At 39.2% G+C, this 1,112,563-nt stretch overlaps 5 protein-coding genes and 3 pseudogenes across 8 annotated transcripts in view; 6 read left to right on the plus strand and 2 right to left on the minus strand.

Moving 5' to 3' along the window:
- ELAVL4 (ELAV like RNA binding protein 4) overlaps positions 1–67,165 on the plus strand; it is an 87,154-nt gene extending 19,989 nt beyond the window's left edge. Inside the window, exons 2-7 of one of the 4 annotated variants that reach the window (XM_065893397.1) lie at positions 16,788–17,028; positions 40,779–40,882; positions 57,557–57,710; positions 59,643–59,868; positions 61,743–61,781; positions 64,797–65,124. In XM_065893397.1, the coding sequence (XP_065749469.1) occupies positions 16,788–17,028; positions 40,779–40,882; positions 57,557–57,710; positions 59,643–59,868; positions 61,743–61,781; positions 64,797–65,124 (1,092 nt within the window). Of the gene's footprint in view, positions 1–16,787; positions 17,029–40,778; positions 40,883–57,556; positions 57,711–59,642; positions 59,869–61,742; positions 61,782–64,754 lie in introns of those variants that run through there. The other 3 variants (XM_065893405.1, XM_065893413.1, XM_065893421.1) reach the window with 3 other exon arrangements.
- A 192,249-nt stretch (positions 67,166–259,414) lies between these two features.
- On the minus strand, positions 259,415–264,904 carry DMRTA2 (DMRT like family A2). Its single transcript, XM_065889312.1, has 3 exons — positions 264,576–264,904; positions 262,476–263,039; positions 259,415–260,975 (listed from the first exon to the last, which is right to left on the minus strand). Exons 2-3 carry the CDS (start codon positions 263,029–263,031, stop codon positions 259,924–259,926), a joined length of 1,608 nt encoding a protein of 535 aa, XP_065745384.1. The 5' UTR covers positions 263,032–263,039; positions 264,576–264,904; the 3' UTR covers positions 259,415–259,923.
- Positions 264,905–281,081: 16,177 nt separating this feature from the next.
- FAF1 (Fas associated factor 1) lies at positions 281,082–780,765 on the minus strand. Its single transcript, XM_065875930.1, has 19 exons — positions 780,304–780,765; positions 683,436–683,504; positions 607,311–607,357; positions 595,304–595,512; positions 552,168–552,259; positions 538,619–538,710; positions 514,452–514,557; positions 466,789–466,875; positions 418,424–418,519; positions 408,151–408,277; positions 407,146–407,209; positions 406,110–406,191; positions 392,151–392,305; positions 371,815–371,951; positions 367,057–367,145; positions 327,036–327,116; positions 325,891–325,968; positions 321,954–322,169; positions 281,082–281,332 (listed from the first exon to the last, which is right to left on the minus strand). The coding sequence occupies exons 1-19, from the start codon at positions 780,346–780,348 to the stop codon at positions 281,249–281,251; spliced, it is 1,956 nt and encodes a 651-aa protein (XP_065732002.1). The 5' UTR covers positions 780,349–780,765; the 3' UTR covers positions 281,082–281,248.
- Positions 683,733–684,653, plus strand: LOC136130556 (proline-rich protein 3 pseudogene; annotated as a pseudogene).
- Positions 780,766–788,138: 7,373 nt separating the features above from the next.
- On the plus strand, positions 788,139–793,316 carry CDKN2C (cyclin dependent kinase inhibitor 2C). The gene is made up of 3 exons (XM_065890133.1): positions 788,139–788,539; positions 788,996–789,135; positions 792,564–793,316. The coding sequence occupies exons 2-3, from the start codon at positions 789,007–789,009 to the stop codon at positions 792,939–792,941; spliced, it is 507 nt and encodes a 168-aa protein (XP_065746205.1). The 5' UTR covers positions 788,139–788,539; positions 788,996–789,006; the 3' UTR covers positions 792,942–793,316.
- A 207,086-nt stretch (positions 793,317–1,000,402) lies between these two features.
- Positions 1,000,403–1,032,278, plus strand: C1H1orf185 (chromosome 1 C1orf185 homolog). Its single transcript, XM_065894910.1, has 5 exons — positions 1,000,403–1,000,418; positions 1,009,318–1,009,423; positions 1,020,087–1,020,222; positions 1,030,556–1,030,592; positions 1,031,803–1,032,278. The coding sequence occupies exons 1-5, from the start codon at positions 1,000,403–1,000,405 to the stop codon at positions 1,032,195–1,032,197; spliced, it is 690 nt and encodes a 229-aa protein (XP_065750982.1). The 3' UTR covers positions 1,032,198–1,032,278.
- A 15,851-nt stretch (positions 1,032,279–1,048,129) lies between these two features.
- LOC136126847 (ras-related protein R-Ras2 pseudogene) lies at positions 1,048,130–1,048,697 on the plus strand (annotated as a pseudogene).
- A 52,895-nt stretch (positions 1,048,698–1,101,592) lies between these two features.
- Positions 1,101,593–1,103,822, plus strand: LOC136126945 (serine/threonine-protein phosphatase 1 regulatory subunit 10 pseudogene; annotated as a pseudogene).
- Positions 1,103,823–1,112,563: the final 8,741 nt, after the last annotated feature.

A 1,112,563-nucleotide genomic window follows, 5' to 3' on the forward strand; every position in this document is an offset into this window, starting at 1 on the left:
TATTTGACCCCCCTGGCCATTAGTTCACATTTGTTTTGAGTTTGATGCCTGCACTCATCTAAAATAAACAGAGCAGGAGGAGTGAAGAAAAGGCTTAAGAAAAGGATTTAAAAATATAGAACTACACGTTCCTCTTACGGTTTTCTCAGCACACTGCAGTCTGGTGAGTTGGGGAAGAGGAAGTCTCTTCTGACGTCCTTGTGCTGTCTCCCTCTAAACTCTCCTAACACCCTACCCCTGCTTCTGATGACCGATGCATTTAGTGGGCTTTGCTTGAATTCTTTCTCTGTGCTGTACGCTGGGAGCAGGAAGTCAAGCAAAATTCAGGCCCTGCTCTCAAGAAGCTCCTAGTCCTTGGAGAGACAGGCAGGTAGACTGTGACTGAATGCAGGGTGGTGAGTATCACAACAGAGGACAGAGAGGAGGTTCCCAAGATTGTGTGGGTCAGGGAGGCTGGCTTCAACTGAATTTTGCAAAATGGCAGGGTTATTTAGATGATGGTGGGAGAAGCATTTTAGTTGCGGGGAGAGAGAGCACACATGCAAAGACATGGAGGGGACATAACACGGAAGGGACATACAGCAGGAGGCATTCAGAGTAGGGCACTTGCCTTATTGCATTTTGGAACTTTGTTTACAGATCTATCTGCTAATCGCTCAAGACCTGAATTCCTAGAGGGCAGGTATCAAATGCCCTGGAACTCAATTATCTAATAATAATAAAATATTTAATCTTTGCCACATTCCTGTGAACTCTACCAATATTGAGAAAACTGAGACATAGGACTGTTAAGTAACATGCCCAAGGTCACACAGCACAACAGGGATTTGAACCTGGGCATTCAGGCTCTGGTGCCTGTGTTCTTAACCATTATGCTATGCAATAGGTAAGTATTTGAATTGATTTGATTTGAATGGATGTAGAAGTAATTACATGATAATGTAGTCTCTCATTTGTTTAAAAAAAAATAACGTGCCGGCATGCCAGCCTCTGACAGCTGTTGCAGCAAAATCTTAAGAAGCCCCCTTGGCTTTGGCTTTGGCTTGTGTGACATGTAGAAACTCTCACAGGTGGAAATGTTCTCTGGGCTCTTAATCGCCAGACTTTAGCCAGATTCAAACCCAAAGTGAAAATGAAATATGAGTTTAGGCCTGAAACAGAGGAAATCAGAGGTCAAAGGAATCTGGAGGTGAAGAAACAGAGGCTGTGAAGATGGCCTTACACAGAAAATGGAAGATCCCTGGCCTTAAAAATACAGTCTTTTGAGACAGTTTGAAAGAAGGTGAGGGAAACAATAATGATAAGTACATATAGCTTTAGAAGATGAAAGTGCTCCTACTTTTAAATTGATTTTGAAGAGGAGAGAAAGAGAGATGAGAGAAGTTTATGATAAGAGCTGAATGGTGGGGAACAGAGCAAGGAAAGCAGATTTCACTACGGAGAGCAGAGAGCCATCCATTCACTCGTTTATTCTACCAACAAAACCTGGAGCTGGTCCCTGGGGTTACAAATGAATCAAACACAGTCCCTGTCCTCAAGGAGCTCACAGTCCAGTGATAGAGAGAGATAGGAAGATGGAGAGTCCCAATGCTATGTGCTAAATGTCCGTGTTAGAAGTGTGTACAAGGGAGAGAGGAGGGAGCCGTGATGGGGTGCTGAGGAAGGTTGTGTTAGGCCTGTTGATGAGAGAGGAGGGCCTTCCGGGCCAGCAAGAGTGTTTTGCAGAGTGTGGCATGAGAGAGAACACAGTGTGCTCTGGTTTGTCATTGCTGGCCGCAGAGTGAGCTTTCTAAGGGCTTGTGGAGGTTATGGTGGGTAAGGGAGGAAGATGGGAGTCAGTAACAGGAAGACCCCAGTTCCAATCCCAGCTCTGAACATTGTGAGCAGGGGCTAGTCATTCTACCCTCCGTCTTCTCCTTGACTCTTAGTTTGCTCACCTATAAAATGCAAGTGGTGGGTGGAAGGAGGACATAACCCATCCATCTCTGAGGATCTTCATGAAGATTAAAAGGGGTGTTGGGTGTGACTGTGCTTACAAACTCCCCTGCATCTAGCATGTGATTTAATGAATTCTTTCCAGTGGCTTTGTAAGGGTTCGTCTCGTTTCTGCAGGGAGATGACACTTGCTGTGTTATCTCTGCACTTGCCACCACGCCTTTCCGACGGTGGCCTGGAAAATCCTCCTGAAGGGTATTTGGTCCATGTAGCTGCCCCTTGGGGTCCACAGGAGGGAGGAGCCATCCAAGTGGACCAAGAATACCCCCACTCTCTCACCCTGAGCAGGTCCATGTGGAAAGCCAGGAATGCCCTCCATATTCAGTATACAGAGCAGTGTGTCGATTTCCTGAAATATCCCGTGAAAACAAGAGGGTTTTCATTTTGAGAAATCAGAAACCCTAATGACTGCTTATTGCATTTGAAGTATCTAACTTTAACCCATTCACAGTAGAGAGTTTTTTAAAAGAGGAAAGTGTACCAGAAATTGTCTGTAAGTGTTAAAAATGGTGCTTTCATTATTCTTTTTTTTTCAAGTTCACTTAATCTCTCCTCCTTTGCTCTATATTTTCCTGACTGGTATTACTGTGAGAACTTATTAGTTAATGTTTGTGAAGCATTTTGAAAATGGAAGTAGCCATCGACATGGTGATGAGTAGTAACGTTTTTAAGTGTTCTTTTCTATTTCAGAAATTAAATTCCAGGGATAAATCGTACCAGCTCTCAGATTAGTCAACTTTGCCACCTGCAACACATTTTAATGGGCACATATTTTCAGTATGTTACGTTTTGGACCGGGAGAATGAACATGTATTAAGTGCTTACTGTGTGCTGAGCTCTGAGCCCAATGCCTTAAATTTGTTATTTTCAATCTTCACAGTAACCCTGCAAGGCAGACAGAAAATTGTTCGCATTTTTCAGATGAGTAAATTTGAATTGCACCTCAGAGAGTCTTAAGTGGCTGAGCCAAGGTCAAGGCTGGAGCTGGTTTTCAAACCCAGATCAGATAGACTCCAAACCTCATGCTCTTTCCATTATACCACGTAGAATTTTGAATTAAGATCTTTCCAGTAACAACAATTTATTTGGCAGTATTTACTGACTAATAGCAGACACATAGCCTAGAATGTTTTTAATCGGATTAGATCATTTACTTTCTCTGAGACTACTGGGTTGCATTTTATGCTGATAGGAATTGTTTCCTCAGACGTGGAGGTTTAGGGAAGGGCACAGAATTTGGTTTCAGACTTGAGTTCAAGTTGCGGTTCTGGCTGAGTGACAGTGGACACTGCCTGAAGCCTCATTTCTCCATCATGTGTAAAGTGACTTCACTTCTTCAAGCCTCAGTTTCCTCAGCTGTAAATGAGAGGAGTGACAATTACCTACTTTGCAAAGTTGTGGGAGAATTAAGTGAAGTAAAGTACGTGGAGATACCTATTACCATTTATTGTGTGCTAACTGTTGGCAGTATGGGACGGACTTCGTGGTAATTGCTTGCCTAGACATTTTCCTGTGTAAACCAAACAGGATCTCCGTTTATTGAGCCTTTGCCATATTCCAGGCAGGGACTTTGCTAGGCACTTTGTATGTGCTTCTCCATTACCATATTTATGACATTATATAATAATTACTTATTTACTTATTTATTTACTTCCTTGCAGGCAGGAACCTCTTTTATTTCCTTTATATCCCTGGCATTTAACATAATGGCTTTTGGCTCATGGAAGGAACTCATTAGTGTTAAGGAAGTTGGCTTGGCTTTTGTTTCTTTATACTGCTTTTCTTCTTTTAAAAGTTAACTTCAGTTGTGGGAGGGGCTATTCAAATGGAGCACTATATTATCATTAGTAAATTGTGACTTATAACTTGCTTTAAAATATGCCTGTAACTAAAGAAGTTTAGGTTGCACTGATTTGACAACAGCTGATTCTGAATATCTGTTAGTCTTTCACTCTTTTAAAAGGTAAATTTCTGGGATAAAAAGAATATATCAAGAGTTGGAAGAGTTTGTAAGCAAATTTACTTTGTGTCTGTGATTTCAAAGGAGATGGTTACCCTACTCAACTCTTTTCAGTAACCTTAGTGTATCATAATTTGGATGTGTCATATCTAAATTATTAGGGACATATTAAATTAGTCCTAAAAGGGTCTTATCTGAGAATTATATATTTTGCAGTTTGAATTTTATTATAAAGGTAATAATTTTGAACTTTACCGTGTGTTTTTAAAAGGCTTATTATTTCTCAATTTTTAAAATGCCAGTTTGACTCTTGCCCAATTAATATGAATTAGTGAGATTTCAAGAGCATGTTTTGATAAAGACAAAAGATTGTTTGTGAAGACAGAAATATTAACTTACTTATCCTCTGTTCTAATCCAAAATTTTCTGTTGTTATGAAGCAAATCATAATGCATACAGTAGGAGATTTTTAAAAATAGAACAATGAGGAGATTGAGATTAAGGAAAACTAAGAGAATTTTAAAAATCAGATAAACTCAGGGGTGAGGTTTGTGCTTAAAAAAAAAATCAAGTTTGCACTGAGGTCATATGCTCTTTCTTTACACATAGAAGACTACAGATTTGTCACCCATTTTCCTACAATATTACAAAGAGGGGACCCAAAGAATTACAGGATGCAGCATCCATAAAATAAAAGTAAACGCATCACACAGATAATAGAGAATATTAGTGGTTCATTGCCATAATAAAGTTATTTGCCTCAAAGCAGATAGAAATATTCTGATACTTGGTATTTGTGATTTTTTTTTTTTTTTTTTTTTTGCCTCCGCCTTGCTTCTCGTTCATGAGATTTTTATAAATATGTATTAGGAGGATCTCCGTATGCAGGAAAGAGAGAGAGAAAAACTCAAAAAGCATGGCGTGGAATGCTGCTTGACAGTGTCATACATTCACAAGATGTCCTTGAAGATGGAGCACAGAACAGAGATCAGGGAAATTTTGGCAGCTGCAGTTGGGAAAATAAATGGCTGTTGTGTGATTGGGCAGATCCTGAAAGCAGGCTCCTGCTCAAACCATGTAATTAAGAAAAGTGGGAGCTTTTGTCCAAGAGCAGAATGTTCATAATATCAGAGTTTGTCAGCAGGAGCTTTTAGAACAGATCAGTACTTTTCACTCCCTGATCCAGGGAACAGTTTTCTTATAAATCATCCACTCTCCTTGCTGTCTTCATGAAGGTTGCTGCCAGGAGATAAGGCAGTCTTAGATTGTAACCTCACTAATGTGCAGTGATGTAGGTGAAGGGGAGACCAAATCAGAGACTGTTTCAAGAAAGGCGATTTTTATTCATTTGGGCTCCTATGTAGAAACAAGCAGTGTGGCCAAGGAGAGATCCTGCAGGACAGCTCTGGGAAGGAGATGGAATCATTTTTTGTTTGTTTGTTTTTATTTTTGTTTTGCTTTGTTTTTTGAATTTTATTTTTTTATACAGCAGGTTCTTATTAGTCATCCATTTTATACACATCAGTGTATACATGTCAATCCCAATCGCCCAATTCATCACACCACCACTACCCCACCCCGCCACTTCCCCCCCTTGGTGTCCATACGTTTGTTCTCTACATCTGTGTCTCTATTTCTGCCCTGCAAACCGGTTCATCTGTACCATTTTTCTAGGTTCCACATCTATGCGTTAATATACGATATTTGTTTTTCTCTTTCTGACTTACTTCACTCTGTATGACAGTCTCTAGAGAGATGGAATCATTTTTAATACTGTGGCTCCGAACTGGTTTGAAGGATTTGACATTTTCTTTATTTTTTAAAAATAGCTTCCTTTCAGATTATAAAAGTGCTATATTTTCATTGTAAAACAAAAAACCAAAAAACTAGGAAGATAGAGATGGAGACAAGTATAACAATCACCTATAATCCTACTATTTATTATTAACATTTTAATTTTTCCCTCCTACTCTGTGCATGTTTATATAATTGACATAGTCAATTTCTTTCTTTTTTTTTTTTTTTTTTTTTGCGGTATGCGGGCCTCTCACTGTTGTGGCCTCTCCCGCTGGGAAGCACAGGCTCCAGACGCGCAGGCCCAGCGGCCACGGCCCACGGGCCCAGCCACCCCACGGCATGTGGGATCCTCCCGGACTGGGGCACAAACCCGCGCCCCCCGCCTCGGCAGGCATACCCTCAACCACTGCACCACCAGGGAAGCCCGACATAGTCAATTTTTTATTTCACCTTTTTTCTACATTGATTACAAACATTTTCTCATGTTATAAAAACCATTATAAACATAATTTTAACAGTTGTGGAATACCATGTCATAAAATAGGTGATAACTTACTTAGTCACCCCCTCTTTTGGGGCCTCAGGTTGTTTCTATTTTTTCACACTTCTGGGTACACTTTTCTTAATATACCTTGTTGTGCATACTTTTGGTCTACAGAATTCTGGATTCTTTTCTGAGCTTCAGAATGGATCATCGGTCCAAGAATATGAACATGAGGTTCAGAAAGGTTGTGCCAATTTATATTTATTTCCACCAATAATGATGAGAGAGAGACTATTTCACTGCCCTTCAAAGCTTGACACTTGCAAACTTTGAATTTCTATCTATGTTCTCTGTAAACATTTTGTCCACAAATAATTCACATCTACACTTCTCCCAGCCCAGGTCTGCATTCTCACCAACGCTGGTTTCCTAGAGTCCAATTTTACTTGCACCCACTTGCTTTCCCAGAGAGTGTCCCTTTTTCTAATGTTTCTTTCTTATACAAAAACAGAAAACGAAGTCAGTGAAGGAGGAAGTTATAAATAAAATTTCAAGTGTGATACAGGAATTTTCAAATTTAAAACTACCCTATCAGATTGTTGTTCAAGATCTTTTCACTAGTGAACATACAGATATAATATGAGGCTGTGTGAATCGTCCATGGGTCTAATTTATACATCGGCCACTTATACATGCACTGAGGTGCTGAGAACCTTTTTGTTTCTCTCAGTAACTTTGGCTTCAGAATGTCCCCAGATAATCTCTCTCCTTCGAATTAGAAGGGCTGTTGGCATTATACAATTCCTCTTAACAAAGAGAAGGTTGCTCTGTGCAGATTTTTCTAGATACTAACTCCCTCCACTCCCCTCTGCTCTCCTCCTTGTCTCTACCCCAGCTGTGTTAAGAAAACAAGGTTAATTTTCAAAATAAAAAATATTTTAAGTAGATATCTGAAGAATTCAATCTGAGTGTGCACAAAACTTAAATTCAGAGAAGTGACCCAATGCTTTAAATCATGATATAGATACAGAAGAACATGTGGCTTTTTACAGCTGAATCTTGGTGAGTTTGCTCATACTCTGAGCCACTAGCCAGGCATTTTATAAATATACAGTACTTATGTTTACATGAATTGTGCCACTGGCTACTGTTTATGCGTTTAATCAGAAGATAAGTCAGATTTAGTCTGTGGAAAGTTTTACAAGTGACTCATTAATGTTCTCTGTATGGAAGATGAAGATAACATATATTCCATCCCAACTGGTTCCCATCCCAACAGGAGCCCATAGCTTAATATTAGGCATTTTGGTTATTTTGTCTACATTAAACATTCAGAGTTTGGGGGCTTAGGGAGTAGAATGGGAAAGGAGTTGTTTTCCAGTTGATTTTTTTATTAGAGCTGATATTTTTGCAGGAAGCCTGAGCGCTTGCCCACGAAATTGCATTTATATTAAAATGAAAACATTTGTCTTTTTCAAATATGCCTTTAATGAAGAAATCCTATTGAAAGTTTGGGATTGTATTTACTTATTGGCCATTTTGGAAAAGAAGACTGAATAGGGCCGTGGGGGTGGGTGTCGTTTGAAGGTTTCCCTGTCTTTATAATGAACTGGATGATCAAGCCATCCCTCAGCTCTGGAGAGCTTTCTGTAAAAGTCTGTTAAAAACCAAATACTCAGGGGTTGTACCAGGACTGCCCCAGATGGGCACACCAGGAAATCATTTTAGGACCAAACTGAAGCCTTAAAGAAACACTATAAGATGTAAAGGAGGCCAGTATTTATTTAGGAGGAGAAATGTATGTGATGTGTCTGGGGAAGAAGATTAAAAACTTGGATTTCTGTGAATTTGAGAATAATGCCTAAAAGACATTAAATTTTGATTATGCTTTTCATTAAATGCTGGCCCTGCTATTTTAAGTATTAATGCCTCTTATTCTCTCCAGCGGCGGCTGATTCTTTTAAAAAGCCCTGACTGTCAGCACTGAGAATACTTTTGCCATGCCTGGTGTTCATCTCCGGTGAAGAAGCTGCTGTTTCAAAGGAGTAATGCCTCAAGTTTACCTCATTGTTACACATAGTCACTTGTTTAGGACGTACGCATTTAGACCAGAAGCAGGACTGTCAGTTCAGTGTCAGAATGGCGTATGACTAGGCTATGTGTAATTTCATTTGCGTGCTTTTGGTGAGGGGGTGGGGCATTGTTAGACAAAGTCTGAAGGGAATTGCTTAAAAGAAAGGGGTGTATATGATTGATTTTAATTATTTGTTTACCTCCCCTCCTTTCCCATCCTCTCACCTTGAACCCTCTAAGGGCAGGGATCAAATTATTTTTCTTTCCCCAATTCCTCAAACAATGCCTTGGTCTATAATAGCATTCAATAAACTTGTCTTGAATTGAAAACACTTGTTTTAAAGATATGCTGAGAATTTATTACCACATAACTTCCTAGAGTAAATAGGTCTTTCGGGTTATTTGTACATCTGCCCAAAGGCATTATTAAACTGTCAGCATGTTTTCCTCCGTTGGAATTAAATTTTTTTTTTCTAGAGTTTTCTAGTTCCCGTCTAGCAGAATCTACAGAAACTTGGTACAAATGGTTTTGGGGGACCTGAGTGCAGTGTTCAGCCAGATTCCCCTGGTCCAGGGGTCTTTGTGAGTCATCACATATAATTTGGTTGGGGGTGGGTATATATTCCCAAGTTCCCTTTTCCTAGAGTGATCCCATCATAGATCTCAGCCCCTCCTCATGGGCCCCATTAATAACGTATCTCCTTCCCAGTTGAATCATAACCAGGAAAATGTTACGTTAAAAAAAAAATTAATCTGAAGGGACTTGAGCAAATTAAAACCTCTTGAAAAGGAGGAGACAGCATGGAGTTTATGAGCTGATGGACAAAACTTTAAAGAAATATCAAATTGGGGGGGGGGCGTGTAAGGACATTTTTAGTATCTTTCAAGGAGCAAGAAGAGAAGTGAGATATTATTCCTAAAAATAATATCTGTCTTCAGGAACACAGAGCCTGCTGTGTAATTTTCTAACTTTGGGGATTTGTTTTTCAGGCTTTTGAAAAGTGGGTGAGATGCAGTAGTCTGGGCTGCTCTACCAGAGTCTAACATAGTGCATGTCAGAATTTTATAAGGGTCAAGTGGGAAATGCCTACAAAGAGAATTAGGACTTTTATTTTTGTTCTCATGAATAATTTAAATCTATTTCTTTAATGGTTCGATTCAGTGACTGCCCTTGGTAAACATTATTCTTCATGCTCTTGGGAGCACTTGTTCTATTACATAAGGCTTAGCCTTTATACATAAATTTTCAAAAGTCCTTCCAGCATGGTAAAAGGAAACACCTTTAAATACTCATTAAAATATTTAATAAAATACATATGTGGATCGCAGATGTACACACCTGAAGCAAGTTTGCAATTAGTACATTCCTTTAGCATCTTTCTAGTTTGACATTTAGAGGGTGCTGAAAGTAGAAGGGAGAGTATTTGTTAAAGAAACACCACATTCCTGTGACCTTCTTAGGTTCTTTTCTCTTGATCCTTTTGACTGATGATGGAGTATCGAGGTCACCGCCCCACCCCCCAAGAAAATCAAAAGTTGAGGACAGCTGAGAGTGGTGTGATGGGAGTACAAGGGCCCTGCACTGGGCTCTCAGATGATGAATGTCAGTAGTGAGTTCTACATTGACACAGGTTCCTCTAATATAAAGTTGTAACCTTCGATTTGCCTTGTGAAGTAAATACTGAAAGTGTCAACTAGGTTGAGGTACGTAAATGCAAGACCATACAATTTATTGTCAGAGTGCCATTTCTGTGGAAAATACTGGAGCAAAACCATGGTGGTGTGGCTGACAGGATTGGTGTGAGGGCTATGGTAGGACCCCTGCTGTGCCAACGTGGGGTCTGGAATAGTGATGTCCTCAGCTGTGAGGAACAGGACCAGCCCTATAACGCTTACCTGACCCCCCCGCAAGCCTGAGCACATGAAAGCCTTGTGAAGAGTGGGGGACAGAGGGAGCTGTAAGAGATTCATGAGCCGATGGAAGAAATATTAAAGGAGGCCTTACGTACTTTCTAGAATTTTAGAATGGGTCTCGCTTAATATACTTAAAGGACTTTCTGGCCACAGGATGTGCTTGCTCTCTCCTCTGACATGTGGACCCTTCAGCAATAAATATTTGTCTTAATGAACGAATGAATTCTGAGGGCAAGAAATTACATGAAAAGAGTGATAGGGGACGGAAGGCAAGTTTTTGCCCTTTGATTATATTGCTACTCTTAGAATCAATTGGGAGATTTCAGTCTGAGACAAAGGATTGGCTTTAGTGTACCTAAAATGTTATGTGCATATATATTTTTCTGAGGAGAAAGAGCAAAGGCATTCACCGGCTGCTCTACAGGGTCCATGTCAGCCAAAGCTTCAGCCCTACTGCTTGAATGAATGCCTCTTAGAATCTGCATTTGAAATAATATCTAAGTGTATGCCTGGCATATAATAGCAACTCAATAAGTATTCTGTCCTCTTGTTATATGTAAGATGGAGATGACATTAATAAAATTATTGGCTTGTACTTCACAGGGTTGTTAAGAGGGATCTAGCAAACTATTGGACTTTCAAGGACTTTCATTCATTCAGTAGTTCTTTATGCAGAACCTACCAATTCTCAGGCCCTGTCCTACATGCAGGAGATACTATTATAAACAAAACAGATGTGGTCTCTGTACGATGGAGCTCAGAGTTCAGGTCGCCATTCTTTGTGAACTGTTTAAAGTACTCTACTCAGAAAAGTAAGGAGGTAGACATGTCTCCACACCTATATTCAAGTGCATTTCTGTGATATGGCCACCTTCACACCCTCCCCGAAAAAAAAGTAGAAGTAAACTCTCATCTAAGCGGCCATGTCTGCATTGTCACAAGAACACTCAAGTGACGTAGCCTGCAGGCCTAGGCTTAAGTCCTAGCTCTGTCTCTAACTAGCACTGTGACCTGTGCAAGTCACTTCCCCTTTCTGGTCCTCAGTTTCCTCATTAAAGTTACAGGGTTGGGCTTGGTGGTCCCTAATGTTCTCTGATGTCTGTCCTGCATCCACACTGTGAACTCAGTGAGGGCCAGCTCCTTGTCTTTGTTGTCTGTGTATCCCCAGGACCTAGCACAGTGCCTGGCACTCCAGGGCTCCATCTCTGTTCATCTAACATTCCCAGATCTAGCCATTGTGGAAATGAACCCTTTTTTAATGCATATAACCGGGCATGTCCAGGAAGTAGTGTAACAGATACCTTGGGCGGACAATAACAAAAGATGTGATTGAACAGTTAATTTAGGACCATTGGGAAGGACCCAGAATTGTGGTGACAGAGATGCCGTGAAGGACAGAGAGGGTTGGCTCTTATTTTCAAGAATATCCTGAGAAAGAAAGAAGCCTGGCGCCCAGCCTCTGCTTCTTACCCCCACTGCCTCCGCAGAGATAAACGACCCAGAGTGATGATCCAGCAGCTGCATGCCTGAGGCCTTCCCTCTCGCTTTTGTTGTATATTTTGCAGAAAAAAAGGGGGGGGGGGGAGTGGGAGGGGTGAGGTTAATGCCTTGAGTGTGAGTAATTAGTCATTCAAACCATCAACATTTACAATGACAGGATTTGAGTGCCTACATTGTTGTGCACTGCTCTAATAGTTTACCCCTGAAATTTTCTGCCTGTATAATGTTTCTTAAAATATATCACGGGAACATAAAAGATTTAATGCAGTGCTTTGTACAACCATTAGAGTTTGAAGTCAACTGAACCTCCTCAATGCTCTATCCTGGATGCTGACTCTAATTCTGCTCTTAATTGCCATTCAGAGGAGGGAAGGAAGGCAAGTCAGGGGTTTGGAACCTGATCAGCTACGAAGTTGGCTGTGAGACCCACACAGAATACTTCATTAATGTCCATAGGCACACTTGAGTAACTGATATATTTATTTGCAATGACAGTTGTGCTGTTAGAATATCAAAGGCCGTAGAGTAGGGAAGCAAGCTTTCTGATTTTGCCGAGCCGGCCTCTGAATTTATTGAAAGATGTGCTTCCCACTAATAGACATGTTTACCTCTGGTCTGTTTCCCAAGTAGAGATTATAAGTGTCCTCTCTTTAAGATCTATCACGTAACCTTAAAGTGCCACAGTTTCATATTCTTGCATTCAATATATTTACATCTTGGCAACTTTCTTATTTTCCAAGTAATGTTTTAAAATGCTCTTGGTTCACTTGTGTATCAGATTTGATTCTGACATTTTACATTTCTGATTCTTTTTTTAAGCCTGTCTTGCATCCTGGGATGCGTCATTAAGACCAGCAAGGGGTCTTATTACATGATGTGTATTAACACATTTGCAAATGTTTCTCAGCTTTGAAGCTGTACGTTTTTATTGAGAAAACTCTGTGTGTGTGCATATGTGTATTTTCCTCAGTTCCTTCTGAGTCCACAAAAGGATAACTGTGTAGTGTGTGTGCAGAGCAAAGAGAGCTCCATCTCCACGAGACGAGAAATGACTTGACCTAATTTATAGGTTTGTTTGGTTGAGGTACCTCAGTACCGAACACTGTATCTCATGATTCCTTGTCAGAGGTTTGGGCCCAGTTCAGGTTGTCGGATGTCCAGATGGGGCTCAGCTCCAGGAGTCAACATAAATTAGGAAATCCACATAGGATGTAAGGAGATCCAGAAAGCTGATTGGGGAACTGAAATTTCTTTGCTGCAGACTTGATACTTCTTAGGCCTTTCTGGAGCAGGGAGACCCATGAGACGTTCACAGAGACAAGTGCTTTCGCCACGTGTGTCTGTGAGTCAAGCATCCAGTGAACAAACGCCGAACACGGCTGTCAGGTAACAGCCTGCTTAGGTATGACTTATATTCTTCTTATGCCATCATTAACACCCACAAAGCTGCCTCGCCGCAGAATATTTTCTAGGTGTTTGTGCAAGAGCCGAGCCATGAGCAGGGTAACCTAAGAAAGTGGAGCAGCGAAGGTGTTATGTAGATTGTGGGACTGGCTTTTTTGCCACTAAATCAAAATGTAGTAGTTGGGCAGCTCTGTGGTTCTGCCACCCGAGCCTCCTGAATTGGATAAATCCTGTTTTGATTTTTTTTTTTGCGGTACGCGGGCCTCTCACTGTTGTGGCCCCTCCCGTTGCGGAGCACAGGCTCCGGACGTGCAGGCTCAGCGGCCATGGCTCACGGACCCAGCCACTCCGCGGCATGTGGGATCTTCCCGGACCGGGGCACGAACCCGTGTGCGCCGCATCGGCAGGCGGACTCAACCACTGCGCCACCAGGGAAGCCCATAAATTCTGTTTTTTAAGTTCCTTATTGAGTTGGCAGTGCTTCTTGTGTTTGTTGCCTGGACACCTGACTCAGTGAAGCAGTGAGACGACACAGCAAACGGAGGCACTGCACAGACCCAGGAGGCCGACGGCTTGGCAGAGCAGAAACCTGCCTCACAGCCAGCAGTTTCAGTGATGCTCCGTAACAGCTTCTCCATTAGCGTGACCCCTCCCCTGGGCACGTCGACCTCATTCTTTCCTGGGCCCTTGCCTCAAGGGCAGAGCAGCTGAATAGGATTTACTGGGTGCATTTTCTATCAGTGTTGAGGAGAGCTTGATTTACGATTCCTCTCAGGAACCCTTTGCTTTCTCCTTGCGGTTTGGACCAGCCTAACGCAATCCCACAGCTGACCTGAAGCCAAGAAAGTTGTGATGATTTAAGTGGAGCCACTTAAGTTACCTACATGATGGCAAAGAATCTTAGAAGCTTCCCACCTTCCTCAATCTGCCTTATTTCCATGACTCCTCTTGAGACTTCTTTTTTTTTTCTTTTGGTTTCATATCCCATTTGTGATTATCAGAAGAAGAAATGATTACAGTAAGGCTCACCTATGTAGGGCATGATGAGGAATAATACTTATGATGCTTCTAGCCACATTATGTTCTAGGCAACTTATACATATAAATAACCTTGCACAGTAGGCTTTATTCCAGTTTACAAAGAGGAAACTGAGGCTTAAGAGTATTGAAATAACCTGCCTGAGATCACAGAGCTAATAAGTAATAGAACTAGAATTTTAAGTCAGCTCTTCCCTTGGCTAAAAACTCATTCCCTTTTTACTACCACTATGTTTCAGATGAGTAAATAAGCAAAAAACAGAACAAAACAAAAGCAAAAAATGGTCTCTGAAGGTTGGTGAGGATGAACAGAAACTAGAACTTTCAACTGGTACATCTACTTAGGAAAACTATTGACAGTATGTACTAAAGCAGAATACACCCTATGACCCAAAAAATAGACTTCCAGGAATATTCCCAACAGAAATGTGGTGTGTGTGTGTACACCAAAAGACATGTATATAATGCCCATATCAGCATTATCTACAATAGTTAAAAACTAGAAACAACCCAAATGTTCATCAAAGTAGAAGAGATAAATAAAACGTGATATTTTCATACAATGGAATTCTCTACAGCAAGTGGAGAAGAGCAGCCTACCACTACACCTCACAACATGGATGACACCCAGACATAATGTGTGAAAAGACATAAAAGAGTATGTATTGTGTGATTCCATGTATGTAAAATTCAAAAACAGATAAAACAAATCTATGGATTAGAAGTCAAGAGTAGTGGTTACCTTTGGGGGTGGTATGAATAACAGGGGTGAGGACACAAGAAAGGCTTCTGGAATGCTGGTCATGCTCTGTATTGTGATCTGAAAGGTGGTTACTTAGGTGTGAGTGGTGTTTACTTTGTAAACATTCTTTGAGTTGTACCCTTAAGATTTGTACATTTTGCTACATGTATATTAGATAAACATGCTTATCTCCCCCAAATTCTTTGAGCAGCCAAATGGTAGTAATGGAAGCTACTAGTAATCAGGTATCTGCTAAGCTTTGGTTTCCTTGTCTATAAAATGTAGGGGATATTAGAATATGGCTCACTGCTTTCTTGTGGGGAGTCAGTGAGAGAAATCACATCAGGTGACTGGCAGAATGACTTCAATAAATATCAATGATTGTGGTTATGTTCCCACAGCTATTCAGGCACTTTACATACATCCTGTCACCAGATCCTTCTTACCACCTTGCAAGGCAGGTGGCATTGTTCTCCTCTTTCAAATGAGGAAAACTAAGGCTCCCAGAATTTGAACCCCTAACCCAAGGTCACACAGCTAGGGAATGGCAGAGCATGATTCCATTTCCAAGGAGGTGATGGTCAATTTCACGTAAGACAGAAACCACACCATGAAGGATGAGTAAGGGATGGTGCTAGGATAGAATGGAAAAGTGGGACTGATGAGCTGCATTTGGGGCCAGGAAAACTGGGTGCAGGCCCAGACTCTGCCCCACTTTCCTGTGATGACAGAGAAGTCGCTGGATGTCTCTGGAATTCATCTCAAACATGAGAGTTTTGAACTGAATTTTATTCCCTGAAGTGCCTTCTGGCTCTGTAGTTTTGTGATTCTCCATGTTTGTCATCCTATATACAAGGCATCTTTAGGACCTGGCTCCATGAACTTAAACCCATTTTTCATGTGAAACCTTATTCTATCAGTATCTTCTTGGGACTTTCCTGAATGCCCCTATCCTTTAAGCAGGTTTAATTGCTCCTCTGTTACAGGCCCATTGTCCTACTGTAGCCATGTGCCTTCTGTGTCCTCTGTGGACTGTAAGCCCCTTGTGGGCAGAGACTTATCTCTTTTAGTTGCATGCATGCTGCCTCAAACAGTTCACACATTCGTGGGAATATTTGTTTTATTAACTGTTTAGATACAGTGAAAGGCCTTTTTAAGTAATGTGTGAGAGGACAGCCTGGAGCTGTGCTAGACTTAAAGTGGAGACCTAGAGAGAACTTTTCCTTCATGTTTTTAATTTTATTTGAGGTCCAGGAGAAATAGTAACAGAGGCACTGGGGAGAAAAATTATTAGATAACTTTGTAGCTCCCCAGCATGCCTTTATGAAATCTGGTTTGATCAGTATTAAGTATCAGTGAAAATCTAAACCCTTCCCATATGGAACAACCCCACTTAATTTAATGTCATTTTACTTTATGAGACAGTTAATAAACAGGTACTGTATTTAAACTTGTGAGCATAGCCCTCTATATTTAGCTTTTTCAGCTTTAATGGAACTATAATTTTAATCATGATTATTACTTTACATTTTAATTATAATTCGGTGTGGCTTAAGTATACATTTCTGAGAGTGATTGTATAATGAAAACAGGAATTAGCTTTTCATTAACAAAATAATGGGAGAGTTCCCACTGCATTCTAGACTGTGCTCAAAATCTACGGGTGCGGGTGGGGGGTGGGGCTGGCCTAAAAATAACAAGGGGAATTTAACATTTTGGTTAAAAACATGTTTCTAAATCGGCTGTGTTCACAACCCCATCTCTTTTGCTCCATCCTGCTTTATCTTGTTCTCTTTCTTTACAAAAAATAAAATAAAATCTTGAAAGAGACTCTGTGTCTTTGAGATATCAAAAGGCTTACTATTTTTATTTTTATTTAGATAATTAGCACCATGGAGCCTCAGGTGTCAAATGGCCCGACATCCAATACAAGCAATGGACCCTCCAGCAACAATAGAAACTGTCCTTCTCCCATGCAGACAGGGGCAGCCACAGATGACAGCAAAACCAACCTCATAGTCAACTATTTACCCCAGAATATGACCCAAGAGGAATTCAGGAGTCTCTTTGGGAGCATTGGTGAAATAGAATCCTGCAAACTCGTGAGAGACAAAATTACAGGTATGCTCTTCTTCGATATTCTAGGCTTGGGATTCACAGCTGCGTTGTTCCATTAGATGTGCAGATCTTAGCAGAAATGCATATGTGTGGTGATGCCTTTTGAGTGTCTGCAGCGTGTATCCTGCATTCAAGGTCAGCGTGGGTACACAGTCATAAACTCATATGCGTATGTATACTACATGAAACCATATTGCAAATTGGTAGGACTGGGAAGCAGATAAAGATTTTGGAGCCTCCTCAGCTTTGGTTTATGTGAAATAATCCTTTGGCTGTGTCCTCTTTTATTCTTAATCAGCCACCCCTACCCTTTGTTCTTTAGTTCTCAGTTCTGCCCTCTGCCCTCCCTATACTAGTTTTTATCTATTTATCCCTTTCCTCTCAAACATTTGGTTTGCGTGTGTCCAATGTATTTCCATGTATCTGAAACTGTCTTTTAAAGGGGGCCATTGTGGTCACAACTGCCCATTGTCCCTGGGAGAAATAGGCCCCAAGGATAGCAGATGATTCTGGAATAAAACTACCCTGTAGTAGGAGGGAGATGCTTGATGAAGGTATTTTATCTTATTTATTTGTTTGTTGTGAAGATACTCTCTGAGAAGTCAGAGACTTTTTACTTGAAATTGAAACAATATCCTATGCTTCAATACTTGAAAGTTTTAGGTTCTGATTTTTTTCTAACTGACAGCCATTTATTGAGGACTTAATGTTTGCCAGATACTGACGCTCTTATCCTTTGGGGCTGGGGATGAGGGTAGTTTCCTTGTAATCCTTCTGGAAGTGGGAATGTTTTCTTAGAAAAATACTGGACTACATAGTGACGGCAGTGAAGCTACTGCTCTCTGATGCTCCCGTCCTAAAATTGTTCACACTCAGCTTTGAGTATTTGTCATTTTGGAAGGTTGACTTTTGTTTCCCTCTCTCTGGACAGTTTAATTGAAGAGCAGCTGGCCTATATAGGAAAAAGGAAACTCTAAAATACAGAGATACATGATCTTGATTTTTAACTCAGAGAATCCAGTGTATTTATGTGCATGTAGCTATATATATTCTCCATTTCTTCTAATTCACTTGTTAATCTGTCCATTTATATTATTTTGCAAAATCATAAAACTAAAATAACTGTCGAAAATATAAGTCACGTAACCCTCTAAACATAATTTCCTCTTCTGTAAAATTGGAAAAGAATACTTATCTCAAAGGGCTTATTGTGAGGATTAAATGAGAGACTGGATATATACTGCCTAGCACAATACCTATTGCGTAGCAGTCTCTCAGTAATGGGGGAGCGTGTTATTATTATAGGTACAGTTAGTATGTTTCAAGGAGAATAGCTAGAACAGAGAAATTTTATCAAGGTCTCCAAATGGGCCAGGGCTTTGGTGTTCTTATCCCAGGGCCCTGGATCATCCATCCTTTGACAGAACTGCCTATGCTCTCAGAAAGCCAATGTTTAGATTCTTGAAGAATCTTTATATAATAGGATGATAATTCAAACCAAATTAAAACCAGTTAACCATATGATTCTTCCTCCCACTCCTGTATAGAAAATGTATTTTTGGTGTAGCCTTACCTTCTAAATAGGGACTCTGCCAGCTATATTAGTGAACGTTATTAATTACCTTTTCAAAAGAGTTCCTTTAGAACTATAGTAAGATTTTTGAGAAGTACTGATTCGTGGTGTTGTTCCTTGTTTTCTAAAGACACATGTTTAAACAAGCAGATTCCTTTACTGAAAGAATGCTAATTTGGTAGTTCACTGAGTGTATTTGAATAAGAGTGACAGCTTCGAAGACAGCCTTTAATTTGGTATACAAAACCAAAATTGTCAACTTTGGTTTGTTTAGCACCCTCTCCAGCACAAGCAGAGACATAAAGTAGCATCTGAGCTTAAAGAAGAAGCTTAACGGATTGAAAACAGAAATACAATGCAGGCATAAATTTATAATTATGCATTTTTTTTAATTCAGGGGGGAAAAGAATTTTATTTGCAGAGAACTTATGGGAATGAGGCAGGGAAATATAGAGAGACCAGAGATATTTGCCCTCATTTGGCAGCAGTGTTTAATAAAAGTAGAACTTGTGGTTGTAAAGAGTGCTTATTAAATTCTTCATTTACACTACCTAATTAATTCTAGCATTTTAAATTAACAGTGAAACTGGTCCCTGCTGTACCATTCCATAGATGCAGCATATTTCCTCTATCCACCCGTTGTTCAGGTTTAATTGGCTATGCTAAAAGTCAGAGAAGGAGGGAGAGATGGGCTGTAGGGAGGTGGAGAAGGAGTGGGGATCGCTCTGATGGAAGACGCTCTGAGGCCTACATTTGGGGTTAAGTGATAACGCAGGCTGGGAGAGGTGAGGTTTCACACCAGCCAAGTTAAAAGGCTGCTGCTAGTGGTTCAGAAGTCAGGGTAAATGACATCATAGGTATTTTTGTTGCCCTGATTTTTAACATCCCCAGTCCCCCTTTTCCTCCAACACCTCCTACAGATCTCAATGCATCTTGATCCTGTGAAGTTTACAAGGAGTTCTAAATATCCAGTGGGAGGATTTGGGGGGTGGGAAGTGGCAAAGAGATAAGAATTCAAGATTAAGATTTCCCAGCCTAAACCACTCCCTAAGAGAATGTAATAGATTCCCTTAGAAGGTTCTGGCTTCTAATATTGAGAGAGAGAGTAAGAGAGGGGGCGAGGTGGGGGGAGATAGGGAAAGAAGGAAGGGAGGGAGGGAGGGAGGGAAAGAGAAACTGTTAATGGTGTTGCCAGTAGGCTGGCTTCGCTCCTGGCTATGGGTTGTCAATGAATTCTCCGTTTGAATTTGGGCATGGACTTAAGTGTTGTGGTACTGAGGACATACTTGCTATTATTTATCAAGTACTTACTCTATGCCAGGTACTTGCTAGGCACTGAACATACCTTATTTCACTTAACATTAAAAACAGCCTCCATTTTCTTAGATGAAAACACGGAAACTTAGTGAGGTTAAGTAACTTCCCCAGACAGCACAGCTATTAGCAGGTGGTAGAACCGGGATTCACCCCCAATTTCCAAAAGCGTGATCTTATGTGGAAGCATGTGCAGGATGCCCCTGCCTGTGGTACCTGAAGATCCCTGCTAACCCTCAGCCCATAACCCAATGAAACACTGGGTTCCTCTGAGTAGCAGTTGCTGGCCGCACTCTGCATGTAATGTACCATGGCTTAAAACAATACTCCTGGGCTTCCCTGGTGGCGCAGTGGTTGAGAGTCCACCTGCCGATGCAGGGGACACGGGTTCGTGCCCCAGTCCAGGAAGATCCCACATACCGCGGAGCGGCTGGGCCCGTGAGCCATGGCCGCTGAGCCTGCGCGTCCATAGCCTGTGCTCCGCAACGGGAGAGGCCACAACAGTGAGAGGCCTGCACACCGCAAAAAAAAAAAAACCAAAAAACAAAAAACAATACTCCTGTGTATACCGGGAGGCAAAGATAACAATATTTATCATCCTCTGGGGATATAACTCCGTCTTCAGTGGAGACCCAAATTTATGGAAAGTGCCAGGTTTAAGATTCACAGTGCTTTGGACATCTCTGTTAATATCTTCTCAGAGATACTAGATTTTCTTTTTCCAATTGGGAAAGGCTGCTTATCAGGATAATCTAGGTACCAGGGAGAGAAGACGTGTGTCCCAAGTCGCTTTTGTGTACAGCTGTGAACACAAGGAGGCTCTGGAAGCTGTGTCCTTTATTTTTCTCCTCCATCCACCTGCAGCCTCTGCTGCTAGAGAGGAAGGAAAGTGGCATGTGGCCCACAAGGATTTATGCAACTGAGGAACTCAGGCAAAGAACACCAAACCCCTGGTAAAAATTCTATTATTCCTGTGGACTGCAGATAATTGAATTCGTTTCTTTTTTTTTTTTTTTTTTTTTTTTGTTGCCTTTTTGCTTTTCAAGCTTTGAGATTGCATTTCCGAATCCAGGTTCCTAGATGATCAGTATTTGAGAGGAGGAAACATATGGCTGAACCAGGATAGAGTTAGGTGGCTCAGGGTATGTCTTAAAGCCAGAACAGCTGGAATGCTAAACTGCATTTTTATAATTGTCCCTCTTGTTATCACTTCTCTCCAAAAGGAATAGAGAAAGCATGGGGGAAACTAGCAAAGAAAAATCGCCAGAAATAAATCCGTGTACAACAACAAATAGTTTTGATCTGCCGGTCTAGATTGTGTGATTATTTGCATCATAGAGATAAAAAAAGGATTTATACTTTTACTTCATGTCACTCTCCATGTGCCCATACAATGCAGTTTTTAAGAGGAGTTTTCTATCCATTTCAGGCAAGTGAGAGCTCTGAAGCAGGGGTTTTGAGGACAGCATGGTCCAAACTGAACACTATCGATTATAAAACTGAATATATGGAGTGACCACTATATGGAATAGATTATGTGGGCTGTGGATGTCTGAGAAAGGGTGAAGTCTGTGTTAGTTGGAGCGGGGCGGCGGTGGTTGAAAGATGGGGTTAGGATTTAGGTAGAGGGAAGAAAAGCAAAGGAATGGAGCTAAAATTCCAGTCTAAGAACAAAAGACTTTTTTATTCCTCTGTGCTTTGGACAAAGGAAGTAGAGCTGGGGCGTGCCTCTTTGGAAGCAGTAGTCTTATATGGAAGCAGCATTGCCAGGTGAAGCTAAGCATACAAAAACATCAAGACAGAGTTGCACCCCAACGGACAAAGACAACACTTCCTAAACCCCACCTCTAATCCATCGCTTCATTTCTTCCTTTATAACACATCTTTGGCTTAATTAATATTATCATTTAGTGGAAAGAGCAGAATAAGGCAAAAAAGATGCTTCGCTACTGGAGACACCAGGGTGAATTCTTTGCCACAGGCTTTGTATGTAGAATCACACCTCTAATTAAAGGAACCATCTCAGTTTTGATTCAGTGACATTGGGTAACTTCTCTTCTTTCTCGGATTTGTGAAAGTGCTAATATTCCTGTATGTCCCTCTCAGGAGGTAAGATGTGGAGTGTGGACTACAGCAGTGGGGGGCTGGGCAGGGGGCTGTGTCTGTTAGAGCATCAAGGCCAAGAGGCATTACATGGGATACAGTCTCTTGGGTTAAAGAGGGAGAGGAGAGTGAGGGTTTTGGGTTACCTCATGTTACCTCATATACAAGGAACGACTAATAGGGACACTTTGAGAACTTAATTGTTTTGCTTCTAAGATAACTTTGTAAACAATAAAAGGCGCTGAAAAAAATCCTAAAATATGAAAGTGCTTTGAATTCACTTCTGAAATGTGAATTCAGCCCTGGGGTAAGTTTTATTAGTATAATTTCTGACAGCACCCAGCAAAGATGAATAAAAATAATAGCAGCAGCTTTTGTATGTTTTTGTGTGCCTTCTGTGTGTTCTGGGCACTATATTAAAAGCTTTAAATATAGTTGCTCATCTAAATAGTAAATTGGGACTTCTTGGAGATTCATAATCATAGCCAATGTTTACTGAGTACTTACTATGTGCTAAGCATTGTGCTAAGATCAATAAATGGAGTTTCACGTAATCCACAAGACAGTCATTTTACAGTCGAAGAAACTTGGACTTAGGAGCAATTGAGTCATTTGCCCAAGGTGACTTAGCTCCCAAGTAGGGGAGCTGGGACTCGAACTCTTGGCTGTCTGACTAATTGTGAGTTATCCCATTATAGTTTATCTCTGGCAGTTTCCCTGAAGATACTAAACTGGCATCTCCCCTATACAAATCAATTCAGCTTATATTGCCTAGGGAATGAAAACTTTTAGTACAGGGAAAATATAATTAGAATTCAAAATCTTTTGTTTTGGAAAATAGCATGCTATGCATTGAATTAAATAAATGCCAGTGCTTTTCCCCTTTTTTCCTTTTTTTTTTTTCACACCTTTACTGGAGTATAATTGCTTTACAATGGTGTGTTAGTTTCTGCTTTATAACAAAGTGAATCAGCTGTACGTATACATATATCCCCATATCTCCTCCCTCTTGAGCCTCCCTCCCACTCTCCCTATCCCACCCCTCTAGGTGGTCACAAAGCACCGAGCTGATCTCCCTGTGCTATGCGGCTGCTTCCCACTAGCTATCTATTTTACATGTGGTAGTGTATATATGTCCATGCCACTCTCTCACTAATGCCAGTGTTTTTAAATTAAGCAGGTTGCTGCTTACCTGAACAAGGAAGCATAGACTTGGAGTGGTTTTTACCTTCAGATCCTCTCTTCACAAAATACCCCTCACTGTGTTCTCCTTTTCTTTATCTTGCAAGCACCGTATTGAAATGGATGCTGCCTTAAGTTTAAGCATACTTAAAACCCGGCCTCAATTATGCATATCCAAGAAAATCCCAAGATATTGATTAGCTAAATGAACTTTTCTACATGCATATCAGAGGGATATTCGTTAACGATGGGAAGAGTAGAGGAAATAGTAGCATTTATCAGCATATTTTGCTGCTGATTTTGAAAATGTACTTGGTACAGTACAATGTGCCTCTTGAATTCAGAGGAAAATCAGGCAGATTTGCATCTGCTATTTTATTTATCACCTCCCTGCAGTCATTTTGTACGTAGTCCACAAAGAAGAATAAAAGAATTTTGAATTGTTGACTTGGGGAGGGGGTTGATTATTACTGGAGGTGAATGGAAAATGTTTAGGTATGGAGAAGATTTGGGAAACTAATGCAGTTACAGAACAGGAGAATAGGGGTCTGCTTTATTAAGGGGAACTTAGAGAATGTCAGAACGTTAAGTGCAGACAGTAAGCCATATAATCACTGTGCCTCTTACACACCCATCAAGGGCAATCAGAGACCTCCCATCCTTTCTAATTAGGACAGGTTGGCAATTGAGTGTAGCTGTGAGGTTTAGAGTTTGTGCAGGCACAGTCTTTTTCTTTGGACACATTTCTTTCCCCAGGACGGCAATAGACAGGATTATAGACCAGGTATGGTTTCCTTTTGCCCCCTGGCTATCTTTCCCTTCATCTTCCCTTCCAAATCAGAGGGTTCTGCCCTGCTTCTGAACTCAGATAACCCGTAGGAAAATATTCTCACATCCCAAGAGAGATGTCTCAGAGGATTTTTACCTAGGATGTGAATCAGGACTGGGTATTTTAAGGATTTTCTATTTCTGTACTTTAGCTGACTGTTTGGTTCATAAGACCAATTCCTTGTTCACTAACCACCCCTCCTTCCCCCAACACATAAACACACCCGCCACACACACACTCACTCACTTTCCCCTTCTCTGTAAAATGACCTGCTTGATTGAGACTAGGAACTATGCAGGAAGGTAATGTCAAACTGAAATTTCCACACATTATCTAAAAATGTAATTCGTCAGCTTCAGGGTAGGAGGAAAGTGCTTTCTGAAATGTGTTAATGGGAAATTCATTTTTTTCTTGTCTTCTGTGAGCTGTGGTAGTGGTGATTTCTTTTTTCACTCTGCCTCCACCCTGCCCCCATTCCACATTTCCCTTACTGCTCTTAATTGATGAACTCTGTTATCTGTCTTTTATTCCTTGTTAGAACTAAAGATCTTTTTAAGTTGCCTTTTTGTTTTTTCTACGGCCCCAAATTGAACTTTGATGGGAGAAGATATTTCTAGTTTGGAAAGAAGATAAAATTCAGATGGAGGCTATATATTTGTATAAGGCTTTTACATTTGTAAAACATTTTCAATCGGCCAATTATATTTATTTAGTGTCTGCTCCCTCAGGCCAAATAAATGTTATTTACTTTCCTTCTCTTCTCTTAAATTCTGTATCAGGTTCTGTGAGGAAGCTAAAAAGGGTAAGACATTGTTTGTGCCCACATGTTGCTGCTAGCAGGGCCAATGAGTGGGGGAGGCCAGGACAAATCACAGGACCCTACAGAAGTCTGCAGGTCTGGGAGGGGCTGGGAGCCTGCTTATGATGCAGAAAAGTGGTGCCACCTTGCTGTTTTGTGTGGGGGTGGGGGGTGGGGGGGGGTTGTTTTGTTTTTCACCAAAGCCCAAACTCACCTTTCCTGACCCTAGCTGTTAATTTCACTGGAAAGATAGCACAAAAGGATTCATAACAGAACAATGAAGTTGGAGGTTTGCCCACTGTGTGTCAGCTACAGTGCTAGGCACGCCGTATATGTCATCTCATTGAAGCTTTGTACCAGTTATGCACGGTCAATGGTATTGTCCCCATTTTACAGATAAGAAAGCCAAGGCTTAGAGTCAGTTAGCTGGAGAGTGCAAAACCTATGGTCTTTCTATTCCCTTACCTGCCTCTGCTGAATGAAGAAGAAGAAAACATCAGCTATGGGTGTTCAGAGGATAAAAAGATCACTGTGGGCTGGGGTTCTCAGAGCAGGTGTCAAATAGGAGCAAGCCTTGAACTTGGTAGAGAGTACATTGTAGTCTGTGTACACAGACCAGTACACAGCTGAGCCAAGTTTCAGAGATATCTTCAAGGGATAATGAATAGAATAGTCAGGACTACTCTGGGGGGTAAAGTTAGTACCCCCTTTGTGTTTATGAAATAAGTTCAGAGAGTTTAAGTAATTTATCCAAGGCCATAGCTAATAAGTTCTGGAGCTATGGTTTGACTCCAAAGTGTGTTCCTTCTGCTTCGCTAATAAATAACCTGACCTAACACAGGAGGTGGACGACTTTCAGACTTACCACGGTGTCTGTGATTTGAGAATCATTGTTTTTCTTGCTGAGGTCAGGGCCATGTTCTCTGAGTGACTCTCTTTCCACCTACTTCAATTTCTTGCTGATTTATAAGTTTGGTTTTCTGCTTGGCCCTTGTTTTGTAGTTGGATGTCTGGTGAAACAAGGCGCCATTTACACTAAGTGGATGCAGCTAATTAGGGTAATTACCCTAACTCCTGTGGCTGCTAATAGAATTTCTCATCACAAACGTCTTAAATCAGATTAAATAGTTTTATTGGTAGTATGAGCATAAAATATATACTTAATAATCCCTGATATTTGCCTTTCATGTTTATTTTCAAAGATTTTTATATTCAGTACCTCCTCTGACCCTATTAAAGTAGCCAATATAGGCAATGTCTATACTTACTTTACAGATAAGGCCAGTGTACCCCAAAGAAGAAACATTTGGCTTCTTATTTTCCTTTCTTTTTCTTCCTCTCTTTTTTATTTTCTTGGCTTGTTTCCTGTCCTGCCTCCTTATTTATTTATATGCCAGTTGATCCAAAAAGGATTTGAATTGGCTTATGAGATGTAAAAGAGCTAAAATTAAAATAGCCATAGATTTTTTTAAAAAAACAAGGTAGAAGGGAAATGGGTATAGAATGGTAAAAGGAGACCAGAGAGAAAATTTGTAAATTATATGTCACTAGGTGACTTGTCTGAGAAGTAACAGACCACCTGGCCCCCTAGTCTGTGTTTTCTTTACGTCAAGGAAATACGGATGGTGACAACCTTGATCCCCTTCTCAAATGGTAACCAGGATCTCAGCCCTTCTCCCCTTCCCACCACACTCACTAGAGCCTCTGACCGTGGAGCCCACTGCCAGCTCTACTACAGGATAGGATATGAAGCCTGAAATCACATACATAGAGTTTTCCTTTTTTCAAATTAAATCCATGTTGGATTGATCGACTTGTTTTTTATGGCCAGAGCAAGCAGCCACACAGAGAAGCTGCCTGAGTGGAGTCCCTGTTTACATTAACATAGGGTGTAGACAGTGTGCCAAAGGAGGCGTCCTGAAGCGAGATTCTTTGCCTGCTGCCCTGGACTGAGGTATTGGTGGCTTCTGAGTCTCCGCACTCTTCCCCCTTCCCCTCACTCCCAAGGTTGGGCACACAGGAACGTCAGTCCTCTGCTTCCATCTCCCTGGTGAGGGTTCCTACACTGAATCCTGGCAGGTTCCCCATTGTCTGGGACCCTGAGCTGGACAAGAAAGAAAGAGGAAAAAATGAATGTCACTCTCACTTCCTGGCCCTGGCCCTGGAAACTGCAACTAGTTCTCAGCTGCCTTTTCTCTTTCCGGTGCCCCTCACCAGTCAGTGGAGCCTTCCCAATGAGACAGGCCAACCTTTAAGTACAAAAGAAATGAGCACTTACCCAAGAGCTCTACACTCCCCAACACACACAAACATACACACACACACACACACCAACTTCCTGGTCAAAAATACCAGATGCAGTGCATTGGACTAACCAGAAGTGAGACAGATGTCAGTCAAAGTCCTACACCACAACCCCCTTCCTCCACACACACACACTTAATAGATGCAGGCATGGCCTTGCATAACTCACTGTATTCCCCTGGACCTCCATTTTCTCAATATACAGTAAAAAGATAAATCCTTACCCTACCTTCTTTGGATAGTACTTGTGAGTTCAAACCAGGTGACAGATAAAGACACTTGTAAACTAAAACAACCTATAAATGTGAGGGACCCCTTCTATCCCATAACTCCTTCCCTCTTCTCTGTAAGTGTTCTACCACTGGGCCAACAAACAGACAAAAGGAGAGGAGTGGGAAAGTGGATTTCTGTCCTGGTTCAGTCCTCAGTATGTAATTCCAAGGACCAAGTAGGAGAAGGCAGGAGGATGGAATGGGAACTCAGACTTATTAAGTACTAGAAACCAGTCACTTTATGTGTGTTATCTCATTTAATCCTGACCTTGCCCCCAAGAGGTAATGGTGACCCCATTCTTCAGATGAGGAAACCAAGGCTCATGGAGTTTAAAATGACTGACCTGAAGTCACACAGTTGGCAGGTGGCCAAGCTGTCTGCATACCTGTGTCTCTCTGACCACATGCTGCTGCCAATTGGGATAGGAGTCCTTCACAGAGAGGGTTCCCTGCATTCTGCTGTTTCATCCTGAGTTGTGAACGTGGCTGTGTAGGATGTATCCCCGTAAGCCTCAGAAATAGCTACAGTAATAATGCACTTGACTAATGCAGTTTTAGTGGTTCTGGAAGATTATAAATTAAAGCCTTTAGTTCAATATTTGAAAATGTCAGGATGGTTTCTGAGATTGTTTTAAAAATCAGGCCACCTTTATGAGTGGCAACATGAAGAAATGGAAAGATCCACCAAGTTCTCGTTCTAGCGCTCGCTCTGGGGTTTGCAGTGGATCAAGCCGTTGGGTGCCTCAGGTTGTTGTGCATAAGATGGGGATAACACTGGCTCTTTCCACCGCACCGTGTGTTGTGACGTCAGGTGAGCTGCTAATGTGTCATTAAGTCGTTGAAGTGCTATACCAATCAGGATATTACTGTGGTCACCTGGAAGATAGGATCTTGTAAGCAGGGGATTTCTGAGGGTAAAGTAAATACTAAAACTCCTGTGATAAGCTAGCTTTGCCTTCTAGTCTGCCTTCCAAATGTTTTGTTCAGTTATCTACGTACATCTCAACAAAAGCTGATTACCTCTCTCAGACATCAGTGTGTAACTGTTATTAATGCTCACGCTGATCAAATTACAATGCCACAGATCCTACTTGCACTTTGATATTAGATTTTGGATTCCGGTCTATAATGAATGATTTTTCTCCATGCATTGGAAAAATTGGTTAGCAGAGTTCATAAGAAAGTTTAATTAGCAGGCTGTTTGTGAAAATAGCGGCTGTGAGTCATCGTTCAGAATGAACTAACATTTCTCAGGGTTGAATTTGTTCTTCTGTTCCTTGAGCAGCCACACAGGATCCTTGTGTTTGGGAAGCTGGTGTCTGCATGCTGCCCACTTGAACTGCATCGTGTAATAAACTAATGACAAAACCAGCAGATTTGAAAAGCCAGAGAGGAAGAGGAGGTGTAGGGTGTTTATATATTTGTGTATGTGTGTCTGTGTCTTCCAGGGGAATATCGTGGACCTACTATAATCCAGGATTGTGTGAGGCAGGAGGGCCTAGTGATTAAGAGCTAGCTGCTCTGTATGCATCCCAACCTCACCACTTACTAGCTGTATAGCAGGAAAATGTTTACTCTCTTTGTGCCTCGGTTTTCTCATTTGTAAGATAGGGCTATTGATAGGATTATTGTGAGCATCAGTATATGTAAAACACTCAGAACAGCACCTGACATATATAATTCTCACAGCAGTTCTGCAAGGTGTAGGTTTTATTTGCTCTATTTAACAGGTGAGGAAACAGAACTCAGAAAGGTTAAGTAACTTGTCCCAGGTCACACAGCTTCTAAGTGGCAGGGAAAAGTTGAACCCATGTTTGTTTGACTTCAAAATCTCTATTTTTACCTACAGTACTGTACTGCCTCCCAGGGTTGTATGCCTAGTTAGTTAAATATAGATAGTGTTCGTGTGTATGCCTGTATGTACGTACCTATAAGTGTGTGTTCCTGCTTGGGGTCCACATAGCCACGCACAATTTTGTTTTGTTTTTCCTCTGGATCTTTGGTTCTCCTAGTGAAACACCTTGAGCTCGTCGCATGCTGATTACTGATACATAGTGAGCTAGAACCAGACTTGTGCAATGTGTACTAACATGCGAATATATACACAGATGTCTGACCCCCTCCCCACTGTGCATTTCTGTCCTGTGTCTAGATTATCCCAGAAGCAAGTCTGTGTGATGTCTTCTGAGAAACAGAATCATGGACTATCACAGTGAAAAGAGACCTTAGAGGTATTCTCTGGCTTGGTCTCCTTGTTTTCTGCTGGTGCTTCTGGTATCTTAGGAACTATAGCTCAGAATCGGGGTCCACACCCACCCACCTTAGGGTAATTATATCTTGAGACAGTATTCAGTCCTGTTTGAAAGAGTAATGTTCATTTGGAAATCCCATCTAAAAGTCTTTCCCAAGGGTATTTAATAGGTAATATGTTTTTTTAAATAGGTTATGTGACTGCATGAGTTTGGGAAACTGAAGTAAACCAAGTTATAAAGGATTTCTTTTTATTACTACGTCTCTGAGTCTGTGCTAATGTGTGTTATAAATCTTAAAAAGAACGGTATATAATATGTAACATTACCCAAAGAAGCCTTTCTTCTCCAGCAGTTTGTGGACTGTACATTCTTAGCCAGGAGGGAGAAATGGAGCTCCATTAGGGATAAGTTTTCCGGGTAGAAGGAAAGAAGACAGTTTGAGCCAGTTACTACCTGATGACCTCATTTCTTTTGTTAAGAAAGAGGTGGGGTCATCTACTGCATGTGGATGGGCAAGTGGAGGCCTTGGTGTCCCAGGAAAGTGTTACCGACTCCCAAAAGGGACACAAGATGATGCCATATGGGTCCATATCTCTAGCACCAGCAAAGTCCCATCACATACTAGGCATTTTTGTTGAAAATTATTGAGTACTGGGTATGTTCTGGGAATTATTTAATTTATGGATTCGTTTGGTCTCCTGACTGTCAGGGTGATGTTTCATTTTCCATCACCTGAAAGAGCTGAGCCATTAGAAAGTGCTTACATTTGATGATTCTCACACAGATCTCAGGCACTCCTTCATTTTCACCTCTCCCAGGTATTTGACTCAGTGTAATGAAGCTGGTCACACTTGCTTGGTGCAGCCATTCCCCCAGAAGCCTTTAGCTTTTAAAAAAAATAACAAAAGAACATGGCTTCCCTCCTCCATTCTTACTCCACAGACCCATTTCTGTGTGAGTTCTTTTGTTCTTGGGTTTTGATTTCTTTATTTTGTCTTATTTCTTAACTGTAAGGTGAAGAAAAGGGAAAATATACTTTTGCTTCTTCTTTCTTTTCTTTTTTTCATGCATCTGGGGAATTTCTTTCTTTTTCAACATTTGTTGGAGCCAAACTGAGCTTTCAGACCACAGTCGTGAGCTTCCTGAGGGTACTTCACTATCATTGAACTCCTTGATGGGAGGGACGGGAAGTTCCACACAGCCGTTAGTGGTTAAGTCCCAAGGCCAGAGAACCCCATGCCCTTAGTTCAGAGAAGACACTGGCAAAGGTTTTCAGACAAAATTCTTCTGCAACTCATATTTGACATCCTGACTTAGCTTTGCACAGACCAGTTATTTATCTCACCTCCTTCGCTGAGAGCCGTGAATTTTCTTTTACTTCGAATAAAGGCAATTTTAATAGATTTATATTCAGTTAGTACTTATGAAACATCTCCCTTGTGCCAAGCCCTCTCACATAACTTATCTTAATTAATTTAAATCCCAATATGATATCAGGAGCCTCCACCTGCCCTTTATAAGAATAGTGTCTGATGGGAGTTTTAGAAGTAATTTTCTTTGTGCCTAAATACCGCAATTCCTTTCACCCACAGACGTTTCACCCATAGACAATCTCGTTTTGCCCAAAGGCTGATTACAGTGTATATAATTAGTATTAACCTGATAACTTTTTCTGCCTCTTCTTCCTTTGTTGCTAAACCCTTCTCTGACATCAGCGGCAGTCCTGGAATCACCTGTTGGTTCACATCCATTCTAGGGGGAAGGTCTTGTCTGTCTGACACCGAGAACTCTGTTTCACATGAGAGTAAGCCAACCAAGAGTTAAGAATTCTAGTTCATTTCTTTGGCAAGCTGGGTGTTTGCCAAATTCCTCCTCTTTTTGTTTTGACCCTTGTTAAAAATATTTAAATATGTGACTATTCTTTCCTGTCTGTAAGAGTATTCTGAACATAATTTAATTTAATGTTGCTCCTATTAAGAATCTCTTACTGCCCCAGGGTCATCAGTCTGAACATTTCTTTTTGTGTGATAAATGCTGAAGGTAAGCTAGTTGTCACTGAGGCTTCTATTTTCCCTGGTACTTTACCTAGAATACATTTTCCTTTGGGTTTTTTTTTAACTAAGTCTAAGTACTTGATACTAGCTTTTTATCCTATGAATCGCCTTTCTTTCCTGAACAGGCAGAAGAAAAATAAGGTTCAGATTAGTTCAGTTTTTTCATTTATTGAGGCTTATTATTGAAGTGTATGTTTGAATATCTGTCACTTGGAGCAACTTACTTTATAGAACAAACCAAAAGAGTAAGTTTTTTAAAAAGCACTCCTTTGAGAACTGATTGGTTGGCTTTCTTTATGAAATAGTGTAGCTTTGTAACTGGTCCTTCCTGCTTTCGGGACTCCTGGAAATCATCATATACACTCTGAATTTCCATGTACCTCACCCCAGTAACAGAGGTATTGTTTTACATCTACTTGAACAGTTTGGTTGATATCATCTCTGAAATCAAGAAACTGTTGAAAGCTTTATTTGTCAATTATACCTCAGTAAAGCTGGAAAAAAAGAAATAAAGCACTCAGTATACATAGTAAGCACTCAAAAAATGATAACTATATTTTTACTATTAATTTGATTATTGAATTCATACATTCATTCATTCAACATAGATTTACTGAAAGCCTACTATGTGCCAGACATTGGTTGTACCAAGATTAATAAGACCCATGTCCCTGCCCTAAGGAACTTAGGGTTCACTGAGAAATACATTTAGTTCGACAAGTTTATGTTGACTGCCCACTATGGACCAAGTGCTTTGCTTGTTATCATCTTGATGCCGCATGACGAGCTCTCAACTGGGAAGTTTCATCTGCTTAGGAAGCCAGAATGTAGCCTCTGGAAATAACCAAGTACTGATTCAATGTAATTTTAAATACTTTGGGAATTCAGAATAAGAAGGCTGGGTCCTGCTTTTTTTAATAGTGTTTGTTGTTGGCAGAGAGCAGAGGCACTCAAAATTTCAGATGTCTAAATGATTCCTAAATCAGTGCCAGAGGTATGGGGAGATCTCATGTATACATCTGAGCACTCAACTTAGAATCGATATTGACAGTTCAGGTTGACATCAGCTGCACTGGCCTCCTGGAAGTAATAGCTATAAACTGAATAGCAGTCTTCTCTCCTCAAGGGATAGATGCTTAAGCTGTCCCCTCCTCCTGGAACGCCCTTCTCTGTCTATGACCTGGCTATCTCCTATCAATCTTTTCAAATTAGTCTCAACTCAGTTATATCCTCCAGAAAGCCCTCTCTCCTTCTCACTGTCACAACACTTAGCCACACTCTACTATAGTTGTTGATTCACAGTTCTGATTTTCTTACTAGACCATGAACTGCTTGCTTCTTCCTTGGTCCTCAGTTGCCAAATCTGTAGAAGAGACTCAAAGATGATTGATAGTTAAGTCCTTTCCAAGACTGTCATTCTATGACCTACCAGATCAAGTTTGACAGACACAACCAATGTGGAAGATGGGAATGGGATACTTTGGGGTATATATTGAAATTAAATGGAAAGAATGAAGACTTGGAGATAGTACTAGAAAACCCAGTCTCTCTCAAAGTCTCAGGCACACCGTGCTGTGTCAGGGCAGGTGTTTAACACACAAATCAGCACATATTCAAGAAACCAGGGCACAGCAGAAAGTGCACAGGCTCTGAAGTCAGATGGGTCTGGCTACTATTCTCTAGCCAAATAACCCTGGTTGTGTTATTTCTCCTTTTGAAGCCTCAGTTTCCCCTTCTGTAAAACAGGGATGGAAATGCCTGCTTCAGAGGTTGTAAAGATTTAAATCATAATATATGTAAAGTGCTTCGCCCACAGTAGGTGCTTAATAAATATTCTCTATTATTTTTACTTTCTCAGTTAGAAATCAGGATAAACTGTGAGCATGGGGTCTCAAATAAATATAATTTAGAACCTTTGTGTCTTAGCATTAGAAGGTATCTTATGAATTGATCTTGTTAACTGCTGCAACATCTCCTGATAAAATGTAGATCTGTTTGCATAGTTCTAGTCAGGGGGCCCTTACCACCTCACAAGGCAGCCTGTATCCTTATAAAATCATTAGTAGAAAGTTCTTCCTCTTATCAAGGCAAAAATCTACTCCCTCACTTTCTTCTATTGCCTGATTCTCATTCTCTCCCTTGGGGCACCACATAGCAAGCCTACTCCTGACTTCCCATGCAGCCTTTCAAGTATTGAGCACCCCTAGAATCTTCCCTCCTTCAAGGTTAAAGCCCACAGGTCTTTCAGATGTGTCTCATGGGATCTGGTTCCATACCTCTTACCACCATCCTCTGGGAACATAGCAGAGAACAAAAAATACTTGGTTTCCGCCATCAGTGAATTGATATTCTGATTGGGGGGTTAGGGAGTGAGACAAGTCACCTGAAGGCAGGAACAATTTCTTGGTTATTGGAGGCACACTCATAGTATCTAGCATGTCGTAGGTGTCAGTTATTTGTGGAATTAGTGTGCCTATTGCATGCTATGTACTCCTATGTGAAAGAAAAGCATCAGAAACATTCTCTACCTTTGAGGAGGTTGGGCCTCATTCAGAAGATAGCATCCTCAGACGCAACGGTGTAAGGCAGTATCCACTGGGGCATGGGAGACGAAAGAAAAGAAACCAGCATCTATTGAGCCTCTGTTTATACACCAGGCACTCTACATGCATTATCACTTTCAGTACTCCTAACAACACCATGAAGAAAGTAATATTAAGTCCATTTTACAGATGAGATTACTCTAGCAAAAAGAGGCAAAGTAAGAACGCAAAATCTGCGGATGAAAAGAAAGAGCGTATACTAAGAAATCCTGAGAGCTTTCCTGTCAGAGCTTCCCTTCCCTGTGACTATGAGTTAGATGTGTAGTTTTCTCAGAAATCAGGGTGTGGAGAGGTTCATTCAACTTAGCCTCAGTCACAGAGCAATAAGCTGAAGCTGCATTTCTTACAAGTCCCCAGGGATGCCAGTGATGCTGGTACAGGGATCACACTTAGAGCAGCAAGACTTTAAACCATACTTAATTTGAGGGAATTGTGTGAACTACCAAAAGAAAATAAATCCTCTGATTAGTTGGCTCTACTAACACTTGAGTTTGCAGGAGAAAATCCAAGACTCAGACTGTCCAGCAAGTGTAAACACCCACAGAGGTGGGCTGGGAAGGAACAGAGCCATGGATGCTCTAGAATCTCAAAGCATCCCAGTCACTGTGAAGAAGGGGAAGAGTTCCCAACACAAGGGGTGTGCATCCGCTTGAGTTCTTGCCTGATGCCAGACATTGCTGTGTCTTTGCAGAGAGACCAAACCCTGTGGAGAAAAGGCATGAGCTGGGAAGTCCCACAGACCTGAGTTCATTCAAATCCTAGCCTGGAGGCCTACTTCCTGGTTGACTTGGGGCAGGTTATTTAACATTTCTTAGCCTCACTTTCCTTATCTTTACAATGGGCCTAATGGTACCCATTTCCACAGGATTAAATTAGGTAATTTTAGTAAGCCACTTAGCAGAGTGCCTGGCACAAAGTAGGCACTGAATAAATTGTAGCTTCTGTTCGTCCTCATGTTAATATAGTTAGTCCTCACGGTGATCCTGTGATTGTAAAGATAAGGGATTATCCGTGTTTTTTCCAGATAAGGGAACAGGCTGGTGAAGCTTAAATGAATTAACCAAGGATATACAGCAAGTACAGTCTTGGGCCACACATACATGAGTACATGCAGTAACAGCCTCAGAGCTCCTCTCTGACCCTCTTTAGGGTGTGTTGAAGTAGATTTCAAGGCAGTGGACAACAGGGAATGTCATCTCAGGACTGGCAGGGAGGGAGTCCTAGGATTTGAAGTTGGCTGAGGTTAACCCAGCATGTGGATTACTGCCCTGCAGGTGATCTTGAGGTGACTGGGGATTTTATCATGTGCTTTGAGAACAGAATTTCAGCCTGAGCTAAGGGTTCCAACATCCACAAAAATTCCTTACTCAACTCAGAAGGTTTCATCAACAGCAGGTACCCATCTGGCTGCCCCCTTGGGGGCTTTGCAGATGAGGGGGGTAGCTGTTCGGTTTCTGGAGAATGATGGTTTTTGAAGAAAGAAAGAGCAAAGTGTGCAGGTTGGCAGTGCAGAAATGCTGAGGCTCCTCCCGGTCAGCCCTGTGAGGGGACAGCTTCTCTGCTGCTGCCATCAGCCATAAGGATGTCATATTTAGGGTCCTGCTGTCATAACCCACAGGACCCCAAAGGCAAGGGAAAACAACTTCTCTCCAGGATGACTGGGAAATGAGGGGTTATAATCAGCTATGATGGTGACATTTCCTAGCATTTGAATACAATAAAAGTGCTTAACACAAACTATTGAAGGTAATTTACTTTTTTCTCAGGTGGTTCAAAACAACTTGAGGTATTTCAGGGCCTCAGTATAGTTGTCAACAACACTTTAGTTCCAGTGGAGTAACTGTGGATATGGCAAAGGGGACTAGATTTGGAGTCAAAAGATCTATACCAAGGGGTGAGCACACTATGGCCCAAAGGCCAAATTGAGCCCATTGCCTCTTTTTTTTCTAAATAAAGTTTTATTGGCACTCAGCCACGCTCATAAGTTTACATATTGTACATGGCTGCCTTCACGCTACAATGGCAGTGTCATCATGACAGACTGGAGGACCCACCGATCCTAAACTATTTACTGTCTCACCCTAAACATAAAACAGTTTGCCACCCCCTGATCTAGACTCAGTTTCAGCTATTCAGGTATAGTAGAGCAAATCGCTCTTCTCTCAGAACTTCAGTTTCCACATCTATAAATGATGACTCTCTCTCCCACGGGGTTGTTGGGAGACTCAAATGTGACATAATGGGTGGAAAGGCACTTTGGAAACTCAGGATTTCTTTGGAAACATGAGCCAGGATGGTTTTTATTTTTCACCTGATCTGTGCTGGAGGGGACCCACCAGGACATTTTTTGTTTGTGTTTTCCAGTCCCTGATGTCAGCTTGTTGTCCTGTTCTCCCTTTTTCACAAATACGAAATGAATTCCCCAGGTGCCCCTCTCATCCTCTTCTCCCTCCAAACATGAACACATCCTGGTCATGTGCTTACAGCAATGGCAAATTAGTACAAGTGTACGTATCCATCTGTTCCCTTATCAAATATTTGTTGAGTACCTACCATGTTCAAGTAGGCAGTCTTTATAAACTAGTTCTTGTAGGGAGAAGTGTTTGCTTTCTAAGGGGAGAAGTTAGGTATAGGAATTATTATAACAGAAGAGAAATATTGCCACATTGTAGTACGAGGACACGTCGTGTCTTTGTGTGTGTATGTGCATATGTGCACAGTTTAAAAAATAGAAATATTCAGGTGCAGATTTAAGCTTGTTAAAAACAAGAATCTGTTTAATCCAAAATACACTGAAGCGCCTTAAAAATGTAGCCATTGTGTATAACAGTTTTCCCTTGGAAACTACATTCTAATTTTAAGTTTCTATCCCAAACTGCCAAGAATGCCTTTCTTGCCCATTCATGGTCACTGGGCCTCTTACCCAAGCCTGCTGGTCAGGACTGCTAAGGACTGGTCACAAGTAAGGGTTGTAGGTCACCTGGGCATCAAGGAGCAGGCACTCACTATAGTTTCTGAATATTGGAGGTAGTCTTCATTTTATAACATTGTATCTTGTCTGTAATGATTTTGTTTTTTCTTTATTGGTGATTCAGTAAACATAACTTCAATGATTTAATTTGTATGCTTGGCTTGCTATCAAAATAAGCTCATAAACTGGGAGCAAAATAAAGTTTGTTTTAATTTTCCGTTCTGAAATTACTGTTGCCATACCTGTGTGGCCAAATCTCGCTGCTGCTGATAAAGGGAGAGAATGAAGCTGTTTGAGAAGAAGAAAGAAAAAAAAAAAAACCTCATCTATTTCTGGGATGCATATAGACACACTTAGTTCTAGGCTCCAGACTGGGTCCCCTGGGCCTTCCCAGCATGGGCGCTCTCTTGGTCCTCGTAGAAATAGTGTTGGTATTCTTTGTGAATAGGTTTCATTTGTATTTTTCTATGTTCTGTGTACAATTTAAATACAGAAATGCAAATCTAAAACCCATCACCAGTATAGGGCCACCAAAATTAAAACATAAAATTCTTCCTCATTTTACTCTCCCTCACTGCTAAAACAGTTTCTGAAAGAAATGAGGCTTGGGTTTTTATATTTTCTACCTAGGGATCTAATCCTCTCAAGAGTGTTTTAAAAGAATATGCTTCACTCCACTGAGTATTTTTTATGAGACTTAGCTGTATTCCTTCCGTGATGGCAAAGAAGCACGTCAAGAAGCCCGTTCATGAACCAGGCTAAGCACAGGTAGATCTATTGTGCTGCCAGTTTATCTCATATCTTTCAATTCACAGGCAAGCCTTTCCACCTCTCTCCTCCTCCTGTTCAGTGCAGTGTCCTGTTTTAGAGTTTGCAGTTCATTATTTCATATCAAGGAAATCCTCTGATCTTTTATCCCTTTTCTTTCTGAAACGGTGTTCATCTACTTTTTAGTTTTCCCCAAAGCACCCTCATTCGTGACATTAAATGCAGTCCCTCTCTAAAGCTAGAGCAGGTGAGCGTAACATGGTTGTGCTGATTGCAGTCAGGTACTAAGGTGATGGTGGGTTTGGGACTACACGGGCAGGTGGGTAGATGTGGCGTATCTTGCTGGGCAGGAGTCTTTCCTTCACTTGACCTTCAGAACCTTCCTAGAAGCTGAGTGTGTTTTCCTTCCTCCTGAAGCAATGTTCTAAAATAAAGATAAAATATAGAATATAAAAATCATAGCCACTATATATATTTAAGGTTTCCGTAAACATATGAATAACTGGAAAGAAAGATAGTATATCAGGGAACATGCACCACTGGTAGGCATGACAAATTCTTCCACATATATCCCATCAGTACAATGAGTCATTGTTAAGTGGTTAAGTGCAGTTAAGTGGTGAGTGTTTTGTCTGTATTTTTCGTATTTCATTTTAATTTTATACAAATTAAACTTAGTTGGATAGATTGACTCTGACCTGTTTCCTAGAACTCATACATAAGGTTTGTCATTGAGATTATTACTTTAAAAGTGCCCTCTAAAGCCCCTCAATTTGGTGCATGACTGTTTAAAAGAAATAACTGTAAGACTTTTACAGCAATTTTTAAGGCTTCTCTTATATACAAGGTAAATAAGGACTGATAAATTTGCATGATGAAAATAGATTTAATTAGGCGAATTTAGCCAGGCTTGATGAGGTGAAGCTGAACTTAGGACGAATGATACTTTTAAACCAATGAATTAGTCTCATGTATTTTTGGATTTGCAAAAAATTTTCTGAGAACATGTAGCAGGGTCTCGTATTCACACACACCTCTTTCTCTAACTGTTACTCTCCTGTGTGTGTGTGCATGCGTGTGTGTGCACACATGCACTCGCCACTCATACACACACACCTCTCACACACTACACGTAACCCAGTGAAATAGAAAGAGAAGGGCCCTGGTAGCTACAGCGTGCTCAACGTTTTCTCCCCCTTCTTCAGTTACTAATTCTGGCTGGTGAAGGGCATATCTGGCGAAGTTTGCGCCTGTCTTTCCTGTTCTAACCCTGTTATTCCAAAACAGAAGGAATACCCTAATGTATTGTCATTTGGGGTTTTCCATTTTGGGGACAAAAACGCAGCTCAGTTTCCTCATGATTCTCTTTACTTCCACCCTATAAAGGATAATAAAGTCATCCATCTTCTGATCCGGAACCCAACTTGTTTTCCCAGGTTCCCTCCTACGACCAACACAAACACAGACATTCACCAGCAAAACAGAAGCTGTTGGAAAGATTTTTTGGCTGCTGAAGTGGGCTCCTGTCACCAGGACATGGCAGACTTTTTGCTGTATTGTCTCCCAGCCCTGGTCTGAGTGTACTCCAAAGAGAGCTTTATGTAATCAGTCTTTCCTGACATGTGACGTCCTGTCATTTTCCTCCCCTTCGGCTCTGCTGCCGCCCACAAATCAATAACATTGCCTGGGAAGTTCAAGCTGGCTTTGCAGCCACCCCAAGCTCTGTATTTCTTAAAGAGTATGTCAGAAAATGTAAAGTTTCCTAATGATATTTTTGGCTGATGACACATGGCAGAGCTGATGGACTATTTATAATCAGTGGCACAATCGCAAGCACATTATTTTTATTTCACTTAGTGGGGGAGCCCTGTCACTTTTGCTACCTCTCTTTTCAGACAAGTTGATGCCATCTTCACCTAAAGTAGCTAAATCCTCTTTGCAGAGTGTATTTGTGCTCTGCAAAGTGTTAGGAGCTCCCCAGTTCTTTCCAGTAGAAGCCCCCCCATTTTTTATTGTTCTTAGGCTGGGGGAATGAGGAGGGCAATGAATGATTTGTTGCAACTGCTTTAAATTCTGGCCATGCCTTCACTTTAAATGTCTCCAGTCTTTGCTGCTCAGATCTTGCTACAGTCCTCTGAGTGTAGGCATGGATAGCATGACTGAGGCAGCAGACACAGCTACTGCATCCAGCACTTGTCCCAATTTTACAGGACTGAGCATAGCAGAGCTGTCTTTTGTTGAGCAGCTACTATGTTCTAGGTAGGCATTGCATGCTCAATATCTCGTTAACCCTCTCAAACCTGTCTGTGGCAAGTGCTGTTATCTGCAGAGAAGAAACCTCTGGAGAAAACAGGAGGTTAAGTGAATTCTCTTCAGAGTCACACAGCTGATAGGAAAAGGCCCAGGACTCCAGTTCAGAACTCTTCTAACAAACCACACCTGCTCTTTTCCACTACCCTGCCCTGCCTCTTCCCAATTAAGTGGACACTTGTGTGTATATGGTGTGGACGTGCACGGGCACTTACCTATTCCCAGCTGGGGCAGCTCCTGTGAGTTTAAAGGCTGACCAGAGTGAGAGATGGAAGAACTAGAAACTTCTCAACCTGGGAGCAAACCCTGGTATAAAAGGAACCATGTACTAGAGGGTTTTGACGCACTGCAATGGGAAGTGTTACCTTAATAAAGATAATGAGCTCTCTCTCTCTCTTTTTTAAAAAATGTTTCCACAGGACAGAGTTTAGGGTATGGATTCGTTAACTATATTGATCCAAAGGATGCAGAGAAAGCCATCAACACTTTAAATGGACTCAGACTCCAGACCAAAACCATAAAGGTAAGAGGTTACATGTTAGCTCCTTATTTGGGAGGCACTGGTTAAATTTCATTCCTTTGATCTAATAAATTCAGGCTATGAGGGAGCTGGCAGTGGCGTTCTTTATTTATTATTCAAAGGACACTTACCATCCACTGTACTAAGTGAGGGACACAGATCATTACAGAAGAAAGAGGTGAGGGTTGAGTAGAGGGAGGGGACCACAAGCTGTGGGACCTCCATTCCAGAGAGCAGGTAAGATGCCAGGAATGACTAACCCCATCAAGAGTGCCTGTGTGGGCTTCCCTGGTGGCACAGTGGTTGAGAGTCCGCCTGCCGATGCAGGGGACACGGGTTCGTGCCCCGGTCCGGGAAAATCCCACATGCCACGGAGCGGCTGGGCCCATGAGCCGTGGCCGCTGAGCCTGCGCGTCCGGAGCCTGTGCTCCGCAACGGGAGAGGCCACCACAGTGAGAGGCCCGCGTACCACAAAAAAAAAAAAAAAAAAAAAAAAAGAATGCCTGTGAGCTCAAGCCTGCAAAGATGGTCAGAGCAGAGCCAAGGGAAGAAGCTGTTCCAGGCAGAGGGAACAACACATGCAAAGCTGTGAAAATGTATATAAACATTGTGAGTGGGGAACAACATATAGAACACACTATGGCCTAAGGTTGAGCAGGGAGATGATGAAAAGATGAGGATAGGAGGTAGGCAGAGGGCTCACATGTGAGGCCAAGCATCTTGGTTTTACCTAAAGGTGAAGAGGACCCTCCTAAACAAGACTTGAAAAGGAAAAATCAGTTTAAAAGAAATGCACTGGTGTAATAGGGTCAGGTACTATAACATCTGGGGAGGAATGAAAAAGTAAACATTCTAGCAGTCCAAAAATAATCAGACTGGTAGATAATATCTCAGGAGGGGTTGTTTCAAGTCAGAAAAGAAAAACAGTCCCCCAGAGCCTGCTCCTCCAAATGGACATTTCTGTGGCTGGATAGTCACTCTCTCCGTTCAGACTTCACCTTGTGAGGATCCTTGAGGAGGTGGTGCTGTTTACTTTCGGCCCCTGACCCCTGACAGCCAGTGGTGGTCTCCTGGATGGAGCCTGCCTCTTCCTCAGCCTCCCTCTCCCTTCTTCCCCCACCTCCAGGCAGCATCCTGTTTGGGGGCAGCTGCCAGCCGATTAATGAGTCCCATCCTTCATAGCCTGTTAAACCATGGGGAGGTGTGTCCTGGGCGCTCTTATCCTCATGACAGCAGGTCTGACGCAAAGTAGGACAAAAGAGAAACCTCTCCCAGAATGGAAATCTATAGATGGCACCAGCTCTCAGCATTTGAAAACACAAAACCAGAACTTTATGGTTCAACAGAGCTACTTTTCCAACATCCAGACTGACAGGAGGCTACTGGTGTAAGAAAATCTTAGCTGGGAGGTAATCAAAACAAAACCAAAACAAAACAGAAACCTTCTCTTTTTGGAATATATTATGTGGTTATCTTTCTTTCTCTTTCTCTCTCTTTTCTTTTGTATCTTTCTTTCTTCTTTCCTTTCTTTCTTTCTTTCCCTTTCTTTCTTTCTCTCTCTTTCTTTCTTTCTTTCTTTTTCTTTCTTTCTTCCTCCACTCCCTCCCTCCTCCTTTCTTTCCTTCCTTCCTTCGTTGCCTCCTTCTTTCCTTTCTTTTAAGCCACTCTACTTTTGCAATTTAGTTTAGCTTATTTTCTAAAGATGATCGCTTTCCTGATCTCATACAGTCTGGGCTTCACAAAGACCCCAAAATGGGCTTGACACAGGTTGCCTCAGTCTCAGCTTAGAATCAGTCCCTGTGAGTTCTCTAAAGGAGAAATAATCGAGAGTTGTTTAATTATGGGGTAGTCCTCTGAGAGAGAGGAGCATTAATTTCTTTCAAAGGAAAAACATACCTATTTTCAATGTTTTGAGATGGGATGCTCTTGTCACCTGATTCTTTGATGAGGCCACACCAGGTTGAGAGGTGTATTTGTGGGTTTGATTGATTTTTTTGTGTTATCCAATTCAGCATTAGAATGTCAGACATTTGCTCTTCCCTTGATGCTCTTCCCTAATCTTAAACTGAGAAAGATGCTTTTCTTTCCTCTACAGTTTTCTTAAAACCCAAACCTCCCCAAGAGCTTAGGGTCAAATTCTTAGCCATCCATTCTGCTTTTTTAAAATAAAGTATTCCATGAAGCCATTGAAGATTCCCAAAAGGCTGAGTGGATCCGGCTTTTCTGATCTCAGAATGCAACCCCCCTGGCCCATGATGCCATCAGAAGAAGTGCTTTGTCTCAGTGGATCTTAGAAAAAAGGAACATTGATTATTTTCTTTCTGTGAAGAACCAGTCAGCCTCCTTCCCATCTCTATATCTCTTTCCCCGCTCCCTCACCCACCCTGTGCTCACCCTGAATCAAAATGCTGCCAACACATTTGCACCCAGCAGCAACGTGGGCTTCCGAGGCACTGTAGGATTCAAAATGCATGATGCCACGGCTGAATCAATAATTTCCATTCTCTACGATGAATGAAAATTTAATGTGCAAACCTGGGGATTTCAGCCCTTTCATTAAAGCGTTTATTTGCCATACTAAAAATTAAGTTTGAGTGATAGGTTCCTTTATTAACTTTTCTTCCCTTTCCTAAAGGGACACAGTGTTTCAGGTAAAAATCATATTAAAGGAAAGGAAAAAAGCAAACCCTTTTTGTGTGCTGTTAATAGTCTCATCATTTATTAATTTTTTTAAATTACTTTTCTGCCTTTCAGGCCACTATTTACTTCTTCTGCTTCAGTTTGCTTTGATAAGTGACATGAGATTTATCTCTTTGCTCTTATTCCCATGAAGGAATAAGATAACTTGCCTATCTGGAAAAAACAAGTATCATCTTTGGAAGCATGCATCATAGAAATCTCCTCAGAATCATGTAGTACGTGTTTGCAAACTTCGGTCAAGTCTGTCCCTCCTTTTGCTTCCTGCAAAACACACGACTTCAAATGTAATGTACAACATAGATGCAGGCAAACCAAGAGTTAATTCCTAAGCTTTGAAGGTTAGTGATGAACAGCTAGATTCAGGGATAGTTCTAGAAAGCCCTGAGGGAGTAGTGGAGACTATAGTGGGCTGGAGAGCACTAAAAGGGGCAGCTGTTCTTCCTCTACTACTGATTATTTAAACCCAGATCATTGTCAGATCTTCCACTTACTCAATAGAAACCAAAAGCTAGATATTTTATGCCAAATCTCCCAATTTTTAAAGGTTAAAAACCAACTCAAAGAATTTTAGAGCATTATGTAGGCAAGCCAAACAAAAAAAATTTTTTTAACATCTTTATTGGAGTGTAATTGCTTTACAATGGTGTGTTAGTTTCTGCTTTATAACAAAGTGAATCAGTTATACATATACATATGTTCCCATATCTCTTCCCTCTCGCGTCTCCCTCCCTCCCACCCTCCCTATCCCACCCCTCTAGGTGGTCACAAAGCACCGAGCTGATCTCCCTGTGCTATGCGGCTGCTTCCTACTAGCTATCTACCTTACGTTTGGTAGTGTATATATGTCCATGCCACTCTCTCACTTTGTCACAGTTTACCCTTCCCACGCCACATACCCTCAAGTCCATTTTCTAGTAGGTCTGTGTCTTTATTCCCGTCTTACCCCTAGGTTCTTCATGACATTTTTTTTCTTAGATTGCATATATATGTGTTAGCATGCGGTATTTGTTTTTCTCTTTCTGACTTACTTCACGCTGTATGACAGACTCTAGGTCCATCCACCTCACTACAAATAACTCAATTTCGTTTCTTTTATGGCTGAGTAATATTCCATTGTATATATGTGCCACATCTTCTTTATCCATTCATCTGTTGATGGACACTTAGGTTGCTTCCATGTCCTGGCTATTGTAAATAGAGCTGCAATGAACATTTTGGTACATGACTCTTTTTGAATTATGCTTTTCTCAGGGTATATGCCCAGTAGTGGGATTGCTGGGACAAACAAAACTTAAGAGATGACTTACGGAGAAGCAGTTTGCAGCCTCTGAACTCAAATTTAAATACACAAACACTATTTTGCATTTTGAAAGTGAATGATTCATTACTAGGCTGCTAGTAGAAGGTGCCCACAAATGATGGTTCCCTGTTAACAAATGTTCGTTTCCCCTTTATTAAGAGGGATGTAATGTGACTGTGTGTGAATACTGAGGGCACCTGGAGGGCAAGACCGGGCCCCTGTCCTCAAGGAGAATACAATCTTAGCATAGATACAGCATCAAAGCAGAGAAAGAGAATGCTTCTTTAAATAAGCCCCTCTAAGTAGTGTGGATGACTGCAGATAACTTGCCTATCTGGGGAAAAAAAACAAGTATCTTCAATGGAAACATGCATTACAGAGATCTCCTTGGAGCCATCTAGTACATGTTTGCAAACACATGACTGCAGAGGAATTGTTCTTTGGATTATAACTTCTTTAGTGGGAGAAAGTGGCCAGGTTCCCACGCCTCTTGGAGATTAGGCTCAGAGATGAATTGACTTGTCCGAAGGCACACAGGTGGCCAGCAGTTGAGCTGAGTTAGCATCCAAAGGTGCCGTGAAAGATTCTTCCAGAAGAGGAGCTACTTAATATGTGAGCATGAGCTGGAAAGGAAATAATAATAATAATGATAGTAATGATACCTTATATTGAGCATTTACTCTGTGTCCAACAGTATTCTAACCGCTACGCATATTTAATAACATTTAACCCTTGAAGCCTCCCTAGGGCTAGATGCTTTACACACATCAGCTCTGATTCTTAAAATAGTGATTCTCTCCTTTATACAATTGAGGAAACTGAGGCCCAAAGAGGTTAAGAGACTTATCCAGGATCACACAGTTAGTAAGAGAGATTTGGAATAAGAAAAAAATGTTTTAAAAATAACTCTGGCAATAGGTCGTCAGTGTGGGAATGTCTCACTGCCTGCTTGCTCAGCGGCACATGCATCTGTGAGTGTGTGGGTGTGTATTTGGTTCTGTACACACATGGGTTATACTCCCTGGTGAGGGAAGATATATAAAAAGCAAACAGATGAATTGCATGGCTCCTCCGGGTTCTTCAGTAAACAGACTTGTGGTTCGGGGCTTCTGCCATCAATCAGGAGACAGATCTGACTTCAGATCGTATCTTCTGAGACCCCTGCTTTGCAGGCCCTGAGCTAGGTCCTAGGACTTCGGTGACATAGGGATGGCAGTGCCCTGGAGATTCTTCCATCCGTGTGAGTCAGAGAGGCATGGGGGCCGCTTCCCTGGTGGTGCAGTGGTTGAGAGCCCGCCTGCCGATGCAGGGGACATGGGTTCGTGCCCCGGTCTGGGAGGATCCCACATGCCGCAGAGCGGCTGGGCCCGTGAGCCATGGCCGCTGAGCTTGCGCGTCCGGAGCCTGTGCTCCGCAACAGGAGAGGCCACAGCAGTGAGAGGCCTGCGTATCGCAAAAAAAAAAAAGAGAGGCATGGGGTATGGACCATGCATGGGCTTACACTGACTAGGCTGCCAAAGACCCAAAATTGGGTCTTTTCTCAGCATTTCAACCATAAACCCAGTGGGGATTATTTGCCCTGTTTAGGGCCTTGGAAGTGCTGTTTAGCTTCCAACCCCCTGTTTGTCTCCAACAGAGATCACTTTAGACGCTGAGAAGCACTGAGCAAAATGGCTGTGGGTTCTGGAAGATGATCCCCAGTACTCCTGGACCCCGCAGTGGATGCCTGTCGCAGTCCTGAACCTCTGCAGGGCATTTACAAGAGCAGCTTCTGAATTCCAGCCTCTTTCTAAGAAGCGCTCTGTTGAATGCAGTTGCAGTAGTCCAGCTCTGTGTTGCATTAATTAGGAACAAAGAAAAGTAGATGGTTCTGTAGTAGCTTCAAAAGAGGGATATGTTTACCAAAAGTTTGGATTGATATACAAGTTACACTGAGAGCCTTCAGTAAAAAGTGATCCAGAATGGGATTTGAGGATGTAGGATCCTAACCCTTTCCGTGCAGTGGGACACCTGTTTGGGTTTTAACCTGAGTTTGAGGACCAGGATTAGAGAAGCGTTCACTGCTCTGCCTCTGGAAACTCGTCTCTCACGGGAGCCACAAATATGTGAAGGAGCGCCTCTAATGCGGTGAGATGGGGACTGCCACAGGGCTGCAGGGGTTCCCACTTGATTGGGGTAGAGGAGCCGGAGTAGAGAGCTGTGCACAGTTTGAGCAGGAGAGGGATCTGATCAAAGTAAAGCTCCAAGTAGGTTCATCTGGCACTGGTGCGTCACTTAGGTTGTTTGACTGAACGAAACCAGAGGCTTGCAGGCTGCTGTGCTAGTTTTTTGTCAGCCTTAGACTTTGGTTTTCCTCAGCTCTGTTAGGAGCTTTTTTGACTCATTTTAAAAGCAAAACAGGCTTATTTATAAATAATTCGGAAAATTCATTATCATGTAATGAAGGCAATGTCAGACATTCCCAGCTCCATGCTATTAACGTTTTTATATTTTTCCTTCCTTTTCTCATTGCATTACATTTACAAATGATGTTGTGGCTTTTCTTTTCCTAATCATTGCATTAAACTATTACTCAAATTATAAAAATATGAATTTAAAGAAAGCATTCCCAGAGCACAGCTCTCGTGCAAACTGGAGGCGTGAGTGATTTCAGGATTAGGTCGGGAGGAGGGGACAAAAAAGCTGTTCCTGCCACTGTGACCGAACCCAGGAGGGTTGGCACTCAGTCAGGAGAGAAGGTGAGAGAGTAAAAGAGAAGCTTTATCACGAGGCAACAGCCCGGTTCCGGGGGGAGCAGAGCTAGAGGAGGGGAAGGTGCCTGAGTGAAGGCTTTTCGGAAGGGGAAAAAGCCTCGCTTCTCCGGAAAGGAGAGCAGCTCCTTTATTTCAGCCTCTTGCTCCGATGTTCCTTAGCCATTTCTCCATTTTCACGTTATTCTTCTAATAGCACTAACGGTGCCTCCGGGGGATCTTTCCACACTTGAGTTTTGCAGTTTCCAGTTTGCCCCTCCTGCTTCTTTCTCTTGCCAGGGGTCATCAGGGAGCCTCACCTCCCTCCCTCCGCGCGCCCGCAATCCACCTGCCTTGCTAAAGGCCTCCATTCCGCTGAGGCCTCTTTTCTTTGCTCTTGGCATAAGCAATTATTTCTCCTATCACTGCTCTTAATGCTTCCCGGAGAGTTAGCAGATCCTTTTCTGCTGGCAGATATCACCCCACCCAGAAATGATAGACTACCTCCCTCCGTCTCGTTAATAATAAAAAGGCATTTTCTCTCCTCCCCCATTATGGCTGTAGTCAGAGCCGGTGTGGGAATGCTTCCCTGCCAAGGTCAGCAGGGGCGACTGGATCACTGAATCCCCGAGGAGTGAAGGGAGGGGGTGGCAACACCAGTGGAAACGGGAGACCCGTCTACCCCAGTTGTACCAGGCACTTTCTCTCCTGTGACACATTCCGTTTGGCTGCTTTGCTTCCTAGAGCCCTGTTAACTTCCGCTGAGTGATTAATTTCAGTTACAGGTGTAGGAGTTTGAGAGATGGAAATACAGTTCCCTTACTCTGCCCAGCGAGGCTCTTATGTTCCCAGTATCTTAAAGGTCATCCACAGTGTCCTGTGTCTGGGTTACAAAAGAAATTGGTCAAGCGCAGGTTACAAGGACACTTAAGTTTTCAGAAGTGTGTGGAATGAGGCTTGGGGGCTTTAGCTGTCTACAAGTGTAAAAGATCCCACAGTGTGATGTGAGCTGCTTAAAAAAAAAACTCAGCACACCCCAGGTGTCTTAGGAGAACTGTGGACTCCAGATCCCAGGAAACAGTGGTCCTTTCTTGTCCACTCTGGTCAACCCATCCCTGGTGTCTTGTCTCCATTTCTCAGCTCCACGTTTTGAAAAGACCAGATGCTCTAAGGGTTGTCCAGAGGCAAATGAGGAAGATGGCCAAACGGTGCTGCACTCACATATTCACTCCACAATGGTTGCTTTTCCATTCTCTAGAGAGAAGAAAAAGTGACTCTGAAGCTCAATCCTATATGTCAAGAATCTAGAAAAAGAATCTATGTGTCTGTCATTTGCCTTGGGTGGTAGTGAGTCCCTGATTGTCAGACACATGCAAATGGAGTCATTAGGGGTGACTTAGAGGGATTCCTATACCAGACCGGAGTCTGACTATATGATTCTAAAGGTTCCTTCTAGCTCTGAGATGCTATAACTTTGTGTTGTTCCTGGGCCTCGAGCTGTTCTGTCTAGTAGCCACTAGCCATTTATGGCTCTTTACATCTGAGTTTAAAATAATTAAAATTAAATGAAAAGTTCAGTTCCTCAGTCACACTAGGCATGTTTGAAGTACTCAATAGCCACCTGTAGCTGGTGGCTACCATGTTGGACAGCACAGATCTAGAACGTTTTCTTGATCCCAGAAAGTTCTGTTGGACAATGCTGGCCTAGAACATCAGCGGCCCTGGGGAATAAAGGATCACTTCTCCATGGTTACCATGAAGCCCCAGAGCAGATCAGCTGGTCTGTCAAAGGTCATAGAGCCACATCCCTCTCCCCTTTCCCCTTGCTGTCCATTCAAAAGAGCTCTGAGTTCAGATGGTGAGTCCGGTCCAGCTCCGTTAGAAACTACTAGGATGACCTTGGACAACTTAGTTGATTTCTCTGGACTTACTTCCTCATCTACAGAATGATTCCTTCCAACTTTAAGTCTAACTAATAAAATATTATAGCACGATCTCTCCAGCTTGGTAACTTTCCAGGGAAAGTAGCAGTTTGTGCCAAGTACACGGCTTCTATTTCACTGTCCACGATAGCCTGGCATAGTGGAAAGATCCCAGAACTTAGTCATATCCAGCTTTGTCTTAGTTCAGCTGTGTGACCTTGGACAAGTACTTGAGCTCACTGAGCCAGAGTTTGTCGTCTGGAAAATGGAACTAATAATATCTCACTTGTAGGAAGTCCTGGCTTATAGTGGATTGCTTGAGTAATGCTCCCCAGCATGAAGACGGTAGCGAATAGGGTTACCCCTAAGGTAAAAATTACATGGGGAGAGGGGAAGACTTTTTCCCATCTACATGTTTCAGAGATACATAAAGAACGAATCTAAGTCTTACTTTGTGTAGTGGAAAGTATCATGGAGCTTCCAAGTGACCACAGCAGTCTTACCAGTATAGCAAGATTCAGGAGTTGAAGTTTAGTGAAGAGACTCGGTATCTTAAACCCTGAGTCTGAGACCAGCTCTTCTGCTAACCAGGCCATAAAACCTTTAGCACATCTCTCCCTTCTGGGGGTCACTAGACAGACAACAAGGTCCTGATACCAATAATCCCCCTTGATAATTAGATGGACTTTGTAAAAGAAGTTTTAAGGCACACGAATTTTATCACCACACCATTTTTTTAAAGAATTATTTATCCAGCGTACTCTGTGCCAGAAGTACTCTCATGATATTCTTGGATACGCTTCAAATCTGTGGTTCCCTCTAGCTCCTTCTCCACGTCAGAGTCAGTGCCTGGGAAAGGAGCTAAAATGCATTACATACAGTATATTACACATTTTGTTTCAATTCAGAGAATGTTATTGCGCTCCTGCCCTATGTAAGGCTTTGAGACTAGATGCCACAGCGGGTCTGCAGAGACCGCTAGAATGCTCAGACTATTTGGGCAGATGAGGTGTTAGCACAGATGGCTGTGATGGGAGGCAGGGTGTGATAGCTGCTGCCACTGAAATGTGTATCATCTGTAGAGTCCAAGGAGAGAGCAGTCATTTGTGCCTGGGCTTCATGGAGGAGGTGGCACTCAGGCTGGGCCTGGAAGGATGGGCAGGAGTTCATTTTGCCACGAGGATGAGCAGATAGTAAGAACCAGAGACATTTTGTTTGAATTGAGGCAGAGGGTACTTAGAGGGGTTAGCAGGAGATGAGAGGCTGGGCCAGATCCCAGAGGGCCTTGGATGCTCAGGTAAGGGATTTGAGCTTCCATCACAAGGTGCTGGAGGAACACTGAAGGTTTTGAGCAGCAACAAGTAGCACAATCAGAACTCATTAGAAACATTACCATCAGGTTGCCCATGATAAAAGAATATCATATCAATCATAGATCATATATCAGGTGGTGGGTAGGGGAAGTATGAGGAGTGGGGCCACATAAGCAGACACCTGTCTTGCCTGTGGGCAGGGCTGCAGCCACAGGCACAGGGGTGAGCTGATCCTCACAATGAAAACTCTTGTTTCTAGGAGCCAGCTGGCTTCTTTCTTCTTTCCCAGCTCCTGGTGGTGGGATCAGAAGTCCCAGGGAGGGTGTGCTCCTAGAAGGCCCTGGAAGCACCAGAGTCTGTTCTCTGCTGCCATCCTCCTGGTCTCTCTGGAATGTCTGTCCCCAGGGATCTGTTTGCTCTAGGGAGTTTCTGCTCACTCAGAGAGTACCGTGTTACAGCAGACAGGGGGAAATCTTCAGCCTGATCTTCTGAAAGGAGTGTGTCTCCTCTGCTAGACTAATAGTCCTACATGTCAGCGACTGTTGTATTCATCTTTGTACCCCCAGTGTCTGACATAAGGCCTAAGTATACAACAATTGTATCCAAGCCACTATTTATTGAGCACTTACTGTGTGCCGGGCATAGTGCCTAAGAATCGTATACGCATTAGCTTGTTTAACGCTCTAATAGCTCTATTAGAAAGCTTCTCAACTAGGTTATTCAAGTGATACAGCTCAGAAAGTGTAAGTGACTTACCTCAAGGCTTACCATTTATAGCTAGTAAGCGATTAGGATTTAAATCTACATCTCTTTAACCCCAAAACTCTTGCTCTTAACCCCTGGCTCCATTCCAGAATAGATGCTCCATTTCAGTTAAAGTAACATAAATGAGAAACTCCTTGGAGTGACCTGTCTCAAAATATAGTTGACTGATGCTCTATCACCTATCAGTGAGACCCACAAGATAAGGGGTGTTGAGGACAGGAAGGATGGTCCTAGTGTGTGGAGCCAGAATAGAAATAGGAGAAGGTTGGAAGCTACAGGGGAGGCAGGTTTGAACTCAGCAGAAGGAAGAACTTTCCAATAATCAGTGATGGCCAGTGATGGTGTAGCATGCCTCGTAAGGTAGTGAGCTTCCTGTCTTTGGAAATGTGTAAGGTGGTTGGCCAGCTGTCTTACATCCTGACCTGAACTTTCTTTTTTTTTTTTTTTTTTTTTTTTTTGCGGTACGTGGGCCTCTCACTGTTGTGGCCTCTCCCGTTGCGGAGCACAGGCTCCAGACGCACAGGCTCAGTGCCCATGTCTCACGGGCCTAGCCACTCCACGGCATGTGGGACCTTCCCAGACCGGGACACGAACCCGTGTCCCCTGCATTGGCAGGCGGACTCTCAACCACTGCGCCACCAGGGAAGCCCTGCCCTGAACTTTTGAGGTCACTTCCAACATCAAGTTTCTGTGAAACAGATTTCAAGGATAATGCTTTCTGCTGAGTTCACCAGCATCACCTGTCACCCTTATTTGTACATCCAAGTTTTACACCAATTGAGAGATAAGACAAAAAGAGAAAAACTTATGGAATCCTAAGTTCTTTATTAATGATTAAGGCCCAGATGGATTCCGTGGACTCAACAGGCTTCCTAACATGGAACCCCACACTTTGACAGATTGACATACTGTGTCACAGGTGCTCTGGACCCCATAGGCCTCCCCACAGGAAAGCATCGGCGGCTCCCATAGAACTTAGAGCCTGGAGTAGAAAGTGGGCTTCCGGCTGGCATCTGGCTCCCAGAAGGGAGAAAACAGACAGAGTCTGAGGCACACCTGCTCATTTCCCTTGTTGAAGCCTATTCAGAGCCACTGCTCCACCTCCCCAGAGAAGAGGGGCTGCAGGGGTACAAAGAGGCCTGGACTGTTACTCCAGGGGGCATATCCTCCGCATGGGAGGAAACGCCGGGCGTGGGAAACGAGTCTCCCCCTGTCAGGAGCAGCCCTCTGTATTACACTCTCCACTTGTTTGATTACTTCCCTCACCAGACTGTGGAACTCTCAAAGCAAAAACTCTCCCAGCACAGGGCCTGGCACACAGTAAGTGTTCAAGAAGGGGAGGAATGAATGAACTCTCATCTTCTAATACCAGTGTTTTCCTAAAGAAGCCCCTTTCCTCTCATCTTACCCTCCTCATAGCACCCAAGATCACGTCTTTATCATGCTTTCCAACTGCTCTCTTTTTCTGTACCATGGCGGGACAGACAAGGACCAAGGTGTTGCCTGGTGACTCAGGAAAGCTTTTCCCCAGGCCGTGCTGTTCCTCCCACCCTGCCAAGCCCTGGCTGTGAGCAGGTGAAGGAACCTGTGAGTGCTGTGTCGCAAGGGGCAGCCCCAGCCCTGGTCCTGCTGCCCCATCAGTGATGAATGACAATGCCTGCCTTACCGCAGAGAACAGCCTTGTAAAGTCATTTTGGAAAGTGGAAAGTACTTTGTGGATGTGAGGCAGCGGAATCTGTAGGAATGTGCTAAAGGAAATTCATGGCTGCGAAGTGATAAAGGATGATCCAGACCCCCACCAGTCTGATGGAGGAGGACAGTGCTTTATAGGCGCTTGCTGGTAGTGTTCCAGATGTTTGCTTGTGTGGTAAAATTGGAAGGTGTGCCCCAATGGGGGCTAGTCCCAGACTGACCCACAAAAGCCTATCTGAGTCATCACAGAATAATATTTACCAAGTTGATACTAAATTCTAGGTATGTGCTAGACACATTAAGTCTGTCGTCTTAATTCTTTACAATAACCCATCAAAGGAGAATTGTTCCCCTTTTTACCAGTAAAGAAACAGACTTATGGAGATCAAATTACTTGCCCAAGGTCACAAAGCTAGTGAGTACTGGAGCCAGCCCATGTCTCATAAGCCCCGTGCTGTACTGTCAGCCTTGCAGAGAGTAGGGGTTGCTGTGAGCCTGCAGGGATGGGGAGGGATAAGGAGTTTGGAGTGACTGCAAATCTTCCATCAAGATCATTTGTACAGTCACCTGCCTTTGGGCCACCCTTACCCAGAGAGAGGGGGGTCATCTCCCCACTCCAGCTCCTGAGCTCCAGAGCAAGATTGGTGCGGGCGTAGAAATACCAGTCTTGTGTTCAGAGGTGCTGGATGAAAGAAGTGAGCAGGATCCTGATGGTCTGAGGCACAGGGTTCTTTAGGGCACTTCTTCCAGCGTTGGAAGGCTCGGGTTCTAGTGGGGTTAATAAGCCAGCCATGGCGGACTCTCTGGAGGGGCTAAAAGTCAGCGATTTTTTTAGAAATGTTTCAGCCTAACAAAGGGCCTGACACCTGTAGTCAGTCAGTTAGGGGTTAATAAATGTATGAAGAAACTTGAAAAGTTTCAACACTGGGGCAAGCATTTGCATGTTGAATGTGGGAAGATCCTTTTCCTGTTGTTTTTCGCCCGCTCCCACTTCTGCAGGTTTCCTAGACAGGGAACTAAGAGAACAATAGACCTAAGTTTCCAAATAGAGGAGAAAAACTAAGCGGGATTTAGGCTTGGTGAATGGTTGAGGTGCTGTTCACCCTAGGGATGTGTCACTGCTCAGTGACTGGGGTCTGTCACAGTAATTCTCCCTCTCTGAGATTCTGCCTCTGTCAGAATCCTCTTTTGGGGAAATGGTTTTGACTTTCCAGTTCCAGCTCCTTTTCCCTAGCAGATCTGTCCCCAGCCTGCTCTCCCCTGTACCCCAGCTCTAGCTGCACAAAAATAAGGGGATCAAGGTCATTACTATGCATTGTGCATTTATTGGGTGCCAGGCAGGCACTGCGCTAAGCCCTTGACCTTCATCATCTCTTTTGTCCTCACAACAGAGGAGGGCTATCATCAGGCCCTCCCTGACCCCACCACACACTGTGATACGACCTGCCTCACCACCAGTCTCACCTCAGCTCTGTCTCCTTCCTGGCCCTTTTAACCCTTAATTAAAAGGGAGACTAGCCTCCCCTTCTCTATGTTCCAGCCCCAAACATACAGCCCTGGAATGGCACACATCTTATGGCATTAGGATAACGGGTCCATATATGCACCATTCTTCCATTCAACTTATTTATTGAGTACCTGCTGTGTGTTGTCTGTTGCCCCTGTTGGACTTGGAAGTCCTTTAGGGCAAGAGACCATGCCTGTTCTTGCTTGTTGTGTATCCCCAGCATACAGCACTACGCCTGGCTCATAGTAGATCCTCAGGAAATGCTTGCTAAGAGAGGCCTCTAAATCTAGTTCTCGAACAAGATTTAGTCCTTCCAACCCCAGATACTGGAGAATGGGAAACATGTCTCTTAGCTCTTAGCTTAGTAGGAAAACACAGCTATGACTTAGTAGGAAAACAGAATGCCTAACTCTCAGCGATCCCCTTAAGTGGAGGAATCCAAGCTGCAATTAACCCAAAGAGCCATTAATGCCCAAGTCATTCATTATGATCCGTGGGTGTTCATCCACTCTTTCAGTGGGTGTTAAGCACCCTGCGAGTATCGGGCTCTGTGTTGGGAGCTAGAACCACAGAGATGGATAAGACACACATACGCAAGCCATGACCTCAAGGAGATCGGCAGACTAGATAGAGAGATGGAAAATCAAGGTCAGATGGCTTAAGTGCCATGGGCGCGGCTCATCGAGAGCACTGCGAGGGGGATTTTTAGGAGGAGGCAAGATTAGGAAAAGCTGTCTAGAGAAGGTAGCATTTGGTCTGGGCCTTAGAAAGAGTAGGATTAGGACCTGAGGAAGTAGGTGGAAAAATGTTCCCTGTGAACAAAAGCATAGAGGTGGGAAGGTTTGTTTTGGGGGAGCATGAAGATCATTCAGACAATTAATTTGTCAGTAACTGGCAAGGGTGAGACAAGGGTGACCCTCATTACCATAGACATGTCACTGTGATGTTTTTATTTCCCTCTTCCTACTGCTCCCTCCTCATGCCTAAAAAATAGTTCTGCTAAGTTATAACCTGAAAGGACAGGGGGAGGAGAACCTTGTGTAGAGTGATGCCCTGTCCTGGCAGTCACATGGGATTCTTGGTCCTTCAGTCCCCACCCCCAGATACACACACAGGGACCCTCCATGAAATGGCCTCTGTGCATGTCATCCGTGTGCTGGGAAAGAGCCTACAGAGGCCACCCATGAGTTTCTAGAAGAGGTAAATGCTCAGACTGGCTGCCTTGCTCCATTGGCAGGAGGAGGCCAGCAAGGCACATTAGTCACTCACATCATTTTATCTGTTGAGTCAACATCTATTTTTAGGTGTGGAACCCAGAAAGGGACCTGGCATCTCTGCATGGAAAGGGAGAGAGTGCCATGGGTGAGGGGGTCTGCTCATCCTTCACGCCTCTGCGTGATCCGCTGCTAGACCCATTCTCAGATGCAAGGTCTCCTTCCCTGCTGGAGGTTTAGTTCCTAATGCCAAAAGTCCAGTTTAACATGCATAATTCCTTTTGCAAACATGCTTTTGTGTATGCAGAGCACACATACACACACACACATACTCACTCACTCACCCCTATAGTCTTAGCAGGTCCTGTGAATTGGTTATACAAATTAAATAAAACTAAAAAATGCTAATAAGGCATATAGGTCCCTCCCTGTCCAACATTGTCAGATGTGCTCTGAAATGACTGTTTTCATCATCTATTCTGAGCCATAACCGCCCCAGAAATAGCTTTAGCAGGAAAGTGCTTTTGTTAGACTAGCTGTAAATTATATTTCAAATGTCTGATGTTGTTTTCTTAAAAAATAAATAAATAAGTAAATGAAAGTCTAAAATTAATGACTGCTGGGGTTTGCTTTGCTTATGTGTACTGCTACAGATTTGGCTTCTTGCAGATGGAATTTCAGAACTGTTTACACTTCTGTGTTAGCTTTTTGGGGAAAAAAAAAAAGCAGTTGAGAGATCCGGGAGGACAGATTTACAAAGTCGAACTTATTATAACCATCGGTGAGGCTCACTTCTCTCTCCACTGCCCTCTCCCTCCCTCCTTTCCATCGTGCCCTCATTTTTTTTTTATTGTGGTTTCATCTGCTCCGCCTCAAAGTTAGAAGGCAACTCATTCTTGCAGATGTTATGACAAGGTCACATATCCAGTTTCGCAAGCAGATGTTCATTCAGCCCCATTTCACCAGCACTTTGTCATTCAGCGAGAGCAGACCTTGTGGGAACAGATTGGAACAACGCAAAGGATGGGACATAAAAAAATCTTGCAGAGAACCTGATCGCTTTTATGTGTTCAAGAAGGGGATGGGGGTGGGGTGGGGTTGGCAAGGAAAGAAATCTGCAGAGCAGAATTTCATGAGTTTTTTTTTTTTTTTTGGTTTTTTCAAAGATTATTATGTGTTGGATACAGTAAATCATCTATACACCCACATCCAGGAGGTACATCTTCAGAACTCCATGCGTGGGTAGTTCTGCATTTAAACAGCTGCCATACAGTAGCTATTTTGTTCTGCACTTAGAGACCCTTATCTGTGCATTTGTTTTAAGTTATCACCAACTCTCCTCTTGTTCCTCTATTGCTGTTCTCCTGGTTCTCATTACTATTACAAAAGTAGCTAAACATCTGAACTACAGAGTTATTTGAACTGACACTGTGAGTTAGAATGATAGACACGGGGCTGTCATCTCAGTTGTCGACTCAGTCTCTACTCAGAGGGTGTTGCCTGTAATGGATTTAGCACCTCTTGCCTTTTCCTAGGTCTCATATGCCCGTCCAAGCTCTGCCTCAATCAGGGATGCTAACCTCTACGTTAGCGGCCTTCCCAAAACCATGACCCAGAAGGAACTGGAACAGCTTTTCTCACAATATGGCCGTATCATCACCTCACGAATCCTGGTGGATCAAGTCACAGGTTAAGTATTTTTTTGCCGTTATTTTGTGTCTCAGTGTCACCAGCCAGTGCCTTGTGACCCATAGGAGCAGAGAGGTACTGGTTACTTGGGGAAAAGGATGTGGGTCATGAGTAAACAGATTTTTGACCTAAGAGAAAGACTTTTTATCCATCAACTGCTGAAATTTAAAATGGGCCATCTTGGGAAGTAGGAGATCTCCATCGTGGGAATTGTTCCAGCAGCAGCTAAACTACTTGGCAGAGTTGTAAAGAGGATTCAGCCATCAAGCTGGGAGTGGGGTTGAATGACCTTCAAAGTCTCTTTCAACCCTCAACCAAATAACATTACTTTTGTATGTGAAAAGAGCCTATATGTATAGCTCTGTCTCCAATGATAGCATTGTAAAGTTAGAGGCAACCTCCCACTGCCTCATTTCACGCATGAGAAAACAGAGGTCCAAAGTGGGGCATGTGACTTCTGTCCAGTTAGTTAGCAGCAGTACAGGGGTAACCCAGGATCTGGTGCTGTGATACTTTGGCCATCATAAAGAAAAGCAACCCCCGCCACCACCTGTCAGTAAGAAAGGCACCCAGGTTGCATTTTTTTTTTTAATTGGAGTATAATTGATTTACAATGTTGTGTTAGTTTCAGGTGTACAGCAAAGTGAATCTGTTATACAAATACATATATCCACCCTTTTTAAGATTCTCTTCCCATATAGGCCATTACAGAGTATTGAGTAGAGTTCCCTGTGCTATACAGTAGGTCCTTATTAGTTATCTGTATAACATATAGTAGTGTGTATGTGTCAATCCCAATCTTCCAATTTATCCCTCCCCCCACTTACCCCCAGGCTGCATTTTTGATGACAGAAGGTGTCCACCTACTCTAATTTAAAACACACCCTGGGAGCCATTTAGCATGTGTTTATCGTTTGACTATGCAACAAACCCTCACTGAAGGCAGCTCTGCCCCAGACGCTGCGCAGAGGGACACCAGCGACCAGGGATGAAGGTGGCACAGTCCTGCCCGTACAAGACTCCAGTGTGATGAGTACCTGCTAGGGCTGTCCGTTGCCCAACGAGAGCTCAGGAGAAGGCCTGCTGTGCCTGGTGGGCACTGATGGGAAGGAAGTTTCCATCAAGGAGGTGATGTTTGAACAGAATTTTGGAGGATGACTTGCAGTTATCTGGCAAGAAGGAGGGACAGAGCATGCTAGGTGGATAGGATGTATCCCGTAGAATAGGTGGATAGGACATACCCTAAGGCATGGAGTTGAGGCAGAACATAACCTGTTCAAGGAATATCTGGCAGTTCAGCATGGCTGACACGAGGTTCAACAGGGGGTTGGGGCCAGATCATCGGGGACATTAAATGCCACGCCAAGCAGTCTGGAATTCATCCGTATGCAGCATGGAGCTATGGAAGGGATTTTTGTGGGGTTTTTTTTCATTTGTTTTTCTGTGTTTGGAGTAGGGAGCAATGAGGAATGGGTACCATGCACAAGGTAAAAAATTGAAAAGGTACAGAAAAAGTATAAAAGATGTTTTTAAATGGTATAATATGGTCAGAGTTTGCTTTTCAAATAGATTATTTAGTTGCCAGGTGTGGTGGACACATTGGAGGACTAGAAACCGGACAGTGGGTGATCAGTTACAGCAACTAAAGGGAGACCTGAGGACTGAGCAGGGTGGGGCGGGGGAGCTGGAAGGGACAGATGAGAAAGATGCCTGTGTTCTGTGGGTAGGAGTCACAGTCCAGGGCCATGATGGCAGAAATGCAGGCAGGTGCATTTTGATGGGTGAGAAAGATTCAGGAAGCCAGGCTCAGCCCTGGCCCCGCAGGTGGGCTGACTCCCCAAGGAAATCCATGGGACCCAGCGCATCTCTTCCTGGAGATGTTTACCAGTTTGGTTTGTTCACTCTTTATCAAGGCTCTTTCTCTTTCCCCAGGAGTGTCCAGAGGGGTGGGATTTATCCGGTTTGATAAGAGGATTGAGGCAGAAGAAGCAATCAAAGGGCTGAATGGCCAGAAGCCCAGTGGTGCTACGGAACCAATTACTGTGAAGTTTGCCAACAACCCCAGCCAGAAGTCCAGCCAGGCCCTGCTCTCCCAGCTCTACCAGTCCCCCAACCGGCGCTACCCTGGCCCACTTCACCACCAGGCTCAGAGGTTCAGGTAGGCGTGCCCACAGGGGAAAGAGCCCTGCTACACGAGAGCTGGACAAGAGCCAGGGAAGCCCATGGCCCTGAAGCATGGGGCGGGGTGAGAACCTCTGCCTCTAGGAATCACTGTGGGAAATTGCCCCCAAATCTCAGTTTCCACCACTGTAAAATGTGATGATTGGACTTTTCTAAGCTTTTCTAAGCCCCCTTTCAAACTACCGCTGTGACCGTGATTAATCTTCAGATTCTTTGATCGAAACAAAATTTCTGCATTTAACCAAATGAGAAGGTTCCGTTTCAACGAGAGTTAATCACAGATAAGTGACCACATTCAGCAGTTTAGACTTAAAGCTAAGGCAGTGGCTTTTAATAAAGTCAAAGAAAAGAGTAGCCCAGAAGGCACATCCTTGCCAGAGGGAATGGTTTGGCCTCTGTCCTCCTCCTTCTTGTGCCGGTAACTCTGTTGGGTTGGTGGGGGTAGAGGGGATCCTCTCTTCTGTGTTACCTTTACTCTGACATTGTCAGCAGACTCTGGAAAGACGAGGAGGAAGACTTTGTCCAAGCCTTACTAGTGTTTCCTCTGGGTACCCAACCCCCAGGAAGCTCCAGGTACAACGGGGCATTCCCCTTCTCCTGGGACGTTTCTGAAAGGCAGATTTCTCTCCATGTAGACAGTCCAACCTTGACCATGTAGGCAGTCTGACCTCTGTTATGCAAGAGATAAGAATATTCTTGGGCTTCCCTGGTGGCGCAGTGGTTGAGAGTCCACCTGCCGATGCAGGGGACACGGGTTCGTGCCCCGGCCCGGGAAGATCCCACATGCTGTGGAGCGGCTGGGCCTGTGAGCCATGGCCGCTGAACCTGTGCGTCCGGAGCCTGTGCTCCGCGACGGGAGGGGCCACAACAGTGAGAGGCCCGCGTACTGCAAAAAAAAAAAAGAATATTCTTGACCTACCCATAATAATTCTAAATAGTTATTTTATTCCACCCATGTCCCAACTTCCCTTTAATGAAAAGGTCTTTCTCTTTTTCGAACATCACATGGGAAAATAGTAGGCCCTTCCATCTAGCCACAAGGAGGAGAAAAATCAGCCTCTGGAGTGTACTTCCATATGCCCCCTGAACATGAAATGGTTAGTGATTTCATGAAGAGTCCAAGTCATCTAATTTTTATTTTGTGTGAGAATACATGCAGTATTTGTGTAAAAAACCTTTCCAGCAGGCTTCTAATGGTGGAAACTATGGTTACTACTGCCCCATGATGTGAATAGCTTATCCCCAAGTAAGATACTGAAGGTGAAGGAGATTATAACAAAATGGCAGTTTGCTGGGAGGTGCTTTCAGGTTGTAAATAGTAAGCTAATTTTTTAAAAATCTGAACCCTCAAACCTCCCCCCGCATCAAAAAAAAAAAATGGGTGTGGTAAGAAGATTTAGTTAAAGTAGCCAGGCTAAGAGAAAAGATCCATTCTGATATGCATGTGTGTGCTTATATTGTTAATCTGGAGCAGAGACCTTTATTCATAAATTTCATTACAGTAAAAGGTGAACAACTTAAGATGCCACCCCTCTTTAAAAATTTTCACAGCACAACGTAAAATAAAATCCTCACAAATGTTCTGAAAGGTGGGGGGAGTGGGATTAATTGAGACCTTGAAAGAAAGGAAGGTTCATTAGACACTTGCTTTAAACTCCAGCATTGACCTGAACATGAATTACTTTAGTTGGAGGCAGGAAAAGGGGGAACTACCAGCGGATAGACTCCTAAGCACTGGGGAAAGTTTTTGAGCTTTTCTTCTTTGAAAATGGAGCATTCTTATTAATAGTTCCATTGAGCGATCTTGCCATCTGTGAGGCATTAACCCAGAGACCCTCCTTCTCTTTGCAGGCTGGACAATTTGCTTAATATGGCCTATGGCGTAAAGAGGTAATTAAAACTCCACAGATTGCCAGATGTCCGTGTTGGCACAGACTGGGGCTAGAATTTTTTTTTAATTCACTAACTTTACTTTTTTTTTAAATTCTTCCTTTTTCTTCCACCAGCATGTCAAATTCTCTTTTACTTTCAGACCTCAGTTGGTTTTGTTTCTTTTAGGGCACACAAAGTGTGTTTGTGTGTTTCACTTTTTCTTTTACTTGCAGGTGGGCTTCTCCCATGGTTCAGGTGCCACAGCTACCAAGCCTTTAATAATCTGGTCCTCTGAGCGGCTCCCCTAAGAGGGAAGACTGTGACTCTTTGCCAGATGATTTTGCAAACTTGCAAAGCAACTGTTTTACATTAGCAATGCCAAGATTCAGTTAAGAGGGCAGATTCCAGCAAATGAAAATTAGAACATTTTGCTAATCATCTTATGATTGTCAGTGGAAAAATTAGATTTCGGACTACCAGCCCTGGCCAAAGCATGAATAAGTGCGTGGATGACCTTATGACTCCCGCCCCCAGCTCTAAGTGCCTTTCAGGGCCCAGCCTGAGAATGAAGTGTATCTGTGTGCACCTCAACCAGGAGTTTCTTTCGTTACAGGTTTTAGCAGTTATTAGCAATCCTCCCTTGGTTATATATGTATATATGTTTTAAACTGGCTGTTTCTTTTATTTAAAACCTTTTTGTGGTGTTAAGGTTTGGGGGACTTTCTGAATGTAGTCACAAGGGTGTTCCAGACCTAGTCTGAAAACTGAATCTCGGGAGGTTGGGTGCTTTACGTCACTGTGTCCGTGAGATTCCCACGTGTACTTTTGATAAGCCCCACTGAGCTGCTAGGGAGATAGCATCTTCATCATCCTGCCCTGTAGAGCTGCACACTTTAATTCCCCTTCCTGCGGTCAAGGGAAAGAGATGTGGTCTTGAATAGTCCAAGTCACACTCCCTGTATGAGGCAGGCCTTTCACCACTTGCTGTGCATGGTAGGTACCCTGCTCTGGAAACTGGCATGCAGTGGAGAAAGTAACTCGACTGCAGACTTCACTGTCAAGGTGCCAGCCTCTTGAATCTCAATCCCAGCCCCCATGAGGGTAACTGTGAATTATCTCCACACGTCTAGCATACTGCTTGCCTGTTCCCACGCATTTTACACTTTTTCCCAGCTCTGTCCCATACCTTTGCTCCTCTTGAACTTCTGTGAAGTTGCACCAAATATTGTGAAAAGAGTGATGCTTATACATAGATGAGGTCAGGGAAGACACTGCAATGCAGCATGCACACTGCCATCTCCTCCAGTTCCCCACCCATAGTACACTTCACAAGTTGATAAGAGCATTCTCTTTTCCCGTTAAACCCAGATTTGGATCCAGAGTCCTTCCTACCAAAGTGCTCCAGGTACCATTACCATCTAGAGTTGAGGCTCTCCGTGAAACCTCTTTGCTGGCCCTGACTTTGGCCTTACAATATTTAGCCGTTCTCTACCTATAAACCGAAAGAGGTCAGTTGACTCAGTTGGAGGAGAGAAGGTTGAGAAGACAATGTTCAGAAATAGTGCAAATAACGATTAGACATGGGTTTGCCCTTCTGAGAATCTGTACCATGATGTTTTTGGTTTTGTCCTGTTATTTGTTTTTAAGTAAGAGGGAAGACTGACGTAGTGAACAATACCAAAAATGATATCTGTTGAGTCGTTACGTTTAGCATATCTTCAGCGGCCATTTGATTATCTAAATTTTAGTTAGATACACAACTATTCTTTCATAGGACTTTTGAATCTCTAATAATATACGCATATTTTAAAAACATTCCTAAATGACACTTTATCCATTCACTTCCCCAGTTTTTGCTTCCTCTCCTCCTATCCCCCACTTCAAAAAAAAAAAACTAACCAAATGAAAAGCAAGATACTAGTCAGTGTATAGAGTCAAAATACCTGTATGAGTTTGGTATAAAGTAAAATGTTAATAAATATTTTTTCTGCTGTAGGCACTGGTAACCTAATTGTTTCATCTGATGCATCCATCATGAATCACATACATATTTTATCAGACGGTGAATAGGATCTAAAGGATTGTTTTTCTTTTCAAGATTACGTGAAAACTAAGAAGATTTTGAAGCCTAATACAAAAGTAGTTGTAATAGGACAAAAAACAGTTTTTTGCTTTTCTGATGTACAGTGATTCAAGATATATAAGTGCACACACCACTTGAAATCTCACTCCTGTGACGCTTAGAAATGAATTCCAGATAATATAGCATCAAGGAGTGATACATCTTTATTATTATTGCTCAGGGTTTTTTTTGGAACTCTTTTGAATAAATGCTAAATGAAACATAAGCCACCCATTGGATTAATAACAATGGGTGTATCTCCATGCCCCCTAATATCTAGAGATCTCATGTATCTCCATTCCTGATAATACTGAGAGATCTTTGACAACGGTTAAGTCAAGGGACTGCAAAGATGGTAGACTTGAGCACTTCTGGGCCATCTCCTAAACTGCCTTAAAAAATAAATGAAATGTCCCGAGCATCAACATCCACAGTGTTATTCACCTGTTCAACCAATAAGCAGCTATTAAGTGTTTTCTACATGTTATGTCTGTGAGATTCCCATATGGGCTCCACTGAATAAATAAGTAGAGCAAAAGGATGAATGAAGTGGGGCCCCTTCTCTGAAGAGCTCACGATCTATTGTGGGGAGGGAGGGTGAGGGTCAGAGTGGGATACCCTATGAACATATACTTGACAGTATGACAGAGACTTGCTCTGGGAGTTCTTCGTGGTTTTTAGTAGTTGGCCTAGGCCTTTCTCTTGGCATATACGTGCCTTAGCCAGTCTAACTGTTCCCATTAGAAGAAATTCCACAGACATTAGTCTTTATATTTTGGTTTTCAAACCCTGAAGACTCTCCTGCAAACACTCACTCAGGCCTCTGCCCCGTGTCTGTGTCTGTGCATCTGTGTGTTATCCACGGTCAGACTGATGTCTGGACCAGTCCCCCCTTCTGCTTGTCCCCCCAGGTTCTCCCCAATCACCATTGACGGGATGACAAGCCTTGTGGGAATGAACATCCCTGGTCACACAGGAACAGGCTGGTGCATCTTTGTCTACAATCTGTCCCCTGATTCCGACGAGAGTGTCCTCTGGCAGCTCTTCGGCCCCTTTGGTGCAGTGAACAACGTCAAAGTCATCCGTGACTTCAACACCAACAAGTGCAAGGGATTCGGCTTTGTCACCATGACCAACTATGATGAGGCAGCCATGGCCATTGCCAGCCTCAACGGGTACCGCCTGGGAGACCGAGTGTTGCAAGTTTCCTTTAAAACCAACAAAGCCCACAAGTCCTGAATTTCCCATCCTTACTTATTAAAATATATATATAAATATATACGAACAAAACACACGCGCGCACACACACATACACACGCACACACACAAAAGAGAGAGAAACAAACTTTTCAAGGCTTATATTCAACCATGGACTTTATAAGCCAGTGTTGCCTAAGTATTAAAACATTGGATTATCCTGAGGTGTACCAGGAAAGGATTTTATAATGCTTAGAAAAAAAGAAAAAACCACAAAAAAATACCTTTGATGCATTGAATGTTCTTTCATAGCTGTCGTTGTTGACTATAATATACATAGATAGCGACGTGCAGGGATTTTTACCCAGCCAGCTAATTTTACTACCTTCCTTGAAGGTGGGTCTTTTTAAGATGACCATTCGCTCATTTGAAGAAGAAAAACAAAAAACAAAAAAAAATAATAAAAATAAAACAATTTTTACAAAGTAATGGGATTCAAAGAAAGAAAATAAAGATTTTTCTTTTTTGTCAAAATGTTGATCCAATCAGATTGGTTAAAAAAAAAAAACCCACACAAATTAAAGAGGAATAATAAAAATTGCAAAAATTAAAGAAACTTTTGCAAATTTTTTTATTTTTCCTTTTTTCTTTTATATCATGTGAACTAAAACAGTCTTCTGTTAGGGGATGGGGGCGAGGGGGATACCTGATGACATTAACAATTTAATAACATTAACGTTGCCAAAGAGGTGGTCTCTTTGCTGAAAATGGGTTTCAAGAAAAATCTATTTTTATAAAATATAAAGAATTTTTACAAGAGAATCTGGATTTGAGAAAAAAATATTTTGACTGGCTAATTTAGGGGAAATTGACAACTTTGTCGCGTTCATACTGCACTGGTAACTTTTTAGAGATCAAGATGTGTGTTTTAAACTGGATTCGTAGACTGTTTTTTGAAGGATGGGCTATAAACAGATGATCTTCATATCTTTTCATAGCATGTAATAATAATTAAAAAATTATTAATTACTAGGGGAAAGGAGTGTTCATTCTACCCAGGGTACCACAGTTCCCCACAGTCAAAACCCAAAAGCAAGGAGATGAGTTGAAAGACAGTTTTTCTTTAAGTCATCAGTATGGGATGTCAGCAGAACAAAAATTAAAAAGATTGATTTTTCCTTTTGATCTAAAACTTCCTTAGTTTGAGCAGTAGGTGCTACGAAATTATTTACATATCTTAGTATCATAGTTAAATGTAATGTGTTTAGGAGAGGAAAACAAAAACTACATTTGCTTTAAATTCATTAAGGAATTTTCAAATTCACTTTGTAGCCCATGCTGATAGAATTGGGCTGTGTTGGTACATTTGAAACACTGTTTATGTTGCTTGAAACACTTATTTATTTAATCGCAGATGTGATGATGCCTATGGCCGAGATCAAATATAGCTAGATTGGCTAGACTACTTATTTGTTTACTTAAACTATGGGAAGAAGCATATTATTGTGTCATTCTGTTGTGTGTGTATGTGTATATACAATATAAATATATATATATAAAGTTATTTTTTCTTTGGGTTAATTTATTATAAGTTGTAACACTTGGCTAGTTTTGTTTGTATATGTCTTAAAATGTTTTCTTATGATATTTAAGTGACAGTTAAAGAGGTATCAAGGTAACTTGTGTAGAACTATTGTTTGATATATTGTCATGTTTGTTGTGAATATTTTTTCTTACTGCACAGTAGAAAAATAAAAACAACTGGGTCTTTATTTTAACGTAATTCAGATTGGGGAAAACAAAACAGAGCTAAGGGAACAAAATGACTGAGGGAGCATTCTCCCACGTCCAGTGCACTGATCATTTTAGTATATTTGTGCTTTGTACGGTTATATATTTAAAACAAAAACAAAACAAAAAAATACAAGGGTTCATGCTCTTCCCTGGGTAATAGAAACAGTTACTCGCTATGCATAATCTAGTTGATAGTTAAATTTGCTATTGCTTTTCTTGTCTTGTTATATACAATCTTTTCAATACCAGTTTAGTCTTAATGGTAATAAAACGTTATGGTTATTTATAACTTGTGCTTATTTTGTGCGTTTTTTCTCATGCTGAACCCACTAAGTGCATGTAGACAGAACTGTTGTTTTCACACTAAAGAGGCAAACTTTGTAGTAGTAGCCGTAGTGGTAGAGAGGTAACGAAAACCACGGCTGCATCATAGACTCCTCCTTTAAATTTTTTTTCTGTTTTTTTTCCTCTTTTCGGTTTTGAGAAAAAAACACCAGATTTCAGTTCAGAGAACACTCGTTCAACATTCAGGGAAACCTTTTAACATCACCTGCTATGAATGAACTCAGTTTGCTGGCAAAGTCTGATGCATTTGCTAAGCATTAGTGGGAAAGGCATGCCAAAATCTCTTCTCTATAAAGTGTTCACTCTTGGGGGGGGAAAAAAAAGGAAAAAAAATCTTAGGACCAGGCAGTTGTATACTTTAGTTATAATGAATGACTTCATGTTAATCTTGCTAGTTTAGATGATTTCTGAGGGAAAGTGTTGTAAATGGTTTTTTTTTCATAATCTTGTTGTGTTTGAATTATTTGTACTTTGTCCAGACAATAAATGAAAGTGTGTAGAATGGATTTGAGCTTCCCAGATTTTTAAATGTGTTCACTCACACTTTTTTTTCTGTAGCATCTTCAGATTTCCCCAATATTTTTACCATTAAACAAACAAACAAAAAGAGGTAGAGTAAATTTCTGTTTTGCAACTTAGCCCAGTCTCTCAAAGTCAACTCAGTATTCAAAAGTCATTGCCCTAGTTCCACACTACTAAAGGTACGGTCTCCAGCCAGCAGTTTGTCATCTGGGAGCTTGTTAAAATGCAGAATCTCTGGCTGAATGCAAATCTATATTTAACCAGCTCCCCAGGTGAATCACTGGTACTTTAGAGTGTGAGGAGCACTGTCCTGGTTGATAATGAGCCGACACATTTGGCATTGTGTTTGGCATTATGATCCACTAGTGTCTGTTATTCATTTATAAGCACACTTGTGACTTGTGCAGAAGAAAGGGAGTCACTATTTGCAGAGCTTCTGCGTCAGACAGACTGTGTGGTGCCCTCTACGTTCTCTCTCTTGGTCCTGCAGCCATCTGGAAGAAGGAGATAGCACTATCCTCATTTCACAGATGACAAGACTGAGGCTCAGTGAGATTAACTTGAAACAGCTAGCAAATTTCCAGCTGGGATTTGAATCCAAGTCTGATACAACTGCACGGCACCTCAGCATTGAGGTGGCAAAGCTTGCGCAATAGTAAGGAAACAGACCATTTTGTACTGGAAGAGAAAAGAAAGGTCACCTCTTTATTTAAACTCATTTTTGCTTAGAAGTGTCAAGTATCTGACTTTCTTACCTTTGAATAGAAACCTTAAACAAGGACTTTTTCATACTGCGTATAAGAACGTGATTCAAGCTCAGCCTAGGGGGAAAAGACTGCCTAAGGTATCATGAAGTCATATTAAAATATGCCCTGAACTTTACAGATGAGCTTTTCAGTGATTTCCTGATATGATCATTCATTGATGATCTACTGTCTGTCTTTTTCATCTTCTCACTAATTGAAAATTCATAATACCCCATAAAACATCACATCACCATCCACAAACTGACACTTGAAGAAGAAATGCCCCCACTGATCCAGATGAAGGAATAGTCAGAGTCTCTTCCATTTCTCATTAGCTCCTTTTTTACTATTATATTAAATTACCTCAATGGTTGGGATAATTAAATTCAGGGCAAAGAATAGGATTTAATTAACCAAGCTAAATATTAAAACTCTAAGTCAGCCTGAACTTCACATACTTAAAGATTCTCCTTTTAGTTTTGTCTTAAAGACAAGCTGCTATGTTCCTTTTCTGAAGAGAAATGGGCATTCAAACGAATTACTACCCCCAGTAATAACAGAGCTTCGCAAATGTGTACATAGGGTCTAAAAATGTTGCTGCCAAACCTATGATAGTTATTACCAATCATCACCACCCCTGCTCGTTAAAGGGGTCATTTTAGTGCACTTTAAACAAATGGATACTTATTTTGGAATATTGGAAGTTGATGGAATCTCACCAGTTCATGTAGTTCATTCCCCAGCCTCCAACAGATCTGTCCTGAAAGTTTCACAATTAGCTGTAGGTGTTTCAATAGATCTTTAAAACATCCAACGAAGGACATTCTACATACACTCTCTGGGCAACACTTCCCATCATCAGCACAACTTGTCTGCCTAACATCTAATAAAAAATCCATCTTGCTGCAAATGTAAGCCTGTTACCTCAAATCTCCAGGCAAACATTGTATAGTTTCTGTAGGTGTTTGTAGGAAAGGTCTAACAAATCACAAGAACGCAGAGATTATTAAATTTCTTTCAGGTCCTAGGTACGTTATGTTTTGCTTGGATGAAGAATTGCATGCCAGAGAAGGCTGAAGGCATTTACTTAGTGTTATTTCTGTCAAAGTGATAGGAACAGAAGAGGGCCAAAAACACGTGCTAGTGTCTATAACCACCCCACATCATCACCACCAGCATCAAAACTACTTACAGCCACTACCAAAGATCAAGCACTGACCAAATGATGGTTGCAGCCAGCAGTTTTTATCAACTTGAGTCCTGTTTAAATTTCTTTCATCAAAATTAATCATTATTTATTGAATAAAACATTTAAACCCCAAAGAATAACATTTAAAAGTACATTTGACACTCACAAAGTCTCTCGGGGCCCCTACTCAGTCAGTATTTGGGTTTGGCTGCTTTATCCTTGTCAAAATTTGGCATTTAATTGCCTTTTACCATAGATGATTCAGGAAACTCCCAGTTCCTGAAATTGTTTTGTCCTGACTTTCCATAGGCACTATGCATTTGTTCCCTAACAGACATACACATGCAAACACACAGAGGCAAACATTTGTACAGTTGAATAGGAAATGGGGTTTTCTACTTTCACCTGCAAAGTCAAAAATCAGATCTAACAAGACAGCATTAAAAGCAAGAGTGTGATTTCTAAATGGAAGAGCCATTATAATCTTAATTTGAGGCCATCCTTCCTGGATCCATTCCACAGCCTTAACAGGAGTTCACAGAACACAGCTGTATAATATCCTTACACCCTTCACTGCCTTTGTTCTACCTGAAAAAGAGAATAATAAAAGGAAATTACATTTTATTTCCATGAGCTAAAATCAAGTTTTAATATTGTCCAAAAATGGTTCGTACTGTTCCTTTATCTTATTAATTTTTTGGCATATTAGGTAATAAGATAATTTCTCATGGTACAGTATTTATGTTAGAATCCTATTTCTCTCTGTGCAGATCACTTACAGAAGTGTCTGTTAACAGGAGAGAATGATGCATAACCGGCACTTAAGATTAAAATAGACCTGAGAACATAAAAGTGTTCCTTCAATTAAAGGAATAGCATTTCTCCAGTCTCATCTTTTTTTGTTTCTGCAGCAGAATGAAAACTGGCTTAAAATCACCCAACCCCGGGTTAATTACCAAAAAGCTTCCCTATGCAAGTCCAGCTTGATCTACTAGTAGTTCAAATACAAAGTGGACTCACCTGCCACTCCAAGATGCCATGTAATTATTTTAAAGAGTTTCCAGCAAAGTCCTCGAGGTTTAAGAAATGTTTTCTAGAAAGAGCACTAGCATTTATTATCTTTCCAATATGCCAGACACTATACATTTAGTATTTTGTCCTTCTGCCAACCCAGTGAAGGGTAACATCACCCGTTAACATTGAACACAAAGAGATTCAGAGAGATTTGATATCTTTTGCAAGTGAGTAGGTGGTGAAGACAGAATTCAAACCCAGGCCTATCTGGCCCCAAAGCCCCCCCCCCCCCCCCCCCCCCCCCCGTTATACCACCCTGGCTATGATCCAATTCTGTCATAATAAGAGCTTCATTTCAATTAAAGGTGGAGATGAGTCCTGTTATGTAACGAACAAGGGAAATAACATTAATGCCCTGTGCCTGGGGCTAACCTTCTCCCCAAATCTTTAATGGAAAAACAGATCCAATAATATTGGTTTACAAGCGAATTGACAAAGAAAAACTAAAAGTAATAGTTTTTAAACACAGTTTGCTCAGCAGTGCCAAAAAACAAGATTTTTGATCTATTTAAACCACCAAAAGTCATTGAGGTAGAAAAGAGTCAAGGATAGGATCAGAAGGTAAGAATGTTTACAAGCCACCTTAGCTGCCCTTGGAGCTGGCCCTATGAGTCTCCCTACAAATTAAAGCATTGTGTGAACCAGTATTACTGTGGTGGGAGCTCCTTCCTTACCTGTGTTGCCCCCAAATCCTCAAAACAATCCTGGGAGGCACACAACATAATCCCCACTTTACATCTGACAAAACAGACTCAGAGATGTTAAGTATCTTGCCCAAGGCTGTGAGGAGCTGGAATTTACACCCATGCCATCTGGCTCCAATCCAGTGTCTTTCCACTAAAGCACACTGACGGCCTTTTAATGTGACCACCACCATCAGTTGAACACCCACCTACCTGTGAGGTACTGCAGGGTGGTGGGGGGCAGGGAGAAACCCACCTAAGCCTCGTCTACACTAGAATCCTTACCCTGAACATCTGCCACATGCCAGGCACTGAGCTAGGGGCACACGATGAGTAAACATATGCAGCCTTTCTTTTTTCCTTCCACCTATTTCGTGCATGGCACTGTGCAGTAGGCTGTGACCGAAAACAAACAAACAAGAAACAGGAATGGAAGTTTGGGATTCTGTTACAAAGACAAGACATATGAAACAATTATTTAGCCATGCCAGATAGTTTCTGTGCTGAAAGGAGAATTACAGGAAATTTTATAAAATCTGTGGGGAGTGAAAGGAGTATTCCGGGGCCCAGAAAGGGAAGGGAATATGGCCTGGAGGTACGAGGAGAGTTCTGGTGAAAGAAAGTTCTGGGTTTGAATTCCCTGGCAAATTGTTTAATGTCTCTGAGATTCCTAATCAGAGAAGGAAGAATTAGAGATAAAATACATCAGGTCTCTAGCACTCAGTGAAGAATAGTAGGAATTAAACTGTAGCCAGAAAGATTCCCAGAGGAAAAGACCACCTTGGACAGGGCCCACTGGCCAGGTTGGTGGATGCCCCTGGATGTAAAGAACAGAGAAACCCTCAAGTAAAGGAGGGACAAAATAGTAGGGATGCGTGTGGAAATAAGCTCTTGGAAATCTCACTTGGTCTCATGGCACTTCAGCTGCTTTCGAAATACAGTAACTCCAGCCGCACACCAGCAGAGGCTCTGATTTTTCCTCAGCCAACAGAGAACAAATTGGTCCGTCCTCTGGAGCCCGGCCACTACAGTGACTCAGCCATTTCACTTCTTTACTCACTGTGGCTTTTCAATGATTTCTCTTTACCAGAGGTCCACTTCTCCCTGAATAAACAGTTCAAATTCCAGAGAGTGGGACCAGATTGGCCCTGGTTGGTTGGTGTTTACAAGTTGCTGGTACCATTAATTCGCCTTCTCACAGCCCAACCTGGTCCAAATAGCTGAAGCCAGGGCTGGGGTCATGTGCTATACAACACGGCCCACTGGTAAAGAATGGCTTGGGCAGGGCAGGCAGCTTGAGCAGCCTGTGCAGTACGGGGGGGAGTGGTTGGGCAAGGTGGAGCTAAGACAGGCCTTCCTGGGGCTGGTGAAGGGATGACGGCAGGTGCTGGGGAGCTTAGGTAAGCAGTGGTGGGTGGATGGCAGCGGAATAACAGAAAAAGAGTTGAATTCTCAGGCTGACGCAGGGGACTTCTTTAGAAAAGCAGGATGCCAGAAGGCTTTGGAGCAGAGAATGAGGCTCTTCCATTCATAAGCAAATACCTGGGAAAAGACTGTTATCCCCAAGCCCTACTCCTCTTGGCTGTAGTCACAAGAGTCATAAGTTCTGTCTCACCCAAGATGATCCAATCAGACTACCTGTAAAGGGAAGCCCTCCCCAGCTTGTCACACAATTGGTCTTGGCCTTGCCTGCTTTGTTAGCTATGGAAAGTCCTTGGAAGTCAGTTCAACCTCCTTATTTGAATCCTTCGGAGAAAGGGGGCTTTGGGTTGCCCCCCAACCCACCCACCATGTGAATATCTCATTATCCCAACTCACAAATATTAAGATTCCTCTCCTTAGAATGCCCTGCCCTCCACCACCAGGCCCCATTTCACTCAAAGCACACACATACACACATGTACCACCTACATGGCTAATCCAGCTTGTTCAGCTCATGGTTCACTGCCTCCAGAGAACTTTCCCTGACCCTCAGGCTGGGTTAGGGATTCCTGGACAATCCCACCTCTCTCTGCTTTCCCATATCACAGCACACTTCACACATCACATCTGTACAGAGGAATCAGACACAGTGCTTGCCTTGGAAGAGCTCAAATGTAAGCTGAGGGTTTCCCTGGTGGTGCAGTGGTTAAGAATCCACCTGCCAATGCAGGGGACACAGGTTCGAGCCCTGGTCCGGGAGGATCCCACGTGCCACGGAGCAACTAAGCCCATGAACCACAACTACTGAGCCTGTGCTCCAGAGCCTGCGAGACACAACTCCTGAAGCCAGGGCGCCTGGAGCCCATGCTCTGCAACAAGAGGGGCCACCTCAATGAGAAGCCTGCACACGGCAATGAAGAGTGGCCCCTGCTCACCACAGCTGGAGAGAGGCTGCACGCAGCAACAAAGACCCAACGCAGCCCACAAAAAAAAAAAAAAAAAGTGTAAGCTGAGCATCGCAGGGTGAGATCAAAGCCAGAGGGTGTTTGGGGAGCACAGAGAAAAGAGCAGTCAATTCTAACTTTGGCAGGGTGGGATGAAATTGAGGTGTAAAAAGAAAGGCATCCTAGAGATGTTTAGGAATCAGCTATATCTTGAAGGATGAATCATACTTGGACAGGCAGACATTGGGGCAAGGTCAGGTGCATCACACTGGGAACCATGGAAGTAACCCAGAACCAGGGGTCAGAATCTTCAGCTCTTCCTCTGACTTACTGTGTGATATTGGGCAAGTCACTGCACCTCTTTGGGCCTCAATTTCCCAAAGATTTAAGGAAAGTGTTGGACTAGGTGCTGTCTGACAGTCTTGCTCCTGCTTTTACTCCTAGACTCATCTTCCCCTATATTTTTTATTGATTCAGCAAATATTCATTGACCCCCTACTATATAGCACTGAGAATACAATGAGGGGGACAAAAGAGATGTTTGAATACAGTAGGGGGTAAGTGCTGTTAAGGTTAAGTGCAGGCTACTCTGACAGTGAGTAACAAGGACACCTGCCCCGCTGAGGACAGGAATGCCCTGATACTGTGGCATTTCAGCTGAGATCTGAAGGATAAGGTGAGTATGTCCCAGCCTAGGCAGAGGGTAATAGCCTGGGCAAAGGCCCAGAGGTCGAGAGGAATGAGGCTCAGCTGAAAGGAGCCCCCAATGACTCAGCATTGGAGGTGGCGATGGGTCTGGGATGGGAGTGGTAGAAGGGACCTGATCACCAAGGACCTCATGAGCCGTGGAAAGACATTGATATTTACCTGAAGAGTAGTGGGAAGGGGGACTTCCCTGGTGGTCCAGTGGGTAAGACTCCGTGTTCCCAATGGAGGGGGCCCAGGTTCGATCCCTGGTCACAGAACTAGATCCCGCTTGCATGCCACAACTAAGAGTTCGCGTACCTCAGCAAAGATCCCACATGACACAACTAAGACCCGGCACAGCCAAAATTAAAAAATAAATAAACAAATATTTTTTTAAAAAAAAGAGTCGTGGGAAGGACCTAAATTCCAGCTGATGGATCATCTTCTCAAAGCCTCAGTTTACTCATCTATAAAACAGGGATGATAAAGTACCCACCTTACATGGTATAGAGAGGATCAAATGCATTAATATGTGTTAAGTGCTTAAAACACAACCTGGCAGGTAGCAGTAACTAATAAATGTTTGCTTTTATTATTATTATTATCATTATTATTCATTTGGTTAATTCTTACACATTCCTCAAAATTCAGCATGGATACTGTCTCTTCTGGAGCTCCCTCCCGCCATCGACCACCCACACCAGGTTATGTACCAGTCCTCTGGCTTCCCAAAGTCCCTGTTCTTCCCTCTCTCACACTGCACAGTAATTTGCTATTGACTTCTCTGCCTTTGCCCCTGAACCATGAGTTCATCAAGGGCAAGGATTGTGCTCTATTTGCCAGGCACAAGGCTGAGCACAAAAAGAATGAAGGTGCTCAGCTGTGGTAGGCTGAATAACGGCCCCTCCAAAGATGTTCACATCCCAATCCCTGGACCTCAAGGGTATGTTACCTTACGTGGTCAAAAGTACTTGGCAAATGTGAGTCTGTTGAGATGGAGAGATTATTCTGGATTATTATATCTGGATTATCTAGATGAGCTTAATGTGATCACAGAGTCCTTATAAAAGGGAGGCAGGAGGATCAGTCAGTAGTAGGAGATGTGATGATGGAAGCAAAATGCGCTGGTGATGTGAAGAAGGGCCCACAAGCCAAGGAGCACAGGTGGCCTCCAAAAGCTGAAAAAGGTAAGGAAATGGATTCTCCCAAAAAGACTCCATAAAGAACACAGCCCTGTCCTCACCGTGATCTTTTTTTTTTTTAATATTTATTTATTTATTTATTTCTGGCTGCGTCGGGTCTTAGTTGCCGCATGCGGGATCTTTCGTTGAGGCATGCAGGCTCTTTGTTGCAGCGCATGGGCTTCTCTTGTTGTTGCTCGGGCTCCAGAGCACGTGGGCTCAGTAGTTGCAGCACGGGCTTAGTTGTCCCATGGCACATGGGTTCTTAGTTCCCCGACCAGGGATCGAACCCACGTCCCCTGTGTTGGAAGGTGGATTCTTAACCACTGGACCACCAGGGAAGTCCCTCACCTTAATCTTAGACTTCAGACCTCTAGAACTATAAGAGAATAAATTTGTGTTGTTTTAAGCCACAAAGTTTGTGGTAATTTGCTATAGCAGCAATGGGAAATTAACATACAAGCCAGCCATGAAGCAGGGATTAGAGAAAGAATAGTTGTGGGGAGAAGCTAATGCTCAGTTCAGGCCCTCCCTGGTCCCCAGCATCAGTGAGAGCAGGGCTGGGGTTTATGGTGGCCCCATCTGCCCACCCCCTTAGCACCTCCTCGTCAAACTGGGCCCTCCAGGAGCAAGGTGCCACCATCGTATTAACTTCACCTCTGGGCTCTCATGACTTGGTGAGTAGAGAAGGGGGAGAAGAATCAGTGGATCCAATGACATCAGTGGACTGTTTTTCCTGGCTCCAGAGGATAGAGGTTGGAGAATACAGTAATGGAAAGAGCACTGGCCCAGGAGAGCAGGACTCAGTTCCTAGCTCTGCCACCAACATCCTGTGAGATTTTGAACAAATTATACAGTTGACCCTTGAACAACTCGGGGATTAGGGGCGCCAACTCTCCTGGCAGTTGAAAATCTGAATATAACTTATAGTCAGCCCTCTGCATCCCGGATTCAACCAACCATGGGTTGTATAGTACTGTGGTATTTACTATTGAAAAAAATTCGTGTATAAGTGGACTCATGCAGTTCAAACCCTATATACTCCAGACCTACTTTTTCTCTTGTATTCCTTATCCCAATAAATGCGGGAAATCCAGGGGTATTTCTAAACTCCAACACCCTTCCCCTAACTATACAATCATTTACAAAACCCTGTCATTTTTACCCCTGAAAATTTCTCAGATTCTTCCCCTCCTCCCCCTCCTCATGGCTGATATCCTAGTTTAAGTCTTACCATCTCATTCAGAGATTAACTGGAGACCTTCTATGTATGTACGTGGATTATGGTACTAACCTCATAGGAGACCTCTCCTCCTCAACATCTGCACTCCTTTCATCCCCTCAGCCAGAATGATCTGCCAAAAACACTAATCTGACCAAATCACTTCCCTGCCTACATCCCATCAGTGGAGTCCCATCACCAAGGTGATATGGTCCAGAAGCCTGAGAATGACTTCCAAGGCCCTGCATCACCTAGGCTCTGATGGCTCAACTAGCCACATCCTTCTCCTCTTCCTGCCTCACAGTTTGTGGTCCAACTATGCAAAACTATGTACTGTTCCCTGAATACATGCAGCATTTGTCACAGGCCTACCCACATTTCTTCTCCCTTTCTAACAGAACTCTGATTTCATTGGGGCAACAAAATGCTTAGCTACAAAACACCTTTCAGTTTTCCTTACAGTTAGAGGTGGCCACATCACACAGCTCTGGCCAATGAGATGTAACAAGTCCTTGGTGAGGCTTTCAGGAAATCTCTTTAAAAGATGACACAGGGTTTCCCTGGTGGCGCAGTGGTTGAGAGTCTGCCTGCCGATGCAGGGGACATGGATTCGTGTCCCGGTCCGGGAAGATCTCACATGCCGCGGAGCGGCTAGGCCCGTGAGCCATGGCCACTGAGCCTGCGCGTCCGGAGCCTGTGCTCCGCAACAGGAGAGGCCACAGCAGTGAGAGGCCTCCATACCGCAAAAAAAAAAAGATGACACAGTGTTTTCCCTTTGCCATTGCCCTCCTTCCCCTCTTCCTTCCTCCCACTTGGAATGCTCATGTGATGTCTGGAGCTGCAAGTGTCTTGTTGCAACCATGAAGCAATAGTAAAAAACTATGAACAACAGATTAGAAGCACATGAGGTGCCTAGGTCCTCAGCGGTATCTCTAAGCTGTTACAGCAGCCCTGGATTATCTCCCCAAGACCTCTTCTTACTTGAGAAAAATACATTCCTTACTGCAGAGCTTCCCAACCAGTGAACACATTCTTATTGATGTGTTCAGTTTATTTCCTCAACCCTCTGAGCAGCCAGGGGGTTGGGCTTTTACAACCCAAGCCCTGGGCTCTTACAACCCCCAATCCATTCATCTCTGGCCCCAAACAGTCTGTCCCTCTACTCTACCGGGACAAATAAATATTTTTGTACATACACCACTATGTGACAAAGATCAGAAAACTTTGTCTCAGTGGTTTAAGTTTGCTTCTTACTCTGTCCCACTTGGCCGTTGCCTGCGTCTCTCAGTTTGACCACTTTGATGAAGCCTATATGGGACTTCAGGTTCACCCCAGAAGTCCACTGCCCCTACTGTCTCCACTGCTATGAGTTCCATCCCAACTCACCTCCAGATTGTCATTGCTGCATTGCTGCCTGCATCAGTCTGCCGTGCAGTCAGGGCTCCTCTTGGGCTACCCATTCAGTGGCACTGACCTACCTGTGACCTCTCCTGCTCCGTGTGAGCTCAATCCCTGCCACCCCACTAACTCAGCATCTTCGCTCACCTCCAGATCCCCAGGGCTATCTCTCTTTCTCACCTGCTCTCTCACTCTTGCCTATCATTAGGGGTGCACCCTTTATTTCTCTTATCCCACTTTGCTGGACCCCGAGTGTCTTACTGAAATAGTTTTTTGGCCAGACCAAAGTGGGCTAAGAAGAGCTTTACACTATGCCCACAACTAGTGCTTCTTATCTTCAAGCCACTTTACTAACCTGGTCCTCTGTGCCAGCCTCCCTCCACACTTATAGCGATGTTTTCTCTAGGGACCCCCTTGTCTCCATTGTGATCTGGCTTCCAATGCCTCCTGTCCCCACAACCTCAATATCCATCAGATATGCTTATATACATCTGAACCTCAAATATGAACAATCCAAGTTCTTACTTGTGGAGTCTATGCTACCCTGGGGATGCAGCTAGACACCGAAAGGGCCTAGAATACGTGCAGAGTCCTGAGCCTCCTGTGACAGAATGAATATTTAAATTCTCTAGGCCTCAGTTTCCCCATTTGTAGATGCAGGAGCAGGACTACCTGATCTTAGCTTCATCAGTCTGATAGCAGGAAGAACCCCGGGGGTAGGCTTGAGGCCCCAGAATACATTAGAACAAGTCTAGGAGCTGGGGGAGGGGGAAAAATGAGGGGGAGAGGAAGTTTTCAATCAGGTGCTGAGCTTTCACTGCCAAAAAATTTCCCACAAACAAACCCACCCCAGCAAAGGAAGCTACTGTCGGCTGGCATGCTGCAGAAAAGAAGGCGGGCACGAGGCCTCATTAATCCAGCGACTGTGGGATCAGCTGCAGATACCCCCAGCCCACCCACTTCTCACCATCTGCTGCTGCCGCCGCGGAGCTGAAGGCGTGCGGTTCTGGTGGGAGTCCAGCCTGAAGCCCGCAGAAAGGCCTGCACCCTAGACTATGGGGCAGCCTCGCAGCAGGGACCCATACATTCCCTTGAGGGCAGGATCGTACCCCAACCGTGTCTCCCAACCCCCACCCCAATCTGAAATGCAGTGTCACAACCCAACACGGAGCCCTCCCTTGGAAGCACCTGAGGGAGAAGCCCCAGCGCCCTGAATAAATATTAAGCAAATAAGTGATCAAATTGCATTGATTGAGAACCCACTGTGTGCCAGGCACACACCTTATCTCCCATAAATATTCCCCAAAACCACACTAAGACTCTCCAAAACTAATCTGTCATAATTCTTGATGATTTCAATATGCACATAGATGATCCTTTCAATATCCTAGCTTCTGAATTCCTCAACCTCTGCTTCTCCTTCCCCTTCGTTACTCCCTTCCTGCTCATACCTTAGGCCTTAAGACCTGAATTTCAATTTCAAGCGTCCTCTTGTCAATGCCTACTTCCTATCCCACTCCCTTTAGTATCCTGACTCAAAATAACCCTTCAGCCCACTGGGACCTTCAACTCACTTTTTACTGTCCGTCCCCCTCCCACCTGCCATGTCCCCAATTCCCTTCCTATTCAGTTTAAGTCCACGATCAAACATATAATCCCATCCTTGCAAACATTCTTTTTCTGGGCCCTCCCTCATTTCACTATACTCTAGTTCATTCGTACTCTCTCGCTCCTAGAGGATGTCTTCCTGCTTTCTCCTCTTTCTTTCAAACCTCCAATACCTCCTCCCTCATCTTCATTCTCAAGTGAAGACTCTGCTTCTTATTCCTACCCTTCTGGCCATCAATCAATTTCTTCCTCATCTCTTTGAACTCTAAATATTAGAGGCTCTTGGACCTTTTCTCTAACTACATTCACTTCTCAGAATCACTCATCCAGGATCATGGCTTTTAATATAATTAATGTTCAGAAGATTCCCAAATATATTTCCAGCCCATATCTCTCCCCTTGACTCTGGAGATATATACACTATTGCCAAGCTGACATCTCCACCTTACTGTCTAAAGGGCATCTTAAAATTAACATAGCCAAAAAGCCATTCCTTTTTACCTTCTCATCCACTCAACCTACTCTTGTCCCCATTTTAGCAAATGGCAGCACCATCCTTCTAGTCTTTCAAGCCAAAACCCTTGGAGTGACCCTTAACTCCATTTGTTTTTCTTCTCTTCCCTAGACATTTTCCCCATCGTGCAGAGACTTGTATCTTTGTTCACTATTGTAACCTCAGCTCCCGAAAGAGTGGCCCTTAGTAGGTGCTCAATAAATGTTAGCCTAATAAGTGAATAATTAAATTAATTGAATTGAATTACTTGGGTACCAAGTCATTAATCCATCTGTTCATTCAATAATTAAAATAATTACAGATTGTGATAAGTAAGGGCTGGGAAGGAAAATACTATGGAATAAATAGCAGAGGGGCTCTACCTAGGCAGGGTAAAAGTCTTTTCCCTGAGAAAAGGACTTCGAAACAAGACCTGAAGGATGAGAAGGAGTCACTGTGAAAGATACAGGGAAAGAACATCAGTGTGAAGTCCTGGAGGTAGTAAGAGTTGAATAGGTTCTAGGAAATAACAGATGGCCAGAGGGGCAGAAGAGCAGGGAGGGAAGCGACAAAGATGTCCGAAGACATTGGAGAGCTGGCCAGATCATGCAGGCTTTTGCAGACCCGAGTAAGGACTGTGGATTTTACTCTAAGGTCACTGACTTCATATGTCTTGTCAACTTTCTAAATTAAGAGTATGGAGTAATATTAAGACCTGAGGATTCGGATCCCTGTTCTGCCAGGCTTATACTATACGACCTCTACCAAGTATCTCTCCCTCAGGATAACCATTTCTGACCTGCTTACTTTGTAGCATTGTTTTCAGGTTCAAGTGAGATTAGCCAGGGATCTTCAGAGTTGTCATTGCCAGAGCTTGTAGGACATTTTAACCAGATTGTTAAAGACACAGACCAAGCAAAACAGAAAGCTAGAAATGGATTGCATTTAAAGAGGTTAAATATAGTTTAAATGAGCAAGGACTGTTCTGCTATGGTACAAGTTAAAAGGCATTATCTAGCAATGCCTGGGGATTTCCAGCCAAGATTCCAACTATGTTCCTGGCATTTGAGAAGGCAGGTTGAGAAGTGACCGACTGACAGGAAATTACCTGGAACCTGGAGTTCTGTCCTGTTAAGGCCACAAAGTTGGGGCTTGCTTTGCCTACCCCCAGCTCTGGCTTGGCCATAAACCCTCACCCCACAACCTTCTCCCTCTGCAAAGACTTGTTGGGCCCCATCTCTGTGCTCAGGGAGAGTTAAATATAAACCTAATTAAACTGCCTTGAAGTCAGGACAGCCCCCAGAAGAATTATAAAAGGATTAGGACATCTGAATCAGGCTGGACAGACCTATGTGCACTGGCGACCTAAGAGAGCCAGGCTGGAGTTCTAGCTCAACACCGGTTGGACAGGGTGGTGGCTAAAGGTAGCTACAGCTCCTCCCCTCCTCCTTCATACAGTTGCCCACAGGTGCCCAAAGGAAACTGAAGCAGTTCAGGGAAAAGGAGTAGACTTGCACACACTAACATGCCAGACCAAGCCCAGGCATGGGGTCTGGGAGCTCAGAGCAGACTTAATAACAATGATGCCTTTTCCTGAGCACAAACCAGGAGACAGGAGCTTTAATACACTCTCTGTCATCTTCTTACAACCCTTTGAAGTACACGGTATTTTTCCCACTTTACAGGTGAGGAATCTGAAATGCAGAGGAGTCATGTGACTCTCCCAGGATCTACAGGCTGTCCGTGGAGAAGCTGGGATTCTAGCCCAGTCTGGCTCCAAATTTTATGTACTTTTTCTGCTAAATCTCATTACCTCTCCCAGGATATTTGCTTCCTCCTCCTCTTACAGAGCCTGAGGGAGGGGACAGCTAAGGCACTTTTGCAACAGAAGCCTTTGCCCCTCAACGGTGGAAATTTAAGAATACTTACTTTATCATGTTGTCGGGAGGATTCAATGACTTCGAACACAGGCGAGCACACAGTGAGTGCCTAATGAATGTTGACCCTGGTCATCATCGTCATTGTTTTCATTATCATCATCATCTAACCAAGATCCCTTCCTTTACTCTGTGCCTTTACTCTCAGGAGACCTCAGGTTATTCCTCTCTCATTGAGGTGGAATCCTTGAACCTGGTATAAGAGTTAAGGCAGTGATTCTTAAAGTGTGGTCTCCATACAAGCAGCGTCAGCATCACCTGATAAATTGTATAAAAAATACAAGTTTTCAGGCCCCATCTCAGGATCTATTCGATTGGAAATTTGGGGTGGGGCCCATTAATCTGTGTTTGACAAGCTCTGCTAGTGATTTGGGTGTATGCTGAAGTTTGAGGATCACTGAGTAAAAGTATCTGCTAGCTGCTGTAACAGATAACCTCACCCACCCAGTAGCCTAACACAGGGAAGTTTATTTCTCATTCACACAAAGTCCTAATGGGTGTTCCCGATGGTAGTAGGAAGCTTTCCTTTAAGTGGAAATATGTAGACCCAAGCTCCTTCCGTCTTGTGGCCCTGGACTCCTCTGCATCTAGTCAGCCGACAGGGGAAGAGAGAGAGGATCACAAGTTGCAGGTTTCTGTGGAGCCACTCTAACTGCAGGAGAGGCTGGGAGTGCAGTCAAGCTCTGCGCTCTGGAAGAAGAGGAATCACGTAGAGATTTTGGTGACCCCAGCAATGACCGCACTTGGTATTTGAGGCCCTCCGTGACCTCACGCCTGCTTATCTCTCCAGATTCATCTCCTGTCTTGGCCCCTTTCACTCTGGAACCCCAAAGTCCTCAAAGTGTTATGATACCCCAGGAATTCTATGCCTTTGTACATACGGCTTCCCTGCCTGGGATGCTCCTTCCTCACTGGCCCTCTCCACCCACATTCCCACTCGCATCAGCAGTGAACCTGCTCAGGGTCTGGTCCTCCCTCACTCTAGGCCCTGTAAGAGGCCTCCACACCACCCAACACGTATGCCTTAGAGTCATTCTGTCTCCTCACTGCAATGTTAACTCCTGGAGGGAGCAACAAAGTCTAACACACTTGTGTGTCCACAGAGCCCAGCAAAGGCCTGTCACGGAACTGGCCTCAGTAAATGCTGAATGAATGGAGGAGGGAGGGAGTGCCTAAGAAGAAACTCTGGGCCAACAAGGGCCAGGCAATTTCAACAGCAGAATTACACCTGCAAACACTTGGTAAGAAAAGCATTTCCATTTGCAAGTGCCACTTTCTCTCCTGTCACTGGAAGGAACAGCTGAAACCTGCAGCTAAACTTGCCCACTATGAGGTATGTGGGAGATGTGTGCTGGAGTGGCACTGGTGACAGAAGCAGAACTGTCACTGGGGCCTCTCCCAGGGATCAAAGGGAATGGAAGTGGTAGATCAGAAGCAGAGAATCAGAAATGTGAGGTGTAACTAGCGAGAGGGGTCAGGAAGTCTGCCATGGTAGAACTTGGCCATATGGAAGGACCCCTGGAACTTGGTGATTTGCCCACCTCCATAGCAGACCAACACTTCTATCCCTTTCAATTTCCCATTCCCTGTACTAGCCAGTTTCCATCTCTTCCTTCATCTTTTCTAAGAACCCCTGACATGCTGCATAGCTGCCCTGCTCCCAGCTCCATCCCACATACATAAACCAACGCTCCTCTAAGGTAAGACACAGGCACTGTGGAAAGAGTATGGGTTTGGGGTCAGACCTAAGTTCAAATCCTGACTGGGTCACTTACTGACTTTGCCACGGTTGGTTTCCTTGTCTAATAAAATAGAGATAAAAGTATTAACTTTAATGAGTTGCTGTGAGAGTTAAATGAGAAAATGTATGTCAATCACACATAGTAGATAAGAAAGCTGTTTTTGTTATGTTGATCTTATGACCATGTGTTAAATCTTCCCTACTAGACTAAAAGATCCTCGATAGCAAGGACATGGCTTCTTGTGAACACTGAATCCCTGGCGCCAGCATCTAGGGCAGTGTCTGGAACCTAGTAGATGGTTAAGAAATACTTGTCAATATAAACTGTTTTGTTAATATAAAAAAATATGCTGATACATGACAAGTAGCACAGATACACAAATCCAAAGCTTGACCCATCCTCTGAAACTGGCATCCAGCTGTCATGATTCTTATACACAGCAAGAATTGGACTCGTCATTAAAATCTCTCAAAGTAACTTCCCTACCAGCTGTCCTTCAGGCTGCAATAAGATGACAAAGATCTGACATCTTCATCACACAATTACTAAAACATCCTTCCTGAGTTGCCATTTTAAAATGTTTGCCTAATTTAGCTGGAGTTTGGGTTTAACTACAGGAAGAATGTGGGCTTGAATTTGGGAAAGGGAGGAACAGATAACTAGGTCCCTTTCACTCGCTGAAAGACTTTTGTTAGAGAACTCCCAAGTAAGACTCACCTAGTCAAATAAAACAAGCAACACACAAAAAAGGAAAGAGGTCTTGGAACAGGAGTCTGAGAAGACCTCACTCCAGCAAAAAATCCTTCAGTGTCTCTCTAGAGCCTCAGAACACAGGTCAAGATGCTTGGTCTGGCATTCGAGCCTTCCAGGATCTGGCTACACCTCCAATCTCTGCAACTTTGTCCCATCCTCCCAACTGTCACCCCCATCACTACGCACCCAGTTGATTATGTAGAGCTTAGGGCTCTTCCAGCTTCTCTCCTGACCAAGGGCCAGTTTTATTTCTTCTGTGCAGTGGGGCTGGTCCAGTCCATCAGCCAACAAATATTTATTGGAGATTTGCTATGCACTTAACATGATTCTAGATGCTGGGGATAAAGCAGTTAATAAAACAGATAAAATTCTCTGGTCTCAAGAAGGAAACAGATGATTAAAATGACCACATAAATAAACAATACAGTCATTTAAATGGTGATAATTGCTTACGATATTAGTTCCTTTTTCCTGTTTGCTGGCACTGGTGAGTGAAAGTGGCAAAACAAAACTTGTGCTTGATCCAATGTATAGTTGGTTTGGGGGTTTTTTTATGGCCACACCACACAGCTTGTGGGATCCTAGTTCCCCAACCAGGGATCGAAACTGGGCGCACAGCAGTGAAAGCAACAAGTCTTAACCACTGGACTGCCAGGGAATTCCCTCAATGTATAGTGTTAAACATCTTTCTTTGATGTTCTAAAGACTAAAAGAAATGCTCTGTACCTTCTCCTAGCACTGCATTGAGGCCCGTTAACTGATATTTACAGCACATTATCTTGTCCTTCTGACTAGATCGGTAGCTGCTTGAGGGCAGGGACAGAGTTTGATTTTCATGAAAGCACCAGAGACTACCTGCTGAATGAATGAGAGAAGGACTGCGACAACCCTGAGCTGTCTTTCCACTGACCCCCTAGTCGTAAACTCTTCTCAATACTTTTCAATCCTTTAATTCTTTTCTGCCCTACAAAGTTTCTGCTATTCTTGCAGTGGGCCTGTCCTTGTTTCTAAAGGGGTCTACTGGGGATAAAATCCCTTGGAGCTGAGACCCCTGCAGACATTAAATAGCATCGTAGAAATAAGCATGGCTATTTTCTAACCCAACTCAATGAAAATAATGATTGCAAAAGTCATCACCTAGTGAGCATCTTCTATTGCCAGGCACCATGCTAGGCCCTCGACATAGAACGTCTTTCTAATAAGTAAAAAATTCTCCCTGGTAATCTTCACAGCGCCAATAACTGTGAGAAATACATGGAAATTACTAGCTGCTAGCAATATTACTGTGTCTAAAACTACCGTTTTCCCCTGCATTAGAACAATCTGAACATTGTTAGGCAAAGACATCTAAGCAATTTTAAAATTATTTGAGTCATGACAGAGAGACTCACAACTGAAATATTTACCTTTCAATTTCAGGTGAGGATGTTCCCAGAGATGGAAGATGTGACAAGTTCTCGCATCGTGTGAGCATCGGAGAAACGTTCCCCTGACAAGTCACGTGCAGAGATGGGAACTGCTGATTAAGAAGAGGATTAATTTTATCTTCCAAGTATTTCTGCCAGGGAAATACTCTTAGATTTGTAGAATGGTGAGGCTGGAAGGGTCTCTTGAGGTCTCCTGCTCAGCCCCTTTGCCTTATGGATGGGGGAACAAAGGCCCAGCAATCAGAAGGGCATCCTAATTGTTCAGACTGCCTCTTTACATGCCCCACTCCAACCCGTATCCCACACATATCCTAGAGTTCACTGCAGGAACAAATGGATAAAAATAAAGGGGGAGTTTGGACCTTGAGTTATCCATTAGTTTACTTAACAAATATTTATTGAGTATTTTCCAGGCACTTTTCTGTTCTGGGCACTGGAAATATAGCAGTAAACAAAGCAGACAAAAATCTCTGCCCTCATGGACCTCTGCAGAGGACACTAAAAATATATACATACAAACGTAAGTTGCAAAGACTGTTTGTTAAATGGTCATAAAAACTAGAGAGAAGAATAAAGCAGGAAGGAGATAGGAGGGCCAGTGGGGAGGGGGGTAGAAACTTAAGTAGAATAGTCAGAAAAACCCTCACTTAGAAAGTGATAGAAAAAGGAAGGGAGTCATGTGGATATCTAGTGGACAAAATACAGACAGAAGGAACAGCAAATGTAAAGGTCCGGTGTGTCCAAAGAACACTGAGGAGACCCATGTGGCTAGAGCACAGGGAGTGAATTGTAAGATTTTGGACATGAGTTCAAAGAGATAATAGGGGGCTGGAGAGGGGTGTACCATATCCTGAGCGTGTGTGCCATCAATGGCTGGTTTCCTCTCATATTCATCCTTCTCTGTACTTTTCCCTTGCTCTCTGGCTTCTGGCTAGGTTTGGCCAGTGGGAGGCACTGGCAGGAGGTTAGAGAGAGAGGGAAGAAAAGCCAAGTATATCTCCCACTCTTCTCTGTTTCAAGTGGTATATCTAGTAGGGGCCACAGCTTCCCATGGCTCCAGCTCCCACCAGACAGACCCACCTTGGTTCTGGCTCCAGTGGGGCAGCTCTAGCCCATGGGCTCCCTTTATTCCTGCATCCCTAGGGGAAGTTGCATTCCCCTGCAATTGCAAATCTCAGGGTTGCCTCACCTTCCCTTTGTTGCCCTTTTAGCTCTTCTAATGCCCTTGTAACTAACTCCCTGTATTAAACAATCTCTACTAAATTACCTGGTGTGGGCTGTTTTCCCAGCTGGACCCTGACTGATGTAGGCTCCATAGGCCCCTGTAAGACTTGAGCTTTTACTCTAAGTGAAATGGGCAGCCATTGGAGGGTTCAAGCAGAGGTTCATGAAGGGCCTGCAAAGCCCAGATGAAGCATTTGTGCTTCCATCAGTATTTCTTGAATTGAAGGCACCTGCCCAAAGTCACACAAAATTTGTGATTGAACAGGCCCCTGGTGTCTGCTTCTCTGCTCTCCACTCAGTGTTCAACAAGTGGCATTGAGGAGCCAGAGATTTCAAAGACAAGGAAACGTATTTGCATATTTTTAAGCAGTTTTGCCCAAGACTCCAAGTCTTTGAAGTCCTTTGGAGGTCAGGAGGGGAGATGACACTGTACAGAGGAAGGCTTTTCTCTATTTGATTTCCCAGGAATGCCAGCAGAGATGAAGAAAAGCTAACCCTTATAGGGAGTCTCTGCAATATCCTAGGCACCCTGCCATGCAATTTCACATCCAATGGCTCATTTAATCCTACAAGGACACTACTCAGTAGGTGTTATTATCTGTATTTTGCAAACACAGCTTTTGAGTATCAGAGAGGTTAGGTAAGTAGTCTAAGATCACACAGCCTCCTATTCCATTGACAAGTAGATGAAGGATTAATTCAAACCTTCAATGTGGCCATCAGGGCAGTGGAGTAGGGAAGTCTTTAGGGAAAGTCATCGGACAAGAGGCCAGATCTTTGGACTAAAAGTCATTTTGCCTCCCTGAGTCTCAAGTTTGTCATCTATAACGTAGGAATAATATCAATGATACCCATTTCAAAGGATAGTTTTGAAGGTTAAGATAGGCTACTGCATGATAGAGACTTTGTACATTTTAAAGCTCTATACCAGGGACTTCCCTGGTGGTGCAGTGTTTAAGAATCTGCCTGCCAATGCAGGGGACACGCGTTCGATCCCTGGTCTGGGAAGATCCAACATGCCATGGAGCAACTAAGCCCATGGGCCACAACTACTGAGCCTGTGCTCTAGAGCCCACAAGGCACAACTACTGAGCCCACATGCCCCAACTATTGAAGCCCACGTACCTGGAGCCTGTGTTCCACAACAAGAGAAGCCACCGCAATGAGAAGCCCGCGCACCACAATGAAGAGCAGCCCCTGCTCGCTACAGCTACAGAAAGTCCACGTGCAGCAACAAAGACCCAATGCAACCAAAAATAAATTTAAAAAATAAATGAATAAAAAATAAAGCTCTATACCAAAAGCTCTGAACTTGAGGTCCATGCCTGAGCTTTGAAATCCATGAACCCCTTGAAGTTGAGGCCAAAATTTGTAAGTACAGGCAGAGATCTGCTGATCCTGCAAAAAGAATCTGACTTTCTTCATGCCTCTTCTACAGATAAGCATCTTGCTATGTGGGTGGTGATTCTGTTATTTAAAGAAAGGCTTTGAGCTCCCTCTGCCTTCCCCAAATGATCATACAAGAAGTTGGAAGTTGAGGATTGGTTCAAGATGGCGGAGTAGAAGGATGTGCGCTCACTCCCTCTTACAAGAGCACCGGCATCACAACTAACTACTGAGCAGGAATCGACAGGAAGACACTGGAACTCACCAAAAAAGATACCTCACATCCAAAGACAAAGGAGAAGCCACAATGAGACAGTAGGAGGGGTGCAATCACAATAAAGTCAAATCCCATAACTGCTGGGTGGGTGACTCACAAACTGGAGAACACTTACACCACAGGAGTCCACCCACTGGCATGAAGGTTCTGAGCCCCATGACAGGCTTCCCAACCTGAGGGTCCAGCAACAGGAAGAGGAATTCCCAGAGAATCACACTTTGAAGGCTAGAAGGATTTGATTGCAGGACTTCGACAGGACTGAGGAAAACAGAGACTCCACTCTTGGAGGGCACACACAAAGTAGTGTGCACATCGGGACACAGGGGAAGGAGCAGTGATCTCACAGGAGACTGAATCAGACCTACCTGCTAGTGTTGGAGGGTCTCCTGCAGAGGCAGAGGGTGGCTGTAGCTCACCGTGGGGACAAGGACACTGGTAGCAGAAGTTCTGGGAAGTACTCCTTGGTGTGAGCCCTCCCAGAGTCTGCCATTAGTCCCACCAAAGAGCCAGGTAGGCTCCAGTGCTGGGTCACCTCAGGCCAAACAACCAACAGGGAGAGAACCCAGCCCCACCCATCAGCAGACAAGTAAATTAAAGTTTCACTGAGCTCTGCCCACCAGAGCAACACCCAGCTCAACCCACTACCAGTCCCTCCCATCAGAAAGCTTGCACAAGAGGGCAGACAGCAGAAGCAAGAAGAACTACAATCCTGCAGCCTGTGGAAAAAAGACACATTCACAGAAAGATAGATAAGATGAAAAGGCAGAGGGCTATGTACCAGATGAAGGAACAAGATAAAACCCCAGAAAAATAACTAAATGAAGTGGAGATAGAAAACCTTCCAGAAAAAGAATTCAGAATAATGATAGTGAAGATGATCCAGGACCTCGGAAAAGGAATGGAGGCAAAGATCGAGAAGATGCAAGAAATGTTTAACAAAGATCTAGAAGAATTAAAGAACAAAAAAATAGAGATGAACAATACAATAACTGAAATGAAAAATACACTAGAAGGAATCAATAGCAGAATAACTGAGGCAGAAGAACGGTTAAGTGACCTGGAAGACAGAATGGTGGAATTCACTGCTGCAGAACAGAATAAAGAAAAAAGAATGAAAAGAAATGAGGACAGACTAAGAGACCTCTAGGACAACATTAAATGCAACAACTTCACATTATAGGGGTCCCAGAAGGAGAAGAGAAAGAGAAAGGACCCGAGAAAATATTTGAAGAGATTATAGTCGAAAAGTTCCCTAACATGGTAAAGGAAATAGCCACCCAAGTCCAGGAAGAGCAGAGAATCCCATACAGGATAAACCCAAAAAGAAACATATTGAGACACATAGTAATCAAACTGGCAAAAATTAAAGACAGAGAAAAATTACTGAAAATTACAAGGGAACTCCTATAAGGTTAACAGCTGATTTCTAAGCAGAAACTCTAAAAGCCAGAAGGGAGTGGGATGATATACGTAAAGCGATGAAAGGGAAGAACCTACAACCAAGATTACTCTACCCAGCAAGTATCTCATTCAGATTCGATGGAGAAATCAAAAGCTTTATAGACAGGCAAAAGCTTTACAGACAAGCAAAAGCTAAGAGAATACAGCACCACCAAACCAGATGCTAAAGGAACTTCTCTAAGTGGGAAAAACAAGAGAAGAAAAGGACCTACATAAACAAACCCAAAACAATTAAGAAAATGGTAATAGGAACATACATATCAATAATTACCTTAAAAGTGAATGGATTAAATGCTCCAACCAAAAGACACAAGCTTGCTGGATGGATACAAAAACAAGACCCATATATATGCTGTCTACAAGAGACCCACTTCAGACCTAGGGACACACACAGACTGAGAGTGAGGGGATGGAAAAAGATATTCCATGCAAATGGAAATCAAAAGAGAGCTGGAGTAGCAATATTCATATCAGATAAAATAGACTTTAAAATAAAGAATGTTACGAGACAAGGAAGGACACTACATAATGATCAAGTGATCAATCCAAGAAGATATAACAATTATATATGCACCCAACATAGGAGCACCTCAATACATAAGGCAACTGCTAACAGCTATAAAAGAGGAAATCGACAGTAACACAATAATAGTGGGGGACTTTAACACCTCACTTACACCAATGGACAGATCATCCAAACAGAAGATTAATAAGGAAACACAAGCTTAAATGACACAAATACACCAGATAGATTTAATTGAAATTTATCGGACATTCCATCCAAAAACAGCAGATTACACTTTCTTCTCAAGTGCGCACAGAACATTCTCCAGGATAGATCACATCTTGGGTCACAAATCAAGCCTCAGTAAACTTAAGAAAATTGAAATCGTATCAGGCATCTTTTCTGACCACAATGCTATGAGATTAGAAATGAATCACAGGGGGAAAAAAACGTAAAAAACAAAAACACATGGAGGCTAAACAATACGTTATTAAATAACCAAGAGATCGCTGAAGAAATCAAAGGGGAAATCAAAAAATACCTAGAAACAAATGACAATGAAAGCACAATGATCCAAAACCTATGGGATGCAGCAAAAGCAGTTCTAAGAGGGACGTTTATAGCAATACAAGCCTACCTCAAGAAACAAGAAAAATCTCAAATAAATAATCTAATGTTACACCTAAAGGAACCAGAGAAAGAAGAACAAACAAAACCCAAAGTTACCAGAAGGAAAGAAATCATCAAGATCAGAGCAGAAATAAATGAAATAGAAACAAAGAAAACAATAGCAACGATCAATAAAACTAAAAGCTGGTTCTTTGAGAAGATAAACAAAATTGATAAACCATTATCCAGACTCATCAAGAAAAAGAGGGAGAGGACTCAAATCAATAAAATTAAAAATGAAAAAGGAGAAGTTATAACACACACTGCAGAAATACAAAGCATCCTAAGAGACTACTACAAGGAACTCTATGCCAATTAAATGGACAACCTGGAAGAATGGACAAATTCTTAGAAAGGTATAACCCTCCAAGACTGAACCAGGAAGAAGTAAAAAATATGAACAGACCAATCACAAGTAATGAAATTGAAACTGTGATTTAAAATCTTCCAACAAAAAAGTCCAGGACCAGAGGGCTTCACAGCTGAATTCTATCAAACATTTAGAGAAGAGCTAACACCCAACCTTCTCAAACTCTTCCAAAAAATTGCAGAGGAAGGAAAACTCCCAAACTCATTCTATGTGGCCACCATCACCCTGATACCAAAACCAGACAAAGATACTACAAAAGAAGAAAATTACAGAACAATATCACTGATGAATATAGATGCAAAAATCCTCAACAAAATACTAGCAAACAGAATCCAACAACACATTAAAAGGATCATACACCATAATCAAGTGGGATTTATCCCAGGGATGCAAGGATTCTTCAACATACGCAAATCGATCAATGTGATACACCATATTAAAAAATTGAAGAATAAAAACCATATGATCATCTCAATAGATGCAGAAAAAGCTTTTGACAAAATTCAACACCCATTTATGATAAAAACTCTCCAGAAAGGGGGCATAGAGGGAAACTACCTCAACATAATAAAGGCCATATACGACAAACCCACAGCAAACATCATTCTCAATGGTGAAAAACTGAAAGCATTTCCACTAAGATCAGGAACGAGACAAGGATGTCCACTCTCACCACTATTATTCAACATAGTTTTGGAAGTCCTAGCCACGGCAACCAGAGAAGAAAAAGAAATAAAAGGAATCCAAACTGGAAAAGAAGAAGTAAAACTGTCACTGCTTGCAGATGACATGATACTATACACAGAGAATCCTAAAGATGCCACCAGAAAACTACTAGAGCTAATCAATGAATTTGGTAAAGTTGCAGGATACAAAATTAATGCACAGAAATCTCTTGCATTCCTATACACTAATGATGAAAAATCTGAAAGAGAAATTAAGGAAACACTCCCATTTACCATTGCAAAATAAGAATAAAATACCTAGGAATAAACCTACCTAGGGAGACAAAAGACCTGTATGCAGAAAACTATAAGACACTGATGAAAGAAATTAAAGATGATACCAACAGATGGAGAGATACACCATGTTCTTGGATTGGAAGAATCGACATTGTGAAAATGACTATATTACCCAAAGCAATCTACAGATTCAATGCAATCCCTATCAAACTACCAATGGCATTTTTCACAGAACTAGAGCAAAAAATTTCACAATTTTTATGGAAACATAAAAGACCCCAACTAGCCAAAGCAGTCCTGAGGGAAAAAAACAGAGCTGGAGGAATCAGACTCCCTGACTTCAGGCTATACTACAAAGCTATAGTAATGAAGACAATATGGTACTGGCACAAAAACAGACATATAGATCAATGGAACCGGATAGAAAGTCCAGAAATAAACCCACACACCTATGGTCAACTAATCTATGACAAAGGAGGCAAGGATATACAATGGAGAAAAGACAGTCTCTTCAATAAGTGGTGCTGGGAAAACTGGACAGCTACATGTAAAAGAATGAAATTAGAACACTTCCTAACACAATACACAAAAATAAACTCAAAATGGATTAGAGATCTAAATGTAACACTGGGCACTATAAAACTCTTAGAGGAAAACATAGGAAGAACACCCTTTGACATAAATCACAGCAAGGTATTTTTTGATCCACTTCCTAGAGTAATGGAAATAAAAATAAACAAATGGGACCTAATGAAACTTAAAAGCTCTTGTACAGCAAAGGAAACCATAAACAAGACGAAAAGACAGCCCTCAGAATGGGAGAAAATATTTGCAAACAAATCAACGGACAAAGGATTAATCCCCAAAATATATAAACAGCTCATGCAGCTCACTATTAAAAAAACAAACAACCAAGTCCAAAAATGAGCAGAAGACCTAAATAGACATTTCTCCAAAGAAGACATACAGATGGCCAGGAAGCACATGAAAAGCTGCTCAACATCACTAATTATTAGAGAAATGCAAATCAAAACTACAATGAGGTATCATCTCACACCAGTTAGAATGGGCATCATCAGAAAATCTAAAAACAACAAATGCTGGAGAGGGTGTGGAGAAAAGGGAACTCTCTTGCACTGTTGGTGGGAATGTAAATTGGTACAGCCACTATGGAGAACAGTATGGAGGTTCCTTAAAAAACTAAAAATAGAATTACCATATGACCCAGCAATCCCATTACTGGGCATATACCCAGGGAAAACCATAATTCAAAAAGACACATGCACCCCAACGTTCATTGCAACACTATTTACAATAGCCAGGTCATGGAAGCAACCTAAATGCCCATCGACAGACAAATGGATAAAGAAGATGTGGCACATATGTACAATGGAATATTACTCAGCCATAAAAAGGAACGAAATTGACAGACAAATGGATAAAGAAGATGTGGCACATATGTACAATGGAATATTACTCAGCCATAAAAAGGAACGAAATTGGGTCATTTGTAGAGACGTGGATGGATCTAGAGACTGTCATACAGAGTGAAGTAAGTCAGAAAGAGAAAAACAAATATCATATATTAACGCATATATGTGGAACCTAAAAAATGGTACAGATGAACTGGTTTGCAGAGCTGAAATTGAGACACAAAAGTAAAGAAAAAATGTATGGACACCAAGGGGGGAAAGCAGTGGGGGTGGGGGTGGGGGGGTGATGAATTGGGAGTTTGGGATTGACATGTATACACTGATGTGTATAAAATGGATGACTAATGAGAAAAAAATTTTTTTAAAGAAAAAGAAAGGCTTTTTCATACAACATGGTTCCCAAATGTAAACTGACTATCTGCTGTATAGACTATGTACTCTGGACTTTAGAGGAAATTCAAAGGATTTGCAAGGGTAATTTCGATTACATATGATTTTTGCCTCACAGACTGTCTTTAGAATCCAACTCCTGCATAAGATGTGACGTCTCTGTGTGTTTGTGGCAGGAGGGTCTGTGACTCCCAGTAGCAGATTCTCAAGGGAGAAAGTGACCCTAAGTTGGCTGGGAAGAACCATTCTAGACAAATCTTACAAGTATTACAATGTTAATAATGATGAACATGCTATGGTGATTGTCACTATGTATACGTTTACTGAGCACCTACTGTGTGTGTGTCAGCCATAATTCAAGAATGAATTAGAGAGATCCATGACCCCACGTGGCTCATAGTGCTGTGGGGATAGCGAACCAAGTGTAGCTGGCAGGTTTCTTGGAGGAGGTAGAATATGAGCTGGATCCTAAAGGATGCTAGGGATCTTAACAGGTGAAGATGGTAGAAGGGCTTGCCAGGCAGGAGGCAAAGACATAGAGTAAAGAAGGTGGCAAGGCTTGCTTAGAGAATGCTTAGGTGTGACTGGAGTACAGGCTGATCTGTGGGATGAGCAGAAGTAGAGCCTGGCTATGGATACCTTCTGTGTCAGCCGGGATACAAACTCTCCTCTCTGTCCCTATTTCCCCTTTCTCTCTGCCAGCCCTTTCTCTCTGCCAGCACCCATTCCAGGGCTGAATACCTATGGATGCTTGGAAGAGGGAGACCCTTAACCTAGATAAAAGCAAGACAGACTTGGATTCCTGTCCTAGTTCATCTACTATCCATATATGTGACCTTGGGCAAGACCCTTCCTCTCTCTGAACCTCAGTCTCTTCATCTCTAAAATGGGAATAGTCATACTTCTCCTGCCAATAGTACCCGGTAGGGTGTTTGGCACTTAGTGGGAGCTCATTGCATGTTAGTTGAACTGGGCTTTTGGAGGGCATCAAATGAGGTGGTAGATGGTTGCGTGATTAGGAAGAAAGACCAAAGATGGCCTCAAAGCCCTGCGTTATTGCCATGGTCACTGACCTTGAGCTGCTCTCACTCCAACCAGAGGCAGCAAACTCTCAGCCCTCTCTCTTCATGCCAAGCTCCCACTGCTGCAGAGGAGACAGGAGGGAGATTCATCAATTGCCTGGACTGATGCCAGACTTTGGAAGTCTCCCAGTGCATGCTAATGCCATCGACCTCGCTAGGATGTGCTGGGTTTTCAAACAAGTTTATTTGACTCTGATTCACCTCTGAAGAAAAGAAAGGTTACATTATTGCTATGAAGAAATACCAAGAACAAAGTCATCCAAACAACAACAATTCTTCCCAGGCTTCAACTTTCCCAACTTCTGTTTACATTTAGGTGATGTGCCCTTCTTAGAGAGGGCACCATCCACTTACTTGATTAACAAATGCTTACTTTGAGCAGACCCTGAGCCAGGCACTGAGAACACCAAGAGAACACAGAGCAGACCCTGTGCTAAAGAAGCTCCTGGTCTAGGGGCAGGAAAAGGGCAGAGCTATGGACGCAGACAACTGGGTGTGATGGGTCGTAGGATGGGGTAGCCCAGAGTGCTGTGAGAGCCAGAGAAGGGAACACTCACTAGCCTGAGGTGGGCAAGGCCAAAGAGGTTTTAAAGGTACCAGACCAACCTAAGTGTCCATCATCGGATGAATGGATAAAGAAGATGTGGCACATATATACAATGGAATATTACTCAGCCATAAAAAGAAACGAAATTGAGTTATTTGTAGTGAGGTAGATGGACCTAGAGTCTGTCATACAGAGTGAAGTAAGTCAGAAAGAGAAAGACAAATACCGTATGCTAACACATATATATGGAATCTAAGGGGGAAAAAAATGTCATGAAGAACCTAGGGGTAAGATAGGAATAAAGACACAGACCTACTAGAGAATGGACTTGAGGATATGGGGAGCGGGAAGGGTAAGCTGTGACGAAGGGAGAGAGAGGCATGGACATATATACACTACCAAACGTAAGGTAGATAGCTAGTGGGAAGCAGCCGCATAGCACAGGGAGATCAGCTCGGTGGTTTGTGACCGCCTGGGAGGGTGGGATAGGGAGGGTGGGAGGGAGGGAGACGCAAGAGGGAGGAGATATGGGAACAAATGTACATGTATAACTGATTCACTTTGTTATAAAGCAAAAACTAACACACCATTGTAAAGCAATTATACTCCAATAAAGATGTAAAAAAAAAAAAAAAAGGTACCAGACCCTCTACAGGCTGGGCCCGACTGCGGCCACAGTGCTTCCTTCTCTGCACCTGCCCGCATCCTCTGCATCACCAGGCCAATGACCTTTAGCTTTTCATCTGCTCCAGGCCATTTCATGCAATCACACCGTGATAAAGTATGTAAAATGAGGCTTGGGAACCGATGAGTGAAGCCTCTTCCTGAAGAGGATTCAGACAAGGTGTCATAGGGAGATGCTTGAGTTGGCTCTTGGAATGAGTAGGAGTTCACCCAAGGAGTCGTCCAGGGGTTCCTCGTGGCATGTGGGTAGGAAAGAAAGCATGTACAGGGGATAGTACAGAGTTCATTGTAACTGGAGCATAAGAGGAGCGTGGGGGAATGTGGGAGTTGAGGCTGGGGGCAGGGAAAAGGTAGCCGAGGGCCTTGGTCGCCAAGCTAAAGAGTTAGGACTTTATCCTGTAGGTGATAGGAGCCCTTTGTGGGTTGTAAGCAGGGTAGTGACTTGATCAACCCTCAAAATGACCCCAGGGTCCTTGAAATAGGTCCAGAAGAGGCCAGATTTCTACAAACTGAAGGAGAAAACGCTGAAATTGGACTCAAATGCAAGAAAGTGCATTCCAGGCCCCAACAGAGGCTCAGCCAGTGCTGAGCTCCTCCTGCCATAGCCTGTAGGGGGCCAGGACCTCCCAAGGTCACCTTTCCTGATGGCCTTCAATGTCTCCAGCATTTCTCCCCCACTCTTCTAAACCATCGCCTTTCATCAGGTTCTGTGCCAAGGACAGATTTGATGGCGAGCAAATGGCCCGCTGGAGAAATAAAATGCTTGTGTTTCTTCAGCAGGGAAAGCTGTTGGGGTTTTTTATTATCATTATTACTATTTTTCTCTGAGCCACACAAGTGGCAGAACATAATAATATCATTTATTCTAACTCACTCTTGCAAATCAGAACTTTTTAATATTTTCCTTTCAAATGAAAATGCCATTTATCATTATCAAATGAAGTGCTAATGAAAACAACATGTGTAAGAAACACATTCACACAGCAGAGCGTGATGGAGCACCTTGTCAGCAGTCCATAGTCTCGCCGTTAATTTGATTTCTGCCAAAAATCACTTAAGTGAGACTTGGAGATTTTTTTCTTAATGCTCCAGGCCCTTCTACTGAGGCCTGCTTATTCCCCTCTCCTGAGAAGGCTCTGAAACCCCGAGCCTGTTTTAATCTGACTTTTAATGGAACTCCTATTGATTGCATGAGGGATGTGTACATGTTGGGGAGATGGGGTTACGCTCGCCTGTCTGTGTGTTATTGCTCATTTATTTCACCCAACACGTATTTGGCTGGTGGACTTTGGCTGCGTCCTTGTTTAGGTACGTGTGTGTTTGTGTACTTCAATCTGGGTGTGCCTCTGTAGGTGAGGCCTACAGAGGTGTGTCTGTGTCCTTAAATCACGAGGATGGTAATTATGTCTATTCATTCCCCATTCAGGCCCAGCATCCCGCCTATTGCCTGACACATGGTAGGCACTCAATAAATATTTGTTAAATGAACGTTAAGTGAATGTGCCCACATGTCTTCATGAGGCCTGTGTTTTTGTCTGTATGGGCTCATATCCGTGTGCCTTACTTGTGTGGGACCTTCAGGGTAGGAACTATCCCTAATCTATTGTGCTTCATACGGTGCCTGGCACACAGAAGGCACTCAGTAATTATTTGTTGAGTGAATATGTCTGTGGGTTTCCACATATTTCTTTTTAATCAAGGTAAAATTTGCATAATATAAAATTCATCAATTTCAGTAGTACTTCGTACCATCATCCCGAAAAGAAACCTTGTACTCATTGAGCAGTCACTCCACATTCCCCTCCCCCGAGCCCCAGGCAAACACTAGTCTGCTTTCTGTCTCTATGGATTTACCTATTCTTGATATTTCATCTAAGTACAATCACATAACTTTTTGTGTCTGGCTCCTTTCACTTAGCATAATATTTTCGAGGTTGTCCATGTATGTTTTTACATCTGTGTGTATTTAAGTCATAGATGTGTGTTTACGTGTGGGATATTTGGCACCACTGCTGTGTCCGTTGTATAGGGCGTGACAATGAACAGCTGGGCAATGAGGAAGGCTTCCTTTGCCATTCCTTTCCTGCCTGGTACCACCAAGCCTTTGCGTAGTCGGTTCCTCAGCCCAGATCACCTTTCCTCACTCCCACCTCTGCTATTGCCAGGCTACTCTGAATGATTCCTTGGTGATCTGTCCAAGTGTTATCTACTCCAGGCAGCATTTCCTGACACCAGGCTGGGTTGCAAGATCCTCCTCTGGTCTCCCACTGCCCCTGTGCTTTCTTTGGTCACTACCCTGCCCCACTGTGCAGTCACTGTCAGTCTCCTTGTCTCTCTCCCTCTACTGGATCATGGCCTCCTAAAGGACAGGGGCTGTATCTTCTTCACCTTTGCAGTGCCAGGGCTTAGCATGTTTAGCTTAGAGTGAGTAGCCCATAAGTATCGGTTAAAAGAATGAATGGCTTTTTAGTAAAAGACATTCCACGTAGAGAGAACAGCCTGTACGAAAGCCCTGAGGCATGAGAGGATGCGTTCATTTTCAAAAACTTCAGCAGTTTGGTATGACTTGAACCCTGCTGTGTGTGAATGAGGAGGAAAGTGAGAATTTTTATAAGAAGCAAGAAGTGGGAATGGGTCTATTATGAACCACTCTGAAGACAGTGGGAAGTCCCAGGAAGGTTTAAGCAAGGGCAATGGTCAGATTTATGCGCTAGAATAATCCATCTAGTTATTAGGGGGAGGACGGCTTGGGGAGGACCAGAATGCATGAGGGTGGACCATTTAGGAGACTGTTGCAGAAATAGGCAAGTAACAGTACTCACTTAGTCCAGAGTGGTGGTAGTGGAACTGGAAACAGGGACTTGAGCAGTGCTCGGCAAAGTGTGGTCTGTGAACTGGGGCTGGTCCGTGAGCTAAAACCAGTCCATAATGACAGAAGTACAAAAAGGGAAAGGTGAGAGTAGGGACTTAGAAACTTTAGAGCAATTTGATATTGCTGAGACGTTTTTATTATATTTTACAAGAGTGTTGGTCCAAAACATAGCAGAAATGGAAAAATAAAAGGTCCTTCACCACAGATAGTTTAGAGGACATGCTAATGAGTGGGGCATGTTAGGGAGTGGCAGAGAGGAAGCAGAGATGTCCCCTGAAAGACTCTCAATGACACAGGCCGTGTCTGAAGCACCTCTGTGTGCTCAGGACCCCTTGGGGAGGAAAGGAAGTCCCAGGGTTCATCGGGAATTGATGCTCCTGAACAATGCCAAGGCTCCCACAGAATGCCAGGAAAGGTATCTTAGTCTGTTTGTGCTGCTATAACAAAATACCAGACTGGGCAGCTTAAACAACAACAAAAAATTATTTCTCACAGTTCTGGAGGCTGACAAGTCTGAGATCAAGGCATTGGCAGATTTGGTGTCTGCTGAGAGCCTGCTTCCTGGTTCATAGAGAGTCATCTTGCTGTGTCCTCACATGGAGGAAGGGGCAAGGGAGCCCTCTGGGGTCTCTTTTATAAGGTCACTAAGCTCATTCATGAGGGCTCTACCTCATGATCTAATCCCTTCCCAAAGGCCCCACCTCCAAATATCATCACAGTGGGGGTTAGATTTCAAAGTATGAATCTTGGGGTGACACAAATATTCAATCTATATAAAAAGGGAGGACAAAAAAGCCGGGCCCAGAAAGAAAATGGGATCTGAGCCTAGGTGGTCAGGAGCCACAGAGGAGTCCAGCCGTGTTTCCTTCTCCATTTGCCCCCAGCTTTGGCCTTGCTCTGCTTAAAGGCACAGGACTGTATGAGCTTCTATAGAAACTGGGAGGCATGATGGACTCTCCCTTGTCCCACACTTAGTCAGCCACCAAGCACTGCGATCTCAAGAGGCAGTAGAGTGTGAAGTTGAGAGCATGAACTCTGGAGCCAGACTGCCTGACTTTGAATCCTGTCTCCACCACTTACTAGGCATATAACCTGGAATATGACATATACCCCTCTGGGCCTGTTTCTTTGGGTTATTGTGAGAACTAAATGAGTCATATGTCAAGTGCTTGGAACGGTGCTTGGCATATGGTGAGAATTCTGTGTGTTTGCTGTTATGGTTAATGTTATTATATTGGTTGCTTCTAATTCCTCAGTGTCACCCAGGCAACCCTGCCCCTCTTTCCATGCCTTGTTCTACTGCCCCAATCCAGGACACCACCATTTCTCCCCAGACACAGCAGCCTCCTCCTCCGTGGCCTCCATGTCTTCCACTGGATAGTCCTTTGCTCCACTCTGGCCCCAAAATGCTATTTCTGAACCATGAATCTGGCCAGGTCACTTCCCTGCTTAAAACCCATCAGTGGTGCTCCACTGTCCCCAGGAAGAAATCTAAGCTTGCAGACATAACTCACAAAGCCCTTCATGAGTCAGCTCTTTCCATCCTCTCACAGCCTCAGCATTTGCATCAATTGCCTCTGCTCTCTATGCATCAGCCACCTGAGCTCTTCTCAGCTCCCCAAATGGCTTTTGCATATTCTGATCTCTGTGCCTGGACACCATCCCCAACTCCTTTATCAAACCAGATGCTCTGTCTCCTTCAAGCCGCAGCTTCTGAGACGCTGTGCCTGACCTCCCAGGCAGAATTAGGAGCCCATGTTCTGTGTTCCCACAAGCCCTGTGCCTCCTTGACATAGAGCTGACCACACAGTGTTTTCTTCCTGTTTCATATCTGCCTCCCCAGACTTTGAGCTCCTCCAGGGTAGACTCTGGGCCTGACCCGTCTGTGTAGATGCTCGACAAACCCACATAAAACGGGATTGAATTGGAACCAGCCCAGTATTGCATCTGAAGAGCCAGAAAGCAGAATAAAGTGGCTGGATCCAACTTCTCCAGGAGACGCTCGTGCGTGGGCAAGGGGAGCATGAGATGTTCTTTTCTCACACCGTCCTCTTCCTGCTGCCAACCCCCTCCTAGCCGCGTGAGTCTCGTGAGTTGACTCCAGATGGGATGGGCTTGGCAGTGGCTGCCTGGCTGTGTGCCCTCCAGCCGTGGGCGCCCAGGAAACACTTGCTGAAAGGAGCTGAGCACCACCCAAGCAGTCCAGCCCTCCAACTCCTACCATAGGTCATCGGAGGCAGGAGTAGGTGGCAAGCAGAAGGTAGGTCACCTGAATCTACAATGTCTCTATGACATGGAGTCAATAATCCCTACTGTAATGGCCATCAGGGGCAGTCAAGGAGGTCACAGATGTGGACACATAATTGGCACTTTCTACTCTTGCTAAACCCCTGTTAACTTTCTTGGTATCACAGAGGGAAACTGAGGTGAAGAGAGTGAGGAAAAGCACAACTTTGGGTAGGATCCCACTTCATTGCAGCATAGATAGGAAGGTTCTCTGCAATGTACAATATCTTCCAAGGACCTGGCCTGTGTTTAAAAACCCCCGTGGGTGGTAAACTTGGGCACTGATTCGTAATGTTTAGGAAGCAGAGATAAGCAGTTCGGGAAACATAGGGTTGTATGTATATGGAAGGGAAGTGAACTGAAACACTCTTGCCGACAAGAGCTAACACTTATAGAGAGTACTTACTATGGACAGGGACTGTGTTAAGTGCTTTATGTGTATAATCTTATTTAAACCTCACACTAGCCCTAAAAGGATGGTATCATTATAATTATTATTATTATTATTCCCTTTTTTACAGATGAGAAAACTAAGTTAGAGGGAGTTAAGTAAGTTGCCCAAGGACCCATTAATGCAGAGCCAGGATCTGAACCCAAAGCTATCTGATTCCCAAACCCTTGCTCTTTCCATCCTGCATTGGATGTTGTCATTGGTCTTCAGTCCTACACCTGCTGTTCTATACTCTTCTGTGCACCATTAGGGCTGGAAACCTGAGAACTACATTTTTCAAGGCTCCATGCCAGCTGGGTTCCAGTCTGGTTCTGCAGTTGGAAGGCACACATGAGCCATAAGAAGACAGGAAGAAAATTGAAGCCATTTTCAGCTTCCATCACGGCGAGAGTATGAACTCTTGGACTCCAGGAGCTGTACTGACCGGTTCCATGAGTGTCTGCAGGGGTGCAGCCTCTACTCTCCCCGTTTTACTTCTCCAGACTGAGGAACAGTAATGGCTTCCTTTCAGTAACTGATTTCTGGGGAGCAACCCCTTTAATCCCCTTTTACTCTCCAGCCCATCCAATAGTTTTGTAACAAAGTCTCTCTGCTTAAAATATCTAGAGGGGTTTGCTTCTCGACTAGACACCTGCTGACACGGTATTGCTCTTAGTACTCCTTTAATCAGAATGAATAACCAGTTATATATAGAATCAAGGTATCAGCCGAGCAGGCTGAAGGCTAAGCTGAGGGCTCTGGCAGACAATGGAGGTCCATCAGGGAAACCGAGGCAAGCATCCACTGGGCCAACACCAGGAAAGGAGGTTGCAGGTCAGAGGGCTCCCAGCAGGTATCCAGCATGCTAGGCTCAGGCTGCGAGCCTAACTCCAGAACCCACCCACTACTGAGGTTGAGCCCCAAAGCATCCCACCAGAATCAGGATGGCTCAGGGCCTGAGTGCCTTGGGGCTGGCAGCTGAGCAGGGTAGGAGATGAAAAGCCAACAGAGTATCTTCTCCCAGCCTCCACTACCCCTAGACACTCACATAGTCTGGGTTGACTGTTCTCTTCCTTTGGGAACTTGACTGAGAACAAGCTTTGGAAATTTTACAAACCTGAGTCCACATTCCTGACCAGCTAGTTCTGTTAATCACTTACTTATAGCCCCTACACCACCCTAGCCAAGAACTCCTTGTTTATAAAATGGGGGCTGGCATGCTCACCGCACAAGTGTGAGGATTAAGGGAGATAACGTATGTGAAGTACGTAGCTCAGCTCCTGGCCAGTTTCGGATTCTACTGTGCATTCCCACTCCTTCTCACACTTCCTAATAAGCTCCCTTATTTCCTTACTTAACATACCCTGTATGTGTGTCTCTCAAGCTCCATTATAAGGTCTGAGAAAGTAAAGACCGAGTTGTATGTAGCCTTCCTTGCCTTACTCAGAGCACCTAGTTCATTTTAAAATAATCATATGTCTTTAATAATAAATAAACCTTCACATTCATAAAAAATAAAATGAAGACGGGGAAAGAGAAATGAGGTTCCTCCATTCAGCCTGAATATGGTACACTGAGAAAGACTGCAACTCTAGAATCTGCTCAGTTTATTTTAATACAATTATTGCTCTTTCCCCACCTTTCTCTTTCCTTCCCTCTCTTCCTTTCTCCCACAAATACTTATTTTCCAAGCTTGGAAACACAAAGATAAATAAGATATTGTCCTTACTCGGAGGGGTCCAGTTTCTAATGGGGGAGACATAGTGTAGACAGATGTCCACAACACATGGGTGTATATATGGTGCATTGAGGTACATGCCCACAGCAGAGACCAGCGCCATGACAGAGGGAAGCACAGTAGTGTGGAGGCCACAGAGGACACCTGAGCAGCCAGAGGAGGTTCTCTGGAAACTTACTCATGGGCTGGATCTTAACAGAAAAGTGGAAGAGAGCCACTTGCCAGGGGAGGAGTGAGAATATACAGTAAAAGGAGTATAGCCACCTGAGTCAAGCAGACTGCGGTTCAGAGTCTTCTCAGCTGTGTGGCCCAGGGTGACTCATGTACCCTCTATGGAACTCAGTTTCTTCTTCTGTAAAGTGGGGTAATAATAGCTGCAGAAAACTTTATCATGGGTTTAATGGCAATACGGAAAGGATCTGGCATAAAGTAGGTGTCAGTGGATATTAGGTCCGTCCCACCAAACACCACTGGGACAATGGCCTTTCCTAAAAGAGATGGGACCTCAAAGCTAGAAGTGTGTGTAGCCAAGGCACCTCTTGAATAAGCTTTGCTGTCGTTCTACACATGCAGAACCACTCCACACCTTCCCCAGTGGATCTCCTTCTGAACAGAGCTTATTGCTAATTATAAAACAAAAAACAGTGGATAATGAAGAATACAATCCCTGCCCCCAACTCCAACACACACAGCCCTGAGGTTAGAACCACTCAGAACACAGTCAGGCCAAGAGACTCCCCAGATTTCGGTGAGCCACTCTCAGCTCACACCTCCTCTGCTTTTTTAGATTTGGGACACACAGCTCAAGTAAAAAACATCCCTGACTTTTTTCCTCCCTTTTCAAACTGAACAAGTTCCTGAACTTGTCAAACATAAATGCAAAATTATGAAAAACAATCATAAGTGAAAACTCTAGTTATTAAAATGTATGGAGACTAATTATTGATCTGATGATATGCTGAATAAAAAGAAAGCGACACGCTTGGATAAAGAGGAATCTTTTAAAGTCATAAATATGTATGTGTTTATTTTCCTCATCTACACTGGAAGCTGCGGTAGGGCTGTATAGCCTGACAGATTAGAGGGGGTGACAATGCCATGTTAAGCCTGACATGTGGTGTCTCTCTGCTCAGACTTACTAATTTCTGCCAAATTAAAACAAGGGCACCCCCGCCACCATGACACACAGGGATGTGTAATGCAAATATGGAATGCCATCAGGAAGACTTTGCTGGGGGAGCCTGCACACTGGCCTCAAGTTGTTTCAAAGGAAACTGCTGGCATTCCCCACAGAAGGTGCTGCCGGGAGGGGTAGCACCTTTGTTCTATTCCTGGAAGGGTGGCCCTCTGCACCAGCCCTGGCTTTCCCCCACAGACAGTCCTTGAACCTACCCACCCACCCCCCCATGTCACACCACTGCCCTGCGACTCCCTTCCAAAAGGATTGCCACCTCTCTGAACCTTGGTCTTCCCATCTGCAAACTGGGTCTTCTGGTACCAGGAGACTTAGTATAATGGTGAGGGGCTGAGACTCCATCCAGAGTCAGGAAGACCCCACATTCTAACTGCATGATCCTGACCTCTCTGAGCCTCTGTTTCATCAGTTAAATGGGGAAACAACAGTCATGTTAACCCTATGGGATTGCCTGAGAATCAAAAAATACAATACACGAAAAGCACTTAGTCGGAGCTAGGCTACATAGTAGATCCTCAATAATTTGTCAGCTATTGTTGTTATTATTGCCTTCCTCACAGTTAAATTAAATCACGTAAAATATGTGAAAGCAATAAACATGATGCCTCAAATATTTTCTCAAATTTAAAAGAATGACTCTACCGTCACTCCCTCAAAAAGACCTCACAGTTCACAGATATATTGGCCAGGCTGGCTGACCTCTGATTGTCAGGTCTGGGTCCCAGGACTTAGCATAAGGTCCAGCCCAGGAAAATGAGCCGAATAGCTAAAATTTACCAGACATTTGCTCTCCGGAAGGCTCTGGGCTAACCAATTCACAAACACAATCTCACTGAATCTAATAGTACTTCATAAGGTAAGAAGAAGCACCACATAGTTTTATGTAGGCTCAGAGAAGTCAAGTCCCTTACCAGAATTCACACAGCTAGTGAGCAGTGGATCCTGATCAGACCCTGTGTCTTTCTTCCCCAGAGCTTTAATCACTTCAGAGCCTAACCTTAACCACTACTTCGTAGAGGGGAGGGAGGGAGGAAGGAGGAGAAACTGCTTCACTCACCCCTCTCAGCTTTGACTAGGGCAGGGACACTTGTAGGGAAGCTGTTTCCAGCGTCCAAAGGAAACGTGACCACAGCCTCAGCAGTTGCGGGTGAGGGGAGAGCAGGTAGTGGAATGGAGAGATTTTTCAGAAGGGGCACCTTCAGGACTTGTTCACTTGCCAAGTAAGGGAGTGCTGAGGGAGAGGGATGGATGGATGATGAGTAGACAGTAGTGCTGCTGTCAGAAACGTGGACTGTGAATCATCACCTTCATCACTGCTCATCACCACTGTCATCATCATTGATAGAGAGAAGTAATTTCATGCCAGGCACCGTACTAAGTGCTTTACATACATGATCTCATTTGGGTCTCACAGCAAGCAGCTCTATAAGAAGGTATTATTATCCTCATTTTATAGATGAGAATATGAAGGCTTCCAAGCAATAGCTTATTTGGGACACTTTACATTGAAAATGACTCGAACTTTATAAAATAAATATTTTACCAGCCCCTTTTAACCATGAAATATATTCCCTGGCTACTCAGGCCCTCCCCCTGACATAAAGAGGTTGGGATGTCCTATGCCCCTACTTTTGCCCCACAGTCACAATCCCCCAGCATCCTGGGACCTGACTGTCCCTCCTAAAGTGTTCCTCAGGCACCTCTCCCAGCAAGTTTAGCAAGCCCACCTACAAACAGAGCTTGAAGGCATCCAGGAGTTCTCAAAGGGGACAGGCAGTCAGCGTCTCCCCACTGATGTACCCAAATTTCTGATGTCCACCCAATGTCTACATTCCACTGTTCCTGAATCCCCAAATTTCCCACCCCACTGGATCAAGGACTCACTCTGCAGCCTGGGCGTCAGGCTCACAGCTACTTGGAGGCCTGGTCCCTGGAGAGCTATCACAATTGGGTAAATGCAGCAGTTCTTTTGAAGGAGTAAGTTGAGGGCACTTAGCAAATCAACTTCCTAATGAATCTTTTCAGGTCTGGATGGAAGCTGTTCCGTTACTATGGAACTTGGCTTGATTTGGAAATTAATGTGGTAATTTACAGCCACTCTGCCAGGCAAGAAGATTAAAGAAGAGGGAGAGAGAGAATGAGGGTAGAGAGATGTGCAGTGGCAGAGCCTCGAGAGACACCAGCCTGGGGCATGTCTGGAGAGCTGGGCCACACACACTGGTACACTAGGGTGGCTTCTACCAGGCTGGGCCCATGTGGGTCACAGGCAGAGAAAGACACTCCTCAAAGCATATCCGAAGATTGATGTCCTAACTCCTCTTTAGGGATGTGAGAGAGAGAGAGACAGAGAGAGAGAGAGAGAGAGAGAGAGGAGGGATGGGGATGGGGGAGGAAGGAAGATAGAGATAGATGATAGATAGATAGAGAGAGAGAGACAGATTTTTTTCATTGCTGTGTTTCTCTAACTTCCAGGATTTACTTCCCAGTATCGCTATTTTAGTCATGTCCATAAGTCACCAATACCATTATTTAATTTATATTTTCCTTTAAATTTATTCGCTTTGTATCTTAAATAAATTTTATATCATGTCATAAATGGAAAATCAATATTACATACCAGGAAGAGAAATGTAAAATTAATTACATTGAAAACAAAATTATTACATTTTAGACAGGCTCTTGCCTGCTAGAGGTTCTGAGTCTGAAGCCTGCCTTCTATTTGGGAAAAAGCAAGTCTTAGATGCTCAAGACATATTAGTGTGAAACCAAGGTGTATGTACCTCTTGATGTAATCAGACAGATTGGAAGAGAAGTTAAATGGAATCCACTTTCTCAACATATGAGTTCAGTGCTGTTTAATGCAATGACCTTTGCAGTTTACTTATTTAACAAATAAACAACAAATGTTATTTATAATATATATGTTATAACATATATTTGTTATAACAAATAACAAATTTAACAAATAGCAAATGTTTACATAGCACATACTATGTGTCAGAGGCTGTTCTAAAAGATTTTTTTAATTGACTTATTTAATCCATTTAATTCATCTAATAGTCCTATGTGGTTTAGCATTCTTCCCATTTTAGAGAGAAAAAATTGAGGCACACAGAGGTTCAGTAACTTGCAAAAGGTCACCTCAAACCATCTTACATGTCACCTAAAATCAAGCATGCTTTGGTGAGTTAGAGTGGCCCAGGCCACTGTCCAGGCCTGAGCTGCAGGCACGTGGCAAGAGATACTGCTCTGACTCAGAGTTCTGAATAGCTGCGGGCTGATTCCTGCAGGCGGCATCTGTGGGCCGCCCCCATCAGGCGGCTCCTCCAGGGCCCTCTGGGGCTCTCCGTCTGACCGTGAGTCTGAGTTCTATGGCCGGCGAGGGAGAGAGAGTTGGATGCTGATCCAGAGAAGAGTTTCCAGAAGGAAAGAAGGGAGTGGATTTTGGGGTGTTTGGGGTTTTTTTAAATAAAGAAATATAACACAAGTCTAAGAGCTGCTGCTTTTCTCTGTTAACTGTTGGATGTATCTGAACAGTGCTCTGAGGACCAGACCAGGGCTGCAGCTGGAGATCAGGTGGCTGGATCTGTGTTCCCTGCAGGAGTGGCAGCAGGGGGTGCAGATGGGGCCTGTGGAGAGACGAGTGGCCGTCTGCTGAGGGCTTCTGTGACCAGCTGCCTCTGCAAGTGCAGGCAGGTGTCCTCAAGGGGCCCCACTCCAGCAGTCCCGCCCAGGTTAGCCTGTGCCTGGTTCTGGCCTCGAGGTATAAGATGTGCTGCAACCTTAGCCACAGCCTAGAGTGGATGGTGTGAGCCCTGCATCTTTAATACAATAATAAAAGGGTAGCAGAGGCAACATTTTGGAAATTATTAATGCATTATTTTCTTTTGCTTCTCCAAGTACATGAGCCTTGCCCAGTCTAATGTAAAGTTGAGAATCTTCCAGAAAGAATTCCAAGAGAAAGATGAAGTAATATGTAGCCTCTGACATTTAAAAAATAGCCAGAATTTTATCTTGGCTGGAACTAAAAGCTATATCTTCCCCACAACTAGCAAGGGGAGAGAAGGGAGTCTCAGAAGGAAGGCCAGATCATCAATAGAAAAAATAATGCAATCTTTCTGCAGAGTTGGGCTGGAGTGTGAGTTAAATTTGAAACCTACTGTAATAGTTAACATTGGCTGAGCATTTCCTTTGCATCAGATCGTTCATTTGCCAAGTGTTTTGCCTACACAGTCTCATTTAATCTTCTGAATAATTCTGAGACTGGTGCTACTATTATCCTCGTTTTATGGCTAAGGAAAGGGAGGAAGGTTAAGTAATTTGGCCAAGGTCAGACATCCAGGAGGAGGTAGAGCAGAGATTTGAACGCTTGGTGCATTTCTCTAGACAGCAATTGTTCCCAAGAAGCTACCAGTCCCGTTGGCCACCGTGACTCAATTCGCAGGAGCAACCAGAATACATCTTAGGAGAGAGGCTATCTCCAAGACCAACATTCTTAGGCTCATATCAGTCAAGGGTTCACGTCGTGTCAGTCTTGGCTCAGGTCAGTCAAGAACTCACCCAGGGAACTTCCAGGTGAGAATCTCCGTCCAGCCCCTCACAGGTGCTAAAGCCCATAGAGGTTACAAAGGCAACTGGAGATGCACAGACCCTGCACAGGGCGATGTGGACTGTAGGGGCATCTGCCTCCTCTGGGCGCCTCCTGGGACCTTGAACAGACCAGCACCTGCTCCCACATTCAGGTTCCAGATCTATAAATAACGCCAGGGCTTGACCCGTTTGCTTGGCAGCCCAGTGAGCCCCTCAGCTGCCAGAGGCTCCAAGCATCAGTGCCCCCAGCCCACATGAGTTACCACTCCCTTCTTCCCAGGGGGCAGCTCAAAGGTCAAGCAGGACCTGGCTTTCCCTCTGACTCGTTGGACATTGAAGAAGGCCCATCTCGCCTCTCCACAATTGCCCTGCCCTCTGCCCTCCAGACACAGTCCAGCAGAGAGGGCTGAGGCTGGGTTTATGTGCAGGCTCTGACCCTGGGGTACCCAGAGCTCTTCTCTCCCCTCAGGCCTTGGGCCTGGAGGTCAGCCTGGCTCTGCTACCACCTACCGCATGACCTTCAACAGGGAAGTTAGCCTCTCTGCACCTCGGTGTCCTCATCCACTAAATAAAAGGTTGGAGCTCTGATGTTTAGTACCTCCTGTTCCCCCGTCTGGCAAATCCTCCCTCCACTTCTCGACTGGCTAACTCCTATATCTTCCTGGACTCGACCCATGTTATTAGATCCCTTCGGAGGTCTCTCCCCAACTTTCATCTTCTAACTCCTATCCCAAGTTGGATTGCATCCCTCCATGATAATAATCTTATAATCTTAATAATCTTATTAATCACTTACCACATGCCAAGCACTGCTCTAAACACACATATATTGATCTGTTTAGTTCTTGCAACACTACCACAAGGTGGGTACTATTAGTGTCCTTATTTTACAGAGAAGGACACTGAGAAATAGAGGCAAAAAGAATGACTCAAGTTCACTTAGCAAATACGTGGTAGAGCTGGAATTTGAACTCCTGCATGGTTCCCTTGAGTGATGAAAAACTTTGAGGAGGTAAAAGGAAGCCACCTTGCCTGGTCAGAGTCTCCGTTTTGATAGATGAGCCCATAGAGGGAGGCCCAAACAAAGTTTTTAGCCAAATTACATCTTTTTTCTGGGCACTCTTATTCCTCAGGGATAGCCTCAAATCCAACTTTCTGGCCAAACTCCCAACATCATAATCCTATCTGTCACCAGTGTCAAGCTGACCCTTGGTTCACTCAGAACAGAAGTCCTAGGTGTGTAGGCACAAGGGCACGGCAGAGCTGTCAGAAAACTTGGGGTCAGCATCTGACACTGTGTGATTTTAGACAAGGTCCTGCTCCTCTCTGAGCTCGTTCCTCATCTGAAGAATGGGCATACAATACCTACCTTAAAGATTGTGAAAGGATCAAAAGCTCGTTGAAGCCCTGGGCAAAAGAGAAATGATTCATTCCACAATTACTCAGCCAGCACCTACCTGTGCCTGTTGATGTTAGGACAGACACACAAGAAAAGACCTGCTCTCTCAGAGTTTACATTGAAGGTGACATTTGCAATGGAGTTATTTCCCAGACCAGCTCTTCCTGAAGGAGTCAGTCTCTATGAAACCACCACATTCCCTGACACATCAGAACCTCAGAATCCTCACTGACAGGGACCCACCACCTCACTGACTGCTGTCCCCTCTTCTCCCTCCCCTGCCCCCACCAGGTTCAGGAGTGGCCTCTGCCCATCCCTCCCCTACTCTGGGCCTGCTTCCTTCTCTCGAAAATAAGGAGCTGGGGTCAGATGGATTTCCAGGAACTTCTAAGTGGCCGTCAGTGATTGTGTGGTTTGTTACTCTTTCCTAGAGGGGATCTCTCCCTTGCATGAGGTGGGAGTGGGCAGGAAGATGAGCCCACACATCCAGGAGGACCTTTAGAGATTACCAGACATGACCTCATCGACAATGAGGCACTAAGTTTTACTCCCCGGCCACATCAAACATCTTCAAGCTCCCTTCACCTCCTGCTGAGATCACATGCTGCTTCCTTTGCCTAGGAGCTCCCCTCCGGTCCTTGCCTCCCTGGACAGGCCCTATATTACCTTTAAAACTCAGAGCAGAAATCACCTCCTCCCTAGTTCATCTATTTCTGCACTCATTGCACTGGAGTATAACTTATTGATTTCAACATCTGTTCTCCCACCACACTGAGAGCTACTCAAGGGCAGGGACAGTATTTTATAATGTTGTGTCCCCAGGTCCTAGGTCAGCGCACAGCTCATAGCGGGTGCTCAATTGGTATTGAATGGACTAAATTGAATGTAATTTAAAGTCACCTGCTGAAGTTCTTAGTTTCAGGAAAAGGCAAGACTGGGACTAGAATGCAGACCTGGAGATGCCATGTCCAGCACACGTCATCTCCCTGCAGCTGTCAAAAGCAGCACAGAGGAGACCCATCCGGAGAGGAGGGGTATCCAGACCAGCCACTCTCACTATTCTTCCACCAGGGCAGGGATGGTCTCCAGGATCCAAGCTGCCAGAGATGGTCCTCAGGATGCCCTGTGGCCCTCTGTCCATGCCGGCATTGCCTCCCATCCTGTTTCCTTCCCTGTTCCCCTCTCAGCCCCCACCAACTCAGCCCCTGGCCCTCTGCGGGCTGGAGCCAAACCGCCCTTTCCCCTTTCTGCTCCCTCTCCCTGAACCTCTATAAATATGGTGGGAACCGGGCTTTCAGAATGAGGTGGGAGGAGACAGAGAGAGTCACCCACCCCCATGCCGCATGTGGAGCGCCCAGTTCATATTCCTGCTGCGACTGTATCTAAATTTTCAAATCGTCACCCCATGCCCCACCATCATGTGTCATCTTTTATGCATGGCCACCTCTGCCTTGCTGCTCGGTCAGTTGCTACGCAACCGACGACAGCGCCGCAGGGGCCTGACATTAGTGAAAGCAAATTGACCAGAGGAGACCTCATCCCGCATGCAAAGCAGCCGGGGCCTCCCTGAGCCACGCTTTTTCTCTCCACGGCCAGACCCTTGGACCACAGCCTCCTCAGCCTAAGCTGTGGACCCAGGAAAACCCCCGCACTCCTACTCCTCCAGAAAAAGCTGAAATCTGGCCAGGGACAAGAGCTACCTCCAAAGGGAAAGGTGGAGCCAATGTAGCTTCAGGTTGTAAACTTCTGACCCTCCAGTGGGATGGACATTGGCTCCTGCAGGAAGGGAAAGAGCTACTATTCGCGGAGCGTGTACTATGTGCCAGGCATGGTGAGAACAGTGCAATGCAAAAAGCTCTAACTTCCTGGATTCCAGCCCAACTCCACCATTTCTCAGCTGTGTGTTGTGCATGCAAATCATTTATCAGGACTGAGACCCAGCCACGGAAATAGGCTGTCCCCAGACATCTCGGAGTGTGATAAAAGGCTAGTTAACAGGCTGGAGGGGAAGGGAAGCCAGTAGAACAGCAGGGGTGAGAAGATGAGAGAAAGGAAGGAGGGGAGAATACTGCCTTGCCCACCTGGTATTGCAGGCCTCTGAGCCTCCTGTTGGGAGGAACAGAGGAAATCAGGAGTTGGCAGTTCTGGTCTCTCCTTCTGCTCAATCCCTCCTGGTCCCCACCCGCAGGAACTTGACCTCACCAATTTCCCACTTGAGTATATACCGTTTTGCACTGGGAGGCAGCGAGCTGTGCTAGAAAGAGCAAGCGATTTGGAAATGATTAGAACTAGCCTCAAATCTTCAAATCCTGTCTCTCACCCTTCCAGACTGTGTGACTGTAGCAAGTTACTTCTGCCTTTTGAATTTCACTTTCTCAGTCTGTAAAATGGGCATGATGATACCTACCTCACAGGGTTAAATGGCTGACACATGCAAAGTGCCTATTGGGAAATCAGCAAATGCTACTCTTCTCCCCCAAACTTTAATGGCTCCCAATTGTCAGAAGAACAAGTCTGCTTCCTTAGCCCCACCTGGTCCCCACCCACTGCCCAGCCTCTCCCTCCCCTGCTCCCTGAACCACTGCACATTTGCTCAGGCTGCTGCATCTCCCTGGTAAACCCTTCCTCCAGCTGTTTGCTTTTTGAAATCTGGTCTACCTCTCAGGACCCAGAAAAAAATAAAATAAAATTCAGCTCCAACAGGCAAGCCTGTCCCCCAACCCCAAGGCCATACCCGAATCTACTGAAATTTCCCAGCAAAAGAAGGAGCAGGGAACCAAGAAGAAACCTTCCCCTCTTCAGGAGTGAGTTTGAGAAGTTTTCCCAAACTTTATGATGAGACCTCTCAAAGCTCAATCATTTATTGAGGAATGCCATTTCTGTGACTCCTGGAACCGAGGGGCTACATCGCACCTCAAGAACAGGCATGCCCTGAGGATGGGCACGGGGCAACCCCAGAAGGCACAGCTCACAACTTGCTGGGCACCAAGCATGGCTCTAAGCACTATAGCATCTTGGACTTGACCAGTGTCTAACACTTCACAAGCGCCAATTAACTAATTCACAACTATTTGTTAGCATATTAACAATGTCTTTAATTTTCATACAAATCGGTGAAGTAGATATTACCCCCATTTGCTGAGGAGGAAACTGAGGCTCAGAGAGGAAACGTGACATGCACAGGGTCACACAGTGGCTTGATAATGATAAAACTGGGGCAGGAACACAGTTCTATGTGAAAATAGACTATGAGGCTGTAACATACGGACTCTGTCTATATCACCATTCACAATTAACACTTTAGATTAATTTACCCATTTTTAAAACCCACAAGTTACCAGGGAAAGCCATTTACCTATTTCTTGTTGGGGCAAAGCCTTTACCAAACCCAGAAAGGGACAGCATGGAGGGTGCTGAGAGCACCAGCTCAGCTCTGTGCCCCTGGGCAGATGACCCCATCCTCTCAGTCTGAGTTTCCTTTCTCTGAAATGGAAGGTAAGGAGGCCTACCCACTTCTGTGTCTATTCTAAAGGGCAAAAATGATACAGACACCAAGAACTAAACTATGAAGCCTTGTTAGGTGTTAGTATCCCCTTAGAAGTGGCATCCACCCAAACCAGAAGTGTACCTGTTTCTGACATATGCATTTCTTTAATTATTCAATGTTGTAAACTGTATTGTCATTGTTGTTTAAAGGAAACATGCCAATTGTATTGCCTTCGTGTTGTATTGAAAAGCATTTCTTCATTATTTGGACTAATTTCCAAACAAATTAAAACTGTCGTAGCAGTCAAGCTCTGACTGCTCCATCTATTAGATTCAGAAGGTGGCAAATTCCTTAAACACAGATATAAACAATTCTGGTAACACAATCTGATTTTATAATCAGATTTTAATTTTCTGCCTGGGAGGGCGAAAGTTCTCCTTCCCACTTGCTTTGCCCTCAAGTTACTGACAGTTCCCACAGTTCTGGCAGACTTTTGGTTAAGGAAAAGCAGATTCTGTTACATGGGATTCTGTAGCATGTAAAAAGATAAATCTTCTCAAATGTCCTTTGATCACAGAGATGGACAGGGTAAAGGAAATCAGGAAGTTCCTTTATGATCTGACCTTATTGGTTCCTGTTTCTTGCCCAGTACAGCCACAGTAAACACACCTTCTCAGCAGCCTGCAGAGGCTCCACCCTGAGCTAGCCTGTGGGGCAGACATGCCCTGGGGGTGCTCAAGGGCTAATAGAGATGTGAGGCTGAAACAGGTGAAATAAGGGGAAAGCATATGCAAGGAAGAGTTTAAATAGCAAGAGAGTTGGTTGGACTGAGCCCCTTGTGAAATAATGGGCGTATTAGATGGATCCAGGGTCTAGTCTATGACCAAGATCAGGACTCAGTCTGGGGCCAGGTTTATGGCTCAATGTATGGCCAGGATCAGACTCAGGCTAGGACCAAAGTCAGGGCTCCGGTTGTGACCAAGATCAAGACTCAGGCTATGAACAGGGCTCCGTCTCTGGCCAAGATTTGAGACCTGGGACCCAGAATCAGTCTCAGGCCAGAGCCAGGTTAAATTGTGATCAGGATCATGGCTCAATTTGTGACATGACACTAGGATTCATAAACGACTTTTTTTTTTTTTGGCCGCACTACTCAGCAAGTGGGATCTTAGTTCCCCCACCAGGGATCGAACGCTCGCCCTTGGCAGCAAAAGTGCAGAGTCCTAACCACTGGACCACCAGGGAAGTCCCATAAATGATTGAGACCTAGTCCCTGCTCATGGATTTCATAGTCTAGTCAGGGAGACAGTAAACTGAAATTACCAGCTATTAAGAGTTTTGAAAGAGGATAACAGGAAACAATAAGAACACAAGAGAGGGCCAGACTGTCCAGTCTTGGAGGCCAGGCAATACCTTCCTGAGAAGGTGATGCTAGAACTGTGAGTCCATAAGAACCTGAGCAGCTTCATTTCAATGTCCTTTATTACATCATTGTTTTGAGCATGTGACCTCATTCACGTAGTACGTTCTTCCAGTGCCCCCAGTACACTGTGAATGCAGAGTTAGTTTAAGGGGTACTCGTGCTCTTCCTCTAGCCAGCGAGGTCCTGAAGAACACACAGTTTTCTTCAACCTCGGTACTTCCCAGTATTTTCTGTCCACCATTCAGGTGCTCTGTTTAACTCTCACGCTAACTCCCAGACACCTTTGTGTCTTTGGTTTGGTTGGATGCACTGGATTTCTATGCAGGAATCCATTTACTCCCTTGTACTACTCATCTTCATCTTGTAGCCCAAAGGTATAAACCTTTTCCCGAAGTTTAGATAGTGTCCCTCAGAGGAACAGAATGGTAGAGAAAATCAGACAGTGAAATCAAGGAAACCAGGTGAGTTCTGTGGCCTCCGGTAAGTCACCCAATCACTCTGAGCTTCAGTTTCCTCACCTGTTAAGAGGAGCTAAAGCAATCCTTGCCCGTATTGCAGGACGTTTTGGATGCCCTGTGAAAGAACTGATGTAAGAAGACAGAAGAAGTTCATTTCAGCTTTATGGGATTGGTCAATTCTCACTGGGGTCCTAGGAGGTAGGATCCATGGTCCCCTGTATCTATTCACACACCTGGTGTGTGGGGAGGGGGGAGTATGTGCTTCTGAGCCACTGCTTTGGGGCATGAGCACAGTTTGTATGCCCAATTGTATATCAATGTGTACACCCATGTATGTGTCTTACATTGGCTTCTTCAGAGCAGACTCTGAGATGGGGATTCATGTGCAAGTGATTTATTAAGGAAATGCTCCCAGGAGAAACCATAAGAAAGTAGGAAAAGCAGGACAGGAAGGGAAAGGAGCAAAATAAAGGTGTGATCTCAGGTAAAAGTCCTACAGAGAGTATATTTTAGCCTGATCCTGCAGGAGAACTCCAGAGTGTAAGTTGTCCCAACTCAAGAGTAGAGCTGGACTTTCACACTCTCCCTTCCAACAACCCAACAATCATCGGTCAACTCCCCGATACTTTTGGCTGTATGTGATAGTGGGCTAGTGCTAGCATCCAGTAGCCTGAGAGCCGTCCTCTGAAGAAAAGTCACAGGTGCAACTGAAGCACGTGAAGTGAGGGGTGGGTATATAAGGAGACCTGTGTAGAGGTTTTCATTTGTGTTGGTTTCCCCCGGCCTGTGTATTGGTTTCCCAGTCTCTCCATCAAACCCTTCTCATTTTCCTATAAGAACTCCACTTTATCACTTAAATGTTGGTATTTCAGCTGCTTAAAACCTTTCCCTGGCTCCTGACTGCCTACAGGATAAAGTCCAAGTCCCTTCACAGGATTAAGAAGCCCCTTCATGATCTGTCCTCTGCCGAACACCCCAAGCCTCATCATTCACATGGCCCCCTCACTCTAACCCAACAAAGAACTTGCTGGTATGGAGATCATATGGGGTTCTGGGGAGCCCTCAGACTCCTCATAGCCCAGTAGGGAAGACAGGGGTATGACAGGAAAATCTAAGATTTTCTAATCTTAGATCTAATCTTTGGGAATAGAGATAAGGTACATGACCCAACCTGGGTTCAATGAAGACTTCCCAGGGAGACTAATGTGAAGGATATAGAGGAAATAGGGCAGAAAAGAGTTATCTTGGCAGTATTTGCAGCATAGGGGAAAGGCGGGAGGAGGTATAGGAGCAGACCTGGCAGAGAGTGGCCACAAATTAAATATTAGTGGAATAAATAAATGAATGAATGACTGTGCATTACACAGCCTGGGCTCTGGAATTCAAAGGCCTTGATTCCCGACTCTTCTGCTCACTCACTGAGAAAACTCCAAGTCATTTAATTGCTCTGAGCCGCAGTTTCCTCATTTAGAAAATGGGGTTAATGAGACTATCTGAGACAATGGATAAAAATGCTTTGTATGCTGCAAAACCCTGCTCAAAGTTTAGTTTTCATTTATTCATTCATTCAAAGAATATTTTTGAGTTCCTACACTATGCCAAGCCATGTGCTGGAAATCCACCTGCAAACAGGAATTAGATGGGAACTCTACTTGTGTATGGAGGGGAGACAAGTTTAGGAGAGGAGAAAAGTTTAGCTCCTAATGGGACAAGATGCTGTAATCAAGATCTGGGAGCTCAGAGACAGTTTGACTTACGTCCTCTAATGAGGAAGTTTCCCAAAGACGGTAACATTGTATAATTGTGCCCTGAAGCATGAGTGGGGACTTGCCAGATGAAGACTAGGTCTGGGTAGAAGGAACATATATAGAGACACAGAGGCATGAAAGAGAGGTGTGTTTAGATCATCAAGACTGGTCTGGATGGCAATTGTGTATATGGGATGGTGTTGAGACCTGAGAGGGAACGGGTAAGTCTCTTGAGGTCAAATAAGATAGAGGAATTGTGAACACTTTTCTACAGGTAATGGGGACTTTCTCTGGCATGAGAGTTGCAGTGGCGTTGAAATAAGAGGAATAGGTGGACAAAGTCTGTTTGGGGCTAAGGAAGAAGTGTTGAGCCAACTTGTACTTTAAAAACTGGAGAAACGTCTGGACCTTCATAATCATTACCACCAACGTACAACCACAACACCACCACCACCACGCTTCAGCGCTCTCTCCCTTAGACAGCTATTCATTGTGGAAATACCTGCTCAATCTGGTTTTTCTTGAAAATTTTGCTCCCACACTAGGTAGTCATTACACACTCTCTCCCAATGAGCTTTGTTTGTGATTCTATTGGCAGGGTATAAGCTGAAACACTTTCTAATTAGTCCTGAATATCCCCCTGAAGAGGTCTTAACCAGTTATTGATTGCTGTGTAATAAACCATCCAAAACTTAGTGGCTTAGCACAACCCTGGCTCAGGACTCTGTAGGTTGGCAATTTGGGCTATCCTCAAGTGGATTCTCCTGCTGGTGTTGGCTGGGCTTATTCATCTGCCCGTGTATAGCTGTGGGTCAGCTAGGAAGCTTTGTTTCTGGGGGGTTCGCTGGCTATCAACTGAGGCTAAGGAGGTCAACAGAGCCACATATGTTTCATCAGCTAGCAGGCTAGCCTGGGCTTGGTCACATGGTGGTAGTCTCAGTGTTCCAAGAACACCAAGAGAGGAAGCTGTGAGGCCTCTTGAAGCCTAGACTTAAAACTCTCCCAATGCCATTTATTCTATTGGCCAAAGCAAGACATAAAACCAGCCTGAAATGCACTACACCTCTTGATGGAAGAATTTGAAAGCATTGTGGCCATTTTTGCAATCCACCCTAAGTTTTATGAACTTTTTTCTTAATCCTGGCATATGCAAGGAAAATGAATGGAGAACATTCCAAAGAAAGTTTTTATTATTTTTGTTAATTGAATTATTCCCTATAACCATAACATATACTAAGAGCGTGGTGAAATCCCTGTGGTTTAGTTATTATTATGTTATTATTATTTACTGAGCACCTCCTATGTGTCAGAGCCCAGTCAAATAACAATGGAAGAAGCATACACAATACTTTTTCCCATGGAATTTTCAGTGTAATATAGAAAACATCTTAAACAAGTCTCTATAATAATTTGATAAGTATTATGTCTTTATGGCTTTACTAATCTTTTCCTTTCTGATTTCTGTCTTTAGAGTCTTGACTTTTAAAGCCTTCCATAACCCCAAGATGAAATAAACATTTACTTGTCCAGATGGGTTTGTGAAAGAAAGAAGGTAGATCCCCGGCTGGAGGCCCTCTTAACTTGGGTCCCCAGTGAACAAACCCAGGCCCAGCCAGAAGGCCAAGACAAAGGGAGGGGAAACCCTAGTTCAGCACCAGACCCAGGTCTTGGCCCCTCCCGAAAAGACTGATGCTGCATTCCTTTCACATTACGTGGCCTTCCCAGGTGTACACTATTAGAGAGAGGTTAGAGACCCTACTTATATCAGCCCAGACTTGATATCGACCCAACTCTAGGCTGTTTTCTGTTACCAGATCTCCTGTTGGGCCCTTCTCAGAGATGTTTTAATGCACAACCTGATGGATAATTGGACCTCTCAGTAGCATTTGACTGGATTTCATTCAAATGTATACATTCCTATATACCTACATAGCTGTACATGATAGAAAGGCAGATAGATAGATGACAGATAGATAGACAGATGACAGATAGATGATAGATAGACATGATAGATAGATATAGATAAACAACAGATAGTTAAATAGTTTTGTATTTTTCTTTTTTCCATTTAACAATGTATTAGGAAAACTGCCACATACTGTTAAATAAATCTACCCTGAAGGATATAGAACGAATAAATGAATATTAAAGAACCATAAAAGAGAAGTTGTTTGGGGACTTCCCTGGCGGTCCAGTGGTTAAGACTTCGCCTTCCAATGCAGGGGGTGCGGGTTTGATCCCTGGTTGGGAAGCTAAGATCCTACATGTCCTGGGGCCAAAAAACCAAAGCATAAAACAGAAACAATACTGTAACAAATTCAATAAAAAGAATTTAAAAACGGTCCACATTAAAAAAAAAGTCTTAAAAAAAAAAGAGAAGTTGTTTATCCAAGCACCTCTGCTTGGAGGGTCTCTCCATCCCCAACCTCCCACTGCAACCAAGCATAGGGACAAGCACCCACCGTCACTCCCTCCCTCCACTTTTCCGGGCATTGGATTAGTATTTCCTTGAATCATAGTGATAAGATATGAGAGCTGGATTTTAGCATCAGCGGCCTGCTGCAGTCTTGGGAAATACAGCCCTGATGAGCTTAGGGAAAGAAATTTACCCTGTGGCCCAGCTCAGCTCCCTGGAGCTTGGAGTAAAAACCTTAGTTAACAGTAAAGCATGTCTGGGCCTTCCGGTGCAACCTTGGGAGAGTTCTGAACCCCATTAACAAAACGGAGTTAGGAACAGTACATACTTTGTAGGGCTGTTGTGAGGACTAAGGCAATCAACACAAAGAAAGACTTTAACAGGTCCCGACACACTAAGAGCTCACTCAGTGTTGACTCTACCCACCACGATTAACATTAATTTGTTTTATTGTTATTACTAAGTGGCCTTGAGTGAGTCACTGAGCCCCTTGGGCCTGGGTTTCATGTTTCACCCTGACACATTTCACGACTTCATGATGCTTTTGCACAGACTTCTTCCTCGGCTAGAATGCCCTTTGTCTGTGCCTACTGGGCACACTCCTACTTGTCCCCAAAGTACTCACTCAGTCGTCACGTCCCTGGGAAACCTTCCTTGACCTCCTCGGACAGGCTTAAGTGTTCTCTTCAGGGCTGCTGCATAACGTACCGCCCTCGCCATGGACTGCTTCCTTCCTCATTTCCACTGTTTATTTCCGTGTTGCCCCACACCCTCCCCTCCTTCACCTCCTCCAAGTCTTTGCTCAAATATCACTTTCTTCAGGAGACCATCTTTCACCACCCCATTGAAAACTACTTTGCACAAGATATTCCTCATACCCTCCTCAGCTTTACTTGTCTTCTTACATATTTCCTATTGTCTACCCCTCACCAGGATGTACATTCCCTGAGGGCATGGATTCAGGTCTGTTTGGGTCACTGCTGCAACCTCAGCATCTAGAAGAGGGCCTGGCACATAGGAGACAATATTTAATGAACAAATAAATGAGTCAAGTGGGCCTCCTTCTTACAGCATTTCATGCTGGGTGTTGGCAATATTGGTGAGACCAGCCCTCTAGTAGATGGTGCTGTGATCAAGGGACTCAGGACCAGCTGTACCCCACCATGCTGAAGTCTCCCTTCCCCCTTCCTCCCTCAGTATTTCCAGGGAAATACTTGCATAGGACAGGGATCAGCAAATCACAGTTTTAAGTGGTAGAGTTGAGCTTTGATGCCAGTGGTCTGGTTCCAGAAGCCACACCCTCTGCATTTGCAGCCCATTGTGGACTCAGAACTGCATCTTTCTACTTCACCAGCTGCTTCCCTGGCATCTAAAGGCCAAAAGTTCATTTGGTCCAGCCCTCTGCCTTTGGACTGGTAAGATATGAATGTTCTCATTTGAAAGACGAGGCCCCTGAGGTCCAGGGGAGATAAGAGCTCAGCCAAATTCACACGGGTAATAACAGAGACCACTTCTGTATCCAGGGCTTGTGGCCATCAGGCCACCTCACAGTGGGCTTTCTTTTCTTTACAGATGAAGAGCCTAGGGTTCATCCAGTCCACTATTTCTCAAACTTTTTTCCATTGTTTACTACCTAAGAAGTGTTTTTAAACAGCTTTTTCTCTTAAGCCCCTCTGCCCCATGAAATTCTAATACTACAGATGCACTGTGTATCTGTGTACTCTGTGTATCTGTGTTTTATACATTTTTGAAAGAGTGAGCTTTTTTCAACACCCAAGAACCACTTTTCACCCTCTTGGGGTGAAATATCACCACTTTCTTGGGGGCAATATTGCCCCCTTTGAGAATGCAGGATCTAATCTAAACTTCTCATTTTACAGTTGAGGAAACTGATACCACAGAGTGCAAGGCAGTGCCTCAAGGTCACTTAGCTCAGACCTATGGAGTCAAGAGCAGATCCAGGATTCCTGACTCCTCCACTCCACACTGCCTCAAATATAGCTGTGGAGGCCTTTATACCTCCCGTCTCACCGTCACCCCTGCCTTTCCTTCCCCATCTTGGGGCTCTATCCGAATTCAGGCCCCCAACTTTCTAAGAGCAAGATTATCTGCAACCTAGGATCCAGGTACCTTCTGGACTCAGTCATGGACCAGCCCATCAGGAGACCCAAAGGGTCATCCTGGGCTTCCTTCACAGGGGGCTGGCACGAAGGGACAAGAACTGCTCAGCTCAGGTCTTCACCATGGGGCCGACAGATCACATTACCGCCTCCTTGGAGGTTCAGCCCCATCACCTTTTCCAAATGCAAGACAAGCATAAAACTATTGCAGCAACGAAAAAAAAACTTGGAAATAATTAAACAGCAAGGCAGCCACCCATAATGATATTCTGTAGCACACTTTGGGGACAGTTTGCTGCAAAGGCACCCGAGCACTCCGGTTGTTTAATTAACATTGAAACAGCAGTTCCACAAGAACTAAAAACCCTGTTAATTTATGTGTCTTTTAATGATGCTCATTTAAATACTGTCGACTTTCCATCGGTTTAATATTCATGATTTGGAATCATTAAAACACCCTGATTGGGGGAGGGGGTGGTTGTTGGGGGGGGCGGGAGACATGACTTTCTTATACACCCAAAAACACAAACTGTCTGAAGACAACAATTTCCAAATTCCTACCTTTCCATCCCTCCCTCCGAAAGCTTAGCTCATTAAAGAAGCTGTAAAGCAGCTTGGGTGATTTGGGGGCTGCCGACAAGGCAGGGCCCTGAGCGTAGTTTCACCATTTACCGCCCACTCCCCTGCAGAACCAAGCCGGTCCACTCTCACTGCCGGTAGTCACAGAGCTGGGGAGCTCAGCCGGCAAACGCACTCTCTTGATAAAGCACCAAGAGGCCAGACTTCAAACCCCATGGTGTTCAGAACTATCCCAATCATGGCTAGGAGACAAAAGTTACCTTGAAATGTATTTCTAAAAAAGAGGGACATTTAGGATTGGTCAGGATATGATGCCAATGAGGTGAAGAGGCACAGGGTTCAGAAGGGGGCTGTGGGTGCCCTTACAGGAGCCATACAGATGCAAGACCCCTCACAGGAGCTATACGCCTGCAATGCAAACTATGAATGAGCCCACACAAAACCCACAGACTCAACACACACAAATGCTCACAGAGACACATGCAAACTCTGTAAGAGCGTGTGAAAATCAATAAGGAGAATTCAAATCAAGCCAGTTCAAGATTACCACATTCTGACAGCAGCCCACACACTATGCTGGGCTCTGAAGATTCCAAACTGATCAAGGAAGGAAGACAGACAAATGAATGGGCAAGGACCAAGAATTGTTCACCATGAGATAAGAACCATGGAGATGAAGGTGGGAGCGTGTTGGAAGCACAGAGGAAGGGGCACATGAGGGGTAAGTGGGACGGGCATCAGAACCCCAGGCTGTCAGTGGGCACTTCCTAAGTGCTAGCCCACATCCCCTCCTCAAGATCTCTCTCTGCAGGAGCATTCTACAACACTGGATCCTGCTCCCAATGAGTTAAAAACCAAGTACAGGGGTAAGTCAAGTCTATCAGCATCTCTATTTATACATCCTTCCCTCAAGGCAGACAGACCGTGATTAAGTGTCTTAGGAGCAGGGAGCAGAGCGCTGGCTTCAACACCACCCAGACCTGGGTTCCACTTACTGTCCTTATGAGCCTGGGCAAAGTCAGTTAATAAATAAATATGAGTCTGAGTTCCTCATCTGCAAAAAATGAGATAATAGCACCGATATTATATTTTTATCATTGAGGTATTTTTGATGTATAATATAAGTGCCAGGTATACAACACAGTGACTCAATTTTTAAAGGTTATATTCCATTTATAGCTATAAAATCTTGCCTATATTCCGTGTTGTATAATATATCCTTGTAGCTTATCTATTTTATACATAGTAGTCTGTACCTCTTAATCCCCTACACCTATCTTGCCCCTCCCCACTTCCCTCTCCCCACTGGTAACCACTGGTTTGTTCTGCATATCTGTGAGTCTATTTCTTTCATGTTATATTCACCAGTTTGTTTTATGTTTTAGATTCCACATATAAGTGATATCATACAATATTTGTCTTTCTCTGTCTGACTTATTTCACTCAGTAATACCCTTCAAGTCCATCCACGTTGTTGCAAATGGCAAAATTTCATTCCTTATTATGGCTGAGTAGTATTCTATTGTGTGTGTGTGTGTGTGTGTGTGTGTGTGTGTGTGTATCGCATCTTCTTTATTCATTCATCTGTTGATGGACACTTTGGTTGTTTCCATATCTTGACTTGTAAATAATGCTACTATGAACATTGGATCACCAATGTGATATTTATTGAAAATAATCTGTTGATAGGTGTATCTTTCCATTAGAATGTGAGCTACCTGGGGGCAAGAACAATGTATGATTTATCTCTATATTTTCAGAGCATGGCACATAGTGGGGACTAGGTAGATGTTGAACTGAACTTCCCAGTTCACCTCAGAGGGATGCCATAATGAATAAATGAAATTAAGTATGTAAAGAGCACTTAGTAGGTCCTCAAAATAGATTACTTGTGACCAGGGAAGGGGTCAAGAAAGGCTTCAAGAGAGAGTTTGAATCTAAAGTGGACCTTGAAGGCAGTGTGAGGTGGGCCAAAGAGAAAATCATCTCACGCTGAAAGAGCAGAGTGCACAAAGAACCAGGCCAGGAAAGCCCAGCCCCGCCTGTCCCTTACTCCAGTCTGGTTCCCCCCATAGACTCCCTGAACATACCATGTTCTCTCACAACCCCCTTTCTGTCCTCAGGATTGCCTGTTATTCCTCAATCACCCAGTTAACTACTACCCAGGTTTCAAGAACTGGTTCTAGAGTCACCTCTTCCAGGAAGCCTCTCTTTATTCCCAACCTCCCTCTGGTGCCCTCTCTGGACTCTTGCAAGTCCTCTGTCCCAGCCTTATCACACCATATGGTCATCACTATTTATATGTCTATTTTCTCACTTAGAGGTCAAGGCTCACTTCTGAATCACCACTGCGTGCCCAGTGCCTAGCACAGAGCCTGGCACAGAAAAGTTTTTGCCTAATAGATGGAAAGCAGTCTGAGTAAGAATGGTGATTAGAGAATGCAGCCCTCAAATCCACTGTACACAGACAAGTGTCAGAAGTGGACACCTGGGCCAAGTTGCCAAGGCCTGGGCCAAACTAGCTTCTTCCTCTCCCTCCCCCACCCACTACTCCATCATACTCTGTGCTGGGGGTATCCTCTTCTCCCAGATAAAATCTCTTCACATTTCAATCTCAGTTTCAATGTCACCCCCTCCAGGAAGCCTTTCCTGGTGCCCCTCAGGCTGGGCCAGGCCCCCTCCTGTCTTCTCTGGGTCCCTCTCTTTGGACATTGGGCATTTGTCAGATGAGAAGGTGCTCAGTTAGTCAGTGGTAACATTATGCGACAGGAGGGAGTCCTCCGTGGGGCCTGTTCTCTCCTGGCTTATTTCACTCTAAGGAGTAGCTCTCGGTAGACCCCCAAGCATGTCTGTGTGGGCTTTGGCAGGGGAGGGGAGCTGCCAGAGCAACAGCGCCTTCCTCCTGACCTTCTGCCTCTGTACTTTCCCGTGACTCACTGATGGAAAACATCCACCGCTTCTGGGCCTCTTCCTTATTTCATCACTTTAATAAATTAAGAACAGATTGAAAGGCAGGAAACATTGTCTCCTGGGCCCCAGCACCCACATTCCAACTCAATTACAGGATTTGTTTTTCTGGTCTGGCCAGAGGCAGTGGGATGTGGCAGAAAGTGCAAGAGAAAGAGTTTAAACCAAGAGGCCAGAGAAAGCAATTCAGATCTCAGCTCAGTCACTGACCAGGAGCCTCAGGGAAACTCATTCACCTCTCTGAGACCCTTCATCCACACCTAGAAAATGTGTGCTAACAATGACATGCCCTTCATAGGGTGGCGGGAGCATGTCAAATGAGCTACTAGAGAGTGTAAAAATGCTTTGTAGACTGTCGAGTTCTAGGCCACGTGAGAAAGAACACTGCCAATTCTCTTGATTAAAGTTAACATGGCATCAGGCCCGCTTTCCCTTCTAATAACTTAGCTCTGGGATTTTGAACCAAGACTTCTGAATTCCTTGAGGTAAAGTCTTCTTTCTCTCACTCCTTGCTGCAACTAACACCAGGAAGAGAGACTCTATGAATCTTTAGTCATATATTCAATTGTTGCTCTTGTTTTCAGTTGATAGCCAGAGTGCTGTATTGGAAAAAAGCTTAGGTCTGGGTGGGAGATGGGAGACAGAGCCTTGTTCCTGACTGTACTACTTGTTTTCTTGCCAATTGTATCACTTCTGTGGCTTGCAGTCTTAGTTTCTCTGTGTATAAAGTGAGGGCAGAGAGGGAATGAGTTAATAATCCTTGTCTTGATAATCTCAGAGGGTGGTGATTAAGATCAAATTAAACTTTTTACAAGCTGTAGAGCTGTATACAAATATACACTGCTGTTAAAAGGATATTAATAATTTAATTACTACAATAGCAACTAAGTAGTGATGAAGAAGAAGAACATTCCAGCTAGATGATAATGTCTCCTCTTCTTCAGGGAAGAGAACTGCATGGCTTCCTTTAATCACCCCTTCTGAGTTTTTTACAATCTATGATACTGGAAGTTCTCCCTTCTCTAACCCAATTATCCCATGCTTTAGGTTAGACCATTCTCATTTTCTGCTCTCACTTGGAAAGAAGAATAAGGTCACCATATCCTCTACGAAACTTTCATCCAATTTATGACCATTCGTAAGACACACTTCTTCCTTCTAACATGCCATCTGAGGAGAGCACATTGGAGGAAAGTGATAAATTCTGTTTTGGAAAGGTAGGTCAGAGGTACACATAGATCTTTCAACTGAGATGCACAATAGGCTAGCTGGAAATAAAGTCTGGAGGTTCAACAGAATGCTCTGTGCTGAAAATAGCGGTTCGGGAGGCCTCAGAATAAAAGTGGCAGCTGAATAGCTTCAATCTTATTAAATGATTCTCCATTTCCTGGCCAAGTCATCCACTCTCATGCCTCCCTGCCTTTGGTCCTGCTGTTTTCTCTGCCTAGAATGTCTTCTCCCTCTTATCCACCCATGAGATCCTATGTATCACCTCCAGAGAGGCCTTAACATTACCAGAGATTTCATTCACCTTTCAACAAAGTGTTGCAAGCTAGCTGTCCATTCCAGGCACTGCACAAGGTGCTTTGCTAGATCTATCTTACTCAGTCCTTACAACACCACTGTAAGCATCATAACCCTCAATTTACAGGTGAGAAACTAACTAACCTGTCCAAAGCCGTGCAGACAGTTTGTGGTAGAACTAGGATTCAAACCTTGGTCTTCAGAAGATAATTCCAGAGATTTTATTGCTACAAGATTCTGCCAACCACTCCGACAGCAAGAGATGTAAGGCAGAGGCGGACTAGCTTCCAATTCTCAGACTCAGACTCAGAATCTCAGATAGCAGCCCGACCTGAATTTAGAACAGTTACTCAAGGTTTAGGTTTGAGTTGGCCAGGCGAATCAGCTGATGGGGAACCAGGGCACTCCTTTGCTTCAGGCGCTCTCTTCAGAGGTTGGCCTCCCTTGGAGCTCTCCGTGGTACTGACAAGACTTCCATTTGCCTGTCCTAAAAGCCTCACACGTTCTCTCCATAGGCGTTAAGTAGGTTTGTTAGGAATGTCACTTCAGCCATTTCCCATTTATGATCTCTTCTCCACCACTAGAATATAAGGCACAGAAGGGAAAGGATTACTGTCTATCCACTAATTTATCCCCAGCAACTAGAAAGGTGTCTAGCACATAGTAGTTGGTCAATAAATAATTGTTGAATGATTGAGTTATCAAGTTATAGACAAACAGCATTATAACATAAAGAGAGCATTAGGATTTCATTTTATATATAAGAGCTTGGGCAAAATGACTTCTCACAGGTGTTTCTTGTCCTTTCTAGATCCAAATTCACAGTGGACTCTGAGAGAACTGAAATATCAGAGTCAGCCTGAAGAAAACAAGCAAGGTAGACTCTGCAATTGCCCCAACTTACTGCCTTGAGAGAGTTTCTAGGCCTCAGAACAAAGAGGGAGTACCCAAGGAGAACCTGGTAGACTCCCTGAGTTAAGAAGTCAGAGCTGACAGTCCAGAGAGAGCAAGGCAATGAGAGTTCACAAGATAGAATACTGGGGAGGGGAAGCACCACATGGAAATCCAGAGATCTATGGAGGTTTCTCCTTGAGAATTGACTGCATGTGTGTGAGAAAATTACACAAGGCCCAGGAAAGACCCATCAGTGCCCAGCTCTCACAAAGGGTCAGAAATAGTGTCTGTTTCCACCAGTCAATTTGAAAAAAAAAACACATAATTCACAGGGCATTGAGTAGAGCATTCAGAAGGGTCTGACCTTAATAATGGGAAATAGTTAGCTCTAGACTAGAAGCTGCTCTTGTCCTGACTTAAAAAAAAATCTTAAAATCAAGACCCAACAGGATCAAACTGTTGCCAAGTAACTTAACAATATTCCAGAACAAATCTCAAGAATATTTAAAGAAAGGCAAAAAATATGCAGCCCCCAACAAGGTGAAATTCACAGTGTCTGGAATCCAAGTAGAGATTACCAGGGATGCAGAGAGGCAGGAAAATATGAGCCATACTGAGGAGAAGCATAAATCAGTCAGAACAGACACAGATGTTAGAATTAGGAGACAAGGACATTGAATAGGTATCATGATTAAATTTCGTCTGTTCAAAAAGTTAAAGAGAGTCATGAAAGACATGAACAAAAGACCCAGATTAAACTTCTGGAGGTGAAAACTACAGGGTCTAGGATGAAAAATCCATTGGATTGGATTAAAGGCAGACTAGACCTTCCCCCCTACAAAAAAAAATCAGTGACCTTGAAGAAATAGAAACTATTTAAAAGGAAACACAGACAGAAAAAGAACTTTAAAATGAGAAGATCATCAGTGACCTGTGGGACAACTTCAAGCAGCCTAATATATGTATAATTAGAGTCTGTGAAGGTGGGGGAAGAAAAATTATCTGAAGAAATAATGGCTCAAACATTTTCCAAATTTGATAAAAACTATAAACTCATAGATCTAAGAAACTCAGTGAACCCCAAACACACACCAAAAAATGAAGAAGACTACATGAAGACACATGATAACCAGATTTCTCAAAACTAGTAATAAAAGAAAATCTTAAAAGCAACCATAGAAAAAAGAAACATTAAGTACAGAGGAAGAAAAGTAAGGTGAAAACAGATTTTAAATTAGAAACAATGTAAGACAAAGACAGTGGAGCAGCATCTTTGAAGTATAGAAAGAAGGCTGTCAGCCTAGAATTCTATACCTAGTGGAAATATCTTGCAAAGGGAAAAGCTAAATAAATCTTTTTCAGACATACAAAAGCTGAAATAATTCATCACTAACAGAACAGTACTACAAGAAATGTTAAAGGAAGTCCTTCAGTCAGAAGGAAAATGAAACCAGATGGAAAAATGGTTCCTCACATGGAGTGAAAAATACCAGAAATGGCAACTACTTAAATGTATAAGATTTTTAAATTGTTTAAATCTCTTTAAAAGATAATTGACTTTAATAGGTATAGAATTTCAGTCTTGCAAGATGAAAAAGTGCTATGGAGATGGATGGTAGTGATGGGTGCTCAGTATTATCAATGTATTTAATAACACTGAATTGTACTCTTAAAAATGGTTAGATAGCTAATTTTATGTGTATTTTACCACAATAAAAAAAAATTAAGATAACTGTTTAAACAAAAATAATAGCAATGTATTGTGGAATTTACAGGCACAATACATGACAAAGTTAGCATAAATATCAGAGGGGGAGAAATGGAAGTACACTATTGGAAGTGTCTTATACTCTATGTGAAGGGTTCCAATGTCACTTGAAGGTACACTGTGACGGTAAAGATGTTTACTATAAACCGTAAAGCCACCACTAAAACAGCACACCAAAGAGTTAATAAGCCAATAAAAGAGATAAAATGGAGTCATTAAAAAATACTGTCCATCCAAAAGATGACAGATATAAATCTACCGCACTCTACATCAGTAATTACATGAAATATAAATGGCTCCTTTCCTCCCCAGGACTGTTGAAATGACCATGTGATGAGCACTCATCTCTCCTATCTGGATTCAATCCTCAAAGCCATTTCTGAGGTAGATAGATCATGGTTATTGTCTCCTACCACAGATTAGGAAACCGAGACCTCCTGTGAGAAGATAACTTGCTCAGATCAACGGCAAGTTAGCAAATGAATCCCTGGCCTCCTTCCTCCCGATTTGGAGCTGCTTCGACCAAGCCCAAAACAGACTCCTCCCTTCAAAAACTCATTTATTCCCACCTACCCCCACTCTTCTCTCTCTCTCTCAAAAAAAAAAGAAATACAATTTGCCATGAATTAGTGATGAGCCTGCCTGGCCAATTACCAAGGCTAAGTGCTCTCCCGCTGGGAGCACCCACAGAAAGCACTAAATGATGTGGGTCTAGCCAAGGAGGCCCCGCCCAGCCAGGCTAGTGCCCTCCTGGGTCCAAGCTTAGAGGAAGCAGCTTTCCAATTAGCTCTTGCCAGACAGACTGGCTTCTCCGCACAGCAAATTGGGTTACAGAGCTCTCCTCCAGTTGGCCTCTTTGTCTGGTCTACCCACCCCAGCAAAGAGGGAGCTAATCAACTGTGAGGCCAAGCCCGCAGGCTTTAGGCCTCCATGGAGGGAGGTGGCACAGATCTCAGCCCTCTTCCACTAAGGTGGCACTCCAGAAGCTGGGAAATATGCCCTACACCAGGCAGACAACGGCCTCAGAGCCCTGGGGTCCAGGCTCCTGAGCTAATCAGAGAAAACAGTGCTCAAAGGAAAGAACCCAAGGTCTTACACTTTCACCCTGCCCATAGCCACCCCCGTTAATAAAGCAGAGAGTTCGGGCTGCCGCCTGTGTCTTCAGCCTGGGCTTTTCTATTTCTTTCTCTTCTAGCACTTCAGAGATAGCCCAGACGTCATCTGAATCTGGAGAGAAAGGTGAGCAGAGGGGAGACTGGGACCTCATGATGATATGTCTTGAACCCTGCATCCCCTCTTTCTGGGCCAGCCCAGCTTCTCAGCGCTGGCACCTCCTGCCCACAGGGCTCTAATGTGGAGGGCCTGGCCTGCTCTGCCACCCCCTCTAGTGGGCACTGCCGCATTCTCGAGCTGAGCTTCCCCTCAAAGAGAGGGAAAGTACGGGCACGCCACTTCACAGTTTACTGCAATTTCAGGGACACTGTTGCACCTGATCCTCACAAGAACTCTGTGAGGTAGGCTGAGCAGGGCCTGTGGTTCCACTTTTAGAGCTCAGGAAACAAGTTTGGACAGCTGAGGAGATTGCTCAGAGCCAGCGCGAAGCAGGGGTGGTACTGAAGCCCAGGTCTCTCTCCAATCTGCAGCTGCGCCTTCTCAGCTCCCCTAATGACAGTGTGTTTGATTTGCCCTGAGAGCCTGAGGGTTGGGTGTATCTTCTTACATGCTGTAACCCTCGGCCTCGTATCTCCTGCGCACTAAGGTTTGACTCAGAGCAACAGAGAAGGTCCTAGCGCAATGTTCCCACACAGCCAGACGGCCAGCACGGACCTGGGTGCCTGTCACGAGCCAGGAACTCGGACTCCAAAGTGAATTAGACCAAGTCCCTGCCCTCAGGGAGCCCACAGGCTTTTTGAGAAAATAGACAGACAATGACACCTGTGAACAGCACCATGATGGAGGTGCCACAGTAGTCAGGATATACAGAGGGCAGGCCTGTGGCTCCGAGGAAAGGTGACACCTGAACCAAGCAGAAGAGCCAGTAGGAATTCACTGGGCAAAGATGGGGGGATGGGCAGGTGGAGACAATTCCAGGCAGAAGGAACCATAAAGAAAAGAGAAATCACAAGGTGTCTTCAGGAAACGTTTCAGTCTGGCGGTAGCCTGGAGCGTGAGGGTGCCGAGAGGCAGGGCATGGGGCTGAGATGTGGCAGGGCCACACCAGGAGACTCCCTGTATCCCCGGCTGTCCAGGTAAGGCTTTCTCAGGGTGAGCTTCCTGTGAGGTGGTGGCTGTAATCCCACAGTAGGTAGGTTTATGGCCAAATATCCTTGTATTCATCGGGGAGCTCAGCAGACCCAGGGCCTCCGGAGAGTGAGCTGGTGACACTGAAGAGTGTCTGCCAGGAGGATTCAGCTGTGAACATTTCCCATCCCCAAGAAGTCAAGGGGCCCTTTTATTCCTCCCTGGTGAGGACCCTGAGATCACCCTGTCATCCATAATTCACTCAACAAACACTCACTGTGCTTCATGCCTGTGCCAAATTCTGAGCCAAGCTCCAGGGACATCAATATAGAAAGACGCGGTCCCTGCTTTTGAGGATGCGCTATCCTTGGGGTTGGGGGGAGCCATAGGGAACAGACTAGGAAGTTATTGCAGTGCAACGGGAGGTGGGCACAGAAGGGGAACAGCAAACCTTGTATGGGAGCCAAAGAGGCGAGGGAGGTTGAGCTATGTGCTAGAGGATGGGTAAGAATTTGCCATCTAAGAAGCAGGAAGAGTCTGTAAACCGTGAAGACAGAAAGGGGCATGGAGAGGCAGGGAGAAGCAGGAAGCAGCTGTGTGTCGAGGTGCACGGTGGGGGATCAGGCCACAGGAAACCAGTTGTGCCAGGTTGAAGATCTGGGGTGCTCTCCTCAGTTGGGTTTTGGTTTTTAAAGATATCTCCAGCAGGGCTTCCCTGGTGGCGCAGTGGTTGAGAGTCCGCCTGCCGATGCAGGGGACACGGGTTTGTGCCCCGGTTCGGGAAGATCCCACATCCCGTGGAGTGGCTGGGCCCGTGAGGCATGGCCGCTGAGCCTGCGCGTCCGGAGCCTGTGCTCTGCAACGGGAGAGGCCTCAATACTGAGAGGCCCGCGTACCGCAAAGAAAAAACAAAAAACAAACAAACAAAAGATATCTCCAGCAGAGAGTGGCTGAAGCGGAGGCCTGGAGCAAGAGGCTTAGATCTGAAAGGTACGAAGGAGGCAGAATTGGCAGGGCCAGGGACTGACTGACTGACAAACCATGGGAGGAGACATTCATTTATATCTTGTTTATTTTATATATATAAATTTATTTATCTATGGCTGTGTTGGGTCTTCGTTTCTGTGCGAGGGCTTTCTCTAGGTGCGGCGAGTGGGGGCCCCTCTTCATCACGGTGCGTGGGCCTCTCACCGTCGCGGCCTCTCTTGTTGCGGAGCACAGGCTCCAGACACGCAGGCTCAGTAGTTGTGGCTCACGGGCCCAGTTGCTCTGCGGCATGTGGGATCTTCCCGGACCGGGGCACGAACCCGTGTCCCCTGCATCGGCAGGTGGACACTCAACCACTGCGCCACCGGGGAAGCCCTATATCTTGCTTTTTAAAACTGCCAAGTTCTGCTAAGCAAACCTCTTCTGCAAGGCATATATGAGGATTCAATGAGCTAAGGTAAGTGAAAACCACTGATACAGACATCCTCACTCCCACGCCCAGTAAACATAAAGTCAACACTTAATAAAGATCTACTGTAGCTGACTCTGGACCTGACTCTGTGAGTGAATCAATGAGTGAATAATGAATGAACAAGTGGCTGAGGGACTTGATGACCTGTGGGCCCCTAGCAGGTAACATCAGAACTACACAAGTCTCTTTGCCCTGCCAGAAGTTCTGGAGAGATGCTACCCAGAAGCCTCGCCTAGAGGTTTGTGTTGCTGAGAGGACCTGGGTGAGACTAAATGTCAGGGGCTGTCCTAGAGCTTGGGGTCCAGCTGACCCTCCTTGGAGTGTCTAGCCTTCATTCTTTTGGCTAGTGTCAGGCAATGGAGGTGTGACATATCTACACCTGACTCTGAGGGGCCCCCTCTCTAGAATTCACGTTTGGGCCCTGCTGTCCCATCTTCACTGTGCAAACCTCAGTAAGTCAGAAGACAACATGTGAGAAATGGAAGAAACCTCAGGGGAGTCACTGACATCACTTAGTCCTACAATGCACAGGTACGGTGCTAGGTATATTATACATATTATCTAATGAAATACAGCACTCCTGAAAAGAAAGGGATTTTATCCACATTTTATCGATTAGGAAACTGAAGCATAGAAAGATGTAACCTTTCCCAGGTCATCCAGTGACATCCTGGACTAAGTCCACCAATTTATTTATACTTAAGCAGCTTATATAAAGTTGGAAAGGGAGACGAAAAGGGCTTGCAATTGCGTCACCCTAGCATAGCAGCTATTATTTTGTATAGCTCGTGTATGCTTGGTATATACTTGGGATTTTATTATTCATAAAATTTGATCTTACTTTTTTCTTTTTTAAACATTTTATCATAAGCATTTTTCCAGGTAACTGTGTTGCCTTCAAAAACCATTATTTTTCATGGCTGCAGACTGTCAAATCAGGTGTAAATACCAGACTTTACCTAACTATTTCCCATGGTTGGTTACTTAAGTTGCTTCCAATGATTTGATATTATAAATAATCACTCTTCTTTCTTTTATTTAGAATGGTCTTCTTTCAGCAGGATTATTTCCTTATGGCAGACTCCCAGAAACAGAAATAAGAGGTCAGAGGGTATGAATATTTTAAGGCTTTTGATACCTGCTGCAAATGCCTTTCTCACGGGGCCTTTGTACTTCGCTCCCCATGTCTGGATGCCTTCTTTACCTCTCCCTCTCTCTCTAGTCCCCTCTGCCCAGGCACAATACTTCCTTGACCCTCGGTCTCCTCATCTGTGAGATGGAACTAATGACCCTCCTCTGCCAGCCTCAGGGCCTGGAGATAAAAGTGATTCAGAGACCCTAGTAGGGAATAGAATGCTATACTCTGCCAGATAGTAGCTGTACAGCATGGCCTTTGGCACCAGACTACATAGATTTGAAGCCCAGATCTGTCGCTCAGAGCTGTGTGACTTTGGGCAACCTCTCCATACCTCAGTTTCCTCATCTGCAAAGCAAGAGTGAAGAAAGTAATGGCAACCCCTTAGGGTTGTAGATGAGGCTCTAAGGACTTATTCTACGCAGAAAGCATGAAGCAGGAGCTGTGGCTGTTATGAAAGCGATGTCTGATGTGGGAGGCAGCTCTAGCAGAAAGAGCTTCAGCACCCGGCATGCAGGGGCTGCCCCCACGGGAGGGGGCACCTGCCCCGTGCCCAGCAGACAGGCTCTTTGTGGAAACAGCTGACCTAGCTCTAGCGGCAGTGACCGTTACACCTTCCCCGCTGCCTGCCCAGCACGGGGTCTGCGTCTCTCTGCACCACCAGCCCCCCGCCACCGCCCCACCGCTCCACGCTGGCCTCTGGCTGCTGTGGCCTGATCTTAGCCCTCTTTCAACAGGCTACCTAACTGACCAGAAGATACAAACGCATCTCTAAACGCTTGCAACCTGCACTCCCATCCCCCAACCCTCTCCCCCTTCCGGGAAGCCGGGCCCCAGCGCCAGCCTGACGAGCAGCACTTAATTCTTTATTGAAAACCATTAACTAGAGTTCAGTTCTCTGAGCCCCAGTTTCAAATTACCCACAGGAAACGCCAGACTGAGAGAGCAGCTTTCAAGGGCAGAGCCATCTCCTCTAAGAGACTGGTTCCGGGACCCCGGCTGTGGGGACTTTTTAATTTTGAGAGGCAGTAACGACAACGACAACAGCAACAGCAGCAATCGTTTCAACTTCTGGATGCGTAAGAGCCGACAGAGCACTCTCCTCTTCCTGCTCTTCTTCTCTCTCTAACAATAACCCAAAGCGGTAGGTCTGGCAGGAAGTATTATCACCCATGACGGATGAGAAACTGACGGCCTTGGGGTCACACAGGCAGGCAGCGGTTCAACTGGGCTCCAGATCTCCCTGCCGCTGAGCCCCATGACCCTCCTGTCAGAGCACTTCATGGACCACCCACAGTGGCGCCTGACCTGTGACAAGCACTGCAAGGGAGAAGGGTGAGGGAGATGGGACCCTGGCCCTTGACCAGCGACCAGTACTGATTGGGAGAAGAGACAATGCAAATGACTAGGGCCTAAGAGATTCTGGTTCTATCCTGGGCCTGCCACTAACTTCCTGGCACATTGTGGCGTTAATTATTATTCATGGGACACGCAAGGAGAGGTAAGGTGAGGGGAATATGGACAGGATTGAGGGAACTGAAAAAAAAGTGTCCTCAGCCCTCTCTATCAAGATTTCTAGCCAAATGGAAAGTAACTTCATTCATTCATTCATTCATTCATTTTGAATTGCTTAAGGCCACCTGTGTTCCAGGCACTGAGCAAAGTACTTTACAAATAGTTCTCACTGACTCCTTCAAACAGCATTATTACTCTCCCCACTGACCAATGAGGAAAGTGAGGCTCAGGGAGTTTTGGTAACTCGCTCATGACTACACATCAGTGGCAGAATTGAACCCAGGTCACCCTGACTTCATGATTCCCATGGCTTTTTTGTCACCGTCACAGTTACGATTCTACAAACACCTGCATTGAGACCCAACAAGGGCACAAAGAGAACAAAGTCCTTTGTGGGTCTCCAGGAACTTTTCCCAGAGTTGAAAGATGGGACAGACTTGGCCAAATGAAAAAGGCAGGGGAGAAAATTCCATGAAGGGGCAATAGCACAGGCTAGGGTTGGGGAGTATCAAAGCATGTGGCATGTTAAGGCAAGTCAGGAATTGCTGAACCGTCTGAATTAAGCACAGAGGGTACAGAGGATCCCCCCCCTCTGAGAGTATGCAGCCCAGGAAAGAGACGGAAACATGTCCAATGACAGTATTTGAGGCAAAAATTGGGTAAGAATTTTTATCTAAGAACAAAGAGCTTTCTGCTTGTATATCTTTCCTTCTCCTCCAAGGAGCCTGAGAAGCAGCTGAACAAGAAGGCCTCCAGTTGGGGAAGGGAAAGAGTTTTGGCCTCAGAGACCAGTGGCCTGCTTCCAGGAGGTTGTGTGACTTACCGCCTCTCTGAATCTGGATTTCCTCTTCTCTACAAAGGAGCCACTAATGCCCCCTTCCCAGCACTGCATGTTACTATACCTGACAGTAGTTTGAAAAGAATGAAGAGATTGGGTTTTATTCTAATTTACTTCGTTATACAAATGTGAATGTTGAGGCTCACAGACATTAATAACTTGCCTATAGGCATACTCAGAAAACCCTTGATCTGAAATTTGATCTCAGATGTAATGGATTCCTCTGCCTCTTTGTCACCTCCACCCACAGATCCTAGTTTAGCCCTCTGGAGCCCAATGCAATAAGCCTGCTCCTCTGTCCACAATGCCCCTTTGGGTGGATGAAGACAACAGCTGTGTCCCCAAATCTCCTCTTTCCAGCTAAACACTCCCAGGTTTATCACCCTATATGATTTCCCAATTCTCTACAGGATTTAGCTGCCCTTGAGGAAGAAACAAGAAAGAACAGACAATAGAAGTAGCTCCCTAGTGCCCTGACCAGATGTGAAGCATCCCCGGCCTCAGGACCAGCAGCTAGAACTGCAGGAAAGTTCCTGCAGAAAACAACAGTCGCAGCCTGTTTGCCTTCCCCAGTCCATCAACTGCCATGGCCAAGCTGGACACCAGCTTTGAAACTCAAGGGATCTGTCTCCACCTAAACCTTGTCTCTTCCCTACCCCAGATGGCCCTTATTTGAGCTGGATCCATTTTCTTGGCCACATTGCTGAATGCGGTGCCCACTCATTCCAGAAAATGCCGACCTCTGCTCCAAGCCGCCTTGTCGGCAGCTTCCCAGACATAGCTGGACTGTTTATTTATTTTTGTGTTAGCAAAGAGGAGAAAATCACATCGGCCTAAAATGAATACTAATGAAATGGCTTCGTTAACCTCCTTTGTGATCAGAATGAAAAATCGGATTTCCGCAGAATTGCAAGCCATATATTTCTTTCCCCCAACGTTTTTTCTTTCTTTTTTTGCCCTTTCCTCTGATAGGAAGATTAGGGACAACCGAGAAGGAGAGTAAAGTCATTTCATAAAAAATATCTGCGTTTTTAAGTGTGTCTTTGTTGCAGAGGGATGTGGAGATGCAATTTCTCCAAACCCACTTTTCTCAGCCTGTAAAGCAAATGTACCTATTTGTCCTCTGCTGCAACAATGCCAGCTGCATTCAATCAACTGAGAAGCTGCAAGCCATAAACCTTCTTCCCCAGCTAGGGGGGTGGGGATGGGGGGAGGGAGCAAGCAAGAGAGGAGGCAGGCCATAAAAATTCATCAGAATAATGTAGGGATGAGACGTGCTCAGATCGCCAGCAAGCAGTCAACCAATCAGTCATCCTGTGGCATTTACAGCACGTCTCATTCCCCTGTTCCTTAAGGACAATTGATTTTTCCTGATTCCATTAGCATAACGGCGTGGAAAATGTCTGCAGTGCAATATTTCTGGAACGTTCCAACAAGTAGGCTGGGCACTGGAGTGTGACCATCTCCATAAAGCTTCCTCAGGCTCTGCGGCAGACGCCGCCACAGCCACTGCAAAAGGCCCAGAGAGAATGGCGTAGCCTCTAAAACTTGGGGGCCAAGAGCACCTCAGGGGTGTCAAACCAGGTAATTGGCATCACTATAAAACCCCTCATCTTCTCATCCCTGAACACAGAAGCATCTTTTCCTGCAAAACACGGTACTGTGGAGTGATAAGGGGCATGCAAAACCCACCCAGGCCGGGAAGAACGATGTATGTCTCCCATCCTGGATCCATTTGTGGCCTTCCGAAGCTCCTGGATTTGGGAGCTGAGGAAAGAATGCTTAATGTGATTATTCCTTCATGTGTGAACAGGAGGCTGCAGGAGTGGGTGCCCAGGAGTCATTATTCTGCTCCTCTGTCAGCTGGATCTCCACTGTGTTCTCCACTGAAACAGCATCTACATGAGGAGGGAATGTGTGGAGTTTGGGGCCATGAAGACCTAGGTTCAAATTCTGCTTTTTATTTTGTGTGTGGCCATGGGCTACAGTTAATCTCTCTGATCTTCAGTTTCTCTGTGAAAATTAGGGGCCTCATTAATTCACAGGTCATTGGGAGAATTAAACGAGAATGTGATAAACACCTAGCATGGTGCGGACGCATAGTGACTATTTCAACAGTCAAATTCTTGTCCCTTCCCCTTTCTCCAGACTTCAATTCCCTCCTCTTTGTCAGCAACTCAATTCTCTCACTGTGTCAATTTCAGCTGGTCAAGGTGAATCTTGACAGTGCCAAAAGGAAACATACAAAACCTAGAATGTTTCCATCTACTCTTACAAGCAAGATGAAGACCTGGCTATGCCTTTTAGAATGTGCTTGAGGAAACTCTACTCTTATTCAGTCTCCTGAGTCAGCCCCTCTCTTCTCTCACCCCCTTCTTTATTCTCACATGGCACCAGGGGGAATCTTTCTAAAACACACGTGTGACCTGGTCATGCCCCTGCTTAAAACCCCTCTATGGTTCCTCACTGCCATTTGCTCTCGTCAAGATTCATCTCAGGGGCTTCCCTGGTGGTGCAGTGGTTGGGAGTCCGCCTGCCGATGCAGGGGACACAGGTTCGTGCTCCAGTCCAGGAGGATCCCACATGCCGCGGAGCGGCTGGGCCCATGAGCCATGGCTGCTGAGCCTGCGCGTCCGGAACCTGTGCTCCGCAACGGGAGAGGCTATGGCAGTGAGAGGCCCGCATACCGCAAAAAAAAAAAAAAAAAAAAGATTCATCTCAGGCTGGGCCTCCTCCAGGAAGCCTTCTTTAATCCCACGACCTCTGTGCACACCTCACACTTTGTTATGGTTATCTGTGTCTTTGTCTTCTCCATCCTAGATGGTGGGCTCTGTCTAGGGCAGTTTTCCTTCCGTATCTCTGGCACCTCTCACAGCACCTGATAATCAGTAGATGTTCACTCCATGTTTGTTGAGAAAACCAACTTACAAAAGCAGTGCTGATCTCATTGGCTAAGGCTCTACACTTTGATTTCAGTGTTTGTAGAGGCTGTTTGGGTGCTGGCCATGGTCCTGGATCTTTAAGCGCTGAGGAGAGGAGAAGGAAGTAATAAAGAAACCTTGAGTGTGGTGAAAACAATACACATTCAGATAACCTCTAACAGCCAGCCTTTGGAGAGCAGAAGGAGGGCAGGGATTCTGGGCACTTCCAGTCCTGGATCTGCTGTGAATACTCTGCTCAAGACACAAAACCTTTCTGGATCTCAATTTTTCTCATCTGTCAAACGGAAACAAAACTTGACCTACCCATATCACAAGATTGTTCTAAGGGTTACAAAGATGATGTCTGTGGATACCTTAGTAATCTTTTTCGAAATTGCCTGCCATGACAGTCCTCTAAGTTTCCTTCCAGCCCTTTAAGTGCTCACTGCTCAAGAATTATCTACAACTGACCACCTCCACTTCCTTACCTCCAACTTGCTCCTCAGCCCACTCCTGTGTGGCTTCTACCATCACTCTGACAAAACAGCTGTTGGGAATGACCTCATGCTGTAAACTCATTGGCATTTTTCAGTCCTTATTATACTTGCTCTCCTAGGACCATGTTTCTTGCTCTCAAGCACTTACCTCAGGATATAATTATGCATTCATTTGTGTGACTGTTATATTAATACTTGCTCCCCAACTAGACTGTGAACTCCATGAGATTAGGAATGACATCTGCTTTTGCTCACCATTGTACTCCCAGGTCCTGGCACAATGTTCACAGGGAGAAGCCTCCACCGTGACTTAGCAGGAAGGAAGGCAATGTGCCCAAAGCAGGCCTGGCCATATCCGGCACTGACTGAGACACAAACAGAAGGCTTGAAACCTCTCTGGAAGTCCCAGAGTCAACTTCCCAATGCCAGCACTTCTGCCTAATGGGACTTGGAGCTCGGAGGAGGCCTCCACCCTCTTGAGGAACATGGATGGTAAGATGAAGATTGGCATGGTGCCTATCAGCAGGAGTGCAGTAAGTATCAAGAGGTAAGTATTGTGGGATAAGATCTGGGGAAACTACTGAGCCCAGATGCTTTGCTGTGTGAAAAATGAAAACACGGCCAGAGAGTAAATGTGATCTGTCTAAGATCTCATAGCGAGTTAATGTCCTCCATAGTACAGAGAGAAACAGAGGCAGGAAGTGTATCTCTCATATCCCTTGGGCTCCCTTCTCTGGGCCACCATGACTTCTGGGCTGCCCTCTTTCATAATCTATGTCTCCTTGGGTGTTCATTTTCTGTTCACATGTCTGCCTCCCCCCTGGAGGGCAAAGATAGCATCTGATTGATAGTACTGTATTTCCTGGGCCTAGCTCAATGTGTGATACATAGAAGGGGTCAACCAATGTTTCTTGAATAGACATTGGATGGTGAAGAGGTTGGAGGAGTGGGTGTTGAAGTATAAGAAGGCTGACTGTGAACCAGCTTCAGAGCCCCACCCAGCTCTAGAGCCCAATAATGAGAGATGGTCAGTCTCAATCCTGGATATGCCCAAGATCCAGCATTGGGCTCCATGGTGAAGCCCCATAGATAAGCTATTACATTCCTGCTGAATTTTCAGCCTTTTCATCCAAGAAAGCCCTAGCCATTTCATAACCTTCTGAGAATGACAGAACTTCAGAGTTTATGATTCATCTTTACAAGTAACACAAAGCAGAGAATATTATATCTGTCTGCATTTGAAAGCCAGGGAAACAGGTTCTTTCATCCATGCCATGGGGAGGCAAAAGCAGGGATTTTGCACTCAGAACCCCCAACTGTGAATTCCAGCTTCTTTACTTACAGCCATACAACCCAAGTCCCCAGTGTGGATTTATGAGGATATAGAAGATATTGGCTTTGCCTTCAAGGAGCTTGCACTCTATTAATAGGAAAAAAGGCATGTCTGCAAGAACTCTATTGCCAGGTAGAATGTGATTAAAAGCACCCAAACAGGATGGTAGGGGAGGCTCATAGCCAACTGGGAAGAAATCTTTATGGAGAAAACAGCCTCTCATCTGAGTCTTGAAAGATGCATGGGGTTTTAATGGCATAGAAAGGAAGAGCATCCTGGTGAAGGAGGAAGCAGGAGAGCATGGGACATGTTCCTGGAATGAGAAGTAAGTTTGTTTGACTGGAGGGCTTAGGGATACATGGAATATAAGTAGGAGCTGAGACTATAAAATAAGTTGGGCCAAAGTAAAGAGAGACTTGAATGCCGCTTAAATACTCAGAGAGGTTAAATAACTTATCCAAGAGCACACAGAGCGAGTGGAGGATCTAGGACTGGACTCCTGAAGGCTTCCCCTTTGCCTCTTTTCCTTCATCTTCAATATGAGTAATGGCACAACAATTGGCAGAGTCAGGGTCTGTCCCGTTTATAAAAACACTTGAAAAAGAAATAATCAGAATTAGTGTGGCTGATTGTGGGGGAGATGTTTAGAGACTCTAACAAAGAAAAGTGTGAATTACAGTATGAAAGCAAGGAAATATGTTTTGCCCTGCATTTCTCCAAGTGGCGTATTCTACTGCCCAACAAACTCATGCTTAGAATAACTCACTTCTAAGAACGGATATGAATCTCTGCCATGGGCACATCATGTTAATACATTTAGTATCAATTAAACATCGCCACTGCAATTTTTTCCTCAGAAATATTTACTTTTGCTAAGACTTTTCATGGAAAACGCAAAGGTAAATTTCAGGCCAGCTCACAAATTCTGAATTATCAGAAATTGTGAATTCGTTAGTGGAGAGAAGCTGAGATTGGAACCAGGTTGGTTGATTGAAATATTCAGTAGTTTTGGAATGCTCTATCAGAATGTTCTAGCATCCCCCAGGCTCTAACCAACTGACTTAGCAGAGTGGTAGCATGGGCTCAGCCAGAGCCATGTCCCAGGATCCACTCAGACACTGCCTGGCTATGTGATCAAGCACTCCACCTTCACTCCACCCCCCCTGGGCCCATCTCATATTGTGAGGACAAAATAAATCAGATAATGGATTTGGAGTCTGTCACCGATCTCACAATCTGGAGGGGAAAGACAGCAAAGAAACAAAACAGGTGAAATGGGGTGCCCCAGCTCTGTAGAAAGGGGTCCAGACCAGAGCAAGAGAGCTAGTTGTGTGTTGACAGCAGGCATGAGGTCACCTTTTCCTCCTGCCTCTCTGAGAGGCACTAAGCTTACCCTTTTATATAAGTCATTTATTATTGTTGTGAGGTAGGTTATTAAGTCTCCATTTCACACAAGAGGAGACTGAAGCTCAGAGATATTATTATCTTGCTTAAGGTCATATGGCAAAGAAACGGCAGGCTTAGATTCTAACCAACACCTCTCTAAGGGCAAAGCCTGCATGTGTTGTCTCTAAGTTATGCTGCCTTCCACTTGAAGCCTGGTGGGTATCACCATGGAGACCTACTCTGCATATCCACCTTGGAATCCTGGGATAGTAGAAATCTTTCTACAGTGGGGCTCCAAGAACCTTGGAAGAAATGGTAAAGGGAACTTTGGAACTGATACTCATATAAGAGTTACAAACTAGAGGAGGAAATAAAGGCTGTCTAAACTCAGGATAGAGGACTAGGGTGGAGGCTCCTTTTGAACTAAGAGACAGTTGGAATATGAGTGTCTCAACAGGGAAACTAAAGGAGCCCCAGGGTTCCCAAGGTTTGGAGGGGAGCTTCCAGCTCAGGGATTCAATAGCAAAGTGGGGGTGGGGGAGCAGCACTGGTCCCAGGTCCAGGCTCTCAGCTACTTCCTGCTCTCCACCAGGAAGAAGTAAGACTCCTGGTGTGGCTGAGGATAGAGGTAGAGCCTGAGTGTGTCTTGCTGTGGAGGGGTGTGAGCTAGGGGAAGAAGCTAAAAGTTTGGTAGAGACAGATGCTCCTCCTCATAGGAAGGCACACACCTAATCAGGAAAGTGCAGCACCCAACTCTTCAGCATCCTTAAAACCCTGCTTGAACTTCATTGGCTCTGAGCTGCTTTCCATGACCTATTCCCTAGATGTGATCAATCTCTCCCTCTGACTTTCTGTTGTGACATTTTCCTCACCATATAAGCCACTGTCAGTTTACATGTCCATCGCCTTGTCCAAACTGAGAGATTCCCTGGGGCAAAGACTTATATCGGAGGCATCACTGGGTCCCCAGGGCCTGGAATAGAGTCCTGCTCAAGTGCAAGCTCAGGGACTGTTTGATGAACTGAATAACAAAAAGAGTGCTCACCCAAAAATAACTGCATAAGCATGAAAAGATCAGTAGTGTGTGTGTGTGTGTGTGTGTGTGTGTGTGTATGTGTGTGTGTGTGTAAGGAGAGCTTCTTGGAGGAGAGACATGAGGAAAGGAAAGCTTTGTTCAGGGAAGGGAAGAGGTTAGACCCTGACCCTGCCTTCTGAGGGGGAGCAGAGGTCATTTCTAGGACTGCAATGACCTTCCTGCCCACACCAGTTCCAGACAACTTTCAGCTGCCTTCACAGCTTCTAGGTTGAACCTTTTGCAGTGGGGTTCATGAGCAAATACTGGTGTTTTCTAATGAACTTCAGCTACTTAAAACCAACCTCAAGATGATGAACACCTTCGGAGACTTCCAGAAGAAATGCAGATAGATACCCTACCCTTGGCAGAGAGGTCCTCAAATACTAAGTTGAGACTATTGTCTGGACAGAGTTTTCTGCATGGCCATCTGAGGGATCTTTCCTAAGCCTGTCCCCATCATGGCCGAACTGAAAGTCAAATTGTAAGGTTTGATAAGCCCTCTGCCCCAGCCATACTGCTCTCCTGGCCATTCACCAAGCACAGATTGTTCACGTGTCTGTGCCTTTGCAGATACTGTTCCCTCTGTCAGAAATTCACTTCCCATCTCCCAAACCTCACTTCATCTACCCCAATCCCAAGCAAAAAATCTGATACACATTAGGAACTGTCTTAGTTTGGGTTTCCCCAGAAGCAGATTCTAAAACAAGGATTCAAGTAGAGGTCGTGTATTTGGCAAAGGGTCCTAGGAAACACTAGAAGGAAACTTGGGAAGTGAGACAGTCACCAAAAAATGGTGCATGTTTAAGCAAGCCACCCCCATGAGTAAGTAGAACCTAACTGTGGGATCCAGTGTAGAACTCTTATCTCAGAGTTCTCCCACCTGGGGGTGAGGGAGCTGGAATATTTATCCACCAGTTCCCATCCTGAGAGCTGCTCTGGGGGAGGTGGGATGTTAACACCCCTGGTACTTCTGACCTGCCCCTTGTCCTCAGAAATGGTAAATGCTGGGGGCATGTGGGTGGGCACTGACCGCATCTGCTTCAGATACTTAGAAATTTTGCTGAATGAATGCTTGACACACAAACAACTCAATAATGATGATAATAATTACTATAATAATTAGTAATAGTTTGCTATGTGTCAGGCGCAGTCTAAGTACTTAATACTTTTCTAACCCTCCTAACAACCTTACAAGTTATTACTATGTCTGTTTTACAGATAAGGAAACAGAAGCACAAAGAGCCAGGTAACTTGCTCTAGGTCGTACAGCTAACAATTGACAGCAGCAGGATTGAACCATGGCAGTCTGGCAGGTAGGTGCCCCACTAACGCTACCTGTACAATCTGGAGATGCTCCACTTTGGAACCCTGTGGCTGCCATTTCATGGCCATGTAGTCTTGGACAAGTCACCAGTCTTCCAAGCCTTAGTTTCCTGATTTGTAAAATAGAGGGGCCACATCACTTGATTCCTGTACACACAGCAGAAGCTAATGTATTAGGACTGGGACAGAACTTGGTCTCCATCTGTACAAGGAACTCTAAAGCCTCTCCCATCTCTGACACTCTGCAGTCTTATAACTCAACTTCCTCCATCCTCCTGTAACCCCCTCACTCAGATGCACAGTCCCTCATGAGCCTCATTTGTCTCTTCCGTGAAGGAAAAGTGACCCCAGCATCATCAGGGGAGAGGAGCTTGTCTTCCTGCTACCCACTCCTCAAACCAAGCTAAGAATCCTGACATACTGGCTACAGGAAACTCCAACCCAAATCCTGGGCTAGGGGTCAGGTTCAAATGCCAACTCAACCACCACCAGCTGTGTGGCCTTCAGCAAGCCGTTCATGCAAGTCTCAGTTTCTCCATCTGAAACATGGAGATCACGGTCCCTACCCCCAAAGAATTGTGGTGAGCTTGACGGAAGCCCCAGCACATAGTAGGTGCTCAACACAGGCAGTTTCACATTCTTTTTTTTTTTTTTTTTGCGGTACACAGGCCTCTCACTGTTGTGGCCTCTCCCATTGCGGAGCACAGGCTCCGGACGCACAGGCTCAGCTGCCATGACTCACGGACCCAGCCACTCCGCGGCATGTGGGATCTTCCCGGACCAGGGCACGAACCCGTGTTCCCTGCATCGGCAGGCGGACTCTCAACCACTGCGCCACCAGGGAAGCCCAGTTTCACTTTCTTTGTTATGAAGAAGTACGCTGATATATTTCCAATAGGGAGAAAAAACTCTCAACGTTCACTTAAATTCTAAGCCCCCAGAGGCCTTTAGCAGGGCTGACAACTTCGTCTGGAGGATGGTAAATATTTGTCTATTTCAGAGGCAGCATTTATCTTCTAAGGCGCTCTTGCCAGTCCCGGTGCTGACAAGCAACTTGTTTATTTATTACCCTAATAGCAAATAGATTGTCAGGCCCGGAGGCTCTGCATGCGCCATTGTTGAGTTTGGCCCTGCTTCAAGCCCCAGCCGCCCAGGCTCTGGCCAGCTTTATGGGACCTGGGGATCTGGGGGAGGGGTGGCCAGCAGGGACCTAGCTCCCTCCATGTCCTGCCATTTATATTTTTATTTGTTCTATCCAAAAACTCCCGTTATAGAGCCCATATCATGAGCCTTGCCCTGAGCTGGCCCTGGACTGTGAGCAAGAACCACACACAGCCATTGTCCTTAAAGGGCTTGCAGTGTTGACAGGGGGAGATGGTGAGGATGAAAATAATAATAATGCTACTAATAGAGTAGCAGCAAACACTTAGTCTGTGCCAGGTCCGGAGCAAGGTACTTTGTATACACTAACTCATTTGATCCAACCAACAAGTAGATACTGTTATTATCCCCGTTTTACTGATGAGGAAACTGAGGCATGGAGAGGTTAAAGGACTCGCCCAAGATCACTTCTATAAAAATCATGGCAATAGAGAGCAGGGGTAGATACTAGAAATTATATAATAGTAACACTTATACACTGTTTGGTGACAGTCACATGTCCTTCTAGCTATCCCTCCCACGTGCCAGGCACACTCCTCCCTAAGAGCCTTTGCACTTGCTGTTTCCTCTCCTAAAACGGTCTTCGTCCAGACATCCACCTCACTCACCTCCTTCAAATATTCATTCAAATGCTTCCTTTTCAGTGAGACCTCCTCCATCTGCAGTTGCAGCCCCACCTGACCCTCCCTAAATCCTTTGCTTACTGAGCCTCCAGAGCACTTACCATCATCCGTCATACTACATATTTTACTTTGTGAATGTCCACCTCTCCACACTAGAAGGCACCTCCACTGGGCAGGTTTTTCTCCTGTCTTATTTTCTGCTGCATTCACAGCATAAAGGGCAGAGCCTGGCACACAGACAGGGCTCAGTTTGATGAATGAATGAATTACACCTGAAGAGAGCATCTCTGCAGCCCACCCCTGTACTGCTGGTCTCCCTTCAGGTCCAGTCTTTCATCACCCTTCCTGGTGTCACCAACATTCTCCCCGAGGAATTTCACCCCCTCCCATGCCTTCAGGTTCTTCCCTTCTCTGAGGACCCTTGGATCTTTATCTCTAGACCAGAGCCCACTCCTGAGCTCACCTGTATAGGCAACAACCCAAGGGACATCTTCACCCGGGTCCCCCCTGAGTCAGAGACCAAAACAGATCTCACTATCATCCACCCAAATGCACCCCCTCCTCCTGGAAACCCACCCCCCAGTCACCTAAGTCAGGAAGCTGAGGATCAGCCTCAACTCACCCCCTCCTTCACCCCACCGTCAACAGTTCTAAGTCCTCAAAAGCATTAACTGGCTGCCCCCTTCTCTGTCACCATCTTAATTCAGACCATTATTGTAGGCGGACTATGCCTACAGCTTCCCTCCTGGCTGCCCCACCAAAGGCCCCTCCCTCTGACCATGCTCCGTGGTCATTCTAAAACACTAATATGTCATGCAGCTCTACTGCTCCATATTCTTCCATGACTCCCCTTTGCCCACTGACTGAAGGCCAAGGTCATAGGCTTTTACCTTCCCAGCCTTATCACTGACCTTAGCCCTCCCCATTCCCCAGACACATGGTACTGTTTCACACGCTCACGCCTGTGCTTGGGCAGCGGCATCGACCTGAAATGTCTGCGCTCCTCTCCTCTGCGTAAAAACTCCTCCTCAGTCTTCACGATCCAGCTTAGACGTCACCTCCCCTTTACAGCCTTCTCTGAGAGGAGGAGACACTGTGAGGACGTGGGTATGAGGAAGAACGAGGCCAGGCTTTTGCAGCTTCAGGGACCCTCTGTCAGGGCTGGGCTCCTGTAGGTGGTGAGCTTACTCTTGTTTTGAGGGTATGGTGTGTGACTGACCACGGCTGGGGCCCTCAGAGTGACACATCCCTCCCCCTGCCACAGATACACAATGCCCCTGGGCCCTCAGGAGCTTGTGTCAGAAGGTGGCTGATGCCTGAGACTGTGGGACTGCTAACCACATGAAACATTCCAGAGGAAAAGCCCTTCCAGACGCTTGAGGCTTCTCTTCCTGCCGCTGATCGCAGAGGTGAGGCCCCAACAGTGAAACTGGAGCTGTGTGGCATGCTGGTTAAGCCCACAGAGACCCTAGAACTAGGCTGCCTGGCTGCTCTGCCACATACTACCTCTGAGACCTTGGACAAGTTTCAAAAATATTCTTTGCCTCAGTTTCCCCATCAATAAAATAGGCAGAGTGATTGCAACTACCTCAGAGGGTCATTGTGAGGATTTAATGGGTCATTATATGCAGCTCTGGGTCCAGCCTGATGCAGCTCTGGAGCCCAGGTGCATCACTTGGTGCCAGGTGTGCAGTATGGGTTCCATAACTGAGTGGAGCCACCAAGGCTGCCCCAACCTAGAGCCTGTGGCCTGAAACCTAAAGCTTTTAGTCCCTGCCTCCATGCTAGGCCCCCAGAGAAGCACCACACTTTCCTGTGTTCTCAGACTTGGGCATCTTGAAGGGAGGGCTTTTGCTACTTTCCACAGAGCAGGGCCTCCAAAGCCACTGAGACTGTTCATGTTAGAAGTCATGGGAAGAATAGAGGTGTTTATCTGGTAGAGAAGGACAGGACCCATTCCCTGTGAAAGACTGAAATGTCACACCAGCTTGACCAATCAGGAACTCCCTGCCATTCCCAGTATCAACTCTTTACGTGCTGGACTGTAGGAAGGCTAAGGGTCCTAGGTGAAAGGCCAGAACAGCTGCTGCCAACCGGTGTAAAAATATTTCAACATTTTGGCAGTCAGCAGGGCTCTGTTGGTATAGCCCAGCCATTAGCCCTGGCCACACCAATGAAGGGGACCTAAGGCTTTGTCCTGAAGGAGTTTACTCGCCAGTGGGGAACTAAGGGGCCGAGCAGAGAGGTGAACACCAGTTACCACCCAGTGAAACAAGTGCTATAAAAGGACCACATGCAAAGAGTGATGGGAGTCCAGTGAAGGAGAACCTGGGCCGTTGTGGCGGAGGGGCGGTGTGGTTGTTTTAGGTAGGCTTTGGAGCTCTGGCTGGGCAGATGAGGGGGAACCGGCACCACAGGCAGTGTGGGCAGCAAGGGCAGAGGCCTGGAATTGGGAATGTACGGGGCATGTGGAGGGAACGGGGCCAGCAGGGAATGTGGGAGATGATACTGGAGGGCAGGCAGGGCTCAGACTGAGAAGGGTGAGACACTTATGCCCAGCCAGCAAGTTTGGAGTTTTGTTCGGTTGGCAGAGAAAAACTAAAAGTGTTTTTTAGACAGGTGAGTGACGTGGCAAGAAAACCGATCTGGCTTCAGTGTGGACACTGAGTTGGAGGGGGCCAGATAAGAGGTAGGGAGGCCAAGCCGGGCCCTGGCCAGGGCAGATGAGGTTGAGAGCAGGGGGTGACCAGTGAGACAGAGAGAAGGGAAGCTGGGCAGGGTGAGTGAGCAGCACCATCTCAGAAGAACTTCATCCACGTTAGGCCAGACTCGGACAGCAGGGATTGTTCAGTTTCTGGACTGAGAGAACCTGGAAGGCATCTGAGAGCCAAGGGGAACTTGACAGGTGAGGATTTTAATCTTCATGCATTTAGCCAACAAAGAGGGGAAGATTATTGGTGGTGCCCACAGTACAGCTCCTAGGCATGGCTATCTATCTGAACGACTGTTGTAACCTCCAGGCCTTGAAAAGGAAAGGGAGAAGTAGCTCCAACTCATTACAGAAAATTAATCCCCATTTATCTTTCACTAAGGGACTCTGTGGGTCAGAGCAGTTCTAGAAGGCTCCTGGACTATCATGCAACCCATCAAAAAAGTGCTGCAAAGCATGGAATCAAAAGGCTGTTGTGGGCTTCCCTGGCGGCGCAGTGGTTGAGAGTCCGCCTGCCGATGCAGGGGACGTGGGTTCGTGCCCCGGTCCGGGAAGATCCCACATGCCGTGGAGCAGCTGGGCCCGTGAGCCATGGCCGCTAGGCCTGTGTGTCCGGAGCCTGTGCTCCGCAACGGGAGAGGCCACAACAGTGAGAGGCCCCCGTACCGGAAAAAAAAAAAAAAAAGAAATAAGACTCAGTGAGGTTCAGTCTTGTTCAAGATCAAGGGCAAATCTGGGATTTAAACATAGTTATGTTGGAGGCTAACATGCACAAGTTTTCTGCTAGCAATGCAGGCTCCTGGATACAAGAATGTAAATGGGACTCAGAACTCAAGATTCCTTGTCACAGCAAACTGGAGGACACTTCCACTCCCTCACTGCTTGCTCTCCTCTCTGAAATATACACAAACCACCTGAAATGATACACTTAACCACCCGCCCTCTCATCCTTAAAAATAAGTCCTTCAATTTCCCAGTGGAACATGAAAATACGATTATGATCCCCCGCTCCTTAGTATTCTTAGAGTCCAGCAGTTAAGAGTTTAGGCTTTGGTCTCATTCAGACCTGTCACTTACTACATGTGTGACCTTGGGCAGGTCAATTAACCCCTAGGAGCCTGGAGCTCCTCATACGTAAAATGACGAATGTGACAATTATCTCCTCATAGGCTTGTAGTTAATCCATGTGGAGTATTGAACTTTGAGTCTCACCCACAATAATACTGTCCACAGCACAGATTCTGCAGCCAGACTGGCTGGATTCCAATTCTGCCTCCACCACTGGGTGACCTCAGACAAGTTATTTAATCTCTCTGAGTTTCAGTTTTCTCATTTATAAGATGGGATTCTTATAGAACTTATCTTGTAAATGGTTGTGAAGATTAAATGAGTTAATATATGTAAAATGCTTGGAAATTTTCAGGCACATCATCAGCACTCGATAAGTGCTGTCTACTAGTACAGAATAACTTTCACCATCTACTATAAGATATATTACAGAAAACTCTTTACAGATGCAGCGAGTCTTATACAAATATCTGGTACCCTATCAGAAATAATGAGAACAAAGGAACTTAGAAGGGGGGAAGGAGGAAGAAAAGGGGGATCAGTTGAGATCATCAGGGTTAAAGGGACAGGTAGATATTGGAAGGTTGGAAAAGAATTCATAACAAGATGCTGGCTAAGACAGAAAGAGCAGCTTCTCTCTCTCTCTCTCTTGATTATTGTAAGAATAAAATAGAATGATGTGTAATAGAGACTGGCTAGCTCTTTACCAACCCCACATCCTCTTCTTCTGGGCACATGGCTACACCACACTTTCTAGTCTCCTGTCACTGGGAGAAGCCATATGACTCAATCCTGGCCAATGGAATGTGAGCAGAAGTGATGAGTGCCACTTCTTGACCTGGCACACAGAAACCCTCCATGCTCTTTCCCCTTCTGCTACTGGGTGTAGACAAGAGAGTGCTTCCACCACCTCATGTTGAACTTGACAGACGCACAATGTGTAAGGAGCCTGGGTCTTTGACTCACCACTTGGAGGAGAGCTTCCTCTCAATCAGGAACACCCATTCTGTGGGTAAAGAAGATATGGTATGTATACACAGTGGAATACTACTCAGCCATAAAAAAGGAACAAAAATAATACCATTTGCAGAAACATGGATGGACCTACAGATTATCATACCAGGTGAAGTAAGTCAGAAAGAGAAAGACAAATACCATATGACATCACTTATACGTGGAATCTAAAATATGACACAAATCAATGTATTTACCATAAAACAGAAACAGACTCACAGACATAGAAAACAAACTTATGATTACCAAGGGGAAAGGGGGTGAGGGAGGGATAAATTAGGAGTTTGGGGTTAGCAGGTACAAACTACTATATATAAAGTAGATAAACAACAAGTCCCCACTGTATAGCACAGGGAATTATATTCAGTAACCATAATGGAAAAGAGAAAAAAGGAACGCCATTCTGGACTTTACCAGAGGATAAAATAACCTTCTATAATATTTGAACCATTATGCTTTCATGGGTTTGCTTGTTACAGCAGCTATTGCTAGACACTAGCACTAACACTAGCTGAAGCTATTCCATACACTAACTGAAGCTAACTAATAGCTAAAGCTATTCTATACAGTAACTATTTGCAAAGAGTTTAATGTAGTACCTGGAACGTGGTGATCACTCAGTTTATGGTAGCTAAGAATTCAGGAGGCCAGAAAGCCCAACAACATTCCCAGGAGACCATAATAGATCAAAGCTTACCATGGTTCCAGGAAACAAGACTTTTGTTCTCTGTCTTTTCTAAACCCACAAAAGAACAGAGGGGTACATCTCTGGCTCTCTGTAAAATAGAATAAGTAATCTCCATCTGACAGGGTAGCCCTGAGGAATCAAGGGAATATTATAATGACTGCCATTTTGTCAAGATACTTACTGTGCATCAGGCATTTAACTAATGGTTTTACCTACATTATCCTATTTCTTTCTCCTAAATACACTAAGAATCCCCATTTTACAGATGAAGAAACTGAGGCTAGGAGGTTATGTAACTTGCTCAAGTCACACAGGTAGTAAGTAGGCAATGAAGCCAGGACTTGAACTCAGGTCTGATTGACTACAGAGCCAGAATCTTTAACCACTGGCCTTCCCTGGGTGAGGGGATGCCTTCCAGGGCCCATCCCAGGCTGATTGGCTCCACAGCAGGACCCTCAGCTAACAAGGAAGGACAGTTAGGTCTGGGGTCACAAGGCCTGATAAGTTGAATCTCAGTGTAAGATTTGGGAGTCTTACTGGCTCAATCCATCTCTCCAGGCTCAGCCCCATTCATATCTCCTGGGACCCAGCCAGCTACTGCCCGACCAGCATTGGCAAAGCATGTAAAACACTGAAAAGAAAATGGAGAAAAACAGCTCCACAGTAGGGAGCAGGGAACTTGTCACCCAACTCCCTTCCACCCCATTCCCAGACCCCCAGGAGGCAGCTGGAAGTTGGACCCTGGCTTTCTCCCAAGGTCACCTTCATGACAGTTCCACCAGGGCTCCGGCTGGCAGCACCTGCCAACGCCAGGCCATGATGGATTACTGCTCCTCTGACTACTGTTCACTGCACAATCCAATCTAGGAGACACACATATTTCTCAATTCAGGGACTTCTTTTATTTTATGAAAAATCAGCCAGCCGCTCAGGCATGAGCGGTTAGGCTTGGCAAACGCTTGGATTTTGTGAGCTTCCTCCAGCCTTGCTGCCTTCCCAAATTCCCTTCCCTCTGCCCTACTCTACCCATTACCCACTCTTGGCCCTGTAGAGTATAGAAGAAAGAGCACAGTCTGGGGAATCAGATAGCCCTGGGTTTAAGAAGCCCACCAACTTCTGCCACTTATTGTCTGAGAAATTTTGCATGCGTCTCTTGCCCTTCCTGATCATGATGACATTACCACCGTTGAGAGTTTGTTTGTTTGTTTGTTTTTTGCAGTACGCGGGCCCCTCACTGTTGTGGCCTCTCCCATTGCAGAGCACAGGCTCCGGACGTTCAGGCTCAGCGGCCATGGCTCATGGGCCCAGCCGCTCCGCGGCATGTGGGATCTTCCCGAACCGCGGCATGAACTCGTGTCCCCTGCAACGGCAGGCGGACTCTCAACCACTGTGCCACCAGGGAAACCTTTTTACAAGGCATAAATGAGTTGTGGGTGTGGAGTTCCTGGCACAGTAAATAGCTCACCTGTACCTACTGTGCGCAGGAACTTAGTGTCCTCTTCTCCATCTCTATTCTTAACCACTTGGTCTTCATTCTCTCTGTCCTCTGCTCTCCCTCCTTGTCCCTTCTCTCTTCTCTGCTTCACTGGACTTCATGTCAATCCAGAGGATGTCCCAGACTGCTCTGTTCTAAAAGTCAGACACTTACTACCCCAAGCCTCTCTGAACTAAGTTTGTTCTTTATTTTCTATTTTTATCTGTTTGTGTTGTCATTAGGACATAATCCTTATGACTCAGACAGTAGTGATTCTGAGACTGCGTGACTAACTTCCAAAAAGGCTAATTCCAATGCCCTTGAAAGATCTCTTGTCATTATCCTTTCTAATTCTGGTGAATCATTGTTCCCAGCTCTTCACCTGCTCTTTATACTTAACACCTCAGATTTGAATGGGATACCCCTACCAGCTCAAAGAGGGAGGAAATTATTCTCTTGTGGGAAATGACCAGGAGATGATCTTTATGGAGGTGGGTGAAAGCAAAAGAGCAGTTTGATCTGGACTATGAGCCCAAGTTCTCCCACACTTCAGGGATCATCTGAGTCATCTTAATGACGAACTTTCAAACGGGCAAAACATCAAAAAGATAGGTTATATACAAAATCAAAGCTGAATTAGTGCTATAAGAGAAGATAAAAATTGAGGACAGCCTTATAAGACATCCCTGGGTCTCCTTCTGCTGATGCCAGCTTAAGGGTTAGAGGAGGTTGGTCCTTCAAGTCAAGAGAAACCAGAGACCCTAAGTCCGGCACAGCCACGTCCTGAGCACTTGGCAACAGCAGTCAGCACAGAGCCAGAGGCGCTGAGTTGCCTGACTCATCTGTCACACATGTCGACACCAGAACACAGCATCTCCCCAAACATCCTTGACTTCTCAAGTGGACCTTCCCCACTCAGACACCCAGCCATTCTTCAAGCATCATCAGTTCTACCCTCCTCTCTCCCTTCATAGTGCTTCTGCCCCATTCCAGGCCCCATCGTTTCTCACCTGGGTCACCGCACCAGCCTCCTTCCTGGTCTTTCAGCCACCCGCACCCCCATCCTCTCTGCAGAGCATCTTTCCAAAATGCAAATCTGATCAAGGCCCTCTACTCCTTGGAACTCTTCCATGCTTGCCACTACTCTCAGGTTGATCTGACTGGTTAGAACAGCAAACGTCCTCTGTAAAGGGCCAGGTAGTAAATATTTCAGGCTTTGTTCACTATATGTACTCTGTTATAACTGCTCAACTGTGACATTGCAGCAAAAGTAGACATTGACAATAATGGAACAAATGGGTGTGGCATATTTCCATAACATTCTCGTTATAAAAACAGGCAAGGAGCCAGATTTGGCCAGAGACCCATAGTTTTCCAACCACTGTGGTATAAACCAACCTCCATGCCCTGAGTGACTTGGCCACTACCTCACAGAGGTTAGCCTTGTCACTCACCACGCAATGAGGTTTACTGGCCGGCCGTACACTATGACTCGGTTCCTCTGCACAGGCTCTGTTGTATCAAGTGCCACGCCTCTGCTCGTGTGCTCCTTATATGCCCATGACTTTACCTCACTAGATCCTACTCATCTTAAAAGACTCAGCTCAGTCTTTGAAGAGAAATTTGGTATCAGCCAAGTTTGGTATCATCCAACACACATTTCTCTTTGACTCAACAATTCAACTTCCAGGAATTTGTCCCTCAGACAAGCTCATCTACAAATGTTCAAAGGCATACCTATGAGGATGTCTGTTGCTTTATTGTTGCACTATTGTTTAGCGTGTGAAAATATTAAATGTTCATCAATGGGGGTGATTCAATTATGGTATACACATATAATGAATAGTATGCTGGTATTAAAAATAATGGAGCAGGGGTCTTCCCTGGTGGCGTAGTGGTTGAGAATCTGCCTGCCAATGCAGGGGACACGGGTTAGAGCCCTGGTCTGGGAAGATCCCACATGCCGCAGAGCAACTAGGCCCATGAGCCACAACTACTGAGCCTGCGCGTCTGGAGCCTGTGCTCCGCAACAAGAGAAGCCACGACAGTGAGAGGCCCGCGCACCACGATGAAGAGTGGCCCCCACTTGCCACAACTAGAGAAAGTCCTCGCACAGAAACAAAGACCCAACACAGCCATAAATAAATAAATAAATAATAATAATGGAGCAGATCCAGATGTTCTGACAGGAAATTAATTTCAAGATGTATTAAGAAGGCAAGATGCGGGCTTCCCTGGTGGCGCAGTGGTTGAGAGTCCACCTGCCGATGCAGGGGACACGGGTTTGTGCCCCGATCAGGGAAGATCCCACGTACCGCAGAGCGGCTGGGCCCATGAGCCATGGCCGCTGAGCCTGCACATCCAGAGCCTGTGTTCCGCAACGGGAGAGGCCACAACAGTGAGAGGCTCGCGTACCGCAAAAAAAAAGAAGGCAAGATGCGAAACACCATGTATGACATAATCCCATTTGTGTATAAAAGGATACACACACACACACGCATGTACACACAAATGCTTGATATGTATAGAGCATCTGAAAGAATACATAAGAAATGTAACAGTGGTTACCTCTGGGGAATGGAACTGTAGTTGAAGGATTGGAGCGGGGCTATCAGCAGAGAGCTTTTCCAGTTGAAGGATTGGAGAGGGGCTATCAGGTATGATTGTAAAGCCTGTGCACTGTGCAAGCCCAGATGGAGCCACACATCTAGACCACGATAGCAATGGTGTTCCCTGCAGTTGTGTAATACAGCAGCAGCCCTGATTCTGGAGAAAATAAATATTTTATTACCTACACTTTTATACCTTTTGAATTTTTACAACATCAAATCCTAGACCCTGAGAGCGGGCCCTGGATTTGAAGACTGCACTGTAGCTGTTTGCCGGCTTGCCAGGATGTACGTCTTTTGAGGAGAAAAAGCCTGCCTTATTCACAGCACAGTGTGAATCACACCATCGAAGACGAGTAAAAGATACAGAGACCACAGATTTACCTGACTTGGAGCTGAATCTTGCCAGAGAAAAAGTTGCGCACTCAGTAGGTGTTCAGAGTAATATAGAGAAATAGACTGCATGTGTGCAGATGGGTATTGCACTTAACAAACAGTTCCTCAGATCTACCATGGGCCAGAAAGCATGCTGGCCAAGTCATGGTCTTCTGAGCAAGCCACGTACAGTCAAGGCCAGCCATCCAGAGCTGGACACGTGATGGCCTTCTGCGCAGGAAACAAAGACGAGAACAAGCTCAGATCCCCTTAATATAAGGTAAAATGTTGCTGGCATCCCGGAGGTCGGAGGCAAGAGACAACTTCTGATAAGGGCTATCAAAGAAGGCTTCATGAAGAAGCCGGCATAGGTTGTGATGCGTGGAGGATGAGGAGGGTTTTGCCAGGCAGAGACTGAACAAAGTGGGACAGAAGGGAGTGACATTTTAAGCAAAGGAAGGGAAATAAATAAGAGAGCCCAGGACATGTTCAGGTCGCTGGAGCAGAGAGCTGCATGAGAGGAAGGCTGTAGATGAAGCAAGTGAGGTTGGTTGGCTAGATGAGGAGGGCTTTGAACATGAGGCCAAGGATACTGGCCTGTTTCCACACCATTGGTAGAGTCTGGGTTTCCAGCTGACATTCTCGGAAGCCGAGGGTCATTATCCAGGACATTAAGCAGCTAATGGGCCCATCCCAGTGCCCTGTGCAGCCTGGAGCACGAATGTTTTCCAAATGCTGTTTTTATCTCTTGGCAACGGTGAGGCCAAGCCCTCTGAGCTAAAAGTCGTGCACTTGCTGTGGTTCACTCTCGTCTCCACCGCCCAGGGCCTAAAGCCGTGAGAACTGTCTCCTCATCATTGCCATCCCACCCCACCCCAGCCCCAGCCCAGCCTAGCCCTTCCCCGGAAACAAAGCCAAGCCCACACCTGCTCTCTCTGACCTCATTTCTTCCTCACTAATTGATCAGAGCACAATAACAGCAGGCAGCAGGAGGGCTAGTCCCTGGTGGATGCAGGGCGCGCGAGAGAACCTCAATTATTAATCCTGCACCAGCTGCTGGAGCCAACAGGCCACCTGGGTGCCCAGAAGAGTGGCCTGGTCCCAGGTGGGTGTGGGATCAGTGCTGGGGGTAAGTGAGTAATACCCAGCAGCTCCTAGGCACATCTGGAGTAACTGTGGTAGCACGATCTGGTGCCCAGCCTGACTGAGTGGGGAGACCTGCTGGCTATCTTGGCGTTGCTGAGAGGCAGGCCATTTGAAAGGCACTGAGGACACCTTCCCACTTCCCTTCCACCCATCTGTAGCTGATGCCCTTCTTGCTGCTTCCCCTTCCCACAAAGGCCCTCTGGACAGAACCAGAGGAAAAAGAACAGCAGAGAGCTTTTCCAGTCATCTTGGCCAGGTCCAGGCCTAGTGCCTCCCAAGTTTTCTCTCCATGGTTCAGGTCTTCTCCCCATGGTTCAGATCAAGGTCTTCCTTGGGAGCTGGGGTAGGGACACAAATATTACTCCAACGCCTCTGCTTGCCCTAGCTGTACCCAACCTCCATGGCCAACCTAACCAGGCCTCACCTCCACCAGGAAGTCTTCCCTGACTGCTTCTGCCTCCCCTGGCTCTGTTCATCCCTGAATTCCTTTTACTCTCTGGCACTCCATGGAGTCCACAGGATTATAGCCTGTTTTTCTTTTATGGCTCTGAGTTAGCCATAGTACCCCTATAAATTTTCAAGTGCAAAGCTCCTCTGCCTTCTTCTTGCTTGTGAGAAAAAGGGAAGGGCATGGAACTGGGAGCCACAAGAACAGAGTTCAAGCCTGGCCTCTGCCACTAATAAGCTGCGTGACCTCAGAGAAGTTGCTCAGCCCCTGTTAGCCTCAGGGTGTCAGTCTGTAAATGAAGAAGACAGTAATCCTAGCCTCCCAGGTGAACTGTGACAGGTCAGTGGGGCTGTCCTTTCCATGTATCCTAATCAGAAACTCCACCTACACCACCTTCCCCACTGGGCCCACTCCCCCAAATACTGTGTGCTCCCAAAAGAACCTTTTTTCTACTCAAAAATCATATAAAGCAATACATGTATTAATGATTTACTGCACCCTCCAGGCTGCCAATGTCACTTTAGGGGCATGTTCTAACCAAGGTGGGTTTTGTGCTCAACAAAGGGATGGATAATTATAATACTTCATAAAATTAAAGTCCCTGGTAGAGAGGCCAGGAACCAGGCATGACCCTGTGATACCTTTTAGAACTCATTAGGCTGCAAGAAAGGTCTGAGGGATATGGGACTCAAGACAGCCATCCAGAAGTATCCCAGGTCCTAGAGTCGTCAGACCTGAGTTCAAATCCTACCTCTTCTTTGTCAGTTCCCATCTGAGCTTTGGTTTCCTTATCTAGAGGATAATCCCACCGTGAAGTGGTATTAAAAAGAAGGGAAACAAATTCTGTAAAATGCCTGGCACGTAGTGGATACTCAACAAACAGTAGCTAGGGGTGTTTGATTTTGTGAGGGGGAGTCATCAGCTTTCTTGAGGTATACCGACATACATACCATAAAATGCTCCAATTTTAAGTGTATAATTCAATGAGTTTGGACAAATGTATCCAGTTATGTAATCACCACCACAGTCATGACATAGAACATTTCCATCATCCCTTCATCACACTTTGCCCCTTCTCCCTTTCAGTCAATACCCTCCCCCTACTCATGGCCCCTAGAAACCACTGATCTGATGTCTGTCCTTATAGTTTTCCTTTTCTAGAATTTCATATAAATGGAATAACACGTTATGCCATCTTCCGTGTCTTCCTCTTTTCATTTAGCATAATACTTTTGAGATTCATCCATGTTGTTGAATGTATCAATAGTTCGTTCCTTTTTATTGATGAGCAGTTTTCCATTGTATGGGTATACCACAATTTGCTTATTCTTTCCCCAGTTTGATGAACATTTGAGTTGCTTCTATATTTTGGCTCTTATTAATAACTGCTATAAACATTGTCTACAAAAGCCATGGTTATTATTTATTACGGAATTGCAGAAAAACAGAGCTGGACACGTCCTCAGAGATCACCAAGTCTAGTGCCTCAAAGGTAAAGAAAATGAGGTTCAAAGGGGAAAGCTCATGCTTTAGCTCCTTACTACTGAAAGTGTGGTCCATGAATCAGAAGCATCAGTGTCACCTTAGAGCTCATTAGAAATGCAGAATCCCAGGCTCCATCCCAGACTTTCTGAATCAGAATCTGGATGTTAGCCAGATCTCCAGGTGCCTCCTAGGCACATTCAAGTTTGAGAGGCACAGGTCTAACCGGCAAGCGATCCATACAGGACTAGTACTAAGTCATCTGACCCCCAGGCCAGAGCTGTTTTCCCCAAGTTACAATGATTGGCAGTGGAGGTAGTGGGTCATGAGAGTCCAAGGCTTCAGGATCCAGAAACCCCTTTGAATCTGGGTCTGGCTGGTCTAGCTAAGGGCAGAACTGCAGCTGCCTCTGTAGCCTCATGGGGCCACAGGGCCTCTCGGTGTCTGGGTCAGCTTGGCTCCCAGAGGTCCTGGGCTCCTTAATTGAAAATCATAATTATTTATTTAGGTAACACTGCTGTTAGCTGTTAGCATGTAGAATTAATGACAGCCTATGTTGAGGGAGGCAGAAGGCAAGGGCAAAGGAGTCCTGGGTGGGGCTTTCAGAGCCCAGAAGTGCTCAGTAAACTCATCTCCCACAGACACCCCTTAACTGTGTTGTGTCTATTAAACAGATACATGTGAACATAAGCACACTTTCCCCAAACAGCTAAGGAAAATAATAATATTCATTATTATTATTAAATTATATAATAACATTTTATTTATTTATTTATTTTCGGTATGCGGGCCTCTCACTGTTGTGGCCTCTCCCGTTGCGGAGCACAGGCTCCGGACGCGCAGGCTCAGCGGCCATGGCTCACGGGCCCAGCCGCTCCGCGGCATGTGGGATCTTCCTGGACCGGGGCACGAACCCGTGTCCCCTGCATCGGCAGGCAGACTCTCAACCACTGTGCCACGAGGGAAGCCCCATTTTATAGTATTTTTAAATAATAACTATGAACTGTTTCCAGTTTTAACAAATTATAACAGCTCGTTCTCATTAATGGGTGATAATTTCAGGATGGTAAGTTTAGAAGTGAAAATAATATTGCTAATCATGGAATTTTCCTTTATGCTGTGATTGGCTATTACAGTATGTTTCCCAGCTAAGAAACAAGGAACAACCTGGTTCACCCCAAGATGGACAATCAGCTAGTAAACTCAGAGGCTTAGGGCCTCTCTAAGAGAGAGGGTACCACTGATCTTCAGACAACTGCTGAATGTCCATGATGCTCTGCTAACTGAAAGCAGCAGGTAGAGAGACGTGAAAGAATCCTCGCTCTTCAGGAGCTCACGGTCTAATGGGGGAGAGGGGAGGATAAATCTAAGACACAAGTAAATAACTATACAAGGCATTCTGCCCATGACCAGTGAGTAGTACAAAATGTCAGTGCCTCTGTGGCTCAGAGGAAAACAAAATCTCCGTGGTTGGAGCAGTTATACAATACTTCCAGGAAGAACTAAGACTGAGCAAGGTCTCAAAAGGAAAAAAAGGAGAGAACACACCAGAAAGGGAGAACAGCTTGAGCAGAGGGGTGGAGGTGGGAAACACACATGTTGCAGTCTTTGCATGGCTAGCATATGGCGTGGTCGAGGACACGATGTGAGATGGTCTCATGGTGTGAGATGAGTCCAGACACGGAACTGGGGGCCAGCACCCAGCCAGGCTAAGAAAGTACATCTTTATCCCCAAAACAATAGGAGTCACTGAAGAGTTTCACACAGGGGCCAATATGGTCAGATTTGTAACTTAATCTTAAGAAAATTATAGACCCACAATATATTAAATCTAGGAAGAACCAATTTGTTCACATGGAGTGTAGTCCACATGTCACAGTCACCTGGTTTCTTATTAGCAGTACAGAATCCTGGGCCCCACTGCATGGCCAATTAATTAAAGTTTCTCGGGTGAGGCCTGAGAATCTGCTTGAGTTTAAGAATGCTCACTTTGTTTGAGAATATTGATTTTTAAGTCCCTCATTTTCCAGAAGAGGAAACTGAGGTTTAAATGGCAGATTAATTTTCTAAAGGTCATACAACCAGTAAGTGGCAGGGGCCAAGACTCCAGACTCCAAAGTCCTGGAATGGCCTGCCTCACCAAATTGATTTAGGTTTTATTTTATTTTAGTTTAGTTTTATTTTATTTTATTCTATTCTATTCTAGTTTAGTTTAATTTAGTTTACAAACACTATACAGTACCGGACACTGTGTTCTGTAGACATATCTGGTAGCACTATCCAATCCATAACCTCCCCAAGAGGAAGCATTCTGGTACTTTCTGCTCATCCTTCTCCACTGGCTGCCCTCCAACCTCTCCTCCCACCCAGGCCTCTCAACACAGACCAGCCAAGGCCGGTTTGGATCAGCCTTCAGAAGGCCTTCCTATTGCTGTATAGAACGCTAATGCCTCTCAGCATCCTCTGGACGCAGGTGATGGGTGTCACATGATCAGATTAAGGGTAGAGAATGGAGTCAATCTAATTGCATTTCATGTCACATAACACAGAGACTTCATTAAGGGTCAAATTTTGCAAAACCAGTTATAAATTCTCCTATGCAATCTTCCTTGCCTGCTCTGCCCTCCAGCCCCAGACACTTGGAAGTCATTCTCACAGCTAAACCTGGGGGAAGGGAGAAATAGAATCATAGTTTCTAATGTAGGTAGACATGTTTTACATAATGCAAAGGCCCAAAGTACCCAAAATAATAACATCCAACCTTTATACAGCATTTACTCTGTGCTAGGCATTGTTTGAAATGCTTTACATTTTTAACACTTGTAACAACTTATGAGATAATTACCATTATTACTCCCACTTTACAGATGAAGAAATGAAGACCCAGAGACATTAAGTGACTGGCCCTGGGTCTTCAGGCTAGTGAGTGGTCAAGCTGGGAATCAAACACCAGGCAGGCTGGCTCCAGAGCCCACACTCCTGATCACAATGCCAAACCCACCATGTTCCAAGCCCTGTGCTGGGAGATGAATACAAAGATGAACCAGCACCAGCAGCAGAGGAGCTCACAGTGTCATGGAAGGAGAGAGTCACTAACTGTATAACCACACAGTGTGATAAGGGCTGGGACAGAGAGGAGCCCAGGGATCTGGGAGCCCGGAGAAGAACTGCCCCGATGCAGCCTGGAGATCAGAGATGAATCCTGAAAGAAGGGGTGCCTGGGTTGTCCTTGAAAAATAATCATCTGTCAATAATTGTTCCCCAGGAGGCAGGCATTAGTGTTTCCTGTGCCTGGACCAGCTCTGGTCCTGATAATCCCTTCCCCTCCTAATTGGATCTGTATGCTTCACACCCAGATCCTGCCCTTGATGAGAGAAGACTCAGTAAAACCCTACTTCCTGGATTCTCAATACTCAGGCCTCATAGAAGCCTCCAGCTTAAGTCTCCCAAAGTTCCATGGCCACAGTGTGAAAGAGATTTTTTGCAGTAAACCTTCTACCAAAACATAATTCAATTATGTCCCCAAAATCCCACAATAGAATAATTCTCCTCCTCTCCCTTCTTTAGGATCTTTATGGAGAAAGGAACACACATAGGGCCTGGCTTAATCCAGCCACTGGAAGGTTTCAGCAAAGGAGGAGCGTGAACAGAGATGTAGACAATAACCCTTAGGTTCCTGCCTACATAATGGAGAGGACAGTCCTCAACTGAGATCAGGGACAAAGGAGAGCATGTCTTGGCTAAAACAGCCTGAGAAACTGAAAGCATACTAAGGAGTGTGCCAGCTGTGTCATTCTCCCATCTGGAATCTTTGAACAAAGAAAAAGGTACAGGTGACTTCATTTATTAGTTTGCAAGGGCACCCCATGCAGGTGAGACCTCTAACCAATTTCTGGGAAAGAGATTTTATCAAGCACCCCTAGGGCTAAAAGCTGGATGGGGGCAAAGACCAGTATTTCTCCCCAAGGCAAGGGAGAAGTCCAAAAGGACAAGACTTTGGCCTGTCTTACAAACTGACTTGCATGAAAGCAGAGTTCTGGGCACTAGGAAACTGGGGGTGGGCTGGAAAGGCAGGAGGGGAGGTGATGCTGAGGCTATACTGAGATTCAGCCTCCGGGCTCATTACTTCTGCTGAGTCTCAGTTTTCTCATCTGTGAGATGAGGCTAATAATCTGTGATAGGCTCATCCCTATAGGCTCATCTCACAGAGCTGTTAAGGGAATTGGATGGGATAATGTCTGTGAATGTTCTTTGAAAATGGATTCAAGGTACAAATGTAAGTTTACAGTAGCAATGCCCAGTTTGCTTTCTATTCAGTCACTGATCCCCATCCAGGAATATGGTCATACTTTTTGTTTGTTTACACCTATCATTTTATCATGGGTATTTTTCACTTTATACCATTTCTTTAAGGTAGTTGGGACAGGTATCATCTCATTCCATAGACAAGAAAGCAGGAGACCAGAGAGGTGACTCAACTGTGAGAAGTAGAAGAATTTTTTCTTCTGCATCAAGCTCTATACAGGAGGAATAATAACAATTAACATATATATTACTTTATCATATATCAAATGATATCAAATATTATATATTTATAATTAACTAAGCACTTACACTTAGGTATTTTCTACGATCATCCCACGACCTTGAAAGGCACAAAGTAGTCCCTCCCTCGATTTTATATTGAAACAACTCACGGTTCTAGAAGTGGAAGTAGCAAGTTCAACGCCACACAGCCAGAAAGAAACAGAACGAAAACTGGAACTCAGCCCTTCAGATTCCAGATTCAGTGTCTGCTTCTCTCCACTGTTCCAGCTTAAGCTACTCCTAGGAAGAAATTCCTTCTAGCCAGTGGTTGCAGAAGTTGGGAGATGGATTTTGGCATTTGCTACCTAACCTTGATTGACCTTGACCAGTTCATGTGAATTCCTTTGAACTTTGAGTGTGCTATTCTATGAGCGTGCTACTCTATGAGTACCCCTTCTTTGCAACTGCACAGGCCCCACATAGACTCTATCCTTACCTCAGTGACACCTGAATGTGCCTACTTGTTTCCATGCCCCTCCTTCTATTAGCCTGGGAACCTTCTGAGAGCATGGACTCTGTCTTACATTCCCCGTGACCCCAGTGTCTACACATAAAAAGCCTGCCTTAAATGACTTCATAATACTGAACAACTCCCTCAACTCTCTCGATTTCAGTTTCCCTGTCTATAAATGAGGGAGCAGGAAATGATCACCTCTAAGTTTCTTCCAGCATTAAAATTCCCTGATTTCACGTGAATGATGTTCTCTCTACCTATCACAATCACATTCACCCTCCAGTGCCAGTTTGGCTCCCACCCGCTCTCTGAGGACTTCTCCAATCTCCCACAGGACTTTGGAGACACTTCCTCTCCTGAGATGCTGGAGCAGTCATTCTCTACGCTACTCACCAGCCCTTGGCTGTACCGCCTCATACATTACTTGTTTCTTGAGTACCTGTACCTTGTTTCCACACATCAGATGGTGTAGATGATCTCCACGATTGGATTGTTTAATAGTTTTCAAGGAGCATCCATGTACCACCCTTCAGTTTTTGCTCCCCGATGTGCTAAGTGCAGCCCTGGGTTCATGACTAGGAGTCAGGAGAGTTGGATCCAACTCCCAGCTTCTTCACTGACTCTCTGTGTGACCTTGAATAAGCCACTAGACCTATGAGCCTCAGTTTCCTTAGTTATAAAATAGAACTAATATTATTGCCTCCAGAATTATTGTGATAATCAAAGTAGATAACAGATAAAAAAGCACTTTGTTAGCCATAATAACCTTACAAATATAAAGAATTATGTTAGTGTAATTGGTATTATGGTATGGTTGCTATTGAATGTATTTGACTAGGGAGGAATAGAAATAACATGCATGTATTCATTTGTTCAAAAAGTTTTCCAGACACTAAGATCAGTGAATAGACATGGCCCCTGCCCTCAAAGGCCTCTCTGACTACAGGAACATCATAGTGGAGGAAGCACTGAGTTTAGTGTCAGAGGCTTGGGCTTGAATCTCAGTTCTGTCACTTAGAAGTTGTGTAACCTTGGGTCAAGTCATTTTAACTCTTTGAAGACCAATTTCCTTTATGTATAATGAGGAATTTGGGCCAGTCCATGCCTCCCAGATTTGAGAGTCTAAGATTCCATAAACATAAGAAAATTCACAACATCTTTTCAAACTCTGGAGGATCTGTGGGAGTGGGAAGAACACTGAGTGGCTGCTGTCAAGCATAAGAATAGGAAAATGCACCATGCCTAGAGTGGAAGATGCTGTCCTCAAAAAGCGCACCTCCTAAGCACTACTGGGCCCTGGCCTGCCTATGCTCTTTATCGAGGCCGTGAGGCAGCGGCTGTTTCAGCACCGTGGATAGCTCCATGGCGCTGCCCTCATGGCCTGGAGCCTAAACAGGCCTTTCCACCACCAACCAGATGTTCCTGCTTTCTCAGCCAGCTTAAGGCTAAAACAAACCTTTTCAACCAGGGTTTATCAGAGTTTCTAAATTACATACTGGGAAGAAATTTAATTGCTTTAATTAAGAAAGTTTATTTCATGGTAATTCAGTTTTGTTATGCTGCAAGACTTAATGTGTCCTCTGGTGGGAAAGTCTATTATAAATATTCATTGCCTCACTCAGATACCCTCTTCTGGCCCTAATCGCCCTCCCTTACCCCACAGAGTTTGAAAATGTGTCTGAAGAATATTGAGAAAAGTGAGGCCTTCCTGAGCAAGGACACCAGGCCAGGACAAGGTCAACTGAATTCAGTCAGGAAGACATAGAAGGTAAGACTTTTAGATTTTTTTTTTTTTTTTTTTTTTGCGGTACGCGGGCCTCTCACTGTTGTGGCCTCTCCCGTTGCTGAGCACAGGCTCCAGACGCGCAGGCTCAGCGGCCATGGCTCACGGGCCCAGCCGCTCCGCAGCATGTGGGATCTTCCCGGACCGGGGCACGAACCCATGTCCCCTGCATCGGCAGGCGGATTCTCAACCACTGCGCCACCAGGGAAGCCCAGGTAAGACTTTTATAGTGTGTTACTCCTACATTTTACAAATAAGGAAACTGAGGCCTGGAGGGGGAAGGGCAGGTCATATACTTAGCGAATGGCAGAGCTGAAAATATGGACCAAGTCTCCTGATTTCCAATCCATGGCTTTCATCTCCCAATTTCTAAATTCAGGCTATTTTCATACTAACTCTAGAGATCGTCTGATCAACTTTCTTACATACGAAGGGGGAATCCAAGTCCTAGACAGGGCTGACTTGCCCTAAGCCACAAACAGACCCATCTACCTCCCTCCCACTGCAGGATTCCATAAGTCCTGAGAATCATGCAACTTCTGCTGGATTACCTCCAGTGAAAAACAGCTCAGTGTTACATTTGCACACCTATGCTATTTGTAGTAAGGAGATAAAATTGAGATTTGACATTGCCTTTCCTTGAAGGAGCTGACAGTCCAGTTGGGCAAAGGAAACAAAAAGAAAATAAGAAGCAAAATGGTAATAATGAACACTTGTTATGCATTGCAACACACTCCTCACAGTTCCCCCTATGTGCCCCATTATTTCATGCTTTCGTGCCTTTGTCCACAGAGATCCTTCCCCAATGCAGCTGCCTAGTCAACTCCCGTACATTCTTCAAGACACCAGAAAATCGTCCCAACCCCTCCCCTCCCCTCTCTCCTCCATGCCCCACTGCACTCTACCATCCTATCTCATAGCATTTATCACACTGAACAGTTCCTTTTTTACTTGTCTGTCTCCTCACCTTGGAATCACAGTGCCAAGAGCACTGTCTGGCAAAGACTAGAAGCTCAGCAAATCGTAGCTAAATGGATGAGTATGAAACAGATTTACTGTGGAGTTTCACTTCATTGGGGTATAAACCTGGAATAGTTTTATTTTTTCCAATAACTGCTACCAACTGTGCTTGGATGAACCCTCCTTTTTCCCGCTGGGTAGCAGGCTGCCTTAACAAGCTCTCAGTCTGAGGCCACAACTTTTCAGTCACTTTCAGTTATGAGAACAGTCTCATCTGGGTTCTTTAGCACTCAATCCTATTTATTTATTTATTTTTATTCTTATGTTGGGTCAAATCCCTTCCTACCCAACCCCTGTCGTTCCCCGCCTGCCGCCCCTACCATCCCTAACCCAGATCAAGTATCTGACTCTAACTGGGGGTGGGAGGGGCAGGGTCTGCTCTCACTCACCTCCTCCTCCCTCTTCTACTGCTCTGATATTGGGGTGCAAGGAGGGCAGGAAGAGGTAGTGGACTCCTAGGGTGACAGCTCACAGTGAGGGAGTCCTCTCCTAACTATGCCTTAGCCACTGACCTGGTATGTTGCCTCTGGGATCCCTGTGGGTGGTGGGGAGGCTCTCATACACTCAGTGGTGCGGGTCCTCCCCGAGCAGCTTCCTTATGCACTGGTGATCCCCACTGAGATTCGCCTCATCACTGGTTAACACCCTCACATCCTGTCCCACAACTCAGTTCCCTGATACCCCTCACTGTATGAGACCCTCAATCTCATCTAGTCTATGTGGCTCCCACTCAGAGGCCTGTGAGCATATTTGAGAACTGAATGGGGCAGGGGGGCTGTCCTTGCCCCTTTTGTTAGACCAAACCACCACCTGTCTCTCCCTTGCTCTTCCACTGCTATACCAGAGCCAGGCCAGCTAGTTACATGGAGAAGCAACAAGTCAGTCTACCCTTTCCTTAGGGCCGTGTCTCAGGGAGGGAAAATCCTTTGTCTCCTCCAGGGCATCGGGATGGGAAAGTAACAGCTTTTCCCCCTCTCAATCCTCCCCTTCTAGAGAGAAGAGGTCAGAGTAGGACTGATTTTCTAAACCAGGAGACTCTCAGCCAGCAGTGGTCATCCTGACTCCTGGTCAGTCTCTTTAAAGTGTAGAGACTTGGTGTCTTTTTTCTAAGCTGTAAACTCTAGTTGTCAATTCCTGAGGAAGAAAGGATCCACTTCGCACCTCACTCTCTCCTACACACTATTTCCTGGAATTGAGGCTAGCACAAGAGAGGTTCAGAAAAGAGTGATTCCTGGGGGTAATCTGGGGAAACTTCCTGAAGGGAACAGTCTGAAGCTGAACCTTAAAAACTAGACAGCATTAGAATTTCTGGAGAAATAGTAGTCTAGCCATGTGGAAGAGGAAAAAGAGTGATTATGACATTTTACAGGAGATAGCACAGAGCTCAGCAGTGTGGGCACTCAATAAATAACACAATTAAACGGATCCACCTGCAGCTGGAAGTTCTCTCTAGAAAAAAGTAAAATTGCAGGGACTGTGCAGCCAGATAGACTGAATTCAGATCACCACCCTCCCATTACTTTGGCATCCTCAATAAGTCATTTGACTTCTCTGAGTCTCTATTTCCTCATCTGGAAAAAAAAAAGGATAATAAAACCATTTAGAGGATTGTTATAAGCATTAATAAGGTACATGGCACACTGTTGCTAAGAAAGTGCCATGGGTCCACCAAATAGGTTTATTTTCTTCTTGGACACACAGCTTCATTTCATTTCCCAGTTCCCACAAGGAACCATGGGACTGAATTCTGGCCAATGGAATGTGGACAAAAGTGAGGTATACCACCTCCAGGCTTGGCCCTAAATCCACCATGCACCTTCCGTGCTTCTCTCACCCTTGTCAGTGAGGCTAAAAGGGAAAGACTCCAGGAAAATAAAGTTAGAAAAGAGCTGCTCCCAAGAGCCATCTGGCCAACCTCTGACTCTGAAGGGCAAGAAATAAACCTTTATTGTTTAATCCACTGAGATTTGAAGGCTGTACGTTCCAGCAGCAAGCGTTAATACCTCAACTAACACACACATAGAAAGTGCTTGGTAAATATTGGCCATTGTTATTAATAATATTTTTATATCACTCTTTAGTTTATAAGTAGCTGATCCTCACAGCACCCTTGTGAATGGGGTATGGAGAAAGATTACTGCTCAATTTTATAAATGAGGAATCTGAGATCAAAGCGTGCTGGTGAATGGAGGTACCCACTAACCACATACAAGCAAGGAAGTCACACAACCAAGACCAGAAGCATTATATGTGACTCAAGCCCCTCTTACCCTGCATGCCCCTGAATGCTTGTTCTGCTAGGCCACATAAAGCACTAGCCCCCCCTAGTATCCATCCAGGCCAGAGGGGGAGAGTAATCTTTGGGTCAGTGGCAGGACACAAAGGGTTAGTAATTCCTGACAAGCCTTGTACAAGGGCAGGTAGACAGATACTAGAGTCAGGTGAGTTCAGAAGCCCACATGCCACCACAGAAGGAACAAGGAGATGCGGATTCTAGTTCTGGCTCTGCCACCATCTTTCTGAGTGACTCTGGGCAAGTCACTGTGATCTCAGGACCACAGTTCTGAGTCCAAGTGTATAGGGTAACATCAGGACAGAGGGTGTAGCCTTTCCCCGGAAGTCTGGGGCCCCCATGGTTATAGGGTGGGCGGAGAGCTCCCCACCTCCAGGAGAGCTTGAGAATCCCCATAGAGGCCCTCTGAGAGTGGGCCAGCTCCAGCCCCACCCCTACCCCACGCAGCTTCTCACGCTCCAAAATCCCAGTCAAAAGGCGTCTGTCACCAAAACAAGTGGCCCACCATTCCAGCAAGAGCTGGAAACAAAGGTGTTTTGTCTAAATAATTGTTTCTAACAGCAATTCCCTTTCCAGGATGACTTTTATTATTTATTATTATCATCATCATCATTATTATGCTTGTTCACTAAGTGGGTTGAGACACATAAATATTTCCAATGTACAGATAACAAATGCCTCCATCTGAGGGAATCAGCTGCCCTCAGACTGCCAACACTGGTGAATTACCACCTGCCAGGGGAGGGACCTGAGAACCAGAGACTGCAACGTGAGATCCCAAGAGGGGAGGGCCTTGCAAAAGGACACACATAGATCAGAGGCAGGGCCAAGATGAGAATGTAGGTTATCTTGACCCTGACAGCAGTGTCTAGCTGGTAACTGTTACTAATATTGATATTATCATATTGTCATTACCACTGTTATTATTTTAGAACAGATAGACCTAGGTTTAAATCCTGACTCTCCACTCACTAACCACGTGCCCCTCTTTAAGTCTTAGTTTTCTCATCTGCAAAATGGGTAAGTAATTTCCATCATCTCAGGAAGATCAAATAAAAAAAACATACTTAAAGTCCCTAGGCTGATCATTCTTTTTTTTTTTTTTTTTCTGTACGCTGGCCTCTCACTGCTGTGGCCTCTCCCGTTGCGGAGCACAGGCTCCGGACGCGCAGGCTCAGCGGCCATGGCTCACGGGCCCAGCCGCTCCACGGCACGTGGGATCTTCCCAGACCAGGGCACGAACCCGTGTCCCCTGCATCGGCAGGCGGACTCTCAACCACTGCGCCACCAGGGAAGCCCCTAGGCTGGTCATTCTTAACTAACATTTAAGCATAAGTGGGAAAGGTCCCAGAAGAAAACAATAGCATTGTGGTTAAGAGGACAGATGTAGAGCTGGATTGCCAGGGTTTGAGCCTAGCTCTACCATTTATTAGTGGTGTGCCCTCAGGCAAGCTACTTAACTCCTGGAGCCTTGGTTTCCTTCATCTTCCAAATGGGGATGATGATGGTGGTAGTGGTAGTATGTACAGTATAGAGTTACAGCTGCACACAGTAAGTACTATAAAAGTGCTACCAATTGCTATTTCCAATTTACCTCACTCCTGTTCAACTTTTAAAGAATTTTCACATTAACCTCTCTTTGTGGCCTGGAAGGTGGGAGGGCAAAAATTATTTTACCCATTTCCCAGAAGAGACAAGGAGACTCAGAGAAGCCTAGAGACTTGCCCAGGTCACACAGGAGGTGGCAGAGCTAGGACTTGAATTCAGTGCTCCAGCTATGAGTCCTGAGATCGTCCTGGCCTCTGACAACAGCTGGCCTAGGCCATAGAGCAGAGCGAGGAGAGAGAGGCTCCTGCTCCTTTCTACCAGCTCCAGCCCAGTTCTGTGCCAGGCACCCAGTGGTTGAAAGTGGACCTAGGGGACACATGAAGTGAGGAGATGAGTGAGAACAGATAATGCTGCATGGCTAACTCCTAAGGTGGGCGGGGGGAAGGAGAAGGCAATAATTCTAACTGGATTGATTTCACCTGTAGAGCCATTAACTTAATGCTTCCCACTTGGTTAGGAGCAAAGCCAGGTGTAGCTTCAGGTCCTTGCAGCCTGCTGTCCCTGCCCAGGTTAGCTAGAAGAAAGGGGTCACCACCAAGGAGGAGGCCAGACTGGGCTAGAACAAGGGTGAGACAAGAAAAGAGGCACTCACCCTCAGGATTTTTCAAGTGCCTCCCTAAATTTGGCACCCTAAGCACCTCACTTGCCTTACGCCACTCCTGACCCTGAGCAGAGAAAAGGCCCCACCCAGACTGGGGATGGGGACCCCTGATTCCAAGTCCTGACTCTGCTGCTCGCCAGACTATTAAACTAGGCAAATGGTTTCACCACTTCCCAGAAATGGGGGTGTGCATCCCTAAAATGAAGGACTGAAGAGTGGCATGAAGCCTAGATGGGAGAGCTCAGCTCTCACAGCGGATGACAGCCTTTAGTTACTACCTGCTCTACAAACAAAGAGAACTGCCCTTTGCTCCCTCCCAAGGTCAAGGCAGGTTGAGGTCACCATCCCCCTCCTTACCCACTCCCCTCCATTGCCCAGCATATTCACACTTAGTCCAGCCCCCACAACCTTGCCCAGGTCGCTCTCCCTCCTTGCCTTCACTCTAGGCCACTAAAACCCTACTCTTCTGGTCCCTGACCATCCCGGTCTTCCGTCTCTCCTCTAAACACCCCATCTTGCACCCTTTGGCTCCACAGGACACACAGGAGTGAGAAGGCCATGTGAGGGCACAGCAAGAACGTGGCCACCTACAAGCCAGGAAAAGAGGCCGCATCAGAAACCAACCTTGCCAGCACATTGACCTTGGGCTTGCAGCCTCCAGAACTGTGTGAAAATAAATATCTGTTGTTTAAGCCACCCAGTCTGTGTGTTCTGTGGCAGCCCTAGCAGACTGATATAGAGGGCCTGTGTCACAGTTCATTTGTGACCTTTGACGATCACTTCCCTTCTCCAGTGCTATCTCTACAGCTGATAAGAGGAGAAAGCTCTGCTGAGGGAAACTCAGGAATGTCTTCACAGAGAAGGTGATAGTCAAAATGGAGTATGTACTGGCAGGAAGGGTGAAAGCCAGCAGAGGGAGGGTGCCCAGCAAAGCCATGGAGTCTTGAAACAGCCCATCCTGAACCACCAGGTGAGGTTTGGTCTGAAAGCCTCATGCTCAATGAAGCTGGAGCTGGCAGGGCCAGGCATGGGGAGCCCTGCTGAACCATTACAAAGGGCCATGTTTTTCTGCTGAGGGCAAAAGAAACCCATTGAATCTTGAGCAGGGCAGTGGCATGGTTTATGGTTTTTTTTTGTTTGTTTGTTTATCTGTTCGTTTGTTTTGCGATACGCGGGCTTCTCATTGTTGTGGCCTCTTCCGTTGCGGAGCACAGGCTCCGGACGCGCAGGCTCAGCAGCCATGGCTCACGGGCCCAGCCGCTTCGCGGCATGTGGGATCCTCCCAGACCGGAGCACGAACCCGTGTCCCCTGCATCGGCAGACGGACTCTCAACCACTGCGCCACCAGGGAAGCCCTGGTTTATGGGGGTTTTTTAATATATATATAACATCTTTACTGGGGTATAATTGCTTTACAATGGTGTGTTAGTTTCTGCTTTATAACAAAGTGAATCAGTTATACATATACATATGTTTCCATATCTCTTCCCTCTTGCGTCTCCCTCCCTCCCCCCCTCCCTATCCCACCCCTCCAGGCGGTCACAAAGCACCGAGCCGATATCCCTGTGCCATGCGGCTGCTTCCCACTAGCTATCTACCTTACGTTTGTTAGTGTATATATGTCCATGCCTCTCTCTCGCCCTGTCACAGCTCACCCTTCCCCCTCCCCATATCCTCAAGTCCATTCTCCAGTAGGTCTGTGTCTTTATTCCTGTCTTACCCCTACGTTCTTCATGACATTTTTTTTCCTTACATTCCATATATATGTGTTAGCATATGGTATTTGTCTTTCTCTTTCTGACTTACTTCACTCTGTATGACAGACTCTAGGTCTATCCACCTCATTACAAATAGCTCAATTTCGTTTCTTTTTATGGCTGAGTAATATCCCATTGTATATATGTGCCACATCTTCTTTAGCCATTCATCCAATGATGGGCACTTAGGTTGTTTCCATCTCCGGGCTATTGTAAATAGAGCTGCAATGAACATTTTGGTACATGACTCTTTTTGAGTTATGGTTTCCTCAGGGTATATGCCCAGTAGTGGGATTACTGGGTCATATGATAGTTCTATTTGTAGTTTTTTAAGGAACCTCCATACTGTTCTCCACAGTGGCTGAACCAATTCACATTCCCACCAACAGTGCAAGAGAGTTCCCTTTTCTCCACACCCTCTCCAGCGTTTATTGTTTGTAGATGTTTTGATGATGGCCATTCTGACTGGTGTGAGATGATATCTCATTGTAGTTTTGATTTGCATTTCTCTAATGATTAATGATGTTGAGCATTCTTTCATGTGTTTGTTGGCAGTCTGTATATCTTCTTTGGAGAAATGTCTATTTAGGTCTTCTGCCCATTTTTGGATTGGGTTGTTTGTTTTTTTGTTATTGAGCTGCATGAGCTGCTTGTACATTTTGGAGATTAATCCTTTGTCAGTTGCTTCATTTGCAAATATTTTCTCCCATTCTGAGGGTTGTCTTTTGGTCTTGTTTATGGTTTCCTTTGCTGTGCAAAAGCTTTGAAGTTTCATTAGGTCCCATTTGTTTATTTTTGTTTTTATTTCCATTTCTCTAGGAGGTGGGTCAAAAAGGATCTTGCTGTGATTTATGTCATAGAGTGTTCTGCCTATGTTTTCCTCTAAGAGCTTTATAGTTTCTGGCATTACATTTAGGTCTTTAATCCATTTTGAGCTTATTTTTGTGCGTGGTGTTAGGGAGTGATCTAATCTCATACTTTTACATGTACCTGTCCAGTTTTCCCAGCACCACTTATTGAAGAGTCTGTCCTTTCTCCACTGTACATTCCTGCCTCCTTTAGCAAAGATAAGGTGACCATACGTGTGTGGGTTTATCTCTGGGCTTTCTATCCTGTTCCATTGATCTATCTTTCTGTTTTTGTGCCAGTACCATACTGTCTTGATTACTGTAGCTTTGTAGTATAGTCAGAAGTCAGGGAGCCTGATTCCTCCAGCTCCGTTTTTCATTCTCAAGATTGCTTTGGCTATTCGGGGTCTTTCGTGTTTCCATACAAATTGTGAAATTTTTTGTTCTAGTTCTGTGAAAAATGCCAGTGGTAGTTTGATAGGGATTGCATTGAATCTATTGATTGCTTTGGGTAGTAGAGTCATTTTCACAATGTTGATTCTTCCAATCCAAGAACATGGTATATCTCTCCATCTATTTGTATCATCTTTAATTTCTTTCATCAGTGTCTTATAATTTTCTGCAAACAGGTCTTTTGTCTCCTTAGGTAGATTTATTCCTAGATATTTTATTCTTTTTGTTGCAGTGGTAAATGGGAGTGTTTTCTTGATTTCACTTTCAGATTTTTCATCATTAGTGTATAGGAATGCCAGAGATTTCTGTGCATTAATTTTGTATCCTGCTACTTTACCAAATTCTGGTTTATGTTTTAAAAGGGTCACTCTGGTTGATATGTGGAACCTGGATTGCATCTGCAGGTAGGAGGCTAATATGGGCTCCCTGACATGGAGTGATGGTCTGGACTAGTGCAGCAGGAGAAGGAACAGGGTGAACGACAGCAGGAGAATGACTGGACCACATATGGTGTTTATCTGGATGCAGAGGGTGGAAGAGGGATGCTGCACCCACTTCTCCTCTGGGGCAGCTGCTGCATGGGACTGGCACAGGGTGGAGGGGAGCCTGTGGATGTGGAGGTGCTTTTACACATTGAGGGTGGGGCTGTTGTCCACCACAGCACCAGCAAAATGATAGGTACATGATGTGTGTTCAATAAATACTGGCTCAGGACTTCCCCGGTGGCGCAGTGGTTGAGAGTCCGCCTGCCAATGCAGGGGACATGGGTTCATGTCCCGGTCCGGGACTTATCTGCACTTCTCATTAATAATATTCATCCACTCATGGGGGAGAGGCCACAACGGTGAGAGGCCCACGTACCGCAAACAAAAATAAATAAAATAATAATACTCATTCATCATATCACATCCAGGGCCCACTTATCCTCCCCGAAACATATAATTAGAATAAAATTGGAATTTCAGAGTATCAGAACTTCCTCTGGCCTGACCCTTATGGTCAGATGGGGAAACTGAGGGGAAGGGACTGGCCCAGAGTCACACAGCCACTCAGAGGCAGAGCTGGGATTTGAACCCCAGTCTTCTGGCTCCACATTCAGCTTTCTTCCCACAGCCCTTGCATACTCTCAGTGAAGCCAGAAACCAGCAGGTCACTCTCGTGGGTCAGCTCACTGCCTCCTTTGAGACAGATTTTCTGTGGCTTGACTCCTGAGGTTCTGAGCTACCCACTGAACTCTCCCCTTACTCGCTTCTGAAAAGAACTATGCAGCAGAGCCACAAGCTGACACCATGGTATGAAGAGCCCAAGGAACAAGAAAAGGTGAGTGGAAAGGGAGTTGGGGCAGCTGGAAAAAAAGGTAGGATCCAAAGATCAAAGAAACAAATGAACCCACATTTTTGAACATCTGCTCTTGCCAGGCACTGTGCTAGACAAGGTGCATTCATTTCCTCATTTAATCCTCATGTCAACCCTATGGGGTGAAGATTATTAATATCCCCATCTTAAAAATGAGGCACAGAGAGATTAAAGTAACTTGTCCAAGGTCACTGTGCTGCCAGTGGTAGAAAGGATCCCAACCTGTCTGGCCCCAAGCCCAGTGCTCAGTCTACATACCTGGCTCTGCCGCAGGCACAGGATGAGTGGGTCCTCACCCTCTGTGGGCCTCGTGGCCCCATATGAAAATGAGACAGGTGTAGCGAGAGATCTAAGGGGAATAGAACAACAAGAGGAACAACCGCAAGGAAGCAAGGGAGCGCTGGGCCCCTCTGCCCACTGCTGCCATCAACAGAAAACTCTGCTACTCAGAGCACAGCAGGATTTTGCACATTTCCACCTCCAACCCCTCCCCAACCTCCACTTGAACCTGACTCAAGCCCTCCCAGATTGCTCTTTGGCTCTTTGGAATGTCCCTCCACCAAGAATGGGACCTCTGATGGGCTTCCCCTCCCCTGAACTTGGCCCCCAGAATTTTTAGGCCCTTGCTGCCAGGCCAGCAACAGACGCACAGCCTCTCTTCCTGCCAGGGAGGCCAGGAAAGGGAAGGAAAGGGGCTGGGAAGCCTGGGCCTCTCCCACACACCCTGTGAGCAGGGCCAAGTCACCACTATTCCAAGTACTACAATTTCACAGTCATTCACGTGTCTGCCCTGTGTGAGGCCCTGTGTATGGACAGAAATGCACAAAGCTGCAAACAAAGAAAGTTAATCTAGTTGAGCCTGTTTCTTCAACTGTATAAAATGGGGACAAACCTCCTCATTTAATCTACACACAACCCCATGAAGTAAATATAATTGTTTACCCCATGTAAGTTCTGCCCAGTTCATAGGAAATGCTCAGTAGACTAGAACTATTATAGTACACAAAAGCACAGTCCCTGCCCTCAAAGAGCTCCCAGCTTAGTGAGAGAGGCCCATATACCCAAGCAATAATATTTGCTACCATTCACTGAGCAACTTCTCTTTTCCAGGCACCATGTCTACAGTATCTCTAACCTTCACAGAATCCTACACGACAAGCCCTGGCATCCCCCCATTTGACACCCAAGGAAACTGAGCACCCCCAAAAAGAGAGACAACTTGCTAGGAATTTGACCCCAAGATTCCAAGTGTCTCCTCTCAGCTCACTCTCTTACAAAGCAGGCTTCAAGAAACTCTGGAGTTGAGATCCAAGCCAGAGGCTGTGTCATCCATCACTAGCCCTTTTGGAGGACTGAGATTAAAGACAGGAAGAATCCAAGAGGAAACCCCAGCTAGCCCCACTGAGGACTGACCCAGAACTCCTGAGCAATAGAGGCCCAGATGCAAGTGGTTGGCCCAGACAGAGTGCCTGGGCAATCGCGTGGAGTTTTTAGAAGGAGCCATTGGGAAGAACCAGGCTTCCTCCCTGCGTGAGCTCTGGGAAGGACAGGCAAAACCCAGAAGGAGGCTGGGCCACAGCCCAGGGGGCAGAGAATGAGGCCCCACCTGATGGCTCTGGAGATGGAGAGGAGGGGAGGGCCCGTCAGCAAGCATCCACAGGACACCATTTGCATCTTCATCCTTTGGGGGAACAAGGGAAATGTTTGAAGCCCTGCCCTCCTAGAGGCTTCACTCTCCTATGTGGGCAGAGGCCTAACCACTGGAGAAGGGAATAAATTCTTCATAACAACCCTATAGGCCGAAGTTATCATCAATCCTGATTGACAGATGAGGAAACAAAGCTAAAAGAGAGGAAGCAATTTGCCCCCAAGTCAATTTACCCCCAAGCTGAGCCCTTCTCTTGCCCCTGTGAATCTTATGCCTTGGTCCCTCATCCAGTTTCTCTTGTCTTTAGAAGAGGAGAGGAAGGAACACATGGGTCTCCACCACAGAGGCCTAGGGATTGACTGCATGAGATATACTTCTGAAGTTCTTGAAAGTACTGATCCCCAGGTCCTGCCCCTAAAGATTCTGATTTGAATGGTTTGAGCAGGGACCCAGGACTCTATTTTTAAATAAATGCTGAAACTGATTCCAATTTGCAGTGGTGGCTAAAAGCGAGAGGACCCCTTTGAAATATCCATTGACTCCCACCTCCATCCCAAATCCCAGTGAGGAGTGTGGAAGAGTCACCCCCATGGTATGAGTTGGGAGGGCTTTAGGGAAAACAAGTGTTTTCCCTAAAGTCTGTGAGAATTCAGGTTTAATTATTCTTTAGCTCTAAGAGACTAAGATTCTATGATTCTGTGATTTTGCCCAGAGGTCTGGCTAAGCAGGGGATGGAGGTGGACTCTGCAGTTTCCTGCTAAGGGGTAAAGAGAAGGCAGGCAGAACGGGCTTGGGGGTAGTGAAACGGCCTTACCAATCTTTTACACCATTTGACTAGCAACTAGCTCAGTGGCTAACATAGCATAGGTGTTTAATAAATACTTGTTCAGTGAAGAAAATATTTGTCAGGGTTACAAGTGTTGGAAACCCAGTTGAAATTTGCCAAGATAAAAGAGGGAAGGATACAGGGTATCCCTTATGACTGAGGTGTAGTTGGGCCTCAGGAACCACAGGAGTCAGGGCCTCAAACGCTGCCGTGTCTCTCTGTCACCCATCTCGTCCTCTCTCTGCATATCAGCTTCATTCCATCCAAGAAAGGCACGCTTTCCCCCATCTGGCATGAAATGTGACAACATACACCTCCCAAGCCTCACATCAAACAACTCCCACTCTCACAAAGAACCTAAGATTCCCCTCCTTTCATTCCAGTTTGAAAAATCCCAGAGAAGCCCTCCAACTGGCCCAACTGAGTTAGGGATGCACCTCTGACCAGGTGGGTGGGATTACATAGTACAGACACTATTCCTAGAAAAAGGAATTGCTATGAATCAGGCAGTTACTCCTACTGGTGACTATTACCAAAAAAAAAAAAAAAAAATTATATGAGTGCTTTCCATTGTATAGCACAGTATAGTCAATTTTCCATTTTCACATTATCCTATTTGGTCTTCAAAACAACCATGGGGACTTCCCTGGTGGCGCAGTGGTTAGGAATCTGCCTGCCAATGCAGGGGACACAGGTTCACATGCCGTGGAGCAACTAAGCCCGTGCACAACTACTAAGCGTGCACTCTAGAGCCTACGTGCCACAACTACTGAGCCTGCGTGCTGCAACTACTGAGCCTACTGAAGCCCATGTGCCTAGAGCCCATGCTCTGCAAGAAGAGAAGCCACTGCAATGAGAAGCCTGCGCACCGTAACGAAGAGTAGGCCCCGCTCACCGCAACTAGAGAAAAGCCCGCATGCAGCAACGAAGACCCAATACAGCCATAAATAAATAAATACATTTATTCAAAACAAACAACCATGATTGGATGATTGGGAGTGGTAAGAGGAAGCATCCTTTACTGTTTGACAGATAAAAACCCTGAGGCTCAAAGAGGTTAAGTGGGGCCCAAGGTCACACAGCTAGGTTCCAGGGCTGGGACTAGACATCATGTCTTCTGACTCCTAGCCACATATTGGATGAGCAAATGGATAAATAAAAAACAACAGTGATAGCTGCCATGTACTAAGTGCCAGGCCCTTTACATAAACTATTACATTTAACTCGAACTACCCTATAGGTATTATTTTCACTCCCATTTTATAGATGAGAAATTTGAAACTCAGAGTGATTATGTGACATGCTAAAAATTAGCTCAGGAAGGACAGAGCCAGGATTGGATCCATGCTGTCTCCAATGTGAAAACCTGAGCTCTTTCTCCTGCCACATGCTGCTAAAAGGTCATAATATCAGAACCATGTAATTTTGGAAATGCCAGAAATTTCCTCCTCTCCAAACCCTCTCCCCCATTTGCTAATTACAAATGTTCAGCGTTCCTACTACTGTAGAGCACAGGGAACTATATTCAGTATCCTATGATAAACCATAATGGAAAAGAATATTTTAAATAGAATGTATAAAAAATAAATAAATAAAAATAAATTGCCCTATTAAAAAAAAGAATGTATATACATGTATAACTGAAGCACTTTGTTGTATAGCAGAAATTAACACAACATTGTAAATCAACTATACTTCAATAAAATAAAATAATAAATTCAAATTGAAGAAAAAAAAAAAAAACAAATGTTCGGCATTCCCTCCAATTAATATTATAATTCTTTGAGCCCAAGTCTGCTCCTGTTCAGGTGCATATATACCAGAAAGAGGGGTAACCACTCCAAGCCAGTGGTTCTCCAAGTGTGGTCCCCGGACTGACATCACCTGGGAACTTGTTAGAAATGCACATTCTAGGGCCTCACCCCAGGCCTACTGTTATGGGTTGAATTGTGTCCCCCTCAATTTCACATGTTGAAGTCCTAACTCTTCAGTATTTAGAAAGTGACTATATTTGGAGATGGGTCTTTCAAGAGGTAATTGACGTTAAGTGAAGTCATTAGAGTGGACCCAGATCTGACATGCCTGGTGTCCTTATAAGAAGAGGAAATTAGGACACAGACACACACAGGGGGAGGACCACGTGAGGACACCAGAAGAAGATGGCCATCTATGAACAAAGGAGATAGCCCTTCAGAAGAAACCAACCCTGTCAACACCTTGATCTCACACTTCTAGCCTCCAGAAGTGTTAAATTTCTGTTGTTTAAGCTACCCCAGTCTGTGGTACTTTCTTATCGCAGCCCTAGTTAACTAATACACCTACTGAATCAGAAATTCTGGGACCTAGCAGTTTGTGTTTTAACAAGCCTTCTAGGTGATTCTGACGCACAGTAAGTGTGAGAACCACTGCTCTAAGCCGTAATCAGACATGTACCTCATTGTTGCTAGGATGTGTGAATATAAGCCTGCACCTGGCTTCAGCTGTGGTTCTAGCCTGGTGGGGACAACCTGTTTGAGAGAATGAAGTCAGAAGCAGAGGGAAGCAAAGATGAAAGATGGAAAGGGAGAGAGAGAGCAACAGTGAGCAGAGAAGGAAGAAGCAGATGACTGTTCAAGTCCATAGGAAGCCACTCTGGGATAAGCCTGCTTACACCAAAGTTTTGATGCTTAGAAGACATCTTTGTCAGTTTTGTGTCTGTAAATAGAGTATAGGTTCCCAACAGATAAGGCCTGGTTCATTTCCCTTATAGTCTCCATAGCTCTGAGCACTAGGATCATAGAATAACAGGTGTCTTCTAAGTAACAATTGCCTGGTGAACTCTTGCAAAGCCACCCCTCCTTCCCATCCCCTTGGCCACAGCTGAGTGCTGGCTTCATCGACTCCTGCCTAGATCCCTGCAACAGCCCCTAACTGGTCTTCTACATTGACCCTGTCCTCCTCAGCCTCCCACATCCTTCCACGTTGCAGTGGAGTGAGCCAAGTAATCCTCTGGCACTTTCTGACCACATTGCTGCCCTGATGACCTCCCTCCAATGGCTCCCCACTGTCTTCAACTCAAGATCCATCTCACTGGCTCCTCACCTAAGTCCTCACCATTGACCCCTGCTCATCTGGGTGGGGTCACCCCTTAACACCCAGAACCTGGGGCAGAGACCAGATAGCTAGTCACCAAATCCATTTTGCCTTCCTTCTGGGAACACATCTAGACTATATTACCCAAACTCCCTTGCAGCTAGATGTGTCCGTGTGTTAAGTTCTAGCCAATGAAATGTAAGAGGAAGTGATGTGTGCCACTTCCAAGCTTGGCCCATAAAAACTTCCTGTATGATCCTCTACACACTTTTCCCCCATCTGCCAGCTGCAGGTAAATGCCCAGGGTGACCTTGGAAGCCACAGGGAAGATTGTAGAGCCTCAGGGAAAGTTGTTAGCCTGGATTAATAATGGTGAGGCTCAGAGTACCCCTACTCCCCCACTGTCACTGACTGAACTTTATGTGAGAAAGAAATTAATACCTATTATGTTAAGCCATTTACTTTTTTTTTTTAGCATCTTTACTGGAGTATAATTGCTTTACAATGGTGTGTTAGTTTCTGCTGCATAACAAAGTGAATCAGCTATACGTATACATACATCCCCATATCTCCTCCCTCTTGCCATTGACTTTTTAGAGTTTTGTCTGTTACCGCAGCTGGTGTTAGGCAGAAACCATGGCCTCGATCATTCCAGACTTGTTTGGGGGCCTCAGAAGAGCCTTGCTGTGTCTTTCTGTTCCCTCTGCCTCATCCTCCTGTCCAATCCCATTCACCCTTCAAGTCTAGCTCCAGACTCCCCTCCTCCACAGCGACTTCCCTCACCCCCCGATGCCCCACACCCGGGTTCAGTGGACCCCCCACTCTCTGCACTATGAACTAGCTAACATTTATTGGGCACTCACTATGTGCGAGGCTCTGTGCTAAGGCTTCACAATCATTATCTCTTTGAATCCTCGTGACCACATGAAGTGGAAGCAACGATTCTCCCCATTTCAGAGATGAAGCACAGAGAACTAAGTGACTTGCCCAAGGTCACACAGCTCGTTAAGTGGCAAAGTTAGGATTTCAACTCACAAAGACTGGCTCCAGAGGCCCTACTCTTAATGGTGACATGACACTGCCTCTACATAGCCCCATCACTATTCTTACACCGGGTAAGAATGTCTCCTATGGTGAGATTTTTAAAATGCAAATTAAATATAACGTGATCCTTTAATTAGAGAGCACAATTTACACTGAGCAGATCACGGTTCGTTATAACACAGTGGAGAGGAAGAATCTGCTACAGGGGAACTAGTGGAGGAGGTGGGTGGGGGGATGGCAGTGCCCTGATGTCTCTAGGATGCTTCCTTAGAGGGGCTTGGCCCTTTGTTGCTCCAGCAGTGGATGGTCAAGGTAAAGGAAAGAGAGAGAAATTTGCCCTAGGACAGTGCTGGGGTGTCAGAAAAAGAAAGGCTGTTCCTCTTAAGCAAAAGCATGGGGAATTTCTAAGGCTGGATTTGCTTGGTGATGTTCAGGTTTAACAGCCATACACTTATAGCTGTAAAAGCACCTTTATTATTGACGTTTCTGAAGGAAAAATAACTTTGTTATGGCGAGTCTGAAACTACCTAGGCCTTAACCTCTTTCTCCCCATTGAAGCAATTGTCTCTGTAATTCCATTTTTTATAACACAAGATTTCTTTGGAATGCAACCTCTGCATCCTGATAGAACACAGTACACTACTGGTGTCTGTTGGGATGTATGTTCCCCCAGTTGAGCGCCCTGAGGGTGAGACCAAGTCAGCTCCATTGTTGGGACCTCAAAGGTTGTCCCAGAGCCTGGGATGAAGCAAGTGCCCAATGGCTATTGGCTGTGCATTGCCTCTGCCACCACCCAACATCCCTCTTGAGAACCCACTCTTCTTTACTCTTCTCTGTCATACCTTTTGGCAAATGAAACATCCCCAGCTGGTCTGACCCACCCTGGTCTGTCTCCTGTACACAGCCTGGCTCATTGCAAACCAGTATTGCCCAGAGCCCATATTCATGTGAAATCACACCCCACGTTATCACACGCTGCACCATTACTATTACGAAACTCACAGCAGCCCAAACAGACCTGGGTTCAAACCCCAGCTCCACTACTTCCTAGATCAAAGATTTTGGGCAAGTCATGCAGCCTCTCTAAGCCTCCGTTTCTTCATCTGTAAAATGGAGATAATAAAATACCTAGTGCTCAGGGTTGCTGTGAAGATTAAATGAGATAATGTATAGAGCCTGGCATAACACTTGACATATAGGCATCAAATGAATTGTTGTTTAGCACTGTTTCTTCCTCACAAAAGTCCTGAGAAAGCAGCAGAGTTGGTCCTGGTGTTAGTTTTGGAAGAGGAAACGGAGGCACAGGTGCCTAGGTGCTGAGCCCTGGATCACACAGGTCCTGCAGACTCTACTTCCTCCCTTCCTGCTTCAGTATCCAGTGGGCCCCAGAAGCCCACTCAAGGAAGCAGACAGGGGAGGGCAAGTAGTTTTGTGGTGGCTGAGGGTCTGGATGAGCCAACTAAATCTATAAACTTTGGCCCTGTAAGCTGGACCTGCCCTTTGCCTCAATATCTCTCAAAAAGCCCAGGACCACAGGCTTCCCTGGTGGCGCAGTGGTTGAAAGTCCACCTGCCAATGCTGGGGACACGGGTTCGTGCCCTGGTCCGGGAAGATCCCACATGCCACGGAGCGGCTGGGCCCATGAGCCATGGCCGCTAAGCCTGCGCGTCCGGAGCCTATGCTCCGCAACGGGAGAGGCCACAGCAGTGAGAGGCCCGCGTACCGCAAAAAAAAAAAAGCCCAGGACCACATGAGCCATGGGATAGTGACCCCCTGCTCTGGCCACTAACAGGCCTGCACCAAGAGGAGAGAGCACTAGCTTCTACCTTCTACTCCACAAGGCAGCAGGTGTGTGACTTTAGGAAAGTCACTTCCCCACTCTGAGCCTCCATTTCCTGACCTATCTCTCTCCAGGAGTAATAATATCTGCTCTGTAAAGTTATAGAAAAATCCAGTAAACTATGGCACATAAGGTACCTAACACAGGACACAAAGCCTGGTCCACACAGGTATGCTCTGTAAGCAGAAGCTGTTTGACGATGATGGTGGTGGTAATGGTGGTGTTGATGATGATGATACAAAATCTCTTCTCAGCAGAGTGGGACCAAGGCCTCAGAGAGATTTGGGGACCCCTGGATAAGCACCTGACATGTTTATCCTGCTGGGTCAGGGGACACTATTAGAAACCAGGGTGAATCCAAGTGCCATGGATATTACTGTGCCCAAACCCTGCCCTGCCTCCATCTATCTCCTACAAGTCCCTGAATGAAGAAAGAACCTAGACAATAACTAGAAAAGGAATGGCTTTGTTACACTGATTTTTAAATGCAGACTTGGCCCCAAACCCAGTGCTGAGAACGGGTCTGGGCTATGGGAAGTCTCCTTCATGTGACTGAGCTGGAACAGGACCTAGGCAGGCCCCTGACTAGTTATTCCAGCCCATGACCAAACCCAAGTCCCAGCAAACAGCCCCTCTGTACCTGGGTAAACATGGGAGGAGACCAAGGGCAGAGGAGAGAGGCTGCCTGATGCCCCGAGTAGTGTGGATACCCTGGGGGAGAAAGCGAGCTGCCAAGGAACCAGGGAGCGAAGGAACTCCAAGATCAAGAGATGGAGGAGGACTGCAGCAGGGAAGAAAGTGCAGCTATACCCATGGGTTGACCTTGATCACCTCTGAAAACTCCAAAACTCCCCAGACCCAGAAAGGACCCGCAGATCCGCTATCCTCTAAAGGCCGAGTTACCCCCATACTCCACCAGAGCCTCTGGGGATCCAGTCCTTTGCAGCTGGTGTGAGAGCTGCAATGCACCCTAGATGTTGAGCCCACATTTCATCTCCTGCTGTCCCCAGGTCTCGGCTCCATCCAGGCCATCCCCTTGCCAGACAGACAGCAGTGAGAACTGGTTCCAAGATGCACAGCTTCTGTGCATTGCAATCTGCCCCAAATCCTTTAGCCTTGTGCTTTAGGCCCACATCTCTCCTCCCCCCGGCCCCAGGCCCAGTGTGTCTCCACTTCACTCATCCACAGCCCCATCTTCCCAAGCCCACTCCAAGTCCTGCTGGCTCCAGGAAGCCCTCCCCATCCACCCTAGGCCCCTCCCTCTTCTGAGCTCCCACAGCCCTTTCTCTCTGCTTCCTCATTTAATAGATTGGCCATAAAAAAAACAAAAACAAAAAACAAAAAAAAACACCTTAACAGAAAGCACCTTGTATTGTCAGCAAACAGATTTTTAGCACCTATTTTATGTTAGAGGTGCGGGGAATACAAAGACAAAAGTACATGGTCTCTGACTTCAAGTCAGAGCGCGGGCAGCAAACACATTCACTCCTAACTAGAATCTGTGATGGCATAGTAAAAGGGTAAGAGACAGACAAGCCTGTGTGGCAGGGGTTCAGAAGAGAGAAGGATGTGGGCAGGCTTCTTGGGAGAAGCAGCATTTCAGCTATGTCATCAGAGATGATTGGATTCCAGCAAGCAGATGGAATAGAGAGAGCATTCGAGGCAGAAGGATATTGTGGGCAAAAACTTGGAGGGGGAAATTTCCTATTTGAGAACAGCAAGTATTTCCATTTGCCTGGAATGTATGGTACTAGTAACGATGTAGAAGATTCAGCTGATTGAGGCAGCCTTTGGTGAAAGAGCCTTGAATAGAGGAATGATAGACTTGTTCCTAGTTCTTCTGAGGAAAAGAACAAGAAAGGGAAGGAAAAGCCTTTGAAACATTTTGAGGAGGAACAAACATGACATGATCAAAATATCATCACAGAAATATTAATCCAGCAGTGTGAGGAGGATGGATTAAAATGAGAAGAAACCAGGCGCAGATAAACCACAATGAAATACCATTTCACATGCATTAGATGGGTAAAAATAGAATGCCTGATAACATCAAGTGTTGGGGAAAATATGAATCTACGCAAATTCTCAGATGCTAGTGGTGGAAGTGTTCATGGTCACAACCATTTTGGAAAACAATCTGGCATTAACTTATACAGCTGAACATTTGCATATGTTCATATGCAACCCTATGACTCAGCAATTTCACTCTTAGACCAATATTCCCTAGAGCAGCAATTCTCAAAGTGTAGTCCAGGGACCCTGAGACTTTTTCAGGGGAATCCATGAGGTCAAAACCATTTTCATAATATATTTGAAAGACATTATTTGACTTTTTCTCTATTGTCTCACAAATATACAGAGGAGTTTTTGAGAGGCTGCATGATGTATGATATCACAACAGACAGGACACGGAAGACCCCACACATGATGTATGATATCACAACAGACTGAACACGGAGAATTCAGCTGTCTTCTATTAAGCCAGACACTAAAGAGATTGGCAAAAATTTAAACAATGCTACTCCTCTTACTTAATTTGTCTTAGAAAATGTAGTGATTTTTCATTTAAAATATATGACCGGGCTTCCCTGGTGGTGCAGTGGTTGAGAGTCTGCCTGCCGATGCAGGAGACACGGGTTCGTGCCCCGGTCCAGGAAGATCCCACATGCCGCGGAGCGGCTGGGCCCGTGAGCCATGGCCGCTGAGCCTGCGCATCCGGAGCCTGTGCTCCGCAACGGGAGAGACCACAACAGTGAGAGGCCCATGTACCGCAAAAGAAATAAAATAAAATAAATAAAATAAAATAAAATATATGACCTATGCTAACATGTAATGAGTTTGTTATTGCCATTTTTAAATGAATTAATAAATAATACAGTTATATTTTTCTGTTTTAATTTCTAATATAGTAAAATCTATAGCTATAACTCACATAAACAAAAGTTCTTTGGGATACTGAAACTAAAATGTTTGATAACCACTGCCTTAGGCAAACTCTTGCCCACGTGTACCAGAGACATGAATAAGAATACCTGTAACAGCATTATCTTCACAAAATATTTGTAGTAGCAAAAACTGGAGACAACTGAAATGTCCACAAACAGGAGAATTGATAAAATTATTATGGTATAGTCACACAGTGGAATATTATACAACGATGAAAATAAATGAACTACAGCTAAAAAACCAACAGGATATTTCTCAGATTTATTCTGATTTACATTGAGTAAAATCAAGGCAGATCACAGAAGAACATACTTTGCAATATCATTCTTATAAAGGTCAAAAAAAACCCTATAAAATAAACACACATATTTAAGGACACGTACATATGTGATAAAACTTTTTTTAAGCAATAGAATGACAAATACACAATCCACCCTCTTAGAGGGAAACTGAAGTCTAAGATAAAGGAGGGGGAGCTACACAATGGAATGTTGTTAAGGTTCCATTTCCTAAAATGGGCAGTAGCTGATGAGTAGCCATTTTATTATGATGCTTCATAATTATATATATGGTATATATCCTTTTTGTAGGTATCAAATATAATATTAAAAAATAATGTAACCCCCTAGTACCCAGACTGTGGTCTCTAAATACCATTTCCCACTAAAAAGAAAGGGAGACAATAGATAAGTAGCATTTTAAACTAGGAGCCTACTGAAGCCCCTTTTCACCCCAAGCCCTTGGAGAAATGGCTGATTGTAGGTGTGAGGCAGGAAATGCACAAAATGGAACATCTTGTCATTCTAGAAAGCAGGGAAGCTAGCAGAGACTACTGAGATCAAAATCAAAAGGACCTGGGAGCCCAATTGAAGAGGTTCCCATTAACCAAAGATGGGACCATTTGAGCATCAATAAAGATAAAAACTGAAATGGAGGAAGACATATGGGAACATATGTATATGTATAACTGATTCACTCTGTTATAAAGCAGAAACTAACACACCATTTTAAAGCAATTATACCCCAATAAAGATGTTTAAAAAAAAAAACTGAAATGGATTGAAACACATCACATTTATTTAAATCCATGAGTTCATAATGATACAATATCATCTCATTAGTCACCTTTGGATAATGCTAGGGAACTAACTCATTATTTTTAAAATTGAAAATAAATGGAAAGAATCAAGCACTTATCCTGCCTTTCCTATACGAACTGTTACCTCAGGGTATCCAAATAGTTTGAGAGGATGTTACTCTTTAAACGAGTCCAGCTAAAGAGCAAAGGAAAAAAATGGCACTGTGGTGGTTATCATTCCCCTTGAGCCTATAAATACCTAGATGTCTAACATATCACTTGGCAATGCCTCTTAGGTTATCCACCTGTGCCCCCAAACTGCCCATAACCAAACTGAAACACCTCGTTGGTCAACTCCCCTGAATTTATATCATCGAGTTAGAAGGGTCCTACCAGAAGGCATTCATGACTCAGGATTCACTTCCTTGGGCAGGTCCCTACTTCCCTGCTTAGGAGAGAGTGGGAATGAGGCTATAATCAGGAAACTCTCCTCAACTCGTGAAGATATTGCAAAATCCACTGCTAAAGCAATAGCTGTCAAACAAAAATCTTAAGCCTCTTTGGCCAAAATTGTTCTTGATAACAGGATAGTCCTTGATTACCTTTCAGCTGAGCGAGGAGGTATCTGCTGTGGCCAGTACCACTTGCCACAACTAGGCTAATATTTCTGGGGAAGATGAAGCCCAGCTACTTAAGATTACTGAACAAGTCACTTGGCTTAAGAAAGTGACTCCTTCAACGGGGTCTTTCTTTGACTTATTTGATGTTGACTGGTTTGGGTCTTGGGGACTGTGGCTCTGAAGTGCACTCCAGATATTAGGAATTATCCTGTTTATAACAATCATGACAGTCTCCCTGGAGCACTATATTCTCTCAGAACCTTTAAATGCATGTTTGCAGCCACGAACCACCAAGCAAATGATTTTCCTAAGACTGGAACATCAGAAAAAGAATGAAGAAAATGACCAAAAATGTGAACTTGAAGTCATGAACTATGAATACCACAGAGATTCTGCAAAAAGACCTCATGACCTGTGAACCCCACACAAGATCAGCAAAAACAGCAAGAACTTCAGAGCAGTAGCAGGGAGTGGTGGTGCTAAGGCCCTAAATTTTGATCAGATCTCTGTTAGGCTCTCTCAGTTAAGACAACATCCCCAAATGGAGTCACTTACACTAAGCCCCACGTCACCAAACCAAGACTTAATACTTAATTACAGTTTCAGCCTCTCCCAAGAATAGAATCTTCAACCAGTCAGTCAGGAACTACCTGGTCAGAACTACTAAGCCAATCTGCCTGATAGACCCCTGCTGTCCCCTAAAGGAAGGTGACCTTGCCAGAGCCAGTTCGCTCCCTTCTGCCTGTAAACGCTTTCTGTTTTGTTCAGCTCCGCAGAGCTCCTTTCTATCTGCTAGATAAGATCCTGCCCAATTCATGAATTGTTGAATAATGCCAATAAGATCTTCAAAAAGCGATTTTATGATAGAATATCGTTATTGTGCAAACGCTGACAAAATAATGGATCGATGGCAGCAAATAACAAAAAGAAACATGACAATTAGACAATTCTGTGCCTCGTGATAAAAGTTCACCCCACCTCCTCTGAAGTATTCTTAAAATACTCAAAAATCAAATCTGATGAAGCCTCTAGATTTAACTAATAATATACAGGAAGCACAGGGGACAAATAAGCATATCAAATGATACCATGGGATGCAATCAGCAAAGTCCAGATGTGGGAAACAGGATGAACAACCCAGTTTCTTCAACAAATATAGACCTGGGGCAAAATAAGAGGAGGGGGTAACCTACAGATTAAAAAAGACTTAAAAGACACGATAACCCAATTGTAACATATAGAACTTATTTGGATTCTGAATCAAATAAAATTTAAAAGAAATAAAATTATGAATTAACTCAGGAAATGTGAACACTAACTGCATATTTGATGATATTAAGGATTTTTTTATTTTTAGGTATGGTAATGACTTTATATATTTTTTCCAATTTTTTATTGCGGTAAAATATACAAAATATAAAATTCACCATCTTAACTATTTTTAAAGTTCAGTGGTATTAAATATACTCATAACGTTGTGCTACCATCACCACCATCCATCTCCATAGCTCTCTTCATCTTGTAAAACTGAAACTCTGTACCCCCTAAACACTAACTCCCCATTCTCCCCTCCTGCCAGCCCCTGGCAACCACCATTCTACTTTCTGTCTCTATGATTCTGAGTACTCTAAGTACCTCCTATAAGTGGAATCATACAGTGTTTGTCTTTTTGTGACTGGTTAATGTCTACAGTTATGTATTTTAATGCATCCTTATATTTATAGGCATGATGATATGCTATCTAGTCTAGACTTTGCTTTAAAATAATCTGGGCGCATGGTAGGGTGGGGAGAGTGGGCAGGAGTAGATGAAGCAAGGCAGGCCATGGATTGAAAATTGTGAAGTTGGGTGACAGGTACACAGGGGTTCATTATTCTCCCTACTTTTGTATGAGTTTGGATTTTCCATAATAAATCGTTTTGTAAAGAGCAAAGGCAAAATAAAGATATTTCCAAGTGACAGCAGCAATAGAAGAAAGAATACAGAAGCATGAGGGGATTACAATCATGCAGATGTAAGACAGTGAAGCCATCGAGAGAGGGAGGGAGAGAGAGAGAGAGAGAGAAGTTTGGGAGGAGCAGTGACTAGTTGGGTTTTGCACATGTTGACTCTTGCATTCAAGCATCCGAGCAGAAATCAATGCATCTTGGAAAGATCGTTTCCAGGTCATTTAAGGAAAATTTCAAAGCCAAACAAGTTCCAACACCACCATGGAAGAAAGCTCAATCCTCTATGCTTCCTATCTGGGAAAGCAGTTGTTTATCTCTGCCCTGTGTTTCCTATCCATAAGCCAGTTCCGTATCCGTGACAAACAACTTCCGCAGTCCCATGGTGACTCAGATGTGATGCAGTAACATTCGGTACCTTGGAAACCATGAAAGAAGGGAGGAAACCTTGACAGGGGTCCAGGAGCGCTTCTCAGAGAAATGACTTCACCTCACCTGACAGGGAAACTGAGGCTCAGAGAGCTGAAGTAGCCCACCAAGCACAGAGCTCATCCCTGGCAGAGCCACCAGCAGAGCTCAGGGCTCAGGGTTCTCATTTGAGAGGGACTGGGACAAGGAGGCAAAAGAAAAGTGGCGGGCTTCCCTGGTGGCACAGTGATTGAGAGACCGCCTGCCGATGCAGGAGACACGGGTTCGTGCCCCAGTCCGGGAAGATCCCACATGCCGCGGAGCGGCTGGGCCCGTGAGCCATGGCCGCTGAGCCTGCGCGTCCGGAGCCTGTGCTCCGCAACGGGAGAGGCCACAACAGTGAGCGGCTCCCGTACCGCAAAAAAAAAAAGAAGAAGAAGAAAAGTGGCATTTTAAACTACAAATGGAGGACCCTTTTCATGCCAAGCCCTCTGGTCACCCTACAGACAACCCATCACTCCCAGCAACACTGAAAAATTCAAGTTTACAGGGACTGAGACACGCTGGACATCAGCAGTGGGGACTCCCCCCACCTCCTACGCCCTGCCCCTCAGCTCCTGCAAAATGGAGCCCCTCCTCCCAACCTCGTATCAGGGAGGCCCCACCATCCACCCAGGCACCCAGGCAGAAGCCAAAGGACCAAGCCTTATGTCACGTCCCAGTCCCTCATACCTCACAAGGATCCATCCATCCATCCTCCATCCATTATTATTTTCTGAGCACCTGCCATGTGCCAGATACGCTTTTATGGTTGACAATGTGTCAATGAACAAAACAGAGAAAAATCCCTGCCTCTGTGGAACTTACACTGCAGTGGAGGGAGACAGACAATAACCATAACAAGGAAGTTAATTATGCGGCATGTTTAAAAGTACGGAAAAGGAGCAGGGTAGTAGAGATTGGGGTTCGGGTGGACAGCGGTCAGTTACTGAGGACCCCCTCTGCACCCTCACTGCCCTGAACCAGGCCTCATCCTATCCATCTTGCAGTCAAGTTCATCTTGCTCAATCTCAGATCGGATCATGTCACTCCTTATGTAAAACCCTCTTATGACTCCCCACTGACTGTAAATCCCTCCAGGACCTGGACTCGTGTAGCACCTGCCTGCTCAGCTCATCGCCCACCATACACTCCACACACAGCCCTGCCCTCCAACCACACCAAGGAATGAGGCATCCCTGCCCCTCCTGCATGGACGTCAGCCCCTGTTGCATGGACGTCAGCCCCTCCTGCATGGACGTCAGCCCCTGTTGCATGGACGTCAGCCCCTCCTGCATGGACGTCAGCCCCTGCTGGATCCTGAGTTCTGCAACAACCACCCTCAGCCCAGCTTTCCTCACCCTGCTGATGAATCCTGCCCCAGTACAGCCTGGGAGCTCAGGATCTCCACTACCTGACAAGGCAGCAAAAAATCAAGGACCATGGCTTCTGCCTTACCTTGGGCTTCCTAGAAACAGACTCTCAAGTGAGGAGTCGTGTACAGAAAGGAGTCCTCTCTGGAGTCACACCTGTAACTGGGCAGAGGGACAGCTGACCCACAATGAATTGCAACTGATATCTCAGCAGATCCCACAAGAAGCCCTGGAGCTGCGATGGCCCCTCAGAATTATCCCAAATGAGGGAAGAGGGCTGGGCTCTTATACACCGACATGGGCCAGTTCCTGGCCACGGTGATCCCCTGAGGTGAGGCGCATGCAAGGGTGAGGCAGTTCCTACAGCCAAGGGCAATTTCCAGCAAGCCACCAGCAACCAATATCCCCAGCAGCTGGAGGATGGTGTGCTGACCCTGGAGAGGGGATCTAGCCAAAGCACCACAGTATCCACTACCGCCTCTGACAGATCTGAGTTTGAAACTTGCTTCTGTCACAGCTGTGTGACCTTTTGTGGAGGTAATAATAGTCTCTGCCACTCACTGGATGTTGGGAGTCTTAAATAAGAGAGAATTGTCTGGATAAAAATGGCAGCTTGAACTTCAATGCTTATCTTTTTTCCTTCTCTACACCCCCTCCCTTAAAATGACAATGAGGAAAAGAGAAGATATAAACCCAGAGGACAGGAAGAAAAGAAGAGGAGTCATAATGGATGAGAAAGTTCAACAAATTTCTATAAGATTGAAAGGGGCTGAAGGAGTGAGTGGTACTTATTTTGCAGCGTGATGGAACCTAAGCTCTCACGCTCCACCACCGCTGAATGAGTGCTCTCAGAATAGCCACACTTGCCTTCTCTCTACAAACTCTAGGGGCTGAAAACCCCTGTCTGGTAGGATGTTCCTTAGAATGCCTATATATATCTCTTCCAGTTAACTCATCTGCTTTCCCAGAAACAACTGCTTATTCCCAAACCTGTTTATGCCAGTTATACTTGCTTTTGTAATTATGTGATTCAATTTAATATTAATAAACCAATATGATTGTGAAAGGGAGTTGTTTTATGAAACTAAGTTGAATGCCTTGAAAAACTCAGTGAAGACAGATTGCTATTAAAAAAAAATGTTCAGATGAGTTACAGACAAGCCATTGTAACAGATTGGGAGGAAATTATATAAATCTAGAAGGAATCTGCATTCAGATTGTTCCTTAAGTTCCTTTATGTTTAGCTGCACTATAAAGAAACAGACCAGGATCTGGTAGACAATGCTTTTAGCTCTGGAGTTTGCTCAAGAAAGACCTTACAGAGTTCCTGCGAACAGACCCATACTCAAATAAAAGGGAATAGGCATTTATATGTTTCAGGTTAAAATAAAATGTTTACAATGTGTGTTTCATTTTTTTAATGATTTCTTGCTTGGAACAATTTTTTCATGAACTAAACGTGCACTAGTTTCTACTGAGTCAGATAAGACCTGCAGAAGGTATACCACTGAGAAGAAAGAAAGCCAACAGCTTTGCTGAGCCGGGAAGGGGGCAGGGAGTAGGAGATAAGATTTTGAGACCAGAAAGGTCAGAAAACAGGTGGATTAACTGAGAATCTGCCCAGGGGAACAGACCCCACAGCACTCTCCCCTACTCTGTAGAGAATGAGGCTGAGTGCAGTGACTCCAAAGACCCATCACTATGTACCAGGCTAATAGCTTTATGAACCCAACAACCCATGGGGTAATATTCTTATTAGGTCTAATTTACAGATAGGAAACTGAGGCACAGGGAGATTAAGTGACTTGTCCAAAGTCACACAGCTAGTAAGTGGCAGAGCTGGGACTCAAACCCAGGTATTCTGGCTCCAGAATCCATACTTTTAACCACATCCATCCTGCCTTACAGAGCTGTCCCAGAGAAAAGAAGTCCCCTTGTTGATATTTCTCTCTCTCCTAACCAAAAGGCCAGGCCCTGCCTCGTTCACCTAAAGGGAAAGTGGTACAACTGCCTTCACAGGACATCCAATGCCAGTCAACTTCTTGGACCCTCATACCAACTATGTACAAAAACCTAGGACCACTAAACATCTGAGCAACCTCCAACATGAGGAGGGACATGGAGCCAGAGAGAGACCACAATAAACCAAACAAACAAAACAGGTAAACTAGGGCAGAGAAAAGTCAGAGAATAGGAGGAGGAAATCGTTAAGTAATACCCTCAGAGAGATAAAGAGGTTATATCTATTGTTTTACTTGGGGGGGGGTCATGGCAGGGGGAGAACAGGGAACAAATAAGAACTCTTGGAAATTAAAAATATAATAGCTGAAATTTAAAATTCAATAGAAGGATTAGGACAAAAATTTAAGGAAATAATCTAGAGAGTAGAACAGAAAGACAAGGACAAGGGAAATAGGAGAAAAGAGACCTAGAAGATCAGGTCCAGGATCCAACTCATAGAAGTTCCAGAGAGGAAACAGGGAGAAGAAAATTATTAAAGAAAAAAATGTTTTAATTCCATGGAACTGAAGGACATGAGTCTCTAGATTGAAAAGGGTCACCCAAGGACCAGCACAATGAATGACAAAGTCACCAACATGTCACATGCATTGTGAAATTCCAGAATTCCAAGGATAAAGAGAAAATCCTGAAAAACGGAGAGGGGAAGGAAGAAAGAGAAAAGTTACACATAAAAAGGAATCGGAAAGCGTGAAGCTTCTGAACAGTAATGCTAGGTGCAGAAGACAATGGAGCAGAGTGTGGAAATTCTGAAGGAGAATAATTTCCAACCCAGAGTTCTATGTTTAGCTAAATTATCGATCAAGTACAAGGGTAGAATATAGATTAAGACCACATATATGAAAATTTCCCACCTCTGCCCAATTTCTTAGGAAGCAAATGGAGTTTCCAAAAGAAGGCAGTAAACCAACACAGACAGAGGACCAAGAAACAGGGACATGGGGAGAAAGCCTTGGGGAAGACAGCCCTTGCAGATGGCTGGACAGCGCAGTCTGGGAGGGAACACCCCTGAGAAAAGGAAGCCCAAGTCCGAATACGGAACGTGACAGAGCTTTTGTGAGGGAAGATATGCATTGATAGGTGGAAGGAATTTCTGATAGAGCTTTTGGGGAAATGAAAAGCCACATTTTCTTAACAGGAATGTTGATCACCTAGTTAGCTGAAAACAGTGTTCCAGATATACTGGGTAGATAGATGGGGTTGGAACACAGCTAATTCCTTATTTATTCCAACAGGAAGACAATAGATAATGTCTGAAGTTGCTAAATGGAGAAAGAGCAGTATAAGCATATTACTTCAAAATATATAGGTAAACAGTAGAAAACACAAGTTAAAAGGCCTCAAACAGCTGCTACCCCGGTGCGGAACTGGGTGAGCAGGGTATAGCTATTTTTCAATAAAAGCATCTGGCCCGGCCCTCAGATTTCCTAAAGCACTTTCACATACAATATCTCCTCGGCTTCTTAGAAACTCCCTGGCAGAGACAGGAAACCCAGGCTCAGACAGGGGCGGTGACCTCTCAAGGTCAAAGAGCGAGTGAAACCTGACCTCCCAGAGCTGGTTCCTTGCCCCCTGCCCGCACCCACACACCGAGCTCCAGAAACCGGCGGAGGGCCAGGGGGTGCGCCGGGTGGCTCGCCCCCAATCCCGACGCCCCGGACGGTGTCTCGGAACTACCGCAGCAGCAGTATGGGCGCGGCAGGATTCAGCCAGCCACTGCCCCTGCGCCGCCCGCCGCGTCCACACTGTCCTTGGGAAGACGCACGGGGAGCCGCGCACAGTGCGGCAGCGCCCCCTGCCGGACGCCGGGCGCTCCGCTCCCAACCAGCCCCGCGCTGTACTCCGGGAAAAGGGACGGGACCCCTACTCGTGTGGCTCTCACGGGTAGGCTCAGGCCCGGCTGGGCCGACTCTGGACCGTCCATGGCCAAGGGATGCGGTAATGACAGAGGGACCCTCGCTAGAATTACAGGACCCCTTCCTTGGACGGACACTGGACTGGAGAGGGTAACGACCTGCCCAAGGTCACACAGCATGTCCATGGTACAACTGGGACTAGGACCAAGACCTCCGGTGGAACCTTCCAGGGACCCAAACCTCCTGGTTTCCAGAGCCCCCTCGAACTGGCCTCTTGGGCTTTGGGGAAGAGCCAGGGATGAAGGGAGTTGAGGTCCCGCCCTGTTAGCACGGACTCCTGGGTGACCTTGGGCGGGACCTCCCCGCACCCGGGGGCCTCGGTGGGCGCATGACCTCTAAGGGTCTTTCCCGCGCCGAGCTGGGCTGTGTTCCGCACTTGGCAGCCGCTCACCACTCACCAGAGACGCCAACAGCGGCCGGGGCTGACCCCTGCTGGCTGAGGGAAGAGTCACTGCGCCGGGGACTGGCGGCGAGGCGACCCCCCCACTGACCGCGCCCGCTCAGAGTGGGTGGGACCCCTCCCGCCCAGCGTGAGCATCAGCAGGCAGGAGTACATCGGGCTGCGCTCACGGCGAGCAAACAGGCTCAGACACGGGGCTGGGCCGGCATAAGACGCCTTGACACCCTTCCCAACTGCAGGCTTTAGATGAGGAGAGACCTCCACAGTGTTCCCACGAGGGAGCCAAGTCTTCAAATTCGTCTTTAGTAAGAGCAACACAATAAGGTGGTTAAGAGCCTTGACTCTAGAGCCCAAACAACTGGGTTTGAGTCATACCTTTGTCCCTTCTCAGCTGTGTGACCTTGGGCAAGTTACCAAAACTCCGTGTCTCAATTTTTGCCACCACAAAGTGAGGATAATACCTAATATGTAACACTTTACGTATGTGAACTCATTTAACCACATTGCAACCCTGTTGTGAAGTAGGTACAGTTATTATCCCCGTTTAACAGTGAGGCACAGAAAGGTTAAGCAACTTAACTAAGGTCACACAGGAAATAAGTGGTAGAGTTAGAACAGAAACCCAGGTGATCCAGCTCCAGGATCACTGCTGGTAATTGTCATACTGGGATGATAACAGTACCCACATTATAGGATTGTTGTGAAGATTTTATGAACTGATAATATGTAAAGTGCTCAAAACAGTACGTGGCAGTAAGCATTGGGTCAGTGTTACTATGATTGTTCACTGAGCACCTACTGTGTGCCAGACACTGTACTAAACCTCGGAGTCACTGGCCTTGTGAAGCTGGCAGCCTAGAGAACAGACATTGAACAGGCCTGAGGAACATACAGGGTCCTCTGAGAGTCTGGATCCCAGACCAGAGAGAGGGTGGCCCAGACCTGTACATGGCCAGTGATCCAAGGGTGACTGAGAAAAGTGTAAAACAGATGCAGGAATCCAGTACAGAGAGGTCGCAGAGTAGGAAACAAATACCTCAAGCTAGGGCTGAGGAAGGCACTCGAACAGGGTAGCTTCTGGGCTGAGCCAGGGAGGTGAGGTATTTGCCAGGCAGAGATGAGACCAGGTAAGGGAGCCCTGTGGCAGCCATCCTCTCCATCCCCACCTGGAAGTGCTCAAGGCCCCCATCTAAAGCTGGGAATCACCTGCAGGTTGGTGTGGATGCACAAGTTATCTTGGTTTTAAAAACCACCCCCATAACCCAGAGGAAATACCCGGTTGGCCAAAAAGTTCGTTTTGGGTTTTTCTGTAAGCTGTTATGGGAAAATCAAAACGAACGTTTTGGCCAACCCGATATTTGTTGTGTGAGAGCTGGGGGCCCAGCTTGAGGCCTGAGGGAGGGAAGCTCTAAACGCCTCCCTCTGGAAGCAAACAACTCAACCCCATCACAGGTGAGCAAGAGGCTGGAAAGCCACCAGCGGGAGCTTGTGTGTGGAGAGTGTGATGGGACAGTCTGACTTTCCTGGTTCCTTCCACTGATAAAAAGTTGCTCTTTTAAAATGTCCTTGTTGATGCCTCCCAAAGGGCTAAAGGGACACCCATCCCTCTCCCCTAGTGCCAACCAGTTTAATCAGATTGCTTTCCTAGTGGCTCCTGATCGCAGCCGGAGCTTGTAGGAGGAGAGGCATGTTAACCAGGTAAGGAGTGGTTTTAGGACTTCAGGGCCCTCTTAGGGAGAAGAGACAGGAGAACTTTCGGAGGGAAGGAAAAGGAGCAAACATTTGTTGAGCCCTCTTTTGTGTCAGGCCCTTAGTAGTTGCTTTACCTCTACGGTTGTTTTATTTTTAATCCTCATAGCAGTCATATGGAGGTTAGAGGTAGCATTTGTTATTCCCCATTTTATATGTAGCAGAACCAAGACTCCGTTAGTGGCCTAACTTTCCCAAGGTCACAGAGCTGGAAAGCTGGAGGGGAAAGATTTGAACCCAAATCCAGGTGACGTTGGAATGGGAACCTTTCCCACCACATTCCATTGCTTTCTTAGAGAAGCCCAGTGGCAGGTAGGGACGATGCAGGACAGGAAGGAAGAAAGGATAGAAGAGGGGTTTTTGCCAGGTCAGCAAAGGCAGAGAAAGGCAGGTTAGAAGGAGTTAACATCTTCACCAAGGTCTTCGTTTCCTTCCCGGGCCACACGAAATCAGCAAGGCTGGGGCCTCCTGCCTCTGCAGGATATTTTCAAAACGATCCACCTCTAAAACTCCTCTGTTCCCATGCTTTAAAGTTCCTCTGAAAAGTTGGAATAAATTTGCCTGTCTTTTCTCCCAAACAAATGCAGAGGAGGAAAACAAAAAGAGTACATATTTTATGATGGCAAATTTGGGACAGTGACACCTCCAATCTTCATTTTACGGCACAATGATATACAGTAATTAGGTGTCAGGAGTAATCTATGGCCGTAAGAAGAGAGTCATCTCTGTGAGAAAAAAAACTTTTTTCTTCCCAGAAGGAAATCTGAGCATCAGGGAGAGGGAGAGGGTGGGAACCACAGGCTGCAGAAGACAGGGTACAGCTGTCCATGGGGCACAGGGTAGCTCGGGTGGCGCCCATGAAGTAGAGAGGAAAGGGGTCGCAAGGAGGACTGGATTTGAATCCAGCCTCCTGGCTGCGATCTTTTGCAGGTGGTGATCTGGGCAAAACTGTTTCCCTCTCTGGAAGGCGTTTCCTGGTTATGCCGGGGCCCGGAGCCCTCCTGGAGGGTTTCCTGAGGAGTGAAGGAGTGGAGCTAGAGACTGGCCCTGAGAGATGGGAGAATATGATTGTCCCAGTGAAGCAGGAAAGACGTTCCAGACTGAGAAGCTGGCCCAGACAAAGATGTGGAAGGGGGAAATCTGCCTTGAGGACCCTCTTAAGAGGAGAATTGTTTTTAAGCCTGCATCATTCACAAGCATTGCCAGTGTAATCCTTTATGAGATAAAATTCTGGGCTTTTGCCTTTATTTTCTTCACAAAAACACCACGCAAAGGGCATTTTGTCCCTGATAACTTGGGCTCAATTTGCCTCTACCACTTTCTCAAGTAAGTCGCCACTCAGCCTCAGTTTTCTGATCTATAACAGGGGGATATTGAATCTGAGGCTATTGTGAGGATTACATGAGATAATATTAACCCACGCATATAGTCATAATTTTCGAGAAAGGAGCTAAGAATAAACAATGGGCAAAGGACAGTCTCTTTAATAAAGGTGTTGGGAAAACTGGACAGCCACATACAAAAGAATGAAACCAGACCACTATCTTATACCATACACAAAATCAACTCAAAATGGATTAAAAACTTGAATGTAAGACCTGAAGCCATAAAATTCCTAGAAGGAAACAGCGGGAAAGCTCCTTGACATTGGCAATGAGTTTTTGGATCTGACACCAAAAGCAAAGGTAACAAAAGCAAAAATAAACAAGTGGGACTACATCAAACTAAAAAGCTTATGCATAGCAAAGGAAATGATCAACAAAATGAAAAGGAAACCTATAGAATAGGAGAAAATATCTGTAAACCACATATCTGATAAGGGGTTAATATCCAAAATATACAAGGAACTCATACAACTCAGTAGCAAAAAAAACAAAAAAACCCCAAAAAACCAAATAACCAATTTTAAAATGGGCAAAGGATCTGAATAGACATTTTTCCAAAGAAGACATACAGATGGCCAACAGGTACATGAAAAAGTGCTCAACATCACCAATCATCAGGGAAATGCAAGTCAAAACCACAATGAGGTATCACCTCACAACTATTAGAAAGACTATTATCAAAAAAGACAAGAAATAACAAGTATTGGCAAGGATGTGGAGAAAAGGAAACCCTTGTGCATTGTTGGTAGGAATGTAAATTGGTACAGCCACTATGGAAAACAACCAAGATTCCTCAAGTAATTAATAACAGAACTACCATATGATCCAGCAATCCCATTTCTCAGTATATATCCAAAGGATACAAATCATTATCTCAAAGAGATATCTGCACTCCCATGTTCACTGTAGCTTGGGCTTGTTATATATGACCTTTATTATGTTGAGGCCATTCCATCTATACCTAATTTGTTGATAGTTTTTATGAGATGATCATATGATTTTTGTTAATATGGTATATGACATTTATTGATTTGAGTATGTTGAACCATCCTTGCATTCCTGAAATAAATGCCATTTGATCATGGTGTATGATCCTTTTGATGTATTAATGAATTCAACCTGGCAATATTTTGTTGAGAATTTTTGCATCTATGCTCATTAAGGATATTGGCCTGTAATTGTCTTCTTGTCTGGTTTTGGTATCAGGGTTATGCTAGCCTTGTAAAATGAGTTTGGAAGTGTTCCCTCCTGTTCTATCTTCTGGAAGATTTTGAGAAGAATTGATACTAATTCTTCTTTAAATGTTTAGTAGTGAAGCCATCTAGTCCTGGCCCTTACTTTGTTGGGAAATATTTGATTATTGATTTAACCTCCTTATTGGTAATGTGTTGAGATTTTCTGTTTCTTCATGATTCAGTCATGAGAGGTTGTACAATTCTAGGAATTTATCCGTTTCTTCTAGATGATCTAATTTGTTGACATGTAGTTGTTCATAGTAGTTTCTTAAAATCCTTAGTATTTTTGTGTTTTCAGTTCTGATGTATCCTATTTCATTTCTGATTTTATTTATTTGACTCTTCTCTCCTTTTTTCTTAGTCTAGCTAAAGGTTTGCCAATTTTGTTTTTCTTTTTAAAAAACCAGTGTTGGTTTCATTGATCTTTTCTGTTATCTTTCTAGTCTCTATTTATTTCAACTCTAATCTTTGTTATTTCCTTCCTTCTATTAACTCTGGGTTTAATTTGTTCTTTTTCTAGTCCCTTGAGGTGTAAAGCTAAGTTGTTCATTTGAGATTTTCATTTTTTTAATATAGGAATTTGCTGCTATAAACGTCACTGTCAGAACTGCCTTTGCTGCATTCCAAAAGTTTTGGCATGTTGTGTTTCCATTTTCATTTGTCTCAAGATAATTCTTATTTCCCTTTTGATTTCTTCTTTGACTCATTGGTTGTTCAGAAGCATGTTGTTTAATCTACAAATATTTGTGAATTCTCCAATTTTTCTCTTGTAACTGATTTTTACTTTTATACTAATATGGTTGGAAAAGATGCTTAATATGATTTCAATCTTTTTAAATTTATTAAGACTCATTTTTGTGGCCTAACATATGATCTATCTTGGAGAATGTTCCATGTGCACTTGAGAAGAATGTGTATTCTGTTGCTTTTGGATGGAATGTTCTATATATGTTTGTAGGTCCATCTGGTCTAATATGTAGTTTAAATCCAATGTAACCTTATTGATTTTCTGTCTAGATGATCTATCCAATGTTGAAAGTGGGGCATATATGTATTGTTCCTTTTAGTGATCACAACAATTCGAAGAGGTAGGCATTATCTTCTTTTTTACAGTTGGGGGAAACTGAGGCTACAAGTCAGTAGAAAAACCTACACACAGAGCCTCACTTACTATCAGCATCCTGAGCCAGAGTGGTACATTTGTTACAATCAATGAACTTACATTGACACATCATTATTGTTCAAAGTCCATAGTTAACATTAGGGTTCACTCTTGGCGTTGTACTTTCTATGGATTTTGCTACTAAACCCTAGCAATCACTGGCCCTTTTACTCTCTATATATTTTTGCCTTTTCCAGAATGTCATATATTGAAATTTTGTGGTATGTAGCCTTTTCAGATAGGTTTCTTTCACTAGCAATATGCACTTAAGTTTTCTCCATGTCTTTTTACGGCTTGATAGCTCATCTCATTTTCTTTTTAGTGCAGAGTAATACTCCATTGTCTGAATGTCCCACAGTTTATCCATTCACCTACTGAAGGATAGCTTGGTTGCTTCCAGGTTTTGACAATTGTGAATAAAGCTTCTATAAACATCCATGTACAGGTTTTTGTGTGGACATAACTTTTAAGCTCATTTGGGTAAATAGCAAAGAGTGAAATTGCTGGATCATATGGTGAGAGTACGGTTAGTTTATTAAGAAACTGCCAAACTGTCTTCCACAGTGACTGTATCATTCTGCATTCCCACCAGCAATGAATGAGAGTTCCTGTTTATCCAAATCCTCACCAGCATTTGATGGTGTCAGTGTTCTGATTTAGGCCATTCTAATAGGTGTGCAGTGGTATCTAACCGTTGTTTTAATTTTCAATTCCCTAATAACAATATGATGTTTATTATCTTTGCAAGATATTTGTATATCTTCTTTGATGTGGTGTCTGTTTAGGCCTTTTGCCCATTTTCAATTAGGTTGTTTGTTCATTTTCTTATTTTTGAGTTTAAAGAGTTATTTGTATATTTTGGATAACAGTCCTTTGTCAGATGTGAATTCTGCAAATATTTTCTCCCAGACTTGTCTTCTCATTCTCTTCACAGCATTTTTCACTGGCAGAAATTTTTAATAAAGTCCAGCTTATCAATTATTTCTTTTGTGGATCATGCCTTTGATATTGTATCTAAAAAATCATCACCAGGCCTTCCCTGGTGGTGCAGTGGTTGAGAGTCCGCCTGGTAATGCGGGGGACACGGGTTCGGGCCCTGGTCCGGGAGGATCCCACGTGCCGTGGAGCAACTAAGCCCGTGCGCCACAACTACTGAGCCTGCGCTCTAGAGCCTGCGAGCCACAACTACTGAGCCCGCACGCCTAGAGCCTGTGCTCTGCAACGAGAGAAGCCACCGCAATGAGAACACAATGAGTAAGCCCGCACACCTCAATGAAGAGTAGCCCCTGCTCGCCGCAACTAGAGAAAGCCCGCGCGCAGCAACGAAGACCTGATGCAGCCAAAAATAAATAAATAAATAAATTAAAAAAAAAAAAAAAAAAAAAATCATCACCAAACCCAAGGTCATCTAGATTTTCTCCTTTGTTTCCTTCTAGGAGTTTTATAGTTTTGCACTTTGCATTTAGGTGTATTAGCCATTTTGAGTTAATTTTTGTGAGGGGTATAAAGTCTGCATCTAGATTCTTTTTTTTTTTTTTTTGGTATGTGGAAGTCCAGTTGTTCCAGCACCATTTGTTGAAGAGACTATCTTTTCTCCATTGTAATGCCTTGGCTCCTTTGTCAAAGATCAATTGACTATATTTAAGTGAGTCTATTTTTGAACTCTCTATGCTGTTTCATTTATCTATTTGTCTATTCTTTTGCCAATGCCATACTATTTGGATACTGTAACTTTATAATAAGTCATGAATTTGGGTAGTGTCATTCCTCCAACTATGTTCTTCTCCTTCAATATTTTGTTGGCTATTCAGGTTCTTTTTGCCTTTCCATATAAACTTTAGAATCAGTTTATTGGTATCTATAAAATAACTTGTTGGCATATTCATTGGGATTGCATTGAATCTATTTATCAAGTTAGGAAGAACTGACAATATTGAGTCTTCCTATTCCTGACTATGGAATATCTCTCCATTTATTAGGTTCCTCTTTGATTTCTTTTCAGAGGTTTATAGTTTTTCTCACATAGATCTTGTACATATTTTGTTATATTTATATCTGAATATTTCATTTTGGGGATTGCTAATGTAAATGATAATGTGTTTTTAATTTCAAATTCCACTTGTTAATTACTGGTATATAGGAAAGTGATTGACTTTTGTATACAAACCTTGTATCCTGCAACCTTGCTAAAACTGCTTAGTTCCAAAAGCTTTTTTGTAGATTCTTTCAGATTTTCTACATAGATGATCATGTCATCTGTGAACAAATACAGTTTTGTGTCTTCCTTCGAAAAATGTGTAACTTTTATTTCCTTTATTGTCTTATTGAATTAGTTAGGACTTCCACTGTGATGTTGAAGAGGAGTGGTGAGAGGGACATCATTGCCTTGTTCCTGATCTTAGCAAGAAACCTAATAGTTTCTAACCATTATGTATGTTAGCTGTAGGTTTCTTGTAGATGTTCTTTATTGAGTTGAGGAAGTTCCATCTATTCCTAGTTTGCTGAGATTTTTTAAAAATTTTATTGAAGTACAGTTGATTTACAATATATTAGTTTCAGGTGTCCAACATAGTGATTCAATATTTTTATAGATTATATGCTTAGAGTTTTTATCATGAATGGGTGTTGGATTTTGTCAAATGATCTTTCTTTCTTTCTTTCTCTCTCTCTCTCTTTATTTATTTATTTATTTATTTTGGCCACACCAGGTATTAGTTGTGGCACCAGGATCTTTGTTGCAGCATGCAGATTCCTTAGCTGCAGCATGCAGACCTCTCAGCCGTGGCATGTGGACTCTTAGCTGCAACATGCAGACTCCTAGTTTTGGCATGCATGCAGGATCTAGTTCCCCGACCAGGGATCGAACCTGGACCCCTTGCATTGGGAGCGTGGAGTCTCACCCACTGGACCACCAGGGAAGTCCCTGTCAAATGTTTTTTCTTCATCTATTGATATGATCATGTGATTTTTCTTCTTTGGTCTGTTGATGTGATGGATTACATTAATTAATTTTCAAGTGTTGAATCAGCCTTGTATGCCTGGGACAAATACCACTTCGTCACAGCGTATACAAACCTCTCAATATTATAAAAACATTTTTACTGCGGACATTTTTTTAAATATACAAAAGTAGGGAGTATAGTAAACCTGCATGAACCCATGTCCCAGCTTCATCAGCTATCAACCCCTGGCCTGTCTTGATTCATCTACATTTCTACCCACTCCCCCTCACCCCAGCCCCTCGTTGTTGGGATTTTTTTTTAATCAAATTCCATTCACTTCATCCCTAAACATTTCAACAGGTACCTAAAAAAATAAGAATTCTTTCTGTTTTAAAAAAATACCCTTAGCCTACCTTAAAATTTTAACAATTATTAGTATCATTAAAAATGCACAAATATTTTTAAGTAAACTGTTTTGTTGATGTATAAAATAGATACAGAAAGTGCACTAATCATAAGTATGCAGCTTGATGAATTTTCACAAAGCCCACTGCCTGTCTAACTGGCTGTGAGATCAAAATACAGAGCATGACAACACCCCAGAAGCCTCCCTTGCCACAGAGTAATTCCACTGTTCTTTAAACCCTAAGGTTTTCAGGGACACAGTCAAGCAAGAGTAGGCCCAGCCCTATGGCTTTACGACCCCAGCACTGAGAACAACGATTTCAGATAGAAGCAACACAACCGATATCTCAATTACTTCTCCTATCAGTCAGCTCTTTGAAGTTTTTAAAGATAGATTTTTTTTTTTTTTTTTTTTTTTTTTTTGCGGTATGCGGGCCTCTCACTGTTGTGGCCTCTCCCGTTGCAGAGCACAGGCTCCGGACGTGCAGGCTCAGCGGCCATGGCTCACGGGCCTAGCCGCTCCGCGGCATGTGGTATCCTCCCGGACCGGGGCACGAACCTGTGTCCCCTGCATCGGCAGGCGGACTCCCAACCACTGCACCACCAGGGAAGCCCAAAGATAGATTTTTAAGTACTCCTTACGTCATTTCATCCTTGCACTGACCTAGTGAGGAAGGCACAAGAGGTTGTCCTTTATTTCTCCCATTTTATCAAGAAATTGAAATTTGGAGAAGTGGCATGATATGCCCAGAGTCACACAAGTAGAGACAAAGGAAGGAACTCATATATGCCAGGTTATTTGTAAAATTTATGTCATGTAAACCTCACAACAGCCCTAAAGGAAGCTGAGGTCCAGAGAGGTTTGGAATCTTGCCCAGGCCACACAGCTGGTAAGTGGTAGAAGCTGGGATTTGAAAACAGGTTTACTAGAGTCTAAAACCCAGCGTCACCCACCCCACCCCAGGGCCATCCCTCCTCTGGATTCTGAGACTGAGCCTCATCCACAGTTGCTGACCACCACCCAGCCCCTTCCAGTGAATGCATCCATTCTGTTCACTTCAACACAGTCACTGAGCAGCTACAACTCTGCTCAGACCCACACAAGTTGCCTCCTTGTGTCCAACCAGGCCTTTCCCGGGGCACTGAGATTCATGGACGCAAAGGACAATTCCCACCTTCTGAACCCCAGAGGCAGGCAGAAAGGCAGGGAGAAGAGGATCCCCAGAGCACCACCCATCTTACAACCTCCCTCAGCCTCTTCCTGCCTCCTCCCCAGCCCCTCCCACCTCTTCCCTCCTCTTTCCCTTCTCCCTCCCCCATTCCCCCCTCTCCTGCCCCTCCCACCCCTTCCCTCCTCTTTCCCTTCTCCCTCCCCCACCATTGCCCCCTCCCCAGCCTCTCCCACCCCTTCCCTCCTCTTTCCCTTCTCCCCCCCACCATTCCCTCCTCCCTTCCCGCTCAGTTCCCTCCTCTTGGGCTCCCCCACCTATTTCTTTCCCCTCCCTCCCCCTCCATTCCACAGCCACCACCCCCACCCACCACCACCCCTCCTGACAAACTTCCTGACCCCCAGTGCCTTCAACAAGCAAGGGGAAATGTTTTCATTTAGAGCTGAGCCTGAGAAGGGAAAGACCAAGGAGGAGGGGAATTAAAGCGGCTCTTGCACCGGGGTTGGTGCTGCCTCCCGGAGCAGTGCTGGCAGGAGGCCACTCTGGACACTGCAATTCCCTCCGTTTCTCATCACCATCGACCTGTGACCAGCCCTTCTCAAAACCCAAGGGGGAAAAAAGGAAGAAAACCAGGTGTGGGAGTAGGTCTGTGGCATGTGAGTAATATCACTTAATTTTAGCCGCCTCTAATTTCCCATCTTGTCATCACATGCGATTTCTTCTTCCGTCCCCATTCCCAGCTGAACAATGACTTCCAAATTAGTGGCTCATTCTGGTCTTATCATAGAACAAATCTGTGGGCAGACTCCAAATAAGGCAGTGCACTGAAATGAAGGATGGGGAGAGAGGGGTGCTTATCACCCATAGCTACCTGACCTTCAGTAAGTTATTTAGCCCCCATGGCCATCAATTTCCTCATCTCTAAAGTGGGGATAGATAGCAGCTACCTCATAAACTTGATGGAGATTAAAGGAGTTAATATGTGTAAAGTACCTCCACTGCCAGGGACATACTAAGTGCTCAACAAATGCTAACAAATATCATGATGAGTAGCATCCCAAGCGGCAGCTCCATGGGGGAACTCTGTCCACCTCTGAAGCACCGGCCGCCCCTGGGGCTTGCAGAGCTGCCATCTCAACACTCCTGGGTTCCACTTAGGTAAGGACTACAGCTCACCTTTCATGCCTCTGGGTTTTTCATGTGCTGTTTGCCTGAGCAATCTTTACCTCTTTCTCTTTTTTATTTTTATTTTTTTGCATCTTTATTGGAGTATAATTGCTTTACATTGTTGTGTTAGTTGCTGCTGCATAACAAAGGGAATCAGCTACACATATACATATATCCCCATATCCCCTCCCTCTTACGTCTCCCTCCCACCCTCCCTATCCCACCCTTCTAGGTGGTCACAAAGCACTGAGCTGATCTCCCTGTGCTATGCAGCTGCTTCCCACTAGCTATCTATTTGACATTTGGTGGTGTATATATGTCAATGCCACTCTCTCACTTCGTCTCAGCTTACCCTTCCCCCTCCCTGTGTCCTCAAGTCCATTCTCTACGTCTATGTCTTTATTCTTCTCCTGCCCCTAGGTTCTTCAGAACCTTTTTTATTTTTTTAAGATTCCATATATATGTGTTAGCATACGATATCTGTTTTTCTCTTTCTGATTTACTTCACTCTGTATGACAGACTCTAGGTCCACACCTCACTACAAATAACTCAATTTCATTTCTTTTCATGGCTGAGTAATATTCCATTGTATATATGTGCCACATCTTCTTTGTTCATTCATCTGTTGATGGACACTTTGGTTGCTTCCATGTCCTGGCTATTGTAAATAGTGCTGCAATGAACATTGTGGTACATGACTCTTTTTGAATTATGGTTTTCTCAGTAGTGGGATTGCTGGGTCATATGGTAGTTCTATTTTTAGTTTTTTAAGGAACCTCCATACTGTTCTCCATAGTGGTTGTATAAATTTACATTCCCACCAACGGTACAAGAGGGTTCCCTTTTCTCCACACCCTCTCCAGCATTCACTGCTTGCAGATTGTTTGATGATGGCCATTCTGACCAGTGTGAGGTGATACCTCATTGTAGTTTTGATTTGCATTTCTCTAACGATTAGTGATGTTGAGCATGCTTTCATGTGTCTGTTGGCAGTCTGTACATCCTCTTTGGAGAGATGTTTATTTAGGTCTTCTGCCCATTTTTGGATTGGGTTGTGTGTTTTTTTTGATATTGAGCTGCATGAGCTGCTTGTATATTTTGGAGATTAATCCTTTGTCAGTTGCTTCATTTGCAAATATTTTCTCCCATTCTGAGGGTTGTCTTTTCATCTTGTTTATGGTTTCCTTTGCTGTGCAAAAGCTTTGAAGTTTCATTAGGTCCCGTTTTTGTTTTTATTTCCATTTCTCTAGGAGGTGGGTCAAAAAGGATCTTGCTGTGATTTATGTCATAGAGTGCTCTGCCTATGTTTTCCTCTAAGAGTTTTATAGTGTCTGGCCTTACATTAAGGTCTTTAATCCATTTTGAGTTTATTTTTGTATATGGTGTTAGGGAGTGCTCTAGTTTCATTCTTTTACATGTAGCTGTCCAGTTTTCCCAGCACCACTTATTGAAGAGGCTGTCTTTTCTCCATTGTATATTCTTGCCTCCTTTATCAAAGATAAGGTGACCATATGTGTGTGGGCTTATCTCTGGGCTTTCTATCCTGTTCCATTTATCTATATTTCTGTTTTTGTGCCAGTACCATACTGTCTTGATTACTGTAGCTTTGTAATATAGTCTGAAGTCAGGGAGCCTGATTCCTCCGTTTTTCTTTCTCAAGATTGCTTTGGCTATTCGGGGTCTTCTGTGTTTCCATACAAATTGTGAAACTTTTTGTTCTAGTTCTGTGAAAAATGCCATTGGTAGTTTGATAGGGATTGCATTGAATCTGTAGATTGCTTTGGGTAGTTTAGTCATTTTCACAATGTTGATTCTTCTGATCCAAGAACATGGTATATCTCTCCATCTGTTTGTATCATCTTTAATTTCTTTCATCAGTGTCTTATAGTTTTCTGCATACTACCTCTTTCTCTTTTTGGAGAACTCCTGTGCATCTTCAAGACCCAGCTCATGTCACCTCCTCTATGAAGTCTTCCTGACTCCCCAGACCATTAGTGCCTCTCTGCTCAGTGTATCCCTGACATGCTGTGCAGAACCTCAGTTAAGGAAACTAAAGACCAATCCAAGTCCAAAGTGTTTTATAATAGTATCTGCTTGGCCTCTTCCAGGGCCTTGTGGTCAATACGTGTTTCCTGTGTGATGTGACGTCCTGGAGGACAGGGCCTTGATTGTCAACATTCCACCCCAGATAGTTACTGAGGACCCGCTGTGAGCCAAGGACCACAGACTGAGTCTTTTTTTTTTTTTTTTTTTTTTTTTTTTTTTTTTTTTTTTTTTTGCAGTATGCGGGCCTCTCACTGCTGTGGCCTCTCTCGTCGCGGAGCACAGGCTCCGGACGCGCAGGCCCAGCGGCCATGGCCCACGGGCCCAGCCGCTCCGCGGCACGTGGGATCCTCCCAGACCGGGGCACGAACCCATGTCCCCTGCATCGGCAGGCGGACTCCCAACCACTGCGCCACCAGGGAAGCCCCAGACTGAGTCTTTTAAGTTTTAATCGACAGCTGAGGAATTACTTATGACAAGAAATAATCTGTACCACAACATCCCAAACTTCTAAAATGTAAGATGTTTGGTAGAAAACAGGAGTCACAATATCTTCACCCCCAGCGTCTTTGTTCTGCTCAGCTCAGCTTCTATGTCAGTAGTACACAGAGAGAGAAAGAAAATAGAGAAATACAGCAAACCCAAACTAGAGCAAACCCAGCTGTCACCGGAGGGAATGGAAACCAGCACTGTCACGCATCCATTGGTTGCTGGGACTTTACATTCCTTATTTCATGTCATTCCTGTAAGGCGGGAACTATTACCGGCTCCCTGATAAGAAAACTGAAGCTCAGAGGGGTGAAGTGACTTTCCCAGCCTCACGGGCAAAAGCGGCAGATCTGAGACCGCAGCCCAGTGTGTCTCAGGGGAAAACATGATTGGGGCCATCCCATAATCTCCCCTCCCTGGGTCGACTTGCCTTCCCCCTGACTTCCTTCCCTGTTCTCAGGACACATCCCTGTTCCGAGGTTATTTATGAGCTCCCCATTAATCAGACATCGATTTCCACATATCTTTGGACTTTGCAGCAACTACAAGGGAAACAAAAACAAACCGGGCCTTCCATACACTCAAAGCTCTGTGTCACTTAGGGCACCTCTCACACACAGGTGATCGAGCGGATTGCCAGACATACTAGTCAGGGATTCGGTGAGATTCCGGAGAGGACTCCTGTGAACAGGAGAATTAAGTGTCTGCTGCATATCACAGCAGCTGTGACTGGGCGCTGCCATAAGGTTAACAGCATCTAATGGAAGACAGATACTACATTTCATCCCTATAAAACTCAGGTTAAAAAGGTGACATAAATAGTTTAGCCTTTTATCTCTGGCTCAACCATTAGAGAATCACCACCTCTTTCAGCCTCTTTCCATTTTTTGAAATTATATCTAAACTGAAAAACTTCTCTCAAATCTCTAAGGCCTTCCCCTGTGTTCTAAAAATAACAGCTTGTAAAGTCCACCTCCGCCCAGCTCGCCGTCTGTCCCCTGCCACCCATCTGAAATGGGGAAGCTTTTATGCAGCTGCAAAGATGTTTGCTGTTTAGAAGGCAACTCAAGTAGAATCCATTAGTATCTAAGCATCTTTCAGTTGGAAGCCTCCTGCTCCAAGGGACAGCGAAATTGCCCAGGGACTGCAGAGCTGCACGATGCAGAGCCTGCCTTTTTATTTCATTATTTACACAGGACAAATGCTCAGTGTACGTGGCCCTTGCAAACAAGCGCTAATCTGTAGGGAGCAGACATCACATGTAATGTTGCTGACTTCTCGGCCATGCCAGCTGGAGGGGAAGGCCATCCTGGGGACAGGGAATGATGAGTCCAGGAGGCCTCAGCCTCCTTCTGTTGGTCCCTGGGGAGGCTCATGATTTCTGTTTGGTGGCATCCAGAGCTTTCCAGCTGCCTGTACCAGCACTGCCATCTTGGAGTTCTCCACCCCTGCATCTGCTGCCCTCCTCCATGTAGGCCCTGCACCAAACCAAGGGAAAGACCTGGAGACTGCTGTTCCAACCCCAGCTCTGCCAGTTAATGGCTGTGTGACTTTGGGGAGGTAACTTACCCTCTCTGAACTTCAGGTTCTTTAGGTATAAACTGTCTGGGCCCAGTTTATAAAACCAGATTGCCCCAGTTCTCATTTCTGGGTTTCCACTAAGCACCCTTGCCATTCCCTTTAGGAACCCAGGACTAGTGTTCGCTGGACGGCTGGCTTGGAAGCCACTTCAGGGTCCCTGCTCAGAAATGCTTCCCTCCACTGAAGAAAGATGGCTGACTGAGCCCAGCTGCTGCCTCTCCTGGACACCCTTCCCAGAGTCCCCTTTTCTTTGACTCAAGTCCTTAATATTAGTGTCTGGAAGCTAAAGTTTTCATTCCTGGTCTTTTTCCCAGAAAGTTAGTACGTCTCCATGAAGACTGGAATCCTAGTGAGCCACCCTAATACCAACACCAACACCCAACCCAAGAGCCACAGCTGATAGAATGGGATGCTCACTGAGATCAGGCCCAGGTCTGAGCATATTATGTGTAGCATCTCATTAATCCTTAGTGTGCCCCTTTTACAGATGAGGCAACTGAGGCATAGAGAAAGGAGTGGCTAACTCTGGAGGAATGAAGGAAGGCATGCTGGAGGAGGTGGCTTGGGAGTTCTAGTTGCCAGATAGAGAAGAAAAGGAGGGTCTTCCATGTAGAAAAGACAGGGTTCCACCTGCCCCTCTCCCCTGACCTCCACTACCTTTGTAGCCTAGTGGTGAAGTTCATACAGTTATTTTTAAAGTTCGGATCCCAGGGTGTGAGCCACACCCTGGCAGAAGCAAAGGTTCTTATCCACGTGCCCATTTACTTGTCCAGCTAGTGCAAGCTGAAAACACAATCTCTCCCAGAGCAGTTGAAGCATAAATTACAAAAAGTTTCCTTGCACAAGGAACAGACTGTATTCCTCATTCTGTTGAAGCGATTTCTGCCCTCTCCTGAGGGCTGCCCCGGGTCCTCAGGCCCCAGTTCCAGCTGAGCTGGAGGCGACTTTATCCAAGAGGAAGAAGCAGCCTGTTCCACCTGGCAGGCACACTCAGAGTAGAGGGGGAGGGTCGTGCAGGTGCAGGCAACAGGGGAGATATAGAGGAGCACACAGGCAGGCACCCCACTCCCCGCCAACCCCCCACCCCAAGAGAAAGAGCTGGGCCCAGCTCATTCCAACAGAGAAAGAGGAGTGGGGAGAGGCCTGGGCCCACCCTCAGGATGGGGTCCTCAGCCCCACAGTCAGAGCAGTGACAACATCAACTCCAGCCAAGGTTTTCCTATTTGTTACAGGGTACGAAGAGGCAGGGACTCAGCCACAGAGGTGTGACCATAGCAGACAGTCTTAAGCCCCTCCTGCCAAAAGCTGAGTTTGGGGCTCAGGATGGGGAGGGCCTGGACCTGCATGTTGGGGCCATCATGAGCCAGCTGCTGGGCTGTTGAAGGTGATGAGAGAGAAATGCCGAAGATGGGAGCTCATAGGGAAAGGATGGGAAGGAGGCTCTATTAGGAAAGTTTCCCATCTGCCTTCTCATCTGCCCCAAATTACCAGCTGCCAAATTAGATAAATCCTGAAATATCAGTGGCTTAACACAATAAAAGTTCAGTTCCTACTCACGTTCCTGGCTGGACAACCTTCCACATGCTCATCTAGGGACCCAGGCTCCTTCTATATTGCTGCTCTGCCCACTGATAGGTCCTTGGTATGCTCTCCATTCAGTCAAGAGATTGAAAAAAGCAAGGGCATACAGGAGTCATGGGAGGTTCCTGGGGCAGGCCTGGCAGTGGTCACATTGCTTCCACGCTCCTTTCTTGGCCAGAACTCAGCCCATGGTCACACCTAACTATGAGGGAGGCTGGAGAAAGAGTCTGTGTGCTCAGGAGGAGAGGGAAACAGGTTTGGTGAACAACAAGCCAGTGTTTGTCACTTCAGATCACCTCTCAGCACTTTAGAATCACAGAACCTTAGAATCATAGACCCATAGAATGTTAGGGCCATGAATTTAGAGAATCTTAAAAATATGAAATCCTAGAACTTCCAAGTCCCTTAATCAAAGAATTTTGAAATAATAAAATCCTGAACTCTGAAGAGTTGGTTATAGATACATCCACCTCCTCCATCAGATTATAAGTTATGTGAGGGACAAGGTGTATCTCCCACAAGTGCATATCTCCTCAGCACCCACCACACTAATCACAAAATAGGAATGCTCATAGAGGCGGCAGAAAGGGACACAGTGCCTCCTATGTGCCTGGCGCTATTCTAAGCACTTTGAATGTTTAAATTCATTTACTTCTCACAACCACCCAGGGCGGGGGAGGGGGGGGTGGGGGGGGCGGCGGTTATTATTATCCCAATTAACATATGAGAAAACTGAGGCAGAGAGGTTAAGGAATTACCCTGGAGTCACACAGCTAGTAAGCATTCAATAAATATTATTGATGTGTAAATGTTGAACTAATACGAATTGCTATCCAAATGTGGAACATTTTCCTTTCACTTTATCTCTCTATTGTAAAGGAGAAAGACAGTGACTTGTCAGGGAATAATTGAAATATAAAAGAGGCCCACCGATGGAGAACAACTCAAGTCGTTTGCTCCCCAAACTTCTGAAATGAATTCCCCATCACAATGGGAAAATTGGCAGGGCCTCATTAATTTCTGGGAGGGGGTTTGAAGCGGGAGCTATGGAAGGGCTTATCCACCCGCTTACTGAGGCTCCATCTAATTAACAATAAACCAGACGCCAACGCAATCCACTTCTACATCTGTAACACGCTGACAGTCTAAAAATGCCAGCCTCCTCCTTGTGTGTCAGCTAAATGTCACTGGCGACATTTGATGCAATTCAGAGATGAAAGTAAATCCAATATGATCACTGACTAAATAACCACAGGCCCAGTCGGGGGCCCCAGGCCCCAGAGCAGGAGGCAGTGCAGCAGGAACGAGGGGGAGATAGCTCCTTCCGAGATGAGCCAACCCCCAGTTGCCCACCCGCAGGAAACTCCAACTTGCTGGCCCACTCTGCTTAGGAAGATCAGGACTTCAAACGCCCAGAGCCACCTGGTTAGCCACCGGAGGTTGTTTCCCCTCTCCCAGCCTTAGTTTCTTCACCTGTTAAGGGAGCAGAGCAAAACACTGCCTCTAGGGAAGGGTTGATGCAGCTCTGATGTTTAACAATTCATTCAGTCAACCGCTGCTTACTAAGTGACAGGCACTGGTCTAGATGCTGGGGACGCAGCAGTCTTTTCATCAGTCATCCTCTCCGCTAGACTGTAAGCATCATGAGGGTAAGCACCAGCTCTCTCTTGCTCAGCCCCAGCCCACGTAGGTGCTCAGTAAATGTGTGTGGAATGAATGCATGAATAAATGAATGAATGAGTCTACTTGTTTCTCCACCCACTCGCCTGGGAGCTTCTTGGGAGGCTGTGTAGTCCTCAAGGGCAGGCATTAAGTTATCACTTGTCTCCTCATGCCCAGTTCCCAGCAAAGCGATGACCACCTTGATGCAAATTCCCGGTTCCCCACACATGGGCCCCTTCTCGGTGGCATCCAGCATCAAAAGTTAACATCACCAATGATGGACATCGAGTGCCTCCTGATGTTACCCTGAGAAGGACACAACATCACATATGTAGTGTTCCAGCCCCAGGGGTAGCACCTGAATCTAATCACAAGGAAACATCAGACAAACACAAAAGGAGAAACATTCAGTTGAAAAAGGAGCAGGGAGCGGGCAGACTGTATCTTCAAAAATGTCATTGTCATAAAACACAAAGAAGTGCTGAGGAACTGTTCCAAGTTAGAGAAGACTAAAGAGATATGGCAACTAAGCACAATGTGTGACCACAGACTACAGGAGGAAAATGCTATAAGGCAGCAGTCTCCAACCTCTTTGGCCCCAGGGACCAATTTCGTGGAAGACAATTTTTCCATGGACCCGGGGGTCGGGGAATGGTTTCGGGATGATTCAAGCGCATTACTTTTTTTTTTTTTTTTGCGGTACGCGGGCCTCTCACTGTTGTGGCCTCTCCCGCTGCGGAGCACAGGCTCCGGACGCGCAGGCTCAGCGGCCACGGCTCACGGGCCCAGCCGCTCCGCAGCATGTGGGATCCTCCCGGGCCGGAGCACGAACCCGTGTCCCCTGCATCGGCAGGTGGACTCTCAACCACTGCGCCACCAGGGAAGCCCAAGCGCATTACACTTATTGTGCACTTCATTTCTATTATTATTACATTGTAATATATAATGAAATAATTATACAGCTCACCATAATGCAGACAGGAGGTGGAGCTCAGGTGGTAATACGAGCGATGGGAAGCAGCTGTAAATACAGCTGAAGCTTCGCTCGCTTGCCTGCCACTCACTTCCTGTTGTACGGCCCATTCCTAACAGGCCACGGACCAGTACTAGTCCGCGGCCCGGGGGTTGGGGACCCCTGCTATCGGGGACATTACAGGGTCAACTGACAAAATTGGAATATAGTCAGAATTGATGAAAGCATTAATATTAGTTTCTTTGCTGCCATAACAAATTATCACAAATTTAGTGTCTTAAAACAACACAGGGGCTTCCCTGGTGGCGCAGTGGTTGAGAGTCTGCCTGCCGATGCAGGGGACACGGGTTCATGCCCCAGTCCGGGAAGATCCCACATGCCGCGGAGTGGCTGGGCCCGTGAGCCATGGCCGCTGAGCCTGCGCGTCCGGAGCCTGTGCTCCGCAACGGGAGAGGCCACAACAGTGAGAGGCCCGCGTACCGCAAAAAAAACAAAAACAAAAAAAACCACAAATTTATTTAGGACATGGACATCTTTGGGGGCCATTATTCTGCCAACTCAGTCAATAATTGATAAAAGGATGACATTGATGATAAATTTACTGAAGTTGATAACTTTTTATCAGTTATGTTTATGTAATAAGATATCCTTCTCCTTCAAAAATATACACTAAAATATTTAGAGGCAAAGGATCACGATGTATGCTACTGTCAAATGGTTCAGGAACAATAACTAACATACAGAGAGAGAGGGGGAATGGGAAATGACAAAGCAAATGTGACAATTTACAACAGGTGATTCAAGATGAAAAGGCTATGGTATTCTTTTGACTCTATTGAAACTTCTGTAAATTTGAAATAATTTCCAGATTAAGTGTGTGTGCGTGTGTGTGTGTGTGTGTGTGTGTGTGTGTGTGTGTATGTACTGGATTCTCAATGTGAGACTTCCAAAGAGCTGAGATAAGAGGTTTCCTGTGTCTTAGTTCCATCTCACCAAGTGATGGAGAGCTCCTCAGGGGCTCCTCATTGTAGAGAGAAGAAAACCCTGTGTCCTCAACATGACATTCAGGCTCATTCCCTGACAATCACATCTTCCATCTCCCATCTGTTCCTTTATCCACACCCAATTACTCATCATCCCTCAAAACTGCATCATAATAACTTCTCCCTTTATTAAGAAACTAGTATGCACTTCGTCCAACCCCATGTCATTTCATTTAATCCTCAAACAGCCCTTCAAGTTAGGTACCAGTATTTTTCTCTTACAGGTGGCAAATCAAAGACTCAGAGAGCCTAAGTAAGTTGCTTCAGGTCATATAGCTAGAGCCAGAGTTTAAATCATGTCTATCTGATTCTAAAGCCAGGCTCTTTCCCACATACTGCACTGTCCCAACCCTTCAAGTACTGATTCAATAAACATTTCCTAAGCACCCACTCAGTGCTGGGCTCTGTGACAGGCACTGGGAGTACAGATGCAATCCACTCCACCCCCAACCTCCAGGAATGTATGATTTAACCAGGCAGACAGGGCCAGGGCTGAGACTGGGGTTAGGTAGGGTCAGGGTCAGTCAGGTTTCCAGAGTTTGGCTCCCTGACCCTAGGAACAGAGCCTCAGCCAGAAGGCTGTGCCTGGAACCGTGGTAGTCGTGCAAGTAGAGGGGGAATCCTTCTGCCCCCCCTCAGGTCCCATGGTCAAGCCTGGCAGCAGGCTTCAGCCACTGGTCCCTGGGCGAAGGTTTTACTGACATTTTCCTTTTTAGTCAGGTCTCTGCTGCCCTCTAGTGGGAAATGTGGAGATGACAGGAGGAGAGGCTTCACCCAGAAGACAGGGAAAGTCCACAGTAACTGGGCCTCTGCTCAGCCTGGGGTCTGCTGGGTGGTTCCCAGGCTTGTAAATGGAGAGGCCTGGGGTTGAGACTCCAGTCGTGCAGGGGTCAGTCTGCTGCACCAGCAGAAATGCTCAACTTTTCTCAGGTCATATGTCGAGCCCCAAAATTAACCCCAGATGGAGCCCTGCAAAGACTGGGCCACGATGAAGGTCACAGCCTGAGCCTGGCCTTATCCACAGACTGAGTTCTGACCTTGATTAGAGACTACAGCCACCCTCAGAGCCCACCAGACCCTGGCCTCCTCCCCAGTTGTTAAATACACACGTTATTAAAAACTAAATTCTACATATTTACAATTAAATAAGCTGTATAGAAAAACAAAGGTGATACATATTCAAAATGTATTACTGCTGAATTATTTTATTATATTTTACTCTTCTCCATGCTCTTGAGGATATTTAAATCTACTGTATCTGTATGGCCCAAATACTGCAAAATGGTGAGCTGCCATGCTTCTCTCCCCATCTCTGTCTCCAGGGACATCACACTGGTAGCTTGAAATCACCATGATGAGAGTATTTACACCACAGAAATCAGTAAACACTACAAAGTCAGGCTTGAGTTATTGTTTTGTTGCTTGTCTAGACCAAACCACAGCCCACATGCTATTTTTGTATGGTGACCTGAGAATGATTTTTTACATTTTTAAAAATGCTAAAAGAACAATATCAAAAGGAGAATATGCAACAGAGACCATAGGAGACTCACAAAGCCCTAAAATATTTACTCTCGGGCCCTTTACAGAAAGAATTTGCTGACCTCTGGTCCAGACAAAGAAAGTGATGGAGAAAATGTTGATACTGCGGATTATTAACATGTTGGGTCTATAGCTGTTATATCGTAAATCACCCAAAATACTGAAGAACTATTTTTCCAGCATTTGAAAGCTATTATCTCATGCAGGAAAAAAAAAAGTCTTTCACAAACAGGTGAAATTCCAAAATATGTAGTACTGAAGCCAAAAGAGGTTTAAATTTAATGACTACAATTTGTATGAGGTTTAGGAAACGATTTCACAGAAGAACATAAATCTGACTTAATGACAATAAATTTATGTGGAAAAAGAGCAGATTGGAATGCGACTCTGTCAAATTATGGTTGAATCACAGCCATCAATTAGCTACAGGTGAAAGGATTTGGCAAAAATCAGTGAAAGTATCCTGTGAGAATCAATCAGCTAGATAGAATTTACAACAAAGACTATTGTATATTTTATTATTGTAAATTTTGTGTTACTCATATCAGTAAGATTTATAATAAACTTATGGATGCATACACATGCACACATTTTTGGAGAGCTGGCTGTTAAAAAAACTTTTCAGCACACCCCTACCCAACAACTCTCAAATACTGTACCTGAAAACTGCAGCTCTATCCCTCATCCGGTAAAAGACCAGGTTTGCCCATGTCTACCAACACACTGCCTCTCTTACCATGGACCTCAACACCATTTTCTCTCTTCTCTTTTTCTATAACTCCTACCTTTCAGAATTTGGACCTCTGTTTTATTTTTGCTCATATATTTTCCATCTCTGTCTTTTTGCTTCCATTTTCGGATATCTCCTCATCTTTATCTCATAGCCCCTCAATTGAAGTTTTCACTTATGCTTTCAAATATTTAACATCCAATAGTTGTTTCTCCACTAATCATTCTTTTTATAGCATCCTGTTTTTCTTTACTGGATGCAATGGCTTCTCTTGATTCCTTGAAAATATTCATGATAGTGTGTTGAATATTTTTTAAGTTTTTATCTCCCTACATAACCTCTGTTTCTGCCAAGTAGCTTTTATCTGTTTGTGTTTGATTGATTGATTGACTGATTGATTTTGTCTTGTCTCTATCTTTTCTACTAGACACTTTCCTTGGCTCTCTGGCAATCTTTTGTTGTCTTCATTTGAAACATTACTAAAAGAATTAAATCTCCTTGAAGAAACGTCTGATTCCTGAACTAGGGGAGAGAAAGTAGTGGATGAGGCCAGAATATGTTTGTGACAGATGTGCTCAAAGAATGACATAATGATGATATAAGAACCAGCTTGAAGGAGCTCTCACAGGATAAATCTGGAATAGAGTAGATATAGATGTAGACTGATAGACATCTCAATAGTAACAGACATAACTCATTGACTGAAATGAAATCCATGAGTCCACACTGATATAACTTTATAAATAAATATACAGGAAGAAGAGGAAGCTCTTCCTCATCCTAGAAAACCAACTAATAAATGTAAAAGGAATGGTGAAATTAGCAAATTATCACCAGATAACATCATGATAACAAGTGATTCAAACAAGAATCAGTGATGCTGAAACTACTGAGTGATCAATACTTATTAATTATAAAGGGAAAAACAATAACAACACTGGAGAAATCTGACATACACCTCCTTAAACAGGTGATTGAAGTTAACATCACTGACAATGGGATAAAGAGATGCCATGTGCCTCCTGAATGATATAACGAGAACACATTTCCGAGATGTTCATGCCAGCAGTGCGTAAATCAGGAGGAAACATCAGAGAAATCCAGTCTGAGGGACATTCTGATAAATACCTATCCTGAACTCTTGAAAAAAATGTCAGTGTCATGAAGGCAAAGAAATACTGAGGAACTGCTTCAGATGAAAAGACACTAAAGAGGCATGATAACTAAATGCAGCACACAATCTGGAATTTTCTGCTCTGAAGGATATTATTGGCACACTTGGTGAAATCTGAATAAGGTCTGTAGATAAGATGATAGTCCTGAATCAATGTTATTACCAATGGTAAAAAGAACAAAAGAACGTCCCTGATTTTGAGAAACACTCACTGAATTATTCAGGGATAAAGGGATAATGTTCAGTAAAAAAAAAAATAATAATAGTACATATTAGGGGAATTTGGTGAAGCGTAGACAGGAATTCTTGTGATTTTTCTCTGTCTGAAATTAGACAGAAGAAAAAGAAACAGTTAAGAGAAAAAATTAAAAAGCTGACTGGGAATTGTGTGCACATCGGTGGGGCTTGCTGACAGTGGGCAGCCCTGGGGTGGAAGCCGTGGGCTGGCCCTCTTCCTGGGATCAGATTCCAATCTCCTGTATCTATCAAGGTGTCTGCCTGGCTGCCAGGTGCCAGGAGCTGAGGCGAGCAGAGAAAGGGGCGTTATCGTGGGGACTCAACATTCAGCATGTAAACATTCACTGAATCTCCTGTTTTCCCACCTTCAAGTCTCCCCTCTCCCCGGGTCAGAAACCCTCTGTTTTACCTTTTCTAAAGAATAAACCTCTCATTTTCTGCCCACTTGGGGAGGGGCGTCATCTGGCCCCGGAGGAATGAATCAGGGAGGCTAACTGCTCTTTGTTTTCAGCCCACCTACTTCTAGAAGTGCCTGAGCCTTGGGAGGGTTCCCAGTGTAAATCCAGTTGCTTGTATAGACCCACTGGGGTGTAAGATGCAGCCTTCTGAAGTCTTGGGACTCAAATGTGCTCTCTCTGCTCCCAGCTTGCAAAATGCTGCTGCTGGCATCCCCTCTCCTGTTCTCTCTGTCCTTGTGGCTTTAAATATACTAATCAAATCTCCTTGCTGTCATTTTAGTGGAGTTTCAGGAAAGTGCTTAGGTCTCCAACCTGTCATCTTTAGTTAGCAGCCCTTTGCTGGGTTTTCTAATGTTACTGCAACGACCACACATTGCTCGTGCAATTTTAAAATATATCTAAGCACTTGAGTTAAATGTTGTGAAACCATATAAAACAATTTAAGAAGAGGGTGTTCATCGGGTTTCCGACGGGAGAATACCTCAGCTTTGCGAAGGGGCTGGTTAGTGTAAGAAAAGTATTTATTTCGAGATGCCAGCGCTCTGAGTCCGTGCGCTGTCGCTCATTGGCCCTGTGCCACGAAGGCGAATAAATTCCTCTGCGTACGCATGGTGACCACTGTGACCTTCAGTTACATCAGCAGCATTTAAAAGGGAGACCACTGGGTGTGGCGGGGAGAGCGGTCCTTGGGCGGAATGAGGCTAGCGAAAGACCATCGTAGTTCCTGAGTTCAAATTTCACCGAATTCTAGAGGCGGCAGCACGCTCGCGCACCCAGGCCGAAGCCTTCCTTCAGGCTGAGGCTCAGGAAGGAGCCGGGCAGCGACCACAGCTGCTCCGGGTGGGGGGAATGGGAGAGACGGGGTTCACACAGAACCCAGGTTCGAGCCCGGCCTCTGGCCCCCGACCCCAGACGAGGTCACATAGTTCCGCGAGTGAGCCAAGTCCAAGGCTGGGTTCCAAACCCACTCGCTCGTCCGAAGGGGGCAGACGGCGAGCTTCCAGCGCGGTTCCACATCTGGCTCCACCAGCGCTCGCCCCCAGCTGCGTCCTCCGGAGCGCAGCGCCCTAGACGGGTGGGGTCCGCGAGGAGCGACGTTTCCACCTTGGGCCACAAGAGGGCAGCAGAGGACCGGCGGAGAAAACTGAGAAGTTCTTGGGGATGGTGGTGGGAGAGGGTAGGAGACTGAGAAAGAAAAGACCTAGAGAGAGTTAGAAAATACACCAAAAAAAAAAAGAATGAAAGTGAAGGCAGTAAAATGAAAGGAGGGGTGACAGACAGACACTCAGTGAGGGCAAGCCGGGAAGCCCCAGGGGCATAGAGGGACCAAGCACTACTAAACGTAACAGTGATCCCTCAAGGTGCTGTTGGGGCATGTTATTGAGTATTGTGAACCCATTTCATAGACGAAGAAACAGGAAGAGAGGACGTGGTCGGCTGTAAAGACACGGAATTGGCACTAGATCGTTTACTGGCTAGGTTATTTAACTTCTCTGCCTCGCTTTCCTTGCCTACCTCACAGGGTTGTTACGAGGATTAAATGAAGTAACATATGTAACGTCCGAGACTAGCCCTCAGTACATAGTAAGCACTCCATAAACACCAGCTATTATTACTGTGGTTTTGTACGTTGTGCCAACAGGTTAGAACAGTAACTTATCCATTTAAAAACTTAATTATCTTTTCTTTTACTTTAAGTTTTTTCTGTGAAATAATTTATTTACGGACATCTTCCTCTTCCCTTACCCCTTCTAACACTTACACATATCACAGAATCAACCAGACTGTTTGCCTACTCTGAAATCTGAATCCTAATTCGTGATAAAAATGTTTACATTGTTGGCACATCACATCTTAAAAGTATTTGTATTATTTTATAACTTAATTTCTAAATATACCACATAAATTTATAATTTAATGTCTTAATTGTAATGCTTGAATAAAAAAACTAGAATGGTTCCTCTGAAAACTAAAAGTAGAACTACCGTATGACCCAGCAATCCCACTACTGGGCACATACCGAGAAAACCATAATTCAAAAAGAGTCATGTACCACAATGTTCATTGCAGCTCTATTTACAATAGCAGGACATGGAGGCAACCTAAGTGTCCATTGACAGATAAATTGATAAAGAAGATGTGGCAAAAAAAAAAAAAAAAAAAAGAAGATGTGGCACATATATACAATGGGATATTACTCAGCCCTAAAAAGAAACGAAATTGAGTTATTTGTAGTGAGGTGGATGGACCTAGAGTCTGTCATACAGAGTGAAGTAAGTCAGAAAGAGAAAAACAAATACCGTATGCTAACACATATATATGGAATCTAAGGGGGAAAAAATGGTTCTGAAGAACCTAGGGGCAGGACAGGAATAAAGACACAGACCTACTAGAGAATGGACTTGAGGATATAGGGAGGGGGAAGGGTAAGCTGGGACGAAGTGAGAGAGTGGCATGGACATATATACACTACCAAACGTAAAATAGATAGCTAGTGGGAAGCAGCCACACCACACAGGGAGATTAGCTCGGTGCTATGTGACCACCTAGAGGGGTGGGATAGGGAGGGTGGGAGGGAGAGGCAAGAGGGAGGAGATATGGGGATATATGTATATGTATAGCTGATTCACTTTGTTATACAGCAGAAACTAACACACCATTGTAAAGCAATTATACTCCAATAAAGATGTTAAAAAAAAAAACTAGGATGAATTATAACATGAAGGGATTTTCATCTTAGTGTTTTTGCTGTATGAAAGATAATTTTTATATCACATTTTGGGAGTAATAACAGCTTTTTTGCACCATGTAAATACTAGTAGAGATTCTTCTGTAACTAACAAAACGATTATTGAAAAATAATCATCTCAAAACATGGAGCTGGGGCCTTGGTTTTCAGGTTTGTGCAGTGCTGCTGAAAATATTCCCTCCATCCTATAGATGGGGAAACTGAGGCTCAGAGGAATTCAATGGCTTTAGCATGTGGATCTAGAGCCAGGACTTAAAATAAGGTCCTTTGACCGTTTCTTCCACAGCTGGCTGACTCAGCAGGGGACAGAAAGCGCCTGCTCAGCCCAAGTGGCTGAAATTTGGTTCCATTGTCTTGCTGAGCACAGCCTGACACCAGGCCCCAGCTGGGGCTCCGCGGCGGCCAGCACGGTATTTTGCTCTCAAGAGGCTTGCTGACAGGCTTGAAAGAACAGCGCTGGACAGCGGTGGGAAGTCTTTTGGACGTGCTCACCATCCCCGTCGGGGGGCGAACGTCTGGACAGTGAACACACCGAACGGGTAGCATGGGAGGGGCACACGCTGGAGCAGAAGGAGGGCTGTACCTGGTCTCCAAAAGCTGGGCCCTGGGTGCAGCTGGGCGCCCCGGGCTCAGGTACTTAAATTCCCTCCCCCGCCCTGCCCTCTTCATCTGCAACATGGGGTTCCTCCACAGGGCAGGCAGGAGGGTGGAATGAGGTGAGGTGACAAATGCAAAGGGCCAACCTGGTGTACAAGATGCTCCAAGCAAGGAGTTCCGTTATTATTCCTAAAAGAGGAATAGTAATACTCTCACAGGATTATTTCAAAGAGTAAAACAAATGAAGATGTTCCAGCGCCTCAGACACAGCAGGTGCTCAAAGGAGTCTTCAGCTGTACCTGCTGCCACGCCTTGGAGCGCTGGAGACCCCCAGGGGCATGCACGCCTCCACACAGGTCAGTCTTTTCAGCCGACAGCTGTAACTTGTGGACAGAGCCCCTGGCACCCCCAAACTAGGCACTTCAAGAAGAATGTGTGCACGGAACAGGGAGGCCTTTGTAGGAGAGTGAACTTTGGGGCTCCCTCAAGGAGGCCCTGGTCAGCCCCTGCTGTGCCCACTGGTGGTAAATGGTGCTCTCTCCTTGTGCATCACCCTCACCCCCCAGCCCTCACTCTCAGCAGGTGACCCCAGACCCTGCCTCACAGTCAGCTGTGGCCCCCAAACAGATGGCCCCTCCCCAGCTCTCCCCTTCACCGGTGGTCAGCATCCTCTGCCATCCTTGCCCCTGTCCTCCTGTCCCTCTGAAAATCAGGATCCTTCCTCCTGCCCAAAGCCACCCCGAAACCCCTGCGCCCCTTCCATCAGCTCCTCCTTCTCTGGGCACCTCCTCACCTGCATTTAAACCTGCCCCCCAACACCAGCAGGTGGCCCTCCCACACTCGTTGCTTCCTCTGCTGCAGCCCACGTGTGCCTCTTCCCACCACCCCCAGCTTCCATCCCCAGTCCACTCAACAAGAGTCCTTGTCCCCTCCTGTCTCTGACCCTCTCTGAAAAGCTCTGTGAGTTTTTCAAACAAGCAAATGAAAGAAAACCTTCTTTCTATTTGCTAAAGCAACCCCTTGGCAGCCTGTGGCAGTGTTGACCTCCCTCCTTCAAGAAGGTCCCATGCCCCCTTGATGTGGTCACTCCAGGTTTCCCTCCTACCTCTCTGGCCACAGTCCTTCCTTCCCTGCTGACAATTCCCAAAATCTCTGTCTACAGCCCAGAGACCTCTCCTAAGCACAGACCCACATGCCCAGATGCCTCATCCGTCTCCACTTGCGTGTCCCACAGAAACCTCCAACTCAAGAGGTTAAAACCTGAGCTGACTTCCACTCAAACTGCTTGTCCTCCCCACCTTGGACACTGCCGTCTCCACACCCTCTGTCAACCAAGCCCAAAACCTCAGCCTAACCCAGCACTTCCTTCTTTCACCCACCAGCAACCAATTCACCTTTGCCTCCTCAGTCAAGCGGGACACATTCCTCCAACCCACCGCCCCTGGGAAGCCTTCCCTGCTGCCCCAGGCACCACCAGCAGCTCCTCCTTAGCTCCCCTGCCCTCTGTCACAGCAGGTCCCAAAGCCAAGGGTGTAAACTGGCAACTCAGGGACCAGCCTCCAGAGGTGTTTTACCCCCCTACCATGGGGGCAGCACAAGGCATTTAAAAATGAGTCACTGCCAACTGTATTAGTGTCCTAGGGCTGCCATAACAGAGTACTGCAGACTGGTTGGCTTAAAACAATAGCCCGGAGATGGAAGCAACCTAAGTGCCCATCATCGGATGAATGGATAGAGAAGATGTGGCACATGTATACAATGGAATGTTACTCAGCCATAAAAAGAAATGAAATTGAGCTATTTGTAATGAGATGGATAGACCTAGAGTCTGTCATCCAGAGTGAAGTAAGTCAGAAAGAGAAAGACAAATACCGTATGCTAACACATATATATGGAATCTAAGAAAAAAAAAAAGGTCATGAAGAACCTAGGGGTAAGACGGGAATAAAGACACAGACCTACTAGAGAATGGACTTGAGGATATGGGGAGGGGGAAGGGTAAGCTGTGACAAAGTGAGAGAGTGGCATGGACATATATACACTCCCAAATGTAAAATAGATAGCTAGTGGGAAGCAGCCGCATAGCACAGGGAGATCAATCAGCTCGGTGGTTTGTGACCACCTAGAGGGGTGGGATAGGGAGGGTGGGAGGGAGGCTCAAGAGGGAGGGGATATGGGGATACATGTATACGTATAGCTGATTCACTTTGTTATAAAGCAGAAACTAACACAACATTGTAAAGCAATTATACTCCAGTAAAGGTGTTAAAAAAAAAAGACAGAAATTTATTCTCTTGCAGTTCTGGAGGCTAAAAGTTCAAAATCAAGGTGTCAGTGGGGCCTTCCCCTCCCCCAACCCCTGCCTAAGGCTCTAGGGAAGAATCCTGGCTTAATTCTTCTAGCTTCTGGTGGATGCTGGCAATCCTTGGCACTCCCTGGCTTGAGGCAGCGCAAGTTCAATCTCTGCCTCTGTCTTCGAATGGCCATCTTCCCTCTGCGTATCTAAGTCCCTGTTTTCTCTTCATATAAGGACACAGTCATTGGATTAGGGTCCACTCTAAACCATAGGACCCCACCTTACATCTGCAAAGACCCTATTTCCAAATAAGATCACGTTGCGAGGTTCCAGATGAACATGAATCTGGGGGGTGGGGGTGGTGAGGAGGACACTATTCAATCCAGTACATTTAAAATCAGGAGATTATACATAAATATCTAGATTACCACTTTTCTTTAAAAAAAAAGAATCTGACCCCACATCATCTTGCAACCCAGACTCCCACGTGGTGACGAGTGGCTGGAGCAGAAAAGCCTTCTCATTCCCACTTATACTGGGCACACACTGTCCACCCATCACAGTCCCTGCCCCAAGGGGTCTAACAACTCTGACAGCAGCCCAGGATCAAAGACAGCCTCCACCCACACGCATCCTCCTTAAAACTAGCAGTGACTTTCTGTCAGAGTAAGAGGGACTGGCAAAGCAGAGGGTAGGCAAATTTTAAGAGGCAACTGCTCTCCACCCAAGCGTTTCTCTCTTTTACATCACCTATCTGGTCCTTGGAATTTTCACCTGGAGGCTGGCCGTACAGTGACGACATGTATATGTGACTGTCACTGGCTGGATGTAGCAGTCACTCTCCACTCTCCACCCACAGCCCTTGTCCTTACCACTCCACAGCCAGCATCTGCACTGCTTTCCCTAAGGGTCTCCTCTGGCTACCAGAGCCCGTTTTCCCCACCCTCGTGACTGCCCTCAACCGCTGACTGTCAAGAGTCCCTGTATAAACAGCCCAGCTCCCTCACCCTCAGCGTGAGAGCTCTAAGGCATGTGTTCTGCACAGGGGTTCCCAGGGTTTCCCAGCGCGATGAAGCTCCAGTTGCTCACTGTGGAGACATGAGCTTCAATGACACAGCCTCAGGTGGCTCTCTGCCTGCCTGCCTCAGTTCCTCTCTGTCCTGGGAAAGTGCTTTCTGGGATCACCTCTCAGACAACCTATTCGCACAAGAGCCATTTTCTCAGGGTCAGCTGCCAGAGGAACCCAGATGTGAGGACAGAGACGTGGTATGTCTGCCTTGTTCATCTCCACAGCACACAGCACGTGAATGGGCACATCATGAAGAACACTTATTAGTTATTCATTTATTCAGCTGTGTGTGTCGAGCTCTGCCATCTCCTCTTGGGCCAGGCCTGGCTTAGGTGCTGGGAGACAGTGATGAGAAGTCTACTATGTTTCCTGCCCTCCAGGAGCTTCCAATCCAGGGAAGAGAGCAGAGATGGCTGCCTCCCTAGAAGCCTACAGCTTGGCCTTGGAAAAACTTAGGAATGTGAAAAAGTGGGGAAACAGCACAAGCTAGCAAAGAGTGAGAACTAAAATAAATGGGCTAATCCTTCATTCACCTCGCAAATATCCACTGAGTGTTCCTTCAGCCTCTCCTGGCAGGGGCACAAACACGTAAACAGGCAAACAGAACACCAAGGGGGCAGTGGTCTGATAGAGAGCCCAGAGACTGTGGCAGCACCAAGGAGGGGCTAACTCGGCCTGGCAGGGCAGGAGGACTCCCTGGAGGAGGTGTCACCTAAGCTGAGTCTTGAAGGACAGGAAGGCATTTGTAAGATATTGAAAGGAAAAAGCTTTTTAGACAAAGAAATCTGCACAGAGAAAAGTAGGAAGGTATGAAGATGGGTCTGTGTAGGGAACTGCAAGTGGCTTGGTATGGCTGAGACAAAGGAGAGGGCTCAGAGTGAGGAAGAGCAGGCAGGGACAGCATTATGAAGGGTGTCTCTGTGCCAGTCAGAGGCATTCAAACCTCTTTGGGACTCAGTTTTCTCCTCAGTGGAATGAACATGATGAGGCTCTTGTAAAGATAAAACGTACTTATGCAAGAGCAGACCTTTATACAACATCTGGCATTTCACTGGCCCTCAGGGAACCGCAGCTACTCCATCCTGAGAACCACAGGAAGTCATTGTAGGATTTGAAACAGCACAATGGCATGGTCAGCTTGGAGCCTTGGGACACACCAGGGAGGAGGTTGTGGGATCAGAAAGGAGATGTGGGTTGCCTGGAGCCCTACCCTACCCTGCAGAGTGCCAACAGCTTATGTCTTTGCCTGAGAACTTTCTCTAGTAGTGGAGTCTTCTCAGTCACATGCAGGGCCGGCCAGAAATGCTGAGGAGTTAATACCCCAGAAACAGCCTAACCCAAGAAGAGCCTAGAGTTTGGTGGGTAAGACCTCCCACCTCCTAGCCATTAGAGGGTCCCCAGTTGTACTGAGCTGCAGGTGATGTCAGAGGCAACCCACTCATTAGCATAACTTTTATTAGCTTTTCTCCATTTCCTACCTCATTTTTATATTCCCTCACTGTGCCTCCTAGAATCACCTTCCAAATAAACTACTCACACCCAAATTCTTGTCTCAAGATATACTTTCCGGGAAACCCAAACTGAGTAGCTGGTAACAGAAATGACCCTAGAAAGCAGATGTTAGGAGGAGATTCCAGAATTATATCACTAAACAGTAAGATGGCAAAAAGAATCCCATTTCTGGTGGGAAGTGGGATGATTTTGCAGCATTACAATTCATGACTCTCACCTGCGATGGACTGGGCAGATATGTAAGTGGAAAGGGAATCAAAGGCTATGTAAAGCTCCAGCACTTGAAAGGTATGGAGGCAGTGACAGCTACAAGGATCATGGAGCTGGTTAGCTTTTGTTATCTGCCTCAGAAGCCTTGAAGACAGAGAATCTGACTGGCTCAGTAAAGTCCACCAGCAACTCAGGGCGCACTGTGAAAACCAGAAGGTCTCCATGGCACAATTTAAAGAGACATTTATCCTTTGCAGCTGGAGGACAGACTGTGCCAAAAATCAGCCCAAGATTTTATTGTAAGCATGGCCAGGTTACCAAAGAGACTGAATCCACAGCCCCAGGAAGTTCTGGGCTAAAGTTAGGGTCCACGGGGCAGAAGAGACCCTGAGACTTGGGATCCAGTTTAAGAACTTCAGACCTCCACATTCTCCTGAACCCCGTATGTTGGCACAAATGCCTCCCTTCGTCCCCTCACAGAGAAGAGAAGCCTCCCATTGCCAAGAGACCATGCAAAGTCCTCACCTAAGACAAATGCCTCCCAAGACAATGATTCTCCTCCTGCCTCCCCCCGCCCCCCACCCCTGCCAACTCCACCCCACTGCCCATAACATGTAGACCAAAAACTATGGTCTGATCTCAGCATGACTTGATGGAGCAGTACCGGCCTTTATATGGAAGATAACAGATTCTTGGGGCTTCCCTGGTGGCGCAGTGGTTGAGAATCTGCCTGCCAATGTAGGGGACACGGGTTCGAGCCCTGGTCTGGGAAGATCCCACATGCCGCGGAGCAACTGGGCCCGTGAGCCACAACTACTGAGCCTGCGCATCTGGAGCCTGTGCTCCGCAACAAGAGAGGCCGCGACAGTGAGAGGCCCACATACAGCGATGAAGAGTGGCCCCCGCTCGCCGCAACTAGAGAAAGCCCTCGCACAGAAACGAAGACCCAACACAGCCAAATTAATTAATTAATTTTAAAAAAAGATAGATTCTTCACCATCAGAGCTACAGGGACTAACTAATAAATAGTTCCAGGAGGAACTGGAAGATTATACGTGAGGGTGTTCGACCGTGGTGGAAGAAAACTATAAGGGTAGACAGGAGACAGTTTATTGAAGTGGGGGCTCCTGTCACTCAGGACTTCACAACCTGACAAGGATGTTCAAAGTCAACCTTAACACGTTGCTAGGATGGTTCCTTGAAACTTGGAGATGACAATGGCCTACAGTAAATGAGGTGGAAATACCATAGCTGCCTCGGCAGGGTGCTGTGGAGGAGGTCAGAGGCTCAGAGCAGTCGGCATGCTAGCGTGGACTTATGATGTAAGACCAGACAGCCACCGACGGACTAAGTTCTGTAGAAGGGCTAGAAGACACTCACTTTACTAAGTGGATGTGTGGAATAACAAGGGAGGTTCTAGAAGAAACTCAGTGGTGGCTTCCTCTGTAAGCCAAGTCGACAGTAAAGACAGAGCTATGGAACTGGGCTACCTAGTGGCGGTAGGAATATAGAAACCTGAACTCTCAGAAGCCAGGTGGTAGCACTTAAAACATCAGAGGCAAGGTGGGTGTTATGGGCAACAAAACTGGAACGGTAACCAGAGATTCTGACCCATAAGTATGTGTGATGATGGCTAACAGACCAGTGTTTCCAGAGATGAGATAGATAGGCAGCCTTCTAGAGTGTAGACTTATAAACCAAAAAGTACCAAAGCATGGAAGCAGGAGACTGATAATTAGTTGCCACTGTGGAAAATGACGGTCCCTTGCCCAGTTTCTGGACTTGAGCCAGTTCTCAGATCCAGAGTCCATTAATTGAAGGAGAGGCCAGGTCCCCTTGAGGAAGGAGCTGGCAGTGTCATAGCAAATATATATAATACATATTACCCCCCTTTCCCCCAAAAGCCCTATAACCAGTTATAAGACTAATTCCATACTGGAGAAAGGGAAACACCCAAGTCCCTTGAGAGCTATTGAATAAAGTGCCTGAACTGGCACTCCTACCAAGAAACCCAATATGCCATCATGGCTCCCTTGCTGGACTGGGATTGTATGAAGGCCAGATGACACAGGGAGTCCTGGTCCAAGTCCATCTTACAGTAATATCCATCCTGTGAGAAAAGGTCAAGTGAGAACCCCTGAAACTGTCCCCTGCCCTGCCCAAGAGAAGGAATCAGAAGCAGTGCTACATCGTGGATAGAACGGCAGGAATTAGTTCTACCCTCAGTGATTTAAAGGATGCAGGGGTGGTGATTTTTACCATAACCCTCTCTAATTCACCATTATATCCCCTGCAAAAAATAGATCATGGTGGACAATAGTGGACTACCAGAAACTTAACCAACCGCAACCATTGTGCCAGATATGGTAACTCTGCTAGAATCAATCAGCACTTGGTATGGATCTACTGATTCACAAATGTATTCTTTGTAATCCCCATCAAAAAGGAAGATCAGCAGTTCACAGTTCTCATTTCACATTCACCTAGGACGAGCAGCAGTACACACTGACCTTCTTGCCCCAGGGCAACGATAATCCTCCTTTCTGTCTCAGTATAAGTCAAAGGAACATTGATCATCCTGACATTGCCACAGAATATCACCATAGAGATCCACCGAGCTGATGACATCCTGTTAATCAGATCTCATGAGCAGAAGTACTCTTGGAAAGAAACTTGTGTGCCAGAGAGCAGATTCACCCTACATAGATTACGGGCCTGCCACATTAACAACACTTTAGTAGCCTAATGGCATAGGGCATTGGAGGACATCCCACCACCCCGAAGTAAAGGCTGTTATTGCACTTTAATCTCCTACAACTAAGAGTCACAGCCCTTAGCAGTCCAGCCTACACTTAGGTATACTGCTCTAATCCATTTTCTGGGTGACTTAAAAGGTTACCTACTTTGAGAGCTGTCTACAGCTGGTTCAGGTTGCTGTAAAAGCTGCCCTGACCCTGGGCTATATGACCCAGTAGACCCAACGATGTTAGAGGTGTCCATGGTAGACAAAAAACCATGCGGAATCTCTGACTAGCCTCAAAATAAGGGTTTCAGTGTAGGCTTCTAGGATTCCGGAAGAATGGTATTCATATTTCTACAGCAGAGAAGTCTTCACTATTCAAAGACAAGCGCCTGGCATATTACTGGACCTCAGGATATAAACCAAGCACCTGACCTAGAGTACCAGATGACTATGAAATCAGAGATGCTTATCAAGAGATAGGTATTATCAGATACACCAGCAATTCTATGATATAATTTAAAGGGTACACTTGGTACCAGGCTTGAGAAGGTGCAAATAGGACCCAAATTCCATGTCTCCTACCTCTATTGCATTGAGGCCTCTCCATCAGCTTGACCTACGGCTTCAGAGGAGGTTTGCAACAAGCAGCTGATGGGAAGGAGAAAAACCCAGGCCTGGTTCATGGACGGGTAGACTCAATGCATTTGTGCAAGCTGAAAATGGACTTTTTACACCACAGCCCATTCAGGGGTGGCTCCAAGAGAAAGGAGGGAACAGAGTGGAGAATATGCGTATTTTCAAATTGTGAATTTATACTAATATTACTAATTCAAGTTAACATTATAGGAGGTTTACTTAACTCCTTTGATTTCTTAATACTAACTGTATGGACGCATACTTTACATGCAGTAAATCTCACTTGTTTTAGGTGTACAACTGTGTAACATCCAACACCCTAAAATACTCCCTCGTGCTCCTCTGCAACTGGTCCCACCTCTTGATCCTTAACCTCTGGCAACTACTGATCTGCTTTCTTTCACTTTAGTTTTGCCTTTTGTAGAATTTTATGTAAATGATATATGATATATAGTCTTTTTTGTTTGACCTCTTAGCATAATGTTTTCGAGATTCATCCATAATTTTGCGTATATTAATATTACATTCATTTTTACTGCTGAATTAGTATGGATATACCACAATTTGTTTATCCACTCACCAGTCGATAGACATTTGGATTGTTTTCAGTTTGGGGCTATTATGAATAAAGTGGCTATAAACATTCCAGTACAAGTCTCAATGCGGACACGTTTTTATTTCTCTTGAATAAATACTTAAGAGTAGGATTTGGGGGAAATATGATAAGTGTGTGTTTATTAAACACTGCCAAACTGTTTTTCAAAGTAGTTTAGCTATTTTATATTCCCACCAGCAATGTATGAAAGTTTTGATTGTTCCACAAACCTGTCAATGCTTGATATTCTCACTTTTTCACCTGAGTCATTCTAGTGGTTGGATAGTGGCATCTCATTGTAGTTCTCATTTGCATTTCCCTGGTGATAGTGATATTGAGCATCTTTGCATGTAGAGATTCTCTGATGGTATCATTTTTTATTGCACTGATAATCTTGGTTGCTAACAGCTATTTGTCTGCATTGATGGAATCGTTTCTATCTTTTCCGTTGCTCTCAGTGCTGGCTGTAAAATACAATAATTCATGGGAAGCAGAAGAGTGGGAAAGTGAGGGTTTTGGAGTCTGGCAGCCAAGTGGACCCTGAACCATCACTTTCAGGCTGAGTGATCTTGGGCAAGTCCATTAAACTCCCTGAGCTCCAGTCTTTTATTTTCAAAATGGGGATTGTCATCATCAACAACCAGTAATTATTATTATTAGCTACCATTTATCAGCGCCTTCTATGTGCCAGAGTGTATTATTTATATACTAAGTAAGTGTGCTTATATTAGGTAAAGTGCTTACAACAGTGCCTAGGACATAGTAAGCTCTACATTAGTATTATATATATATATATATATATATATATATTTTTTTTTTTTTTTTTTTGCGGTACGCGGGCCTCTCACTGCTGTGGCCTCTCCCGTTGCGGAGCACAGGCTCTGGACGCGCAGGCCCAGCGGCCATGGCTCACGGGCCCAGCCGCTCTGCGGCATGTGGGATCTTCCCGGACCGGGGCACGAACCCGCGTCCCCTGCATTGGCAGGTGGACTCTCAACCACTGCGCCACCAGGGAAGCCCCAGTATTATATATTTTTAATTTATTTTTATTGCAATAAAATATGCATAAATGTTACCATTTTAACTATTCTTTTTATAAATTTATTTATTTATTTATTGTCTGCGTTGGGTCTTCGTTGCTGCACATGGGCTTTTTCTAGTTGCAGTGAGCAGGGGCTACTCTTCATGGCTGTTACTCTTCATGGCAGTGCATGGGCTTCTCATTGCAGTGGCTTCTCTTGTTGCGGAGCACAGGCTCTGGGTGTGCGGGCTTCATTAGTTGTGGTTCACAGGCTCAGCAGTTGCGGCTCACGGGCTCTAGAGGGCAGGCTCAGTAGTTGTGGCACACGGGCTTAGTTGTTCTGCGGCATGTGGGATCCTCCCAGACCAGGGCTCAAACCCGTGTCCCCTGCATTGGCAGGCAGACTCTTAACCACTGCGCCACCAGGGAAGCCCCGTTTTAAATATTCTTAAGTGTACAACTCACTCACTCAGTGGCATTAATTACATTCGCATTGCAAACATCCCCATCATCCATCTCCAGGACTTTTTCATCATCCTAAACTGAAATTCTGTACCCATTAAACACTAACTCCCCCCATTCTCTTTTCCCCTCAGCCCCTGGTAACAACTGTTCTACTTTCTTTTGGTTGTTGTTGTTGTTATTTATTTATTTGGCCACGTTAGGTCTTAGTTGCAGCACACAGGATCTTCGTGGAAGCACATGGGACCTTTCGTTGCAGCACGCGGGCTTCTCTCTAGTTGTGACGTGCAGGTTTTCTCTCTTTAGTTGTGGCCCGCGGGCTCCAGGGCGTTTGGGCTCTGTAGTTTGCAGCACACAGGCTCTCTCATTTAGGCACATGGGCTCAGTAGTTGTGGCCTGCGGGCTTAGTTGCCCCGTGGCATGTGGGATCTTAGTTCCCTGACAGGGATCGAACACACGTCCCCTGCGTTGGAAGCCGGATTCTTTACCACTGGATCACCAGGGAAGTCCCTGTTCTACTTTCTGTTTCTATAAATTTGGCTATTCTAGGTACTTTATATCAGTGGAATCATACAATATGCGTCCTTTCAGGACTGGCTTACTTCACTAAGTACAGTGTCTTCAGGCTTCATCCATGTTGTAGCATGTATCAGAATTTCATTCTTAAGTCTGCTTCCCTTATTTTCTGTCTGGTTTTTCCATCCATTATTGAAAGGGAGATACTGTAGTCTCCAACTATTATTGTAGAACTGTTTCTCCCTTTGATTCTGTCAATTTTTCCTTCAGACATTTTGAGGATCTGTTATTAGGTGCATAAACTTATTATTATGTCCTTACAGCAAACTCTGCGTTAAGACCACCATCATCCCCATTTTGCAGATGAGGTAAAGAAGGCTTATAGAATTTATCTTGGCTGAGGTCAACACATATCATAATGATCCCCTTTAAAAATGCATTTATCACCATTGGAGATAGCTATTATACCCACTCCTAATTCTGAATTTTGGCAATTAATGGGAAAATATAAATCATTGAGCCTGCCTTTTCAACTCAAACTGCCTGTCAAATTGCATGTAACGAAATATCTTGGCTAATGAGGAAAGGTCTTTCCTTACAAAATAATTTCAACTAGAAAATATTGATGGAATGATGGAATTAGAAAAACACTTTTTTGCAAGACTTCATGGAATAATGTTCTAGGTAATGATGATCAATGGATGCAAAGCACATTCGATCAAAGTTTGGTGGATGTATTCATTTTCTATTGCTACTGTAACTACACATTTAGTGGCTTAAAGCAACATAAATTTATTATTTTACAGTTCTGGAGGTCAGGAGTCTGAAATGAGTCTCAATGGGCTAAAAATCAGGATGTCATGAGGGCTGTGTTCCTTACGAGGCCCTAGGAGAGAATCTGATTCCTGGCCTATCCTAGGTTCTAGAGGCCGCCTGCATTCCTTGCCTAGCTGCCTCTTTCTCCTTCTTCAAAGCCATCAGTGTAGCATCTTCAAATCTCTTTCTGACTTTGACCCCTCCCCCCATGCCTCCCTCTTTAAAGGACCCTCGTGCTTACACTGGGCTCACCTGGATAATCTAAAGTAATCTCTTTATCTTAACATCAGTTGATTATCATCCTTAATTCCACCTGCAATCTTTATTCTCTCTTTCTAGGTAACATAACATATTCACAAATTCTGGAGACTGGTATACGGACTTCTTTGGGGGAAAGGTGTTATTTTGCTTACCACAATAACGAACTAGAGGTTTGCAAGGTATCAGATTATCCATTTACAGATTACTAAGAGGTTATAAAGGGAGAAGATGCACCTTATCAATCAAGGAGTCAGACTGTCCCCAACTAAACCCATTGATCAATTTTAGCAACACTATTGGTGTGACAGCAGATGGACGAAGTATGCATTCTGATGTTGTGTAGTAATGAAATAAAAAGTATGACCTATGAAATACTCTTAACAAGGATGTTTTACCTGACTTTAAACGACCTTTTATAACTAACTTCCAGTTTACCAGAAATACAGGGGGTGAAGAAAAGAATTAAATGACACCATGAAGAAACAGGAAAATTGCCTCAGTTTCTTTAGTAAATCACTGACATTAAAAAAGAAAAAGCCCAATGGGTGTTCTAGATTAAATAGTAATGGTTCCCCCAGAAGAAGACTCTAATATACGGATTTGAGTGTATTTGGGAGGTACTAGAGTACCAGTAGGGAAGCAAGGAAGAGATGCAGGGAAGGAAAGGTGCTAATGCAGGGTTTACTGTTAAGCCAGCTACAACAGTGGGCAGCTGGATCTCAATCTCATGAGGAAACTCTTGGAAATGGCACAAAACATAAGACTCAGAATTACCCCCACCCAAAAAGCAAGGGAGCTGGAACAGTTATATACCAACTGGCAAAAATCTTTTGTAGAGGACTGATCCCTGGGAGTGTTAATTCCTTGGCATGTGGCAAGCAGGTAAAGCAATCCTGTACAGTGGTATACCTAATATATTTGATACTTGCAATGGGTCATGTTTAACCCCTTTCACTATATGAAAAAATTATTTTCAATAATTAGTATGAAATAAAATGAAAAATAATCAGATAGAAAAGAAATATAGTGAGAAGTTTCTTTTGTTGAACTTTCTATGTATAATCATGCCATTAAAATTTAAAATAATAAAAAATAAAACAAGTATTATAATACTAAAAAGTAAAAAGGAAAGATAAATGCTTTCTAAATACATCAATGTGGTTTTTAAAAAAGGGGGGAAACATACCCCCTATTGATCTATTGCAATAGTGAATAATAACAATAAAATTTATTTTCAAGCTTTAACTTTTACAAATTTGCAAGTGACTTCATCAAAATTATATTCTTCACGTATGCATGTTAAATAGACAGTATAACCTATCAATCCGTCTTTACTCCTTTCTATCAGTTTTAATTTTGAAAAATCTCTTTTACATGAAGCAACCCATAAATACTTTGATGGAGATTCTTAAAAACCCATTTCACAACAAATTCCAGAAATCATAACGCTGCATATTACTTTGTTTTTGGAGGATGCATGCTAGTGGATTTCAGTTTGTCTCCAGAGTCCAAAATTTCCACTAGAGTATCTTCACTGTTCTATTATGCCTGGTAAAAATCTCCATTTTTATTTGGCAAAATAAGATGAAATGGCTGAATGATAGCAGATATTGACGTTATTTGAGTCATTGCTTTAGAATGAGTGTCCAGTTCTTGGTAGAAATGATCAGAGTATTGAAACATTGCCTTTTTACTTCTTCTGGCACCTTTTGTCATTTCTCCTGGAATTCTTCTTCAAAATTTGATTCTTTTTTTCCTTGTAAATGTTCATTCCTTTCATTTTCTGTTATATAGCCAATATAGCTACGATTTTTATGTGCCAATCTTCAAGCGTGAATTTTACTAGACATTGTTCAAGGTTGATTCTGGCCCTCTGCAAACATTTGTGTCTTACTAACGTCATCTAAAATTTCACACCAAATAATAAAATATAATTCAGAAAACAAGTCATGTGGGGCAAAGAACAAATTATCAGTTGATCCCCTTATGTCTATGCTTTCTTTTAGATTGCACAATATTTCAAAAGCTAACATTAACTTTCGAACTTTGTTCGCATTGTGCACACAGTTTCATTTGCCTGGGATAGTCGTTTCACTAATATACCTACATTCAGCAGCATTTCTAGTAGACAAGGTGATATTGAAAAGAAAGGATAATTTTTTTCCCAAAGTTTAAAAAAAATCACACATTAAGAAGGACTTCCAAAAGTGTGAACTCCATAAAAGTTCGGAGAATATTGTAAAAGGCACAAATAAGGATTTGGAATTAATATCTTTGATTTTTACCTGAACTACAGCATGCTTACCAAACCAAAATATTGCACCTCAAATTTCACTTTGTTTTGCTGTTGTAAATTTCAAACACAAAAAAAAATCTCCAAGAGGTCACATACAGTGACAAAATTAACTCAAGTTCTCATTCTTCATCTTTACACTCACTATGCTATTATCATTTATTTCAAATCTGCTGTTTAAACACAGGAATATGTAGTTCCACACAGGTTGGAATAATGGCCTCCTAAGAAAGCTCCAATGATTGCAAACCTTTACTAACTTATTTTTTAAACAAATGCAAGTAGCTGAGTCTGCATATGTTGGGGGCCGACTGTATACCTTGGATTGTCCTGAATTAACTTCCATGTGCTTGTTAAGGTATAAGTAATTAAAAGGTGATCATTTGACTCTGGTTCCAGTTAAGAAGGAGTAAGCACATTCCACCCTATCTCTGCCATTGTATGCAACCAAAAAATCCCAGAAAGAACACATGGAACAGTTATCTGAGGACTCTGAAAAGTAAAGAATAGCAAGAGGGCTGAGGAAGGAAACCAGAACTTGAAGAACCACTAATCCAGTGGTGAGTCTTCTTGTTTTACTCCTCTAGTATCTCCCAGCCTGGACTCAAAGTTTGCCTGAAACCCAGAACTAATATCATATTTAAGGGTGAAAGACTAAACCTTTCCCCCCTAAGATTAAGACATGGCAAGAATCTCTACTCTCATAACTTCCAATCAGCATTGTAGTGGAAGTAAAACTATCCCTACTTAAAGATGACATGATTATTTATGTAGAAAATCCCAAGGAATATACAAAAAAAAGCTCCTATAACTAGTAAGTGAATTTAGAAAAGTTACAAGATACAATGTCTGCTTATAAATATCAAATGTTATATCTATATAATAGTACTGAACAATTGGAAACCAAATGTTTAAAAGAGCACTTTCAGTGGTTCCCCCCAAAATGAAATAGTTAGGTATAAATCTAACACAAGAAGTTCAGAATCTGTGTGCTGAAAACTATGAAATGCTGATGAAAGAAATGAAAGAAGATCTACATGGAAGGAGAGCCATATCATGTTCATGGGCTGGAATAGGCAATATAGTTAAAATTCAGTTCTTCCTTGAAACTGAAATTGAGCTATACATTCAACACAATTCTAATCAAAATGCCAGCAGGAATTTTTGCAGATACAGACAGACATATTTTAAAGTTTATTTAGGAGAGCTAAAAGGAACTAGAATAATCAAAGCAAATTTGGAAAAAAAAGAATAAAGTTTGAGGATTCGTGGCACACAATTTTAATATTTACTATAAAGCTACAGTGATGAAGACAGTGTGGTATTAACAAAGGGATAGATACATAAATCAGTGGAACAAAATAGAATCCAGAAATAGCACACAGACATGGCCAATTATTCCTTCAACACAGGTGCAAAGACAATTCGATAGACAAAGGATAGTCTTTTTAACAAATAATGTTAGAACATTTGGTCATTCTTTTGGTATGCAAAAGAATGAATTTCAACCTAAACTTCATGCCTTATACAAAAATTAACTCAAAATGGATCATAGGTCAAAATGTAAAATGTAAAGCTATTAAAATATTAAAAGACAGGAGAAAATCTTTATGACTCTGAGTTAAGCAAACAGTTTGTAGATATGATATTAAAAACATAATTCTTTAAAAATTGATAAATTGAACTTAATGAAAATTTAAAACTTTTGCTCTATGGAGGGTATTGTCAAGAGAGTGAGAAGATAAGCTATAGACTGAAAGAAAATGTTTGCAAATTACATATCCAACAAAGGACTTGTATCCAGAATATATAAAAACAAATGCTCAATATTCAATAATAAAAAGAATAAACCAGACCCAAGGAAAATAGAGGAAGGAAATAATAAAGATTGGAGTGGAAATTAATGAAATAGAGCATAGAAAAACAATATGCAAAATAAAAAATAAGGTTTTTTTCTTTAAAGATTAACAGAATTGACAAGTCTTTAGCTAGACTGACCAGGAAAAAAGACTAAAGACTGAGGAAAAAAGACTCAAATTACTAAAATCAGAAATGAAAGAGGGTAATGCCACTACTGGCCTTACAGAAAAATTTTTAAAGGATTATAAGGGAATATTGTAAACAACTATGTACCAACAAATTAGATAACTTCAATGAAATGGACAAATTACTAGAATGATGTAAACTACTGAAATTGACACAAGAAGTATCAGAAAATTTGAACAGATTTTGAATAGATCAATTACAAGTTAAGAGATCAAATTAGTAATCAAAAAACTGCCCACAAAGAAAAATCCAGGCCTATATTGTTTCACTAGTGAATTCTACCAAACATTTAAGGAAGAATAAATACCAGTTCTTCACAAACTCTTCCCCAAAATAGAAGAGGTGATAATATTTTCCAACTTATTCTAAGAAACTGGTATTACCTTGATACCAAAATCAGACAAAGACATCACAAGAAAACTACAAACCAATATTCCTTATGAATATAGATGCAAAATTTCTCAACAAAATGGACTAAATCCATCAACATACAAAAAGTATTATACACCATAACCAAGTGGGATTTACCCCAGGAATATAAGGTTGGTTTAAAATCCAAAAATTGAGTAATATAATACATCATGTCAACAGAATAAATGATAAAACCATATGATTATCTCGATGCATAAAAAGCATTTGACAAAATTCACACCCCTTCATGATAAAAACACCCAACAAACTAAGAATAGAAGGGAACTTTCTCAACCTAATTAAGGCATCTACAAAAAATGCACAGCTAACATCATACCTAATGGTGAAAGACAGAATGATGCCACCCTAAGATCAGGAACAAAATAAGGATGTCCAGTCTTGTGGCTCTAACCAACATTTTATTGGAGATTCTAACCAGGGAAATTAGGCAACAAAGTGAAATGAAAGGCATCTAGATTAGAAATGAAGAAGTAAAACTAATATCTCTGTTTACAGATGATATAACCTTGTATAGAATACCCTAAGGAACCAACTACTAAAACTATTAGAACTAATAAATGAGTCAACAAGGGTGCAGGTTAATATACAAAAATCGTATTTCTATACACTTGTAATGAACAATCCAAAAATAAAATTAAGACAGCAATTCCATTTACAATAACATCAAAAAGAATAAAATACTTAGGAATACATTTAACAAAATAAGTACAAACTTATTCCTTAGAAACTACAAAACATTGTTGCAAGAAATTTTAAAAGACCCAAATAAACAGGACATCCCATGTTCATCAATCAGAAGACTTAATATTTTTATGATGGGAATGCTCAAATTAATCTACAGATTCAATACAATCCACATCAATTTTCTGACTTCTTTGTAGAAATTGACAAGTTAATCCTAAAATTTATATGGAAATTCAAGGGACACAAAATAGCCAAAACAATCTAGAGAAAGACAAACAAAACTAAAGGACTCACACTTTACCATTTCAAAACTTAGTACGAAACTACAGTAATCAAGACAGTGTCGTACTGGCATAAAGATAGACATATATCAACAGAATAGAACTGAGAGTCCAAAGTAAGTCCTCACATTTCTGGTAAATTGAGTTTTGACAAGGGTGCCAAGATAATTCAATGGGGGAAAGAACAGTCTTTTCAACAAATGGTTCTGGGACAGTTAGATATCCACATGCAAAAGAAAGAATTAGGACCATTACCTCACACATATACAAAATTAACTCAAAATGGATCAAAGACTCAATTTAAGACTTAAAACTATAAAACTTTATTTTGAAGAAAATAGGGGTGTAAATCTTCGTGATCTTAGTTTAGGCACTATTTCTTAAATATAAAACCCGAAACACAAGCAACAAGGAAAAAACAAATGTATTGTTCCTTATCAAAATTTAAAACTTGTGCTGCAAAAGACACCACCAAGAGTGGTTAAGAATCCGCCTGCCAATGCAGGGGACACAGGTTCGAGCCCTGGTCCGGGAAGATCCCACATGCCACAGAGCAACTAAGTCCGTGTGCCACAACTACTGAGCTTGTGCTCTAGAGCCCGCGAGCGACAACTACTGAGCCTGTGTGCTGCAACTACTGAAGCCATGAGCCTAGAGTCCGTGCTCCACAACAAGAGAAGCCACCTCAATGAGAAGCCCGCGCACCGCAATGAAGAGTAGCCCCAGCTCGCCGCAACCAGAGAAAGCCTGTACACAGCAACGAAGACCAAGTGCAGCCAAAAATTAATTAATTAAATTTTTTTTAATTTTTAAAAATTAAAAAAAAAAGACACCACCAAGAAAGTGAAAAGATAACCCTAGAATGGGAGAAAATACTTGTAAATCATCTAGCTGATAAGGGGCTCTATCTGGGATATATAAAGAATTTTTACAACTCGGACAAATAACCAAATTTTAAAATGGGCAAAGGACTCAGCTTTGAGCAGGCTCTGGCCTCTGGGCCCCGCAGAGGGGAAGGGCTGGCCGATACATACCCAGGCTCTGAGGGCCCTGCAGAGCTGGTGGCCAGGCAGCGTGAGCTCTGGAGGAGACGGCTTCCACAGTCCCCAACAGTCTCCGCATGGTGCCCCATCCGGTGCCAAACACCTGGCACCCACAGCGAGAAGTCCCAACCGCTTAAAAGTCCAAAAGGGGTCGGGCTCTGGGGCCCTGCCCTTTGCCCTCGGGCCTGGTTTCTTCATGGGCTGGGCTGGCGTGCACCCCCTACCCCACCCTACCCCCCACACCGCCCGCACTTTCTCTGTGACATGTACAATGGACATGTCACAAATGCCAGCCTGAGCTGTCCAGCATCCAGTGTGTGCTAGACCTCGAGAGGAGTTAGAAGCTAGGGAGAAGCTCTCCCAGTTTCACACTCTATTCTGGGATTGCTTGACGCACAACCGGTTCTACACGGGCAATTTACTTTGTAAATTACGTACCTGGCTCCGCTGCTGCCGGCCCCGCCGTGGGGCCCCAGTGGGCTGTCACCCGCTGGTTTTTCCCTCCCAGGAGGCTGCCACATCTGACCGGGACCACCGCGCTGCTCCAGCGCCTGCCTTCTGCCCTGGTCGTAGGCTGTCCCACCGGGATCGAGTGTCTTTATCGCCTGGCTTTTACGTCGCCAAAAACGCAATAGCCCATCCAGCAGGCCAGGTACTCCCGTATGGGGATGCTTCCCTTGGTGAGCTGGAGGGACTCGCCAAAGAAGCCCCGTGCTGTCTGCTCGTAATTCCATGATGTTCGGCCACTCGAGAACCATCAAGGTTCCTCCACCGGGGCGCAAATTTACCCTCCTGCGTTCACCACCTGAGCAGGTAGTCAAGGTTAGGAAGCCGGTACATCCAGTCACCTCCCACTTCCTTGCCCAAAGGAGAGTGAGGTGAAGCTCCAAGAAGAGCCCCGAAGAGGCATAGCAAAGGAGGATCACACAGAGACGGAAGGAAGGAGAGGACGATCGGAAGAGGGACCACCATAGCAATGGGGATATACCATTGACATCTAGGCCCCAGGAGACCAGTGGAGTCCTCACTTCCCTCAAGTGCAATCCTGAGCCTCTGGACCTCCTTCCCCAGAACCCAGAAGACAACTTGAGTGAGAATGCCCAGATGTCTCCAGTGAGCTCCTCCTCAGAAAGCCATGTCATCCGCTCAGATGGAGATGCTGGAGATGTCCTGTCTCCTTGGAAGCCTGAATCCCACGCCATGGTGTTCTCTGCCCCAGCTGCACGCTGCTCCCTGCTGCTGGAGAGGCCAAGTGCTGGGTGAAGACCACCAGCCCAGCTCATCAGCTCACTGATGTCTGGGAAGGAGTTGCAGCGTGAAAAATGTTCGGACATCCCACCAAGAAGCTCCCCTTCCCTGGTATCTACCAGCAGTAGGCCCTGCAAGTGGAAGATTCCCCTGCCACTTTTTCTGCCGCTGCCGGGACTGAGGTCGCCCCTGCCACTGACATGGGATCGAGGTGAGTTGCCCCTCCTCCTAAGCTTCCGTGCTTAGCTCTTGCCAAAAACCCAGGCACCTTGGAGAAGAACACTGAGCGTCAGTGGATCAAGATCCTGAATAATATAAGGAAGGTCAGGGAAGACTGCAGTGCCCCTCAGCCTGCCCCTTCTCTCTCCCCACCTGCCTCACAGACTGCAAACTCCCTGCCCCTGACCACTCACCCCTTGGAGGTCCCTGCTACTACCACCGACTTGGCCGACCTATATTCCAGGTCCCCCAACCTGTCTGTCCCTCCACCTTCCCCGACACCTAATATTGATCAGGAAACAAGATACACAGTCGCTAAGTCCCCTCCTCATGCTATGCCTGCTGATTCTCTTCCTGCTTCAGCTTCCAATCCCATTTTGGGAATTCCACTTAAGAAGAATGAAGGCCCTTTTCATTCAGTCATGGCCACAAAACCTCTTATTTCTGACCTCCCCACACCTCCTAGCATCCCAGCTTTCTCCTTCCAGCCACCATCCTATGAAAAGGAACCCCCAACACCCATTTGTGCAGATTCTACCCATCCTTTATACTTACCTACCCCTCTTACAGTCCCTACCATCAATCCCCCTATTTTAACTGGGCAGCCCATGACTTCTATGGCAATCCCTTCCACTAGCATGGTCATGGTATCTGGAAGTTTGACCTTCCAGCCTACTGTAGATACTGATGTCACTGACATGGACACTACTGCCCCTTCCCAAGCTGTCATTTTTAGGTCTCCCCCAGGTTTCAGGATGGAGCAGAGGCACCCTGCAGGGGTACCAGTGTCCATCACACGACCTGTGCCGATGGTCCCCTGCGCCACCCCAATTTTTAACCATCCCTTTGGCCCCAAAACCAACCCTCAGCCCATATTTGGGACCTCTGATGGGCAGCAGAGGGCCTCTCTCCCTGGTGCTTCCCCAGCCCCCCATTAATGGCTTCGGCCGTCATCAGTGCTTCAGTAGGCAGCACCTCTGACACCAAAGCTATGGACACCATACCTCCTTCTTTGGCTGTCATTTTCCAGTCTGCCCCTGTCTCCAGGTAGAACCACTACCCATTTCACACGGCTGTTCCTAGTTCTGGGAACACACCATCCAGTGGTAGCAATGCCTCAGCCCATGCCTCAACTCATTTACCTGCAACATCGGCCAACAGATAGACTAACACTTCAAGCTCCTCTTGGACCCAGGTCTCCCGTCTCAGGCCACATTTGGGGCTAACGATGGGCAGAGGCCTAATGATTATTTTCTATCAGGAAACCCAGCAGCCTCAACACAAGATAAAGTCCTAGTCGCTCCTGCAGCCTAGCCACCGCGAGTCAGCATCATGCAGTCAGCTTCGCCAGCTCCCCTATTTGCCACCACCAGCAACACGCAGCCGGCCTTTGGCAACAACCCAGGCATTCTCCCCAGGACTGTGTCCATTGCTACTGGCTTTGGAGTTGCCACCAGGATGCCCAGTACTGGGGACAGTAGCTGGCTGTTTGCCGATACCACACCGGACCCACTGTTCATGGGACCTGCAGCCCCTATGGCTGGTGGGAGCCTTGGAGTCGGTGTGTCAGCCTCAGGCCTTGCTCATTCAGAGTCATCCAGACCACTTAACTTTGGGGCAGGACTAAGTGGGGCACCCAGCACCGCTTCCGTTCCTACTTTGGGCCAGACAACCTGCCATCAAGGCTGCTGCAGTAGGAGGGGGAGGCACCATCCCAGCATTTGGGAACATACCTGATTCCACCTAAATCCAAATACCTGGGGCCTACCTAGGCTGAATACAGGTGGTACGGTGATGGCAGGGGAAAACACCATCCCCACGATTGGAGGCCACTTTCCGTCACTGCACACAGGGCCCATCTGGACGTAAAAAATGTATGTTTGAAAGTTCCATCAGCAAGGAGAAGAAATCTGTGTCAAGGGACATGTCAGTTTCCACCTTCCATCAGAGCACCCCACATCTGTTGGAGTTGCAAGTGTGGGTACCACCCGTGGGTTTCAACACACTTCTAGTTCTACCTTATTTCCAAACACAAGGGGCCCACCTGCCCACAATCCAGGTGGTGGTCGTCTAGGAGGGCACAACATCATGCCCATGATTGGAGGACCTGGTATTCCCGCTTACAACCGGGACCCACCTGGCCAGTACACAGGTGGTGCGGATGGAGGGCACAACATCTCACCGGGGCTGGGAGGCCCTGTGTATTAACTGCCATCAGACTTGGAACCCATCTGTGCAGGGAACAGGGTGGGGGCCATGGGGAACAGCACCACACCTGCTGTGACTGGATACACTTCTGGTGCCTCATTCATACAAAGCACTGGGCCCCACCCTGGCCAAAACCCAGGTGGTGCCATGGGGGAATAGCCTGTGCTATGGATGTGCCTGTGCTCATAGGAGTCTGGCAGCCTCATAACCTGCCCAGGGCTTCATAGGAGCCATCAGCGAATTCCTTTCTTCTGTGAAGAAACTCAACAAATGAAGAGCAGATCTTATTCTGCAAACTGTGTAACCATGAATGGACTTTGCCTCACTGGAAAGTGGTTCAGCCCCTTTAAGTGAAACTTAACGTCCTCTCTTCCTACAGCAAGCCGGAGGACCACACCTCAGGGGTGTGCGTGTGTGTGTGTGTGTGTGTGTGTGTTGGAGGGTGTGGAGCATATGAGCCCACTTCAGAACTACACCAGACTTGAGAAGTTCCAGTTAGGAGAATGGAATAGAGCTGCATGTATCATCCACTGTGCCATCCCTGGCTTCACTGTTAACTTGGCCGACCAAAGCTCCTGGACAGTTTTCCCTAGACTTGGAACTGGCAGGATGCCCACTGCTGTTTTCAGATGCTTTCTCTCCCCCTATGCATTTGCCTCAATGGGTCCTTCTCTTTCCCAGCTTTATGTACATATATATATATATATATATATATATATATATATATATATATAAAACCTTGTTCATATTAAAATAAATAAATTAATTTAAAAAATAATAAAATTGGCAAAGGACTTGAAAAACATATCTACAAAGGTGATATACAAATGGCCAAAATGCACATGAAAAGGTGCTCAGTATCATTAGTCATCAGTGATATGAAAAACCACAATGACATACAACTTTCACACACACTAGGATGGCTAGAATAAAAAAGACAGATAATAACAAGTATTGTCAAGGATGCGGAGAAACTGGAACCCTACTGCACTGCTGGTAGGACTGTAAAATGGTGCAGTTGCTGTGGAAAACATTTTGGCAGCTCCTCAAAAGGTTAACTATAGAGTTATGATCCAGCAATGCCACTCCTAGGTATATAACCAAGAGAAATCAAAATGTATGTTCACAGAAAACCTTGTACAAAAAATGTTCATAGCAGCAGTATTCATAATAGCCACAAACTGGAAGCAACTCAAATGTCCATCAACAGATAAGTGGATAAACAAAATGTGGTATATCCATTTTATGGAATATTATTCAGCAATAAAAAGGAATGAAGTACTTATCCATGCTACAATGGATGAACCTCAAAAGCATTATGCTAACTGAAAGAAGCCAGACACAAAAGACTACATGTTTTATGATTCCATTTATGTGAATTTTCCAGAACAGACAAATTTATAGACCAAAAGTAAATTAGTGGCTATGTAGAGTTGGAGAGTCTGGGGCCAATGAGTAGTAACTGCTAATGGGCACAGTATTTCTTTTGGGGTGATGAAAATATTCTACAATTGATTATGGTGATGGTTTCACAACTATGGGAATATATTAGAAACCACTGAATTGTACACTTTAAAAAATGAATTGTACAGTATATGTATAATTTCTCAAAAAAGCTGTTATTTAAAAATATTCAACTGTAAGAAAACAAACAATTTAACTTTTTAAAAATTGGGCAAAATAGTTGAACAGACAATTCAGCAAAGAAGATATATGATAAAAAATAAATCCATGAAAAGGTGCTTAAGGTCACTAGTCATTAAGGAAATGCAAATCAAAACCACCATAAGATACCACTGCACTGCCATCAGAATGGCTTTAAAAAAATGCGCCAGACAAACCAAGAGTGGTGATGCAGCAACTCTCATATGTTGCTGGTGGGAGTGAGAAATGGTATAACCCCTCTGGACATATCTTATAAAGTTAAACATACACTTAACCCTATGAATTGGCAATCATAGTCCCAAGTACTTACTCTGGAAAAATAAAAACTTGTGATCACACAAAAGCCTGTTCAGGGTTTATAGCAGTTTCATTCATCTATTCACAATCACCCAAAATGAAAACAATCCAGATGCCTTTCAACAGTGAATGGACTAGCAAACTGTGGTATAGCCATACAATTGAATACTATGCAGCAATAAAGAGGAATGAATTAGTGACACATGCAACAGCTCGGTTGAATCTTAAAGGCGTTATTCTGAGTGAAAGAAGCCAATCTCAAGAGGCCACATGCTCTATGATTCTATCTGTATAACATTCTGGAAAAGAAAGAACTGTAAAGACAGAGAACAGATCACTGGTTGCCAAGGGTTAGAGGTTGGGGAGAAGGTTTGATTATAAAGAAGTAGCAGGGGGAAGTTTTCTGGGGTGATGGAGTCATTCTGAATTCTGATTTTGACGGTGGTTACGCACATCTATTTGTGTGTTCCAACATTTAGAAATGTACTACAAAACAAATATTTAAAAAATAAATAAAATTTTTAAAATTATAAATCAAATTTTAAAATACATAAATATATTTTACATATGTGTGTATCTATCTGTATACACACACAATCACTGCAGGGACTGTTCAGAACTTTGACCACCAACCATTTTTTTGAGGTGAGTAATATTTTCTTTCTGAAATTTTTCAGAATTGCGGGGCTATGGTGATAATTTAAAGAGCTGACCAACTTGTAGTCAGTTTTATTATTGTTTTAAATTCTCTACAAGGGACTTCCCTGGTGGCTCAGTGGATAAGACTCTGCGTTCCCAATGCAGGGGGCCTGGGTTCGATCCCTGGTCAGGCAACTAGATCCCACACGCATGCCGCAACTAAGAGTTCAGATGCCACAACTAGGGAGCCCACGTGCTGCAACTAAGGGGCCAGCGAGCCGCAATTAAGAAGCCCGCCTGCCGCAATTAAGACCCAGTGGAACCAAATAAATAAATATTTTTTAAAAAATTCTCTACGAACAATGCACCCTCTAATTGCCTACTCTGGGGAGATGGCTCCCACTACCCCAACTCTGGTGTGCCACCTGCTTCTGTGGTTCTGAACTAAAAGACCTTAGACATAGAGAAACTGTTTCTGGAAGCTGGAAATCAGTGAACTAAAAGGTCCAAGGGTATGAGTGGGACTCTGACAGCATCTGCTATAGCTGACCAAATCCTGGTTCGAACAATAAATCGATAAGTTATATGTTATATGTATGTATGTATGTATAAACAAACAAACAAATAAGTCCACCTTCAGTGAGGGCAATTGGGTAAATCTTAATATGTACTGAGTATTAGATAATATAAAGGAATTATTTTTCCTATTTACAGTGTATTAACGATACTGTGGTTCTGTAAGAAAATGTCTCATGTTTTAGAAATGCATACTGAAGCATTTCACAGTGGAATTTCACAATGTTGATAATTTATTTTTAAATACTTCAAAGAAAAATTTAGGCCAAACAAATATGGCAAATATTAGTAATTATTAAGGTTATGTGATGAATATGTAAAGGTTTATCATACTCTTCTCTCCACTTTCTTATATGCTTGAAATCGTTCATAATAAAAGGTGTTCAAAATTTTAAAAATGCATTAGAAAATGCCAGAAATTTTGAGTCTCTTAGTGCCTGAGCCAACGAAACCTCATTCCAGTAAGACCCCACAGTCCTATCATGATACATCCAAGATGAATTTGAATCAGAGAAAGTTTGGAGTATTTCACTGTCTCTTGAAAAAGAAAATGGAAAAGCGTGTAGCATGTTTTATAAAGCTTCCACCCTAAAATGCTAAAACAAAGACTAGTAGGGCTAAAATGGGCAAACATTCAGCTGTCCTGAAAGCTTGGTTTTCCAGAGGCCCTATATCTTGCAGAAGCCTTGGTAACTGAGGACTAGCTTCTGGGAGGACATCAATTACCTCTTTTTAAGTCGGTGTGACCTGGGTGTCAGTCACTTGCAAATAGAAGAGTCTTGTTACATTCCTTGACCTATAAGGCTAGGTCATAAAGGGCCATGTAGCTTTCAGTTTGTTCACTGAATATCTGCTCCTGGAACCCTGACGTGTAAGAGGTCAGATACCCCGAGGCTACCATGATGAGGGGCTACATGTAGGTGCTCCAATCAATGGTCCAGCTGAGCCCAGCCTTCCCGCCATCTATGCAAATGCACCAGACATATGACTGAAGCTGTTACCCTCCAGACTAACACATCCACCAGCTGAATACCACCCAGAGATCTCCATCAGCACTATATGGAACAGAAGAATGATCCAGCCATGCCCTGTCCAAATTCCTGACCCATGAAATTATGAGATTAAAAAAATGGTTATTGTGTTAAGTCACTAAATTGGGGGCCATTTGCTATGCAGCAATAGTTAACAGAAACAGGAAGCCAGAAGGGGTGACCTATGCTGTGTAGTGGCAGATGCAGTTTTTAATGGAGCCTGAAACTTTTAAGAAAAAGAAGCCACTTGACCATGTGCACAAAATGAAAAGAACCCGTACAGGTGGGGAGTCCTGAAGTTTAAGTTTTAAGTTACATTGGTGTCACAATAGATACATGACTGATTGCCCAGGTTCCTGCCCCAGGACAATGACCTTTAAAGGGTGCAAAGTTTTAGGAGAATGATTTTAATAGGCATGAGCAAAAATGATGAGAAGCAGAACTCCAATATCTGGGGTCTCAACACCCTTCCCTGGCCCATGGTCTCCACCAAGAGAGTCCTGTGTCCTATGAGGGGGGGGTAAGGGATGGGGCTGACCCATTTCATCCTCCCAAGGCCCTGCTGCCACCCACATGTTGACTCTTTCTACCATTTGGTGTCCATTCCTAGAGGCCCTGTGAGCCCTTCAAAATCTGTCTTTTCTTTTCTTTTCTTTTTTAAAATATTTATTTATTTATTTGCCTGCGCCAGGTCTTAGTTGTGGCACGCGGGATCTAGTTCCCAGACTAGGGATCAAATCCAGGCCCCCTGCACTGAGAGCGCAGAGTCTTAACCACTGGGCCATGAGGGAAGTCCCCAACGTCTGTATTTCGAATATTGAGAATTCTTTCCTCACCCTCCAATCTTGCCTCTGTTCCAGGAGCACACGACTCTGAGTGTCACCCTCAATGAGACACCCAGCCCAGACACCTGAAAATCAGCCATGAGTCCTCCCCCCAGCTTACTCCCCATATTGGATCAACGGTGGAGAGTCTGGCTCCCAGCAGTTCTTGAAGTCAACCTCTTCTCTCCCTGTCCCTACTCCCACTGGTCATTTTTTTGGTGCTGCCATCTCTCACGGCTCGCCCTCGGAGGGGTTCGGCCTTCCTCCTAACAATCTATCCAATCCAAACGCAAATCTCACCAGGCACTGCTATCAATGGCTCCCAGTACCCACACTCTGAAAGCCTTATTCTGGAGTTCAACAATCTCCATGATCTGACCTCTAACCTCTAACATCACAGCCTGCCCCCACCTCCTCCCTCTCCACCTGCTCCTTTAGAGGGACCCCTCACTCCCTCACCCATTTCCTGCCATGAATTGCAATGCTGCCCCTCATCAAGCCCCTCGGGACCCAGCTGCAGCCTCACCCCTTCTCAGAAGCATCTCCAGAACCCACACTCTCCAATTTGATGACCTTTCTCTATGGCCCCTTGCTCTGGGCAGGATGCCTCCCATAACTTGTGACACTTTAGAGGATTTATAAGCTGAACTTGCTCCGAGCTGTTCACTCCTCTGTGAAATGGGACAATATCCACACCAAAGAATCTGAGAATTATAATAATGGAAGCCTAGTGAGTAGGCACTGAGCTAAGAGCTCTTTGCACAATACCTCATTTAATCCTCACAACACTCAAAGTGGCATACACTACTATTAGCCCTATTTAACTGAGAAGGGAACTAAGGTGAAGCACCTTGCCTAACTTGCCTTTCCTTGGCAGACCTCCCTGACCTCCCTGGCAGACCTCCTTGGCCCTGATCAGTGCATCCTCCTTGCCTGTTTAGTTGCCTCCCCCCTCAACTCCCAACACATAGTTTTAATTGGGCAGGGGTGGCACCTGTCTTGTACTGGGTCTGGCATTCAGTAAGTACTTAGCAAATATTTGCTGACTTGAGTAATCTGTGAATGAATAAACCTAGCCAGCGACAGAGCCTGGATCCCAGCTCTTGCCTCGTTCTCACCCACTGAGCAGGATCCTGTGCAGGGAATGTACTTAGTACAGGACCTGGCACACAGCAGGCACACAGTGCTGCTGTTGGAGGAGGAGGAAGAGGAGCAGATAATTTTAAAAGCACTACTGTCTCGGTTGAGTGTGTCTCCCCCAAGGCACAGGACTGGGTTGGCTCCAGCCGGCTTAGGGGAGAGTTTGGAAATAAACACAGACAGTAGAGATCAGGAAGGGAACTCCTGTCCCATCTTCCCCTCCCAGGAGAAAAGAGGTGATGCTCCCACCTTTGTCCTTTCCATCAGGGGTGAGAGCAACGCCCCAAGCGAGAACCCCAAGCTCCTCCCCAATACGGATCCCAGGGGAGCTCAGGCCCCAGCCCCCTCCCGCCCACTACGGAAGCTCCCTGAACCAAAGGTGCCTACTCTTCCGCCCCTGCCACTCCCACCGCTGCAACCTAGCAACCCGGCTTGAGCGTCCTGGGCTCTGATTCTGGCTCCTCAGAGCCTGGATGTGCGACCCTGGGCCGGTCACTGTCAGCCTCTGAGCCTTAGTCTTCCTGGCTGCTCCGTGGGCAGCGGAATCCGGGGCTCCGAGGGTGCAGGACTTTGCCAGGCGCCAAGGCTGTGGCTGACCATCCTGGGTTTCTATCGTCGGGCCAGGGAGGGGAGGAACCTTGGAACCCCACTACTCCACCCCGTCTAACTTCCACCGCTGGAGAACCATTCTGAGTTCTACGGAAGACGACGCTTGAAGCCCAAAGCTGAGGCCGCGGCCTCTCTGGGCGCTAGGAGCAAGCCGCCTCTCCTCTCTGGGCCGCACGTGTACACAGGAGGTGGGTTACCGCAGAGGCCCCGCCGTCGGCCAGCCGAGACCGCTTCACGAGAGGAGAGGGAGGAACAAGCCCACTGGGAGAATGGAAAGGAAAAGAGATTCAGGGTCCCCGGATGGTTGGACAAGTCCCTGAACCACTCTGGACCTCAGTTTCCTCCTCTGTAAAATGGAGACGATAATAAACAACTCACTGGATTTTCCCGGGTTTGCCGTGAGGATAAACTAAAATAATGACCTTGAAAGCTATTAAGCTCCAGGTGTTCTGGAGAGTGGGTAACGCGGGCCCACAGGCCGCCTCTCTCCGTCTGGCTTGAGCACCAGCAGGAACCGAGAACTTCAGATGACCCAATATAGATCCCTCCTGAAACCAAGAGACCAAGACAGATCTTAAGCTCACCTAGAGCGGGGAAGAGGGCTGATCCCGAGGAGGGGGCAGCTGGAGCGCGGGTTGAGAGAGGATGCGAGGCCTCTGAAAACCTGGAGTGGGAGGAGGGAAAACCTGGAGTGGGAGGCTTGAGAGCGCGCAGCATTGAAGCGCAAGAAAGTTCACACTTCTAGAAGCTCCCGCGCACTTTCTTCCGCCTTCCTCTCTACTTCCTAGGTAACTCTTCCCTCTTTTCTTTCTCGTCTCTCTCTTCGTTCCTCCCTATCTTCATTGCCTGTCTCGCCCCATCTCTCTGCTCTCGCCCCTTCTCCCCCCACTTCCAGCTCCTCATCACCCTCGCACTTTATAACCAAACAGCCAAACCCCTTTCCAATTAAAGTGGAATTAGGCAACTCAATCAAATTAGTTCCCTATTAAAGCCCTTCTTTATTAAACCGTTTTCTTGTCCCTGCTATTAAGTTTCACCGCCTGGCGGAACTCGAGCCGGCCGCAGAAGTTTACCTTGGGAAGTCGCCGGCCCAGCCTAGGGGAGGGGACACCCTGTTTCTCGGAGAGGGGGAGTCACCCAGCCAGAAGCGGGAGGGACTTGGGAGGCCGGAGGCGGGTGTCGGCCCCGGAGCCGCCAATTTCTTCAGCTCCGCTTAAGGAGGGAAGGTCAAAAAGGGGCGCGGAGTGAGGTCGGGCTGGAAGGCGCGTCCTCACCGCCGCTCTCAGATTACACTGTCTAGGGCGAAGGCAGCGCCCCACCACCCCAAAAATAACTCCCAGGCCGCTGGCCTCTGTGAGAGAGCGGTCTTAGCCTTCCCTCCTCAGCCGCCGTCTCGGCTGCCGTTCCTTCCAAACCTGAAGAGGCAGGCGCGCGGCGGGCGCCCAAATCTGCGCCCCGGGGAGAACGGGAACCCGGCCGGCGGCCTCGCAGGACTCCGGGGACCGAGAGCACTGGCAAGGCGACCCCTCCGCAACCCGCGCGCCCGAGCGGGGAGTGGGAGGGACACCAGGTCCCACAAGCACGGCGGGCGCCGCTCCTCCCGGAGTGCTGAGCGCGCGCCTCTCCCAGGCGTTGCAGGAAGTTTCCTCGCCCCGCACCCCCGAGGGTCGTAAGCACCCTCCGGACCTCGGTCAAGCTTCTCCCTGATACCGCGGCTCCGGCGAGGAATTAAGATTATCAACCCGGCCGCCCGAGAAGCGGGACGGGATTCGTTGCTGTTTTCTTAGAAAATAACATTTATTTCTAGCTCATGTCTAGGCAAAGGAAAGCACAAAGTGAGCCATTCTCTGCAGCAGCGTTTCCCGCTGCCGGCCCTTCGGCCGAGGTGCCTGGCGAGTCCCGCGAGGCGGGGATGGGCCCTCCGGCGGGCGGTTCCGGCTCAGTCACGGGTCACTCTGTTCCTGCTTCAGTGCGCACCTAGACCGCTCCTTAGGGAGAGACAGGCCGCAGGCAAGAGGGGTGGGTGGGCAGGATTCATCTCGAGTTTACAATATATTTAATCTATAAACCTGATAAGTACAATGCACGCATAGTCTAATTTTTTTTCCGTTTTGTCCTTTTTTTTGCTTGTTTTTGAATATTTTTCACGTTAATACCGAGGTCACCTACAGATTAATAACTTAGAATTCCATTTTATAACATTATACACTGGCTTGTATATATATGTATAGTTTATATATAGATTTATACATATATAAAAACTCACACTGCACCAAGGAAACCCATGCTTATCGGCATAAGCAACAAAGAGAGCGACAAATACCGCAACGAGGAAAGTGCACCTTAGAACTTGTTTCCTTTTTTTTCTTTTTTTACAATTTGATATCGATATATATGTGTGTCCCAAAGACTCGACTCAGTGCCAAGAGATTTATACATCCTAAATTTATATTTGTTAGAGCGAATATTAAAAATTTTTTTAAGGGAGGGGGAGACACAGAAGACAGACTTTCGGACTATCCTGCCAACCATTTGGGAGCGCGGGCAGGTGTGACGAGCATAGCGACAGGAGAGGCAGGAGCTTGCGCAGCGACTGCAGCCTCTGAATTCTCAAGAATTCCCGGCCTTCTGAAGGGATGGGGAGCCTTGATAGGGTCGCGGGACGAGGATGGGGGTCTCACATCCCCTCCGAGAACATCTGCATCTGAAGCTGCTCCTCTTTGCTCAGCTCTCCCCACCCACTGTCCAAAACAAAACTGAAAACCACCTTGGAGCGAGAGGATCCCAGCCGGGGCGCAGAGAGCGCACCAGGCAAAGACGGGCCGGCAGCCCGCGGGGCAAGCCTGGGGTCCCTGTTTGGGGGCCGCCCGACTGCCGGGCCGCTCGCCCTACTGCTTCTCAGGGGCACCATTGACCATGGGCCCGTACAGGCCGCCGCCGTAGGTCGGCTCCTTGTGCACAGCAGCGGCGGCGGCCGAGCGGTCGCGCATGAGATCACTGAAGGCGTAGTCCATGGGCGGGCGGAAGCCGAGTGTGGGCACCAGGCCGGCGGTAGAGTAGGGAGCCATGAAGGCCAGGCCGCGACTGTGCGCCGCCGCCGCCGAGTAGGCCAGGCGCAGGGGGCTGAGGCCGAGCGGCGCGCCCAGCGGGTAGGCGCCCGCGTCGGCGCCGAAGTGACTGGCGTTGGGCTGCAGTGGCGAGAAGGCCGAGCGGCTGCTCAGCGAGCCCAGCGCCCCGGGCGCCATGGCGCCGGCCAGCAAAGGTCTGTGGTGCTGAGGTGCGGCTGGGCCCGCCTGCAGCGGCGCGGGCAGCCCCGGCCCCCCGGCGGCCGCGGCGTCGACGCGGCCAGGCCACGCGTCATCCGCTGCTACTACTGCCCCCACCGCGGCCTTATCGGGGGGCACGGCGGGGCCGAGGCCGGCCGCCAGGCCCCCGCGGTGGTGGTTCAGCACCTGCTCGATAGCCTGCACCACGTCGCCGCCGCAGCCCTGCAACACTAGCTCCAGGACACCCCGCCGGTGGCCCGGGAAGACACGCGTCAAGATGTCTAGCGGCGTCCGCTGCCGTGGACCCGGGCCCCCGCCCAGCCCGGGCGCGGGAGCGGCCTCTGCCTCTTCTTTGTCGACCTCGGAACCGGATTCTGAACCCAGAGGGCTGGCGGATCCCGGGCTGTCCTCCTCGGCGCCGCCTCCGGGGCCAGCGCTGCCTGGGCAGCTGCCACCTGCCTCTTTGGAGGCCCGGGCCAGGGGCGACCCAGAAAAGGACTCGCCGTCGCCGTTCTCCGAGCCCGAGCCCGCTCGCACCTCTGGGGACGATGTCCCGGGACCAGAGTCCGCGCCGTCGGGTGATAAGGGCTTTCCCGGCGGCGGCTGCGGGCTGCCTGCGCGGCCTGCCTGAAGCAGCGTCTTGGGGAATACGTCAAACTTCTGTAACTTGGCCTCTAGGAGGGGAGAAAGGGGTATGTAAAGGAGCGGTTAGCAGGGAAGTGACCACACCCCACAGCACCAGAGCCCTTTGGAGTCCAGCTTCCTTTCCCTCTGAGCCTCACAACCCTCATTCACTGGCTCCAAAACCCTTCTTTCTTTTTCTTCCAGCATTCCTTCCCCTCTGAGCCCCTACAGCCCTGGATCTTTCTCGGCTCCCAGAGCGCATTCTCTTTCTGTACCCAGAACCCCAACCACCTGTGCCCTGTAAACTCAGTGTCCAGTGACCCTCTTCCTACATCTGTGCCCAATACCTTCACCCTTCCTAGTCTTGGCCTGCTCTGCTCTGGAGAAGTGGCCTGACCCAGAGGTCAAACAGGAGCCAACACAACTTGCACCTGCACCGCACACTGTATAGAAGACCTCACTCCACCCCTGTGATTCCAAGAGCCCACCCAGCCCTGGGTGCTCTGTGGCCCTGGGCAGCACAGCCTGGAGGGGAATGCACCTTGGGCATTTACAAGATCCCAAGCCTCTCTACAGGCAAAAGTAGAGCCTCTATTTCTAATCCATCCTTTCCAAAATTAAGACCTAAGTGGGACTTCCCTGGCGGTCCAGTGGTTAAGACTTGATCCCTGGTTGGGACCTAAGATCTCACGTGCCTCCCGCCAAAAAACCAAAACATAAAACAGAAGCAATATTGTAACAAATTCAATAAAAAGACTTTAAAAGTGGTCCACATCAAAAAAAATCTTAAAAAATAATTAAGACCTAAGAAGTTCTTCCCTCCCAAGCTGGAAGCTGAGTGAGCCCTGGCCTAATTCCGCACCCCCTCCCCCAAAAGCCTAGGGAGTCTCAAAGAAGAGGGTGCGGCCAGAGCAGGACAGGGAGTGCACTGGGAAGAGGAAAGGGGATTGAGAGAAGGGAGAGAGCGCGTACTCTGAGAAAAGGGAGACAAGCAGGGAAGGAAGCTAGAAAGAAGGAGCAGGGCGGTCGACCAGGGAACATTAGGAACAGGAGAAAAGGAATCCTGCGGGGGAGGGGGGGAGTGGGGTTGGGAAGGAATTCGGTGGCCTCAGTACCTAGAGAAAGCGAAGCGGGGCGGGGGAGGGGACTTGGAGAAGGTCGGATTGCTGAAGAGAGTTGGGAAGGAGCGGAGGGATCTGCGGCGTGTGAAAAGCGCAGAACGAAAGAAAAGATAAGACGCGTGGGTTCTCGCGCCGGGGAGAAGACCCAGCGAAGTGAGCAAGAAAGCTGAGACGTGGCTGCCTTTGGGTAGAGGCGATAAGATTAAAGCGTTTACATTTGGGCCTGCGGTGAGAGAAAGGAATAAAGTGCAAATGCTTCAGAAAGGGGAGAAAGGAAAGTTTGTGTGTTTATGCCTCAAATCAGGGGCTTGGTGCGCGGGCAGCTCCACCAGGTGGGGCGTTTGGAGAACGCGATTCTACTCTTTCAGTACCGAGACAAGTCCCTGGGCTGCGCGCCCCTGAACCCCGTCCCTGCTCCCCTCTTCTCACCTGAGCTCCCCGCGCCCGCGGCGCCGCCTCCGGTGCCCGCGGGCGCTCCCGCTCCCGGCCCCCCGCCGTCGGCGGCGCACACAGAGCCGAAGACCTCGTAGGCGGGTCGCGGCGGGATGATGCCGTTGGCGGCGGCCAGCGCCAGGCCCTCGGCAGTGCCGTAGAGGAGCTGTAACTCGCGCGCCTCGTTCTCTTCCTGCGCCTGTTGCCTGCGCAGCGCCACCTGCGCCGCCATGACGCGCTGGCGCTCGGCGATGAGCGTGCACTTGGCGCACAGGCAGTCCTTCCAGCGGCAGTAGCGCTTGTGGCCCTTGAGCGCAGACACCACGCCGTGGTTGCGGCAGCGCGCGCACTTGGGGGTCCGCGGGTACTTCTCCGCAGCCCGCAACAACAGCGGCGGCGCTCGTAGCAAGCCGCCCGCCACGCTCACAGGTAGCGAAGCGGCCGCTGCCGCCGCCGCTGCCACCGACGCCACCGAAGCCACGGGCGGGCCCGTCGTTGTCGCAGCCGCCGTCGCCGCGCCGGGTACGCTGGGCAACTCGGAGCGCAGCTCCATGGCAGGACCTGGCGTGGAACACCGTGGGAAGAGGGGAGAAACTTGCGGTGAGGAGCGCATGGTGCGCTAAGCTAAAGCGCACCCTGGAGGAATCCAGGTTTAGAGAGGGGCATTTCGGCAGCGGGAGGTTTAGCTAGCAGTTACCGAATCGCTGGGAGGAGGTACCTTTGGAGTCCGCTTGTAAATGCCCAACTCCCCGACCCCACTCCCACCAGAGTTCTTATAACTGATTTATGCACTGGGTGTAAGATTTCATCTGAATCAGTGGTTCCACTGGAAAAAATTAAAAGACATATAAAGTTTGAAAGTCATTGGTTCAGATGAATGTAACAAGGGTTTAAAAAAAAAAAAAAGATCCCCCAAAGTTTAGCAGAACTGAGGTTAGACAGGCAGAGAGAAATGTTTGTTTGGTGGGACTCGAATTAGAAAATTTTGACCCAACAGTTAGACTGATGTCAAGAGCAAAACAGGAAAACCCGAGGCGAAACGTTCAGTTTTATAGAAGGGTGAAGAGGAGGGTAATATCAAGGCATAGAGTTCAGCTGGTTGGGCTGGAAGATTTTTTTCTGGTGGGAGCAGGAGAGTTGGAGAGAAAACTCAGGGACGAAAAAAAAAATCTCTAGGAAGTGGAGTGAAGGCTAGGAAACAACTCAGGGGCAAAGTTAGGCCCAGGGGCCCAGGGACCCGTGGAAATGTGGGGGTCCAAGTTCCAAGCGGCGGGCCTCCGGGGGGGAAGAGAAAATGGTGTGGAGCTGAGTTCAGGAGGCCTGGGGAGGTGGATTACAGAGGAAATGCAGTGGAAGGATCTTTCTTTCGATAGGCAAACCCAGCCCGAGGAGTAGCTTGAGGGGCGAGGAAAACAGCGAGAAACAGGTAATATGGGGGTCTGGGACCCAGGGTCCATGCGGGAGAGAGGGGTGTGCGTGAAAATAAAACCCTCAGGCATAGGCTGGGCTTGGAGATGGAGTAAACCTGTGGCACAGTTTTTAGCCTTGTAGTCTGGAGTAGTCGGGGAGGAAAAAGTATCTTGCAAAAGTTAAGCATTGCAGGAGGGAGAGCCTTTTAGTTGACCAACTCACCCGGCCTTCCCCTCCCCTCCCGGTTTAGGGATCCAGTCGTCAGACACGCCCTCTCCATTCTGGGGCACCGCGGGACCCCGCTCGGGAGCAGATTCCCAAATTCTGGTCTCGGAGTTGGGTTCCTGGGATTTGAATGGCCCAGCAGGCACCACCGAGGCGTGGGAGTCGCCTCTGGAACTGGGTCTGAGAGAACGCAGGAGTCCCCCCTGTGCCGTGGCCTCAGGAGGCCCAAGCGGGCCCAACTCTAAGCTTCCGCCGCGGCCTCCTCTGGGTCCCCGGTTCCCCTCCTGAGCCCGAATCCTGGTGTCTCCGCCCAAGAATTCTGGACCCCGTCCCTTTGCGCACTGCCTTCTTCCCTCAGGCCCCTCGAGCCGCTCAGTCCCTGAGGCCAGAGTGGCCCGGGCTTCATCAACAGGGGCGGAAGGCCGGGACGCCTCCCCTGCCCTCCCTGCGGCCCTCAACTACCTGCCTTAGGCTCGGGGATCCTCCTCCGCGGGCGCTGCACGCGCCTCCCAGCTCCGCTCGCGACGCTGGCGCTCTCAGCCTCTTCCCCTTGCCCCCGGCCCCTTATCTGACCACGTCACCCTCCTTCAGTCACCATGTCCGAACTTCCGGACCCCCTCAGAACGCTGCGCAGTCCAACCCTTCCGTCGGAAATCGGAGCCGGGCAACCGTTTAGGGATCGACTGGCTGGAACCCACGACCCGGCCCTTGCCGCGCCGCGTCCCCTCGCGGAGCGCGCCGGACGCTGCACACAGTCTGGCCCCAGCTGCCCGGCGCTGCCAGACTCTCAATGAGCAGCTTCCCCGCTCTATTGTTGCTCCTTAGGGCTCCATTAGACAGAATTGGCCAACAATGTGGCGCCTGCCATTGGCCAGGGGAGGCAGACGGCGCTCTGATTGGCCGGGCCCGCGCCCGGGGAGCCCCGCACTCTACAGTGTCCGAAAGATTCGAAACTGCAAAAGCTTCTCTGAGGGCCTCGGGGAGGGGAGGGGGCGCTCCAGGGAAGGAATGGAAAAAAAAGTGGGCAAGGAGGAGCGTTGAAAATACCGTGACAAGTAGTTTCCGTGTGCCCGAGAGCGTGTGAATTGCGCCTAATTACCGTGTCGGGTGCGCCTCTACGTAGACGTGTGTAACCCCTCGGTTTCTGGGGCGCGGGCTCCGCTGCGCCGCTCTCACTGGCCGGGGGCGCTTGGCAAGGCCGACCTCCCCAAGTAGCCCTGGCGGCCCAGGGCGGGATGGGGGCAGGTGACAATTCAATTACCGCGGTCGGGGTGGGGGTGGAATGGGAGCGCGGGGGTGGAGAAGGGAGGGTGTTCATGGCATAAATGCCAGGAAGAGTTTTCCTCCCTCCATCCGGCTCTGTTTCGGCATGCTCCCAAGTCCAACGCGTTTGGGGTAGTGGAGGCTGTTTTTTTTTTTTTCCGCCCCTGCCGCCTTTAAAAGGCAGATCCTTTATTTTAAAAGTCCTGGTACGATAGGCATCACGGAGGGTAAGTGTGGCTTGAGGATTTTCGTTTTTAAGGAGCCGGGAGAGGAGAAATGAGATAGCGCTTCCTGTCGGCGCCCGCCAGGGCAGTGCGCTCTGCGCCTTTCCTTTCCCAGCCCCTCTAACCCCGTCCTTCTGCCCATTTTTCTCTTTCCTTTCCTCACCTCTGCAGCATCTAGATATCTTTTCCGTGGTGGTGGGATTCTTTTCGTCGTTGTTTTAAGTTAACAGTTTGATTTTCTTTTTTAAACGAAAGTAAAAAGTGGCTTCCCTCTGTCTCCCCATATCCTCTTGGACGCAGGACGCACATCAGTCTGCCTGTTCTTCCGGTCCAGAGACAAGGTCGCCGCGGGCCCCAGTGAGTAGTTTTAACTTTCGCCTTACCCTCCCGTCCTGACGTCACGGCTCTGAGGAACAGCTCGGTGCGCAGAGGAGGTAACAGTTTCGGATTTTGTTTCCCTCTTGAATGGCAACATCTGGAATTAATGCCGCGGTCCTCGGGCGGGATCGCCTCAGGTTTCTCTCGCTGTGATTCTCTTTCCCTTTACTTTTTCTCTTTTCCTCGTTCTAATGTTCTCTCACTCATTTTTCTTTTCTACTTTTCTCTCTCTCCTTCAGAGTAAAGAAAATTCGTTTAATTTATGAGAAAAAATGAGTTTTCCAGTCGTTCTCCCTCCACTCCCGACCAAGGGTTGCCGCGTTGCCCTTTCGAACTTCCAGGGCCCCCAGGCTCTGGCCCGCGCTAGCCGGGGCTCGGACGTACTGGGCGTGCAGACTCGGCCGGGGGCCTCGGAACGCAGCCCCTTCCACTTGGCAGGTCTACTGCTGCCAGCCCGAACGCCTCTGACGCCGGGGGCTGGGGATTGTGGTAGGAGGGCGAGAGGAGCGAGGGCCCACCGCCCAGCGCGGGACCTCGCGCAGGTTCCTCGGCGAAGCCAAACCGAGGACCGGGGCGGGGGAGGGGGTGGTGCGCGCAAGAGCCAGGCAGATTCGGACAGATTGCTTCCAGAAAGTTGACCAGGGCCGCGCGCAGCGTGCTCAGACCTTGACAGTCTGCGATAAGGCTAGAAACCCGGCTGTTCGCTCCTAGCAAATTCCATTCGCTGGAGCCTGAGAATGTGTTTGGGAAAGAGAAAGGGGTCAGCTCCCCGCTGGGTCTCCCGCATGGACAGATGGTAAGGGAGTGAGTCTGGGATAAAAATCCTTTAGGAGCGAAGGACCCAGACCCCACCGTCCAACATCTTGAGGTTATGAGGTCAAGGAAATCTATGCGTTAACTGCACCCTGGCAGGGCGGTGGGTGGAGGAGAGACGACAGAATCCGGCGCCTCCTCCCAGAGCTACCTTGGATAAAGTTTTCGAGACATTATTTTAAACCCCAAACGAAATGAACAATAGAAATCTGCCTAGCTTCCGGGGAGGCGTTGGCCCAAACACCCCTCTTCGCACTTGAGGCCAGGCCACTGTGAGATTCCCCCAGTCCCGTCCCCGTGATCCTGCGGCAGCCAAGGGTCAAGCCACAGGATTTGGGATCCCCGCGTTTTCCCGCTGGCGTAGAAGGAATCTCATTTTCTTAAGTTGGGGAGAGGACACATTCTGGAACCCAGCCCAACCAGAGGGAACCTGCCCACCCCTAAAGCAGTCACCTCTCTCCTTGGGTTCACCGCCCAACAGGTCTGGGACCCACAGTCTTTCTTTTCATAGCCCCGAGGTTCTGATGTCCCCCCTGCTCATGGGAGTGAATGTGTCGTGGAAGGAGTCAGAGTAACCGTCCTTGGTCGAAGTCACTGCACTCACACCTCCATAGGCCACTCTGAGCTAGTCCTGATTTGGCCTGTGCTCTCAGAAGGGAGCAGACCAGAAGGGGGTGGCTGGACAGAGCTGCCAGAGGTGGGGAGAGCATGCCCAGACTGAGGCATTAGGGGCTACGCCCCTGACGCACACCAGAGTGTGGCTTCACAGCTGGACACACAGTCTGCACGTGTGGCCTCATTCTGCACAAGTCTTGGACACACCTCGTACCTGCACGGAGTGTCCGCCCAGAGGGTGCATGCGTCTCTGACACTGCTCTCCCACCTGAGAGGATCCCTTCGGAAAGTTTGATGGACTTCACAGCACTCTCATAAGCATGTCCTCATTCTGAGACATTCACTCGGTGGGTGACCTCTCACCCAGGTGCTCACAGATTCCCATCTCAGTGGCTGAACACCAGACCCGAGCATATGCTCGTGCACTTGTGCCATCGCTCGTCCACGGACCTAACCCTACCCGAGGGCCTTGCGGGCGGCTGGACCCTGAGCAGAGAAAGCCAGACCTCCGGGACAAATGAAGTGGCCCAGGGCAGAAAGCCCATCTTCACACAGTCACACACATACACACTCACTCATGCACGTCCTCCTGGCTCAAACTCATTTGCTTACGCCTCTGCCGTGCCAGGGTGTGAGGGCCCCGGGGGAGCGCTCTGAGCAACGAAAATCCACCTCCTTCATGTCTGAGACTGGTCCCCAACTCTCGTCCCTGCCCAGGCAGTGGTGGGGTACAAAGGGATATCCCTGGTGGAGACCCAGGGTGAGGCCGGGGCTGGGGACTGAGGGTGTGGAGGGGGCTGGGGGCGCGGCGCGGTGGCGCAAGAGTAGGCGCGGGGCCGGGGGCGCTGGTGGGGAACCCGGGGTGGCATTGACTTTTGCGCTGTTTGCCCGCGGCCTCGGAGCAAGCAGACGCCATCTGTTTGCCGGCTGCGGCGCGTCGCGTTTAATTACCCTCCCGGCAGCCTAATAGAGATGATATTAAACTAAATCTTTCTGACATTAAAAGTAATTATCCTCAAACCAGTGGCTCCAGGACGGAATCGCCCCTCCCATCCCTACCCCTCCCCTGGCCGCACCAGATTCCGTTAGTTTGGCTGAAACTCCTTACCCGGAGTGGGGCGTGGAGAAAAGAGGGAAGGTGCCTTTGGGAGAAGGATTCTACGCGGGCCGCCCCAAGCACGCTGTTTCCTGCACAACCACGGACGCTCTTATGCATACGACACGCGCGTAGATACTCACACACCTGTACACGCATAGACACACAACGACAACATTTTCCTCCGGATCAACTCTCGAGCCACGTTAAGACTGTCAGCCGCGTGCACCCCCAGATGGACGGTGAGAAGCGCAGCCTGGCTTGCAGTGCAGGTCCCCAGCCCGCTAAAACGGCTTTTGCGTGGTCAAGGCCACAGATCGGCCTAGGCCAGGACCAAGGACCCAGGTACAACTTTGCAGCCAGAAAGACCCTCTGCCATCCTGGCGCTTGACTTCTCAGGCGCTCTTCCTGGGAGGGACCCTGCGCCTCGCCCTTCCTTCACAGTGTCTTAAGTCACACCAAGCTCTGTCTCTGAGAGGCAATTCAATTCCAGCTACGCCACTTGACAGGTGAGAAAACAGACTCAGAGAAGTGAGGCGACTTGACCCACATCTTACAACTAGTACAGGACAGAGCAGAATTCGAACCCAGGCGTACCAGGGGACGCCCCTACCCAAAGGCCCAAGTTCTGTCGGGGTCTAGGCGAGGGCTCGGGCTGGATGCGGGGGACGGACGTCTGGCCTGAGGCCCCTCTCGGAACACTTACCTCGCGCCCGCAGGACCAGCCCCTTCCCGCCTCCCCAGGGAAGGAGTGGGCCGGGGCCCTAGCTGAGGGCGGGGGAGCCAGGGCATCCACGCGGGGAGCGCGGCCGGAGCCCCAACGCAGAGCCACAGCAGCAGCCCTCCTTTGGATCCAGCCCCGGTGTCTGCAGGTCACGCGCAGGGGAGGCGGCCGCCCAGTGTCGCCAGGCTTCCTGTCTCCACATCCTTCTCGTTGAGCGCATCTGAGCCTGGGACAAACGCGCAGAGTGGTGTTCATTGCTCAACTACTTGCTTCTAGTTTTGAGCGCCTACTGTGTACCACTACTCTGCTAAACGCTTGGTGTGTGCTGTCTTGCTTGGTAGGCAGTCCTTGGGGGAGGTGTGACTTTGCGCGTTTCAGGGTTGAGTCGGCGAGGTTCCAAGGTTCAGCGAGGCAACGTAACTTGCCGGGGTTGCAGTGCTGCTGAGCGTAGAGGAAGAGAGGCACCCAGATCCGACTCCCACTCTCAGGCATTTTTTCTTCTCACCTTCAGTTCTGGGCGGGTAGGAGCAGGCCTGGGGGCTTTCAGCCGATTCGATTCCATTCAACTTGCTGATTATTCATGAAAACGTGAATACTGGTCATTCATTCATTCATTTCACTAATATTGAGCACCTAGTATGTGCCTGGCCCTGAGGACTGGAGATAAATCAATCGTGATGGGCCCTTAAAGAGCTCTTGTTGGCCAGTTGTGGACACAGTCATCTGTCAATGACCTCACAGTGAGAAAAGGGCTGCGGTGGGAGTGGGCAAAGAAGGGTCAAGGGACGCTTCTGAAGAAAGGGACCCCTGATGCAAGACGTCAGGTTTCCCAAATGGAAACATTATTATTGCCTGTTCTGATAAGTAAAACATTATAAAACATTTTACACATTTCAGCAAAGAATATCTGGAATATATATATTTCTGTGTGCCTACATTTACAAAAATATACTTTTTGTTACTTGCTTTTTAATTTACAAATATAAGCATTTTTTCTTATCAGTCAATATATCTGCATAATCTTTTAAAAGAATTGCTATGAACTGTAGGTACATTGTATAAATGTACCCTAATTTATTTAGCCAATTCCCTATTAATAGGTATTTAAGTTTGTTTCCAACATTTGCTGTACTGAAAAAATGCTACAATTAACATCCCTTGTGAACTTGCCTAATTATTTTCTTAGGATAAATTCCTAGAAATAAGATTGATGGTCAGAGGGTCAGAGGCTTTTTTTTTTTTTTTTTTAAGGTTTTGAAAACTACCTGTCAGCCCTCAGGAAAAGTTGTATCAATGAACACACTCAACAGTAGTGCATCTGCTGATCTTTTTAATCTTTGCCAGTTCAAGCAGGAAAAATGTATCGTATTGTCACTGTAATTTTCATTTCCTTAGTGATTCCTTAGTTTTTCCTATATGTGTTGGTCACTCATGTTTTTAAAAAATCTATGTATATCTTTGCTTATTTTTCTAACGTATAGTTTCTCTTTTTCTTAATTTGTAATAGCTGTTTATATAGTAAAGGCAGCAGTATCCTCTTATCTGGACATATGCTGCATTTCTCCATTTTTGTTTTTGTTGATCCTGTTTTGTTATACCAAAATTAAATTTTTTCATGTAGTCAAATCTGTCATTTTTTCTTTATAGAATCTATTTACAGGTCATACTTAACAAGGGTTTTTCAAATCCAACTTTCTAAAAGCATTCTTATATTTTATATTACAGCTTTTAAAATTATTTACATTTATATCTTTATTTGAAATTAATTTTGGTGGAAGATGTGAAGTAAGTTTGTGATTTAATTCCGCCCCCCCCAGCAATGATTTGCCAGTTATTACAGCACTACTTAATAACCCACTCTGTCCCCACTGACCAGATACCTACACTGCATTCTCAGGTGAAATTAGGTCCTCTCAGTGCTTTCTCATTTAGGGAGCTACTTCCTTTTGTACTAGTATCACTCTTTTAATTATTGTAGTTCTGTAATACTTGGAAGGGTAAGTCACCTCCTGATTCCTGATTCTTTTTTTATTTTTTTCTCCAAAATTCTCATGGCTGTTTTGGAAAGACAGTCTTCTGAATAAATATTTTAGAATTTTTAAGGCTAGTTCCAGAAAGAAAGTGAAGTTTAAAAAGCCCTTTGGAAAGTTGGTTTAACTGCCTTTAGAAATTAATTTGAGGGAGATTATACATCTTCACAATATGGTATTTTTCCATCTAGGACCCAGAATGACTTTCACTTATTCACAACTTTTATATCTCTTTGTAAATTTTGTCGTTTTGTTCCTATAGCATCTGTTCCTTAAGCATTCTTTGGCATTTTATGTGGCTATTGTGAATGGAATCTTTTCACTCATTACAAAGTCTGTCTAACTGGTTATGACAGGAGCAGAAGAAAGTTATGGATTACAGTATACTTATCTTGAAACCGGCCTCCTTTCTGACCACTCCCCCTTTTAAATTAGTTCTCACAGTTTCCTGGAGCTGAGTTTGGAAGGACCTGGAATTGACCAGGCCGAGGAAGGGAGGGAGAGAGAGGCGATTCTGCCCAGACAAAACGGTGCAAAGGCCCAAGTGATTTGCAGGTCCTCCTGGGACTTTGGGGACGGTGTGTACACGCAGTGTGGTCTTCTTTGGACCTTCCTTCTCCTGGCCTCCATCTCCCAAGAGGGCCTTTGGAAACAGCGATTCCGGGGATTAGCCCTGGGTCCGACCCGCCAACCAGACTCCCCGCCATCCTGACTCGCGACTCGGGAGCCACCGCTGCTGTGACTCGCTCTGGGCTTGCCTCCCGGCCACACTGGAATCAGACTGCCTGGAGGATGGCAGTGGCCAGGCTACCGCATTTGGGGGGAAGAAAATGCGAAGAGGAAGGGCATTAGGGCTCGGCTCTCGGGCCGAATCAGCCGGGTTTGAGTCCTGACCCCGCTTCAGAAGTGGAGGGACCATCTGTCAGCAGCCTGTAATCCCCAGGTCACTGACCAAAATGAAGACATGAGAGAGGGGTGTGGCTTGGAGGGAGAGACCTAATCCATCCTCGCGGGCAGCCCCAGACTACCCATGCCCCCCCGGCCTATCTCCCTCAGATAAAAGAGCTCTCCTACTCTGACTTCCACCACCACTGCCCCACCTCCTATTCCCTCCACCCCTTCTTTTGCCCTGGGACTGCCCAGTCTTCTTCCATACTGTGTATGGTGGGTGAGTTCCAAGCTGCATGACTGGCTCAGGACCGGATACTGGTTGGCCTGGAGACCCACATGTTCACTCTCTTCCCTGGCCAGGGCAGTCGCAGTGTTGGGGTCGGGAAGCTGGCTCACAAGTAGACCCTTTTGCCCCAGTGGGTGGTTCAGACTCCAGGCTTGGGGTGGCAACGATGTACAGACGCCCCCTCCAGGTTCCCAGGCCCAGGCCAGTCAGTTACCTGGGAAACTTCTACTGGCTCTTTAGCACGCAGCCCCTTGGATGGCCCCTGTACTTGTCAGAGGTACCGTTCGCACAGGCTGACCCTGCAAGCTCTCCGAGTGCCTCTGCATTGCCCCCTCTCTCAAGCCATGCAGCCACCCATCTTCATCTCCAATTCATACTGGAGGAAACTGAGAGAGGAAGTCACTTTCCCAGGGTCACACAGCTGGGGCGGGGGCAAGGACGAGAACTGTTCTTTGCATCTACAGAAGAGACTGGTTGGAGACTTGGAGGTGGAGTTGAGGCCACTTCCTTCACCCCCATTTCTCTGAACTGATCCCCTGGGGATGGGTAGAGGAGGGGTGGAGGAAGGTGTTTGGAGCCTCTTTTCTTGGGGGTTTCTTCACTCCCTTCTGTGCACCTAGAACCCCCCTTCGCCCCTCAGGACTGACCACACTGTGCCCTCACTGCCGGGCAAGTCTGGCACCACCCTTCATGCATCCCCAGTACCTCTGGTCACAGGGCCTGGCTGAGCAGGGCTGCCAGTGTGGAAACAGACCTGGGCTGGAGTCCTGCATTTGTCACATTTCCTCCTACCTAAGATGGGAGTAAAAACAATGCTTTCATGGGATCATTGTGAGGCTTCAGTAACACAACTGATGTAAAGTCCTCAGTGTCTGACATGTAGCAAACACTCAGGTATATTGGGTATTATTATTTGTTAGCAGTTGTTGGATTAATGATTTCCTCTCTTTGCCTGCATTGAGGAAAACCGTTCCTTTCTCAGTACCTTTTTGCCTCCATTAGAAGGAAGACTGGGGTGCTGGGAGCTGGTGACAGGAAGTGCCTCTGCACTTGAACCATGATCTGAAAACTCCCTCCAGAATCAGAATTCTGATGGCTTTGCCTGGCTCAGAGATCTTCTGGCGGGCCCGGGGTATCTCCCTCCCTCCCCACTTCACCGAGCACCTTCTCCAGGGGCTCCATTAACCAGAACATGTTTGTCACAAAGCACAAAGTGGTACTGTGTCAGTAAGAAAGGAGCAGCCCAGCCCGGGGCCCACCCCCAGCCTCTGGAAGCATCCCCCACCCATCTCTTCTCTTCCACTATTTGAAGCACACCCTGGCAACTGCTGGTTCTTAGTGGGGCTCCCCAAAGGCAGGGGCTGGGCTCTGTGCCCCCGTGGCACAGTACCACTTTTATTCCAGAGAACCTGTTCTTCTCTCTGTGTTCATGGCCTCCTATAGCATATAAAAAACTCGTAAAATGCACCCCTTTTTTATATGAAGAAACTGAGGCATGTAGGCAACAGCTGTGCAAGCCAGCTCCCCACTGATGCTTGGTGTAGTTGAAGGCATGCCAGAAGGGAGGCCTTGGCCAAGTCACTTCACTGCTCTGGTCCTTCATTTCTTCATCTGTAGAATAAGAAAAGGTAGACCTGCTGGACTTGGAAATGCTCTGAAATGAGAAAAGGACTATGCAGACCCAGCTAGGAAGAAGACGGTTCCCATGTGGGATGCTCCATCCAGCTGAGGCCCTGGCATCCACCTCTGGAAATAGAGCAAAGTTCCTGGCCTCCACACCTGGTTTCCCCTGCATGTGCTTCCACCCAACTCCCAAAACACAGAAAAATTTCAGTAAGACTCTCTTTGTTGCCAACTCTTCAGGAAAGTCCTATGCAAATGTTACCAGTGTGTGCTCAAGTAAGGCAATAACATTTCCAGGGGCCCGGAGACCCGAGCCCAGAGGGGCAGGCTCCAGTCTGATCTTGTACGCTGCTTACCTTCTCTAACTCTGGGATCTGACTGTTGGGCTTGGGTGGCCCCATTCATTACAGAGCGGACTCTGGCCAGAGCTCCTAGATGGGCTTCACACCTCCCCAGAAGCCCTCTGACTGCCTGGACTAGGGGTCTCCTCTGGTTTCCCACAGCTCCTGGAACTCCTCTAGCATTGACCACACTGCCTTGAAGTTGGTGGTCCCACCCCAGCCTGGGAGTTCTGGGCCAAGGGTAGAGGCTGAGAATCAATTTTTAATGAAAAGCCTAAATGATGAATGGATGGATGAGTCAAAACTGACCCAATCTCCATATGGAAAAGGGAACTTAAAAGTACTTAAATTAAATGCTGGTCTGATGAAAATGCATGGTGGGAAAAAACATTTACCTTGGAGTTAGACAGGGTTATGTTATATAGTAGCTATGAGATTTGGGGCAAGTGATTTAACCTCTCTAAGCCTCAGTTTATTAATGTAAGAGACAGGGATCGTATGTTCCACCTCAGAGGGCAGTTCTGTAGTTCATTCACTCGTATAACATTTACTGTCTGTGCCCTGTGCCAGGCCCAGTGGGGACAGACCTGTCATGGTCTCCAGGGGAGACTTCTGTGCAGATAATCACAGTAATGTCATAAGTGTTCTACTAGGGGTAAACACGGGGATTAGAAGGGGCCCTAACTTGTCTTGGGGATTCCATGAGGCTTCCTGGAGGAGAAGTAGTGGAGTGGAGTGATAACTGCCTGAGTTCTGGAGCCAAACTGCCTGTGTTTGAATCTGACTTCTTGGTTTACTAGCTGTATGACCTTGGGCAAATTACCTACCTAATCTTTTGTGCCTCAGTTTGCTCACCAATAAAGTGGGGAGAGTACTAGTTCCTACTTCATGGGATTGTTGTGAGGGATAAATGAGTTCCGCAGACATGATATAAATGTTCACTCTCGTACCAACAGCCATTTATCAAGCACCTACACAGTGCCAGGCCCATGCTGAGGGATAAAACAACAAATCAGGTTGACATGGACTCTACCCTCATGGAGTTTATACTTTAGGTAAACTCTGAATTGAGTATCAAAGTACAAACTGCCTCTTATCTAAGGAAAGTTTGGAAGAGCAGAGAGCAGAGGAAGGAACTCAGAGGCTGCTGACATCCCACAGGCAAGCAGAACAGGAAAACTACAGAGGGGACAGAGGGGGAACTTTCAGAGAGGTGGGAGGAAAACTAGAGAAGTGTGGCATCCTGGAAGGCAGAGGGGAGCGTGTGGGAATGTTTATTATACTCTATCATCTGTGGGCTAGAAGTTACAGCTACTGAAGCAGCTCAGGGAGGGAGCCTCACTGATGAGGGGAGACAGAGCCGGCATGAGGGTTGGGCTCAGATCCAGACTGGAAGGTCAGCTTCTCTCCCTACCACTGCATGTCTCTGGGACGGTGACATAATTGCTCTGAGCCTCAGTTTTGCTAACTGTAAAATGAGGACATTAACAGTAGTGACCTCACAGTGATTCTGAGGCAGCTGTGGGAGGACAGGGCATAAACCCCCAGCACAGTGCAGGGCTTACCTGGGTGCTCAACACCAATTCCCTTACTCTTTGTCTCTCCTCACCAGCTCCAGCTCCAAGCAATTAACCGCTTCAGTAACTACTGGGTGCACGACTGCTACGTGCCAGGCCCTGGGCTGGCTAGGGGAATAAACAGACGACTACGACCTGGGTCTGCCCTCACGATGTTCCCGGATAAGCCGGATGTTAGAGATGGAAATGACCACCTTATTGGTACATGACCATCATTGTTTCTTTGTTTGAATTCAATTAATAAGCACAAATTTACTCTGTGTTTACTATGTACTAGTCATTTCACTAGGCCTTAAGGATATGAAGTGACTCAGACTCTTTGGGGAGCTCACAGCCTGGGGGTCGGGGAGGGAGGACATGAGAGCTAAGAGTTATAGATCAGAGCGATCCAGTGCTTCAAGAAGGTCAACACAGGGCTGAAGACTCACAGCACAGGCACCTAACCTGGAGAGTGTGCAGAGGGTGTGGCAATGGTCGGGGAAGCCATCTTGGAGGAAGTGAAGTCTGAACTGAAAGTGAAGGCAGGATGGATGGTGGTAGGAGTCTAATGGTGATGGAAGAGCACTCAGGGCAGAGGGAATAACGTGCAAGGACAGAGGTGATAGAAAGCTGATGCCTTCAGGAAACTGTAAGGTGGTTCAGTATGTGTGTTGAGGGCATGGCTGGAAATACAGATGGGGAGGGAGGTAGGGAACAGATGACAGGAGTTTTAAATCCAAGCTGAGTTTGGATTTTATTTGGAGGGCAATGGGAAGCCTTTGCGGGGATCGAAGCAGGGGTGTAGCATGGTGAGGCAGGTGTTTTAGAAAGCTGTTTCTGACAGCTAAGTGGAGAATCGTCTAGAAGAGAAGGGACTGGAAAAAGGGAGATCAGTTAGGATGTGGTTTTATAACCCAGGTGAGAAATGATAAAGGTCTGGAGGGAAGAAATGTCAGTGGGACAAAGGATGAAGGAGTAGGGAGTGGGGTTTGGAGATGTCAGAGGCAGAAGCTATGGGAACCTTCTTAAATCACTGCATGTACTTAAAAATAAAAGGCATTGCTTAAATTCTGGCTCTTGACACACTGGGGAATGAGTCATTTTTGGAAAGCTGAGTTTTCTATAAAACTGACTTTTTATCCCTTTTAGCATCCTCCAACATTTAAAAGATGTTGTTATTGTAATTACTATTTGAAATGCCTTAGTTATGTCATAATTTCCTTGAAGGTAGCACTGCATCGTCATAAACACAGCAGGAGCTTTGGAGTCAAAGGTCTGGGTCCCAGACTCTGCTCTGCTCGTTACTAGCTGTGGAACTTGGGCAAGTCACTTCACCTCTTTGGGCCTGTTGCCTCTTCAAAATGGGGTCAAGATCACCCACCCAGCAGGTTGTTGCGGGGTTACAGGAAGTAACATATGTAATGCTCCGAGCATGGTACAGGGCTTATCCTGAGTGCTCAGCAAGTTAGTCCTCTGGTCCCTTCCTCCTTCCCATGATGCCCCGGGGTGATCCTTATGGACACCAGTAATGCAGTGACACTTTGTGCAGGGCTCTTTGACCTTCCCTGAAGGGCCCTACAGCAGTGCTCCTGGACTTCTTGTAGCTCCTGGCTCGATGAGAAGAAGAATGGACAAATTCAACTTCCCAAATGGTCTGATGTTGTTTGCATAATGTAAGTGGTGGCTGTTAAGTTTTGGCGGGTCAATTGAACCCACTGAGAATCTGAGAAATACAGGCTCCCCTCCTAGAAAAGTACACATCTAACTTTTTGTATACAATTGTAGGGGATTCTAAGATCCATTCTTAGACATGAAACTTAGAGGTTCTTTATAGAATAGTTGTGGCCCTAAAAGTCACACTGGGGCTTGAGTTCTGATTCTTCTACTGACATTGTGTGACTTCAGGCAAGTACCTACCCTCTGAGCCTCATGTACAAATATGGAATGATCATGCCTGCCCTGCTTCTCTCACTGCAGTGGACTGTGATGATGGGTGTGGAAGGCGTGGTAAACTGCAAAGTGGTGTGTGAATGTTATCAGGGCACTGAGGTTCAGAGAAGTTACTCACCTTAACGTCACACAGCCATTAAGTGGCAGAACCAAGTTTCAAACTGAAAGACACTGAGGTCTCTGGAATGTGTGTGTGTGTGTGTGTGTGTGTGTGTGTGTGTGTGTAGATCTGCCTCCAAGAATTTTAAAAAGGATCAAATGGGCTAAGCATGTGGAAGGGTCACTTGGACTATAAAGTGCAGTGCCCATGTGAGTTACTCCTGGACTGAAATCAGGATTCCATGCTCCATCTGCCTGTGGGATCCAGGGCTGGTTGGATGAGGGGCTGAGAGGAATGGTGGAAGTGTGCCAATCAGAGATGCTTGCTTATGACAATTAAGACCCCTTCTCACAACCAAATGAACAACTTTCATGCTTTTGGGGAAATCTGCCAGAGCTCTGCAACCTCTTTAAAACCCATGTCATTGACCAGCACACTCAACTCAGCATGTCTAGCTTTGGGAGTAGCAATTTTAATGCAACCACAAACTTATTTTATGTTTTTAATGTCACCAATAAAATCCATAAAAGCCTGATTCCTATTCTCCTACATTGAAAAGGAAAGATTCCATAAAAGAACTCAGACTTCATTCAGATGCTTGCAATTCAAAGACGAACACCTGTATGTCCCATAAAACTAGTGGTGCCAGAGCATGACAACACAGCAGACCAGAAAACTCCCCCAAACGGCACCTTCTGAGAGGCAGTGGGAAATTGGCAATACTTCCTCAAACCTTCAAACTGATGCTCCAAACACACAAGTGATAATCCAAGAAACACAGAGGAGTGAACTGGAATGGGGCAGGGATGACAGCAGCCCTGGAACTTCATTCCAGACAGCTGGGCATAAGAAGAACACAGAGCGCATATTCTGATTGACACATTTCTGTGTCTGGAGGCTGGGATATAAAGCCCAAGGAAGTGTAAGGGTAGGAGGAAGAATTACAAAGGACTTTGCTATTTTTGTGGTAACAGAAAGGCACTTAATGCTTTTCTTGGATCCTAACTTTATATAAGTCATTTTAATGTTGTATTTGTAAGAAAGGGCATAAAATTGCTCTGGCCTTCTGTTCTGGAGCTCAGTAGAACAGAATGGTATGAGTGAACAGTGATAATTAGCTGAGGCCTTTCCTAGCAAAGGGGCCCATAGGATAGGATTTCATGGGACTGAGAAAGAACCTTCCAAGGCAGGGTTGAAAAAGGGTGTGTAAACTTCATGCACATTCAAGTAGCATTTAATAACTTTTATGAAATTGGTTTCAGAGTAAAGTCTGTATTATTGGAATGCAGAAGTGAAGATGATGGGGGAAACAATATGATGACGTCAAACCCAAATTAGATGGAACAGGTTAAACATGAAAGTGAATTCAGAGTCGTGTCTCTCCAATCCCCACCCACACATTGCTGCTGTTTCTGAGTATGGCCTGAGTTCGGGGTTGTGGCTTCTCCACAGCAGCTACAGAACACGGTCTCCCTGGAAAAAGAAAAGCTGGCGCCCTAGTGCATCTGTAGCATTGGAAATGACTGTCTCGTGGGGCCATTAGTTTAGGAAGGTGGGAGTGGAGCTGGACTGGAAGTGCTCAGGTTGAACTCCCCCACTTTGGGTCTCTTTTCCTTTCAGCCTCCCTGGAGAGACCCCTGGGGCCAGAGAAGGTCTGCATCCAGGCAGATGTAGCACTAGTCTGTTAGAAACACATTCTTTGAAGAGAGTGTTCAGGGGAGGTCCCTGGTTGTAGTGTCAGAGAAAAGACACAAGGTGGAATTTTCCTGGCCAATGCCCACTTCTGGGCAGATGGAAAATGACCAGGCATATCTCAGGCCATGGTTAGAGTCTTCTGAGAACCCCTTGGCTTGGGCCAGGGGGAAAAAGCCCAGCACTCAGACTCTTTTGGACAAGTACAAAATGTTAAATCAGGATCCCAAACCCTAGGATAGAGACCACAGGGGACACAAAAACAGATACGGAGAAACATTTCAAGACTGAAAAGAACTCATTGGCGGTGAAGGTATAAACAGTGCTTCCATGAACTAAACTCCGAAGCCCAAATCCATACATTAACAAGAATCCACATTTACTAAATCATCCCAAATTATTATATGCAAGTTCAGGCAACACGTGCCTTCTGAGCTAAGCCCCTAAGTTTGCTCTCTTAAATATATGAAGTCAGAATTTTCAGCCATAGAATGAGATCCCTTTCATTTGAGATGGGAGTCTACCATCTAATACTGAAACATTAAAAGGATGAAACAGTAGAACCAGTCCCTTATGACAGCTGGGCTGAGTCCATGGGGTGGCTGATCAGATTTTGGTGACAGTCAAGGTGCTTAAAGCACCAAGTGATAAGGTCCAAATGCGTGATGGGAGCAGAAAGCAGGAGAGAGCTGTGTTCAGTGTACACCGATGGACCAGCAACCTGGGAGCTGGTATCCATGAGGTTCTAACTGCCCAAATGCAAACCTAACAGCAGCTTCCTGCAGCTGGGCCAGATACTGAAGTCCTGGTACTGGTCCTCTTCACACTATCTCAACATTCACATCGCAAGCTTAAATAGTTTCTTACACTGTAATAGAACAGCATATACCTCTTGGATGGAACCTGGGGACCCAAGGCAGGAGCAGTAAATGAATATCTTGCATATATGTCAAATGCAGTCCTCAAACACAACCTTACGTCTTAGTAAAGAAGTCAGGAAGTACCAACAAAAATGATATCTTTTTTTTCCTACAACAATGTTTAATCTCCATGCCAAGAAGTCCCATTTGACCTTTTCCCCCTGCCTCTTAAAATTAGGTGACAAAGTAGAAATTCAGTCATGAAAAGAAAAAGGCAGAGGTATATGAGCCCTGGCTCAATGAGACACATCAAATACAGAGCAGCTTGGTGTCACAGGTCAGACAGAACTGTCCCAGACACTGTGGGGAAGATGAGCACTGGAGAGGTAAAAATCCTACTTCATGATCACTCACACTTCAACAGCGCATTAGTCACTGAACGAGGGCGAGGTGAAGGGGGTAAGAGAGGCAGAGCTATAGTTCTGTACAATGAGGGTTGGGAACATATACTCGTGGATGGGAAATGTTAAGTAGCTATGTTTATTATTACTTTTTTCCAGCAATCTTGCAAGAGGCAGAAGTGTGACACTGAATTGAGTGAGACGAGCGTGTAGGTGGCTTGGCGAGGTGCCCTTCTCCTGATGCAGGCCTCTGGCTTGTCAAGGAACGGCTGGTTCCACTGCTGGGCCATGTTTACTCTTTTGCTTCAAGGAAAAGGGTTTCTTGAGGGAACAACTTTACCTCCAATAATGATTTATTTGGGTCCAGCTGGGTTACCTAAAAAGAAAGAAAACACATATTCAAAAAGACTGGAAGAAGCACTATTTTCTCTCATGGCATTCAGATCCTATCCTGCACATTGATTTTGAGCCTACTTTGCACAGGCACGAGCATTTTCACATCTCTTATCTCATTTGATCCTCAAAATAACCTGTGAGGTAGGTGTTGTTACTCCCATTTTTTTAGAAAAATCTTAATTTATATTTTTTACTGTTTTTTAATAAGCTTTTAAAATTTTTATTTATTTATTTATTTATGGCCGCGTTGGGCCTTCGTTGCTGCACGCCGGCTTTCTCTAGTTGTGGCGAGCGGGGGCTACTCTTTGTTGTGGGGCGCGGGCTTCTCATTGTGGTGGCTTCTCTTGTTGTGGAGCACGGGCTCTAGGTGTGCGGGCTTCAGTAGTTGTGGCACTCAGGCTCAGTAGTTGTGGCTCACAGGCTCTAGAGCGCAGGCTCAGTAGTTGTGGTACACGGGCTTAGTTGCTCCGCGGCATGTGGGGTCTTCCCAGACCAGGGCTCGAACCCGTGTCCCTTGCATTGGCAGGCGGATTCTTAACCACTGCACCACCAAGTCCTGTTACTCTCATTTTATAACCGAGGAAACCAGGGCTCAGAGAGGTCAAGTCTCATAGTTTAGTGGAAGAACTAGCATTTGACCTCAGGGCAGGTGGAGGCCCACTGCTTCCTGTACAGCTCAGCTTGGCCAGCAGAACAGGAGGGTCTTAGGAAAGGGTACTGGTTACCAAACAACTCACTGGCATTGCTGAAGACCCGTGTTTGGTTAACTCCTGACAGCGGGGAGGGCCTTTTCTGCTTGGTAGGAAAGAGCTAAGCTTTGGGGGCTGATCTTCCGCTAAACATACCTGTAGTAAACTAGAGAGTGCCCATCCCGGCGTGCCCAAAGATGAGTATCTCCCCTGCTGAGGAGAGGCTCCCTAGGGAGGCATATCACAGTCTCCTTGTTGGTGGTGGTGAAGATATTTAGTTCCAAAAAATGAGTCAAGTTCATAATATGACTTTATATTTTAGAAATAAAAAAATGATTATTTTATAATATGAACTATAGAGAGAATAAAGCTACACAAAATCTTCGTGGCTCATTTGGGATATGTTAATCATATAGGAACCCTACATTAGGTTTATGGCCTCCTAGGTCAGGGGCAAGGATGTGATGTGGAGGTTTTCTAAATCTGAGAGTGAGAGAAAAAAACCCAAAAATTTCCTAAAGGGAACACAAATTTTAAAAAGCTGAGAAATACTAGGACAACGGGCTTTGGAACCAGAAAGATTCTGGTTTAAATCACAGCTGTGTTGGCTATTAGCTTTGTGGCTTTGGAGTTGGTATCAACCTTGTAGGACTGATGTGAGGATTAAGTGAGAAAAAATAAATAATTAGCACAGGGTCTGGCACAGAGTAGGTGTTCAATGAGGGCTGCCGTGTATGTGAGCAACTGTAAGGATGGACAACAGACACACAGATAAATGGACAGCTCCAAGTGTGCATGATGGGAGGCCGGGCAGTCTGCTCTGTCAGACATGTACAGGAGCTCAGGGCCCCTGGGAAGAGACTATAGCACCTGAGATGGACAATCTTGTCCTCTGCTCAACTCAAGCCACACCTAATGAGATGGCTCCACAGTCTTCTCCAGGCGGATGGGGAGGGGATGCCCTAGGGGCCTGAGTGTCACAGGCAGGCTGGCGAGCTGAAGGAGGAACACTATCTTTGACTGTATCCAGATGGAAACCTGGTATGCCCAGGAGGGTCATTAAGGAGATACATCTGCCTCCAGAAACCTCTGTGCTTATAAGGAACCCATAGCAAGGCTGCTCTACTGGTATCTCTTGGGCTCTGGGCAGATGGACAGGCAAGGTGGTGGGGAGGGCCTAGCCTGCTGTCTGTCTTCCAATGCACCCGGGGGCAAGCTGTTGGCAAATGTTTACCCACTTCCCCAATTAACATACAACACTCTGCTGGCTTCTGTCAACAAACAGAGCTACGCTGCCTCTGCTTCTGACTCATTGGCATTTTCTGCCCAGCTGCTTCTGCTATTGTTCTTAATTAACATGCCAGAGCTCTTCCGGCATCTTCTACTTTGTTATTTGTGGTTCGTAAATATGATGTTTGCTGGGAGAAACCAAAATCATACTGCCAGAGCTGTGCATACTGGCAAAAAGATATGCTAGGAAGCAAAAGAGGTTGGCAGGTTGGAGCCTTGTTGCCATGTTGTCAATATGCAAGGTTAGATGTTCAGAAAACACATCCAGTTTTCACTGTGTCTGAGAAAAGTTAAGTGATTTTCCCCAGTCACTTTAAGTGGGAGAGCTGGGACTTGAGAAGGAGAAAACTAGAATTTCTTGGACACCTATTACATGCCAGGTACTTTAAATATGTTATTTCATTTAATCCCTAAGCAACCATGCAAGGTTGACAAAATTGAGGCTCAGCATGGTTGCCACTTGTTTAAGGCCACATAGTTAGTGAGGGTCTGTCTATACGGTATAATATTGATAGTAAAAAAGAGTGAAGCAACTAAGATTTAAACTCTAGCTCTGTTACTTACTACCTATATGACCTTGATGACATAATACAACCTGAGAGCCTCAGTTTTCCCACCTGTAAGATGGGAATAATCAGTTTCTCTTTTATAGGTTGTGCTAGTTAAATGGAATAATGTTGATGAAGGCTCTGGTACAGAGACTGAACCAGTAAGTGCTCAGCTGGTAGCAGCCATTACTGGCTGGAGTGTTGCCTTGGGTAGGGCCCTAGTCTGTCTAACTTCAGCTGGAGCTCTTTCCCCAAAGTCTCCGGGAGCCCAGGCCTGCACTAGGCTGTCTCTCTTATTTCTATCTTGCTGCTCAGCAGAAGGGCTCCCTTTTCCCTGACAGGGTAATGTCTCAATATCTGGAGACCCCCTTCTACAGCTTCAGTGGGGCTGTGCCATCAATGGACTGCTTCACATTAAAGGTGGCTTTGTTGGGGCTGCTCCCTCTGGTGCCCTGTATCACAAGCAATTTTTTTCTTTGAAGGTCATTTCAGACAGAAATTTAAAGTGAACAAGGACAATTTTTGTTTCCATTCTCATCTGCCTGGAGTGAACAGAGAGACTGTAGGGAACCTAGGGAGATGCAGGACACTATATTGTGAGTGGCCATATTGTGAAACGATCCTGCAGTGTTCTGGGCCCCATTCAGGAAGGATGGGGAGTGTGCCAGGAGGGACTTCCTGTTAGGAGGTTAAAAACATGGTTAAAAACCAGGTTTTCTAAGACACATCTGAAAAATGGGATATGTCTTCCTGAGAGAGGGCACTGCTGCTATAGGGGCAGGGAGAGGGCTGTGTCAGTCCTCTCTGAATGTTTGAAGGGCTGGCAAGTAGGACAGGTAGACCGAGTCCTGCAGTCCTCCACCTACTGCAGTTCCAGTGGGTAGAGCTGAGACTGGTGAGGTAAAATTGTAGGGGAGCAGAACTCAGCTGGTCAGAAAAAACGTTTTCACAAAGCAGCAGCTGCTGGTGTGGCTACTACTTCTCTTTCTTTTACCTTTCTTCCTTCCCCTCCTGTCTTGTATTTTCTTTTTGTTCTTCTTCATCATCATCATCATGGTAGCAACCATCAATTACAGTTGACCCATGAACAACCTGGGGGTTAGGAGCACCACCCCTCCAAGCAATTGAAAATCACATATAACTTATAGTCAGCCCTCCATATATGCAGTTCCTCCATATTGGTGGTTCCTCTGTACGCGGGCTTCCACATCCAAGATTCAACCAACTACGAATGGTGTAGTACTGTAGTATTTATTACTGAAAAAAATCCACATGTAAGCGGACCTGCATAGATCAAATCCATGTTGTTCAAGGGCCAGTTGTATTTAGTGCCTCCGTGTAGCTGGAACCATGCTAAGTACTTTATATAAAATACCTTAACTAGTTCTCAAAACAGCCGAACGAAGTATGTATTATTGCCATTTTAAAGTTGAAGATACCATGGGTTATCTTGCTCAAGGTTGCAGATAGAATAAGGTTTAAAACTCAAGTCCATCTGATTCCAAAGCTCATGATAACCAGAATGTTTCTGGCCTACATGTTGACAGGCTACCTTGGGCAAATAAAGGGGTAGGGAGGGGAGAGGTGAGGGCACTCTCTGCTGTCCTTAGAAGCATTCAAATAGGGGCTTATTTGTGGAAGATCACGATGATAAAGCTAACATTTATTGAGAATTTAATTTGTACCAGGCATATTCCAAGCACTTAACATTTATAAAAGAATTTAATTTTCATAATAACCCTCTGATGTAGGTCTAAGTATTATTCCCATTTTATAGATGAGGAAACTGAACCATGGAACAAATTAAAAACTTGCTCAAGGTCTCAAAGTTGTTAAGTGTAGAGCCAGAATGTGAATCATAGCAATCTAGCTTTGGAATCCATATGTTTAACTACTGGACTATTTTGCCAGAGGTGCTGCTAAGAGTAGAGTCCACACAGAGAAAGAAGTTGGATGAGATGACCCTGAGGTTGTTTTCTAACCAAGCTTCTACGACATAAGAGCTTCACTTTAAGAATGGCAAAAGGTCAAGGGTCAAGGAAAAAATCCTGAAATGTTTATAAAATACGAATACAGAAACGCAATCTGAGCTTATGTTCTGCCATTTACTTGGGATTTTACTGAATTATTGACTTTCTAAATCAACAGAGAAACCCACCCTTTGGGACTCCCTGGTGGGGAGGAGGGGCATTCTCAGATAAGAGGTATGGCCTAACTTTGTCTATGTTAGAAAAGGAAAGTCAACCTTCTTGACATTTTATTCGTTATATGATACTTAGGAAACCTATGTGTTTTAGTAAATTGGCTTTGTGAAACTTGTCTGTGTTAACAAAAGTGGGACATGTTCTTTGCCAAAGAGAGTTATTCTTTTCTAGGTCCCTTTTCTCAGCAGTTCGAACTTTTCATGTACGTCGTACTTCTATTATTTCCCTGGGCTTCAGTTTTGTTTTCTTCCCTGAAAAAGTATAACACTGCTGCTGAGAAAAATGTTAATCAATGTGACAGATTCTCATTCTTAGGCCACTCACTCTGAGTGAGTCCCAGAATGTTAGGGTGGGAAAGCTCCTTGAATCCCATTTAGTCCAACCCCTTCATTTCACAAGTGGGCAACCTGAGGCTCAGAGAGGTCAAGTGACTTGGCCCTGATCACACAGTTGATAAGTTCAGTATATTCTACCCGTTTCTGACTTCTGTTTTGGGGTTCCTTCTAGTCACACTATTCTGCTTCTCACTTAAAAAAAAAAATACCTGAGCATAAATATAACACTACTACTAGGCTGGGAGCTACTTGAGGGCAGGAGCTGAGTAATACTAAAAATTACAGTAGCAGCAATATATGAATAGTACTTTATAGTTTGTAAGATATTTACACAAACATTAAATCAAAATCTTGTAGGGTCAGTATTATTATCAATCCTTTTCATTTTATTTAATTTTGCTAAGGTAAGCTTTTATTTTGAAATTGAATAAAGGAAAGCCTAGATCTAATATTTTCACATTTAGAAAAATGCTAGGTTCAACAATTGATTTTGGAATTGAACATCTGCATGCAAAAAAATGAATCTAGATGTGCAGACCTTACAGCCTTCACAAAAATTAACTCGAAATGGATTGTAGACTTAAATGTAAAACACAAATCTATAAAATTCCTAGAAGATAACATAGGAGAAAATATAGATGACCTTGGGTAAGGTGATGGCTTTTTGGATACAACACCAAAGGCACAATTCATGAAAGAAATAATTGATAAGCTAAACTTCGTTAAAATTAAAAACTTTGCCAAAGAAACTGTCAGGAGAATGAGAAGACAAGACACAGACCGGGGGAAAATATTTGCAAAAGACACACCTGATAAAGAGCTATTATCCAAAATATACAAAGGGACTTCCCTGGTGGCTCAGTGGTTAAGAATTCACCTGCCAATGCAGGGGACACGGGTTTGATCCCTGGTCTGGGAAGATCCCACATGCTGAGGAGCAACTAAGCCCGTACGACACAACTACTGAGCCTGCGCTCTAGAGCCTGTGAGCCACAACTACTGAAGGCCTTGTGCCACAACTACTGAAGCCTGCACACCTAGAGCCCATGCTCCGCCACAAGAGAAGCTACCAGAATGAGAAGCCTGCGCACCACAATGAAGAGTAGCCCCTGCTCGCCACAACTGGAGAAAGCCTGCACGCAGCAACGAAGACCCAACACAGCCAAAAATAAATAAATATTTAAAGAAGGAAAAAAATATATATATACACAAAGAACTCTAAAACTCAACAATAAGAAAATGAACAACCCAATTAAAAAATGGGCTGAAGACCTTAAAGCCACCTCATTAAAGAGGATCTAGAGATGGCAAATGAACATATGAAAAGATGCTCCTCCACATCATATGCCATCAGGGAAATGCAAATTGAAACAACAATGAGATACCACCACACACCTACTAGAATGGCCAAAATCCAGAACACTGACAACACCAAATGCTGACACTCATATATTGTTAGTGGCAATGCAAAATGGCATAGCCACTTTGGAAGACAGTTTGGTGGTTTCTTACCAAATTAACCATATTTTTACTACATAATTCGGTAATCGCACTCCTTGGTATTCACCCAAAGAAGCTGAAAATCTAAGGTCCACAACAAAACCTGCACACAGATGTTTAATAAGCACCTTTATTCACAACTGCCAAAACTTGGAAGCGACCAAGATGTCCTGCAGTAAGTGAATGGATAAGTAAACTGGAACATCCAGACAATGAAATATTATTCAGTGCTAACAAGCTTTCAAAGTACTCTCACATATATTATCTAAACCTTAGAGCTATCCTAAGAGATTGGACTAATTGATCCTCATTTCTGCAGATGAGAACACCAAAACTCAAATAGGGACATTAATTACACGTGGTCATACAGCTAGAAATTGGTGGAGCTCAGGTCTTCTCACTCAAATCCTGAGCTCCTTCTACTCTATGAGGCAGCACAAAGGCTGCATATGTAAATTCCCGTATTATAGTAAAGCTGAATATATCTGCCCTTGGTTTTGTTCAAAATTAGCATTTACTTTAAACTTGGGAGAACAACTAATCTTTTTGGTAAGCTATGAGTAACATATTTTGTTATAAAACATGCATATTAAATATTACAAGTTTAAAAAATAATTGTTAATGTCATCATTACCAAACAAGTTACCATTTGTTTGGCATTTTATAAGTACCAGGAACTACACTAGTTGTTCTATATATTACCTAATTAAATGGTCACAACAATCCTATGAGATAAGTACTCCTATTATTCTCATTTTATAGATGAATTTTCTGAGGTCAAAAATGGTTAAGGGACTTGCCCGAGTAGGTAGGTAGGAAAGATAATTCTGGAATTTGCACCCAGGTTTGTGAGCGTTTAGCCTGTATCTGATGCACTGCCCTTCACTGCCTCTTAACCTCTGATCCTACTTCTAAACGGGGGACAGTTAATGTGACTAAAAGGCTTTCCCTTGGCCATAAAGAAAGCAGGCATTCTGTGGCTGTCCTGGCTCATGTCCCTGTTGTGGCACAGGATTTGCTGTTCCCCACAGGAACATAGGCTAATTTTTGTTACTGTCAACTTGGTTCTAATAGCTAATTGTCCATTTTCTTTAAACACCTTTTGATGAGCTGGGAATCCTTAAAGAGGGCAGTTACACCCACAAAGTATCAGAGGGAGAACTTAAGAGCCAACCTGCTGGTCATGTGCTGATCAGGGTGTGAAAAGGCTTTGGTAACTGTAAAGTCTTTTGCGAACATAAGGGATTGATCATCATCATTATCCACAACACCAGTTGCAGCTCCTACCAACTTCTCCTCTACATTTGCTTCAGGTGGTAATGCAACCCCAAAAAGAACTTCCAATCTGGAAGGGTCCCATTATGGGACTACACTCTGGCTTATTTACATCCCAGCTTCTGGTGTAGTTTCTGGACCAATCTTCCTCATTGGATCACAGACAAGCAGTGGCACTGGGGTGAGGGTTTCCAGGAAACAGTGTCACATGCTATTCTTTCCATTATTAAAGTGTGGTAGAACAGCTAGGGTGCTAGAAAGTGAGGTTGGGTGGGTCTTCTGTGGCTGCAAAGCACAGGATGCCTCTATGACATTTTCTTTCCTTGACTTTTTAATTTTTTTTAATTTTAAAATTAAGTTTATTAATTTAATTAATTAATTAATTTATTGACTGTGTTTGGTCTTCATTGCTGCACATAGGCTCTCTCTAGTTTTGGTGAGCGGGGGCTACTCTTCTTTGCGGTGCGCGGGGTGCTTCTCATGGAGGTGGCTTCTTGTTGCGGAGCACAGGCTCTAGGTGTGCGGGCTTCAGTAGTTGTGGCTCGTAGGCTCTAGAGCGCAGGCTCAGTAGCTGTGGTGCATGGGCTTAGTTGCTCTGCAGCATGTGGGATCTTCCCGGACCAGGAATCGAACCCGTGTCCCCTGCATTGGCAGGAGGATTCTTAACCACTGCGCCACCAGGAAAATCCCTTTCCTTGACTTTTTTAGTTGGGGAGAAGGGAGAATGAAAGAAAAGTTAAAGGAAGAACAAAGGGAGAGAAAACTAAGGCATAGGCTGCCCTATCTGTTCTTTGTTTTATCATATTATAATAATGATAACAACAGTTAACATTTACTGGGGGGACTTCCTTGGTGGTCCAGTGGTAAAGAATCCGCCTTCCAATGCAGGGAATGTGGGTTTGATCCCTGGTCAGGGAAGTGAGATCCCACACGTCGCGGGGCAACTAAGCCCGTGCGCCACAACTACTGAGCTCGCATGCCTCAATGAAGATCCCGTGTGCCGCAACTAAGACCCTATGCAGCCAAAAAAGTAAAGAAAAAAAACTGTTACTTTAAAAAAAAACAAACTGACTTCCCTGGTGGTGCAGTGGTTAAGAATCTGCCTGCCAATGCAGGGGACACAGGTTCAAGCCCTGGTCCGGGAAGATCCCACATGCCACGGAGCAACTAAGCCTGTGTGCCAAAACTACTGAGCCTGTGCTCTAGAGCCCGTGAGCCACAACTACTGAGCCCACAGGCCACAACTACTGAAATGCGCATACCTAGAGCCTGTGCTCCACAACAAGAGAAGCCACAGCAATGAGAAGCCTGAGCACCACAAAGAAGAGTAGCCCCCGCTCCCACAACTAGAGAAAGACCACACGCAGCAACAAAGACCCAACACAGCCAAAAATAAATAATTTTTTTTAAAAAACCAAAACATTTATTAGGAGCTTACAAGGTGCTAACTGTTCCAAGTATTTTATAAGTACTACACAACCCTATGAGGGAGGTACTATTACCTCCACTTTAAAAATGAGGAATAGAAGCTCAGAGAGATTGTATAACCTGCCTAAGATTGCACAGGCAGGAAGTGACAGAGCAAGGATTTAAAACTAGGTCTGGCTCCAAAGTCTGTTTTCTTAACCACCACACTAGATACTTTTAGTACTGTAGTCATACACTAGACTATTTATTCTAAGTCTCTTGCTTGGAAAGACGATCCCTTCATGTAACTGAAGCATATACCTCCCCACAACAAAGTATATTACTACCTCAGGCATTTGGGGAAATTTCACTCATCTAGCTCCTCAATTATCAGAGACCTAGAGATTGTTAGAGCTGGAGGGGTCTTTAGAGGTCATCTCTGTAACAGATGGGGAAAGAAAAGCCCAGTGAGTGGAAAGAACTTACCCAATGTTTCTCAGCACTCATGGCAGATCTGGGACCAAATCTGGAGTCTTCATTCCCAGCCTGTGCCTTTAGATGGGCTGTTAAATGAGGATACCAATTCTAAAGTGTTGCTAATGTCACAATGGCCTCAAACTTGGCACATTGTCAGGGAGATCCTAGGCACCAAACAAAAAATGTGACGCTTTCCTTGCACTGGTATCCCTGATGGTGGTTTTGGTTACTATATGAGTTTTTTTTTAAAGTGAAAGCAGGTTTACTGAGAGAGACACATATTCCAACGGTAGAATACAGTCCATCTCATAAGGCGAGAGCAGCCTGGTCACTATACTATTAAACAATGTTAGTGGGGAAGGCCCAGAGGGAACAGAGGGACTTCTACCAAGAAGGGTAGGGTCAGGCGGAAAGCCTCTTTAGTCTAGAAACACAAGAAGATCGAAGTCCTGTCCCTCTTGGGCTCTGGAAGACACAATTTCAAGTAACTAAGAGGAAGTCCTGCTTTACAGAGTGGTTTGCAAGCTCACTGTTTCTGAAAGCTTAATAAACAGGGTATAGGCAAATCATGAGTGAGGATTCTGGAGTGCGGCAACAGAAATCTAGTGCAGATCAGCCCTAGTGGTGTGCCACTTACAGATGTACCACGATACTGGTCTCATCCCTCAAAGCAGCCAGAATCCTCAGGGCTGAGCTGCCTCTGACCCTGAGCAACCTGGGATGATTACTCCAATGACGCACACAAACATTTTCAGTGTGTGTGATGATCTGACACAGGCTGGGAAGCAATGATCGAGGGGACATGCCTCACTTTCAGAGGCTGGTATCATGGAAGGTAGCTGGGCTCTTGTATAAAAGGCTCTGAGGACACCTCTGTTAAAAGATTGGTCCACAACACTAACCATTGTGTTTGGAACAGGACACTAAGAGACAAATGAAAGGAGAGAAACCTGTTAACCGGTCAGCTTAGAACTGCTACTTCAGCTTAAAAAGCCTCTGAGAAACCCTGATTATTGTTTGCCCCAGATCACCAGTAGACATGGATTAAATGCTAATTAGGGAGGCAGTAAGACAAAGTTCTGGTGGATTTTGAATCTTGGCTCTGCATGAATACTCCTGAGCAAGTGATTCACCCTCCAGAAGACCCAAATTTCTCATCTGTAATGACAACATCATTCAACACCGAATAAGCTCTAATACATCATTTCTCTCTGGGTCTCTCCTGCTACTCGAGAGAGAGTTGAACAAAGTATCTGAGCCTGCCTCTTTCCTACTTAAAACTCTTACATGATTCCTTACTACAACAGGATAATTCCTTTTTGCTTTGACCTCATTTCCCCCAATTTGTAAATGGGTGGTGTTTCTGGCTAGGCTCATAACACATCCGTAGTGGAAGACATGGCCAGAAAGACAGTCTGGAGAGAGATTGTGAAGGGCTAAAATGCCTTATTACGTTTAGTTTAAACTTCTGGAAACAACCTTTCTCCCTGGCTTCAGAGAGATCTGGAATGCCATACTAGAGGTACTCTTCAGGCAGAGTAGCTGGGGAGAAAGTAAGCATTTTGAATGCATTTTAATACTCAAGCAGGGCCATGCGAGCTGGTGCGTGCGTAACTCTGAATGCAAACACCGCTCAAGAGTTGGAGCTTTGAACAGGAGTTAAAAGAGCTGAGTCCCTAACGACATACAAAAGACTTGCTGGTGTGATTTATTCTGATGTATTTACTTATCCAATTACCAAAACAGCAGGAGATCATTAAATTTTCTAGTTACCAGATGCAGCACGTTCAATATCTTAAATGTTACCAAGGCTCTCTCTGAGCTATTTTGATATTACATTTCACCCACCCAAAGCTTATGAAACTGGAAGGCAGGAATCATGAACAGAGCAGGTGTTTTCTTTGAAGGTTGGTCCAGTGGACGTCTATACTATGCCAAACTTATACCAGCTCCCAAACTCGTGGATTTAAGGAAAAGTACCGTGATAAGAAACAAAAGTATTTAGGAGAGAAGATGTTAAGAAAGTGGTACTTGAGGGTGGCTGGAGATATGCATTTTACCTGGCCAGAAATTTCTTCATGTTTGTTTCCTATCAGTTCAGTCCTGATGTCCACAGAAGGTCAAGCCTCAGAGTAGAGGAGGAGAGAAGGGAATAAGCACCCTCTGAGCGACCACACACCTAGCTCCTAACCCTAGCATACTATTTCTGACCAACTGTGTGATCATGAAAAAGTCACCTTTCCTCCTCTGAATTTCCTTGTCTGTTAAACAAGGATGTTGACATCTGATGCACCACCTTATGGGCCTGCAATGAGCATCATCACAGCCTGTCATCATGCAAACATCTCCTGGATAAGACTGAATAGCTTAAAGGCAGGACTGTTTCCTGTATCCCCAACATCCAGCAAAGAATCTGGTGCATTATATGCTCTCATAAGTGCTTGTTGAAAAAATGATCAGAGAATGTACATCATAGAACATCAAAAAATACAGAGCAAGCCTTTATTAACATTTTAGGAGTAAGTCACAAAATAGACATTTATTCTATTTTCTTTTGAAAAAAAATCAAATAAGTAAAATCTGGGCCTAAACTTGAAAGGGTGGTGGTGGCTTGGCCCCAACATTCTTTACTATTGTGATCTCTAAATACTATCCCCTCATAGACCTTATGCTCCAGTTGACCAGAACAGTTTGCTATTCCCCATTTATGTCTTGTGCTTCTCTTCTCTGAACCTTTGCTTATGTTGTTTCCACCACTGGACTGTCCTTTCTGCCCAGTTCTACCTGTTGAAAACCTACACATCCTTCAAAGCTCAGCTCAACTGCTACTTCTCCCGTCAAACCAGGCCTAAGTGACAGAGCATCTCCTCTGATTCACTGGGCCATGGCTCCTGTGACAAAGGGGCCGTACATGTTCACTGTGGTCTCTCTCCATCATATTCCTATTCCACTGCCCTGCATGTGGCCAATTCATATTTGCTTAACTAATACCTTTGCTTCCCCTTACGCTTCTCAGACAAGGTGGCTTAAAGGTCTGCTGGCAGACTCAAGGTCAGTGTTTAAACTGGAAAACAGGCACAGGCAATGCCAACTTTGTCCTTTGTTAAAATAATACTCCTATACTTTGACCAGGCAAGGCAACCCATTTCTGGGGACCTACCCCAAAGGATCAGCTACAGTCTCATACTGAGTTATTTGTCTGTTCTGTCTCTCATGTTATCTTGCAATTGTCTGAGTCTGTCTCTCCAGTTACACTGAATTCCGAGGGCATAAATGAGGTCTTAATTGCTATCTATCCCCAGGGCCTACTATACTGCTGGAAACAGTATGAATTCAACAAATGTTTGCTGAAAGACTGACCTACTGAATGACTGAGTGGAGGCTCCCCACTCCTCCCTAAAGCCTCCACCGACCCAAAGTCAAAAGAAGCCATATCCCCAGACCTCTTCCCGTAGCCTCACTCCTATGGCAGGCAGAGCCTGCCAGTGATACCATCAACACGTCACCCAGGCAAGTCTTCTAGCTCTGGACTCTCTCTGGCTCTTACCTTGGTCAGCCCTGCTGCACAGACATAGGGACTGAAAATAAGTTTGCATCAGTTGCCCTTTCAGAAGGGACAGATTTTTCCCTGTCTATTTAAACTGCTGTCGGAACTGGATAATTAGAAGGATTTAAAAAATCTTTAATACTCTAAACAGAGAAAACTGGTTCTGAATTATTAAGCAACATTTTCAATGCATTTGAATAACCTTAAGTGACTTAACTGCCACCTGATCCTAAGCTCTGGCTCAGATAAATAAATGTGAAATATTGTCAAAGCCCCAGCTTATAGGAGCTGCCAGCTACAGTAAATAAAAGCTTAAGTCCCCATAAACTGCCTGGGACAGAGACATTCTCATATAAAAGGAGTGAGAGAAGATGAACTTAAGTAAAGTCAGTAGGACGGGAAAGCCAATGGTTTTGTTTTAGTTTTCAGAAGAGAGTTGTCAATGGAGCAGGTATTATCTATATCCAGGTCATTTAATCATAGAATCACATAGTATCAGAGCTGACAGAAGATTAAGAAAGCACTTATCTTAATCTCTTCATATTTCAGATGAAAACAGGACCCAGAGAAGTATGTACCTTCCTTGAGATCACACAACAAATGGCTGGAAGAGTAAAAATTCTGTCCTAGGCTGCCTGGCTCCCAGCTTAGTCCCCTCTCCACTACATTCTTCAGAGAATGTCCTGCTGGAGATGTCAAAATAGGAGGCTGACAATTGGCTGTTAAGAAACACCTGAAATATCTTTTTCCATCCCCTCACTTTCAATCTATGTGCGTCCTTTGTCCTAAAGTGGGTCTCTTGTAGGCAGCATATTGTAGGCTCTTGTTGGAGGTTCCTTAAAAAGCTAAAAATAAAGTTACCATATGACCCAGCAATCCCACTCCTGAGCATATACCTGGAAAAGACAAAAACTCTAATTCGAAAAGATACATGCACCCCAATGTTCATATAGCAGCACTATTTACAATAGCAAGACATGGAAGCAACTTAAGTGTCCACTGACAGATGAATGGATAAAGAAGCTGTGGTATACATATACAACAGACTATTACTCAGCCATAAAAAAGAATGAAATATTGCCATTTGCAGCAACATAGATGGACCTAGAGATTATCACACTAGGTGAAGTAAGATAGAGAGACAGTCACATCTCATATGATATCACTTATTTGTGGAATCTAAAAAAATGATACAAATGAACTTATTTACAAAACAGAAATAGACTCACAGATGTAGAAAACAATCTTATTGTTACCAAAGGGGAAAGGGGGGCAGGAAGGATAAATCAGGAGTTTGGGACTAACAGATATACACTACTATATATAAAGTAGATAAACAAGAAGGACCTACTGTATAGCACAGGGAATTACATTCAATATCTTGTAATAATCTATAGTGGAAAAGAATCTGAAAAAGAATATATATACATATAGATATATGGTTGCCTTCCTCAACAATCAGGATACCATAAATTATATGAGTTTCTGCCTGGTGAGATGAGAAATACAAAAACAGTAGATGCATGAATGGGTAGGAATATTTTATTTCTTCTCATTTATTTACTAGACAAATATTTCCTGAGTGTTTACTACAATGTCAGAAACTGTGCTGGGCACTGGGATATAATAGTGAACATGTCACTATCTCTGCCCTCAAGGAGTGTAGAGTCTAGAGCAGGACGCACAAGAAATTGGCCCACTGCAATTCAGAACAGTAAAGGGCTACAATATGGAAAGAGGGCAGCAGGGGAGCACAAGGAAGGTAAACACCTAACTTGCCCTAGTGTGTCAGTCAACTACATGTTGCTCTTTCCTCCTTGTCTCATTCTAATATGCACAACTGTTTCCTACAATCTAATTAACCATTTTACTGACATACTTTCATATACAATAAACCAGTATTAGTCGCTTAGTTATGTGCCAGGCACTGTACTAGGGAACATTCAGATGAATTAGACATAATCCCAAATAACTTCAGACTTCATGTGTACAATTCTTTTTTTTGTTTAAAAAAATGTTTATCTTACCCTCATTCTGTGACTATGTAAACTTGGGTCAACCATTTCTGCTTTTGGTGTCTTTGCTTTTTCTAGGTCTTGATCAAGTTACTTTCTTTCTCTGCATCTTGGTTTTCTCATCTATAAAATAAGGGTCTTTTCTAGTTCTCACAGTCTAAAATGCGTGCATGGGGAAGGCCTGTTCACGCAAGGCTGTTATAACCAGACGACGGAAAGTAAAATAAGTTTGGAAATATCAAAAGAATCTTCAGGTTTGGGATTCAGCCAAAGACACTAAACCTGAGTCCTTGAGGTCCTGGTTCTGGGTGAAGAGCAGGGTGTGGTCTGGGTGAAGCAGGCAGGGGCTGGAGCTGGAGCTGGAACTGGCATTGCAGTGAGGCCCGGGGGATCTGGCATCATGGTGCACACGCTACTGCACTGGAACTCCAGCACTGGCTTTGAAAGTTACAAGGAGTGTCTAGAAAAGGTTAATCTGTGCATATACACATTTGCAGTTGTTTGTATTTAGAATGGGGTTATTATACAGACTTTAAGCGAGCAACAAGTGTCTGCAGAAGCACCTGGAATACTGAGCACAGAACTAATGATTTTTTATTTATGGCCAGATGGAGCCAGATTGGATTGTATGTAGAACCTTAAAAAGTTTATTTGATTTCGGATAGAGCAATTTCAAATGATACAGTGCTTTATAAGCCCCTTATAAAATTAAATTCTGGGGCAAAGTAAATGACTTTGGAAGGTTTAAATACATCAACATACCTATACACAATCCTAATAGTCACTCCATTTTATTTTCAGCATGGTGTAGGGAAAGAACCTGGGTTTTAGGAATCAAATACTGGTATTGATATTTATTGTGCAACCTTGAAAATTTAAGCTTTCTAAGTTTCCGCGTCCTCATCTGTAAAATGGGGGTGATATGCATCTTTCAGAAAACTCATATACTTGATTGTGCATGTAACAGGCATAAAATAAATGGCTTTAGTCATTGTTATAACCCCCCACTGTTCCAAGTACTTTGTAAATGAGTTAAAAAGGGGCAAAGGTAGATTTTATTAAGGCTCTGAATTCCACTCCGCTTCCATGAAATGCCTGCAATCACCTCAAACATATTTTAAAAACTCCTTTGTGTATTCCTCTGATCTGGTCAGGGGCATACAATGATGAGTTTTCTTATATAATATCACTGGTTCTCTCAATACCTTTGTGGGTTAGCAAGATCCTTTCCTCTCCTTACCATCAACTTCATCACGATGGCTTAGATATACCAAGCTTTTACTGTATACTAGTGCTTTACAAGTATCACTTAATTTTTCCAGCAGCCCTGTGAAGTAGGTACTATCATTATCCTTTTCTTATAGATGAGGAAATTGAGCTACATAGAGGCTAAGTAATTTGCCCAAGATTAAAAAGCTAGGAAATGCAGAGTTGAGATTCAGCCTGGGACTCCACAACTCTGTCTTTTAACTACTGCCCTGTACTGTCTCTCTGTCCCTCATCTCCTTCAAATCTACTCCAGTTACTTCCAGGGGCCTTTTTTTTTTGGTATTAAACTAGTCTCACAGTTTAAATCTCTTTATACTCTTTAGAAAGCACCACCTAGTCTTTCTCCTGGCACCTCAGACTTAAGAAATCCAAAAGTGAACCTGCGTCTTCATCTGTCTTCTTTGATTTCTGCACATGGTAACTAGCATGTTCCTAGTAATTCAGGCTGGGAACCTCTAAGCACCTTTGAAAACTCCTTCTTCCTACCCTACCCAGCACCCTGACATAGCTAGACAATCACCAGATCTCACTGATTCTTCTTCATGATTCTGTGCCTCCTCTTCATTCCCAATGCTGTCATCTCAGTTCTGACTCCCATAAGCCTGTTGTCTTGTCTACTTCAAGTCCTATCTGGTTTCCCTTTCCCAGGCTCTCACTACTCTAATCCTTTCTCATAAAAATAATCAACAGGTTTGAGAAAAAAACAGAAACGTGGCATCAAAAGACCTAGCTGGAGCTATTGCTCTGCAACTTATTAGCTACCCAATTTGTTAGACATTTGACAGCTCTAAGTCTAAATTCCTCATCTGTAATACAAGGCTCAACATCTACTTTAACTTAACTAGTTCAAATTTCCACTAGAATTGGTTTCATGAGGGCAAAAACTTTGTTTAGCCTATTCACTACTGTATCCCCAATGTCTTATGCATAAGTGGTACTCAAATATTTGTTGGATTAATGCAAAGAAAACTCTCCAGTATTTTTCATCTCCTGTCTCATTTTCCTCCATGCCCAACTGCATATCCTAAATTCAGTCATAGCAAACTGTGTGCAATCCCCAGTCAGTGGCCCCTACGCATAGTGCTGAAGTGCTACCTAGTGTTCCTAAGTGTAAGAAGCCTGTGATGTGCCTTATGGAGACTGTGTGTGTGTTAGATACGCTTCATTTAGGCATGAGTTGTAGTACTGTTGGCCATGAGTTCAATATTAATTAATCAACATTATATATTAAATAAAGCATCTTTAAATAGAAACACACATAAAATAAGGTTATGCATTGATTGATGAAAATGGAGGCTCATAGTGATTTAACGCTATGTTTCCCCTGAGGCAATGATTGAGTATTTACTAATTTAGTGTTTGTGACACTTTATACAACATAACTACAGCAAATCATAAAAACTGACTGTAACACTCAGTTCTAAAACTAATAGCTCCCACAGCCTTCAGAATAAAATTATAATTTCTTAGCTTCAGGTACATTGCTCACTACCATCTGCACCCCTGACACAGACCTTTTTGTTCAGCCAAATCTGTGTATGCTTCATGTTGTGCCTTGTTTGGTGATATGTGCCACTTGCCTGCTAGGGTGATCTCCTGCCTTATTTCCCCTACCAGACTTGGCCTTGTAGACCAAGGCCATGTTATAATTATCATCACATCCTCCACAGTGTGAGCCGTCCACCCATCCTCCATCCACCCACAATTCAGGGAGCCCCTACTCTGTGATAGGCCTGTGTGGTCCCTGTGTCAGAAACAGGGGGTGCAAAGGCAAATAAGACAGTATAGCTACTGCCCTAACTGAGTTTACAAAGAGCAAGTCCTAGAGGACCCTGACATAAATGAAGTAAGTCTCCATGAGGAAATAAGCCTGTCTTTGACCCTAGGAAAAATATCATAAACGAATTCAGGAATTTCTTTCCAACTATGAAAGAAATCTGCTGTCTTGGTAAAACAGAATGCAGATATTAAACTCTAGATATTTCTACCGGAACACCCCCTCAACCTTTTGTTATTGGGCATGTAAGGTAGACTGATATCCTTCCTGCAAAAGCTGGTAGTTTCCAAACAGTTAACAGTGGATAAAGATTCCTTGTCTTCTTGAAACCAAAACACAAAAGAAAAAATAAGGATAGGAAAGATGGAGTGGGAGTGAAGAGAGAAATAATCACCATTACCATCATACCAATTACCATTATTAGATTCTTACTCTGTGTTAAATGCTATATATATTAAACATTTTACATTTATTCTTTCAGTTAATGCTCACAACAACCCTTTAAAGTAGATACTGTTAACTCTCATCTTACCAAGAGATTAAGTAATCCCTCTAAGATCACTCAGTGAAAAGTTGATCTAGAATTCGAGGCCAGGTCCATTTGACTCCAGGCCCATGTATACTCTTGTTGCAGGCTACAATGCCTCTGAAATGTGATTGAAAAGAAGAGGTACTGTTAAATAAATCATCCTTACAGTGTTGATTTATATTTGCTTATAAGACAAGCAAGGAAAAATAAATACCAACAACTCCCCCTTTATTTTAAGTAGCCAGTTTGGATAAAGTATTATATCTCTGTGGTGAGGGAAAGTAGCTGCAGCTTCAAGAACAACTGCAGGAGCCCTGAGCAGACCACTACAGATTTGGGGGCAAGTTTACATTGAATATGTTGGTACCCTAGAAAGTAGGAGATGGCTGTCTCCAGGGACTGAGTTTCCCTCGGGTCCTCTTGAAAGTTTCCTTTGAAAATACAGGATTAACTGATGCCTGTTAGTATTCTGAAGCTACTTTTACCCTTCACTACAGTACTAAGTTCTGCTACAAGTGAAGATGAGAGGCAAAGTCAAATGCTTAGAAGCTTCCCAGTTTACAGAGTTCCACTTCCATATCCAGTAGTAAACCCCAGAAGTGAATCTGAGATGTGACTATCTTAAAAAATAAAACTATATGTGCATAGAAGAGGCCTGATGACTATTCTTTTGAAAGGCTTGCTTACAAGGTTGGCATCTGGGAACTTGGTTTTCAGGAGGATTCACACTATTCTGATAATAGTGGTTCACTGTGCCTAAACTGCTTGTGCAAACAACATAGTTTATGCTGAACACCTGCTTTTTTTCTGGGACTCTGAGATTTTGGTATATACCAGGCAGAGGGTACCTACATGATCAGCCCCCAGTGAAACCCCTGGGCACTGAAGTCCCTAATAAGCTTCCTTGCTTGGCAATATTTCACATGTTGTCTCAAATCATTGCTGGGGAATTAAGTTCATCCTGTGTAATTCAACTGGGAGAGGACCCTTCGAAGCTTTGCCTGGTTTCTCCTAGACAACCCATGTGCCTTTTCTCTTTGCTGATTTTGCTTTGTATCCTTTTGCTGTAATAAATCACAGCTGTGAGTATGACTACATGCTGAGTTTTGCTATGGAATCATGGAACTCTGGAGTGGTCTTGGGACCCCTGCCCAACAGATGGTGTCAGAAGTGGGATTCAAAAGCCTAACCTGGCTCATCAAAATATGGTGGAAGCACTGTTTTTTGGGGAAAAAAAAGGATGAAGAAGCAGGGAATGATGAACCTTTGGTGCCTGGGTGGATATAGAGTCATCTGTCCATGGTATGAAACAGCAGCTTAGCTGATGGTCTGTTTTAAGAGGTAAAATTTACCTCACGGAATTTTAAAATGATAGATCCAATTCCAGGAGAGTTGGTTTATTGGCTCCCCTGACTGCTTTTTGGCTGTACTGGCTAACGTGAGGGGAAAAAGGTACAGCCTTGTAATGCCTTTGGTTTTTGTTCTCTTTTCCAGGTGGCAAGAGATTGGATGGGTCAAAAATGTTAAAAGTTTGTACTGTTCTCTCCTTTAAGTGGAAGGGAAAAAAAAAGTTAAATCAGTTCCCTGGACTGAAATACAAGTTTAGATAAACCAGCAGGAAAATTAAGGGAGAAAAATATTTCAGCCATTTCTTCAGTTGGCTGTTGTTACCCTTGCTGCAGCAGCCTAGTATGGCTCCCTTCCTGACTTCCCTTGCATTCCAGGAGGGATCTTCCCCCAGCAACTTTAGTATCATTCTTCTAAATGTTAAATTTACTGCTGGAGGGTTAAGTAAATTTGCAATGAGGAAAAAAAGCGGGGATTAAAAAAATAATTGTTTTGTGGCTGCTACATTTGGGTATACGGTAAGAATTGATATAAAACATTATACAGTACTAATTAATTTCATAAATGCTAAAGGAATCAGCTCAATCAGGGAAAGCCGCAAAGAAAGTGTTAGTAGAACACGATTGCCTTGCTTTTTGCTGCTGGTGAATGGGTTAGAATTTAAACTCTTTGAATAACAGAACAAGTCTCCAGAACTAGTGATTTTTGCTTATTGGAAGCTCTGGAAAAAGGGAGACAACACAGACAAGAGAGGCAATCTCCAGATAGAGATACGTGTAGGGAGTTTTAAAAAGCAGTTTTTAGTTTGATAATGGTACTTATAAAATCAGATGTCTGATCTTTAGAGGCTAATGATCTTCCAGCATACTGTGCATATTTTTGAGTAGGTAAATTTGGACAAGACCAAAAGGGCTTAGGAAAGCCTGCTTGTCACTTGAACTTGTAACACAGCTGTCTGTCCCTATAGCATCTTGGCTTTGCTGCTGCTGAAGAAAAGTTGTTGACTTCTATTGGAATCCTAACTCCACAAATGCTAACTGTCCAGACCTGACTCTAAACTAAAACCTGATATTGACTGCTGTGAGTGGCTTCAGCAACAGAATGTACTGTGCTGAACTGCAAGCAAGCATAGGCTCAATGAACAGGACTTTGATTCTGGGACCACTGTAGATTTAGGATACCTCTGGGTGGGGCCTGAAATTGTGAACACATCATGGATGTTGTCTGTATCTTCTGGGTCACATACAAATGCCAACAGGAAAGAGCTTGTTTTTTGATGGGACCATCTAAAATCAAGCAGCTGGGCTTCCCTGTTGGGGCAGTGGTTAAGAATCTGCCTGCTGGGGCTTCCCTGGTGGCGCAGTGGTTGAGAGTCCACCTGCCGATGCAGAGAACACGGGTTCGTGCCCCGGTCCGGGAGGATCCCACATGCCGCAGAGCGGCTGGGCCCATGAGCCATGGCCGCTGAGCCTGTGCGTCCAGAGCCTGTGCTTTGCAACGGGAGAGGCCATAGCAGTGAGAGGCCCACGTACCGCAAAAGAAAAAGAAAAAAAAAAAAAAAGAATCTGCCTGCCAATGCAAGGGACATGGGTTTGAGCCCTGGTCCAGGAAGATCCCACTTGCCGTGGAGCAACAAAGCCCGTGAGCCACAACTACTGAGCCTGAGCTCTAGAGCCCGCAAGCCACAACTACTGAGCCCATGTGCCACAACTACTGAAGTCTGCGCGCCTAGAGCCCGTGCTCCACAACAAGAGAAGCCATGACAATGAGAAGCCCGCGCACCGCAACGAAGAGTAGCCCCCGCTCGCCGCAACTAGAGAAAGACCCCGCACAGCAACGAAGACCCAACACAGCCAAAAATAAATAAAGAAATTTATTTTTTAAAAAAATTAAATAAAATCAAGACGCTGACGGGTTTATATTTGATGCAGAGACTGAACGCATTCCTGCAAGTTGGGGGAGAGCATATCACAAGGAGTGTGACCTCCTTGCCCAGTCTTGACAGAATGGACTTTCAATTTCCTTTGGGAGATGTCTCACTGCTCATGACTTGTGTTCAACTTCCCAGAATAGTTGCAGTTTCCAACAGTGGACTAATAAATGGCTTGACTCTACTCCTTTCACCTTTCTCTGGGAGCACACACCTTAGAAAGACAGTCTGATTATTAAATGCAACTGTTCTCAAAAAGAGATTGATCTTTTCTAGGCTGCTCACTGGATAAATGAACAGGACAAAAAGGATGGGAGGTTATATAAAGTTGTTTTGAAAATTTTTCATAATTAAGGATTTTGTACTAACCAATTCCTAAACATGATGTGCCTTTCTGGTTAAGCCGTATAAAAATGATTTTCTATAAAACTCTTTGGCCCTGTTGCATATACAGTCCTTCCTGAGGAAAGGTCTGGATGAAAGTAGGGGATAATCATAAAAAAAAAAAAAAAGGTAAAATTATGACTGCAGAGACACAACGATTTTGTAAAGAAGAAAAAAACAAAACAAATCAAAACCCTGGCACCTGGCGGGGGAGCGGGGGTGCAAGGGAGGAAGAAAGTGTTAAAATCTTTGCTATTCGAAACTGTTCCTGGAAACGTTCCCCTCTTCCTGAAGGAAAACTCCCCATGCTGCCTTTCCAAGCTGCTGCAAGTGCTTTGAATTCAAACCGACTGCTGAGTCTACAATCACACATGACAGTGGTGACTATGAGACAGCAGGAGGTGGCCTCAGCTCCTTAACTTCCAAACAGAACACCTCCAGATGCCGTCTATATTCATGAGGTGAGTGAACTGGTGTCACGGATCAGCAAAACTGAGACTGCCTTAGGCAGTCCCTCTGAAACCAAGGGCTGAACTAAATTGCTGACTGAGAACCCAATGGTGGGAGGTGTCACAGTGGCCCCGACTAATGTATGTCCTGCTTGGGGTGCTCTAACACCTGTAAACTTTGTTTCCAGGGGTACCACGAATGCCCTCTGTGATTGTACTTCTGGTGTGTACCCTGATATCATGACACTGCCTCAGTATTGGAAGACGTTCAGGTCAGCTTCATCTTGGCTAGAATTGTGCTGTACCTGATCCGATGCCTTGGGCAAGGTGAGAAAAAGGGTTAATACAGAAACGCAAAGAGGAAGCCGTCTGGCTTTCTAAGACAGACTTTAATGGTTAATGGAATTTGTTTTAACTGGCTGAGTCCAGGATCCCTAAAAAGCATAAATAACTGAGATCAATACTATAGTGTGTAGCACTATAGTAGTATCAATACTACTCTGTGTGTAGCTTCCTACTGATCATAATTTTTCTGTAAAGATGCCTCGGTCAAGAGCAAAAGGCATGATCTCTGCAGAAAAGAGTTAACATATAGCAGGCCTGACTGCTATTCTTTGAAAGGCTTGCTTACAAGGTCAGCCTTTGGCTGGTGTCTGGGAACTTGGCTTTTAGGAGGCTTCCCACTATTCTCAGAACCGATAAGAGTAGCTCACTAACCTTAAAGCGTTTGTGCAAACAATATAGTTATGCTGAACACCTGCTTTCCTTCTCGGATTCTGGAATTTGGTATGTACCAGGCAGAGGGTACTTATATAATCAGCCCCCAACTAAGCCCCTGGGCATTAAGTCCCTAAAAAGCTTCCTTGCTTGACAACATTTCGCATATGTTGTCCCAAACCACTGCTAGGGGAATTAAGCTCATCCTGTGTGACTCCACTAGGAGAGGACCCTTGGAAGCTTTGCCTGGTTTTCCCTAGACTTGGCCCCGTGTGCCTTTTCTCTTTGCTGATTTTGCTTTGTATTCTTTTGCTGTAATAAATCACAGCTGTGAATATGACTGCTCAGTCCTTGAGTCCTCCTAGAATATCACGGAACCTGGAGGTGGGTCTTGGGGACCCCCCAACACATTATATGAAAAAGTATCCCGTTTAGGATAAACAGCATAGGCTCTGGAGGTTTAAATCACAATTATGTCAGTTACCATGTACGTGACCCTGGAAACGATACTTAATGTCTCTTAGCCTCAGTTATCTTATTTATAAAATGGGGCTACTATCTATGCTTTAGGGTTTGTATAAAGATTGAGAGAATACTTTCTAAAGTGTCTGGCACAGAGTGGCACATTAATAATTATTATTATCCTTGTCTGACTAAAAGCTGGAAAAGGCTGTGAGAAGCAAAGAGATCACCAAATCAGGCATAAAAATTTCAAAGAAAACTTTCACATCAGCAATCCACTCACTTTTGGAAGGCTTAGACCCAACTCGTCTTGAAACTAAGCAAAAAATTGTACCAACATATTTTACTGAAAACCTCTTTGGTGTTTAGTCACATTTCCATCCAATCCCAACTAAGAGGATTCTGCTTTATGGAAACAGTGATGTGGAAGGAGGAGGAGAGAATATACTTCCTCACAGGAAAGTCTGACTGAAAGTGAGATGGTGTGGTTTCATCCTACACACAGTGCCCTGCCCAGGGGCATGAGCATGGTGAGCTGTGTTATTCCTTCCCAGCACAAGGTCTACATGTCTTAAAGCCTCACATATCCTGGATACCTACTCCATGTCATATCCTCACTCTCAAATCACCTCACTTAATTCTTACAACCACCCCATATGTGGCTATTATTATCTGCCTTTTTACAGGTGAAGGAACCATTTTATAGAGATTATGTGACACATCCAAGGTCCACCGGATAACTCGTTCTTTATACTATAGCATCATGCTCTCTCCCCCATCGTGACTGCCAATGCTCAGAACACATTTTTCCTGCACTAAAGGAACTACAATAAATAGTGGACTTTCTTCCAAGGAAGGGTGTTTTATAATCCAAGTGACAAAGAACAGGTCACCTCACATTAAGAATGAGGAATGTGTCTAAAAACTTATTTTTTAAAGGCAAGAGACAGGTCAAAAGCAGTGACTTCCTGGAGATGGATCAAAGAAACTCAGCATTACCAAATCAAATGGCATGGCCCTCTGCCATTTACCAAGTGTTTTCATTATCACTTTTGATCTTATCATCACAATATATCTGTGAGGATGCTTGATATTATCCTCACTTGAAAGATGAAGTAACTGAAATATAGAAAATAGAAATCATTTACTCAGTGTAACTCAGAAAGTGAATAGAAGTGCCAGCATTAGAATGAAGATTCGTCTGCCTCCAAGTATAGGGAGGGCAGGAAAAGCTATGGAACCATTTATCACAATACTTAGTCCAGGTGTTAGAGTTTACATACAACCATCTCTCTAATCTTCCCCTGCTTGGCTGCATTTTTGTCAGTCTTATTTTAAGTACTGCAACATCCCCCGACTATTCTGGCTTCAGTCTTTTTCCATGTCAATTCATCTTTCCAAACTACCAGTGAGATAGAACAGAAAAAGAATCAGCACCTTCATATTTAATTTCCAGCTCTGCTACTTCCTGGCTAGGTGACCTTGCTCAAAACCCTTAGAGTTTCACTTTCTGTATCTGTAAAATGGAGATAATATTTGCTTGGTATAATAGATTCTTGACCTGGGTTTTAAATCTGTTTTTTTGTGCCTTTAATTTTTTCAATTATGGAATAAGGATAATACCAATCTCATAGGATTGTTGTAAGGATTCAATTAAACGATACCTGTCTAGTGCATAGCATAGCTGCCCAACACACAGTGGGAACTCACACAGTGGTAGGCAGCATTATTATTACTTCACACGTTGTCTGCTTCATTCATTCATTCAACAGATATTTACTGATCATCGGTTAAGTTCCAGGTTCAGTTCTAGGTGCCAGCTATATAGCAGTGAATAAGTAAAGTTCTCACCTTCAAAAAGCTTTTATTCTAGTAGGGTGTAGATAATAAACAAGTAAATATCTATTATTCCCTATGTCAGATGGTGATCAGTTCAGTGGAGGAAAATAAAGCAGGGTAAGAGGCATAGGGATTGCCAGTCTGGCAGGGTAGGGAAGGTGGCAACAGAGAAGAGGGAAGGAGGACTGCTTTTTTATATAGGTTGGTCAGAAAAGGCCTCAGTGGAAAGGCAATATTTGAGCAGAGACCTAAAGGAAGTAAGGGCATGAGCAATATGGATATCTAGAGGAAGACAGTACAAGTACAAGGAGTCAAAGTGGGAAAACGTTTCATGGTTTTTAATAAACAACAAGGATGCCAGGGTGACTGAAAAAGATCGAGCAGGGTCAGAGAAATGCCAGCGAGTCCACATCAAAAACTCAGAACTAGGTGGGGAGCCGTGACAGGGTTTTGAGAAGAGAAATGACACGATCTGCTTTATATTAAAAAACGACAGAACTATTTTTTTTGTTTTGTTTTGTTTTTTTAGAAAAAAAGACTGAAAGGGGGAGGGTACGCAGGTGGAGGGAGGACACCATTACAATAATCTAGACAAGAAACCATAGTGGCTTGGACTAGGGTTTAGTTGTGCAGGCAGTGAGAAGTAGATTCTGGATATACAGTTTGAAGGTAAAACCAACAGAATTTACTTATGAGTTGGATAGAAAAAGAGAGAAAGAGGAGTCAAGGATAAATCAAAGGTTTCTGGCCTGAACAAGAATGAAGCTGTCATTTAATGAGGTGAGGATGACTACAAGAGGAGCAGATTTGGGGGAGGGTAGAAATCAGGAGTTCTGTTTTGACTATGTTTAACTTGAGATGCCAATTAGACATAAAATGGAGATGTTGAGTAGGCAGTTGTATGTATAAATATCTGGAGTTCAGGAGAAAGCTTGGGCTGGAGATATACACTTCAGAGCTGCAACTGTATATATGGTAATTGAAGCCACAAGATGAATGAGATCCCCTAGATATTAAGGGTAGAAAGAGATCAGAGAATTAACATTTACTGAGCACCTACTATGTGCCAGGCAATGTGAATTTGTACATTATGGAGTAGTGTAGGGCTAACTGTTCTTATGTTGAAGATAACCATGATGACCATGCCATTCCCTTCCTCAACAAACTACATGGAATAAAGCCAAGCTCCCTTTCCTGATATTCTAGGTTTTATACAATCCCCATTCAGCCTTTTCTCAGAACTTTATGATACAAACTCCATATTTCAATCAATCTGGTCTATGCTCCATTGTCTAGCCATGCCTTGAAATTTCCAACATTAGATTCTTTCTTTAAGCTGGCCCAAGGGCTGGAGAATGTTCTCCCCTATCAGCCCACCAGAAATCCTACCATCTCAAAATTTTGTTCATCTGCTACCTCCTTTACAAAGCTTTTCTTGGTCACCCAGGCCAGCTCTGACTTCTTCTGCCCTTTTGGTCTGACTATTCTTAGGACCCACTGCGTGAACTGCACTATAAGGATTATTTATATGAGAGGCCAGAGCATTCTCAAAGGAAGGACTGTGCCTCATTCCTTAGTACTTAGCACAGTGCCTGGATAAACAGAGTATGAAATACAACTTTACCTACATCTGGCTGTGACTTAGGAATAAATATTACAAGGACAATATAAAGAAATCAGAGATAATGCAATCTTTCCAAATGTATAGAACTGAGCTTCATTTACACATTTAAAGTATTTTTCTAGATGATAAACTACCTCACTAATTTATTCCTTACCTGGCTCAGGAGCATAATGGCATAGGGATTAAGAGCACAGACTCCAGAATCACACACACACAGGTTTGTATCTGGTTCTGATATATACTATGACATTGGGCAAGTTTTGTGCCTGAGTTTCCCCCTCTCAGTGCATACAGTATGAATACTGACCTTTAGAATAGTTTTTAGGATTAAATGAGATAATGCATACAGGACATAGTAAGCCCTCAATAAATACTACAAAAAATTTCTTTTATCCTGCACACTTGGCTATTGGAGAATCATCATGATCATCTTTACTTTTCATATTTGGACAGTATCTCACAGTTTACAAAGCACTCATATACACTGCCTTATTTGAGCCATGCTATGGTCCTGGGAGAAGCAGAATTTATTGCTTCTGTTTTATAGAAAAGAAAACTGGGATACAGAGAGAGGGTGTACCTTGTTGAAGGTTGCACAGCTAATAATCATGTGATTCTCAGTCCAAAGTTCCTTCCTCTATACCATTGTTTTCTCTCTATTCCCCTCTCCTCAATCACTCCAACGATAAAGTAGAGGCCCCAAAAAGCTACGAATTTTCAGATTGATTCTGCATGTAAGGCATTATTAAGGCACAGGATGCTTCATCTCATTACTTTAAAAAATTGAAACTTACAATTTAGAAAATAATAGATTTCTTAAAAAAAAATGAATAACCTGAAGAAATATAAACCACCCTTGCTAGAAACAATATTTTTTCCCTTTAATTAGACTGCTGTTATGCCAGATTAGAGTTTCATGTATAGACTTATTTAAGAAGCAGCTATATTATTCTTTTAAATCCCTTGCTATTTTGTTTCTTTTGTAAATATTATGTAAACAGTTTACCAAATGACTTCAACCTATAAACTCAAGCGTCCCGTGGTCAAAATACTCCAGGACCATTTTTCCTTACAAAGTTGCTTTTGGAAATAAAGCAATTGAGAAGCCTGGGCTGCAGTCCTGAGTGGTCATTAACTGAATGTGCAGCTCTCAAGCAAGTCGTTTCACCTCAGGCCTGCATATCTGTTGAATGGCATGGACTACCACCTATCTTGCTACTTCCCAAAGCTGATAAGAAGAGGAGTGCGATAACTGTGAATGTATCAGCATCTTAGTAAGATCTCCTGGTTTCTTTCAGTCAAGAAGTTTATTGTGGCTAAATGGTGGGATGCATGTGGTAGAAAAGTAATGGAGGGAGTGAGAAGAACTGAGGGGTTGGGGATGGGGGGAGGAGATGGTATGAGATTATGAAGGCTTTTGTATGCTTTGGAAGGAGTTTACAGTTTTTTCCTGTAGGGCATTAGAACCACTAGAGGCTTTTAAGCAGGAGAGAGATGAGATATCACCAAACCTATGTTTCAGAAAAATAACTTGAGAGACAGTAGGAAGGATTGATAGGAGGTGGGGTAGGCAAGATTGGAATCAGCGAGATGAATTAGGATGCTGCAAGGTTTAATCTGGGCCATGAAGATTTGGGCAGTGGTGTGGGGGCAAGGAAAAGAAAAAAACAGATTTGAGAGAAGTTTAGAGTCAGAATTAATATTGTGACCAACTAGATACTAATTGCATTCCATCCCACAATCATAGTTCTTATTCTCTGAATCTCGATTATTTAGGAATACTGGAAAATCTCAAATAATTAGATATGGTGATATACAATATCTGTGGGGAATGGAACAAGCTCAGCAGCAGTAACTTTAACATGTATTTCATTGATTACATGCTTCATCTTGCTTTATCTTGAAATCAAAGCTTTTAAGGTGTAGGTAGTTCAATGGCATTCAAGTTTTTCCTTCTGGTTCTTCTTTTTTTTTTTTTTAAATCAAACTCAGTCTAACATAAATTGGAAATCAGTTCCACTGCAACATTAGAGACATTAACATATGAAAGTCACTGAAGTACCGAATATTTTAAGATATTGGTGCTTGGAGCTGCAATTTCTTGCATTTACTAGGTGATCTCTAATGTTGATTTTTTAAGTTCTATTGTTCTTTGGCTCTAATTTTAAGGTGAAACTCTATAATCTATTAACAGAGTTTTAAAAGGAGCCACTGATCTTAAACAGTAATGGCCATAAGAAAACTTGGGTTTTAGGGTCAGCTCTGCTATTGTAATTGACCATGTGACTTAAGGAAAGTGTATAATTTTACCATGCTTTGATTCTACCATCTGTAAAGTGACAGTTGGCTTTGATATCTCTGAGATTCTTTTCAAACATGAGATATTATGATTCCAAAGATACATTCTTTTGTCTGGTTTAGAGCATTTGGATATTTTAAATGGAAATATCCATCATTGCTCTAGTGGAAGAATTCACTGCTATCATGCTTTCTTTAGCTGTAAGCCTTTCCCACCTCTTCTGCCTCTCTCTCCACTTAGGACAATTATAGCAGATACTGTTTATTACATGGCAGGGACATAGTAGTTTACATTCACTTATTTAACTTTTATCACAACTCTCTGAGCTAGATATTATTCTCTTTTAAAGGTGAAGGACTAAAAGTTCAGCAGGGCCAAGTAAGTTGCCCAATGTCATAAAACAAGTATGTGATGAGGTGAGATTCAGATACAGGTCTAAGTACCACTGAAACTTTTACTTTTAACAAAGCTATTCTGTTTCTATTCACCCAACAGCTCTCTGTGAAAGGCTCAGGTCAAATTCATTTCCTTTATAATGTCTTATCACTGCAGGCTGAAATTACCTATCCTTCCAACTGTCAGTATGATATGTAATGCAATTTGCTTTACATGTGTGTTTTTACTAGAATGTGAACCCTTCAAGGTCAGTAACAATTCCTTTTATTTCTATATCATCAGTGTCTGGTATGGAGGTGGGCCATGTGGTTGCTCAGCAAATGTTTTACTCTATGAAAGAATGAATACCAGCATGACATGCAGATTAACCTATTTCTAATTCCTTATGGTGGCAAACAGGATATCCTTGTATTATCAATGAAGTCAAACGTCTTCCAGCAGCAGCTTCTGGATACAGACTGTAAGTTTGACAAGGGTAATAACTATGTCATTGTTTTTCAACACTGTGTTCCCAGTGCTGAGCATCGTGCTTAGCTTGGTGCTTAGTGTAGCAAAAGTGGATGGGTGACTGAGGAAGGAATCTGTGTACCCTAACTTTGTAAGGCTTTCCTCCCAGTTCATTCAAATACACCTTTACTGAAGGTGTACTTTGTAAAAATCCCGGCTAGGAGTTTGTTTATACTCACTCTCCTGTTCCTCTTTGTTCTAGAATATAAAATTTCTGATAATGCATTTCTGCATGCATGTTTGCCTGTTTTGGGGGTTCACAGCTATAGATCTGGAGGAAGAGATGTTCTTGGGGCAAGAATGGGGGCTGTGTGATTATGTAAGTGACAAGGCACACAGGCCACCAGTCCTGAAGCTCACTGCCATCACCATCCATGTTTCCCAGTAGGCTGCACTCCTTTGATAAATAGAAAGACCTCATGTTCCAGTTGCAGGTGGAGCTTCTCTGAATGAGGTGGATTTGAGTACAGAAAAGGAGGAAAAGACAGGAGGCAGGAAGGAGAAGAGTTGTAGAATTAAAAAAACAAAGAAAAAAAGGAGGGAAGAGTGGAAAGAAGGGGGAGAGAGTTAAAAGGGTGAAATAGAATTGGAAAGAAGATGGAGCGGTGGGAAAGAAAGGAGGAAAGAAAAGGGAAGAGGAAGGCTGGGAGATATTGACAACTTCACACTGAGTGGTGCCAGACAGTTGCAGGTCCAGAGGGAAATTTGGGGCTGGAGGGGCCCCTTACTCTGACTCCAAGAAAGGGTAGGTAGTAGGGGGGGGTCAGCTTTTAGACTCAATTACCTCACTGCCAGGGCAATGCCAGAGTAAGGCAAATGGGCCAATGATGTTCACATGGCTCTAACATACCCACCAGGTAGGGCTTAATGACAGTAGCTCTGAAATGAATATTACTTCCCCTCTTAGTAACTGTTATTAGCAAAATGGAAAACAACATAACAAAACTAACAAATAACACAGTGCTCTCAGTATCTTGACAATCAGCTTCTCCCAGGAAGGCCTGTGTCTGCTGCTATTTTGGTTATCCCACAGTGCTCAGTTCAGTGGTATACCCAGCAGACATTTAGTAAATAGTTGGACAGTTGGGAAATCTTAACATGAAGTACTGTTTTGATTTGGGGGTGGGGACACAGAAGAATGTTTAACAGGTCCTTTGGTGAGAAGCTAGTCTCTGCTTTGTGGAAAAAAGGCTAAAGACACAGTAAGACTCCTAGAGCTAAGTCTTATGTTATTTGTTATTAAAAAGGCAAGGTCTTAAGATGTGCTTTTTAACAGTCTTTAGTTTGGCTGTAATTTAAGATGACTTTTACAAATTAGATCCTAATCCCTGCAGACACAGATGGCTGTCACAGAATAGCCTTGCAAAAACACTAGTCATTAGACTTGGAAGAGCATTCAGAGAAGGATGAAGGGCCATTAACTCTCATCCCACCCCTAGGTCTAGGAGCTCTAATGAGTCCTGGGTGGGCTCTCTGGGTTTAGGCCTGGGTCTGGAATCTGGGTGGGCTTAGGGCACCGGTTCTCATTTGGAACAGCCTCTCTAGTTCACTCTGGAATCAGGGATTTAGGATCAGACCTGAGGTCATTAACACTTGACAACAGTAACTTGAATACTTATGTGTGAGGCACCATGCTGGGAACTTCAGGGGAGATAGACATGAACATGATATGGACAGTCTCTGTAAATGATTACAGAAAAATAGGACAAGTCCTATAAGAGAGGAATGTATAAACTGCAATGGGTACATAGGTGAGGAGCTTGGGAGATGGGGAGGGCTTCCCAGAGGAGATGACATTTGACTGGGCATTAAAAGACAAGCTCAGGAGATTGGTTCAAGATGGTGGTGTAGAAGGACATGCGCTCACTCCTTCCTGCGAGAGCAGTGGAATCACAACTAACTGCTGAACAATCATCAACAGGAAGACCCTGGAACTCACCAAAAAAGATACCCCACATCCAAAGACAAAGGAGAAGCCGCAATGACATGGTAGGAGGGGTGCAATCACAATAAAGTCAAATCCCATAACCGCTGTGTGTCTGACTCACAAACTGGAGAACAATTATACCACAGAAGTCCACCCACTGGTGTGAAGGTTCTGAGTCCCACGTCAGGCTTCCCAACCTGGGGGTCTGGCAACAGGAGGAGGAATTCCCAGAGAATCAGACTTTGAAGGCTAGTGGGATTTCATTGCAGAACTTTGACAGGACTGGGGGAAACAGAGACTCCACTCTTGGAGGGCACACACAAAGGAGTGTGTGCATCAGGACCCAGAGGAAGGAGTAGTGACCCCACAGGAGACTGAACCAGACCTACCTGTTAGTGTTGGAGGGTCTCCTGTAGAGGCGGGGGTTGGCTGTGGTTCACTGCAGGGACAAGGACACTGGCAGCAGAAGTTCTGGGAAGTACTCCTTGGCGTGAGCCCTCCTGGAGTCCACCATTAGCCCCACCAAAGAGCTGGTAGGCTCCAGTGTTGGGTCGCCTCAGGCCAAACAACCAACAGGGAGGGAACTCAGACCCACCCATCAGCAGACAAGTAGATTAAAGTTTTACTGAGCTCTGCCCAACAGAGCACCACCCAACTCTACCCACCACCAGTCCCTCCCATCAGGAAGTTTGCACAAGCCTCTTAGATCGCCTCATCCACCAGAGGGCAGACAGCAGAAGCAAGAACTACAATCCTCCAGCTTGTGGAATGAAAACCAAATTCACAGAAAGAAAGACAAAATGAAAAGGCAGAGGTCTATGTACCAAATGAAGAAACAAGACAAAACCCGAGAAAAACAACTAAATGAAGTGGAGATAGGCAACCTTCCAGAAAAAGAATTCAGAATAATGATATTGAGGATGAACCAGGACCTCAGAAAAAGAATAGAGCAAAGACTGAGAAGATGCAAGAAATGGGTAACAAAGACCTAGAAGAATTAAAGAAAAAACACCTAGAACAATTAAAGAACAAACAAACAGAGATGAACATTACAATAACTGAAATGAAAAATACACTAGAAGGACTCAATGGCAGAATAACTGAGGCAGAAGAACGGATAAGTGACCTGGAAGACAGAATGGTGGAATTCACTGCTGTGGAACAGAATAAGAAAAAAGAATGAAAAGAAATGAAGACAGCCTACGAGACTTCTGGGACAACATTAAATGCACCAACATTCACATTATAGGGGTCTCAGAAGGAGAAAAGAGAGAGAAAGGACCTGAGAAAATATGTGAAGAGATTATAGTCGAAAAGTTCCCTAACATGGTAAAGGAAATAGCCACCCAAGACCAGGAAGCACAGAGGGTGCCAGGCAGGATAAACTCAAGGAGAAACATGCTGAGACACATAGTAATCAAACTGACAAAAATTAAAGACAAAGAAAAATCATTAAAAGCAACAAGGGAAAAATGACAAATAACATACAAGGGAACTCCCATAAGGTTAACAGCTGATTTCTCAGCAGAAACTCTACAAGCCAGAAGGGAGAGGCACGATATATTTAAAGTGATGAAAGGGAAGAACCTACAACCAAGATTACTCTACCCGGCAAGGATCTCATTCAGATTCGATGAAGAAATCAAAAACTTTACAGACAAGCAAAAGTTAAGAGAATTCAGCACCACCAAACCAGCTCTACAACAAATGCTAAAGGAACTTCTCTAAGTGGGAAGCACAAGAGAAGAAAAGGACCTACAAAAACAAACCCAAAACAATTAAGAAAATGGTAATAGAAACATACATATCTATAATTACCTTAAATGTGAATGGATTAAATGCTCCAACCAAAAGACACAGGCTCGCTGAATGGATACAAAAACAAGACCCACATATATACTGTCTACAAGAGACCCACTTCAGACCTAGGGGCACATACAGACTGAAAGTGAGGGGATGGAAAAAGATATTCCATGTAAATGGAAATCAAAAGAAACGTGGAGTAGCAGTACTCATATCAGAGAAAATAGACTTTAAAATAAAGAATGTTACAAGAGACAAGGAAGGACACTACATAATGATCAAGGGATCAATCCAAGAAGAAGATTAAACAATTATAAATATATGTGCACCCAACACAGAAGCACCTCAAAACATAAGGCAAATGCTAATGGCTCTAAAAGAGGAAATCGACAGTAACACAACAATAGTCGGGGACTTAAACACCTCACTTACACCAATGGACAGATCATCCAGACAGAAAATTAACAAGGAAACACAAGCTTTAAATGACACAACAGACCAGATAGATTTAATTGATATTTATAGGACATTCCATCTGAAAACAGCAGATTACACTTTCTTCTCAAGTGCACATGGAACATTCTCCAGGATAGATCACATCTTGGGTCTAAAATCAAGCCTCGGTAAATTTAAGAAAATTGAAGTCATATCAAGCATCTTTTTTGACCACAACACTATGAGATTAGAAATAAATTACAAGGAAAAAAATGTAAAAAACACAAACACATGGAGGCTAAACATAACATTACTAAATAGCCAAGAGATCACTGAAGAAATCAAACAGGAAATCAAAAAATACCTAGAGACAAATCACAATGAAAACACGACGATCCAAAACCTATGGGATGCAGCAAAAGCAGTTTTAAGAGGGAAGTTTATAGAGATACAATCCTACCTCAGGAAACAAGAAAAACCTCAAATAAACAATTTAACCTTACACCTAAAGGAACTAGAGAAAGAAGAACAAACAAAACTCAAAGTTGGGAGAAGGAAAGAAATCATAAAGATCAGAGAAGAAATAAATGAAATAGAAACAAAGAAAACAATAGAAAAGATCAATCACCTAAAAGCTGGTTCCTTGAGAAGATAAACAAAACTGAAAAACCTTTAGCCAGACTTATCAGGAAAAAGAGGGAGAGGACTCAAATCAATAAAATTAGAAATGAAAAAGAAGAAGTTACAACGGACACCACAGAAATACAAAGCATCATAAGAGACTACTACAAGCAACTCTATGCCAATAAAATGGACAACCTGGAAGAAATGGACAAATTCTTAGAGAGGTATAACCTTCCAAGACTGAACCAGGAAGAAACAGAACATGTAAACTGACCAATCACAAGTAATGAAATTGAAACTGTGATTAAAAATCTTCCCACAAACAAAAGTCCAGGACCAGATGGCTTCACAGGTGAATTCTATCAAACATTCAGAGAAGAGCTAACACCCATCCTTTTCAAACTCTTCCAAAAAAATTGCAGAGGAAGGAACACTCCCAAAGTCATTCTATGAGGCCACTATCACCCTGATACCAAAACCAGACAAAGATACTACAAAAAAAAGAAAATTACAGGCCAATATCACTCATGAATATAGATGCAAAAATCCTCAGCAAAATACTAGCAAACAGAATCCAACAACACATTAAAAGGATCATACACCATAATCAAGTGGGATTCATCCCAGGGATGCAAGGATTCTTTAATATATGCAAATCAATCAATGTGATACACCATGTTAACAAACTGAAGAATAAAAACCATATGGTCATCTGAATAGATGCATAAAAAGCTTCTGACAAAATTCAAAACTATTTATGATAAAAACTCTCCAGAAAGTGGGCACAGAAGGAACCTACCTCAACATAATAAAGGCCATATACAACAAACCCACAGTAAACATCATTCTCAATGGTGAAAAACTGAAAGCATTTCCTCGAAGATCAGGAGCAAGACAAGGATGTCCACTCTTGCCAGTATTATTCAACATAGTCTTGGAAGTCCTAGCCACAGCAATCAGAAGAAAAATAAATAAAAGGAATACAAATTGGAAAAGAAGAAGTAAAACTGTTTGCAGATGACATGATACTATACATAGATAATCCTAAAGATGCCACCAGAAGACTACTAGAGCTAATCAATAAATTTGGTAAAGTTGCATGATACAAAATTAATGCACAGAAATCTCTTGCATTCCTATACACTAACAATGAAAAATCAGAAAGAGAAATTAAGGAAACACTCCCATTTACCACTGCAACAAAAAAGAATTAAATACCTAGGAATAAACCTACATAAGGAGGTAAAAGAACTCTACTCAGAAAAGTATAAGACAGTGATGAAAGAAATCAAAGATGACACAGACAGATGGAGAGATATACCATGTTCTTGGATTGGAAGAGTCAATACTGTGAAAATGACTATACTACCCAAAGCAATCTACAGATTCAGTGCAATCTGTATCAAATTACCAATGGTATTTTTTACAGAAATGATTTTTTATGAACCAAAAAATCTTAAAATTTGTATGGAGACACAAAAGACCCTGAATAGCTGAAGCAAACTTGAGGGAAAACAACGGAGCTGGAGAAATCAGACTCCCTGACTTCAGACTGTATTACAAAGCTACAGTCATCAAGACAATATGGTACTGGCACAAAAACAGAAATATAGATCAATGGAACAGGATAGAAAGACCAGAGATAAACCCGTGCATCTATGCTCAACTAATCTATGACAAAGGAGGCAAGGATATACAATGGAGAAAAGACAGTCTCTTCAATAAGTAGTGCTGGGAAAACTGGACAGCTACATGTAAAGGAATGAAATTAGAACACTCCCTAACACCATACCCAAAAATAAACTAAAAGTGGATTAAAGACCTAAATGTAAGACTGGACACTATAGAACTCTTAGAGGGGGGCTTCCCTGGTGGCACAGTGGTTAAGAATCCACCCGCCAATGCAGGAGTCATGGGTTGAGCCCTGATACGGGAAGATCCCACATGCCGTGGAGCAACTAAGCCTGTGCGCCATAACTACTGAAGCCCCCGTGCCTAGAGCCAGTGCTCCCAACAAGAGAAGCCACCACAATGAGAAGCCTGCACACCACAATGAAGAGTAGCCCCTGCTCACTGCAACCAGAGAAAAGTCCGCGTGCAGCAATGAAGACCCAATGCAGCCAAAAATAAAATAAGTTAAAAAAACAAAACAAAACAAAACTCTTAGAGGAAAACATAAGAACACTCTTTGACATAATTCACAGCAAGATAATTTTTGACCCACCTCTTAGAGTAATGAAAATAAAAACAAAAATAAACAAATGGGACCTAATGAAACTTAAAAGCTTCTGCACAGTAAAGAAAACCATAAACAAGATGAAAAGACAAGCCTCAGAATGGGCAAAAATATTTGCAAATGAAGCAATTGACAAGGGATTAATCACCAAAATATACAAACAGCTCATGAAGCTCAATATCAAAAAAACAAACAGCAGAATAAAAAAAATGGGCAGAAGACCTAAATAGACATTTCTCCAAAGAAGACATACAGATGGCCAAGAGGCACATGAAAAGATGCTCAGCATCACTAATTATTAGAGAAATGCAGATCAAAACTACAATGAAGTATCACCTCATACTGGTCAGAATGGCCATCATCAAAAAATCTACAAACAATAAATGCTGGAGAGGGTGGGGAGAAAGGGAACCCTCTTGCACTGTTGGTGGGGATGTAAATTGATACAGCCACTATGGAGAACAGTATGGAGGGTTCTTAAAAAACTAAAAATAGAACTACAATACGACCCAGCAATCCCACTACTGGGCATATACCCTGAGAAAACCATAATTCAAAAAGACACATGCACCCCAATGTTCACTGCAGCACTATTTACAATAGCCAGGACATGGAATCAACCTAAGTGTCCATCGACAGAGGAATGGATAAAGAAGATGTGGCACATATATACAATGGAATATTACTCAGCCATAAAAAGGAATGAAATTGAGTTATTTGTAGTGAGGTGGATGGACCTAGAGTCTGTCATACAGAGTGAAGTAAGTCAGAGAGAGAAAAACAAGTATCGTATATTAACGCATGTATGTGGAATCTAGAAAAACGCTATCGATGAACCTATTTGCACGGCAGGAATAAAGACAAAGACGTAGGGAGTGGATGTGTGGACACAGGGCGGGCGGGGGGGGATGAACTGGGAGATTGGGATTGACATATGTGCACTGCCCTGTGTAAAACAGGTAGCTAGTGGGAACCTGCTATACAACACAGGGAGCCTGCTCGGTGCTCTGTGGTGACCTAGATGGATGGGTTGGGGATGGGGGTGGGAGGGAGGGGATATGTGTACACATGTAGCCGATTCACTTCATTGTACAACAGAGACTAACAGAACATTGTAAAGCAACTATATACCACCCCCCCCAAAAAAAATGTATCTTAGAGATAAGCTAGTCTAAGCCCCTTTTCATATAAAGTAGGAACATATAAAGTAGGAACTCCAGGAGTGACTCCTTCTCCCTATTTATCCATTACTATAAAAAAAGTGATAATTCAGTAGTGCTTCGTAATCTCCAAAAATAGAAAAATCACTACCTCACAACACAAAATATTTTCTTAGAAAGTGGCTTTCTTACATTGGTCCAAATTTGTCTCCCAATAACTTTCAACTTACTGGTCCCACTTTATCATTGAAGCTGCACAAAATCAGATCCCTCTTTTTCACTGCAGGCTTTCAAGTAGCTGAAGACAAAAATCACATCTCCCATGGCCGTGCCTTCTCTAGAGGAAAATATTTCCCCAAATGATATGATTTCCACTTCCCTTCCCTTCCTACCAGCCCTGTTCTAGATAAGCTCCTGTTGCTTTTTATTTTTTTGGCCATGCTGTGCAGCATGTGGGATCTTAGTTCCCTGGCCAGGGATCGACCCTGTGCATCCTGAACTGGGAGCGTGGAGTCTTAACCACTGGACTGCCAGGGAACTCCCAATCTCCTGTTTCTTCAGGCGACAGCACAGAGTTTCAGCATGGAGTCTAAGGACTACTCAGGGGTCATTTATCTTTGTAAACAGTTGACTACAACTTGTTATTCTCTTGTTGGGATTATACCTCTAAAAATGCAGCTGGCTTTTTGTTGGGAGTCACAACAGATTATTAATGTATATTCAGCTTAATTCAACGACAATAACCTCTACTAAAGCAGGATTCTTTCATCCCAAACTTGAGCAATTGGTTTTCTAAGCCTATGCAGGCATCTCTTTCTATGTCTATATATTTCTGTAAAATTTTTCTAGGTTCATTTTTGCCTATTATTTCACTATTTTAAGGCTTTCTTGAATCTTATTTTTCATAATCCATAAACCTGATAACGTCTTCATTTAAGTTGCCAATAAGTGTGATGAGTAATAAAGAATTAAATATAGAGCCTCTTGTTTCCCTCCAGGGAGAGGGCAGTCTCTTAGTCAACAGTTTCTGGACACATCCATTTAATCAGCAATGAATCTACCTGTCGATTTACATCTCTCTATTTTTCCCCAGAATACTATGAGAGACTATCAAAAGCCTTGCTGAAATACAGATACACAGTGAATATGGTTCACCCTCCCTGACTTCCCAGGCTAGTAAGAACTGTCAAATCACAAAATACTCTTGGTTTAGCAATGACTTGTTCACGAACCTATGATCATTGACCCTGATCTGACTGTTAAGCTGTTAAGCACATAATTCTCAGATCTACCCTAAGGTATACAGAGATGAAATCTTGGGAAAGCCTGTATGAGTGCTGGAATAGGGGAAACAACCAGGAAGGAAGACCTAGTACCTAATTTCTTACCTAGGCTACTAGGCACATGTCTGCTGGCCTGGGAAGCCATACCTTCTCCAAAGGCTGAGGAGAGAAAGGCGTGCAGAACAAAGAAGGACTCCTGAGTGTGTGGTCTTGTGGTAAGTTGTGCCATGGCACTTTTCTTGGACTACTTTGTCCAGCCCTAATGATGGGCTATCTCCCATCTGGACACACTTCCCGAGATAGGTATGGGAACTTACATCTCTCCTAGGAAAGGTACTCAGTAACTTGAATTCATCCCATGGAAATCCTTTGGAAGCTACAAAATCAAAGACGATCTGGAGCTTATTGCTGGCCAGGAAACGCCGCTCGAGGAACTCGCCACTGGGTGTCCGGATCCGCAGTTTGCTCACAGGCTCAGCATTTTCTTCCTTTGGCTCTGGAGGCAGGGCCTGCTCTAAGGAGAGTCTGATGGCCTAAAGAGGGCAAAAATCAGGTGTTAAACTGTTGATGGATGGAATTGTGGGGGGTGGGGGAGGGAGAGACGAGAAAAAACCTGCTGCTTCCTAGAAACTCATCAAAAGCTATTGCCCATTTATTAACTAAGCCTAATGCTTGGACAACAGAATTATGTGTTTTTCATTTTCTTAATATTAGCCCAATAAGCAATTAATTAAAATAAATCCCACCTTGATGACACATTAAATTGATAGGTAACTACACAGAGAAGAAAGGTAATTTATTTTTTACTGAAGGGCTCAGGTATTTGTGATTCCTTTCTAGGGCATAAATTAAGGCTATTAGAAGCATTTGCAAAAGACGTGTGTGCACGCGAATACACACACACACAGATGGGGGTGGAGAAAGAGAGAGGGAGAGAGAGCGCGAGCGCACAAAAGAGAGAGAGAACATACATTTCCCAAGTAGAAATGACTGAAGATTTTGTAGAATTCTGGATAATATATTAACGACAAAATGGAGGAAAGACTCTGTTTGGGTTGATGAAAATGTTTGGAAATAATGGTCGTGGTTGCAAGACTGTGAATGTAATTCATGCCACTCAACTGTACTTAAGAAGGGTTAAAAAGGCAAATTTTTGTTATATATATTTTGCTACAATAAAAAAATGGAATGGAAAGAAATTAAAATATCAGGCTTATTGGGGGCAGGAGACTATGGTCCTAGTTCCAGCTTTGCCACTAAACTGCTGTGAGATTTGGCCAAGTCCACATTTCTGGACCTAGATGTGGCACAGACTCAAACAGGTGGGGTAAACTGTTGGGAGATCTCATGGCTAGAGTTGGGCTCTAGTTCTCAATCTAGCATTACGTTGTTTCACATTCAAGATATTCCAGTGGAAGGAGTTTAAAGATCTCTGATGTCCTGCCTGTAGCAGAAATTCACTAAAACCTTTTTGTTCCTAGAACTGTGGCAGGTTCCTTAGACATGTAAGCCTGGTATTAGCATGCTCAGCTTCACAGTTACATTGTGTTCCTGGTTACTTTCACATTTCCATGTTCCCAATTTTCATCAATAGGGAAAACAAAAATTTCCCCCAATTAACATGAGTGAGAGAAATTGGGATATATGTTCTCTAAAATCTCAACACAATTTTCAAAGTTGGTGTCACTCCTTTTGGAGAAAAAACAACAACAACAAAAACCCTATTAAACAACTCTCAGGTAAAAGGGGAAATATAATGAAAACTACAGAATATCTAGAAAACAATTGTTGAAATTTCATATTCATATTGGAATCTCTGGGATTCATTTAAAGCAGTGCTCAGAGGAAATTCATAGCCTTAAAATTCTTATATCATTCAAAAGGAAAATAAAAATAAGTTAACTGGGTCTTCCCTGGTGGCGCAGTGGTTAAGAATCCGCCTGCCAATGCAGGGGACATGGGTTTGAGCCCTGGTCCGGGAAGATCCCCCATGCTGCGGAGCAACTAAGCCCCTGCGCCACAACTAGTGAGCCTGCGCTTTAAAGCCCGAGCCACAACTACTGAAGCCCGTGCACCTAGAGCTTGTGCTCCACAACAAGAGAAGCCACAGCAATGAGAAACCTGCGCACTGCAACGAAGAGTAGCCCCTGCCTGCTGCAACTAGAGAAAGCCCGTGCACAGCAACGAAGACCCAACACAGCCAAAAATAAATAAATAAAAATAATTAAAAAAAAAAAAGAGAAATCTCTTCCCTTGTAGCTTGTTTTAATGGTCAATGAGTAAGCATAGGTAAAGCAGGTAGCAGAGTAGTTGATACACAGAAGATGTTCAACAAAATATTTTCTACCTTCCATTACTGAGAGTCCTCAGCATGGACAGATACTAGAGTTTGTCAGGCATAGTATTTCGTGCTTGTGTGATAGGCACTTGATAAGTGTTTGAACATGAATAAACTCTGATTTCCAAACAGTGAAATCTTACACATCTCTCAAGACCTGGCTCAAATATCAGTCCTTCTGTAGTGTTGACTGAATTCCAAAAACTGTGAAAGATTTTTACTTTGCCCCTGAACTCTAAGTATTTTGCTTTTATTTCTGTTATGTTATTTAGCACGTTTTCCCTTGATTTGCTGCTACTTGTAGACATGTTGTATCTTTCCTACAAGATATAATCTCTCTTTGCAGGCAGAAAATGTCTTACTGTCCTTTGTTTCTCTTTCAGTACCTAGCATAGTTCTTGCTCAAAAATCATTTACTGATACTGGAGAGGGTGTAGAGAAAAGGGAACTCTCCTACACTGGGAGAATGGGAATGTAAATTGGTGCAGCCATTATGGAGAACAGTATGGAGGTTTCTTAAAAAACTAAAACTAGAACTACCATATGATCTAGCAATCCTACTCCTGGGCATATATCTGGAAAAGACAAAAACTCTAATTTGAAAAGATACATGCACCCCAATGCTCATAGCAGCACTATTTACAACAGCCAAGTCATGGAAGCAACTTAAGTGTCCATCAACAGATGAATGGATAAAAAATATGTGCTACATATATACAATGGAATATTACTCAGCCATAAAAAAGAATGAAATATTGCCATTTGCAGCAACATGGATAGACCTAAAGATGATCATACTAAGTGAAGTAAGTCAGACCAAGAAAGACAAATATTATGGTTACCATAGGGGGTTAGAGGTGGGGAGGGATAAATTAGGAGTATGGCATTAACAGACATACCCTACTATGTATAAAATAAACAACAAGGATTTACTGTATAGCATATATATATATATATAATATATTATATATATTATATATATATATCTGAATAACTTTGCTGTACACCTGAAACTAGCACAACATTGTAAACCAACTATACTTTAATTAAAAAAATTTGTTGAATAAGTTACGAGGTGGCATCCTCTGACCAAGAGTGATGACTAACGGAGTTTTCATCAGCCCAAGTTAGGGCCCTCCAGGTCTTTCTATCACTTGTTAGATGGCTTCCTCTATTTATAAGTGAGTTTTGCCATTAATCCCATGTCTAGAAAAAAGTTTTAAAAGCCGTTTTTTGTGAGTCATCCTAGGAAGTCATTTGACACCCTTTCTCTTTTTTCCCATTGTACTTTAGGTAAATCTCTATAATAACTTTTATATATAGTATGTAATTCTATTTTTACAAGACTATGAACTCCTGGAGCAGAGGGCCCACATCTGTATCCCTACTTCCTAACAGATTTTGGACACACACTAAGTAGTCAAAAAAATATTTGCCAAATGAGTGAATGAAAAAATTCTCTATATTGTCACAGACATGACCTGAACTCAGGGTGGAAAAAAATCAGCCAAGCTAAATGGATTTCTCACATATAGGGGGGCCCAGTGAAAGATGTTGCAGAAGTAACTCCCAGTGTCTTTTGGTGGGTAAAGTCAAGCCTGGGAAAAGGGGAGAAAATACAGTCTTTGTGTTTTTTGGGTGAGACAATATTTAGGAAGGATGGGAATATTTGTCAGGCAAGAAAGGGGAGAGGAATTGGAAAGAATAGAAAACCATGAATCTAGTACAAGTTCAAGTTTTCTCAGAGTTCAACACAATAGATTGGGAATGATTCTTCTAAAGAAAATTAGTCTTCCATATCAAAATGAATCTGGGAAAAGTGGAAAGAAGTTGTAGGAAATATTAACATCCTTAGTATCAAATGCAATGGAAATAGACCTAGCATTTGAATAACTTTTCTAAAAATTATGCTCTACCTCACGTTCCTCTTCTTGTTCTTTGCGAATCTGTTCCAAACGAAACTGTTCTGCCATCTCTCTCTCATGAGCTTCCCTCTGTTGATAAAAGAGAAAGGAATCCAACACTTAATAAACACTGGCCTACTTTTTTTAAAAAAGAAAAGAAATAAAAGAGAAAGAAAAAGAAAAGAAAAAAAGTTCATTTTCAGCATGGCCCAGAGGTACACTGTGGTAATGAAAGTGTTTCTCTCTGGAACAAGGATGGAAATAAAAGCAACAACAAAGCATACCTCTATGATCATGGTGGGTTCCTATTCAAACATTTAGGTAGCTCTGGGTAGTGTAGCATTCAAGGTCCTTCAGACCTTTCTCTGGTCTTCCTTTCTGGCCTTTTCTGCCACCTCCCCTGTACCCAAATATCAAAACTCTATTCACATCAGCCTCTATCTTGAACCCATGCTTTCTGGCTCCTTGCTGCTAGCATACATTACTTCCTCTCCTGCCCCCCTTTCTCTATCCAGTTCAAATATACAGTCTCTTCTATGAAACCCTGCCTAGTACATTCCCATTTCTTGGCTCTCCAAAAAAGCTGGAAAAAACTTTCCACTGAAAATCCTGTACATTGAACTCTCACAGAACTCAGGGCTTCCCTTACAACATTTAGGATCCTTGCCTAAGTGTTCCAGCTATCTGTGCTCTTGACTGAATCTACTCTGCAGCACAATGTGAGCCTTCTTTTGAAGGCAGAAAGAGTGGCTTATTCATTTTCCTCTCCTTCAATGCCCAGTACAGAAGCATTTAATGCTCAAGAAGCATTAAATAAGTCAGTGGTTCTCAACCCTGACTGCACATTAAAATCACCTGAAGAGCTTTTTAAACATTGCTAGATTTTACCACAGACTGATTAAAAACAAATGAAGTAAACACTAGGCCCATTTTTGTTTTCACTTCTCATTATTCTTGAAAAAACTTATCTTGTCAAAATGAACCATGCTTTAAGAACCTGAGGTAGAATTATATTCTTTCTGTTAATTGAAACTAGCTTTCTCCACTGCAAACCCAACTCTCTTAGGTTTCAAAATGATTAAAGGGCTGGCATTTAAATAATGAAGGACTATTTAGGATTGAGTTCTTTATCCCAGAAGTCCCCTGACCAAACCTACCTTTGCTCTGTCAGCCTCAAGTGAAAGGCGATAGGCCTCGTCTTGTTCTCTCTTCACATTTTCTCTGGCTTCTCGTTCGTCCTTAAAAGAAAGGAAAATATTCAAATGCATTTTACCACATTACTGTTTTTAAAGAAAAAAACAATAATAATCCCCTTGTCTTACTCCTGTGTAAATTTATTATAATTAAACAAGACACTTTTAAAGTGTACAATATAAATAAGCTAACAAATAATAAGGTGAGTAGCACAGTAGATAGTGAAAATAATGTTTGAAGCCTAGTCTACCACTTACAAATTGTGTGACCTTGGGCAACTTATTTAATCTCTTTAGGTCTCAGTTTCCTCAACTGTAAAAAAGAAATAACATTTGTCTCATAGGGCTGTGAGAATTCAATGCAATGATATATAAACTGTCTAGCAAAGTACCTCACATTTAGTTCATTTTCACTGATTAGTTCCCTTCTCCTTTACTCCTGATTTTTCTAAGATAAACTTGGAGATTATCAGCATTGGGACTAAGGACTGGGAAAGGACTAGGAAGTAATCTGGTCAGCACAGAAAGAGGCTGAAAGCAAAATACCCTGCTTAACTTTAGTCCATATCACACCACTAAAGCTTGGTTATCAAATAAGTATATCCCGACAACATTCACACTCATGAAGTGTGGATAATGTAAGTTATCTAAGTTGAAGATCTTTTAGAATATTTTTAGTGTCTGAAGTGATTATGCCATCTGCGTACATTTAAATTGTGATTTCATATAAAATTAAAAGTTAATTCAACCACCAGAATTTCTTATTTGTTAAATTCTGGAGTATAGCCAATATACATGTCCTTAAATTTAATAAATACCCACACCTGCTGACATTAGAGTATAGGTTCCCTTTCTGGTCATTTTTTTTTTTTTTTGCGGTACGCGGGCCTCTCACTGCTGTGGCCTCTCCCGTTGCGGAGCACAGGCTCCGGACGCGCAGGCTCAGCGGCCATGGCTCACGGGCCCAGCCGCTCCATAGCATGTGGGATCCTCCCGGACCGGGGCACGAACCCGTGTCCCCTGCATCGGCAGGCGGACTCTCAACTACTGCACCACCAGGGAAGCCCCCTTTCTGGTCATTTTGCACAATAGGCTGAATCATACATAAGTTACCAACATCTGACTGGTTTTGACCTATAAAAATGTAAATTTCATATAGTTTAATGTAATTCTTTCTTTTTGTCTCCTCAGTTCAATATATGCTTGCTCAGGCTGAGTGTATGCTCAGCACTGTCTTAGGTACTCCCTCTGATATCTATTCAAGACTGGTCTTCTTGAAGCCTCATACTCCTTTTGGTTTCAATGATTCCATTAAGTCCACAATCTCTGGTATAAATAGTAGCATTTCATTGATTCCTAATCTTTCAAATAAAAAATTAGGAAAAATTAGATGTTGTTGGCCTGAAGCTAATTGCTATACCATCTGTGATAAAAGAGTATGCCAGAGAAATTATATGTTGGGGCAAAATATCAGGAACAATGTTTAACCTGAGAGACCACTTAGGCTGCAAAGTAGTCAAGATAATTTACGTGTCATGTAATATGACACATGAATAAAAACAGGTTTTAAAAACTCCTACTTGGAGACGTACTTAGCTATTAGTATTTTTATTTTAAAGCAACAGAAGCATCTTCCTTTAAAGATATTTTCACTGATTCCAACTGGGTATTTCCTACTTTGGTCTATATACTGAAGTTTTACTATGACCAGATACAATCAGCCTGATAGGACATATTCTGTATGTTTTTCTTTATATTTGCATTTGCATTTACTCTGTAAGCACCTCTGCCCACTCAATATACAAGCTTGTACAGACTGGACACTTAATAGTTCATTTGGCCATGGCTGATCTATAGTTGATGTATAATGTCTTCATTTTTTTATGTCACCAAGGAGAGGTAATGAGGAGATTAGAAGACCTGTGTTCAACTCCTAGCCCTGCTAGTAGTAAGCTGTGTGTTCTTGGGTAAACACTGTCTCCCTTTTCAGTCATTTATTAAATTAAAGAATTGAATTTTTAAGGAAACTGTGCCTCTCTGAACAACTCTATCTTTCCAAATTTAGATACTCCTAATATTATCAACAACCTATGGGAGTAATCTTATCTTTTTACATTTCAAGTAGGGAAATATTTAAGATGTTTAGGATTTTAATTGTAACATACTTTCATGACTCCACCTTTTCAAATTAGTTTAGATTTATCTTGTAGCATTCTGTCCTTTCCCTTTAAAACGTTTATCACAATTGTATCAATTATCGTATGATTATTTATTTAATGTGAGAGTCCCTGTAAGCACCATAAAGGCAGGGATCTTGTCTATATTACATACTTCTGTATTCCAAGTGTTTCCAAGCACCATAAAGGCAGGGATCTTGTCTATATTACATACCTCTGTATTCCAAGTGTTTCACATAATGCCTAGCTTTTGGGAGGTATTTAATAAGCATCTGTTGAATAAATGAACCATCTTTCCAGGCATAAAACGTTTACTGTCTAGAGTAAAAATTAAGGAGGAATATGATATAGCTCATTCATAAAGTGGCCCTATCTGAGTCAATGAAATTGACTGGCTGGGCAGACACGACCCGTTATGACACTATGTACACACACAAAGGGACCTTATAAAAGCTACCACAGCTGGAAGCCTTCTCTGAGCACAAATACAGTTTGTAATAAAAGCATTCTAAGTAAACAGCTCTGTTTTAAAACAGACTGTTGCAGATACGAAAGGCCATTAAATACAGGGATCCCTGCCACAAAATGTGGCACCTGTTGTGAGAGGACTTCTTGAACCAGCTAACTTCCTTCCCTCCCCACTTCTCTCTCTTCTGTTTCTCTTCCCTCCTTTCCTTCTCACAAATATTCATTAAGCACCAATTTTACTTTAGGCATCACACTAGTAGTGGGGTTATAGAGGCAGGCCACAGTTTGAGAGAGAGAGAGAGATGAGCTAATCTGAAAGAACAATATTGTGTAATCTGAGCTATTTGCTGTATTTTCTTTAACTTGTTTTTAAAAAGGCACTCATGCAAAAAATTGTAATGCAAATGTGAAATTATTCTTAAATGTAGCATTGTTAGTATTGCTAGGTGCTGGCTGCACAACACTGTGAATACACAGAATGTCACTGAATAATGCACATTATAATAATTAACTGTATGCTACATGAATTCTGCTTCTATTAAAAAATATTACTAGAATCAAAAAAAATTTATAAAATTGCTGTATGTCCACACAACAGAGTACTACTCAGCAATTAAAAGGAATGAATTACTGATACATGCCACAGCACGGATTAACCTCAAAATAATTATGTTGAGTGAAAGAAGTCAGACTAAAGAGTATATACTGTATGGTTCAATTTTTCATAAAACTTGAGAAAATGCAAATAAATCTATAGTGACAGAAAGATCAGTGGGTGCATGGGACTTGAATGGTTGGGAGGTAGAGGCAGAAGAAAGGGATTACAAGGTTCATGAGGAAACTTTTGAGAGTGATGGATATGTTCACTATTTTGATTGTGGTAAAGATTTTATTAGTGTATATGTATGTCAAAACTTTTAAAAATTGGACAGTTTATATAGGTACAGTTTATATAATTATACTTCAATATAGCTTTAGAAAATAAGTGATTAATAATACTGAAAAAATTAATGTATGGATTAAACAGCAGCTTGGACACAGATGAAGAGAGAATTAATAAAGTGGAAGTAATCTGAAGAAATTACCTAAATTGCAACATGGAGAGACACAGAGAAATAAGATATAATAGAGAAGTTAAGTGGACACGGAGGATATAATGAGTGCCTAACATGCATCTGCTAGGAACCCTAGAAGGGAATATAAAGAATGGAGCAATACTCAAAGAGATAATGTTTTCGAATTTTCCAGTATGGATGAAAGTAAGAATAAGCGGCCAAGGACCATCTCAAATGGTAACTTCTAGTTCTATAGAAACTACCAAACTGAATAAACAAACAAATTGACTGAAGTCATCATAGTCAAACACAGCTTTGAATGCCACCTCACCTGAAGAAGACCAGCTCTTGATTCTGTGGATCCAGTGGTAAGACCTTGGATGACTGGGTTGTAATAACAGAAAGAGTACTTAGAACCTTGCTAACAAAAGTGTGGTCCAAGAACAAGCAGCACTGAAGTCAACTGGAAGCTTGTCAGAAATGTAGAATCTTAGGCTCCACCCGAGACTGACTGAATCAGAATATGAATTTTAATAAATTCTCCAGGTGATTCCTATGCACAGTTAATTTAGCAAAGCACTGCTTAAGAAGCTTGCTTAAAAGTAATGTATACTGCTTAAGTGACAAGTGGTTGGGATGTTATTTTTGCCTGCAGGAAAGCCATAAATGGGGAAAGTTCATCCACTCTGGTGCAGAAAAATAGTTAAATACTAGGACCAGGACCTACCTTTTTACATGGAAAGTCAAGCTAAATGTTCTGGAGATGTTTTTGGGGCGTGTGTGTGTGTGTGTGTGTGTGTGTACACGCATGCAACAGAGATGATGTAATGGTGTTTGATAGAATCTAAATACTACATTCTGTGGCCACTTCTCCAGTCAGGATTCCTTCCTGAAGATAGATAAGACAGGAGGAAGAAGCTTACTTTCAATCACAGGTCAGCAAACTGTGGTCTTTGGGACAAAGCTGGCCTGTAGCCTATTTTTGTAAATAAAGTTTTACTGGAATATAGCCATGCCTATTTGTTCATGAATTATCTATGGCTACTTCTGTGCTACAATGACATAGTTGAATAGTTGTGACAGAGAGTATATGGCTTCCAAAGTAGAAAGTATTTACTATCTGACACTTCACAGAAAATGTCTGCTGACCCTTTAAAATCATTATAAATGTTGGTTTCAGCCTTTTTAATTTTTAACTTTTAGTAAGTAGAGAATAAAACCCTAATGAGATTTTAAAGTTCATAAGTCTAGGGAGAGCTTCAGTAAAAGGTCAGATGTAAAGAGTAACTGATTTGTTTATTACATGCAAAAAAATCAGAAGCCATAAACTAGCTCCAACATCAGTATGAAAGGTTTAAAGTCAAAGGTCTCGTGGCAGCATATTTCAAATTTTACATGGGCTAACAATAAGAGGTCTTGAAAGGGAGTTCATATCATAGATAAAAATAATTTGATTAAATGTAAGAATGCAAGAGAATTACATACTTGGACAGGTTTCCAGGTATCTAGGAAACGTGGAGGAATGATTTCTAACTCTAGACATATGTGAACTAATCATCTGTCTTAGAGGCTTAGGTATAGACCTTTTTGTTCTGCACCACTTGATACCTTGGCTTAGTTTTAGGCAATGACTGTTGAGTAATCACTGGGCCAGATATTGTAGGAAAGACATATGTTAAACTAGTCCTACTTTAAAGTGTTTTAAATTTCATCTAAAAGAAAGGGACAAATGATTTGGGTGGGGCTATTTTTATGGAGATTTTGTAGTTATATCCTGCTGTTATCAAATTTCTATTGTTAAAAGCATAGTGTCAGGGCTCCCTGGTGGCGCAGTGGTTGAGAGTCAGCCTGCCAACGCAGGGGACACGGGTTTGTGCCTGGGTCTGGGAAGATTCCACATGCCGTGGAGCGGCTGGGCCTGTGAGCCACGGCCGCTGAGACTGTGCGTCTGGAGCCTGTGCTCCGCAACGGAAGAGGCCACAACAGTGAGAGGGCCGTGTACCGCAAAAAAAAAGCATAGTGTCAGACTTATTACCTTTCTAAAATGAAAATCACATCATAACACTCCTCTTTCCTAACCTTCAATGATTTCCCCACACCTTCAGGATAAAGTCTAAATTTCCTAGCACAGGTGCCCTCAATTACTTTATCAGCTTCATTACCCACTTCCGCCTTCCATATACGCTATGCTCTAGCCATACAAGCCCTCTCACAGCTCCCTGAACAGACCAGGCTTTGCATGTTTTTATGCCTTTGCATATCCTTTATCCTTTGCCTGGAAAATTCTTCACCACTCCTCCTTCGGCAAAATCACACTCATCTTTCAGGTTCAACTTAAGTGTCTAGGCATTCACAGGTACCTCACCCTGGGTTGAATGGTTTCACTTCTGTGTTCAATTCACACTGTATTATTTAATCATATATTTACATATTTCTCTCTCAGAGTAGACTGAGCACTGAGGGCAGGAATACTGTTTTATTAATTTTTGAGTTTCCAGCATAAGTTAACACTACCAAGTTGGCACTTGATAGATAATAATAGCAGTTAACATTCAGTGAATGTTTCCTATATGCCAGGCATTCTTCTAACTACATTATTATCATATATAATCCTCAGATATATTGAGGGAAGGAGGAAAGAAAAGAGGTGACTATACATAAAAGAAGAAAGAAAGGGAAAGGGAGCTAAGGTATCTGCTCCAGGAACTGTCATGGACCTCAAAAAAGGCCAAAAGCCTTTGCAAGCTAAATGCTCTTGTTTTACTCCCCTCTTGCTACCATTACCCTAATTTGGGTTCTGAGATTTATAACATAGCTAGAAGCCTTGAGAGAAATAATAATAGGCAGGACGGGAATAAGAAAATAGCTCTACTGAGGAAAATTATCCTCTTGTATCTTCTTTCTGTAACATAATCTGCAAGGGTGACAAATTTCTTTTCAGGGGACTCTTCATGTGATGACTGGGCACAGTGCCTGGCACATAGTAGGTATTCTACAAATGTGGACTGAATTGAACTGGGAGGACAATTAACTGACTCTTCCTGAGTCACTAAAACAGATAAACCAATCCCTAGCAATTTTGTAGATTCAGTGATGTCAAAAAGAAAAAAGTAAAATAATTCAAATATTTGATCATTTAAAGCCAAGTTTTCAAAGCCTGCCTCTAAAGCTAAATTGATCATTTTATTTTCTAAGTAAATACCTGGTCAGTGTGAGAACAGAGGAAGCAGAGATTTTAGTTATTAAATTATTCTTAAGGGGCTAATTCATTAGGCACCAAAAAGATGTAAGACTGCCTCAATTTCTTCTTTAGTATTTGGGAGGTAAAAAACACCCCCCCCCTTTTTTTCAAATCTCCACATTATGATTGGGACAGAACTGGAGTTCAGATATTTAAGATCTTATTTTTGAAAATTCTCAGGCCACAGGATGTTCTGATAATCTTGTTTACAAAACATTTAAATAGTATCTCATATTTTAACGTATCAGAATTAGACATTTCTCCAAAGAAGATATACAAATGGCCAACAAGCACATGAAAAGATGCTCAACAACATTAGGCATTATTAGGGAAATGTAAATCAAAACACAAGGAAATACCACCTTATCCACTACGATGGCTATCATTTTTAAAAAGAGAAAAAATGAGTGTTGGCGAGGATGTGGAGAATCCTTGTAACCTGCAGATTGGAACGTAAATGGTACAGACGCTGTGAAAACTGTTCGGTGCTTCCTCAGAAAGTTAAACAGATGTGCCACATGACCCAGTGATTCACTTCTAGTTATATACCCAAAAGAACTGAAAACAGGGACTCAAATAGATACCTGTACACAAATGTTCATTCTATCGTTATTCACAACAGCCAAAAGGTGGAAACAGTCCAAATGCCCATTGACAAATGCATAAACAAAATGTGATATATCCATACAATAGAATATATTTCAGTCATAAAAAGAATGAAGTAATGATATATGCTACAATGTGGAGGAACCTAAGTGAAAAAACCAGACACAAAAGTCACATATTGTATGACTGCATTTGTATGAAATATCGAGAACAGGCAAATCCACAGAGACAGAAAGCACAGTGGTTGCTAGAGGCTGGTGGGGGGCAGAGGGGGTTGGGGGAGTGACTGCTTAATGGGTTTGGGGCTGATAAAAATATTTTGGAACTAGATAGAGGTAGTAGTTGCACAGCACTGTGAATGTACAAAACACCACGTAATTGTAAAATGGTTCATTTTATGTTACCTGGATTTCGCCTAAAAATAAACCAAGTATCAAATTACAGAGCTAAGAACTAAATAAAAACAAAGCACTCTACAGTGTAAAAAGGGAGAAGAATATTTATACTTGAAGTATAAATGATGAGGGAACTGCTTGAAAAAATGTGTTAAATTGGCCTTCAAAAGAAGTACTGCCTGGTAGCATCGCCTCCATGGTGTACTGTGTCCAGGACATTCATCTTCCAGCCAAACAGCTTGGATTCTAGTCCTTGTTCCATCCTGATGGCAAAACAGTACAGGGGAAAAGTACAGCCTCAAACACAAACAACTCAACTTGGTCTGAATTCTAGGTCTGCCTTAATTTCTGTGCCCTTGGGCAACTTCTTTGAACTCTTTCAACACTGAATAATTTTATCTCCAAAACAGGAAAACTACCCTCGTTGGATTACTGGAAGGATGAAATGAAATGATGAATACATATCACCTAGCACAATGGGCATTTGATAAACGTTACCCTAATAATCATCACCATCATCATCATCCTAGTAATGTTAATCCTCTTCCTTGTAATAACTAGATGTGTAACCTCAGGCCGAACAGTTTAACTTCTCTGAATTTCTTCCAAGGACTGCCTGGGGAGGCCCTGGGGCAAACCATCCCTCATTAACAGCATCATTTTTTGATAGGTAAATTGGCAGTGGTAGAGAAGGGTAAACAGGGGAAGGTTCATGAATAATTATATGGACACGAGTCTCAGGTCTCTGAAGCATCTTCCCATTGTTCCGTAGCTGACTGCTGTACCCTATCAAGTCTATGTACCAGGGTTCTGACAGATGTCCCAGGGCCCAAAAAGAACATTAGAGGTCCTAAGCAGAGATTATGCACCATATGTAGTTTAGAAGAAAAGCAATATTAAAGTGTATTCAGAAGTCTGACAAAATTCTAATTTTTTTTAAGACTACTTTGATTTTTCTGAAATATTAAATTTCATAAAGGTATCTCTCTGTCTACATATATTTTCCCTGTCTATTTATTTGGTGAACCTACTTTGCTTATTCTATAAATGTTTGGTCTGCCTTTACGTAATCACATTCTAAGTTGCAGAGGAGAGAGGCTTTTTAGTATGAGGGCCCAGGACAAACCCTTAAGTTTGCTCTATTTTCGAGTGACCTGGGCTGTGAGAATTAAATAGAACACATGGTGGGATAGTGCTCTGAAATGGACTAAGGTTCCAGACTGAAAGGAATGATCATTTTGTTAATAGAATCAGGAATGACTTAGAAGGCCTCATCTTCTCTGTGGTAAGAACGAATTCCTTGGCCCTAGGCTTAATTTATCACTGTGGTTTCCATAGTGTTAAAAGTGTTCTCACTTCCTTGTTAATCAAAGCTACCACTGGGCTTCCCTGGTGGTGCAGTGGTTAAGAATCTGCCTGCCAATGCAGGGGACATGGGTTCGAGCCCTGGTCTGGGAAGATCCCACATGCCGTGGAGCAACTAAGCCTGTGTGCCACAACTACTGAGCCTGCGCTCTAGAGCCCACAAGCCACAACTACTGAGCCTGCACACCTACAGCCTGTGCTCCACAACAAGAGAAGCCACCGCAATGAGAAGCCTGCTCGCCGCAACTAGAGAAAGCTCATGTTTAGCAACGAAGACCCAACGCAGCCAAAAATAAAGAAAGAAAAGAAAAATAAAAATTTTAGAAAGCTACCATTAACCAAGTATTTGCAAGAAAAATGTAGTAAGTATTAATGAATATCCTCCTGCCTATATCTTTATCTAAGACTTTTAATCCTTTAAAGTCTTATATTTCAAAGTTTACAAAGCACTTTCACATGTGATACTCACAATAATGAGGTTGGCCAGGAAGAGACTTTGATCCCCATTTAGAGATGAGGAAATTGTGACTGAGAAACTTCAAGCGATTTTTCCAGGGTCACTCAGCTTGTTAAAATGTAGGCCACCAGTTACCTCATTTAGAGCTCTTTCTGCCATTTCACCTTTCTTCAACCTATACACTTATTGTGTTTCTCCCTCTCTAAATTTTCTTCCTTCCAAACACGGCAAATATAGTCCTTAAATCAGTGTAGGGAATAGTTATGGAATGATTTTCTTGGGACTAAACTGTTTTCACTTGCTGAATAGAAAAACCAGATACAGGGTTAGTTTATTTCATTACCAACGGACTCTCCACCTAGAAGAGCAAGATGGTATAGAATGGATAGGTACCTCCAGCTTTGTATTATCCTGTAGAGTTGTCATCATCTATTTACATGTCTATTTCTCTCTTTAGACCCTAAGCAAATCGAAGAGACTTTTCCTTGTTTATCTCTGTATCCCTAGTTCCAATCCCAAGCAGTGCCTGGTACTTCCTAGATCCTTAAAAACAGAACAATGAATGAGCATTTTGGCTCCACCAGACATCTGCATTATAAGTTTATATTTGTTAAACTGATTTGCCTGTAAAATCATTAATGACCTGCTAGTGTTCAAAAATGGTGAAATAAGGATTATGGCAAACCTGACACTTGATATTCTTTCAGGTTATATACCTGAAAGAATAGGTTTGATACCTGTTATATCAAGGACAGAGCCTAAATGTTAGACAAACTGGTTATTTTTAAAAATCTAGTTATCAAAAGTTTTAAACAGAGAAATTTCAAGATATTTGTATCTTGTTATCTATCACAGTCCTACTGTAGGACTATGAAAACAGAGAGATGAATTCACATGTAGCAAGTAACTTCCAAGTCCTAACTAAGACTGTCTTGCTTCGCTAGAATGTTAAGTCTCTGGAATTTCCGGTGCAGATGTTTAGAAAAGATTATTTTTCATCTGGATAGAAGTGGTATGCGGGAGTGAGTTGAAAAGCTGGATTTAAGACTGGTTTGCTAATTTCTTTAGTGGCAGGGTTTCAAATGATGAACTGTCATCTCAGTGTCTGCTTTAGAGGGAGTGGGCCAACTTGTGAGAGAGAGTTTATGTTAAGCTAAACCTATCCAGAGAGAATCTACCTATCTGCCTGGTAACGTAGGATGAAATCTGAACGTTTTTCAAGCATGATGTCTCAGTTCAGACCCTGGTCATCTCTCGCTTAGACTAAGGCATTGGCCTCTTAGTAGGTCTCCTAACTTCCAGTCCCTTCCTATAAAATTCATTCATCCATTCATTCACTTACACATTTATAAGACATTTATGCTCACCTACTATATACATTAAGCTTTATGTTAGGGAATGGAAACAATGATTAAGAGGTTTGGATGATGGCCATTCTGACTGGTGTGAGGTGACACCTCACTGTGGTTTTGATTTGCATCTCTCTAATGATTAGTGATGTTGAGCATCCTTTCATGTGTTTGTTGGCAGTCTGTATATCTTCTTTGGAGAAATGTCAATTTAGGTCTTCTGCCCATTTTTGGATTGGTTTGTTTGTTTTTTTGATATAGAGCTGCGTGAGCTGTTTGTATATTTTGGAGATTAATCCTTTGTCAGTTGCTTCATCTGCAAATATTTTCTTCCATTCTGAGGGTTGTCTTTTTGTCTTATTTATGGTTTCCTTTGCTGTGCAAAAGCTTTTAAGTTTCATTTGGTCTCATTTGTTTATTTTTGTTTTTATTTCCATTTCTCTAGGAGGTGGGTCAAACAGGATCTTGCTGTGATTTGTCATAGAGTATTCTGCCTATGTTTTCCACAACAAATGCTGGAGAGGGTGTGGAGAAAAGGGAACCCTCTTGCACTGTTGGTGAGAATGTAAATTAATATAGCCACTATGGAGAACAGTATGGAGGTTCCTTAAAAAACTAAAATTAGAACTATCATATGACCCAGCAATCCCACTACTGAGCATATACCCTGAGAAAACCGTAATTCAAAAAAAAAATGGACTACAATGTTCACTGCAGCACTATTTACAATAGCTAGGACACGGAAGCAACCTAAGTGTCCATCAACAGGTGAATAAAGAAGATGTGGTACATATATACAATGCAATATTACTCAGCCATAAAAAGAAAAGAAATTGAGTTATTTGTAGTGAAGTGGATGGACCTAGAGTCTGTCATACAGAGTGAAGTAGGTCAGAAAGAGAAAAACAAATACTGTATGCTAACACATATATGTGGAATCTAAAAAAAAGGTTCTGATGAACCTAGGGGCAGGACAGGAATAAAGACGCAGATGTAGAGAATGGACTTGAGGACGCGGGGAGGGGGAAGGGTAAGCTGGGACGAAGTGAGAGAGTAGCAATGACACATATACACTACCAAATGTAAAATAGATAGCTAGTGGGAAGCAGCTGCATAGCACAGGGAGATCAGCTCAGTGCTTTGCGACCACCCTGGCGGGGGGATAGGGGAGGGTGGGAGGGAGGTGCAAGAGGGAAGGGATATGGGGATATATGTATACATATAGCTGATTCACTTTGTTATACAACAGAAACTAACACAACATTGTAAAACAATTATACTCCAATAAAGATGTTTAAAAAAAAAAGATAAGTAAGATGTGGTTTCCTTCTCTCACTAGTTGTAGGAGATAGATGTATAAAATTGGAAAGGAAGGCAATATGTATGAGGGCCTATTATGAGTTAGTTATTTTACAAGATGCTGTTTCTTCTTTTTTGTTTTTTTTTTTTCGGTACGCGGGCCTCTCACTGTTGTGGCCTCTCCCATTGCGGAGCACAGGCTCTGGATGGCTCACGGGCCCAGCCGCTCTGCGGCATGTGGGATCTTCCCGGACCGGGGCATGAACCCGTGTCCCCTGCGTCGGCAGGCGGACTCTCAACCACTGCGCCACCAGGGAAGCCCAAGATGCTGTTTCTTTTCATCCTCACAAACTGCAATTATTATTTCCACGTCACTAAGGGGAAACTGAGACTGGGACTGGCTACATAATTTGTCCATAGTGTGTAGCTTGTATGGGACTGAATCAGCTTTTATACTTAGGTCTATCTGTTTCTAAAGCCTGTGTTCTTTCCACTAAACTAGCGGTTCTCAGATTTTAAAATACAAACGAGTCACTTGTTAGATAGGAGACTTGTGAAGACACAGATCCTCTGGCCCAACTGCAGAGATTCTGATTCAGTAGGTCTAGCAATGGAAGCTCAAAAGTCTGTACTTTTAACAAATATGTGCTCAATGGACCACACTTTGAAAAGCACTGTACCTCAAAAAGAAAAAATAACAGATGATTATACCACCAAAATAAGTACTATCATAAAGATATGAACAAAGTGATGAGCAACTAGCATAACCATCATAATTAGTTTCCTAAATTACAAATCTAATTATGTCAACTTCTTACTTAAAAGATGTGATGAATACTCACTGCCCACAGTCTAAAGTTCAAATTCTATAGCATAGCATAAAAGTAGTGTGACCCTAGTGCACATTTTTAGCCTTTTCTCTCCTCCCTTTCTTCTACCAATACCTCTTTCTTGCCTTGCTGAATTACTTCTCATTTCCCACATGTCCCAAGCCATTTCACATCTCCAAGCTTATCACACTTCCACATTTTTTCAATGAACTTCTTCCTTAATCCAAATGATTATTTCCTACTCATTCTTCCAAATTCAGTTTATATGTTATTATTATAGAAAATATTTCTAAAGTACTTAATAGATGCCAAGTACCAATCTAAGCACTTTACATGTATCAACTGATTTAATCCTATCAAGTAACTACTAATTGAGGAAACTGAGGCACAAAGATATTAAGATAGTTTTCTCAAGGTTATAGAGCTGCTAAGTGGCAGAGGTAGGGTTTGAATTCAGGCTATATGGGACCTTGAGCTCTTAACCACTAACTTATAGTTGCCTCTTATGAGACAGTGAGCTATTCTCAAGCAAGGACTCTCTTCCAGACAACCAGGGCCTAACTCAAACTATATTTCTCTTCATGTTCCTCTAGCCCACTCTCATCTCTTAATCTTCTGAACTAACTTCCTTCCATTCCACTTGTGTGAACTATCTCTCCCTGGTTTGAACCTAATTATTCTCTAATTGCTTCATGTACTGAGGTTTCATTTTTAGAGAGTAAGTGGCAAGCTCTCTGAGGGCAGAAACTGTCACCCAGTGTAGCTTGGCACATGTCAGGCACTGAAAGAATAATTGTTGGACTGAAAAGCAGAGCAAGCATTTTACCAGCTAAACTATGGTCACTGGTTAAAGAGAAAGCACGTGAATGGGGAATGGGTAATTCCTCCAAAGTGGAATGAGGGAGTGAGTGGGCAGGTATTTCTTAGTTCCTTTCTTGACAGAAGGCTGTTATTTTGAGAAGCAAGTATAAAAGGGCTCTTAAGCATATAAGGGATTGTTATCCATGGCTGGCTGGTCCTGACTTTCAAAGTGAAATTCTGGAGTTCGGACTCCTAGTAAATAGTAGTTAGATAGCTATAGCTATGCATTTAAATTGTTATTTGGATTTAAAAGCCTTATAGAAGCTATCACTTCCTTCCCAGAGAAGAGATGTTCACAAATACTTTGGGTTGGTTGCAAAGCTGAATCTTTCTACTGCTTTGCGTGAATAAACTAGTTCAGGACTATAAAGTATATGTTCTTTGTCTTAGTCACACCTGCAATATATGCTGTGAACAGATTCCATAGGTTGTATTCTTTCCCTATACACACACACACACCAGAATATTATTTAGCCATTAAAAATAAGAAAATCCCATCATTTGCAGCAATATGAATGGAACTTGAGGGCATTATGCTAATGAAATAAGTCAGAAAGAGAAAGACAAATACTGTATGATCTCACTTATATGCAGAATCTAAAACAACAAACAAACAAACTCCAAGCTCATAGATACAGAGAACGGACTGTTGGTTGCTAGAGGCAGCGGGTGGGGAGTTGGCAAACTGAGTGAGGAGAGTCAAAAGACATAAACTTCCAGTTGTAAAATAAATAGGTTATGGAGATACAATGTACAGCATGGCAACTAATACTGTAGTACATCTGTGAAACTTGCTAAGAGAGTAAATCTTAAATGTTCTCATCAGAAGAAAAAAAATTCTTCAACTATATATAATGATGGACGTTAACCAGACTTATTGTGGGGATCATTTTGTAGTATATACAAATACTGAATCATTATATTGTATACCTGAAACGAATATAATGTTGTATGTCAATTACACCTCAATGAAAAAAACAAAAAGGAAAATGTTATTTAAAAACAAAAAGTGAGAATTCACAATCATTTGAAAATACTTCCTCCCAACCCCCTCCCACACCTACTGGAGGTGCCATTACAAGGGAAATACTTAGTTTCAATTAAGAGAAAATAACACTAAAAGGAGAAACAACAACAAAAGGTCTGACTCAATAAGTAATCTTGGGCAAATAACGTATATAGCTCTCAGTTTCCTCAACTGCAGAATGAAGTTAAGATTAAATGATCTCTAAAATTCCTTCCAGTTCAGCCTAGGGTAAAAGCAACAATAGATGATATTTATCTATATACTGCTTACTGAATCCTGGGCATTAGTGCATGCTTTATATGTATTATCTTATTTAACCTTCAAGACATGCATATCAAGGGAATTCCCTGGCGGTCCAGTGGTTAAGACTCCAAGCTTCCACTGCAGGGGACACGGGTTTGAAGCCCGGACAGGGAACTAAGATCCTGCAGGCCACGTGGCATGGCAAAAACAAACAAAACCACCACCAACAAAAACATGCATATCAAGTAGGTACTATTATTACCCCCATTTTATACAAGAGGAAACTGGAAACTGTCTCGATACATCAGAAGTCCTGGAACATGCATTTTAAACAAGTTACCCAGGTGATTGTGATGCAAATAGCCACTGCATCACATTTTTGAGTACTGATACTCCAAAGGTTGCATTCCATATTGGTAAAGTTAGTGCAATCCCAACTGCTATGTATAAAATAAGATTTTTTTTTCCCCAATTAGTATCTGACTTGGGAAAGTCATTTAATGCTCTGGGAAAGTCATTTAATGCTCTGCCCTCGCCCGTAAAATGGGTATAATTACACCTGTCTTGAAGAATTTATACTAGAAATGGAAATGGCCCAGTCCTATGCCTAACAGTAGGGATTCAATACATGGTAGCTACTATCACAGGCATCCAAAAAAAGTTAATACATCTAAAAGAGCAATAAAATTTCATTAAAGCCCATTTTATATTTTTTTAATTAAAAAAATTTTTTTAAATTGAAATATAGTTGAGTTACAATGTTGTGTTAATAAAGCCCATTTTAAAGTCAATTCTATGGACTGTTGATTTTCCTAGCTTTTAATCTTATTTTTTAATGTGAATATAAAGTAAAACGGATTATTTTTGATGTACATTTCTATATCTTTAACACATGTATAGATTCATGTAACCACCACCAAAATAGGATACAGAACAGTTTCATCATCTCCAAAATATCCCTGGTGCTATCACTTTGTTGTCATCCTCTCCTGAATCCTAACTCTCAGCAACAACTGATTGTTTCCCTGTCCCTAGTTTTATCTTTGCAAAAATATAAAATAGAACTGTATAGTACATAACCTTTAGAAACTGACTTTTTTTTAAACCAAGCATAATGCCTTTGTAATTTATCCAAGTTGCTGTACATATCAATAATGTCTTACTTTTTGATTTCTGAGGATACAATATAGTATATTTATTTATTCACCCACTGAAGGTGAATTGAAGAACAATGAAGGATATTTTTGTTCCAGCTTTGGCAATTATGAATAGAGCTTTTAGGAACGTTCATGTACACTTCTGGTGTTAACATAAATTTTCATTTTTCTAGATTTAATAAATACCTAGGAAAAAAATTGTGTTAAGTGTATGTTTAACTTCCTGAGGAACTGTCAAACTATTTTTCTGAATGGCTGAACCATTTTGTATTCCCAGGAGCAATGAATGAGAGTTATTCTTCATCAGACACCTTAGCGTTCTCCCTTCTAACTCATGGGTAATGAGCATCCCTCGTCCAAGTCCCCAAAGCTATGCAAAGCTGTGATGAGTATTTTAGCACACAAGCAGTAAATTGCTTCAATAGAACAATGCGCACAGGTGAGAATTCCAGAACCAAATCCTCTATTAAAATAGTTTTCGCATGACTTCCTTGGTGGCACAGTAGTTAAAATTGCACCTGCCAACGCAGGGGACATGGGTTCGAGCCCTGGTCCAGGAAGATCCCACATGCTGCGGAGCAACTAAACCTGCGAACCACAACTACTGAGCCGGAGTGTCACAACTACTGAAGGCCCCGTGCCTAGAGCCAATGCTCCGCAACAGAGAAGCCACCACAATGAGGGGCCCATGCACCACAATGAAGAGTAGCCCCCGCACAGCAACAAAGACCCAATGCAGCCAAAAATAAATAAATAAATATAGTAAAAAAATAATAAAAATAGTTTCTGGAATCTGCTGAAAATTTTTTTTAAGGATATTTTCCTGTATCTGACCAGACATTAAAACACACACACAGCTAGCCTCATCCACCAGAGGGCAGACAGCAGAAGCAAGAAGAACTACAATTCGGCAGCCTGTGAAACAAAAACCACATTCACAGAAAGATAGACAAGATGAAAAGGAAGAGGGCTATGTACCAGATGAAGGAACAAGATAAAACCCCAGAAAAACAACCAAATGAAGTGGAGACAGGCAACCTTCCAGAAAAATAATTCATAATAATGATAGTAAAGATGATCCAGTACACTGGAAAAGGAATGCAGGCAAAGGTTGAGAAGATGCAAGAAATGTTTAACAAAGACCTAGAAGAATTAAAGAAAAACAGAGATGAACATTACAATAACTGAAATGAAAATGACACTAGAAGGAATCAATAGCAGAATAACTGAGGCAGAAGAACAGATAACTGACCTGGAAGACAGAATGGTGGAATTTACTGCTGCGGAACACAGTAAAGAAAAAAGAATGAAAAGAAATGAAGACAGCCTAAGAGACCTCTGGGACAACATTAAATGTAACAACATTTGCATTATAGGGGTCCCGGAAGGAGAAGAGAGAGAGAAAAGACCTGAGAAAATATTTGAAGAGATTATAGTCAAAAACTTCCCAAACATGGGAAAGGAAAGAGCCACCCAAGTCGAGGAAGCGCAGAGAGTCCCATACAGGATAAATCCAAGGAGAAACACACAGAGACACATAGTAATCAAATTGGCAAAAATTAAAGACAAAGAAAAATTATTGAAGCAGCAAGGGAAAAACAACAAATAACATATAAGGGAACTCCCATAAGGTTAACAGCTGACTTCTCAGCAGAAACCCTATAAGCCAGAAGGGAGTGGCATGACATATTTAAAGTGATGAAAGGGAAGAACCTACAACCAAGATTACTCTACCCAGCAAGGATCTCATTCAGATTGGATGGAGAAATCAAAAGCTTTACAGACAAACAAAAGCTAAGAGAATTCAGCACCACCAAACCAGCTCTACAACAAATGCTAAAGCAACTTCTCTAAGTGGGAAACACAAGAGAAGAAAATGACCTACAAAAACAAACCCAAAACAATTAAGAAAATGGTAATAGGAGCATACATATCTATAATTACCTTAAATGTGAATGGATTAAATGCTCCAACCAAAAGACACAGGCTCGCTGAATGGATACAAAAACAAGACCATATATATGCCGTCTACAAGAGACCCACTTCAGACCTAGGGACACATACAGACTGAAAGTGAGGGGATGGAAAAAGATATTCCATGCAAAAGGAAATCAAAAGAGAGCTGGAGTAGCAATACTCATATCAGATAAAATAGACTTTAAAATAAAGAATGTTACAAGAGACAAGGAAGGACACTACATAATGATCAAGGAATCAATTCACGAAGAAGATATACCAATTTTAAATATATATGCTTGCAACATAGGAGCACCTCAATACATATGGCAACTGCTAACAGCTATAAAAGAGGAAATCAACAGTAACACAATAATAGTGGGGGACTTTAACACCTCACTTAGACCAATGGACAGATCATCCAAACAGAAAATTACTAAGGAAACACAAGCTTTAAATGACACAATAGACCAGACAAATTTAATTGATATTTATAGGACATTCCATCCAAAAACAGCAGATTACACTTTCTTCTCAAGTGCGCATGGAATATTCTCCAGGATAGATCGCACCTTGGGTCACAAATCAAGCCTCAGTAAATTTAAGAAAACTGAAAGCATATCAAGCATCTTTTCTGACCACAACACTATGAAATTAGAAATCAATTATAGGGAAAAAAATCACAAAAAAGGAGAACACACGAAGACTAAACAATATGTTACTAAATAACCAAGAGATCACTGAAGAAATCAAAGAGGAAATCAAAAAATACCTAGAGACAAATGACAATGAAGACACAACGATCCAAAACCTATGGGATGCAGCAAAAGCAGTTCTAAGAGGGAAGTTTATAGCAATACAAGCCTACCTCAAGAAACAAGAAAAATCTCAAATAAACAATCTAACCTTACACCTAAAGGAACTAGAGAAAGAAGAAGAAATAAAACCCAAAGTTAGTAGAAGCAAAGAAATCATAAAGATCAGAGCAGAAATAAACGAAATAGAAACAAAGAAAACAAGAGTAAAGATCAATAAAACTAAAAGCTGGCTCTTCGAGAAGATAAACAAAATTGATAAAACATTAGCCAGACTCATCAAGAAAAAGAGGAAGAGGACTCAAATCAATAAAATTAGAAATGAAAAAGGAGAAGTTACAACAGACAGTGCAGAAATACAGAGCATCCTAAGAGACTACTACAAGCAACTCTATGCCAATAAAATGGACAACCTGGAAGAAATGGACAAATTCTTAGAAAGGCATAACCTTCCAAGACTGAACCAGGAAGAAAAAGAAAATATGAACAGACCAATCACAAGTAATGAAATTGAAACTGTGATTAAAAATCTTCCAACAAACAAAAGTCCAGGACCAGATGGCTTCACAGGTGAATTCTATCAAACATTTAGAGAAGAGCTAACACCCATCCTTCTCAAACTCTTCCAAGAAATTACAGAGGAAGGAACACTCCCAAACCCATTCTATGAGGCCACCATCACCCTGATACCAAAACCAGACAAAGATACTACAAAAAAGGAAAATTACAGACCAATATCACTGATGAATATAGATGCAAACATCCTCAACAAAATACTAGCAAACAGAATCCAACAACACATTACAAGGATCATACACTATGATCAAGTGGGATTTATCCCAGGGATGCAAGGATTCTTCAATATACACAAATCAATCAAGATGATAAACCATATTAACAAACTGAAGAAAAAATACCGTATCACCATCTCAATAGATGCAGAAAAAGGTTTTGACAAAATTCAACACCTATTTTTGATAAAAGCTCTCCAGAAAGTGGGCATAGAGGGAACATACCTCAACATAATAAAGGACATATACGACAAACCCATAGCAAACATCATTCTCAATGGTGAAAAACTGAAAGCATTTCGTCTAAGATCAGGAACAAGACAAGGATGTCCACTCTCACCACTATTATTCAACATAGCTTTGGAAGTCCTAGCCCCGGCAATCAGAGAAGAAACAGAAATAAAAGGAATACAAATTGGAAAAGAAGAAGTAAAACTGTCACTGTTTGCAGATGACATGATACTATACATAGAGAATCCTAAAGATGCCACCAGAAGACTACTAGAGCTAATCAATGAATTTGGTAAATCTACAGATTCAATGCAATCCCTATCAAATTACCAATGGCATTTTTTACAGAACTAGAACAAAAAATCTTGAAATTTGTATGGAGACACAAAAGACCCAGACTAGCCAAAGCAGTCTTGAGGGAAAAAAAATGGAGCTGGAGGAATGAGATTCCCTAATTTCAAACTATACTACAAAGCTACAGTAATCAAGACAATATGGTACTGGCACAAAAACAGAGATATAGATCAACTGAACAGGATAGAAAGCCCAGAGATAAACCCACACACCTATAGTCAACTAATCTATGACAAAGGAGACAAGGATATACAATGGAGAAAAGACAGTCTCTTCAATAAGTGGTGCTGGGAAAACTGGACAGCTACATGTAAAAGAATGAAATTAGAATACTCCCTAACACCATCATACACAAAAATAAACTCAAAATGGATTAGAGACCTAAATGTAAGACTGGACACTATAAAACTCTTCGAGGAAAATATAGGAAGAACCTTCTTTGACATAAATCACAGCAAGATCTTTTTTGATCCACCTCCTAGAGTAACGGAAATAAAAACAAAAATAAACAAATGGGACCTAACGAAGCTATCTTTGGCAAAGCAAAGGAAATGACAAACAAGACGAAAAGACAACCCTCAGGATGGGAGAAAATATTTGCAAACAAATCAACGGACAAAGGATTAATCTCCAAAATATATAAACAGCTCATGAAGCTCAATATCAAAAAAGCAAAAAACCCAATCCCAAAATGGGCAGAAGACCTAAGCAGACATTTCTCCAAAGAAGATATACACATGGCCAAGAAGCACATGAGAAGTTGCTCAACATCACTAATTATTAGACAAATGCAAGTCAAAACTACAATGAGGTATCACCTCACACCAGTTAGAATGGGCATCATCAGAAAAATCTATAAACAACAAATGCTGCAGAGGATGTGGAGAAAAGGGAACCCTCTTGCACTATTGGTGGGAATGTAAATTGATACAGCCACTATGGAGAACAGTACGGAGCATCCTTAAAAATCAAAAAATAGAATTACCATATGACCCAGAAACCCCACTACTGGGCATATACCCAGAGAAAACCATATTTCAAAAAGACATATGCACCCCAATGTTCATTGCAGCACTATTTACAATAGCCAGGTCATGGAAGCAACCTAAATGCCCATCGACAAATGAATGGATAAAAAGATGTGGTACGTATATACGATGGAATATTACTCAGCCATAAAAAGGAATGAAATTGGGTCATTTGTAGAGATGTGGAGGAATCTAGAGTCTGTCATACAGAGTGAAGTAAGTCAGAAAGAGAAAAACAAATATTGTATATTAACAAATATACGTGGAACCTAGAAAAATGGTACAGATGAACTGGTTTGCAGGGCAGAAATTGAGACACAGATGTAGAGAACCAACGTATGGACACCAAGGGGGAAAGCGGCTGGGGGGTGGTGGTGGTGCTGTGGTGAATTGGGAGATTAGGATTGACATGTATACACTGATGTGTATAAAATGGATAACTAATAGGAACCTGTTGTATAAAACAATAAAATTCAAAACTCATACACACACACACAACCTCTAACAACAACAAAAATTTAGAAGTGTGGAGTGTGGAGAATCATTTCCTCTTCGCCTTGACTACCTTTAGTGTGCTTTATGGTAAAAATGGTCTGCAGAGAGATAGATGAGTATAATAGGATACGGGAGGTATATATGGCTATCATTGAAGTGAAATATCTAGTCTGAAATTAGAATATTTCTGCCCATTTAACCAAGTAGTCCTCATTTAATTATAATGTGTGTCTCTTCTGGCTGATGATGTAGTCTTCCAAACTAGCCATCTATTAGAAAGTACCTTTTTTTCTTCTGGAAGACACTTGCCTACAAGTCTACCTGCTACAATGTTGCTTTTTAGAAAAGTTTCAACTTAAAAGAAATTTCCCTGATAGGCAGATTTAACACCCTACATCTATCTCCATCTTGGAATTACATTATTATATTGAGATCCTTTTGTCTGCATGTCACTGAACATCTAAAGGACTGTGTCTTCCTTCTACCTACTAGTGCTTAGCAGAAATGAGGGCATATACCAGGTCCTTAATAAAAATGTGTTGATTTAGGGGCCAAAGAAATGAATTAATGGTGGTTTACTTGGTGAACATCTACATATCATGCTTTAATATTCAAATGTTTCCACCTCTAAGAATTCTTTGTGTCACCTCTGTACTTTGTACTTATTGCCATTGCTGTGTTTTCATACTATATTGCAATTACTGTTTGCTGGCATGATAAGTAACTGAATACGGTAACTGGAATTAAGGTAAATTTGTAGCTGTAAGAATGGTGCCAAGGGATTCTCACGATCCCCCATGAGAGGAACAAAAATAAGAGAAAAGTAACTTCGTAAGGCAAAGGTGACTTGTTAAAAATACTAATGATAGGCAATTTAATTTCGCTTCCTTCTATTCTTTCTATACAAACTCTCTGTTTTATCTAAACTGGACCAACATGACTTCAACTTTTTTACACTATTCCTTTGGTCATACTTTCTCCACATTGTAATGCTCTCTCCTCTTACCTCTGCACATGCAAACTCTTCTGTCCTTTCCAGTACCAGATCCAATCTTACCTCTTCAGAAAAGTCTCTTCTGACTATTCAAAATGCACTCCTGAATTCTTCTAGGTCATATAACAAACGTCTATTTTTGTAAGGATGTGCTTTAGCTTTCAAACTATAGATTAAGTTCCTTAAAAAAAAATACTGTCCCTCACACTTTTTTTTTTTAAAACCTCTCCGAAAACAACCAGAGGTAGGCCCTCAAACTGGTAGCATGAAAGTTCAAGGTAAAGGTAGAATGCACATGTACTTCCAGCTCCCAAATTCCTTCTCACTAAGATAGCCATATATTTCCCAGTGGGAAATAAAAGTTCATCAAGGACATGACTGTCTCCAAAGACAGGGATTTAGGTAGCATTTAAGACATGAACAGTTTGCTCTGAATCTTTTTAAAGGATTTGCCTTAAGAGAGTTTCATTTTCTTTAGGTGCCTTTCAGGTTTATGACATTGGGAAAGTCTCAATAGCCACTTAAGAAGATTTTAGAAGTAGTAGAAGGCTTTAAGTTTTTATTTGGAGAACACTAAGATAGCTACTTTTAAAACAATGGTACATAAAAGAAAATACAACTAGATATACTTCCCCCAAAGCTAGCTAAGATTGTATAACTAGAAAAATAAACATACTTTGTTAGACTCTACTGCTACTAAAAACAAAAAGTAGACAGGTTGGGCCAGCTGTTTAAAAATGAGTGCTTTTACAGTAATAAATGTTGACAGCCCAAATAAAAAAAGAATGCATTACTGAGATATCATCAACTGTGGGCTGTCAGTACAAGGCAGCTCCACCCAGTCTAAGCTTGTCAAAAAGTGTTACTGTAATCCATGAAGAAGTCTCCACCTCAGGCAAAGGAAGGAAAAATGGGAGGGCTGGCTCTGAACAGGTGTGTTGAATTGTAATGCCAATGTTGAGTCATAAATCTCTTTACATTAGCTTCACAAATGACAAATTATTAACTTCTACTCTGAGGTGTCAAGCATGAATGAACAGATCCATCAGCAGGCACTTTAAGAGCAACAAATGTAAATAAACAGGGTGTGGATATAATTTTTTAACAGTGAGCATTATTCCATGCTCAAGAGTAGACAGTTATGACAAACTTTTTTACTCTACTCAAGTGAATATGATATTTGGGAATCTGTGAGTGTCTGACCTACTCTTCAGGTCAGTCCACTGACTCTACCTAATCTTGATAAGAGTACTACTTCAGTTTATCCCATGAATCTTTTTTTTTTTTTTTTTTTTTTTGCGGTACGCGGGCCTCTCACCGCTGTGGCCTCTTCTGCTGCGGAGCACAGGCTCCAGACGCGCAGGCCCAGCGGCCATGGCCCACGGGCCCAGCCGCTCCACTGCACGTGGGATTCTCCCGGACCGGGGCATGAACCCGTGTCCCCCGCACCGGCAGGCGGACTCTCAACCACTGCGCCACCAGGGAAGCCCTATCCCATGAATCTTTAATGTAAATGTAACTCAGCTTTACAAGGGATGATGATGTATGAAAAGCACGTAAGTATGTATTCTGGTTTTGACACAGCTGTGTGACTCTGGGCAAATTATTTAACTTCTATAAGCCTCACTTTCCTCCTCAATAAAACGGGGATAATAAGTATCCCATAAGATTACCATGAAAGCTAAAAGACAGTATTTAGAGAAAGTAACTAGCATAATGCTTGGCACTAGCAGACACTCAAACACATGCCTGTTCCATTCTTTAAGGTACTTCAACTGACATCCTTGCTTCCCTAAGAGGTAGAAGTTTGGAATTTAATACAGAGTAATAAACTGCTCAGGATTAAAGCTCACGAAGGCAGAGCTGGAATCTTTTCCACTCTACGTCAGTCCCCAGTAGTGTCCAGCAAGTTCTGAGCTCAAGAATAAACAAGATTGCCAGCCCGCAGCAATCTCTCCATTCCCTGCACTCAAAAGTACCAAATATCCATGTGTATTGTGTTGTCCTTTAAAAAAAAATTATTATAGTAAGATATGTGTAGAATACAATTTACTATTTTAACTATACAACTTAGTGGCATTAATTACATTCACAATGTTGTGCAAACCATCACCACTATCTATTTCCATAACTTTCTCATCACCCTAAACAGAAACTCTATACCCATTAAGCAATAACTCCTCAACCCACCCCATACCTCCAGTTCCTGGGCTCTAATCTATGTTCTGTTCTTATGAATTTGCCTATTCAAACATATTAGTGGAATCATAAAATTTGGTCTTTTGTGTCTGGCAGTTTTCATTTCAAGGTTTACAAGGTTCATCCATGTTGCAGCATATATTAAATCTTTATTATGACTGAATAATAATCCATTGCATGCATATACCACCTTTTGTTTATCCATTCATCTGTTATTAGACATTTGGATTGTTTACACCTTTAGGCTATTGTGAATAATGCTGCAATGAACATTCGTGTACAAGTTCTGAGTCCCTGTTTTTGATTCCTAGAAATGGATTTCTGGGTAATGTGATAATTCTGTTTAACTTTCTGAAGAACTGCCAAACTGTTTTCCATATACCATTTTACATTCTAACCAGCAATGTACAAGGGTTCTAATTCTCCACATCCTTGTCAACACATGCTATTTTCCATTCTTTTAGATTAAAGCCATCCTAGTGGATGTGAGATGGTATCTTATTGTGGTTTTGATTTGCATTTCTCTAATGACTAATGATGTTGAGCATCTTTTCCTGTGCTTGTTGGCCATTTGTGTATCGTCTTTGGAGAAATGTCTATTCAAGTCCTTTGCCCATTTTGAATTGTGCTGTTTGGCTTTTTTGTTGTTACGTTGTGCGAATTCTTTATATGTTCTGGATATTAAATCCTATTATATATGATTTATAAGTATTTTCTTCTATTCTGTAGGTTGTCTTTTCACTCTCTTGATAGTGTTCTTTGATGCACGAAAGTTTTAAATTTTTATGAACTCCAAACTTATCTATTTTTTCTTTTGTTTTCTGTGCTTTTTCATGTCATATTCAAGAAACCATTACCAAATCCAAAGTCATGGTGACTTCCCCCTATGTTTTATTCTAAGAGTTTTATAGTTTTAGGTCTTAAATTTAGGTCTTTGATCCATTTTGAGCTAATTTTTGTATATGCTGTTAGGTAAGGGTTCAACTTCATTCTTTTGCATTTAGGTATCCAGCTTTCCCAGAACCATTTGTTGAAGAGACTGTTCCTTCCCTATTCAATGGTCTTGGTGCCCTTGGTAAAAAACATTTGACCATACATATGAGGGAATATTTCTGGGTTCTCTTTTCTGTTCTGTAGGTCCACATATCTATCCTGATGCTAGTGCCACACTGTTCTGATACTGTAGGTTTGTAGTGAGTTTTGAAATCAAGATTGTTTCAGTGATTTTGGGTTTCCTGAAATTCTGTATGAATTTTAGAATGGGTTTTTCTGTTTCTGCAAAAATCACCTTTGGGATTTTGATAAGGATTGCACTGTATCTGTAGATCACTTTGGAAAGTGTTGTTATCTAAACAACATTAAGTCTTCCAATTCCATGATCAGGGGAGGTATTTCCATTTATCTAGGCCTTCTTAATTTCTTCCAGCAATATTTTTAGTTTTCAGAATACAGGGCATGGGCCTCCTTGGTTAAGTTTATTTCTAAGTATTTCATTATTCTTAATGTTATTGTAAATGGAATTCTTTTCTAAATTTCCTTTTCAGATTCTTCATTGTTCGTATAAATACAATTGATTTTTAATTTTATACCCTGCAACTTTGTCAGATTTGTTTATTAGCTCTAACAGTGTGTGTGTGTAATCTTTAGGGTTTTCTATATATTAGATCATGTCATCTGTGAACAGAGATAATTTTACTTCTTTCCAATTTGAATGCCTCCTATTTATTTTTCTTGCCTAACTGCTCTATATAGAACTTCCACTACTGAATAGCAGCGGTGAAAGTAAACATAGTTGTTTTGTTCCTGATCTTAGGGGAAAAGCTTTCCAGTGTTTAACAATTGGGTATGAATGTCAGCTGTGGTTTCTCAAATATGGCCTTTATTATGTTGAGGAAGTTCCCTTCTGTAACTATTGTTTTGTTTGTTTTTATCATGAAATGGTGTTTGATTTTGTCAAATACTTTTTCCTCATCAAATGAGTCTCATTAATACCAGATTTACAGATTATGTTGTATAATAGTATGAACACACAATATTTGTGGGCATATTCCCAGTTCTGTCTTCATGTTAATTTGTGTACCTCATAACTCATTGGCAAAGAAACAGACTTTAATTCCTTTAAAATAGTGAACTTAATGATACTGGCCCATGTGTAAAACATCAATTTTAGGAAAATTTCTAAGATCTTAATTTTTAGATAACAAAAATAAGCCATAATATATATATATTTTTTTGTGGTACGCGGACCCCTCACCGCTGTGGCCCCTCCTGCTGTGGACCACAGGCTCCGGATGCGCAGGCCCAGTGCCCATGGCCCAAGGGCCCAGCTGCTCCGTGGCATGTGGGATCCTCCCGGACCGGGGCACGAACCCGCATCACCTGCATCGGCAGGCAGACTCCCAACCACTGCACCACCAGGGAAGCCCAGCCATAATATTTAATTAGTACTAGTAATAGTTTATTATCTTTACCTTTTAACTAAAAGGTAATTGATATTGTTTACAATATTTCACCAAAGTTATTTATATCCAGTTTGATGACTCCTAGTTTCAGCTGTAGGGTAGCTTTCATATCCCATTTTTTTCTTTATTTCTAATAACTTAGAAAATTCCAATTAGAGATTATTAAGAATATAATCTAAAGCTTGTTGGCTTTTTCAGTTGTATCTGAATATTTGGATCAAATAAGGACTCAAATTATAAAGACACTTCTCATACAGGGCTACTTTTTTTTTTTTGGCCACACAGAGAGACATGTGGGGTCTTAGTTCCTCAACCAGAGATCGAACCCACCCTCCCCTGCAGTGGAAGTGCGGAGTCTTAACCACTGGACCACCAGGAAAGTCCTCATACAGGGCTACTTTAAGCTATATCAGACTTAAGTCAATGAGTTTATCACACTCAAGAGACAAAGACTTGACCGTTTAACCTTGGGAGATAGTGGTAAGTAGATTCCTAATTCATTTTTTGGGTGCTCTTGCTCTAAAAAGTATTTCTTCTTGAAGCCTTAAGGGATTGGAAACATCCTCTATTATATATAATCAATTTCTTTTACTGAGGAATGAAGAAGATTATCAAGTTTTTGGAAAGAATCAAACTCTTGATAATTAAAGCCATGTGCACCACAGTTCATTTTTTCCTAAGAAATCTTGAAATTTTATTCTCAAAATTAAAAACTATGGTATTTTTAGCCCTGAAAAACAGGATTAGGATGCTCAAGAATATATTACTGAGATATAAAATTTGAACAAGGCCCTTGCACTTTTACCTTTATTATTAGAGTCATAAAAAGTTTTTATCACATGCCTCATTACAAAAACTTATGCTCATACCTTTCCCTTAGGGAAGAGGACTGCAAACTTTATTGTTCAGCAGAATCAACTGGGGGGGCTTGTTAAAACAGATTACTGGGTCCCACCCTCATAATTCTGATTCAGCAGGTCTGGGGCTGGGGCCTGAAAAATTGCATTTCTAACAAGTTCCCAGGTGACACTCTGAGATCTGACTTAGATAACCAGTATACTTGTCTGAGAAGGAACGTCTTAGACTCCTTTTGCATTATTTAAACGGTTTACCAGAAAGATGTCTACTTGAAGCTGCCGAAGATATTAGCAATTTTCATTATTTTCTTCAATACCATATCAAGATTTGAGGGGAATATTATTAATTACTAGCTATTCATTTCAGTAAAGCAGTGTTTAGATTGACTTTCAGGTGCAATCCTTTTCATCTGAATAGTCATAATCTTTCTTGCTGAACATAGAGTTTGTTTTCTTTTTTAAACCAGCTTGATTGAGATATAATGCATTCATAACACACAATTCACATGGTTAAGGTGTACAAGTCAATCAATGGTTTAAAGTGTACATGTCATAGATATATGCAACCATCACCATAGTCAAATTTAGAACATATTCATCACCTCTAAAAGGAACCACACAAACCTCTGGCTATCACCCTCCTATCTTCCAAAACCACTTACTCCCCACACCCAACTGTAAGCAAGCACAATTCTACTTTCTGTTTCTATAGAGTTTCCTATTCTGGACTTATTATATGAGTCCAGAACCATATAATATGTGGTCTTCTGTGATGAGCTCATTCACTTAGCATAATGTTTTCAAAATTTATCTGATATTGTAGCATGTATCAGAATTTCATTCCTTTTTATGGCTGAATAATATTCCATTGTATGTATATACCACATTTTGCTAACTCATTCATACCTTGATGAATATTTGGGTTGTTTCTATCTTTTGGCTACAGTAATGTTGCTATAAACATTCATGTACAAATTTTTGTATGGACATATCTTTTCACTGCTCTTAGGTACATAACTAGAAATGAAACTGCTGGATCATATGGTAACTATGTTTAATCAATTGAGAAAGTGCCAGACTATTTTCCAAAGCAGTTTCACCATCTTATATTCCCACCAGCAGTCTACAAGGGTTCAACTTTCTCCATATCCTCACCAACACTTGTTATCTAACTTTTTGATTCTAGCCACTGTAGTTGGTGTGAAGTGGTATCTCACTGTGGTTTTGATTTGCATTTGCCTGATTACCAATGATATGGAACATCTTTTCATGTGCTTATTGGTCATTTGCTTATTTTCCTTGGAGAAATGTCTATTCAGATCCTTTGCACAATTTTTAATGGGAGTAATTTCCCTTTTTATTATTGAGTTGTAAGTGGTCTTTATATATTCTAGATACAAGTCCCTTATCAAATATATGATTTGCAAAGATTTTCTCCCAATCTGTGGGTTGTTTTTGCACTTTCTGGATGGTGTTCTTTGAAGTAATTTTGTCATCAGTACTGATTCTACCTTATCTTTTAAAATCTAACTCAGAATTTGCAAAATCATCATTAAGTTAAAACTTCTCTGGTAATATACATTTCTCATTGATGAACAGAATGAAGAGATGATTCTACCTCATATATATATACGTATAACAATATGCCAAGAACCGATTCTCACTTCACACACAGTAGTGGTTTTATCTAACCGAAAAGCAAGATAGTGAGCACAGTGTGGTCACTACTCTTCCACAGACCATCCTATTGCCATTGCATGCCATCCAACAGTGCCATTTGATGAGGTACTTCCCTAGGAACTTATTCTCCTGTCTTGTTTGAGCATTTTTTTTTTCTATTGTTAACTTTGTAGTAGCTGGATTTACAAGTTTCTTGTCAGGAGTAATATTTGAATCCATTTTTACCTCAAAGAGTCCAATTTGTAAGCAATTTCTCCTGGTTTGGTTACTTCTCTGACTTAAGCAATAAAATGTAAAAAATTGTTTTAGTGGTAAGTATTCTTTTTTCTCTTGCTCTGAAAAAATCTATTGATTTAACAGAGAGGTAGGTCATTGGGCTTTACTTACAAATGAAACAAAAACTTTGAAGACCTCATGGTTTTATGAAAAATTTTATAACAGAAACAGTGGCACTAAGGGTAAATAGATTGCTTTTCCTATATAATCAATTTTCATATATTTACTTCTCAGTCAAAATTTTCTTTTATAGAAGCTAGTGTGAAATCATTAAAATCAGAGTCAGCTGCCTTGGCATTTCCTATACTAGCACTATAGTTCTCTGAATTATGTTTACACTGATGTTGAAGTAGTTCCAACTATCTGTACTGATTTACAGTATTTATTATAGTATTTTCATCACTGTTTTTATGCTTCAATGAACCACACGTAAGCCACGATCAATTCTGGTGAACTAAGAATATAATATAACTAATTTACCAAGGAAAAATGAATGTAAACTTAAGAATAACACATGAATGACATGAAAGTTCAGAAGCCAAATCAACTGCCCCAGTTAAATGAGTATTTGTCAAGACTAAGCAACCAATGCAATTCTTGTTGTACATGAGGAGTCTAATAAATTGTAAAAGATACAGTGAATGAAATAGGATTTGGAGGGATACCATAATTTATTTCACATTTCAAAATGTGAAATAAAAGTGAACAAAACTGATTATGTTGCTTGTTCACACCTAACTGCTTGGAATCCTTGATAGATAGCTGAGTACACCAATAGTCTAGGAAACACACTGAAAAACATTGCCTTAGAGATTAGAACTATACCTGATATATAGGAGGAACTTGAAGAATGACTACAATTATTATCTTATTTCTTACCTGTACTACCTGCCTCATAGCTTGCACTGGCAGAATGCAAGAGCCCTTCTGTGTTCCATGTCAAATTGCTTATATAGCATGTCTAGCTCACCCTAGCTGGGTGCTCCTGGGGCTTCATCAACTTGGAACTGCTGGGTTGTAAGTCCAAGGACCCTGTCTGTCTTGCTTACAACTGTGTTACTGGTGCCCTACATCTGGTACCTAGAAAAAGACCAATAAATATTTATGAAATGAATATATACAAGCAAGATGAGCGAAAACATCATCTTCTGTGATCTGGACCTAACTATGGAGAAAAATCATTGGATGAAGAACGCTTTTAAAACATTTAGGGACTTCCCTGATGGTCCAGTGGGTAAGACTCCACGCTCTCAATGCAGGGGGCCCAGGTTTGATCCCTGGTTGGGGAGCTAGATCCCACATGCATGCCGCAACTAAGAGTCTGCATGCCACAACTAAACGTGCCACAATGAAGAGCCCACGTGCTGCAAGTAAGACCCAGAGCAGCCAAAATGAATGAATGAATAAATATTTTTTTGAAATTGAAATTAAAAAAAATTTATGCACCCAACATAGGAGCATCTAAACATATAAAATGAATATTAACAGACCTAAAGGAAGAAATAGATAGCAACACAATAATAGTGAGGACTTTAATACACCCCTTTCATAATGGATGGATCATCCAGACAAGAAACCAATAAGGAAACACTGGAGTTAAACAACATGTTAGACAAGATGGAGTTAACAGACATATATAGAACACTCCATCCACAAGCAACAGAATACACATTCTTCCTAAGTGCACATGAAATGTTCTCCAGGATGGATTATATATTAGGTCACAAAACAAGTCTTAACAAATTTAAGAAGAGTTAAATCGTATCAAGCATCTTTTCCAATCAAAGTAATGAAACTAGAAATCAATTACAAGGAGAAAACTGGAAAATCCACAAATATATAAAGATTAAACAACATGCTAATGAACAACAAACGGGTCAAAGAAGAAATCAAGGAATCAAAAAAATACCTTGAGACAAATGAAAAGAAATACAACATAACAAAACTTATGGGATGCAGCAAAAGCAGTTCTAAGAGGGAATTTCATAGCGACAAATGCCTACATTAAGAAACAAGAAAGGTTGTTTGAATACAACCTAACTATATCTCAGGAAACTAGAAAAAGAAGAACAAAGTTGTTCTACTAACAAAGTTAGTAGAGGGAAGAAAAATAACAAAAATCAGAGTGGAAAGAAATGAAAGAGAATAAAAAGACCACAGAAAAGATCAATGAAATAAGAACTGGTTTTTTGGAAAGATAAACAAAATTGACAGACCTTCAGCTAGACTCACCAAGAAAAAAAGACAGGAGTCAAAATCAGAAAGAGTATACATTACAACTGATACCACTGAAATATAAAGGATCATAAGAGACTACTATGAACAAGTATACACCAACATATTAGATCACCTAGAAGAAATGGATAAATGTATAGACACATACATAATGTATAGACTGAATCATGAAGAAACAGGAAATCTGAAAAGATCGATTTAAGGAGATTAAATCAGTAATCAAAAAACCTCTCAACAAACAAAAGTCCAGGACCAGATGGCTTCACAGGTGAATTCTACCAACATTTAAAGAATTATTAATTCCAATCCTTCTCAAACTCCTCCAAAATATAGAAGAGTAGGAAACACTGCCAAATGCATTTTATAAGGCCAGCATCACTCTGATACCAAAACTGGACAAGGGCACCACAGGATTGGAAAATTACAGGCCAATATTCCTGATGAACATAGATGCAAAAATCCTCAACAAAATATTTCCAAACTGAATTCAATGACACATTAAAAGGATATTACATCATGATCAAGTGGGATTTATTCCAGGGATGCAAGAGTGGATTAATATACGCAAATAACTCAATGTGATATATACCACATTAACAAAACAAAGGATAAAAAACATATGATCATCTCAATAGATGCAGAAGAAGCACTTGACAAAACTCAACATCCATTTGTGATAAAAACTCTCAACAAAGTGGGTATTGAGGGAATGTACCTCAACAAACTAAAGGCCATTTATGACAAGCCCATAGCCAACATCATACTCAACTGTGAAAAGCTAAAAGCTTTTCTTCTAGGATAAGGAACAAGACAAGGATGTTCTTTTCTTTTCATTTTTATTCAATGTAGTATCAGAAGTCCTAGCTAGAGCAATCAGGCAAGAAAAAACAAATAAAAGCCATCAAAATTAGAAAGGAAGAAGTAAAACTGTCACTATTTGCAGATGTCATGATATTATATATAGAAAACCCTAAAGGTGCCACCAAAAAACCGTGTTAGAACTAATAAATAAATTCAGTAAAGTTGCAGGATACAAAATCAACATACAAAAACCTGTTGTTTCTACATGCTAACAACAAACTATCAGAAAGAGAAATTAAGAAAACAATCCAATGTACGACTGCATCAAAAAGAATAAAATACCTAGGAATAAAAATGTTCAAACTACCCAAAGTTATCTACAGATCCAATGCAATCTCTATCAAAATTCTGAGGACATTTTTCACAAAAATAGAACAAAGAATCCTAAAATTTGTATAAAACCATAAAAGATTCTGAATACCCAAGCAATCTTAAGAAGAAGAAGAAAAAAAAAAGCCAACAACAAAGATGGAGGCATCAGCCTTCCTTGATTTCAAACTATATTACAAGGCTATAGTAGTCAAAACAGTATGGTATTGGCATAAAAACAGACACATAGATCAATGGAACAGAATAGAAAGGCCAGAAATAAACCCATGTATAAATTGTCAATTATTTTATGACAAAGGAGCCAAGAATATACAAGTGGGAAAGAACAGTCTCTTCCAAAAATGGTGTTGGGAAAACTGTACAGCTACATGCAAAAGAAAGAAACTTGGCCACTATCTTACACCATACACAAAAATCAGCTAAAATTGAATTCAAGACTTGAATTAAGATCTGAAAGCATAAAACTCCTAGTAGAAAACATAGGTAGTAAGCTCCTTATCATCAGTCTTGGCAATGATTTTTTGGATCTGACACCAAAAGCAAAGGCAGTAAAAGCAAAAATATACACACAGAAGAGTACATCAAATTAAAAGGTTGTTGCACAGCAAAGGGAACCATCAACAAAATGAAAAGGCAAGCTACCGAATGGGAGAAAATATTTGCAAATCATGTATCTGATAAGGGATTAATATTCAATATATAAATAACTCATACAACTCAACAGCAAAACAAACGAACAATCTGATTAAAAAATGGGCAGGGATTCTGAATAGACATTTTCCCAAAGAACATATACAGGTGGCCAACAGGTACATGGAAAGGTACTCAACATTACTAATTATCAGGAAAATGCAAATTAAAACCATGAAATATCACCTCACACCTGTTAGAATGGCTATTATCAAGAAGACAAAAAATAACAAGTGTTGACGAGGATGTGGAGAAAAGGGAACCTTTCTGCACTGTTGGTAAAAATGTAAATTGGTGCAGCCACTATGGAAAACAGTGTAGAGCTTCCTCAGAAAAATTAAAAATGGAACTACCATATGATCCAGAGATTCCACTTCTGGGTACTTATCTGAAGGAAACAAAAACACTAACTTGAAAAGATATATGCACCTTCATGTTCACTGCAGTATGATTTATAACATCTCAGACATATAAGCAACCTAAATGTCCATCAGTGAATAAACGGATAAAGAAAATGTGGTGTGTGTGTGTGTGTGTGTGTGTAATGGAATCTTATTTATTCATAGAAAAGAAGAAAGTCTTGCCATTTCTGACAACATGATGGACCATTGAGAACATTATGCTAAGTGAAATAAGTCAGAGAAAAATACCACATAATCTTACTTATATGTGGAATCTAAAAAAAAAAGAAAATCAAGCTCATAGATACAGAGAAAAGATTGATGGTTGGCAGAGATCAGAGTGAGTGGGCTGGCGTGGCTGATTGAGAGGTGGGTAAAATGGATGAAGTTAGTTGAAAGGTACAGACTTCCTGTTATAAAATAATTAAGTCATGGGGGTGTAATTGACAGCATGGTGACTGCAGTTAATAATACTGTTTTGTATATCTGAAAGTTGCTAAGAGCAGATCTTAAAAATTCTCTTCACAAGAAAAAATTATAACTATGTGTGGTGATGGATGTTAACCAGACTTATTGTGGTGATCATTTTGTAATATATACAAATATCAGATCATTAACGTTGTACACCTGGAACTAATACAACGTTATATGTCAATGATATCTCAAAAAAAAAAAACAACCACCCTTTTGTGAGCAGAAAGCAACCAACTACAGAAAGCCGTCTATGGTATTCTCAACTATCCATTTAGTGCTCGAATCATTAACAGTTAACTCAATTAGCTCTTCTTCCTTAAAGTTACTTCTGGGTATTAGATCTTCTCTGACTTTTACACTTTCAGTGAAATTCTGATGTTTAAAAATACTGACTTTTGTTTTTGTTTTTAATCTCACATATAGATTTATACATAGCTATATCAGGGAAAACTCTCCTAACAAAACTATTGATACTATTCTTGCTAGCTTCAGGAAGTAGTCCAGATATATTTTTAAAGAAGCCTAATAGTGAAAGATCCTTTTAAAGGTTGGTCTGTTGTATATGTTTTGCTTTAGTTTTTGCACAAAGATACTGTTTTTATTCTCTATCTTGTGATGACTTACTCCTGTTTTAAAGAAAACATCAACAGAAGCCAGAATCTGTACCCTGTTTATCATTGTTAGTTCTGGAAAGAGAATGGGTATGACAATGGTGAGATTTTAAACAGATGAAAGGAAAAGGAGTTCAGTGCTTCAAACAGTAAGATAAAGACAAAACTTAGGACAAAAAAGTTACACATTCCATGGGGCAAACACAAAGCCAACAATTTCCTTTGGCAACACAAAAAGCTGCCTTGAGCCAATAAACCTACCCTCCCTGTGCTGTGGCAGTATTGTTTTTAAGTCTCAAATCAGAATCCTTAAAGGGTAAGCCTAAAAAGGCCCCTCTGGCATATGTTGCCCATGTTCCACTAGTATATTCTTACCATTACCAAAGAAATGAGAATGCTGTTCCTGACCTTGAAATCTGCCCTGATCTCCAACATTTGGGTTTTGACAATTACAGAGATATTGCTTAGATACAAATTAATCAGAGTGGTTAGGCTGGAAAGGGGTAATTCTTGCACCTACGATAGAGGATTCTAAGTAAATTAGTGTTGAATGGATGAACGAACAAATGAATGAAACCACAAATACATCAAGAGCTAAGTATAATAAACACTTGATAATCAGAGGTTTTGAGATTATTCACAGCTAAAAAAACTAGTACATATGAAAAAACTGACTCCATTTACATGTTAGAAAGCATCTATTGTTTGGAACCAAGCTGTAATCAAAAACAGATGCTAAAATGTGGCCACTGTCATATAGTGATATTTGCTTTTCTCCTCATCCCTTCTTTGCAAATAGCCCCTCACTAGAGCAAAGCACCTCTCTGTCCCCAGGACCTAGCCCAGTGCTATATTCTTCATAGATGCTCAGTAAACACTTATAAAACCAAACTAATACCATTAATAAAAATGTCTATGAATAAATCTATATGGAGATAGTTCTGTCAAAACAGAGGCTCATACATAATTTATACTTCCTGGTTAGAGACAGAACAATTAGCGATATAAAGGTTAGCCCATTCTGAGCCATTGAAGAATGACTCAGAGTATGAATATGCTTTGGGCTTGGTTTTATTTAATAAAAGCTTTATGTAATATAGGAATCTCTGGTTGCACTAATACAAAGGTATCATTGAAATGATGGACGTAACTGAATCAAAGATGAGTTTAAATAAATTCAGGCCGAGGAAGCCATCCTTCAAACGTGTTCACAATTTAATTTTAACTGTATGCTTAAGTTTTATTTGAAATTTTTTATAAAGTAAAGCCAAATTCACAATTACAAGGGACAGTGTTTCTTATCACTTACTCAGCAGATACCAAATCATGATCTGTGCATAGTCTAAAAGAAGTTTTTAAACTTAGAAAAGCTTTTCTTAGGAACTCTACTTATGACCTGAAAGATAACTTTCATAAGACACTCTAAAAACAAAAACAAAGAGAAATCTTTTATCTCTTGCAGTTAAATTTCAATAAAAAATTTCAATTATACGGAGTCTTAGATTTTTCCTGTAACCCTCATATTAAGTTTTGTGCTCAGTATTAAATGAATTAAAGTCAATTTCCTTACCAATGAATTATGAGGAACACAAATTAAAATGAAAATGAACTGGGAATATGCACGCAAATATTGTGCATTCATATTATTATACAGCATAATCTGTAAATCGAGTACTAATGAGAATCAAGGTTTAAATGGCTGAAGAATGTGTTTAGTGAATTATTGTCAATCAATGCCTCTATTCCAGGATAAATGTAATCTTGAATGGCAACACACCTATTATTACAAATTCCTAACTAAGTACAGTACTTCATTATTTCAAAATGTCAGTGTCAATTTATAAAGTAACAGATAAACACCATTCTACCATATACCCGATTACCTTTCCCTCAGAGTAAATGAAACACTACTAAGAAAAATTACAAACAACATTTTTATAGTAATAAAAGGAATCTACTGAGTATTAAAACTCTAGGTATAGTGCTCAGAATTTTCATATTTGTTAATGTGGATACATCATGTTTTATATCATTGTAATCAAGTATTATTTTTTCAAGTCACATTATTTCATGTAAATTCTTTCAACTATTCATTTATTCAATCACTTACAAACATTTTTTGAGTGCCTACGTTGTCCTAGGTACACTGTTAGAAGACAGAGTTACAAACATGAATACGATACAACCCTTGCTCTTTAACTCACAGTCTAGTAGAAGACAGAGACAAGTAAATAAAGTTAAATACAACAGTACAAGGTTAAATGGAAATTGTTTATGTTTTTCCCATTTGTAATAGCTAGAGTATTGTATTGAAAACACTCATTATACGCGGAAACTTTTCATCATTGCTCAGAAATCAAACTCTCCTTTATTTGTTCTATGTAAATCTTTCTTTAAAAATTAAAAACAAAGAGAAAATTAAAAAGAATAATTTGATGGATATACGAACTTAGCATCTCAAATTAATAAATGATAAGATTTGTTTCATATTTTATCTTGAGACTGTTTTCCAAATCCAGAAATTTCTTGACTGATAAAGCACTAATAATTACTTGAGATTATTATAGATCCTACTAGCTGTGTGACCCTTGGGTAAATTAACTTAAACTTTTTGATCCTCAGTTTTCTCATCTGAAAAGTAGAGATGACAATACCAATCTGTGTTGGATTATGTTCCATCTGCCCCTCAGTATCCATGCTCTACCTAGCTTTTTGCCCAGGGAGGTTTACTTGCCTGCCTTTCAGTTTCTAGTTGGGTTAGGTCAATAGGAGGTACTAGCAGGAGATCAGAGTATAAAAGGAAAGGGAAGCTATTCCTTAGTTTCTTCCTTACCAGTTCACCAAGGGTTGGCTATATCTCTCTAATAGAAGCGATCCTCTTCATATACCACCTTCTCCTAGGCCTTTAGGCCTAAGGGTAGTAATGGCTTCCTTTAGCCCTAGAGTGTACTATCCATTGTTGACTCCCATAAACTCTGCCCATATCTTCATAAATAGTTCCCTTATTAAACTCTTTTCAAACAACCCAGTTTGAAAGTGTCATCTGTTTCCAGCCAGAACTCTGACTCATATGCAGCCTCAAGGGATTGTTTTGAGGATCACATGAGATGATAAATGTAAAGTGCTTTGCATAGTGCCTAGTACATTACAGATATTCAGTAAGTGTTGACTACTATTGTCATTATGAATATTGCTGTTATTATTATTCTATTTGAGGTTCCATGCTCATCTCATCTATACCATCTAAATATGTTCGGGAGACTGCTAAATTCAGAATTCTGGTGATCTTTTTACTAATTCTCACAGTGCTTCAAAAATATGTTCAAGTGTAAAATGTGTTTATTGCTAATCAATCTCAATACTTAAAAAGAGTAAGAGGACCTTAAAAGTGAGTGAAAAACCCATATAATAGATTGGATTTCCTGAACTGTAGTTTCTTCTGTAAACATGCTTCAGAATTCGTTTCCTGTAAATCGACCTCCTGTCATCAAATCTAGCAAAGTATAAATGTCCATAAAGTTAAACAAATTGTTGGGTCTTGGGTCATGAAAAGAATGGACTGAAAGGTAAATTCAGTGGCATAAAAACCCTTCGTTCATGTGGAAACACATCTTCATCAATGCCTTATTTATCCATCATGACATAGGCAAGCATCACCATTTGACAAATTATCTCAACAAATCCTATTAAAGGTCTACTTAACATTTCACCTTACCTCATCCTTTATATCTTCCTGTTGCTGGGCCGTGAAGATCTCCATTGCAGCCATGAGTCTCATCATTAACTCATCCACTGTTGTGTTACCTAGCAACACATGGAGATAGCCAAACTTCACATTAAAGTCATTATAAAATGGAAAGTCATTCTAGAATTAATCAGTAAGGAATAACTACAGTCTAAAAAAATTACAGACTGGCATGCTAATAAAAACTTTCATGTTTTCACTGAAAAGTTTCATATTTTCAGAAAGAGAACAAAGCAGTATACTGGCAATTGAAATTTCAGAATACTTAGATTTGAGGGAACAGTCTCTTACTTAATAAGAAGGACTTTCAGCACTGCAAGAAGAATATCCAAGTCATGAGGATCAAAGTATCTTTCAAGTTAGGAAAACATATCTACTTAATAACGCTAGCAACAACTACCATTTGTTTATATGCCAAACAAATTACATTAAGTGATTAGGTTTATAGATATAAAATCTCATTTAATCTGTACAACAATTCTATGAAGGTGTTATTATGATTTTGATTGTAACAAGAAGGAAAATGAGGCTTAGAGAGCTCAAGTAACCTGACTAACCAACGTCAAGTTGGTTAAGTTATAGGGCCAGGATTTGAAACCATATGAGTCTGACTCAGAAGCCTGTCTCCTTTTCCATCTTAGCATACTGTTTACTTAGAATGATCTCCTATCACTAAAAATTCTTTGGTGAAACAAGCAGTAATTCAATTTCTGAAAAAAAAAAAAAATTTTTTTTTCCCAACTGATATTTTTCCCTTTCAGCTGCTTTCAAATGACTATGCTATAATCTTTATGGAGAAGGTATTGTAATATTTGATTTTCTTGAATGTTATTTTATTCCCTGTCCAAGTTTGTAACAAACATATAGCAAATATATGCCATTTCTTGCATGCATTAAGTTCTGTTATTCGCTTTGGATGCATCTACAAGAGAGAAGGAAACTCATGAAGATACATAAAGATATAGCAATTTTTCTCTTCTTTCAAACCTACAGGCAAAAGAGCCTGTCTTCTCCAGGGCCTGAGAAGGTGTCTTCTTGTCCCATTAATGGAATGGCCACCAACGAGACAACAAATAGTAAGCATCCTTGCTTGTATTCTTCCAGAGTAGGGTTTGACTAACATAATCTTTCAATGGTCCTTTCCCAGTTTCCCTTATGACCACTGGCAACATGCAGTTAGGGAGCAGCTGCGGTCCTTAGCCAAAGAAATAATCTAATTTGCTCACATCAGCACTACTCTCTCAATAAATGAGCTAGAGAACAAGTATTATCTTGGTGTGATATCATGTTACCAAGAAAGCAGAACTGGTTTTGTAGTCAGAGTTCTAACCCTAGTTCTGCTACTTATAACTACATGATCTGGTACCTAGAAATTGCCTAGCACATGATAAGGGCTTAATAAATATTCACTTAGTAAACAAATGAATAAGAGAAGAGGGAGTGACTCTAGCTCTCTAACGATCAATTTCCTTATCTGCAAAATGAAGATAACACTACCTCTGTAGGGTTCTTAGAAGGATCAGAGATAATGTAAAGTGCCTGGTACACAGCACACACACAATCACTGACAGTTATTATTAACAGGTATAACAAATGGCAAAAAGTTTAATAAGAGAACCTTCAACGTAGATTTTGTTACCAGGCAAATCTTTGGGTTTCCATTTCTTATTTGTAAACTGTAGTGACTAACAACGAGTATGGGCCATGAATACTTTGTGGAGGGTACTAGAATCATCAATGGGGAAATAGTATAATTTTACAGGTACTACACACTGGTCATTAATTTTCAGGCTTAAAGTCACTGCTTATCAACTATGCTTCAGCCCTAACTATACAGGCTCATTGCCAAACTGTACTTGAAGGTATTTTATACCTAAGCCCTTAATGATCCAAGATGGAGAAAGGTTCCAGTTAATGCAGTTCAGGGAAAATTTATTTTTTATAGCCTATTGCAACAGAACCTCTTTATACTCTTAAAAACTATTGAGATCCCTGAAGAATTTTTATGTGGGTTATGATTACCGACATTTACTGTGTTAGAAATTAAAACTGAAATTTCTAAAACATATTTATCAATTCATTTAAAAGTAACAATAATAAACCCATAATTTGGGGCTTCCCTGGTGGTGCAGTGGTTGAGAATCTGCCTGCTAATGCAGGGGACACGGGTTTGAGCCCTGGTCTGGGAGGATCCCATATGCCACGGAGTGGCTAGGCCTGTGAGCCACAACTACTGAGCCTGCGCATCTGGAGCCTGTGCTCTGCAACAAGAGAGGCCACGATAGTGAGAGGCCTGCGCACCGCGATGAAGAGTGGCCCCCGCTTGCCACAACTAGAGAAAGCCCTCGCACAGAAACGAAGACCCAACACAGCAAAAATAAATAAATAAATTACTAACATCAAAAAAAAATCAAAAAAAACCCAACATCAAAAAAAAACCACATCAAACAAAAAAAACACATCAACATCAAAAAAACCCCCATAATTTGTTAATATAAATATCACATTTATGAAAAATAACTATATGTTCCAAAAGAAAAAGTTCAGTGAGAAGAATGTAATTTCTTTTAACATTTTTGCAAATTTCTTTAATGTCTGGTTTAATAAAATGCAACTGGATTCTCATATCTATATTTACATTAAACCAGCTGTAATGTGTTGTCTTGGTTGAAATTTATGAAGCAATTATGGCCTCAAACAGATATATAGTTGGAAAAAGGAGGAGTATTTTAATAGATAATTGTAGATATTTTTCTTTAATACACCCAAACTGACAAGTGGAATTTTTTTCAAGGTTAGGTATGGGAGGAATTTGAAACCGTTATCAATGAACTTATTGTACTTTGTTATATTAAAATCCACTGGTCTATTTTGCCCTTTGAATGGATCTTTTACTCATGCATGAGTTTATAACATTATGCATTGGTCATTTGGAAAATGTTGGTTCACGGAGTCATGCATTTCTTCTGAATGTTGACACGTCTTATTTTATGATATCAAAAAAATCACATTTATTATCATCACCATTAACATCACCAGAAAAGTATTTAAACTGTCAATCTTAAATGGAGGATATAACTTTTTGCTTAAAAACTCAAATTTTATCATTGGCAACAAATGTTGTCAGTTCTTTTTCTTGAAGTAACAGACTTACTTTGTTCATCCTGGAGAAATGTCTGCCCATTGCATCACACAAACTATAAAGACGGTTAAAAATTAATAAAATAATAATTTAAAAAAATGCACATACATGGAGGTGAAAAATATGACTACCAGTACAGTTCTGTGTCATGGCCTTGATTTGTGCTAAGATGCCAGCAGTTTTACACAGCACTGATTTTGTGCCACTTAGTACAAATGTCAATACAGTAAAAAAGAAAGCAAAAAAAGAGTCTATCAAAAATAGACCTTGTAGATTCCCTGAAAGGATCTAGGGGACCTCTAAGGCCCATGGACCATGCTTTGAGAACCACTATTGACTGTAATATTGCTGGAAATATTACAGTAAACAGGAATGAAATATTAATTAATATGAAATTAATTAATATGATTAATTAATATGAAAACAGGAATGAAATATTATCTTCATTATCTATTTACTCTATGCATTTTGTTCCCGCAGCAGGTCTTCTTTAACACTGTTTGTGAAAGTGAATGCTCTAGCTATAGAGAAAACATAAAATACCAGAGGTTTTGTTTTGAGTTTTAAAGGCACTTGAATTTATACCCCTTCCTCCATTACATTACCTGCTACAGAACTTGTGACTTAAATAGGGGCAGAAATTAAGTATCTCAGACACAAGCTTTAGCTTGGAGCATCTGAAACATCCTTTTCCCTGTGGCATAGAAAAGATACTGTTTTCAATGCAAGCTTTGCCATGTATAAAGGAATTTTTTATACTAATACTTAGGATACATTAGTAACATAAAAAACATCACTCATTTTTTTGGTAAAGAATGTGTGCACTGTGATTAAATTGACAGGCATCCTATAGCTTCACACCTCAGGGTTGCATTCTAGACGTGGATTCACACAAATGAGGTGAAACGACTGCCACTGTGAACTATTCAATTCACAATATCCAGTCACTGGTTTTTCCAGATAACTAAAGATAAGGATTTCCTTCAACCAATCAACATTACAGCAAGAAATATGTGTGTGTGTGTGTGTGTGTGTGTGTGTGTGTGTATGAATGAAATATCATATTTGATGACTGATTATGGCTTAATTTCTAGTTTAGAAAATTTAGCAATTCTGAATATTTAACATGATTATCCTATGTCCCAAGGGCTGTGCAGTTTTATTAAGATGTTTATGTTGGATTTTCTTGAAGCATATTTCATAGCACCTATACTATTTTTTTTTTTTTTTTGAGGTACGCGGGCCTCTCACTGTCGCGGCCTCTCCCATTGAGGAGCACAGGCTCCGGACGCGCAGGTCCAGCGGCCACGGCCCACGGGCCCAGCCGCTCCGCGGCACGCGGGATCCTCCCAGACCGGGGCAGGAACGCACGCCCCCTGCATCGGCGGGCGGACTCCCAACCACTACACCACCAGGGAAGCCCGCACCTATACTTTTTGAAGATATTCTTTTTCCCGGTGTTCTATATTTTAAAATGCAAAGATATTCACCAATACAGAGAATTACTTTCAGCTTTGATGGTAAATATTACAAGGTTATCACATACATAAGGAGACACTCTACTTCCCTTGTGATATGTACTTTACCTTGTATCACATTTAACACTTCATTAGATGATCGCTTTCCCATAATAATCAGAAAAAGTGGAAACTGATCTGTTTTTTGAGTCCGAATGGTTTGTGCAACAACGCTGCCAAAGTGTCTATTGCACATCGTCAGAAATCTAAAATGAGACAAAATCCAAAGTTAGTTTCATTTCAGAGTTTAATAAATTTATCACTACGCTAAGAAAAAAGTCATTGTGTTTTATTAGCTATATTAAAATTAGACAGTCTGATATCAATATGTAAAATATTACTGTATTTAAGTTTTCAACTACATCATAAATGGTATAGAAATGATTATCCTACAGAAAAGCAGGCCACACACCCTATATTACCCTAAACTATGAGAAAAACAAACAAAATGAATTTTAAGAGGAAAAATTTCTTAAAGGGGACAAGTATCGGGTGGTAAAAGTTAAATTAACCGGCATCATCCTAGTCTAAACAGGATCTAGCAACATTTTCACAAGTCCTTAGAATCAAGAATTGTACTTGAGAATTGTGTTTTCTCCAGTAGTAGGAGGTCTTCTAGTTTCATACTTGGTATGGGATAAAAATAATAATTCTAAGCTTTTGACCAAAAAAAGCTCAGAGATATTAGCATACTGAAGTCTAGCATTAGTATTCTTAACACGATCTGGAATAAATGAAAAAACTGATAAAGCTTTTCTCTTCTATTAGAGGACTGTTTGAAATTAGCATTTCTTTCAAGAGAAAAGGGTAGCTTATGATATGTTTTCAGATCTGATGGTAAAAAGTAAATGTCATAATAATAATGAATTATGAAAGACCAAATGCAAATATAGAATGCTTTAATAAGATCCAATTTAATAAAGTCTGTAAAAATAATGGACTTTTAATAACACAGGTCACAAAAGGCAAAACAGTGGAAATTCTGGGGACTAGCCACTGGTACTGGCTTATTAATTCTTAATTATGTTCATGAAAGGCAACTTAAATCGTGTGTTTTCTTATGCCTTATGATAATATTTTAGGTAACAACTCCTCTGAAATGTATGTTCTAGCTGATGAGCAAAGTCTTGTCATCACATGCATTAGAAGGTAAATCTATTTGAAAAGACAAACGGCATTAAAATGTCATGTGCTCAGATTCATTTGATATCCATATTCAAAACAGAATCAAACCTCTTAATTTTTAAAGCCAGTATATTTCTTGTCCATAGAAATTCATCCCAGAAGTTTAGGCTGAATCCTCCACAAAACCTGTGCGGTGACTACACACAGGGCCACTAGAACTGTTGGCAAGAGTGTCAAGACAAGTTAGCACCACTGCAATAAGTTCATTGGGAGGCAGGTTCATATACACATTTACAGCAGCAATAACCGGACCCCATGGCAATCTGAAATGACAAGGCCTTTAAAAAACCAATTGTTGGCCATGAAATATCAGGGCCCCCATGAAAATTCAGATCTTCACATTCCACAACTATTATGGGATAAAAGGTGCTCAAGCAGCCTAAGTCTCCATACCAAATTTCACACCCATATAGCTTTAATTCATCAATGGAGATGTGTAGATCAGGAGACTAGAAAGTTAGGATCTCATTTTTCTTTCTGCTTCTTACTAAAATATTTGAAGTCAGTCTTGACCCTGATCTGATCATTGGCAACCTCTAAAATTAAAGATGTCAAAAAACAGTTGGAATGCCATTTCCTACAAAAGGGAGAAAATAAGTCCTTGTTGCTTTCACATCAATGGATTAAGTGGCTATCACACAGTAGATGGCCATCACAGCACTAGCCTCACAAGTGATATTAAATACTAGCCAAAGAGGAGACCCCCAAAAAAGGAAGGCAGGAAGGAAGGAAGAAAAGAAGGGAGGCAAGCAGGCAGGTTGGCTTAGTGGTTTTAAGAATTTGATTTCAAGACAATTTTGTCTGGCAACTGTGTACATCCCAAATCCTCTTTCTGTGAAAATGAGCTAGAAGAGAAAATAATTATGAAAATGTAGGTATCTTATTTGGTTTAAATTAATATATAACATAAATTTCAAAACTACACGAAACATATTCAAGGGAGGTACAGCTTTCAACATCACATTAACCATTAAGCCATTCAATTACTATAAAAAACACAGTGATCAGTTTTCTACCAGGTATTAGCAAATCATTCTAATATTTTAGAAGCAGTTGAGAAATATAAAGGGATCACACAGCTGGCTGATGTTTTCTAGTGGCCTTAACTAACAATCTGTTCTAATCGAAGAGAGACTTTGTTAAAAGTTTAATTAATTTGATTAATCTCCTATGATCATGTTTACTTTGAGATTTTCAAATTGCAATCATCGACAGCCTGTAGGGCCAATGGACAGCCCCAAATTAAAAAATTCCTACTTGTCAGTTCCTTCCATTATAATTTACAAGAACTTCACAACACAAATATCAAATCTTTCTCATGGCTGGGAGGTTCTGCTTCATCCTCTCAAGATCATTCACAACACAAAGTTACCATTCGCAGCACACTACCAGCAGCAAAAATCCAGTTCAAAACATTAGAGCAAAATCAAACACGGGAAAAACAAGTTGTTTTAAGAGAACAAATGTGGTTCTCATATTTGTGGTATTTCTTCCTTGTGAAGATATAAAAGTGTGCCAGTGCATCTAGTGGCAGCATCAAACTTGTCAATCGAACTGCATATGGTGTTCATCAGAGTCAGGTGTCATGAAGGGAGAAATGATTTCCACAGCAATTGCATTCCTGCAACTCACTGGTCCCTGGAGGGGTGGGTGGGTAGGTCGTGGTGGAGGTGGTGGGGAGTGGGAGCGGGAAGCCTCACACTCTGGCCTTGGTAAAGAAACAAGATATAGGGAATTCCCTGGAGGTACAATGGTTAGGACGCTGTGTTGCCACCGAAGGGGGTGTGGGTTCAATCCCTGGTAGGGGAGCTAAGACTGCATGCCGTGCGGCATGCCCAAAAGGAAAGAAAAGAAAAAACATAATTAGTAGCTTATATTCACCAATTCTTGCTATTAGAAGGCTAAAATTGGAAAGATAAGATAAAGTGGTTTTAATCTAAAGTTTGGGGAGAAAAATAAACAGAACATCTGATGGCTAGCATATATTAATCATTAGTAAAATTTTCAGTCTCTGAAGCAGAGATCATTTCTATCTTGCTAATGGAAACCAGGATTACTAATAAATCAGATATACGAAAAAGTAATCTCATTTTAATTCAAAACAGGATATAGTTTAGTTCTTTCAATCAAACTCATAATTACATAAGTCATTGACTTTTACTAAACTGTACTTCAACATAAAATACATACTAAAAGAAACACAGCAAGGGGCTTCCCTGGTGGCGCAGCGGTTGAGCCCTGGCCTGGGAGGATCCCACATGCCGCGGAGCAACTAGGCCCGTGAGCCACAACTACTGAGCCTGCGCGTCTGGAGCCTGTGCTCCGCAACAAGAGAGGCCATGATGGTGAGAGGCCCGCGCACCGCGATGAAGAGTGGCCCCCCGCTTGCCACAACTAGAGAAAGCCCTCACACAGAAACGAAGACGCAACACAACAAAAATAAATAAATTAAATAAATTAAATAATAAACTCCTACCCCCAACATCTTCTTTAAAAAAAAAAAAAGAAACACAGCAATTTAGGGGGAGGGTGATGAAATTCCACAAACACTTACTGCCTACCTACTGTATACCAGGTAATGTAAAGAGGCACGTTTGATAAAAAATGGAGGCTACAAAACTGCTAAGTCTCTGTGTGAGGCTTCCTGATTATGCATTTCAATGTGACTTCCATAAGTTTAAAGGAGCCTCATATATAAACTGGAAATAACACATCTTTAAAATACTTATATTCTTGTAAGTTACAGAAAGTACTCAGAATTGTGCTTAGAATATGGTAGGCCCTTAAAATTGGTAGCTATTTAATCATTATTAAATGCATCATGATATTTAACATTTTTATCATAATTATTTTCAGGATTAAAATGGTAACTTATACCTATGGGCCAACACTGAAAGATTTTTTGCATAGTTAAGACATAGCATGAAAGAATTGTTGACTAGACAAATACAGTCATTGGTTTTATTTTCATTCAGAGAATGAAAGGGTAGGTATTGATATTTGAGAAATAAGTACAATTATAAATGCTGCAATCTATGTTTAGTAATGTTAACTAATTTAAAACCAAGAATCAGTATCACAATTCCTGGCTGCTTACCCTTGAATCATTAAACACATTAAATGTCTTTCTGATAATGTGTGAACCATTTGTCCAAAATGAAAGGTCATTGAGCAGAAGAAATTCACATTCAACAGTACTATAGGACTTTTCCAATATGGGTCGCCAAGTGTTTTTTGGTTGTTGTTGTTTGTTTTTTATACTACTTCTTTTGAAGTCACTTTGATCTAAGGAGGCTCTTCTCTTTAAAGCAAACCAAGCTTGCAGTTTTTGCTATAGTAATAAGCCTCATTACTTATACATATTCATTCATGTGTTCAGGGCTGGTTAAAAAACATTTATGTACAACAGTAGAATAACCAGAACACAAAATAGAGAAAGGACCTTAGAGATCATACCTATCTAGCCAACACACAATTCTCCTTTCTTCTTCTTTTCCTTTTAATAGGGAAGTTAAAGCCAAGGTCCTTTAACGTGTGAAGTAAGACTTATCAAGGTGCTAGCATTGTCAAGCATACCAAAACCAGCCAAAGACTTTTGTCTCCTTCCACAACATCATTTCCACAAGTCTGCAGGCCTATCCGTTGTTCAGCTCATTCCCTGAGATGATCTTCAGCACCACTGGCATATGTGCCTTTGTCCTTTAAGGGTGGCTTTGATTTTTTGAAATAGTCCTAAGTCTTTGGTTCAAAATGAGTTAGGTAAACAAGCTGGAAGACACTGACTATAAAGGCAGTGATTTGCAAGCTTTAATGGCCTAGGAATCACCTATGAAGTTTATTCAAAAGGCAAGTTCCTCAGCCCCATCCCCGAGAGATTCTGATTCAACAGATGTGGGGTAAGGCCCAGGAAACTGCCTTTTTAATAAGCTCCCAACCCCATCCAAGGCGATTCTGATATAAGTGGTTAATGGAACACACTTTGAGAAATACCGCTTTTAGGACGCAGGACTGCTTTCCTTGAAAGGCTTTAAGCTCTCTCTGAAGGTAGCTTTTAAAGAAGTTGTCCCCTAAAAGTTTTGGGCAATGGCATATTCACTGGACCAAGTGTCTAGTCTCCTGAGGTGATGACCACATTGAAGATGATAATTCTCACTTGCTTCATTTGTATAGGTGAGCTGCAATTCGATGTGACACAAAATTACAGTCTGTGAGCTCCAGGTGATGGAGGAAAAACAAGGCCGGGTGGGGGGTGGTTTGCAATATTAAATAGAGAAGTCAGGTCTCACTGAGAAGTTGATATTTGATCAAGGATTCAAAAGAGGTGAAGGAGGAAGCGGAACACATATCTCTAGGAAGAGAATTCCAGGCAGAGAGAACAGCAGAAACAAAGACCTTAAAGTTGGAGAGTATCTAGCATATTTGAAAGGTGACAAGAAGGTTAGTATAGCTGAAGCAGAGTAAAGCATAAAAGACACAATTGATAATTTCGACTATTTTCACATGGTAACGAACACCATAACTCGGCCAAAAGATAAATTCTGAATTTCAAACTACAGAAAAAGGTCTAATTTCCTTAATATATAAAGAACTCTTAAACAATTAGGAAAAGATCCACAAATAATATATAAAGACAGCTTCAAGAAATGGAAACAGTAATGGCTCATAAACATGTGAAAAAATACTCAAAATAGCTCATAATGAGTAAGTCCTAATTAAAGGTACACTAAGAAACCATTTTTCATCTGTCAGATTAGTAAAGACAAAAAAATTTTGGTAACACCTTGCATTGGCAAGGTTACAGGGAAATAGGCACTACTGTACACTGTTAGTAGGAGTGAAATTGGTACCAACTCCTTTGTGGGCAATTTGCCAGTGTCTATTAAAATTAAATATGCACAAACTCTTAATCTAGCACTCCTATAACTGGGAATTTAATCTACAGATGTAGTTTCAGATGGAAACATATGTGCCTAGTTATTTACTGTAAGCTTGTAATAGCAGAATATTGGGCATAACCCAAATGTCAACCACTAGGATCTAGTTAAATAAATTATAGTACCTTATAGAATTCAAAGGAATACTATGTAGCCATAAAATAGAAAGGGTTCTTTATGAACTGATATGAACTATCTTTTAAGATATAATGTTAGTGGGAAAAGCAGGGTGTTAAATAGTGTTTACCATTTGTGTAAAACTGGGGAAAAATAATTATATATTTGTTTGCTTACATATAAAATAATCTCTGGATGGACAAATAAGAAACTTGAAACATTACCTCTATAAAAGGTAAACTTAGAAACAAGGATAAGTAGGAGACTTTTCATTACATACCTTTCTACAACTTTTGAGTTTTGATTAAAGTGAATGTATTGCCCAATCAATAAATAAACAATTTGAAAGTAAGATAGTAACTCTCTTATAAAAATAAAGAAAAATTGCATGAAATCCCAAACTTTTAACACAATGTTAATCACATCTGTCTATTTCTTATCAGTCTTTTTGCTCAAATATATCTTTTCCTTTTTGTGGTAATCAGTGTTTAGTTGGATACAGTTTTTTAGCCTTCTATACAATAGTAATGAACCAGCATGTTAAATGGTTGAATAATATTCCATTGTGTAGATGTATAAGCTGTTATATTCATAGCTATTCACCTACAGCTACATTTTTCTTTCTAGTTTTTTTAACATTATAAAAAATACTTAGATAAATTCTTAAAGTATTTCCTTAGGGAAAAAAGCCTGTCTGTGAAGTGGAATTATAGGGTAAAAAGGTATAGAATCATTTAATGATTAGTGGTTCATATTGCCAAATTGTTTTCTAAAAGGATAGTATAATGCCTCTCCGTGCAAATGCAAATATTGTATCTATGTTAGAGAACACAGCCAAACTAAAGGCAAATTTAAGAAAACAGAGGATGACACTTTGGGAAGATTTAATCTGAAAAGCATCTCTCACCTGTCTGTGGTTTAAGACTACCCAGTAACAGTAAACTGCTAAATTGTCTTAATAGACTAGTAGTCAGAGTTAAAAAGAAAACACAAATATCTCCTTGTTGTCATCTATAAATCACTCTAGTGGAAAGGCTTTGAGGCACTGACAGTTTAATGACAGGGCTGTAACTAATCTATAGGGACTGATTTATACTAATTTTTTTGGAGGGACAATAATCATAAATAAATAGATAATTGGCTGCCTTCTCACGAAGAGTAAGAACATAAACATGTAAGTACCCCATTTTATTTTAAGTTGGGAGAGATAACAGAGAACATTGAACCCAATGTCTTATCAAATGCAGAAATTCTTTCTCTAGCAATGTAAAGAGAAGATTCATTTTCCAGGGGCTATATAAGAGGGCAAATTTATGTTAAATGCCAGATAATATTTCTTCTGTGTTCTGCCTTTTACCAACTGATCGGTATTTATGAGGGCCTATGAAATATACAACAAGGTAAGACATGGTTTGTCCTAAAACACTAAGAATATTTAGGGTTATAGCCTCAAACAGGAAACATAATCTGATGTATAACTGGGGGCTAGATTTATTAGTTCAGATTAAGTGCTGGAAAAAAATCAGAGAACGGAATAGGAGTTTAGAAATCAGGGAGAACTTTCTGTTCCAAGATAGTGCTCCTGGACTGCTATTAGGAGAATTATCTCTTATTCACCTCTGCATTCCTAGCACCTACTGCCAAACAGTATGTATTTGTTACATGAAAGGGCCAGTTCATGCTTTAGTAACCTTTATCTCCACCATGACAATGTTGACCATACAACCTTCCTTTTCCTCTTCCAACTACTTTGCTGAAATCAGTTTAACTAGGACAGTTAGTTGGTATGAATTATCATGGTCTCCCAGGCCTCTTTCACTATGCTTCTACCTTGATAGGTCACTTGGTCCCATTTCAAAATAGCAGGTATTGTCCACAAGTTCATACTCTAAGCTCCCCTCCTGACTTTTAGCATACTGCAGTTTTTACATAATTTCATCTTGTCACCACCCACTGACTGAAAATGTGACTTAGAAGAGGTGTAAAGTATCCAAATATTAACATATTAGAGAAAGTAAGAATTACTGCAAGCAGCATAATATTGTGGGAAGAACAAAGACTTTGGAGTCAAATAAACCTGATTTTGTCACTTACTAGTTGTTTCTTTTTTTTGCGGTACGCGGGCCTCTCACTGTTGTGGCCTCCCCCGTTGCGGAGCACAGGCTCCAGACGCGCAGGCTCAGTGGCCGTGGCTCACGGGCCCAGCCGCTCCGTGGCATGTGGGATCTTCCCGGACCGGGGCACAACCCATGTCCCCTGCATCGGCAGGCAGACTCTCAACCACTGCGCCACCGGGGAAGCCCACTAGTTGTTTCTTTGGATAACTTAATCTTTCTGAGCCTTAGTTTTCTCACATATAAAGTGAAGGTAAATGATACCTACTTTTGGAATTGGTCTGTGGATTAATCAATACCTCTTCTTCCTTCCTTTTATATGCTTCAGAGTCAAAATTGGCTTTTCCTTTCTCTCCCCTTCCCCCCAAATTATGGATATGGCAAAATGTTTCCTAAAATAAGTTTTAACAGCAAATCTCAGACTCTTATCACTGAACAAATGTATTATATTGCTGTATAACTTCTACAGAATCATCATAAGATTATTCCCTACTCTAAGGTAGAGACTGAAGATATATACATATATTTTCATGCTATGTTCTCTGATTGTTTTCCTCCTGAAAAATTTGGAGACTGTGATTTTATTATTATATACAAATTGTTCAGCATTATTATATAAAAATTTTTCAGAGTTGGTTGGCTTCTCTTGAAACCCTGACATTTATACACAATTTCCTTATGTATTTGAAAAGAACTATTATTCTAATGGATAAAAGAAATGTGGGAGAGCATTAGTAGAAATCTTATACATAGGAGAAAAGTCTTTAAAACATAAATGACCAACAGCACAGAGTATTAGCACTTCAGTCACTTATCAAAGCTTTCAAGAAAGAATCGATTACAACCCAGCTCTTGACAAAGGCTCATTTGAGACAGCTGATGTCTGACAGAAAGAGCTGAATGAACAAGTTTACTAGGTAGGCTTTTTCTCTAAGCTCTATACCTGTTATGAGTTAGATCACGAAAAAAAGGAATATCTAAGGGCCATATCACCTAAAGAACTACCTTTACTGAAAAATGATTTAACATGGAGCTCTCTGTTTTTACAGGGGAGTGATATAAGAAACATCTAGTTAAAGTGATCTATTTTACACAAAACAACAGTAGAAAAATAACTGTTTATTATATTTCCTAATGCTTGTCAAATAAAAAATCATGCAATAAAATTCTTCCTTGAATTCAGTGCCAGGAAATTTTGAGATGAACTATTAGGCTTCCTTTTATCAGACAATGAGAATTTTAAATGGTAATCTGTAAACTCTAAGGCATAGTACCTGGTGCATAATAGAAACTCAATAAATGTACATTGTATGGATAGATGAATGAATGAGGAGATGCCTATCACATTTCCTTTTTCTCCTTTAGCTGCCAGAATTACAGAGTTGAATTCACTGTTTATATATAAAACTTAGCTTGTGTTTATTTTTTTTAAAAATCAGGTGGAGTGATCATCTCCAGCAATGTTCAACTGCCAGGCACAGGCAAAAGGAAGGTGGATAGTTGGGTTTAACAAATTGAATGCAATGGAGGAAGACAGAGATGAGGGAGTTTAAAGTATTACAAGGAAGTGATCATGATGGACCTTAAAATTTAATTAGGACAAGGAAGGAAATGAAGATTGGACACAGGAAAGGGTGGATGGAGTGAAGTGGTATGGGCCAATAGATTGAAGGGCATGATAAGACAAAAAAAGTTTTAGCACTGGTGACACTGAGCAAGTGAGTAGAAAAGGAAGCGCTGGTCAGAGCCAGATGTTTGAAATCCAAATATATAAGGTGATACAGTTTCTATTTATGACCACATCTAAGTGTGGTGAATAAAGAGAAGAAAAAAGTTTCTCTGGAGTTGGACAGGTCTGGGAACTGAGAGAAGTATCAAGAATGACAACAGGAGTAGAGATGATAAGAAGTTCAGTTATTGTTTATAAGTGATAAAATTTGGGAGAGTTAATAGGATCCAAACTTCAAAAAATCTTGTCAATCAACTGCATTAGTAGAGAATGGCAGAGATCTGGTTTAATAACAACTCAGACCCAGCCCATTCTGGACCACCCCATACCTGAAATACTGCTAGGGGATTTTAGTTGACTCCTTCAGTTCAATAAAATTACAGACTAGAATTGAGCATAGCATCAGACAAATTTCCTCTGAAGCATTATGCTCGATTCTGGGCCCCTTTAGAATGGACTAGGTCTAGACACCCTACCATACAAGGAACAATGGAAGAAATAAATATATCTTGGTTGGAAAGGTAAGAAAATTAAGACAGACAAGATAGCTGTGGTTAAACTGATAAAGGACTATAATGAAGAAGAGAAGTTAGGCTTATTCCAGGTAATTCCAAGGCCAAAACTAGAACCAAAAGGGAGAAAGTTGCAGAAACTCTCTATGGGAAGAAGCACTATAGCAACAACCTTTCCCGGCTTTTAGAGCAGCTCAAAAATACACTATCTTTTGAAGCTTTCATTTCTCTGTCCCTAGCAGTATTCAGGTAGAGACTGTAGTAATATCAGTTAGACATAATACAGGGGAAAATGCCTGCACAGTTGCAAACTGGATGTTAACTAAGAATGCTTCTAGCCCACAACTCTAAGATATGGTGAATTCCATGTTTATTTGTTACCTGAGCAAAAGATCCATGTCTTATACTTCTCTTATATCTCCCACAGGGCTACGCACAGTTATTTAGTACAACTTTGCTGGTAATAATCCAGCTTGACAAGGTCATGGGACAAGAAGCATTATGTAGCAGAAAAGCACAGGTAGATCTGGGATTTATATCTGGTACAATCACTTGCATGACCTTGGGTAAGTTACAGAATTTCTCTGAGCCAAAAATAGTTTCCTCACATGTGAAATTGGACTTTGTCATTTACCTTGCAGAATTGTGGTTAAATGGGGTAATGTATATAGAGTGAGGATTAAATGAGCTCATATATATATAGTGTCTGACACATAGCTGGGGCTTAATGATTGCAGTTATGTGTGTGTTTTTTTAAAGCAGTGGTGTTAATCTTGATCTTAGCTATTGACACTCTAGAAGCTCCCATCACAAATAGCAAGAGCTTGAAGGACAATTCTAAGGGTAAGGAAGATGCCTTTATTGGTGAAAGAGGTGGAAAATGACTGTGGCTTCCTTAGCTATAGCCCACTAAGGTCACTCTGACTAGATCACAAGCTGGTAAGGGCAGTATGCTACAATCTACTTACAAACTTTACTAACATTCATTTTTAATCTTGCTTATATTGAAAACTATATGTCCAAGTCATCAGAAAGTCACAGAATTTTAGAGATAAAAAGTTCAAATAGGGTCACCCCTCCCCCATTTTCATAGAAGAAAAAAAATCTAGATATGTTATACCACTTGCCTAATAACCCCTTGTTTTTCATAATCCTGGACTGACTCTTACCTCTTAACTGCCCTACATTTTATGACTGACATATGACTGTCCACATATAAACAGTGAAGAAACGGTTGTATTGAAAATCAGTCTTTTAAGAACAGCAACTGACATGTTTAAATGTGAATAGGTTTTGCTTTAGGAACTAATAAATAATACTTACATAGCTTTTGTAATGTCCAAATAATAAATTTTTGTTGCTGTTAATTAAGTAACTTATTTGGGAGCAGCTCAGAACCTCCAATACCTTATTTGAAAGTGGGACTGGGAAATATAATTTCTCATATTGAGATATAATAGTCATAGCATCTTTATTGTTCATATAAACTTGCCTCATCACTTCCTTAGTTGAGATCTGTAGAGAAGTATGTTAAAGAGGACCTTCTTGGTGCTGATCACATATTGAGGAAAGGAAAGATATGCAGAAGGCAACAATTTAGGAGGATTTAAAAAATTGTTGCTGTGGCTACAGACTGAGTCAGCCAACAGCAGATAAATTAACGGATGGCTGTTTAAAAATCCCTACAGTTAACTCTTTATTTGTAAATAATATAAAACTGTCACTTTATTACTAGAATGCAATCAAATACAAAGATACAAACATATGCTGAAGGAAAGGATACCAAACCTATTCCCTAACAAATTACCCAAACATGTAAGAAATAGGATTTCACCTCACTCTCCAATTCCAGACTAACAGTTATTTCCTCTTTCAATTTTTGGTGGTATATTTGGCAGATTTGATCATTAAGATTATTGGGCACTAAAACCTTTTTGCGCATCTATGTAGACTGACAGGCAAATACTGGAAAAATGTCAGAGGAACCAGTTTCCATAGGTGGTTTTACATGACTGAACTAACATGTTTCTTTTACAGCTTTCTCAGTTTTACTACCTGTATTTATGAAAGAGAGAAATGTGCTACCAGTTTAAATGGCATAGGTGACATGATGAGTAAAAATTCTTCAGAAACAATCATGAATATAAAAATTATCAACATTGACAAAGCAATTAAGAAAACAAATAAATCTCTTTAGATCTTATCAATTTCAGATAAGAAGAAAAGCAAAAGACATGATGGGGTATATTACTTTAAAAAATATTTTATTTTGGAAATGTCTTATTTTTAGAATTTGTTTCATTAGATAACTCATGTTTTGTAATCTATATATATAAACTGGATCGAGTATCTCTGGCAGTCATATTCATTTGAATCTGTATACCCTAAAATACGAGAATAACTAGCTACTGGAAGTGAATATTTGCACATAACTATACATGAGTACACTGCAGGGAGTCACAGAACAGGTAAGGGTTTGGCAACACAGCACAAAGGGGAGAAGTCTTGGTGTGAAGCTCAAACTTTATATATCTTGAAAAGGCAACGATTCTTTCAATTCTATCACTCTCAAAATCAAGGTCCCTAGAATACTCAAAGCACAGAGTGTTTAGGAGAAAGACCAAGAAGAACGCCAAGAGAGTAACAAGAAAAGTCTAGTGCATGAGGAAAATTGGATTTGATAAAAATTTAAATGTTCTTTTGGACTATCTTGTCAACAGTATCACCTTGTATTGTTCTTTACTAACAACAGTTTTCATGTAGACTGTGAAAACAGACAACTCTATCTGAGTTAAATATATATTTCCCGAATAGCATTAATTCGATTAATGTCAAGGAAATAAATTTTTTTTACACAAGTGCTTGATTCAGATACAATGCATGCACCACCAGGCAGTTATGATTGTAGTATTAGGTAATAGTGTGGGAAGTATCCAAATCAGAGTTTAAAAAGCTTGTAAACTGGTAATTTAAAGTTATCTCAGAGAACACTTTTAAAAGGATAATTGTCTATTTTAAAAAGAGTAAAGAATGTATTATAAACAGTTTAGCCATCATCTATATACAGACTGGCTTCTTCTCAATTGTAAGAGGCCATCACCTTTTATCCTTTCCCTCTTTTCCTTCCTTTCAGTACTATTAGGAAACTATTCACAAGTGCACCCTTGGACAATGCTGAGCAGTAATTATGACTTGCTGACAAAGAGATATGAACAATTACTGAGCCCATTTTGAAACCCTACACTAATAAAGTCATTAGATGCTGCCCTTGCCATGATCCTTCTAAAAGCTTCTGAAGTTACAAGAACACACGGCATTGTTTGCAGGGACAATTGCTGCTGGCAGAACGCAAACCTTGAGTTAAACCATGCTGCAAATTGATCTTGACATTCTGTTAAGACCGCCACTAAAAATCAAAAGCAGAGGAGAAAAGGAGAAAATGAGTGGGTAGGATGTAATCATGGAACAGGAGGGGTTCCTCCTCACCTTCTCTCCTCCCTCTTCACAAAACAAACCAGGGAGAAAATGACAAACTCTCCTAGTGTTTTAGAACCTTTATTTTAAAGCATTAATTAAGCCTTGACCTGGGATGTTTAGGATGGCAATACATTTCCTTTACAAGTATGGGAAGGAAAACGTGTCACAAAGGAAATAAAGAAGTTTGGGCAAAATTATATGGAAACCTGGCATGAAGGCTCTCTGTAGTACTCTGACCACAACATGTCCATCTGTTTTATCAGCTACTTTTGCAGAATCCATATCTCTCCTAGGGTAGCAGCTGGATATTAACACTCCTTGTGTCTCCCATGCAGACCCCACACCTGGGCTATATTTGCTGTATCAAATGGAAGTGTAGGGCTAGAGTAACATGGTCAGCTAGCTTCAGCCAGGCATGAACCAGTGAGTACTTTGGAATTAAGGGTAAGCCACTGTGATGGCAAGTGCAGGCAAAGACAACCTACTGATAAGAGATTTAAGCCAATTAACTCTTGCCAAAGATTAAGTAATGTGGAAAACTATCACTTGAATATTAAGGCTAACAAGTACCTGTCAGCATAGCAGCAGAAGTCTACAGTGACCTGATATACTGCACCCAAGTGCATTAAATTCAAAAGCTAATATTGATAGGCAACAGAATTCTGTCTTTGAACATTGGTACTAACTGTGTATGCAAAATTTAATACAAAGCTATGTATGTTACATGCAACCTGTGTAACTCAGGCACTGTCAGCAATTCCTAGGGAACACTGCTTAGAAATAGTGTGCAATGCCTGATTTAACACTGTGTAGCATGTACACTGATGTGCCACACACTTTCAACTCAGGAACTTACATATAAGCAACTTATTTTTCAGCACTCATAGCCGGCTAATTACCCAGTTGGCACTATCCTAGTCAAATTCAATGTTTAAGTTTTCTAGAATTAGATAATCTAAAACAATACCTATATTGGATGTACTAAGTAAGACATTTGCCATGTGGGCCTGTTCAGAACAAGTGATACCCATTAACCCACTTATTACTGGTTAATATTGGTGGTTTATTGTGCCACAGATGTTATATGGCTTTCCTTCGTGAAGCAACTTCAGTCAAGAACCTGCAGTTCAGCACCAAGGGCACTCATGTGCCAATGTTCTCATTACCCAGTCCCAAACAGCTCTAATAGAGGTAAGCAAATCAATACTTATTGTGCTAGTGTTTTATATAGTTCTCTCTATATTTAATTCTGAAGGTGCCCAAATGGACCTTTGCCTACCTTCTTGGCACAGCTCATCATGAAGTCAGTCCAGTACTCCTATATATCCTATGGGCATATTTACTTTAATCAATGTCACCACCAGTGCAGAAGGCTCAGAGTACCATCTCAAATGGCCCCATTTGAGAGGCCAGTTACTTTAGAGATATCATAGAGACTTGGTGAGTCTGGGGAAGAAACTTTGGAACCAATGGATAAACTTGTCTTGGTTGGAATTCAATCCTCTTTCCAGATGGTGGGTGCCTGGGGCACATGAGCATAGGCCACGATAGGCTGGGGTGCTATAGTGCCAGCAGAAGACGAGGTACCCAGTCTGGACATTTTTAGTTCTGCAAGGAGAAGGCTTTTGAAGGCTTTTGCTTTATTATTCCTATTAATGGCTGTGGGGGGAAAATCGCACAATTAGAGGGATATGGTAGCATTTCCAATGCTCTTTCTACTACCCAAACTGGTCTCTCTTATCCATTATGTTTCAATAAGCCTATGAGAGATTATTGGTTTATTTACCAATATAACACTTATTTTTTAAAAGGCACTTTAATGCATTGAGATTATAGACATAGCTCCCTTGGGGAGCTGACAACCTAGCAGGGAGATAGACAATAAACATTCAGTATGATGAGTGCCATCAATACAAGTTAGTACAGTGATATCATGGGAGCATACAGAATGTGCATTTTTACCCAGACTGAGGCAAGGGAAGAATGGGAAGATGCAAGGCTTCCTAGAAATGATATGTGTTCTGAATTTTAAGAAATTATTCTTTCATAGACCAAGCATTCATTCACTACATTGTGCTAAAAATACTTTTCTGCTCCACTGTCTGCCTATAAGCATATGCCAGTACCAGGATGAATCATTAATAAAACAACTTTTTGGAATCTGTCCATCCCGGTTGGTTGGCCTTAATCCTCAGTTTGGTTCAGACCACACAGGATTACATTTTTTCTCTATTTTTTTCTCTCTTCCACAATTCAGATAGCTAATTATGAGGTTTAAAATACCAATATCCTTTTATAAGAATAGCAAATACCTGCAACCCAACGAACAAGGAATGCTGCTAATATTAAAAATCTCTGAATAGAAAGAGTGAAATTCTATTATCACCTTCTTGTGTCATCTCTTTCAAGTCCTTCCCTGGCTCACTCAGGTAGAGTCACTCAGTATGAAGTTCATCTATACTCCCAAAGCACCTTGTACATATTTCATGTTACATATTAGCTCTTATGTCTGTCTTGCTTACTAGACCATGAGTGTTTTACGCATTAGCACTGTGTCTTTTGCAACTTTTCATCCTCAGTGCATAGCACCAATCCTGGTTCATATTAAACATCAGTAAATGTTTATTCAGTGAATAAACATGGAGGAATATATACCTTTCTTAAGATATTTTAGCCACTTCCAGAAGTGATATGCAAGATCTCTTTGTTTACCATTATCTATCTGTTTTTAGCTTTTTCTTTACCGGCATATCCTACTGTTTCTATCAGGATCGTTGTTCAACTGGATATTTGGGAAATTATACCCTCTAGCACCTCTCAAGACTAACAAGGGCTTTCTGCCTACTGCTTTAAGAAAGAACGGCTCTGAAATGCAACTACACATGGCAGCCAGTAAGACTATAGAGAGTTTTCCAAGGAAGAAATCTTATTTAGCTATACAATACTGAAATTATAAGCAACATTCTTAAGTGGAATTAGAAGAATACATTCATTTGCCAAATTTTTATTGTTTCTTTCTCCCAGAATTTTGTAAAGTTCCTTGTTTAATGAGACAAATAAAATAAGTCCTTCCAGAAGATCACGATTTAGTGAGGGAGAAAACAGGCAAGTAATCACTACTGCTAAAGTCTGATGTCTCAGTTCACATTTGGAATGTTCCAAGATCAATCTAGAAGTTATTCTAATCCATTATACAGCTATAGGTTGGTTAACTTAAGTATTCAACTTAGAAAGTTACTAGAATCATTTTGAAAGTGGGAAATCCAAATCATCAACACTACAGGGGTGTATACCAGTGACATTCTATAGTTCTTTTTTATTCTAGTTTGTTAGCGAAATCAGGTATTCTGGTTTGTTAGCAAAATCAGGAAATTTGACTTATAACAGCAATTCACATTCATATTCTGGTAACTTTACCAAAGCATTCACTTAGTTCAATATCCTTCACTTGTTTCTAGAAACAGGAGAGATTCACAGTAGATTATGGAGGACTAATGTTTCTGGAGGCTTAATACAAGTATTTCTTAAGCAAAAATAAATTTGCTTGGCAAGTCCCTTCCTGTCTTGGGCAACAATGTCTCCAGCTATCATACCAGAGGATAGTCTCAGAAAACCACTAAGGAAGCATCCAGGCTAAATAGCTTATAGGCTTAGGACTCTTGAAACTTATATGATTAGCCTGAACTAGGATAGCTAGATATGGGCCCAGACAAGAAATACACCAGGAATTTATTTCTAAACTTTAACATTTGTCATAAAGAAATCACAGTTGAAAGGAAACCCACAGCAACAATCTTATTTGTGATGTCTAGACATCTCTTCTGTATTTCCACATATTAATTTGTCCCATTTTAACTACCTGGTAATAGCAAATGATGGCACAAAAACTTTTGTTATATAGACCAGTGACCAATAAACATTAGTACAGCAGACTTCTATTGAATTGAGAGGGAAAGTTTTAGGTTTTGTTACTGTTAATCGCATCAAATGGATGATGCAATCAATTTTCATGACAAACACTTTTGAATAAATGTGATAAAGACCCAAGAAACATCACAGAGATGGAAACTCAAATAATTGTATTTAGATTAATCTATGGTAGATGGTAAGAAAATCGTGGCTAAAGCTAAACTCTTTTTGGGGGGCAAGAAATCAGCCTAACTTACAATTTTGTATATCAAAAGGTAATCGACTTTTACTCTTTCTTAGGAATATGCCATTCCAGTGAATTTTCATCTTGTGTTTGTAAAATGTGAATTTTACCATAGGCCTTAACTGTAATAATGAGGAGGTGTACATGAACAGTAGCTACATAATTTTATTTATTACTTTATAGAAAGAAATGTAATACCTTAACTTTAAATATCAATAGTTTTTAATTTCTAATATGAATAGAACTTGACTTTGAATAAGGACGTCAAGTATCTTAAATCCCAGAAATTATGTTCTCTTTCTCCCCACTGCCCTGTTTCTTGTTGCTATGTTTATTAAATTCCTAGATGTTTCTATTTAGTTTTCAATATCATTTCTTTTTGTTTTCATAACAGTAACCTAATAATGGGATGCCACATTTTTAAAAATGTAGATTAAAATATCCTATCATACTTCACAGTTGGTCTTGCAATTCACTGGGAAATAGCTCTAAAGCCTTAAACAAGGCCTTTATTTTGTGTTTTAAAAAAGTGTCATAAGGAGTTAATAGGACACAGCTGTACTGGTTCTTTCTAATACGAAGCTTCTGTCGCTTTGGTCACCACAGGTGTCTCTGTAACCTGCAAACTCTTATTACTAGTGTATCAAAGTTGTGCTACTTAACAGACTTCTTTAGTAAAACATAACAAAGCAATTACATGGCTGTTGATTGCCAGTTATAAAAAAAAAACCCTCAAACACTACTTTTCAAAAGAAACTACACTGCAATTTTTTGTCATTGTAAAATAAAAGGAACTAAGGAATTAAATGGAGGATAGAACAAAATAACAGCAGGTAGCCCGCTGAACTTAGCCACTACAGATGGTTTAGAAATAGTGTTTCCTTCTCCATCAAGTTGTGGATAAAAGGAAAGGAGGAGATTCCTTACTGCCAGTGAATGGCAAAAGATTTAGCCAAGTCTCCAGTCTATGTATTTTGACTCATGAAAGCCCTTCGATGCTGCATTTTTATCTGTTTTTGGCACTGCTTTTCATCACCTTTAACTGAGTGTGAATAATAACCTGATTTAATTTAAACAAATACAGGTGCTAAAGGTTCTTTATTTATGTATAACAGGGAACATTTCCAAGGCAGAATGAAGTCATCCTATGAAATTTCCTAACCATTTACTTAAAGAAATGAAGTATTAGATGAAGAAATTGCTTCAACATTCTTTTGCTTCACATTTAAGAGAAGAATCATCTTTCTTTTCAGATTCAGATTACATAAAACAAAGTCTGAATGATGAGCAAAAATTCAGTGAGCCATAAAATAATAAAAAGACAAATCAGATGATTTCTAATTGTTCTACAGTCATTTAAATTAGGTAACTACAATAGGATTGCCTTGAAATGAATGAATTTAATCTCCCTGTTCATAAACCAGCAGTCTGTGATGATGATTGTGTTAACACACCCAAAGTAGCATCACAGGATGTTACGGCCACATGTGTAATTAAACACGATGAAATAGATTTCAGATGGCAAACTCAAATAGGCAAAATATGAATAATTATTCATCACTTACAGATATTATGATTAACAAACTAAGTAAATTTATCCTGACAGCTAGGAAGGGAATTTTTTTTTTTTTTCCCATTGAGAATATGGATGTAATGCTGGCTGTGTGCAAAAGAATGTGTGCAATAAAGCGATTACATCAATTAGCATATGCTAGAGTTAAGCTGTTACCAACGCCAATGGACTGGTCCAGAATGTCCTGCCTTCATCACTGGAATTATTAAAAACTAAACTTACTAGTAGGATTATATATTAGATTTTCCTTGTCTTTTCTGAATATTATTAGAAACAGATTTTAATATTCAACAACATATTAGAACATAAGAACATACAGCACATAGGAAGGTACTATATTATTATTATTGCAAAAAGACAAGAACAATGTATTTTGGTTTTGGTTTTCAGGTTATTCTTGAATTTAAGAAATCTTTTATTAGTTAAGGTATTTTTTCACAATTGAAAAAAACTGCATGTTAACTACAACATATAGCTTTTATCTAATTAAATGTAATAATAGAAAATTCAATGCTGAGGATGAAAATGTTTATGATGATAAGAAACCAAATACAATGATGACTTTTAACAATAAAAAAGCCCAACTTATAACTTGTGAACAACAGTGTTACCTTGCTCTGTTGGCGTCCTTTGTCAGGTCCCAAGCCCAGGTTATAAAATTTTGACTCAGATAAGAGACGATAGATTCAGCACAAAGCATTTGTGAGCAGAACACGTTGGTTAATACACTTTCATCGTGGTGGAGGTAGACAGCAAGAAGCTTTCTCTGAAAAGAGGGGAAAAGACTGATGAATTAAAATATGCACTAATGTAAGATTTCTTGAATTCTGGAAAGGCACAGTCAGTCAATATAAACAACAGTAAAAATTAAATGCTATTCCCTAAAAGAGTAACTGACACCTGGACATCTACTAATGTGAATATATTTTGCTTCCTTATACTCTAAAAAGGCTAGGATGATTGTATTGTTTTACAGACTGCTGTCGCAGATTCCTGTTAACATGTGCAAGCCTATCTCAAGCACAAATTGCAACAGAATGGCATTTTCTTTAAATAAAATGGAATTACCATTCTTTGTATTTAACACATACTTTATATGTAAAGAGAAAATTAATTCTGAACTATTAAACTATACAGAGAAAAAAAATACTGATGAAGATTGGATGCCAAAATCTCTCTTACATATTTTTTGTTTTTAATCTGAGCACTAAATAGTCTCTTCCACTTGAAAGAAAAAGGTCTGAAATAAACTTGTTTTAGTTCCACAGGTAATTTCAAAGCCCTTAATGTGTTCCCATGTCAAAGTCCTTACTTAAGAGCATGTGACATCTAATTGCCATTTGAAAGGATGATAGAAAAATGTTCACTCCACATGAATTCTTTCTAGTTTATATTTCAGAAAATGTCCAGTGAAGTTTTTCATATGGAAAATTATTCTTTCCCTTTTGCCTGATAAAACTTACTTTCAAGAAATGACATCTGCTCTCTTAAAAGTATCCTCTGTAATAGTTGGATAATCAATAAAATAACTGAAACTAAAAACTGAAATTGAGCAACATAATTTGCGAATGTCAGCTTTAACCACAACAATGATGATTAAAGAACCTAAATTGTCCTTAACTTTTTGGTGCTACCTTGGAGAAGAGCTGAGTTAAAGAACAGTCAGTTACCAGGACATGGAAAGATAAAATTTTATGGTAAGGACAATATACACATTTAATCTGTGAAATTCTGGTGAAGGAAAATTTCAAGGAAGCTGTAAGAATGTGATGATGAAGAAATTTGCTGTGTGGGATTCTAAACAAAAGAAGGACATTTACAGAAAAAGGGCTCATGTAGATGAAAGTCTGATGCTTGGAATTATCCTGATAAATAATCCAAATAATAATCCTAATAATAAAAATGTTTTCTTCAAGGAGAAATTTTGTACTAGATGAGGGTAGCCAGAGGTACTTTAATCCCCAGAATAAACCTGTAAAATAGTATTCTTAACTTCATTAGCCTATGCGGAAATTGAGCTTTAGAAACCTGACTTACCCTAATTCTAAAGCTAGTAAGTAAGTGGTACATCTGGGATTGGAACCCAGACTGACTGACTCCAAGCCTAGTGTTCTCTATTTGGATACTGAAGCAGGGAACCTAACTGCACTATAGTCAAGACTTGGAGAGCTGGTAGAATATCAAGGCACCAGATGCTCATATATATCAGTGCTTCCGGGGCCTCAGAGATAGCATGTAATGGGAATAAGGACAAAATGCTTCCATGTGTCCATTCATTCATTCAAGAAGTATTGGTTAAAATATTCTTCGTGTCAGGCCCAGCAGGAAGCAGTGGTGATTAAATGCTGAACAAGAAAGATTTAGGGTTTTTTCATCTATGTTGATATATGCAGATACCAGTAGCTGGTATCTAGGAAGTTTGTAATCAGATACATTGTTGGAGAGATACTTATCTAGAAAATTCCTACTCATCCATTAAGGCTCAAAGCAAATGCCTCTGGGAAGCCTTCCCTGATTCCTTCAGGCAGCATTAAGAGCTTCCATTTCTGGGCCTCTATCTCTTCTATTTTAGTATTCCAATTGTTTACCAGTTTCCCCTCTAGACAAAGTTTCTCAAGGGTGAGGACCAGGTCTCTTTCAGTCTTCTTTGTATCCCTAAGTTAGCACAGGACTCAGCATGTTTGAGGAAAGAAACATGAATGCTAATATCAACCATAGCCCTCTGGCAAAAAAGACACCAAATGGTAGCTGCAATGCCAAATCACTCTTAGTAAACAAATCTAGAAATCTGCTGCTTTAGGGAAAGGAACGTGAACCTGGCAGCACTAACAAATTCAGAGCTCCTCTTCTTAGAAGCTCTCTGGCCCAACAGACAGGGGAATGTCAACCTCTAATTCTGCTTGATCGTAACTCAGCAACTACCTTTAATGAGACACTGGGAACAAGAGAGCTGTCCACTTTTGAATCAGCATATTTCTAACCAAACAATAGCAATGGCTAAATCTTTAAAATGCCTATTTCTCTCAAGAACACTGCAATGGAATATTTAGACTTTGGGAAAGAGATTAGCGATTTACATTGCTATCTTACTGATTTAATTTAAATGCTCTTCCAAACCAAACACACATGTGCTGAAGAGGCTACTAGGAAACCCAACATGGAGAGTTCCCTATACGTGCAGCTGACAGTGTTGACTGAAACTAAACTTGGAAATCCAGGGCACTAATGCACAATATCAAGCAATAAAACAGCATCTCTTTGGCGATATTTAATTTAAAAAAGAAGAAAGAGGTAGGCGAAGATCAGGCACTGTTTTGGAGGATCAACCATTCTGCATTTCAAAGCATTGGTCCCTGCAATATCCAGGTTACTGTGCTAGAATCTCCACTATTATATCGCAGTTGTGAGAGGGAGGGCAAAGATGTGTTTACTCAGTGATTAGGCCCTTAGAATAAGCCTCTAGCTCCTAGAGAGACAGCTCACCACTTATTCATTTGGGCCAATTCACAAAGCCTAGGAAGATTAAACATCCATGCTGAGAAGACAAGCGAATGCAGACGGTGAAAAAGAAATAAAAATTCTTTAAAAACTCTGAGATGACTTCATTATTTTTCCACAAGGAAACTTTAGGAAAGTGTTTAGTTAGAGAAAAACCCACATTGACCTCTCTCTAAACCCTTAATCTTTCCTTTGTGGTGGCATTGCTTTGTGGTAAGCGACTGGCTTGCCTCACCCCTCTTTTCACTAGAAGCTGAGAGAAAAAAGGCTCTGGAGAAACAGTTTTCGTTCTAGGGACACAAACCCCTGACACTGTTAAACATGAGATGCCAGGAAAACACACTTAAAAAAAAATTCTCACTTTAAGCTCTAAACTGTGAGAAAGGAGATGATACAAAGATATCAGAAAAGGATCTTCAGGTTGGGGGTACTCCCACAGTAGCTTTCAAAAGAGAAACTGAATAATCTTAAAATAATCTTTTCTCTCAAACACAGTAAGCTTTCAACAAAAAATTTTCTTCTGCTATTATGACAGTAAAAATAAGCAAAATATAAAGGCTCAATAATATGTAAATGCTACTAAATTTGGGCTACATAAATCTCTGATTAAACTATAGGCACACCTAAATGAACCCCAGACTCAGATTTCTGATTACTTTATTGAGCTCAACTAAACACAGTCCAAAACAGTGAGAACTGCATTCAGCATGTCAGAAAACTGCTTTTGTGAAGAAACAGCATCTAGTACATAGAAAAAGCATAGGAAAATGTTTTGTTTTCCATTACTATAACCATTTTCCCCTTTGGCCCATTAATAATTTAGTTCAATAACATTTACAGAGTGCCTATGTGTTAGGCATTGAGAATACAAAGATGAATAAAACAAAGTTCCCTTGCTCTCTAAGAGTTGGGGGTGGGGAGGGGTGGCGTATGGAGAAAGCAAAGAGTTAATTGCAGTATCATATGAGAAGCAATAAGATTGGGGCATTAAAAAACCCTACATTTTAGTTGTCCTTCCTAATTTGGCAGAGAGGTGTAAGTCTGGCTGACGACAAACGCAAGCAGCCCAGCTATACTCTCCTCAGACTCCCTCTTTGTGATCTAGGTTTTGGTTAACAGTTAAAGGAAAGTCTCCAAGCATTAAAGTAACAGAAAGCTCTGTGCTAAACCCAGTTTTGCCACTCACCAGCTGTGTGACTGTGGGGGTTAGATGGGTGTTGTAACAATTGTGGATAAAGTAGGTAAAGTGCCTATTTACAATGCCTGGCCCATAGTAGGTGCCAAGTAAAATGCAGCTGTTAGGATCAAGATTCCAGAACTATCCATGCAAAATAAAGGATTTGAAAGCCATTTCAAGAGAAATGATAGCCATGAAAATGTATGAAAGATTATACAGCTCCTTCATTTCTCCTACTGGCCATAGTGTTTGGGATTCTTCATTGTGTCTGTGCCTTCAGGGCCTCACTAATCTTCACATTCAAACCCAGGAGCTAAGGTACTAAGTTGATGCTTAGGAAGTGCCACGCTGACAGCAACCAGTGTGACCTGGCCTTGAGCTACAGTAGCTATTGTATTTAGACACTTAGCATCACAGAACCACAGAACATTAGAGCTGGAAGAAATGAGCTGGCTATGTCTCAAAATAAGCCAGGCACAGAGCAGACACTTAGAAAATATTTGCTGATGGACTGAAAAGGAAGTTGTCTAGTTTCATTTTAAGTACGAGAACATCCATAATCTGTGTGTTCAATGATTTTGAAGTTGATATGACAAACGATTTCTAGAAATGGTATTTCATAGTTTTTTCAGTATAAGAATTAAAATAAATTAAAAATAATTTCCTTCGTATAAATTGGGAGCTGATTTTATTTCTCCTCTTTCAGTTTCCCTTCTCCTTTTCTATCATCATTATCATCACCATAATAATCAGAATTATCGCTGTTCTTTTCTTTTAAGTTTGGGGGTGGTTTACTGACACAACCAACTGATACACTGATACAACAATAAACACTCTTTTATATTTTACCTAGATTTATCAATTATTAACGTTTTGCCATATTTGCTCTATCATTCTTTTTATGCTTCTTTCCCTGAAACATTTAAAGTTGCACATATCATGACACCTCCACCCTACTTTAGTGTCTGTCTCCTAAGAAATAAGGACATTCCCTTACATAACCATAATTTCTTTAATCACACCTAAGACATTTAATATTGTTTACAATATTTACAATTTAATATTGCTACAATCATCTAATACAGAGTCCATATTCAAATTTCCCCAGTACCTCAAAATGTCCTTTGTAGCTGTCTTATTTATTGTTTTAAATCCAGGCTCTAAATAGGATCATCCTAGTACACTGACCATTTCCACAATCCTGTTCCTGTATATGGATATTCATAGGTCCAGCCCAGCACCCAACCATGACTCAAGATAAGCACACTGTAAGAATAGAGGCAGGGCAGCATGAAGCTACATTGTCTGGATTCAAATTCCTGCTTTGCCACCACTCAGCTGTGCAACCTTGGGAAAGCTACTTCTCTTTTCTGTGCCTTGGGTGACACAGTTCTGGAAGTCCAACACTCTGTCTAGATGGGAGTGATGACATGACTGCTATAATAGAGGTGGTCCTAGGGTCTAGGCATGAACAACAGATTGGCTGCTTCTTTATGAAGGTGATACTTGAGCTGAATTCTAAATTTAGGTGATAGCGAGGAAAAGAAGAGTGAAAAAGAGGAAAAGCAAAGAGAAAAGGTTGGGAAAAGCCCTGTGCTGTCAATGGCCTGATGTGTTCAAAGAACTCCAAGCTAGTAATTTTTGAAGAGTGAAGAACCAGAGTGCAGACGGATTTTGGAAAGAATTGTGACACTTTGCCTTTTTTGTCTCCCAAAGCTGAGTTTAGGGACCAACAGGTAGCAACCAACTAGAGAGGTTCCTTGAGAGGTTCCAAAAGGAAACAGCCAGCTACTGAAGATGAGGAGATGCCAGGATGGTATCTTCTTCCTCTCACTTCCTGAAGCAGATGTTGGAATGGCACTCTTGAGGACACAGATGTACTTGAGTCTCACAAAGGGAGAACTCTCATATGAAAGTCACAGGTTAAACAAGCAAACAAACTGAAAAGCCTAAAGCAAAATCAAACTCTCTTCATAAAATAAGCTGACAAATGTTCATTGGGTACAGAGCTTTATCAGTTTTCATTGTTCAAATGGTAATACTCAGGTTATAAAATACCTTTGAGGAAGATAAACACGTCTAAAGTTTCTATGAATAAGGAAATTGGAAGCTCAAGTGATTGGCTGTTATAGCAAACTGTTTTTACTTTCCTTTTCTGTGAAATATTTACTTATATTGCTTGCCCGTATTGGGTTGTTGTCTTCTTTTTATTGATTTTTAGAGTTCTTCATAAATGTATATACTAGAGAAATTAAGTTTCCAATATCTCAATAAAGATACTAGGCACTACTTAACATCAGAAATACTTTGATTTTCTTAATACAGTTATTTATAAATGATTGTAAATGACAAAGCAAATATAAAACCAACAGATTCTACTGAAATGCTTCACAGAGGAAAGAAAGGTCAGAACACATTTCTGTAGGTCTATGACAAAAACAGTATTATTCTCTGTTTTGTTAGGTACTCCAAGAAGGGTGTGGGAGAAACAGGATACTAGAAGATACACATGTATAAAAAGGTATACAAAAGCTAACAGGCTGTGAAATGTAGGAGGCAAAAAGTTTGTAAACTACACTGTGCTATTATCATACTATGATTTTCTAATCATCGCCTGACACTTCACAATTACACATATACAAACGCACACAGTTGCTCAGTCTCTGCCACCAATTTCTCCCCTCCCAACCATCCTACAAACTGCCACCACATTACTTTTTTTTTTTGCTTTACGCGGGCCTCTCACTGTTGTGGACTCTCCCGTTGCGGAGCACAGGCTCTGGACGCGCAGGCTCAGCGGCCATGGCTCACAGGCCCAGCCGCTCCGCGGCATGTGGGATCTTCCCAGACCGGGGCACGAACCCGTGTCCTCTGCATCGGCAAGTGGACTCTCAACCACTGTGCCACCAGGGAAGCCCCCACATTACTTATTCCTCTGACAGTGTCACCCTCTTCTTCAGAACTTTCAAAAGCTAATCACTACCTAACAATAACAAAAGTCTTTAGCTGGCATTCAGGGATTTCCATGATGAAATCCCAATCTATTTCTCTATTTTAGCCCTATTTCCTGCTGCTCCTTTACATGTACCAATTATGCAGGCCCACTCATCTTCTCTAACACGTGCATCTGAATAACTTGGTTACTGTTAAGGTAAGGAGTCATTATTCCAAGGTGGGTTAATTGCCAAGATATTTTAATCTCCATTTCAGAGAAAATAAAATGGAGGCTTATATAGCTAGTCAGTATCAGGGTCCAGTTTCAAATCCAAATCTGCCTGATTTATTCAATGTCCATCTATTATAAGCAAACAATCTTAAAGCTGTTTCACATACATTTTGAAGACATTTTACTTATATTAATTGCTTGTTAATTCTGTGAGGTATGTACTACAATACAAATTTTTAAATTGATGCTCAGAGAGATTGAGTAACCTAGTTTTAATAGCACACAGCAAGTAAATGGGGACTCAGAATTCAAATATAAGAATTCTGATTATTTCTCTTTCTACCATACTTTTTATATTTAAGTGAAAATGTTTAAGATTAGATATGGAACAAACTTCTTGAATTTACAGATGGAATACTTAAGAGATCCAATTTAGCTTTTTATCCCTTCAAAATAGGTAATATGAATAACAAATACTTTCTAGGGACAGGGAGGGCTTTTTGAGAGAAATGATACAAATATGAATAAAGTCTACTAAAAAAATCAGCCTTACTTTTGATATTTTAATAAATTTTACCTATATTGCTTTTCAAATATGGTTATATGGTTCTCAAAAACATGGTGAATAGTAGTAAATTGAGAAGAATGTTTTACACAGCAGCATATCTTAAAACTAACTTAATTATTAACTAATTAAAAATAATTTTATTATAAACACTAAACATTTTTACAATTTTAATTGGGTAGATCTGATTACTCAGTTGGAGAATTAGAGGCAAATTCTAAATATGATGCTAACAATATACTGTTTAGTGGAAATATCTAACTACAGAACAGTATATTTGGTACGGTTGCACTTATATAAAACTTAGCAACTTTTTTACTGATATATATGTTTGGAGACTTTTTCAAAAAATCACATTTAAAGGTAAAAACATTTAATAGTGGTTATTTTCAGGTTTGGGATTATGAGGCAACGCATTTTTCTACTTTAAATGCATCTGTATTCTTTTCTTTTCAACAAACATTTTATTTGTATAATGAAAACACATTTCAAAACATTATATTAGCATCATAGTTCTTATCTCACACATGTGCAGGATGCTGTCCTAGCTGTCATAAAAAATTACTCTAAAGACACTGTCTGCCTTTAAGGAATTTAAATTGAAAAGACAACAAAGACAAGATGAACAGACTGGGCATATTTTCCAAAGCACAAATAGGTTTGTTTGCCTGATTTTTCTGGATGATGGAGTGCTAGAAACTCACCAACTGCAGTTGTGGCTTCCGATTTGTATAGAGCTTATTTTGCCTAACAAATATTGACCAGTGATGGTTATTTAGGTATCTTTTAACCTGAGGAAGTAGAAATAGCACTACTTTAAAATGGGCTGATTTTTAAAAATGAATGTAATAAAACTTGATAATGAACAAGCACTGTTAAAAGCAAAGCATTCATCTTAGTGCTATAAATGCTCAAATGGGTTCTCAAAATTCCTCTGTGGAACTGTTCTTAGAGCTAGTTCATGAACAATCAGTTTTGTTACTTTATAAACATTTCTCAAATTTGTCCAAAACTGTTTAAAAAGCACCTTAGCCATGATGCTGGGTGCATTTATGAATAGATCTCATTTAATCCTCAAAACAACCACATAAAGTAGATATGTATTATCATCTTTTTTTTCCCCTAGATTAGAAACAGGCTCATTACTTGTTTGGGAACAGAGTTACTAAGTGGGAAATCAAGACGTAAAGCACTGGTTTCCTTAATTTATGTATAATATTTGGAAACAGCACTGGGTGTGAAGTGAAGATCTAAGGAGGTGTAACAGGATTACTGATATCAAAGCCCATTCTTCCAAAGGGCTGCTGGGAAAGGAACAATCCTTCCCATGGGACATAAACCCTGGCACTGGGATTTTTATTGCTGTTGATTTTCAGTTACTACAAATGGCTAATCATTCTCTAGGGTACTTTTTGTTGTGAAGAGAACTCAGGGACAGCAGAACTGAGAGGTGGGGAGGCTCTAAGGAGAAAAAGAAACTTCTTTAAGAAAGTCCCAGGGAATCATGGTGTGGCCAGTGGTAACTCTTCTGCACATAATTAAGGAAGCTAACTACTGGCTCTTACTTATCTAAAGATAAAATATAAGCTTCATTCAACAAATATTTTTAAATGCCAGGTAATGCCAGGGCATCACAGGCCCCTCCATGCTCCTGTTGATGTTCCCAGCCTCATCATACCACGCAATCCAACTCTCTGTCTTGCACTTTTTTGCTCTCTGTCTTAATTTTTTTGGTTTTAATTCCCTCAATTGTAATCTTCTGGACTTTGCTTTTGACCTTCCTTCTGTTTAGAATTCTGTTATTTGCCTAAGTTTCATTTATCTTCTAAGATTCATGTCAGAGATACCTCCACAAGAAATCTCCCTGAATTCTAAGGCAGATGAAGTACCTCTCCTCTTTGCTTCCATAGCATGTTACACTATATGGATCTATTTATATTGTCTTATCTTCCCTACTAGACTGTGAACATGTCAAGGGCAGGAAACCTCTACATCCTAGGTCCTTAATAGGCATATGATACATATTCATGGCCTTCAACTCAATGAACATCCCTAATAGTTAAGGGCAAGGGAGAAGATCATAAAACTGATCAACCCACTGTCAAAAGTCGAAACTCTGTCACAATATACTTAAACACAAGAACTTAGAATACCTGTTTCACTGAAGTTGGAGCTCTGCTTTGAACAGTATTGTAAATTCCTCATGAAAAAGGCAGAAAAAACTATGAGTACTCTCACCAAGTGCTCTCAAATGAAATCAGTCTGAAGCAGTTTTCATTAAGATGGATTGAATGTGGCATCGTGAGAAACACTTTATCAAATGTAGTGTTTTACTTAGTGATTAACTATATACCAGTTGATGAAGCTCCCCAAATCCTTTGTAATCCCACCACTCCAATAAACATTTAATGAGTATATAAGTTCAAAAAGCCTAGCAGAGGATTTAAACCTTCAATCTTGTTTTTCTTTACTCATGGAACTCAATTTCTCACTTCAAGTGAAGAATGTTGGTGCTCAAGGCTCATCTGTTGCCCTGGTAAAATTAATGTGCCTCCCACAGTTTAAATTAAACATGCGATGTTTAAGATGAAAGAAATTTAGTAACAATGGCAGAGTATCGGTCATTCTTGCCTTAAAATATTTGAACATCAGCAAACTGTTTTCTTAAAAATGATTCATTCAGAAGTTTAAAAAATATATTGAAAACGATTTGTTTTCACTCTCAAATGTACAGTCTGAAAAGGAGAGATGAAGTTTGAGGATTGAATCCTGTAGTATAGCAGTTAGCACTGAAAAGCTTCTGGAAGTAAGGTGATATAGTGTAAAACACACTTACATGTGTTGGAACACCTGCACTCTCATTTGGCCTCCACTACTTACCCTTGATTTGTCTTTGGTTAAGTCATGTAGCTTTTCTGAGCTTCCTCATCTCTACAATGAGAATATTGATAATATATACCCCCATCTCACCAGTTTGCTGTGGAGTTCAAATGAGATATGCATAGGAAGAAGCTTCATAAACCACAGAGCACAATATAAATCTAAAGTAGCAGTGCTATTTCTATTCTTTCTATACAATCCTCTCTAATTTTGAAAGGAGATGTATATAATTTGGTTGATGACTATAATAAATGTCCCTGCTTAGATCTAATTTTGAATAATTTACCCATTCTGTGGATGAATTTTACTTCAGTTTAGGGCAATGTAATAAATGATACATAAACTGCTGTTGATCTTTAACTTGGGAAAGAGAAAAAAGGAAAGAAAAAAGCCCTGGACAAGGGGAAAAAGATAAAGACAGTTTAGGAGTCCAAAGAGGTCAGTGGATTTGGGTATCAATCTAATATGAAACAAAACACATGAACCAATGATTTCCAGTTGTTAAAATACCAACACACTCATCAAAAGCAAACAATCAATTGTTTCATTAGAAATACCCAGAAGTTAATAAGAGTTTACGCTCCTCTGGGAATCATCAGTCTGAATAAATCCAAAAGCCAATCTACTATACAAAGACACTCAATAAAAAGTTCTTTCGTCTATTATATACTGTATATTTAAACAATGTATCGTCACAAAGTTATAATGTTTACAGTAGCTTTTTAAATGGAATTTAAAAGATGTCTATGCTTATTTGGGAGCTATATTCAGGTTATAAAAGGCCCTCACATCTTCTGGTTACTTCAACTGCTTAGCAATCTTACTGGAAAAGCAGAGACAAATTAATCCCAAATACATTCTTATCCAGGAATGAACTGAAAAATAGATTATTTTAAAGCTATAATTACTCTTTCAAACATATTTATGCTCCACAATAAGTGATTGTTTAAATATAATAACATTGCTGTACAATGAGAGACTTAATAACCATTAGAAATCCTGTTATAATAAAGTATTCAGCATTACTTACAAAGCATTCTTGCAACAAAAAAAAAAAAAAAAAAAAAATTGACCTGAATCTAATAAAGCTTTTAGACTTAACAGCCATTTCTCAGGAAATAAAGAGATAAAGGAACAAGTTAAATCATATCACAAGGAAACAATCACACAAATCCAGAATCTGGAACAATCTGTAAGTCATCCAACATGATTTCTTCACAAAGCAAATGTCATAAAAAGGGGTGGATGGGGGAAAAAAGCAGGTGTCTGCTTAAAAGGGTTTAAGAAATCTAACAACCAAATGTAATTTGTGATCCTTGAGTGGATCACGGTTTCCAAAAAAAGAGTCAACTGGTGAACTTTGAATATCCACTGGATACTAGATGACATTAGGAAATTATTGTTAGTATGTTACATGTGACAATGGTATTGTGATTCTGTAGGGGGATGTCATTATTTTTGGAAAGTGCATGCAGATGTTTTTAGGGGTAAAATATGTCTGTGATTCACTTTGAAATGGCTTAGCAAAAAATAATGAATATATAAGAGTATCCTAAATGTTTTATGCAGTTTAAGTTTTAATAATTTCAAAAGTTTAATTGCTAAAGCTCCATTAAAACTTTGGGATGCCCTGCATATAGAAGAAGCAAATATGGCAAAATTTTAGTAATTGTTAAATCTAGGTATAGGGGATTTAAGTGTTTATTGTACTACTCCTTTACTTTTTCTGTATTAAAAATTGTTTTAATAAAAGTTAAAATATTATAAAATATAATTAAGTAAATGATCATATAATATTAAAATGTGAAGATAAGCTGTTTTAACAGGATTATAACATGACCAATTTTATATTAAATATGCATGTGTGCTGAACGAAATAAATATATGGAAAGAACATATAAAGTTAATCTGTGTTAGAATATATTCTTTTAGCTTTTCAGTATCTTCTATAAACCTGTACTTATGGAAACTATAAACCTGTATTACCATAAATATATATTTCTTCAAAAATAAAATTCATTTAATATAGATTTAATAGTAAAAAATAGATGTTTAAAATTGCCTTTACAATGGGCTATTCCACTATTCTTAGGGTAGAGAACAGTTTATGTTTCTTAATCTACTTCATTGAACTGTCAACGATAGATCTAAGCTTGATCACTAATTATTGTCTTGGAATTCAATTTTTAAAAACTGTTTAAAATGAATTTTTCTTTAGGTCAGAGTTTAACATAAGTAGAAACTAGAAATTTCAGAGGCATCCTTGCACTCTATTCTCAAAATTCTTTGTCCTCTTTAATTCCAATAACTTTCCCTCTAACTCCATCTACACCTTATTCCTTCCTTCCTCTCTCTTTTTTCCTTCATTCATTAAACATACAGAGTATTTACTATGTGTAGGGATGTAAGGTACATCGTCACTGCCAAAAAGAAAATCAAATCTCTTGAGAAGACATATATATAAAAGAGAGAGAATGGATAATTAAAAGCAATGTGTTATCATTGCAAAGTACTAAAGGGTGGGTGTGGAAGAGTAGGAGTCAACCAGGTAAAGAGCAGGATGAAAGGTATTCCTGACAGTGGGGCAGCATGAAAAAAGAGTTAGATTATAGGGAAGTACAAATGGTACACTGCTGCTAGATTTATTAAGTGTAAGGCAGGAAATGGGAAGAGCTGAAGTTGTACAGATAGGCAGGAGCCAGATAACTGGGGTCTCGACTACAGTGTCAACATATAAATAGAGCAACCACACAGAATCTTCGTGCTCAAAATGTAACTTCTGGTTTCTTGTTACATACTTGGATCTACTTGATTTCAAGATCACAAGATCCATTTCTATATTTAAGGAAAAATCTTTTTTTTGTCTAAAATGACTTTTAGGAAAAAATACTACAGTTATAAGATATATACTATTAGATGGAATAATCATTTGGGGAAAAGACTGAAGGACAAATCATTTAGCAAGAAACTGTCAATCACATAACTGAAAAGAATACGAGCACGTAGCCTGGTCCCTTCTAAGCATGTCCACCCCTTTCTCCCCCTAAAAAAAACCAAACCCCATTTCAGAGCTTGACAAAGACTTCTGCAAAAGCCAGCAGTACCCTATCATACTACTGCCCCTCTGAAATGGGCATCTTGGTGATGATTAGGTTGGTAGATGAACCAGAAACAAAATCAAGTCTTCAATCTGAAAAAAACAGAAAACATCAAGCATTGCCTCAGGCCTGGTGGTAAACCTATGGGATACACTTTTTAATCAGAAAAGGTAAGATTCCACTTACATCTCGGGCTTTCACATAGAAGGCCTCTTGAAAAGTTGCTTCTAATGAGCCAATAAAAAATACAGGATGGCAGTCACCATATCTATAGGAAAAATTGTGTCTATTAATTAAAATACATTTCAAATTTACTTCAAATTTCACAAGTCTAACCAATGAGTTTTAAGTAAATGTTGGGGCTAATGTCTCTTAAGTATAGATAAAACATTAAAACATTTCTTTAAAGGGTTAGGAATGGTCTTCATTAGTTTTTTGAACTCTTCTTGGCCTATACCGATACATCAGAATACTGGAATTTTAAGTACATCTAGCAAATGGACTTAATGAGTGCTATGAAACCATGCCATTTACAAGTAGCAATTCCTGGTTACCCACTTCCCTAAGATTTTCCTAGTTACAATAGCCTTAACTTTCCATTTTAGTTCATTTATTCTCTAACACAGAGGGGAAAAAATGGTTCCTTGCTAAGTTTCCAAATTACATTACATCAGAAAATAGAACTAAAGAGAAATACTGTTTACATGAAAATTTAGGTTTAAATAGTTAAATCTTTTTAAACACCTCTAGGTGAATCTCAAATGCATAGAAAATTTTATATTACACTATTAAAAGAAGAAATGCTAAATGATTCCAAAACAAAAATTAAAAGAAAAAATTCACTTATATCTAAAATTTTTAAATTATTTTTTTATTCAATATTACTTTTAAAAGATTTTGTTTGTCCTAGGATATACTAAAACTTAGTATCCTATGACCTAGTCCTTTTGGAAATATAGTCAAGATATTAAATTAGTAATCCATTTATTATGCTTCTATAAAGATATAGAGATAAGATAAATACATCTCTGAAGCGGCACAGTCTACTAGTTATCTGACTTGAATACTCTGTATTCACTATTAGGACTATATATATTGATAAATGTATCCTTTGAATACTTTAAGAAGAAAGTGAAAACAATCTATGATTAAAGTTGCTCCAGAAAAATCACAGTAGCATTAAAAGAACATCAATTTTATATAGTTAATGTCCTAACCCTACCTTGAAGAAAACTCTGCTGTAAATTGTAATAAGGCATCTCCTTCATTTTCTGCGTTTTCTGGCACTAAAAAACAAACAAAAGAAAAAACAAAAACAAAAAACCAAAACAAATAGACACAAAAAACAAACCACATAACATCTAATCCCACATATAAGAAATATATTTAATCAATAAAGAGGAATTAAATTTTAGTTTCTGTGATACATCTGAGGAGACATTTTAACTCGACATACATTAGAAGATTTCATCAAACCTTAAAAAAGAACCTCAAAAAAATTTCAAGCTCATAAATTTTTGAAAACCAACTGATACAATCCTGCTAGGTGTTGAAAATATGTGCCAGTCATCAATTATGCTTGAAATGACATCTTGTGATTAAATTATATAAAAAGTTCTCAAATTATTCGAAAGATCTTATTAATCAGGAAAATAGTCATTTTATGTAAATATCACATCTATTTCTGCCCATGAATGTCCCTAATTTCACAGAGTAAATGAGCCATTTCTGGACTTATTTTAATAGTCATTTTGTATATAGCACCACTTATGATCTTGTCAGGTGCAAGTGAGGGAGATGGCACATTTAGTTTACTTCTTTCCTTCCAAAGATGGGTACCAGTGAATGGAAAAGTAATATAACTACTGATAAAACTGATATCTCCAATAAGATGTGTGGTGACAAGTACAGTCACGAAAAGTACAGCTATTTTGTTTATCAATTTCTGGGTTTAAAGTAAAGAGACAAACTCATAACTAATTATACACGTGAAACAAAAGTTACATTCCCTTGAGTTTTTAATGAATTTTACTGAAGTATTGGGAATGGTTGGGCTTAAGATCAAAATTCAAGAGGCTCTAGTTCCTATGAATAATGTCTACTTCTTATATTTTCTCTCTCCAAACCTGAAAGTCAGTAAGAGATTTTTAAGTTCATTGTTCCTCATAAGTTTCTGCACTAGGAGGGAGAATTACAATGCTGGACCCAAAGAGCTATTAATACTCACTCATTGGAGATTTCCTCAAGGCAGATGAAGCCATGCCGAATACTTCTCCATCATCCACCCCAAATTCGGAGGCATCTTCAAAGTCATCTCCATCACTATCACTAACCATATGAACATCGGTGCTTTGCTATTTAAGGAAAGTCCTATGATTAGTTTCATACTGACTTTAGGAAATCAAATTCCAAAATATAAATTATGTAATTACAATAGGACATTAGCATTATAAAAGTTTTATTAAATAAGAAGCTATTTGCTAGAGTGAAGCTTAATATTTCTCATTTTAAGGCTTACATATATTTCTAATCTTGCTGTGATACTCCTAGACTAAAGGCTGGAGCCTGAGTGAAAAAGAAGAATGCTTACAAACTCAATTAAGACTGGGATTTTTATCTGTTTTACCCCCAGCCTATGGTATACAATTAGGTGCTCAAGAAATATTCACTCAATAAATGAAGAAATGGGTACAATCTAAGAGGTCAGAGATAAATAAGCTATACGAGTCTTTCAAAAAGCTCACGGTAGTCTAAACTTTTGGGCAGAAGTAATGGTAGCATTTAAAAATTTGCCTCTTCCCTACTGCAATGGTTCTCAAATTTCTCATTAGTGAAATATGGTACACTATCCCCATGTGTTATTGGAAGATAACATGAAATACACTATATACGAAAGCTCTTTGTAAGCTGAAGGCCATTAAATATGAGATGTAATAATGATGCTTCAATTCAATAAACATTTACTGAGAATTTACTACATGCTGGGCACTAATAAATATGCTCCGTTTATTTTGTTTTCAGCAACATCCGTTGAGATATAAAGTAGTACAATGAAAAACATCAGTTTCAAAATATGAACTTGGCTCCTGATCTCTAAGTTAGAATGGGATTTCAAAAACACTGAGATTTCAAACATTTGAACTGAGTTGTGAATACTGACCAATATTAATGTCTTGGATATGAAGGGGTCCCCAGAAAGGTAACTGGCTAAGTGCCTATCTGTACCACGTTTAATAAATAAAGTACAAAGACCACTGAATAAATGAAATTTCTATCTTTCAAAATATGTTGCTATGTACCTAAATTATGAAAATGCATTAAAAGAAACTCAGAATCAAAGACTCATGAAACTTGGCTTAGAGGGGATGTTAGAGTTGTCAGTCATAGAATCATAGATTTTAAAGCTGGAAGGGATTTTAAAGATCTCTCACTAACGGTTTTCAAATTTCTTTTCACAGAGTTGCCTCCCTCCCCTAGCACCAAGCAAAATATTATGTAAAATTATAGTGCATACAATAGATAAAAGTAAGGCCACTCTGGCTGATGTAGAGAGAGAGCAACAAGTAGCCTAATGCTCCTGGCCTTGGCCTTTTCTTCCTCACATCCTTTCGATAGCTGGGGTACCTCTGAAGGCTCTCAGGACACTACGGAACAATTTTTAAAACTACTAATCTAGTGAGTCTAACAGCTCCAAAGAAGGAAGGCAAGATATTTACTCCATATGACTCAGCAGGCTTAGCATTTCCTCCTTGGGCATAACCAAGCATTAATGCCCATAATTGTTAACATTTTCCCTCTTACCTTAAAGACAGTTTTCCCAATGGTTTGAATAGAGAAGGAAATGTACATATATTTACTGGATGAGTAAAAATGAATGGTCCTTGCCCTAAGCATCTATCTGCTATTCTGACTATACCACTATTTCTCACAGGAGCCTTGGTTCTACTTGTACTCCTAATGCTAGAGCATTGCTTTATAGAGCCAAGACCTCCTCTTGATTTCAGCAATTCAACAGCATAAAAATTCAAAACCCTTTCTCATTTCAAAACAGTGAAGGAGCCTCCCCTTCAAAATAACACATTTACTAGGACTATAACTGTACTTGAATTCCATCTGTTTCAGGTAGGCAAATATCTGGAGCATGAACTTCCCTTGAATTCTTAAATGGGTAAAGGCTCAGGATCTAAAAGGTACACTACACATTCCTTTAGGGTACTTAGCCAGGTTTGCAGGCAAGTGGAAAGAAACAAAAGTCCAGTATGACAAACTTTCTCGCATCTTCTGTCAGCTAGGCTATCATCTCAGCCTTCACTTAGTCTTGCCTAGTACTCACCCTCCCTTAAAGAGGCATTAGATTAAGAAGGAGGTTTGGAGGACACAGGGATGAAAAAGAAAGGAACTGTTCTATATATCATCTTTTTTTTCTCATTGCTTTTACCTTACTCGCCCACATCTATCCTCTTTCTTCTAATCCAGCTTTCAGTCAAATAATAGCCCCTTTCCATAACAAGAGGACTAGGACAGTGATTTTAATTTTGTGCCTATGTAATGCATTATTTTGTCTTCACAAAGTACAGAATTCCCAACTCTCTTAAGATCCCAGAAAACAAAATCCTACAACAACAACATCTTCAAAGGGAGGTATCTAAAAAGCCGATTTTGTTGAAAAAAGTATATTTTGAATATGAATTATTGAAGTATCTGCAAGAATGAGCTACTTAATTATGTATAAGGAACTCCCAATCTCTTTCTTATCAGCCATCTAACAGGTTAGGAAAATCTTTTTCTAAAAAATGAGATAAACAATCTTTTTTCATTAATGTTTGCTGATGAGAATAGACAATCTCTTGGTTCAGTCATGGTTGCTCTAAAATTCTTTGAAACCAGGGAAGCTATTTATTCAAAAATTTTTAGAAAGGTAAAAAAATTAGTGATTCCATTTTGGCTCTCTATTGCATTCATTTATTCCCTTTATCATTTACCATACATTCATAAACCCTACTAAATGCTACATTGCCTGGACTTGAGTGAAAGATATACAGTGTATGTTCTCTCAAGGAATACAATATAATATATATATAGATTATTATAATACCTAACAATAAGTGTTATGACAGGTAAGTTCAGAGGAGAGCACCTAAATTATTGGGAGTGGGAGGAATCAGGGCAAACTTCTTAGAAAAGGTGATAACCAAACTGCTTGAGATAAAAATTTAGAACTCATACATGCATAAGACAAGCTTATAATTGAAGCTGATATTTCTTTCACCAACTACTTACTATGTCAAAGAGCCAGGTTAAAAGCTTGGGATACAGAGAGAAAACATGGTTCCAAATTTCAAGAAATTCCCATTTTAAAGGAAGCTATATTTAGTTGCAAATATGTCTTTTCCAGTGTGTTAAGAGATACAATAAAAGTATAAGCAAAGACTATTGGAGAATAAAGGAAAGAGTGATTAATTACTTTAGAAGACTGTGCAAGGCCTGACGCAAGTGCTAATATTTAACCCATATCTTTAAAAAAGATATGTGTTGTGGAGTGTATGTAATAGAAGATTGGTGGGGAGGGAGTTGTACTCTAGGCAGAGAAAAAACACAAGCAAGAAACTGGATATTTAAAAAATCAATAAAGAATTCCAAAAAACAAACTGAAACATCAGCTCTATGTATGGAAGAGGAATGTGGACTGGCTATAAGGCTAGAAAGTTTTCATGAAACTAGATTGTAGTAGTCCTTAAATTGGTACACTAAGGTATTTGGACTTTACTCTGATGGCAATAGGGAAATCACTAAAGGTTTTTAGGCGGAGGACTGTTCAAGGGAACAATTCTGATGTGTGTGTGTGTGTGTGTGTGTGTGTGTGTGTGTATCTGCGTGTGCATGTGCACGCATGCGTGTGTGTTTGCAGTGGTTTGGCAGCATATGGCAGATTAGACTTGAAGACATGAGAAGGGATACTTATTTCAATGTTCCAAGTGAAAGAATTTGAGAGCCTATACTTTAGTAGTAGTGGGAATTCAATGAAGGGGACAGATTTAAAATATACTTCAGTAGAACTGATAGGGATTATTGACCAATTAGATTTGAGGATGAAAAAAATGAAAGAGGCATATGAAACAAAAATTTCTAGTTTGGGTGACTGAGTGGTAGGGAAGGTCAGGTTTGGTGAGGAAGAATACTGAGGCCAGTTCTCAGATAGAATACATTTGAGGAAGCTGTAGGGCATCCAGGTAAAAACATCTAGTAGGCAACTGGAAAAAAAAATTCTTTTTAGGAGCTCAAGAAAGAGACCCAGAAAAGATTTAGATTTTGAAATAATCAGCAGATAAATAATAGTAGAGGCTACAGAAATGAATAAGATCATTCAGTTAAAAATTAAAGGAAGAACAGTGATAAGGATAAAAGGGTGGAGAAACAGTAAAAGGGATGGAAAGATAACTGTCAAAGATTAGAAAGGCAATTAAGAGAAAGAATCTGAGAAGTAAGGTGTGAGAAAATCTCAGTGGAGACAAGCAATGTAAACAGATTCAGTAGGATGTGAATTAAGAAAGAGACAGTTATGGCACTGTGACAAAAAAAAAAAAACACAGCACAACAAAGAAACCTGGATTTATAATCAAAAGACCTAGTGTTGAATACTTTGCATTCTCTGTATGACTCTGGGCAAGCATCATTGCATCACCACTGTAGAAGGTGACATATTGACCCACAGAGTTGGCTGTGAAAGTGAAAAAAGGTGGCATAGCATGGTATTTTATAAAAACTATTTTCTCCTGTCCCACACTTCTTTTTACTGAAGTATAGTTGATGTACAATATTATATGTTACAGGTGTACAACATAGTGGTTCACAACTTTTAAAGGTTATATTCTATTTATAGTTATTATAAAATATTGCCTGTATTCCCTGTGTTGTATAATATATCCTTGTAGCTTATTTTATACATAGTAGTTTGTACCTCTTAATCCCCTACCTCTGTCTTGGCCCTCCCTTTCCTCTCCCCACTGGTAACCCCTAGCTTGTTCTCTATATTTGTGAGTCTGCTTCTTTTTTGTTATATTCAGTAGTTTGTTGTATTTTTTAGATTCCACACATAAGTGATATCATATAGTATTTGTCTTTCTCTGTGTTATTCCATTTAGCATAATACCTTCCAAGGCCATCCATGCTACTGCAAATGGTAAAATTCCATTCCTTTTTATGGCTGAGTAGTATTCTATTGTGTGTGTGTGTGTGTGTGTACACACACACACCAGGACCCCTGGGCTGGAGAGCTCATCGTGGGGCTCAGAACTTACTCCTGTGGGAGAACCTCTGCAATGTAATTATTCTCCAGTTTGTGAGTTGCCCACCTGGGACTATGGGACTTGGCTATATCATGAGTCTGCCCCTCCTACCCATCTCATTGTAGTTTCTTCTTTATGTCTTTAGTTGGAGGAGATTTTTTCTGATAGGTTCTAGTCTTCTTCATTGATGGTTATTCTGCAAATAGTTGTGATTCTGGTGTGCTTGTGAGAGAAGGTGAGCTCAGGGTCTTTCTACTCCGCCATCTTAGCCGATCTCCCCAAAACTATTATCTGTCTCTAAAAGTTAAATTCAATTTTAGTCACTCCGTAGAAAGAAGCCATGTTGTAGTGAGTTAAGTAAATAGACAATGAAGAAATAGAGTCAGCCGGTACAGATTACTCTAAGAAGCTTGGCTGTGAAAAAAAGAACAGATGAGCTAACGCTTGAAGGGGAGCTAAGTTTGAAGGAATATATATATATATATATATATTTAGGATGAGAAGATCTGAACATATTCTTAAGATGAAGAGAAGGAAACAATAGAGAGGGAGAGGATAAAAATGCAAGAGAGAGCCCTTAGCCCTCCCATGTTGTGGGAGAGGCTAGTGGGGGTAGGATCAAGATAATGGGCAGAACATAAACTCTAATAGCAAACACCTCAACTAACAAATTAGGTTAAAAAATCTGATGCTGACATAAAAATATTCTAATTTGAACAGTCAAAAAGGAAAGGACCATAAAAATCTTGATATATCAGATCAGTTGGGACAGTTTCAAACGATAGCAGGTCCCTCTATGACTGGAATAAACAGTTTTTGTCTTGGGTTGACAATGAGCATTAATAAGGGTGAGGAGATGGGTTTTGGGGGAGACATGGTAAGTTCAGTTTTATACAGAGTGAATCTGTAGTGGACATTCAGATGGAGATGCTCAGGAGGAAGTGGGTTATTATTTAGCTTGTCTGCCTGTGGTGAGTATGTGGCATTGTACCCATAGGCAAACAAGTTAAATACTTGTCTCAACAAGTTTTAAAAACTAAAACACAGATTATAGGCAACTATCTGCATTCAATTTCATTTTGATAGGTACAAGCTCCTTTACAGAAAGACTGTAAAGACTTTGCAGAAAGGCTTTTTCCACAGCCATATTCCCAGCACTTATGCCAGTGTCAGGTGTACAGTAGGTATGTAATCAGAATTTACTGAATGACTACTGATTGAATCTTTTCTGTCATTTAAGCCAAAACCTACGTATCCTTATCTCCTCCCTCTTACTTCTCCCACAGATCCTATCAGTCACCAATCCTACTGATTTTCCCTCCAAAATATATCCTGATCCACTTCCTTCTCTCTTTTTTTAACTAGTGATGTTCTAGTTGAGGGTCTCATTATCTTCTGCCTGTACTAGCACAATAGATTCATATCTGATTTCTCTGTCTCTAGTCTTGCTTCCTTTACATCTAGCCTCTGCATAGCAAAGTGCTTTTCTCTAAAATGTCCATTTGGGAAAATAAAAAAAAATCATTCCCCACTTAAAGGCCTTCTGTGCCTGCCCAGAGTTCAAGTTCCCAACTTGACATACAAGACCTACTCACCATTGTCTCATCTTTTATCTTTGTCTTGCACTTTATTTTTATTTTTTTTTACAAAGTTCTTTTTTTTTTTAAGTCTTTATTGAATTTGTTGCAATACTGCTTCTTTTTTTTTTTTTTAATGTTTTGGTTTTTTGGCTCAGGGCATGTGGGATCTTAACTCTCTGACCAGGGACTGAACCTGCACCCCCTGCATTGGAAGGCGAAGTCTTAACCACTGGACCGCCAGGGAAGTCCCCTCCCACTTTATTTTGCATGAACAAACTGCACTCATGTCGCCCCATATACTACATTATATCATGCTATTTCCTCTGAATGCAATACTATTTCCATGTTTCTTCATTTGTCTGACTGTGACTCATTCTTTTAATTCGATTTGGATGTCAACTGCTGTAGTTCCCTCCTCCCCCCGCTCCTTCTTCTTTTTAAAAAATATTCATTCACAGTTATTTATTCTATGGCTGGTATATACCAGGTACTTTATTTTATTTTGCTTTTTATAAATTTATTTATTTCATTTATTTTATTTTTGGCTACACTGGGTCTTCGTTGCTGCACGAGGACTTCCTCTAGTCGTGTTGAGCGGGGGCTACTCTTCTTTGCGGTGCATGGGCTTCTCATTGTGGTGGCTTCTTTTGCTGTAGAGCATGGGCTCTAGGCACGTGGGCTTCAGTAGTTGTGGCACGTGGGCCCAGTAGTTGTGGCTCGCAGGCTCTAGAGCGCAGGCTCAGTAGTTGTGGCAGACGGGCTTAGCTGCTCCGCGGCATGTGGGATCTTCCCAGGCCAGGGCTTGAACCCGTGTCCCCTGCATTGGCAGGTGTATTATTAAACACTGCGCCACCAGGGAAGCCCCTCAGGCACTTTACTAGGTGTTAGGGCTACAGAGGTAGATGAGGCAGACAAGCCTTTTGCCTAAAAACATTCTTGAAGGTTATAGAACCCTTCCCCCATACATGTGCTCCCCTAGTATCTTATGCTTATCTCACTTTTCTCATTAGTTATATAATACGAAATTTTCAGTTTATATTCATTTGACTAGCACATAGTAAGTATTCAATAGACATCTCTGTAACTGAAAATATAAATCAATAGTTTTAACATCAACTATATTTTAAATTCCTTTTTTTGTTATTCTTGGAATACCCCTCTTGCTCCTCCACTATCAACTGAGGATAGGACGACTCCTAAGGAACCTGGGTCCAGGGGGCCCCTATACTGTTCCACCCAAGCATCCGTGATGTGGAGAGATAGGTACCTAGCTATGTACCCAGAAATATGGGAAGGTCATTGAAAGGGGGCTTAGGAGCAAGGGGAGGATGGGAAGAAAAGAGAAAATATTAAATTGTCATAAGGAAAATGTATTTGCAGGGCCAGAAGGAAGATGTAAGAAACAAAATTCCCCCAGTTAAAGAACACATAACTACAATGCATAAAATTCAAAACCTGAATTTAACTGCTGGTCTCAAGTATCTTCTTCTTAACTCAAGGCTGAAGATAGTCAATGGCAAAATGGTAATTATCTTGAAATACACGAAGTCATATAAGAGAAGGGTTAAAACCAGAAGAAAGAAGCAGAACCACTGGGTGGAAGCTACAAGGTCACAGCTTCCAATTTAATATAAGGTTGATATCAACAGACAGAGATGCTCAACAATGGAACTGGTTGCCTCATGAGGACAGAACCCTGCCATTGGAGATAAAACACAGATACATTTTGAGTGAGCTTCTTTAGCATACAGACTGTGATCCTAATGTTTGGCATGTAGAAGACATTAGAAAAATGTTTAAATGAATGAGGGAGGAATGGATGGGAGATTGTAAATCAAATTTAAAAATCCCTTCCAGTTTTATAATTCTATGACAACATAAAAACCAAGTCACAGCTTCTTTCCCATTTCTCACCAGTCCCCTGGAGGAAGTGGTATTTACAGTTAGCCAGGGAAGGAAAAATAATGGATTCATCCCAGATAATCAGATTTAAAGATATTCCCAAGGGTGGCTGTTTTAGTTTTGCAAAGCTCCCTAACCCTATTCTACCTTCTTCCAAAATTAATCTAAAGTGTATGCCAGCCTCAAAAACGCTAGTCCTCAATATATGGCATTGACTTCTTTCCACTGAAGGGATTGCCCATATAACACATATAATGGTGAGGGTGAAAAAAGGAAATAAAATGAAGTGAAACAGTTAACTGTCATCTCTCAGAGCATAGAATAATTAAGAATTTTGGGTGGAGCTAGTTGGCTCCCTTTTAATGTTAGCAGATTTATCCATTAAAGAGTTGACGCATAACGTACTTTAGTCATTAAAAATATACTCAAGCACTAGAAGGAAATATTTCAATAAATTATTTCTGGCAACTTCTGCCAAGCAATGAAACCTTATCATTTTTCCTTTCATGAGGAATTAGTGAGATAAAATGCTGGAAAATACAGTGCCGGCTCTTTAAAGGAAATTATCATTTTTAGAGTCTCGAAGGAAACAGTACAGTAGTATTTGTAGTAGGGAGAAAACCTCCCTTCTTTGTGGATTTCCAAAAACCGAGTAGCAAATTATCATTTTCACAGGATGATCATAGACTAGAACTTCACTTATGCAGTCCCTTTTCTCTTTCACATATTTAAGCGATATAAGTACATATTCAGAGGATGGCTGCAGAAGTCCTGTGGCAGCTTCCATAATGAATGTCTAAAATATGTAAGTTTAAATAAATACTTTGCAACCATATTTTGCATAGAATGTAAGTGGGAAAAGGTTTTACTGGACAAGCTCAAGCTTTTGAATACTTGGATCAGGTACTAGCCTAAAAAACACTGGTATAAATAAAGTTTTTTGTACTATTTATTTATGACCTCTGTTGCATGCACTTTTTAAGTCATGATGATGATTTTTCCTAGTACAGAGTAGCAGCTTAATAAATACTTTTAAAACATTTAAACTGTATGCCCAGGCTCTCTTTCCCATTCCCTTATAACCAAAGTCATGGTTGGACACAGTGCTATTGTAGCCAAGGAAAAGATACTGTCTTTTAATATAGTTCAGACCCACAAAGACACATGCAGGCATATCACATACAGAAACATGTTCAATCTCCTTGCCCCTCTTTGTTTCTACAGCACCCTGTATGCACTGCCATCACTGCATTTATTACATTATGTCATTATTATTGGTTTACTAATTTATCACCTTTGACTGAGCACCTTGATATAGGTACATTGTTATTCATCTTTGTCACCTAGTATTGAGGACAATGCCTGGCTCATAGAAGGTGCTCCAACTCAATGAGTTAAAGGAACTCCAGGATGAATCCTAATAAATGTACTCAACTATATGGTCAGCAGCAAAGAAAATTCCTTTGTTAACCTGACAGTTTTAAGTAAAAATTATTTCAACCAATCCACCCAAATTCTGTCTGTTTGAAACATGAAACTTACAGAACAAGAAGGAGCACATTAGCAATAATCTCGCATGGAAAGTTTCTGCCTTTAAGAATTTACTGAGACTTTATTCACGCTACATTAACTTTACCTATTCACTGCTGTGGCAGATAAAAAAGAATAGGAAGTGGGCATGTGAGTGGAGGATAGGCCTTCTGTTCAATGAAAAGCAAGCAAACAGGCTTACCTCTTCGGATTGCTCCCGGGTCTGTGCAGGTGAAGATCTTCTTCCCACTGTAAGTCGATGGCACGGATATGAAAGCCCTGATTCAGCAAGACACATCTGCAAAAAGTAGAATCCATCATTTGTAAACAAAATGAAGTCATATTTCACAAAAAAGTTTTACTTTTCAGGTATTTTCTATTATTTCTGAAGCAAGATTAGAAAGTTCACTCTAGTAGCCTAGGCATTACATTCAAAGGAAGGCTTTGAAAATTTGAAAAATTTTCCATATACGGATGTTACAACAGCAAGGCTATTTTTCATTAGACAATAGACTGGAGCTCCGGGAAACTGTAACAAGCCTAAAGTAAAGCTAATCATATACACCTCCCCACCCCAGCATGTCTGTTACTTTTCTGATTAGTAGAATAACACCTCTATTTCCCAATTCCCAGGGCAGTACTTTATAAATCTATTTTGAAGGGTACTTGGAAGAGTGTTTGTCGAAGGCATTTAAAAAAAACAAACACATTTCTATACATGGTAACAATGTCATTTATGCTCTAATCAATATTAATCCACAATTTCAGATCATTATAGCTGATGAGTCTATAATATATGTAAAGCTCCTAGCACAGTCCCTGGCACACAGACATTCAGTTTTATTACCATTATGATCTAAAACGCTAACCAAATTTAGCCAAAACAATGAAAGTAATATATATTTATTTCTATTGAATTTTATTTTGGGTCTGATATTAAATAACTATTTTGAGATTTAAATTAAATTTAGGAAAATATGAATGCATGTCACTTTTGTCTGCATAAAAGAATTAAAACAATATTAAATAGCCAAAGGACGGTATTTTTCTTTGGTGTTAGTAAAATGACACACATTTAATGTACTGATGCTATACAGTGAAGTTCCTTTTATTCTTATTAGAAATAAAATAGGGTATCCACTAGCACACTGAAAGCATTCATTATAACTTTGGGGGAGGTGTGAATTAAACTGATATATGAGGAAACCCAAATATCTGTAAATTCATAGGGACCAGACACAATAATGGGTCAGTCCTAACTACAATTCAAACGTGTTATAATTAGGCTAATTATCTGAAGACAAATACTGGAATGGAAGATGCAAATGTCACCTAAATATCCACGTATTTTCAGTCGTGTATGGTATGTGCTGTCGTATAGATTATACAGATAAAAATCATGTGCTTTTTTATTGTTATCTTTCCTTTAGTCTCATTAGAGGTTTTTGTTTGTTTGCTTTTGCACCTAGATATTTTGGCATTGTATTTTACAAATGCTAGAAGGCCTGATTAATAAAATAAATAAATAAAAGCAAAACTGCAATGACTGTCATTTCTACTCAATTATATCCATCAAAATAATTGTCACAATTAGCTCAATTTATTTCATTTCAGTACAAATAAAAGCAAAGCTAAGCCGGATAAGAAGCACAGGCAAAATTTCAAGACATGCTGCCTTCATTTTTTCATTTGAAAAAAGTTCTCCTCCCTCACTCTGAAATCCTCTGGTAATGAAATAGTAATGATGGTAAATGTCACTGACAATCAGAAGCAGTGTAGTGTAATGGAAAGAGAACTGGAAGAGCCAGAAAAATCTCAATTTAAGTACCACCTAGCTTCCTGATCTTGGAAAAGTCATTTCTCTGTTCTAAGCTAGAGTTCCCTCTTCTATTAATAGAGGTGAGTAATCCCTGCCCTAACTACCTCAATGGACTTTTGAAAGGGTTAAAAAGAATAAAATAAGAAAAGATGGCTTTGAAACTATACTGAAATAGGCAGAAGAGCTGTTATCACTCCAATGGTCATTATTTTTAGGACCTGGCGAAGAGGAATGGTGATTAACTTCCACTGTCACTACCTTTGCATACAGAGCAATCGTAAATTAAAAGAGGACATATTTTAGGAGGAGCTGGAGGAAGGCGCTCACTAAAAGTACATGGTACTACAAATGGGCTGGCTCTTTAATGGGCTTGTCTCCACAGTTATCAATATTAACCTTCCCCATAGCTACTAAAATTCCTGAAGATAAGAGGACAGTGGCCAGCACTTTCTCCTTAGTCTATAGCTGAACAAGTAGGCCTCACTCTACACTGAGGAAATTAAAGGGTCAAGAATTTCTATGTGCCTGGCATTGATTAAATATAAGGCATAGTGTCTGTTTTAAGGGAACAGATATACCAGTCGGGGAGACAAGAGATACACATAGGAACAGAGACAGAAAAAGGAATACAAATGAGTCAAGCTGGGATTATATCACAGTCTCAGTAGAGCTGGGGACCCCTTGGAAGGGACAATAGTTACTTAGAGAGTGATTTCAAGAAGTTAGGGCTACAGTAAAGGTTTGCTGGGACTCATGACCAAAGCTGTAACAGATGTGAAGTCAGAAGGCGGAGGTTCCCGGCTGGCTAAAGCACTCAACGACAATGGGCAAAACCACTTAGAATTTCTGTACTCCAGTTTTCTTACTTAGAAAATGGTGTATTACAATTGTTCTATTTCTCTCACAGAGTTGGTATGAAGATCCAATAAGATAATGTATGTGAAATCAAATGGTTATGTAATTGTAAATAACCAATATTATTATCATTGGAGTATTTATTTTGCAAGAAATTATAAAAAGAAATTTCTAGGTTTGTTTGACTAGAAATTTGCAGGTTTGTTTGACTTTATAGTTGAAATTTTACATTTAGATTTACATACATCATATTAGTTAATTAACCTCTATATAATGGTAATCTTTCAATCACAAGATTGCTTTAAACTACTTTTTCACTAACCTCTCCCAATCCTTAAGTATCCAGAAGATTATACCCCTAGGTATGTGGTAAGTATGTAGAATTAAACAGTAAAATAAAGGAATCTTGACTTTATCCTATATTGAATTTTTGAACCCATTTTGAATCTCTGCATCTGCCATGATGGGAAGTCAAAGAATTAAGTCTAATATAGCCAGAAAAAAACTGAATAAAGAGTTGAAAATAGATTTTGAAATGAGTCACAGTCCTTCACTGTACTAGGTTAAAGCAGTTTTTCCCCAGAAAGTAACACTGTGAGTTATATTCTTTCATTAACTACTTGAACTTGCATACTTAAAACACATTGGTGGGGTGGAAAAATTTGTAAACTGGTAATCTCTAGGAACAGAAATACTCAAAAAAGGCTTTCTATATAAAGAACAATGATCCCTATTTGAGCGAATACCATAAATTTAAGCTTGAAATTATACTGGAAATAAACACAGATCTTGGCTATGTAACGAATAAGAATACAGATAATATTTGTAACTGAAAAGTGGAGAGGACAAAAAAACCTGTAAGTCTAGCTTAACACTGTAGAAGGTTCTATGAGGGCAAGAACGGGGCCTGTCTAGTTCTCTCCTAAGCTTATCATTAAGAAAATTGTTAACAATCCCTGTAGTTGAGTGAAAAAAGAAAAATATCTCTGAGATTAAAATAAATGGCTCTAATGTACATGAAAATTGGATATGAGTATTATAAAACCTAAAAAATATAAATTGTAGGAGAGACACAGAATCAAAGAAATTCCATAAGACACTTATATACCTAAAATACCAAAATATAAGATTAGGTCTTATCTAAAATTCTTTCTCCGAAAACGTTGCATTATATTTGTGTTTACAAAGGTTCTCGTATTACAGAGTGCCCCCTCAAATACTTTAATTTTAACTACAATAGACTGTTTGGGAAAAACAAATTAGCCTGAAATAACCCTTCCTCTCTCCTGTCAATGATGCTTCAGGTGCTTACAGAGCTCATCTGTCAGAACTGGTTAATAAAGGAGACAAGGATATTTAACACCAATTTCATGATTATTCTTAGAGGTATAATCTCACAACTGCAAGTGTTGGAAGTCCTTATAAATAAGCCTTTAAAAGATATTTTGGAAAATGTCTTGGGAAGATGATGAATATACACCTATAAGACAGATGAAACTAAACAAATAAAAAACAAAAAAACCATCGCTGCCCTAATGATACATAATAGAGATAGTATTAGACCAGTACTTTCTCACAGGGTTGGGATAAGCCTGAGCTAATATGTGTAAAGCATTAAGAACAATGCCTAGCCCACAGTAAATGCTCAACAAACGCTCTTTTTGTTATTCTGTGAATGAGTACTTGTGGCTTGGGATAAAATGACCAGTGAGAACATAACACTCATTCAAAATAATGCTAAATTAATGAATTAATTTGACAAGTATATATTCTACTACATTAACACAAAAAGCTTATATATTTTAAACTGTTCAACAAACTCCTCTTTACAAAAATAAGCGATTTTACAGTATTTACATTTTAAAAATAAGACCACATTTTTAAGCATGATAGCCACTGTAGGCAAGAATTCAAGCTGATTCTTCTTGTCAGCTGATGACTGAAAGTGTAACAGGGAAGAACAAATGTGACCCCATATTGGATCTGTTTCTTTTACTTTAACCTCTGTATTCTAACTGCTTTTTCTACAAGTTAGGAATGTTGCCTATAGCCTGAAAATATACATGATAGCCCATTCTCAAGGCTCTGACCTTCAAAGGTATAAAACTTTTCCATTCATATACAGATAAAAAGCTGCAGAACAGAAAATAACATTTGTCTTGTTGGAGGTTTACAGGAACACTGTGGCTGGACCTATCTATGTGGACAGCTGCAAGAACAAAGGATTCCAGCACTAAGAAGTTTGCAACAACCAACAACACCCTTCCCCTTTTAGTATAAAAGAAGCCTGAATTCTAACTCAGGTAAGATGGTTCTTTGGGACACTAGTACACCATCTTCTCGGTCTGCTGGCTTTCCAAATAAAGTCACTATTCCTTGCCTCAACAACTCGATTTATTGGCCTGTCATGCGGTGAGCAGTATGAGCTTGGACTCAGTACCATAAGGATGTCAAATTTGTTTTTAAATTAGACTTGAAGAGGGCTTCCCTGGTGGTGCAGTGGTTAAGAATCCGCCTGCCAATTCAGGGGACATGGGTTCGAGCCCTGGCCCGGGAAGATCCCACATGCCGCAGAGCAACTAAGCCTGTGCACCACAACTACTGAGCCTGAGCTCTAGAGCCCACAGCCACAACTACTGAGCCCACGTGCCACAACTACTGAAGCCTGCGTGCCTAGAGCCTGTGCTCCGCAACAAGAGAAGCCACCGCAGTGAGAAGCCCGCACACTGCAACAAAGAGTAGCCTCCACTCGCTGCAACTAGAGAAAGCCCACGTGCAGCAACAAAGACCCAACACAGCCAAAAATAAATAAATAAATAGATAAATTTATTTAAAAATAAATTAGACTTGAAGAAAAATGACCAAAATCAAGTAAATCTGCAGTGTTAATAAATAATCTGAGGAAAATGCAGGCACTTAAAAAATTCTTGTGGATTGTTAAAAGCAACTCTTTAATAACAGGAGACAGGTGAATGTAGCATGGACTTTTTGAATTAATAATACGTATTTAAAGTTCATCTATGTCTTTTCATGAATTGAGAGCTCATTTCTTTTTAGTGAGGAACAATATCCCATTGTCTGGATGTACCAGTTTATTTCTACATTCACCTATTGAAGGACACCTAGGTTGCTTCCAGGTTATGGCAATTATGAATAAAGCTTCTATAAACATCTGTGTATAGGTTTTTGTGTGGACATACGTTTTCGACTCCCTTGGGTGAATACCAAGGAGCACAATTGCTAGATCATATGGTAAGAGTATATTTATTTTTGTAAGAAACTGCCAAGCTGTCTTCTAAGTGGCTGTACCATTTTGCATTCCCACCAGCAACACCCACCAGCAACAAATGAGAGTTCCTGTTGCTCTACATCCTCACCAGCATTTGCTGTTGTCAGTGTGCTGGATTTTGGCCATTCTAATAAGTGTGTAATGGTATATCACTGTTATTTTAATTTGCATTTCCTGATGACATGTGCTTTAGCATCTTTTCCTATGTTTTTTTGTCATTTGTGGATATTCTCTGGTGAGGTGTCTCCTAAGGTCTTTGGCCCATATTTTAACTGAATTGTTTGTTTTTTTGTTGAGTTTTAAGATTCCTTTGTATATTTTGGATAACAGTCCCTTATCAAATGTATCTTTTGTAGATGTTTTCCCCCAGTTTGTGGCTTGTCTTCTAATTCTATTGAAAGCAAGAACTTTTAAAGTCAGAGTTCCTGAGTTCAAATTCACTTCTGCTAGTCACTGTTCTACTATTTACTCCAATCAATATTTTATATCTCAAAGCTCAGTTTCTTCACCTATAAAAATGGATAATATTACCTCTCCTAACAGGCTTTCTGTGAGAATGGCTTAAAGAAGAATACATTTGCCACAAAGTAGATATTCCAACAGTTAGTGAATACTCTTAAAATCTACTTGAAGTTCTTTCTTTTCTTCTTATAGAAAGTATTTAGTATTTTCTTAGGAAGACATTATGCCAATGATTCTCAAAGTGTGGTCTACAAACACAAGGTTCTTAAGAACCTTTTAGGGGTCCCACAAAGTCAAAATAATTTTCTAAATAAATACTTATATAGTATTTGACTTTTTCACTATGTTTTTTACACTGATGGTAAAAAAGCAATGGTGGGCAAAACTGCTGGTGCCTTAGCACAAACCAAAGTAGTGACACCATATTGTGTTAAAGTCTCCAGTGCCATGTACTCACTGTAAAAATGCCAATTTCACTTAAGAATGTCGCTGTTGAATGGGCAAAAATTATTACTTTTAATTAAAGTTGACTCTTGAGCACATGCCTTTTAATATTCTATGTGACAACTGGGAAGTATGCATAAAGCACTCACACAGCAGAGAATTAAGGTTGTGCTGAGGGAAAAGCACTTGTATAATTGAGCTGTGTTCTGAACCAGCTACTTTTTCCATGGAACACTATTATTACTTAATGACTGGCAGACGAACTATGGTTATTCAGATTTAGGTATTTGACAGGATTCTCCTCCAAAATGAATGAAGCAAGCTTGTTATTTCAAGGCACAAGTCTGGAAATATTAATTGCCAATGACAAAATTTGAGTTTTCAAAATTAAAAATTAAAATTTTGGAAAATCATCAGCCACCATGGACTCAATAGCTCCCTAATGCTTAAAGACTTTTCTAATGAGATCGGTGGTGATATTAGCAGAAGTGATTTTTTGATATTATATAATGAAATCTTTCAACATTAGAAAATCTGTATAACTCAGAGGACCAATACTCTCCAAATAACAATGAATTCATGACGTTGTAAAATCAGGTATGGATAAAGGATCTACTCAAAGTGCAAGACAGACCAAGGGATATTGCTGTAACAAAGTACAAAAAGTACATTGATATGGCTCCAGATTCCACATTGAAACCAGCCTTTAGAAAACTATCACTTGTCAGTTTAGTATCAAAGAAGAATATTCACAATTATCTGAAAAGACTATTAAAATACTCCTCCCTTTTCCAACTACAGATCAGTGTTAGGATAGAGTTTCTTCATATACGTCAACAAAAACAACATATCAGAACAGGCTGAATTCAGAAGATATGAGAATACAAATTGTCTTCAATTAAGCCTGACGTTAAGGAGATATGTAAAAGTGTAAAACATCACTCTACTCACTAATTTTATTTTTTGGAAAATACAATTACTTTCCATAAAAGAAATGCTATTTATATTAACATATAATCAATTTATTATTGTTATCTTAAACATTTAATTTTTCTCAATATTAATTCTGAATATGACAAATGTCAGTAGATATAATCTACATAAACCAAAGCTCTTTGGCATCTTGATGACTTTTTAAGAGTACAAAACGATCCTGAGACCAAAAAGTTGTGAACTGCTGGAGTATGCAATGTGCACAGATGAAACCAATTTTCATAAATAATAATGGCAATTATTTGAAACAATTGAGAAGCCTCCAAAGCACATTCTTCTATGAAGTTTGAGAATCTTCTCAATGTTTCCTCTTACATAATTTCCTTATAAACAAATTAAAATGAAATACCAAAACAATGTGCAAAATGTAAACCATCATAATTGATCACTGGCTATCTCTGACAAGTATTATTATTATTTTAGGCTTGGTCCTCAGGGTGTTTATTAGGCCCTTCTCAGTAATGCTTTCTTTAAACATATGGATTGGCTCCTAAAAGTATTTTTATTTTGTAGCGAAATTTTAGCCTTTCCCCAAATACACACTTGTAGCCTGTCTTTATTCCTCACTGTTAATGACACGTTAAGACATTTAAAAAGTATTGAACAAGAATTTAGGAGACCAGGTTATGGGACCTTGAGCCAGTCATCAGGAGAATTAACATTCTCTTTTGTAATATATGGGAGCAACCCACATGAATGACCTCTGAGATCCCTTCCAACTCTAATGGACTGTGATCTTAATAAGTCACTAAGAAAACTCAGTTCAGTCACCTGCAGGATCCTCACCCTGCATGTGACACACTTAGTAACACAAACTAACAGTTCTGAAAGTATAGCTTTACTATATGTATCTTTAAAAAATCCGTTTGTAAAATACAATTCCCTTGTGTTTCAAAAAGAACATTAATAAAAGAAAGTTTTTTTACAACCATGTTTTCAAGCTTGTCATCATCTTGACACCAGCATCATTAATTCCATCCAGGTTTGGGAATGCTACTGGGCACCAGCATTAAATACAATCAACACAGTATGAAGAATATATAGGGGCTTCCCTGGTGGCGCAGTGGTTAAGAATCTGCCTGCCAGTGCAGGGGACACGGGTTCGATCCCTGATCTGGGAAGATCCCACATGCTGCGGAGCAACTAAGCCTGCGTGCCACAACTACTGAAGCCCGTGCGCTTAGAGCCCGTGCTCCACAACAAGAGAAGACACTGCAATGAAAAGCTCCCGCACTGCAACGAAGAGCAGCCCCCGCTCGCCACAACTAGAGAAAGCCTGCGCACAGCAACAAAGACCCAACGCAGCCAATAAATAAATAAATAATTTAAAAAGAAATAGTGTTTTTAAAAAAAGAATATATACATACCACATATACACACAAACACTAAGTATTGCTTTATTGAGGTATAATTGATCTACAATAGCTACACATATTTTGAAGAGTATCATTTGATAAGTTTTGAAATACGTATATTTACCCATGAAACCACTCAGTAGTTTTAAAAATATTTTTTAACTAATTGCTATTATTGAGAGTTTAATGTGTATTGGTATTGTACAAATTGCTTTATATGCATTACTCCACTTAGTTCTCACAATAACCCTGCCAGATAGGTATTATTATAATCCCCTTTTTAAAGATGAGGATACTAAGCCTTACATAGATTAAGAAGTTTGGCCAAGGTCATACAGGTACTGAGTAGCAAACCAAAATTAAACTCAGGCAGTCTTATCTCAGAGCCATTTAAAAAGAATTCAATCAAACAACTATTAAGGCCCAACTATATGTTGTCTTACGGTCTGATAAACAATAATTACTTTCTTTGGCTTAATTAAAACAGCTACTCCTAGATACCATCAATTTGCCAGGTACTATATATTAAGTGCTTAACATATGTCTACCCTACATGATGATCCTACAAATTAAAGACAATCATGATTGTATAAATCATAAAACAGCCTTAGAGAGGTAGAATAATTTATGTAAGATCAATCAACCACTAAGTGACAAAGCAGATTTTACTCCAAAGGCCATGGAGTTTTCAACTACATCATGTTTCTGAGCAACACGAAGCCTTTTTACGAGCCCCGAAGATGACTGCTGGATCAACCCTTCAAAATTTTCAGAAGCTCACTGCTTAGCTAGACAGATTATTAAGGTAGTTTTAAGCAAAACTGAATCATGAGGCTGAAGTTTCATTTACTGCCAACCAGAGTGCAAATCAAAAAAGCTTATTTATTCACAATCCAAGCCTTTTTTTTTTTTTAAATCACTTATGTGCTAGAAAAGTCACAGAGCTTTTAATTTGTGGCAGGTTGAAGCAAGCATATTAAGAATGTTAGTTACCAAGTGCACCTCCACTTGTCTGGACTAGCCCACTGTCACATTCTTGTAGCAGGGTTAAATAGCAGTTTAGTCACCTCATAAAAAAACACACTGTTAAAAAGGAAGTGACTAATAATAATCTGGAACCAATAGAATATCATGAGATGTATAAGTCAAGATCAATTATCTACAAAACTCCTGTGTAAATAGCTAAAAAACTGTGTCCTCTGTCTGGCCTTGCTGTGTTATAGTGCCCAATTGATTTGGCAAGTTGGTAAGGTTTAATGAAATAAACCAACAATAACAAATTCTGAGGTTTTTTTGTTATGTACATAAACATGAATGTTATCATATAAGAAAGCAGAGCTGGAAGAAACAAGGATGGCTTCCTACAGATGGCTTCATTTTAGACTCATAAGATACTAGAATCAGAAGGGTCCTTAGAATTCATCAATTGTGGCATCCCAGGCAGGAGACCACAGATCTTGAAGCCTTAACTGAGTTAAGCATTGCTGCCATACCCTCCCTGTCAAGCATCCCCAGCTCCATTCCAAGGTAGCATTGAGAATCTCCAGAGGGAAAGGTATCAGCAGCCTATTCTTAAACTTATTCTATCAGGAGTCCCATCATCCTCAACAGATTCCAAATGAAAGGCAGTTTCTTCTCACAAGATGTAGTCTAATCCTCACATTTAACAGGGAGAGAAACTGAAATGTAGAGAGGTAAAATTGTTTTCCCCAAGTCACATATCTGCTTAATGATAGCAAAAACATATTCTCTTGACTCGTATCCTACGTCTTTCTACTAACTAATGTTAATGGTGTTCTTCAGATGTTATAGTTAGTTGTAAAATAATAACTATCTTGATTTAATTACCTCAAATTTCTAAAAAATTTTAGAAAATATATATGAAAATAATCAGAAATGCTTCTGCCTTGTTCTTTGCTTCTTTTAATCTGCCTGGGAGCTTCAGAACAAGGAGAATCACCTGATGCTACTTTTCCACATTATGATTGCCTACCTTCATGCTTCTCTGCACTTGGTCCAACATTACCTTGAGTTCTTTCTATCAAGAAAGAAGGATGCTCAACACAGAAGTTTCTAAAAAAAATCTTCTATTGCATCCTAGCCCCTAAAACCAGATTACACCATAGGGAGATAAAAAGTTGCCCACTGCAACAGAATTAGATGTATTTTTATAAACTAAATATATAGATAATAACAGCATCCTTGAATCCTACTATTTATTGATTCTAATGAGTATACTTAGAAGAGCATCTGAAATACTTCAGAATACTAGAATACTACTGAAGAGCATTAAATTATGCAAGAAATACTGCCCTATTAGACCATTCTGATGCTGCCTAGTGGCATAGTCTTTCCCACACCTATTTAGCAAAAACGATCAGGTTTACTTGCATAAAGATAGTAGTACAGGCAAGCAGACAAGTTGTTATTTGCAAGGCAACTTTAAACCGAAGAAGCTATTTCAACTGAATCAAGAGTTCTGTTTTAAAGTCAACTATTTTGCACAGAGGCCAATTATCCATGTTGCGAATTAAAATGGTACTGGTTTCTCAGTTTCTGTCTCTACTGCTTTATGTTATTTGCTTATGAGCACCCTCTGGTGGAGGGCAGAAGAGAGAAAATAAGATTAAATATATTGCTTCTAACCCACAAGACTGGTGAGGGGGAGAAAGTAATCTGAAACATGTGCAGATTTCTCTTGACTTTGCCCTTCTTCTTCCCTATAATTACTTCATAATTTAGAGCTATTTGCTGAATAAGCTATACTAACCATATCGTTACTCAGAGTCTATAACTTAGTCATTCAATAAACATTTATTAAGTTCCTATTATATGCCAGGTACTTGGATGCAGATAACCTGGCTTAGCATCCTAGTTTTGATATTTAATGTCATTTCCCAGGTAAGTCGCTTAACCTCGTAAGACTTCAGTTTCGCCATATGAGAAATAAGAATAATATCTTGGTTGACAACATTAAAGGATGATAAATAAAAAGGTGCCTAGAATAGTGGACTTAGTTAATTTTGCAATTTGAAACACACACACACACAACTTAATCTTTGGCTCTTTGACAGAAGGAAGGAATATCATATAGGTGTTTCCAGATGCAATGCAAAATTATTTGTCTTTTAAGAAATTTAAGCCTACTCACAGATATAGGAAACAAACTAGTGGTTACCAATGGGGAGGGGGAGGGGTGATTTAGGGGTGGGGGAGTGAGAGATACAAACTATTGGGTGTAAGATAGGCTCAAGGATGTACTGTACAATGCATGGAATATAGCCACTATTTTGTTTTGTAATAATTGTGAATGGAAAGTAACCTTTAAAATTGTATAAAAATTTAAAAAAATATATTTTTTTAAAGAATTTAAGCCTAGATGCCAATACTGGTATTGGTTAAGTGTTTATTGGTATAAGTTAAGTGTTTTATACCTTATTGGTATAATTTAAGTGTTTTACACCTTACGTCAACTACATTTAACTTAGTTAATATGTATTCTGAAACACACACAGAGCAACCAAATACATTACTTAACCTTTTCCACACCAAAGACATCCAGATGCTGACCAATACCTAGTAAAATATTATTTTCCTAGGTCAACAAAGTTTATTGAGATGTTTCTCATCTCTTCTCAAGAGCTTATATGACATTCTTATAAGTGTCACCCAGTGGAGAGTATGTTTATTTAGATATATTTTGGCTCTCAGTTTGTCTAAGAGCTCATCTGACATTCACTCTCTGCTTACGACTGGGATTTTTAAAAGTATATCTTATAAGTGATGTCCAAAAGTGGAACTTTCTACAAGTTTGCCATTTAACTCCTATGAGGTGAACTTAACTGGGACTGAGAGATAGGAAAACAGATTGTTGGGGATACATAAAAGTCACTGCTGCAGTGATTTCAGGAGACCAGTTAAGCCTGCTGAGAACTTTCAGCTTAAATACACTTAACGAGCCTATAAGCTACTTCTCTTCTGTCACCACCATCAGAGCAAAGCAAGTATTGTTCTTTTATGTCTTAAGGCTGCATGGTGCCTTTTTATGACTTTCTCCCATCAATGCTGCCTGTGATATTATTCCACGTGTTTAAAAATATTTGTGGCTAATATATGGAAAGAGCACTGTACATAGATAAAAGGACCTGGGTAAAAATCCTAAATCTGCCTCTTACTAAAGTGATTTCTGGACTTCCCTGGTGACACAGTGGTTAAGAATCCACCTGCCAATGCAGGGGACATGGGTTCGATTCCGGTCTGGGAAGATCCCACATGCGGCGGAGCAACTAAGCCCGTGCACCACAACTACTGAGACTGCACTCTAGAGCCCACAAGCCACAACTACTGAGCCCGCACGCCAAAACTACTGAAGCCTGCGCGCCTAGATCCTGTGATCCGCGACAAGAGAAGCCACTGCAGTGAGAAGCCTGTGCACCACAATGAAAAGTAGCCCCTGCTCACCACAACTAGAGAAAACCCGCGCACAGCAACGAAGACCCAATGTAGCCAAAAATAAGTAAATTAAAAAAAATAAAGTGATCTCCAAATTCTTTTCTCTCACTCTGAACCAACTTTTCAAGGCTGTAACATGGCCTACCTTTCCAGCTGTTATCCTTCACTAATTTTTATACTGTATACAGGTTTGTTTGCTCATTGATCCAAAAATATGCCTTGCACTTGTCTACTCCTAGGCTTTTGCTCATGCCACTACTCTCTCCTGGGTTCCTCTCCCCATTCTTCTCCACCCGTCCACATCATAGGTTTGTTAGGATTATTTGAGAAAAGTAAGTAAAAGCACTTCTTTAAAACTCAGCTCAATCTCCTCATGAAAACCTTCTATAACCTCCCCAACCTCAAAATAGTTTCTGTTCTCTAAAACACCTGGTGTCTTTCGGCAATCAGTCATACCTAGTGACACTTTGACAAATCTTCCACAAACAAACATCTTTCAGTCATCTTGTTACTTGAGGGGCGTACCAGAATCACAGTGGGAGCTGGGTAAGAGGAGACAGTGGAGATTTTAGAGACAGAGGTCTTACATGGGTAGGTCAGGGCCTGGGTTGAAGGCGCTGAAGCCTGGTTCAGGAATTGGACTCAACAGAGTGGAAAAGCCCAATATCTAGGGATCAAAACTCTGCCACTCTACATTGGTGGAAGTCTGCCCAGAGCATAGCCCTGTGTGATATTTCTGTCACTGGGGAAGAGGCGGTCCCAAGAAAGGCAGTGACACTACTTCAGTGGGTATAATAGATCAGGGAACCTGCTGTTCTAGAAGGTGAGGGAGTAAGGGAATATCCTACTGAATGAGGGAGGAATCTCATCCCCAAAACATACCCTACGTCTCCTGAATCATTTGTACAGGTGACAAGGAAATTTCTAGAAAAACGTGTGTCACTGTAAGGCGAATTCTTTGGTAATCAGGTGTCACTATACTTGCTTGGAGAGGTATATAAGCAGAGTGATTATGAACTTGACTCCAAAGCTACACTGCCAGTGTCTGAAATCCTAGCTCTGTATGACTCTGGATAACTCTCCTATCTTCTCAGTGCCTCAATTCCCTCCTCTGTAAAGTTTCTAAGTCAAAATACTGTTGTGAGACAGTGAGACAAACTAGTGAATATAACAAAAAAAGAAGCAGACTCACAGATACAGAGAACCAGTGGTCACTCGTTGTGGGGGGCAGGGGGAGGAACAAACTATCAGCTGTAAGATGGGCTCAAGAATGTACTGTACAACATGGGGAATATAACCAATATTTTGTAATAACTGTAAATGGAAAGCAACCATAACAAATTATAAAAATTTAAAAACATTTAAAAAAAATTGTGAGGATTATCATTTATATGTATATATTATATATATGTAGATAGGTATAGGTAAAGATATATATCGATATATGGTCGATGGTAAGGATTTTGCTATATAATTCTGAGGAAAAGACAAACAGATGGTACTAAATTTGTTTTAAGTAAAGTGCAAAATATACTATTCATTCACTTAAATAATCGTTTCTGAGCATCTACTATGTGTCAAGAACTCAGCTGAGCGCCAAGGACACTGCCAATAGTGAACAGAGTTTCTACTTTAATGAAGTTAATAGCTTTCTAGGCTACAGGTTTGTGAATGAATTGAAGACCATGTTAGCTCTATTTTATTCTGCTATACCTAATCCTTGTTATCCCCTAAATGAGAATGCACCTGGCCTAGTTTGCTACAGTCCCATTCTACAGGAAAGAAAAATGAAGCTCATATTTTCACACAAGATCTCAGAGCTAATAAACACAGCAGTCAGGACTAACATATGTTGAGTCCTAGCTTTTTAAAAAAATGACATCACCTCCACTTTAAATGTGAGCCAACCTGGTGATCTTGTTAAGCCTCTGATACATTGGGTGGAGGATAATGGTAAAGGTGAATTATGAAAAAAATCTAAAAGTCTCTAGGTGGGGCTTCCCTGGTGGCGCAGTAGTTGGGAGTCCGCCTGCCGATGCAGGGGACACGGGTTCGTGCCCCAGTCCGGGAAGATCCCACATGCCGCGGAGCGGCTGGGCCCGTGAGCCATGGCCGCTGAACCTGCGCGTCCGGAGCCTGTGCTCCGCAACGGGAGAGGCCACAACGGTGAGAGGCCCGCGTACCACAAAAAAAAAAAAAAAAAAAAAAGTCTCTAGATGTCATTAGATCACCTGAAATCATAACTCTAGAAAGGCAATGAAAGAAAGATAGCAACTTATGCTGCAAAATCTCATCTGTTTCTTTGCACAGTTAGCGTCTATAGACTGGAAACTTATAAAGAAAAATCATACTATAACTTTTCTATACTTCTTAGGTTAGGTAAACACAGTCATGATGTCATTTGAATTATTTTTTAAGTAAACTAAAGTCTACTCTAAAAATACCACTGTCAAAAGAAAATGACAATGGATGGTGCTTGAAGAAAAGATTGAAAAAGATTTATCAAATCTTCCCTGGGTCCTACTCCACTCAAGAAGTATAGTGCTGTTATACCTCTCCAAGGAAGCATATGCAGCAGTGTTGATATGATGAGTTGCATTTCATTCAGCTCATTCATATATATATATTATTCTGTTTTATATGGGCAAGTCCAATATACTGAACATCTCTCAAAGTATCTGAAAACCAAGCTTTCAAGCTTTTTTTGTGCTAATTGTGAAAGTATCCTTTCCCAGAAGATAATTTTCTATAGACAATTTGAGATTTCACACCATAATGGCTTACCAATACAAGAAGTATGAAAAAAAAAGGTTGTTACCAAAACTACCACTAAAAAAAAAAAAAAGCAAAAAGAAACCATGTGTTAACCTAAAAAACAAATGCATGTCTTCCAGAAATTTATATTTCATGATAATAATTACTGTTATTGTTTAATTAGGCTCCATGAAAATACCTCTTGAAAGGTATTCAGCAGTTTATGTTAAATGGGTGAAAAATCTATCTTGGGTCCAGTGTGTTCAGGTTATAAAAGCACCAGTGCTTATTTTATCTCCCCACAAAGTGTTGCTGAGATAATTACTGCTGACAGCTTTATTCAAGGTTCATTTCACTTTTTCTGCTATTTTTCTCTGGTTAGAAGTTCAACAGAGCCCATGGGAAGCCACACCCCTCACACCTGTTAGGCTTCTTCATGTTACGGAGGGCCAGTATGGACATGTCACTTCAAATTAGCATTGTACCAGGGCGCTAACTGTGACAATTACTTATCACAGGTTTAACTAAAAAAAAAAAAAAGTTTCTAATTCAACCACAAAAACAGTGTCACAGAATGTAATTTAAACCTGTAAAAGCAGGTTGCATAAAAAACGCTCAGAGAGCAGCAGCAAAGGTTCCCAGGGTCGAGCTTTGGGCTATATCTGAATTATGCAGGAATGCTCTGCAACTGAACACTTCCTTTAAAACAAAACCAAACCAAAAAGGTAAACAATTATACTTCAACAGCAAGCAATGGTGATGAGTGGGCCTCTCTAAGTTTTCTTCATGTTTCTCTCCCAAGCTTGAATATTTTATTCATTTTGCTAATTCTTTTGTGTCATGTAACTAAATCAATAATGAAATTTCCAGCTAAAGCAAAGCAGCTACTTCTAGGTTTACCAAAGGAAAGACAAACCTCTAGAACTTGGCAGGAAAGAACACTCTCTCCAAATATTTGTGTTTTATTTCTACTTGCAAACTAGAAAATTATCATTAGAGAGGGCAGACTTTAACTCAAAAGGAAAAAGGAAAAACCTCACACTTCTTAAATGTGTTTCAAGCTGGTTATTACAAGTCTCTCTGTTCCGAGTGCAAAATAATCTCAGAATTAGGCCACCTCTGAAAGACCTGGGATGGCTGGAGGTGGTTAACACAGACTGCTGTGAGGCTAATTGTGGATCCTGAGTTAATTACTCTCTCCTGACAGGGGATTTTAAAAATAAATAAAATGGTCATTTACTCAGTTTTTACTTCAATTTGGACTTAAGGAAACACCACATGATGATGGCTAAGCTCTGGACACTTCATTATTTGTTGCTGTTATTTAGATGAAGCAAGTCTGGGAAATAAGTATGTCCACATCATAATCAATGCTAACGTGTGCTAACAAAACAACAGCGAATGGCTCTGTACTTGCCACAGCGCGTGCACGATTTGATTCACAAATGCCCAGTGTCTGTTACCTGGGCAGAGTTAAAAGGGATTCAGTGTTGCTTCGCACACACATACACACACCCACACACGCATGCACACACGCATATAAACATCAACAACCTGGCTGGAGAAAGCAAGTCAAAGCTTGTGGAGACTTCTTTGAAAAAGAATCTGGAAACATTCATGAAAAGCAAAGGACAAAATAATGATGCTGAGCAGGAATTCAACAGAAGAAATCAGTTGCTAATTTTTAGCAAATCACATCTATTGGTGAATCCATAGTAATTTTGGTTTGGCAACATAATTTCAATATCTTAACAGTTCCAGAAATTTTAAAACCATCATATACATGAATGATGCAGTAGAAATACAGAATTTTTCTCAATCCAAAATACAGAAGAGGTATCTTATGCAGAAAAAAAAAAAAAAACTCCTCATATTTTTCTTCATTTTTCTAACATTTGGAAAGTCATTTATTAACAAAAGCATATGAAGTCAACACAGGAAACATTGATCATAAGAACCCAAGATCTTATCAAAACAAGCCCTTTGCCTTATTCTATAATCACAACATATTCACAGAGAATCAAGACAAAACCTTTGGTTAGAAAGGTGTTTTTTACCTCAAGCTGGGTCCTCATTTTAAGTCTGATGAAGAGGTACTGTTAGTGGAAAAACCTCATTATTTCAGAGAGCTACTGTATTAATCAATGGTGGCTTCAGCTCATCATAATCACAGAACCTTCAAATCTACAAGGATACATCTCAAGCCTGTTTTGTATGTGTAAAGAGTACCAACCAGCCATTTGGCACATATCTAGTCAAAACTGGGATGCCATTTACCCCACAACACCGTGGAACTCTTTGGACAGCAAACATAGGAGCTCTGAATATTTTTCCAGCAGCATCTAATTCCTTGGCAAACTCAGGCAGTTATGCTAACAGCTTTGGTCTCGGCACATGGACATAATGCTGCTGGGCATCTTGGCATGGGTTTTACTCCTGGGAAAAATAGAGTCTGAATTAACTACACAAAGTTAGGCACAGCAGCATATGTGGGTGCTATCTAGAAACTAGAAAGAACTTCACCTTTCTAGTTAATCCATGCCTGGCCCATCCAAGCCAAGTGATTTTTCTTCTTCTGTTCAACTCCTATACCCTTACTGTGAACCTCTAGAATTCCTGGTTTGTGGTCCTTTTAACTTTGCTTGTGTCTGTGTTTAGGTCCTAAAGTCCTTGAGGACACAGCGTGGATCTTATATTCTCATTTTCTGCCCCCATAGGGCTTAGTAGGTTGCTTTGATGGGCCAGCCACATAATAAATGTTACTGCTTTAATTTAAATGGGTACTTTCCCAGACAAAATAAAATACAAAAGATACTTGTAATTTCTAGAGGAATACATATCTACCTAGGGAGGGGGTTGTGCCTGGAAATTATTCCAAAGTGAGGTAAGAAATACTAAAAACTATCATCAGAGTACTATTTTATTGACCTCTGGGTTTGAGTGAAAAGTATAAGGCTCAAAAGGATTCTGACATAAGATAGGTTAAATTTAATTCAGTAGTCACTGATGACTTGAAACTAGTCAAAATAAGTAAAATACAGACCACTCAAATTCAACATCAATATAATTTGAACTTATACATTTTCATTTTTTGAAAGGCACGTTAGTTTCATTTCATATTTAATGTTTCTCTATAATTATCTTTCCATTCTAATATATTTCATCTCTGTGTGCTACACAAGAATTAGGGTAATTCAAATGTCATTTAAACTCTACTTTGTAAGACATGATGGCCCTCAAATTTATGAGGATGCATAATATAGCTAATAAAAATGTTTTCAGATTGGTAGAGAAACTATCCAGCAATGTACACTATACATCAAAATACTCTAACACATTTTAAATAATGTCTCATATAAAAATAATAGTATACCAGCATTATTTTACTATTATATTTTTTAGGAGGCACACTCAGATATATACAAGAACCAATAAGTAATCCGTCTATTATACATGTGTATATGTTTACTTACTGGTTCACTGGTTAAAGATGATACAAATAGATGGAGAGATATACCATGTTCTTGGATTGGAAGAATCAACATTGTGAAAATGACTCTTACTACCCAAAGCAATCTACAGATTCAATGCAATTCCTATTAAACTACCACTGGCATTTTTCACAGAACTAGAACAAAAAATTTCACAATTTGTATGGAAACACAAAAGACCCCGAATAGCCAATGCAATCTTGAGAATGAAAAACGGAGGTGGAGGAATGATGCTCCCTAACTTCAGACTATACTACGAAGCTACAGTAATCAAGACAGTATGGTACTGGCACAAAAACAGAAAGATAGATCAATGGAACAGGATAGAAAAACAGAAAGATAGAACAATGGAACAGGATAGAAAGTCCAGAGATAAACCCATGCACATATGGTCACCTTATCTTTGATAAAGGAGGCAGGAATGTACAGTGGAGAAAGGACAGCCTCTTCAATAAGTGGTGCTGGGAAAACTGGACAGCTACATGTGAAAGTATGAGATTAGATCACTCCCTAACACCATACACAAAAATAAGCTCAAAATGGATTAAAGGCCTAAATGTAAGGCCAGAAACTATCAAACTCTTAGAGGAAAACATAGGCAGAACACTCTATGACATAAATCACAGCAAGATCCTTTTTGACCCACCTCCTAGAGAAATGGAAATAAAAATAAACAAATGGGACCTAATGAAACTTCAAAGCTTTTGCACAGCAAAGGAAACCATAAACAACACCAAAAGACAACCCTCAGAATGGGAGAAAATATTTGCAAACGAAGTAACTGACAAAAGATAAATCTCCAAAATTTATAAGCAGCTCATGCAGCTCAATAACAAAAAAAAAACAACCCAATCCAAAAATGGGCAGAAAACCTAAATAGAAGATATACAGACTGCCAACAAACACATGAAAGAATGCTCAACATCATTAATCATTAGAGAAATGCAAATCAAAACTACAATGAGATATCATCTCACACCAGTCAGAATGGCCATCATCAAAAAATCTACAAATAATAAATGCTGGAGAGGGTGTGGAGAAAAGGGAACACTCTTGCAGTGCTGGTGGGAATGTGAACTGGTACAGCCATTATGGAGAACAGTATGGAGGTTCCTTAAAAAACTACAAATAGAACTACCATATGACCCAGCAATCCCTCTACTGGGCATATACCCTGAGAAAACCATAATTCAAAAAGAGTCATGTACCAAAATGTTCATTGCAGCTCTATTTACAATAGCCAGGAGATGGAAACAACCTAAGCGTCCATCATTGGATGAATGGATAAAGAAGATGTGGCACATATATACAATGGAATATTACTCAGCCATAAAAAGAAACGAAATTGAGCTATTTGTAATGAGGTAGCTGGACCTAGATTCTGTCATACAGAGTGAAGTAAGTCAGAAAGAGAAAGACAAATACCGTATGCTAACACATATATATGGAACTTAACAAAAAAAAATGTCATGAAGAACCTAGGGGTAAGACAGGAATAAAGACACAGACCTACTAGAGAATGGACTTGAGGATATGGGGAGGGGGAAGCGTTAAGCTATGACAAAGCGAGAGAGTGGCATGGACATACATACACTACCAAACGTAAACTAGATAGCTAGTGTGAAGCAGCCACATAGCACAGGGAGATCAGCTTGGTGCTTTGTTGCCACCTAGAGGGGTGGGATTGGGAGGGTGGGAGGGAGGGAGACGCAGGAGGGAAGCGATATGGGAACATATGTATATGTATAACTGATTCACTTTGTTATAAAGCAGAAACTAACACACCATTGTAAAGCAATTATACTCCAATAAAGATGTAAAAAAAAAAAAAGGACCAATAAGTAATCCCTCTATTGTACATGTGTATATGTGTACCTACTGGTTCACTGGTTATTGTACACAAACAAGCTCACACACACACACACACCAAGAATAATATTTTATGTTAAAAAAATAGGAAAATCCTGAAATTCAATAATCTTTTTTTTTTTTTTGCGGTACACAGGCCTCTCACTGCTGTGGCCTCTCCTGTTGCGGAGCACAGGTTCTGTGGCCATGGCTCACGGGCCCAGCCGCTCTGCGGCATGTGGGATCTTCCCAGACCGGGGCACGAACCCGTGTCCCCCTGCATCGGCAGGCAGACTCTCAACCACTGCACCACCAGGGAAGCCCTCAATAATCTTTAAAAAATATATTTGACACATGATAAAATAACGCTCCTTTCCTGAGTCAAGCATGTCTTCTGTGTACAGATTCATACCTGTAGCACTTATTTATATGAATGCCAAAAATATTGTAAAATGAAACTGTGCTAAAGTGTTAATTCTCCAAAACAGGCAGTAATCATTTTTGTGTGCTAATCATAAGTCCTAATTTTCAAAAAAACTAATCAACATGTAACTTTGAGCTAAATAAATTTACTGAAAAGCACTATAGTTTAAAAAAAAAAAAAGAACCTTTAATGTGAGTATAACAAAACTAAAAAGTAAAAATTTTTCTCCAGAGGCTAGGAATAAATCTTTTTTTTTTTCTTTTGCGGTACGCGGGCCTCTCACCACTGTGGCCTCTCCTGCTGCAGCCTCTCCCGCTGGACCGGGGCACGAACCCATGTCCACCGGCAGGCGGACTCTCAACCACTGCGCCACCAGGGAAGCCCAGGAATAAATCATTTTATACAAAATTATTTTGAGCAACATATAGTGAAAATGTTAGAAATACTCCCTGAAAAACCAAACAAAACAAAATCTCTAGAGATTGCTCAGCAAAATGAAAGCAAGAAATGATCTGAGAATTAAGGAAAGTTTTATTTTTTAAAGAACACTAGTAAGGTTGTCCTTCAGGAGTTTTTTATTATTTGAAATTTACCTACTTTTAGTTGATCCATTTCATTTGATGAAGATTTATGTATTAGAATTGTATACAGTATTGGAAAAGTTTAGAATTAAGGGAAACCTTTGAGTCAAGGGTAGGGAAGATGATGGAAAGAGAAAGGATTCCAATATTTATTGAGCAACTACTATGCACTAGACACTTTAAATTCATCTCCCCTCTCCCCATTAACATAAGGGCTCTATGAAGTAGGTATTATTAGCCCTGTTTCAGGAAACAGAAGTCCTAAGAGGCTATATGCTCCTGATAGGGTTGAGATTTAATTTTAATTAAAGATGTTCTGATTCTAGAATCTATATCTGTTCACTCATATGAAAGGAATTAACTTTTATTCAGCAAAGCAATCCATATTCATGCACTCATTTAATCCTAAAACTGTTAATATTGCCACATGACAGATGAGGAAAACACAGGCTTAGCAAAATTAGTAAATATGTCTAAAGCTACTTTAAGATCTATTATACATGGTCATATGCATATTTTCTAATATAACTCCTTTGTCTGCTAAGAAAACCAACATTCAGAGGACTTATATGACTTTTCCAAAGTCAAAAAGGTGGCAAGTTACAGAGGGAAGACTATGAGGGAGGTCTACCGGTTTCTATACACCACACTTTTACCATACACATTTCACCAAAAGATACACATTTCACCAAAACTTAATCCAAGAGCCTCCTAAATGATGTCATATAAACTCTTCTCCAGCAAAAAAGACATTCAAAGCTATGTGACAAGACCAAAATAATGTTACCCAAACTTGACCTTCTCCAATTTCCTAACACTAAAACCTTTACCCAGCTATGGCCTGGGAGAAAATAATACCATGCTGTAGCCAGTCTTTGGTAAAGTCTGCTAGGAAAGAAGGATAATGAAAGTATCTCCTTGCTTTGCTAACTCAGGAGGCATTCACCAAGGTTGGTTTCTTGGAGCTTAATAACGAGTAGGCTGCCACTTTGGACACATACAGGAAGCTAAGGAACAAGTGGCAGTGATCAACTCTCTACTAGAGTTGGATATCTTTGGGGATACCAATGAGGAGAGGGGAATTTGGCTCCCCTGGGGAGCCTTTGATAGTATCGCTGTGTATGTCTGGGAGCAGCGGTAGTCACAATTGGGCAAAACTGGGAGGTAGCCTAGAGCTTCTTCTACACTCTATCCCTGTTCCCCAAATCCTTTTCTAGGATCTGGTTCTCTCCTTCATCATCCTCGACTTGGTAACTCCATACTGTACCTTAGGCTCATTAATATTATCTTCTCCTATACCATGGCCCTGCTGCTCTTACCATCTCCCAACTGTACTGAATCTTATCTGTGTTGAGTTTCATCTCCTCAGTGCCTCAAGTACCAACTAACTCAATAGAGGCACCAAGCCTGAACCAGCCCATATCAAGTAAAGGGCACTTGAAGACTTGGCTAGATTTATATTCATTCATTTTAACTGTGTCATTTGAGGGACAATGTTCCACTTTGAATGTAATTTGGAATCTTTCAGAATTTTTGGCTCAGGTTAAAAAATTTCTTACAGATCAAAGCACAAATGGCATTGCACTGGTATAGCCAACCAGAAAGGCCAGGTGGCTCCATGGCAGGCATTCTGGTAGACAAGTCAGTCTAGTCCAGACTCCGTGACTTTCTAACTTTCTAGTGTTCTTGCCAAAGTCTTTTACCTCTCTGACCCTCAGTTTCTTTACTTGTAAGAGAAAACAATAACCCTTCTGCCTGATTAAAAAGGTTATGAAAGAACAATGAGTTAGTTCATGTGAAATGACTTTAAAAACTGAAAAACAGATGATTGATTTTATTCCTTCAAAATTTGCTAGGCTCATCCTATGTACTATATAACATGAGCATTAGCATATCTTTAAGTTTTTGTATATGTTCACCTTGGTTACCTTATAAGACCTCAAAGTAAAACTCAAATGTCATATAGTAAGCAGATGTGCAATAAAAACATCGAACTGTTAAGTTGAACCTGATGACACAATAAGAATCCTAACGAGCTAAAGTCAAATGCATTGTAACTCCCCCTCCAGATAGCACCAGGATCCTGCAGCTGACCTCAGTCTTAATAACAATAATAGACGGAATCCACTATACAACATGAATTTGACCCTACGCATCTTCCCATACTTTAAAATCTGACCATTCCTCATTTCTCTTGGTCACTCTTCTCCTCTAATCACCCTGTCAGTAAATCTCAAGTATCTGCTGTATGTCTATGGATAGAGAGATTAAAAAGAATAGTAGCCCTGCCTTTGAAGGGTTCACAATAAGTAGTGAAATGTACTTGTACATAAGAAGTGTAAATAACTAATTTTACCAATGTGGTTAAGTCTCTTAATACGTGCTTTGGGAAGAAATGTCTAACTTTGCCTGAGGACTTCAAGAGAAAATGTCACAAAGGAGTACTGAATCTAAAAAGGATGATATGATTAAGGAGTAGACCAAGAGGAGTACAAGCACCTTAGAAGAGAAGGAATATGATATCAGCAACGGCAAATGGCAAGAAAGAAGGTAACACATCTAATAAACAAGTGGTTTAGTGTTGCTGGAGGGCAGTAAGGTGGAAAAGGGTGAGGGAGACAGGTAGAAGGGAAAGCATAGGTCAGATCATGCAGAGTCATATATGCCCCATTAACGACCCTAGATATCATCCTATAAGCAATGGGAAACCATAGAGTGATTTGAACTAAGGGAGTAATATGATGCAAATGCATTTAATAAAGATAACTACACTGAAAAAGGGAGGATGGACTAAGGGAAGCAAGAGAGGAAGATCAGGAACAGGGAAACCAAGAGAAAAGATGAGAGTCTGAACTACGGCAGGAATGATGGAATGACTGGAACCAGATCAACAAACCAAAAGAATGAGAACTGAAACCACAATAATTTTTGCCATTTGTTTGCATAAGCTTAGTATCAGAGCAAAATTTAATAATTTTAATCTTCAGTAGCAAGAATCTATCTGCTTGCGTATAATAATACCAGTTCCTTACATTTCTTTAGTGCACTGTATTTTAGGTTGTATTTCCACATATATTATCTTATTTGAACCTTACAACAATGTTGAATAGCTGTAAGAATTGGAAAACAACGCCCAGAAAGGTTTATTCATTCAACGAATATTTACTGAGCACCTTCTATCAGAAAGCATTAGTTATGCAAAGGTGAACAAAAATAGACATCTGCCCTTATGGAACTTAAGTTTATATGGTAAATAATTACTTAAATAAAATACAAAATCACAACTGTGTTAAACACAATGAAAAAACGGCTTCCATGGAGAAGTGACTGAGTTGGAAGAATGAGTAAGAAATATACAGAAGAGACTGGAGGGAAGATGACTGTTCCAGGTAGCGACAACAGCATTTGCAAAGGTCCAATGATGGTAATTAGGAGAACTGACAGAAGACCAGTGTAGCTAAAGAAAAACAGGCAGTGTAATATAAACAAACACTAAAGAAGTAAGCAGGGATCAGACTATACAGTGCCTGGTAGGTTATGTTAAGAATCTTGGTCCTTATTTGGGAAGATTTAAACAGGGACATTACTTGAGTAAATATATATCTTTTTAAAAAAGGAGTATCCTGATGTAGTATGAAGAGTGGATTGAAGGGGAGTGAGAGTGGATATGGGAGCCCAGTTTGGAGTCTCTTGCAACAGTCCAGATTCAAAAAGTTGGTAGCTTATATTAGGGTGATGGCAGTGGGGATGGATAGCAGAGAATGAATGAGAGATACATAAGAGCTAACATTGACAAGAATTGATGATTTGGATACAGTCAGCAAGGGAGACAGAGGTATCAAGAGTAGCTCCTATCTTGGCTTGTGGACTGGATAGATGATGATGCCACTCATGGAATTAGGGAACTTCAGAAGCAAAGGTATGGCCAGGGAAGAACATGAATTCAACTTTGGATATGTTGAATTTAAGGTCCTTTGGGACCTCTAAGTGGAGAAGATAAGGCTCTTCTGGAGCTGACATGTCATGACTGGGCTAGAAATACAAATTTGTTAGTCACCATCACATGGGTGATCATTTAAACTACAGGTGTGATGAGAATGCCAAGGAAGAATATATGAAGTAAGACAAAATGAGTAAATGGGGTTGAGCCCTAAGGAACTCCAATATTTAGTGACGGGGTAGAGAAGGATGAGCTTCCAAAGGAGACAGAAAAGGAAGGAGCACCACAAGGGAAGGGGAAAAACCAGGACAGTGTGGTATCCTGGGAGCCAAGGGAAGAGCATTTCAGGGAGGAGTTTTCAACAGGGTCAAATGCTGCTGAAACGTATTTAAAATAGCCCAGCAGTAGAAACTACCCAAAGGCCCCATCAACAGTAGAAGAGATGAATAATGTGGAATACCCACATAAAGAAATGAGAATGAATGAACTATAACTACATATAAGAATATGGATCAATCACATAAACATAAGGTTGAAAAAAAAGGAAGGAAGGAGGGAAGAAAGGAAATAAGGAAAGAACTAGACAAAGAATATATACTATATGGTTCCATTTATGTTTGCAACATACTATATGTTCCATTTATGGTTCCATATGTTTAAAACAAGGCAAAACTAATCTTTGGTCTTATCTCCTAGATAAAGGGGACATGAGAGGGTTTCTGGATGCTGGAAATGTTCTCTTTCTTAGTCTGGATGCTGGTTACCTAAGGGTATTTACTTTATGAGAATTCATCAAGTTGTACGTCTATGATTTGTACACTTTTATGAATAAATGTATTTCGATAGAAAGTTTTTTTTTTTTAATGTTGCTAAGAGGCCAAGTACAATGAGGTTTAGCAGTCATTGGTAACTGAAGAAAAGCTATTCTGGTGGAGAAATGGATTGAAGGCCAGAGTGGTGTGAGCTGAGGAGCTAGTGGAAGAGAAAAAATATAGTAACTATAGATAACTCTTTTTAAATTTTGGCTGCAAAGAGGAAGAGAAAGTAGCAGCTAAAGTCAGAGAAGATTTTTGTCTTTGTTTTTATTGCATGTATGTGTGTGTTTCTTTTAAGGTAAGAGGCTTTTCATGTTTAAATGTGGATAGAATATCTAGTTACTTTGAGGTTAGTAAAAATACTAAAGAAGAGATTATTGATAATGATAATTGATAATTATTAATAGTTCTGAGAATACAGAAGGGGATGGGGTACAGAGCACAGGTAGAGGAATGATCTTACTCAGCTTAGACTAGAAACAAGGTTTTCTGACCCTCAAATCCAGTGCTCTTTTTCTACACACAGTTATCTGATTTGAAAGTGTGGGTTTGGGCTAGTGGCAATATCCTAATGTTCAGTGTAAAGGAGTTTCTAATTTTTAATCCTGTCTCTGTGGCCTTGGACAAGGTTTTAAATAATTAGCCACAGTATTTTCCACGTTTAAAATGAGGATAACATTTAATATCACTTCTGGAGTTTTACGATCAATTAGTAAACTGTCAGCTAGTATTGCTTTAGAGATGAAAAAGGCTGGAATGATGATACCTTCTTCCTCATGGATGTTAAAAGCTTATGAGTAATTAAACAACTGTCTCCAGACCAATGAAACTAAAAGAAAAATAAAGAGAATTGGCAGACATGGTGCCTACTGTGGTTATGCTTCACAGCAAATTGTAGAAAGATCCAGTTTCCATTTCATGTTTCATGAAAGTAGAATTATGGCCACAATGAATGTGGCATGTTCATCCTTGAGTTGCTCCACAGTGAACATTACAGCATGGTGAGGAACAAAGATGATGGATAGGCTTTCACAGATGTCCTGTCACTGATCTTCCTCTGCTATTATGAGAGGCACAGGGTAAGGCCATGAACTCTATTCTACTTGGGTTCAAATACCATTGCCACTGATTATGAGGTCATATAAATATGCCTCAGGTTGCTCATGTGTAAAATGAGCAAACAAAAACCTTTACCTCATGGGGTTGTTAGGCAGATTGAGTTATACTATTAAACATATATTGCTAAGACTAGTGCCTTGTATATGATAAGTATTTTTTAAGCACTATCTAATTTTATCATTATTTGCAGAGACACAGGTCTAAGTTGAGCTTAAGGCAAAGGGACCAATCTTATGGGGATAAAACAGATTAAGGAAAATATCTGAATGTTCATAATAGGTAAAACTGGGGAACTATGCTAGGGAAGAAAAAATAAGAACCTGGAGTTTAAGGTCCATAAGGAAATCCCTATGGTACAGTGCAAAGAGGTAGCCTTTAAAGTAAAAGCTGGGACAGGATCCCCTTCCCACACTTCTTATCTGCGTGTTGTTGGGCAAGTTACTAAACCACCCTAAGCTTGAGTTCCTTCACGTGCAAATATGGGGATAATAACATCTACCTTTCAGGATTGATTAATGGGAAGACTAGAGATAAAACATATAAAGGTCCAGCAGAGTGCCTAAAAGAAAGTAGATAAACAGATATTATTCCTGTTATTCCTGTTGTTATTAAAACAACCAAAATAATAATTATAGAAGTAAAGAGAAATGGTTAAATTTCATCTAGACTTTTTTTTTTTACTTCACAGGGTCAAGTCACAGAAGTATTTCATATTGTGATGTCACATTGCAAAAGGCTAATTTTCATTAAATTATTTTGACTTTACAGTTATCTGAAAATAGATAAACATCAAAGGCAAAAGCTATGATGAAATTTTTGAGTTTCTGAATTCAGGGGATAGGTTGTCGTGTTAGTAAAAAGGAACAATCCCCTTAATATAATAACCATTTTATAGCATGGCGTCGCCACAGTTTTTGAGAGACTACATGCCCTTTTCCTCTATCCTATAGGTTTCATTACTTTGGTTTGTTTGCTCACTTGTTTTGTGTTTTGTTTTAGTAAAATTTATAAACTGATATTTATGAGTTCTAAAATACTGTGGGAATGATATGGTCTTAAAGACCTTTTCAGTGGATGACTAAATTTTGAGACAGACTCCTAAGCGTATAACCACAGCACAGAAAAGCACACGATATAAAAATACAACTCTTACAAATTTCTCTATATCAAAACAAATGATTGATGATTAAGTTAAACCATAAGAAGGAATGCAATGAACATCACAGGGTAACACAGTGTTAATAAAGGTTTACTAAATATCATTTGAAAATGTCATATTTGTTTGTCACTAGTCTGAAGGTTTGTCTGACTACAAATATTTGAATTTTATGAGAGTGAGTTTACGTCTGCTTGAAATGAGCCTTAAAAGGTTAGAAAGTAACAAAAAGTAGAACTCCCGCTTTTCAATTGCACAGCTAATCCAAGACAACTAATTAGATTTTTTAGGCCAAATTTCTCTTCTGAGCCCTCATTCATGTGCTATCTGTATGCTTGTTCATCTAGCATGGGTTCACCAGCAATTTTGAAACAAGGGAAACATCTATTCTTTTTCATCTCTTCAGATTCTCAAGTTACTTCTCTATTCAGCTAGTTCTACTTGCTTCCTGTTTAACTGCAAATTACATTTAAATTTTAGGGGTAAGATATTTAAGTGCTTCATAAATCCCTTCAGATTTGCATGGTTTAATTTGGGTTAGTGTTCCTTTTCTTCGTGGTGTTCTTTTTTTGGTGTCTTTTCAATAACATCAACTACGCAGACAGTGGTTTCTTGCTCTCAAAGTTTCCTATAATTACCCATTGTCATTAGAGTTCTCCTTCTTGCAGAATAACGACTATTAACTCTCCTAGCTTTAAGAGTCTATGGGAAAAACATGGCTTCTTAAGACATCTATATTTTTTCCAGGTAAGATTCCATTTTCTCCAGTTGTTTCTTGAAATGTACCCCCCCAATCCACCATGCTCCATCACAGTGTTTTCTTCAGAATTGGAGGTACTTTATACAAGCTATTTATAAAATACTCATTTTTAATTATTCCACTGCTGAGAATATGAAAAAGAAATTGTAATAACCCTGACTAAGAATGCTTCCTAATAAAGCTACCTGCCTCTAAAAAACAAAATGTTAAAGCAATAGTTTCAAATGAGAAAATAATATATAGAAATGAAAGATAACTTCTCAACTTTGAGATGGAACAGCTAGCATGGTTCACCAAGCAATTTAGAAGTCAGGTGCATTTACTTACTGAGCAAGTGACTAACTACATCATCACAATAGCTTAAAATGTCCAAATTAATTTGTTACGTATGGTTATGAAACATGCATTGTCTCTTTAAAGTTTTATTTGTAGTATCAGTCCTGTATTTTCTAACCCGTCATAATTAATTCACTCCCCTTGCACTTTGGAATCTCCACAATAATAAGAACTTTATCAGGCTGGTGTTGGTATGAAGTGGCACAGCAAACCGAAATCCCACCGGGAGCAGTCCACAGACTTCTCTTCTAAGCAGCAAAAAGCTGTTATCATTTTCTGAATTACAGGAACTATAAAAGGACACTCTACTCAAGCTGCCGCTGAATGTCACCTGAAAAGCAATCACAAAAGGGCTCTGTCTTGGCTTATCTCTGAGCTCTGTCACTACGGCAACCAGCAGGGAATAAGTATCTGTGGGTCTATGAATTTCAGAATCCCATAAAAGCCAGGGCTAAAAAGGCATGTGCAGCCTCTCAGAGATTGACTGCATTAATACATTAGCAAATACTGTGAAACACTGGATAAATGTCAGCAATTATGGAAAAAGCATCTAATAACGATATTCGTTGCCTGTCAAACCCCCATGAGGTTTGATATGTAACTGCCACTCAAAGTTGTCTGTAATTTTATCTCTTTTATACATCTGAATCCACAGCATTCAAATTTGTACTTTGAAAGTAATAAACTGTAAAGCAGTTCATTCCATGTTGATCACAACTGTCAACAAACATACAATGAAAGAACAAAAAAGACTTTCTTTGGCTGTGGGAACAATCAGTACCAACCATCTCTTGCGGATGTTTATCAAAAAACACCCTTATATATTCTACATGTAGAATATTAAACAAAGTCATGATGTGGGGGCAGCAATTGATTTGACTATTGATTAAGTCACCTGCAGCTCAAAAGGCTACTTATCATGCATACGTTTTCATTTTAAGCCTTTTCTTTGGGTTAGAAAATTCATAAGAATTTAGCCAATGAGACACAGCTGCAAACAACCCTTTTATTTGCACATCAAAAAAATGCCATGGAATTTCTGTTAGCCAAAACAGGCTATCATGCTATCTTTACTACCTTTCTCAAATACAGAATTATGGGCAATTGATTATATCAAAACCCAAGGATCTAAAACACAACTTAACAAGCTGGGAATACTACTCTTCATATTCATATTTCAGTTGCTCAAGAAAATGACTTATTAAGAAATCTTATCACATATGTTACAGCTGTTCAAATGCAACAGACAGCATGTTAACTTGAAAACACAAATGCCAGAGGTTAAGCACTGTACATATGTATTATAAACAACCTTCCATTTCTCAGTTATAGAATAGGGTTGGGTACAAGAGTTCCAATAAGACCTTTCTCAGCTAACAGAGGAAAAGAGCTTGGTTTCTTGAAAAAGAGCAGGGGTGTCTCTGAAGAAAGCAATGATAGGTATTGGAATACTAGGCCAGCAGTTATTTATAGCAATTTAGTGCCAATCAGTTGACGTTTCAGTGTTAAGTTTAATATAAATGCAAGAAACATATACTGAGTGTTTATTGTGTGCCAGGGCTATGCTAGGCACTTGAGACACAAAAATGAGTAAGACATGCTTACTGCCCTCAAGGAGCTCATAGTCTCATAGAGGAAAGTGTATGTAAACAAGTTACCACAAGTACTCTTTCTAAGAGGTAGCTATTAGAAAAATGTGGTTTGAAGAAACTCTGAGGAAAATTTACCATAACAGATAGTAACTGTATTCCACTGTATACTATTTCTATCAAAAATTATTTATTTATAATCTACTACTTGGCTCAAATGAGATCATGTATATGAAATATGCTTTGTAAACTACAAATCACTATATAAATGTCTCTTAATAGACTCACCTACCACTATGTTAAGTGACTATGGGTACCAAAATAGAGTATTGCTGTCCATTCCCTGCCAGCTTCATAATATCGCTACTATTCAAAACACACACGCATATAAGCAAAAGTGCTCCAGTGAAAATTTTAAATTCATTTATATTCAAAGACTCCTAAGTGACAACTTAATAAAGGAAAATAAAGGCAAGGTTTGTTTCTCTGTTTCTGCCTCTTACTGAACAACTGTAAAACTTCAAACCAGTCTGAGTACCATTCTGGAAAAAATTAGACTGGATTTTTTACAATTGGAACTACTTTAAGCAACATGGAATACATAAAGACTAGCATGGCACGAGAGAAAGACACTGGCATCAGGGATGGGGGCAGATTGAGAGTTGAATACTGGTTCTGCATTTCACCTTCTCATTTACCAGTTATGGTTTCAGATCAACATATTCATCCTAAACCGCTAGTTAAAATTAATTGAGGTCCAGTTACCTATAATAAAATGCACCCATTTTACATGTGTGCAGTTCAAGGAGTTTTGGCATACACACACACACACACACACACACACACACACACACACACACTCTTTTAACTACCACCACCACAATCAAAATTTCAAAAAGTTCTATCACTCCCCCAACTTCCCTTGTGTTATTATTTAGTTGTAAGACTTCTTTATATAACCTGGATAGAGGCCCTTTGTCAAATATGTTTCGCAGATATTTTCTCCTAGTCTATGGCTTGCTCCCTCCCTTTTTTTCTAAATGGAGTCTTCTGAAGAGCAGAAGTTGCAAATTGTGATGAAGTCCAATTTATCAGGTTTTTTTTTTTTTCCTTTTATGGCGAGGGCTTTTAGTATCCTCTCTAAGAAATTTTTCATACTCTAAGGTTGTAGAAGATTTTCTCCTGTATTTTCTTCTACCAGTTTTACAGCTGTAGCTTTTGCATTTAGGTTTATGATTCATTTTGAGGTAATTTTTGTGTGTGGCATAAGGTAAAGGTTCAAGTTGTCCTTCTTGGTATCCAGTTGATTCATCACCATTTGTTAAAAAAAAAAAAAAAAAAGACCATTCTCTCTCTCTGTTGCATTACTTTGGTATCTTTGCAAAAAATCAATTGACAACATGCATATAAATCTATATTTGAACACTTTGTTTTATCCATTGATCTATATGTCTTATCTTTGCACAAATACCACACTACCATGAATAATGCATTATATTTTGAAATCAGGCAGTGTAAGTCTTCCAACTTCGTTCTTTTTCAAAATTGTTTTGGGAATTCTAGGTCCCTTACACTTCCATATAAATTTTAGAATTAACCTGTCAATTTCTACCCCAAAAGAGCTTACTAATTTTTTATTGGGATTGCAGTGTGAGAAGAACTACCACCTTAAAAATATTGTGTTCCAATCCATGACCATGATCTGTTTCTCCATGTTTAAGGACTTTATTTTTTCATCAATTATTAGCAGTTTTTCAAAACGAAAAGCCAACCCACAGAATGGGAGAAAATACTTGCAAACGAAGCGACCAACAAGAGATTAATTTCCAAAATATACAAACAGCTCATGCAGCTCAATATCAAAAAACAAACAACCCAATCAAGCAATCCAATGGGTGGAAGATCTAAATAGACATTTCTCCAAAGAAGACATATGGATGTCCAAAAAGCACATGCAAAGATGTTCAACATCACTAATTATTAGAGAAATGCAAATCAAAACTACAATGCGGTTATCACCTCACATTGGTCAGAATGGCCACCATCAAAAAATCTACAACAATAAATGCTGGAGAGGGTATGGAGAAAAGGGAACCCTCCTACACTGTTGGTAGGAATGTAAATCGGTATGGTCACTATGGAGAATTGTACAGAGGATCCTTAAAAAGCTAAAAATAGAGCTCCCATATGATCCTGCAATCCCACTCCTAGGCATATATCCAGAGAAAACCATAATTCAAAATTGAAACATGCACCCCAATGTTCATTGCAGCACTATTTACAATAGCCAGGATGCGGAAGCAACCTAACTGTCCATCGACAGAGGAATGGATAAAGATGTGGTACATATATACAACTCAGCCGTAAAAAAGAACGAAATAATGCCATTTGCAGCAACATGGACGGACCTAGAGATTGTCATATTGAGTGAAGTAAGCCAGACAGAAAAAGACAAATATCATATGCTATCACTTATATGTGGAATCTAAAAAAAAATGATACAAATGAACTTATTTACAGAACAGAAATAGAGGCAGATGTAGAAAACAAACTTACGGTTACCAAGGGGGAAAAGAAGTGGGGAGAGATAAACTGGGAAATGGGGATTGACATATACACACTACTATATATAAAATAGATAACTAATAAGGACCTACTGTATAGCACAGGTAACTCTTCTCAATACTCTGTAATGACCTATATGGGAAAATAATCTAAAGAAGAGTAGATATATGTATACCTGCTGCACTTTGCTGTACAGCAGAAACTAACACAACATTGGAAATCAACTATATTCCAATAAAAATTTTAAAAATAAAATAAAATCACTTTCCATAAAAAAAGTAGTTTTCAGTGTACAGATCTTACACATATTTTGTTAAGATTTATCCTTAAATATATCATGTTTTTGGATGGAATCATGAATGGTACACTTTTTAAACATTCCATTTTCAAATGTTCTTTGGTGCTATATAGTAACACCCCCCCTTTTTTTCTGTATGACAATCTTGTAACCTGTGACCGTGGTAACTTCACTTGTCACTTTTAGGAGCTTTTTGTTGATTACATTGGATATCCAAAGAAACAAACTACTAAACATTTTTTATAAAAATAAAGGTAACTTATGTAAATTACAAAAATTATAAAATATGTAATTTAATTTTGTTTTGGTCAGAGAGAATACCCTTCATTTCAATCCTCCAAAATTTACTGAGACTTTATGGTCCAGGCTATGGTCTACCTTGGGGAATGTACCATATGCACTTGAAAAGAATGTGTATTCTGCCATTATTGAATGAAGTGTCTATAAACTTCAAACAGGTCAAGTTGGTTAAGAGTGTTGCTCACATCTATAGACTTATCTGTCATTTTCCTGTAAATTGCTGAGACAGGAATGTGAAACCTCTATAATTGTGGATCTGTTTATTCTTTTGGTCCTGTCAGGTTTACTTCACATATTTTGAAACTGTTGTTAGGTATATACACATTTAAGATCGTTATGTCTTCTTGACGAGCTATCCTAAAATTCTTTTCTTTATAATTTTATTTATTTATTTATTATTTTTGGCTGCGTTGGGTCTTCATTGCTGTGCATGGGCTTTCTCTAGTCGTAGCGAGCCGGGGCTACTCTTCCTTGTGGTGCATGGGCTTCTCATCGCGGTGGCTTCTCTTGTTGTGGTGCATGGGCTCTAGGTGCGCGGGCTTCAGGAGTTGCAGCATGTGGACTCAGTAGTTGTGGCTTGCGGGCTCTAGAGCACAGGCTCAGTAGTTGTGGCACAAGGGCTTAGTTGCTTCGTGGCATGTGGGATCTTCCTGGACCAGGGCTTGAACCCGTGTCTGCTGCATTGGCAGGTGGATTCTTAACCACTGAGCCACCAGGGAAGCCCCTGTCCTAAATTTAATTGTCATGAAATGTTTCTCTTTAGTCCTGGTAATATTCCTTGTTCTGTATTTTGTCTGATGTTAATATAGTTGTTAACAGCTTTCTTACATTTAGTGTTTGCCTGGTAAATTTTTCCCACTCATTATTCTAACTTACATTGTCATTATATTCAAAGTATATTTCTTATAGGCAGCATATAGTTGAGTCCTGCTGTTTAAAATTCATTTTGATAGTCTCTGCCCTTTAATGTGTAGACCATTTATATTTACTGTAATTATCAAAATGGTTGGATTTAAACCTACCACCTTGCTATTTGTTTTGTACATATTTCACCTTTTCATTGCTCCTTTTTTCTTTTTTCCATGCCTGATTTTTGAATATTTTTTTAGTATTCTATTACATCTCTTTTAATGGCTTATTATCTATACATCTTTGCGTTTTTTTCTTTTTTTTTTTTTTTTGCGGTACACAGGCCTCTCACAGCTGCGGCCTCTCCCGCCGTGGAACACAGGCTCTGGACGCGCAGGCCCAGCGGCCACTGCCCACGGGCCCAGCTGTTCTGCGGCATGTGGGACCCCCCCAGACTGGGGCACGGACCCGCGTCCCCTGCATCAGCAGGCGGACTCCCAACCACTGCGCCACCGGGGAAGCCACCGGGGAAGCCCACATGTCTTTTTTTTTTTAGTAATTTCTCTAAGGTTTACAGTTTGCATTTTTAATATAATAGACTACCTTATTAATATTATACCATTTCATGTATAGGATAATAACCCTACAACAGTAAAATTCCATTTTGTCTTTTGTGCTATTGTCATGTATTTTACTTCTATATATGTTCAAAACTCCAGATTACTTGTTATTTTATGTTTAAACAGCTATCTTGTAAAGAAATGAAAAACATAAGGAAAAGTGCCTTTTATATTTAACCACATTTTTACCATAACTAGCACTCTTCATTCTTTTGTATAGAGCCAAGTTTATTCTGATATCATTTTCCCTTTGCCTAAAGAACTTCAGTATTTCTTGTAGTGCATATTTGCTGGGCCCAAATTCTCTCAGTTTTTGTTTGTCTGGAAAAGTCTTTATTTTTCCTTCAATCTTGAAAGATTATTTTCACCTGATATAGAAGTCTAAGCTGTTATTTTTAAAAACCTTTCAGTAGTTTTAAAATGTCATTCCACTGTTTTTTGGCTTGCATTATTTCTGATGAGAAATATGAAGAGTTTATATTACTTCCCTTGTGTAATGTATATTTTTTTACTCTCTCTGCTTTGAAATTTTTTTTTTATCACTTGTTATTCAGCAATTATGATAATCCTTAGTGTGGAATTTTTCTTTGTGCTTCCCCTTCATGGAATTCATTGAGCTTCCTGGATCTATAAGTTTTATAGTTTTCATTATATATGGACAAATTTCAGAAATTATTTCTTCAGTTTTTTTGGTCTTTGACCTCCCTCCCCCCATCCTTTCTCTCCTTCTAAGACTCCAATTGCATGTTAGACTGCTTGATTTTGTACCAGAGGTCATTGATATTTTGTTAATTTGTTCTTTTTTTTCCCTCTGTGCTTCAGTTTTGATAGTTTCTATTGCTATATCTTCAAGCTCACCTTTCTTTTTTTTTTTGAAGTTTCTAATCTGCTGTTAAGCTCATCAGTAAAATTATCATTTCAGATATTATATTGTTTATCTATCTTCTTTTATACATTCTATTCTCTCCTCATTAAGTTCATGTTTTCCTTTAAATTCTTGAGTCTATTCATAACATAATAGATGAAGTCCTTATCTGTCAATTTCATTATTTATGTAACTCCTATGTCTATTTCTTTTGACTGATTTCTCTCCTGGTTAGGGGTTAGATTTCCCTGCTTGTTTGTATATATAAAGTAACTTTTACCTGGATGCTGGACTCTGTTCTTAGAGGCGGTTACCTATTAATCAGCTTATTCCTTTTGAAAGTTGTTTTTAAGCTTGTGGAAGGGCAGTCCTAGAGTAGCCTTCACTCTAAGTCTTGTTTATCCACTCCACTAAGGTGTGACTCTCCTGTGGGTATCTCCTGAATGCTCCATGTATTCACTGAGGTGTCTCTACTATGGCTTGTGGGAACTCAAACTATTCCCAGTTCTGTGTGAGCTCTGAGAATTGCTTGCCTTACAGCTCCCAATTAATTGTTCTTTTTCCTGGCAGTAGTTCTTTGCCCAATCTCCTGGAATTTCACTCTATGAATGCACAGACTGGTATTCAGCTAAAGACCAGGAGAACCCTACATAGACTTCTGGAGCTTTTTCTCTGCTAGTACTCTGCCTTGCAAAGTCTAGCTGCCTCGACCTCCCTAAACTCTACTCTCTGTCTCTTCAAACACAATAAAATCACCAGATTCTGTTTTGGTTTCCTCTCCCTATGCTGGGACCCAGAAACTGCCTCCAGGCAGGGCTCATTTGCTTCCTTCTTCACAGTCCTGAATTACCTGTTGTCTAATATCTGAAAACAGTTGTTTCACGTATTTTATCCAGTCTTCTAGTTGTTTACAGAGGGAAGAAAATTCCCATAGCAGTTACCCCTTCATGGGCAGAAGCAGTAGTCTTCATGTTTCGGATTTTAATAAACTGAAGTCAAGATTAACATCATCAGATCTTAATGCTTGCAAATTTCCTGTTGAGGGCTCACTTTCATGTGTTCTCCCTTATATTTACCAAGTAAATATGTCCCTTCACTGCTTCATCCACCCTCTCGAACTTCTCATTCTCACTGTTCAGGGTATAGCCCACTTCAAAACTTTCCATTCCTTTTAAACTTAAACTTTCTTCTACTGCATTCAAAGCTGTTCTTTCTGTCTGTTTAGTCTTTGCCTGTGTTATTTGTAAAAGATTCTATATGCTGACAAGGGCAGTGAACCCTCTGAAGCTACTGAGTCTCACCACCGTTAGAAGCAACATTATCCATGACCTTGCCAAATAAAGAAAAAGCCAGTGAAAATGTCCAAAGATTGCCTGAATCTGTCTGACCTAGGACAGGCTAAGAAAGTAATTTAAATAGCATAAGATGACCCTGAAGCTACTCAAAGAATGCTTCTGATTCTGCATGCGTAGGTGATATAAAGAAGGTGCTTACACACGGGAAAAGGAGCCAATGTTTGTTGAATGCCTACTAAATGCCAGATATTACACCAGGGGTTAGCGAATTTTTTCTGTTAAGGGCCAAATAGTAGATATTTTAGGCTTTGGGGGCCATGTGGTTTTGTTGCAACTAAACATCCCTGCTGTTATAGTTATAGTGTAAAAGCAGCTGTATACAATACATAAGCAAATGGTGTGACTGTGCTCCAATAAAACATTATTTACAACCGTCTTGGTGTTGAATTTTTGGATCTGACTCTAAAAGTAAAAATAAACATGTGGGACTATATCAAACTAAAAAGCTTCTGCATAACAAAGGAAACCATCAACAAAATGAAAAGGCAACCTACCGAATGAGAGAAAGTATCTGCAAATCATATATCCTATAAGGACTTAACATCAAAAATATAGTAAGAACTCAAACAACTCAACAGCAAAAAAACAATCTGACTAAAAAATGGGCAGAGGATCCAAATAGACATTTTTCTAAAGAAGACCTACAGATGGCCAACAGTCACATGAAAAGCTGTTCAACATCATTAATCATCAGGGAAATGCAATTCAAAACCACAATGAGATATCACCTTAGATCCTGTTACAATGGAGATTATCAAAAAGGCAAGAAATAACAAGTGTTGGTAAGGATGTGGAGAAAAGGGAACCCTTGTGCACTGTTGATGGGGATGTACATTGGTACAGCCACTACAGAAAACAGTATGGAGGTTCTGCAAAAAATTAAAAACAGAACTACCGTATGATCCAGGTATTCCACTTCTGGGTATTTATCCAAAGAAAACAAAAACAGTATTCAAAAAAGATATAAGCACCCCTACATTCATTGCGGCATTATTTACAATAGCCAAAATATGGAAACAACCTAACTGCCCATAGATGGATGACTGGATAAAGAATATGTGGGGTGTGTGTGTGTGTGTGTGTGTGTGTGTGTGTGTGTGTGTCTAATACTACTAAGCCATAAAAAAGAAGGAAATCTTGCCATTTGTGACAATAGGAATGGACCTTAAGGGTAACACGCTAAGTGAAATAAATCAGATAGAGAAAGACAAATACTGTATGATTTCAGTTATATGCGGAATCTAAAAAAACAAGTGAACAAGCAAAACAAAATGCATAGTTACAGAGAACAGAGTGGGGGTTACCTGAGGGGAAGGAGTTTGGAGGGTGGGTGAAATGGATGAAGGGGATCAATTGTATGATAATGGATGGTAACTAGACTTATTGTGGTGATCACTTTGCAGTGTATACAAATATCAAATCATTATGTTGTACACCTGAACTAATATAATGTTATATTCCATTTTTACCTCTATTAAAAAAATCTTTACAGGACTTCCCTGATGGTCCAAAGGTTAAGAATCTGCCTTCCAATGCAGGGGATGTGAGTTCAAGCTCTGCTCGGGGAACTAAGATCCCACATGCCATGGGGCAACTAAGCCTGCACACTCTAGAGCCCGCGCACCACAACTAGAGAGCCCGCACACCACAACTACTGAGCCCGCACACTCTGGAGTCCAAGCGCCACAACTAGAGAGCCTGAGTGCTGCATCTACTGAGCCTGCGCACCACAACTAGAGAGAAGCCCACATGCTGCAATGAAGAGCCTGCGTACTGCAACTAAAGACCCGATGTGGCCAAATAAATAATACAAAAATATATTTAAAAAAATATTTACAAAAACAGATGGAGAGTAGGGTTTGGGATGAATTAAACCCTGCACTATGTTATGTGCTTTACATATTAGGTAAAACCATGTGGAAATGCTAATATTCAACCATTTTATCCTTTAAAAATAGAAATTTCATATGGTTAAAACTATTATGTTAATTCATTTAATCTTCAAAATAGACTTTCAAGGGTATTAACATCATCTTCATTTTGCAGATGAGGAAAATGAAATTCATATGATAAGTAACTTATCCAAATGACAGCAATACTGGGATTTGATGAACTTGGATTGTCTGCTTGTTTGTTTCTCTCTCACACACACACAATTAAACATATGCTGATAAAATTTGCTCAGTGTAGTGGCTCCCCCACTCCTAAATTTGTTATTCTACTTACCAATAAAGAAATATCGAGTTTTGATAATTTTTATTAGAAAGAAAATAAACCTGATTCTCAAACGAGTCACTCTCTTCTTTATCAAGTCACTATAATCATAGCAATTCATCACTTAGTTGTTTACTGTCATAGATGTCAACTTAATGGAGCTCTGAACAGCTGAGTGAATGTATAAAACACTATGTTTAAAAAAAAAAAAAAACTACATTTGATCCTGCAGAGCATACAAAAATGAGGAAGAGACTTCTTACTCCCAAGTTTTAGAATTTACAAAAGGGAGGAACACAAGTATACAAATTAAAATATAATTAGGTTTGTTTAATTTGTTTAACCTAAGGGACATTTGGTTCCTTTCTCTGGGAAGCCATTTTTTCTCCACCCCATCTGTTAGAGAAATTGGTTGTTTCCTCTTCTATGATCCCACTGCATTTACATGAACTTCAATTGCCACTGTTTATATATCTGTCTCACACTATACTTTGCAAAGGAATAGGACCCTATGTTTGCAACTTTAAGGGCCAGTGTGGTTACTGGCCTATAAGAGTTGTTACACAAATGTCAAGTGAATGAATAGACGGATGAAAGAAACAGTAATAGCCAAAGGTCAGCCATATATTAGACATTATCTAGTACAAACTACCTCAATCTTCAAAATAAATGTAGGAGTAACTATATTTGTAACTACTGACTCTTAGTTTTCACGAAACTCTGGGAGTATTATTTGTGTTTTATGGTTACAGAGACTGAGACCCAAAGGGTTTAATCAAGTTATTTGTGGTTAGTCAGGTAAGTAATGGAGCCAGGTGAGAGGAATAAGGAAGGAAAGAACAAAAATAAGGAAAAATAAAAATAATTTAAATAGAAAAACAAATAGAAACTAATTTCTAAGATGGCTGAAGAAGGTGGCATGGGAAGAGGGATATAGGGAAAGTTTCTTAAGGAAAGGTCTTGAAGAAAGGAGATAATTGCTATAGGTATTCTAGGTAGAAGGAACAGTATGATTAAATAACAGATTGGAGCATGAAGTATGTCTGAAGAACAGCAAAAGGAATATTTAGCTAAAGTGGAGATACATGTGGTATCATACTCAATCATTTATTCAAGAAATATTTATTGAGCAATTACTCCAGGTCTGTATGGGAAAATAAACCTAGAAGGGAAGTTTCAGACTAAAGAATGAAGGTTTTAAATGACAGCATAAAAATCTGTACAGACATAAGCACGTATTGGGTTGCCATTGAAGATAAGTAAGGCTGAACGTGACTTGTTCTGCACTTCAGAAATATTAACCTTTCAGCAATGGATAGAATGACTATAGTAGAGGTTATGAGTTTACTTAGTAGGTAGGTAACTATAGCTTGGTAGGTATGTGGTAGCAGGGAGAGTCCGTACTGGGACAGCAGCTCCTATAAAGTGGAGGGTGGGGATTTAGTATCAGGGGAATGTTTATAATTTGATACCTGCCAAACACAAATCATCAGGGAGAAGTTACAGGGGAAAATGGTCTCCATCAGAAGGATCAAAGTAGATGACATTCCCTCATTCATGAATTCTTTTAAATTAAAAAACAAAGGAATAAGTCATGTGTATGATTTTTTATTTTATTTCATAGAAAAGCCACTGTATAATGATTCTGTTTATAAATGATCTCATTTTCAATGTGAAAATATTTAATATTTAGTAAGTAGCTTTGTGACTCCTAACACATGTCTAAAGACCTTTGGTCCTAAAATTCCTAATTTCTCAAATTCTGAATGAAGATTCCTTAGCCAATGATGGAACCACAGAAGACCATTAGTAATCTCAAAAGAAAAAAGGGGGTGGGGCACAACAAAAAAGTATTAAAAACTGAAGGATTTTTCTTCCATTGTATAAGTATTATTAAAACCTGGAGTTTTAAAAGCTACATATATTCAAATTGTCTGCATTATAATAAGGTGCCTTGACATAACTCACAGTGTTAAAATTATTTCCACTCCCTGGAAACCAAGAGTGTCCTTGTTAAAGTGTAAAAAGATTTTGTCTGCTCGCAACTACTCGTTCTCACAGCGGAACTGTCACAGCATGAAAACATTCCCCCACTGGTGAAGCTTTAGATACCTATTTCCCTGGTGAAAGAGTGCAAAAGGAACTGAAAGAGTTATTGACAATTCATACAGTACCCCATATCCCATTAGAGTACAACTACAAGCAAAGAAAATATTTTAACTCTGAAGACAGATGGGGCAACAATGTTTTAAATGATTGTTAACTTCACTGAGTAGTACTGAAAATGTCAAGATTGTAGTCTATCAGGTCTGAAGGAGACTCAAGATTATACCAGAATCTACTTATAAGAAGTCTATTTCTTTGTCCTGTTTGCTAAGTCAAAGGTTAATGAGAAGTACATTGAAGAAAACACCTTCTGTGTTACTGCAGTTATTTCTCATGCAACATAAAAATGTAAATGAAAAAGTATTTTAATCTAGTTCTTCACTAACTTCCTTTAAAAAACAGCTTTATTTATGTATAATTTACATGCCATAAAATTTACTCTTTTTTGGGTGTATTACAATTCAATGATTTTTAGCAAATTTACAGAGTTGTGCAACCATCACCACAATCTAATTTTAGAACATTTCCACCATCCCAAACTATTAACTTTTTTTTTTTGCTTGCTCTTATTTTTTTAACATCTTTATTGGAATATAATTGCTTTACAATGTTGTGTTAGTTTCTGCTGTATAACAAAGTGAATCAGCTGTATGTATACCTATATCCCCATATCCCCTCCCTCTTGTGTCTCCCTCTCACCCTCCCTATACCACCCCTCTAGGTGGTCACAGAGCACCGAGCTGATCTCCTTGGGCTATGGTTGCTTCCCACTAGCTATCTACTTTACATTTGGTAGTGTATATATGTCCATGCCACTCTTTCACTTCGTCCCAGCTTACCTTTCCCCCCACCCCCGTGTCCTCAAGTCTATTCTCTACATCTGCATCTTTATTCCTATCCTGCCCCTAGGTTCTTCAGAACCTTTTTTTTAAAAATTAGATTGCATATATATGTGTTAGCATACGGTATTTGTTTTTCTCTTTCTGACTTACTTCACTCTGTATGACAGACTCTAGGTCCAGCCACCTCATTACAAATAGCTCAATTCGTTTATTTTCATGGCTGAGTAATAGTCCATTGTATATATGTGCCACATCTTCTTTATCCATTCATCCGATGATGGACACTTAGGTTATTTCCATCTCCTGGTTACTGTAAATAGAGCTGCAATGAACATTTTGGTACATGACTCTTTTTGAATTATGGTTTTCTCAGGGTATATGCCCAGTAGTGGGATTGCTGGGTCAAATGGTAGTTCTAGTTTTAGTCTTTCAAGGAACCTGCATACTGTTCTCCACAGTGGCTGTATCAAGTTACATTCCACCAACAGTGCAAGAGGGTTCCCTTTTCTCCACACCCTCTCCAGCATTCACTGCTTGCAGATTTTTTGATGATGGCAATTCTGACCGGTGTGAGGTGACACCTCATTGTAGTTTTGATTTGCATTTCTCTAATGATTAGTGATGCTGAGCATCCTTTCATGTGTCTGTTGGCAATCTGTACATCCTCTTTGGAGAAATGTCTATTTAGGTCTTCTGCCCATTTTTGGATTAGGTTGTTTGTTTTTTTGATATTGAGCTGCTTGTATATTTTGGAGATTAATCCTTCGTCAGTTGCTTCGTTTGCAAATATTTTCTTCCATTCTGAGGGCTGTCTTTTCGTCTTGTTTATGGTTTCCTTTGCTGTGCAAAAGCTTTTAAGTTTCATTAGGTCCCATCTGTTTATTTTTGTTTTTATTTCCATTTCTCTAGGAGGTGGGTCAAAAAGGATTTTGCTATGATTTATGTCAGAGTGTTCTGCCTATGTTTTCCTCTAAGAGTTTTATAGTGTCTGGTCTTACATTTTAGGCCTTTAATCCAACTTGAGTTTATTTTTGTGTATGGTGTTAGGGAATGTTCTAATTTCATTCTTTTACATGTAGCTGTCCAGTTTTCCCAGCACCACTTATAGTAACTTCTTGATCTAAGATATTTCTATCAATTCATGGAAGCCACTGGTATCTAAAGCTACTATATATTCAAAGCCACACAAATTTCTGCAACTGAGCAGGAAAAGTACAAACTAACCTCACTTTTAATGACCTTTATAACCAATCCTCTATGCTGGCACTGGGAAGAAAATGTTCAGGTGCTTTCTCTGAAAGTTAAACCATCCTAAATATTCAGTTATGGCACATAGTCTTGGAAAGAAATTAATTATATTTTTGTTGGTAACACATTTCAGGCTGTTTACACAGCTGACATTTCTCAGCTGTACCCAATTCATACCCTAAGCTGTGAGGACGATCTTATTTTGTAGCAGATGCCTCCACTTGAGTGATTTAAATAAGTATAAAAACACCATCATTGCCTGCAACAATATAGATTACAAGCACCAGCTTTATCAGTTTTTATAGTCCTAATGAAAGAAAGGTTTCATGACATTTCTTTGGCTAGAAACTCCTTAAAAGACTACAGTTATAAGCAATTTTTGCCAAAACTCAAGCACTGGAGTTAGTGGATCTGCTATGGCACCGATTAAAAGCAGCTTGGCCCTAAACATCTTTGTTGTATCAATCATGAAGCTCAAGGCAACATCCTGCCAATGTGGCAACATATGCTCTGGGGAGGTATAGGCAGGCATCACTTGACAGGTTCTGGGACAAGGTGGAAATATGAAAAATGAGGCAGTAAGAATCAAGCTTCTTAATGGAGATTCCCTCTTGTGTCTGCTATGACTTATAGTACCAGGTAGCATCACAGACTTCCATATGGTAAGTTTCAGATGCTTTCCATATTTTCCCATAGTAATGAAATTGCATAGAACTCTTTGGTAAAAAATTAAATAAAGATCATTAAAATGTGAGATCATTAAAATGTGAGACAGTGCCAACTCAAGTCAATGCTTTAACAACTAAAATGTATAAGGTACTATGTTATAGAAGAATTTATTGTATTTCACTGATTTTGCCTATCACTCTTGGAACTTGCTTCTGATAAGCCTATTTCAGCCTGGTTTCTACAGGTGTGGAGCCCAAGAGCAGCTGGCATTTCCAACCCTATTAAGACCCACATCTCTGGACCTTATTACCTTAAACCAGACAATTATTTTTGCTTCAAACTTTTTATTATAGAAATTTTCAAACATACATAAAACTTGAGAGAATAGTACAAAAAAATCAAATATACACATTACCCACCTTCAACAATGATCAATAGACAGCTAATTTGGATTTATCTATATCCCCACTCACTTCCCCAACCCCAGAGGTTATTTTGAAGCAAATCTCAGGTACCATTTCATTTACGTAAACCAGTCAATTCCTGCCTGTGATCTCTTTCTGAGTTATGTTAATATTAATTATAATACTGACTCTCATTTACTGAGTGTTTACTATGAGGCAAATACTGTATATATATATATTATCGCTAATCCTCATTACAGTTCTTCAGATCAGTGAGGTAACTGAAACTCAGAGAATTTAAGTGACATGCTCAATCTTAATTATTTTCTTCTATTAAAGTTATTATTTATTGTAGCAGGTTATTAGACAATGCTAAGAACATTTCTGGTTTCCTCACGTCTTCTCAGGTAAACAGAAAGCTATCATTTATGTATGTTACTCTCTTAATTTTATAAAAATAAATGTATCACATTTTCTATCAGTCTAATGGGGAAACAACAAAATAAAAACAACAACCACATCCTTACTACTTAGCCATGGACAACCAACCAATAACTCTAATGATATACTATAATGTCAATATTAAAATCAGTTGTTTATAAATAAATATAACTGCCTATACACAAATAATTTTTTTCTGAAGGGTTCACTTAAAAAACAAATTTTGCTATCTTCTGATTATTTTTAAAGTTTCATAATCCATAAAACATTTTTCAAAGGCACAGTGTTTAGATTGTGGAATAATTAGACTCAAGTGACATCTACATAAACAGATTGTTCAAAAATGTTTCTGTCTTCCACAAAGAATTCCTTTAGATTAAAGTATATGATGGTAGTGCTGAGAGAGGAGTAGTAATTATTATCTTGATAGAAATGTAATATTTACTAGAAAATAAGAAAAAGGTAATTAGACTCTTGGCCATAATCATTACTTGGGTATTTATTGTTAGAAGATGTTTACAAAGTCTTAATATCGTTTTAGCCCTATTTACTTTAAAAATAAGACTTACTTCAAAATTCTTGAAACATTCTAATTTTTTACTTTAAAAGAAAAATGGGTATCTGGTTAGAACCACCAAGATTATGATCAAAGTAGCCAAAATGGCCTCCTCAGATGATAAAATTTACTCTCTTGGAAAATAATAATCGCTGGAAACAGGACAGAGATAGGAAACATTTCAACATTTACAACAGGAAAATTATTATGAGTAGACGTAATAATAGTTAAAAATTACAGACTAGGTCTTTTCTCCCAGTTTTTTATGGTAGTGAAAATTATGAGTGTGTTTAAGAATAGAGTGCTATTAATATTAACTATAAAAAGTAACTTTTTAAAGTACAGGTCTAACTACGGGAGATGCAGTTTTAAAATTAAATAAAACGATTAGGTTGATTTTGAAGTACCTGTAATTTAGGGAAAAAATTTTTGTGTTTGGGACATTTCATTAGTAATATCTGAATATCTGTATTTTTTTAATCAAGGAAAAATTTAAGTCAAATTAAGCAGCATCAAGTTCCTGATATTGATGTTGTAACATTCCAAGAGAATGCTGATATACTTGGCTTATGACACCAGTTCTGCAAGTGAACTCAAATTATTACAATTCGTCTTATCCTCAACGTTATTTGATTTATAAAATTCTTCCAATGGATTCAAAACATTTGATTCTGCTTAATATCACTGCCAATTAGACTGAAAGTGGCAAAAGAGAGAGGAGGATATAAAAGTGCCAACTCAACTGTCACTTACAGAGTCATCTGTGGCAGAAGTTGGCCAGCCCTCCCATAACTGATGGCGAACAGGGATACTCGTAAGGTCATACACATTTCTCTTTACCTATAAAAAGAAAGAGAACAATTAAAATAGGGTTTCCATATGACTTATGTTAGTTGCCAGTCAATTTATGTGATACACTGTGTTTCCTCTGTTTTCGAGATTCAAAACAAGAATCTGAAACTAGAAAAACACAAATCATAAAAATTTTATTAAAAAATCTAAACCAAATTTAGACCAAGGTTAGATGAAATAATAGTTCAAGAAACAACCCCCCACCCCACCCCGCTGATTATTTTTATGTTCTTGGACAGCTTCAAGTTTCTTTTCAGTCAAGAAACCTCAGGTACACAGTTCATGTAGGACAGACTACATGACCTAATTTATAATTATACATTTTTATAATCTATTTAATTTTAACAATGACTCAAGATATGCAATGGTTCAAATAAAAGATACGTTTCTAGTTTCTAAGTGGGACAGAAAAGAGTGTTCGTTTTTTTTCCAAGGGGGTGGAAGGAAAAACCTGAAGCTTCCTTCATTGTTTTATGTACGTTTCAAAGATATAACAACTTATTAATAAAGCAGCAAAGGGTTATTTCTTTGAAATCATTCCAAATTAGAAACTATTTCAATAGAATATTTATTAGCTGAGAGCCATCCATTAATATGCTATTTAGGCCCTTCCCCAAAAGAATATATAGTAATGATAGTTTTTATTTTAAATACTGGTAAAGTTAAAAAACTGTTTCTCTCAAAAGTAACATTATACCTTTTAACTTTATTTGTTTGTTTATTTTTGGCCACGCCCACGTGGCTGGTGGGATCTTAGTTCCCCAACCAGGGATGAGCCTGCGCCCACAGCAATGAAAGTGCAGAGTCTTAACCACTGGACTGCCAGGGAATTCCCAATACCTTTTAACTTTAAAAGGAGAAGAGGTAAGTAATTTTTCAGAATAAAGTGTTGGAAGGTTAAACTCTTTTACCCAGTAATTATCATATCTTTCTTTAGATTTCTTTTCTAAATAGTTACAAAAATTCTCTTTCATTCCATATTTACAAATAAAATAAATGATCAAATCGTAAGAATGAAGAGATCATCCACCTTAGCTAACTCTTCAGGCTAGTTTTGGGGCTACCCTGCTGGAACAATGAAGCTAATTTTGAAATGCTGCACATAATAAGTTCTATAATGACTTCAATGTGGAAAACAAGCAGCATTCATTCATGTTTTTAAAATGCAGAAGTCTGAAGTATCATGTTGTCCAATTACAACATTTTGTATCACATTACTGTTTACTATACATAAACACATCTAAGTTACCCTTCCAGTGAAAGAGAGAAATATAGTCACTGGGGAAAGAAAGAAACAAAACAAAACCCAGAACTTAATCTATTTTTATCTCTAATGTACACCTGTGAAAAAAGACTTGGTAAATGAGAACTGAGGCACTTGGGGGCATGGCTTGATCCCCACTCAATTCAAACACACAGCTTTTTTTCACAGATTCTTAGCAATGGCCAGTCTACCATGCAGTATTTTGTTTATGGTCAGTCACATCAAGTTTGGAAATTTTCATTAGTCATTATCAACCCAACAATTTAACCAAATGCAATCTAACCTCTTACCACTTCCACTAGCTAGGACTATTCTGTCACGCTTAAACATTGGTGCTCTAGGGGGAAAGGTGTTCCATACACACAAAATATTATTATTATTGTTTATTAATAAAAAAGTGAGAGGACAGAAGGAGTATGAGGAAATTTTAGGTCTCAAGGCAAAAAATTCCTTTCTTAAAGTTAGTTTTAATTATGTTGTCTAGATAAGCCAAGGGTCAGCAGCTATTTTGAAGGTAGAGGGGAAGGCAGGACAAATATTTACATCTGTTGGAAAGGTGGCAAGGCTACCCTTGCATTGGAGAATATACACAAATACTATGAGTTGAGTATATAAACAAATAACTCTGGAGTGAGATTCTTTAAATTCCACCTTAATTCCAAAACACAACAACACGGTATTATGAAATAAACAGTATTTTTCTTCTTTCATTAACTCATCTGTAACTGCGCTGAATGAATAACATTCCTTTGCTATTCTAAGCCTGAAAAGCATGTTCTGGCTATAGTGTTATGTTGGTATAAAGCACAACGCCAGACTGATGTGCTGAACAAAAGTGATCAAAGTTAGAGTAATGTTAGCCATTGCACAAGTATTTGGCTTCATTGTTCTCCCCAGAATGACATCTGTTAAGCAACTTGTCATAGAATAAACTGGTTAATGCAGAAAGAACTTGGCTGAGAGGGTACAACGTAAACCATATTTGGCTAATGTTTGATTGTTCCGATGGAAAAGCTAAATTCACAGCGTTTCTGAAAGTAAGCCAAAAGAACCTCGTGTTAAACCATAATCACTAAACAACAACATAAGTGAAAACAAATTAGTTTTTCAAAAATAATTCCATGTTTATCAGTGCTGAAACCATAGGCAGATTTTACCATTATATGGAAGAAAGACAAGTGATAAGACAGCAAAAGTACATAATGAATGATGGTCTTATTAACAGAGATTAAAAAATTCTACTGTCTTTATTGATGGTCTAATTTAATTAAAATTTTAAGTGACAATTCTGTAGGGAAGAAAAAAAATCAGAAATGTACACAAAGCAAAAGTAAAAATGATTCTTTTAAAAAATTAGTATTCTAGGAAAGCTGAATGACAAAATATAGCTAAGTATAAAATGATGCAGATGAATTTATGGTCATCATGAATCAAATGAAGGACACAGTTTTCTCAGAGAGAGAAGGATGGAGGAACAGAGGAGGGAGAGAGGAAGGACTAAAGGGAAGGGGAGAAAAGGGGGGCCAGGCGAGGGGGAAGGTTGAGAGACTGAGTGATTTGAGAGATTTAAGAGCACTTGAGAGAGGCAGAAAGAACACACATACAGGCTAGGATGCTGTAGCTGGCATGCCCAGCTGCAATTACTGTGCTACTTCTGATGGAGTTTCATCTTTAGAGATTTGTGTTAAATTCCAGTTAAGGACAAGTGGCACTTCACAGGGTAACATTTCCTAAGGGCCTTTTTGTCTTACATACTTTCTTTGATCAGCATTGGCTCAAGATTATGCTGAATCTTCATAATCTTTTCAATTCTTGTTATGCATTAAGCTCTAAATCTATGAGATTTTAGGCTGCTAAACTATGCAAATGTTTCAATTAGTTCTGAAAAAATTTAATAAATGCTTTGATTACCAGCTGAACATTAAAATTATGTTACAAACTATACTGTATTTGGATTAAGTGTTCTGGATTGACAATAGATTTTCCAGAGCTTATTTTCCAGATTTTCTAAAAGGACAGTTTCACTTCTCCCCCATTGCTTCATATAAGACAGTTGTTTGTGACTAAGAAAAAAACATTTGAATCAGATTACCTTGAAATAGTACAGAATTAATGCAGTATTGATTTATTTCCTTATATTTGTTTTCATTGTTAATAAAACAATGTAAGCAATGATCTCCACTTCAAACTTCATATTTCCTCATTGTGGAAATTTCAATGATAAACACAGCACTGGGAAAAAGATCATTTTTTTATGACCTGCTCGAAATAAAATTATATAAGACATTCATCTCCCACAAAATTTTGAGTTCCATAAATTTTCAAACAGTTTTATATTTCAGTTAAATTTTATCAGAATTTTTTAGAAAAAAAATTCTTAGGAAGTTACTCTGCTAAAGGCCGAATTTTGAGGCTCAGATTAGCCTTAAGTGAGCTGTCTGTAGCTATTCAAACTGAAAAATATAAAACTTGGTAGATAACTTTGTCAGCTATATTTTATAGCTAAATGTTGTGAGCTAAACGTTGGTCACACTATTGAAAAACATTTTAGGGAATTTTAAATTTCATTCAGGTATTATCCAAGTGAAAGCAGATTCTGATTATAGAAAAGCAACAAAGTTTGAGGTATTGTGGCATAATGAGAGGCAGAGAACTAGATTTCTAGTCCTAATTCTGCTGTTACTGTGGTGCAAGTTGGTGGAACCTGAGACCTAGTTTATTCAATATTCGAAAAGAATAAAAGAAGATCACTACTGATTTTCAAAGCTCTAAAATTCTATGATTTTTTGAAAATATTGGAGTTAATCCCAGATACAGGAAAAGAAGAGCTAAATATATTTAACATAAACAAGTAAAGAGGGAAAGTTTAAAACCATAAGACTAGAAAAATAAAGAAAAATAGTAAAGAGTGACTAATACAACATATCAAAAAGGAAAACTGCCAATAATTTCAGTTAAGAAATACAGATATAATAAACATTTTAAGTGAATTTTTTTTCTTGGATAAAGAAAAGTTTTAGTTTTTGCTTTTAATTACACTGAAAAGTCTAGATTTTTTTTTTTTTTTAAAGAAAAGACTAAATAATACTCTTCTCCCAGGAGATCTCATTTAAAAATAAAACCTGTCATACTGGTTTTCCAAATAACTATTTCATCAACCAAACAGGCTATGGTTTTGCCAGAATACTACAAGCTAAGTGATACAGTTGTAAAGTTCTATTAATTTATTTCAACATCTTTAAAATTTTGAAATCTGGCCTATGACTTTTCACATATCAAATATTTTAATATGGCAAAAAATAGAAACCAAATATTTAATTGCTTAGAACAGTTATCAATTTGTTAGCACTCTAGTTTCTAGATTTTCTGAATTAAGAATACTATGACAGATTACAACCCTTACGAAAAAGCACCCTGAAACTACATGTATGTATCTCATTCTCTTATCAGTCTTAGAAGAAAGAGGCCTTTGGTCATATTAAAACCCGAGCTTATCCAAATTTTAGAGTAGCAAAATTTGAACTCCAAGTAATTCACACCATCAAATGATGCTCCAGTTAAGAGTTTGCTAAATAATAACTGCACTGAATAAATAAGTATTTGTGTGTGTGTGTGCGTTTTAAACAAGACATACAGACTAGGCTTAGTTCCAGTTTCTTAGCAATCACTGGTGCTCTGAAAGGCTTATAATAGTTAAGAAACCAATCACTTCTGATACAGACTGGGTTTTGAACACATACTTCATATCTAAGGACTTTTCTTTTTCTTCTTTTTTAACATATTGTATACTCGTTGCAATTGCACATGGATTTGTTTTACTAAGATGCAAGTTAAAACCCTCCTAAAAATCCTTCTTGAACAAAAACACTTGAAACCGGATGGTGCAAGGGGAATGAGAAGGTGGCATCAGTAATCAAATGTTAATTAGCAAGCTTTTTTTCCCCCCTTCCCTCAGGGCTGGCCTGTGTTGCAGAATTCAAATCAGAAATCAATGCTTCAAGTGTTTAACTATTACTTCTTCTCATTAACCATTTAAGAGACTCAGCAATTCTCTCCTCATAAAAACAGTAACTCGAGACATTTCTTTTTCTCAAATACCATCTTTCCAGAAAACAATGAGGATGTTGTTTGAAGAAAACTGTAAAATTGAAGTTGCTTTCAACCAGGCTTTAGGCTGCGTTCTGTTCTATTAAAACATTTTTTGGCTCTAACTGAATTCTTCATTCCAACAACTGTAACTAAGTTTTGCTTTGTACCATACTTTAAAAACTTATTTCACCTCTTACTTGTCTGCAAAGAAATCTGACAACCGGCATCTTAAGAGATTACTGGGAATGATGACAATAAAGCTAAGCAAATACGGAAACTAGTTTGAATGCATATAGTTAGAAATGGATTTTAGCCATCCTGAAAAACTATCAAGGAAAAGATTTAACACTTTCATTAGAAACATGGTTATATTCAGAATTTCCTATCCTAAAAGTTTGGTGTGGGTGAAAATGATATAAAAATTGCAATGTTAGATCATAAAGTAACTGAACTAATGGCCGTGTATTAAAATTAATTCATATCTTTAGTTAAAGGTTAAGCCTGGATTTTAAAAGAGAACTCTTAAAGAGTGAAGAAAACGTTTATAAATGAGCAAGGTTGAGTATGTTTCACAAATGGGAACAATTATTTTTCTGCATCTGTGGTTCTCAAAGTGTGGTACCTGGACAAGCAGTATTAGTATCACCTGGAAACTATTAGAAATGAAAATTCAGGGGACCTGTCCCAGGCCTAGTGCACTGGAAACGCTGGGACCCCACAATATGTGAACTAACAAGCTCTCTAGGTAATTCTTACCAAGCCAAAGTTTAAGAAGCATTGTGTGAGTTATAGGCTCTCCCAGATAGCCATGTCTTTCTAACTTACTGATTCAAAAGTTCTTTGAACTCTTGCCTAAGGTAGCTAGCCCTTTTGAGAATGAACATGATTCATAATGATTTGTTAGGGAAATTCTAGAAGTGCTGTAATTTTTTCGATGATAAAGTGATTATTTTTAGTCTAAGAAAGTAATGAAAGATAGCACTACTTCACTACAGACTCCATAGCACTGAAATAATTGATAAATAATAATCTTCATCATTGAAAATCTGTGTTAATCTTCAGTTTTTCTGCCTTAAGTTTAAGTGTGATTGCTTTCTGGCTATAATATATATTTGGTATTACAGTAAAACTGCAAATCCACAATAAATGATCTATTGTCACACTAAATAAACTTGGAAGACACCTGTACCTATCAGCTGAATTGAGGACATGTCCCTAAAGACCAGAGAACTGTTTGAAGCAAAGGAAAGACTAAACAGTTTTTGGTTTGTTTTTTTGGTCTCTCTCATAGGCTACCTGAAACAAGACCCAAAGGAAAAACAGTGGGAGGTTAACCTCATATCAATCAGTCAAGACCTTATCCTAGAAGGCAATATTTCCTCTCTATACTTTATGGAAACAGTGTAAGAGCAAAGTTTTTCCAACAATAGCCTAATAGATACCATAGAGGCGAATGTTTTTTATTGTCCACAATGAATCAAACATCAGTCACTCAGTCACTCATTAAATGCTCTTAAAACTTCCCCTTTTAGAATCAGGTAAATTAATTTATAAGTCCTTCCACAAAGTAAAACACTAATTAAGTCAAAAGTCGATCCTAGGGACTTCCCTGGTTGGTACAGTGGTTAGGACTCTGTGCTCCCAATGCAGGGGCCCTGGGTTCAATCCCTGGTCAGGGAACCAGATCCTACAGGCATGTCACAACTAAGAGTTTGCATGCCACAACTAAGGAGCCCGTGAGCCACAACTAAGAAGCCCATGTGCCGCAACTAAGGAGCCCGCCTGCCACAACTAAGACCCGGAGCAACCAAATAAATAAATAAATATTTTTTTAAAAAGTAAAAAAAGTAAATCCTAGAAATAACTGGAACAATTATAAGAACATTTTTAAGGTGTTTTACTTTAACCTTAAACCATTTTATAAAGTTCAATTTTATGTACAACTTTAAAAACTGGTCACATAAACCAAGAAATACTTGTATACCAGAAGTACTTTGATTTTTAAGTCTGAATTTTAGTAGACAAACCATTTGTTATAATGTCAGAAGCGGTATACAAGTTAATCTTAAGGACATAATAGTACATGTAAGCCAAATATTTAGCTACAAAGATATTCACTGCAGTCTTATTATATCACACACACACACACACACACACACACACACACACACACACACACAATTGGCACAAATTTAATATCCAGTAATAGGCTAAATCCAGTCTGCTGTCTGTTTCTGTAAATGAATTTGTATTGGAACACCACTACCTCCATTTGTTTACATACTGTCTGTGGATGCTTTTGTACTACCATGAGGGCACACCTGAGGAGATGCAACAGAGATCACATGCCCTGCAATACCTAAAATATTTATTATCTAGCCCTTTGCAGAAAAAGTTTGCTGACTCCAATGGAGAAGAATATTTAATAACGTAAAAAGTTGTTAAATATTAAAGAAAAACCAAGTTACAAAATTATGCCCATTTCTGTTTATTAAGTTATACATATATGTACATATGTATGTACACTATATATATGCACAGAAAAAAAGATATAGAACAAATGTTAAAATTTGTTCCCTCTGCATCATGGGATTATGACTATTATTTTCTGTGTATCTATCTTTTCTAAGTGTCCATTACTTCTGCAATAAGAAAATTTTCTTAAAAATTTTGTTTTCATTCAAAGTAAAGATATGTACTTGGAGTCAGAACAACCTGGTGTTCACTTCAGCTGTGCCACTAACTATCTGAGTGACCCTGAGTAGAGGAAAGGGAAAGGAAAGAGAAAGGCAACTGAACATTTATTGAGCATCTTCTATAGACCAGGAACTAGATTTTATGTTAACATATCCTCACAATAAACTTTTACATGTATTATTATCTTCGTTTTACAAATAAGGAAACTGAGGCTCAGAGACAATAAATAATTTGCCTAAGGTTACTCCAGGTAGTAAATGGTGAGATTTGGATTTAATTGAGTTCTACAAGACTCTAAAGTCTAGATTCTTTTATGACTATGACATATCTTCTCTGAGCCTGAATTTCCTCTTCTATAAAATAAACGGTTATTATCTTAAAATTTTTTTTTCACCTGACACTTTTATAATTGTAACGGGTAAGAATTATCCATAAGACTCATTACCCTTACTCTGAACGGTGAGCATTAACTGGTAACAAGTAAGAGTACGAGTGACCAACTATGGGTGGACACTCTGTCAAGAGAGTAACTGAGCCTCTTCATACCTGTTGTGCTGTAACAGGCAATGAAGAGCAGTTACAGGCTGTCAGTTTTGTACTTTAAGTGCTGTTAGAGGAAGGACAACTGCAAGAATAAATAGCACCTTGTTATTGTTTCAATGACTGAATGCTGCCTTCACAGTAAGAGGGTTCCTGGTGTCACACACAGCTGGGAAAGAAATAGCAAGATAAAAATTTTTCAAGTAAAATAAATCAAGGTAAAAGGAGAAGAACAGTTAAAACAGTAAATAAACTTTATCGTGTGAGGGTTAGCAAAGGCTCTTCCTTGTATATACTTTTGCTCAATGCCGTCTGAGTCTCTACCCAACACTAATGATAAGAGTTTTGTCTGGAATAAAAATATAGGAAGACATTCACACTACGGGCCTGCTGCTTCTACTTTGCCAATATACAGTAAATCAATTTGCCCCATCTTGTTATTCCAGTTTTCCCTCTCTCAACGGTTGGGCACTGATCAGATATCTGTCTTATTTGCAACCTCTTTAAGTTCTAAAATAAAATTACATCTATAAGGAAGACGATGTAGGGCAATGCCATTAATCTACTCTGCTAATTTGTTTTTCACATAACTGTATTTTCTTTTAAATTTTACACACACACACATAGACAAATTAAACTACTTGCCTTGCAAATGTCATTCACTTAGTTAATGCCTAAGTCAGGATGATAATGCAGATTTTAAAAAATTCTTAATCCATTTCTTCTTTCCTTGTAAGAATTTTTTTCTTTCCCTTAAAGGACCATTGCTTCTACAGAAACTTCAAAATTTTTCAGATGCTGGCAGTCTTACTGTTTTTGGTGAAGACCCATCTTTATATTTTGACGAAGACTGTGTGTATCCTTCCCCACTCTGGTAGCACCACAATGATGCTCAGACATAATGTTTATGTTTGCTTTGCTGCTGTCTGTTGCCCATCCAGGCTTTTGCCTTTCTCTGAGATGTTGAAAAAAGTGGTGGGAACCATCAGCAATGGAACCTCAGTCTATAATCAGGTCTCTAATAATTTTATCTTTTCTTGTTAACAAAAAAATGCAAAAAACAAAGACAACAAAGGGACTTAGTGTGGGGGTCTGCCATGAATACTAAAGTGCCTGGGGGTGTGGCTCATCAAGTGAAAATAAACCATTCAAGTCACCCACATCAAGGAGAAAGTTTGGGAACAACTAGGCCAGTGTTTGCATTTGGGGCCCTGGAGTCAGGAGAGTTACATTTCCCTTCCCTCTGCTTAACCAAGGCACCAAAGACAACCTGCTTAACCTCTCCTTTTGGAAATATTAAGTAGTCTCCAAAGAAGAGCCCTGAGAGATATTTAAAAGTGTGTCTGGTCAGGTTTTCTGCTTTTAACTTGCTACTTTCCAAGATCAGCTTAATTTTAGCATTACTCTCTCTGAGATAAATGTGGGTGGAAGGGCAGGAAGGATATCTTAAGAAAAGTAGCTGCCTTGGCCAAGAGCAAAGTTATAATAAGAGGATAACCACCAAAATTACGTACCTAGTTAATTTTAGGTGAATGAGGTAGAGTTGGAGACTGGTTCCAAATGACAATTTAATTAAACCTTTCAAAGTGCATTGACACCATGAACGAAAGTCTAATACTGTACACTAAACCCTAACTAAGGACTGATGATGCCAATGCTCAGAAGCTCCACACAACTGGCTTTTAATTGAGGCAGTTAAATCACACCCCAAAGGTTTTACTGTTAGGACTGGCTCTGAAATGAAAATACAGCTGATTTATAAAGAAAATAACAGGAATACCTTAGTATCACCTCTTAATGTATTATTAAGATCAGAAAAAGTATTAATCACATGATTTATCAAATAAGCAGGCATTCTAAATAAACAGCCTGAAGTCTCCTGTTAAAAAAAATTACTCCTATTTATTCATTAACAAAGCTATTCCTTAGCTCATCCCTGCCATAACCTACTCTATTCAAAACCATATGGGAAAGGACATTAAAAAACCGCCACAAACCATGGACTTCTGGTATTAGTGCTACACACTGCATACCCCTATTCATTATTCTACCTCCCTTGTTTAATCTATCATTAAGATTCAGTGACCCTACACTAAATTTAAAGCAGATCCTTCCTTCCTCCCATGCCTAAATTCACATACTTTTCTAGTTGGGGATGCCCTCAAGTATTAACAACTCTACGGGGTTTCTCTAATCTCAGCTCTGAACTATGTCATGCTATAGAACCAAGAAATTGCTGTTTTACATCTCTAACTATGAAGGCTTCCATAAAAAAGGTCCATATAATTTACTTAATAAGATAAAGGGGGGGAAAATCACCATTTAATAAGTATTTTTTTCATTGTACATGGTAAAAAAGGCACATGGAGACATTATCATATGCTGTGTTGTCTTAAAAGTGAATAATACCTAAAGGCATTACTTCAACTGTATTCATCACAGAAATTAGAGTCTTAAATAATGATGAAAATGGCAGGTGTTGACTATCTTAATATATGGAAAATAGAAACATTGTTTTAAATATATAGTTGATAAAACAACCATTTTGGGGAAAAGAGATTTCAAGAAGTTAAGCAAAGTAGTATTTCTAAGACATATTAAACTTCATTTTCAAATTACAAACAAAAAAATCTAATGTAAATGTGGCAAAATAAGGGATAAGGAATTGTGTATATGATGGCCTACCAGCTGCTAAAAGAACTTTCTGTGATGACAGAAATGTTTTATATCTGTGCTGTCCAATAGGGTGGCCACTAGTCCCATGTGGCTACTGAGTAATTAAAACACAGCTAGTGTAACTAAGAGAAATGATTTCAAACTTTATTTCACTTTAATTAATTTAAATTGCCACATGTGGCTAGTAGCTACCCTACTGGATAGTGGATTAAAATGAAGAAAGTAGAGAATATAGAGCAACACAAAAATATACCACTGCTGTTTACTATACTATATATACACGCTATATATACTATGGATACTATATATACATACTATATACTTAAACATGCTTCAACTCATTCTTATTTCTTTATAGTCCTTGAGACACAAAGAAGAAATATTGTACTAAATTAATTTTTCATACTTATTCTTTCATTGTTTTTAATAGGAACTATATGCACTAATTCCACATAATTAAAGGAATAATAATAGAATACACGTAATGATACCTTACTTGAAAAAAAAGAACAATAATGAACTATAACATATTATAATAATTAAATATCCAAGACAGTAGAATATTCTTTAGTTAAAAATGTAAGCTTATAACTTACATAGCTGCCACATTATATGGGTCTAATTATTCATCAATTCATGCATTCATATATAAAATGGTTACCTGGGAATGACTACAATAATTTAGATGTTACTATAATAAATCATGTTTCCTGTACACCTGGCAGTTTTTTTTTTATTTAAGTGTGTGATGATTCAAAATTAATTCCTTCGTTGGGGCCAAGGTCCCTAAAACAGTCATAGAAGCAGAGCTGGAAAGACAGGTATAAGGGATGCTACAGCCACTACCAGTCTCATACGCAGTCCCTTATTGATTCAATAAGTTCTTACTGAGCATCTATTACTTAAGTGACTAAAATACAGCAAAGAAAGTGGGGAGTAGACAAGATACAGATTTCTACACTCCCTTAAGGAACCAATCTAGTTGGGAAGAAAATGAATAAATTGTTATTTACAACACACATACACTTGTTATAGGACTTTTATTTTAAAGGTAACGTAAAATTTTTATTTTAAAGGTAAAATGACTGAATAAATGAATGAAAAAATTACAGATAGGACTGAGTTAAGAATTAAATATAGGGCTTCCCTGGTGGCGCAGTGGTTGAGAGTCCGCCTGCCGATGCAGGGGACACGGGTTCGTGCCCCGGTCCGGGAAGATCCCACATGCCGCGGAGCGGCTGGGCCCGTGAGCCATGGCCATTGGGCCTGCGCGTCTGGAGCCTGTGCTCCGCAATGGGAGAGGCCGCAACAGTGAGAGGCCCGCGTACCGCAACAAAAAAAAAAGAATTAAATATAAAACTTTTGCCTCCTTACAAAAGTCATTTCATCTATTAGTGCTAAAAATTAGGGTGACAGTAAAATATATTTTAAAAGAAATACATAATGTACTGTTAACAAAGTGCTAGGAGAATTTCTCACTGGACTTATCAATATAAGCAACTAATAAATCTGATGTAAGTTTAACAAGTACATTCACTGAATGCTAATAATTCATGAGCATTCATTCAGCTGTCCAGCCAGTCAACAAACATTTATTGAGTGTGTCTACTAGAGGAAGGCACTATATTGTAGTAGTGACTAAAAAGACATGACTAAAAAGACAAAGTCTCTGTCTTCATGGAGCTTACGTTCATTCTACATAGTAGGTGTATGGTGGGGGGAAGGGTGCGAAAAGAGACAAAAAAGAAATATGAATATATAAACAAGATAATTTCAGAATTAGGTTAAGTTCTACTCCTCCCAGTCATTCTCTACTTTGGATGTGTTGAATCCTGAATGAGAAGGTACAAATCCCAGAAAGAGTGTTCCAGGCAAAGAAAACATGAAATGCAAAGGTTCTGTCAGATGCTTTACATACATATATATATTTTCTAATTCTTATTATCAACTTCAATGCAGTTTTTATTCTTTATAGAAAATGCAAATGAAGGTCCAAATTCTCCAAGTACGTAGCAGAAGCAGGATTCAAAAAGAAACCTATGGGACCCTGAGGCACTTTCTCTTTTTTACTGTTTATGATACTTCCCCCCAAAACTAAAACTAGTTTTCCAGTAGACCATTACCCCCGCAATCCTTACCAAAGAACTGTCACCCATACTTTTCACTTACTTGGCTAACCCCTCCTTCACAGACATGCATCAGTTCAACTAGACTAAATAATCATAAATACCAAATTACTGTCAGGTACAAATTAATAAAGTTTATTATACTAAGAGCTAACTCAAAGGAATATTTCAGAGTTCTGATCAAAGATACCTTGTCTTCAAACACAGTTGGGTGTTGTTTGTATGTTTTGCTTAAGTGAAAAGATATTGTCATGCATTCCAAAATAAATGGCAAGTGCATTTGATCATATTTTATTTTTTTAAAATAAATTTATTTATCTTTTTATTTTTGGCTGTGTTGGGTCTTCATTGCTGCACACGGGCTTTCTCTAGGTGCGGTGAGCAGGGGCTGCTCTTTGTTGCGGTGCGCGGGCTTCTCACTGCAGTGGCTTCTCTTGTTGCAGAGCACGGGCTCTAGGCGCATGGGCTTCAGTAGCTGTGGCACGTGGGCTCAGTAGTGTGGCTCACGGGCTCTAGAGCGCAGGCTCAGTAGTTGTGGTGCACGGGCTTAGTTGCACTGCAGCATGTGGGATCTTCCTGGACCTGGGCTCGAACCCGTGTCTCCTGCATTGGCAGGCGGATTCTTACCCACTGTGACAACAGGGAAGTCCCCATATTTTATTTTTTGTCATGTTTCATTGCATTACACTAGTGAATAAATTTGAGGGTGTCTATTCTTGAAAATGTGGTAGCCTAGTAATCACATCCAATGAAAGCCAGTTATTTCAGAGTATCATTCTCTGACTGCCCCCCAACATAACCATTCCTTCCTCATGCTGTATATTGAAAAAGATGATGGGAATAGCTGTTGCTAAAGTACAGCTAGACCCATATCTCCTTCGACACTTTAAAGTAAATCTGGTAAACCTTCTATACGTGCATGTTTATGGTTCTTTCATTCATTCATTCATTCAACAAACATTCGTTGAGCACTTCCTAAGTTCCAAACCCTGTCACTAGAGCAAGTTTTCTCATATGCAAGTGTCTAGAGTAGCCAGAGAGGAAATATAAACGAGTGAAATGTGATGGGCAAACGGCATTCAGCCTTAGTTGTTTTTTTCCTTGTTGTTGTTGTTGTTGTTTTTTGCGGTAAGCGGGCCTCTCACTGTCGTGGCCTCTCCCATTGCGGTGCATAGGCTCCGGACGCGCAGGCTCAGCGGCCATGGCTCGTGGGCCCAGCCGCTCCGCGGCATGTGGGATCCTACCGGACCGAGGAACGAACCCATGTCCCCTGCATTGGCAGGCGGACTCTCAACCACTGAGCCACCAGGGAAGCCCCTCAGCCTTAGTTTTAAGGAGGTAATATTGGGGTGTTGGGGACTGTGGCAAACCAGACAGCATGCCTCTGGAAGGAGGGAGCTGCTACTCCAGAACAGCTGATTGCTGCTATGGAAAATCTGGGGTTCAGTATTGCTAGAATTTTCTGATTCTTTGAGAAAAGCCAGAAGCCAGGAATCCTGCATTGTTTTGTTTTGTCTTGAAATGTGAAGCTTTTAAACCTTTAAATGTTGGCAACCAGTTCAAATTTAAAACACTCTGGGACAAAAACTCGTAGCCAGACAAAACGGTCTTGTAGTTGTCAGTGTGCAACCTCTGCAGGAGAGATACAAAGATAGACAGAGATAATATTCTTGCCTTCAATAAAGTCACAGCCCAGTGAGGGTCACACCCAGAAACAAATATTCACGGTACAGTGTGATAATTATAAGGATAAAGATATCAATAAAGTATTAGGAGGGTAGAGAAGAGACAATTATAACAGCTGCAACTACCATTTATTGAATGCCGGGGCACTGATCTACCCACTTTACATGTGTTACTACATTTCATGCTCACATCAACCCTGTGTATACAGAAATGACTTTATTAAAGTGGCAAACCTGGATTTGAACTCTATCCTTTCCAACTTTAACAATCTGTGTTTTTTCTACCGTATCACACCAGTAACCATTGCACTAAACAGAAGTCTTAGTTTCTAAAGATCAACCATATGAACATTTGAAAATGAAACAAATTACTTTTTACCCATTCCATCTCATTCCAGAAAAAAAGAAAAATTTTTTCTTTTCAATTTAATAATCACACTGGAAGATACTTATAAAACACATATTTAAGATGTGATTTTTAGACATTGACACTTGAGTTGTAATATATCTTTGCATCAGGAAGTTTTATTGAAAATATTGGGATCCTAGTGGTTAAAGAATTATATGTACTCAATGTGCAGTAAAATTTATGAATTTAATTAATTTATTTAGCAGACATTCAAATAGCACTTACAGGTACTAATCTAAGCACTTTGTAGATATTAACTATTTTCAGAATTTTTCTTTTTTTAAAGATTTATCGATTACTTATTTATTTTATTCATTTTTGGCTGCATCAGGTCCTAGTTGCAGCATGTGGGATCTTCACTGAGGCATGCAGGATCTTTCGTTGTGGCACACAGGCTCTTCTCTAGTTGTGGCATGTGGGTTTTCTCTTCTCTAGTTGTGGCATGCAGGCTGGGCGGGTGGGCTCTGTAGTGTGGTGCACGGACACGTGGGCTCTGTAGTTCACGGCACCCAGGCTCTCTGGCTGAGGTGCATGGGCTCGGTAGTTGTGACACGTAGGCTTTAGATTCCCCGCGGCATGTGGAATCTCAGTTCCCTGACCAGGGATCGAACCCGCATCCCCTATATTGCAAGGTGGACTCTTTACCACTGGACCACCAGGGAAGTCCCCACAATTTTTCTTTTTTACACTACTTTATTGAGGTATGATTAAAATACAAAAAGCTATACATACTTAATGTGTACAATTTGATGAGTTGAACCCACGAAATTATCATCCCAATTTATGCCATAAATCCATCCCTCACCTCCAAAAGATTCCTCCTATCCTCTTCATTTATTATCATTACTATTACTTTTATTTTGTGATAAGGACACTTAACATAAGATCCACCCTCTTAGCAAATTTTTAAGTATAAAATACAGTACTGTTAACTATAGACACTGTGTTTTACTGTAGATCTCTAGGAATTATTCATCTTGTGTAACTAAAACTTTGTGCCCTTTCACTATTCACTTCCCATTTCCTTCTTCCCCCAACATCTGGCAACCACCATCCTACTTTCTGCTTCTATAAATTTGATTATCTTAGATTCCTCATATAAGTGGTATCATGGAGTATTGTCCTTCTGGTCTGTCTATTTCACTTAGCACAATGTCTTCCAGGTTCATCCATGTTGCTGCAAATGGCAGGATCTCCTTCTTTTTTAAGGATGAATAATATTCCATTATATTTATAAATCATATTTTCTTTATCCATTCATCCAGAGATAAGGTCTGAGGCATAGAGAGGATATGTAACTTAACCATCATCAAATAACAATAAGTTCTGGAAGCAGTATTCTGATCCAGGCATTCTGGCTCAGTAGTCCATACTTTTAACCACTATGTTATTCTGCCTCTCTATATTTTATTCCAATTATGATATACTAAAAAGAGCGATAAATTACACACTACAACATATAGTTGGTCTACAGTAAAATTAACAATGTGAATCAAGTGTGTCGGTGTCATTATAATTTAACTGTTACTATATGCATGTTAACTAATCACTTTTTAATTCAATAAATGCTAAAATAATCTGGTTTGGAAACTACTATAATATCACTAAGTTAATGATACAGAAAGAAAAGTGTTTAATTTCGAGTAATTAAGGAAATGCATATTAAAACAAAATACCATTTATACCTTTCAATTAGGGAACAACTAAAAATATTGACATAATCCATTGTTTGGTAAGAATACAATGTAACATGCATGCTTAATACTGCTGGTGGGTGAAGAAGTAGGTAAAGATATTTGAGGGGGGAATTTGGCAATATCTATCAAAATAAAGTGAATGTAACCTTTAACCCAGACATTTCATTTCTAAGTAGCTATCTCAAAGAAACCACCCAATTCACAAAGTAGGACGGTCATGTTTTATTTTTTAGACTCCTGAGTTCCTGAGTCATTTACCATGAAAGTATTATTCATGTACTTTTCTGAGTAATTAAAAAAAAAACTATGATGGAAAAATTGTTGTTATACTTTTCAATGTCAACCTGAGCGTATGGGATATTTTCTTCACTTTATTTTACATTAATAAATTTTTAAAAGTATGAATTGTGAAGCAAATCTAGGCCACATATGTAAACTACAAAAGAAAAATAATTAATTTGTATATTTTGGATAACTTAAGACTATTGGAGATAGCCACTATCCATTCAAAAATTAACACTTGGCATCAGGCCCTTCCCCTGCTATATGCAGCTTTAACCAACCCCTAACCCCCCACCTCACCCTTTAAGATATCTCAAAATACAGAATCTAAAAACTGCACAAAAATGGAATTTCTCCAATCTCTCATAAATCCAAATAGCATTAGCCTCATAGACAAGTGTATAGGGACTGAGTAACCAGGCCACTGTATACTATTAAAACCGCAATGTCATTTTTATTTAACTCATGGGTCAGGCAACGTCAAGCATATATCTAAGGGCAAGTTCATTAGTGTTTGACCAGGGTACTAAAGGGAAACTTTTTTTTTTTTTTTTTTTTTTTTCTTGGCAGTACGCGGGCCTCTCACTGTTGTGCCCTCTCCCGTTGCAGAGCACAGGCTCCGGACTCACAGGCTCAGCGGCCATGACTCACGGGCCCAGCCGCTCCGCGTCATGTGGGATCTTCCTGGACTGGGGCACGAACCGTGTCCCCTGCATCGGCAGGCGGACTCTCAACCACTGCGCCACCAGGGAAGCCCTAAAGGGAAACCTTTTTAACTCTAGCCTACACATTTCACAAAACTGACCGATTTTTATGAGTAAAACGGAAGAGGGCAAGAACTAGACAACCTGATAAAGTAAAATTAGTTGCTCTTTAAAAAATATCTTCCTATGACAGAATCTTTATCTATCAAATATGATAAATGAACACAGGGTACATTGTTTTGTAGTTGCTAAATGTGGCAACATAATTACATAGGGAAAGTAAGCCAGTTCCAATTTTTTAAAGGGTGTAGTTATTAGGTTTTTAAATATCAACATCATTCATTTACTCCTTTATTCATTCAACTAACTATTAAATGCCACATGCTTTATACATTACCACATCCCTCAGTATCCCTATTAAATATATGGCATTATTTCCACTTTAAAGATGAGAAAAGGACTTGCCCAACTGATACACCTGCTTCTCCACACAGACATTTAATAGACAATGCAAATGTTAACAGCCAAAACTAAATTATCATCACATTCAGTCCTCCCTATTTCAATAAATCACACTACCATTCACTCACTCAAGTCAAGATTTCAGGAATCATTTTTCATTTTCCCCTTAATCTCACCATCCATTCCCTTTTAATCCATAACCAAAACAAGACTATCATAATCTCTCAGCTGGACTATAATAAGAACCACCTTACTAGTCTAGGTGCTTTCACTTTGGCCTTCTGCAACCCATTCTACACACAGAGCAAAAAGAGCATTTTTAAAAATCAAAAACTAGGTCATATAATTTCTCTATTTAAAACCTCTAAAAGCATCCCACTGTTCTTAGAATGATTTGGCTCCCACCTACTTCTCCAAATTAATAATTTATTATTATCCTATTACCCACCAAGTTATTTGTTTAAAGATGAGTATGTGACCCAAGCTGAATCACTTAAATCAGCAGCAACAATTCTGCTGTAACCATAAGAAAGGCAAATTTCACTAAGGTTACTAAACTGGCAGAATAAACTCAAGAGATTTATGTAGTAGCCACTATCTCACTACTTGGGAAGTTACTGACGAAGAATAAAGATACTTCAGAAGAAAGTAGAAGCAAGAGATGGACATAGAGAACAGTTTATGCTGACTTTTACTAGACTCGTATCACTTATTATTCAAACATTAACAACTTTCTATATGTCAAGCACTATGCTGGGTAGACCCTGACAGGATGTGAAGATAAAAGAAACCTTTTTTTCTACGTATAACAAAAAAATAACACTTCCTTAAAACGCTGTTACTTTCATGCCTCCATGCTTTTTCCTCTTGTCCCTTGGAAAATTCTTACTCATTTTTTCTTTTAACATCTTTATTGGAGTATAATTGCTTTACAATGGTGTGCTAGTTTCTGCTTTATAACAAAATGAATCAGTTATACATATACATATGTCCCCATATCGCTTCGCTCTTCTGTCTCCCTCCCTCTCACCCTGCCCATCCCAACCCTCTAGGTGGTAACATTGCACCGAGCTGATCTCCCTGTGCTATGTAGCTGCTTCCCACTAGCTATCTGTCTTACATTTGGTAGTGTATATATGTCCATGCCACTCTCTCACTTCTTCCCAGCTTACCCTTCACCCTCCCCATATCCTCAGGTACATTCTCTACATCTGCATCTTTATTCGTGTCCTGCCCCTAGATTCATCAGAACCATTTTTTCTTTTTAGATTCCATATATATGTTTTAGCATACGGCATTTGTCTTTCTCTATCTGACTTACTTCACTCTGTATGACAGTCTCTAGGTCCATCCACTTCACTACAAATAACGCAATTTCATTTCTTTTTATGGATGAGTAATATTCCATTGTATGTATGTGCCACATCTTCTCTATCCATTCATCTGTCGACGGACACTGAGATTGCTTCCATGTCCTGGCTACTGTAAATAGAGCTGCAATGAACATTGTGGTACATGACTCGTTTTGAATTATGGTTCTCTCAAGGTATATGCCCAGTAGTGGGATTGCTGGGTCGTATGGTAGTTCTATTTTTAGTTTTCTAACGAACCTCCCTAATGTTCTCCATAGTGGCTGTATCAATTTATATTCCCACCAACAGTGCAAAAGGGTTTCCTTTTCTCCACACCCTCTCCAGCATTTATTGTTTGTAGATTTTTTGATGATGGCCATTCTGACTGGTGTGAGATGATATCTCATTGTAGTTTTGATTTGCATTTCTCTAATGATTAGTGACGCTGAGCACCCTTTCATGTGTTTGTTCGGAATCTGTGTATGTTCTTTGGAGAAATGTCTATTTAGGTCTTCTGCCCATTTTTGGATTGGATTTTTTTTTTTTTTTTTTTTTTTTTCAGTATGTGGGCCTCTCACTGTTGTGGCCTCTCCCGCCATGGAGCACAGGCTCCGGACGCACAGGCCCACCGGCCACGGCCCACGGGCCCAGCCGCTCCGCAGCACGCGGGGTCCTCCCGGACCGAGGCACAAACCCGCGCCCCTGCATCAGCAGGCGGACTCCCAACCACTGCGCCACCAGGGAAGCCCCTGTTTGTTTTTTTGATATTGAGCTGCCTGTAAATCTTGGGAGATTAATCCTTTGTCAGTTGCTTCATTTGCAAATATTTTCTCCCATTCTAAGGGTTGTCTTTTTGTCTTGTTTATGTTTCCTTTGCTGTGCAAAAGCTTTTAAGTTTCATTAGGTCTCACTTGTTTATTTTTATTTTTATTTCCATTTCTCTAGGAGATGGGTCAAAAAGGATCTTGCTGTGATTTCTGTCATAGAGTGTTCTGCCTATGTTTTCCTCTAAGAGTTTTAGTCTCTGGCCTTCCATTTAGGTCTTTAATCCATTTTTAAGTTTATTTTTGTGTATGGTGTTAGGGAGTGTTCTAATTTCGTTCTTTTACATGTAGCTGTCCAGTTTTCCCAGCACCACTTATTGAAGAGGCTGTCTTTTCTCCACTGTATATTCTTGCCTCCTTTATCAAAGGTAAGGTGATCATATGTGCATGCATTTATCTCTGGGCTTTCTATCCTGTTCCATTGATCTACATTTTCGTTTTTGTGCCAGTACCATACTGTCTGATTACTGTAGCTTTGCAGTATAGTTTGAAGTCAGGGAGTCTGATTCCTCCAGCTCCATTTTTCTTTCTCAAGATTGCTTTGGGTATTCGGGGTCTTTTGTGTTTCTATACAAATTGTGAATTTTTTTGTTCTAGTTCTGTGGATAATGCCGGTGGTAGTTTGATAGGGATTGTACTGAATCTGTAGATAGCTTTGGGTAGTATAGTCATTTTCACAATGTTGATTCTTCCAATCCAAGAACATGGTATATCTCTCCATCTGTTTGTATCATCTTTAATTTCCTTCACCAGTGTCTTATAATTTTCTGCATACAGGTCTTTTGTCTCCTTAGGTAGGTTTATTCCTAGATGTTTTATTCTTTTTGTTGCAATGGTAAATGAGAGTGTTTTCTTAATTTCACTTTCAGATTTTTCATCATTAGTGGATAGGAATGCAAGAGATTTCTGTGCATTAATTTTGTATCCTGCTACTCTACCAAATTCATTGATTAGCTCTAGTAGTTTTCTGGTAGCATCTTTAGGATTCTCTTTGTATAGTATAATGTCATCTGCACACGGTGACAGCTTTACTTCTTCTTTTCCGATTTGGATTCCTTTTTCTTCTCTGACTGTTGTGGCTAAAACTTCCAAAACTATGTTGAATAATAGTGGTGAGAGTGGGCAACCTTGTCTTCTTCCTGATCTTAGTGGAAATGCTTTCAGTTTTTCACCGTTGAGGACGATGTTGGCTGTGGGTTTGTCATATATGGTCTTTATTATGTTGAGGTAATTTCCCTCTATGCCTACTTTCTGCAGGGTTTTTATCATAAATCGGTGTTGAATTTTGTCAAAAGCTTTCTCTGCATCTATTGAGATGATCATATGGTTTTTCTCCTTCAGTTTGTTAATATGGTGTATCACACTGATTGATTTGCATATATTGAAGAATCCTTGCATTCCTGGGATAAACCCCACTTGGTCATGGCGTATGATCCTTTTAATGTGCTGTTGGATTCTGCTTGCTAGTATTTTGTTGAGGATTTTTGCATCTATGTTCATCAGTGATACTGGCCTGTAGTTTTCTTTGTGACATCTTTGTCTGGTTTTCGTATCAGGGTGATGGTGGCCTCGTAGAATGAGCTTGGGAGTGTTCCTCCCTCTGCTATATTTTGGAAGAGTTTGAGAAGAAAAGGTGTTAGCTCTTCTCTAAATGTTTGATAGAATTTGCCTGTGAAGCCATCTGGTCCTGGGCTTTTGTTTGTTGGAAGATTTTTAATCACAGTTTCAATTTCAGTGCTTGTGATTGGTCTGTTCATATTTTCTATTTCTTCCTGATTCAGTCTTGGCAGGTTGTGCATTTCTAAGAATTTGTCCATTTCTTCCAGGTTGTCCATTTTATTGGCTTAGAGTTGCTTGTAGTAATCTCTCATGATCCTTTGTATTTCTGCAGCATCAGTTGTTACTTCTCTTTTTTCATTTCTAATTCTATTGATTTGAGTCTTCTCCCTTTTTTTCTTGATGAGTCTGGCTAATGGTTTATCAATTTTGTTTATCTTCTCAAAGAACCAGCTTTTAGTTTTATTGATTTTTTGCTATTGTTTCCTTCATTCCTTTTTCATTTATTTCTGATCTGATCTTTATGATTTCTTTCCTTCTGCTAGCTTTGGGGTTTTTTTCTTCTTCTCTCTCTAATTGCTTTAGGTGTAAGGTTAGGTTGTTTATTTGAGATGTTTCTTGTTTCTTAAGGTAGGATTGTACTGCTATAAACCTACCTCTTAGAACTGCTTTTGTTGCATCCCATAGGTTTTGGGTCGCCGTGTTTTCATTGTCATTTGTCTCTAGGTATTTTTTGATTTCCTCTTTGATTTCCTCAGTGATGTCTTTGTTATTAAGTAGTGTATTGTTTAGCCTCCATGTGTTTGTTTTTTTTACAGATTTCTTCCTGTAATTGATATCTAGTCTCATAGTGTTGTGGTCAGAAAAGATACTTGATAGGATTTCAATTTTCTTAGATTTACCAAGGCTTGATTTGTGACCCAAGATATGATCTATCCTGAAGAATGTTCCATGAGCACTTGAGAAGAAAGTGTATTCTGTTATTTTAGGATGGAATGTCCTATAAATATCAATTAAGTCCATCTTGTTTAATGTATCATTTAAAGCTTGTGTTTCCTTATTTATTTTCATTTTGGATAATCTGTCCATTGGTGAAAGTGGGGTGTTAAAGTCCCCTACTATGATTGTGTTACTGTCGATTTCCCCTTTAATGGCTGTTAGTATTTGCCTTATGTATTGAGGTGCTCCTATATTGGGTGCATAAATTTTATAATTGTTATATCTTACTCCTTTTTATAAGTCCACCTCAGATACTGCTACCTGAGAAGGCTTTCTTCAACCCTGTAGGTAAAGCTAATCCCAGTCTCTACAATCCTTCAACAGACTTCTGTTACAGCACTTATTAAATCATCCTTAATATGTATGGGTTTACCTTAGATAGAAAGTCCACATGGAAATTATCCTTGTGTTATAGGCTGTTAGAATTGTGCTTAGCACGTGCTTGGAGCACCAGGAATATTTGTTCAATATAAGAGTATATATAGGGACTTCCCTGGTGGTCCAGTGGGTAAGACTCCATGCTCCCAATGCAGGGTGCCTGGGTTCGATCCCTGGTCAGGGAACTAGATCCCACATGCATGCCACAACTAAGAATCTGCATGCCACAAGTAAGAGTCCACATGCCACAACTAAGAAGCTTACGTGCCACAAGTAAAAAGATCTCGTGTGCCGCAATTAAGACCTGGCGTAACCTAAATAAATACATTAATTAATTTTAAAAAGTGTTTAAAAAATAAAATCAATGGCTATTAAAAGAGTACATATATATACACATACATATGTGTATGTGTGTGTGTGTGTGTGTGTGTATATATACACATATTTATTTTACACAGGCAGATCTTTATACAAATATCCCAAACTCAAGATACTACATTATTAAGTATCAAAAGAAAGTCATTCTATCCCTATGAAAGATTAGCAAAAGTTTTATGGAGGTGGCACTTTTGAGCATGGACCTTAAAAACTTTCTGGATATGGGCATGGAATGTAAAAGCAGTCAGAGCCGAAATAGTAGGAATAAACAAAGGTACAAGAAGTTGCAGGAGTGTGTGTCTAAAGAATGCAGAGCAGCCCTGAGTGGTTAGAGCTTCTGGTGAACAAGGGAGAATAAAGGTGAAATTGTTTTTAGCTCACATGAACACTCAGACATGAAGAGAGCAATTATTATTACACTGTAGACATTTAGGGGATAGAATCAAGCATCAAATTGGTGTTGAATTAGACTTCAACTTGCTACAGAACATTGTACTAAATAACAGTAGTATAGACTTATAAATAAGTAAGAAACACTCACTATCCTCCTGAAGCTTACAATGAAAAGAGAGTAATGGACACAACAATAAAATAATTTCATACAATCTAGGCAATAATACACCTTAAAATAATGTAAAAGCATATATTGAGGCTTACTATGTTTTAGTATTGTTAAGAGATTTAGATACACTATTATCTTTGTAACAACCCCCCAAGATATATCATCATCTCAGAGATGAGGAAACTGAGGCAGGAAGAGGTTAAATAACTCTCAAGGTCAGAGAGCTTGTAAGTGGAGGATCTAATACAATGTTCTATATCAGTATAGGAGAGGAAGAGAGTGACTTTGACTGGGAATGTTTCTTAAAGGCAGTAAAATTGTGTTGTAGATATTGAACTAGGTGCTTGGGTTATGCCAGGGAATGGAACGACATGGTTTTACTCCCATGAAGCCTACAGTCTAAGAGAAAAGACAAGTAAGCAAATATATAAGTACAACTTATGATCAGTCCTATGAGAGAAGTAAACTAGGTTTAATAATGGAAACTAACAAAGGAGTGGAGACCTACTTAAATTGGGGGGACGGTGGCAGAGAAGGCCAGACGATATTTAAACCAAGACCTGAAGAATGAAGAGCCAGTCATGCAAAGAGACAGAAAGGTAAGAGGCAGGCAAGAGCCTTATGTGTTTAAGTAAAGGAGACAATGTGATAATTCTCAGTAACTAATATTTTATTTCTATCAGTTGTATTTCAATTTAGTATTGCTGAAAACATTTTTACTGATTAATAAAATCATAACTCTATGCAATTAAAGTGTAAAGCACACAGTAGGTAAACAGAAAATAAAAATATCTTTCCACGTGCATTTGCATGTCACAGATATTCTAAATGCAAACAGTAAAAAATAGTTTTTGTCTATGCATTTATGTAGAGTCTGAACCACACATCTCGGCAGTTAATACATCTAATAACAATATCACACAGACCAACAAATATATTCAATTTTTGATAAATGACCTAAACAGGAATAAGTTCTAGAGCCTGGAACTTATACCTTTGCTTCAAAATAAGTAATATTTTCCCTTGAGATAATATCTAGCTAAAAAAAGGAAAATCATTTTCACTGTGATATATCTTAGCACTTAGTAGGTGCTCAAGAAATCAGTTTTGTTTCATACTGAATTAATTATGTTACAGAATTAGGGGGTCTTAAAAGATTAAAATAATGTTTTCCAAGTTGAAGAAATATTAAGCTCTGATAGTGTATGACAGACTGGTAATAGGAATATCTAATTAATGCTTTGTAGAACTAGTGTTCAAGTGTTACTGACAGTTAGCTTTACCATTTTAATTATAATTTTTTAGTTTGTTCCCTGCTATACATTATTTAGATAAGATGCATTTTATCAAAAGGATACCTTTGAAACAGAAGTTATAATGCTCTATCATATTATTAAGAAAACACTTTGAAAATCCAACAAAGATCCTAAGAACTTTAAAGCTAAAAGTGACCTATGGGATCATCTAGCGAAGACAACTACTCAGTGTGGTGGTCTCCATAACAAAATTCTCTCACAAGTGATCAGAATTTTGAGAGAATTTCTATCCCTCTCCAAGATACTCAGATCAACTTAAAATACTTCTAATTTTCCCTATTTGCAAATGAAGCAACTGACAAAGGATTAATATCCAAAATATACAGGCAGCTCATGCAGCTCAATATCAAAAAAACAAACAATCCAATCCAAAAATGGGCAGAAGACCTAAATAGACATTTCTCCAAAGAACATATACAGATTCCCAACAAACACATGAAACGATGCTCAACATCACTAATCATTAGAGGAATGCAAATCAAAACTACAATGAGATATCATCTCACACCAGTCAGAATGGCCATCATCAAAAAATCTACAAACAATAAATGCTGGAGAGGGTGTGGAGAAAAGGAAACCCTTTTGCACTGTTGGTGGGAATGTAAATTGATACAGCCACTATGGAGAACATTAGGGAGGTTCCTTAAAAAACTAAAAATAGAACTACCATATGACCCAGCAATCCCACTACTGGGCATATATCCTGAGAGAACCATAATTCAAAAAGAGTCATGTACCACAATGTTCATTGCAGCTCTATTTACAATAGCCAGGACATGGAAGCAATCTCAGTGTCCATCGACAGATGAATGGATAGAGAAGATGTGGCACATATATACAATGGAATATTACTCATCCATAAAAAGAAATGAAATTGCGTTATTTGTAGTGAAGTGGATGGACCTAGAGACTGTCATACAGAGTGAAGTAAGTCAGATAGAGAAAAACAAATACTGTATGCTAACACATATATATGGAATCTAAAAAAAAAAAAAAAAGGTTCTGATGAACCTAGGGGCAGGACATGAATAAAGACGCAGACACAGAGAATGGACCTGAGGACATGGGGAGGGGGAAGGGTAAGCTGGGACGAAGTGAGAGAGTGGCATGGACATATATACACCACCAAATGTAAAATAGCTAGTGGGAAGCAGCCACATAGCACAGGGAGATCAGCTCAGTGCTTTGTGTCCACCTAGAGGGGTGGGATAGGGAGGGTGGGAGGGAGATGCAAGAGGGAGGAGATATGGGGATATATGTTTATGTATAGCTGATTCACTTTGTTATACAGCAGAAACTAACACACCACTGTAAACAATTATATCCCAATAAAGATGTTGAAAAAAATTAAATACTTCTAATTTTCCCATTCTTATAGTTAGAACACTTAAGCACAGAATTTAAGCAAACTAATTATATGCAGAGTCTACAGAAAGCTATTCTGTAATCTGAACAGTTGCTTCTACAGATATAAATTGACCATATATTACAGATCACAGACACATTAAGAATTCTAATTATTTTAACAAAATGCCTTTAAAAAGAAAACTCTTAGTCATATGGTTAATTTGTGATGATCTTGACTTTGTCAGAAAGAAAGTAGTTAATTTTTTATGTTTTGATTTATTATAAATTTTAAATGTTTATTAGTCTCTGGATGTTTCAATAATATCCTCATATTCTCTCACTTGAAAAGAAATTCTAACACACTATAAATTTTTAACCCAAACAAGAATCTCCTGCTTTTCTGAATAGCTTAACTATTCCATAAAAATAGGTAAGGTTTTATTAAAATGTCATCACTCCATTATTATTATCCTTGAATCAAACATCTTTAATATTTGTGGTACATTAATTCCATACAGCACAAAATTTCAATGTGCAACTGAGTAGCTGATGCTGAAAGATGTACCTCCAGAGATTGAGTGCACGTGCACCTAATTAGAACTGTTTGAAATTTTTCGCACTTTCAATAAAACCAACAAATATGCATGTTGTCTAATGTCATTTTCTGTCTGACTCGATTTTAACCAACAAAATATTTAACCTATTGCGTAACGTGAGAGCAGAACTTGAAAAATAAAAAATTAGGTTGGTAAGTGATTAGCCTATTTACCTCCTTGATTACAAGTGAATCTGCTACATATTTACTACATACTGCTATTCTCATCAGCCCTTTTAAAAGCAAATTAAAGTATAAGTCACATAAAATATGGTGTATGGAACATCAAACTTACTGAGATCTTCAGAGAGTAAGTTGGTATATTTCTATTCTTTTAATAATTAGTGGTGAGATCTGAACATAGTGTTTTCTTCAAATTTTAAAATAAATTAAAAATGGTTTCAAGTTTAGATCGTAATAGCACATGGAATGGTCAGAAAGCTAGCATTATTTAAAAAAAACTTATATGCATCATCATTATGGAGGATGTTTTAGAAAAAATTAAAAAGTCAAATGACTGTTAACATCTTTAAATTTCATTTTATATGTTACGTTGATAAAATCAACAGGAAAATTAATAGAAAGAACAGTACAAGTTGTTTTAATATAGTAATTTTTAAAGTAATATTTTAAAGTCCTAAGACATTATATTTTCATTTGTTGGTATTTTTAACATCCATGACAAGAGAGAATTAATTGGTTAGTTACCTCTTATAATGTGAAAGAAAATCTTTCAGCTAATTTGAGATGGTTCACACTATTGGCTTCCAACTTGAAAATTAAAAGGTAAGTCAGTCAGTTAAGCAATAGATGCCAAAAACTTAGTAGGCAGCAAAGTCATAGCAGGAGTAGCTTAACAAGGTGATAATGGACAGAAATGCCATCCTTACTGTGCTATTGAAACATGTGTGTTTAATAGCCTTATTTTCCAACAGACACTTTTTTTGGTTCAAACTATGAAGCAGAAAGAAAACTGCAGTCCATGACAATGGGTCATTTCAGAACTTGGTCTCAAAAAATACATTAGATTCTAAAATTTAGTTTCTGCCAGCGGAAGTCAGACAGTGGAGGAATAAGACAGTTGATATATTCAATCATTTATTTATTCATTAATTCAGCAAAGAGCTTTCCTATCACATCCAGGCACTGAGGCAAAGATGAATCTGAAGTGTTCACCATCTACTGGGGGTAGAGACACACAACCAGTAGTGTGCTAATAAATCGGCTCTCCACACAAAAAGCTGTGATTTGAAAAGTTTGCTGATTTCCATGGTGTAAATACTCTCACTGTGGCCGATTTCAAGCTAGCAACAGTTTATCAGGTTCACAAAATTCCTGAATATCTCAGTTAATTTCAACAACTGCCTTTTCTTCTTCTATTCTAAAAGCATTCTGTTCGGTTCTATACAGAGAGAATATAAAGATCAGAAGATGTAGTATAATCCCTCTCTTCTCAAAGAGCATATAGGCTGGACAATGGGCTAAGACAACTACACGTAGAGCGTATGAGGCACATATAACATTTTCTGGCATATGAGGACAAAATCAAGAGATAAGGATAGGTTACATTTATAATAGGACAGAGGATTTTAGGTTTTCTGGAGGATGTATCAGCTAAGTATGGTCTTCCTGAAACATATAGGGGGTCTTTGAACGGTGTGAAGAGAAAGGGTCAAGCAGAAGGAAGAGAGTTAAAGGGACCTTTTTAAAAATGGTGGGGTGTATTCAGAGACAAGTAAGTAATATCATTTAGTAAAATCAAAGGTATGTGGAAAGAAGTGAGAATAATTCCTATAAAAATATTTTAGAGCTAATAAAGTTATACTCACCTATTTGTATCACTTACATTCTCACAATTAAATACCTGTCAGGCAAGTAATATTACCACTATGCTAACTTTAAAGATGAGGAAAGAGTCTATGTGGAGACAAAAGGAGGGTGAAGTAGGTTACTCCTCAATATAGACCTCATTAATGGATTAAAGATTTAGGAAATGGAATCACTGAAGGCAATACAAATCATATAATGGGAAAAAGCAGTGATTTTAGTGGGGACTCTTGGAGACCACTTACCTACAATCTGCATCAGTATCTCTATTTATATAGCAGGAAGAGTTACCATCAAGTCCCACATTCACATGCTCATCAAGACCAAAGCTTTCAGGAGGTGCCATTTTCAACCTGCACAGCCATATGCAGCAGGCCTGACTCTAGTAGAGCCTATAAGAATCAAATGAACTAAGGCAGGGGGAGGGGAACTGAAAAGTATAAAACACTAACCCAATGTGAAGCTTCCTCCTCTTTCTCCTCAATGAAGCTATCAACAACTTTAAGGTTAACAGCCAGAATATCACTGACTAGAAAAGTCTCCATAGAAATTCATCCAAGAATTTGAAAAAGAACAGATACATGAATATGTATAACTGAATCACTTTGCTGTACACCTGAAACGAACAGAACATTGTTAATCAATTCTACTAAGAGTTAATCAACTCTCCAATATAAAATAAAAATTAGAACTAATTACACTACTGAAAAAAAGAAACGAAACACACAAATAAGTCCAAATAAAACTGGGGAAATCTGAATTGAAAAAAAAAAAAAAAGAAATTCATCCAAATTACTGTGAAATAAAAACCATTCCAGTTTTTTGGGTTTTTTTTTTGGTACGCGGGCCTCTCACTGTTGTGGCCTCTCCCGTTGCGGAGCACGGGCTCCGGACACGCAGGCTCAGCGGCCATGACTCACAGGCCCAGCCGCTCCGCAGCATGTGGGATCTTCCCGGACCAGGGCACGAACCCGTGTCCCCTGCAACGGCAGGCGGACTCTCAACCACTGTGCCACCAGGGAAGCCCCCATTCCAGTTTTTAATGAGCCTCTACTAGATTATAGATAATAACTTCCCACAGAGAATATGTTTTTTAACAGACTAATAATTAATATCTTTATTCTTCATACAAAGTATTCATTCCATGCTCAAATATGCTTCAACAACAATACTGATGAAGAAGCACTATTTTTCTATTTGTAGGTGTAGCACTCATTAGCTCTCAGTTCTCCACATCCATTTGTTTGTTTGTTTGTTTAGCTTACATTTTTACTACTTTTAAGTGTACAATTCAGTGATTTTCAATATGTTCACAAACTTGTACAACCATCATCACTAATGAATTCCAGAATATTTTCATCATTGCAAAGGAAACTCCCCTCAAATGGATAAAGGATTTACATGGGTATTTCTCCAAAAAAGATACACAATGGCTGATAAGCACATGAAATGATGCCTGCTCAATATCACTAGCCATCAGGAAAATGAAAACCAAAACCAAAATAAAATACCATTTCACATTTACTAGGATGGCTATTATTAAAAAGACAGGAAATAACAAGTGTTGGTGAGAATCCTGGAATAACCTTGTGCATTGCTGGTAGGAATGTAAAATAGTGCAGCCACTGTGGAAAACAGTATGATAGTTCCTCAAAAAGTTAACATAGAATTACCATATGATTCAAAAATTTCACTTGTGGGTAAATATCCAAGAGAACTGAAAGCCGGGGCTTGAATATTTGTTCACCCATTTTACAGCAGCATTATTCATTATAGCTAAAAGGTGGAAACAACCCAAATGTCTCATCAGTGGATGAATGGATAAAACAAAATGTGGTACAAAAAATATAATGGAAGATTATTCAACCTTAAAATACTCTGACACATGCTATAACATAAATGAACCTTGAACACATTATGCTAAGTGAAATAAGCCAGTCACAAAAGGGCAAAGAGTATATAATTCCATTTATATGAGGTACCTAGAGTAGACAAATTCATAGAAACAGAAAGTAAATGGCGGCTGCCAGGGGCTACAGGGGAGAGAGGTACAGAGGGTTATTTTTAATGGGTATGGGATTTCAATTTGGGAAGATGAAAAAATTTCTGGAGATGGATAGTGGTGATGGTTGCACAACAATGTGAATGTACTTGATTCCACTGAATTATTTGCTCAAAAATGGTTAAAATAATAAATTTTATGTTTTGTAAATTCTACTAAAACCATGGAAAAATCATATATATGGCAAATTCAGGTATTTTTTAGAAAGCCAAAAATATTTTAGAACTTTGAAAATTTGCTTAGGTAGTGAGAGATATGCACACAAAAACAAATGTGTACACAAATAAACATGAAGATTTAAACTGACTTTCCTAATTTATTAAACATTCTATGGGTACCCATATGAAAACCACTGTGCTGCATTTAAATTACATTATATTTCTCATTATGAAAACTGCTGCATGTAAATAAATACACAATTATTTAAATATATCTAGTATTTTTAATGCATTGTGTTGCATACCTAGTGGCTTATTATTAATGAAATGTAAAAAACGAAAACAAACAATAAGACAAAGGAAAACAACAACTAAAAAAACTATATTCATTAGCAGCCATGACCCATCCCCTTTACTACTCATCCAGGTGTCCCTGGCAACCATGAATCTACTTAAAAAAAATTTTTTTAATAGGCTTTATTTTTTAGACAAGCTTTAGGTTCACAACAAAATTGAGCAGAAGGTACAGAGTTCCCATATACCCCTTGCCTCCACATAGCCTTCCCCATTATCAACATACCCTACCAGAGTAGTATATTTATTACAACTGATGAGCCTACACTGACATGTCATTATCACTGACATGTCATTATCACCCAAAGACCATATTTTACATTAGGGTTCTCTATGTATCTCTATGTATCTATGGGGTCTGGACCAATTTATAATGACATGTATCCATCATTATAGTATTATACAGAGTAGTTTCAGCCCTACTAATCTACTTTTTGCCTCTATACATTTTCCTATTTGGGCATTTCATATAAATGTAATCACACAATACAAGGCCTTCCTTGTGTCTGTCTCTTTCACTTAGCGAAATTTTCTCAAGATTCTTCTATTTTTTTAGCATGTGTTGGTACTTCATTCCTTTTTATGACTGAATAATATTCCATTTACGATGTACCACATTTTGTGTATTCATTCAACAGTTGATGGATATTTGGATTGTTACCATGTTTTGACTATTAAGAATAATACTGCTAGACACAGGGAGATCAACTCAGTGCTCTGTGACAACCTAGAGGGGTGGAATAGGGAGGGTGGGAGGGAGACGTAAGAGGGAGGGGATATGGGGATATATGTATACATATAGCTGATTCACTTTATTATACAGCAGAAACTAACTCAACATGGTAAAGCAATTATACTCCAATAAAGATATTAAAAAAAAGAATAATACTGCTATTAATATTCATGTGTACATTTTTGTGTGGACATATGTTTTCAATTCTCTTGCTGTGTGTGTGTATGGTGTGTGTATGTGTATCTATCTATCTATCTAGGAGTGGAATTGCTAGGTCATATAGTATACTCAATGTTTAACTTTTTGAGGAACTGCCAAACTGTTTTCCAAAGCTACAGTATCATTTTACATACCCGCTTGTCTGAGGCTTTCAATTTCTCAACATCCGTGCCAACACTGTTATTGCCATCTTTTTTACTCTAGCCATCCTAGTGGTATGAAGTGGTATCTCATTTTGGTGTGGGTTTACAATTCCCTAATGACTAAAGATGTTGAGCAGCTTTTCATGTGTTTACTGACTGCATATCTTCTCTTGAGAACTGTCTATTCAAATCTTTTCCTCATTTTAATATTAGTTTATTTTTCTTTTTGAGTTGTAAGAATTCTTTATATATTCCAAATACAAGTCTCTTACCAATATATGACTTGGAAATATTTTCTTCCATTCTGTGAGTTGTCTTTTCACTTTATTGATGTTGCTCCTTGAGGCACAGAAGTTTTTAATTTTGATGAAGTCCAATTTACCTACTTTTCCTTTTGTTACTTATGTTTTGGTGTCATATCTAAGCAACCACTGCCTAACCCAAGGTCACAAATTTATTCCTATGTTTTCTTCTGAAAGTTTTATAGTTCTAGCTTTTACATTGAGGTCTTTGATCCAACTGAGTTAATTTTTATATATGATTTAAAGGAATAAGCCAATTTCCTTCTTCTGCATGTAGATATCCAGTTGTCCCAGAACCATATTTTTATTTTTTATTTGTATTTTTTTTTTGTGGTACACGGGCCTCTCACTGTTGTGGCCTCTCCCGTTGCGGAGCACAGGCTCCGGACGCACAGGCTCAGCGGCCATGGTTCACGGGACCAGCCGCTCCGCGGCATGTGGGATCTTCCCGGACCAGGGCATGAACCCGTGTCCCCTGCATCGGCAGGCAGACTCTCAACCACTGCGCCACCAGGGAAGCTCCCAGAACCATATATATATATTTTTTTTTCGGTACGCAGGCCTCTCATTGTTGTGGCCTCTCCCGTTGCGGAGCACAGGCTCCGGACGCGCAGGCTCAGCGGCCATGGCTCATGGGCCCAGCCGCTCCGCGGCATGTGGGATCTTCCCAGACCGGGGCACGAACCCATGTCCCCTCCATCGGCAGGCGGACTCTCAACCACTGCGCCGCCAGGGAAGCCCCCAGAACCATATTTTTAAAAGACTATTCTTTCCATGTTGCGTTGTCTTGGCAATCCTGCTGAAAGTCAATTGACCTTGAGGGTAAGGAGTTTATTTCTGGACTTCTAATTCTATTCTACTGATCTATATGTCTATCCTTATGGCAGTACCATAGCCTTGATATTCACATAGAATTTTAATTCACTTATACAAGTGAAGTTAATGACATCAAATTAATAACACTTTTATTGTATCTCAATATTTTAAAACTCTTCTTATATATTAGAAAGACTTGCTATGTTTGCACAATTCACTTTTAAAGTCTTGTTGCATCATATGTATTTAAAAAGGTAAAAGTCTAAGATAAAAATAAAACTATTCAGAAAAAAATCTTAAGTATAGAAGTTCAAACGTCATGGCAACAGAGGCCTCTATTTTAACCTTAAATCTCTTAAATAACACCTTAATGAATAAAGGGATATTTACATTCCACAGTGACAAATATGCATATTTACATACACAGTTATTGCCTACTGACCAGTTTTCTCCTTTGCTCCCTCCCCCTCCCACACACAGGTTGACTTGAAGCACGTATGAAATTTTTAAATTCACATGTAATCACCAAATTTTAGAACCAGAAACATTTTTGGAAATCATTTCCTATTTTTCTTGGATGACCCAGACCCAGAGTAGTTAAATGAACTGCCCAAACTCATATAGGTAGAGAGCACAATATCAGATATTAGAATCTAGGTTTCCAAACTTCCTTTCAACCACTGGATGCTGACTCATGTAAATACTTGCTCATTCAACAATCATTTAAAAGGTGCTAGCCACTAGGCTTAGTGCTGTAAATATGAAGATTAAATGACTGAGATCCTGCCCTCAAGGAGCCTACCATGATAAGGTAAAGAAACACAAATTTAAAAAAGCAAATAAAAGGACAGAAGTGCTGCAACAGAAGTGCTGCAACAGATGTGCCTAATAGGTTCAATGGGACACAGGGACTTTATGCATATTTTAAGGTTCTACGACACTTTATATTTTCTCTAGCAAAAACTGAGCTTCTGCAGTTCTACACTATGAAAAAGCCAAACAAATGAAAAAGAAGTATGAGGCCACTCAAGGCTAGACAATCATATAGCTTGTTAGTGGCAAGGGCTTAGAACTCAGATTCCCTATACCATAGTGCAATAATCTTTCCACTACCATAAGCTAACTAATTGCCAATTGAGAAGTACTGTTAGTTTGATTAAAATCTGTAACACTGCATCCCTAGATTCAGAAAACATTTTTTAAAAATCAGTTTTTATTGACTTAAAAATTTTTTTAAATCAATTTTTACAATCTCATTTAGAAGGGAAACTACAAAGAAGTTACCTGGCAGACACTACAAATTAAGGATAACATAAATCTACCTTAAAGTAGGAGTTTTATTTTTTACTGTTGTGCAAACTACCTATTCTCAGCCTCATTTTTAACATATGAGAATTTATGAAGCCAAATCAGAGAGATCCTCTCATAATAATCCCCTTGAGAAAGTACATATTCATGTCAACATTAATACTTGAAATGCTTGAAATATTCAGACATACTTGGATAACTTCACTTTTACAAATGCCTCTAAGTTACAAATAATCTCACTGATTTATAGATTCTTCTTTTTTAGTTCAGTCATTCATTAAGCACACACGTACTCTGTGACAAATTCAGTGAAAGGCCTAGAAACAAAGAGATAAATTCAATACTTTTCCTATTCTTAAGGTGCTCTTAGTCTAACAGGAGAAATAACTCAGTTAACAGATAATTGCAAATGAGTGTGGTAAATGCTTTGACAGATACATGTTCACAGGGAGAGGAGCTCAGCAAAGAGACACCTAACCTGAATAACCACAAATTTGACCACTGAGATTAAATAACCACCTGGCTCACAACTTTTGGCTTCAAATTACTTATGGCAGTTTCAACAAATCAGTTTCCCCTCTTCACAGGACAAAGACAGGCCATAAGTGAGGTTATTCCACAAAACAAAACAGAACAAAAAAACCCCACATCATAGTCTCTAGAGCCAGTTCCTGGAAATTCAGAGTAACTGTTGAGCAGAGGGTATGTATATCAACAACAGAAATGACTGATTTGAAGGAGCAACATTCATTTAAATTTATGACATATATGCATGTCAATATATCAATCACATTTACTTTAGAGTGATACTTCATACATTGCTCCATTCATTACATACAAAAATGGGTTACGATATTTGAAATTACAATTACCAGTAGAAACTGGGACTCCTAAGACATTTTACTGTATTTCTGAAATTTCTAATTCCAAGCAAATTGATCCATGTGTATACCTGTTATCATCACAAAACTTTTTACCTGTAAGAAAACAGCAGCCTTTAAAAGCACCTTATTAAGATTCTCTTGTTTACAAGGCAAAGTATAAGGGAAACATCTCCTAATTCAACAGAAATGAACTGATACTTCACTGATATTCTATAATTATTAGATATTACAAGTATACCTCTTAGGTAAAAATATTTCACATTTTCATCAGGCAAAGGCAGGGGTGTAAATGTAAAGTGCTTTTGATAACAGAACACCAAAAGGACTAGAAACAAATGGCAACCTGCATATTTTGAATTTTACATACATAATCTATAACTCTAATATTTATTTTTGAAATGGAATTTTTATAAAATTATTAACAAGAGAATTAGGAATCTTACTAATTATCTCACAATTTATTTAAATATAATGATTTTTTTTTCCCTTCATAATGATTACTGGATCTCTTCTATATTTACTTCAGTAACTATCATGTGATAACAATACAACCTACAACAAAATTATGACAAGTATTAAATAAAATAGAAAAAGTCAGCAAGACAAAGGGAAAGAGGCTAAGAAAGTCGTGTAAAACAAGATTTCAACTCATCTGAAATAAGCTTGACATACAGAACTTTAACTTTCCTAAATACTTTAAGAGTTTCCATCACTGTACTAACACTTAGAACAGACTTATCTCTATCAGAGAACAAAAAGAGATTTACATAAATGGATACAGACTGGAAATGTGGCATATTCAGGAGTTACAGCATGTATGTAAAAATTCAAGAGCTGCTTATCTTTAAAATCTACATAATGGAAGGTTCAGTCCCCTTTATAATATGGTTTCTCTCTCTTTATTAAGCTTTTCTTTATTAAGCTGCTTTTCTCTTTTTTAAACTCCCTACTCATAAAGCAAGAAAAATTTTATCAGTATCATTAAAAATTCTCCTCATAGACAACCTGAAAGCAATTCAGATTATTTCAGTCAAATAGGAAGTCATGGTTCCTTGATCTCTAACAATGAAAGAGAAATTACACGTACAAGAGTCTTATTTAGAACATTTTCTTGTCCTCTCACTCCATAATTTAATCTTGGACTTCATGTGGAGTATAACTTATGCTGCCCTCCCAAGATACATAAATAAAGTTTGTACTTTCTCAAATAGAGGTTATTTAATCCTAAATATCCCGTCACAAATATAAGTAAGCTTCATCTCCCTTTGTATGGTCTTTGTCTTGGAGAGAGAAAATATTCTCTTGGATGCCTACAGTCATTTCTATTCATTCCTAGGAGTTAACTAGGAGGTTCCTCTCTCACCTTCTTCTGAAATTGTTCCAATCACATTTATTTCTTCACTGTTTTTTCTCCCCCAAAGTCTCTATATCAACCCCAACAAACATCTGGCTTTTATTCTTATGCCTTCAGTTACTTCTAATTTGTGGGCATCTGACTTTTCTAGCATAAATTTCTAGCAAATTACTCCATAATCAATGTGTGTAAAAGCTGTAGCTAAAAAGGAAAAGATTTCTTCCTTGTGTTCATCCTCATGGATACCATACCTCTAGACACTGAAGACTACAACTCTGCTGGCATTTAAAAATTCTATTTTGCACTCTATGTGCAAATCTAATTTGTTTTCCACTGTCACTCATAGGACTTTTCCGGCATTATTCTTTTCCAAAGTATCTTCTTCCCTCTTGTTTCCTTCATCCTTTTCCATCTAGTGTCCATGTTCAGTATTATTTCTCCCCCTGCTCTCCCTCTACCCCCATGCATTAGCTGTAAAATAGATGTAAAGCTTGGTGTAAGTCCAAAAATTTTATGATCAAAATACATACTTAGCAAATTGTTTGGCTAAATCTTTCATGTATGATGAAAGATTATTACCACAATTCATTAGCAAATTATAGACTTTGAAATGTAGGCAGACAAATATTTGGCCCTGTATCAATCAATTTGGACCAGCTGGGTAGAAATTCACACAATCCTAGGAAACCCAGGAAGTGAGGTGCTCTTTCATTTTTCATTCACTTGAAACATTAAAGAAAAATTACCATTCTACAAAAATGTCCACTTTTCGAGATTTTAGCAGCAGCATTTTAGATTGAGTTTTATTTTCAGTCAATTACTACTTTAGTGACCAATAAACTGATCCTTTTTCTTGCAATTGACTGCAGAAGAATAGTGCCTAATGCACACATAGGCACCTTGCTATCTGACCATTATATTCCAGTTTAAAAGCTAAATATTTAATAATGGTTTTAATGCCCTAAAAAGCAGGCAGGGGGCTACTTCTACATACACTAAATCAGCCTGGAAACTAATTTTGCAGTTATTCATGATAAATAATATCATTAACATTCTTCCTCTGAGCCTCTCTTGCCCAGTGAGGTGACCCTGTACAAAGATTCTGATTGATCCTATGTCTGTCTGTTTTGGTTAAGCTACCAGGCTGTATATGGGAACAGCTGCACTTTGGGAGCAACTTAAAACAAATTTCATCTTAGTGGCATCTAATCCAGTCCTTGGTACAAGACACATGGAAAAGTCAGTGTCAAAATTAAACAATGCCGTCTTTGCAATGAGCAGATGCTTTTGCCTTGCAGCTGTAAAAACCTTAAAACAATCCAGTACTCTACTGTCTGGTCACGCAATGACCACAAAGCAAGGAATACATTTTGTCATTTAGAGAAAATGTTTACTATGAGCTTTTAAAGTCTTTTTTCTTTAAAAAAAAATGTTTAAGAAAATAATAAAAAGGAATACATTGAGTGTAATAATAAGGTAATACAGCCCTAAATTGAGCAATAAAAAAATTTTAAGCATATTCGCCAAAATAAATATGTTTGAAAAAGAATAACTACTTGACTAAATAGTATTAGGCCATACACAAAACACATCTGACAAAAGAAAAATTACCATACACGTGTTTTAACAGGTTATAGACAAATAATCTTTGGTATATAAGGATAAACATGTAAATATTTTCTATATGCAGGCCTTATCTTAATATACCTAGTCTTAGTCTAGCTTATGTTTATGAGCATTTTATATTCATTTACCTACCCATCCTTTGATTTACTTCCTTCTTTGTTTTTGCTTATGTTTTTGCTGGGGGAGGGTGGGGTGGGGGGAAAAATGGGGAGGTTATATAATTCTTATTTTATGGCTAGAGGATAGTTAAATGCTAAAACGTTTCTCAGCTTAAGTAATGTGGTACTTATCAAAGTCTATAAAGAAACGGCAGCCTTTTCCAAACTTTACCCTATAGAAGAGAACCTTGCCTCTAACATTCAGGAATCTAGGGGTTAATATTTTAATACTGAAATAAACTCTTCTTCATGAGGAGAAACACTCCAACTACTGTGTGTGGGAAACCAAAGAACTAGCCCCACCTAAATAAATGACTGCATGGTCATGATCAATCCACTTCTGCTAATTGAGATTCTGGCTTTAAAGGTAGTTTTTCATGGTACCTACAAGAAAGAGAATCTAGTAGTCTTACCTTTATTTTAAATACTCTACTGCAAAAAATTTTTTTCAGTAAGTTTTTCCTAATCAGATTTTTTTCTTGAAATCCCTTTTTCCCAGAGGATATCAATTCATTAACACCTCATTGCTTATAAATTTCATTGGATATTTTGTTAGTTGAAGGTCTGGGGATTCCCCTTATGTTCCTCCCCACCCCACAACGAATATTTCAATGAACAAGTCCCAAAGTAATGACCACATTAATAGGAAGTTAATTAAATTTAATTTAAATATCAAAGAAGGCATGTTATCCTATCCTCTTCATTAAAATCTTTGAGAAGTAAAACTAAATATTTTTGTGGTTGTCTTTGTATTTCTATATTTTATTTTCTAAAAATGTAATTAAAACATGTTGATGTATAAATCATATTGATGCATTATGCCAAAAATACAAATTCTAGACATTCATTTTTTGTAAAATGTTTACAATTATCCTTAAGTCATATAATACTATTGGTATGATTTTGTTGTATTCTTTGTTAATGGTTATAATTGAAATAAAGTTGAATTACAGTGTCAATAAAACATGTCATCAAACAAAAGTAAACCATGGAACAAAAATATATCACAAGAGAATTATACTTGAAAGTATAAAAACATACAAATACAAAATAACTGACATGTATTCCTAGATATGATCCCTTGTATTTTAACCCACATAAACTTGGAATAAGAATTAATCATTTTACATAAGCTAAGAATAAGAATTAATCATTTTACAGTATCAGTGTTCCAAATTATATACAAACGGCTTTACGGATAAGAAATAATTATAAATTTACACAAACTGGATTTGCTTATACTTTCTTGTTATTTTTATAATAACTCTGGTTAATAATCAGAATTATGCTAACAAGAACTGTGCAAAAACATTTTGTTTGGAAGTGCATTTGAACTTGTTATTAATTACGCAATTCCAATTTACATTTAATGGACTTTAATACATTACATATTTTTATGGGAACATGTGGAGATCTGGAAAAATGGTTGGCTCGAATAAGTGGTTCTCTTTTAAGTTCATTTTATCCCTTTGGGTTTACTCAATAACAGCAATATATTTTTAAAGTATATATTTTACTGAAAAAATACATAAGTCACAAACCAAAAGCTAACAGATGTGTGACTTCTAATTAGTTATAATAATCTCTGCTTCGATGCCATTAGAATGAGCCTTTCTTTTCTTTTGAAAACTAAAAAAGCTTTCCTTTGAATTTTAAACTGTCAGGGTGCTTCAAAGTCAGTGTACAAAATCTGCTTTGATTAAAATTTTAGACATCTACAGTGATAACTTTATGAAAGGAAAATATTAAATTATAATTATCCTAAACAGACACAGTCTTGTGAAACTAACCCTACATTCATGTTAAAACACAAAGAGTTGAATATAATGAATTTGATTCATCCTCGAACACAAAGCTTCACCACAGTAAACTCAGTCAACTGTTGCTCTTGCGCCTATATTCATGGTGCTTAAATAGCTCACTTTAAAACAAAAAAAACTCCAATTGGCTTTTCATATATCCACCCTCCCCAAAAATAACGCACTTGAAAAACTCAAATGATATGAAAGGCTTCAAGGCCTCTTTTCTCCCTTTCATACCCCTTTTTTTTATTTCTGTTTGCAGTAATCTGCCTTTCTCTTTCTCTTTCTCATTGCTACAGAGCAAGCGAGGAGGCTCAGAGCTTTGAAAAGGGGGCTCAATGTGTAATGGGTCCACTAGAATTAATTTACTTGCACCAAATCCATTGAGCACAGAGGGTTTTTTTTTCCCCCTCTCTCTCTCTCCCTCTCACTCCTCAAATCATTTGGAGTCGAACGCAGCCCCCAGCCTTTGTAATTCTAGTAAAGCACTTAAAGTGCACAGTAGGTGTTCATGAGGACCATCTGGTCAAAAGCAAAACAAGCTGCTGATTTTGCCTTTGAATAGAATGAAGCAAGTGTGAATTAGTCTCTTCAATTAGCACTATTACAACCTGTCAAGTGCATATTGTAAAACAGGATTATTACAGTATTGGTCACCAGTGCAATTATTTACTCTCTGCCTTTTCTTGCATATAAAAATGTCTTATGTTTATTAGTTTCTGATAACTGAACATAATATCTCTTAACCCAGGCATTTTAAAACTACCAACACACAAATCACAGATTATGAAATACAGTCGGCCAAGAAGCTGTTAGGATACACATATCTTAAGTAACAAAGGTCTAAAGCACCATCGACTCTTAACAAAATTTCATTGTTTCTAACCTTCTTGAATGTAGGCGAAGAAATACTTACATGGCTAAAAAAAAAATGTCCAATAGAGATTATTCTAAAATACTTTCAGAGGGAAAGAAAGACTTGTCAGTTCCAAATAGCTGCATTGTAAATATCAAATTTATTTCCTAAGGGGATAATTTATTAAGCATCACAGAAAACCCCAAAGTTTATAAAATGATCATTACTGATTTATTCATTTGAAGTGGTATAACTTCAACAGATCTCAGTAACAAAGTGCAACTTGAAACTTATATACAGGCAAAAGAAACTCAGTCTCCTTTTCTGAAAGCTGAAAAAAGGCTCAAATTCATTGCCCAGTTGCTTAAGAAATTATCTCTCTTTCATTCTTCCTAAGATGTCATTTTGATTTCAAATTTTTAAAAATCAAACTATGATACACGCTAATTAAAATGGGTTCATTCTAATTGAGCTTATATATGCCGTTCATCTTACAGTAAAAATAAACCCCGTAAACTTTTAATTAAATAAGCACACAATTTAATTTACCCTATTGCATATGCACATTCTTATCTCTCTACTCTTCAGTTCTGTGCCAGCAGCCCCCACCCTCTCCATACTGGAAAACAAACAAACCAAAAAATAAACAAACAAACTATACGTAAAACATATACAGAAAGGGCATGTTAGTTAAGAAGTTTTAGTCAACCCACTACTAGAAAATTGCTCTTTAGTATAATCTGTAAAAGACTACAAATGTACTGTTAACAACGTCCAGCATTAAAGGAGAATAGTTTGAAATGTGTATTAGTCAAGCAAGTTGAGTAAGTAGCAAGTGAAAAATAGACACAAAAACCCAACAGGAGTTTCAAATTTGCAGAATCAGAATTAGTCTCATGATTTCACAATTATTTAGCCAACATTATTTTTAAGGACCGGTATGATTTATTTAGTTCACTTCTTGTTGCTAATTCAAAAGTAGTGGCTTCCCACTTAACAATTGCTAGTATTAGTAGTGAAATGTTTTACTATTCCATGCAGGATATATCTTTATAAGTTGTCGATTTTTCCCTTTAATTCCCATTGAGAACTAAATAAACACTAATAAGAACAGTGAGAATTCTAGGGTAAAGTGAAACTCAGAAAAGGATTTAAATAATTCCAATAGCTCTTCATAGTGCTTCTCGCTGTAAGAGATAAGGAATACTCCATGATTCCGTACCAAAAATACTTTGGTTTTTTATCAGTGTTATTCTGGGTCACGTGTGTATTCCTTAAGTTTGTATGACATCTAAAAGAAAAGTGATATTTTGTCTAATAGGAGCTTTTGCAATAGTAAGATGGACAACAAAGAATTAGTTTCCAAGAAAAGTTGGCTTGATTTCAGGGACTTTATTTCCTTTTCCACACCTGGGTTTAGGATCTGAAGTAGGCAAATCAATCTTTTTTCCCCCTAATTTAACCAATCCCAAGTGCATTTGTAGCCACAGATCTTTAAAAATCAGAATTACTGAAATCTGTACAATTAACTGTTTAAAAATCTAAATTCTCAGTGTAGAAAATTCATTAAAATAAGGTAAGCTTGTTTAAATTTTCAGGGAAATTCACTAAAGTGTGTCAACTAGGTAATGAAGGATCCAAGAAGGTAGAAAGACAGATTGTCACAAAGTTATTGTTACATTATTTGATAATTTTTATAAACTATTTTGTCATAATGGAAAAAGGGAAAGGATTTTTATTCTTATGACTACTTGCAACCTTCCATTCTGACCTTTTTATACTGTCATTGCCTTTTCCACAAGTAGGAGGATAGTGTAAGTGGAAGGATTTGTAAAGAGCTTAAAAAAAATAACCTCAATATCTAACTAGCTTAAATTAAAGTCTAGAGCACCCAAAGGATATAAGTCATGCATTGTGAGGCAAGAGATCACAGAGACAGAATGAACAAACACTTGTACAACTATCGGTTTATCACCACTAACCTGCATGAACATATGGTCACTGAAGAGTTATTTAAAATTCAAACTGCAGCTAAGTTCTATTTTCTAAGTCAGTATTTTAAAAAATGTATTTTGTTAATTAAAAATTGAAATTATAGTACCTTTGTCAATCCTATTTCATTTAATAGAACTTTCCCTCTGGAGGGAAAATATTACAAGAGATTTCTTTTAGAAATGCAAGGCTTTCAAAAATTAAAAATAGCAGAAAATGGTATTTTTTCCCCCATCTACAACAAAAATAATATACAACTACACTGGAAAATAAAATCAGTTGTTTTTTTTTCTTCCTTTTATATGTTGGTTGGAATTCATTCTTGAACCTATCAAACAACACTGAAAAAAGATTTCTGAAACTGGTGACAAAAATTAATTTACAAGTTAGGATATATGGTATCATTAAGCTTCCAAATTAATAGCAAAAATTCTAGCATTTATAAAGTAACACTGCAAAATCATTTCAAGATTATATTTTTATTGTGTTGCAACCTGACTTTCAATCATGCAACAACAAAAATACATGTACTTAAGTGTCACTGTGGGTTGCGTGGCTGTAGCATAAGAGCATCTTGTCCTCCTTGAACCCCATTCCAGATATTCCACAAGTTGAAGGAGAAAAGTCTTAGGATTAGGCCTACAGAGTGTGACCCTAGGCCTAGAGAGTATAATCCACATTCCTTTTCTAAACTGTACAGAATAAAAGAGTTTATGTGTACCTGTCTACCCACAGAAAAGCAACAGATATTAGAAACAACTGCATTTATTTTTTTCCTGGCAACTAGCATTTCAAATATTATTTTAAATCAACTTTTAAAAGATAAAAAAAGGGAAAAAGAAAAAAAAAGAAGAAACCAAACTCTTGTTGAGAAATACATAAGAATATTTGTCTGCAAAAATATTTTCAGGACACTTTTCATTTAGAAAATGGTATACTGTTTTCAAGTCCTTGAAGCTTAAAATATATTTGGTAATCTAAATAGCAGGACGCAGAGAACAGTTTCAGCCAACTGTGGCACACAATGGCACATTTACAGAATTTTAAGTATTTCTTTTAATAATTGATGTAGTCATTTTGAATCATTCTGCATAGGATATCAGGTGTGAACAGATTGCATTAACGCTGCTTAAACATTTCAACTTGTCAGTATGGCCAACTCGATTTCGGAAATATTTGCAGTATTTTCCCATCGAAACAGTAATAAAGGCAAAATAAATATATGCCACTACTTTATAATCACCGAACATTAATGAATATTTTATGTCTTTTTAAATCTCCCTGTTTAATTTAAAAGGGTGAAATTAAGTCTCCTCCCTGCAATATGCCAATTATCTGTAAATCAAACAATAACTTGGCTATTATGCTCCTTTTTGTTAATATAAGAGAAGCTAATTTGAAAACACTGAACGGCATTTTTAGACTATCAGTTTAATAGTCCTCTCTGCCCCCTTGTGGGAGAAAGTTGAAACACACTCAAACTATAGAAACTGGAAATGTTAAAACAAAAATGCAAAAAAACAAAAAAATGTAAAATTCTGGCTGTAAATATTGCAATCAGAAAAAAAAAAAAATAAGGCAGTCTATATGTACCCTTCATGCGATATACTAGTCTTCAACTTAAAAAAGGAAATCAACAACAGAATGAAATTTACCTCTTATTATCTTTGCTGTTCTTGATTAAACTGGGGTTATTTATTTTGAAACTGAATTCCCTATTTAATTTTATCCAATATATAATTTAAATTTCATAATCATGAGGCTCCCAGAATAACTCTGCGATAGGGCCAGAGTTAAACATTATTTTTAATATAAAAACGACAATGATTCTTCAATGAATTAAAATTTTAAATTTAGAGAACAGAACATCCATTATAGAGATTAAAAATGAAATGGCAATTAATATATTTAAAATCCTGAAAAAAATCAAATAATTTAAACCTATGATTCAAATTAGGGGCCAAGAAAAATCTTAAAGATCTTAGTTACTAGTCAACAAACTATTCAAGTGATAAACAGAGAAAATAAACTTCAAGTAATGAGTTATTTACGCCAAATTCAGAAGTTGAAATTTATCGATAAAACATGAAAAAAGTAAAACCATTAACAGTCATTACTGAAATAATTCATATACTTCCGAAAAATGATTAGGGTGAAAACAACTTGTTCTTTCAATATGACATTAATAATTAGTTGAAGCAATGTAGTCCAAGAAAAAATTTATGAAATAATCTAAGATTAAACAAGATTAATTTTCTTTATAAAAACATGAGTGGACAATGACTGTTGTCTTCATAATTTACAAGGGGTAATGTGACATAATCATCATTTCACTGTCTCTAAACACAAGTCTTGTCACATAGCCTTACACATTTTCCCCCCCAAAGCAGATAAATTACTAGTTTTTAGGTAGGTGGGGTCACAGACAAGAAGTTACCTCTTCTCTCTTGGGGGAGGTTCTTTTTGAAACAGTGGCCCTGGTTGGTCACATTGATGAAAATATTTACACTATAAATAGATTCTTCTTAGATACTCTGAGCTAAATGACTGGGTTCCCTACAGCATCTCACGAATACTGCCCAAGGCTGGAATTCAACTGCTTAAGAAAAGCCTCCTCAATTCCTTTTGGAAATAGGCAGGATACACACTATAAATAATATGTTTGAGAGCAACCTTTCAAATAAAGTATACGCATGTTCGAAAATGCATGCTGTCGATAATCTCCAAATTAATATTCTAAATAATTACTATAAAACTATGAAATATATAACAATGTGTTTTTTTTAAGCAGGGTTTTAAAAGTTGACTATTTTAAGAATTATCAAGAGCTTTCATTTACAACATCTATCTTTCTAGGTCAAGTCATTTAATGTATCTACAGTAATCACTGATGCTCAAGTTAATTAAAATTAAAAACCCAATAATGAAACATAAAGAGAGTTTCCAACCAGAACACATAAGCCCTCTTTAACAGGGTCAACATTAGCTATAATGAGCTACCTTTATTCCTTAGCTGTGAGACATAACTCACCTCTTGAATGGTACTGCTTCCTGAGAAGTTCAGGTTGTACTCCCGCTGGACTTCTCGGTGGGTGATGATCAGCATGAAGTTTTGATTTAATGACTCCTGCAGGGCACTGAAAGGGCTGAAAGAGAAACAAGGAACTCTGAGATGAACAAGTTCTAGCTTGCTTTACGGTTAGCGAAAAAACCCCAGGAGTACCATAACCTCCACACAGGCATGTCCGGGCCCAATGTTATCATCTTTTCAGCTCCTAAAGGCAAGAGAGCAAGCCGAGAACAACCAAGGGGAGTTAACCTGTTAACTCCTTCTCTACCAAGGTGTTTTTTAACTTCAGTTATAAATACTTTGCATACATAAGAATTTCGACAAGTCATGTGCTGCTGTCTGCATATGTATTTTCTCCAAGAGAAGCAAATTTGTCAATTATATTAAATTCCAAATATGCTACTAAAATGTATACTCAAAAACTCTGGTTCAATTCCAAATGAAACAGCAGTTCTGGAAGAACAGAAATTTGAAACTATTGCTTATACTCATGAGTGTCATATAGGTATACAAATACAGTTTCAGTAAAAATTGAGAAAGTATGGAAATCTACAGAACTTTAATTGCTATACCGAAATTCCTTCAAAATAATTGTGCTTTCACTTACAAGTCAGAAATACCGAGAATTCAGAAACTGGAGAATTCAGAGCAATATTAAACTCTGTGCCAAAGTTCCAAAATGTAAGAAATGTGTCAGAAACATGAAGAATAAATGAATTTAGCCACATTAATTAAGAAAAATAGGCCATGGTTCTATTTGTTTATAACAATACTAAAAAGCACCATCGGCAATGAAAATAAAAATGTGTCACCATTATGTATGAACAATCTGTATTGCTAGTCTCAAGTGTAGTGCTAGTCTCTCTTCCATGCTATGCTTTAGAAGCAAAAAATATATACGGTTCTGGCCTTCATCACTCCTCCTTTGCCAATATGTAACTATGTGATAAATATAAATGCAACATAAGATTAGAATTAGGCAGTTAATCTGTGTGTCCCAGTGTCACCCATCGAGTTCACAGGTAAATTACAGATTCAAAATACCTAGGAAACACCTATATACAGCATGAAATATTATTGATCAAAGTCAAGGGAAATAATACCCCACTAAAATAGAGTTTCTTCAGGCAGGAACCTTTGTCTTTGATCCTTACCACTTAAGCATAATGCCTGGCACACTGCAGATAAATATTTATTTAATAATGAATAAACTGTAAATTTTCAGAAGGCAAGAGTCTTACTCATATCTGTATTTTACACAGCAATGCTGCCTTCTGGAAAACTACCATGGGAATTAAGATTTTGATTTTGATTCACTTATTTATCTACATTAACTGAATGCCTCGCATTATTCCAGATGCTAAGGAAACCAACCCAAATAATACACAGTTCCTGTCCATGAAAACCTTCACAATCTAATGAGGGTAGACAGACACGTAGACAGCCATAGTATTAAGTGATAGATACAACTAAGAAATTGAAAAAACATACAATGAAAACCAAGAAGGAAGTGCTTAACTTTGCCTCAGTGAGAGGGGGAAAGGGTTAAGGGAAAGCTTCAGAGGAGAATAAAAATATAAATTGAAATATAAAGGATAAGTAGGACCTTAGAGTTTATTAATTGGAAGGAACTAAACTTTCGTTTTATTTGGGGAAAGGAGATGGGTGGCACTTTTTAGACTAGGAAATAATAAATGGAAGAACGCAGCATGTTCATTCACTCAGTTAACATATATTTATTGAGCGCATACCTATGTTTATGACACTGTTCCAGTTGCTAGGGACACAGTTATGACAAAAAAAAATGGCCCCTGCTTTCATGAAACTTATATTCTAGTAAAGGAAACAATACTCAAGTAAATAAGTAACTTTAGAGAATGCTAAGTGCTATGAAGAAAATAAACAATATTATAAAAGGTATCAGAGGGGTGGGGGGAAGGAAATTATTTTCAACATAATAGTTGGGGAAGACATCTCTGAGGAAATGACATTTAAGTTGAGGCTAGTATAAGAAAGAGAGAGCAGGAATCTGATCATGTAGGTCCTTGTAGACCACGGTAAAGGACTTGGTGTTTATAGTAATTGCAAAGGAAAGCCATTGGAAGGGTTTACACTGGGAAATGGTTAAGATCTGACTTACATGTACATTTATACAACATTATTCTGGTTGCTCTGGCTACAGTGCGAAAAGAGTCAAGGCAGGGCTAGTCCCAGCAAGAAGTGATGGTGGCTTACGCTAACTATAGAGGCAGAGAGTGAAGAGTTGTCAGGTTCAGATGTATTTTAGAGGTAGAAGCCAGACAACTTACTGATGGAATGTGAGAGAAAAACATAACTCTAAGGTGGTCGGAGCAAGTGGAGAGATGGAATTGCATTTAACAAGGAAAACTGGGTTAAGAACAGGTTAGGTAGAAGGTTTGAGAGTGAAGTTATGTATATATCAAAGTTTAAGGTGCCTATTAGAGATCCAAAAAGAGATATCATGTATAGCTGTGTATAAGAGTTGAGGGTTAAGTAAGAGAGCTCGGAGCAGGAGAATCGACAGCACATACAGGAACCTGGCCCCCCACCCCGCCCCCCTTATCTTCAGTTTCCATTTCTGCAATTTCAGTTACCTGCAGTTAACCAAAGTCTGAAAACATTAAATGGAAAATTACAAAAATAAACAATTCATAAATTTTACATTGCAAGCTGTTCTGAGTAGAGTGATGAAATCTCACGCCCTCCTGATCCATCCTACCTGGGCCATGAATCATCCCTATGTCCAGAATACCCTGCCCCTTAGTCACTTAGCAGTTATCCTGGTTATCAGATAGACTATCATAGTGCTTGTATTCAAGCAACCCTTATTTTACTTAATAATAGCCCCAAAGCACAAGAGTAGTGATTCTGGCAATTTGGATATGCCAAAGAGGAGCCATAAATTGCTTCCTTTAAGTGAAAAGGTGAAAGTTAAAAAAAAATTGTACGCTGAGGTTAAGATCAACAGTAAGAATGAATCTTCTACCAATGAAATTGTGAAGAAGGAAAAAGAAGTCTGTGCTAGTTTTGCTGTCTCACCTCTACATGCAAAAGTTATGGCTACAGTGCATGGTAAGTGCTTAATTAAGATGGAAAAGGCATCATATTTGTACAATAAGATATTTTCAGAGAGAGAAAGTCTGCATTCACATAATTTTTACATTGTTATAAATTTTCTATTATTAGTTATTGTTGTTCATCTTCTACTGTGCCTAAGTTATAAATTAAACTTTATCATAGGTATGTATGTATAGGCATACCTCATTATATTGCACTCTGCTTTATTTTGTTTCACAGACTGTGTTTTTTACAAGTTGAAGGTTTGTGGCAACCCTGCACTGAGCAAGACTATTGGCATCATTTTTCCAACAGCATTATTTTTTAATTAAGGTATGTACATTGTTTTTTTTAGACATAATGCTGTTGAACACTTAATAGGCTACAGTATAGTGCAAACATAAGTTTACATGCACTGGGAAACCAAAAATTCATGTGACTAACTTTATTACAATATTTGCTTTATCGCAGTGGTCTGGAATTGAATCCACAATATCTCTGGGGTGTATGCCTGTATAGGGAAAAATATACCATACGTAGAATATGGTACTCTCTGTGGTTTCAGGCTTCCACTGGGGGTCTTGAAATGTATTCCCCATGGATAGGGGGACTACTACAGATAGTATGTAGATTTTGTAGCCAAAAGAAATCACCTAGGCAAACAGGGCTCTCCTCCCAAATACTGCACAGCTTTCAGACTACCTCATGTCCTACCATTAGTATTACTATAGACTGCCTCTTCTCTGAATTCATGTATCATATCCCTTATTTAATATTTATTTATAGTGTGTTTTGTATGGTTTGCTTTGTTTCACGTGTGGAAGTCCTGAATTCAAGACTACAAGCCTTTTGAGAGTAAGTATCTTTATTATTCACCTGTATTTCCCTTGACACTTAGCATACTAAAAGGTGATTCAAGGCAATCCTATAAACACTTAAGGAATAGTTCTGCATATTTGGAACTCCACATAAAGAATGACTAATTCTCATTTTTTAAGCCTACCTTTGAAGTGCCATTTTACTCACAAAATTGTAGTTCAGAAAGGTTAAGTAATTTCCCAAGGTTATGCAGCTATAAAAAGATGGAAGCCAGTTTTTAAACTATATTTGATTCTATGTTCTTCAGCATCCTATCTCCCAAATGGCTAGGCTGCTTTAGGGATACAAAGATGAGTAAGACCCTGCTTACTAGGAGTTCACAATTCATTCATTCTTTCTATAATTATTTGATTCTTATTTGTAATAATACAGGAATCAAAGATATAATCACTGACCTCAAGACAGACTATTCTGAGAGTTAAAACAGATATGAGGATTGTAGAGAAGAAAAAGAGTACTTTGAAGTACTATGAAGAAGAATGGATAGTAAGGGAGGGTGGGAGGGAGGGAGACGCAAGAGGGAAGAGATATGGGAACATATGTGTATGTATAACTGATTCACTTTGTTAAAAAGCAGAAACTAACACACCATTGTTAAAGCAATTATACTCCAATAAAGATGTTAAAAAAAAAGAATGGATTGTAATTTGACAAGTATATAATAGAGGTGATTTCAGACACAGACTAGTTTGAGCAGAGATGAGATTGGAGAATACAGGGAAGGGTGGAGAAAGCAATGAGGAAGAAGTATAAGGGGATGTAAAGAAGGGTTTCTGAAAGAGGAAACTTGAAAAACGTTAAAGACCAACATTATGGAGGCTTCAAATGCTGGGCTAAGGAGCTCAGAATTCCAGAAGTCTTGATTATTACATACATAGATCCTCCTTTATCTTTACATATGAATCTACACAAATGTTTAATACCTTTAGTGCTTTCCTTTATGCAGTTCCCTTAGATATGTTTCTTGATGTTGACTGGTAGGCTTGTGCAATAACTTTGTAGAAAGGTTTGCCAGGACCAGCACTGACTGCCAAACTACGTTAGAAGAACACCAATTTAGTCTAGTTCCGTAATTTCCCAGGAGCCCTGGGGAAGGGTAAGTTTGGCAAGAAAAAATATTTATGGCTTTAAATTCCTTGGGAGTCACAGAGTCAGATTTGAATTCCTGCTCCACTCCCTACTAGTTGTTTGACCTTTGTCTCCCACCCCCACAATAATTATTCTTTCAATACTATTTATTTTGTGTCTACCATATACAGGCCCTTATTTTAGGCACTTAACTACTCTGTAAATTGTTTCCTCTTCAGAAAAAAGAAAATAACCTTTACCTGATAAAACTCTGAATATTAAATTTTACAAAGCCAAGCGGGAATTTTTATTACATGTAAGTTTTAAGGTGGTCTATTATTAAAAATAGAATACTTTTGAGGGGTACCCATACTATAAAATCTTACAATGACAGTAAAACATTAACTGAAGTGTCTATGGTGGTTTTGTGCCAGTTATTTTTCATGTTTTAGTTTCATTTCTCTGTAGGAGTTGATAAAGGGTAAAATCTTTTTTTTAATTTATTTTTTATTTTTTATTGGAGTATATTGATTAGCAATGTTCTGTTAGTTTCAGGTGTACAGAAAAGTGATTCAGTTATACATAGACATGTATCTATTCTTTTTCAAATTTTCCCATTTAGGTTGTTACAGTAGGTCCTCCTTGTTGGTTATCTATTTTAAATATAGCGGTGTGTACATGTCAATCCCAAACTCCCAATCTATCCCCCCTCACCCTCCTGGTAACCAAAAGTTTGTTCTTTAAGTCTGTGAGTCAGTTTCTGTTTTGTAAATAAGTTCACTTGTATCATTCTTTTTTAGCTCCACATATAAGCGATATCATATGATATTTGTCTTTCTCTGACTTATTTCACTTAGTATGATAATCTCCAGGTAAAACCATTTCTGATGCATGGAACATAACTGTACATTAGGCCTAATGTTATCCAAGCTCACAGGGTTCTTTTTAACACAGATCTTTTTGGAGGTTGATATACCACATTCATGTTCCTTGTGAGAATGTTTTTTATTATCTGCAACCTCAGACTCCAGCCTGATTCATTCACTTAGCCATTAATAATAATGGCTAGCCTTTAATGAGTGCTACTATGCATCAGGCATTAAGTAAGGGCTTTGGGTCAACTTTATGAAGTTTATTATTATCATTTTCTTGTTACAGATGAGGAAACTGATGTTAAGTTACTTGCTTAATGTCACACACAAAATAAGTAGTAGTAACTCTTCTAAGGTCTAACTCTTATGATTTGTCCTCCAGATACTGGGGAAGAGGACCCAGTAAGATCTTATTTCTGCCTTCATTGAGTTTATTGAGGAATGCACAGACAAGCAAACCTACAACCCGCATATGGTACCATTTGCTAAGAGCTCTAATACCACTTTTGCTAAGATGGTATGGAAATACAGAGGAAAAATACCTAAATTAGACCAAAGAGGAGGCAAAGGCTGTAAAGGAATTTACTATGGTGATTTGCATAATTTTCAAAGACTTCATTGCTAAAATATTATCTATAGAAATTGATTCTAGCTGCTGCTTAGCAGAATATGTTGAGCCCTTAGTTGCTGCATCTATGAGCAATTTTCTCCACAATAGTGTCTTCTAATAGTTGGTTAGGATAGTTAGCCACAGTTAATCCACCTTCAAGCAGTCTCTCTTTTACCTTCAAAATGCAAAGTCATTCATGCTCCTTCAACTTTGACCTTCAGAATAGCTGAGGGTAATTACCAAAGTAGGTGGATGAGAAATAATACAAAACAGTTTTTTGTTTCCCTTAATGGCATGTTTTCTCTTCAATAAGAGGGAGAAGGAAAGGTGTAAGCAAATGTAGAAATTTTTTAAAAGCAGTTGCATTTTAACTCAATGCAAGAAATGGTTTTAATAGAACATCTATTCTCTCCTTACCGGTTTTTAATTTTTCATTCTCTATTATGATTTTACTTTCAGTTTGAATATTGGTATTTACCAACAACGAGATGGTTGTTTCCACAAATAGACAACAGTCATTAAAACTTACCGTTGCTGTACCCTCAAATACAAATTGAAATTAATGTTTGAAATGTAATGAAAATCATATACATTGTCCCCAAGCTTTGAACTGGTGGTTATTTGCAAAAAACACAACACAGTGAATGTTAACATTTAAAAGCAATTAGTGGCAAAGTGCTAGACATTTTCACATATACCATCTCATAATTCTCCTAGCCAGTTTCTTAATTTTCAAGGTGGGGGAGGGACAGTGGGAGGCATGTGAGAGGGAACTACAAAAAGATAGATAGATAGATAATCTACCTCCTTAAAATTTTCAGTAGTATAACTAAGCATTAATATCTAAGCCACCAACAAAATTCTAGAAATAGTTTTGGCAGAACATCCCTTCTCTACTTTCTTTTCTGTCCACAAGTCTTGGACATTCATTCTGCCAATGAATGTCCACCTATGCCTGAGGGGATCCCATTCCAATTTAACTATGAGCATTTATCAGGAACAGAGAAGTCATCTGTAAAATATCTGTCTTCTAGTGAGTAACAACTTCATTTTAATTCACTGACTTAGTTTAACACATTTTATATCGCCATCCAGTTTTTTTTTTGGGGGGGGAAGGACAGTATGGGGAAAATTAGTGTACAGCAAATTTTAACACAGGCTCCAATAAATAAACTTGAAGTTACAGACATTTTTTTATACCTGAGAACATAAAAAGCCATAAATTATTGGCCTCCATGTGTCAAGTATTGATGAAAGCAACAACATTAAGAAAATATATATAACAGCCTTTACTGTCTTGACTGCTTATTTCACATTGAGAGAGCACTTTAGTGATCCACTTATGCAGAAAGCACATGGATATTTTAATATGTATGACACAGTGATTTTTCAAGGTTAACTTAAGATTGCATTATGGTAGTGAAATGATCATTTGATCATCATGTACCTATATACCTGTCATTAATTCCTGATTAAGAAGAGGAATGGCTTCCTCCTGACAAATAGCAGCAGGCCCATAGGGTAGAACAGTAAAAGGCAGGGTGTCTTGCATCAAGGATAATAAGAGTAATTTTAAGGATTTCTTCTTCAGCAATTCCTTGAATCAAGAATTCCCTCTTAAATCTTCAGTGGGCAGAAGATTTGGCCAGGCTAAATCAGAGCCTTCCTATGAAAACAGTAACAGTTCTAGGGGAAGCATTCATTGTTATAAAGTATAAATCCATCAAGATTAAGCAACTAGACTAGGAAAAACAACACATTCAGACTTGGGTTTCAGGGCTGTTATGGATTGAATGTTTGTGAATCCCCTCAAATTCACATGCTGAAAGCCTAACCCTCAATGTGATGGTATTTGGAGGTAGGGCCTTTGGAAGATGATTATGTTTATATGAAGTCATGAGGATGGGACTCCCATGATGGGATTACTGTTCTTATAAGAAGAAGAGAGAACAGAGCTTGGGCTCTCACCAGGAACCACATCTGTCAGCATCTTGATCTTGGACTTTATAGCCTCAAGAACTATGAGAAATAAATGTCTGTTGTTTAAGCCACCCAGTCTAGGGTATTTTGTTATAGCAGCCTGAGCTGATTAACATAAGGGCTTTTAAGAGTTCTGAATTCACAGCACTCAAGTAAACAGATACCATCAATTCTGCACAGGCTTCTACTAAATGGCTATCTGTTTGTTAAATGGTATATACACATCCAAATTAAAATTCCACTCATTAAAATCCATTGTAGAAAACAATAAGTATTTGTCAAAACTCATATAACTGGGGAATACTTAAGAACCCATTTATTATATGTAAATTATATCTCCACAAAAAAATTATAAGCCATAAAAAGTACCTGAACAATTGGATAACCACTATTTTGGCAATTAAATGGGTCCCATATTTTTAACTTCAAAAATACAACACGCTTTTTATCAACGTAAATGGAAACCATAGATTTTTTGCCATTGCTACTTAATAATACTATACGACCACTGACATATACGGCTGTTGCCCGTGAAATTAAATTTCTCAAATCAATGTTGTATATGTAGTTAAGATGAGTAAAATATTAACATCAATACAGAGATCAAAAAATCTCCTGTTTCATTCCTGCTGTGTGTGTATGCTATTTCTTTTCTTGCACTGGATATTTTAAACAAATATCAATGTAAAATAACATGTTTAGAAGGTTCATTTCCAATAATTTTATTTTTTAAATATGACCTGATATTGAAGCCAAAAAAGTAATTTTTTCAAATTATTGTGACTTTTTCTTATAAAAATATAAATAATAATCTTAGAATGTGCTATTGAATTTTTCATTAATAATTTACAATTTATATCTTTCTAAAAGGCCCTACAAAATTTTCTCTCCTTTGTCTCTTTGGGAATATTTTATTATCTACAATGATCTTTTTATCCTTTCAGATATATCAAGCTTTTAAATTAAAAAGCATGACACATGGCAATTTAAATTTCCATTCTAAACTTACAGAGTCATATGAGCTCTTGTCAACAAAAGACCAAATTTACTATAATTATGGATTATTTACACTAAAACAAAATAAGAAATCAATATGTAAATGTAATGTTTGTAGTAGCTAATGCAGCCAGCAATGACAGATTAGGTTCAAACAGCAATCAGTTTGAAAATCTGGCACATATGTAAATGAGCTAGGGACTTGATGTTTACATTTGACTGTATTTCATTCAGGATTTTTAAATTGTCTCAGGAACAGCACAAAAATAAAATGTTAATCTTTCCACTACAAATATAACTTGAGCCCTCATCGTAACTGAAATTAGGTTTTGCTCCTGTCCAGCTAAACTAACATATGATACTAATAATTCTGAGCTGCAGATTACATCATTCTTAATTAACACTCTGCTACAGTTGTTAACATCCTCCAAGACACCATGCTATCATCACCACAAGTTCTGTAACAATCTTAAAACCACGTTTAACAAAGGTTGGCCTCTTACTCTGCAGCTACTTTTAATTGCTTTCTTTGCTAGCAATTAAATATGTCTAGATAAACAAACATTCGGTTTCACATAATTCTTAACAACATTTTCATGAAGATTTCAAAGTTCAGGTGTCCTTATGTCTATAATTACTGTTTATCAATATAGAGATATACTGGATTCAGCTAAATGTACTAACCAAAGTATATAAAATTAATCAAAATTTGGTAATTAGCGGTGATAGTGATATATTGTGATCCATCGAGTAGTTCATAGCAAAACTGTCAAAACATAATTCTATTCATCTAGACAAACCACGAAGAAAGAAAAAAAAACTTACAGATACAATGGTTTTTGTTTCATGAATTAGTGACCAAGTTTCCGACTGTCCATGAAATCAACCATAGAGAATACCTGCAGTTCTTTTTCAAAGTGTGATGTTAACAAGCTAATCTCAGTACTCACTGACCTATCAATAGGCAGTAAACTATATAAATGGGTTTGCTACATCAATCCAATTAGATGTCTTGTGATCTCCACCAATGCTTTAATTGGGGACAAGTTTCTTTCATCCAGAATGCATAACTATAGGGAAATGTCCTCTTCTTAAAATAAGCCACTTTTCAAGTAGCCCCTTATTAAGAAACACTTACCAATCCAATACTTCCTAATTTCACTTTTACAAAATCTAATAATAATGCTCACAAGAATTAAAGTTGAACAGTAATCACCATAATGTACTTGAAACACTGATTATATTAATTTATTCTTAAGAAATTAAGAGTTACTTTAAGAATGATACAGCGAATTGTTATCAACTACTTACAACACTGGTTAAACATTTTCACAGATGAATATCCTTAGTGAAAACAAACAAAAAAGAAGTTGTTTTGTAAAGCATTTTGGAAGAAAAAATTAACCAATCCTTTCAGAACATTTACTTGCATATGTAAAGTTTCCCCTTTCTGTACCTCAGTTCCCCTAGTCATAAAATGGGACTAGATTAGATGATTGCTTTAAATCCTTCCAAAGATGATACTCTAGAGCCTTCTTCTAAGTCAGAGCTCTGATGGATATGACTCTTGCATTAAAGGAGAACACCAAAAATTGAAATAGCAGGATATAGACTAATAAAAAGTTAAAAATATTATAAGGATTAACATCTGTGCAGAGATTCTGAGGTGCTGAGGAAATAGAAGTAGGATGAGAGCTATCTGAAAGCATCCTTAGAATGTCCTTGTAGTAAGTGAACCCCACAATAGTTCCATGATACTGTTCAGTTATCTTTTTAGTTGGGATAATGGGGGGTGGACAAGTATCCTGAATGGCCTCACTACAGGGTGGGAGAGATGGGAAAAAGAAAACAAAAAAGAAAAAAATAAACTGTTTGTATGAGTATCAGTACACATACCACCCAGAGGGTGTCACCTCTTAGCTAAGACCGAGGCTAGAAGCACAGCTGGATACCTATTACCACAGCTAGTTATAAGAAGGAGAGATAGAAGAGGAATAGTTCAGTTTTTCCCTTAATTATACCAGGCTTAATGGATTCAGTGAAGTGCATATCCTACGTAGAAGGTTAGAAGAGACCTCAAGGATCATGAGAACAATGTTTCATTTGCTTTTCTTCAAGCTTTTGCCTCTGCTTACAGGGTGAATACTATTTCTGCCCATGCTGCTTCTCCTCACAAAGGAAGTGTTTTAACACTTGTAGTATTTTCTCCCCATTCTAAACCTGCCTCCTCCAGAGAAAAGAAGAGACTATTATAATTATTCACAAGGTCACCTTGTACTAGGTTAGGCTTCACAGAAGGCAGGGGATGAGACCAGCAGCTTCCTCTTCCATTTCCTATGCCCTAGTGCACTAAATTCCTTTCCACTTTTTATCCTCTGTGGTAAACACCCCTGGATAAGATTTGCCATGAGCTCTCTAAGCTATGTTTCCTGCTGTGACCAGGTTGGTGAGGCAGGTCTATTGCATCAGTCCTTAAGGCTCTGAAGACCCAGTCATAACTCTTTTTATAGGTCACTTGAGCATGTGGGTCCTAAGATTTAGATCTGGAGTGAAAGGTAAAAGACCTCACTTAGGACTCAAGTCTAAGCCACATGATCCATTTGGTGCTTGTCTGGCTACTAAAGCAGTTTCTTTTTCCAGTCATGGAGCCTCTTTATTTTCTGGTAACATCTGAGGCCCGGAGCAGAGGAGTGACCTGCCCAAAGTTAAACAGTGATTCTGTAGGAGAGCTGGAGCTAGAACTCAGATGGGGCTAGGACTCGGATATCTTGACTCACTACTCCTCAATTTCCTTCCACAGTATCCATCAGAAAATATAATATCCTACTCTCACCTAACTCAAGGCTACTGTCACCTGCTTTCCCACCAACGGTTTTCCAAGGACAAAAAAAGGCCACATATTTTAACACCAGTGGTTTACTTAACTATCACAGGAGTCCCAATTAGAATTTACTAATTGAATTTACTGAATTTACTAATGCTTGCACAAATAGCAACTAATTCAAAATCAGAATTAAAAGCAACTTCACAACTCAGAAGCCATACAAGGGGACCATATGCTAGACTACATGACCAGAGCTCAACAATACCTTCATAGAACTCAACAAAATATTAATGGGAACCATCCTCCCAGTATAAAAAGGTCAAAGTTCAAAAGCAAGACTCAATTACTACTTGTAAAAGGGACAGCTACACATAAGGGATACCTTATTTTCTGTCAGCCTGCCATAAAAATGAAGACAATCTATATAATTAAAATGGAGCTGGACATTTTTAGCACTTATTAGAATAAGACCAAAGCAAGTTGAAAAGACTGTCTTTTATTACCAAGACACCCATTCAGTCCTTTTCTAGCAAGGTGATCATTAGTAATACCAAATCCAGAAATACTAAACCTTCTCCATTTATATTTATACATGGCCTGAGGGCTTTGGCGCTAGTTATTTCCCTTGCCTAGAATACTATTCATTCTGCTTTTCACTTTAATGGTTCCTCAATCATTCATGTCTCAGTTGAAACAGTACCTCTTATGAGAGGGCTTTCCTGACCTTACAACTTACAGTAGTCACCCAATTACTTCTTATCATATCACTCTATTTCAGTTTTCTGCAAAGCTCTTGTTATCATCTGATAATTTTTCTGGTTTATCTTATTTGTAGTTTGTTGTCTGTCCCTCCACCCTACCATGTCTACACATATTATATTGTAAACTCCATGAAAGCAGGTACCTTGTTGTCTCGTTTCTCATTGTATCCCTAACACCTAGAACAAGGACCTAACACATTTTAAGATGGTACTCAATCTATATCTAGTAAATGAGTGAATAACTGACATCCTGCATGAATAAATGAGATGGACTCTCCATTTATCTGAAAAACACTTTATGATGAGTCTGACAAATAGCAAAACAGCCAATGGAGAGACTACACATGCATGGATAAAAAATTAAATGCCTCCATTTGTCATGAAACTTTTCATATTCATTACAACAAATGTTTATTAAGGGCCTCTATATAGATGGCACTCTCGTGAACTGAGGGAGATGCTCAGTAAGAATGCTCTTGCTCTTTACAGCTTGGGATCTGGTTGGAGAGAGGACAGCCATATAAGAAATAATACTAGGGAAACTAAGACTCAGAGAAGAAAGATGTTGCCTGAGGCCACAAAACCCGTGTAGGACAGTTCTAGGATAAACAGTGTCTCACTATAAAGCCAGAGCTCCTTCCATTACTCCATACTTTGATGAGAAAAATGAAAAGGAACACTGGACAAAAAGGCTAAACTCAGGTCAAGAAGTGGAGATTGCCTAGTTCATTACATTTATGGGACACTTGTAAGACCTTCGGCTCCCCAAGCATCTTATATCTGTTCCGCATGATGCTTGATATCCCTCCATTAGAACTTTACTTCTTACCTTTGGTCTCTCTTAGGAGGCAAACATCCTTAGGCATGTAGCACTTCACAGTATTCATTCCAAAAATAGTTCTAAGTACCTACTATATTTCAGGCCCTCTTTTAGCTGTTGAGGATACAACAGTGAACAAAAAAGAAAGTCGCTGATTTCTTACAGCTTTACATTGTGATGAGGGACACAGACAACAAATATGAATATATTACTAATATTACTAATATAATGCATTGTTGTCATAATGTAAGATAAAGGGAGAATGTATAACAGAGGGGCTTTTTTAGCCAGGGGAATCAAGAAAAGCCTATCTGAAGATGTAACATTTGAGTAGAGGCGTGAATAAAGTAAAGGAGTAAGCCAAGTTGATAAGTGGTAGATCATTTCAGGCAGGGGAATAGCAAAGTGCAAATGTCCTGAAGTTGAAGCACACTTAGAATGTTTAGAGAAGAGCAGGGAGGCCAGTGTGGCTGGCAAGATACAAGCCAGAGATGAGAATGATAAAAGATAAAGTTAGAGAGAGAGTCAGGAACAAGATTATATAAGTCCTTTATATACCTTAGTAAGGAACCTGGATTTTATTCTAAATGCAAAAACGCAAATGGAGGGGTTTGAGCAGGGGAGAGATCAAGTTATGGTTTTTGGTTCATTTACATCTTAGACCATTTGAATGCTGGGAGAGGTGCCATTTGAAGTAGTGGAATAAGGACAGGGGAAAGAAGAGGTCATCAAATGGTAAGGCTGAGAGAAGGCAAAGAAAAGTTTACCTACTCATTTTTATTATCTATGGTTATAAGTGAGATTTACACACAATTTTTTCTTACATTATCTTTTTCTAATTTTGGTAACAAGATTACATGAACATTAACTTTTTTTTTTTAATTTATTAATTTATTTATTTTTGGCTGCATTGAGTCTTCGTTTCTGTGCGAGGGCTTTCTCTAGTTGTGGCAAGCGGGGGCCACTCTTCATTGTGGCATGCGGGCCTCTCACTATCACGGCCTCTCTTGTTGCGGAGCACAGGCTCCAGACGTGCAGGCTCAGTAGTTGTGGCTCACGGGCCTAGATGCTCCGCGGCATGTGGGATCTTCCCAGACCAGGGCTCAAACCCGTGTCCCCTACATTAGCAGGCAGATTCTCAACCACTGTGCCACCAGGGAAGCCCTACATGAACATTATAAAATAAGATCGGTAGCAGTCTCACTGGGAAGAGTTTGTGTAAAATTTCTTTATGGAAATCCTCTGGGGTGGGGGAGGGTGAAGAAGTGGCATGTGAAATTTTTGACTATAAATTCAATTTCTTTGATGGCTATCATTTTTTCAGGTTACCTATTTCTTGTATTCATTTTAGTACTTGATAGTTTATGCAAAATTTTCCATTTCAACTAAATTTCAGATTTTAATAAGCCATAAAGATATGCTTATTTTATTACTATTCACACACATTTTTGTTTTAAAACAATTTATTAATTTCTTATTTGTTTTGTATTAACTTATTTAATGATTATTTTATTAATCAAATAATCTCTTCTGAATCTGTAGTTAAGTCCCCTTTTTCACACCTAATATTTTTGTGCTTACCCTCGTTTTTTCTTGGCTTGGTTTTTCAAGCAGTTATTACTTGTTGATTACTTCTATCATTAATTTCTATCATTAATTACTGCTTTTAAATCTTTCTTTCCTTCTATTTTCTTCAGACTTACTCTATTGTTATTTCTCTATTTTCTTAAGTTGAACATATAATGCAATTGTTTTCTATCTTTCTTATCTTCTAATTAGTGGACTTAATATTACAAATTTCCCTCTAAGTACTACTTTTGCTATATTCAAAGTTTTAACATATAGCACTCTTATTTATGTTCACTTCTGAACAGCTAGTAGTTACTATCATGATCTCATTTTTACCCATAAATTATTGTGAAGTAAATTATTTGTAGTATCCAAATGTATGGAGAATCTCAGAGATACCTTTTTATTATTACTTCACTTCTAATTTTATTGCATAATGGCCAGAGAATGGGTCAGCATGATAGTGATTCTATGATACTGGCTTTGTGTTCTAATACGTGGTCAATTTTCCTAAGTATTCTATATGTGCTTAATTTGGTTATTCAAATAATAAATAGCCTACAAAGATTTATTGCTTAATTCATTAGTTTCCATAAGACATTTGTATATAATTGTGGTTGAACTATTTCCCCTTGTAATTTTGTCAATTTTTGCTGATTTGTGCACACAAGTTTACAATTGTCATATCTTCTTAGTAAACTGTCCCTCAATATTATTTGCCTTAAATTCAATTTTATGTGATATTAATATTGCCACACTACATTATAAAAATTAATATTTGGCTTAAATACCATTTCTTATACCCTTTATTTTCTCTTTTCTGTGTCATTTCTTTAAGAGATATTTCTCTGATAAACAACATACAGCTGACTATTCTTTTTTCTTCTAGAAGCATGCAGGTTATTTTTCTTTAGTGTTTATCCCCTTAAGTTATAACATTTATACCTAGGTTTATACTTTTCTAATACAGACTGATTTAATCAGTAGCTGTAGCTTTCTTCAAACAAGAACCTAAACAAGCTTTCAATAACTACCCTCTCTCTGCCATCACCTAACCACTACCTCTAATTCAGTTTACCCATCTGCAAAATGTGACAAAGAACACCTATCTATGATTTATTGTGAGGATTTAATCAGATAATATATATATATATATAAAGGGCTTGGCAAAAAGCCTGTCTTCATAAATGATAACTGTTGTGTCACTATCACTTACCAAATACTTTTAACTTCATATCCTTATTCTTGTAACTATTACCTATCTTCTACTGCAGTATTCTCTATAATTTACACTTTTCAACAACGATTACTTAACAGCACTGAAATCCAGAATCCAGAAATGTTCTTCATTTGCTCCAATCTTCTATTCTTCTGCCTTTTCTACTATCTCTAAACCTGCCAGGTAACTTCAACACTTAACCCCTGGACTCTACCCTGCCTCCCTGCTATAGACTGAACTGCATCCCCCAACCCTAGAAATCTTATATTGAAGCCCTAACCCCCAATATGGCTGTATCTGTAAACAGCCTTCAGGAAGTAATTAAGATTAAATGAAGTCATAAGGGTGGGGCCCTAATCCAATAGGATTGGTGTCTTTATAAGAAGAGGAAGAGAGACAAGAGGACTCCAGTATTTGCTTGCTCCCTGCCTCCTCTACTTCCCTTCCCCTACTTCCTTTCCCTCCCTCCTTCCCCCCTATCCCCATCCCCCCATATGAGGACACAGTAAGAAGGCAGCTGTCTGCAAGCCAGGAAGAGAGCTCTCACTAGAAACTAAATCTCACAGGAAACCTGATTGGGCCTTTCAGCCTCAAGAACTGTGAGAAATAAATATCTATTGTTTGTCACCCAGTCTATGGTATTTTATCATTGCAGCTTAAGTTTAGATACTCCCATACCCTTTTTGGTTTCACTTTTTCAAATTTTTCCTATTTGCTGTCTCTTCCTCCTCATAATTCTAATAATTCTTCAGTCTCTTGACCCTACTCCTCCCTCAACTTCTCTCTCCCTTCAGAGTTGAATTTTCTGAAAATAACAGTAACTCTAATCCCTCATTTCTCACTTATCCATTAGAATCTACTACAACCTGGTTCTTATTCTCATCTTCCTACCAAAAATAATCTTAATAAACTCATTAATTACTTATAAACCAAACTGATGACCTTTTAAATAATTATCATCCTACTTGGAATACACTGCAACATTTTGTAGCATTGTACATTTGAGACAAAAAATATAGGCAGTAAGTAGTACATATTTTTCAGGATTGTCTCAGTTCTAGACATGTGACTGAATTACATATGGGACACACACCAGTGAAAAGCTCCACTGGCAAGTAGGAAACAGGTGTTTATAAATAGAGACTTGTCATCTATATATGTTTTTGGAAACTGAAGTATTGAGAGGAGACATCAGGGAGAATGTACAGTAAGAGGGATTGCTGAAAACAGAATTCTGGGGAACACCAACTTTTAGAGCAGATGAAGAAAAGAGGTGATTACTGGATGAATCAACCTGAGTGGCACACAGGACACCAAAACAGTGTTGGAAATTTTCTTTAAAGAGATGAATTAAGGGGACTTCCCTGGTGGCACAGTGGGTAAGAATCCGCCTGCCAATGCAGGGGACATGGGTTCAAACCCTGGCCCAGGAAGATCCCACATGCCATGGAGCAACTAAGCCCATGAGCCACAACTACTGAGCCTGCGTGCTTAGAGCCTGTGCTCCACAACAAGAGAAGCCACCGCAATGAGAAGCCTGCGCACCGCAACGAAGAGTAGCCCCTGCTCACTGCAACTAGAGAAAGGAACGAAGACCCAACACAGCCAAAAATAAATAAATAAATAAATAAATAAATATATATATATATATATATATATATATATATATATATATATATAAAAGCTTATATATACCTTAATGAATAGGTTATAAGCTCCCACAGGACAGAGCTTGTTTTCATCTAGTAGGTAATCAATAAATATTGGACAGACTGAATTTTTCCTATAATAATATGAAACAGGTATAATTAACAGTCCCCATCCCTTCTGATTTTACCATGATTTACAGTATAACCTTAAGTTGTGCCATAGGGGTACTGCATCACCTTTGAATTAATTAGTGAAATCTGATTTTAAAAGTTTTTAAATGCATTTCAACTGTTATAAAAATTACGATTAAAGAGTTTGCTCTTAAATTCTCAAAAAGCCTGAAATTCTGTTTGCTGAAAAACATTACTTACTTTAAAATAATTCTAAATATAATTCAGTTACAAACACTTATATGGTAATTTTACTGCTCTTAGCTTTAAAAAAAAATGTAAATACAAAATAAGACTCAATTAACAGGCACCCCCTAGTGGCAGTAAAATCAAGTTAAGAAAAAAAAATTTTATAAGACGTGGTTTAAGATATAGCCCTCACCAAACCTTGAGAATAATATTGTTTGTCAGTAAACAATTTAAAAGCATGTTATTTTATATCTACATTTTACTAAATGATTAATAGTGTACGGTAACTAAAAGTTCATTCACACACCAAAATTTCATTAATATTCTTGAGAACTACAGTAAGTGAAATAATGTATATAAATACCCTTCAACAAGTATATAATGACAATTACAAGATATTTTTTAAAAAATCTCATTATAGAGAACAGCTTCCAAAAAAGAAGGCATCTTTGGAATAAAGCTTTATATATTTGTGTCAAGAAACTGGAAGTTATAGTAGATGGAGGGTCAGATGGAGATTTCAGTATCAGAAGTATTCACTGATGACCTTGAACAATCCACAAAACTCTTCTAAACACCTCAATTTCCTAATTTATAAATTAGAGATATCAGAATCAGCCTGTAATCTTGTAGAGTTGTTATAAAAATCAAGTGAGATTTGAATGAAATAGATTACTATTGGTATTTACTAGCATAAATAATTGTAATAATCATGCTTTGTAATTTCAAATATAATGTACCTCTCCTGCTTAATGAATTTTTACAACCACCCTGGCAACTAAAATCAATGCTTCCTATTTTATATATGAAAACTCTAAGACCCTAACCAAGCTGGGAGTGTAATCCAGGATTTTTCTCTCCAGGTCTTGTTATCTTTTATATGACGAGATAGATTATAATCATATTACTTTTCTGATTTGGTCATAATAAATTTTGTTTAGGAGTGATACTATAATACCAGTGTTGTCTAGTCCATTGAGAGAAGACTGATACTCTATAAAGAAAGAACCTAATATTTGCCATTGCATTGGAATTGGAATGATGGAATCCAGCGACAGGACCTCGCCATAGTTTTGCACTGCAATTAACAGGCAGGTTATTATGCAGTTCCCCTCAGTCTTCCAACATCCACTGACTGACTTGTGTCGGAGAAATAAAAAGAATAAAACCAATTAAATATCAAACCAACCACCTAAATAAAATACACCTTTAAAAAACATCCCAAATCTGAGGTGAAGAGAAGACAATTCAGGGAACAGGTCTAGGGTAGAAATATAAATTAGAGATATAAAATTGACAGTGCACACAGACGACACGTAAAAGCCATGACACTGAATTTAGTAATGTGGTCATGAGTGACATTAGCAAGTCCACTAGCAGGTCCCTACTTAGACTGGGTTCAAGAGAAACGGGAGGAAAGGAATTAGAGACAACAAATGTAGACGACTCTTTGGGGGAAGTTTTGTTATCAAAGGGACTAGAGAAATGGAGTGATTGCTGGAAGGGGAGGTGGGATCAAGAGAAAAATGGAAGAACTAACATCACGTTTGAATGTTAATGGTAACACTCTACTAGAGGGAAAAACTGATGATGCAGGGAAGAATTAAAGTGAAGGAAGTCCTTGATTTAGGCCAGAGGGAATATAGAATGTAACCTGAAGCAAACATGGAGGTTTGGTGTTAGATAGGAGATTGGTCATGCCATCTAGAGTAACAGGAGAAAAAGAAGAGTATGTGTGTAAGATGCAGGTAAGTAAACAGAGACCAAGTTGGAAGCTTGTGGAAATTCTCTTGTGATTGCCTTCATTTAATCAGTGAAACAAAATAAGAAATGAAGTCATCAGCTGAGGTTGAGAATACGGGAGAGGTGTTTTAAAGGTCTGAGGAAAAGATAAGTGTAAAATGGCCATTTAGGAGAGTGTGGATAAACCAGGTAAATATGCTATCACTGCCTAGCAACATTAGGGGGCTCTCTAAAGATTATGGTCGTGAATTTAAAGATACACCAATCAGCATGATTTTGTTTGTCTCTAGTCACATTTAGCTCTGAGGCACAGAATAGACAGAGTTGTATTTATCCAAGGTACGGATTTTTGTCAAGCAAGATCCATGAAGCAAGAATTGAGGCTACATGCAAGAAAATGATTACAATGAATGACCATGGGATATTGCCCACTCTAAGGAAGAAAGAGAGGACATGAAAGAGGTAATGATCATGAAAAGATGGTAGAAACAATGGATTGGAGGCCTGAATAAGGCTGAAGGATTGTCAGGGTTAGGATACTAACCTAGGAAGTGGGCTAGAAAGACGAGAGATGATTAGCAGAAAATGGAAGCTTGAAATTAGTATTTAAGAATTGTTTTAATTAAATGACAAGACCACAGGAAGATATGGCTGACGTAGGATGGGAAAAAAGATCATTGTAGAAAAGAAGTTCAAGGAACTAAGAGGCCAAGGTGTTAGAAGAATCTTTCCTATTTTTCTCTACCAATTTCAGATCTCTTCTATTCATTTGCCAATTCTCAAATATAACACGAATAATCAGAATTACCTTTTATTTTCTCTTTTTTAGATTATAAATTAGGTTGCAAATTACAATAAGATTTGTATGAATCCACCAATTATAACAAAATTTTGCAAAAACAAATCAATTTGATTCATTATGGAGTTTAGTGCAGAGAAATTTTATGTCTCCCATATTTGATAATATGATGTACTTTATAACTTAATACTAAATTACTTTTGGACTCTATTATATAGTTGTCAAAAATTATTTTTATTTGAATAACACAAAATGAAAATCGGAAGTTAAAAATAATTATTACCATTAGCTTATAAAATTCTGTATGGATTTTGTTTTTTTAAATTGTCTCTCATGAAATCAGAATTTAAGATATACATCACACACAAAAAAAGAAAAATAATCTCATTTTATAGAAAGATATATTAACAGGTACCTAAAAGAAACACACCTTGACTTTTTAGTTAGATTTTAATAAAATGTGCCCTAATATAACTTTTTCATCAAATGTGCCCTTTATAACTTTTTCCAGCTTTCAAGCAGGAAAGCTCTAATACCCCTCCTCTCACTAGCCAGATAGACTGTGTTTTGTGTCTTTTATTTGGCTTTGAATTTTTATGTCTTTCTTGTTGTTCCAACACAGGAAAAAGCATTACTGTAACTTGCTAAATATCCATAAAGCCAACTAGGGAAGATTACTTTAGTGCTATATAAAGTACTCATCCTCCAATAAACACTGTATTTCAGAAGCACTGTAGGCCCCTGCCTGCCTAGGGACTGAGGAAGTGGCAATCAAACTAAGGTCAGCCACACGGCAATGAAGAACATTTCCATTAGCCCAGGAAGACATTTTGATAAATCCATTTAATCATGTTACTGGAAAGCAATAGATTATAACAAATGATGTCTCTTACCTACTTGTAATTATGTGGATTATATATTGGATGACAGTGATTACACTCTGTTAACTAACTTAAAAAATAATATCCTCCATGACTAGATACAGAACCCATACCTATAATCTCATCTGGTATTTATATCAACATTACTATAAACACGAGGACTACAAGTACTGTTGGCTGTTTGTAGTAGCATGCAAATACAACTTCCCATTAATATATGATATGAACATAGAAGATAAAGAGCAACCCAAGAAATCTTTAAATTCTTAGCCTAAAACAAACCTTTAACAGACTATCAGATACAATTATATTAGATTTAACTTTTTTCAGTTCAGTGATTTCTACTTTGGTAAAGTGAAATTTAATTTTCTTTTTGCTACTATCTACCTGTGATGGTATGATATATAAGAAATATACATTTGGTTTTCTTCCCCACTTAGAGCTCCTAAAATCTTTGGAATTTTTTAAGTGATAAGAGTGATAAAGGTGAAAAAAGAGAGGTCTCTTTTGTTATTCATAATGAGCCACTTACAACCACACCTGGGTTTGCTAAACAGATGATGTTTGGAAAACCCCTCTAGAGAGAAGCTGGTTGCCAGGGAAGCCAAGCTCATGATTAGAGGACTGGACCTTTTAGCCTGCACCTCCGCCTCCAGGAAGGAGAGAGGAGCTGGAGGTTGGGTTAATTACTAATAGCCAATGACTCAATTAATCATACCTCTGTGGTGAGCCTCCATAAAAAATCCTAGCTGAAGAGCTTTGGAGAGCTTCCAAGTTGGTAAACAAGAATGCATTCGTGTCCTGGGAGGGGGGCACACCCCAAACATTACAGGCACTCCTGTGCTCAAGACCCTTCCAGATCTTATCCTATGTATCTCTTCAGCTGGCTGTTCATTTATATCCTTTAAAATATGCTTTATAATAAATTGGTAATAGCAAGTAGAGCATTTTTCTGAGTTCTGTGAGCCATTCTCTCACAAATTACCGAACTCAGAAGGGAGTAGTGGGAACCTCCAGTCTATAGCCACTTGGTCAGAAGCACAGGTGACAACACAGACTTGCAACTGGGTCTGATATGGGGGCAGTCTTGTGGGACTGAGCCCTGGACCTGTGAGATCTAATGCTATCTCCAGGTAGGTGGTATCAGAATTTAGTTAATTGTAGAACATCCAGCTGGGAATGAAGAACTGTCTCATGGTGGTGGTGGTGGTGGGGACCCACACATCTGGTGGCCAGAGGTGTTCTATGGGTAGGGTACCAAAGAAAAACAGGACGTTTTTCCTTCTACTACATTAATAATAAAGGCATTTGGTAGGCGGTGGGGAAAAATTGGACAATATTCAAAGTTTAGGAACACCAAGTTGCATTAAATAAAAAATGTGCAAAAAATGGTGAAAATCTAAGAACTTAAACATAGTTCTAGAAGGATACTGTACTCATAAAAATTATTACTCTATCACTACCTTAATCATTCACTTTAGATCAGGTTGCTTCATCAGGCAATAATGTAACATACAATTAAACATTAAAATCATCTGATCATTCTATAAATGTACTGAGTTTCACTGTGAATACTGAAAAAAGAATGACACCCTCTATTCCAAATAGAGAGAAAATCTTAATAAAAATTTTATATCAGTGTTTCTCAAGCTGTATTCTGCAGAGCCCAAGAACCTTCCTCAAAGCTTTGCTTCTTTAGCCATGGGAGACACTGGAGTTCCAGTTACTCAATCTCTTCCCTCCAACTCCAGTTCTTCCCCTTCAGAGAAGTGCCATTTTTGACTTTTTTACATAATAGGGTTTTGCTAAAGCTTTTCTTTGTAAAAAGATTCCATCACTAAAATCAAACAAATAAACTACCCAAACCAAATAGTTTGAAACTTTATATAGTTAATAGCTGTTGGTAAGTTAAAGCTTCAACAAGATTTTGATTTGATTTGATTTTGATAGTTATATACAGTAAAGCAACTTAACAATCAAACTTTTTGTTTCAGATTCCCAGGAAAAGTAAACACCTTACCCAGCATGACTAGATGATGAAGGTGGTGGCAAATCTGGTGTAAGAACATAAAGACTGTTGTTTTTTGGCAAGTGTAGTGATTTTAAGACCGTCTGAAAAACAAAAAATAAAAACAAATATAAAATAACTATTGATTGTGCATTTTTAATCTTTTCCTATAATTCTTAGAAAATTATCACTATTATAGTTTGACTTTGCATCTTTTGACAATTTCCTAAATAGGATAATACAGAAGAACTACTGAATCGCAAAAAATCTCTCTCTCATAAATATCATAAGTTAACATAAATATGAATATTAAAATAAAATACAAATTCTTTAGCTCATGAAACGATACAAACATATAAGAACACAGTTGAGAATCATTAATTTCTTCATTGAAGAAGCATATCCTTGCAACTAATATCCACTTCATTCAGGATCCTTATAGCAAAAATTAGCGATGTAGGTGTTCAGAGATCATTAGACCTAGAAAAGATCATAGAGAGTACCTCAACCTAAAGACTTTATAGATGAGGAGCTGCAGCCTAATAGGTGAAATGACTTGGATGAGGTCTCTTGTAAGTGTTACCTAGGTCACTTAACTGTTAGGCCAGATAATTTTTTTTGTTAAAGCACTTTGTCTGGGGTGAATAAACTACTCTTGGGCTACCTCTGACCTACTATCTTGATAACCACACAAAATTTCACCAAATTTATTTGCCAGAGAACTCCTACATACCTTTCAAACTCCCAACTTGATGGTAAATACCCGCTAATTCAAAATTTTTTGGACAGCAAGAAACATTAAGAAACACATTTTACATCTTTACATCATAACCCAGGACAAAAATACTTACTCAACAGATATTTACTGAGCCACCAATTCTATGCCAGGAGTATTCTAAACACTGAAGATATAGCAGTGAACATGATAGTCTAAAACCCCTGATCCTCAGGAGCTTACATTTTAGTAGGAATAAACAAAGTAACCTATATAGTTGACTACTAGAAGTGATAGTTTTCGTGACTAAACATAAAGCAGAAAAGGGAGGGTGAAGAATATGAGGTTGGGGAATTACATAATTTTAAACTTGGTTATCAGGGTGGTTCTCACTTGGCGAATGTGACATTTGAGCAAAAAGTTGAAAGTGGTGAGGAAAGAAACCATGAACTTATATAGAAAAAGAATACGGCTGGCAAAGGCAATAGCCAGTGCAAAATGCTTACTGAACAACAAGGAGTCCAATGCAGCTGAAGCCGAACGAGTTCTGATAGGAAACAGGTCAGAGAGGTTAACAGTGATGCCAGGAGATAGGTGAGAGGAAATGTGTTGAGACATTTAAGCTAATGTAAGGGCTTTGACTTTTTCTCTGAATGAGATCAGAAGCTATTGGAGTGACATTATCGGATTCAATATTTTAAAAGGATCTCTTTCTCAGCTGTGTTGGAAATGGATGGGAAAAGGTTGACAAAGGAGGGCAGAAGCACAGAGGAGAGTAATAAAATATACTAAAACAAGGATGATAATGGCTTATGTCAGTGTGATGGTAATAGAAGTGATGCAAAATAGGTGAATTCTGGATATATTCTGAAGATCACACCAAAAGGATTTCATGACAGACTGGATATGAGTCAATAATGATCCTAAAGCTTTTAGACAAGAAATGGAAGGATAAAGTTGCCGTCAACTGAAATGGAAAGACTGCAAATGAAGACCTCCACTCTAGGCATGTAAGTTTGAAATGTGTATTAAACATTCAAGTGGAGAAGACAAGAAAGCAGTCAGATATATCCATCTGGAATTCAGGGAACAGGTCTAGGGTAGAAATATAAATTAGAGATATAAAATTGACAGTGCACACAGACGACACGTAAAAGCCATGACATTGAATTTAGTAATGTGGTCATGAGTGACATTAGCAAGTCCACTAGCAGGTCCCTACTTAGACTGGGTTCAAGAGAAACGGGAGGAAAGGAATTAGAGACAACAAATGTAGACGACTCTTTGGGGGAAGTTTTGTTATCAAAGGGACTAGAGAAATGGAGTGATTGCTGGAAGGGGAGGTGGGATCAAGAGAAAAATGGAAGAACTAACATCACGTTTGAATGTTAATGGTAACACTCTACTAGAGGGAAAAACTGATGATGCAGGGAAGAATTAAAGTGAAGGAAGTCCTTGATTTAGGCCAGAGGGAATATAGAATGTAACCTGAAGCAAACATGGAGGTTTGGTGTTAGATAGGAGATTGGTCATGCCATCTAGAGTAACAGGAGAAAAAGAAGAGTATGTGTGTAAGATGCAGGTAAGTAAACAGAGACCAAGTTGGAAGCTTGTGGAAATTCTCTTGTGATTGCCTTCATTTAATCAGTGAAACAAAATAAGAAATGAAGTCATCAGCTGAGGTTGAGAATACGGGAGAGGTGTTTTAAAGGTCTGAGGAAAAGATAAGTGTAAAATGGCCATTTAGGAGAGTGTGGATAAACCAGGTAAATATGCTATCACTGCCTAGCAACATTAGGGGGCTCTCTAAAGATTATGGTCGTGAATTTAAAGATACACCAATCAGCATGATTTTGTTTGTCTCTAGTCACATTTAGCTCTGAGGCACAGAATAGACAGAGTTGTATTTATCCAAGGTACGGATTTTTGTCAAGCAAGATCCATGAAGCAAGAATTGAGGCTACATGCAAGAAAGTGATTACAATGAATGACCATGGGATATTGCCCACTCTAAGGAAGAAAGAGAGGACATGAAAGAGGTAATGATCATGAAAAGATGGTAGTAACAATGGATTGGAGGCCTGAATAAGGCTGAAGGATTGTTAGGGTTAGGATACTAACCTAGGAAGTGGGCTAGAAAGACGAGAGACTATTAATAGAAAATGGAAGCTTGAAATTAGTATTTAAGAATTGTTTTAATTAAATGACAAGACCACAGGAAGGTATGGCTGACATAGGATGGGAAAAAAAGATCACTGTAGAAAATAAGTTCAAGAAACTAAGAGGCCAAGATGTTAGAAGAATCATTTACAAGGCTATATTAATAAGAATTAACACAGAGAGCAATTATAAACCAGGAACTAAAAATCATCAGAAAATGAGGAAAGATGACCTCAGTAAGTAGGTGATACAATTTTTTTTTACATGAAAGTCAAAGCTGAAGGTTTTTTAGAGAGGAAGGACTGGAAATGGAAATGAGGAACAATGAGAACACACGTCTAACGTTAGTCCAGTGGTATGATGGCTACTGCAGAAAAGAAATTAACACTGAGAAGCGTACAGAAAAACAATGTGATCAGAAAGGCAGATTTCAGTCAGAGGATAGATAGTGAAGAGAATGTGCAGGGAAGAGGTTAACAATAAGAGGAATTTGAATTTGGTTAATGATGAATAGTTCCACAGGGCATAGCAAAAAGGTTTCAAGCACTGTAAAGGAAAAAGAATAGAGACAGATATGGGCTGTGCAAAGGCTATGGAGGTTTGAGTGCGGGGTGAAGTGGGAATCTGAGACTCCTTGCAGTGACTTGCATAAACAGGAGGAAAAGGCATAATGAAATTGGTTCTGGTTGAATCAAAGCAAATAATAATGTCAGGGCTGAAAGTGTTGGAAAGAAAGGTGGAGTAGATATCTAGGAACCCCTTTTAACCCTGCAGATGGAAGTAGGGACACCTAGGAAGGGCTGATCTTACCCAAGCACAGAACATAATGAACTTATTCTTGACCCCTCCATGAGAGGGCCCATCTTACTAAGGGCACGGTCTTCCTTCACAGGCTTTGGGACTTACTCTTGACTCATATTAGTTATTTCTTAAATAAAAAGAAATACTTACTCATTATTTGCAATACACTCTGACATCTTTTATCCTATTTCTTTTTCCTTTTAATACTGGCTATAACCCACTCAGTTAACTTCAAAACTCACTAATGGCTTGTGACCCATGGTTTGAAAATAAGACACTGTAGTAGGTAATTAATCATAACTTCACAATCATCCAGGAAGCCCTGAAGTTCTGAATCTTTTTGTCAAATATATGAAAGTCCTTTTGAAATTCATCTATTTTACCTTTCAAGAGTTCACGTGCAAACAAACAAAAAAAACCACATGCATATATACACAGGAAAGTTATTTTTACCATTTTTCATCTTCCATTATTTTACTTTGAGGATTATTGATAACTGCTTGGTCTTACCATTTGATCATTATTGTCAGTTTGCCATGCCATCATCCAAAGATTTTCCACTAAACCTTCCTTCTCAAACCACATATGATATGGTGAAATAAATGGATGCTTTCTTTAAGTCATTCAGTCATTCCACAAACATTTATTTGATGCCTGTTATATCAGGCATTGGATATCTAATGGTGAAAGAAACAGACATGGTCCCTCTACTTATGGTGTTGTGATGGGAAACGCTGGGATGGGAGCCTTTTATACAGAGGTCTGTTACAGAAAGTAACATTTTAAGCTGAGACTTGATTGAAAGATGAAAAAGAGCCACCCATGTGAAGAATTGGGTGTAAAGCATTCCAGGCAGTTAAACAGCATCTGTCAGGTAAAGTTATAGAGAGCTTGAGCCTATTAGAAGAATTAAAAAGAGGTTTCTATGGCTGCAGCTTGGAAAGAGAGGGTATGAAAGGCTTAAGATGAGGCTGTAGATGTGAACAGAGGGTAAATAATACAATACCTTTTAAACCATGGTGAGTAGCTTGAATTTTATTCAAAGTGCAATAAAAAGTTATGTTTTACCAGGAGAGTGATATAATTTGATTTATATTTTTAAAAGCTCATTCTGGCTCCTGTGTTGAGAATGCATTGGGAGAACCCAAGAAAAAAAGCTGGAAAAACAATAATGAAGCTATTACATTGTTCCAGGCAAGATATGCTAACAGCCTGGATTAGGCAGTGCAATAAAAATACTGAAAAGTGGCCATGGTTGAGATATATTTTGGAGATAGATGCTATAGGACTTACCAAAGGATTAGGTGCTTTTGAAATTTTTAAAAAATTTATTTTATTAGGGAATTCCCTGGCAGTCCAGTGGTTAGGACTCAGCTCTTTCACTGCCATGGCCCGGGTTCAATCCCTGGTCAGGGAACTAAGATCCCGCAAACTGCACAGGATGGCCAATAAATTAATAAATTAATTAATATTTATTTTATTGAAGTATAATTGATTTACAATGTTGTGTTAGTTTCTGAGGATTAGGTGTTTTTCAAATGGGAAAAGATTAATGCCCACATTTTTGGATTTAGCACTGGTGATATAGTTCTGCCATTTATAGGGGAAGACTGGTGAAGAAATGGCATGGGAAGGAAAATCAAGAGTTCCATTTTAAACATGTTAAGTTAAAGATGCCAATAAGGTATGCAAGCATAAAAGTGAACTACCAATTTGGATATGTGAATTCATAGAAGTATAGCCTGGAAATATAAATTTGGAAGCAATCAGAAAATTAATGGCATGGAAATTTCACCTACAGAAAAGAGTACATAGAAATAAGTAACTGAAAATATTATTGATAACAAAGACTAAGTTCAAATACAGTCAGCCCTCCATATCCATGGGTTCCACACACAAGGATGGAAAGTACTCAGAAAAATTCCAAAAGTTCCAAAAAGCAAAACTTGAATTTGATGCACATCAGCAACTATTTACATAGCACTTACATTGTATTAGGTATTATAAGTAATTTAGAGATGACTTAAAGTATACAGAGGATGTGTAGGTTATATGCAAATAAAATGCCATTTTAGGTAAGAGACTTGAGCATCCACGGATTTTGGTATGGGGTGCAGTCCTGGAACCAATCCCCTATGGTTACTGAGAGACAGCTATATTAGAACACATAGCTTTAAGAACATTTTCAACATGATTGCCTTTCTCTTCACAAACTAACGAAAATGCCATGTAAGGCTGATTCACATCCACAGGTCTCTCAATAAATGAAGGAATAAATGATATAGCTATGTAAACTAATACATTTTGGTGTTTTACTTCTGCCAAAGTTGTTGATTTACTCAGTCAAGACTTATTTTTATTTTTTAATCCACATTTCAATTAGAGCAGCCATAAAGCAGCAGGGATCAGTCAGCTACGGCCTGTGTGACAAATTCAGCCTAGTGCCTGCTTTTGGATGGCCTGTGAGTTGAGCATGGTTTTTACTTTTTTTTTTGCGGTACGCGGGCCTCTCACTGCGTTGCAGAGCACAGGCTCTGGACGTGCAGGCTCAGCGGCCATGGCTCATGAGCCCAGCCACTCCGCGGCATGTGGGATCTTCCCGGACTGGGGCACGAACCTGTGTCCCCTGCATCGGCAGGCGGACTCTCAACCACTGCGCCACCAGGAAAGCCCTACATTTTTAAATGTTTGAAAACAAATCAAAAGAAGAGTATTTCATGATATGTGAAATTATATAAAATGCAAATTTCTGTGTCCACAAATATTGATTTATTGGAACAGTCATGCTCACTCTTACACAAATGGTCTGTAATTATTTTCAAGCTATGACAGGAGAATTGAGTAGTTGCAACAGAGACTATATGGCCCAAAAAGCTTAAAACATTAACTACCTGGCTCTGTACAGAAAAAGTTTGCTGATCCCTAATATAGCACATCACTAATTTGTACCTAATTTATAAATATCTTGCCAACCTGAAATTTCTATAAATAACTTACTGAAGTACTCAGAACATCTCTAAATATCAAATGAACTCACATATAAGTATTTATAAGCATAATGTCTACCAGAAGCAATTGACAAAGAATTGAACCAAAAGATGAAGATTCTAAGTTTCTGCCTGGTACTGAAGTACCAACTCAGTAACTACTCTGAAAAGATTTGATAATTATTTCTACCTCAAACACCTAAAACTCCTGAGTTAACTCATTTCTTTCCATCACTCCCTACTCTCTCTGTCAGAAAAAGAGTAAGTGTGTGAAATATTTTATGCCTAAGGCTGCTACTGGGTCCTTGAGAATAGCAACTACTACCTTAAAATTGCAACACTTTGTACAAATTCTTAAAATATAACTCATTCTATGCACCTGACCCTATCCAAGTAAACAATGAAATATTCTTACCATTTAAATTTTCCGAGTTAAAAAGATTTCCTATTATCTTCCTTGTTCCATAAACACTACTGGACATAAATGTATATACTGTGTATGACTTCTTTCAGGCCAATAAGTAATTGTTCAATAAATTATTATTCTAGGCTTTCCCGCTTAAGGCGGGAAATGAGCTGCTGACCGGAGTGGTGAGCAGCCTTGCTGACCGTCAGAAGAGTGACCTAGTAGAGCCAATCTGCAAGGAAAGGAAGGGCCAAATACAGCAACTTTTTCATGGCTATAAAAGGGAGAGCTTGACATGCCCACACCACGGGACCTCTAGAAACTTTCCTGAGCCGTGTGGCTGACAAGGTCTTGGTGCTCCGGCCAGGTGTAAGGCCAGAGCCACTGAGGTGGGAGAGCCGGGTTCAGAACACTGTATCACCAGAGACCTCCCTGACCCACGTAATATAAACCAGTGAGAGCTCTCCCAGAGATCCCATTCTCAACGATAAGACCTGGCTCCATTCAATGGCCAGAAAGCTCCAGCACTGGACACCCCATGCCATACAAGTAGCAAGACAGAAACATAACCCCACCCATTAGCAGAGAGCCTGCCTAAAAACAGTAATAAGTTCACAGACACCCAAAAACATACCACCGGACATGGTCCTGCCCACCATAAAGACAAGACCCACCTCATCCATCAAACACAGGCACCAGTCCCCTCACCCAGGAAACCTACACAAGTCACTGAACAAACTTACCCACTGGCGACAGGCACCAAAAACAATGGGAACTACGAACCTGCAGCCTGTGAAAAGGAGACCCCAAAAACAGTCAGTTAAGCAAAAGGAGAAGACAGAGAAATATGCAGTAGATGAAGGAGCAAGGTAAAAACCCACCAGTCCAAACAAATGAAGAGGAAATAGGCAGTCTACCTGAAATAGAAGTCAGAGTAATGATAGTCAAGATGATCCTAAGTCTTGGAAATAGAATAGAGAAAACACAAGAAACGTTTAACATGGACCTAGAAGAACTAAAGAGCAAACAAACAATGATGAACAACAAAAGAAATGAAATTAAAAATTCTCTAGAAGGAATCAATAGCAGAATAACTGAGGCAGAAGAACAGATAAGTGACCTGGAAGATAAAATAGCGAAAATAACTACAACAGAGCAGAATAAAGAAAAAAGAATGAAAAGAATTGAAGACGGTCTCAGAGACATCTGGGAAAACATTAAATGCACCAACATTCAAATTATAGGGGTCCCATAAAAAGAAGATAAAAAGAAAGGGGCTGAGAAAATATCTGAAGAGATTATAGTTGAAAACTTCGCTAATATGGGAAAGGAAATAGTCAATCAACTGCAGGAAGCACAGAGACTCCCACACAGGATAAATTCAAGGAGAAACACTCCAAGACATATATTAATAAAACTATCAAAAATTAAATACAAAGAAAAAATATTAAAAGCAGCAGGGGAAAAGCAACAAATAACATACAAGGCAATCCCCATAAGGTCAACAGCTGATCTTTCAGCAAAAACTCTGCAAGCCAGAAAGGAGTGGCAGGACAAATTTAAAGTGATGAAAGGGAAAAACCTGCAACCAAGATTGCTCCACCCAGCAAGGATCTCATTCAGATTTGATGGAGAAATTAAAACATTTACAGACAAGCAAAAGCTAAGAGAATTCTACACCACCAAACCAGCTTTACAACGAATGCTAAAGGAACTTCTCTAGGCAGGAAACACAAGAGAAGGGAAAGACCTACAATAACAAACCCAAAACAATTAAGAAAGTGGTGACAGGAACATGCATACTGATAATTACCTTAAATGTAAATGGACTAAATGCTCCAACCAAAAGACACAGACTGGTTGAATGGATCCAAAAACAAGACCGTATATATGTTGTCTACAAGAGACCCACTTCAGACCTAGGGACACATACAGACAGAAAGTGAGGGGATAGAAAAAGATATTCCATGCAACTGCAAATCAAAAGAAAGCTGGAGTAGCAATCCTAATATCAGATAAAATAGACTTTAAAATAAAGACTCTCACAAGAGACAAATAAGAACACTACATAATGATAAAGGGCTCAAACCAAGAAAAAGATATAACAATTGTAAATACTTATGCACCCAACATAGGAGCACTTCAATACATAAGGCAAATGCTGACAGCCATAAAAGGGGAAATCAACAGTAACACAATCATAGTAGGGGACTTTAACCACCAACTTTCATCAATGAACAGATAATCCAAAATGAAAATAAATAAGGAAACACAAGCTTTAAACAAAAAGGACTTAATTAATATTTATAGGACATTCCATCCAGAAACAACAGAATACACTTTCTTCTCAAGTGCTCATGGAATATTTTCCAGGATAGATCATATCTTGGGTCACAAACCAAGCCTTGGTAAATTTAAGAAAACTGAAATCATGTCAAGTATCTTATCCAACCACAATGCTATAAGACTAGATATCAATTACAGGAAAAAAAACTGTAAAATATAAACACATGGAGGCTAAACAATATACTACTATTAAATAACCAAGAGATCACTGAAAAAATCAAAGAGGAAATCAAAAAATACCTAGAAACAAATGACAATGAAAACATGATGACCCAAAACCTATGGGATGCAGCAAATGCAGTTCTAAGAGGGAAGTCTATAGCAATACAATCCTACCTGAAAAACAAGAAACATCTCAAAATAAACAACCTAACCTTACACCTAAAGCAATTACACAGAGAAGAACAAAAAACCCCCCAAAGTTAGCAAAATGAAAGAAATCATAAAGATCAGATCAGAAATAAATGAAAAAGAAACGAAGGAAACTACAGCAATGATCAATAAAACTAAGAGCTGGTTCTTTGAGAAGATATACAAAATTGATGAACCATTAGGCAGACTCATCAAGAAAAAAAGGGAAAATGACTCAAATCAATAGAATTAGAAATGAAAAAGGAGAAGAAACAACTGACACTGCAGAAATACAAAGGATCATGAGAGATTACTACAAGCAACTCTAAGCCAATAAAATGGACAACCTGGAAGAAATGGACAAATTCTTAGAAAAGCACAACCTTCCAAGACTGAACCAGGAAGAAATAGAAAATATAAACAGACCAGTCAATAGCACTGAAATTGAAATTGTGATTAAAAACTTTCCAACAAACAAAAGCCCAGGACCAGATGGCTTCACAGGCGAATTCTATCAAACATTTACAAAAGAGCTAACACCTATCTTTCTCAAACTCTTCCAAAATATAGCAGAGGGAGGAACACTCCCAAACTCATTCTACAAGGCCCCTACCACCCTGATAAAAAAAACCAGACAAAGATGTCACACGAAAAGAAAACTACAGACCAATATCACTGATGAACATAGATGCAAAAATCCTCAACAAAATACTAGTAAACAGAATCGAACAGCATATTAAAAGGATCATATACCATGATCAAGTGGGGTTTATCCCAGGGATGTAAAGTATTCTTCGATATATGTAAAACAATCAGTGTGACACTCCATATTAACAAGTTGAAGGAGAAAAACCATATGATCATCTCAATAGATGCAGAAAAAGCTTTTGACAAAATTCAACACCCAGTTATGGTAAAAAACCTCCAGAAAGCAGGCATAGAGAGAACTTAGGTCAACATAATAAAGGCCATATATGACAAACCCACAGCCAACATCGTCCTCAATGGTGAAAAACTGAAACCATTTCCACTAATACCAGGAAAAAGACAAGGTTGCCCACTCTTACCACTATTATTCAACATAGTTTTGGAAGTTTAAGCCACAGCAATCAGAGAAGATAAAAAAATAAAAGGAATCCAAATCGGAAAAGAAGAAGTAAAACTGTCACTGTTTGCAGAGGACGTGATACTATACATAGAGAATCCTAATGATGCTACCAGAAACTACTAAAGCTAATCAATGAATTTGGTAAAGCAGCAGGATACAAAATTAATGCACAGAAATCCCTTGTATTCTTATACACTAATGATGAAAATTCTGAAAGAGAAATTAAGGAAACACTCCCATTTACCATTGCAACAAAAAGAATAAAATACCTAGGAATAAACCTACCTAAGGAGACAAAAGACCTGTATTCAGAAAACTATAAGACACTGATGAAAGAAATTAAAGGTGATACAAGCAGATGGAGAGATATACCATGTTCTTGGATTGGAAGAATCAACAGTGTGAAAATGACTCTACTACCCAAAGCAATCTACAGATTCAATGCAATCCCTATCAAGCTACCAATGGCATTTTTCACAGAATCAGAACAAAAAATTTCACAATTTGTATGGAGACACAGAAGACCCCGAATAGCCAAAGCAATCTTGAGAAAGAAAAATGGAGCTGGAGGAATCAGGCTCCTTTCCTTCAGACCAACTACAAAGCTACAGTCATCAACGTAGTATGGTACTGGCACAAAAACAGAAATACGGATCAATGGAACAGGATAGAAAGCCCAGAGATAGATAGACCCACGCACATATGGTCACCTTATCTTTGATAAAGGAGGCAAGAATATACAATGGAGAAAAGACAGCCTCTTCAATAAGTGGTGTTGGGAAAACTGGACAGCTACATGTAGAAGAATGAAATTAGAACACTCCCTAACACCGTATACAAAAATAAACTCAAAATGGATTAAAGACCTAAATGGAAGGCCAGACACTATAAAACTCTTAGAGGAAAACATAGGCAGAACACTCTATGACATAAATAACAGCAAGATCCTTTTTGACCCACCTCATAGAGAAATGGAAATAAAAAGCAAAAATAAATAAATGGACCTAATCAAACTTAAAAGCTTTTGCACAGCAAAGGAAACCATAAGCAAGGCAAAAACATAACCCTCAGAATGGGAGAAAATATTTGCAAATGAAGCAACTGACAAAGGATTAATCTCCAAAATTTACAAGCAGCTCAAGCAGCTCCATATCAAAAAAACAAAAAACCCAATCCAAAAATGGGCATAAGACTTAAACAGGCATTTCTCCAAAGAAGATATACAGGTTGCCAACAAACCCATGAAAGGATGCTCAACATCACTAATCATTAGAGAAATGCAAATCAAAACTACAATGAGGTATCACCTCACACCACTCAGAATGGTCATCATTAAAAAATCTACAAACAATAAATGCTGGAGAGGGTGTGGAGAATAAGGAAACCCTCTTGCACTGTTGGTGGGAATGTAAATTGATACAGCCACTATGGAGAACAGTATGGAGGTTCCTTAAAAAACTAAAAATAGAACTACCATTTGACCCAGCAATCCCACTACTGGGCATATACCCTGAGAAAACCATAATTCAAAAAGAGTCATGTAGGGTTTCCCTGGTGGCGCAGTAGTTGAGAGTCCGCCTGCCGATGCAGGGGACACGGGTTCATGCCCCGGTTCGGGAAGATCCCACATGCCGCAGAGCGGCTGGGCCTGTGAGCCACGGCCGCTGAGCCTGCGCGTCTGCTCCGCAACGGGAGAGGCCACAGCAGTGAGAGGCCCGTGTACCGCAAGGAAAAAAAAAAAAAAACCGAGTCATGTACCACAATATTCATTGCAGGTCTATTTACAACAGCCTGGACATGGAAGCAAGCTAAGTGTCCATCAACAGATGAATGGATAAAGAATATGTGACACATATATACAATGGAATATTAGCCATAAAAAGAAATGAAATTGAGTTAGCTGGATGGACCTAGAGTCTGTCATACAGAGTGAAGTAAGTAAGTCAAAAAGAGAAAAACAAATACTGTATGCTAACACATATAAACGGAATCTTAAAAAAAAAGGTTCTAAAGAACCTAGGGGCAGGATGGGAATAAAGACGCAGACATAGAGAATGGACTTGAGAATACAGGGAGGGGGAAGGTAAGCTGGGACAAAGTGAGAGAGTGGCATAGACATATATACATTACCAAATGTAAAACAGATAGCTAGTGGGAAGTAGCTGCATAGCACAGGGAGATCAGCCTGGTGCTCTGTGAACACCTGAAGGGGTGGGATAGGGAGGGTGGGAGGGAGACTCAAGACAGAGTAGACATGGGGATCTATGTATATGTATAGCTGACTCACTTTGTTATACAGCAGATACTAACACACCATTGTAAAGCAATTATACTCTAATAAAGATGTTAAGAAAAAAATTATTATTCCAAGGCACTTACTGACATCATATGAGGTTTGAGAAAAATGTAAAAGCTCTCAAAAAAGAATGTCAAATTAACTCCTATAAAATAGTTACAAGTAGGAAAAACATGCCACTTACATATCTAACTCACTTAAAACTGTTGTTAGTTTACTATGAAAATGTTTTAGCTTGAAAAACATTGTTTGCTGATTCCTTAAACTCAGCTACTATTACCAAACCTACAACTGACATATGTAACAACATTAATAAAAAACAATTTTATACATCATTTAGTCAATAGCATAACTTAATTTTCTTTTATTTTTATGCAGTTACTAAACTCACACTGTCTTCCACATCTCCAGTCTTCCAGCCTTTTAACAGCATTTTAGACACAGGTATCTGAAGTTCATTTTCTAGAATCTGTTTAATTTCTCCTGTACGAAAAAGAGGAGACCAGATATTACTAACAAAATAATGCAATAAATATTTGTTCATATCCAGAGCTAGCATTAATATTAGGCATACGGTCCACAGTCAATGACATCTGTCTGATGAATGCATATGAAAAATTTCAGTAGTCAAAATTTCAAATCTTGATCATACAACATGTTGTGCCATTGAAGAACTAAGGCTCCACCATTATGATAAAAGACTCCACAATTACTTAAGTACCTTTTTAAAAAGAAACAGATATCAGTGACTGGGGGTTTGAAAGGAAATAATCTATTTTAAACCAACTGATAATATCTATATGTGCTCAGCATATGGTAGGAGTAGTTGGTAAAGTACAAAACTTGAGGCATTATAGTATAGGGAAAGCAAATTGTGGAATGAAGACTTGGGCTGAAGTCTTATCTTGAAGAAATCAAATAACTTGCCTTTTTTTTTTGCATCTATAAAATGGGGAATAATATTGTTTATCTCATCTACCTCTAAGATAAGATTTTTTGCATCTATAAAATGGGAAATAATATTGCCTATCTTATCTACCTCTAGGGTTCAAGGGTGAAAGGAGATAACATCCATGAATGTAGCTGGAAAAAAATAATAAAGTCAATGTATATAATCTAGAAGACAATTTAAACTGTGCTGAAGAGAAAAGCAGCAAAATTTCAGAAAAGAAAAAAATTATGGTGGATCAAATAGAGAAAGTTTTGTGAGACAGATGAGACTTAAACCCAGCTTGAAATACAGCTGCATTTAAACCAAACGTGAAGTATAGCCGGGTTGTGAAGGAGAGCCAAATCAAAGGCCAGGATATTCTATTCAGTGAAGACAAAGACCAAAAGGTAAAAAGGAAAAAATGAAAATGATGCTAATGAGAAACAGTGAGGAATCACAATTTTCCCAGTACTCCATAAATTACTTTTCAGGAATCGAGTCTACTTATAAATTAACCAGCTAATTTCTGGTACTACAGTATAATAAACAGATCATTAAATCAGAATGTACAAATATTTCATATATATGCTTTTATTAGGTTGGTTAGTCTATAATTATAGATTAACACATAATTCAATTTCATTTATATTAAGTGATTGAACACTGCAGAAAATGATTATACTATACATTAAAAGAAAAGTAATTCCATGCTGATAAAGGAAAAGATGGCGGGTGAAGCTTACACTATACAAGTTCTATGGAAGCACAGCTGCCTAAGCAAGCAATGCTACAATCAAACCCTTCATGGCCTTAGTGACATATTTTTACTTTCCTAAAGAAAATTCCTATCTAGGCACTTTGGATAGCGATTAAACATCATAAAAAGAATTGTGATTCAACATTTTATTTTAGAAGCACAAAATTTATCAACTTTGACCTTCAAAAATATCACTGCTGACAAAGGATTGTTCTGTTCATGGAAATGAGAGAAAGGTGAGCTATACTTCTTTTACCAAATACATATAAACACTGCCTTTTCATTTGTGACTAAGGTTGCTATTTCTAAAGCTGTACCTATCTGGAACTGGGCTTATGCGCTTACAAGCCTGCCCAGTGCTTTCCTCTTAGAAACTTATCTTCACCTGACACTTCCTGCTTAAACTCTTGGAGACACCCTTAGCATTCATAACCTAAAGGAAAGGAAAAACAAAAAGAGACTTTAAGTTAAAGTCCCAGTTACAAGCTTGGGTAACATATAATACAAAAAGTCTTTTGTTCCACAGGTAGAAAAGAATAGAAAACAAACCCAGAGCCGTGACAGCAACCTGAGTTCCTCATATTCAAAAAATTCTTCTCTGTTGGTCTCAACTTCTTCTTCTCTAAAGTAGGAATAATAACTATAGTACCAATACTTCATTGGGTTGCTGTATTAAATGACATACGGAATGGAAAATACTTTGTGTTACTATGTGTCCAATACATAAAATGGACTCAAAAAAGGTTGTTAGCTTTAAGTCATATTAATTAAGGTAATACACACATAAGTGTCTAGCATAGTATCTAGCCAGTATAGGTTCTCAATAAATAGTTGTTGTTTTAAGAATATCCAAAATATTTTAGGGCAGTGAAGCGCTAGAATGCAGCAAGTTTCAGAGCCAGTTTTTATATCCAGGTCTGCCTGACTCCAAAGATCTTAACACAAGATGGCACTCCTGTATGTTACTTCGAAAACCGAGAAGATATGCAGATGTCATCAAGGAACAGTCCACTGACTGCAAACCATATATCTGATAAGGGTTTAATACCCAAAATATATAAAGAACTCATATAATTCAATAGCCAAAAAACCCCCAAATACTCCAATTAAAAATGGGCAAAGGACTTGATTAGACATCTTTCCAAAGAAGATATAAAAATGGCCAATAGGGGGCTTCCCTGGTGGCGCAGCGGTTGAGAGTCCGCCTGCCGAGGCAGGGGACACAGGTTTGTGCCCCGGTCCGGGAGGATCCCACATGTCGCAGAGCGGCTGGACCCGTGAGTCATGGTTGCTGAGCCTGCTCGTCTGGAGCCTGTGCTCCGCAACGGGAGAGGCCACAACAGTGAGAGGCCCGCGTACCGCAAAAAAAAAAAAAAAAAATGTCCAATAGGTACATGAAAAGATGCTCAACATCACTAGTCACTAGGGAAATGCAAACCAAAAACCATAATGAGGTATCATCTCATACGTGTTAGAATGGCTACCGTCAAAAAGTAAGAGATAAATGGCGGAAAGGATATGGAGAAAAGAGAACTCTCATGGGATTGTTTCCTTCTATTCTTACTTTGCTGCGAGTTTAATTATTAAAAAACACGAAAATTTAAATATTGTTAAGTACTGTCAAATGCTTTTTCCTCCATCTATTGAAATGATCAAATGAATTTTTTCATTCATTGTACTAATATATGGTGAACTACAATAATGGATTATATACAAATTGTTAAACAAGCCTTATAGTCCTGGGTAAAGCCCACTTGACCGTGAGTTATATTATATACATATGTATATATTTTTATTATATTTAATGAATTCAATTTACAAATATTTGTAAAAGATTTCTGCCTCTATGGTTGTAAGAAATAGTCTGTAATAAGTTTCCTTTTCCTGTAATGTCTTTGTCTGGTTTTAGTATCAGGGTTAATGCTGGTTTCATAAAATGAATTAGGCAACATTTCATCTTTCTCTATTTGTGAATGACTGCTAACATTTTTTCCTTAAATATTAGACAAACTTTACCAGTGAAGCCATCTGGGCTTGGGTTTTCTCGGGGAAAGGTTTTGATTGTTAACTATCAATAACTTTATATATTAAATGTAGAGTTACTCAGATTTAAAATTTTTGCTTCTGTCAGCTGTAATAACTTACACCTTTAAAAAGAGTTTTTCTACCTTTTTAATGTTTCATGTAACCTTTAAATTTACTGGCCTAAATTTGCTCTTAATGTTGTCTTATAATCCATTCAATGTCTTTAGGTACCTTTCATTTTCAATATGATAATTCCTTGTTAATTCCTTGTTAATTCCTCCACACTTCCCCTACCACATCTCCAGGGAACCAGTGATTTGATTTGTGAATTAGCTTGAATTATACAGAATTTTAGATAGAAGGAATTTCAGAATATTCTTTTAAAATCTGGCTTCTTGCACTCAAAATACATTGTCTGAGATTCTTCCACATTGTTACACGTAATGATAATCCCTTTCTTATTACTAAGTAGTATTCCATTGTATGGATATACAACAATTTGTTTATCTATCCACTGGTTATGGACATGTTGTGTTTTCCACAGTTTGAGGCTATTACAAATAAGTTGCAATGAACAGCAACATACACGTCTTTGATGGACATATGATTTCATTTCTCTTGGGTAAATACCTAAGAGAGGGATGGCCAGTGTATTTTTAACTTTGTAGGAAACAGTCAAACTCTTTTCCAAACTGGTTTCTACTGTGATGTCTTCAAGTTCACTAATCTGTTCTTCTTGAATATCTAATCTTCTGTTAATCCCATCTCAAGACATCATGGTCTTAACCTCTAGACATTTGATTTGGGTTATTTTTACTTTTTCAATTACTTATGATTTTAAATCCTTCCTCTCTCTTTTTGAACATAAGTAATATAGCTATAATAACTGTTTTAATGTGCTTAATCTGCGAATTCCAACATCTATGTCAATTCTGGGTTGTTTTTGGTTAATTGATTTCTCTTCTCAGAATGGGCCAGCTTTTCTCCTTCTTTGTATGCTTGGCAATTTTTTACTGGATATGAGACATTGTGAATTTTACCTTGATGGGTGCTCAATGTTTTTTATTCCTATAAATATACTGAGCTTTGTTCTGGGAGGCAGTTAAGTTCCCTGGAAACAGTTCAGTGCTTTGGGGTCTTTGCTTTTAAGATGTTGGTACCACCTGTGCGGTATTTAATCTACGGCTAATCTTGACACTACTGAGGCAAGAGCCTTCTGAGTACAGCTGACCCTTGAACAACACAGGTTTGAACTGTGGGGGTCCACTTATACATGGATTTTTTTCAACAGTAAATACTACAGTACTATACAATTCACAGTTGGTTGAATCAGTGAGTGAGGAAATGCAGGTACAGAGGAATGAAGTACATGGAGGCCTGACTATAAGTTATATGTGGATTTTAAGCTGTGCAAAAGGTTGGTGTCCCAACCCCAGTGTTGTTCAATGGTCAACTGTATTCTATCCAAGGAATGAGGGCATTGGTCAACTGTACTCTATCCTCTATGAATTATGAGGTTTTCCAATCTAGCTGGTGAAGGTAAATCTGGTTCCTGCAAGCAGAAGGGTGGGCTGGGGTGGGGTAGGGACACTTTTCCTATTTCTTAGCTGGAAGCTTTAATCATTGCCTTTGGAACTACCTTCTTTTGTAATTAAGCATGTGAACCATAAACTTCCATCTCAATACCACTTTGTTAGCATCAAACAAACATTGATATGCCACGTTTCCATCACAATTCAGTTCAAAATATTTTCTAATTTCCTTTGTGATTTCTTCTTTGACCTATGCTTTACTTAGAAATATGTTGTTTAATTTCCAAATATATCAGGATTTTCCAGATTCCTTTGATTTCTATTTTAATTCCACTGTTGTTAGAGAACATACCTCACATGATTTTTAAGTCACTTTAAGTCACCGTGACTTGTTTAATGGCTGAGCATATTTTCTACCTCAATGAATGTTGCAAATGCATGAGAAAAGAATATGTATTTTCCTATGGTTATGAGAAGCATTTTATACATTTCAAGTAGGTCGAACTGGTTGATATTCTGTTCATATTTTCTGTCTGTTGTTCTGCACATTACTATAAGAAAGGAATGTTATCTCCAATTATAATTGTGGATTTGTTCTTTTCTCCCTGCAGTTCTATTGATTAGTTTTGTTTCACATACTTCCAAGCTTTTGTTATTATATACACACATATTTAGGATACTTACGTCTTTGTGATTAATTGACATTTTCATCATTATGAAATGTCCCCATTTATCCCTCATAATATTCTTTGTCCAGAAGTCTACATCACTTAATATTAGCATGATACCATAATGTTGTTAATATAACATACATATTGATTACTATTTTCTAATATGTATATTTCAATCTTATGCTTTATACGTAAAGTGGGTTTCTTGTACATATATCACTGGTTTTCCTTTGTTATCCAGTCTCACAATCTCTACCTTTCTCATAAGGATGTGAGATCATTTATATTTATTGTAATTATCTATAGTCTTATTTGTTTTCTATTTGTCCTGATTTTTTTTCTTTTATCATCTTTTTCTACCTTCATTTGCATTTATCGAACAGTTTTAGATATTCCATTTCATTTCAAACCTTGACTTAATAACCATTATGTGTGATTTATTTTTAGTGATTATTCTAGGGTTTAGAATATGCATATTTAACTTCACAGAGTCCACCTTCAAGTAACACAGGACTTGTCTTACAACAGCATACTTCCTTTCCCCTTTCCTATTCTTTGCATTGTTTTCATACATTTATCTCTACATAATTTACAAAACACACAATACATTGCTCTTACTTTTACTTTATAATGTCATTTATCTCTTAAAGAAATTAAAAAGAAAGAAAATATTTTGTATATACCCAAATCGTTACCATTTCTGGTGCTTCTCATTTCTTTGTGTTAATCTAATTTCCCATCTGGTATCATTTTCTTTCGGCCTGAGGAACTTCCTTTACTATTTCTTGTAGTTTTTGTTTGTGTGAAAAAAATATCTTTATTTAGTCTTCATTTCTGAAAGATATTTTTGTTGGAGATAGCATTCCAGGTTGACATTTTATTCCTCTGGCACTTAGAAATATCACCAAATTGTTTCCTGGCTTGCATTGCTTCTGATAAGAAGTCTGTAGTCATTATTTTAAAATCTTCTTTTTTTCCCTATATGGAATGTGTCCTTGTCTCTTCACCTCTGGCTACTTTAAATTTTCTTCTACTACTGATTTTCAGCAGTTTTAATATGATGTGGTTTCCTTTGAGTTACTCCTACTTGGAGTTACTAAGCTTCTTAGATCTGTAAGTTTACAGTTTTCATCAAATTGGGATTGTTTTCTGTTATTATTTCTCTAAAATTTCCCCCTTTCTATTAGCCCCTCTGTTTGGAGGAATCTAATCACGTATATATTAGGCCACTTTTTATTGCATGACAGGTCACTTAAGCTCCATCCTTTGCCCTCTCCCCTGTATTTTTGCTGTGTGTACTTCACTGTACGCTGTTTTTATTGCCATGTCTTCAAATTCATTGATCTTTTCTTTAATAGCATCTATCTGTTAAATCCTTCAGGGTAAATATTTTATTGCAGATCTTAAATTTTAGTCCTAGAATTTTCCTTTGGTTTTTTCCAATTCTTTATTCAAGTTCTTGATTTCTTTTAAATCCTTAAACATATTTATAACAGCTGTTTTAAAATTCTCCCAATTCCATTATTTTTGCCATTTATGAATATGTTTTTATTTTCTAATTTTTATTCAGGCTATGGGTCACATTTTGCTACTTCTCATGTCTCCTAGTTTTTGACTGAACGCAAGACATTATGAAAATTACATTAATGAGGGTCTGCATTTAATGGTTTGCCCCTAAGGAGTGTAGAAGTTTATTTTGACAGGTCCTTACATTTCATGCATATAGGCTGATCCTTTTGAGACATCTTTATGACATTATTTTGGCGCATCTAAAGCAGTGATTCTCAAAAGTATAGTTCAGAAATTTGGGGGATTCCTTGAGACTGACTGTACAAAAGTAATGATCACTAGGTTCAAAAGCATTACCCCAATTCTATCAAGTAACTATTAATTACTGAGCCAATTTATAGGCCCTCTCTGGGCCTCAAATTCCACATTAATTTTTTTAAAAAAGCTAAGAATACATTTCATATTAATGACGCCTTGTTCCATTTTTTTGAATTAAAAAATATCAACACAACATGGCACCAAAAAGTAAGAACCAACCCCAAAGAAAAATGAGACTTAGTCTACCAGTAGACACAAGAAAATCAAACCTGTCACCTAGAAAAAACAAAATGAGAAATAATATATCATGTGGATTTTTCTCAAGCACAGTTCTCAAAAGCGAATTTCTTCCTCCTTTGTTCAAATCACATTTTTTGTAATGTCAGAAATCTTCTACTGCCTCCATTCATTTCCTTATTTTAAACATTATAAACCACCAACCCCTACAAACACTTGTTTCAACTGTGAAACTATTCTTTTGAGAAAAATCAGATTAAGATTCTATAGCAGAAGCAACAACATTAGACTTTCAGGGCTAGAAAGGACCCAGCTCAGAGGCTGTTTAAAATCATTCTGGGATATGACTTACCCAAGAACAAGTAGTAAGTTAATGGCAAAGACTACAAGGCAATGTTCCATTGTTTTTCCCTCTATACCTTCCCATCTCAGATGGTCAAAGATGCAGCCCTTGTATATCTTGCTGCTCAAACATATAAATTTAAACAAAAAGATCATTTCTGTAACACCTGTAATTATCAACAAGAATCATAAATATGTGCATATGTAGGCAGTCTGAAACAAAAGGATTCCAGAAAACGCTACTCATTTTTAGGTTATTTACAGTGTGTCAATGGGTCCTACAGGATTTGAGATTATACCCAACAATGCATACAAAACACTCTATAAGATTGCTATAAAGGCTGATGTTTAATTGTGTCTGTAAGATTAAAAGACAGAAGTCTTTTTTTCCTAAATATTAATGTTCCCCTTAGTACAGAAAGAAACCTAATGATTATAACTAACATGTAAGGGAAGTATTTAAAATAATTTTACAGGGAGAAAAAGTTCCAGTCATTTATGAGGCATAATGATCAGTAAAGATTATCAAACACTTTTCATTAGAAACTTTGTTTTCTGTTTACCTCTTTGCTTCTTGTATTGTAGAACCTTTACCCAAATAAAGACACTCTGTGCTCACTATCCATACAGCAGAATTGTTTTAGTTCAGTGGGTAACAGACTGGGCTAAAAGTCAAAAGACAGTGACTGGCTGTTCTGGAGTCTGCTACTAACTATCATGGCAGGGCAGCCTCCCTGAGTTTTAAGTTTACATACCTGTAAAATAAAGCATTTAGACTAAATGTCCTCTAAGGGCTCTTCCAGTTCTAAAACCTCACGTTCACATTCTACCCAATATGTGTACGGCACTAAGTTAAGCACTTTGGAAAATACAGAAACTGAGTAATATGTCAGAATGGGAAGGGTTTCCTAAGCACAAACAGAAAGAAAAACTGTGAAGGAAAAGTCCAATACTGTAAAAATAAAAAACTTCTGTATCTTGAAAAGCACAATAAAATGAAAATATAAATGGGGAAAATATTTGCTAAACAAGTAATGGATGAAAGGATAAACTCATTTATAAAAAATTCTTATAAATTTTTTAAAAATTTAAAAGAAAGTCACAATAGAAACATAAACTTACATACAAAAGAGCCAATAAACCTAGTGTATTAACTGAGGAGTAAAAGAAAACTAAACTGAAAACATAAGATACCATTTATTTCTAAACTGACAAAGCTTTTTTTCTTTTCCTTTTTATTGTAATAAAAGATACATACCATAAAAATGTGCCACTTTAAAGTGTACAGTTCAGTGACATTAAGTACATTCCACATTGTGCAACCACCATCACTATCCATCTACAAAACTTTTCATCAGCCCACAGTGCAACTCTGTATCCATTAAATAACTCCCCATTTCCACCTCCCCCCAGCCCCTGGTAACCACTATCTACTTGCTGGAATCTGACTATTATAGGTATCTCTTGTAAGTGGTATAACACATATTTGTCCTTGTTGCATCTGGCTTATGAAACATTTAGCATAGTGTCTTCGACATTCATCCATGTTGTAGTATATGGCAGAATTCCATTCCTCTTTAAAGCTGAACAATATTCTACTGTATGTACATACCACATTTTGCTTATCCATTCAGCAGTCGATGGTCACTTGGGTTGCTTCTACTTTTTGTTCTGTTTTTCTGTAAAAGTTCCTACTTTCATTTATTTGGGGTATATACTCAAAAGTGAAATTGATGGATCATATGGTAATTCTATGTTTAATTTTTTTAAAGAACTGCCATACTCTTTCTCCAGCAGCTGCACCATTTTACATTCCTACCAGCAATGCACAAGGGTTCGAATTTCTTCATATCCTTGCCAACGCTTGCTACTTTTTGTTTGTTTGGTTGTTTTTTAGAACAGTCATTCTAAGGGGTATGAAGTAGTATCTCACTGTGGTTTTGATTTGCATTTTGCTGATGATTCATGTTGTTCAGCAACTTTCCATGTGTTTACTGGTCACCTGTATATCTTCTCTGGAGAAACAACTATTCAAGTCCTTTGCCCATTTAAAAAAATTTTTTTATTAAGATATCATGGACATATAACCATTGTGTAAGTTTAATGTATACATGGGTTGATTTGATACATTGAAATATGATTACCACTGTAGCATTAGCTAACACCTCTATCATATCACATTATTATCATTTCTTTTTTGTAGTGGGAACAATTTTAATTGGGTTGTTTTTTGTTGCTGTTGAATTGTATGAGTTCTTTATATATTCTGGATATTAGTCCCTTATCAGATATATGGTTCAAAAATATCTTCTACCATTCTGTAGGTTGCTTTTTCATTCTATGGATAGCATCCTGTGATGCACAACTTCTAAATTCTGATGAGATCTGATTCACTTACTTTTTCTTTTGTTCCTGTATTTTGGTATCATATACAATAAATCACTGCCAAACCCAATGTCATGAAGCTTTCCCTTATATTTTCTTCTAAGAGTTTTATACTCTGATCTCTTGAGGTCTTTGTTGGTTTTGTTTTTTTAATATCACAAACTACTGGCAAGACTATAAATTAGTATACTGTTGATGGCAATTTAAAATAAGACTTCTCTAAAGAGTAATTTGGTAGAATATATCTAAAACTTTTAAAATGTGCATCCCCTCTCATGCAGAATTGCACCTCTAGGCATCTCTATGTAGAAAAATAATCACTGAGGTTCAACAAACTTCACTGCATTATGTTATAGTGAGAGATCAGGAATGGAGGGGAGCTCAAAATAACCAGCAAAAGGAAAATGCTACGATAAATCATAGCACAGGCTTTAAAAACTGTGTGCTTCAAGAGTATTTTAAAATATGGAAAATGATGATGATATAATACTACAAGTAAAAAAAAAGCAGTTTCTAAAGCATCAAATATAGTATATCTCAAATTTGTAAAACATAGATTTATACAACAGACATAGAATGAAACTGGAAGTAAATGCAGCAAAATGCTAACTGTAGTTAAAAGTAGAATTACTGGTAATTTTTACTTTTTCCACACTTTTGTCCATTTCATAAATTTTCTACAACAAACAATGGAGCAGGAATGCGGTTGGAAATGAATTATTCAAAAACAGAGGAAGGCAATTTCTATCCTAGGACTCAAGAAAGAAAGAGTGAACAAAGCAACTAATACCTGTTGAAAGTCTTTCTTCTAAGTGCCAGATTGCAACCATGTATATTGAGGAACTTGTTATTCATTCATTTTAAGCAAGAAAATCTAGCAGTAGAGCAAAGAATTGAATGGGAAACAGAAAAGAGGAAACCTATTAGCAGAGGGTATTAAAACAGCAAGATAAGAAAAAGTGAAGGAAAGTATAAACTGCTTATGTTGAAAATGGAAAAGGTGATGCACAAGACAGTAATCTGTGAAAGACTCTTTAGCAATGTTTCTTAAGACATAGTTCTTCAATTTCATCAGAATCACCTGTACTATTTGTTTTCAAAAATGCAGATTTGTGGGCTCTACCCCATTATAGAATTAGAATCTAAATCTATAGTATTTGGCCCAGGACTTATACATTTAATCAATCCCCCATTCCCTTCCCAAGGTGATTTTTATGCATATAAAATTAGAAACACTCCTATGGAGCTTAATAAATGGTAGAATCTGAAGATGAGAGGGATGGAGGAATAGAAGAAATGGCTTAGCTATCAAGCATGTTGGTACCAGCTAGATGTTGCTGTGGACTGTCCATAATCCACAGCTTTGCCACAGAACTACTGCTTCATACTAGATTACCTTAATAATCACTTCTGTCTAAAGGTGGTGGCTTTCTGTCATACTACCCAACTGCTTAATTTGTCCTTTGGGGACTGTATTTTTTTAACCCCTGAAGCTGCTTACCGTAAAAGCTTAACAAACATTTTAATGTCAAGCCTATCCTTAAACGACTAGAAGAGCACCTGGCACATAGTAGGCATACAATGAAATCAGAACTAGGTACTTACAAGGGAAGGAAAGCAGTAGGGCTAGAAAGGTAGGATAAGACCAGATAAGAAAGGGTATATGTGCCACGGTAATGCACTTGAACTTATCCAAGAGGCAGTTTGATGAGATGGTATCTGACAAATGTATACTCCTGTAAAACCACCACAACGAAAATAAAGAACACTGCCAACATGGGCTCTTCGGTGGGGCTAATGAAAGACTCTGGGAGGGCTCACATCAAGGAGTACGTCCCAGAACTTCTGCTGCCAGTGTCCTTGTCCCCACGGTGAAACAGAGCCACTCCCAGCCTCTGCAGGAGACCCTCCAACACTAGCAGCCATTTCAGGGGAAATGTAAGCAATCTGTCCTGTTCCTCTGATCTTAGCCTGGAGTTCTGGTGTCTGGAAGCACTTCTCATCGCTCAGAAAATACATCAGATATACAACTACACGTGGAACAACTCCTACAGAACACCCACTGAACGCTGGCAAAAGACCTCAGACCTCCCAAAAGGCAAGAAACTCCCCACGTACCTGGGTAGGGCAAAAGAAAAATTAAACAGAGACAAAAGAATAGGGACGGGACATGCACCACTGGGAGGCAGCTGTGAAGGAGGAAAGGTTTCCACACACTAGGAAGCCCCTTCGCGGGTGGAGACTACAGGTGGCGGAGGGGGGAAGCTTTGGAGCCGCGGAGGAGAGCACAGCAACAGGGGTGCTGACGGCAAAGCGGAGAGATTCCCGCACAGTGGATCGGTGCCGAACAGCACTCACCAGCCCGAGAGGCTTGTCTGCTCACCTGCGGGGCCGGCGGGAGCTGAGGCTCGGGCTTCGGTCGGAGCGCAGGGAGAGGACTGGGGTTGGCGGCATGAATACAGCCTGCAGGGGGTTAGTGCACCACGGCTAGCCGGGAGGGAGTCCAGGGAAAAGTCTGGACCTGCCAAAGAGGCAAGAGAATTTTTCTTCCCTTTGTTTCCTGGTTAGTGAGGAGAGGGGATTAAAAACGCTACTTAAAGGAGCTCCAGAGACGGGCGCGAGCCATGGCTAACAGCGCGGACCACAGAGACGGGCATGAGACGCTAAGGCTGCTGCTGCTGCCGCCACCAAGAAGCCTGTGTGCGAGCACAGGTCACTATCCACACCTCCCTTCCGGGGAGCCTGTGCAGCCCGCCACTGCCAGGGTCCCGGGATCCAGGGACAACTTCCGCAGGAGAACGCACGGCGTGCCTCAGGCTGGAACAACGTCCTGCCAGCCTCTGCCGCCGCAGGCTCATCCCACACCATGCCCCTACCTCCCCCTGGCCTGAGTGAGCCAGAGCCCCCGAATCAGCTGCTCCTTTAACCCTGTCCTGTCTGAGCGAAAAACAGATGCCCTCCAGCGACCTATACGCAGAGGCGGGGCCAAAATCAAGTGAGCCCCGGGACCTGTGCGAACAAAGAAGAAAAAGGGAAACCTCCCTGCAGCCTCAGAAGCAGCGTATTAAAGCTCCACAATCAACTTGATGTACCCTGCATCCCTGGAATACCTGAACAGACAACGAATCATCCCAAATTGAGGAGGTGGACTTTGAGAGCAAGATTTATTATTTTTTCCCCTTTTCCTCTTTTTGTGAATGTGTATGTGTATGCTTCTGTGTGAGATTTTGTCTGTATAGCTTTGCTTTCACCATTTGTCCTAGGGCTCTATCCGTCCGTTTTTTTTTGTTTTTTTTTTTTTTTTTATTTATTTCTTTAACCATCTTTATTGGGGTATAATTGCTCTACAATGGTATGTTAGTTTCTGCTTTATAACAAAGTGAATCAGCTAGACATATACATATGTTCCCATACGTCTTCCCTCTTGCGTCTCCCTCCCTCCCACTCTCCCCATCCCACCCCTCCAGGCTGTCCCAAAGCCCCGAGCTAATATCCCTGTGCCTTGCGGCTGCTTCCCCCTAGCTATCTACCTGTCCGGTTTTTTTGTTTTGTTTGTTTGTTTGCTTTTACTTTTCTAAAAAAATTTTTTTCCTAATAATTATTTTTTATTATAATTACTTTATTTTACTTTATCTTACTTTAATTTATTTTATTTCTTCCTTCCTTCCTTCCTTTCTTTCTTTCTTTCTACTTTTTCTCCCTTTTATTCTGAGCCCTGTGGATGAAAGGCTCTTCGCGCTGCAGCCAGGAGTCAGTGCTGTGCCTCTGACGTGGGAGAGCCAACTTCAGGACACTGGTCCACAAGAGACCTCCCAGCTCCACATATCAAACGGCGAAAATCTCCCAGAGATCTCCATCTCAACACCAACACCCAGCTTTACTCAACAACCAGCAAGCTACAGTGCTGGACACCCAATGCCAAACAACTAGCAAGACAGGAACACATCCCCACCCATTAGCAGAGAGGCTGCCAAAAATCATAACAAGTACACAGACACCCCAAAACACACCACCAGATGTGGGCCTGCCCACCAGAAAGACAAGATCCAGCCTAATCCACCAGAACACAGGCACTAGTCCCCTCCACCAGGAAGCCTACACAACCCACTGAACCAACTTTAGCCACTGGGGACAGGCACTAAAAACAACAGGAACTACGAACCTGCAGCCTGCAAAAAGGAGACCCCAAACACAGTAAGATAAGCAAAATGAGAAGACAGAAAAACACACAGCAGATGAAGGAGCAAGATAAAAACCCACCAGAACTAACAAATGAAGAGGAAATAGGCAGTCTACCTGAAAAAGAATTCAGAATAATGATAGTAAAGATGATCCAAAATCTTGGAAACAGAATACAGAAAATGCAATAAACATTTAACAAGAACCTAGAAGAACTAAAGATGAAACAAGCAACGATGAACAACATAATAAATGAAATTTAAAAATACTCTAGATGGGATCAGTAGCAGAATAATTGAGGCAGAAGAACAGATAAGTGACCTGGAAGATAAAACAGTGGAAATACCTGCTGCAGAGCAGAATAAAGAAAAAGGATTAAAAGAACTCAGGACAGTCTCAGAGACCTCTGTAACAACATTAAACGCACCAATATTCGAAGTATAAGGGTCCCAGAAGAAGAAGAGAAAAAGAAAGGGACTGAGAAAATATTTGAAGAGATTATAGTTGAAAACTTCCCTAATATGGGAAAGGACATAGTTAATCAAGTCCAGAAAGCACAGAGAGTCACATACAGAATAAATCCAAGGAGAAACAGGTCAAGACATGTATTAATCGAACTGTCAAAAGTTAAATACAGGGCTTCCCTGGTGGCACAGTGGTTGAGAGTCCGCCTGCCGATGCACGGGACACAGGTACGTGCCCCGGACTGGGAAGATACCACATGCCGCGGAGCGGCTGGACCCGTGAGCCATGGCCGCTGAGCCTACGCGTCCAGAGCTTGTGCTCCGCAGTGGGAGAGGCCACAACAGTGAGAGGCCCGCGTACCACAAAAAAAATAAAAATAAATACAAAGAAAACATATTAAAAGCAGCAAGGGAAAAATAACACACAAGGGAATCCCCATAAGGTTAACAACTGATCTTTCAGCAGAAACTCTGCAAGCCAGAAGGGCCTGGCAGGACATATTTAAAGTGATGAAGGAGAAAAACCTACAACCAAGATTACTCTACCCAGCAAGGACATCATTCAGATTTGATGGAGAAATTAAAACCTTTACAGACAAGCAAAAGCTGAGGGAGTTCAGCACCACCAAACCAGCATTACAACAACTGCTAAAGAAACTTCTCTAGGCAAGAAACGCAAGAGAAGGAAAAGACCTACAATAACAAACCCAAAACAATTAAGAAAATGGAAATAGGAACATAAATATCGATAATTACCTTAAATGTAAATGGATTAAATGCTCCCACCGAAAGACACAGACTGGCTGAATGGATACAAAAACAAGACCCATATATATGCTGTCTACAAGAGGCCCACTTCAGACCTAGAGACACAGACAGACTGAAAGTGAGGGGATGGAAAAAGATATTCCACGCAAATGGAAACCAAAAGAAAGCTGGAGTAACAATTGTCATATCAGACAAAATAGACTTTAAAATAAAGACTATTAGAAGAGACAAAGAAGGACACTACATAATGATCAAGGGACTGATCCCAGAAGAAGATATAACAGTTGTAAATATTTATGCACCCAATATAGGAGCACCTCAATACATAAGGCAAACACTAAAAGCCATAAACGGGGAAACCGACAGTAACACATTCAGAGCAGGGGACTTTAACAACCCACTTTCACCAATGGACACATCATCCAAAAGGAAAATAAATAAGGAAACACAAGCTTTATGTGATATATTAAACAACATTGACTTAATTGATATTTATAGGACATTCCATCCCAAAACAACAGAATACACATTTTTCTCAAGTGCTCATGGAACATTCTCCAGGATAGATCATACCTTGGGTCACGAATGAAGCCTTCGTAAATTTAAGAAAATTGAAATTGTATCAAATATCTTTTCTGACCACAACGCTATGACACTAGATATCAATTACAGGAAAAGATCTGTAAAAAAATACAAACACATGGAGGCTATACAATACACTACTTAATAACGAAGTGATCACTGATGAAATCAAAGAGGAAATCAAAAAATACCTAGGAATAAATGACAATGGAGACACGACTACCCAAAACCTATGGGATGTAGCAAAAGCAGTTGTAAGACGGAAGTTTATAGCAATACAATCCTACCTTAAGAAAGAGGAAACATCTCGAATAAACAACCTAACCTTGCACCTAAAGCAATTAGAGAAACATGAACAAAAAAACCCCAAAGTTAGCAGAAGAAAAGAAATCATAAAGATCAGATCAGAAATAAATGAAAAAGAAATGAAGGAAACGATAGTAAGGATCAATAAAATTAAAAGCTGGTTCTTTGAGAAGATAAACAAAACTGATAAACCATTAGCCAGACTCATCAAGGAAAAAAGGGAGAAGACTCAAATCAACAGAATTAGAAATGAAAAAGGAGAAGTAACAACTGACACTGCAGAAATACAAAAGATCATGAGAGATTACTACAAGCAACTCTATGCCAATGAAATGGACAACCTGGAAGAAATGGACAAATTCTTAGAAATGCACAACCTGCCAAGACTTAATCAGGAAGAAATAGAAAATATAAACAGACCAATCAATAGCACTGAAATTGAAACTGTGATTAAAAATCTTCCAACAAACAAAAGCGCAGGACCAGATGGCTTCACAGGCGAATTCTATCAAACATTTACAAAAGAGCTAACACCTATCCTTCTCAAACTCTTCCAAAATACAGCAGAGGGATGAAACTCCCAAATTATTTCTACGAGGCCACCATCACCTTGATACCAAAACCAGACAAAGATGTCACAAAGAAAGAAAACTACAGGCCAATATCACTGATGAACACAGATGCAAATATCCTCAACAAAATACTAGCGAACAGAATCCAACAGCACATTAAAAGGATCATACACCATGAACAAGTGGGGTTTATTCCAGGAAAGCAAGGATTCTTCAGTATATGCAAATCAATAAATCTGATAAACCATATTAACAAATTGAAGAAGAAAAACCATATGATCATCTCAATAAATGCAGAGAAAGCTTTCGACAAAATTCAACACCCATTTATGATAAAAACCCTCCAGAAAGTAGGCATGGAGGGAAATTTCCTCAACATAATAAAGGCCATATATGACAAACCCACAGCCAACATCGTCCTCAATGGTGAAAAACTGAAAGCATTTCCACTAAGATCAGGAACAAGACAAGGTTGCCCACTCTCACCACTCATATTCAACATAGTTTTGGAAGTTTTAGCCACAACAATCAGAGAAGAAAAGGAAATAAAAGGAATCCAAATCGGAAAAGAAGAAGTAAAGCTGTCACTGTTTGCACATGACATGATACTATACACAGAGAATCTTAAAGATGCTACCAGAAAACTACTAGAGCTAATCAATGAATTTGGTAAAGTAGGATACAAAATTAATGCACAGAAATCTCTTGCATTCCTATACACTAATGATGAAAAATCTGAAAGTGAAATCAAGAAAACACTCCCATTTACCATTGCAACAAAAAGAATAAAATATCTAGGAATAAACCTACCTAAGGAGACAAAAGACCTGTATGCAGAAAATTATAAGACACTGATGAAAGAAATTAAAGATGATACAAATAGATGGAGAGATATACCATGTTCTTGGATTGGAAGAATCAACATTGTGAAAATGACTCTACTACCCAAAGCAATCTACAGATTCACTGCAATCCCTATCAAACTACCACTGGCATTTTTCACAGAACTAGAACAGAAATTTTCACAACTTGAATGGAAACACAAAAGACCCTGAATAGCCAAAGCAATCTTGCGAACGAAAAACGGAGCTGGAAGAATCAGGCTCCCTGACTTCTGACTATACTACAAAGCTACAGTAATCAAGACAGTATGGTACTGGCACAAAAACAGAAAGATAGATCAATGGAACAGGATAGAAAGCACAGAGATAAACCCACGCACATATGGTCACCTTATCTTTGATAAAGGAGGCAAGAATGTACAGTGGAGGAAGGACAGCCTCTTCAATAAGTGGTGCTGGGAAAACTGGACAGGTACATATAAAAGTATAAGATTAGATCACTCCCCAACACCATACACAAAAATAAGCTCAAAATGGATTAAAGACCTAAATGTAAGGCCAGAAACTATAAAACTCTTAGAGGAAAACACAGGCAGAACACTCTACGACATAAATCACAGCAAGATCCTTTTTGACCCACCTCCTAGAGAAATGGAAACAAAAATAAACAAATGGGACCTAATGAAACTTCAAAGCTTTTGCACAGCAAAGGAAACCATAAACAACACCAAAAGACAACCCTCAGAATGGGAGAAAATATTTGCAAACAAAGCAACTGACAAAGGATTAATCTCCAAAATTTATAAGCAGCTCATGCAGCTCAATGACAAAAAAACAAACAACCCAATCCGAAAATGGGCAGAAGACCTAAATAGACATTTCTCCAAAGAAGATATACAGACTGCCAACAAACACATGAAAGAATGCTCAACATCATTAATCATTAGAGAAATGCAAATCAAAACTACAATGAGATATCATCTCACACCAGTCAGAATGGCCATCATCAAAAAATCTACAAATAATAAATGCTGGAGAGGGTGTGGAGAAAAGGGAACACTCTTGCACTGGTGGTGGGAATGCGAATTGGTACAGCCATTATGGAGAACAGTATGGAGGTTCCTTAAAAAACTACAAATAGAACTACCATATGACCCAGCAATCCCTCTACTGGGCATATACCCTGAGAAAACCATAATTCAAAAAGAGTCATGTACCAAAATGTTCATTGCAGCTCTATTTACAATAGCCAGGAGATAGAAATAACCTAAATGTCCATCATTGGATGAATGGATAAAGAAGATGTGGCACATATATACAATGGAATATTATTCAGCCATAAAAAGAAATGAAATTGAGCTATTTGTAATGAGGTGGATAGACCTAGATTCTGTCATACAGAGTGAAGTAAGTCAGAAAGAGAAAGACAAATACCGTATGCTAACACGTATATCTGGAATTTAAGAAAAAAAAATGTCATGAAGAACCTAGGGGTAAGACAGGAATAAAGACACAGACCTAGTAGAGAATGGACTTGAGGATATGGGGAAGGGGAAGCTGTGACAATGCGAGAGAGACGCATGGACATATATACACTACCAAACGTAAGGCAGATAGCTAGTGGGAAGCAGCCGCGTAGCACAGGAAGATCAGCTCGGTGCTTTGTGACCGCCTGGAGGGGTGGGACAGGGAGAGTGGGAGGGAGGGAGACGCAAGAGGGAAGAGATATGGGAACATATGTATATGTATAACTGATTCACTTTGTTATAAAGCAGAAACTAACACACCATTGTAAAGCAATTATACTCCAATAAAGATTAAAAATAAATAAATAAAAATTTTTAAAAATTAATACATTTAATGATACCTCTGTTTTGCATGTGGTTGAGGTACAGCGTTTTTATTTATAAAATTTTTGTCAGAGTCGCTGAACAATGGAATTATTGCCTTAAAATTAATGAGCATCCCACTGCTAAAAGAATTTAAGCACAAACTAGATAACCCTAAGACAAAAAAAGACTGCTTACTTCGTGGTCAGCTCGACTAGTTTTTACAGCTCCCTCCATATCGATTAATCTCCATGAACCAATGAACTCACTTACTTATTCTCTTATGTCAGTTCTCACGTCTATAATATGGGGATACAGGTTCTGGCTATGTCAAGGTAATGTGAAAAGAAGTAAGTCAATGAGTATAAAGGAGCAGAGGCAGGGACTGCGGTAGGCTCAGGAGAGGGAACTGTAGCATGAAACTGTCACTGATAGAAAAGGAGAGGTTCTATTTAAGTGGACTTTTCAGCTAACTGAAGACCACAACCCCAACTTTATGCTCCTGACTGCATATTCCTCCAGACACACCATTATGATTCCTGCCTCTGTGTTTTTCCTTGCCTAGAATAAACTTCCCCACACTTTGCCCACATGACATACTTTAACTCGTATTTCATAGCCTGGTCCCTCTCTGAAATCTTTCCTCACCAATCTTACAACTGAATTTATTCCCTTCCCGTACTCCCACGTCACCAACTAAAATTGAATTGCTTCCTTTTCAATATTCTCATAGCATTCTGCATGTATTTTCATAATAGACATTATTTTATTGGAAAGATCATGAATTCTTGATTCATTTAAGACTGAATTTGTGGTTCAGGAATTCTCTGAGCCTCTGTTTATTCATCTTCGAAAGGCGGATAATAACATCTGCCTCACAGTGTTGTGATAAGCGTCGTACGGAACTAAGGAGAGTGAGCATAGTGGCTGGTGTATGGGAGGTAATGTGTGTTATATGTATGTGTGTGTGTGAATGAATGAATGAATGAATGAGTGTCCGCTATTTCCATGTCTTCTTCCTCCCTCTATCTAGATAGACCATGGAGTCTTCTGGGATAAGGAATGTCTTATTTACACAGAGCCTAAGAACTTAGCATAATATTAAGCCCAAAGTAATCAAAAATCATCTATAATAAAATGACCTATTCTGATCGCACAAAAGTCTTTTGGAATTTACTTCCTAATTTTCAGCAGTAATTGCTAAATATGTGAACTTGGGAAAGCACAGTGTTATTTACTATTACAGGCCTACCTCATTTTATTGCACTTTGCAGATATTGCATTTCTTACAAATTGAAGATCTGTGGCAACCAGAAAGTCTATTGGAGCCATTTTTCCAATAACATTTCCTAATTTCATTCCTCTGTGCCACATTTTGGTAAGTCTCACAAAACTTCAATCTCCATTATTATTATAGCTGTTATGGTGATCCGTGATCAAGTGATCTTTGATGTTACTATTGCAATTGTTTGGGGGCACCATGAACATTGCCCATATAAGACAAGAAACTTGATGTTGTGTTTCTTGTTGTGCTCCACCATCTGGCCATTCCACTGTCTCTCCATTTCCTTGGGCCTCCCTAATCCCTGAGACACAACAGTATGGAAATTAGGACAATTAATAACCTTACAATGGCCTCTAAGTGTTCAAGTGAAAGGAAGAGTCATGTCTCTCACTTTAAAATCAAAAGCTGAAAATGATTAAGCATAGTGAGGAAAGCATGTCAAAAGCCAAGATAGGCCAAAAGCTAGGCCTCTCGCACCAAACATTATCCAAGTTGTGAATGCAAAGGAAAAGTTCTCGAAGAAAATTAAAAGTGCTACTCCAGTGAATACCCAAATGATAAGACAGTGGCCATGTTGGTGACATGTAGTAAGTTCTAGAGCTCTGCAGAGATCAAACTAACCACAACATTCCCTTATGCCAAAGCCTAATTCAGAGCAAGGTCCTACCTCAATTCTATGAAGGCTGAGAGAAGTGAGGAAGCTACAGAAGTATGCAGCTAAGGAAAGAAGCCGTCGCCATGACAAGAAAATGCAAGGTGAAGCAGCAAGTGTTGAGGTAGAAGCTATGGGAAGTCAGCCAGAAGATCTAGTTAAGATAATTAATGAAGGTAAATACAGTATACAACAGATTCTCATATAGATAAAATAGCCTTATATTAGAAGAAGATGCCATCTAGGGTTTTCATAGCTAGAGAGAAGTCAATGCCTGACTACAAAGCTTCAAAGGACAGGCTGACTCTCTTGTTAGGGGCTAATGCAGCTAGTGAGTTTAAGCTGAAGCCAATATTCATTTACCATTCTGAAAATCCTAGGGCCCTTAAGAATTACAGTAAATCTCCTCTGCCTGTGCTCTATAAATGGAAAAACAAAGCCTGGACGACAGCACATCTGACAACAACATGATTTGCTGAATATTTTAAGCCCACTGTTGAAACCTACTGCTCAGAAAAAAAAGACTCCTTCCAAACTACTACTGCTCACTGACACTGCAGCTGATCATCCAAGAGCTCTGACGGAGATGTACAAAGAGATTCATGTTGTTTTTTTTTTTGTTTGTTTGTTTTTTTGTAGTGGTACGTGGGCCTCTCACCGTTGTGGCCTCTCCCGTTGAGGAGCACAGGCTCCGGACGCATAGGCTCAGTGGCCATGGCTCACGGGCCCAGCCGCTCTGCGGCATGTGGGATCTTCCCGAACCGTCGCATGAACCCGCGTCCCCTGCATCGGCAGGCGGACTCTCAACCACTGCGCCACCAGGGAAGCCCTCGTGTTGTTTTAATGCCTGCTAACACAACATCTATCTGCAGCCCATGGATCAAGGAGTCATTTCAACTTTCAAGTCTTATTACTTAAGAAATACATTTCATTTGGCTATAGCTGCCATAGATAGTGATTCCTCTGATGGATCTGAGCAAAGTAAATTGAAAGCTTCTGGAAAGGATTCACTATTCTATATGCCATTAAGAAAAGTCATGATTCATGGGAAGAGGTCAAAATACCAACATAAACAGAAGTTTGAAGTGGATTCCAACCCTCATGGATGACTTTGAGGAGTTCAAGACTTCAGTGGAGGAAGTAACTGCCGATGTGGTGCAAACAGCAAGAGAACTAGAATCAGAAGTAGAGCCTGAAGATGTGACTGAATTGCTGTGATCTCGCAATTAAACTTGAACAGATGAGGAGTTGCTTCTAATGGATGAGCAAAGAGAATGGTTTCTTGGGATAAAATCTGCTACTAGCAAAGATGCTGTGAAGATTGCTGAAATGACAACAAAGGATTTAGAATATTATATAAACTTAGTTGATAAAGCAGTGGCAGGGTTTGAGAGGATTGACTCCAATTTTGAAAGAAGCTCACTGTGGGTAAAATGCTAACAAACAGCATCACCCACTACAGAGAGCTCATTTGTGAAAGGAAGAGTCAACTGATGTGACAAACCATTGTCTTATTTTAAGAAACTGCCGCAGGCACCCCAGCCCTCAGCAACCACCACCCTCCTTATCAGTCAAGCAGTCATCAACTTGAGGCAAGATCCTCAACCAGCAAAAAGATTCTGACTCGCTGAAGGCTCAGATGATGGTTAGCATTTTTTAGCAATAAAATATTTTTTAATTAAGGCATTTGCATTATTTTCTTAGACATAATGCCACTGCACATTTAATATAGTTGCACATTTAATAAGTTGTATAGTGTAAACAACTTTTTTACACACCGGGAAACCGAAAAATTCATGTAACTTGCTTTACTGTAATAGTCACTTTATCGCAGTGGACTTGGAACCGAACACACAGTATCTCCAAGGTATGCTTGTGTATGTATGTCCGAGCCATTACTATGTATGTTTATTCCTTTAAAAAGGAGAAAAGCTATTTTATAATCTTTCAAAGGAAGATGATAGGGAATTATCAGAGGAAGAGGAGACTGAAAGATGAATGGAAGAAACTAAAGGTGTTAAAAAACGTAAGTCTATGCTTCTGATAGTCACTGCCTTGCTTTGCAGACAACAAAAGTGACATAAGGAATAAAAGTAATCGAGTGAACATTACTTTTAAATAAAGTAAAGACATTTTATAAAATGGCAACCTTAAACCACAAACCAGACTGACAATAGCAGGGAGTTAAGAATCAGAGAAAGGGAAGGTACTCATTTTGTTCCTTATACACGTCTCCATTTGAAAAATGTTTACTGAAAGTGAAGTACTTAAAAATGTGAAACTAAATAAAAAAAATATTGCTAATGCATATATAAAAATAAACTATGCACAGTAAGACCAAACAGTCTGAGATGCTGCTTATTTATATTTTAAAATGACTTTATATGATGTACGTAAGTCAAATCATTATACTGCACACTTAAACTTATACAGTGCTCTGTCAATTATATCTCAACAAAACTTGAAAAAATGACTTTATAAATAATTTGGGGAGTACATAATTGTTGGCATGGTGACAATAGACATTAGTTTGCAGACGGACCAAAGAATAATGCTACTAATGCACAACATTTGCTACCTTTTCTCCCCAAAGAACAAGCTATGATCAGTTCTCCCCAAAGAACAAGCTATGATCAGTTCTCTTGTTATTTCATGCTAACACCATCTATGTGAGACAAATAAGATTGCTACTCTTTTTTTCTTTAACACGCCCTAACAGCCAAAAACAGAAAACACTTACATAATGCTTATTATTCATAAAGGGTGGCTAAGGCATAGAGGAGTTAAGGCCTGTGCTAAAAATTACATACTTTATCTGAGTTGCAAAGTCCAGAATCCAAGTTTATATATTCAAGACAAAAACTGGTTGTAAATACCCCAAATTATTTTTTCAGCCTCAAAATGCACTTGCTAAATGTTTTCACTCTTTTGATACTCAATCTGATTCTTTTAAACTAAAATGGTATCCAACATAATAAAAGTAGTTTTAAGAAAGTAGATTAAAAACAACAATATATACAATGGAATATTACTCAGCCATAAAAAGGAATGAAATTGGGCCATTTGTAGAGATGTGGATGGTCTAGAGACTGTCATACAGAGTGAAGTAAGTCAGAAAGAGAAAAACAAATATCGTATATTAACGCATATATGTGGAACCTAGAAAAGTGGCACAGATGAACCAGTTTGCAGGGCTGAAACAGAGACATAGATGTAGAGAACAAACGTATGGACACCAAGAGGGGAAAGTGGTGGGGGTGGGGGTGGGGGTGGGGGTGGTGTGATGAACTGGGAGATTGGGATTGACATGTATACACTGATGTGTATAAAATGGATGACTAATAAGAACCTACTGTATAAAAAAATAAAAATAAAAACAACAACAGAAAAAGGCAAATGGGGCTTCCCTGGTGGCGCAGTGGTTGGGAGTCCGCCTGCCAATACAAGGGACACGGGTTCGTGCCCCGGTCCGAGAAGGTCCCACATGCCGCGGAGCACCTGGGCCCGTGAGCCAGGGCCGCTGAGCCTGCGCGTCCGGAGCCTGTGCTCCACAACGGGAGAGGCTGCAGCAGTGGGAGGCCCGTGTACCGCAGGAAAGAAAAGAAAAAGGCAAACGGTTTAACTAACAACGGACCTATTTTTCTGCTACATGCTAGAAACGGAACTAAGGCTATGCTGAACAGGCTCAGCAAAAGTAGGTTTGCTGACAGCATTGATTCAACAAACTTTATTGAACAAATACCTGTATGTTAGGTTAAATCCATTGCTAGATCTTAAACATAATAATACACAATAATTCTTACCCTAACGATGACACTACTTCACACTAGATAGTATTTTATAGAAGAACTTATGCTTTAAAATAATTCTCTAGGGGCTTGCCTGGTGGTGCAGTGGTTAAGAATCCACCTGCTAATGCAGGGAACACGGGTTCAAGCCCTGGTCCGGGAAGGTCCCACATGCCGCAGAACAACTAAGCTCGTGTGCCACAGCTACTGAGCCTGTGCTCTAGAGACCACGAGCCACAACTACTGAGCCCATGCGCCACATCTACTGAAGCCCGCGTGCCCTACAGCCCATGCTCCACAATAAGAGAAGCCACCACAAAGAGAAGCCCGTGCACGGCAACGAAGAGTAGCCCCCGCTCACCACAACTAGAGAAAGCCAGTGCGCAGCAATGAAGACCCAATGCAACCAAAAATAAATAAATAAAAGAAATAAATTTATTTTAAAAATAAATAAATGAATAATAAAATAATTCTCTAAATTTATTTAAGATAAGAAAATCCAGAAAGATTTTGTAATAAAATGAAACTGCAGTAATAAACAGGACACTAAAAACATTAACAGACCAATACAATTACTACTACGTGTCACTCTGACATAAACTTCTTGGCTGCCCCTAGGCTTACTTTTATACTATGTTGAGTCTCCCTGGTAATAGCATGGGAAGTGGCATTATCTTATTTAGCATCTCTTTGCCTTTTAATATTTATATACATACAGAAAAATTAGTATTTATCCAATTCCTTAATAAGTAACAGAATATAAAAAATAAGGAACCAATGAAGGATATGAGGAAATTTATATTCTAGAAAGATCACTATAGGGAAACTATGTAAAATACAGGCTAGAGGAAGAAAGAAACTGAAAGAATGGAAATAGAGGGAGGAATTATTTTAATAACTTATGAAAGAAATTCACTCTTAAACTGTAATGGAGGGAATCCAAATAAAGGAGGAATTCAAATGATACTGTGATAAAACTAACAGAACTTAATCAAAAGCAGTGAAAGAAATGAAAGAAGAAAAAACTTCTAACAATCCCAAATATCCCTGAGTATACCTTCCACAGTGATGCATATCAACAAACCAACAATGAACAAAGAAAAGGTGCATGACGTGATGTGTGACTGGCACATAATTTATAATAAGAGAACAACTATAATCCAGAACAAATAAAAAATTGGAAGAGTTTAGAGAAGCAGGAGAAAGATACATATCATACAATAATAATATTTGGTTTACAATTCATTTGGAATCAAATTTTATTTACAAAACATATGTAACTATTTAAATTGTATTTGTTTTCAAACAGAATAACACAAATGCTTCTAGTCTACCATACTTAGGCACAAGTCTGCTTTTACAGTGAATTAAAAGGCCAAGAGTTTACAAAATGTGATCCCTAGAAATTCTATCATATATTTCTATAACAAAGCTTTAAAACAGTTCATATTCTCCAAACTACAATAGACTTAAAGCGTAATATTAAGATGTATAATCCAGAAGCCAGCATTTTGATCACCATCTTTGAAATGAGCAGCGGATGTCACTCCAACTGAGTGAACCAATGAAAATGTGGTTCAAGTGATTAAAATATCCATGAACTTTCACTATATGCCAAATATTCCAGCAACAAAAAGAATCAGGTCAATTTGAAAGAGACACTGTTATCTACTCAGTCACATGCCATACAATAGCAGTTAAAATTTATTTAATATAGGACTGCCTTCTAGTTTTCTTAAAACAGATAAAAATCTGAAATAATACTATATAGCACAGGGAATTATACCTAATATCTTGTAATAACCTATAATGGAATATAATCTGCAAAAATACTGAATCACTATGCTGTACACCTGAAATTAACATAATACTATAAATCAACTATAATTCAATTTTTTTAAAAACTCAGAAAAAAGAGCTACAAGAGAGAGAAAGATATTATATAATGACATGAGTCAACTCACCAGGAAGATGTACCAATTATAAGCATATATGTACCCCAAAGCAAAGAACCCAATATATAAAGCAAACAATGGAAGAACAGAGGGGAGAAATATACAACACAATAATAGTAGGGGATTTCAATACCGGATAAAACTTCCACAAAGAATATCAATAAGGACTTGAACAACACTGTAGACGAAATGGAACTAACAGACATGTACAAAACGTAACACCCAACAGCACCAGAATACACATTCTTCTCAAGCACACATGGAACATGCTCCAGGATAGATAATAAATTTAAGAAGAAAAGGGTAAAGGAAAAGTGCTATTGATTTTTAGTTTCAGTATATTGTGGCTGGAAAACATACTTGGTATGATTTCAATCTTCTTAAATCTGTTGTTTGTAACCTAACATGTCATCTATCCTGGAAAATTCACAAATATATAGAAATTAAACAACTTTTGCTTGAACAACCAATGGGCCAAAGAAGAAATCTAAAGAGAATTAGAAAATATCATGAGACAAATGAAAATAAAATACAAAATACCAAAACTTATGGGATGCAGGGAAAGCAGTACTAAGAGGAAAGTTCATAGTACTAGAGGCCTACATTAAAAAATAAACAACCTAACTTTACACTTCAAGTAACTAGAAAAAGAGGAACAAACTAAGCCCAAAGTTAGTAGAAGTGAGGAAGTTAGTCCTCAATAAAGACTAGAAATAAATGAAAAGAGAAGAGGAAAACAACAGACAAAATAAATCTAACTAAGAGCTGATGTTTGAAATAATCAACAAAACTGATGAATTTTCAGCCTAAGCCAAGAAAAAATGAGAGAAGACTCAAATAAAATCAGAAATGAAAAAGGAGATATTACAACTGATGCCACAAAGATAAAAAGAATCACAGAGACTACTATAAACAATTATATACCAACAAATGGGATTACTTAGAAGAAATGGGCAAATTCCTAGAAACATATAATCTACCAAGACTGAATCATAAAGAAAAAGAAAATCTGAACACACTTGTAAGTAAGTAAGGAGACTGAATCAATAATCAAAACCCTCCCAATAAAAAAAGACCAGCACCAGATGGCTTCACTGGAGAATTCTACCAAACATTTAAAGAAAAGTTAACATCAATCTTTCTCGAAATCTTCCCAAATTTGAAGAGGTAGAACACTTCCATACTCATTTTATGAGGCCAACATTACCCTGTTGCCAAAGCCAGGAAAAAAACACTATAAGAAGAAGAACAACAACAACAAAAACCAACGGGCTAATATTCCTGATGAATATAGATGCAAAAATCCTCAGCAAAACACTTAAAAACTGAATTTGACAACACATTAAAAGGATCATATACCAAGTAGAATTTATCCATGGGATGCAAGCATGGTTCAACATATGAAAATCAATCAATGTGATATACCATATTAACAGAATGAAGGGGAAAATATCACATGGTCATCTCAATAGATACAGAAAAAACATCTGACAAAATACCATTTCACGACAAAAACACTCAACGAACTAGGAACAAAAGGAAATTACCTTAATACAATAAAGGCCATATATGAAAAGATCACAGCTAACATCTTACTCTAAAGATCATGAACAATACAAGGATGCCCACTCTTGCCACTTCTTTTCAGCATAGTATTGGAAATCCTAGCCAGAGTAATTAGGCAACAAAAAGAAATGAAAGGCATCCAAATCAGGAAAAAAGAAGTAACATTATCTCTTTGTAGATAATATGTCTTATATGTAAAGAACCCTGAAGATTACACTTACACACACACACACACACACACACACACACACACCGTATTAGCACTAATAAATGAATTCAGCAAAGTTGCAGGATACAAAATAGCTATGTTTCTATATAGTAACAACAAATAATCCAAAAGGGAAACTAAGAAACAATCCCATTTATAACAGCATCAGAAGAATAAAATACATAGGAATAAACTTAACCAAGAAGGCAAAAGACCTGTTCAATGAAAACTATAAAACACTGCTGATGACACAGATAAATGGAAAGACATCACATGTTCATGGATTGAGAGACTTAATATTGTTAAAATGTCCATACTACCCAAAGGGACATACAGATTCAATGTGATCCCTATCAAAATCCCAATGGCATTTTTTGTAGAAATAGAAAAAACAATACCAAAATTCATATGGAACCACAAAGGACCCTGAATAGCTAAAACAATCTTGAGAAAGAATGAAGCTCGAGGCCTCACACTTACTTAAAAACATTTTACAAAGTAATCAAAACAGTATGGTACTGGTGTAAAGATGGAAATATAGACCAATGGAACAGAACAGAGAGCCCGGAAATAAACCCACACATATAGGTCAAATGATCTTTGACAAGGGTGCCAAGTCTACATGATGGAGAAAGGACAGTCCCTTTAACAAATGGTACGGGCATAACTGGATATCCACATGCAAAAGAATGAAATTAGACCTTTATCTTACATCATACCCAAAAATTAACTCAAAAGGATTACAGGTCTCAAAGTATAAAACTACTAGAAAAAACACACAGAAAAACCTCCATAACATTTATCTTGGCGTGATTTCTTGGATATGACACCAGAAGCATAGACAACAAATGTAAAAATAGACTAATGGGACTACATTAAACTAAAAAGCTTTTGTGCAGCAAAAGAAACAATCAACAGAGTAAAAAGGCAACCTACAGAATGGGAGGAAATATTTGCAAACCACATATCTGTTAAGGGGTCATATTCAAAACAAATAAATTCACAATTCAATAGCAAAAAGTTAAACAACCCAATTTTAAAATGGGCAAAGGACTTGATTAGACATTTCTCCAAAGAAGACATATAAATGACCAAAAGGTATATGAAAAGATGCTCAGTATCACCAATCATCATGAAATGCAAACCAAAACCACGAGATATCAACTCATACATGTTAAGATGGCCATTATAAAAACAAAAACAAAGTAACAGAAAATAACAAGTGTTGGTAAGGATGTGAAAAAATTGGAACCCTTGTGCACTATTGCTGAAAATGTAAAATGTGCAGCTACTATGATAAAGAGTATGGAAGCTCCTCAAAAATTAAAAATAGAGCTAACATATGATCCAGAAATCTCACTTCTGGGTATTAATCCAAAAGAACTGACCTAAATGTCCATCAACAGAGGAATGGGTAAAGCTGTGGTGGTACCTATATACAAGGGAATATTACTCAGCCATAAAAAAGAACGAAATAATGCCATTTGCAGCAACATGGTTGGACCTAGGGATTATTATACTAAGTGAAGTAAGTCAGAGAAAGAAAAGCAAATATCATATGGTATCATTCATATGTGGAATCTAATTTAAAAAAAGAAAGAAAAGAAACAAATGAACTTATTTACAAAACAGAAATGGACTTACAGATAGCAAAAACAAACTTATGGGGGGGAGACCTTGAAGATGGCGGAAGAGTAAGACGCGGAGATCGCCTTCCTCCCCACGGATACACCAGAAATACATCCACACGTGGAACAACTCCTACAGAACTCCTACTGAAGGCTGGCAGAAGACCTCAGACCTCCCAAAAGGCAAGAAACTCCCCACGTAACTGGGTAGGGCAAAAGAAAAAACAGAGACAAAAGAATAAGGACGGCACCTGCACCAGTGGGAGGGAGCTGTGAAGGAGGAAAAGTTTCCACACACTAGGAAGCCCCTCCGCGGGCGGAGACTGCGGGAGGCAGAGGGGGGAGTTTCGGGACCGCGGAGTAGTGCACAGCGACGGGTGCGGAGGGCAAAGCGGGGAGATTCCTGCACAGACGATCGGTGCCGACCAGCACTCACCAACCCGAGAGGCTTGCTGCTCACCCACCGGGGCGGGCGGGGCTGCGAGCTGAGGCTCGGGTTTTGGTTTTGGACGGAGCTCAGGGAGAGGACTGGGGTTGGCGGCTTGAACATAGCCTGAAGGGGTTAGTGCACCACGACTAGCCGGGAGGGAGTTCGGGGAAAAGCCTGCACCGGCCGAAGAGGCAAGAGACTTTTTCTTCCCTCTTTGTTTCCTGGTGCGCGAGGAGAGGGGTTTAAGAGCGCTGCTTAAAGGAACTCCAGAGACGGGCGCGAGCCGCGGCTAAAAGCGCGAACCCCAGAGACGGGCGCGAGCCGCGGCTGAGGGCGCGAGCCCCCGAGACGGGCGCGAGCCGCGGCTGAAAGCGCAAACCCCAGAGACGGGCGCGAGCCGCGGCTAAAACCGCGGACCCCAGAGACGGGCGGGAGACGCTAAGGCTGCTGCTGCCGCCACCAAGGGGCCTATGTGCGAGCACAGGTCACTCTCCACACCCCTCTTCCGCGGAGCCTGTGCAGCCCGCCACTGCCAGGTTCCCGGGATCCAGGGACAACTTCCCCGGGACAGCGCACGGCGGGCCTCAGGCTGGTGCAACGTCACGCTGCCTCTGCCGCCGCAGGCCGGCCCCGCACGCAGTGCCCCTCCTTCCCCCATCCCCCAACCCCCGGCCTGAGTGAGCCGGAGGCCCCGAATCAGCGGCTCCTTTAACCCCGTCCTGTCTGAGCGAAAAAACAGACGCCCTCCAGCGACCTACACGCAGAGGCAGGGCCAAATCCAAAGCTGAGCTCCTGTGAGCTGTGAAAACAAAGAAGAGAAAGGGAAATCTCTCCCAGCAGCCACAGAAGCAGCGGATTAAAGCTCCACAATCAACTTGATATACCCTGCATCTGTGGAATACCTGAATAGACAAGGAATGATCCCAAATTGAAGAGGTGGAATTTAGGAGCGAAATCTATGATTTTTTTCCCTTTTCCTCTTTTTGTGAAGGTGTACGTGTATGCTCCTGTGTGACATCTAGTCTGTATACTCTAGCTTCCACCATTTGTCCTAGGGCTCTATCCGTCCATGACTTTTTTTTAAAAATTCTTTTTCTTAATAATTAAGTTTAATTGTAATAACTTTATTATACTTTACCTTCGTTCTTTCTTTCTTTCCTTCCTTCCCTCCCTCCTTTAGACAACGAATCACCCCAAATTGAGGAGGTGGTCTCAGGGAGCAGGATTTATGATTTTTCCCCCTTTACCTCTTTTTGTGAAGGTGTATGTGTATGCTTCTGTGTAAGATTTTCTCTGTATAGCTTTGCTTCCAACATTTGTCCTAAGGTTCTATCCGTCCCTTTTTTTTTTCTAAATATTTTTTAATTCAATAACTATATTATACTTTATTTTATTTTTACTGTATCATCTTTCTTTCTGTCTTTTTTTCCTTCTTTCCCTCCTTCCTTCCTTCCTCCCTCCCTCCCTCCTTTCTTTCCTTCTTTGCTTCTTTCTTCCTTCCTTCCTTTCCTCCTTTCCTTCTTTCTTTCCTCATACTTCTACTAATTCTCTCTACTTTTTCTCCCTTTTATTCTGAGCCGTGTGGATGAAAGGCTCTTGGTGCTCCAGCCAGGAGTCAGGGCTCTGCCTCTGAGGTAGGAGAGCCAACTTCAGGTCGCTGGTCAACAAGAGACCTCCCAGCTCCACATAATATTAAACAGCGGAAATCTCCCAGAGACCTCCATCTTAACACCAGCACCCAGCTTCAATCAACGACCAGCAAGCCACAGTGCTAGACAACCTATGCCAAACAACTAGCAAAACAGGAACACAACCCCACCCATTAGCAGAGAGGCTGCCTAAAATCATAATAAGGCCACAGACACCCCAAAACACACCACCAGACGTGAACCTGCCCACTAGAGAGACAAGATCCAGCCTCATCCAGCACAACACAGGCACTAGTCCCCTCCACCAGGAAGCCTACACAACCCACTGAAACAACCTTAGCCACTGGAGACAGACATCAAAAACAACGGGAACTACGAACCTGCAGCCTGCAAAAAGGAGACCCCAAACACAGTAAGATAAGCAAAATGAGAAGACAGAAAAACACACAGCAGATGAAGGAGCAAGATAAAAACCCACCAGACCTAACAAATGAAGAGGAAATAGGCAATCTACCTGAAAAAGAATTCAGAATAATGATAGTAAGGATGATCCGAAATCTTGGAAGTAGAATGGACAAAATGCAAGAAACAGTTAACAAGGACCTACAAGAACTAAAGATGAAACAAGCAACGATGAACAATGCAATAAATGAAATTAAAATCACTCTAGATGGGATCAATAGCAGAATAACTGAGGCAGAAGAACGGATAAGTGACCTGGAAGATAAAGTAGTGGAAATAACTACTGCAGAGCAGAATAAAGAAAAAAGAATGAAAAGAACTGAGGACAGTCTCAGAGACCTCTGGGACAACATGAAACGCACCAACATTCGAATTATAGGGGTTCCAGAAGAAGAAGAAAGAAAGAAAGGGACTGAGAAAATATTTGAAGAGATTATAGTTAAAAACTTCCCTAATATGGGAAAGGAAATAGTTAATCAAGTCCAGGAAGCACAGAGGGTCCCATACAGGATAAATACAAGGAGAAACACGCCAAGACACATATTAATCAAACTGTCAAAAATTAAATAAAAAGAAAGCATATTAAAAGCAGCAAGGGAAAAACAACAAATAACACACAAGGGAATCCCCATAAGGTTAACAGCTGATCTCTCAGCAGAAACCCTACAAGCCAGAAGGGAGTGGCAGGACATACTGAAAGTGATGAAGGAGAATAGCCTGAAACCAAGACTACTCTACCCAGCAAGGATCTCATTCACATTTGATGGAGAAATTAAAACCTTTACAGACAAGCAAAAGCTGAGAGAGTTCAGCACCACCAAACCAGCTTTACAACAAATGCTAAAGGAACTTCTCTAGACACGAAACACAAGAGAAGGAAATGACCTATAGTAGCGAACCCAAAACAATATAGAAAATGGAAATAGGAACATACATATCAATAATTACCTTAAATGTAAATGAACTAAATGCTCCCACCAAAAGACACAGATTGGCTGAATGGATACAAAAACAAGACCCTTATATATGCTGTCTACAAGAGACCCACTTCAGAACTAGAGACACATACAGACTGAAAGTAAGGGGATGGAAAAAGATATTCCATGCAAATGGAAACCAAAAGAAAGCTGGAGTAGCAATTCTCATATCAGACAAAATAGACTTTAAAATAAGGACTATTAAAAGGGACAAAGAAGGACACTACATAATGATCAAGGGATCGATCCAAGAAGAAGATATAACAATTGTAAATATTTATGCACCCAACATAGGAGCACCTCAATACATAAGGCAAATACTAACAACCATAAAAGGGGAGATCAACAGTAACACATTCATAGTAGGGGACTTTAACACCCCACTTTCACCCATGGACAGATCATCCAAAATGAAAATAAATAAGGAAACACAAGCTTTAAATGATACATTAAACAAGATGGACTTAATTGATATTTATAGGACACTCCATCCAAAAACAACAGAATACACATTTTTCTCAAGTGCTCATGGAACATTCTCCAGGATAGATCATATCTTGGGTCACAAATCAAGCCTTGGTAAATTTAAGAAAACTGAAATTGTATCAAGTATCTTTTCCGACCACAACGCCATGAGACTAGATATCAATTACAGGAAAAGATCTGTAAAAAATACAAACACATGGAGGCTAAACAATACACTACTTAATAATGAAGTGATCACTGAAGAAATCAAAGAGGAAATAAAAAAATACCTAGAAACAAATGACAATGGAGACACAACGACCCAAAACCTATGGGATGCAGCAAAAGCAGTTCTAAGGGGGAAGTTTATAGCAATACAAGCCCACCTTAAGAAACAGGAAACATCTCGAATAAACAACCTAACCTTGCACCTCAAGCAATTAGAGAAAGAAGAACAAAAAAACCCCAAAGCTAGCAGAAGGAAAGAAATCATAAAAATCAGATCAGAAATAAATGAAAAAGAAATGAAGGAAACGATAGCAAAGATCAATAAAACTAAAAGCTGGTTCTTTGAGAAGATAAACAAAATAGATAAACCACTAGCCAGACTCATCAAGAAAAAAAGGGAGAAGACTCAAATCAATAGAATTAGAAATGAAAAAGGAGAAGTAACAACTGACACTGCAGAAATAAAAAAAATCATGAGAGATTACTACAAGCAACTCTATGCCAATAAAATGGACAATCTGGAAGAAATGGACAAATTCTTAGAAATGCACAACCTGCCAAGACTGAATCAGGAAGAAATAGAAAATATGAACAGACCAATCACAAGCACTGAAATTGAAACTGTGATTAAAAACCTTCCAACAAACAAAAGCCCAGGACCAGATGGCTTCACAGGTGAATTCTATCAAACGTTTAGAGAAGAGCTAACACCTATCCTTCTCAAACTCTTCCAAAATATAGCAGAGGGAGGAACACTCCAAAATTCCTTCTACGAAGCCACCATCACCTTGATACCAAACCCAGACAAGGATGTCACAAAGAAAGAAAACTACAGGCCAATATCACTGATGAACATAGATGCAAAAATCCTCAACAAAATACTAGCAAACAGAATCCAACAGCACATTAAAAGGATCATACACCATGATCAAGTGGGGTTTATTCCAGGAATGCAAGGATTCTTCAATATACGCAAATCTATCAATGTGATAAACCATATTAACAAATTGAAGGAGAAAAACCATATGATCATCTCAATAGATGCAGAGAAAGCTTTCGACAAAATTCAACACCCATTTATGATAAAAACCCTCCAGAAAGTAGGCATAGAGGGAACTTTCCTAAACATAATAAAAGCCATATATGACAAGCCCACAGCAAACATCATCCTCAATGGTGAAAAACTGAAAGCATTTCCACTAAGATCAGGAACAAGACAAGGTTGCCCACTCTCACCACTCTTATTCAACATAGTTTTGGAAGTTTTAGCCACAGCAATCAGAGAAGAAAAGGAAATAAAAGGAATCCAAATCGGAAAAGAAGAAGTAAAGCTGTCACTGTTTGCAGATGACATGATACTATACATAGAGAATCCTAAAGATGCTACCAGAAAACTACTAGAGCTAATCAATGAATTTGGTAAAGTAGCAGGATACAAAATTAATGCACAGAAATCTCTGGCATTCCTATATACTAATGATGAAAAATCTGAAAGTGAAATCAAGAAAACACTCCCATTTACCATTGCAACAAAAAGAATAAAATATCTAGGAATAAACCTACCTAAGGATACGAAAGACCTGTATGCAGAAAATTATAAGACACTGATGAAAGAAATTAAAGATGATACAAATAGATGGAGAGATATACCATGTTCTTGGATGGGAAGAATCAACATTGTGAAAATGACTCTACTACCCAAAGCAATCTACAGATTCAATGCAATCCCTATCAAACTACCACTGGCATTTTTCACAGAACTAGAACAAAAAATTTCGCAATTTGTATGGAAACACAAAAGACCCCGAATAGCCAAAGCAATCTTGAGAATGAAAAAAGGAGCTGGAGGAATAAGGCTCCCTGACTTCAGACTATATTACAAAGCAACAGTAATCAAGACAGTATGGTACTGGCACAAAAACAGAAAGATAGATCAGTGGAACAGGATAGAAAGCCCAGAGATAAACCCACGCACATATGGACACCTTATCTTTGATAAAGGAGGCAGGAATGTACAGTGGAGAAAGGACAGCCTCTTCAATAAATGGTGCTGGGAAAACTGGACAGGTACATGTAAAAGTATGAGATTAGATCACTCCCTAACACCATACACAAAAATAAGCTCAAAATGGATTAAAGACCTAAATGTAAGGCCAGAAACTATCAAACTCTTAGAAGAAAACATAGGAAGAACACTCTATGACATAATTCACAGCAAGATCCTTTCTGACCCACCTCCTAGAGTAATGGAAATAAAAATAAAAATAAACAAATGGGACCTAATGAAACTTCAAAGCTTTTGCACAGCAAAGGAAACCATAACCAAGACCAAAAGACAACCCTCAGAATGGGAGAAAACATTTGCAAATGAAGGAACTGACAAAGGATTAATCTCCAAAATTTACAAGCAGCTCATGCAGCTCAATAACAAAAAAACAAACAACCCCATCCAAAAATGGGCAGAAGACCTAAATAGACATTTCTCCAAAGAAGATATACAGAATGCCAACAAACACATGAAAGAATGCTCAACATCATTAATCATTAGAGAAATGTAAATCAAAACTACAATGAGATATCATCTCACCCCAGTCAGAATGGCCATCATCAAAAAATCAAGAAACAATAAATGCTGGAGAGGGTGTGGAGAAAAGGGGACACTCTTGCACTGCTGGTGGGAATGTGAATTGGTTCAGCCACTGTGGAGAACAGTATGGAGGTTCCTTAAAAAACTACAAATAGAATTACCATATGACCCAGCAATCCCACTACTTGGCATATACCCTGCGAAAACCAAAATTCAAAGAGAGTCATGTACCAAAATGTTCATTGCAGCTCTATTTACAATAGCCAGGACATGGAAACAACCTAAGCGCCCATCATCGGATGAATGGATAAAGAAGATGTGGCACATATACACAATGGAATATTACTCAGCCTTAAAAAGAAATGAAATTGAGCTATTTGTAATGAGATGGATAGACCTAGAATCTGTCATACAGAGTGAAGTAAGTCAGAAAGAAAAAGACAAATACCGTATGCTAACACATATATATGGAATTTAAGGGAAAAAAATGTCATGAAGAACCTAGGGGTAAGATAGGAATAAAGACGCAGACCTACTGGAGAACGGACTTAAGGATATGGGGAGGGGGAAGGGTGAGTTTTGACAGGGCGAGAGAGAGTCATGGACATATACACACTAACAAACGTAGTAAGGTAGATAGCTGGGGGGAAGCAGCCGCAAGGCACAGGGATATTAGCTCGGTGCTTTGTGACAGCCTGGAAGGGTGGGATGGGGAGAGTGGGAGGGAGGGAGATGCAAGAGGGAAGACATATGGGAACATATGTATATGTATAGCTGATTCACTTTGTTGTAAAGCAGAAACTAACACACCATTGTAAAGCAATTATACCCCAATAAAGATGTTTAAAAAAAAAAAAAAAAAAAAAACAAAAAAAAAACAAACTTATGGTTACCAAAGGGGAAACATAGGGGGTTGGGAAGGATAAATCAGAAGCCTGGGATGAACACACACATACACTACTACATATAAGATAGATAACCAACAAGGACCTACTGTATAGCACAGGGAATTCTATTCAATATTCTGTGATAACCTATATGAGAAAAGGATCTAAAAAAGCATGAATATATGTACATGTATAACTGAATCAATATTCTGCGATAACCTATATGAGAAAAGAATCTAAAAAAGCATGAATATATGTACATGTATAACTGAATCACTTTGCTGTACACCTGAAACTTACACAACATTGTAAATCAACTATACTGCAATAAAATAAAACAACACACACACACCAAAAATAAGAATTGAAAGCAGTGTCTCAAGAGATACTTGCAATCCCACGTTCACTGTAGCATTATTCACAATAGCCAAGAGGTGGAAACAACCTAAATGTCCATCAACAGATGAACGGATAAAGAAAACGTGGTGTATACATACAATGGAATATTATTCAGCTTTTAAAAAGAAAGGAAATCCTGTAATATGCTACAGCATGGATGAGCCTTTCACTTATCATATGAAGTGAAATAAGCCAGAAAGACAAATGTTGCATGATTCCACTTATATAAGGTATTTAAAGTAGTCAAACTCATAGATGCAGAAAGCAGAATGATGACTGCCAGGGGGCTTGCAGGAGGGGAAAATGGGAAGTTGCTGTTCAGTGGATATAGAGTTTCACTTACTCAAGATGAAACAGTTCTAGAGATCCACTGTACAACAATGTACCCATAGTTAATAAAACTATACTGTATATATCTCATTTTTAAAATAAAAAGGAATGTATAGGGGAATATTTGGGGGCATGGGGATGGGCACAGGGAGAAGGGACTAGACTAGGGGAGGAATCCAGGCAAAAAAAGAAACAAGTACAAAGGCCCTGAGCTAATAACCTATTCAAGGAACTGAAAGAGGTCCGTTACAACTCAGGCATGGTGAGTAAGAAGGAGAGTGATAATGGATGAAAACTAGAAATGCAGCAGGGTCTGGTCGAGCAGTACTTACAGGTCATGTTAAAAGATTTGAATTTTATCCCCAAAACAATGGAAAGTTTCTAAATGGTTTTAAGTAAGGGAATAACAATCTGATTCATGTTTGGGAATGATCACTCTTTTAACAGACTTGCTTTTCTCTGTAATGCAGCGGTCCCCAACCTTTTTGGCACTAGGGACTGGTTTCGTGGAAGACAGTTTTTCCACAGATGGGGTGGGGGGATGGTTTCAGGATGATTCAAGCACATTACATTTATTGTGCACTTTATTTCTATTATTATTACATTGTAATATATAATGAAGTAATTATACAACTCACCATAATGCAGAATCAGTGGGAGCCCTGAGCTTGTTTTCCTGCAACTAGATGGTCCCATCTGGGGGTGACGGGAGACAGTGACACCCAAAGTGTGCTGCTTATGTCCAGTCTACTCCATAATCTCGTTTTGGCTGCTGTCACTGCAGAAAACCCTGCTTCACAAAGATAGGGTGTTGGAAATGGAAGCAGCCTTTTCAGTGCTTTTTGTGGCAATCTCAGGATATTCCGCCTTAGCTTTCATCCAGAACATATGGAGATTTGAAGTTGTCTCAAACATACTTTTAAGGCTACCGTCATTTGTGATCTCAACCAGTTGATCCTCTTCTAGCACGGACAAAGTCGACTCACCTGGCTTATTCACAAATGGGTCACAGATCCATTCCTTCCCAGTTCAGTCTTCTGTGGTTGGGAAGTAATGCTCAAACTCTTTTGAAAGCTGAGATAGGTGATCACGCACCAGCTGGGAGAAAGAAGGCCCTGGCTCAGTCTCTTTCAAAATCTCTGCTAATGTTTGAAACATGTCAAAAATCCCAATGTTCACTTGTTGCCCCCATAATTCCAGTTGGGCTTTGAATGCAGCCACTTTATCTGCCGACTTGAACACAGTTGTCGTTCTCCCCTGAAGTGACAGACTGAGTTCGTTGAGCAGGTTAAATATGTCACACAAGTAAGCAAGTTTTGCGACCCATTCTGTGACACTGAAATGTGCTGCCAGTGGTGACCATTTTTCTAAAAGAAATCTCTGGAGTGGTTCTCATAACTCAAAAACTCTGGCCAGTGATCTACCTTTAGAAAGCCATCTCACTTCTGTGTGTAAGAGAAGACGTGTGTGCTCTGCATCCTCCTCCTCACAGAGCTGCGTGAACAGATGTGAGTTAAGGGCATGTACTTTAAATATGGCTGATAATTTTAATCACATCCTGCAAAACGCTCTTAAGTTCAGGTGACATTTTTCAGCTAGCCTGCATTTCTCTACGGATGATACAGGGCGTAGACTTACATCTGAGAAACGACCTCTTTGACCCGAGTTGAGAAACCAGAAAGCCGTCCAGTCATGGCAGCTGCTCCGTCCATGCATATACCAACACAAAATGACCCATTCAGTTTTCTTGATATGTAATAATTCAAAGACTTGAATAGTTCTGCAGCTGTAGTGTTGGCTGGCAACAAAAGTGCACATAACATACCCTCATGCACATCCTCCTGAAAAATATATCGCACAAAAACAAGCACTGTTGCCTTGTTGTCAACATCAGTAGACTCGTCAACCAGGGCTGCGTACCACGGTGACTCATTAATCCTCTAACAATTATGCCTCAATATCCTCTGCTATTTCATCAATTCATCTAGATATGGTGCTAGCTGAAAGAGGAACACGTGCCACCTTCTGAACTGCAGCCTCTCCTAAAAGTTCACACCAAATGTCCTGAGCAGCAGGCAGGATCAACTCTTCACCAATAGCAAAAGGCTTCTTAGCTTTAGCAATGCAGTTAGCCACTAAGAATGATGCTCTCAGTGCAGACACATTCGATGAAGTGGTGGCCTTCAATAATTACTTCTATTCTTGTGTTCACATTTTTTTCTTTTGAAAAACTCCAAAGGCTTGTCTTTAATGTAGGGTGCTTGGTCTCCATGTGGCAAAGCAGTTTTGAAGGCTTCACAGCTGCATTGGATAACCGGTTGCCACATATTATACAAAGCGGGGTTGGAGAATGTCAATCACCTGTTGCAATGAACCTGTAATTTAAGTAGGACTCTTGGTATTTTCTTTTAAATGCAGCTTTCTTTTGTTGGCAGCCTTAGACTCTTCTGCTGTCTCATCATTGGGTCTCTCCCCCTTTTCAAAGAAGCTCTCCAGTGACGTTTGTTTTTTACTCATTTTGGCTAGGGTTAGCTTGTGGGCTTACCAAAACTTTTGAGACAAGTGCACAGAGTGGGAAAGAGGCGCGGATAGAAGTGGTAAATAAAATAATGGGCGGGCCACTCATGGACTAAAATAAGTGTCGGATTCTGACTTAAAGCCTGCCACCGGATGCAGCTAACAATGAAGTACATCAACTCACTTGCCACTATAAAGCCTTGCTTAATTTTCACTTGCCACTCACTGACAGGGTTTTGATATGAGTCTGGAAGCAACTGATTTATTACGGTCTCTGTGCAGTCAAACCTCTCTTCTAATGATAATCTGTATTTGGAGCTGCTCCCCAGTGCTAGCATCACTGCCTCAGCTCCACCTCAGATCATCAGGCATTAGATTCTCATAAGGAGTGCGCAACCTAGATCCCTCGCATGCGCCGTTCACAGTATGGTCTGTGCTCCTATGAGAATCTAATGCCACTGGTGATCTCACAGGAGGTGGAGCTCAGGAGGTAATGCAAGCGATGGGGAGCGGCTATAAATACAGGTGAAGCTTTGCTCGCTTGCCCGCCGCTCACCTCCTGCTGTGCATCTCAGTTCCTAACAGGCCACAGACTGGTACCTCAATTAATAAAATTAAATAAAATTAGGAAAGGATCTCCCCAAAAAGGAACAAAGGCAAAATTTCAGAAACATCTAAAATTTAGATATAAGGCAAAACCGTATTAAAATAGAAATTAATACAATTTCTAGTTCTGCAACAAACATGGATCAAATAATCTGAATCAAACATGAATTCAACATAGTTTCTCTACAGAATTTTGGTAAAGTTTGTCTGAAAATGGCAGGCATACACTATGAGTCTCCTTTGAGAGAACAGTACTACACCATTTATTTAGCTGGCAGGGAGAAGAAGTGATGGAAATGTCTTATTTCTGATTTCTCATTAATCATAGTATTAAAAATGAAGGAGCTCCAGCTATAAAGTCTGATATCAATATACTTAATAATTCTGGTATTTTTTTAAGCTCTGAGATGTTTGATTTGTATCTGCCCTAAAACAGCTTCATATATCATTCTGCATATGTGGAACAAAAAAAAAATTACTCTCAAACTTACCTCAATCTGAAGACAGTATTTAAAATTAGAACACAATAATCTGTATGAAACAATATCAATTTGTTTTTATTTCCTTCTTGTCAGCAGTCAACTCAAAACAAAAGAATATAAACTGAATGTTTACCTAATGAATTATTTGTGGAGGCTATATGGTAGGAAAAACCTTACCAACGGTACAGCTGTCTTCAAGTACCACATCAACATTTCTGTCTCTGTACTCAACCCTGAAGTCCAGCATCCGAGGTTGCCTTTCTACAATTTGCCTAGATGGCATTACAGGTCGAAATGCTGAAGAAGAGGGAGCAGGAGCAGGAGCTGGAGCTGGGTGACTTGCTGGATCAAATGCAGGTCCTGATATAGGCTCACCCCCATAGTCACTGAAATATTGACATAAAAGAAGGATTATCATCAACCAAATAACTACAGATTACCACTAAGGACCCACTCCATACAGTAAGTCCCATACATACAAACCTTCAAGTTGCGAACTTTCAAAGATGCGAAAGTATTATAAACCTATTACAGCACAATACTATATGGCCGATTGTGTTAGCTGGGTACCTAGGCTAACTTTGTTGAACTTACGAACAAACTGGACTTACGAAAGCACTCTCGAAACAGAACTCATTTGTATAGAGGGGACTTAACTGTACTTGGCTTGTGTTGTTCTTCATATCAAATTTACCTACCTGTGCATCATGGACTAAGTAAGTTCTAATTCTTCCATAAAATCTCTCCCAATGACTGAAAGCCACATTACTCTCCCTCCCATCCTTGCCTTTCTATGTCTGTTAGCAGTATCACACATATCTCATTTAACTAGACTTTTGCCTTATGCTGTTATGATGCTGATAAAACATCATTTTAAACTCTGTGAATTACCAACAGTATCTTCTTAATCCACTCGCATTTACTTACCGAATCATTAATTGATTCATTAACTCTACTTTCCACAAAAACTATTCTGAAACTTAACCATCCTTAAACCTCCATTCTCCCTCTCACTCCTCAGTCTTAAAATATTTTTCCTACTTTGCAGAGAAAACAGATGCCATCAAGAAGAAATTCCCTTATCCTTCTAACATCAAATCCACAAACTAACCTGCATATGCACTCTCTTTCTCTAAATAGAGAAGACATCGTTCTATCTACGCATCTACTCATTAGCTTTACATTATGGATTATCCCTTTCCCTTCCATTATCTTCAACATCTCCTTCTCTTCTGGATTCTTCTCAGAAACATTTAAACATGGTTGAATCTCTCCCTTCTTAAAGAATAAAAATGAAATTGTGGCTCTGTCCACTTAATAGCTGTCTCATTTGTAAAACAGGAAAATTAAGTATATTTGTAAGGATTAGATCAAATAATATGTATGAAAAGCTTAGCACAATGCCTAGTACTTAGTAAGATCCCAAACCTCAAACCCAGTATAGCCAAAGTTTAAATCATTAATGTTTCCCCAAGCCTGATTTTCCCATTTATTCCACATATTAGCTACCCAAGCTAGAAACCTCTGGCATTATCCTTGCCCTCTTTTTCTCTCTCAACTCCCACATCTAACTAGTCCTTTCAGTTTTACCTCCTAAATATCTTTTAGATAAGTCATCTACCTTTCCCCTCCGAAGCTGCCACCCTAGTCCAAGCCAGTCACCTCTTACACAGATTAATGCAATAGCCTAACTAATCTCTCCATACATACCCTTACCCCCCTGCATTTCATCCCATACCACCGCTAGAGTGAAATTAAAGACAAATGTCTTCATATCATTTTCTTCTATACTCCCCTTTGCTCTTCATATAAATGGTCAAAGCGGCGTACAAGGCCCTATATGATCTGAATCCTATCTACCTTCCCATCTTCATCTTGTGCTATGCTATCTCCATCTCTCTATGCTAATAGCCAGAACAGCTTTTTGTTTTTTGTCTTACCTTGATCCTTCCTAGTTCATGAGGTAACATAAAAATTATTCCTTCTGAGAATATTCTTTCCTTCCCATCCCATCCCCAAATTCCATCTTTCTTCTAGCTAATTATATTTATCTTTCATATCTCAGATTAAGTATTTTTCAACTCAGAGCATGTTTTACTACCTCAGACTAGTTCTAACATCTCACTACTATCAATAATTATGAAGTTCACATTTGTGTTTTTAATGGCTGTATCATTTGCTGAGTTCAAGATTTTATACATAGAAGATATACAAATATTTGACAAACTAATGAGTAGAGAAATAATTATGAAGAATTTGGATTTTTTTTTCTCTGACTTAAGTTATCATATATATATTGTCACTGTTTTTCCCCCCTCAGTAGGAAAAGTAGGGAGGGAGGAAACATAAGAAATGCTCCCATTAAATATCATTATTGTGTAATTTTTCTCTACCACCAGAACTACAAGCTCAGTTCTAAAATATCTTTCTTCTCACCCTGAATTTAAAGAAAAATAATGTGTTGGGGGCCCGAATAGGAACAACAACAAAAATGACCAAAAACTTGCCAAGTTAAGCATTGCTTATACAATTAAGAAGGAGAGAAGGAGAGGAGAGAATATTTATATTTACTTCACACTGTTGCTTTGATCAGTGTTTATCAAATTATAGATTACATAATTGACTGAGTTGTGGTAAGTCTTTTAAAGAACACAATCAGAATAAGATTAAGAATAGAAAAGGATAGGATAGAATAGGATAGAAATTATTAGTATATTTCACTAAATAGTTAGGACCAAGTATTATTTCATAAAACTTTTGATTCTGGGACATATTTGTAATATGTGTATTTTGGAATGCAAATATTTCTCATTGTAGGTCTTGTCAAAAAAGTTTGAAAGTGACTAGCTTAGATCTCACCAGAGTTCAGACACTCTAATCACTGATCCAAAGACAAAAACCTATCCATTCTCCCAGTTGTCAGAGTCAAGGAAAGTAATGTGGGAAGGAAAACATGAGAACAGAGAAAATGTCCAAAGCAGGAAGAATGTCACTGTTTGGAAGCCAAAGTGAGCTTCTAGGCATCTATGAACAGAATCTGTGCAATAATACTTCACATATCTAAATGTTGTCACAACTTCTCAGAACCTAAGAAAAACAGCTAATTAGCAGTTTGGTCACTGACATTGTTTTCTTAACTCCAAATTCATCCTTCTATAGTCTATTCTGTAATGCAGGGGCTAGGATTCTGCAAAATTATATTTTTCCTTTGGCATATGGTTTCCTGATAGACCTTTGTCAAATAGAGGATACTAGGTAGAGATTAGTAGTTAGGAGGAGGGGAGGAAAGACTTCCTTCTTCCTGTTTGCATGCATTTCAATCAGCATCACCCTACAGCTTTCAGTCTCCTGCTTTTTTCAGCACTCTTATAACCAGCTTCTTGTCATTCCCTCTGAGATATCACTAATGGCTGGACAGTATACATTCCACAGAGGTCTGATCTTCAGCTTCAAAGAGCTCCTCTGAGTTTCAAAGTTCTGTTAATCCCTTTGTTCCCTAGACCTTCAAGCAGTAACTTCCTGAAGCAGTTATTGTATCTAGGTTACTTCAGTTTTACATTTTTGCTCTTTTAGTCTTCCACACCTGTGTAACCAATCCTACATTAAATTCCCTCTGTTAAAAATACCCTAGTGTGGTTTCATTTTCTTGATAATGGAGGTGCCCCAGGAAACAAAGGATTCAGGAACTGGCTTGCTTATGGCCTTGACCTTCAATGCACTGCTGAACTCCTTGCCAATGGAAAATGGGATACTAGTGATCCAAGCCATGCACTGGCATAATGATTAATTATCATTATTGAAACAAGTGCCGAAGGGAACCAAATGACTATCTGACCTGACCATTATGGTGGTAATAATCACAAGGACTATGAGCAGGCTGCTTCTGACTCTAAAGGAGAGCTTACAGAATAAAATGACACACTTGGGGTTTTTAAATTTCAGTTCAATTCATAATAAGAAAGTTACAGAGTTTCTGAAGTGGCACTTTAAAAAGAGCTTCTTATTTCTTGTAACCACAGGTATGATCTTCCTAAGAATTGGACTCAAAATTTAATTTTGCAGCTTGCATATTTACAGTGAAAGTTGAATATACATACTTTCTAAGTCACTTTTGTGAAAGTTAAGGCACTGTTGTGGAAGGAGTGAGAACCTAAGATGTGAAATGGGGATACCCGAGCGGATTCAGGTGAATGTCGGAATCCTGAACCCCTGGAGTCTCTCTGAGCCTCTTCTGTAAGCAGAAACAGCTCCTCCTCCCATGACTGAGATTAGCTTCTTGCTTAAAAACTATGAATACTCTTATCTGAGACAGTTGCCTTGAAGGGGGATGTCTATTCTCAAAACCTACCTCCACCATTCCTTATTACCTATAAAATCAGATGTAGGCATGTTCCAAGAAAATAAGTACAATGTCTTAACTGAGAAAAGACAACTTATATCCAAAAGTAATTATAATATTTTGATAAATTATATCAGCAAAAACCTAGGGAATAGTTATAGAAATGAATTTTAAGTGAGTTTGACCAAAAGAGTTTGAATAGGGCCAAATATAATATATTTGCTTAAGCAGTTGTAAGTACTTCTAATAGTTTCCTTGTCAACTGAATGAAACTTGAATCCCAAAGGAGTCTACATTTAATGAGGAGGAAATGCCCAAACTTTCCTGGCAAAATGTAGAAGAAATCCGGATGCTTAGAAAAATATGAATGCTAAAGTGGATTAACCATGTACAACCTGAATATACTATACACATCCTCCTACTACATAATCCATGAGGTCCCAGAGAACACTGCACTAAAGCACTGAAAAATACATTAGTGAGGGAATCTACATCCTTGAAAAACTCTGTAGTGGCTGTCTTCTGTGGGTTGGGAATAACATGGGGAGATGACATCACTGAAAAAGACTCCCTAATAGGCATGATGAGATCCCAGAGTGCATAGGTCAAATGGCAGAGTTTAACAAGAAAAAGGAGGGAGCAATGATGTTACGGACAGCATGGACAAAATGTGGCAACCAGAAGATTTCAACCTGCAGAGACCTTTAGTAGTGCTTTATTGAACGTGGCACTTCTAAGAAACAAAATGAAAAGTCAGTTGACTAAAATATTACTTGATCTATAAACAACAGAAACCTAGATCTGGCAGCCTAGATCCTAACTTCCATAACTATAATGGAGGGTCACAGTCACTCCCAGTTGCCAAACACAAAGTTCTTGGTCCCCCAAAGACAATGCAACAGAGCCACATGTGTATTGTAAATTTTCCTCTAAGAATTCCCCTAAGAGACCTGTAGCCATTTACTAGGGGTTTGTGTACTGAAAAAAGGAAAATATCTAGATCTTTAGAGGATTACTAGATGCTAACTCCAATACTAATTCCTGGGGATACAAAAATGGAAGTTATGGTGGTAAATGAGGCTTTGGCCTAAATCCAATCATACAGTGTTCATTCAATCTATTCAACCTACCCTGTAGTTTTTTCCCCAGATCCCGATAGCTCATATTGACTTCCTAATTCATGGAATTAGGGTTATTATGTAGGAGGAGACAACAGGAAGCAACTAAACTTGCACAGACTTTTTCTTTCCTCTATTTTAATTTTCAAGCACCATGACAAGCATTTTGCTTCCTCTCAGCAGGGTAAACAATATACCTTCACTATATTTTCCTGAAGATTATAACAACTCTCTTGCTCTTTGACATAATAATCTAGCCTGGATAGATCTTGATAACCCAGGTATTCCACAAAACATTATAGTGATGACAATGTAGATTGGTCCTGAAGAGCAAAAGCAGCAAGTACTTGGATGCTTTGCTAAGATACATACATGCTAGAGATTAGGAGATGCACACCACAAAAATGCAGAGGGCTTCACCTTGGTGAAGTTTTGGGGTCCAGGGGTCAGAAGCATATTATGGTACATGGCTGGCTGCTGCACCTTGTACTTCTCATCAGTGCATAAGAGATATCTAAGCTAACTGAGAAAGAAAAAAATTTGCACTGGGAAAGGAAAAAATGGTTATATATAATATGCTGGTACCAACCAAAAACAGACTGCTGAAACATTACAATCCCAATCAAAGATATCCCTGAAAGACAGTAGTGGAAGAAAAGCCTCCCAGTGGGGAGAACTTAAGGTTGTACCACAGGGTGACCACTTCATTTAGAAGGAGAAATAACCTGAGATACAAATCTACACTGAATCACGGGCAATAGTTAATGGGTTGCCCAGCTGATCAGAACTTGGAAAGAATAAAAAGAAAACTGGCTGACACAGAAGTCTGGGGAAGAGGACTGGAAATGGATCGTTTAGAATGAACACAAAATGTGAATATATGTCATGGGGCGACTGCTATCTACAAGCTATCCACTTAAAAAAAAAAAGGCTCTCAATATGGATAAGATGACATTGTTCTGTTGATGTCAGTTAGCTTATTCCCTTACTACCCCAGGACCGCTCAATGCATTAATGTACAATGTGGCCATGTCAGTAGGGACAGAGGTTAGGCATAGGCACAACAGCATCAACTTACCCTCACCAAGTCTGAATCTGGCTAAGGAAACTACTGAGTGCCTAAACTGCAAACAACAGAGACCAATATGGAGCCCTCAATACGGCCCCATTCCTCAGGGGTCTGGTAATGGATCATTTCTATAATGGAGGGGGCAGTGATCTGTTCTTACCTAAAAAGACAATTTTCTGAATATGAAATTGACTCACCTGACAGCAATGCTTCTGCCAGCACCACCATTCATGGATTTAGGGAATGCCTTATTGGTCTATGGCTTCCCACACAGCACTGGTTCTAACCAAGGAACTCATTTCACAGTAAGAGAAGTGCAGCACTGGTATCACTGGTGTACACCATTACCCAGAAGCAGCTAGCTTGACTGAATAGTGTAATGGTGAAGATAGTTATGCCACAGGTTGGGAGAGAATATCCTCAAAGCTTGGGACTCCACCTTAAAGGATGTGGTATATTCTTTATATCAATGACCAAAACACAGTGATATATCTCACATTGCCAGGAAAAAAAATGAGTATGGGAATTAAGTCGTGGTAAGAGTTCCCCTTATTATGCCTAATAACTTACCAAATTTTTGCTTCCTGCAACTTTGGGCTCTGATGGTTCAGAAATCACAGGATGTAATGTTTCCACAGTACTTCCACTGTATTAGAATTTGAGAATGCCACTTGGCCATTTTATACTCCTCATGCTACTGAATCAACTAGCAAAGGAGGAGGTACTAGCTGGTCTCAATTACCAAGGAAAAAAACCAGGTTGCTGCTATGCAATGGACTATTTTCTAGGGTATGTCCAAAATTAAGAGTTAATGGGGGGCTTCCCTGGTGGCGCAGTGGTTGAGAGTCCGCCTGCCGATGCAGGGGACATGGGTTTGTGCCCCGGTCCGGGAAGATCCCACATGCCGAGAAGATCCCACATGCCGCGGAGCGGCTGGGCCCGTGAACCATGGCCGCTGAGCCTGCGCGTCCGGAGCCCATGCTCCGCAATGGGAGAGGCCACAGCGGTGAGAGGCCCGCGTACCGCAAAAAAAAAAAAAAAGAGTTAATGGGAAACTACAACCAATTTTTTAAAAAGGATAAGTCCACTGAGGATTCTAACTCTTCAAGAATGAATGTTTGAGATGTCCCACGAAGTAGAGAACCTTGACTATCTGAGGCACTGGCAGAGGGAATATAGAATAAATAGTGGAAGAAACTGGTAAATATCAACCATGGCTTTATGATCAGTAACAGAAACAAGGACAGTAACAGCACACGTGTACGCACACAGACACAGACAAGATTCTATTCTTACAGTTTACACACTGATCCTATCAACATTACCCTAGAAGTAACAACACCGTAACAATGACACCCACTTTGTTTCAGCATCAACCACTGAAGTTAGCTTCTATTTTCTTTCAATACTTCGAAAAAAGCCTCTGCATCCTGTCAGAAATACCAGTATCAGCTGAGCAGGACTTCTTTCTCATGTGTCTGGGGCCAAGTTCCTAAGGCCCTTCCTCTGAGCTCCAAAGTTCTGCTAACTTCAACCTCTCCCAAGCTCTTTCCTTTTTTCCTCCAGTACCAGGAGTAACCTTGTTCCCTTTGATGGTCAATAGAGGCCTCTTCTGGGCAGGTCTGCCCTAGAGCAGGCTTCCTGGAGTGGGTACCATGGATCTGCCCCATACAGTCCCGGCTCTGCCCACCCTTCTCAGCTTTAAGTCTCCTCCTGCCCTAGGCTCCCTTCCTCATCGACCAGCAGAACCCACCCCCATGCGGGCCTGATGGTCCAGTTGTTTCCTGCAGTCATTATTGCTCTTTCAACCTACTATATATCTGTGTAACTCATTCCCTATATGAAATCCCATCTTTTGTGAAAGAGGTGCTAGTGTGGTGCTTTTTTTCCCTTTACCAAACCCTAACTCTAGAGGATAGTTTAATATTTCTAATCAGAGCACACTCTTTGGTATGTTTCTTAGCCAGAAAGAGGATTTTTTTTAAAGCTATCTCTTGAAATTTTTCTTATTAGCTATAATTACTCTATTTCGAGATCAGCAAAAATAATGAATTTACATTAGTTTTTTTTACTAGCAATCAAAAAAAAAAAAGAGAGAGAGAGAAAAGAGATTACCAGTTAATGAATGATCTTGTCAGTTGTGACTAATGTTCAGTGATATCCAAAGAGTGCAAAGGCATCCAAAACTATTAACTCAAAAAAAACTTTTTAAGATTTTTCATCTATGAAGACTACCATCCTATAATTTGACCTTCTCACTATTCTTTTTAAGTTAATAATTTAAAGGAAAGAAAAAAAAAAGACACTGGGTGGTAAGGCAAACTCTATGGAGAAATGTATTTTAGATCTAAACTTCAACTAAAGGAGCGTTTTTATCCTTGCTCAACTTTCCTCTACAAACCACACAGATTCTTGGAAGACAGTGAACAAAGCAAAGTAAACAGAAACCCTGCACTTGTTTATTTCAATTTTTAAAAGTCCATCCCATGGTAAAACCTCTAGGTGCAAAAAACATGTGTCTTAAAGATAAATTTGTCTCTAGAAAAAGATCAGATTTTTTAAACGGGTATCTGAAAAGACAATAAATAAAGACTAACTGGCCAAAATGGACATTTTCTAAATCAGAAAACCTCAGCACTTATATATTCTGAAAGCTATTATAATAATGCTCAAGATTTGAAAACAAACCTGTCTTCGCTAGGTTTCCTCAATGAATTAAACAATAGACAAATATACAGTATATCTGTCTGGATCACAAAATAAATGAGTTGATAAATACCACCCACTTAGTCAATGAGTAAAATTACACTATTAATTCATAAAATTTTTATAAAACATAGCATCTACTCTCTACTAATACAAGTAATTCATTAGTGCTCCTTTCTAACAACAGCTTTCTCCAAAAATAATTTTTTAAAAGGCTCTGGACAATATCCTGAATAAATAAAATATTACAACAAGATGTAGTAAATATACATGTACATACTTGATGTTTGTTTATGACTAAATGAATGGTTTAGATTATGACTGCATATTTTTACACTTTATAAATATGCTATATTAGCAATGTATTGTCTAGTGAAATAAGCCTTCGAAGATGAGACGGAAGACTTGCTTACTGACTCATCAACATCATGCTGTATCATCTGAGCCAAGTCACTTCATGCCTTGTTCTCTCTACCTGTAAAATGCCTTTACTTGCTTATTACAAATAATAACTGTTAAAACAAAGCTGTGGAAGAGATGTTACATACGCATATTAAATTTCAACTTCTTTACCCAAAGGAAAAAATCTTAAAAGTTGTGACATGCCTGGGTTACTGACCTTGAAGAGGACAGAGTGATATAAAAGAAAGAGCATGGTTTTTAAAATGAGAAAATCCAGACTTCACCAACTACTATATTTGTGGCCTTCAGTGAATCTATAAATTCTCTAATCTTGAATTTCCTCATCTATGAAATATGAGCATTTATTTCTTAAGGGTTTTAATGGGCATTAATAAAGAAAACTATATCAAATACCTAGCACAGTGCCTTAAGTATTTTAAAAAGTTAGTTTCTTTGCCTTGAACTTATGGGCATGTTAAAAAAACAAATTCCCACTTTTGAATTCACATAAACATCTGATTTCAAGAAAAGCTATAAAGTGCAGAGATTAGGTTCTTCTCCCTCCAAAAATAATTCATATTAAAAAAAAAAACACCTCTTTTTGGTAGCTCTTTTCTCTGCTAAGGTATAAACTGACAAATTAAGAGTTAGCTGTTTTCACATACTATAATCAACTTACCACAAATATCAAACACACAAAACAAAGATCCTTTTAAACTGCCTACATATACCATTCCTAGCATTGTGTCTTCCACTTTCAGTGTTAAATCTATGAGAAAGTACAAAGAGCCCTCTTTCCTTTCCTCTGGTCAGTAGACATACAAGAGTAATTTTCAGTTCTGTCAAATCCACAGTGATTTCAAAACTAAAGAACAAAGTTAGGAAGGAAAAAGTTGAAAACTATTACTTTCTTTTGTGGACATATGATTCATTCCTTTAACAAGCAAACAAAACAAACAAAAACCCACTCTGATGAAAGTTAAACCCCAAATATCATAGTAACCTTATTAGAAATCAATTCCGTACTGCATCTCTAGCTATAAAATATATTAACCAGAAAGTATCTTCTGTGACAGGAGAAATGGGATGTTTCCAGGGATGAGGGAATTTCTACAGTTCACCCATAGCAAATACTATTAATTGTAAGATATATCCAATTATGTACTCAGAACGTAGCAGCTGAATCCACAAGGGTTTAGCAAGCAAAAATTTTGGCACAAAAAGTGGAATAACATTTACTCAAGAATAAAACTGGAGCCATATTTAGCAGTCTAAAACCTTCTAAACCAAGGAAAAAAATAATCTTGAAGGAAGTTTCTGTAATCATCTGGTTTGCTTTCTAGACAAGGGCTTCAATAGGATTGAATGTTTCTGAACCAAAAAAAAAAAAGAAACCCGAACAAACCAACACAGAAAAATTACTTGGTACAGACTGGAAATCAGCCACATTTACTCTGGATGAAATTCTGGCAGTTTTCAAAAAAGAAAAAGTGGAGAACAGGTCTGTTTATCATTGCTTTCACCTAAAAACCATTAATCACTAAGGGTGGTATAGGTACCAAAGAGAATTTTTCTTCCTTTCTAAATATACACTGTTTCCTATACAGTACAGCACATTTTGCAGTTCATGGTAAATTTTTTGATGTTTTTGCAACAGCACTTTTCGTCCTTTCCAAAACAACCTCATTCGTAGTCTGCTGTTTCTGTTTGCCTCATCTGCACTTAGCAGATCATGCTTCAGTGACTTAGAAATCCCAGCCACCAAAATTCAAGCCAAAGGGGGGGACGGCAGGGGGGGGCATATCAAGTAATTAAACCACACTTGTAAGGGAGAATGGTTTTTACCTCCTATGACTTTATAATGTGCTCTTTTAATCCAGAACCAGTCTCCAATTTTAAGAAAAGTTATGAATTTATTTTTAATTTAAGGAATTATTTTGTAACTACTATAGTTCTCTTGGCATCATCTTCCAATTTTACCTTCTGGCAATGACACAAAACCAGGAAGACTATTCCACATGTTAACACTGTATACTTCAGGTAAAACAGCTCAGTGCTCTGGGAAGTTTCATTATTAAGGACTTACTCAAATTGTTGCAAATTAACATAAATTTAATTTAGAAACCAAAGGGAGAAAAAAAAAGAATTAGTAAGGTTGGAGATAAAAGCCTGTATAGTTAGATGATAACCATGCTCTGGAGTTACTGAGGCATGTCTCATTTTCTCACTACTAACAGTTTAAAGGATTCAGTTCCTTCCATCTTATGGATTAGAAGATGACCTTGAAAAGTTTCCTTAAAAATAAAATAAAATCACATTTAAAAGTGATATCACCCAATCTGAAATAACATTATACAGTTAGACACTGGAGACTTTAGGAAATTAATATGACTAATAAAAATGTCTGAAAGAAGAATAACTGTATTAATGAACTTATACATCAAATATCATCACAAAGTGCTCTATCAAAAAGTAAAACCAAAAAAATTAACAACTGTCTTTTTTGCTTTGCTAAATTCTCATTTTACTACTAAGTACCTTACAACATACCTTCTCAGAATGCCATTTTCCTGGGGTATTACACCATTGATAGCTGCCTGCAAACAAAAAACAGAGAAGACATTTAAAGAAACAGAAAAATGCTCAGGGGTGGAGTGGAGTGGGGTGGAAAACACTGTAAAGGAAAATAAGTATACTCTGAAAATTTAAACAAAATAATAAGTGTTTCCTTAGTGATAAAAAATATTCTCCATTAAATGTTTTTCTCCCTCTCTATAATAAAACTGTGTTTTAGATAATTTAAAAAACATACATTTGGCATCTAATATCCCCAAACCTTGAGTCATAAAAATCTTAATTCCACAGTCCTCATTCAAGCAAAACACCCACAAAACCAATGTTTAAGGGTGTTAAAACAAGTAAAATCAGTACCTTAAAGTAATCTTTTAACATTATTTCCTTCCTCAGATTGAGAGGAGCAAGATATAAAATCACAAATGAAAAATGCCAATAAGAATTTTTAAATTAGCTCAGGAATTAAATTCATTGTGTTGTGTTACAATCATTCTTAAAGAAAAGAATACTTAGAAGGAAAAAAAATGTATCAAAAGGTCTTTGATAAACACAGGACAATTACATCAGGTTACAAAAGGAGCAGGAGCATCCCTGGGGGAGTCTCCTTATATAAAACATTCCTGAAATTGGTCACTAAGCTAACAAGTCACCAATTACCTAGAACATAGGTAAACACATTTGCCATGATTTGGACATTTTTGAAGGCTACTAAGCAAACAGGCTGTTACATCCTGGATTGTGGGTATGTCATTACAGGGTAATAGAGAAGATTCTCTGGAGGAAAAAAATGACTCTTCCAACTTTGCCTTTGCATCATAACAACTTCTTCCCTCCCCCTTCCCATCCACATCAAAATGGGAGGAGGGGGGAAGCTAACACTTGGATGTTTTATCAGCTGTGTGGAGATCAACTGCAAAAAGGAGTTTGTGTATTTCGTGAAACATTAACTTAAATATATGCCAGAGGTAGGTCAAGTTTACAAAGTTATACTGTTGAATGGAAACAACATAGAGTGTAAGACACTTGCTATGAATTTTGAAAGTTTTAACGCTCCACTGGCAAAAATCAAAGAAATCCACAGATTATTAAAGACAGTGGATACCATAGAACCCTGACAACTCTGGAGGCTCATAAATCCTTAGAGTCAAGGAAATGCTAAAATCAGTTTTCAAAGCCACAAATTCAATAGAAGCATCCCTGCCTGGTGCCAGGTCAATTATCCCTTTTCTGTTGACAGCAATGGTTCCACATACAAATATCTTCTTTGTTAAAAAATAGAAAATGGTCAGAGAATATTCTATGATGTTGGAAAAGAAACAAAACACCAGCGTTTGGAAAAATTTTGTTCAAATTTTCACTAGGGAATGCCAAGGTATAATGGAAAGAACACTAAGAATTTATAAAGTCCAAAATTTGAATCTAGATTCTCCCATTTATTACTTTGATGACCTTAGTATATATTCTATACTCATTGAACCTCCCTGAGCCTCAGTTTTCTCATCTGTATGAGTAAATACTACATTTTCAGCCAAAATGGCCCTGCCTTTTTGTTCCTTAAAGGCATCAAGTTTTTTGTTTATTTCTTAGGGCCTTTTAAGATACTATATCTACATGGAATGCCCTTTTCCCTATTCTTTGTCTGGCTGAATCTCAATCATCATAATTGATGTTTTTGTTAGATACACTTTTTCCAAAAATTCTTCTCCGATCAACACCCCCCCCAATAGGTTTACTCTCACAAAGAACCCTGTACTTTTTCTTCATAGCAATTGATAATTACTTATTTGGTGATTATTTGTTTTATGTCTGTCTTTCTCACTAGACTGTAGGCTCCATGATGGAAGAGATGATAACAATTTTGTTCACCACTTTATTCCCGCTGCCTGGCACAATGCCAGCACATAAAAGGCACTCAATAATCATTTGCTAAATGAGTGATGCTAGAGGAGTACAAAGAAAAGCAGCACAGTGAAGACTCGCTTAAGGCTCACAGAAAGCTTCCTGGATGAAATAATGTCTCAACTAAGACTGAAGGGTAAATGAAAAGTAGCAAGATGGGGAAGGGCACAATACTATTCAGAAGGTACCATGACACACCTCCACTTTCTTTTTTAAATATTTATTTATTTATTTAGGCTGTGCCATGTCTTAGTTGCGGCATGCAGACTCTTAGTTCTGGACTCCTTAGTTGCAGCACGTGCACTCTTAGTTGTGGCATGCATGCAGGATCTAGTTCCCCGACCAGGGCTCGAACCCGGGCCCCCCCGCATTGGGAGCACATAGTCTTACCCACTGGACCACCAGGGAAGTCCCCACGCCTTCACTTTCAACCCTTTTCCTCTTCTAAGATCTTATATTATTTTAAATAATGTATTTGCTTTTGGATAGAATGTTAATCCCTGACCTCAACCTTATGTACATAATAAACTCTGTACATAAATAAGTAAAATGTAATTCAGAATGAAGATACAATAAAAGTATGATTTGCTAAAGAAATATAGGATAGGGAGAGTGCTTTTTGACTGTGAGGATTAAAGAAAGTTTCAGAAAAGGGACAGCATTTGATATGGACACTGAATAATGGGTAGATGTAGAAGCAAAGGAAAATTTCAGATGAATTCAACTTTGAACAATGTTAACTTTGAGGTAATAGTAGGATATCATTTGTTCACTTCACAAATATGTACTGCAGTTGACCCTTTTGACCCTTGAACTACACAGGTTTGAACCGCACACAGGTCCACTAATACTCGGTTTGTTGTTGTTGTTTTCAATAAATACATTTGACAGTACTACACAATCCACAGTTAGCTAAATCCGAAGATGCAGAACCACTCGGAGACTTGAGCTTGAGCATCTGTGGATTTTGGTTTCCCCAGGGGCACCTGGAAGAGATCCCTCATGGATACCGAGGAATGACTGTAATCGCCAACTATGTACCAGATATACTAGCGGACATAACATAGCATGTCTTCTAGCATGGAAAAAAATCCATTCAACAATTAATTTTACTATGAGAAGTTCAGGTAATATCCAAAAGGAGACAAAAAAGTAATTTTAAAAATCAGAGCTAGATTAAGTAAAACACCTGCTTATTTGAAGCCCTAGGAATACTTTAATTCCCTCCCTCCTTTACTCTCTGGTGAAGAAAAGTGAGACAAAGAATCTTGGGGAATTCATATATGTAAAAAAAAGAGAAGAGAAAGCTAAAAGCAAAACAAAACAACAAAAATGGAAGGGTTAGGGCTTCCCTGGTGGCACAGTGGTTGAGAATCTGCCTGCCAATGCAGGGGACACGGGTTTGAGCCCTGGTCTGGGAAGATCCCACATGCCGCGGAGCAACTGGGCCCGTGAGCCACAATTACTGAGCCTGCGCGTGCGATGAAGAGTGGCCTCCGCTTGTCACAACTAGAGAAAGTCCTTGCACAGAAATGAAGACCCAACACAGCCATAAATAAATAAATTAATTAATTTTAAAAAAAAAATTAAAAAAAAAAAAAAATGGAAGGGTTAGATAGGAGGGGAAGGACCAGGAATATGTCACAGAGAGGCAATGAAAGTACTATAAGGAGGGATTAGACAAAATAAAAAATGTGAAAATAGTCTAATATAATGAGGCCTAAGAAGAGACTGTTAGACATATTTGAAAACAGTTTTAGCAAAAACTGTATCATAAAAGGCTAAGAAATACAAGGGAAATAAGAAAGTAAGTAAAACTGATCCTTGAAACAATATGAAAAGTATAAAGATAGGACCTGCAAGAAGAATGGCTACGATAAGTTTTTGTTTGCCTTTTTTTTTTTTTTTTAAAGAATAGTGATTTCTTGAGTTCAAAGAGAATTCATGGAAAGGGAAACAATAAAGACTCAAGAAATAAAGGGTAAAATTAAAAGTTTGGTTCAACAAACTTACCAAAGGCCTATTCATTGCCAGGCACCATGCTAGACTTTGGGTATGCCTGGTACCTGATCTAGGGCTCAGGAGAGCACAGATAGAGGGGATACCTTTAGAAAAGAGATTAGATTTAGAAAAACCTAGATTATAGACTAGAAATGATACTGATCACATAAGAACCACGTATCATTTGCTAAATGTAAATAATCCCATTGCTAATTTGTTTTTGTTTTCTTGTTTTTCTTTTTTGGCTAGGAAGATATTATATCTCTCATTCTATAAACAGGAATATAATAATAGGGCATGATTAAACATTTGGCCAAAGAACCAGAGAATAAACACAATATTTCTATTTCTGGGACCGACTCAAACACACTACCGTGGATCTTCAGCAGACTGCAACATAGTTAAAAAACAGTATCTTGCCTTGACCTAGTTTATGGTAGTATGAAAATCCATTTTGGTATAACTATTATTGCTTTTATGCTAATTATGTCCATGACATTTTTAATCAGTTAATTTACCACAATTAGAATCCCAGCCTCTAAGTTCTCTTTAGCAAAACTTGACAACACCCTCTGAATCGTCATTTCTCAGAGTCCACTGGAAGACATGTGAGGTATGTTTAAAGTGTAGAGGAAGTCAAGGTCAGAGGTGGCTGTAAGAAATATTCTTATCTTCAGCCTTAACAGAAGGAGAAAACCATGACACTCATGGTGGGCTTCAGACCTTTTGGGGGAAGGGAAATGGCAAACTGGTAGATTATAAAACTACAGCATCCTAAATAAATAAATAAAATTTGAAAACTACAGCATCTAATATAAATCATCCCCTACGCATATAGAAAATCTTGGCTTTGGTCTTTTTATATTTTTAAACAAATGACCCCTGAAGAAAATGCCAATGAGATTTCTTGAGAGGGGAGGGAGATGAGACAGGGATGTACAGACAGCATCCAAAAATATCAATGATAACTTCTGAGTAAAGGAGCTGTAGTAACAATAAAGGTAGCTAACATTATATAGTTTTTACTAGGTGCTATGATTCTCTAGGTGCTTTACTCATATTAGATCATTTAACTCTCATATTACCCCCTCATTTTACAAATGAGGACACCAAGAAAACACAGGGGGAAATCGTGACAACAATGGGTAGGCAAAAGATGAAAGAAAAAAATGATGAATTTCAAAATTTGCTCTTTGAAAGACACCTCTAAGAAAATGAAAAGGTAAGTCACGGACTGGGAAAAGTATTTGCTATGTATAAATGTCCAAGAAGGGATTTATATTCAGAATATAAAAAGAATTCTTATAACTCAATAAGATGACAAACAAGTCAGTAAGAAAATGGGCAAAAGATTTGAACAGAAACTTCTCAAAAAAAGATATATGAATAGCCAATAAGCATACAAAAAGCTGTTCACATTAAATAGTCATCATAGAAATGCAAATTAAAACCATGATAAGAGACCACCACATACCTATTAAAATGGCTAAAATTAAATAGGATGATACAAGTTTTGGCAATAACATTGAACAACAGGAAGTCTCATATATTGTACAATCACTTTCAAAACTGTTTTATATATAAAGGTAAACATATAACCTAGCAATATTACTTTTAAGTATTTATCTAAAAGAAATAACAACGTATTTCCCAAAGACTCGTATACTAATATTCATGGCAGCTTTAATCACAATACTCAATAGCTAGAAGCAGCCCAAATGCCCAACAACAGGTAAATGTTGTTTTGGGTGTACCACAGTGTCTGGGTGCAATGGAACTCTACTCAGCAATAAAAAGGAACATACTACAGATACATTCAACTACATGGGTACATCTCAAAAACATTATGCTAAATGAATGAAGTCAGACACGAGAAAATACTATATGATTTCGGGTATGTGAAACTCTAGGAAAGACCATTTTAATCTCTAGTTAAAGAAGGCAGATAGAGGATTCCTTAGGATTAGTGGGGAATGATATGGAAGGGACAATAGGGAAATTTAGGGATAATGACTGTGGTGGTGGTAGTAATGTAGGTACTTACATCTGTCGAAACTCATCAAATTGTACACTTAAAATGGGTTCATTTTATTATCAATAAAGTTAATTTTTAAAAAGAGAACCACAAAGAGATCTGCTTCAAACACACTAAAATGGCTGAAATTAAAAAGACTAGCACCACCAAATGATGGTGAGGATTTGGAGGACTAGAACTCTCACACATTGCTGATGGGAATGTAAAATGGCACCACTACTTTGGAAACAGTTTGACAGTTTTATATAAAGTTAAACAAACACTTAACATATAGTACCACAATCCCACTCTGAGGAATTTACCCAAGAGAAATAAAAACGTATGTCCACCAAAGACTAGTATACAAATATTCATAGCCACTTTATTCATAATACCAAAACACTAGATACAACCAAAATATCCATCAACCAATGAATAAACAAGACTGTGGCATATTCACACAAAGGACTGTTATTCAATAATAAAAATGAACTTCTGATACAGGCAACAATATGGATGAACCTCAAATATTATGTTGAGTAAACAATGCCAGACACAAAAGATTGCATAGTATATGATTCCATTTACATGAAGTTTTAGAACAGACAAAACTACCAAAATGTGGCAATATAAATCAGATCAATGATTGCCTGCAGCAGCACTGAGGGTTACTGACAGGAAAAGAGAACAAATTTTCTAATATGATGGAAATCTTGAAGGGAGGGGGACTGGATACACAATGTATACATACACAATGTGTACACTTACCAGAACTCATAGAGTTGTATACAATTAAAATCTGTATACGTATATAAATTAGTCATTGACAAAGTTGATTTAACAAAATAACATTAAAACTCCAGTTTAATTCAGTTTCATGAAACACTAGAAAAATGCAATATCAGATGCATATATTGTCCCATTAGCTATTATTGTGCCCCATCTGTGGTTTGTACTAGCCCATCATCACTTCCCTCTTTCCTTTTGATACAGATCATGTGTTTCTTTTGGAGAACTACTACTCCTGCCTCATCCCATGTGATACTGAAAATATATTAATCACGGTGACTCAATCTAGACCAATCAGGCTCCCCTGGGAATGTGGCTCTTGAACAAGTGACTAGCTAGTTGAAGATGTGTCCTGACAACGGTGCTCAATGATAAGTTTCTGACAGAGCAACTCGGTTTACTGGTTTTCCTAAGACTTGGTTTGGTTGTTCAAGCTCTTTCAAATGTGTGGGCTTCTCAGCAACATTCCAATAAACCCTGCTTCCTATCCTCCCTCCCAAATTCTACTTTGTATTCAAAGACTGATAAACCGAGATTAGATGAGGTTACATGACAAACTCAATACGATACACGTTAAGTTACTAACAGACCACCATTTTTCCAGTCTTCAACAATTATGTCATAGCATTATCATTAGCTTAATTCTTATAGCAGTCTCCTCAGCTGGTCAATCTCTAAATTAATTACTGATTGCAAATCAGTGAAACTAAACACTTAATACATTTCAAATATAAGAATTTATAAACAAGTAGAAAAAGAAAACCTGTTAAATTTATGAAAATAGAAATGACAAATACATTTTCATTATATATAATCATATATATTTATATATATATATATTATTACCAGATAGAACAGTATAGGCAACTCCGCATGTTCCACATGTTTAGAAAGCCTGTGAACCAGAATAATTATGATTATAATATTAGCATTGTTTCTATCTCTTGAAAATATTTAAAGTATAGAAAAATGCTTTCTAAATTAGTGCACTTTTGTTTAATTTGAAATCATTACTCTATGGTATGTCAGATTTCAAGTATTTTCAAAGTATCTAAATAATAGGTGTCAAACCCACAAAGTACTAGTATTTTAGCATTTACAACTCTGATCTTGCCATCAAGTGAATTCTTCCAACAAAACCCAGGCTTTCTCTTCTCCATAATCAAGGCAGTGTTTTAGACACTGGAGGAAATACAAGGATGACAAGACACATTCCTCTCAGGCTGAGCAGTTACAGAAACAATTTCAATCCAGCATGAGAAACAGTATGGGATCACAAAGGAAGGAATGCCTACTGTGGACTAGTAGAGCTCAAGACCCAGACTTGAATCATTTTCTCCAAGAAAATGTAACTGACTCACACCACCTTTTTCTCAATGACTTTTCATTGTGTTGTACTGACACAGCAATCATTCATCTTATTCATGCATTCGAATACTGCATTCATTCATTCATTCTACCATTATAATCCATTCAACAAATATTTAATTACTAACCTGGAACTATTCTAAGTACTGAGGAAAAAACAGTTGTGAATAAGACAGAATCATCCTCCTCTCATGTTTTTGCCATAAATTGGGTCAATGAGAAATTCTGAAAGAGACCATCATCTTACAGCTGTGAATTGTGGAATTTTCACCTTTGACCTTGTATGGGGAAAGAACGCTCCACAGTCTACTACAACTCTACTTCATTTCTGACACCATATGTGTGGGTTTTCCACACATCAAGCAATTCTGTAACACCAGGTAGGTGTCCTTGTAACTTAACTCAATTCTGACACTATCTTCCTAGAGACAGAATCAGATCCCACAAGTTAAGGGCTCAGTCCCACAAGACAGTTCCTACTTCAGATGCTAATTGCAAGTTCAGGCTGTCACCTGTGCTTCTGACCAATCAGCTATAAATTGGAGATTTCCACAACCCTCTCCTCAATTCGATTAATTTGCTAGACTGGCTCACAGAACTCAGGAAAACATTTTACTTACTAGATTACCAGCTTATTATAAAAGGATATAACTCAAGAGCAGCCAGATGGAAGAGATGAATAGGGCGAGGTATGTGGGAAGGGGCACGGAGCTTCATGCTCTCTCCAGGCATGCCACCCTCCTATGTGTTCACCAGCCCAGAAGCTCCCCCAACCTGTACTACTGGTATTTTTACAAATGCTTCAACATGTAGGCATGATCGATCATTAACTCAATCTCCAGCCCCCTCCCCTTCCTAGAGGATAGGAGGTGGAACTGAAATTTCCAAGCTTCTAATCATGGCTTGGTCTTTCTGGTGGCCCTTTTCTGACTGGCCCCTTTCCTGAAGTTATTCACAAGCCCAAGAGTCTCCTCATTAAAACAAAAGACACAGCTATCACCCAGGAAGTTCCAAGGGATCTGGGAGCTCTTTGTCAGGAACCAGGGTCAAAGACCAAATATTAAAACAAAAAAATGCTACTCTTATCACTTAGGAAATTACAAGGGTTTTAGAAGCTCTGTGCCAGGAACCAGGACAGACCAATATAAATCTCTATTATTTCACAAACCTCATTAACATGATGTTAATGAAGTGAGCTATGAGAAAGAGATCTATTTTGGGATGAAAATTTCCCCAGCTACAGATGTGACGGGGCAAAGAAACAATAGATTTAAGTGTCCACACTAAAGAAAGACCATGAGATTATGGCTGGAAGCCAATGAGGCCCCCCAAAAGATGCTTAATACCATTTCCCCCTCTTTCTTTCTGGGCAGAAAGGAAAATCATGTTTCATAAATAGTTATTTAATTTTTCATATCTGTAACAGACCATTTCTAACAATCTACTATATTTAAATTCTTCTAAATGTACCTTCAAATTCCTATTTTCCAAATACATTAATCACTATGATACTCTTCTCTAAAATTTTCTCAAGTACTCCACTGTGTGACTCCAAAACTGATGACTCTTTCCTCCATTTATTATGGACTTCAATAGAGAAATATATAGGATACTCTAAAGGCAAAAAAGTGGAAGTAATGTGAATGTTCGGAGAAAAGCTGGGAAGAATGGATGATATTTGAATCAAGCATTAAAACAAGGCTCGGGGGCTTCCCTGGTGGCGCAGTGGTTGAGGGTCCGCCTGCCAATGCAGGGGACACGGGTTCGTGCCCCGGTCCGGGAAGATCCCACATGCCACGGAGCGGCTGGGCCCGTGAGCCATGGCTGCTGAGCCTGCGTGTCCGGAGCCTGTGCTCCGCAATGGGAGAGGCCACAGCAGTGAGAGGCCCGCGTACCACAAACAAAACAAAACAAAACAAAAACAAGGCTCTTCTACGGAAAAGAAATTTGACTGAGAGCATTCAGGAAGAGATTTTTTTTTTTAACTGCACTGTATGAATCTACTTAGTCTACCCAGGAAGCTAAAAGTAGTTCTGTGTGGCTTCAGCAATGGTTTGCATCAGGAAGCAGTGAGAGGCCAGCTGGAAAATTAAGTAAGAGTTAGATTATGTGAGGCAGGATAAAGGCATTAAAAGTTTTACTTAATCTGAAGATAAAGGGGAGGCAACTGCTGCAACTCAAATTTGCCTTTTAGGAAAATCATTTGGGTAGCACTGCGAGGTGTGAGTTGAAAAGGGAAAAACTGCTGGAAATGATGTCCAGGCTTCTGACTTGGGTGACTGCTCCTGCCCCAGTCCTCTCAATCATTAAAAATGGCATGCAATTCTAATGATTCCATTGCTCAAGTCAAAAATCATGTAGTCATCCTCAATTCTTTTCTTGCTCACATACTCCACATCCAGTCTATGAGGAATTCTTTATTCTATGTCCAAAATGTAGAATCTCACCAACCTTCTCTGCTTCCACCCTGGTCTAAATCATCATCTTTCCTCTGGAGTAGTATTCCAATAGTCTCCAAACATCCTTGCCCCACACACTTGCTGCCTATTCACATAGCAGCCAGCATGATGCTTATAAATGTCAAGCCAAATAAAACCCTTTTCCTACTCAAAATACTCTTATGCCTTCCCATATCATCAGAATCGAAGTCAAAGTCCTTATTCTGACCTTATAAGACTACATATTCTGGCTCCAGCTCTCTCTCTCTCTCTCTCTCTCTCTCTCTCTCTCTCTCTCTCTCTCTCTGACATCATCTTCTACTAACCCCGCTGAGTTGTTCTGGTTTCCTTACAATTTCCTGCACAAGCCAAGCATGCTCCCACATTAAACTCCTTAACTTATTCTTCCCTTTGTCTGGAATGCTATTACTTTAGATATCCACATACCTCACTCCCTCACTTCAGTCAGGTTTCTACTCAACGGTCATCTCAGAAAGGCTTTCCTTAACCCTACTGTCTCCTTGTTTGTTATCTGTCTTCCCTGACCAGAATATAAGTTTCAAATAACTTTATTTTGTTCACTGATGTGCCCTCATCATAAACAAAAGGGCCTAGTACCTAGGTGGTGTGAGTTAATATACACTGAATACACAAGTGAATAAATGAAAATGCCATAGAACATGAGCAAAGGAACAGGCTGGGGAGGATAGGGAGGTTTGAGCCTTCCAGTTCTAGGCATGTTGATTTTAAAGTACACATGGGACATTCACACAGAGATGTGCAATAGATTGTTAAGAATCTTAAAATGTGTGAGTTCGAGATACAGAGTTTGGAGTCATGAGTCATTCACTTTAAACATATTTGGGGAAAAACAGAACTACCAAATGATCCAGCAATCTCACTTCTAGTTATATATCTAAAATAATTGAAATCAGGGTCTCAAAAAAGATATTTGTATACTCATGTTCACAGCAACATTATTCACAATAACTAAGAGGTAGAAGCAACCCAAATGTCCAGCAATGGTAATGGATTAAAAAAAAGTGGTACATACAAACAATGGAATATTACGCAGCCTTAAAAAGGAAGGAACTATTGTCACGGGCTACTGTATGGATAAATTGTGAGAACACTGTGCTAAGTGAAATAAGCCAGCCAAAAAATAACAAATACTGTATGATTCCACTTATATAAGGTACCTAGAGTAATCAAATTCATGGAAACTGAAAGTACATAGAATGGTGGTTACCAAGAGCTGGGGGGCAGAGGGGGGCTTATAGTTTAATGGGTACAGAGTTTCAGTTTTGCACAATGAAAAAGTTCTAGAGATCTGTTTTCTCAACAATGTGTACATATTTAACGTTATTGAACTGCATACTTAAAAGTGGTTAAGATGGTATATATTATGTGTCTTATATCTCAATAGTGTTTAAAAAGTATTTGCAAAAGTCTTAGGTGTGGATTGAGTTTACCCAAAATGAGAAGTAGCATGAACAAAGAAAAGCCTTCACTGATGGAACCTTTGGAATGCCAACATTTACGTAGCATGTAGGAAAAATTAGAGAAAATATTAAACAGAAGTATCAGAGAAGTAGAAGGAGATATATATGGGCACCTGAGCTTCAATACAAACCTCAGTTACAGTTACATATATGCATCAACCAAGTTGTTAATACTGAATGTTGGCCTTAGAGAATCCACCAGGTATGATAATTTATTGCCATTAATAGAAAATGGATAAAAGGCAGATGGCATGCAAATGCTAATTTTTATATATTCATTTTATTTTATTTTTATTTTATTTAGTTATTTATTTTTTGGCCATGTGGCATGTGGGATCTTAGTTCCCAGACCAAGGATCGAAACTGGGCCCCCTGCATTGGAAGCATGAAGTCCTAACCATTGGACCACCAGGGAAGTCCCTATATATTAATTTTATATCTTTGTTTTTAAGCAAAGAAAAAAACTACAGCAACAATTCATATTCAGTATTTAGTTCTCTATGACCTATGATCTACTATAATTTAACTAGGTCAATTAAGGGAATTTCTATGTTCTGTAGTTTAAGTCTGTTTTCAAATCCTGGTTCTATTATATATTTATTACCTGTGTGACTTTTGTCATGTTAACTTGACTACTCTAAGATTTAGTTTCCCATCTACAAAGTGAAGGTAATAATACCAACTTATTTCATATGGCTGTTATAAGGATTAAATGAGATAATACAAGAAAAATACTCTGCAAATGTTAGCCACCATAATTATCCATCCCCATTACATGGTGTTTTTGTTTTAATCAGTTTTGTTATGTGCTGTACATTAGTGGTGCATAAATATCTGCCTCACGCTGGGCTAGAAATCCAGATATATAAAGTCCTGCTCCCAATGATCCAAATTCAGATGGTCTGAAATGAGGCCCAGAAATCTTCCCCCACAACACACAAACTTCTCAAGTGATTCTGATGTACAACGAAGTTTGAGAACAACTATAGAGAGTTTATAGCACACATTTTAGAGATCCATATAAAGTCTGTTAGTCTGCCATTACATACAGAATCCATTATTTCCCCCTGAACCCTTTATTATTTTGGAAGTTACTTAATGTCTAAAGGCATAGATTCTTCATAAACTCACTCACATGTTGTTAAATATGCTAAGTGAGGGCTCTTGAGCCAGAAAGCCGTATATCCCAGCCCCATCATTTACTAGTTGCATAATCTTTAGAAAGTCACTTAACATCTCTCTGTCTCAGTTCTCTCATCAGTAAAATGCAGGGTGATAACAGTACTTGCACATTGGGTTTTTATGAAACTTGTTAACATATATAAAATGCTTAAATGGTGTTCGATACATAGTAACATACCCAATAAAGGTGAGCTGCTTTTATTGTAACTGTTATACTGAGATCTACCCTTGTTTGAAATCACAAATAGTTTTTAATCACAAAATTTTGAAGGCAAGGAAAGGACACTACTTAAAAATAGAAAATTTTCCACTCGTAACACTTACCAATTGTAGACAACTTATTTCTGGAGATGTTTCCTCTCTCTCTTCACTATTTAAATAATGGTCTACCATCATCAACATACTCTAACAGTTAGAGATAAGACGATCAGACTAAAGTAGAAGCGAGTAGTTTAATATCCCCTACAACTAACCCTAAACTCAAATTTCTTTTTATTAATCTTGCTGTTTACTTTTACAATACAAAAGAATTCCAATTGGTAATCCTGTAACAGGTCCTAATAGCAAATATTTGGTTTTAATAAGTGCTAATTTGATTTTTTTTTCCAGGGGAAGAAAACAGAAAGCAAAACAATTTAAGAAATATAACCATTCCACAATTTGTTTTTAGTCTAGTGCAAAAAAAAGTTCACTGAATCTTTCCAAGCATATATCACTATCAAAATAGCCCAACATGCAGAATCAATACTGGTGCAAACCAAATTAAAGACAAAGGAGTACGAGACAGATCCTAAGACTACTAATGGTACCTGAGAGCCTCACCCTTGTCAAATAAATATCTACAGATGAAAAAACAAATAGCAAACTGGGAGAACCACATAGCTAAGATCAAAACGAACTGACAACCAAGAGATCTCATTTACTAAAACCAAAATGCAAGAAAGGTAGCTTCTGGTACAGTCACTTACTTTCTTTCCCTGGATTCTTTACTCTTCGTTAGGCAAGTACTTCCTTAGGATGGTACTTAAGACTCTGGTCAGCATCACATAAAGGCCTACACAACCTCTCTCTCTTCCACCTATTACAAAAAACTATTACAAAATAACTGTCTTCTGCTCTATCCAATAGCTGTGGGAAGAGGAAGGGAGAAATCCACTAATCTGCCTTTTCTAGATTCAACTGGCAAGCTAAAACACAAAAGAAACAGAAATGTTTGAAGGTTAGCCATTTGAAGGCTTTATGGAGGTAGACATCCTGCAGCATTCAAGGGAAGACTTTTAGTTGGTTGAGCAAAGCCAACAAACCAGATATGCTTTATACTATAAGCAGCAACATATGGAAAACACTCTTCCTGGTTACCAGCAGTCCTGAATACAGTTACCTCTATTTTGAGACTGATGTTCATCTAAAAATCAGTTTAATTCATTTAAGTAGATTGCAGTTACTCTGTGCAAAGAATTGTGCTAGATATTGCAGATAACAAATGGGCAAGACAGCCCAAACCTTGGGAAACCAGGAGGAGAAATAAGAATATAGCACTAAGAAGAATATAAAAAGTGTCACTAGCTTAATAAATGGCAACTCCATTCTTCCAGTTGGTCCAACCAAAAACCTCACAGTTAATCCTTGACTGTCTCTTTCTCTCACTATTCCCTCTTTCCCCACTCATTAACTAATTCTGATTGCTGAAATGTTAAAACACATTCAGATTCTGATCACATTTCACTGCTATCACTCTGGTCCAAGTCTCCATCTTCTCTCTCCTCCATTATTATAACAGCCTCCTAGTTGATTTCCTGGCTTTGCCCTTGCTCACCTTCAGTGTATTCTTATTTAATAGTGAAGTTATTAGATCATGTCAATGCTCTACTCAAAATCTTCCACTGATATTTTCTCTAGTATAAAAAGACAACATCCTTAAGATTCCTTATTCCCTCCCTCACTCCCCTAATCTTTCTAACTTCTCCTCCTCCTCCTTTCCTGAGCCATACTTGTCTCCCTGATGTTCCTGGAAAAATGTCAGGCCCGATTTCTCACGTAAGGATTTTTGTGGTCACTATTCCCCCTGCCTGAAACGTTCTTGCCCCCAGATACATGGCTCACTTGCTAATTCCCTTCCTCCAAGTCTTTATCTGTCACCTGTCCCCCTTTTCTAAAAAATTGCAGACCACCACCCAACATACTTCATATCCTTCTTCCCTGTTTTATTTTTTTTCCTTAGCATTATCATTTTCTGATACATTATATAATGTTACTTACTTATATTATTTACTGTCTGTCCCCCATTATGAAAATATAAGCTCCGTCATGGCAGGGAGTCTTACCTGTTTTGGTTAACTGTTCTTTTCCTAGCACTGAGAAGAGAACTTTGTATATAGTAAACGCTCAATAAATATTTTCTGGTGAATTTCTGAGTGAAAGTGTTAAGTGAATAAATCTGCATTATTAGATGTCTTTTGGGACATTAAGAGGAATGAAGAGGAAAGGGAGCATCTGACATGTGCAAGGCATTATGTAAGGTAATTACATATCATTACCTATCTCATTTAATCCTCACTCTATGAAGCAAGCATGTTAACAGATGAGGAAAATGACATTCTGGAAAATTAAGAGATTGATCCAAAATCACACACAGTAGCATTCAAACTCAGGCCTCTCTGAGTCCAAAAAGTCCTGCTCTTTTCATCATAAAGCAAGTTGGGGTCTATATCTTGACAACAAAATAGAGGAAAGGGTGTACTTTGAGTATCAGATCAACACAATACAAATCTCTATAATACACTAGCAATACTAATATTTACTATAGTTCTTTGGGTCACTAAGTCTATTTTAGGAACTGAGAAATCAACCCACATCTGATCTGTGTCTATGTGGAGGAAGGGAAGGTGACAGCTGAGTTGGAGGGCGAGGTGGGGGGGAGGGGGGCGGGAGGGGGCTGACTACTACCACCAATATGATTATTCCTAGAAATCTCTGAATTCCTGAGGCTATAGAACATCTTCTAGACTAGTGCTACCCAACAGAACTTTCTGCAGTGATGGAAATATTCTGTATCAGCACTGTATGATATTGCAGCCATGATCTAGCCCTACAGAGCTACTGATCACTTGAAGCATGGCCAGTGTGACCAAGGATTGAATTATAATTTAATAATTAACATAATTATTAAATTATTCTTTTAAACTTAAATACCTTCATGGGGTTAGTAGCTTCTGTATTGAACAGCATGGTACTAGACTCTCCATTCCACTTCAACCACTTCCTTCACCTTACTCACTAGCTCACTTGTAATACTTTGATCAATTTTAGATGATGACACTGAATATAGGGCAAAATTCTTTTCCCAAAACTATCCCAAAGAAAAGAGGAAACTGCCCTATAGTTGAGTCTTTACAGTATTTTATTTTTGAAGAACAAAAAACTGTTTAGAAAAGACACAGAACCTAAAACAACTTCAGACAATACTAGTTTTGGACACTGAAAACAGGTTACCAAATGGAGTCAGTTAAAAAGAATGGCAGAAATTCAACAGATTTCATATTTATTTAGCAGGGGGGGCAGGTATTAGCTCACAATTAAAACTTTAGATGTCATTATAAATAAGCCCATTAAAGATTACCTGAAAGGGTTTCATTGTAAAGATCATGAATAGCAAATAAGTTCTTGTGGCTTGAGATTAAAATTCCCAGAAAAAGTACCATATCCAGATTGTTTAAGCACTCTATCTCAAATCACTTAAGCAAAAATTAAGATCACATACTCTGGAAAACTGAGAGACTATTTCCAGTAATGAGGAAGACACGAACATTTAAAATGCATGTGAAAGGTTTGAATAACGTTTCACTAAATGAGTATTTTTAAAAAGCAATATTTCTAAAGTAATAGTTTATATTATCTAACTTAAAATATGTATGTATAACTTAACAAGCTAAACTTAATGACTTTCATATACAAGCTTTAAAAAGTTTATATATTCAGGCTAACCAAAATATTTTTATTGGGACTTCCCTGGTGGCACAGTGGTTAAGAATCTGCCTGCCAATGCAGGGGACACGGGTTCAAGCGCTGGTCCCGAAAATCCCACATACCGCAGAGCAACTAAGCCCATGAGCCACAACTACTGAGCCCGTGTGCTGCAACTACTGAAGCCCATGCACCTGGAGCCCATGCTCTGCAACAAGAGAAGCCACCGCAATGAGAAGCCCACACAACACGATGAAGAGTAGCCCCTGCCTGCTACAACTAGAGAAAGCCCACGTGCAGCAATGAAGACCCAACGCAGCCATAAATAAATAAATAAATTTTAAAATATTTTTATTATCTTATCATAGGGAATATGAGAATCATCTCATACTCAGACATATACAATAAACCCTCATGATTTTTTTTTTTTTTTTGCGGTACGCGGGCCTCTCACTGTAGTGGCCTCTCACGTTGCGGAGCACAGGCTCTGGACGCGCAGGCTCAGCGGCCATGGCTCACGGGCCCAGCCGCTCCGCGGCATGTGGGATCTTCCCGGACCGGGGCACGAACCCGTGTCCCCTGCATCGGCAGGCGGACTCACAACCACTGCGCCACCAGGGAAGCCCCCATGATTTATTTTAAAAGAAGCTAAGCTCATCCACTTCAGTCAATAGCCATGAGGCCCAATGCAAGTCTCTATCCCATACCCTGGGCATTCTCAATCATTCTCACACTCTCTCAATTTTTATTGCCAAAATCTTTTTGAAGACAGTTATTTTATGGGCGTTCACTTAGCACATATTATATTTTGCCTTATAATGTTAATCCTTTTTCTCCCAGCTATGTGTTTCGTATCCTCAATTAGAGTCTAAGCTCCCATAGGCAAGAACAATGTATTACTTCTTTGCATTCATCATAGCACTTAGAGCTGATTGATTTTCTAGAAGATAGGAAAGCTGTGTATCCAGTGCTCCAAATACACTAAAGAATGACCAAACAAAATTGTCTTCAATCTATTATACAACAGATCTGCAAGACAATTACCTCAAGCTCAGTAAATCTGACCAATTTGTACAAGGAAAGCACTACTAAAATCCAGGGTCTTTCCAATCCCAATTCCTAATTATTGATCCTCTACTGACTGATTACCATCTTATTTGCACACTTTAAATATTAGTACTCAGAAATCAAAGTGCTAAAGGAGTACAAATCATTGAGTTGGTTATATTTTTTCCTTTTTTAGTCCTATAAACTAACAAGTAAGCTCCCTTCGTAACTTTATGTAACTGAAAGTAATATGCAACTTAATGCTCTGCTTACTTCCGCCTAGATGAAAAACTCTTCTCCACACCACTACCGTCTCCCCCTAGCCCCTTTCCACTGGTACTACAGGAAGGGACAGAAGGCAAGAGAAACAGGAAGGTGGAGGAGGGATAATAATAGTTAGTGGCAGCAGAGAATGTACATGTGACCACGGCACATAATTTCATGGTAATGTGTCCACTCTGGGAATGTCTTAGGTAGCAATGGTCAGACAACAGCCCAGACATTTTCATTCAGGAAATAATCAGTATTAACAAAAGATAAGGGCTTATAAATAACCAATGAAGGGAAAAGGCTCCAGGCTGATGAGAATCAAAAGTTCACTAAATCTAAATCTCTTCTTCATTGCTTAATATCAATAAGGGACAGGAATAAAAGAAATTTATACAGAGAATGCAGCATAGTAATTAATCCCAATTCCAGATTTAGAGACCTAAATTCAGATAACAGGTCTATTGTTGACTGTATGTGTCATCTTAGGCAAGTCATTTGCCCTCCAAATATGCAAAATGAAAGACATTCTAATAATAATACTTATTTCCTAGGGCTGTTGTGAAAATTAATGAGAAAGAAGGATACAAACTACTTAGGACAGGACCTGATATATGGAAAGTACTCAATATGCTTATTTTTTATTTGAAGTAGGAGAGGGTGAGCTTTTCCATTTGGTTTTATAGCTCTGTGCAAGGTATTATGTCAGGTTAATAAGAGTGTTGAATTGGAAATCAAGAGATGGGTTCATGTCATGGCTTTCTCAATAACTTGATCTTTGACCTTGGCCAATTTCTTTCTCTCTACGAGCCTTTATGTTACCAAATCTGTAAAAACAAAGGGGTTGGGCTAAATGATCTTGTGTTACTCAGAGTTCTCCAGAGAAAGAGAATTAATAGGAGAGAGAGAGAGAGAGAGAGAGAGAGATAGGAAGAAAGAAATTAATTTTAAGGAACTGGCTCATGCAATTATGGAGGCTGGCAAGTCTAAAATCTGCAGGGTGGACCAGCAGGCTGGAGACCTAGGGAAAAGCCAGTGTTGCAGTTCAAGTATGAAGGCCATCTACTACAGACCTCCCCTTGCTCAGGAGAGGCCTTCAACTGATTGGATGAAGCCTATCAACATTATAGAGAGCAATCTGCTTTACTATGTTCACCAATTTAAATATAAATCTCAACCAAAAACATTCTCACAGAAACATCCAGAGTAATGTTTGATCAAATATCTAGGCACTGTGGCCCAGCCAAGCTGACACATAATATTAACAATCACAGATCTCTAGGGTGTTTTCCAGACCTAAGATTCCATAACCTTTGACCTTTGCACCTGTGAAGGTGCTTACTTCATAAAGTCTACTGATATATCCCTATGGGATTCTTCAGGGAAATTAACCACAACAACAATAAACAAACATATATATATATATATATATATATATATATATATCAATAAAGTTAAATCCACTTAAATTAACAGGATAACAGGACAGGAACTGAAGCTGGACTAGATGTAAAATCTCCAATGACTCTTTGTAAGTTTTTAAAACTAGCCACAAATTCTTGGATAATACTCCCATCAAAAAGTGGGCTCTTAAATCTACATAGGCTTGTGACTGCTTTGACCAACAAAGTACAGCAGTAGTACACTACGTGACTTCTCAGACTAGGTAATAAAAGGCTATAGAGCTTCTATGGTTTCCTTAAAAGCTCACTCTTGGGAAACTCCCTTTCAGAACGTAGCCCCAGGCTGTGAGAAAAGTGCAAACCACGTGGAGAGGTCATGTAGAGACGATTCAGTTTACTGTCCTAGCTGAGCTCAGCCTTGTAGTCATCCCAGCACAGGTTCCAGACACATGAGTGATGAAACCATCTTGGAAGCAGTCTAGCCTCAGATATTCCAGCTCCCAACCATATGAGTCACACTAAACCATTTGACTCATCCCAGCTGAAGCTCTGGACATCATGGAGCAGACATGCTATTCCTAACATAATCTTTTTAAATTTCTGATCCATGGAATCTGTGAACATAATATGGTGCTTATTTTATGCCACTAAGTTTTGGAGCAGTTTATTATACAGCAACAGTAACTGGAATGCTTTTTCATATCCAGGACTCAATATCAAATTGGATTCAATTTGACAAGCACATTGCTAGGAACTTTCCATATGTAATTTTGTTTAATCTTAATAACCTTGTGAAATAATTATGATTACCTGAGGATTAAAGCAGTTAATTTAACCAATTAGCCATGCTCTTACAGTAAATATTAGAATGGAGCTGTAAATCAGGTCTTTAGGCACCATGTCTAATATTATAGTGCCACCATGTTCTCACAGTCATCTCTAAAAGCCACTATTTTAACAAGTCCTTTCCTTAAAGCCATTTTTTCATAGGGATCTGTAGTAAGTATCAAGAGGGGATCATTTTGATAAGTTTGACACTGAGAGAGGAAGTAGGGGTAAGGTACTGAGATGGATATGTGAATAAGAGAAACAGAACCTCAAAAAGTAGGGATTTGGACTACGGCAACTGCAGACTGAATGACACAATGAACCAACACCCTTCATCTCCGGGGTATTCTCTTTAGTGTTCTAACCAGATGTTGAGAGAAGCTCATAAAAACTGCAAACTTGGCTGGAGGTGAGGCAGGTCTCTGTATCAAGCTCCCCAGGTGATTTTTAGTTCACTGAAGTTTAAGAATCACTGATTCCCAAACTAATTTGACGAATGCCAAGAATCAGTGATATTCTCTTGGTTTCAAATTTTAACAGGGAAATCTACACTCTCCCTGATGTGATTTAATGGCTTACCTAAGAAGTCCTCAAAACAAAATAATACCAAGTATTGGAGCTTAAGGGGTAAAAGTGATGTTTATTTGACTTTCACAAATTAATCATATGGTATATTTTTGCAAGGTTGGAACTATTACACTTGGTTGGGATGGGGTTGCAGTGGTTTAAAAATATTTTTTAAATAAATTCTAATAATTAGAACTCTGAAAATCAATATATCTAGCCCAATAGACTGAGCTAAGGCAAATGCTGTCTCTTCCCAACTAAATACATAAAATATAGCAAAATTATTCAACATCTGAAAACATACTGGCCATACAGAATAAGTAGCTGCAATTAATAATCCTGAATTGATTTAACTGTAATAACCCAAGATTTTTCTTAATCAATAAGAGTGTAGAGTACAATTCTCTACAGGAATGTGGAATTGCTATAAATGATTCCATGAAACATTCAAATACACGTGTACAGGCCTTAAGAATTTCTGTGATGTTTGTTGAACTACAATCCATATAAAACACCAAAACAAATAATTTTGTTTCATGCACAATCTATCCTTTTAACAATACAAAAAGATGACAAAATATATAAACACACCTTATCTGCCAACTGGTACACAGATGTTAGTCACAACAGCAATACAGCATACCTGAAAACAGCATACCTGAACATTTAACCACAGTCTGAAAATACAAATAACATAAACTGCAAAATGACCAATTATGCTCCTTAAGCATGCTGAAAAAAGTAGCCACCATCTCCCCTATTTTTGCCACATATTAAAAGATAAAAAATTCAGTCATCTTTTCCTCTAGTTCTTTTTTTTAATTACGCTAACAATTTTATGACTTCTCAAGTCTCACATTAAAGCACTGAGATAGCAAAAATCACTTGATTAACATTTGCTCTCAAACCCTCTCTAAAGGACCTCCTGCCACATTTTCTGTCTACTTTCCCACATGGTGCCATCTTAACACTGGGCATGACGAGACATAGAAAGCAAATTAATAGATAACCAAAAAGGACCTACTGTAGCACAGAGGACTCTGCTCAATATTCTGAAATAACCTAAATGGGAAAAGACTTTGAAAAAGAATAGACACATGAATATGTATAACTGAATCGCTTTGCTGTACACCTGAAACTAACACAACACTGTAAATCAATTATACTCCAACATAAAATGTAAACAATTTTTAAATGTTAATAGTAGAATCTAGGTGGCAGGTATATAGGTGTTCACTGTAAAATTCTCTTAAATTTTCTGTATGTTCAAACATTTTCATAATAAAATGTTGAAAAATTAAAAAAACAGAAAGCAAATTAAGGTTTAGCAAAAGACACTCCCTTGATTATCTACTGCTGTACACAAGAAGAAAAAAAGAGAAGGGATAATTGGAGCACCTCCCGTATACTCTCTTACTATCTGAAAATTGGTTTTCTACCCACAGCACTATTTTCTCTTACATTTGCAGCCATCTTCATTTCTTTTTATATACTTCTATCATTCTCCTACCTCTCAGATCCTTAATAACGCCCTTAATGGCACCACATACATCTTATAACTGCCCCTTTTCCTGTTTCAGGACAACTCTCTTCCTGCAATAAACATACAGTTACATATATAAAAGACTCATTTCTAAGAATTAGCACATTACTCTACTGCCCCAATCATTTCCGGGATTGTAAATTTGTAGAGTTTCTAGCAATAGTGAAAGAAAAAAGTGTATTAGCAACTATGAAAACTAGAAGATTGTCAAACTTCTCTAATGAAACATGTTTCCTTCAGCCACTGGCAACAAAAATAGATTCCAGAAAGGTGGAGTGGTTTGCTCCAAGCCTATTATTAGTGACTAAACTCATATCACATCTACCACAGTAAACTTATTTATCAGATATCCAAATATAAAGACAGAAAAAAGACACAGACAACAAAGGGTATTGCTGTAGACCGTTTTTGTATAGATATTTAAGAACTGTGTAACTCTTTCATATGAAAAGTTCTTTTTAAATTTTTTTTGGTTAAAAAGAACTTCAGATAATAAAGCACTTTACCAATAATGCCTGAAGACACAGTTTTAATGAACACTCGTCTCAATCACAGCATGTAAAAGAAAAGATATGAGAGGAAATGAGAGACAAAGAATTGAAAGTAGAGTCTTAAAAAAGATATCTGTACACCCATGTTTATAGCAGCATTCTTCACAATAGCCAAGAGGTGGAAGCAACCCAAATGACTATTGATGAATAAATAAAGAAAATTTGTTATAAACCTACAATGAATGGAATATTATTCAGCCTTAACAAGAAAGGAAATCCTGTCACAGGCTGCAACGGGGAGGCCATTATGCTAACTGAAATAAGCCAGTCACAAAAAGACAAATACTGTATGATGCCACTATGTGAGGTATCTAAAGTAGTCAAATTCACAGAAACCAGAAAGTGGAGTGGTAGTTACCAAGGGTTGGGTGCAGGGGTGAATAGAGAACTTATTGTTTAAACAATATAAAGTTTCAGTTTTGCAAGGCAAAAAAGTTCTGGAGATCTGTTTCACAACAATGTGAATATGTTTAACACTATTGAAACTGTACACTTTTAAATGGTTAGGATGGTAAATTTCATATTGTGTCTTTTTTTAACCACAATTTAAAAATACACACACACACAAAAAGATTCCTGTAAAGGAAAGAAACGATAAAGAAATAGAAGGGAGGAAAGATTAAAATAAACATTCTCCGAGAGTAGTTTACTTTTTGAAATGCCAGTAATATATAAACTTAAAAATTACTTATATTGGCAGATTCTTATGTTGGTTAATTGATAGTCTACTGTTTTTAGTAGAGGCTTCTTATCAAAAGCAGGTTAAAACAATTAGTAATTACTCATTATAGACCAATTTACTATAAAGGTTAATAGCTCCTCATTTTGATAAGATTGCTAATAATCCTGTAATTTGTGATGTTCCTCAGCACTGTATTAAAATTTCTCTCATACCAAAAAAACAGTACAACAGTAATGGTCTCTGTCCTCATGAAGCTTGAATTCCTAAAAACTTATAAATAATAAACAAGAAAATAAACATATAAATAAATATTTCATCAGTCAGTGTCCAGTACAGAAAAGGAGCCAATACCGATAGATCAATAGAGGGACTTCAATAAGGAAAACTTCTTTCAAGAGTGTTGGAAAAATTAAAAAGGTTGAAAACACTACATTAAGTGAAAGAAGCCAGACACAAAAGGCTACATGTTATATAATTCTTTTTGTATGATATATCTACAACAGGCAAATTCACAAAGACAGAAAGCAGGTTAAAGGCTACTAGAGGATAAAGGAAGGTGGACTAAGAAATGGGGAGGAATTGCTTAATGGATACAGGGTGTTTTATGGGGTGATGAAAAAGTTTTGAAACTAAAGAGAGCTGACAGTTGCACAACACTGGCAATACACTAAAGGCCACTGAACTGCACTTTTAAATAGTTAATCGTATGTTATGTGAATTTCACTTCAATTTTTTTTAAAGCTTATGGGAGGCAACCTAGCAATTAGCAAGGACTTCAAGAGCACGAAGTCCCTATTACCCCAACTAGGGTGGCGATACCAAGCAAAGGAATATGTTAACAAAGTCCATTAAGCCAAGGCTACCTAACAGGAATGGGGATCATGAAGGAGAGACTGTCCAGCATGAGATGGCACTCTGAAAAGAGCTGGAGGCACAAAAGAAATGGAATCACTGGAGACTCTACAGAAATAGGGAGAAAAGGGGAGAATAGCTTAGCTTCTCACTCTCCAATCTCTTGACACTGCCTGTCGTTGGATGATAGCTGAGAGCCAGACAGCAAGAGAGCTTGGGGAATGGAGCTTATGTGAGTCAGCCCTGTAACTTAGAATGGAGAAGGAGACAGTTAGAAAACTGGCGAATGATGAGCACAACCATACACTGAACTAACCACTACAGAGGAGAAGTACTGTCAGGCAGCAAAAGAAGGTTGAATGAGACATCCTTCTCCAAGCAATATTTCTCTACCTTCGGGATAAAGTGGTGGAAAAGCCAGTTCTGGAAAATGGCCTATGTAACCCAGGCTTTGGAGTTACTCTTCCACACAACAGCAAGAGAGCCCTTGGCTATGTTTTTAAAGGCTCTTGGGTTCTCTGAATGATAAACTAAGAAAGGCTTCAGCTTCATATCACCGGAAGCACTGCAACCAAACAACAGAGTTAGCCTATCCTTTGTTGCTTTATATCCTGGCATCAACTCTTCCTCCTTACTGATGTAACTTCGATCTGGCATCCTCTTCCAGTACAGTCCTGTCTCATCCACATTAAAAACCTGCTCAGGTAAATACACGCTTTCATCAATAATTTCTGGAAGTGTTTCAGGAAATTCCCGGGCAGCTACCGTATCTGTATTTTTACATTGTGAAGGTTAGCTCTAGCCTTGAACCGCTGAAACCAGCCATGGCTTGCATTAAAAGATACGCCCTCTGATTCTTTGCCATGTTTCTTCTTCAAGTCTTCATAAAGGCTTTTGGCTTTCTCTAGAGTCAGCATTAAGCTGAGTGGGACCCGATGCTGATGCTGATCCTGCATCCACACACTGAGAAGTTTCTCCATCTCCCCCATCACTTTTCCACGCTTCTTCGATATTATTGTTGACATCACAGGCACAGCAGACTTCACATGTTCTATGATTCTGTTCTCGTTCTTTAGAATCATGCCGATGGTTGAATGAGTCATGTTATAAGAACAAGCGACATGTACCATCTTTTCGTCTTGCTCCACTGTCTCAATTATTTTCACTTTTGTTTCCATCGTTATCGCTTGTCACTTCTTAGTAGTACCAGCTACATCACCACTGCTTTTACACTTGCTTCCAGACGTCCTGGGCTTGAAATAAAGATACTGTACTACTGTACTCTAGATAGTACTGTACAGTAAAGTACACAAAAGCACAACCACTTGTAGAGGATGCAAGCATGTGACAATGTACGCCAGACACATGAACTAATAACTTAAGTGACTAGACATGCGAACAGACGTTCACATCTTTGAAAGTTCACAACTTGAAGGTTCCTATGTAGGGGACTTAGTGTAACTGAAATTAAGAACTTTGTAGATGGGTTTAAAATCAGGATAGACACAACTAAAGAGATAATTAGTGAATAAAAGGTAAATCAGAAGAAAATACCCAAATGAAGCATGGAGAGACAAAAGAATGGAATAATAGAGTAATGAGTAAAAGACATATATGGGACACAACGAAAGGTATAACACATATGTAATTGGATTTCAGACCTAGAAGAGAAAGAGAATGAGACAGAACCTTTATTTAAAGGGACAGTACTAATATTTCCTAAAATTGATGGACATCAAGACACATATTAAAGAAACCCTATGAACTCTAGGCAAGATAAATAATAAGAAAGCCACACCTAGGCATATTAGTTAAATTGCTAAAAACCAAAGACAAAAAACTCTTAAAAGATACTAAAAAGAAAAGAGTATTTACCTTCCAGGAACAAAACTAAATCTAACAGTTGCTTTTTTTCCAGAAACAATGGAAGCCAAAAGAATACAAAATGTTTTCAAAGTAATGAAAAATAGATAAACTTTCCAATCCAGAATTCTATATCCAGCAAAAAATACTCTTCAAAAATGAAGTTAGAGGGCTTCCCTGGTGGTGCAGTGGTTGAGAGTCCGCCTGCCGATGCAGGGGACATGGGTTCGTGCCCCGGTCCGGGAAGATCCCACATGCCGCGGAGCGGCTGGGCCCGTGAGCCATGGCTGCTGAGCCTGCGCGTCCGGAGCCTGTGCTCCGCAACGGGAGAGGCCACAACAGTGAGAAGCCCGCGTACCAAAAAAAAAAAAAAAAAATGAAGTTAGAAAAAAATAAGACAATAAATACATTTCTGAAAACATTTAATTTTTTGTTAATAGACCCATAATAAAGCAAAAACTAAAAGATGTTCTTCAAGTAGAAGAAAATGGTACCAGATAGAAGGAAGGAAATGCATAAAGAAATAAAAAGCAACAGAAAGAGTAATTAGAATGTAAATCTAAATGCATATTACAGGATAAAACAATAATAATAATGTCTTATAAGACTTTAAATGTACATAGAATTAAAGTATATAATGAAATACATAAAACATAAGAAGCAATAAATGGATGCTGTGTTGTTCTAATGCCCTTGCTTTTTCTGGAAAGAGGTAAAACTCTTCATTTATATTAGGTTTTAAAAAATCAGGGGTACAATGCTTAACCTCTATCATAATCAGGTTAAAAAGAATAGAATATATAATAAACAAGAATTTAGTATCTTTATAGGATACAAGGTCAATATATAAAAATTAATCTCTTTCCTATATACCAGCAATGAACAATTCAAATTTGAAATTAAAAACATAATATCAGTTATATTAGCACCCTCAAAATGAAATATTTAGGTCTAAATCTAACAAAATTCCAAGCATAGATAGTAGCTTCACTGATAAATTCTACCAAACATTTAAGGAAAAAAACACCAATCTTACACAAATTCTTCCAGAAAAAGAGAGGCAACATTTCTGAACTTACTTGTGAGTAGTGTTGCCTGATAAAATATAGTACATGAAATTAAATTTGAATTTCAGATAAAAAAATAAATATTTTTAGTAATAAGTATTCATGGGATTTTTATTTGCTATATCTGGCAGGCTTTTACGAAGCCAGATAATGTTAATGTGTTTTGATATCAAAACACATTAACATTACAAGAAAAAAAATCATACGCGTTTTCCTCTTGAGCACAGACATAAAATTCCTAAAACATTAGCACAGTACATCCAGAAGTAAACGAAAAGGAACAATATATAGCATTCAAATATTAATCAACGTAATGCACAACATTAACAGAATAAAGAAGACAATTTCTATGGCTATTTCAACCTATGAAGAAGAAGTAGTTAATAAACCTCAATATCAATTATAATTACTAAAAGATAATTTCTTTAAAAGAACAGGAAAAAATTTCCTTAGCCTCATAAAGCATAGCTACAGAAAATCTATAATAACATCACTTTTGTTTTAAACACTGACCTCTACCTGTAAGAATGGGAATGATTCACGGATGCCCACTAGCATCACACCTTTCAACAGTGTGCAAGAGATCTGAACCAGAACAATACACAAGAAAACGAAATTCAGAATATTGAAAAACAATGAATAAAAATTTTAAAACATAGCATTTACACCACAATCACGGAGGTTTAAGTACCTAGAGACTATATAATGAAAAATGTAAAAGACAACAACAAAAAGAACTAGAAAAAAGTACTGAGACATTAAAGACAAGTTCAATAAATAGAGTGATATTCTATGTTCATAGATTTGAAGACTTCATGCTGTAGAAACGTTCATTCTCTCCAGTTTAATCTTTAAATTCAACATAATCTCAATTATAATCGTGGCACAATTCTTTGTGGAAACTGATAACCTGATTGTAAATATATATCCAAGAATAGCCACAATAACCTTGAAAACAACGAAGTTCGAGAACCTACACTACCAGATTATCAAGATTTTTTTTTAATTTACAGTAAATAAAGGAGTAGTAATGAAGCAAGGAGAGACAAATAGACCAGTGGAACAGAATAGAGAGTTCAGAAACAGATCTACACATACATATAGGAGTACTTGATTTATGACAAAAATGGCACTGCTGGGGCTTCCCTGGTGGCGCAGTGGTTGAGAATCTGCCTGCTAATGCAGGGGACACGGGTTCGAGCCCTGGTCTGGGAGGATTCCACATGCCGCGGAGCAACTAGGCCCGTGAGCCACAACTACTGAGCCTGCGCATCTGGAGCCTGTGCTCTGCAACAAGAGAGGCCACGATAGTTAGAGGCCCGTGCACCGCGATGAAGAGTGGCCCCTGCTTGCTACAACTAGAGAAAGCCCTCGCACAGAAACGAAGACCCAACACAGCAAAAATAAATTAATTAATAAACTCCTACCCCCAACATCTTAAAAAAAAAAAAGTAAGATTGATTTAAAAGTAAGATTTTTTTTAAAAATGGCACTGCTGAGAAGTAGGGAAAGAATGGTATTTTTAATAAATGATTGAAAGTCAAATGGATAACCATGAGAAAAATAAAACAAAACAAACAAAAAACTTGACCCTATCTCATACCACACATAAAAATCAACTCCAGATGAATTACAAGTCTAAATGTAAAAGGCAAAAATAAGCTTCTAAAAGAAAACATCTATAAGAACATTTTCATTAATTTAGGATAGGCAGAGATTTCTTTTAAAAAACAGGACCCAAAAAGCAAATTCAGTAAAGGAAAAGATTAATAAACAGAACTATATTAAAATTAGTCATTCCTGCTCATTAAGGACCCCATTAAAAGAGCAAAAAGGCAAGCCACAGAATGGAAGAAGACCTCTACAACACATATAACAAAGAACTTCTAACCAAAAAATATGCACAACTCTTGCAAACCAAGAGGAAAAAGACACAATCCAATAAAAAAATAAATAGGTTTGAATGGGTACTCAGAAGAGAACATACCCAAATGGCCATCAGTAATCAGGGAAGTATAAATTAAAACCACAACCAAATGCCCTTATATGCCTAAGAGAATGGATAAAAATAAAAACACTGGTAAGACCACATACTGGCAAGTATGTAGAACAACTGGAACTTTCATACTCTGCCAACTGTAACAAAATTGGTACAAACACTTAAGAGGTAATGTGATACAATCATAATGTGGAGGGGAGTGGGATATGGAGGGGCATTCCTTCAAGGAGCTATATTCTAACATGAAGGTGAAAAATGGAACCAGGCCAGTCACAAGGTGGGGCAGAATATACAAAAGAAGGTCTTATCCTTAACCACCTGTTCAATAAAGTCTCACAACTTGACTTCCACAGTGTTACCTACTATGAAATGCTAACATCGTGTGCTGTACACCAAGGGTCCCCAACCCCCGGGCCGTGGACCGATACCGGGCTGTGGCCTGTTAGGAACCGAGCCGCACAACAGGAGGTGAGTGGAGGGTTAACAAGGGAAGCTTCATCTGCCACTCCCCATCGCTTGCATTACTGACTGAACCATCCCCCGCCATCCCCAGCAGGGTCCGAGGAAAAACTGTCTTCCACAAAACCGGTCCCTGGTGCCAAAAAGGTTAGGGACCGCTGCTATACACCACACCATAAACTGATTCACCCTCAGCTAAGCAGCCTCTCATTAGAGCCTAACCTCAACAGTGTTGACACTCATCTGTTGCCTTCCTCAACACATTCCAAAAGTGGAAAATAGGCATGTGTGCCAGGGTAGGCAGGAAACTGAGACTGCTGCTCAGGATTAAAGGCAGTCAAAGGAAACGATCCTTCCCAAAAGTCCATGCCACTTTCAGAGCATTTTATACTACTTAGTGGAAACATCAGGAAACCAAGAAACTACCCACACACCCTTCTCTTTTTTCCTATTCCACTTGTTTCTTCTAAACCTGGGCAGCTATACTGCATTCTGTAACTGAGCTGCCAATAACTGACAAACCAAGGGCCAGCATTTCAGTTGTTTAAAACCTCATGAACCAAACTGCTTTTGCAAGTGACTAAAATAAGAAAAAAAAATCATTCTAAATAAAAAAGCATTATTAGTAGCTTGAAAGGAATTGTGAGGTTACAAAAGTAATGATAGTTTGGTCATTAGAATCTGGCATGCACACACCACCCAAATCTTGGTGCTTCACTATGTCCCTTTTGGGGTCAAGTAGAATGACAGATGATACCTGCATCCACATCACAGAGATCTAGATTAAACACAACCTGTTTACCCTCCCCTCATGATCCCAAGGGTGTCATTTAAAACCCAGAGACACTTTTTTGAAAAAAGGGTGTTCTTATAAATTTGATTAGATCAATTCAGAACTGCCACTTCAGCAACCATTTTTTATAAAAACATTTCCAATTTTTACCATCCTACATTTTATAATCTGAATAGAATTTGTTACTAGTTTATCACAAGCTATTCTATATTGTGACTTCCTCCAGGGCTCAAAGTCTTGTTTAACCAACTCCAATGGCAACTCCAAGGGCTTCTCATCTCACTTTAAAATAAAAAATAAATACAACTAAAACGTTACTGAAGAAAATAAAAAGAAAATTTGAAGAAGTGGGAAGCTACCCCTGAATGGAAAGACTACTTGCAGTGATGCCAATTCCTCCCAAGTTACCTTACAGGAATAAAGAAATTCCAACAATAATACCAGTATTTTCTTTTTGTAACCTAAACAAAATAATTCTAAAACCAATCTAAAAGAAAAAATCTGTTGAAAACAAGCAAAACATTTTTATAAGAGAACTGTAATGAAAATACATTTGTCCATCATATGTAGGTATATATTATAAAGCTACCATAAGGAAAACCACTTGAAGCTAGTTCAAGAATAGATTTTAAAAATTAAAGGGACCACTATATGATCCAGCAATCCCACTCCTGGGCATATATCTGGAGAAAACCATAATTTGAAGATGCATGCACCCCAGGGTTCACTGCAGCACTATTTACAATAGCCAAGACATGGAAGCAACCTAAATGTCCATCGACAGATGAGTGGATAAAGATGTGGTACATATACACAATGGAATATTATTCAGCCATGGAAAATAATGCAATAATGCCATTTGCAGCAACATGAATGGACCTTGAGATTATCATGCTAAGTGAGTTAGTAAGAGAAAGATAAATATCATATGACATCACTTATATGTGGAATCTAAAAAAAAAATGATACAAATGAACTTCTTTATAAAACAGAAAGAGACTCACAGATGTAAAAATCAAATTTAGGATTACCAAAGGGGAAACATGGTGGGGAGGGATAAATTATGAGTTTGGGATTAACATATACACACTACTATATATAAAATAGATAATCAACAAGGACCTACTGTATAGCACAGGGAACTCTACTCAATATTCTGTAATAAACTATACGGGAAAAGAATCTGAAAAAGAATGGATATATGTATATGTATAACTGAATCACTTAGCTGTACACCTGAAACTAACACAACACTAAATCAACTATACTCCAATATAAAATTAAATTTAAAAAATAAATAAAGGAACTTCCCTTCATTAGAGGAAGCATGCCATTGCCAAGAAGAGTTCACACGGAGAGGACAGAGCAAGCTCAGATCTGGCCCCGCCTCTGAACAGAGGGAGGACGGCCACTGCTGGTGCACATGGAGGCAGTGGTTTAGCAGCAACCTGGGGCTCTGATAAGCATGCCAGGACCATCCCAGCACCTGCTCCAGTCAATGCGGGGTACTCACTCTGGCCCCTCTTGCTCTGGCACTGCTCCCCAATATGGCAAAGGTGTTGTTGCTAAAGGAGGTATGTGCACTTAGAAGAAGCAGAGGCTGGTGGTAGCTGCCAGCAAACCCGAAGGGAAGACATGACCATGCTCACTTCAGATCCAGTTCTCCTACCAAAGCCACTGAGCACACACAGATGCATAGGGACACCCCCACACAAGGACATACTTTCAAGACTGGGATAGGTAACTGTGTCATTTAATTTCACAGAGACAGAGAAAGTTAAATAAAATGAGAAGACACGAGTTTGTTTCAAATCAAAGAACAAGAAAAAACCCTGAGAAAACCTGTAAAGAAACAAAATAAATAAAGTACCAGACAAACAGTTCAGTGCGTAGGTGAAAAGAATGCCAACTGAACTTGGGAAAAGAATAGATGAACACAGTTAGAATTTTAACAAGGAACTAGAAAATATAAAAAAGAACCAATCAGAGCTGAAGAATACAATAACTGAAATAAAAAACACACTAGAAGGAAATAACAGCAGGCTAGGTGATACAGAACACATAAGCAATCTGGAAGACAGAATAATGGAAATCACCCAATCAGAACAGCAAAAAGAAAAACAATTTTTAAAAAATGAGGATAGTTTAAGGAGCCACTGGGACAACATCAAGTGTTCTAACATTTGCATTACAGAGGTCCCAGAAGGATAAGGGAGAGAAAAAGGAGTAGAAAATATATTTGATGAAATTGTGGCTGAAAATCTCCTGAAGCTGAAGAGGGAAACAGATTTCCAAGTACATGAATCACAGAGAGTTCCAAACAAAATGAATGCAAAGAGATCCACACCAAGACATTTCATAATTAAAATGGCAGAAGTTAGAGACAGAGAATTTTAAAGGCAGCAAGAGAAAAACAAAGAATCACATACAAGGGAACCCCATAAGGCTGATTTTTCTGCACAAAATGTATACACCAGAAGGGAGTGGCATGACATATTTAAAGGGCTGATGGGGGAAAACCTAGAACCTAGGATATTCTACCCAGCAAGATTATCACTCAGAATTGTAGAGATAAAGAACTTCTCAGACAAGCAAAAACTAAAAGAATTAATCAACAGTAAACTGAACCTACATGAAGTATTAAAGGGTTTTCTCTAAGTGGAAAAGAAGGCTACAACAAGAAGTAAGACATTATAGGAATGTAAAAATCCCACTAGTAAAGGCAAATATATAGTAAAGGCTGTGTCTCAACCACTTAAATAACCTAGCATGAAGATGAAAACACAAAAATTATTTTAAAAAAACAAAAACCACTGTAACTACAATAAACAGTTAAAGGAAAAACATGAAGATGTAAAAATCACAAAACATGGAAGGGGAGTAAAAAATGTAGATCTTTCACAACGTGTTTAAACTCAAATGACTATCAGTTTCACTTTAAACGTTAATAGACAATGCTCCAATCAAGAGACGCAGGGTGAAAAACTGGATTAAAAAAAACAATATACTGTTTACAAGAGACTTCAGAACTAAGGACACATACACACTGAAAGTAAGGGGATGGAAAAAGATATTTCATACAAATGGAAACAATAAGAAAGCTGGGGTAGCAATATTCATATCAGACAAAGTAGACTATAAAACACTATAACAAAATACAAAGAAAGGTATTATATAATGATAAAAAGGTCAATACAAGAATAGAATAGAATATTCATTAACATATATGCACCTATTATACAAGTACCTAACTATATAAAACAAATACTAAGAAAAAAGGGGAGAAACTGACATTAACGCAATAATGGTACAGGACTTTAAAACCCCACTTACATCAATGGACAGATCGCCCACATAGAAAATCAATAACAGTGGTCTTAAATGACAGATTAAACCAGTTGAACTTAATATCCAAAATCAGCAGAATACACATTCTTTTGAAATGCACATGGAATGCTCTCCAGGATAGATGACATGCACAAACCAAGTCTCAACAAATTTAAGAGGACAGAAATTATATAAAGCATTGTTTTCCAACCACAACAGTATGAAACTAGAAATCAATTACAGGAGGAAAAAATGGGAAAAACACTAACACGTGGAAACTAAACATGCTACTAAGAAACCAATGAGTCAATGAAGAAATCAAAAAGGAAATTAGAAAATACCTCGCGACAAATGAAAATAAAAACAAAACTTTATAAAACTTAATGGGACGCAGCAAAAGCAGTTCTCAGATGTAAGTTTATAGCAATAAAGGCCTACCTCAAGAAAACAGAAAAGTCTCAAATAAACAACCCTACCTACCATTTAAAGGAATTTTAAAAAGAACAAAGCCAAAAGTCAATAGAAGGAAGGAAATAATAAAGATCAGAGAAGAGTTAAATAAAATAGAGACAAATAAATGGAAAAGATCCATGAAACCAAGAGCTATTTTTTTTTTTTGAAAAGATAAAACTTCTGAGCTTTTAGTCAGGTTCATTGAGAAAAAGACAGACAGGACCCAAATAAAATAAGAAATGAAAGAGGACAAATTAAAACCGCTATCCCAGAGATACAAAATATCGTAAGAGAATACAGAAACAGTTATATGCCACCAAATTAGACAACTAGAAGAAATGGATAAATTTCTAGAAACATATAATCTTCCAACACTGAATCAGGAAGAAAAAGACATTCTGAACAGACTGATCACTAGTAGTGTAATTGAATTAGTAATCAAAAAACTCAGAGCAAACAGAAGTCCAAGACTGATGGCTTCACAAGGGAAATCTAACAAACATATAAAGAAGAACTGTCTATCCTTCTCAAACTATTCAAAAAAACGGAAGAGAAAGGAACACTCCTAAATTCATTCTATGAGGCCACCAGCAGCCTGATACCAAAACCAGACAAAGACACTACAAAAAAAAGAAAAATTACAGGCCAATAATCTCTGATTAATATAGGTGCAAAAATCCTCAACAAAATATTAGCAACCAAATTCAACAATATATAAAGAGAATCATACACCATGATCAAGTACGATTTACTCTAGGGATGCAAGGATGGTTCTATATCCATAAATGAATCAACATGATACACCACATTAGTAAGAGGGAGGATGAAAATCACATGATAATCTCAATTGATGCAGAAAAGGCATTTGACAAAATTCAACATCCATTCATGGTAAAAACTCTCATCAAAGTTGGTATAGAGGGAGCATATCTCAACATAATAAAGGCCATACATGACAAACACACCGCTAACATTACATTTTCACAACAGTGAAAAGCTGAAAGCATTTCCTCTAAGATCAAGAATAAGATAAGCGTGTCCACTCTCTCTACTTCTATTTAGCATAGTATTGGGAGCCCTAGCCACAGCAATCAGATAAGATAAAGAAATAAAACATATCAAAATCAAAAGAGAAGTGAAAGTGCCACTATTTGCAAATGACATGATACTACACATACAAAATCTAAAGACTCCACCAAAAAAAGTTTTAGAACTAATAAATGAATTAAGTAAAGCTGCAGGATACAAGAATAATGTACAGAAATCTGTTGCTTTTCTAAACACTACTAACAAACTATCACAAAGAGAAATCAAGAAAACAATCCCATTTAAAACCCCTTCAAAAATAATACCTAGGAATAAACTTTAACCAAGGAGGTAAAAAACCCATACTCTGAAAACAATAAAACACTGATGAAGGAAAGTGAAGATGATACAAAGAAGTGGAAAGATATCCCACGTTCATGGATTAGATAAATTAATATTTTTTAAAAGTCCATACTACCCAAAGCAATCTACAAATTTAATGCAATCCCTATCAAAATACTCATGACATTTTTCACAACCAGAAAAAATAATCCTAAAATTTATATGGAACCACAAAAGACCCCAAATAACCTAAGCAATCTTAAGAAAAAAGAACAAAGCTGGAGGTATTATGCTCCCTGACTTCAGGCTATACTACAAAGCTATAGTCATCAAAACAGTATGGTATTGGTATGAAAACAGACACATAGATCAATGGAACAGAACAGAGAGCCCAGAAATATACCCATAAACATACAGTCAATTAATCTATGACAAAAAAGGCAAGAATATACCATGGGGAAAAGACAGTCTCTTCAATAAGTGGTGCTGGGAAAACTGGACAGCTGCAAGTAAAATAATCAAATTAGAACATTTTCCCACATCAAATATATAAAAATAAATTCAAAATGGATTAAAGACCTAAATGTAGACTAAAAAATCGTAAAACCTCCTAGAAGAAAACAGAGGCAGATACTCTCTGACATAAGCCATATCAATATTTTTTTGCGTTAGTCCTCAGGCAAAGAAAAAAAAAGCAAAAATAAACAAATGGTACCTAATTAAACTTAAAAGCTTTTGCACAGCAAAGGAAATCATCAACAAAACAAAGAGACAACCCACTGAATGGGAGAAAATATTTGCAAATGATATGACCCATAAGGGGTTAATATCCAAAATATATAAACAGCTCATACAAATCTACATCATGAAAAACAAATAATCTGATTAGAAAATGTGCAGAAGACCTGAATAGACAATTTTTCCAAAGAAGACATATATACATGGCCAAAATGCACATGAAAAGATACTCAATGTCACTAATCATCAGGGAAATGCAAATCAAAATTCCAATGAGATATCACCTCACTCTTGTCAGAATGGCTATCATCAAAAATACCACAAATAACAAGTGTTGGCAAGGGTGTGGAGTAAAGGGAACCCTAGTATACTGTTGGTGGGAATGTAAACTGGTACGGCCATTACAGAAAACAATATGGAGACTCCTCAAAAAACTAAAATAGAACTACCATATACCTAGCAATTCTACTCCTGAATACATATCTGAAGAAAATGAAATCACTAATTCAAAAAGATACATGCACCCCAATGTTCACAGCAGCATTATTTACAATAGCCAAGATATGGATGCAAACTAAGTGTCCATCAACAAATGAATGGATAAAGAAGATGTGGATATATAATATATACAATGGAACATTACTCAGACATAAAAAATAATGAAATTTTGCCATTTGCAATAATGTGGATGAACCTGCAGGGTATTATGCTTAGTGAAATAAGTCAAACAGAGAAAGACAAATACTGTATATGTTATCACTTATATGTGGAATCTAAAACAATAAAACAAACGAATATATATGACAAAACAGAAACAGACTGGCGGATATAGAGAACAAACTAGTGGTTACCAGTGGGAAGAGGAATGGGGGAAGGGGAGGGACAAGTTAGGATTAAAGAATAAAGAGGTACAAACTGCCATGTATAAAATGTATAAGATACAAGGATATACTGTACAGCACAGGAAATATAGCCAATATTTTATAATAATTTTAAATGGAATATAATCTATAAAAATATTAAGTCACTATGTTGTACACTTGAAACCAATACAATATTGTAAATGAACTATACTTTAATAAAAAAGAGATAACACACAGGCTCATCAGACTGGCAAATATCTATCAATATATTTACATACATATATATTTTAAATATGTATCTACTTACACACACAAACACACATGAAAATATGGTGTTGTTAAAGACATAATGAAAAGAATTTCTTTTATATTATTGGTGGAATTGTAAATAGTGCAGCTTCTCTGGAGATAAATTTGATATAGTATCAAAACCATTAAAAGGGGTTGGGGGAGCAGAGTCGAGATGGCAGAGTGGGAGGAGGCAGAGTTCGCATCTCCCCAAAACTAGGGCACCTAGCAGACACTGGTGGGGGACCTCGACACCCAAGGAGACGGGAGGAACCCCCAAGCGACCGGGTAGGACATGGGGGGAAAGAGCGGGGAAGAGAAGTAGAGGCTGGATGGAACCGGCACCGCTGAGGGGTGGCTGTGTGAAGGGAGGGATACCCATGCCTGGAGGGACCCTCGGGGGCTTGGAGGTTTGGGGGGAGCGCAGCTAGTGTTTCCCCTGCCCATTCAGGCTCCAGGAATTCTGACAGGGTCCCAGACCGGGTCCTCCGCTTTCTGGGGTCCCCTCTGGCTGCGCTGGTCCGAAGGGCATGTTGGGGGAGAAGAAGGAGGCGGACAGGGAGGGCCCCTCCATGATCAGAGGATGGGGGGTTACGAGCCTAGTGTTTCCCCTGCCCAACTGGGCCCCAGGGAGCCTGCTGGGCTCTTGGACCTGGTCCTCCACCCTCCAAGGCCCCCTCCGGCCACGTGGGTCTTAGGGGCATAGGAGGGAGGAAGGAGGGGGAAAGAGAAGGAGAGGTGGATGGGAGGGGGACACACTGGGACTAGACGATCAGGGAAAGCATGGCAGGTATTTCCCCTGCCCACTTGAGCCCCAGGGAGCCTACTGGGCTCCTGGGCCTGGTCTTCTGCCCTCAGGAGCCCCTTTAAGCCACATGGGTCCTAGGAGCATGGGGTGGAGGGGAGGAAGAGAGGAAAATGGGGAGGGCCCTACAGGAAAGGAGAATTGGGGGGAACACACCTAGCGTTTCCCCCACCCACTTGGGCCCAGGGAGCCTGCTGGGTCTGGTCCCAGCCTGGTCATCTGCCCTCTGAGGCCAGAGGCACTCCTGGGCCCCTCCAGCTACACTGAGCCTAAGCCTTGCCCCCGATGCCCCAGGGACTTCTCGGGTTGCATGGGTCCTAAACCTAAACCCCACCCCTGCCTAAGCCTCTTCCCACCACCAACAAGGCCTTTTCTAGCTTGTTTTATTTCTACTTTTTGCTATTACGGTTCTGATTTACCTTCCGGTTGTTGTTCATCTATATTTCCTTTTTTCTAACAAATCTGTTAGTTTTCTAACCTCATTTTATTTTTTACTCTTTGTTATGGTTCTGGTCTTTTTTTTCTTTTTTTTTTTTTTTGGGTGCCCCGTTCGGCTTGCGGGATCCCAGACCCCAGAGAATATTAATCGGAGTGAGGTCTCCTGGAGGTCCTCATCTCAGCACCAAGACCTGGCTCTACCGAACAGCTTACAACTCCAGTACTAGAAGCCTCAGGCGAAACAAACAGTAAGAAAGGAACACAATCCCACCCATCAAAAAACAAAAAATGAGACGACAAAAAAATATATACAGGTGAAGGAGCAAGGTAAATACCTACAAGACCAAATAAATGAAGAGGAAATAGGCAAACTACCTGAAAAAGAATTCACAGTAATGATACTAAACATGATACAGAATACTGGAAATAAAATGGAGGCACAGACCAAGAAAATACAAGAACTGTATTACAAAGATCTAGAAGAACTGCAAAAAACAAAGATGAACAACACAATAACTGAAATGAAAAATATACTAGATGGAATCAATAATAGAATAACTGAGGCAGAAGAACAAGTAAGTGACCTGGAAGACAGATGGGGGAAATAACTGTTGAGGAGCAGAATAAAGAAAAAAGAATGAAAAGAACTGAAGAAAATCTCAGAGACACTGGGACAACTCTAAATGCACCAACATTCAAATTATAGGGGTCCCAGAAGAAGAAAAGAAAAAGAAAGGGTCTGAGAAAATATTCAAAAAGATTATAGTCAAAAACGTCCGGGCTTCCCTGGTGGCGCAGTGGTTGAGAGTCCGCCTGCTGATGCAGGGGACACAGGTTCGTGCCCCGGTCTGGGAAGATCCCACATGCCGCGGAGCGGCTGGGCCCGTGAGCCATGGCCGCTGAGCCTGCGCATCCGGAGCCTGTGCTCCGCAATGGGAGAGGCCACAACAGTGAGAGGCCCGCGTACAGCAAAAAAAAAAAAAAAAAAAAAAAAAAAGTCCTAGGGGAGGGAAACGCAACATGGAAGAGCTATGGGGATATATGTATACGTATAGCTGATTCACTTGGTTATGAAGCAGAAACTAACAAACCATTGAAAAGCAATTAGACTACAATAAAGATGTTAAAACAAACAAACAAACAAAAAACTTCCCTAACATGGGAAAGGAAATAGCCACCAAAGTCCAAGAAGCAAATAGAGTCCCATACAGGATAAACCCTAGGAGAAAAACACCAAGGCAGATATTAATCAAAGTAACAAAAATTAAATTCAAAGAAAAAATATTAAATGCAGCAAGGGAAAACCAAAAAATAACATACAAGGGAATCCTCATAAGGTTATCACCTGATTTTCAGCAGAAACTCTGCAGACCAGAAGGGATTGCAGGATATACTTAAAGTGATGAAAGAGAAAAACCTACAACCAAGGTTACTCTACCTGGCAAGGATTTCATTCAATTCGAAGGAGAAATCAAAAGCTTTACAAACAAGCAAAAGCTAAGAGAACTCAGCATCACCAAACAAGCTTTACAACAAATGCTGAAGGAACTTCTCTAGGCAGGAAACACAAGAGAAGAGAAATACCCACAAAAACAAATCCAAATCAATTAAGAAAATGGTAATAGCAACATACATATAAACAATTACCTTAAATGTAAATGGATTAAATGCCCCAACCAAAAGACACAGGCTCACTGAATGGATACAAAAACAAGACCCACATATATGCTGTGTACAAGAGTCCCATTTCAGACCTAGGGACACATACAAAATGAACGTGAAGGCATGAAAAAAGATATTCCAAGTAAATAGAAATCAAAAGAAAGCTGCAGTAGCAATACTCGTATCAGATAAAATAGACTTTAAAATAAAGAATGTTACAAGAGACAAGGAAGGACACTACATAATGATCAAGGGATCAATCCAAGAAGACGATATAACGATTATAAATATTTATGCACCCAACACAGGAGCACCTCAATATATAAGGCAACTGCTAACAGCTCTAAAAGAGGAAATGGAGAGTAACACAATAATAGTAGGGGACTTTAACACCTCACTTACACCAATGGACAGATCATCCAGACAGAAAATTAATAAGGAAACACAAGCTTTAAATGACATAATAGACCAGATAGATTTGATTGATATTTACAGGACATTCCATCCGAAAACAGCAGATTACACTTTCTTCTCAAGTGCACATGGAACACTCTCCAGGATATATCACATCTTGGGTCACAAATCAAGGCTTGGAAAATTTTACAAAACTGAAATCATATCAAGCATCTTTTCCGACCACAACACTATGAGATTAGAAATAAATTACAGGAAAAAAACTGTAAAAAACACAAACATATGGAGGCTAAACAGTGCGATATTAAAAAACTGAGAGATCACTGAAGAAATCAAAGATGAAATAAAAAAATACAGAGGAATAAATGACAAAAAATACATGATGACCCAAAACCTATGGGACACAGCAAAAGTAGTTCTAAGAGGGCAGTTTATAACAATTCAATCTCACTTCAAGAAACAAGAAAACTCTCAAATGAACAATCTAACCTTACACCTAAAGCAACTACAGAAAGAACTAAGAAAACCCAAAGTCACTAGAAAGAAAGAAAGCATAAAGATCAGAGCAGAAATGAATGAAATAGAAATGAAGAAAACAATAGCAAAGATCAATAAAACTAAAAGCTGGTTCCTTGAGAAGATAAACAAAACTGATAAACCTTTAGCCAGACTCATCAAGAAAAAAGGGAGAGGATGAAAATCAATAAAATCAGAAATGAAAAGGGACAAATCACAACTGACACTGCAGAAACACAAAGGATTAGAAGAGACTACTACAAACAACTATATGCCAATAAAATGAACAACCTGAAAGAAACGGACAAATTCTTAGAAATGCACAGCCTTCTGAGACTGAACCAGGAAGAAATAGAAAATATGCACAGACCAATCACAAGCACTGAAATTGAAACTGTGATTAAAAATCTTCCAACAAACAAAAGCCCAGGACCAGATGGCTTCACAGGCGAAATCTATCAAACATTTAGAAAGGAGCTAACACCTACCCTTCTCAAACTCTTCCAAAATATAGCAGAGGGAGGAACACTCCCAAACTCATTCAATGAGGCCACCATCACTCTGATACCAAAACCAGATAAAGATGTCACAAAGAAAGAAAACTACAGGCCAATATCACTGATGAACATAGATGCAAAAATCCTCAACAAAATACTAGTAAACAGAATCCAACAGCACATTAAAAGGATCATACACTATGATCAAGTGGTGTTTATCCTAGGAATGCAAGGATTCTTCAATATATGCAAATCAATCAATGTGATACACCACATTAACATAGTGAAGGAGAAAAACCATATGATCATCTCAATAGATGCAGAGAAAGCTTTCAACAAAATTCAACACCCATTTATGATAAAAACCCTCCAGAAAGTAAGTATAGAGGGAACTTTCCTCAACATCATAAAGGCCATATATGAAAAACCCACAGCCAACATCGTCCTCAATAGTGAAAAACAAACCATTTCCACTAAGATCAGGAACAAGACAAGGTTGCCCACTCTCACCACTCTTATTCAACATAGTTTTGGAAGTTTTAGCCACAACAATCAGAGAAGAAAAAGAAATAAAAGGAATCCAAATCGGAAAAGAAAAAGTAAAGCTGTCACTGTTTGCAGATGATATGATACTATTCATAGAGAATCCTAAAGATGTTACCAGAAAATTACTAGAGCTAATCAATGAATTTGGTAAAGTTGCAGGATACAAAATTAATGCACAGAAATCTCTTACATTCCTATACACTAATGATGAAAAATCAGAAAGAGAAATTAAGGAAACACTGCCATTTACCATTGCAACAAAAAGAATAAAATACCTAGGAATAAACCTACCTAGGGAGACAAAAGACCTGTAAGCAGAAAACTGTAACAAACTGCTGTAAGAAATTAAAGATGATACCAACAAATGGAGAGATATACCATGTCCTTGGATTGGAAGAATCAACATTGTGAAAATGACTCTACTACCCAAAGCAATCTACAGATTCAATGCAATCCCTATCAAATTACCAATGGCATTTTTTACGGAGCTGGAACAAAAAATCTTAAAATTTGTATGGAGACACAGAAGACCCGGAATAGCCAAAGCAGTCTTGAGGGAAAAAAATGGAGCTGGAGGAATCAGACTCCCTAACTTCAGACTATACTACAAAGCTACAGTAATCAAGACAATATGGTACTGGCACAAAAACAGAAACATATATCAATGGAACAAGATAGAAAGCCCAGAGATAAACCCACCTTATCTTTGGTCACCTTATCTTTGATAAAGGGAGGCGAGAATATACAATGGAGAAAACACAGCCTCTTCAATAAGTGGTGCTGGGAAAACTGGACAGCTACATGTAAAAGAATGAAATTAGAACACTCTTTTACACCATACACAAAAATAAACTCAAAATGGATTGAAGACCTAAATGTAAAGCCAGACACCATCAAACTCTCAGAGGAAAATATAAGCAGAACACTCTGTGACATAAAACACAGCAAGATCCTTTTTGACCCACCTCCAAGAGAAATGGAAATAAAAACAAAAATAAACAAATGAGACCTAATGAAACTTAAAAGCTTTTGCAAAGCAAAGGAAACCATAAACTAGACGAAAAGACAACCCTCAGAATGGGAGAAAATATTTGCAAATGAAGCAACTGACAAAGGATTAATCTCCAAAATTTACAAGCAGCTCATGCAGCTCAATATTTAATAAAAACAAGCAACCCAATCCAAAAATGGGCAGAAGACCTAAACAGACATTTCTCTGAAGAAGATATACAGACTGCCAATAGACACATGAAAGAAAACTCAACATCATTAATCATTAGAGAAACACAAATCAAAACTACAATGAGATATCATCTCACACTGGTCAGAATGGCCATCAGCAAAAAATCTACAAACAATAAGTGCTGGAGAGGGTGTGGAGAAAAGGGAACCTTCTTGCACTGTTGGTGGGAATGTAAATTGATACAGCCACGATGGAGAACAGTATGCACATTTCTTAAAAAACTAAAAATAGAACTACCATATGACACAGCAAGTCCACTTCTGGGCATATATCCTGAGAAAATCATAATTCAAAAAGAGTCATACACCAAAATGTTCATTGCAGCTCTATTTACAATAGCCAGGAAATGGAAGCAACCTAAGTATCCATCAACAGATGAATGGACAAAGAAGATGTGGCACATATATACAATGGAATATTACTCAGCCATAAAAAGGAACAAAACTGAGTTATTTGTAGTAAGGTGGATGTACCTAGAGACTGTCATACAGAGTGAAGTAAGTCAGAAAGAGAAAAGCAAATACCGCATGCTAACATATATATATATATGGAACCTAAAAAAAAAAAAAAAAGTCATGAAGAACCTAGGGGAAAGATGGGAATAAAGATGCACTCCTACTAGAAAATGGACTTGAAGATACGGGGAGGGGGAAGGGTAAGCTGGGACAAAATGAGAGTGTGGCATGGACATACATATACTACTACCAAACGTAAAACAGATAGCTAGTGGGAACCAGCTGCATAGCATAGGGAGCTCAGCTCAGTGCTTTGTGACCACCTAGAAGGGTGAGATAGGGAGGGTGGGAGGGAGGGAGATGCAAGAGGGAAGAGATATGGGGACATATGTATATGTATAACTGATTCACATTGTTATAAAGCAGAAACTAACACACCATTGTAAAGCAATTACACTCCAATAAAGATGTTAAAAAAAAAAGAAAAGAATTGGCAAAAAAACAGAAATGTAGATCAAGGGAACAGGATAGAAAGCCCAGAGATAGACCCATGAACATATGGTCACCATAATTTATGACAAAGGAGATAAGAATATACAATGGAGAAAAGACAGCCTCTTCAATAACTGGTGCTGAGAAAACTGGACAGCTACATGTAAAAGAATGAAATTAGAACACTCCCTAACACCATACACAAAAATAAACTCCAAATGGATTAAAGACCTAAATGTAAGACTGGACACTATAAAACTCTTAGAGGAAAACATAGGAAAAACACTCTTTAACATAAACCACAGCAAGATCTTTTTGACCCACCTCCTAGAGTAATGAAAATAAAAACAAAAATAAACAAATGGGACCTAATGAAACTTAAAAGCTTTTGCACAGCAAATGAAACCACAAATAAGATGAAAAGACAACCCTCAGAACGGGAGAAAATATTTGGAAATGAAGCAACGGACAAAGGATTAATCTCCAAAATATACAAACAGCTCACAGCACGCAATATTAAAAAAACAACCCAATCAAAAAACGCGCAGAAGATCTAAATAGATACTTCAGCAAAGAAGACATATAGGGCTTCCCTGGTGGCGCAGTGGTTGGGAGTCCGCCTGCCGATGCAGGGGACACGGGTTCGTGCCCCGTTCCGGGAGGATCCCACGTGCTGCGGAGCGGCTGGGCCCGTGGGCCGTGGCCGCCGGGCCTGTGTGTCCGGAGCCTGTGCTCCGCAGCGGGAGAGGCTGCAGCAGTGAGAGGCCCGCGTACCGCAAAAAAAAAAGAAGACATATAGATGGTCAAGAGGCACATGAAAAGATGCTCAACATCACTAATTATTAGAGAAATGCAAATCAAAACTACAGTGAGGTATCACCTCACACTGGTCAGAATGGCCATCATCAAAAAATCTCCAAACAGTAAATGCTGGAGAGGGTGTGGAGAAAAGGGAATCCTCTTGCACTTTGGTGGGAATGTACATTGATGCAGCCACTGTGGAGAACAGTACGACAGTTCCTTAAAAAACTAAAAATAGAACTACCATATGATCCAGCAATCCTACTACTGGGCATATACCCTGAGAAAACCATAATTCAAAAGGACACATGTACCCCAATGTTCACTGGAGCACTATTTACAGTAGCCAGGACATGGAAGCAACTTAAATGCCCATCAACAGACAAATGGATAAAGAAGATGTTGTACATATATACAATGGAATATTACTCAGCCATAAAACGGAATGAAATTGAGTCATTTGTAGAGACGTGGATGGATCTAGAGACTGTCATACTTAGTGAAGTACACCAGAAATAGAAAAACAAATATCATATATTAACGCATACATGTGGAACCTAGAAAAATGGTACAGATGAACTGGTTTGCAGGGCAGAAACTGAGACACAGATGTACAGAACAAACGTATGGACAGCAAGGGTGGAAAGTGGCAGGGAGGTGGTGGTGGTGTGATGACTGGGAGATCGTGACTGACATATATACACTAATATGTTTAAAATGGATAACTACTAAGAACCTGCTGTATAGAAAAATAAATAAAAGAAAATTCAAAAAAAGAAAAGGGAATCCTCTTGCACTTTTGGTGGGAATGTAGATTGATACAGCCACTGTGGAGAACAGTACAACGGTTCCTTAAAAAACTAAAAATAGAACTACCATATGGCCCAGCAATCCCACTACTGGGCATACACCCTGAGAAAACCATACTTCAAAAGGACACATGTACCCCAATGTTCATCAGAGCACTATTTACAGTAACCAGGACATGGAAACAACCTAAATGTCCAACGACAGATGAATGCATAAAGAAGATGTGGTACATATATACAATGGACTATTACTCAGCCATAAAAAGGAATGAAATTGGGTCATTTGTAGAGATGTGGATGGACCAAGAGTCTGTCATACAGAGTGAAGTAAGCCAGAAAGACAAAAGCAAATATTGTATATTAACACATATACGTGTGATCTAGAAAAATGGTACAGATGAATCTATTTGCTGGGCAGGAATAGAGACACAGATGCAGGGAACAGACATGTGGACACAGTGGGGGAAGTGGGGCGGGACGAATTGGGAGATAAGGATTGACATATATACACTACCATGCTTAAAACAGATAGCTAGTGGGAACATGCTATAAAGCATAGGAAGCTCAGCTTAGTTCTCTGTCATGACTTAGATGGGTAGGATGGGGGGTCGGGTGAGAGGGAGGTCCAAGAGGTAGGGGATATAGGTATACATACAGCTGATTCACTTCATTGTACAGCAGAAACTAACACAGCATTGTAAAGCAATTATACTCCAATAAAATAAATAAATAAATATAAAAATAAATAAAAAGCGTTAGGGAGGATCGATCCCTTTAAACCAACAAATCTATCATTAGGTATTCAGTATAAGGAAATAATTAGGAATTTTTTACATGATTTTTCTACATAGATATTCTCTTTGGTGTTTATATTGTAAAAAATTAGAACAAACCAAGTGAACAATAACTGGATGCTGGTTAAAATCTATGTTTCATGATAGGATGTGGTGGGGCCATTGAAAATCACGCTTTATGAAAAATATTTCATGACATCTAAAAAGAAATATTAAAAATAATTTATAAAAGAATCATTTGGGGGAGAGACTTATTTGAGCCAAATTATTTGCAGTATTTATTTATAACTGGGTAGAGAGAAAGCTACTCTATATTTTCTAAATTTCATAAAATGAATCCATATGACTTTTATAATTATAAAAGGGGTTAAGTTTGAAATACATAATTACATTTGAAATATATTTTCAGCCTAAAATGTAAAAGTAGCAACCAGTTTCCTCTGCCATTTTTAATTTGGGGAGATATCTAAAGGAAATTTTTAAACATTATGCCAGGATAGTATCTGCTGCAATAATAAACAATACCCCATTTCGGTGGTTTAACAAATAAAAGTTTATTTCTCACCCATGCAAAATCTGCTGAAAGTATGGGCAACTCTCCAGTATATCTGTCTTCCATACAGTAACTCAGTCATTCAGGCTGCTCCAGAATTGCTGCACCACCATGTGAAAAGACTTTCCATTGGCCTTCCCTGGTGGTGCAGTGGTTGAGAGTCCGCCTGCCGATGCAGGGGACACAGGTTCGTGCCCCGGTCCAGGAAGATCCCACATGCCGCGGAGCGGCTAGGCCTGTGAGCCATGGCCGCTGAGCCTGCGCGTCCGGAGCCTGTGCTCCGCAACGGTAGAGGCCACAACAATGAGAGGCCCGAGTACCGGAAAAAAAAAAAAAAAAAAAGAGTTTCCATCAATGGCCACAGCTTAGAAGGAAGCAAAAAAGAAGGGAAGAAGAGTAGAAAAAAGCAGGGGTGGGGGGTGGGGGAATGTCCCCATGTAACTTCAAAAGGGCTAGAAAAATCTTTTCTGTTTTCCCAGGAAGGAGTCAAATGAAAAGAGATTTGGAGAAACTTATTATAATAATATCTTTGCCACAATGTTCATAGGATTACTGCAATCCAGGATCAGGAAGTCAGTGTTGTTAGAAAACAGAAGTTTTATTATTTGTTTTTATTCCTCCATATGCATTCTATGATTCAATGACACCTTAGAACCTATGGTTTCCTAAGCCGCTCTCTTTCAACCTACAGTGGCCTTGTTTACACCTGATATTACCTCTATCTCAGCAACCTCCTTGTTTTCCTTCAAGATTCAAATGTCACCTCTTTTGTTAAATCTTTCCTGACTCTCCTCTTACCTCCTCCCTCCTAGGTCCCTCCACAGCAAATACAGAATGAATACAAAGATGTATTCGGCATCTGGTATAAGCCTCTATTACCCAGCTTCTCATATTGCACTGCAGATACTGGGGTCTGTAAATGCCTTCCAACTACATGGGAGCTCTTTAAGAGCAAAGAATCTAACTAGTTCCTCTTTCTCTGAACCTATTCCTGGTACAGTGTTAGGGTTCATTAAATGTTTGGTAAGCAAATAAATCAATACGGTCAAAAGGAAACACCGTCTCTACCAAAAAGTCCTCAAATTGCCAGCACTTTACTGTAGTGGGTTAAATAGTGTGCTAAAAAAATTCATTTCTACGTATAACCTAAAAATGTGACCTTATTTGGAAATAGGGTATTGGCAAATGCAATTCGGTTAAGGATTAAAATAATCCTGGAATAGGGTGAGCCCCAATCCAATGAGAGTATTTTTATCAGAGACAAAAAAGAACACAGATAAGAAGGTCATGTGAAAATGGAGGCAGAGATTGGAGTTATGCTGCCACAAGCCAAAGAACACCAGGAGCCATTAGAAGCTAGAATAGGCAAGAAAGGATTCCCCCCTAGATCCTTCAGAGGGAGTGTGGCCCTGACAACACCTTGACTTTGGGTTTCAGCCCTCCAGAACTGTAAGTGAGTAAATTCCTCTTGCGTTAAGACACGAAGTTTGTGGTAATTTGTTAAGGCAGCCCTAGGAAACTAATTATACTTGCTATCAGAAACATGAATGTGCAGTGTGAAAGGAAAAATATGAAGGATGAAACTGGGAAAAACAACACATTTCCTCTCAAGATATTTGCAAATCCAGTAGAACCATTTTACAGCTTTTAGAGTAGTAGAGACATTAGCAACAGCTACCTCAACAGTTGTTACCATGATCCTATACTGCCACAGAACCCAGCAGTAGTGATAGGTACAGAGTGATCAGTCACTCATGGCACTTCTCAGAGTTAGTATCAATTTTGACACCAGAGAGTTTTCTGGATTTCTTGACTGGAGTAATAAGAGCCAGCAGCATCCTTACAGTATAGTAGAGATGTTTTCTAAAGCTTTCTGCTGAACAAGTATGAGAGCTCAACAAATACTAAATTTAAGTGTGCAACTGCAATAATACTAACAAGGAGACCTTCTCCACAGCATATGTTCCATTAGGAAAATCTCAAATCCAAAACTTCATAGCCTTTGAACTCAATGAGCATGTTCAGAGAGTTGTTTCTTTCTGTTGTTTTTTTTTTTTAATTAGTTTTCCCTTTTTTTCCCATCTTTATGCTGCCTCTGACTAATAACCCTCTCTCTGTGTTCTTAAGGAACTAATTCTTCAGGTGGGAAAAAAATATATTTTCTGTATAAATCTGGAAATGACTATGTCTCTGGTTATGAAGTTCCATTTCTTATTCTCTTTTGAAGCTAAGGCTGAAATTAGAAAGAAATTTAAGCTATTTACTCCCCTAGTTATATTTCCCTCAAAATAGAAAATCTAGTTTCCTATGGAAGTCAACACAGGCTTTGAATCTTGGAATCCATTTGGGGCTGGGGTGGGGGGTGGGGGGTGGAAGACAACTCACCTTAAAAAACTAAAAATAGAACTACCATATGACCCAGCAATCCCACTCCTGGGCATATACCCAGAGAAAACCATAACTCAAAAAGACACATGCACACCAATGTTCATTGCAGCAGTATTTACAATAGCCAGGTCATGGAAGCAACCTAAATGTCCATCAACAGAGGAATGGATAAAGAAGATGTGGTACATATATACAATGGAATATTACTCAGCCATAAAAAGGAACAAAACTGGGTCGTTTGTAGAGACATGGATGGACCAAGAGACTGTCATAGAGAGTGAAGTAAGTCAGAAAGAGAAAAACAAATATCATATATTAACGCTTTTATGTGGAATCTGAAAAAATTGGTATAGACGATCTTATTTACAAAGCAGAAATAGAGACACGGATGTAGAGAACAAATGTATGGATACCAAGGGGGAAAGGGAGAAGTGTGGTGAATGGGGAGATTGGGACTGACATATATACACTATCGATACTATGCATAAAACAGGTAACTAATGAGAACCTACTGTATAGCAAAGGGAACTCTACTCATGTTCTGTGGCAACCTAAATGAGAAGGAAATCCAAAAAGATGGGATTATGTATACGTATAGCTGATTCACTGTGCTGCACAGTATAAACTAACACAATATTGTAAAGCAACTATACTCCAATACAAACTATTAAAAAAAAAGTGGAGGAAAAAAAGTCAACACAGGCTTCGAATCTTGGAACCTATTTGGGAGTAGGGGGGACGGAAGACAACACTTTACTCTGCGCTTACCATTTCAAATTGTAACACTTCCCTCATAATTATTTCTCTTTTGCCCAGTACTGATCCTATCCCAAATGCTCACCAAACCTCATAACTGGTCTCTAAGAATCTATGCAGTCTATCTCCTTCTAATTCACCCTACACATTCTGTCAAAGTGGAACTCTTACAACACTACTGTCAATGTGTCACATCTCTGCTCAAAAACCTCCCAGATGAAATTATAAAATAAATCAGAGTCACTGGGAAAGATGGATGGGGGTGGGGGGGAGGGAAGGGCAGAGAACATTTAATTCAACCTGTCATTAACTAGATGAGGTAACTGAGGCCTAGAAAATGAACAGGGACTTGCCTAAGAGAGTGCATCAAATACCAGAAGTCAGGTTCCCCAATATACCATTCCAATACCAGGGATGAATAAAATAAATATAAAAGTCACAACAACTCTGTGAAAATCCAATTTATGCCAGCTTCCCTAAGGAAAGGTACTTTTACAGTGTTACTATTAGATGGCAATCCATTAACATTTACTGACCCTAAAGAGTTCAGAGCTGTATAGCAAAAGGCATGAAAACAAATAGTTAAAACGAAGTTCTATAACAGAAATATGCATAGGGCAAAGAAAAAGCACCTAATTTAGCTAGTGAAGCTTTTGTGAAGACTTCCAGTAGGAACTTACACTTTAGAATCTTGAGTAGTTAACTGTAACAGACAATGTGGCAGAGAGTGAAAGAACTAGGGTAATAAATATGAGGGCATGCAGACATAATAGACTATAGCAGTTGCAATTCAGTTTTTCATTGTGGCTGGAGAGTAGGGTAGATGTGAGGAAGCACAGATGAGGAAAGAGAAGCAGGTAGGGACTAGGTCATATGAAGTGCTTTGTTTGCTGTTTTCATGCTATCAATGAAAAGAAGCAATATGACTAGATTTGCTTTTGAAAAAGATCACTCAACAGCTTGGAGGCTTAACTAAAGGAAATGTGGTTGATAGCAGAAATACTTATTAAGTAGGCTCTTTCAGCAATCCAAACTGAGACAAACAATGGTAGTATCATTGAGAGTAAGAGAAAAGTTAAGAAAAATGTGCTCAGGAACACTGGAGAGAATGAAGACTTTAGAAACTGGAAGACCTAAGTTCAAATCTCAGTCACTCCTTACAATTTAAGTCCAATCACTTAACTTCTTTGAGCCTATTTCCTAATTTCTACTATAGAACTGCAAAACTGGAGACACTGTCTAACCACAGGGGTTGCTGAGAGGATTTAATAAGATTTATGAAAATCAGCAAATAGGGTATTGAATAGGTATGTGAAAAATACTAGCTCTCTTTCCCCATTTCTTCTCCCCCTGAAGCCAATTAGATAAAAGGACAGGAATTGTAGGATAATACCCAGGTGCCTGGCAGATTCATCTGGGCAGATCAAAGCACCACTAATTACAGAATACAAAGAGAAAGGAATAAGTTGGTGGCACTTTGCATTAAGATATCTGTGGGACATCCAGGTGGCTAATGATTGATTAGAAAGAGAAAGGACCCCAAAGGCTTAGGAGAGAAGTCTGGGCATGAAGGTAGTTTGCCTATGACCTTAGGCATGGTTCTCTAAACCTCACAGTATTCATATGTAAAATGAAGAAAACATCATCTATCTTACCTATTCCACAAAGTGGGAATAGAGTGTATATAGTCCTTTACCCATGTTCTTTATAGAGTTACCATGTGATCCAGCAATCCCACTCCTGGGCATATATCCAGAGAAAACTCTAATTCGAAAAGATACATGCATCCCAATGTTCATAGCAGCATTATTTACAATAGCCAAGACATGGAAGCAACCTAAATGTCCATCAACAAAGGAATGGATAAAGAAGATGTGCTATATATACAACAGAATATTACTCAGCCATAAAACAGAATGAAATAATGCCATTTGCAACAACATGGATGAACCTAGAGATTATCATACTAAGTGAAGTAAGTCAGACAGAAAAAGACAAATATATATCACTTATATGTGGAATCTAAAGAAGTGATACCAATGAATTTATTTACAAAACAGAAATAGACTCACAGACATAGAAACAAACATGGTTACCAAAGGGAATAATGGGGTGAGGGGGATAAATTAAGATTTGGGGATTAACATACACACATCACTATATATAAAACAGGTAAACAACAAGGACCTATATACACAAAGAATATATAAAGAATTCCTATAATTAATAAGAAAAATGATGCAAATATAATGCACAAAAGATCTGAATAGACACTTCACCAAAAATATAAATGACCTATAAACAATGGAATTTTTCCTGTGTAATCTTTCTGTGACAATGGAAATGTTTTATATATTGACTCAAGGTATCAGTTACACAGGTGTACAGAATTGTCAAAATTCATCTTACTACATACTTAAGATCTATGCATTTCACTTATAAAAATTGTCACTACTAAAAATATTCCATAATGCCTAGTGTTAGCAAAGATAAACTTTGTTATCTGTAAATTGATACATCTCTCAAGTGCAATCAGGGAATTCATAACAAATTTGAGCAATTTCACTTCTAGGAATATAACACAAGGAAATTGTCAGACAAGTAAATAGGAAGGTATTTAGTGCACAAATGTTTTGTTTATAATAAATAGAGAAAACTTAGGAAAAGCCTAAATGTATGTCAATAGAGGATTAATTATATGAATTATGGTACATCCTACAATGGAATACTACTCAGTTGATAGAAAATTATAACATGGGTTATTAAGGTAAGACTGGTCCTGGCACTACATATAACTGAAACTGAAAGTCTCTCAGGACCCAGTCACTGGGTACATGGGTGTCATACTTTGTCAAAAATATTTAGCTAACAGTGGACATGAACTATGAGAATGGTACATCCTAACTATAGCATTACCATGGCCAAAAGGTATGGAGCAGCAATGGCTCTGCTGCAGAAGAACAAGATCTAAAGGAATAAGGTTCAGCAACAACACATGCCGGTAAGTGAAAAAGACCAGTGCTGATATGTTAAATCCTGAATTCTCCTGAAGATATATATAAAATTTTGTCTTTTACTTTTAAGTACTTTTCTGTCAACCATAAGTTACAAAATATTTTAAGATATTTGTGACCCAAAACAGTTTAAGAACTGATACATAGATATGCATGCTTACACATAAACATAGGAGGGAAAAAAAGACTAGAAAAAATATACCAAAATATCAAACAAAATTGTAGTGTAAGATCATTAGTGACTTTCTCCTTTGTTACTCTTACATAGTTTTCAATTTTTTCAATAATATCTATGTACTGTTCATGTATTTAAACACAAATATTTATATTATAAAAATATAATTAGCAGTAAACTCAAAAGAAACAGACTAAACCTAGCTATGTTTTTCATTTGTTTCTTTGCCTTTAAGGTTTTATTAAAAAGGAAGATAAGGGTAAGAACTCTAGGCTTTGGCTAGCAAAGGGGAAAAAAAGAGAAAAGGATATGAAGTTACTTGAAAAGCAACATTTTGAATTAGCCAATCAATTAATATGAGACGGAAATACATGGAGGGAATGAAAGGCCAGATAGTAAAAGATTTTTAAAAATAAGTAATTAAGGCAAAAAGAAAAACCCAGATATGAGGCATAAAGTTTTAAAGAGATCAATCAAAAGCATGGCTTAAATAAATTAATGATTCCAAAACTTCACTTTGACCATTTATTTCTGTTTCCTTTCCATCAAACCTTCATACCAGTTGCTAAGCAATATCTGGCTAAGTGCTGGACTAGTATACTTTCTGACTAACTAGGAATGCTGGATCATTACATTTCCAGACTAAGTAAGAGATTTGGACTCTATTACATTTCCTGACTGACTAGGAATGCAAGGGCCTCATTATACTTTCTAACTTCCTTGGAATTCTGGACTACAGTTCACTTATTGACCAAAAATATAAGACCCTGCTATACTTTGTCTAAGTATATTGAGTTTTGTTACCCTAAAACAAAGTATTGTTATGTTGTTACACTAACATACTATAAGCCTCATTACACTAAGAGTACTTACTTAACCATTTCACACTGACTGACCAGAACCAATACTTTCTTTCTGTTGTGGATTTTTTTTTTTTTTTCTGTTGTGGATTTTGAACCCTTAGATCAATGCAGTCTAAAAGGTGAAAGACAGGTAGGTACAAAAAGAGCTGAGGGTCTGAGTAGTGATTTCTTCAGAAAAGTAATGAGTTCTTTCATTGTTTCTTCATTGACAGGTATTATAAAACTTGTCATTTGAAGTCTACTGTAAGAGAACACTACTTTGTAATCCAAACCAATATTATTTTCTATCATTCTTAAGCATGTGTTTAAATGTTTAATGTATTAATGAGAAAATCATTTTTGGATTATGAATTATCAAACTGACATATTCTTGATACACATAAAATTCTCATCTATAGAGTCCTACAAAATCGGGTCCCTATCTCTTGTTCTGAGTTCTCTTAGCATTCTCTCCCTTTTGCTCACTATAGGCACATTAGGTTTCCATCTCTTCCTCAAACACTTGTTGGCTCTCACCTCAAGGTGTTTACATTTGCTCTTCCCTCTGTCACTGCAATGCTTTTCCTCAGATCTTTACATGGCTAGCTCCTCATTCCCAGGTGTCAACTAACATGCTACCCCATAAAATAACCTTACCTGAATCCACAATATAAAATAACCCTCTCTATGTCTTCAGTCCTGTTTGGTTTTCTTCATATAATTTCTAAAATTATATTGTGTGTTTATAAATTTATTTGCAGATAATATGGCTCCCACCCAAGACTGTAAGTTCCAATAAGAGTATGGACCTTGCTGGTCTTGTTCACTGCTATATTCCCATTGCCTAGGAAAGTGCTGGCACATAATAAGGACTCAATATATTTAAATTAATCAATTAATAAGTGAAGGAGATAAACTCATTTTGGAATTATATATTAGCTTCCTAGAACACATCATGGCAGGTGGTGGGAGTAGAGATGCAAGGTCAGTTATCTTTGTCTCAAACCAAAACCTAAAATTGCTTTTTGAACTTCAATGCTAGTGAACACACTTGATTTTTAAGACACTTTGAAACAAACTTGGTTGCAAGGAAAAATATATGTCCATGGTAGGTATTCAGAAGCAATTATGTCACTTTTTCCTACTAAATCAGGACATGACCTCATAAACCTTAATGCACTTCTTCAGACAGACACTATCAACTGCCTTTGCACACAGTGAAAATAAAGAACAATCAATAGAACTGGCTTACATGTTAAAACCATTTGCCAACTCTAGTATAGTGGAATCTGAATCTACAGTCAGAAGACCTGGACAAAGTTTTGGCCCTCCAGCATTGTTAATATAATGATAGAAGCTAAAATTTTGGTCAAAAAAGGCAGATACACAAGATCGGAAAAATAGTGTAAAGGTGGCAGAATCAATGAATTGATGATTGATCATCAATCAATGATCCTAGTGTGCTTGAAGGATTTTCTAAGTCTGGTTATTAAAGGGTATGAGATGGGGGTGGGAAAGAGGGATGTTTGAAATTAAGATTACAAAGGATGGGGCAGTGATTGGTAATGAAAAGGTTAAGAAAAAGACTATAACGAGAAGGTGCCTAAGGCAGGATAAAAGTTTGACAGGCTGGGAGGAAGGAAAGGTTTGAAGTACCAAGGAATGGCACTGCAAACAAAGAATTTAATAAGAAAAAAGGTACAGATATATAAAATTTGGTGGGACTTGCAGGTAACAAGTCAACAATGGCTGCCTATCTATCATGCAAAATTTCTTTCTGTGTCATTTATCAATTTATTGACTCAGGTCTGAATGCACATTTCAATTATGTTCTGGGACAGGGAAGGAAAGGGAAGGGAACAATTCCTTTAGACACTTCTTTTAAAATGAGCACAATCATGGGACTTTCCTGGTGGCTCAGTGGTTAAGAATCCACCTGCCAGTGCAGGGGACACGGGTTCGAACCCTGGTCTGGGAAGATCCCACATATCGCGGAGCAACTAAGCCCGTGCACCACAACTACTGAAGCCCATGCACCTAGAGCCCGTGCTCCTCAACCAGAGAAGCCACCGCAATGAGAAGCCCGCGCACCACAACGAAGAGTAGCCCCCGCTCGCCACAACTAGAGAAAGCCCGCGTGCAGCAACGAAGACCCAACGCAGCCATAAATAAATAAATAAATAAATAAAATAAAATGAGCACAATCTTAAATTTTCTCAGTAGAGGGCACTAGAAGGATACTGCAGAGGGAACAGGCTCTCCTGCAGTTTCTGGCTGCAGCATAGGAGCTAGCAGTGTGGGAGTGAGGACACCCAATGGAGCTCTGTCCCTGTCGTGGGCCCAGAACATGGTCTTGCTGCAACCCTGCAGCCTTGGCCTAGTGAGAATCTTTTCACGGCCCTTTCAACACAGAAACCAGTGGTCAAAGGTTTCCTGCCCACCCACCAGTACCTTGACTCCCTCTACAAGCCCCTGTGCACAGCCTGCCTGTGGTTAGAGGGTTCACACCATGCTGCCACTCCTTCTGCAAGTCTCCCACCCCCCATATGCAGCCTGCCTGTGCCCAGAGGATCCCCAACTCCATACAAGCCCACTGCACACCCACACTACTGATTGCTGATTTGCACCTCCATCTGCACACCAGAAGATGCCAATTACTTGCCCAGTGATTCAAACCATTTCTGGCTTGGCCATACAGTGAACTTTTCTTCTACTGAGTGAGCTGAACCACTTCTCCAACAAGGTCTGAATCCCTTCAAAGTATATCCTTCCTTGGGTACTCTCCCTTAGCCCTACAAGTACAATACACAGTTTCCTCATATCTTATCCTTACTCGTTTATCATAGCTAATAACTCGTTATATTAAACTTCACCTGTTTAACCAACTTTGTGATTTTATATATCCTGATTGGACTCAGACTGTTACACTATCCATAACAATACTATTCAACAACAAGGGAAAAAATAAAGCTAAACAAAGAGAATATTGAAACTTGAAAATAACTGTGAATAAAAAGAGAAAAATTACCAAATCCTAGTGCATGATCTCTCATATTCCTGGTCCCACCCCTACCCCACAAAGACAGACACAGAAAAAATGAGGGTAAGACAGAAGAGGGAAGCTAGAGGAGATTAAAATTGCTCTAAAACTACTGCCTACGAGCCTAAGTCCAATCTGTCTGAAAACACTAAAAAGTGTATAAACAGATCAGAGCAAAGATTATAAGGAAAGGACTTCAAATAAAGCACAACTTAAAGGGGTAGATATAACCTAAAGGGCAGGTTAAGAAACACATAGCTTCTGCAAGGAGAAAAAAAAGCAAAAAGAAAGTGAAAAGCTCCCTATGGCAATGGAGTGGTAAAAGGGAAAAGAGGCAAAAGAGAATCATAAAACCAAAGCACTTGTTACTCCTCCCCACCCCTCCCCACCAGCCCCCCACACACCAAAATAAACCAACCAAAAAACTGACTAAAGTGTCTGAATTTTGCTAAACTGACAGAAGAGGGCGCCATTAAATAAAAACCTTGTAAATCACACTATTATCTTAAAAATGTGTGCACACACACACACACAAACCAACAGATATATGAGGTATTGCAAAAAAAAAAATCAGGAAATGAAATTTCACACATACCTACTAAGGAAAATTCCCTCTCACAAAACAACTATGAAGCAGGAAAAACCTGTCAATCAATGCTTCAAACAGTATATTTAAATATACTTAAATAAGCATCTGAGAATATGAAAAATCACCTCGAATCAGAAAATTCAAAAATTATGAACAACAAAAAAAAGGCAGGGAAAAATGAAAGAAAGTTGATGTTACCTAGGAAAGAAAGAAAGAGAAAATTCTCAGAAATGAAGAGTAAATCACAAGATACCCAAGGGAAAACAGATGCCGACAAAATTTAATGCGAGGCACTGAAGAAAGGCAAGAAACCAACCAAGAGAATGAAAATAACATAATGATAAAAGTAAAAAGAATCAGAGAGGAAGTAGTGGAAGTGGAAGAGATATAAAGTAATAATATTCACACTGTCAAGTCCCTGAAAAAGAAAAACAAAGCAATGGAACAGACCTAAAATTTAAAACTATAAGAAAACTTTCCAGAAATACAAAAAGACAAGAATCTATATATCGAACAGCTCACTGGATGCCTCAGAAAAATTAACCCAGAATGACTCTGAGACATATTCTACTAAAACTAAGTTTCAAAAATAAACTCCTCAAGGCCTCCAGGCAAAGATCAATAACTTACAAAGGCAAAAGAATAAGAGTAGCATCAGAGTTTCCAAACCAATACATATAACAAAGCAATAATGAAGCAGTATTTCTTTAAAAACACAATTAAAGAAAGTATAAACCAAAGATTTTTATATGCAGTAGAGCTGTCCTTCAAATATCAGGGTGACAGAAAAACAGTTGTCAGTATACAAGAACTTAAGGAACTGTGCATCAATCAGCCCTTCTTGATAAATCTACTAGAGAAAGAGCTTTATCCAACTGATGACTAAGAAAACTTAAGTAAAAGGATCGATGATGAGTATTTTTTAAATATATAAATATACATCACTAAAACAAAGGTGGGATGCAGGGTGAAAGATAAATTTTAATGTTCTGAAAAAGTATAAGTAATGCAATTTTTAAGTAAAAGAAGAAGGAGGGAAAGGAAAATAGAATAAGCACATTGATTGCTATATACCCAAAAGGTAGGCTTAGAGAGTACAGTACTTGAAAATTGATAAATCATGTAGTATTTCATAGCACAGCAAGTACAACAAAGTATGCATAACTCCAATATATTATGACAGCATTGACCGAACACATCAATCATATTAGTGAATATGAATGGACTTAACTATTAAAAGAAAAACATTTTCAATTTGGCTCATGAAACAAGACTCAACTTATGCTACATACAAGATACATACCTAAAACAAAGTAATGACTAAAAATAAAATTAAAATATCAGGCTATTGGAAACAAAGAGTAGGAGTAGCCTACTGATATTAGACAAAACAGAATTGAAGCCCGAAGAACTAAATGTGATAAAGGGGTCATTTTTACTGCTTAGATCCACACTTTACAATAAAGGTATAACTCTTATGAATATGTATGCATGAAATAACACAGCAATCAACTTCATGAAGGAAAAACTATAGGAGATTTAAAAAGAAAAAAATATACTAAATAATGAGACTAAATACACTATTCTCAATACAAGACATATCAAACAGACAAAAGATAAGAAAGAAGGTAAAAGATCTTAGGGACATACGTATTGAACTCTACATATGATAACAGAGAACACACCTTTTCTCAAAAGCCAAAGACACATACACAAAAATCAATCATATGTGAGGTCATAAAGAAACATAACTGCCACAAAATTGAAACATTATAAACAATACTCTCTAAATGCAACACAAAGGAACTAGAAGTTACTAACAAAACAAGAAAATAGAAGGGACCCTGCATCTGAAAATTTTAAAACCATCTTTTATACCTTTGTTGGGAAAGAAGTACAAAGTGAAATTACAGTAGGTTTTTCAAGATAATGACAATGAATTATTAGAGAACTGGAAAGCATATTGCTTCCAACCTTATAATGAAAGAGCAAGAGCGCAAGTACATGATTTTTCTGAAACCCATTAAAATGCTAAGATCACAGGGCAAACAACTGTCCCAAAATCTAAGACAGGTATACGCAGAGAGAGGCAAAATGTGAGCACTGGCTTACTAAAGTGAAAGTTACACTAGGGTGGCTGACAAATTGGTAGAGGCTAACAATGCACTGGTGAGAAAGCTAAGGCAAGTACAGGGAAGGGATCTGCAAGTTCTTGCAGGCTTTTACTCCATGAACACCACAAAGTGCTCACAGAAAAAACAAAACTGGCAAAGTCCCAAGAAAGTCCCTACTAGGGTATAGAACAAAGAGAATCAGCAGATACTGTGGGAGGGGCACAAAACTGCCAGGACCCTTGCATCTCCCTCACAAAACAAAAGCATTAATCTGAAGGGAGAAGGGCAACAAACATTATCACCTTGGGGCACATGTGATATCCACTGCAACCAGAAGGAGGAAAGGGGGGAAAATCCTCTGCGCCAGGAAGAGGTGCAGGAAAACATGCTGGGCTGAGAATTATAGCTGGAGAGAGACATGAGCTTTGTGAAGGCCACAAACCCAAGGCCCAGGGATTCAATGCCTGCAGAAAACTGAAGTATTATCAGAAACAGAGAATGCCCCCACCTCAGTCCCCATGGCCAGAATAGCAAGCAGAGTAACATGCAAGAGATACACCCTCTCTGAAGCACAGCTCGGAGAGAAAACCAAAAGCTAAGGAGTGAGCATTAAAAAAAAAAAAAAAAAAAAAAGAAAGAAATCTCGGAATTCCCTGGTGGTCCAGTGGTTAGGACTCTGCACTCTCACTGCCAAGAACCCGGGTTCAATCCCTGGTTGGGAAACTAAGTTTCCACAAGCCATGCGCCCAAAAAAAATCTACCAAACCACTCGACACCCTAAACACCATGTATCAGGAGAGGAATTTGAAGGCTTTGGTATATTGAACAAGGCCATAGGACAAATAAGTCTCAAGCATGACCCAACTCAAAATTAGATCAACTCAAACACCTGCACTGAAGTCTTAGCATTCACAAAGGCATGCATGTCAATTTCCACACATAAAAATATTTACCTTAGTCTCTACTATTCTACATGAAATGTCCAGCTTTCAACAAAAATTGCAAAGCCTACCAATAGGCCAGGTAAAGTACATTTGCAAGTGACAAGCAATCATCAGAAACAGACTTAGGTAGGATACTAAAAACTGACAGGTAATTTTATTTTTTATTTTTTTTTAAACATCTTTATTGGGGTATAATTGCTTTACAATGGTGTGTTAGTTTCTCCTTTATAACAAAGTGAATCAGCTATACATATACATATGTTCCCATATGTCTTCCCTCTTGCGTCTCCCTCCCTCCCACTCTCCCCATCCCACCCCTCCAGGCTGTCACAAAGCACCGAGCTAATATCCCTGTGCCTTGCGGCTGCTTCCCCCTAGCTATCTACCTTACTACGTTTGTTAGTGTGTATATGTCCATGACTCTCTCTCGCCCTGTCAAAACTCACCCTTCCCCCTCCCCATATCCTTAAGTCCGTTCTCCAGTAGGTCTGCGTCTTTATTCCTGTCTTACCCCTAGGTTCTTCATGACATTTTTTTCCCTTAAATTCCATATATATGTGTTAGCATACGGTATTTGTCTTTTTCTTTCTGACTTACTTCACTCTGTATGACAGACTCTAGGTCTATCCATCTCATTACAAATAGCTCAATTTCATTTCTTTTTAAGGCTGAGTAATATTCCATTGTGTATATGTGCCACATCTTCTTTATCCATTCATCCGATGATGGGCGCTTAGGTTGTTTCCATCTCCGGGCTATTGTAAATAGAGCTGCAATGAATATTTTGGTACATGACTCTTTTTGAATTTTGGTTTTCTCAGGGTATATGCCCAGTAGTGGGATTGCTGGGTCATATGGTAATTCTATTTGTAGTTTTTTAAGGAACCTCCATACTGCTCTCCATAGTGGCTGAACCCATTCACATTCCCACCAGCAGTGCAAGAGTGTCCCCTTTTCTCCACACCCTCTCCAGCATTTATTGTTTCTAGATTTTTTGATGATGGACATTCTGACCAGTGTGAGACGATATCTCATTGTAGTTTTGATTTGCATTTCTCTAATGATTAATGATGTTGAGCATTCTTTCATGTGTTTGTTGGCATTCTGTATATCTTCTTTGGAGAAATGTCTGTTTAGGTCTTCTGCCCATTTTTGGATGGGGTTGTTTGTTTTTTTGTTATTGAGCTGCATGAGCTGCTTGTAAATTTTGGAGATTAATCCTTTGTCAGTTGCTTCATTTGCAAATGTTTTCTCCCATTCTGAGGGTTGTCTTTTGGTCTTGATTATGGTTTCCTTTGCTGTGCAAAAGCTTTGAAGTTTCATTAGGTCCCATTTGTTTATTTTTGTTTTTATTTCCATTACTCTAGGAGGTGGGTCAGAAAGGATCTTGCTGTGATTTATGTCATAGAGTGTTCTGCCTATGTTTTCCTCTAAGAGTTTTATAGTTTCTGGCCTTACATTTAGGTCTTTAATCCATTTTGAGCTTATTTTTGTGTATGGTGTCAGGGAATGATCTAATCTCATACTTTTACATGTACCTGTCCAGTTTTCCCAGCACCATTTATTGAAGAGGCTGTCCTTTCTCCACTGTACATTCCTGCCTCCTTTATCAAAGATAAGGTGTCCATATGTGCGTGGGTTTATCTCTGACAGGTAATTTTAAATGACTGTGATTAAAATATTAAATGCTCTAATGGGAAAAATGGCCAACAGATAAGGCCAGATGGGTAATTTCAGCAGAGAGAGAAAGAGAGAGAGAGAGACTACGTTAGAAAAAAAAAAAAAGAACTACAGTAACAGAGATGAAGAATGTCTTCAATAAGCTTATCAGTAAAACTGACATAGGGAAAGAATCAGTGAACTTGAAGACAGGTCTATAGAAACTACTCAAACTGAAACACATTTTTAAAAAAAAAAGTGGGGAAAAAACAGAACAGAGCATTCAAGAGCTGTAGACAAAATCAAACTTTTTAATATATGAAACACAGAAGGAGAAGAGAGAAAAAGCAGGAAAAAATAATAACCAACAATTTTCAAAACCAACTAAAGAGAGCTGGTGGTTGCACAACATTGTGAATACACAATGGTATTTATATGTAATGGAATAAAATTCCATGGAATACACAGTGGTATTTATACCACTGAACTATATACTTTAAAATGGTTAGCTATATGTACATGAATTTAGTCCCAATTAAAAAGAAAAAAGAATCTTCAAAGTCACAGATCTAAGAACATCTAAGCTACACATACACATACACATACACATACACACACCTGGGTAGATCACAGCCAAACCGCTGAAAAACAAACACAAAGAGAAAATCTTGAAGACAGCCAGAGGAGAGGAAAAAGACATTACATACAGAAGAATAACTATGAAAATAGCAGCAGACTTCTCTCCAGAGACCATGCAAGCTAGAAAATAACAGCATGACATCTTTAAAGTGCTGGAGGAAAAAAAAAACAAAAACAATGTCAATCCGGAATTCCATATCCATTGAAAGCATCTTTCAAAAATGAAGACACAATAAAAACTTTCTCAGACAAACAAAAACTTGTGAGAATATATTGCCAGAAAACCTACTCTACAAGAAATATTAAAGGAAGTAGTTAAGGCAGGAGGAATATGATACCAGAAAAAACTTAAACCTACACAAAGAAATAAAACAAAGTAAAATAAAATGAATATAATGATTTCATCTTATATTTTATTGCTTTAAAAGATAACTATCTGAAGAAAAACAGTAGCAACATATTGTGTTTTACAGCATATGGGAAACTAAAATACATGACAATAGTACAAAACATGGGTGAGAAGAATTGGAAATACAATGCTGTAGGGCCATCACACTACATATGAAGCAGTATATTATTATTTAAATGTAGATTTGGATGGTTGAAAAAATATATTTTAAAACCTAGGACAGGGCTTCCCTGGTGGCGCAGTGGTTGAGAGTCCGCCTGCCGATGCAGGGGACGCGGGTTCGTGCCCCGGTCTGGGAGGATCCCACATGCCGCGGAGCGGCTGGGCCCGTGAGCCATGGCCGCTGAGCCTGCGCGTCCGGAGCCTGTCCTCCGCAACGGGAGAGGCCACGACAGTGAGAGGCCCGCGTAACGCATAAAAAAAAAAAAAAAAAAAAACCTAGGACAACTACTAAAAACAAAATTTCAAAAGAGGTATAATGATAAATCAATAGAGGACAAAAAATTAGTGAGCAAAAGTTTAATGAAAAACAGGATATTTGGGGACTTCCCTGGTGGCGCAGTGACTAAGAATCTGCCAGTCAATGCAGGGGACACAGGTTCGAGCCCTGGTCCGGGAAGGTCCCACATGCCACAGAGCAGCTAAGCCCATGCACCACAACTACTAAGCCTGCACTCCAGAGCCTACAAGCCACAACTACTGAGCCCGTGTGTCACAATTACTGAAGCCCACATGCCTAGAGCCCGTGCTCTGCAACAAGAAAAGCCACCACAATGAGCAGCCCGTGCACCGCAACAAAGAGCAGCCCCTGCTCGCCACAACTAGAGAAAGCCTGCACGCAGCAACGAAGACCCAACACTGCCAAAAATTAATTAATTAAAAAAAAAACAAACGGATATTTGTGTTGTCTCAATGTATCTCCTCACAAGATATTTACTAATTACAAAGAGGGAGAAACCAGGGAGACATCATCTTAACCAAGTGTCAAAATTAACATCACCAATAATAAGACATTCATTCATTCATATATTTATGGCTGCGTTGGGTCTTCATTGCTGCACACAGGCTTTCTCTAGTTGCAGTGAGCAGGGGCTACTCTTCCAGGTGGTGCACGGGCTTCTCATTGCAGTGGCTTCTCTTGTTGCGGAGCACAGGCTCTAGGCGTGTGGGCTTCAGCAGTTGTGGCTCACGGGCTCTACAGCACAGGCTCAGTAGTTGTGGTACACGGGCTTAGCTGCTCCGTGGCATGTGGGACCTTCCCGGACCAGTACTCAAACCTGTGTCCCCTGCATTGGCAGGCAGATTCTTAACCACTGCACCACCAGGGAAGCCCAAGACATATTAACATCATGTACCTCTTGTTATACTGAGAAAGGCACAAAATTACATCTGTGGTAGTCTTGCCAAGAATGTATAAGCTCAGTCTATCATGAGAAAACATCATACAAATCTAAACTCAGGAATGTGCTACACAATACCTGAAGTGTTGTGGTCTCCAAAAGTGTCATGGTCATGAAGCAAAGAACAGCTGAGGAATAAAATCACAGTGGCGCAGTGGTTAAGAATCCGCCTGACAATGCAGGGGCCACGGGTTTGATCCCTGGTCTGGGAAGATCCCACATGCCACGGAGCAACTAAGCCTATGTACCACAACTACTGAGCCTGTGTTCCAGAACTACTGAAACTCGCGCGCCTAGAGCCCGTGCTCCGCAACAAGAGAAGCCACCACAATGAGAAGCAAGTGCACTGCAGCAAAGAGTAGCCCCCACTCACAGCAACTAGAGAAAGCCCGTACACAACAATGAAGACCCAATGCAGCCAAAAATAAATAAATAAAATATAAATTTTTAAAAAAAATTTTTTTAAATCACAGATTGGAGGAGGCTAGGGAGACATGAAAACTAAATGCATTGTGGATCTGAGATCAGATTTTGAACCAAAAAAAGTACATTAATAGAATATCTAGTGATGTTCAAATAAGGTCTGTTGTTTAGTTAATAGTATTGTACCAATAGTACAACAGTACTGTTGTAATAGTATTATACCAAAATTACCAATAGTACTATATCAATTATACTGTAATTATGCAAGTTGTTAACATTAGAAGTTTGATGAAGTGTATCAAGAACCCTGCATTATTTTGCAACTCTTCTGTAAATGCCTAGCATTTTTAGACATTCTCATATTTTACACACACTGTTATCAGTCATTATACATTTTTAAATTCATCCTCTATATATTAAATCAATTACTAAGAAAAAAAATCCCAGAATTCAAGCCTAGAATTTGTGAGAGTGCTATTAGATTTGTGGTGTACCTAAAATACAGGCTATATCTCAATTTTGACATTAAGAAAAAAATAATAAACTTCCTGGTTTAAAAATAACAAAGTCAAAATGCTAACACGTAGGTAATAATGTGGCAATAAATAAGGACTAGGATATTCTCAAAGACCTCTTCTACACAGCTACTAGCCAAGGATTTATTAAAGGTATCATGTAATACATTTTCCCAGCTACATCTATAAAAGTGTATGCTTATCCATATAACTTCCTTACACATCCTAACTGGATGTGTAAATTTTAATTCTTTAAACAATTATTTCACATTCTCTTTCAGTGTGTGTGTGTGCACGCGCCACACGTGAAGCATGTGTTGGGGTGAAGGGAAGGGGAATAATACAGTAAAAGCTAAGTGTTATAAGAGTAGTACCACAACAAGGATACGAAGCTTCAGAGACAGGTGCCCCTGCTGAGAGAAGAGGCTGTTAGGGAATAGAGGGGATTAGGCTTCAGGTGAGCCTTAAAGGAAGGATAACATCTAGATGGTCAGCAAGGAAGAGGGGAAAAAATTCATGGGAGATCTAGAAGCAAAAGCTTGGCAGTAGGAATACATATGGCACGTTATAGGCTAGTTTGGCTGTATTAATTCATACAGGCTCCAGAGTTATGGAAACTCACTCAAAGTGAAGAGGCAGTGTTAAATGGTAGAGGGCTTTCAACATTAAGCTAAGAAAGATGGCCCAAATTCTGTAACAGCGGCATTCAAAGAACAACTCCACTGTTCAGTTTCCTGTAACTAAAATGGATATAGACAGAGCATAGTTAATCTTAGAGTGCCTTGGTATGTGAAGAACTATGAAACTATGTTTATCACTATTTACCATGGAGAGAGATTTTAAACTTGGCTATGATTTTTTTAAAGACATAGAGCAAGTCTGTGTTTGAGAGAAATCCATCCACAAGAAAGAAAGAAGTATTAGATGAGGACCCCAAAATATATAATTAAAATATTACTAAAACATCAAGTTAAAAAAAACCTAAACCAAACAACAAAACACAAAAATAGATTATTAGAATGAAGTTAAGAGTAGATCTTAAGCATACTCACCTAGAAAAAAAAATTTTTAATAAGAAAAATAAATAAGAGGGGATGAAGAAAACGAGAACCTCGGGATATACAGGAAGGAAATATAAATGTTCTCATGTGAACATTTTAAGTACCATTTTACTTAAAGATAGAAATACAACTAAATTTTTGAAAAAATTATATTATCATTAAGTAGCAAATTATTAAAAATTAACAGTATAAAGTTGTAAAAGTAGGAATTTTAAATGCCATATTATTTTTTCTTTTCCAAGCACACACTGGTTTATTGTCAGCTGATCCTTGAAACCAGCAGGAAGAACTGCAAGTCATCACATTTACAGGTGTAACCACTAAACCACTGATTTTGCTGCAATGGTATTTTGTTTAAACCACTTCCAGGAATAGAAATAAATTAGTTAAATATCATATCGAGGCAACTTGTTGAAAAAAAAACCCATTTTTAAAATCAAGTTGACTAGTAGGTTAGCAAGTTTTATAAAATATCAAGATCAAACTAAATCTACTTAAACTGAACAATTTTAAAAACAAAACCACTGAAATTTTTATTTTCTTTTAAATGTTCAAATCATAAGTAGCATATACTACTTCTTTCAGAATTAGCATAAAGCCTTAAGTTTAGTTTCATAGCAGTAAGGGACTCCTAACTTACTACATATTTCATTTAAAAAGTTTAACTGTGCTCTGAAGCACAGGTCAGATAAGCAGTACTAGAAATCAATAAACATTAGCCACATTTCCAAATTCCATTTAACAATGGGCATATCACTTCCTGGTAGGGGATTAACACACCACATTCCTACTAGGTCTTAAAGCCTCTGAACTATTATCTACCATAGGTTTTATAAAAGAGGAGATGTTTGGTTCATGCAATAAAGTAATTCTAGAACTAGATTATATTCAAAGGAAAAGTAACAACATATGAAGAAAAAAACCAATGAAAAAATAAGCAGAAAGTCAAGTTGCAGTCTGGGGAAAAATGTGGACCTCAAAGAGTTTTGATTTGATAATGTGAACCACCAACTGTAAGTTTAGTAAACTGAGAACTTCATGTTTGTAAAAACTTAAGTTTTCCTTTGAAAGGGAGAAAACAATTCTTTCATACCCACTTAATTATACATTAAGCAATAGCATTCTTTCTTTTTTTTTTTTTTTTGTGGTATGCGGGCCTCTCACTGTTGTGGCCTCTCCCGTTGCGGAGCACAGGCTCCAGACGCGCAGGCTCAGCGGCCATTGCTCACGGGCCTAGCCACTCTGCGGCATGTGGGATATTCCCAGACCGGGGCACGAACCCACATCTCCTGCATCGGCAGGTGGACTCCCAACCACTGCGCCACCAGGGAAGCCCAACAGCATTCTTTTATCACACTTAGTTTTCTCCTGAGAGGCAGAACTGATGAAAAATTTCAAATAGGTTGGATATGATGAGCTTTCTTTAGAGTAGAATGGTACAACCAGAAATAAACAGGAGAGGAAAAAAAATTTTTTTTGAGATGCCAAGAAAAAAATTGCAAAGAAAAGGATTTATTTGTGAATAATATTTCTCAAAAAGCTACAACAGGAAGAAACCATCTAAATTCTATCCATGAGATAATGAAATCAGCCCAATCCTATTCCTTGTGTATCTGGGCCTCCCTCTTTCCTCAAATCTTATGTTTGCCAGATAAGGAAGACTGACAGCAGTAAGAGTCATGAGTCTTAATAGCAAAGACTTTTCAAATATCCAAATAATGGAAATGGAAAATAGATTTAAAAGTAAGTATGCTAATAATAAAATCAGTCAGATGTTTTATTAAGCAACTACCATGTGCCAAGACAAAATTAATAAGAAACATAATTCCTTTCCTCTAGAATCTTAGAATCTATTTGAAAGCAAAGAATAAATATATTTAAAGTACCATTATGTAACTATAGCAAAAGCTCTTTCACTTGACAATGTGAAATTAGTTGTGAGTGGTAGAAAGAGAAGTATAGGAATTCAGAAAAGAATAACACACTGGGTATGGAAAATTTAATAACCTTAAACTACAATTTTAAAGCTATTAAAATTTTTATGGAAAGACCTGGGTTCAAAATCACAGTTTTACCCCTTATCAGCTAAGTGAGCATGAACAATTTACTTAAATCACCAGGCCTCAGTTTCTCATCTGTAAAATAAGGATAATATCTACCTAACCACCTTTGGGGACTGCTGTGAAGATTCAATGAAATAATGTAGGTAAATCATTTGACATGATACCTAGCACAAAGTAGACCCTCAATAAAAGGAGAGATGGTAGAGGAGGACGGATGATGGCCAAACTACAAACTGAGAAACTGAAAACTTCTGTAGCATTTTAAGGGGCTTACAGTCCTTTGAAAACAAGGGAAACAAAGAAGACTATAGCAAAAGAGGAGAAATTGATACGATGAGATACTCCTTCACAGTAACATCTCTTTTGTCACAGCAAAGATCTGTGCAAATATAAGCCAGTGTCTAATGGCCATTGATGAAGGGCAGCACTCAATGTCTGGCTGCTTTCTGACGACAGAGACTCATTATGTCACTGGTTAGACTAGTTCATTCATAAAACTGCAGGTGTTCCTAACACTATATAAAGTATTGATAGCAAAGCAATGCACATTCGAGGAACTCTATAGCCACATCCTGAGTAGAGTAGTAGAAGAAATTGTTCTAAGGCATTTTAGGGTAAGTATTAAAACACATTTCTTCAAAAGTGAAAACTGGTGGAATGGAAATGTCTCAGAGCACCTCAATGAATCTCAAAATGAGACAGATTATGTGCATAATTTTCCTTGGGTTTGACTCTTCAGAGTTACTGACTTTATTATAAGCTTCTATTAATACAAAACTATCTTTGAAGACTAGAAATTCAGTAACAATACAAAATTGGATAGGCTTATTTGTTTCATTTTTGCCCTAAGTTGGGACATGCAGTTAAAGATAAATACAAGCATTCTGAACAGAGTCTTTCTTCAGCAAAGCAGCTATGTCACCTCAGGCAGCAAATCAGAGCAGAAATTGAGTGCAAAGTTCAAAAATCATTTCCCAAGAGCACAGAGTACTTAAAATGTAGTATGGCTAGGTTAATGTTTACTTGTACTTTATTTCACTTAGCACTGGGTTATCAAGTGTACATCAAATAGCCTTCCCTGGATCTCCTAGAGCTTACTGGAAATTTTAATTTATTGAAGGAGTTTCATATATACAGACCTTCCATGAAACAAATAGCACAGCATCTTGTCTGGCCATTATCTACGTCATAAAGTTGTTCAAAGAATTAATCAAAATGGTATACATACAAGTGTTTCAAAGTTATAAAATTCCATTAAAATGTTTACTTGTATTACTATTCATAATTGACTGCTTTTGTAGAATATTAAAAGAAATAAGGACATAAATAGATTCTTCATAAATATTTCATGTATCAGGGATCTTGAATATAAACTAGCCCAAACCCCTTATTTTATATGACGTTCAGTGAGAAGTAACTTAGGCTAGGCCATACTCAATAAAATAATGACAAGGGCTTTGATAAGCCAGGGCTCCTGATTCAAGATGAATGCAATGGGTTCACCACTAGAGTTAGCTGCCTCACACTTTGATTATTCAAAATTAACACGAGCTGAACAGATTTCTATTCTCCACTGGCCCAACTTCTTCTATACTGAAAACAGAAAATGAGCAGTGAGTCAATTCTGGAGCCCAGATTTATAATTTATAATATACAGTGATGATGTAGCATGCTTCCATGTAAGAAGGCAATCCTCCGGTAAAAGATTCTGACTGTTAATAATTCTCCCTCAGGTACATCTTTCTGGATGTATATTGAAAATACTTGCCTGCAATGAAGTAATCAACTGCAATGACATTAATCTCCTAACTAAAAGTGCAGGACAATGTGAAAAATGAAAGTCTGAAAAAGATGGGGGTATGGGGAGGATTCATGTCAAGTAAATCAGTATCCCAAGATGCTTACCAATAGTATTAAAGTTCATGTTATTTTGTTTTCAGAATTTAGCATTTATAACCCGAACTGCAGTTGCCCCAAAATAAGTAGTCAATTGTAGGGTACTTAAAACATAGGGTTTGGAAGCACTGCTCTGTGGATAGTTATATAATGAAAATAATGTACAGTATCACGGAAAGACTAACGACTAAAGTTGCTGGGACTGGGCTATATTTTCATATAGAACACTTTTTTATCTGTGTGTCTAAATCTATAAAACAGCAAAAATATTTGCAATCATTACTTTTTCAGGAAGTTATTCCCATTTCTGAGTATAATATACATGTATAAGAGACCACCTGTCTTATCAATTTTTCAGTACACTTCTCAAAGTCAGACACCATATAGTGTTAACATGTTTTTAAGCTTTCACTGTATCTAGCATAAATCTGGGTATACTGTAAGCATTCAGTACAGACAGAATGAGTTTTCTGTTATTGGACTTTGTTTAATTCATCACAATCTGGAATTGTGATGCCTAACTCACATTCCTCTACACATCTGTAGCAAAATATGCACAAAAACACTGCAGAAGTCTAACTGATATGTACAGAAAATTTTAAATACAGACATGTCCTAAGTTAAAAACTCAAACTATGCAAACTGCTCCACAAGGCCCATAAAATACAAAGCAGTGATAATTATAATTTACAAACACAAAATATAATGCACAGGCAAAATATAAAAAACACCATATAAAAAGTTCCATGATCCTAAGGAAAGTTTGAATTAGTAATGGGTTATTCAAAATACTTGCTTTATTTTTTAAAACCCACAATGTAAAATGAGTGCTGTATAAGAACAAGGGAAGTGAGAAATTTTATAAAGCAAGATACTTACACCACACAGCAAATGTTCACTGTGGATAAAAGTGCATTCTTTACAAGAAAAGCCAGCTAGGACATATATTTCAAAAGAAAGTTGAAGTTTAAGACTGTGAAAAATAGCCTGATGATTTTACTTGGGCCCAACACAGGATAAGATTGCATTTCTGCAAAAATATAGCACCAGTGTTTTTAGCTCAAGTGCTATTTTAATATTTTTCCAAAATCAAATAACTCAGAAACAGTTGGAGAATACCTGTACCATTCAATTATTTAACACTATCTGGGAAAAATTATCTTCTTGCAATACTGTAGATAGGTTATTGTACTGAGAAAATATCCAGAACCAATAAATGTTTAACCTTCAAAACTAATGAACATGGACCAATAGAAAGCAGATAAGGAAAGAACTTATATGCATCCCCCCAAAATGGTAATTCTCACTTCAGATACTTGTAGTCCATTACTCCTAGTCTACAACCTCCCTTTACTCCAGCCCATATATCTCTCATCAGCACCATGTAAGAGTGGCTTGGTGGGATTTTTAACCTCAACCAATAATCTGCATCAGCCTCTCCAAGAGATAGCCTAAGAATATACATACTACATAAAGCAATGTTCTTGCTATTGCAAAAGAAGTTTCAAGACAAGAAACCTTGTGATATCATTCCAAATAAGTTGCTACCCCTTCCCCCACACAGAAATCAGGAATATGTCACTATACTGTGCTTTGTTAAGAGAATAACACAGTGATAAAAGGATGGATTTGAAGTCAGGCCATACAAATATATGTAAATTTTGACAAGTGCCACAACACAAAAAAATAAGATAGCACTGGTTTAATGAAACAGGCAATCTTAAAAATTTATATAGTTGGTAGAAATTTAAATTAGTGCAACCATCCTGGAAGGCAATATAAGTATCCAAAAACCTAAAAATATGTATACAGTTTGACCCAGAAACTCAATTATTAATTGAATTTATTCAATGTCTTCTAGGAAAACAATAGGTTAAGTAAGCAAGGATGAATGTACAAGAATGTCCTCTAATGTGTATAACTCCAAAATACCACAAAAACTCTAAATGTCTAACAGCATAGGACTGAATGGTAAAATTATTATGCCACAACCATACCATGAAGTACCATCCAAACATTAAACATTAAAAAGAATGATGGGGCTTCCCTGGTGGCGCAGTGGTTGAGAGTCCGCCTGCCGATGCAGGGGACACGGGTTCGTGCCCCAGTCTGGGAAGATCCCACATGCCGCGGAGCGGCTGGGCCCGTGAGCCATGGCCACCGAGCCTGCGCATCCGGAGCCTGTGCTCCGCAACGGGAGAGGCCACAACAGTGAGAGGCCCGCGTACCGCAAAAAAAAAAAAAAGAATGATATATGCCACATTTACTTGGATAGAAAGACATTCATGATAGGTTGTTAAGTGAAAAGGGCAGATTACAAAAGGACAGGAATAGAACAATCTAATTTGTATTTTTTAAATTTTAATCATATAATTAAGAGAAAACATTCTGAAATAATATACCCAAAAATGTTACACAATAACTATCTCTAAGTGATGGAATTAAAGGTGATTACTATTTATTCTTTGTAAATTTATACATTTTCTCATTTTTCTATAATGAGTTATTACTTTTACAAGCTGTAAATAGTTTTTTTATATTTTGAATTTAAAAATTAATAGTGGTAAATCTACACAAAACAAATAGCTTATTAACAGTTGATTATGTAAATCCATGTATGGACTTGAATATACCTACAGGACTAATCTCAGCTCTATAATTATACACCTTGAGTTGTGACTTTCAAAAATTAGCACTTCTTCAAAATTCTAATTTAGACGTTTTTCGGATTTCAAAGGTATGGAGAGACCTCTGTGTCATCCTAACACAACCAATACTGTTCCTGTACTGTTGTACAATTTATTTTTAGTTTGCTTTGCAACTGTAAATAAATTACAGTTTTATCAATGTGCAGTGCTGTGCTGTGCTGGGCCTTGCCTTTTGAGTTACTGCCCACCCCCCCTTAAAAAAACTAAACCACTTCTATAATAAACTGCCTGAAGTTCATAAGGAAAGCCACAGCAGAATGCCACTTCCGGTACGCGGGCCTCTCACTGTTGTGCCCTCTCCTGTTGCGGAGCACAGGCTCCAGACCCACAGGCTCAGCGGCCATGGCTCACGGGCCCAGCCGCTCCACGGCATGTGGGATCTTCCAGACCAGGGCACGAACCCATGTCCCCTGCATCGGCAGGCGGACTCTCAACCACTGCGCCACCAGGGAAGCCCAGAATGCCACTTCTTTAACAGCTTTAGAAAGGAGTAATCATCAGTGAGACTCCCCACCCCCACCCCAAGAAATGAAGGAGAAACATCAAGTAGAGTTATGCAGACATTCAAACAAGTCTGATTTTTCTCTCCTTCCAATCTCCACCACAATACTACACGGGAAGACAAACCTTAATATACATTCAGAGAAGAGAAGTTTAAAAATAAATTACCTAAGATTTCATAATAATTTATTAATCTAATACTAAACTAAATAGGAACTTCATATTAAAAATACGACATTTAGATTTTAGTCTTTCAGATTAGAATTATAGACAGACTATGTATGGTATACTGAACTAACTATAAGGAATGTTAAAGACATTCAAGAATACATAGAATTTCATTACTTGTCATATAAAGAAAAAAGTACTTGAAATAAGTCATACAGCGAAAGACAAATACTGCATGATCTGACTTATATGAGTAATCTAAAAAGAAAACCAAATCATAAGAATCATAAGTTTACCAGAGTAAACTGGTAGTTGGCAGGTGTGGGTGGAGAATGAGTAAAGGTGGTCAAAAGGTACAAAACTTCCAGTTATAAGATGAATAAGTTCTGGGGATCCAATGTACAGCATAGTAACTATAGTTAAACAATACCTCATTATATACTTGAAAGGTGCTAAAAGAGTAATCTTAAAAGTTCCCACCAAAAAAAAAAAAAAAGAACTACGTGAGGTGATGAATGTGCTAACTAACCTTTCTGTGGCTATCAGTTTGCAATACATATGTATATCAAATCATCACGATGTACACCTTAAACTTACACAATCTTATATGTCAAGCACATCTCAATAAAGCTGAAAAAAGAAAAAAGAAAGTACTTACCACTAAGTCCCAATTATTTTGTTCAAGCAACGTAATAGCTTCATCAATGTTTTCAATGCCAGTACATGCCTAAAAACAAAGCAAGAATTTTAGATAGGATTTTGGGAGTGGAGAGGTTAATTAGTGTTAAAAAAAATAAACAGCATAAGTGTAATTTAAGTTTGAATAGGTATATGAATAAAGCCAATACACTAAATGCCTAAAACTTCTAAGCATTTTACACAGACGGTTTGAAAATTGTTAATTACAATGTAAATTTACACTACACTGAAATAAAAGACAATAAAGTAATATAATATGTTTAAATGTTGAGCTCTGGAGCCCAGGATGATCTCTATATCTCTAACTGCCCAGAACAACTTTATTAAGAGCTTCTGATGGACAGCCATGTGTTAAAAATGAACTTCAATCCGTACTTTGTACTTTATACAAAAATTAACTCAAAATAATAACAGACGAAAACCCCGCTGCAGCCATTGCCACAACCACAATGCTGAAGTGCAAGAAGCAGAGTCAGCAGCAGCCCCCACTACCAGAACAGGAAGACACTGGAGAGGGATGAAAGTCCCATCGGACCACCCAGCCTCCTGGGCCCTCCCACCATGACCAATGGAAACCCTGGTGACGCCAAATCAGCTCTTCACAGAGGTCCTCCAGGGTCAAGAGGACCAATGATTCTACCACTGCTGAGTCTCCCACCTCTTCCCTGGAGCAGAGGCCGAATTTGGGGAGGGCTGAGCTCCAAATCTGGCTCATATGGTCACAGTTGGTGGAGGGGCTAATGCTAAACTTCCTTTTCCTGGACCAGGCCATGGAGATCCCTCCAGGGAGGCTTACACAAAGAGCGGAGAAATCCTCAAAGCCTCAAGAGCTGGTCTCTTATCAAGAATACCTGCCCAGCGCTTCCCCGGTGGCACAGGTGTTAGGAGTCCACCTGCCGATGCAGGGGACATGGTTTCGTGCCCCAGTCCAGGAGGACCCCAAATGCCGCAGAGCGGCTGGGCCCGTGGGCCATGGTCGCTGGGCCTGCACGTCCGGAGCCTGTGCTCTGCAGTGGGAAAGGCCGCGATGGTGAGAGGCCCGCACACCGCAAAAAAAAAAAAAAAAAAAAATTATACCTGCCCATCCAAGGATGGACCCCAGGTTATGGAAGTCAGATTCAACCACCCTGTCTGCCGGCATTTTGCCAAAAAGGTCCACTGTCCATATGAGGACTGAGCTCTGTGCCTTCTACCACGCAGAGTCCATGGACCTCCTCTGTGAGACTGTGCCTTCCCATCCAGGCTTGAAGGAGCCTTCTGTGACCTAGTGGCCATATACTTCCCTGTGGCCCTGTGATGTCTACTGTGGGGATGTTCCAACTACCACCCTCAGTCAGTGACACCTATCCCCATGGCCACCTCCCCCATGTGGGGTCTAAAGTTGTGTTTCATCACTGGTGCACAGTGTACACTCTTTCTTCTGATCCAGCCTCCAGAGCCTCATCTTCAGAACCCCATCTTTATTCCATTCAACTGCCTCCTGGATCCTCTTCCCCCTCGCCAATGGACGGCTGAACAGGAAACCTCTCTAGTGCTGTTTCTTGTTCATCTGTCCACCGAGCCCCCAGTGTTGCCCTTGATTCCTGAGAGCCGGAGAGCAGTTTCCTACCATTCCCTTCTTCTAGCTGCTTGCTTTAAGTCCATTATATGTCACAACCCCTACCCCCAATGTTGTCACTTGCTCTGTGAAACTCATCAGGTTGTCTGACCTGGGGTCAATTTTAAATGACTGGTACAGAGTTACTCCCTAAAAGGCTATACACTTCCTGTTTTGGGGTTTTGTAATTTGTGTGTCAATAGCATGATCACCACTGCTATGGTCTGTGGTCAGTGCACTTTGTGAAACTGTACGTCCCCTTGTAGCCTTTCTCAGTGTCCACAGCATTTTTGTGACTTCCAACAGTTGAGTACATTCTTCTGCCAAATTGAGTGAGGTCACTGGTACCCTCTAGACTTTCCCCACCTCCCAACATGGGAGAATTATGAAACTTTCCACAAGACTGCCTCCCTGGCCCTCCCCATTCTTCTTCTAGTGTCAGTTTCTCTGGGTTTGACACAGGCCCAAGAGATGTCCTCTAAAGCCTCTGATGGGCCTACCCTATCTCCTCTGCAGCCCGTTTTACTTAGACTACATCACTCTGAGGCCACCAGCCCTTTTGTTTGAACTCTGTGTATCTCCACTTGGCCTACCTTTGGATAGAACCTGGGCAGTACTCTTGCCCACTTCCAACCTTCTTCTCCTACATCCCTGGCACTGGTTGTTTTCTATGAAAATGGCAGTGAACAGGTGCATACTTGAACTGGCCCTGAGGAAACAGGTCAGGAGTTGTGCGGGCAAGAGGGAGGGATGAGAGCCATTGGAGAAACGAGAATGAATTATTTTCTTAAATTGTTTTATATTAGTTACAAACGCAGTGGAAAATAAATACATACATACCTAAATAAATAAATAAATAACCTAAAGTAAAACTACAAAGCCTCTAGATCTGTGCTGTCAGATATGGTAGCTACTAGACAGATATGGCTAATGAGCCCTTGAAATGTGGCTCAACTGAGTTAACATGTGTTGCATTAAATACATACCAGTGTAGGCCTTAGTACAAAAATAAAAATGTAAAGTATCTCAATAATTTTTCTAGTGAATAAATGTTGAAACGATCATTTAAAATATATTAGTTTAAATACAACATAAATGTTTAAATTAATTTCACCTGTTTCTTTTACATTTTACGTGTCTTAATGTGGATACTAAAAAATTTTTAATTACATATATGACATTCAATTTCTAATGCCATTCTAGAAAAAAACATAGAAGGAAATCTTTGTGACATTTAGATTCAACAGCAAAAGTACAATCCAAAAAATTGATAAAGTGGACTTTATTAAGAACTACTACTCAGGGTTTCCCTGGTGCGCAGTGGTTGAGAGTCTGCCTGCCGATGAAGAGGACACGGGTTCATGCCCCAGTCCGGGAAGATCCCACATGCCACGGAGCGCCTAGGCCCGTGAGCCATGGCCACTGGGCCTGCGCGTCCGGAGCCTGTGCTCCACGATGGGAGAGGCCACAACAGTGAGAGGCCCGCGTACTGAAAAAAAAAAAAGATACCGAAAAAAAAAGAACTACTACTCAGAAATTTCCTGGCAGTCCAGTGGTTAGGACTCCGCACTTTCACTGCCAAGGGCCCAGGTTCGATCCCTGGTCGGGAAACTAGGATCCCACAAGCTGCGTGGTGAGGCCAAAAAAGAATTAATAAAGAGAAACTTTTAAAAAAAAGAACTACTGCTCTTCGAAAGACACTGTTAAGAGAATGAAAAGGCAAGCCACATGCTTGGGAGAAAATATCTGCAAAACACATGTAACAGAGGACTAATAACCAGAATATAAGAATTTTAAATTCTCAAAACTCAGTTTAGATAAATTGTAAGTAGCAAAAGATTTTAACAGAAACTTGACCAAAGACGATATACATACGAGAATAAGGACATGAAAAACACTCAACATCATTAGTCATTAGGGAAATGCAAAACAAACAGAGAGATACCATTTCCATATGTTAGAGTGACAAAAGCCCAAAATACAAACAATATCAAGTGATGGTAAGGATGCAGAAAAACTGGAACTCTCATATACTGTTGAGGAGGAAGCAAAATGATATAGCCACTCTGGAAAACAGTGCTAACAGATTAGCAGTTTCTTAGAAAGTTATGACACAGTAATCCCACTCCTAGGTACTTATCTAAAAGAAATAAAAACTTATGTTCACATGAAAATTATACATGAATGTTTTTAACAGCTTTATTTATAATGGCTGAAAACAGACCACACCCCAAATGGCCTTCAACTGTACATTCATACAATAGAAAACTAGTCAGCGACAAAAACGAACAAATTACTAACAACACAAAACAATGTGGATAAACCTCAAATGCTAAGTTAAAGCGAGACTCAAAAGGCTACACACTGTATGATTCCATTTATATGACATTCTAGAAAGGCAAAGTGAAAAGAACAGGAGACATATTAATGATTACTAGGGTTATCAGGTGGGAATAGGGGTTGACTACAAACACCAAGAGGGAATTTTGCAGGGTAAAGGAACAGTTTGAACCCTGAATAACATAAAAAAGCAACAAAAGGCAACCAAGTAAGACATTTTTTTTTTTTTTAAATGAGTGATCTTTGGAGAGCTTTCCTGTACAGGTTTGTAGTGGCTTTTTTTTTTTTTTTTTAAGAAGATGTTGAGGGTAGGAGTTTATTAATTAATTTATTTATTTTTGCTGTGTTGGGTCTTCGTTGCTGTGCGAGGGGTTTCTCTAGTTGTGGCAAGCGGGGGCCACTCTTCATCGCGGTGCGTGGGCCTCTCACTGTCGCAGCCTCTCTTGTTGCGGAGCACAGGCTCCAGACGCGCAGGCTCAGTAGTTGTGGCTCAGAGGCCCAGTTGCTCCTCAGCATGTGGGATCTTCCCAGACCAGGGCTCGAACCCATGTCCCCTGCATTAGCAGGCAGACTCTCAACCACTGTGCCACCAGGGAAGCCCCCAAGTAAGACATTTAAAAATGCAATCTTCATCTTAAGCTACATGAAAAGACAAGGATAAACCAAAGGCTCGAAAGTACTAATTAAAGCTACTGAGAACAGTTAAGGTAGGGGCAGAAGTTACACAGAAGGAAGCAGAAAGAAAAGCTACAGGGAGTGCAGAGCAAGCCTAACAGCAGCAATTATCAGAAAGCACAAGCAAAAGTACGCCTCCTTCAATGACATCACCATTTGTCTTCAAAAAAAACCAAAACACAGTGGAGGACATAGTTCCAAGAGCCCACCCCTCCATAGAAACATGAAAAAATTGAGCAAAAACTGTCAGAATCAAATTTGCCAAAACTCTGGAAAACAGCCAAAGCTATAGGTCAACCAAGCAAATGCTGAAACAAGAAAAGGGTGACTTATTGTAAAAACAGTATGAAAACCCTGAGGCATTTTTATTTCCCCTTCCTCACTCTTGGCTCAAGAGCAGTCTTGAATGCACTAGCCTACATTCCAATGGTTGGACCCTGGACCCTGGTTCTAGAGGTAGCCAAGAAGACTTTGTTCTCAAAGAATGTTTGTCTCTTGTGACCTACCAGGCTACCTGAAGGACTGACTGAAGGCACTCTCCTTTGTTTCATCGACTTGGATCTCACTTAAGACAGAAAAGTAGCTAGCAGGGGACAATTCTTCAAAACTACTTTAAGGCCGGGGCTTCCCTGTTGGCACAATGGTTAAGAATCTGCCTGTCAATGCACGGGACATGGGTTCCATCCCTGGTCTGAGAAGATGCCACATGCCACGGAGCAACTAAGCCCATGCCCCACAACTACTGAGCCTGGGTTATAGAGCCCGGAAACCACAACCACTGAGCCCACACGCCACATCTACTGGAGCCTGAGCGCCCTACAGCCCACGTGTCTCAACTACTGAGCCCACGCGCTGCAACTACTGAAGCCTGTACACTCTAGGGCCTGCGTGCCACAACTACTGAACACACATGCCACAACTACTGAGCCCATGTGCTGCAACTACTGAAGTCCGTGTGCCTAGAGCCCATGCTCCGCAACAAAAGAAACCACTGCAATGAGAAGCCCATGCACCACGATGAAGAGTAGCCCCCACTCACCACAACTAGAGAAAGCCCAAACACAGCAACAAAGACCCAAAGCAGCCAAAAATAAATAAACTTAAAAAAAAAACTTTAAGGCAAATGAAAACTCCACTGCCACCTGGGACAAAATATTACAGTTGAGTCAAACAACAGAAATGTCCAAAACCTGGAAGAAAAGCTGCAAAGTGAGTTTCTTTGGGAAATTAGGGCACTGAAAAACATTTGGGCAATTTAGAAGGGCATGCATATGTCCAAGGCAGGACACTTACAGAAAACTACTGGCTCATCTCTACGCTCAGCAAAAGCAGGAAGTGAAGGCTAACATAGAGTTTTAAACAGCCTAGCTGAGTGTTAGAGTGCCCCAACACAGAGCCAGTCTACAAGGGCTAGGAAAGGATTTTCTTCCTTCCTTTCTTTTTCTTTCTTATTTTCTTTTTTACTCTACATGTTCAGGAAATCTCTCTCACAACACTAGCAGACCACAACTAAAGAAAAAGAGATTTCAGACACTGTTACATACTAAATGTTTATGTTCCCCCACTCCCCTCAAATTTATATGTTGAAGCCCTAAGGCCCAGCGTGATGATACATTGAGATGAGCCTTTGGGAGGTAATTAGGTTTAGATGAGGTCATAAAGGTGTGTAACAGCGAAGAGCCAATTTTGACTCCATGTTGTATCTGTTTCTTTGACTTTAACTTTTGCTTTTCATTGATTTTGTTATTATGATCATACATGATGGCCTGCCTCAGGGAACCCTGAGCCTCTGCCTGAATGTTAAACTAAAGTGCCTTTGTTCTGCTCAAAGGGAGACAATCTGACCCTGCCCACCTGTGAACAGCAGCAGAAAAGAAGAAATTAACACATCCCCTCCTATTCTGCAAGATAAATGGCCTTTTTACTTTACTTCCTCACCTCCTCTCCCTCTCTCCTTCTTCTATAAAAGAAACTGGCATCTAGACCCCAATAAGATGGTTATTTTGAGACATTATTCTGCCACCTTCTCAGTCTGTCGGCTTTCCGAATAAAGTTGCTATTCCTTGTCTCAACACCTCGTCTCCCAATTTACTGGCCTGTCATGTGGCGAGCAGAGTGAACTTGGACTCAGTGGAGCCCTCAGGATGGGATTAGTGCCCCTTATAAAAAGAGACAAAGAGAGGCTGCTCTTGCTCTCTCATCTCTTTCTCAATGCCATGTGAGAACAAAGAGATAAGTGGCCATCTGCAAGTCAGGAAGAGAGTTCTCACCAGAATCCAACCATGCTTGCACCCTGATCTCAGACTTCCAGCCTTCAGAACTGTGAACAAATAGATTTATGTTCTTTGGTATTTTGTTATGGTAGCCTGAGCAGATTAAGACAGAAACCACTCATGACGAAAAAAATTTACAAAAATAGTTTAGAAAAGTCACTAAACAAACAGAAAATAAAAACCCGTAGAGAGAACCAAAAACAAACCATGAGTAATGGAGAAAAATCTGATTTCCAGAGTTATCACACTGCAATATTTTAAATGTCCATTTTTCAAAACCAAATTGTGAGGCATTCAGGGAAACAAAATGTATGGTCCATTCAAAGGAGAAATTAGTAGAAATTGTCTGTGATGGAAGAACAGACAACAGACTTACTAGACAAAGACTTTCAATCACTATCTTAAATATGCTCAAAGAGCTCAAAGAAACCATGGAAAAAGAACTAATGAAAACCAGAAGGATGACATGTCAACAAATAGAGAATATCAATAAAGAGATAAAGATTTTACAAAACAACAGAAAAAATCTAGAACTGAATAGTACAATAACTGAAATGAAAAATTAGCTACAGGATTTAAGAGCAACTTTAGGCAGGCAGAAGAAAGATAAGAGAACTTGAGGATAGGTCAACTAAAATTATCCAGTCTCAGAAGCATGAAGGAAAATGAACAGAGCCTAAGAGATATATGGGACCCCACCAAGTGTACCAACATATGCATAACAGGGAGTCTCAGAAGGAGCAGAAAAAATATTTGAAGAAATAATAGCTGAAAACTTCCCAAATTTGATAAAAGACAAGAAACTACATATTCAAGAAGCTCAATAGGTTCCAAGAAGGATAAATACAGACACCCATACCAAAACACATTATGATAAGCTAACAAAAGCCAAAGAGAATCTTGAAAATAACAAAAGAAAAGTAGTTCATGTACAAGGAATCCTCAATAAGATTAAAAGCTAATTTCTCATAAGAAACTATAAAGGCCATAAGGCAGTGGGATAACATATTTTAAATGAAAAACAAAAACTGTGAACAACAAAAAAAGAACTGAAGGAGAAATAAAGACACTCCTAGATAAACAAAAGCTGAAGTAGTCTGTCACTACTAGACCTATGCTACAAGAAGTGCTAAATGAGAAATGAAAAGATACTAGACAGTCACTGGAAGCTACACAAAGAAATAAATAACACTGGTAAACGTAAGTACACAGGTAAATATATTGGGTGGGCCGAAAAGTGCCTTTGGTTTTTTAAGTAAAAATAAAAGACACATTTTTCATTTTCACCAAGAACTTTATTGAACAACATATTCATCCTTTTGTTCCACTACCTTCTGCCATTTTTCAGGTAACTCCATAATTCGATCTTCCCAAAACTTTTTATCTTTCTGAGCAAAGAACCATTCCAGGTACTTTTACAGTCTTCCAGGGGATTGAAATTTTTTGCATTAAGAGAATTTTGGAAAGACCGAAATAAATGGAAATCTGAAGGTGCAATGTCTTGTGAATATGGCGGATGAATCAGAACTTCCCAGCCAAGCTGTTACAGTTTTTGCCTGGTCATCAAAGAAACATGCAGTCTTGCATTATCTCGTTGGAAGATTAGGTGTTTTTTGTTGACTAATTCTGGATGCTTTTAATAGAGTGCCACTTTCAGTTGGTCTAATTGGGAGTAGTACTTGTTGGAATTAATCGTTTGGTTTTCCAGAAGCAGCTCATAATAGAGGACTCCCTTCCAATCCCACCATATTCACAGCATCACATTCTTTGGATGAAGACCAGCTTTTGATGTGGTTGGCAGTGGTTCATTTTGCTTGCCCCATGATCTGTTCCATTCCACATTGTTGTACAGTACCCACTTTTCATCGCCTGTCACAATTTGTTATAAAAACAGAACACTTTCATTACGTTTCAGTAGAGGATCACATGCACAAATATGGTCAAGAAGGATTTTTTCACTTAACTTATGTGGAACCCAAACATCAAAGTGATTCACACAACCAAGCTGGTGCAAATGATTTTCAACATTTGACTTGGATATTTTGAGTATGTTGGCTATGTCCTGCATGGTATATATAACATTGATTGTTCTCAATTATTGTTTTCATTTGATTGTTATCAACTTCAACTAGTCTACCCAACCATGGAGCATCAACCAGCGAGAAATCTCCATCATGTAACTTCGCAAACCACTTTTTACATATTCGATCAGTTGCAGCACCTTCTCCATATACTGCATAAATCTTTTTGTGCATTTCAGTTGTGTTTTTACCTTTCCTGAAATAATAAAGCATAATATGCCGAAAATGTTGCTTTTTTCCCTCCATCTTCAATATTAAAATGGCTACACAAAAATTCACCAATTTTGAAGTCTTTTTTTAAATACACACTGATATGACAGCTGTCACATACAATCTAACAAAATTGTTTCAAATGAAATTAAGCCAACTAAGTGCTACTAGAGCCATCTTACAGAACAAAAACTCACGAAACTTTTGGCCCATCCAATAAAAGCCAGTATTATTGGGGCTTCCCCGGTGGCGCAGTGGTTGAGAATCCGCCTGCCAATGCAGGGGACACGGGTTCGAGCCCTGGTCTGGGAAGATCCCACATACCACGGAGCAACTGGGCCCGTGAGCCACAACTACTGAGCCTTGCGCGTCTGGAGCCTGTGCTCCGCAACAAGAGAGGCCACGATAGTGAGAGGCCCGCGCACCGCGATGAAGAGTGGCCCCCGCTCACCGCAACTAGAGAAAGCCCTCGCACAGAAACAAAGACCCAACACAGCCAAAAATAAATAAATAAATTTATAAAAAAAAAAAAAAAGCCAGTATTATTGTGCTTTCGGTTTGTAACTCCTCCTTTTTTCTGTATGATTTAACAGAAAAATGCATAAAATAGTAATTACAAAATGATGTTAATGGGCATATAATGTATAAAGATGCAAGATGCGATTACAACATAAAGGAAAAAAAGAGAGGAGCATAGTTGTATACTCTTGAAGTTGGTATCAATTCAAATTAGATTGTTATAAATAGAAGGGGTTACTTGTAATTCGTAGAGCAACCACTAAAAAAAACCAAAAAATATACATAAAAAGAAATGAGAAAGGAATCAAAACAGTACAATACAAAAAAGTCAAACACAAATGGCGGAAATGAAGGAACTGAGCAGGGAAGAAAGATACAACACATAAAAAACAACCTTTTTGGGCTTCCCTGGTGGCACAGTGGTTAAGAGTCTGCCTGCAGATGGAGGGGACATGGGTTCGTGCCCTGGTCTGGGAAGATCCCATATGCCATGGAGTGGCTAGGCCCGTGAGCCATGGGAGCTGAGCCTGCGCGTCCAGAGCCTGTGCTCCGCAACAGGAGAGGCCAGAACAGTGAGAGGCCTGCTTACCGCAAAAAAAAAAAAAAAAAAAAAAAAAAAACCTTTTATGATGAAAACACTTAACTATGAATAAAAGGGAACTTCTTTAACATGATAAAACACATTTATGAAAAATCCAGAACATCATACTCAATCATGAAAGAATAAAAGCCTTTATTTACCGTATGATCAGGAACAAGATAAGAATGCCCACTTTTGCCACTTCTATGCAACATTATATTGGGAATTCTAGCCAGATCAATTAGGCAAGAAAAAGGAAATTAAAAACATAGAAACTGGAATAGAAGTAAAATATCCCTATTCCCAGATGACACGATCTTATACAAAATCCTAAGGAATTCACACACACACACACACACACACACACACACAAAACAAACAAAAACTATGAGAAATAATAACAAATTCAGCAAAGTTGCAGGATAAAAGATCAACACACAAAATTCAGTAATATTTCTATATACTAGCAAGGAACAATCTGAAAAGGATGTTAATAATTCTGGGGGTTCCCTGGTGGTGCAGTGGTTCAGAATCCGCCTACCAATACAGGGAAGACAGTTTCGAGCCCTGGTCCGGGAAGATCCCACATGCCACGAAGCAACTAAGCCTGTGCTCCACAACTACTGAGCCTGCACTCTAGCCTGCAAGCCACATGTACTGAATCCCACATGCCTAGAGCCCATGCTCTGCAACAAGAGAAGCCACCACAATGAGATGCCCACACACTGCAACGAAGAGTAGCTCCTGCTCCATACAACTAGAGAAGGCCCGCATGCAGCAATGAAGACCCAACACAGCCAAAAAGAAAGAAAGAAAGAAAATAATTCTGTTTATGATATGGTACAAAAGAATAAAATATCAAGGAATAAATTTAACCAAGGAAGTGAAAGATTTGTACAGTGAAAACTTCAAAACGTGGCTGAAAGAAATTTTAAAAGAACTAAAATAAGTGAAAAGACATCAAATATTCACAAATTCTAAGACTTACTATCATTAAGAAAACACAGACTTCCCTGGTGATGCAGTGATTAAGAATCCACCTGCCAATGCAGGGGACACAGGTTTGATCTGTGGTCTGGGAAGATCCCACATGCCGCGGAGCAACTAAGCCCGTGCGCCACAACCACTGAGCCTGTGCTCTAGAGCCCGCAAGCCACAACAACTGAGCCCGCGTGCCACAACTACTGAAGCCCGTGTGCCTAGGCTCTATGCTACGCAACAAGAGAAGCCACTGCAGTGAGAAGCCCATGCACCACAACGAAGAGTAGCCCCCGCTTGCTGCAACTAGAGAAAGCCCGCATGCAGCAACAAAGATCAAACGCAGCCATAAATAAATAAATAAATAAAGTTTTAAAAAATAGAGAGAGAACAATACTACCCAAAGTAATCTACAGATTCAATGCAATCCCTATCAAAATTCTAACAGCATTTTTTGTAGAAATGGAAAAAGCTGACCCTCAAATTCATATAGAACTGCAAGGGATCCATAATAGTGAAAACAATCTTTGAAAAAAATATCAAAGTTGAAATACGGAGGGCTTCCCTGGTGGCACACTGGTTAAGAATCTGCCTGCCAATGCAGGGGACAAGGGTTCAAGCCCTGTTCCAGGAAGATCTCACATGCCGTGGAGCAACAAAGCCTATGCACCACAACTACTGAAGTCCACGTGCCTAGAGCCTGTGCTTCGCAACAACAGAAGCCCCTGCAATGAGAAGCCCGCGCACTGCAATGAAGAGTAGCCCCCACTTACTGCAACTAGAGAAAACCCGTGTTCAGCAAAGAAGACCCAATGCAGCCCAAAATAAAATTAATTAATTAAAAGAAAAAAAAGTTGAAAGACTCACCCTTCCTGATTTCAAAATGTACTACAAAGCTACAGTAATCCAAACAGTGTAAAAACAATGTACAACAGATATTAAGACATATAATAGAATTGAAAGTCCATAAGTAAACCCATACATCTATGGACAACTGACTGTTCAAAACTGTGCCGAAACAATTCAATAAGGAAAGAATAGTCTATTCAACAAATGCTGCTGAGACAACTGGATATCCACATGCAAAATAATGAAGTTGGACACCTACCTCACACCATATACAACAATTAACTCAAAATGGATTAACAGATAGGAGGGGAAGATGGCAGAAGAGTAAGACGCGGAGATCACCTTCCTCCCCACAGATACACCAGAAATACATCTACACGTGAAACAACTCCTACAGAACACCTACTGAACGCTGGCAGAAGACCTCAGACCTCTCAGAAGGCAAGAAAGTCCCCACGTGCCTGGGTAGGGCAAAAGAAAAAAGAATAAACAGAGACAAAAGGATAGGGATGTGACCTGAACCAGTGGGAGGGAGCTGTGAAGGACGAAAGGTTTCCACACACTAGGAAGCCTCTTCGCGGGCGGAGACTGAGGGTGTCGAAAGGGGAAAGCTTCGGAGCCGTGGAGGAGAGCACAGCAACAGGGATGCGGGGGGCAAAGCGGAGAGATTCCCACACAGAGGATCGGTGCCGAACGGCACTCACCAGCCCCAGAGACTTGTCTACTCACCCACCGGGGTGGGCGGGGCTGGGAGCTGAGGCTCGGGCTTCGATCGGAGCGCAGGGAGAGGACAGGGGGTGTCAGGGTGAACACAGCCTTTAGGGGGTTAGTGTACCACGGCTAGCCGGGAGGGAGTCCGGGGAAAAGTCTGGACCTGCCAAAGAGGCAAGAGAATTTTTCTTCCCTCTTTGTCCCCTGGTGCGTGAGGAGAGGGGATTAAGAGCACCTCCTAAAGGAGCTCCAGAGACGGGCAGGAGCCGCGGCTAACAGCGTGAACCCCAGAGACGTGCATGAGACGCTAAGGCTGCTGCCACCACCAAGAAGCCTGTGTGCGAGCACAGGTCACTATCCACACCCCGCTTCCAGGAAGCCTGTGCAGCCCGCCACTGCCAGGGTCCTGGGATCCAGGGACAACTTCCCTGGGAGAAGGCACGGCGCGCCTCAGGCTGCTGCAACATCACGCTGGCGTCTGCCGCCGCAGACTCGCCCCTTACTCCGTACCCCTCCCTCCCCCCAGGCCTAAGTGAGCCAGAGTCCTCGAAGCAGCTGCTCCTTTAACCCCATCCTGTCTGAGCGAAGAACAGACGCCCTCCAACGACCTACACAGAGAGGCGGGGCCAAATCCGAAGCTGAGCCCCGGGAGCTGTGAGAACAAAGAAGAGAAAGGGATATCTCTCCCAGCAGTATCAGAAGAAGCGGATTAAAGCTCCACAATCAATTTGACGTACCCTGCATCCGTGGAATACATGAATAGACAACGCATCATCCCAAATTGAGGAGGTGGACTTTGAGAGCAAGATTTAAGATCTTTTCCCCTTTTCCTCTTTTTGTGAGTGTGTATGTGTATGCTTCTGTGTGAGATTTTCTCTGTATAGCTTTGCTTCCACCATTTGTCCTAGGGGGTCTATCCATCTGTTTTCTTGTTGGCTTTTTTTTCCCCATTTAAAAAAAACATTTTTTCTTAATAATTATTTTTTATTTTAATAACTTTATTTTATCTTTATTTTATTTTATCTTTCTTTCTTTCCTTCCTTCCCTCCTTCCTTCCTCCCTCCCTCCCTTCTTCCTTTCCTTCCTTCCTTCCTTCCTCCCTTCCTCCCTCCCTCCCTTCCTTCCTTCCTTCTACTTTTTCTCCCTTTTATTCTGAGCCGTGTGGATGAAAGTCTCTTGGTGCTACAGCCAGGAGTCAGTGCTGTGCCTCTGACGTGGGAGAGCCAACTTCAGGACACTGGTCCACAAGAGACCTCCCAGCTCCATGTACTATCAAACGGCAAAAATCTCCCAGAGATCTCCATCTCAACACCAACACCCAGTTTTACTCAACGACCAGCAAGCTACAGTGCTGGACACCCTATGCCAAACAACTAGCAAGACAGGAACACAACCCCACCCATTAGCAGAGAGGCTGCCTAAAATCATAATAAGTACACAGACACCCCAAAACACACCACCAGATGTGGGCCTGCCCACCAGAAAGACAAGATCCAGCCTAATCCACCAGAACACAGGCACTAGCCCCCTCCACCAGGAAGCCTACACAACCCACTGAACCAACTTTAGCCACTGGGGACAGACACCAAAACCAACGGGAACTAAGAACCTGCAGCCTGCAAAAAGAAGACCCCATACACAGTAAGATAAGCAAAATGAGAAGACAGAAAAACACACAGCAGATGAAGGAGCAAGGTAAAAACCCACCAGACCTAACAAATGAAGAGGAAATAGGCAGTCTACCTCAAAAAGAAATCAGAATAATGATAGTAAAGATGATCCAAAATCTTGGAAATAGAATAGAGAAAATGCGAGAAACATTTAACAAGGACCTAGAAGAACTAAAGATGAAACAAGCAACGATGAACAACACAATAAATAAAATTAAAAATACTCTAGATGGGATCAATAGCAGAATAACTGAAGCAGAAGAACGGATAAGTGACCTGGAAGATAAAATAGTGGAAATAACTACTGCAGAGCAGAATAAAGGAAAAAGAATGAAAAGAACTGAAGGCAGTCTCAGAGACCTCTGGGACAACATTAAACACACCAACATTCGAATTATAGGGGTCCCAGAAGAAGAAGAGAAAAAGAAAGGGACTGAGAAAATATTTGAAGAGATTATAGTTGAAAACTTCCCTAATATGGGAAAGGAAGTAGTTAATCAAGTCCAGGAAGCACAGAGAGTCCCATACAGGATAAATCCAAGGAGAAATACGCCAAGACACATATTAATCAAACTGTCAAAAATTAAATACAAAGAAAACATATTAAAAGCAGCAAGGGAAAAACAACAAATAACAAACAAGGGAATCCCCATAAGGTTAACAACTGATCTTTCAGGAGAAACTCTGCAAGCCAGGAGGGACTGGCAGGACATATTGAAAGTGATGAAGGAGAAAAACCTGCAACCAAGATGACTCTACCCAGCAAGGATCTCATTCAGATTTGATGGAGAAAGTAAAACCTTTACAGACAAGTAAAAGCTGAGGGAGTTCAGCACCACCAAACCAGCTTTACAACAAATGCTAAAGGAACTTCTCTAGGCAAGAAACACAAGAGGATGAAAAGACCTACAATAACGAACCCAAAACAATTAAGAAAATGGGAATAGGAACATACATATTGATAATTACCTAAAATGTAAATGGACTAAATGCTCCCACCAAAGGACACACATTGGCTGAATGGATACAAAAACAAGACCCATATATATGCTGTCTACAAGCTAACCACTTCAGAGCTAGAGACACATACAGACTGAAAGTAAGGGGATGGAAAAAGATATTCCATGCAAATGGAAACCAGAAGAAAGCTGGAGTAGCAATTCTCATATCGGACAAAATAGACTTTAAAATAAAGACTATTAGAAGATACAATGAAGGACACTACATAATGATCAAGGGATGGATCCAAGAAGAAGATATAACAATTGTAAATATTTATGAACCCAACATAGGAGCACCTCAATACATAAGGCAAATACTAACAGTCATAAAAGGGGAAATCCACAGTAACACATTCATATTAGGGGACTTTAACACCCCACTTTCGCCAATGGACAGGTCATCCAAAATGAAAATAAATAAGGAAACACAAGCTTTACATGATACATTAAACAAGATGGACTTAGCTGATATTTATAGGACGTTCCATCCAAAAATAACAGAATACACATTTTTCTCAAGTGCTCATGGAACATTCTCCAGGATAGATCATATCTTGGGTCACAACTCAAGCCTTGGTAAATATAAGAAAATTGAAATTGTATCAAGTATCTTTTCCGACCACAACGCTATGAGATTAGATATCAATTACAGGAAAAGATCTGTAAAATATACAAACACATGGAGGCCATACAATACACTACTTAATAACGAAGTGATCACTGAAGAAATCAAAGAGGAAATTTTAAAATACCTAGAAACAAAGGACAATGGAGACACGACAACCCAAAACCTATGGGATGCAGCAAAAGCAGTTCTAAGAGGGAAGTTTATAGCAATACAATCCTACCTTAAGAAACAAGAAACATCTCGAATAAACAACCTAACCTTGCACCTAAAGCAATTAGAGAAAGAAGAGCAAAACAAGCCCATGGGCTTCCCTGGTGGCGCAGTGGTTGAGAGTCCGCCTGCCGATGCTGGGGACATGGGTTCGAGCCCTGGTCCCAGAAGATCTCACACGCCACGGAGCAACTAAGCCCGTGTGCCACAACTACTGAGCCCGCACACCACAACTACTGAGTCTGCATGCCACAACTACCAAAGCCCACGCGCCTAGAGCCCATACTCCACAACAAGAGAAGCCACCGCAATGAGAAGCCCGCGCACCACAATGAAGAGTAGCCCCCACTCGTCGCAACTAGAGAAAGCCCACAGCGCTGCAGCAAAAACCCAATGCAGCCAAAAATAAATTTATTTTTTTAAAAAAGAATTATACAAAGGAAATATATTTAAGGAACTGATTGTCTTTGTGTCAGAGAAAGAAATAAACTTTAGTTTGTAGTGCCTAGAGGGATATTCTAGGTCTTTCTCACCACAGAAATCTCAGGGGCAGGGAGGATGGGGGAAGGGCAGGGAGGGCAGACTGATCCAGAAAAACCCAACACATGCAACGATAAGTAATTTTTTTAAAAAGGGATGCTGCATCAATACAAAGATACTAACAGAACAAAAAGGATAACGGGGGCAGAAAAGGGCAGCAAAATACAGCAAGAGAAAAATAATGCTACGAAGCAGATAAAAAGTTGTAACCAAACATCCTGCCATAAATGTAGCATATTTAATAAAGCAATGAACTCTATGAAGACCATAAGGAAAGACACCAAAATTCAAGGAAGAGAGGATTTAAAAACAGAAAGAGATAAAGCACAAGGTAGCAAAATTGAGGAAAGAAATTGAGGGGAAATAAAAAAGACTAAATGGGAGAAACAAAGGGGAGAATAAACCTTGCAAAACACTGGAGGCACTCTGGAAGAATGAACAAAATGAAATTTAAATTAAAAGATAAAGTAAAAACGCTTGAAACAAAATGATACATTGGCAAAATTCTGCAGGTGTAATGGACACTCTACTGGTGGGGATTTGTAGCAACAGCCAGAACTCTCCATTTATAAGAGAAGTGTAAATTGATATAGCCCTGAAAAAAAAAACCTATCTGAAAATATCTATCAAAATTACAAATGTAAATAATCATTTCACCCAGCAGTCCCACTTCTGGGAACTTATGCATTTGTACACTTGCAAAATGATAAATGTACAGAATTATTCATTGTAGCATTATTTATAATAAGAAAAAATGAAAATGATCTACCAGTGAGGCTTGCAGTTCCTCCAGCTCCCACCAGCTCTCATCCTTTAGCCTCGCTGAATCTCCAGCCATGGAAATGGCAAACAGTACCAGCTTCTTCTATTTATCACCCACATCATCAGGGTTAGAGGTGGTGTCAGACATAGACCTGGCTCCAATTTGCCCTCTTGAATTTAAGCTTTTCTTCCTAGCTTCCTGTTCTACCGACCTATAATGACTTCAGGCTCACCACCATACGCAGAGGTGGCAGCCTTCCTTAAACTTCTTCACCAGCTTCCCTTTGTGATACCTGGTGACTTTTCCCTCTTCTTCTGACTTTCCCTATTTGGACCTTTACTTCTCCCCACCTTTTCCACAACTCTTTAAAGGCTAATCCCTGTAATAAATCCTTTATTCCACACTCATAGTGATCCACCTTCCCTAATCTCTTAACTGATGCAATGAACCAAAAGTGAAAAGACAGAAGAGTTTTATAGGTCTGTTTGCAGATCCTGCTTATGCCTCATTCAAAGTGTCTTTCCCTGGCTGTTGAACCCATTTCACTTGCTACAGGTATCAGCTGTCAAAGGCTCAAACTTGAACTCCTCCCTGGAGGAATATCCTTTGCTGATAGGAGCCACTGAGCAGAGATGCCTGAGAGGTTACATGCTCCTCCCCGGGAGTGGTCCCTGGCCAATTAATTACTGACGCAGAGGTAAAACAGTGCTGGCTCCTTGACCCTGGGTGATTCCATTCTGTAGTACAATTTTAGGTTCCAGAGCTCCCTATGTAAACAGACTGAAGACATACTTCTGAAACCGTATGTCTCCACCTAGTTTCTTCCTCTGCTCTTACTCCAACTGGTTTTTCTGAAGTCACTTCCTCAATAAATTACTTGTGCAAGAAGCCCTGTCTCAGACTTTGATTCTAAGAAATCTAAGCTGAGACAGTTCTCCACACTTGAACATATAAGAAAGACTGAATCAATCCATTGTGAATGCTATCAACTATCTGTAACTATTCCTGTTTCCCAAAACTTTGACAATATTGAAATTTTATTACAATTACCAATTTTTGTTAGTTACAGTGGTTTCTGATACATTAAAATTGTTTTAACTAGCAATTAATCGAGTATCAGAATTCCTGATTATTATTTCACAATAGAAATATTTACTCCCAGTGAAATATTCCAAATTGTGGTATATACATACAATGGAATATGATTCAGCCCTAAAAAGGAATGAAATTCTAATACATGTTACAACACAGATGAGTGTGGAAACCATTATGCAAAGTAAAATAAGCCAAACACAAAAGGACAAATACTGTCTGACTCCACTTATATGAGGTACCCAGAATAGGCAAATTCACAGAGCCAAAAAATAGACTAGAGATTACCAGGAGCTAGGCATAAAGGTACAGGAAAAGTTTTTTTTGTTTGTTTTTTTGCGGTACGCAGGCCTCTCACCGTTGTGGCCTCTCCCGTTGCCGAGCACAGGCTCCGGACGCGCAGGCTCAACGACCATGGCTCACGGGCCCAGCCGCTCCACGGCATGTGGGATCTTCCCGGACCGGGGCACGAACCCATGTCCCCTGCATCGGCAGGTGGACTCTCAACCACTGCGCCACCAGGGAAACCCGAGGAAAAGTTATTTTTTAATGGGTACAGCACTTCTGTTTGGGATAATGAAAAGTTCTGGAATGAAAGAGTGGTGACGGTTGACACTGTGAATGTACCAAATGCCCCGTAATTGTACACTCAAAATTGGTTTAAATGGTAAATTTTACGTTATGTATATTATACCACAATTTTTTAAAAAAGAAAAAGAAGTCCTTTCCCCACTGAATCACCTTGGCACCTTTATAACAAGTCAATTAATTACATATGTGTGAACCTATTTATGGCCTCTACTCTGTTCCATTAATGTATATGTCTAACCTTCCGCCAATATACTATATAAGAATACTATATTAAATCTTGAAAAGAAACAGTGTAAGTAATTGAACTTTGTTGTTTTCCAAAACTGTTTTGACTAATTTAAGTCTTTTCTTCTCCATAAAAATTTAGGATCATTATGTCAATTTACACTTTAAAAAGCCAGCTAGGATTTGAATTGGGATTGCAGTAACCCTATAAACAATTTGGGAAGAACTGATATCTTAACAATATTGAGACTTCTGATGAATAAAAACCTGTCCCATTTAATTTATGTTTTATTTTTTCAGAAATGTTTTTCTTGCACGTTTTATTGAATTTATCCATAAATGCTGCTTCTCTTTTTTAAATTCTTCTGTAAATGGTAGTTCTAAATTTCTATTCTAAATGGCTGGTATACAGAAATACAACTCATTCTTGTATAGTGCCTTTGTATATTGATTTGTTACTTCAAGCAGGTTTTATGTAGATTCTTTATGTTTTTAGTACCCTGTCATATAAGAATCAAGATACTTTTTTCTTCCTCATTTTCAATTTTCAAATTGAAGTCTTTCATTTCTTTGTGTTATCGCATTGGTGATTTCTGATACATTGAAACTGTTTTAACTAGCAATTATTTAATCATGTGTCAGAATTCCTACTGATTATTATTTCACCATAGAAATATTCACTCCCAGTGAAATATCCCAAAAAGTGTATATACATACAATGGAATATGATTCAGCCCTAAAAAAGAGTAATATTTCTAATACATGCTACAACATGTATATGAATTCAGATATAATTAGCAATATTGTTCTGTGTTTTTAAAGCCCTATATAAATCTTCTCAATCTGAATCCATTCTTTCATTACAACGGTACTTTTTCAGATATGGATACATTTTGAATATGTAGATCTAGTTCATTTAAACTATAGTAGAGTATTATATTGTATGAGTATCCCACAGTTTATTTTAGTTTTCATAGTAAAGATTGCTTGCAGTAGCAAAAACGGAGACCAGCTGCAGTAAACATCCTTGTTTATGTCCTCTTGTGCACAAGTATAGGAGTTTTTCTTGAGCTGACATCTAAAAGTGAATTTAATGGGTTGTAAAATATATACACCTTCAATTTTCCCTGGTTTACCAGATTTTTCTTCCAAATCCTCATATTAATATATATGTGTACCAAATTTCAATGAGAAAGTATCTTTATTTGCTCAGCATGGTGCCTAGCACATAGATGTTTACTAACTTCTTACTAAATAAATGAAGAGAAAAAATTTTGACTACTTTATGGCTGCATGTGATTTCACCTTGTTGGTTCCATGTATCTTTTCATTACATGTACTGTATTGTCATTATATCTATACCATTACATTAGGTCTGATTTGACACAATGAGGTCTATTTCAGAAGATATATGTATAGCCTCCTAGAATGGAAATAAAAATAGACAAATGGAACCTAGTTAAACTTAAAAGCTTTTGCACAGCAAAGGGAACCATACACAATATGAAAAGGCAACCTACAGACTGAGAGAAAACATTTGCAAATGATGCTACCAAGAAGGGATTAATTTCCAAAATACACAGCTCATACACTTGATATCAAAAAAACAAACCACCCAATCAACAAATGGGTAGAAGACCTAAATAGACATTTCTCCAAAGAAGGCATAAAGGTGGCCAACAGGCACAGGAAAAGATGCTCAATATCACTACTTATTAGAGAAACGTGAATCAAAACTACAATGAGGTATTAACTCACACTGGTCAGAATGGCCATCATTAAAAAGTCTACAAATAATAAATGCTGGAGAGGGTGTGGAGAACAAGGAACCCTCCTACACTGTTGGTGGGAATGTAAATTGGTGAAGCCACTATGGAAAACATCATGGAGATTCCTTAAAAAACTAAAAGTAGAGTTACCATATATAATCCTGCAATCCCACTCCTGGATATATATCCAGAAAAGACAAAAACTCTAATTCAAAAAAATACATGCACCCCTGGTGGCACAGTGGTTCAGAATCCGCCGGCCAATGCAGAGGACATGGGTTTGAGCCCTGGTCCGGGACGATCCCACGTGCCACAGAGCAACTAAGCCCGTGCTCCACAACTACTGAGCCTGCGCCCTAGAGCCTGTGAGCCACAACTACTGAGCCCACGCGCCGCAACTACTGAAGCCCATGTGCCTAGAGCCCATGCTCCGCAACAAGAGAAACCACTGCAATGAGAAGCCTGCGCACCACAATGAAGAGTAGCCCCGCTCGCCACAACCAGAGAAAGCCCGCACGCAGCAACAAAGACAGAACACAGCCAAAAATAAATAATTTTTTTTAAAAGACACTTTAAAAAAAAATACATGCACCCCAATGTTCATAGCGGCCAAAAAGTTCCTTCAGTTTTTAAGTAAAAACAAAATACACACTTTTCATTTTCACCAAGAACTTTACTGAACAACGTATTCACCCTTTTGTTCCACTACCTTCTGTCATTTTTCAGACAACTTCATAATTCCATCTTCCCAAAACTTTTTATCTTTCTGAGCAAAGAACTGTTCCAGGTGCCTTTTACAGTCCTCCAGGGAACTGAAATTTTTTCCATTAAGAGAATTTTGTAAACACCAAAATCATTGGAAATCCGAAGGTGCAATGTCTTGTGAATACAGTGTATGAGTCACAATTTCCCAGCCAAGTTGTAATCGTATTTTCCTGGTCATCAAAGAAACATGCGGTCTTGCGTTATCCTGATGGAAGAATGCTTCTGTTGACTAATTCTGGATGCTTTTCGCCCAGCACTGCCTTCAGTTGGTCTAATTGTGAGCAGTACTTGTTGGAATGAATCATTTGGTTTTCCAGAGGGAGCTCGTAATAGAGGACTCCCTTCCAATCCCACCATATACACAGCATCACCTTCTCTGGATGAAGATCGGCTTTTATTGTGGTTCCTGGTGGTTCATTTCGCTTGCCCCACGGTCTCTTCCATTCCACATAATTGTACAATATCCATTTTTCATTGCCTGTCACAATTTGTTTTAAAAACGGAATGTTTTCATTACGTTTAAACAGAGAATCGCATGAGGAAATATGGTCAAGAAGGTTTTTTCGCTTAACTTATGTGGAACCCAAACAATAAAGCGATTAATATAACCAAGCTGGTGCAAATGATTTTCAGTGCTTGATGTGGATATTTTGAATATGTCAGTTATCTCCCACATGGTGTAACACTGATTGTTCTCAATTATTGTTTTCATTTGATCGCTATCAACTTCAACTGGTCTACCTGACCGTGGAGTGTCATCCAGCGATAAATCTCCAGCACGAAACTTTGCAAACCACTTTTGACACATTCGATTAGTCACAGCATCTTCTCCATACACTGCATAAATCTTATTTTACGTTTCAGTTGCGTTTTTACCTTTCTTGAAATAATAAAGCGTAATATGCCGAAAATGTTGCTTTTTTCTTCCATCTTCAGTATTAAAATGGCTACACAAAAATTCACCAATTTTGATGTTTGTTCTTTTTTAAGGCACACTGATATGACAGCTGTCACAGTACAATCTAACAAAATTGTTTCGAATGAAGTTAAACAACTAAGCGCTACTAGAGCCATCTTACAGAAAATATGAACGAACTTTTTGGCCAACCCTTCCTTGCAGCAAAAGATAAAACCTTGAACAGACTGAAGACATAAAATTTGTCATGGCCTCCAAGTGAGCTCTTACAAGTCACTGGCTTCAGAACTGCAAATAGCTGAGATCACAGGCAGTAGTTTCCAGCTAGCCCTACAATCACTTATTTCCTGAAAGCAAAGACCTTTCTTCTCTAACCCAGCCAAAGGTTTCATTAGCATCTAATTCCCTTCCTGATTAAAATGCCTAGAGGTCTACTATTTTTGTTTTTTTACCGAACTCTGACTGATACAAAATGGTCTTCCTTTTCATATGGCCTCTATTGACCTATAATTATATTAAAAACAAAACAGGTTAGGCATAGTAGTAATATGCAGTCTTTCAGACTCCAGTTTTGATAAAACCATGTCCCCCCTTTAAGTATCACTACCACTACCTCTTTTCCTCTCAAAGATGAGTGTTTTCATTTTGTTTGATTTTATTTTTTAACAAAAAAGAATGCCCCAATCACTGCCCTGAAAAAGCTCCATGTCTAGAAGGGTAAATAAACATGTAAACAAACAATACTATATGAGGATATGTGCTATAACAGCATGTAAAATGTACAAAAGGATTAAAAGGAAAAACGAAATGACTCAGAGAAAATTAAGGAATGCATTCCAGCAAAAGAAGTGCTTGAGCAGGCTTCTGAAAGATGAAATGGGAGTTTAACAGGCAGACAAAAGGTGGAGAACATTCCATACAGAGAAAACATCATGGCCAAAGACATGGATGCATGAAATTATGGTTATGTTTTAGAAGAAAATTAGGTCAAAATCAAGAACACCTAGCAACCAGATCTTGATTTCTAATACCTTTCTCCAATGGGGGTTCCTTGGAGAAATGGCTGATTCTAGGACTGGGCAGACAATATACAAGATGAACCTGGAACACCTTGTAGTGCCAGAAAGGAAGTAAGTGCTCGAATACAAAACACACACACACACACAAACACACACACACACAACAAGAATATATCAAAGGGATACAACAGCTAACTGAAAGAGCCCCCAGAGTCAAAGCTGGAACAGCTGAGCAACAAAATACATAAAGCAGTACTGGATTATAACCGAAAGTATACATGTATATATGTATAAAGTACAATATGTGTGTATATATACACACACACAGAAATAAACAAGAGACAAATCTCCCATGTAGAATTGCAAATAATTCATGTAAATAGATAGCCTTCACGAAAGTGGAATATAATTCCCCACTCACTAAGTGTGAGATGCACACAGTGACTTCCTTTCAAACAGTACAACATATGGAGTGGGGGAATAACTTTACAGTGGAGAAACTTAATAAACATTATCTCAACCAGGGGATGCAGGTCAATATCAACAATGCTAAGCCATATAATGATATGATGTGATGTGATGAAAATGGTAATTTACCTCCATGGTCCGCCTCCCAAAAAATCATAACGCCAGTCTAATCATGAGAAAAACATCAGACATACCCCAACTGAAGAACATTCTACAAAATATCTGACAATGACTCTTGCAAAGTGTCAAAGGAATGTCTGAGAAACTACCACAGCAAGCAGAAGCTCAGGAGACACGACAACAGCTAAATGTGGTATGCTGGATAGAGTCCTGGAACAGAAAAGAATATCAGGTAAAAGCATTATATATTACATATAATGCAAAATATCCAGGTACTAAATGTTCCACTAGTTACACTGTTCCCTCTTTATACTGACATGTAACAATTTGGCTTTAAAAGTACCCTCCTGGCCTGGAAAAAAATGCTTCCTCATTCCAATTAGCTGTTTTCTCCCTTCAGTTTACTGCTGACTAACAAAAATGGCTGTGTTCTTTAAGACAAAATGAATTTTATCAAGTATGAAAGCTATTTTGATGAGTTACAGGTATTGTTTATTAATAGGCAAAGCTATCTGCTTCCCTAAGAAGTACTCAGGGAACTAAATTAAGCTGTTACCCAAAAGCCCATTAAACCAATAAAAGCCTAGGATTCTAGCAAGAGAACTCATAGCGTTTTGAAGCAAATATAGAGGTGTCTGCTCTAGTTGGTTTCTTCTCATTTCATCCTAAGATCTAGAGATAAGATATAAAAGTTAACTATCAGAACTCAGCAATCAACACTCAAGTAACAATAATTCTCAAATGAGGGAAATGAGGATAATGGAGAACACTCAAAATTGATTTGTTACTCACAGCATAAAATTCTTACTCATTAGGAGCTAACTAACAATAAGTTATTTATTATAAGCCAAGTAATTTACATTATTGCTTAATCCCCTCAATAACCCTAACATGCTAAATATTCTGTCCACTAATATCCTTAATGATAAAAACCTAACTTATTTATTATGAGCCACGCAATTTACATTATCTCATTTAATACTCTCAACAACCCTATGAGGTAGATACTACTACTCGGCCCATTTAAGCAATGAGAAACAAAAGTTTCAAGGACGCTAAGTAACTTGTCCAGCATCACACTGCTAATAAATGAAGTTAGAATTCAAAAGCCAGTACTCAGTACTCTTTCCACGCTACAACACAGCCCCTCTCAAGTAGTTTTTGCTAAATGAAAACATAAAGAGATTAATGTAATTCACCTGTGACTAAGGTTGACCCTTAAACAATACAGGTTTGAACTGCACAAGTCTACTTACACATGGATTTTTTTTCAATAGTAAATACTACACTTTCCAAGAAGGTGGAGAAGTAGGAGGATGTGGAGTTCATCTCTCCCCACAAACACATCAAGAATAGATCTAAAGGATTGGTTCAAGATGGCAGAGTAGAAGGACATGCTCTCACTCCCTCTTGTGAGAGCACCGGAATCACAACTAAATGCTGAACAATCATCGACATGAAGACACTGGAACTCACCTAAAAAGATACCCCACATCCAAAGACAAAGGAGAAGCCACAGTGAGATGGTAAGAGGGGCGTAACCACAATAAAATCAAATCCCATAACTGCTGGGTGGGTGACTCACAAACTGAAGAAGACTTATACCACAGAAGCCCACCCACTGGAATGAAGGTTCTGAGCCCCACGTCAGGCTTCCCAACCTGCGGGTCCAGCAACGAGAGGAGGTATTCCTAGAGAATCAGACTTTGAAGACTAGCGGCATTTGATTACAGGACTTGGACAGGACTGGAAGAAACAGAGACTCCACTCGAGGAGGGCACACAGAAAGTACTGTGCACATAGGGACCCAGGTGAAGGAACAGTGACCCCAGGGGAGACTGAACTAGACCTACCTGCTAGTATTGGAGGGTCTCCTACAGAGGTGGGGGGGTGGCTCTGTCTCACCATGAGGACAAAGACACTGTCAGCACAAGTTCTGGAAAGTACTCCTTGGCATGAGCCCTCCAAGAGTCCACCATCAGTCCCAACAAAGAGCCCGGGGAAGCTCCAGTGCTGGGTCACCTCAGGCCAAACAACCAACAAGGAGGGAACCCAGACCCACGCATCAGCAAACAAGTGGATTGAAGTTCTACTGAGCTCTGCCCATCAGACCAACAGCCACCTCTACCCACCCACTACTACCCACCCACCAGTCCCTCCCATCAGAAAAGTTGCACAACCCCCTTAGATAGCCTGATCCACCAGAGGGCAGACAGCAGAAGCAAGAATAACTACAATCCTGCAGCCTGTGGAAGAAAAAACACATTCGCAGAAAGACAGACAAGATGAAAACGCAGAGAGCTATGTACCAGATGAAGGAACAAGATAAAACACTAGAAAAACAACTAAATGGAGATAGGCAAACTTCCAGAAAAAGATTTCAGTATGATGATAGTGAAAATGATTCAGGACCTCAGAAACAGAATGGAGGCAAAGATCGAGAAGCCGCAAAAATTTTTAACAAAGACCTAGAAGAATTAAAGAAAAAACACCTAGAAGAATTAAAGAACAAACAAACAGAGATGAACATTACAATAACTGAAATGAAAAATACACTTGAAGGAATCAATGGCAGAATAACTGAGGCAGAAGAACGGATAACTGACCTGGAAGACAGAATGGTGGAATTCACTGCCATGGAACAGAATAAAGAAAAAAGAATGAAAAGAAATGAAGACAGCCTACGAGACTTCTGGGAGAACATTAAACGCACCAACATTCACATTATAGGGGTCCCAGAAGAAGAAGAGAGAGAGAAAGGACCCAAGAAAATAAGTGAAGAGATTATAGTCAAAAAGTTCCCTAACATGGTACAGGAAATAGCCACCTAAGACCAGGAAGCACAGATAGTCCCATACAGGATAAACTCAAGGAGAAACATGCTGAAACACATAGTAATCAAACTGACAAAAATTAAAGACAAAGAAAAATCATTAAAGGGAACAAGGGAAAAATGACAAATAACATACAAGGGAACTCCCATAAGGTTAACAGCTGATTTCTCAGCAGAAACTCAACAAGCCAGAAGGGAGAGGCACGATATATTTAAAGTGATGAAAGGGAAGAACCTACAACCAAGATTACTCTACCCAGGAAGGATCTCATTCAGATTCGATGGAGAAATCAAAAACTTTACAGACAAACAAAAGCTAAGAGAATTCAGCACCACCAAACCAGCTCTACAACAAATGCTAAAGGAACTTCCCTAAGTGGGAAACACAAGAGAAGAAAAGGACCTACAAAAACAAACCCAGGGCTTCCCTGGTGGCGCAGTGGTTGAGAGTCCGCCTGCCGATGCAGGGGACACGGGTTCATGCCCCGGTCCGGGAGGATCCCACACGTCGCAGAGCGGCTGGGCCCGTGAGTCATGGCCGCTGGGCCTGTGCGTCCGGGGCCTGTGCTCCGCAACGGGAGAGGCCGCAACAGTGAGAGGCCCGCATACCGCAAAATAAAAAAAAAAAATTAAAACAAAATTAAGAAAATGGTAAAAGGAACATACATATCTATAATTACCTTAAATGTGAATGGATTAAATGCTCCAACCAAAAGACACAGGCTCGCTGAATGGATACAAAAACAAGACCCACATATATGCTCTCTCTACAAGAGACCCACTTCAGACCTAGGGGCACATACAGACTGAAAGTGAGGGGATGGAAAAAGATATTCCATGTAAATGGAAATCAAAAGAAAGGTGGAGTAGCAATACTCATATCAGATAAAATAGACTTTAAAATAAAGAATGTTACAAGAGACAAGGAAGGACACTACATAATGATCAAGGGATCAATCCAAGAAGAAGATAAAACAATTATAAATATATATGCACCCAACACAGAAGCACCTCAGTACATAAGGCAAATGCTAAGGGCTCTAAAAGAGGAAATCGACAGTGACACAATAGTTGGGGACTTAAACACCTCACTTACACCAATGGACAGACCACCCAGACAGAAAATTAACAAGGAAACACAAGCTTTAAATGACACAACAGACCAGATACATTTAATTGATATTTATAGGATATTCCATCTGAAAACAGCAGATTACACTTTCTTCTCAGGTGCACACGGAACATTCTCCAGGATAGATCACATCTTGGGTCACAAATCAAGCCTTGGTAAATTTAAGAAAATTGAAGTCATATCAAGCATCTTTTTCAACCACAATGCTAAGAGATTAGAAATAAATTACAAGGAAAAGTAAAAAACACAAACACATGGAGGCTAAACATAACATTACTAAATAACCAAGAGATTGCTGAACAAATCAAACAGGAAATCAAAAGATACCTAGAGACAAATCACAATGAAAACACGACGACCCAAAACCTATGGGATGCAGCAAAAGCAGTTCTAAGAGGGAAGTTTATAGAGATACAATCCTACCTCAGGAAACAAGATAAACCTCAAATAAACAATTTAACCTTACACCTAAAGGAACTAGAGAAAGAACAAACAAAACCCAAAGTTGGTAGAAGGAAAGAAATCATAAAGATCAGAGAAGAAATAAATGAAATAGAAACAAAGAAAGCAATAGAAAAGATCAATCACCTAAAAGCTGGTTCCTTGAGAAGATAAACAAAACTGGAAAACCTTTAGCCAGACTCATCAGGAAAAATAGGGAGAGGACTCAAATCAATAAAATTAGAAATGAAAAAGAAGTTACAACGGACACCACAGAAATACAAAGCATCATAAGAGACTACTACAAGCAACTCTATGCCAATAAAATGGACAACCTGGAAGAAATGGACAAATTCTTAGAAAGGCATAACCTTCCAAGACTGAACCAGGAAGAAACAGAATATGTAAACTGACCAATGACAAGTAATGAAATTGACACTGTGATTAAAAATCTTCCCACAAACAAAAGTCCAGGACCAGATGGCTTCACAGGTGAATTCTATCAAACATTTAGAGAAGAGTTAACACCCATCCTTCTCAAGCTCTTGCAAAAAAACTGCAGAGGAAGGAACACTCCCAAACTCATTCTATGAGGCCACTATCACCCTGACACCAAAACCAGACAAAGATACTCTAGAAAAAGAAAATTACAGACCAATATCACTCATGAATATAGATGCAAAAATCCTCAACAAAATACTAGCAGAATCCAACAAGACATTAAAAGGATCATACACCATGATCAAGTGGGATTCATCCCAGGGATGCAATGATTATTTAATATATGCAAATCAATCAATGTGATACACCATATTAACAGACTGAAGAATAAAAAACATATGGTCATCTGAATAGATGCATACAAAGCTTCTGACAAAATTCAAAACCATTTATGATAAAAACTCTCCAGAAAGTGGGCACAGAAGGAACCTACCTCAACATAATAAAGGCCATATACAACAAATCCACAGCAATCATTCTCAATGGTGAAAAACTGAAAGCATTTCCACTAAGATCAGGAACAAGACAAGGATATCCACTCTCATCACTATTATTCAACATAGTTTTGGAAGTCCTAGCCACGGCAATCAGAGAAGAAAAAGAAATAAGAGGAATACAAATTTGAAAAGAAGTAAAACTGCCACTGTTTGCAGATGACATCATACTATCCATAGAGAATTCTAAAGATGCCACCAGAAAACTACTAATCAATGAATTTGGTAAAGTTGCAGGATACCAAATTAATGCACAGAAATCTCTTGCATTCCTATACACTAATGATGAAAAGTCTGAAAGAGAAATTAAGGAAACACTCCCATTTACCACTGCAACAAAAGGATAAAATACCTAGGAATAAACCTACCTAAAGAGACAAAAGACCTGTACTCAGAAAACTATAAAACACCGATGAAAGAAATCAAAGATGACATAAACAGACAGAGAAATATACCATTTTCTTGGATTGGAAGAATCAATATTTTGAAAATGACTATACTACCCAAAGCCATCTACATATTCAATGCAATCCCTATCAAATTACCAATGGCATTTTTTACAGAACTAGAACAAAAAACCTTAAAAATTGTATGGAGACACAAAAGACCCCAAATAGCCAAAGTTGTCTTGAGGGAAAAAAAAGGAGCTGGAGGAATCAGGTTCCCAGACTTCAGACTACACTACAAAGCTACAGTAATCAAGACAATATGGTACTGGCACAAAAACAGAAATACAGATCAATGGAAAAGGATAGAAAGCCCAGAGTTAAACCCACACACCTATGGTCAACTAATCTATGACAAAGGAGGCAAGGATATACAATGGAGAAAAGACAGTCTCTTCAATAAGTGGTGCTGGGAAAAGTGGACAGCTACATGTAAAAGAATGAAATTAGAACACTCCCTAACACCATACACAAAAATAAACTAAAAATGGATTACAGACATAAATGTAAGACCGGACACTATAAAAGTCTTAGAGGAAAAACACTCTTTGACATAAATCACAGCAAGATCTTTTTTGATCCATCTCCTAGAGTAACGGAAATAAAAACAAAAATAAACAAATGGGACCTAATGAAACTTCAAAGCTTTTGCACAGCACAAGAAACCATAAACAAGACAAAAAGACAACCCTCAGAGTAGGAGAAAATATTTGCAAACGAATCATCGGACAAAGGATTAATCTCCAAAATATATAAACAGGTCATGCAGCTCAATGTTAAAAAAACAAACAAGCCAATCCAAAAATGGGCAGAAAACCTAAATAGACATTTCTCCAAAGAAGACATGCACATGGCCAAGAAGCACATGAAAAGCTGCTCAACATCACTAATTATTAGAGAAATGCAAATCAAAAGTACAATGAGGTATCACCTCACACCAGTTAGAATGGACATCATCAGAAAACCTACAAACAACAAATGCTGGAGAGGGTGTGGAGAAAAGGGCACCCTATAGTACTGTTGGTGGGAATATAAATTGATACAGCCACCATTGAGAACAGTATGAAGGTTCCTTAAAAAACCAGAAATAGAATTACCATATGATCCAGCGATCCCACTACTGGGCATATACCCAGAGAAAACCATAATTCAAAAAGACACATGCACCCCAATGTTCATTGCAGCACTATTTACAATAGCCAGATCATGGAAGCAACCTAAATGCCCACTGCTAGATGAATGGATAAATAAGATGTGGTACATATATACAGTGGAATATTAGTCAGCCATAAAAAGGAACGAAACTGGGTCATTTGTAGAGACGTGGATAGATCTAGAGACTCTCATACAGAGTAAAGTAAGTCAGAAAGAGAAAAACAAATATTGTATATTAACACATATATGTGGAACCTAGAAAAATGGTACAGATGAACCAGTCTGCAGGGCAGACATTGAGACCCAGATGCAGAGAACAAACGTATGGACACCAAGGGAGAAAGTGGCAGGGGGGTGGTGTGATGTTATGAACTGGGAGATAGGGATTGACATTTATACACTAATATGTATAAAATGGATAATTAATAAGAACCTGCTGTATAAAAAATAAATAAAATTTAAAAAGAAAAGAATACATCTACAAATGGGAAACTTCTCACTGCGCACCTGCTGAACATTAGCAGAGGACCTCAGACACCTAAAACAACAAGCAAGATCCCCATGTAACCAGGTAGGATGAAAGAAAGAATTAGGGAAAAAGAAGAGGAGAGAAAGCAGGATGGAACCTGCGCCCCTGTAGGAAAGCTAAAGGTGAGGAGAGGTTCCCGCATCTGGGAATGCCCACTCACCAGCAGGGAGATCAGCTGGGACAGAAGGGTAGCTTCGGGGGTTGGCAGGAGAGCCCAGCAACCAGTCTGTGGCAGGCAGGCAGGACAGAGTGAGACGAACAAAGATGGTGCATGCCACAGTCCTGTGTTCCCCAGCCTAAGACAGGTGTCTGCTGGTGTGCACAGCACTGGGTGCTGGAACACGGGGTTTGGAGAGTAGAGTGGGGGAGGGGACTGCTGTTGGCTGCGAGGAGACAGCCTGAGAGGACAAAAGTCAGGAGCTCCACAACCAGGAATGCTTGTGGAGGAAGCCTGGACTGCCACAGAGGCAAAGTGACACACTGAGTGATGTGCAAAGGGCAGGGCCGCCGTTGCAGCCTCTCCCGTCACAGACCGGCCGCTACCTCCATGGGTACTAGGGAGGGCTCCCGCCAGAGCCGGCTCTCACACCCCTGCCACTGCCTCCTCCGCCCCCTCCCCCCACCTAGGCAATCCACTCGCCCCAATAGCTGTCTGACAGGCTCACGTGTTCCAAATATTTGAAGAGATTATAGTTGAAACCTTCCTTAATATGGGAAAGGAAACAGTCACCCCAGTCTAGGAAGTGCAGAGAGTCCCATACAGGATAAACCCAAGGAAGAACACACAAGACACATATTAATCAAACAAACATTAAATACAAAGAAAAAACATTAAAAGCAGCAAGGGAAAAGCAACAAATAACATACAAGGGAATCCCCATAAGGTTATCAGCTGATTTTTCAGCAGATACTCTGCAGGCCAGAAGGGAGTGGCATGAAATATTTAAAGTGATGAAAGGGAAAAAACTACAACCAAGAATACTCTACCCAGCAAGGCTCTCATTCAGATTCGATGGAGAAATCAAAAGGTTTACAGACAAGCAAAAGCTAAGAGAATTCAGCACCACCAAAAACAACTTTACAACAAATGCTAAATGAACTTCTTTAGGTGGAGCGGCAGTTGGGGGGTGGGGGAGGCACAACTATAAACAAGAAAAATCACAAATGGGAAAGCTCACTGGTAAAGCCAAACATACACTAAAACCAGGAAATCATACATACACAAATATGACATCAAATCCAGCAACTGTGAGGAGAGTATAAATGCAGGAAAAGGGAATTGCATTTGAAATTAAGAGACCAGCAATTTAAAACAACCCTGTATATATACAGGTTGCTTTATCAAAGCCTCATGGGAAATGCGAACCAAAAAACTACAATGGATACATACACAAAAAAGAAAAAGCAACCCCAAAACAACACTAAAGATGGTCATCATACCACAAGAGAACAGAACAAAAGAGGAAGGGAAGAAAAAAGACCTACAAAAACAACCCAAAACAATTAAGAAAATGGCAATAAGAACATACACATCAATAATTACCTTAAATGCAAATGGATTAACTGCTCCAACCAAAAGACAAAGGCTGGCTGAATGGATACAAAAACAAGGCCCATATATATGCTGTCTATAAGAGACCCATTTCAGACCTAGGGACACATACAGAATGAAAGTAAGGGAATAGAAAAATATATTCCATTTAAACAGAAGTCAAAAGGAAGATGGAGTAGCAATACTCTATATATGCAGCCAACATAGGAGCATCTCAAAATATAAGGCAAATCCTAAGAGCCATAGAAGGGGAAATCGAAGGTAACACAGTAATAGTGGGGGACTTTAACACCCCACTTACACCAATGGACAGATCATCCAGACAGAAAATAAATAAGGAAACACAAGCCTTAAATGGCACAATAGACCAGATATATTTAATTGATATTTATAGGACATTCCACCCAAAAGCAGAATACGCTTTCTTCTGAAGAGCACACAGAACATTCTCCAGGATAGATCACATCTTGGGTCACAAATCAAGCCTCAGAAAATTAAGAAAATTGAAATCACATCAAGCTTCTTTTCTGACCATGCTATGAGTTAGAAATCAATCACAGGAAAGAAACTGTAAAGAACACAAACACATGGAGGCTAAATAATATGTTACTAAATAACCAATGGATCACTGAAGAAATCAAAAAATGCCTAGAGACAAATGACAATGAAAACACAATGATCCAAACCCTATGGGATGCAGCAAAAGCGGTTCTAAGACGGAACTTTATAGCAATACAGTCTTACCTCAAAACACAAGAAAATTCTCAAATAAACAACTTAACCTTACACCTAAAGCAACTAGAGAAAGAAGAACAAACAAAACCCAAAGTTAGTAGGAAAAAAGAAATCATAAAGATCAGAGCAGAAATAAATGAAATAGAGATGAAGAAAACAATAGCAAAGATCAATGAAACTAAAAGCTGGTTCTTTGAGAAGATAAACAAAATTGATAACCTTTAGCCAGACTCATCAAGAAAAAGAGGGAGAGGACTCAATAAAATTAGAAATGAAAAAGGAGAAGTTACAATGGACACCATAGAAATACAAAGCATCATAGGAGACTGCTACAAGGAACTATATGCCAATAAAATGGACAAGCTGGAAGCAATGGACAAATTCTTAGAAAGGTACAACGTTCCATGATTGAACCAGGAAGAAATAGAAAATATGAACAGACCAATCACAAGTAATGAAACTGAAACTGCAATTTAAAATTTTCCAACAAACAGAAGTCCAGGGCCAAATGGCTTCAAAGGTGAATTCTATCAAACATTTAGAGAAGAGTTAACACTTACACTTCTCAAAGTCTTCCAAAAAATTGCAGAGGAAGGAACATTCCAAAGCTTATTTTATGAGGCCACCATCACCCTGATACCAAAACCAGACAAAGATATCACAAAAGTAAAAAAAAGAAAATTACAGGCCAATATCACTGATGAACACAGAGACAAGAATCCTCAACAACATACTAGCAAACAGAATCCAACAACACATTCAAAGAATCATACACCATGATCAAGTGAGATTTATCCAAGAGAAGCAAGGATTTTTCAACATCCATCAATCAATCAGTGTGATACACCACATCTTGAAGAATAAAAACCATATGATCATCTCAATAGATGTAGAAAAACCTTTGGACAGAATTCAACACTCATTTATGATAAAAACTCTCCAGAAAGTGGGCATAGAGGAGATCTACCTCAACATAATAAAGGCCATATACAACAAACCCACAGCAAACATCATTCTCAATGGTGAAAAACTGAAAGCATTTTCTCGAAGTTCAGGAACAAGACCAGGATGTCCACTCTTGCCACTATTATTTAACACAGTTTTGGAAGTCCCAGCCATGGCAATTACAGAAGAAGAAATAAAAGGAATCCAAATGGAAAAGAAGTAAAACTGTCACTGTTTACAGATGACATGATACTATGCGTAGAAAATCCTAAAGATGCTACCAGAAAACTACTACAGCTCATCAATGAATTTGGTAAATTTGCAGGATACAAAATGAGTACACAAAAATCTCTTGCATTCCTATATACTATCAACGAAAGATCAGAAAGAGAAATCAAGGAAACAATCCCATTTACCACTGCAATAAAAAGAATAAAATACCTAGGAATAAACCTACCTAAGGAGACAAAAGACCTATACTCAGGAAACTATAAAACACTGATGAAAGAAATCAAAATGACATAAACGGATGGAGAAATATACCATGTTCTTGGACTGGAAGAATCAATGTTTTGAAAATGACTATACTACCCAAAGCAATCTACAGATCAATGCAATCCCTATCAAATTACCAATGGCATTCTTCACAGAATTAGAACAAAAATTTTTATTATTTGTATGGCAACACAAAAGACCCCAAATAGCCAAAGCCATCTTGAGAAAGAAAAAGGGAGTTGGAGGAATCAGGCTTGCCAACTTCAGACTACACTACAAATGTACAGTCATCAAAACAGTATGGTACTGGCACAAAAACAGAAATATAAATCAATGGAACAGGAAAGAAAGCCCAGAGATAAACCCATGCACCTATAGTTACCTAATCTATGACGAAGGAGGCAAGAATATATGATGGAGAAAAGACAGTCTCTTCAGTAAGTGGTGCTGGGAAAAATAGACAGCTACATGTAAAAGAATGAAATTAGAACACTCCCTAACACCATACACAAAAATAAACCCAAAATGTACTAAAGACCTAAATGTAAGGCCTGATACTATAAAAGTCTTGGAGGAAAACATAGGCAGAACACTCTGACATAAATCACAGCAATTTCTTTTTTGATCCACCTACTAGAGTAATGAAAATAAAAACAAAAATCAACCAATGGGACCTAATTAAATTTAAAAGCTTTTGCTCAGTAAAGGAAACCATAAACAAAACGAAAAGACATAATGAGAGAAAATATTTGCAAACAAAGCAACCAACAAGGGATTAATCTCCAAAATTTACAAACAGCTCATGTAGCTCAATATCAAAAAATAAACAAGCCAATCAAAAAATGGGCAGAAGATCTAAATAGACATTTCTCCAAAGAAGGCATATGGATGGCTAAAAAGCACATGCAAAGATGCTCAACATCACTAATCATTAGAGAAATGCAGTTGAAAACTACAATGATGTATCACTTCACACTGGTCAGAATGGCCATCATCAAAAAGTCTATAAACAATAAACGCTGGAAAGAGTGTGGAGAAAAGGGAACCCTCCTACAATGTTGGCAGGAAAGTCAATTGGTACAGCCACTATTGAGAACAGTATGGAGGCTCTGTAAAAAAAACTGAAAATAGAGCTAACATATGATCCAGCAATCCCACTCCTGGAAATATATCCAGAGAAAACCATAATTCAAAAAGATACATGCACCCCAATGTTCACTGCAGCACTATTTACAATAGCCAAGACATGGAAGCAACCTAAATGTCCATGGATGGAGGAACAGATAAAGAAGATGTGGTACATATATACAATGGAATATTAGCCATAAAAAAAAGAACAAAATAATGCCATTTGCAGTAACATGGATGGACCTAGAGACTGCCATACTGAGTGAAGTAGTCAGGGATAGACAGACATATATCATATGATATCACTTATGTGTAGAATCTAAAAAAAAGGTACAAATGAACTTAGCTACAAAACAAAAGTAGAGTTACAGATGTAGAAAACAAATTTATGGTTACCAGGGGTTAAAGGGGAGGAGGGATAAATTGGTAGATTGGGATTGACATAATCACACCATTATATATAAAACAGATAACTAATAAGAACCTACTGTATAGCACAGTAAACTCTACTCAATACTCTGTAATGGCCTATATGGGAAAAGAATCTAAAAAAGAGCGGATATATTATATGTATAACTGATTCACTTTGCTGTACACCTAAAACTAACACAACATTGTAAATCAACTATACTCCAATAAAATTTTTTTAAAAATAAAAAAACTAAAAAACTTTTTTTAAAGTAAATACTACAGTACAACATGATCCTGCGGTTGATTGAATGTGTGGATGGGGAACCGCGGATGTGGAGGAAACTCGGATAAGGAGAAACGATGTTAATGGAGGGTCAACTATAAATCATACGTGGCTTTTTGACTGCTTAGAGGATGTGCACTTCTAACCCCTTCTTGTTCAAGGGTTAACTATAGTGACCTCAATTCAGGAGAAGCCTACTGGACTTGGTGAGTGCTCTGTAATGAAGAGGGAAGGGATTCAAAGACGACTATGATATAGTCCCTATACTGAGGAATTCACAATCGATTACACACGTGAACCATTAGCTCTACAAACCAGAATGAAATGATTGCTATAATATAGGTTAAAAACTATACCTGATGGAAGAGGAAAGAAAAATTCACTCTAATTGGATGATGGGGAGGCTCCAAAGGGCAGAAAACATTTAAGCTTGATTATGAAGGATGACCAACGTTTCAACGATGGAAAAGGGGGAAACAGGTGGTTCAAAATACTACAAGTGTATTTACATTGGGATGACAATCTTAAATGTCCTTGAGGCTAGATTAAATTTGTGGTTCTCAAAGGGCTATTCATAGACTAGAAGCATCACCTGAGAACTTGTTTGAAATCTAATTTCTCAGGCCCAACCCCATACTCCAGAATCATAAACTCTGGGGCTAGGGCCCAGCAATCTGTTTTAACAAACCCACAAATGATTCTGATTCATGCTCAAGTTTGAGAACTGCCTCAAATGCCTGAGGCAGCCAGGTATAGTTAGTTAATAAGAAGTGGAAGGGATTATATGGAGAAACCTGCTTAGGAAATTCAAATTTCTAAAAACACTACACCAATAACAACAACAAAAATATGGGTCCTGACACAGTTGAGAAAAACACACATCATTTTGTCTTCTCTATTATTCACGATAAAGTGAACATAAAATATAGTCTGGGTTAAACTTCAATTTTGGCCAAGAGACAACTGCTGAAAACACACTCCTTTGTAGGTTGCTAACAGTAAGGGATGTTGCTGATTTCCACACAGTGGCCTCTAAGCAGAATGCTTTTACGAAGAATAAAATGGACGTCAAGCAACAAACAGACCAACCAAGGAGGTGATATTCATGTCATGGATAATGAAGCAATTTTCTTTTCTGTCCAAAAAAAAAGGAAAGGACTGTGTAAGAATGCCATGTTTCAACATACGAAGTGTTATAGACTGAATGTTTGCATACACCCAAAATTTGTATGTTAAAGCCCAAACTCTCATTATGGCTTTATTTTGAGTATGGTATTTCAAGTATGGAAGTAATCAGGGTTAAATGAGGTCTTAAGGGAGGAGGCCCTGATCCCATCAGATCAGTGTCCTTATAAAAGGAGACACTAAAGAGTTCACTGGCTCATTCTCTGCACACATGCATGAAAGAAAGGCCATGTGAGCAAACAGCAAGATGGCAGCTGTCTGCAATCCAGGAAGAGAATCCTCATCAGAAACCCAACCAGCCAAACCTCAATCTTGGATTTCCAGCCTCCAGAATTGCAAGAAAATTAATTTCTGTTGTTTAAGCCACCCAAACGATGGTATTTTGTTATGGAAGCCCAGGCTGACTAATACATACTTAGGTACCAAGAAATAAATACCTAAAAATGTGGATGTGGCTTTGGAATTGGGTGATGGATGGAAGCTGAAAGAGTTTTGAGGTGCATGCTACAAAAAAGCTAGATTGCTGAGAAGGGGCTGTTGGTAGAAATATGGATGTTAATGGTGATTCTGGTGAGAATTCAGTAAGCAAAAAGGAGAGATGGAAAGAAAACCTCCATCTTCTTAGAGAATACATAAATAATTATGAACAGAATGTTGGTAATGGATGTTAAAGGCCATTCTGGTGAAGTCTCAGACAGAACTTAGGAATAGGTTATTAAAACTGGTGGAAAGGTAATCCTTATTACAAGTGGCAGAGAACTTGGCAGAACTGTGTTCTAGTGTTTTTTGGAAGACAGAACTTAGGAACAATGAAAATGGGTATTTAGCCAAGAAGATTTCTAACCAGAGTACTAAAGGTGCAGCTTGGGTCCTCCTCAATACTTATAATAAAATGTGAGAAGAGAGAAATAAATTGAAGAAGGAATTATTAAGCAAAATGGAACCAAAACTTGAAGATTTGGAAAATTCTCCACCTATATATGTTGCAAAAAATGAGAAAGCTTGCTCTAAAGAGAACAGTGAGGGTGTGGATGAACCAGCATTTGATAAGGAGATTAGTATGGGTGTGAACCACTAATTTAATCAAGAATTTAATCTGCCATTTCAGCAGAAGCCTGAATAGAAATGGGATTATACTGCTAGCTGGAACTAAAGAGGAACTAAAGACAGACACAGAGCTATCTGTCTGCAAAAACTTGATGTCCTTTAACAAAAAGGAAGCATGACCCCCAGAAAGCAATTTAGAAATTTTCAGGGATGCAACTCCCATCACAGGTTCTGGAAGCAAGGCAGCCTCCACTTTCATCTACAAGCCAAGAAAAGAGAGCTCTTACTAGAAACCCTGTGGGCCAAACCTTGAGCTTGGACATCTAGCCTCCAAAACTGTGATAAAATTAATTTCTGTTGTTTAAGACACCCAGTCTAGGGTATTTTGTTATGGCAGCCCAAATTGACTAACATATGAGGCAAGCTAAAATATGGCATAACTTAAGAACAACTAATGTAGCAGGGAACAAAAAGAGAATAAATTTGATTTGTAAAAATATGATAACTTTCATATGAGTGGTCCAGTTATGAAATTACCATCTTAGAGAAGAACAAAAAGGAAATTCTAACACACTAATTGGCTCTGCAATCTCAATAAGGGAAATTATATTTATTAGTTTTCAGCTTCAGAATCACCTGGCCCAGTGGTTCTCCATCTGGCTACCTAAGAGAATTATCTAAATACCTTTCAAAAAATATCAGTGTCACTATCCCACATACTCAATTGTTTTGATTTAATTAATCTGAGAGTTAACCTTGTTTAAAAAGGTCCCCAGGTGACTCTAAAGTGAAGCCAGAGTGAGAACCACTGCTCTAGACAACATGCAGGTATAATTTTCCTAAAAATTAAAAATGAAAGAAAAATGAAAATTCCTAGACACCACTCCTAGAGAGTCTTTCAGGTAATTTATAGAGGGGCCCAAGAATCTGCATTTTGAAAAGTCCCCTAGGTGACTCTAATGCAGGTGATCCCATCATATAAGAAGTGTTTTGTTCTTGCGCACATGCTGTTTCCTGTTTGGAAATTGCTTCCAAACTTCTCCAGCTGGTGAAATCATCTTGGAAGCCTGAGAACTTAAATACTGTCCCAACTTAAGTTTGACAGTAATGCCTGAATTAATTACTCCAAAAATCTGCCTGTCTTCTCTTCCTTCCACTCCCCCACATTTGCCAAACAAAACACTGGAGTTTTGAGTGAATACTACTAGGGCAAATCAAGAAGTTGAAAGCAATACTCTGGAAAATTCTTGGCCACACATGCAGGTACTTGTCCAGACCTGGAGTTGCTCTCCATAAAATAAGTAACAAGCTCATCACTGTTATCGTCTTTTCCAGCTATACAAGTAGTTTTTAGAAAACTGAATAATTTCATCTACCACAGAGGAAAATATTCAATATCTTAAGAGATTTCAACTTTGAACTGAGGAATTCTTTCATGACTATGGAAAAAGTACATTTATGAAAAGGCAATATTAATATACATGTTGAAAACATATACAAATGAAGCATACCTTTTAAAGCTATAAACATTGATATTGGTAAAGTTTTTGCTATTCCATTGATCTATTTGGAGACTATGATTGTTTTTGTTTTTGTTTTTTTGCAGTACGTGGGCCTCTCACTGTTGTGGCCTCTCCTGTTGCGGAGCACAGGCTCCAGATGTGCAGGCTCACTGGCCATGGCTCACAGGCCTAGCTGCTCTGTGGCATGTGGGATCTTCCCAGACTGGGGCACAAACCCATGTCCCCTGCGTCGGCAGGCAGACTCTCAACCACTGCGCCACCAGGGAAGCCCGAGACTATGATTTTAAGTGTATTTTAATGGTGACTTCCCACAAAAGACATTGTTTCAAGAACCATTAGAGATGATAATGCATAAGAAATGGCCTATAAAATTTGTAAGTCATTATACTGAGCAATGATTAATGGACAGAAATAACACACATATTTTTTAAAAGAAATCAAGTCCTATATAATTACACCTGAGTCCTAAATTAAGCCCAAAAAGAATAATATACTGGAAAAAATGTATTTGGCCAACAAAAGAAGAGTGGCTAATTTATATTGTAAAAAGATCTAAAATATAAGATTGAATTCTTGCAACAAAAAAGGAAAGACTAAAATGCTAGACTGACTTTGAAATGCAGTTAGGGGATCTAGAATCAGAATTCATGTAGACCTTAAGTATAAACCTTAGTCTGGTTCCTGGACCAGAGACAGCTTACAACAATTTTAAAAAGTAAACAAAAAGAATTAACAAACAAAACATCAAACCCTAAAGATGAGGGGGAATTTGATTTCAAGGGTTAGTTACCACATTATTGGATTCAAACGTCCAGTTTTCAACAAAAAAATCACAAGGCATATAGAGAAATAGGAAAGCAGAGACCCATTCAAAAGGAAAAAATAATCCAGCAGAAACCATACCTGAGCAAGATGAGATGTCAAACCTACTGGACAAAGACTTTAAAACAGCTATCTTAAAGATGCTCAAAGAACTCAAGGAAAATATGGAGAAAGTCAAGAAGATAATGTATTAACAAAATGGAAATTTTTTATCTCAACGAAGAGATAAAGAAAAATTCTAGAGAAAACATTATGCTATTAAAAATGAAAAATTCACTAGACAGATTCAAAGGCATATTTGAGTAAGGAGAAGAAAGAATCAGAGAACTTGAAGATAGGACAATGGACATTATCAAGTATGAGAAACAGGAAGAAAAAAGACTGAAGAAAAGTGAACAGAGCCTATGTGACACTACAAACAGACTAATATATGCATGGTATTCAAGTCCCAGAATGATGAGAGAAAGAGAAGGAGGGCAGAGAAATTCTTTGAAGAACTAATGGCCAAAAAGTTTCAAATTTCATGAAATACATATATATAAAACATCCAGGAAGCTCAATGAACTCCATGTCAGATGAACTTGAATAGACCCAAGAAAGACACATTATCATCAAACTGCCTAAACACAAAGACAGAATCTTGAAAGCAAGAAGAAAGAAGCACCTCATCACCTATAAGTGTTCCTCAATAAGATTTTCAGCAGATTTCTCATCAGAAACTTTGGAGGCCAGAGGCAGTGGGCTGGTATACTCAAGGTGCTGAAAGAAGAAACCAGTCAACCAAGCATCCTATATCCATCAAAACTGTCCTTCAAAATGGAGGGGAAAATCAAGACATTCTCAGGAAAACAAAACTGACAGAGTCAATTACCACTAGACCTGCCCTGCAAGAAATGCTAAACGGTGTCCTGCAGATTAAAATGAAAGAACACTAGGCAGTAACATGAAGACACAGGATGAAATAAAGATGACAGTAAATGTTAATACATGGAGAATTACAAAGACTACTATTATTGTAAGAAAGATGTGCAACTCCACTTTTTATTTTCTACATGATTTCAAAAACTCATTTTTAAATCATTATTAGTGTAAAACCTAGAATTACTGTAAATTTGGTTTGTAACTCTAGTTTTCTACATAATTTAAGAGATTAATACATTAAAAACATTATTAGTTTATGGCTTTGGACATACAATGAATTAAGATGTAATTTTGTAATATCAACACCTGAAATGAGCAGGGTTAGAGTTATTAAAGGAGCAGAATTTTGTATGATACTGAAGTTAACCTGGTATAAATCCAAATTAAGAATATTATAACTTTAGGATGTTAAATTTAATCCCCTTGATAACCACAAAGAAAACAGCTAAAGAATACACATAAAAGGAAATGAAAAAGACATTTTAACATTTCAATACAAAAATTAACTGAACACAAAAAAAGGTAACATGAATAAACACTGAGGACATTATACTGAGTAAAATAAGCCAGACACAAATAAGACAAACACTGTATGGTTCCACTTATATGACAAAATAGTCAAAAATCAAAGAGACAGAAAGTAGAATGGTGATTACCAGGGCCTAGGGTAATGGGGAGTTGTTGCTTAATGCATACAGAGTTTCAGTCGTATATGATGAAAAGAGGTATGAAGTTGGTGGTGAAGTTTGCACAGAAATATGAGTGCACATAATGCCACCAAACTGTGCACTTGAAAATGGTTAAGACAATTTTATGTGTTCTTTACCATGGTTAAAAAAAATTAGGAAAAAAGGATGGTGCCAATGGTGCACAGGTCAGATTTGAGAGAAACTTTTTAGCTATAACTGATACATATTGAATCCAACACTTTCGAGGCATCTGTAGGATTTTCAGAATGAATTGGAAATCCAGATCTGGAACTTTATTTTGGTCAGTGTATGGCTCATAGTTGAAGCCACTGGTATGGATGATATTACCCAGAGAACAGAACTGTATTAGTTTCTATTACTGCTGAAACAAATTACCACAAAACTTAGTGGCTTATAGCAACCCAAATTTATTATCTTACAGTACTGGAGGTCAGATGTCCTAAAATGGGTGTCAACAAGGCTGCTTTACTTCTGGAAGCTCTAGGAGAAAATGTTTACTTGCTTCTAAAAGCTTCAGCTTCGGGAAGTTTTCTTCAATATTTGGCTCCTGCCTCACATTACATAACCTTTTGTCTCTCGGGTTTTGATGTCAAATCACCTTCTCTCTAAATTCGACCCTATTGCCAGACTCTTATAAGGACCCTTGTGATTACACTGAGCCCATCTTGATAATCCAGCATAATCTCTCCATCTAAATATGCTTAACTTAAATTAATCATTTTCAAAGTATTTCTTGTCATGTTGGAAACATATTCATAGGTTCTTGAGATTAGGACGTGAACATCTTTAGGGTCCCATTATTCTTCGTATCACAAGAACCTCGAGGAAAACTTAAGGTGAAAGACGCTTCAAAGGCTTCTTTGTTTATATTAATGAAACTATCATTTTCCCAGTCATTCAGATATAAATTTTATTATCTTTGAATCACTCCTTACCTAACTTCTACTCCTATTCCCATTTGGCCACCTAATTTTGCTCACCCTTTCTTAGTGATGTATTAGAAATCCACTCCTATTCCACTCCACATATCACTACATTTCCTTAATTCTCAGTACCAAAAACCTGAAATATTATGGTAGTGTCACTTCTCTCTGTGTGTTTTCTATTTTTCCTCTTTTGGTCCATTCTGTCTACCAATTTTAGATTAATTTCAGATTAATCTTTGTCAATTACTGCTTTGGCCATTTCACATCTTCTATTTTAAAATATTCTATGGTATTCAAAGCCCTCTATAGTCTGTCCTCTACAAATTGGTCTCCCAACACATGATACTCACTTGCACACTATGATTCCCATCTTGAATTTCCTATCTGTTCTCTCGTCTACCTCTTCCTTATTAACCTTTCCTTTAAGACTGAGTTATCACTTGTCCATCATTATGCAGCTCTCTTCTTAACTTCTACAGCATTTAGAATATACGTGTCACTACTTGACAATTAGTATACAGAACATTATACACTTTGTTTCTATGTAAATATAGTGTGGTGGTTTCAGGTGCTGTTTACCTGAATTGTTTTCGTACCCAGTTCTCTTTCCCCTTTAAATTGCCAGCTGAGATTATCTTGTTTGAATATTACTAAGCCACCCAAGACATTATACTTGATTAACCCCCAGGTGTGGTGCAGCTAAAGAATGGAGAAAGGAGGAAAAAAAAAAAAAAAAACATAGTGGAGCTGAAAAAGAACATGGGGATAGCCTGAATCCACATTCTTTAGCATGGCAACAAAATGCAATTTTTCATGTATATTGAAAGACCATCTCTGTAGATAGCTGAGGTTTTAGCCGCCATACTGGAACCCCCTAACTAGAGGACAGCCCGCTGAACAGGAGTACACTAGGTGAACTGCTGGTAATGGGACCTGGGCTATAAAAAAACATGGATAATATATAAGGTAACTATAATAATATATATATATTATATATATAAGGAAACATATATATAATATATGTTATATATATATAATATATATAATATATAAGGTAATATATAAGGAAACTGTCCTAGTTCCAAAGAAAATCCCAAAAGATGAAATTATAGTCACAGTAGCTATCCAGAGAAGAAAGTTGGCCACATCTTAGGTCCTGTGACACAAAAGAAAGGGAGCACCTAGGAAGTTAATTTGGTTTTTTTAATTATTTATTTATTTATTTATGGCTACGTTGGGTCTCCATTGCTGCATGCGGGCTTCCTCTAGTTGCAACGAGCAGGGGCTACTCTTCATTGTGGTGCATGGGCTTCTCATTGCAGTGGCTTCTCTCATTGCGGAGCACTGGCTCTAGGCGCACGGGCTTCAGCAGTTGTGGCTCACAGGCTCTAGAGCACAGGTTCAGTAGTTGTGGTGCATGGGCCCAGCTGCCCTGCGGCATGTGGGATCTTCTCAGACCAGGGCTTGAACCCACATCCCCTGCACCGGCAGGCAGATTCTTAACCACTGCGCCACCAGGGAAGCCCAGTTAATTTGATTTTGACAAGAAGACTGGATTAAAAGGACTATTCAAGTGTAATCACATGTTGGCTATCCTTTTTCTTTTTCATATATTGTTTCTCTGTTGTTATTGTTGTAGAGGTGTTGATAATTATACTAAACCAATGATTATCAAAAGAATCTTAGTTCTTTTCAGTCACAGAGAAATGAAGCTATCATATTTGCCACATGATATGGGTCTTGTGGGAAGAATCTGACAGGGTGAGGAAACTATAAAGTTAGTCTCCATGTACCTAGTGATTTAGGATTAAGAGATAATGGTGCCACTTGTCAATGAGCTCTTTTTGGTTTTCCCATACTACTCTGATGTGTATCAGAAGGGAAAAAATAATCACTACACATATGTAACCAAGTAATCGAACCTGAAGAATGTTCCATGTCTACTTGAGAAGAATTATATTCTGTTGCTTTTGGATAAAATGTTCTGTATATGTCTGTTAAATTCATCTGTTCTAAGGTGTTGTTTAAGGCCAACACATTTCCTAATTGGTTTTCTGTCTGGATAATCTATCCATTGATGAAGTGGGATATTAAAGTGCCCTACTATTATTGTATCACTATCTATTTCTCCTTTTACGTCTGTTAATATTTGCTTTACATATTTAGGTGCGCCTATGTTGGATACATAAATACCTACAAATGTATCTTCTTGGATTAGTGCCTTTATCATTACATAATGACATTCTTTGTGTCTGACTGAAGTCTTTGTCTCAGACTCTTTGTTTTGTCTTATATAAGCATAGCTACCCTAGCTTTCTTTTGGTTTCCATTTGCACAGAATACCTTTTTCCATCCCTCCACTTTCAGTCTGTGTGTTTCTACTTAAAGGTGAAGTGAGTCCCTCATAGGCAGCACATAGTTGGGTCTTGTTTTTATATCAATTCAGCCACTTTAGGTCTTTTGATTGGTGAATTTAGTCCATTTACATTAAACGTAATTATTCATTGGAATGGACTTATTACCACTTTGTTAATTATTTTCTGGGTTTTTTGTAATTCCTTTGTTCCTTTTTTTCTTTTCTTGCTCTCTTCCTTTGTGATTTGATGATTTTCTGTAGTGGTATGCTTTGATTCCTTTCTCTTTATCTTTTGTTATCTACTATAGATTTTTGTTTCCAATTACCCTGAGGCTTATCATAAAAACAGACTGCTGCAAATAAAAGATGTTTTAAGTCGGTAACAACTTATGTTTGAAGGCATCCTAAAGCTCTACATTTTTACTGTTCCCACACACACACATTCTGGTTTTGATGTCACAATTTACATCTTTTTATCTTGTGTACCCATTAGCAAACTACTCTAATTACAGTTATTTTTACTGCTTTTGTCTTTTAATCCTCATACTAGATTTATAAACAATTAACCAACCACAATAACATTAGATTATCCTGAATTTAACTATAAATTTCTTTTAACAGTGAGATTTATACTTTCATATGTTTTCCTGTTACTAATTAGCACTATATCATTTCAGCTTAAGGAAGTTCCTTTAATATTTATTAAAAGTAGATCTATTGGTAACAAACTCCTTAAGTTTTTGTTGTCTGGGAAACTCTTTTGCTCCTTCAATTGTGAAGGACAACTTTGCCAAGTAGAGTATTCCTGGTTGGCAATTTTTTTCTTCCAGCATCTTGAATATATCATGCCACTCCCTTCTGGCCAGCAAAGTGTGTGCTGACAGATCTTCTTAACAGTTCTATGGGGGTTCTCTTATACACAACAATTTGTTTTTCTCTTGCTGCTTTTAAGATTTTCTTCTTTTCTTTGACAATTTAATTATAATATGGCTTGGCTGCATCTCTGGATTATCTTATTTGGAACTCTCTGGGATTGCTGGATCTGGATGTCTCTTTCCTTTCCCACATTAGGGAAGCCTTCAGCCATTATTTATTCAAATAAGTTTTCTGCCCCTTTCTCTCTCTGTTCTTCTTCTGGGAAGCCTATAATATGAATATTAATTCATTTGATGTTATCCCCTAAATTACTCAAGCTATCTTCACTCATTTTCATTCTTTGATTGGATGAATCCACTCCCCTGTCTACAAGTTCACCGCTCCTTTCTTCTGCTTCATCTGGTCTGCTTCTGAACCCCTCTATTGAATTTTTCAGTTTGATTATTGTACTCTTTAGCTCTTTGATTTCTCTTTGGTACTTTCTTATATTTTCTATCTCTTTGTTGAAATCTCCACTTTGTTCAATTATTGTTCTCCTGACCTCGGTAAGCATATTCATGACCATGATTTTGAATGCTTTATCAGGTAAATCATTTATCTCTGTTTCATTAAGATCTTTTCCTGAGGTTATACTGTGTTCTTTCATTTGGAATATATTCCTCTGTTTCTTTACTTTCCTTGACTCTCTGTGTTGGTTTCTGTGCATCAGATAAAACAGCCACCTCTCCCAGTCTGGAATGAGTGGTCTCATGTAGGAGATGAACCTTATCATTCAACCCTACCCTAGCTCTTGGCTCTCTCAAACCTTTGTGATTATCCAAGCAGCCTTCATTGTTCTTACTGGCTCCCAGTAGTTGAGGGTGTACCAAGACCTGTCAGTGTCCCAGAGGTGAGGACCTCAGTGAGCACCTAGGTGCAGGCTGATTGGAAACTGAATCCTTAGGCAACAGGTATAATTAAAGTATGCAAATATACCTCTTCCAGGTGAAGACTAGGAGATTGGCCTGTCTGTCTGCTCCCTCTATAATGAGCCCTGGGGTGACAGCCAGTTACGAACAGTTTGTTTGCTAACATCCCATTGAACCTATGAACAAACTCCACTGGCCACCAGAACCACACTATCAGGGTATGTGTCTTCTGGGCAGCAGTCACAAAAGCCAGGGTGGCAGATGTGTGCACAAGCTCCTTTCTCAGAGAAAGGAGACCTGAAACAAGGCAGAGGGAGAGTGAGAAAATGGTGCCTACCAGCCTCCTCAGTCTCTGAAGACCATTACAGTTGGCCCCTAAATGGGTTTAAAATTAGAAGCCTGTCCCTCAGGCTTTTAAGATAAGCAAATAGGCCTCTTTCATGTAAAGACTAGGCAGGCTTCAGTTTGCTGCCTGTGCACTGGCCCCTACGGGGTTAGCCACAATAAATCTGTATAAGCTATTTAACACATTACTGACTGGTGGATTTTTGCAGAAACTAACACCCGTGGCCCTAATATGTCTCTGGTCAAAAATGTGTTAAGAACAGTCTCTGGGTTCTCTATAGCTTTGAGTGTCTCATAGAAGCAAATCCCATTGGCTTCCAAAGCTAGATGTTTTGAGGTTCCATCTCTCAGGTGGAAGTCTTAAATGGTTGGGCACCAAATATGGGATCCAAAACCCTTCACGTGCCAAGGAGAAGCAGGGAATTGTTCATTCCCTCCTGGCTGTGTGTTGCTATGACAGAGGTGGGTTTTATGACAAGATTGTGTCTCAGCCTCTCTTCACCTTTTTGATGTGGATTTTATTTCATTTCCCAATGTGTAGGAGTCACTCAACTAGTTTCTGGATTTCTTTCAGAGGCAACTGCTCTGTATGTAGCTGTAAATTTGGTGTGCCCACAGGCAGAGGCGAGTTCAGGACCCTTCCACATCACCATCTAGAACCAGCAGTCTACATACCAATTCTAGTCTTCATAAAGTAGGTAAATATTGCACAAAGGTAAAAACTCCATCTACAGTTCTGTCTTAGTATTGAGGCCTCTGTCCTAGGTATCCCCCCCTAGTTTGGAGCTTGGTTCTCAGAGAGCAAGACTCTTTTAATATTTTTTAAGGGATTTTTGGGGTTTTTTTAATTGAAGTATAGTTGATTTACAATATCATGTTAGTTTCAGGTGTACAGCACAGTGATTCAGATAGATAGATAGATAGATAGATAGATAGATAGATAGATTCCTTTTCAGATTCTTATAGGTTATTACAAAATATTGAGTATAGCTCCCTATGCTATACACTAGGTCCTTGTTGGTTACCTACTTTATATATATTAGTGTGCATACGTTAATGCCAACCTCCTAATTTATTCCTCCCCCAACCCCATTTCCCCTTTAGTAACCATAAGTTTGTTTTCTATGTCTATGAAGACTGCTTAAATATTTAAAACATTTTCCCAACCTTGGAGCATTTCCAGAGAGCTTATTCTTTCTCCCTACCACAATGCCTCTTACTAAGAACACTTATAAGCTAACTTTCAAAACAAAAGAGCCCTTAACTGGTAAGTTTCATACATTGCTGGTGGAATTCTAAAACAGTAAACCACTTTGAATAACTGTTGGACACTTTCTTAAACAGTTAATATATTACCTTGTGACCCAGCAATTCCACTCCTACATATTTATTCAAAAGAAATAAAAATCTTCCTAGAATGAAATGTGCACAGAGATTTGTATAAGAATGCTTAAATCGGCTTTATCCATGATAGTCAAAAAGTAACCAACAACCCAAATATCCATTAACAAATGAATAGATAAATGAATTGTGAGGTATTTGTACAATATAATACTACTCAGGAATGAATTTCTGATACATGTATCAACACAGATAAATCTCAAAACTATTGAGTGCAAGTAGTAAATACAAAAAAGTATATGCTACATGATTCCATATACATGATATTCAAAACAGGAAACACTAATCTATTGTGACAGAAATAAGGACAATAATTGCTTCTGGAGGTGAAGAACTAATGGGAGAGAGACATGAAGAAACTTTTTAGATTGATAGGTGTGTTCTATATCTTAACTAGAGTTACGGCTTCATGAGTATACTTTTGTTGAAGTTTATCAAACTGTACTCTTAAGATCTATGTATTTTGTTTGCCAAAGGTATAACTCAACAATAACATAAAAAGATATTGGGGAAAAAACTTAATGAGTGATAGGTCTCCCCAACCCCATCTCCCTCCATGCCTTCATTTATTCACTCAACAAATATTTATTGAGCATCAACTACGTTCTAGGCACTGTTTTAGGGCTGGGGATACAGTGAATAAATATAGAAAATCCTGCTTTCATTACACATACATTGTTATGGGGGGATACAGACAATAAACAAGATAAATAGATTAAATACATACATATATTTAAGACTGTATTAAATTGAGCATTAAAGCAAAGGCGATAGGCAACATTGGGAAAGGAATGAAATTTCTGATAGGTTGGCCAGTGAAAACCGACACTAGGAAGATAACTTTGGGGCTTATATCTATGACTTGATTCTGTAAATGTAGTATAACTGGATATGGCATTATAGTTTTGAGCCTAAGCCTTTAGAGGTATCTTAAGTTTCTGCTTGTCCTCTTACATCTGTGTCATCACCACAGATGTTAACCCAGACAATCACTGGGTTATCTGCAGTCCCTTAAGAGGATATTAGAATGAATATATATAGAACAAATCTGAGCCCAACTAGCTCAGGAGCCAAGTTCAACTAGATCTGTAACTTGAAGCAGAGCCACCCTGACAAAAAGCCTAGATCAGTCAACTCATAGCAAGTGCCTGAATGAAAATAAATAATTGTTGTTTTAAATTACTGGGCTATAGTGTGGTTTGCTGCTCAGCAGTAGCATTAGTGTGGAGTAAAATACTATGTCTGAGATTTACATTTAAAAAAATACTCTAGCAGTACTATACAATCACAAAAATTGTTCTATATATTACAAAGAAGAGACCTCCAGAATATATCCTTGATTGGAAAAAAAAAAGTTATAGAAAAGTTTGTGTAATATGCTATCATTTAAGATTAATAAGAATATGAAAATATAACACATTCAATTCTACTTTTTTACAATGAGAAAATAAAGACAATGTTTTTAATGTTAAAAAGTGGGGGAATGGGCAAAAGGAAAAATAAAGCTAGACTGCTTTGAATATACATTGATTTACAGATTTCACTATTATCATGTAAATATTTTACATTATTATTCAACAACAAAAAAGGATTCTCAAAGATAGAATAACTAGATTTACTCTCCTGTCTGAAACAAATTTAAAAATCAAAATATGGACAAAAGAATTCAAGTCAACTCAGTGATCCAAATAAATTAAACTTTGGCAGTTATTTCTGATAATCTAGGTCCTTCTCCTTACTACTTTCCAATGAAACTTGGGCATTTATCAGACTGTATTATAATTATTTGTTTAAAAATCTCTCTTTTATCTTCCCTACTAGATTCTGATATCCTGAAATGTGGGAACCATGTCTTAGTAATCTTTTTATCCTAAGTGCACAGCCAAATAATATTTGTTCATATCTAATGCATTTTCAAACTAGCCCACCATTTGCTCAAGCTATTTCCTATGTTTAAAGTGTCATTAATGTCTTTTCTACCACTCAAGACACCTCATTCTGTAAAGTCTTCCTTTCCCTAAGCAGCTCTAGCCTCTATAACCTGAAAGAATTACTTACCTGTGTTTTCTTAGGACTTTGTGTACCTCAAAGTCCCTGAGATATATATACACCCATATATATTATAATAAATAGCACACTACATCCTAATCATTTACTTATTGTCCCCTCAAAGATTTGAACAGTGTCTTACTCATTTTTGTAGCTTCGTCATCTATAACTATGTCTAGTATAATTGGTGATAATAAATGCCTTTCAAAGGAATTAAATAATGCATTTTTAGTATATGCATGAATTAAATCACTGTGCATGCACGAACAAAAATTCTAGTTTCTAAACAAAAAAGGTGGAATATTTGGAGGTCTAATACAAATTGCAATAAATAGAGAAGTCTAGATATAACAGGGGATTTAAAGGGAGGAGGGGAACAGAATAGGAAGGACTCCATTTGCTAACCAACCATGTTATTTATATGGTAATATACCCCTGGAGACAAACCCAGTATCAGCAATAGATTCTATGAGAGTTTAATTCTCCCTGGCTTCCTAGAACAGGGACTGACTACGGAATAGTCTCTACTACATTCTTTGTTTGTCTCTTACTGCCTTTGTTTCCAGTTTGCTCTCTCAAAAGAGTGTAGATATAGGTTACTTCCTCTAAGTTCCTCTTCTGGCATCTCAAAGAACTAGCTGTATAAATAAAACCTACATAAAAACTCTGTGTACTCTGGTGCGCCATGTCAGTATACTAGAATCATTCTGTAGACCCTGGTAGACACTGTATTCTACACTATCACACACTTGCAGGGAAAAAAGATGATGCGGTAAAAGTGATCTCTGAAGTAAGACACAAACTCCCTGGTTTCCCACCTTTCCAGCCAATGGTCCTTTGTGGGACCAAGTCCTGAAACCAATTTCAATAGGATCCTTGAAGAAATCAAATATTCTCTGTCAACCAACTCCATTTCCACATTTGGTCTTTTCTATTCTTCCTTAGTTACCTTTCCTCCTGAGATAAGTCTTTTAAATTGTCATTGCCTTAGTATAGGAAACTATAAAACTGTGAGAATAATTTTTCAGATTCTTAATTTTAGCACTTTCAATCTACTTAATTTCTTTTCAATATATATAATTCTATTGCAGGCTCAGCTTTTGTTGCCATTGTATGAAACTGAGTTCTATATTATTGCATGCAATTATTTATGTAGTTAGTTTTTAAACATCTAGTTTGCATTAATTTAAATCAGGCACTGGTATCATGTTTCTGTACATATTTTCCTTACTTGAGCACTTCCCACCCCCCATTTTGAGAAAATTAATATCATTGCACATTTTCTTTTAAAAAAAAATTCTGTTTAAGTATGGCAGTCCTACGGGGAGTGAAGGGGAAGCTGGGACAAAGTAAGAGAGAGTAGCACTGACATACATACACTACCCAATGTAAAATGGATGGCTAGTGGGAAGTTGCTGCGTAACACAGGGAGATCAGCTCGATACTGTGACGACCTAGAGGGGTGGGATAGGGAGGGTGGGAGGGAGGCTCAAGAGGGAGGGGATATGAGGATATATGTATACATATAGCTGATTCACTTTGTTGTACAGCAGAAACTAACACAACATTGTAAAGCAATTATACTCCAATAAAGATATTTTTAAAAAGCATGGCAGTTCTCAAAAAATTAAACACACAAGTACCATTTGATCCAGCAATTCTAATTCTGGGCATATACCAAAGAATTGAAAGCAGGGACCTGAATAGATCTTCGTACACTCATGTCCAAATCAGCATTATTCACAACAGCCAAAAGCAACCTAAGTGTCCACTGATGAATGAATGGATAAACAAAATGGGGTACATACATATGACAGAATATTATTCAGCCTTAAATAGGAAGAAGATTCTAACACATGCTACAACATGGATGAACTCTGAAGACATTATACTAAGTAAAATAAGCCAGACACAAAAGGACAAATATTCTATGATTCCACTTATAAGAGATAACTAGAGTAGTCAAATTCATAAATACAGAAAGTAAAATGGTTGTGGCCACATGCTGGGGAGATGAGGGAATGGGGAGTTATTGTTTAACGGGTACAGAGTTTCAGTTTGGGAAGATGAAAAAGTTCTGGGGATGGATGGTAGTGATGGTTACACAGCAATATGAATGTACTTTTTGCACAGAACTGTAAACTTAAAAATGATTAAAATGATAAATTTTATGTTATGTATATTTTATTACAATTTTTAAAATCCTGTTTAATTAAGACAAGCCCTTAGCAATGCTTAGTTGTGCTTAGAGTTTCCTACCAACCTCATCGAAGCCAAGTGTTCAAACATCTCCTAGTGGTTTTCATTTTGGGGTTTACCATACCAAGTACAGAAACCTTCCCACTTACATTATAAATGGTCCTAATAATAGTCAGTTTATATTTCAGTTTTCCCTATTTTGAGCAAAGATAAACAACCAGTTTCCAAATACCTACTGATACTAATATACTTGCCACCCAACTTAAAAATTACATCATTTTCAGCATCTCTGAAGCCTTCCCAGTGCTACTTCCTAATCGCCTTCCTTTCTCCACTAGTTTAACTACTATCCTGAGTTTTACCTTTATTTTGTCTTGTTTTTCTTAAAGAAAAATCTCCTTCCATGAATGGGTAAAACAACTATGAAACTTATACTTGACTTATAATATTGAGAAAATTCAAAGCATATTATTCACTTATTCATTTTATGTATTAAGTACCTACTCTATTCCAGGCTTAAGAAGCTCATAGTTTGCTCAGAGAAACATAAACAGTAGTGATGAGAGGAAGGAAGAGGTAGAGAAGACAGGAAGTCAAACGAGGAGATAAAGGAAGGGAAAGAGCATTCATGTTAGGAAACTGAAAATAATTTACTTTTATTAAAGCATAAATTTACATCAGAGAAAATTTTTTAAGTTAAGAATTTTGGGGAAAAAATGAAAGAAAAGAGTGATAGCTAACATTCCCCATATTTTGAGAAAATTCAGATATATCCAAGGATAATACTCAAAAGCAGAGCACTTAGACAACCAAAGCATAACAGAGCAGACAATTAATGTCAGTGCTGCAATGGTAAGAACAATATGATTTCAAGAAGGCCACCAACTTCAGAAAGATAGACAGAAGGGCTTGAGCAGCACCAACACAAGTCACTGTCACAGACAACAGAAGAGGCAGCATTGTGGACTAGAGTATAGTCCTCGTCCTTCCTGTATCAGGTTTACCTGGTATGCTTATTAAAAATACAGAGTTTTAGACTATGCCTCAGACCACTGAATCAGACTTCTTGGAAGTAGGGCTCTAGAACATATGTTTTACTAAGCAACCCAGGTGATTCTTTCATAGACTAAAGTTTGAGAACCACCAGTACAGTGGGAAGAGAGCCTTGCCTACCTCTTAACCCCCAGCTAGATATTTTCAAGTAAACCATTTTGTTTAACTCAGTACAGAAGCTTTGTTGGTTGTTTAAAAGAACTACTGAATTACACTATTTTAATTTTTACCAAGCATGGTTGTGCTGTTACTGTTCTTTCTTAACATCATTAGTATGGTTTTAACAACCTACATAGTTGCTTCCATTGGCAATGTGACTAGGAAAAGTAAATTATGTCTCTACAATTTCCCAAAATAAGCTGCCATATGATTCTACACTGCTGCAATCTACTCACAAGTTTGTGAATGCTTATAAATGCCAAATAGTGCCACAATGCAGGTGCACACACATTCTGTCAAACGGCAGTTTGATATCAGAAAATACTATGAGTTACTGACGCAAGTTTCAGTTTCTTAAACAACTTGTCTTTAAAAGTTTTTCACAAAACTTTTTCTTTAAAAAAAAGAAAAAAAAAACTTGAAATGTAGAAGCCACACCAGAATTTAATTCTGATTAACTATGCTTCATGCAAGTCCTGCATGTATTCAATTCACAGAAATGAACCAGGCACTGTTACTAAGTTGGGGGACTTAAGCCTTGAAAAGTGTTAAAGATTTTGACACTGCATTTGTTAAGGCACATCTAAAAACACTTATGAATATGCTTTTATCACCTACTATAGCACTTAGCACACAGTATTATAATTGCCTGTTTATGTGCCTCTATCATCCACTAAACTGTAAATGCTGTAAGTGAAGAGATCACTATCATGGTCAGTGTTGTAACCCCATTCATAGCAAATTGCCTGGCACATGAGTAAATCACTCAATTAATACTTATTGAAAGGATAAAGAGATGGGTGATTTTTATACAAATACATTTCTTACACACTTTTCAAGTGTTTTAGTCACATTAATTCATAACTGTCTCATTATCCTTACAAGATAAAGTATCACTGATGAGAAAACTTAAGCTTAAAGAGATCAAGCCGCATACCCGAGTTGCTCATCTACTTGGTGGCCAAACTAGAATCTGAATCTAGAGCCAGAAAACCAAAGCACCCAATCTTTCCACTACAACCCTGCAAATTTCATCAAGGTGTTTACATCAAAAAAGGAAGAGTATCTGTAGCACAGTCTTAGGAAGTCTTGCGTTGTTCCCCAGTTTCATCAAGAGCAAATTGTCGCTTCTTTTTCCTCTTCCGGGGACAGTATCTAGAGGCATTCAGGATGGTCCAGTGTTTGACATACCATTGTAGGCTGTCCTATAATACAGGCTCTAACAAAACCAAGCAGTCCCAAACCCCTGGTAATAGAATTGTTTACTTTATACCAAGGTTGGAAAAGCACCAAAATCTGCATGTGGCGTGTGCCCAGGCTGACTTCAAGGAGTTCTTACTATGAGACCTAAAGTTCTTAAAGGCTGTCTAAAACGAAAAAACATGTCAGCCGGGACTAACACAACATTGTATAACTATACCCCAATAAAATAAAATTAAATTAAATTAAATTTTAAAAAGTGAAACTTTTTGAGTAATAAAAAAAATCAAAGGGGGGAAAACTGCAGTGGGGTGGAGATGGTGGTGTGCTGAATTGGGCGATTGGGATTGACATGTATGCACTGATGTGTATAAAATTGATGACTAATAAGAACGTGCAGTATAAAAAACAAAAAAAAAACAACTAATACTAAACTTTCTTTGGGTTATTTATATGGAAATATGTTAATATAAATGTTTTAGACATTACATGAAATTTCTAAAAATCTTATATGTTCTGGTATAATGTTATAAGTCATAATTCTAGTTATTACTTTAAAACGTATATCTCAGAAGTAACTAAATTTCCTTGTCAATTGCATTATTATGAACTTTCATCAAATCTTTAACCGTGGTCATTTTTAAGTCTTTTGTCATTTACAGACAGTTCTGGGTGTACTCTGATGCTTTTGCAAAAATGTTCCTATAAAAGGGTCTTATCTTCAAGGAATTCATGGAAAAGACTCTGACAAGTACAGGTTTCTGGTAACTGACTATACTGCTGAACTGAATGAATAAGCATTTTCAGAACTCTAATGGAAAACTGATGAATTCATAAAAGTGTTAACAAAAGATCAAGATGAAAAAATAATTAATTACATGGGACTGAGTGAATTGATGAGGATGATTATAATTTTTGTGACTTTCTGTTTGAATAATAATAAAAAAATCCCACAAGGACTCAGAGGCAAAAAATATACAAATCAATTTTCACTGCAAAGTAAAGGAGCTGTTACAGTGGAGGATTACTGGACTGAATGTCAATATTACGTCATAGTAAGTAAGAGTGCGTTTCGTGTTTGGTAATTGCAATCACTGTTGCTTTTGTTGTGGTCATCCATTTACAATGCTTGGTGTCAGTTTATTTATCTCTTGTGAAAATAAAATAGAGTGTATGTGTGTGTGTGTGGAAAAAAAAAAGAACCATCAAAAAAAAAGCAAAAAGCAAAAAATAAGAAGAGCAAACTGTCAGTGACAGGAGATAAGTATCAATCAAACTAATCATATTAATATATGCCTTAAGTAAATTTCTAACAGAAGGGTACCAATAATGTAGGAAAAGAAGAACCAGGAAGTAAGAATTTGTCCATTACTGACCAAAAAAGCTACTATAAAGATATCTTAAAGATAGTAATCATGGAACTGATGGTCTGAATATCCAAACACTAGAAATGGAACAGGAATAATTCCCTAGACTTAACCATGGCCTGGGTAAACCATCCCCCAAAACAATCCAATTATTCTGTTCTGCTTCATGCTTACCAATCTATGCTCTGATGACCACACTGGTTTCTCAGGCATCCTAATACCAGGAAGAGGATGTTCTGAATAATAGCTAAAGGTACTGTGGTGAATGTATAGCACTGGCCAAAAAGTTTATTTGTTTTTTTCCGTAAGATGGCTCCAGCAGCGCTTAGTTGCCTTTAACTTCATTTGAAACAATTTTGTTAAACTGTATTGTGACAAATGTCATATCAGCATGCAATTAAAAAAAAACTTATCAAGAGACTTCCCTGGTGGTCCAGTGGTTGAGACTCTGCACTTCCAATGGAGCAGGCGGGTGCAGGTTAGATCCCTGGATGGGGAACTAAGATCCCTAATGCCGCGTGGTGTGGCCAAAAACAACAAACAACAACAACAACAACAAAAACCTCTCAGAGTCTTGCTTTAAAAAAAATAATTGGGACTTCCCTTGTGGCACAGCGGTTCAGAATCCGCCTGCCAATACAGGGGACACAGATTCGAGCGCTGGTCCAGGAAGACCCCACATGCCACAGAGCAACTAAGCCTGTGCACCACAACTGCTGAGCCTGTGGGCCACAACTACTGAAGTCCGTGCGCCTAGAGCCCATGCTCCAGAACAAGAGAAGCCATCGCAATGAGAAGCCCACGCACAGCGACGAAGACCCAAAGCAACCAAAAATTTTTTTAAATCTAGTTTAAAAAAAATGATCAAAATTGGTGAATTTCTGTGTAGCCATTTTAATACTGAAGATGAAGGAGAAAAAGCAACATTTTCGGCATATTATGCTTTATTATTTCAAGAAAGGTACAAATGCAACTGAAATGCAAAAAAAAGATTTGTGCAGTGTATGGAGAAGGTGCTATGACTGATTTAACGTGTCAAAAGTGGTTTGCGAAGTTTCACGCTGGAGTTTTCTCGCTGGACAACACTCCACGGTCGGGTAGACCAGTTGAAGTTGACAGTGATTAAATCGAAACAATAATCGAAAACAATCAATGTTGTACCACGCGGGAGATAGCCAACATACTCTAAATATCCAAATCAAGAACTGAAAATCGGTTGCACCACCTTGGTTACATTAATCGCTTTGATGTTTGGGTTCCACGTAAGTTAAGTGAAAAAAACCTTCTTGACCATATTTCCGCATGCGATTCTCCACTGAAACGTAATGAAAACGTTCCATTCTTAAATTGTGATGGGCGATGGAAAGTAGATACTGTATAATAATGTGGAATGGAAGAGATTGTGGGGCAAGCAAAATGAACCACCAACAACCACACTGATGTTGATGCGTATATATGGTAGGATTGGAAGGGAGTCCTCTATGGTGAGCTCCTTCCGGAAAACCAAACAATTAATTCCAATAAGTACTGCTCCCAATTAGACCAACTGAAAGCTGCACTCAACCAAAAGCGTCCGGAATTAGTTAACAGAAAATGCGTAATCTTCCATCAGGATAATGCAAGACTGCATGTTTCTTTGATGACCAGGTGAAAACTGTTATAGCTTGGCTGGGAAGTTCTGATTCATCCGCAGTATTCATCAGATATCGCACCTTCGGATTTCCATTGATTTCGGTCTTTAATGGAAAAAATTTCAATTCCCTGGAAGACTGTAAAAGGCTCCTGGAACAATTCTTTGTTCAAAAAGACAAAACGTTTTGGTAAGATGGAATTATGAAGCTGCCTGAAAAAATGGCAGAAGGTAGTGGAACAAAACGGTGAATAGTTGTTCAATAAAGTTCTTGGCGAAAATGAAAAATGTGTCTTTTATTTTTACTTTAAAAACCAAAGGAACTGGGGCTTCCCTGGTGGCGCAGTGGTTGAGGGTCCGCCTGCCGATGCAGGGGACGCGGGTTCGTGCCCCGGTCCGGGATGATCCCACGTGCCGCGGAGCGGCTGGGCCCGTGAGCCATGGCCGCTGAGCCTGCGGGTCGGAGCCTGTGCTCTGCAAAGGGAGAGGCCACGGCAGTGAGAGGCCCGCGTACGGCCAAAAAAAAAAAAAAAAAAAAACCAAAGGAACATTTTGGCCAACCCAACGAAAGTGTCTATCCTGTTGTAAATTAATATTCTAGTTAACAAATCAGTCTCCTGTGAATTTGTTATTCTGAATCAATTTTCTAGAGCATTATCACTGATGGATAATAAATAAAAATTAAATATATAAATCTGCAAAACATAGAACCAGACCATGGATTCCTTATAAGTCAGCCAACTTCTCTCATTATTTGAGCTACATTTCACAGAAATTCAGAACCTAGCATAAACAACTATGATTCGATCTTAGCTGTCTTTTTCTCCATTCACTTTCAACTACACCAAACAGGGAATTTTGCTTATGATGCCACAGGCATATAAATAAGTGTACAAAATTATACAGGCCAGGGGCTTCCCTGGTGGTGCAGTGGTTGAGAGTCCCACGGGTTCGTGCCCCGGTCCGGGAAGATCCCACATGCCGTGGAGTGGCTGGGCCCGTGAGCCATGGCCGCTGAGCCTGCGCGTCCAGAGCCTGTGCTCCGCAACGGGAGAGGCCACAACAGTGAGAGGCCCGCGTACAGCAAAAAAAGAAAAAAAAAAAATTATACAGGCCAATAAAAACCATTTTTTAATGTAAGCTAAATTTCCCCCTAAATAAGTATATGATAACAAACAGGGTGAATCAATGCTACTCTCTAGTGTCCAGCATCAATTCTTCTTCAGACTCAGCCCACTGGGAAACTGCTTTTCCAAAACTACTGTAATTAGAGCATCAAAACAAAAAAATCTGAGTGATTTACTTAGCATTTAATCACATTCCATTGTGAAATGTGAAAGAGAAAAAACCAAAAGATGACTTGGATTCTAAGCCTTAATCCCTCATATAAGAAGCCCTTGAAAAACACGGTTCTTTCTATTCTATTCTCTTATGATTCTCTGTAACAATCAGTCTGCATTTAATTCTACTCTGCCTTATACTATTATTTGCCTCATAATGTTATTAATGAAATTTGGGAGTCCTCAAACATAATGCCAGTTTTCTGGCAAGTAACATTTACTAAATTCTAGGCATCTACAGGTGAGAAAGCTAAAAACCTAAGTTAAAAAAAAACTCTAAAGAAAAGAGCATAATTTTGGGCGGTCTTACCAGACAAAAATTATACTTCAGAAACAGCAGGGGAGCAAGATCTCAGACAACACACCAGGCTCTAAGGTAAAATAAAAAGGCAATACACAGACTGGGATAAAATATTCATAATATATGTATCTGATGACCCTCAAAAGCATTAGGTTGAAAACAAAAGTCAGACTTAAAAGACTGCATGCTATGTGATTTTGTTTATATGAAGTCCAATAATAGGCAAAACTAATCTATGGTGATAGAAACCTGTGGTTTCCTATGAGGCATAGGGATTGACTGGAAGAGGCCTTGGGGGAACCTTTCTAGAGCAAGGAAAATATTCTATATCTTTATTAGGATAATGGTACACTACTCAGCAAAAAAAACTACATATACTCATACATGGATGAAACGCAAAAGCATTATGTGGAGGGAAAGAAGCAAGATGCAAAAGACTGTGTGATTTCATTTATATGAAGAACAAAAAAGGGCAAAACTAATTTACCATGATAGAAAGAGAACAGTGGTTTCCTATGAGGCATGGGGACTAACTAGAATAGAACATGAGGAAAACTTTCTGGAACAATGGAATATTATGTATCTTTATTAGGGTGATGGTTAGAGGGGTATATACAGTTATTAAAACTCATCAAATTGTTGACGTGAAACGAGTGCATTTCACTGAATATGCATTTCACATAAATTAAAATTTTTTTAGTTATAAACAGCAAAATAAATTTTACTTACCAAAAGAAAAAAGCAGAGTAATAAAATTATCAAGTAGCAGAGACTTAATTTCCCTAACGGTTTTCTTTAATATAATACTCTTTGCCAGAATGTTTTACACACCCAACACAGTTAAGTTTACCACTGCATCTAACTCCTTAATAAAAAATTAATATATAAATAATTAAAAGGCAAACTAAAGAAATTTTCAGATAAACAAAGGCTGAGAGAATTTCTCACCAACAAATCTTTCTTGGTACAAGAAATAGTTAAATTTTTTATGCTGAAGGGAAATGATACCAGATGGAACTTTACGCAGAGTGCCAAAAATGGTAAATATAAAAAATTTTTTCTCATTTCTGTATTCTTTAAAAGACAATTAACTCTTTAAAGCAAAAATAATAGCAATGAATTGTGATGTTTATAACACATATAGAAGTAAAAATATAAGAATAAAACAAAGGCTGGGAAGGGATAAATTGAAGCGTATTCCTATTATAAAGTTCTTTCATTATACATGAAGTGGTATAATATAATTCAAGTCTGACTGTGCTAAGAAAGCTATGTATGCTGTAACAACAAGGGGAAAAACAGAGAGATGTAGAAGGTATAGCCAAGATGATATCAGCTGACCTCAGACTTACCTAAGTTGAAACTACATTTCTGAAAATTTCTTTCCTCAGTGGTTTCAGGTCAGGAATAGCCATAAGAAAAATGTGTGCAAGATTTAGAAGGCAGAAGAGAAGCAGCAAACAAACTACCCTCAAAAAGTCTAGCTATGGCCCAAGGTGCTATTTTAACTCATACACATTGTTACTGACCCACTGGCTCACCTCACTAACATGGAGCAGAGAGACGGTCTACAATTTCTCCAGATCTGGACTAATTTTCTTCATGGATATAGATGCAAAAACCCTTAACAAAACCAAATCCAGGAACATATAAAAAGGATAACACATCATGACTAAGTGGGGTTTCTTCCATCAATGCAAATGTGGTTTAACATGAAAGAAACAAAGATATATTTTATCACAAATAACTATACATAGAAAATCCTCTGCATTCTTTAAAAAGAAAAAGCTTCCAGGGTGACAGGTAAATTTTTAAGGTCACAGGATACAAAATATATGACAAAAACCTACCATATCCTCAAAAAATTAAACACAGAACTACCAATTCACCCAGCAATTCCACTTCTGGGTATGTACCAAAAAGAATTTAAAGCAGGGACTTAAACAGATATTTGTAGATTCATGTTCATAGCAGCATTGTTCACAATAGTCAAAAGGTGGAATCAACTCAAATGCCCATTGACCAATGAATGGATAAACAAAATGTGGTATATACATACAACAGAATATTATTCAGTCTTAAAAAGGAAGGAAATTCTGACACATGCTATAACAGGGATGAACCATGAGGTCATTATGTCAGAATAAGCCAGACACAAAAGGACAAATGTTGTATGATTCTACTTATATGAGGTACCTAGAAAAGTCAAATCCACAGAGACAGAAAGTAGAATGGTGGTTGCTGGGGGCTGGAGGAAGAGGGGAATGTAGAGTTAATATTTAATCGGTATGGCATTTAGTTTGGGAAGATGAAAAAATTCTGGATAGATGGTAGTGATGGTGCACAACAATGAGAGTGTACTTAATGCCACTGATTGTACATTTAAAAATGGTTAAAAAGGTAAATTTTATATTATGCATATTTTACCACACAAAAAGAAAGCCTACATATGGTTTCACCCAATATAGAGTTTTTTTCAGGCAAAACTAATATATATAATGTTAGATTCAAAGTATTGGGTTTTCTTAGAGCATGGGTGGGGCAGGGTACTGACTAGAAGGAGGCTTCTGTAGTTCTACTTATATAGTTTTCTTAACCTGAATGTCTTTTTCATGGATGCATTCATTTTGTACAAGTTCATGAAACTATATTCTTATGATCTGTGCTCTTTACTGTATGAATATTATACCACAACAAAGTTTTGGTTTTCTGTTTGCTTTAGTTAATGACAGATAAATCGTGATTTTGCTGAGTTGAAGACTGGATCATGCTTCACAGCTAGACAGGTTTCAGGAGCACACACCTGTCTAGTAAGTGAGCACGATTAAGAGTTCAACATCTACACTAAAGTGAACATTTATGGCACGCTACTTGTCTTTGGCACATAGAGTACAATTCTTCTCAAGTGGTGAAAATATTGTTTCCATTCCAAAAAATAGTCTAAAATGAAAGTCAACTTCTATTAATGACAGAGGTAAATAGAAAATGAAGAGGTCTAACAAAGTAATATGAAAGTCTCTAATTATATAGAGAAAAGAATGTCAAGGATACATACACGTGTTAAAAAGATTTTTCTACATGTCAAAGCATTCCCAAGGCTCAGTTGCTTATAGTCTCAGTTGGATTAAGTCTTTAGAATAAAAATATTATGCACTGGGCTTCCCTGGTGGTGCAGTGATTAAGAATCTGCCTGCCAAGGCAGGGGACACGGGTTTGAGCCCTGGTCCGGGAAGATCCCACATGCCGCGGGGCGACTAAGCCAGTGCGCCACAGCTACTGAGTCTGCGCTCTAGAGCCCGTGAGCCACAGCTACTGAGCCCGCATGCCACAACTACTGAAGCCCGCGTGCCTAGAGCCCGTGCTCCGCAACAGGAGAAGCCACGCAATGAGAAGCCCATGCACCACAACAAAGAGTAGTCCCCGCTCGCTGCAACTAAAAAAAGCCCGTGCGCAGCAAACACACAACACAGCCAGAAATAAAATTAATTAATTTTTAAATATATATATATATTATGCATCAGAAAAAACCCATTTGGACAGGTGTTCTAATATTAAAAGCTGTGGAAGGCAAGCAAATTGATTAAGCTTTTATTTTTACTTTGATCAAGTAATGCTTAACACAATTAGGAAATTATACTCTCAATAATACTCTCACATACATACAAAAATATCTAATGTGATTCTGGAATTAAAACAAATTAAGTTATTTCACAATTCATGTAATTTATATGCAGAATATTAGAAAGGGTGTGCTCAAAAAGTGCTACTAAGTTCTGGCTTGAATAATAATATACAAATTTTATCTTGGACATTACACAATGATACTTGAGCATGAATTCTATGTGTTTTAGGAGTGTATGTGGACTAAACATTTTACTGAGTTGATAAAGCTGTATGGATTAATATCCTTCTAAAAAGGGAAAAAATATGGTTCACCTTTTAGAAAAAGAAACAAGAGAATAGACTTATTATAAGAGCTTACATTCTCCTTCATATCCACAAGAGGGAGCAAACACTTAATATATCTTTATGGGAACTGCATTACACCACTAATTTTTACATAAGACTTTTAGGAACAATAATCAGAAAAAATAATAATAAAACTACCAAAAAGTATTTAATTGAGTGTCTACCATGTGCCAGCAGTGTCTGGAAATACAGTGGGTAAAAGATATAGTCCTACTCTCAGGCTTCATAGCATTTCAGGCAACAAAGTACATCTGGAGGTTTGTAAAATTCTTTAATAAACACAAACAAATCATACTTAGCTTTTTATAGCATTACTGTAAACTAAAGTTTATAAGTATTCAGTCTGACCAGAAACTACAAACGTGATGAAAAAGATTAAACAAGTATCAGTAATGCACAGTCTACAACTTTAAGAGGCAAATAATATACATTATGCAATTTATCATATGAAGAATTCACAGTAGGCAACAAAATGCCAATATCTTTCCCACATGGACTTCAATGATCTAAACTACTTTGTCTTTTCATTTAGCTTAATCAAAATGAAAGCAAATCGACACTGACCTAAGGGAATTGGGGGCTGCATTTAAAGTATTTCAGGAGACGGCATCTTTGAAATGTACTGATAAGTAGTAAAATCATAATGCCAATACTGAAAAGTCTCAATCACAACCTATTAATAACATTTGAATACAACTATTTTTTTTTGACTTAAAGAAGAATGGGTTCCAAAAGGGCATGATTAAATAGGTAGGTAATCCAGGAGAGATCTTCCAATTAGGTGTGTCTATACAGAAGCAAAATATATGGATACAGTCCTTTTCAGGAGGGTATATTGGCAAGAAACAATGTATAGTGAAAAAAAATCAAGTCTGAATCAAAGCAGAACTGGCTTTAAATCCACATTTTGCCACTTACTAGCCCTGTGACTTTAGGAAAGTTACTTACCTCTCTGAACCTCAGTACTCTCACCCATTCAATGGGAATAACAATCATCTTGCAAGGCTACTACAAGGACTGATGATAATGCAGGTAAAGTACCTAACATAAAAACTCAAATATTAATTGCAATTTATAGATGAGAAATCAAAAGAAGGCCATATGATTTACCCAGGATTAAAAAGCAGAAAAACAGTAGGCCAGAACTTCCTTATTTCTAGTAATATTCCTTACCTTAAAGTCTACTTGGACTGACAGTAACACATTATTGACCAAGGGGTTTTTGCAGAAACTAATGCCTGTGGCCGTAATACGTCTCTGGTCAAAAATGTGTTAATTAATCACACCAACTTTGGTATGATTAGTGTCTACATAACACAGCTTTTTTCATCCTTTTATTTCCAACCTAACTGGGTCTTTATATTTCAAATGCCCCTCTTGTAAACAATACAGATCAGTTTTTCTTTTTTATCCAATATGACAGTCTCTACCTTCTAATCACTGTTTAGTCTATTTATATTTAATGTAATTATTAATATGGCTGAGTTTAAGTCTAACATCTTTTTTGTTTGTAATCTGTCCCAATTCTCTTGTTTAGTTATTCTTCTTTATCAGCATTCTATAAGGTTGAGCCTATTTTTAGTATTCCATTTTATCTCCTCTATTGACTTTTTAACTATATATAGTTCTTCTATTTATTATTCTATTTGGTTGTTCTAAAAATTATGATATATATCCATAACTTATCAGTCTACCTTCAGTTAATATTATTACTACATCCCATATAATGTAAGAATCTTACAGGAGAGTTCAGTTACTTCTTTTCTTTCAGCTTCTTGTCATAGAGTTGACCCTTGAACAACATGAGGGTCAGGGTGCCAACCCTCCATGCAGTTGAAAATCTGTGTATAACTTCACAGTGGATTCAACCAACTATGGATCACACAGTACTGTAGGACACATTTATTGAAAAAAAAATCCATGTATAAGTGGACTAAGTGGACCCATGCAGTTCAAACAGACGTTGTTCAAGGGTCAACTGTATTTTTTTTTTTATTTATTTATTTTGGCTGCATCGGGTGTTAGTTGCAGGCACACGGAAGTTCGCTGAGGCATGCGGGATCTTTTCGTTGTGGCATGTGGGCTCTTCACTGCGGCACTTGGGCTTCTCTCCAGCTGAGGCGTGGGAGCTCAGTAGTTGTGGCACACGGGCGTAGTTGCCCCATGGCATGTGGGATCTTAGTTCCCCAACCAGGGATCAAATCCGTATCCCCTGCATTGGAAGGCAGATTCTTTACCACTGGACCACCAGGGAAGTCCTGAGCCAACTGTATTTTAACTTCTACATAAAATATGAAACTCACAAGGTAATGTTTTTGTTTTCTGTATTACTTGTTTTTTAAAGAAAATATGCAAAGAGAAATACAATTTTTTTATATTTAGCCACATACAGGAATACTTCATTTTACTGTGCTTCACAGATATTGTACTTTTTTTTTTTACAAATTAAGCAAGTCTATTGGTGCCATTTTTCCAACAGCATTTGCTCACTTTGTATCTCTGTGTCACATTTTGGCAATCCTTGCAATATTTCAAACCCTCCAACAGCAAAAAGATTACAACTTACTGAAGGCTCAGATGATGGTTAGCATTTTTTAGCAATAAGGTATTTTTTAATTAAGGTATGTACATTGCTTTTGTAGGCATAATGCTATTTCACACTTAACGGACTACAGCATAGTATTACATAACTTTATATGCACTGGGAAACCCAGAAATTCATGTGACTCACTTTACTGTGATATTCACTTCACTGTGGTGGTCTGGAACAAACTCATAATATCTCCAAAATATGCCTGTATATGCCATTTTCAGTTCTCTTCACTCTTCCATAGATCCACACCCACCTGGTATTGTTTCTCTTCAGCCTAAAGAACTTCCATGAGCACTTCTTATAAAGTGCAGGTCTGTTGGCAACAAATTCTCTCAGGTTTTATTTTCTGAAAATGTATTCACTTTCACTTTTGAAAGATAATTTTGCTAGATATAAAATTCTATTTTGATAATTTTTTTCAGTACTTAAAGATATCATTCCACTGTCCCCTGTATTTCATTGTTTCTGATGAGAAGTTAACTAACATTCTTGTCACTGTTCTCTTCATGGAATGTCTTTTTTTCCTCTGAATATTTTTAAGACTTTTCTCTTTATCTTTGGTTTTCAGGAGTTTGACTTTTATGTACCTATGTGTCTTTGTATTAATCCTTCTCGGTGTTGTTCTGTTCCTCAAGCTTCTTGAATCTGTAAATTTATGTCTTGCACCAAGAACCATCAAAGATACTAAGGGATTTTTTTTTCAATACAAGGAATGCTAGAAGCACTTCAAAAGAGGAGAAAAATAGAAAAATTAAGACAACTATTACTTTGCTATCAATTCATAACAAATTTTAGAATTCTTGAAGAGATGCTGGCCAATAGATCTTTAGAAGGAGAACTGATACCATTATGAATAAATGATGCCCATTTTTTAACATACGATTTGACTTGCATGTCAGGAATATAACATATATTTCCTACATCTGGATTTCAGTAAGGCAAGTGACAAAATTTCTGACTTATTCTTAAAGATTAAATACAGAAATAAAGATGAATGTTACCAGTCATACAGAATCATCGCAGCATGAATGCCTTCATCTAATTTCAACTTGACTTGCTTCAGTTCAAAAAACACTGGTAGCCTGACATTTGGCAGGCATTGTGTTAGGTACTAGCAATACAGAAGTGAATATGATACAATTCCAAATCTCAGGACACTGAGAGTGTTAACTAACAGACTGATGTTCATTTACATGTATGAACGACACAAAGATAAAGTAGCTAATATTCTGATGATAAAACCAGGATCCAAAAACTCAAATCATATCCTTCTCATCATACTTCATCTTATTTCAATAAGCTCAAAACTAGTTAAGTTCAATTTAATACTCAGTGAGAATACACTATGTGCCAGAAAGTGTGCTGAGCATTAGGAATACTAAAATGAATAAGATCTAGTTCCTGGCTGTAAAGAACTCACAAATTAGTAAGAAAGACAAACAGATATGTATAAAGTAATGTGACAGCTGCAATAGCAGATGTATGTATAAGAACGAGAAATACAGAGGAGGGAGGAGTAAGTAACTGTCAGGGAAGACTTCACAGGAGATAACGCCTATGCAGAACTCTAAGGGACAAACAGACGACTAAGAGGCAAGCAACTGAGAGAACTGGCAAAGGCAAAGAGACAGGAAATGATGAAGTTCACAAAAATTACAAGCATCAAAGTATCATTATAGTACAAGGTATTGGGAAAGGTATAGGCTACCTTGGGCCAAATCACAGTGGGCTCTATTAACCAAGCCAATTAACCTGACTTTCATCCTTTATAAGCAATCAAATATAGATTCAACAGAAGTTACGAATGAGGCTGCTGCTTTGAAAGTCAATAGCACATATAAAATGGAAAGTTAAAACCAAAGAAAAGGTGATTATCCAAAGAGACCATATGTAACAGGGTAGGGTGGAATGGAAAAGAGAACAAGGATAGACCCTTATGGTACATTGATACTTAAGAGAAATATGGGGGGAATAGAGAGAGAAATATGGAAGCATTCAGAATAGGACATAGAATCAATAAAGGGTATTTCTAAACTGAGAGAAACTTGGCAAGTCTTTAAACTGGAAATAGGTTGAGAAACAGGAACCAGTAGAAAGGGAGATTCAGAAGCCAAAGGAAATGTAAGGAAAAATTGATGTGGAGCAGATTCCTAGACAGATGATTAAGAGCACGTAGAGGGATGGAAGTTAACAAACATAAAGTTCTCCACTTAGTTTGAAAAATTCAAATGTTTAAATTTAAAATGAAGGAGATACACCTTATCTACTCATACAGAATTTTAAGTTACTACCCATTGAACATGTGTCAAAAATTTAAGGTAACGGCATTAACAGTAATATAATGTGCAAAATTAGGGGAGAGGCATTCTACTCTACTCCAAGTCTCTCTTGGAATATTGTGTTAACTCCAAAGCTCCTCCTCTGAAGCGTGCCATTAATAAGTAAACACATCCAGAGGAAAGCAACCAAGTGATAAGTGGTAGAAAGAACTGGAAAATTAGGGATCAGATGATAAGCGTTAACAGTAACATAGCTGCCTTCACGTGGTGGGAAAATAAATTCTGTACAGCTCTAGAGGAAATCAGTAAATTATGAACAATGAAACTTTTATTAGCTATCTTAGCTGCCTTATAAACGTAGTGATCTCCCAATTACCTAGTATAATGCCTGGCACAGAGCAGGTATTCGATTTTGTCAAGTGAGTGAAAATATTCATGAAGACAGTCTCAGATAATATATATTTCTCGGTATTCTTCATACCCTCACATCATAGCCTCACATAACAATATGTGACATGTAATATTAAACACTCTATTTATTAATCAAGCACTGTCACTAATACTACCAAAACTCCATAATATTTCCATCTCTTTCATCTCACTTATCTGACCACAATAACAACCAGAAGAGAGGTATTTCTGAGGAAATGCCTTGTTGGGCAAGTTCAGAGCATCCTATCTGGGATAAGTGAGAAGAGCAACCTAAATACATGACTCTACAGTTTCATAGTTTCCTCATGGGTAACAAACAGCAGCTGCAACTGTGAGATGTGCCCTGGCCAGCAGGGAATTCCTTGCAGCTATCTTCACGAAGTCTCCTAAAAGTTCAGGAGGACTGCATATGGAGCTGAGTCCTAGGACCAGCTATGTATGTTACCACTGCCCTTTAATCAAAGGATGACTCTATATCCATGTTAAGTCAGCATACCTTCAGGATCTATCCCCTGGAAATGCCAAGGCTCTGCTATAATCAATCAGTCGCTCTCTCTCTCTCTCTCTCTCTCTCTCTCTCTCTCACACACACACACACACACACACACACACACACGCACCCATACACAATGCATACACTGAAAAAAGAGTAAAGAAATAAAAATCCTCCAGTAGACATGCCAGGAAAGTATGTGGTTGTTTCTTGGCATATTAATATTTTTATCTTGGCAAATTAAATTACTCCTGGATTAAGGGTAAGGTTTATGATCCAACAAAATCTTTAATCTTAACAATAAAACATACTTCATTTTGTCATAATCTACATTTTAACTTTACATACTCTTCATGCCTGTTTAAGTGGGAAGACTAATAGCTTATGCAGTATTTCTTTTTTCTTAAAACAAAGCCATATTAAACATGTTTTATGAGGCCAGTCAAATGTCCATACTACCCTGATAGCAAAACTGGGCAAGGACACCACATACACACACAAAAAAAATTACAGGCCAATATCACTGATGAACATAGATGCAGAAATCCTTAACAAAATATTAGCAAACCAAATTCAACAATATATAAAAAGGATTATACACCATGACGAAGTGGGATTTATTCCAGAGATGCAAGGATGGTTCGATATCTGCCAATTAATCAATGTACACACCACATTAATATAACAAAGGGGAAAAAAATCATATGATCACCTCAACAGATGCAAAAAAAGAATGTGATAAAATTCAACTTCCATTTATGATAAAAACTCTCAACAAAGTGGGTATAAAGGGAATGTACCTCAAGTGAAAAGCTGTCAGGAACAAGACAAAGATGCCCACTATTGCCACTTTTATTTAACACAGTATTGGAAGTCCTAGCCACACAGCAATTTGGCAAGAAAAAGAAATAAAAGGAATCCAAACTGGAAAGGAAGAAGTAAGACTGTCATTATTTGCAGGTGACATGATATTACACAGAGGAAACCCTAAGGGCGCCACCAAAAAACTGCTAGAACTAATAAATGAATTCAGTAGCCACAGATACAAAATTAATATATAGAAATCTGTTGCATTTCTATATACTAACAATGAACTATCGTAAAGAGAAATTAAGAAAACAATTCCATTTACAACTTCCTCCAGAATAACAAAATGCCTAAGAAAAAATGTAACCAAGGGAGGTGAAAGACCTGTATACTGAAAACTATAAGATAATGATGAAAGAAATTAAAGAGAACACAAATAAACGAAATGATATTCCATGCTCATGGATTGGAAGAATATTGTTAAAATGTCCATACTACCCAAAACAATCTACAGATTCAATGTAATACTTGTCAAAATTACAATGGCATGTTTTACAGAACTAGAACAAATAATTCTAAAATGTGTACAGAACACAAAAGGTCCTGAATAGCCAAAACTTGAGAAAGAAGAACGAAGCTGGAGGTATCATGCTCCTCGATTTCAAACTATATTACAAGCTATATAGTATGGTACTGGCACAAAACAGATACAGAGATCAATGGAACAGAACTGAGAACCCAGAAATAAACCCACACATATACGGTCAATTAATTTATAACAAAGAAGCCAAGAACAAACAATGGAGAATGGATAGTCCCTTCAATAAATGGTGCTGGGAAAACTGGACAGCCACATGCAAAAGAATGAAACTAGACCACTATCTACACTATACATAAAAATTAACTCAAAATGAGTAAACACTTGGATGTAAGACCTGAAACCACAAAATTCCTAGGAGAAAACATAGGTGATAATGTCATTGACCTTAGCCTTAGCGATGTCTTTGTGGATCTGAGTCCAAAGACAAAGGAAACAAAAGCAAAAATAAACAAATGGGACTACAGCAAGCTAAAAAGCTTCTGCACAGCAAAGGAAACCATCAAAAAGAAATGGCAACCTGAATGGGAGAAGATATTTGCGAATTATATCTGATAAGAGGTTAATGTCCAAAACATATAAAGAACTCATACAACTCAACAACAAAAAAACCCAAACAACCCAATTAAGAACTGGAGGGACTTCCCTGGTGGTCCAGTGGTTAAGAACCCACCTCCCAGTGCAGGGGACGTGGGTTCGATCCCTGGTCAGGGAACTAAGATTCCACATGCCTCAGGGCAACTAAGCCCACGCGCTCTATAGCCCGCGTGCCTCAACTACTGAGCACACACACCCTGGAGCCCGTGTGCCACAAGTAGAGAGAAGCCCACACACTGCAACGAAGAGCTCGTGGGTTGCAACAAAGATCCCACGTGCCACAACTAAGACCCGATGCAGCCAAATAACTAAATATTTAAGAACTGGGCAGAGGATCTAAAAAGATATTTTTCTAAAGAAGACATAGAGATGGCCAAACCACACATGAAAAGGTGCTCAACATCTCTAATTACCAGGGAAATACAAATCAAAACTACAATGAGATATCACCCCACAACTGTTAAAATGGCTTTTATCAAAAAGATAAGAAATAAGAAGTGTTGGACAGGCTGTGTAGAAAAGGGAACCCTCATACACTGTTGGTGGTATTATAACTGGTGCAGCCACAGTGTAAAACAGTATGGAGATTCCTCAGAAAATTAAGACTAGATCTACCATACAATCCAGCTATCCCACTTCTGGGTATTTATCCAAAGAACACAAAAACACTAATTTGAAAAGATTTATGCACTTTGTAGTGCATAAAGATGCCAAATTATAATGTTGTACACCTGAAGCTTATATAATAATAAAAATAAAGCCATATTTAAACATTATCATCACGTGCTGTTCTACTGGGACAATAAAGGCAGAATGAAGAGTAAAAAGTCATTGCAAAAAACAGATTGCATCAATACACACAGAAAATGACACATCATCTAACTGGCCTTTTCTTTTTGCTCAATACATTTTTGGTACATTTTTGGGTTTCTGATTTTGTTTAAATATTGCTTAAAGAAAAGAAAGAAGCTGTTAGCACCTCTTTGCCAAAATGACACTTGTCTTCACTTACTCAAACTTAGCACACGAAGTTAATTCCTTACAAGTTTATTTTATCTTAGTTAGAAAATTGATTATTTTTAGGAAACCATTATTCCAAGACTTCAGCTAAGGCTTTTAACGAAGAAAACTTAACTAGTAAACTACTTTAAGTTTTAAAATGTAGACAAAAATATAGACAAAAATTTACCAATTACATTGTAATCCAATTATATTGCATTACATAACATTACAGTGATTGCTGTTACAACTTCCTTGTAATAGTCTCATTCCCACTCCTCTAATCCTATAGTCCATTAGAACATGAAGATATTATCCTAAAGCTTACAATCCCTCCAAGTCACTTTTCTTTTGGCAGAACGTCTTTTTTACTTTATGAAAAAGTTCAAGCATATACAAGAGTAGAGATAACAGTAAAATGAACAGCCATAAACACAATACCCTCTTCAACAATTACCAAGTGGTAGCCATTTTTGTTTCACCCCCCATTAACCCACCCCCAAAACACTCCCACACTGTTCTGAAGTAAACTCCAGATATCAAATCATTTCATCCATAAGTATTTCAGGATATATCTCTAAAGGATAAGGACATTTTTTAACACGTTTATTGGAGTGTAATTGCTTTACGATGGTGTGTTAGTTTCTGCTTTATAACAAAGTGAATCAGTTATACATATGTTTCCATATCTCTTCCCTCTTGCATCTCCCTCCCTCCCACCCTCCCTATCCCACCCCTCTAGGTGGTCACAAACCACCTAGCTGATCTCCCTGTGCTATGCAGCTGCTTCCCACTAGCTATCTATTTTAAGTTTGGTAGTGTATATATGTCCATGCCACTCTCTCACGTTGTCACAGCTTACGCAACCCCTACCCATATCCTCAAGTCCATTCTCTAGTAGGTCTGTGTCTTTATTCCCGTCTTACCCCTAGGTGCTAACTTCATGACCTTTTTTCTTTTTCTTCCTTAGATTCCATATATATGTGCTGGCATACGGTATTTCTTTTTTCTCTTTCTGACATATTTCACTGTGTATGACAGACTCTAGGTCCATCGACCTCACTACAAATAACTCAATTTCGTTTCTTTTTATGGCTGAGTAATATTCCATTGTATATATGTGCAGCATCTTCTTTATCCATTCATCTGTTGATGGACACTTAGGTTGCTTCCATGTCCTGGCTATTGTAAATAGACCTGCAATAAACATTTTGGTACATGACTCTATTTAAATTATGGTTTTCTCAGGGTATATGCCCAGTAGTGGGATTGCTGGGTCGTATGGTAGTTCTATTTGTAGCTTTTCAAGGAACCTCCACACTGTTCTCCATAGTGGCTGTATCCATTTACATTCCCACCAACAGTGCAAGAGTGTTCCCTTTTCTCCACACCCTCTAGAGCATTTATTGTTTCTAGATATTTTGATGATGTCCATTCTTACCGGTGTGAGATGATATCTCACTGTAGTTTTCATTTGCATTTCTCTAATGATTAATGATGTTGAGCATACTTTCATGTGTTTGTTGGCAACCTGTATATGTTCTTTGGAGAAATGTCTATTTAGGTCTTCTGCCCATTTTTGGATTGGGTTTTTTTTTGCTACTGAGCTGCATGAGCTGCTTGTAAATTTTGGAGATTAATCCTTTGTCAGTTGCTTCGTTTCCAAATATTTTCTCCCATCCTGAGGGTTGTCTTTTGGTCTTGTTTATGGCTTCCTTTGCTGTGCAAAACCTTTTAAGTTTCATTAGGTCCCACTTGTTTATTTTTGTTTTTATTTCCATTTCTCTAGGAGGTGGGTAAAAAAGGATCTTGCTGTGATTTATGTCACAGAGCGTTCTGCCTATGTCTTCCTCTAAGAGTTTGATAGTCTGTGGCCTTACATTTACGTCTTTCATCCATTTTGAGTTTATTTTTTGTGTATGGTATTAGGGAGTGTTCTAATTTCATACTTTTACATGTACCTGTCCAGTTTCCAAGCACCACCACTTAATGAAGAGGCTGTCTTTTCTCCACTGTATATTCTTGCCTCCTTTATCAAAGATAAGGTGAACGTATGTGCGTGGGTTTATACTTGGTCTTTCTATCCTGTTCTATTGATCTATATGTCTGTTTTTGTGCCAGTACCATACCGGCTTGATTACTGTAGCTTTGTAGTATAGTCTGAAGTCAGGGAACCTGATTCCTCCAGCTGCAATTTTCGTTCTCAAGATTGCTTTGGCTATTCGGGGTCTTTTGTGTTTCCATACAAATTGTGAAATTTTTTGTTCTAGTTCTGTGAAAAATACCAGTGGTAGTTTGATAGGGATTGCATTGAATCTGTAGATTGCATTGGGTAGTAGAATCATTTTCACAATATTGATTCTTCCAATCCAAGAACATGGTATATCTCTCCATCTATTTGTATCATCTTTAATTTCTTTCATCAGTGTCTTATAATTTTCGGTATACAGGTCCTTTGTCTCCTTAGGTAGGTTTATTCCTAGATATTTTATTCTTTTTGTTGCAATGATAAATGGGAGTGTTTTCTTGATTTCACTTTCAGATTTTTCATCATTAGTGTATAAGAATGCCGGAGATTTCTGTGCATTAATTTTGTATCCTGCTACTTTACCAAATTCATTGATGAGCTGTAGTAGTTTCCTGGTAGTATCTTTAGGATTCTCTATGTATAGTATCATGTCATCTGCAAACAGTGACAGCTTTACTTCTTCTTTTCTGACTTGGATTCCTTTTATTTCTTTTTCTTCTCTGACTGCTGTGGCTAAAACTTCCAAAACTATGTTGAATAAGAGTGGTGAGAGTGGGCAACCTTGTCTTGTTCCTGATCTTAGTGGAAATGGTTTCAGTTTTTCACCATTGAGGATGATGTTGGCTGTGGGTTTGTCATACATGGCCTTTCTTATGTTGAGGCAAGTTCCCTCTATGCCTACTTTCTGCAGCATTTTTATCATAAATCGGTGTTGAATTTTGTCGAAAGCTTTCTCTGCATCTATTGAGATGATCATATGGTTTTTCTCCTTCAATTTGTTAATATGGTGTATCACACTGATTGATTTGCGTATATTGAAGAATCCTTTTACACAGATTTTTACACAGATTTTTACATCTATGTTCATAAGTGATATTGGCCTGTAGTTTTCTTTCATTGTGACATCTTTGTCTGGTTTTGGTATCACGGTGATGGTGGCTTTGTGGAATGAGTTTGCGAGTGTTTCTCCCTCTGCTATATTTTGGAAGAGTTTGAGAAGGATAGGTGTTAGCTCTTCTCTAAGTATTTGATAGGATTCGCCTGCGAAGCCATCTGGTCCTGGGCTTTTGTTTGTTGGAAGATTTTTAATCACAGTTTCAATTTCAGTGCTTGTGATTGGTCTGTTCATATTTTCTATTACTTCCTGGTTCAGTCTCAGCAGGTTGTGCATTTCTAAGAATTTGTCCATATGTTCCAGGTTGTTCATTTTATTGACATAGAGTTGCTTGTAGTAATCTCTCATGATCCTTTGTATTTCTGCAGTGTCAGTTGTTACTTCTTTTTCATTTCTAATGCTATTGACTTGAGTCTTCTCCCTCCTTTTCTTGATGAGTCTGGCTAATGGTTTATCAATTTTATCTTCTCAAAGAACCAGCTTTCAGTTTTATTGATCCTTGCTATCATTTCCTTCATTTCTTTTTCATTTATTTCTTATCTGATCTTTATGATTTCTTTCCTTCTGCTAACTTTGGGGTTTTTTTGTTCTTTCTCGAATTGCTTTACGTGCACGGTTAGGTTGTTTATTTGAGATGTTTCCTGTTTCTTAAGGTAGCATTGTATTGCTATAAACTTCCCTCTTAGAACTGCTTTTGCTGCATCCCATAGGTTTTGGGTCATCGTGTCTCCCTTGTCATTTGTTTCTAGGTATTTTTTGAGTTCCTCTTTCATTTGTTCAGTGATCACTTCGTTATTAAGTAGTGTATAGTTTAGCCTCCATGTGTTTGTATTTTTTACAGATCTTTTCCTGTAACTGATATCTAGTCTCATAGTGTTGTGGTCGGAAAAGATACTTGATACGATTTCAATTTTCTTAAATTTACCAAGGCTTGATTTGTGACCCAAGATATGATCTATCCTGGAGAATGTTCCATGAGCACTTGAGAAAAATGTGTATTCTGTTGTTTTTGGATGGAGTGTCCTATAAATATCAATTAAGTCCATCTTGTTTAATGTATCATTTAAAGCTTGTGTTTCCTTATTTATTTTCATTTTGGATGACCTGTCCATGGGTGAAAGTGGGGTGTTAAAGTCCCCTACTATGAATGTGTTACTGTCGATTTCCCCTTTTATGGCTGTTAGTATTTGCCTTATGTATAGAGGTGCTCCTATCATGGGGGCATAAATATTTACAATTGTTATATCTTCTTGTATCCATCCCTTGATCATCATGTAGTATCCTTCCTTGTCTCTTGTAATAGTCTTTATTTTAAAGTCTATTTTGTCTGATATGAGAATTGCTACTCCTGCTTTCTTTTTCTTTCCATTTGCATGGAATATCTTTTTCCATCCCCTCACTTTCAGTCCGTATGTGTCCCTAGATCTGAAGTGGGTCACTTGTAGACAGCATATCTATGGGTCTTATTTTTGTATCCATTAAGCCAGTCTGTGTCTTTTGGTGGGAACATTTAATCCATTTACATTTAAGGTAATTATCGATATGTATTTTCCTGTTCCCATTTTCTTAACTGTTCTGGGTTTGTTATTGTAGGTCTTTTCCTTCCCCTGTGTTTCCTGCCTAGAGAAGTTCCTTTAGCATTTGTTTTAAAGTCGGATTGGTGGTGCTGAACTCTCTCAGCTTTTGCTTGTCTGTAAAGGTTTTAATTTCTCCATCAAATCTGAATGAGATCCTTGCTGGGTAGAGTAATCTTGGTTGTAGATTTTTCTCCTTCATCACTTTAATATGTCCTGCCAGTCCCTTCTGGCTTGCAGAGTTTCTCCTGAAAGATCAGCTGTTAACCTTATGGGGATTCCCTTGTGTGTTATTTGTTGTTTTTCTCTTGCTGCTTTTAATGTTTTCTTTGTATTTAACTTTTGATAGTTTGATTAGTATGTGCCTTGGCGTGCTTCTCCTTGGATTTATCCTGTATGGGACTCTCTGTGCTTCCTGGACTTGATTAACTATTTCCTTTCCCATATTAGGGACGTTTTCAACTATAATCTCTTCAAATATTTTCTCAGTCCCTTTCTTTTTCTCTTCTTCTTCTGGAACCCCTATAATTCTAATGTTGGTGCATTTAATGTTGTCCCAGGTCTCTGAGACTGTCCTCCGTTTTTTTCATTCTTTTTCCTTTATTCTGCTCTGCAGTAGTTATTTCCACTATTTTATCTTCCAGGTCACTTATCCGTTCTTCTGCCTCAGTTATTCTGCTATTGATCCCATCTAGAGTATTTTTAATTTTATTTATTGTGTTGTTCATCATAGCTTGCTTCCTCTTTAGTTCTTCCAGGTCCTTGTTAAATGTTTCTTGCATTTTGTCTGTTCTATTTCCAAGATTTTGGATCATCTTTACTATCATTATTCTGAATTCTTTTTCAGGTAGACTTCCTATTTCCTCTTCATTTGTTAGGTCTGGTGAGCTTCTATCTTGCTCCTTCATCTGCTGTGTGTTTTTCTGTCTTCTCATTTTGCTTATCTTACTGTGTTTGGGGTCTCCTTTTTGCAGTCTGCAGTTTCATAGTTCCCGTTGTTTTTGGTGTGTGTCCCCAGTGGCTAAGGTTGGTTCAATGGGTTGTGTAGGCTTCCTGGTGGAAGGGACTAGTGCCTGTGTTCCGGTGGGTGAGGTTGGATCTTGTCTTTCTGGTGGGAAGGCCCACGTCTGGTGGTGTGCTTTGGGATGTCTGTGGCCTTATTATGATTTTAGGCAGCCTCTCTGCTAATGGGTGGGGTTGTGTTCCTGTCTTGCTAGTTGTTTGGCATAGGGTGTCCAGCACTGTAGCTTGCTGGTTGTTGAGTGAAGCTGGGTCTTGGTGTTGAGATGGAGATCTCTGGGAGATTTTCGCCATTTGATATGTGGAGCTGGGCGGTCTCTTGTGGACCAGTGTCCTGAAGTTGGCTCTCCCACCCCAGAGGCACAGCACTGACTCCTGTCTGCGGCACCAAGAGCCTTTCATCCACACGGCTCAGAATAAAAGGGAGAAAAAGTAGAAAAAAAAGAAAAGAAAAGAAAGATGATAAAATAAAATAAAGTAAAATAAAATAAAGTTATTAAAATCAAAAATAAGTATTAAAAAAAAATTTAAGTTAAAAAAAAAAAAAAAAAGACAGGACCCTAGGACAAATGGTGAAAGCAAAGCTTTACAGACAAAATCTCACACAGAAGCATACACACTCACAAAAAGAGGAAAAGGGGATAATATATCTTGCTCTCCAAGTCCACCTCCTCAATTTGGGATGATTCGTTGTCTATTCAGGTATTCCACACATGCAGGGTACATCAAGTTGATTGTGGAGATTTAATCCGCTGCTCCTGAGGCTGCTGGGAGAAATTTCCCTTTCTCTTCTTTGTTCACACAGCTCCCAGGGTTCAGCTTTGGATTTGGCCCCGCCTCTGCGTGTAGGTCGCCTAAGGGTGTCTGTTTTTCGCTCAGACAGGACGGGGTTAAAGGAGCAGCTGATTCAGGGGCTCTGGCTCACTCAGGCCGGGTGGGAGGGAGGGGCACAGAGTGCAGGGGGAGCCTGCGGCGGCAGAGGCCGGCAGGACATTGCACCAGTCTAAGGCGCCCCATGCGTTCTCCTGGGTAAATTGTCCCTGGATCACGGGACCCTGGCAGCGGCAGGCTGCACAGGCTCCAGGTAGGGGAGGTGTGGATAGTGACCTGTGCTCGCACACAGGCTTCTTGGTGGCGGCACCAGCAGCCTTAGCATCTCATGCCCGTATCTCAGGTCCACGCTGTTAGCCGCGGCTCGCACCCACCTCTGGAGCTCCTTTAAGCGGCATTTTTAATCCCCAATCCTCGCGCACCAGGAAGCAAAGAGGGAAGAAAGTTTCTTGCCTCTTTGGCTGGTTCAGACTTTTTCCCAGACTCCTTCCCGGCTAGCCGTGGTGCACTAACCCCTTCAGGGTGTGTTCACGCTGCCAACCCCAGTCATCTCCCTGCAATCCGACCGAAGCCCAAGCCTGAGCTCCCAGCCCCTGCCCGCCCCAGCGGGTGAGCAGACAAGCCTCTCGGGCTGGTGAGTGCTGGTTGGCACCGATCCTCTGTGCGGGAATCTCTCCGCTTTATCGTCTGCACCTCTGTTGCTGAGCTGTCCTTCGCGGCTCCAAAGCTTCCCCCCTCTGCCACCCGCAGTCTCCGCCCGCAAAGGGGCTTCCTAGTGTGTGGAAACCTTTCCTCCTTCACAGCTCCCTCCCACTGGTGCAGGTCCCGTCCCTATTCTTTAGTCTCTGTTTTTTTTCTTTTTTCTTTTGCCCTACCCAGGTACGTGGGGAGTTTCTTGCCTTTTGGGAGGTCTGAGGTCTTCTGCCAACGTTCTGTGGGTGTTCTATAGGAGCAGTTCCACATGCAGATGTATTTCTGATGTATCTGTGGGGAGGAAGGTGATCTCCACGTCTTACTCTTCTGCCACCTTCCTCAACCCCTGCAGCACATTTTTTTAACATAACCCAATGCATTATCACACTTAAAAACCCTAAGTATTTAATTTCATCAAATATACAGTGAGCCCTGGCAAAATATCTACTACATTATCCCATAATAATCATTAAGTAATGTTTTCCTTTTCTTAAATACAATGCAGTGTAAAATGAAGTTCGTGTGTATCAACTTGGGATCAGCTTGCCTTAACTGGAATCAATTCTATTACTTTTGCCACTATGTCATTACAGTATCCAAGGATGTGAAACCTGCAGATAACAAGAGCCCACTGTATTCATTGTACTACGCCATTTTACATAAGGGACTTGAGCATCCTCAGATTTTGGTATCTTCAGAGACTTCTGGAACCAACCCCCCATGGATACTGAGGGACAACTATACTTTAGTTTCAAGTCCCACTACTTAGGACCTCAGGAAAATATCAAAACTGACAGCACTCCCCAAAATAATGCAAATTTACTTAGCATAAATATAGATACACAATACTTTATAGATACTGATAAATGTAAAAGTGAAGTAAAAAAATACCAGTGACAGGATAATCTCTTGCTGAAGTACTAAGTAATCCCAATAGAAACCACTGCCACATACAACTTCAAGATAAGAAGTCAATGAATTCCAGTTTTTTCTTCTTTGATCCCTCTATTAGCCTCAGTAAATCCAGGGACACCAGAAAAACTTTGTTCTACTTTTTTGTGTTTCACAAAGTTAGAACAGTATGAAGAAATCAAAAAATAACCGGATGTGTCTTTGATTTGTTTTTTTAAAAGGCAACCTTGTAAAGTGCACTACTTATTAATTTTTTACACTACTGTAGTCAGAATGATACAGGAAGGAAGCATGTTCCCTCATGGGAGGAGGGGAGGAGATGACCCAAAAAGCAGGTTACATACATGTTTACAATTTCTTTGAAATTTCATTTTCTATTTAAAATTCATGCAAATTTTATATTTACTTCATGATAATTGTTTTTAAAAAGCATATTTCTTTTTAAGTTATTCTAGTAAATTGGTGCTACAAGAAGATGTGCATATTTATTCTGTAGCTTTGATTACTCCTTAGCACACCCATTTGAGAAATGTGGATATATAAGATCATGGACTTGACTTTGGAGTAAAGCAGACCTGAGTTCCAAACCCAGCCTTGTTATGACTACTTGTCATTAGATAATTACTTAACCTCTTTACACCTCTACTTTTTCATCTTTAAAATGGGAATACAACAAGAGCTATCACAGATTAGGTCCAAATTCAATCTGTAAAATGGGGGATCATCAACCTTTCACAGTGGTAAGAACTGTGAAAGAGCAAATATTCCACCATACTTACTTGCAAGCTAACAATGCAGCTTGTTACAATTTCATGGATGCTGGACGAAGACTCAAGACATCTAGGTCAAGGACAAAGTACATTATTAATCGGGGCAAGAGCAGCAGCCAGAGTGTCAGCATTTTCTAGCACTGGTTCCCAAGTCCCATTTCCCACAGGGTGACAGAGTGTTCCAGGTGACACCTGCACATGCAGTAGATCTGCGTTACAAGAGAGAAACCCTGAGCTTAAGGAACATGAATCTTTTATAATGGACAGTAAGCACGAGGACTCTTTGCTTTGGAGGATCAAAGTATCTTTATCTTCCAGGCTGTAAGCAAACTTGCCCTTTGGTCTGGAAGGAGATATTATCTAGGCTGGTAACAGTCCAACACCCTTGAAAAGATAATCTGGAACAATCAATGTCTCTGTTCATAAGATGTGCAGAAATAGAAGAGACACACAGGGAACTATCTCCCAAAAATATCTACCCATTACTCCTAACCGTCTTCACCACTGAACACTCTGGCTTCTCATAAGCATGCCACTCCAACAGCCACTCTGATTAATCTGACAGAGACTATGACTAAATCCATTTAATTTGTCTCGTACAGCATTTAATTAAGGCGACTATCAACAGCCAACAGGATGAGGCCAACCTTCAGAATTTATTTCATCCATGTTTCTCAGGGTTCCACACCCAAGTAAGATGAAGAAATCTGATAAGTCATGAGGGTTTACCTCAGAAAAGAGAGTCTGACAGCATTGTCCCTAAGTTTCTGTATTAACCTTTCCACTTGGCCAAAAGCATTAATCCAGGAACAACAGAATGAATTAACAATTATACAAACTCTGCCCTGGCCCAGAAGGAAGAAGTGTAGGGCAATTTTATCAACCATAACAACTCTGGTCAGTGACTTGAGGCTGACCTGAATGCTTTCCAGGGCCACTTCAGCTAAAAAGTTAGGAACAAATTTTGAAATACCTATTCTAATTGAATGACTTCCCTCAGAGAGATAACTGTCCACAGGGTGCACATAAATAACAAATCAGAAATCACTCTGGGAAGCTTCCCCAAGGAACCAAGGATAGGCTCTCATTTTGGAGAGATCTCCGCAGTCATATGAGGGCTACAAGACCTACTGGTGGTGTTTACTTAACCATTCAAAAGGTGCAAGAGTCCATATTTTTAGGAGGGAGGCAAATTAATGCCTGGTTTCCACGTACGAAATACAGTCCTCAGGGCAGACATAGTGCACCTAGATAGAGTGGGTTGTTTACAATTGTTGGGTCCTTCCAAGTGGGATCTATATCAGTCTGGGAGGCACTGTCAACTTGTGTCCTAACATGGCCTCCCATCCAAGTGGTGGTCCTTAGGGTTCCCAGTTCAATTCCAGCAACTGAGCCTAGTCCTTGTTTTTGAAAGGACTTAATGAAGTTAATCTAAACTGTCCCATTTGTGCAGGCCACCACTAATCTGCCCTACAGAATCTCTGAGTGAAGGCTATGGTATGGGGGTGGGGTAGGCATCAGGAGGTGTTGACAGGTGTTTTGCATGAAGGTAAAAAAGCTGGGGGCCAACCCCTGGTATTTCCAATAGACCTGTCAGTAAGGTTAAGAAGAATGACAATCAAATAGCTATCAGAGCCCTCTAATGGGGTTTGGCAGACCCAGCAGTCGACTGAATTTAATGTGCCTGCAACAGTTTAGAAGAGCTGTACCAGGCATTTTCCTTCATAAGGAAGGCTTCAAGTTCGGTTCAGAAAAACAAAGAACATTAATGTCTTTCCTTTCCCCGAACTTTCTGGGGTCTAAGGTGATCCCTCCCCAGGCGTCAAGATTGTTGCTTTACCTCCACTGCCACAAAATCATATGTCCCCTTCCAGTAGCTATAATTTCATCTTCTTTCAATCATCTCCTACTTACACGCAGGCCTTTTATCTGGAAATGTCAGGTGCAAGATGGTCAAGGGAATTTTCATAAAATGTACAGAAACCCATTTATGGTCCCTACTGATCCACATAAGCCACCATAGGGAGGCTCAGCAAGCAGTGTACTCAACCAAGTGGTCATTATCCTTATGATCTAGGACCATGTCAACCCAACAAGAAAACCCAGGTAGCTGAACCAGAATTCAGTTTGAATCCCCTACACCACCTTTTGGCAAGCTGCCACACAGAAGGTATATCAACAGGCTGGCATTGAGTTGCTGCTAGGAGAAATAAAGAAGCATCATGCCCAGAAATGGTCAGGGTGGAATCCTGAATTTTCAAAATAGAGCTACATAACCTCCCACCCCTTCCATTCTGATCGTTACCCAGGAAGTAGCCAAGATGAAATGATCCCTTTCTGGAGATAGCTGCATTCAGTGACCAAACTGGCTTACTGAGGAAGAAGTTATTCCAGCAGTCAACATTTGTCCACATATCAAATGCCTGTGAATGGCAGAGGGCATGAAAGGCCCCTCAAATATCTTGACTATCAGCTCACTAATACAATAAAAATGGTGCAATAAAAAGTGCACCACTGCCAGACTGCAAATGGTCCAGAAAGCTGGAAAGCATAACACAATTAGTTTCAAGGGTCAAAATGGTGTAGCCAGTCAGCTAACTGGACTAAAAACAACAACAACAACACAACCAGAAAAAGTGTCAACAGCAGTGAGGCACCACTGATACCTCAAAGAGGGAGGTCAAAGGTCCAATTTATTTAATCTGCCAAAACAGGCAGGGGCCACATCCCATGTAATGTAGCTTCTCTCATTATATGGCAAACAGGTCAACTTTTGGCAGGAGTCACAAGTCTGGCATGCAATGGTACCCCCTGCATCAGAAATATGGTCTTTTACTTTACACACTTTATGACAGTTGATATGCTGTCACATCTGATACAATGATGGATCCTGGCAACAATGATGGCTCTGGGCAGTGCAGGCTCAATCAGAAGCTTGATTCCAGGGGGCTTCATCAGAGAAAAGGCCCTTATCGTGGGCATCTACATGAGTGATCCAGACAGTCTGATCAGCAGCTATAATTTGTTTCCATAGTTCACAGCTTCAAAGAAAGCAGTCTTTAATCTGCCAGTCTATAGTTTCCAAGTGGCAGACCAAATAGCTAGGCCATTGGCAACATGCCAAGGGTCAGCAAAAATACAAGTTCATGAAGGAGAGTACAGGCCAGACCTATAAGAACAGCCTTGAGTTCTGTCCACTGAACACAGCAATTACAGTCATTACCAGTCTGCATAGCTGGTGCAAAGGCTGAACAGCCACAAAAGATGAGCAGACACAATCAGTTTCAGCTTGGCTGGACCACTGGTGAACCAGGACAAGGTTTAGGGAAACCTCAATAAATTGAGGACCTTATTGAGTCAGTGGCTTTGCTTCAGACAGTGAAGTTGGGAAGGAGGGGCCCCAAAGGAGGGGCTGAGCCACAAGACATTCTGTACCCCCATCCTCTTATCTCTCAGACAAACTAGTGAAAGTTCTAACAACTTTGCTTTCTGCCCACAGCAACTGCAAATTACACACATCTGTAAATGTCTGAAAGGAGGCAGAGCCTTCTGCCCAGCCAGGACAAATCTTAGTGCTAGTTGTTACATTGTGAGGAGTCTGAACCTGAGTCTGACTGACAGACTGGTGAAAAAAATTCCCTCTATCAGAGAGGATATTTGAGGGTTGTTGAGAGTTAGCCTCAACCAGAGGAATGTTCAGGCAGCTGTCTTTGAACCTACTTCCTGGTACTCAGTCTGCAACCATCTCCTTAATTCCTCCTCATTAACAGGCAAGAAAGTAGAGAACCACTTAACAATTTTGTCAACATGTTCACTACTAATTCCCATGGACTTCCCTCAAATTATTAACCAGCCCATAAGGCCCTCACCCTTCCTCTTCCAGAAACCTATGTTTCTGTCAACATCCCATCCTTGTTGCCAGAACTATTAAGAGCAGAGAAGGATCTGAGATTTTTACCCTACTTGCAAACTAAGTTAGAGCCTGTCAGTTTCATAGATGCTGGCAGAAGAGCTAGACTCCTGGGTTGGAGACAATGAACTTTATGACTCATGGCAATATCTGTAGTCAGAATATCAGAATTTCCTTGCACAGTTTCCCAGTCCCATTTCCCACAGGGTGACACAAAGTAGGCCAAGTGATACCTGCACACACAGTGGACTGTGTTACAGAAGAGGAGCCTAGAGAACCCAAATCTTTTAAAATAGATACTATGCATGCCTGCCCTTTGCTCCAGAGAGAGACATTACCTCTGTCTTCCAAGGCTGCTCACTATACAAATATCCTTGAAAACATAGTCAGGAGCAAAAAGTCAGTGCCTGTGCTCACAAGACATTACAGAAGCCACGGAGAACTGTATCTCTGGATCCTAAGACAGGGTCACTGCAGAATTTAGATGTTAAGAACCTAGCACAGGGACTTCCCTGGCGGTCCAGTGGTTAAGTCTCCCGTGCTTCCACTGTAGGGGGCACAGGTTCGATCCCTAGTCGGGGAACTAAGATCCTGAATGCCTTGTGGCCAAAAAAAAAGAAAATTTCTTGAACTGAATAAAATTGAGAATACAACATATCAACTTAAAAAAAAAAAAAGAACCTAGCACAATATCTGGCACATACAAATCAATCAAAAGCTATATGCTAATATTATTATTCCTTCCTCATTAAACCTAAAATAAAAATGCTCAATTGTGTCTCCATCTCACTTTAACTAGATGCCAAAGAATATCACTAAAATTGGCTTAAAAAAAAAAAGTTCAACCACTACTTTTCCCTTGGGAGAAAGAGAATGGGGAGCCAGAAGGGCACAAGAGACAAAACTTTCCTCTCACTAACACTTTTCAACTTCAGTCATTAAACCAGGTGAACTGCAGAGGGAAAAAAAACAGGTGACTGGAACCTAACTCTAATGCCATTAAGGTACACATAACCTGCAAACTTTTCCACTTTTCTTTACCACAACTTGACATCTCATTCTTTCTATCTCAATTATTCCTCTATAACCACAAATAAGTATAAAGACAGGTACAATTATTCTGTTAATTTTGCTTCTTGCAATTATCTCAAACTTACCTAGAAGTCAATGACTAATGATTTAACATGGTAAGCAATTTTTATTTGAAATTAGAATTTCTGCCTTAAAAAACAGTTTGACAGTGAAAACATAATCAGGAAGAATGGCTAACATGTAGCAATTCAGTAACAGCATTCAAATTTTACAAATATGGCCTCAGGCCGTATATTTTGTCACATTAACTTACTGAGCCCTCTATCAAAGCTAAAGCAGAGTGTGGGTGTTTTGTACTTCTCTATAAATGGGTCACCTTGAAGTTATAACCCTCAATTTAATAAACTAGTCTAATTTTTATTCTCTCAATGACAGATCTTCTTATTCAAAACCATATGTCAGAAAATGGTAGATGCTTAAAAATACATAATTTACAATTCTACTCCATTTACTTGTACCATAACAGCCAATATTCATAATATTTCTTCAAAAAATATTCATGGAGCACCTCTTAATATATACTATAGGAACAGTGGTTAAGACCCAAGCAGCTGTTCACTCAAAGAGCTGATAGTAGGGAAAAGAAACATGTTAAGTGATTACTGACAATCTGATATAAGACTCAAAAGAGAAATTTTTGAGAATTTCAGAAATTTTTCAGAATTTTTTGAGAAATTCTCTTATTTCTGATATAAAAGAAATATGTACAAGATATGTAAGAAGAAATGATTAACACTAACTGGGCACAGAGTACTGATGTTTTATAAACAAAAGGTAGGCAATAATTTTGAACAATAAATAGAAGTTTTCCAAAGGGACACGAAAACTACGGGTTCAAACATATGGAGTCATGAAACAGCATGTTTTATTATGAGCATCAAGTATATACTGAAAAACTCAAATTTTCCTAAGTCAAAAAATGGAAGAGTACTTAAGATCACAAAATCAAACAATCACAGGAATGGATGTAACCTCAAAAATCATCTAGATCAGTTTTTCTCAAGTGTGGTCCTTGGATCCGGCAACATCAGCATAACCTGGGAACCTGGCAGAAATGCAAATTTGCAGGCCCCACCCAAGATCCACTGAATTAAAAATTCTGGGCTCCAGTAATCTGTGATTTAACAAGCCCCCCCACTTATTCTTATGCAAGCTAAAGTCTGAGAACCACTGATTTAGATCAAGGGTTTTCAGAATTACTGAAATTCTTGGGCAGATAATTCTTCATTGTCACAAGATGTCTACTGCATTATACAACATTTAGCAGAACCCCTGGCCTCTACCCACTAAATGCTATTAGCACCCCGCAGTTGTGATAGCCAAAAATGTCTCTAGAAATTGTCTAATGTTCTCTGGGGAACAGAAATCATCCAAAGTTGAAAACCACTTATCTAGACCAGGAATCAGTAAACTTTCCTATATGGGGCAGGGTAAATATACTGGGCTTTGCAGGTCATGCAATCAACTATTCAACTCTGCTAATGAGGGCAAAAGTGGCCAGAGACAGTATGTAAATGAACATGAAAGACTGCCTTCCAGTAAGACTTGCTGACAAAAAATTTGGTGATTTGGCCCTCAGGATGTAGTTTGCTGACCCCTAAGCTAGATAAATTACCTAAATTATAACTGAATGTCCTCAACCCCACTGCTGCCAAGTGATTATCCAGACTCTATTTGAACACCTAATCTAGTCTAATCTTCTGTGTTCAAGTAGATATGGGTCTAAGCAGATCTACATTTTATAGACTGAATAACTGACACCCAGAAAGGATAAATGACTTGCTCAGAAAACCACAGCCAAAACAAAAAAACAAAGCACAAAAACAAGTGCTCTAGTCTGCCTAAGTGCAATGTTCTAACTGCCTCCTATAGAGAAGTAACCATGTGTACCTGTGAGGCATTCAAATGTTCTAACACTTTGCAGTTACTAAAACCTAGAAAGAAAAGTATTGATTTCAAAAGAAAGTATTGATTTCAGGTGGGCGGGGGACGTAGATAACTTTATCTTAAAAGCTCAAATAGTAAATATTTTAAGCTTGTGGGCCATGAAGTCTCTGTCTCAACTACTCACCTCTGTCACTGCAGCAAGAGAGCAGTCATAGACAATAGGTAAATGAGTGTGCCAATAAATCTTTATGTATAAAAACAGGCAACCGGCTAACAGGCTACAGTTTCCTGACCCCTGAACTACAGAGTCCATAAAACCTGTCTGGCAAACAACAGGCATCAACCGAACCATGCTCAACAAATCTGAAGTCTCTCCATTCCATGTCTTCTGATCACCTGTGAGCTTAGAAGCATGGCACTGAACTGGAATGGCAGTTTAGGAACGATCACTCCCTCCCTTCCTCCTTCCCACCTTCCCTCCCTCCTTCCCTTCCTGCTGCATGTCTGCTATATGACAGGCACTGTTAATTTATTTTCTATGTAAGTTTTAACAATTTCGACAAATTTCTAAGTGGTGGGTCACATTTTCCTCTAGATGTCCAAGCTATTTGACAAATTAAGCTAGAAAATGAACACTCTTATGTAAACACCTGGATAAAATCTTTGTTTCAAACCAGTTCATGACCATGGACAAGTCACTTCCTTTTTCAGGGTCTCAACGCCCACGAAAGAAAAAATGAGAAGCTAGAAATAGATGATCTCTGAAGTCCCCTGCAGAGAACAAGTGCATACTTTAAAATTGTCAACAATAGGGCTTCCCTGGTGGCACAGTGGTTCAGAGTCTGCCTGCCGATGCAGGGGACGCGGGTTCGTGCCCCGGTCCAGGAGGATCCCACGTGCCGTGGAGCAGCTGGGCCCGCACGTCCGGAGCCTGTGCTCCGCAACGGGAGAGGCCACAGCAGTGAGAGGCCCACATAACGCAAAAAAAAAAAAAAAAAAAAAAAAAAAAACTGTCAACAATGAAAATAACAGCTAAAATTTATTAAAACACTTTCTATGTCAGATACCTGTTCTAATCACTTTACAATAACCCTTTTTTCATATGGGAAAACTGAAGCAAAGTGGTGTGAAGTAACTGGTCAAAAATCACAAGATGAGTGAATGGCAGAGCTGTGATTTAAATCTAAGTAATCTGACATCAAAGGCCATGCTCTTAACCACTAACTACTAAACTTTAATCTACATGCCAAAACCTTATTTTCCCAATGACCAACAATCCAAACACAAAACAATATGCTTTGTCCCTCTAAAAACGAAGGGGACAGTGAAGAAAGGAAAGAAAGAATACTAACAAGACTACTTTCTGCCATAGTACTCAATCTCCTACCCAAGGTAACCTCCCAGGAAATAAAGATGATGTTCCATGAATACTTAGTTTGGTCCCTCATCCACAACATCACCAAGGATACCTATCTGTCTGGATCGATACCATTTCTACTCGCAGTCTGGTATCCTCTCTTGTAGAAAATATCTCTTTGTGTCAAACTAAAAAAGAAAGAAGAGTGATTCACAGCTTCATTTAGAAGGAAAAAATGTAATGTAATGAAAGGGCAGAAATTACCTACAAGTAACTTACCAGTAGGGTCATGGAAGAGTCCATGCTTCAAAGAGGAGTTGATAGGCAAATGAAAACTCACTACATCCCATAGTGATAGTCCAATGTATGTAAATGTACAAAGCAATTTAGGCAGCAAAGGTATTACTAGCTGGAAAGACCAGGAGTAGAAAACAAAGCCACAATTGTGTCATCCAGGATATACAACTGAAAGTAACATCAAAATCAGTGCCAAACTAGAGAAGAAATAAAGGTACTCTTAATATGTGACCAATGGAACTAGATTCAGAACGAATACTTTTTTAGAAAGGTAGATAAGTTTTGTTTATGAAAAAGTCTGATAGAAAATATTACTACTAGTGAAAGTTATTTTTTCTTCACTTGAGTAGAGCTATGATCTATGTATCTATATTATCAGCAACAAAGAAACATAAATAGAAAAACATGAGACCCACATGTGACACTAATCTAAATGGGTACACCACTCATTTTGTTCTCAAAGGAAAATTATAAGTTAAAAAAAGTATCTTAGAGGAAAAAGAATTTACCATGGCATTAACTGAAACGTTAAAGGGGTGGGGGAGTGAGAAGACTCATTTTTTTGTTCATCTAGACCCAAAGTAAGAGGTAACTAATTACTGAAATTATTAAATAGCAACCGCAATTTTGTTTGGATAACTGTTTTCACATCTGTAAGCAAATCGAATACAGTCTCAAAAGTTTGTTTGATCAAATGATTTTTGCTCTATACCTCAACCTTAATGAATTATACAATTACAAAAAGAAAAAGATTTGGAACTTGCACCTGAATGCATCTGTCATAAAAAAAACTTTAAGGAAGAAGAAAAAAAAAAACCTCTCTTGATTCATCAGTGCCTGCCTGTTTTTTAAACCCAGGAAATTCCTTTACACCCCCTCCTGGTTCTGGTCAGCCAAAACTGTATGTGTACTAGTCTAGTCATTCCTTTACCAGTAATATACTATGCTAACACTATTTACATTTATAGCTGATTTTTGTTGGACTATTCCAAGTTCTAAACTCATTTGTTCAGAGTGGAATTTACAAATTAATTAAACACTACACTGTCATTCTCTCCATTCAAACTTTTGGTGGTGCAGCCACTATGGAAAACAGTATGGCGGTTCCTAAAAAAATTAAAAATAGAAATCTTATGATTCAACAATTCTACTTCTAGGTATATACCCCAAAGAACTGAAAACAGGGACTTAAAGAGATATTTGTACATCCATGTACAGCATTAATGATTCATGATAGCCAAAACGTAGGGAAAAAGTGTCCATTGTCAGATGAACAGATCAACAAAATATGGTAAATACATAAAATGAAATATTATTCAGCCTTAAAAAGGAAGGAAATTCTGACACATGCTACAAAATTGGGGCCATTATTCTAACTGAAATAAGCCAGTCACAAAAGAACACATACTGTATGACTCCACTTATTAGAGGTACCTAGAGCATTCACATTCACAGAGAAAGAATGGTGGTTGCCAGGGGCTGCGGAGAAGGAAGAATGGGAAGTTACTGTTTAATGGGTAGAGAGTTAGTTTTGCAAGATAAAAAGAGTTCTGAAGATGGTTGGTGGTGATGACTGCACAACAATGTGAATGTACTTAATGTCACTGAATTGGACGCGTATTGATAAAAATGGTTAAGATGGCACATTTTATGTTATTGTGTATTTCACCACAATTTAAATTCTTTTCCTACTGGCAGCTGTTCTTACTTGGGGGAAAAAATCTTTTAGAGGACAATTTGGAATATATTTGCTTTGTAATTAGTTCACTCACCTACAAAGTCTCAAATCTATCCCATTAAGTCTGAGCTGAAATCTTCCATCCACTACTTACCTCATTACAAGAAACCAGGCAATTTAGCTTTTAAATTATAGCTCAAGACTTGGAATGTAGATGCTTGGATGATACTGACTTCTTCTATAACTGGTCAAATCAATTTCCCTACCCAAAAGTGAAAATAGTAAAATTATGTTCTATTTACCTCATATGATTGTTAGCCACTCCGCCACTGATTTCAACAGAAGTCCTTTGTTTATTGAGTTGAAATAGTTAGAGAATACAAAATCCTTCTCAAAAACTTTCCCATATTTAGACATTGTATTTTCCAGCAATAATCAAAATCTTAAACTTATTTATTTTTAAAATCTAGTCACATTTAAAAATCATGTCGCTTTCTACAAGAGCAGCACTGAGCTCTCAAAACTATTATTAATTTTCACAATCATATGAAATAAACAGAACATAATTTTACTATGCTCACTTTTGGCTGGGGAAATTGATTTGCCCAGTTATAGAAGAAGCCAGTATCATCCAAGCATCTACATTCCAAGTCTTGAGCTATAATTTTCAAAATAAATTGCCTGGTTTCTGATAACTGGATAAATGCCAATTTTTTAAAGTCAATTCTACAAAACTTTTACATAATATTTTTTAAAAGTAAGAAAAATCCTTTTTTTAAATTTTTATTTCATATTGGAGTATAGTTGAGTTACAATGTTGTGCTAGTTTCAGGTGTACAGCAAAGTGAAGAATAATCCATTTTAAAACCAAGTCCACAAGAATAAACTCATCTGGAATCATCATTTGTAAGAGGAATACAAGGTTCCTAAAATACACAAAAGGCTAATGTGCTTGTGCATAGTTTTCTAAATAACTTTTATTCTACCAGTAATGTTCTCCTGCCTATTTGACAATATGCAATTAACTCTCACCATTTGGAAAACAATTGTTCACTGCAGATGCCATAAGCTTTTTCCAATTTGTAAACAATTGTTCACAGCATTGCCATTGGTTTGAAAAAAAAAACTTATTAGAATGTTTTCATGCAATCAAAATAAAATCCCAAATGCTTGTCAGAAAATCTCACTTTGCCTCTGAATGCAGGAATTCTAAATTTCCAGACTGGCCGATAAAGCTAAGCATAATAATTGTCACAAACAGGAACTTCCCCAGCAGTCCAGTGGTTAAGACTCCGCGCTTCCACTGCAGGGGGCACGGGTTGGATCCCAGATCGGGGATCTAAGATCCCACATGACACGCAGCATGGCCAAAAAATAATAATAATAATAATTGTCACAAATACTAAGAGAGCAAACAGCTACAAGTTATTAGAGGAAGTCAAAAGTTTGGTAAATCAAAACAAAGTTACAGTTACCTTAAAGCTTTTAATGAGGTAAACTATACTTTTTGTTGCTTAAAGCCATTCCTACTAGAGCAGAACAATTTTACAAAAGGATAAAATCATTCCTAGACATACAGAGTCCTTTATCACACAACTACATTCCACATTAGATAAAAGACTAACTTGGAGAATGAAAAAAAAGGTGAAAGAATTAGGCAGAAAATCTCAGGCCAATCCTAATCCTACAAAGCACCAAAATCTTGTGGTCAACTTTTATTTTCAGAACTTCCTTCTGTTTGAGTTTGAAAGTTACAGTATAATCAAATGCAGATATATGCATATTCCTAATGTAGCAGATATGACTTGGATAATTAAATGAGCAAACTCTGGAAATGGCCATCAGAATATTTAGTTGTAAAAATAAGTAACTTTAAAAATTAGAGAAAGACAAAAGCCCAACAAAATATCAGTAAGGAAAAATATTGCCTACTATGCTAGCGTTAGACCATGTGCAATGATGGCAGTGTTAAAGGAGGGAAACGTCTGCCTATACAGAACTATAGCTTCTAAGTTAATGCCAAAATAAATGGTTAAAAATATCTCACTACAATATTTTCTTCCAACATCAAAAGGCAAAAGTGGTGTTTACAGGGTATTAGTTCTAACTCCAACTCTTTCATGAAGCATACAGCTCTACTTTCAAAGGTCCTCCCTAAAATACTTATATGCCAGTGTCACTACAGTTGAGTCAGTAAGAAAAATCTTTGCTCATCCTTAAAATTTCTCTTGGAGAAAGGACACCAACCAAGTAGTTCAAATCTGTACAGGAAGGGAATCCACAAATATGAATTGGTAATTTATTAAGCTTGTGAACTCACTGCAAAGATACATTGATATATACAGTCTATTTGCCTCCTCCTCTTCCTACACCCCAAAGACTCCAATAAGGCACCAGTCTCAAATGTTTATTTCTCCCTCAAAACCAGCACAATGTCCCGCTACCCTCACCACCTCCTCACCATCATTCTTTTTTACTCTCCCCTTAATACACCACACCCACACTTCATACAGCACACTCTCCTCACAAATCCAAAACTCCTCACCTAAAGCACCTCATACTTAAAAGCCCCACACTTATCCTCGAATTCTACACATTACCTATAATACAGGAAACAATACAATCCACACACAAAACAACCCGACAGAACACCCCACTCACTCGACAAATACCATTCAAGCCGTACATAAGCCATTCTACACACCCCCAACATAACATAGTCCCCCACAGTTCACAACACACACACACACACACCACACACTCACACACACCTCAAGTCAGGTACCGTATAAAAACTCAAACCACACAGCACAGCAGTGCTCAAACAAACGCTGGGAAGAGGCCACCCTTTGGGCACCAGGAACCCACGAGGCTGGAGGTGAGAGGGTAAGTGGGCCCAATACTTCACCTGAAAATCTGCCAGGATCATCTCTCGGTCCATGTTGGACGCCATGGCGGCCGCCGAGTTCCGCGGCTCCGGGAGCGAAGCGTGCACCCGGGAGGGAGACTGCGCCTCCTGCGGCCGTCTCCGCCGCCGCCGCCGTCGCCGCCGGGCGCCGAGGGGCTGGCGGGCGAGCCGGCGGGCGGGCCGGCGGGCCGGCGGGCGGGGCAGCGCGGGAGGCTAGGCGCTCATGCACTCGGTAACCTTCAGGCGCCTGGGCCGCTTGCCTGCGCCCCGCGGAGCCCGAGCCGCAGCCGCCTCAACAGGGAGGTTGGTAGTGATGTGGGTTCGGTCTTACTGTCGCCGGCCAGGATGAGGGCTGGTTGCGACAGCACGCACCCGGCTCCCTTCAGCGGCGACAAGACCGGCGGGGGCGGGGAAAGCGAGCGAAAAAGCAGGCGGGCGAACGCCACGGCCGCCTCCGCCTCCTCCGCTTCCTCCCTGGCCGCCGCCTCCGCCCCTGGTTGGCCAGCGCCGAGGCTGTCGCACATTTTGCCTGTCATCGAGGTCGCAAAGCGCCGCTTTGCGGCTACCACGTGACTGCCCTCCTGTCAGGCGCTGGGCGCGCGACTACCGGGCGGAGGTCCGCGCGCCGCCGGCGGGGACGCCAACCTGCTACTGCGGCAGCTTGGAGTCCCGCAACAGGTTATTCCGGTTTGAATTAAGCAAAGGCCTCGGGGTACCGCCTCCCCGTGGCTGGGGCGGGGATTAGATTCTGCTCCTTACGTGGTTATATAGTAACACACATACACGTCAAGCCTCACAAACCAACTCAGCATACCGTCACATCCCGTCTAATAAACATTTCATAAATGTACATTTTCTCTGTTTCACCAAAATACAACTTCACATAGCCTTTTATGCTCAACCTGTCAAAGCCCACTTGCACACTGTCACACTCGATCCCAAGCCCTGACGCTTGCATCCTCAGACATTCAGTAACAAGGAATGGCAAGCAACCAGATTCCCACGGTAGTCATGGGGCAGACATGGAAGCTGAGAAAGGTGAGAATATCGATCCCGAGAAAAAGATGATCAGGCTTTGAGCCAAGAATAGTCGAAGACTATGTACAGTGAAGTGTGATAGTTTGTCATTCCCGCTGGAGGAAGAGTGACAGAATATGTACAACTTTGACTTGGGAAAATATCATCTTCTGGACTGAAATAGAGCATGAACTTGCGGTGGAAAGTATGTAAAATCCTGAAAGTGTGAAGTAAGTTTGCTGATTTTGTGCTGTAGAGTTAAAACAGAAACTAGTGAAATCACCATATAGAATCTTTGTATTCCCTGAACAAAAAGAGCACTATGGTGTTCTAAAGATCTAGGTTTATTCTGCTTTTTTTTCTTTAGACGAAAATATTCTGGCCTACAACTCTCATGTAATAGTCTGTATTTAGACCAGAATGAGGTAGTTAAGGAACAGAACCATCCATAGTCACATGAATTGAAGGGTTTCTTGGTTAATTGCCACCCCCAAGGAAGTAATTCCAAAATATAGCACGAATATGAATTAAGAGGTAAAACAGAGTACCAGCAATTTAAGTGTGGCAATTCACTTGCCCCATTCATATATGTCATTCTCAGCACAAGGCAGGTGGATGATTGTCTCTAGTTACATGGCCAGGATTAATGCAGCCCTGCAAAGTTGAGATTTTTCTCTGTGATGACATGTGTGTATATCTCGGAGCCCATCCAAATCCAGTACTGCTCCCCTTCTCCCTCCCTCCTCTCCATCTGGAAATTAAAAGAATGTGGTAATACAGAAATAGGGGAAGAATACACTAGACATTCAGGCATATGGTTTCTAGTACTGCTTTCCCAACTAATTAGCTGGGGGAACTTGGATGGGTCACTTAGACTCTCTTGACTTCAGCTTCTGACATGACTATTTCAGGTGATGAGAAAACAATTATGAAAATGCATGGAAGCATAAAATATTTTTACAAAACAAGCATAGATTTCATAGTCAGCATTACTAGGCTTGAGTTCTAGTTCTGCCGCTTGACAAAAACAGACAAAAAACTTCTCTGACTCTAGATTTCTTTACTTCTAAAGTGGGGCTTATAAAACTTATTTCACAGAGTGATTGTGATTATTGAGTGATACAATGCTTGTGAAAACTTTTGAAAACCTTAAACCATATTAGGTGCTATTACTTTGTATACCAGTTCCTAAATGCTTTTCTCAGGATCACCTCTTTCATAATATTTAAGCCAACAAGGATTCTTCTCCTTTCTAATCACTGCTGTACTATCTTTACAACACAGTTTAATACTCTGATAAATTCTGTAATTTTTTTCTCTAATTGTTTCATCTCTGCATGTTTTAATCTCTCCTCAAAGGTTGTAAGTTCTTTGAGATTATCAGCCATTTCATTCCATGTGTTTTTATATTCACAATAGTTCATAAATAGCAAACTCTTGAGTACATAACAACCAATGCCTTTGAATTTATTTTTATTGGATGTCTAGTAGGTACAGGTACTTCACACACCTTATCTCATTTAATTTTTACAACAACCATTTTACAGAATAAAAAACTGCTCTGATAGGCTACGAATGTGCCCAAAGTCATGCTATACAGGGACAGACCTAGTATTCAAGGCTAGGTCAAAACTAGTGCTCTTTCCACTCACCCTGTTGCCTCCCTGCATTTTACCCTCCATAGTGTATAATTCCTGAAGAGACTGATTCTTCCCTATGATGTAACTATTCATGGTTGGATACCCAGAATCCAGAGTAACTTTCCACTACAGAGAAAGGAATGAAAGAAAAATAAATACTGAATTAAGAGAAAATTCGGGACTTCCCTGGCTGTCCAGTGATTAAGAATCTGCCTTCCAACGCAGGACGCAGGTTTGATCCCTGGTTGGGGAGCTAAGATCCCACATGCCTTGTGGCCAAAAAACCAAAACATAAAACAGAAGCAGTATTTTAAGAAATTCAATAACGACTTTAAAAGTGGTCCACATCAAAAACATCTTTAAAAAAAAAAGAGAAAATTCATTTCCCCAGAATTCCTTCCTTAAAGGAAACAATTTCATTCCAGTGTCAAAAACTGAGAAAATAAAAATATAGAGATTCTCTGTCCATAAGCATGGGCAAAGAAAAATAATTTTAATCTATCCATTCTCATAGTTGTTTTACTGCATTAACTCATGGAGCTCAGTCTAATTCAAATATAGATCTTTTTCTAGAATCTCCATGTTCTTTGATCTTACCATTCTTCTTTTAAAAGGAATTTTATTTCATATTTTTTCAAATATATATAATAAAGTTTACTTGTAGTTATTTTGCTAAATTTTTATTTGAAATAATTTTAGATTTATATAATAGTTGTAAACATAGTACAGAATGCTCCTATTTACCTTTTTCCAGCTTCCTCTGTTACCATCTTGCATGACCATGGTACTGATATCAAAACTAAGAAATTAACACTGGCATTAATACTATTAATTATGTTCTAGAGACTTATTTGGATTTTTATATTAATGTTTTTCTGTTCCAGGGTCCAAACCAGCATACCACATTACATTTAGTGGTCATGTTTCCTTAGCCTCTTCCAATCTGTGACAGTTGCTCGGTCTTGACTTTTTAAGACTAATGGTCAGGAACTTTATAGAATATCTCTCAGTTTGGGTTTGTCTAATGTTTTCTCAGAATTATGCTGAGTTTATGGATTCAGGGGAAGGATTCCACAAAGGTGATGTGTCCTCATCACATCATATCAGGGACACATGATATCAACATAACTCATTATTGGGGGTGTTAACCTTGATCCCTTAAGTGAATCAAGCTTTTTAACAATGCTACTCAATTACAATCTAATTCCTGAGAAGATTAATGCTACTACAGTTAGATCCACACTTAAGTAACCCAAAATATATTTCATATAATGATTTAATGTTTGTTAGGACACTAGTGCCTGATCCTAGACTCTTTTTTTTTTAGCTTATGGTTACAATTTATTACAGGAAAAGGGGAAAGGATACAGGCCAAAACAAGCCAATGGAAGAAGCACATAGGGAAAAGTCTGGGAGAGTTCCAAACCCAAAGCTTCCAGTGAACTGGACTCTCAAGTAATGGAAAAGGCCTAACATTTGGGGATGAATTCTGAGTTCAAATCCTATATCCACTACTTATTGGCCTTAGTCACATTCTCTATAAGCCTCAATTCCTTCACCTGAAAAATGGGGATAGTTATCATATTTACCTCCCAGAGTTGTAAAGATTAAATAATGTGTGCATGATGTTATAACCAGGAAAAACTATAAGTATTAATTGTTGCTATTATGTTTAAACTTTTGAGTTGCTTACTGGGCATTTTTTTTCTTACTTTACAAAAAGACTTGTTATAAGTGGTGTGAGAACCCATATGAAAAAGCCTGCTGAATTTCAGAAATAAAATGCCAAAGCCACAATAATGAAATGATAAAAAGGCCCCTTGAGGGTACCAGTCTGTTTTCTATGTCTCTTGGATCTATAAATATAACAAAAGGAAGATTTTGGGACTATGTAAAGAAATTGTAAATACCATATACACATATCCATAAGTTAATCATTCTGAAACTATGCATACTTAAGTCAATGAGGGAAAAAGCACAAAATAATTTGACTGTAGTATTTCTATAAAGCCTTTAAAATGAGTATAAACTGCTGAAAAAATTTCCATGACTGTTAGTATTTTATATCCAACTAAAAGGCTCTATTTCAGTGTTTGAGAGATATATCATTACTGTGTTAAAAGACAAACTACTACTTTCAAAATAACAGATGCTTAACTGTCAATCTTTTTTGTACACCATGTTAGAATGTAAGCTTATTGAGGGCAAAGATACTCACCTTTGACTTCAGTGAACTAGCCCTCAATATGAGATTTTCATTGCAGGTCTTTTGTAGTGCTTACTTACGCTTTCTGAACTAAGACTGTAATCTCTGTGCTGTCAGTTCTGGGTTATACAATAAGCAAACGAAGTATATGCTTCAGGACACCAGCTAAGCCAGAGTAAAAAACAAACAAACTTTCTTAAAGAATTTAATATTTCAGCAAAAGCATTGAAGTAGTCAACATGGGAAAAATCAGAACTTTGTTGGACTCCTTTACACTTATTTTTTGGTTTTGTATTATTTTTATTTACATATGAGGTGAGTTGCTGGGACATCAAAATCTTTTCAATGCTTAAGAGCTCCAAAACTATTAATCCAGCTCTGTATGCATCTTAAATTACCATAAGTTTTATTTATCATTATTCAGCAAAAAGAATTTTATTTCATGAAAATTATAACACATGTATACCTATACTTTACATGAGTACAATATTCTTCCTTATTACAATGTCTTCTCTTAGCAAGAAACCATAATAAATGCTAGAAAGCAACTCTCATAAGTTGGACTAATGCCAGTTATCTCTTAACAGCCAACAGTGCTACTATATCATCACACCCTCCAGCTGTACTGAAAGATTACATACTAATTTCCCAGAATAATCAAAAGTAAATTATATTATTTATGGTATTTACTGGTATATATGGAATCCTAAATGTTCTATTTGAAATGTCTAAATATATGTAAGAAACGAGAGGAGTTAATTTCTTCTGTTGTAGTTCATGTTTGATTCACATTTCAAGTTTAGTTACCTAAGAAAAGAGCTCTGGTTATTTTCCTCTCAACAATTCAGTTAAAGGAAACACTGCAGGATTCTTTGCAGTTTCAACTCTCTCTCTACCTACCAGGCAATCTGATGCTAGATGATTATCCCAATGTTGTTGGTGTGTTTCGTTGCTAATACTCCCAGTGTACTTCAAGGAGCTGGGTATAGATGTTGCTTGAGGACCTGCTTGCTAGAGGTCGGTAATAATTAGACCACCTGTCATTTTTTGCTTGGTTTCATTTTGACCACTGGGTGCATCCTGCAACTGTGTTGGATATTTTTAAGTGCAAAAAATATAGAAAACAGTAATTAATTAATCTTACATAGCTAAAAGAGGAAGTTAAAAGTACAGAGAACTGGTGTCTCAGATGATTGAAATAAACGATTAGGAAGATACTATTCCTTTACATTTAGACACACCCTCCCCCCCAAAACAAGTCCCATCTAAGTAGTCAGAGAGAACTTTGACAAGAAAGAAATGGCCTTGTTAGAAAATCCTTCCCAAGACTTTTTTTTTTTTGCTTTAAAGTTAATTGCTTTTCTCCCTTTCCCCAAAGAAATGGAATATTTCAGTTTCAAGTCCCTGTAACATTAAGGCTTCAGAGTTCGTCGTAATTTCTTACCTATACCATGCCTTTAGTTTTCGTAAAAATCAGTCTATAAAAAACTTTTGCTTTTCCTGAGCACTGGTTTTGCTGTCAGTCAGGTCTCTCCCTCCACTCCCGCGGCCACCTCTGCCCACCGCGGCCCTGGGCGTTGAGCTAGCAGGTGCGAGGCCGAAGCTCTGCACTGAGAAAAGGAGGCCGAGTTTACACAGCGCGCGCCCCAGAGGAAGAGGCGGCAGCCGTAGGCCTGGCCGCCCGAACTTCGAGAGCCTAGCGGGGGAGCGCGGAGGCGGGCCGGGCTGCCCGGCCAGGGCCGGGGAAAGACTCGCTTCGCGCCAGCCTCCTCTCCGCCTTCCAGCAGTCTGCGCCGCCGAGCCTCCAAGGCCCTGCGGCTCTCCGCAGCCTTAATTAACAAGCCTCTTTCCTCCACCTCCGCCCCCGCCGGCCTCGGGGCAGCCCGGGGTTTCACATCTCAGACTCCATTCCGCCCGCCAGCCGGAGGGGGCCGAACCCGGCTCCCCGGGTCCGAAAAAGCCTCTCCGGCTGGGGCCTGGCCGCTGGGCTGGCGGGTGGGAGCCAGCGCAGGAGACTGAGGGAGGAAAGTGGAGAGCGAGGAGGCGGGAGAAAGGGCGCGGGGCGGGGGGCGGGGCGAGCCCGGCAGAGTGCTTGAGCGCCACCAGGGCGGAGGGCGGGGCGTGGGCGGTGCCCAACCTTCCCGCTCCCGCGGCGCTGCAACTCAGCCGAGCCTCCTTAAAACTCTGCCGTTAAAATGGGGGCGGGTTTTTCAACTCAAAAAGCGCTCAATTTTTTTCTTTTCAAAAAAAGCTGATGAGGTCGGAAAAAAGGGAGAAGAAACCGGCACCGTCTCTGCAGCGGCAACAGAAGCAGCAATTGTTTGAGCGAAAAAAGAAGCGAGGGAGGGAGGGAAGGAAAAGACCAGAAAGGGGCACGACGCACAAGTGTCTGTAGGGGTGAAGGGAGCAGGGACCGGCGATTTGGGGGGGACCAGCTACAAAAGAAACTGTCACTGGGAGCGCTGCGGCTCGGGAGGAAGCGGTGCTACCCAGCTCGGCTCCAGGGCACAGCTGGCTGGCGGCCGCTGCCCTATCGGCTGCACAGGCTGGGGGCACAGGCCAGGGGACCGCGAGAAGTTGGCGAAGTGGCACCCGGCGCCGAAGCCGCTGGGCTCTCGCCAAGAGCGGCGGGACTGGCTGCGCCTAGGAATTGTGGCGACTCCCGATACTCAGAGCTTGGCCTGTGACTTCCCAGGACCCTCCCGATCTCCGGAGGCCCTCAGAAAACCGGGAAAGGAAGGAAAAGAGGCGGCGGCAGCTCAATGAGCTTCTACATTAGGAAGTCTGAACTGGCTCGGTCGTAGGCGGGAAGTTACCGGTGGGCTGCCCTGTGCAGCCGCGATGCTGCAGCGCGCTGCTTCAGCAGCCCGGGCCCCATAGACACTTCCCGCATCGTACTGCCCCTTCCTCACGCTGCTGGGAGTCCCAGGACCCGGTGGGGCCGGCATGACCGGCTTGCCGGGGGCCCGCCGCGCGCCCGGCAGTCTCCGGAGACGCGCGCCGAGCCTGGCTCCCACGGCCTCTGAGGCTCGGTGGGGCTGCGGTAGCCCGGCTGGCGGGCTCCGGAGCCCTCCCGCGCGGCGTTAGCCCGCAGCTCGGCCTAAACGCGAATTAAGGCTCCTCCGGAGAATCCAAGGCCACCGAGGAGTCGTTACGACCTGTAACTTGAGGGCCACGGAACTGCTACTCTCGTTTGCTTTTGGCGATCATCTTTAACCCCCGGAGCACCTCAGCATCCAGCCACCGCGGCGCTCTCCCTGCCGCGGAGGACTCAGGACTACCCCTTCGGCGAGACGGATGGAGACCGAGCCCCTTCGAGGACCTGCCCCTGCGGTACTGGCTCGCGCGGCTCAAGTCACCACCGTGAACAAGGGTGGGTTGATGCCTTTTCTTCCCCCCCAAATGTCTCTTTTTTCGCGGTATTTTCTGCCCTGATCTAGTGCCTTAAATCTCCGCACACATTCCTCACGGAGATCTGTAGTGTAGGTACGTGCCAGCTCTGCCTATATTTTACGTCCAGAGTAATTTACCAGAAATATATGTGTGCCTGTATATCTCTCAGTTTAATCACCAGAATTCTTCATAGGGGTTAAGCTAAAAAGCGAGGAGCGGAGCCCCTCTCCAATGGCTCAGTTTTGCTGAATAATCACGTGTGAATCGAGGGGCGGGCTTTTGGCAGGCAGATCTTACTAGTATTTACTACCAAGCTCTACTCCAGATTAACCATCCCAGTCCTTCTGTCAGTCTCCGATGCCATCATGCAGCCTGGTTAGGAGCGAAGGAAAGGGGAAAAAGAAAAACAACTAATTCATCTTTTCCCGATCGTCAGGACCCTAAAGAATGGCCGAGCCTTGGGGGAACGAGTTGGCGTCCGCAGCTGCCAGGGGGGACCTAGAGCAACTTACTAGTTTGTTGCAAAATAATGTAAACGTCAATGCACAAAATGGATTTGGAAGGACTGCGCTGCAGGTTGGTATCCAGAGAGGTGGGGAAAACAGGTCAACAATGTTGCCTACGTGACCCGGGTTTCTAGAATAATAGCTTTTAAGCTTTCAGGGGTACAAAATTTAACTGTTTTAAAAACTAGTTGGTTGCCATATTTTATATCTTTAAGTGGATCCAACTCCCCAAAATGACGTACTTTGAACAAACTCGTCAAATCCAATAACATCCTCGATATCAAGTGGGTTCCAGGTTTGGTATTAATTTTTGGAATGTTTTTGTGACGGTGGGGATTCTGTAGCAGTCGTAGCAGCGCTGAGTTTTTTGGTTTTTCTTTTTTTTAGACAGCTCTGTAAACACGTTATTATGATTATTATTTGAAGTAAATACACTGCTATTAGTGGTTTCCGTACTTTGCTCCAATAATTGACTTTAACGTTAATTTTCTTGACTACTGGCAAGGGTGTTTTTTCTTCAAATGCTTCAGGTTTTGACCAACGACCTTTCCTCGTTTGGAATGGGTGGCCTGGGCACGGGCACAGGATGTACATTTCACAGTTAATGTAATACCATCCACCCATTCAGGATCGAGGAGGAATAAAAAGTTGAATTTTCTAATCAGAGCTCAGTTTATAGTGTTTTTGTCTCTGCGGTCATACCCTGGTATGTTCTAATTTTTAGTAATTAGATTTACAAGCAACAAATGAAACACGTCCAGCTGCCAAGTATTGTACCTGATAATTTTTTTTCCTCCTCTGAACGTTATCATGTAACTTAGTTGAAAGGCTCAGAAACAGAAAAATGGCAAAGTAGTCTCAAACAGTTGCTTTATCTGAGTTCTGATGATATTCTTATAAGCTATGCGTATTCGAAATGCAACACTTAAAGCTGTTTTTGAAAATCCACTGGGGAGAGGGTTTTTAGAGTGCTTTGTTTTAATTGCAAGAATTAGAAATTTAAGTGGCAGGAGATGTACTATTGACAGATGAAGTCCATACAGCCTGTATATTTTAAATCAGAATACACTGACCTTGCAAAAATTTCAGTATTAAGGAAGCTTATAGATACTAAATTATCTTGTTATTTCAGGTAGATTAAGTGGGGAAAGGATTTTTTTTCTTTTTCCACCTAGTAGTTTTTAACAGGTTTTGTGATGATAGCAATGCCACAAATTTAATATATTGAAAAGTTTCCTATTGAACATTCAAAATATTATATAAATATCACAAAGAATGAGCCACTTAACCCTGTAAGAATAGGATCTTGCAGGACTTTTGACGAGCAGGAAGACTGGGAGATTAATACCGCAAAAAAAAAAGTTTTGACAAACATTTTTAAAACAACTCTGCAGTCTCGTTTATATTAAACATACTTATCAAGATATTAACACCCATTTATTGTGGCTTAGTCCTAGTACATATAATGAAACACACACAAACAGGAGTCTCAAGGCTTATTTTCAGTATGTATAATCCTGACTCTGAAGTTGTGTCATAACTCAAGAAAGAACTTTCTTTCAAAACAATTTCCAGCATTACTATTATTTTTGGTGAAATATGGCAAATTTTCTCCTACAGTTATGTTTATTAACCCAATTACAAAAGATTTTTCCCCCTTCCTAGTGTAAGCCTCTCAATCAGGATATCAAAGGCCTTAATCGTACATTTGCTTTACAAAGATCCAAGGTGTCTCTCTCTTATTTTTCCCAGTTCAGGTCCTTAGATGTGACTAAATATTTAGAGGCAGTTGTGGTAAAAATTAGATTGTGTTAATTTTTCATAACCAAAAAGTATTTCATTGAAGTTCTTGAAAAATAAATTATGTATCACTTTTAACCACTGCCCCAAAGGAAGGGCTAAAAGTCAACAGGGTTTTATCAACAGGGAAGCTTAACATCTTGGCCATCTATAGAGTTTGCATTTATAAAATATTATTCATTCTAAATATATTTCATCATGCTACTTAATTTGTGATTTTTTAAAAAACATTCTAAAGAGATAGATAAGCTTTGTATGTATTTTACAGTGTATATTTAATTTCACAAACATTTGAGTGCCTACTGTGTAATGTATTATAAATTTAGGTTATTATGAATATACCTAAATATAAATTAAAACAATTAAAATGCTGAAATATTCTTGCATGTTAATGAAACTATATTTTTCACGATTAAATTATATGTATTGTACAACTGATTGCTGCTCCACAAAATATTTTATAACTATGAGAGCCTAATAGTGATTTCTTATTAGCGTGAAATATATTTAAACACCAGTAGATAAGTCTTTGTCATGTGAATTATTTGTATGTTGACAGCAAATTTTAATAGCAAATTCTGGCTTTTAAAATACTGGCAGTTTACAAATAGCTATTCCTAAATGCCTGATAATAACTGCAAAAGGAAATAAGATGGATCACCAGTTGATTAATAAATGGGCTGAAACCACAAGACAAAGCTGTCTGTGTCCCAAAATACACATTTAATATCTTATTTTCTCTTCTTTTGCTCACTTGAAAATTAGGAGACTAGTTAGAACTTTAGGAAACAGTAAGTAATATAGTAGGATGACTGTTTCATTCTTTTCAAGAACAGTTTCCATACAGTCATTTCCTATCTAATACAAGACATATCATGAACTTAGTTTTAGATAAATACATTGACAATGTAGAACACTGTTGCTTTTTTTTTCACTTTAATAATCAGTAACATTTTTAAATTTCAAGTGAAGGATTCTAAGCACTAAACACACCTAATATCCCATATGAAATAATTGCAAAGAAAAAAAACTATTTAAAAAATACTTGGAAACTTGGGGCTGTATCTATTTGGAGAGAACTTGTGAAAATTAATAATTTAAGAAAATACCAGGTTTGGATTTTTAGGAGATCATTTTCACACTTATAAAATCAGACTAGATGGAGTCTGATGTGTGGAAACACTTCTTCGAGGATTTAAAGAAACTCACTCTCCTTATTTCTTTTCAGCTGTTTAGAAAATAAAATTTACCCACATTTTATTTTACAGAATTAACACCCTAGGCATATCTCATGAGAATGAACAAGCAAACAGAAGGAGACTTACTTAAATCTCAAGTTCCACTTCTTTTATTTTAATAAATTCATGAAATTACACAACTCTTTATGGGAGATAGAGAACCAAGTTGTCAGTGAATTTTATATAAGTCGGACTCATTCTATTTTATTAATCAATTTATCCTACTTTTGGGCCCCTTTAAGATATTCCATCATAGAGGCTCAATTTTTAGAAGTTTTCTTCTACTTTTACCTAATAGTACTCATTTCCTGAAACTGAGTCCTTCAAACCCGATCATATGGGTCTTCCCCAAGCACTCCTTCATCAAAAATAGTTACATACATTAAAAGAGATGGATATTTTAAAATATTCTTGTAGTAGGAGCACTTGAAGGATTCTACCGTTTTTTCTTCTTTTCTAGGTTATGAAACTTGGAAATCCCGAGATTGCCAGGAGACTACTACTTAGAGGTGCTAATCCCGATTTGAAAGACCGAACTGGTTTCGCTGTCATTCACGATGCAGCCAGAGCAGGTTTCCTGGACACTTTACAGACTTTGCTGGAGTTTCAAGCTGATGTTAACATCGAGGATAATGAAGGGAACCTGCCCTTGCACTTGGCTGCCAAAGAAGGCCACCTCCCCGTGGTGGAGTTCCTTGTGAAGCACACGGCCTGCAAAGTGGGGCATCGGAACCATCAGGGGGACACCGCCTGCGACTTGGCCAGGCTCTACCGGAGAAACGAGGTCGTTAGCCTGATGGAGGGAAACCGGGCGGAGGGAGCTGCGAATCTGCAATGAATGTGGGGAGGGCTCTCCCACACTGCCTTCTATTTTGTCAGTTAATTGATTGGCTGTCCTATTTTAATATCATTTGTTAAAATTCAGTTCTGTCATATTTTAAGCAGCTAGTTAAATCTTCTGAAACTGCTAAGTGGAAATCTTACTACAGGTTTATGAATATATTTAAGCAACATCTTTTTCACCTGCAAAACCCTGAGTTCTAACATGTAATTGCAAATAGCTTTGGCTTTCATCCGAATATTTTATCTTTCCCTGACTTTTCTCCTTGCTTCTCCCTTTGCCAGTCTCAATACCCAACTTGAAGACTTTGTTTTAAAAATGGTTTGTCCTGATGCTTCTTTTGCCTGATTAAAACACTTTTTCAAAACAGGACAGTGTTTTCTGTGGTTTCCACTCCTCTTATAATCCCCACATAATTTGCCTCTTGCTAAGGAGAACTACACTAAAAGATCATGGTGTTTTAAGTCTTGACGTTAGAAAAAGTAGACTAATTGAAAAACTAGACATATTCTATTGATGATTCAGTTATTCTTTTCTTTCTCTCCTCATGCTTCCCCTCAAAGATTTTACTTGGTGCCTAGTATGTCTGCTTTAAAACAGAATAAGGACAACATGTTTGGGAAATAAACCTGAAATTATTTCAGTGTGAATTTATCCTTATATATTCGATCTTCCCTTTCTTTCAAAGTTAAATAGTTGAAAAACAGGTTTCAGAAGTAGCGATCTGAAAGCAAATATATGTTAGCTCTAAAAGGCACTTTAAAAAGAAAATGCCATCTAAAAGTGCTTCCCATTAGTTGATTTTTTAAAAATCACAAAATGAAACAATTGGTTAAATAATACGTTTCCCAAAGTTATACCATAAGTATGCTAAGTGTAACACTGACTTTTTCTCCCTGAAATATCAGAAGTGTAAAATTACAAAATGTTTAAATATTAAAATATGCTGCAAATACCAATATTTAGGGGATAAAAAGCTTAGCAAGAACATACATATATTACATATAAGGGTCATAACTTATTTAGGGGCTACAGGATAATAAATACAGAAACTTTTACAATAAATAAATAGGCCACTCCTACATATAGCACTTGATTCCCACGAAGCTTTTTGGTAAAGGCATATAAAATCTTAAGAATATGTTTAGCTAAAAATAAAAAAAAATTGAATGAAATGGAAATATCAAATTTCCAAGAGAATTTTCCATCATCTACTACTTACTCTGTTATTTTAAAGATTTCACCAAAGGATTTCAATGCAGTTTCCATTTATAAATTTATAAATACTTTATTCATCATCTCCCACAAGAACAAAGATGTTTTATGTAAAAGTTCCCTCCTTCTGCTTTATAAGCTCCCTGCCCTCACTCCAAAAAGAACAAAATACCTCAAGGTTTATTGAAGGACATGGTTGTGATGCCTGCCCTAACAAGGATTGGAAGGTGGCAGGCAAGTGGTTTTCAATAATTTATTTTCCATGATAGTATAAAAGAATATAGAAGAAAAAAATCCGAGGAAAAAAATCCTTTTCATTTGGCATTTTAAGTTCACCTTCCCTATGTCAAGTGCAACAAGACTTCAACTTCTGCCACCTCAAACCACAAGTTACTGAGTAAATTTATGTTTGATAGCAACATGAAATTAAATGTAAAACGTTTATTTTAAAGTTTAGGAAAAAGTAGAAATTGAGATGATTTTGAAGGAAAAAGCTGTAATTTGCGTTTAAAAACTAGAATCAACACACAAAATACACTGCTTGAGTAAGCTGAATATTTTCTAAACACAAGACTATTACTAAGAAAAATAAACACTTCTTCAATTTGCAACTGTAAAGATGGATGTTTCTTAATTTAAAGTCGAGTTTAATGGACTTTTCAGTATCCATCAAGTATAAGCATTAAAATTGCTCTTTAGATATTTCAAATATAGGATGTTTATTAAAGTTAAAGAGAGGTACTTCTGCAGTTGCTTTATTCTCAGGTGGTCGGAGCACGAAAAGAGGAGAGGCAGCTCTGTCCCTCTTCACCAGCCTAAAACTTGCCTAGGCATTAGAACATCGCCACATTTCTTGGGCTCTTCGCAGGAAATAGCTTAGCTAATCTAAGTATTTTAGAAATGAGTTGTGTGGTCTCCTCTAGGAAATATGAAAAGCCATTATTCAATCTCTCAAAAACCTCGACAATATTCAGTAAGACAAATATACCGAAATGTATAGAATGGAAGAAACAGTACTGCAGAGTCTAACGGGGTCTAGTTTACAGCGAGCTGAGACGGGGAAGGATCTGAACTTTTTCAGATGCAGAGTAGAAAGGCAAGTGCTAATTAATGGAATGGCCAGAGCCCCAGGGGACGACGCCATAGAAAGAATGGAGGATAGTAAGCAGAGATGCGCTCTCAAATTCAGTTATTCACTGCGCCCGCATCCACGTCGGGAAACTCAAGGCTTAGCCTTTGCCCAGTAAGCTGAACCCCCCGGCTTACACCTGGGGAAAAGTAGGGCCGGGAGTGGGTGCGGGAGGGAAACACCAACAGGACCTCAGTCCACGTTCTGGTCTCCAAGCCACTAAGCAACAGCATTTTACCATATTTCGGTAGTGAATCAATAGTTTTCTGATAAACAGTGTGCATCTCCTAATGGTGTGATGAGCTCCTACACACACACCACGCTGGGTGACTAATAAATGGATAAAATAATTCTGTCCCAGGAAAGGCACTTCAATTGGTAATATTATAAATGTCCTTGATCGCGTTGATCAAACAAACGTTGTGGAATCCGTGGCCCCGGATTGGTTTCGAAATCTCAGTTCCCAAAAAGGTGCTTTCGGCTTTTGCCGGGGGTTAGAAGTAATAGTCCAGAAGCGCTGGAAGAGTACAGTGCTGGAGCGAAAAAGGGTCGTGCTCGCAGCCTTCCTGACTACCCTAAGCTACCTTCATCAAAAGGCCGGGGTGGGGGGGGAGGGTTGGAGGGGGAAAGTCCGTCTCTTCGTCCCTCGAGACTGCTTTGATTTTACACCACAATTCCAATTCCAAAAAAACAGATCCACGTAGGGAGCTAATGAGAGGCTGGAGACAATCTTCCAGCCTGAGACCCGGGGTAAAGCTTTGCGCACAGTCAACCCAAGCCCTCTATGGAGGGGCTGCGAAGTCATCCTTTCTGTCCCTTCGAAATTCTCCAGACTCCAACCGCAGCTCCCGGCTCCCTAGTGAGGAAGCTGGAGCCCAGAGCTCCCTCAGGGCGCGCAGAAAAGCCCGGGGTGGGGGTGGGGGAGTTTCAAAACCGTTAGCTCGCGTTGTGTGTTTTTTTTTTTCCCCTCCCTCGCTAAGGTTTCTTTTCTTTTCTCTTCCTGTCCAAATATTTCAAATTTCCGCGCCTTAAATAACAGTCTCCTTTTATTTAGTTAGTTTCCTCGGCAGGTTTGGCCGCCCGCTTGTCTCTGCCCCCCAGCGGGCCCGGGGCGCCTCGGACGCCTCGGTGCTGCCTGCAGCCCCTGCGCGCTGCCCCCGGCCCAGCCAGCGCGGCCCAGAGCGCGCCCGCCGGAGCCACAGCCCCCTCTTGCCGCGACCTCGCTTGACCCGACTCTCCCGGCACCCAGAGCCAACTAAGGCCGCCCCCCGCCCGGACGCTTGTCTGCTCCCAGCTCGACTTCCCTCCCCGGACTTTGGAGTCTCTTCTACTTTGGGGTTTGGAACCCGGTCACCCTGGAGCGGCGGAAAGGCCGCGGCGATAGGAAAGCAGCAGAGGAGGCCAGTGGCCGGAGCCTGCCCCAGCCCCCACCCCGCGGGTAACCTTGGAGGCGCCCTCGGAGTGAGTGTGTGCGCTGCTGCGCCAGCCGGCTGGGGCAAGCGGGCGCACGGCGCAGCAGGCAGGAGGCGGGAGCGGGGGCGGGGAGGGGAGCGGGCCCCGGTGCCTCACTGCAGCCGCCGCGGCACCCTGGGTGCTACGGGCTGCCGGGGCGGCCAGGGTTCCCCGGCCCTGGCCCTCAGGCAGCGGTCCCCGAGGAGGCGGCGGCCATCCCACTGGATGGTTCCGGCGACCTGTGCCTGAGGACTGGGGCCCGAGGGCGACGTGGGAGCAGGGGCAAGCGGGCCGGTGAGTGCCTAGCTCTCTGCAGAGGTGAGCTGGCGGCGGGACCGGGCGCGGCGGCTGGAGCAACTCCATGCCCAAAGCCAATGCCAGCACTCCCCCTCCCCCCGTGACAGCTGAGGACAGCCGGGCTCCGAGCCTCGCGTCCAACAGCGAGGAGGCAAATGCCTCTCAGGCTTCTCACCCGCTTCGACTGCTCGTAAAGTCCTATGGTGTTGCCTTTCCCCCACAAATTACTAGACGTCCAGAACTGAAAATGCACGTTCATTCGGAAAGACCCTTAGCTTGAAACACTCAGAATTGCAGGCCCGTCGGGACTTTGGGTGGGGCTGGGACGCGCAAAACACCTAGAAGTGGTCGTGTTTTTTGAACCCGGAATAGATCCGACAATCGAGTATGGCTCTTCAGCAGTGCCTGAAAAGAATAAAAACTCCCCAGATCTGAATATTCACTTGGTAAATCAAGGTTCCAGTGAAATGTTTTGCCATCTGCTATAGAAACATTGTGCGAGCTTCAGGTGTTAGGATGTGGGTTTGGAATTTTCTGTGCTGTCTTTAATCCTGAAAGACATTAAATAACAGCATGGTAACACACCCGGCAAGTGAGCAGAGGTTATCCTTGCCACCACAGCACCTGCAAAAGCACAAGTGGAACTCCTTCCTGAGTTCTAAAATGGCTTCTGGACCGTCCAGAGGTACCAGCACATACGAGGAGGGGGACGGGGGACTGAAGGAGTTTGTACATTTTTTAAAACTACACAGATATTATTAGACTTAGAGTGTTCCACCTCACCTCTCCTTTCTCCCAGTCCCCATTGGTCAAGGAAGAATTTTAGTGTAGGCCTATTCAATAATTCTACATTCAGCCTTTTTCTCTTCCCTCCTCCCTCCCCTCCCCCCCAAAAAACCAGTCAGCCAAAAACATCAGCTCTTTTGGGGAGGAAGTAAAAAAACCACCAATCCTTATCCAAACCACCCGTCATTTCTTTTGAGCATAAAGAAGAAATCCTACAGATAACCTATACTATGAAAGAAGAAATAATTTACCAGGACCTCAAATGCATTCAGTTGGTATAATTAAAGTGATATTAATTAGCTTTTAACATTAAAATAATGGGACAGTTTCTGGAACTGATAGGTGAAAAGCTAAAAAAAAACTCCATTGAAATGTTTGGAGACGGAAGCTTCTGCTCTTCTTTATATTTCATCAGTACAGTAGTTACTTGGAAAAAAACCTCATACTTTATCTTGACCATATAAAGCAGTATCATGCTGACTAATTTTATTTTAGTTATATGCGTTAGTTTTTCAGATTAGTTACAAGAATAGTGAAGGTTCACATATAAAGCAAAACTGACATCTTTTAATGTTAAAATTTTAATTTAGAAATGCAACTAAATTATCACAATTATATTAAAGTACAGTCCACTCCCTTGTTTCTTCTAAGTGTACAGTTTGCACAACTTGCTGGTAAAGAAATCTATCCTGAGTTTAAAATGTATGCCTTGGAAACATGACTTCCTAAAGTAAAAAATAACTCACTGTTCTTTAGGAATAATTATTCTATAATTTGGCTGTTCTTTGTATAGCTAATGTAACAGTATCTCCTTTTACATTTTGGATCTATTGTAAAAGCCATTTGGGCCCAAATTGTTCTTGCTCCAAAATTTTCTCCTTCAGATATTTTTACTAAGAAGTGACTGTCCTCAGTGATGCAGCAGCATTCTGCTGCCCATTCTGCTAATTCAAGAACTTGAGACCAGACTTATACACGCCATTTAAAAGGAAACATTCATTTCTTCTTTTGTCCAAGTTCAGAACAGATGTGAATGAACGTTAACATTTGAAAGGCCTAGAATAATTAATTTGCAAATCAGTTATTATGGTTGATGATTCAAGATGAAATTTTTAAAGCCTTATGTATCAGAAGAAAAAGTGGGATCAAATTATTAAGTTAAGCAGCATTTGATGATGATTAATAGTACAATATTCCCTACCTCAATATTCAAATAAGCAATAGTGTGTATTGTGGTATGATTTTTAACTGTGAAACATAACACTCATCATATATAAAAGGAACTGAAGTCCAGAATATCTTTTTTCAGTATTAAGTAAAATATAATTAAAACACATTAGCTAAAAAAAAACAAAAAACAAAAAAAACCCCACTACACTATCACCTATATTTTTGGCTGTTCCCATCTTTCTTTCTTTTTTTTCTACTTCTTTTACTTTTTTGCCTCTACATTATAGGTGATGAACAAAAATAGCATGTAGAAAAAGGTTTCCAATCCTCCTTTATTCCTGCTGCCTCAGCCATCTACTTCTCCATTCACAAACATTACTTCAACTTTAAAAACCATGTTTTGTGATGCTAAAAAGTAATTATTCCCATTAATTAAAATGTATCATAGGCCTATAAGCGAAAAAGCATTGTCTGTATTTTATTTAAAATAAAGTGAAAAAAGTGTGGACGTTAGGTTGTAGCAAGTGTGTATTTATGTTTTGAATATTAATTGTCAGAATCTTAAAACACATTTAATATTTTGACATAACATATGCTAAGATTAACAGTTTAGAATCAAGATCTAGAAAATATTAAATTTAATTTCTGGTCTTTCTTTGCAAAATAATTTAATATATTTTAATTTGCCATAGTAAGATAAGGCTAATTGTTTTAAGTAATAAAAAGTTAAAATGTTGATACTTGTAGGAAAATATGAAGAGAGGACTATGATATCAAATCCAAAGCAATGTTTTTTTAAAAATAAATTACTCCTACTGGTAAATTATATACTCTAATTGTAGTGATTATTATTTTATAATTAAATTTTGCACTTGTCACATAGACCAAAGTTCTCTATGTTTATCTATAAGCATATAGTTGGTTATGCAGGTAATCCAAAAAGTACTTTGTGGTCCTGCTCTATATGAGTATTTTATGTATATATATGTATATTTAGATATTTCTTACTAACGTTCAGTACTGAATAAATAGATATTTTGAAGAAATACTACCAGTTCACTTCATATTGCTATTTTTAAGATGTTAAATTATTATCTGCTACAGAAATATAGGCTGATAATTTTTTAGATATAGGTAAGATCCAGGGAGGGATAGAAATTAAAATCTTAGAACTGAAAACATTGATGCAGGTCCTAGTTCCACCTAGGTTATTGTTTCAAATTTTTATCATGAGGCAAATATACATGAAACCACTTAACATCCACAATTAATGTAATCAAATTTGAAATATTAGAAACAGAACTGTGATAGTGCTAAGAAGAAGAACGGACATTTCAAGTTTTAGATAGCCATGCCTGTGGGTTAATTTAATATCAATTACATGATGGGCAGTTTGCTAAATAATCCAAAAGCAAGGACAAAACAAGACCAGTAAAAGATATTTGCCCAATAGTTCAAAAGCAGGGCAAACAAGACCAAAAACAATTTTTTTTCCCCATTATACCACCATAGGAAATATAAACAAATTAATGTGCTTGGTATGGATAATTTTACAGTTTCCAGTGAAGTGTGCTACTTTTTCACTTGGATAATGCTTTAAAAACACAGCTAGAAAATAACCACGTATTATTTATGGTCATATTTTAAAATTACATATATGTTTTACTTAAATACAAAAATATATATTCTGTCCAAATGTAGCAAGTTCAACACCATTCTGAAAGGGTGAGTGGATACAGCTGGACATCTGGACTAGACTGAGGGGCTGTTTAATGTGCAGCCCGAGTAGGGCCACTAGGGAGAGAGTACCGAACTGTCTGAATGCTGGCTAATTTGCTTAAGAGTAGTCAAAATGGCTCTGAGGTAGTATAAATTGCCTACAGTTGTTTAAATACACCATGTACCTAATGGAAAAGCAAATAACTTTATATAAAGACAGTTAAAAGAAGGAATATATATATTTTTGCATCCAGAGGGACATCACAAACGTCATGGAGAAATATTAATGTAGCAATATAAAAGAGAACTGTACATAATAACATCAGCTGAAGATAAATGATTGCTTTCATTTCTTTAAAAAGGCTTATTTATTATGTTTTAAATATTTAAAATGCACAGTTCTTCAAACATATGACTAATATCTGTAAAATATACAACACATACTAATTTATTAATATTCTAATTTTAAAATTTTTCTTAAAAAAGTAATCCAAAGAACCTATTGAAAGATCATGCACCATACCCTAAAATCAGCAAATAAAGTTTGAGGCTTAGCAATATAAAAGAATTGTAAAGATCAGTGCTTTCTAAGGAAAATGTTCTGTCTTGAATTATCAAGATAAAGATCTGGAAATTTTCAGCAGCACATTTTGTCTTCTATGAACTAAATATGATTATATTTAGAATCAACATAAGATTTATTTAACATTTCTACAGTAAAGTAATATTTTATATCATCATTTTGAGTTTAAATATATAGGATTTAAACAACAGAACTCTGTATAGACATTGTGAGGTTTCTCCTTACTTAGTAGTAGGACAGACTAAAGAGAAATCAGATCAAAACACAAAATTCAGATGTAAGATTCAAGTTAAAGAACAACAATGATATTAAATCAACCAACAGAAGAATTGTCTCACATGAAAATCTTCCATTACTTTGGGGAAAAGGAGTGATAGGAAAAAATATTTAAATCCTTTTCCATTAGATTAAAAGATTACTGGTTTCTTATTCAATATTGTTGGAAATAAAATCCTAAATATTTAGGAAAGGGATATGAACATGCTAAAAAGCAAGTGAGTCTCTTGCTTTAGGAAGAGTTTAGGAAGTGTGATAGTAATTGATCTGAGAGGATTCTCCGAAGATATTTTAATATAGGTGTGAACATGTCAGCATATAAAAAGTACTAAATACATTGAATTTTGTTATCATCTAGTAGGCTGTTAAATCATGTGTACACAAAGAAAATAGGAGATACTTTAGTAATTGTCTCTTCTTTTGTACTAAGAAGTAATTGTACTTCTTAATTTATACATATATTAATTCAACTTACATTTCAGTAAGAGGAGAGAGAAAAGAAACACAAAATCAAGCAAGTTAATAAATCAATATCTATTATTTAGTCTCTATATTACCTAACTTAATATTCATAACCCCCTCAGGCATTGGGCTTTATTCTCCCATTTTTACAAATACGAAACTCAGATTTAATGATGTTGAGTAAATTGCCCATGTCACAGGCTGGTAATTTATAGCATAAGGATACAAACTCATTTCTTTTATTACTTCATTATAGCCAGATGGAAAGATCTTTCAGAGAAATTACCACAAATCAGTCAACTCAATAATCACATATTAAGGACCCATCATTATAGTTGCTTAATAGGTTTACAATTTGGGGGCTAATTATATCCAAAGCTTTCCACATCTGCAAAATGGGGGTAATAATACCTAATTTGTCATGTTATTGTAAAAAATAAATGAAGTATGTGTAAATTTCCTTCTACTCAGCAAGCCTTTAATAAATGGGAACTATTATTATGGGGACTCTAAAGTAACAGAAAATCCATTCTTGACCCCAAGGAACTTAAAAACTATTTGGGTAGATAAAGTTCACATGTGGCATACATATAACAACTGGAAAGCAAGCAAGGTATAAGCAAGTACATGGTAGTAGGTGATATAGATTGCACCAAAGAGCAAACTTATTACCAAACATCTTATTAGACTTATGATATTGATTTGAATATCCTATAGTGGAAAATTTCCTTTATTGAGAAGAAAAAGGAAAAGCCACCTCAAAATAATTGACTTCTTCTAGCATGTACTCTCTGAAGGTGTTTATCCAACAAATATAGCAGGTGAACAATGGAAAGTGACTGCATGGACAGAAAATATAAAAAACATACATACATAGGTATTTTGAAAGGTATCTTTCATTATTTTCAAATAAGTGACTATGATATTCTGACTCAAATGGGAATAGAAAAATACCTAGGAGTTTCATAATCATTACATAATGGGATCCATAATAAGTAGTAGAGGATAGTGAGTGAATGGCTTCAGGGCCAAATAAACTCTAACTCTGGTACTTACTATGTACCTCACCTTGGAACAGGGACTTAACCTTTCTAATCCTCATTTCCTCATTTGTAAAATGGGTATAATAATAATTACTTCACATGATTGTAATAATTAGGAATAATATTTATTAATAAGTCATTTAATACTTTAACATAGAAAACTTGGAAGGCTATAAAACAACAGGTTTCCTGAGATTTGGATTTAGTTATATTAATAAGAAAGAAAAGAAAATCCCTCTTAGGTGAACATAACCTTGAGTAACACAGACATTTGTGGATTAAGAATAAAAACTTTGAATTTAGACTTAAAGTCATCACTCCAAGCACCTATGCATGTGACCAATATACAAGTACATTCAGTTTTAATAACCACACTTATTAAAAACCCATTATATGTGAGGTATTTTTCCATATGCTGAGTATATGAAGGTAAGACATCATCTCAGCCCTCAAGGAACTAGTGAGAGAAACAATATACCTTATATGGAGTATAATAGGATATTAGGCATAATGAAGGTACAAAATAAATAATAAAGTAGATTTGGAAAGTAGTAAGTACCTTTGAGAAACCAAACTCCATTTTCAGAAAGCTAACTCTAGAAGAGTCAAGTAGACTTTCATTTCCAACAAAATGAAGACTAGATTTCCTTTAAAATCTTACCAAAACAAACAGATAAACTGATGGATAAAAAGTTTTTTAAACATATTTTGGAATTCAGAGTTGCACTGGTAAGAAGGTATGGGAAATTTACAGAGACCAAAAATGAGGGAAAGTGAGTCCTGATGCCAGGTGCTCTGGGGGGCATCCACTGATCTCTAGGGTGTTACTTTGCTGGGGCTGCTATAACAGAGTATCAAAAACTGAGAAGCTTAAACAGAAATTTATTGTCTCACACTTTAAAGCCTAGAAGTCTAAGATCAGGTTTGTTTATTCTGAGGGCTGAGGGAAAATCTATTCCATTCCTTTCTCCTAACTTCTTGTAGTCTGAGGCATAACTTGGATAGTAGATGCTGTTCTCCCTGTGTTTTTGCATTGTCTTCCCTCTTTGTGTGTCTGCCTCTGTGTCCAAATTTCCCCTTTTTATAAGAATACCAGCCATAATGAATTAGGGCCCACCCTAATAATCTCATCTTAATCTGATCATCTGGTAAGACTCTATTTCCAAACCAGAACACATTCACAGGTACTGGAGGTTAGGACTTCGACATCTTTTAGGGGGGCAAAATTCAACAAGTAACACCTGGTAACCTCAAGTTTTAGTTTTAAGGAGACTCAAGGAGAAGATAAAAGACAATGCTTAGGGCAATTGTGAGGTGGAAAGACTGACAGAAGCCCCCATTATAAAGCTAGAAGCCCCAAAGGGTAATACACTCAAGGAAAACTCAAAGTAAATGTCAAAATATTTTGCCCATTTTTATTGTTTGTTTTTACTTTCTTATTATTGAGTTTTGAGAGTCCTTTGTATATTCTGGATACAAGTCTTTTATCAGATATGTGCTTTGTAAATATTGTCTGCTAATCCGTGGCCTGTCTTTTCATTTAACCATGTCTTTTGAAGAGAAGTTCATTTAACCATGTCTTTTGAAGAGAAGTTTTTAATTTAATGTAGCACAATTTATCAATTTTTTTCTTTTCTGGTTCATGCTTTGTGCGATCCAAGAAATCTTTGCCTAAACCAGGGAAATAAAGTTTTTCTCTTAGAAGTTTCATAGTTTCAGAATTTACATTTAGATCTGTGATCTATTTTAAGTAAGTTGTTGTATATGGTATGAGGAAAGGGTTAAAGTTTTTTCTTAAAAAAACCTTTTAAGACTGGATATACATATACAAACTGCATATGTATATCCAGTTATTCCAGGATCATTTGTTGAAAATACTATCCATAACCACTGAATTATCTTGACGTCTTTGTGGAAAAATCAATTGACCATCTATATGTAGGTCCAATTCTGACTTTCTATTCTGTACCATTGATCTATATGTCTATCATTCTACAAATATTATAGTCTTGATTATTATAGCTTTATAATAAGTCTCAAAATCAAGTAGTGTGAGTTCTGCAACTGTTCTTTTTCAAAGTTAATTTTGATATTCCAGGTCTTTTGATTTCTATATACATTTTCAAATTTTAGATTTAACATGTCAAATTCTCAAAAAATGATTAGGATTATATTGAATCTATAAATCAATTTGGGGAAAATTGATATCTCCACAATTTTGAGTCTTTTGACCATGAATATCTCACTACTTATTTAACATTTCTTTCATTAATATTTTGCCACTTTTAGTATACAGTTTTTATACATTTTACCAGACTTGCTCCTAAGTATTTCACATTTTTTATGCTATTTACATTTCAATTTGCAGTTTTTCATTGCTACATATAGAAATACGACTTTTGTATACTAACATTATATCCTGTAATCTTGCTAAACTCACTAATTATTCTAGTTTCTTTTTTTTTGTAGATACTTTTTAATTTTCAACATAGATAATCATGTGTCTGTAAATAAAGACAGGTTAATTTTTTTTTCCTGTCCAATCTGAATCTCTTTTATTTCTTTTTCTTGCCTTGCTGCAAGGCTATGACCTCCAAAGCAATGTTAAATAGGAGTGGAAAGAGTGCACATTCTGGCTTTATTCCTGATCTTAGAGGGAAAGCACTCAGTCTTTCACTATGATGCTAGCTCTAGATTTTTCACAGATGCTTTTTTATCAGTTTAAGGAAGTTTCCTTCTATTCTTAGTTTGCTTTCAGTTTAAAAAAATCATAAATGAATGTGGAATTTGCCAAATTTTTCCTGCTTTTATTGAGATGATTGTGGTTTTTTTAGCCTGTTTAAAATGTGAATTACACTGATTTTCAAATATTGAATCAACCTTGCATTCCTAGGAGAAATCTCATTTGGTCTTGACGTATTTTACTTCTTACATATTGCTGGTTTTGATTTACAAATATTTTGTTAAATATTTTTATGTTTCTGTTCATGAATGTTATTGGCTTATAGCTTTGGTTCCTCTTGACATCTTGAAATAGATAGAATATTTGTGTCCCCCACTTCCATAAATTCTTATGTTGAAACCTGATGCTCAATGTGATGGTAGTAGGAGATGGAGCCTGTGGGAAGTGTTTAGATCGTGAGGGTAGACCCCTCATGAACAGGATTAGTGTTCTTTTAAAAGAGACACCCCCAGAGCTCCCTAGTCTCTTTCACCTATGAACTAGAAAGCAGGCCTTCACCAGACATTGAATCTGCTAGAACCATGGTCTTGGACTTCTCAGCCTCCAGAACTCTGAGAAGTTTCTGTTGTTGGGAATTCCCCAGCGGTCCAGTGGTTAGGGGACTTTCACTCCTAAGCCAGGTTCAATCCCTGGTCAGGGAACTAAGACCCCACAAGCAGTGCCACACAGCCAAAAGACAAACAAAAACCAACAATAGCAACAACAAATTTCTGTTGTTAATAAACCACCCAGTTTATGGTATTTTGTTATAGCAGCCTGAAGAGATAAGACATATCTTTCTCTGGTTTTGGTGCTACAGTAATGCTGACCTCATAAAATGAGTTGGGAAGCGCTCCCTCTTTTCTATATTATGAAAGAATTTATATAGAATTGGTATTATAACTTCCTTAAATATCTGGTAGAATTCACTGAGGAAGCCCTCTGGGCTTGGAGTCCTCTTCATGACAAAGTTTTTATCTACAAATTCAAAATTTAAAATAGATACAGGGCTATTCAGGTAATCTGTTATTTAGTAAGCTTTGTTACTTTGTGTTTTTCAAGGAATTTGTCCATTTTATTTTTGTTGTTAAATTTGTTGAAAATACGTTGGTCATAATATTGCCTTATTTTTTATGTCTGTAGTATAGGCAGTTACATCCTCTCACATCCCTAATGTTGGCAATTAATATCTTCTCTCTCTTTCATTCATTTATTTTGATCAATTGAAGATATCATCGTACTGAACTTTTCAAAGAACCAGCTTTTGACTTCATTGATTTTCTTTATTGTTTTTCTGCTTTCGGTTTCAGATTTCTGCTCTTACTTTTATTATTTTCTTCTTTTTGCTTGCTTTCAGTTTAATTTGCTCTTATTTTCTTTTTTTATTTGAAGTTTAGTTGACTTACAGTATTGTGTTAGTTTCAGGTGACAGCACAGTGATTTAGTATTTTTACAGATTATACTACATGATAGGTTATATTAAGAAAATGGGTATAATTCCCTACACTATACAGTATAGCCTTGTTGCTTACCTATTTTATGTATAGTAGTTTGTATCTGTTAGTCCCATACTCCTAATCTGTCCCTTCCCTGTTCCCTCTCCCATTTTGGTAACCAGAAGTTTGTTTTCTATATCTGTGAGTCTGTTTCTGTTTTGCATATACATTCATTTGTATTATTTTTTTAGATTCCACATATAAGTGATATCATACAATATTTGTCTTTGTCTAATTTACTTCACTAAACATAATATTCTCTAGGTCCACCCACATTGCTGCAAATGGCAGTATTTAATTCTTTTTTATGGCTGAGTAATATTCCATTTTATGTATATACTGAATCTTCTTAATCCAATCATCTGTTGATGAGCACTTGGGTTGCTTCCATGTCTTGGGTATTGTAAATAGTGCTGCTATGAACATAGGGGTGTATGTATTTTTTCAAATTTGCATTTTTATTTTTTCCTGATATATACCCAGGAGTGGAATTGCTGGGTCATATGGTAGTTCTATTTTTAGTTTTTTAAGGAACCTCCATACTGTTTTCCATAGTGGTTGCACCAACTGACATTTCTACCAACCGTATACAAGCATTCCCTTTTCTCCACATCCTCTCCAACATTTGTTATTTGTAGACTTATTGATGATAGACATTCTGACCAGTGTGATGTGACACCTCACTATAGTTTTGATTTGCATTTCTCTAATAATTAGCAATGTTAAGCATCTTTTCATGTGCCTGCTAGCCATCTGTATGTCTTCTTTCCAAAAATGTCTATTCAGGTCTTCTGCCCATTTTTTGATTGGGTTGTTTGTTTTCTTGATAATGAGTTATATGAGCTGTTTGTATATTTTGGATATTAACCCCTTGTTGGTCACATCATTTGCATTATTGCTCTTGTTTTCTTAAAGTGGAAGCTTAGATTATTGATTTGAGATATTTCTTATTTTCTAAAAGAAACAGTTGTTTCTCAAATTACCCTGCATCCAAGAAATTCTGATATGCTCTGTTTTCATTTTCAGTCAATTAAAAATGTTCCTAATTTCCCCTGTGACTTTCTCTTTGATCCATGGGCTATTCCCACTATGGCCAGAAAATATACTTTGTATTATTTAAATTGAGATCAAATACGTAGGTCATATCAACAAATGTAAATGGGCTTGATTCACCTATTAAAAGAAAACGATTTTCTGATTTCAGGACAAAAGTCAATCTATGCTTTATTTAAGATACATACCTAAAATTAAGTGAACCAGAAAGCCTAAACATAAAGGGATGGGCAAATATACACCAGGAAAATACAAATAATAAGAAAGTTTATGGTCCTAACATCAGACAAATTAGAATTCATGCCAAAAATTATTAAATGAGACAAAGAAGAAAACTTTAATAATGACTAAAGACTACAATGCACAATGAAGTTATAAAAGTTATGAATTATATGAACCAAATAAGACAGCAACTTCATAAATAACTTACCACCAGCTGCAAGGGGGTGTGGGTGTCTGCAGTTCTGGCAGTGGTTTCACTAGCCCCGTGCTCTACCAGCCCCACCTACTGTGTGTGTGAGAGAGCGTTTTAAATGTAAAACCCCTTCCAGCATTGTAGAGGCCATGTCTGTGCTGGTCTTACTGACATACAATTATCACAAATAAATATTTTCATAGTAAAAAAAAAGAACTTACCATTACAAATAAGTACCTATACAAGGTGCAAGGAGAAATAGACAAAAATGCACTAACATACGATTCTTAATCAAACACATGTCAATTTTAATAAAGATGTAAAAATTTAAAAGTCCTAAACAACCTAAAAAATATGGTAGCCCTAATGTATATATCAAACTTTACACTCTGATAATAGAAAATATACTTGCTTCTCAAGTGAACATGAAACATTTATGAAAATTAGTCACATAGTGAACAAAAAAAAAAACAACCCTCAACAAATACTATAAAGTAGATATATTACAAATAAGATTCTCTTATTTCAATTTAAGAAAACTAAAAATCAATAGTAAAATATTTTCTCAGAAAACTTCTTCCAACTACATATATTATAACTCTCTAGCAAACAACTCTTGGCTGAAAAGGAAAATACAAATGAAAATCTCAGAATTTCTCAAAAAATAACAATAATGTCTAGATGTCAGAATCTCAGTCACATAATTAAAGTAGTGGTCAGAGGAAAACATCCTTAAACACTTAAATCAATAAAAATGAATATATTTACATGAATTAATTTTTCAACTCAAGTACCTAGAAAAAGAAAATAAATCAAATGAAATCAGAGGGAGGACATAATAAATGTAAAAGCAAATATTACTGAGGTAGAACACAGAGAAACTATATAATAAATAAATTAAAATTTCTGTTTCTTTGGAGAAAGTCAATAAAATAGAAAAACCACTAGCTTAACCTAATCATGTGGGAGAAAGCACAAATATACAAGGTAAGAAATGACAAATGGTACATAAACATTGATATAGAGAGTATCAAAACAAAAAATGAAAAACTATTTTGCACAATTCTATGCAAACATATTTGAGTGAGTGTAGTTAAAAATACATAATTGCTAGTAAAATAAAATTTACTCACATTGACCTCAATGTAGACAAAAAGCTTAAATAGGCCAATTTCCATAGAAAAAAACAGAGAAAATTACCAAAGAAGTATCTCTCAAAAAAGTATCAAGTCATATGTCTGACAGGCAAATTCTTCCAACCTCTCAAACACAAATAGTGACAAGCTTACTTAAATTATTCCAGAACATAATAAAAGAAGGAAAAAATTTTAAATGTTAAACTTGGTAAAGATAGGAGCAAAGAAAAATACTGTGGTAGGTTGAGTTGTAAGACCAATTACTCACTGCTCCCTGTATCTATATCCTTTGCCAGGTAAATTTGTTATTCTTCTCACAAGAGGCCAACTGTACTTTCCAGCCCCTTGTATTTAGGCTCTCATAAGATTTGTGACTAATAGGCTAATAGGATTATATGAGTTAGCTTTTGCTAGTTAACTAACCACCCAAAAACTTAGTGGCTTAAAACAATTAGATTTATTATTGAACATGGTTCTGTGGATTGACTACAGGGTTCTTCTCATCTGGGCCAGTCACATAAGGCTGGAGAGACTAGGATGGTCTTTAAACATCTGAAAAAATATTCAACTTCATTCAAAATTAGATAAATGCAAAGTAAAAGTATAATTCTCACTGATAACTTTGGTAGAAAAAATTTTAATTTGGTAAAAAATGTACAGTGCATTCTGTTGGTGAGGCTATGGGGAAACAGGCACTCTACTCATTGCTGGTGGGAAAAAAATAATGGTACAAATTCTATGAAGTGAATTTGGCAACACGTAACAAAAGTACATATGCGTTTGGGTTTTAACCCTAGAATCTTAATTGTAGGAATTTAACCTGAAACTACACCTTCAAAATAGGAAGAATATATGTAACGTATTTCATTATGTGTAAGTGTTTGTAACAGCATTACAAACAAACATTATTTGTAATAGCAAAATATTGTTACTATCCTAAATGTTCATCCACAAGAGACTAGTTAGAATAAACTGTAGCACATTTACACAATAGAGAATTATGCAGCCATTTAAAAGTTAGGAAGAGTTGTATAAACTTATTTGGAGTGATGAATGGATAAACAAAATATGATATATTCATAAAATGGAATATTTTCAGACATAAAAAGGAATGAAGTACTGATACATGGTACAACATGGATGAACCTTGAAAACATTATGCTAAGTGAAAGGACCCAGACATAAAAGACTACGTATTGTATGATTCCATTCATATAAAATGTCCAGAATAGGCTATATACACAGAAAGTAGACTAATTCTTGTCAGGGGCTATTGGAGGGGGAAATAGGGAATGACTACCACAGGGTACAAAGTTCCTTTTAGGAGTGATAAAAATGTTCTTGAACTAAATAGTGGTGATTGCTACACAACTTGCAAATATGCCAAAATCACTGAATTGTTCACTTTATTAAAAGGGTGAATTTTATGATATATGAATTATATATAAAATCTTTTTAAAAAAGAGAAAGAGGGAGGCAAAACAAAAATCAAACAACAAAATACACCAAAACCCAGACATGTGTCTACTGCCCTTTACTTGATATAAAGATGATGATGAGTCCAAGTAGGACATGTTCTTTAGTTAACTCCTTCTTGGAGTGCTAAGAAGAGGCCATTTCCTTATTTATTTCTCTCCATGAGAATGGGGAAATGTGTTTCTTTTTGTCACCTCACTATCCCCAGTTCCTACCATGGTGCCTAGCACATGGTAAACACCCAGTAAATATGTGTTGAATGAAAAAGGAAAGTAGAATGAAGGAGAGAATTAAGAAATGCTATTTTGTAACCACCAGTGTAATAGTACTTAGTTAGAAACCATTGTATGAAAGTTGGCAGGGTAACAAGATATTTATGAAACCGAGCAGGACCCTGTGCGGCTCCTGGGCACAGAAGACTTTCCATGTCCCTTGTTTCTTATAGGGAATAGACTCCAGCCTTCATGACCTTCCTTGAGTTCCAAAGGGCATATTTGAACAGTTGCTAATCAGGGAAGGGAGGGGATGCAGAGACAAGGGAGGAGTAGTCAAGAAATAATGGTACAGACTTGGGGCAGGGTCCTGGTTCCACCTGAAGGGATACCTATAACAATATCTTTGAGCTCTTTACAGAACTAAAACCCCCAACAAATGGAAGATGCTAGCATTCTTCATTCCAGAGAAGACCATGTGAGGTCAGATTAAAGGAACCAGAGAAGCTCATCAGGAGACTACCTGAGACCAGATTAAAGGAGTGCAGGCCCTGCACACACCCTAATCCTTATCAGCAACCCTACCCTTGAACCATTGCTATAAAACTCCTCATCAAATCCTCCTGGGTGTGGGACACACAGTTTTTCAGGGCAGGAGTCTGCTGTGTCCCCCTTTGCCTAGCAAAGCAATAAAGCTATTCTTCTCTACTTCACGAAAAACTCTGTCTCCAAGGTTCGATTCAGCACTGGTGCACAGAGGCAGACTTTTCAGCATCATTTACATTAACTCAAAGTATCACCCTTAAGATTACTTATTAATCCTAAAGGGGAAAACGTATTATTACAATGGAGAGACATTTTGGACATCACTTTAATCAAGTGATCAAACTTAGCGTGAGTGTAATGGAATGAATTGACATTAAGTACCTCCTGATATGATACAGTGGGAAGAACACAATTTTACTCATGAAATTTCTTGCCAAGAATGTTTAGCCTGAGTCTAATTTTGAAAGCAATCAGACAAAAACAGATTGTGAGATATTCTATGAGACAATTGGCTAGACCCTTTAAAAATATCAATGTTATCAAAGAAAAAAGCAGACAGGACTATTACAGATTAAAAGTGATTAAAGAGATGACACATGCAGCAATAATCATGGCCTTATCTTGGATCCTTGATTGAATGAAAGACAACTTTAAAGGACATTTTTAGACAACTAGGGAAATTTTAATGTGGACTGTATAATGGACAAGATTAACATATCAATGTTAAATTTCCTGGGTGAGATAATGGCATTGTGATTAGGAGAATATCTTTGTTAGAGGATACCAAAAGCTGGTTCTTTGAAAAGTTTAAAAATATTTATAAACCTTTTAGCTATGTTGATCAAGAAATAGCAAATACAAAAATTAATCATTACAGATTTTTAAAGGATAAAAGGAAAATTATGAACGAATTTATCTTAATAAATTCAACAACCTGAAAGAAAAGGACACATTTCTTCTTGAAGAAAACAGATAAATAAATTAACAAAATTGAATCAAGAAGAAATAAAAATTTGATGAGTTGAATAGCCTTTTAGCTATTAAAGAAATTGAAATCTTAGTTTAAAACACTTATTCAGGGACTTCCCTGGTGGTCCAGTAGTTAGGAATCCATCTTGCAATGCAGGGGATGCTGGTTCGATCCCCAGTCGGGGAACTAAGATCCCACATGCTGTGGGGCAACTAAGCCCGTGCGCCACACAACTAGAGAGCCCGTGTGCTGCAACTACAGAGCCCACATGCTCTGGAGCCTGCAGGCCACAACTAGAGAGAGAGAAGCCTATGCACCACAACTAGAGAGAAGCCTATGTACTGCAGCGAAAGATCCCATGCGCTGCAACTAAGACTCAACAAAGCCAAAAGAAATTTTTAAAAAATTTATGCAAAGGAAACTCCTGGCACAAATGACCTCACTGCTTTGACTTCATCAAGCTATTAAGGAAGAACCAAGGCTAACCTTACACAAACTCTTTCAGAAAATAGAGGGAGTAGAAATACTTTTATGTAGAAAAAGTAGAAATACTTTTCATTTTATGACATCAGCATTACCCTGATACCAAAACTGGGTATCAGAAGAAAATAAAACTATAGAATATCTCTCATAAACATGGATAAAACACTTCTTAACAAAATATTAGGTAGAATTCAGCAATATATAATATAGCTTGAGGAAGTAAAGTTTAGCCCAGAAATACAAGGTTGGTTTAACATTCAAAGGTCAATCAATTTAATTCACTGTTAGCAGAATTCAGGAGAAAACTCATATAATCATCTCAATAGATGTAGAAAAAGCATTTGAGGAACTCAATATCCATACATGATAAAAAGTAAAAAATAGTAATAAAATGGGGCTTCTTTAACCTCAACAGGTCATCTACGCAAAAATTACAACTAACCTCATATTTAATTATTAGTCTGAATACTTTCCCCCATCAGATCAAGAACACAGCAAGGATGCGCTCTCTCACTGCTTGTATTCAATGTTGTATTGGTTATCCTAACAAGTGAAATAGTTAAGAAAAAGAAATAAAAGGCACAGACATTAGAAAAGAAGTTACATATTAATAACACAAATTACTTACTGATAAACTTAACAAAATGTGTGCACAACCTATACATTTAAAACCACAAATATTGCCAATAAAATTTAAAAATAAATGGAGATATATAATAGGCTCATGGATTGGAAAACTCAATACCACTAAGATGTTAATCTTCTCAAATTGATTAATGGATTCAACAGAATCACATTCAAATGCCTAGAGGATACTTTTTGTTAGAAATTGACAACCTGATTCTACAATTTGTATGAAAATGCAAAGTTCCTAGAAGAGTCAAAATAATTTTGAAGAGAAAAATAAAGTTGGAGGACTAACTACCTGATTTCAGGATGTACTATAAAACTTCACAAATATTTTACACAGCACAGGAAACCATAAACAAAACAAAAAGATAACATACAGACTAGGAGAAAATATTTGCAAATGATGCAACCAACAAGGGCTTAATTTCCAAAATATTCAAACAGCTCATACAACTCAATAACAAAAAAACATACAATCCAATCAAAAAAATGAGCAGAAGACTTAAATACACATTTCTTCAAAGAAGGTATACAGATGGCCAATAGGCACATGAAAAGATGCTCAACATCACTAATTATTAGAGAGATACAAATCAAAACTACAATGAGGTACCACCTCACACTGGTCAGAATGACCATCATCAAAAAGTCTACAAATAACAAAGGCTGGAGAGGGTGTGGAGAAAAGGAAATCCTCATTTACTGTTGGTGGGAATGTAAATTGGTGCAGCCACTATGGAGAACAGTTGGAGGTTACCCAAAAAACTAAAAATAGGTGCTTGGTTAAGTCTCCATGCTTCCATGGCAGGGATACGGGTTCGATCCCTGGTTGGGGAACTAAGATCCCACATGCCACGTGGCATGGCCCAAAAAAAAAAAAAAAAAAGAAACAACTAAAAATAAAGTTGCCATATGATCCAGTGATCCCACTCTTCAGCATATATCTGGACAAAACTATAATCTGAAAACATACATGCACCCCTATGTTCATAGCAGCACTATTTACAATAGCCAAGACATGGAAACAACCTAAATGTCCATCGACAGATGAATGGATAAAGAGGATGTGATATATGTATAATGGAATATTATTCAACCATAAAAAAGAATGAAATAATGCCATTTGCAGCTACATAGATGGACCTAGAGATTATAATACTAAGGGAAGTTAGTCAGAAAGAGAAAAACAAATATATCACTTATATGTGGAATCTAAAATATGACACAAATGAACATATCTATGAAACTGAAACAAGACTCACAGACATAGAGAACAGATTTATGGTTGCCAAGGGGAAGGGGGGGGTTGGATTGAGAGCTTGGAACTAGCAGATGCAAACTATTATATATAGAATAGATAAAAAACAAAGTCCTATTGTATAGCAAAGGGAACTATATTCAACATCCTGTAATAAGCCATAATGGAATAGAATATGAAAAGGAATATATGTATATATGTATAACTGAATCACTTTTCTGTACACCAAAAACTAACACAATGTTGTAAATCAACTATACTTCAATTAAAAAACAACCATAATGGAAAATAATTTTTAAAAAAACTTCAGAAATAAAAGATATACAAATGGAAAAGGAAGAAGTAAAATTATCTCTGTCTGAAGATGATATATGTAGATAACACTAAAAATTCTACACACACACACACTTTAGAGCTAATCAGTTTACCAGAGTAGCAAAGTTGCAGGATACAAAATTAACACACAAAAACCAGTTGCATTTTTATACACTATCAATGAACAATTCAGAAAGGAAATCAAAATAATAATTCCACTTACAATAGCATCAAAAAAGAATAAGATACTTAGGAATAAATTTAACTGGTCTTATACACTGAACAGCAGAAAACACCACTGAAAGGAATTTAAAAAGAAAGGATTAAAGAAGGCATAAATAGATGGAAAGACACCCTATATTCATGGGTTGGAAGACTTAATATTGTTAAAATGACAATACTACCCAGAGTAATCTACCAATTCGATGCAATCTCTATAAAAATCCCAACTACATTTTTTTTTCAGAAATAGAAAAACTCATTCTAAAATCCATATGGAATCTCAGGAGACTCCAAATAGCCCAAACAACCTTGAAAAATAAGAATGAAGCTGGAAGACTCACACTTCCTTATTTTAAAACTTACTACAAAGCTACTGTAATCAAAACAGTGTGGTACTGGCATGAGGATGGACATAAAAACCAATGGAATAGAATAAAGAGTGCCCCCAGCAGCAAAAACACACACACACACACAAAAGAGCCCAGAACCCTATTCTCACATATATGGTCAAATGATTTCAATAATGCTGCCAAGATTGTTAAATGAAAGAATAGTTTTTTCAACAAATTTTACTAGGAAAACTGTATATCCACATGCAAAAGAATTAATTTGGAGCATTACCCTACACCACATACAAAAATTAACTCAAAATGAATCAAAGACCCAAATGTAAGAGCTAAAACCATAAAACTCCTAAAATAAAACATAGAGCGAAAGCTTCATGACATTGGTTTTGGCAGTGATTTATTTGATACAACATCAAAAGCACAGGCAATAAAAGGAAAAATAAATTGAACTTCATCAAAATTAAAAACTTTTGTGAACCAAAGGACTCTATCGAGAGAATGAAAACACAACCCACAGAGGAGAAAATATTTCCAAATCATATATCCAGAATTAATTGATAAGGGATTAATATCCAGAATATATAAAGAACTCCTACAACTCAACAACAACAAAAAATCCAGTTTAAAAATGAGCATAAGGGACCTACCTGGTGGTCTAATGGTTAAGAATCTACCTTCCAGTGCAGGGGACGTGGGTTCAATCCCTGGTTGGGGAACTAAGATCCTACATGCTGCGGGACAACTAAGCCCGCGCACTTTAGAGCCCCCATGCCACAACTACTGAGCATGCATACTCTGGAGCCTGCGCACCACAACAAGAGAGCCCACACGCCATAACAAAAGATCCTACATGCTGCAACAAAGATCCCATGTGCTGCAACTAAGACCCGATGTAGCCAAATAAATAAATAAATAATTTTAAAAATAAAAAATAAAAACGGGCATAGGACTCAAATAGACATTTCTCCAAAGAAGAAATACAAATGGCCAATAAGCACATGAAATGATGCTCAACATCACTGATCATTAGGGAAATGCAAATCAAAACCATGATGAAATGTCACTTTGCACCCATTAGGATGGCTATTATTTTTTTTAAAAAAAGGAAAATGACAAGTGTTGGTGAGGACATGGACAAATTGAAACTTTCATGCATTGTTGGTGGGAATGTAAAATAGTGCAGGTGCTGTGGAAAACAGTTTTCATGGTTCCTCAAAAAGTTAAACAGAGAATTACCAGATGACCCAGCAATTCTACTACCAAGTATACACCCAAAAGAATTAAAAGCAGAGACTCAAACAGATACTTGTACCATGTTCACGGTAGCATTGTTTACAATAGCCAGAAGCCACAACCCTTGTCCATCAACAGTTAAATGGATAAGCAGAATGTGGTATATACATACAACAGAATATTATTCAGCCTTAAAAAGGAAAGAAATTCTAATACATGCTACAACAAGAATGAACCTCAGAAACAATATAAGTGAAGTCACCCAGGCACAAAATGATAAATATTGTGTGATTCCACTTATATGAGGTACTTAGCATAGGCAAATTCATAGAGACATAAAGTGGAATAGTGGTTACCAGGGGCTGGAGGGAGAAGGGGATGGGGAATTATTGTTTAATAGGTACAGAGTTACTGGAAATAGTGGTGATAGCTGCAGAACATTGTGAATGTAACTTAATTCCACTAAATTGTACTTATAAAAATATTTAAATGGTAATTTTTGTTGTATATATTTTACAATAAAAGAACAATCAAAAAATTCACTAATCAAAAAATAGTGATCTTGGTGTAAGGACAGATACATAAATCAATGAATCAGAATCAAATCTGCAGAAATACTCCTATGCAATTATGGCCAAATGATTTTCAACATACCAAGATAATTCAAAGGAGTAAGTTTAATATTTTTAACAAATGATATTTAAATGGGAAAAGTTAATCTTGACCCTTATAGCATACACAAAAGCTCAAAATGGATTTTAGGGAAATATATGCAAATCATATATTTGATAATGGATTGTATCCAGAATATACAAAGAATTTTTACAACTCAATAATAAAAAGACAAATGACCTAATTTAAAAATGGGCATAAGTATTTTAATAGATATTTCTCTAAAGAAGATATGCTACTGGTTAGTAAGCACATGAAAAGATGCTCAATATCATTAGCAAATCAAAGTCACAGGGAGATACCACTTCACATACAGTAGGATGCTACAATCTAAAAGACTATGGTAAGTGTTGACAAGGATGTGGAGAAATTGAAATCCTCGTTCACTGCTGGTAAGAATGTTAAATAGCAGAGCCACTTCAGAAAACAGTTTGGCAGTTCGTCAAATTGTTAAACATAGAGTTACCATATGATCCAGAAACTCTGCTTGCAGTGTGTGTGTGTGTGTGTGTGTGTGTGTGTGTGTGTGTGTGTATATATATATATATATATAAAAGAAAAGTGAAAACATATGTTCACAAAAATTATGTACACAAACATTCACAGTAGCATTATTCATAATAACCGAAATAGTGGATACAACTCACATGTTCATTAACCAACGAGTGAATAAACAAAATATGGTATATCCTTACAATAAGCAGAAGTTTTAAATTTTGATGAAGCCCTTTTATTATTTTTTTCTGTCATGGTTTTCAGGGTCCTCTCTGCAAAAACTTTGCTTAATTCATGATCATGAAGACATTCTCTTTTTTCTTCTTCTAATAGATTAGGCTCTTATATTTAAATCTGTTATCCAATATATCAGTGGTTGACAGATGGGTATTGAAGTCTCCAGCTGTAATTGTGGATTTGTCCTTTCAGTTCTATCAGTTTTTACTTCACATGTTTTTCAGATCTGTTGTTTGGTGCATATGTATTTAGGATTACTGTGTCTTCTTGGCGGATTGATCATTATATAATGCATTTATCTGTCTCTGGTAATTGTCTTTGCTCTAAACTGTACTTTATCGATATTAATATAGCCATTGCTACTCTCTTTTAATTAATGTTTGTATGATGTCTCTTTCTCTATTCTTTTACTGTCAACCTGCCTAGATCATTATATTTGAAGTTTCTTTTAGACAGCAATATAGTTGGGTTGTGTTTTTAAATTCACTCTGCCAAGCTCTGTCTACTAATTGGGTTTTTAAAAATATATAAACCTAGTTATTTATTTTTGGCTGCATTGGGTCTTTTCTGCTGCATGCGGGCTTTCTCTAGTTGCAGTGAGCAGGGGCTACTCTTTGCTGCAGTGTGCGGGCTTCTCATTGCGGTAGCTTCTCTTATTGCAGAGCATGGGCTCTAGGCATGTAAGCTTTAGTAGTTGTGGCTCATGGGCTTAGTTGCTCCAAGGCATGTGGGATCTTCCTGGACCAGGGCTCGAAACCATGTCCCCTGCATTGGCAGGCAGACCCTTAACCACTGCACAACCAGGGAAGTCCCTACTAACTGGTATTTAGGCCATTTACATTTAAGGTAATTGTTGATCTGTTAAGTTGCCATTTTATTTTTTATCTTCTGTTTGTTCTCTCTGTTTTTCATTTTTCTTTCCTGCCTTCCTTTGTGTTATTTGAAATTTTTAGAATTCCATTTTGATTTATCTATAGTAGTTTTTTTTTTGACAGATGTGAAAAGTTTTTATTTTCAGCATAGAACATTATTTGTGGATTCTATCAAGCAATCTCTATACTATACCCTACTAGGAGAGCAAGTCTCTTTTAGAGGATACATACCCTCATGCAGCACGCCTGGGAAAAAGCCAATCTTTGGTTCTCACTTCCCTTTCCTTTTCTCTCTTCCTCTTCCCCCTCATGCACTCAGAAGAGCCCCTTCCTTAAACCCTAACTCCTTTTGTAAGTAGTCTTTGAAACCAACGACTTCAAGCGTGTTTTGTCCTCTTTATAAAATTGTTAGCATTTGCTGGGACTTCTCTGTTTCTTCATAGAGAGTTCTCCAGTTTTTTCCCAGATGGCTCTTTTTATTAATTGTTTTGTGTTAGGGGCAAGTCAGTTCGCTGGGGATAGGAAAATGCTGAAAAACACAGCAAATAAGACACAAGCTAAATAAGCTGCAATTGCTATCCAAAACCTTGGATCTTTCAGCAGTGCCTTATCAAAGCAGCTGAACACGGTATAACCAATGGACATTCCAGCAAATCCACCTGCAATGTGAGCTGCAAAAGACACCAGGGACCCATTTGCAGGGACAAAGAACCTTCCGTAGAGAGCAAATCCCATGTCCGACACAATTATAAGGACGATGATGAGTAGGTCTGATAATTCCAAAGGCAGGAATCATTTCTTGAAAATTCACTAGAACATTCATAAAATAGCCTCCCATCAGAACATAGACTCCTCCTGAGCACCCACAAGAGATTTGAGTGGGTCAAAGATGAAGCTGGCAAGAGATCCTCAGCGATGCTGATGGAGATGATGAACACAGGGGTGGGAGGCAGTTAGCTCTTTCCAGGTACGTTCTTTGCAACGGTTCAGGAAGCATCCATTTTGAGACAATCCTGTGGACCATTTTAGGCTTAAAGGGATCTTTACCTGCCCTGTCCTCTCTCATTTTCTCCTCTTCCAGCTTGTCTTTCATCTCTCTATCCCTATTCAGATTCACATCCTCCTCCGTCTCCAAATTATGAGCAGCAGCCATTGTCTGGGTCCACCCTCCACACTGCCTTAGAAGGAGCCCATGCAAGTAAAAGTTTGAAGCTTAAGCTTTATTAGTTTCACATGTAATCCAGCCAAAACAATCCTGCTAGTGTCGGAGGGTCTCCTGCAGAAGCGGGGGTGCAGCTGTGTCTCATCGCGAGGACAAGGACACCGGCAGCAGAAGTTCTGAGAAGCACTCCCCGGTGTGAGCCCTCCCAGAATCCGCCACCAGCCCCACCAAAGAGCCCGGGCAGGCTCCAGTGCCGGATCGCCTCAGCTATCTGTAATAGTTTTGAGTGCGTCTCTTTGTACAGTATTTTTAGGGATTGCTCTAGGTATACCTCATACATATGAAACTTACCATGGTCTACTTGATGTCGTCTTATCAGTCGAGGGGAGTACCTTCCTTTGTGTTTCTTTACACTCCCCCTTTTTATAATTGTTTTAAATATTTCCTCTACAGATGTTTATAACCACATCAGTGTAACAATTTTTGTTTCAGCTGTCAAACATGTTTTAGAAACCTCAAAAAAGAAGGAAAATCTATTCTATTAAACCATATATTGCTTACTATATTGTTTCATCCTTTCTGATGCTCTGAGGTTGTTTCTTTTAGTTTCTTCCATTCTGTTTAGAGAATTTCCTTTAACCATTCTTTTAGTGTAGATCTGCTGATAGTAATTTTTTAGCTTTCCTTCATCTGAGAATGTCTTGATTTTCCCTGCATTTCTTAAGGCCATTTTTGCTGGATGTAGGATTCTGGATTCAGAGTTCTTATCTTTGGCATTTGAAAAGTGTTGTACCACTTCTTTCTGGCCTCTGTGGCTTTTCATGAGAAATCCATTGTCATTTGAATTGTTTTTCTCTGATAGGCAAGGTGTTGTTTCTCTCTTTCCTTGCTTTGAAGATTTTTAATGTCTTTAGTTTTCAAAATTTTAACTATGATGTGTTCTGGTTTGGATTTCTTTAGGTTTACTCTGATACTTGAATACGTAGGTTTATGTTATTTGCCACATTTGGTAAGTTTTAAGCAATTATTTCTTCAAGTATTTTTTCAGCCATGTCTTCTTTCTCTTTTATTTCTGGGACTCTAATGGAATAAATATTAGATCTTTTGTTATAGTCCCACATATTCCTGAGGCTCTGTTCATTTTTTTAAGGCTATTTTCTCATTGTTGTTCAGACTGAGTAATTTCTATTGTTCTATCTTGCACTTCACTGATTCTTTCCTCTGATCCCTCTCTTCTGCCGTTGAACACATCCATTGAGCTTTTTTTTTTTAACATCTTTATTGGAGTATAATTGCTTTACAATGGTGTGTTACTTTCTGCTTTATAACAAAGTGAATCAGTTATACATATACATATATCCCCATATCCCCTCTATTTTGTGTCTCCCTCCCACCCTCCCTATCCCACCCCTCTAGGTGGTCACAAAGCACAGAGCTGATCTCCCTGTGCTATACGTCTGCTTCCCACTAGCTATCTGTTTTACATTTGGTAGTGTATGTATGTCAATGCCACTCTCTTACTTCGTCCCAGCTTACTCTTCCCCCCTCCCCATGTCCTCAAGTCCATTCTCTATGTCTGCATCTTTATTCCTTCCCTTCCCCTAGGTTCTTCAGAACCATTTTTTAAAATTCCATATATATGTGTTAGCATATGGTATTTGTTTTTCTCTTTCTGACTTACTTCACTCTGTATGACAGACTCTAGGTCCATCCACCTCACTACAAATAACTCAATTTTGTTTCTTTTTATGGCTAATATTCCATTGTATATATGTGCCACATGTTCTTTATCCATTCATCTGTTGATGGACGCTTAAGATGCTTTCATGTCCTGGCTATTGTAAATAGAACTGCAATGAACATTGTGGTACATGACTCTTTTTGAATTATAGTTTTCTCAGTAGTGGGATTGCTGGGTCATATGGTAGTTCTATTTTTGGTTTTTTAAGGAACCTCCATACTGTTCTCCATGGTGGCAATTTAAGTCCTTTTGAGCATGCCATCCATTTAGTGCAAGGACTTTGATTAATATCAATGATTTCAACATGGATTCTGAATGAAGGTTGATGTTAGAAATATTCAGATTCCGGTTAACTGTTGACTTGTTTGCGTAAATGCTTTGAAGGGCTAGCTGCTTATCTTCTAGAGTACCATTCCTGTCTCCTCCTTTATTCTCCATCTCAACATTGTTATTATTTCCATAATAACTTTCATCTAAAATTTAATTCTTTTTACTTGCTTATTTACAATCTTCTCTGGTAAACTGTAAGTTACATAGGGCAGAAACCATGTTTATTTTTCCACCATTGTATTGCTTCTGACTGGCATATAGCAGATGCTTAATAAACATTTGCTCATCCACTTATTTAACAAACATTAATTGAGGACCTATTATGTGCCAGGCCCTATTTTGAATTCTGAAAACAGAAAAAATAAAGAAGGTTCTTTCTCTTATGAAATGAATAAATAATTGTGTTCCAAATATCGATCTATGGGATATTAATAGCCCTTACATGAAAAAAGCAGTTTATGGACAAATAAATTTAGGAAGCAGTTACTCAAAAGTTGAAGTAATTTTTTTATTGCAGGCTTTATCACTTACTTTAGTAAGGAAACATGAATTTGCACAAGGGGATTGATATATATTCACTGGTTCTTAAGCTCTTCTATCACAGAGATTCCTTTTCAATAAGCAGTCAAAGATAAAGATTTTAAAGTAAGCCATAATTTGTGGGGGGGGGGCATGGTTGTCGTTTTAAGTTTTTAAGTGGGGCAGGAAAATTTGACTAGAGGTGAAATTACCCTATCTAATCCACTCCTATTTATTATCCTTTAATCAACTGATTTAAAATGTATAACACAAAATGATCTTTATAATTTAAGAGCAAATCATGCCTCTTTTAGAAGATATAAAATTTAAATAGTCTTTCAGGTGATTCATGGAGTGGCATATAATTAATAACAAATTTTCAGTATAATAGTTTGCTCCTGAAAGAGGTACACACAACATTGAAACAATCCATGTTTAATTCAGGGCCATGCCAACAGAGCCTTAATCCACTTTACCAATTCATAGGATCGCGTACTAAAAAACCAAGTACCTTCTCATTTACATCTCTTAAATGTTCTTTTTCTTCCAGAAGAAGTCCTAGTTCCACCTCTTAATCCCTGTGTCTTTGAAAAAAAATGTATCATCTCTGAACCTCAGTTTCCTCAACTATAAAATGACATAATAATTGCTATTCTCACAGGAATAAATAAGATCAAATATATATACATTTCCTCTTATTACTGGGAGGTTACAGAAAAGAAGAGCCAAGGAAATAGACTAGAATTATGAATGTGGTAATGGATTCAAGTTGAAGACATCAGTAAGAATGCATGTTTGATTAATATAGATACGGATGGGTAAATATAGCCTGGATCATCTTGTGGCACCAGAAAGTAAGGAATTATTCAAAACACACACACACACACACACACACACACACACACACATATTAGTGGGACATGTCAATAGGCCACAGGAGCCAACCGAAAGAACTCCCAATGGCCAGAGCTGGAACAATTTGAGCATTGTTCAAATTAAAGCAGCATCTGATTATAACCAAAAGTATAATATAAATATTCATGATCCATATTGATACAAATAAATGACTGAGTAAATTCATAAATGGGGGCGAACAGATAAATCTCCCATGCGGAAGAATTCCAAACAAATTATGTAGCTACTCCAACTTAAAGGAGGGGAGATAAGTTCCCACTTCCTGAGTGTGGGCTGTACACAGAAAATTTCTTCCAAAGAGTACAATATGGAAAGTGGAGAAGAAAGAAGAGCCTTACAGTGGAGAAGCCTGACGAATACTCCTTCAGTCAGGGGAGCAAAGTCAACAGCAACAGTCATAAGTCATGTTGGTGGTATGTAACCTTGATATGATATAATAAAAATGGCACTTTATATTTGTAATCTTCCTCCAAAAACCCTGTAACTCATACCATTACACACCTATGAGAGTGGCCAAAATCCAGAACTCAGACAACATCAAATTCTGGCGAGGATATGGATCAACAGGGACTCTCATTCATTGCTGGTGTGAATGCAAAATGGTACAACCACCTTGGAAGTTTGGCAGTTTCTTACAAAACTAATATACTCTCACTATGTGGGTTTTTTTTTTCTTTCTTTTGGCTACTTTTGTTTTCTTTCTTTTTAGCTGCACCGCGGGGCATGTGGAATCTTAATTTCCTGACCAGCGATCGAACCCACACCCCCTGCAGTGGAAGAGCAGAATCTTAACCACTGGACTGCCAGGGAAGTCCTACTCTTACTATTTGATCCAGCAACTGTATTGCTTGGTATTTACCCCAAAAGTTGAAAACTTATGTTCACACAAAAAGCTGAACACGGATGTTTACAGCACCTTTATTCATAAACGCCAAAACTTGAAAGCAACCAAGATATCCTTTACTAGGTGAATGGATAAATAAAGTGTGGTACACCCAGACAAGGGAATATTATTCACTGCTAAAAAGAAATGTGCTATCAAGCCACGAAAAGACATGGAGGAATCTTAAATACATGTTACTAAGTGAAAGAAGCTGATCTGAAAATGCTACATATTGTATGATTCCAACTGTGTGACATGCTGGAAAAACCAAAACTATGGAAACAGTAAAAAGATCAGTGGTTTCTGGGGGTTGGGTGTTTGGAGAGATGAATAGGCAGAGCACAGAGGATTTTTAGAGCAGTGAAAATACTCTGTATGACACTAAAATGATGGATGTATATTATTATATATTTGTCCAAACCCACAGAATGTGCAACATCAAGAGTTAACCATAAGGTAAACTATGGGTTTTGGGTGGTTGTGACGTGTTGGTGTAGGTTTATCAATTGCAACAAATGTACCACTCAAGTAAGGGATGTTGACAACGGGGAAGACTATGCATGTATAAGGGGCAAGGAGTATGTGAGGAATCTCTGTCCCTCCCTCTCAGCTTTTCTGTGAATCTAAAACTGCTCTAAAGAAATAAAGATTTTTCTAAAAATTAACAAAATAAACCATAACTAATCTAATCATGTGAAAACCATTACACAAATTCCAATAAGGGAACAACCTTACAATATACCTGACCAGTACTCCTCAACATTGTCAAGGCTTTCAAAGAAAGCAAAGAAAGTCTGAGAAAATGTCACAGCCAAGAGGAGCCTAAAGAGATAAGACAAGTAACTTGGGATCCTGGGTGGGATCCCGGAACAGAATAAGGATATTAGGTAAAAACTAAGAAAATATGCATAAACTATGGACTTTAGTTAAAAATAATACAACTATTGGTTCATTAATTATAACAATGTACCATACTAATAACAAAAGATGTTTATAATAGGGGAAACTGTGTGGATAAGGGGGTAAATGGGAACTCTCTATACTATTTGTTCAATTTTTCTGTAAATCTAAAACTGTTCTAAATGATAAAGTCTATTACTAAAACAGAAAAGGCCTCTCATGATGCTTGGTATGTGAAAGGTGTCCAATAAGTGCTCTGTGTAATCACTGTTATCATCATTGTAATTAATGATAATGTAGCTGATGCTGCCAGTTTGCACTAGTTTATGGTCACAAATACAATCTTATTTATGATAATCATCCTTGTTTTGATAGAAGCCGTTTATAGCATAGAGGGGAAGCATTTGAGCTTTAGAGAAAAGTAGACTGAGATTAAAAACCTGGCTCTGAAATTTTATATTCTTTACATTCTTTATTATTTACTTTGCTTCTCTAATATATTTGTTCCTTACTTTGCCTTCCTCATTTTTAAGATGGGGCTGAAAATAGCACCTACAATAATTGTCAGAATGAAATGAGGCAATGTAAATATTCATTCATTCATTCATTCATTCATTCTACTAATTTATACTGAGTGTCTACTATGAGGAAAACCAAGAAAGAACAGGGTTTTGGGGGAAGGAGAGTCAGGGAATAGCAGAAGTTCAGTTTTAGATCTGTTCAACTTGAGATGCTTATTTGAGATATACAATGGAAAAATCAAATAAATGGTTATATATGAGTGTCTTAAACACAGAAAAGAGGTCAAAGCTGGGTATGAAATTTAGCCTTACAGTTTTGGGACTGAATAAATTAACTTGAGGAACACTCCAACACTTCGTGCTCAAGTACAAGAAGAATCTGAAAAAAAAAAAAAAAAAAAAAGCCTGAGCAGGAAGAACCAGAGAGGTAGGGGGAAGAATCAGGATACAGTGATGTCAAAAGATTAAAAAAAAAAAGTTCAAGAAGAAAAGTGTTGAATACTGCAGAGAGGTCAAGTAAAATGAGGAAAGGGAACTATTCATTGCAGTTGGTAATACTAAGGTTGTCGATAACATTGACAAGAGTAGTTTCAGTGAAGTGATAAGGGCAGAAGCTGGAATGAATTGGGAAGAAGAATAAACAGGAGATGAGGAAGAATGGACAGTAGGTTTGACAACTTAAGAGAATTTTGCTGTGAAACGGAGGAAAGAAATGAGGTGGTGACTGAAGGTGAATTTAGTGTCAAGGGAGGGTTTTTAAAGATGGAACACTAGAGCATGTTTGTAGCATTGGAATGATCCCGTGAAAAGAAAGAAATTTTGCATATACCTAGGTACTCGAAATGGCTTTTTGTTGTTTTATTTATTATTATTATTATTATAGGATACCTAATCTCTCACCTCCAAAATCTCACCCAGTTATGTCTGGAAGTCTGAGAGTATCTCATGTAAGATCATGAATAGTCCTTCTGCTACCACCTGTCATGTCATACTCTGCTGCCAAACTCCCTTCAGTGAAATCTCCTGACCTCCAACTGCCCATGAAATTATTTAATGATGCCTCTTCACTGACACTAGTCCTGAGGCTCATCTTGAATATTTTGATGTCTATTTCAAAGGCACTGCTTCCTGATGCTCCGAAGGCTGCTAGTACCAATATGCTAAAATCCTTTAGCTGCTAAAATCCTTTAGCTGCCAAAATACTGTTGGATTTCTTAGAGTTTCAATAGGCAATATTTAGGGCAGAAGAGAAGAGAATGCTCCTCTTCCACACTTTATAAACCTGGGAATGAAGCAGTGCTGATTGTGACCCAAATTCTCCCAGAGTATTTTCTAAAAATAGCCTGTTCCATATCTTGTTAGAGTACCCAAGGGCTTCAAACCTAAGTCCATTAGTTGGACCCATTCTCTAAGACAAACTCCATGTTGTATTCCCAATTTTTCTTTTCACCCTACTGATTTTATGACTTCTTTCCCCAACTTTTTTTTTTTTTTTTTTTTTTTTTTTTTGTGGTACGCGGGCCTCTCACTGCTGTGGCCTCTCCCGTTGCGGAGCACAGGATCCGGACGTGCAGGCTCAGCGGCCATGGCTCACGGACCCAGCCGCTCTGCGGCACGTGGGATCTCCCCGGACGGGGGCACGAACCCGCATCCCCTGCAACGGCAGGCGGACTCTCAACCACTGCGCCACCAGGGAAGCCCCTCCCCAACTTTTATGCAAAACAATTCATACAAATTCCTAGTTGGCATAATACACTGGTCTTTTAAGTCTAAATCTCAGAAATAAGGATATAGTTTAGGATAAAGTTTAAAACCTATCTAGAGTTAGTGGTATACCAAGGATGGGACAGTGGGAGTAGTTTGCTCTGAATGAAGGCAATAAGGAGGTGAACTAAGTGTAGAGAATTAAAAACAATAATTAAAAACGGACTAAAGGTAGATCTGTCTTTTATTATCATCACATATCAGCACTTCTAAACCATATCAATGATAAAATATCCTGTCCCCCAAATCTTTTGTTAGTCTAAGTTCTAAATAATTGTGTTTGAATAATATATACATAAGCTTCCAATTAGCACATTTTTTGTATTCTTCTTTTTTTTTTTCGTTGTTTCTATTTATTTATTTATTTTTACAGTAGGTCCTTGTTGGTTATCTATTTTAAATACAGCAGTGTGTACATGTCAATCCCAAGCCCCCAAACTACCCCTCCCCTCAATTAGCACATTTTAAAATCATTTAAACATTGTATTCTACATGGAAGTTAACTTGGAATCAGCTTCAAACACACTCAGACTCAGCTACACATTTATTTTTAGAGTAGGTTCATAATGGTTCAGAATTACTTGAGTTCACTACATATGTTGTTCTTGTCGCCAACCCCTGTGCTACTACATATTTCTGCATTTAGACAGTAAATTTGATATAAATAATAAGACAGAGATTGTAAAGATGAAGAAAGGAAATTGATTTCTTCAATTCTGTCATTTTACATCATTATATGGAGTTTTTATTTGTGTTTACTATTTCAAATTTAAATGCAGAAACATTTGAAAGCTGCTAAAATCAATCCTGAAGAAACAAAGATGTATAATTTCAAAAAATTATTGTAAAATGGGATTTCTTAAAATCTCTGTCAAGCTTATCCTTTTTGTTTAACCTTTTTCCTAACTTTTTGTAGATATGTTGCTTCACTTGAAAGAAACTTTTCTAAATTAAAGTCAATAAAAAGATTTCTTCAATCAGTGAGTAAAAATAGATTGACAAATCTTTATACATTCTCTACTGAATATGAGTATGTGAAGAAGATCAATTTTGATGAAGTCATGGGCAAATATGCAAACATGAAGGCTTAAAAACAAAATGTTATTCATTATTGCAAAATGTATTACAAAACATGATGTAAGTATAAGTTTCTTTCCCCTTTAAAACTAAATTAATTAGGGACTTCCCTGGTGGCTCAGTGGTTAAGAACCAGCCTGTCAATGCAGGGGACATGGGTTTGAGCCCTGGTCCAGGAAGATCCCACATGCCACGGAGCAACTAAGCCTGTGCGCCACAACTAATGAGACTGTGTGCCACAACTACTGAAGCCTGTGCACCTAGAGCCCGTGCTCTGCAACAAGAGAAGACACTGCAATGAGAAACCCGCGCACCACAACAAAGAGTAGCCCCCGTTCACCGCAACTAGAGAAAGACCGCGTGCAGCAATAAAGACCCAACGCAGCCAAAAATAAATAAGTAAATTAATAAATTAAAAAAATAAAAAGTATTAATCTTTTATTTTTCTTTTTCTGTGCTATAATATTTACTTTTTTATTTTCAATAAAAGAAGATTTTCAATCCATGCATATATGGTCAATTAATTTACAAAAAAAAGGATCCAAGGATATACAATAAATGGTGTTGAGAAAACTGGACAGCCACATGCAAAAGAATGAAACTAGACCACTGCTTTATATCATACCAAAAATCAACTAAAATGGATTAAAGACTTGAACATAATACCTGAAACCATAAAACTCCTAGAAGAAAACATAGGCAGTGAACTCCTTGACATCTGTCTTGGCAATGATTTTTTTGGATCTGATACCAAAAGCAAAGGCAACAAAAGCAAAAATAAACAAGTGGGACTACATCAAACAAAAAAGCTTCTACACAGCAAATGAAACCATCAGCAAAAAGAAAAGGCAACCTATGGAATGGGAGAAAATATTTGCAAATCTTATATCTGATAAGGAGTTAACATCCAAAACATATAAAGAACCCACACAACTCAACAGCAAAAAATCAACAATCCAAATAAAATATGGACAGAGGATTTGAATAGACATTTTTCTAAAGAAGACATACAGATGGCCAACAGGTACATGAAAATGTGCTCAACATCTCTAATCATCAGGGAAATGCAAATCAAAACCACAATGAGATATCACCTCACTCCTGTTAGAATGGCTACTATCAAAAAGACAAGAAATGACAAGTACTGGTGAGGATGTGGAGAAAAGGGAATCCTGTGCACTTCTGTTGGGAATGTAAACTGGTGCAGCCACTATGGAAAACAGTATGGAGATTCCTCAAAATATTAAAAATAGAACTACCATATGATTCAGCAATTCCACTTCTGGGTATTTATCTGCAGGAAACAAAAAATACTAACTCAAAAAGACTATATGCACCCTACGTTTATTGCAGCATTATTTACAATAGCCATAATATTGAAACAACCCTAGTGTCCACTGATGGATGACTGAATAAAGAAAATGCGATATATATACACAATGGAATATTATTCAGCCATAAAAAGGAAATCTTGCCAATTGCAACAACATATATAGACCTTGAGGGCATTATGCTGACTGAAGTCAGACAGAGAAAGACAAATACCATATGGTCTCACTTATATGTGGAATCTAAACAAACAAACAAATCCACAAAAAAATGAACTCATAGATACAGAGAACAGATTGGTGATTGCCATAAGTAGGGGATGGGGGGTATGAAAAAATAGGTGAAAGTGGTCAAAATGTAACCTTAAACTTCCAGTTATAAAATAAATAAGTCATGGGGACGTAGTGTACAGCATGGTGACTATAGTTAATACTGCATTGTATATTAGAAAGTTGCTAAGAGAGTAGATCTTAAAAGTTCTCATCACAAGAAAAATTTTTTTTTTTTGCCGTACACGGGTCTCTCACTGTTACGGTCTCTCCCGTTGCGGAGCACAGGCTCCGGACGCGGACCGGGGCACGAACCGTGTGCCCTGCATCAGCAGGCGGACTCTCAACCACTGCGCCACCAGGGAATCCCGAAAAAAAAATTTTTAACTATATGTGGTGATGGATGTTAATGAGACTTATTGCAGTAATCATTTCACAATATATACAAATATTGAATCATGTTATATACCTGATACTAATATAATGTTAGATGTCAATTATATCTCAACAAAAAAGAAGATTTTCACTGTCTGTCTTTTTTTTTCTGGCCATTATGATTATTCATTTTATTTTCTGATTTTCACTAAAAATAATTTTGTCATCTAGAGGAGGAATATGTTAGCAAAATGATCCATTTCTGCTGTCAAATACACAAAGTACCCCACTTCCTATAGTAATAACAATTTAATATTTTAAGAATGAGGTTAGGAATATTTTACCTTCTTGAACACTCCATGTCTCTAAATTTGAGGCACTTTATTTTTTATATTTTATTCTGAGTCATTCACCAATTTGTACATTTTACAAAATTGTCTTATCTCCCCAAATAAACTATAAATTCCATGAGGGCAGTTCATGTAATAGGAAGTCAACAAATATAAATGTAATGAATATTCTCACTGCATCCTAACTAGACCAAAAACTGAATTTGATTTTGAGAAGGAAAGAAGTTAAGCACTGAAATACAATGATTCCAAATTTAGCTGTTCTTGTTCTGAGGCAACTCCATTCTTAATTTAAAATAGTAATTATTATAGCAATGACACTCTCCCCTTTTGTAGCAGATATCTCTGGTACCACCCATATCACATATTCAGAACGTATCTCTGATTTTAGCTATATCTGTGTTACATCGTTCCAGTTCACTTCATATTGCCAGTGTCCTACTCAAATAAGTCTGCATTCTATCCTCAGGCCTTCTCCAGACACCATGGAAGCTTGCTCAGCGCATTTGGCAAGCACAGTACAGATGAGTGGGGGATTTAACCTCTATCTGGAGCAACTCTCAATTGATAAGGTGTGGGGTTTGTGGATAAATGCTCAAGTCTCTAAAGTGGATTACAAAAAAACTCAATAACACATCCTTATATTTGATTTCCTCTTTCGCTATTTCACTCTACTCACTCCTTCCTTTCTGGTTCCTGGGATTACCTCCGAAATAAACTACCTGCCTCCCAAATAAACTACCTGCATCCAAGACTGTGTCTCTGACTCTGCTTTCAGAGAAACACAAATTGAAAATACTCTCAACCACTATATTCCAGTAACAGGGATTTTGTAGTTCTGTGAAGAAGGCAAGCTGTTTCTTCCTTCGGGGCTTTTGTATATGCTATTCCTTCTATTTGTTATTGCTTTGTTATCTCATCAGTCAGGTATCAACTTAAATATCATTTCATAAGGGAAAACCTTCCTAACTCCTTAGAGCAGGTTTGATGGCCCCTTGTTTAATGACCTTATATCAACCAGTACTTTTGTTTAATGGTACTTATGTAGTTGAATATTTATTTGGATAATTTTGTGTTTAAAGTTGGTTTCCTGAATTAGGCCATAAGTTCCTCGAGGATAGGAATGATGGTCTGTTCACAGTAATATGCTCAACAACCAGTAAAAGTCTGGCATCCCGTGGGTAGTCAACAAATATGTACTTGGTGCCTATCATTTTTTCAGCACTTTTCTAGACTCTAGGGATACAGTAAAGAACAAATCAGACAAAACTTCTACCCTAATAGATCTTACATTCTAGTAGAGAGAATGAAGACAAAACACAAAATATACAAATAAAATATGTGGTATGCTATAATATGGCAAGTGCTATGAGGAAAATAAAATAGCAAAGGGAAAAAGAGTGTTGAAGGAGTTGCAAATTTAAATAGGGTGATTATGGAAGGTCTCAATGAGGTGAAATTTAAGAAAACACCTAAAAATATGAACAAATATTAATATATGGGTTAAGGCAAAGGGAAAAATAAGTGCAAAGACCCTCAGGCAGGAGGATGCCTGTCACGGGCATATTCAAAGAAAAGCAATGGGACTTCCCTGGTGGCACAGTGGTTAAGAATCTGCCTGCCAATGCAGGGGACACAGGTTAGAGCCCTCATCCGGGAAGATGTCACATGCCGTGGATGCAACTAAGCCCATGTGCCCCAACTACTGATCCTGCACTCTAGAGCCCGTGAGCCACAACTACTGAGCCCACGTGCCACAACTACTGAAGTCCACGCGCCGAGAGCCTGTGCTCTGCAACAAGAGAAACCACCACAATGAGAAGCCCGCACACCACAACGAAGAGTAGCCGCCGCTTGCCACAACTAGAGAAAGCCTGCATGCAGCAATGAAGACCCAATGCAGCCAAAAATAAATAAATTAATTTAAAAAAAGAAAAGAAAAGCAATGAAGCTAATATGGTAGGATTAGTAGAGTGAGTGAGGAGAAAATAGGAAGAGATGACATCAGAAGGGAGATAGTAAAACAGATAATGGATAGCCTTGGAGAGTATTGTTAGGACTCTTACTTTTACCCTAACTGAGACAGGAAGAAGCCATTGGAGTTTTGAGGAGAAAAGTAATATGATCTGACTTCTATTTTAACACTATGACTGTGGCTGCTATGCTGACAAGGATGACAAAGACAAGGACAGAAACAGAGAGACCAGTTAGGATGCCATTGCAATAATCTGGGCAGGAGATTAAGGTAACTTGGACCAGGATGGTAGCAGTGGAAGTAGTGATAAATAATCAGATTCTAGATATGTTTTATAGAGAGAGCCAGTAGGATTTGCCTCCAAGGTTTTAGGTTTGAACAAATAGAACTGAGATTGGAAAGACTATAGTAGAAGCAGGTTTGGGGGTAAGATATAAAATATGAGATGCCTATCATATATCCAGATGGAGATGATGGGTAGGCAGTTGGATATACATGAGTCTGGAGCTCAGGGGAGAAAGCCTGGCTGGAGATATAAATTTGGAGGTTGTCATCATATACATGATATTTAAAAGATATTAGATTGGGGCTTCCCTGGTGGCGCAGTGGTTGAGAGTCCACCTGCCAATTCAGGGGACACGGGTTCGTGCCCCCGTCCGGGAAGATCCCACATGCCGTGGGGTGGCTGAGCCCGTGAGCCATGGCCGCTGAGCCTGCGCATCTGGAGCCTGTGCTCCGCAACGGGAGAGGCCACAACAGTGAGAGGCCCGCATACCGAAAAATAAATAAATAAAAATAATAAATAAATAAAAGATATTAGATTGGATGAGTTGCCTGAAAGTATAAGGTTAGAGAGTAAAATAGAGGAAGTAAAATGTTTCTGCACTGAGAGCTTCCAATATTTGAGGTCAGGGAAATGAAGAGGAATCAGCAAGAGAGAAGGAGAAGGAATAGTCAGAGAGAAACGAGGAGAGTGTGCTGGGAGTTGTGGAAGGTCTGTTCTGATTGCTTTAAATTTTTCAGTAAAATAGGAAGTAGAATTATTACATGAAAAGTGCAAAAGGGGGAGGAGTAGTTGGAGGTCTGAGGAAACAGAAGGTGTGAATAGTTTTCTAGGAGAGTAGAAGAGCAAAAACTTTTCTACTACCCATACTAGAATAATATAGTATGATTTCTGAATAGCATTGAGGGTCCCTTGAGATTAGTGATTATGTATTTAAAGTGAAAGCAGTCAGTATAAGTTATGTGTTTTTCTCGAGTCACATTTAGTGATGTGAGTGTAGTCAAAGGGTAAAAAGAAAGTTGAATTTAACCAGTTTTACCAAGGGAATATGAGTGAGAGAGAAGCAATTGGGTTGAAGAAAATAATTATAATCATTGGCTATGGAGTTTAAATTAGGTAAGAATGGTTTGTCCATAATGAAGGACAATTAAAAGGTCATAGGAACAATAGGTTATAATTATCAGGGGGCTTTGAGAATTACCGGAGTTAGGATCCCAGAAGGAGTGAGTAGAAAGACAGATGATGGTTGGAGAGTAGAATGCTTGAAACCAGCATTATAGGAAGTTTATAGTTATAGGTAAGACAAAGTCTAGGGTGTCATTATGGTAGTCAGTGACAGAGCTAGGTTGGAAAGAAGTCAGGTAATGACATGTACATAGTCCAATGGAGATTATACTCAGAGGTAAGAGGGATGACATAAGAGACCTGGGCTCTTTGTAGTGATTGATATAAACAGGGACAAATGGCATCACAAGATTACTTCTGATGGTCCCAAAGAAGATGTTTGTGGTAAAATAGTATTGCAAGAGAGAGGAACTCTTCCCAAAAGCTGAGAGTTTTGTGTCACACCTTGAATTCTGCTGGAGGCACTGAGGAATTCAGAAGGTCCCTGAATAACAAAATTTAACATTTATTGAATGTCAAGGCACTAAACTCAGAATCACTGTAAGAAAATCTTGTGGCCAACTTACTGAAGTCTGGCTTCAATCCTTACCACTGTACTAGAAGGGTGCCAGTGAGCCTGATTAGGTCTTCTTTAGAGGGACTCCATACAAAAGGACTGCTTTGAGGGTGAGGTGGCCTCAGCAGATGGGTGGACTGCCAGAAACTAAGGTTCAGGGAAGTTGTAATCAATAAAATGAAAGAGACATTGAGTATTATAGAGAGATTCCCCAGGAATTGGAAAGAAGTGTCCATGAAAAAGCCCACAAAAGCACTCTGTGAAAGAGAGCCAATGATTGTGTAACTGCCATAAAGAAGACCCTGAAGGAAGATTATAACTATATTAGTTTAGTGAGAATTTTCTGCCTCTTACCTGTCCTCTCTCTCCCTTGTTCCAGTCTAGATATAGTCTAGTGAATGGGGGAGAAGGAGTAAAAGTGCAAAATGGTAAAGTAGAAGTCAATTATGTTACTCTTTCCATCATAGGATTTTACATCTGATAGAGGTCAAGCTGGGTAAAGGAGTTTAAATTGTATGAGAGTTTGAAGTAGGAGAGTTTGGACATTTTTAGTTTCAAAAAAGAGACTTCATCTATTTGACTGGGGAATTTTTTAAAAAATTACTGCAAAGTGACCTGCAAAGCCACGGGACCTCCTGAGGTATCATCCAGGGATGGGGAAGAAAAAGTTGAGAGAGCAGTCTTGAAGGAATCAGTGGGAAAGAAAAAAGTTACTTTCTGTTAGCACTGTACCAGGTTCAGTTTGTTTAGTAAGAAGGTTACCATTATATTACAAGGTAGAAGATGGTATGTATCATAGTAAAGGAAGGGGAAAAGTTCTTTGAGAGTTGAGTGAAAAAATAAATAAATAAAAAGAATCCAGGAAGTAAAATAGAAGAGGCAGCATTTTAACAGGATCTGAAAATAACATTGGATACTTCAGAGTAGATAGAATTTACAGGTGAGAAGGAAAGGCTGCTAACTAACAGGCTGTATTAACCTGGGTTCCCTAGAAAACAAATTGTGAGGCAAAGCTGAAGTGCTTGTGTAAGAGTGAGGAAAAGGGCAGTGAGGTAGGGGAAAGTTGGTAGCAAATATAATGTGGTATATTACTAAACTGGCCATTACTTCTCAAAGTTACACAAACAGAAACTTACCAAACAGGACATCTCCAGGCAGGTATTACAGAAACACTATGCCTTAGAAAAATCTATTGAAAAAGAATGAAGAGAGAATTTACTGGCTGGCCACTCCTGTGTCCTCTCCCCTATTGTCAAAGTTTCCCCCTCACAGAGTTAATTACCCTATACTTTCCAGTCCCTTGGCCTCTCCTGTACTTCTTGTATAAGCAAGATATCATACTCTGTGCCATAATCCTTCATCTGAGTCTGGAATTTGTGGCAGGAGTCAGAGACTTCAAGATTCAGTTGTGAGACCACTTGGATCATTGGAGTCTGTAGAACTGGTCATGGAGGCAGTAGCTGGGGCTGAGCAAGCAGCTGAGGGCCAGGAAGACTAGTGGAAAATCTGATGCAATGCATAAAAACCATCAAATATACTCCCCAATCCATAACCATGGCCTAGACAGTCCCACTTTTATGGTCCACAGGAATCTTAATTTCAACATTTCCAAAATGTTTTCAAACCTTTTTTATTATGATATATTACATATCCACAGAAAAGGAAAAAAAAGTCACAGACGAAGGGAATATATTTGCAACACATAAAACTCACAAAGTACTCATTATAGAAAAAAATATATAAAAATCTCCTTCAAACCATCAAAATGTAGACAACCTAATAGAAAAAACAGGTAAAAGGCTTATATACTTCACAAAAAAGGAAAATCCAATGCCCATAAATACATGAAAACAGCTCAATTTAATTAGTAAGCAGGAAAATTCACTTTAAATGAAAAAGATAATTCCACTTGTAGGTAGGATATAGTGGGAAGGATAGACCAATGTTCTGCTGCAACAACTAGAAAAAAATGGATAAATTACAAAAAATCATATTTTAAAATACATCGATGTTCATTTAGATGAATTAAAATTTCAGAAGGCAGAGCCCTCTCCAGGTAAGCTGACAATAGGCAACTGTTTTCTTTCCTCATTGTACTTGCTAATTCCAGGCACAGACTGAGGAATTGGGCTTGGCCTAGTCAGAGGGACTCCCTTGGGAGAAAAAGAAACAGAAAGCCATTTGACAGCTGGCATAACGGATTGGAATTTAGAGGTACCCCAAATGTGCAACCAGTTTATCACATGGGATTTTTTGAAAGAGTGAATCAGGAAGCTGGTGGGCCTGGGCCAGGGAGGCAGAGTAAAATTTCATGGTATTTAGGAGACAAAGAGCCTTGCTAAAGTGAATGGGCCTGAAACAAACACAACGGATATCCCTCTCAAGAAATTTGCTAGATTTAAAACATGCATGTGAAGAGAAACAAAAGAATTAAGTTCAAAACTACAAAGTTTTCAAAGAAATTTCCAAAGAAATTTCCAAAGAAATTTCAGGACTGAGGAGACAGAAACTCACTTTGCTTTCAATCAACAACCTGGGAAGGTCACACTTGAGGATGGGGTTAAATTGAAAAGGTAGAGTAAAATCTTTTGTGGTTTCATGATATCCAAACTTCTGGATGAATCTCCAATGGTGTTTAAGGCTTTTCCCACAGTAGGTGAGTACTGAAGACCTACCTAGCTTTCAACTGAAAGCTCAAAAGGGCCACCTCAGAGGTGGATTGAGTTTCATTAAAACTGAAACTCAGCTCCAACCTAGATCAATCCAGATTGTACTGAGGTAATCTTCACCTTACTCCTTTATTTAGCAGAGAAAAGAGTGAACTATCTCTGGAAAATAACATCACCAGTATTCTCTATGGTCTATTAAGACAATGTCTGCATATAATTAAAAATTATAATACATATAAAGAGAAAAAAAGAGACACCAGTAATCAAGATAACAAATAGAGTCAGAACCAGAAATGATCCACATGTTGAAATTAGCAGACAAGGAGTTTAAAATCACTATTACAAATATGTTTTTAAAACTTAAAGACAAGGTTTTTAAAAAGTGGGTGAAAATGTGGAGAACTTCGAGTGAGTTAAAATTCATAAAAAAGATCATCAAATGGATAATCCAGAAATGAAAAATACAATAACTGAAATAATGAACTCATTAAATGCATTTAAAAGCAAACTAGAAAGACTAGTGAATTCAAAAACAGGTCCAATGAAAATATCTATACTGAAGCACAGAAAGAAAAAAGAGTGAGAAAAACAAAAGAGTAACAAAAGATGTGTATATACAGTCAAGTAGTCTAACACACATATAATTGGAGTCATGAATGGAGAAGAGAAAAAAATGGGGCTGAAGCAATATTTGAAGAGATAAGGATCAGGACTTTCCAAAATTGATTAAAAGATAGCAATACACAGATTCAAGAGCTTCAGGGTAGATGCAAAGATAATCATTCCCAGATACAATTTAGTAAAATTGCTGAAATCAGAGGAAGGAAACTTAAAATCTTAAAAGCATCCAGAGAAAAGGAGGCATTCCCTTTAAAAGAGCAACAATAAGATTTCTAATTGACTTTCAGCAGAAGGTGAAAATATCATGGAATGGCAATAATTAAATTGCTAAAAGAAAATAACTCCCAACCTAGAATTCTGTACCCAACAAAAATATTCTTCAAAATGAAGTAAAATAAAGACAGAAAGCAAGCTAAATGAATTTGTTGCCAGGAGACCCACACAACAATAAATCCTAAAAGATCTTCAGGCTGAAGGAAAATTATCCCAGAAGAAATACAGAGCTGCAGAATGGAGTGAAGTGTAAATATATGGGTTAGTGCAAAAGCATACAGATTTTTTTCAAAAGACAACACTAACAATATATTGTCTTGTGGTGTTTATTACATATATAGAAATAAAATACATGATAACAATGCCACATGGGGAAGATGGGAGATAGATGGAGTTAAACTATTGTAAGATTCTTCTATTGTGCTAGAAGTTTTGATTTACTTTTGACTGTATTTATTGACTTACTACTAAATGATTATAAGTCAAGGATAAATACAGAGGTCTCTAGAGTATTGTCCATTTGGTAGCTACTAGCCATATGTTGCTATTAAGTACTTGATGTGGCCAGTTCAAGTTGAGATGTATTGTAAGAGTAAAACACAGATTTGGAAGACATAGTATGAAAAAAGAATGTAGCATATCTCTAACAATTTTTATATTGATTATTATGAAATGATAATACCTTGGATATATTTTGTTAAATAAAAACATTCTTTAAAGTAATTTCACTTCTCTCTGTTTGCTTTGTTAATGTGGCTACTAGAAAATTTTAAGTTACATCTGTGGCTTGTATTATATTTCTATTGGACAGCACTAATCTAGAACAGTGGTTCTCAACCAGGGTTGATTTGGCTACCCCAGGGAACATTTGGTAATGTCTTGAACTTTTTTGGATGTCACAACTTGTGGGGAGAAAAGTGCTGCCACTGGGTACAGGTTAGAGATGTTGCTGAATATCATTTAATGCACAAGACAGCCTCCATAAGAAAGAATTATCTGGTCCAAAATGTCAATAGTGCTGAGATTGGGGAAACCCTGTTCCAAAGTGATCCTTAATATAATAGTATCATAAAATGTGTAAGTAAAAATTCACTGGTCCAAAAGAAGAAGAAGATGATGATGACTACCATAGGAAAGGAGAAGTAAGAAAACAAAGACTGGATGAGACAAATAGGCAACAAAAAATATGATAGCTTTAAATCTAAATATATCAGTATTTAAATGTACAGGGACATTCTGATTAAAAGACAAATATTGTCAGAATGACTGAAAAAACAGCACCCCAATATTTACTGTTTATAGGAGACATGCTGTAAAGATAAGAACAGATAAAGGTTGAAAATAAACCCTAGCCAAAAGAAAACTATCACAGCTATATTAATGTGAGAAAAAGTAAACTTTAAGGCAAGATGTATTGCTAGATATAAAGGGAGACATTTGATAATGTTCAAAGTATTGATTCAAAGGAACACACAACAATCCTAAATATAAGCACCTAAAAACATAACTTCAAAATATATAAAGGAAAGAAAAAAGAAGGAAGGAAGAAAGGGAACAAAATCGGAATGGTCTTATATCTGTTAAAGAAATTGTGCTCAAAATTAAAACTCTTTCCACAAAGAAAGTTCTAGGCATATATGGCTTCATTGGTAAATTATTCCTAACATTTAATGAAAGAAGTAATACCAATATTAACAAACTCTTTCAGACTATAGTGGAAGAGTAAATACTCACCAACTTGTTTTATGTTGCCAGCTTGAAGGTAACCCTGCCTTGTCAGATGATTGTTAGTATTTTTTAAACAATAAAGTTTTTTTTTTTTTCTTTTTATTTTGAGGTTCGCAGGCCTCTCACCGTTGTGGCCTCTCCCACTGCGGAGCACAGGCTCCGGACACGCAGGCTCCGAGGCCATGGCTCACGGGCCCAGCCGCTCCATGGCATGTGGGATCTTCCCGGACCGGGGCACGAACCCGCGTCCCCTGCATCGGCAGGCGGACTCTCAACCGCTGCGCCACCAGGGAAGCCCAATAAAGTATTTTTAAATTAAGGTATCCATATAGGTTTTTTTTTAGACATAATGCTTTTTCACACATAATGACTACACTATAGTGTAAACATAACTTTTATATGTACTGGGAAACCAAAATATTTATGTGACTTGCTTTATTGAGATATTTGCTTTATTGTGGTAGTTTGAAACCAAACCTGCAATATTTCCAATGTATGTCTGTATTATACTAGAGGTTCTAGCCAGTACTAAAAAAAATTTAATGTATGAAATTGGAAAGGAAATAAAAGTTGCATTATTTGCAGATAATATGATTATATATATAGAAAACCCAAGAAAATCTACAAAAATAACTGAATTTAGCAAGGTAGTTAGATACAAGGTTAATATATAAAAATTAATTGTATTTCTATATGCTAGCTACAAATAATGGAAAGTGAAATTTATGAAGTTATACCATTGACAATAATGTGAAAAAACTCAATTCCTAGGAATAAATCTAACAAAAGTTGTGAAAGACCTCTACACTGAAAAGTCCAAGACACTGCCTACAGAAATTAAAAAAAGACCTTCACAAAAAGAGAGATAATCCATGTTCATGAAGAAAAAAACCTTACTATTATTAAGATGTCAATTCCCCACAGTTTTATCTATATATTAAATTCAGCCCCGATCAAAATCCCAGAAGGCCTCAATTTTGTAGTAATTGACAAACTGATTCTAAAATTTATATGGAAAAGCAAAGGACTTGGGATAGCCAAGATAATGCTGAGTAAGAACAACAAGATTTGAAGACTTACTATGAAGGTAAAGTAATTACTATACTTTGGTATTGGCAAAAGAATAGATATTTGTGTCCCCCCAAAATTTATATGTTGAAATCTAAACTCCCAATGTGATATTATTAGGAGGTAGGGCCCTTGGGGTAGTTAGATCTTGAGGATGGAGCCTTCAGGGATGGGATTAGTGCCCTTATTAAAAGAGACAGAAGAGCTTGCTCTCTCTCTCTCTGCTCTCCACCATGTGAAGATACAATGAGAAGACAGCCAACTGCAAACTAGGAAGTGGGCTCTCACCAGACACTGGATCTGTAGGCATGTTGATCTTGAACTTCCCAGCCTCCAGAACTGTGAGAAATAAATATTTGTCTTTTAAGCCATGCATCAATGGTAATTTGTTTTGGCAGTCTGAACTAAAACAATAGACATACAGACCAATATTGGTACAGAGTAGAGAGTTCAGAAATAGAGTCATATATATACAGTCACCTGATTTACAATGAAGGTATAACTGCAGTTAAGTGGGGGGAGATTTTTTAAACAATGATGCTAGATAAAGTGGATATCTGAGAAACAATGAAACTTTAACCCCTAATTCCTACCATCCATAAGAATTATTGAGATGAATTGTGAATCTAAATGTGAAGGCTAAAACAATTAAGTTTATAGAGGAAAACATAGGATAATATCTTTATGACTTTGTGATAGGCAAAGATTTAAATAGGACACAAAGAAACACTAACTCTAAAATCTCTAAAATAAAAATTAATAAATTGAACTTTGTTAAAAACTTCAGTTCATCAAAAACACTGAAAAAGAAGGTTACAGTCCAGAGAAGATGTTCACAAGAAATACATCTAACAAAGTACTTGTATCCTGAGTTTACAAAAAGCTCCTACAAATAAGATAGAGGGAAAAAATAATTTTAACTTAAAAATTGACAAAAGAATTTAACAAGTATTTCTAAAAGAAGATATCCAAATAGCCAATAAGGATCAATATCATTGTTGTCAGGGAAATGCAATTTAAAACTACAATGAAATATCACTTTGCATCCACCAGAATAGCTAGTAATGAAAAAAGATTAGGGAATTCCCTTGTGGTCTTGTGATTAGGGGCCCGCGCTTCCTTTGCAAGGGACATGGGTTTGATCCCTGGTTCGGATTTCCCACAAGCTGTGTGGGTAGAGCCAAAAAAAAAAAAAAAAAAAGAAAGAGAAAGAAGAAAAGAGAGAAAACGACTAAAAATAATCAGGTACTGGGGCTTCCCTGGTGGCACAGTGCTTAAGAATCCTCCTGCCAATGCAGGGCACATGGGTTCGATCACTGGTCTGGGAAGATCCCACATGCCATGGAGCAACTTATCCCGTGTGCCCCAACTACTGAAGCCCACACACCTAGAGCCCGTGCTCCACAACAAGAGAAGCCACCACAATGAGAAGCTCGTGCACCGCAACAAAGGCCCAACGCAGCCAAAAAAATAATAATAATCAGGTACTGACGAAGATGTGGATCAACTTACTCATACATTGCTAGTGAGCATGTACATTTACACCACTTTAGAAAAGCTTCTTGGCATTATCTACTAAACCTAAACATTCAATTTCACTCCAAGAGAATTCTCACAAAAGAATAGAATGCGTACATCTATCAAAGAATGCAAGCAGCATATCAACATATGCAAAGAATGTTTATAGTACTTCCATTTTATTGTAGCAAAAAATTGGAAACAATGTAAATGTTAGTGAGCAGTAGAATGGATAAGCAACTGTGATAAAATCGTACAAGAGACTACACAGCAATGAGAAAATATACAGTACTACATGCATTAACATGGGTGAATCTCACAAATGTTATGTGGAGTGAAAGAAGAGAGTCTAAAAAGAGTACAAGAACAGGCAAAACTAATTCATGATAATATAAATTAGGATACTCATTACCTGGGTGAGGGGTGGTTATAGAAAGAGAAGGGGTGTGAGAGAACCTGGAATGCTGGAAATGATTTATATCTTAATCTGGGTGATAGTTAAAAAGGGATTTATATATTAAAATTTTGTAGAGTTGTACACAATGCATTTTGCTATATGTATGTTACAGCTTAATGAAAATGGTAGTATGGCTACCATTAAACAGCCTGACCATGTGTCATATTCAGAATAAAATTTTAAGTTATAGGATTTTATTGAAGACCCTTCTTGACCTAGACCTTGCCTTTCCAGAAATATTTCTTCATTCTATCAATAGGCTCCTGTTTACTTGCCATGCCTAAATATTCAGTTTTTAAAAATTATTATACCACACACTCTTGAAACTCCTTTGCAAATGCTGTTTTCTGCCTGAAATATCCTTTTTATCTTCTTGTCCTGCCCCAAGTTTTCCCTAATAATTTACACAAAATTTTAAGTCTTAATTCAATCAGTATCTTATCCAAAAAGCCTTCCCAAGCCATCTCAGGCACAATTAGGTACCTCTTTGCTATGTTCTTTTGGTACTCTACCATAGCATTTTCAAACAAACTGTATGTCAAATCTCACTAAACTGTAAAGTCCTTGAAAACAAACTTTTTGTTTTTTAAAAAAAATTATTAATACATAGTATAGAGTCTGACATAAATTAGGCACAATAAAAGTTTTTGTAGTGATTGAACAATAGAACAATGAAGGAAAATGCTTGTAGGCTACAGTATTGAGTTTATTCTACATGTTTAGTAATAGAGTTTGGGGCTTATTTATGGTCTACAGGCTCAAATGACACAACTCTATAATTTCTGACTTGAACACTACAAGGATGGTACTAAATTTACTTCCTTCAAGGAGACATTAAAATATAGAAAGTTGTTCATATTCCGAGAAACAATTTTAGTAGCTAAGTGATTTGAGTAGTGGACAGATGATTTTCCCCAAGACAGGCCCAGTAATCAGTAGATCTACAATCCTTCCTTAAGAGTAACCATGAGAGGAGGACTTCCCTGGCGGTCCAGTGGGTAAGACTCCATGCTCCCAATGCACGGGGCCTGTTTCAATCCCTGATTGGGGAACTAGATCCCACATGCATGCTGAAACTAAGAAGTCTGCATGCAACTAAGTCTGCATGCTGCAAGGAAGACCCGGTGCAGCCTAAACAAATAAATAAATATTTTTTTAAAAAAGAGTAACCATGAGAGAAATAAAAATGGGCAAATCAGGCTACCATAGCTCATTCTTATGCTCATTCATCGGGAATACAATGACATTAAACATTAGAAAGTATAGAAACGACTGTCTTCATAGCATTTTTAAAGTTATCGTATTTAAAATTTTGAAAATAACCATCTTCATTTAATCGTTAACAAACAGTATATTCCTAAAATATCACAGAGTTATACAGGATTAATTGTCTTGTACCAAAATGATGGGCTTTCAGTTGACAATCTGTGCAGGTATACCTAAAATTCAGCTTAGCAGTATTAATGCAGTACAAAACACTCTTTATCTTTAAATCAACAAAAGATGTTTTCAGTATCACACCAAAGCTTACTGGAAACCATGTTTTTGGTCTCTGTATTCATTTTTAAAGTAACTTCTAAATTGTAAAACATTAATTTAGCAAAAGTATAGTCAAATGCATTTTCAAGACATGGTATTGTATTTATTTCATTGTAAACCTTTTCTTTTTAAATTAGAAATTGAAGCTAAAATTCTCAAAAGATATAAATTGGCTGCCACCCTCTTAAATAACAATGTAACATCACATATCAAAATCTATAAAGTTGTATATTTTAATTTATATTTGAGATTGCCTCATCCATTACATTCATATTGGTTTTGATAGTGATCTGATGTACATTTTTTACCAGACAATTCCTAGAACATGTTGTAAAATATGGTACGGTTTAGTCTAAATAACTTATGATTTAATAGCAGGAAATCCTGTTGCTAAATTTGTTAATATTCATCTACTTCTACAAGGATTTTTATGGTAATTTGCTCTTATAAACATAAGGTCAAAAGTATTATTTGGGAATGTGTATGCAAAACCAAGTTTGGAAGAAAATGTACCACAGTAAACTTTTAACAGAAATGCAGTTTAAGGATTTAGAAATTCATCATTTTAATGACACTAGAAATAAGCATTTCTCTTAAGAAGCCACCTGTAACACATTAAGTATAAATCATAGTTTTTCAAGTGCTGTTTTGGGACCTTTATGTTGCAATTCCAGATGCATAAGTTAAGTTGATTAAGCAAGGGTATTGCTGTATTTGGGATGAGCAAAAAGAAAGTGATGAAAGGCAGGCCTTAAATTAAGTTAGGCGAGAAACACTTTGGAATTTAAACTTGATATAGAGTAAATGTGAGGGAAAATAATATAGCATAAAGTAAGTAAGCTTTTAATGTAAATATAAACATCTACATAGCAGAGGACCATTGGTTTACTGATCTTATTCGACTTATTTTTAAATTGTAGCTTGAAAAGATTCCCTCTTATTTAACAATATAACAAAACAGGACCGAAAGGTCTAAATCAGAAGAAAAACTGTATTTAAGATGTAAATGGGGCTTCCCTGGTGGTGCAGTGGTTGAGAGTCCGCCTGCTGATGCAGGGGACACGGGTTCGTGCCCCGGTCCGGGAGGATCCCACATGCCGTGGAGCGGCTGGGCCCGGGAGCCATGGCCGCTGGGTCTGCGCATCTGGAGCCTGTGCTCCGCGGCGGGAGAGGCCACAACAGTGAAAGGCCCGCGTACCGCAAAAAAAAAAAAAAAAAAAAAGATGAAAATGTACCATATAAAATACAGAGTTCAGTCTTAACCCTAGAGCCTCTTAAAACTTTCACTAAAAATCCTCATTATTTTTGAACACTTTTATAATACTTACAAAGTACCAGTTATTTTTCTAAACACTTTATAAATATGAAATAATTAAATCCTTATAATAATCTCATAAGTACTACTATTCTCATCTTACAAACGAGGAAACACATTGCTTTTGGCTGGGTAAAACCTCCAACACATTGAAGTTAAGCAACTTGCTCAAGGTCACAAAGCTTGGTGGAACCAGACCTAAACTCAGACAATTGCTCCGAAGATTATGTATAATATTATCCACTATATGCTATGCTGCTTCCTCAGTGCCTAATATGAAGTCTTTAGAAGAGTAACTGGCATCAGAAAATAATAGTGTATTTTGAAATTTTTTAATTGAATGAAATGTCAAAAAATATAAAGCCTAAGTGTGTATTAACTACTTTCTACTGAAACTCCAAATAAATACTTGAATTCCTGATGAAGTTCTTCAACAAATCTCTATTATCATAGAGATTTTACCTAAGTACCTCCAGTGACAGGGAACCCATATTAAGATAGACAATTTTATTTTCAGAAATTAAATTTTTCTTGAAATGTTTCTCCTTCAAGCTTTTATCCTATATATATCTTATCTTCTGAAGTCATATAAAATTAATCTTTAGTACTGCTGCTCTTCAAATATGTGAAAAAACTGATTATATTCTAATTTCCCCTGACCCAAGCTAAACATTCCATTTCCTTCAAAATTTCTTCACATGTAAAGTGGAGTTTCCTCACACTTCTACTTTTTCTCCTTTGGACATGCTCCAATCTGTCTTGTATCATTTAAAGTGCAGCATTCCCAAACCAAATTCCATATTAAAGAAGTATTTGGGGGCTTCCCTGGTGGAAGAGTGGTTAAGAATCCGCCTGCCAATGCAGGGGACATGGGTTTGAGCCCCGGTCTGGGAAGATCCCACATGTCGCAGAGCAACTAAGCCCGTAAACCACAACAACTGAGCCTGTGCTCTAGAACCCATGAGTCACAACTGCTGAGCCTGTGTGCCACAACTACTGAAGCCTGCGTGCCTAGAGCCCGTGCTCCGCAACAAGAGAAGCAACCACAATGAGAAGCCCGCACACTGCAACGAAGAGTAGCCCCTGCTCGCCACAACTAGAGAAAGCCCACAAGCAGAAATGCACAGCCAAAAATAAATAAATAAATTTATTAAAAAAATAAAAATTAAAAAAAAAGCATCCACCTGCCAATGCAGGGGACACGGGTTAGAGCCCTGGTCCAGGAAGATCCCACATGCTGTGGAGCAACTAAGCCCGTGTGCCACAGCTACTGAGCCTGTACTCTAGAACCCGTGAGCCACAACTACTGAGCCCACGTGCTACAACTACTGAAGCCCACGCACCTAGAGCCCGTGCTCCACAACAAGAGGAGCCACAGCAATGAGAAGCCCACGCACCGCAACGAAGAGCAGTCTTGGCTTGCCGCAACTAGAGAAAGCCCGCGCAGCAATGAAGACCCAATGCTGCCAAAAAAAAAAAAAGTAGTATTTTGGCCATAACAGAGTAGCAACATTACCTTTCATTGTAAATACTGTTTATGTAGATGAATATTGACTTTTTTAGACAGCAAAAATTTATAGACTTTACACCAAGTTCATCATAAAATAAAGCCTCTAAGATTTTTTTTGCACATATGCTGCAGGTGACAAACATAATTTACTCACGCAATTGATTTTTGGACATAAATTCAAAATAATTTAACTTTATGAAATGTATCCTATTGGAGATCAGTCTGTCATTCCAGTCTGTTGAGATTTTTTAAAATCTCAATTACCTTTTTAAACTAATGAGCTATCTCTTCTCATTTTTCTTTATCAAACTTGATTGGGACACTATCAGTGTTTATTCAACATCGTCATTTATATACCAAACTTGAAAGAAACAAGCCCTACTACCAGCTTTTTAGAAACTTATTTATTAAATAAACTGTTCATTTTATAACAGTTTTAGATATACTGAATTATGACGATGATAGTACAGAGAGATATATCCCACCCCCAGTTTCCTCTATTATTAACAACTTAAATTGTTAGTATGGTACATTTGTCACAATTAATGAGACAATATTGATACATTATTATTAAGTAAAGGCCATAGTTTACTCAGATTTCCTGCATTTTCCCCTAATGTCCTCTTTCTGATCCAGGATCTCATTCAGGATACCACATTATATTTAGTTGTCATGTCTCCTTAGGCTCCTCTTGGTTGTGATAGTTTCTCAGAATTTGCTTGTTTTTTATGACCTTGACCATTTTGAAAAGTACTGCCAGGTATTTTGTGGAATTTGTCTGATATTTTTCTCATGAATAGACTGAGGTTATGGGTTTTGGGGAGGAAGACCACACAGGTAAAGTGCCATGCTCATCATATCATATCCAATATGACTCCTATCAATATGACTTATCACTGTTGATGCCAGCATTGGTCACTTGGCTTGAGATGTTTGTCAGGATTCTCCACTGTAAAATCACTCTCTCTCCTTTAAAAAAAATCTATTTCCATAATTTATTCTTTGGAAGAAAGTCACTATGTGCAGCCTACACTTATGAAGTGGGGATTTATGCTTCATCTCTTTAAAGGTGAATTATCTATGTAAATTATTTGGAATTCTTCATGAGATAATTGTCTATTCTCCCCCCATGTATTCATTTATTCAAACATTTATTTATATCAGTATGGGCTTATATATATTTATTTTAGGCTTTGGGTTATAATCCAATGCTACTTCATTAATTTTGTTATTCAAATTGTTTCAGCTATTGGGAACTCTTTCAGGTAGCTACTGCGTCCTTTTGATATACCCCCATTATTCTGGTTGTTTGAGTACTTTCTTACTTTGCAGCGCTATTTTCTTACTTTCTGGTTCATGTTGTAAATTTCTTGCCTCAGTAATAGAATTAGCCATTTCTCTAGGGCCTACCACTAATTTTTTAAAAAATTAATTAATTTAATTTATTTATTTTTGGCTGTGTTGGGTCTTCATTGCTGTGCGCGGGCTTTCTCTAGTTGTGGCCAGCAGGGGCTACTCCTCGCTGCTGTGCACATGCTTCTCTTTGTGGTGGCTTCTCTTGTTGCGGAGCATGGGCTCTAGACATGCAGGCTTCAGTAGTTATGGCATGTGGGCTCAGTAGTTGTGGTACGCAGGCTCTAGAGCACAGGCTCAGTAGTTGTGGTGCACAGGCTTAGTGGCTCTGTGGCATGTGAGATCTTCCCGGACCAGGGTTTGAACCCGTGTCCCCTGCATTGGCAGGCGGATTCTTAACCACTGCACCACCAGGGAAGACCACTACCACTAACTTTTAATGACCAAAGACTGCCTCTAGTTTAAAACACACCTATGATTCTTATTATTGTCTTTAATAAATATTCATTTTTAATAAACACACATTTTATTGCTTAATTATCAAGTCAACATGTCTATGTTATCCACTATCTATTGTCAAAAGAGATTAGGTGCAGAGAGTGTTAGCTGAATTCCAGACACAACGTATAATGGTTTCCTTCTTCTAATAAAGGTCAATTAATTCTTTCTAATGACATTGTCCAAAGAAAAGAACAGGTTCTTCTTATTGAACACAGCCTATGTGCAAGTATGACTGAAAAAGATTAAAGAACAAAGTATCACAACATGAAAATGAGTAACTAATTAAAGCTGTTAAAAATGCAAATAAAATCTCAGCATCCAGAGGGTAGGATAATATGTGGCAAACAATCTATAATTATTCCTCTTTACACTGGATAGATACTTATTAGACCATTGTGAGCTAACAATACATTCTATAACCTCAGAAAAATAGGGCTTTTAGAGATAGTAATGAAAATGATAAAAGGGTTGAGAAATAGGAATTACTAATAAAGGTTAAAGAACACTATATTACTCTGGAGAAAAGAAACATACAGGGTTATTTAATAGTGCTCTTGAAAATTAAGACAATCCTCTTTCTCTAGTTGTTTTAGGTGTAATGATAGGTTGTTTATTTGTGATTTTTCTTGTTTCTTAAGGAAAGATTGTATTGCTATAAAATTCCCTCTTAGAGATGCTATTGCCATGTCCCATAGGTTTTGGATCTTCATGCTTTAATTTTCATTTGACTCTAGGTAGTTTTTTGATTTCTTCTTTGATTTATTCAGTGATCCATTGGTTGTTTATTAGTCTATTGTTTAGTCTCCACGTGTTTGTGTTTTTTTACAGTTTTTTTCTTGTAGTTGATTTCTAATCTCATAGAGTTGTGACCAGAAAAGATGCTCGATATGATTTCTATTTTCTTAAATTTACCAAGACTTGATTTGTGGCCCAAGATGTGATCTATCCTGGAGAATGTTCCACGTGCACTTGGAAGAAGAAAGTATATTCTGCTGTTTTATGGGTGGAATGCTCTATAAATATCAATTAAGTCTCTCTGGTCTAATGTGTCATTTAAGGCCCATGTTTGCATATTTTTCTGTCCGGATGAACTGTCCATTGATAAAAGTGGGGTGTTAAAGTCCCCCACTATTATTGTATTACTGTCAATTTCTCCTTTTATGGTTGTTGGTATATGACTTATTGAGGTGCTCCTATGTGGGGGTGCATATATATTTACAACTGTTACATCTTCCTGGATTGATCCCTTGATCATTATGTAGTGTTCTTCTTTGTCTCTTGTAACAGTCTTTATTTTAAAGTCTATTTTGTCTGATATGAGTATTGCTACTGCAGCTTTCTTGTGATTTCCATTTGCATGGAATACCTTTTTCCATCCCCCCACTTTCAGTCTGTGTGTGTCCCTAGGTCTGAAGTGGGTCTTTTGTTGACAGCATATATATGGGTCATATTTTTGTATCCATTCAGCCAGTCTATGTCTTTTGGTTGGAGCATTTAATCCATTTACATTTAAAGTAATTATTGATATGTATTTTCTTAATTATCTTGGATTTGCTTTTGTAGATCTTTTTTCTTCCCTTTGTCTTTTGTTCTCTTCTCTTGTCATTTGATGACTAATTTAAGTGTTGTGTTTGGATTCCTTTTTCTTTTTTGTGTGTGTATCTATTGTAGATTTTCAGTTTGCAGTCACCATGAGGATTTCATATAGTAGTCTATATAAAAACAAGATTTTTTTAAGTTGCTAGCCTTTTTTTCGGTAGGCGGGCCTCTCACTGCTGTGGTCTCTCCCGTTGTGGAGCATAGGCTCTGGACGCGCAGACTTAGTGACTATGGCTCACAGGCCCAGCTGCTCCGCGGCACATGGTATCTTCCTGGACCGAGGCACGAACCTGTGTCCCCCGCATTGGCAAGTGGACTCTCAACCACTGTGCCACCAGGGAAGCCGTTAAGTTGCTAGTCTTTTAATTTCAAATGTATTTCCAGTATCCTGCATTTGTGCTCTCTTCTCACAGTTGCTGGTTTTGATGTCATATTTGTGTGCAGATGATTTCCTACCTTTATTTTATGTTTGCCTATACTGGTGAGCTTTTCCATTCATAATTTTCTTGTTTCTAGCCTTTCCTTTTCCACCTAGAGAAGTTCCTTTATCATTTGTTGAAAGCTGGTCTGGTGGAGCGGAATTTTCTTAGTTTTTGCTTATCTGTAAAGATTTTGATTTCTCTGTCAAATCTGAATGAGAGCCTTGCTGGGTAGAGTATTCTTGGTTGTATGCTTTCCCCTTTCATCACTTTAAATATATCATGCCACTCCCTTCTGGCCTGCAGAGTTTCTGCTGAGAAGTCAGCTGATAACTTTATGGGAGTTCCCTTGTATGTTATTTGTTGCATTTCTCTTATTGCTTTTAATATTTTTTCTTTGTCTTTAATTTTTGTCAGTTTGATTACTATGTGTCTCAGCATGTTCCTCCTTGGGTTTATCCTGCCTGGGACTCTCTATGCTTCCTGGAGTTGGGTGACTGTTTCCTTTCCCATGTTAAGGAAATTTTCAGCTAGTATCTCTTCAAATAGTTCCTCCGGTTCTTTCTCTCTCTCTTCTCCTTCTGGGACCCATATAATTTGAATATTTGTGTATTTCACATTGTCCCAGAGTTCTCTTAGACTGTCTTCATTACTTTTCATTCTTTTTTCTTTATTCTGTTTCATGGCAGTGATTTCCACCATTCTGTCTTCCAGGTCACTTATCCATTCTTCTGCCTCAGTTATTCTGCTATTGATTCCTTCCAGTGTAGATTTCATTTCAGTTATTGTATTGTTCATCTCTGTTTGTTTGTTCTTTAATTCTTCTAGTCTTTGTTAAACATTTCTTGCATCTTCTTGATCTTTGCCTCCATTGTTTTTCTGAGGTCCTGGATTATCTTCACTATCATTACTCTGAATTCTTCTTCTGGTAGATTTCCTATCTCCACATCACTTAGTTGTTCTTCTGGGGTTTTATTTTGTTCTTTCTTCTGGGATATATTCCTCTGCTATATCATCTTGTCAAACTTTCTGTGATTGCAGTTTCCATTCCACAGGCTGCAGGGTTGTAGTTCTTCTTGCTTCTGTTGTCTGCCCTCTGGTGGGTCAGGCTGTCTAAGAGGCTTGTGCAGGCTTCCTGATGGGAGGGCCTGGTTCCTGCCTGCTGGTGGGTGGAGCTGGGTCTTGTGCCTCTGGTGGGCAGGGCTGTGCTCAGGAAGAGTTTAAGTAGCCTGTCTGACATTGGGTGGGGCTCTGTTTGTTGTTTGGCCTGAGGCATCCCAGCACTGGAGCCTACAGGCTGTTGGGTGGGGCCAGGTCTTGGGAGGGCGATGGTGGCCTCTAGGAGGGCTTCTGCCAAAGAGTATTCACAAAAGCTGCCACTGCCAGTGTCTTCACCACCCCCCTCCACCGCCCCGAGCCACAGCCATCCCCCACCTCCCCAGGAGACCCTTCAATACTAGGAGGTAGGTCTGGCCCAATCTCTAATGAGGTCACTGTTTTTTTTCCCTCAGTCCTTGTGCATACCAGATCTGTGTGCACCCTCCAAGAGTGGAGATTCTGTTTCTCCCAGTCCTGTGGAATTCCTGTGATTGAACCCCTCTGGCCTTCAAAGCCAGATTTTCTGAGGGCTTCTCCTCCCATTGCCAGACCCCCATGCTGGGAAGCCTCACATGAGGCTCAGGACTTTCACTCCTGTGGGAGAACTTCTGTGGTATAATTATTTTACAGTTTGTGGGTTGTCCACCTGGCGGTATGGGATTTGATTTTATCGTGATTGCACCCCTCCTACCATCTCGCTGTCTCATTGTGGCTTCTTCTTTGTCTTTGGTTGTAGGCTATCTTTTTTGGTAGGTTCCAGTGGTTTTTTGTTTGTTTTTTGTAAATCGTTGCTCAGAAGTTAATTGTGATTTCAGTGTTTTTGTAAGAAGGGGTGAGCTCATTTCCTTCTACTTTGCCATCTTGCCAGCAAGTCCTCTAAGATATTCCTTTTGGTGCCTGAAAGCAATTTAGACATTACTGAAAACATTAAAATCATTTGATATAGTGCATTTAAAAAATTTTTATTTTATATTGAAGTATAGTTGATTTACAATGTTGTGTTAGTTTCAGGCATACAGCAAAGTGATTTAGTTATACATATTAATATATCTACAGCAAAGTGATTTAGTTATACATATTCATATATCTATTCTTTTTCAGATTCTTTTCCCATATAGATTATTACAGAGTATTGTTCCCTGTGCTACACAGTAGGCCCTTGTTGATTACCTATGTTATATATAATAGTGCATGTATGTTAGTCCCAACCTCCTAATTTATCCCTCCCCACCACCTTTGCCCTTTGGTAACCATAAGTTTGTTTTCTAACTCTGTGAGTCTGTTTTGGTTTTGTAAATAAGTTCATTTGTATCATTTTTTTAGATTCCACATATAAATGATATCATATTTGTCTTTCTCTGTCTGACTTACTTCACTTAGTATGGTAATCTCTAGGTCCATCCATGTTGCTGCAAATGGCATTATTTCATTCTTTGTTTATGGCTGAATAATATTCCTTTGTATATATGTACCATATCTTCTTTGTCCATTCTTCTGTCAATGGACGTTTAGGTGGCTTTTGTGTCTTGGCTATTGTAAATAGTGCTGCAACGAACTTTGGGGTGCATGTATCTTTTCAAATTATGGTTTTCTACAGATATACACCCAGGAGTGGGATTGATGGATCAAATGATAGATTTATTTTTAGTTTTTAAAGGAACATTTATACCATTCTCTATAGTGACTGTACCAATATACATTCCCACCAATGGTGTAGGAGGGTTATCTTTTCTCCACACAATATGGTACATTTTTTTTTTTTGCGGTACGCGGGCCTTTCACTGTTGTGGCCTCTCCCGTTGCAGAGCACAGGCTCCGGACGCACAGGCTCAGCGGCCATGGCTCACAGGCCCAGCCACTCCGCGGCATGTGGGATCTTCCCGGACCGGGGCACGAACCCGTGTCCCCTGCATCGGCAGGCGGACTCTCAACCACTGCGCCACCAGGGAAGCCCTATATGGTACATTTTTGAGGAGAGCAGATTCCAACCCATGAGTCTCTCTAGAGATCAAATTCAGGATGCAATTAATTTAATCACTTGGATGCTGGGGCCAAAAATAAAACAAACGTAAAAACAACTTATTGTTGGTATAACATGCCCCTTTAATAGTATGTAAAGGACTAAAACATCCACTTATAGATAATTTTAGTCAATTGTTTTATTCCAAGTTTAAATATATACTACAAAGATATCATAGCTTTGAAAGTTTGGTGCAAGAACATGAAGGTTTGTGATAGTCATAGCTAAAGCATAGAGACAAAAGTACAAAATAAAAGGTACTAATTTGGAAAGGAAGAGGCAAAAGTATTACTATTTGCAGATGATATGATAAAAAATCTAAAGAATGTAAGAGAATAGACTGAAGATTTTTAGAAACATGAACAACTTTACTAAGTTAGTTGGTTACAAAATAAATATGCAAAATTACAAAGTTTTACCATATATGATAATAAAACCATTATGATGACAACCATCACAAAAAATATATATTTTAAACAAACAAACCTGAAGAATTTCTAGTTATGAACTTGATAAGAAACGTAAGAATTATGTTGAAAAGCATAAGCCTGATGGATATAAAAGACACTAATTCAATGGAAAATATATCTTACCTAAGCATAGAAAAATGCTATTTATCCTTTTATTAATTTGTACATTTAATATACTCACAATAAAAATTAATTTTTTGGAGTGAAATACATCATTCAATTCTTCTGAAAAAATTAATATATGAAAGGTCTGTTTCCAGAAAAATGTTGGATTATACACTCTAAAGGGTTTTCCTATTACATTATAATGGCATCCTGGATAAAATACAAGTTTTTTTTAAAAAAGCTTTGCTGGGCATTCAATAAAGTGAAAGAAATTTCCAAGAGCCAAAATAAAGACACAGTAGTATGAAATGTGAATTGTGAGAGGTTAGGAGTTTCCTTCGGAGTTAAATGCCAATGACAACACTAATATTGGGAGGCAAAATATGGACCCTGCCCCAAAGTAAAAGAGCTGAACTTGAGACTCCAATAATTAACTAGAGTTCATGAATAGGGTAAAGTGGTCCTATATTTATAGCATCCCTGGTTATTATTAGAAGCAAGCATAATAACATGCTTTCCTCTTTGGAAATTCTAATTTAGACTTTCATGATTCTATGTATTGAATTCAATAAATTATATGAACTCAAAATACCAAACACACAAGGAAAAAGTTACCGTGAGTAAGAGTCAGCAAAATAACAACAAATTTAGACCTTCAGCAACTTTATATATTAGAAGATCTGGTAAAGAATATAAAATAAGGAAATTATTGATATGATATTTCTAAAATGTCAATAAACAAGAGACAATCAAAATGATTGGGCAAATTTGAAAGTAAATAAAACTTCTAGAAATGAAAAATAAAAGAAATTTAAAAAATTAGTTGATGAGTTAAGTGACAGACTAGCTACAGAAAAATGTAGATAATAGACATGAAATAGAAAGGAAGATGTATATAAGGCAATTTCCAAGAATGAGTCACAAAGACAAAGAGTAAAAAGGAAAATAGGAAGAAGAATTTAAGAACTAAAATATGTCTAAGGAGATTCCAAAAAAGACTGGAGGAGATGTAACATTTAAAGAGATTACAGCTTGGAATTTTCCAGAATTAATAAAATACATGATTATCCAGATATAAGAACAATAACATGTACCACACAGGATAAGCAAAAACAAAAACAATCCACTCCTAGATATATTACTGAGAAACTTGGAAAAAAACAACATAGATAAAAAATATAAATCTTAAAAGTAGCCAGAAATAAAAGCGGACAGGTCAGTTATAAAGCAGTAATACATAGGGCCAGAAAGAAAACCTCTCAGAAGCAATCATGGAAGAGAAGAAATGGAATAATATCTTCAAAGTGCTTAGAAAAAAATAACCTTCTAAAGTTGTATAGCAAAATTTTATTTCAAGAATAATGGTTTTCTTTAAAACATGCTTTTAAATTGGCAACATTTATAAGAGTTATCTACCAAGAAACCTAAACGAAAAATCTTCTAGAGGGTTCATTTTAGAAATAGGAAAAATGACCCCAGCAGGGTAGTCTACAATACATAAAGAAATAGTGAATATATATAAACCTGTAGAGAAATCTAAACGAAAATTGCCTGATAGCAACAGTAACAACAACGTTTATTTCGTGGTGTGTAGTAGAATTCAGAGGGAAAGACTTCTAGCTATAGCAGAATGAAAAGTTTGACAAAAGTTTTCACCACAAAACAACTTAAAACTGGACAAAATTGCAAAAAAAAAACAGAAACAAAAACAATCTTCACAGACCAGAGGGAATCAACAAAGTGAGAAATGTTTGTGAAAACCTGCTGAATAGTAGGGAGAATGTGGAATTCCTGCATGGGGCTGCTTGCATTCTCACACAAACAGGAAAATATGACCCATTCTCAGGAAAAATGCAGCCTACAAAAACTGATTTTAGGTGTGTTATAATGTTGCATTAAGCACGAAATGATTTCAAAGTAGTTATGAGTTCAAAGAATTAAAGGGACCCCCATTTAAAGATTAAAGGAAAATAGAATGACAATTACTGAACAAATAGGGAATATCAATATAAGCAGGAATTATTTAAAAGAAGCAAATGGTAATTTTAGAATTGAAAAGTAAAATAATCAAATGAAAAATTCATTTTGTTCAGTTGCATATTTAAGTGCCGAAAAAATAAAATCAGTGAACATCAGCTAGATCCATAGAAATAATACAAATTTAAGAACACAGTAAAACATTGAATAAAGATCAACAGGGCCTCAGAGACCTGTGGAACAATATCAAGTGTACCAACATACATATAGTGGAAGTCTCAGAGGAGAAGAGAGGGAGAAAGGGGCAGAACAATTATTTGAAAAATAATGGCTGAAACCTTCGCAAATTTGATTAAAAGAAGAAAACATTGATTTAGACTTTCAAGAAGCTCGAAAAGCTAGAGGTACTAAGAGAAAATCTTGAAAGTAGCAAGAGAAAAAAGATTCATCAAGTATGGGTACACTTAAGCAATATTGTGGGTTCAGTTCCAGACCACTACAATAAAGCAAATATTGCAATAAAGCAAGTCACACAATTTTTTTGGTTCCCATTCCACATAAAAGTTATGTTTATACTATGCCGTAGTTTATTAAGTGTGCAACAGCATTACATTTAAAACAACAATGCACCTACCTTAATTTAAAAATAGGTTATCACTAAAAAATGCCAACCATCATCTGAGCCTTCAGCGAGTTGTAATCTTTTTGCTGGCAGAGGGTCTTGCTTTGATGCTGATGGCCGCTGACTGATCAAGGAGATGGCTGCTGAAAGTTGGGATGCCTGTGGCAATTTCTTAAAGTAAGACAACAGTGAAGTTTCCTGTATATATTGACTCTTGTTTTCACAGACAATTTCTCTGTAGAATGCAATGCAATTTGACAACGTTTTATCCACAGTAGAACTTCTTACAAAATTGGGGTCAGTCCTCTCAAACCCTGCTGCTGCTTTATCAACTAAGTTTATGCAATATCCTAAATCGATTGTTGAAATTACAACTCCTTGGCCACAAGCCAAGGAGTGAGGGAAGCTTGGAGAAGACAGAAAAGGCAAGGGACAGATTCTCCCTTGGAACCTGCAGAAGGAATGCAGCTCTGCCCATACATTGACTTTGACCCATTTCAGACTTCTGACCAGGACTGTAAGATAACAAATTTCTGTTGTCTTAAACCACTAAGTTGGTGGCAATTTGTTAGGAAATTGCCTAACAAATTGGTGAGAGGAAACTCACACAGGCAGAGCACCCTTCTCTCTTGGGGGTTAATTCCAGGCAGCTTTGCTAAATTAGTGTTGAGAGAACAGTAAGTGCTACAAGCTCAAGGAAGAGGGATCCCTGAGGGCCAGGGTGTAAGGGCCTGAAGAACTTGGCTGGAAAGATGAATGGATGCAAACAGAGATGAAGCTCACAAGGGAAGGGAAGGTGTGACAGTTGGAGGCACTTGTGGCAGGGTTAGCCAGAGGTGGGGGATGGATGAGTTGACCTCTGCCTGCCTGGGGAGTAAGTTCTTCAGGGTGGAGCTAGCACAAATGCAAAAGAACTTCAAGGGAGGAGAGATTTCTTAGCAGGGTTCATCTTTGTCTTTTCTTTGTATCTTTGTAGCATCTCTTCTCCTATGTCAACTCCACAGGAAAGAGAACTTTCTTGGCAATTTATGCTAAATAAACAAACACACCAGATTTCTCAAGCCAGGCTACCAGCTCTCAGCATATACAGCCAGCAGCTCAGCTAAAGGGAAGCCGTCCTCATCCACTTCTCATCCAGGGATATCTGTGGGTGAAATAGTATCTTCACCTCCTGCCTTCATGATGACCATCAGAGTAATGAAGTGCCAATTATCAAAATGATGCACAACTTCAGACTAATCTTCTCATGTTCTCAGTAGCTATGATACCCCATTATTATTGCCACAAAGTTAGGGAGGGCTTAAACCACTACATCTCATGGAGTTTGGGTCCTAGTAGCCCAGTAGGATTCCTGAACCACTACCTCAGGAGCTGGGGTTCTAATTTTATAGATAGAAAGTTAAGATTCTATTTTTTTATTGCAGTATAATTGATCCACAATGCTGTGTTAGTTTCTGCCGCACAATGAAGTGAATCGGCCATATGTACACGTATATCCCCCCTTCTTGGACATTCCCCGCCCCCCATCCCACCCATATAGGTCAACATAGAGCACCGAGCTGAGCTCCTTGTGCTATAGAGGAGGTTCCCACTAGCTACCTATTTTACACATGATAGTGTATTTATGTCAAAACTAATCTTCCAATTCATCCCACCCTCTCCTCTCGCTGTTTCCACCTGTCCATTCTCTATGTCTGCATCTCTATTCCTGCCCTGCAAATAGGTTCATCTATACCATTTTTCTAGATTCCATGCATATGTGTTAATATACGATATTTGTTTTTCTCTTTCTGACCCACTTCACTTTGTATGATAGACTCTTGGTCCATTCACATTTCTACAAATGACCCAATTTCATTCCTTTTTATGGCTGGGTAATATTCCATTGTATATATGTACCACATTTTCTTTATCCATTCAGCTGTTGATGGACATTTAGGTTGTTTCCATGTCCTGGCTATTGTAAATAGTGCTCCAATGAACACTGGGGTACATGTGTCCTTTTGAATTATGGTTTTCTCAGGGTATATGCCCAGTAATGGGATTGCTGGGTCATATGGTAGTTCTATTTTTAGTTTTTAAAGGAACATCCATACTGTTCTCCATAGTGGCTGTATCAGTTTACATTCCCATCAACAGTGCAAGAGAGTTCCCTTTCTCCACACCCTCTCCAGCATTTACTGTATGTAGATTTTTTTTGATGATAGTCATTCTGACCGGTGTGAGGTGATACCTCATTGTAGTTTTGATTTGCATTTCTCTAAAGATTAGTGATGTTGAGCATCTTTTCATGTGCCTCTTGGCATCTGTATACCTTCTTTGGAGAAATGTCTATTTAGGTCTTCTGCCCATTTTTGGATTGGGTTTTTGTTTTTTTGTTATTGAGCTGCATGAGCTGCTTGTAAATTTGGGAGATTAATCCTTTGTCAGTTGCTTCATTTGCAAATATTTTCTTCTATTCTGAGGGTTGTCTTTTGGCCTTGTTTATGCTTTCCTTTGCTGTGCAAAAGCTTTGAAGTTTCATTAGGTCCCATTTGTTTATTTTTGTTTTTATTTCCATTACTCTAGGAGGTGGGTCAGAAAGGATCTTGCTGTGATTTATGTCATAGAGTGTTCTGTTTTCCTCTAAGATTTTGATAGTTTCTGGCCTTATATTTAGGTCTTTAATCCATTTTGAGCTTATTTTTGTGTATGGTGTTAGGGAGTGATCTAATCTCATACTTTTACATGTATCGGTCCAGTTTTCCCACCACCACTTATTGAAGAGGCTGTGCTTTCTCCACTGTACATTCCTGCCACCTTTATCAAAGATAAGTTTACTTCATTCTTTTTAATGGCTGAGTAATAGTCCATTGTATATATGTACCACATCTTCTTTATCCATTCCTCTGTCAATGGACATTTAGGTTGCTTCCATGTCTTGGCTATTGTAAACTGTACTGCAATGAACATTGGGGTTGCATGTATCCTTTTGGACCAGGTTTTTCTCCGGATATATGCCCAGGAGTGGTATTGCAGGATCATATGGTAGCTCTATTTTTTGCTTTTTAAGGAACCTCCATACTGTTCTTCATAGTGGCTGTACCAATTTACATTCCCACCAAAAGTGTAGGACAGTTCCCTTTTACCCACACCCTCTCCAGCATTCACTGTTTGTGGATTTTTTGATGATAGTCATTTTGACTGGCATGAGGTAATATCTCATTGTAGTTTTGATTTGCATTTCTCTAATAATTAGCAGTGTCGAACATCTTTTCATGTGCCTCTTAGCCATCTGTATGTCTTTGGAGAAATGTCTATTTAGGTCTTCTGCCCATTTTTTGATTGGGTTGTTTGTTTTGATGATATTAAGCCAGAAATGCCACAGATTTTTGTATATTATACTTGTATATTTCTACCTTGCTGAGTTCATTTATTAGTTGTAATAGTTTTTGTGAGGAGAATTTAGGGTTCTCTCTATAGAGTATCATTTCATCTGTAAACAGTGACAGTTTTACCTCTTCCTTTTCAATTTGGATACATTTTATTTCTTTTTCTTGTCTGATTGCTGTGGGTAGGACTTTCAATACTGTATTGAATAGAAGTGATGAGAGTGGGCATTCTTGTCTTGTTCTTGAATTTAGTGGGAAGGTTTTCACTTTTTCACTTTTGAGCATTATGTTGGCTGTGGGTTTGTCATAAATGGCTTTTATTATGTTGAGATATGTTTTCTCTATACCCACTTTGGTGAAAGTTTTTATCATGAGTGGATGGTGAATTTTGTCAAATGTTTTTTCTTCATGTATTGAGATGGTCATGTGGTTTTGTCTTTCCTTTTGTTAATTTGGTGTATCACACTGATTGATTTTTATATGTTGAACCATCCCTGAGACCCTGGAATGAGTTTAACTTGATCATGGTGTATGATCCTTTTTATGTATTGTTGGATTCGGTTTGATAATATTTTTTGAGGATTTTTGCATCTATATTCATCAAAGATATTGACCTGTAATTTCCTTTTTTTGTAGTATCTTTGTATGGTTTTGGTATCAGGGTGATGGTGGCTTCATAAAATGAATTTGGAAGTGAACTGTCTTCTTCAACCTTCTAGAATAGTTTGAGAAAGACAGGTATAAGTTCTTCTTTGTATGTTTGGTAGAATTACTCAGTGAAGCTGTTCAGTCCTGGACTTTTGTTTGCAGGGAGGTTTTTTTTTTTCTTATTACAGGTTCTATTTCACTTCTAGTGATTTGTCTGTTCAAATTATCTGTTTCTTCTTGATTCAACTTTGATTGGCTGTATATTTCTAGAAACTTGTCCATTTTTTCCTATGTTGTCCAATTTGTTGGCATATAACTGTTCATAGTATTCTGTTATGACTTTCTGTATTTCTGTGGTGTTGGTTGTATACTTCCCTTCCCAACCTTTCATCTAACCTCCCTTCCCTATCTCCCATCTCCAAATGCCTGTGTCAAAGAGTAGAAGTTTTTGAAAGTATCAGAGAATAGAATATAGAAAGAGAACATGAATTATTTTTATGAGGCAAGGATAACCTTGACAGAGCATCCAAAAAGGATAGTACAAGAAACTTGCAAGCAGATTTCATTTATGAAAAAAATGCCTGTAAAAATCTTAAATATTAGCTAACTGAATTCAACAGTGTATTTTTAAAATGTGATATGATATAATGGAACTTAGTAATGTAAAAAAAATTATTGAAATTAGTCACGTTAATGGACTATGGTAGATATTTTGGATAGTTCGCTCAACCTCAATTTCTGTCTTTATGTATTTGTAGAGGTTGGAAAGCTGTAAAAACTACATTTCTCAGACTCCTTTGCAGCTAGGTTTCTGGTTATGAGTCGGGTTCTACCAATAGAATATACTCAAAAGAGATTTACAAGATGAAAGTGAGATAGATGCCATTTAGCTGTAGTTCTGGTCTGTTGCTGCTTGAAAGCAAGTTTTGTAAATGTGCAGCTCTCTGAAAAAGTATTCCAGTGTCCATTACCCTGTGAGTAAAGAAACAATAGTCATGGCAATGTTTCTGCATCTGAATTTATACTTGGTAATCTCTAGTTTGCTGTCTTAGACATTCATTCTTTGCCTTGTTGGGTGCAAGAGACCACTGTGGCAGCAGCTTCTTAAAGCATAAATGCTGTGGCCTCAGTGGTAGTTGTCCACTAGTGTATCACTTCAGACTTACTCTGGCAGTAGTCCCAGATTGCTTATTCAAGAAGCCACTCCTTTAACTCTCCAAAGATTTTGTAAGCACCTAATTCCCTGTATTAAATTCCTTCCTGCTTGAAATAAATTCCTTCCTGCTTGAAATATCTAGTCTTTTTTCTCCTATCTGGAGCAAACCCAGACTGATAGAGTATTTGGTATCAGTAATGGATGATGCTATAAGCAAAATTACTCAAATGTGCAGCATCTGCATTTGTTTAGTAGATGGAAAGGAAACAACTGCATGCTGGAAATTTAATTATTTTCATATACTGTGGAAAGACATTTGGTAAAATTGTTGTCTCTGATATCTTGGAAGTAAAATTATGTACTAACAGAACCTGGAGCTCTAGATGAATAAGTTACAGAATACTAGCATATAGTGTGTATTTCTTGATGCTTACAGCAAGATATTACAAGAAAGAAATCTCTTCAGACAAGAATTGGCTAATTTTCAAGCATAGATGAAAAACAATTCAGTTCTCTTAAGGGAGATCCTCCCTGCCTGTGGCCTACAATCTAGGAGGACTCATACCCAGCAGGGTTGGAAAACTCCAACTACTTATATTCCTCTGAACATGAGTATTTGGCTCCAGATTTTTCTCAAGCTTCTTCCATTAATACTTCTCTTCTACAAAATGGCAGTTAGAGCAACTGCAAAGATTAGATTAAGGGTGAAGTCTTCCCACCCAAGACTGTTATTATTGGACTCAAAATAACTGCCATTAAATGAGGAAGAGACAGATCTTGCCCAGACACCACCCCCCAAAAAAAGGAAAATAAGTCTCAAAAAAAACAACTTACACTGTGATTATTAGCACATAGAACTGTCTGGAAGTATATCAGAAACCTACTAAATATTTTAGGAAATTGTGTTGCCAAAGAAACAATAATCCTAGTTTATAGAAACCAGTGATTATGTCTGGGTGTGGATATCTTTGAGTTTATCCTAAACTGGAGTTTGTTTAGTTTTTCTGAGGTGTTGATTAATGTTTTTCACCAAATTTAGGAAATCTTTGGCCAAAATTTCTTCAAGTATTTTTTTCTGCTCCTTTCTTTCTCTCCTTGCCTTCTTGGACTACCCTTATGCATTATGCATTATACATATATACCAGTATGCATATGAGAATGCATAATTGAGATTATCCAGTCTAAGGAACAGAAAGAAAAAAGAATGAACAAAAATGAACAGAGTCTCAGAGACATGTGGAATATTATCAGGCATATCAACATATGCATAATTGAAGTCCCACAAGAAATAGCAAGAGAGAAAGAGCATAAGGAATATTTGAAGAAATAATGCCCCAAATCACCCCAAACTTGATGAAAAACATTAATCTACACATCCACACAGCATAATAGATTACAGGTAGAATAAACTCAAAGAGATCTACACCCAGACAGTTCAAAATCAAACTGTTGAAAGACAAAGAGAATCTTGAAAGCAGCAAGGGAGATGTAACTCATCAGGTAAAAATATCCTAAATAAGATAAATAGGTAATTTCTAATCAGAAGTCATGGAAGCCAGAAGTCATGAGGCAACATATTCAAAGCACTCAAAAAAAAAAAAAAAGACTGTCAAACAAAAATTCTACACCCTGTGAAACCATTCTTCAAAATTGAAGAACTTAAGACACTCCCAGATAAACAAAAACTGAGAGAATTCATCACTAGCAGACCTGTACTACAAGCAATACTAAAAGGAGTCCTTCAGGCTAAAAACTACACTGTGATACCATTTCTCACCTACCAGATTCGCCAAACCTCACAAGCTTTTCAGCACACTGTATTGGTGAGGCTTTGAGGAAAGAAGCACTTTCATACATTGCTGATGAGAATGAAAAATAATGCATTCTCTATAGAGGTGAATATGGCAATATCTAACAAGTTACATATATGTATATCTTCTATAATTTGACCAGCAACCCCATGTGTAAAAATTTACTCTTAAAATACAACTCCAAAAATATGAAAATATATATGCCCTAGGCTATTTATTTCTCCATTATTTGTAATTACAGAATACTGAAAAAACTTAAATGCTCATACATAGGAGATTGGTTAAATAAATTATAGTATATTCACACAATAGAGTATGAGGAAGATCTGTTTAAGCTGAAAGGCAAGGATTTTCAGGATGTACTATAAAGTGAAAAAAAGCAAACTGTAAGAAGAGCAAATACAATATGCTATCTTTTATGAAAGAAATAAGGGGAAATGAGAGAATATATATATATCTTCTGATCTGTACCCAAAAAAAGTAGCATAGGAAAAACAAACAAATAACCAATTTAATTGACAATGTAACAAATGTAATGTAATGGGACAAGCTGACATCATCATTATATAGTATATGACTAAAATGAATAACCCGAATTTAATGGTGAGAAAAACATAAAAAAACCTTAAGGATATTCTGCAAAACAACTAGCCTATCCCCTTCAAAAATATCAATATCATGAAAGACAGAGAAAATTTGAAAAACCATTCTATATTAAAGGAGACTAAATGGACATAGCAACAAAATGCCATGTATAATCCTGGACTGGATCCTGAATCATAGGGAAAATGCAAAATGACATTGCTGAGATAATTGCCAAAAATTGAATATGGACACTACATTAGATAATAGTAATGTATCAGTATAAAATTTCCCAAATTTTGTAATTGTAATTGGATATATAATCATATATTTTCTTGTTCTTAGGAAAAACACACAGAAGTATTTAGGGGCATTATGTTTATAACTCCCACTCTCAAATGACTCAAGAATTTATATATATACAAATACATATGTATTTATGATCTAGCAATTTCACTTTTGGCAAATAACCAAAAGAATTGAAAGCAGGGTCTTGAAGAGTTATTTGTACACCCATGTTCATAGCATTGTTATTCACATTAGCTAAAATGTGTAACCAACCCAACTGTCCATCAATTGATAAATGGATAAACAAAATGTGGTACATACATACAGTGGAATATTAATCAGCCTTAAAAAGTAAAAAATTTCTGAAATTTGCTACAACATGGATGAACCTTGAGAACATCATGCTAATTGAAATGTTAGTCACAAAAAGATAAACACTGTATGATTATACTTATATGAGATACTTAGAGTAGTGAAAATTACAGAGACAGAAGGAATGGTGGTGTCCAGGTGCTGGGAGGAGGGTAGAATGGGGAGTTATTGTTTAATAGTTATAGTGTTTCAATATTACAAGATGAAAAGAGCTATGGAGATGGGGAGCTCCCCATCTCCATAGCTCCATCTCCATAGCATGTGATGGTTGCACAACATTATGAATTATTTAATACCCCTGAACTATACACCTAAAAATGGTTAAGATTGGTAAATTTTATGTCAAGTGCATTTTACCACAACAGAAAATTGAAAAATGCATATATGTGTGTATGTAGAGAGAGTGAAAGAAAAGAGTAATAATTTAAAAACTAGGAAAACAGTAAAAATTAGTGAATTTGATGGAAGGATATAAAAAACTTTGTACTATTCTTGCTACTCTTTTTTAGGCTTGAAAGTATTTCAAAATAAGTTTTTAAAAAAGATAACAGAGACTTCCCTGGTGGCCCAGTGGGTAAGACGCCGTGCTCCCAATGCAGGGGGCCCGGATTTGATCCCTGGTCAGGGAACTAGATCCCTCATGCATGCCACAACTAAGAGTCCACATTACTCAACTAAGAAGCCTGCATCCTGCAACTAAGAAGCCATCAGCCAAAAGAAAGGAAGGAAGGAAGGAAGGAGGGAAGAGAAAGAGTGAAAAGAAAGGGAAGAGGTTAATTTAAAAAAAAGATATCGATTACTCATACTCATCAAATGTTTTTTTTTTTAACCAGTGTCTGCATTAGATGAACGTATGATTTGATGATGAATAATGAGAAATGACTATTGGAAGACAGGAGGAAAGAGGCAGTAATTGAAGGGTTGCAAAATTCAGAATAAGTCCAAAAGAAAACAAGATTTTTGAATAGTTACATCACCAAAACAGAATTTATGAAAGGCAATTCTTAAGCAACAGATTATGTTGGAAGTAGGCTACTAGATTAAAATCTGGGAGAGTATATAAGTTTTTAAAATAAGTAATTAGGTTCTTTTTATAGGTTTTTGGATAAGTAATTCAGAAATCAGGTATAAAATATATTAGACCTATTAAACAGACGGAGGAATGGCAAAATCTTGTGAGGGATAAGTCATGTAAAATAACTAGGGAAATCAAAGAAGACTTCAAGTTTCAAGCAGAGCTAACTAATAATAATTGCACACCATAATAGAAAAATGCAAAGAGATAAGAGTTCAGTGATAATTTTTTAAAATAATGACTTGTAGGTGTTTGTAGGAAATCCAGTCATAGTATTTTCACAAAATTTTCACTTCACTTTTTCCCATTTCCTAGCTTCCCTCTTGAGCTGCTTTCTTAAATTTCACTGTATTCCTGCTGTATAACTGCCCATTTTGGCAAATTATCCCCACCCACTCATCAAATTCTCCCTTAGGTTTTCCTTCAAAATACATCCTTAAAATGATTATATTAGACATTTCATAAACAAAGTCATTATTACTACAGCCATGGTGAACTCAAATTGGAAGAGCCTTAAATATTGTTAACAATTATAGGGACTTCCCTGGTGGTGGGTGGTTAAGACTCCGCCTGCCAATGCAGGGGACATGGGTTCGATCCCTGGTCCGGGAAGATCCCACATGCCGCGGAGCAACTAAGCTTGTGCATCACAACTACTGAGCCTGCGCTCTAGAGCCCTCAAGCCATAACCACTGAGCCCACGCACCACAACTACTGAGCCCATGCGCTGCAACTACTGAAGCCCATGTGCTCTAGGGCCTATATGCTGCAACTACTGAGCCTGTGTGCTGCAACTACTGAAGCCTGCATGCCTAGAGCCTATACTCTGCAACAAAAGAAGGCACCACAATGAGAAGCCTGTGCACTGCAACTAAGAGTAGCCTGCACTCGCCACAGCTAGAGGAAGCCTGCTCACAGCAATGAAGACCCAACGCAGCCAATAAAACAAAAAACAATTATATATGTTTAACTATAAATAATAGTTAATTGTTATAAACTATATGAGTTTCCATCAACTGTGCAAACATGCTTTATTTTTTAATAAATTTTTTCTGCAGTTTTGGTAATTTTTGTTGTTTAAGACTGTTTTAGTCTGCTCAAGCTGTCTTAACAAAGTACCGTAGACTGAGTAGCTTAAACAACAGACGTTTATTTTATCACAGTTCTAGAGGCTTGAAGTCCAAAATCAGGGTGTTAGTATAATCAGTTTCTGGTGAGAATTATTCCTGGCTTACAGAAGGCCACCTTCTGGCTGTGTCCTCACATTGTGGAGAGAGAGAACAAGCTCTCTGGTGTCTCTTCTTATAAGGGCATTTATCCCATCATGAGGGCCCCCTTTATGATCTCATCAAAACCTAATTATCTCCGTAAAGCCCCATTATCAAATACCATCACACTGTGGGGTTAAACCTTCAACATATGAATTCTGGGGGGGCACAATTCAGTTCATAGCGAAGACCTTGTCTATATATAAGATTAACTGATGCTAATTAATTGGACACCATTTGGATATTATTCTTAATTTTGGCAGTAAAGATGGAACAAGAGATCATTAAAAACATATCCATTAATTTGTAAAATATAAAAGGTCTAATTTATGTCTCTTTTAGCAACTTTGAATAGCATTTCATCATTTAATATTCCCTTTGAAGAAATATATGTTTACAAAGAATAAACATTTTAATACTAAAATATAATAATTTGAACATGTGAAATGTATAAATGAGTATTATTATGGACAACAAATGAATATTTGGTGGTAATTTTGTCATATACAATAGTGTGTCAAACACTTTTCTCCCTTCCTATTTTCAAATTTCTATGTTAACATGTTAACCACGGCACCATCTTGTGGATATTTATCAAATAGCTGAGCTGTACAAACATTTATTTGAAGGTATTGAAAATGAAAGTATTCATGAAAAAAAAATGAAAGTTTTAAAATGAAGTTTAGGTTAATGAAGTAAAACATTGACAAGTAATCTTCCTCAGTCTCTTTCAAAGTGCTTCAAGTATATAAATAAACCCTTGAACCAACTCCAGCATTTTTACTTTTTCTTTTTAAAGCATTTTCTTCATTAAATGTTTATATAAAATTTCAAAATGGCCAGTTGGTTCTAAATACACCAAATAGATTATATTTTAGTGTGTATGGTATGTGTATGTATGTTTACATATATAAATATAAATGTTGTGTATGCTACTAAAATTTTATATTGATTTAAGATCAGGATCTGTTAAAATATGGGAACTGATACAGAGTAGGCTTTAAAAAATGAAAAAATGTTCTGTAAATTTAAGTTTAATCACTCACTGGCTATGAACCACTTATTTTAAAATTTATTTTTCTGAGGTAGAATGAAAAATACTGGTAATTGTCAAATATTAGAGGAGACATACCAAAACACATCAAGCTCTGACAATATCAAATCAAAAAGTATATATTATTTTCATAGGAAGGATTTAAATAGTTATTGATTAATAGGAAATTATACTACATATGGTGGTATTTTAATTAGAAAAGTCTTAATCATGAAATGTTTTAATGACTTCTTCAGAGAGTATACAGAAAAATCATTGGTGTAATTAATGTGATTTTTCAAAAAGATTACTGAAAGTGTTTTTCTGTAATATTTTCTTTTTAAGGTTTGGAATTTAGAGTTCACAATTACATTTAATGGTAGATCTCACTATAGGCTAGGCATTTAGGTACATTATCTAATATAATCCTTCCAACAATCTTTTGATTTGGTCCTATTATTTCTACTTTGCACATAGGGAAAATCAAGACTGAGCAATTATATAAGTCACCAAGGTCACACAGCTAATAAGAAGTCATAATTTTAACCTAAGTCTTAAAAGCCCGAATTCTTGTCACAACACGAACCTGCTTCTTAGAAATTCAGATAAATATCAGAGATTATAATCAAGAGATTAAAACGGAATTTAAAAATCTGTTTACTGGGCTTCCCTGGTGGCGCAGTGGTTGGGAGTCCGCCTGCCGATGCAGGGGACACGGGTTCGTGCCCCGGTCCGGGAAGATCCCACATGCCGCGGAGCGGCTGGCCCCGTGAGCCACGGCCTCTGAGCCTGCGCGTCCGGAGCCTGTGCTCCGCAACGGGAGAGGCCACAACAGTGAGAGGCCCGCGTACCGCAAAAAAAAAAAAAAAAAAAAAAAAAAAAAAAAAAAAAAAAAATCTGTTTACTGAAAGTTCAAAGGTATGCCAAATTAAAACTGTTAAATTTTTTTTCAAATTTTTAGTGGAGTATAGTTGATTTACAATGTTGTGTTAAAAAACTTTAACTTTTTTATATGCAAGTTTTAGTGCACTAAGTTTAAGATTATTGTAGTTTGAGACAAAATTCTTCCAGCTATATAATACTGTAAAAGTATAGGAATGCAAGGTATATTAATCCTAGATAGCTATAACTAAGAATAGAACATAAATAGAAAGCAAATTTCCTTAATGGTAACTCTCTTAAGCATTAATATCCTCTTTTTAAAAATAAATTTATTTATTTATTTGTTTATTTTTCACTGTGTTGGGTTTTGGTTGCTGCACACGGGCTTTCTCTAGTTGCGGCGAGCAGGGGCTACTCCTTGTTGCGGTGCGCAGGCTTCTCATTGTGGTGGCTTCTCTTGTTGCAGAGCATGGGCTTTAGTAGTTGTGGCTTGTGGGCTCTAGAGCGCAGGCTCGGTAGTTGTGGCTCACGGGCTTAGTTGCTCCGTGGCATGTAGGATCTTCCTGGACCAGGGCTTGAACCCATGTCCCCTGCATTGGCAGGTGGATTCTTAACCACGGTGCCACCAGGAAAGCCCAAGCATTAATATCCTCTTAATCATTATTTTTTAATTTAATACTATAGCTTAAAACTCTTTACAAGTCTTTTAAAATTAAAAAAAATTATGGTAGGGACACAATATGAGATCTACCCTGTTACCAAATTTTGAAGTGCATAATACAGTATTGTTAATTATAGGCACAATGTTGGACAATACATCTCTAGAATGTATGTATTCATCTTGTGTAACTGAAGCTTGATACCCATTGAACAACGATTTCCCATTTCCCCTCCCTTCTGTCCCTGGTAACCACCTTTGTACTCTCTGTTTCTATGAGTTTTACTATTTTAGATAGCTCATAAAAGTGGAATCATTCTGTATTTGTCCTTCTGTGACTGGCTTATTTCACTTGCATAATGCCCTCCAGGTTTATCCATGTTGTTCCAGGATTCTCTTCCTGTTTTAAGGTTGAATAATATTCCATTGTATGTATATAACACATTTTCTTTATCCATTCATGTGTTCATGGACATTTAGGTTTTCCCCACATCTTGACTATTGTGAATAGTGCTGTAATGAACACTGGAGTGTTCATCTGAGATCCAGATTTCAATTCTCTTTGATATATACCCAGAAGTAGGATTGCTAGATCATATGGTAATTCTATTTTTATTTTTTTGAGGAATCTCCATACTGTTTTGCACAGTGGTTGCACCAGTTTACATTACCACCAACAGTATATAAGTATTCCAATTTCTTGATGATAGCCATCCTAACAAGTGAGAGGTGATATCTCATTGTGATACTGATTTGCATTTTCCTGATGATTAGTAATATTAAGCACCTTTCCATATACCTGTTGGCCATTTGTATGTCTTCTTTGGAGAAATATCTATTCAAGTCCTTTGCCCATTTAAGAAATATGTTATTTGCTTATTTTTACTGTTATGTTATAAAAGTTCCTTGTATATTTTAGATATGAATCTCCTACCAGATATATGGTTTGCAAATATTTTATATTCTGTATGTTGCCTTGTCACTCCGTAGATTGTTTTTTGGTTTTGGGATTGTTTTTTTGTTTGTTTATGTTTGCTTTTGCTGTGCAGAAGCTTTTTAGTTTTATATAGTCCCACTTGGCTTTTTTCATTTGTGTTGTTTGTGCTTTCTGATGTTATATCCATATCAGTATCATATATCAATCATTGCCAAGCTCACTGTTATAAAGCTTTTCTCCTATTCTTTCTTCTAGGAGTTTTACATTTCCAGGTCTTAACATTTAAATCATTAATCCATTTTGAGTTGATTTTTGAATATGGTATAAGAGTTCAATTTTGTTCTTTTGCATGTGGATATCTAGTTTTCCCAACATTATTTGTTGATGAGACTGTTCTTTTCCCATTGTATGTTCTTGGCTCCCTTGTCAAAGATCAATTCATCATATATCCATGGGTTTATTTCTAGACTCTATTATGTTCCATTGTTCCATATATATGTCTGTTATTATGCCAGTCATACTGTTTCAATTACTATTGCTTTGTAATATATTTTAACATTGATGCTCCAGCTTTGTTCTTTTTCCTCAAGATTAATTTTGGCAATTGGAATCTTTTGTGGATCCATATGAATTTCAGGAATTTTTTTTCTATTTTTTTAGAAAACTGTCTTTGGGATTTTTGTGTGTGTGTGTGGTACGCGGGCCTCTCACTGTTGTGGCCTCTCCCGTTGAGAAGCACAGGCTCTGGATGCGCAGGCTCAGCGGCCATGGTTCACGGGCCCAGCCGCTCCACAGCATGTGGGATCTTCCCGGACCGGGGCACGAACCCATGTCCCCTGCATCGGCAGGCGGACTCTCAACCACTGCACCACCAGGGAAGCCCTGTCTTTGGGATTTTGACAGAGATTGCATCAAATCTGTAGATTGCTTTTGGTAATATGGACATTTTAACAATATCAAGTCTTCCAATCCATAAACATGGGAAGTGTTTCCATTCATTTGTGTCTTCTTTAATTTCTTTCTTCAATGATTTATGGTTTCTATAGTACAAATCTTTAATCTTTGGTCAAGTTTATTCCTATGTATTTTATTCTTTCTGACACTATTGTAAATGAGATTATTTTCTTAATTTCCATGTCAGATAATTTGTTCCTAGTGTATAGAATTACAACCGATATTTGTATGTTGATTTTGTACCCTGTAACTTTACTGTATTCATTTATTAGTTCTAATAGTTTTTTTTTTTTGTGGAGTCCTTAGGATTTTCTATACATTAGATCATGTCATTTGCAAATAGAAATAATTTTACTTTTTCCTTTCTGATGTGGGTGCCTTTTATTTCTTTCACTTGCTTAATTTTTCAGGCTATGACTTCCAGGATTATGTTGAATAGAAGTGGAGAGAGTGGACATCCTTGCATTTTTCCTGATCTTAGAGGAAAGGCTGTTAGTTTTTCACTGTTGAGTATGATGTTAGCTATGGGATTTTCATATTTGTCCTTTACTATGTTGAATTAAATGCCTTCTGTACCTACTTTGTGGAGAGATTTTACCATGAAAAGGTGTTAAATTTTGTCAAATGCTTCTTCTGCCTTTATTAAGATGATCATGTGATATTTATTCTTCAACCTGTTAATTTGGTGAATCACATTAACTCATTTGCATATGGTGAACCATCCTTACACCTCAGGGATAAATCCCCTTGGTCATGATGTATGATCATTTTAATGAGTTAGTGTTTTTTGTTTGTTTGTTTTCAGAATTTTTACATCTACATTCATTAGGGATATCGGTCTGTAGTTTTCTTGTAGTATTTTTCTGACTTGGGTATCAGAGTAATGCTGGCTTCATAAAATGAGATTGGAAGTGTTCCCTCTTCCTCAATTTTTGGAAAGTTTAAGGACTGGTGCTAATTATTAAATGTTGGGACTTCCCTGGTGGTGCAGTGGTTAAGAATCTGTCTGCCAATGCAGGGAACACGGGTTTGATCCCTGTTTCCGGGAAGATTCCCATATGCCGTGGAACAACTAAGCACATGAGCCACAACTACTGAGTCCATGTGTCACAACTACTGAAGCCCGTGCACCTAGAGCCCATGCTCTGCAACAAGAGAAGCCACCAGAGTGAGAAGCCCCTGCTCGTGCAACTAGAGAAAGCCTGGGCACAGCAAAGAAGACCCAACACAACCAAAAATAAAATAAACAAATGAATAAATTTTTTAAAATTATTAAATGTTTGGTAGACTTCATCAGTGAAGCCATCTGGTTCTGGGCTTTTCTTTGTTGGGAGATTTTTTTTTTATTAGTGATGAAACCTCCTTATTTGATATTGGTCTGTTCAACTTTTCTAAACCTTAATGATTCTGTCTTGGTGGATTAGTTGTTTCTAGGAATTTAGCCTTTTCTTTTAGGTTATCCAATTTGATTGCATATAATTGTTCATAATAGTTTCTTATGAAATTTTAAATTTCTGTGGCATCAGTTGTAATGTCTACTCTTTCATTTCTGATTTTATTTATTTTAGTTTTCTCTCTTTTTTTTCTTAGTTTAGCCAAGGGTTTGTCAATTTTTAAAATCTTTTTTAAAAACCAACTGTTTTTTAAAAAATTATTATTATTTTTTTGCCACACTGTGCATCTTGCAGGATCTATGTCAATTATGTCAGTCCTCTGTGTTAGGTGAGGTAGAAACCAACCCCTTGGGTGGTGTACTGAAGGACTGGTAGCTTTGGGGGCATTCTCCACTCTTTCCCCTCCGTTCTGGGAGAGAAGCCTCAGTTACATGCCTTTTTCCTGTCTTGCAGAGCCATGCCAGCTGCAAAAAATGCTGTCTGTTCCTTAAGCTACCTGAGACGTCTGGACTATACCAGTTCTTTCCGTGCTCCATGTGAAATGAGACTAAAGCTGGTCCCTCTGGAGGTCTACTGGAAGGCCAGGGATGCTGCAAGTTTGCCCTACTTTTTCTCTGTGCCCCCAAAAAAGAGGAGTCAGAATCTCTCTTTGTGCTTTGTTGTGATACAGGTAAAGAAAAATCGCTCTGTTTAACCTGTCTCAGTGCAGCTGATCTCAGCCTTGTGCTTGTCTGAAGTACTGTAACTTCTAACTGAATTATATACTGCTCATAAGCTTATTTTGTTACTTATGTTATTGTTAAATCTGTGTATCTGTGAGGAAACAAGGACTAGGACTTCCTATTTTTCCATCTAGCTGATGTCATTCCAACATGTCTTTTAGACATAAATTCTCTGACTCATCCATTATGAAGATAAATGTACTAGAGTTTTGATAGAAATTGTTCAATTTTGTTCTGTGTTACATAAATAGTTAGGTCATTGCAGCCATCATATATAAGTAGAATAATTGTTTTTTACAAATCTTCCCAATTCTTTTTTGGAATTTCTTTTTCAAAATAATCTAAAATTAAATGACAGAAGTATTTTCTGGTCTACAATATCATTCAAAAAACATTCTGAAATTCATTTTTTTCCCTTAAAAAGTCTCCTAGCAACAAACAGCTCACAGAAATTAAATATAAGTATTTCAAACACATTATTAAAAAATCTTCCTCATAATAAGAAAAATAAATTAGAACTACACTCTGATAGTTTCCTTATAGTGACAAAAAAGTTTAATATAATATCATATTTGTGAGGATGTGGAAAAATAAAGGCATTCACATACATTGTTTTAACTGAGCATTTTATATGATTCCATTTTCTCTCTCTCTCTCTCTCTCTCTTTTTTTTTTTTTTGCCACACTGCCCTGCTTGGAGGATCTTATTTTCCCAACCAGGGATTGAACCTAGGCCCTCGGCAGTGACAGCCTGGAGTCTTAACCACTGGACCGCCAGGGAATTCCCTCAATTTTCTCTTTCTTAGCACATCAGTTATACTTAAAAATGTGTTTTTCATGGTTACTTTAGAATTTGGAATACACATTAACATCTAAGTCCAGTTTTAAACAACGCTGTAACACTTCATGGGTAGTGTGAGTACCGTAGCACAACAAAATAACCCTATTTCCTCCCTTCCATCCTTTGTATCATTATTTTAGTAATTGTACTTATATATAAGCATACACACATAATTAAACACATTGTTGGTATTATTTTGAACAAAATGTTATCTATTAGATCAATTAAGAATAATAAAAATAAAAAATTTAAATTATTCCTTATTCCTTCTCTGATGATCTCCCTTTCTTAATGTAGATCTGAGTTTCTGCTCTATATGATTTTCCTTCTTTCTAAAGAACTTCTTTTAACATTTCTTGCAAGGCAGATCTACTAGCAACAAATTTTCTCAATTTTTGTTTGTCTGGGAAAGTCTTTATTTCTCCTTCATTTTTGAAGGATAATTTTGCAGTGTACAGAATTCTAAGTAGTTTTTTTTTCTTTTAACGCTTCATATATTTCTCTCCGCTCTCTTCTTGCTTGCATGGTTTCTGAGGAGAAGTTGAATGTAATTTATCTTTGTCCTTTTATAGGTAAGGTTTTCCCACCCTCCACCCTGCCTCTGGTTTCTTTCAGGATTTCTTCTTTATCTTTGATGTTCTATAATTTGAAAAAATATGCTTAGGTGTAGTTTCTTGGCATTCATCCTGCTTGATGTTGTCTGAGTTCCTGGATCTGTGATTTGGTGCCTGACATTAATTTGGGGAAGATCTTAGTCATTATTATCTTAAATACATCTACTGTTCCTTTCTCTTTCTTCTCCTTCTAGTATTCCCATTACACATACATTATAGCTTCTGTATTTGTCCCACAGTCCTTGAATATTCTGGGTTTTTTGCAGGCTTTTTTCTCTTTTCTTTTTAGTTTTGGAAGTTTCTACTGATATATCCTCAAGTTTAGAGATTATCTCCTTGGTCATGTCTAGTCAACTAATAAGCCCATCAAAGGCATTCTTCATTTCTGTTATAGTGTTTTCGATCTTTAGCGTTTATTTTTCGTTCTTAGGATTTTCATCTCTCTGCTTACATTGCATATCTGTGCTTGCATGCTGTCTACTTTATCAATTAGAGCCCGTAGCATGTTTTAAAAAAATTTTTATTGGAGTATAGTTGATTTATATAGAGCCCTTAGAATATTAATCAGTTGTTTTAAATTACCATTCTGGTAATTCCAAAGTCCCTGCCATATCTCATTCTGATTCTTGCTCTGTGCCTTCAAAGTGTGTTTTTTGTCTTTTAGTATACCATATTATACTGTATAATTTTTTTTCTTGATAGCCAGACATGATACGCTAGGTAAAAGGAACTGCTGTAAAGAGAACTTTAGTAATGTGCTAGTAAGGTGTCAGGTGAGGGGAAACATTCTATAGTCCTGTGATTAGGTCTCAGTCTTTTAGTGAGCCTATGCCATTGGACTGTGAATTTCACAAGTGTATCTCATTTTTTTTTTCCCCTCTTGGGTGAGGCAGAATGGCTAGAGGGAGCTGGAGTTGAGCATTCTCCTTCCCCCAGGAGAGTTAGACTCTGATAATATCCCAGCAGATTAGGCTCTGATTAACCAGTTTTCCCTGATATCAGGTCTTGTCAAGAAGAACGGAATGATCTGGCATATTTCACACTTGTTCCTTTTCCCCTCGTCCTGCTGGAAACGTGAAGAGATTTTTTTTCTCCGATATTTGCTGTGGGAATTTGGCGGAACTCTAGGAGAGAAATACAACAACATTGTAGGTTCTCCCCTATGATTTTGTCCCCTGGAGTTTTTAACTCTCAGATTTGCCACATTGAGCCTCCAGCAATTCATCAATTACAGTTCAGGTTCTCCTACCCTGACACTGGTTTCTGGTTCATTTTCTGCTCAGGCAGGAGTCTCTGTTCTGGTAAGCTGTGACTCCCTGTATTCAACTGTCTCTCTCTCTAATCTTGGGGGCAGTGGTTTGCCTTGTGTCTTCCCCTCTCTTACAGATCCAAAATGAGTTTTTTACTTTTCAATCTGTTCAGTTTTTTACTTATTGTTAGGATGGAGTGGTGACTTCTAAGCTCACTACATGTGAAACTGGAAACCAGAAGTCCTCATATATTATTGATGGAAGTGTCAATATATAGTGGTATTTCCATGGAAGACAGTTTGGCAAAATCTATCAAAATTACAAATGAACATATCCTTTAACCCAACAATTTTGCATATGAATTTATTCCATAGATTTATTCATATATATATCTGAAATGATATATATAAAAGGTTATTCATTGCAACAGTTTGTATTAGCAAAAGATTGGAAGCAACTTGATATTCATCAACTGAGATCTAGTTATCTTCATATATTCATGGGATGGAAAACTAAGCAGCCATACATATGAAACTGCTAACACTATTTGCTTGAGGAGAAGGGAACCACAACAGAAGGTAGATATTTCATTATTCACCCACTTGTATCTTTCAAGTGTTGAACCACCTGAATTTACAAGCTCTTAAAAATAAATAACTGAGCTAACCCCCTGCTCCCCAAGCCCTCTGCACCTGCCTGCTCTGGTTCCCCAAGGACCTTACACCCAAGATGGGCATGTCTAGGGTGACATATACTCACTCTGGAGATTCAACTACATGATATAGATGATCTCTGCAGCACAGTGGCACCCTGGCCCCTTGCCTCCCTATGCCCCAACTCCTTGTAAGATCAGACTTTCCTAGCTCTGGGTGCTTCAGTGTCCTAGATGGGGTCATATTTGCAGCCTACAATTTGAAAATGCTAATTTAAGTCTAACATGGACCCAGGATGGGGCAGTGACTTGTCCAAGGTCACACAACCAGTAAAGTCCCAGAAATATATCACCTGCCTCCCAGACTGTGGTCCTTTCTTCTGCCCTTCATTAAACACTTTGGACCTTTGGGAATAAATGAATCTCTAAATGTTGGAGTACTCCAACACTCAGTTCTTAGACCACATTTTTTTCATAACTCAAGCCTAGACCTCTCCCTTGAACTCCAGACCTGTTTATCTAATTGCCTACTTCGCATCTTCGTTTGGATGCTTAATAGCGTCTCAAAATTAATGTATTAAAAACTAGCCTTGATATTCATACTGTGAAATATAATTCATATTTTATGACAAGAAAAATTTAAACATAAAAAAATTTTTTTCTGCCCTTTGGCTTCCTCTTTTCCCTCTATTGTGCATTGTGTATCTGCATTATATCAATGCATTAACCAAATCTTCCCCATCAGCAGAAATACGTGCTTAATCATAAAGAACAATATTCTCCTAGCACCAAGGAGACAACTCCTAAAGAGATAATATTCCCTCTTAATCTTGTAAGGGGCTATGATGACCCATGACCCACTACTCGCTAGATTGTGTAACCCGTCAATAATACGTCGTTTAACGTACAGTCCTGTGTCTCAAAAACTTATATAACTGCTTTGACCTCTAACTGGCAGCACAGTTCTCGGAGATTTTTGAGAAGCTGTTCCCAGGGTTCTAATCCTCAATTCAGCTCGAATAAAACCTTCCATTTCTTTTTAGAGCAACTGATTAATTTTTTCTTCAAAAAATCCTCAAACCAACTCCTCCTGGAAATTCCATAATTGCATTTATACAGATAAAATAGTTGGTGTCATCTTCTGACTCCTTTCTCTTATATCTCATATTCAGTTAGATAGCAAATTATATTGACTCCATCTTTAAAGTATATCCAGACTTTTATCATTTTTACAATCCCCATTGTTACCACCCTGGTCCAAACTGCCATCATCTCTTATCTCAGCTATTTTAATATCCTCCCTTAAGTGATCTCTTTGCTTCTGCTCTTCTTCCTCAACCCAGTTCACACCTCCCAGTATCTATTCTCAATACACCAGCAGAGTAATCCTATTAATCTGCATATAGCCAGATAATATCACTTCTCTCTTTAAAACACTCCAATGAATTTCCATCTCACTCATGGTAAAACCTAAGTCCCTACTATGACCTAGATGGCCTTCATGATCTAGACCTCCCCCTCTTTATTACTCTAACATTATATTCAACAATTCTATCTTTTTCTCACTCCACCCCAGCCACACTGCCCTCCTTGTTTTTCCTTGACATGTCAAAGATGCTTCAGTCTTCAGGCCATTTGCATCTGCTTTTCCTTCTTCCTGAAATACAGTTCCCCAAGAAGTAACATAGTTACTTCCCTCACTTTCTTTAGGCATTGACTGGAAAGCTACCTCCTCAGTGTGGTCTTTCCTGACCAACCTATCAACATTTTCAGCTCTTTCCCAACGCCTTCATATCCTCTTCCCTGCTTTAATTCTTATCACTATCTTAAATATATGGTATATCTAAAGATAAATATATGTATTTATCTTGTTATTGTCTGTTCCCCCATTACAATGCATGTATACTGAGAGAAGTATTTTGAATATTTTATCCACTGTATCCCTAGCACCTAGAACAGTGTAGAATAACTTTATTGTTTATTTATTGTTGAATAAATAAATGAAGGCATGAAGTGAAATAGGGTTGGGAAGAACAACTACTCTTTAGTTTTCCCCCAGTTCTTTTCCTGTTGAGGTATACTTTTACAAAATAAAATACACAGATCGTAAGAGGATAGTTTGGTGAGTTAATAAATGTATACTCATGAAGCCATAACTCCAGTCAAGATATAGAACACTTCTATAACCCTAAAAAATTTCCTCATGCTTCTTCCCTGTCAGTTCTCCCACCTCCAGAAGCAACTACTGCTCTCATTTCTATCACCGCAGATTAGTTTTGTCTAGTTTTGAACATCATGTAAACAGAATTTCCTACTTGTAGTAATATAATGTCTAGGAGATTTATCCACATTCATGTATGTATCAGTAATTCATCCCTTTTTACTATCAAGTAGTATTTCATGTTACAAATATACCACAATTAATTTGTTGATGGATATTTGGATCGTTGGCTATTTCTTTGGCTATGATGAATAAGGCTGATATTAATATTCTTGTACAAATCTTTTTTTTTTTTTTTTTTTTTTTGTGGTACGCGGGCCTCTCACTGTTGTGGCCTCTCCCGTTGTGGAGCACAGGCTCCGGACGCGCAGGCTCAGCGGCCCTGGCTCATGAGCCCAGCCGCTCCGTGGCATGTGGGATCTTCCCGGACCGGGGCACGAACCCGTGTCCCCTGCATTGGCAGGCGGACTCTCAACCACTGCACCACCAGGGAAGCCCTGTACAAATCTTTTTGTGGACATTTCATTTTATGAAAATTTTCATTTCTCTTGAGTAAATACTTAGGAGTGGAATTGCTGAGTCATAAGGTAATGTATTAATTATTTAAGAAAGTGACAGTTTTACAAAATGGCTTACCATTCTAGAATTCACTAAGCAATGCATGAAACTTGCCAGTGAAGCGTCTTTTTGTTTTGTTTTGTTTTCATAGTTTTATAATGTTCTCAGTAAGAAGCAATGTGGCAAGAAGAAATAATGAGGACTCTGGAATTAGTCCAAGTTTGGAAATTTTTTAAAATATTAGAGCAATCTTGCTGTCTGTTTGAAAACCAGGATCCAAAATATATTAATTATATGTAATTATAAAAATATACTATATAATTATTATTTATATAACATATAAATGTTTTATATTGAAATATTAATTATATATAATATGCAACATATATCATTATATATTAATATAATACATGTTATTATAGTTAATATGATATACATATATTTAGAAAGAATATAGATATATGTATAAGGTTTAGATATATGAACTTTATAATATATAGATATATATACAAATAAAGATAAAAGTCTCAGTACTGAGGACAGACTGTAGATGGAGTTTATTCCTATGTCAAATACCTATTTTATGAAGATTAGAATTAGTATGTACACTTTCTAGAAATGTTTCTGGTGACAGAGGTTCATGAATAAAGGTATTGGATGAATGAATACAAATTTATTCCAGTCTATTTCAGATTTATACTGCATAACCTGATGTGTAAGACTGGTTGTTACCCAGAAAATTCAGATAGTACAAAGAGCTACTTCAGAGAGGTCATTTATTTGCTAGTAAGTAGAAGGAAAATGGATTATTAATTATTTTCCTTTCAATCACTGAAACTAATAATTTAACTAAATAATTAATATTCAGGGTTAGGATTCTTTCAAAATATTAATTCGAATCACAAGTAACTAACATTAAAATTGTAGACTGAAGAAAAAATATAGAATTCTATTATATTCATTATTATCCTATTAGCAATCATCTAAAGAATTTTATTTTGGTCCCTGCTCAGTGTGGTGAGAACAATTTTCTTTGCAGCTCAGGAGCCGACGTGGTGTGCTTTCACTTTGTGTGCCAGGAGACTCAATGACTCGAAAAGAGATAAGTTTAAAGACCAAAAAGAATTTTATTTTGATATTTGAGAGAGTTACTCTCATTCTGCCAATGAGTCAAGTTAGATTAAATGAGATGAAGTTTCATATCAAAGTTAGGATATCTTAGCTGCTAGTAGTAGGACAACATTTAGTTTAGTGTGTGGCCTATCATAAATACTTAACTAACACTTGTTGAACTGGGAATTGCACCAATTCTTCTGACTTGTAGTTTGACACTCTTTTTACTATATCACACCACCCCTCATAATTCCCAAATTTGCAAAGAAACTGTTAGATTTTCAGAAAAAAATCCTCAAACATTTTAGAACTAAAAATTAAACAATGACTACTTTTTATGTAATTTCAGTTCTTTTCTTAGAAACTTAATTTCAAATACAATAAAAGTCAACGATAATGAGGCCCACAATAAGATAAGTTTGAACATAATACAATTGGGAATTGGCTCCAGTCTTCTCCCAGCCCCTGTTCTCAAACATGGATAAGCTAAAATATATATATATATTTTGGCAGTGCTGTGTGGCATGCAGGATCTCAGTTCCCCAACCAGGGATTGAACCCGGGCCGAGGCAGTGAAAGCCCAGAATCATAACCACTAGGCTGGCAGGGAAATTAAAATTCTTATCGTTGTTTATGTGTGGGAGGGAGGGTGGTACAGGGGTAAAGGAAGGGAATATGGACCGAAGGCAGAAGCCATAAAAGGAAAAAGCAGTCGATATCATTAGAGAGATCAGTAGTGGGGAGTGTGGGTCTCCAAAGCCCCATATTCTCCTGGCCCTATCTCCCCAGATCAGTGTAAAAACTCGGTGTCAACTAAAGAAGAGATTACTGGAATCACTGCAGCTGTCCAGAAGTTCCAAATAAACACAGAACCCATAATTATTTCTGTCAATATTTCAGCCAGAAGAAACAACTGCCAGTACCACACCAGTATCTGGATGGATTTGAATGGTGTAAACAGACCTGTATCTATGAGACATTAGCTGCACAAGCTTGCCTCTATTTCATTTCAGAAGTCTCACAATATTATGACCTTGTATTTTATGCAATTAAAAAATTTGAAACCTATTAGTTTCACATCAAAATAGGGTTTTGCCATACTCAAAATAGTCCTATTATAGGACCGTCCAGAAAGTTTATCACTTGTCCTTTGGTTACACATGTGGTAATCTTTTTTCCTTCTGACACACTCATCCAAGTAAGAGGAGTATACCAAAAAGAGCTCTATTTACAAGTGGCACTGCTGTTTCCTAATTTGAAATCACAAGGTAAATAAAGACTAACTTTATAGGCTTCTCACCTTGTCAGATTCTTCCCATGACACATCATGTGGCAGACATGAGTGACATTTCTATGAGTGACAAATACTAAGACTCTATTGACAATCATTGGTTTAGTATAATTACCAACACCTCTATCAACAGCAACAGAAAAACAGTGTATGAAAAAGAAATAGACAAAATGTGATTACATTTGTATAGGTCTTTTATTTTATTTTATTTTTTGTCAACACGCAAAAATCAGTTGTATTTCTACACACTAATAATGGACAATCTGAAAAGGAAATTCCATTTACAATAGGCTTTAAAAATATAGAAATTAACTTATCAAGAAACTTGTACAATGAAAAATCTAAAACATTGCTGAGAGAAATTAAAGAAGACATCAATAAATGGAAATGAATTCCATCTTCATGAATTGGAAGACAATATTGTTCAGAGGTCAATACTACCCAAAGCAATCTACAGACTCAGTGTAACCTCTATTAAAATGAAATTTAAAATTTTCTATTTTTTACAGAAATAGAAAAACACATCCTAAAACTCATATGGAATCTCAAGGAGCCCTGAATAGCCAAAAAAGTCTTGCAAAAGAAGAACAAAGCTGGAGAACTTAATATTACTTGATTTCAAAACTTCCTACAAAGCTACAATAATGAAAACAGTATTTGCTAACGTTTTACTAGCATATTGACAGACATATAGACCAATGAAATAGACTAGAAAGACCTGAAATAACCCATGAATATATGGTCAAATGATTTTTGTATCCATTTAGCCAGTCTATGTCTTTTGGTTGGAACATTTAACCCATTTACATTTAAAGTAATTACTAATATATATGTTCTTATTGCCATTTTGTTAATTGGTTTGGGTTTGTTTGTGTAGGACTTTTTTCTTCCCTTCCTCTTTTGTTCTTTTCTCTTGTGATTTGATGACTATTTTTAGTGTTGTTTGGATTCCTTTTTCTTTTTTGTGTGTATATCTATTGTAGATTTTTGATTTGCAGTTACCATGAGATTTTGATATAGCAGTCTATATATATACAAGATTGTTTAAGTTTCTGGTCTCTTAATTTCAAATGCATTTTCAGTATCCTGCATTTGTACTCTCCTCTTCTCATTATTGCTGGTTTTGATATCATGTTTGTGTGTGGATAATTTCCTGCCTATACTGTACGTTTGCCTTTACTGGTGAGCTTTCCCATGCATAATTTTCTTGTTTCTAGTTGTGGCATTTTCTTTTCCACTTAGAGAAGTTCCTTTAGCATTTGTTGTAAAGCTGGTTTGGTGGCACTGAATTCTCTTAGCTTTTGCTTGTCTGTAAAGATTTTGATTTCTCCATCGACTCTAAATGAGAGCCTTGCTGGGCAGAGTATTCTTGGTTGTAGGTTTTTTCCTTTCATCACTTTAAATATATCGTGCCACTCCCTTCTGGCCTGCAGAGTTTCTTCTGAGAAGTCAGCCAATAACTCTATGGGAGTTCCCTGGTATGTTGTTTGTTGCTTTTCCCTTGTTGCTTTTAATATTTTCTCTTTCTCTTTAATTTTTGTCAATTTGATTACTATGTATCTCGGCATGTCCCTCCTTGGGTTTATCCTGTGTGGGACTCTCTGCACTTCCTGGACTTGGATGACTGTTTTCTTTCCCACGTTAGGGAAGTTTTCAGCTATTATCTCTTCAAATATTTTCTCAGGCCCTTTCTCTCTCTCCTCTCCTTCTGGGACCCCTATAATGCGAATGCTGGTACATTTACTGTTGTCCAGAGGTCTCTTTAAACTGTCCCATTTCTTTTCATTCTTTTTCTTTCTTCTGTTCTGTAGCAGTGATTTCCACCATTCTGTCTTCCAGCTCACTTTTCTGTTCTTCTGCCTCATTTATTCTGCTATTGATTCTTTCTAGTGTATTTTTCTTTTCAGTTATTGTATTGTTCAAATCTGTTTGTTTGTTATTTATATCTTCTAGCTCTTTGTTAATCATTTCTTGAATCTTCTTGGTCTGTGCCTCCATTCTTTTTCTGAGATCTTGGATCATCTTTACTATCATTACTCTGAATTCTTCTTCAGGTATATTTCCTATCTCCACTTCACTTAGTTGTTCTTCTGTGGTTTAATCTTGTTCCTTTTTATGTAACATTCCTCTGCCACCTCATTTTGTTTAACTTTTTGTGTTTGCAGTCCCACAGCCTGCAGGATGTAGCTCCTCTTGCTTCTGGTGTCTGCCCCCTGGTGGATAAGGCTGGTATAAGAGGGTTTTGAAGGCTTCCTGATGGGAGGCACTGGTGCCTGCCCACTGGTAGGTGGAGTGGGCAGGGCTGTGTCAAGAGGTATGTTTAGAGCTGTGGGCTCAGGAATACTTTAAGCAGCCTGTCTACTGATGGGTGGGGCTGTGTTCCTGCCCTGTTGGTTGTTTGGTCTGAGGTGTCCCAGCCCTGGAGCCTACAGGCTATTGGGTGGGGCTAGGTGTTGGGGGGGAAATGGTGGCCTCCAGGACAGCTCATGCCAATGAGTACTCCCCAGTACCTATGCCATCAGTGTCCTTGTCCCCACAGTGAGCCACAGCTGCCCCCCACCTCCACAGGAGACCCTCTAACACCAGCAGGTAGGTCTGGCCCAGTCTCCTATGAAGTCACTACTGTTTCCCCTGGGTCCCAGTGCACATGAGACTTTGTGTGTGCCCTCCAAGATTCAAGATTCTGTTTCCCACTCCTGTGGAGTTCCTGCGATCAAGCCCTGCTGGCCTTCAAAGCCAAGTGCTCTGTGGGCTCCTCCTCCCAATGCCAGACCCCCAGACTGGGGAGCCCATCATGGGACTCAGAGCTCTCACTCCTGTGATGTAATTATTTTCCAGTTTGTGGGTCACCCACCCAACAGGTATTGGATTTGACTGTATTGCAAATGTGCCTTTCCTACCATCTTGCTGTGACTTCTTCTTTGTCTTTGGAAGTAGAATATCTTTTTTGGTAGATTCCAGTCTTTTTTGCTGATGATTTTTCAGCAGTTAGTTGTGATTTTGCAGTTTTCATGAGAGGAGGTGAGCTCAGGTCCTTCTATTCTGCCATCTTGTCCAAGCCCCCTATGGTCAAAATAGGCCTTTTAGTTTACAGTTTCTTTGTCAAAACCAAATGAACACCCTAGTTCTCCCTCTTCTTGGTGTCACAGGTCCTAAGATACACAACAGTCTTCTCCTCTGAGTAGTAGCTATGACTACAATATCATCTCTTAGGATGTTCCTCAGAAGTAGCACAGTGTCCTCAGTTAACTTATATATTATCCACTTCTTTTTACATCCATAGGCCCCACTACCAACAGTCCACCTGAATCCTCTTGAGGATAGAGTACTGTTGCTCAATGATGTCCTCTAGGAAGGGGATTCCAGGAGGGTGACTGAATCCCCATCTTTTAAAGATCCTACCATCATTTTCCTACTCCTTTTTCCATTCCTTAGCTATACCAGACCAGGGGCCAATCAGGATCTCAATTGCTTGAGTGGCTCATCAATTTTCAAATAAGATAATCTCCAGTTCACAACTTAAGGGGGAAAGAGAAAAGTCTGGGCAAATTTATCATTTATTATTTTTTTGCTGCACTGGGTCTTCATTGCTGCGTGTAGGCTTTCTCTAGTTGTGGTGAGTGGGGGGCTACTCTTCATTGTAGTGCACAGGCTTCTCACTGCAGTGGCTTCTCTTGTTGCGGAGCATGTGCTCTAGGCGAATGGTCTTCAGTAGTTGCAGCATGCAGGCTCAGTAGTTGCGGCACGTGGGTCCTACAGCATGTGGGCTTCTGTAGTTGTGCTGCATGGGCTTAGTAGTTGTGGCACTTAGGCTCAGTAGTTGTGGCTTGGGGGCTCTAGAGCGCAGGCTCAGTAGTTGTGGTGCACAGGCTTAGTTCCTCCACGGCATGTGGGATCTTCCTGGACCAGGGATCAAACCTGTGTCCCCTGCATTGGCAGGTGGATTCTTAACCACTGCACCACTAGGGAAATCCCTTGGCAAATTTAATTCAGGAAAGTAGCATCCTAAATCATCATGTTATATACATAAAAACAAGGTTTATAATACAATGTTGTATATACATTGTCAAGTAGTGACATGTATACTCTAAATGCTATAGAACTTAAGATGAGAGCTAATTAGTAATGAACGAATGATAGTTCAGTCTTAAAGGAAAGGTTGATAAGGAAGGACAGACAGACAAGAGTACAGATAGGAAAATCAAGGTGGGACTCCTAGTGTGCATGTGCATGTCATATGTTGGGAGCCAAATTTAACTGTAGTTGAGTGGAATAGTTTTGTAGAGGCTGGACTATAGAGGCTTTGAATACCATGGAATACTTTTAAATAGCAGAGGTAAAATGGCCAAAGCAATGTTTTATGAAGATTATTCTGACATTGGTGGTTAGAAGGCACCAAAAGGGGAAACGAAAAAACACACAGAGAGCAATAACACTATCACAGTATTTCAGGCATAAGGTACTTAGGATCTGAACAACTGTAGTGACATCTGGAATGAAAAATGAGTGGATTTCAAATACATCACTAAAAAATAATGAACAAAACTCGTCACTGAATGGGAATAAGAGTAGAAGATAAGGTGAAGGATGGAGTCAAAGATAACTAAGGTTTATATCTGGATAACTGGTAGAGTGATAGTTCCATTAAAACAAAGAAGCCTTTGTGGGCTCTTTATTCTTAAATTTTCTTCAGTTTCCTAGTGATAGACAAGAAAAATGACCTCCCTCAAAGATGTTCATGTCTTAATCCTTAGAACCTATTAATATACTGCCTTGCATGGCAAAAGAGACTTTGCAATATGATTAAATTAAGGATATTGTGATGTGTATATTATGCTGGATTATCCTGATGGGCCCAATATACTCACAAGGGTCATTATAAGAGTGAGGCTAGAGGGAAAAGTTGGAGAAACTGCCATGTGATGACAAAGGCAAAGGGACACAGCCATGTAATGTGGGGCCAGGAGCCAAAGAATGATGGTAGCCTTCAGAAGCTAAAAACAAACAAATTCTCTTCTAAAGCCTCCAGAAGTAACACAGCCCTACTGGCATCCATTTTAGGAGTTAAGATCATAAATTTATGTTGCCATAAGCCAATAAATTTTGTTATAGCAGTAATAGGAAACTAATACAGTCTTCTTCTTGCTCTCCTTGAGTGATATCATCCATACCAGTAGTTTCAACTATAACCCATACACTGATGACTGCCCAAAATAAATTTCCAGACAAGCATTTCCAAATCATGGACTACACATCCTGAAAATCCTACAGATATCTCAAAAACATTAAACTCAATTTATATAAATCTTAACTCAATAATTTCTCTCAAATCTGTGCACCACTGCTACTGCCTTAGGTTTGGTGCTCATTTATCCTAGTTTTGCTAATTGTAGTAGCCTCTTAACTGATTTTTCTGCCATTACTTTCTAATTCCATCTATCTTCAACTGTGCCATCAGATACATTCGTTAAAAAATGAGATTATGTCACTTCTCTGAAAACCTTCAACAGACCCACCTGTTGTAGGGTGTATAAAGGCTACAACCTACTTCTCTAGTCTCATCTCCATCACAGCACCATGTTCCAAAATCACATGCCAATTGAGGCACCACAATTGCTGTTATATTCTGAACACTTTTTCAGTTATCACAAGGCCTTTCTCTATGACTACAGGGAATGCTTCCTTATTTCCATGCATATCCTCAATATAAACTCTTAATGGTGATACTTGAAAAAAATTAATTTTCAGAAAGATAATCAGAGTTTAAAACATCAGGGCAACTTGTTTGATTTGTAATATCTTGGACAAATTACTTATTTTCTGTAGTTTTACAATGATATTTGTTTTCCATTTTCCAAGAGAAGAAAATTCTATTGGTGAACGTGTGGAGAGAGCATCCCAAACTGAGATAATGAAGGTCACGTGGAGTGAGGAGGGTATCCTTATAGGAGATCTGTTAGGTGTAGAATGTCAGACCTTGAAAAGAATAACAAAAAAGAAGAGGCTGACAAGGGATGTAAGACCTCAAGCAGGGTGAGGACTTCTATGCAGGTGAGGGGTCCAACATGAGGCATCCGAATCTGAGCACAGTGAGAATATCTTCAGAGAGCTGACTCCCCAACAGAGGGTGTTAAAGCCCAAGTAGGGTGGGAAGTATGTACCTGTGGAAGGACAGCCCTATGAAGAATGTCAGATCCTGAGTGGAGTGAGAAAGGCATTTTCACGGAAGGGTGGCTTGGCTTAGGATGTTGGAATCTGAGTGGAATGAAGATGGATCATTACAGGAGAAAGTAGCAAGAATGGGAGACTGGAGTCAAGTGTTTTCCAGAATGTCACGTCAATAAAATCATACAGTAGTATGATTTTGCATTTGGATTCTTTCTCTTAACATGATGTTTTAGTGATTCATCCATATTGTTGCATAAATTAGTGGTTCATTCCTTTTTATTGCAGGGTAGTATTTCATGACATGGATACAGACAGCATGATTTGATTATACATTCACTGCTGATGTACATTGAATTATTTCTAGTTTTATCTATAATGAGTAAAACTGCTACATGAACATTTCTTTGGGTACACCTGTATTTGTGTTTCTCTTAAGACCTATAAAGAGTGTTGCTAGTAAGCCTATATTTAACTCTCTAAGAAACTGCCAAACTATTTTCCAAAGTGAATGTACTATTCTCTATTGCCATTGGTAAGTAGGAGAATTCTGTACCCTTGCCATTACTTGGTATTTGTAGGGGTTTTTTTGTTTTATGTTTTTTAGCCATTTTAATGTAGATGGATAGTGGTATCTCATTGAGGCTTCAATTTGCATTTCCCTAATGACTATGGATTTTAAGCAAATTTTTATGTGCTCATTTGCCACTTATATATCCTCTGTAATATTTGTATAAAACTTTTGCCCATATTTAAAAATTGGATTTTGCATCTTATTATTGGATGGGCACAAGTTCATCAGAAATGTGTTTTACGAATATTTTTCTCAGCATCTGTGGCTTGTCTTTCCATTTTCTTAATATTATCTTTCAATGAGCAAAAGTTTTTAAATTTGAAATAGTCTAATATATCTATTTTTCTTTTATGGTTTATGCTTTTGTTTCCTAAGAAATATTTGCCTAATCTAAATTCATGAAGGTTTCATTCTAGAACTTTTGGAATAGTTTTAGCTGTTACAGTTTGGTCTATGATTCATTTTATGTAAAATTTTGTATATGGTATGAATTAAAGTTTGAAATCAATTCTTGGGACTTCTCTGGTGGCACAGTGGTTAAGAATACGCCTGCCAATGCAGTGGACACAAGTTCGATCCCTGATAAGGAAAGATCCCACATGCTGCAGAGCAATTAAGCCCATGTGCCACAACTACTGAGCCTGTGCTCTAGGCCCACAAGCCACAACTGCTGAGCCTGCATGCCACAACTACTGAAGCCTGCGTGCCCAGAGCCCTTGCTCTGCAACAAGAGAAGCCACCGTAATGAGAAGGCCGTGCTTGGCAATGAAGAGTAGCCCCCGCTCGCCGCAACTAGAGAAAGCCCGCGTGCAGCAACAAAGACCCAATGCAGCCAAAAATAAATAAATAAATAAATTTATTTTAAAAAATCAATTCTCTTGCACACAGATGTTCAATTGTGCCAACATTTATTGAAAAGTTTATCTTCTCCCACTGAATTACCTTGGCACTTTTCTTGATATAACCATATATATGTGTCTATTCCTGAAATATCCATTCTATTCCCTTGATCTATATCTATTCTTAGGTCAATACCACACTGTTTTAATTACTGTAGCTTTACTGTAAGTCAAGAAATCAGAGACTGTGAGTCCTCTTTGTTCTTCTTTTTCAAAATCATGTAGTATACAAACTTTTGTACCTGGGTCTTTTCCCTTACTTAGCATGATTTTTTAGAGATTCATCCATATTGTTACAAAAAGTAGTGGATTGCTCCTTTTTATAACTGGGTAGAATTCCATGATAGGGATGTGGTAGCATCTCTTTATCTATTCACGGATGAGCAATTCACCAGCTGTTTCCAATTTTTACCTGTAGTGAATGAAGCTGCTATGCATACTTACATACAGATCTTTGTTTAAAACTATGTTTACATTTCTCTTCTATATAAATTTTAGGATCAGCTTGTCAATATCTTTTTAGAAATTTTACTGAGATTTTGGTTGAGATTACTTTGAATCTACACCAATCTCAGGAAAACTGGCATTTTAACTATGCTGAGTCTTATGATTCATGAAAATGTCATCTCTCCATTTAGTTGATATTTTAAATTTTCTATCAATATCTTGCACATTTTAGTTTATAAATCTTGCACATATTTTGTTAGATTTATCCCTATTTATTTTTATACTATTATAAATTGTGTTCTTAAAGTTTCAATTTCAAACTCTTCATTGATAATATATATAAATAAAATGTAGTTTTGTATGTTGGTCTTGTATCCTTTGACCTTACTGTATTCATTTATTAGTTTTAGTAGCTTTCTATAGATTCTTTGAGATTTTCTACATAGACTATCCCTCCATCTGTAATAGGTTAATTTCTTTCTTTCCAATCTGCATGCCTTTTGTTTCCATTTATTACCTTATTGAATAGGACTTCCAGTGCAACGTTGAACAGAACTAATAAGAATGGGTATCCTTGCCTTGTTCCTAATCTTAGGATGAAAGCATCCAGTATGTTAGCTGTAGATTTTTCACAGGTATCTATCAAGGAATAGGATATTTTAACAAAGGCTTTAATTACTGTTAAAACGATTGTTTACTTAAAACTTTTCTCTCCTGATATCCTGAATAAAAATGATTGTTTTTTAAAAAATTGAAGTAGTTTATTTACAATGTTGTGTTAGTTTCGGGTGTATAGCAAAGAGATTGTCATATATATATATATATATATATAAATCTTTTTCAGATACTTTTCCATTACAGGTTATTACAAGATATTGAATATAGTTCACTGTGCTATACAGTTGGTCCTTGCTGTTTATCTATGTTATATATAGTAGTGTGTATCTGTTAATCCCAAACTCCTAATTTATCCCTCCCCCCCTTCTCCTGTGGTAACCATAAATTTGTTTTCTATGTCCATGAATCTACTTCTGTTTTGTACATAAGTTAGTTTGTATCATTTTTTTAGATCCCACATATAAGTGATGTCATATGATATTTGTCTTTCTCTGACTTACTTCACTTAGTATGATAATCTCTAGGTCCATCCATGTTGCTGAAAATGGCATTATTTCATTCTTTTTATGGCTGAGTAATATTCCATTATATATACATACCACATCTTTTTTATCCATTCATCTACTGATGGACATTTAGGTTGCTTCCCTGTCTTAGCTATTGTAAATAGTGCTGCAATGGTCATTGGGTGCATGTATCTTTTTTCAAATTATGGCTTTCATCTTTTCTGGATATATGGCCAGGAATGGGATTGCTGGATCATATGGTAACTCTATTTTTAGTTTTTTATGGAACCTCCATACTGTTCTCCATAGTGGCCATATCAATTTCTATTCCCACCAACAGAATATGATGAATCCCTTTTCTCCACACCCTCTCCAGCATTTACTATATGTAGACTTTTTATGATAGCCATTCTGACTGGTGTGAGGTCATACCTCGTTGTAGTTTTGATTTGCATTTCTCTAATAATTAGCGATGCTGAGCATCTTTTCGTGTACCTGTTGGTCATTTGTATGTCTTCCTTGAAAAAATGTCTATTTAGGTCTTCTGCCCATTTTTTGATTGGGTTGCTTTTTTGATATTGAGCTATATGAGTTGTTTGTATACTTTAGAAATTAATCCTTTGCTGATTGCATTGTTTGCAAATATTTCCTCTCATTCTGTAGGTTGTTTTTTGTTTTGTTTATGGTTTCCTTTGTTGTGCAAAAGCTCTTAAGTTTGATTGGGCCCCATTTGTTTATTTTTGTTTTTAAAGGGGATGGATTTTAAAAAATTGTTGTGACATGTCAAAGAGTGTTCTGCTTATGTTTTCCTCTAGGAGTTTTATAGTATATGGCCTTACACTTAGGTAGTTAATCCATTTCAAGTTTATTTTTGTATACGGTTTTAGAGAATGTTCTAATTTCATTCTTGTACATGTAGCTGTCCAATTTTGCCATCACCACTTACTGAAGAGACTGTCTTTTCTTCATTGTATAATTCTTGCCTCCTTTGTTGTAGATTAATTGACCATTGATGCATGGGTTTATTTCTGGGCTCTATATCCTGTTCCATTGATCTATGTGTCTCTTTTTGTTCCAGTACAATACTGTTTCTTTTTAAAATTGAAGTATAGTTGATTTACAATGTTGTGTTAGTTTCAGTTGTACAGCACAGTGATTCAGTTATATAAATATACATATATATTTATATATATTCTTTTCACATTCTTTTCCTTTATAGGTTATTATAAAATATTGAGTATAGTTCCCTGTACTACACAGTAGGTCCTTGTTGGTTACCTATTTTTTATATAGTAGTGTGTATATTTTAATCCCATACTCCCAATTTATCCTTCCTTTGTTTCCCCTTTTGTAACCGTAAGTTTGTTTTCTATGACTGTGAGAGTACCATAATGTTTTGATGACTGTAGCTTTAATAGTATAGACTGAAATCAGGGACCACAATTCCTCCAGCTGCATTCTTTTTACTCAGATTTTTTGGCTATTTGGGGTCTTTTGTATGTCCATACAAATTTTAAAATTATTTGTTCTATTTCTGTGAAAAATGCCATTGATAATTTGATAGGGGTTACACTGAATCTGTAGCTTGCCTTGGGTAGTATGGTCATTTTAACAATATTGATTCTTCAATCCAAGAACACAGTATATCTTTCCATCTGTTTATGTCATCCTCAATTTCTTTCATCAGGGTATTATAGTTTTCAGAGTACAGGCCTTTTGCTTCCTTAGGTAGGTTTATTCCTAGGTATTTTATTCTTTTGATGTGATGGTAAATGGGATTGTTTCCTTAATTTCTGTTTCTGATATTTTGCCATTAGTGTATAGAAATGCAACAGATTTCTGTATATTAATTTTGTATCCTGCAACTTTACTGAATTTATTGACTAGCTCTAGTCTGATGGTGTCTTTAGGATTTCCTATGTATAGTATCATGCCATCTGCAAACAGTGACAGTTTTACTTCTTCCTTTTCAATTTGGATTCCTTTTATTTCTTTTTCTTCTCTGATTGCTGTGAATGACTGATTTTCAAATGTTTAACCAATCTTGCATTCTTGAGATAAACCTTGCTTATTTATGGTGCAATACCCTTGGTATATAACACTGGATTATACTTGCTATTAATACGTTAAGGATTTTTGCAACTGTGTTCATGAGGAATACTGGTCTGTAGTTTTCTTCTAACATGTTTTACTGGTTTTGGTTTCAGGGTATGCTGATCTCATAAAATGAATTAGGGGACTTCCCTGGTGGTCCAGTAGTTAAGATTCCATGCTCCCAATACAGGGGGCCCGGTTTTGATCCCTGATCTGGGAACTAGATCCCACATGCGACCACTAAAAAAAAAAAAAAAAAAAAAAAAAGATCCTGCATGCTGCAACAAAGATCTCGCATGCAGCAAAGAAGATCCTGTGTGCCACAAATAAGACCCAGCACAGCCAAATTAGTTAATTAATTAAAAAACTTGTTGGGAAGTTACCTCCTCTTCTGCATTCTGAAAGAATTTGTGAAGAATTGGCATTATTTCCTCTTTAAATGATTGATAGAATTCACCAGTAGAGTCACCTGAGCCTATAGTTTTCTTTGTGGAATATTTTTAATTAAAAATTAAAATTTATTTGATAGATACATGGCTATTCATATTATATATTTATTCCTGAGTGAGCTTTGTTAGTTCCTTTCAAGAAATTTGTCAATTTGACCTAAGTTATCAAGTTTATTATCATAAAGCTGTTCATTATATTCTCCTTTAAGGTCTGTAGTATTTTTCTCTCTTCATTCTGAATATTGGTAATTTATGTCTTCTTTCTGTTTGTTCTTGATCAATCTTGTTAGAGGTTTATACATCCTATTGATTCTTTTAAAGTACCTGCTTTTGTTTTCACTGACTTTTCCATGTTTTCCTCTTAGCAATTTCATTCATTATTCTCTTTTCTTTATTTCCTCATTCTTCTTGCTTTGGGTAAAATTTGCTTTTTCTTACATTGGAGTCAAACATGTATTTAAGACATTTCTTATTTCCAAATTTCCCTCTAACCACTGCTTTAGCTGCATTTCTCAAATTCTAATATGTGTATTTTCTTTCTTTTCTTTTTCTCCTCAGGTTGTTTAAAAAGTTTTTTTTGAAATATATACATGATTCAATTCACCTATTTAAAGTATACAATTCAATAGATTTTAATGTATTCATAGACTTGATAACTATCAAAACAATCTAAGTTTAGAATATTTCATCACCCTCAAAAGAAATCTTGAACCAATTAGCAGTCATTCCCCACACCACGTAGGCAACCACTAATCAAATTTCTGTCTCTATAGATTTGGCTTTTCCAGATATTTCACATAAATTTAATCATACAATATGTAGCTTTTCATGTTTGGGTTCTTTTGTGTAATAATGCTTTTAAGGGGCTTCCCTGGTGGTGCAGTGGTTGAGAATCTGCCTGCCAATGCAGGGGACACGGGTTCGAGCCCTGGTCTGGGAAGATCCCACATGCCACGGAGCAACTGGGCCCGTGAGCCACAACTACTGAGCCTGCGTGTCTGGAGCCTGTGCTCCACAACAAGAGAGGCCACGACAGTGAGAGGCCCGCGCACCGCAATGCAATGAAGAGTGGCCCCTGCTCGCTGTAACTAGAGAAAGCCCTCGCACAGAAACGAAGACCCAACACAGCCAAAAATAAAAAAATAAATAAAAAATGCAAAAAAAAAAAAAAATGCTTTTAAGGTTCATCCATGTTGTGGCATGTATCTCTACTCCATTCCTTTTTCTGGCTGAATAATATTCCATTGTTTGCATATAATAAATTTCGTTTATTCATGTGTTATTCATCAGTATAACATCAGTTATACAGCTCTTCTCAAGTTTTTAATGGTGGCATAGTATTCCATTGTACCACAGTTTATTCCAACCAGTTACCTGTGAATGGGGAGTAAATTTTTAAATTGAGAAGAGCAAGTACTTGAACTTTTTTTTTTTTTTTAGTACTTGAACTTTGTTCCTGTTTTTCAAGATTGCTTTGATTATTCTGAGTTCTCTGCATTTGTAAATGAATTTTAGTTATCTACTTATCAATTTCTGCAAAAAAGGAAACTTGGATTTTGTTAGAGATTGCTCTCCATCTTTAGACCAATGTGAAGAGTATAAACACCTAACAATATTAAATATTCCAATCCAAACATATGGGATGTTTTTCCATTTATTTAGTTCTTTTATTCTGTTTGATGTCATTGTAAATGAAATTTTCTTAATTTTCAGACTGTTCACTGCTGGAGTATAGAAATACAATTGATTTTTGTATATTGATCTTGTGTCTGCAACCTTGCTAAACTGTTTTATTAGCTCTAATAGCTTTTTCATGTGTGTTCAAAAATTTTAGGATTTTCTATATATAAGACCATTTCATATTCAAATAGATATGGTGTTACTTCTTTTCCAATGTGAATACCTTTTTTTAAAATTAAATTAAATTAATTTTTTTATACAGCAGGTTCTTATTAGTCATCCATTTTATACACATCAGTGTATACATGTCAATCCCAATCTCCCAATTCATCACACCACCACTGACCCTCCGCTGCTCTCCCCCCTTGGTGTCCATACGTTTTTTCTCTACTTCTGTGTCTCAATTTCTGCTCTGCACCAGTTCATCTGTACCATTTTCTACATTCCACATATATGTGTTAATATACGATATTTGTTTTTCTCTTTCTGACTTACTTCACTCTGCATGACAGTCTCTAGATCCATCCACGACTCTACAAATGATCCAATTTCGTTCCTTTTTATGGCTGAGTAATATTCTATTGTACATATGTACCACATCTCCTTTATCCATTTGTCTGTCGATGGGCATTTAGGTTGCTTCCATGACCTGGCTATTGTAAATAGTGCTGCAATGAACACTGGGGTGCATGTGTCTTTTTGAATTATGGTTCTCTCTGGGTATATCCCGAGTAGTGGGATTGCTGGGTCATATGGTAATTCTATTTTTAGTTTTTTAAGGAACCTCCATACTGTTCTCCATAGTGGATGTATCAACTTACATTCCCACGAACAGTGCAAGAGGGTTCCCTTTTCTGCACACCCTCTCCAGCATTTGTTGTTTGTACATTTTCTGATGATGCCCATTCTAACTGGTGTGAGGTGATACCTCATTGTAGTTTTGATTTGCATTTCCCTAATAATTAGTGATGTTGAGCAGCTTTTCAGGTGCTTCTTGGCCATCTGTATGTCTTCTTTGGAGAAATGTCTATTTAGGTTTTCTGCCCCTTTTTGGATTGTATGGTTTGTTTTTTTAATATTTAGCTGCATGAGCTGTTTATATATTCTGGAGATTAATCTTTCTCCGATGATTCATTTGCAAATATTTTCTCCCATTCTGAGGGTTGTCTTTTCGTCTTGTTTATGGTTTCTTTGCTGTGCAAAAGTTTTAAATTTCATTAGGTCCCATTTTTTAATTTTTGTTTTTATTTCCATAACTCTAAGAGATGGATCAAAAAATATCTTGCTGTGATTTATGTCAAAGAGTGTTTTTCCTCTAAGACTTTTATAGTGCCCAGTCTTACATTTAGGTCTCTAATCCATTTTTAGTTTATTTTTGTGTATGGTGTTAGGGAGTGTTCTAATTTCATTCTTTTACATGTAGCTGTCCAGTTTTCCCAGCATCACTTATTAAAGAGACTGTCTTCTCTCCATTGTATATCTTTGCCTCCTTTTTCACAGATTAGTTGACCATAGGTGCGTGGGTTTATCTCTGGGCTTTCTATCCTATTCCATTGATCTATATTTCTGTTTCTGTGCCAGTACCATATTGTCTTCATTACTGTAGCTTTGTACTATAGTCTGAAGTCAGGGAGTCTGATTCCTCCAGCTCCATTTTATTTTCCCTCAAGACTGCTGTGGCTATTTGGGGTCTTTTGTGTCTCCATACAAATTTTAACATTTTTTTGTTCTAGTTCTGTAAAAAAAAAAGCCATTGGTAATTTGATAGGGATTGCACTGAATCTGTAGATTGCTTTGGGTAGTAGAGTCATTTTCACAATATTGATTCTTTTAATCCAAAAACATGGCATATCTCTCCATCTGTTGGTATCATCTTTAATTTCTTTTATCAGTGTCTTATAGCTTTCTTCATACAGGTCTTTTGTCTCCCTAGGTAGGTTTATTCCTAGGTATTTTATTATTTTTGTTGCAATGGTAAATGGGAGTGTTTCCTTAATTTCTCTTTCAGATTTTTCATCATTCGTGTATAGGAATGCAAGAGATTTCAGTGCATTAATTTTGTATCCTGCAACATTATCAAATTCATTGATTAGCTCTAGTAGTTTTCTGGTGGCATCTTTAGGATTCTCTATGTATAGTATCATGTCATCTGCAAACAGTGACAGCTTTACTTCTTCTTTTCCGATTTGGATTCCTTGTATTTCTTTTTCTTCCCTGATTGCTGTGGCTAAAACTTTGAAAACTATGTTGAATAATAGTGGTGAGAGTGGACATCCTTGTCTTTTTCCTGATCTTAGAGGAAATGCTTTCAGTTTTTCACCATTGAGAATGATGTTTGCTGTGGGTTTGTCATATATGGCCTTTATTATGTTGAGGTAGGTTCCGTCTATGCCCACTTTCTGGAGAGTTTTTATCATAAATGGGTGTTGAATTTTGTCAAAAGCTTTTTCTGCATCTATTGAGATGATCCTATGGTTTTTATTCTTTAATTTGTTAGTATGGTGCATCACATTGATTGATTTGCATATATGAAGAATCCTTGCATCCCTGGGATAAATCCCATTTGAGCATGGTGTATGATCCTACGAATGTGTTGTTGGATTCTGTTGGCTAGTACTTCATTGTGGATTTTTGTGTCTATGTTCATTAGTGTTATTGGTCTGTAATTTTCTTTGCCTGATTTTGGTATCAGGGTCATTGTGGCCTCATAGAATGAGTTTGGGAGTTTTCCTTTGTCTGCAATCTTTTGGAAGAGTTTGAGAAGGATGGGTGTTAGCTGTTCTGTAAATGTTTGATAGAATTCACCTGTGAAGCCATCTGGTCCTGGGCTTCTGTTTGTTGGAAGATTTTTAATCACAGTTTCAATTTCATTACTTGTGATTGGTCTGTTCATATTTTTTATTTCTTCCTGCTTCAGTCTTGGAAGATTTTACCTTTCTAAGAATTTGTCCATTTCTTCCAGGTTGTTAATTTTATTTATTTTTCTGTTATTCTTTTTTGTGGTACGTGGGCCTCTCACTGTTGTGGCCTCTCCCATTGTGGAGCACAGGCTCCGGACGCACAGGCTCAATGGCCATGGCTCATGGGCCCAGCCACTGCATGGCATGTGGGATCTTCCCGAACCACGGCACAAACCCACGTCCCCTGCATTGCGAGGTGGACTCTCAACTACTGCACCACCAGGAAAGCCCCATTTCATTGGCATAGATTTACTTGTAGTAGTCTCTTAGGATGCTTTGTATTTCTGCAGTGTCTGTTGTAACTTCTCCTTTCTCATTTCTAATTTTATTGATTTGAGTCCTCTCCATCTTTTCCTTGATGAATCTGGCTAATGGTTTATCAATTTTGTTTATCTTCTCAAAGAACCAGCTTTTAATTTTATTGATCTTTGCTATTGTTTTCTTTGTTTCTATTAAATTTATTTTTTTTCTGATTTTTCTGATTTCTTTCCTTCTGCCAACTTTGGGTTTTGTTTGTTCTTCTTTCTCTAGTTCCTTTAGGTGTAACGTTAGATTGTTTATTTGAGATTTTTCTTGCTTCTTGTGGTAGGCTTGTATAGTTATAAACTTCCCTCTTGGAACTACTTTTGCTGCATCTCATAGGCTTTGGATTGTCATGTTTTCATGGTCATTTGTCTCTATGTATTTTTTAATTTCTTCAGTGATCTCTTTGTTATTTAGTAGTGTATTGTTTAGCCTCCATGTGTTTTTGTTTTTCACTTTTCCCCTGAAATTGATTTCTAATCTCATAGTATTGTGGAGAAAAGATGCTTGTTATGATTTCAATTTTCTTAAATTTACTGAGGCTTGATTTGTGACATAAGATATGATCTATCCTGGAGAATGTTCTGTGTGCACCTGAGAAAGTATAATCTGCTGTTTTTGAATGGAATGTCCTATAAATATCAATTAAATCTATCTGGTCTATTGTGTCATTTAAAGCTTGTGTTTCCTTTTTAATTTTCTGTTTGGATGATCTGTCCATTGGTGGAAGTGAGGTTTTAAAGTCTCCCACTATTATTGTGTTACTGTCGATTTCCTGTTTTAGAGCTGTTAGCAGTTGCCTTATGTATTGAGGTGCTCCTATGTTGGGTGCATATATAATTGTTATATCTTCTTCATGGATTGATCCCTTGATCATTATGTAGTGTCCTTCCTTGTCTCTTGTAACATTCTTTATTTTAAAGCCTATTTTTTCTGATATGAGTATTGCTACTCCAGCTTTCTTTTGATTTCCATTTGCATGGAATGTCTTTTTGCATTCTCACTTTCAGTCTGTAGTTGTCCCTAGGTCTGAAGTGGGTGTCTTGTAGACAGCATATATATGGGTCTTGTTTTTGTATCCATTCAGCAAGCTTGTGTTTTTTGATTGGAACATTTAATCCATTCACGTTTAAGGTAATTATCGATATGTATGTTCCTATTACCATTTTCTTAATTGTTTTGGGTTTGTTTCTGTAGGTCCTTTTCTTCTCTTGTGTTTCCCATTTAGAGAAGTTCCTTTAGCATTTGTTGTAGAGCTGGTTTGGTGGTGCTGAATTCTCTTAGCTTTTGCTTGTCTGTAAAGCTTTTGATTTTTCCATCAAATCTGAATGAGATCCTTTCCGGGTAGAATTATCTTGGCTGTAGGTTCTTCCTTTTCATTACTTTAAGTATATCATGCCATTCCCTTCTGGCTTGTAGAGTTTCTGCTGAGAAATCAGCTGTTAGCCTTATGGGTGTTCCCTTGTATGTTATTTTTCCCTTGCTGCTTTCAGTAATTTTTCTTTGTCTTTAATTTTTGCCAATTTGATTACTATGTGTCTCAGCATGTTTCTCCTTGGCTTTATCCTGTATGGGACTCTCTGCGCTTCATGGACTTGGGTGGCCATATCCTTTCCCATGTTAGGGAAGTTTTCGACTATAATCTCTTCAGATATTTTCTCAGATCCTTTCTCTCTCTCTTCTTCTGTGACCCCTATCATGTGAATGTTGTTGCGTTTATTGTTGTCCCAGAGGTCTCTTAGGGTGTCCACATTTCTTTTAATTCTTTTTTCTTTATTTTGTTCCACAGCAGTGAATGCCTCCATTCTGTCTTCGAGGTCACTTATCTGTTCTTCTGCCTCAGTTATTCTGCTATTGATTCCTTCTAGTGTAGTTTTCATTTCAGTTATTGTATTGTTCATCTCTGTTTGCTTGCTCTTTAATTCTTCTAGTTCTTTGTTAAACATTTCTTGCATCTTCTCGATCTTTGCCTCCATTCTTTTTTCTGAGGTCCTGCATCATCTTCACTATCATTATTCTGAATTCTTTTTCTGGAAGATTGCCTATCTCCGTTTCATTAAGTTGTTTTTCTGGGGTTTTATCTTGTTCCTTCATCTGGTACATAGCCCTCTGCCTTTTCATCTTGTGTATGTTTCTGTGAATGTGGTTTTTGTTCCACAGGCTGCAGGATTGTAGTTCTTCCTGTTTCTGCTGTCTGCCCTCTGGTGGATTAGGCTTGTGGAAGTTTCCTGATGGGAGGGACTGGTGGTGGATAGAGCTGGCTGTTGCTCTGGTGGGCAGAGATCAGTAAAACTTTAATCTGCTTGTCTGCTGGTGGGTGGGGCTGGGTTCCTTCCCTTTTAGTTGTTTGGCCTGAGGTGACCCAACCCTGGATCCTAGCCATGCTCTTTGGTGGGGCTAATGGCGGGCTCTGGGAGGGCTCGTGCCAAGGAGTACTTTCCAGAACTTCTGCTGCCAGTGTCCTTGTCCTCACAGTGAGGCACAGCCCGCCCCTGCCTCTGCAGGAGACCCTCCAACACTAGCAGGTATGTCTGGTTCAGTCTCCTATGGGGTCACTGCTCCTTCCCCTGTGTCCCAATGCACACACTATTTTGTGTGTGCCCTCCAAGAGCAGAATCTCTGTTTCCCCCCATCCTGTCGAAGTCCTGTAATCAAATCCCACTAGACTTCAAAGTTTGATTCTCTAGCAATTTCTACTCCTGCTGCCGGACCCCCAGGTTTGGAAGCCTGATGTGGGGCTCAGAACCTTCACTCCAGTGGGTGGACTTCTGTGGTATAAGTTGAATACCTTTTTATTAAATTAAAATATGGTTGACATACAATATTATGCTAGTTTCAGATATACTACATAGTGATTTGACATTTGTATACATTATGAAATGACCACATCTATAAGACTAGTAACCATCTGTCCCCATACAAAGTTATTACAATATTATCATATTCCTTATGCTGTATATATTACATCCCCACGGCTTATTTTATAACTGGAGATCTGTACTTCTTAGTCCCCTTCACCTATTTCAGCTCTCCCCATTCCCCTCCCCTCTGGCAACCACCCATCTGTATCTCTCAGTCTGTTTTCATTTTGTTTTGTTTGTTTGTTTTGGTTTTTAATTCCATATATGTGAGATCATAAGGTATTTGACTTTCCAGGTCTGACTTATTCATTTAGCGTAATACTCTATAGATCCATCCATGTTGTTGCAAATGGCAGGATTTCTCTTTTTTATTGCTGAGTAGAATTCCATTGTGTTTCTGTATATATATATGTATGTATGTATTCTTCTTTATTCATTAATCTATCATTGGACACTTAGGTTGTTTCCATATCTTGGCTATTTTAAATAATGTTGTAATGAACATTGATGTGCATATATCTTTTCAAATTAGTGTTTTTGTTTTCTTTGGGTAAATACCCGGAAGTGAACATGCTGGATCCTACTGCAGATTTATTTTTAATTTTTGAGAAACCTCCATATTGTGTTCCATAGTGACTATACCAATTTATAATCCTACAAACAATGCACAAGGGTTCCCACTTCTTCATATCTTTGCCAACACTTGTTATTTGTTGGTTTTTGATGATAGCCATTTTGACAGGTGTGAGGTGGTATCTTGTGGTTTTGATTTTCATTGCTCTGATTATTAGTAAGATTGAGCATGTTTTCATATGCCTGTTGGCCATCTGTATTTTTCTTGTTCAGAAAAATGTCTATTCAGCTGTTGTGCCCATTTTTTAATCAGGGGTTTGGGTTTTTTTGTTTGTTTGATGTTGAGATGTATGAGCTTTTTGTACATTTTGGATATAACCCCTTATTATGTATATCATTTACAAATATCTTCCCCATTTAGTAGGCTGCCTTTTTTGTTGATAGTCTCCTTTGTTGTTCAAAACCTTTTTAGTTGTATGTAGTCCCATTTGTTTAATTTTGCTTCTGTTTCTTTGCCTGATGAGATAGATCTTCCAAAATATTGCTATGCTTGATGTCAAAGAGTGTCCTGCCTATGTTTATTTCTAGGAGTTTTATGGTTTCAGGACTTACATTTAAGTGTTTAATCCATTTTAAGTTTACTTTTGTATATGGTGTGAGTAAGTAGTCCAGTTTGATTCTTCAGCATCTAGCTGTCTTGTTTTCCCAACCCTATTTATTCAAGGGGCTGTCTTTTCCCTATTGTATATTCCTGCCTCTTTTGTCATAGAGTAATTGACCATATAAGCATGGGTTTATTTCTGTGTCCCAGAAATAAACTCTTCTTTAAATGTTTAGTAGAATTCACTTGTGAAGCTGTTTAATCCAGGACTTCTGTTTTTTTAGGAGTTTTTAAAATTACTGATTCAATTTCATTACCGGTAATTGGTCTGTTCATATTTTCTATTTCTTCTTGATTTTGTCTTGGGAGATTTCACATTTCTAGGAATTTATCCATTCTTTCTAGGTGTCTGTTTTACACATAAAATTGTTCGTAGTAATCTCTTATGAACTTTGTATTTCTGTGGTGTTGGTTTGTAACTTCTCTTTCATTTCTGACTTTATTTATTTAGGTCCTCTTTTTTTTCTTTACAAGACTAGTTAAAGGTCAGTTATCAACCTTGTTTATTTTTTCAAAGAACTAGCTTTTAGCTTTATCTTTTATATGTTTTTTAGTCTCTATTTCATTTATTTCTGCTCTGATCTTTCTTTCTTTCCTTTTACTAAGTTTGGGTTTTGTTTGTTCTTCTTTTTCTAGCTCTTTTAGGGGTAAGGTTAGATTGTTTATTTAAGATCTTTCTTGCTTCGTGAGGTAGACATTTATAAACTTCCCTCTTAGAACTTTTTTCTGTGTCCCATAAATTTTATATCATTATGTTCCAGTTTAATTTGTTTCCAAGTAGTTTTTAATTTCCTCTTTGATTTCTTTAGTGACCCCTTGGTTGTTTAGTGACATATTGTTTAGCCTCCACGTGTTTGTGTTCTTTGCAGTTTTTTTCCCTTATACTTGATTTCTAGTCTCATATCATTGTGTTCAGGAAAAGTGCTTGATATGATTTGTCTTCTTAAATGTGAGACTTGTTATGTGCCCTAGCATGTGATCTATCCTGGAGAATGTTCCATGTGCACTAGAAAAGAATCTGTATTCTACTGCTTTTGGATGAAAAGTTCCATATATATTAAGTCCATGTGGGCTAATGTGTCATTCAAGGTCAGTGTTTCCTTACTGATTTTCTGTCTGGATTATCTGTCCATTGATGTAAGTGGAGTGTTAAAGTACATTACGATTATTGTATGTTGGGAACAGATGAGGACACCCCAGATCCTGCCCTGAGAGGGAAGCCCATCTGCTGGACACAGGACCACACACACATGTGCACACACAGGCCAGCCCTGTCGGGTCCTCCCCTGGGCGACTTGGAAGTTTTCTGAGAATCATCTGGGAGAGTGGCCCTCAGCTGCTGACCCCAAATAGCTGATTCCTGAGGAGGCCACTGTGAATGGTTAAGAGCTGCCAGGGCCAGCTCAGGGGATGGGGGGAGGACAGGGCACCCACCAGGGGACAGTGATGGCAGCCTGGGGCCCTGTGGAGGTCAGAGATAGAAGGGTCCAGGTGCTCAGCCCCACCATGCTCTGGGGACTCAGAGTAAAGGATCAGAGCTGGGGGAAGGGGAGCCCCATCCCAGACCCTCTGCCGAGTCAGGGGCTGCAGGCTTCCCACGGCAGGTCACGAGAGTCCCATGGGAAGCTCCATCTCCAGGCACAAGATGGCCCTGAAACTCCATGGTGGCCCTCGGGCAGCAGAAACAGGGGCCTCAGACAGGGGGGCTCTGACACCTGATCATCTCCCACACCTCACCCCAGTCTGCAAGGGGGCAGGTGGGAGGCAGCCTTGAGTTGCAGCCCTGGGTCGTGTTCCACAGCTGAGGTATCTGGTGCCCGGCCCAGGGCAGGAGGTGGAGGAGGGGCTGGGTATGCAGCTGCAGGCATGCCTAGGTCTGTGTGCGTGTGTATGTGTATGTGTTCATGTGTTCATGTTCATGCATGTGTGGTAGCAAGTGTGTATGTGTTTACTCCCATTGAGGGTGAGGTCCAGGAAGCACCTGTGTGGGTCCAGTCCCGCACTGTCCTGCACCCTAGGCAACCCCATAACACCCTCTGGCGTCTCCCTGAGCTTCAGCGTCCCCTCCATAACCTAAGGGGGTGGGTCCCATGCTTGACCCCTTGCAGACTGGGGTGAGGTGTGGGAGATGATCAGGTATCAGACTCCCCCTGAGCCCCTCGAGTCTGCTGTCTGAGGGCTCCCATGGAGTTTCACGGCCGTCTTGTGCCTGGAGATGGGGCTTCCCACAGGACTCCTGTGACCTGCTGTGGGAAGCCTGCAGCCCCTGACTCGGTGGGGGGGGGGATAGGGCTCCCCCTCCCCCAGCTCTGATCCTTTGTTCTGTGCCCCTGGAGCATGGTGGAGCTGAGCGCCTGGACCCTGCTATCTCTGACCTCCAAAGGGCAATTTCCCTATTTATGTCTGTTAGTATTTGCTTTATATATTAGGTGCTCCTATGTTGGTTGCATACATATTTACACTTGTTATAAATTCTTCTTGGATTGATTCCTTGATCATTATGTAATGTCCTTCTTTGTTTCTTGTTATAGTTTTTGTTTTAAAGTCTATTTTTCCTGATATAAGTATTGCTACCCGAATTTCTTTTGATTTCCATTTGCATGGAATACCTTTTTCCATCAGCTCACTTTCTGTCTGTATATGACTTTAGATCTGAAGTTACTCTCTTATAGGCAGCATATATATGGATCTTGTTTTTGTATCCATTCAGCCAAACTATGTGTTTTGATTGGAGCATTTAGATCATCTACATTTAAAGTAATTACTGATAGGTATTGACATTTTGTTCATTGCTTTGGGCTTGTTTCTGTAGTTCATTTTTGTTCCTTTCTTTTTTTGTGTGTTATTACAGATTTTTTTGTAGGAGACATGCTGTGCATCCCAGCAGCACATTCCCCTCTGGTCATCAGAGCCATATGCTCTAGGGGTGCTCCCTATGTGGGCTATATGGGTCTTTCTGTTGTGGTGTGCTGACTACTGTGAGTGGTCTGGTAGGTGTGGTGTCCCCTGATCTCGTTGGTTGCCAGGCCCTGTCTTGCATGGAGCCTGCCAGATGCTGGTTGGCAGGGCCACATCACAAGGCAGCTGGCTGCAGAAACCTCGTGGATCCCAGGGCTAGTTCTGGCTCACTGGTGGGCAGAGCCAGGTTCTAAGGTAGGTGGTTGCGTGGCCAGTGTTCCCAGATCTAGTGTTGGCTTTCTGGTGGTTGGGGCTGGTTCCTGACATGGTTGGCTGTGGGTTCCAGGGTGTGCCAAAGTTGATGTTAGCATAATGATGAGTGGGGTTGGATCCTGGGTCAGCTGGCTGAGTCCAAAGTATCTCAGAGTCGGTGTTAACCTGCTGGTGGACAGGCTGGGTCCTGGGTTCTCTGGCTGCAGTCACCTGGGAATCCCCGTGCTAGTGCCTTCACACTGTGAGGCAGGGTCCTGGTCCTCTGGTGGACAGGGATGTGCCCCAGGGTGGCTATGGGCTCAGAAGGTCTTAAGGTAGCCTGCCTGCTCATGGGTGTGGCTGTGTCCCTGCCCAACTAGTTGCCTGGCCTGAGGCATCCCAGTACTGGTGCTAATAGGCTGGTGGATGGGGACAGGTCCTGGTGCTAAGCTAGATGGAGGATTCCAGAATTGTGCTTGCCAGTACCAGTGCCTACATGGTAGAATGAGCTCCTAAAAATGGCTGCCGCCAGTGTCTACGTCACCAGGATGTGCTCCAGTTCACTCTTGCCTCTTCAGAGACTCCTCAAGATCAGCAGGTGGGTCTGACCCAGGCTCCTTTCAAATTTTTGCTTCTGCCCTGGGTCTTGGAGTGTGTGATTTTGTGGGCGCAGAGTGGAGTCTCTATTTCCCATAGCCTGAAAGTAAGCCCTGCTGGCCTTCTAAGCCAAATGTTCTTGGGGATTGTCTTCCCAGTGAAAGACCCCTGGGTTGGGGAGCTGGCGTGGGGCTCAGATCCGTTGCTCTGTGGGAAGAACCTCTGTTGTCGTAATTAACCTCCTGTTTGTGGGTCACCTACCTGGGGGTATGGATCTTGACAATACCATGACTCTGCCCCTCTTACCCATCTTGTCGATCCTTTTTTGTATCTTTAGTTGTAGAAGATCTTTTCTGCTAGATTTTGCTCTTTCTCATCAATAGTTGCTTTGTAAATAGTTGTAATTTTGGTGTACCCGTGAGAGGAGGTGAGCTCAGGGTCTTCCTACTCTGCCATATTGACCAAGCCCCAACCCCTGTTTAGTATAATTAAAAAAAAAAAAAAAGGGATCCAGAATATGGATAAAGAGCAAGAGAATATTTTTTACAACAACAAACATAACATGGAAAAAACAGATTTCTAGAAATGGAAAATGTTAACTCAAAATGAAGACTAGGAAGATGAATTTGAAGGAATTATTTTAAATTTAGCATGGGAAGAAGTGAAATTGATTAAGACAAATGAAGGATAGATTGAGAAGACCTAATGTGCATCTAATCAGTTTCAGGAGGACAGGATAGGGAGAATGGAGAAACACCAATGTTTAAAAAGATAATGCCTTAGAATTTTCCAGAACTTATAAAATATGTCAATTCAGGAATCCCATCAAATACCAAGCATGATAAATAGAAAATCTTTACTTAGGTACCTTACAGTGAAACTGTAGAATAGAAAATCCTGAATGTAGCTAGAGAAAAAAAAACATACTGCCTACAAAAGAACTGCTATTATACTGACAGATGATTTCTTAACAGTAACAACAAAAGCTGAACGAGAATAGAGAAAAGAAGTTTCAACCTAAAACTGCCATCTTGGTGAAAATATCATTTAAGAACAAATTCAAACTAAAGATAATTTCAAACATATAAGAATTGAGAGAATTTGTCACCAACAGATCCTCAGTAAAAGAAATTCTAAAGAAGAAACTTCAAGTAGAAAGTATTCACAGATGGAAGGTCTCTAAAATGTGAGATGAATTATATGTAATAAGGGATAAATAATTCTAAATCTAAAAAGAGTAATAAATTATCCTTACCTTAAAAGGTAAGTCTAAATACATATTGATATTATAAAATAATAACATCATTAAGGATTTAAAAAGCAGAACTAAAGTACAGGAAAAAATTGTATTTAATCAGGAGGTTTTGATCTGAATTCAAGTATTCTAGCATTCCTGTGTTGTTTGGGAAAAGGATAAGAATACTGAATAATTTTAGTCTTTGATATGTTAAGTATAAATATTAAAATATAAAAAGTAATCCCTAAAATATTAGAAATAGAGTATATACTTTTGAAAATAGTAGTGGGCAAAAAAATAAAATGAAAAAAACCCAAAAGTTGCCAAGAAAGCAGAAAAAGAAAACACTAAGAAATAGGATCATAGATAACACAAAATAAGCTGGTAAGACAAATCCAAATATATCAGTAATCACAGTACATAAAGGTGTATAAAACATCAGTTAAAAAACAAAGATTGACAGACTGGATGGAAAACAAAATGTAGCAATATCTGGCTTACTAGAGACACATCTAAAACAAAGTAATACAGTAAGGTTAAAAACTAAATGGATGGACAAAGATATAACAGGAAAATATTAACAACAAGAAAGCTGGTGTCATTATATTAATATAAAAATAGACTTCAAGGGAAAAAAAACATTAACACCATAGAGAATCATAACACAATTTACCAGAAGATTTAATAATTCTAAACTTGTATGTTGGGACTTCCCTGGTGGTCCAGTGGCTAAGACTCCATGCTCCCAATGCAGGGGGCCCGGGTTTGAACTAGATCCCGCATGAGGCAACAAAGATCCTACGTGCTGCAACTAAGATCCAGCGCAAATAAATTAAAAAAAAAAAAAACTTGTATGTTCCTAATAAATTGCCCTCTTCCCCCACACCCCCTTAGCTCTTTCTCTCTATACACATGTATCTATTTATTTATTTATTTATTATTTATATACGACAAAACTGAGAGAACTACAAGGAAGAACAAGCAATTCTATGACGCACAGTGAGAGATCTTTTAAATTTTTTTTCCCCTGTTAAATAAAACACAGATCAAGAATAATACATGAATGCGTAGCTTACTGAATTATTTTAAGGTGAGCAGCCTTGAAACTGGTTCAGAGGAACATGCAATTCGGTGTTCCTCTGACTCTTGTATTTCCTTCAAGTTGGCAGCTGGATCCTGAGGCTTGAACAGACCCAGGTTTATTCACGTCGGCAAGACCACAGGTAGTGCTGTGCTCTTTCATTAAGAGGCGCATCATGTCTGACTGTGATTTAACAACTATTGCTGCTGAATGCTTTTAGCGACTAATTCACTGAGACTTCCAAAATGCTGATATTCTAATTCTAACATTTTCTTTTTTATTAGTTAAAATACTTCATTAAAGTGATGCTTCTCTTTGTCTATTATTTGGTTACCAAATGATACAGTTCATGTAGGAAAGGCAGGATAAATTCTCTATCTTTCCCTTTGCCAGTTTCCAAGTAACAAATTTGTTTCCTATCATTCTCTCAAAGTGACTAATATTTTTTATCACTATGAAACCCATGGATTCTATGAGTTTAAATCTATTGTGATCATGACCCTTACCGAAGCTCAGTGTGTCCCATATCTGGCCAGTGAGAGCCTCTTCAAGTTTAGGCCTGTATCTTTTTCATTTAATCTTAGTAGTCTTTGATAGCTTCCTTGCTATCTAGTAATGATAAGATATTCCAGATTCATCTTGCACATTTCTGGAATAAACCATTTTTCTAAAATGCCCTGGTTTCTTTGAATGGCAAATATTAATTCTAGACTACAATTTGGGAATGTGGGTGCTAGGATTGCTCATTATTATTGGGTTGGACATTTTCTACTCCTTTTTGGTGGATAGAGCTAAGACACATACAGATATGTATATGTACATACACATACATATATACACACACATATACACAAGTTCGTATGAATACTTCCAATTCAAATTTAATACTACAGTGTTTTTATGTGACCTCTTCTATTTTCTATATTACTTCTCTATTTCCTCTCTTCCATACTGAGAATCCCAGTTCTTAAAGACACAGGGTATGATAGTAATAATGGGAGATTTAAACATAGTTCTGTCAGCAACTAATAGATCATAGATTTTTAATGCAATAATATAAAATATTTGGACATAATTAACAAGCTTGATTTAATGTGAGTACTTAAAATAGTGTATCCCAAACTGAAGAATTCATGTATCAATTAGGGTGTCAACAAGAAACAAATGGCACATTTCAAAAAGATAATTCAATGAAGGTTTATTTATAAAGGAATATTTATAAGATGTAGATATAGGAAAAGCACAAAGGATAGTTCATTAATCCCAAATTTAATAGTAGCCAAGCTATCATCACCCCAAGAGAAAAGAGAAAAGAAAAAACTATAGAATTACCTATCTTGAAAAGGACAATGGCCGTTAGTCAAGAGACACAGCCAGGTGACCTGGCAGGAAGTAATCCCTTTACAGGGGAGTAATTATCCTTGCCTTAGCCTTATACGTACTCTGATCTCCTGTTGAGGATCTTTTATCTGGATTACTTACCTCATAACTGGTATCCATGCTTCCTCCTTGCTCCGGTTCAGTATATTCTCAGCAGAGCAGGCAAAATGATCCTGTTAATACATAATAGAAAGAGGATTCTGGGAAGATGGCAGAGTATGAAGCACCAGGAATCTGCATCTCCACCCAAACGGCAATTGCACTGCCAGAATCTAATATAACTCTTTTTAAACCCTGGAGTCTTAAAGGCTTGCACCTTCCAGGGCAAGGCTTGGCCAGTAAAATGTGATTAATTTCAGTCGATTTCAGCTCTTAACAGAGTAGCAGCTACCTTTTCCTCACCCCCAGACACATGGCAGGCAGCTGTGCAGGAGTTCCTGGAGCAGCTTGCACATAGCATGTGGGAGGTAGAATGGGTAAAAAGAACTCTGTTCTCCAAATATTGGGGATCTGTGTTCTGATTTCTTCTCTCCATTTTTTGCTTTCCCCTTTTCAGGAGCCAGGCATTAAAGATTAAACATTCAAAAACAATTGCATATATGGGGAAAATTACAACATGACAATGAATGCACAGGGAAAGGCTCAGAAAAGACCTAGGAACATACTAAGTTTACACGTCAGGCTGCTCCTTGGCATAGAAACAGCCTACAAAAACAACAACAAAACAAAACAAAAAACCCCCCAGCAAACACTGGGATAGGGGGAGAATCTGATTACCAGTGTTACCACATTTCTTGGATTCAAATGTCCAATGTTGAACAAAAAAATCACAAAACATACAAACAAACAGGAATCTGTGGTCCATTAAAAGGAAAAAAATGAACCAACAGAATCTGTCCCTGAATAAGACTTAATGGCAGATATATTAGACAAAGATTTTTAAACATCTGTCTAACAGATGCTCATAGAACTAAAGGAAGATGTGGAAAGTCAAGAAAACAACATGTGATAAAAATGGAAATATCAGGACTTCCCCGGTGGCACAGTGCTTAAGAATCTGCCTGCCAATGCAGGGGACAGGGGTTCAATCCCTGGTCTGGGAAGATCCCACATGCTGTGGAGCAACTGAACCCGTGCGCCACAACTACTGAGCCTGTGCTCTAGAACCCACGAGCCATAACTACTGAGCCTGCAAGCTAAAACTACTGAGCCCGCATGCCACAACTACTGAAGCCTGTGAGCCTAGAGCCTGTGCTCTGCAACAAGAAGCCCCCGCAATGAGAAGCCTGCGCACTGCAACGAAGTGTAGCTCCCACTCACCGCAACTAGAGAAAGCCCGTGCACAGCAACGAAGATCCAACACAGTGAAAAAGAAATAAATAAAATAAAATTATAAAAGAAAAAGGAAATATCAATAAAGAGATAGAGGTCAAGATGGCAGATGAGAAGGATGTGTTGTTTGTGTCTCCACACAACTAGGGCACCTATCAGGCACTGGTGGGGACCATGGACACCTAAGGGGACAGGAGGAACCCCCAGTGGCCGAGTAGGATGTGGTGGGTAGAGAGGGGGGAGGAGAAGTGGAGGCCAGATGCAATCAGCACCCCTGAGGGGTGGTTGGGGGAGGGGAAGGGATCCCACGCCCAGAGTGGGAAAGGAGGTGCCGCTGGGAGGGCAGAGGATCAGAAGGGAGCATGGCCAGCATTTCCCTTGCCCACTTGGGCCCTGGGGAGTCTGCTGAGATCTGGGCCTGATCCTCTGCCCACTGAGGCCCCCTCCAGCTGTGTGGGTCCTGAGGGAGTGGGAGGGAGGGCAGGGGGAGCAAAAGTAAAGGCGGAAGTGATGGGACCAACCAGCACCCTTGAGGGGTGGCTGGGGGAACGGAGGAGTTCTCACACCTGGTGGGGCCCATCCACGGTTAGGGGTTCAGCAGCGATGGGGGAGACACTCAGGGGAGTGGAGGAATGGAAGGGAGCATGGCCAGTGCTTTCCCTGCCCACTTGGGCACCGGGGAGCCTGTTTGGCTCCTGGGCCTAATCTTCAGCCTGCAGAGGCTACCTCCAGCAGTGCAGAGCCTAAGACCCGCTTCTACATGCCCACTCAGGGCCCTACCTCTACACTCAGCACTCTGAGACTCCCTCTGAGACTCCTTCAACTGCACTGGGCCTAAATCCTGCCCACACACCCTCACCCAGAGCCTTACCTCCAAACTCTGGAACTCCATGCTCCAAGGCTCCCCTCAGGCTGTGCTGCCTCCCCCACTCACCCCCAGCCACGCAGGTACTCAGCCTAGGCCCCACTCTACCCTACCCCACCCCTGCCTACATTCTACCCCCCACTAAGGCTCCTCCCCCACAGCCAAGGCCTTTTCCAGCCTTTTTTCTTTTTTCCTCTGCTCTTTTTTTCTTCTTCTTTTAGGGTGTGGTTCTGTTTTACCTTGTTACTGCTGATTCATTTATATTTTTATTTTTTTCTAATTAATCCTTTATTTATCTGATTTTATTTTATTCTTTATACTTTGTTATTGTTCTGCTCCTTTTGGCTTGTTCCCTTTTTCTTTTTTTTCTTTCTTTTTCTGTTGTGGTTCTGTTTTACCTTGTAGTTGTTTTAATTATATTTTTATTTTTCCCAACATTTTTTAATCTTTCTAATTTTATTTTATTTTTTGTGCTTTGTTATTGTACTGCTCTTGTTTTTTCTTTTCTTTTGCCATGCTGCGTGGCTTGCAAGATCTTGGTTCCCAGGCCAGGAGTCAGGCCTGAGCTCCTGTGGTGGGAGTGCTGAGTCCAAATGGTGGGACTAACAGAGAAACTCAAACTGCAGGGAATATTAATCAGAGTGAGTCTTACAGGGGTCCTCATCTCTGCACCAAGACTCAGCTCTAACCAACTGCCTGCAAACTCCAGTGCTGGATGCCTCAGGCCAAAAAACCAGTAAGAGAGGAATAAGCCCCACCCATAAAAAAATGAGATGACAAAAAAATATGTTACAGACAAAGGAGCAAGGTAAAAACCTACAAGTCCAAATAAATGAAGAGGAAATAGGCAACCTACCTGACAAAGAATTCAGAGTAATGATAGTAAAGATGATGCAAAATCTCAGAAACAGAATGGAGAAAATACAAAAGACATTTAACAAGGACTTAGAAGAACTAAAGAGCAAACAAACAGTGATAATCAAGAAAATAACTGAAATTAAAAATACTCTATAAAAAAAAATACTATAGCAGAATAACTGAGGCAGAAGAACGAATAAGTGAGCTGGAAGATAAAATGGTGGAAATAAATGCTGGAGAGCAGAATAAAGAAAAAAGAATGAAAAGAACTGAGGACAGTCTCAGAGACCTCTGGGACAACATTAAACGCACCAACATTCGAATTATAGGAGTCCCAGAAGAAGAAGAGAAAAAGAAAGGGACTGAGAAAATATTTGAAGAGATTATAGTTGAAAATTTCCCTAACATGGGAAAGGAAAGAGCCACCCAAGTCCAGGAAGCACAGAGAGTCCTGCACAGGATAAACCCTAGGAGAAGCACACCAAGACACATATTAATAAAACTAACAAAAATTAAATTCAAAGAAAAAATATTAAAAGCAGCAAGGGAAAAGCAAAAAATAACATACAAGGGAATCCCCATAAGGTTATCAGCTGATTTTTCAGCAGAAACTCTGCAGGCCAGAAGGGAGTGGCAGGATATATTTAAAGTGATGAAAGGGAAAAGCCTACAACCAAGATTACTCTACCCAACAAGGATCTCATTCAGATTTGATGGAGAAATCAAAAGCTTTACAGACAAGCAAAAGCTAAGAGAATTCAGCACCACCAAACTAGCTTTACAACAAAGGCTAAAGGAACTTCTCTAGGCAGGAAACACAATAGGAGAAAAAGACCCACAAAAACAAACCCAAAACAATTAATAAAATGGTAATAGGAGCATGCATATCAATAATGACCTTGAATGTAAATGGATTAAATGCTCCAACCAAAAGACACAAACTGGCTGAATGGATACAAAACCAGGACCCATATATATGCTGCCTATAAGAGACCCACTTTAGACCTAGGGATACATACAGACTGAAAGTGAGGGGATGGAAAAAGATATTCCATGTAAATAGAAATCACAAGCTGGAGTAGCAATAATCACATCAGATAAAATAGACTTTAAAATAAAGACTGTTACAAGAGATAAGGAAGGATACTACATAATGATCAAGGGATCGATCCAAGAAGAAAACATAGCAATTATAAATATTTATGCACCCAACATAGGAGCACCTCAATACACAAGGCAAATGCTAACCACCATAAAAGGGAAATCGACAGTAACACAATAATAGTGCGGGACTTTAACACCCCGTTTACACTAAAAGACAGATCATCCAGACAGAAAATAAATAAGGAAACACAAGCTTTAAATAACACAGTAGACCAGACAGACTTAATTGATATTTATAGGACATCCTACCTGAAAGCAGAAGAATACACTTTCTTCTCAAGTGCACATGGAACGTACTCTATTTTGGGTCACAAATCAAGCCTTGGAAAATTTAAGAATATTGAAATCATATCAGCCACCTTTTCCAACCAGAACGCTAAGAAACTAGAAATCAATTACAGGAAAAAAAAACCTGTAAAAAACACAAACACGTGGAGGCTAAACAGTGCTCTGCTAAATATTCAAGAGATCACAGAATAAATCAAAGAAGAAATAAAAAAATACCTAGAAACAAACGACAACAAAAACATGATGATCCAAAAACCTATGGAATGCAGCAAAAGCCGTTCTAAGAGCAAAGTTTATAGCAATTCAAGCTCACCACAAGAAACAAGAAAAATCTCAAATAAACCATCTAACCTTACACCTAAAGAAACAAGAAAAAGAAGAACAAAGAAGACCCAAAGTTAATAGAAGGAAAGAAATCATAAAGATCAGAGCAGAAATAAATGAAATAGAAACAAAGAAAACAATAGTAAAGATCAATAAAACTAAAAGCTGGTTCTTTGAGAAAATAAACAAAATTGATAAACCTTTAGCCAGACTCATCAAGAAAAAGAGGGAGAGGATGCATATCAGTAAAATCAGAAATGAAAAAGTATATTACAACTGACACTGCAGAAATACAAAAGATCGTAATAGACTACTACAAGCAACTACATGCCAATAAAATGGACAACGTGGAAGAAATGAACAAATTCTTGGAAAGGTACAACTTTCCAAGACTGAACCAGAAAGAATTAGAAAATATAAATAGACCAATCACAAGCAGTGAAATTGAAACTGTAATTAAAAATCTTCCAACAAACAAAAGCCCAGGACCAGATGGCTTCACAGGCAAATTCTATCAAACATTTAGAGAAGAGCTAATACAAATCTTTCTCAAACTCTTCCAAAAAATTGCAGAGGGAGGAACACTCCTAAACTCGTTCTATGAGGCCAGCATCACCCTGATACCAAAACCAGACAGAGATATCACAAGAAAAGAAAATTACAGTCCAATATCACTGATAAACATAGATGCAAAAATCCTCAACAAAATACTAGCAAACAGAATCCAACAACACATTAAAAGGATTATACCCCATGATCAAGTGGGATTTATCCCAGAGATACAAGGATTCTTCAATATATGCAAAACAATTAATGTGATACACCATATTAACAAATTAAAGAATAAAACCATATGACCATCTCAATAGATGCAGAAAAAGCTTTTGACAAAATTCAACACTCATTTATGATAAAAAAAACTCTCCAGAAAATGGGCATAGAGGGAACCTACCTCAACACAATAAAGGCCGTATATGACAAACCCACAGCAAACATCATTCTCAATAGTGAAAAACCGAAAGCATTTCCTCTAAGATCAGGAACAAGACAAGGATATCCACTCTCACCACTATTACTCAGCAAAGCATAGGAAGTCTTAATCATGGCAATCAGAGAAGAAAAAGAAATAAAATGGCTACAAATTGGAAAGGAAGAAGTAAAACTGTCACTGTTTGCAGGTGACATAACACTATACATAGAAAATCCTAAAGATCCCACCAGAAAACTACTAGAACTAATCAGTGAATCTGGTAAGGTTCCAGGATACAAAATTAATGCTCAGAATTCTCTTGTATTCCTATACACTAACAATGAAAGATCAAAAAGAGAATTTAAAGAACAATCCCATTTACCATCACAACAAAAAGAATCAAATAGCTAGGTATAAACCTACCTAAGGAGGCAAAAGACCTGTACACAGAAAAACGATAAAACACTGATGAAAGAAATCAAAGATGACACAGACAGATGAAGAGATATACCATGCTCCTGGACTGGAAGAATGAATATTGTGAAAATGACTAAACTACCCAAAGCAATCTACAGGTTCAATGCAATCTCTATCAAATTACCAATGGCATTTTTCAGAGAATTAGAACAAAAAAAATATACAATTCGTATGGAAATACAAAAGACCCCAAATAGTCAAAACAATCTTGAGAAAGAGAAACAGAGCTGGAGGAATCTGGCTCCCCTGATTTCAGACTATACTTCAAAGCTACCATAATCAAGAAAGTGTGGTACTGGCACAAAAACAGAAATATAGATCAATGGTACAGGATAGAAAGCCCAGAGATAAAATCACACACCTATGGCCACCTAATCTATGACAAAGGAGGCAAGAATATACAATGGAGAAAAGATAGCTCTTCAAAAAATGGTGCTGGAAAAACTGGACAACTACATGTAAAAGAATGAAATTAGAACACTACCTAACAGCATACACACAAATAAACTCAAAATGGATTAAAGACCTAAATGTAAGACCAACCAGACTGTATAAAACTCTTAGAGGAAACATAGGAAAAACACTCTTTGGCATAAATCACAGAAAGATCTTTTATGACCCACCTCCTAGAGTAATGAAAATAAAAACAAAAATAAATGAATGGGACCCAATTAAACTTAAAAGCTCTTGCACAGCAAAGGAAACCATAAATAAGACAAAAAGATAACCCAAAGAATGGGAGAAATTATTTGCTAATGAAGCAGCAGACATAGGATTAATCTCCAAAATATACAAACAGCCCATACAGCTCAAAATCAAAAAAACCCGCACAACCCAATCAAAAAATGTGTGGAAGTCCTAAATAGACATTTCTCCAAAGAAGTCATACCGATGGCCAACAAACACATGAAAAGATGCTCAGCATCACTAATTATTAGAGAAATGCAAATCAAAACTACAATGAGGTATCACCTCACACTGGTCAGAATGACCATCATCAGAAAATCTACAAGCAATAAATGCTGGAGAGGGTGTGGAGAAAAGGGAACCCTCTTGCAGTGCTGGTGGGAATGTAAACTGATAGAGCCACTATGGAGAACAGTATGGAGGTTCCTTAAAAAACTAAAAATAGAACTACCATATGACCCAGCAATCCCATTACTGGGCATATACCCTGAGAAAACCATAATTCAAAAGGACACATGTACCCCCATGTTCACTGCAGCACTATTTACAATAGCCAGGATATGGAAACCACCTAAATGTCCACTGACAGATGAATGGATAAAGAAGATGTGGTACATATATATAATGGAATATTACTCAGCCATGAAAAGAAATGATATGGGTCATTTGTAGAGACGTGGATGGACCTAGAGTCTGTAATACAGACTGAAGTGGGTCAGAAAGAGAAAAACAAATATTGTATATTAATGCATATATGTGGAATCTAGAAAGATGGTACAGATTAACCTATTTTCAAGGTAGGAATAGAAAGGCAGATGTAGAGAATGGACATGTGGACACAGGTGGGAAGGGAAGGGTGGGATGAATTGGAAGATTAGGTTTGACATAAATACACTACCATGTGTAAAACAGATAACTAGTGGGAACCTGCTGTATAGCACTGGAAGCACAGCCTGGTTGTGACGGTCTAGTTGCATGGGATGAAGCCAGAGGGAGTTCCAAGAGGGAGGGGATGTTTGTATGCATATGGCTGATTCACTTCACTGTGCAGCAGAAACTAACACAAGATCGTAAAGCAATTATACTGCAATAAAAAATAAATAAATAAAAGCAATGGAAAAAAATTTTTTTAAAAATAAAGAGAAAACCTAAAAAAATGCTAAAATAAATAAATAAACTCTGAGGCTGAAAAGCACAATAACTAAAATGAAGCATTCATTAGAGAGATTCAAAGGCAGATTTGATTGAGCAAGCAGAAAGAAAAAAAATCAGTGAACTTGAAGATAGGACAATAGAAATTACTGAGTTTGAGGAACAGAAAGAAAGAAAACTGAAGAACAGTAAACAGAGCCTGTTGATGAACAGTAACAGTAAACAGAGCTTGTAAACAGTAAACAGAGCTTGTTGATGAGACATCAACAAGCAAACCAACACACCCATCATGAGAGTCCCAAAAGGAGAAGAGGGATAGAAAATGGCAGAGAGAATATTTGAAGAAATAATGGCTGAAATCCAAGTTTGAGGAAAGACATGAATATAAACAGCCAAGAAGCTCAATGAACCCCAGTAAGATGAACTCAAAGAGACCCACATCAAGACACATCATAATCAAATTTTGAAAAGATAGAGCGAATCTTCAAAGCAGCAAATCATAAGCAAATTATCACATACAAGGAAGACTCAATAAGATAACAAGAATATTTCTCATCAGAAACTTTGGAGACCAGAGGCAGTGAGCCAGTATATTCAAAGCACTAAAAGAAAAAAAAAAGTCAATGAAGAATCCTACAGCTGTCAAAACTGTCCTTTAAAAGTGAAATAGAGGGACTTCCTTGGCAGTCCAGCGGTTAGGACTCCACACTTCCAATGCAGGGGGCATGGGTTCGATCCCTTGCTGGGGAACTAAGATCCCACATTCTGTGTGGCATGGCCAAGAAATTAAAAAAAAAAAGAATAAAATAAAAACAAAAAGTGAAGTAGAAATCAAGACATTTCCAGATTAACCAAAGCTGAGTTAGTTCAGGATCACTAGACTTGCCAGCAAGAAATGCTCAGGGAATCCTGCAAGGTGCAATGAAAGGACACTAGACAGTACCTTGAAGCTGTGAGGAGAAATAAAGATATCAACAAAAACAAATACATGGGCAATTTAAGCTAGTATTATTGTAACAATGGTCTGTAACTGCACTTTTTGTTTTCTACATAATTTAAGAAACAAATACCTTGAAAGATAAAAAAACAATTAGTGTAAAAGCTAGTATTACTGTAACTTTGGTTTGTATCTCTACATTTTGCTATCTACATAACTTAGGAGACTAATGCATTTAAAAGAATTATTAGTTTATGTTTTGGGGCACACAATGTATAAAGATGGAATTTTGTGACATTAACAACCAAAAGGAGTGGGGATGAAGATGTAAGAAAGCAGAGTTTTCGTATGTTACTGAAGTTAAGCTGCTATAAATTCAAATTAGAAGTTTATAACATTAGGATGTTAAATATGATCTCCACAGTATCAACAAAGAAAATAGCTATAGAATATATCCAAAAGGAAATTAAGAAGTAATTTTACCATTTCACTACAAAAATCAACTAAACACTAAAACGACAGGAATGCAGAAAATGTGGGAGATAAAAACTATAGGGCATATAGAAAACAAATAGCCCAGAGACAGAAGTAAATCCCTCCTTATTAGTAATTACTTTAAATGTAAATGGATTAAACTCTCTAATCAAAAGACAAAGAATGGTAGAATGGATTAAAAGTACATGACACAACTATATGCTGTTTAAAAGAGACTCCAGATCCAAAGACACAAACAGGTTGAAAGTGAAAGTAGGGAAGAATATATTCCATGCAAATATTAACTAAAAGAGAGCAGGAGTGGCTATACTAATAACAGACAAAATAGACTTCAAATCAAAAAAGTTTATGAGACAAAAAGGAAATTATGTATTAATAAAAGGTTCAAAACAGCAAGAAAATATAACAAGTATAAACATTTATGCACCTAATGACAGACCATCAAAATATATGAGGCAAAAACTGACAGAACTGAAGGGAGAAATATACATGTGTACAATGATAGTTGGAGACTTCAATACCTCTCTCACAATAATGGGTAGAACAACCAGACAGAATATAAATAAGGAAACAGAGGATATAACCAACACAATAACTCAACTAGATCTAACAGATGTATATAGAACAGTTCATACATCAACAACAACATACTCAATCTTCTCAAGTGCACATAGAACATTTTTCCAGCATCGACTATATGTTAAAGCCACAAAATGAGTCTCAATAGATTTTAAAAGATAGACATCATACAAAGCATCTTCTCTGTCCAACAGCATGAAATAAAAATCAATAATATAACGAAAACTGAAAAATTCACAAAACTGTGGAAATCAAACAACACACTTTTAAACAACCAATGGATCAAAGAAGAAATCACAAAGGAATTTGAAAATACTTAGAGACAAATGAAAACAAAACCACAACATACCGAAACTTATGGGATGCAGTGCTAAGCAGGGAATTTAGTTATAAATACTTACATTAAAAAGCAAGAACGATCTGAAATCAACAACCTAACTTTAAAGCTTAAGGAACTAGATAAGGAACAAAAAACCCAAAAGCTAGCTGAAGGAAGGAAATAATAAAGATGAGAGCAGAGATAAACAAAATAGAGAATATAAAAACAATAGAGAAATCAACAAAACCAAAGGTTAATTCTTCAAAAAGATCAACAAAATTGACAAACCTTTAGGTAGATGAACTAAGAAAAAAGAGAGAAGACTCAAATTGCTAAAATCAGAAACAGAAGTGGGACATTATTACAGATTCTGCAGAAATAAAAATATTATAAGAGAGTACTATAAAAAATTGTATGGCAAAAATTTGGATAACCTAGATGAAGTGGATGAATTTCTAGAAACACAAAACCTACCAGACTAAAACACAAAGAAAGAGAAAATCTGAACAGACCTATAACTAGTAAGGAGATTGAAACCATAATCAAAAATCTCTCAACAAAGAAAAGCCCTGGACCTGATGGCTCCACTGGTGAATTCCACCAAACATTTAAAGGAGAACTAATACCAATCTTTTTGCACATCAAATCCTTTTTGTACATCAAAAGACACTATCCAGGAAGTAAAAAACAACCCACAAAATGGGAGAAAATATTTGCAAATCATCTATCTGATAAACCAGCGGTCCCCAACCTTTTTGGCACCAGGGACCGGTTTCATGGAAGAGAATTTTTCCATGGACCAGTGTGGGTTGCGGGGCAGTAGGGATGGTTCAGGTGGTAATGCGAGTGAGCGATGGGGAGCAATGGGGAGCAGCAGATGAAGCTTTACTCGCTCACCCGCCACTCACCTCCTGCTGTGTGGCCCGGTTCCTAACAGGGGGTTGGGGACCCCTGTGATAAAGGATTTATATCCAGATTAGAGAACTCCTTAAACTCAACAACAAAAAAACAAACAATCCAGTTCAAAAATGGGCAAAAGACTTGAATATCAACATTTCTGCAAAGAAGATATACAAATGACCAAAATGTATATGAAAAGATCTCAACATCACTGACCATTAGGGAAATGCAAATCAAAACTACAATGAGGTACTACCTCACACCAGCAGGATGGCTAATTAAAAACAAACAAACAAACAAAAAACCACCAGAAAACAAGTGCTGGCGAGGATGTGGAGAAATTGGTACCCTTGTGCACTGTTGCTGGGAATACAAAATGGCTCAGCCACTGTGGAAAACGGTATGACGGGTCCTTAAAAAGTTAAAAATAGAATTACCATATGATTCAGCAATTCCCCTTCTGGGTATATATCCAAAGGAAATGAAAGAAGGATCTCAAAGAGATATTTGTACACCGATGTTCATGGTATCATTATTCTCAGTAGCTAAGATCCAGAAACAACCTAAATGTCTATCAACATATGACTGGATAAAGAAATGTGGTATATACATACAATGGAATATTTTTCAACCTTAAAAAGGAAGGAAATTCTACCATATATTACAACAAGGTTAAACCTTGGAGACATTATGCCAAATGAAATAAGCCAGTCACACACACAAAAATACTATATGATTCCACTTATATGAGGTACTTAGTCAAAATCATAAAGACAGAAAGTGTAATAGTGGTTGGCAGGGCCTAAGGGGAGAGAATGGGAAGTTATTGTTTAATAGGTATAAAGTGTCAGTTTTACAAGATGAAAAGAGTTAGGGGATGGATGATGGTGATAGCCGCACAACAATGTTAATGTATTTAATACTACTGAACTGCACACTTAAAAACCGGTAAGACGGTAAATTTTATGTCATGTGTATTTTACAATGACAACAAAATGAGGCAAATCAGGTTACTCATCAGTTCAATATCCTTTAACAGTTTTGTCTCAGAATAAAAGTCAAAGTCCTCATTATGACCCACAAGGCCCTTCATGATCTCAACCCCCTCTCTTTATCACTCCAACCTCATCTTACTATCTACCTCTCCCATACTCTGTTCCTGCTTCCCATAGATATCAGCTTGACTCTTTCTCTTATCTCCTTCAGGTAAGGTCCTCTTTGGCCACCCTACCTAAAAATGAAACAAACCCTACCACATACATCCTATCTCCATTCACTACTTCACTTTTCTATTTAACACTGAACATCTAACAGGCAACATACTTTCCTGATTTATATTTATCTTGTTTATTGCCTGCATCTCCAACCAGAATGTAAACTCCATGAAGATAGGGATTTTTCTGATTGATCCTATGTCTCACATGAAGTAAGAGATCAATGAAATTTATTGGATTAATGAATTAAAGAACGTGAAAAAAAATGAATGAAAGAAGCAGTAAAGAAGTAAATTTATATTTTATATATATTAAAAATGGTTCATTTATTTTCACCAGTATATATAATGTTTTTCTAACTGTTTACAGGTACTAAATGCCAGCCTGGGCTTGTTAGTTATAACTTAGAACACTGCCTATCTCACTAGATGTTCTCTTCTTTTCCTCCATGCCATAAATGGGGCTAAATGAACTTGGAAGCAAAGGCCAAAAATACATAGAAGTACACAGGCATAGGCTTTGGAATCAGACAGACCTGGATTTATATCCCAGATACTCCACTTGGTGGGGTAGGGGTTTTAACCTCTATGTGCCTCCATTGCTGTAAAGACAGTGTGAAATAGTGGAAAGAGTACATTGGCTTAGGAATCTGAGAGTCTTGGATTCTCATCTATTTGTAACTTTGGGCAAGTTATTTACTATATTGCCCAGTCTCAATTTCCACATCTACAGAGTGGGGATAATATCTCTTTCATAGGGTCCTTGTAAAAATGTAAAGCACCTGACACAGAAGGTAACCAGTAAATGTTCATTTCTGTTTCTAATATAGGATAGTCATTAATTTGCTGCCCAAGATAACTTTGTTCATTGGTAAGAAGGCATCCACCCTAGAAGTAAGTTTTTTTTTCATGACTACTACTCTTGTAATGAGCTATGCTGACTGTTTTTCAATATTACTAATAACCCCTACGGCTAGACACTAAAGCCAGAAGCATATTCCAATTAGCAATACTTTACCCACAAACATACATTCCTAAGGGAATGGAGGGCAAGAGCAAGCTCTGCCAGCTTACATTTCTTTTGCATCCACTTTCTGTTTTCTATTACAGGTGGGATCTCATTTTAATGAATACCATTTTAAACATCTGTTTCTACATGGTGAGACTATTTTTGTGTTCTAGGATAAAGGCCACAGGAACTGTGCTTTGTTGACTTGGCTAAAACAAATTCTACAAAAATAAAGAGAAAGAAAATTCTTTCTTTACAAGGACTGTCTATGCAGAAATAAGTATTTTAATAAGAGGTAAGTATCGTTTGTAAGTGAAATAACTGGCTTGGCTACTTCCAAGAAAACAGAACATGAGCTGGTGGGTAGAAGGCAAAGTGCACTGGAAAGCAAGAGAAAATAAGAGAAAATGGAGCAAAGCCCTCAAGTGAGATCTGTTAGAAAGTTCAAACCTTAAGCCAGAACTCCACTTGGAAACAACCCCTCCTCTTCCAGGGCATACTTCACAAGTTACTTCCTCTACAAAACTTTTTCCAATTCCCTCTAGACATATAATTTCAATTCTCTGTTTCCTATATTCCACTTGTTCTGAACCTGTGAGTAGCATTTACCAGTATTCATCTTATACCTTTAAAGATAATTGTTTTGTGCTCTGTCCCTTTCCCTCACCTAGATTGTAAGCTCAGATCTCTAAGACAAAGATTGATTCAACTTCCTAAGACCAAAACCTAGCACAGAGCTTAATACATAATACCTATTTAATAAATTCTCATTGAATTTGATACATATGAAGAAGTATTAATGTGCTGAATCCAGTATTTTTACCTATCTTGGATGCTCCTAGATAGCAAAAAACATGCTTCATTTCCACAGGATTTGACAGACTGAGGTTCAGTGCCAGGTGCTGGTTGAAAAATATTACTGAAATTAATATGCCAAAGTTGGCAAAAACCAAAATCAACCTTTTGACCTTTAATTTCTTTCAGGACTTGGATGCACAAAAATCTACTACATGCTCCTGAATTAAACACTAACAGTAAGTGACTAAAATATACTGAGTGCTCTGGGAAGACCCAGCTTAAGGCTCTTCATCCTCGCTATGGGAGGGGGTGAGTGTGTTGTGGGGTGGGGTCGGTAATAGGTAGGTGTGGGGTGGCGGGGAAAGGCGAACCTCCCAGGATAGGGACTCGGAAGGGCTGGACAGACCACTGGCGCTTGGCAGGCGGCAGGGGCGTTACCTCAAAGGAACCAAAGGCCAGAACGTCGACTGCGAAAATGGACTCGAAGGAGCCGTCTGCCAGCACAATAGAATGCTTGACCCCCGTTCCCTCGGATAACAACAGCCCAGGTGCTGGTGCCAACTTGAGTCAACCATTCTGAATGAGCCAACCACTCCAGCTTCCAACCTCCCAGCCCCATGTTCCTCGCCATCACAGTTTGCCTCGTCGCTGCCTGCTGGTCCCAGGCTTCCGGCTGGTCGGATTCCTATTTCCGGCTGCGAGGCTCCAGCTTCCCGCCGGCGGTGAAGGCACCGCCCAGTCCCCAAAAGCGACAGCGGATGGGGTTGTGCGTCTTACTGCTCCTCTCTTGTCCTAGAGGATCTCCTCTTTTTCTCCGTTTCTGCCGTCCCAGCAAGCTGCAAACCCTCTGAAAAAAATGCCTCTGCACCTCTAGCTCTTGCGGAGGTTGGTGTCTTCAGTGGAGTCTCCTATTGCAGGTGTGAGTTAACTACCTGGCACCCATTTTCGCCCGTATTTTCTTTTGCTCCCTTTGTTTGGCAGCCACTGGGCTTTAGAATTTTGGAGTTGGCTCCCCTTTCTGACCTAGAGTTCCTGAAAGAGCCTGTGCTTTAGTTGACTCCTCTGGTTTGTGATGAGGAGCCCCTTGGCATGTTTGTAAGGGAAAGGTGAGAATGTTCTTAAAATGATAAGCAAAGTGCTAACTCTGAATTTAAAGAGTTGCGCTATTCTGGCCGTTCCAGAATGGTCTTTGGAATAGTGAGATAACCCTCTTTTCCTCTTCCTTACATCTGAACACTCTCTGGAAAGAAGCTAATTTCCTACCACGTACTAATTAAAGTGGTGGTCGAGAACCTCTCCTTCGTGTGTGACCTTACTTTAGCAGGGGCTGTAATGGAAATGAAGTGTAAACGTTCAGGGTATAAAGTAATATCTATGACTGACTTATTCCGAAATTAAAGTTTGCTGACCCTTAGGACATGATACAAGGTATGCCTCTGAGATATTGCAGGTTCAGTTTCAGACCAGTGCAGTAAGTGAATATGGCAATAAAGGGAGTAACACGAATTTTTGGTTTCCCAGTGCATATAAAAGCTGTGTTTACACTATTCTGTATTCTGTTACGTGTGCAATAGCATTATGTCTAAGAAAACAATGTACATAACCTAATTAAAAAATACTTTATTGCTAAAAATGCTGGACTTCCCTGGTGGTTCAGTGGTTAAGAATCCGTGCTTCCATGGCAGGGGGCACAGGTCTGATTCCTGGTTGGGGGGCTAGGATCCCACGTGCTGTGCGGTGTGGCCAAAATAAAGTAAGATAAAATAAAAATAAAACAGCTTTAAAAATGCTGACCATCACCTGACAATGCAGGGTTGCCACAAACCTTCAATTTGTAAAAAAAGTGCAGTATCTGTGAAGCACAATAAAATGGGGTATGCCTGTATAGCATAGAAAATGAAAAAAGCAACCAATTCTACTTGAATATATTATAATCCTTCAAATATGTTTTTCAAAATGTAGTTCATTTTATTCACTGTCAAGAATGTGTTTTCAAAACTAGTATTCTACTCTTGAACTTTTATAGCCCCACTTTTCTCTGAGTTTATGCCACACATAAATTTAATTGTGGGCCTGACCAGCAGGAAAAAGAAAGTTCAAAACAAGTTAGGAGGTGATATAAATATTGTGGAGTGTGGGTTATGTAGAGTCAGATGGACTTACACTCACTATTTATTAGCTATGTATGAATTTAACCAACTTTTTTTTTTTTTTTTTTTTTTATTTTTGGCTGTGTTGGGTTTTCGTTTCTGTGCGAGGGCTCTCTCCAGTTGTGGCAAGCAGGGGCCACTCTTCATCGCGGTGCGCGGGCCTCTCACTATCACGGCCTCTCTTGTTGTGGAGCATAGGCTCCAGATGCGCAGGCTCAGTAGTTGTGGCTCACGGGCCTAGTTGCTCCGCGGCATGTGGGATCCTCCCAGACCGGGGCACGAACCCGTGTCCCCTGCATTGGCAGGCAGATTCTCAACCACTGCGCCACCAGGGAAGCCCTAACCAACTTTTTTATCTTAAGTTGGGTTCTCCTACAACTAAGACCCTGAGATAAGGATCAGGGTACTAATTCCCTTCCCTCAGTGGTTGAGTGTTACTCTTGGGATTGTTAATTCTCTGGTACTTCCCTAGGCAGCCTTCTTTTGAGTAGCATGTGCCTGCTGCTAGAGAAAACCCTCAGGCAGAAAGACAAATAGTTGAGATAGGAAGCCATTGGCATAGCCTTAATGGAAATTGACATATAAAGCTGCAGATAGCCTCCAGGGTGGCAAAGGGGGATATGAGCTGGGCACTGATGATGTCTAAAACATTCATTAAGCCTTAATTTCTTTCTCTGTAATCTAGAGATAATAATTAGAGATTATAAGTAGAGTGATGCTGAGACTCTAGATCATAAAAAATACTTGAAATTTTTGAATATGTTAATATAATAATGTTGTATCATAATAATTAGGCACCTCTTTTTAAGATTTTATTATTTATTTATTTATTTTATACAGCAGGTTCTTATTAGTCATCCATTTTATACACATCAGTGTATACATGTCAATTCCAATCGCCCTATTCATCACACCATCACCCGAACCCCCCTGCGGCTGTCTCCCCTTGGTGTCCATACGTTTGTTCTCTACATCTGTGTCTCAATTTCTGCCCTGCAAACCGGTTCATCTGTACCTTTTTTCTAGGTTGCACATATATGCATTAATATACGATATTTGTTTTTCTCTTTCTGACTTACTTCACTCTGTATGACCGTCTAGATCCATCCACATCTCAACAAATGACCCAATTTCATTCCTTTTAATGGCTGAGTAATATTCCATTGTATATATGTACCACATCTTCTTTATCCATTTGTCTGTCGATGGGCATTTAGGTTGCTTCCATGACCTGGCTATTATAAACAGTGCCGCAGTGAACATTGGGGTGCCTGTGTCTTTTTGAATTTTCATTTTCTCTGAGTATATGCCTAGTAGTGGGATTGCTGGATCATATGGTAATTCTATTTTTAGTTTTTTAAGGAACCTCCATACTGTTCTCCATAGTGGCTGTATCAATTTACATTCCCACCAAGAGTGCAAGACGGTTCCCTTTTCTCCACACCCTCTCCAGCATTTGTTGTTGTAGATTTTCTGATGTTGCCCATTCTAACTGGTGTGAGGTGATACCTCATTGTAGTTTTGATTTGCATTTCTCTAATAATAAGTGATGTTGAGCAGCTTTTCATGTGCTTCTTGGCCATCTGTATGTCTTCTTTGGAGAAGTGTCTATTTAGGTCTTCGGCCCATTTTTGGATTGGGTTTTTGTTTTTTTAATATTGAGTTGCATGAGCTGTTTATATATTTTGGAGATTAATCCTTTGTCCATTGATTCATTTGAAAATATTTTCTCCCATTCTGAGGGTTGTCTTTTTGTCTTGTTTATGGTTTCCTTTGCTGTGCAAAAGCTTTTAAGTTTCATTAGGTCCCGTTTGATTATTTTTGTTTTTATTTCAATTACTCTAGGAGGTGGATCAAAAAAGATCTTGCTGTGATTTATGTAAAAGAATGTTCTTCCTATGTTTTCCTCTAAGAGTTTTATAGTGTCTGGTCTTACATTTAGGTCTCCAATCCATTTTGAGTTTATATCTGTGTATGGTGTTAGGGAGTGTTCTAATTTCATTCTTTTACATGTAGCTGTCCAGTTTTCCCAGCACCACTTATTGAAGAGACTGTATTTTCTCCATTGCATATCCTTGCCTCCTTTGTCATAGATTAGTTGACCATAGGTGCATGGATTTACCTCTGGGCTTTCTATCTTGTTCCATTGATATATGTTTCTGTTTTTGTGCCAGTACCATATTGTCTTGATTACTGTAGCTTTGTAGTATAGTCTTAAGTTAGGGAGTCTGATTCCTCCAGCTCCATTTTTTCCCCTCAAGACTGCTTTGGCTAGTCTGGGTCTTTTGTGTCTCCAAACAAATTTTAAGAATTTTTGTTCCAGTTACGTAAAAAATGCCATTGGTAATTTGATAGGGATTGCATTGAATCTGTAGATTGCTTTGGGTAGTAGACTCATTTTCACAATATTGATTCTTCCAATCCAAGAACATGGTATATCTCTCCAACTGTTGGTATCATCTTTAATTTCTTACAGCAGTTTGTTACAGTTTTTTGCATACAGGTCTTTTGTCTCCCTAGGTAGGTTTATTCCTAGGTATTTTATTCTTTTTGTTGCAATGGTAAATGGGAGTGTTTCCTTAATTTCTCTTTCAGATATTTCATCATTAGTGTATAGGAATGCAAGAAATTTCTGTGCCTTAATTTTGTATCCTACAACTTTACCAAATTCATTGATTAGCTCTAGTAGTTTTCTGGTGTCATCTTTAGGATTCTCTATGTATAGTATCATGTCATCTGCAAACAGTGACAGTTTTACTTCTTCGTTTCCAATTTGTATTCCTTTTATTTATTTTTCTTCTCTGATTGCTGTGGCTAGGACTTCCAAAACTATGTTGAATAATAGTGCTGAGAGTGGACATCCTTGTCTTGTTCCTGATCTTCGAAGAAATACTTTCAGTTTTTCACCATTGAGAATGATGTTTGCTGTGGGTTTGTCGTTTATGGCCTTTATTATGTTGAGGTAGGTTCCCTCTATGCCCACTTTCTGGAGAGTTTTTATCATAAATCAGCGTTGAATTTTGTCAAAAGCCTTTTCTGCATCTATTGTGATGATCATATCATTTATCTTCTTCAATTTGTTAATATGGTGTATCACATTGATTAATTTGCATATATTGAAGAATCCTTGCATCCCTGAGATAAATTCCACTTGATATGATGTATGATCCTCTTAATGTGTTGTTGGATTCTGTTTGCTAGTATTTTGTTGAGGATTTTTGCATCTATGTTCATCAGTGATATTGGTCTGTAATTTTCTTTTTTTATAGTAACTTTGTCTGGTTTTGATATCAGGGTGTTGGTGGCCTCATAGAATGAGTTTGGGAGTGTTCCTTCCTCTGCAATTTTTTGTAAGAGTTTTAGAAGGATGGATGTTAGCTCTTCTCTAAATTTTTAATAGAACTCACCTGTGAAGCCATCTGGTCCTGGACTTTTGTTTGTTGGAAGATATATATATATATTTTTTGTGGTATGCAGGCTTCTCACTGTTGTGGCCTCTCCCGTTGTGGAGCACAGGCTCTGGATGCGCAGGCTCAGTGGCCATGGTTCACAGGCCCAGCTGCTCTGCAGCATGTGGGATCTTCCCGGACTGGGGCATGAACCCGTGTCCCCTGCATCGGCAGGCAGACTCTCAACCACTGCACCACCAGGGAAGCTCTGTTGCAATATTTTAAATCACAGTTTCAATTTCATTACTTGTCATTGGTCTGTTCATATTTTCTGTTTCTTCCTGGTTCAGTCTTGGAAGGTTATACCTTTCTAAGAATTTGTCCATTTCTTCCAGTTTGTCCATTTTATTGGCATAGAGTTGCTTGTAGTAGTCTCTTAGGATGCTTTGTATTTCTGTGGTGCCTGTTGTAACTTCTCCTTTTTCATTTCTAGTTTTATTGATTTGAGTCCTTTCCCTCTTTTGCTTGATGAGTCTGGCTAATGGTTTATCAATTTTGTTTATCTTCTCAAAGAACCATCTTTTAGCTTTATTGATCTTTGCTATTATTTTCTTTGTTTCTGTTTCATTTATTTCTGCTCTGATCTGTATGATTTCTTTCCTTCTGCTAACTTTGGGTTTTCTTTGTTCTTCTTTCTCTAGTTCCTTTAGGTGTAAGGTTAGATTGTTTATTTGAGATTTTTCTTGTTTCTTGTGGCAGGCTTGTATAGCTATAAACTTCCCTCTTAGTACTGCTTTTGCTGCATCCCATAGGTGTTGGCTAGTCGTGTTTTCCTGGTCATTTGTCTCTAGGTATTTTTTGATTTCCTCTTTGACTTCTTCAGTGATCTCTTGGTTATTTAATAACGTATTATTTAGCCTACATGCGTTTGTGTTTTTTGTTTTTCCCCCTGTAATTCATTTCTAATCTTATAGTGTTGTGGTCAGAAAAGATGCTTGATGCGATTTCAATTTTCTTAAATTTACTGAGGCTTGATTTGTGACCCAAGATGTGATCTATCCTGGAAAATGTTCCGTGCACACTTGATAAGAAATTGTAATCTGCTGTTTTTGGATGGAATGTCCTATAAATATCAATTAAATCTACCTGGTCTATTGTGTCATTTAAAGCTTCTGTTCCTTATTTATTTTCATTTTGGATGGTACATCCATTTGTGTGAGTTGTTAAAAGTCCCCCACTATTATTGTGTTACTTTCAGTTTCCTCTTTTATAGCTGTTAGCAGTTGCCTTATGTATTGAGGTGCTCCTATGTTAGATGCATATATATATTTTTTTTACACCTTTGTTGGAGTATAATTGCTTTACAATGGTGTGTTAGTTTCTGCTTTATAACAAAGTGAATCAGTTATACATATACCTATGTTCCCATATCTCTTCCCTCTTGCATCTACCTCCCTCCCACACTTCCTATCCCACCCCTCTAGGTGGTCACAAAGCACCGAGCTGATCTCCCTGTGCTATGCGGCTGCTTCCCACTAGCTATCTATTTTACGTTTGGTAGTGTATATATGTCCATGCCACTCTCTCAGTTTGTCACAGCTTACCCTTCCCCCTCCCCATATCCTCAAGTCCATTCTCTAGTAGGTCTGTGTCTTTATTCCCATCTTACCCCTAGGTTCTTCATGACCATTTTTTTTTTCCCCTTAGATTCCATATATATGTGTTAGCATATGGTATTTGTCTTTCTCTTTCTGACTTACTTCACTCTGTATGACAGACTCTAGGTCCATCCACCTCACTACAAATAACTCAGTTTCATTTCTTTTTGTGGCTGAGTAATATTCCATTGTATATATGTGCCACATCTTCTTTATCCATATACCCTGAGAAAACCATAATTCAAAAAGAGTCATGTACTAAAATGTTCATTGCAGCTCTGTTTACAATAGGCAGGAGATGGAAGCAACCTAAGTGTCCATCATCAGATGAATGGATAAAGGTGCATATATTTTTATAATTGTTATATCTTCTTCTTGGATTGATCCCTTGATCATTATGTAGTGTCCTTCCTTGTCTCTTGTAACATTCTTTATTTTAAAGTCTATTTTATCTTATATGAGTATTGCTACTCCAGCTTTCTTTTGATTTCCATTTGCATGGAATATCTTTTTCCATCCCCTCCCTTTCAGTTTGTATGTGTCCCTAGGTCTGAAGTGGGTCTCTTATAGACAGCATATATATGGGTCTTGTTTTTGTATCCATTCATCAAGCCTGTGTCTTTTGGTTGGAGCAGTTAATCCATTCACGTTTAAGGTAATTATCGATATGTATGTTCCTATGACCATTTTCTTAATTGTTTTGGGTTTGTTTTTGTAGGTCCTTTTATTCTCTTGTGTTTCCCACTTAGAGAAGTTCCTTTAACATTTGTTGTAGAGCTGGTTTGGTGGTGATGAATTCTCTTAGCTTTTGCTTGTCTGTAAAGCTTTTGATTTCTCCATCAAATCTGAATGAGATCCTTGCCAGGTAGAGTAATCTTGGTTGTAGGTTCTTCCCTTTCATCACTTTAAGTATATCATGCCATTCCCTTCTGGCTTGTAGAGTTTCTGCTGAGAAATCAGCTGTTAACCTTATGTGAGTTCCCTTTTATGTTATTTGTCATTTTTCCCTTGCTGCTTTCAATAATTTTTCTTTGTCTTTAATTTTTGCCAATTTATTTACTGTGTCTTGGCATGTTTCTCTTTGGGTTTATCCTGTATGGGACTCGCTGCACTTCCTGGACTTGGGTGGCTATTTCCTTTCCCGTGTTAGGGAAGTTTTTGACTATAATCTCTTCAAATATTTTCTCTGGTCCTTTCTCTCTCTTTTCCTTCTGGGACCCCTATAATGCGAATGGTGTTGCATTTAATGTTGTCCCAGATGTCTCTTAGGGTGTCTTCATTTCTTTTCATTCTTTTTTCTTTATTCTGTTCTGCAGCAGTGAATTCCACCATTCTGTCTTCGAGGTCACTTATCCATTCTTCTGCCTCAGTTATTCTGCTATTGATTCCTTCTAGTGTAGTTTTCATTTCAGTTACTGTATTGTTCATCTCTGTTTGTTTTTTCTTTAATTCCTCTAGGTCCTTGTTAAACATTTCTTTCATGTTCTCAATGTTTGCCTCCATTTTTTTTCCGAGGTCCTGGATCATCTTCACTATCATTATTCTGAATTCTTTTTCTGCAAGATTGCCTATCTCCACTTCATTTAGTTGTTTTTCTAGGGTTTTACCTTGTTCCTTCATCTGTTACATAGCCCTCTGCCTTTTCATCTTGTCTGTCTTTCTGTGAATGTGGCTTTTGTTCCACAGGCTGCAGGATTGTAGTTCTTGCTTCTGCTGTCTGCCCTCTGGTGTCTGTTTCAGATTTTAAGCACATATTAATATTTGTTGTGTCACTCTATTTGTGGAACACATTCCCATTTCTTCTAGTCTACTTCTATTCACACTTATAAGAGTCACACATTACCTGGAAGATCTTTCTAAACCTGATTCCTTAATACACTACTCCCCCCCTGTAGAATGATTTGTCTCCCCACTAGACCAGAGTGAGAACAAAGACTGTGTAATTTATACTTCAACAAAAATGTATGAAGCACTGTGACAAACTGGAGAACATAAAGACCAAAAAGAAAGCCCTACTCTCAGGATTTTACAGTTCAGACTGGGTATAAACAAAAACTTAAACAACTAAAGTACATCATAATACTCAGATAAAGGCAAATGCATCGTTTTAAAGAAGCAAATAGGAGGAGTTAATTCACTTTGTCTTTGAAAGTCAGAGCTTCAGAAAGAAATTACTTCAGCTTACAGTTAATGAATAAATAGAGTTTAGTCTGGAAGCATACAAACCAGACTGTTAATAACAGTTACCTGTTGAGTGGGAAGTGTGTGTGTGTGTTTAATTTGGAGGAGACAGGGCAAGATAAAGAAATACTTAACTTTTTACTCTGTATATTTTTGTGTTGTTTGAATCCTTTATACAGAATGTGTACTCATCATTCTCTTGTGTAATTAAAGAAAAAAATATTAGCTTGATTGAAGGGATACCAGAGAGGAAACAGTGAAGGCAGAGACTTTAGCTCAGGAGACTGCATCATATTCAGGGAGGTACATGTAGCATAGTATGGCTGTTGCATAATGAGCCTAAAGGAAAGTGTCAGGAAATCAACTTAGAGAGTTAGATTTGGGCCAAACCAGATTTGTAGGCTATTGTAGCAGTCAAATGGAAAAGCATGAGAGCATAAACTAACAAAAGTGAGAGAAGGAGGAGTGGAGGATACCAGAGATAGAGGTAAAAGCTACATAATTTGGTGCATAGATAATAGAAGGTAAATGAGCACCTATCTCAACTGAGCTCTATGAGAGAATTAAGCCCTTGTGTCCTAAGTTATCTATTTTGTGCAATGAATTAATTTCCTATGCATCTGGAGTAGTATTAATTATGTACTGATTCTTGGAAAAATTGAGAAAATAGTCACTTAAATAATTTTCTGTGCTCAGATAAAGAACATGGATTGAGAAAGACCTTGGTAATTGTGTGAAAGATGGCTGCTTATTATTGACTAAAATGTGTCCTATATGTAAAGAAGTAAATTTGAGTTCAGTTTTCAATACATTGAATTTGAGGTGTTTATGGGACATTTAGGAGGAGAGATGTGATAGTTGAGAAAAAAATTCTGGAGCTTGTACTAGATATCTAAACTGGAAAGAAAGTGTAATAAGTCCTCAGCATATAAGTATTATAGTTACAGCCATAGATTTAGTTGGATCACCCAACTAATGTGAGAAAAAACACAAAGATTTAAAATAGAATCTTAGGGGACTATGACATTTGGGAGGTAGACATTAGAAGATGAGCCTGACAAGAAGACTAAAACAAGAACTGGAAACCTGAAGAAAATTATGGCATAGAAGTCAAGGAAGAGAAGGATTACAAGAATGATGGAACAGTCAACAGTGTCATTACTGCAGAAATGTGTCCATTGGTCATGGTAATATGGAGATCAATGTTGACCTTAGTGAGAGCAGCTTTGGAAGAACTGTATGGGCAAAAGTAATATTAGAGTAAGTTGGGAAGTGAGAAAGCCAAATAGTGAGAGTGAACATCTCTTCCAAGATGCTTGGTTATGAAGAATGATAAATGGTTTATTTGTCTTCAAGATGGAAGTGACTTGTATAGTATATTTATATGTTAAGGGAAAAGATCAATAGAGGGGTAGCAAAGGAATAGTACAGAAGGAAGAGAGAAGTGATGATTAATGATTTCTGAGCTCAGGTGGAACCTTAAGTCATAGATAGAAGGGGGAGTCTCCACTGAGCCTGGAAAGAATGAGATAAAGATGAGTACTGATGCAGATTAATTTATAAGTGGTATGGAAGAAATGAAAGGAGTTTCAGCCTAATGGCTCCAATTTTCTCTATGAAATAGGAAATTAGATCATCTGCTGGGGTAGTGTGAGGAAACAATTAAATGAGAATTTGAATAAAGCTGAAATTTTGGAAGAGTTACTGAAAAGAATGAGGAAAAGGAACTAAGATTTATCAAAAGTCTAATATGATAGCCTGTATGGTAAATGCTTTATATACATTATTGCATTTAATTCTAACAATCATCATTATATATATCACATCAAGAGAGACTCATTTCAACAGTGTATGTGAATGCTTTGTACATTGTAAAGTCCTAGATAAATGTAAGGTATAATTGTAATAATAGTAATGAATTCAAAGCACTTTTATTATAACCTTGTCAATAGTTATGGCATTTTTATCCCAAATATAGGTATATCATGCTCTGTGTAATAAAAGGTTTTCTGAAAAATTTTTTAAAAAGAAAGAGGCTCATCTTTTACAGATAGTAAATAACAGTCAGAATTTGAACCCAAAGTTTTTCTGGCTTCAGATCCTGTGACAGATACACTTCTAGGGTTTAACAAAACCCAAAGGAGTGCAGTTAGACTTATGGACTATGGGGACTTATATTGAACAGGGAAAGAAGTAGGACTGGAAGTAAAGCCAAGGAGTGGTAATAAATTTGGGGAAAATGATAAGATCAAGGGTTTGGAAATATCAGTGAAGTAAAATTAAAATTACAGTGATATTAAGCAAGTAAAGGCTGAGATAGTGATCAGAGAAAAGCGTATTATGGCCAAAGAGTAGAATATAGGAGTTAAAATTTCAGAGGTGAAGCAGTTTGGGACTGAGCTGGGATGGTGGTGGAGGAGGGCATGGAGAATGATTATAGCTAGCATTTATTAAACTTTTAGAATGCTAGATACTGTACTAAGCACTTTATATGCATTATCTTATTCTCACAATCCTTAATGAGATAAATACTATCATTATTTCCATTTGATAGATGAGGTGATTTTGATTGTTACTTTCCTAAATTAAGCTCATAGAATCAGATTTTATAAGGCAGCTTCATTTAAAAAATTTTTTATTTTATATTGGAGTATAGTTGATATACAATGTTGTGTTAGTTTCAGGTGTACAGCAAAGTGATTCAGTTATACATATGCATATATCTATTCTTTTTAAGATTCTTTTCCCATATAGATTATTATAGAACATTGAGTAGAGTTCCCTGTGCTATACAGTAGGTCCTTGTTGATTATCTATTTTATATATAGTATTATGTATATATTAATCCTAAACCTCTGATTTACCCTCCCCCCACTCCTTTCCCCTTTGGTAACCATAAGTTTGTTTTCTATGTCTGCAAGTCTGTTCATGTTTTATAAATAAGTTCATTTGTATCATTTTTTTAGATTCCACATATAAGTGATATCATGTGATATTTGTCTTTCTCTGACTTACTTCAGTTAGTATGATAATCTCTAGGTCTATCCATGGTGCTGCAAATGGCATACATTTTGTGTTTACATTTTTTTATGGCTGAGTAATATTCCATTGTATATATGTACCACATCTTCTTCTTCTCTTTTCTTTTTAATTGGAGTATAGTTGCTTTACAATGTTGTGTTAGTTTCTGTTAGTTTCTGCTGTACAGCAAAGTGAATCAGCTATACGTATACATATATCCCGTCTTTTTTGGATTTCCTTCCCATTTAGGTCAGAGCATTGAGTTCCCTGTGCTCTACAGTAGGTTCTCATTAGTTGTCTATTTGATACATAGTAGTGTATATATGTCAATCCCAATCTCCCAATTCATCCTACCCTCCCTTCCCCCCCTTGGGATCCATATGTTTGTTCTCTACATCTGTGTCTCTATTTCTGCTTTGCAAATAAGTTCAACTGTATCATTTTTCTAGATTCTGCATATAAGTGACTTATACGATATTTGTTTTTCTCTTTCTGACTGACTTCACTCTGTATGACAGTCTCTAGTCCATCCATGTTTCTGCAAATGACACAGTTTTGTTCCATTTTATGGCTGAGTAATATTCCATTGTATATATGTACCACATCTGCTTTATCCATGTTGATGGGCATTTAGGTTTTGTCCATGTCCTGGCTATTGTAGACAGTGCTGCAATGAACACTGGGTTGCATGTATCTTTTTGAATTATGGTTTTCTCTGGGTATATGCCCAGTAGTGGTATTGGTGTGTCATATGGTAGTTCTATTTTTAGTCTTTTAAGGAAACTCCATACTGTTCTCCATAGTGGCTGTATCAATTTACATTCCCACCAACAGTATAAGAGGGTTCCCTTTCCTCCACACCCTCTCCAGCATTTACTGTTTGTAGATTTTTTGATGACAGCCATTCTGATCAGTGTGAGGTGATACCTCATTGTAGTTTTGATTTGCATGTCTCTAATAATTAGTGATGTTGAACGTCTTTTCATGTGTTTGTTGGCCATCTGTATGTCTTCTTTGGAGAAATTTCTATTTAGGTCTTCCACCCATTGTTTGATTGGGTTGTTTGTTTGTTTGGTTTTTTTTTTGATATTGAGCTCTATGGGCTGTTTGTATATTTTGGAGATTAGTTATTGTTGGTTGCATCATTTGCAAATATTTTCTCCCATTTTGTGGGTTGACTTTTCATTTTGTTTATGGTTTCCTTTGCTGTGCAAAAGCTTTTAAGTTTAACTAGGTCCATTTGTTTGTTTTTATTTTTGTTACTCTAAGATATGGATCCAAAAAGATATGGCTGCGATTTATGTCAGAGAGTGTTCTGCCTATGTTTTCCTCTAAGAGTTTTATAGTATCCAGTCTTACATTTAAGTCTTTAATCCATTTTGAGTTTATTTTTGTGTACAGTTTTAGAGAATGTTCTAATTTCATTCTTTTACATGTAGCTGTCCAATTTTCCAAGCACCACTTATTGAAGAGACCATCTTTTCCCCATTGTATGTTCTTGCTTCCTTTGTCATAGATTAATTGACCATAGGTGCGTGTGTTTACTTCTGGGCTTTCTATCCTGTTCCATTGATCTTTAAGTCTGTCTTTGTGCCAGTACCATACTGTTTTGATTACTGTAGCTTTATATTATAGTTTGAAGTCAGGAAGCCTGATTCCTCCAGCTCTGTTTTTCGTTCTCAACATTGCTTTGGCTATTCAGGGATTTTTGTGTTTCCATACAAAATTTAAGATTTTTTGTTCTAGATCTGCAAAAAATGCCATTGGTAATTTGATAGGGATTTCATTGAATCTGTAGATTGTCTTGGGTAGTATAGTTATTTCACATTACTGAGGCAGCTTCATTTTATGATTAATTTTCTTACTACATTCTTCAGCAGATTCTTTCTAATGGGATTTTTTACTAATTCTTAGAATTTTTCAAAGTAATTTTAATCATCATAATAAATGATTTAATATTGAATAACAAAGTGATTTAAAACATCTGCTTAATTATGGTTGTATTTTACTATGATTTTCAGGTCAAATAAAAGGGAATCAATATCAGTGCTGAACTAAACTACTTACATTGGACAGCTACCATCTTCAAATTCAGAGCAGGCCACACTTCAAATTCAGAGGAGGCCACACTTAAATAAATAAAGAATTTAATTTATTAAACGGCTGGGAAGAAAAATTATTTTATGGATGTTAGAAAAGCAGAGTTTCAACAGAAAATATGAAACAAAGGCAAGAATTGGCAACAAAAACTTTTAATTGAAAATATTTTAAGAATAATTTAATATGGTAAACAAAAAGAATATCAGTGAAATTAAAATATCTATTTAAAAAAGAAAAAAGAAAGTTCTGCTTTAACAGCAAAAAAAATATTGTTTAGAATTATAAGAAGTTTGAAGAAATACATATAAGATGTATCAGATTACATATTATGAAGGAATTTTAAATTACTTTACCTAAGTAGGCAGTTGAAAAGAATACCAATTCAACTAACTTTCATAAATATTAACTATGTGCTCTGACATATGGTTGGTAAATGCATTAAGAAAATCTTGTGGGAATAAAGCATCTCAGTATTAAATTTAACCAACTCTTTTCAGGACAACGAAAACAATCATTTCAAACTAAAAATGAAAAAGATATTATGTTTTTACTGAATTGCTAACATTTCTTAACTCAAAGATAATTCATCAGAAGTTTCAGATCATAGAAACCATATGATCCGTTTAAATCACTGCACTTAAAAAATATTTTATGTGTTAAACAGGAAAATAAAGGTAAAAACCCCACAGTGTTTTATTTAAAGCATGTCATGGAGGATTATGGTTTTAAAGTAGTTTAATAAATGGTTGAAACTCCTGGCAAGTATTCTCAGAATTTACCAAATTTACCCTAAAGGGAGAGTAAAGATTCTTCATCCTTACTAACCTCTGTTAAACAAAAATCAACCTAAGTGCAAAAGAGTCACCAAGTTATAGAAAATGTAGGTTTGATTGTAATCGAACAAGCATACACAAGGTAATTCAAGAACCTTTGTAATAAAGTGAGTAACAGATTTTCAAACAGTTACTCAGTCTATTTTAAAATGCAAAAGTAGAGCAGCAGCTTGAGAATTTGTTCAAGAAATAATTTCTATGTTCATTTAAATTGGCAAAGATTATGAGATTTAAATATAGTCATACGATAGAATCTTCAGAACATTTTGAAAGAATTTCACCCAGATCTACAAAATAATGTTTTTAAGGCCAAATGGAAAATATCACAAAAGAATCAGAAGTTTTATATGATATATTTAAATTGATAAGTGACAGGAATGAATCACAAAAGAGACAGGTATCTAAGGTAAAAAATATTCTTGTGAAGAAGCAACATGTAAATCTAGAAATGTGATCTAACGTCAATATCGCATTTCTTACTAGACCACATTCAAATAATGCAAACATATCAAACAGAGTAACCAGTACATTTATGAGAGAATTAATGACAGTCTTCTAAAAGTTGAATATATTACTTAAGGCTAGAAAATTGTAGTCTTCTCATAAATAAATTATTTTCTTTTAAACTACAGAATTTCAGCTTCAGTGGGAAACACAAATTTCTTATTACACAGTTATGGTAAGTCAGAACTCTGGGCCTAGATTAGCTAGATTCTCTGCTTAGCGTCCAACAAGTCTGAAATCAGTCTTGGGTGGGGCTGTTGCCTCATTCAACCCTTGGGGTCCTCTTCCACATTTATTGGTTCTTGGCAGAACTCAGTCCCTTACAGTTGTAGGATTTAAATCCCTATTTTCATGCTGTCTGTCAACAAGGGCCATTCTCAACTCCTAGTGGTTGACTACTATTCCATGCTACATGGCCCTCTCTACGATATGGCAAATTGCTCCTTCAAGGCAGTCTCCTTCAGGAGACTCTCTCTAACTTATTCCAACTGTGACCTCTAAATCCTCTTTAGAGTTCACCTGATTAGGTTGGGATCACTCAAGATAATCTCCCTTTTGATTAACTTAAAGTCAACTAATAATAAATCTTAATTATATCTGCAAAGTCTCTTGACCTGTGCCATATAATATAAACTAACCAACCACAGAATTAGTATCCCATCATATTTACAGCTCCCACCTGCATCCGAGAAGAGAGGATTATACAGGGCATGTACACCAGAGGAAAGGAATCTTAGGGACCGTCTCAGAATTCTAACAGAGTTAGGATGAAGATATATGAATGTTAACTTGCAGCAGATTAATAGAATATTGAAAAGGAGTGTTCTGAGTTTTTTTTCTGTTGATCACCAAGAGAAAAACATTGGATTATAAATTCCTGAGTTCAAAGGGCACTATACTATGCACGAGATAAAAACAAATGGGAGGGACTTCCCTAACGTTCCAGTGGGTGGGACTCCACACTCCCAGTGTGGGAGGCCTGGGTTCCATCCCTGGTCAGGGAACTAGATCCTGCATGCATGACACAGCTAAGAGTTCGCATGCTGCAATTAATAAGTCTGCGTGTGCCACAACTAAGACCCAGGGCAGCCAAAATAAATAAATAAATATTTCTAAAAAACAAAAACAAATGGGAGCAAAAAGAGAGTATAAGAACTGGTTTGTCTTAAAGCTGCTGGAGAATTTTAAAGTGGAGTGAAGAGAAAAGAAAGAGTTTGGAAGAAGATAAAGAGTGTTACAGAGTTCCCCTTTCACCCTGCTTCAAGGAATAGTGTAAATTGTGTGTGTGCACACGTGCGTGTGCACGCATGTGTGTGAATTGAGGAATCACAAAGGAGTGCAGTTACATACTCTTGTTTTGGCTAGATTTCTAATAGGTAGTGGACTAAGAGCAGCATCCAGCATTATTTAGAAAATGAGGAACCAGAAAAATTGTGGAGTGGCACCTCTCAGTGGGAAAGAGTAGGGTACAGTTTGAGTCCCTGGCTTGATGAGGAGGAAATGTAAAACTCCCATATGCTAAAGAGAGGAAGGGAAATGAGAATTGAAGGAGAAAGATGGTAATGACCAAGGGATCTTAATCATGAGAGAGAGGCAAAGTGATCCTGTAGTATAGGACTTTAGGGTGGACTACTAGGTGGAGAGTAAGACTGAACCTTCAACATCAGACACTGCCTATACAGAAAGAAGATACTATAAGGACATCAGTTATTGTACCAACAGCCTAGGGGAAACCAAGATGGACCACATCCATAGTAGTGAGGGCTTGGATGGCATGTGTGAATTAGACTACAACTGAGTAAATAATGCTGAATTTATTTTTAAAACATCATAGAATTGAAATAAAATTACTAGAAAGCATCTAGGTTAAGGTTTTTTTGCCACCAGTAGTCAAACTATTAAAATAACTAAGACTTCGATTTTTGCCCCTCTGAATTTTGTGGATTATTGCATGCCTATTAAATATTATACTGTTTACATAGAAACTCATGTAACAGAGTTCTACTATAAAGAACCCTTACTGTGTAAGATAACTCATCTTTGGACAAGTTTATTATTAGTCATCACTTTCCCGAACTCTGAAGGGAAAGTAAAGCACTAGATTTCAGTAGTAAAGTTACATCCATGTTGCTTAACTCTGACCATCAAAGATTCACTTGTGCTTTGTAAATGAAGATTTAAGTGATCTGTTTATTATTAGCTTTTTAATCCTACTGGTATTAGATCCATCTTCATAGTCATTAGGCCAATTATAGCAAAGAAATCCATCATATATCAATATCTCCTTTCTTCACACTCTGTAAGAGAAAATTCTTGAGAGATTTCAATCTATAGGTGGGGATTAAGTCTTTTAGGACCTTCAAGATGGCAGAGGACTAAGACATGGAGATAACCTTCCTCCCCACAAATACAGCAAAAATACATTTACATGCAGAACACCTCCCACAGAACGCTGGCAGAAGACCTCAGACTTCCCAAAAGGCAAGAAAATCCCCAAGTACCTGGGTAGGGCAAAAGAAAAAACAGAGATAAAAGAATAGGGATGGGACCTGCACCTCTTGGAGGGTGCTGTGAAGGAGGAAAAGTTTCCACACACTAGGAGACCCCTTCACTAGCAAAGAAGGGGGGGTGGGCGGGGGGGGGAGTAACTTCAGAGCCACGGAAGAGAGCTCAGCAACAGGGGTGCAGAGGGCAAAATGGAGACATTCCCACACAGAGGATTGGTGCTGACCAGTACTCACCAGCCTGAGAGGCTTGTGTGCTCACCTGCCTGGGCGGTTGGGGGCTGGGAGCTGAGGCTCGGGCTTTGGAGGTCAGATCCCAGGGAGAGGACTGGGGTTGACTGCGTGAACACAGCCTGAAGGGGGCTAGTGTGCCACAGCTGGCCAGGAGGGAGTCCAGGACAAATCTGGAACTGCCTAAGAGTCAAGAGACCGTTGTTTCAGGGTGCACGAGGAGAGAGGATTCCTTCCCTGTCTGCCCACAGAAGACAGAGCACTGACTAAACAAGCTCCAGAGATGGGCGCGAGACACGGCGATCAGCTCGGACACTAGAGACGGGCATGAAATGCTAACACTGCTGCTTCAGCCACCAAGAACCCTGTGTGCAAGCACAGGTCACTATCCACACACCCCTGGGAGCCTGTGCAGCATGCAGGGGCCTGTGATCCAGGGACAATTTCCCTGGGAGAACACACAGTGTGCCTCAGGCTGTTGCAACGTCATGCCAGCCTCTGCCGCTGCAGGCTCACCCCACATTCCAATTATAACTACCTTACCACTCCCTCCCCTCAGCATGAGTGAGCAAGAGTCCTCTAATGAGCTGGTGCTTTAACCACCTCCTGTCTGGGTGGGGAATAAATGCCTGAGGGCAACCTACATGCAGAGGTGGGGCCAAAACCAAAGCTGAACCCCAGGAGCTGTGCAAACAAAGAAGAGAAAGAGAAATTTCTCCATGCAGCCTCAGGAGCAGTGGATTAAAACCCCACAATTAACTAGATGTACCCTGCATCTGTGGAATACCTGAATAAACAACAAATCATCCCAAAATTGAGGTGGTGCACTTTGGGAGCAACTGTAGACTTGGGGTTTGCTGTCTGTGACTGACTTGATTCTGATTTTTATGTTTATCTTAGTATAGTTTTTAGCACTTGTTATCATTGGTGGATTTCTTTTTTGGTTTGGTTGCTCTCTTTTTTCTTTTTTTTATTATAATTACTTTTTTATTTTCATAATTTTAAAATTTTAATTATTTTATTTTTTCTTTGTTTTTTTCTCTCTTTTCTTCTGAGCCATGTGGCTGAGAGGGTCTTTGTGCTCCAGCCTTGTGTCAGGCCTGAGCCTCTGAGGTGGGAGAACCGAGTACAGGACATTTGACCACCAGAGACCTCCCAGCCCTATGTAATATCAATTGGCGAGACCTCTCCCAGAGATCTCCATCTCAATGCTAAAACCCAGCTCCACCCAACATCCAGCAAGCTCCAGTGCTGGACGCCCCATGCCAAACAAATAGCAAAAGAGGAACACAACCCCTCCCATTAGCAGAGCGGCTGCCTAAAAATAATAAGTTCACAGACACTCCAAAACATACCGCTGGACGTGGTCCTGCCCACCAGAAAGACAAGACCCAACTCATCCAGCAAACAGTCACCAGTCGCCTCCACCAGGAAGACTATACAACCCCCTGAACAAAACTTACACACTGGGGACAGACACAAAAAACAACAGGAAATACGAACCTGCATCCTGTGAAAAGGAGACCCAAGCACAGTAAGTTAAGCAAAATGAGAAGACAGAGAAATACGCAACAGATGAAAAGCAAGGTAAAAGCCCAGCAGACCAAACAAATGAAGAGGAAATAGGCAGTCTACCTAAAATAGAGGTCAGAGTAATGATAGTAAAGATGATCCAGAATCTTGGAAATAGAATGAAGAAAATACAAGAAATGTTTAACAAGGAACTAGAAGAACTAAAGAGCAAACAAACAATGAGGAACAACACAATAAATGAAATTAAAAATTCTCTAGAAGGAATCAATAGCAGAATAACTAAGGCAGAAGAACGGATAAGTGACCTGGAAGATAAAATAGTGGAAATAACTACTGCAGAGCAGAATGAAGAAAAAGGAATGAAGAGAACTGAGGGCAGTCTCAGAGACCACTGGGACAACATTAAATGCACCAACATTTGAATTAAAGGGGTCCCAGAAGAAGAAGAGAAAATGATAGGGTCTGAGAAAACATTTGAAGAGATTATAGTTGAAAACTTCCCTAACATGGGAAAGGAAATAGTCAAGTCCAGGAAGTGCAGAGAGTCCCATACAGGATAAATCCAAGGTGAAACATGCAAAGACACATATTAATCAAACTATCAAAACATAAATACAAAAAAAATATTAAAAGCAGCAAGGGAAAAGCAAAAAATAACATACGCGGGAATCCCCATTAGGTTAACAGGTGATCTTTCAGCAGAAACTCTGCAAAGCAGAAGGGAGTGGCAGGACATATTTAAAGTCTTGAAAGGGAAAAACCTAAAACCAAGATTACCCAGCAAGGATCTCATTCAGATTTGATGGAGAAATTAAAGCCTTTACAGACAAGCAAAAGTTAAGAGAATTCAGCATCACCAAGCCAGCTTTACAACAAATGCTAAAGGAACTTCTCTAGGCAGGAAACACAAGAGGAGGAAAAGACTTACGATAACAACCCAAAACAATTGAGAAAATGGTAATAGGAACATACATATCGATAATTACCTTAAATGTAAATTAATTAAATACTCCAACCAAAAGACATAGACTGACTGAATGAATACAAAAACAAGACCCGTCTATATGCTGTCTACAAGAGACACACTTCAGACACAGGGACACATACAGACTGAAAGTGAGGGGATTGAAAAAGATATTCCATGCAAATGGAAATCAAAAGAAAGCTGTAGTAGCAATACTCATATCAGATAAAATAGACTTTAAAATAGAGACTATTACAAGAGACAAAGAAGGACACTACATAATGATCAAGGGATCAATACAAGAAGATGATATAACAATTGTAAATATTTAGGCAGCCAACATAGGAGCACCTCAATACATAAGGCAAGTGCTAACAGACATAAAAGGGGAAATCAACAGTAACACAATAATAGTAAGGGACTTTAACACCCCACTTTCATCAATAGATCATCCAAAATGAAAATAAATAAGGAAACACAAGCTTTAAACGATACATTAATCAAGATGGACTTAACTGATATTTATAGGATATTCCATCCAAAAACAATAGAATACACTTTCTTCTCAAGTGCTCATGGAACATTCTGCAGGATAGATCATATCTTGGGACAAAAATCAAGCCTTGGTAAACTTAAGAAAATTGAAATCATATCATGCATCTTTTCCGACCACAACGCTATGAGACTGGATATCAATTATAGGAAAAAAACTGTTAAAAACACAAACACATGGAGGCTAAACAATATGATACTAAATAACCAAGAGATCACTGAAGAAATCAGAAAGGAAACTAAAAAAAACCTAAAAAAAAATGACAATGAAAACATGACGACCCAAAACTTATGGGGTGCATCAAAAGCAGTTCTAAGAGAGAATTTTATAGTGATACAAGCCTACATCAAGAAACAAGAAAAATCTCAAATAAACAACCTAACCTTACACCTAAAGCAATTAAAGAAAGAAGAGCAAACAAAAAAACCAAAGTTAGCAGAAGGAAAGAAATCATAAAGATCAGATCAGAAATAAATGAAACAGAAATGAAGGAAACAATAGCAAAGATCAATAAACTAAAAGCTCGTTCTTTGAGGAGATAAACAAAACTAATAAACCATTAGCCAGACTCATCAAGAAAAAAAGGGAGAAGACAAATCAATAGGATTAGAAATGAAAAGGAAGTAACAACTGACACTGCAGGAATACAAAGTATCATGACAGATTACTAGAAGCCATATATGCCCATTGGAAGAAATGGACAAATTCTTAGAAAAGCACAACCTTCCAAGACTGAACCAGCAAGAAATAGAATATATAAACAGACCAATCAAAAACACTGAAATTGAAACTGTGATTAAAAATCTTCCAACAAACAAAGGCTCAGGACGAGATGGCTTCACAGGTGAATTCTATCAAACATTTAGAGACAAGTTAGCACCTATCCTTCTCAAACTCTTCCAAAATACAGCAGCGGGAGGAATACTCCCACAGTCATTCTACGAGGCCACCATCACCCTGATACGAAATCCAGACAATGATGTCACAAAAAAAGAAAACTAGAGTCCAATATCACTGCTGAACATAGATGCAAATATCCTCTACAAAATACTAGCAAACAGAATCCAGCAACACATTAAAAGGATCATACACCATGATCAAGTGGGGTTTATCCCAGGAATGCAATGATTCTTCAGTACACGCAAATCAATCAATGTGATACACCATATTAACATATTGAAGGATAAAATCCATATGATAATCGCAATAGATGTAGAAAAAGCTTTTGACAAAATTCAACACCCATTTATGATAAAAACTCTCCAGAAAGTAGGCACAGAGGGAACGTACCTCAACATAATAAAGCCCATATATGACAAAGCCACAGCCAACATCGTTCTCAATGGTAAAAAACTGAGATAGTTTCCTCTAAGATCAGGAACAAGACAAAGTTGCCCACTCTCACCACTATTATTCAACATAGTGTTCAAAGTTTTAGCCACAGCAATCAGAAGAAATACAAGGAATCCAAATCGGAAAAGAAGAAGTAAAGCTGTCACTGTTTGCAGATGACATGATACTATTCATAGAGAATCCTAAAGATGCCACTAGAAAACTACTATAACCAATCAATGAATTTGCTAAAGTAGCAGGATACAAAATTAATGCACAGAAATCTCTTGCATTCCTATACACGAATGATGAAAAATCTGAAAGAGAAATTAAGGAAACACTGCCATTTACCATTGCAACAAAAAGAATAAAATACCTAGGAATAAACCTGCCTAAGGAGACAAAAGATTTGTCTGCAGAAAACTATAAAGCACTGATGAAAGAAATTAAAGATGAAACAAATGAGGGAGAGATATATCATGTTCTTGGATTGGAAAAATCAAAATTGTGAAAATGACTATACCATACAAAGCAATCTAAAGAATCAATGCAACCCCTATCAAACTACCAATGGCATTTTTCACAGAGTTAGAACAAAAAATTTTACAATTTGTATGGAAACACAAAAGACCCTGCATAGCCTAAGCAATCTTGAGAAAGAAAAATGGAGCTGGAGGAATCTGGCTCCCTGACTTCAGACTATACTACAAAGCTACATTAATCAAGGCAGTATGGTACTGGCACAAAAACAGAAATAGTTGAATGGAACAGGATAGAAAGCCCAGAGATAAACCCACACACATATGGTCACTTTATCTATGATAAAGGAGGCAAGAATATACAATGGAGAAAAAACAGCCTCTTCAATAAGTGGTGCTGGAAAACTGGAGAGCTACACATAAAAGAATGAAATCAGGCCTTCCCTGGTGGCGCAGTGGTTGAGAGTCCACCTGCCGATGCAGGGGACACGGGTTCGTGCCCCAGTCTGGGAAGATCCCACATGCCGCAGAGCGGCTGGGCCCGTGAGCCATGGCTGCTGAGCCTGTGCGTCTGGAGCCTGTGCTCCACAATGGGAGAGGCCACAGCAGTAAGAGGCCCATGTACCGCAAAAAAAAAAAAAAAAAAAAAAAAAAAGAATGAAATCAGAACACTCCCTAACACCATACACAAAAATAAACTCAAAATGGATTAAAGACCTAAAGCCAGTGTCTGTAAAGCCAGACACTATAAAACTCTTAGAGCAAAACAGAGGAAGAACACTCTGACATATATCACAGCAAGATCCTTTTTGACCCACCTCCTAGGAACTGGAAATAAAAACAAAAATAAACAAATGTGGCTTAATGAAACTTAAAAGCTTTTGCACAGCAAAGCAAACCATAAACAAGACCAAAAGACAACCCTCAAAATTGGAAAAAATATTTGCAAACGAAGCAACTGACAAAGGATTAATCTTCAAAATATACAAGCAACTCATGCAGCTCAATATCAAAAAAACTAACAACCCAATCATAAAACGGGCAGTAGACCTAAATAGACATTTCTCCAAAGAAGACATACAGATGACCAAGAGGCACATGAAAGGATGCTCAACGTCACTAATTATTAGAGAAATGCAAATCAAAACTACAGTGAGGTACCATGTCACACTGGTCAGAGTGGCTATCATCAGAACATCTACAAATAATAAATGCTGGAAAGGGTGTGGAGAAAAGGGAACCCTCTTGCACTGTTGGTGGGAATGTAAATTGATACAGCCACTTTGGAGAACAGTATGGAGGTTCCTTATAACACTAAAAATAGAACTACCACTTGACCCAGCAGTACCACTACTGTGCATATACCCGGAGAAAACCATAATTCAAAGAGAGACGTGTACCACAATGTTCATTGCAGCACTATTTACAATAGCAAGGACATGGAAGCAACATAAGTGTCCATCAAGAGATGAATGGGTAAAGAAGATGTGACACATATATACAATGGAATATTACTAAGCCATAAAAAGCAACAAAATTGAATTATTTGTAGTGAGGTGGATGGACCTACAGTCTGTCATACAGAGTGAAGTAAGTCAGAAAAAGAAAAACAAATACCATATGCTAACACATATATAGGAGCCTAGATGAATAGGATAGGAATAAAGAAGCAGCTGTAGAGAATGGATTTGAGGCTACGTGGAGGGGAAGGGTAAGCTGGGACGAAATGAAAGAAGTAGAATTGACATATATATACTACCAAATGTAAAATAGATGGCGAGTGGGAAGCAGCTGCATAGGCACAGGGAGATCAGCTCTGTGCTTTGTGATCACGTAGAGGGGTGGGATAGGGAGGGTTGGAGGGAGACGCAAGATGGAGGGGATATGGGGATATATGTATACATATAGATGATTTACTTTGTTATACAGCAGAAACTAACACAACATTGTAAAGCAATTATACCCCAACAAAGATGTTAAATTTTTTTAAATGTCTTTTATATTTGGTTTATTGAGATACAATTGACATATAATATTATGTAAACTTAAGGTATACAAACATGATGACTGATACATGTATGTATTGTGAAATGACTACCACAGTACAGTTAGTCAACACTTCTGTCACCTCACATAATATACTTTTTGGTGTGTGGTCAGAATATTTACAATCTATTCTGTTAGCAACCTTCAAATATTTAACACTATTGTTAACGCTGATCACCATGTTGTATGTTAGATCCCCGGACTTACTCATCTCATAACTGAAAATTTGTACCCTTGACCAGCATATCCCCATCTCCTCCAGCCACCAGCCCCTGTCAACCACTATTCTACTCTGTTTCTATGGGACTGGCATTTCTAGATTCCACATATAAGTGAAATCATGCAGTATTCTCTTTCTCTGACTGATTTACTTCCCATAGCATAATGCCCTCAAGATCTATCTATGTTGTCGCAAATGTCAAGATTTCCTTTTTTTATAGCTGAGTAATACTCCATTGTGTATATATACAACATTTCCTTTATCCATTATTCCATTGATGAGTGCTTCAGTTGTTTCCACCTCGTGGATATTGTAAATAATGCTGCAATGAACATGGGGGATGCAGATATTTCTTCAAGATAGTGATTTCATTTCCTTCAGTTAAATACCAAGAAGTGGGATTGCTGGATCATATGATAGATCTCTTTTTAATTTTTTAAGGAACTTCTATACTGTTTTCCATTGGGTGTACCAATTTACATTCCCACTAAGAATGCACAAGGGTCAGCTTTTCTCTACATCCTCACCAACACTTGTTATTTCTTGTCTTTTTGGTAATACGCATTCTGCAGGTGTATTGTGGTTTTAATTTTCCTTTCCCTTATGATTAGTGATTTTGAGCATCTTTTCATGTACTTGTTGGCCATTTGTATACCTTCTCTGGCAAAATGTCTATTCATATCCTCTGCCCACTTTAAAAATCAGATTATTTGTTTTATGCTATTGAGTTCTATGGGTTCCTTATATATTTTGGATATTAATGTCATATCATGTAAGTGGTAAGAAAATATTTTCTCTCATTGTAGGTTGACTTTTCATTTTGTTCATTGTTTCTCTTGCTATGCAGAAGGTTTTTTAGTATGATGTGGTCCCACTTGTTTATTTTTGCTTTTGATAATAATCAAGGTCAATTTCAGGGAGGTTTTCCCCTGTTTTCTTCTAGTAATTTTATGGCTTCAGGTCTTACATATAAGTTTTTAATCGATTTCAAGCTAATTTTTGTAAGAAGTATAAGATAGGGATCCAATTTCTTTCCTTTCCATGTGAATATCCAGCTTTCCAACACTATTTATTGAAGAGACTGTCTTTTCCTCTTTGAGTATTTTTCGCTCACTTGTCAAATATTTGTTCACCATATATGCATGGATTTATTTCTGGGCCCTCAATTCCATTCCATTGGTCTATGTGTCTGTTTTTATGCCAGTACTATACTGTTTTTTTTTATTTGAAGTATAGTTGATTTACAATATTATATTAGTTTCAGATGTACAACAGTAATTCAATATTTTTGTAGATTATACTCCATTTAAAGTTATTAAAAAATAAGGGCTATATTTCCCTGTGCTGTGCAATATATCCTTGTTGCTTATCTATTTTATACATAATAGTTTGTACCTCTTAATCTCATACCCCTATCTTTCCCCTCCCCTCTTCCCTCTCCCTACTGGTAACTTGTAGTTTGTCTCTGTATCTGTGAGTCTGTTTCTGTTTTGTTATATACTTTTATTTGTTTTATTATTTGGATTCCATATATAACTGATAACATAAAGTATTTGTCTCATCTGACTTATTTCACTAAGCATAATACCCTCTAGGTCCATCCCCATTGTTTCAAATGGATGGATTTCATTCTTTCTTATGGCTGAATATTATTCCATTGTATGACTATATCACATCTTCTTTTTGCATTCCCCTGTTGATGGACACTTAGGTTGCATCCATACCTCAGTTATTGTAAATAATACTGAATGTAAGGGTGCATTTTTTTTTGAATTATTGTTTTTGTTTTCTTTGGATATATACTCAGGGTTGGAATTTCTGGATCATATGGTAGTTCTAGTTTTAGTTTTTTTGAGGAACCTCCATAATGTTTTCCATAGTAGCTGCACCAATTTACATTCTACCAACAGTGTATAAGGGTTGCCTTTTCTCAAAATCCTCACCAGCATTTGTTATTTGTTGTCTTTAATGATAGCCATTCGGATAGGTGTGAGATGATATCTCACTGTGGTTTTGGTTTGCATTTCACTATCAATTAGCAATGTTGAGCAACTTTTCATGTGCTTATTGGCCATTTGTATGTCTTCATTGGAAAAATCTCTATTCAGGTCTTCTGCCCATGTTTTAATTGGGTTTTTTTTTATATTGAGTTGTGTGAGCTGTTTATATATTTTGGATATTAATCTCTTATCGGTTATATCATTTGCAAATATTTTCTCCATTCTGTAGGTTGTTGTTTCATTCGTTGATGGTTTCCTTTGCTGTGCAAAAGCTTTGGAGTTTAATTAGGTCCCATTTATTTATTTTTGCTTTTATTTCTTTTGCTTTAGGAGACAGGTCCTAAAAAATACTGCTACAATTTATATTAAAGAGTGTTCTGTGTTCTTTTCTAGGAGTTTTATGGTTTCAGGTCTTATGTTTAGGTCTTAATCCATTTTGAGTTTATTTTTGCATATGGTATGAGAAAACGTCTAATCTCATTCTTTAACATGTAGCTGTCCAATTTTCTCAGCACCATTTATTGAAGACGCTGTCTTTTGTCCATTGTATATCCTTGCCTCCTTTGTCATAGATTAATTGACCATAGGTGTGTGTGTTTATTTCTGGGCTCTCTATTCTGTTCCATTCATCTATATGTCAGTTATTGTGCCAGTATCATGCTGGCACAATAGCATGATATTTTGATGACTGTAGCTTTGCAGTGCCTGAAGTATGAAGTCTGGGAGCATGATACCTCCATCTTTGTTCTTTTCTCTCAAGATTGTTTTGGTAATTTGAGTCTTTTGTCGTTCAATATAAATTTTAGGATTATTTGTTCTAGTTCTGTGAAAAATGTCATGGGTATTTTGATAGGGATTGCATTAAACCTGCAGATTGCTTTGGGCAATATGGCCATTTTAACAATATTAATTCTTCCAGTCCATGAACACGGGATATCTTTACATTTCTTTATATCATCTTCAGTTTCCTTCATCAGTGTTTTATAGTTTTTAAAGTAGAGGTTTTTCACATTTTTGGCTAAGTTTATTCCTAGATATTTTATTCTTTTGTTGAGATTTTAAACAAGATTGTTTTCTTGCTTTCTCTTTCTGATAGTTCATTATTAGTGCATAGAAAAGCAAAAGATTTATGATATTAATCTTGTATCCTGCCACTTTACTGAATTCGTTTATTAGTTCAAATAGATTCTGTGTGGAGACTTTAGGGTTTTGTATATATAGTATCTTGTCATCTGCAAATAGTGACAGTTTTACTTCTTCCCTTATAACTTGAATGCCTTTTATTTCTTTTTCTTGTCTTATTGCTGTGGCTAGAACTTCTAATACTATGTTAAATAGAAGTGGTGAGAGTGGGCATCCTTGTCTTCTTCTGGATTTTAAAGGAAAGACTCAGCTTTTCACCATTGAATATGATGTTAACTGTGGCTTTGTCATAAATGGCCTTTATTACGTTGACATATATTTCCTTTGTACCAACTTAAATGAGAATTTTTATCATGAATGGATGTTGAATTTTGTCAGATGCTTTCTCTGTGTCTATTGAGATGATCATGTGATTTTTATTTTTTATTTCATTGGTGTGGTGTATCTCGATTGATTTGCAAATATAGAACCATCCTTCCATCTCTGGAATAAATCCCACTTCATCATGGTGTATGATCCTTTTTATATATTGTTGAATTCAGTTTGTTAATATTTTGTTGAGGATTTTTGCATCTATATTCATCAGAGATATTGGCTTATAATTTTATTTTTTCTTTTTTTTTTTCTAATGTCTTTGTCTGACTTCGGCATCAGGGTGATAGTGGCCTCATAGAATGAACTTGGGAGGAGCATTCCCTCTACTTCAATGTTTTGGAATACCTTGAGAAGGATAGGTATTAGCTTCTCTTTATATGTTTGGTAGAATGCCACTGTGAAGCTGTCTGGTTTTGGACTTTTATTTGCTGGGAGTTTTTTTTTTTTTAATCACATATTCAATTTCACTACTAGTGATTGGTCTCTTGAGATCATCTATTTCTTCTTTTCCTTTTTTAATTTTTACATCTTTATTGGAGTATAAGTACTTAACAATGGTGTGTTGGTTTCTGCTTTATAACAAAGTGAATCAGTTATACATATACCTATGTTCCCATATCTCCTCCCTCTTGCATCTCCCTCCCTCCCACCCTCCATATCCCACCCATCCAGGTGGTCACAAAGCATCGAGCTGATCTCCCTGTGCTATGCGGCTGCTTCCCACTAGCTATCTATTTTATGTTTGGTAGTAGTGTATATATGTCCATGGCACTCTCTCACATTCTCACAGCTTACCCTTCCCCTTCCCCATATCCTCAAGTCCATTCTCTAGTAGGTCTGTGTCTTTATTCCTGTCTTACCCCTAGGTTCTTCATGACATTTTTTTCCCTTAGATTCCATATATATGTGTTAGCATACGGTATTTGTCTTTCTCTTTCTGACTTACATTGCTCTGTATGACAGACTCTAGGTCCATCCACCTCATTACAAATAGCTCAATTTCGTTTCTTTTTATGGCTGAGTAATATTCCATTGTATATGTGTGCCAAATCTTCTTTATGCATTCATCCAATGATGGACACTTAGGTTGTTTCCATCTCCTGGCTATTGTAAATAGAGCTGCAATGAACATTTTGGTACATGACTCTTTTTGAATTATGGTTTTCTCAGGGTATATGCCCAGTAGTAGGATTGCTGTGTCTTATGGTAGTTCTATTTGTACTTTTTTAAGGAACCTCCATACTGTTCTCCATAGTGGCTGTACCAATTCACATTCCCACCAGCAGTGCAAGAGTGTTCCCTTTTCTTCACACCCTCTCCTGCATTTATTGTTTCTAGATTTTTTGATTATGGCCATTCTGACCGGTGTGAGATGATATCTAATTGTAGTTTTGATTTGCATTTCTCTAATTATTAATGATGTTGAGCATTCTTTCATGTGTTTGTTGGCAATCTGTATATCTTCTTTGGAGAAATGTCTATTTAGGTCTTCTGCCCATTTTTGGATTGGGTTGTTTATTGTTTTGTTATTGAGCTGCTTGTAAATTTTGGAGATTAATCCTTTGTCAGTTGCTTCATTTGCAAATATTTTCTCCCATTCTGAGCGTTGTCTTTTGGTCCTGTTTATGGTTTCCTTTCCTGTGCAAAAGATTTGCAGGTTCATTAGGTCCCATTTGTTTATTTTTATTTCCATTTCTCTAGGAGGTGGGTCAAAAATGATCTTGCTGTGATTTATGTCATAGAGTGTTCTGCCTATGTTTTCCTCTAAGAGTCTGACAGTTTCTGGCCTTACATTTAGGTCTTTAATCCATTTTGAGCTTATTTTTGTGTATGGTGTTAGGGATTTTTCTAATCTCATACTTTTACAGGTACCTGTCCAGTTTTCCCAGCACCACTTATTGAAGAGGCTGTCCTTTCTCCACTGTACATTCCTGCCTCCTTTATCAAAGATAAGGTGACCATATGTGCGTGAGTTTATCTCTGTGTTTTCTATCCTGTTCCATTGATCTATATTTCTGTTTTTGTGCCAGTACTATATTGTCTTGATTACTGTAGCTTTGCAGTATAGTCTGAAGTCAGGGAGCCTGATTCCTCCAGCTCAGTTTTTCATTCTCAAGATTGCTTTGGCTATGTGAGGTCTTTTGTGTTTCCATACAAATTGTGAAATTTTTTGTTCTAGTTTTGTGAAAAATTCCAGTGGTAGTTTGATAGGGATTGCATTGAATCAGTAGATTGCTTTGGGTAGTAGAGTCATTTTCACAATGTTGATTCTTCCCATCCAAGAACATGGTATATCTCTCCATGTATTTGTATCATCTTTAATTTCTTTCATCAGTGTCTTATAATTTTCTGCATACAGGTCTTTTGTCTCCTTAGGTAGGTTTATTCCTAGATATTTTATTCTTTTTGTTGCAATGGTAAATGGGAGTGTTTTCTTGATTTCACTTTCAGATTTTTCATCATTAGTGTATAGGAATGCTAGAGATTTCTGTGCATTAATTTTGTATCCTGCTACTTTACCAAATTCATTGATTAGTGCTAGTCGTTTTCTGGTAGCACCTTTAGGACTCTCTATGTATAGTATCATGTCATCTGCAGTGACAGCTTTACTTCTTCTTTTCTGATTTGGATTCCTTGTATTCTTTTTCTTCCCTGATTGCTGTGGCTAAAACTTTGAAAACTATGTTGAATAATAGTGGTAAGAGTGGGCAACCTTGTCTTCTTCCAGATCTTAGTGGAAATGGTTTCAATGTTTCACCATTGAGAATGATGTTGGCTGTGGGTTTGTCATATATGGCCTTTATGATGTTGAGGAAAGTTCCCTCTATGCCTGCTTTCTGCAGGGCTTTTATCATAAATGGATGTTGAATTTATGGAAAGATTTCTCTGCATCGATTGAGATGATCATATGGTTTTTCTCCTTCACTTTGTTAATATGTTGTATCACATTGATTGATTTGCGTATATTGAAGAATCCTTGCATTCCTGGGATAAAACCCACTTGATAATGGTGCGTGATACTTTTAATGTGCTGTTGGATTCTGTTTGCTAGTATTTTGTTGAGGATTTTTGCATCTATGTTCATCAGTGATATTGGCCTCTCGTTTTCTTTCTTTGTGACATCTTTGTCTGGTTTTGGCATCAGGGTTATGGTGGCCTCATAGAATGAGTTTGGGAGTGTTCCTCCCTCTTCCTTTTTTTGGAAACATTTGAGAAGGATAGGTGTTAGCTCTTCTCTAAATGTTTGATAGAATTTGCCTGTGAAGCCATCTGGTCCTGGGCTTTTCTTTGTTGGAAGATTTTATTCACAGTTTCAATTTCAGTGCTTGTGATTGGTCTGTTCATATTTCCTATTTCTTGCTGGTTCAGTCTCGGAAGGTGGTGCATTTCTAAGAATTTGTCCATTTCTTCCAGGTTTTCCATTTTATTGGCATAGATTTTCTTGTAGTAATCTCTCATGACCCTTTATATTTCTGCAGTGTCAGTTGTTACTTTTCCTTTTTCATTTCTAATTCTGTTGATTTGAGTCTTCCCCTTTTTTTCTTGATGAGTCTGGTAATGCTTTATCAATTTTTTTTATCTTCTCAAAGAACCAGCTTTTAGTTTTATTGACCTTTGCTATGGTTTCCTGCATTTCTTTTTCATTTATTTCTGATCTGATCTTTATGATTTCTTTCCTTCTGCTAACTTTGGGGGTTTTTTGTTCTTCTTTCTCTAATTGATTTAGGTGTAAGTTTAGGTTGTTTATTTGAGATGCTTCTTGTTTCTTAAGGCAGGATTGTATTGCTATAAACATCCCTCTTAGAAGTGCTTTTGCTGCGTCCCATATGTTTTGGGTCATCGTGTTTTCATTGTCATTTTTTCCTAGGTATTTTTTGATTTCCTCTTTGATTTCTTCAGTGATCTCATGGTTATTAAGTATTGTATTGTTTAGCCTCCATGTGCTTGTAGTTTTTACAGATTTTCTCCTGTAATTGATATCTAGTCTCATAGCATTGTGGTCAGAAAGGATACTTGATACAATTTCAATTTTCTTAAATTTACCAAGGCTCGTTTTGTGACCCAAGATATAACCTATCCTGCAGAATGTTCCATGAGCACTTGAGAAGAATGTGTATTCTGTTGTTTTTGGATGGAATGTCCTATAAATACCAATTAAGTCCATCTTGTTTAATGTATTATTTAAAGCTTGTGTTTCCTTATTTATTTTCATTTTGGAAGATCTGTCCATTGGTGAAAGTGGGGTGCTACAGGCCCCTACTATGGTTGTGTTATTGTCGATTTTCCCTTTTATGGCTGTTAGTATTTGCCTTATGTATTGAGGTTCTCCTGTGTTGGGTGCATAAATATTTACAATTGTTATATCTTCTTCTTGGATCAATCCCTTGATCATTATGTAATGTCCTTCTTTGTCTCTTGTAATAGTCTTTTAAAGTCTATTTTATCTAATATGAGAATTGCTACTCCAGCTTTCTCTTGATTTCCATTTGCATGGAATGTCTTTTTCCATCCCCTTACTTTCAGTGTGTGTGTGTCCCTAGGTCTGAAGTGGGTCTCTTGTAGGCGGCATATATACAGGTCTTGTTTTTGTATCCATTCAGCCAGACTATGTCTTTTGGTTGGACCATTTAATCCATTTACATTTAAGGTAATTATCAATATGTATGTTCCTATTCCCATTTTATTAATTCTTTTGGTTTTGTTATTGTAGGTGATTTCCTCCTCTTGTGTTTCTTGCCTAGAGAAGTCCCTTTAGCATTTGTTGTAAAGCTGGTTTGGTGGTGTTGAATTCTGTTAGCTTTTACTTGTCTGTCAAGGTTTTAATTTCTCCATCAAATCTGAATGAGATCCTTGCTGCATAGAGTAATCTTGGTTGTAGGTTTTTCTCCTTCATCACTTTAAATATGTCCTGCCACTCCCTTCTGCGTTGCAGAGTTTCTGCTGAAAGATCACGTGTTAACCTTATGGGGATTCCCTTGTGTGTTATTTGTTTTTTTTTCCCTTGCTGCTTTCAATATTTTTTCTTTGTATTTAATTTTTTATAGTTTGTTTAATATGTGTTTTGGCATATTTCTGCTTGGATTTATGGGACTCTTTGTGCTTCCTGGACTTGATTCACTATTTCCTTTCCCATATTAGGGAAGTTTTCAACTATAATGCCTTCCAATATTTTCTCAGTCCCTTTCTTTTTCTCTTCTTCTTCTGGGACCCCTATAATTCGAATGTTAGTGTGTTTAATGTTGTCCCAGAGGTCTCTGAGACTGTCCTCAGTTCTTTTCATTCTAATTTCTTTATTTTGCTCTGCAGTAGTTATTTCCACTATTTTATCTTCCAGGTCACTTATCCGTTCTTCTGCCTCAGTTATTATGCTATTGATCCTTTCTAGAGAATTTTTAATTTCGTTTATTGTGTTGGTCATCATTGTTTGTTTGCTCTTTAGGTCGTTTAGGTCCTTGTTAAACGTTTTTGTATTTTCTCTATTCTATTTCCAAGATTTCGGATCATCTTTACTATCATTATTCTGAATTCTTTTTCAGGTAGACTGCCTATTTCCTCTTTACTTGTTAAGTCTGGTGGGTTTTTACCTTGCTTCTTCATCTGCTGTGTTTTTCTGTCTTCTCATTTTGCTTAACTTACTGTGTTTGGGGTCTCCTTTTTGCAGGCTGCAGGTGCGTAGTTCCCGTTGTTTTTGGTCTCTGTCCCCAGTGGCTAAGGTTTGTTCATGGGTTATGTAGTCTTCCTGATGGAGGGGACTAGTGCCTGTGTTCTGGTGGATGAGGCTGGATCTTATCTTTCTGTTGGGCAGGTCCACTTCTGGTGGTGTGTTTTGGGGGTCTGTGGCCTTATTATGATTTTAGGCAGCCTCTCTGCTAATGGGTGGGGTTGTGTTCCTGTCTTGCTAGTTGTTTGGCATAGGGTGTCCAGCACTGTAGCTTGCTGGTCGTTGAGTGAAGCTGGGTCTTGGCATTGAGATGGAGATCTCTGGTAGATTTTTGCCGTTTGATATTACGTGGAGCTGGGAGGTCTCTTGTGGACCAGTGTCCTAAAGTTTGCTCTCCCACCTCAGAGGCACAGCCCTGACGCCTGGCTGGAGCACCAAGAGCCTTTCATCCACATTGCCAGACCAAGGTCAACCAAAGTTGTGGTACTTATTTCCCTTGTAGGCGTCCACATGATATTACGAGTCACCATGGGAAGAGTATAGTAGTAGCTACCATGACTTAGGTCCTGTGGATTACATTGCTAAGTGAAAGAATCCAGTCTGAAGTGCTACACACTGTATGACCTCATTTATATGACATTCTTTTCCATCAGCCACACCACCTCCCAGCAGGTCCTGAGGAGATGGGGCTCCTGTCAGCGTGAACTGGACTCCACAACGTCCCAAAGCTGAAGCCTCAGCAACTCCTGAGGAGACTTGGCTCCCATTAGCATGGACTTGACCCTGTGTTGTCCCAAAGCCCCTATGCTGTCAGCATGGACTCAGCCCAATGTGTTCCTGAAGCCAAAGCCCCAGTGGGTCCTGAGGAGACCAGGTTCGCGTCAGCTGCCTGGGGGAGCCAGGTCTGTTGGCAGATCCTGCCATACTGTTTTTATTACTATAGTTTTGTAGTATAGTTTGACATCAGGATGTGTGATGCTTCCAGATTTGTCCTCTTTTTCAGGATAACTTAGATTATTCAGGGTCCTTGTGGTTCCACACAAATTTTAGGATTTTTTTTTCTATTTCTGTAAAAAATTCCTCTGGAATCTTGATAGGTATTACATTAATTTTGTGGAGTATGAACAGTTTAACATTAATTTTTCTAATTTACACAGAATATCTTTCCATTTATTTATGTCTTATCCAGTTTCTTTCATCAGTGTTTTGCACTTTTCAGTGTACAGATCTTTCACCTCCTTGGTTAAATTTATTCATAAATATTTTATTGTTTTTGATGCTATTGTAAATGGGGTTATTATCTTTATTTCTTTTTTCAGGAAGTTTGTTGTTGGTGTATCAAATTCAAAATGTTTTGTATCCTGAAACTGTACTGAATTTTTGTGTTATTTCTAATGGAGTTTTTGGTGGGGTTTTTTGCATGGAATCTTCAGCACTTTCTAACAAATAGGATAATATTTTCACACAGAGACTACTTTACTTTTTCCTTTCAGATTTGGATGTGTTTTATTTCTTTTTCTTCTGTAATTGCTCTTGCTACAACTTCCAGTACTATGTTGAATAGGAGTGATGAGAGTGAGCACCCTTGTCTTGTTTCTGGTCTTAGAGGAAGAGCTTTCAACCTTACACCCCTGCGTAAGTTGTTAGCTGTGGGCTAGTCATATATAGCCTTTATTATGTTGAGGTTCATTTCTTCTATAACCAATCTGTTGAGAGTTATTATCATGAAAAGACACTGAGTTTGTCAAATGCTTTTTCTGCATCTATGGAGATGATCATATGTTTTTTGTAGGTGAAATTAATTCTATTACTTAAATAAACAGGTAATATGTTTTATTTAAACCAATGTATCCAAAGTATGTAATCAATCGAAAAATTAATAAGAAATTCTACTTTTTTGACAGTATTCTTTTCTTCATTGAAATATAGTTGGTTTACAATATTATATTAGTTTCAGGTGTATAGCTTAGTGCTTTAATATTTTTATACATTATACTCCATTTAATGTTACTACAAAATAATGGCTGTAATTCCCTGTGCTGTATAATATATCCTTGTTGTTTATCTATTTTATACATAGCAGTCTGTTTCTCTTAATCTCCTACTCCTACCTTGCCCCTTCCCTCTTTTTTTCTCTCTGCTGGTAACCACTAGTTTGTTCTCTATATCTGTAAGTCTGTTTCTGTTTTGTTATGTTCATTCATTTATTTTTTAGATTCTGTATATAAGTTAGAGAATAGAATATTTGTCATTCTCTGTTTCATTAAGCATAATACCCTCTAGGTCCATCCATGCTGTTGTAAATGGCAGGAGAGAAATTCTGCTTTTTTTAACCTTTTCACCTCCTTCACCCAGCATATGATTTTTATCTTTCATTCTATTAATGTGGTGTATCACATTTATTGACTTGCGTATTTTGAGCCATCCTTGCATCCCAGGGGTAAATCTCACTTGATTATGGTTTATGATCCTTTTAACATGCTGAATTCAGTTTGCTGGTATTTCATTGAGAATTTTAAAATCATTCATCTGATATATTGGCCTGTAATTTTCTTTTCTTGTAGGGTCCTTATCTGGATTTGGTATCAGGGTAATAATGCTGATCTCATAAAGAGAGTTTGGGAGTGTTTCCTTCCCTTTTGGGTGTTTTTTTGAGTTTGAGAAGGACTGGCATTAATTCTTCAGTAAATCTTTGTTGGAACTCACTAGGGAAAGTATCTGGTCCTTGGGCTTTTCTTTGTTGGATGAGTTTTGATTACTGATTCAACTACTTACTCATTCTTGGTCTGTTCAGATTTTCTGTTTCTTTATGTTTCAGTCTTGGTAGGTTGTATGTGTCTAGGAACTTATCCAGTTCTTCTTGTCTATCTAATTTCTTGGTGTATAATTGTTCATAATAGTCTCTTATGATCCTTAGTATTTCTGTGTCTCATTTCTGATTTTATTTGAGTACTCTCTCTCTTTTTTTTCTTAGTCTACCTAAAAGTTTGTTAATTTTATTTATCCTAAAATAATCCAGTTCTTAGTTTTTTGGGTCTTTTCTATTGTGTTTCTCATCTTTATTTCATTTATTTCTGCTCTGATCTTTGTTATCTCCTCCCTTCTGCTAACTTTAGCTCTATTTTTTCCTTCTTTTTCTAGTTCAATTCATTATAAACTTAGGCTGTTTATTTGAGGTCTTTCTTTTTTTTCTTAATGTAGTCATTTATCACTATCAACTTGCTTCTTAGAGTTGCTTTTGCTGCATTCCATACGTTTTGATATTTTATGTTTCCATTTCATTTGTTTCAAGATATTTTTTATTTCCCCTTTTTATTTCTTCTTTGACCCATTTGTTGTTCAGGTTTGTGCTGTTTAATTTCCATGTATTTGTGAATTTTCCAGTTTTCTTCCTCTTACTGATTTCTAGTTTCATGCTCTTATAGTTGGATAAGATACTTGGTATGATTTTAATATTAAATTCATTAAGATCTGTTTGTGACCTAATATATTTTTTATCCTGGAGAATGTTCCATGTGCTATTTGGAAAAATATGTCTTTTGCTGTAGTTGGATGAAATGTTATTTCTATGTCTGTCAGGTTTATTTGGTCTAATGTACAGTTCATGTTCCATGTTTTTGAAATTGTTTTTTAGTTTGGATGATCTATCCATTGTTGGAAATGGGGTTTTGATGTCCCTTAACTATTATTGTATTGTTGTCTATTTCTCCCTTAGTATTTGCTTAATATATTTAGGTGCTGCCATGTTGAGTGCATGCATGTATACAATTGTTATATCCTCTTGATGAACTGATCATTTTATCATTATATAATGACTTATTTTGTCTCTTGTTACAGTTTTTGACTTAAAGTCTATTTTGTCTAATGTAAGTGTAGCTTGCAAAAGAGAGCAAGGGTTATCTCTTTTGGTTTCCATTTGCTTGCAATATATTTTTCTATCCCTTCACTTTGATGAATGTCATTGAAGCTGAAGTGTTTCTTTTTCCTTATTATTATTTTTTTTGGCTGCACCATGTGGCATGCAGGAGCCTAGTTCCCTGACCAGGGATCAAACCTGTGCCCCCTGCACTGGAAGTGCGGAGTCCCAACCACTGGACTGCCAGGGAAGTCCTGAAGTGTTTCTTTTAGGTAGCATATAATTGGGTCTTTTTTTTTTTTAATCCATTGAGTCATGCTTTGCCTTTTGAATGGGGAAATTAATCCATTTACTTTAAAGTAATTACTGATTGGTATGGATTTACAAATGTCATCTTATTGTTTTCTGGCTATTTTTTAGTTCCCTTGTTCCTTTCTTCTTCTCTTGCTACTACTGTAGGTTTTTCCTTTGAGGTTACCATGTGACTTACATAAAACATGTTAAAGATATAACAATTTATTTTAAGTTGATATGAACTTAACTTCAGTTGTGTACAACAGCTCTACACTTTTTCTCCCCCTCCCACATTTTATGTTCTTGTTGTCACAACTTATGTCTTTTTATATTGTGTATTCATTAAGCATTATTAATTATTTTTAGTACTTTTGTTTTAACCTTTATGCTAGAGTTGAATGATTTACACACCACTATATTACAGTATTGGAATATTCTGATTGTGACTATATACTTACATTTACCATTGTCTTTTATATATTCATATGTTTTCATGTTATTCTATAGTGTCCTTTCATTTCAGCTTGAACTCCTTTCAGCATTACTTGTAAGTCAGGTCTAGTGGTGATAAATTCCCTCAGCTTTTGTTTGTCTGAGAAAGTTTTTATTTGTTCTTTATTTCTGAAAGACAATTTTGTCAAGTAAATTATTCTTGGTAGGTAGTTTTTTCTTTCAGTACTTTGAATATATCATCCCACTCTCTCCTAGCTTGCAAAGTTTCTGCTGGGAAATTCACTGATAGCTTTATGGGCCCTTGTAGGTGAGAAATTTTTTCTCTTGCTGCTTCTAAAATTCTCTCACCTATTTTTGATTGCAGACAGTTTAATTATAATGTGACTTGGAGAAAATATTTTTGAGTTGAGTTGATTTCAGTTTGGGACCTATAAGCTTCATGAACTTGGATATCTGAGTCTCTCCCCAGATATGGGAAGCTCTCATCCATTATTTCTTCAAATAAGCTTCCTACCCCTTTCTCCCTATCTTCTCTTTCTGAGAATCCAGTAATTCATAGATTGTTTCTCTTAATGGTATCTCAAGTTCATGTAGGCCATCTTCACTGCTTTTCATTTTTTTTCTTTGTTCTTTTCTGACTGGATAATTTCAAATGACCTGTATTCTACTTCATATATTCTTTCTTCTGCTTGATCAAGTATGCCCTTATTGTTCTCTAGTGCATTTTGCATTTCACTCATTGTGTTCTTCAACTCCAGAGTTCTTGGATTTGTTTTATGATTTCTATCTCTCTGTTAAACTTCCCATTTTGTGTATGTATTGTTTTCCTGATTTCATTGAATTGTCTTTCTGTGTTTTTTGTAACTCATTGAACTTCCTTAAAACAACATTTTGAATTCTTTATAATGCAAATCACATAGCTCCATTTCTTTGGGGTGGTTACTAGAAATTATTGTGTTCTTTTGATGGTGTCATGTTTTCTTTATTCTTTCATGTTCCTTGAAGTTTTGTGTTGCTGTTTTTGCATTTTAAGAAACAATCGCCTCTTCTAGTTTTATTATTATTATTACTGAAGTATAATTGCTTTACAATATTCTGTTAGTTTCTGCTGTACAATGAAGTAAATCAGCTATATGTATACCAATATCCCCGCCTCTTGGATCTCCCTCCCATGACCCACATCCCACCTGTCTAGGTTGTCACAGAGCATGGAGCTGAGCTTCCTGTGCTTTGTAGCATGTTCCCACTAGCTGTCTATTTTATGCATGGTAGTGTATATATTTCCACCCTAATCTTCCAGTTCATCCCACCCTCCCCTTCCCCCCTGGTGTCGACATGTCCGTTCTCTATGTCTGCATCTGGATTTCTGTCCTGCAAATAGGTTCATCTGTACCATTTCTCTAGATTCCACATATATGTGTTATAATACAATATTTGTTTTTCTCCTTCTGGCTTACTTGACTCTGTATGACAGACTCTAGATCCATACACATCTCTACAAATGACCCAATTTTGTTCCTTGTTATGGCTGAGTAATATTCCACTGTATATATGTACATCTTTTTTATTACATCTTTTTTAGAGTATAATTGCTTTACAATATTGTGTTAGTTTATGCTGTACAACAAACTGAATCAGCTGTATGTATATATATATCCCCATATCCCCTCCCTTTGAGCCTCCCTCCCATCCTTCTTATCCCACCCTTCTAGGTCGTCACAAAGCATTGAGCTGATCCCCCTGTGCTATGCAGCATCTTCCTACTAGCTATCTATTTTACATTTGTTAGTGTATATATGTCAATGCTAATCTCTCACTTGGTTCCAGCTTCCCCCTCCCCCACACACAGACTGCGTGTCCTCAAGTCTGTTCTTTATATCTGCATCTTTATTCCTGCCCTGCCACTAGGTTCATCAGTACCGTTTTTTTCTTTTTCTTTTTTTACATTCCATATATATGCATTAGCATACAGTATTTGTTTTTCTTTTTCTGACTTACTTCACACTGTATGACAGTCCATCCACCTCACTACAAATAACTCAATTTCATTCCTTTTTATGGCTGAGTAATATTTCATTGTATATATGTGCCACATCTTCTTTATCCATTCATCTGTCAATGGACATTTAGGCTGCTTCCATGTCCTGCTATTGTAAATAGTGCTGCAATGAACATTGGGGTACATGTAACTTTTTGAATTATGGTTTTCTCAGGATATATGCCCAGTAGTGGGATTGCTGGGTCATATGGTAGTTCTATTTTTAGTTTTTTAAGAAAGCTCCATACTGTTCTCCATAGTGGCTGTATCAGTTTACATTCCCACCAACAGTGCAAGAGGGTTCTCTTTTCTCCACACCCTCTCCAGCATTTATTGTTTGTAGATTTTTTGACGGTGGCCATTCTGACTGGTGTGAGGTGATACCTCATTGTAGTTTTGATTTGCATTTTTCTAATAATTTGTGATGTTGAGCATCTTTCTATGTGCCTCTTGGCCATCTGTACGTCTTCTCTTGAGAAATGTCTGTTTAGGTCTTCTGCCCATTTTTTGATTGGGTTGTTTGTTTTTTTGATATTGAGCTACATGAGCTGTTTGTATATTTTGGAGATTAATCCTTTGTCCATTGCTTTGTTTGCAAATATTTTCTCCCATTCTGTGGGTTGTCTTTTCATTTTGTTTACAGTTTTCTTTGCTGTGCAAAAGCTTTTAAGTTTAATGAGGTCCCATTTGTATTTTTGTTTTTATTTCCATTACTCTAGGAGACAGATCCAAAAAAATATTGTTGCAATTTATGTCAAAGAGTGTTCTCCCTGTGTTTTCCTCTAAGAATTTTATAGTGTCTGGTTGGTCTTACATTTAGGTCTTTAATCCATTTTGAGTTTATTTTTTGTATGGTGTTAGGTAGTGTTCTAATTTCATTTTTTTACATGTAGCCATCTTGTTTTCCCAGCACCACTTATTGAAGAGGCTGTCATTTCACCATTGTATATTCTTGTCTCCTTTGTCATAGATTAGGTGACCATAGGTGTGTGGGTTTATCTCTGTGGTTTCTATCCTGTACTACTGATCTATATTTCTGTTTTTGTGCCAGTACTATACTGTCTTGATTACTAAAGCTTTGTAGTACAGTCTGAAGTCAGGGAGTGTGATTCCTCCAGCTCCGTTTTTCTTTCTCAAAATTGCTTTTGCTCTTCAGGGTCTTTTGTGTTTCCATACAAATTGTAATATTTTTTGTCTTAATTCTGTGAAGATCACCATTGATTATTTGATAGTGATTGCACTGAATCTGTAGCTTGCTTTGGGTAGTCATTTTCACAATATTGATTCTTCCAATCGAAGAACATGGTATATTTCTCCATCTGATTGTGTCCTCTTTGATTTCTTTCATCAGTGTTTTACAATTTTCTGCATACAGGTCTTTTGACTCCTTAAGTAGGTTTATTCCTAGGTATTTTATTCTTTTTGTTGCAGTGGTAAATAGGATTGCTTCCTTAAATTCTTCTTGTGATCTTTCATTGTTAGTGTATAGGAATGCAAGAAATTTCTGTGCATTAATTTTGTATCTTGCAACCTTACCAAATTCATTGATTAGTTCTAGCACTTTTCTGGTGGCATCTTTAGGATTTTCTATGTATATTATCATTGTCATCTGCAAACAGTGACAGTTTTGCTTCTTCTTTTCCAATTTGTAGTCCTTTTATTTCTTTTCTTCTCTGATTGCCGTGGCTAAAACTTCCAAAACTATGTTGCGTAAGAGTGGTGAGAGTGGACATCCTTGTCTTGTTCCTGATCTTAGAGGAAATTCTTTCAGTTTTTCACCATTGAGAATGATGTTTGCTGTGAGTTTGTCATATACAGCCTTTATTAGGTTGATGTAGTTTCCCTCTAGGCCCATTTTCTGGAGAGTTTTTATCATAAATGGGTGTTGAATTTTTTCAAAAGCTTTTTCTGCATCTATTGAGATTATGATATGGTTTTTATTCTTTAATTTGTTAAGTGGTGTATCACATTGATTGATTTGCGTATATTGAAGAATCCTTGCACCCCTGGGATAAATCCCACTTGAGCATGGTGTATGATCCTTTGAATGTGTTGTTGGATTCTGTTTGCTAGTAATTTGTTGAGGATTTTTGCATCTATGTTCATCAGTGATATTGATCGATAATTCTCTCTTTTTTTTTTAATATCTTTGGTTTTGGTATCAGGGTGATGGTGGCCTCATAGAATGAATTTGGGAGTGTTCCTCCCTCTGCAGTTTTTTGGAAGAGCCTGAGAAGGATGGGTGTTAGCTCTTCTGTAAATGTTTGATAGAATTCACCTCTGAAGCCATCTGGTCCTGGACATTTGTTTGTTGGAAGATTTTAAATTACAGTTTCAATTTCATTACTTGTGATTGCTCTGTTTATGTTTTCTAATTCTTCCTGGTTCAGTTTTGGAAAATTGTATCATTCCAAGAACTTGTCCATTTTTTCCAGGTTGTCCATTTTATTGGCATATAGTTGTTTGTAGTAGTCTCTTATAATCCTTTGTATTTCTGTGGTGTCAGTTGTGATTTCTCCTTTTTCTTTTCTAATTTTATTGATGTGTGTCCCTCCCTTTTTTTCTTGGTGAGTCTGGCTAAACTTTTTTCAATTTTATTTTCTTGAAGAAATAACTTTTAATTTTATTGATCTTCGCTATTATTTTCTTCATTTCTATTTCATTTATTTCTTATCTGATCTTTATCTTTCCTTCTACTGACTTTGGGTTTTCTTAGTTCTTTCTCTTGTTGCTTTAGGTGTAAGTTTAGATTGTTTATTTGAGATTTTTCTTGTTTCCTGAGGTGAGATTGAATTGCTATAAACTTCCCTCTTGCAACTGCTTTTGTTGCATCCCATAGGTTTTGGGTCATCATGTTTTCGTTGTCATTTGTTTCTGTGTATTTTTTGAGTTCCTCTTTGATTTTTTTAGTGATCTCTTAGTTATTTAGTAGTGCACTGTTTAGCCTCCATGTGTTTGTGTTTTTACAGTTTGTTTCCTGCGTTTGATTTTTAATCTCATAGCATTGTGGTCAGAAAAGATGCTTGATACAATTTTAATTTTCCAAGACTTGATTTGTGACCCAAGATGTGATATATCCTGGAGAATATTCCACGTGCACTTGAGAAGAAAGTATATTCTGCCACTTTCGGATGGAATGTCCTATAAATATCAACAAAAATATCTATTGTGTCATTTAAAGTTTGTATTTCCTTATTTATTTTCTGTCTGTATGATCTGTCCATTGGTGTAAGTGGGTGTTAGAATTTTGGATCCTTTCTCATGCAAATTGCATAGCTCCATTTCTTTGGGTTGCTTACTAGAAATTATTGCATTCTTTTGATGGTGTCACGTTTTCTTCATTTTTTCTTGTTCCTGGAAGTTTTGTGTTGCTGTCTTAACATTTGAAGAAACAACTGCCTCTTCTAGTCTTAACTGACTGGCCTCAAGAGATAAATACCTTCTGTCTGACCTATTAGGGATTCTGAGGCTTTCTCAGTCCTTCTCTATGTTCCACACTTCTTTTTCCCTTCTAGTGGGGAATTCTTAAGTCTATGTGTCTTTTCTTTATCCTGAAAGTCAGGTCGGGTACTGACAACTTTCCATTTTCTTTCCTTAGGGCAATGTTGAATGCTTGTTTGTGTGCTTTCTTTCAATCCTCCAGAGTCAGGCCAGCATTCTGCATGTGCTCACTAGCCATCTGCAAAGACCTGCTCTCACTTCTGAGGGCATGCACAGGGAACCGGCTTTGGGGTGTCAGGGTGTGGATGAGGCCTGCAGAGTGTTTGGGCTGTCCGTGGGCCAGCTGTTGTATCCTCAGAAATGGCATCACCAGTGGATTGTGTGCGGGCTTCCTGATGGAGTTCATGAAGTGGTTAGTAGGATCTGTGTCCCTTTGTTATGTTGTATTCTGAGCCCTGGGTGCCATTCTTTCAGCCCCTCTCTGACCCTCTATTGTACAGTTCATGACAGTATTCAAGGGAGAAATGGGCCTCTTTGGCAGCATCCTGAACAATTAGGGAAATCTGGGTGCTTACTCACATGCTCTCACTTTTTCCCATGGGAGAAATCATGGACCAAGAAGATCTCTCTCGGCGCTGAACTGTGCCGCCTTGGGGGTAAAGTAAAACTGTTCCTTTTACCTTCTTCAATGCATCCAATCTCAGATTTTTTTTTCCCTCCAGCGACGTGCTAGAACTTCTCAACTGGACTTCCAGACTTCCACAAAGGCATTCTCATCCATGGGTGGTTGTCAAAATTGGTGTTCTTTGAGGGGAAGATGGTAGAAAACTCTTATTTCACCATTTTGTTGGCATCACCCCCCAGCCAATAAAGTCCTTTATTTTAACTTCAAGGTAGGAATGTAATCAGAATGTAATCTAATCTTCTAATCAGTTAGAAGAAGAGGAGTAAAAGTATATTTAATAAGATGAAAGTCATTCACAATTATACATAGTGTAAGCTGTGAGAGTCATGATTAAATTTATGAAATAGCAGTTTTGTGATGTAGTACAAGAAGTAGGAAATTTCTTAAACCATTTAATTATCTTTAGCAGTTTTTAGTTGATGATCTGTGGACATTATTGGTCGTTATTTTTAACCCACCCAGATCTGGGCAGGACAACTAAGAATTTTAGTGGAATTTATAACTAAAGTATAAAAAACTAGAAAACTGGGAGATTTAACATTTTGACTGAATTTTAAGTCCTTCAAATTAACACAATTTTAAAAATTTAGTGTTACTAAGAATTTTTGCTATCTATAATTTCTATCTTTTCTCAGACAAGGTAGACATCTATTTTTTTTAATATCGGCTTTAGTTTATAATGTTTAAGAAACAGCATTTAATTTCTATATCTGGAAAACTTCAAAAATGAAAGAGATTAATAAGGTGACAAAAACTAACAGTCAGAATGTAATGAGTGAGGCTGGGGGCTTTGGAGTATAGATCAAAGTCAATGAAAAAAATTATCTATGCCTAAAAAACTGGTGAAGGGAGGGGAAAAAAAGAAGTATGTGCAGCAAGCAGAAGCTTTTTCTTGTTTTCTCTAAAACTATTTATTTTAAAAATTAGTTTTTATTGGAGTATAGTTCCTTTACAATTTTGTTTAGTTTCTGCTGTACAGCAAAGTGAATCAGTTATATATATACATATATCCTCCTTTTTTTAGATTTCCTTCCCATTTAAGTCACCACAGAGCACTGAATAGAGTTCCATGTGCTATACAGTAGGCTCTCATTAGTTATCTATTTTATACATAGTAGTGTATATATGTAAATCCCAGTATCCCAATTCATTCCACCACCCTGCCCCGCTTGGTGTCCATAAGTTTGTTCTCTACATCTGTGTCTCTATTCTGCTTTGCAAATAAGTTCATCTGTACCATTTTTCTAGATTCCACATATAAGCAACATTATATGATATTTGTTTTTCTCTTTCTGACTTACTTCACTCTGTATGACAGTCTCTAGGTCTATCCCCGTCTCTGCAAATGGCACTATTTTGCTCCCTTTTTATGGCTAATATTCCATTGTATATATGTACCACATCTTCTTTATCCATTCCTCTGTTGATGGACATAAAACTATTTTATGATGAAAACTTAGTCTGGTTGTAGACACTTACAGCTCTGAGTAGGAAGTAAACCACAACTTGCTGTCAATCTTTGATTTACTTTACATCTAGATAAGGTAGAATGGCACTGGAATATTATTAATAGGAACACTAAAAAGATAATGGCTAAAGTCTCTTCCCTTTCAAGTTGTAATTATTTTAGAGATCTTTTTTGGGGATGAGATGAAGAACATCAACAAAGCAAAATGAAATACATTAAGTGAGTGTGTGACCAACCCTACTTAGTATTTCCCAGACTGTTTTTGTTATTCTACACCTAGATTTACTTCTAGTACACGTAATAGTATACTTGTGAAAATAGCATATTTAAAAAGTAACTTCAGCTCTAGCAGCTCAGCTCATTAGCTATTACATCTCCTGATGGGGATCACAGGAAAACTGGAAAAAAAAAAAAAAAGATCAAGTATTATAACTATGCTGGTGGTTCAATTTATTAAATTGTTTAATTTAACATTTCCTGGCGTGATGTATGCAATGTTTCAAGTTTTCTTGCATATAGGTCAATTTCTGCATAATGTCCATACAGTCATCTCTCAATACCAGAAGATTTTGTTCCAGTGCAAGGGATGGTAGGAAATTTTTCTTCATTTGTGCTTACTTTTATGTTAGATTTCAGTTAGTCCTTCTACCTTGTTGCCTTGCTTATCCAACATGGTTATTTCTTCGTAACAATTTCTTCAAAAGATAGTTTAAATTGTTTGAAAGATTTTTCTTTGTTTATTAATATTGTTATTTTAAAAATCAAACTTAAGAATAGAATTTTTGATAATAAAAGATCAAATGGTAAAGTTTCAGGTTCAGCATTATTAGGTTAATACATGCATCACTGGAACTGTGCTAAAATAAAACAGTAGTTACTGGGGTAACATATAGTCACTTTTGCTGATTTGTAGCAGCTCCCAACTAACAGGACATAGTTGTCTATGATAGAGCTATAGACCCTATTGACAACTATTACTGACACTTGTTTTTTGTTTGTTTGGCCACGCTGTGCAGCCGGCTTGTGGAATCTTAGTTCCCTGAGCAGGGGTTGAACCCAGGCCCAGCAGTGAAAGCGCTAAGTCCTAACCACTGGACCGCCAGGGAATTCCCTATTGACACTTGTTTTATCCATATTACCTCGAATGAGGTATGTGAGGCCAGATTCAGATCAAAAGAGAGAAACCAGAAAGACTTTTACAGTTTATTATACTCACAGCTCCCTAGAAAGAAGTAGTATGCCACACAGACCCACTCAGGGGAAGTACCAGGGTAGATCACAAGGCAGAGGGAGAGTCGGGGACGGTAGGCAAGTGCCTCTGTTTTGATTTCTGTGAGAAGGAATAGGGTGAGACAGGGTAAAGAGGCTTAAGGTGGGCTGGTTTGAATAATTTCATAGGCTTTGGAACATAGGGGCTGTTCTTGGTTCTCTGTTACCTGGCCCTGGAGCAGTTAGGGTGAGTGTACAGTGATTTGAAGTGTGAGAGCTCTGTAACGGAGGTTGTTGGGGGTATGAATTTCATTGGCTCCTCAAGAAAGGGAACTGACCAGCCTCTAGCCAGGGCTGCAAAACTGAGTTAAAATAGTCTTTATAAAAACTATATTACAACAGTGACTATAAGGAAATCTTTCACATACGTACTTTCATGAATGGAATTATATAAAACATATTTAATATAAACAGTTATATCTATAAGGTTGCTTGCAATAAGATTTGCTGATTGTATTGACCTGATTCTCTAAGGCTTGGAAGTTTCTGTTGTAGAAAAGATTAGTCTACTTTACTTTTTCCTTTTTATTCTTTTGCAGTTTTGAGGAGGTTAAATTAATTTATAGACATATATTTGATCATTTCATAATGTATAATGAGCTTAACATATATGCTTATTTTATTTCAGAGTTTCTTATCAGGATTAGAAAGGAATGGGGGAAAAGAGTAGTAGTACTTTCAGTGATAAAATTTCATGGAGTTATGAAAGTGGAGTTCAGTCAGTTCAGTAACAGTTCAGAATAGAAACTTCAGGAAAGTAAACAGTCACATTTTAGGTGGCAATCAGAGCACCAAGCTTAGATAAAGTGTCAGCTTAGGATAGCAGAGATTTATAAACTTGAAAATGCCAAACACTAGCAGCCATTCTAGAGATCTTAAAAGTAACATAAGAATGCCCTGGTTAAGAAAATGAAAACCCAGTTCAAAAAATATATGTACCCCTATATTCATTGCAGCATTATTTATAATAGCCAAGATATGGAAGCAAACTAAGAGCCCATTAATAAATGAATGGATAAGATGTAGTGTGTGTGTGTGTGTGTATATATATATATATAGATAGATAGATATAATACATTATATATATTATATATAATATATATTATATATATGTATATATATAAAGTGGAATGTATATATATAAAGTGGAATATTACTCAACGATAAAAAAGAGTGAAATCTTGTCATTTGCAACAACATGGATGGATCTAGAGGGTATTATGCTAAGTGATATATATAAGTCAGATAGAAAGACAAATACCATATGATTTCACTTATATGTGGAATCTGAAAAAGAAAAGAAATGAACACACAAAACAAGACAGAAACAGACATAAATACACAGAACAAATTGGTGGTCCCCAGAGGGGATTGGGGGGAGGTGGTTGGGTGAAATAGGTGAAGGGGATTAAGAGGTACAAACTTCTGGGCTTCCCCGGTGGCACAGTGGTTGAGAGTCTGCCTGCCAATGCAGGGGACACGGGTTCGTGCCCTGGTCCGGGAAGATCCCACATGCTGCGGAGCGGCTGGGCCTGTGAGCCGTGGCCGCTGAGCCTGTGCGTCCAGAGTCTGTGCTTCCTAATGGGAGAGGCCACAACAGTGAGAGGCCCGCGTACCGCAAAAAAAAAAAGGTACAAACTTCTAGTTATAAAATAAGTCACAGAGATGTAATGTACAGCATAGGGAATATAGTCAATATTATTGCAATAACTTTGTATGGTGACAGATGGATACTAGAGTTATTGTGGTGATAAATTCATACTGTATAAATGTTGACTCACTCTGTTGTATACCTGAGACTAACATGATATTCTATGTCAACTATACTTCAATTAAAGAAATAAAAATGCCCTAGTGACTCTTCTAGGCTGGCTAACTACTTATACTCGTGGTTTTGTTCTCTGTGCCCAGACAGCAGCTGTAATTGCACCTCTGGTTAGAATTTGGCAACTCTAGAGTACCCCTCTTGATTCATAAGCATTTGAGTCCCTCTTTCTTTTATACTTACTCTTAGCTTATGCATCCATTAAGTTCTGACTTAAGTCCCACCTTCTCTTCAGTTATTTGTTATAATAAGCATTTATGATGTGTTAGCCACACATAATTTACTCTCCTGGCATTCTATCCCTATCTCTGATATTGGAATCTCAGGCTCTGGGATGGGTTTCCAACTAATCCCACTATCACGACTTTGTCTTTGTTTTCTTGAGACCCTTTTCCTTATTACAGGTTCTCCTTGGAAAGCAGCAACATCTATAACTAGAAAGAAATAGATTACAGAAATGAAAAAGCACTAATCTCCAACTTTTCTTATATGTTCTATTATAGATTATCAGTACCTATTTATGAGATTGAGTTGTAAATCATTCTATAAAAACTAAGAATCTTTGCTATTTGTTTTATAAATTATGCTGTTTTATTTCATTGATTTTGTATTACTCATTAGAAACAAATAAATTTTTGTCCCATTGGATAAAAAAATTATATTAAATAACTTATTTTACCTTTTTCAGTTGTGCTTTTTAGTTTTTCTGAGTAGCTAATAAATGTACCATGGGATAGAGGTCAAAATATGTAAAAGGATAGGGCACAATTAGAGAATTTAAATCTCATGATAAATTTTTGTTTTCCCCTCAAAATTCAACTGAAGATTTTCCAGAATAATGTATTACCATTTATTTGTAGTAGTGTCATTATTATTTGTACTTATGTAATTGCATATCTCTCAGATGCTTGTTTAAATTTGATGCTAAGCACTAACATAATACTTTGTGAAGTTGGTAACTTAGTGAAAATAATGAAGCACTATAATATTTTATTTCTGTGCTAAATGTCGTAAAAGCTGTTTCTCAAAAACTGTAAAAGCTTTTCTCAAAAGCTATTAAATAAAATAATGCCCACCAGAGGATGCTGCAATTGCATGAAGAAGAGAAAACAATGACCTCAATGATATTATACCTATCTAATTCACATCAGGGAAACTAAAACTTAAGTACTTATCCTAGCCGATGTTACATGTTTATCTTTCAGCTTATGATCCACTCATCTTTTGGAAGAAAGGTTACAGTGAAGAGAACCTAGGAAAATGCAGAGGAAACTTAAGAGATAAAAATAGAAGATTACCTTAGTGAAAGTCAACAGACTGTTCTGTTGTTCGTATAATGAGCTTAAATAACATAATTGCTTGTGTTATTTTGATGCTCTAATGATACAATGTTCAACATCTTCTACTTCTAAATCCTTAAATGAGACTCCTTAGCATTATTTTAAAAAAAGTGCCCCCAAAGATTGAACTGGTGATACAGGCAGTATCCCTTTCAAATTGACAATTCAGATCTTTTCATGTATGGTAGTATGAAAATACACATTATCTTGAGGTATCCTTTCTAACTTCCACCAGGTTCTCAGGTGATTTCTTCAAGACCTTTATTACTCTCTGAAAGTAGCTTATTTGCTTATGTGTGTATTATTTGTCCTCTCCTACTAAAATATGAGTCTCAAGACCCTCATCTTGTTCATCACCATATCATTGGCTTCAAAATGGTGTCTGGCACATGGTAGGTGCTCAGTAAATAATTATGGAATTAATGAATTCCATTCCCATTGTGTAGCAATTCTTCAAATGATAATATGCGCCATTCATAGTTCAATCTCTATTGTGTACTATGCTGCAAGCAAAATTTAAGGATAAATTTTAAAGTGCCCAGGGACACAAAAGTGAATAGTATGGGGCCCTTTTCTTTGAAGTACTAACAAAGTTCCAACAAATTTAAGAAATGTATAACTTTCTTACTTTCAGAAAGAATTTAAAGTAGCTTTCAGTAAAAGTTATATAGTAGAACTGATTAAGATATAAAAGTTAAAAATGGAAGGAGAAATAGAAGAGTCATAATTTTAAAATTTTAGTTAACATAATTCCCATAATCAGGCATAAATTTTAGTTTGAACTTTCTTGTATTCAAGGCAAGGAAACACTGGGTATATAATTCTTATATCTGACAAATGAACACATTGTCAGTTGGTCTAAAAAGACTGTTTCTTGATATTGAATTCTAAAAGAAGTAAAGAGAAGAAGAGAGAGGACCCAAATAAACAAAATAAGAAATGAAAGAGAAGAAATAACAACCAATACCACAGAAATACAAAAAATCATAAGAGAGTACTATGAACAGTTATATGCCAACAAATTGGGCAACCTAGAAAAAAATGGACAAATTTCTAGAAACATACAGCCTGCCAAAATTGAGTCAAGAAGAAACACTAGAAGTGAAATAGAATCTGTAAAAAAACAAAAATTCCCTGAAAACAAAGTCCAGGACTGGATGGCTTCACTGGGGAATTCTACCAAGCATAAAAAGAATTTATACCTGACCTTCTCAAACTATTCCAAAAGACTGAAGAGGAGGGAACACTCGCAAATTCATTCTATGAAGCCACAACCACCCTGATAACAAAACCATACAAAGACACTACAAAAAAGGAAATTACAAGCCAATATCTCTGATGAATATAGATGCAAAAGTTTTCAAAAACATGTTAGCAAACTGAATCCAATGATACTCAAAAAGGATCATACACCATGATCAAGTTGGATTCATTCCAGGGTCTCAAGGATGGTTCAACATAACACAAATCAATCAGTATGATACACCACATTAACAAAAGGAAAGACAGAAACCACTAGATCATCTCAATAGACAAAAAACATGACAAAATTCAACATCCATTCATGATAAAAACATTTACCAAGGGACTTCCCTGGTGGCGCAGTTGTTAAGAATTCACCTGCCAATGCAGGGGACACCAGGTTCGATCCCTGGTCCAGGAAGATGCCACAGAGCAGCTAAGCCCATGTGCCACGACTACTGAGCCCACGTGCCACAACTACTGAAGCCTGTGTGCCTAGAGCTTGTGCTCCACAACAAGAGAAGGCACTGCAATGAGAAGCCCATGCACCACAACAAATATTAGCCCCCACTCGCTGCAATTAGAGAAAGCCTGCACGCAACAATGAAGACTCAACGCAGCCAAATAAATAAATAAATAATAAAAACCCTTCCTCCAAAAGCCATGAGGTAGTTTGGGTCTTTACAAAAAACAAACAAAAACTCTTACCAAAGTGGGTATAAGGGAACATATCTCAACACATTAAAAGCCATTTATGACAAACCCACAGGCAACATAATACTCAACAGCAAAAAGCTGAAAGGCTTTACTTTAAAATCAGGAACAAGACAAGGATGCCCACTCTTGTGAATTCTATTCAACATAGTATTGGAAGTCCTAGCCACAGCAATCAGACAAGAAAAAGAAATAAAAGGTATCCAAATTCGAAGGGAAGAGGTAAAACTGTCACTCTTTGCAGATGACATGATACTCTATAGAGAGAACCCTAAATTCTCCCCACAAAAACTATTACAACTAATAAATTAATTGACCAAGGTAGCAGGCTACAATAATAATATACAGAAATCTGTGGCATTTCTTTACACTAACAATGAAATATCAGAAGGAGAAAGCAAAAAAACCAACCCCACTTAAAATTGCATCAAAGGGCTTCCCTGGTAGTGCAGTGGTTAACAGTCTGCCTGCTAATGCAGGGGACACAGGTTCGAGCCCTGGTCTGGGACGATCCCACATGCCGCGGAGCAACTAAGCCCGTGAGCCACAACTGCTGAGCCTGCCCTCTAGAGCCCGCAAGCCATAACTACTGAAACCTGTGTGCCACAACTACTGAAGCCTGCGCGCCTAGAGCCTATGCTCTGCAACAAGAGAAGCCACTGCAATAAGAAGCCCTCGCACCACAACAAAGAGTAGTCCCTGCTCACTGCAACTAGAGAAATCCTGTGCACAGCAATGGAAGACCCAATGCAGCCAAAAAAAAAAAGCATCAATAAAATAAAATACCTAGGAAGAAAGTTAATCAAGGAGGTGAAAGATCTATATGCTGAAAACTATAAAAACATGATAAGGAAATTGAAGGTGATTGGAAAGATATCCCATGCTTATGGATTAGAAAATCAACGTTGTTAAAATGGCAAGACTTCCCAAAGCAATCTACAGATTTAACATGATCTCTATCAAAATACCTATGACATTTTTTCACAGAACTAGAACAAATAATCCTAAAATTTATATGGAACCACAAAAGACCCAGAATTGCCAAAGCAATCCTGGGGGAAAAAGAACAAAGCTGGAGGCATAACTCTTCCACACTTAATACTACAAAGTTGCATAATCAAAACAGCTTGTTATTGGCACAAAAACAGACGTACAGCTCAATGGAACAGAATAGAAAGCCCCAAAATAAACCCACACACCTAAGGTCAATCAGTCTATTACAAAGGAGGCAAAAATATACAATGGAGAAAAGACAGTCTCTTCAGCACTTGGGAAAAGTGGACAGCCACATGTAAATCAATGAAGTTAGAACACTCCCTCACACCATACACAAAAATAAGCTCAAAGTGGTTTAAAGACTTAAATATAAGACATGACACCATTAAACTTCTAGAAGAGAACATGGGCAAAACATTCTCTGACATAAACCATAGCGATATTTTCTTATATCAGCGTCCCAAGACAAAAGAAATAAAAACAAAAATAAACAAATGGGATCTAATGAAACTTAAAAGCCTTTGCACAGCAAAGGAAACTATCAACAGAACAGAGACAACCTATAGAATGGGAAAAAATCAATTGCAAATGATGTGACAGACAGGGGGTTAATATCCAAAATATACAAACAGCTCATTCAACTCAATAAACAAACTATCCAAGTAAAAAACAGGTAGAAGACCTAAATAGATATCTCTCCAAAGAAGACATACAGATGGCCAATGGCACATGAAAAAATGCTCAACATCACTAATTATTAGAGAGATGAAAATCAAAACCACAATGAGGTATCACCTCCCATCTGTCAGAATGGCTATCATCAAAAAGTCTACAAATGATGTAAGCTGGAGAGGGTATGGATAAAAGGGAACCCTCCTATACTGTTGATGGGAATGTAGATTGGTGCAACCACTGTGGAAAACAGTATGGGGTTTCCTTAAAAAACTAAAGTAGATCCAGCAATCTCACTCCTGGGCAGAGTGAAAAGATGAAAACTCTAGTTCGAAAAGCTACATGCATCCGAATGCTCATAGCAGCACTATATACGATAGCCAAGACATGGAAACAACCCAAGTGCCCATCAGCAGATGACTGGTTTAAGTAGAAATGGTATATATATATATATATATATATATATATATATATATATATACACACACACACACATAATGGAGTATTACTCAGATATAAAAAAGAATATTGCCACTTGCAACAACATGGATGGACCTAGAGAATATCATACTGAAGTGAAGTAAGTCTGAAAATATGTTTTTAATTTTATTAGCTGATTTAATCTTTCCAACCATTCCCCCAGCCCCACCTAAAGGAGACATCAAGAAGCAGAATCAGAATTTAGCTCAGAATTTCTGCTTTGAAATCTGATACTTTTCCCCCTAGGGCTAGCCCATCTTCAAAAACAGATGAGTCCCAAGAGTATCTACAATTATGACTACACTTACTTTATTTAAGTATCAAGAGGTTTTTATTTGTATTTTTTGTTTGCTTGTTGCTGTTGTTTTGTTATTGAACATGGAATAGATTGTTCTGGGCTGAACTCTTTTCTGAAAGAATTGTTGTTATAATTGGCATCAGTCATTAAAGACTTGCTTATAATTTCTGCCCATCTGATTTTTAATATTATGTCCAGATAAACCTTCAGGATGAGCTAGCTGTAAAACTTACCCACCCAATGCAAAAGTTACAGATCTAATGAATAAAGTTAGTTAGTATTATCCATTGGAAAGTGGAAAGCATTTTCCCTAAGTAGAAATATTGATTTTGGCATATTTGATATTAAACTGTTCTTCCTGGTTTGTGATGGTAAGGCATTAGCTTTAGCTTTAAGGCATTAGCATTAGCTTGAAGTCATGTACTGGCCTTTTTATTTCTCTTAATTTTTAAAATTTATTTATTTATTTTTGGCTGCACTGGGTCTTTGTTGATGCTCGTGGGCCTTCTCTAGTTGTGGTGAGTGGGGGGCTACTCTTCATTGCTGTGTCAGGCTTCTCATTGCGGTGGCTTCTCTTGTTGCAGATCACAGGCCCTAGGCGCTCGGACTTCAGTTGTTGTAGCTCACGGGCTCTAGAACGCAGGCTCAGTAGTTGTGGCACACGGGTTTAGTTGTTCCACGGCATGTGAGATCTTCCTGGACCAGGGCTCGAACCAGTGTCCCCTGTGGTGACAGGTGGATTCTTAACCACTGTGCCACCAGGGAAGCCCAAAGTCATGTACTGGTCTTTTATGTCAAGAATGCAACACAACTTACCACAAGGTCTTATAGCAAGAACACATTCAATAACATAATAGAAATAAGGAGTAAAGATTCAGAATTGGCAAAATATTTTTTTGAAATAGAAGGTCTTCATATTAACTATATTTAATGTAAAATTTAACTCTGAGCTTCCTAGAAGGCAAACTGTAAAAGGAAATATGGTCAACTACATTATTCTCCTTGACAAAAAGAAAAATAATTTTTTTTAGGCACAGATTTTTTTCTTATGATGAGAACTTTTTAAGATTTACTCTCTTAGTAACTTTCAAATATACAAGACAGTATAATTAACTATAGTTACCATGCTATATATTACATCCCCAGGACTTATTTATTTTATAACTGGAAGTTTGTACCTTATGACCACCTTCATCCATTTCACCCACCCTCCACCCCCCCCCCCCCCCCGGCAATCACCAGTCTGTTCTCTGTGTCTATGAGTTCTGGTTTTTGCTTTTGTTTGTTTTGTTTAGATTTTACATGTAAGTGATATTATATGGTATTTGTCTTTGACTTATCTCACTTCACATAATACCCTCAACCCTCAAGTCCTGTCCATGTTGTCACAAATGGAAAGATTTCCTTCTTTTTATGGCTGAATAATATTCCACTGTGTGTGTGTGTGCGTGTGTGTGTGTGTATATATGCAGTATTTTCTTTATCCATTTATTCATTAATGGATACTTAGGTTACTTCCATGTCTTGGCTATTGTAAATAATGCTGCAATGAGCAGAGAGGTGCATATATGTTTTTGAGTTATTGTTTTTGTTTCCTTTGGATAATACCCAGAAGTGGAATAGCTGGATCATATGACAGTTCTATTTTTAATTTTTTGAGGAAACTCCATACTGCTTTTCATACTGGCTGCACCAATTTACACTCCCCAAAACTGTGCACAAGTGTTCCCTTTTCTCCACATCCTCACCAACACTTGTTATTTCCTGTCTTTTTGATAATAGCCATTCTGTCAGGTGTGAGGTGATATCCCCATTGTGGTTTTGATTTGCATTTCCTTGATGATTAGTGATGTTGAACACTTTTCCACGTGGCCATCATTCAGATCATCTGCCCATTATTTGATCAAATTGTGGATTTTTGCTGTTGAGTTGTATGAGTTCTTTATATATTTTGGATATTAACCCCTTATCGTATTTGCAAATATTTTCTCCCAATTTTTACAAGCCTTTTCATTTTGTTGATGGTTTCCTTTGCCGTGCAGAAGCTTTTTGGTTTGATGTAGTCCCACTTGTTTATTTTTGCTTTTGTTGCCTTTGAAAACCCTATTTCTCACATAGGGTTTTTATTAAGAGTCTATTTGGTGATATGGCAAAATGCATCTCCAATCAAAATTTTATAACAAATACAATAATGTTTCTTGTCAATTCATGTAAAAACTGAATCAAGTTATTTAAAAGTAAATTTAAGAAGGAAAGTTGGAATATCATATTGTTTTATATAAGGAAGGAGTTTTATGCAATTCCTGTAACTATAAGGTTTATAACTTTTTATGTTTAAAAAAAGATTTTCTCTTTTTTTTTTACATCTTTATTGGAGTATAATTACTTTACAATGGTGTGTTAGTCTCTGCTTTATAACAAAGTGAATCAGTTATATATATACATATGTTCCCATACCTCTTCCCTCTTGCGTCTCCCTCCCTCCCACCCTCCCTATCCCACCACTCTAGGTGGTCACAAACCACCGAGCTGATCTCCCTGTGCTATGCGGCTGCTTCCCACTAGCTATATATTTTACGTTTGGTAGTGTATATATGTCCATGCCACTCTCTCACTTTGTCACAGCTTACCCTTCCCCCTCCCCATATCCTCAAGTCCATTCTCTAGTAGGTCTGTGTCTTTATTCCCATCTTACCCCTAGGTTCTTCATGACCTTTTTTTTTTCTTAAATTCCATGTATATGTGTAAGCATATAGTATTTGTCTTTCTCTTTCTGACTTACTTCACTCTGTATGACAGACTCTAGGTCCATCCACCTCATTACAAATAGCTCAATTTCATTTCTTTTTATGGCTGAGTAATATTCCATTGTATATGTGTGCCACATCTTCTTTATCCATTCATCCGATGATGGACATTTAGGTTGTTTCCATCTCCTGGCTATTGTAAATAGAGCTGCAATGAACATTTTGGTATATGACTCTTTTTGAATTTTGGTTTTCTCAGGGTATATGCCCAGTAGTGGGATTGCTGGGTCATATGGTAGTTCTATTTGTACTTTTTAAAGGAACCTCCATACTGTTCTCCATAGTGCCTGTACTAATTCACATTCCCACTAGCAGTGCAAGAGTGTTCCCTTTTCTCCACACCCTCTCCAGCATTTATTATTTGTAGATTTTTTGATGATGGCCATTCTGACTGGTGTGAGATGATATCTCATTGTAGTTTTGATTTGCATTTCTCTAATGATTAATGATGTTGAGCATTCTTTCATGTGTTTGTTGGCAGTCTGTATATCTTCTTTGGAGAAATGTCTATTTAGGTCTTCTGCCCATTTTTGGATTGGGTTGTTTGTTTTTTTGTTATTGAGCTGCATGAGCTGCTTGTAAATGTTGGAGGTTAATCCTTTGTGAGTTGCTTCATTTGCAAATATTTTCTCCCATTCTGAGGGTTGTCTTTTGGTCTTGTTTATGGTTTCCTTTGCTGTGCAAAAGCTTTGCAGTTTCATTAGGTCCCATTTGTTTATTTTTGTTTTTATTTCCATTTCTCTAGGAGGTGGGTCAGAAAGGATCTTGCTGTGATTTATGTCATGACTCTACTACCCAAAGCAATCTACAGATTCAATGCAATCCCTATCAAACTACCACTGGCATTTTTCACAGAACTAGAACAAAAAAATTTCACAATTTGTATGGAAACACAAAAGACCCCGAATAGCCAAAGCAATCTTGAGAACGAAAAACTGAGCTGGAGGAATCAGGCTCCCTGAATTCAGACTATACTACAAAGCTACAGTAATCAAGACAGTATGGTACTGGCACAAAAACAGAAATATAGATCAATGGAACAGGATAGAAAGCCCAGAGATAAACCCACACACATATGGTCACCTTATCTTTGATAAAGGAGGCAGGAATGTACAGTGGAGAAAGGACAGCCTCTTCAATAAGTGGTGCTGGGAAAACTGGACAAGTACATGTAAAAGTATGAGATTAGATCACTCCCTAACATCATACACAAAAATAAGCTCAAAATGTATTAAAGACCTAAATGTAACACCAGAAACTATCAAACTCTTAGAGGAAAACATAGGCAGGTTTATAATATTTTAAAATACTTTTAAGTAAGAAGAAATTCATGTTTTGAAGCATAAAATGGACAGAGGTCATCTGAAATTAAGGATAGGATTGAAAACTTGAGTGTAAAGGAGGAAAATTAGAGTATCTACAGTGGAGAATAAGTGGAAAAAGCTATATAATTTATTGTATTTAATTTACTTAAATAAAAAATAGGCAAAGCAGAAGTTATCAGAGAAATAATTATTTCTAAAGCTTCTGACTACCCATATAAGCCTAGATTATAGAATCTAGATCTATAGTTCATTGAAAACAAAATTCTCCTTATTCATGGTAGTTAAGTTCTATAATGTTGCTGTGAAAACTGAATTAGCAAATACTTAAACATTACTCCTAGGGGAAAATACAGGGTTAGGTTCATGCAAGCCTCTGATTACAACATTTTCATCAAACAATGAATGTATTATATTATTCTGTGTGTGCTTTTGTTTAAAGACACTTCATAAGGTATAGTGCTGATTCATTAACATTGAACTCAGAGCCGACAGCCCCAATATAACTCATAGCTGAGCAAAATTTATATAGCAACACATTTTCTCTTTAAGGCATATCACAGCCATCTTGCACTTAGGAACACTAGACAGTGTTCTGCATTATGCTTGGGGACCATTTTAAACAGCGAACTCACCAACAAAAATTGCAAAAATGCAAAAACCATGACACTAAATAAATCACAAAAAGAACTATTGTTTATAGTATGAGAGCTGCAGCAAAAAGGCAGAATGTTGCCTTGTTTGAGCTCAGTTAAAAACATGCACTTCAACTCAAAATTTTCACCACTGCCCATACGCACATCTGTAAACAACCACAAAAGCACTGTGAGTGTTGATTTTTGTATTACAAATAAATGTTAGTGTGTAATGAATTCACAAATACAGAATCCACAAATAATGAATATCCACTATAATTACTTTAGCAAGGTTTCAGATCCGTCTTTCATTGTAGAATTTTAATGGCTCTAAAAACAAGCAAAAAGAAAGTTCCCAGAGACTCTTCTATTTATTTATTTTTTAACATGTAGCATTTAATTTCATTTTCATTGTGTTCAAATTTTCTTTCATCTCTCCTTTTAAAATATTATAATTTAATTTTTACTTTAAAAAACTGCTTCTTGAGGAATAATTGAAACACATTTTTGACACTTTTGACAAAGTTTTGACATATGTATAAATATACATCATCACAATCAAGATAATGAGCCTATTCATTACCCCAAAAGTATCTGTGTGCCCTTTTGTAATACCCCCTTCCCACCCTTCTCTGTCCCCCATCTCCAAGCAATCTCTCATCTGCTTTCTGTCACTGTACATTAGTTTGCATTTTTTAAAGTTTTATGAAAATGTTATCATATAATATGTAGACTTTTTTTGGCTTTTTTCTCTCAGCAGAATTTTAAAATTTATTCCTGTTGCTTGTATCAATAGTTTATTTCTCTTTATTGATGAGAGTTTTACCTTGTATGAATATATTACAACTTGTTTATTCATTTATCTGTTGATTATCACTTGAGTTGTTTCTAGTTTGTAGTAGTTTTCTATTGCTGCACAACAAGTTACTACAATCTTAGCTGCTTAAAACAACACCCATTTATTGGTTTTTAGTTATGTAGGGCAAAAGTCCAGGCACACTGTAGCCAAATTTCTCTGCTTACAGTATTATAAGGCTGAAATCAAGGTGTCTGCCAGGCTGCATTTCTTTTTTGTGGCTCTGGGGGAAAAGCCACTTCCGAGCTAATTTATGTTGTTCACTAAATTTAGTTTCTTCTAGCTGTAGAACTGTGGTCCCCATTTTCTTGCTGGCTGTCAGTTAGGGGTCCCTCTCAGCTGCTAGATGCTGTCTTCATTCTTTGCCACATGGCTCCCTCCATCTTCAAACCAGCAGAGAGCTCAGGTGATTAGGTCAGGCCCCTCAGGTCATCTCCCTATCTTAAACTCAACTGATTTGGGACCTTAATAACATCTGCACAATCTTTTCAAAGTAGTACCTAGATTAGTACTTTTTTAATAACTGGGAGAAGGAAGGTGCATGTATACCAGGGGAATACATGCAGGAATCTTGGTACCAACTTAGAATTCTGCCTAACACACAGTTTTTGACTGTTACAAGTAAAGCTGCTATGAAAATTGTATGGATGTATATTTCTTTTTCTCTTGGATAAATATATAGGAATAGAATGGCTGAGTCACATGGTAGGCATATGTTTAACTTTTCATGAAACTGTCAAACTATTTTCCAAAGTGATTGTACCATTGTACATTCCCACCAGCAAGATATGAGAGTTCCAATTCCATGCCGATCTTTGGTATGGTCAATCCTTAATTTTAGCTGTCCCAATTATGTGGGGAATCTTCTCATACACTTATTTGTTGTATATATATATCTTGTTTGGTAAAGGGTATGTTCATAGAATTTGCTTATTTTTATTGGGTTGTTCATTTTGTCACTGTTGAGTTTTTCTTTCTTTTTACTGTTGAGCTTTGAGATTTCTTTATATATTCTGGATGCAAATTCTTTTTTAAATTTAATTTGTATTGGTTTATACCTGGCATACAATGTTGTGTTAGTTTCTGCCGTACAGCAAAGTGAATCAGTTATACATATACATGTATCCACTCTTTTTTGGATTCTTTTCCCATATAGGTCATTACAGAGTATTGAGTAGAGATCCCTGTGCTATACAGTAGGTTCTTATTAGCTATCTATTTGATATATAGTAGTGTGTATATGTTAATCCCAATCACCCAATTATGGATGCAACTTCTTAATCAGATATATGCTTTACTAAGATTATCTCCCAGTCTGTGGATTGTCTTTTCATTCTCTTAGTAATGTCTTTTGAAGAGCAGATGTTTTAAAATTTGATGTGTCCATCTGTTCTTTTTGACTTGTGCTTTTGGTGTCATATCTAAGAAATCTTTACCTAGCTCTATGTCACAAAGATATTTCCCCTATGTTTTCTACTAGAAATTTATAGTTTTAGGTATGTTTAGGTTTTGATTAATTTTGAGTTAAAAGTTATATGAGATTTTTGTGAGATATAGTTCTATTTTTTGCAAATGGTTATCCAGTTGTTCCAGCACTACTGTATTGTCTTTGACACTTGGTCAAAACTCAGTTGTCTTCTTATATGTGGGTTTATTTCTGCAATCTCTATTTTGTACCATTGATCTATTTGTCTATCTTCATGCCAACACCATGCTGTTGTGTTGCTGTTGTCGTTTTGTTTTTTAAATTGGAGTATAATTGCTTTACAATGTTGTGTTAGATTCTGCTGTACAACAAAGTCAATCAGCTGTATGTATTCAGATATACCCTCTCTCATTGACCATCCCACCCTTCTAGGTCATCACAGAGCACCGAGCTGAGCTCCCTGTGCTATACAGCAGGTGCCACTAGATACCTGTTTTACACATGGTAGTGTATATATGTCAATCCCAATCTCTCATTTCATCCACGTTCCCCTTCCCTCCGTGTCCACCCGTCTCTTCTCTGTGTCTGCATCTCTATTCCTGCCCTAAAAATAGGTTCATCTATACTATTTTTCTAGATTCAACACACATGCGTTAATATATGATATTTCTTTTTTCTCTTTCTGACCCACTTCACACTGTATGACAGACTCTAGGTCCTTCCACACCTCTTCAAATGACTCACTTTCATTCCTTTTTATGGCTGAGTAATATTACATTGTATATATGTACCACATCTTCTTTATCCATTCATCTGTCAAGGGACATTTAGGTTGTTTCCATGTCCTGGCTATTGTAAATAGTGCTCCAATGAACACGGGGGTACATGTGTCCTTTTGAATTATGGTTTACTCAGGGTATGTCCCAGTAGTGGGATTGCTGGGTCATATGGTAGTTCTATTTTTAGTTTTTAAAGGAACCATCATACTGTTCTCCACAGTGGCTGTATCAATTTACGTTCCCACCAGCAGTGCAAGAGGGTTCCCTTTTCTCCACGCCCTCTCCAACATTTATTGTTTGTAGATTTTTTGATGATGGCCATTCTGACCAGTGTGAGGTGATACCTCATTGTAGTTTTGATTTGCATTTCTCTAATAATTAGTGATGTTGAGCATCTTTTCATGTGCCTCTTGGCCATCTGTATGTCTTCTTTGGAGAGATGTCTATTTAGGTCTTCTGCCCATTTTTTGATTGAGTTGTTTGTGTTTTTGATATTGAGCTACATGAGCTGTTGTATGTTTTGGAGATTAATCCTTTGCCCGTTGATTCATTTGCAAATGTTTTCTCCCATTCTGAGTGTTGTCTTTTCATCTTGTTTATGGTTTCCTTTGCTATTAAGTTTAATTAGGTCCCATTTATTTATTTGTGTTTTTATTTTTATTACTCTAGGAGGTGGTTCAAAAACGATCTTGCTGTGATTTATGTCGAAGTGTGTTTCTCCTATATTTTCCTCTAAGAGTTTTATAGTGTCTAATCTTACATTTAGGTGTGTAATCCATTTTGAGTTTATATTTGTGTATGGTGTTAGGGAGTGTTCTAATTTCATACTTTCACATGTACTTGTCCAGTTTTCCCAGCACCACTTATTGAAGTGACTGTCTTTTCTCCATTGTATATTCCTCTCTCCTTTGTCACAGATCAGGTGACCATAGGTGCGTGAGTTTATCTCTGGACTTTCTATCCTGTACCATTGATCTATATTTCTATTTTTGTGCCAGTACTATACCGTCTTGATTACTGTAGCTTTGTAGTATAGTCTGAATTCAGGGAGGCTGATTCCTCCAGCTCTGTTTTTCTTTCTCAAAATTGCTTTGGCTATTCAGGATCTTTTGTGTTTCCATACAAATTGTAATATTTTTTGTTCTAATTCTGTGAAGAATGCCCTTGGTAATTTTATAGGGATTGCATTGAATCTGTAGATTGCTTTGGGTAGTATAGTCATTTTCAAAATATTGATTCGTCCAATCCAAGAACATGGTATATTTCTCCACCTGCTTATGTCATCTTTGATTTCTTTCATCAGTGTTTTATAGTTTTCTGCATACAGGTCTTTTGACTCCTTAGGTAGGTTTATTCCTAGGTATTTTATTCTTTTTATTGAGATGATAAGTGGGATTGCTTCCTTAAATTCTCTTTGTGATCTTTTGTTGTTAGTGTATAGGAATGCAAGAGATTTCTGTGCATTAATTTTGTATCCTGCAACCTTACCAAATTCATTGATTAGTTCTAGTAGTTTTCTGGTGACATCTTTAGGATTTTCTATGTGTAGTATCATTGTCATCTGCAAACAGTGACAGTCTTACTTCTTCTTTTCCAATTTGTAGTCCTTTTATTTCTTTTCTTCTCTAATTGCCATGGCTGACTTCCAAAACTATGTTCAATGAGAGCGGTGAGAGTGGACATCCTTGTCTTGTTCCTGATCTTTGAGGAAATGCTTTCAGTTCTTCACCATTGAGAATGATGTTTGCTGTGGGTTTGTCATATACAGCCTTTATAACATTGACATGGTTCCCTCTATGCCCACTTTCAGGAGAGTTTTTATTATAAATGGGTGTTGAATTTTGCCAAAGCTTTTTCTGCATCTATTGAGATGATCATATCATTTTTATTCGTTAATATGGTGTATCACATTGGTTGATTTGCATATATTGAAGAATCCTTGCATCCCTGGGATAAATCCCACTTGAGCATGGTATATGATCCTTTGAATGTTTTGTTGGATTCTGTTTGCTAATATTTTATTGAGGATTTTTAGGTCTATGTTCATCAGAGATATAGATCTATAATTTTATTTTTTTGTGATATCTTTGGTTTTGGTATCAGGGTGATGGTGGCCTTGTAGAATGAACTTGGGAGTGCTCCACCCTCTGCAATTTTTTGGAAGAATTTGAGGATAGGTGTTAGCTCTTCTCTAAATGTTTGATAGAATTCACCTGTGAAGCCATCTGGTCCTGCACTTTTGTTTGTTGGAAGATCTTTAGTTATGGTTTCAATTTCATTACTTGTGATTGGTCTGTTTATATTTTCTAATTCTTCCTGGTTCAGTCTTGCAAAGTTGTACCTTTCCAAGAATTTGTCCATTTCTTCCAGGGTGTCCATTTTATTGGCATATAGTTGCTTGTAGTAGTCTGTTATGATCCTTTGTATTTCAGTGCTGTCAGGTATAATTTCTCCTTTTTCATTTCTAATTTCATTGATATGGGTCCTCTCCCTTTTTTTCTTGATGAGTCTAGCTAAATATTTATCAGTTTTTTTATCTTCTCAAAGAACCAACTTTTAGTTTTAGTGTTCTTTGCTATTGTTTTCTTCATTTCTATTTCATTTATTTCTGCTCTAATCTTTATGATATCTTTCCTTCTACTGACTTTGGGTTTTATGTTTGTTCTTTTTTCTCTAGTTTCTTTAGGTGTAAGGTTATATTTTTTATTTGAGATTGTTCTTGTTTCTTGAGGACAGATTGAATTACTATAAACTTAGTACTGCTCTTGCTGAGTCCCGTAGGTTTGGGTCATCATGTTTTCGTTATCATTCATGTCTGTGTATTTTTAAAATTTCCTCTGATTTCTTCAGTGCTCTTTTTTAAATTTAGCACTGTTTAGCCTCCATTTGTTTGTGCTTTTACAGTTTTTTTTCCTGTAATCGATTTCTAATCTTATAGCACTCTGGTTGGAACAGATGCTTGATATGATTTCAATTTTCTTAAATTTTCCAAGGCTTGATTTGTGACCCAAGATGTGATCTATCCTGGAGAATGTTCCATGTGCACTTGAGAAGAAAGGTATTCTGCCATTTTCAGGTGGAATGTCCTATAAATATCAATTAAATCTATCTGGTCTATTGTGTCTTTTAAAGCTTGTGTTTCCTTATTTATTTTCTTTCTGGATGATCTGTCCACTGGTGTAAGTGGGGTGTTAAAGTTCCCCACTGTTGATTTCCCCTTTTATGGCTGTTCACATTTGCCTTATGTATTGAGGTGCTCCTATGTTGGGTGCATAAATATTTATACTTGTCATATCTTCTTGGATTGATCCCTTGATAATTATGTAGCATCCTTCCTTGTCTCTTGTAGCAGTCTTTATTTTAAAGTCTATTTTATCTGATATAAGTATTGCTACTCTAGCTTTCTTGTGATTTCCATTTGCATTGAATATCTTTTCCATCCCCTCACTTTCAGTCTGTATATGTCCCTAGGGCTGAAGTGGATCTCTTATATGTTGCATAAATATGGGTCTTGTTTTTGTATCCATTCAGCCACTCTGTGCCTTTTGGTTGGAGCATTTAATCCATTTACATTTAAGGTAATTAGCAACATGTATGTTCCCATTACCATTTTCTTAATTGTTTTGGGTTTGTTTTTGAGGGTCTTTTACTTCTCTTGTGTTTCCTACCTAGAGAAATTCCTTTAGTGTTTGTTGTAAAGCTGGTTTGGTGGTGCTGTATTTTCTTAGCTTTTGCTTATCTGTAAAGCTTTTGATTTTTCTGTCAAATCTGAATGAGATCCTTGTTGGGTAGAGTAATCTTGGTTGTAGCTTTTTCCCTTTCATCACTTTAAATATATCCTGCCACTCCCTTCTGGCCTTCAGAGTTCCTACTGAAAAATCAGCTGATAACCTTATGGGGATTCCCTTCTATGTTATTTGTTGCTTTTCGCTTGCTGCTTTTAATATTTTTTCTTTTAATTTTTGTTAGTTTGATTAATATGCATCTTGGTTTGTCTCCTGTGATTTATCCTGTATGGGACTCTCTGTGTTTCCTGGACTTGGGCAGCTGTTTCCTTTCCCATGTTAGGGAAGTTTTCAACTATGATCTCTTCATATGTTTTCTCAGACCCTTTCTCTTTCTCTTCTTCTGGGACCCCTATAATTCGAACGTTGGTGCATTTTGTGTTGTCCCAGTGGTCTCTGAGATTGTCTTCAATTTTTTTCATTCTTTTTTCTTTATTCTGCTCCTTGGCAGTTATTTCCACCATTCTATCTTACAGCTCACTTTTCGTTCTGCTTCAGTTATTCTGCTATTGATTCCTTCTAGTGTATTTTTCATTTCAGTTATTGTGTTGTTCATCACTGTTTGTTTGTTCTTTAGTTCTTCTAACTCCTTGTTAAACATCTCTTGTATTTTCTCGATCTGTGCCTCAATTCTGTTTCTGAGATTTTGGATTGTCTTTATTATCATTACTCTGAATTCTGTTTAAGGTAGGTTGCCTATTTCCTTTTCATTTATTTGATCTTGTAGGTTTTTACCTTGCTCCTTTGTCTGTAACATATTTTTTTGTTTTGATGGGTAGAGCTGTGTTCTTGTCTTGTTGGTTGTTTGGCCTGAGGTGTCCAACACTGGAGTTTGCAGGCAGTGGGATAGAGCTGCGTCTTGGTGCTGAGATGAGGACCTCCAGGAGACCTCATTCCAATTAATATTCCCTGGGGTCTGACTTTTTTTGTAGTCCACCAGTTGGGACTTCTTGCTCGCACCAGAGGAGCTCTGGCCTGTCCCCCAGCCTGGGAACCAAGACCCACAAGTCATGCAGCACTGCAAAAAAAAAAAGTAACAAGGAAAAAGGAGCAGAAAAATAACAGAATAAAAAATAAATTAAATTAGAGAAATAAAAAATATATTAGAAAAAATAAAAATGAATGAACAACAAAGCAAACAAGAACAAAGGAAAATAGAACCACAACAGAAAAAAAAAAGCCAGTAAAAGCCTTGATGGGGGGAGTTGGTGGGGGCGGGCTTAGGCTCAGGAGTGCATGGCTGTAAAAGGCCTTGGGGGGCCATGCTTAGTCTCAGGACCTGCGTAGGTTGATGGGTCCCCAGAGGGCAGAGGTTCAGGCCCAGGACCTCAGCAGTCTGGCCAGGGCCTGAGCTGGCATGGGAAATGCTGGCCACATCCCCCTCCAATCCCCCAATCTCCCAAAGGTCTCTCTCTGTCCCAGCTGATTCCCTTGCTGTGAGTTGGAACCCCTTCTCTTCCCCAGCTGCCCCTCAGTGGCACCAGTCCCATCCTGCCTCCACTTTTCCTTCCCCCTCCTTCCCCCAACATCCCACCCAGTTGCATGGGGATCACTCCCATCACTTTAGGTCTCCAAGGTCCCCCACCAGTGCCTGGTAGGTGCCCTGGTTGTCAATACCATGCTGTCTTGATTACTATTTTAATTATAATAAGTCTTTAAATCATGTAGTTATCCCTCCAACTTTTTCTTCTTTTTTTAGAGGTGTTTTAACTATTCTTGGTCTTTTGCATTTCCATCTGAATTTTAGAATCACCTTATCAATTTTTATAAAAAAGCCTACTGGAATTTTGATTGGGATTGCATTGAAACTATAGATCAATTTAGGGAGAATTAATATCAGAACAGTAGTATGTGTCTCAACCCATGAGCAAGATATGTGTCTCTTTTTATTTAGGTCATCCCTAATTCCACTTAGCAATATTTTGTAGTTGCTTGTGTACAGGCTTTTCACATCTTTTATCAGATTTATCCCTAAGTATTTCATATTTTTATGCTGTTGCAAATGGTAATTTTTGAACATTTCAGTTTCCAATTGTTTTTTTGTTTTTTCTTATCCTAAACAGAAGGAAGGCAAACATTATGGCACTTTTTTTTTTGAATTTTATTTTATTTATTTTTTATATAGCAGGTTCTTATTAGTCATCAATTTTATACACATCAGTGTATACATGTCAGTCTTAGTTGCCCAATTCATCACATCACCATCCCCACCCACCCGCGGCTTTCCCCCCTTGGCGTCCATACATTTGTTCTCTACCTCTGTGTCTCAACTTCTGCCCTTCCAATTGTTTTTGATAGTATATAGAAAGACTTTTCTTTTTGTTTTGTCTTTTTAAAAATTTTTATTTTATTGTGGTAAGAACACTTAAAAAATTATGAAATGTACCCTCATAAATTTTTAAGTGTGTAATACAGTACTGTTAACTATAGGCACAGTGTTGTACAGCAGATCTCTAGAACTTATCCATCTTGCATAGTTAAGATTTTATGCCCATTGATTAGCAACTCTTCATTTCCTTCCTTCCTCCAGCCCCTGGCAACCACCACTCTATGTTTCTATGAGTTTGATTGTACCTCATATAAATGGAATTACACAGTATTTGTCCTAATGTGACTGACTTATTTCACTTAGGATAATGTCCTTCAGGTTCATCCATGTTGTCATATTTTGCAGGATTTCATTCTTTTTTAAGGCTGTATGTATATACTACATTTTCTTTATCCATTTATACACTGGTGGATGTTTAGTTTTTTTACACATTTTAGCTATTGTGAATAGTGCTGTACTGAACATTGGAGTACTAATGCGTCTTTGAGATCTTGTTTTTATTTCTTTTGGATAAATACCCATAGTGGGGTTGCTGAATCATATGGTAGTTCTAATTTTAATTTTTTGAGGAATCTCAATACTGTTTTCCATAGGAGCTGCACCACTTTGCATTTCCACCAACAGTGTACAAGGGTTCCAGTTTCTCTGTATCCTCTTTTGTGTTGTTGTTGTTGTTGTTGAAAATAGTCATTCTAACTGGTGTGAGGTTATATCTCATTATGGTTTTGATTTACATTTCCCTAAGTGTTAGAGATGTTGAACATCTTTTCATATGCCTATTGGCCATTTATGTGTTTTCTTTGGAGAAATGTCTATTCAAGTCTTTAGCCCATTTTTAAGTTGGGTTATTAGTTTTTTTGCCATTGAGTTGTAGCTTTTATATTTTGGAAATTGACCTCTTATGGTTTGTAAATATTTTTTCCATTCTGTATGTTGCCTTATCACTCTGTCGATTGTTTCCTTTGCTGTGCAGAAAGTTTTTAGTTTGATATAGTCCCACTTGTCTATTTTTGCTTTTTTAATCTATGCTTTTGGTGTCATATTCATGAAATAATTTCAAAGACTAATGTCATGAAACAATTTTTCTGTTTTCTTCTAGGAGTTAACAGTACCAGAAGACAATTTTTTTTGTACATTGTTCTTGTATCCTGCAATCTTATTAAACTCACTTAATTTTTGTACTAGTTTATTTAAAATTCCACAGTATTTTCTACATAGATGATCATGTTCTCTGTGTGTCTTAGTCAATTCGAGCTGCTATAACATAATACCACAAACTGGATGTATTATAAACAACAGAAATTTATTTCTCACAGTTCTGGAAGCTTTAAATCTGATATATGGGGCCAAAATGATCAAGTTTTGTGTCTGGTAAGAGCCCTCTTCTTGCTTCTTGATGTGTTCTCAAGTGGTGGAAGGAGCTAGGGAGCTCTGTGGGATCTTTTTCATAAGAGCACTAATCCCTTTCACAAGGTCTCCACTCTCAAGACCTAACCACTTCTTGAAGGCCCCACCTCCTAAAACCATCACATTGGGCATTAGCATTTCAACATATGAATTTGGGGGGCACGGAAACATTCAGACCAAAGCACTGAGAATATAACTCTTATTTTTTCCATTTTACTCTAGATGTCTTTTATTTCTTTTTCATACCTGGTTGCACTGGCTAGACCCTTCAGTGCAGTGTTGAACAGAAGTTGTAAGAGTGGATATCCCTGTATTGTTACTGATTTTAGGAGGAAAGCATTCAATCTTTCACCATTAAGTCTGATGTTTTCAATAAATGACTTTTCTCAGGTTGGGGAATCTGATAACTAGGATAGAGATTCCCTTCTATCCTAGTTTCTGAGAGCTTTTTTTTAAAATCAGGAATGGATGTTACAAAATTTTTCGTCTATTGACACAGATCCATATTGATCACATGGATTTTCTTTTCTAACTTCTTAATATGGTGAATTGCATTGATTGTTTTTTTCATGGTAAACCAACCTTGTTTTCTTGTGATAAACCCCACTTGGTCATGATGTATTATCCTTTTAATATAATGTTGGACTTAATTTGCTAAAATATTGTTTAGAATTTTGCATCTGTGTCCATAGATGCATTTTGCATATCTGTTCAGTTTGTAATTTCCTCTCTTTCTCTCTCTCACTTCTCTCTCTCTCTCTCCCTCTTTTTTTCCCTGGCTTTGGTATCAGGGTAATGTCAGCCTCATAGGATAAATCAAAAAAGAATTCTCTTGTCTTCAAATTTTTGAAAGCATTTGTATAGAATTAATACTATTTTTTCCCTTAAAATGTTTGGTAGAATTTACCAGTGAAGCACTTGGACATGGAGTTTCTTTTTAAGAATTTTAACTACAATTTCAATTTATTTAGTAGATGTGTGTCTATCTATGTTATCTATTTCTTCTTGAGTGAACTTTGAAAATTATGTATTTTAAGGAATTTTCCCTTTCATCTAAGTTGTTAGATTTATTAACATAAAATTGTTCATAATATTGCCTTATTATTATTTTAATATCTGTAAAATCTGTAGTAATGTCACATCTTTCATTTCTTTTTAAAAATAAATTTATTTATTTATTTTTGGCTGCATTGAGTCTCTGTTGCTAGGCTCAGGCTTTCTTTAGTTGTGGCAAGCAGGGGCTACTGTTCGTTGTGGTGCATGGGCTTCTCATTGCAGTGGCTTCTCTTGCTGCAGAACACAGGCTCTAGGTGTGTGGGCTTCAGTGGTTGTGGCATGCAGGCTCAGTAGTTGTGGCTTGTGGGCTCTAGAGTGCAGGCTCAGTAGTTGTGGAGCGTGGACTTAGTTGCTCTACAGCATGTGGGATCTTCCTGGACCAGGGCTCAAACCCATGTCCTGTGCATTGGCAGGCAGATTCTTAACCACTGCACCACCACAGAAGCCCTCTCATTTCTGGTATTGATAAGTTGTGCCTTTTTTCTTTTTATTGGTCAATCTAGCTAGAAGTTGATCAATTATATAGATATCAGAGAATCAGGTTTTTGTTTCATTGATTTTCTTTATTGTTTTTCTGTTTTCTATTTCATTGGTTTTCACTTGGTCTTTAGATTTTTTTCTTTTCTTTACTTTGGATTTAATTTGCTCTATTTATTTTAGTTTTTAAGGTTATTCACACATTTTTTCCCTAATACTGTAGTTTTTTGGTATTGATTTTCCCCTACATACTGCTTTGGTGGCATCCCACAAATCCTGATATGTTGTGTTTCATTTCATTTAGGTTGAGTGTTCTGTAAATGTCAATTACATCCATGATGATACATGGCTTCCAAAGTTCCCTGAGGTTCACCTCCATCCCAGTCAAGCCTAAAGGGAGAAAGAACATGGAGAAAGGTGCTTAGGAGGTTTTTATGACATCATTTCCATTCAAATTCCATTGGTTAGAACTCAGTTGCATGGCTTCACCTAATGGTATGTGAAGCTGGGACATGTAGTCTATCTTTTTGCCTGGGAAGAAGAGGAAAATACATTTGGACAAACAGCCAGAAACCTCTTTCTATTCTCTGGAAGGGCTTGTATAAGATAAGAAATACTTGAATCATGGGTATACAGTAGAAATTGTAAAGTTATTGGGGCCTGCTGCTTTCTTTGGGGGAAATTTTGTAACTGTTGATTCAGTTTAATGGATACATGTTCATTTAAGTTTTCTATTCTTGAGTCACTTTTTGTAAGTCACTTTTTAGGTATATATAATTTAGTATAAGTTTTAGAATATACTAGCATAAATTTGTTGAAAGTATTTTCTTATTTTAATTTCTGCTGTAACTGTAATTATGTTCTTTCTTCATCTTTGAAATTGTTTACCTGTGCCTTCTTTTTTAAAATTTGGTTACTCTTACTAGAGATATGTTAATCTTGTTAGTGTTTACCTAAAATCTTAATATTTTTTCACTAATTTCTGTTCTTTTTTATTTTCTTCCTCCACATTATTTGGACTCAATTTGCTTGTCTTTTTCAACTTGCAATTTGAATGCTAAGCTCATTTTTTTTTCAGCTTCTTTTTCCCCCTTGAATTTGTCTTCAGCTTTGTTGCTGCAAGCATTTATACATAGTGCTTCTTTATTGATTAGTTTTATGTAATTTCCAAATTTCCATTGATTTCTTCTTTAATGCAAGAGTTATTTACAGTGTGATTAAAAATTTCCAAGTATGGAAGCTTTTCCTAGAGTATGTATTAGGTTACTAATTTAAAATTAATTGTATTATTGTCAGAGAATGTGGTATCTGTAATAATCCTATAAAACTGTTGAGTCTTGCTTTATGGCCTGGTATATGCATGCTGTTTGAGATGTCGTCTTCTTTACTATGTTAGTAATTCCTTGCAACATTATCTTATTTATTCCTTATTCTAATTATATGAGACAGGTAATATGACTCCCATTTTTCAAATAATAACATTAAAATCCAACCAGCATAATAAGTATCTCTTCCAAGTACAAGTTCTTCCTAGTTAGCTTTGTATTCAATCAGAGCAGCCAACAACTAAAAAAAAATCAGTGTGGTCAACTTTTTATACCAGTTGCATATGAGCCCTGCTTATATTTTATTATAGACTTTTAAACCTCAGGGTAAAGATTCATGCTTACTTCAATGGCCTTTTATCCCTCCCTTGGTGTCTCAAACAGTATCTCACACATATTTGGTGTTCAATAAGCATTTGTTGAACTGGAGTAAACCTGAGACAAAATCTGGCAAAACCCTAGGAGAGTATAATAAAAAGGTATTGAATACTCAAAAAATAAAACCGAACATTCAGTTCTGGAATCACTACAAAAGTTAATCTGAAACTACTCCTGACACAAATATATAGTAATTCTGGTTAAAGATATAGGCATAGATACAGATAAGTAACACCTATATCCATGTCTATATTTAACTATATCCTTTATATATCTATATATATCCATATGTAGATATGTTAAAGGATATGTATATATCCAGCTATAGATAGATAGGTTAAAGGATAGACAGACTGGGGAAGAGGAACCTAAAAAGGCAATAACATTATAGACAGAGAAATGGGAAAAAACCAAGTGAATTTATTTTACTTATGCCAAGGTAAGAGAGAGAGAGAATGGTCAATAGTGACCTTTCAATTTTGTGTTAATGAAGTTATTAATGACCTTGGGAATAGAAGTTGTGAAGTAGAAATTCTCATTTAAAGAGTTTTGGCTGCAAATGGTAAGAAAAGGATCAACTGTAAGCTGGAGGTTACTGTGCATAGAGAGAAAGTTTTGTTTATCTTAAGGTGAAAGGGTCATACCTGGTTTAGGATTTAATATCTTTGGCTAGCTATCTCTTACTCATTCTGTAAGATTTAGCTCAGGTGTTCCCTAAGAAACTGTTCCTGCACTTAGTCAAATTGCCTCTGTTGTCTTAGTGCTGTCAACAGGTCATTATCATAATAATTAGAATATTGTAATGAATATTCTGTTTAAATGTTGTACCCCCCAGATTTTAAACTCTATGACCATGTGTTACTTATCTTTTAGTCACCAATTCTTTTTTTTTTGTTCGTTTATTTATTTATTGGCTGTGTTGGGTCTTCATTGCTGCATGTGGGGTTTCTCTAGTTGTGACGAGCAGGGACTACTCTTTGTTACGGTGTGCGGGCTTCTCATTGCAGTGGCTTCTCTTGTTGCAAAGCACAGGCTCTAGGGCATGTGGGCTTCAGTAGTTGTGGTGCATGGGCTCAGTAGTTGTGGCTCATGGGCTCTAGAGTGCAGGCTCAGTAGTTGTGTCGCATGGGCTTAGTTGCTCTGCAGCATGTGGTATCCTCCCGGAACAGGGATCGAACCTGTGTCCCCTGCATTGGCAGGCGGACTCTTAAACACTGTGCCACCAAAGAAGTCCTCAGTCACCAATTCTTGGCAAGGGTTTGGCAATAGGAAGTTCTCAAACCATGTTTAACTATACTATGGAATTTAAAAAAATTTTTCTCCTATCTTTCTACAGATCTTCCTGTATCTGTATTTTGTATTTATTTCTTCCATTATAATGCCTATAATACCTTTTTAATTGCACTTATTCTTTTCCACATATATGAACTTCCTACTAAACCACATACCTAGGGACTTCCCTGGTGGTCCAGTGGTTAAGACTCCACATTTCTACAGCTGGGGGTGCAGATTTTATCTCTGGTCGGGGAACTAAGATCCTGCATGCTGAGTGGCACAGCCAAGAAACGAACAAACAAACAAAAAAAACAAGAAAAACCCACACACCTTTATTATTCATTTTTCTAATACTAACATCTAGCACAGTGCCTATCGTTTATTCATTGAATAGTCAATCATTTTTGAGTAACCAGTCATTATTCTAAACTCTAAGAATACCAGAGTGAAAAAGATTTATCTTCTAGTAGAAGAAGACAGACAATAGACAGTAAACCAATAAGTAAAGAAGACTATTTATTATAGCAATTATTAAAGATGAAGAAACAGGATCATATAATAAAGTGACTGTTGAAAGTGAGGAGTCATTACTTTAGATAGCATACTTAAGGGCAGAGTCAAGAAAGTAAAACTCCTACCTCTGTATATAGTGTTTCTTTAACTTGTATATTGACTAAATCTTCAAAGTGAGAGGGGATCTTAATGATCATAGAGTCAAGCCTTTTCATTTTACAGATTGATTTATAGATAAAGTGTGATTTGTTGGAGGTATTAGAAAATATGTAATTTGTCTTTCTCTTGGTAAAATGGTTTGGGAACTTTCATATTCTCTAGAGCTCACTGGAATTCCCCTGAGATATAAATGGCCCATTTAAACCAGGGAGTAGAATGGTGTTTTACTAGTCACACCTATTTTCTTCCCTAGTGGAGAATTACAAAAAGGATAAAGAGGAGGGCAGAGATCTTAAGGAGGAGGAAGCTAAGTAGGCTGTAAACACAGTGATAACAATAGAGAAGTTGCTGCAGTGAGACATGTACTAAGTAAAGGAGTCAAGAATCACATATTAAGATTAAAAATTTTTGTTCCTGATTTTTCTAAGATTCTCATGCTAGAAAATCTGAATGTACAGAAAAGTCTGGAGTGGAAAATTATAACTAAGCCCTTACCCCAGGAGTAGCCAATATTGATTATTTTCCTTATAAAAGTATGTTTCTCCCTTTTTCTTTTCTTTCTTTCTTTTTTTTACAAAATTGAGATCCTATTGTTTTTATATTTTTTATACTTGAGAAAAGTAAAAAGAAAAGGACAAAGAATAACAAACATTCATGTAATCTTCTACTAAATAAATATTTTTTGGTCATATAAACTTCAGATTTTTAATTTTTTAAAGAAAACATTACAGGTAAAGTCTTAAGTTCATATTCAGTCCATAGTCCCATTCCCCTCATTTCCTCCCCAGACACAACTAATATCATGAGTATGGTGTATTTTAATACTTCTGTCACATTGTTTTTTAAAAAGTATTATTTTGTGTTTTCTTTTAATGTGCATAAATGGAATCAGTATGTGATTAGAATAATGAATATAAATTTATGGAAATTGCTTTATTCACTGAACACTAGGTTTTTCAGTTCTATTTATGGTGATACATATAGATCTAGTTTATTCATAAGTCATAAGTGTTAAGCTTGAATTTTCACTGAACACATCTCTATAACCAGCACCCTGTTCAAGAAACAGTATGTTAATTACCAGCATCCCTGAACTCCCCCCTGATGTCTTTGTTTGCCTTCTTTTGCCCAACATTATTTATGAAATTTATCCACTTTGTTGTGCATAGTTGTACTCTATTCTTTCCCATTGTTATAGAACATTCTGCTTCCTTAAATCAATTAAACTTTTAAAATTTATCCGTTTAACTATCAGTGGGCCTTTGGGTAGTTTCCAGTTTGTGTCTCTATCAACATACACACGTAAAAGTGATGCTATCAACATTCTAGCATATATTTTTAAGAAACTATATATGTACTTCAGTTTGGTATATGTCTAAGAGTTGCTGGGTCATAGGGTATGTATATGTTCAGCTTTAATAATAGTGCCAAACAGTTTTCCAAAGTATTATAGAAAATTACATTCCCACCAACAGTGAGTGAGAATTCATGTTACTCTGCCACCTTGACAGCACTTGATATTTTCCATCTTTTTCATTTTAGGCATTGTACAGGGTTGTCATATTGACTCGTTGTGGTTTAATTTGCATTTCTGTGATTATTAATGAAGTTTTCATATATTTATTGGCCATTTAGATATCCTCTTTTATGATACCCTTAAATATTTAGCATTTATACTTAGCTGTTTTTCTAACAAAATCTAAAGATATTCATTGTCTATACTAGGTAAAGAAGGACTTTAGCAATTTTTTAATTACTATTGTTCTCTCATTTATTGGTTGTATGCCTTTGAGCAAGTTACTTAACCTCATTTTTGCCTCATCTGTTTCCTCATCTGTAAAGTGGGGAAATAATAATACTTAGCTTATAGAGTTGTGAGAATTAAATGAGTGAACATCTTTGAATTTAAATGAGTGAATCACTTTGAACGTGCCTGGCATATAGTATTTGCTGTATAAATATTAGATTATTATTATTGTTGTTATTGGTGAAAGAATAGACAATGTATACCAAGGGGACAGAATAGAGATTCCAGAAATAGACAGACACAAATATAGCTAATTGATTTTTGACAAGGGTGCAACAACAACTCTATGAAGAAAGGATGGTCTTTTCATCAAATAGTGTTGGAACTACTAAATACACATATCCCAAAACAAAAAAACCCAAAAAACTTGACCCCTACCTCTCACCTTATGCAAAAATTAATTCAAAATGAATCATGAATTAAATGTAAAACATAAAACTAGAAATATTTTATAGGAAAACATAGAAGAAAATCTTTGTGACCTGCAAAGAGTTCTTAGATACAGCCCATAGCACAAACCATAAAAGAAAAAAGTTGATAAATTGGATATCACTAAAATTAAAAAGTTTTGCTCTGTGAAAGACACTATTAAGAGAATTGAAAAGACAAGCCACAGATGGGAGAAAATATTTCCAAATCATGTATCTGACCACGGATTTGTATCCAGAATATATAAAGAATTCTAAAAAAATCAGCAAAGATTTGAACAAATACTTCACTGAATAAGATATATGGATGGCAAATAAGCATGTGGAAAGACACTCAACATACTTATTCACTAAGGAAATGTAAATTAAAACAGGGGTCCCAAAAAAGAGAGAAGTAGCAGAGAAGCAATATTAAAAGATGCAGCTTAAAAGGGTTTTTTCTTTTCCTTTTTTTTAAGGAAGATACCACTGTATCTCCACAGTAAGATACCACTGTGCATCTATTAGGATGGCCGAAATGAAACTGACAATATCAAGTGGTAGCCATGATACAGAGCAACTGAAACTGTTGTATTTGCTGGTGAGAAAGCAAGACAGAACAGCCACTTTGGAAAGCAGTTTGGTAGTTTCTTATAAATTTGAATATATACTTGTTATATGAGCCTACTGAAGTAAAAATTTATGTTCAAATAAGCAACTGTATGCAAATGTATAGTATGCCTTATTCCTAACAACCCCAAACTGGAAACAACCAAACATCTCTTAGCTGGGGAATAAACTGTGGTCCATCTATAAAGTGGAATGTTACTCAGCAATAAAAAGAAACAAACTACTGATACATGCAACAACATGGCTGAATCTCAAATGCATTATGCTAAGTTAAAAAAGCCAGACTCAAAAGACAACATGCTGTATTCTATTTATACGAAATTCTGGAAAAGGCAAAAACATAAGGATAGAGAATAGGGATGGAAAATAATCAGTGGTTGCCAGCAGTTAGTACTTGACTACTAAGAGGCTGTACAAGGAAATGTTTTGGGGTGATGGAAGTTTTCTGTAACTTGGTTGTGGTGGTGATTAAATACTTTTTATATTTGTCAAAACTTACAGAACTGCACACACACACACACACACACACACACACAAGTGAATTTTAGTATGTGTAAATTGAAAAAAAGTTTTTTAAAGAAAAAACCTTCTGGACTTCCCTGGTGGTGCAGTGGTTAAGAATCCACCTGTTAATGCAGGGGACATGGGTTCAATCTCTGGTCCGGAAAGATCCCACATGCTGCAGAGCAACTAAGCCCGTGCGCCACAACTACTGAGCCTGTGCCCTAGAGCCCGTGAGCCACAACTACTGAGCCTGCGTGCTACAGCTACTGAAGCCCGCATGCCTAGAACCCGTGTTTCGCAACAAGAGAAGCCACTGCAGTAAGCCCATGCACCGCAACAAAGAGTAGCCCCCACTCACCGCAACTAGAGAAAGCCCGCATGCAGCAATGAAGACCCAACGCAGCCAAAAATAAATTAATTTTTAAAAAGGAAAAGAAAAAACCTTTTTAGGCTGTATCTCTTAATATTGCTTCTCTGCTACTTCTCTGTCCTCTCTTTTGGGACCCCTATTAGTTTTATGCTATATGCTCTTAATCTTTTCCAAGTCTCATAATTTATCACATTTTTCACTTTTTTATGTAATTGGGTGAATCTCTCAGTATTATCTTTCATTTCATTAATACTTTGTATTTAAAGAAGCATGTACTCCATCTTGAAATTTTTTAATTTATAATTTCCAAGATTCCTCCTTGGTCCTCTTTTGAGCTGGTCATTCACCAGGCCAGAGGATGGCTTGGTCTGGGAATTCTCTCACTGATATTCTCTGCTTCTAGTTAATTCCTGCTTCCAGATCTCGGTGCCTAGCATGCTTGTGGTTTTAGCTCCTACTTATTTCTGTGTGTTGCTTTTCTACTTTCGTCCATAGAAATATATATCTTATATTTGAGCACAACTATATCTTTAAATTTTTAAAAAATATGTGTTTTATCTATCTTGCTTTTATCTTTTAATCCTATCTGATATTTCCTTATACCACTATGCCTGTGATCCTCAACTGAGGGCAGTTCTGTCCATCAGAATGCATTTGGTAATGCCTGGAGATACCTTTGGCACAATGCACAGGACAGCCCCTCACAACAAATTAACTGGTCCAAAATATCTATATTTTTTCATATATAAAAATGAAAATTGGAGGTGTTTTTTCGTATTGTTTCACTTTGATAAATAGCCTTATGTAACTTTTTTGTACCATTAATTAATTTCCAAATGTAGATATTTCTGAACCCAAAGAAAACTAAGATTTGAGAAGCACTGTCTAGAAAGTTGGAAATTACCTAGAAAACAACAGAAGTATGGGAACAACAAAGTCTTTATCACCTCATACCCTTACTGGAACTTACAATATGTTCACACATAAAGATCTTCTATTAGATTTATACTTTTAAACCACTTTTCCCCAAAATAATATACTCCTAAGTTGTCTTAAGGCCCTTCAAATTCTATACAGCCTTCTGTGAAAGCTTTCTACAGCTTGCTTTATGCTTAGGTAGCAGATTTCAGAATCTTAATGAATACTTGACAAACCTAACTATAAATATCTCATGCTTTCTTTATTCTTAATTCTTTTTAATACATACCAGTATTAAGATGTTTGGTAGCAGGGATACGATAATAGAAAAAAACAGAGGACTGCCCTTAATTTGCTGCATGACCTTACTTCACTTATTGCTTTCACCTGGGCCTCAGTTTTATCATCTGGAAAATGAAGGAGTTATACCATATAATTCCTGTAGGCTTTTCCAGTTATAAAAATGTGATATATCATTATTTACATTGTTTTTATTTAGCTTTTGGCTATGATCTTTTACTGTTCCTGAGAAAAAGTAGAGATAAAATGTTTAAAGATTTCTAAGGTCTTTAAAAATTCCTCATATTTGTTCTTTACAACCCTCACCTACCTCCTTGTAGTGATTGATAATAAAAATCTTAAAATGGAAATCCTCTTATGTTGAAGGACTGCAAAGAATGATACTGGAAAAGTAGCATAAAAATTCACAGCTGGTCTGGAAAGGGAGACAACTAGATAAGAAGAAAGGAGGTGACAGCTGTATAAAAACAAGCAAAACCTAGGTCTCAAATTTTGGTAGGGTCAAAGAAATGTGCCCTGGGCCCTAATGAGAATGAGGCCCCGAGTAATTCTCAAACTCAGGGTCTTGAAATTTATTAGAATTGCAAAGGACCAGAATTCAGGTCTCCCAACCTCCTCATTAATGTCTTAAACACTACATTATGTGTTATTAATGCACATTATGTGTGTTTTTATGGGTGTTACTGTGTATTAACACACATTATGTGTTATTAACACTACATTATGTGTCAAGCTATTATGTCATTTAATTTTACATAGAGAATGAAGGTATATGCCTGAAATAATCTTTTATAATTTATTTGTATAGGTTTTTTTAACCACTTAACCTATTTTCTGGCTGCTGGTGCTGTTACTTTGGGAATTGGTTTCTTTGCTTTGGCATCAGCTTTGTGGTTCCTGATTTGCAAACGAAGGTAAGATTTATTAGAATATTTGACTTTTTTTCTTTTAAAAATTCAGTGAAAGATTTTCTCAAATGGTATTAAATTTAAATAACTATAATGATATTGATTCTGTAATTTGATTGGGGAGAGAAAACTTTACATGTTTAGAGTAGCCTGAAAAGAGAAGTCCTAGTAGTATAATAGTCTGAGCAGTATAATAGCAATCTTCATGCATTAAAAATTTAAGGAATAACGAGATCTATTTTATTCTGTAGAAGACATGGGTTTGAATTATAATAGAAGGCTAGAAAACTTTAAAAATTTTGACTACTAACTTAGAGGTTAAAAACATTACTGAGAGAAAAAGACTTTCTTTAGGAGATATTTAAGAAGAGAGCTGACAGAATCTCTGGTATGGTCTAAATGTAGTCTTTTGCCAGAGATGGAAAAAAGATACTTGATACCTCAGTTCCTTTCAACCCTAAGATTTGGTGTTTTTTTATTATTTAATTGGTTCAGTATTTGCTTTGGCTCATGTTAAAAAATTTAAATTGTAATACGATCTTCCCACACACTCTTCCGGTATTCCTTATTTCAGCAAATGAATACATACTATCTATCCACTTGCACAAGTCAGAAAACCAGAAATTATTCACTAATTCATTCTTTCACAGACTTGCAGTGCCACTGGGAGGAGACAGATAATTAACAAATAAAGTGGTCAGGGAATGTCTCTTCAAGTGGGTAGTATTTAATCTGAGACTTAGATTAAAAAAAGAAGCCAGACATGTGACGACCCTGTGGAAGAGCTTTTTTCTAAGCTAATGTGATAGCAAGTACAGAAACTCCAAGTAGGAATGATCATGGTATTGTTCAGTAAACAGAAAGTCAGTGTGAGTAGACTGAAGTGAGAGGGAAATAATGATGAGATTAAAGAGGGAGATAAGGGTCAAATCACACAGGAATTTGTAGGCTAAAACATGGAATTTAGATTTTATTATTTCTGCCATCAGAAGGTTTTAAGCAAGGGAATGATATTATCATCATAATAATAGCTAAAATCAAGGGTTTACTGCATACTGTTCTAAGTGCTTTATATGTAGTTATCTCATTTAGACCTCATAACTGCCCCATGAAGTTGCAGTAATATTATTCCCATTTTGAAGACTAAAATGCCACCTATAGATGATTTACCTTTTAATAACACTTAAAAAATTGAGATATAGATTTTAAATATATGATGTTGAATTTCAACAAATATATTCCCATGTAATCGCAACCCCAGTCAAGATATAGACATTTTCCATCATCCTGTAAGGATCCCTCATCCTGCTTTCCAGGAATTTCTCCCCACCTCCTACCCAGAGTCAGTCATTATTCTGATTTTTATCACCATAGATTAATTTGGCCTATTCTTGAACTTCATATAAATGGACATTTTATGTCTGCTTTTTTCACTTAATGTAATATTTTTGAGATTCATTTATGCTGTTGCATTTATCTGTTCATTCTTTTGATTAATGAGTAGTATTACATTGTATGAATTTACCTCAGTTTGTTTATCCATTTTTCTGTTAATGGACATTTAGGTCATTTCCAACATTTAGCCCTTAGGAAATAAGGCTGCTGTGAACATTCTAATCTTTTTGTACATGTGCTTTCACTCCCCTTGGGTAAGAGTAGAATTGGTGGATAGTATGATTAGCTTTAAAAGAAACTGCTAAACAGTTTTCCAAGATGGATGTACATTCCCGTCAGCAACGTATGAGAGTTCTGATTCATATTTTTAAAAGATTTTTCTTATGTCTCTATGAATCCTGTATGTTAATGGAAAAAGAGTAAAAGCGGAGAGGCAAGTTAGGATGCTATTGCACAGTCCATGTTAAGGATGATTGTGTCTTAGACTAATATGGAAGTAGAGGAGATGAAGAGAAGGGGCTGGACTTGGGGTAGTTTTGCAGGTAAAGTTAGCAGGTCTTATTGATGGATTGGATGAGGTAAGGAAAGATAAGTGAAATGGCAGAGTTAATGCTAATACCTACATTTTTATCATGAGCAACTGAGTAGTTAATCATGCCATTTACTGAGATGAGGAGGTGATTGGGAGGGAAACAAGTTGAGGGAGTGGTGGTAAACTAGGAGTTGTATTTTGGATGTAAGTTTGAAAGCCTATGAAACATCCAAGTAAAAATGTTAGACAGTCAGATATACGTGTGTGAATTTCAGGGGAGAAATCAGGGCTGAAGATTTAGGTTATCAATGTATAGAGGGTATATAAAATCATACAACTGGGGGGCATGGAGTCAAGATGGTGGAGTAGGAGGACATGGAATTTGCATCTCCTCACAACTAGGGCAGCTACCAGATGCTGGTGGGTGGCCTTGACACCCAAGGGGATGGGAGGAACCCCCAAGTGACTAGGTAGGACGTTGGGGGGAGCAAGGGAGGAAGAGAAGTGGAGGTGAGATGGTACTGGCACCCCTGAGGGGTGACTGGGAGAGGGAAGGGGTTCCCATGCCTGGAGAGACCCATTCACCACAAGGGGATTAACAGGGACAGGGAGAGACCCTCAGGGGTTTGGAGGATCAGAGGGGAATGCAGCCAGCATTTCCCCTGCCCACTTGGGCCCCGGGGAGCATGCTGGGGTCCCAGGTCTAGTCCTCCACCTTCTGAGGACCCTCCATCCACATGGGTCCTGGGGACGTGGGAACAAGAGAAGGGGGAAGAGTAGAGGTGAACAGGGAGGGACCCTAGGGGATCTGAAGATCGGGGTAATGGGACTAGTGTTCCCCGCCCCCACTCGGGACCCTGCAAGCCTGCTGGGGTCCCGGGCATGATCCTCCACACTCTGAGGTCAGAGGCAATCTGAGCCCCCTCCAGCCATGCTGAGCCTAAGCCCTGCCCCCCATTCACACCAGAGCCTTTTCCAGCCATCTGCGTACTGAGCCCAGACACCACCCCCTGCCTAAACCCTGCCCCTGCTTAAGCCTCGCCCCACACAGCCAAGGCCTTTTCTGGCCCCTTTTTTTTCCCCTACTATTGTGGTTCTGTTTTACCTTTCAGTTGTTGTTTCATTTATATTTTTATTTTTTCTAATATATCTGTTAGTGTTCTAAATTTTTATTCCTTCTTATTGTTCTCTTTTTTTTTTTTTTGCCATGCCATGTGGCTTCCAGGATCTTGGTTCATGGGCTGGGGGGGCTTGGGTCTGAGCTCCTGTGGTGGGAGCACCAAGTCTGAACCACTGGACTAACAGAGAACCTCAGACCCCAGGGAATATTAATCAGAGTGAGGTCTCCCAGGGGTCCTCATCTCACCGCCAAGACCCAGCTCTACCCAACTGTCTGCAAACTCCAATGTTGGAAGCGTCAGACCAAACAACCAGTAAGACAGGAGCACAGTCCCACACATCAAAAAAAATGATAAGACAAAAAATATATATTACATATGGAGGAGCAAGGTAAAAACCTAAAAGGCCAAACAAATGAAGAGGAAATAGGCACCTACCTGAAAAAGAATTCAGAGTAATGATAATAAAGATGATCCAAAATCTTGGAAATAGAATGGAGGCAAAGATCAAGAAAATACAAGAAATGTTTAACAAAAACCTAGAAGAACTAAAGAACAAACAAACAGTGATGAACAACACAATAACTAAAATGAAAAATACACTAGTAGGAACCAATAGCAGAATAACCGAGGCAGAAGAACGAATAAGTGAGCTGGAAAATAGAATGGTGGAAATAACTGCCAAGGAGTGAATAAAGAAAAAAGAATGAAAAGAATTGAAGACAATCTTAGAGACCACTGGGACAACACTAAATGCACCAACATTCGAATTATAGGGGTCCCAGAAGAAGAATAGAAAGAGAAAGGGTCTGAGAAAACATTTGAAGAGATTATACTTGAAAACTTCCCTAACATGGAAAAGGAATTAGCCACTCAAGCCCAGGAAGTGCAGAGAGTCCCAGGCAGGATAAACCCAAGGAGAAACATGCCAAGACACATAGTAATCAAATTGACAAATATTAAAGACAAAGAAAAATTATTAAAAGCAACAAGGGATAAATGACAAATAACATACAAGGGAACTCCCATAAGGTTAACAGCTGATTTCTCAGCAGAAACTCTACAAGCCAGAAGGGAGTGGCACGATATATTTAAAGTGATGAAAGGGAATAAGCTACAACCAAGATTACTCTACCCGACAAGGATCTCATTCAGATTCGATGGAGAAATTAAAACCTTTACAGACAAGCAAAAGCTAAGAGAGCTCAGCACCACCAAACCAGCTTTATAACAAATGCTAAAGGAACTTCCCTAAGTGGGAAACACAAGAGAAGAAAAGGACCTACAAAAACAAACCCAAAACAATTAAGAAAATGGTCATAGGAACATACATATCAATAATTACCTTAAATGTGAATGGATTAAATGCTACAACCAAAAGACACAGACTGGCTGCATGGATACAAAAACAAGACCCATATATATGCTGTCTACAAGAGACTCACTTCACACCTAGGGACACATACAGACTGAAAGTGACGGGATGGATAAAGATATTCCATGCAAAAGGAAATCACAAGAAAGCTGGAGTAGCAATATTCATATAAGATAAAATAGACTTTAAAATAAAGACTGTTACAAGCAATAAGGAAGGACACTACATAATGATAAAGGGATCAATCCAAGAAGAAGATATAACAATTATAAATATTTATGCACCCAACATAGGAGCACCTCAATACATAAGGCAAATGCTAACAGCCATAAAAGGGGAAATTGACAGTAACACAACAATAGTGTGGGACTTTAACACCCCACTTAAACCAAAAGACAGATCATCCAGACATAAAATAAGGAAATACAAGTTTTAAATGACACAATAGACCAGATAGATTTAATTGAAATTTATAGGACATTCCACACAAAAGTGGCAGAATACACTTTCGTCTCAAGTACACATGGAACATTCTCCAGATAGATCACATTTTCCAAGGTCACAAATCAAGCCTCAGTAAATTTAAGAAAATTGAAATCATATCAAGCATCTTTTCTGACCACAATGCTATGAGATTAGAAATCAGTTACAGGGGAAAATACTGTAAAAACACAAATACATGGAGGCTGATCAGTGAGCTGCTAAATAAGCAAAGGATCACTGAAGAAATCAAAGAGGAAATTTAAAAATACATAGAAACAGATGACAATGACAAAAAGCAGTTCTAAGAGGAAGTCTATAGCAATTCAATCTCACCTCAAGAAACAAGAAAAATCTCAAATAAAAAATCTAACCTTACACCTAGAGCAACTAGAGAAAAAAGAACAAACAAACAAACAGACAAACAAAACCAAAGTCAGTAGAAGGAAAGAAATCATAAAGATCAGAGCAGAAATAAATGACATACTAACAAAGAAAACAGTAGCAAAGATCAACAAAACTAAAAGCTGGTTCTTTGAGAAGATAAACAAAATTGATAAATCTTTAGCCAGACTCATCAAAAAAAAAAAGGGAGAGGACTGAATAAAATTACAAATGAAAAAGGAGAAATTACAACTGACACCACAGAAATACAAAGGATCATAAGAGACTACTACAAGCAACTGTATGCCAATAAAATGGACAACCTGAAAGAAATGGACAAATTCTTGGAAAGGTACAACTTTCCAAGACTGAACCAGGAAGAATTAGAAAATATAAACAGACCAATCACAAGTAATGAAATTGAAACTGTAATTAAAGATCTTCCAACAAACAAAGTGCAGGACCAGATGGCTTCACAGGTGAATTCTATCAAACATTTAGAGAAGAACTAACACCTATCCTTCTCAAACTCTTCCAAAAAATTGCAGAATGAGGAGCACTCCCAAGCTCATTCTATGAGGCCACCATCACCCTGATACCAAAACTATAAAAATCACAAAGAAAGAAAATTACAGGCCAATATCACTGATGAATATAGATGCAAAATTCCTCAACAAAATATTAGCAAACAGAATCCAACAACACATTCAAAGGATCATACACCATGCTCAAGTGGGATTTATCCCAGGGATGCAAGGATTCTTCAATATATGCAAATCAACCAATATGATACACCATATTAACAAATTAAAGAATAAAAACCATATGATCATCTCAATAGATATAGAAAAAGCTTTTGACAAAATTCAACACCCGTTTATGATAAAAACTCTCCAGAAAGTTGACATAGAGGGAACCTATCTGAAAGTAATAAAGGCTGTATATGACAAACCCACAGCAAACATCATTCTCAATGGTGAAAAACTGAAAGCATTTCCTTGAAGATCAGGAACAAGACAAGGATGTCCACTCTCGCCACTCTTATTCAACATAGTTTTGGAAGTCTTAGCCATGGCAATCAGAAAAGAAATAAAAGGACTACAAATTGGAAAAAAAGAAGTTAAACTGTCATTGTTTGCAAATGACATGATACCATACATAGAATATCCTAAAGATGACACCAGAAAGCTGCTAGAGCTAATCAATGAATTTGGTAAAGTTGCAGGATACAAAATTAATGCACAGGAATCTCTTCCATTCCTCTACACTAACAACAAAATATCACAAAGAGAATTTAAGGAAACAATCCCATTTACCATCACAATAAAAACAATAAAATACCTAGGAATAAACCTACCTAAGGAGGCAAAAGACCTGTACACAGAAAACTATAAAACACTGATAAAAGAAATCAAAGATGACACAAACAGGTGGAGAAATATACCATGTTCTTGGATTGGAAGAATCAATATTTTGAAAATGACTATACTACCCAAAGGAATCTACTGATTCAATGCAATCCCTTTCAAATTACCAATGGCATTCTTCACAGAATTAGAACAAAAAAATTACAGTTTGTATGGAAACACAAAAGACCCCAAATAGGCAAAGAAATCTTGAGAAAGAAAAGTGGAGCTGGAGGAATCAGGCTACCTGACTTCAAATTATACTACAAAGCTACAGTAATCAAAACAGTATGGTATGGCACAAAAACAGAAAGAGATCTGGATAGAAAGCCCAGAGAATAACCCATGCACCTGTGGTCACCTAATCTATGACAAAAGAGACAAGAGTATGCAATGGAGAAAAGACAGTCTCTTCAATAAGTGGTGCTGGGAAAACTGGACAGCCACATGTAAAAGAATGAAATTATAACACTCCCTAACACCATACATAAAAATAAACTCAAAACTGATTAAACACCTAAATGTAAGATTGGACACTTTAAAACTGTTAGAGGGAAACATAAGAAAAACACTCTTTGACAAAAATCACAGCAAGATCTTTTTTGACCCACCTCCTAGAGTAAAGAAAATAAAAACAAAAATAAACAAATGGGACCTAATGAAACTTAAAAGCAAAGGAAACCATAAATGAGATGAAAAGACAACCCTCAGAGTGGGAGAAAATATTTGTAAATGAAGCAATGGGCAAAGGATTAATCTCCAAAATATACAAACAGCTCATGCAGCTCAATATCAAAAAAACAAACAACCCAATCAAAAAATGGGCTGAAGACCTAAATAGACATCTCTCCAAAGAAGACATACAGATGGCCAAGAGGCACATGAAAAGATGCTCAGCATCATTAATTATTAGAGAAATGCAAATCAAAACTACAACGAGGTATCACCTCACACTGGTCAGAATGACCATCATCAAAAAATCTACAAACAATATATGCTGGAGAGGGTGTGGAGAAAAAGGAACCCTCTTGCCCTCTTGGTGGGAATGTAAATTGATACAGCCACTGTGGAGAACAGTATGATGGTTCCTTTAAAAACCTAAAATAGAACTACCATATGACCCAGCAATCCCACTACTGGGATATACCCTGAGTAAACCATAATTCAAAAGGACACATGTTCATTGGAGCACTATTTACAATAGCCAGGAGATGGAAACAACCTAAATGTCCATCGACAGATGAATGGATAAAGAAGACGTGGTACATATATACAATGTAATATTAGTCATACATAAAAAGGAACGAAATTGGGTCATTTGTAGAGGTGTGGATGGACCTAGAGTCTGGCACAGAGTGAAGTGGGTCAGAAAGAGAAAAACAAACATTGTATATTAACTAATATATGTAGAATCTAGAAAAATGGTACAGATGAACCTATTTGTGGTCAAGAATAGAGATGCAGACACAAGAACCGATGGGTGAACATGGGGGGAAGGGGAGTGTGGGATGAACTGGCAGATTAGGATTGACATATATACACTACCATGTGTAAAATAGCTAATGGGAACCTGCTGTAAAGCACAGGAAGCTCACCTCGGTGCTCTGTGATGACCTAGATGGGTAGGATGGTGGTGGGAAGGAGGGAGGTCCAAGAGGGAAGGGATATATGTATACATATAGCTGATTCACTTCATTGTACAGCAGAAACTAACACAACATTGTAAGGCAGTTATACTCCAATTAAAAAAAGTCACACAACTGGATGAGACTAACCAGGGAGTGATTGTTTAAAGAGAAGAACATAGGACTGGTCTTCAGCTCACCAATATTAGACATATAGAAAAAGAGTAGGAGGAATCAACAACATCTGAAAAGGAAAAGCAGAAAGATGTGTGGTGTCAAGCAAGTCAAAATTAGAACATGTTTGGGCTTCCATGGTGGCGCAGTAGTTGAGAGTCTGCCTGCCGATGCAGGGGACACAGGTTCGTGCCCCGGTCCGGGAAGATCCCACGTGCTGCGGAGCGGCTGGACCCGTGAGCCATGGCCGCTGAGCCCGTGCGTCCGGAGCCTGTGCTCCGCAATGGGAGAGACCACAAAGGTGAGAGGCTCGCGTAACTCAAAAAAAAAAAAAAAAAAAAGGTTGAGAAAGATGAGGATAGAGAATTAAGTTTTGGAATAGCAACATGGAAGTTATTGGTAGCCTTGAACAGTTTTGGTGGAGTGATGTGTTCAGAAGCTGACTTTTGTGTAAAGTACAAGAGAAAATTCAGACAAGTATATACATCCTTTAAAGAAGCTTTTTTCTTTTTTTGATGTTGGGGAGTTGCTGAAAGGGGCAGAGACTGGAAGAAAATGTGAGGTCAAGGAAGGATTGTTTTGTTTTGTTTTTTTCCTTGAAAGATGGTAGACATGCTTGATATCTCCCTCTCTCTTTCCCACCCCTACTAAATTCGAACAATCACCAAGTTCTATTTATTTTACTTCATTAATTGCTCAAATCTATCCATTTCTCTCCATTATCATTGGCACTACCTTATCCAGCTTATCATTATCCCCCACATAGTCCTACAGAGTTATAACTGACCCTTTACCTTCACTATACTCCTCATTTAATCTCTTCTTCGCACTTCAGCCAGATATTTTCCAAATGAAAATCTGATCAAGTCACCCCACCCTTCCACCCCATTCCCACTACATTATAAAGGACTTGCTATTGCTTTTAGGATGAAGACAAAGTCACATGACTGTTAAGGCCCTACATGTCTGCCCATGCATACTCTCCAGTTTCATCTCCACCTTTCCCTCTTGCTTTCTGTGCTTCTGCTACACTGTCCTAATCTGGCCACTAGGTTTTTGCACTTGATATTCTCTCTGACTAGAATATTCTTACTCCTACAACTCCCCTCCTCCACTACACTCTATCTAATAACTACTCCCATTTCTTCAGATGCCTAAATCAATCATCTCATCCTCAGAAAAGCCTTCCCTGACCTCTCTAACCAAGTTAATTCCCTTTCTTATATACTCACAGAGTAGCAGGTAGCTTTCCTTGGTAACACTTTCCACAGTTGTAATTTTTCATTTTCTTGTGATTGTTTTATTAATACCTGTCTTCCTTGCTAGTGTTTAAGCTCCATGAGAGCAATGACAGTTCCATGAGTATAGTGGCTGTGCTTTTTTTCCCCTGCCACTGTATATACAACATCCAGTATAATGCATGGCGCATAGTAAGTACTCGGTAAATATTTGTTAAGTCAATTGAATTCAATAAATGAATGAATTTTAATTGTTAATACTGCAATAAGTAACATAATATGATCTCTTGAATTAATTTGGAAAATTTCTAGTACCTCGGAAAGAAGAAAAGGCAATCAGCATTATTTTTTAAATTGTTAAGTTTAGAATTACTATTAGAAACTACATTCCTTTATACTTAACTATCTCTGATCCGCTTTGATCTGTTTACTTGCTGCTTCATTATTTCTAACCTTCTCTCAAAATTACTTGTGGCTGCATGCATAAAGATCACAGGTACTCTTCCCTTGTAAGTCTTTAGTTTCAATTCAGTTTCCTTCTACTTACTTTTGCCAGAGACATTATTAAATATAAAATTGGCCACTGAGTTCCATTTCATTTAATTTCCTTTGCCATTAAAGGCAAATCTATGAAAAGACTAATTGACATTAAATCGATTAATTTTCTCACAACCAGAGTGAAGGTTATCAAAAACTGATGGTTAATCTTCAAACTGGAAATATTAACTCTGCGAAGAAGTAGCTTAATTTATGTTCTATGGACAAAATAGGTGTAATGAAATCAGTAACATATGAAAAGGGAATATATAAGTTGATTTGTGCTTTTAAAAATAAATATATAATATATTCTGATTTTAAAACGTTTATGTAGAACTGTTGGAAACAGAATAATTTTGTTTTATAATTCATGTTTAATAATATTCTCTATAAAATATTTTTCAGAGAAATATTTCAAGATTCCAAATTTAAAACAATTGATGAGAGATGCAGACAAAGACCATCAAAGGCAAAGATTAAATCTCATTCTCAGTGTGTTTTTATTTCTCAAAATTTTCATACTGGAAATTTCCAATTACAGGTAGTGTGTAATATTTTATAGCAATGTTTTCAAATAATTTCTTTTGACACCATGTCATTAGCGTTGTTGTCTTTAAATTATTTAAATTATCCACTATTATTTTTAAATTTGAGGTACAATAACAAGGAGCTAAATTTAAATTACCCAAACTAGTTAGAGTTTATATTACAGGAAACTGAAAGACTAAATGAAAATGTCTCCTTCTACAGCTGCTTCTCTGTATCTCTAGCCTGAGAACCTGTATTCCCCATATTGGAATTGTTACAGGGATGAAGATAAATGGCATAAAAAACAAAGCAAAAATTGCCAAGCCTATCAGAAGAAAGAGATTTGGAGATAAGAGGATACTCAGATAACCAAATAACCTAACCAAACCAACTAATTGAAATTAAATACAAAATGCTAATTGAAATTAATAAGGGTTTATTAAGGCTTCATTACATTCTGAGCTCTGGGCCCTACCTATTGAAGATAGTAAGATACAAACCCTACTTTAAAAGTGCTAGTGTAGTACAAGTGGGAAAGGCAGACACATAATTAACTTTCTGTTATATGGCATCAAAATAGTTGTATGGACAATGTGAAACAAGGGAGACATCAGTAGAAATTTAAAACTATGATATAGCTAATCAATGCATTATTAAATTTTATATGTTTTGGACTCCACGTCTAATATAGTCTCCCCTTTTTCTATTACATTTCTGAGACTCATCCAGGTTGGTGCATACACCCATCATTCGTCATTTTTTATTGTTATATCATATTCCATTGTATTAATGTATCAAATTTTATGTTATGGACATTTGAGTTGTTTTCAGTTGGTTTTTTTAAAGGAAGTTTCCACAGGGAATGTACCTAACAGTAGGATCACTGACTCATGGGATTTGTGCATGTTTAATATTATTAGGTAACTTCAAATTATTTTCCAAAGTAGTTTTGTCAATATACATTCCCCTCAGGCATGCATAATTGCTAGGATTGCTCCATATCAACAAATACTGATGTTTTTAAGCTCCTAAATTTTTAACAATCTGATGGATGTGTAATAGTATCTCACTGTAGTTTTTTCTTAATAGACTTAATTTTTTCAAGAAGTTTTAGGTTCACAACAAAATTGAGAAAAAAATAGAATTCTCATATACTCCTTGCCCCCATACAAGTGCAGCCTCCTCCACTATCAACATCGTTCACCAGAGTGGTACATTTGTTACAACTAATGAACCTACACTGACACATCATCACCTAAAGTCCATTGTTTACATTAGTATTCACTCTTGAATCCAACATTCTATGGGTTTTGACATATCTATATATATAGAGAGAGAGAGAGACAGACAGGCACACACACACATGCACACAGAGATAAACAGGAACAAAGAGACAGAAAGACAGAGAGACAGAGATGTATGTACCATCATAGTATCAGACACAATAGTTTTACTACCCTAAAAATCTTCTTGTTCCATCCCTGTTCATCCTTCCCTCCAACCAGTGATTGTTTAGCTGTTTCCATAGTTTTGCCTTTTCCAGAATGTCATATAGTTGGAATCATACAGTATATAGCCTTTTTGGGCTTCTTTCTCTTATTAATATGCATTTAAAGTTCTCTCTGTCTTTTTAAGGCTTGATAGCACATTTCTTTTTGGTGCTGAATAATATTCCATTGTATGGATCTACTTCAATTTATTTACCCACTCAGTTACTGAAGGACATCTTGGTTGCTTTCAAGTTTTGGCAATTATGAATAAAGCTGCTATAAACATTCATGTGCAGGTTTTTGTGTGGACATGTATTTTCAACTCATTTGCGTAACTACTAAGAACATGATTGCTGGATCAAATGGTAAGAGGTGTTTAATTCTGTTGCCAAACTGTCAAAGTTTTTTTTGGCTGCATTGGGCCTTGTTGCTGTGCACGGGCTTTCTCTAGTTGTAGCAAGCGGGGACTATGCTTCATTGCACTGCATGGGCTTCTCTTGTTGTGGAGCACGAGCTCTAGGCGTGTGGGCTTCAGTAGTTGCAGCATGCGGGCTCAGTAGTTGTGGCATGCGGCCTCTAGAGCACACAGGCTTCAGCAGTTGTGGCACGTGGACTCGGTAGTTGCAGCTCGCAGGCTGTAGAGCGCAGGCTCAGTAGTTGTGGCACACAGGCTTAGTTGCTCCACAGCATGTGGGATCTTCCCGGACAAGGGATCAAACCCATGTCCCCTGCATTGGCAGGCAGATTCTTAACCACTGTGCCACCAGGAAAGTCCCACTCTACTTTTATTGACTTCTTTAATTTAAATTTATTAATTTAATTTGTTGAGGTGTTCTTTTATTTTAGTTCGTGGTTTTCAGTATAGAAGTCCTTCACATTTGTTTTAGTTTTATTTATGGTTATTTTTATGCTATGGTAAATAGTATTAATTAAAATTTTTTATTTCCCAACTGTTTGTTGTTAGTAAATACAAATACAATAGATTTATCTTATCTTATTCTGAATTACAGACCAAAAAGTTGCAGAAAAATTACAAAGATGTCCTGTATACCCATCACCCACTTCCCCCAATGACATCTTATATAAGTATACTTTATGAAAAGTATACTTTATTATAAGTATACATTGTCAGAACCAGGAAATTTAGGCTACAGACCTAACTCAAAGATTACCAGTTTATGCATGTACTCATTTTTTGTTGTTTTTATATATAATTCTATGACATTTTATCATATGTATAGGTTTGTATAACCACCATGACAATCAACATACAGAAGAATTGTTCCATCACCATAAAGGAACTCCCTCATACTACCCTTTATAGTCACTCCCCCACTCCCTTTCCCTAACCTCTGGCAACCACTGATCTTTTCTCCATCGCTATAATTTCTTCATTTCTAGAATGTTATATAAATGGAATCTTATAGCATATGGCCTTTTGAGCTTGGCTTTTTTTCACTTAGCATAATGCCCTTAAGATCCCTCCATATCATTGCATGTATCAATAGATTTTTCCTTTTTTATTGCTGAGTAGTGTAACATTGTGTGGAGATATCACAGTTTGTTTAACCATTTATCCATTGGGGAGTATTTGGGTTGTTTCCATTTAGGAGCTATTACAAAATAAGGATGCCATGATCATTTGTGTATAGGCTTTTTAGAAAACATTAGTTTTAGTTTCTCTAAAATAAATGCCCAGAAATGCAGTTCCTGGATCATGTGGTAAATATGTTTAATTTTTAAATAAATTTCCAGATTGATTTCCAGATTGTACCATATTACATATCCACCAGTAACATATAAGAGAATCATGTTTTTGCATCCTCTTTATCATTTGGTACTTAGCAGCATTTTAAAGTTTAGCCATTTAAATGTGTTTAGTGATTTTAATTTGCATTTCTTTAACGGGTAGTGATGTTGAACAGCTTTTCATATTTTTAATTTTCTGCCATCTATATATCTTCTTTGGTGAAGAGTCTCTTCAAGTCTCTTGTGCATTTTCTAATTGATTATCTTTCTATTTAATTTAGAGAGTATATTCTAGATACAAGTCTTTTTGTCAGATATGTGATTTACTAATATTTTCTCCCATTTGATGACGTGTTTTCATCCTCTCAAAATGAAAAATAGTGTAAGTTTTAATTTTGGTAAAGTCCAATTTATCCATTTTACCTTTTTGTTTTGTTTTGTTTTTATTGAAGATGGTTGAGTTACAATGTTGTATTAATCTGCTGTACAGCAAAGTGATTCATTTATACATATATAGACATTTTTTTATATTCTTTTCCGTTAGTTTACCATAGCATATTGAATATAGTTCTCTGTGCTGTACAGTAGGACCTTGTTGTTAATCCATTCTACATATGAAAGCTTACATCTGCTAACCTCAACCTCTCACCCCACCCCTCCCCCAACCCCCTCCCCCTTGGTAACCACTAGTCTGTTCTCTGTCTGTGATTCTGTTTCTGTTTCGTAGATAGGTTCATTTGTGTCATATTTTAGATTCCACATATAAGTGATATCATATGGTATTTGTCTTTCTCTTTCTGACTACTTCACTTAGTATGATCATCTATAGTTGCATCCATGTTGCTGTAAATGGCTTTATATTTTGTTCTTTTTTATGGCTGAGTAGTATTCCATTATATATATATATATATATATATCACATTTTCTTTATCTATTCATCTGTCAATGGACATTTAGGTTGTTTCCATGTCTTGGCTATTGTGAATAGTACTGCTATGAACATAGGGGTGCATGTATATGTATTTTTTTGAATCATAGTTTTGCCCAGATACATGACCAGGAGTGGGATTGCTGGATCATATGGTAATTCTATTTTTAGTTTTCTGAGGAACCTCCATACTGTTCTCCATAGTGGCTGTACCGACTTACATTCCCACCAACAGTGTAGGAAGGTTCCCTTTTCTCCATACACTCTCCAGCATTTGTTATTTGTAGATTTTTAAATGATGGCCATTCTGACTGGTGAGAGGTGGTACCTCATTGTAATTGATTTGCATTTCTCTAATATTAGCACTGTCGAACATCTTTCATGTTCCTATTAGCCATCTATATTTCTTCTTTGGAGAAATGTCTGTTTAGGCCTTCTGCCCATTTTTCATTGGGTTGTTTGCTTCCTTGTTGTTGAGTTGTATATTTTTCCTTTTTGAATCATACTTTAAGTGTCATGTCCAATAACTCTTAGTCTAACCCTAGGTCACAAGGATTTGTTTCTAAGTTCTCTTCTAAAAGTTTCTTAGTTTTAGGTTGCTTTGTTTTATATTTAATAGCTTTATTGAGGTATAGTTCACATACCATACAATTTGCCTTTTTAAAGTATCTAATTCAGTAGTTTTTAGATAGATATTCACAGAGTTATAGAACCATCTTCACAATCAGTTTAGGACACCTTTATCACCTCAAAAATAAACCCTGTACCTTTAGCAATCACTGCCCCTCCATTTTCCTCCAATCCTCCTAGGCCTAGACAACCACTAATCTATACTTTCTGTACCTATAGATTTGCCTATTCTGGAATTTCTTATAAATAGATACATACAATATAAGGTCTCTTGTATCTGCCTTTTCATTTAGCATAATGTTTTCAAGGTCCATCTGTGTTATTGCATATATCAATATTTTATTCTTTTTCATGGCTGAATAATATTCTATTGTGTGTGGATATATCACATTTTGTTTATCCATTTATCAGTTGAAGGACATTTGAGTTGTTTCCACTTCTTGACTATTATGAATAATGTCACTATGTATATTCGTATACAAGTTTTTGTGCAGGTATATGTTTTCATTTCTCTTGGGTATATACCAAGGAATGGAAATGCTGTGTCATATGGTAACTCTATGTTTAATTTTTGAAGAATTGCCAGACTTTTTTCCAAAGTGACTGCACCGTTTTATATCCCCACAGGCAGTATATGAAGATTATATTTTGTGGCACCCTTGTTAACCCTTGTTTTTAACCTGTCTTTTTTTTTACAGTTATCCTAGTGGGCATCAAGTGGTATCTTGTCATGGTTTTGATATGCATTTCCTTAAAGCCTAATGACGTTGAAAATACTTTCATGTGCTTATTGGATATTTGTATATCTTCTTTAGAGAAATATCTATTCAAAGCTTTGTCCATTTTTAAAATTTGGGCTATTTGTCTTTTTGTTGTTGAGTTTTAAGTATTCTTTATGTATTCTAGATACATATCCTATATCAAATATATGATTTGTAAAAATTTTCTCCCATTTCGTGGGTTGTCTTTTCTTCTTATGGTGTTGTTTGAAGAACCAATGTTTTTAATTTTCTTGAGTCCAGTTTACCTAATTTTTTCTTTTGCTGCTGTGTCTTTGGTGTCATATCTATAATCATTCCTTAATTGAGGTCATAAAGATTTATACCTCTGTTTTCTTCTAAGAATTTAATAGTTTTAGCTATTATATTTAAGTGTTTGATCCATTTTGAGTTAGTTTTTTGTATATAGTATGAGGTATGGGTCCAACTTCACTTATTTGCATGTATAAACCTAGTTGTCCCAACACCATTTGTTGAAAAGAGTATTATTTTCCTATGAAATTGTCTTAGCACTCGTGTCAAAAATCAACTGATTGTAAATATGAGCATTTATTTCTGGAATCTCAGTTCTATTCCATTGATCTATATATCTATCCTTATACCAATACCACACTGTCTTCATTGCTATAGCTTTGTAGTAAGTTTTGATATCAGTAAGTTCTCCAGCTTTGTTCTTCTTTTTCAAGATTGTTTTGGCTATTACCATTATTACCATTTTACATTTTATATTTCTATCTCTGATCCATGTTTAGTTAATTTTTGTATAAAGTGTGAGGTTTAAATCAAAGTTCATTTTGGGGGGCTATTGATGTCATATTATTCCAGCACTATTTTTTGAAAAGGCTATCCTCTTCCATTGAATTGTTTTTGCAAATTTTGTGAAAAATCTGTTGGGCATATATGTGTTAGTCTGTTTCTGCATTCTCTATCTGGTTTATTGACCTGTGTGTCTATCTCTACCAATATCACACACTAGCTGTATAGTAAATTATAAAATTGAGCAGTACGATTTCTCCAATTTCATTCTTCTTTTTCAACATTGTTTTAGGTTTTCTTATTCTTTTGCATGTCCATGTACATTTTAAGGTGAACTTTAGCTGGAAAAAAGTCTTGTTGAGATCATGATGAAAATTACCTTTTTTTTTTTCTTTCTTGGCTGCACCACGCAGCATACCCCACACCACATGGGGGTCTTAGTTTCCTGACCAAGGATCGAACCCATGGTCCCTGCACTGGAAGCGTGGAGTCTTACCTACTGGAACGCCCGGGAAGTCCCAAGAGTTACATTTAGTTTATACATTAGTTTGTAATGAATTGCCATCTTTACTACAGTTGACCTGTGTTCTATGACCTTTATAAATAAATTTACTTATTACTTCTAGTAGTTTTTTTGAGGACCACAAAAGGCTTTCTTCATGTACAAGCATGAGATCTGTGAAAAACATTAGTTTTATTTCTTTTCCAATGTTTATGCTTTTATTTTATTTTCTCATCTTATTGCATTGGATAGGACCTCCAGTATAATGATGAACAGAAGTACTGAGAACATATATCCTTTTTATATTCTGATCTAAGAATACATTCAGCTTTTCATCATTAAATAGGAAATTAGCTATAGAATTTTTGTAGATGCATATAGTCAGATTGAGGAAATTCCCTTCTATTCCTAGTTTCCTGAGAGGTTTGTCTGTTTGTTTTGCCATGAAGGGTTGCTGATATTACCAAATGGTTTTCCTGCATCTTTTAAAATTGTTCACATGAGTTTTCTCTTTTATTTTGTTAATGTGAATTACATTGAATTTCAAATGTTAAATCAACCCTGTATTCCTGGAATAAACCCCACTGGATTTAATTTACTAATATATTTTAAATAATTTTTGCATCTATGTTAACGAGGGATATTATTTTATAATTTTCTTATCTTGTAGTATCTGGTTAGATTTCAGTATCACAGTTTTATTCTCGTCACAAAACAATAGGGAAATGGTTCCTGCTCCTCTACTTTCTGAAAAATTTTTGTGTAAAATTGGCTATATTGCTTTCTCAAACTTTTTTCTAGAATTCACCAATGAAGTCATCAAGGTCTGGATTTTTCTTCAAGAGAAAATTTTTTTTTTTTTTTTGTGGTACATGGGCCTCTCACTGTTGTGGCTTCTCCCGTTGCGGAGCACAGGCTCCGGATGCGCAGGCTCAGTGGCCATGGCTCACAGGCCCAGCCACTCCGTGGCATGTGGGATCTTCCCGGACCGGGGCACGAACCCATGTCCCCTGCATCGGCAGGCGGACTCTCAACCACTGCGCCACCAGGGAAGCCTGAGAAAAGTTTTGGCTATGAATTTAGCTCCTTTAACAGATATGGAACATACAAAATATTTCTATTTTGTATGTTTTAGAAATTTTTTTCAGTAAATTTGTCCATTGTACCTAAGTTGTTAAGTTTATTGGCAGAAAGTTTTTAGTAGTTTCTTCTTATTATGCTTCTAAAATCTATTGAATCTTTAGTGATGGTACTCTTTTTATTCCTGATTATATTTCTCTTTTCCTAAATCAATCTTGCCTGGAGTTTTATGCTTTATTATTCTTAGACTTTTGTTCTTTTATAATATAAACATTTAATATTTAAATTTTCCTCTAAGGCCTTCTTTTGTTGCATCCCACAAATTTTATGTTTTGTTTTCATAATTATTTAGTTCAAAATATTTTTAAATTTCCATTCTTTGTCTTTCAATGATATTGACATTTTTGAAGAATACAAGCCAGTTATTTTATAGATCATAGACTGTTCCTCAGTGTGACTTTTCCTTGCAGTTTATCACATCTGAAGGCGTAGAGTGTACATCTGCTCTTCACTGGTGATTTTAGTTGATCACATAATCAAGATGATGTCTGTTCTTTCCTCACTGAATTATTTCTGTTTTTACCCTTACAGTTAATAAACAAGCTGTGTGGTGACACTTTGAAAACATGTAAATATCCTCCTCTTCATCAAACTCTACTTACTAGCCATATAAATTATTACTTGAGCTAATCTTTACAAAACTGTAACAATATGATGATTTTCTAATTCTGCCACTCCTATCCATATTTGTCATTTGGCTTTCTACTGTGAGAAAGAAGCCCTACCCTCTTCCTTATTTTATTTATTATTAATATAGACTCATAGGCTTCTATTTTATTCAGCAGATTATAATCCATTACTATCATTATTTTGATGCTCAAATTTTCCTAAATTTAACCAGTGAGCCACTTGTTTAAGATGATTCCTCTGTCTTTTTTATACGTCCCCATCATTTTTTTGAGTCTTTACTTACTTCTGATACTATAGTATCATTTTGTATTAATATCCACATATCTTAACATAGTTAAAGATTTCCTTACTTTTAAAATTTTAAATTGTAGGTTTTAAAAATGCTAAACAGTGTTGTGAGGAACATTCTGGTAACTGAATATTTATACAAATGCAAAATTATTTACCTGGCATAATAAATTTCTAGAAATGGATATGTTAAATTGCCCTCCAGAAAAATTATACCTATTTATATATAGCAATATATAAGAATGCCCATTTTGTCATTCCCTTAGTTTGGGTAGAATTTTAATCAGTCTAGGACCTTACTCTGTGGTTCCCAGACCAACAATATCAACATTACCTGGGAGCCTGTTAGAAATGCAAAATCTCAGACCCCACCCCAAACCTACTGAGTTAGAATATGCATTTTAACAAGCTCCCCCAGGTGATACATAGGCACGTGAAAGTGTGAGAAGCAATGTTCTAATATAATTTGTACAGGAGTCACAAATTGAATTGGTCCTAAATCCAGGCAAGGTAAGTCAGGAGCCTATACTAGCATTTATATTAATAAAAGTTGAAAATGATCAAAAAGTAAAGTAAGTTGTAAAAAAAAAGTACTTATGTGTTATCCTATATATATGTATATCCCATATATATGTATACCCTATATATATGTATATCCTAAGCAAGCCTTTTTCGGTGAACAAGACAATGAAAATCAGCATAGAATACCCACACTGTTCCCCTATAACACAAGAGACAATGTTATCTCTCTGTCTTCACCCACTGCATACCAAACACCCTATGCACTAGCTCATTGTTTATCTAGTGGTCTAAGGAAAAACTGAATCAGAACTGCTTGAGGAGTGTGTTACACTGCATACTCCTAAACCCTACTGCCAGAAAATCTGTTTTAGTAGGGTCTGATATTATGTCCAAGAATCAGCATTTTAATAAACACACCAGGTAATTCTGATGCCCTGTTTGAGAACTACTACAGCACCACACTTCCCAGAACACATCTGGAATGTATTGTTTGATCAAATGTTTTACTCGCTTCAAAAGAATAGTCGCATTTTTATAAAAGGCTTCTGCCAGAATTCACTTTTTTGTTGTTATTAGTTAATAGAATGAGCAAGTCTAGGAATTGTAATTACTTTTTTAGCCCTCTCTAGTTTTAACCAAGTGACTCTAAGTTAGTGAGAATGGAGAGAAATAATCCTGTTGAACTCTATTTCACCCTTCATTCCCTATCCTGGAGACTGCCTTCTTGAACCAATTCACATTCTTTTCAGATGATACCTCAACACTTTTTCTTTCCTGTCAATATAGTTTGGTAAAATAAATTCATATTGTGGAAAATATGATTCTATCAAAAATTTATTATGATGTTAAAATATATTATTCTTATATAAATATATATCAAATTGTTTAAAAACTATTAATTTTTAAAACACAAATAATGTTTTTTTATGTAGGAGGAGCAAAGAAAAATGGAAACAGCACATAAAAAAGGTACTTTCTCTCAACAATTTATTAGAATAAATTGTAATCAACTTCCAGCAATTCACATTTTAAAGAATCAAGAGGCTATCCTAAATATATCCTAAGTACCTAAATATTTTTTAAAATCATAAAAATTCAAGGGAAACATTTATTAGTATAGGAATGGGCATATATTTTTTAGAAAACAAAATTTATAATGTCTTGTCTTAAATTAAAATGTGAAATTTTAATTTTTGTCCCTTCTTTAAATCCAAAGGTATCACAGTCAATGCCATATAGTAATGATGGAGAGTTAAAAGACATGAGTGTTTTGTAACCCTTTAGATATTGACTTAGTACCTCAAATCATTACCCTCCTACATAATTTTAGAAATGCTGAATATAAAATGTAATAAGGTATTTAAAACAGCGTTAACAATTAATGTTATATATTCATATCAAAAATTAACATGTAAAATATTATAAAAGATATTTTAGGATATGGTGTAAATGTGATCTTTTCTAAAACTTAACATTTTTTATTTACGACTGTGCAGCATAAGTAATGTAGTGGGAGAAGCATGGGACTTAGAGTAACACAAATCTAGATTGAAGTCCATTTTGTATCTGATTTTGGTGACATTCCTTTAAGTCTCAGTCTCAGTCATACCTTTTGTGAAATAAGGCTAATAACTACCTTGAAGAATAACTGAGAGGATAAATGAGATCTGGAAGTATATCGAACTGCTTTGTAAATTGTAAGGCACTATATGAATGTTAGTTGTTACTTTAATTGGCATAAAGCCAACTCATAGGCCCTTCCCACTGTGGATCAAACATTTTGTAATCTACCTGCTTAAGGAGGCGTTTTAAAATTTATTTTTTAAATAAGACAATATTTAGCTATAAATAGTTAAGAAACTGTCTGCCATCTCTAATTGTAAGGGACATTCCAGAACTGAGCTTTCTAACCTGTTTAGAATCTTCTCCTGTTAAAACAGGTTGATTTTGTTTAGAATAGATTTTTGTACTCTTGATTATCATGAAAATATTGCTGATTCCCCATTACATACTTAACATTGTATGGATGATGATAGCAACTTAGCATTTTCACTGTTGCATCATCCTGTTCATTAAAACCCTAAGAAGAGTTTGAATTTTAGAAAGTAACATTATCCTTATAATTAAGATTTGACTCATAAATATGTAATATTCATAGTAAATCTAATTTTTTTTACAGCAATTAAAGATTATTCTAAAGATGAATTCTGCCTTGCAACAAGAAAGGTCATTTGTGACCCCTCAGAGACTAGCTCGGCAACAAATCCCGGCAGTGTTACCTTAAGCTTATCAACGTTACCATCTGATTCTTATTACAGCCAAAGTATAGAAGTAGCTGATGACTGGTTTTCTGATGATTCCCTAGTGAAAAAGAGCCCTCCAATGCCTTTTCTCAGGGAGCCTGTAATGGAGAAAGTATTTTCATACTTGTCAACCATTCCATTAGAAGAATGTACTGGAAATGTACTAAATATGACACTTTATGATGATCAAAAAGATGACAACATTAAGGGAATATTTACACAAAGAAATACAGAGGTTGAAATACAAAACCTTCAACATAATATTGAATGACTTTTTTCTTTTGAAACTTTGTGTACACTGAAATCATGTAAAGTTAAAACTGAATTACCAGCTTCTGAGTCTCTTAACGTGTCCATGCTAATATTGCTTTTCTTGATCTTTACCATAGAGTGGTCTACTTCCCTTGCCAATTATTTCTAGAAACAAAATTACAGGAAGAACTAGAGCAATATCATAAACATTAAGTTTAACTCCTTGTATCTCATCAAAGGACATAATAAATAATAGGAATGTATTTCAACACATAGGAGAAATACTTTAAGAAATCTTCAGCACAAATACATTTTTAATAAAACATTTGCAGCATTTCTTTATACTTTGACATTTTCAGTTTTATTTCAATGTGGGTAAGGCTGGGAAGAATACTTCCGTCAGCTATTCTGAATTTTAAATACATAAATCACCTACCATTTAAATCTTATTATGCCATGACTTTCGTAAGCAATATAACTTTGTTCCTCTAGGGGAGCCTGGAACACTGTGAAGAATACAGAAAATAATTTTCTTTGCCCTTTCCTATGTCTGTTTCTCAGAATAGCCCTCCAGCCCTTACCCCACTATGATGAAGATGTGAGCAGCTATGTTCATAGACATGTGACTCAAGCTAGATGAACCAGAATTCCTCTCTAATTTGAGAGACCCTTGGTCAAATTTCTATTTATGGCGCTGAGGGATTTCTGACACCCACCCTGTAATTAATCTCTTTTAATCTCTTTCTCACAAATACCCTTCATGTAATTAGTCTCTGTTTCTCTTTCTCTTGGGAAAAACAATTAACAAAATATAATATTACCTTTTGTGCTTAAAATACTCATGCCAGGACCTGTGCATATCTTCCCAAGAGATAAATCATGCCTATTACAATAAATGAAAAGAAACTTGTCTCAAATATGGTAGTAGCATTATCCAGGCTGATCACTTCCCTCCTAGGGGGAATATTAAAAAGTATTAGAACACCTCTCTCTGTTGAAGCACCTGGTCATTTCTACTGGTTATAGTTGTGAGAACATCTCATGGGTTGTGAGAACATCTCTCTATATCCATTCCTAAATCAAAATAAGCTATTTCAGCTCAAGGTTTGTAAGGAGTGGTAAAAAGTATTTTGAATTGGTCTCTGTCTCTTGGTGTTCTACCAACTTCTATCTTACTATCTCAGAGAAGAAAGTCATCTCTAAATCTGGTAAGATTCTAAAGCTTCCCTAGGAATTTGGGGTTGAAGACAAGAGATTCTAGCCTTAGTCTGACTAATCTCTGGAATAGAGAAAACATAAATTAGGTAGCTATGAGTTGCCATGTCCCACCCTGTGGTTTAGAAAGAAAAAAAACAGGAAATCTGCAGTGAGAGAGCAGTGAAATATTTGCAAAGTGAAGAATAGAGATGAGAGATGAGGAGAATGTGATTCCTGGCTTTCTAATGGTGCTCCATTCCCTTGTTCCAGCCCTTCATGTTTCCTACCCTTGGGTTAGTAAGGCAACCTTGTATCCTAATTATAAATTCCCCTTTTTGCTTAAGCTAACAAGATTTGATTTCTGTTACTAGCCACCATCCCTGAGCCCTGTTTTTAACTGTTTTTCTTAGCTTTGGTAAGGTACCCTTGTAATTTTTAAATAAATTACCTTTTTTGCATAAAGTAGAATTTTGTTTCTGTTACTATAACCAAAGCATCCTAACCAAATTCTTGTCATTACAAATGAGAAATAAAGAGATCTATGCACTTAAAGTAATTGTCACACTGTAGTGATAGAATAAACTGAGTTTATTTCTTCAAAACCTAATACATTTACTTGTTTATTAAAATGTTACTTTGTATCATAGGTATATACATTGTTCTATTCGAAAAGCCCAATGAGCAGTTCATATGAAATTACACCAGTCTAAAATAATCTTATTTTCAAGAACTGTGAAGGATCTGAGATTTCACCATCCATACCAGCTGACAAGTTAACCTGCAACAGTTTCATGTCTCTTAGGTCAGCGACCAAGGACAGTCATAGTAATAGCAATATCAATAGCCAAAGTAACATCATTTTTGCCTCATTTCCTGAGCCCCAGTTCCCACGGGCAGTAGGAAGAGGCCCAAATAATACCTGCACGGTGGATTGCATAACGGGAAAGGAACACTGAGTGAGGGAAACAGATATTTTATAATGGGCAGTAAGCACATGTGCCCTTTGTACCATAGGAAGCCACAATATATTCCAAGACTCTTTGCTACATAAACATCCTTGAAAAGAGTTTGGCAGTCTGTGTCTCTGCTCACAGGCATGAAGAAATACAAGAGATCCATAATTAACATTGCCATAGGGTGTTGGTTACAGTTTTTTTTTTAAATCACAAATACCTGGAAACCAACGCAAATTAGCTTAGGAAAAATTTTTTATTTTGTAAGTAGAATCAAATAATGGTTAAGCAACTAAATACAGGAAACACAAGGTTGTAACTGGGCCTCAGGAACAGACAGAACAGGCTCAAAGTCCATCAGGAATTTCTCTATTCATACCAGTCGAGTTTTGATTGGGGAAAATGAACCACTATCATGTATGAGAAAAGGAATTTATTACAGGAATTATATCTTACATGTTGTAGGAGAAGCTGGGGAAGTGAAGTAAGTTTAGGAGAGAAGTCAGAGAATCAGAGAAGTCACCAGTCAGATAATCTGAGAAGCCACCTTGTCCAACTGCCACAGTGAGACTGTGGAGTGGGAGGAGAGGGGTAGGGGAAAGGCTTGTGAGAATATCTACAGGAAGATGTGCCTCTGAGTAGCTACTGCCTTGACAGTATTTTGCCAACTCTCTGGTGGTGACCCTGGGGCTATTGTTTGTCAATAGGGTCAGCAGTTAGGAGGAAAAGCTGGACATTGGGAAGAAGAACTGGAAACACGACAGAGGAGAGTGAGGGCAATTTGGAACCCACTGTCCTCTCTGCTGTTGCCACATCTAAGCATGATGACCTTCACAGAGAAATGGCTTCTGCTTAAATTCTGCCTTCCATATGTTGCACATATTCCTCTCTTGGCCAACTCTAGCCCGGAATCATACAGGGGAAATGATACTGGGAAACATAATTCAAGCTTAATGAGTTAACAGAGTACAAATCACCTCAGTCCACTCATCAGTTTGGCATTCATTTACACTTTAAAACTTCTGTATAACAAAGTAGCAATCATGTTCTTACATTCCATGATGCAAGATCCCTCCTATAATAAACAATACACCAACACTCTCCCCAGTGGAGGATACAAAGTCCCTAAGTTTAGCCACTATTCACATGTGCTAGTAGGGGAATGAGATAGGGGAAGAAAAGAAAAAGAACTGGTATATATTCATTTCAAAGTAGGAAGTGAAATGCCTGTAACTACTACCATCATTTTTGTAACTTGTCACATGGTCACAGCTGAGACAGAAAGTAAAGCATTCACTACTGGATTACCAGGAGTAATAGAAGAGTCACTCTCATTTTCACCCTTTCTCTCTTGGACCTGAGAATCCTAGCCAAGAGACAAACAGCACCATATCTTAGTACCTGAACATATACCACATCCTGGAGGATATTATCTGTCTGGGCCATGAAAATTATTGCCACTAAAACTGGGTCTTCAAAAAGTGCCCCCCACCAACCTCCACACCATTCTATCGGTTCTTGCTTTGGGTAATGGGGAAAATGGTAAGAAGAGATAATTCCATGAGCATGACCCTACTGACATACCTCATTTCATGTTAAGTAAAATTATTTTCTGGTCAGAAACAGTCTTTTCAGATACCATGATGGTGAATGTGGTACCCTGAAATCCAGGGATGGTGGTAATGGGAGAAGCACGGTGTCTAGAAAGGCAAATCCATATCCAAAGTGAGTGTATATTCCAGTGAGAACACAGGTGATGTCTTTCTCTTGGTAGAAGTGGTCTGGTGTAATCCACCTGTTACCAAGTGGCTGACTCATACTCCCCCCAGGGAATGGGAAATCAGTGTTAGTCTCTGCTGTTGGCAGATGGGGCTCTCAGAAGTGGCTATAGTCACGTCAGCCTTAGTGAGTGGAAGTCCATGTTCCTAAGCCCATGAGTAACTTTCATCCCTTCCAACATGGCAAGTTTGTTCATGAGTTCATTGGGCAAGGACAAGGGTAGCTGTTGGAAGAGGCTGACTAACATCCATGGAACAGATCATCTTGTCCACTTGATTATTAATGTCTTTTTCTGATATTGCCCTTTGGGGAGCATTTACAAGGGACTCAAATTTACCTTCACATTCTGTGCCCATTCAGAGTAATTTACCTACATATATCTTCCTTAGACTCCTTGTACTCCTTACAAGTCTGCAACCATCCAACCAAATCCTTAGCCACTGCCAATGAATCAGTGAAAATCTATACAGTCTGAACATTTGTTCTTCCAGGCTCTACAGATAGGTCACTGCTCAGAGTTATGCCTACTGAGACTATCTTTCACTACTGCCCATCAGAGCCAGGGCTGTGGTACTCCAGCTGTGAATTTTTAGCTGATGCTGGCATACCATGCAGAACTATCTGTGAACCAGGGTCAAGGATTTTCTTCCTCAGTCAATTGGTGACAAGTCATAGATATATGTTGAAAGAGAGAAGACCATGCAGCAGCAGTAAGAGCCACAAGTATATTAACCATTTCCTCATACAATTCCTTTGTGCCTTCAGAATCCACTCAAATTCAATTTTATATGTTTTAATGCCATTTTTGATCTAGTGTAGATCTGTATACCTAACTTTACGTATTAGTGAATCAGAGAACATCCAGTTCATGGTGAGCAGCTCAACTCAAAGGTAACTTGGTGACCATGGTCACATGGTAAGTCTCTACTAGTCTAATGGCAAGCTAGGTGGTGTTTCCAAAAGGAGGATAATTATTGGCAGGTGATAACATAACTTTGTTTGGAATCCTATAAACTCTGATCAACCTATATTTGCCTGCTAAAGTCTTCATACAGTATCCCTATCTGCCAGAAACTTCAAATAATATGGATCTGCTGGACCATATGGCCCAAGGGACAGAAAAACTAACTTGGTAACCTGTACCTGCTGCAGAGCCTTCTATTCTTCTGGGCAATACTCAGAATTGGAACTCTTCCAAGTTATTCAGTGAGTCAAAGTAGCACCCTCAAATGAGGTTTATGTTGCCTCCAATATCCATTGTGCCTCTTTCTTAGTGGTTGGAGGAGTCAGATGCAGCAACTAGTTTTTCATCTTGGAGCATCTGGACATGCTCCAGACCACTGGATGCCTAGAATTTACTGAGGCAACAGGCCTTTGAATTTTGTGGAACTTATTTCCACCCTCTGACATGCATATATCTTATCAAACTATCTAGGATAGTTACTAATTCTCACTCACTATGTCAAGTCAGCATGGTACCACAAATATTCTGTGTTGTCCATTCTTGTGTAATGAAGAAGATCAAGACCCATTTGGACTAGATTATGACAGGGGGTTAGAAAAATAATATAACCCTGGGGTGGAACAGTGAAGGTGTAGTGCTGATCCTTCCAGATGAAACAAAACTGCATCGTGTGGTCAACTGCATCGTGTGGTCAAAGTGTTGATTTTTTGCAGCAATGAAACAACACCCAAACAGTACCTGTAATTAGAGGGACTACATGAATAAGTCATTTGGAACAATCCACTTTCATTTTCTAGGATCTATCTGTCTTCTGCACAGGCCAAATAGGCAAGCTGAAAGAAGATGTGGCAAGAATCACCATCCCTGCATCCTTCAAGCAACATTAATCTCTCCAATGTCTCTATGTGCTATTGCTTTTGGTTTATTATTTTGGTATGGGGAAGCAATTCTAGTGCCTTCCACTTGGCTTTTGCTACCATAATAGCTCTCATTCCATGGGTTAGAGAACCTATATGGAGATTTTGTTAAGTATGTCTATTCCAATTATGCTTTCTGGAACTGGAGAGAGAACCATGGATTTGGTTTGGAATTTACTGGAGCCATTGAGATGGACCCAAACCACCACTACATTAGTGACCTGAGCTCCATAAACCCCTATTTGACTAGTGGACTACCGTGACATTTTAGAACTCCAGTAATTAGTTTCAGTTCACAAAAATTATCTAGTAATCCTTTTTGAAAATCTGGTTATTTCCCTTAGCCTAATGCACCAGCACACTGGCAAATGGTTGCAAATATCTGGGGGGGAAGCCTAGGAAGAAGATTTACAGTGTCAATTTTTAGGAGAGCAGCAGGGTCCTTCATCAAAGACCATCTTTTATCCAAAGGGCTCTGGGTCTGAGAACAAGCTTAAATCTGGGATGTGATTGAGGAGCCACCACTCAATTATATTGTAGTGATTCAAATTAGACCTATTTATTGAGCTAGAGCTTTTCCTCTTATTCAGATCAAGTTAGTCTTTATAGGTTAAATCTGTCTCCAGTGTGGTAGACAACAGCTGAAGTGTCTGTCTGGCTCTTTCAGCTCTTGTTTTGCCCCTGGATAACTTGGATTTTCACCTATGTAACAGTTCAAGAGTGAGCCGTGGCAGAGGACCAGAACAAATATTTTCCCAAAGAAGACATACAAATGGCCAACAGACACATGGATAGTTCCTCAGTATAACTGATCATCAGAGAAACTGAAATCAAAACCACAATGAGATGTTACCTCACACCTTTTAGAATGGTTGTCATCAAAAAAACAAGAGATAACAGGTGTTAGCAAGGATGTGGAGAAAATGGAACACTTGTGCACTGTTGGAGGGAATGTAAATAGGTGCAGCCATTATGGAAAACAGTATGGAGATTCCTCAAAAAATTAAAAGTAGAACTACCATGTGGTCCAGCAATTCTTCTGGGTACATATCCAAAGGAAATGAAAACACTATCTCAAAGAGGCATTTGCATCCTTATATTCATTGTAGCATTATTTACAATAGCTAAGACACTGAAACAAGTGTCCATCAACACATGAATGGAAAAGGAAAATTTGGTATATATACACAGTGGAATAGTGTATAGGACTATATAGTGGACATCTTGCCGTTTGTGACAACATAGATGGACCACAAGAGCATCACGCTAAGAGAAATAAGTCAGAGAAAGGCAAATACTGTATGATCTCACTTATATGTGGAATTTCAAAAAGCAAAACTCATAGAAACAAAGGACAGATTAGTGGTTGCCAGAGGCTAGGGATGAGGGGTGGAGGAAATGGGTGAAGTTGGTCAAGAGGTACAAACTTCCACTTATGAGATAATTTCTGGGATATAGTGTACAACATGGTGACTTTAGTTAACAGCACTGTATTATATATTTGAATGTTGCTAAGAGAGTAGACCTTAAAAGTTCCTATCACAAGAAAAAAAAAACTGCAAAACTGTGTGCTGATGGATGTTACTTATTGTGACAACCGTCTTGCAATACATACATGTATGAAATCATTATGCTGTACACCTTAAACTAATATGTCAATTACATCTCAATAAAACTGGAAAAAATTTTAAATAAATAAAAATAAATTTTAAAAAATATTGTGCTCTGGATTGCAGGGGTATTTATATGCAGATTTGGGGCTCCACATCAATTTAAGCAATCACCCACAGATGAAGGTACTTTGTGGGAGTCCATGAATCCAGTGGAGAAGTTCCAAAACACCATAGAAGAAAAAAAAATCTGAAAATAAATATATTGAAGAGGGTTAGAGAAAGAGTTTCACTTTGCCCATGTCACCTCTACCTCAAGGTGGCAAGACTTGGTGCCAGGAAGACCCCCACAGCCTGTAATTTTTCCCGCAGGAGAAAGGGAGAGCATGTGAGTGAGTGCCTCTCCCAGCTGTGCTGGATGCTGCCCAAGAGGTCCACTTCCTTCTTGCCTAACTCAGGTTACTGAGGTGATCTGCGAGGCTGTGCAATTGGGAGAGGTGGGGAGCACAGAGACACAGTTGTGTCCCTTTGATGTACTTGGAATATATCAAAGGGACACAGCTAACAGCTTCACGCTTCTTCCTACCAACTGATCTGTGGATTCTATCTAAAAGGCCAACCATGAGATACTGGGAATGCCTTATCTTAACTGGCTCATGAGAACCCTCAACTCTCTGTGCATCTCCCCTATATTCACAACCTCCCCATGGCTGGTTCCCAGCATGAGCTCCTATGGACGGTGAGAGCTAGCCCTTGCAGATGTCTAGCAAACAAGCACAGAAAGTGATCCCAACTCTGTGGGACTGGGAGAGTGCTCATAAACTTGAGTATTTCAGGGTACTGCCCAAGGGGGGAAAAGAGGAGGCCCTCAGCACCCAGCCTATCTTCGCAGGATTGAGAAAAGGCATGCAATCTTAAGAATTCTCCCCTAAGAGAGAGCAAGAAGTGTAGACTGGGCACATGCATAGAAAAGATCTGTAAAAGCCTCAGAATTCCTTGCTGGACTAACAAATGAAGGTATCTCTCTCCTGAAGCCAGTCAGTAAATATTGGAGGAGCTGACTTCTTCAAATGTGATGAAAACAATGCAAGACTTCAAGAAATATGAAAAAATCAAAGAAATAGTATACCACCAAAGGAACACAATAATTTTCTAGTAACCAGCCCCAAAGAAATGGAGATCAACAACTTGCCTGGCAAAGAATTCAAAATAATTTGTTTATTTTTGTTTTTTGGCCAAGCTGCATGGCATGTAGAATCTTAATTCCCTGACCAAGGATCAAACCTGTGCCCCCTGAAGTGGAAGAATGGAGTCTTAACCACTGGACCTCCAGGGAAGTTCCTCAAAATAATTGTTTTAAGGAAACTCAGCTACAAGAGATCATACAACTCAATGAAATCAGGAAAACAGTGTGTGAACAAAATAAGAGGTTTAGCAAAGAAAAAGAAAGTATTTTTTAAATTCTGCAGCTGAAGAATAGAATGAATAAAATAAAAAATGTGATAGAGAGCATCAACAATAGACTTAATCAAGCTGAAAAAAATCTGTGAATTCAAAGACGTCATTTGAAATTATCCATCCATCATCAGAGGAATACATATTTTAGTTTATTTAGCTAATTTTACACCTCAAGGAACTAGAAAAAGAACAAACGAAGGCCAAAGATAGCAGAAGAAAGAAAATAACAAAGATCAGAGCAGAAAAAGTATCAATATATGGACCAGAAAAATAGTAGGAAAAAAAATCAATGAAACTGAGCTGTTTTAAAGAAAAACAAACAATACTGACAAATTTTCATCTTGACTAAGAAAAAAGAGAAGATTCAAATCAATAAAATCAAAAATGAAAGAGAAGACATTACGACTGTTACTGCAGAAACACAAAGGAGCATAAAAGACCATTATGAACAATTATATGACAACAAATTGGACAACCTAACAGAAACAGATAAATTCCTAGAAATATAATCTGCCAATATCAAATAGATAAAAATTTTGAATCACTATGTTGTACACCTGAAACTAATATAATAATATTATAAATCAACTATACCTCAATAAAATTTTTAAATAAAATAAATTTTTATTTAATTTTTGAAAAGACTGAATCATGAAGAACTAGAAAGTATGAATAGACCTATAACTAGTAAGAAGATTAAATTAGTAATCAAAAATCTCCCAAAAAAGGAAAAGTCCAGGACAAGTTGGTATACCTGGTAAATTGTACCAAACATTTACAGAGAAATTAATGCCAATCCTTCTCAAACTCTTCCAAAAAATTTAAAGTAGATGGAACACTTCCATACTCAACTTGCAAGGCCAGCATCACCCGGTTAACAAAGCCAGACAAGGATATTGCAAGAAAAGAAAATTACAGACCAACATCCCTGATGCACATAGATGCAAAAATCCTCAGCAAAATATTAGCCAACCAAATTCAACAATACATTAAAATAATCATAAACCATAATCAAGTGGAATTTATTCTGGGGATGCAAAGATGATTCAATATCCACAAATCAGTAAACGTGATACATCACATTAACAAAATTAAAGATAAAAATCATATGATCATCTCAATCGATGCAGAAGAAGCATCTGATAAAATTCAACATCCATTCATGATAAAAACTGTCACCAAAGTGAGTATTGAGGGAATGTACCTCAACATAATAAAGACCATACACTACAAGCTCACAGCTAACATCATACTCAATGGTGAAAAGCTGAAAGCTTTTACTGTAAGATCAGGAATAACACAATGATGCCCACTCTCACCACTTTTATTCAGCATAGGTCTAGAAGTCCTGGCCAGAGAAATGAGGCAAGAAAAAGAAATAAAGTTATCCAAATGGGAAAGGAAGAGTGAAATTGTCTCTATTTGTAGATGACATGATATTATATATAGAAAACCCTAAAGACTACCAAAAAAACTGTTAGAACTAAAAAAAGATTCAGTAAAGTTGCAGGATATAAAATCAACATACAAAAATCACTTGCATTTTGATATGCTAACGATAAACTATCTGAAAGAGACATTAAGAAAGCAGTTCCATTTACAGTCACATTAAAGACAATAAAATACTTAGGAATAAACGTGACCAAGGAGGTGAAAGTCTTGTACACTGAAAACTGTAAGACGCTGATGAAAAAAACTGAACAAGACACAAATGGATTGGAAGAATTAATATCAATAAAACACCCATGCTCCCCAAAGTGATCTACAGATTCAATGTAATCTTTATTAAAATTCCAATGGCATTTTTCACAGACACAGAAAAAAAACCCTAAAATTTATATGGAACCACAAAAGACTCTAAATAGCCAAATCAATCTTAAGAAAGAAAAACAAAGGTGGAGGTATCACACTTCCTGATGTCAAATTATATTACAAAGCTATAGTAATCAAGACACTATAGTACTGGCATAAAAACAGACACTTAGAACAATGGAATGAAATAGAGAAGCCACAAATGAGCCCACCAACTAATCATTGACAAAGGCACAAAGAACATAAAATGGGGAAAGGATAGTCTCTTTAATGAATACTGTTGGGAAAACTGGATATTCACATGCTAAAGAATGAAACCAGACCTCTATCTTACACCACTCACACAGATTAAAGACTTAGTGTAAGACTGGAAACTGTCAAAACTCCTAGAAGAAAACACAGGGAAAAAATTCTTTAATGTTGGTCTTGGCAATGGTATTTTGTATTTGACACCAAAAGCACAGGCAACAAAAGCAAAAGCAAACAAGTGACGCTACATCAAATGAAAAGGATTTTGCACAGCAAAAGAAACCAATAACAAAATGAAAAGACAACCTGTGGAATGGGAGAAAATATTTGCAAACCATATATCTAATAAGAGATAAATATCTAAATATATATAAGGAACTAATATAACTCAATAGCAAAAAACAAATAATCAGAATTTAAAAATTAGCAAAGGACCTGAATAGGCATTTTTCCAAAGAAGACACACAAATGGCCAATGGTACATGAAAAGATGCTCAGCATCACTAATCATCAGGAAAATGCAAGTCAAAACCACAGTGAGATATCACCTCACTCCTATTAGAAGGGCTATTATCAAAAAAACAACACAAAAAAAATGTTGGTGAAGATATGGAGAATAGAGAACTCATGTGCTATTGGTGGAGTAATAATAATGTAAATTATTACAGCCATTATGGAAAACAGCATGTAGTTTCCTCAAAAAATTAAAAGTAGAACTACCACATGATCCAACAATCCCAATTCTGGATATATATCCAAAAATAAATGTCTTGAAGAGCTATCTGTGCCTCCATGTTCACTGCAGCATTATTTACAATAGCCAAGATATGGAAACAACCTAAGTACTCATTAATGAATGAATGGACAAAGAAAATATGGTGTATATATACATATATATATATACACACACACACGATAATGGAATATTATTCAGTTACAAAAAATAATAAAATCTTGCCATTTGCCACAACATGGATGAACCTGGAGGCCATTATGCTAAGTGAAATAGGCCAGGTAGAGAAATCCAATTACTGTGTGGTATCACTTATACTTGGACTCTAAAGAAAAAAAGTCACATTTATAGAAAGAGAGAGTAGAATGGCAGTTGCCAAGGATTGGGGAAATGGTGAAATGTTGGTCAAAAGGTACAAACTTTCAGTTATAAGGTGAATAAGCTCTAAAAATCTAATGTACAGCATGGTGACTGTAGTTAATAATACTGCATTGTATACTTGAAATTTGCTAAGAGAGAAGATCTTAAGCTTTCCCCCATACATACTCAAAAAAGGGTAAATATTAAGGTGATGGACACGTTGATTAAATTAATTGTGGTAAATATTTCACAATGTATCAATATTCATATGTCAAATCTACCATATACACTTTAAATATATACAGTTTTCAATAGATCTTTATTGGAGTATAATTGCTTCACAATACTGTGTTAGTTTCCACAATGAAGTGAATCAACCATATGCATACATATATCACCATATCCCCTCCCTCTTGAGCCTCCCTCTCTCCCTCCCTATCCCACCCCTCTAGGCGGTCACAAAGCACCAAGCTGATCTCCCTGTGCTATGCTGCTGCTTCCCACTAGCTATTTTACATTTGGTAGTGTATATATGTCGATGCTACTCTCACTTTACCCCAGCTTCCCCCTCCCCACCCTGTGTCCTCAAGTCCATTGTCTATGTCTACGTCTTTATTCCTGCCCTGCCACTAGGTTCATCAGTACCATTTTTTTTTTAGATACCATATATATGTGTTAGCATATGGTATTTGTTTTTCTCTTTCTGACTTACTTCACTCTGTATGACAGACTCTAGGTCCATCCATCTCCCTGCAAATAACTCAGTTTCGTTTCTTTTTATGGCTGAGTAATATTCCATTGTATATATGTGCCACATCTACTTTATCCATTCATCTGTCGATGGACATTTAGGTTGCTTCCATGTCCTGGCTATTGTAATAGTGCTGCAATGAACATTGTGGTACATGTCTCTCTTTTAGAATTATGGTTTTCTCAGGGTATATGCACAGTAGTGGGATTGCTGGTTCATATGGTAGTTCTATTTAAAAATTTTTAAGGAACCTCCATACTGTTCTCCATAGTGGTTGTATCAATTTACATTCCCACCAACAGTGCAGGAGGGTTCCCTTTTCACCACACCCTTTCCAGCATTTATTGTTTCTAGATTTTTTGATAATGACCATTCTGACCGGTGTTAGGTGATACCTCATTGTAGTTTTGATTTTCATTTCTCTAATAATTGGTGATGTTGAGCATCTTTTCATGTGTTTGTTGGCCATCTGTATGTCTTCTTTGGTGAAATGTCTATTTAGGTCTTCCGCCCATTTTTTAGTTGGGAGTGCTTGTTTTTTTGATATTGAGCTCCATAAGCTGTTTGTTAACTACATACAATTTTATTATATTAAAATTGTTTTCAATAATTATATTCAATAATTATTAAATTATAATATATTCTATTATATTTGAATATGATATATAATATATATTACATGTATATGATATATATATATATATTATATAATATATTCAATTCAATAAAGCTGGAAACAAAACAAAACATCTCCCAAAGCTGTTCCATTAAATTCTATGGCTTCAAGAAACTGTTAGATGCTCACTGAATATCATGATAATATCTTCATCAGCAACCTATAGATTTAAAAAAATAAAAAAGATAACAAACTTGTGCTCTTTGGGAAAAACAATCTCATCTGGTTTGCTTGTTTTTGTGTTTTAAAATACAGAATAGTACCATAAAAATTATAATAAAAAGTCATATGTGAATTCCCAAAGTAAACAAATATTGATATTTTCTCAAAAAAAGAAAAAAAGATTTGTTAGGTTGCATCCAGATGAGCCTTTACTCTAGTCCTAATAAAGCTCCACAACTAAGACATTCCTCTTCTGAGAACTCTATCTAATGCCTTGTGTTTTATGATGCCCCCCCACTCCAGCTTTGCACACAAAATATTCCCAGCCCTAGGTGAATGTGGGAATTTGTTGGCCTACTGCTTTCTAACAGACTTTCCCCAGCATCAAATAGTGTCCTCATTTGCGTTCACAAAGTAATGCTCATCAAAAGACTCAGGGGGAACGCTCTGCAGATCTCCAAAGCTCTTTCTTTGTGCAGTTCCCTCCTCTCTGGCACTCTGCTTGGCTAGTAATAGCTGCCTTCCCCTCCAAAAGCTCCAGTATCTATCTCCTCAACCCAGCAAGACCACCAGACTCTGAATTTCCCTTGCCTCCACTACAGTGTAGAAACTTCCTCCAGGGAATAAGTTGAGGAAATCAAGGGGTTTGCTTCATTAATTTCCCATTTCTCAGGGTTCACAGTCTTGCAAGGCCTGTTGCCCAATGTCTGAAACATTGTTTCACATATTTTGTCTGGTTTTCTAGTTAAGTGGAAAGGTAAATCTAGTCCCTGTTACTACCTCATGGCTGAAAGTGTTAAGTCCCTCCTAACTCTGGTTTTGCATTCCTCAAATCTATCTTCTTCCTTATAAAGCCAGAGTGATATTTCATAAATGCAAATATAACATTATCTCTCCTCACTTAAAACCCCTCGATTGCTTCCATCTGACACTAATCCCATTCTTAAACTCTAGGTTCCTGTCATGCTAAGCAGTCCTGGAATTCATCAGGCTGTTTCATGCACCTATGCTTATTTTACTCCCCACTCCTTTAGCCTTTAAAAGATAGCTCTTGGGCTTCCCTGGTGGCGCAGTGGTTGAGAGTCCGCCTGCTGATGCAGGGGACACGGATTCGTGCCCCAGTGCAGGAAGATTCCCACATGCCACGGAGCTGCTAGGCCCGTGAGCCATGGCCGCTGAACCTGCACATCCGGAGCCTGTGCTCGGCAACGGGAGAGGCCACAACAGTGAGAGGCCCGCGTACCGCAAAAAAAAAAAAAAAGATAGCTCTCTGTGGTCAGAGGGTAAAAACTTCCAGTTAAAAGAAGAATAAGTTTGGGGGATCTAATGTACAGCATGGTGATTATAGTTAATAATTTGTATTACATACTTGAAAGTTGCTAAGAGAGATTGTCAACATTCTCACCATAAAAAAGAAATGGTAGGGACTCCCCTGGTGGCTCAGTGGTTAAGAATCCGCCTGCCAATGCAGAGGACACGGGTTTGATCCCTGGTCCAGGAAGATCCCACATGCCACGGAGCAACTAAGCCTGTGCACCACAACTACTAAGCCTGCACTCTAGAGCCTGCGAGCCACAACTACTGAAGTCCAAGTGCCACAGCTACTGAAACCTGCACGCCTAGAGCCCAAGCTCCACAACAGGAAAAGCCATGGCAATGAGAAGCCCGCGCACCACAACAAAGAGCAGTCCCCGCTCCCCACAAGGAGAGAAAACCCATGTGCAGCAACGAAGACCCAATGCAGCCAAAAATAAACAAATTTAACAAAAAAAGAAATGGTAGTATGTGAGATGACAGAGGTATTAGCTATTGCCATGATGGTAATCATTTTGCAATATAGAAGTGTATCAAGTCAACATGTTGTACACCTTAATATTACGCAATGTAATATGTCAATTATATCTCAATGGGAAAAAGAAAGGCACAGCTCTCTGTATCCTTTATGAATACTTCAATAACCACTCACTGAATCTGGCACAGTCAATTCCTTCTTCCTTTGTACTGACATTTTATCTAGTACTGAATTCAGTTGTTATTATTGTTAACCCTATTATTATCTGTTCATCACACATATATTGAAATTAGTTGTGGGTAGGTGCTACAGAGAGGTGTAGAGGAGCAAGACCCTGGCCCCTGACGCTCCTGGCCCCTGAGGTCACCCCACTTCTCCACCCCTTGGGCCTGACCAGCCAGCCCCAGGAGTGCTGCGAAGCCACCAGGCCCTGGACGCCTGCGGGCCCCACATGTACCCAGAGCTAGACCTAGGTCAGGTGGCAGCTCAGTGGCCAGGCTGGACTCTGAGCATCCTGGTGGTGGTGGTGCACTGACCTAACGGCTCTGGCCAGAAGTACCAGTTGGTGGTGGATGGTGGGGTAGCTTGGGCAAGTTGGCGCTCCCCATCCGACTCATACAGTCCTCTTTTGTAACAGACTGTGAGCCAACCATCTGCTTTGTGTGTGTGTGATAGATGACAGAGCAGCCCAGTTAGATGTTCTGGATACAATAGGACAAGAAGTTTGGAGCTATAAGAGAACAGTTCCTGAGAACTGATGAGGGTTTCCTATTGCTCTTTTCAGACATACATAGAGGCAGTTTTGAAGGAATCTGTGAGTTTCAAAGACAGACTCTCAGAGTAAAGGATCATGATGAGTTCCAATGATTTTAATTGGTAATAAAGCAGACCTGGATCATCATAGACAGGTAATGTAGGAAGAATAGCAGTTAACCCACAACTTAAGGTAACATACTGTGGGGGTGTCAGCAAAGATTAGGATGAACGTAGATCAAGGTTTCCATGAACTTGTCTGGGTTATAAGGAAATTTCAAGAGTGGGAATGTCTTTCTTCACCAACGAGGAAAGAAAAAGACAAGAAAAGCTGCCATTGTGTCATTTTCTAAGAATTATTTGAGTTTTAGCTACCCACTGCCAGGAAAAGCCTGCATCTTTTCCTTCTCTCCTTACAGTTTACATCATGTTGGTACCTTTCTAGCCTTAGACAAATGATCCTGGTAGCCTTAGACCAAGAAGCTGGTTAATCCTTTCCATGAAGCTAATCTTATGGTCATTTCAAGACAGATTTAAAGGAAACACTAAGGATGCTTCAAAAATTAGCGGATTCCATATATAAAATGAACTCAAATGAATTGAAGACTTAAATGTAAGACCTGAAACCATAAAAGTCCTAGAAGAAAATATAGGTGGTACACTCTTTGACATCAGTCTTAGCAAAGTTTTTTTGGATATGTCTCCTTAGGCAAGGGAAACAAAAGCAAAAATAAACACGTGGGACTACATCAAACTAAAAAGCTTTTGCATATCAAAGGAAACCACCAACAAAGTGAAAAGGCAACCTAATGAATGGGAGAAGATATTTTCAAAAGATATGTTCCATAAGGGGTTGATATGCAAAGAGCTCATGCAACTCAATATCAAAAAAGCCCAAACAGTTTGATTAAAAAATGGGCAGAAGACCTGAATAGGAATTTTTCAAAGGAGACATACAGAAGGCCAACAAGCACCTGAAAAGGTGGTAAACATAACTAATCATCCAGGAAATGCAAATCAAAACCACAATGAGACACCACCTCACACCTATCAGAATGGCTGTTATCAAAAGGACAAGAGGGCTTCCCTGGTGGCGCAGTAGTTGGGAGTCCGCCTGCCAATGCAGGGGACACGGGTTTGTGCCCCGGTCCAGGAGGGTCCCACGTGCTGCGTAGCGGCTGGGCCCGTGGGCCATGGCCACTGGGCCTGCGGGTCCAGGGCCTGTGCTCTGCGGCGGGAGAGGCCGCGGCGGGAGAGGCCTGCGTACCGCGAAAAAAAAAAAAGGACAAGAAACAACAAGTGTTGGTGAGGATGTGGAGAAAAGGGCACCCTCATGCAAGGTTGGTAGGACTGTAAATTGGAGTAACCACTATGGAAAACAGAGTGGAGGATTCTCAAAAAACGAAGAAAAGAACTACCATATGATCCAGCAATTCCACTCCTGGATATATATCTGAAGAAAACAAAAACGCCAATTCAAAAAGATACGTGCACTGCAGTGATCATTGCAACATTATTTACAATAGCGAAGATATAGAAGCAACTTAAGTGCACATCAATAGATGAATAGGTAAAGAAGATATGGCATGCATATATATATATATATATATATATATATATATATATGTAATAGAATACTACTCAGCCATAAAAAAGAATGAAATCTTGCCATTTGTGACAATATGGATGGACATGGAGGGTATTATGTTTAGTGAAATAAGTCAGAGAAAGACAGATACTTTATGATTTCACTCATATGTGGAATCTAAAAAATGAAACAGATGAACAAACAAAACAAAACAGAAACAGACTCATAGATACAGAGGAAAAACTGGTGGTTGCCAGAGGGGAAGGGAGTGGAAGGATGGGTGAAATAGGTGAAGGAGATTAAGAGGTACAAAATTCCAGCTATAAAATAAATAAGTCACAGTATGTAATGTACACATAGGGAATATAGGTAATAATATTGTAACAACTTTGCATGGTGACAGATGGTAACTGGGCTTATTGTGGTGATTATTTCATAATGTATAAAAATATTGAAACACATATCTGAAACTAATATATTATTGCATGTCACATATAACTTGATTAAAATAAATAAATATATATATACAATATTTTAAAAGTTATCTGATTCCTTTTAAATATGTTTCTATGTACACAAACATATTCTTTTGTAAGGGCTTTTATTTTAGTAGAAATGGATCCATTTTGGAACCTAAGCTGTTTGCCAAGCTGAAGTCATAGGTTGTGAAATAATTTTTATCTTCTAAAATCATTGCCTACTGTTATTCTAAATAGAATCATAGGGAGTTTATTTAAAATGTGAATTTTTGTAAGTCAGAAAGAGAAAAACAAATATCATATATTAACGCATATATGTGGAATCTAGAAAAATGGTACAGGTGAACCGGTTTGCAAGGCAGAAATAGAGACACAGATGTAGAGAACAAACATATGGACACTAAGTGGGGAAAGTGGGGGGTGGGATGAATTGGGAGATTGGGATTGATATATATACACAAATACGTATAAAATAGATAACTAATGAGAACCTGCTGTATAGCACAGGGAACTCCACTTCTCTGTACAGTAGAAACTAACACAACATTGTAAAACAACCATACCCCAATAAAAAAATAAAATATGAATTTTTGCCTGTCTGAAAGCTTCTTTTTTTTTTTTTTTTTTTTTGCTGTATGCGGGCCTCTCACTGTTGTGGCCTCTCCCGTTGCAAAGCACAGGCCACAGGCTCCGGACGCGCAGGCTCAGCGGCCATGGCTCACGGGCCCAGCCTCTCCGCAGCATGTGGGAGCCTCCCAGACCGGGGCACGAACCCATGTCCCCTGCATTGGCAGGCAGAATCTCAACAACTGAGCCACCAGGGAAGCCCTGTCTGAAAGTTTTGATGTCAACTTTAGTTAACCTTAAATATATTGAATTGAATCCACAAAAGTGAGGCAACTCAAAACTTTGCTGATGCTACAGCCTTTGTTTGCCAGTGGCCAAAATACCAAAATGTCTACTGTATTTGCAGATGAAAAACTGCTTGTAAGGCCTTTATTATTACTCCTACTCCTAAAGATGATAATATTCTGTGTGGTCAAGTATTTGGACTCATTCTGGACTTGGGTGTTTCAATGTTCTTGTTTTTTTAAAATAAATTTATTTATTTTTGGCTGTGTTGGGTCTTAGTTGCTGCACACAGGCTTTCTCTAGTTGTGGCGAGCAGGGGCCACTCTTCATTGCGGTGTGCGGGCTTCTCGCTGCGGTGGCTTCTCTTGTTGCAGACCACGGGCTCTAGGCACATGGGCTTCAGCAGTTGTGGCACATGGACTTAGTTGCTCTGCAGCATGTGGGATCTTCCCAGACTAGGGATCAAACCTGTGTCCCCTGCATTAGCAGGCATATTCTTAACCACTGCGCCACCAGGGAAGTCCCGTTCTTGTTTTTTTAATTTAATCTTTTCAAAGCCATGTTGAGACTAAAAATAATTTTTTCTGCCTTTCTTTTCAATCATTTCTAGATAAGGAATTCAAAAAACCCCAAACTGGTTTTGTTTGTAATATTAAATATAGAATTGATCTTTCCAGGGTCAGAGATTATTAATATTTTTGCTATATACTTTTATAGATTATTTTCTTATCAAACTAGTTAATAAGTATTTTTATGTTTGTAAGCAAACATGTTTTCACAGCATACCTTGTGTATATGTAAATATAAATATTTAATTCCCACTGTTCATTTTTAACTGACAAAGACAAAAAAGTGAAAACTACAGAAACTGTGATAGAACTTTACTTGTTATTCTGGTCCTTGTTGTACCCACCTTTGGCCAGTCACCTACTACTCAAGAAACCTCCCCAATAGAGTACAACAGGATGAGAATCTGAAATCACTTTCAATATCCCCTTCTAGATATTTACTGTTGTATCAAGTAGTAAGTGTAGAACTTTTATTTGACAATATAACTGTGGATGGCTTATTATTTTGTTTTTAATTCTACAGATTGTATTTAGGCAATTCAAAAGTATGTTCCTGATTTGAGATACTAAGTGGTATTGCACACTGTCACTTTACTGACCATGTACAACAGTCCCATGACATTTATAAAGTGTACCCTTGTATGGCTTCGGGTTCTAGAACTAAAATTGATCTCTTATCACACATACAATTTATTTGTGTATCTATCCCCACTGCCAAATTATGAGCTCATTAAAAGTAGGGCGTATCTCTTTTTAGTGTTTCTATCCCCAGGACTTAGCACAATGCATAGCACATAGTAGATGTATAATAACCATTTGAGAATACAGATTTAGTCCAATTAGTTCTACCTTCAAAGTTTATCTCAAGATATTCTCTTGTATCTCATCTGTTGCTACTCTAATTCATCATTTCATCTTGCCTACATTACTGCAAGTCTTATAAATATCTCCCTGCTTTATTTCCCTTGTCCTTGAACAATTTATTCTCTATACAACATCCAGAGTAATATTTTGAAACATAAATTGGATTATCGCAATCACCTTCTCAAAAACTTTCAGTGTCTTTCTATTGTGCTGAAATTAATTCCCAACTCCTTACCATATCCTTTACAGCATTATATGAGGCAACTATTACTGCCTACCTCATTGACTTCATTTCAAACCACCTTCCTGTAGCTTAGTATGTTCCAGCCACTCTGGCTATTCTGCTTCTCAAATATATCACACTTATTTCTGCCTCAGGCCTCTGTGTTGTTCCCTCTGCTTTTAATGATCTGCTTCTAGAGTTTTGCATGGCTGGCTTCTAAATATTATTCTGATTTCATTTCAAATGTCACTTCTTTAGTGGGACCTTAGCTAATCTTCATGCAGATTAGGACCACAGAAGAAAATTAAAAAACCATGTTGTGTGGTATTGGGTGGGAATTAGAGGTATCCATATGTATGTATATGTATTGTGTGTTTGTGTGGGTATTTATTTATTTACACTGATACCTCTAATACTATTATTAGTATTAGCATATTCATACTATATATGTTCATACTGTATATGTTAATACTGATACCTCATTCCAAGCACAGCAAGCACAGTTAACGCCCAGATATTGGTTTCTAAAAACTATTCTTCACTCAATGGAAACAACATTCCTTGAAGAAGTGGCTACTTCTAGGGCTGGGGCAAGGAAAGTAAAAAATGAACCTGGAACATTTTCTTGCGCCTAAAGTAATGAAGTACTCATAAATTGATGGGACCAGGACAAATGGATACCTGAGCCAGATTGTAGGGGCTCCCACTGGTCAAATTCAGGAAAATTTGAAATCAAAATGAATAATAATAGGCTATAACGTATTGAATAAAAAAGAATTCATGAGTTCACACTGTTAACTTTTTAAAAATTTAAAGGAGATCATGACAGAAAACCAAGTAATAAATGCAGAAAGAATGATAAACTTAGGACATCACCATTTTGCAAACTTTTTAGCAATAATTGTTTTATGCAACAAGTCAATTACACTAAAACATTAGGTTTAAGATCGTTGAGAACATGAGATTCTCAGTCTCAAAGAATCACTCACAGATTATGTATAAAAAGGGGAGAAGTACTTTTACAATGAAAAAAACCTAAAAATGAGCAAACCAAGTGATCAAAATTATATCACCCCAAATGGGACCAATTGACATTGTTTGCCTCCAGATAGGTTTGTACAGAGGAGGACACAGCAATTCCTATATAGTATTCTTGACGCCCCTCCAAAATAATCTGAGTGTAATCATGAGAAGACAATAAAATAAATCCAAATTAAAGGATACTCTATAATACAATTGGTCTGGATTCTTCAAGAATGGCAATGTCGTGAAAGACTAGTGAAAGGCTAGGGAATTGTTCTTTATTAAATAAGAATAAAGAAACATGTCAACTAACATGATACCTGATTGGATCCTAGATCTCTCTCTCTCTCTCTCTCTCTCTCTCACACACACACACACACACACACGCACATCACACACACATAAACACATACACAGAACTATAAAGAATATTATCAGGACAGTTGGGGAAATTTGAATATAAACTATAATAATGTATCAATGTTAAATTTCATGTGTGATAATTTTATTGTGATAATGTAAGAGAATGTCCTCATGCTTAAGAGTCACATGTTGAAGTATTTAGGAATGCTGTATTTCTCACATCTATAACATAATTATTTAGTTTACCATCTTGAACTAGAAGCCCCAGCTGGTTGGTAGCTGATAATAAAAGGAGAAAACAATAGTTTTAATAAGATTGGCTTAGAAGTGATATGCAAGATGGACTGCAGGGAAATCGTTTAAGGACTTGCTCTAGTATAATAGAAGCAATCTGAGCTGAATCTTGATCTATGACCAGTGTTTTACTTGGCAGTGAAGTAGGAGAAGAGCAACACAGGCAGAAGAGTCAACATTACGCAGCAAAGGGAACAGGAAGCTTGTTTGAAGATTAAGTTGTAGTCTAATGTGGCATGAGCCAGAGTATGGTAAGGGACAGAAGGATGGGAGATAAGACTGGAAAAATAGATTGCAGCCACACTGTGGACAGCGTTGAATGCTACGATTCTATAGGCAATAGGTGACATAAAATATTTTTTAAAAGAGAAAGATGTTTTGGAAAGAAAACAATAGAAGAGTATGGAAATGTTTTTCTATACCCAAAGTCAAAATTGAAATTTTTAAAATTCAAGATATAGAAAGTTTTCATTTTAAAGGATAAATACTATTTCATTTTTCCTAAATTTAGATTGTCATAAATGACATTGTGTGCTTTAACAAAACAAAGTGACAAAGAAAATCCCAGGAAACCAATATTCTTAAGGAGATCTAAACTTGCCCGCTGGTTTATGTCTTCTCAGATAGGTATATCAAGTATTAAAATACTTTGTTCCTTTCCTGGAAACTGCTAAAGATGTATTTTTGAGTGTTAAGTCTGATTATTTTTGTAACTCCTGCATTTTTAGAATTATGCTTCATTTGCAGGGTTTCTAATTTCCGAGGGAAAATAATTATTGTTTTAGATTCTTATTTTTTAGCTCTTCTATTCAAAAACACAAAAGAGTCTTTGTTCCAGTTTTGGCAACACTATTCTTTTTGGTACGCGGGCCTCTCACTGTTGTGGCCTCTCCCGTTGCGGAGCACGGGCTCCAGACGCGCAGGCTCAGCGGCCATGGCTCATGGGCCCAGCAGCTCCGCGGCATGTGAGATCTTCCTGGACTGGGGCACGAACCTGTGTCCCCTGCATCGGCAGGCGGACTCTCAACCACTGCGCCACCAGGAAGCCCGGCAACACTATTCTTATTAGGATTTTACCAACATGCTTCTCTCTTTGCTGGTGTTATTCTTACACACACACATACAAAAGCTAGATCAATAAAAATGAAAGTGGCATTTAACTTACTAAATTAAGCAAACAAGAGATTTTGAAACATAACAAATTTTTTCATAGAAATCAAACAAAATAGTAGCATATGCAGTTGCATTGAAAATAAGTTGTGGGCTTCCCTGGCGGCGCAGTGGTTAAGAATCCGCCTGCCAATGCAAGGGACACGGGTTCGAGCCCTGGTCCGGGAAGATCCCACATGCCGTGGAGCGACTAAGCTTATGCGCCACAACTACTGAGCCTGTGTTCTGGAGCCCGTGAGCCACAACTACTGAGCCCGTATGCCACAGCTACTGAAGCCCACGTGCCTAGAGCCCTTCTCCACAACAAGAGAAGCCACTGCAATGAGAAGCCTGCACACCACAACAAAGAGTAGCCCCCAGTCGCTGCAACCAGAGAAAAGCCTGCACGCAGCAACGAAAACCCAACACAGCCAAAAATAAAATAAGTTTTAAAAAAAAGAAAAGAAAATAAGTTGTATGATTTCCTGGATGGTGAAAAGAGGAACTGATAAAATCAGTTATAGGAAGAACAACAAGTTGGAATCTTCACTAACTTGTAGTCTTCCAAACAGTGGAGTACCTAAATTTTTAAATTTCCAAGTCCTGTTGGAATTATATTCTTCATATTTGATACATGTCTTATACATTGATATTCTATAGGATTGTATACAAAAAAAGAGTGGTGTATACAGTACTTGACTTAGCATTTTAAAGGGTAATTTGAGTACATTCAATTTTTGGCTTAGGCTTAACCTTAAATAAAATTATTCCTTCTCCACATCTACCATTAAGATAGGATTCAATTGTATATTTACCTCTTTCTTCCTAAAAGAGTTTCATTTGTTAATTTTTTGTGTGAAACATTTATTTCCTAAGACATTTATTTTCTAAGAGAAATGCCAGTTTTTCTTTATTAAAGTAATACTGTTTAAATTGTTTACCTATTGGAACTAGAAATGTATTATTACTTTTCAGATGCTTGTTGCGTTGACTTTTGGCATTACTTTGGCAGGATGTAGATGCTATCTTCACTCTCAGAAATATGAATAATAATGAACAAAAGAATGTTTGTTAAAATAATACTCATCTTAAATAATACAAATCAAAATGCTTCCATATGAAAGAGTATGAGACATGATAGCAATACCTGAAATACTTAGAAGTAATATTTATAATGACTGTGCCCAGGCAAATAAACTTCTGCAAAAGAAAGCACCATTATTGTTGTTGTTATTGCTGTCATCAAGGGGGAAAGGTACAACTTAACATTTTATATTCACCAGGATTATCATTATACAAAATCATAGCATATAAAGCCTTGAAAAGATTGGGAAGAAAAGGAAAATGCTTGCTGAATTAGGATTTAGAGATCGTTTTTATTTCTAAAAAAGTTTAGAGTTTAATTAGAAATAACCATTATTAACATTCTATTTATAAGGCAAGTTAAAGATCAATCTTTATTTTGCCATGTTAAAGACAGAAAATATTTTAAAACTTTTAAGAATACTGAAAATAACAGAAAGTAAAATCTTGAAAATATTCTTTTAAAAAACACTTCAATCAATACTTTTAAGCAAAGAAACTGTCGATCTTTCAGGGTGGGAAGAAAACAAAGGATTGAGATGAAAGCACTCTTTGATTTGTCCAAAAAGGATTTAGGCATTTAAAAATTCCATATGCTTCTATAACCTTTTGATTTATTTAGTCTTATGTTTCTAGTTTCATAGTTCAAACTTCCATAGCTGGTCTTCATAAGAGGTGTGTGTCTACATTAACAAAAGAAAGGAACATGTGTTAAAGAACTGCCACATTAATTTTCCATTTTGAATACTTTTCAAGAAGGCTAATAATGGTTATTTTCTTTAACCAACTACTTTTGAGAGAAATTTTGTAATTTTTCATTTTTCAAAATGTTAAAATAGTGTCTTGGATACAAAGTTTGAATGATGTAGTCAACAGTATCAAGTTTTCAGAATCTTAGGCCAAAACCTGCTGCTGGGATCCAGATTTGAAGGGGACAACAGTGACCGTCTCAAACATGGAGAGGAATCAGCTACTGTTGAATTATCCTAAGATATTTATTGACCCAGAAAGTCAATCACTGTCCTCAGTCACAAAGACTGAAGAAGATGCCCTTTTCATTTTGACATTCTCGTTTGCCTCAGGTGAGAACTTTCAGGATTATCCCTGCTGTGTATGGGGAAGTGAAGAGGGCAGACATTTGGCAGGAGGTTGTGAGATGGCAGAGACATGGATTATAGTGGTATGGTACTGCAGTGAGGACCTTTCTGGGGAGGGAGACAGAAAATCCCCCTTCTCAAAGGAGGAGAAATGCCGGTACAGTAAATGTGTTTCTATGTGACTGCCAAGCCCTTTGCCCCTTCTTTGAAATCTCACCCAGCTTCAGCCCTTTCTTTAGGGGTTTGTTGGCAATGGCTGTATTAGGTGACCCCTCCTCAGCATCCTTTTGACTACAGCGGAACAGATCAGAGTTCACACCTGGTCCAAGTTGAGTCAAATTCTTTTTCTCATAGAAATTTCAAATTGGTATTCAAAGGTGATAGGATTCAGCTGGGGAAACCTGAGGTTATCTGAATGTACTCCCAAATTAGAGGGTTGCTGGGCTTTTTCAGAATGTCTGTGTGAGGGTGAGGGCAGGTCAGGGCCACGTAAGGCCAGGCATTCTGAATTTGAATTCCACCTCTGCCATATACCCGGTGTGTAACGTTGGGCACAGTAAGTTTCCAGATAAAGAAATATGAAGTTAAGGGTGCTTACCTTACAGCACTGATGTGAGGATCAAATGAGATAAATGATGTGAAATCAATGTAGTTGGTCATGGGCAATGTTTTAGTAATGAAATTGAATAAAATATAAAATATCAGGCTATATAACACATAGTAAGGGTTAGTATTATTTTATGAAATTTTGTTTCAGATATATATGTATATAAATGTGTGTGTGAACTAAATCATGCTGTAAAGTGTATTTCTTACTATAGGTTGTAGTATTTTTTTTCTTACGTTTAAAACTGGTGCTGCTTAACATATTGTCCAGAGACATCTACATTAGAATCATCTGGATGCCTGTTAAAAATGCAGACTCTTCAACTCCACTGCCCAGAATCAGAATTTCTGAGGATACAGTTCAGGAATCTACATTTCAGCTACTTCTCCAGATAAGTCTCACACACACTGAAACTTGAGAACCAGTGCTTTAAACCTACAGAAGGTACTCAAATGTTAGCTATTATTATACACTTAAACTCATTTCTGCCCTCAAACACAACTGTACTAGGAGCTCCGTGAGGGACATAGAGGAGGGAGCAGTTAATCTATTTTGAATAATGTAGCATCTATCAACATAGTGCTCTGGTATTTTGGTTGGTCTGATATGTTTTGCTGCATTTGACTTCTCGTTTACAAAAGACAACTAACTCTCAGGCTGGAATTCCCAACCACTATACTGTACTTCAGAGAGTTCACAGAGATTCCCAAAGTATTGATTTCCCCAGTTCTCGAAAGTTGAATTAGGAGAAGCCTTCTATATTTAACCCAGTGTGTCATTTTGGGAAGAACTACCAAAGGCACAGGATGGTAAAAATGTTGTAATTAATGGTCAAATATGGATCAGAATTCATGTACACTAGAGCCTGCTACTGAAAATGTGGTCCACAGACCAGAAGTGCTGGCATCGTCTGGAAGTTTGTTAGAAATGCAGAATCGCAGGTCCGTCCCAGACCTACATTAAGGTTTGAGAAGCACTGTCCTAAAGAAATCTTGTAATCAGTTACCTAACTTTTGCCAACAACTTCACACAAAGGTAACAATTTTCTGAAAGATAATTACTTAAAGTATACCCACTGCCCCATCAGCAAAAACACCGGTGTTTTGTAGGTACTGTTTGCTGACTGTAGAATCAAATGACCATTGTAGAGATGTCTGACAATTCAAAAAGTATGAAAAATTTTCCACAATAAAAAATACATTCATAATTCTCTTCCCTTTTCTTCTCTAAAACATAAAAATATACACATTTTACAAAATTGGGATCACACCATGTATAAAACATACATATCTTACTCTTTTCATTTAATTTATCATGAGTATTTTCAGCAGTGCTTTAAAAAAAATAGAAGGTACCCCGTTAATACTTCCTTAGTATTGTAAATAACGGAAAATGATGAAGGTAGGCAGGCCATAAATGTGACATCCAATTCTAAAATGTCAGAGTTTAAAAGGGTCTTAAATATTATTTTGTTTAAACTTTTTAGTTATATTTGGAGAAATTTAAGCCCATGAAGCAAAAGTGACTCATCAAAGATAATTGCTTAGGTAAACAAATTTATTGATTGAATATCATTATGTTTCAGGACCTGTGGCAAAGTGACTAATTGTTCAGTTTGCCTGGAAATGTGAGGTTCCACAGACATGGGGCTTTCAGTGCTAAAACTGGAGCAGTCCCAGGGAAACCTAGAATGTTGGACACCTTATTGCTATGCATTAGAGACAGAACAATTTATGAGATCTGGCCTCCGCTCTCAAGTCAGAAAGACACCTTTGTGAACAGGTTACTACAATATGGTGTGATAAGTAACAGAAGAGCATTCGGACTGTGAATGAGGCAAGACTACTGGGATCCTGAAACCTATAGGATAAGAAGGGAGTTGACAAGACAAAATCTAGAGTAGGAATAGGACAGTTCAGAAAACATTCTAGTCTGAAGGATCACTACAATAAAAGAGACAGTAGTGAAAAATAACACCAAGAATTTAATGAGAATTTATTGTACCAGGCACTATGCTATTTATCATCTCCTTTAATCTTCACAATCCCATAAGGTTAGATTTGTCAAAGGAATGATAAAGATGCCATTGGAGTGTTTTAAGCAGGAGAGTAATATAATTGTGTACTTTAAAGATAAAGGATCACTCTGGCAGTATATAAACTGCTTTTTAAAAAAAACTGCTACAGGAGACGGGGAAGATGGCAGAGGTGTAAGACGTGGAGATCACCTTCCTCCCCACAGATACACCAGAATTACATCTACACGTGGAACAACTCCTACAGAACACCTACTGAACGCTGGCAGAAGACATCAGACCTCCCAAAAGGCAAGAAACTCCCCCACGTACCTGGGTAGGGCAAAAGAAAAAAGAATAAACAGAGACAAAAGAATAGGGACGGGACCTGCACCAGTGGGAGCGAGCTGTGAAGGAGGAAAGGTTTCCACACACCAGGAAGCCCCTTTGTGGGCGGAGACTGTGGGTGGTGGAGAGGGGAAGCTTCGGAGCCACAGAGGAGAGCACAGCAACAGGGGTGCAGAGGGCAAAGCGGAGAGATTCCTGCACAGAGGATCGGTGCTGAATGGCACTCACCAGCCCCAGAGGCTTGTCTGCTCACCCGCCGGGGCGGGCAGGGCTGGGAGCTGAGGCTCAGGCTTCGGTCGGAGCGCAGGGAGAGGACTGGGGTTGGCGGCGTGAACACAGCCTGAAGGGGGCTAGTGCGCCACGGCTGGCCGGGAGTGAGTCCGGGGAAAAGTCTGGAGCTGCCGAAGAGGCAAGAGACTTTTTCTTCCCTCTTTGTTTCCTGGTGCGCGAGGAGAGGAGGTTAAGCGTGCTGCTTAAAGGAGCTCCAGAGATGGGTGCGAGCCGCGGCTAACAGCGCGGACCCCAAAGACGTGCATGAGATGCTAAGGCCGCTGCTGCTGCCACCAAGAAGCCTGTGTGCGACCACAGTTCCCTATCCACACCTCCCTTCCGGGGAGCCTGTTCAGCCCGCCACTGCCAGGATCCTGGGATCCAGGGACAACTTCCCTGGGAAAAGGCACGGCGCGCCTCAGGCTGGTGCAACATCCCGCTGGCCTCTGCTGACGCAGGCTCGCCCCTCATCCCCACCCCTCCCTCCCCCCGGCCTGAGTGAGCCAGAGCCCCCGAAGCAGCTTCTCCTTTAACCCCGTCCTATCTGAGCGAAAAACACACGCCCTCTGGCGACCTACAGGCAGAGGCGGGGCCAAATCCAAAGTTGAGCACTGGGAGAAAGAAAAAGGGAAATCTCTCCCAGCAGCCTCAGAAGCAGCAGATTAAAGCTCCATAGTCAACTTGATGTACCCTCAACTTGATGTACCCTGCATCTGTGGAATACATGAATAGACAACGAATCATCCCAAATTGAGGAGGTGGACTTTGAGAGCAAGATTTATTATTTTTTCCCCTTTTCCTCTTTTTGTGAGTGTGTATGTGTATGCTTCTGTGTGAGATTTTGTCTGTATAGCTTTGCTTTCACCATTTGTCCTAGGGTTCTATCCGTCCGGTTTTTGTTTTTTTTCTTTTTAAAAAATTTTTTTTCTTAATAATTATTTTTTACTTTAATAACTTTATTTTATTTTATCTTACTTTATTTTACTTTATCTTTCTTTCTTTCTTCCTTCCTTCCTTCTTTTCTTTCTTTCTTTCTTTCTTTCTTTCTACTTTTCCCTTTTATTCTCAGCCATGTGGATAAAATGCTCTTGGTACTGCAGCCAGGAGTCAGTGCTGTACCTCTGATGTGGGACAGCCAACTTCAGGACACTGGTCCACAAGAGACCTCCCAGCTCCACATAATATGAAGTGGTGAAAATCTCCCAGAGATCTCCATCTCAACACCAGCACCCAGCTCCACTCAACGCAAAGCAAGCTACAGTGCTGGACACCACATGCCGAACAACTAGCAAGACAGGAACACAACCCCACCCATTAGCAGAGAGGCTGCCTAAAATCATAATAAGTCCACAGACACCCCAAAACACACCACCAGACATGGACCTGCCCACCAGAAAGACAAGATCCAACCTCATCCACCAGAACACAGGCACTAGTCCCCTCCACCAGGAAGCCTACACAACACATTGAACCAACCTTAGCCACTGGGGACACACACCAAAAACAACGGGAACTATGAAACTGCAGACTGCAAAAAGGAGACCCCAAACACAGTAAGATAAGCAAAATGAGAAGACAGAAAAACACACAGCAGATGAAGGAACAAGATAAAAACGCACCAGACCTAACAAATGAAGAGGAAATAGGCAGTCTACCTGAAAAAGAATTCAGAATAATGATAGTAAAGATGATCCAAAATCTTGGAAATAGAATAGAGAAAATGCAAGAAACATTTAACAAGGACCTAGAAGAACTAAAGATGAAACAAGCAACAATGAACAACGCAATAAATGAAATTAAGAATACTCTAGATGGGATCAATAGCAGAATAACTGAGGCAGAAGAACGGATCAGTGACCTGGAAGATAAAACAGTGGAAATAACTACTGCAGAGCAGAATAAAGAAAAAAGAATGAAAAGAACTGAGGACACTCTCAGAGACTTCTGGAACAACATTAAACACACCAACATTTGAATTATAGGGGTCCCAGAAGAAGAAGAGAAAAAGAAAGGGACTGGGAAAATATTTGAAGAGATTATAGTTGAAAACTTCCCTAATATGGGAAAGGAAATAGTTAATCAAGTTCAGAAAGCACAGAGAGTCCCATAGAAGATAAATTCAAGGAGAAACACACCAAGACACATATTAATCAAACTGTCAAAAATTAAATACAGGGCTTCCCTGGTGGCCCAGTGGTTGAGAGTCTGCCTGCCGATGCAGGGGACATGGGTTCGTGCTCTGGTCTGGGAAGATCCCACATGCCGCAGAGCAGCTGGGCCTGTGAGCCATGGCCACTGAGCCTGCGCGTCCGGAGCCTGTGCTCTGCAAAGAGAGAGGCCATAACAGTGAGAGGTACGTGTACCACAAAAAAAAAAAAAAAAAAAAAATTAAATACAAAGAAAACATATTAAAAGCAACAAGGGAAAAACAACAAATAACACACAAGGGAATCCCCATAAGATTAATAGCTGATCTTTCAGCAGAAACTCTGCAAGCCAGAAGGGACTGACAGGACATATTTAAGGTGATGAAGGAGAAAAACCTACAACCAAGATAACTCTACCCAGCAAGGATATCATTCAAATTTATGGAGAAATTAAACACTTTACAGACAAGCAAAAGCTGAGAGAGTTCAGCACCACCAAACCAGCTTTACAACAAATGCTAAAGGAACTTCTCTAGACAAGAAACACAAGAGAATGAAAAGACCTACAATAACAAACCCAAAACAATTAAGAAAATGGGAAAAGGAACATACATATTGATAATTACCTTAAATGTAAATGGATTAAATGATCCCACCAAAAGACAACGACTGGCTGAATGGATACAAAAATAAGACCCATATATATGCTGTCTACAAGACACCAACTTCAGACCTAGAGACACATACAGACTGAAAGTAAGGGGATGGAAAAATATATTCCATGCAAATGGAGACCAAAAGAAAGTTGGAGTAGCAATTCTCATATCAGACAAATGACACTTTAAAATCAAGGATACTACATAATGATCAAGGGATTGATCCAAGAAGAAGATATAACAATTGTAAATATTTATGCACCCAACATAGGAGCACTTCAATACATAAGGCAAATACTAACAGTCATAAAAGGGGAAATCAACAGTAACACATTCATAGTAGAGGACTTTAACACCCCACTTTCACCCATGGACAGATCATCCAAAATGAAAATAAATAAGGAAACACAAGCTTTAAATGATACATTAAACAAGATGGACTTAACTGATATTTGTAGGACATTCCATCCAAAAACAACAGAATACACATTTTTCTCAAGTGCTCATGGAACATTCTCCAGGATAGATCATATCTTGGGTCACAAATCAAGCCTTGGTAAATGTAAGAAAATTGAAAATTGTATCAAGTATCCTTTCCAACCACAACGCTATGAGGCTAGACATCAATTAGAGGAAAAGATCTGTAAAAAATACAAACACATGGAGGCTAAACAATACACTACTTAATAATGAAGTGATCACTGAAGAAATCAAAGAGGAAATCAAAAAATACCTAGAAATACATGACAATGGAGACACGACAACCCCAAACCTCTGGGATGCAGAAAAAGCAGTTCTAAGAGGGAAGTTTATAGCAATACAATTTTACCTTAAGAAACAGGAAACATCTCAAATAAACAACCTAACCTTGCACCTCAAGCAATTAGAGAAAGAAGAACAAAAAAGCCCCAAAGCTAGCAGAAGGAAAGAAATCATAATGATCAGATCAGAAATAAATGAAAGAAATGAAGGAAATGATAGCAAAGATCAATAAAACTAAAAGCTGGTTCTTTGACAAGATAAACAAAATTGATAAACCATTAGCCAGACTCATCAAGAGAAAAAGGGAGAAGACTCAAATCAATAGCATTAGAAATGAAATAGAAAAAGTAACAACAGACACTGCAGAAATACAAAGGATCATGAGAGATTACTACAAGCAACTCTATGCCAATAAAATGGACAACCTGGAAGAAATGGACAAATTCTTAGAAAGGCACAACCTGCCAAGACTGAATCAGGAAGAAATAGAAAATATGAACAGACCAATCACAAGCACTGAAATTGAAACTGTGATTAAAAATCTTCCAACAAACAAAAGCCCAGAACCAGATGGCTTCACAGGCAAATTCTATCAAACATTTAGAGAAGAGCTAACACCTATCCTTCTCAAACTCTTCCAAAATATAGCAGAGGGAGGAACACTCCCAAACTCATTCTATGAGGCCACCATCACCCTGATACCAAAGGATGACAAGGATGTCACAAAGAAAGAAAACTACAGGCCAATATCACTGATGAACATAGATGCAAAAATCCTCAACAAAATACTAGCAAACAGAATCCAAAAACATATTAAAAGGATCATACACCATGATCAAGTGGGGTTTATTTCAGGAATGCAAGGATTCTTCAATATACGCAAATCAATGAATGTGATACACCATATTAACAAACTGAAGGAGAAAAACCATATGATCATCTCAATAGAGGCAGAGAAAGCTTTCGACAAAATTCAACACCCATTTATGATAAAAACCCTGCAGAAAGTAGACATAGAGGGAACTTTCCTCAACATAATAAAGGCCACGTATGACAAACCCACAGCCAACATTGTCCTCAATGGTGAAAACCTGAAACCATTTCCATTAAGATAAGGAACAAGACAAGGTTGCCCACTCCTACCACTCTTATTCAACATAGTTTTGGAAGTTATAACCACAGCAATCAGAGAAGAAAAGGAAATAAAAGGAATCCAAATCGGAAAAGAAGAAGTAAAGCTGTCACTGTTTGCAGATGATATGGTACTATACACAGAGAATCCTAAAGATGCTACCAGAAAACTACTAGAGCTAATCAATGAATTTCGTAAAGTAGCAGGATACAAAATTAATACACAGAAATCTGTGGCATTCCTATACACCAATGATGAAAATCTGCAACTGAAATCAAGAAAACACTCCCATTTACCATTGCAACAAAAAGAATAAAATATCTAGGAATAAACCTACCTAAGTAGACAAAAGACCTGTATGCAGAATATTATAAGGCACTGTTCAAAGAAATTAAAGATGATACAAATAGATGGAGAGATATACCATGTTCTTGGATTGGAAGAATCAACATTGTGAAAATGATTCTACTACCCAAAGCAATCTACTGATTCAATGCAATCCCTATCAAACTACCACTGGAATTTTTCACAGAACTGAAACAAAAAATTTCACAATTTGTATGGAAACACAAAAGAGCCTGAATAGCAAAAGCAATCTTGAGAACGAAAAATGCAGCTGGAGGAATCAGGCTCCCTGACTTCAGGCTATACTACAAAGCTACAGCAATCAAGACAGTATGGTACTGGCACAAAAACAGAAATATAGATCAATGGAACAGGATAAAAAGCCCAGAGACAAACTCACGCACATATGTTCACCTTATGTTTGATAAAGGAGGCAGGAATGTACAGTGGAGAAAGGACAGCCTCTTCAATAAGTGGTGCTTGGAAAACTGGACAGGTACATGTAAAAGTATGAGATTAGAACCCTCCCTATCACCATACACAAAAATAAGCTCAAAATGGATTAAAGACCTAAATGTAAGGCCAGAAACAATCAAACTCTTAGAGGAAAACAGGAAGAACAGTCTATGATATAAATCACAGCAAAATCTTTTGTGACCCCCCTCCTAGAGAAATGGAAATAAAAACAAAAATAAACAAATGGGGCCTAATGATACTTCAAAGCTTTTGCACAGCAAAGGAAACCATAAACAAGACCAAAAGACAACCCTCAGTAAGGGAGAAAATATTTGCAAAAGAAGCAACTGACAAAGGATTAATCTCCAAAATTTATAAGCAGCGCATGCAGCTCAATTACAAAAAAAACAAAAACCCAATCCAAAAATGGGCAGAAGACCTAAATAGACATTTCTCCAAAGAAATGTCTATATACAGATTGCCAACAAACACATGAAAGAATGCTCAACATCATTAATCATTAGAGAACTGCAAATCAAAACTACAATGAGATATCATCTCACACTGGTCAGAATGGACATCATCAAAAAATCTAGAAACAATAAACGCTGGAGAGGGTGTGGAGAAAAGGGAACCCGCTTGCACTGCTGGTGGGAATATGAATTGGTACAGCCACTATGGAGAACAGTATGGAGGTTCCTTAAAAAAAGTACAAATAGAACTACCATATGACCCAGCAATCCCACTACTGGGCATATACCCTGAGAAAACCATAATTCAAAAGGAGTCATGTACCAAAATGTTCATTGCAGCTCTATTTACAATAGCCAGGAGATGGAAACAACCTAAGTGTCCATCATCGGATGAATGGAGAAAGAAGATGTGGCACATATATACAATGGAATATTACTCAGCCATAAAAAGAAAGGAAATTGAGTTATTTGTAGTGAGGTGGATGGACCTAGAGACTGTCATACAGAGTGAAGTAAATCAGAAAGAGTAAGACAAATGCCATATGCTAACCCATATATATGGAATCTAAAAAAAATGTCATGAAGAACCTAGGGGTAAGACGGAAATAAAGATACAGACCTACTAGAGAATGGACTTGAGGATATGGGGAGGGGGAAGGGTAAGCTGTGACAAACTGAGAGAGTGGCATGGACATATATACACTGCCAAACGTAAAATAGATGGCCAGTGGGAAGCAGCCGCATAGGACAGGGAAGATCAGCTCGGTGCTTTGTGACCACCTGGATGGGTGGGATAGGAAGCGGGGGAGGGAGGAAGACGCAAGAGAGAGGAGATATGGGAACATATGTATATGTATAACTGATTCATTTTGTTATAAAGCATAAACTAACACACCATTGTAGGGCAATTATACTCCAATAAAGATGTAAAAAAAAAAAAAACTACTGCATATAGGCTATTTTGAAATTCCTGTAATTAACATCATTCCCCAAACTCAGTTTTGTAAGACAGATTCCAGATTCCCGTTGAAGTTTAAAACCATGTTGTCTAACACCTTAACTCCTCTATTCTATTTCTTCTTTTTCTTTCTGTTTCTTCTATTGGCTTTCTAAAACATTGTATAAGGAAATTATGTTATTAGGTTTTGTAACATGGGCTCCCTCTGTTGACCGTGTAGCAATAAACAGCAACTGTTTCACATCCAGCAGAAATAATTGCTTTGCATCTTTACAGTAATTCTTTTTGTTTGTTTGTTTTTAGGAAAATCAGATGTCTTTCCCCCTAAATTACAAAAATTTATAAAGTATTCAAGTGCATATATGACCCAGTTATTGGGTCATTTAAGTTTTTATTTATTTAATTATATTTTATACAGCAGGTTCTTTTTAGTTATCTGTTTTATACATATTAGTGTATATTATGTCAAATCCAATATCCCAATTCATCCCACCACTACCCCTCCCCACTTTCCCAGTGTCCATACATTTGTTCTCTACGTCTGTGTCTCTATTTCTGCCTTGCAAACTGGTTCATCTGTACCATTTTTCTAGATACCACATATATATGTTATATACGATACTTGTTTTCCCCTTTCTGACTTATTTCACTCTGTATGACAGTCTCTAGGTCCACCCAGGTCTCCACAAATGACCCAATTTCACTCCTTTTAATGGCTGAGTAATATTCCATTGTATATATGTACCACATCTTCTATATCCATTCATCTGTCGCTGGGCATTTAGGTTGCTTCCATGACCTGGCTATTGTAAATAGTGCTGCAATGAACACTGGGGTGCATGTGTCTTTTTGAATTATGGTTTTCTCAAGGTATATGCCCAGTAGTGGGATTGCTGGATCATATGGTAATTCTATTTATAGTTTTTTAAGGAACCTCCATACTGTTCTCCATAGTGGCTGTATCAATTTACATTCCCACCAACAGTGCAAGAGGGTTCCCTTTTCTCCACACCCTCGCCAGCATTTGTTGTTTGTAGATTTTCAGATGATGCCCATTCTAACAGGTGTGAGTTGATACTTTATTGTAATTTTGATTTGCATTTCTCTAGTAATTAGTGACGTTGAGCAGCTTTTGATGTGCCTCTTGGCCATCTGTATGTCTTCTTTGGAGAAATGTCTATTTAGGTCTTCTGCCCATTTTTGGATTGGGTTGTTTGTTTTTTTAATACTGAGCTGCATGAGCTGTTTATATATTTTGGAGATTAATGCTTTGTCCATTGATTCGTTTGCAAATATTTTCTCCCATTCTGAGGATTTTCTTTTTGTCTTGTTTATGGTTTCCTTTGTTATGAAAAAGCTTTTAAGTTTCATTAGGTCCCATTTGTTTATTTTTGTTTTTATTTCTATTACTATGGGAGGTGGGTCAAAAAAGATCTTTCTGTGATTTATGTCAAAGAGTGTTCTTCCTATGTTTTCCTCTAAGAGTTTTATAGTGTCTGGCCTTACATTTAGGTCTTTAATCCATTTTGAGTTTATTTTTGTGTATGGTGTTAAGGAGTGTTCTAATTTCATTCTTTTACATGTAGCTGTCCAGTTTTCCTAGCACCACTTATTGAAGAGACTGTCTTTTCTCCACTGTATATCAGTGTCTCCTTTGTCATAAATTAGTTGACCATAGTTGTGTGGGTTTATCTCTGGGCTTTCTCTCCTGTCCCATTGATTGATATTTCTGTTTTTGTGCCAGTATCATATTGTCTTGATGACTGTAGCTTTGTAGTATAGTCTGAAGTCAGGGAGTCTGATTCCTCCAGCTCCATTTCTTCCCTCAAGATTGTTTTGGCAATTTGGGGTCTTTTGTGTCTCCATACAAATTTTAAGATTTTTTTGTTCTAGTTCTGTGAAAACTGCCACTGGTAATTTGAAAGCGATTGCATTGAATCTGCAGATTGCTTTGGGTAGTATAGTCATTTTCACAGTATGGATTCTTCCAATCCAAGAACATGATATATCTCACCATCTGTTTGTGTCATCTTTGATTTCTTTCATCAGTGTCTTATGAGTACAGGTCTTCTACCTCCTTAGGTAGGTTTATTCCCAGGTATTTTTTCTTTTTGTTGCAATGGTGAATGGGATTGTTTCCTTAATTTCTCTTTCTGATCTTTCATTGTTAGTGTATAAGAATGCAAGAGATTTCTGTGCATTAATTTTGTATCGTACAACTTTACCAAATTTATTGATTAGCTCTAGTAGTTTTCTGGTAGCATCTTTAGGATTATCTATGTATAGTATGATTGTCATCTGCAAACAGTGACACTTCCACTTCTTTTCCAATGTGTAGTCCTTTTATTCCTTTTCTTCTCTGATTGCCGTGGCTAAGACTGCAAAACTATGTTGCATAAGAGTGGTGAGAGCGGACATCCTTCTCCTGTTCCTGATCTTTGAGGAAATGCTTTCAGTTTTTCACCATTGAGAATGATGTTTGCTCTGGGTTTGTCGTATACAACCTTTATTACGTTGATGTAGATTCCCTCTATGCCCACATTCTGGGGAGTTTTTATCATAAATTGGTGTTGAAATTTGTCAGATCTTTTTCTGCATTTATTCAGTTGATCATATGGTTTTTATTCTTCAATTTGTTAATATGGTGTATCACATTGATTGATTTGCATATATTGAAGAATCCATGCATCCCTGGCATAAATCCCACTTGATCATGGTGTATGATCCTTTGAATGTGTTGTTGGATTCTATTTGCTAATTTTTTTGAGGTTTTTTGCACCTATATTCATCAGTGATATTGGTCTGTAATTTTCTTTACTTGTAGTAAATTTGTCTCGTTTTCATATCAAAGTGATAGTGGCCTCATAGAATGAGTTAGGGAGTGCTCCTCCCTCTGCAATTTTATGGAAGAGTTTGAGAAGGATGGGTGTTAGCTCTTCTCTAAATGTTTGATAGAACTCACCTGTGAAGGCATTTGGTCTGCACTTTTGTTTATTGGAAGATTTTAAATCACAGTTTCAATTTCATTGCTTGTGATTGGTCTGTTCATATTTTCTGTTTCTTCCTGGTTCAGTCTTGGAGGGTTATACTTTTCTAAGAATTTGTCCATTTCTTCCAGGTTGTCCATTTTATTGGCATAGAGTTGCTTGTTGTAGCCTCTTAGGATGCTTTGTATTTCTGCAGTGTCTGTTGTAACTGCTCCTTTTTCATTTCTAATTTTATTGATTTGAGTCCTCTCCCTCTTTTTCTTGATGAGCCTGGCTAAAGGTTTATCAATTTTGTTTATCTTCTCAAAGAACCAGCTTTTACTTTTATTGATCTTTGCTATAGTTTTCTTTGTTACTATGTCATTTATTTCTGCTCTGATCTTTATGATTTCTTTCCTTCTACTGACTTTGCGTTTTCTTACTTCTTTCTATAGTTGCTTTAGGTATAAGATTAGATTATTTATTTGAGGTTTTTCTTGTTTCTTGAAGTAGGACTGTATTGCTATAAACTTCTCTCTTAGAACTGCTTTTACTGCATCCCATAGGTTTTGGATTGTTGTGTTTTCATTGTCATTTGTCCCTAGGTATTTTTTAATTTCCTCTTTGATTTCTTCAGTGATCTCTTGGTTATTTAGTCATATACTGTTTAGCCTCCATGTGTTTGTGCTTTTTATGTTTTTTCCCCCTATAATTTATTTCTGATCTCATAGTGTTGTGGTCGGAAAAGATGCTTGGTATGATTTCAATTTTCTTAAATTTACCGAGGTTTGTTTTGTGACCCAAGATATGAACTATCCTGGAGAATGTTCCATGTGCACTTGAGAAGAAAATGTAATCTATTGATTTGGGGTGGAATGTCCTATAAATATCAATTAAATCTGTCTGGTCTATTGTGTCATTTAAAGCTTGTATTTCCTTATTTTCCATCTGGATGATCTGTCTTTTGGTGTAAGTGGGGTGTTAAAGTTACCCACTGTTATTGTGTTACTGTCGGTTTCCCCTTTTATGGCTGTTAGCATTTGCCTTATGTATTGAGGGGCTCCTATGTTGTGTGCATAAATATTTATAATTGTTATATCTTCTTCTTGGATTGATCCCTTGATCATTATGTAGTATCCTTCCTTATCTCTTATAACAGTCTTTATTTTAAAGTCTATTTTATCTGATATGAGTATTGCTACTCCAGCTTTCTTGTGATTTCCTTTTGCATGGAATATCTTTTTCCATCCCATCACTTTCAGTCTGTATGTGTCTCTGTGAAGTGGGTTTCTTGTAGGCAACATATATACGGGTCTTGTTTTTGTATCCATTCAGCGAACCTGTGTATTTTGGTTGTAGCATTTAATCTATTCACATTTAAGGTAATTATTGATATGTACGTTCCTATGACCATTTTCTTTATTGTTTTGAGTTTGTTTTTGTAGTTCCTTTTCTTCTCTTGTGTTTCCCACTTAGAGAAGTTCCTTTAGCATTTGTTTTAGAGCTGGTTTGGTGGTGCTGAATTCTCTTAGCTTTTGCTTGTCTGTAAAGGTTTTAATTTCTCCATCAAATCTGAATGAGATCCTTGCCAGGTCGAGTAAGCTTGGTTGTAAGTTCTTCCCTTTCATCACTTTAAATATATCATGCCACTCCCTTCTGGCTTGTAGCATTTCTGCTAAGAAATCAGCTGTTAACCTTATGGGAGTTCCCTTGTATGTTATTTGTTATTTTTCCCTTGTTGCTTTTAATAATTTTTCTTTGTTTTTAATTTTTGTCAATTTGATTACTATGTGTCTCAGCATGTTTCTCCTTGGGTTTATCCCACCTGGGACTCTCTGTGCTTCCTGGACTTGGATGGCTATTTCCTTTTCCATGTTAGGGAAGTTTTCGACTATAATCTCTTCAAATACTTTCTTGGGTCCTTTCTCTGTCTCTTCTCCTTCTGGGACCCCAATAGGACGAATGTTGGTGTATTTAATTTTGTCCCAGAGGTCTCTTAGGCTGTCTTCATTTCTCTTCATTCTTTTTTCTTTATTCTGTTCCATGGCAGTGAATTCCACCATTCTGTCTTCCGGGTCACTTATCCGTTTTTCTGTCTCAGTTATTCTGCTATTGATTTCTTCCAGTGTATTTTTCATTTCAGTTATTATATTGTTCTTCTCTGTTTGTTTGTTCTTTAATTCTTCTAGGTGTTTGTTCTCTAATTATTCTAGGTCTTTGTTAAATATTTCTTGCATCTTCTCGATCTTTGCCTCCATTCTTTTCCAAAGTCCTGGATCATCTTCACTATCATTATTCTGAATTCTTTTTCTGGAATGTTGCCTATCTCCACTTCATTTAATTGTTTTTCTGGGGTTTTATCTTGTTCCTTCATCTGGTACATAGACCTCTGCCTTTACATGCTGTCTATCTTTCTGTGAATGTGGTTTTCTTTTCATAGGCTACAGGATTGTAGTTCTTCTTGCTTCTGCTGTCTGCCCTCTGGTGGATGAGGCTCTCTAAGAGGCTTGTGCAGGCTTCTAGATGGGAGGGACTGGTGGTAGGTAGAGCTGGGTGTTGCTCTGGTGGTCAGAGCACAGTAAAACTTTAATCCACTCGTCTGCTGATATGTGGGGCTGAGTTCCCTTCCTGTTGGTTGTTTGGCCTGAGGCAACCCAGCCCTGGAGCCTACAGGCCCTTTGGCTGGTCTAATGGCAGACTCTGGGAGGGCTCACACCAAGGAGTATTTCCCAGAACTTGTTCTGCCAGTGTCCTTGTTCCTGTGGTGAGCCACAGCTGCCCCCGCCCCCCGCCTCTGCAGGAGACCCTCCAACACTAGCAGGTAGGTCTGGTTCAGTCTCCTATGGGGTCACTGCTCCTTCCCCCTGGGTCCTGAAGCATTGTGTGTGCCCTCCAAGAGTGGGGTCTCTGTTTCCCCCAGCCCTGTTGAAGTTCTGCAATCAAATCCCAGTAGCCTTCAAAGTTTGATTCTCTGGGAATTCCCCCTCTCATTGCCAGACCCCCATGTTGGGAAGCCTGACGTGGGGCTCAGAACCTTCACTCCAGTGGGTGGACTTCTGTGGTATAATTGTTCTCCAGTTTGTGAGTCACCCGTCCAGCAGTTATGAGATTTGATTTTATTGTGATTGCACCCCTCCTACCATATCATTATGACTTCTCCTTTGTATTTGGATGTGGAGTATCTTTTTTGTTGAGTTCCAGTGTCTTCCTGTCAATGATTGTTCAACAGTTAGTTGTGATTCCGGTGCTCTCTCAATAGGGAGTAAACGCACATCCTTCTACTCTGCCATCTTGAACGAATCCAGGGTTGTTTAAGTTTTAACCAAAGAAATATTTTCATACTTGCACTCATTGTTTTCACTGCCATTGTTCCACTTTTTCATCAAAGAGCCATTTACACTTATTAAGCCGGACAGCTATTTGAATTTCTTTTTTTTTTTTTTTTTTTTTTTTTTTTTTTTTTTTTTTTTGCAGTGCGCGGGCCTCTCACTGTCGTGGCCTCTCCCGTTGCAGAGCACAGGCTCCGGACGCGCAGGCTCAGTGGCCATGGCTCACGGGCCCAGCCGCTCCGCGGCATGTGGGATCCTCCCGGACCGGGGCACGAACCCGTGTCCCCTGCATCGGCAGGCAGACTCTCAACCACTGCGCCACCAGGGAAGCCCTGAATTTCTTTTTTTTAAAAAAAAGATATATATATATTTTAAATTAATTAAATAACTTATTTATTTTTGGCTGCACTGGGTCTTCATTGCTGCACAAGTGCTTCTCATTGTGGTGGCTTCTCCTGTTGTGGAGCATGGGCTTTAGGCGTGTGGGCTTCGGTAGTTGCTGCATGCAGGCTTCAGTTGTGGCTCATGGTCTCTAGAGCGCAGGCTCAGTAGAGGGCCCATGGGCTTAGTCGCTCTGCAGCATGAGGGATCTTCCCAGACCAGGGATCAAATCATGTCCCCTGCATCAGCAGGTGAATTCTTAACCATTGTGCTACCAGGAAAGTCCCAGCTATTTGAATTTCATAATAGAATTATCTAGACTTTCATTTCCTATTATGCCCATAGTCATACAAATGAACTTTATTATTATCACTTATCAGTAATAATCACTCATTAAGAAAGTCATTTCTATACAACTCCCAGATCGACTAAGTCCAGCAGCTCCAAATACCTGGCAGAGGCTGCAGTGAGAGATGCACCATGTGGGCTGTCCCTATAGGACTATAGACAGAGTTATTTAACAAATACCCAATGGCACTTGCTCTGAACCAGCTCTGTGCTTAGGAGACAGATTATAACATAGACCCTGATTCCAAGATTCCCTTGGTCTAGGGAGGGAGATATTTGATATCTGAAAGATACCTCTACCTTGCAGCAGAACTTAAGTGTAATTACAGTGGTACAACATGCCATAAAAGCAGAAGGAGATATTAATTATGATTTAGAAAATTCAGGCAGACATCTTAGAGAGGATACCATTTGGCCTGAAAAGGACATAAGCTCTGTGATGGCAGAGTTATTTTTCTGTTTTGTTCACTGTTATATCCTAAGTTCCTACAACTGTGACTGGTACATAGTAAATGCTTAATAAATAGCTATTGAATGAATGGGTTGATCTTGAAATCAATAAGAATTTTAATGACAAAAAAAGCAAGGAAAAAGAATTTCCCTTTTGAAAAGGCTTATCTTCAAAACCATGATTATTACCTTTTGTTTACTCTTGACTCTCCTTTATCTTTAGGATAAAATACTGTCTCCTGTCCTCTTCTCCAGAGTCGTATCCATGTATACCATTCCAAGCCATTAGGGCCTGCAGACATCTGATGTGGAACTGGACATCCTGTATTTCATGTATCTGTCTGAGAAATAAAAAATACAAAATATATTATGGTATGAATTATTCATGTCCCAGCTAACATAAAATATAATGTAAGTTATAAAATGAACATACTGATTCTGTGTATATGTGTTTCAAATTGAAATCAATTCAGTTTCAAGTAATAGAAAATCCAATTCAAATCGGCTTAACCTAGTGAAAAGATTTATTGGCAAATGTAACTAGAAGTCGAACAATAGGGTGGACTCCAGGGCAGTTCAGTCAGGGCTTTTCCTCAGTTGCTCTTCAGTTGTCTCATCTCTGACCTCCATGCATGTAGCCTGTAATCCTTTCTTGCTCACATGCAGAAGGAGAGAACATTGCTTCTCAAAACTACTGAATAAAAGTCTCAAACTACAGTTTCTGTAGCCAGAAACTGCCAGATTTGACTGATTTATACCTGATTTACCAGAACAAATCACTGTGTCAAGGGGTTTAAGATTAATCTACTTGGCTTCTGTCAGTCAGAGTCACCTCTAGAGCTGGGATTGGAGTTAACCACACAAGGAGGAAGAATTAGCTCCCAGAGGAAAATATGAGTATGATTAGGAAGAGGAGAGGGAAGGTAGATGCTGAATAGGCAACTAATGAACCTCTAACGTGTTACCTTTTTGATTGGTAAGTATGTATCAACTATTACTAGTATTTTTGTTGAGGTCAACTGGAATTTCTGCTGGTTGTAAAACTACAAACAGGTCTGAGCTTTCTTTTATCATTGCCCCATCACATATTCAGCTCTCTCTCCTCAGGAACCCCCTTTTGCCCAGAAAACTCTTATTGACCTTTAAGAACTACTCTTCCTTGGAAAGGTTTCTCTGACTCTCAATCTGGTTAGGCACTGACACAAGGCTCTCATGGCCCTTGGTTTTCCTCCAGGGCAGCACTTGACATACTGAGATGTGTTTGTTTGTTTCTATGTCTGGCTCTCCCACAGGCAGGGTTCTCCTCAGGGATAGTGTTGTCAGATGCTTTGGCTGCAAATAAGAGAAACCTAATGAAAACTGACTTAAACCATAAGAGAATTTATTATTTCTCAAAATAGAAAGTCTTTGGGTAGGGCAGGCTCCAGGATTGGTTGATATAGTGGTTCAATGGTATCATCAAGAACCCATGCTCTTTCCCTCTCTCTGCCATCTTCAGTGTTAACTTCATCCTCAGGCTGCTAACAGGATGGTTAAAAAGTTTCAGGCATCACATAATCCAGAGAAAGAAGAACTTTCTATTTCTTCAGAATAAGGAAACATCCCAGAGACTTCCCTGGTGGTCCAGTGGTAAAGAATCTGCCTTCCAATGCAGGAGACATGGGTTCAATCCCTAGTCAGGGAACTAAGATCCCACATGCCATGGGGCGACTAAGCCTGCATGCCACAACTACTGAGCTCCTGTGCCTCAGCTAGAGAGCCTGCATGCCGCAAGCAAACTACAGAGCCCACGCGCTCTGGAGCCTGTGCACCACAGCTAGAGAAGAGAAAACCCACATGCCACACTAGAGAGAAGCCTGTGCTCCAAAACGAAAGATCCCACATGACTCAACAAAGATCCCACGTGCCACAGCTAAGACCCGACACAGCCAAAAAAAAATTTTTTTAATTAAAAATAAATAAATAAACAAATATTTAAAAAAAAACTTAAAATAAAGAAAGGAAACATATCCCAGACTTGCCCTCATCTTCTCAGCCACCCCTAAATCAGTCACTGAGAAGGGAAGTAATGTTATCACAAAGAGTTTAAGCTAATCATCCAACGCAGGGTGGAAATTGGTAAATGTTTATGTTAATTACTACAGTAAGGTCTTGCTGTCACTCCTCATCTCCTGAACTCTGATACTCTATGGCTCTGTGCATCTGTCTTTGTGACTCCATTTTCCACCCCAGCCCAAATCTCACCAACATGGTCATACCCTAGACCCTATCCTTACCAATAAATACACCCCTCCATAATTTCACTTTCAAGCATCTCAATCTCTGACTGACTATATTTCCAGCTCATTTTCTTTAATACTCTAACTCCAGCAATCTTTCAGTCCCACTTACATTCCACTGATGACTGACATATTCCACTGATGTTCCTACCACCTTTTCACTGTCCCTCACCCCTTTCATGTCCTCATTTCCCTCCCTACCCAGCTTAAATTTCATGGTCCATGATTATAATCACTCCCTTGCATATTCTATCAACTCCCTTGCCCCACTTCATTTCATGATACATTTTTGGTAAGGCTACAACCATGCCCATACCCAACTCAGCTTATTCTGTGCATCAAGGCCTTTAAGTGTGGCTGGAGAAAAGAACACAACAAAGTCAACCAGCCCTACTCTACTCTTAATAGGTTATTACTGCTGAACAGTAAAGCTGCTCAGCAATCACAATACATTTCACTAGTCTGTTTTGTCTTTCATTCTCGTAGATGATCTTCCATCTCTTAAAACCTCCAACACCTTTCGTGTGCTCAATTTTAGCTGCCTACTCTGCTGCTTATTTTATTGAGAAAGAGCAAAGGTGACTAGAAGAGAACTTCCTTAGATTTCTACCACCACATCTAGCCACCCAGCTGCATCTGTGCCCATAACCTCTGCTTTCTCTGTAAATGTGGATTCACAGTCTATAAAACTAGTGAGCCCATCCCTCTTCTTGTGCCATAGGTCCCATACCTTCTCATTAACTCAAGGATATTGCCCCAGCAATTCTCCAATTTTCTATCCAGCATCACCAATATTTTTATTTTCTACTAAGTCAGTGGTTCTCAGCCACAGGTGATTTTGCCCATTTCCTTCCCTCCATCTCTCAGGGAACATTTGGCAATGCATAGAGACCCTTATGGTTATCACAACTGGGGAGATGGGGGGATGTTACTGGCATCAAGTGGATAGAATGTCAGGGATGTTATACTTAGAATCTTACAATGTAAAAGACAGCCCTCCACAACAAAAAATTATTCAGCCCAAAATGTCAGTAGTGCCAAAGTTGAGAAACCCTAAACTAGAACATTCCTATAAGCACACACACAAATGCTGATATTTCTCCCATATTAAACTCCTATCCCTGTCGTAACTCCATATCCCCTTCCAACTTCAACCCTATTTGCTGCTTTACTGAGAGAGCCCTCAAAAGTCTTATCTAATCTCACTGTGTCTCTTCTTTTCCTCTAAATCTCACTTAAACTTTCCAGTCTGGCTATGCCCCCAACATTCCATAGGAATTTCTCGTCAAGGTCACCAATGACCTCCATATTGTTAAGCCCAACAGTCAATTCTCAGCAGCACATAACTGAGTTGATCACTCCCTTTCTCAGAAACATTGCCTTCTTTTGATTCTTAAAATCTACCCTCTCCTAGTTTTCTTTCTAATTTTAATAATTCTTCCTCAGTCTTCTATTCTGGTTTCTTATGTCCTGACCTCTAAATCTTGGAGTGCCCAGAGCTCAGTTCTTGGCTGTTTTTCTTGTATACACTCCCTTTGTGACTTCATGTAGCTTCAAATAACCATCTACATGCTGATGAATCCCAAATTTTTATCTCTAGCCTGGACCTGTCCCCTGAACTCCAGACCCATACAATCCAATTGCTTACTCATCATCTCCACCTGAATATTTAATATACATGTCCAAACTAAGCTCCAGATCTTTCCCTTAAAACCTGCTTCTTCCTCAGTCTTATTCACCAAAGTAAATTAAAATTCCACCTTTACATTTCCTTAGAGTTAAACCTTGGTGTCATCCTTGACTCCACTCTTTCACACCTCAATTTGATCCATCAGCAAACTTTACAAGCTCTTCCTTTAAAATACAGTATATTCAGAATCAGTACCTCTACTGCTATCATCCTGATCCTAGTCACCATCATCTCTCCCCTACAATACCACCTAAATGGTTTCCCTACCTCCACCCTTCTCCTTCTTCAGTCTATTATCAACACAGCAACCAGAATAAAATTGTGACATCATAAAGCAGATCATAACACTTCTTGGTTCAAAAACCATCCAATGGCTACCCATCTCTCTCAGAATAAGAGTCAAAATTCTTATAATACTTAATCTTTCCCAGTTACACTGACCCTTTTGCTGTTTTTGGATCACGCCAAGCATACTTCAGACTCAGGCCCTTTGTACTTGCTCTTTCCTCTACCTAGAATGCTCTCCTTTTTGTGAAAATGCAAGGTCTTTGCTCAAATATCACCTTCCTAGAGGGGCCTTTCCTGATCTTGCTATCTCATTGATACTTCCTGCCCCCCTTCTCTTCTTTAGTTTTCTTCCTGACTCTCATCACCTTCCAAAATACTATATATTTTACATATTTATTTGTCTGTCTCTCCCTAATAGAACCTAAGCTCCATGAAGGAATGTCTGTTTTGTTTACTGTTGTATCCCCAGTGCCTAGAACAAAGCCTCAAACATAGTATCTTCTCCATACTTATTTGTAGAAAGAATGAGCCAACCCCAGTGACCACTGCTGGGAGGGACTGTTTCTGACTCTAATCCGAATCCCTGGTGACCAGTAGAGGCAACAACAGGAACTAGTAAAATAAATAACTCTTCGTTGTTGTTTTAAACAGTTGTGCATGTCACGTGTTTCAGTGTTTCATTATTGTTTTAAACAGTTGTGCCTGTCATGTGTTTCAGATCTCTCTGGGCACTTCTTCCCAGATTCCCTGGTATCTGGGGAGCTCTCTATTTCCTCTCTCCTCTTCCTGGAGCTTTCACCCCATGACTCTGTACCTCAGCCAAGCCCTGGGCATATATGACACCATCACTTCTTTGGGCTCCATTTCTGGAACCACCTGAATTTTCCACCTAATTTTGGGTTTTTAACATCCTTATTAAACTGATTTCTCCTTCAGGGCAAAGATGATATTTGACTTTTTTATGTCCCTAATACTTAGGATAGGGCCCAGAACATACTAGGCCTTCTATAAATGGTACTTGGACTAAACTTTTGCCTATTTCTACTTTATTTACTGCCATTTTATAGACCTCATTCTCTCCATACTACCACACAGCCACAATACCTTAGTAAATTTTTTAGTAAACATGTCTCAGTGGTGTTGTGATTAAGAGCAAAAACTTTGGAATCCAATAGACTGAGTCCTGGCTCTGTAATTTACTGGTTATTTAATTGGGGCAAGATCCTTAACCTTTGTAGCTTCTCTTTCTCTACTGGTAAAATGGAAATAATGCCACAGAAAGTTATGGTGAAGGTTAAACTCAATATTGTATACTAAGCCCTAGCACTCTGGAGCATAATAGCTCAATTAATGATAACACTAATGTTCTCTAGCCAAAGATAATAATAATAATACAAATATGAGTATCTTGAGGGTCAGGGTCTATATTTCTAGCATCTAGAGCATATAGACCTTGTGAGGGAAGGAAATGATGAGAGATGGGGCTGGTGATGCCAGTTGGGGCCACATTATGAAGGGTTAAGCCTTTATTCCTTAGACAATGAAGAATAATCAGAGTTATATACACCTTAAAGCAAAGAGCAAGTTAAAGATGGTATTTGTGAGTACCAAATGAGGAAGGCCAGGAGAGCTGCATGGGTCCATGTTAACAACTCACTGAACTTTATGGTGACTGACAACAGTAATGCACTCAGGCTATGGTTACATGATGTCAGCCTTCAGATGAAAATAGAAAACTTCAGTCAAACATCTGGTTGTTTAGTCTACCCAACATCAAAGACCTGGCTGTTCTGAAACTTTCAGATGTTTGGCTGAATGGTTCAGTTTTCATCTTCATCTAAGGGGTCTGGTAGACACAATCACTATGATTTTTGTCAGCTTTAGGCTTGAGAGGTTTTTTTTTTAATTATAAAAACATTTTTATTGCAACATAAAAGGAATTTTTTAAAAAGGAAAACAAAACCTTCCTAATTCTACCTTGCTAAAACAACTGGTTCTATTTTCGTATATTCCTTTTATAGCATATAAAGTTTACATTGCTTACCCACAGTGAACATATGTTTGTATTTTCTTTGCACTTAGTGTTTATTATAATATTTAACTGTTAATGTAATCCACGTTGGAAAATAATTACTATACAATATTAGCATCTCAAACTAGACATCTACTGAATTTTAACATCTTGACATTGTTAGAAATTTTCATTGCCTTTAATTTTTCATTAAAATTAATAACATTTTTGTTGATTAAATTTTTCCCCTAAAAAATTTCATAGGATAATCAGTTAAAGGTCAAAGTATTTTTATGACTCAATATAGATTTCTATATTCCAAAGGAATTATATTAATTTATGTTGATAACAGTAATGAATGAGGGGGACCTTCAAGATGGCAGAGGAGTGAGACATGGAGATCACCTTCCTCTCCACAAAGACATCAGAAATACATCTACTTGTGGAACAACTCCTACAGAACACCTACTGAACACTGGCAGAAGACCTCAGACTTCCCAAAAGGCAAGAAACTCCCCTCGTACCTGGCAAGGGCAAAAGAAAAAAGAAAAAACAGAGACAAAAGAATAGGGACAGGACCTGCACCTCAGGGAGGGAGCTGTGAAGGAGGAAGAGTTTCCACCCACTAGGAAGCCCCTTCACTGGTGGAGACGGGGGTGGGTGGGGGCGGCGGGGGGGAAGCTTCGGAGCCACGGAGGAGAGCACAGCAACGGAGATGCAGAGGGCAAAGCAAAGAGATTCCGCCACAGAGGATCGGTGCCAACCAGCACTCACTGGCCGGAGAGGCTTGCCTGCTCACGCGCCGAGACAGGTGGGGGCTGGGGGCTGAGGCTCAGGCTTCGGAGGACAGATCCCAGGGAGAGGACTGGGGTTGGCTGCGTGAACACAGCCTGAAGGGGGCTGGTGCACCACAGTTAGCCGAGAGGGAGTACGGGAAAATGTCTGGACCTGCCTAAGAGGCAAGAGACCATTGTTTCCGGGTAAACGAGGAGAGGGGATTCAGAGCACCACTTAAACGAGCTCCAGAGACAGGCACGAGCTGCAGCTATCAGCACGGACACCAGAGATGGGTATGAAATGCTAAGGCTGCTGCTGTAGCCACCAAGAAGCCTGTGTGCAAGCACAGGTCACTATCCACACCTCCCCTCCCAGGAGCCTGTGCAGCCCACCACTGCAGGTCCCATGATCCAGGGACATGGATCATGGGAAGAATACATGGCATGCCTCAGGCTGTTGTAACGTCATGTTGGTCTCTGCCACCGCAGGCTCACTCTGCATTCCGTACCCCTCCCTCCACCCGGCCTGAGTGAGCCAGAGCCCCCGAATCAGCTGATACTTTAACCCCATCCTGTCTGAGCAAAGGACAGACATCCTCAGGTGACCTACACACAGAGATGGGGTCAAATCCAAAGCTGAACCCCAGGAGCTGTGCGAACAAAGAAGATAAAGAGAAATCTCTCCCAGCAGCCTCAGGAGCAGCGGATTAAATCTCCACAATCACCTTGATGTGCCCTGCATCTCTGGAATACCTGTATAGACAACGAATCATCCCAAAACTGACGCGGTGGACTTTGAGAGCAACTGTAGACTTGGGGTTTGCTTTCTGTGTTTAATTTTTTTCTGGTTTTATGTTTATCTTAATTTAGTATTTAGAGCTTATTATCACTGGTAGATTTCTTTATTGATTTGGTTGCTCTCTTCCTTTTTTTTAATATATATATTTTTTCCTTTTTCTCTTTTGGTGAGTTTGTATGTGTATGCTTCTTTATGTGATTTTGTCTGTATAGCTTTGCTTTTACCATTTGTCCTAGGGTTCTATCTGTCTGGTTTTTTTTGTTTTGTTTTCTGGTAGGGGGTTTAGTATAGTTTTTAGCGCTTGTTATCATTGGTGGATTTGTTTTTTGGTTTCATTGCTCTCTTCTTTCTTTCTTTCTTAAATTACTTTTTAATTTTTTTATTTTTAATAATTAAAAATTTTTTTATTTTATTAACATTATTTTATTTTTTCTTTCTTTCTTTCTTTTTTCCTCCCTTTTCTCTTGAGCTGTGTGGCTGACAGAATCTTGGTGGTCCAGCCAGGTGTCAGGCCTGAGCCTCTGAGGTGGGAGAGCCGAGTTCAGGACATTGGTCCACCAGAGACCTCCCGGCTCCACGTAACATCAAATTGTGAAAGCTTTCCCAGAGATCTCCATCTCAATGCTAAGACCCAACTCCACTCAATGACCAGCAAGCTACAGTGCTGGATGCCCCATGACAAACAACTAGCAAGACAGGAACACAACCCCACCCATTAGCAGAGAGGCTGCCTAAAATCATAATAAGGTCAGAGACATTCCAAAACACCACCAGACGTGGTCCTGCCCACCAGAAAGACAAGATCCAGCCTCATCGACCAGAACACAGGCACCAGTCCCCTCCACCGGGAAGCCTACACAACCCACTGAACAAGCCTTACCCACTGGGGACAGACACCAAAAACAATGAGAACTACAAACCTGCAGCCTGCGAAAAAGAGACCCCAAACACAGTAAGTTAAGCAAAATGAGAAGACAGAGAAATATGCAGCAGATGAAGGAGAAAGGTAATGACCAGACCAAAACTTCAAACAAATGAAGAGGAGATAGGCAGCCTACCTGAAAAAGAATTCAGAGTAGCGATGGTGAGGGTGGTCCAAAATCTTGGAAATAGAATGGAGAAAATACAAGAAACATTTAGGCAGGACTTAGAAGAACGAAACAGCAAACAAACTGCGATGAACAACACAATAAATGAAGTTAAAAATTATCTGGAAAGAATCAATAGCAGAGTAACTGAGGCAGAAGAACGGATAAATGACCTGGAAGATAAAATAGTGGAAATAACTATGACAGAACAGAATAAAGAAAAAAGAATGAAGAGAATTGAGGAAGGTCTCAGAGACCTCTGGGACAACATTAAATGCACCAACATTTGACTTATGGGGGTCCCAGAGGAAGAAGAGAAAAAAAAGGTACTAGAAAATATTTGAGGAGATTATAGTTGAAAACTTCCTAATATGAGAAAGGAAATAGTCAATCAGGTCCAGGAAGCACAGAGTCCCATGCAGGATAAATCCAAGGAGAAAGGTGCCAAGACACATATTAATCAAACTATCAAAAACTGAACACAGAGAAAGAATAATGAAAGCAACAAGGGAAAAGCAACAAATAACACACAAGGGAATCCCCAAGAGGTTGACAGCTGGTCTTTCGGTGGAGACTCTGCAGGCCAGAGGGGAGTGGCAGGACATATTTAAAGTGATGAAGGAGAAAAACCTACAACCAACATTACTCTACCCAGCAAGGATCTCCTTCAGATTCGACAGAAAAATTAAAACCTTTACAGACAAGCAAAAGCTAAGAGAATTCAGCACCACCAAACCAGCTTTACAATAAATGCTAAAGGGGCTTATCTAGTCAGGAGACACACGAGAAGGAAAAGACCTACAATAAAAAACCCAAAACATTAAGAAAATGGTAATAGGAACATACATATAGATAACTACCTTAAATGTAAATGGATTAAATGCTCCAACCAGGAGACATAGACTGGCTGAATGGATACAAAAATAAGACCTATGTATATGCTGTCTACAAGACACTCACTTTACACCTGGGGACACATGCAGACTGAAAGTGAGGGGATGGAAAAAGATATACCATGCAAATGGAAATCAAAGGAAAGTTGGAGTAGCAATTCTCATATCAGAAAAAATAGACTTTAACATAAAGACTACCATGAGAGACAAGGAAGGACACTACATGATGGTCAAGGGATCAGTCCCAGAAGAAGATATAACAATTGTAAATATTTATGCACCCAACATAGGAGCACCTCAATACATAAGGCAAAAACTAACAGTCATAAAAGGGGAAATCGACAGAAACACATTCATAGTAGGGGACTTTGACACTCCACTTTCACCAATGGACAGATCATCCAAAATGAGAATAAATAAGGAAACACAAACTTTACGTGATACATTAAACAAGATGGACTTAACTGCTATTTATAGGACGTTCCATCCAAAAATAACAGAATACACATTTTTCTCAAGTGCTCATGGAACATTCTCCAGGATAGATCATATCTTGGGTCACAAATCAAGCCTTGGTAAATGTAAGAAAATTGAAATTGTATCAAGTATCTTTTCCAACCACAACGCTATGAGATTAGATATCAATTACAGGAAAAGATCCATAAAAAATACAAACACATGGAGGCTAAACAATACACTACTTAATAATGAAGTGATCACTGAAGAAATCAAAGAGGAAATCAAAAAATACCTAGAAATACATGACAATGGAGACACGACGACCCAAAACCTATGTGATGCAGCAAAAGCAGTTCTAAGAGGGAAGTTTATAGCAATACAATCCTACCTTAAGAAACAGGAAACATCTCGAATAAACAACCTAACGTTGCACCTAAAGCAATTAGAGAAAGAAGAACAAAAAAGCCCCAAAGTTAGCAGAAGGAAAGAAATAATAAAGATCAGATCAGAAATAAATGAAAGAAATGAAGGAAATGATAGCAAAGATCAATAAAACTAAAAGCTGGTTCTTTGAAAGATAAATAAAATTGATAAACCTTTAGCCAGACTCATCAAAAAAAAAAAAGGGAGAAGACTCAAATCAATAGAATTAGAGATGAAAAAGGAGAAGTAACAACTGACAATGCAGAAATACAAAAGGTCTTGAGAGATTACTACAAACAACTCTATGCCAATAAAATGGACAACCTGGAAGAAATGGACAAATTCTTAGAAAGGCACAACCTGCCAAGACTGAATCAGGAAGAAATAGAAAATATGAACAGACCAATCACAAGCACTGAAATTGAAACTGTGATTAAAAATCTTCCAACAAACAAAAGCCCAGGACCAAATGGCTTCACAGGCGAATTCTATCAAACATTTAGAGAAGAGCTAACACCTATCCTTCTCAAATATTTCCCAAAAAAGGCAGAGGGAGGAACACTCCCAAACTCATTCTATGAGGCCACCATAACCCTGATGCCATAACCAGACAAAGATGTCACAAAGAAAGAAAACTACAGGCCAATATCACTGATGAACATAGATGCAAAAATCCTCAACAAAATACTAGCAAACAGAATCCAACAGCACATTAAAAGGATCATACACCATGATCAAGTGGGGTTTAATCCAGGAATGCAAGGATTCTTCAATATACACCAATCAATCAACGTGATACACCATATTAACAAACTGAAGGAGAAAAACCATATGATCATCTCAATAGAGGCAGAGAAAGCTTTCAACAAAATTCAACACCCATTTATGATAAAAACCCTGCAGAAAGTAGGCATAGATGGAACTTTCCTCAACATAATAAAGGCCATATATGACAAATCCACAGCCAACATCGTCCTCAATGGTCATCCTCATTTTCATCGTCTTCAGTGAAAAATTGAAAGCATTTCCACCAAAATCAGGAACAAGACAAGGTTGCCCACTCTCACCACTCTTATTCAACATAGTTTTGGAAGTTTTAGCCACAGCAATCAGAGAAGAAAAGGAATCCAAATCGGAAAAGAAGAAGTGAAACTGTCACTGTTTGCAGATGACATGATACTATACATAGAGAATCCTAAAGATGCTACAAGAGAATTACTAGAGCTAATCAATGAATTTCATAAAGTAGCAGGATACAAAATTAAGGCACAGAAACCTAGCATTCCTATACACTAATGATGAAAAATCTGAAAGTGAATATAAGAAAACACTCCCGTTTACCATTGCAACAAAAAGAACAAAATATCTAAGAATAAACCTACCTAAGGAGACAAAAGACCTGTATACAGAAAATTATAAGACACTGATGAAAGAAATTAAAGAAGATACTACTAGATGGAGAGATATGCCATGTTCTTGGATTGGAAGAATCAACATTGTGAAAATGACTCTACTACCCAAAGCAATCTACAGATTCAATGCAATCCCTATCAAACTACCACTGGCATTATCCACAGAACTAGAACAAAAAATTTCACAATTTGTATAGAAACACAAAAGACCCCGAATAGCCAAAACAATCTTGAGAACGAAAAATGGAACTGGAGGAATCAGGCTCCCTGAGTTCAGACTATACTACAAAGCTACAGTAATCAAGACAGTATGGTACTGGCACAAAAAGAGAAATATAGATCAATGGAACAGGATAAAAAGCCCAGAGATAAGCTCACACACATATGTTCACCTTATGTTTGATAAAGGAGGCAGGAATGTACAGAGGAGAAAGGACAGCCTCTTCAATAAGTGGTGCTGGGAAAACTGGACAGTTACATGTAAAAGTATGAGATTAGAACACTCCCTAACACCATACACAAAAATAAGCTCAAAATGGATTAAAGACATAAATGTAAGGCCAGAAACTGTCAAACTCTTAGAGGAAAACATAGGCAGAACACTCTATGACATAAATCACAGCAAGATCCTTTTTGACCCACCTCCTAGAGAAATGGAAATAAAAACAAAAATAAACAAATGGGACCTAATGAAACTGCAAAGCTTTTGCACAGCAAAGGAAACCATAAACAAGACCAAAAGACAACCCTCAGTAAGGGGGAAAATATTTGCAAATGAAGCAACTGACAAAGGATTAATCTCCAATATTTACAAGCAGCTCATGCAGCTCAACAACAAAAAAACAAACAACCCAATCCAAAAATGGGCAGAAGACCTAAATAGACATTTCTCCAAAGAAGATGTACAGATTACCGAGAAACACATGAAAGAATGCTCAACATCATTAATCATTAGAGAAATGCAAATCAAAACTACAATGAGATATCATCTCACACCGGTCAGAATGGACATCATCAAAAAATCTAGAAACAATAAATGGTGGAGAGGGTGTGGAGAAAAGGGAACACTCTTGCACTGCTGGTGGGAATGTGAATTGGTTCAGCCACTGTGGAGTACAGTTTGGATGTTCCTTAAAAAACTACAAATAGAACTACCATATGATCCAGCAATCCCACTACGGGACATGTACCCTGAGAAAACCATAATTCAAAAAGAGTCATGTACCAAAATGTTCATTGAAGCTCTATTTACAATAACCAGGAGATGGAAGCAACCTAGGTGTCCATCATCGGATGAATGCATAAAGAAGATTTGGCACATATATACAATGGAATATTACTCAGCCATAAAAAGAAATGAAATTGAGCTATTTGTAGTGAGGTGGATGGACCTAGAGTCTGTCATACAGAGTGAAGTAAGTCAGAAAGAAAAAGACAAATACTGTATGCCAACACATATATATATGGAATCTAAGGGAAAAAAATGTCATGAAGAACCTAGGGGTAAGATGGGAATAAAGATACAGACCTACTAGGGAATGGACTTGAGGATATGGGGAGGGGGAAGGGTAAGCTGTGACAAAGTGAGAGAGTGGCATCGACATATATACACTACCAAACGTAAGGTAGATAGCTAGTGGGAAGCAGCCGCATAGCACAGGGAGATGCTATGTTCTTTGTGACCAGCTTTGAGGGGTGGGTTAGGGAGGGTGGGAGGGAGGGAGACGCAAGAGGGAAGAGATATTGGAACATATGTATATGTATAACTGATTCATTTTGTTATAAAGCAGAAAATAGCACACCATTGTAAAGCAATTATACTCCAATAAAGATGTTTTAAAAAATAAAAGAAAAATTATTAAAGAAAGAATACAGGAAAAAATTTCCAGACTAAAGAATACATATTTCCAGTTTGTAAAGGCTTATCAAGGGCTGAGCACAATGGTTTTAAATAACAAAAACAAAAACTGTATTAAGGTGCATCATTAAGAAATTTCAGAACACTAGGAGATTAAAAAAAAAGATGCTCAGAATTCCAGGGGAAAATAATGGCATCATGCAAGGGACTGAGAGAGATTGAAATGACTTTAAATTTCTCAACAACAAATACTAGAAACTAGGATACAAAGTAGCAATGCCTTGGGCTTCCTTGGTGGCGCAGTGGTTGAGAGTCTGCCTGCTGATGCAGGGGACACAGGTTTGTGCCCCGGTCCTGGAAGATCCCGCATGCCGCAGAGCGGCTGGCCCTGTGAGCCGTGGCCGCTGAGCCTGTGCGTCCGGAGCCTGTGCTCCGCAACGGGAGAGACCACAACAGTGAGAGGCCCACATACCGCAAAAAAAACCAACCAAACAAACAAAAACAAGGTAGCAATGCCTTAAAAGTTCTGTGCAAAAATTTTTTTCAACCTAGAATTCTATATCCAGAGAACTACTAATCAAGTGTGAAGGTAAAATTAAAGCACATTGAGACTTGCAAAGTCTTAAAAAAAAATTACTGCCCATACCCCTCTTCCAGAAAGCTACTACAGGATATGCACCACCAAAATGAGGGAGTTTAAAAATAAAAGAGAGAGAGAGAGAGAGAGAGAGAGACATGGGATTTGTAAAAAAAAGAAATAGGAAATATAACACAGGAGAGAGGCAAAGAGAATCCCCATGATGATTTTAAAAGGGAATCCTAGGATAACCACTGTTTAGCATGTAAAAAGATTGGAACAGGAGAATAGAGGGCTCCAGGACTTATGTCTTCAGGAAAATAAATGGAACAGATACATTATCTGATATATTTGATAATGTAGAAAATAGTGACATAGAGAACTAAGCAAATGAAAAAATAAAATTATTAATGTCTCCAGTAAGAAAAGTATGTACAAGAAAGGAAATATAATTATAGTATAGAACTTAGCTTAGCAGCAACCAATGCTTAACACTAATTCAAAAAATGAATTTTGAATTAGTCAAAAGTTTTATTTTAACTACATAAGGGAGAGGAAATAGGGGCCTACGGTGATGGAAGAGATGAATCCTCATCTTCCAAAATAGGAATTCAAAAGATAATGTCTAAAACTGATAAATCAAAAAGAATCAGTATAACTATATTATTTTTTAATGGAAGTAAATACTAGAAGAAATAGCTAAAAGAGTTTGGGCAGGAGGTTTGAGGTTAAGAATGGGTGGAGCTGGAGATTAGGAGTTTTCATAATAAGCATTATAGCATTTTTTGACCTTATAAACAATGTGAATATATTATTTTTATTACTTTTTAAAAATTTTAAATATTTTTTAAACATATCATTTTCATTTAAACTTCCTTAACTGAAGTCTTTTTATCATGTGTTTATGTGCTGACTGCAAGTTACTTAACAAACATTTATGTATGTATTTGGTGTCTTGCCTGGCACTGGAGATAAATACATGAGGAAAGTTAAAGATTTACCTTTAAAGAAATAGCTCACAGCACAGGTGAGGGAGAAAGATAAATAACCAAGTAGCTATCAAACAGATGACAAGTGCTATAACAGAGAAATATGAAGGGCACTAGCAGAAAGCAGTGCATATCTAGCTTTGCCTTGGGAGAGGTGGATCTGAACTGCTTCACAGAGGAGGATAATGGAAGGGGGAGATTTCCAGGCAAATGGAATTCATGTGAAAAGGGTTGGAGGTGTCAGCAAGTTTCCTTTGTCATGTTTGTTAAGGCTAGAAGGTAAGACATGCAGAATGTGAGCTTGCCTCAGCTTTTGTTTAGTTTTATTTGGGTCAGGTCAAGTTTTGTGGCCTTCTGTGGACATTTTCAAATCTCAGAAAGGTACCTGTTATTAAAATGCAGCTGGCATCCTGTCTTTGAGGTAGAAAGAAGGCACACAGCTATAGATGGAATAGTTTCACAAATGGGAAGGCCAGGAAAACACTAAAGTGTCCGAACTTTTTTGGTATGTGTATCCTCTTATGGTCTCAATGTGTCTGATTTGCCCTGTGTGGAAGACCACTGAGTTGTAAGCAGAGTTCCTGACTTTCCAAATACTCTCTCCAAGCAAAACCAGCAGCATTAATCATCTTTCAAAATATTATGCCCAAAGGGAAATAGACATCAGCTATGAAAATAAACACTAGTCCACATGTTCCTCGGTTCCCTTTCCTCCATCCTCGCTACTATCATCCTAGTTCAGGCCTTGATATCAGACACTGCAACTGAGTCCTGACTCCCTTCTGTATGCCTCCAGCCTCTTCCATTCAGTCCATTTTTCCTTGCCATCAGATTACTCTTTCTAAAACACAGACATAATCATGGCATTCCTTTGATTAAAAAAGAACAAAAGAGGGCTTCCCTGGTGGCGCCGTAGTTAAGAATCCACCTGCCAACGCAGGGGACACGGGTTCCATCTCTGGTCCGGGAAGATCCCGCATTTTGCAGAGCAACTAAGCCCATGCACCACAACTGCTGGGCCTGTGCTCTAGAGCCCACGAGCCACAACTGCTGAGCCCACGTGCCACAACTACTGAAGCTCACATGCCTAGAGCCCATGCTCCGCAACAAGAGAAGCCCCTGCAGTGAGAAGCCCATGCACCATAATGAAGAGTAGCCCCTGCTCACCACAACTAGAGAAAGCCCACATACAGCAACGAAGATCCAACTCAGCCAAAAATAAATAAATAAATAAATAAAATTTATTAAAAAAAAAAAAAAAGAACAAAAGAAGAAAAGCAACTTCAATGCCTCTGCATAGCCTACAAGATCAAGTCCAAACTTTTTTGTCTAGCATCCAGACCTTCTTACCTGGCCACAAACTACTGGGTTGGCCAAAAGTTTCATTCGGTTTTTTCCATAAGATGGCTCTAGTAACACTTACTTGTCTTTAACTTCATTCTAAACAATTTTGTTAGATGGTATTGTGATATCTGTCATATAAGCATGCATTTTGAAAAAACTTATCAAAATTGGTGAATTTTTGTGTAGCCATTAAATATTGAAGCTGGAGGGAGAAAAGCAACATTTCAGCATTTTATGCTTTACTATTTCAAGAAAGGTAAAAACACAACTGAAACGCAAAAAAAGATTTATGCAGTGTATGGAGAAGGTGCTGTGACTTATTGAACGTGTCAAAAGTGGTTTGCAAAGTTTCATGCTGGAGATTTCTCACTGGACGATGCTCCACCGTCGTGTAGACCAGTCGAAGTTGATAGCGATCAAATCGAGACATTAATTGAGAACAATCAACATTATACCACGCGGGAGATAGCCGACATACTCAAAATATCCAAATCAAGCAGTGAAAATAATTTGCACCAGCTTAGTTATGTTAAGCACTTTGAGGTTTGGGTTCCACGTAAGTTAAGCGAAAAAAACCTTCTTGACCGTATTTCCGCATGCGATTCTCTATTTAAATGTAACAAAAATATTCCATTTTTAAAACAAATTGTGAAGGATGATGAAAAGTGGATATTGTACAATAATATGGAACGGAAGAGATCATGGGGCAAGCAAAATGAACCACCCCCCACCCACACCAAAGGCCGGTCTTCATCCAAAGAAGGTGATGTTGTATATATGGTGGGATTGGAAGGGAGTCCTCTATGAACTCCTTCTGGAAAACCAAACGATTAATTCCAACAAGTACTGCTCCCAATTAGACTAACTGAAAGCAGTGCTCAACGAAAAGTGTCCGGAATTAGTCAACAGAAAACGCATAATCTTCCATCAGGATAATACAATCCTACGTGTTTCTTTGATGACCAGGCAAAAACTGTTACAGCTTGGCTGGGAAGTTCTGATTCATCCACTGTATTCACCAGACATTGCACCTTCAGATTTCCATTTATTTCGGTCTTTACAAAAGTTTCTTAATGAAAAAAATTTCAATTCCCTGGAAACTGTAAAAGGCACCTGGAACAGTTCTTTGCTCAAAAAGATAACAAGTTTTGGGAAGATGGAATTATGAAGTTGCCTCAAAAATGGCAGAAGGTAGTGGAACAAAATGGTGAATACGTTGTTCAATAAAGTTCTTGGTGAAAATGAAAAATGTGTCTTTTATTTTTATTTTAAAACCAAAGGAACTTTTTGGGCAACCCAATACATTTCTAGCACCCTCTTCTATCATTCTTCTGTAACCCTCTCTCTCCACTTCCTACCACACACACACACACACACACACACACACACACACACACACACAATGTTCTTTCCCTAAATGTCCCTAAACTTCCCTGAAATCCTATTCTTAGAACACAGTGAACTTTCATACCATCAAGTATTTGCATTTGTTTTTCTCTCTTAAATGCCCTTTGGTCCACAAATCTCCCTGTCTTAAGGCCCAGTTTAAATGTCCCTACTTATGGCTAAAACATGATGTCTGACTCACCAGGATCCAACCCAGGATTACTAAATGTGTGACTTGAACATGTTATCTAAGCTCTCTTTGCTTTAGAAATAAAAGTAGAAAATAACAGTACCTGTTTCACAGGATTGTTGTGAGATATCAATAACATGTGTAAAATGCTTAGAACAATGGCAGGTACATAGTTTGAGCTCAGTGAACGTTAGCTCTGGTTTAAAATAATAATAAATAACAAATAACAAACGTCCTCTTTTCTAGGAAGCTTTATTCACTTCTCCAAGGAAAATTAATCATTCCTTCTATTTCCCACAAGGAAAATTAATCATAAGTAATTCATATTGCTTGTGACATTTACTTTCACATTTCTTCTACTTTATACAATTTCAGTCATGTAGAATATGTTCAAAATAATTTTTAAAATAAAGGTATATTAACTTCTGAAGTCTTTTAAAGTATCGTTTCAAAGCTGTTAGACATGGATTCAAATCCTGGATCAACCACCTATTAATAATGTGATCTTTGGCAAGTGACAAAACCTCAGTTACTATATGTATAAAAAGAAGAAACACATCATTTATCTGACTGAGGATTCAGTGATAATTTTCCTTCAGAAGTCTCCCTGGGTCTGTAGAAAAACCTAAAACACTTGGCCAGGCACACAAGTCCCTCCATCATCTGACCCTTGTCTATATTTCCAGCTTCATCTCCCCCATTCTTCCTTGTACTTGCTACTTCAACAATTCTGACATGCTTTCAGTTTCCTAAGCTGTCCAGGTTTTTGCATTTTTGTACATGCTGTTCATTCTGCTTGAAACGTCCCTCCCTTCACTTCTACTTACCCAGTTCTCCTTCGTCCTTCAAAACTCATTAAAATATTTATTGGATACCTAATAATATGTGTTCTATGTCCCACTGGTCATTCAACTGATGTCCAAATGTCATCTGGTGTAGTTCAACTGCCTTCAACTGCATGGGAACTGGAAATCAGGCTATTAAGAACCTTAGAGTTCACCTAACCTAGCCCAACACTGCCCAAGTTGAAGAAGTAGTTCTAGAGAGAAGAGACTGACCCAAGGTCATGGAGATCTCAGTTATCTACTGTTGTGTAACAAAGTATCCCAAAGTCCAGCAGCTTAGATCAACAACCATTATATTATTTCTCACAATTTTATGAGTCAGGAATCTAGTCAAGGCTAGGCTAGTTGCTTCTTCTGCTCCACATGGAGTCAAATGAAATCTCTCCATGATATTCGTTTGGCTTCACCCAGCGTCTTGAGCCTTGGCTTCATTTGGCCCCCTCTCTCCTTCCAGAGTGTCTCAATGTGATATCTCCAGCAGAGTATATGGTATCTCAGGGCTCAAAGAGAAAATGTTCCCAAGAGACAGGAAGTGGAAGTTACCAGTCTCTTAAGACCTGGGCTTGGAAACTAGTACAGTGTCACCTCTGCAGTATTCTATTGGTCAAAACAATCATAGAGCCCATCCAGACTCCAGAGGAGGAGACATTGTCAATGAGAGGAGGAGCCAACAATTTACAGCCATCTTTAATCTGTCACCGTCTGCCCTCTGGCCACAAATTGTTTACATTCTTCCCACAGCAAAATACATTCTCTTCCTCAAAGGACCTACCCCTCCAAACTCAACCTATTAGGGTGTTACGCTCAGGATCAAGGTCCATGATCTCATCATCTGAATAAGTTCCAGATGTGGATGAGTTTCCTCAGATGTAGTTCCTAGGGTATAGTTTCTTGAGCACTGTTCCTTTCCATTGAAAATCTCTGAACAAAAGAGAAAAGTTATCTTCCCCATATATACCCAACTACAATGGTGAGACAGGCATAAGGTAACTGCTGTAGACACTCCTGTTCAAAAGAGGGTGGGGTGGTGGTGGTGGGTAGAAGGAATGGAAGCACAGAGGAGTCACTCACTGGTGCTTAGAAATTCTGAAATCTAGCCAAACACATGATGCCAGTGCTTTAATTAAGGCCTAGTTCTGTTCCCTGGGAATGAGTCTCTGTGACTTTTGGTTCTGCCCTCTGAGTCACCATTCTTTTCCCATAAGAAATAGCCCATTTTTATAGTTGAGTAGTTTCCTCAGCCTGCTCTCTGCCCATAGTAGACTGGGAGTCCAAAGACCTCTTTTCATTTCGTACTGTCTATGTGAGCTTCAGGCCAAGCTAACATAATCCTTTTAAAATTTGGGGGGCTTTCCTGTGTATCAAATTATACTCTACTCCATTAACCAAAAAACACACCCACAGATCTTTCAGGTAGCCTTTCTTGACCTTGGGCCCCCTGTGAACGTGTTGTGGAACAACACCCTTAAGACTCTTAGAAATCCTGTTGTTTAACATAGAGTGTCCATGAGGCACAGCATTAAGTTCCACAGAAAGAATTTTTTCCACTAGGAATAACTTTGAAGGCATCTATGAGACACTGCCTTAAATCTTTCTGACCTACACTGCTGGTGGAATGTAAACTGGTACAGCTATATGGAAAACAGTATTGAGCTTCCTCAAAAAATTAAGAATATAACTATGATATGATCCAGCTATTCTACTACTGGGTATTTATCCAAAGAATATGAAAACACTAATTAGAAAAGATACATGTACCTCTATGTTCATTACAGCATTATGTATGATAGCTAAGATATGGAAACAACCTAAGTGCCCATCAACAGAAGAATGGATAAAGAAGATGTGGTATACATACACACACACACACACACACACACACACACACACACACACACACACACACACCAGTGGAATACTACTCAGTCATAAAAAAGATGAAATCTTGCCATTTGCCACAACATGCATGGACATTGAGGGTATTAGGCTAAGTGAAATAAGTCAGAGAGAAAAACAAACAACTTATGATTTCATTCATATGTGGAATATTTTTAAAAAGTAAAATAAAAACAAGCACAGAGAACAAAGTAGTGGTTTCCAGAGGGGAAGAGGTATGGGGGGAGGGTGAAATGAGTAAAGGGGATCAACTGTATTTGGTGAATGGAAACTAAACTTTTGGTGGTAAGTATGTTGTAGTGTATATAGAAGTCTAAATATAATGTTATACACATGACTGTTATCAACCAATGTTACCTCAATTAAAAAAATCTTTCTGAGGTCTTAGCAAAGGATTTTACAGTTGCATCCTCGACTTGTCTTTACCCTGTGATCTCATTTTGCTAGCAACACCTTAGAGCTGATCTTTACTATGAGGCCATTTTTTTCCCATTGAGATTCTTGTGCTGCCTGGAAATACTATCCTAGGTCCTCTTTAGTTTACCTCTCTCTTCTCATATTTCATTATAAATAGCTAGAAAAAGCCAGCTGACACTTTGGACTTTCTGCCTGGAAACTCGCCAAACAGATCCTCAAATTCATTAAGTACCTTTCTATTTTCCGTGTTACCACAAGTAACCTTGCTGCCAAACCTTTGTCTAGCTTCCAGTAACAATTCCTTTACTGTTCTGAAAGTGATCACCAACACCTCCTCCAAGTCTTTCTAGCTTTCACTGACAGACGCCTTAAGGCCCTTCAAGTCCCCACACATTGCCCGGTCTCAAAGCCAATGTCACATGTTTGGGGGTTTGGGTTATAGAAGTGCCCAACTCCCAGTTATCAACTTCTGTTGTGTTTATCAGTTGTTGCCTAACAAACCACCCCCAAACTTAGTAGCTTTAAAAAAAAATCATTATATGTCTCGATTTTGTGTGTCAATATTTGAGGTAAGCTTCGAATGACCAGCTCTTCAGCTCCACATGAAGTGAACTGGGGTCAGTTGATATTCAGCTGGCAGTTGGGCTGGTCTGAAGGATCCAAGATAGCTTCACTCACATGACTGAGACATTGGCAAGGACAACTGGAAGGCTAGATTCAGCCTTCTCTTGAAGGCCTTCTCTTTGTCCCTCTCTTGAAGGCTGGGCTCAGTCAGGCCCTTCTCTTCTGCATGTAGTCTCAAAGCCTGTTCATGAAATGTGTCCAGAAGGGATGTCAAACATCTTACGTGACACCCAAGGGATCCAAGAGGCACTGTTCCAAGAGATAGGAAATGGAAGCTTCCAGTTTTTTAAGTCCTGGGCTTGGAAACTGGCAATGTCATTTCTGTCATATTTTATTTATTAGCTAAAGCAGTTACAGACTCTGCTCAGATTCAAGGGGAAAGTATATGGACATCATCTCTTAATAGAAGGAGCATCAAAGAATTTGTGGCCATATTTAATCTGCCACATAAAGAAAGTTAGCAGTAAAACAAAGAGTTGAACCCAGATCTTCTGCCTTCAGATGCATGCATGGGTCATAGCACTCATTTATTCTTTCATTCATTCATGATCCAAGAAACATTTCTGAAATGCCGCTGTCTGTTAGGTACCATGTTAGATGCTGAGCAGGATATAAACATTATCTTCTATTCTAGGATAGCCCACAGTCTAATGAGGTTAGAAGATATGTTCACAGATAATGCTAGATACTAATAGAAAGTTACGCCAAATGCTGGGGAAACACCGAAGATGGAGGGAATATCTACAATGGGAAAGAGGGAATATCGGGAAGGCTTGCTAGAGAAATGACCTTAGAGCTGAGATTTAAAAGCTGAAGAGAATTTGCTGAGAAGAGAAGACAGTGAAAGACTTTCTAGGCATGGGCCAAGAAGATGCGGGGTGAGAGAGCATGGTATGTTTGGGAAACATTGAGGAGTTCACATGACTGATGTGGAGAATGTGAGGGGTACAAGCCTGAAATTATTTTAATGGTTTTTTCCTGAGGTAGTCAGAGAGGTATAGGGAGAAGGAGATTGGAGACTTCATTTCAACCTAATGCTTTTCCTATTGATTCTAAGAGTTGTGACTCCAAAGCTTTTCCTTCTTTGTTTCTATTTGCAACCCTCCCACCCTGTTTCTTCATTAAATCATGGCAATAGGCTCAGAGGAAGATAAGGTCATTTAATGTTCTATATTTACATCCAGCATATAAACTTCGGTTTTCCAACATGTGTGCAAGTCTGGGTAACAGACTGTGTGTCACAAATATTCATGCTGCCTTTTCATATGGTTATTTGAAGGCTACACATTAAGCCTGACCTTAGTCCTTAGTGGAGTGGAGACTGACATGGTTCAACACTCGGCAACAGGCTCCAACATGCTAAGTCAAAGACCCATTTCAATACCTGTCCCCTGCAATGCCTGTGTGAAAATTAGAAAAATGTACATCCTCTGGGCAGATACAGGCTCACACCAGGTTTCAGTGGCTTGGAGAGTAGAGCAGGGTCTGAATATCAGCTGCCACTTGTTTCCTGCCTCTGGCACCTTTGTGACATGTACAGAATGTGTGACTCTATGTTCTGGCTTTGGCTAGTTATTGGTGTTCTATCGTTAAATGCGGAATAGAGCCTGTGGAAACAGACCAGAGAAGCTAGTTTCTGTCCCCTGCTCCCCACATCCTTTAATTATATTCTGTGACTTACTGTTCAAACAGTAAGCAAATCATTCTCCTTCTTTGTCTTTATTATCCTCTCTCTGAAAGCTCCAGGGACCGTTCCTTCCTACCTGGAATATAGAGCCCAATTTGTCAGGAATAAGTTTGGTAAGCATAATTTTCTATCCATACTTTCATCTGCCTCAGGAAAATGACTTTTTTAAAAAGCTGTTTGTTTTCAGTGTACAGACCATTTTGAAACACTAATACCAGGAATAAAGAGAAGGAGGGGGAGAAAACATTGCCGACAATCCTGTCTCCTATCGTATAAACTATTTTCGTTTCTCCACATAACCTTGGTGACCATTGTCTCCAAGTTCCTAAATTCCAAACTCTGTCAATGTGTCTCATTTTTTATTGTTTTAATGGAAGAATACATTTCATTTTATTTTCTGCACTTTTTACTAAATAGTATGTCCCCCCCAAATTTCATGTTTCCTTCATGCATATACCCAACAAATATTTACTTAGTTCTTATAATTTGCCAGGTTCTATTTTAGATGACAAGGATTCAGTAATGAATATGCCAAAGCTCTTACCCTGAGGACTTAATGCCAGTGAGAGACACATACAACAAACAACGCAAATGTCAAGTGCTATAAAGTAAATTAAAGCAAGGCAATGGAACAGAAGTAATGTAGAGAATGACCATTTTAGAAAATACCTCTTGGAGTAAATACACAATTACTTAATATTTCCCTATGATCAAACATTTAGATCATTGTTTCTGAGATTATCTGTCAGTGAAATATATATATATAATATATATATTATATATATATATATTTATTTATATTCTTGGCTGCGTTCGGTCTTCATTGCTGCTCAGGCTTTCTCTAGCTGTGGCGAGCGGGGATTACTCTTTGTTGCAGTGCACGGGCTTCTCATTGCAGTGGCTGCTCTTGTAGAGCACCGGCTCTAGGTGCACGGGCTTCAGTAGTTGTGGCATGAGGGCTCAGTAGTTGTGGCACACGGGCTTAGTTGCTCCGCGGCATGTGGGATCTTCCCGGGCCAGGGCTCGAACCCGTGTCCTCTGCATTGGGAGGTGGATTCTTATTCACTGCGCCACCAGGGAAGCCCTATGTATTTATTTTTTATTTAAAATTTTCCTTTAGAATGAAACTCCAAAAGAGAACTACTGGCAATTTTAGCTCCTGGTTTTACTGTAAAGATTGTAATCACCACAATTCATGCTTCAGAGGACAAAATGTTAGCAAGAGAGGATTCTGGGAAGACGGCAAAGTAGAAAGCACCAGGATGCTATCTCCCCACCTAGACAACAACTTCACTAGCAGAATCTGCCTCATGTAACTTTGGAATTCCAGAGTCTATTGAAGGCTTGCTTACAACTTCCAGGGAAGACCTGCTTCTGATCACCGAGGTGCAGACAAAGAGGCAGGCAGTTTTTGCTGCCCATCCCACCCTGTTGCAAGCTCCTACCCATATAGCTAAATTCCCGGGGATTTAAAGGGCTGGCACCCCTATTTCCCCCCCGGCTCATTTTTCTCTTTTCCTTCTGATGGAATTGAAGGGAGAAATAGAAGGCTCGATTCTGGGGTTCTTTTAGAGGTTTGAATTTTCTCAGAGAAAGACAGGACGGCCATGAGGAAAAAAGAAAAACCGCAGCAACATCGAAGACCTTGAAAGGAACTTGAGGGTGTCAGAGGAGGGAAAACAGCAGCCACAAGCCCAAGCACTTGTGTCTTCTGCCTCTTGCCACCTACCTTGCCCACCCCACCAGCCCACTCTGCCTGGGACTTGAAATCTGTGGCTGAAGGACCATCACCACGTAGCTTCAAAAATAATTAACAACCCTCCCTTCCCAAACACACCCAAATTCACTCATCCAGCATTTACTTTTTTGAATCCACTCAGAACTTTTTTTCTACAACCCCCCTCCCTAAATGGAGTTGGTGGCGGGGCGGGGGGGGGGGATGAATACTGAGCTGGGCTTAGTTGTTTTTAAAGAGAATTTTTGATCCAATGAGGCCCCCCAAATAATTGAGTTTGGGGTTCTGGTTGGTGTTTTTATTTTTTTCCCCCAAATTTTAACCTTCTCCACCCCAAGTCCGATAAAACCTTGATCATGGGTTCAGGTCCCATTGACCCCAAAAAGCCTCCTTAGTCTTAAGGAAGCTGGATAGCTTCCTTAACTGAGATGGGGAAGTCAAGAGTGTGGATGGGATTTCGAAGATCTTCAGTATGATAAAGGAAGCACGAAAGACAGTAAGTCGATGTATTTACTTGAACACTCTCCTGCAGACCTGTTCAACTAGAAATATTGGTCAAGTTTACTGATGTTGGTAGTTACAAGTTTCTTAACAATTGGCTAACGTATTCAAAGACAACAAGCAACATTCCCCTCTAGCAGCAAATTCTGCTGACGCTGCAGCATCTACCACTCACTGTTGACCATCTCAAGCAGCACAACACAGCCAAACTGGTGAAGCAACTGAGCAAGTCAAGTAAGGATGAAGAGCTCTGGAAATTGGCCTCAGTCCTTATCAGCGACTGAATGACTGTCATCCACTCCCAGAGCAGTACCCAGCCTGCTGAGAAAGATAAGAAGAAATGGAAAGAAGAGGGAAAGAGTTGAACCACCCCTCCTGAGTGACCTTTGACTGAGGTGAAGGCTGAGACTCAGACTGAGGAGGCCCCAGAGGAGAAGAGGGAGAAGCCCAGGTCTCTCTGAACTGTGGTGCCCAGTCACGTCACATTCCTTTCCACTAGGCTAGAGCTGGAGACCCCGTCTTCGGTGCCTGTAAAGAAGAATGCCAGTGCAGTGGTGGTTTCTGACACGTACAACCTTAAACCCATCTCCCTCAAGTGTCAGAGTTCCAGAGCTGCCCCAGGAGATGCTGCACCCCCCGCAGAGAAGAAATACAAGCCACTCAACATGACACCCAATGCCACCAAAGAGATCAAAGTGAAGATTATCCCACCATAGCCTATGGAGGGCCTGGGCTTTTTGGAGGCACTAAATTCAGCACCTGTCCAGGCATCAAAATTAAGAAGAAGAAGAAGGTGCTGTCACCCACAGCTGCCAAGTCAAGCCCATTTGAATGGAAAACAAGCACAGAACCAAGCACAGCAAACCTTCTTCCCAGAGCCAGCACCTCCTTCTGCGGCTATGGACACAGAACATCCAGGGACCCCAGTTCCCACTGTTGAAGTCCCAGAACTCATGGATACTGCCTCTTTGGAACCAGGAGCTTGGGATGCAAAGCCAGTGGAGATCCTAGCCAGCTGACCCGGAAGGGCAGGAAGAGGAAAACTGTGATGCGACCTTGAGGAGGGCAAAGAGAGAGTATTTCTATTTTGAACTGAATCAAACTGAACGAGTAGATCGTGAATAAGATCAAGGATTTTGGTGAGTCAGCTAAGTGAGAGATACTGTCAGGCCCGACATGCATTTGAGGTAGCCCGACGTCTGAGCCACGACAGCATGGAGGAGAATGTGCCCTGGGTGTGCCCCCAGCTCCTGGTGCTGCTTTCGCCTCTCATCACCCCTGGAAGCAGTAGCCAGGATCAGTATAGTCCAGGCTGAGCAGGAGAAGAGGATCCTTCAGGAGCTCTTCCTTGAGCAAGGAAAGTCCTCACAATCCTGATCCTGAGCCCTGTTCATCCCCCTAGATGAGGAAAGTTCCATGGATTAAGCCCCATATGTTGAGACCCTGGAGCCTATTAGGTTGGTTGGGCTGTGGTTCACCCGATGGGTAAGTGTTTCCAAGTTGCCTTCTGTTCTGGACGGTCTTATGGAAAACATGGGTGCCGGGAAGAGCCCCCTGGGTTCTGGAGGAGGAGGCATCGATCCTCCCTCCATCGTGGGTAGTCCTAACAGTCATCCCCACAGAGGAACTGCTGAAACAAACAGACTATCCAGACAAGGTCAAGCAGATGCCAGTGCCACACAGACTCTTAGCCCTGATCTGATAGCAATGGTTTTTCTACCGGAGGCCCCAGGAGCCCCAAGGGCATACAGCACTTCCCCCTGGACCTAGGGACCAATGCCAGGTCCCCATGTAGGCCCTGGTGCCCTGGTGGGCCAGTGGTCCACGTCTCCTGGGTCCCCCACCCCCTCCCTGGGGCAGTGCAATCCCTTCTAGGATGACCAGTTTTCCCCATTCAGGGTGGCCTGACGCTGGGGGTATCAGACCAGGTCCTGGACCATCCCATAGAGGCCGTGGTGGCCAAGGAGGAAATGAACCTCTTCCATTCTGAGGGACCAGAGGAGGTTGCTCTGGAGGAAGACCCCAAATGGACAAGGGAGCCCTGGTGGGGGCATGGTTGGAGGCGGTGGGGCATGGTCTCCGTGAAGGCCCTGGTGGAGGAATGGTGCTTGTGATGGACATCAGCCCCATGAAGGCCCTGGTTATGGGGGGGCCCCATGGCCACCGGCCTCATTATGTCCCTGGTCACTGAAGTCATGACCATCAAAGGCTAACCCCCTCGTAAGTACCGTGGCTATGATGGCTCTGGCCATGGAGAAGGGGGTCAGCAAGGGCCTGATGGAGGCCACAGCCATGGAGGAGACATGTCAAACTGCCCTGTTTGTTGACATATCATGATGTTCTCATAGCAACTGTTGCTATGAGAACAACTGTGCCTTCTACCACCCGAGTGGCTATGATGGCTTTGGACGTGGACCACCACGTGCTTTCCTGGGTGGATTCAATAAGATGACTTGCCCTCTCACAGCCCCTCTCCTTCACTTGTCTCAGCATCAGTTGTTTTCTAAGAAAACAGTGCATTGGTTGATTTTGTGCACAGACTTGGGTTAGAGCCACAATGGATTTGAGGATGAGTATTTTCTCTTTTTCTTTTGGTTTTGTATATTTTGTACATTCATAATCAACAGTGGAAAGAGAAACAGCTTATTAAAAAATAATAGTATGCTCTACAACAATAGTTGACAAAACACACATACCAAAACTTATAGGGCTCAGTGAAATCAGCTTTAAGGGGAAAATTTATAGCTATAAACACATGAAAAAAAAAAAAGATCTCAAATCAACAATTTAACTATACAACTTAAGGAACTAGAAAAAGAAGAACAAATTAAACCCAAAGCTAGCAGAAAAAAAGGAAATAATAAAGATAAAGCAGAGATAAATGAAACAGAATATACAAACAATGGGGAAAAAATCAATGAAACAAAAAGTTGCTTCTTCAAAAAAATTGACAAACCTCTAGCTAGAGAGACCAAAAAGGAAGAGAAAAGACTCGAATTACTAAAATCAGAAATGAAAGTGGGAACATAACTACAGAATCTACAGAAATAACAAGGATTATAAGAGATTACTATTAACAAGTATATAGCAACAAATTGGATTACCAAGATGAAATGGTCAAATAACTAGAAAAATAACCCAAGACTAAATCACAAAGAAACAGAAAATCTGAATAGACGTATAACGAGTAAAGAGATTGAATTCACAACCAAAAAATCTCCCTACAAAGGAAAACTCCCTTCCTGATGCCTTCATTGGTGAATTCTACCAAACATTTTAAAAAGAACAAACACCAATCCTTCCCAAACTTGTGCAAAAAGTTGAAGAGGAGGGAACACTTCTTAACTCATTCTGTGAGGCCAGCATTACCCTGATACCAGAGCCAGACAAAGATACTATTAGAAAACTAAAGATCAATATCCCTTACGAACATTGATGCAAAAATCCTCAACAAAACACTGGCAAAGCAAATTCAGCAACATATTAAAAGGATTATACACCATGACCAGGTGCAATTTATTCCTGGAATGCAAGGATGTTTCATTATATGAAAATCAATCAATACAATACATCACATTAACAGAATGGAGGGGGAGAAACCCACATGATCATATCAAGTGGCACAGAAAAAGCATTTGTCAAATTCAACACCCTTTCAAGATAAAGAACACTCAAACTTAAGAATATAAGGAAATGACCCCAATATAACAAAAGCTGTGTATGAAAACCCACAGCTAACATCATATTCAATGGTGAAAAACTGAAAGCTTTTCATCTAAGATCAGGAACAAGGTAAGGATGGATGCCCACTTTCACCACTTCTATTCAACATAGTACTGGAAGTGGTAGCCAGAACAATTAGGCAAGGAAAAATAAATAGAAGCATCCAAATTGGAAAGAATGCAGTAAAAGTATCTCTATTTGCAGATGGTATAATCTTATATGTAGAAAATCCTAAAGATTCCCTCCCCCAAAAAACTGTTAGAACTAATTAATTAATTCAGCAAAAAAACAGGATACGAAGTCAACACAAAAATCAGTTGCATTTCTACATACTAAGAATGAAAAATTTCAAAAGGAAGTTACAAAGAAAATCCTCTTACAATAGCATCAAAAAGAGTAAATTACTTAAGAGTTAACCAAGGAGGTTAAGTATAATGAAAACTATAAAACATTGCTGAAAGAAATTAAATAAGACATAAATAAATGGAAACACATCTCGTATTTATGGGATGGAAGATTTAATATTGTTTAAATGTCAATATTACCCAAAGCAATTTACAGATTCAATGCAATCCCTACCAAAATACCAACTACTTTTTTTTGTAAAAATAGATAAAAAGCATATTAAAATTCACATGACATCTCAAGAGACCACAAATAGTCAAAACAATCTTGAAAAAGAAGAACAAAACTGGAGGACTCACACTTCTTGATTTCAAAGCTTACTAAAAAGCTACAGTAACCAAAACAGTGTGGTACTGTCATAAATACAGACATATAGAACAATGGAATAGAATAGAGAGCCCAGAAATAAACTATCACATATATGGTCAAATGATTTTTGACAAGAGTCCCTAGATCATTCAATGGGGAAAGAACAGTCTTTTCAACAAATAATTCTGGGGAAAATTGATATACATATGCAAAATAATGAAGTTGGATTTTAGCTAACATAATATAAAAATATTCCAAATGGATCATGGACCTAAATGTGAAACCTAAAAGAATAAAACTCTTAGAAGAAAACATAGGAGAAAAGCTTCACAACATTGAACTTGGAAATGATTTCTTAGCTATGAATTAAAAACATAAATAACAAAAGAAAAATCAGACAAATTGTACTTTATGAAAAATTTAAAATTTTGTGCATCAAAAGGCACTAAACAGAGTAAAAAGGAAAACAACAGAATGGGAGAAAATATCTGCAAATCATTTATCTGATAAGGCATTAATATATAGAATATATAGAGAACTTCTTAAACTCAACAATAAAAAAGCAACCTGATTCAAAAATGGGCAAAGTACTTGAATAGACATTTCTCCAAAGAAGATATACAAATAGCCAAGAAGCACACACAAAGATGCTCAGCATTGCTGATCATTAGGAAAATGTAAATCAAAACTATAATGTGGGGACCTCCTTGGTGGCACAGGGGTTAAGACTATGCTCCCAATGCAGGGGGGCTGGGTTCAATCCCTGGTCAGGGAACTAGATCCCACACGCATGCCACAACTAAGGAGCTGGCGAACTGCAGCTAAGGAGCCTGCAAGCTGCAACTAAGGAGCCCAGGTGCCGCAATTAAAGAAGCCAGCCGGGGGGTGGTGGTGAGGGGTTGTGGGATGAATTGGGAGGTTGTGATTGACATATATACACTAATATGTATAAAATAGATAACTAATAAGAACCTGCTGTATAAAAAAATAAAATTCAAAAAAAAAAGAAAAAGCGAATATAAAAACAATAACAACAAAAGAAGCCAGCAAGCCGCAACTAAGGTCCGGTGCAACCAAATAAATAAATAAAAATAAATATTTAAAAAAAACCTATAATGTGATATCACCTCACACTTGTTAGGATGGCTTCTGTCAAAAAAACAGAAAACAACAAGTGTTGACAAGGATGTGGAGAAATTGGAATGCTTGTGCACAGTGATAACTGGAGAGTTATTTTTTTAATAGGTATTGCTATACCTATTAAGTTTCAGTTTTACAAGATGAAAAGAGGTATGGGAATGGATGGTGGTGATGGCTGTACAACATTGTGAAGGTATTTAAAACCACTGAACTGTACACTTAAAAATGGTTAAGGGGCTTCCCTGGTGGTGCAGTGGTTAAGACTCTGCCTGCCAATGGAGGGGACAGGGGTTCGAGCCCTGCTCTGGGAAGATCCCACATGCCGCGGAGCAACTAAGCCTGTGTGCCACAACTACTGAGCCTGCGCTCTAGACCCCGTGAGCCACAACTACTGAGCCCACACGCCACAATTACTGAAGCCTGCATGCCTAGAGCCTGTGCTCTGCAACAGGAGAAGCCACCACAATGAGGGACCCACGCACTACAACCAAAAGTAGCCCCTGCTCGCTGCAACTAGAGAGGGCCCATGAGCAGCAACAAAGACCCAATGCAGCCAAAAATAAAAATAAATAAATAAATTTGAAAAAATAAAATAAAATAAACATTTAAGTAAGAAATTGTGCCAATTCTCTCAGTGTTTTTCAGAAGATAGAGCAGCAGGTATAGTTTCTAGCTCATCCTATGAGGCCAGCATTACTATAATTACCAAATCCAGAGAAAGACATTACAAGAAATGAAAACTGACTAGTCTCTCTCATGAGCATAGATGTAAAACATCCTCAACAAAATATTAGTAAATAGAATATAACAATGTATAAAAAGAATTATATACCAAGTGACATTTACCCCAGGTATGCAAGGCTTGTTCAACATTTGAAAATCAATTAATATAATCCATTACATCACAACCTTAACAGTCTCAAGAAGAAAAATCACATGATTATATTAATAGATGTAGGAAAAGCATTTGACAAAATCCAACACCCATACATGATAAATACTCCCAGTAAATTAGGACTAGAGGGGAACTTCCTCAATGGCATAAAGAATATCTACAAAAAAACCTGCAGTAGCATTACACTGAATGGTGAGATTCCAACATTAGTGAGAAGATTTTCCACTGAGATAAAGAACAAGGAAAGGATGTATCCTCTCACCACTGCTTTTTAGCATTGTCCTGGAAGTCCTAGTTAATACAATAAGACAAGAAAAAGAAATAATTCGGGGAGAATGGACACACATATATGTATGGCTGAGTCCCTTTGCTGTGCACCTGAAACTATCAAAACATTGTTAATCAGCTATACTCCAATATAAATAAAAAGTTAAAAAAAAAGAAAAGGAAATCAAAATTATACAGATTGGGAAGGAGGAAATCAAACTGATTTTGTTAATAGAAGACATGATTATCTCTATAGAAAATTCAAAAGAATCAACAAAAAAACCCTCCTGGAACTAATAAGTGATTATAGTAAGATTGGAGGTGTTAACATACAGTGTTAACATACAAAAGTCGACTGCTTTCCTATATAACCAGCAATGAACAAGTGGAATTTGAAATTAAAAACACACTATCACTTAACATTAGCACTCCTCAAAATGAAATACTTAGATACATACCTAATAAAATATGTATAAGAACTATATGAGAAAAACTACAAAATTTTGATTAATGAAATCTAAGAAGAACTAAGTGAATGGAGAGATAGTCCATATTCATGGATAGGAAGACTCAATATTGTCAAGATGTCAGTTTTTCCCAACTTGATCTATAGATTCAATGCAATCCCAATGAAAATCCCAGCAAGTTATTTAGAGGTTATCAACAAACTGATTCTAACGTTTATATGGAGAGGCAAAAAGACCCAGAATAGCCAATAGATTATTGAAAAAGAAGAACAAGTTGGAGGATTGATGCTACCCAACTTCAAGACTTACTATAAAGTTGCAATAATGAAGACAGTATGTTATTGGTGAAAGAATAGACAAACAGATTAATGGAACATAATAAAAGCCCAGATAGTCCCACATAAATATACTCAACTGATCTTTAACAAAGGAGCAAAGGCAATACAATGGAGAAAAGATAATCTTTTCAACAAATAGTACTAGAACAACTGGACACCCACATGTGAAAAAATGGATCTAGACACAGGCCTTACACACTTCACAAAAATTAACTCAAAATGGATAACATCTAAATGTAAAATACAAATATATAAAACTCCTAGAAGATAACATAGGAGAAAAATCTAGATTATTTTGGGTTTGGTGATGATATTTTAGATACAATCCATGAAAGAAAGAATTGATAAGCTGGACTTCATTAAAATTAAAAATTTCTGCTGGGCAGAAGATGCTTTCAAAAGAATGAAAATACAAGCTTCAGACTGAGAAGAAATATTTGCAAAAGACATATCTGATAATGGACTGTCCTTTAAAATATATAAAGAACTCTTATAACTCAACAACAAGAAAATAAACAACTCTTTTAAAAAATAGGCCAAAACCTCAACAGACACCTCACCAATTAAAATATACAGATGGCAAATAAGCATATGAAAGGAAAATTTAAGGGAAACGGAAATCAAATAACAATGAGATACTACTATGTACCTATTAGAATAGTCAAAACCCAAACACTGACAACATCAAAAGCTGGTGAGAATATGGAGCTACAGGAACACTCATTCATAGCTGGTGGGGATGCAAAATGGTACAGCCACTTTGGAAGACAGTTTAGTAGTTTCTTACAAAACTAAGCACACTTTTACCATACAATCCAGCAATTGTGTTCCTTGGTACTATCCAAATTAGTTGAAAACTTATGCTCACATAAAAGCCTGCAAACATACTGTTTGAGGGAATGTAAAATGGTACAGCTACTGTGAAAAAACAGTATGACAGTTCCTCAAAAAATTAAACATAGAATTACCATATAATACAGCAATTCCACTCTGGGTATATAATCAAAGAATTAGGGTCTTGAAGAGATATTTGTACATCCATGTTCATGGCAGCATGATAGTAGCTAAAATGTGGAAGCCACCCAAGTGTCCATCAATGAATGAATGGATAAGCAAAATGTGGTATATACATATAATGGAATATTACAGCAGTCAGCCTTAAAAAGGAAGGAAATTCTGCAATATACTATACCACGGATGAACCTTGAAGACATGCTAAATGAAATAAGCCAGTCACAAAAGGACAAATGCTGTATGATTATACTTATATAAGATACTTTGAGTGGTAAAAATCATAGAGACAGGAAGTAGGATGGTGATTACCAGGAGCTGAGGGGAGGGGAAAAAGGATAGTTATTGTTTAATGAGTAGTTTTGGTTTTACAAGATGAAAAGCATTCTGGAGATGAATGGTGGTAATGGCTGCAAAATATTATGAACGTATTAAATACTGAACTGTACACTTAAAAATGGTTAAGGTGGTAAGTTTTATGTTAAGTGTATTTTACTACAATAAAAAAATTGGGGAAAACCCTATATGTAGATACTTATAGCAGCTTTATTCATAATTGCCAAAACTTGGAAGCAACTAAAACGTCCTTCAGTAGATAAATGAATAAATCAACTGTGGGACATCTAGAGAGTGGAATATTATTCAGTGCTAAAAAGAAATTAGTTATCAAGCCATGGATAGAAACGGAGGAACCTTAGTTTTCATTTAAGTGAAAGAAGCCAATGTGAAAAGACTACATGCTGTATGATTCTAAATATATGACATTTTGGAAAAGGTAAAACTATGGAGTCTGTTAAGAAATAAGTGGTTGCCAGGGGTTAGGGACAAGGGAAGAATGAATAGGCTGAGCACAGAAGATCTTTAGGGCAGTGTAACTATTCTGTATGACACTATAATGGTAGATACACATCGTTATACATTTGTCTAAACCCATAGAATGTACAACACCAAGAGTGAACTCTAACTTAAGCAAGGATTTTGTGTGATAGCTTATCAACGTAACAAATGTACCACTCTGGCGCAGGGTGTTGATAATGGGAGAGGCTATGCATGTACAGGGGCAGGGGTATATGGTAAATCTCTGTACCTTCTGTTCAATTTTGATGTGAACCTAAAACTGGTCTAAAAAGATAAAGACTATTTTAAAAAATCTGGCTCAACAGAGGGTACTAGATTTTCATATCGGCTTCTGCATTAGATCTCCTGCTGTCAGAGAAAACCAGAACCAGACAAGTTAAAGCAGTGAAAGCAAATTTTATTCAGGACCTATTGCAAAAGGGGAAGAGAAACCTCAGTATAGAACTGGACTTCACTCTGTATTTATACAAAAAGGACAAGTGGGGATTTATGGGCAAGGACTAGGGTGGGAGAAAGTGGATGGAAAATTACAAAAAGGAAACATCAGAGTTAAAAGGGAATTCTGGCTAAACCCATCAATAGGATTTCTGCTGAAGGCAGGCCAAGGTGGTCAGATACTGAGGGAGGGGGATTCTGGCTAAACTAACTCAGCTAGAATCTTGCTAAAACTGGAATAAGTGGGCTAAGCACAGAACCCAAGGTTAAGGCCTTGAGGGCTTAGAGGAGCTTGACTAGAGTTGGGTCTAGGAGAGTCTTTGTCACTTCAATAGTCTTGGTTACTTTTTTTATTTAAAATTATGTTTTGTGATTAGATCACACTCTCTGGTCTACAGGACACTTCCCAAGGGTTCTTTTCTAAATCTGGATTAGGAAGAAAGATCATTGAATAACTACTTCCTTACAAAGATACATGTAGATGCTAAAGGCATTCAAGGTAAGTCTTCCCCCTTTTTCTTGTTTTTATACACTGAGAAAGGAATATCAGGCTGAAAAAAAGTTGTAGTTCCCTCCCACAACCTAATAAATGCAACTGGTACATAATTCAAATCTTGGCTTTACCCCTGAATAGCCATGTTTCTATTCCTATAAAACAGGAATGTCAACATTAACCTTTCAAGGCTCAGGCTAATAAATGGAAGTTATGATTTTATATATATATATATATATATATATATATATATATACACACACACACACATATACATACATATCTGTTTATATATATGAATTATGTTAAAATATTCACATATGTTATATAGATATACACAATATAATACAATAATAGATCCCGTTTATTTTACATAGTTATATATATTCCAACTAAGTGAAATAAAGGTCAGCTACATGAAGAAGGTAGTATTTAAGGAGGGTCTTAAAGATAGTTGGATTTCAACAGAAGGGAACAGCATGGCA

The sequence above is a fragment of the Phocoena phocoena genome, chromosome 1 (genome assembly GCF_963924675.1).
Source record: "Phocoena phocoena chromosome 1, mPhoPho1.1, whole genome shotgun sequence".
Classification (NCBI taxonomy): Eukaryota; Metazoa; Chordata; class Mammalia; order Artiodactyla; family Phocoenidae; genus Phocoena; species Phocoena phocoena.

Excerpts from the sequence above, each read along its gene's own strand:
- DMRTA2 (XM_065889312.1), bottom strand. The coding sequence starts at position 263,031 with ATGGAGCTGCGCTCCGAGTTGCCCAGCGTACCCGGCGCGGCGACGGCG. Across the intron at positions 260,976-262,475 it reads CGCGGGCGCGGGGAGCTCAG|AGGCCAAGTTACAGAAGTTT; the intron begins GTGAGAAGAGGG and ends CTCCCCTCCTAG.
- FAF1 (XM_065875930.1), bottom strand. The coding sequence starts at position 780,348 with ATGGCGTCCAACATGGACCGAGAGATGATCCTGGCAGATTTTCAG. Across the intron at positions 552,260-595,303 it reads TGAAGACAGCTGTACCGTTG|GAGAAATTAAACAGATTCTA; the intron begins GTAAGGTTTTTC and ends TTTTTCGTACAG. Across the intron at positions 322,170-325,890 it reads AACAAGAAGAGGAACGTGAG|GCCATCAGACTCTCCTTAGA; the intron begins GTAGAGCATAAT and ends TGCCCTCTTTAG.
- CDKN2C (XM_065890133.1), top strand. The coding sequence starts at position 789,007 with ATGGCCGAGCCTTGGGGGAACGAGTTGGCGTCCGCAGCTGCCAGGGGG. Across the intron at positions 789,136-792,563 it reads TTGGAAGGACTGCGCTGCAG|GTTATGAAACTTGGAAATCC; the intron begins GTTGGTATCCAG and ends CTTCTTTTCTAG.
- C1H1orf185 (XM_065894910.1), top strand. Across the intron at positions 1,009,424-1,020,086 it reads TTCCTGATTTGCAAACGAAG|AGAAATATTTCAAGATTCCA; the intron begins GTAAGATTTATT and ends AATATTTTTCAG. Across the intron at positions 1,020,223-1,030,555 it reads CTGGAAATTTCCAATTACAG|GAGGAGCAAAGAAAAATGGA; the intron begins GTAGTGTGTAAT and ends TTTTTTATGTAG.